General features: G+C 37.7%; 3 protein-coding genes and 1 long non-coding RNA gene across 9 annotated transcripts; 3 read left to right on the top strand and 1 right to left on the bottom strand.

Annotated features, from left to right (window-relative positions):
* The first annotated feature begins 48156 nt into the window (after positions 1-48156).
* Positions 48157-271384, top strand: PDLIM5 (PDZ and LIM domain 5). Of its 5 annotated transcripts, XM_030313420.1 has the most exons (17): positions 48157-48245; positions 51297-51434; positions 117026-117177; positions 170001-170043; positions 172199-172290; positions 181109-181126; positions 181383-181555; positions 181913-181949; positions 207534-207650; positions 209607-209744; positions 210700-210831; positions 216854-217041; positions 246206-246380; positions 260762-260942; positions 263398-263518; positions 266646-266761; positions 268149-271384. In XM_030313420.1, exons 2-17 carry the CDS (start codon positions 51339-51341, stop codon positions 268236-268238), a joined length of 1869 nt encoding a protein of 622 aa, XP_030169280.1. In that variant the 5' UTR covers positions 48157-48245; positions 51297-51338; the 3' UTR covers positions 268239-271384. The 5 variants fall into 5 exon arrangements, with proteins under 5 accessions (XP_030169280.1, XP_032448826.1, XP_030169277.1 ...); XM_032592935.1 differs by lacking the exons at positions 181109-181126; positions 207534-207650; positions 209607-209744; positions 210700-210831; XM_030313417.1 differs by lacking the exons at positions 181109-181126; positions 207534-207650; positions 209607-209744; positions 210700-210831 and having other exon boundaries at positions 171872-172290.
* On the top strand, positions 235855-237006 carry LOC115512411. The gene is made up of 2 exons (XR_003968380.1): positions 235855-236107; positions 236371-237006. It is a non-coding gene; the product is annotated as an uncharacterized LOC115512411 (long non-coding RNA).
* A 323668-nt stretch (positions 271385-595052) lies between the features above and the next one.
* On the top strand, positions 595053-774190 carry BMPR1B (bone morphogenetic protein receptor type 1B). Of its 2 annotated transcripts, none has more exons than XM_030313413.1 (12): positions 595053-595204; positions 614422-614516; positions 726338-726497; positions 735744-735841; positions 736623-736725; positions 746946-747042; positions 748110-748248; positions 752317-752509; positions 753312-753609; positions 764746-764921; positions 768352-768482; positions 770294-774190. In XM_030313413.1, exons 3-12 carry the CDS (start codon positions 726383-726385, stop codon positions 770417-770419), a joined length of 1476 nt encoding a protein of 491 aa, XP_030169273.1. In that variant the 5' UTR covers positions 595053-595204; positions 614422-614516; positions 726338-726382; the 3' UTR covers positions 770420-774190. The 2 variants fall into 2 exon arrangements, with proteins under 2 accessions (XP_030169273.1, XP_030169271.1); XM_030313411.1 differs by having other exon boundaries at positions 735739-735841.
* Positions 774191-779594: 5404 nt separating this feature from the next.
* On the bottom strand, positions 779595-1084966 carry UNC5C (unc-5 netrin receptor C). Its single transcript, XM_032593071.1, has 18 exons — positions 1084829-1084966; positions 1080207-1080222; positions 932047-932268; positions 903528-903671; positions 880361-880464; positions 853752-853932; positions 849944-850111; positions 847186-847350; positions 829153-829209; positions 826944-827135; positions 825882-826226; positions 822946-823033; positions 812721-812889; positions 808624-808857; positions 793945-794094; positions 791547-791711; positions 785158-785336; positions 779595-784378 (listed from the first exon to the last, which is right to left on the bottom strand). The coding sequence occupies exons 1-18, from the start codon at positions 1084964-1084966 to the stop codon at positions 784213-784215; spliced, it is 2883 nt and encodes a 960-aa protein (XP_032448962.1). The 3' UTR covers positions 779595-784212.
* Between the last annotated feature and the right edge of the window lie 68467 nt (positions 1084967-1153433).

Below are 1153433 nucleotides of genomic sequence, written 5' to 3'. Positions count from 1 at the left end.
GTTCCATACACCCTTGAAAAGAATATGTAATCTCTTGCTGTTGGAAGGAATGTTCTATATGTGTCTGTTAGGTCCCTTTGGTCTATAGTGGTGTTCAAGTTTGCATTTCCTCATGGATTTTAATACTAATATTTGGCAGCTTTTATGAAACACAATCACCAGAGCAAAAGTTACCAGATTATTTGCCATTTAGTTCAATTGGTTATAATGTGTTCATGAAGCCAATGATATTAATAAGTAACTACTTAATTAATGTATTACTCACTTTACATAAATTATCATTTTAATTTTTACAAAAACATTTGAAGATACATATTATTATCTTCAATTTTCAGGTGAGGAAACTGAAGATTGAGAAGTTAAGATATTTATTCAATATCACATAGCTACTAAATGTGTAGAAATAGATTTAAACTCATCTCATTTTGAGTCCAAAATCTGAGTTTTAAATAAACTTAAGCTAAATTAGCCTAATAACTCTATTGCTACACACAGGGTTTTTTCTTCTGTTCTAGAACAGTTCCTAGCTGTGAGCTCCTAGCTAACAGTTTAACCTATATGCATCTCTGGATTATAATTTGAGATCTAGAGAGGGAGGGAAAATGGGGTGCTCAAATTAAAATGCTATTTAAGGGGAGGAGTTAAGGTGGGAAAGAAGTAGGAGGACTCTGGGCTTTCTTCATCCTTCAAACACTGTATTGAGCTGTATTGAAGTCAGATCACTTGGAACAATCAATCTGAGGCTTGACAGAAGGATCTCCACAGTAGAAGGAGTCGGTATGGCAGATGAGAGACTTATTTTAACAAACAAATCGAAGCACACCTAGTTAAAGGTCCAAATACTCCCAACTGAAAGCAAGGAGGAGCTCTTCAGAAGACTGACTTTCCCTCTTTCAGTGGGAAAGAGCAGCTAAAACGCAACAACATAGTGCACACAGCACACACAAGAAACATTTCTTGAAGTCCCAAGCCCTGGATAGTGTATGACCCCTTTTTAATATATCATTACTCTCAGGTGCAAGAAACATAAGAAGCTTTCAAAACACACAAAAGACAGAAACTTAGCCAAAATGACAAGATGGAGGAAATCCCCCCCCCCCACCCCCTGCCCCAAAGGAATGGTCAAGAAGAAATCATAGCCGGGGATGTGCTCAAAACAGATATAAGCAATATCTCTGAACAAGAATTTAGAACAGCAGTCATAAGACTACTAGCTGGGCTTGAATGAAGCCATAGAAGACACCAGAGAAACCCTTGCTGTAAAGACCAAAGACCTAAAAACTAGTCAGGCTGAAGTAAAAAATGCTATAACTGAGAGGCAAAAACAACTGGGTATAGTCCCAATGAGAATGGGAGAAACAAAGTAGAGAACAGGTGATATAGAAGATAAAATTATGGAAAGTACTGAAGCTGAGAAGAAGAAAGGCAACTATTAGATCACAAAGGGAGACTTAGGGAACTCAGTGATTCCACAAAATGAAACAATATTCATATCATAAGAGTCCAAAAGAAGAGTGGAGAAAGGGGGCAGAAGGTTTATTTAAACAAATTATAGCTGAGAATGTCCCTAATCTGGGGAAGGAAACAGGCATTTGAGTCCCAAAGGCACAGACAACTCCCCTTAAAATGAACAAAAACAGATCAACACCATAACATATCATAGTGAAAATTGCAAAATTTAGAGAGAATTCTGGAAGCAGCTAGGGACAAGAGGTCCTTAACCTACAAATGAGGATACATAAGACCTGCCCACTGAAACTTGAGAGACCAGAAGTGAATGGCAGGAAATATTCAAAGTGCTGAATAGGAAAAATATGCAGCAAAAAAATTCTTTATACAGTAAGGCTGTCATTCAGAATAGAAGGAGAGATAAATAGTTTCCCAGACAAAAACTAAAGGAATTCATGATCACTAAATCAGCCCTGCAAGAAACATTAAGGGGACTCCCTGAGTAGAATGGGGGGGAAAAGACCAAAGCAACAAAGACTAGAAAGGACCAGAGAACATTACCAGAAACACCACTGTACAATGGCACTAAATTAATATCTTTCAATAATCATTCTAAATGTAAATGGGCTAAATGCCCATAGGATATCAGAATGGATTAGAAAAAATTAGATCAATCCAAATGCTGCCTACAAGAGACTCACTTTAGACCTAAAGACACCTGCAGACTGAAAGTGAGGGGATGGAGAACCATCTATCATGCTAATGGACATCAAAAGAAAGAGAGAGTAGCTATATTTATATCAGACAAAATAAATTAAAAAAAAATTTTAATGTTTACTTTTTTAATTTTGAGAGAGAGAGAGAGAGAGAGAGAGAGCATGAGCAGAGGAGGGGCAGAGAGAGAGAGGACACAGAATCCAAAGTCGTCTCCAGGCCCTCAGCTGTCAGCACAGGGCCCAATGCGGAGTTCAAAGTCACAAACCGTGAGTTCATGACCTGAGCCAAAGTCAGGCACTTAACCAACTGAGCCACCCAGGTGCCCCTGGACAAACTAGATTTTAAAACAAAGACTGTAACAAGATATGAAGAGGGCATTATGTCATAATTAAGGGGTCTATCCATCAAGAAGATCTAACAATTTAAATATTTAGGCCCCCAACTTGGAGTACCCAAATATATAAACCAATTAATAACAAATGTACTCATTGATAATAATACAAAAATAGTAGAGGACTTTAACACTCTACTTACAACAATGACAGATCATCTACTCAGAAAATCAACAAGGAAACAATGGCTTTGAATGACACACTGGACCAGATGGACTTAACAGATATATTCAGAACATTTCATCTGAAAGCAGCAGAATACACATTCTTTTTGAGTGCACATGGAACATTCTCCAGAATAGATCACATACTGGGTCACAAATCAGCCCTCAACAAGTACAAAAGATTGAGATCATACCATGCATATTTTCAGATCGCAAGTTATGCAACTTGAAGTCAACCACAAGAAAAACTTTGGAAAGACCACAAATACATGAGCTGAAGTCAGATGCTTAACTGACTGAGCCACTCAGGCACCCTGAGAAGAGATTTTAATGAAGAGAATAAACCGAGGATTGTTGGAAGGAGGTGGGTGGGGTGTGGGATAGATGGGTGATGGTTATTAAGGAGGGCATTTGTTGTGATGAACACCGGGTGTTCTATGTAAGTGATGAATCACCGAATTCTATTTCTGAAACCAATATTGCACTATATGTTAACTAAAATTTAAATTAAAAAAAGAAATGTTATTTAAAAAAATCACTATGCACATATTGTAATAACATCATTGAAATACTTACTAACAGAACAAATTTTTTTAGCTCCCAAACTTGCTTTTAAAGGTAGTCAAGCGTGTGCTCAAGGAAAAAGAAAAGGTCCTGCAAGACTAGGAAACGAATATCTTCAAACCAATAAACCATTAATTGTCATGAAAATACTCTTCGGTATTCATATAACTTAATCCCATATGATATTGACATTGATGACAATGGCTTCTTAACTCCCTTGATACCATAGACCCGAGGTTTCCCTTGTGGCTCTTTGAGCATTCCATCTCAGTTTGTTTTGCAGGGGTTTGTGTGTGTGTGTGTGTTTTACTTATGTTTGAGAAAGAGAGAGAGTACGAGCGGGGAAGGGACAGAGAGGGAGACACAGAATCCGAAGCAGGCTCCAGGCTCCAAGTTGTCAGCGCAGAGCCCAACACAGGGTCCAAACTCATGAACCACAAGATCATGACCTGAGCCGAAGTCAGACGCTTAACTGACTGAGCCACCCAGGTGCCCCTGTTTTGCAGGTTTATCTTGCTTAACTCATCCTTTTTATGTTGGTCTCCATGGTAATGTCCAGGCCTCCTCTTCTTTTCACCTACACATGCCCCAGATGGTTTCAGGCATGTTCTAGGTTTTAATTACAGTCTACTTGCTGATGACTTTCAAATCTGGAAACTGAATTTCTCTTTTGTGCTTTATATAACACATATAATTATTAATATTTCCACCATCCATCAGTTGCCCTGGCAAAAATTGTAAGCATCAATTTTTATTCTCTCTCTCTGTCTCTTTAAATAATAACCAAGTCTTTTAGAATCTACTTTCTAAATTTCTCCAAAGTTTGCCAATTTCCCTTTATCCTTTGAATTATATAATTATATAATTAATTGTATATCAATTATAAGATTATATTTTTAATATAATAATATTAAATAATTAAAATAATAATATTTTAATTATTAATTATAATTAATTTTATATATTATAAAATTATATAATTTTGTTTAATGTTTGCTTATTTTGAGAAAGCCCATGTCAGGCTCCAGTATGACAGCACAGAGCCTTCTTGGGATTCTCTCTCTCTGGCCCTCCCTGCTTGTTCTCTCTGTCTCTCAAAATAAATCAACATTTTTTTAAAAGTTCAACTTCTCCCTCCACATAACTATATTTAATCATTACAAAATCAACTGGCAAACACTTGAGGAACAACAAAATAATAAAGAACATGGCTTTGTGAAAAATATCCTGTGAGACCAATCCAACTTTTTTTCAGATGAGAATGACAGAACTGGCTCAAATAGGTGTGATTTATCTTGACTTGAATAGGATTACTGCAGAAATGGAAGTCATGACCCCAGAAAATTAGAGTCTGGAATGAGAGTCAACTCCTTCTTTCAGTTAGTTTCTTCTTAATTTTTTGTTTTAAATCTTGTACCACTATTTTTTATAAGTTTTGAAAAAGAAAGAGAAAGCATGAGTGTTGAGGGGCAGAGAGAGATGAAGAGAGAGAATCCCAAGCAGGCCCTGTGCTGTCAGACTGGAGCCCAACGTGGGGTTCGATTGCATGAACTGTGAGATCATGACCTGAGCTGAAAGCAAGAGTCAATTGCATAACAAATGAGCCAGCAAGGCACCCCATCCCTTGGTTTAAATCTCTACCATTCTTGTTGGAATCATTGCAACAGCTTAACGATATTCCTTACAGTACTTTTCTGCTCTGTTCTATTTCCAATTCAGACAAAGTGATTTTTATTTTCTCAGCCCCTACTTTAAAAATCTACAATGACTGCTTATTACCTTTAGAGTAAAGCTCAAAATCCTAAAAAGAATGGGAATTGCCTTCAATACTTGATATTGCCAACCTTGTCTCTTTGCACTCTATTCCAGGGTCCAGGCTCACATCATGCTGTCTCTAACTTTTGGGTCTTAAACATGCTGATACCTCCCACTAAAATACATTTTCATTTTTCCCTTATGCCCCTCCTTCCTCTTCTACTTCTGGTTTTTAGCTCCCCATTCCTACAAGTCCTTCAGTTCTCAGCTCAGATACAACATTCCCTGGAAATTTTCCCAGTTCAAAAGATTGAGTTGTATGGCTGTATTATAATTATCTACACACTTAGTTTTATCCTAGGATGTGAACCCCATAGGAGTGAGCTGTGTGTCTTCTTTATTGTTACCTTTCCATTAAATGCCTGGCACATGGCATATACTTACTAAATACTTGTTATATGAATGAATGAATGAATGAATGAATGACATAACTTACAGACCAATTTTTATAACTTATAATCAAGTGAGATGAATAGAACTCATATTCTTCCATTTACAGGACGGTATTCCAAGCCCAATAAGGGATGAATAGGATAATGGATTGCCTTTTTCTTAAGAAAATATAAAATATTAAAACTTAACAGTTAATGATTCAGGCTGCATGGGGAAAAAATAGCTCCCTGAATAACAGTTACAAGGATATACTAAGCTTCATTTATTTAGAGGTTTATAATTATTTAGAAGGTCTTATTTAGTAGGTAAGAGAAAATAATTAGACTTTGCCAATTCTTAAGTATACATATGGTTGATTAATAGACAAAGATCAGCAAAGGAGAAGACAAAGTTAATAAAGAGCCCACTCCTCATTCTTCAAATTCACACACAAGCCTGGAGCTTCAGACTTTTACTTAAACTCTAATATAAGCTCCATCTATCATTTCTGTTCATCACCTCCATTCTATAAATAGGAGGAAACCGGGACATACTTCATCATTTCCAACCAGTGACAGGAAGCAGTACTAAAAAGTGGAGCTGAACCAGGGACAGTCAAGTGTGTGGCACCTGGACTCAGCCAGAAAGTATAAAACATATTTTAAAATAACAAGCATTATGATTCAGGTTTCTATACAAGGAGGGGGGGAACCACAAAGTATACAAGAAATCAGATTTTTGAGCATTTCAAAAGAAACATTTTCTCCCTTCTACCCCACTTCAAGTTACAAGGTAAATATTTTAAAAGTCTAAATGGGAAGCTTTTATTTATTTATTTTTCTCAAGAGAGATTTACTCTTTGGATACGTGGTTTACTAACTCCGTTATTCTTTGAACTTGTCTGTGTTAAGAGAGTTCTCACGCAAGTGTGTTCCCAATATGATTTTGTTAACTGATGCTAAGTAACAATTCCAGCACTTTTAGGGCCATTTGCCTTTGCATTTAGCACGTTGCTTAGAGAAGAAACAGGAGGATTTTACCTTATCTGTGGCCATATTTCCATCAGCAATAAAGAGCATAGCATATTTTTAAAGAAAGTCCTATTTCAACCAGAATTTTCTATCTTTGATCTCACTTTAAACAACAATTTTGTGATGGGGCCATGTGTTTATCACTTATCCTTAAACAGTGTCAATTGCAGCCAAGCTAAACATTCCTATCTTTGAATTCTGTTCTTTCATTCAAGAATAGCTAGTGGAAAAGCTACTATTTTTGAGTTTAATCTATCATAAGCATAAAATTAGTTTATCCTTTTTAGTGATACTTCTTTTTTTTTATTTTTTTTAACTTTTATTTATTTTTGAGACAGAGAGAGACAGAGCATGAACGGGGGAGGGTCAGAGAGAGAGGGAGACACAGAATCCGAAACAGGCTCCAGGCTCTGAGCCACCAGCACAGAGCCCGACGCAGGGCTTGAACCCACGAACTGCGAGATCATGACCTGAGCCGAAGTCGGACGCTTAACCAACTGAGCCACCCAGACACCCCTTACTGATACTTCTTAACAAAGTCAATAATTTGAAAAAGATGCTGAGGGGGTGCCTGGGTGGCGCAGTCGGTTAAGCATCCGACTTCAGCCAGGTCACGATCTCGCGGTCCGGGAGTTCGAGCCCCGCGTCAGGCTCTGGGCTGATGGCTCGGAGCCTGGAGCCTTTTTCCGATTCTGTGTCTCCCTCTCTCTCTGCCCCTCCCCCGTTCATGCTCTGTCTCTCTCTGTCCCAAAAATAAATAAAAAACGTTGAAAAAAAATTTTTAAAAAAAAAAGAAAAAGATGCTGAAATCAATGCCTAAAATACCTAAAGTAAATATTCACTCTCTTATAGCATTTGGAATTAAGCACTGGGTGTTTAATTTCAGGCAGTTTTGCTTGTTTTAGTTAAGTATTTTAATAAAACAGTAATTTTAACATCTTGTAACTAAAGATTAAAGTTCCTACTACAAAAAATGTCCCTGAAATCGTAAATATCTCAAATTAGTCTGTGGCATTCCAAAATTTTTCCAGAAAATGGTGGTTTTTCTTATTTGTACATGTATACAATAGTAAAAAAAAAAAAAAAAAAAGTCAAGGAATTTAAAATAAATTTTAATTGAGGTCACTGTGCTAAACTTCTAAGGATCCCGTAGCTCATTCCACAGAGAAAAACACTCTGCACTCAGGAATTCACTGAATGTTTTAACTTTCAGTTCTGGGTCTCCTATTCACAGAAAAATATTGCAGCGCAATCTCTCTTCTCTTTTATCATTTACTAATTGCAGAGTAAGTAGTTTTCCATTGCAGTGAGACATGCCTTTAGAGTGGAATAGTAGATTACCGCCACACTGTTTTTGGGAATAGTTTTAGAAATCATTTGTTCTTAGAATCTATTTGTACAGTTTGCAAATATTAGAAGATCTGGTTAGCCTGAAGATTTCCAAGTTTATTTCTGGCCAGTGAATTTACAGCAGTCATTGAATGTTTTTTGCTCTTCCTTCCCCAGTCTTTCATCACGGGTTAAAGAACAAATTCCTTGGGATAACAAATGATGACAGTGGAGTTGATTGAGTAGCTGGCAGCTCATTCTTCATTTCTAAAAGACCTTCCATTTTAAACAACTGTGACCTACCTGTTTTATAAATTAAAATGTTTAAACTACTTGATTAGCAGTAGCTTTTACCTCTTTTTTCCTCACTTTTTATTTTGAACAAAAATTCCAAATATATCAAAAAAGTACAAGAATTGTATAATAGGTCTTTTTTTTTTGAAGTTCAGTTGACACACAGTCTTACGTTATTTTCAGGTGTGTGACATAATGATTTGACAAGTCTATGTGTCATGCTATTTAAAAAAAATTTCTTTTAAATGGTAAGATCTCATTCTTTTTTATGGCTGAGTAATATTCCATTACATATATTATATATATAATATATATAGGGTTGTTTCCATGTCTTTTTTATTTTTTTTTAACGTTTATTTACTTTTGAGACAGAGAGAGACACAGCATGAATGGGGGAGGGTCAGAGAGAGAGAGGGAGACACAGAATCTGAAACAGGCTCCAGGCTCTGAGCTGTCAGCACAGAGCCCGACGCAGGGCTCGAACTCACGAACCATGAGATCATGACCTGAGCCGAAGTCGGACGCTTAACCAACTGAGCCACCCAGGCGCCCCTCCATATCTTTTTTAAAGTTTATTTATTTATTTTGAGAGAGAGACAGAGACAGAGACAGAGAGAAAGAGAAAGAGAACCCCAAGCAAGCTCTGCACTGTCAGAACTCGAACCCATGAACCGTGAGATCATGACCTGAGCCACAGTCAGACGCTTAACTGACTAAGCCAACCAGGTGTCCCTGGTTGCTTCCATATCTTGACTATTGTAAATAATGCTTCAGTAAATATATAGCAGTGCATATATCTTTTTTAACTAGTGTTTTCATTTTCTTGGGTAAATATCCAGGAGTGGAATTACTGGCTCATGTGGTATTTCTATTTTCAACTTTTTGAGGAAATTCCATACTGTTTTCTGCAGTGACTGCACCAGTTTGCACTCCCACAATAGTGTTCAAGGATTCCTTTTTCTCCACATTCTCACCAATATTTGTTAATTCTTGTGTCTTTTTTTTTTTTTTTAGGCTTTTTGACAGGTGTAAGATGCTATTGTCATTGTGGTTTTGATTTGTATTTCCCTGATGTAGTGATGATGAGCATCTTTTCATGTGTCCATTGGCTGTCTGTATGTCTTCTTTGGAAAAATGTCTATTCAAGTCTTCTGCCCATTTTTTAACTGTATTATTTGTTTTTTTGGTAATAAGTTGTATACTTGGAATATTAATCCCTTATCAGATATATCATTTGCAAATATCTTCTCTCATTCAGTAGGTTGCCTTTTTGTTTTGTTGATAGTTTCCTTTGCTATGCAAAAGCTTTGGGGGCACCCAAAGCTTTGGGGGTGATTCAGTTAGTTGAGAATCTGACTCTTGATTTTGGCTCAGGTCATGATCCCAGGGTGGTGGGATCAAGCTCATGCGTCAGGCTCCACATTGAACTTGGAGTCTGCTTAAGATTCTCTCTCTCTCTCTCTCTCTCTCTCTCTCTCTCTCTCCCCCTCTGCCCCTCCCTCCACTTGTGCACACACCCTCTCTCTCTAAAATAAAAATAAATTTAAAAAATAAAATAAAAAAGCATTTTATTTTGATGTAGCCCCAATAGTTTATCTTTGTTTTTGTTTCCCTTTCCTGACAAGACATAACTAGAAAAATGTTGCAAAGGCTGATGTAATGACTCTTTTTTATCCTTCACCTAACATTCACCAGATTCTCAGCATTTTGCCAGACCTTGGTGTCTCCATCTGTCTCTCTCTATGTATATACTTACTATTAGTAAATTTATTACTAGTAATGTACTAGTATTATTAGTAAACTTATTACTAGTAAATATATATATACATTACTAGTTATGTAATAGTAATATATATATTAGTTATATATATTACTATATATTATATGTTATTATATATTATTACAATATTATAGATTACTATATATATTATATATATACCCTTAGCAGTATTGAATTTAGTACTAGAATTTTTGCTGACTCGTTTTCTTTTTTTTTCTTAATTTTTTAATGTTTATTTTTGAGAGAGAGGTAGAGCACAAGCAGGGGAGGGGCAGAGAGAAAAAGGTAGGCACAGAATCTGAAACAGGATCCAGGCTCTGAGCTATCAGTACAGAGCGCCACAAAGGGCTCAAACTTGGGACAGCGAGATCATGACCTGAGCCAAAGTTGGATGTTTAACTGACCGAGCCACCCAGGCACCCCAACATTGTAATTCTTCTAGCATTATGATTTTCTTCTTAATAAATTAGCTAAACACTGAAGGTTGCTCATCTTAATGACAGGTGAGTCAAGCACTTCAGATCATAGAATTGTTTTTCTGGCAAATAAAACATTATTACCATGAATTTTATGTTTGTGCATATACTCACCTATATTAAAAGTTCCTTAAGGGGTGGTAAGAACAATCGTAGACTTCTTTTATGAATAGTTGCATATAGGTGTTTCCATAACAGATATTTAACAAGTATTTTTTGTTAAATGTAAAAACCTATGATAGCAACAAATAAAACTCACTATATAAAAGTATATAGGGGTGCCTGGGTGGCTCAGATGGTTAAGCCTCTGACTTCAGCTCAGGTCACAATCTCACAGTTTGTGAGTTCAAGCCCCGTGTCAGGCTCTGTGCTGTGCTGACAGCTCTGTCTCTGTCTCTGTCTCTCTCTCAAAAATAAACATTAAAAAAACAAAACAAAATAAAATAAAAGTGTATATAAGTGTGTGCCTTTCGAAAAAGGAGATGAAGACTTTGGGGATGAAGATGAGATTGGCAATTGATAACAAACTTTTTTTTAATGGTGCTCTGAAAAAAAAAAGGAAACTTCCCAGGAAAATGTAGAAGAGAGGTATAAGAGAGAGGGCACCACCAGAGGGCGGTAGCCCCCAAATTTGCCATAACTAAAGCTTAGCCTAAGTTTAACTTCCTATACCTATAGCTGCCCAGTATTCCTTCCAGCTAATGCTTGATAATTTTCTCCCTTTCATAGCAAATATCTGTTACGTAGTTTCATTTAACTCCATAATACTAGTAATTTATAGGTATAATACCTGGAAGGTGAGATTGAATGAATAGAATCTGCTGGTTTTATTGTTTGTTTGTTTGTTTGTTTGTTTTTTGATCCAAAAACTCAGAGGTAATGTGATACCTTGGATTTGGGAGAGAAATCATTTCTCACACCAAGCACAATTCTTTCAAGTAAAATGTAGTCTGTAACCTGTGGAAAGCTAGTTAAAACTGCTTCTTCTCAAAGCACACTTTGCCCTTTATCCTAGCACATAGGCAGCTGCAATAAGAAAGTCTGTTTGCCAAAAATAGCCCTCTACCAGCTTGTCACTCTACCTGAAATCTATTAAGACACTGGTTGCCAACCTTTTCAAAGTGAGGTCTCAAAAAAAAAAAAAAAATTGCACAAAACCCTATGTGGTAATTCTTGAACTCTTTTAAGATCAGCATATTAAAGGGGCGCCTGGGTGGCGCAGTCGGTTAAGCGTCCGACTTCAGCCAGGTCACGATCTCTCGGTCCGTGAGTTCGAGCCCCGCGTCAGGCTCTGGGCTGATGGCTCGGAGCCTGGAGCCTGTTTCCGATTCTGTGTCTCCCTCTCTCTCTGCCCCTCCCCGGTTCATGCTCTGTCTCTCTCTGTCCCAAAAATAAATAAACGTTGAAAAAAAAAATTAAAAAAAAAAAAGATCAGCATATTAAATATACGTATACATGTATCTCACATTCAAAAAGATACTACCAGTAACACGTTTTAATGAATTAATTTTGTATTAACCACCACAGCATACATTTAAAAAATAACAGTACAGATAGGAAAATATATTTTTTAGTCAGTCAACACTTTAGGCTGTTTGTCTGAGCTAGTTAATGAATCCCTTGAAGTAAACCCATAACCTACCCCTTACCTATGGCCTAAGATCTGGAGTCTGAAAGAAGGGAATCATTGAATTTATGTATTATTTCACCAAACTTCAAGTTTTAAGATGGAAACATCATATTTTACTGGTTATTAAAAAAAAAAAAACCTCACCAACTTTTAGAAATGGAAAATGTGTATCTTTCTGTATACAGTTAAGAAACGCCACAGTTCCTGACATTCATCAATTAACAAATTTGACATAAGTTTGTATGTAGTTGCCCACACTTGTTCTTCCTGTGAAGATTTACCAAGGTTAAAATTTTTGGAATATCAGTGGAAGTTTGATCTCTCAAAGACATCAGTTCCAAATACAGTTTGTATGACCTGAGCAACTTTCTTTGGTGTCCTCCTGAGTACGTAACGTGCATTCTTAGCTCAAATGTCCTGAGAGTTTTGACATCATAGATAAAATATTTCCTGGCAATATTAAAAGGTATCTGGCGCCATGCAGCTCTACGGAAAGCCAAGATTCCATAGTTCATGTTAGCTCACAGTGAAACTCCACCACTCATGTCTGAGGAAAGTCAAAGTTCACTTTTATGAAAGTAACTTATTGTATACTCTGGCCCTGCTTCTCATTGGAATTTATCAACCAAAGTACAACATTTAAATTTAATCAAATACATAAGCACATGGTCATCCTTGTTTAATTATTATCAGGGAAGATACCAAATATAATAAAGATCATATGCAATATAAACTGAAGAAAACAAACTGATTCAAAAGACAGCATTAAGAAGCCATCGTATAACATGGAAGAAATTGATTATACTTTTTATACCTCAAGGTTATCTTATTGTAGAGTAGAAGTGATTATTCTGACTCTTGTCAAATATTCCTACTCTTGTCAAATGTAGAAGAGGAGTCTATGAGTCAAGAGCTAACAGAGAGAGGTGAATGCTTGCCCATAGCTTATGTCAGTGATTCTCACCCTTTTCAAAAGTCCTCTTTGGAACATTATAACTCCACAACCTTTCACATGTCTTGGTAGTACTCAGTCACACAGTTCTGGCTCTCTATGCATTTGTGGGACCCTGGCAGTAGATAGAATGCTCTGGAATTTGAAGGCCCACAGGTTAGGAAACACTAATCTGGGATAACCTTCATTTTCTGAGGTCCAAAGAGATTAAGCAATCTGTACAAAATTACTAGGGTCACCTAGAGCTAAAATACAAGTCTTTATAAATCTTTGTCTCAAATAATTTCTACCATCCCCAGAATTATAGATGAAACTACATAACGTCATTGAAAGAAGAGTCTTCTGCTAAATCAGAGAACTGTATTTTTCAGGCAAAGCTATCAGCTAAATGCCCAGAGTACTACTATAGTTTATATTTGGAAACTCCAAAGGGTGCTCAGGAAACTTATAAATAGAATGGTTACAAATGGTTTGATGTCAGTCTTAAGACATAAATAATGTTTAGCAGGTGTCAAACCAAGGCCTGGTTCTATTTGATATTTTCATCAGTGACCTAGATAAGACGTTGGCAACCCCAAGAGCCAAAACGTCTCAAAAGAATTTTACGTTTTAGGAAGCCTACTAGTGTCTCCTGCCCACAAATTACCACTCCTTCTCTTCTCCCATAATCAAGTTCCCACAGCTCAATTGATCCTACCTAGAAGTTAAATTACTTGAATGATTACTACTAAGCTATGAGTGAATAAGTGACTAATAAAACAGCCCTTCTTCGAGATCTTTAATTAAAAACAAATTTATTTATCTGAAAGAATACTATTTAGTAGGTGGAGATATGCAACACTGTACTGTTTACTGACTGGAACATTTCTTCTTGCCAAATATAACTGCAACTCTTCTAAATTCATTAATATTTTTTGAAAAAATTCTTGAAAGGTTTCAAAATCACAACAGTCCTTCTTGCTGAGCCTGAACTAAACCTCTGAACCCTTCTCAATATGATTCTCCAGCAGCCACAAAGAATTGATCAATGAGAATTGACTGGCAAACACAATGAAACTTATCTGCCATCTCTGATCTGTATGACGTGAGTGTATTCTTGTCTGGAGGAAGAGGATGGTATTCTATAACCTCGCAAAAACACTCTTTCCCCATAGCTTATCTTATAAAAAAGAAAAGGGTGTATTTCCTTTTTTTTTTTTTTTTTTTGCTGTTACTTGTAAACCATGGTGAAACGGGGGGGGGGGGGGGGAACAATGTAACAGCAGCTTTGGTTTGTACCAAAGAGAAAGCAAATCCTCCTTCAGGATCACTTAGATCTAAAAATTACTTCTTGAAGTAACCAAAATTCCTGCAGTGGCATGAAATTATGTAAACTGAAGTTTTAGCCATATGTGGTGTATCCTTAATGAATATACTACTACTTTTTTTTTTTTTCAAATAAAATAATGCCAACTGGGGGAAGAAAAACCACAAGCAAGAGCCTACAAATGAGGCTACTTAGAAGCAGCCACAAGTATCTGACAGGTCAAGAAAGTAGACTGTCTCATACAGACTTTGCTGTTAAAAATACTCCAGTGATATATTTTTATAGGCAGGCGAGGGAAAATGTCCATAAATAGCTTTCGGAAGTTTGGCCAAAAATGTAATCTGCCAGTAAAAATATTAAATTGACCATCATTAGAAATATTTCAAATTTAGTTAACACGTAAAAGGCAAAAATAGGAAGAAACTGAATTATTGCAATACTTAAGTTTGTAGAATTATTTTGTCTGTTTTATTGCGTATTTTTCTACATTTTCCATTATTTCTTTTGCCATTTTCATATCCTATGATTTTCTTCATCCCAAATTTTATTTTTATTCAAAAGTAATCCAAATTTTTTTTTTTCTGTTCCAAAGTGTGGATTTTTTTAACCTTATTTCAGAAACTTTCCCTTCTGCATTTCAAATCTTCACTGCCAGTCAATTTCTTTTTAAGGAAAAAATATTTAACTGGAATTTGGTGGGTTGGGAGGGAGCCCTTCACCTTTCTGACACTGGCAATCCACCTCAATAAGATGTTTTTCATTCTGATATAGGCTTCCTTGAGTGCCAACTGTCGGCACTCAACCATGAACTATGACTTGGCAGCTAGGCTCTCTAATCCTAACTCAGGTTTGTGAAGTTTCACAATTTTTTCCCTTGAGAACAGCCAGTGACTGCTGAGCTGGTACAATACCACCAAGCACGGATCTTTGGAGAGTGCTCGCCTCAAGTCTATACAAGGAGTATGGTACCCGGCCATGGCAGCTCTTCCTAAACAAATAGCAGCCAGGGTCGTGAGGGGAGGCTCTGCCATCTCTCTCTGATCACCTTCTCCCACATCAGTTTGCAAAAGAGCTAAAAACAAACTAACACTTTGGTTGACATTTCAGAATGACCATCTGATTCATGGTGACTTCTAACTTATTAACAAATATAAATATTTTTATCCAGGAAAAACCAAGTAACTGGACAGTAACTTAACTGGTAGTCAATTTTTTAATTGAAAAGCTTCTTAATCAAAGTCTAGTATGTTTCAGCTTCCTCCTCTGATGAATTTAGGAGAATCACGTTAGCCCTTCACGTATGCCTGATTCGGGAAGGAGATCAGGAACACAGACACAGTTCAGAAGCAGGACCAGGTCCTAGCCTGACTCATCTTTCTAGTGTTTTTGATTTTTGGAAGTTACCTCATTTGTATTTTCCTTAGACACAAACAATATTCTCTTAAAGTATACATTCTTGTCCTCACTAACAGAAGGTTTAATCTACGAAAGGCAAAAGGCTCCAGCTCTCTCTTACATTCCAATTGTCTTTATGCCTGCATGCTCACCACTCTTCCCCGTTACTACAATAGAAGTAATCTTAGCTGGCCATTTGAGGGAATACACTGCATTTTAATGTACAACCATCCCTCTCAAAATTCCTCCAACAAACGACCCACGCCATTTCTTCTGATAACTCTGCCATTGAAAGCTACAAAAGAGGTTAAGTGTCACAAAAAGCCCCTTTTCCTGTTTTCCTCAGGCTATGGCAGTTTCAAATTCTTACTGGGAATTGCAACGTAAACAAGAAAGAGTTTGCAGGGACTCTTCATAACATGTTCCCTAAAACCTCGGAGCCTCATAAACATCTTTAGGGTTATGCAGAGGTATGCAGAATGATCACAGCTGGATTTAATTTATCCCCCCCCCCTTTTTTTTTTTTTTTTGCCTAACTTAACAAGATTGACGTTCGGGAAGATGGAAAATTTGCCTTAAGATTTGAAAACACCGCTCGACTAACATACACTGAGTTGGAGAAGATTATCTCACGACTTACTGCCAATTATTTTGGAACACATGTAATAACCAGGAGTGAGCTTTATAGTAGTCTTCAAAACAAGTAAGGAAAAGTTACTGGTTTGCTTTTGGCAAAGCGTACTCATTTTATACAGATGACAAGAGGGAAAATAGTGAGGTTCTTCAGGGTGGCGTATGTTCTTTATATTTGCCTTTGGCAAATATGCCAAACGTTAATAAAGCCCTTTGGAACTGTAATTTCCCAAACACTGTCACATATAAACTTAAATGCTCTACCTACCAGTTGATTAGAAAATGGTATTGTGGGGTGTGAACGCTGCTTGTTCCACATGCAAAATGTTTCCAGCAAACAATGCTGGGAACTGAGCCAAGAAATGTCATTTCTCTCACTTCATACTTCCATAATAAGTCTCCATCCCCAAACGCCTTTCCCTCTCCATCGTCTGACTAATCCACCCACTCCAAATCTTTCCTGTTTACACTGTAAAAGAATGGTGTTTTGAAAACCTGACCCCTTAGCAAAAGAACCCGACAGAAAGCCTTGCACACAGGGACGTGTCAAAAATGTCGTTTTGAAAATCTTTTAAAATAGATATTGCTTTATGAATTTCATGGCTCATGAAAAGAAGTAACTCGAGGCTAAACCCAGAAACTGACTCTCCATCACAGAAGTGCCAATGTCAGAGAACTCTGGAACCAGAGGGCAAGATTTAAACTCTCAAAGATTTACCTTATTTAACATGCAGGTTATTCAGTCCTCTAATCCACTGAATCAATATCAGCATTTCAGAAAAGTTGGTCCTGATGTGGCAGAATCTTTGTTTTCTTATTTTGTGAAATGATCCTCCCCTTGATTTTTGAACTTTTAAGAGACATTAGTGAGCATTAGCAAAAGTTTATTTCTGAAATTTGAATAAAAAACAAACACAGTAGGTGATGATTTGTGGTCATATCCCTTATGTAAACAAACTGCCCTCAACTAAGACCAGAGACATCTTTAAGTTACGGTATTCAGAGCAAAAACTCAACGTAGATTTTATTTGACTTTTTTCTTATTGTGGGAATTTTAGAAACCATTATATCTTTTCGAAAATATCTTCATGTAGTTCTTCATAAATTAAGAATTGTTTGGGGCACCTGGGTGGCTTAGTTGGTTGAGTTTCTAACTCTTCATTTCAGCTCAGGTCATGCTCTCATTGTTTGTGGGTTCGAGCCCCGTGTTGGGCTTAGCACTAACAGACTTGGAATTCTCTCCCTCCCTCTCTGTCTGACTCTCCCCTGCTCGCGCTGTCTGTCTGTCTGTCTGTCTCTCTCTCATAAATGAATAAATACACAAACATAAAAAAAATTTTTTTTAAAGAATTGTTTGAATGTCTCTTTAGAGGTACGGCAATGATGCAATTAATTTTTTTTTTCATTTTCCCTTCACTGAGGCAGCAGTTTCAGATCTAAATGTTTCAGCAAACATTTAGAAAGATATTCAAGCAAATCTTGTCTTGTTTTCTATCTTCAACCATCCCAGTTCTGCAAGATATTGCCATCATTGCCTCAAATTGACCATGGCAAGTACAAACTATGATATCAGTTTGGGTCCCTACAGTTCTTCCACTCTCTGCCATTACATTTCACAGTTATATCTGTCAGTGTCCTGCCATTAGCCATTATAGAACCTCAGAGTGAATGTTGACTGCCCCCAGTTATATTTTGCCTCACTTCCTTTGTGGTTACCAGATCTTGCTGGTTCTTTTTACAGGCATCTCCCTGACATGCACCAATTTCCACTCGGAGTGGTTCCTTTTACAAGACTTTGTAATTTACCACTTGACTATTATAAGCTTTTGCTTTTTGGCTTCTCTCCCCTTTAATCATCCTAAATGCTGTTTGTCTTACAGTAATATACTTTTAAAAAACAATTATAACTGTAGCCACAGTTAACAATAAATGTAAGGTATCATTACGGTACAATCTTATTTAGTAATTAGCATCAACCCATCTTTGTTCTTACTCTCTAACACCAAACACACCTGGGGTCAGGCTTGTAAGGTGAGGTTTGGACACTCAGCCATGTAAGAAAGAACATTTCTAGGGTCACGTCTGAGATGATTTGCTCAACAACACAGGTCAGTGATAGGGCTGAACCAGGAGGGAATCCAGTCATGAATCTGCTCAAAAAAAAATGAGGGGACAATCACAAGTAGAGCATGACATCAACACTTGAGCTCAGGCTTCAGCAAAATCAAAAAGTAGGATGAAGGAAAAGGTGAACGACAGCACAGGAAAAGATGGGATAAAGTGTCAGAGAATGCAACCAGCCCACCCATATTGATGCCCTCCACTTTGTAGCTCCTCTGGGCCTTTGTCTCATGACCCACGCATCCTGGACACTCAAATAAAAGAATTTTGTCCCCCATCCTCTTTTCTTCCTCCATTTCCCTCATCTTCATTATGTTGATCTGAAACCGAGATTGTCTGTTTTTTTTTTTTTTTTTTTTTTTTAAGCTTTCTGTTTGCTTTACCCATCCTCCTGACAAAACCCAAAACCCAGTTTTGCAAATCCGGAGCTCTTCTTAGATGTAGGGGATGTGTGTGTGTGGGGGGGGAGGGTGGATTGGAACCCTTGTTCCCCTAGAGCAAAATGGGAATTCTTGTCCTTACTGTACTTTAATAATGTCTTGAATTGTTTTCTAATTTTTTCAAGTCTCATATGTTAATTTATTGCTTCATTTGGACTAAAGATTTTTTGAGAAGAGGAACGTGTCTTACTCATACTTTTCTTTGGAGTCTACTGCTGGCAAATAGCCACTCAACGTTTGTTGATCAATGTACATATAAAATATCTTTGTGTTATGAATGTGTCAATGTGTTTTAGAAGAGCTTTATTATATGTGGTATTGAATACTTAGGAGGAAAAACTGTTGGAGCAAGTGAAGAAGTATGGGCTTATACGTGAAATTTAAAAAATCAGGTGTAAAATAAAAGAAAATATATACAGCAATGATTTTTAAGCAGAATTTTATTTCAATGACTTTTGTATAATATAGTGCATTGTTGAGGGACACCTACTATGTGCTAGTTTTTCTTCTAAGTGCTTTGCATGTAATATCTCATTTACTCTATATAGCAGTAAGAAATAGGGACTGTTATTATCCCTAATTTACTACTGAAGAATCGGAAGCACATAGTTGTGGCTTATCTAAGGTCGCGCAGGGAGTAAGTCATGGAGATAGGGTTCTAGTACAGGCATTTTAACACTTAACCCATGTTATAACTTCCCCACTCTGCTACCATTTCAATGCAGAGGACATTTGAATTGAGAAGTGTAACCAACCACTCCAGTCATCATTCTCGTGATGGTTAATTTTATGTGTCATCTTGACTGGGCTAAGGGCTGCCCAGCTCAAACATTACTCTCTGTACTTCCGGGTGGATATTCTTGAATAAGGTTAGCTTTTAAATAGACCATCACCCTCATTAATGTGTATGGGCCTCATCCCATCAATTAAAGACCTGAATAGAACAAAAAAGCTGACTCTCTCCCAATAAGAAAATTCCTCCATCCTGACTAAGACATCAGCTCTTTCTGGGTCTCCCACCTGCTGGCCTCCTGACTGGAAATAGACCATCTGCTCTTCGGAGTCCCTACTTTACCAACTTAATCTATAGATCTTGGGACTTAGTCTCTATAATAGTGTGAGCCAATTCCTTATAATAAATGCATGCACACACACACACACACACACACACACATCCTATTGGTTCTGTTTCTCTGGAGAATTTTAACTAATGCAGTACTTCATCTATATGCTTCTATTGAAAACTGAGGATATTTTTTTTTAATTTTTTTTTTCAACGTTTATTTATTTTTGGGACAGAGAGAGACAGAGCATGAACGGGGGAGGGGCAGAGAGAGAGGGAGACACAGAATCGGAAACAGGCTCCAGGCTCCGAGCCATCAGCCCAGAGCCTGACGCGGGGCTCGAACTCACGGACCGCGAGATCGTGATCTGGCTGAAGTCGGACGCTTAACCGACTGCGCCACCCAGGCGCCCCGAAAACTGAGGATATTTTTTGAGATCCTTGAATTTTCTCATGAGGAAACTGTTTCATTATTATTTTTTTTTAACATGTTAAAGGCATTATTTACATTACCTTATGTTATAACTTAGCGCTTGAGATTAAAAGTCTTCTATGTTTGGTGTCTGGGTGGCTCAGTTGGTTAAGCATCCGACTTCGGCTCAGGTCATGATCTCATGGTTCGTGAGTTCAAGCACCGCGTCTGGCTCTGTGCTGACAGCTCAGAGCCTGGAGCCTGCTTTGGACTCTGTGTCTCCCCTCTCTCTCTGCCCCTCCCCCACTCATACTCTCTCTTTGTCTGTCAAAACTGAATAAACGTTTAAAAAAAAGCTTTTTTAAAGTCTTATCTGTTCACACAAATGATAACTTTGAACCTTAATTTTCAAGAGATAACTTAAATACTTAGGCACTCAGCAACACATATTCATATCTCAATTTAGTCATATAATAAACACTCTAGATGTCCAATTTTATTTATTTATTTATTTTTTCAACGTTTTTTATTTATTTTTGGGACAGACAGAGACAGAGCATGAACGGGGGAGGGGCAGAGAGAGAGGGAGACACAGAATCGGAAACAGGCTCCAGGCTCCGAGCCATCAGCCCAGAGCCTGACGCGGGGCTCGAACTCACGGACCGAGAGATCGTGACCTGGCTGAAGTCGGACGCTTAACCGACTGCGCCACCCAGGCGCCCCTAGATGTCCAATTTTAATACTTCTCCATTGCAAGTTAAATCTAGGAAAATGTGGAAATAATTTAGGATTTTTAGCTGTCAATTTGTAGTACTCTGTTTTTAGATAGAATGTTCTTTTTCACTCTATGTTCTTCCTCCAAAATATTTAATTTACCATTACCTTGAATTTGCTCTTAGTCTCAAATGGAAATAATGCACTCAGTTTTTTCTTCTTAAGCAAGCCTCAACCACTCCTACATACTTTGCAGTTTTTATTTGTAGGTTTGGTTGCCACACAAGCTTTTGTAGCTTATTTTTCAAATTAGAAATCTTACACTGGGGAAATGCGCATTCATGCAGGTAATTGATCAAATATATAATCTCACATTGAAATAGCCTCTCCAATTTCAACAATCTATGATTTAGTTCCTTAAACAGTTATTTCAAGACAATCAGTTCTTCCAATTGATAAGCATGTTCTAACATGAAACTGGTTCTTTCAAGGTTAGCATTCTGATGTTTAAATCAGATTAAATTTTCTTTACCTTATGGTCCCTTAAAAATTGCTATTTGGAACATGAAGACTAGATAAATCACAATTAAAAAATTAAAACAGAACTCCCTAGGAATAAAAACTATTTATGGCTGTCTAAAGTTTTTATGTCTCTAATACAATAACATTTATAACTGAAGCCTCATTAGCTCTGATTACTCTTGTCTTTGTGTTTCTTAAATTAAATCAAAGTAAAGCCTGGTCTTCTCAGATTTTGAAACTTTCCCTCATAACACAAAGCATTCAAAGCAAAGGGATTGCTTGACAGTATAAAGTGGACGTTAAAACAACCAGTCAGTAGAATTGTTTTAATAATCTTAATGTCTGAAAAGGTATAAAGAAAAAAAAATCATGTTTCTATACTAAATACCAACATTTTGAACAGTTAGTTGAACCACCCTGGATTTGTGAGTTTTTAAATCTTACACTCACCTTTCTGAATTACCTTATAAAATTATAAACACATGTAAGTTATTAACTGATAGTTGAATATACATGAGATCTAGTTTGTTTTTTTTTTAATTTTTTTTTCAACGTTTTATTTATTTTTGGGACAGAGAGAGACAGAGCATGAACGGGGGAGGGGCAGAGAGAGAGGGAGACACAGAATCGGAGACAGGCTCCAGGCTCTGAGCCATCAGCCCAGAGCCTGACGCGGGGCTCGAACTCCCGGACCGCGAGATCGTGACCTGGCTGAAGTCGGACGCCTAACCGACTGCGCCACCCAGGCGCCCCGAGATCTAGTTTTTAAAAATGTAATTATTAAAATTAAAATGTCTCCTATTTGATGATTTATCTGAATGATTCCCCACTTGTTTGGAGGGAGGGATATCTACATAAATTAGATTAAATCCTTATTTAGCCTTGCTAATTATTATATACTGCAAAGGAATCCAAATTACATAATTTTCTATTGTTATGGTTGATTTACTTTAGTATTTCAGTCTCTCCATATGGGAATTATAGGAAATTACTGTTCAATATTGGAAATATTGTTCAAAACTGTTCAATACTGTACAATCTTCATTGTATTCTAATGTTCTTTTTTTTAATTTTTTTTTTACGTTTATTTATTTTAGAGAGACAGAGTGCGAGCAGGGAAGGGGCAGAGAGAGAGGGAGACACAGAATCTGAAGCAGGCTCCAGGCTCTGAGCTGTCAGCACAGAGCCTGATGTGGGGCTTGAACCCACAAATCGTAAGATCATGACCTGAGCCTAAGTCGTATACTTAACCGACTGAGCCACCCAGGAGCCCCTAATGTTCTTTAAGTCATAGATTTTCAAGATGTGATTCTTTTACACTCTCTTTCCCTTTCTCCCTCCACCCTCCCCCAGTGCCCTCAACCACCACTCCACCCCAACGCACACCCCACACCACCCCTCTCCTTGCCCCAGCAGCAGCCAAAAAAAGTCACATCCTGAACTTTTTTTCCTCAGAGAGTATCTTTTCAAATCAGCATTTTTTTTTCCTGGTATGATTTGTTTAGTTTATAACTTATGTAACTGAGGTGTTTTTCATTTGCAAGTCCCAAGTACTTGCTACATAAGAGCTTTATAGCAACGTTTTAAAAGACTTCTGTGCATGTATGAGTGTGCTAAGGATACAGCTATAATTTTTCTTCTAAGTTGTTTTGTGTGGTATTCAGTATAAGAGAGCAGTTTAAATAATTACCCTAGTTCATTACCTTGGAATTGGATGCCTCTTCGAGTCACAGAGGAATGGATCCAGTATTGCAAATGAAACTAGTATTTTACTGTGTGACTAATACGAACAGAATGATATGCTTGATTATTAAAAAGCTTTAAAAAAAAGAATGTAGAAACAGAGGCCTAGGGTTAGAGACCTGTAGAGCTCAATTGGAGAAATAGTTCGTTGGGGTGGGGGGGTGGGGTTGGAATATCAGGACAGTCTAGCTATAATCTAGTATTCAAACATTCCCTAGGACTTTAATCTTAAAAAAACTAGGTACTTTGGCAGAGAATTTGTGAGATAAAAGCAACTAGTAGCGTTATAATTTAAAGGTGAAGGCACAGAAAATACTTCCTCACTCTGGTTATCTCCTCTCTGACAAGATTAGGCGGGCCTTTGGGGCCTAAGTAATCCTCTGCCTTGAACCACAAGTCAGATTGCAAACCACAGGATTATGAATACATCTGAACTTTTCCCTTATTTCAAAGTTGATAATACCTACGCATTTTTATGGAAAGGAGGATTTGATTTCTTTATTAATGATTCATCTAAAATTAACCCCGTTATGATCTGTGTAGAAGATATTCTGGTGTATCTTCAGAAAGAAATAATTAATAAAAAACTTTAAACTACAATTACTCTTCAGTGATGGCACGTGTGAGTTAGAACTCTTTTTAAACTTTTACATAGATTGTATCAATAATGTATCAATAATACATGGGGGGAGGGATAACAGTACTTGCTACTATTCATTCTTACTGTGTCAGGCACTGAGCAAAGCATTCTACGTACAGTATCTTATGTAAGCTTTACAAAAATCTCTAAGGGAAGAATTAATACTCCAGTCGTACAGATAAGAAAACTATAAGGTGGTCACCTAGTTAGTACATGGTTGATCAGGGACTCAAACCAAGGTTTGATTGACACCCAGGCCCATGCCTACAATTTTACCCTGCACAGCCTTACCATATTCAATGTTCTCAACATCAGTCTTAGAAAGAGAAAATCAATAACAGAAAAAACTCAAACTTTTGTGCTTTTTGAAATATATCTCATTTGTTTGTGAGTGGCTGGAAAAGAATGAGATGTTGTGGAACAGAAAAACAATTCATTAAGCAAGCACTGGCCTAAGTAACAAACACATGCCCCTAAATCAGTGGCTTTAACCTAAGTGTTTTTGTTTTTATTTATTTATTTTTATTTTTGTAAGTTTATGTGTTTTGAGAGAGAGAGAGAGCATGGGAGGGGCAGAGAAAGAAGACAAGAGACAATCCCAAGCAGTCTTTGTGCTGTCAGCATGGAGCCCAATGTGGGGCTTGATCCCACAGACTGTGAGATCACGACCCAAGTCAAAATCAAGAGTCAGACGTTCAGCCAGCTGAGCCATTCAGGTGCCCCTGTTTTTGTCTTCTTGTTCACATGAACTCCAAACAGGGATTCCTGATAAACAGACATTTTTCCTACAAGTGATAATTTAGTTCCTTCTTTCTCATGGCTTTGCCATTTTTGCCATCCCTTTTCAGGGATGACTTTTCAGCACAGTGGGCTGTAAACTAGAGGTTTGTATAGTCCAGGCTTGGTAGTAGCATTTATCTCTTCTGCTCATTTTCCACAAGCAAAAATTCAGTCACATTGGCACACATAACTCCAAGGCAGGCTGAGAAATGGACTAGGCATGTGATCAGAAAAGAAAGAGGCCACATTTGGTTCTAAGACTTGGTGTTCGGGACTTAAGCACTACAGAAGGATGAGCAGCAGTTTGGCAGTGGTAAAGAACAAGTATTGGCCACGTGTACAGTTAAGCCACCATTACCTTTAATTCCCTTGTTTTCACTTGTTCTTGTTAATGCATCCCTTTTAGGTTTGAGACAGAGCCCTGAACAGCAACTTAAAAATAACAGAAACCAACCTGCCAAACTGGGATTGATACTCAGTGAAAATCTCTCTTAAAAATGAAGGTGAGGGGCATCTGAGTGGCTCAGTCTATTGAGTGTCCGACTTCTGCTTAGGTCATGATCTCATGGCCTATGAGTTCAAACCCCTCATCCAGCTCTGTGCTGACAGCTCAGAGCCTGGAGCCTGCTTCAGATTCTGTGTCTCCCTTTCTCCTTGCCCCTCTCCCACTCCCACTCTGCCTCTCTCCCTCTCAAAAATAAACATTTTTAAAAAATGAAGGTGAAATGGGGCGCTTGAGTGACTCATTCGGTTAAGCGTCTGACTTTGGCTCAGGTAATGATCTCATGGTTCGTGAGTTTGAGCCCCACATTAGGCTTTATGTGGACAGCTCAGAGCCTGGAGCCTACTTTGAATTCCATGTCTCCCTCTCTCTCTTGCCCTCCCCCACTCATGCTCTGTTTTTCTCTCTCTCTCTCAAAAATAAACAAACATTAAAAAATTTTTAAAAAAATGAAGGTGAAATAAATACATGTTCAGGCAAGTAAAAACTGAAAAGTCATTATCAGCAGACCAATACTATAAAAAACATTATAGGCAAAGCAATAGGAAATTGATAACCAGATGGAAATTTGGATCCACACAAAAGGCAAGGATCCTCAGAAATGGTTAAAAGATGGGGGAAATTATAAGTCATTTTTCTCCTATTTTAAATTCTTTTAAAAGATTTTGACAAGTTAAAGGAAAAATAATAATAGTGCACTACAGAGTGTATAACCTATGTAAAAGTAAGGTATACAACAAAAATAGCACAAAGGGGGAGGAGAAATGGAAGAATACTCTTGTAAGTTTCTTGCATGTAAACTGGTGTACTATTATGTGAATCAACACTGTTTATTAATTATTATAATTATTTATTATTATTAAATAAGTTTATTTTTTTTTCAACGTTTATTTATTTTTGGGACAGAGAGACAGAGCATGAACGGGGGAGGGGCAGAGAGAGAGGGAGACACAGAATCGGAAACAGGATCCAGGCTCCGAGCCATCAGCCCAGAGCCTGACGCGGGGCTCGAACTCCCGGACCGCGAGATTGTGACCTGGCTGAAGTCGGACGCTTAACTGACTGCGCCACCCAGGCACCCCTACACTGTGATAAGTTTAAATACATGTATGTTATAGATCTGGTGAGAAACCATGAACAAGTAAAAGAGCTAAAGCTAATAAACCAATAGTGGAGACAAAATGGCAAGCTAAAAATAATTAATCCAAACAAATGCAGCAAAAGAGTGGGGAAAAAAAGAGCACGAAACAAAGGGAACCAATAGAAAACACATAGTAAGGTGGTAGATTTAAAGCCAACTCAGCAAACTTTTTGATATTTACTCAAATGAAATAAAACGTATGTCCACACAAAAACTGGTAAGCAAGTTTGCAAATTTTGTAATAAGTTTTCATAAGTTATAAATGTCTCAAATATCCATCAACTGGGAAATGGATGAATAAAATGCAGTATATTCATAAAATAAAATAGTTTATAGCATTAAAGAACAAACTACTTGTACATGCACAGACATGGATGAATCTCATAAATAATATGCTAAGAGGAAGAAGCCATCCACAAAAAAGTACATGCTGTGTGATTCCATTTATATGAAGTTCTAGAAAAAGCAAAAGAACAGCAACAGAAAGCAGGTCAGTGGTTGTCAGAAGCTGGAGGGGCAGGAAGAGGATTGATTACAAGAGGTAATAAAGGAGCTTTTTGGGGGTGATGGAAATATTCTCTATTTTGAGTTACAAAGCTGGGTACATTTGTCAGGACTCATTGAATTGTACATTTAAAATTGCCCCTCATAAAGCTGACATTAAAATGAATTAATAATTGGATGGGGCACCTGGGTGGCTCAGTTGGTTAAGCATCCGACTAAAGATGTGGGCTCAGGTCATGATCTCGTGGTTTATGGGATCAAGCCCACATTGGGCTCTGTGCTGACAGTGCGGAGCCTGCTTGGGATTCTCTATCTCTCTCTTTCTCTCTGGCCCTCCCTGGCTCATTCTCTCTCTCTCTTCTCTCTCTCTCTCTCTCTTTCTCTCTCAAAATAAAAATAAACATTATAGAATAATAAAAAATAAAATAAAATGAATTAACAATTTGACAATCGTATCTTTAAAAATAGCAAGTTGACATTATAAGTGTGCTAACGAACACCCGTGAAATAAGACCCCAGTGTGGGGAGAAGGGTAATTCATTGGAAGAATGTGAGGGGAGAAGATCAGTAGAATAACCCATGTTCCAGGAATCCTGGGACTGAGCACATTAATAGAGACCCTAACCCCTTCTCTATAAGAGTCTGTTAAAATGTCCCTAAGAGTTTTGGCTACTCTCTTACCTAAACAGAAAAAGTGACTTCATGACAGCTAGTGCACCAACTGATTTCATGTTGAAGGCATCAGGTAATATGGCAAGTTGGAATACGCTTGTGTTTGCTACCTAGCTCCAAAGAGCAAACAAACAGGCCTCATTTAGCTAATTGAGGCCAACTGGTTTTGGTCTTAAGCAGTCCTGGATTAGAACAGATGACAAATGCTTTTGAGATAGATGTGTATAAACCATTTTAGAGCCTGAGGCAGAGCATATCATACTACAAGTCGAGCAGCATAAGACATAGCCGGGGAAAGAAAGCAAACTTTAAACTAAGGGACAAGTTGATGTTAATGCCAAATGTAAAGTTAGAAGAGGGGGCTGAAGATGCACCTGTCCTCTTCTAAGACTCATTAAAGGGTGTAGAAGCTGGATAGTTTTACATCCTCTCTAAGCAGGTAATGCAGTTGATTTTTCATTTTGTCTGCTTACTGTATAATCTCACATTTAATGGCTTGACTTTTATTAATGTATTATTGGCGTATTGAAATTTTTAAAAAATAACTGATATATGAACAAGATTTATAAGAAGACTGAACAAGCACAGAAATGTATAAAAAAGAAAATTTAAAAAATCTCTTCCCAATGCCCATGCCTATTGCCTTCTAGAAACATAATTAATGGTAAAGTGTCTTGATTTTTGTATAAATGTGATCTTTATGTTGTAGCACCTAAGATTTTGAGATTTATTTCTAATCCTCATACATATTTATATTATCCAGCATCACTCCCATTATTTTCTTTAAAATCTTTGCTCTCCCATTTGCCTTGACCACACTCCATATCTCAGTAAGTCGTCCTCCATTCATTTGTATGCTCAAGGCAAAATGTTGGGACCGTTCTTGATTCTTTCTTTCTTTTTTTTTTTTTTTTTTTCAAATTACACTCCACAAGCCATCGGCAAATATCTTCAGATCCATTTCCAAAATATTTGCTGCTTCTTATCACATCTACTACAATCACACCTGGAGTGAAGCTATCATCTCTTTCCTAACTGATCTCCTTGATTCCACTTCTACCTTTTAAAATCTGTGTTCATGGAATTATGTCCTACCCCTGCTAAAATCCCTCCAATGACTTTCTGGACCCTGGAATGAAATCCAGACTTCTTCATGCCCTACAAAGCCTGACCCTTTGCCTTTTGGCTGCTTCTCTGACCTCTCCCTCTAGTTCATTTTACTTCAACAAAACTTGCCTCCTTGCTATTCTGAAAATAAATTCAATATATTTCTTTCTGGAGATCTTTTTTGTTTGTTTTTTGCTTCTTTATTCTATCTAAAATGCTATTTCTCAGATATTTGTGTGGCTCACTCTTTTATATCACCCGGCTGTCTGCTTAAATCTCATTTCCTCCTGCTCTAAAATATCACCCCATCCCATCATAACATGAATCCCTTTATCCTACTCATTGGTCTTTCTAGCATTTACCACCACTTGAAAATCATGTGCATCCCTATTTTTTGCCTATCAGACACACAAACATTAACTCCCTGGGGGCACAGACTTAGTTTATTAGTTACAATACTTCCATTCCTAGAAGAGTGCCTGTCATAGAATAATCACTAAATAAATGTTTTTTGGATGAATGAATGAATTTTTCAGCTTCTCTACCTATTTAGGTAGTTTAGTTTAGTGCTTTCTACTTCACTGAACTGTTATCACTACTGTGATCACCAAGCACAGATCAATTGGAGATATCTGCTGTTTTTCTCTTTGAGAATTGTGAAGAGCTAACCAAAAATAAGTGAACAAAGTCCAGTACTGGTTTTTGATATATGATCAATAACATAACACACTAGACTGAGTGATTATATGTTAGGATCCTTACCTCAAAGTAGATAAAGAAAAAAAATAAGGAAAACAGTCTTGGTGTTAGTGTATTTCAGAGACTATTTATTCTATTCCTTTTAGATATACAATCTCCTTTCTCAGGAAATCTTGACAAATATCTCGCTGTGGAAGGTTAGGTCCATCAGTGTTAGTCACACGTTAATTTGCTCCAGACACTATACTGGCTTTCACAACTCTTTAGGGCTGCAGTGTTCTATATTAAGCTGGATCACCCTGAGCCAGCTGATTTTGGAACACTGCCAAAGCTATGGACCTCTTCAAAGGCCTTTATACAGGGTGGAGCTGTGTTTTGAGACTTTGTTTCTCTTCTTCATGATATAGATGATGATCTTTCTAAACTTTGGACAATTAATAGGCAGTTTCAATCTATTTGTATCAACAAGAATACACGATATAACTAAGAAAGGAAATTTTTAATCATTTTTTACATTTCCCAATGTAAACAAGTGAGATACAATTCAAAAGCATCCCCAAGATATCCTTCCTCTCTCTCAGGCTATGTAAGAGTTTAATCCATTTCTCTGGTCCAGTCATTAACTTGGCAAGATGATATCTAGTAATCAAGGAAAACAGCCAATTAACGGAAAAGTTTTACTCCGTTCATGGTTGCTAGTGAAATAGAGACGATTTTAAAGTGAATTTAGGACTTCAGTCCAAAATATCTCCAAGGCTGCAATTAATGGAAACATGTCTGCATTGGATGTTGCTTGCAGGTTTCACACACTCAAGTGGTCCTCACAATATAAATCTCAAATATGCTGGTAATTTAATCTAGTAATTAGATATTCACATATAATATTTTGACACCCTTGGACATGAAGGGACTAGGACCGGAAGAATGGACTTATTAAAAGCTGGGTTATAAACTTTTGTCTTGGGGCGCCTGGGTGGCGCAGTCGGTTAAGCGTCCGACTTCAGCCAGGTCACGATCTCGCGGTCCGGGAGTTCGAGCCCCGCGTCAGGCTCTGGGCTGATGGCTCAGAGCCTGGAGCCTGTTTCCGATTCTGTGTCTCCCTCTTTCTCTGCCCCTCCCCCGTTCATGCTCTGTCTCTCTCTGTCCCAAGAATAAATAAAACGTTGGAAAAGAAAAAAAAAAAAATTAAAAAAAAAAAAAAAACTTTTGTCTTACATGTGCAGTATAATGAAATCTGTCCAAAGTGGTCATGGTGATGGTACAGGTGGAAAGCAAGGGTGATGCAGTAGAGAATCTATTGGGGATTGCTCATCATAGGCTTAAAAGCCCATTTTTTTTTTGAAAAAAGAATTATTTTCTGGATATAGTTGTATTTGTGGAATTGTCAACTGAGTCACATAAAAATCATGTAATACTGTCTTCCTAAAGCTAAATTTTATTCTACTTATTCACTCCTCTCATTTGGTGTGAGGTCAGCTCAGATGTCTTCTCAAACCCATCTTTCTCATAGTATGGCCTATGTAGACAGCTCTTTACATTGGGATGTGTTCTGAGGTGTTGATGAAACTGTGTAGGAAAACTAGGGACCCGCCCCTGTGTGCCCCTTTTGGACACACAGTAGGCACTCAATCAATCCCATTTTCCTTCATCTTATTTACCATGTCGTCTAATTTCTGAAATGAGGCTTGTATTCAAGTTTGGATTCTATATCATATTGCCTCATAGTTGCTAGAAAGAGTCATGAAATAAACAGAACATGCAGAAAAGCTTTTATTCTTGAGCATCTCTGTTACTACATGTATAGCTTTTATTAAGAACTTTTTTGTGGAGAGCCTGAGAGCCTGACTGGCTTCAACAGTAGAGCATGTGACTCTTGATCTCAGGGTCATGAGTATGAGCTCCACATTGGGTGTAGAGCTTACTTGAAAAAAGAACTTGTTTGTAACTTTCAAAGGAAATTAAAAAAAATAAATACTGGGGCACCTGGGTGGCTTAGTCAGTTAAGTGTCCAACTTCGGCTCAGGTCATGATCTTGTGGTTCATGAGTTTGAGCCCCATGTTAGGCTCTGTGTTGACAGCTCAGAGCCTGGAGCCTGCTTCGGATTCAGTGTTTCCCTCTCTCTCTGCCCCTTGCCCACTCGCACTCCCTCTCTCTCAAAAATAAATAAACATTAAAAAATTTTTTTTTTTAATTACTCAGTGAGTAGTGGAATGGTAGAATTACAATGAAAACATTCTTAGTAATGTTATTTTGAAGAATGGAAATAGTTCCATACTAAAATCCCCTCAAATTTGGCCAAATAGCTACTTTCCACCATATAGCATATTACCTCTCTTTCAACAATATTCTATTGTTCTTCTCATCTCACAGTTCATAGGGATCAAGTACTCAAGTACACTTGAAATTCTAAGGTAGGCCTCAAAAGAAAGAATTAGCCTGAAAGAAAAAGAAAAGTTTGGGTTAGGTGATCCATAATTGTTTTTTGTTTTGTTTTGTTTTGTTTTTTGTTTTTTTGCTGTTTATTTAAGGACATATGGGAAATATGAAAATGACTTCTCTATGTGAGTAAATGTAATTATGCTATATATTAATTTTATAAACCAATCACCATTGAGCTTTGAAAACAATTCATCACTTTAAATTGTGATTCAATATAGAGATTTTTATTTTTTTTTAATTTTTTTAACGTTTATTTATTTTTGAGACAGAGAGAGACAGAGCATGAACAGGGGAGGGGCAGAGAGAGAGGGAGACACAGAATTGGAAACAGGCTCCAGGCTCTGAGCTGTCAGCACAGAGCCCGATGCGGGGCTTAAACTCACAGATCGTGAGATCATGACCTGAGCCGAAGTCAGACGCTTAACCGACCGAGCCACCCAGGCGCCCCAATATAGAGATTTTTAAATTTGAGCACCTACTATGTGGCAATGTCCTTCCAAGCAAGAACAACAACAAAAAAGATCTTGTCCTTGTAGAGATTACATTCTCACAGGAAGAAGATTTATTTGGAGCCCAACTCAACAGGGTTTAATTACTCAGTTATCTAAATAATTTCTATAAGAATGTGATGGGGCACCTCGGTGGCTCAGTCGGTTAAACCTCCGACTTTGCTCAGTACATGCTCTCATGGTCCGCGAGTTCGAGCCCCACGTGGGGCTCTGTGCTGACAGCTCAGAACCTGGAGCCTGCTTCAGATTCTGTGTCTCCCTCTTTCTCCACCCCTCCCCATTTGCACTCTGTCTCTGTCTGTGTGTGTGTGTCTCTCTCTCTCTCTCTCTCAAAAATAAATAAACACTTTTAAAAAAAAGAAGAATCTGAGGTGCTGGGGTAGCTCAGCCGATTAAGCAGCTGACTCTTGATCTTGGCTCAGGTTGCAGTCTCAAGATCAAGCCCCACATCTGGCTCTGTGCTAACAGTGCAGAGCCGGCTTGGGATTCTCTCAGTATCTCCCTGTCTTTTGCCCCTCCCCCCCACCTCAAAATAAGTAAACATGAAAAAAATTTTTAAATAATCTCTAAAAGAATCTCATCAACGAAACTTGCTTTCTGGTAGAGAGTCTGAAAAATGTGAGATTTCTATACAAGGTACAGATGTAGCAAATAACTAAATTGAGTCAATGATATGATACCTTGTTTAATAGTATTAACCCCTTAAAACAGATTCCAGGAGCAAAAATGCTGAATGGATATGGAAGCGCAGATCTTATCACAGACTGTGATAATAAAAGATCAAGGATATGAGACACCCCTCTCTGCAAATGGATTATTCATAAGAGTAACTTCATAAAAACAAAGTTTAGCCTCTCAGCCTATAAAATCCTTATGTAAGATCCCTAGGCTCTTAATCAAACTGATTTCAAATTGAGCAGAAAAATATTTTCAAAACTGTTTATAAAAATGATGATACTGGAATCATCTTCCTGGGGGGAATGTTGATGTTCCAAATAAAAGCGGAAATGATAGATCTTGGTACATTTTCGTATATTACTGTTTAAAAGTACACAACACTTTCCTCGGTGCCTAACGCCTTCTTGACTCTTTGACTTCATTCCCTGTTATTACTTCCTTCCCTGTTTTTCTTTGCTCTCAGAAAAAACAAACAACAGCAAAAATATAATTTATTTATCTCTTTGAACCTGTAGAAATTCAGATACATGGACATAGGAAAGAAAAATTTGAAATCTTTTCATTTAACCCACACACATAAAAGCCAAAATGCTACAGTCAGGATCTGTTAACAGGAAATCAAAGTTGCAGAATCGACACTGAAAGATTATTAGGAAAGGTGGGGGTTTCCCTTTCCCTCCTCTTCTCAGTGTTGGTATAACGTTAATTAATGAAGAAACAGATTGAGAGATTACTCTTTGAAAACAAAAGGTATGATATTTCCCTTGCATTTTCTATTTCCTAAATTCCTAGCTCAGCCAAACTTGAACCACTAGCTGTGTAACCTTGAACAATTTACTTAATCTTTCTAAACACCAGTGTCTTCTTCTGTAAGTGTGATTAAACACTGTAGCTACCAGGGCACCTGGGTGGCTCAGTTGGTTAAGTGTCCCACTCTTGAGTTCAGCTCAGGTCATGATCTCAAGGTCATGAGATGGAGCCTAGTATCAGGCTCCCCACTGGGACGTGGGGCCTACTTAAGATTCTCTCCCTCTTTCCCTCTCTCTTCTCCTATCCCTTTGTCCCTCCATCATGGCATACCCTCTCTCTTTCAAAAAACAAACAAACAAACAAAACTGTAGTTACTTCATAGGATTATTATGAGAATATGCCTCTGAAACACCTAACCTAGTGCATTGCACACAGCATGTACACAATAAAGGGGGCTATTATTATTAGCAATTCTTCTTAAATGCCTTAAAACAGATTCCAGAAACAAAAAGGGATGAATGGCAGGAAAGCCTTATGTCTTATTGCAGACTGTGATAACAAAAGATCCCTTTAAGCCAGATATGCAAAAACTTATCCACTATGTGTTATCCACTAAGAAACACATTTCACTCTCTTTTTAAATATTTAATGAACACTTACAATGTGCTAATCACTGTATAGGTGCTGGGGATATATTAGTGAAAAAGACAAACAAATTCTGCCCTGGTGCTTATGGTCTGGGAGGCAACAGTGATGTTAAACAATAATCACTCACTTGCTCTATAATTAGTATCATAACAAGAGCTATGAAGGAAAAGTGCAGGTGCTATAAAAGTATAAATACAGGGTGGGGAAGGATAACTTAGTCTGAACAGTCAGAGAAGGCAGCCCCAGGGAAAAGATATTTGACCTGAGATCTAGAGTCAACAAGACAGATTCGTAGAGGTGGCATTGATAGAACATAGTAAAGTAATTCAAATGTATAAATAAAACCACAAAAAAGATCTCATTTCAGCCATAGACGTATTTATTTTAAAATAATAGAATACTTTCTAAGGGTCTTTATAATTGGAAACTATTACTATAGGGTACTATTAGATTATTAATCTCAATACAAAAATAAAGAAAATTTTATTTAACAAAATACACTTAAATGGATCCATTTGTTACAAATTCAGGTGCTGTATGTATAAAAAGCCAGAATTACAAAATCAATCTTCATAAACTCCAGGCTTCCAAGATATAAGGTAAGCAGAAATGGATAAGGTTTTATTTGCTTTGGGACGTTTTTTTATTTGTTTGTATTTTTAGGCATCGTTAAGTGGAAAGAACATTGAATCTGACGTCAGAAGGTCTGAGTTCTATTTCTATTCACTCACAGGGGAGCCATAGGCAAGGCCTTTAAACTTATGCAGCTTCCTTTTTCTGAAAGGGGGTGTTGCTTACAAAAGCCCTGCATTACAGAAGCTTAGCAGAGGGGCTCTGTTAGCTCAGGAGATGGCCTGATGGTATGGACTGGGGTCAGAGGGTTCCTGAAACTTTTCTTTTTTCACCTAAATATCTGTTTGCTTCTCTGTTCTGGCTTTATGACAGTAAACAACCAGGTGTCTCATTACCTTGAGACTGAAAGAGAAAGAGAGAAAAGAAAAGATCAGCAGCTTTCGGTAACAGTAATGGAACAGATAACTGATAGGAGCAAAAGTTAACTAAGAATAAAGAGGACACTATGGGAATCAAATATTTATCACCCCACTTACGTGATAAAGTACTTATCTTCTGGGTGGTGCTTGGGGTTCTGTTGCTAGAAATAATGACACTACTGTGAGCACCAAATTCTCTCAGAATTTCTCCTTCTGCATCTTGCTCTTCTTCCTAAGCAACTTTCTGCCTTCTCCCAGTCCATTCTCCTTTTTTTTTTATTTCGGCTTCTTTGTCTCTTCTCCTCTGCTTTCCCTGCCTTTTCTCCTGCTACTCTTTTTCTCTGCTCCTTTCAGTTTCCCTTCCTTTTGCTCCATCCCTCGAGGACACAATCATTAATTAAAACCTTTAATATCAGCATGGAGCCAGCTACAAATCCTCTGCCCCCCCCAAAAAATAAATAAAAACATAAAAAAAAACCTTAATAACTAAAGCAAAAATATATCTTAAGGGGGCACCGGGCGGTCTCAGTTGATGGAACATGTGACTCCTGATCTCAGGGTTGTAAGATCAAGCCCACATTGGGTGTACAGATTAGTTAAACATCTTCAAACAATGTATTTTAATAAAAGCCTTAAAAATTATAACCAGTTGTTATAACTACATACAATACAAAGAAAATTTGTCAACAAATAATATGCAAAGGTCACTGCTCATGTCACCCAGTACTAACTGCAAGATTTCCATTTGTATGGATTAGTATCGTACCACTCCCACGGTGATACTTACAAGTTTTTTAAGGAAAAAAATGTGAAGAACGGGAAGCATTGTATTTACGCTCAGTGTGTATGCCACTGAACTAAATATATCATGCTCTGATATTGTCAGATAGTTTTATTGTCATTTTGCAGGTGGGCTCTTCAAAGATATTACTTGTCAATCCCTAGTAGTTATACATATATAGACAAGAAAATAAACACAGGTAAATAAATCTGGGGGGGGGGGGACAAAAGTTTGCCTTAGATTTTGTGTAACTAACCAAGGAATTTTTTAACTTGAAAACTAAAAAGCAAATTGTTTTTGGTGAAATTATTTATACCCTACTTTATCTTATATTTGTATAGAAGATAACCAAATGTCATCATTTCTGAGATGACTGATACCTAAATGCTATGGCAAGGAAATTCCCCAGCATCACCACTATTTTGTCTTTACACAGTCTACTAGCCAATCATCTTGGAACAGACCAGCAGAGGAGGAAACTGCTCTTAGCAAACACCAGAATCAGAATGTGTTAGCATTTCATGAAGGTACAGTGAAATGCTCTCCAATTTTATTCTTTTGGTTGGAATTGATTTTTAAGAATTCATGTCATTAGCAGGCTGGTTGATCAAGTGAAGTTATCATGGACTTGGTTGGGTTAGAGAGGAAGTCACTTAGGGGTGTTTGGTGACTCAGTTAAGGGGCCGACTCTTGATTTCGGCTCAGGTCATGATCTTATGGTTTGTGGGCTGGCGCCCTGCGTCTCTCTCTCCCTCTCTCTGCCCCTTCTCCTCTTGTACTCTCTCTCAAAATAAATAAATCAACTTGGAAAAAAAAAAAAAAGAAAGGAAGTCACTTAGAACAATGAAATCATGTAACTTCTGTCCCTATTGACTAATGCTTATTACTCTTTTGTTACTTCATACAGGAGAGAGCTAATGAAAAGAAATTCTAATCATATAATCTGAGAACTCTTGAAATTGTTTCACTTCTTAATTCCTTAAAAAAGAAAAGATAATACAGCAATCCATTGGTAGCCTGTGCACACACAAAGGAGAATGAATTCATTTTGTTAAGTTTATAAAAAATAATAGAATCAACAAGCTTGGAAAAAAGGAAGAAAAATTTCTGGTGTTCAAGTTGGAAATCTAAGTAAGAACTTTGATTCTTTGGGAAGGTATCCTGTAGAGTTTGGTTAACAGGCTAGTCTTTCTTTTAACAATCCCAGAAAAAAAACAAGAGTCCTTTCTCTGAAATCTGGAAAAACAGGAAAAATTTGTATTCTGTGTTTTGCCAGGATTCCAATCTAAAGGACCTAAGGGATGGTAGATAACATACCCAGGAGCCCATGGTTTCCAGCAGATTACTTCCTAAACATCAGGGAAGGGCCTGGGAGTTTCCCTTAAAACAGAAGACATTATTTTAAACGTTACTTAGGGAGGTAAACCACAATCTTAGAAACTGGATATCTTCCTAGTGAAGGGTTTTAATAATGGGGAAAAAAGGAAATTTGGAACTTTAACAAGGAAGAGTTTGAAACTAAGCGCTTGTTAGTGTTCTCCAACCGTGGCCTGGAAACGGTGCGTTATGAGCATCCTACATTAATTATTGAAGTGGCTACGCAACAATGATCCGGTTATCTGGACTGGATGAGGTTCTCCTTCATTTCTTCCACCTCTTTTTACTCAGATTCTACTCTGGATAAGCAAACTTCTAACCTAAATTTTATTTATTATTTGTTTATGTATTCATTCATTCATTCATTCATTCATTTATTCATTCATTCATTTATAACTAGGCTCCATGCTGGCTGTGGAGCCCAATGCAGGGCTTGAACTCAGACCTCTGAGTTCAAGACCTAAACTGAGATCAAGAGTTGGTCACTCAACTGACTGTGCCACTCAGTAGCCCCTAAATTTTATTTTTCATTTGGACTTCCCTGAGAGTAAAGTGACCTGAATATTCTAGATTGTTTCATAAGTATCCTTTTTAAAATTTGCAATAAACTTCTAGGTTTCTCATTAACTCCTAGTGAACGTTATTTTTAGCATGAATGAGTCCCTCAGAGTCTGTCTATTCTGTAGTTGTACCAAAAAAAAATGAATTTCTGAATATGCTTGGTTTTAACTGATAGAGACTTCATAAAGATTTGCCTTGAGAATTTCAAACTGGAAAAGACCTGCGTAGCGTTCTCTTCTTAACCAACTCTTCAAGTGCACTCTTCAAGTGCAACTAAAAACCACAGTCCTTCATTTAAACTGAGCAACCGTTTGTGAAATCTTGTCATGTATAAATTTTATGTTTGTTTAAAACTATGCATGGGGCCCCTGGGTGGCTCAGTCGGTTAAGCGGCCGACTTCGGCTCAGGTCATGATCTCTCTCGGTCCGTGAGTTCAAGCCCCGCGTCGGGCTCTGTGCTGACAGCTCAGAGCCTGGAGCCTGTTTCGGATTCTGTGTCTCCCTCTCTCTGATCCTCCCCCATTCATGCTCTGTCTCTCTCTGTCTCAAGAATAAATAAACGTTAAAACAAATTTTTTTTAAAAAAAATAAAACTATGCATAAAACTTTAAGATCATATATCGATGATGGTGATTGTTGAGGCTTGATAATGGATCCCTTGAAAGTTCATCACATTATTCTTTCTGTCATAAAAAGTAAGTGTTTGAAATTTCTTCATAAAAAGTATTTCTTCATAAAAAGTGAAAAAAGTATCAGGAGATTTCAAATCCATCTTCAAAGAATGTTCTAAAATTAAGGTAATGTGATTTGTGCTCTGCCTGGATTTTCAGTGTTACTTGTCTCCACAACAAGCAAACCTTTAGCTCAAGTTACCCAGGCAATGCTATCAGGTGTCCACCAGCTCTGCCTCTTGCTGAGCACTGTTTCTTTGCCAGGAGGCACTATATTTGGATCCATGTGTAACAGTTGATACTTTGGCTCAAGTTGTAAGAACCAACGCATTTCTTTTCTAGGAGGGGTTGATACTTGTTTGTCCCTGCGGAAAGAGATAGGATTTTGATTTTCGCGGGGTATTTCTGCCCTCTTGATAAAAAAACCTAACAGTTCTCCTGCTCCTAGACCTCTGTCCCCTGTGCACAATAGGCTCGCTTGCTCAAAATTTTTATATGCTCTTGTCTTTGGGTCAGAAACACTTTTTTTTTCATTAAAAAATTTGTTTAATGTTTATTTATTTTTGAGAGAGAAAAGGAGTGTGACTAGGGAGGGGCAGAGAGAGAGGCAGACCCAGAATCTGAGCAGGCTTCAGGCTCTGAGCTGTCAGCACAGAGCCTGACGCAGGGCTCAAACTCACGAACTGTGAGATCATAACCTGAGCTGAAGTTGGAGGTTTATCTGACTGAGCCACCCAAGCACCCCGGGGTCAGAACCTCGTTAGTGTTACAGAGGCAAAGGTCTGAAATGACAACACATTGATTTAACTGTTATATAAACATAAGTATATATTTAATAATGTAAAATTCATAATATTATAGATTTTAAAATAATATTAATTTACATGTAATATAAATTTTATTAAATATAAAATAAAATAAAATAATTTTGTCCAGATAGATATAAACAAAACTAGAAATGTCTTCATATTTTTTTCTCCTAAGGATTGAATCCTAGATAGAAAGACTTATTGGCCTAATAAATTTCATTAAAGGAAAGGTTCAACTGATGTTAATTTGGAAAATGTGTCTCATCTTGTGTGTAAGTTGGAAAATGTGTGTATTCATCTTGCCCATGTTTTTCACAGTGCTGTTTGTTACATCACTTTAACTGTTGTGTTGACTGTATTTGTTTAAAGATTTATCAAAATTATCTTTTGATAAAGATAAAGATAAATAAAGATAAATAAAAAATAAAGATAAAGATAAAGATAAATACAAAAATAAGATAAAATCTAGGACAACTTTGAATACTGTAATTTTCAGATTTAATTTAAATGTTTGACTTTGTATTGATGGAATAACCATATATATGTTCTCGAATTTTCCTTCTTAGAAGAAATTCGTAGAAAAACCAACTATTCCATGGAGATCATAATATGGTTTTTTCACATACTGAAAAATACGTTACTATTATCAACAAGTTTTGTTCTGTATGCAAGGCTATATATCTTAATAGGAATAATGGTTTTAGCTTAAGATATTTGAAGAAAATATTCTTTACTATCAGGTTTAGAGATTTATCTCTTAATCCTGAAATGACTTTTATTATGATCAATCTTTTTTACTCTATTGTACTTATTCTTCTAATATTCCCTGTCAGTTATGCAAAAACATAAAAATTGTCAAGGAAGTTTGCATCTTGATTAGAACCACATTGGGCTGAATCAGACTTGCATGAAAAGAAAATTTCAGAGATATAAAGTTCCATAATATATTCTGCAAAAGCAGCCACATTTCAGTTATGTACATGGACACTACAGTCAGATTGGTAGGGTTCAAACCTGGTTCTGCCTATACTAACCAGCTGTACAAATATAAGTTATATGAACTCTGTTCTTTCATTTCCTTATCTGAAAATAATAGTACCTAGCTCCTATGGTTACTGTGAGGATGAAATAAGTCAACACATATAAAGGATTCAGAAGAATATCTAGCTAGTGATGGTTATTGTTCAAGATTTCAATTTGTTCCAAAGATCTTTGTTATGTGCCTATGGCAGTTTATATAACAATATATGTGTGAATGACAGTGTTACCTGCATGAGCATGTGCTAAAAATGATACTCCTAAATTTCACTTCATTATAAAACTAAAATGTTTTCCCAGAAAATTTGGAAAATACAGAAAGCAAATAGAAGCATAATAGAATTATACCACGCTTCACCATCCAGAGGCAACCATTGATAATGTTTAAATCTAGACTTTTTCCATGCATTTTTAAATGTAAGCTTTAGTGTCTAAAGTAATAATATTTAAGTAGAAATGGGTGGATTTATTACTTATAGATAGCATACTGCAGTTACTTTGTTAAAGCTTTTAAATTCTGAGAAGAAGCAGGCATCAAACTTTTGGCTAAAGTATGGTTTAAAAATAGTTTGTCATGTGAAATAATCAGATTATGAAAATATTGAAAGATTCCAGTTTCATATCTCATAGATTTAAGAAAATGTCTCACTTACTTTCTTCATCAGTTAACCTTTACACAGCTGGCAGAAAGTAGCCTTGAGGCATTTCCCAAAATTAATTTTATTCTGAAAGTAAACCAATAGGTATGTGCATATTACACAGATTGGCAAAATTTGATAAGATGTGTAAACTGGATATTGTTGGAATTCAGTGTAGTTCTGGTATATGTTATTGATCCATATTCATTCCTTCATATTATTCCTTATCTTAAAACAATTCCATGCTTTAATTAGATTTTTGATGAGTTGATTCATCATTGTTAGTACCACATCCTTTTACGTTGTGGCTAGGAATGGCATGCTCTACTGCATTCCACTGCAACTACACATGTGGATACCCTCCAATGAAAATACAAGTTTCCTTGCTTTTCCCAGAGTATGTAAACGGATTTTAAAAACACTTTGTAGAGGTACTGTCTTTTGGGTGGAGAGATTTTACTGTAAATAAAGCATGTTAAGATTAGATTTCCCCAAGGGTCTTTCCAATCCAAAATACCACTTCTTTAAATGCCCTTATTTGTACACCAGCGTTGTTAATAATTATGTCTTCATAGCTCCACCATTGCTGGAGAGATACACGGAAAAGCATGAGACATTCTAAATGCAGACAATGTGAAATACTACTTAAAGGATCAGAAGAGATGACATCAGTAGTTTAGGGCAAAATCATAACTTAAAGAAATTGAGATTTAAAAACCAATTAATTTAAAATTAATTTTGGGCTATTAAAACTTTATATTATCATGATGAAGTTAGTCAATTCATGTAGTGTTTAAAAACAAAGTCTGTGTTGTTTCATTCTCATTACAGGTATAATAAATATTTTTTTTTACAGTTTGAAATATTGAAAATTATAAAGTAAAAAATTAACAGTTTCACAATCCCACCTCCCAAAGATAACTCTGGTTAATTGTTTACCCTATATACACAGACAAGATCCAGATTTAAGAAGTACTTTTTGGGGGGCACCTGGGTGGCTTAGTCAGTTAAGTATCCGACTTCAGCTCAGGTCATGATCTTGCAGACTGAGTTCAACAGCTCAGAGCCCAGAACCTACTTCAGATTCTGTGTCTCCCTCTCTCTCTGCCCCTTCCCTACTCACACACACACTCTCTCTCTCAAAAATAAATAAACATTATTTTTTTAAAAGAAGCACTATTAAAAAAATTTTGTTTAAAGTTTATTTATTTATTTTGAGAGAGAGAGAGAGGAAGAGAGAGAGAGAGAGTACATGCAGAGGAGGGCCGGAGAGAAAAGGAGAAAGAGAAAATCTCAAGCAGGTTCCCTACTCTCAGCACAGAGCCTATGGGCTCCAACTCACCAACCATGAGATCATGACCTGAGCCTAAATCAAGAGTCAGAGGCTTGACTGACTGAGACACCCAGGCACTCCTAGAAGTATTTTATTTGTGGGGTGCTTGGGATTTTCTCTCTCTCACTCACTTTCTCTGCCCTTCTCCCAGTCATGCTGTCTCTGTCTGTCTCAAAATAAATAAATAAATAAACGTTAAAAAAAAGAAAAAGAAGTATCTCGTGATTCAGAATAATCACCTTTGCTACTAGCTCCTTTAAAAATTGGTTAAAAGTTGACAATGTGGAAAGAAAGCACTTATTTCCAGATTCTAAGCGTTGGTTAGTCACATCACACTGTATTATAATGGAAATGCTTCATCCTAAAATGACTAGTTTATTTATTTTTTAATGTTTATTTATTTTTGAGAGAGAGAGACAGAGGCAGAGTGTGAGTGGGGGAGGGGAAGAGAGAGAGGGAGACACAGAATCCAAAGCAGGCTCCAGGCTGTCAGCACAGAGCACTCATGAACCATGAGATGATGACCTGAGCCGAAGTCAGACGCTTAACCGATTGAGCCACCCAGGCATCCCCTAAAATGACTAATTTAAGAAGTCATTAACTTTAAAAGATCTCAAAAGCAAAAATAGTAATATTTTTACAAAAAGTGAATTTGCTTTTAAAATCACATGTCAACAGATTTTAGGGCATGATGGATGCTCAATAAGTGTGTATAACATCTTAATGTTTTATGCGAAGGTATTGATGACCAAAGGATCACCAATAATGTGTCAGTCAGGGCTCTGAGAGGAAACAGATGTTACAGCCAAAGGAGTGTAATTGAAAATAATTTTTTATTGAGGTATAATTGACATACAATAGCCTATGAGTATCGGGTATACATCAGAGTGACCATCATTGACAATGTTTTAATAAAGGAACACTGCACAGAGGTGTGGGCAGATCTTTCTAATGAGCTCTCATGGTATATATCTAGATCTGCTCTCTGCACATTTTCCTTATTTTATTTAGTTCAAATGTGCAAGACATCCTGATCGTCCTGGTTGAAAGCTTGCGGCTTTTGTCATTTGTCTGTTCTTGGTTTCCTAACCCACGGCTTCTCAACTCTTTACAGCAAGGCAAACTTAGAACTTGAGGAAAATGGGTAAGCCTTCTTCCCAGCCAGGATAGCCTCCCGGGCTGAGAAGATTAATTCCTTGGCACAACCAAGTAATTGGGAATTTGTGCCCCAGGCCCATTTCTCACTTTCTGGACTTTCTTCAAGTAACATTTTTCTTCATACACAAAGCTTTTCTCGTTACTGACCTACATGTTTTGTTTCTATCTCCTTTCCAGAATCACATATTCTCTATTCTTTTGACCACCACCGACCAGATGCCTCAAGGAAATGACTTTATCTGAGTAAAACATCAGTCTGGCTAACCCTTGATCTTATCATGAGGAAAATTCCTCCCCTTTTGAAATCTCAAGCTTGGAGCTCCTGGTACTTTTTTCAATGCCCTTACTATCTACCTTTTTACTAATACCTCTCACTTGCTAAATGGGGGGGGGGGGGGGGGGGGTTGTTTTGTTTTGTTTTTTGCTTACTGGAAGCTGCCAGCGAAATGCACTGTCCCTCCAAAAACTGCTCCTCTTTCTTCAATACTAGTTATTAATACCACTCCCAAAACCCAGACTTGAAATCTTGAAGCTAGTTTTTTTTTTTTTTTTTAAGATTTATTTATTTTTGAGAGAAAGCATGAGCGGGGGAGGGGCAGAGAGAAGGGGAGGCAGAAGACCCAAAGCGGGCTCCGTGCTGACAGCAGAGAGCCCCATGCGGGGCTTGAACCCACAAAACGTGAGACCATGACCCGAGCCAAAGTCAGACACCCAACTGACTAAGCCACTGAGGTGCTCCTTGAAGCTAGTTTTAAAAAGTTTAAACTTCTTAACTTTTTCCTCACACATTTCCTCAATTATGTAGGCTTCATGGATCTGCCCTGAGAGCCTTTCTAATCCATTTACTTCTTTCCTCTCTCTCTGTGCTTCTTTAGTGCATGCCTCTCTTCCCAGCATCCTCTGCATTTTAGATTTTAAACATTAAACACTCATACCTGTGAGTAGTCTGTTTGCCTTTCAGGATTAGAACTTAGAAGATAAATTGACTTAGAGTAATGTAGGAACTTTTTAAAGACTGGCACTTTATAGTTTATTGGGTGCAACTGTAAAAACTTGTCACAGCGATGCCATCTTGTAATTAAAAGTTTCTGTTATTTTTGAAACACCGCAAGAGGATTCTGAGTCATACATTGGATAATAAAATGTGAGAGCAAACATTTATTCACTTGGGTAAATACTGTGTTTAGATGGAAAATTCTTAAAAACTCTTCCTGCTAAATTAGTTAATCTTTTGATCCAGTTTTTTTCCCCCTTTAGCACTGGCGATGACAAAGTGAAGCTTTTAATATGGTTTCCTTTGTGGTGAGTTCCTCATTGCTTAGCCCGTAGAGTTTACAAGGCTAAGGACACTGGTCTGCTTTCCCAATGGATCAGTTATCATCCTGCTGCTAGTCTGTAGTCACAGACTGTCCTTCAAATCATGGCCAACCATTTCATAAATGTTCGTCAGGAACAAGACAGAGAAGGGGAGTAAGAATGGTTTGGTGGCAATTCGTTCAAAAACGAGTTAAGGCACAGGCTCTACCAGAAATGGCTTAGGAGTTTTGTCCTTTTTGACACACAAGTAACATATATACTCATAGTAACATGCAAGTATTTAATTTCCATAATTTGTTGCAAGTTGCATCTCAATGGCCCTCAACAATGTTAGCTGCTATCCTTTTCCATCGTCTTTCTCTGGTCTTTAGGCTAGATGACTTATTGAATTTACCAAGAAGTAGTGGGTTGAGATGAAAAGGACATGGTTTTTAGAGTCAGATCCTGTGATCTACTTCTGTCACTAATTAGTTATGTGTCCTTGGTTAAGTTTCTTAATCTCCATGTTTCTGTTTCTTCTTCTGAAAAAATACCTACTTTGCATGGTTGTAAGAGTTTAAAAAGATAATGTACATAAGTCACCAAGAACACTGTGCATACTGAATGCTCAAGTTCTCTACTTGTCTTTTGGGGTATGTAAATAAATCTAATCAATTGTTTGGAAAGTTTCATAGAGCTACCGTTTATTTAACATCTACTTGGTGTCAAGCATGCTGCCAGGTGCTTTGTATCTATTATCTCTACTCACAAAAACCTCAAAAGGTTATTTATAATTATTTCCTTAAGGATGAGGGAACCGAGATGTCGCTGCTGTCTGGGATGAATGGTTCTCACCTAAGCACATTATACAGTAAATTGGAGGTATAGGAATATTTCTAGGGAGGAGGTTTTTAAGCACTGTAGCTTAATAATTACCTGGATTGGGGGAGGGAGTGTTTTCTCAAAAGGCAGGTTACTGGGGTCTACCTGCAAGGATCCTGGGTCTGGGTGGGGCCCAGGAAAACGCAATTTTTAAAAGTTGTCTCTGTTATTTTGACGCAGCTGGTTCTTTGGAGGACACTTGGATAAATGTTTCTGCATCATACCTTGTTTTTTTGTTTTTGTTTTTGTTCTATTTTTTTACTTTCTTACAGCAGGCTTTAAATTGTGAGAGGAGGAAGCAGGCTAGCACCTGTAGGCTAAAATTTAAATTTGCCTAAGTAAGCAACACTCCTCTTATTCCTAACTTTTTCTCATCACTTCAAGGGGCTTACCCTCTGGTGAAATCTCTACATACTACTTTCAGTTCTTGGTATCTTTATCAACCTTGTTGATCTACGTTCAACTGAACTGTATCTATCAGCAGCAAACATGAAGAGGAGTAGAGATGCATCCCTTACAGGGTAACTCTAGCCATTGCCCTGTGGCACTGTCACAAACTAATTTCTTGCAATCTCAATTTTCTTAACTGCAAGTGGGGATGGCATTCGTCTTGTAAAGTTATGGTAAGGATTGCCATACTGTCTGGCACGTGGTATGTATTTGTAAAAGGCACTATTATTATTTATTTATTTTTGAGGTGAGGTATCAAACATGATAACATATATTAAAGTACTCCATAAACCAGCTTTCACACTAGGAAACTTTTCCTCCCAACATAACCTTTTGGAGAATGTGATGAATGCTTTGGAGCAGCACCACCCAATGAAACATAGTGTTAATCACATAGGTAATTTTAAATATCTTAGTCTCCACTCAAAAAAAGAAAACAGGTAAAATTTTAATAATATATTTTATTCAATCAAGTATAAAAACCTTATTATTCCAACATGTTATCAACATAAAATTATTAATGAGGTATTTTGCATTAAAATTTTCATACTAAGACTGAAATCCAGTGTGCTTTTTTTTTTACTTCTATCATATCTCAATTTGGGTGCTAAATTTTCTTTTTTTTTTTTTTTAAGTTTATTTATTTTGAGAGAGAGAGAGAGAGAGAGAGAGAGTGGGAGGGAGATAGAGAATCCTAAGCAGAGGCCAGAGCCAGATGGGGGTTCTATCCCACCAAACATGAGATCATGACCTGAGCCAAAATCAAGAGCTGGATGCTTAACCCACTGAGCCAACCAGACACCCCACTGGGTACTACATTTTCAATGGTGAAGTGAAATGTATTCCCACCTAAACAATAAAGTTGTGTTTCACAGAAATGCTACCCTGCTTCAGTTTTTAAATGTCAATTAAAATTATGTAACACAAAAAATTCAGTGCCCTAGTCCCAGTAGCCATTTTTCGAATGTTCAATAGCCCACATGGTTAAGTGTCTACGGTTTTGATCAGAAGAGCATTCGCCCTTCTCCTCTGGAAGGCTGTACTTCTAGGGGATTCATGGACCTTATGAAGTTCATTCTTGCTTTCCACCTCCCTTGGTTAAAAATTGTCCTTTTCATTTCTTATAACCCATTCACAGTTTTAAACAGTCAACATGTTACTTTCCATATGTTCACTGAACATTATTTACGTTTGCTTATTAATAAATTCCGGGGTCTAAATCCAGCAACTTTACTGAAACTGCCAAGTGGGCTATTGATTTGGACACAGGAAATAATGATAGAGTGGTTGAAACGCTTTTGGCCGTTTCTTTCTATCAATGTCTCTTCTGGTACGATCACGGAATTTAACTTCTACATATCAGGATTACCAATTTTTACCTTCCTGACATGCAAACTTCAGGGGCTGCACTTCTTAGGGCACATAAATCTCTCTCAAAAAATCAGGCAGTAGCCGCTGAACTTGCATAGCTAGGGATTTATCCAAAGCTCCCTTCTATTTTTAGCCAGAACAACTGCTTGCCAATTCAAAGTTTCTGGAGAGAGAAATACATCGCATTACAAAACAGACACGCGGAGCATACCTTTGCCAGGTACTGCTCGAAATCCCCTGACTACTCCCACCGAAACTCGGTAACTCAATTGTCTCCCTGCGCTGGCTTCAGCTCGCCTCTGCAAGCCCGCACGCCTGACTCTTTCGCACACCACTCCGCCCGCGCTGGGCTGCCCGGCCCGGCCGGGGGCGTGTCCCAGCCTGGGGGCGGGGCCGGGAGCGCGAGGAGGCGGAAGTTCCCGCGGGCGGTGGGGACGGCGCACGCACCCGGAGTCACTTGTCAGCGCTCGTCTGAAGCGGAGGCATCGCCACGCCGGACTCGAGGTGAGCGGCTGCTGGGCGGGGATGTGCGGCTGTGATATCCCGCGGTGCGGGCTGGGAGAGGCGCTGGTTCTGCGCCCTGTGCGTGGAGGGAAGCCCAGCTGAGGAGGAGGGGGCGCGCCCTGCCCGATTCTGCTCCTCAGGTGCTTTCTGGGGCGGCGGAGTTGAGAGAGCCGCGTGGGAAGAGGAGCGCTGGGGAAAGGGCGGCGCGGGAGTGGGCGCGACGCCAGAGGACGAGCCCTGCAAGTTCCCGGAGCCGGGGCCGGCCGGGGCGAGCGCCGCGGAGGCGGGGACGGGGGGCTCCCGGGCACCTCCGCAGCGACCCGCCGGCCAGGCAGCTTGCCGGGAGTCACCGGGCACCTACCTCGGCGTGTGGGTACAGCCCTGCGTGCACCTTTTCGGGGTGTAGGGAGCTGCACTACGCGGGAAAGGCGTGTTATTTTTGGTTTGCTTTCGCGCTACTGAGAAGTGTTTATTTCCCCCCGCGGATATTTACAGTTGTGTAACCTGTTGGGGAAACATCCGCGCGACCAGAAATAAAGCTGTTTTTTTTTAATCTATCATAATCGCCAGATTTATCAATACTTGTGGGGCTTTCGTAAGACTGTGACTTCAGTGCATTTGACAATAAGTGGAAAAAGGAAGGGCGTTTGGACAGGGCAGAGCCAGGAGAATATTCGTGGCTGCGTCGGACAGGGCAGGTCTAGGGTGTGATCGCCAGATCCTATCCCGAGTCCGCCTTCCTGACCGTGAGGACGTCGGACCTGCCTACCACGGAAATAGCCCGCTCGGGAGCCTTATTTGGCAAACAGGACTAGGCGTGAACCTCTGCTGGAAAACTGTCTTGTCTGCTTTCGGCCAGTGCCTGTGGCTTTAGTTCGCAGGCTCTACCCCCCCTTACGTCTCGATTTGGGGAAAAAGAGAATCTCAAGATACACTGCTCTTTAATTTCAGACCTTTCTTGTCATTCTGAATTCTCCTTTCCTCCTTCCCACTTACCGGAGAAGCCGGGATAGAAGTGTGGGAAATACAAAGCTTCCTTCCCAAGTACTAGGGCGAGGGTATTGTTTAGACTTTCCCTAAAAGAAAATCCCAAACTATACAGAAGTTCCAACATTTTCATCGTGTTTGAAAGCAGAATAGACTGCTCATTATTTGTTGCCTGCTTAGTATTTTAGTAAGAGTTTGGGCACTAGTAACCGGATGCAGGAGACCTGGAAAAGGCCAATAATAATACTACCATTGCTTAGGGATCGGAACGGTTAAGGCAAATGAAGCTAACAGAGGGAGAATACCAGAAATTAAATGACACTAGTAGTATAGTGGGGCCAGTGCTAGAAATTTTAATAAATGGGAGAAGTCAGGAAGGGAACTGCCAAGTAAAGGGAAGTTGCGTGCACATAGTTTGATATATAACATACATACGTCATATATACATACATTTTCTTGTAGGGAACAATGGGGCCAGAGGAAGTTGTACCTAACTTTCCCATTCTTCTCTTGATACAAGTTAAAGATTAAAAAAGGAGGGGGCAGGCTGCCTTTGAAATACCAGTTGGCTTCTCATACTTCTGATTTGTATCATATACCAGTGTCAAAACGGTCTTTCTCTACGAGTTCTATGAAAATCTTTTATTATAGCGGGAAAGCGATTAAACTGTGTGTGACGCTTTATTATCTTTCTACTATTTGTTGTTCATGTGTATCTAACAGTTCGACTTCTGGCATGACTGTTGGGTCTTTTTAGTGCTCTGTGTTTATTGCATCAGTGCTGAATGTGTACTACCATGCTAGTGGAAAAGGTCATTTCATTTATGAGGTAGATACAGTGCAGATTTTCAGTGGTTTGATTTTTTTTTTTTTTTTTTTTAAGAACCAGGCTTAACTTGAAAGTTTTCCCCCGGTTTTCCATTATAAGAAGATGTAATCTGTTTGCTTTTAATATACCCAATGGTTTAAATACCCACATCTGCCAATATTAATATTAATCACAGTGTTGATTAAATTCTACATTTGTTACATTTTTAATATTTTAAAAGAGGGAAGTAATAGGTTTCCTAGATTACATTTTAGAAAATGTCCATTCCTCCCAGTTTCTCCCACCCACATATGACCATCATAACAACCAATACCAAACTCGAGGTCACACTTTTTTTTATCATATAAAAGTACAACCATTCGAGTCCTTATAAGCACACTTACAGCAAAACAAAGAAGACTGCACGAAGTGCTGCTTCTTTTCTGAAGCTCTACTTCCCTTTCATGCATTAAGATTAACCTATATTCCCCCTCATTTAGTCAGTCTTATTCACTGTGTGCTTAATGCTCACTCTCTACTTTGCCTAATACGGTGTGTATGAAACAAAAAACATTTCTCACCGAAATATCATTGTGCTGGAGTATTACCTATCATTGCCTGTCTAAAAGAAAAGTAAATATTACTCTAAGCGTGGGAAACACTACGTGCCTGTAAGAGGAAATGCAAGTTGTAGTTTATGATTGGAGAGAAGAGTTTTGTGCATTAAAAAACAACTTATTTTAAAGAATGTTGTGTGTGGAAGGCATGAATGAGAGTCTACAGATTTCCAGTACTTTTCATATGTGAAAGTAGCTTAGAATTTAAGGACTTTTGCCAGCTGCAGGCAAAAGAATGTATGAGGTAGAGGGAAGCGGAAAATCATTTTGAATTAAACCTGAAATAAATTCTTGTTCTTTCTCCTATATATAATGGTGTGTTATAAAATACTTTCAGTTAAAGTTTGTATGCAAGAAGCCACAAATTGTACTATAGCAGTTTGTAGAACTGATCAAGTCTAGAGGTGTATCCTGATACGGAATTTTTAGACTATGGAAATTGGCATCAGTTCGGAAATTGTATGTTAGCTCATAGATTCCTTTCCTTAGAACTTAATATAGACTTATCCTTCACAGCTTCTCATACCCCCCAAGACAAAATACTGAACATAATTTAGTTGAGTTTATATTAAGTACACTTAAATATGGAATAGGGCTTCAAATAATCTTTTTTGTTAACCATCTAATTTTCTTTCACAGTTTCTTTCATTTTCTGGAATTGAACTTTGAGCTGTTAGAGCCATGAGCAACTACAGTGTGTCCTTGGTTGGCCCAGCTCCTTGGGGTTTCCGGCTGCAAGGTGGCAAGGATTTCAACATGCCTCTGACAATCTCTAATGTAAGCAAACTTCACAGATTTTATTACAGATGTTCATTCGATGCTTAGTCCTGGAAACCTCAGGGCTGAGTTGTTGAGTTCTCTGGATAACCTGTACTCATCACAATTGCTTATGGGATTTGATCTTCTCAAACATAGTTATGTATAATCAAGGATGCGGTGGGGAGGGAATTTAGCAAGGATAATTGATTTCACTTAAGCTTATTTTCAGTTTCACTTAAGCTTATTTTCAGTTTCCTCCATCTATTAGTAAGGATAATGGAAAGCATTTAACTAGGGGGCGGACTTCAAATCTTTGAATTGTCACTAATTTGGAGAATTCTCTGGACCTTCGTTTCCTCATATGTAATATTAGAAGGTTGCACTATGGGATTTTCATGGTCTCTTTTAGTTCCAAAAGCTAATTAAAAACTGTTGATCAGTGCCGAATAAAATGACTGTTTTTGGTGTTATTTCCTCAGCTCACTTTCTGGTGAAGATGATAGCCAACAGTAAAAGTGCCAAAAGCTACTTACCTTTGAAGAGGAATTGAAGGGCTTGGATCTCCTATTTAGATAGTCACCTTGTACATAATTGAGATTTGGTTGTTTACTTCATTATGAATTTAGTTTGAATATATTCTGTGTATCCAATTTGAGGATATATTTTGATGATGATGATGATGATGATGATGATGATGATGATGTTTTTTGAGGCCTGTGTGTCAGGCACTGTTTGACTTTTATCACCAGTGGATAATTATTGGTATTAATTACTTCTACAACATTCCAGAGGGCTTTTTTTTCATAGTCAAATAAATATGAATATCCACTCCCCGTTTACTTATATGATAGTATAGTATACATGCTGTTACGTGTCTTTTTTCTAATTTACCATGGAGAATTTTCCCTAGTTTTTTTTTTTAAACAACTATATAGAATTCTCTTGTAGAGAAGTAACATTTATATGACCAGTCCTTTATTGAAAGGCATTTATATGATTTCCAGTATTGCTGTTATATACAGTGCTATAGTGGATACCATATATACATAATTTTTTATGTATATGCATATACACACAGTTGACCCTTGAACAACACAGATTTGAACCATGTGGGTCCACTTACATAGGAATTTTGAAAAAATAAATATATATACCATCTAGTAAATATATTTTGTCTTCCCTATGATTTTTGTAATATTTTTTTCTTTAGTTTACTGTATTGTAAGAATACAGTATACATAACATACAACATGTTAATTGACTTCATGTTATTGGTAAGGCTTTCAGTGAACAGTAGGCTATTAGTATAGTGAAGTTTTGGGGGAGTCACAAGTTTTACATGGATTTTCGACTGCATGGGGGAATCAGTGCCCCAGTCCCCATGTTATTCAAGGGTTAACTATATATATACATATATATGTGTGTGTATATAACACATATATAATTTTGATTGTTGTGCCAATTTACAATTTTGTGCAATGCATGAAAATACTTACTCCCCCGAACTACTGCCTCCCCCCCCCCCCCACTGCCCCCAGCAGCCTTGCTAGCAAACCTGGATTTTTGCCAGGTGCTTTACGTGCATCATCTCATTTAATTCTCATGTAGACCTGCAAGGTAGTGGTATTATTCCCGTTGTACAAAACTGTGCTATGAGCTTACATGGATGGTGTGGAAGAGCTGGCTTTCAAGCAGTTATGCTATGCGACTTCCCTAGTAATAAATTTTATCTATAGATTGTTCTTTCTTTCTTTCTTTCTTTCTTTCTTTCTTTCTTTCTTTCTTTCTTTCTTTCTTTCATGTTTATTTTTGAGAGAGAGAGACAGAGCACAAGTGGGGGAGGGACAGAGAGCGAGGAAGACACAGAATCCGAAGCAGGCCCCAGGCTGTGAGCTGTCAGCACAGTACCTGACATGGGGCTGGAACTCATGAGCCATGAGATCATGACCTGAGCCAAAGTTGGATGCTTAACCAACTGAGCCATCCAGGCGTCCCTTCTTTTTTTTTTTAAGTTTATTTATTTACTTTGAGAGAGAGAGAGAGCTGAGGAGGGGCAGAGAGACAGAGGGAGAGAAAGAATGCCAAGCAACATACACCAAGTGTGGAGCCCGACACAGGGCCAGAACTCACGAACCTTGAGATCATGACCTGAACTGAAATCTAGAGTCAGGCACTTAACCGACTGAGCCACCCAGGCGCCCCTAACAGATGGTTTCTTTAATCAGATTGTTTCTCTAATATTTAGGAATTTATTGTTTTAATTATAGATGTATATATGTATAAATATATATATATACACACACATATTGCTTCCAACAATATATGTATGTACAACTTGATGTTGAAAAGTTAAAAATAAGTTTGCAACACTTAAAAACCTCTCTAGGGTATACAGTTTACTAATGGAGTTTTCCTTGTTTCTTGGCTGTGAATTTTTTTAAACAGTTAACTTTCTTTTTTTTTAAACAGTTTAATTTACCACCAATTTCTGTCTTGATTCCAGTTAATCAGAGTTTACAAGGAAATACACATATGTAATCCAGTCTCTAAGTTTTAAGATTTTATGGTTGGATGAAATTTTAAATGGAAAGCATCCATATGAAAATGTGTCTTGTTATTTATTCCTGTTTGAGCAAAGCAAGTTTTTTTTCTCTTATTGAAGATCTCCTTTGAGGACAGGAATGATATTTGAATATTGAATTGTTTTTATGTTCTGTTAGCATTATTTATATTAAATTTGAATATCCTGCTTTATAGATATCGGACTAACGAAAGTTACTGTTTAGTTTCAAATGCATGTGTTTTTGTTGGGAAAAGAGTCCAGAAACAAATTGACACCTAATGAAACAGACTAAATCATCACTTTGTTGTTTGGTAATAGAAATGCAAATGGAATGTGTATATTTTATAGTATCATGCCTTTAAAAGAATTTTCTGTGCTTCGGTTCCCTGGCAGACAATTTGAGGCCTAGCTCCATGTTGTGATGCTGATACAACAGAACACTGTGTACATACATATGTGCCCTCCTCTGGCACAGAAGAAATGCTTTCCTTGTGTAGACAGAGTGCTAATTAAAGGATTTTGAACATACTGATTAAAAGAGACCACGGTAACAAAGCTGCTGAGTTATTTCTGTTCTCTTACAAAAGTCTCTGCCATCTCCTGTGACCTTTTTGGGCCTTGTGCAGTGGGGCATGCAATTCATTCTGGACTGGAGAGGATGGGAAGGGGAGGGGAGGAGGGAAGGGAATTTTGGCTCAACTGTGCTGCTAGGCTGTTGGCCTTCATTATAGTTATTTTTAATCCCTTGTGTGGTTCAGTTTAAACATGCCTAGTAGTACTGCCTAATAAAATGTGTGCCTAATAACTAATTTATATTGTAGTGAGATTAGTAATGTTATACCTCATCTTACTTAGTTCTCTGGTTGTATTCTGCTTTAATTATGTCAAATTATTGGGATATATTTCTGTGGTCACTGGGTTGTTTAATGAATAGTATCAAGAAGTAATTAAAACTTGAAAGCATGCCTTGAAACATATAATTTAATGATTCTCTTATTTTAATAGTATATATGAAATTCTTAGCAAGGTCTGGCACGTAGTACTCTTTCAGTTGTTACTTTTTACAATAATATTATAAAATTAAAAGGAAAAAATTGTTTAGAGACTTGAAATATCAAATCCCCCATAATTGTGGGTAATGTAGGAGTTATGTATATATTTTTTACTTAGAGTTTATTAGAATTTGAAAAGAGGGGCGCCTGGGTGGCGCAGTCGGTTAAGCGTCCGACTTCAGCCAGGTCACGATCTCGCGGTCCGTGAGTTCGAGCCCCGTGTCGGGCTCTGGGCTGATGGCTCAGAGCCTGGAGCCTGTTTCCGATTCTGTGTCTCCCTCTCTCTCTGCCCCTCCCCCGTTCATGCTCTGTCTCTCTCTGTCCCAAAAATAAATAAACGTTGGAAAAAAAAAAAAAATTTAAAAAAAAGAATTTGAAAAGAAAAAAAATCACAAGTGTGTGCTTAGCTAGGAACCTGCATGTTTATGTTTAGAGTTCAAAAGTAGACAGTTTTCCTCTGGTTAGGTGTTGGCTATGTTGAACTCCACAGGGCTGTTTATGGTCCCCTATAACATTGGGGCTCTGTGACAGCAGATGTATTTGTGACAAATAGGCCATTGGCTGGGACTTCAACATTCTGTTTTGAGATTTTGTTGTTACTAGCATATGAATATGCTGAATATGACTTTGTGTATTAAAGCGTGCACATGATATAATTTTAACATTTCACACAAATTTGCCCATTATCTATATTGTATGATTTTTGCATTCTTTTTTAGTAGGTGGTTTTCTAAGACAAGATTGGTAATTCCTGCAGACTTCTAAAAAGATCTTCAGATTGCTGTAACTGTATAATCATATGTCATTGTCTTCAGTTTCCTATTTTTAAAATGGAGTGCTGGCTACAGGACTTTTTATGACCCTGTATTTATGAAATTGCCTTCAAGCCACGGAATGTGGGGACGGGTTTCATTGTAGCGGTGTGGGTTATTGGTCTTTGCCAGTATATTTTATAAGAAGAAATAGGAGACTTCTTGCACAATTCAAGGCCGTATCTTGGCAAATTGATGTTCCTCATGATGGAATTACAGGAAGGATGATATATTTTAAGTATGGCATCCTGAAGTTGCAGTACTCTGCTGTGTGTTGCTTTCTGATTTATGATGTTAGAGTTTTTTCCTTAAGTGTCAGTATTTGGATTTCCTGAAGATGATCTCCCAGTTCTCCATAAACACATCTACATTGTTTCATTAGCAGGTAAGAACGAGGTCAGATAATTTAATACAGATAATAATAATGATTTTGATTCTCAAGAGTTAGGGGAAGATTAGTTGTTACCAGCTCAGATACGATTTTAGTTGGATTTGAAAAGCAGAAGAAATTTACTATTTTCTGGAGTGTGGACCTCTGCTTGGGAGTATAAGACAGAACAGAAAAAAAAGCTGTGAAATATTTTGCTAAGAATTCATCCATTCAGCAGTTATAGGAATACTTCCTGGAAGCCTTTTAAGAAGATGCAAAGTGTAGGGCATTACAGTGGTTGGGGAGAAAAGAAATAAGTACAGTACTAGACATGGTCATAAGACCTTCACAAAAGGATAATTGATAGTTACGAAGATACAGATAAGTGTTTCTCAGTTTCAGTAGGTGTGGATCTTTTGTATTTGCGGGGTCACCTTCCTACAGGAGAAATTAATTGAAATGATCCTTGAAGGATGAAATTTGAACATCTCAAAGTCAACATTTCTCTGTGTTGGTTTTCAGTGCAAAGTGAAGACGAAGACTTTTCTTGGCCATTGCTTGACCCTGAGCAAAGCTGTGAATATAGTTGAGTGATTCTCCAGACAGACCAGCTGCAGAGTTTCCCTCCTAGAGGGGGACAGAAAGAGACTTTCAGTCCTCTCAGGCTGAAATGGGAGAACCATCCTACCTTGAATAAATGGGCCCATTGTTAATTTTAAGCTGTTGGGTATTTTCTTTTACATTCCCTTCCAACTACCCTGTCGTTATGCCAAGTTGGAAAGTTAATGATTTAGTATGTATAACTGCATAATGTATATTTCACATGTATGGTCACCTTCTGCTTTAAAAGTATTAATTACCTTGTGTGTGAGGCACAGAGACCTATTTTTTCTGTGTGGTAATTTTCTATCATTGTCGTGACAAGGGTAAAGAATCTCCAGATAATTCTGAAGATGTTTTTCTGGGTTATTATTTGTAAAGAAATGAAAAATCTTATCACTATGTTTTGTTGTAAATAAGTAGTTTTAGAAAAGTGGAGCTTGATTTTTTTAGTTTTAATGAATGTTAGGCATTTTGGAAGGTTCTTTGTTAAAGTAAGAGGAATTTTACTGGTCTGTAGGCTATCTGTGTCTGATGGAGGAAACAATATTGTAGAGAGTAGACGAAGTAAGAACGCTAAACCTAAGTAAAGGAGATTTGTAGATAACTTGTTCACCTACTCATCGATCAGATATAATATCTACTTAAACTGAGAATATTGAAGACTGTGGACTTATTTTCAGTTATTTTTGAGAACTTTCAAGGCAAACAATGTTTCTTTATGATAGTTGTTGGTCAGGTTGCAGTGTGAATTCATAGTTAACTGGTTGTCTTCATCCAAAATATCCTTTCTGCAGTAGTTCTTACCCAGATTCTCATATACCATGAGATTCGTGGCCCCCAGTTACAACTGCATGGAGGAAAAACTCTGGTATCAGTTAGGTAATCTAGAAGCAAACATCGCTCTGGACAAAAAAGGGGGGTTGTTTCTTTGGTGTCTTGTAAGGGATAATTACGTTCAGTTTTAGTAGGTGAGACTCTAAGCCTTTATTTAAATTTCTGAGATATAGAAGTATTGGCTGTATAATACTATATAATATAAAACATGACAGAACGAGACCCTAGCATGTGAAATATCAATTTTGTATGCATTTGTAAATAAATGACATAAGGAAATGAAAAGAGAAAAAATTGAAGCAGTTAATGTAGTGACCTTGGTGACTCTTAACTTAGGTATTCTATGTGCACAGCCACTCAGTAGCCCTGTTGGGAATGCAGGTTTGGTTGTTAAATTACAAAAGTGGGAAAGTAACTTTTCTAGCACAGGTACTCTGTTTTAATGAAGATTTTTCTTTTTTTTTTGGTAATAAACTATTTATGAATATACAAAGCGGACAGTATTGAATGAGTGTTTAAAGTTCGGTTTGGAGGGCTCCTGGGTGACTCAGTTAAGCATCTGAATTCAGCTCAGGTCATGTCTCACAGTTCTTTGAGTTTGAGAGCCCTGCATTGGTTTCTCTGCTCTCAGCTGGGAGCCAGCTTCGGATCCTCTGTTTGCGGCTCTCTTTGCCCCTCCCCCCAACTCACTGTCTCCCTCTCTCAAAAATAAATAAACATTAAAGGAAAAGTTAGTTTTGGAAGAATTTTTTATAATATTAATGAAACCATATGTTCACTTCACTATCTTTCCCCACCTCATTTTTTTCTTGTTTTACATGAATGGTGTTATCTACCCTTGTGTAAGTAAGCATTTCTTTGACAGCTGTTGATGTTGCCCATTTTATGTGATGATTAATGGAACAAAGTCTATCAACCTCTTTGGCGTTTAGTACTCCCAGCAGGACTAGATAGTTACAGCCCATGTCCATGATAGGCCTACATGAAAGAGCAAAATGGACTGGGAAAGTTAACAGGAGGAAATGGAAAAGAGCCACATTAGGTGGAGAAAAGAGACAATTTAAAAAAGGCCACAGTGGAGCACTTATTTACTGGGTAACATTTGGTACTCAGGCAATCTTCTTAACCCTTCACCCCTTCCTGCCTTTAAAATTTGGTTAATTTATGCTTCTTTTTAGGTAATATATTCATAGGGTTTGAAGTTCCAAAGATACAATAGCATGTAAAGGAGAGTCTCATTTTTCCCGCCATTCATTTCCTCTTCTGGAAGCAACCAGTGCTAACATTTTCTTGTGTATACTTTCAGAAATGATCTATATAGATGCATGTATATACATATATATCCTTTCCACCCTCCTTTTCAACACAAATTGTATCCTTAAAAACTATATATTTTTTGGCATTTTTTTCCACTCAACCCCAAATTAATAAATATATCTTTATTCTTTTTATATAAAGCTGCATTGTTTGGATTGGTCATGATTTATTTAACTGTTTCCTATTGACAAGTTGTTTCTTGTGTTTTACTGCCACCGCAGTGTAATTTTTGCATTTATATACGTTGCATATATGTGAACGTATCTATCAGATAAATTCCTAGAAATGGAATTGCTGAGTCAAAGGGCTATGTATATTAATGATTTTGATTGATAGTGCCAAATATCTCTATGGAGGCACTCCTGCCCACAATATGAGAATGCTGGTTTCCTCATACTTTCGCTAGCCCATGTTTCAACAGCCTTTGATCTTTTCTAATCAGATGGGCCTATTTCCACTTTTCTCTTTTTTATAGGACTTAATCGCAAGTATTCTACTGAGGATTTTGTTTTTAAGTGGTTCATTATTTCCCATTTTGCATGAACATATGAAATAAAAAATGTGCTGCTCCTCTGTAAATGATACCATTAATTTCTAGGGATGATAGTCTGAGTTTTGTCATGCAGTTTTGATTAATAGTTACCTTTATCATTTATTTCCTGTTTTTTAAAAAATTTATTTCCTATTTCCAAATGGATTTCCTCTCATTGTTAACATATTACTTCCAATTACATGGTGAAATATTTTGCTTGTTTTTTCTTGAACGGTTTTTGGCATATTGCCCTGCCGTAGACTTTCTGGAAAGTTTAAGCAGATCACATTTAATAGATTCAAGGTTGTTACTTCTAGAGTTTCTCCTGGAGCCTGATATATTGTGGGATTTCAAATCCTGCTCTTCTCTAGCTCCCTTTAAATGATGTAACAAGGAGACTGGCCATTATGAGCTGTTCAGTATGGCCCTCAGACACAGTAAAATTCACCCCTAGCAGACTCACTGTGTTTTCATTATCAACCTTTATTGGCCAGTAGAGCTTAACTGAAGTGTTAAGTGTTCCATAGCATAGTGAGTCAGGCATTGTGAAGGCATATTAACAATAGATTTCTTCATTTTACCTTGGTTTAAACAGCAGACTGTGTGTGTTGGTAACCTTGGTGACAAAAAAGAGTAAGGATGCCAGGGATGTTTGTATTTTATGTGGTTAAAGGAGGGATGTGGAATTTCCCTTTAGTGTGTTGCTATAAATTTTTAAATATGATGAGAAGAGGGCCACCTGGCTGGCTCAGTCGCTGGAGCGTGCAACTCTTCATCTCAGGGTCGTAGGTTCAAGTCCCACGTTGGGCACAGAGAGTACTTAAAAATAAAATCTTTGAAAAATATATGATGAGAAGAATTTGGAACTAGATAAGAATTTGTACCATTGGTTATTTGAATTCTATGACTTGTTAAACATTTTTTTCCAGAATCCAAAAATTGATTTAACAGTGGCCATTTTTCTTCTTGATGATTGTCTTGGGTAAATTTTGATTTACTAAAATTTTATTTTAATGACATTAACAACTGAATGTCATTTACCATTAGTTCTGTCAGGGACTTAAGTGTTGTGATTTGGTTCTGTTGAGGATCCCAGTTATTAGCTCAGGATTTCACAAATGATTTCTGAGATTTTAACTTTTATAGGTGACAAAATTAAAAAAAAATTAGTAAGGTTGTATAATGTTGGCTGGAGGTGGTTGTGGGTATGTTCTGAAGGTATTTTTCTTCTTGGGAAAAGGTAGTAGAGGACAAATGTCCTTTAGAAAACAAATGCTTTATCCCTTAAATTGGAACCCTTAGAGATGTTCTAGAGAAAGAAGTTTATACAAAGATAAAAGCATTATTATGCATGTCATTGTCATGATTTTGAACATTCTCTTGAAGTATCTCTGTGCTACTTAACTTATAAATATTCTACAAATAATTCTTCTGGTCTTTTTATAGTAGGCATTTCTTTTTGTATATAACTGTCCATTCTGGAAGATTCTAGTTATTGGTATCCAATTCTCAGAGTGATATTCAATATTTTAGTAGACACATGTTTCCAAACTTCATCAGTGGTTTATGCCCTTGTAGTTTGGTTCTTCATATTCAGACTGGCAAGTTGCCCAACCAGGAATTCTGAAATCCTGCATTCAATGCATTATTGTCCTATTTAAAAACTGTTAACAGGGGCACCTGGGTGGCTCAGTCGGTTGAGCATCTGACTTGGGCTCAGGTTATTATCTCATGGTTCGTGAGTTCGAGCCCTGCGTCGGGCTCTGTGCTGATAGCTCAGGGCTTGGGGCCTGCTTTGGATTCTGTGTTCCCTCTCTCTCTGCTTCTCCCCTGTTCACACTCTGTCTCTTTTTCAAAAAAAAAATAAATAAAGATTTAAAAAAATAAATAAATAAAAATAAAAACTGTTAAGAGCTTCCTGTTATCTGTTGAGTTATTGCTATATTCCTCTGCCTGGCATTCAGGCTGCATATAAATGGGCCCACTTAATACAGCTGAGTTTATGGTCCAAAATGCCCATTTTTAACCTTAATTTTTTGGTCCTTAATTTTTGGTCTCTTAATTTTTTGTGCTTACTACCTTTGTTTTCTTCTTACCTCTAAAGTTCTACCTATCTTTCAAGGCACATTCATATACCAGGTGCTCTTCCAAATTTTTGACTACTCCAACTTGCTTGGGTCTCCTTTCTTTTCTTTATTAAATAGTAATAACAATAGCAATGTAAATATGCTGACATTTATTGAGCCCGTGTTATTGTCTAGACCCTGCTGTAAGTGTTTTCCTCATGTTCCAGTATTTAATCCTCATAATGACCCACTGAGGAAGTATGATTTTAAATCTCTGATTTATAGATGAAGAAACTGAGGGAGGAAGAAGTTAAATAACATGCCCAGAGTTACATAGATGGTAATTGATTAGGCTTAGGATTTGAAATCAAACGGAGTAGTAATAATGCTTTTTTTAACCAGGTTCTCTCTTTTCTGGGAATAGATGACAGTTTTAACTACTGACAGCCAAGTTCGTGAATGTGTTGTTGTTTCTTCTTCTTCTTCTTCTTCTTCTTCTTCTTCTTCTTCTTTTTCTTCTTCTTCTTCTTCTTCTTCTTCTTCTTCTTCTTCTTCTCCTCCTCCTCCTCCGCCTCCGCCTCCTCCTCCTTCTCCTTCTCTCTCCCATGTGTGTATTTCTTTTTTTTTTTTTAATTTTTTTTTCAACGTTTTTTATTTATTTTTGGGACAGAGAGAGACAGAGCGTGAACGGGGGAGGGGCAGAGAGAGAGGGAGACACAGAATCGGAAACAGGCTCCAGGCTCCGAGCCATCTGCCCAGAGCCTGACGCGGGGCTCGAACTCACGGACCGCGAGATCGTGACCTGGCTGAAGTCGGACGCTTAACCGACTGCGCCACCCAGGCGCCCCCCATGTGTGTATTTCTTAAAGAGACAATACATGCTGGAGAATCAAAGACTTGTATAAATGGGAATAACTGAGATTATTAAAAAAAAAAAAATGACTGCTTTCCAAAGTGATTATCAAAGCCAATCTAAGAAATTTTACAAATGTAGATTTCAGGCCCTAGACTTTGAATTCAGGATGTTCAAGGATTCTTACATGCTGTCTGGATATTTCTCATCTACCTTTTGTGTTCCATTTTGTACACTAATATTTGGGAACCATGTATGGTATTGCTTTTTTAGAAAACATTTTTACTGTAGACCTTTTGTTAGGTCATTTCAGCAAAAAGGCTGAGGCTAAGTTACATTATAACTGTCCTTGACTAAACAACGTGGTAGATCGACTTTTCTTCAACCATCAGTCTTTTCTCAGTTTTCAGAGTTCAATCACCATAGGTCAAATTATTTTTGTAAATAAATGACAATCAGAGTTTACTTCTGTTTACAATGTTTTATTAGTTTTTTTTTTTTTTTGAAGCTTTTCTATTTATTTTGAGAGAGAGAGAGAGCACAATGCCCTGAGCAGGGGAGGGGCAAAGAGAGAGGGAGAGAGAGAATCCCACGTGGGGTCCACGTGGAGCCAGACGCATGGGGCTTGTTCTCATGAACTGTGAGATCATGATCTGAGCGGAAATCAAGAGTTGAATACTCAACCGAATGAGCTACCCAGGCACCCCTGTTTAAAATGTTTAAGTATCTTTGTGACAAAGAGTTAGAGGATTTAAGTTGATATACTAATTATAATATTTTAATACTATAAAAGTTAATAATGTTAAATTTACCAAAGACTTTTTTAGGAATTTTTGACTATACTTGGTTTTATTTTATACCTCATTGCTAAATCAAAGTGGTAACATGTTTAAAAGAACTAGTTACAGTTTTTTTAATCCCATGAACCAGAGAATACTACAGACTTTTGGTCTTCATATTAGGTTTCACAGCAGTATAGTGTAAGTACATATAAATAGGTCATATACTTTGTTAAATTGTAAACTCTCTTACCAGGAAAAAAAACCCTTACACTGTGAGCCTTATTTACTCAAGATCATGCTGGAATTCCCAATTTGTGTTCATTAGCTGTTGACTGATGATCATAATGATAATAGAGGACAGATGGGAAGCCGGGTTGCAGTCTCAATCAAGTTTCCTATTTGTCTGTTAATGTACATAATTGATAGAATTAACTGATGAAGCATTTTGGTGTTCCTTGTTTTTGTTTGTTTGTTTGTTTTTTTAACGTTTTTTATTTATTTTTGAGACAGAGAGAGACAGAGCATGAACGGGGGAGGGGCAGAGAGAGAGGGAGACACAGAATCAGAAGCAGGCTCCAGGCTCTGAGCCATCAGCCCAGAGCCCGACGCGGGGCTCGAACTCACGGACCACGAGATGGTGACCTGAGCCGAAGTCGGACGCTTAACCAACTGAGCCACCCAGGCGCCCCTGGTGTTCCTTGTTTTTAGTTCTAGTTAGGCTTTGACTTTCTAGGAAATGTCCCAGAGGTTACATCATGTGATAACCCCCTGCCTCCCAAGGTACAGTCTTTCTCTGTGCCAGTCAGAATTTGTTTTCTGTAACTTTGACCCGATGATTCTGCTTCTCTCCTTTAGTGCTATGCACAACAAAGGATAACAGCCTTTCAAATAGTGACCGAGTTGTATTTCCCTTGGAGTCTTGTGGATATTCTGTAGGAAGCCATTTCTTCAAATGTTTCTCTCATGGCACTTTGCCTCTGTCTTCACACCCTTGGGCACATGCTTTTAGAAGTTTTTAAATGTCTCCTTATGTGTGACTCTCAGAACTGATCTATTAAGACCAATGCAAAAGTATCGTTATTAAGTCAGGAAGCTTATTTTTGTATTACTGGATAGTGTGGGGTTTAGAAGCTGCTCTGAGCAGCGGGCTTAATGGAACCATCAGTGTTTTCTCTGTATGCTTTTGTATTGTTTGAAATTTTTAAACAAAAGAGAAACAGAAAGAAAACTAAAACTGGCTTATGCTTTGTACATGTGTAAATTGAGGCTTGTCTGGACATACGTGGAGGTTAGCAGAGCCGAAGAGGGCAGGGGTGTGTGTATGGGTGTGTGCTGCTTGTGTGAAAGATCAAGGAACCTCATGGCAAGGAATTTAGGAAACAGATAATTGAGTGTATTCAAGCATAGTCTCTGGAGATTTTTGTTATTTTTGTTATCTTTTATGAGAGATGGGTAAATTTATGGTATAGCAGGGTATATCCTCTTGGTATCATCTTCTAGCACTGCCTCTCTCCTGAGTGATTTGTGCCAGAGTCCAGAGATGGCAAGGAGTGATTCAACACCTATTTATTGATTCTTACTGTGTACTAGGCTTTGGGTACAGAGGGTGGTTCTCTATTTTCTAACATAAAGGCACACAGAACATGATATGAAATATGTGAAGGAGCTTAGGCATAGGAGAGGACTTACATGTAATCAGATCAGGAAGAGAACCCGTGTTAGGATAGCAGGGAACTTCTAGAGGAGGATCTGTAGAATCCATGGAGGAGACACAAGAAGAGGCAGTGGCAGGCAGAATTTGCCATACCAACATCAGGACTTGGAGTTATTTTTTCATTATCATTATTGAGCATCTGCTGTGTGCTCAGTACTGGCCTAGATACTGAAAATACAGTGATAAGCAAAACGAAGTCCTTTGTGTTGTGGACCTCATATTCTAGTAAATGGGACTGGTAACTCAAAATATATAAATAAGCAATGTAAATTAATAAGGCGATATGCTAGGGAATAATTGGGGAAAAAGGTTGAGTGTCTGGGGTGGTAAGGGTTTTACTTTATTTTTAAATGTTTATTTTGAGAGTGGGGGTGGCCAGAGAGACAGGGGGACAGAGGATCCAAAGTGGGCTCTGTGCTGACCGCAGCAAGTCTGATGGAGAGCTAGAATTCACCAACCATGAGATCATGACCTGAGCTGAAGTCAGACACTTAACTGACTGAGGCACCCAGGTGCCCCAAGGGTTTTACTTTAAATTGGGGGTCAAGAAAGGTCCTTCTGACTGAGGAGGTGACATTGACTTAAGGAATAAGAAGCCAGTCACGGGAAGAGCCAGGAGGACAGTATTGCAGACGGAGAATGGGAAGTGCAAAAACCTTGAGACAGGAAAGGTTGGTGTGTTCAGGGGATAGAAAAGAGGCTAGTGTGGCCACAGTGCAGTGAGCAAGGAGGAAAGTGGAGTGAGACGAGGTGCATCTAGTGTCAGAATGAGAGACGAGGAGGTTCAGGGTGCTTGAGGAGGATAGCATTGGAAGCAATCATAGGACCACTCTTGGGGATTTTAGAGGATCCGGATTCCTTTGGATTAGAGCTGAGCTAGAGAGAGTGGGTTACTAACTATTGTGACCTTACCATATCTACAAAGTGATATGTTTTATTCATTTATTTAAAAATATTTTTATTTATTTTTGAGAGAGAGAGCGAGCACACGTGCGTGTGAGTGCGGGGGGGACAGAGAGAGAGAGTGAGACACAGAATCCAAAGCAGGCTCCAGGCTCTGAGCTGTCAGCACAGAGCCCAATGTGCTTAACTGACGGAGTCACCCAGGCGCCCCAAATTGGTGTGTTTTATAAATTGGTTTTGGTAAAAAAAAAAAAAAAAAAAAAAAAAAAAAAAAGGAATAACTGTACACCCTGCCAAAGTGACTCTTCCGAAGTAAAATACTCAATATGTTTGTTTTGAAAAGTTATTTATTGTTACAGCATATACATTATTATTTTTTCATTGTTATTTACTCACTGATTACATTTTTTCTGTTTTGTGTTCTTTTAATTTTTTTATCACTGTAAGAAGCAGCTTGTTGCCCAGATGGCTTCTGTTTTCATTTCCTTGTGATGTTATGACCTCTTCTATTTTAATAAAGAAATGTTGCATACACACTGAAGAGTTGTTTACAAATTATGTTGATTAACACTTTTGTTAGAGTATGCCTCAGAGATAAAGTGAGTGTTAGGATGTTTATTCTAGGTCCCATATGTTGAGCTGAGAAAGGTTTTAAAATGTATCTATTTTTAAAAAGAATGCTTTAGCTGTTGGTTGGTTGAAGCACCCAAGGTCAAAAGTTACGTTTTGTGACCTTTAATTATCTTAAGTGGAGGGAGTTTATAAGATTTAATGTTTTTCATTTCTGAATCTTTCAGAGAGGTTACTTGGGTAGGGTTAACATATAATAAGAGCAGTTGCCCGTTGATACTTTAGTAGACACATTGGTAATGGATAAACTGAGAGTGTCATCGCTATCATATAAATGTAAGTCTGCAGTAATAAATGACAGCGCCTTCGTAAATGATGTAACTTCATACTTCATACTTAGATTAGTTTTTTATAAATTCAAGACAAGAATGAGCTTTCCTGTGAGTTTTGGGTTATATTTACAAAATCATGCTTTACAACCAACTTACGAATTATCTGTAGTACATTAAATATGATAAAAGAATGCACTAGTATAAAATTTTAGATACAGTTTTCTTGATGATATTATCTTAACATTCAAGTAACCTGGGGCGCCTGGGTGACTCAGTCGTCTGGGCATCCAACTTCTGCTCGGGTCATGATCTCGCAGTTCACAAGTTCGAATCCAACATCAGGCTCTGTGCTGACAGCTCAGAGCCTGGAGCCTGCTTCAGATTCTCTGTCTCCCTCTTTCTCTGCCCCTCCCCCATTCATGCTTTGTCTCTGTCAATCTCTCCAAAATAAATAAACATTAAAAAAAATTAAATAAAGTAACCTAATAATAATTAATTTTTAGCCTTAAAGAACACTTTAGGCAATTACGATCATATAGTAATGAATGGTCAAACATCTATGAATATTTTATTACCAAAGCTAATATACTAGCATTGTATTTTTTATTGACTGTTTTTTACAGTGATTTTTTTTTGTAGGGTTCATACTTTCTCCCAACATAACATTTTAAGATTATAATTTTAGTCAACAGTGTTTAACATGCTGTTTAGTGTAGTTACTAAGTGCAAGCTCTTAGTGTGTGCATGTGAATCCTAGCTCTGAAGTTAACAGATATATATTTGTTCAAATATATATATTTGAAATTAACGGATTTATATATATATATAACTGTACCCAGGTTCTTCAACTGTCAAATGGATGTAAAATATTTACATCATAGCGCTGTTGAATTAAATAAAGTAATACATGTAATATACCTGGCTCATAGTAAGAACTTTGTGAAAGTTCTCTAATAATAATAAAAGTTACCTTATCATGGGGTACCTGGCTGGCTCAGTTGGTGGAGCATGTGACTCTTGTTCTTGGGATTGTAAATTCGAGCCCCATGTCAGGTGTAGAGATTACTTAAAAATAGTAAAATCTTTAAAGAGAGGGAGGCAAACCATAAAAGAGACTTTTTTTTTTTTAAGTTTATTTATTTATTTTGAGAGAGACAGACAGAGACCTCGCAAGTTGGGGAGGGGCAGAAAGAGAGGGAGAGATAGAGAATCCCAAGCAGCCTCCCTGCTGTTAGCACAGAGCCTCATGTAGGGCTCAAACTCAGAACCATGAGAACTGTGAGAACTGTGACCTGAGCTGAAGCAAGAGTCAGGCGCTTAATATACTGAGCCACCCAGGCTCCCGGAGACTCTTAACTATAGAGAAAAAACTGAGGGTTGCTGGAGGGGAGGTGGGTAGTGGGATGGGCTAAATGAGTGATGGGTATTAAGAAGGGCACTTGATGTGATGAGCATTGGGTGTTATACGTAAGTGGTGAATCACTAAATTTTGCTTCTGAAACGAATATTATGCTATATGTTAACTAACAAGAATTTAAATAAAAAACTAGAAACAAAGAATAAAAATAAATGAAATGGAAAAAACAAAACAAAAAATGAAATCTTAAAAAAGTTGCCTGATGGTAATAAATACTTACTGCTAGTATCTAGTTGAAGCAGTTTTGACTCTATTTTTGAAATAATTCTAGATCAATCACTTCTTTGATAAGATCATCTTCAAAATTCAGTTGTGCCTTTCTTTTGTAAAGAAGTTTTATATTTTGGGGTTTTTATATAGGATTTTTTAGAAGCACCATCCTACACAACACACACAAACACATCCCCTGTGGTTTGAATTATTTCTTGAAGTTATCTAATAGACCGTGGATAATAAATATTTGTTGAATGAGTGGGCCATTTCCTTCTTCCATCTGTCAGATCTCGCATAAACTCTCAAAGAGTTTTAAAAAGAGAATGGATACTAGTAATACCTCCAATTAGATATTCTTTCTAGAGTGATTACTATTCACTAGAGATTTTCTTTTTCTTTTTTTAAAAATTCTTTTAAAGTGACATGATAAGCTATATTGCTGGTGAAGGCAGTTGCTATAGGGGAGAATTTCTTTTTTTTTTTCCTCTCCAGTGAAGGATAAGTATGATTGTAAGAGAATATGCACCTGAAATGTAGACTACACAAGCTAAGAAATGTGTGTGCCATTTGTACTGTCTCTTTTCAGGAGTTTTTGCAGTTCAGCAGCCTTTGTGTGTAGAGCTCTGTCCTCACTGTGCCATCTTAGTTTTCTGGTTGTAGAGAACTGGACATGGCATGGATGCCTGATCTAAATGTAGCCGTCTGTAGACAAAGTTAGGAGATCTGTATGCTGTGGTACTATTTTTTTTTATTTACAAGCTCTATGCATTTTATGAAATGTAAGATCTAACCACTCTGAACTTCAGCTGTACAAATGAATATAAATCCTTGCTGCTCATTCATTAGTTTACTTATTCCGTAAATATTTATCGAACATCACTCACATGCCAGGCACTGTCCTAGGCACTGAGAATACAGCCGTGTGAGTAAAATAAAGTCTGTGCTCTCTCAGACCTGTATTTTAGGGGAGTGAAAAAGAGACAATAGGCAAATAAAAAATAGTTGGTGTTAAATAGTTTGGGGGCAAAACACAGGAGTGTAGGGAAAGGGAGTGGCGGTTGATTGGGAATTATTAATTTATAAGAAGTGAACAAATAAGGCTTCTTGAGCAGATACTTGGATGCAGCTGGGGAAGAGCATTTTGGGCAAAGAGTAAAGACCCCGAGAGGAGTGTTTACTTAGTATGTTTGAGGAACTTACAGGTAAGCCTTCAGTGGCTGGCGCGGACTGAAAGAATGGTGGTAGAAGATGATTTTAGAGAATTGAGGGTAGTTATTTCCCAACATAGATTGTATTAAAATCTACAGCAGTTTAGTTGATAGGAAAGAAGCATTTTGCCTTTAGATTAAAATAAGACCATGTCAGTATAGCGAGAGTTTTTGGGTTTTTTGTAGCATAGTACACACTACTCTGGTACACAGCAAATGTTTTCTCTGAAGTCTGAAGCGTCTGCTGATTGCAGTGTTATTTTATTCAGGACTGATGTTAAGTTTCAATAGTATTTGAGGTTTAAAAGGTTGTAAACATTGGTATTTGTATATGCTTAGTATTTTTGTTTATATGTAGCAGGTAACTGATTATAACAGTTATAACTGATTATAACTGAGTAACTGATTACAAATGAGAAGTGGGGTCAGATTACATACATGTATATAGTTCAGTGATAATAACTTTTATGGAGTGATGACTATTGCCGTCACCCTTACAATTAATATTCACCTTGAAAGGTAAGGTGAAACAAAAAAAGTTATTTTTGTCTTTACTCCAAGATTTTGTCTTTATCCTTGTTTTTCAGCTTCGTAATGGAGATAGAGGAATTTTAGTATCTTTGGGTAATCATTAAAGTAACATGCAGATTATTAGAGGCATATGAATATGGAAAATGATTTAGTCTGTTTTGGGAATTTTCAAAAAAATATTTGAAATTGTCTTTTTAAGTTTTATTTTCAGAAACATTTCCTGGTCTTGTTACAGTAGATGATCATGAGGGGCGCCTGGCAGGTGTGTGACTCTTGATCTCAGGGATGTGAGTTCAAGGTCCACATTGGGTATGGAGCCTACTTAAAAAGAAACAAACAGAAAAAAGAGTGGATGATCATGAAAATATTTCATTTATACCTGGCAGGAGTAACCTTTTAAAGTCCTCTAACTTATCAGTTGAACTGGTAACCATAGACCAATTGTCTTGGCTTTTGTTCTAGTCATTAGATTGGAATTCTAAATAAAAATAGCTTATTGAATAGTTTCTTCAGGAAGGGCAGTTTTCCCAAAGAGTTTTCAGTTTATTATCATCATTAAACCTTCATTCTTTTTAAGATTTAAGTTTTTATCATCGCTAGACAGTTTCCCAATTAAACGTTTCATAATCAACTGTATGACATTTTGCATCAGTGAAACCCCACCGTTTTTATTTGTCTGAAGAAGGGGCAAGAAACATTAGAAACAAATTTTCTCATCAGAGGAGATTTGGTTTTTTTTTTTAAATGTGTATTTTTGAGAGCAAGAGAGACAGAGTGTGGGAGTGAGAGAGGGGCAGAGAGAGAGGGAGACACAAAATCTGAAGCAGGCTCCATGCTTTGAGCTGTCAGCACAGGGCCTGATGTGGGGCTCGAATTCACGAACTGTGAGATCATGACCTGAGCCACCCAGGCGCCCCAAAGGAGACTGTTATGTAAAGAAAAGATTTATTCTAATGGAGAACTACTTTATTAATTCAATCTAATTAATGGTAAAGCTCCAAATATAACACAGATGAGTTACTCCTCTAGGTTGATAACAATTTTAAACTTATTTTTCAAAGATTCTGTGAAGTAAGTATTTTCTTCAACAAAATTTGGAAGTTGATTTATTAGGCTGTTTAAATAAGGTCTTGTGCTTGTTTCATTTTTTGATGATGTAGGTTTTTGTAGACGGCAGTATACTTGAGTTTCATGGTCAATTTTGGTTTCCACTGGAAATGATGATTATTATTTGCTTTGGGTTTGATTTTTTTTTTTTTTAATCTTATAAAGTCATGGTCTTTAAAAAGGAAGATTTTTAAAAAATAAAAAGCAGTGGTGACCGGGGTTGGGAAGAAAGGGAAATGGGGAATTGTTTAACAGGTTATAACATTTCAGTTTTGCAATTTGAAAGAATTCTGGAGCTCTGTTGCACAATAATGTGAATGTATTTACCACTATGGAACTATTCACTTAAAAATGGTTAAGATGGTTTAAGAAAAAAGAAAAAATAACAGTATATTGAAGTGCTGGACTTTTTAAAAAATTCATCTCATGAATAGCACACACAGGACGGTAGAAGTTGTTGTGACTTTTATTTGATCAACAGAAAATGATTGTTTATAAGACCTTATTTCTTATAAATATTACAGATACACATTTTTTAAAAAGATTTTTTTTCCTTGAAGTTCTCAGAGAAAAATAATTTTTTAAAAAATTTATTGTCAAGTTAGCTATCATACAGTGTATGCAGTGTGCTCTTGGTTTTGGGGACCAGAGAAATTTTAATAGCATTTGGACAGGAATGAGTAGACAGCAGATTATTACAGACTTTTACTTGACATTATGAAAACTAAAATTTAACTTTAGAGATTGAGGTGGTTATGGTAACGTGATTTCTTAACTAAACTGGAAGATTTACCAGGGAATAGTTTCTGTATTTAAAGATAGTGGAAAGTTTGTCAGAATTGGCAAACTACCTCCTAGTTCAGTAATTCTAAAGCATTATAATCTGCCTTCTCTTTAAACACACATACATCCCACAAAAACTTGATATATATTGCTCCTAGGTCTTTTAAACTGTTAGGTAATTCATAAAGTTGTATTTAATATATAAACTAAAATCAAAATGTCATAAATATGCCTACATATTTCTTGGTATGAAGTATGGATGCACTTGCCAATGTCATATGAAATGGTTAACACTCTGAAGCCTGATTTTTCACATATTGGTGGTCAAAGTGCCTACATAGCATACCTCTACATGAGGAAGCCAGTGCTGTGTTTTACTTCTGACCATCTGGAATTAGCTACCTCGTTTCCTTATAGTTTTCTAACACATTATTTCTGATTGGATGTTATTTGCAATCCCAATATTTAAATGTTTTACCTTGGATGGGTAAGAGTGTCACTGTTGTAGATAGCCCAAACCTCTGTTCCCACTTTTTCTTACTACAAGTAAAGTGAATTTTGGCCTGTAGTCTAGCCTGGAGATGCGCTCTGTAACCTTACTGAACATTTTCTTGATTTCTTTGTTTAAGCATCTTAAAGCATTAAAAGTGGCCTGTGTTATTTGAGACACACTTCCTTTTTTGTAATTGGCTTTTTTGACTTTTTCATGTTTATAGGTTTTGTTTTGTTTTGTTTTTTTAAGTTGAAATTTGAGGGAAGAGAGTGAAACTATGACTTTTAGTTTTTCATTTTAAAGTGGTTTGTATAAGTGACCTAGAGGGGCGCTTGGCTCAGTGGGTTAAGAATCTGACTTCGGGGGGCGCCTGGGTGGCACAGTCGGTTAAGTGTCCAACTTCAGCCAGGTCACGATCTCGCGGTCTGTGAGTTCGAGCCCCGTGTCAGGCTTTGGGCTGATGGCTCAGAGCCTGGAGCCTGTTTCCGATTCTGTGTCTCCCTCTCTCTCTGCCCCTCACCCGTTCATGCTGTCTCTCTCTGTCCCAAAAATAAATAAACGTTGAAAAAAAAAATTAAAAAAAAAAAAAAAAGAATCTGACTTCGGCTCAGGTCATGATTTCACAGTTTATGGGTTTGAGCCCTGTGTTGGGCTCTGTACTGACAGCTCAGAGCCTGGAGCCTACTTTGATTTCTGTCTCCCTCTCTCTCTCTGCCCTTCTCCCGCTCACACTCTGTCTCTCAAAAAATCAACATTAAAAAAAGGTGACCTGGAATGATAAAATGTAGTGAAACAAAAAATTTAAGAAAATTTGGCTTATGGTTACATATGTTTGCAAAATTTTACTTTAGTATAGGTTTTTATGAACCTCCTTAAAATCAATGAAAAGTTACTAATCAAATGAATCTATCTTGTTATGGCTTCATTTTTGTGGTTAAGTATACAGCACTTCACTTTTGATAGTAGGTTAGGCAAAAAAGAAATTAAAGAAGGTTACTGTATCCAGTAGAATATGGTTTAATGTAGTATTACACCTATACCAGGTCTTAGTGAACTCAGTCTGGCTGGAAGTGTTAGGCTATGAGCAGAAACTTGAGGCAAGTGGTTGAAATTTATAATATCAGTGATTTCTAGAAACAGTGGTGTCTTTGATTTTGCAAAATACAAACCACTATTCCAGTATACTTTTTTTTTTTTTTTTTTTTTTTTTTTACATTTTTCTTAGTCCATTTCTTTCCCATTATTGGTTTAGTCAGAATGACCCTTTAAGGGAGTTTGATGGGAGATGGTGGAGGATCTTTGTATATTGGGTTGTTTTCAAGGCAATTCATAATGAGATGCTAAACCATTCTTAAATTATTCCACCTTATATTAAGATATGGATAACTTATAGATAATTATTCTATCCTATCATGATGTTTTTCTCATGTAACCTTTTTATCTGTTCTCACTCACATTGTCATCATTTTATGATATTTGTCTTTGCTTTGATTCAGAGTTTTTAACCTTGGCAGAAACATTCTGGCAAAACTTGTAAGAAGCTAATTTTTAAGCTTCTGAATAAAACTTTCCATTGCCTTTCAGCAGCTTTTGAATTTTTCTTGTTTCTGGAGAAAATGCTAGTAGGAGGAGGGAGAAGAAGGGAAAAAGTTAGGAGTTTCCCAGGAAGCTAGACCTTAAACCTCATTTAATAGTGGATTACTAAATCAGCAGCCATGGTTTTTATTAAGTTCTTTAAAAACTTTTTATTTACTGATGTATTTATGTATTTATTTATTTATACATACTTTTTAAGGTACTACTTTTTTTCTTTTTTTACTTACCATGATGACTTTTTAGATAAATGTGGTCCCTAGAGAATATACATTAGTGTTAAGTGATTCCACATCATGGGTAATTCACGTATCTTAATTTTTTGTGTTTTGTTCCCCTCTTCTGCCCTTCCCCCCCTCCCAGGTTCAATAAACATTGCTTTGAATTACCAACTTCTGTGAAATCTCTCATTAACTCCTTGCATTGAGGAACTAAATGAATCAGGGCCCAGGTAGGAAAATGAAAACACATTAGGTGTTTTAAATAGGAAATATTAATACAAGGAATTCATAAACACATTTTAGTTGAGAAAAGAAACTCAGCAGGGTATGGCAAGGTAGTCTACAAATGAGCAACAGTAGGAAACCGTTGCCATCTTTAGGACCAAGAGAGACAATGGGAAGATGTGATGTTACCAGAGGTGGGGCATGGGGGCTGTGTGGCTAAAACCACAGAGAGGGTCCAGAGTGGGACCATGAAGCCAGGGGCTGACTAACAAGAGGTAGAACCACAGAAAAGATGTAGAAAAGGGAGAGATATCAGGGCTTCTTTCCTATCCCCCAGGGCTCAGCCATTGGCTCTCTTATTGGTGGGACCTATCCAAAAGCCAGAGCAAGGGAGCCTGGGGAATGTAGTTCCTTGACATAGAGAGAGAGAAGCAAAGAAGGGCAGGGTATTGATCTGAGAGCAAAGAGACAAATGTCACCAGTGTAGATAATACAAAAATAATGGTTTTTTTCCCCTTGGAAACTGGTAATATTCATGCTTTCATATTCTAAGACACTCCTCCCATGGCTCAGGAAACTTGTAGAAGATGGAAATAATTACGATGTATATGGTTTCAGTTTTCAGGAACCCTTTATTATTAGTACTATTTAACTGTTACTACATTTGCTGCATATATTTCTGCCAGTTCATTTTTGACAACAAGAGTTTATCATTGTCATTTAGTATTTTTTTGTTCATTTATTTATTTTTAATGGCTTCAAGGATTAGAAAGTCAGTTCCCTTGAGATATTTAACAAATATTCTGTCCTGTCATTTGCTTTTTCTAGGTTGTCAACATTTTTAAACTCTGTAATCCACCTAGAATTATTTTTGGTATGGGGTGATGCATTATTTTAATGCCAATTAAGATAGTTTACTTCTTTTTAAATAAAGATTATCTATGCTTTGAGAATCTTGATCTTTTCTTTTTAAATTGCCCTATGTTGGATTTCTTTAAATTTGGTAGATATTGACCTATAGTTATATTACAAATTTTATTTGAAGTGCCATCCTTGCTAATTCCTTAATTTATTGGCTAAAATGTGCTTCTGTTTGTTTCTTTAAGTTTATTTATTTATTTTGAGAGAGACAGAAATAGTGCAGTTGGGGGAGGGGCAGAGAGATAGGGAGAGAGAGAGAATCCCAAGCAGGCTCTGCACTGCCAGCGCTGAGCCCAGTTTGAGGTTCAAACCCGCGAAGCTGCGAGATCATGACCCAAGCCAAAACTGAGTCGGATGCTTACCCGACTGAGCCACCCAGGCGCCCCTGTACTTCTGTTTTTAAAAACGTGTGAAGTGGTTACCCAAAGACATTTCACCTCCATTTATTTGCTTATTTATTTATTTTCGATTTTATGTTTAAATAATCTCTGTATCCAGTGTGGGGTTCGAACTTTGAACCCTGAGATTAAAGTTCATTTGCTCTACTGACTGAGCCAGCAGGTGCCCCTTACCTACTTTTTTTTTTTTTTTTTTTTTAATTAAAAAGTCTCAGATGTCATATTGTGATTTAGGTTAATTTTAAGACCGTTTGATACTAACAAACAAATAGCTATAAGTTCAATATTGATGCATAGCATCTCTGTTAATTACTTTTTATGTGCGGGTTCACAAACAACTGTTGTGATTTTTATTTTTTAGTTTAGTTGGAGAATAGAGTGCCTGTGTTGAGTAATCAGTGTCTAATGTGTTTTGAACGTGGCCTTTTAAAATCAATTGCTGTAATTATATTAATCTGCTAATTGTGGTGTGGAACATTGTCTAAATTTAGTAGGGAAGTAAAAGTCAGAATGTCAGAAGAAAGGAAAGGTTGTTTACTTAATAATTAACTCCTTAGCTTTTCTCATGATGCTTATTGACTTGAAAGTGTTGAAACTCTGAAAATAAGTAGAGAGGGCATCACTTTTTATTTTATTTGCTTATGAAATGTATATTATTAACACATTTGTAGAGTAACAATAGTTAAGTTAGCATTTTTTTAAAAAAGTGGATTGTAAGGGAAGGTGGGAGAGATGAATTTAAAATACACTATTTATCAGAAAAGATTCTGAAAAACTAGCCCTTCATTTTTAGTTCAAGTATGAGATTTGTTTTCACTTCCTCTCTAGTCACAATTTTAAATTTTGGTGTAACTGGTAATAACTTAAAGCATTAATACAAATTTAAACTTTTTGACGTAGAAATTTCAACATTATAGAAGTAGAATAATATAATGAGCCCAGTGTATCCATCACTGAGGTTCAACTCAGTATGTAAATTAATTTCATTTTGTCTATATTTTCATTGACTTCTACCCTCACTTCTGGCGTTCTTTTGAAGCAAATTCTAGCTATCATATTATTTCATCCAAATATTCCAGTATGTGGCTCAAAGAGTAAGCATTCTTGTTGTTGTTGTTTTTTAAGAGTTTTACTTTATTTTTTTAGAGTAATAGCTGCACCCAACATGGGTCTTGAATCCATGACCCCGAGATCAAGAGTTGCATGCTTAGCTGACTGAGCCAGCCAGGCACCCCAGTAAAAATTCTTTTTAAAAACATAATTGTAGTGCCTTTATCACCCCTGAAAAGTTGACAACAGTTTTCCAATATCAGCTCTTCAAAGTTCTCATTTTCCTGATTGTCATCCATAAGCATATACAGTAAAACCTTGCAAGTAACTTGGTCTGCAATTGTTCTATAAGATGAGCAAACATTTCTAATAAATTTTAACTGATAAACTAGCGATGTCTTGCAATACAAGTAGTACAAGGCACTGAATGTCACATGATCACAACTGAGCCCATGGTTCTTGAAATTCGCTTTGACATACAAGTGCTTTGGGTTACAAGCATGTTTCTGGAATGAATTATGCTCACAAACCAAGGTTTTACTATATTTGTGTTATAAGAGTAATTATTTTTTTAACAATCTGTTTGAATCAAGATCTGGATAAGGTCCATTTTTTAGGATTAGGATTCATTTATAAATTTCTTTAATCCATTTTAATCTATAACTTCTTTGATAGTTTGTTTTTTCTTACAATTTTTTGCTAAAGTAAGTGGGCCATTTGTATTATATAAAACATTTTTTTGAGGGATAACTTTATTATTGTAGAAATATAGTGCTGGGTCAGTATGAGTGCTTTTCAGATTTGTCTTTTGTTTACTGTGTTCATGATTTTTGTCATATTCTCAATTTATTATTTGCTTACTATTTTCATGACTCTTGCCCTGTTTTAACAAAATTCATTCTTCTCATTCTAGTCATTCACATTTATGGGATAATAGTTTTGATGTCTTATTATATTTTAAAATACCTGTTAAGATGAATATATATTAGGATAAAACTCTTCATCCGTGTATCATCTAAAATCATCTTGAGCGGGCACCTGGGTGTTTCAGTCAGTTAAGCATCTGACTTCAGCTCGGGTCATGGATCTACCAGTTTGTGAGTTTGAGCCCCTCCCCTGGTTGGGCCTGGAGCCTGCTTCAGATTCCGTGTCTCCCTTTCTCTCTGCCCCTCCCCTGTTTGCGCTCTTTTTCTCTGTCTCTCTCAAAAATAAATAAACATTAAAAACAAATTAAATTCATCTTGAGTACCACACATTAGGAAACACTGCTTTAATATTAATTCCTCTTTGCCTTATTCCCTCTACTCACCTCCTGTGTTGAAATCTAATCAGTGACCCCATGAGGGACCAATTTGAAACCTTAGATATATTATCTGCATGTCTCCCAAAACAAGGTACATTCTGTGCGAAGTACAGTTTTACTAGCACACTGCTAGTGAGGTGTGTTACCAATCTGAGATTATGGTCTAGCCATCTCAGCATTTCTATCTTTCAGGCTCAAATTCCATTACGTGTGACCTGTAATTTTACAGAGGAAGGAAAAACATTAAGAAGCTGCTTCTGGATTGTCCTGAAATCCTTCGTTTTTTGTTGATAAATGGAGTTAAGTGATGACTGAAAACATTTTTCTTTTTGTTGAATAAGATTTAACTTTTAGGGAAAGTTAAATTTTAAGAGTATAAATTAAGAAGAAAGCACAGTGATAGGGTGGCCAGCTAAGAGATTGGCCTTTGTAGAGTTATTGCAGTGCAGTCTAAGGATGGTTGCTAGGTTGTATTTCTGTTTCCCTGAGTCAGGTGCCTCTATTCCCTATTGATTTACTTCTCCTTGTCAGGAAACTGAACAAAATGCTTGGACTTTCTACCGTTTGTGACTATTAAAAAGTAGGTGAAATTTACGTATGTGGGTGGCTGAGGAGAAAGAACAAAAGAACCTGGGGCAGTGATGTTGTTGTGGAACTGCCTTGGACTGCCCACCTTCGCCCTTCTCTTTACATGAATAAAATAATTTATTTTTTATTAAAAGCACCCTAGAAGGATTTTCTGGTATGTGCAGCTGATTATAATCCTAACTTCACTGCATAAGAAACATCTTATCTCACACCAGAGCCTTTGTTACTAAAAGCTGTTAGTATCTCCCAGATGGACATTTTGTCCGTGAGCTCAAGTCATCGTAGAACTTGACCAGCTGGGATGGAGAGGTCATGAGAAAACAGCATATTTTCAGTATAATTTGAATATAATACATCATCAAGGATCATTTGGTTCCCTTCCTGAACAGTAAGTTGAAGAAAACTTTGGATCCAGATAAATTCTTGCAGTTTGGTTTCTGCATGTTTTTCGCAGCTTTCTTAACCTCTTGCAGCCTGGCCATTCGTTTCTTAAGATGCAGCCACTAAGAAATATGGCACGTGGCACATATCCAGAAAGTCAGTGTTTCTGCTTGCTGATTTTAGCCTGCCTGTGCTCCCTTAAAATATTCATTAGGAATGGAGACTCCTTTATGTTTATTAGACCCATGCTGCAAATGTTCAGGAATTGCTTTATTGACTATGCCTAACATGGGAGTCATTCTTACCATGGGGTGGGAGTATTCAGGCTTTCCTTTGGTTACTTCGCAAATGGACTGTGTGTGCTTTGCTAAGAAACTTCATGTGGTGTAGGGGAGTCTCTGGAACAGTATTTATTGGCCTACATGTGTCAGAATTAACTGGAGCTCTTAATAAAAATACACATTCCTGTGCCTCACTCAAGACTTACTGAGTTAGAATCCCTGCAGTAGAAACTGGGAATCTGTGTTTTTAACAAGCAACATAAGTGATTCAAGGACACAAATACTTGAAATACAATTTTTGAGCCTTCCTAGGCTTCCTGGCCTTCCAGCCTTCTACACAAGTCCATCCAGTTGCTGAATTAACCTGTTCCTTTTGGTGAGTGCATCCTTCATTATAGGCATTTGTTGTTGATGCGGGTACATTGTAGCTTACTGAATGGTGGTTCTGTGTGTGAAATCAACTTTTGATGTTTGATTGATGTTTGATTGTTTGGTTAAAGTACAGTACTTTGTCTTGGAGTAATTGACATTATTGTTTGATGTTTGATTAAAGTACAGTACTTTGTCTTGGAGTAATTGACATTATTCTTGAAACTTTTTTTTTTTTTTTTTTTTTTTTTACCTGCAAATAAGGAGCTGTTTTTCCTTTAATGGTGCTTATCTGACTTGCGAGATTTATATTCATTCAGGTTTTTCAGAAATTCATATTACCTTAATTTTATTGGGGAACACTTTTTTTTTCCTTTCATAGATGTTGATTTTTTAGGCATCCTTTCCCAAAGTCCTTTAGAAATAGAAATAATCCCCCCTCCCCTCCCCCCCCCCCAGAGGAAGAGATGTTATTTTGTCCTTTAAGGACTGGAAATACAATTTTTAAAATAGAAAAAAAATCAGTGCTATCCTTAAAATAATTTGCTTTTACCTTTGAATAGTTTTTAAAAATGTGGTGTCACTTCTAAGTCCTATCTTTGCCATTAACTGCCTATTATCAGCAGCCTTAAAAGAAACATCTCATTATTTATTTGGTACAAAAATTTCACTTCTAAGTGAAATACACAAGCAAACATTTTTATAACCCTGAATCCATACATCTTTAAAATAGAACACTTACACATTTTAAGTGTTCTTACCTTTTGAGTCAGTTTTTCAGCAATGTCAATTTCAGTTTAGTTAGGAGATGTCTTTGAGGCCTTCTAGTTGGGCATGTGTTTTGCATTCCCCTCACCACTTCCTTTATTGGGTTGTTTTAGGTGTCATAAAATGCTTTGCCCTTTACTAAAGCAAATGCCATAAAGCATTTGCCTTAAGGGCATTATCTCTCCATGAGTTAAGGTGGAGTAAGAGTACTAAGGAAGTGAAGTAAACAGTGAGTACAGCTCATCTCCTTTTATGGAAGAGTAATTTTGCAGGAAGAATTACTTTGTATACCACCCATTGAGAGAGCATTACAGAAGACGTCCCTTTTGGAATGTTGTAAAGGTGTGTTTTCTTCTGTTGATGAAATACAAGTAGCCCTAAAAAATTTGGCAGTCCTTCAGGCTCCGTATGTGGGCTGTTTTTAGTCATGAGGGAATAGAATAGATTGAGACAAGTAGATATCCTAGTAACGGTGAACCAGGCACAAGTCAGTCTGGGACACTCTGTCCCTGGTTCTAGAACTTTACAGTCTGATTGCAAATATTTGATCATCCTAAATTATACAACATGCACTTCCTATGAATGCATATGCATATATGTTTTACATATTTCACATAGACACTTGTATATGAATGATAAATATCATGTAAATGAGGAACTCAGTCTACGAGTTTGACTATCAGTTAAAATTTATTTTATGATTTTGGTTATAATATCCTTATTAATGAGATGTAGAATATCAAGAATATTGACTAGCATCTGATAACACCTTTTAAACCAAATACATATTTTATCTAAAAATTAAAGTTTAATACCTATAAAATATTCAAATAATATAGAAGTCTATACAATTTAAAGTAAAATTTCCTTAGCCTTGTCTAGCCCCCACAAATATGTTTTTCTCAACTTTCCTTTTCTTCTTTAGATAAATACATCATGGTTATCTTTTGAGGTCAGTATATATAGGCATTTATCATCAATGTATGTAATTTATGACTTTGTAAGTTATTGACTTTGTAATTATTCTTTACATCCAGAGGGTTTAAAAAAAAATGAATGCTTATTTATTTTTTTGACCAATGTTTATGTGGCTGTTAATAACAGAAAAAAATCAGATGTAAAGTGTGGGTAATCTTATTAATGACTGTTATGATGACTTACTTGCAAATTTATTTAAAACTAATAAACAATTTGAAAATTACCTAAACATCTGTTAACAGTGACTAAAATATTATACTCTTTATGAATATGTTTCTACATACTTGATTCTGTGTAAAATAATATTCGGATGATTTTAGATTGTATTTTAAATCTTTGAAACCTTGACATCTGCAAAAATACTTTCCACTCAGTTTTTCTCAAAATTAAAAATATTTAATACAATGTTATGTCAATTAACCTCAATAAAAATGTTTATTTGAAGATTTATAGATAAAATAGCTACAATTATAATCCCATATACTACATTTATTTATTCATAGTACTTGTAATTCTTGATCACATCCTGCCATACAACTGTGGATGAAGAACTGGTGAGATAACTCAAAGGAGTAGAAGGTCAAATTTATTTATTTGGGGTATTGCATGTATTATCTTTCTAAAATTTCTCTTTAGTTTGATATTTATATTTTATGCAGGATGATATTAAAATAATCCGATGATTCTAATAATTGCGCAAATAATTGTGCCAGGAGAGAAACTAATGTAGGATTTAAGAAATGTGGCTAGTCAGCTAATCAGGATTCAGTAAAGTAAATGATTCTTTAGACTACTGTTTTAATAAACAGCAATGTTGCAGTGTTAAGTAATTCAATAAATTAATTTGGGGTCTACCCAGAAGAAGGTAGGAGTAGATTCTTAATATGCCTTTCAGTTCCATGACTGATTCTTTTTGTACTATATGTGAATATGAATTTTTTGCTCTAATATTAAATGACTGTATGCCATTGCTTTTTATATAACTTTGCAAAAATTTATTCTTCATCTCTGTTACAAAGCATCATTGATCTATTCCCAGTGGGAATTTTTTTTTTTTTTTTAATTTTTTTTTTTTCAACGTTTATTTATTTTTGGGACAGAGAGAGAGACAGAGCATGAACGGGGGAGGGGCAGAGAGAGAGGGAGACACAGAATCGGAAACAGGCTCCAGGCTCTGAGCCATCAGCCCAGAGCCCGACGCGGGGCTCGAACTCACGGACCGCGAGATCGTGACCTGGCTGAAGTCGGACGCTTAACCGACTGCGCCACCCAGGCGCCCCTCCCAGTGGGAATTTTTATGTGCCATTATGAACCTTGTTTGTGTTCACCAACACTGTGTTCACTAAATCATATATTGATTTAAGGGTGTGGCCACTTTCTCATTGTGGAAAAAATGCAATGATCATCACCTTATTCAGAACAAAAGCCAGAAATTGATTCTGGCTGCTGACAGGATTGATTTAACCAGCCTCTAGCATTTGCACTTGAGACTAGAAACTTTACCCTCTTCCAAGGTCTTGAGCAGGTGTTTGATTAAATAATTTTCCTTGCATAATTCTGAACTCCTGACTGATTACTTTTATCTGGTATTTTATTTTATTTATTTATTTAAATTTTTAAATGTTTATTTTTTTGAGAGAGAGAGAGAGAGCATGTGCGCACAAGCAGGGGAGGGACAGAGAGAAAGGGAAACACAGAATCTGAAACAGGCTCCAGGCTCTGAGCTGTCAGCACAGAGCCCGATGTGGGGCTTGAACCTATGAACTGTGAGATCATGACCTGAGATGAAGTCGGACGCTTAACTGATTGAGCCACCTAGGCGCCCCAACTGGTATTTTAGAGTTAATATTATCATATTATGGAAACTTTTACTATTGCTAGCTCACATTTAAATCTTGGAACAATTTCCCTTTTTTTTTTGGACTGAGAACAAATTGGATATTGAATAATCCCGTTGGAATGTATCTTCAGTGTCTGGCTAACTTGCAGAATACATCACTTGCATATTATATTGCTTGTTCTTTATGTCTTCGGAAGTTTTCGGTGACAACTAACGTTCATGACCCTTACAACTGCGATGTGTAAACTGTGCCTTATTTTTTCATAGCATCAGTAAGATGAATTGTCCGTTTCATCATCTCCGTCTCATTTAAGTTAGAGTTTTCTTGTACTGGAATCAGATAAAGGAAGGAATGTTGTTTTTATTTTTATTTTTTATTTTTTTTATTTTTTTTATTTTTTTTTCAACGTTTATTTATTTTTGGGACAGAGAGAGACAGAGCATGAACGGGGGAGGGGCAGAGAGAGAGGGAGACACAGAATCAGAAACAGGCTCCAGGCTCTGAGCCATCAGCCCAGAGCCCGACGCGGGGCTCGAACTCACGGACCGCGAGATCGTGACCTGGCTGAAGTCAGACGCTCAACCGACTGCGCCACCCAGGCGCCCCAGGAATGTTGTTTTTATAATAAGATAGAGATCTTCAATTTATTTTTAAAAATGGTCCTTTTGAAATAATTACATAATTGTCAATATTGATATTCCTTTTTTCAGCTAAGATTCTGAACTAATTCCAGAAGAACCTCTTAGATTTAAGAATTACTTTTTCTCATTTTACATTAAGAGACAATAGAGACAAATCAAATTTATGAAGCAAAATCTTGTATATATATTTTCTAGCTTGAAAGACTATAGATTTCTATTATAATATAGTGTGTTGGAATTAAGTGATATTCTTGTGTGAATTTGGTTTCTTACCTAGCAGAAGTTTAATTCATTTTTGATGAATTACAAACAGTATTCAAATACATTTTTCAGTTTCCGTGATGAAAATCAAACGAAAAAAATCTTATAATCCTAGTAGGAATTATTAAATACTATGAAAAAGTATATTTTCTGTATGTACAAATGTTTATTTTTAAAATACAGAAATGGAATCATTTATATATTTTATAGCCTAAATATTTAGCTTCTCTCATGTATAACTGGCATACAGTATACTCCTCATATTTGAAATGTACACTTTGATAACTTTGGGTATATCTGTATACCCATGAAATTATCACCACAATCAAGAGAGCAGACATATATCTATCACCCCCCACAATTTCCTGGGAGCTCTTTGTAACCCCTTCCTACTACTTTTCTTCCTTTCTTCATCCCAGGCAACCATTGATCTGCTTTCTGACACTATAGATTAGTTTTCATGTTTTAGAATTTTATATAAATGGAACCATAACAACATGTACTCAGTTTTTTGTGGGTTTTTTGGTCTGAATTTTTTTCACTCAACATAATTGTTTCAGGATTCATACATGTTGTAGCTAACAATAGTCCCTTCTCCCTTTTTTTTTTTTAATGTTTATTTTTGAGAGAGAGAGAATGCACACATGTGCACATAAGCAGAGGAGCGGCTGAGAGAGATGGACAGAGGATCCAAAGCAGGCTCTGTGCTGACAGCACGAGTGCCCGATGCAGGACTCGAACTCACAAACCTGCTTCATCATGACCTGAGTGGAAGTAGGACACCTAACTGACTGAGCCATCCTGGTGCCCCAGTCCATTCCCTTTTATTACTGAGTAGTATTCCTTTGTATAGATACAGCACATTTATTTATTCATTTGTTAATGGACATTTGAGTTGTTTCCCATTTTTGGCTGTTAACAAAGAAAGCATCAGTGAGTTCATACATAAGTCTTTGTAGGGACATGGGCTTTCATTTCTCTGGGTTAAAAACCTAGGAGTGAAATTGTTGAGTTACACAGAAGGTATACGTTTAACCTTTTAAGACATTGCCAGTTTTCCAAAGTAGTTGTAAAACTTTACATTTCCATTAGCACTGTATAAGAGTGCCAGTTCCTAGACACCTTCATCAACACTTGGTGTGGTCAGTATTTTTAATTTTAGTGATTCTATATAGATATGCAGGGTACCTTTTAATAAAATCAAGATCCTTAGGGTTTTCAGCATGGTGGATACACTGATCAGTTTTTTTTTTTTTAATTCACACAAAATTGTGTGAAATTCACACAACAAAATTAACCATTTTAAAGTCAACAATTCAGTGGCATTTTAGTACACTCACAGTGTTGTATAACCAGCATCTCTTTTCAGAACATTTCATGACACCCAGAGGAAACCCCATTAAGCAGTTAGTCCCCATTGCCCTTTGCCTCCAGCCCTTGGCAACTAACAGTCTGCTTTCTGTCTCTTGCATTTACCTGTTCTGAATATTTCATATGAATGAAATCATACAATGTGTCACCTTTTTTGTCTGGTTTCTTGAACTTACAGTGTTTTTGAGGTTCGTCCATGTTGTGACAGATATCAGTACTTCATTCCATTTTATTGCAGAACAATATTCTGTTATGGATATATCACATGTTATTTATCCATTCATTAGCTGATGGACATTTAGGTTGTTTCTATAATTTGGCTTATTGTGAATCTTGTTGCTATGAACTTTCATGTACAAATTTTTGTATGCAAGTATGTTTTCATTGCTTTGGGTAAATACCTATGAGTAGAATAATTACTGGGTCATATGGTAATTTTTCGTTAAACATTTGAGGAACTATGAGACTGTTTTTCAGAGTGACTGTACCATTTTAATTCCCATCAGCAGTGTTATGAGGTTCCCACTCTTCTCCACATTTTTGCCAACACTTGTTATTGTTTGTGGTCATCTTAGTGGATATGGAGTGGTATCATTCTTGTTTTGCTTTGCATTTTCCTGATGGCTACTGATATTGAGCATCATTTTATGTGCTTATTGGATATTTGTGTGTCTTTAGAGAAAGGTCTATTTAGATACTTTACTCATTTAAAAAGTGGGATATTTGTCTTTTTATTGCTAATGAGATTTTTTTTTTTTAAACATGTATTCCAGAGACAAGTCCCTTATCACATACATGATTTGCAAATATTTTCTCCCATTCGGTGGGTGAAATTTTTTTTCACTTATTCTTTGAACCACAAAAGTTTTTAATTTTGATGAAGTTCAGTTCTGGTTTTTTTTTTTTTTTTCCTTTTTTGCTTGTGCTTTAGGTGTCATATCTAAAAAGGTTTTGCCAAACTCAAAGTCTTGAAGACTTACTCCTACGTTTTCTTGTAAGAGCTTTATAGTTGTAGCTAATATATTTAAATTAATTCATTGATTCATTGATAAATTGATTCATTTAAATTAATTTTCATGCATGGTGTAAGGAAGAGGTCCATTTTCATTCTTTTGCATGTCGATATCCAGTTGTAGAAAACCACCTTTTGCTTTTAATTTCCCTAATGCCCAATGATGTTGAGCATCTCTTTTTCTTTTTTAGTTAAACATTTTTTTCCAGCTTTACTGAGAAATAATTGACATATAACATTGAATAAGGTATGCAATATGTATTAGGTATACATGTATATATTGTGAAAGGGTCACTAACTAAAGTTAGTTAACATCACTCACGTAATATTTGTGTGTGTGTGGTGAAAACATTTAAGATCTACTTTCTTAGCATCTTTCAAGTATCTAATATCATATTGTTAACTATAGTCATTATGGTATGTTTGGATCCCTATAACCTATTCATCTTATAACTGGATTGAGCATATTTCACTTGCCTTTTTGCCACCTGTGTATTTTCTTTACTGATGTGTCTTCTACTTTTTCACTTAATATTCCATGGACTCAAATTTGACTGTTTAGATCATATATTTATTGACATAGAAAGAGATCTCATTTCATGGTCCTTTCATCACTGAATAGTATTTAATTTCATGAATGTATTATCATTTTTACACTCCATACTATAAAGATAATCATTTCCTGCTAAACACGCTGCTGTTCTAAACATCCTGTACTCTTATTTGGTTAAGAGTGAGGACTTAGAGGTCTATTAACTGGAACCAAGAGTTTATGCAATTTTAAGGTTTTGATAATTACAGCCAAATTGTCCTCAAGAAAGATTATTCTCCAATAGTGGGAGCATTTGAAAGGGTCAGAAAAACCTTTAGAAGTATGCATTGTTCGTAGAATATTGTAATCTGCCTTCTCATTCTACACAGGATCTTGACTGGGTCACATTATTTTTTGACTGACTTTCATGTCTCCAGGTCTTTGTAGCTTTTTTCTCCCTCTGATACATGTTTCTTATGTATTGCTAAGGCTTTTATAGCAACATTTCCTTGTGCTTTTCTGCTCTGTATACCTGGAAATTCCCATACATCTTCTAAGACTGAATCCAGTGTGATTTTCTTCATGTGAAATCTTTCTCAGTTTCAGCCATGGCGTATGAGTTCATCCTAAGGATGTACTATAATTTATATATTTGTTTTTGAATTCTAGGACCTACCACTGTGCCTGGCACTGTGCCTGATTTTCTTCAATACTGACTAGTTAAATTATGCTTGGATCAAATCAGGTTTCTTGTCTGTATTATAGTCTATAGTATATCTTTAATGTTAATTCTGTATTCAACTTGAAAAGCTTATTGATGTGACATATCCCTAACTATTAGCATTACTCTAAAGATACTATTTTTTTTAATGTCTATTTTTTTGAGAGAGAGAGAGAGAAAGAGTTTGAGTGGGAGAGGGGCAGAGAGAGACACACACCCAGAATCCGAAGCTCTGAGCTGTCAGCACAGAGCCTAATGTGGGGCTTGAACTCACGAATGTGAGATCATGACCTGAGCCGAAGTTGGACGCTTAAATGACTAAGTCACCCAGGCGCCCGATACTACTTATTTTTGAAATGTCGATAAATAACATCAACACATATATTAAAATAATTTTTTCTTTATTTCAGCATTTTGTTATCTCAAATGACATAATTGTACAAGCATGGTCTTGTTTTACTGTATAGGTTTACAGAGTAAAATAGTTAAACTTTAGCTGAAGATTTTTCTTAAGATTTTCTATTAAGTCATAATAACCTATAAATATGATTTAATTAAGATTGTCTTATAAATCGACCTCAACAAGATATTCTATTAAGTAGCATGGCAAAAATTAAAATGGAGCCTAGTTATTTTTTTTTAAAAAGTCTTAGCGTTATACTTATTTGTCCATCTTTTTTCTGGACTTACAAATTTGTCCATCAGGCAGTGAAAACAATTTCCATGTAACCAACTGTCTAGGAAATTTAAAAAACTTAGAATCTTTTGAATATTAAATTTAATTACTAAGTAAATGTATTATGTGCTTCGTAGGTAAAAACGGGAATGACAGTTCTATTGCCAGTAATTGAATTCTTATGGAAGTGTTATTGAATTGATGAATATGTAAGAGGACATTTTTATGAAGATCAGTACAAGCTGTTTTCCAAATAAAGTCTGGGGAAGTGTTTTATTTTTGCAACTTGAACAGCGTTAATGCAGCAAGTTGAATTATTTCGGGCCTGCTTTGCCAGCACACTGATAACCAGAACATGTCTGGACTGATAGTTTGCCAGGTGCACATTTGACCTAATGAAGGAGAGACCAACCTGCCACTCATTGCCAATTTCAGGTTCCATTTGACTTAATCCTAAAAACTAGAGCAAAAATAGATATCAGCCTAAAAATTCAGTTAATTCTAGAAAAATCAGATTTATCTAAAATTATATGTCTCATTTTAATGTAGTTCCTCAGTAAATTTCCATTATGGTAGTAAATAAAAAGGCATTAAGTTCGCGTCTTTCTGATTTCAGAAGACTTATGTCCAGCAGGTGTGTCACCTTCAAGCTCACAACAAGTGAGTGAATTGTGACTTAAGAATTGTTTAAGACTATAGTCTGGTGTAGGTTTTTTTTTTTTAAGACTTTCATTTACGATCGTTGTCATATGTAATATTTCTCTCAAAAGAAGGCACTGTTGATGGATTAAATGAATTAACACTTTTCTGTGTCTGTGATGTTTTTGTATTCCTAGTGATCCTGTTGAGGATTATGAGGGCATGTCTTAACAATAATATATTTACTGTCAAGAAAATCTTTCTGCTTAGTATTTTAAAATTGAGAAGATAGGGGCGCCTGGGTGGCTCAGTCGGTTAAGCGGCCGACTTCGGCTCAGGTCATGATCTCGTGGTCCGTGAGTTCGAGCCCCGCATCGGGCTCTGTGCTGACAGCTCAGAGCCTGGAGCCTGTTTCAGATTCTGTGTCTCCCTCTCTCTGACCCTCCCCTGTTCATGCTCTGTCTCTCTCTGTCTCAAAAATAAATAAACGTTAAAAAAAATAATAAAATTGAGAAGATAATTGATTTTTTTATCCTATTAGTAATCCTACTAGTAATGACTACTTTTTATTTAAAGAAGTGAAAATAATAATTCAGACACGTAATATCAGTATTGTTATAGAGGTAAAAAAAGAAAAAAAACAGGAACAACTTATACCTAGTGGACCCTATACACCATTATATGTTGATGATAGAAATGTGGTTACCAGTTGTATGAAGCAAAATTCATATTGGAAAGATAAAATTGACTGTGATCATCTCTCATGTTCCTATCTGAAAGATAAAGTGGGAATTATTAGTGAATTGTCTTAGTGAATAATTCTGGAGTTCAGACTTAAAGCTTGTTTGTAGTGCAGCTCGTGTGTGCATATCATCACAAAGATTTATGTAGAGATCATGAAAGAGCTTAATTTAATAAGATGGGAATCTGTTTTGTGTTAACTGCTGCAACGCAGAAGAATGTGTATCCAGTGTGCCACTCTCCAGTTTGAAATCAGAAGGTTTTGGGCCACTGTTAGCCACCAGAGCTTTTACTCTGGGAGACTGCCAGACTGCAGTGTAGCTTCATGCTCTGAGGGAGATGCAAGCCTAAAGGAAAAACTACATTGTTATATCTGTTATTAGAGAATCCTTCTTGGAAAACTAAAAGAATTGTTTAGCTACTGCTTAGCTAAATAAACATGGGATGTTCAGCCAGTAATTCAAATGAGGAGTGATCGGGGCTTTGAGGTCAGGGCTGAGCCTTGAGAAACCAAATGTGTGTGCTTTAAAAAGAGGATTCATTTGGACTGTACCTGCAGAAAGATTTTGGTGTTAACATTTCTTACTCAAAATCAGTGGCTAAATTTAAAATTTGGGCACCCCCAGGAGTCTTTTGCTCATGTTGAAAAATGAAAATTAAATATATATAACAGTTACTTTTGTGTTTTCATACATATGTATTTTTTGCTATTGTAATGATGTATCTCCAGCGTAGCATCTTCGCACATACTGATTTTTTTTGCCATTTTTTTCTACTCGGCTAATGCTTGGACTTTCTGAGTCACCCAGTTGACCTATAGACTGGATTAGATACTCATATTTTTTTCACATTATACCTTGCATTAAAGAAAGGTAGTACAGGGGCGCCTGGGTGGCTCGGTCAGTTAAGCGTCCGACTTCGGCTCTGGTCATGATCTCACGGTCCGTGAGTTCGAGCCCCGCGTCGGGCTCTGTGCTGACCGCTCAGGGCCTGGAGCCTGTTTCAGATTCTGTGTCTCCCTCTCTCTCTGCCTCTCCCCTGTTCATGCTCTGTCTCTCTCTGTCTCAAAAATAAGTAAATGTTAAAAAAAAAAAAAAAAAAAGGTAGTACGTTTATGAGAATTGTATCTGAGTGCTGTAATTTTGCTAATTATTTAGTCCGTCAGATTCCTATACTAATTTCACAAAAGCAGAACCTCCATTTTTCTTGTTCACCATGTATTGCCTGTTTCTCGGTGCCTTCTTGGTGAGTAATAAATAGATAGGTACAGAATGAATGAGTGTATGGATGTGTAAGAAAAGGAATGGGAAGGAAACTGAGGTAGGAGGAAGGATATCTGAATAATATGAGAAATTTTGAAGGTTTTTTTCCTCTTTGGCCATGTTTGGAAATAGATTTTTCAATCAGTAATGTGTGACTCTTCACAAAGTAATTATGTTTTTGATTAAAGCTGTCTTCACTTCATTATGTGACTTTGTAATTTAAGTGTCTGATATTTTGTTCTTCTTTAGCAGACAGCTCAAATGATAGGTGTAAGCTGTTAATGGTATAAATACAGGGAGAAGAAGCTTTCCCCATAGGTTAAAAAAAAAAAAAAAAAGAATATATTTAAACTTAAAAAAAAAAAAAAAGAAAACAGCTTACCCATTTCTCCAGGCCCCCCACCCCCACCTCTGGCAATCACCAAACAATTCTCTGTGTCTATGAGCTTGTTTGTTTTTTGTGTTTTTTTGTTTTGGATTCCACACATAAGAAAGATCTCATATGGTATTTCTTTTTCTCTTTCTGACTTATTTTTATTTCACTTAACATAATGCCTTGAGGTCCATCTTGCTGTTGCAAATGGCAAGATTTCATTCTTTATTATAGCTGAGTAATATTACATTATATAATTGACCCTTGAACAAGGTAGCTTTGAAGTGCATAGATCCATTTATGTGGATTTTTTGCAGTACTGTAAATGTATTTTCCTTATGATTTTCTTAATCGTGTTTTATTTTCTCTAGCTTACTTTATTGTAAGAATACAGTATGTAACATATGAAATATGTGTTAATGGACTGAGCGCCTGTGTGTTCAAGCAGCGGAGGAGCAGAGGGAGAGAATCTTAAGCAGGCTCCACACACAGTACAGAGTGGGGCTCATTCTCACGACTGTGAGATCATGACCTGAGTGGAAATCAAGAGTTAGATGCTTAACCTACTGAGCCACCCAAACACCCCATTAACAGATAAGGTTTTGAGGAGTCAAAAGTTAGATGCAGATTTGCAACTGTGCAAGGGGTCAACGCCCCTAACCCTGGTATTGCTTAAGGGTCAACTGTAATGTACATGTAATTTTGTATACACGTACATACAAAATTTCTTGTTCATTCACTCATTGATTAACACTTAGGTTGTTTCTGTATCTTGGCTTTTGCAAATAATGCTGCAGTGAACATGGGGGTGCATACATATTTTTGAGTTAGTGTTTTTGTTTGTTTGGGATAAATACTCAGAAGTGGAATTTCTGGATCATGTGGTAGTTCTATTAATTTTTTGAAGAACCTCCATACTGTTTTCCACAGTGGCTACACCAGTTTACATTCCCATTAACAGTGCACGAAGTTTCCTTTTTCTTCACATCCTTGCCAACACTAAACTTCTTGTCTTTTTGATAATAGGCATTCTAACACATGTGAGATGATCTCTCATTGTAGTTTTGATTTGTATTTCCCTATGATTCATCATGTTGAACATCTTTTCCTGTAACTGCTGGCCATCTGTATGTATTCTTTGGTAAAATGTCTATTCAGATCATCTACCATGATTTTAATTGCTTTTTTTTTTTTTTTTTTTTTGCTATTCAGTTATATGAGAGTTTTTTTTATTTATTAGCACCTTATCATATACATGATTTGCAAATATTTTCTCCCATTTAGTAGGCTACTTTTTCATTTTGTTGATGGTCTGCTTTGTTGTGCAGAAGCTCTTTGGTATGATGTAGTCCCAGTTGTTTACCTTTGCTTCTGTTGATTTTGCTTTTGGTGTTAGGTTTTTGTTTTTGTCTTTGTTTAATGCAAGCGGGGGAGGGGCAGAGAGAAGGAGACACAGAATCCAAAGGAGGCTCCGCGCTGTCAGCACAGAGTCCAACGTGGGGCCCGAACTCAAGGAACTATACAAGATTGTGACCTGAGCCGAAGTCATATGCTTAACTATTGAGTCACCCAGGTACTCTTAGTGTTATATTTTAAAACAAAGTTATCACCAAGGCTTATATCAAGGAGCTTAGTGCCTGTGTTTTTGTATAGGAGTTTTGTGGTTTCAAGTCTTATATTCAAGTCCTTAATTAATTTTGAGTTAATTTTTGTGTATGCTATAAGATAGTGGTCAAGTTTTATTATTTTGTATATGGCTGTCCAGTTTTCTCAATACTGTTTATTGAAGAGACTGTCTTCTCCCCATTGTATATTCTTGGCTCCTTTGTCATAAATTAATTGACCATATATGTGTGGGTTTATTTCTGGACTCTCTGTTCTCTTGATTTGTGTCTGTTCTTAATGCTGGTAACCATACTGTTTAAATTACTGTAGCTGTGTAATATAGTTTGAAATCAGAGCATGTGATGCCTCCAGTTTGTTCTTCTGTCTCAAGATTGCTTTGGTTATTTGGGTTTTTTTGTGGTTCCATACAAATTTTAGGATTAGTTGTTTTAGGATTATTTATTTAAATTTTTTTTTCAACGTTTATTTATTTTTGGGACAGAGAGAGACAGAGCATGAACGGGGGAGGGGCAGAGAGAGAGGGAGACACAGAATTGGAAACAGGCTCCAGGCTCTGAGCCATCAGCCCAGAGCCCGACGCGGGGCTCAAACTCACGGACCGCGAGATCGTGACCTGGCTGAAGTCGGATGCTTAACCGACTGCGCCACCCAGGCACCCCTAGGATTATTTATTTAAAAACTGTCCTTAAAATTTTGATAGGGACTGCATTAAATTGTTACCTGTATTTATTTGTTTTTCAATTTCTTTAATCAGTGTCTTGTCATTTTCAATATACAGGTCTTTACCAATACTTGGTTAAATTTATTCCTAGGTATTTTATTCTTTGTGAGTAATTGTAAAGGATTGTTTTCTTCTCTCTGTGGTTCACTATTTGTGTATAGAAATACATCAGATATTTGTGCATTGATTTTGTATCCTGCAACTTTACAGAATTCTTTTACTAGTTCTAAGACTTTTTTGATGATACCTTTCGTGTTTTCTATATATAAATCATGTGATCTGCCAGTAGTGACAGGTTTTTAGAATATTTATTTAACTTTGAGATAGATAGAATATGAGTATGTGTACGCATGTGAGTGGGGCTGGGGCACAGAGAGAAGGAAAGAGAAAACCCCCAGCAGGCTCCACACTGTCAGCACAGAGCCCACTGTGAACTCATGACCTGAGCTAAAATCAGGAGTCTGATGTTCAACTGGCTGAGCCACCCAGGCATCCCTAAATAGTGATAGTTTTATTTTTTTCTTCCCAATTTGGATACCTTTTATTTATTTATTTTTTCTTGCCTAATTGCTTTGGCTAGGACTTCCAATACTCTTTTGAATAAAAGTGGTGAGAATGGGCATCCTTACATTGTTTCTCATTTTAGTGGAAAGGTTTTCAGCTTTTTACCTTTGAGTACACTGTTAGCTGTAGGCTGGTCATAGATGGCTTTTATTATGTTGAGGTATGTTCCCTCTATACTCACTTTGTTGAGAGTTATCATAAATGGATGTTCATTTTTGTTAAATGCCTGTTCTGCATCTATTGTGATGATCATATGATTTTTATTCTTCATTTTGTTAATGTAGTATATCACATTGATTTATATATGTTGAACCATCCTTGCATCCCTGGAATAAATTCTTACTTGATCATGGTGTATGATCCTTTTAATGTATTGATTTTGATTTACTAATATTTTGTTGAGGATTTTTACACACTGTGTGTTTTCTTGTGGCATCCTTGTCTGGTTTGGGTATCCAGGTAATGCTGGTCTCATGAAATAAGTTTGGGAGCGCTCCCTCCTCTTCTGTTTTTTGGAGTAGTTTGAGAAAAATTGGTATCAATTTTTTCTTGAATGTTTGGTAGATTTTTACCAGTGAAGCTGTCTGGTTTTGGAAATTTGTTAGTTGGGTGTTTTTGATTATTGATTCAGTCTCCTTACTAGTAATTGGTCTGTTCAGATTTTGTTTCATCATGATTCACTCTTGGTAGGTTGTATGCTTTTTAGGAATTTATCCATTTCTTCTTGTTTGTTAAACTTGTTGGCATATAATTGTTCGTAGTAGTCTCTTATGATCCTTTGTTATTTCTGTGGTATCAGTTGTAATGTCTCCTTTTTCATTTCTGATTTTATTTGAGCCCATAGGTTTTCATTGCAAATTATTTTATGGAATTCTTTTTTTGAAAATTTTTAAATGTTTATTTAATTTTGACAGAGAGAGAGAGAGAGAGAGGGAGGGAGGGAGGGAGGGAGCAGGGAAAGAGCAGAGAGAGGGAGACACAGAATCCAAAGCAGGCTCCAGGCTCTGAGTTGTCAGCACAGAGCCCAGTGTGGGGCTTGAACTCATGAACTGTGAGATCATGACCTGAGTCAAAGTTGGACACTTAATTGACTGAGCCACCCAGGCGCCCCTATTTTATGGAATTCTTTAGGGCTGGGCATTGTTTCCTACTTTTAGTAGATAAAAGGGTTCTCTGCTCATATGAATGAAAGCTTGAACACTTTAAAAATAATTTGAAATAAGATTGACTAAGTCAGATTTTGCCAAGATATCCCTCGTGTTAATAGATATTTCTGGAAAAAGTGTGTCCTTCTCTGTAGAAGACATTTATTATGGTCAGGAGGCATGTAAATAATTCTCTTTTTTTCCTGGTATGACCACAGCTCTTTATTCAGTTATAGGAGTTGAAATATAAAATGGAAGAAAAAAAAGTATATTTTCTCTTTCCCTTTCTTGAGAGTAAACTTAAACTTTAATTCATTAATTTTATTTATCTAGTGATTAAGTCATACATTGCAAGTCCTAAGGTTCAGGTAAGAAACTGTAACAAACATGTAGAGTAAGTAATCTCTATGTTACTTGGTATGCTATGTGTTCAGTTTCAAATGAGTAACCTTTTACCTGTGTCTTCTATGTGCCCAGCCTCTGTATCAGTGACCATGGTTAATAATTATTTGAATATCCTTTTTATGCATGTAGAGAGACAGCTGTGAATTTGTGTTTATTTTTCCCCTTTTCCTATACAAATCGCAGCATTTTGTGCCTACTCTTCTCTGCCTTGCTTGTTTTTGGTAACTTAATCTGTGCTTATCTATAGATCTTGCCTTGTCATTACTTAGAAGCTTGTTTATTGTTTTCAGCTTTATTGAGGTATAATTGACAGATAATTCCTGGGTTTTTGTTTGTTTGTTTGTTTTATAATTACAGAGAATTTCGATGTTTAGATCTCTCATAACTTACTTTTACCAACAGTGGTACATACAGTCAGTTCTGTTATTATGTTTGTTCTGAATACGTGAATTTGTTCCAACACTGTTGATATGTCAGGGAACAATTTGAACATAAAGTGAATTCTGCATTTGCTTATGTGTGATTTAGTCTGGGAGAAAAACCAGGAGAACATAGAAAACAGGACCCAGTTGAAGTGAGCTGCTTAAGAATACGCAAAACACACATACTGTAAACATTTCCTTAATTCATTGAATGTGTTATGAGCTACCTCCATCCACATCTGGTGTTATAACCTAATTTTCGATTTCAGATAACCCTTTCTCTCATGTCTCAATAACCAACTCATAGGGCTATAGCCCATTTCTAGCAAACTTCTGATCTCTTTCAAGGTAAAATCCTAGAGTGCTGTGCCCTTAATCCTATTTCTCCCTTAAGCCATATTTTCTCCATAAACCATATTTTTTTTTCCATGAAGTTCTTATGGCATGATTTTGCATAGCACAGAGTTTTTTTGGAGCACATGTTATACTGCACCAGAACCGCTTGTACATGATTTTACTCATGTGTGAAGATACTTGTAGGACAATTTCCAGAGGTAGACTTGCTGCATCAAAAAACATATATACATTTGTAATTTTTTAAAAATATAATTTATTGTCAGATTGGTTTCCATACAACACCCAGTGCTCATCCCAACAGGTGCCTTCCTCAATGCCCATCACCCACTTTCCCCCTCCCCCACCCCCATCAACCCTCAGTTTGTTCTCAGTATTTAAGAGTCTCTTATGGTTTGCCTCCTTCCCTCTAACTTTTTTTTTCCCCCCTTTCTCTCCCCCATGGTCTTCTGTTAAGTTTCTCAAGATCCACATATGAGTGAAAACATATGGTATCTGTCTTTCTCTACCTGACTTAATTTCACTCGGCATAATACCCTCCAGTTCATCCACTGCTGCAAATGGCAGGATTTCATTCATTCTCATTGCCGAGTAGTATTCCATTGAATACAGTGAGACACATTTGTAATTTTAATATACATTGCCAGATTGCCCACCAGTAATGTATGAAAGCGCCTATTTCCCCACACTCTGGCAGCAGCAGTTATCACATTTATAGTTTAGTTCTTTGATAGGTGAAAAATAATGTTTATATGCTTTTCATAACTGTATATTTTCTTTGTGGGGCAAACTCTTTTAATATAAAAGCTTTGTACATGGCAGGGGATTTTTAAAAAATGATTATTACTGGGGCGCCTGGGTGGCGCAGTCGGTTAAGCGTCCGACATCAGCCAGGTCACGATCTCGCGGTCCGTGAGTTCGAGCCCCGCGTCGGGCTCTGGGCTGATGGCTCGGAGCCTGGAGCCTGTTTCCGATTCTGTGTCTCCCTCTCTCTCTGCCTCTCCCCCGTTCATGCTCTGTCTCTCTCTGTCCCCAAAATAAATAAAAAACGTTGAAAAAAAAAATTAAAAAAAAAATGATTATTACTTTGACAGTGGTGACTGTTCATACCTAAATAACTCAAAGTTAAATTTTTTTTCTGAAAAAGTCACTGTGCCTAACAGCAAAAGCAGCTTCTTTCAGAGCATCTAAACCTTCTAATAGTATTAGAAAAGTTGTGAATTTTATTAACATCCTTGAATTCTGACATCAATTTTTAGCCAAAGGGACATGTGTAAACACAGTAAGCATTTTGATATATCTTCCAGACTAGGGGATCAATACCCATAATATCCATCCTCAGGAAATTTTACATTAGTTGTGCATACATTTTTTATTTTTTACGCTGGGGAATTGAAAGCTGTGTAAAGAAAGGAAGGAGAATATAAGAAAGTGTAAAAAAAAGGCAGAAAAGATGTATTTGAGTATTCATGCATTTATATATCATAAGTTACAGCAATTGAAATGATAAATATTTTTTAAATTCATCCTACTAATTAAAAAAAAATTAACATTTATTCACTTTTTCAGCGACAGAGACAGAGTGTGAGCAGGGCAGGGGCAGAGAGAGAGGGAGACACAGAATCTGAAGCAAGCTCCAGGCTCTGAGCTGTCAGCACAGAGCCCGATTCAGGGCTTGAACTCACGAACTGTGAGATCATGATCTGAGCCAAAGTCGGACACTTAACCGACTGAGCCATGCAGGTGCCCCCCATTCTACTAATTTTTAAAATACAGAGTATAAGAAGGAAAGTTTAAAAGTCATCCGTAATCACTTTGTCCTATCCCTTCTGGTAATCCCTGTTGACACTTAGAAAAAAAATATTTTTTCTAAATTTCTAAAAGTTTTTGTAGCTCTTTCAAGTATGATATTTAGGACACATAAAGTGGTGTTTGATGTTCTAATAACAGCGTTATTCAAAGTGTTGTCCATAGAGCCGTCAGTTTGTGATAGCATAAGTTAGAAATGGAAAGTGTTTAGAAGTTGTTAACATCAGTTCGACCCAGTAATTTCCAGTCTGTTGAATGTAATAATAAAAATTGTTGTCTTGGGGCGCCTGGGTAGCTCAGTAGGTTGGTTGTCTGACTTAGGCCCAGGTCATGATCTCACTGTTTGTGAGTTGAAGCCCTGCATCAGGCTCTGAGCTGACAGCATGGAGCCTGCTTCAGATCCTCTGCCCCCCTGTCTCTCTGCCTCTCCCCTTCTTTCTCTCTCTCTCTCTCTCTCTCATAAATAAATATTAAAAAAAATTGTTGCTTATATTTTATATACTTTTAGAATTAATTTTCTGATAACTTTTTTGATGTATTTTTGTTAAAAGTGTTACCCTGAAACAGATTGGAGATTTAAAGAGCAGGTCTTCACATTCACAGACCCTTTGAGCAACTGTGCTCTTGGTTATTTCATTGATCAGTCCTATTTGAACTGGTCTTTTTCTTCTCTCACTAGTCTCCCCAGAGAGGGGCTTCCATACCTCATTCATCAGGGATGTGCCAGGGAAGATCCTCCCACCAAAGTAAAAATGTTGGGAGGAAAGAGGGTAAAATATCTGATCTTGGAAGGTGGAAACTGCGGAGGGTGACATCTTTTCTCCCCAGAGGAGCCTAGGAGTTGGATTTTGGATAAAACTAATTCAGTAGGAGAACTGCAGGGATTTTAAAATGAAGAAAGGAGATGTGAGGGGGTTCTGTCCTGTGCCACTTTCCCTTCCTTCCTCCAATTCCTTTTCCCTTTTTCTCCTTCCTCCTCCCTCTTCTCCCTCTGCTTTCTCTTTTTCTTTTTGGTCTGGATGGTTAGAAAGTTTGAGGATTTTTTTTTTTTTTTTAATTAATGTGATACTTGGATATGTGTGTTTCTCCTGGAAGGTGGATGAGGCTTAGTGAGAGTTAATTAGGGCGGCAATTTAAAGTTTTCAAGGCGAGTGATTTCCTTCCTGCTTTAGCCAGCCTTGTTTATCTAAGTAGGAGGAAAGATAGATGAAATTTAGGGAGTAAACTGTTCAAGAATAAAACATGTGCGTTTGGCTGGAGAGTGAAATGTATTATCTCTGGAGGGAGAGTGGCAGAGACGTGCGGTGGGAGGGCAGCTCAGCTGGTGGTCACAAGATGGACTTTGGAATCACACTATCTGTGTCCCAGTCTCAGTGCTGTGACCTCCTAGCTTTGTGACCTTAGACTAGTAGCTGAAGCGGCCTGTGCCTTACTTTCCTCACTGATAAATTAGCAATGCTAGTACTTACCCTGCAGCATTTTCGTGAGGTTAAGTGAGTTAATACATGTAAAACATCTAACTCTCCAATGTTATTTGTCCTTTCTTCCTCTTTACTATTAGCATCAAGCCTGCACCGGGTAGTGGACTGAAATAGATATTTATGGATGTTGCCACTGGTGTAGGTACTAACCAGATATTTCATAGGATGGGCACATGATGAGGTTTCTTCCTTTCTAGTTTGCCATTTTGAAAGTGTTGTTGTTTTTTAAATCAGCAAACAAGTTTGTAATAATGACTGATTGGAAATGGTAGATGTTGCATGTTTCTTAAATGATTTCCCATATCTCCATGGAACCATTAGTCACAAAAGGGGCATGGAAAGATTAATGTTATAGTGGCAAGACACCTTGGATTATATAGTCCAAACTGCTTCCCCACCCCACCACTTTTTCCCCTTAAACAGCTTGTAGGAGCTCAGGACAGATGAGTTCAGTGATGGACGTAATTAGTTTTGCAAATAACTTTCTTCCGTGTTAATTCTGTATTTAAATTATTACTACAAAAATTCCTTACTGCAAAAGATTCCTTAACCTCTCTTAAGCCAGTGGAAGTTTAAATTGAGTAATATGGGTATTTTTCGCCCACCTCTCCCAAAATAATAGTTTTATAATAGCTTATCACTTAGGAGGAAGCTGTTTTTTGATGCTGCACCTTCACATTGGTACAAGAATAGCTCTAACATTGTCCAGGTCATATGTGAATTTATTTTAGAGTTATGCCGGCTTTTTCCTCCTAGCTGTTTGTATCTGTCACTTGGCCACCAGAAGGAATTCTTTGGTTACCAGTTAAACCACCCAACGTTCGATGTAGTCCTGTTTCAAAAGGCCCAAACATCTGATTATGTGTACCACCTTTGATACCTGAGACTGGCTTTTTATCTTTCAAACACTCAAGAGAAGTCATTTGAGCATCTAACTCCGGATCACTTGGAATTCTACACTTTTATATTCTCACTCTATTTTGCTTGTTTCTGTTACTATTAAACAGCAGGTTGTGATAACTTGATATAACGTTAAATTATTTAACCTGAAAGTTTTATATAGTAAATGCAGAATGATAGGGAAATTGACTGTGTTTAGTTAGCTCACACAGCATCTTTTTATTCCTGTTTGGAGTGATTACTGTTACATTTTTATGGGAAAATTTAAATATCCTATGTGGAGGTGATTTACAGTACCCTGAATAAGAATTCTATCTGGCCTAAGAGTCCTCCTTCTGTCTTATTTCTTCCATTTACCAGTATCATCACAGTTTAACAGAAAGTTTAGTGTGTTTATTATTTATTAATGATAAAATAATAAAAATCTAGGTTCTCTGAACTCTAGCTAGATTGAAACTCATATTTCATTTTATGGCATTTACCTAAGTAAAGCAAAAATATTTGTAGTCTGATTGAACTAACTATGATATGTAATGAAAATCAGAACTTCATGGTATTATTTTCATTGAGAAAGACCATTTACTATGTGTAACTAAAATTGTGTAATGAATGATATTCTTGTGTCTGATTGTTTACTCACCAATAATTTATTGAATACTTTACTCTTTTTCATTTTCAGATTCATATATCCTATATAGTGCCCATGGCACATGGCTGCCTGCCTTCTGCTTAGACATACCCAGAAGTAGGAATCTCATTACTTTGCAAGGAAAACATTTTGTTTCTGGAATGTTCTGAATGTTTTCAAGTTCTTAACTGTTCTGAGAAAAGAAATCTTTCTTTCTTGAACTTGTACCCAAGGGCCCTAGTTCCTGCTCAGAGGATTATTAGATTCCTGGGTCCTCTCTAAGCTTTCTAAATCAGAATCTCTTGTAATGAGTCTCCATAGTCTGTACTTACATAAAAAGTTCCCCGCAAGATTTTGATCAGCCAAGTGTGGGAATCACTGCTTTGTAAAACACAGTAATTATATACTGTCTTTTCAACACCATCTATTTTTAATTAGTAATTCCTTGTATGATATACCTTTTGGGTCTTTCACTGTTCTAATTGTGGTTGTTTTTCTGGTACTGAATTACACATAATATTCCTGATATGACCTAAACATATAGAATACAGCGGAACTAACACTTTTCCTAATGTGAATAGTGCTTTTTTTGTTTGTTTTGTTTTGTTTTAAGTGCAGCCTAAGACTATAGTGCTACTTAAAAATAATTTAAGGGGGTGCCTGGGTGGCTCAGTTGGTTGAGCATTTGAATTTGGCTCAGGACATGATCTAACTGTTGTGAGTTCAAGCACTGCATTGGGCTCACTGGTGTAGAGCCCACTTCAGATTCTCTGTCCCCCCTCTCTCAGACCCTTCCCCCCTCAAGCTTTCTCTCCCCAAAATGAATAAACATTTATTAAAAAAAGATAAAAAACCCAACAGACTGTCACACTATTGACTTATAAGGATGACATGGCCTTCTAAAATCTCCTTGGTTTTATTTTTTTAATTTAATTACGTTTTTAAAATGTTTTTATTTATTTTTGAGAGAGAGAGAGACAGAGTGTGAGCCGAGGAGGGGCACAGAGAGAGCGAGACACAGAATCTGAAGCAGGCTCCAGGCTCTGAGCTGTCAGCACAGAGCCCAACATGGGACTCGAACTCATGAACTACAAGATCATGACCTGAGCCGAAGTCAGACACTTAACTGACTGAGCCACCCAGGCGCCCCAGTTTAATTTTTTAATTTAGTTTTTAAGTTTTGTTTATTTAAGTAATCTCTACACCGAATGTAGAGCTTGAGCTCATGAGCCTGACATCAAAAGTTGCATGTTCCTCTGACTGAGCCAGCTAGGCGCACTACTCTGATTTTGTTTTTGTGGGCTCCTTGTCAAGCCGAAAGATTATTATTCAATTTGAATTTCTCTTTGTTTGTTTTGTTTTGTTTTGTTTTTTGCTTCTGAATCTAAATACTGGGTTGTAGATTTGTCACTGTATATTTTATGTATCTTCAAGTTAATAGCTTTTAAATCCTTTTTCCACAGCCCAGCATAGTCCTCTCTTTTATACCCTGTTTTTTCGCATTTAAAAATTGATATACATACCTCTTAAGTCTGTAAAAAGGTGCCAGATGAACTTATAGGAAGAGGGGTGGAGAAGGGGAAAGAGGAGAGAAGGAAACAAACCACAAGAGACTCTTAATGCTAGAGGACAGACTGAGGGTTGATGGAGGTAGGGGGATGGAAGATGGGCTAGATGGGTGATGGGAACTTGCTGTGATGAGCGCTGGGTGTTGTATGTAAGTGATGAATCACTGAAGTCTACTCCTGAAACCAATACTGCACAGTACGTTAACTAAAATTTAAATTACAAAAAAATGTTGCTTGAAACAAATATTGAATCAACTTCAAAAAATAGAGCTTGTGTTAATGGTTTTTTATGATTGTGTAGTAATTATCAAGTGAAAATTAAGAAAGGAGATTTCATGAAATATGGTTTTATTTATTTACTTAAAAACTGTTTTAATGTTTATTTATTTTTTGAGAGAGAGGCAGAAACAGCATGAGCGGGGCGGGGGGGGGGGGGGCAGAGAAAGGGAGACACAGAATCCAAAGCAGGCTCCAGGCTCTGAGTAGTCAGCACAGAGCCTGATGCGGGCTTGAACTCATGAATTGTGAGATCATGACCTGAGCTCAAGTAGGAAGCTCAACCGGTGGAGCCACCCAGGCACCCCTCATGAAATATAGTTCTAGATTTGGGAGTGAAGAGAATAAATATACTAAAAAATCCATTTTAATTAAAGGTGGGTAATATCTGCCAGTTTTTTGTTTTTTATCTTTTGCATTGCTTCAAGGAGTTTTTGGTTTGCATATCACTTAGGGAGAGCAAAATGCCTAGTGTCCCTTCTTCCTCTATCCAAACAAAATAAAATGCAACAAAACAAAAATAACATTTATTTGAAAAAAATCTTTACACCTGAAACTTGCTATAACTCTTCAGAGAATTCTCAGTAAAAATGTATGTTTCTATTCCATTGGTTTTGTGCCAGAACAATGTTTAGTCCATGGAGTGTGCCTGTGATTAAAGAATATGTTGTAAGGAATGTGTTTCTTACCTCAGTGTTTCTGACCTATAGATATTACATCTGAGCAAGTTGGTCTCTAGGTTATGTCTGTGTTGAACAGAGTAGCTGGAGAACTCATGGACTAGTTAGAGGCTTTTGTTCCTGGAATAAAAGTTTTCTAACTGAAATGATATTCTAATATTGCTTGGAAGTTGAAGAAATGGCTTATAATGATTGCGAGCACAGAATAATAACTAAGCTAGCCAGGTGGTTGATAGATTTTCCTGGAAATGTATTCTTAATGTTTAACTTTTGAATAGACGTTGTGTGTATGGAAGTGATGGTAAAAGGCAAAATGTTAACCTGTGAGATAGAAGAGCAAATACAGCATTTGTTGTTATCTGATCTTTTGTCATTTTACATATAGAAATAGAAGATTTTGTAAAGAGACGGTAGTTAGTGTTGTAAATGTTATCTGTTAATTTTACATACTTTTAACAATTAAAAAGTATAACTGTGTGTTACCTCCCTTTTCCTACCCTACCACACACACACACACACACACACACACACGCACGGCGTTCCTTATGCACTGGTGTATTTTATATACTCATTAACGGTTTGCTGAAGGAATGGAACCCATGTCAACTACTCTAACATAACCAAAGACTTTTAAGTACATTAATCTCTCATTCAGTAATGACCAACATTTGGTAGTGATGTATACAAGAAAAGTGTCACATAGATCCTACTAGATTTACGTGTGACTTCTGTTAATAAATTCTTGTTTTCTTTAACAACATGGCTTTAATGTGATCCCTGGGCCCTTACTCTGAGGAAAGAGGTGGTTTGATTTATTAAAGTAGGAAACAGGGTGAAGATGAAACAGCAGACAGTATGCTTCAGGCATATTCTATCAGGCATACCAAAATCTTACCCCCTCCATTCCCTCACTCCCACCCCTGAGTAGACTTTACACAACTGTGAGCAGTGACATTCCTTAATGAACTTTCCTTAACTCTATCAGCAGCCTGTCCCTTGCCAAATCCAGTGTCACCCAAAGCTCAGAAACATATGGTGCACCAACTGCACCGGAACAAGAGTCATTCAGTGTTGATCCAGTCTGTTTTACTCTTAGTTTAAAAAAGGAAAAAAAAAAAAATAGTGGCATTGACCTAAGAACATTTCCTTTCCATTTCTAGCTGTTCTTTGTGGTTGTGTGTTTGCTTTCTGTGGAGGAGGTGAAACATTTAAAGTAAATCGATGTTTTGTGACTAAAGACCAGAGTGCTAGAAGTGATCTACCAACATTTGTGCTATCTTGATAAAAGCCAACTGTGCAGGCAAGCTTATTGGGTTAGAAAAATAAACATGGAACCGCAAGAGAAGGCACAGGAGACCTACTAGGGGGTACTGGTGGTAGTTCTGACCTATACAAAAAGAACTGGAAGGAAAAATATCCTTAGGACTTTTTTCTCAACAAATTGTAAGCAGAATGAATAAAATAGTCCCATAAAAGGAAACGTTAACTCCTTTCATCTAAGTGTTGACAGGTCTTGGTTCTGGAGGGCTACAGATACACAAAGGAAGCTGAGACCACACTTCCTGAGACAGGAATGGAATGAAGACGTGCCCATCTTCACAGGATGAGGGACAAGTGCACAATCAAGAAGCACTGAAAGGAACAAGGAGTTGACAAGCGTGGATTTCTTAGAAACAGTATGGCATCTGGGAGTGATAGTTGCATATGTAAGCAGTCCTTTCTGAGCAATGGCATTTTTAAGGAGACCACACTAGTTGATGTGGAAGCAGCTTGTAAATTTAGATTCTTGGTGCCTGGGTAGTGGAGTTGGTAGAGCATCTGACTCTTGATTTCTGCTCAGGTCATGGTCTCACAGTCGTGGAATCGAGCCCCATGTCAGGCTCTGTGCCTCTCTGTTTCTCTTAAGATTCTCTCTGTTTCTCTCCCTCTGCCCCATCCTCCCAACCCCCCACTCTGTCTTTCTCTCTCAAAAACAAAATAAAACAAACAAACAAAAAAAAAAACACCAAAAAAACAAACAAAAAAAAACCCTGCAAGAGGTAAATTCACATTCTTCATAAGTTACTTACTGCCGTATACTGTGCCCATTATTGTATGGCTTTTGGCAGCCTAGCCAGCCTGGGCTCTTAGTTTCCGTGTCACTTTCTCCCTAGAATGTAGACACCCTTAACTACTTGCCATACCTTGGAAATGGTAGTACTTTTTATATCATCATGTGTTTCACATGCTTTTTATTTTTGCCCAGAACACATAACACCGCTCCCATTTTATTTCTGCAAATTCCAACTTCTATTTTAACATTCAGGACAATTGTCAATATCCCTGACAAACCTTCTTCATTTCATTTAGGTATATTAGTCATTCCAGTATTTATGTTGATAACTTTTATACATTTATTACTCTCTAGTGTCCCAGAGTATCCTTTACTTTTACTTGTCTTGCTCCCTAGAGTGCATTCCCTCTAGATCTATTCATGGCGCTTTCTCTTCATTCTGGTTTCTGTTCAGATGTCACCACCCCAGGAAGTCTCCTCTGACTACTTTACCATAAAAGAGCGTCTCCTGATGCTTTTTGTCCTCTTTCTCTTCTTTATTTTTCTTCTTTAATACTTATTTTTGATATTTTATTTATCTTCATGTTTATTTGTTGATTGTCTCTTTCCCCCTGGCTGAATTTAAGCTCCATGAAGGCAAGGACCTCATTCTGTTCGTTGTTGTATCACTATCCCTAGAACAACTGGGCACATAATTGACACTTGACAAGTATTTCTTAAATGATGGAATAAATGAATATTTGCTTTCCCCATTAGCCTAATAATTCATTCTTATAGTCATTAGCATCTGGTCCATATGTAATCATTTAGTGAATGTATATGAACAAATGAATGCATAATTCAGCATTAAATGCCAGAAAGCTCAGCTACTACCAGTAGGAAGATTCTTGTCCCTTAGAATTAAATATATAATAGAATTAATATTCATCCTAGAAGAAAAAAATCATTTGGGATCTGAAAATGAAGATAAGCTAGATTCTCTTCTCTCCTAGTTAGCTCTGAAACTTAGCCTTTTGGATTTCTAATGTTGATACAGTTTTAAGTTTTTGAAAAGTAGTCATGTTTGTCATTTTAATGTTTTATAATAGAGAAATAAAAATAATATATATAAAGTTATTAGTGAAGAGTACAAAAGTTATTTTAATGCCAGAGTGAGTAATGGATACTAATTATAATGACTTTTTAGACTAATGAGAGATGGTAGTCTGTATAAATATTTATTATGGTTTAGAGTTAAAAGGGACCCTAGAACATTTGGTCCAGTTCTCTTATAGAGCTGGGCAGAATGAGGCCAGACATGTGAATGATTTGCCCAAGGTCATAGGATTTGTTAGTGTTAGAGTTAGAATTACCCTCAAGTTTCTTTTGTAATACTAGGAGTTGCAAGAGTGTGGGATAGCACTTTTCATGCACGGTTTGTAGAATTATAAATGGTTGCAAATATTCTTGCTGGCATTTTAGTATCATAGATCAAAAAATTAAATGTGCATATCTCTTTAAAAACAGTTCCTGAAGAAAATATCAGTTGAGTATGCCATAATAAATGTATAATACTTTCATCACTTTATGTTAAACATAAGAACAAAGGAAATTGGAAATCAGTTAACTTACTAAACAATAGCCTGTTTTGGTAATTCATTAAATGTTTATTGTGTTTTTTTTTAATTAATTTTGAGAGACAGCACACACGCATGCACATGCACGCATGCCCTGCGAGAAGGGGAGGGACAGAGAGAGAGAGAGGAGAGAGAGAATCCCAAGTGGGTTCCATGCTGACAGTATGGGGCTTGAACCCATGTACAGTGAGATCATGACCTGAGTTGAAACCAAGAGTCGTACGCTTAACTAACTGAGCGACCCAGTTGCCCCTAGTCTGTCTTAATTTTAAGTCCATGTACGATAGACCTATAGAGACATAAAAGGCATAGTCATTGCTTAGAAGAAACATCCTTCTGGTCTGCAGCCCAGCAAACTGTTGGTTAGAGTTTGAGATGAAATAAGGACAGAAATGAATAGGTATCTAGAAACTTTTGTAGTTTGACAGAGTAATTTTATGTCTGTTGAATCTGATGATAAGAAATTTGGTCTTATATTTTGTATATTCTTTAAATTTTGTTTTCCAGTAATTTGTCTTTATTAAAGATTACAGAAGAATTGGTATAAGGCAGACGGGGGAAAACTTTCCTCACAGTGTCTTTCACCGCAGATAGTTTGAGGAGCATTGCTTTATGGAGAGCTACATACACATGTGAAAGTTAAATAGTAGATAAGGGAGAGGACGATATCAGTTCTTTATATCGTTTTTCTGAATTCAGTATCAAATGTAGTGTCTTACTGGAATAGGCCCTTATTAAATGTTAGTGATTTTAACAGTTACCTTCCATTAGGATGTGAAGTCATGATTTTGTACCACATTAAATAAATATTAACCCTGCTTTGAGTTCTTAAATTTTCTTGATGCTAATGGATTTCTTGTTTTGAAACATTTTTGGGGCGCCTGGGTGGCTCAGTCAGTTAAGCGTCTGACTCTGATTTCGACTCAGGTTATGATCTCACGGTTTATGAGAGTTGACAACACGGAGCCTGCTTGGGATTCTCTCTCTCCCTCTCTCTGTGCCTGTGTCCTGCTCTCATGCACACTCTCTCTCTTTCTCTCTCTTTCTCTCTCTCTCTCTGTCTCAAAATAAATAAACTTTTTTTTTAAAAAGAACTTTAGATTGTGATTTTCAAAGGACTAGTGAATTTTTTCCTTGTGTCATGAAAGTATGCTGCTACTGGTAGTTTAGGAACCACACTTTGAGAAACACTGTTCTAAGGTTTCATTAAATCATTCATTCTTAACATTTTTTTGGTCATAGATGCCTTTGAGAATTTGGGGAAAGCTACGGACTGACTCAATGGAAAATGCATGCATACTTGCACATAATTTGCACACAGTTGCAGGGGATTCATCTCATCTTTGACCAGAACCTGATAAGGAGGGAGGGTTGAAACTGTGTGTATTACAGTGTTAATCTGTTCTTAGGTAAACTAGAGTTGACCAATTCATTTTTAAATTTTATAGTTATCTGCAACATTTATTATCATTTTCCTTATCATTATAAAGTAGACTACATAAAAACACAAATATCTGTAATTAACAAATTTGTTTGATTTAGAGATGTTTGTATATGCATTCTTTTTTTATAAACCACCATGCTTTTCACATTCTGGTAGAATTATATTCACACATTAAGTACAGAGTACCTTAAGTCTTTGGATGTAAACCTATATGGATTAACTATAAAATGAAAGTGTTATGTGGTGTGTTAATAGTGATTTACAGTATACGAAGGCATGTTTCGGGGCGTCTGGGTGGCTCATTTGGTTGAGCATCTGACTTTGGCTCAGGTCATCGTTTCGCAGTTCGTGAGTTTGAGCCCCGTGTCGGGCTCTGTGCTGACAGCTCAGAACCTGGAGCCTGCTTTGGATTCTGTGTCTCCCTCTCTTTCTCTCCCCCTCCCCTGCTCATTTTCTGTCTCTCTCAGTCTCTCAAAAATAAGTAAATGTTAAAAAATAAAAAAATAAAAAAACAGGGAAGGCATGTTTCTATTTTATTAGGATGCTGGTCAAGAAGAATAAAGATGTTACTTTAATAAAGAAGGATTCATTATGGAAAAGAGATTTAGACTGCTGGAACAAACAGTCTTAACAGAAGCCCTGTGTTTGAACTAGGTAGCTCAGTGACTACATAAAGAAAGAGAAAGCATAATCACCCTCTGATTTCCCTTTGGTTTTGTGAGGCACAATGACACACACTTTAAGGTATTTGCTTTATTGCTACCATATAAGGTGTATTCTCAGACTTTTGGGTAAAACTGATGACAGTTTGACTCATAAGCCAGAAAATAAGGCCCATAGTTAGAGTAACCACCACTCACATGGGTCAGGCAGGAGTTCACAAATTTACTCAGAGAGAGACCTCAGTGATTGTTTTATCTCGTCATTCTAACATACAAAAAGCGAAATCATTTTATTTCACAGAAGAGAGTATTAAAATGAATCCAGAGTAGCCTCAAATAGTGAAGGGGCATGTTCACATTAGACATCCAGGTCAGAGATTATCTTTTTCTCTGTAGTTGAGTAACATATACAGGCTGGTTGAGGTGCCACCACTATAGAAGCAATAGATAGATCATGCAAGACAGCACAGCTTTCAGCGCTGAGCGTAGTATTGTAAGGTGGATTAGTTAAGTACTAGAGTGACAGGAAATACGTTGGGATTTAAAAAGTGGCTTGAAGGATATGTTTGAAAAGCAGATTCAGCACTTCTCAAATATTCTTTACTTCTCACTTTACTGGCTAAAAACTCCCACCATTTCTGTTTATTTGTGATATTTGGTGACGATTGGGTGGCACTCATTGTTCAGCAGGAAAACAAGTTCTGTGAGTTCTGTTTTTTGGTGTAATGCTCATACATTCTTATGTGTTTCTTGGAGGGGGAGGGGTGGGAGGAGGGTGGCAGTGCAGAAAGTCACATCCATGGTATTCTGGGAAGTATGTGGGAGATAAACACCTACAGACTTTGAACCAGAGGCTTGTATGTCTGGATTCAAATTTGTTATCTTACGGTAGGTACTAGAAAATACACTTTAATTGCCCATTACCTAAGTGTTTTTTCAAAATAAGGCTTTCCTCTGTGCTTTCCTCTGCCTCAAGAAAATCTTGTTGGTTAGATTGATATAATTTTATTTGTATATTCAAATTTTGGTAACAGCACTGTTAGAAAAATAACATCTTTTATTTTCCCATGGTTTAGTTCCCATGGTTTTTGGACATGGGAAATTTCTGGTAGTGTTTCTTTCTATAACTGTCATATTTATGTATTCCTTTTTTACATTTAATAAATCTGAGGGCATTCTTGTCATACCCATGGTGTTAGGGTCATATATTTCCAAGCATTCCATATTTGTTGAAAGTAGGCAGAGGTTGAAAACTTGCATGTTGGTTGTGGCTCATCATATAGGTACCTGTCTCCTGGTTGTTACCCATAGAATATAATAGGATAATTACCAAAGTAATTTTCTGAATCAGCATAAATTGTTCTTAGTAAACATCTGACTATTAAATGGTGTTATCTATATTATAAAATGATTTCTGTAATATAGTTAGGCATATATATTTCAGTAAGTTATTTCTATTGCTGACATCTGTTTTCTGAGGTTTTTAACTGCTGGCTTATTTCCAAGGGAAAGCATGCAGAGGTTTTGTGTGCATCAATTCCCTATGATTTGGAAGGATTTCTCTCAATAGAGAATTTTAAGACAGTGTTGAAGTTATTGCTATGGCTAAACATTTTGCTCTTTATGAAGAAGCTTAGGGCAATATAGCAGCTCTATTAAATACTCGTTTTAAAGAGAAATCTTAGACAGTTAAGTTTATTGAAATGATACCTACCATATTGGATTTTAACTTTTGAAAATGAGAGGTCTATAATGTTTACATTGATTTTGTTTTTTGCTACAAATTTTCTATGATTGTTTTATTTCTGTGATGTGCTTGCTCTCAAGAGATAAGAACTACAGTGAAGGGTTAGTCTAACTGGTGTATCTCTAACTCCTTATGAATCCCAAATAACATACTTCTTTGTGGATAAATGTTCTACTTGGTGCAGTTTTGAGATTTTTGTTTGAGTGGCATGTTCTCTTGAGATATTAGTTTATTTTTAATGCAATTTTATAAAGATGCAGTACTACTTTTCTCTTTTGTTAAAACGTTTTAAGAAGAAATGCTGCTGGAACCACAGACATGGAGGCTAAGAATTTGGGGAGGTTTAGTCATAAATTTTATTTGAGTACAGTAAAGTTAACGACACGTTTAATGACACATTAGTATTACTGTGAGTTAATTGGCTCCAAATCATAGTTATTACTAACAGTCATTTAGGTTTTTTTAGTTATTCAAATCAAAGTGTAAAATCTTCTATGATTAGTTATTATTTTGATGTTATGTTCAATTTAAATATTATTTTACACATGTGCACTTGGGTGTACAGCACACCCAGAGGCAAGGCCTGGATCTAGTTGATCAAACCTAGGATACCTCGTGACCCTTTCTTTCATAGTCTTGGTTCCCTGTTCTACCCTCTGTACTGGCACCTTCCTTTGTTCCTCTTGCAGTGTGTTCTCTTGTCTTCTTTCCTTCCTGTCCTTTCTTGACCCCCATTTCAAGGCTTCTTCACCACTGTTATCTTCTTAATTCTTATTCTTTGGCCTCTTGGTATGGTGGCAACCCCTAACTGACCTGGGAAATAGAGATATGAGGTCATCATCCTATGAGAATGGAGTTTGGAAAAGTCAGAATTGGATAGTGGTAAGCAGAGAAAGGACATGGTGAGCTGGTTCTGATCCTATGGCATATCGTGTTCTGTTGCTGAATAAAGGAAAACTTTAGGCTTAGAGAAGCAGAAAGAAGAGAGTGGGTGAAGAAGGGATATTTGGTCTTTATTGACGGAGGGATGGGGAAGCCAGAAGGTCTGACTGGTCAGTTTGCAAAGCTGTCTTCTCTACACTGTAGGTCCTTGAAGCAGGTGTCCAGCCTATGTGAATTGGTGGCATAGTATAATAATAATAATATAATAATAATAATAATAATAATAATAATAGTAGTGAGCATTTATTTTGCATTGTGAGGTATGTGCTATGCTGGGGTTTTATTTAATCTGCTCAAGAGCTCTGTGAGGCAGGTGAAAATGTAGTCCCCATTTCAAGGAGAGATAGATGAAGCTTAGAGAGGCCTAGTAAATTCATGTTACACAATCAAGAAATGGCAGAGCATGAATATGACCTCATGTTTGCCTCACTTCAAAGCCTCTGCTCTGTACTGTTTTCTTACTGTATGGACACAGGCAAGTAATTTAATCCCTTTGAAGCTCTCATTTTCCATCTATAATATAGACTAAACTGCCTGATAATGGCAAAAATGTACAGGGTCTCGGGGCGCCTGGGTGACGCAGTCGGTTAAGCGTCCGACTTCAGCCAGGTCACGATCTCGCGGTCCGTGAGTTCGAGCCCCGCGTCGGGCTCTGGGCTGATGGCTCGGAGCCTGGAGCCTGTTTCCGATTCTGTGTCTCCCTCTCTCTCTGCCCCTCCCCTGTTCATGCTCTGTCTCTCTCTGTCTCAAAAATAAATAATCGGTAAAAAAAAAAAAAAAAAAATGTACAGGGTCTCTTAAAGTTGCTTACTTACTGTTGGTGCTCAGTAAATAGTCCTAATTACCTTTTCTGGATCATTTCTTTCTCAGGACAGAAAAACACTAGTGAGAAGAGCTACTCTTTTTTTTTTTTTTTTAATGTTTTATTTGTTTTCTGAGAGAGAGAGAGAGAGAGAGAGAGAGAGAGAGAGAACAGGGGAAGGGCAGAGAGAGAGAGAGGGAGAGGGAGACACAGAATCCAAAGCAGGCTCCACGGCCTAGAGCCTGATGTGGGGCTCAAACTCAGGAACCATGAGATCATGACCTGATCTATATAGTCAGACATTAACTGACTGAGCCACCCAGATGCCCCGAAGAGCTACTCTTCTAAAATGACTGAAGAAAATTTATCTCTGGGTATTTCCTGGTGCCTTTTTCCCTTACACACACACACACACACACACACACACACACACACACACACTCTCTCTCTCTCTCTCTCTCTCTCTCTCTCTCTCTCCCTCCCTCCCTCTCCCCATTTGTTTACTAAAGACTGGACTTCCTTCTCAAGAGAAAACGTCATCCTAATTGCAGATAAAGATTAAAATGCATCCCTAGGGGTTTTAGACCAAGTGTAGGTGATCAATATTAGAGCCTTTCTTATCTAGGTTAATGGGGAGGCTCAATAAGGATACCATTCTCTTGAAGAGCTTATAGTTGTCCTAGTTTACCTTCATTTCTGTGTCAGTAAACAGAAGCCCAGAGGTAGTTCCAACATGTGCAGCCATGTATGCTTGCAATTTAAGTGAGGCCACAAAGCACTGTTTAAAGAAGCATACAGCCTCAATTAAGTTTATGGAAAATTATGCAACAGTAATGAAAAATGCATCTCAGGATCAAAGGAGAAGCATTTGCTTATGATTAGTTTGATTTATGCTGAGCTTGACCCAGGAGCCTCCCACTACTGCTTCCTTCCTACACATTATACATTTATGAAATACACATATACTTATGGCTGTCATATAATATGTACAAGATTTACTGATGACAGAATGTTATTACTGTTTCAAACAAATGCAAGCTATTCAGACTTGGAAAAACAAAAAATGAACTATACAAATAATGAGTGACCTTGTAGTTTTTCCTTAGCTGCTAACAATTCATTATAGTACTATATTCTACCCAATTAAGAAAGAAAAAAAAGATTTATCTTTCTAATGAATGGATGGTCTGAGGACGTGGTTTTGGGGATAAATGGAGCTCATAGGAGTATTCAGTAAGGTGTCGTCTTTAATAAGACTTAAATTTGTTTCTGTGTGCTGGGCCTTTCCCACTAAATACAGCATTATTTCAGGCTCTTCATGATCTTTAGTTTAAATTGTGTGATGAGAAGACCTGAGCATTGAATAATAAACATGGTTAGAGATTTAGAAAAGATGCTTATGTCAAAAATCCAGATGACTAATATTACTGGCCCCCCAAAACTGTAGACAAAAAGGAATTTATTTGACAATTTAAATAATATATGAGTTTGATAGGAGTTAAATTTTGATCTGTTTTGTTACTCTGGAAATTTTATTTCTTTAGTGTTCAACATAGTATAAATTTTTCTTACCCTTAAATATCTCAGCAGCTGTGAAAGGATTACTTTTGTTAGTGTAAAGAGGAAAACAAAATCATGATATACTGGGTATGTGATAGAGAACATTCCCTTTGAAGGGTTTAAAATCTTTTTTTATACTTTGTATCTGTGAGATTTCATATATCTTTGCTCACATAGGTATTTTTTCTTAATAATTTCAAGAACTATTTTGGTCACTTGATAGTTGTATTTTAAAATGAAATAAATTTCTAATTATGTAAAATTTTAGCTTTTCCTAATTTCACAGTGTAAACAAACCATCACCAGTGTTAAGTAATAAATCTGTGGCATCCATTCATTCAGTATGTATTTTGTGAAGGCCTGTAGTGTGCCAGGCACCTGAGGAAACACAGACATGGGCCCTTCCTTGATGGATCTAACCTTCACTACTGTTTTCTTGATTTTAGATCCAGACATTTGTTCTCATGCACTAAGATTGGTCTGCCTTGATCATTATTTTTAAGGAAAGAGTTTGACAACTGATAGTAATCAAAACCTAGCCTAACTGAACATACAAATATCCATTGTATTTATTTCTTTGTTTCCAAATTGTGAATTGTAGCACTCAATTCATGTTTTGTTTGTTGAGGTATATAGTTTTTTTTGTTTTTTGTTTTTTTTTAAATTTTTTTTTTTCAACGTTTTTATTTATTTTTGGGACAGAGAGAGACAGAGCATGAACGGGGGTGGGGCAGAGAGAGAGGGAGACACAGAATCGGAAACAGGCTCCAGGCTCCGAGCCATCAGCCCAGAGCCTGACGCGGGGCTCGAACTCACAGACCGCGAGATCGTGACCTGGCTGAAGTCGGACACTTAACCGACTGTGCCACCCAGGCGCCCCTATAGTTTTTTAAAAAGAAGTAATTTTAGCAAAATGTTCTCTAAAATATTTAGTTGTGTTTTTTTTTAGTTTTTTAAAACGTGGTAATCATAACAGTAAACCATTTTTAAGTGTACAATTTATTTGCATTAAGTGCAGTTACAGTGTTGTACGACCATCACCACTATCCATTTCCAGAATTTGTTCATTAGTCCAAATAGAAACTGTATAAAATCTTTTAGTTTTAAGTATCTAGAGAATATTGGTTGTTTTCTTTATTTGTGCCAAGTCTCACCTGTCTTCCAGCAACCCAGTATTCAGTGTGATCTACTTGTACTTAATGAATTCTGAGCTTGCCATTTGAATTAGAATGGTTACTTTTGATTTGTATTTGTTCCATGTTTCTAGGTAGTTATTAAAATTGCATCATCTTTCATTTTACTGCAATTTAATATTTGTTTGGTTTTTTGGAACAATGAAATATATATGAACTTGGAAGGAGATCAAACTGAGTAATGTGAACATGGAAAATTTAATAGAGAAGGGAAGAAAAACTGGGGATTAAAGACTGTGGTACACAAAAAAGTCTGATAATCTCAGACACAACTGGTTTCCTTCCCCTCCTACTAAATGCCTGGAGCAGGAAGCATATCTAGTGTAAAAGATATTTGGGTCTGATCTAAAAGAATTCAGTACCCCAGACACTGGATATGAATTGGACTCAACAAGAAGGATTGTTCCGTTAAATCTGCTATCTGTGTTACTCTTTGTGCTCAAAAATACAGCTGTTTAAAGAGTTCTAAACATTATTTTTGAAAGAATTTAAATACCCTATTCACATTACAGATGCTAAAATGTCATTTGCTTGGCTACTTCTCTTCCTCATTCGTAACAATCACATGGTACTGTTACACAATAAAGAAATGGAGAAATTATCAGGGAACCTTTTTCAGAAAATTTAGCAAGTAAGAATTTAAGAAAATAAAGTTATTTGTTGCCTGTTAATCAAGATAACTTTTTATTAATTTGTCTAAAAGTATATAAATCTACTTTTCTTTTGATATAAGCAAAAGTATAATTTTCATCTGCATTTATTCTCTGTTTTTTAAGGAGTGACACTCCTAATGAAATCTATTCATTACAGCTAAAAGATGGAGGCAAAGCATCCCAGGCAAACGTAAGAATAGGCGATGTGGTTCTCACCATTGATGGAATAAGTGCACATGGAATGACTCATCTTGAAGCCCAGAACAAGATTAAGGGTTGTACAGGCTCTTTGAATATGACTCTGCAAAGGTAATTTGCATTTTTTTTTTTTTTTTTTAACCTCAGAGAGAGAACAATACTGAGGAATGTGTTTTTGTGTATCTGATTCATGGTATTAACTCAAGTTTCTACTACCACTGTTTCAAGTAGATAAATTAAAAAATGTAAAGGCTTTTAAATTGAATAATTGAACAGTATGAAAAATTGGTGAAAGCTTTGGATTATTTCCCCATAAAAAGACATGTATTCATGTATTCATAAAAATTGTATATTCAGTTTTAGAAAATCTAAGATTTCCTAAAATTTCTCAGTAAAGTACAGGCTAAAAATTCTTATTATAGTGTAAAACTCTTGGCCTTAATATTCTGGGCAGTATATTAGAGGGTATTATTTCAAAATCTAGTTTGGCTTTTTCTTAGTATGTCTTTTGCCCTTTTTTTCCTGGGTAGAAAAATAATTTTTTTATATACTCATTTGAAATGCAAATTTTCTGAACTTACTGTTTTGTTTTTTAAAGTTACTCTGGCTTTAGTTATAGCATAGCTAATCATCTCATTGATTATAATATATCAGGCATTTTGAGCATTTCAACATTTGACGTGCTGCCTTGAAATCATGTGGATTGCTTGCTAAAATTACAAAATCAGAACATCAGAAAGGACCAAGAATTATATTTTAATAAGCTGCCTATGATTATTATGAATTATAACATTAGGCTGAGGGGAAGGAAGGTGAAGGGGAGTGGGGAGAAGGTGACTGACTGATGGCTCTGAACCTTTAGGCTTATGGGGAAGGTGGGTATGGAGGCTTTTAAATAAGTCTTGTGTTTGATGATTACAGACATATTCTCTATTTCTGTAAAATTTGGAAGACACCATTTTCTTCCTTGAAACGTCTCAGGCTTCCATAAATTATTGTGTATATTATAAATTTTTAAGAGGGGAATAACATGTGGTACCAAACATATTTGGCTATGGAACCGTTTTTCCTTGGAGTCTCTCCTGGGACTATTTAAAGGCTAGACACAGGCTAAATTTTATGTACTTGTCTGGAAGAGTATCAGTTTGGTCTTAAAACTGAATAGGAAAAATTTTTGTGAACTTAGACTTACAGATTTACTTTGATGTAACCATTCCTCCCCTCGGCCCTCCCCCCCCTTTTTTTTTGGTGGGAGAAATTCATTTCAGTGGGACTATTTGGTCAAAGGTTATTCGTATTTAAATATCAATAGCTATTAGGTATATATTTTAATGCATATAAAGGAGTCAATGAGAAAAAATAACCTTGCTAAAATGTTCTATTTCTGTAGTGTCCTTTCTGTTCTAGGTACTGAGACATATAACACAAAACTATTGTTACTAATTATATGAAAAGTAGCCATTTTTGTTTATAGTCATTTTTACTAAGTATGAATTTTGAAAGGATACCATGAAGCCAAGAAGATTAAATTGTCTGAGATATTAACTACATAAAATAAATAGAGATGGTGATGGGTGTTTCTCAAATTCTAAAGTTGAAAGTTTATGTAGAGTGTAAGTTCTTTTCCTGGGCTGTGTATCCCTTCTTTCATATCAGCCTAATTATTTTCACATTACACTCCTTCTTATTTAATGACCCAGGACCCAGTGTCTTATTTTCTGTTGAAAATACTTCTGGGTCCCCTAAGAATAGATGAAAACCAGATGTTACCTTGTTTGGATGCATTTCCAATGTAAGTAATCTGTTACTGACCTTTAATAAAGATTCTCTTAAGCTACTTAACTATGAATTTAACGAGTTGTTATAAACATTTGGAGATGTGGCATAATCTTTATATTTGTGAGTATGGATATTCAGGGACCCAAAACATGAGAGAGAATTTTAGAGTCCTATTGTTATTTGTTGTAATTCTCAAGTTTTTGAATACTTCTTGTGTTAGGCAGTGTCAACCTGAAAAGAGATTTACATTTAAGAGAATTTATGGTTTAACATTGATATACTACTGAAGAAATATTTTTTTGCCTTTCAAGGAAAAAATAAAACTTTGAAGAGTTAGTTTCAATTCTTCCCTATACATACACCAGTCCCTTCTTAAGTTCTTGCTTCTCTCAAAGCAAATAAATAGTTTTCCTTCCACTTATTTCTGAATCTGACAACAGCATCCTTTTTATTATTTATTTATTTTTGAGAGACAGAGCACAGGCAGGGGCAGAGAGAGAGGGAGACACAGAATCCAAAGCAGGCTCCAGGCTCTGAGCTGTCAGCACAGAGCCTGATGCCGGGCTCGAACCCACTAACTGTGAGATCATGACCTGAACCGAAGTTAGATGCTTAACCTACTGAGCCACCTAAAAAAGTTTTTTTATTTATTTTGAGACAGAGAGACAGAGAGAGAGAGAGAGAGAGCACACACACAAGTGAGGGAGGGGCAGAGAGAGGGAAAGAGAATCCCAAGTAGGCCCTGTGCTGTCGGCGCAGAGCCGGATGCGGGGCTTGATCTCACGCAAGAGAGAGATCTTGGTGAGATCTTGACCTGAGCTGAAATTCAGAGTCAGATGCTTAACCAACTGAGCCATTTAGGCACACTGACACGAGCATCCTTAATTGGCCTCCAGTCACCTTACCTTCTTTATTCTATCTGTCACCAGCCAGACTGCTTTGTATTCTCCTTCCAAACTGAATGACCTACAACAGTATTTGTGCTGTGTAACTCTTTTCTTCATAAACGTGGACTTTGCTTTGTGAGTATGTAGTACTTCCCTTTATAGACTTTTCTTAATCCAGTTTTCCTTGAAGCAGAACCTGAGGTGGAATTCCTGTACAAGTAATATATCAAGAAAGGTTTTTGAAATGTTACAACAGAGTGAGTAAAGCAGAATTGGGAAGAAGAGGAAACTGAGATGAGCAAATAATGTGGTTTCAGGGGTTATCTAGCCTTAGCTTGATCCGGGAAGGAGCTTGGGGACAAAATCGTACTATAGAGGATGTCTTGCCCTGAGGCAAGGGAATTGGGCTTTTGTCTCCCTTCCCTTGCATTTGTTAGACATTGGCCACCAGTTGTTGAGGAAATGTGTATGTGTGTGGATGTGTGTGCAAAGTGCATGCAGGGGAGGGGTAGGAAGTAGTTTCTCTTGTTTGCACAGAAAGTGGCTGGTGTGAACCATTAGCATTTCCTTAGTTGCTGTACCAAGTTGGTAGAAGGGTTCCAGAGGACCCAGTCTGGATACAGCATTTGCTATGAGATTCCTTCTAGACTTGAGTCCTCTTGCTCAGAGGATTAGGCTCTCTATGATCTAGACTCAGATTGTCCTCCCCAGATCATCACGACTCATCAGTGAATGCCATCATTTTATTTAGTTCCTTACTGTCCTTCACCTCCCTGGCTGCCCTCTCATGAAATTCACTTTATCAGGGATGCCTACCGACCTACATGCCAGCTCATGTCTCTGCATCCACAAAGCCCACATCAGATTTCATCTACCCATAGTCTTTTCTTTGCAACTCATTCATTTTTTTTTCCTGTCTGAATGCCGATGACCAGTTTCTACCATTTGATTCAGCATTTAATTATATACTAGGTATAACCAGGAATAACAAGGCACATTCCATGAGTCATACAAATAAATCTAATTAGTTAATAGTTGTACCTAATACTGTCTATATAATTAACTAATTACTCCATGTATATGTTAGTTCTGCTTCTCCAGCTAGACTCCTTGAAAGCAAAGACCATGGTTTTTGCACTATTTGTGTTTAACAGAATCTTGAATAGTTTTGTGTTCTTAATCTCTAATTAATATTTGATGGATACCAGCATTAACTCCCAAACTGGGAATCGTTTGCTTATTCCACAAATAGTTTTGAGCTTTTACTATGTGCCAAGCATTGTTATAGATGCTGGGGACATGCAGTGAACGAAACAGACAAAAATCTCTGCTCTTACAGTGCTGACCTTTGAGTGAGCAGATAGACAATAAACAAGTAAGTAAAAGCATGTATTATATTACATGGTGATAAGTGTTATGGGGACAAACAAAGCACGTAAGGGAGATAGGGAATGCAGGGGTAAGGAATTGCAAGTTAAAATAGAGTGGTTAGGAAAGCTTCGGTGAGGTTATTGGATATTTGGTCATGAGTATCCCAGGCAGAGGAAAGAGGTGGTGCAATGGCCCTGCCTGGGAGGCCAGATTGCCTGGAGCACAGTGAGTGAAGGTAGACTGGTAAGAGGTAACATCAGAGAGGCAGCAGGAAGTGGCTTGAGATGGGACAGAACTCGTAGAGCCTTGTGGGTCACTGTAATGTTTGTAATCAAATTTAAGTTTTCCTGGACCTAAAAAAAAATTGTGAGAAAGCCCTGAAGAGTTTTGGTGCTTGGCCAGACCTACCAGCAAGGTTTGGGAAATGACTTCATTATTGGAAGCAGGGGCTAGACAGAGGAGAGAGCAAGCTTCTCCCCAAGTCCCCTCAGTGGCTGTGCTGCCTTTTCCTTCTAGCGCTGGAAACACTGGATGGTTGCCACTTCTGTGGAGTTCTGCTCACCTCCACCCAAGAATCCCCAGGGGGAGAATATAAGAGAAAAGCCATTTTTGTTTTTGAAATTAAAGTTACCAGGAATCTTGTTTTGTGAAATTTTTTTGCATGAAGTACTAATATGTATCTATTTATTAAATAAATATATAGTATATATATTTGATTTATCTTTTCTTTATGCCCAACCTCAGTATCCTAAAATAGGATTTAGATAAGAAAAAGTAAGATAAAGATACTTGTTTATGATTAAGGTTATTTTGTAACTGTTTTTTCTATCTAGCCTAATTTTGGAATATTTAATAAGGCAAATATATTATCTTTTTGATATCCTAAAAAAATAAGTCTTGACTCAGTGCGTTCTGTGTATCTAATGCATATAGAGGTGTGGAAGATTTCATTTTAATTTGTCTTTTATCTTTGGAATAGGAGTAGAAGTTTCTTTTTCTTTTTGTTCCCCCTGCAACTGGAACTAATTCTAAGAGTACTACAACCGGACAGTGAAAAATTCTATTTGAAATTATTTTTCCTCTTGGGGAAATTAGGCAAATAGTAGTGTCCTTATATCAATTGCATTTGGCCTATACTTTTATCCAAGTCCAAGTGGATTACTTTTAAAATACATTTCTGCTAACAAAAGAAGAAAATTACTTTCTAAAGCTTTGATGTCCGATAACTATTAAGTAACTAAATTAGAGTTGGATTGTATGAATAAGGTTTTTAACTGTTTCATTTTATTTCAATAATTCTTTGCATAACTTAGATAAACTTGCTACTAACTTACTGTATGAATTAGGGGAAGTCCCTAAACTTCTGATACTTAATTTTCTTGACTATAAAATGAGGTCATGGGTGATTTCTAAGTTCCTTTAAATTCTGGTTCTTGTTCTGATTTTTCAGCTGTAAATGGATAAGTTCCCTAGAGCTTGCTATTAGATCAAACTAACTTAAGTTTGCTTATTTTGGCTGAGTGAATCAGGAAATTGGACTTTCTTTATTGGAGTTATCTTAAACTGTGCCAGGTTAGCAAAGTGACTTGTACTATTCTGCTGACTTTAAGGTGAAAGGTAGGTCAGATGGATATTCAAACAGCATTTAATCATAAAAAAATATTTTCTATATTTGTTCTTATTTTATGTTTTTAAATTAATCCTCTCAGAATCACAGAGAACATATATTGTTTTTTAAGTCTTCCTTGTTTCTCACAATACTGGTAGTGACAGGTCTGTGGTTTTTTTTTTGTTGCTTAGACTTTATTTTGTGTATAACTTATTATGATTGGAAGTGAAAGATCTAGAAGGATTAAATTTTGAAAAATATTGATGTACTCTCTTTTCTCCTCCCCCTTTCCTCATCCTTCAAACAACAACAAAAAATTGTCAGAGGTCCAGTAACTACTACTAATGAATGACAGATTGGAATAATTTAATAGGCTCACTGAGTTACAAGAAAAAAGAAAAAAGTAGCTGTTGTACCAGACTGAAACTATTAGCCTTCTTTTGTTTCATTTTAATGGATTGCCTAACGTTTTATTACTGTTAGCTTTATGGGTTCCACTTTGCTCTTTCAATAATAGCATAGAGGCAAGAGTTTAGAAAGTATTTTTTTTAAATCAAGGTTTTCAGTTCTCTATTTGGGATATTTGAATTCGTGTGAATTAGAAAATATTTAGTTGGATTATCTTTTCATTGGAATTGCACGTTGATATTTCACATGCTTTTCTAATTTATATTCTACAGTTTAGGTTTTACTGTTTTTTTGTTTGTTTGCTTGTGTTGGTTTTAGTTTCATTTTTTAAATCTCAAGTGGGAGGATGACTCTTTCTCAGAAGGGCTAAGTCTGATCACGTCACCCCCAGCCCCATCACTAAAATTAGCAGTGCACCTTAGAAAAAGGGAAGAAGACAAGCATGCATTGACGTCTCTTTTGTGCAGTACTTTTAAAAAAATATAATTTAATCCTCATATGAATCCATCAAGGAAGGAATTAACTTTCCATTTTTCAGATGAGTACATTATGGCTTCAAGAGTTTATGTGATTTACGTATCAAACCCAGGTCAGTTCAGAATCTGTGCCCTCCCCACCTTCTTTGTTGTAGCAATGGACTTAATGACTCCACTATCCTAATACAATTTGATAAGACAGATTAGTAACACAGGAGGGTAGCTTTTTGACTCTTTCACTGGTAAGCAATAGCAGCTGTATCCAAAACGGTACTTTTCATTTTCACTCTCACCTGTGGATCGGTATTCTAAAAGTGATATATATATATATATGTGTGTGTATATGAACTGAAATCAGACAATTAACTGACTGAGCCATCCAGGCACCCCATCTGTAAGTAATATTTTACTTATTTTCTAGGTGTTTCATAGACCCTATATATTAGAATGAAAGGAAAATTTAAAAAAGGAGGCTAAATAGTTTAGTGGGCCACTAGACAGGAGTATTCATTTGGATGCTGACTTGTGTGTATGGTTGCCTATCCTAAATCAGAATGTGATCTTTTAATTTTCCCTCCTAAGTTTATAGCTCTGTTGACTATATTTGCTAATTTATTTCTGTGTTAAAGTTTGAAGTCTTGGTTCTTCAGCAGGCTTCTATCTGTGTATTCCATGGGTAACTAAGGATTCAGGAATTTTGAAAAATGTATTTTAGGCTTTCTGCTCTTTGGAAAAGAAATGATAACTGTCAATTATCAAGTAAGTCAGAAGGCATAGAAGAGAGGTATTTATCTTGTATCCCCTTTCCTTCATTTCAGTAGGGATAAAGATTGTTGAAAATGAACTTGAAGGCTCAAGTTAATTTTTTTTGAGAGTCTGTGGCAATTTGACAACAAATTTGGTAGCTATTGGTTGATCAGAGTATATTTTGCAATTTGAAATTCTTCCCCTTGAGCTTTATATCGTGAAAGTGTCTGGTTCTTTTTTTTTTTTTTTTTTTTTTTTTTTTGACAGAGAGGGAGTGAGCAGGGGAGGGGGAGAGAGAGAGAGAGAGAGAGAGAGAGAGAGAGAGAGAGAGAGAATCTTAAGAAGGCTGCACACTCAGCGTCAAGCCCAACATGGGGTTCCATCTCACAACCCCAGGATCATGACCTGAGCCAAAATCAAGAGTCGGATGCTCAACTGACTGAGCCACCCAGGTGCCCCGGAAGTGTGTGGTTAGTTCTTAACAATAAAACTTTTATTTATTCCTGTGAAGGAAAAATTATTTCAATCTGTAATCCTTTGGGAAAACAGTCCTAGGAAATAATACATCTAAAGACCTGTTATTTTATCAAAATGCTTTATTGAAAAATTTTAATATGTAGAATTGTTTGTGCGGAATTTTTTTAAAAGGCCATGAAACAGAGCTAGAAAGAAGGGGAATAGTAATAACGCTGGCTTTGAAATTAGGCAAACTTGGGGCAAACCTTGGTTCCACCACTTTCTAGCTGTGTAATCTTAGGCAAGTTATGTAACTGAGTTTCAGTTAGCCATTTGTTATTGGGCATAGTAATAATTGCCTTCTAGGGCTCTTATAAAGTTTAAATGAATTAGCATGTGTAAAGAACCAAGGGCATAATAGAGATAAGTTTTTTCTCCTTTGTCCCTCCTCCTTTCCTCATGGTCAGTATTATCATAGTATCTATTGTAATGATGGTTCTTGGAGATCATCGTTATTTTGTTTCTTAGCAACCAAATGGGTGTGACTGGAGGGAAACCGAGAAAATTCGAGGGCAGTCTGGTAGGCGGTTATGTGAGAAAGTCAGAAAGATAATCGTACAAGAGTTAGAAAAACATTGTTTAGTCCAAGGAGTGATTTTTTAAAAATATTCGCTTATTTTTGAGAGAGAGAGAGAGAGAGAGAGAGAGAGAGAATCCCAAGCAGGTTCTTCACTGTCAGCACTGAGCCTGACCCTGGGCTTGAACTCATGAACCCTGAGGTCATGACCTGAGCCAAAGTCAGATAGATGCTCAACGGACCGAGCCACCCAGGCGCCCCTGCTGAGTGATTTTTTGATTGTGCACTTGCGTTAAAGCTTTGTACAGCAGTGCAGTGGATACAAACAGGCTTCCCGCCAGCTAACTAGTGCTTTGGTTCACAGTGATCGGCTGAACCAATAATTTATGGCAGCAAAGAGAAACCAGTACACACCTAGTCATGTTTATTCTGCTAATTCCTCTTGTTCTGCTTGGTGTAGGGATCGTTATTCTCTTCAGAGTGGGTTAAGTCAGACAAACAAAAAAATGAAATTTGTTTTCTCTCTCCCCCATCCAAATTCATGTGTACTTCCTTTAATGTCCTGAGTAACATATTAAAATAAAGTTAAATTACTCACTTTTGGACTGTGTTTTTATGATACTCTTAGAAATCATTTTTTTATAAACTTTTGTCAGCACAAACATTAATTACTTAAGTTCGGTTGAAAATCTCGTAATGTTCCAAGTTTTTAAAAACTGGACTTTTCCTCCAGGTTTACATTCTGACTGGCAGCCATAAGGGGTAGATATAAAGAGAGTGGTTTATGATTTCTGCTGTTAAGGAATTTTTATCCATCCATTGGGAGAAGAAGAGACAGGAAGTGCTACTGCAGGGATCCCATTCAGATGGAAGGCTTTCCTGGGGTGCTGAAACTTGGGCCAGGCTTTCAGGATGAGGAGGGTGTCTCACATGGAGGAACAAATGCCCTCTGAGGTGGCGCAGAGGTGGCCAGTCCCCAGGCATGTGTTGGGATGAACATGTCGACCAATTGGAAACAGAGCTGGGGATAAAAGGAAAGGTAGATTAGAATAGTGCTTTGCAGGGCTTTAGACACTGAGGTATTTATTAAACGTTTTTATCTGAGAAGCGACATATAGTGAAACTACTTGGAAGAAGGTGGAGAGACACACAGAGGCAGGGAGACCGGTCAGGCAAGTATTGCAGTAACCTTACTACCTGAGGGCTTGAAATGAAAACAGGACAAATGAGAGAAAATAGAACTTGAAGAGTAATTCTAAAAGTCACTGTAGTGGTGTGAAATGAGGAAAGAGGAAAGAGACAGCTATGGTCCTGATTGTTAGCCTGCTGGACCACACTCCATTCTCCTTTCACCGCCCTCCCCCCGCCCCACCTTGCTGCTCTGCTTACTGTGGCCTCGCTTCTGCTTCCGTTCGTGTCACTGAAACTGCTTCACGAGTGGAGGTCCTACAGATTTCCTCAGCCTTTTTAACTTGTTCAAAACTGAGCTCTATACCTTGTCTCACCAGTTTGCATCCCCTGCTGCACTGATCTTGGTGAATGGCTCACCTCTACCCCATCACCCAGATTCAAAAGACTCATTCCTTGCCAGAACCTTTCTTCTCTAAGTACCTGTTAAGTTGCATTTGTGTATATCTTGAGACCTTGAATAGAATAGAATAAATTAGCATGGCCCTGGGGTATGATGGGGGGAGAGACACAGCTCCCAGTCCTAATGCCTGGGTCTTAAAGGGAAATGTTTAAGATCCATTTGTTTAGCTTATACTAATGGAAAACTTGTTGTGCTGATCACTGAAGATAAAAAGCAAGTCCTCACATCTGCCTTCAAGGAGCTCACTGTATGGAGCACTGGTTTCTAAACTTAAATAAGGACCTTCCCCCCCACCCCCCTTTTAATTGTCAAATATTTTATGGGTAACCCTTCCCCCCATCACATTAAGATAATAATTGTATTTTTAGTAACCACAGATTTCATAAATATTGTATTAAGGTAGTAATTGTATTTTTAGTAATTGCAGATTTTATATTGTATTGCAATTTTAAGTGAAGAGGAAGATTTTTACATTTATGTACAAGAATCTACATTTATTTTAAAATTGAAATATATGCATGATTTAAGCAGACTTTCAGCTTAGTGCTTAGGACACAGATGAATTTATGACTCACTTGTGAAAACTTAAAACTGTGTGCCAGTTACCTCCAGCTGTTTCCAATTGTGATTCAAAGATTGGGAACTACTGGCCAAAAAAATTTCAAGCCATCTGAAAGTAGAGAGACCAAGTCATAAGCAGAGCATCCGGGGAAGGCAAGTCTGATGAGAGAGAGCATGAGAGTGGGGAGAGAAAGAGACAGACAAACATAGTAGGACAGTTGAAGGAGCAGAGAAGCTTGCGAAGATTTTCCTGGTCACATCTGCTTATTAGCAGATAGGGTGGACCACGATTCTTCCACATTGTATTCTACCAAATTGAGCTTCATTATCATTTTAAGAAAGAAATAAGCTTAATTTCAGAGTTTTAAATGTTTTTACTTTTTTAAAAATATTTTAAAATTTATTTTTGAGAGAGAGAGAGAGAGAGAGAGAGCTCACAAGTAGGGGAGGGGCAGAGAGAGGGGGAGACACAGAATCCGTGGCAGGCTCCAGGCTCTCAGCCGAGAGCACTATGCAGGGCTTGAACTCACCAACGGTGAGATCATGACCTGAGCCGAAGTCAGATGCTTAACTGACTGATCCATCCAGAGCGGCTTGGACTTAGAAGATACTTCAAAAAATATTGATTGCCTTTCATTGTAGAGAATGCTGCCTTTAAGTTATAGTAATTTGTGCTACTTTTGCCAGATAAATTTAGAAACAATTCGTAAGTTAATAGTGAGATAGAGTGACAATCTGGTCATTCTTGTGTATTTAATGGCAGCAGTCTCCTTGGGGTTCCAAATAAACATTTTTGTCCATAGCATCAAGAACTTTTGAAACAGTTGAAATTCAAGTCATTCCCAACTGTTTCCAGTGGCTGTTGTTGCTATTAATGGTCTCAAAGATTGAAATAGCTTAGGCTTTATGTGAGGTGAAAAGTAAACTGGACTGATTGTGCAAAACACATATGTGGCAGATTACTTATACTGTCCAACTTTGTGGCTTACTTTTTCTTTAATGTATTTTAAAGCCTGCATTTTCACGGTAAACCAGCTTTATACACAGGTTTCTAAATGTTACTAGTCCTAATTTTTTTTTTTTATTTTTTTTACCAACCGTGTTCCCTTATTAACAGTTTAAATGCATAACAATAGTCCTTCATTCATCTATTTTTGGGTATGGATTTTAATTTTTTGAATAATACAGCAAGAGTTTATTTCTGAATTATGGTAAAAACTCCATAGATGATAATTCTGAATTCAGTGACCTCTCAAGTTTATAGCACTGTTTTCCTGTGTAATTCATCCTGTTACAATGAATATGAGGGACTTTCCATGTTCTTTTGTTTTACTGGAATTATGTTATATAGACTCTGCTTTGAAATAGTGGATTATTTATTATTTTAGAATATTTTTGTTATCCTGAGAATATGTTTGGTTACCAAATTATTCTTAAAACTAAGAAAAGTATTTTTGTATTTGAAAGATAAGCTTGTTAATTGCCTCTTTCAAAATAGGATTTTAATCTCTTTGACACACTGAAATGTACAATATCTCTTTCCCATATTTCATAGATTCTGTAATGTTCATGTAGATTTAATTTTCTGGTAAGAAGCCTATTTGCTGTTAGTGAGCCAAAGAATTATCTCCAAAGGATCAATGCAAATTGCTCCTTTATTGCAACTTGGCTGTGCTGTTTTTTATTATTTCCATGTAGTTTCTGTTGCTATATAATATTTACAGTTGAAATTATTTTGGTATTATGCAGAAAATAGTTTATTTTTTATCTATTCCTTTAAAGAGGCTTAATAGGTTATAACAATATTCATGTTTCTAAGAACTTTAGTTAATAGTTTTTCTTCTGAGATATCGGATATAAAAACTGTTAAAGTTGCTAGGGAAGCTGGAAGATTCAGTCTTGTTTCTTAGCACACAGTAGGGATTGGGTAAGTGAAGGATATTAAAAAAAAAAAAAGCTAACATATTATTTTTTTATTTTTATTTTTTTCCCCAAATTGTCATTTAAAATTCTGGTTAACATATAGTGTAATACTGGTTTCAGGAGTAGAATTTAGTGATTCATCACTGACATATAACATCCAGTACTCATCCCAACAAGTACCCTCCTTAATGCCCATCACCCATCTAGCCCATCTCCCCACCCACCTCCCTCCACCAACCTCAGTTTGTTCTCTATCATTAAGCGTCTCTTAATGGTGAGGCGCCTGGGTGGCTCAGTCGGTTAAGTGTCCAACTTTTGTTCAGGTCGTGATCTCATGATTTGTGAGTTTGAGCACCGCGTCGGGCTCTGTGCTGACAGCTCAGAGCCTGGAGCCTACTTCAGATTCTGTCTCCTTCTCTCTCTGTTCCTCCCCTACTTGCGCTCTGTCTCTCTCTCAAAAATAGATGTAAAAAAATTTTTTTAAAAATTCTCTTAATGGTTTGCTTCCCTTTCTCTTTTTTTCTTTCTTCCCATATGTTCATCTGTTTTGTTTGCGAAATTCCAATTATGAGTTAAATCATACATTATTTGACTTTCTCTGACTGACTTATTTCACTTAGCATAATACACTGTAACTCCATCCATGTTGCAAATGGCAAGGTTACATTCTTTTTTATGGCTGAGTAATATACCATTGTGTATGTATATGTGTGTGTGTGTATATATATTTATATTTATATAAATTATATATTTATATAAATTTATATATATTTATATATATACACACACACACATATATACATGTATGTATATATATATATATATACACACACACACACACATATATATATGTAAATAACCTCTTCTTCATCAATTCATCAGTCAGTGGACATTTGGGCTGTTTCCACAGTTTGGCTCTTGTTGGTAATGCTGCTATAAACATCAGGTACACATAGCCCTTCAAATCTGTATTTTGTAAATGCTTTGGGTAAATGCTGAGTAGTGGAATTGTTGCATTGTAGGGTAGTTCTATTTTTAACTTTTTGAGGAATGTCCATACTGTTTTCTAGAAGAGTTGTTGCACCAGTTTGCATTCCCACCAACAATGTAAGAGAATTCTCCTTTCTCTGCATCTTTACCAACATCTGTTGTTTCCTGAGTTGTTAATTTTAGCCATTCTGACTGGTGTAAGATGGTATCTCATTGTAGTTTTGATTTGTATTTCCCTGATGATTAGTAATGTTGAGCATCTTTTCATGTATCTGTTAGCCATCTGGATATCTTCTTTGGAAAAGTGTCTATTCATGACTTCTGCCCATTTCTTAACTGGATTATTGGATATTAGATTTTGTAAGTTCTTTATAGATTTTGGATACTAACCCTTTATCAGTATGTCATTTGCAGATATCTTCTCCCATTCAGTAGGCTACCTTTCATTTTCTCGATTATTTCCTTAGCTGTGCAGAAGTTTTTTATCTTGATGAAGTCCCAATAGTTCATGTTTGCTTTTGTTTCCCTTGCTCCCGGTGACTTGTGTAGTAAGAAGTTGCTGCGCCTGAGGTCAAAGAGGTTGCTGCCTATGTTCTCCTATAGGATTTTGATGATTTCCTGTCTCACATTTAGGTCTTTCATCCATTTTGAATTTATTTTTGTGTGTAGTGTAGGAAAGTGGTCCAGTTTCATTCTTCTGCATGTTGTTGTCCAGTTTTCCCATCACTCTTTGCAGAAGATACTGTCTTTTTTCCGTTGGATGTTCTTTCCTGCTTCTCAAAGATGAGTTGACCATTTAGTTGTGGGTCCATTTCTGACTTTTCTATTCTGTTCCATTGATCTATGTGTCTGTGTTTGTGCTAGCCTCCAGATTTGCTTTTTGTTTTCAGGGTTGCTTTGTCTATTTGGGGTCTTAAGTGGTTTCATACAAATTTTAGGATTGTTTGTTCTAGCTCTGTGAAAAATGCTGGTATATTTTGATAGGGATTGCATTAAATGTGTAGACTGCTTTGGGCAGTATAGACATTTTAACAATGTTTGTTCTTCTAGTCCATGAGCATGGAATGTTTTTCCATTTCTTTGTGTCCTCTAGTTTCTTTCGTAAGTGTTCTATAATTTTCAGAGTACAGATCTTTTACCTCTTTGATTAGGTTTATTCCTACGTACCTTATGGTTTTTGATACAATTATCAGTGGGATCAATTCCTTGTTTTCTTTTTCTGCTACTTTGTTAATGGTGTATAGAAATGCAACAGATTTCTGTACATTGATTTTATATCCTTTGACTTTGCTGACTTCATGTATTAGTTCTGGCTATTTTTTTTCGAAACTAGCATTTTAAATTCTTAATCTTAACAAGTTATTGGGCTTGGAACTTCATACACTTTAGTCATTTAGTCTTCATAGCAATTATTGTGACAGATATTATCACCCCACTTTACAAAGAGGGTGAATAAATACTGTACTTCAAACTCACACAACTTGTATGTACATAAGCCAGAATTCAAGCTCAGGTCTGTTTACCTCTAATATAATGATCATTCTACAACATCACACTGTCTTTTTAAATAAAGGAATTAAGAAAATATTCTTACTGTGTAGTCATCATAATGCCTGTTGTCTAAATGTTCATTTTACTATTCCAAATATACCACAATAAGAGTTTTTGGCATAAAATTTGTTCCATAGGAGGCAGAGAAAGAGGTACTTATGGAGACATTTGTTTGATATTCCAGTAATTCCAAATTCCATGGAAAATATTAGTAAGAAGTCAGTGTTCTTTGAAAAATTTGTGTTTTCAGGAGCTCTCACCGTATTCTGGCAGTAATATTACCTCGTTCATTCCTTTAGCAGCTCCAACATATGCATTCTCCGGATTTATTAAAGCAGCTTTAATAATATCTTCATCTGCGAAACAGTTTTTCAGTTGAATTACAATGCATGGCTGAGTTCAAGGACAGAGAATTCATAGCATTTTAGAGGAAGCAGCTCTAGCTGTCAGCCAGTAGTACTCTTAGTCTCCTTTCACCATTTGCCTCTATTTATGCTTCAGAGTTTCTTTTTGATCTGTTTTAAAAAATACCTACCAAAAAAAAAAAAAAAAACAAAACCTACAGTGACAACTCTGTGACAGGGGTGCCACTGGGATTGGAGTTGTGCAGCAGAGGAGAAAAGGAAGAGCAGGCAGGCGTTAGCCCATGCATTCAGCTTGCTCAGCCAGTGTGCCTCCTCACTCTGCTCTACTCTGTTCTTCATTTGGTGCTCTGACTACAGTGTTCTTTTAGGTATCTTATCTGTATCTTATACTGAGGGGAGGAAATATGCTGGATTTAGTGGCAAGTTGGTTTTTACCAAATATCATTACTCCGAAAGTAGCCAACATGTTTTCCGTTTTCTCTAACCTTTTCTCCTACTTTAAGTTCATCTTCCTGCATTTCTTTCTTTCTTTAAAGCCTTAAAATCCCTCCACTTGTCTCTAAGGTGTCAAACTGTCCTTTGCTAATTACACATGTCTGAAGCTTGAATAAACCATATGCACTTGAACTACAGAAATAGGAAAAAAGTGTATGTTAGTTTCAGTGGACATAGAGACCTTAAAAATACTGAGGTACAAATTTCACTGCCCCTGCCACCATCCCCCCCCCCCCCATGAATGAATGATGATGGTAGGAAAAACCAGCATTTTTCAGTCACCTGAAGTTTGAAGTTCTGAAAAGGAAGCATTTTTTAGACTAAGGGCACTAAGAAAGTTTTCCATGATCTTAGAAAAGAGATCTTTGTTGAGAGTGATTCCATGACTAAAATATAGAGCAATTTATGATTTAGTGCCAAAAGTACTCAATTTTCCCAGGAATTGGATGAGATGAGCTGGGGTGGAGGTTGGGATCAAGCTTGAATTAAGAAGCTTGAAAGGATTGTAAAAACCTTAGCAAAATGCGAATGAGTGGTGAGATGAACTAAGTTTTCTGTGACTCAAACTTAATGCACATGTGTCTGTATATAATTCATACCTCCCACTTCCTTTGTAGTGTAGAGCTGTGTATGTGCTGCCGACTGAATTTGTTGGCTAAAGAAAAGGACTTACGAACAATGGAGAAATGTAGGGGAAGATTGGGGCTGCTGAGGCCATGATGTACCAAAGAGAAGGCACCCTTTTTTCCTCCCTCTCTTCTGCAAGCATGTATTTAATTACAGTGGTGTGCCAGTGACTGTGCTAGGGTCAGCGAATAGGTGGAGAAATTAATGTATGTCTTAGTTCAGGAAAGCCCTAATGGGGTGAAACAGACATTTTTATAATCCAGGTTGATGGTTGTCAGAATGTGGATATATACAAGAAGCATCTGGAACATGGAGAAAGAGTCTGAAAGAGGCAGAGAAAATGTCCTACCAGATGGTGCATGAGCTGAAGCTAGAGTATAGAATAGGGGCTTACCTGTGGTCAGTAATGGGAGAAAAGAAGGCATTCTAGGCAGAGAGGACAGCTTGAGCAAAGCCGCTCCTTTCTGAGAACTTGTCAGCAGTTCACTATGGCTGAAATGTAGTTTTTGAGAGAACAGGAAGAATAGGAGATAATTAGAAGGTGAAAGGGTTCAGATTATAAAAGATCACAGCTGCCATAAGTAAACTTTTGAATTTTGATTCTTAGTTAATGGGAAACTATTGAAGAGTGGTTTTGAAATACAATAATAAATGTAATAATAATAGTGTTTATTGAGCAGGTGCTTTAAATTAGGCATTCTTTTAAATGCTTTACATATAACTCATTTAATCCTTTCATGAACTTTGTGAGGTGTCTGATCCTTCATGAGTTTGAGCCCTGCATCGGGCTCTGCGCTGACAACAGAGAGCCTGATTGGGATTCTCTGTCTCCCTTTCTCTCTGTCCCTCCTTGGCTGGCTGGCTGGCTGTCTCTCTCTCTCTCTCTCTCTCTCTCTCTCTCTCTCTCAAATAAATAAACTTTAAGAACTTTGTGAGGTATGGATGCTATTATTATTCTCCTATTAAGATAAGGAAATGGAGGAAAACAATGCCTAAGGTCATTCTCCAGGATTACAAACCCAGCTATTCTGGCTGTGTGTAAATGTGTAGGGCGGGGAAGGAAGGAGACCAGTTGCGTGGGAAGGAATAGAGGCCTGAGTGAGGAGAGAGTTGTGGGGAGGAAGCCCTGATGGTGAGAGCTGGAAGTTCCAAACTGGTTGAGGAACTTTCTGAGGAGCAGCTGTCTTGATCCATGCCTCACTGTCTCTTTTTTGTTATTTATCTCCTATTTTAAACTCGGTTCTGTTTCTTTTGCTTAGTTTTTCTCTCTGCTTCTTTCCACTTAGTAACACTGATTTACTCATTCCCTTAATGACTATTTGTCAGGTTTTTAGTTGGGATTAAAGTTCATTAATTCCCGTACAGTTACAAAAAACAAAACAAAACAACAACAACAACAAAAAAAAAACACACAAAAAACCCTCGTCCCTGCCATAAAAGGACTGTTTGATGTAGTGTGAATACTACAGCTAAATACAGTACTTGTAATTCAAGTTAGTGTGAGCAGAATGATAAAGACTTCTGAGAGAGCCATGTTCATTTGACCGTGTACTTCATTTTCCATTTGTGTTTCTAAAGCCATCGAGATACATTTATTTGAGCTGGTAAGGTCTGCAGCTTCCTGGTTTCCTTAAATATAAGAGCTGGGCCCCTCATAGAGCCATGGCATATTCTAGATTTAGGGGTATAGAAAACTTAGTGTCCCCTAACACATACACATATTCACCTCTTCCAGATTTCCCAATATTTGGTTTTAAGAGGCAAAAAAAAAATCTCATTAGTGAATGTAAAACCTCATTCACATCTGCTACTGGATTGTAAGTTCCTAAGGGCAAAGGCCATGCCTGTCTTGTTTACAGTAGTATGTACTGACCTTTCCCACAGACTTGCTCATGGTTTGTGCTGAAGTGTTTGTTGAACTGAATACAGCATATGAGGGTGAACATTTCCTAAAAATACTTTTATTAAGAATTAAGAAATGAAAGCAAACAATGTACAGAAGCAATGAGTGAGACTAATGTGCACAAGTTTGTGATGCTAAATAAAACTATACTAAATTGTAGCACAGAATGGCAAGAACAGTTTTGTGTGGCAGCTCCACATGGTCTATCCCTCCCTCAGGAGCTATAACTTTAATGTCTGCATTTTTAGATCTTGATTATAAACCCATCCCCTTCTTTTGTCCAACCAACTATCACCAGCTAGGGAGTGAGGTAATTCATTCTCCTTTCTACTGCCTCTGCCCATGGTGAGAACAGAACTTCCATAGGCATCTTTTCTGCCTACCTGGAAGGGGCTCATGAAGGACACACCTTCTGTCCCTCCAGCTCAGCTTCTCTCCTGGGAGTTAGAGTCAGTGTCTCGTTGCTTCTAACTTGATACTCATTGGGCCACTTTACCATTGAGTGGCATACACTGTGCCATAACAGGGTCATAGTCTCCAAGTTCTACTTCTTCACCTTTTGTTCTCATGTGTGGCAGGTGCCCTGGTTAGGGGACAGGACTGCAGTTCTCTCTTACTTCTTGTTCCCTTTTAATCTACTGGTTTTTTGTTGAATGTTGCAAAGACCACAAAGGACCAGAGACATCACTACAAACACGAAACCTACAGATAACACAATGATCCTAAATCCATATCTTTCAATAATAACAATGGATGTAAATGGACTAAATGCCCCAATCAAAAGACTGTGGAATGAATAAAATCAGAATGGATAAAAAAACAAGACCCATCTATTTGCTGTCTATAAGAGGCTCATTTGAAAAGAAATTTTTTTAATGTTTATTTATTCTTGAGAGAGAGACAGAGACAGAGTGTGAGTGGGGGAAGGTCAAAGAGAGAGGGAGACACAGAATCTGAAGCAGGCTCCAGGCTCTGAGCTGTCATCACAGAGTCTGATGTGGGGCTTGCACTCACAAACTGTGAGATCATGACCTGAGCTGAAGTCAGACGCTTAACCGACTGAGCCACCCAGGTGCCCCTACAAGAGACTCATTTTAGACCTGAGGACACCTTCAGATTGAAAGTGAGGGGATGGAGAACCAACTGTCATGCTACTGGCAGTCAAAAGAAAGCTGGAGTAGCCATACTTACATCAGACAAACTAGATTTTAAACTAAAGGCTGTAACAAGGGCATATATCATATAATCCATAATCATATGGATAGAAGGGTCTATCCATCAAGAAGAGCTAACAATTATAAATGTTTATGCACCCAATTCGGAAGCACCCAGATACCTAAAACAATTAATCACAAACATAAGCAATCTTATTGATAAAAATGTGATAATTGCAAGGGACTGTAATACTCCACTTACAACAGTGCACAGATCATCAAGGCAGAAAATCAATAAAGAAACAATGACCCTGAATGATACACTGGACCAGATGGACGTCACAGATATATTCAGAACTTTTCATCCAAAAGCAGCAGAATATACATTTGTCTCGAGTGCACATGGAACATTCTCCAAGATAGAGCACATACTGGGGCACAAAACAGCCCTCAATAAATATAAAAAGAATTGAGATCATACCATGCACATTTTCAGATCACAATGCTATGAAACTTGAAATCAACCACAGGAAGAAGTTTGGAAAATCTCCAAATGCATGGAAGTTAAAGAACATCCTACTAAAGAATGAATGGGTGTCAACCAGGCAATTAAAGAAGAAATCAAAAAATATGGGAACAAATGAAAATGAAAACACAACAATCGCAACCCTTTGGGATGCAGCAAAGGCAGTCCTAAGAGGATAATCTACTGTTTTGCTTTTTTTCTTTTTTTAATGTTTATTTATTTATTAGAGAGAGAGAGCACGTGTGTGCAAGCCAGGGAGGAGCAGAGAGAGAGAGAATCCCAGGTAGGCTCAACGAAGACAGTGAAGCTCAATCCCACTAACCATGAAATCACCAGGACCTGAGCTGAAATCAGGAGTCGGATGCTCAACAGACTGAGCCAACCAGGGGCCCCTTATCTACTGTTTTGATAACTGAATGGAGTCAGAGATGGAATTTAAAATGAGAGTGTTCTCTTTGCCTGAACACAAATCAGAAATCCTGCATTTTGGACCTTAAAGTTGGTTTGTATTTAGAAAGGGTTTACATTTACTTCTCATTTGCCTACCAGTGTTTGGTAGGCAGTAGCTCTGCAGAGAACCAGGAAGGAGGTTTCAGTGATAGATCTTACCTTCTGAGTAACAGAAGGTTTTGAGGGACACCTGCTCAGTACACTTCATGGTCTCCTTAAGTGTCTAATTCTTTGAGTTAGAAGAAGAAATCATTGTGCTTCATAACTATGCCCTCACTGAAGTAATATTTGGTCAATGGATCTTTTTCCTTTTTTTGTTAAACCATTTACCCTGTTTTTATAATTCAGACTATTTCCAATGATCTCAAATATCTTTTATTTAATCTATATAAATAAGTTAGGAGTGGATGGTCCTTTTTCCAAGGCTTCTGATTAAGTTAGCTTTAGTCTAAAAGAGTGAAATAAATGAGAAAATCATTTGCCTTTTCTAGAAACAAAGCTTAACGTTTACAACTGCTAATTTTTAAGATATTTTTAGTAGGGTACCAAATACATTTTAGTAATTCATTTTATAGTAAGGAAAGGAATATGTATATTTTCTACTCTGGAAAAATGCAAAAGCAGATGTTTGCATGTAGAATGACTGCCCCTCGTATATATTAATTCATTAATAGTAATTGTTAATATTTATTGTGTACTTATAGATCAAGGGTGCTTTGAATACACTGTCTCATCAAAGTTTTTCAACACTATTTTTTGGTACTGTATTAGTATCCTGCGGCTGATGGAACAGATTACCACAATTGGGGTGCTTAAAACAACAGCTATTTACTCTTTCCTAGTTTTAGAGGCCAGAAGTCAGAAATCAAGATGGTGGAAGGGTTGTACTCCTTTTGGAAGCTCTACAAAGACTCTTTCCTTGTCTCTTTTCAGCTTCAGGTGGTTGTTGGCATTCCTGATGGCTACCTTACTCCAGTCTCTGCCTTCGTGATCACTTTACCTCCTTCTCTTTGTGTGTGTCTTCTCCAGTTCTGTCTCTTCTGAGGCCATTTGTCATTGGATTTAGGGTCTGTTCGGTAATCTAAGATGATCTCTCAAGATCTTTAACTTAATTATATCTGCAAGACTGCTTTTCCAAATAGGTAACATTCACATGGACATACCATTCACCCAATTACAGATACAGACTTTTAGCATCGCCATTTCTCAGGAAGATTATTTGACCAAGTAGTGAATTTATGACTATGAGCTGTCCTCTCCACCATCACACTGTGACTCCATGCTGCTGTATTCTGCTTGATTTGTAGATGATCTGTTTTGAGGCATTGCCTGTATGATATCTAGTCTTTTATTAATTAGTTGTGACTTCACACCTGGCTAAATTTTGTTGTTGTTGTTGTTGCTTAGTGTCTGTTTTTGTAAATAGGGTGTATAATACTCATTGAGGAATTTTCTGAATGCAAAAACTGGAGTTACTTGCCATGGTTAACGCCATCAGGAGAAAAGGCATCTCATTACTTTGACAGCAGCATAGACTTGTTTTTCTTGTTTAGTGAGACCAATCAGAAACGTCAGAGTTCTAATCCTGACTTCATCACTTACTAGCTCTAAGGCTATGAGCAAATTACATTAGTTCTTAGAACTTCAAAAAAAAAAGAAAAAGAACTTCAGTTTATTTACCCATAAATAAGAATCTAATGATTAGATTAGTTGAAAAAGTCAAACCTGAGCATTTAATAAGTAGTTTGCCTAAATTAAGCAAAGAAATATTTTAGAAAATATAATTCCAATGTCTATGAATGTCTTCTGAATTATTTAGGTCTCTTTAACTAGTAATAAAAGTTATACTTTTTAAACAGTTGTTTATATCATAAGTGATGAGGCTGCTCCTTCAAAAAAATATGTAAGCATCTTTTATTATCCATGTACATATATGGTATCTTTTTAAAAACTCAAATAATATTTACTTTGCCTGTTTGTGGTATCTTCCTCAGCACGCTTTGGTTTTGTTGTTTGTATAATTTTTTTAAAGGATCATTCCTCTTACCCAGTGCCTGACACACATACCAAAAAGGGAAAAATTGTAAGAAAGAATGTTGCTCAGATCACATCATCCGATTATTGTACTTTCAGCATTTTGTAAGTGATAGCTCTTTCCTAAGCGGACATTCTTGTTAAGCTTGGAGGTCATTGTTTCTTTTTAAGAGCACTGTGTTCCAATTCTGAATATTTTTTAGATAGGAAGCATGGCCATCTTTCATTTTAAGTACTTTTTAGTAGATGTGTGTTGAGAATACTGGTTACTGGATAAGACAGACTGCCTCAGTCGTGCTTACTTATTCTTGTTTGTTTTTCCGCAGTGGCGTAAGCCTGTTTGATAACGTCATGGTGGTTGGATATATTTTTCATCTATTTTCTGATGAAAGGACTGATTTTGTTTTCAATATTCTCTTTTCCCCATACATTCCTGACGAGTCAGAAATTTTCAGAAATGTATGTTTCAGGAAGAGTGTTTAATCATAGAACTGAATGTAGTGATGGATTTTTAAAAATATTTTGACCCAAATGATACTGTGTTACCAATACTGCCCCTGCTATCAATTTCCTCCTAACGTAGAAAATGGTTTGTTTCTATCATAACCATCTTAACACCCACCTCCATACACATCCATGTGCACATACCATTTCTATTCAAAGCAGACTTGTTTCAAATTGGAAGTAACCATGTAGATAAAGAAGATACACTTCACCTAGAGAAGTATATGTAAGTAGTAGTTTTCATCCTTGCATTTACTTTTTAAATTGATATCATACAAAAGCTATTTGGAAATGTTTGGGGTTTACTCTGAAGAGATTCTAGACATGTTCAAGTTTGCTGATTCTCTTACTTTTTAGGGAAACACATTAAGGTGTTTAATTATTAATCTGATTTTAAATATAAATGAAATTTTCTGTTATCAATAGAAGATGTTTTGAAACATAGGTAGGTATTGCTGATTTTTATAGTATCCCATCTATAATTTGAAGTAGCTTTTAAAATATAAAGCTACATTTAATCTTTAAGAGGCATTGAAAACAAGGTAATGCTTTAGTATATATTGTAATTTTTACTTAATATATTCAGTGCTAGCATTACTTTTAGCAACTGGCCATTCTTTTTTCAAATCTAAATATTTAATGGGTTTAAGGTATTAGAAATTGCATCTGGTTTATGTTGTGGTTATTATCTAAATTAGCATCATAACATCTAGATTTACAGTTAACTGATAGTGATTTTAGGCTTAAAGGAAAAAAAAAAAAAAAAAAAAAAACCCTTTATCTGAAGTTAGTGGTAAAATTTCAGTTATCCCCAAAACCTCAGGGCCTGTCTAATTTTGAATAACTTGATTTTCTAGATAAATTGACATTAAATATCTCAATTCTTTAAAATGTTTCAACATTTTCATAGAAGTCTTTCAAAATGTATTTCTTTGTGTATTAGTTTCCTATTGCTATGTAACAAATTACCACAAACTTAGTGGCAGAAGAAGCCCCCACAGATTTATCGTTTTACAGTTCTAGAGATCAGAAGTCCACAGTGGCTCTCACTGAGCTAAAATTAAGGTGCTGGCAGACTTTCGTTCTGGAAGCTCAAGGGCAGAATCTGTTCTTTTGCCTTTTCCAGCTTCTAGAGGCTGCCTGCTTTCTTTGGCTCCCATTCTTTCCATCTTCAGAGGTGGCAAAGGCTATGGAGTCTCTCACGTGATGGACTCTTTGGCTTCCCTCTTCTTCCATGTTTAAAGACCCTTGTCATTACATTGGGCCTACTGGATCTAAGATAATCTTCCTATTTTAAAGTCATATGATTAGCAGGTTTTTTTTTTTAATTTTTAAAATGTTTTTGAGAGAGAGAGAGAGAGAGAGAGAGAGAATGAGAATGAATAGGGGAAGGGCAGAGAGAATCTGAAGAAGGCTCCAGACTCTGAGCTGTCAGCACAGACCCTGATATGGGGCTCGAACTCGTGAACTACGAGATCATGACCTGAGCTGACAGGTCATGACACTTAACCAACTAAGCCACCCAGGCGCCCCTGATTAGCAGTTTAAATTCCAATTTAAGGAAACTTTAATTCTCCCCTCCCCATGTTATTTAAAAGTATTTATAAGTTCTTGAGATTAAGACAGAGAGACGTTGTTGGGAGGCCATTATTCTGCCTACCATTTTGCCTTCTTAGAGTGTTGAATTATGTGTACTGAATTGACTGTGAGGATTGCATGAGATAGGAAGTCCGAATGATTTATTTTATCATCCTTTATTGCTCAGAAGTGAAATTAAAATCTCTTCCAGGCTTCACTCCAGCTTGGTGGGAGGGTCTTCCTTGTGGCTCACTAGTACTTACTGTAGGTGACTACACTTGTACAAACAGAAAAAATTTCTGTATCAGAGTCATTAAGGACCACTGTTGGAAGGATATAAATCGGTATTTGACATTCCTTCTCACTCCTGGGCAGTACAGTGCTATTCAGTAACCTTTTAGTTGTCTATTCTCTTTATTATCAAAAAAGGGCCTGTACCCATCTTTATCATTATGTCTCTCACCATTATCACATTTGGTGTGTCTTAACTTCTGGCCACTTAGACTGCCAGTTTTTTGACATGTCTGATCTTTGTCAGATTCTAGTTGTGCCCTGGTCTTTTTTGTTATCTGCTGTACCATTTGTTCTTTTGCATTTTGTGTGTGTGTGTGTGTGTGTGTGTGTGTGTGTGTGTATACACGAGTTCCTTCTTCCTTTCTTTTTCTTTCTTTTTCTTTCTTTCTAAGATGAAGAAATGGAAGTTGAGTAACTTGCACAAGCATGAGCCATCAATGGCTGATTGAACATTCAAACCCAGGTTATGTGTTCCAGGAGAGCCCGTGTACTTACCACTTGACTGAGTGGCTATCCAGCATTCATCCCAAGTCCTGAACCTTTTCTTTTGAAATCCATTTGTCATGAAATTTTACTAAAAGAGATCTTTGCAACTAGAAGGGAGAACCTTACATTGAATATCAATTTATTTACTACCAGGAAGGTAAGAGTAAGGCTGAGGGATACTTCCACTCTGCCTTACCCTTTGGAGATAAAACAGGGAATCTGAGGGATAATGCCTGTGTTTTAGTAGATTCAGTAGGAAGGGTTCATATACACCCAATTTTCAACTTACGAGGAGTAAGGAATTGAGCTGTTTTTGTGACATTCTTTTAAGGGAAGATAAGAAAGGAAAGGAAGGGGTGAACAGAAAGACATCAGATATAAAGTGCCTGTTTACTCTTTGTGAGTCACTCACATTATTCTGCTTTAAAAACATGTTAGGAATTCATCTAATCTTCCTCAGGCACACCCACTTCCCTCTAAGCCTAGTATAGTTCACAGATAAATTGGTCTTTCTCAGCTCACTGCTTTTGCTATGCAGTCTACCTTGCCAGGGGTGAATTGATGTCCTGTGGCGGGCCAGACTCTTCCTATTCTGTCTCACTTTCTTCCTTATATAAAGGAGTACCTGACTAACCAATATTTTACCTACTTCTGAACTTTTCCTTGCCGTGGCATTGTTTCACAGGTTGAAAAAGACGTGTACGTCACTAAGTACATAACAATGGTCACGTGATCCTTTAATTCATGTTCTGCTTTAATTGTCTACTCTGCTTAGTGCTTCCCTACATTCTTGGTTTCCACAAATGATTATTTGTACAAAAGATCCATTTTATACATAGTTGCTCTCTGACCTAAAATTTAGGACTTGGATACAATATATGCCATTGACCTTCACTTGCATGGTAGTATTTTGGGACAGTGTAATGCCTGCAAGCTTTATATTCTTTAGTATACTGAGGAGATCTTACACAGAACAAATGATTAGTAGCTAAATGGCTTTTGTGTTCTTTTATCTCCATTTTAATATATGCATTCTCATTCTCCAGAGATTGAGACTGTCTGTAAGCATTTCCAGAAAAGGCCATGGATACACATGAGTTTTGACAATAGGAACTGACATCTTAATGTAATTTACATTTCTTTACTTTCAAATTTTTCTTTTTGTGGAGAAGAATGCATAAAAATATTCTCTAAACTAGAAACTACTAGAAATCAGGATTCATAATTGGAGACTGTTCTAGACACAAGGATTCACACTCTTTATCTCTCTTGTCAACATTTTCATTAAAGACCTAGAAATCTTTTCTGCCTCATTGATTAAGCCATAGAAGTGACTGAAGTTATGGAAAGAGATTTAGCATATCTAAATAGTATAAAATATTTAAGTGAAGGCACAGTGTTTTGAAAATATACGTATATATGTTATAATTTGGAGCTGGGGAAATACAGTTAAAACCTGAGAAAATTCTTGGCTATAGCAAATGATTACTGTCGAATCTCCTGGATAAATGAATTATTCTCTTTAGCTAAAGGAGACTACCTGGTACAATGGAAAGAACATGGGCTTCAGTGTCACACAGAGCTGACTTTATATCCTGGTAATATTTACTTTATTTCTGTATTAGAATGTGTATGATGTAACATTTCTGACAGTTCAGAATCTCTCTTTTTTTTTTTTTGTAAGTAACATTTATTATAAGGTGTCAAAGATGCGCTTGTAGGTGGCAGCATATAATGAAATTTTTTTGAAAAAGTTTTTGAAAATGAAAAACTTTTTGATTTGGATGTTAGGCCAATATTTAGGTATCTGTTCTACTCATTAGCCATTTACTAGCCATAGGAATGTTAGGAAATTTTTCTTTTTTTTTAATAATTTTTTAAATGTTTATTATTTTTGAGAAAGAGGGAGGGAGAGAGAGAGAGTGCGAGCATGCGCACGCGAGTGGGGGAGGGGCAGAGAGAGAGGGAGACACAGATCAGAGTCAGGCTCCAGGCTCTGAGCTGTCAGCATAGAGCCCGACGTGGGGCTTGAACCCATGAACTGTGAGATCATGACCTGAGCCAAAGTCGGACACTTAACCAACTGAACCACCCAGGTGCCCCTCTTTTTTTTTTTTTTTTTTAATAAAATTTTGTTAATTGATTTTTTTCAATGAGTAATATATTAATATTGCTCAAAATCTAAAGCTTTTGCAATGAAAATTCTTTCTCCTCCCTCCTCTCAGTCACCCAAACTCTCTTCCATATATTGAAACATTTTGCACATATATATGTGTGTGTGTATATATATATATATACATATATATATATATACATTTTTTTAATAGTTTTTATTCATTTACTTTGAGAGAGAGAGAGTGAGCACAAGTGGCAGAGGGGCAGAGGGGGGGAGAGAAAGACTCTCATTAGCACAGAGTCCAGCGTGGGGCTCAATTTCACGAACTGTGAGATCATGACCTGAGCTGAAATCCAGAGTCGGATGCTTAACGGACTAAGCTACCCAGGCGCCCCTGCACCTGTATTTTTCACAGAGGTATTTTATGCATGGAAGAGCAAGACATATGTACATTTCATCTCTTTTCCTACAAATGGTAGATACTGTGCATATTGTCAGCTTTAGATTATCATGGGGATCCTTCTGTATCAATAATAAGAACTTGGCTCATATTATTTTTTTTTTTATTTTTTTTTTCAACGTTTATTTATTTTTGGGACAGAGAGAGACAGAGCATCAACGGGGGAGGGGCAGAGAGAGAGGGAGACACAGAATCGGAAACAGGCTCCAGGCTCCGAGCCATCAGCCCAGAGCCTGACGCGGGGCTCGAACTCACGGACCGCGAGATCGTGACCTGGCTGAAGTCGGACGCTTAACCGACTGCGCCACCCAGGCGCCCCATTTTTTTTTTTTTTAATTTTTTGAACTTGGCTCATATTAAAAATAGGTACATAATGTTCCATTTTATGAATATACAAAATATGTTTAACCTATTCCCTATGGATGGTCATTTAGTGTGCTCTTAACAATGCTGTAGTGGTTTACTTCAAATATGCTTCATTCTATACATATGTGAGTATATCTGTGGGTAAATTTCTAGAATTGGAATTGGTAGGTCAGAGGGTATATCCATTTTTCATCGTTACAAGGGAGAAGACCCTACAGATGTCAGAGGGCTGTTCGAATGAAGTGTTGTGTATACTCAATTAATGTTGCTTCTCTTTTGTCCCTCCTGTAGGACATATGAATATTTAAGGGCATGGGTCAGCTGAATGCAACTTGAGTCCAACTTTTGAGATGTCATGAATGTCAGCATTGTTGTTTTTAATTTGCCTGAGCCCATAAAGATAGGATGAGCTCTGTGGTAATTGTTACATGGCTACCCTTCCCCAGAAGTAGTTTGTGTTTTAGAAATAGAAGCAAACATGTCTAAGATATCTTTCTTTTACTTCAAACATCTACTTCCTAAGTTACTTTATATCTTTGATGTGTCATCATGTCATGCCACGATTGAAACCGGTATCTTTGGTTTTTTGGTTTTTTTTTTTAAATGACTAGCAGAGTGGAAAGCAGACACTTTCTTGTCACCCTACTCTTCTTTCTCACAAGTGTGAGTTTTCATGGAGTGTGAGAGATAGTCCTTTATGAGCACAAGAATTTAAGCTGACATTTATTTTCCTTGGGCTTCAGTCATCTTATGTTTTTTTACATATGACCATGTCATCAATATCTTGGGAGTTTTTACATTTAGAATTTTTTTTTTAATGTTTACTCAATTTTGAGAGGGAGACCAAGTGTGAGCGGGGGAGGGACAGAGAGAGAGGGAGACACAGAATCCGAAGCAGGCTCCAGGCTCTGAGCTACCTGCACAGAGCCCAATGTGGGGCTCAACTCACAAATCTTGAGATCATGACCTGAGCCGAAGTCGGACGCTTAACTGACTGAGCCACCCAGGCACCCCTACTTTTAGAATTTTTTTAGTTTGAACTGAATTTTGGGCATTAGGCACACTGACATTCTTAATAGTCTTGAGAGTTTTTTATTTTACATGTGTGAGACATCCGTCTTGAATAAACATTTTTTTTTAAGTTTATTTTATTTTGAAAGGGGTAGGAAGGGCAGAGAGAGAGGGAGAATCTGAAGCAGGCTCTGTGCTGTCAACACAGAGCCCAATGTGGGGCTTGAACTCACAAAACCATGAGATCATGACCTGAGCCGAAATCAAGAGTCAGAGGTTTAACTGACTGAGCCACCCAGTCACCCTTTGAGTAAACTTTTCTAATAACCTCTATTGTCTAAGGTAAACTTTGCCACTGGGTCCATGGGAAGATGATGAAAATGAGGACAAGAGCCATGTACTAGAGCACCTGTCGCATAATTAATAATAGCTAAATCATTGTTCTGATTTAGATGTATTAACTCCTATAATGCTTATAGCATCTTCCCTGTGAAGTAACTGATACTGTTGTTAGTCACCACTTACAGAGCAAAGTAAAACATAGAAAGATTAGGTAACTTGTCTGAGGTCACCCTTTTAGTAAATTGTAAAATGTGCTCTGAACCTGGCCTGACTCTAGAGTCCATACTCTCTTTCTATAGTACAGTATCCTTAGTTTTACACATGTCTCTTTAGTATGATCTTTTGATGTCCTTGGGAATACTGAAATCTAGATGACTGTCATCTTAGCTCCCTTCTACTGCCTATGTCTTCCTGACCCATTCCTTACACCATGCAAACATACACACATACCCTGCATAAATGCCCTATGGTCAAACTGCTGTTGTAGTAGTAAGTTCAGACTGTATTTTGACTCAGTTTTCTATTTTCTGGTTCTTTTCTCTGAAGTCAGTGCCTGGTTTTTTTTTTTTTTTCTTTGGGTTTTGTTTTTGTTTTTGTTTTTGTTTTTGTTTTTTGTCACCTTGCCCTCTTTTGTCACTGCCAGTTGGGCTTATTACCCGCCAGTATTGTTCGACCTCATTTTGAAATCTTTTTCATCCTTGTCACCTGTTACTTATCCATGTTGCAAAGAGGCAGTAAACCTCTCAGAGCACCCGTCTTCTTTGACACAGTGAAGTGAGTAGTCACTTTTCTCAGCTATGTTTATTTGCTCTGGTTTGTTAGAGGTGCCTTGTTTATTATTGGAGAAGGGCTTTTCTTTTGCCAGATACTTTACTCATTTATTTGTAAATGTTTATTAAGCATCCCTGGGCCAAGTTCTATACAACTCCTAGGAAAACTGAGATCGGTATATTGTAGGATGATCAGAAGGCTTGGAGTCTGCAGAGGTCTTATACATAGCTTGATTCTAAAACTTTTCAGTAAATCTTCAGGAACAGACATCTTCAGTGAAATGATAATTTGTACAAGGGTTTGCAAATATAAAGCTCCTATTTATATGCTTCCTTGCTGAAGTTGGTGGTAAAATATCCGACATACACACAATGCACACATATTAATTATGTGAAAATTATATAATGTAATATTATATAATTGTATAATGATTCAATAGAATTGTTACCTGAATACAGTTCCTTGTTTGCTTATTTTAGGAGGTTTGATTCAAGACATCTCTATCATCTTAAATTCCATTCTTGTCCTAAGCTATGATTGCATATGAATTATTTTTCTATATAAGATACATTTTATTTTCATGTTTTAGATTCAAAGTTAAGACATTTCAGGAAGATTTATGCATTATCTATTAGAAACCTTTCATTTATTTTCTAATATGTAAAAACTTCGAATCACAGAAGATGAGAAATTTAAAAGATGTTAGCAAGACTTTAACATGTGCTATTGTCCTTGCAAATTTATTTTAAGCTCTATCTGCTGTCACACACTGAAAGATGCAAGGAAACAATGTGGATTTGGCTGGAGGTTATCACTTCTCAGAATAACTTCGGTGTATTATCTTTAGTGGCATTTTAGCTTAGTTGGCCCACTTCAAAATATCCATCACAGAGATAACCACAGACTGACTTAAACTCCGATGACTTGTTCCATAATTGTCTGATTTTGGAACTCTAAAAGTTTGGAATCCAAAAACTCTAGTTTCGAAATTCTACAGTGTCCAGTAGCAGTTCTCTATACTGGAGGGGCAAAAGGGAATAATTCTGATATTGGTAATTAGTAATGTTTTTTATTTCTCTTACCGAAAATTGTTCATCATAATATGTAGGCATCTTATTTGCACAAACATTACCAGAAAGAAATCTATGAAAATATGTGTAGCCTTTCTTGGAAATAAACTCGACCTGTGCTATGAGGTTGAAGCCCTTGTCAGAATAAAATTAAATGGATACAAAAAGAACTAAGAGAATGCGAAATGCCAAAAAACAAATAAAAATAATAAAAGGTTGAACTTATCATGCCAATTTAAAAATTCAAATGAGGGGCACCTGGGTGTCAGTCGGTTAAGCCTCTGACTTCAGTTCATGTCATAATCTTGTGGTTTGTGAGTTCAAGCCCCGCGTCGGGCCTTGTGCTGACAGCTCAGAGCCTGGAGCCTGCTTCAGATTCTGTGTCTCCCTCTCCCTCTGCCCCTCTCTACTTACTTACTCTCTGTCTCTCAAAAAAAATAAACATTAAAGTTCAAATGAAAGAGTAAACGCTCAAGAAAAGGTAGAAGATTTTGAAGACTAAAACAAGTGTATTACCCTGCTATGTATCACAATGTAAAGCTAAAGGCAGTGTGGAATGGGTGGTTGGAAGTTGCAAAAACATTTTAATGCTTCTGCTGGAAAAAGTCATTCTCATCTCAAAGTGTTCTAGCTGGTCTGTCTCCAGCTCAGTTTAATCCAGTTTTGTTTTGTTTTTTTCCAGTGAAGCTATTTAATGTATTAATTAACATTTATTTAGTAAGCTTATTGTGTGTCTGTTTTATACCAATTGTTCTGCCAAATGCTAGGGACAGAAAGTTTAGTAATCTGAATGAAGACTGATGAATTTACTGTTTGCACAGAGCCTCATCAACAACTTGTGCCAGTGGTGGACCCTAATCAATTTATGAGTGTGCAGTAAATCAAAGGGTGGCATCCCTTAGATTTTCAGAAATCAAGGCCCAGACACTTTACTGAACTTAACAAGCTTGAAGCAGATTTCAGGTTCCATCCCCAGAGATTTTGACTTTAAAGTCAAGTCTTTCTCATTTCCATAGCCCATGTTTAACCTCTAGCCCTTAGTTTCTGTTTACTTCATCTCCCCAGATAAATGTTAAGAAATCTGATTCAGCCACGTGCTGTCTCCTACAATACTCGGGGAAGAGTCTTACCACACAAGTGATGCTAAAATATGCCTAAACATGAGGAGTTAAATCCAGGCAACATTAACGGTTATCAAACTCGCCATGATGTCTAGTACATGACCCATAAAGGAACAAGTGATAACAACTGATGTCAGCTCAGAAAGAAAAGTTCCTGTGTTGTTTAGTATAAATTGCTCTCTAAGAGGAAATTGGAGGAGTAGAAGTTTCCTTTCTTTTTGCTTTAGGAAATATGTCATTCATTTTCTAAAGAAGGACTGATTGCCTTTTTTCCATTATATGCACTGATTATTTCTTACATGTTAAATAGGCAAAGGTATTACATAATAAAATTTGCTTAATTAGGGTGAGATTTTGACTCTGCCTAATGATTGTAAAGCTAGCTTATTCACCGTTCTTAATCATATACCTAATACCCAATAAGAATGTGCTTCTCTAGTTGAGGTGACCTGTGGATATGGACATGTTTTATTAAAATGATAAAAGACACTTTGATGATTATTGTTTATGTATCATTACAGTTAACTGTTTTCAGAATCTGAGGAGCCTAATCTCCTTTAGAAGTCGTATATTTCATTTAGTGACAACGGTTTCTTGACAGTGTAATACATACTCTAGTGTGGATTTTAAAACGTCCACAAGTTGTCAGGTTGAGTGGCTGAGAGATTTGTTTAAAGAAATGTGGGCAGCATTCTTGTGGTTGGACCAAAAAGGGAGAAAATGAAAGTATTGTATAAAAGATGTCTTAAAAGCTTGTGTTATGAAATGGATTATATCTGAGACTTAGAGTCTGTTTTTAAAATAAAAATAAGAACAGACTAAGTTCTAAATCTTTAAATATTGTCTAAGTAGGAGTGCCTTGAAGAGACAGTATTAAAATTAACTTATGGTTATTAAGCTTTCTGTGACTTTAGTAGAGCATTTGTAGACTAATTGAATGAAAATAGATACAAAAATCTCTTAACTATAGGAAAGTTTACTCCAGGTGAAATCTCATTTTAATGTACAATATTATATAAATATGTCAGAATACAAAAACCGAGCAGTTCCTCTTTTGCCCTTCCCTTCCCTGGTCTCTTTCATCAGAAGCAAATATTTCTCATGGTATTTACTTTCATATTTCTAAATAATAATCATCTGCTAACTCTTGAATATTCAGTCTTAATTATATTCACTGACTTCTTGTGATGGTACGTGAGAATTTGCCCTTGCAGCTCCACTGCTTTTTCCATCTTGTCAGTATTGGAAAGATTTAATTTAACAATAAATTAAAAAAAATTTTTTTAATGTTTATTATTGAAAGACAGAGAAAGTCAGAGCGTGAGCAGGGGAGGGGCAGAGGGAGAGGGACACACAGAATCTGAAGCAGGCTCCAGGCTCTGAGCTGTCAGCACAGAGCCTGACACGGGGCTCAAACTCACAAACCACGAGATCCTGACCTGAGCCACCCGACTGAGCTTAACCGACTGAGCCACCCAGGCACCCCTTAACAATAAATTTTTTAAATCCATTTTCATTTTCCATTTTTGAAAGATATAATTTAGCAATTTTTTTAAATCCAGTCTTCTCATTCTTGTAGCAATATAAATATTCTGTGCTGAGCCACAGTTTGGGAGAATTCTGTGTATTGGAATTCAGGAAGAGAGTCAACAGTGCCCCACAGAGAGCACTTGCAGGAAGAGTGGGCTCACAGAGACTGTGTGAGCCACTGCCCCTCTCTCTGCATGGATTCGCTTAGTGCTCTGCACCAGAGACCCTGGAGCCCCTCTCCTCGCCGAACTGCACAGCTCTCCATGTGTTGTGTTTGTATCTGCATGTTTGAAATCTGGTTCTTTTATATAAAAGGAAGTTCACCATTTCCAAGAGTATATGTAGACATAGCATTGAAAGATGAATAGCCTGAGGAGGTTTGTGGGAAATGTGAAAATATTTTCTGAAAATACATTTTGTAAAACAAAACAAAACAAAACAAATCTCTTCTTTCACATTCTTCATATATTTATTTATATTGCTCTACAGCACAGTGTTATCTGCACAGATAGTGTTTTGTAATCACTTGGTCATTAAAGTCATCTTCCCTTTTGTTATTGCCCTTATTATCTATCATCTTTATAACAATTTCTGTTTTAGTATTTAAAACCAATTAATTGTTTTTCTTTGTGTTCCTTTTCATGAGTATATGCTGTAATTTCTTTTAGAGGCCATCTTCCTTGGAGAGATTACAAACTCCTTTGAATTTAAGTGGCTTTCAAGTTAATGCTGTTTTCCTCTATCTCTGTTATCTTTTGTTTCAAGCAGTTTTCTTCCTAAGAAAATATTCAATGGCTACTGTCTGTTTGTAAAACAATTACACATATATTGAAGAACATTTGGAAGATACAGAAAGTAAGAAACTCATGCCATCTAGAGAAAACAAACATTCTAGTATATGCTCTTCTGGTCTGACTGTATATATACAGATTATGTATTCTTTCAACATACAGTTCAGGACACAGAGTTGAATGAGGTAGACATATGGTACCTGCTGTCATGAAATGCTGTGCTAGTAATAAAGGAGACAGTTGACATAATAACTTAATTATTTAATTATAATTTTGACAAGTGTGTATGGTATAAGAACATAGTTTTCTTAAAAAAATTTTTTTTTAAACGTCCATTTATTTTTTTGAGACAGAGAGCATGAACGGGGGAGGGTCAGAGAGAGAGGGAGACATAGAATCTGGAACAGGCTCCAGGCTCCGAGCTGTCGGCACAGAGCCCAACGCGGGGCTCAAACTCGCAGACCACGAGATCATGACCTGACCCAAAGTCGGACGCTTAACCGACTGAGCCACCCAGGCACCCCTAAGAACATAGTTTTAAGGAAGGGAGTAGCATTATCAAATTTGTGAGCAGGATTCATCAGTTTAAAGAAAACATATTGACATAATATATAATAAAATGCCTCTGTAATATGCTATGTGTGTATAAAAACTTGGCCTCCAATGTGTATAAGTTTGCCAAATGTTATTTCTCTTTCTATGATATTATAGAATTGTGGCCTAGTAGAATTAAATACTAATGGGAAGAGTCATTCTGCTTTTAACTTTATCATTAGTACGTCAACTTTTTCATTTGAATCTTTTACTTCAGTTGCTACTAAAGTACCAGATAAGTGAAGTAAACTGCTCATAATGAATTTGCCCATGACAGTACCATATGATGATTACAGTGTTAAGGAGATTCATTTTATAAATATATGGAAATGCTGTACAGATTTGAGGCTATTTTATTTATCGACACAAGTCTTAGGTACAGTGCTGGATAATTTATATATATTACATCATTTAATGAACAGAATAACCCAGTGAGAGAGGTGGTAAGCTCTTTTACAGATGAAGAAGTTAATTCAGAGAAGTTATTTAACTTGTACTGACTTATGTTGTGAAGATAGTATTGAGATATGAGTCTTGCTTGGTTCCAAATAAATTCATGCAATTTTAATTTTCTTGATATTATGCACTCTCCTTGTAATGGAGGTAGATGAGTAGGAAATATACCCATTTCTCAAATGAGAAAACTGAGGCATAGGAAAGGCCAAGATTTCAAGTACAATAGAAAGGACAATGAACTAGTAGTCAACCTTTTCTTTCTTTCCTGTTTGTATATAAAGAAGATTCATCTATATCAGATTCTATACCGAAGTGTCCTATGGTGGTGATACCAGGAGGCTAGTGGAGTGCATTCTGAGTTTTCTCCCTATCTTGTACTTAAGCCAGAAAAGCTGTACTTTTATTTGGTTATATATATTGGGCTTTGGAATACATTCAAGTGTAACCAAGGTTTATAATAACTAACCTACTTTGGTAACAAAAATTTGGGCTTTCAGGGTTGGTTTGCTGCTTTACTTTTATTCTAGGTGAGATCATAAATCACTGCTCTATTATATTTTTCTATAAAATGAAGTGTCAGTGTCTCTCTTTTTTTTTTTTTTTTGGTAGTAAAAATGTAATGAGAATTAAGTTATGGCAGTGTATATTGATCTTGAAGAGTGTTTTTAATAAAACCATGTGTTCGGTTTCTGCAAGTAGTTATGAAATTTTTTGTCTAAAGCATTTCAGCTGTAGTAATAGTTGAGTCCATGTGTAGATATGTATGCTCTGTATTTTAAAAAGTTTAGTTATTTTTGAGAGAATGTGCATGGTCGTGCACAACATGCGAGAAGCAGGGCAGGAGCAGAGAGAGAGAGAGAGAGGGAGAGACTGAGAATCCAAAGCAGACTTGGAGTTGTCACTGCAGAGCCCAGTGCGGGGCTCGAACTCACAACCAGTGAGAACCTGAGCTGAAGTCAGATACTTAACCAACTGAGCTATCCAGGTGCCCCTATGCTCCATATTTTTGATAAACTAAAGAAAATAAATTTAAATGATAGAATGAGGGATTTTGTTAGACTAGTAGGAAATTGTGATAGTTTGACATAGACCAAGTTATTATTTGTCTAACAAGAAAACTTAAAAATAAAAAAAGATTTTACTAATGATTTAAAAAATGTTGATGTTACATAAAGTCTGTCTAGATGACCTGTAAGATCTGTGTAATTCTTTGATTTCTCAAGACTTTCATATCCAGTTTTATCACACATATACTACAGCAAATATTCAGATTGCAGCAAATATTTTTGGTGGCTTGAAATGGAAAATTGTAATTATCTGAGGTGGATCTTTTATCTAGTGCTGTTTTTACAAGGCTGCACCACCTCTACAGATGTTCCTTCCAAATAACTGGTTCCTTACAGCCGTACTCCTCGATATTCCAGCACATTTTAACTGCTGGTCTTTTTCTTCAGAACTCACAGAAGACACATAATTCAACAAGAAAAGCAGCAAGTCATGCCACATCTTGTTTTTATAAGAACACCAAAACATAAGCATATGTCAGTGTTTGCTTTGGGGTAGGTTTCCCTAGAAAACAGGAGATCAGTGAGATGCTGAATTGCAATTTTATGTGACAAGACAGCTGAAAATAAGGCCGTGTGTGAAAGAAGCCAAACTCTTAGATGTTACGCTTGTCAGAATGGGAGCAAAAATTATAATGCAAGTTTAATTTCCTTAAATATGGATCTCAACATGAATTGAGGTATGTAGCTCACCCACAGCCTTGGGTGTGGCCTATGAACATAGCTGTTAACTCTGATCTATAATTTTTATATTTTATTGCCATGTGTGACTGGGTTTTTGGATTGCAACATTGATGCAAATGAGAGAGAAGGAAACATGTCGGATATACCTTAGCATACATGTTTTTGGCTTTGGCTATTTGCATCATCATAACTTTTTTTTGTTGTTTATAGAACTTCAGTAAGTTGGCTACACTGCTAGAGAAAGTTTTAATATGCTGGATTTCTTCATGGGGATTGGGAACTGAGCTTGTTCTCTGGCCAGTCTGTGATAGTTTCTTATCTGTGTTGATTGTGATGGTTTCAGAGGCATCCGAGGCCCACACTATCCCCCAATGTTACCTCTGAGGGCAAAGACACATAATTGCATGCCGTGGTGAGCCTAGGTGTTGTCCTTGTACCTTGGATTCAGTAAAGTCGGTGAGTGGAATTTAGAAAAGGAGAGTCATTGACTTCACCTTGGTAATTCAATACTTTCTCCTTCATCTGACTTCTCAGAAACACACGTAGGCATCACCAGGCATAGGATTGTTGCTAGCTGAAAGAACTGTTTATAGGACAAGTAGGCTTTAGTTCCACTCTGGAGATAGAGGAGTGATTCTGAATATTGTGAATGATTTAGAATGGGATTATCTCTTTCATTTCCCATTATCCCCAAACTCCCCCATTCTTATGGTAGCCAAGAACTGACATTTTCTGTAATTAGACTAGGTGGCTTTCACAAACTATCGTATTTAATGTCAGATTCTTCTCTCATAAAGCTCTGGAGCCTGGAAGATGATTATAGTTGTCATTTATGTCCAGTTTTCATGTCAAGAAGGATGATAAATATCATTGTTGACACTATCATCCTATTTATGTGGCATGTACTATTGTAAGCCCCTTACAGACATTTTTTAAATTTAGTTTTCACAATAACCGTATAAGATAGATAAGTATTATTACTATTCTTACTTGACAAGTGAAGAGATAGTAAATGGAGGGGCTAGGTTAGAATCTGGACAATCAGCTCTTAACTCTGTGAGGTACTGGACATTCTAGATGTTTGCATTTCCCTAAGCTTGAAGGGACCTTCTGGGCCAGTTGGTCTATAGCCATCTTCTAGGAAAGAACTCTGAAACAGTGATACAGCTCCTGTGTGCACATTACCACCAGGCAGCCCATTCCAGTTAGACAACTCTAATTAAGTCATAGTCCTTTCAATTAAAAATTTCACTGTTGGTATTTATTCAGCAAGAACATTTTATAATAGCAGCCAAATGAGTTGAGTATCAGAATAGTTATGAAAAAAAAAATCATTGTTATCTTGAAAAGAATCAGGAATTTTGATGCCGAAGCTACATAAATACTTTTGTGTTTATTGTAAATTGTTTTGTTTTGTATTTTTTTAAAGATCACAGTGTGGAGCACATTGTATGTTTTTCTATGGACTGGTGCCGATTCTTTGTGAAGTTTCAGGTCCTTCTGTGAGTCTCATAAAGCGAGGTAGATATGATAGGAATCACCTATTCCTGTTCTTTAGAGATCTTTTAGGGGATACTTAGCATCAGTATAAGGGAGACATCAGATTAGAGGATGTGTTTTTTCTCGCACTAAAGAATCTAATATATTTCAGGTTATTTGTCTTCAGAGTTAGGTAGGTATTAGTGTTTGGCTTTTCTAAATTTTTCCAAATTATCAAATAGGGAGAATCTCCACCATCTCGTTCAAATTATAGGCCTTGCTAAAGGATGTCATGGTTGGAACAATACATATAGTAACCTATGGTCAGCACCTCTGTTCTTCTCAGTGACTGTAATTCTGCCAGAAACAAATTTAGTGAGGTTGAACTTTATAGACATGCCCTAGTCAAAACACTGTGTTAACTATTGTTGTTGTTAGGTCTGTTTATTTTGTTCTTTTGAGGATATTATTAATGCGGTATTTTTCAAAAATTAAAACTAGTTTGGGGTTCCTGGGTGGCTCAGTTGGTTAAGCGTCCGACTTCAGCTCAGGTCAAGGTCTTGCGGGGCACTAGTTCCAGCCCTGCGTTGAGCTCTCTGCTGACAGCTCAGAGCCTGGAGCCTGCTTTGGATTCTGTGTCTCCCTCTCTTTCTGCTCCTCTCCCACTCGCACTCTGTTTCCCTCTCTCTCTCTCAAAAAATAAAATAAAATAAAATAAAATAAACAAACATTGAAAAAATTAAAAATTAAAACTAGTTTAACAGTGTTTAATGAATGGGCTGGTTCAGTTCAGGGAGCTCCTATTTGTGTGACTACTGTTATCTAGCCATCATGTTCATTATATGACCTGTCAAGTTTCCAGAACCTTCTGTGTATTCTGCCTTTGAGTCAAGATTAATGTTTATCAAAATGAGGCTTGTTATGCATTTAGTTCCTTGAGTCAGGACCAGCATCCCCCTTGCCTCCCTTTTCTGTTTTGTAAATGAAACGGACTAGAACAGACTATGTTTTAATGAATTGCACATGAGAATATGTTTTGTTGATGCATATTTGTACTAGGTAGGTCATGATATAAAATATATTTCTGACTGTATATTATGATTAAAAAGTTTGACAACAGTGGTCTACACCACTGCTGCTCACTTGGCAGTCCTTGGACACTGGTGCCAGTGTTCACTCTTCGTTCCCGGTCTGCAGTGAGAGAGGTATTGAAATTGAGAATAAGCCTTTAGAAATTTTTGAAGCAGTTTGACATTTGATCAGTGGGTTTGTCCCATGGAAAGCTGTAGACCAGCTTCGGGGTTACTGAACCTGTATAATAGCATACACTGTGAGTTGTGTACTGTTATGAAGCAATATTCGAGGGTCAGTTTCTAATGTATTAGATTCAAACAGTGGAGGAGGGAATTCCCTCAGGATAAGAAGCTTACTTTTTGGTAAAATAGGTAGAATGTGTTGCTACTTTGCTATAGTTCCAGATTTTCTTCCTTTGATCAAGCCCCACGTCGTTGACAGTGTGGAGCCTGCTTGGGATTCTCTCGCTCCCTGTTTCTCTGCCCCTCTCCCTCTCACCTCTCAAAAATGAATAAGTAAACTTAAAAAAAATAATAATACTTTGTTAACAGTGGGAAGCTTTGGAATTCTAATTTAGCCTGTTTTTACAACAAAATCCATTAAATTAATCAGAAATTTAAGCAATACTATTTTATTTTACAAACAAAATTCAGTGTCTATAAACAAAATAGTTTCTTAATAAATAAAGGAAAGATTGAATACATTTCAGTCCTTTCAATATGATAGTATAAATGTGAAGTTAATCACAAATAATATAAGAACTTTAAAGAAATGAACAAATATTTTAATGTTTGCTGGCTTTAAATTTTCCTTTTTTAGATTTAGATATTATTATTATATTGAATACTTTGAACTAATTTAATGAGATTCAGTGATGAGGATGTTGGACAAGATTCTACTACTGAACTGATAAATGTGAAATTAGGGTATCATTTTAAAGTAAACAAGGATAGACCTGATTTATCTATGGCTAAAATAGCCACAGTTGATCATTAATTTTTAAATTCCTGGACTCTGAGTAACTACGTCCAGATTTTTGAAAGACCTAAACACACCCCAAATTATTTTTTGAGAGTTAAACAAACGGAAAAACCTAAGTTGAGACTCTAAAGAATGAAAAGTTTTCATTCCTGTGCTTTCCACAAGACAGCCGACTGACTTTGTTTTCCTAATAAGGCTATGCTAAATACTGGAATGCTTGTCCTCTTGAATTTTATTGAAATACCTAAAAATACCCACTTTACAAAAAAGGTTGCAATCTAGTGTGTTTAGCCTAGACAAAAATAGAAAAAGAGATGTATCTGGAAAAAGTTAGTGGCAAAATTGTGCCTCCAATATTCATTCGTGTAGGACAGAGCGCATACAAATGTGAACTTCAAAGAGCATTCATTATGTCACACTTTGGATGTATGAAGAACAAATTAGGTATTTTGCTGTTTTCCATTTGTACTTGGTTTGTCTTGATAGATTTAAGATTTGGGGCAAGATTTAGTCCCCCTCTCTTCCCTTCTTCTGTAGTTAGTAAGTAGGCTTATACAGGCTAATTTTTTGCTTAACACTGTGTTTAGATTTAATCTTTAATTTCAGATTTGGATTAGACTTTCTTACAAAATAAAGTGCTATGTTTAGGAATCCTTTTCCATCTCACTTAGAGGAGTAGAAGACCAGGTCCTTATATTGGCATAAAGTAGCCTATGTGCTCTGGTTCCCAGTTCTCTCTCTCTCTGGCTGTGCCTCTACCGCCCTCCCTGCTGTTCTAGCCCCATTCTAGCCTCACTGGCACATTCCTGCCTATGAGACATTACACTTGCTATTTGCTTGGTCTGGAGTTCTCTGCTTCAGGTCTCTGCTCAGATTTCATCTTATTGTAGAGGCCTTCTCTGCCATCTCTATATAAAATGACATATCCCTGTCCCTGTCTTGCTTTACTAGACTCCATTGCATCATTACTGTGTGACATACTTGTTTCATTTTATTCTGCCTCTCCCAAGTAGAAAGTAAGCTCCCTTGCAGTAGATAGTTTGTTTTATTCATTACTGTTTCCCCACCTCCTACAATAGTCGCCTGTGTTACAAGCTCAATGAATATTTGTGGAATCAATTAATAAGTTAATGAAATAAATTAATTTAAGGAAATTATAACACAGGTACTGCCCTTGAACTTGAAGTGACATCGAGTATAAGACATATTGGTCAGGAATGAGAAGGTGCTTAAAATAATTTATGATGGGGCGCCTGGGTGGCTCAGTCGGTTAAGCGTCCAACTTCAGCTCAGGTCATGATCTCACACTTCGTGAGTTCGAGACCCGTGTCGGGCTCTGTGCTGGCAGCTCAGAGCCTGGAGCCTGCTTCAGATTCTGTGTCTCCCTCTCTCTCTGCCCCTCCCCTGCTCATGCTCTGTCTCTGTCTCAAAAAAAAATAAAAAATAAAATAAAATAAATAATAATTTATGGTAATATAGAAGCCCATACTAAAAACAAATCTGGTGGTTAATGGGAAATAGATTCTGACCATAACATAAAGGTGTGTGTGTGTGTGTGTGTGTGTGTGTGTGTGTGTGTGTTTATATTAAAAAAATAGCAGCTGATTCAAAAAGAATTGAACACTATCAAAAATGTATTATTCAGTGACTAGTTATATTTGTAGGTATATTTATGTATGTAGATATATATTCAGTAACTAGGTATATATGATATATAGCCAAAACCTAATTGAACCATCATGGTTATTTTTGTAATCTTACATGCTCACTATAACCACTGTATATCAAAGGCATACATCAGATCTGTAGTCTGATTCATTATTGGTAGCATATCACCATTGATAGTTGTAATGGGGACCATGATGCCTGTTCCTTTATTTTCTTAAGATGGGTGAAGAAGAGGAGATAGAAACACGCGGTTCTTGACATACCCACAGGAAGATCTTGTGATGTAGTATCTCGGGATCTACATGGCCACTAACTTCAGAAGCTGGTTGCAATTTTGAGCAGAACACCCAGTTTAGCACCATAGATAATGTTCATTAAGGAGCCTCCAGCTCCATCCTGCTGGAAAATGAGGTTATTAGAAAATTTATTTTGCTATGGGGAAAAATAATTCTCTTCTCTGGAAAAATGTGGAAGAATTGTTTGAAGGCTCCATAATATTCTTAAAAGGCAGAGGGTTGGAGTTGCTTTTAAAGCATATGGAGAACTTGGGTTCAAATCTTGGTTCTGCCATTTTGAAATTTAAATTGTGGCCAAATTATTTAACTCCTTTGAGCTTCTGTTTCCTATATTTAAAGTGAGAACAATATTAGTCTCTCAGGAAGAGTAGGTGAGATAATTCAATAGGCCAAATGAAATTGTTGGCATTTGTTGGTACTCAACAAGTGATACTTTTTCATCCATCTAGTTTGTTGTTGTTTTCTCTTGAAACTTATCCTGGTAGATAGTTCAGTTTGAGTATAACAGTATGTAATAAGAAACAATAATTTCTAGAGCTGTAGGATCAAATCTTCTATATAAGGAGTAGAAAAGTACTACGTGTCACTGCTGAGTTTGTGTGAATCACAGAGGTGTGTTATAGTCATGACCTCATTTTATCCTCAAAACAGTTCCTCAGCAGAAGGAACAAAGAAACTGTAGAGTAGCTAATTTATTTTTTGATAGACTTGCAACCTTCATTTAGCTATTTCTCTGTTTCTAAAAGAATTCCTCTATCAATGAAGAGCTTGATGAGAGAAAGACTGAATGTGAAAAGCAGGCTCTCTCTGTCTTTTTAGGGCTCTAAGCTTTTCTCAATGGAAGAAGAAAGTAAGTAAACAAACGTTAGGTTTATGAATTGTGCGTGCTTTTATACTACTTTTATTCTCTTCTCTAGTATCTGATACTTATCAGGGTTTTCGTGAAGCAGTTAGTTTTCTATGCATTTTGAGAAGTCTTTGAAAATCCAGTTATGCATATATTTTGTTACTGATGCCTATTTTCCTAATACGAATGTTAACTGCATTTGTTATTCAAAGATATTTTAATAGTGTCATTGAAAGAGCCAGGAAAATGTGGGTGTCTAAATGGAACTCCTAAATTTTCAAAGGCAGATTATTTACTTTGCAAATCCTATTATTTTTATATTAGCAGTCAAGTACTGTGTTGATAAAAATACATTTTTTCCTCCTGATTGGAGCTGGAGGAGAAGATATTTTAAATACAAGTGATTAACGTTATGCCGAAAGAAAGATATAAACATTGTAGGTTTTCAGAGAATGCAACTCTGTTATCAATTGGTTGTTTACATCAGTCCGGAAAGTATTACCATCCATGCCTGATATGAGAAAGAAAGTATAGAGTTTTGTGGACAAGAGTGGAAAAGAAAGAAATTGACTTTTCAGGTTCTCTTACAGAATGCATGGTGTATCCTTTTTCCTTGCTGTTTTAGAATTTTTTAAAAATTGTATTACTAATAGTTTCATTTAGTAGAATATGTAGAAGAAGATGAGAGAGGTTTTTTTTTATTTTTTTATTAAAAAAATTTTTTTTAATGTTTATTTTTGAGAGAGAGAAGAGAGAGAAGACAAGAGTGCAAGCAGGGGAGGGGAAGAGAGAGAGGGAGATGTAGAATCTGAAGCAGGCTCCAGGCTCAGTTGTCAGCACAGAGCCCAGTGCGGGCTTGAACTCACCAACGGTGAGATCATGACCTGAAAACCAAGGTAAGATGCTTAACTGACTGAGCCACTTGGGCGCCCTTGTTTTGTTTTTTAAAGTAGGCTCCATGTTGGGGCGCCTGTTCGGCTCAGATCATGTTCTGGCAGTTCGTGAGTTAGAGCCCCGCGTCGTGCTCTGTGCTGACAGCTCAGAGCCTGGAGCCTGCTTCACATTCTGTGTCTCCCTCTCTCTGCCCCTTCCCCGCTCATGCTGTGTCTCTCTCTGTCTCTCAAAAATGAATAAACGTTGAAAAAAAAAATTAAAGTAGGCTCTATGCCCAATGTGGGGCTTGAACTCACGAAAGTTTGAGGTAGAGGGGTTACAAGGAATTGACAAGTAGCAACCACAGAAAGACTAATGAGAAGCTAAACTCATTTCTTATACCTGTCAGTGTCTGAACAAATTGTGATTAGGATTATTTTTTTTTAAGGCAGCATGATTGTGAGGCTCGGAGTCCAAAAGAGCTGTGGTCATGTAGGATTATTTCCTAGAAAGTTTGTTATAATCAAAACCATCGAAGTGATCTAAACCAGAGGTTGGCCAAATTTAGCCCCTTGCCCATGCCTGTTTATATGAATAAAATTTTATTGGCACACAGGCACATTCATTCAATTATATTTGCATCATCCTTCTTGCTCTGATAACAGAGCTATGTAGTTAAATTTAGTATCAACGATCTAGCACTTTACAGTAAAGTTCGCCATTTCTTAATGGGCAATATAAAATAGATTCTTTATTTAAAACTTCTGTTGAAATAGGGGCGCCTGGGTGGCTCAGTCGGTTGAGCGTCTGACTTCGGCTCAGGTCACGATCTCACAGTTTGTGAGTTCAAGCCCTGCGTCGGGTTTTGTGCTGACAGCTCAGAGCCTGGAGCCTGCCTCACTCAGATTCTGTTTCTCCCTCTCTCTCTGCCCCATCCCCACTCATGCTGTCTCTCTGTCTGTCTTAAAAAAAATAAATAAAACATTAAAAAAAATTTTTTTAACTTCTGTTGAAATAGTATTTACACTATAAAAGAATTTTACCTATAATAAGAACATACTATCCCGAACTTTGAAAATACCTTTTATTTAAACTCGAATGCGTCAGGGCACCTGGGTGGCTCAGATGGTTAAGCATCCGACTTCTGCTCAGGACATGATCTCATAGTTTGTGAGTTTGAGCTCCATGTCAGGCTCTGTGCTGATAGCTCAGAGCCTGGAGCCTGCTTCAGATTCTGTGTCTCTGTGTCTGTCTCTCTCTCTCTCTCCCCTTCCCCTGCTTGCACTCTTCCTCTCTCTCAAAAAACAAATATTAAAATAAAAATTTCTCATTAAAGAATAAATACATAAACTCAAAACACATCTAAAATGTTTCACAGTCTTTAACAGTCTTTTTGGTAGAAGTTATTTTATAAATACTAGTTAGAAAAATGCAGTTTTTAAAAAATGATTCTGAGGTTATTTTGAGTGTGGAAATGAGGTACAATGGACAGACAAAACTTTCCCTGTTAAAAATGTTCTTGTGGAAATGAATGTTGAGTAAAAAAATAAATTTCTTCCATCTAGAATCAAGTAGAATAATGTGAAATTTTGCATTTGTCACTATATGAAACTATCTTGCTATCTGCCTCCTTCATTAGAATGTAGATTCTAGGCAGGGACCTTCTTTGACTTGTTTATCACTATATTCCCAACAACTGGAACAGTGCCTATAGCTTCATAAATATTGATGACTGGACAGATGAACGTATGGTCTCAAGTGCAAGATGTCAATCAAGTAACATACAAAACTGTCACCAAAACTAGTTATTCAAATTGATCAGTATTCAGTTTGCATTTATGAAGATCTTAATAACATTGAATTTGTGAACTTCAACCATAAAAAATAAAGCAGCATACTGTGAGAAGAAGAAATATTTGTTAATTCGTTGGCTCCTTCTGGGTGAGATGGATATAATAGACGAAGGAAAATGTGGACATTGGCGTTAATCTTGGCATTAGTAGTCTAAATTATTTAACACTTCTGGACTTTATTTCTGAAACTTAATGTACTGTATGTAAGGCCTTTAATTCAGTATTGAACTCCTACCTAGTAAGGTCCCAGTAAATGTTAACGTAATGTAATGCTTGCTGATGCTGTCCTTATTTGTATAGTGGGAAATACTTTATCATTTTAATTTTAGCCTAGTGCTCTCTCCTTTATTGTGTCTTCCAGACCGCATCCCGGCCCTGCTCCCAAATAGTGTAACCATGTGGGTCCTTTACTACCTTGCTCCCTCACTCTGTCTTTCTCTGGCTTGGTTTAGAATTGGTTGATGAAAATTTCTTCTCAAACCCCATCTATGACCATCTCAGAAGGATTTTACAGCAAAAACCTCATCCTTCCATATGGAAGTAATTATCAAGTGGCAATTGCTTGTTCTGGATTTATCAGAGCCATACCTAGTTTCAAGCCAAACCAAAGCAGAGGGGCTCTAAAGCAATTCCCTTACTTCTGTCTTCCTACCTTCTGCCTCTCACTGTTTAGAATCCGTCCAGCTTTGGGTTCTTTCTTCCTTGCTAGGGGAAGACATGTACTGTTAGTTCCCATGGTAAGATAGAGAAGATGCAGGGTGAGAGAGAAGTTGGAAGTGAGACTGTGTATATGAGTGCATGTGAGCACAATCTTTTATATAAGCTAAAAGATATTATGGTATACTGATACCCAACTTTTTTGTACTTTTATTTATAGAAAATTTAATCTCTACGTATTCCCACATCCTTTAGAGAAAAGCACTGATACATTGCCATAAGTGATTTAAATGTTTAAGGTTTGAGTTTGCAATAGAATAGACTGGAAGTACACAATAAAATATGGGGAAATTGTTTAAGGAGACATCTGCACACTTGAGTGCTCACTTTTTCCCCTCTGGAGTTGCTTTGTTATTGCAAATTGACAACTTTGCAATTAAAGTGATTAATGATGTACCCTAGTGTTTATGGGTCTTGAGGTCAGTGAGCCCAAAGATGGCCATGCTGTGGGAAACTTAGATAGAGCTCATCTCACAGAAGAGGAACTAAAAATCCTCCTGTTTTCGGTATGATTGTTTATGAGTTAAGTATATTAGATATGGTTGAAGGAGTCACCAAGACATAATGAGTAATGTGAATAATCTGTATCAGTTTAGTTCTGTTGCTTAATTCCTCATTCTTAAATAGCAGTGTGAACATTCATTGGCGACTTCATTAACTCAAAGCACATTATTTTGTAAAGCAATATTAGAACAATGCATTAAATCATTAAAAATATAACTTAAATATAACACTATTCATTGGGTGTACATAAAATGCAGTTTTATTTGATGGAAGTAATTATCAAGTGGCAGTTGTTTGTTTCGGATTTATCAGAGCCGCACCCAGTTTCCACACCTTTGAATCTAATCCTTGATAGAGCTATTGCTTATTTATGGCTTTATTTTTCCTATACATTATTGTAACCAGGGCATCACACAATTCTAGTTTCTAACACAGTTCATTATGTCATAGAATTCCTTTCAACTGTTTGGCCAGAAGTTCTGAAACTGTTTGCAGTGCATCAGAGATTTTTTATTTTGGATACTGCTCTTAAAAAATCAGTCAGCTTTCAAAATAGATTGTTATAGCCACACTGATGGCTTTGTTCTCTGAGTTCCTTGAGCTGAGGGATAGTACTGGGCCAAGGCACTAGTCTCTCACCATCATGGCTTACTCCTGTACAGTGGCTTTGCACTAACAGAAGAGAGAACAATAAGCCTATTGTTGAGCCCATGGCACTGAGCCATTGCTAGAATCTCTGCTGGATTGAAGCACACACTCCACCGAAGGCACTTGTGATGATCACTGTGGTCGAAAGGGAGATATATCATCTCACTGCATATTTCCTAGGATTTGAAGAGAAAAAAATGTAGGAATGATTTTTAATAATTATACCTCAGTTTTAAAAACTGCTTATGTATTTTATTTAAAAGTCTGTTTAAAATGATTGACTTTTTAAGTAATGTGTGACATTTCTAACGTAAAACAGCAGATGCTCAGTCTAACGTGTATTTTATTTTTAAGATAGATAACTAAAAATCTTAGTTTTGAGAAATAGTTTTACTTATCATATACGAGGAGTTTCTCAGGGAATATAGGAAATACATATTTCAGCTTGGTGAAGGAAATGGGATTTTCCTCCCTTAAACACTGATTTAAATTATGCTCATAATCTCTGGGTGTCTTATTAATAAAGTTGAAGATAAAGAAGATACTCTGTATGACAAGAGATTTGGGGGATTGTATGGATTATAATGTTTCTTTTTCTTCATTTTAGCTGCTTCTAGGAGACTTAAATAAACATTTCAGACTTACAGAGATTTACTTTCTTTACTGTTTCTTTAAAACAGCATTTCCTAGAGGGTTTTTCCACTAACTCCAGTCTTGAGAAAGTTTTCCTAAATAAATGAGTATTCTAAATAGATTAGTATGCCATGGTTCAAAGGGATAGATGAACAACAATCTGCAATGTTTTCTTTTTTAGGTATTTAAATGCTCTGAAGGGGCGCCTGGGTGGCTCAGTCGGCTAAGCGTCTGACTTCAGCTCAGGTCGTGAATCTCACGGTCTGTGAGTTTGAGCCCCGCATCAGGCTCTGTGCTGACAGCTCAGAGCCTGGAGCCTGCTTCAGATTCTCTCTCTCTCTCTCTCTCTCTCTCTCTCTCTCTGTCTCTGTCTCTCTCTCTCTGTCTCTCTCTTTCTCTGCGTCCCCAACTCATACCCTCTCTCTCAAATTTTTTTAAAGGCTCTGAGAAGTTCTGTGGCTAACACAATTAGTAACTTTAAGTTTTCCAGATATCTTTAGTAACAGAAACTCTTGTTCTGTGTTTTGAAAAGTACCTTTCTGTGAAACATACTTTGAGAAATAGTCTTACTTGTCATAGAATGTACATACAAAACACACACGAGAGAAAAAAACAAATAGAGCCGCTACTAAAGTGTTAAGTCTGTTTCCATCTACTTTTTTCCATGCACTGACCATTCTGGATATGTTCTTTTATATCTTCCTTTTATCACTTAACATCATGAAATTAGCATGTTATCATGCAATTCAGGATTCTTTCAAAGAATGATTTTAATCATTGCATGTTTCATCATATGGTTATATTGCAGTTAACCATTTCCTCGTTGTTGTTTATTTAATCAGTTGTTTCCAATTTTTCATTATTATAAGTTATCCTGTAGGGAATTAATATCTTTATACATAAAATCTTTTACATACTTCAGATTATTTCCTTATGATAGATTCCCAGAAATTGACTATTATTGTTTCAAAGGGCATGAGTGGTCTTCAAGGCTTTTTATAAATAAACACCAAATTATTTTTCAAGAGAGCTTTAATAGTATATAGTTCTTCCAGCAACATGTATTCTCACAAACATGATGTATTAACATTTAAAAAAAATCTCAGCACGTCTGACAGCAAAAGATGGTATATGTTTTTTTTTTATTTTGTAATAATTTGTAAAGTTTGATTTTTTAAAGTAGTACTAATGCTGTTCATTAATTTTGCAGATTTCATTTGTCGTGTATTCTAATTTCTCACACCACAATAGTTTTAGTGTCACGAATATGTAATTACACTTAAATACATTAAATAAATATACTTATACATTTATATATAAATTAAAAATATATAAAATTATATAAAATTTGTCATATGATTGAGTAACTTTAAGGAAATATACAGTTTCAATGATTTTATGATTCATTTGAGGTTATTTATATATATAAAAACCCATGAAGCTAATTTCTATTGGATCTAGTATCAACTATTTGACATTTCATTATGAGTAAGTCTGTTTTTTATTTACAAAATTGTATTTGTGCTTTTAATGTGTAATGGACTCAATTTCAGAATTTTGAGGGTGTGTTGTCCATTTTTTTTCTGACTGCTTTTCTTAGTTTGGGTCATTGCACTTGTGAGACTTTATCAGAAAGTAAGCAGGGCAAACATTCAAGTTTCAGATTTTAAGCTCTATTGTGAATACAAGATTTCAAGCAGTATTTTTTTAGAACCTTCAGTCCACTGAGTATTTTAGGACTCACTATTATTCTGTGCTTTCTCAACAAAAAAGAGGTTGGACTCCAAAATTAATGAAAACTAGCCATTCTGAGATTCTTGTTGTTATTGCTAACATTGGTTAAGAAGTAACACCTAGAAAAGACTGAGAGGTTTGTTTTCATAGACATAGGATATATGCATTTTATTCTGTTTGGAAACTTGGTGACTGTTAAACATCATGTTCTTTTCTATAAATTGTTATTAGATTGCTAATAGTTTCATGCACCTTTGAGTGTCCAGATGAAAAAGGAAACCATCCAATTATGGCAAGCTTCCAATAATATCTTGGGTGGTTTTAATAAGTAGATCCTTTGTGATTACATCTTATTGTGAAATTTCAATGAAAGGAAGATTCCACTGTTCTGTACTTGAACTTGTTTCCTTTGCTTATTATAACAGCCCTATAAGCTAAAAGAAATTTGAGAGTCTATTTGAGAGTACACATGGAAAGTTATGCAACTTCACAGAGTATAATTCTATATTGTAGTAATCGAGTGTTAGCATCCATTGTAGCCTCATTAGGTTAGCCAATTTTTCAGTCAGTGCTTGCCCTAACTAATCAAATTAGTTGTTATTGGAAAATTCAGTTGCTGCTAAAAAATGCTGGTTGGAGTTCATTATTAGGTTATAGTCATAGAGATCAAATATCCTATGCTAGCTTCTTTTATCAGTTATCTGTTATCTCTGTAAGTAAAACAGCCTCATGGTTTGTAGCTTAAAATTGTTGTCACTTATTTACTTACTATGGTTACATTTCTTGAATTTTGTACTTGATATCTTATCTATAGTTTTGTATTATAAGAAGAGTCACATTGCTTCTGGCATTATTAAACATAATATGTACTTTAAGACTGGGTAAATAGCCTTTAAGTTATTAGCTTTCCTGATCATTTAGTTATCCTTGACTACAACTTGTATATTGCAATATATAATAAGTATATATAAGTTCTATCCTATATAATTTACTTACTGTAAACTTTGAAATACCTCATCTGAAAAATGGGGATAATGATAGTTGCTACTTTGGTTAATTTGTCATGATTATATGAGATAATTGTTCTAAGTCAATTATTGTTACTGTTAGTCCATGCTAATCAAAATGACAATAATAATACAAAAAAGCATATATCGAAAATAGTTAATTTGAATTTTGAAATAGGTTCTATGCATGGATTTTTGTCCTTCTTTCCTTGTTCTCTCCTTTTCACACTCATTACTGATGACCTGTTACATGCCAGGCACAGTGCTGATATAGACACACAAATGGGACATGGTCATTTCTTCACTGAAATAATAGCCTAATGGAAGAACTTACAGTTTAGTTTTAGTGTATCAAATATTAACTTGCATAAACACGTAAGAATATAAATACAAAATAAATACTCATTTGGTGACCGAGTTCAACCAGAATTTATTCGGTATCTTCGTAGAGACCCGATATCCTGTGGACGTATTCGTGGATGTTAGGTAGGAGAAAAGGCAGGTACTATTGGAGACAGAGGTTCAGATAAGGTATTTCAACTTCCCAGGGATGAGAAAGTCATGTTTAGTATACTTTTCCCTTTTGGGTGGGGAATAACCTTACTTGAAAGCTTAAACACGGGTGCATTAGGAAACATGATTGGTGTTTGTCTTCCCTCATTTGAGTAAGTAGAGAACTAATGAATACTTAGTGTTTAAGGATGTTGGTCCTTGCAGCATTTTGAGTTACATGAGTTAATTAATTAGTAGATTACGAATAGTCAAGATTATGAATTATGAAGCTATAAATTCTGATGATATATTAAGGTATATACTAATAAAAATTCCATTAACTAGATGTTTGCAAAAATTTATGTGTTTTTTTTTTTTCCCCTTTTTCTTTCTTTTTTTTTTCTCTTCAGGGCCTCTGCTACACCCAAGCCTGAGCCAGTCCCCGTTCAAAAGGTATGTTTCTCATCTAGTATCGCTAGATACCACTTGATAGTCCTTCCTGGATCACTGTTATTTCCATTTCCTGTCTTAGGCCATTGTGACAATTTATAGTTTCAGTATAATTTTCCTCACAGTTCTTTTCCTTTAAAGATTTGGGGGCGGAGGGATGGAAATCAACACATAATTAGAGTCTGTAATTGTACCTATATTATTAAAGCATGATTTCCAGGGCCATATATTATCAATAACTTATGTTCATATATCTTACATCCACGTTCACTTTTAATTTGCCTATCTTAAGTCACATAATTTAAAGAAAGTAAATATACTGAAAATGAGTATCACAAGTCTTTAATAACATTTTATTAGTAATATTAATAGATTTTTAATTGCATTTTAAGAGTATTTTGGATTAGGTTATTGACAGGTACCTTTTTTCTCTCATATATATCCTCAAAATGTCCCAAACCATTATTCGCATACAGCTGGTTTATACTTTTGGGGGGTTTTCCCCTTTATTTCACTTGTCCTTTTTATTGAATTCTTTATGTTGATGTGCTGAGACATTAAGTTACTTTCCCCCCTCAATTAGCTTTATTATTTCTATAAGATTAATTTAGATTATTACTTATTTTTTTTTAAATATAATAGAGCCACATTGTAAGTTTTTTTAAAAAATTGATTGTTTTTCTTTTGGGATGGTAGGATGAGTAGGTATTTATTTATGAATGTCATAGGAACTTGTTTTTTTTTTTTTTTAACTTTACACTTTCTTTGGAATAAGGATTTGCAAATACAAATTAACATTTTGGGAGGAATTGACCTTTTTTAGTAGTTAATTTTTCTTTGAGAAACGGCAATGAAGAAACATCTAAGATCATTTTTTTCCTCATGTAACTATTAGCTATTTATTTTGGAAAAGGGAAAGAATTTTATTCTATCTCCAAATAATATCTCAAAACATTCCAGAGAGAGAAACAGGTGGATTGTTGACATTTTTCTTTTAAGTAATATATTCATTCACAATGATTCATCAGAATGTGCACATTTCTGAGTTAGATGAAAATGGTCTTTGTTCTTCCATTTTAGCATACTAAAAAAATTGAACACTTAAAAATGTGCTGCTGTTTCCTCATGAGTCAAAATTCTATACTCTGGAGAGTAAACATTTTTATTTATTTATTTTTTTTAATTTTTTTTTTTTTTTCAACGTTTATTTATTTTTGGGACAGAGAGAGACAGAGCATGAACGGGGGAGGGGCAGAGAGAGAGGGAGACACAGAATCGGAAACAGGCTCCAGGCTCCGAGCCATCAGCCCAGAGCCTGACGCGGGGCTCGAACTCACGGACCGCGAGATCGTGACCTGGCTGAAGTCGGACGCTTAACCGACTGCGCCACCCAGGCGCCCCCAAGAGAGTAAACATTTTTAAAAGATGAAATTATAATTAAGACTCTGGATATTTTAAATGTTTCCATTGGCAATATTTTGTTTATTGTGGGGTATTTAAATTTTTTCCTTTTGGAAAATTTAAAGTGTATATTGACACGTATGATGACGTGTTTAGTCTTTTTGATAGTGTCCTGCTCTGAGTTCCTAAATATTTTGAAACTTATTTCATTTTTATAAAAAATATACTCATTGTGTGCATCGTGTTACGCATGTTGGGACCAGTTGGCATGCATGTTATGCTCATTGTTTTTATCTAGAAACATGTAAAGTTTGGGCTGCTAACACGATTGTGTTTGTCTTTTTAAAAACCAGCTGTGTGTTCTTTTCAGTGAATCTATCTTGCATGTATATGGTGTGTTTTTGTGTGTGTTTATTTTTATTTCACATAGGGAGAACCTAAAGAAGTAGTTAAACCTGTGCCCATTCCATCTCCTGCTGTGTCCAAAGTCACTTCCACAACCAACACGGCCTACAATAAGGCACCACGACCCTTTGGTTCTGTGTCTTCACCAAAAGTCACATCCATCCCGTCACCATCGTCCGCCTTCACCCCACCCCATGCGACCACTTCATCACACGCTTCCCCTCCACCCGTGGCTGCTGTCACTCCTCCCTCATTCGCTGCATCTGGACTGCATGCTAATGCCAATCTTAGTGCTGACCAGCATTCGTCTGCATTGAGCGCTGGTAAACCTGCAGTTAATGTCCCACGGCAGCCCACAGTCACCAGCGTGTGTTCCGAGACTGCTCAGGAGCTAGCAGAGGGGCAGAGAAGAGGATCCCAGGGTGACAGTAAACAGCAAAATGGGTAGGTGCCCAAGGGTGCTTTCTGCTCTTATCCAAACTCTTCTTTCAGGCAGTTTCCAGGAAATAATCTATATCCCCCCGCCCCCAATCAGCTGTTCTTTGAAGGAACGGAGATGAAGTTTCATTTGCTTCATTAACATGTAGCTTTATATTATATATGTACAGCACTTTCTGCAAGGCAATTATAGGTTAACCAAAACCTAAATATGCATTTTGATATGTTATGAACCATGTAACATGCTCTGTAACTCTTTCTCCAAGTCCTGGCATAACAAGGAGCAGCTGGCACTTATAATGCAAGGCAGAGCCTGAATCTTTCTTTCTCAATTTTTCCGTCCTTTTATTAGTCACCAAAAGTTTAAACAGACTGGTTAAAGTTGTGTCAGCTTATGTATCTCACCCTAAGGAGAGAGGAAGTGAGGAGTTTGAAAAGCTTTTTTTCTTGGGAAGTAGTCTTAAGACAGAAAACAAATTTAGTTTTGACTCATGTCTATGTATGATGCATTAGCTTAGGTCGGATAGCCAGCAACATTCTTTTCAGATAAGCTTAGGCTAGAATTTAGTCTGTAAAAGCAAACAGTAATGGTAAAACAATAACATCAAAGGATGCGTCACAAACATCAGAAGCAAAGTAGGGAATATTTTCATTGTAAAGGTTTTTCTAAAATGAATGGATTTACAGAAGTGGGTACTAAATACATAATGTCAGTGGAAGGTTTTGGAATTCCATTCCTTGTGATTTTTCCCTTTTTGAGGTATTTTTTTTAAAGAGTGAAGTCCATTTTCAGCAGCCTCCATTTCTAGATGGTCATTTTAGTCTTTTTGGAATTCAGTGACCATACTTGAAGTCAAAGTCATTTGTGTAAAATCATTTTGATCAGATTTATTGTGACAAAAACGTGCTTTAAAAGGGAAATCATCTGCATGCATGATGGTTTTTACCAATGCCAGTTCCCAGGGAAGTATAATTAAAATAATTGCGTGGATAGGTCCTTTCTGAGGTAATCCCTTCCGAATGTTAATTCGTGTAATGAAGGGGCTGTGCTGTCTGTAGCACTGCTGCCATGGCAACCTTGGGGCTTTGAAATGGAAGGTGGCAGATCTCCAAGGCTGCTGCTGAGAGAAAGAGCAGGAGGTCTGGAAGAACAGCTACTGGTCCCAACATACGGTTTTGTGGTTGTGGGTGGCTTTTTAAAGTTTTGACATACATATGAGTAAAACTAGGGTCCTTCAAAGCAAGTTATTTCTTCTTTGAGGAAAAGAAATAGTATGTAGTGTTGGGTTGTATTTTTTTTTTTTTTTTTTGTATGTTTCTTTTCAGACAGCAGATTTTAATCAGAGTAGATATTCTGGAAAGAAAGATGCAGCCTGTCAAATTGTTGGCCCCATAGAAAACTCAGGGCAGAAGTTTGCTATGTTGATGAAATTCCAGTTTCAGTATATAAAAGTCCCCTGGAAGAAGTGTCTGAACAAACATTTTCTCCTTACTAACATATCTTGAAATTTTATAAGATAGTCTTCTGAATGGAAACTTGTAGAGATAAAAGTAAATTGAGGTTATGGCAGTGGGTACTTCATTTAAAACGTGGAACTATGAATATGAAGCTTAAAGTTTTGTTTTATAACTACAGCTTGGATGATTAAACTTAAAATGATTTACAGCTTATTATTTTCAAAATGAAACTGTAGGCAGTGGTGTAGTCGTAGGGCCTCGGGGATGGCTTTTTAATCAATGGACATGTGATTGCCGAGCCTGTGCCTGTGTCTAGGTCTGTGCAAGATTCGGAGAAAAGGGGTTATCGCATATTTGGCATCATTAGCAAGCAAGTTACAGCTTTGCGTTTGCAAACTGGGTAGATTTTAAAACAGCTCGATTTCAAATGTCCAGATGTTGGACAGTGAAAACTGGATCACCTGAAAACGGAGTGCCTGTGGTGTCTGTGAAATTCTACGACACATTTGCCGTGCCATTTCTCTCACTACATTTAGATTAGAGAAATCAAAAAAAAAAAAAATAGATCAGACACTTTACTAGTCAGTGATGAGTCATTTTGAAGAGGTGCGTTGACGAGTGTGTTTCCTTCATCAGGAATCAAACTGTTTTTCCGAAATCATTGTCAGACTATTTAGTAATTATGTGATTAGTAATTTCTTCATGTTTTTATAATATTACCAAAGGTATGCAAAAAAAACCCTTTCAAAGTTGAGAGTTGTTACTTTTTTATTAATTACTTTTTATTTTAAAAATAATACATTACAGGAACCAAAAATTTAAAGAGTTCAGAAGGGTATAAAGCTAAATTTGTAAGTTGTCTTTTTCCTCAAAGCAGAAAGATTATTAGTCCTTAAGTGATTTAAAGTAACTGGCTCATATGCCAATTTGATAGGCATCTCACCCAAATTTATATAGGATTAGTAAACATAAGACACAAAAAGAGTATGTCTTCATTATGCATTATTACTGAGAAATAGTTATTCATTGTAAAGTATGAGGTCTATAATTATGCTGATAGTTTTAGAATATTTCTTAACAATACTATGTAAGTGTTCTTGTTCCTTCTTATAAATAATAATGAACAGGGCCCTTTAGGAAATTTTTAATCTTTCTTCTACATAAACAAATTACTGGTCTTGCTATTTTCCTAACTCCTTTCCCCACTTACTCTACTTAGAGCAAAATGGGACTTTATATTCCAAAGCAGAAGGAAAGCTATTTTGCATCAAGTAGTTTAAGTAATTTACCTTTTCGCTTTCCATGTGCCCTTGCATTATAATGTGCCACTGCTTTAAAGAGGTAAGTCTTTCATGTATCCTTTATTAATTTCAATTTTGTTGGACTGCAATTTCTTCTAACAGTTCCAATGTGTTATTTTGAAGAACTTGGCCTTGGAAGATGCAAAATATAATGGTACGGTAGTAATATTTTTAAATGCTTTTCTCTTTACAGAAAACACAAGTGACAAAGTTAGTATCCACATTACTGGAGAGGAAATATGGTGATTTATATATGAGTAAATAGCATGAATGTGTCCGATTTTTGCAAAATTGAGTTACATTTTGCAAAATAGCTGTCATTTAGAAGAACCATATTTAGTGTTTTCAATAAGTTTGGTTTGCATCGCTATGTTGTAGTGAATTGCTTTATGGCAAAAAATAGTCGTGTTTAACTTTTGTCATAAAATATATGTGGGGTTTGCTGTGTAGTGGTTTACAAGAGATAATGCTTGGGGAATGTAATTTGTGTGGGTTGAGACTATTAGAAGATAAAGAGAAAGATACAAGAGAAATCATAAACAGATGTACCACCAGTGAATAGCATATATAAAACTGAGTTGGTTTCCAAATTCATATAACAAACCAGTGTTTCCCAGGTAAAGTCTCTAAGAACCGTTTTTATTTTTTAAACAACGTTGCTGACAGTTTTAGACTTTTCTGTGTACTGTTGTGTGTCACTGCATAATAGAAAGTTTATGCATACCTTTGAAATTGGTTAAGAGTGATAGTTACTGACTTATTAAATGTCACAGGTAGTTGACATAGACATTGGACATCACGGTGGTATACTTTAAAACCACGCTTTTGTGTCTGTTGGTATTGATGGTAAACTGGCTGGGGATTAGTAGCCTTAAAATAGATAAAAATCACATTAGATAAGGACTTAAATTAATTTCGTGTTACGATTATTCTGAGCATGTGCTGAAATTTATCTACGTTGTAGATTAGAATGGGAAATACGGAATATTTAACTATCTTAGACACATTCAAGAGAATTAACAATCAAATTACTAGAACCTTTGTTCCAGTGTGGCTGTGGTCCCACTAATTGAATAATTAGTTCCATGTTATATACACATAGGAATATAGTGTATCAGCATACTAGTGAAACATCCTCAAACCCTAATTTATTACTTAAATTCTTACACACAAAGATTTTGACTAGTTACTAAATTCCAGTGTAACAAACAATTTGATTTGTAAAGGGCAAAAACTGGGCCTTGGAGAAATAAATTTAAGCATTTAGGTTAAATATGTAAATTCGTTAATTTATTAGGGATTGCTGTGCACTGTTCTAGGTGTTTCTCAATTCACTACGTGATTTAGTTCAATTTAATTGAATCCTGACAGGTTACTTAATTTTCTCATGTCATGCAGCTTGTAAGTAATTTAAGATTCAATCCTAGGGTTTTTGAAGCCAGTTTACTGTGCCTTCCTGTGCATCATCTGACTGTGACCCTGGCTTATTTGTTACTTTGAACTGGTGTTTGTTTTTAAATGGGTTGGGACAGTCTGGATGAGTAATATGCCTGACCTACAGTTGAGTTTGATAGTACTTTCTTTTTAAACAAGCAGTTAGGGGATCTACCCCGACAACAAATCTGTTTGTATGGTTTGCAGAGTGCCTTCAAATATATTAAACATATGCCTATAGAAGACGTCTGAAAGAATGGGAAATTGTAGTCCATTCCACTGTGGAGGAAAGAGGCTTCCGTAGATTGCACATTGTTCAGGGCACAGGGGAGGTGGGCAGCTTAGCCAGGGTGAGAAGCCTGGTCTTCTCATGGTCACATTGGCACAAAAGCTGTTGCAGTATATGATGGGCCATTCCTCTTGGGCACATTATCTGAAATATGTGAAAATATTTATTCGACATATACAAATTGGCATCTTTAGGTTGAAACCAGTCAAGTCTATACCTGCCACAACTCACTACACCATAGAATGTTTCTCTCCCAACTTCATGTTATATAAAACTTTTCCCCTAAACTTTAAAAGGTTTAAATATATGTCTAAAATTCAGTTCAGGGGAGGTTATTTTGAAAAACTACTTACCTGCTATTTAAAATAGTAATGCAGAGGAAAGAATGCTTTGCATTGTGGCTAGAGAAGAGTAAGTATCTGTAAATATTGAGATCAGCTTACCTCTGGCATCCCACCCCTATTCAGTGAAACTCAGCCCTCTGTTGAGTTTATGAAGCTGACTTTGATATATCTGTAGCAAATACAGCTAACTGCCAGTGTTGGTATTAAAACTGGTAGGCAGTTTTTGTCACTATGTTCAAAATGAATTACTAGTTACTCTGACTACATGGCAGAAGGATTGATTCCAGTGTTTTCGAAAACTATGTAGAGTTTATACTTCAGTCTTCATAATAGAATAGAAATATACTTGTTTTTAATGATTGTATGGTTAATAGGCTGTGTGAATGAATTATGTTTTGAGGTTTTTCTTCTTCAGATGTTATTAATGTAGTGCCTTTACTATATCATATCAGACATGCCTTTCTGAGCAATAGGTAGGTAACTGATAATACAAAAGTATGGTTCCTACAAATCTGTTCTGAACTTACTGGGATTTGCTTGTCAGTAAGAGTGGTGGTAATGACAGAGGAGATTATGAAAATTGGGTGATCCAGTATGCTGCCTATATTTTCTATTATAATCGCATTTTTATTAAAAAAATTTTTTTAATGTTTATATATTTGAGAGAGAGAGAGAGAGAGAGGGAGAGAGAGAGCATGGGCAAGGAAGGGGCAGAGAGAGAGGGAGACAGAGAATCTGAAGGAGGCTCCAGGCTCTGAGCTGTCAGCATAGAGCCTGATGCGGGGCTCAATTTCACGAACAGGGAGATCATGACCTAAGCTGAAGTCAGACGATTAACTGACTGAGCTTACCCAGGTGCCCCTATAATCACATTTTTTAAAAATAAGAGAAAACATCAAATAGGCTAGCATATTATTTCTTTATAATACACGATTCAGGATAACTCTTTGGCTTTTAGGTTTTTATTTTAATTCCAGTTAGTTAACATACAGTGTTATGTTAGTTTCAGGTATAAAATATAGTGATTCTTTTCCTTTTCTTTCTTTTTTTTGGCTTTTTGAGTTTTTATTTTAATGATTCAGGATAATTTTTGTTAGAAGTTTGTATTTGCTATTAATATATACTTCATATATTATGTGAGTGAAAGACTTTCTCTTATTCTGCTCTGATTTTAAGTGATTCTAAAATGTTCTGTTTCTACATATGACATCTAATAATTATTTTATTCTCTGCCTTTTGTTAGGAACATAATAGGAATTCGGATTCCTGCTAAAAAGAATTTATATAAACCTAGAGATATTTTTAAACAGTGGATCTTTCTCTGTTAACAGTGTAACAGAATTTTGACTAACATGTGTTCATTTTTGTCTGTGTTTACATGTTTATTTTGAAGCATGATGTTTGTGTAATATCTTCATGTAAATTAATTGTTTTAAATTTCATTATTTCCTTTTTGTTTTCTTCTCATCTTTTTTCTTTTCTCTTTCTTTTCTTTTTTTCTTTGCTTCATCTGTGTCTATTTTCCTTTATCCTGGGAACATCAATGTCTTATCTACTCTGTCACATCTTTTTTGTATGTATTACTCCTCCTTCAGTAACCCTGGCACCGTGTAAGTACCTAATCAGTGGTTCCTTTTTGTAATTTTCATCATTGTCTCTCTGTAACTTTCCATCCTGCTTTTAGTTTAATACTACCAGCAAACTTTATTAATGTCTTTTTGCAAGAATTTTCACATATGTTATAAGGAGCATAGGAAACATGTTTCTCCTGCTAGAGAACTTCATATAAATCAGTGGGTGTGTTTTCCACTTCTTCAGTGGAAAAAACTTAGTAAGGCGAAGCTTCAGGGAAATAAGTATTGTAGACAGTGTATGCTGGAGTTAGTGACCTCGTTTGGGCTTTCCTCGTTAATTTTTTTTTTTTAATTTGAATGTAAACTTGCTAATTGTGAATATCTACATTTTGAAATAAATTATTTGCTCTTGATAGTTAAATTTATGTTCTATCCCAACTATATTTTAAAAAATAAAATCGAGATTACTCTTTCCTTTAATCATAGTTATCAGAGTGTAGAGTTTAGAAACTTCGTATCACTTAACACAAGGCCTTAAGCCGTGGTGAATATCAGAGTCTAAGGTGTACCATGCTTCCTGCAAGTATGTCATGGCTAAGAAGTGTTCTTAAGTGGTGTCATTTTATTATTCTTAGTGTACTTATTCTTAGCTTGACACTATTGTTTTGTATTTTTATAGACCAAATCTTTTGTAGAAAATAAAAGAGTTTTATACTGGAAACTGACACCACTTAAGAGTAAACTACATTCACTAACTAATTATAGAGAAGTTTAAACTGTAAGTTTCATAGCTAAACATAAAATTTTTCATGTAATTGCATGAGATAAATTGTTGTCTGTTTAGGAAATTATATCTTCCAAATACAGTGTGTTTATGAAGTGCTCTTTGCCTATTCTAATTTTTTAAAATTCTGTTTTAAAAAGGATTAGGTTTTGTTTAAAACAAAGTAAACGTAAATTAGTAATTAGTAAAATATTAGATATTTCACTTACAGAATCTTAGAATTCTACCATAAACTATAAATGTTACTGATTTTATGTGTAAATATTATTGATTCTGTTTTTTTATGTAAGCGGATGACCCATAGTCTTAGAATATGCATTGGAAATGATGTTTTTACTAATCCTGAAAGAAAACACATTATGTGATCGTTCCTATGCATTAGGTACTTTGGAAAGCACTTGACATACACTGTCTACTTATTCATTCCTCAAAACAACTCTTTAAGGATACAATCCCCCTTTCTCAGATGAGTAAAATTGAGATTTAGAGAAGTTAAATGACTTGCACAAAACACACACTAAGTGAAGAATGTAGTGCTTGAAACTATTATCTGTTTCTAAAGCCATTGTTCATATTAATCTTATCATGTTCTTCACCGGGCAGAAATTCTTTCAGTGTACTGAGACAGTTTTGATAGTGTGACTATTCAAATGACAACAGTCAAGTGGCATTCTGACAGTACTGTGATTTTTGAGCAGTGAGTTACACCCAGCAGATGTTGCCACCCACATCTGACACTCTGAGCCCTTTCTCTTCTCAAATCTTAGTCTGCTAGTCGAGACTTGGGCTCCTTTTTCTCTCCTGAAATGATACTCATAGACTCCAAAGGTTTGCATTTGTCATATTTGGGGGCGGGGGGTGGGTAGAGGAAGAGGACGTAGTGTTCATTACCTTCAGTAGATCTTAGGTTAGGATGTTAATATATATTATAAATTCCTTAATATTTATGCTTTGTTCATAGAAAAATGAATGTTCTTAACAAACTCAAAGTTCTTGAGCTCTGTAGTGTACAAAATCCCTTTCACATTTATTATTTCATTTAATGCTCAGAACAGTGCTACTCTGTGTGTGATATTCTTATCTGATAAAGGAAAAAAAATAAGCTCAGTGAGATTCACTTGTCCAGAATCACATATCTAAAAAAGTCACAGAGCCAAGATTTACATCTTGGTGTATTGATAAATATTTCATTGGTTTCTGATATACTACACTTCTTATTCTCTGCGCTGACCCCACACACAACTTTATTCAGGATGAGGGTTATCTATACACAGGAATGAGAAAACTGTAGAAAGTAACAGTTCTGACCCTTTTCAAAATTGGAAATTTTGGAATTGCTGTCTTAGCCTGTACTAAACCATTCTTAGTTCCTGGGCCTGGTGAAGATTTTTCATTTAATTTTGTAAAAACCAATACATTTTGGCAACCTATTGATATTTAACGGTGGTTGTGAATGAATACAGTCCATATCTGTGTTTTGTTAGGCATAAGATAGATATAAGAACAATACAAGTAATTTCAAAAAATTTTTTAACTACTGTGGACTATTCAGTTCTCATTATTTTCCTTATTTTCTTATTCTTTTCCTTTTCTTTATGCATGGAATCTCTCTTCTGCTGCCTTCTTCTGTCAATTAAAAGGAAAACTCCACCTAAACGGTAACCCTTCTCTTGAATATTATGTTAACATGTGAATACCTTTTTTTTTTTTAACTAGTTAAAGATAAAGCAGGTCTACTCTAGTTTAGAAGGATGCTTTTTTAAGAAAATTGAGGCTGAGTGCCCTTGGAAAAGCATAAGATATAAAAAAGAACATTGATATTGAATGTATTAATTACAAATTATTTGGCAGAGGATATTTTATCCTTAACAGAATTTAAAAGTGTTTAATTCTTTCCTTCCCTCTTAACCTTAGTCCACCAAGAAAACACATCGTGGAGCGCAATACGGAGTTTTATCACATACCGACTCACAGTGATGCCAGCAAGAAGAGACTGATGGAGGACACTGAAGACTGGCGTCCGAGGACTGGAACAACTCAGTCTCGCTCTTTCCGAATCCTCGCCCAAATCACTGGGACTGAACATCGTAAGTGAATACCTAGGGATTCTGATAGGTGAATGGTCTCTGCCATAGAGAATAGCATTTAGACAGATGGGCAATTATTGGAAAACGGTAATTTTCCTGAGGCAGTTTACACTTAAACTATGCCATGCATAATATGGGAGATGTAAATAAGAATCCAGCCCAGGAAGGTCACGGTGAAAAGTGTTGCAGTAGTAGCAGCAATGACTGTAGTATAGCCAGTGACAGCATGATTGCGAATGTTTTTTAGTGGCTCTGTGCAACTTGACCATTTGGTATTGATGGGTACAGGTAATTGCTTAAATGATTTTTCAAGTTAAAAAAGTAAATTAATATTGGATGTTGCTTGTTATATTTCAGTGAAAGAAACGGAAACTGAAAATACAAAGAAGGCAAAGTAAGTTGTCCGTTTTTTTGGTAAATTGAATGCTTTCCTTTCCTGAATGGTCTCAATTTGTTTTTTCATAGTTTCAAGTGTAATGGTATGGCGTTTTGTGTTTGCAGCTAGAAGCTAAGCATTTAACTTCGGTGTCTTGTATGGGACTTAAATGTGGGACTTAGAAAACTTACGGATTTTTAAATTAGTAGATATTTCTGGATTTCATGTGTAAGGATAATTTCCTTTAGTATAGAAATAAGTGGGCAGAGGAGTATATTTGGGGATGCTTTGCTAACACTACAGATCTCTGTGAATGAGTTTTATGTGTTGTCTTGTAGTAATTTCATTTTGGGCATAAAAATGGATGTTTCCAGGAGGGCTCTATAGATTAATGTCTGCATTTATAAAAATGTTCTACTCTTAAAATCTTTGCTATTAAATAAAACAGCTATATGAAATTAAGCTTTTATAAAGCATGTTTTCTGCATGATGATCTAAGTGTAGAAACTTTTTCTTTCTCTTTCTTATGACTCTTCTATCACTTCTCTTCTTTTCTTTTCTTCTTTTATTTCCACAGGGAAAAGATACCCCTTCACGTCTTTAGTCCCAAATACACAAAATTACGTGACTGGCACCATGAAGTTTCAGCACGTGCTCTTAACGTACAGTGATTTATGAGTCTTGCCCCCTGCCCCAAGCAGCCAGCACATAACTTTTCATTCAGTTTTTCTTTTTTTCCAACCTCATAGCAAAATCTGTATTAAATTTGCCTTACAAAAAAAAAAAAATAGAAACCTTTTCTATACTTTTCTAACCATTTCTTGCTGTTGTGAAAAAGAGGAAGATGAATTTGTTTTGTGCTAATCAGTAGCTCACAAATGTTAAACCAAGAGAGCAAATTAAGGGACTGGATCTGTTCGGTGGATTTCCATCAGTGTCCATTGTTACTAGGGTAGTGACCTTGGAAAAGGAATTCTTTCTGTAAGTTGAATTTGGTTGGTTGTGTGAAGCAGAGACAGATGAGCAAATAATGTCCTTGTCTAATTTGGAAAATACTACATTTCCTAAGATTACTTTTAAATTCATTATTACATGATGTTCAACGTGGGTTGTAAATTACTCCTAAGCAAATGTGAGGAGATAAGAGAAAACAGAGAAGACTGTATTAGAATAGTTTGTTGTAGATTTGGGTATTTTTTTTTAAAGCAGGTACTCAGGATGGCTCCGAAGAGGAGGAGGCCCAAATTTGGCTCCTATTACAGGAAAGCAGAGAATTCTGCCCCTACTTGCAATGGGGAAATAGAGTGTTCTTTTGGTTTGGTTAGTTTCAAAAATCCTCCTTGTTACCAAAGGAAATATTTCTAAACTGGTGGATGTTTTTAGGGTATAAACAACTTCTAGGCATTAACTAGTAAGAAATAGAAAAGATAATTTTGCTTTGTTTTTAAATGAACATAAAATAAGTTATAAATGATTCTTTATGTGACATCAGAGAAGTATTTTACTGAGTGATAAATAAACAACTGTGTGTTCCTGCTGTTCCTAGGAAACTATGTTTTGGGCAATACATGCAAGCTAACATCTGATCAGAAATGCTTTCTGTTTTGTAATATAATGTATTATATATTAGTTATACATTCAATAATAAATGCATTTTGAAGTTTGGAAAAGTACTGTAATAAAGTTGCCTTTAACTTAGCTTTGTAATTGTTTTCTGTTTCCCTGAAGCTAGTAATCATGTCATCTAAGACTTGTTACACTACTACTTACATAAAATAAATAATTCTCTTGACATTTCATTAGGAAAACATTTTTAATTTTGCAAGGCTGCTAAAATGAGTGTGGAATATGATAAAGCCCTGTATTTTTTTTTTTTTTGTATCTGAATTGTCATGTTACTTAACATAATGTCTTACATGAGTAACAAGAAGATTAGTTATAAGTAAGCTCTATACCCAATGTGGGACTTGAACTCACAACCCTGTTATCAAGAGTTGCATGCTGTATACCCATGGAGCCAGACAGGCACCCCCATTCAGGGCATTTTTATTTTTCCAGGTTTTTGTTTTTTTGTTTTTTTGTTTTGCTTTGATATCATCATAGACTAGGTCAACTGCCTGATAATTTGGAGAAACTAACATTAATTTCAGTTAGTGATTACTATTTAAAATTTAGCACACCAAGTGTACTTAAAAATAATTCTAAGATTTACCTGTGCTCATTTCCATTGTACTTCATAATATGCTAAGGTGTCTTTCTTTTACTGTAGCAGTTCTTCTTCAGATACTGCTTGTGATTTTATGGTCCTGACATCAATCCATTATTACTATGTCTCTGGCCTCTGTACGGAAATAGACCTTCTTAGACCAGGCTTTCTTATACCTAATACTTCTCATTCATCTCAAAAGATGATATTTGGAAGTAGGTGGAATCAAATTCTCATGAAAATAAATGGTGGAATAAACAAGGTATTTCCCACCAGGAGCCAAATTTCCAACTACAGAGTTGAGAGAGAGAGCAACTAGATGAGAGTTTTAAGTAAATAAAAGAATTTCTTCCTAATAAAGACAGGAGAGCATGTATAGAACTTTATACCTTGAAATAAGTACAATTGGAAATAAGAATTTAATACCTTCCTAATTAAAAAAAAAAGTAATGTCTCATTGAAAGCACACACTTAGATAAGTGAAGGATCTGTATTTGAGTATGAGTGTGAGTGTTCAGTCAGGATCACAAAAGACATTCCATTTGACCCCATCAGAGGTTGAATTCCTGTGTTCAGTTAATCTTCTGGGACATCTTATATTCCTAGCTTAAAAGCTAGCCAAATATTGTAAAAGCTCCTTGCAAAAATATTATTGTAAGTCTGGTGACCTAATTTATAGCTTGTTTTTGTTTGTCTCTCTGATACAGAGTTTCTTTATCATAGGCTTGTTTTTAATGTACAATTTGAAAGTTAAGAATTTTCAACATTTTTACAAGGTTTTACCAGTTATAAGATGGAATGTTACCCACAGAGTGAATATTTTTGTTCCCTTGAAAAATATATTGTTTGTGGAAACGGAAAAATACTCATTTTGCACATCATTATGCCCTTTTGGAAGACAGATAAAAATATTGTAGAGAGCTTATTTAATAAAAATTATGATATTAAGATAGAGAGTAGTCATCCCATCTTTTATTCAGATTTATTCAGAAATTTGGGTGAATTGATTACCCCAAATGAAAAAGTTCATAATTGTCGCACTTCCGATGTGTATTTAAAATCATATAAATCACAAATATTCATTTATTGCCTGAGTTATTTCACACAAATAATTACTGAATACTTAAATGCCAGGCACTGATATGAACTAGGGATTAAATAATGAGTAACAGATAAATATATAAATAAAGTGATCTGAGATAATTGTGTTACTAAGATAAATTCGTATAAAGGAAATTTGGCTTAGGGAGGGATTACTTGGGTTGTGTGGATCTCTGAGGAGATGACGTTAATGCCATCACCTGAGAGAGGAAAAAGAGTCAGCCATGTGATGACTTGGGGTCACCGTTCAAGGCAGACGAAACGAGTGTGGAAACCCTGAGGCGAGCGGGAGAGTGGCAATTACACAGAACGGAAAGGACAGTGTAGCCAAAATGTGGTATGTGACCGGAAGCATGATATAAAAATGTCATACATATGCGTATAACCTACATTCTCCATACTGTCCACAGCATATGGAATGGGAGGTTGTCTTCTAACTACTTTCAAGACAGATTTAAAAATAAAGAACCAAGGTGGTATGTCAAAGGTTTATCAAAGCTAAATAAAGTACATTCACTTATTCGTGCTGCTCTCAGCATAGGTATCAATTTAATGCTTTTCCCATTAGACCCACCGAAGACTTACGAAAAGGAGGCATTCTTATAGTATATGTTGGTAACATATTTGTAGGGAACAGCTATAAAACACACATAAAGGCACTAAAAAACAAAACTTCCAACATACAGAAATTAGACATATATCGGGGCACCTGGGTGGCTCAGTCAGTTAAGTGTCCAACTCTTGGTTTCAGCTCAAGTCATGATCTTGGAGTTTGTGAGATTGAGCTCCGCATCAGGCTCTGTGCTGTTAGCACAGATTGGGATTCTCTCTCTGTCTGTCTGTCTGCCCCTCCCCTGCTTGCTTGTGCGCACACTCTCTCTCTCTCTCAAAAATAACCTTTAATGGGGCGCCTGGGTGGCTCAGTCGGTTGAACATCCGACTTCGGCTCAGGTCACGATCTCAGGGTCTGTGAGTTCGAGCCCCGCATCGGGCTCTGGGCTGATGGCTCAGAGCCTGGAGCCTGCTTCCAGTTCTGTGTCTCTCTCTCTCTCTGCCCCTCCCCTGTTCATGCTCTGTCTCTCTCTGTCTCAAAAATAAATAAAAAACATTAAAAATTTTTTGAAAAAAAAAATAACCTTAAAAAAAAAAAAAGAAATTAGACATGTAATACTTTATTCATAGTTTAGTGATGAATTTGACAGTTTAGTTCTGTCTATAAAACTTACCAAGAATTGTTTGAACTCATTCCTTTTTGTTTACCTATTCAAGAAAATTACTTAAACCAAGTAATTCCTTGCTCATTCTTTCCAAAATAGACGTCAGTACTCCAGGATAGTAGGAAGCAAGGAATGATAAATTCTGAATCTGAGACTCCCGATTTGTAGCTCACTAGTTTCTACCCCTGAGTTTCCACTTCAAAATAGGAAGTTCGAGTCAGTGGTGGACTCTATGAAGCCCTTCCAGATACTGCTTCAGTAGAGGACTTGATAACCGCTGCTGCTGCTGCTGCTGCTGCTGCTATGTGTGTGTGTGTGTGTGTGTGTGTGTGTGTGTGTGTGTCTGTGTGTCTGTGTGTCTGTGTGTGTCCATGTGTGTGTGTGTAGGGGGCAGATAGCCTTCATTCATCAGCCCCTTCACATGTCACCTCAGCTGCAGATGCCCCTTTGTCCAAAGCCACAGCTTCATGAGCTGCATACATGCAGTGAGCTGCCTGGAAGGAATGGGGGAGTGAAAAGCCTGGTCGCAGGTAGGGACAACCTGGAAGGGTCATTCTAGATTGTAAATCCCAATTTGGACCCGACTTGCATGGGTTCTTCTCACTTCTTATTCTCATCTTCCCTTCATTCTTTTTGTCTTTGTTGCTTCTAATCCCTTGAATTTTCAACCCGGATCACAAACAGCATTTAGGGAAATCATTAAAGTGAAAGATCAGGTTAGGGCAGCCTGCAAGGTGTATGGAAATCAAAAAGAGATACATTGGGGCGACTGGGTGGCTCAGTCGGTTAAGTGTCTGACTCAATTTCAGCTCAAGTCATGATCTTAGGGTTCATGGAATCGAGGCCCACATTGGGCTCTCTGCACTGACAACACGGAGCCTGCTTGGGACTCTCTCTCTCTCTCTGCCTCTCCCCCAGCTTGTGCATGTTCTCTCTCAAAATAAATAAACAACAACAAAAAAAACCAGGGTAAAGTTCTTTGCCTTGAGTGAAGGATGTTTATTTGGTGATTACATCAGAAGCATTCTGGAAATAATGAATAGGTGAGGCTGTTTAGAAGTCAAATATAGTCAAGGCTATATGAATCAATGAAAAGCTTCAAAGTAGAAAGTTAGGATGAACTCTGAGTAAATGTAATAAACTCTTGTAACTGGCAAGCAACACTTAATAAAATAACAATTTTGTATGTTATAATTTTCCATGTGTAACATTTTAGAATAAAATATATTAGGCATTTAATAATCAATTACTTAATACATTTTATTTGAATACCTCTGCTCTTTTCTTCACACCCTTAAAAGTTTACCTTCTGTTTTCTCCTGAGGGAGATATTCCTGCTGAGTTGCCTTTGGGAACGTGTAGGGGGATAGTACAGATCTTCCAAGATCAGGAGGATGCTAGTGGGGGACTGTGTAATGCTCTGAATAATTTCACCGAATGAAGTGTGGTCCTTCCCCAAATGCCTGTGGTGTGCCAGTGAGAATGACCGGGCTGAGGGCAGTTCCTCTCTCTCCCAAGATTTTCTTATTCCTTCCTATAATTCCAGCCACACAAACTCACCCACAGTGTACCACCTCCACTCTCCATAGTGACAGTAATCTTCTTTCTGAAGTAATATACTCTTTAATTTCTACCACTCTGTTCCTAATTTGTATTACGGGTATTTGTCTGTGTGTCATAAATCTTCAGCTAGACTACGAGCTCTTTGAAGACAAGAGTCTTAGTATAATAATAAAAATTGGAAGGAAAAGTCATTCCGGTAGGCATGGTATATCTTTCTGGATGTAACTGTGACTGTGTAAGATCTATACATTCAATATATAAATAGATACTTAACATAAATGTATATATAAATATAAATATATAAGTATACAAATACAGAAAATATACATATGCAATTTGAAAGTAGGTGTTAGGATTGTAAGATTCATGTCTGGCAAATTAATTCTTAAGTTAGAAATATACTGGATTAGCTCAGGCTGCCACAACAAGATAGCACAGAGTAGGTAACTTAAATGACAGAAATTTATTTTCTAACAATTTTAGAAATTAGAAGTCCAAGACGAAGGTGCCACCAGGGTAGATTTCTGGTGAGGCTCTTCTATCTGGCTTGCAGGTGACCACCTTCTCACTGTGTCCTCACATGGCCTTTTTTCTGTGGACACACAGACAGCGAGCTCTGGTGTCTCCTTTTTCTATAATGATACTAGTCTTCTCAGATTAGGACCCCACTGTTAAGACCTCCTTTAACCTTAAGTACCTTCTTAAAGGCCCTGTATCAAACTACTGTCACAATGGAGGGTTTGGGCTTCAACATACGAATTTGGGAGGGGGGGAACAATTCAGTCCATAATACATACCAGCTGCATTTCTATACTAATACTGATTTGACAGATTAGCATCTTAAAAAAAAGGTTATTCTTAAGTAGGGTCACTGACTTGGATGTGGTTTGAAGGATTGTTGTTATCTCTGTTGTAGTGTCTTTTCTGTTTTGGGTAACAGCTGTTTGTCTCCATGCCCTGTATACCTAACTGGAATATAAGCTCTTTGAACACAAGAGTTATAGTGTCCCCACCATATTTGGCACAAGTTAGCACTAACGAATGGTTCCTAACATAAATGCATATTCTCCAATTTCCTAATTCTTGAATTTTAGGGAAATCGTTAACAGCGTGGTATACATAACTTTTAACTGAATATAAATCAGATTTTTATAAAAAATCAAGACATTGATATCTGTATTGTAGGTAAAGTGGAATCAAAACTAAATTGCTTGAAAGAATTCTACCTTGGGCAGTCTGATTGGCAAGAGTGGATGCTTTCCCCTGGCGTTATCTGTTTGATAAATGTTGTGGAAGGTACTTTTTAAAATTAAATGAACATTTGTTTCTTAATCCCTCTTCCTTTGTGTTTTTGATCTGTTTCAGCATGAACAGTTCAGTGACTCCTGTGATAAGACAATACATGACTCATTTTAGAAATGCATATATGAAATGCTTAGTCATATGACTGGAAAAACCAATAGACAGAATTTTATCATTCCTAAGGAAATGAAGAAGTTTGAAGTTGAGAGTCTAGTCTACAACATCAACTGAAAAGAAGCAGCAGCTCTATTATTAGCAACATATTAATAAGTGGAAAACTCTTAATAATATGTGGCTTACCATAGTAGAGAATTATGGGAGGCCATAGAAAATTTCATTGGAAGATAACTTTAAAAAAACATATATACCTAAAATACATCATTGTGTCAGGCACCATACAGTTTATCTTAAGTTAAAGGGTGATTTTCTTGATCCCCCCATTTTTTTGGTTTCTACTATATAGTAAAATATTTATCTAATAAGTAGTTTTAAGATGTTCATGCTTATATAGGTCTATAAAAAGAAATAAAAAATAGCATTTTAGTTAGCAGAAAGATGTATAAAATTATCATGATCAACACATACTTTTACCATTCTTTTATCTCCCTTGCTTAAGTGATGGTAGGTTCTGATTTTTCATATATTATGGTTAAGAATAATGTGTGATATAGATTTCTAATTTTCAGAGACTCAGAAGGAGGGAGGAGTAACTGCCTCTCCCTTTGGAAGGAAAATAGTCCAAACTCCAGTCACTGGTTACATTTCACAAAGCTGAAACAGTACTAGGGGGAGAATCCTGTTATGTGTAAGCTGTCCCATAGCACTAAGTCATATCCATATGCTTTCTAGCTAAAGGTCATCAGAACAGATATTAAGTTACTTCTTGGATAGAAACCTATCTTTGTACATTCGTTGAAAATATAGCAAAAAAATTCATAATTATTTCCAAACATACTCTTTTTACAGCAGCTTTTTAAAAAATTTTAGTTTGTGCACAGATGTTCCTATAACCCACATAAACTAGATTAGTGAAGAAACACAGTTTGCTGACCTGAGCCTTGTCTTCCTTCAGTTGCTCTTTCACAAATATACTGGACTCCTGGAACATATCCTCCCCCCCCCCCCACCCAAGGTTTATTCATTTTTGAGAGAGAGAGAGAGAGTGCGAGCAGAGGAGGGGTAGAGTGAGAGGGGGAGAGAGAGAGAATCCCAGGCAGGTTCCTCACTGTCATCATAGAGGCTCATGCGGGGCTCCAACCCACAGACCCTGACATCATGACCTGAGCCGAAAGAAACCAAGGGTCAGATGCTTAACTGACTGAACCACCCAGGCACCTCTGTTACATATCCTTTTTAAGACACATGTCATTTCAGTAAATTATCTAATACTATTATTCTTCATAACCTATGCAAAGAAATCAGGAATCATTCCCTAGTTCTCATATTCCCACATATTTTTTTTAAATTTTTTTTTTTTTCAACGTTTATTTATTTTTGGGACAGAGAGAGACAGAGCATGAACGGGGGAGGGGCAGAGAGAGAGGGAGACACAGAATCGGAAACAGGCTCCAGGCTCCGAGCCATCAGCCCAGAGCCTGATGCGGGGCTCGAACTCACGGACCGCGAGATCGTGACCTGGCTGAAGTCGGACGCTTAACCGACTGCGCCACCCAGGCGCCCCCCCACATATTTTTATGAAGTGTAAGAATTAACAGGTGGATTTGCTCAAAAATACACAACGCAAAGGCTTCCACAACAGAGTCTAATTTTAGAAAATAAAAATAATAACAGCCAGATAAAATCTTTTAGCTGAGACCATCATATACATTACTGCAAAGTATGTTCATCAACCTAGAAAATAGTCCATAGGTTTAAAAAAATGAGTAGCCAAACACTAATTTTTGTCTATTGCAAAATATGGAACATTTGTAATTTCTCTCTTCATTTTCTACTGGTGGATTATACTGTCCTATGCAAATGCTGGTTTGGTGACTGCTGTATAATGTAAAGGTCGCCACCTATTGAATATAAGTAATTACTACACTTCAGTTCCTTGTGAGACTGGTAATCTAAGATCACTGAAGCAAGAAACAATAGTTTCTGTCTACTCTATGTATTTTCACACACAAATTGTTCATTTCTCTGTTTAATTATGGAAATACTTGTGTACGTTTTCCAAAATAATTTGGGAAGACTACCACTTATAAAGTTTTTAAAGAAATAAAAATCAGTATTTGTAATACACAAAAATTCTTTCATAGTCCATATGTTCGTTGTTGAAAGATATAAACGAGCAAACAAAAATCATCCAAATCCAGAGGTAAATACTGAAAAAGTTGTGGTTTATTTACATTCTGGATAGAATTGAATGCATTAAGTTCCTTAGAAGTTTTATCAGCCCACCAATACTTCTCTAACAATGCTATTTGGATAAATCTTTCTGCTTCACTTTTAGAGAAGGAGATTATACAACAAAATTATTTTATTGAATTAAACTCGAAAAGTAAAAGGAACGTAACTTCTCGACTAAAAGTCAGTACTATTGAAGGCTCCTCCTGCAGTTTACTTTTTAATTTCAAAAAATGTCACAACTTAAATTAATTTGATACTTTGATAATAGGCTGTCTTCATCCATGATGGAAGGCTTAATTGTCTCTCCTTGGTCGCTATTCAATTTTACATATTTTAGTCATGTTGCAAGATCCAGAAGACCACAATTTTCTATCCTTATGTGAAGTTGTATTTTTTATGATAGTATGATTTTATAAAAGAAAATTGAAATAATGTATAACATAATGTATAAAACATAGGTATGGATATTTAGACGTCTTAATTTTCCATTTCTTAGTCAAATTAAAGAACTCTGATTTCAAATTAAATCTTAAAAGCAGTCTCAACTATGTCTCTCCTTTCATTTTTCTCTATGACCACGAACAGATGTATGTTGAATCCTGCTGCTTGGCCAACTTTGTGATAGGTATTCATCTTCCAGTCACACCTAATTAATTACTCATGAAGAGTCTGCATTTATTTCTTTGAATAGAGCGTGTTAAAACTAGGATGAAATCTGTGCAATTTTTTGAGTTAGAAGTACATATTTATCTTTTCATGTACTTTATTCTTTTTCCCAATATCCTAGTAATTCATAAGAAAAAACTGTTGACGGGGTGCTTGGATGGTTCAGTCAGTTAAGCGTCTGACTTCGGCTCAGGTCATGATCTTGTGGTTCACGAGTTTGAGCTCCTCATTGGGCTCTGTGCTGACAGCTCAGAACCTGGAGCCTGCTTCATATTCTGTATCTCCCTCTCTCACTGCCCTTCCCCCACTCACGTTCTGTCTGTCTCTCTCAAAAATAAATAAACATTAAAAAAGTTTTTAAAAACTATTGAGAATGAGTTTCTGAAAGATATTAATGAGAAGTAAAGCTTTTATTTATTTTTTTATTAAATGTTTTTATTTATTTACTTTGAGACAGAGAGACAGAAAATAAGTGGGGCAGAGGCAGAGAGAGAGAGAGAGAGAGAGAGAGAGAGAGAGAGGGAATCCCAAGCATGCTCTGTGGTGTCAGCTGGCACAGAACCTGACGAGGGGCTCAATTTCATGAACCATGAAACCAAGACATGAGCCTCAAGAGCCAGACACTTAACTGACTGAACTACCCAGGTGCCATGAGAAGTAACGCTTTTAAACAGACTTGCCACGAAGTTATCCTTTGTTTACCGCAATGGAATCTAAGGTTTCTTATGAAAATCGGTAAATCTGTTAGCAGAGATAGTGAAACAGTACCTCATGCATGTTAAGAAAATGTACATTCACACACACAAATACCATTTAAATATAAATACAGTATAAATAGAAGTAGAAATAAATTATTTAAATATAAATTTAAAACAGCCAGACATTAATTCAAGAGATAAAAAAGTGATGTTTTCTAGGGTTTCTGTAAATTAACAAATGCCCATTGTCAAAAGATACAAACAAACAAACAAAAATCAGAGATAAATACTGAAAAAAAGTTTAGGTTTATTTACATTCCGGAGGGAATTAAAGTTTCAGGTAGTAAGGGATTCTAGAGGCATATGGGTAGTTCAGTTGGTTGAGCGTCCAACTCTTGATTTCTGCTCAGGTCATGATCTTACTGTTCGTGAGTTCGAGCCCCATGTTGGGCTCTGCACTGACAGCACGGAGCCTGCTTGGAATTCTCTCTCTCTTCTCTCTGCCCCTCCCCTGCTCTCTCTTTCTGTCTCTCAAAATAAATAACATTAAAAAAAAAAAGAAAGGGATTCTAGGTGAGCTCTTGGTAGTCTTGTTTTTCTCAATGATTTATCACTCAAGTATTGAGACAACTTACAGGTGAGATTTGCTGAGTAATGCTATATGCATAAAAATAAGTCCTGGAGAGTCGTAAAGAAAATAGAAGACTTGAACAGGTAAATGTAGTACTGATTTTCAAAAAAGAAAAAAACTTCGGAATTATAAACTAGTTTGAACTTGAGGTCACATGGAAAAAAATCTGGGAGGCTTTTTTTTTTTTTAGATTCTCAAGATTCCTCACTTACGTACAATACCCAGTGCTTATCCCAACAAGTACCCTTCTCAATGCCCATCATCCCTATTCCCCACCCCCATCAACCCTCTGTTCTTGTTTTTAAGAGTCTCTTATGGTTTGTCTCCCTCTCTGTTTGTACCTTATTTTTCCTTCCCTTCCCCTGTGGTCTTTGTTAAAATGACCCAAATCCCATATGCGTGAAATCATAGGGTATCTGTCTTTCCCTGACTGACTTACTTCACTTAGCATAATAACCACGTTGTTGCAAATGGCAAGATTTCATTCTTTTTCATTGCTGAGTAGCTTTCCATTGTGTATATATACCACCTCATCTTTATCCATTCATCAGTGGATAGATATTTGGACCTTTGCATAATCTGGCTATTGTTGATAGCGCTGCTATAAACATTGAGGTGCATGTGCCACTTTGGATCAGTAGAACTCCGGTGTCCTTTGGATAAATTCCTAGTAGTGCAATTGCCTGGTCATAGGGTAAATTCTATTTTTAATTTTTTGAGGAAACTCCATACTGTTTTTCCAGAGTGGCTGCACCAGTTTGCATTTCCACCAACAGTGCAAGAGGGTTCCTCTTTCTTCACATCCTTACCAACATCTGTTGTTTCCTGAGTTGTTAATTTTAGGCACTATGACCACTGTGAGGTGGTATCTCAATGTGGTTTTGATTTGTATTTCCCTGATGATGAAGATGTTGAGCATCTTTTCATGTGTCTGTCTGGCAGCTGGATGTCGTCTTTGGAAAAGTGTCTATTCACGTCCTCTGCCCATTTCTTCACTGGATTATTTGTTTTTTGTGTGTTGAGTTTGTTCTTTATAGATTTTTAATACTAACCCTTTATCCAATATGTCATTTGCAAATATCTTCTCCCATTCTGTCGGTTCCCTTTTAGTTTTGTTAATTGTTTCCTTTGCTGTGCAGAAGTTTTTTATTTCAATGAGGTCCCAATAGTTCTTTTTTTTTTTTTTAATGTTAATTTATTTTTGAGAGAGACAGAGAGAGTGAGTGGGGGAGGGACAGAGAGAGGGAGACACAGAATCTTAAGCAGGCTCCAGGCTCTGAGCTGTTAGCACAGAGCCCAACACAGGGCTTGAACCCATGAACTGTGAGATCATGACCTGAGCTGAAGTCAGATACTCAACCAACTGAGCCACACAGATGTTCCCCAGTAGTTCATTTTTGCTTTTGTTTCCCTTGCCTTCAGATTTGTGTTGAGTTACAAGCTGCTGCAGCCGAGGTCAGAGAGGTTGCTGCCTTTTTCTCCTGTAGGATTTTGATGGTTTCCTGTCTCACAGTTAGTCTTTCATCCATTTTGAATTTATTTTTGTGTATGCTGTAAGAAAAGTGGTCCAGTTTCATTCTTCTGCATGTTGCTGTCCAGTTCTCCCAGGACCATTTGCAAAAGAGACTTTTTTCCCATCGGATGTTCTTTTCTGCTTTGTCAGAGATTAGTTCGCCATATATTTTTGGGTCCATTTCTGGGTTCTCTGTTCTATTCCATTGGTCTATGTGTCTGTTTTTGTGCCAGTACCATACTGCCTTGATGATTGTAGCTTTGTGATATAGGCTAAAGTCCGGGATTGTGATGCCTCCAGCTTTGATTTTCTTTTTCAACATACTTTGGCCATTCAGGGTCTTTTCTTCTAGCTCTGGGAAGAATGCTGGTGCTATTTTGATTAGGATTGCATTGAATGTGTAGATTGCTTTGGGTAGTATCAACATTTTAACATATTTGTCCCTCTGATCCATGAGCATGGAATGTTTTTCCATTTCTTTGTGTCTTCTTCAATTTCTTTCATAAGCTTTCTATAGTTTTCAGCGTTCAGATCTTTTACCTCTTTGGTTAGGTTTATTCATAGGTATTTTATGGTTCTTGATGCAATTGTAAATGGGATTGATTCCTTGATACCTCTTTCTGCTGCTTCATTATTTGGTGTCTAGAAATGCAACCAATTTCTGTGCATTGATTTTTTTATCCTGCGACTTTGCTAAAGTCGGGCTAAGTCGGGCAGTTTTTTGGTGGAGTCTTTCAGGTTTTCCATGTACAGTATCATGTCCTCTGTGAAGAGTGAAAGTTTGACTTCTTCTTTGCTAATTTGGGTGCCTTTTATTTTGTTTTGTTGTCTAATTGCTGAGGCTAGGACTTCCAATAGTATGTTAAACAGCAGTGGTGAGAGTGGAGATCCCTGTAGTGTTCCTGATCTGAGGGAGAAAGCTCTCAGTTTTTCCCCATTGAGGGTGATTATTAGTTGTGTTCTTTCATATATGGCTTTTATGACGTTAACATATGTTCCTTCTATCCCGACTTTCTTTAGAGTTTTTATTAAGAAAGGATGCTGTATTTTGTCAAATGCTTTTTCTGCATCTATTGACAGGATCATATGGTTCTTATCCTTTCTTCTATTAGTGTGATGTATCACCTTGATTGATTTGCAAATAATGAGCCAGCCCTATAGCTCAGCAATGAATTCCACTTGATCATGGTGAATAATTCTTTTAATATACTGTTGAATTCAATTTGCTAGTATCTTCTTGAGAATTTTACATCCATGTTCACCAGGAATAATGGCCTGTAATTCTCCTTTTTAGTGGGGTCTTTGTCTGGTTTGGGAATCAAGGTAACGCTGGCTTTATAGAATGAGTCTGGAAGCTTTCCTTCTGTTTCTGTTTTTGGAACAGGAGAATAGGTATTAACTATTAAATGTCTGGTAGAATTCCCCTGGGAAGGCGTCTGGCCCAGGACTCTTATTTGCCAGGAGATATTTGATGACCAATTCAATTTCTTCACTGGTTATATGTCTGTTCAAATTTTCTATTTCTTCCTGTTAGAGTTTTGGTAGTGTGTCTAGGAATTTGTCCATTTCTTCCAGATTGTCCAGTTTGTTGACATATTATTTTTCATAGTATTCTCAAATAATTGTATTTCTGTAGTGTTTGTTGTGATCTCTCCTCTTTCATTCTTCATACCTATTTGGGTTCTCTCTCTTTTCTTTTTGAGCAGTCTGGCTAGAGGTTTATGAATTTTGTTTATTTTTTAAAAAAACCAGCTCTTAGATTTATTAATGTGTTCTTTTTTTTTTTTGATTCTATATTATTTATTTCTGCTCTAGTCTGTATTATTTCTCTTTTTCTGCTGGATTTGGGCTTTCTTTGCTGCTGCCTTTATAGCTCCTTTAGGTGCAAGATTAGGATGTGTATTTGGGACCTTTCTTGCTTCTTGAGATAGACCTGAATTGCAATGTGTTTTCCTCTTAGGACTTCCTTTGCTGCATCCCAAACGGTTTGGACTGTCGTATATTCATTTTCATTTGCTTCTATATATTTTTTAATTTCTTCTTTAATTTTCTCGTTGACCTGTTCATTCTTTAGTAGGATGTTCTTTTACCTCCATGTATTTGGGGGCTTTCCAAATTTTTTCTTGTGGTTGATTTCAAGTTCCGTAGCATTGTGATCTGAAAATATGCATGGTATGATCTCGATCTCTTGTACTTGTTGAAGGCTGATTTGTGACCCAGTATGTGATCTATTTTGGAGAATGTTCCATGTGTACTCGAGAAGAATGTGTATTCTGCTGCTTTTGGATGAAAAGTTCTGAATATATCTGTTAAGTCCATCTGGTCCAATGGGTCTTTCAGAGCCATTGTTTCCTTACTGATTTTCTACCTAGAGGATCTGTCCATTGCTATAAGTAGAATATTAAAGTCCCCTACAATCATGGTACAATTATCTGTACATTCGTTTATGTTTGTTATTAATGATTTATATATTTGGGTGTTACATGTTGTGGGTGTAAACATTTACAATTGTTAGCTCTTCCTTTTTTTTAATGTTTTATTTATTTCTGAGAGCAAGAGCGACAGAGTACGAGTGGGGGAGGGGCAGAGAGAGAGGGAGACCTAGAATCCAAGACAGGCTCCAGGCTCTGAGCTGTCAGTGCAGAGCCTGACATGGGGCTCGAACTCACAGACTGTGGGATCATGACCTGAGCCGAAGTCAGATGCTTAACCGAATGAGCTAGCCAGGTGCCCCAATTGTTAGCTCTTCTTGATGCATAGATCTCTCAATCATGATATAATGCCTTTCTTCGTCTTTTGTTACAGTCTTTGTTTTAAAATCTAATTTGTCTGATACAAGTATGGCTACTCTGGCTTTCTTTTGCCATCCGGTAGCATGATAGATGGTTCCCCATCCCCTCACTTTCAATCTGCAGGTGTCCTCAGGTATAAAATGAGTCTCTTGTAGGCAGCATATAGATGGATCTTGTTTTTTTATCCATTCTGATACCCTGTGTCTGTTGAGTGGAGCATTTAGTCCATTTACATTCAGAGTGATTATTCGAAGATACGGATTTAGTGTCATTGTGTTGTCTGTAGGTTTTGTTCTTGTGTTAGTCTCTGGTCCTTTGTAGTCTTTGCAGCATTCCACACACAGAGACCCCCTTAGGATATCTTGCAGGGCTGCTTTAGTGGTCATGAACTGTGTTAGTTTTTGTTGGCCTGAGAAAGTCTTTATCTCTCCTTATATTCTGAACGACAGCTTTGCTGCATATTTTTCCTGTTCAGCACATTGAATATTTCCTGCCATTCCCTTCTGGCCTGCCAAGTTTCAGGAAAAGTGTCTGCTACTACCTTTATATGTCTACCCTTGTAGGTTAAGGGCTGTTTGTCCCAACTGCTTTCAGAATTCTCTCCCTATCTTTGTAGTGTGCCAGTTTCACTATGATATGTTGTGGTGTTGACCTGTTTTTGTTGATTTTGAAGGGAATTCTCTGTGCCTCTTGGACTTGGACACCTGGTTCCTTCCCCAGATTAGGGAAGTTCTCAGCTATAATTTTTTCAAATAAACCTTCTGCCCCTTTCTCTCTCTTCTTCTAGAACTCCTGTGATATGGATATTGTTTTGTTTTATTGTATCACTTAGGTCCGTAATGCTCCCCTTGTGATCTAGTAATTTCCTTTCGCTCTTTTTTTCAGCTTCATCATTTCCCATAATCTTATCTTCTGTTTCACCTATTTCGCTTCTCTGGTTCTTTCATCCTTGCTGTCACTGCATCTAGTTTATTTTGCATCTCATTTATAGCATTTCTTAATTCGTCGTGACTATTTCTTAGGTCTTTGATCTCTGCAGCAACAGATCCTCTGTTGTCTTCTGTGCTTTTTTCAAGCCCAGCTATTAGTTTTATGACTGTTATTCCGAAGTCTTGTTCAGATATATTGTTTGTGTCTCTTTTGAGCAATTCTCTGGCTGTCATTTTTTTCCTGGAATTTCTTCTGAGGAGAATTCTTCCATTTCATCATTTTGGCTGGGTTTCTGTCTTTTACATGTTTTAATAGCTTGTTATGTGTCCTGCACCTAAGAACACTCCTATATTAAAGAGGGCCTGGCTCTTCAGGAAGCGTTGTTGGAGTGTGTTGTGTGCACTCTGTTGTTGTGTATATGACTGCTCTATCCCACTGGTCATTCTTGTACAGAGCTTCTCCTTACTCGTAGTGGTGGATTGTTTATGCCTTCCACACCAGGTGTGCTTTGATTTGTTTGTTGAAGTAACCCAGGAAAAAAGGAAAAGGCAGGGAACCTGATCCCCTACAAAGAGAGAAATGAAAGGGACAAAAACAAAAACAAAAAGACGAAGCAGAGGATCAAAGGAACTATGTGTCTTAATCCAGAGAGAGAGAAAGGAAAATAAAGAAGAAAGAGATATAGAAAAGGTGTAAAAATAATAGAGTGAAAACGCCTGATTAAACAAAGAAACAAAGCAGAGATAGAAAGAACATAAATACGCACATATAATTAGAATTGACCAAAACTCAAATCAGAAACCATGAGCCTGATTCCAAAGGAAAAAATGAAGAGGGTAGAAAGAAAAAGAGGAGAAAAAGGAAGGAAAGAAAGGAAAACAAAAGAACAGCAGACTAACCTACAAAACTGCAGGACAGCTGTCTGTTGGTGCCTGGGACTGTGCTGGTCTGGAAGAGAGGCCTTTGGGTCACTCAGTGTCAATCCCGCTCCAGTAGATAAGCAGTTACCGGGCACGGAGGGGTGGGGTTGGTGTAATCAGGTCCCGCCCCCACTGGGGGCTGCTGTCCTGTTCCCTGAAGTGCCACCATGTTGGTGATGGGGGGAAAAATGGCAACACCCCCGTCTCTCCTCCCCAGACCAGGTGTCTCAAACCACACTCTTCCGGCAGCCCTCACAGAGCAGCACAGGCGGCTGGCTTGCCCTGCTTCACAGTCTCCCCCGCATCTTGTAGGCACTCGGCTGGGATTCAAACAACAATGTCTTAAAGAATCGCACACCACCGGGACCCAGTTCTGGAGTAGCGCCATTCCACCCTGCTGATATCGCTGGTGCCTGCAGGGTCTTCTGCCCTTGGTGTGGGCAATAAACCCTCTTCCCACAGTACTTGAGGGAGGGGACTGTTCTCTCCCAGTGCTCCCCTGAGATCACTACAGCACCCCAGGGGCTGGCTTCCAGGTGCTGGCTCCCCTCCCCCACAGGCGCACGCACATGGCAGTCAGGCGCTTTTGAAAACTCCCCATCTTTGGCTCCTAAGGCTGTTTGCAAAGTAGAGTCTGCAACTCTCTGTATTTCTCATTCCCCATTCCATGGTCTGGAGAAGTTCTTCCCTTGGCCTAACTCAATACCATGACCTACAGCTTCTCTTTCTCTCCCTTTTGTCTCTCCACAGAAGAGGATCCCTCCCCTCTGTGCCTGTGCCGTTTTATCTCCCCAATTCGCATACATGCACCTCTGTGCCACCAAGCCATCTCCCTCCACAGATAGATTTCCTGGGGTTCCAAGCTGACCTCAATACAGCCAGGTTTGAGGGACTAGGGAAATCCCATTCCCCATACCTCTCCACCATCTTAACTCCTCCTGTCCTAGAAGACATCTGTAAAGCCTTGCTAGTGAGCACTCAGAAAAGGACAGAATTGCCAAGACCCAGAATTAAGTCCTCAAGAAACAAATCACAGCCAACTTAACACATTTTCAATAAATTGCGGGAAATGTTAATTTTAACAAGTCATGAAAGAAAGGCTTTTTAAGGTACCACTGAATTTAATGAGGTTAATGATTATCAAATTTTTAGATTGATAATAGTTGAAGGAATTGAATCAAGGGTATTGTTTTAAAGCATGAGGACTTGAATGAGGACTTATACAGCTTGCTGCCTAAATTTGTGGGTATCATGACGTCGAGAGGTATGGCTCACTTATACCTTAACCAGAAAATGGACCAAATGTAGTAGAAAAAAGAACAAGAAACTTAATATGGTTATGTGCAGTTTAGACGAAATAATTTTGCTCTTCTGGGAGAGAATTTGTGATAGGGGATGGATAAGGTTAGCAAAAACAAATAAAAATATTAGGGATTTTAGAAGAAAATAAACCCTATAAAAGTTAGTCATGTCATATGGCTCTTAAAATTATAAAGCAAGCAATAGTTTGATTCTATACTTGTAAAATCTCACCATCTCACCTGTCATATCATATTTAATCCTTGGGATTAATGTCTGACAATTATGTAGGTAATCCCAAGAAAGTCAATTGAAAAATCCTGGGACAATTAAGCTGTCCAGATATGAGGCAGATATGAGTGATTGATTTCACCTGATAATATGGACTTTTCCTTAACCTAAATCTACAGCTGTGTCTTCTTCTTTCCCAAACATTCTCACTTAGTCTCAGGCTTTAGTGATCCCAGCTAATGTTTATTACATACACATATAATAAATAAATCCAGCAAGTGTTTGTGAAGTACTTACTGTGTGCCACTCCCTATTATAGATGCTTGGTTTATAACAGAGGCAAGGTTCTGTCATGGAGTTACAGTCTAATGGAGCAGACATGCAATAAAAAAGCAAATAATAAAGTTTTATGTTATGATGTTATTCTATAAAGAATTAATATAGGACAATATGACAAGTATAATGAGGGAAAGAGAGGAGTGAAGTCATTAGACACTAGTTAGGGAAAATGAAGGCGTTTGAGTTGAAACATGAATGACCTGAAGGCGTTAGCCATGCAAATATGGAGAAGATAGGCTCTGTAGGCAGAGGGAATAGCAAGTGCAAAGGCCCTGAGACAGGATTCAGCATGGTGTGTTTAAGGAACTGAAAGAGATCCACTGTGACTAGGGCATTTTGTTTGTTTGTTTTGTTTTAATGTTTATTTTTGAGAGACACACACACACACACACACACACACACACAAAGCACAAGCGGGGGAGGGACAGAGAGAGAGAGACACAGAATCTGGAGCAGGCTCCAGTCTCTGAGTTTGTCAGTACAGAGCCCAACACGGGCTCGAACTCACAAACAGTGAGATCGTGACCTGAGTGACCTGAGGCAAAGTCGGAAGCCCAACCAACTGAGCCACCCAGGTGTCCCGGGGCATTGTTAATAAAGGAGAGAGAGATGAGAGATTGAGTGTAGTCAGAAACCAGATCATTTTTTGCCTTGTAAGTTGTGTTAAGGGATTTAGATTCTTATCCCAGTTAATCAGAAAGCCCAATATAGGATTTTAATCATAAAGAGATCACTCTGAATACTATGTAAAATTGATTGTGAGGGAGAAATAATGAACATAGCAGACTAGTTATGTGAATTCCCTTAGTTCAGGCAAGAGATGATAGGAGCTTAGGCCAAGGAGGTATTAATGGAGAGTGAGAGAGTTGGATGGGTGTATATTTTAGAGGAAGTGCTGACAAGAGTGTAGAAATACTGAGGGGCAGGGGTTGATGGATAGAGAAATGCTGCTAAGATTGTGTGAATTTGGTAAAGATTAATTTAGTTGGTAAGAGTCCATGGTAAATGTCAGTTCAGTATAGTAAAGAAACTAATAGACTCAAGATGTAGAGGAGGAAGTTACAAAACAAAGAGGTGCTTAAAATCCAGATTTTAGGTGTATTATTCTTTTTGATGAAAAATAGAGGCTATGAATTCTGGAGTGCAAGGCTGAGATATTCCAGGCCTAAGATTTAGCCTTAGAAGAATTATCAATGAAGTGAAGAAGCCAAAGAATTTAGCCGTCAGGTTATTCAGTGATTCAACGTGACAACACTAAAGTCAAGAAAGATTGTTGGGATGAGGTAAAGAGGAAGACAGTGAGTCGGGCTTCTAGGAATAGCCAGTAAAATAGTACTAAAGACAGGCAAGTGTGTACGATTGAGGTACAGAAGACAGGAGAAGAGAAGGAGTGGTCAGCTGGGTTTCATACCAAGACTAAGTAAAATGAGGAATGTACTCAAAAAGACAAAACTGTACGATTCTACCTATATGAGGTATTAAAGAAGATTCACAGAACAGAAAGTAGAGTGGTGGTCGCCAGGGGGTTGGGGGGGGGGAGAGGAGTTGTTCAATGGCTATAGTTTAAGATTTGCAAGATAAAAATGTTCTAAAGGTCTATTTCACAATGAATATACTTACGACTAATGAACTGCATGTACACTTAAAAATGGTTAAGAAGGTAGTTTTATGTTGTGTTTTTTACCACAATAAAAAGAAAACGAGGAACACAAACTGTCAACTGAATTTAGCCACAGAGAAATCATTAGTTACCTTGACAAAAATACGGTTTTATAAAGCTTGGAGGATGAGGCCCACTTGAGGTGGTTAAAGAGTGACAGGCAGGTGAGGAAATGGAGACAGAGTTGCTGGAGTGAAACTATCATTCAGCTTGACTTTTAATAGGAATAGGAAAATGGAAGGGAAAGGTAGTTTTGTTGTTCATGTGTTTTATTATTATTTTATTAGGAGAAATTATTTTAAAATTGGGCTTTTGGTGTTTTGTTTCCTTTGCAAAAAGGCGATTTTATTAAAGTACAGGGACAGGATCCATGGGCAGAAAGAGTTGCACTGGGATTGATACTACAGTGTTTTGTTTTTGTTATTGTGTTTAATTAATGTTTATTTGTTTTTGAGAGAGAGAGACACACACACACACAGAGCACAAGCAGGTAAGGGGCAGAGAGAGAGGGAGACACAGAATCTGAAACAGGCTCCAGCCCAGAGCCTGACACGGGGCTCAAACTCACGAACCACGAGATCATGACCTAAGCTGAAGTCGGACTCTTACTGAGCCACCCAGGCGCCCCTGTACTATCGTGGTTTTGAATGGGGACTCAAAGCATGCAGTGGAGAGGGAGATGGAAAATGCAAAGGAAATATATCAATTGAAGCCCCTGAGAAAAAGGGAGGAGGTGGAATACACAGCATAGGATCTTGCGTTTGGGTAGTTGTCAGGACTGGGGCAAAGAAAGAGAGGTCCATTCCCTGGTCCTGCAGAATGGTAAATTAGTAAGATGAGCAGCCTCACACCTGGACAAATTGTTAGCATGGGTCCCCATTAGAAAGCATGGAAAGAGACAATGTCGAAACTATGCAAAGAAAGACAATTGATGAGAAAGATAATGCACAAATGGCTCTTTGTTCAGTTTTCCTAAGAAAAGCAGACTAAAAGGCTGCAAGCCCAACTCTTCAGACATACCTAGGAAGGATTTAAGTCTTCATACCTCTCTCTGGTAAGAAATGAAAACTCAAGTAACAGACAAAGCAGGAAGTTTGGCTGCTGCAGAGGTGACATGAATTAGAGCTTCCTCCCAATCCTAACAGGAATAAATATTAGGGGATGGCAGAATTAAAGTAGATACTGATGTCTGTTCCATATTAAATGAGGTAGTTCAAGATTTTCTTAAGTCTAGTAGTTTTAGAGGTTGGCTAAGCAAAGAAATAGGTGTGCGTAACTCATGGGAAACCTGCCAAGTGCATTTGTTTGGCAACTTGGAAATCTGGCTTTAGAAGATATTTCATGAATTATGTGAAGTTTATTCTCAATTGGCACTCATTTTTCCAATCAGCACATTTCATGGAGGTATTGGAAGACCGAACTCCACCTTATCCCTTTTCTTACCTGTCCTCATTAATATAGTCATATGTAGACATTGATAATTCTTTATGTTTTCTCTTTTTCTTCTAGACTACTGATAGTTCTTTATGTTGTAAAGGGCATTTTTAAAGATACTTTTAGAGGTCTAGTAATTTCTTGTAAAGGGCATTTTTAAAGATACTTTTAGAGGTCTAGTAATTTCTTAGATGATGTGACCCTTCTTGCTTAGGCAGTATTATAGTACCTGTTTAACCTGATTGCTGTATAGTCTTTAGAAGGTACAAGTCTTTTCTAAGAAATATATGTATATTGTAAGTGACTTCTGTATTTGAAAACAGTAAGTTTCATTCATGCATTTATTCAGCACATATTTATTGTTTACATTGTGGTAAGCACTTCACTTATACCAGTAAACATAATGGTCCCTAACCTCAGGGGGCTTCTAATTTAATGAGGGAATCCAGATTTAAACAAATAACCCCACAGACTATATGATTTCATTAGTAACAAGTTCTGTGAAGAAAAAGTACAGGGTATTTTGAAAGCATAGGACCTGGGCAACCTAAGGTGATTTGGGGAATTATTGAGACCTCCCTGAGAAGGCGACATTTAAACTGAGGCCAGCAGCGCGCTTAGGAATTAGCCCAGTGAAGGTATGGTAGAGAGGTAGGTATACAAAGTGAGTGGTAGCAGACTGTGCAGAGGCCTAGAGGTGGGGAGAAACTTGGCCTTTCTCAGGAAGAGAGGAAAAAGCAGTTGGTTTGGAGCAGGGCAGAAAGGAAGAGCTCTTACTGGAGAATAGGGAGCCCAAAACCACAGGTGTCTTTAGAGCAGTGCTGCTCAGCGACAGACAGGGTCAGATTTGTGTTGTTAAAAGTTTACTCTGGTAGCTGTGTAGAGATGTTATCTCTAGGACAGGGGTCAGCAAACTGTTTTTGTAAAGATCCAGATAGATAGTAAATATGTTAGGTTTTGTGAGCCACCTGGCCTGTCACAGCTGCTAACCTGTGTGTGTAGTGTAAAAGCAGCCCTGGACATATGTAAATGAGAGAACCTGGCTGCTTTCCATAAAGCTTTATTTAAAGCTCATTAAAACTATCTGAAAGCTGAAGTTTGAATTTCATGTAATTTTCATGTATCATGGAATGTTATTATTCTTTTCAGTTTTTTGAAATGTTCTTAATGTTCATGATTTTGAGAGAGACAGAGTGCTAGTGGGGAGGGGCAAAGAGAGAGGGAGACACAGAATCTGAAGCAGGCTCCAGGCTCTGAGCTGTCAGCACAGAGACCCACGTGGGTCTCAAACACGTGAACTGTGAGATCATGCATGACCTGAGCCGAAGTTGGATGCTTAACTGACTGAGCCACCCAGGCGCTCCTTCTTTTCATTAAAATAAGAAAAACCATTTAGGGGCTCCTGGGTGGCTCAGGTAGTTGAGCATTTTGATTTTGGCTCAGGTCATGATCTCACAGTTCAGGAGTTTAGCCCCACATCGGGCTCTGTGCTGACAGTGCGGAGCCTGCTTGGGATTTTTTTCTCTCTGCCTCTCCCCGACTCGTGTGCTCTCTCTCTTTCTCAAAATAAATAATAAATTTTAAAAAAATTATAAAAAGCATTTTAAAATATGAAAACCACTCTTAATTTATTTGGTCTGATAGTCATGGTTTGCTGACCCCTGGTATAGGATTTACAGTTCTTATTGTTTAACATTTCTACTCCTGTCTCTTAAATGATACTTAAATTCTACCGTGACATTTTTCATTAGTTATCTACCTTGTTTTTCAACACTCTGGTAAAGGTATGACCAATGCTAAATAAAAAGTGGGAATATAACTTCTCTCCCTTTCTATTTCTGTCTTAGTGTTCCATTTTCTATTCTGAAAATCCATGTAACACGACTGCCCTATTTTTTTATTCACAGGCTCTTTTTTTTTTTTAAACAATGGGAAATTTTGTATTTCTCCTATTTATTTTTTCTTCCCAAAGTGTTACAAATTGTGCTTTCTTCTTTCAAGTCTCACACTGAATTTTTCATTTTTTTTTTTTTTTAACCTGGTGATAGTTCTTCTAAAATTTAATTCTGGCATTCAGAAGAAAAAATGGTATGGACAGGAGAAAAACAAAGTAAAAAATAAAGCAACACAATTGCATGCAAGCATTTGTTGTGTGACTGGATAAAATACTTTGTTTCCATGGAGATAAACATCTGTGTAATTCCAGATCTGGAAGCACAGCATTCTGACTTGATAGGATGTTTTTAGTTGCTTTCTTGCAGTGCCCTGCTCAGACAGCCACCCCACAAGATGCTGGAAAGAATTATGTAGTGGAAATAGTACAGACAGACCTGGTTCAAATTCCACCTGACCCTTACTAGGTATATGATATTGGGCAACTGAATTAATTTTGTGGAGCCTAACTTCCCTGAAGCATGCAAAGTACGTAGTCTTTTGTACTTTGTATTGGATACCTACATAGTACATAATACACAGTGTTGGGACTAGGTGTGTGGGAATTCCCATCCACCTTTCTCCCACACGGAGGTAGCCATGTTAAAAAAAAATGGGGGATGAGGACAGCCTCTGTTTGGTGATGGTGAGGGTGTTGGTTTTGGTTTTAACTTTTTGCAGATATGAAGTTAAAGAACAAAAGCTGGAGTTTTTCCCAAATGGAACCAGTGTACTTAAAAGGTGGATAGATGATAAGTGTCTGTACTTTTCCTTAATATTTCCTTTGCCTTGCTTATTTTGCTTCTGAAAACTTAGGTTTGACAGTTCTTGGGAAGACCTACCTAGGAGTGGACCTCCCCGACCTGCAGCACCTCAGGTTTTACATATTGGTAGCCAAGTAGCCACACTCTCCAAAGTGACTACATATACTAGGTAGAGTTTTTTTTCCTTTTTGGTATGTCTAAATTTTAATGCTGATGATGCAATTAAATACTAAAATGGACTAAAAAGGGAACAAGTGATCGTAGATTACAGAACTGACATCATTAATATATAGACAAGAAAGCTTGGCGCTCAGCTGTGGAACACCACTTTACATTGATTTTATGTTTCTCTCTCTTTTTCTCTCTCTCTTTTGTTCAGATTCAAACATAAATATAGAGTTAGAGTCTATGCCTTCTATTTATTCGTTGTGATTTGGAAAGTCAGCTCCCTTGAGTTTGTTATAAGTCTACTGAATTAGAGCATCACTTCTAAAATAGGAGCACTAGAGATCTTATGTTCTGGGTGCCCACACGTATTCTAAAGATATTGAGGTTACTTGTAAGATTGTACAGGACTGCACTCATGCTAAGTCCTTTTATATGAATATTTATGATACAATGCCATGAAAGAAATTCATTACAGTTTCCTTTTCTTTTTTAAATAGACTTAAGTTTCTTATTATTCTCCATTACTTCCCCCCAATAGTAACCATTGCCTGAAAGATGCAGAGTAATCGAGAAATTCACAATTGAGGCATTTGGTAACTTGATTCATCCACATTGCATGACACTCATGTTACCCTACTCTGACACTAATAGCATCTTTCTTTTCTCTTTTCTCGCCCCATTCTTTCTTTTCTAGCCATTCACGACAGTTGCTAAAACAGCGCTACAGTTCAGTTAAATTATAGGCTTGGGAAAACATTATACTTAAACAACTCTGTATAATTTTTAAAAATGGCTTGCCACTGCTCTTTAATTTGCTTTCTAACAGTTTGTAAAGTTATAGCCAGTGGAACTAGGAATAATGGATTATCAAATCCTTCCGACAAGGAGAAAAGACAGTTTCAGACACCTGAGCTCTCATTTAAATTAACCTGAGTTGAGTTTGGCACATACTTGCTTTGTGTTGGAGGTGGCCACTGTCACCATTTGTGAAAAAAGTGATCATAGAATGGTGAGAATGTTTATTAATAACTTGCACGCATAAAGGAGGAGGAGAGACCATAGGTTTCACGCTGTGCATTTTAGATTTTCTTTTTACTTAATAAAAAAGAAATTCTCAATTTCAAGTTGATAACCAACTTGAAAAATATCACAGCCCTAATGGTGGAATGTTAATTCCTGTCCAGGTGTTTGACCTTTTCTAAAAGACCAAAGGAAAATATTATTATTTTAATCATAAGAGTTCTGGAAATAAAATTTTATACCAGCATTTTTGAGTCTTGACAGAGCTAACTGAAAATAGGAGTATAGGGAGAGTGGTGTTTTAGTCATATTCACTTAAACTGTGCTGTTTATTTTACAGGGGTGCTTTTCTTCCCCAAAGAGGTTCATTCTCAATATTTTAAAGTTATTTCTTATTCCTTTTAATATGTATTGCTGCTTCTGAATAGGCAGCTGGTTGTACCTGCTTCTCTTGAAAGCACAGTCTCATTAAAATGTCAGGCTCTGGGTGTATATCATCTCTAAGGTAAAGCTCTTTACGTAGAGGCTTTTTAGAGAAATCGACATAACCTTCCTTTCTCTGCTTACAGAAATTCAAAACATCATGTTTAGATTTATTTTCTACTTAGATGCTGACAAATCAATCCTCACATGTGTGATGTATGATATTGATTTAACTTTAAATAGGATTAGAGTCAGAAGTTAAATACATTCAAAAGCATTTGTGTCTCAAAAATCAGTTTTATGGAGGATTATATATCAAATTTTAATTTCCGTGAGAAATCATAGCAACAGTAAATAAATGACCTGACCTTCTGTTACACTTCTGTATTGTACCTTTATAATGTCTATTAATGTAGAATGTTTACTATCTTACCTTTATTATGCTACCTCTTCTCACTTTCCCTTTTTGTTCCTCTCCTCTTTTTTTCCCTTCCCTACCTATCAATTTAAGCAGCAACACAAGCAGTGTGGCAACAAGTTCTTTGGAAAGTTTTCGAAACTTTTCTACCTTCTCTTCTCCTGCTAGATACAGTGCTGCGGCTCTGAGCAGCGCAGCTGCTACTGTGTCTGCTGTTCTTGCTGCAAAAACCAGGTAGAGCTTTATGTGCAGGGTGTGTCTTGTGTGATTTCCAACACTTTTCACAGCCTTACAGGTCCCCTCAAAGAAGACATAGCCATTTGAAACAGTCACAGCTCTGTGTGAGACCTTGATTGTGTTGTGAACGTTTTACCCGGATCATAGACCTCTCCCACAGTGTTTCTTACTGGTTTTTCTTTTTTTAAGTTTATTTTTTTTATTTTGAGAGAGACAGAGACAGCACAAGTGGGGGGAGGGGCAGAGAGAGAGGGAGAGAGAATCCTAGGCAGGCTCTGCACTGTCAGCACGGAGCCCAAGGCAGGGCTTGAACCCATGAAACCGTGAGATCATGACCTGAGCCGAAACCAAGAGTTGGACGCTTAACTGACTGAGCCACACAGGCACCCCTGTTACTGGTTTTTCTTTAAATCACCTGTTCATCTCTTTCCATTACTGCCATTTGTCTAGGATACTTCTCAGTTGCATGTTGTGGGGTTTGTATAATTTTTGGTTTTTCATAATCTGAAACAGAATGAACTATCAGTAGATATTTTAAGTTTCTATTGGTATTCTCTTCTCCCACAAACTGATTGTATTTGAGGGTGATCTAAAGTCAAACTATTCTAACACCCCTCCTCCCCCAAAAAGAACAGTAACTTTTTATTTTTGTGAGATTCTGTTTTTACATAATGTCTAGTAGTCTTTATAGCTTTACATGCTTTCTAAAAGATTGTCTCAATCTAAACTTTGGTGAAAATCTAGTCATTTCCATATGAATGAGTCAAATAATAGAATACTCTTTGCCCTTCTTTTTATCCTCTTTCTACTGCTTTGTTTTTTCTGCCTGTCTGTAAAATGCTTCTGTCTGTAGCTCTTTCTGAAAATGTTTCCAATCATAGACTGTTGAAACTACTTTTTGCTATTGGTCCTGTGATTTTTCGTCTTAAACCTCTTTCTGAATGCTCACCAGGCTCTCCAGTCCTGATAAATATCACACACTCCTGGATGCACTTAGCATCAGCCCTGTTTCCAAGCCTTTAGCTTTTTCGTACCTCCAGGCCTCCAGGAAGTCAACTGGCTCTATCCATGTTAAGGAAGCAAGGTACTGTGGCAGCGCATATCACAGTGGTGGTTTGCTGTGAAATATACTGCTTTCTCTCTAACACTTAACCACTATATTAATAAGCCAGATGAGAAAGTCCTAGAGCGGATTTGTGTTCAGTTTTAAATTAACTGTAAATTCAGTGCAATGCTTACTGCACAAGCGTGTTATTTTGTATGGTCATTAACTTTCCTTTTAACCCCTTGTGACATTTTTTAATAGCACATTTGATGTTGGTATGAAATTATTAGTAGTTTTGCAAGTATTTAAATTATAGTGGAACCCTTTTATTGCGTGCATGTAGCTATACTAGAATAATCAAATGTTTAGTAAGATATACCTTTATACCTTTTGCAGAAATGAAAAAGAATAATAAAACAATTCATTTTGATTGGCTACTACTTATAGTACTTAATACGAAGTTTTTACTGGGGCAAACAACAATCTCACCATATCTGGGAAATTCTGAAACACAAAATTAATTTTTTTACTAAACTTAACCATGATGCCAAAAATTATTAGGCATAATATAAAAAATAAAAATATCCCAAGTGTTCACTAAAGGTGTAATCTTAATGAAATAACTGTATAAAATCATTTCTGATGGAACATAAAATTCATGATGGGGTATACAACTATGACTATAATTAGTAAAAACCTGATATGATTAGGGCCATCCACTGATTATGTGTTTAGGGCCTATCCACTGCTATGGAGGTTTCCAATATACTTAATTATATGACTTTTTAGGAGGATGTTTAAATAGAGGGAGAGAGATCATTGTCCATTTTTCTCTAAGGAAAAAAAACCTCCCCAAATAATTTTATATTTGTGGAATTGTGAGTGTTAATTGAGCAGAAATCTTTCATCATCAGAGCTAACTCTGTCTGTACAGAGACAGGCTACTGACCACACTGAGAATAAAAAGTCCCTTAGAGAACTTAATGGAATGTTCTAGATATTCTCTCCAGAAAAGTACCTATTGCATTTTTAAAAAAGTAAGTGACCAGTGATATGTTTTGATTGATATCAAGTGGAGATGGGATGGGGAAAACGGAAATAAGATGGAGAAAAATACTAGTTATGAGACAATATTCCCTTCATTAGTGCCATGCTCAGTCAGCCCTTATCTTTATATTCCAGTAAGTTATTTTGCACCCACTATTTAATATAAAAGAATAACATTAAAATTCTTGCAAACCTTGCCTGATGAAAGAATTTTAATGTTTTTTTTTCATTTACCGTTGCAAAAACAAGGACAGTTTTATAACATTTTCATACATAGCTTTTACATGCAGTCTGTCTTTAAGTAGAGATAGATTACTCTGAAATAAGTGAATCCTAGATAGTTTTCCCTTCAAGTAAAACATTTCGTTGTTTAAATAAACTTCTTGTTTAAAAAGCAAAAAAGATGTGCATGCAGTAATGGGCTGACTGACACTATCCATGCAATAGGCACAAACTAAACATATTTAGGTATTTGGGAAGGGAAATGATTTTCAACAAGATAAGTGAGTTGGCATTCTACAAAGCAGGAACATTTGGTTCTCTGAGGAGACCTTAGTGAACTCAAGTGAGAAAAAAAAGCAGTTGGGACAGTCACATGTCTTGTCTCTTATTTTTCCTTTTCTAAGAGAATAATCTCTAAAATTATAATAAAGTATAGTATACCACCAAACTTGTTTCTTTCTATTGTAGTATATTCAGCATTTTGAATTTTGATACAAAAAAGTCTTAAGGTAAAAAATTTTGTTTAGGAAAAAATTTCTTGCAAACACAATTCAGGAAGGAAGGAGGCTCATGGCTTCTCTCTTTGTCTAGGTCCTTTTTTAGAGTTTTGACAGAAGAATGCTTATAATGATGATGATCCTTCCAGAAATATTCCTTTCCTACTACTTCAGAGTCTACTAGTATATTAATTTTTTGGTAACACGTTAGCCAAAAACTGTTTAGTTTAAACATTGATAATTAAACCTGTGATGTATGGTTGGGTTTTTTAAAAAAATTAAATATATAATTAGAATAAAATTTACCTCAGGAGTATTTTTTGAACAGTTTTTCCGTTGAAAATAAACAAAATTTCCAAGTGTTGTCAATCTGCAGCCGAAATTTATTTGTTGTAATAGTTAAACAAATGTGGGAAAGGAATGTAAACTCAAAATAAATCAGGTTCCAGGCACTGAAAGTTCACTCTTCTTCCTTTTTCTTTTTTCTCAACAGGTCAGTTTTGTAAGGAAACCTTTGCTCTGTTAGTGTATTTTTCTGTGTTGAGTTTTTGTAACATGAAACAAAAACTTTGGTATTCTTGAGATGGAAGTCATTTCCATTTAATATTTCAGTGCTTATTTATTTGACAGACTAGTAAAAATGACTATATTTGATCCTTAGCTTCTGTGGAATTAGCTAAAGGTATTTATGGATTTATTCTGGTTTGCTTATTAGAATCCTTTAGAAGGCATTTTAATTTTGTTTAGAATATAGGTATATCTTCAACAACTTAAATTTATAAAAAATATATGAGTCATAATTTCAGAAATAAGATACTAATCTAATCATGCCACTGTATTAATAAATTAGTCATTAATTCAAAATATTTTTCTGTTAGTGATTATTATAACATTTTGTTCCCAAATATAAAATAATATAGCCAGTGGCTTTATTAACTCTTTAATCTTCAGTACAACGATACCTATTGTTTATGTATTTTCTTTAAGTAGTAGCTAATGCTAAAAATTAGGAAAAAAGAAGTTAGCTTTTTTATGGGCCTAAGCATTATTTATTCAGATATATGATTGTCTCAATAAAACCTAATATTCTTTCATTACTACATTAAATTTTTTAAGTAGAGATCTATTTCCCCTGGGAATGTTGAGCTCTGCTGACGGTCCTGAATTTAAACGTAAATGGAACAGCTTTCTTTCTTATAATTTAGAACTTTTTAAAACGTTTATTTATTTGTTTTTGAGAGAGAGTGAGAGTGAGCAGGGGAGGGACAGAGAGAGGGAGAGAGAGAGAATCTCAAGCAGCCTCTGAACTGTCAGCACAGAGCCTGGAACTCATGAACCATCAGATCATGACCTAAGCCAAAATCATGAGTTGGATGCTTAACTGACTAAGCCACCCAGGTGCCCCTAGAATTTTATAAGGTCTGTCTTTATAATTTCCTGCTCACACTTTGTATCTAAAGAGTATTGTTTAAGATTTAAACATCTTAGGGGCACGTGGGTGGCTCAGTCGGTTGAGCCTCCGACTTTGGCTCAGGTCATTATTTCAACGGTTCGTGATTTTGAGCACCGCGTTGGACTCTGCTGACAGCGCATAGCCTGGAGCCTGCCTCAGATTCTGTGTTTCCCTCTCTCTGCCCCTCCCCCACTCAATTCTGTCTCTCTCTCAAAAATAAACATTAAAATTTTTTTTTTAAAAAATAAGCAAAGAGGGGCGCCTGGGTGGCGCAGTCGGTTAAGCGTCCGACTTCAGCCAGGTCACGATCTCGCGGTCCGGGAGTTCGAGCCCCGCGTCAGGCTCTGGGCTGATGGCTCAGAGCCTGGAACCTGTTTCTGATTCTGTGTCTCCCTCTCTCTCTGCCCCTCCCCCGTTCATGCTCTGTCTCTCTCTGTCCCAAAAATAAATAAACGTTGAAAAAAAAATTAAAAAAAAAAATAAGCAAAGAAAAAAATAATCAAAGAAGGTGATGGCTCTGTTACACTTGAATTTGAGAGAACAATAATAGGGAATGATATTTCAAGAAAGTTAAACTAGCTCTAGTATGATTTTCCAAAACTGTTTAGTGTCAGAGGCACCCCAGGACCATCCCCAGATTTGATGATTCACTAGAGGACTTACAGAACTGGGTATATAGTTGTACTTATGACTAAGATTTATTATGGTACAAGAATACAAAGCAAAATCAGCAAGGGGAAAGGGTACATGGGATCAAGCCTAGAAGAAAAGACACTCAAGTTTCCAAAAGTCCTTTCTCAGTGAGGTCACACAGGATGTGTTCCTTCCTGTAGCAGTGAGCTGTGACAAAACGTGCAAAATGTTGTTTACTGGAAAAGCTCATTAGAAACTGAGTATGTAAGACAAACTTTTTTTTTTTTTAACTTTTTTTTTGATGTTTATTTTTGAGAGAGGAAGACAGGGAGAGACAGAGTGTGGGCAAGCAGGGCAGGGGCAGAGAGAGAGAGAGACACAGAATCTGAAGCAGGCTCCAGGCTCTGAGCCATCAGCACAGACCCCAACTTGGGTCTGGAACCCATGAACCATAAGATCATGACCTGAAGTCAGATCTGAGCTGAAGTCAGACGCTCAACTGACTGAGCCACCCAGGCGCCCAAGACAAACTTTTTATTGAGGCTCCTTATTTTGTCACCCTGTGCCTAGTTTATACTGTAAGTCCAGACTCTCAGAAGGAAAGCAGGTGTTCAGCATAAACCATGTTGTTTATACAGTTTAGGCACAGTGAGCTACTCTTATCTTTTAGAAAAAAAGTTTTATATGATCGTAGGAACCTGTTTACCGGCCAAGTTCTCAAATGCCAATTAGAGGCCAACCTTACAAGTGGCCTTCCTAAGACTAGGCAGTTTCAGGTCTGCTTTGTTAATTTTCATCCCAGATTCGAGAGCATTGGAAAAATTAGGTATTCTTTTTTTTTTTTTTCTAAGTTTACTCATTTATTTTGAGAGAAAAGGAGAGAGAGAGAGATTGAGGAAGAGAGAGAGAGAGAGAGAAAGGGGCAGAGAGAAAGAGGGAGAGAGGATCCCAAGCAGGCTATAGGGCTCGATCTCATGAACCTTGTGATCTTGACCTGAGCTGAAATGAAGAGTTGGATGCTCAATCGACTGAAGTCACCCACACCACCCCAGGTGCCCAGGAGCCCCTAGAATGGTAGTAGAGTGGTCATGATTGAATTTGAAATTTCTTTTCATTGAAATAATCTCAACCGAAGCAGTGTAATTAAGGGCACTTATTTCACTGGCCATTAATTAGTATCCTATCTTTATTGATCTATTCCTCCAGCTGTTTGTTTCAATTATGGAAGGACTTGAGTTTCTGTGCATGGAATTATTTAAGCAACCAGTACCTTGATTTTTGTTCAGAAGTTAGTATAATGTATTCTTATTGTTGTTACGATAATTATTATTGTGATACTTCACTTGAGAGGAACTGCTATAGTATTATATCATTCCAAAGTACATATTTTATAATTTGAGCTACTTAAAATGATTTTTTTTTGAAATGACAATCTGTAACTATAAATAACAAATGACAGGGTAATAAAAAGCCATATGGTCTTCTAACTCAAACTGGAACCAGCACAGATGAGGCCTCCTGTTAAGCAAGTAAATAACTTTGAGTGAGGACAGTGGCGGTTTTGTCTTGTTTATCTGTGTTATGAACACACAACATTGTATGTTCTATTAAGCAGGGGATGTTATCTCTTGTTTACCACTCTGTGGCCAGTGCTGAGCACAATGTCTGGCATGTAATAGGTGCTTAAATGTTTATTCAATGAATGAATAAGTGAGTGAGTATGTGAGTGAAAAGAGTGACTGTTAAGATGTCAGGAAAACTTAGTTCATAAAACTCCAGAAGAATGTGAGAAGGAGGGGGAAGAGATATCTATGCCATTTCATAGAGATTATCAGGGATTCTTTACTAATTAATTGTTTTAATCCAGATGACTCTTCTGAAATGTTGAAATAAGAATAGGAAGAGAGAAATAGCTTCTTTTTCAAAGGGATTGGGTGTAACAATGTTTTAATAGCCTAATTTCTCCTGGTAGACCTTTTAAAGAGAATTTGCAAAGTAGTGAACAAATGTAATCTGACTCCTTTCCTCCTTTCTTGTTTTGTTTTGTTTGTTTCAAAGAAAGATGGTCCCTCAGTCATGGTTTTCTTTTTTAAAATATCCATTAATATTTTTATTTTCCTTAGAGATTTAATAGATTGAGAAAAGAAAGGCTCATTGCTAAGTCAGACTGCTATCACTTCACCAAAGCGTTTCCTTGTTTCCTTTCTAGCAACACCCAGGAGACTCCTCAGCAATTGGTCCCATCAGTAGCTTCAGCTCGGAGCATGCCTGAGAGACAGGAGAGCCCAGCGGCCACTAGACCAGGGGTGGCTGGTCTCACAACTGCTGCTGCCTTCAAACCTCCAGGATCCACCAACGTTATCAAATCTCCAAGCTGGCAACAGCCAAACCAAGCAGGTGGGCCAAAGAAATCTCTTGCTTTTTGTTTTTCTTAAGTGTAATTATGAAAATATCTTCTAGGACGTATGATAGAATTCACTGGCGAAACCCATTCTTGACCATCTCAGCTTTAAAAAGGACTGCATAGAATAGCTATAGCTAGTTTCCTCTGAGGTGTCTCATAAACGTTCTGTGTGTGTGTTTGATAGAATTGCCATTTGCTACTCATAATTATAGCAATTTCTTTGTTTCCCAGATTACTCAAGACACATGTGTGAATTGTAAACTTGGGGTCTTACTAACGAACTGTATTGATGGAAGTTTAGCCTTGGAAATACAGCATTTTAGTTTTGATGATATATACAAAATAACAACAGAAGCATTTATTGTCATCAACCACTGAAGAAGGAATCTTTGCCTTCTTGTCCTCTGAAGATTTATGAGGCAGAATTGCAAGAAGGTTACAGTACCAAAAAGAGCACATATTTTATTTTATTTTAATTCTATTTAATTTTAATTAATTTAAGTATAGTTGACATATAATGTTATGTATTTTCAGCTGTACCACATAGTGTTTTGACAGTCTATACATTATGCTGTACTCACCACAATAAATGTAGTTACCGTTTGTCACCATATAACATATTATTGACCATAGATACCCTATGCTGTACTTTTTATCCCTGTGACTTATTTTATAACTGGAAATTTGTACTTGTTAGTCCCTTTCACCTATTTCACCCAGCCCCTCAGTGCCCTTACCCTCTGGCAACCACCATTTAGTTCTCTGTATTTATGATTCTGTTTGTTTATTTATCTGTTTATTCATTTTTTTTTTTAATTCCACACATAAGTGAAATCCTATGGTATTTGTCTTTCTCTGACTTATTTTACTTAGCATAAAACCCTCCAGGTCCATCCATGTTGTTACCAAAAGGCAGGATCTCATTCTTTTTTATGGCTGAGTTCTATTATATATATATACACACCACGTCTTTTTTATCCGTTCATCTGTTGATGGACACCTGGGCTGCTTTCACATGTTGGTTATTATAAATAATGCTACAGTAAACAAAGGGATTGCATATATTTTTTTGAAATAATATTTCTGTTTTCTTTGGGTAAATACCCAGTAGTGGAATTACTAGATCATATGATATTTCTATTTTTAGGTTTTTGAGGAATGTCCATACTCTTTTCCACCGTGGTTGAACCAAATTGCATTCCCACCAGTAGTGCACAAGAGTTCCCTATTCTCCATATCCTTGCCAACACTTGTTATGTCTTGTCTTTTTGATTTTAGCCATTCTGACAGGTGGAAGGTGAGATGTCATTGTGGTTTTGATTTGCATTTGCCTGGTGATTAGTGATGTTGAGCATCTTTTCATGTGTCTCTTGGCATCCGTATGTCTTCTTGGAAAAATTTTTATTGAAGTCCTCTGCCCATTTTTTATCGGATTATTTGTTTTTTGGTGTTGACTTGTTTAAATTCTTTATATATCTTAGATATTAACACCTTATTAGATAGATCATTTGCAAATATCCTCTCCCATTCAGTAGGTTGCCTTTTCATTTTATTAATGATTTCCTTCCTTGATTTTGGTGTAGTCCCAATAGTTTATTTTGGCTTGTGTTTTCCTTGCCAGAGAAGATGTAACTAGAAAAATGTTGTGAAGCCTGATGTCAAAGAGATTACTGCCTGTGTTTTTTAAGGAGTTTTAGGGTTTCGGATCTCACAGATCTTTTTCTTTTTTTTTAATTTTTTTTTTAACATTTTTTTTATTTTTTGAGAGACAGAGCCTGAGCAGGGGGAGGGGCAGAGAGAGAGAGGGAAACAGAATCTGAAGCAGACTCCAGGCTCTAAGCTGTCAGCACAGAGTCTAACATGGAGCTCAAATCCATGAACCGTGAAATCATGACCTGAGCTGAAGTCAGATGCTTAACCTACTGAGACACCCAGGTGCCCCACAGGTCTCACAGATCTTTAATCTGTTTTGAGTTATTTTTCTGTATGGTATAAGAAAGTGGTCCCCTTTCATTTTTCTGCATTTAATTGTCCAGTTTTCCCAGGAATATTTATTGAAGAGATTAAACTATCTTTCCCCCTATTGTGTGTTCTTGCCTTCTTTGTTGTAGATTAATTGATCATATAAGCGTGGGTTTAATTCTGGGATCTGTATCTATTATCCATTGATCTGTGTGTCTGTGTTTTTGCCAGCCAGTACCATACTGTTTTGACTACTATAGCTTTGTGGTATACTTTAAAACCTGGGGCTATGGGGCACGTGGATGGCTCAATCAGTTAAGCCATTGACTCTTGATTTCAGCTCAGGTCATGATCTCATGGTTCATGGGATCGAGCCCCACATTGGTCTCTGCACTGACAGTTCAGAGCCTGCTTGGGATTCTCTCTTTCCCTCTCTCTTTGCCCCTCCCCTGCTCTGAAAAATAAATAAATAAACTTAAAAAAATTGGGACTGTGATACCTACAGCTTTGCTCCTTTTTCTCAACATTGCTTTGTCTATTCAGGGTCTTCTCTTTTTCTATACAAATTTTAGAATTGTTTGGTCTAGTTTTGTGAAAAATACTATTTGGATTTTGATAGGGATTGTATTGAATCTGTAGATTGTTTGAGTAGTATGGATATTTTTAACAATAGTAACTCTCCCAGTTCATGAATATAGAATACCTTCCCATTTGTTTGTATAATCTTCAGTTTCTTTCATCAGCGTTTATAGTTTTCAGAGTTCACAGTTCTTTTACCTTCTTGGTTAAGTTTATTTCTAGGTATTTTATTATTTTTGGTGCAGTTGCAAATGGGATTATTTTCTTTATTTCTCTTTCTGGAAGTTCATTAGTGTATAGAAGTGCAACAGATTTTTGTGCATTAATTTTGTATCCTGCAACTTTACTAAATTTTTTTATTAGTTCTAAGAGTTCTTTGGTGGAGTTTTTAGGCTTTTCTGTACATACTATCATGTCATCTGCAAATAGTGACAGTTTTACTTCCTCCTTCCCAATTTGGATGCCTTTTATCTCTTTTTCTTGTCTGATTGCTGTGACTAGGACTATGATATGTACTATGTAGAATCAAAATGGGGAGAGTGGACATTCTTGTCTTGTTCTTGATCTTCGAGGAAAAGCTGTTTTTCACCATTGAATATGATGTTAGCATTGGGTTTGTCATAAACAGCCTTTATTATGTGAAGGTATATTCCCTATAATTCTACTTTGTGGAGAGTTTTTATCATGAACAGATGTTGAACTTTGTCAAATATTTTTTTCTGCATCTAATGAGATGATCATGTGGTTTTTATCCCTCATTTTGTTATAGAGAGAGAACATTCGAATAATAAGAGGGAACAACCTGGGCTTTATCTGGAAACCTGAATTTTCAATCACTTCTACCAATAGCTTTAAGTAAAGTCACTTAACTTCTTTGACCCTCTGTTTTCTGATCTGTAAAATCAAGGCAGACTAAATAATCCCCTGTTTCTCCTAAAATGAATAAAAGTGATAGTTACAGGACTAAAGGACTCCTCTTAACAAGAAGATGGGATCATATACTTAAGTGCCTCTAGTTCCAAACCCTCAGCCTTCGTCTCTTCTCACTCTTTACACTCCCTGGATGATCTGTCATCCAGATTCCTTTTACAACCTAGCCACTGATAATTTAGGGTCCTCTCAGTCCTGAGCTCCATATCCTCAGATTTGTTGACCTACTTGCTGTTTCCATGTGGCACCTTAAATGCAGCATGTCCAGAAATATTATTACCTAACCCTGGGAATGGTACATCCACTAGTCACCAAAGCTCCAGTGTAATCTTGAGACCTCCCACCTCTTACCCCCACGTTTTCACAGTAACTAACACCTAATGATTTTACTTCTTAGTATTTCTCAAGTTTCTTCTCTCCTCTCTGTGGTGAGAGCCATTGCCTTGGTCCGAGCTTTTGTCATTGCAAACAGCTTGTAAGTAGTTTCTCTGTCTTCTTCTCACCCCATCAGTCTGTCCTCCATACTGCAGCAGATACCTTTGTAGAACTCTGATTTGCCCATGTTCCTCTCCTGTTGCAGATGCTTTACTGTGTTTCTCCATCCCTTAACTTACCACGGAAGTCCACTTTCACTTTGGCTCCTGCTAACTTCTCAGTGTCGTCTCCCACTGCTTCAAATTTGTAATCTGTGCCGTAGCCTTACTAAAGCATCTCAAGTTACTGACACATGCCATGCTACCTTGCCTTAGAATGCCCTAGTCCTTCTTTAGAGAATGTGCTTTTTACCTAGACTGCTACTGAATTCTAGCCTTTCCTCATCAGTGTTGGGAAAAGTATTGATTGAATGTATACAAGGGTCTGCTTTTAAATACATATATGTATATTTTAAGAATTGCTTTAATGATTGATCATTTATTATTATTTAAGACTCATTTTACAGTTGTAAGAGTGATTTTTTAGTTAATTTAGGAATTCTGTCTTTTGATTTGTAATTTTCCAGTGTTTAAACATATCAGACACTAACTTTGTTTATTATTAATAAATTATCTTTAGACAAATACTAATTATATTAAAATTTATTTCATAGTGTCATTTTGAATGGTTTTGAATTATTATGTGTTACTAATTTTGCAAGGATAAGCTAAAATTTTTTGTCAGAGGGGAAACAACAAATAGGCCATTGCATATGGTCTGGGCTATTTTAAAGAAATGACTGTCTTCTTACTTTCAAAAACTTAAAATATTCAGTCTGATATCATTAGCTTCTGAAATTTCTAGACTGTTAACTGATTTAGCAAGACCTCTTCTCTTGGGGGAAAATGCTGACATCTCAACCCCATAGTTTGTTGTTGTTGTTTTTTAATTTTTTAATGTCTTTTTTTTTAATTTTTGAAAGAGCACAAGTGGGGGTGGAGGTGGGCAGAGAGAGAGGGAAAGAGGATTCGAAGCGGGCTCTGCACTGACAGGCTGACAGCAGCCAGCCCGATGTGGGGCTTGAACTACAGAACCGCGAGATCATGACCTGAGCCAAAGTCAGATGCTCAACCGACTGAGCCACCGAGGCGCCTCCAGCCCATACATTTTTATTTATTTACCACTTACTTGAAGTTTATCTATGACTGGATATTTGCTGCAATTATTTTGTATGTGCATTAGAATATAGAGAGTAATTTTAAGAAAAATCTCTTTGGTGTAGTAATTGGAAGGGAACAGGAGAATGTTTCCTAAAAGTGAGGGAAAAACTATATGAGGTAGAAACTAACATTAACTTTGTGCACTGCAGAGGGCAGAAAATATATGTACTGCTTTCGGAAATTCAGAAACTGTGGTTAAAATAACCACTCTCTTAAAGTGAAAAGAAAAAGTCCCAATTGAGGTGGAACTCCTGGAGAATACACTACAGCAAAATTACCACAAGAGGGCAACAGAATCCTGTCTTCTCTGAGTGTAATTTGCAGTTAAAGCAGTCAAATAACACAACTATAATCATGATTCATATGGTTAGTATTTAAAATACTGTACTTCTTACGAAAATACAAGTGAATTTAATTTGAGCAAAACTATAGCAGTATAAGATACTACACATTATATAACGTTAGAAAGCATTAATATTATAATAAGAAAACATGTTTTGCCATTGTGAATCATAGTTGAATTATATCGTGATGCTTAGCTCAAATTAGAAAATATTTGCAGAACTCTTGCTGTTTATCTTGCTCTAGGTGCTGCAAAGTGGCATTTAATGTGTACTATGCAATGTAAAAGTTACTTATTTTACACTATTTTGTAAAAATTGTAAAACAAATGTAAAATGCCCAGCCATGCACATTGTTGTATTCCACTCTACCTAATAGTATACCATGAAAAACAGAACAAAAACACCTCAGCATCTATTCTTACTCTTTGATAAGTTTAAGAGCTTTCTAATGCAAATGAAAAGGTTATTTGATTTACAAGGGGAGAGCTGTCTCATTGGGGGTTCTCATGTTCTTCACGGTTCACCTGTGAAAACTACATTGTGAAAACTACACATTGTGTAGTTTCACATTGTGAAAACTACAATGAAGGGGAGGCAAAAGCTGGAGAGGCCAGTTGCTGGCAGGTGGACTCAGAATAAAGCATTGGTTTCTCTCACACAGAACTTCAGGCTTCTTTCTCTTGATAGTTTATAGCTGTGCTCTAATGTGGGGGATAAAGATCCCCCCCCCAACATCATTCAAATAGTGACTCTTATCAATGATGTCGTTTTAGCATAATTCCTAAAGTTGTGTGAGAAGGATGAGATAAAAATTACTAAATTGCAGTCTATAACTGGCTTGGTTGATCATGAAATCGGTTTAATGGATCATAGCCAGTATTTTCATTAAAAAATGAAATAAAATAGGGGTGCCTGGGTGGCTCAGTCAGTTGAGCATCCAAACTCTTGATTTTGGCTCGGGTGGTGATCCCAGGGTCGTGGGATCAAGCCCCGCTTTCCAGCTCTGCGCTGAGTGTGGTCTGCCTGAGATTCTCTTTCCCTCTACCCTTCTCCCTGGCTTGTGTGCATGTGCACACACACTCACTCTCTCTCTCAAAAATAATTTAAAATAAATGAAATAAAATAGAAGATATAAGAATATTTTAATATATTAAGTATTTTACGTAGTAAGGGTAGGTATCATGTTAGGAAAATGTGGTTTTAGTTTATACATGCATGGAAGTAAGTATACAAACATGTATTTTGGGTCACAGTGTTTCTTACTATGTTTTAGTAGTCAAAACACTTGGAAGCCATTTATTTAAATAAGTATTAGACATACTTTTGTATATCAGATGAGTAATGTAGTTTGGAAATGATAGCCCTCCCCAAACTGCATTGAAAGGGCTGATTGAATTTTTAACACCTACTAGTGTGTTCTGAATCTGTCATAGGGTTCCATTACTTCCCCTGAAGTTCTGACTTTGAATCTTAGATCCTTTCATTTGTGTTGTTACATAGCTTGTGTTACCCAAGAACTTAGTAATGCTGTACCAGTTGATAAAGAGTAACTAGGTGTATTTGTAACAGCATTATAGTTTGATCGGATCATCTTCTTTTTCTCAGGCATGTATTTTAACATACACCACCACACATATACAGACTTGTCCGTGACTGGCGAAGACCTGACTATTTTAGGATGCAGGGTGTTCAGGAGTTCATAGTCTGCATGAAAGTGTTAAGACACAAAAGAAGTAAGAATCCAAGCTTGAGTTTTATGTAAGCTAGCAAATACTGCTTCCTACTTGCCCTGTGCCTTTAATACTTTCATAATTCAGATGTAGTAGTCCCTTTGGAAATATTAACTTGATCTAGGAAGATACATAAAAGGTGACATTCTTCTTGTTGGTTTTCAGAATTGGGGATTTATACTTTTTTAAACTTACATTTTAATTCACTATATTTGTATGTCTAATAGATTTTGTAATGCTTGAAATCTTCACATTGAATATAATTAATAAGTGGTTAGATAGGTATTTTCAAGCCTTCATAAATTTTATGGTTTAACTTACAAATATGTTCCCGTGTTTATGTAGGTGATCTAATTTGCTGTGTAATGTTTTCCCTAGACTCTCTGTAGGTTATGGATTCCATATTGGGTAAGTTTAGTTCATTTGATGCAAATATAAAATACTACTATCTTACCAAATATAGTCAGATATTCTTCACAAATCCAGTCTTAAAGTCATGAGGAGCCATTAGATTTTGGAAGCACATCAGTTTTCTAACTTTAGTTTAATTATATACAAAATGAGAATGTCTAATTCATTAAGATTAGGGCTGTTGTTCCTTGAACCCACTTTGCTGACAGGTAGTGGCTCTGAAAAATAAGAATGCCTCCCCTGTGGGGCATGAAATTCAGAAGGCCAGGGGTGTCCCCTAAATGGAGCATTTGAGCCTTCAGTTTCTTTATCTGTTAAAATAAGAGGCTAAAAGAGTCCCCCATAACATTGTTGTTATGTACGTATACATACATACACAAACGATATAACACATATTGAAGTTTGTGGTACATAGACGGGTACTCAAGAAAGATTAAGTTTTTACCCCTCTCTTCCTGGTAGTGACAGCATTAATAACTTACACTGTTACCATCTAGCAGAACAGTTCTGCTTCTGTGACTTCTCTGCTTGAAAATGTTTTGGGCTCCCTGCTTCCCACACATTAAATGTTTGGCTTCTTAACAGAGCTTATGGTCCCTTTATTGCCTTGTGACAACCTTCTTCTCCAGCCTATTTTGTAATACAGTTCTTCACGTTCTCTGCAGTCGTGTCACACAGTTCAAGAGTTCATACCATTCCTTGGGCACACACCTCTGTACTTGGTAAAGCTGCTCCTTTTATTTAAATGCTTTTCCACTCTTCTACCCCTGAAAAATTTCTCTTCACTCTTTGAGACCAGATGTTATCTCCTTTGTGAACCTTTCCTGAGCCCTCTGAATAATTGGCTATTCTTTCTCTCTGTCCCTACAAAATGTTGATGATGGCTTTATTATAGCATCCATCATATTCATTGTAATTGTTTACATATGTGTCTTTTACCACTGTTTTTAGATCCCCTTAAGGACAGGGACCAAGTCTTACTACTCTTTGTTGTACAGTACCTAAACAATACCCAGCACAGTTCCTAGGCCTTTGGTAAATGTCAGTGGCTGAGTAGGTGAGTGGGTGGATAGGTCGGTTTGTCTTATTTTGAACATCTTCTTCGTATATTTTGAGGAATTCACAGGACGTTGTTCTTTCCTCCTACCAGACTTGAAATTCCCACTAGTCGTTGAGCAAAGGTGGACGTGCTGTCTGCCAAAGCTGCCATTAAAAACTACACATATGCCCAGGGAGCAGAGGACTCCACTCTCCTTGAAGCATTAAACTGCCATTAAGACTTTAGAGTTGTGTGTATACAGTACTATAACTAGTACTGTATTATTTATTTCCAGTAACTAAAAAATTAGTAATAGATCTGAAGCCCTGTTTTCTTAAAAAAATATGGGAATATATGGCCTATAAGGAACCAAGCAGTGGAATGCAGAGGAAATATTAGGCATAGTTGTTCATTTTATCAAGGTGGACAAATTAACTTGGATGCAAAGCACCAGTAAATAATAGAAATTAGCAAAAAAAGGAACAAACAGTTAAGTCAGATTACAAGTTCCAGATCAGACAAGGAGGTCTTAATGGAGAGGGAAGAAAGATACCAGTAAAGTTCCAATGGTACAATCTTGAGATACAATATTTGTTTATATTAGTTTATAGTGGAGTCATATTTTATGCAAGAATAAGGTGTTCATGTTTATGCCTAAAGCAAAATCGTATCACATAGCAGTGCCCCTTGAATATTTTTAGGAAGAGGCCAAGTTGGAGAGGGAGCAACGTTTGCAGAAGCTCTCGGAGAACTTGGCTCAAGTCATTCAGTCTAGATAGTGGCCAGAAAGAAAGTTGGATGGGCTAGTGGGGGTCTGGTCAGAAAAGGGCTTTGAAAGTAAGACTGGGGATTGATGCAGAAAGGAAGCCCTTAAAAGATTTGTAAACTGGAAAGTGACCATCAGATTTGCAATCATTAAAAGATCATTAATAGTGTTAATGGGTTTAAAAGCTCATTATGACCTCAGTGTGGAGATTAAGATTGGAGTCCTGGTGACTAAAGAGGTTGTTGAGATAATCCAGGATAGAGATGCTGATAATGAATATTACCCTGGGCAGTGGGAATGGGAATGAAGAGAATTCCAAGGGCAAGAGAATGCAGTTTAACACTTTAACCTGATGGGAGGCAAGTTCTAACCATTGCTCTTCAGGGAGCTTTATTCCCTTTAGAGCATTTATCCTGTATTAAAACACTGGTAGGGGAGGTGCCTGTGTGGCTCAATCAGTTAAGCATCCGACTCTTGATTTCGACTCAGGTCATCGTCTCACAGTTTGTGTTGGGCTCCATGCTGACGGCACAGAGACTGCTTAGAATTCTCTCTGTCTGTCTGTCTCTGCCCTACCCTCCCTCCCTCCCTCCCTCTCTTTCTCTCAAAAATAAATAAATAAATATTTTAAAAAACAACTTTGAAACACTGGTAGGGATTGTATTTGGCTTAGAGAAACTATACTTGGCTTTGAGTAAGTCAGATTATGGCACAGAAAATTGATTGAATATGTCTCTAGTTTTTGGGTTTTTTTTTTAATGTGTCTAGTTACAAAATATAAATCTGGGTTGTATCTTGTACTTGAGAAATAAGTTAAACATAACTAGTCTATTTTTGCAGCATTTCCTTAGGCAAGTACATTGATTTCCCCATCATTTTCTAAATGTTGACTCTCTTTCAATTCTTTATAGTTGCAATCATGAGGTTGGTAGCTTTGGCATTGCACTGCTTGCCTTTCTGGAAGGACTTGTGCTATGTGTGTTGTCATGGAAATAAACATTATGAGATGGAAAAGGTTTTCTTACAAGACAAAAGAAGAAGAATCCTATAGAGCCCTACCAGTCAAAAATTTAGTACTCATGTTGTTATTTGTATGTAGTTCAGAAAGCTTTAAGTCCATAGATATGCTTAAATTTTTTTCCCACTTATTACAGGTTTTTTTTCTTCTTTTCCACTTCGAAAATATATAACTTTTTTAAAAAAATGTGTATTTATTTTTGAGAAAGAGAGAGCAAGAATGAGCTGGGGAGGGGCAGAGAGAGAGGAAGATAGAGGGTCTGAAGCAGGCTCTGCACTTACAGCAGCAAGCCAGATGCGGGACTCGAACTCACGAACCGTGAAATCATGACCTGAGCCGAAGTCAGACGCTCAACTGACTGAGCCACCCAGGTGCCCCAAAATACGTAGCTTTTAAGAGCGTTTGTGATGGTACTTCAAGGTATTAACACTATTGTAAGTATTTAATAAATAACATAATTTCTTATTCAGAAAATCATTTAGCTATACAATATTGGCTAATACTATAATCACTGTTTTCTGTAGGAAACTGGCCTTATTTCATAAAGCCAATGAAAATTAAAAGCTTTGTTGTGTTTTCTTTTACAGTAGTTAGTATCATCTAGATGTGCTGAAATTTTTCCTTTTGCTGTTTTCATTAGCAGCGCTTGAAGCTTGCTGGAATGATACCATCTCAGTGCTGTCTTTTTGTATGTACACACAACTCCCTGTTTATTCTTATGTTCCCTGATGTTGGCAAGAAATTACTGGATTTCTTTTTTTACTTTTATTGTTAAATGTGTCCATGGAGGCAGACATTCTATAGAACTGAGGAAAGGAAAGGCATTTAGTTGATGGTGACATACTCCATACACTAGTAGTATTCTATCATTTAATATTAGACATTTGGAATCTCTGATTCTCCTTATTGAACAAATGTTATCAGATTATATGTATATAAGCCTTTTACTAGTGGATTGCTTTTTTTTTTCCGAAACAGTTTTAGTATATGTGGCAAAAAGCAAGGGCTTTTAACTTACGATGAAATTTATCAAAATTGGTGATTTCTTTTTGAAAACATGAATTATGTTTTGAAGAAGCATAGTTTAAGTAAGCTGTAAATAGAAAAGTTAGGATCATTTGAAGGTCTTTTAGGGACACAGTCAATTTCTTTTGGTCAAATGCAAAAGGGAAAAAGACACAAATGTACTTTTCAAAATGAATATTTAGTTAATTTTAGCTTCTGTTACATCCTTTCATGGGGAATACTCACCATCCCCATTCGGGCACTTGGAACTCAGGAATATAATAGTCATGAAGGGAGCAAAAAAACCTTGCTTAACAGAAAAATTGTGCATATCATTGATTAGTAGCAATAACTATTTTCTATAATACTTTCAGTTAAGTATCTTTTCACTCAGAGTGTGCAATAAGATAATGTCATTAAAATTTTAAATGAGCATCATTTTACCAATGAGGTAACAGAGTCTGAAAGAAGTCAAAGGAATTGTTCAGAGCCCCATAGTGATTTGGACCTAGTTATTTTGACTAGTGTATTTTCTTGTTATCACAAGATAGTATCAATGACTATATTTAAGGAAGACTAACTCTCTATGGGATAGTGCAGAAAGGAGTATTGTTTGCATTGGGAGGATAAACCAGGTGACTAGCAACTTCTAAGGACTGTTTCAAGTAGCATTTTCTTTGTTTCTAAACTTCATTTTCAAAATTTATCTAAGATTCTAGTTAAATGACCCTTTATCATACCCTCCCTCTATTGTGTGCTACATTTTAGCAATAAAGAAAAGCTTATTTATTCATTATGGACAGAGCTTTGGAGAGATCTGATGTATTCTTTTTTTTTTTTTTTTTCAAGGAAGACTCAGATATATTTATGAGATCTGATTAGATCACAGATTGAATGATGTGCATCTCAGTTATAAGTGGATATAAATTCTATCTTTTATTTGAAGTCTAAAGAAGATAGGGGTGAGAAAGGAAATTACTGTTTCTACAACCATCCCAAATTTCATTGTAGGCTTTACGTTACAGTAATAAATCGAGATAACTAGATTTGCTTAGCTAAGATGGATAGATTTATTGGTTCCATTTAAAAATTTTTATATGAATAAGTAAACTGCTACCAGTTGCATATGTTTCATCTCTTCTAATAATGTTTTACTGCCATCTGCTCCCCTGCATTTCGACATCATTAAACTAAACAGTCCACTTGCCGTAAAGGCCTGACTGGAGCTGTCCATTGTCAAAGCTGTGGTGTGAAGCATGTAAAATATGCTTTGTCTTTTTATATAACATGTAGATTTTGGTTTAGAATCACGATTCTCAGGAAAAAATAAAAGTAACAACCATTAACTGCCTTTTTTTCCCCCCGTAAACTGGAATTTATTTCTGTGTTGGAAGCTTTCCTGTGCTGACGCAAGAGCACAGTTGTGAAAGCTCTTCTTTCTCCCCATTTTTCCTTCATCCTGAGATTAAAATATTAAATCTTTTCTAAGGGAAGACACCTGGATTTATTCATATATGATTTTCATTAAGAATTATTTCTCGGTTAAGCGTAGGACTTCGGCTCGGGTCATGATCTCACAGTTTGTGGGTTCGAGCCCCGCGTCGGGCTCTGTGCTGACAGCTCGGAGCCAGCTTTGGATTCTGTGTCTCCCTCGTTCTCTGCCCCTCCCCCACTCATGCTGTCTGTCTCTCTCTCTCTCAAAAATAAATAAACATTAAAAAAAATTTTTTAAGAAGAATTATTATTCCTCATTAATTGATGCATGCAGTTTAAACCAGAGGTTGGCAAACTATGACCTTGGTCACCTCTGGCCTACCACCTGTTTTTATAATAAAGTTTTATTGGAGCACTGCCAGGCTCATTTGTTTACATTTGTTACATGATGTCTGTGGCTCCTTCCCTGCTGCAATGGCATAATTGAGTAGCTGCCAAATAAACCTTACATCCCACAAAACCTAAAATATTTACTCTCTGGCCAGTTACAGAAAAAAATTGCCAAACCTAGGGTTAAACCATAAGAATAAGAAAAATTATGCTTGATGATTCTGTACAATAGATGCAAACTTTTCTCAGAGTCGTGAGCACCCTTGACAACTCTAATCCGAAGGCACTCTGTTGCCTGTTTGTGAACATCACCTGAGAGAAGATAAAACTCTTTGGGGCAAGCATCTTATTCTTGGGTGTATCTTCTATACCCAAAGAGTTCCTAGATCTAAAACATTGTGTGTGGTCTCTAAGTAGTTTTTGAATGAGTTGGTACCTTATTTTTTAAAACAGGTAAGATCTGGGGCGCCTGGGTGGCTCAGTCAGTTGGGCGTCCCGACTTCAGCTCAGGTCACGATCTCGCGATCTCGCGGTCCGTGAGTTCGAGCCCCGTGTGGGGCTCTGGGCTGATGGCTCAGAGCCTGGAGCCTGCTTCCGATTCTGTGTCTCCCTCTCTCTGCTCCTCCCCTGTTCATGCTCTGTCTCTCTCTCTGTCTCAAAAATAAATGTTAAAAAAAAAAAATAAAAAAAAACAGGTAAGATCTTATGTCAGAGTGTAATTGATATTTGTGAAGCATTTCTTACACATTCAAGAAAATTAAGTAAACATTTTACTTACACCATCACATTCAAGCCTCTCACATTTTGAGGTAGTTGCTGTTTTACAGGTGAGGAAACTTAACACATTTCTGTGTTTATGGAGCTAGAAATTAGCAGAACAAGGAGCCCGAGTATATCTTAACATTACGCCAGATGTATGGCTTCCTCCAGCATAAAATAGCTTTTAAAAGCTTTTTTTTTTTTTTTTAATTTTTTTTTTTTCAATGTTTATTTATTTTTGGGACAGAGAGAGACAGAGCATGAACGGGGGAGGGGCAGAGAGAGAGGGAGACACAGAATCGGAAACAGGCTCCAGGCTCTGAGCAGTCAGCACAGAGCCCGACGCGGGGCTCGAACTCACGGACCGTGAGATCGTGACTTAATGGTTTTAATTGAGAGAGCTGTCTTAGAGAATTAGTAGTAGTAAAAGAAATGTAAGGAGTATCCCAAGTTTTCAATTTTCCAGTAACTTGTATTCATCATGAGAGACATTGTTGATATTTGACATGAGGAACGCTCGTTAACTTTTAGTCCCCTTTCTGCTTCAGGTTTTGTTTTTTTTGTTGTTGTTTTTGTTTTTTGTTTTTTTGTGGGGTTTTTTGCCTACATTAAAAGAATTCTATTTATATGAGCAACTCAAACCTGAGCTACCTTTCTCCTTTATTTCTGACTGAGACTAGGCTGCTTTCTCACTTGTATAAATGGGTGACAATTAGTGGGAAAATGGTAAAAGCCAAGCCTGTTTGGGTTTCATGTTACTTTGGAAATAAGATATGTCAAAACTCTAAGTATAATATGAGTATAAGTAATTTTTTAATATATGTCCTTTATAGTTTTCTCATTGAAATATAAGCAAAATTTTAAAAATTTAATATTTGAAATAAATTCTTAGCTTAGATTCTGTATGAGTTCACCTCATGCAGAGGTGATCCTCTTGAGTATTTCTGAGGTTGTGAATGATGCCTCAGATTTTTGTTTTTGTTTTTAATAATTTATCTGAGTTTTTCTTTTTTGTTTCTTTTTATTCTCCTCCCCCTCCCTCCCACCTCCCCTGCCTCTTTTTTACTGTGAAACACATTGACCACCCACAGTTAGAGCAGGATTTAGCTTCCCATTGTAAAATTAGAAATTTTAACAGTGATACTGAAATTATTTAGAAAATACTCTGTATGACCGATAAATGAAATGTTGATTTTTAATTGAATGGTGGCAAAACCAGATATTTTAAGATCTCATATCTTTATCTGTGAGGTACACACTGGGTTTCTTTTACTTGTCACTCTGAACAAATGGAAGTTTTCTGTGTAAGGTCAGCTAGTTGGGAGAAAAAGGCAAGTTGCATATATCCCAAATTTTAATGATGTGTGATGCAACAAATTAAGAAAGAAGAGAACTGAACCTAATCCAGTCCCCACACTCACTTTAATTAAGACACTCTAGATCCAGTTTAATCTGGGTTCTTAGAGTTGAAAGGCCTGTTGCTAATGGAAGAAACTAACCTCCTGAAGTTGCGGAAATATTTGATACTTGGCCTTGGGCGCACCTGTTCCAATTCTTTATGGCAGCATAAAGAATACATACCAGCATTCTCCACTGCTTAGAGAAACGATAATAGTTTAATCTGTCAACTTTGCTTTTAATCATTGAATAAAAAAATCCTTGATTCCGTTTAATAAAATTTGCACAGGCCTCTCTAAAATGTACTTTGCTCTGATCCTAGATCTTGGCTTAATTTTAAACCTTTTCTATTTCTACTGGATATGATTTCATGCCTGGGTAATGAAGAGTAGTAGTAGACTGTTGCTTATGCTTCCAACATAAGGAGCTTGACAGATGAAATGCACGGATTCTCTGCTTCTCTTGGCCGCCATCTGTTTGATATGGTTGGGGGAGGGGCAGAGAAGAAAGCACTTGCTGTGCACGGTCATATGCAAGCGTGTTGCCATCATTGCTACCCGATTTAGTATGTGTAAAATTTCTACCATACCTTTGTGAACAAATTCTCGGAGATGTTGAATTACAATACTTTATCTCCCCAGGAGTGCCAGAATGTCACTTTGATGTGGCCCAGTTATTTATATGAGTACAACATTAGCCTCAGTGTTTATAACTGGAATACCCTTTGCATTCGAGCCAGTTGTTTTTCACACCATAAAACCTCACATATGACTTCTGTGTCGTTGGGGCTGTAAACATTTGTCTTTTTTCTTTGGGGAGGGAACATTAGTATTCTTGATAGCAGCCTTATTTCAGACTCAATAACAATGAAATATTACAAGATTTAAAAAATATTTTTTTCTGGTTATTCCTAGATTTATTGCCATGACATTCTCTGCTGCTTTATCTTAATTCAAATGTAGTAGGTGAAATATCCACACCAATTTAGAGTTTGTACAACAAAAAGTGAATTTAACATTCAGTTGCTTCAAACCTGTTTCTCTTTAGCAAATGTACTAGATCTATAATTTTATTTTTCCTTTCTGAAGCAGTTAAATAAATCTTCTTCAATGTTTCTCAGAACATGAAGAATCTAGCCTTTTATTTCAAGATTTTCTAGGTTTTATTTCAAGAACTTTGCGGCCACTAATTACAATGGCTGAAAAGCATGGGCAGCTAGGTTTAGGGAAAATAAGTTAGATCTCTGTTGGAAACTCATTTTTTATAGAATACATGAATGGCTTAAAAGTGGTAATCTAAGCTGTTAGGCATACTGGGGCAAATAAAAAACAATGCTTTTGTACATTATTCCTAAATTTATTCTGGCAGGCTCATTAAGGAAATTAAAGTAGCAGAAGTTAATCATCTCAGTTATCACTATCCCCTCCTTCTAAACTGCTCCAGAAATGAGAACGTCCAGGTTTAGACCACATTTGAGGAGATCTGCCTTCATATTTTTCATAGGTCAAGGCAGTAACTGGCAAAGAATTTGACACTGTAGGCACATAATAAATATTTGATGAATGAATCTATAGGGTACATAGGTTTTGGAGTCAGACAAAAATGGTTTTAGATCCCAAATGGTCCACTTTCCTCATTTGGCTTATGTGATGCAGTCTCCTGGTTTTTCGCCTACCTTCCGCTGTGTTCCCAGAGTACATATGTTATTTGCCTTACCCTTAGGAGCTCTTCTGTTTTCACGCTCACTTTCCCTGAACAATCTCATTAACTCCCACAGCCTCAAATGTCATCAATATGCTAATGACTCTTGAATCAATTCTTCTAGCTCAGATCTTTTTCCTGAGTTCATATATTCAATAGACTGTCAGTACTGAGATGAAACACAGGCACCTCCAGCTAAAAAAAAAAAAAAAAAAAAAAAAAGAAAGAAAAAAGAAAAAGCTATGAGCTCCTTGAGGCCTAGGATTATTCATGTTTTGTCCCCTCCTGTGTACCCATGCATAACACAGTGCCTGCCACGGTGTTACGTTCTCAGTATACACTCGACTAAATGAAGATCTATAATTACATTCATTATCTTTCCATCATTCTAGCACTTATCCCACTATAACAATTGACTGTTTACTGGTCTGTAACCTTCTTTAAACTTCATGAGGGCAGAAATTATGTCTGTCTCACTCATGTTGGTAAAGCCTAGCAAATTACTTGGTACGTAGTAGTTGTTAAAAAAACATTTCCCTCCTTTTATTGCCCTATATGTCCTTAGGTAAGTCACTTATCCTTCCTGACCTTTATATTCTTGGCCTATTAAAAAGTAATAACAAGGGGCGCCTGGGTGGCTCAGTCGGTTAAGTGTCCGATTTTGGCTCAGGTCATGATCTCAGGGTTCGTGAGTTCGAGCCCCGCATCAGGCTCTGTGCTGACAGCTCGGATCCTGGAGTCTGCTTTGGATTCTCTGTCTCCCTCTCTCTCTGTCGTCCCCTGCTTGCACTCTGTCTCTGTCTCTCAAAAATGAATAAACGTTAAAAAATGTTTTTTAATGTAATAATAATACCTCATAATGTAAAAATGAAATAATTCAGTTTAGTATGTGTAAAATCTTTAAGTTTTTACTATAGAAAGGAAAGTTCAGTACACACACACATATATATGTATATATATATATATATACATATATATATATGTATATATATATATATATATATATAACTAGAGATGTGGTTTCTTCTACATGTATATTGAAAGGGATGAGACAATGAAAGGGATTATAGATTAAAAGCAATTTAAAAGACAAACCAAATAAGCAGACCTTATTTGGATCCTGGTTAATACTGTGTTGGGGTGTGTGTTGTAGGCAAAATAATGCTCCCCACCTCCCACCCCCAAATGTCGAAAGATGACCATGTCCTTAATACCCAGAACCTATGAATCTGTTATATTGCATATCATTGGTGAACTAGGGATGCAGAAGGGCTTACAGTCACTATCAGCTGACCTTCAAATAGGACTACTATCCTGCATTATCCTAGGGAGCCCAGTGTAATCACAAGGGTCTTTAAAACTGGAAGAGGAAAGCAGAAAAGAGGGGAATAAAGTAATGCAAGGCTTGTTGCTGGCTTTGAGGTGGCAGAAGAGGGCCATGAAGCCCTGGATTTGGGCAGCCTCTAGACGCTTGAAAAGGCAAAAAAAATGAATTTTCTCTAGAACCTCCAGAAGGAAACATCCCTGACAACACTTTTTTTTTTTTTTAATGTTTACTTATTTTTGAGAGACAGAGACAGAGAGTGGAGGGGTGGGGGCAGAGAGAGAAGGAGACACAGAATCTGAAGGAGGCTCCAGGTTCTGAGCTGTCAGCACAGAGCCTGACGCGGGGCTTAAACTCACAGACTGCAAGATCATGACCTGAGCCGAAGTCAGGTGCTCAACCAACTGAGCCACCCAGGCGCCCCTGGAAACAGCCCTAACAACACTTTGATTTGCTCAGTAACATCCATGTGGGAAAACTGTAAAGCAATATACTTGTGTTGTTTTTAGCCAACAAGCTGTTATATATAATAAGCAAGAGACAACTAATACAGGGATTAACAGGAGAAATTGAAAATTGGTTATTTGATGATAACAAAATTTTTATTTTAGGTGTGATAATTGAATTATGGTTAGGTTTTTATTTTTTTTTTTTTATTTTTTTTTTTAAATTTTATTTTTTTTTTTCAACGTTTATTTATTTTTGGGACAGAGAGAGACAGAGCATGTACGGGGGAGGGGCAGAGAGAGAGGGAGACACAGAATTGGAAACAGGCTCCAGGCTCTGAGCCATCAGCCCAGAGCCTGACGCGGGGCTCGAACTCACGGACGGCGAGATCGTGACCTGGCTGAAGTCGGACGCTTAACCGACTGCGCCACCCAGGCGCCCCTATGGTTAGGTTTTTAAAAAGAGTGTTCTTTTAGGGATGATATTGAAATATTATCAATGACGTGATAGATGTTGCATTTGCTTCAGAATGGTTCAGAAATGGCAGGGGAATGAATGGCATATAAATGAAATGTATCAGTTACAGACTGATAAATTGTTAACGTTTGGTTCTTTTTCTTTATTAAATTTTACTGTTTTTTAAAGTAATTGTTTCCTTAGCATCCTCTAAAGATGATTAATGCTATTTTTTTTCTAATTTCAGAAATCATTGTGAGCTCATGGGGTTAAACATATTTGAAGTATTGTAGTCCATGGTTATTATCTTTATTAATGCTCAAACTGTCTCATCTACTTCTTTGAAGTCCCTTTGATACCACTCTGGTAGTCTTTGATAGCTTCCTTCCTTGCTAATATGAGAAGATATTCTAGACTTCCCTTGTTTATTTTCTGCCCCAATTCTATACTTAGCAGTTTTTTTTAAGGAGTCTGGTTCCTTTTAGCGGGAAGATGATAATTTTGGTACTGGAGTCATTGATTCTCTAAACAAAGATATATTAAGCAATATGCCAGGGACTGTTCTAGATGCTAGAGGTGTTTCAATGAATAAAATAGTGTCCCTGGCCTTAAGGTCTGAAGAGACAGAAAATAAGAAAACAATAAAAAGAATATAAAATATGTTAAATGGGGATGAACACTATGGAGAAAGATAAACCAGTTAGTGAGTATAGGGAATGCTGGATTGTGGGTAGCAGGTTGCCCCTTCATATAGGATAGTGAGAGAGAGCCACATTGATAAAATGGCCTTTGAACAGAAAACCGGCAGGAAGTGAGGAGCAAGCCATGCAAACAGCTGGAAAATATTTCCAGAAGGAGAGAAGAGAAAGTACAAAGGCCCTGAATCAGAGAAGAATGCTGGCCATTTAGAGAAACCATAAGGAAGCCAGTGTGCCTTGTATGTAATGGGCAAAGGGAGAGTGGTAATTCAGAGAGGGAGCAGGAATCTGATTCTGTATGACCATTGATTAGAAGGGAGCTCAAATTGGAGGGTTTTGAGCAAAGGAGTAGCATGGTCTGGCTTAGTTTTTTTCTGGCCTCTGTATTGTTATCAAGAGTCAAAGCTACATCTCTATAAGCAGTGACTACCGTTAAGCCAAGCAAGAGATGTTGGTGGCTTGGACCAAGGATATACTATGAAGGTGGTAAGAAATCATCAGGTTATGTTTTTCTCATACTTTGATGAGCAGTTCATCTCCTAACACCAAACTTGCTCTTCTAATGAATGATATTTTCAGCAATTCAAAAGCACAACATCTAGTAAGAGTAACCTACCTTAGAAGACATTAAATACCTCTGTTTATTTTTTGAGATTTTTTGAGTTTTTTTTTTTTTTGAGATATCATCCCCCTACCCCCCACTGACTTGTGTTAAGTTTCCAAGTAAGGTTTGACATAATACAGTATTTTTTCACCTATTGCATGTCAGTAATAAGAATATTTTACTATTAGTTGAATAATTTGACTTGAACCAAAAGAGGCAACTGATGAATTTCATTCCTATCTGAGTACAGTCTGGCCAGGTGTTTAATGTATACATTATAACCTTCACTACTATTTTTTAAAAATGGATTGGTGTAGGGACCCCTGGGTGGCTCAGCTCAGTTGAGTGTCGGACTTCCGCTCAGGTCATGATCTCGCAGTCCATGGGTTAGAGCTCCACATAGGGCTCGATGTTGTCAGTGCAGAGCCTGCTTCAGATCCTCTGTCCCCTTCTTGTCTCTGTACCTCCCCCACTTGTGCCCTCTGTCTCAAACATAAAAAAATAAAACATTAAAAAAATGTATTGGTTTAGAGTTAACAGCCTTTTTTGAGCAGGAGTAGAAAGCAAAAATATCAAATACCCCACTTTTTTATACAGTTAGGTAACATCTGATTTCAGAGAATTCATACATTGTACTACCATGGGTTCTTTTGCTCTTAATCTCTGCTTTTTCTCCAAAAGCTATTTATACAAACAGGTGTCTTTTAGTGAGGTCAGCTATTTTTGAAGCACACAGTAAATAATTATAGTATAGTACAATACTATATACTATAGTATACTATAGTATATAGTATTTTATATTATATATTTATATAATTATTTTAATATTACATATAACCAACATTGTGTATATTATAATTATATAAGATTGCTTAAAACTTACGTTAACTAATTTGCCAAATAATACAAACCTGAATCACCTGCTTGGGAAATAATGTGATTAAGATCTTTCTAGAGTGGAGAATTTAAACAAAATTTTTAACGTTTAATTTTGAGAGAGAAAGAGCACAATTGGGGGAGGGGCAGAGAGAGAGGGAGACACAGAATCTGAAGCAGGCTCCAGGCTCTGAGCTGTCAGCACAGAGCCAGACACGAGGCTCAAACTCACAAACCGTGAGATCATGACCTCAAACCGAAGTCAGACACTTAACTGACTGAGCCACCCAGGCGCCCCTCGAGTGGAGAATTTTTACTTTATGTTTTCAAATGGTATATCACATGGGGCACCTGGGTGGCTCAGTCGGTTGAGCATCCGACTTCAGCTCAGGTCATGATCTCACAGTCTGTGAGTTCGAGCCCCACGTTGGTCTCTGTGCCAACAGCTCAGAGCCTGGAGCCTGCTTCGGATTCTGTGTCTCCCTCTCTCTGCCCCTCCCCTGCTCATGCTCTCTCTCTCTCTCTCTCTCTCTCGCTGTCAAAAATAAATAAACATTTAAAAAAAAATTCAAATGGTATATCACAAAGATTTCCCTAACAACAGGAGGTAAGTGTCCTACCTAAATTAATGAATATTGTGTGGTTCCATTTTTTAAAATTCTTTATCTGCAGTTTATAGTCTGCAGTCCAAAAGAGATGACTTTAAATTTCATGTTTAGTAAGTCAGGGATCTGTTTGCTTTTTAAAAATGTATTGCCTCTTAGAATACTTCAATATATGACAAATATGACAAATATTTGAAACACTAGCAATTCAGCAAATAGGTATTGAATGTATGTTGTTCTAAACCTTCAGATGACTCATCAATAACCATTCTAAAGTTAATAAGATACACTGTTCGTTTGGAGAGTAGCTAGTGGCTTTAAATTTCTAGATGAGTTTTGTGGTGCTGAAATGTACTTTATATAAAAGAATAAAAATTAATTTTCCAACATGTCCCCAATGGGGTAGAGATTAGCCACAAAGAAGCCAAATTTTATGGAAGTTGCTCAAGATTAAAGTTAAAAAGGAAAACTTGAGTCAAGAACTAACTTCTTTCTAATGTTCTCAGGATGACACTTTATTGACTCATTCATTATTCAGTTTAAGTCACTTAAAATTTTTGTGACTTAGATTCATAGATTATGAAATGGGGCTAATTTAATGGTCCTATTTAATAGCTCTATTAAAACTTAAAAGAAATAGTTGTTTTTATTACAAATAAGTAGATTGTCATCTTTAAACTACTATCTCTAAAGAGATGTATATTTTTTTCTACATAAACATGATTTTCATGACAGGTTCAATAAATGTGAAGTGTTTTGGTCTCTGTACCACCCATGGAAGATCGTTTTTCCCTGCATAGTAGTGCAGTTCTCTGCAGAATTATTAAGGAAACAAGGCTCATTTCATGGTGCCTTCCCTGTTGGAAGACCTCACCTTCTTACACCTCCCTCTCCCCATTAAGCCAAGTGAGCAGAGGCCAGGGGCTTGGCACTTGATGGCACAAAAGTTGCCCATTACTGTGCTAAAGTAGTGAGAAATTCAGTCTGAAGAAGTGAAACATCACTTTATTCATACGGGAAATAACTATGCCTTGGAAATGTTCGCGGCTTGGTAATTAACAGGGCTTGTGTAGCTTTGTGTGCGGGCCAGTGTGCTAGCAACACAGCAACAAAACGGAGGTGTGAGAATTTCTGTCTTATCCAAAGTGGTTAAAATGGGGCAGTAACAGAAAACAAGGCTTTTCTTCCCAAGCAAGGAACAGAAGTGAGCTTAGGGCTTATTACATGTGTTGAAGACACAGTCACATGTTTCATGTTTAAGAATGGCTTCTCATGTTAAATAAGCTAGTTTCCCATGTACCTTCTCCTTGAGGCATGGGCCAGGTGGATTATGTCCCATTTTACAATGACTGATGGATGGAGAATTAACTACACTCTTTTATTGCTAAAAATGTCCCAATGACTCAGTACTTTAGGGCTTATGCATAGATAATGTGATAAAATAAAGGCATATGGTAGATGAAAGGGTTTCACTCTCTTTGAGGTCTGATTTTCAGATTTTTCAATTGGTAACTTTCCCACTGTTTGAAATCCTGACCCTGATCCGCATTTTAAAAATATCCGTCTCAATATTGCTCTTTAAAAAGGCAAAATGAAAGTGATTTGGAACCTTCCCTTTTTTCTTTTGCATGATTAAATGTTAATTTTTTTTTTTTTTTTTTTTTTTTGCCTTCTCTTTGTGAGGCTGTTTTCTGATAGCGGGTAGAGAGAATTACATAGTTTGTCCTCTTTGTTTAAAAGTTTATCATTACAGGGGGCCCCCTGGGTGGCTCAGTCGGTTGAGCGTTGACTTTGTCTCAGGTCATGATCTTGGCAGTTCGTGGGTTTGAGCCCCATGTGGAGCTCTGTGCTGACAGCTCGGAGCCTGGAGCCTGCTTCAGATTCTGTGTCTCCGTGTCTCTCTGTCCCTCCCCTGCTCGCACTCTGTCTCACTCTGTCTCCCAAAAATAAACAAACATTAAAAAAAAGTTTATCATTGCCTTAGGAAGGTTGTAAGGATATAAGATGTTGATAAACAAATTATGCAGGCAGGGGTGTTGTGGATGTTGAGAGGAGCAAGAAGGGTGCCTGGGTGGCTCAGTTGGTTAAGTGTCTGACTCTTGATTTTGGCTCAGGTCATGGTCTCATGGTTGTAGGTTCAAGCTCTGCATCAGGTTCTGTGTTCAGGATGGAGCCTGCTTGGGATTCTTTCTCACTGTCTCTCTCTCTGCCCCTCTTCTGCTCATACTCTCTCTGTCTCTCTCTCAAAAAAAAAAAAAAAAAAAGAGCAAGGACACTGCTAGCTGGGATCTTCAGGGCAGATGGGGTGGTGGCAGGGAGCTCAGGGAATGGAACTTCCATGAGCCTTGTAGAAGGAGAAAAGTATGAGTGGTACTGGAGAAAGGGACACTTCATTGGCTAATGGTCATAGAGGCAGGGCCTAACCTGACATGTTCAAGGGACAGTGAGTAAACTATAGCATAGTGGTTAAGAACACAGACTCTGGAGCCAAACCGCCTAGGTTCAGGATTGCCCTTTATTTGCTGTGTGGCCTTGGACCAGTCTCTTACCATTCTTTGCCTCAGAATAAAAATAAGTGGTGCTAATCTTGCCTGAATCATAGAGCTGTTATAAGGATTTGACAAGAGTGCCTTCAAATAGTGATGGCACAAGTTAAATATTAAGTAACTATAATAGAGTAGGGTGATGGCAGGGATGTGAGTGAGCATAAAAGACAAGGTCATAAAGAAGACCGGAGTGAGCTCCTTGAGGGACTGGACTGTCAAGACTGAATAAGCAAGAAACCATGATGAGAGTAGTGTATTTGGGAAAATAATCCAGCAGAAAAGGTTGGAAAGAAATTGGCAGCAGAGAGAATGGTTAGGAGACTTGCAGTTGTCCAGACTTTAGAGATTCAAGACCAGGACTCAAATGACAGATCATGGGTTGGATTAAAAAGAAGGGACAGACCTTGGAAACATTTACAGCAGAACAGTTGTTAGGGTCTGCGGACTGTCAGGCACATAGGAGACAGAGCGCCGTGCCTCACTAAGTGGCAGAATTCAGACATACAGGAAGGAGTTCTGAGGTAATGTGTGCAAAAAGATGAAATCCATTTTTCATATCTTGAATTTAAAGACAAGAACAGGAATTGGCATTGAAAATGCTTATCTGTTGCTCTAAGAGAAATCAGGTCTGGATACAGAAATGGAAGACGCACAGAGGAGCATGTTGTGCTGTGCAAGTAAATGCGGTAACAAGGAAGAAGAATGTACACAGTAATATTCTTTCCCATTTCTATACGAGGAAGCGTGAATCTAAGGGAGTGAAAACATTTTCCTAGCCCAGTTGAGTCACTTGAAACAAGGGCAATGGTAAAGCTCACTGGTCTGTAAAATGCCATTTCACGGCTCAAGTGCCAGGCAGAGAGCCCTGTAGATGTGCTATGTGTTTATAAAAGCTGGGTTTCTGAATCTGTAATTGCCCATCATTGCAAACAGGCTTTATTCTGGTAAGGGAGAGTTATTCTTTCAATTAGCCCAATTAATCTTACCAGTTAAAACCACAGCTGTAAAATGAATCCTGTCAATACACACACATGCAGTAAATTTATATTATTATTTATTATAAATAAGAGTTAGTCCTTTTAAATGTTTTTTGAATATATGTCTTTTCCACTACATCGTAATTGCCTGTGGGTAAGGAGCAGCCCTCCTGTTGGTTTCAGGTTGTCACAGTTTTTACATTCGTTTATGTTTTTTAAATGTTTATTTATTTTGAGAGAGAGAGCATGTGTGCACGAGTCGGGGAGGGACAGAGAGAGGGATACAGAGGATCCAAAGCAGGCTCTACGTTAACAGCAGAGAGCCCAATGTGGGGCTTAAACTCATGAACCGTGAGATCATGACCTGAGCCAAAGTTGGACGCTCAACTGACCGAGTCACCCAGGCACCCCATTCAGTTATGTATTGATTCCAGTTCATTCATTGATTCATTTGTTCATTCATTCCAGACACCATATTAGCTCCTAGGCTGAGGAATAAGGCATAGTTCCTGCCCTCAGGGAGCTTGCTTTTTAGTTGGGGAGGAAGAGGCACAGATATGTGAAGTAGAAACAGTAATAAAGTTATTCACAGAAAATTATGGGAATGTGAAAGAGAAACATTTAATTTGGATTATGTGGCATGGGCAGTGGGGAGAGGTACTTCAGGGAAGATTTTTAGAGCAGTTGACTTCTGGGTTGAATCTTAAATGCTATGTAGTGGTTACTAGGTAAATAGAGAGAAGGGGAGAGAAAGGACAGTGAAGACAGCCTGTGCATAGATGGACTTATAAGAAAACTTGAGGCATTGGGCGTTGCTGCAGCCTGAAGACTGAGGCAGAGGGTGGTGAGCAGTGAGACTGTGGGGCAGGCAGAGAGCCCTTGGAGGGCTCTGAATGCAGTGCTTAGAAGCATGGACTACATCAGTGGTCAGAGAAGAAGGAGATTCTTGAAGTGGTGTATCAGAGTTGTGACCTGATAAGATTTCAGTCCTTGGTGGCAGTTGGGAGGATGCATTTAAGGATAAGACATTTTGGCGACCAGCAAGGTGGGAGAGATTTAGGACCTAAACCAGGACAGTATTGTCGGAATGGGTGATGACGGGCAAAATCAAGAAGTACTTGTGATGTAAAATCAGCAGGACCCATTATTACCACAGATGAGAGAGAGGAAGGTCCTAGAATGGTTCTTAAGTAGCTACCTTATATGACTGGGTGACCGACTTTACAGTCTACTTAGAGAATACAGGAAGAGAGGTAATACATTGAGTTCATTTTTATTTTTATTATCTTGCAACACATTGAGATATTTATTGTGCCTCTGATGTACTTGGAGTTAAATCTATCTGATGATTAGCAGAGATATCTAGATGAGTAGAAGTACCTTGCTGTCAATGCTCAGCTTAACTGCATCTCCTCTTGGAAGCAGAGGCAACTCTGCTTTTCTTATAACACATTATATATATTTATTTTTATGTTTATATTTGTATGTATTTATATATATAGGTATAACGCGCACACACACACACACACACACACACACACACACACACATTTCTTAGAATCCCTTGTAATGAAAAGTAACTCCAGACTTAATAAAGCTAAATATACCAATTTTCTAGGTTATTCATTCCTGTCAAAACTAAGAAAAAAAAAAAAAAAACGATTAATGTGGCCTTTCAGACAGTAATAAAATTTTAAGACTCTTTCACTGTGTTGTAATCCTTGATTTTCTTTTCTGTTCATTTCTGTAGTCACAGTCCAGTGTTTGATACATAGTGTCTCCATAAATGTGAGTGAGTGAATAAGCAAATGAATAGGTTTTTTTATATAATTCTGCTTTTGCTTTAATATTTAATACAGTATTACAGATGTGATTGAAGCCCCTTTGCAATTTTACTCACTTCCTTTGTGTCTTTCCCAAAGCTAACCCATTATCTTGGAATGTGTGTGTCTTCCTGCCTGAAAATAATTATTATTATTTTAAAACTTTTTATCAAGTATAGTTGACATACAATGTTATATTAGTTTCGGGTATATAACATAGTGGTTTTTGACCATTCTATACATTATACCATGCTTACCATAGTAAATGTAATTACCGTCTGTTACCATACAAATGTTATTACAATACTTTTAACTATATTCCCTATGCTGTATTTCTCATCCCCGTGACTTATTTATTTTATAACTGGAAGTTTATATCTCTTAATCCCCTCCACCTATTTCTCCCATCCCCCCAACCTCCTGCCTTATTGACTTAGCATAATACACTTTAGGTCCATCCGTGTTGTTGCAAATGGCAAGATTTAATTCCTTTTTATGGCTGAGTAATAGTCCATTATATATCTTTACCACATCTTCCTTATCTGTTGATGGATACATTATGTTGCTTCCATATTTTGACTGTTGTATATAATGCAACAGAAAACGTAGGGTTGCATATATATTTTTGAATTACTGTTTTTGTTTTCTTTGGGTTAATACCCCATAGTGGAATTACTGGATCATATGGTATTTCTGTTTTTAAAATAGCTTTTTTAACATTTATTTATTTTCAAGAGACAGAGAAAGACAGAGTGCGAGTGGGGGAGGGGCAGAGAGAGAGGGAGATACAGAACCAGAAGCAGACTCCAGGCTCTGAGCTGTCAGCGCAGAGCCCAACATGGGGCTTGAACCCACCAACAATGAGATCATGACCTGAGCTGAAGTTGGACGCTTAACTGACTGAGCCACGCAGGCACCCCTGGTATTTCTATTTTTAATTTTTTGAGGTTATGTTGGCCTCATAGAATGAGTTGGAAAATTTTCCTTCCATTTCTATTTTTTGGGACAGTTTGAGAAAAATAGGAATTAACTTCTCTTTAAAGGTTTGGTTGATTTTCCCTGGGAAGCCATCTGGCCCTGGACTTGTTTCTTGGGAGATTTTTTACTGCGAATTCAATTTCTTTGCTGGTTATCAGTCTGTTCAAATGTCCTATTTCTTCCTATTTCAGTTTTGATAGTTTATGTTTCTAGGAATTTATCTATTTCTTCCAGGTTGCCCAGTTTGTTGGCATATAATTTTTCATAATATTCTCTTATTAATTGTTTGCATTTCTGTGGTGTTGATTATGATCTCTCCTCTCTCATTCATGATTTTTATTATTTGGGTCCTTTCTCTTTTTTTTGATAAGCGTGGCTAGGGGGTTATCAGTTTTATGAATTCCTTCAAAGAACCAGCTCTGAGTTTTATTGATCTATTCTACTAGGTTTTTGTTTTGTTTTGTTTCTGTATCATTTATTTCTGCTCTAATCTTTATTATTTCCTTTCTTCTGCTGGCTTTAGGCTTCCTTTGCTGTTCTTTTTCTAGCTCCTTTAGGTGTAAGGTTATGTTGTGTATTTGAGATTTTTCTTGCTTCTTGAGGTAGGCCTGTGTTGCTATATATGAATAGATGATTTTACAAAGTAATATTATTATTTGAATATTAGAAAAACTTTATATTTGGCTTATTCTCATTCTGATTCTTCTGTGTCTTAATTCCTAGCACTTTCCAGTGGAAGAATCTCAAACAGTGCAGCCTCATCAGGAGCAGTAGCACCAGCCAACTCAGCCAGGGGACAGCCCCAGGCACATGACCAAGGCACTTTAGTGCAAAGAGCTGAGCACATTCCTGCAGGGAAACGAACTCCAATGTGTGCCCACTGTAACCAGGTCATCAGGTGGGTTATTCGTTTTTGGAATTTTCTTGAAAGTACTTAATACCAATGTTAATTTTTTTTTATTATTATTTTGAATGATTTCAGATTTTATTAGTGAAAATATTCTTGCTATATTTTTATGTAGTCACTGAAGTGATAAATAAAAATATATATATTTCTTAGAATCTCTTGTAATGAAAAGTAATTCTGGACTCTGTAAATAAAGCTCAAAATACCACTTTTCTCAGTTATTAATTCCTGTCAAAACTAAGAAAAAATAATGATTAATATGGCCTTTTAGAGAGTAATAAAATTTTAAGACTCAAAGGGACCCTGAAGATTATTTCTCTGAACTTCATTCTTTTACAGATTGTAAAAGTGAGGACTTTTCATTTAGATGAAAAATAACTAGTGACAAAAGTAAAGAACTTTGAGCCTTAGAGAAAAAAAGATTGGATTTTTGAATACCTAAGTACAGAAAGATATAATTACCTTTGGATCTATTCATAAATGCTTTCAATTTTAGATTAGGTCATAACCTGCTTCTTTAAAATACTTTTGTATCCAAATCTGTTTTATTGTCTGTTAAATTCCATAAGGGAAAAAAGGCCCAGAGATCTTATGTGAGTGCACTATATTGCCACTTAGTAAACCTCTGAGCATTTAAGTGATTTCTAAAATGTTAGAAGGTGTAGATATGAATGTTGATGGCAGGGATCCCACCAGCAGGACCTTGTTGCTTCTGTGAGTCGCCTTGTTGGCAGTAATAAATAATAGGTTGAAATGACTCTTCAAGCTCACTCCTCATTTTTAATTTATCCTGTTTTGAAATAGTTGAAACAGTGGCTTGTCTAAAGCTGAATAACGTTAAGGCTTGCTTGCATTTTCCCCTACTCTATTATATAATTATTGCTATTTAAGAACCAAATATAAATATTCTTTTCATTGACCCACTATTAAATAATAAATATGTCAAGGACACAGTACACAGTACATGATTAAAAATAAAGTCGATTTTGGGGCGCCTGGGTGGCTCAGTCGGTTGGGCGTCTGTCCGACTTAGGCTCCGGTCATGATCTCACAGTCCGTGAGTTCGAGCCCCGCATCGGGCTCTGTGCTGACAGCTCGGAGCCTGGAGCCTGCTTCGGATTCTGTGTCTCCCTCTCTCTCTCTGACCCTCCCTGACTCATGCTCTGTCTCTCTCTGTCTCAAAAATAAATAAATGTTTAAAAAAAAATTAAAAAAAATAAAGTAGATTTTTCATCTTAAATGTTCATTGTACGTTTCAAAAATAATAAAACAGAAAGCAAAAATAAAAGTTCGTACGTAATTCTACCTTCCAAGATAACCACTACTAGTATTTGAACTCTCATTTTTAAAACACACATCTGTAAGGACACTTGTGATTTTTTTTTTATTTTTTTTTTCAACGTTTATTTATTTTTGGGACAGAGAGAGAGCATGAACGGGCGAGGGGCAGAGAGAGAGGGAGACACAGAATCGGAAACAGGCTCCAGGCTCCGAGCCATCAGCCCAGAGCCTGACGCGGGGCTCGAACTCACGGACCGCGAGATCGTGACCTGGCTGAAGTCGGACGCTTAACCGACTGCGCCACCCAGGCGCCCCTGGACACTTGTGATTTTACAGAAATAGAATTACAATACAATATTTTGTAAGCTGTTTTTTTTTTTTTTCACTTAAATATGTTTTCCATCTTGAGTTCCTGCTTAATAAGAATGAGCCAGTAGCAGTGGGAGTAGTTATAATAGTTATGGGGAAAAGGAGGAAAAAACCAAAGTCTAGACAATAACCAACACACAGAAAGCATTTGTGGATATTTTACCTGAACAGATCATGCGTGACTCTAGACCCACTTGTTCAAGCCATAATATCAATTTGGGTAGAGTCAGTTTCCTAAAAGTAGTACTATAGGGTTACTGCCTTAAAGAAATATCTAAATTAATAGATTCTAGCATGGTATTGCTTTGTTCCAATAAATAAAACTATATTTTTAATTACCAACTGTATTTAGTTGTTATATTTTTAGGATTAATATTAATCAAATAAAAAACAAGTTCTGACTTGTAACATTTGTTTTGAGAAGTTATGGTACTTTGGTTACCTAGACTGGTGGTTAGGGATACTATATTCTGAATAAAAATACCCTTCATGGAGATTGGAGTCACTGCTATTTGTATGCTGTTGTAAGCAAGTAATTACTGGATGGGTTAACAAACTGTCAAACCCTATCTGTTGTTGATTCATATTGTCTGATTATTAAATTCTGTGACATCCTATAATCATTAGTACCAACACGTGAAAAAACTTACTGTGGAGAAAATATGAACATCTAAATAGGAATTACATTCCCACCCCTCCCTACCTATCTTGGTTTCAGTTTTAACGCTAGGCCAGGATGTAATTTTAATACAGTCTTTCTGCCATGTGAAATAAATATGTATTATATTAATAAGATGAATGGCCATTACTTATTGCTCTCTCATCTGTTAAATTTGTATTGCTCTGGATTATCCCAGCACTTTGTTATCAGTTAAGCATTAAAGCTTCATTTACTAGGGAAGTTAATAGGAACAGGGATTAATTCATGTCAAGATCACATGACGGTAATTAACATAAGCATATTTGCTTGGTGTTCAAATGCTAAAGTAGCTTGAATAGACTGTGGTCAGTTCAGAGACCTAGTCAAAGCATAATTCTTATTCTTGGCCTCAGTGTCAGTATCACTTACCAAAGCAAGGACACGTTAGATCAAGTGACATTCTCTTGGACACCTGTTTTAAAAACAAGCTGCGGTTGCAGGCTTGATACTTCAATAGGGAATATTGTAACCTGCAAACTCTGGGAAGTTTAGGATTATTTTATAATTTATATCTCTTATTTTCCACAGAGTAATTTACATTATTTGTTTATAATTTGTATTGTTTTATTATGTATTTTTTTTAACGTTTATTTATTTTTGAGACAGAGAGAGACAGAGCATGAATGGGGGAGGGTCAGAGAGAGGGAGACACAGAATCTGAAACAGGCTCCAGGCTCTGAGCTGTCAGCACAGAGCCCGACGTGGGGCTCGAACTCATGGACCGCGAGATCATGACCTGAGCCGAAGTCGGCCGCTTAACCAACTGAGCCACCCAGGCACCCCCTATTATGTATTTTCTAATTCCCGCATTTTCAAAAAGTATTTAAATAAAAGCAAAGTAAGGCAAATTTTGTTTTATTTTAATTTCTTTAGCAAAGTTGATGGCCTCAGAAAACTTAATTATTGAATGTTAGCATTGAGCCTGTTATCTCTTATAGAACATATTTATCCAAAATCTCCATAAAATATTTTCTTTGGATGTAATTTAATGCCTGACATTTTTTTGGTTTGTTTGAACCTTGAAAAGAGTTATGAATGTTGCACCTAAATAGACATTACTTTGATTAGTTAGTGGCCTTTTATAGATGGATAAGAAATTCTTTTGATGCTTTGATTAAGTTTGTTATGGAACGTGGGCACCTGGGTGGCTGTCAGTTGAGTGTCCGACTTCAGCTCAGGTCATGATCTTGCGGTTTGTGAGTTTGAGCCCCGCATCGGGCTCTGTGCTGACATCTCAGAGCCTGGAGCCTGCTTCAGATTCTGTGTCTCCCTCTCTCTCTCTCTGCCCCTCCCCGCTCATGCTGTCTCTCTCTCGCGCTCTCTCTCTCTCTCTCTCTCAAAAATAAATAAACATTAAATTAAAAAAGAGAAGTTTGCTATGGAACATTTCCAATCCACTTATGATAGAAGTACCATTTCTTTGATTCTTACACTTATGACTTGATTGACAGTTGAGTGCTGGTATAATAGGGAAGCAGAAAATCAGGTTAATGTAGCCAAAACCACATTTTATTTTTCCTAATAGGATAGGTTTATGAAAAGTCTAGCTTATTTCTTTACTGATCTACCCAGTGGCATTAAAATCTGTTCACTGCTTGTATTACATACAGGGAGTTAACTAAACCATTCACTTTAAGCTTAGTATCTTTGTGAAAGTATACAGGATTTATAGGGCTTGAATTTCTTCCTAGCTGTGGAATGCTTAAAAGAAATAGCCACAGTGCTATTGTTCTGTGTTTGCCTGCGGCACAGCACCAGAACAATCACATTCTGGCAACCCATTGTTTATTCCAGTGAGAGAGAGGACTTTAACATTTGTTTCTTGCTCAGTGATTTTCAAACTTTCCTCATGCTGAGCCATCTCAGCTACCCCAGGGAGAGGTTTTTGCTTGTTTCACCAAGCATTTCAGTTTCTCAGCATTCCCTTATTAATAGATTTTATTTATTCTCCCTTTCTGTTAAAACTTCACTTGAAAATAAAAAAGTTTGGTGTAATATGTTAGCTCTTGAGTTTAAGGGAACAACCAAAGACATTAGGCCAAGATTTATGAGCAAGACATATAGACCAAGATTTCAGATTTATTGTAGTGGAAAGTTTGAAAAAACACAAATGTTCAGCATCTAATATTATGGTGCCATTAAGATCCTCTTTTTGGATAATAATTGTTTAATGTGTTCTTGGCATATGTCAAATGTTGTGCTAAGAATTTTACCTGAATTCTCATTCTTTATAAACTTGCGAGACAATTAGTAAAATTGTCTCAGTTCATAGATGAGAAAACCTAGACACAGAGAAGATACATACTTGCCTGAAGTCACACAGATAGTAAGTAAATGGTAGAATCTGAATTTGAGCCCAGATCTAACTTTAAATTTTATTCATGTTTTAACTACTACTTAGGAAAATGTTTAGGTGCACCTGGGTGGCTCAGTTGGTTAGGCATCCAGTTCTTGATTTTGGCTCGGGTCATGATCTCATGGTTGTGGGATCGAAGCCCTGCATGGGGCTTTGTGTTGTGTGGAGACTGCTTATGATTCTCTCTCTCCCTGTCTTCTTGTCCCTGTCCTGCTCGTGCATGCACATGTGTTCTCTCAAAATAAATACATAAACATTAAAAAAATGTGTTAAAGAAAGGAAAATGTTTATAGTATCATATTAAAATTAAAACATAAATCTATTTTTGATTTTAAGTATGATGCTAATTTTGTGTAAAGAAAACATACATCAAGATATATTAATATATATAAATGCATAACTATTATGAATATATACATAGTCATCTTTGTTACTGTATGTAATTAGGAGAAAAACATCTTAAGCAGACCTGCAATAACTTGAGTGCTTTTCTTCATAATGTGTGAGTATATAAGTGAGAAAGAAGGGAGTAAATAATAGATTGAATAATTAGAAGTTCCTACCTCCCCACCAAAATGACTTTGTACTATATGCATGCATCCTTAGACTCCTATAGATGACCCAGGGTTCACTTTTCCAGTTTCTCATCTAATGTAGAAATGTAGTCATTCTATAAGCAACACTCATTAAATATTTTGTGTGCTACCCCATTTAGGCACCAGTGATACAGAAATCAAAGACATGTTCCCTTCCCTTAAGGAAGTGACTATTACATACTGAATTATGCCCCCCTAAATTCATATGTTGAAGCCCTAACTTCCAGTACCTCAGAATGTGACTATATTTGAAGATGGGGTCTTTAAAGAGGTAAAATGAGGTCATTAGGGTGGGCCCTAATCCATTATGATTGGGGTTCTTGTAAGAAGATTTGGACATACACGGAAGGAAGACCATGTGAAGACACATGGAGAAGATGGCCATCCATAAGCCAAAGAGAGAGGCCTTAGAAGAGAGTAACCCAGCCAACATCTTGATTGTGTATCTAACATTAGTTAGATCTGGACTCAAATTTAGGTTTTACCATTTATTATCTATGTGACTTCCAACCTCCCAAATTGTGAAAAAATAAATTCCTGCTGTTTAAGTCACCCAGTCTGTGGTACTGTGTTAAGGCAGCCCTAGCAAAATAATCCAGTTATACTTTAGTAAAAAATACAGACCAGCAAATCAACAACCATATCAGTTGTTGGTAAGTTTAATAGAGATACATCCAGAATCCTACTTGTGCAAAAGAAGTGAGAATTCTCTAGTTTCAACAAACCAATTTCTTTTATTTGAAAGGAATGGCAAACAATAAGGCTCAATAGCCTACTTATAAAATCAGTAGTTTTATACAACAAATATCCACTGAAAACTTTCAAAGTGTTGGCTGTTGTTAGAGTAGTAATCATATTACAATGTATAAACATGCCAAACCAAAACACTGTACATCATAAACTTACACATTGTATGCAATTATATCTTAAGTTTAAAAAATAAATAAGTTAAAAAGAAAACATGCACTAGTTGCCATACTGGCACTATAGTATATAAAGATTAAGAGACATTTCCTGTTTTGATACATTTTATCATCTGATAGAGAAGCCAAAACCCTGGCACAGATAACCGTAATGTAATAATGTAAGCATTAGGAGAGGTACATCATACCCTTATAGTAATACAAGAAATATATATGTACTGCCCTAATATCCATAGTAAGGAGTTCTGAATCATAGTACTTAGGAAAATCGTGAGATATCCAAAAGGTTCTAAATTGTCACAGTTGTAAAATTGAAAATTAATCTTGCCTCATGAAAATATATTAATAATGGAAATCCATGTTGGTGATTTCATTATCTGTATGATCCTTCTAATATTGAAGTCTGTCAGTTCTCTGACATCTTCTACTTCAGTGATTCCTCTAGTTAACTTCAGCCACCAGTTTTCAGTCATATCCTCTACCATTAACTACATTTCCTCCATAATCTCATTTCTGAGCACCTCATTCAAGAACAGCAGCCTAGGGGCGCCTGGGTGGCGCAGTCGGTTAAGCGTCCGACTTCAGCCAGGTCACGATCTCGCGGCCCGGGAGTTCGAGCCCCGCGTCGGGCTCTGGGCTGATGGCTCGGAGCCTGGAGCCTGTTTCCGATACTGTGACTCCCTCTCTCTCTGCCCCTCCCCCGTTCATGCTCTGTCTCTCTCTGTCCCAAAAATAAATAAACGTTGAAAAAAAAAAATTAAAAAAAAAAAAAAAAAGAACAGCAGCCTATATTTCCACTCTCCCCCGTTACCTCAATTCTAGCAATCCTTTGACCACTCCCTGCCTCCCAGCAACTTCTGATCCATTGTTTCAAATACCTTCTCACTGTTCCCTTGGGTCCCAGTATCCTCACTGCCCTTCTTATCCAGTCTGAATTCTGTAGGCACTCATTAGTCAGTATCCCTTGCATACATCCTCAGTTCCTTTGCCCATCTCTCACTTCATCATATTCACTTAACTGAAACCACTAGGCTGGAAAAACCAAGCCTTGGTTTACTCTGTGCCCACACTTGAAGGTGGATGTGGCTGGAAGGAAACCCATTCTAACCATACTAACCAGTGACACTTTAAATTCATGGCTATTAATCTCAGGTGTGGGTTTTTTTTTTTTTTTTTAATTTTATTTTAGAGAGAGAGCGAGAGAGAGAAAATCTCAAGCAGGCTCCATGCTCAGAGTAGAGCTCCATGAGGGGCTTGATCCTGCCACCCTGGGATCATGACCTGAGCCAAAATCAAGAGTCGGATGCTCAACTGACTCAGCCATCTAGGTGTCACTCAGATATGTTCTTAATAGTGACAAAAATCTGCTGTCTTTCTCTAGTATGTTTACTTCTCCATCTCCCAGAAAGCCAGTTTTATGTTTTCTTTTTTCTCCTTAGACCTGTAATAACTTATTTCCCATTTTCACTGTCAGCTGATGAGCTTAATTCCTCTTTCCCTCTTTTATATAGGAAAGGCAACAGAGATGTAGGACTATCTAGGAAAAAAAAAAAATAACAAAATGGTGCTCGTATTCCTAACTGACCAGAAATTACACATGAAATGTAAATAGACTAAGCACTCTAATTAAAAGAATTATAGAATAGATAAAATCATGGTCTGGTTACATGCTGCCTATAACAGACACGCTTCGCGCTAAAAGATACCAAGAGATTGAAAATAAAAGTGTACAAGTGTACAAAAGATACATCATGCAAACTTTATAACCAAAAGACAGCTGGAGTGACATTATATACTAATATTAAATAAAACAGCCATTAAGAAAAAAGGTGTTGAAAGAGAAAAGAAGGACATTTTATAATGATAAAAAATTAAATCCATCAAGAAGATACAACAATTATAAATATATATTCACCTAATAACAGAGCCCAAAAATACACGAAACAAAAACTGGCAGAATAGATGGGAGCAATATAGACAATTCAACAATAATAATTGGAAACTTCAGTACCCTAGTTTCAATAATGGGTATAACACTGCACAGAAAGTTGACAAGAAGCCTTGGACAACACTATGACTAAACTTAACAGACATCTATAGAACATCCTGTCTAATAACAGGAGAGTACAAATTCTGAAGCGCACATGGAACGTTCTCCAGGATAGACCACATGTGTTAAACCATAAAACAAGTTTCAATACATGTAAAAGGACTGATGGTCATACAAAGTATGTTGTCTGAGCAGAATGGAGTGAAATGAGAAATACCTAACCAACAATTTTGGGAAATGCACAAATATGTGGAAATTAACACACTCCTAAACAATCTCTGATGAACTCCATGTCAACTCATTAGGGAACTCACATGACATCTGCATAATCCTTTTCACCAGGTAAAATAAACTAGTCACAGGAGTGATGTTCCATCATATTCGCAGGTTCCACCCACACTCTAGACCAGGGGATCATACAGGCCATGTACACCAGAAGACTGGTGTCTTGGGGGCCATATTGGAATACTGCCTACCATGCTCTGTCTCCCAGTTTTGCTCTTCTTAGTGGTAGGTCTGTTTGCTCAGTTGCCCAGATCTCACGTGATCTATCAGCACATCCTTTTAACTCTTAACTTTTAAATAGACCCAGAATCTGAACCTTTCTCACTGTTTGTACTACTACTAATACCCTGATCCAAGCCATGGTTACTTCTCACCTGGGATAATGAAGTTGTTTTCCAATTAGTACCTTTCTGCTTTTGCCCTTGCCCTTTACCTGTCTGTTCTCAACACAGTAGCTAGAGTAATCCTGATAAAACATAAATCAGATCATGTCACTCTTTTGCTGGAAACCCCATAATGGTTGGTAGAAGCCAGAATCCTTACAGTGGCCTAAAGGCCCTACACAGTCACTCCCATCCCACCGCCACCTCATTATCTCTCTGTCCTTATTACCTGGCAATTTCCCCCTTGTTTCCTCTACTGCAGGCACATTGGCCTTCTTGCTGTTTCTCAGACTCCCCAGGCCTCTTCATCAGGCCCGTGCACTTGGCGTTACCTTTGCCTGGATTCTCTTTCCCTGGATATTTGCATGGCTCACCTTTGCCTCCGTCAGATCTTTACTAAAACAGGTGTCCCTGGCCACCTGTTTAATCCCCCCCCCCCCAATATATACAGTCTCCCTATCTTCCCTCCCTGCTTCATTGTCCTCCTCTTGTTAAAATCTAACTTTTTTTTTTTAACATTATTTGGTTTTTTGTCCCCATGCTAGGAAGTAAGTTCCGTGTGAGCAGGGCCTTTCCTGGCTTTGTTTCTTGCCATATTTTCTGCTGTTCAGTTAATGACTGAACTTTTAAAAAGTATTTGGAGGAATGTATGATAATAGTTTCTCCCAGTTGAATTTATACCTCACTTGTCTTAATATATAGAATCACATTTTCCTGCTTCGTGGATTTTATAATAACCAATATAAATAATTGAGTATAATTGTCTCCAATAGACTTAAAGAATTATCAGTTAATATTACCTTTTTTAGAACTTGTCCTTTTTATTCACTGTTATTTTCAGGCTCATTTTACCTGTGCATATATTTTTAGGCAGTGAGTCATTTATGTCTTTAAAATAAAAAGGTACAGTTGGCCTCACAACCTTTTAAAAGCAGTATTTTAATGGGCTTACAAATTAAAGATGATACTCAGTAAAAATAGAAATATATTATTTAATGCTCCAAATTGGAAAGTTTGGGCACAGTTTACTGGAAATGCCGCACTTCTAATTTTAGGAAGGATTGTTACTATTGCTAATTGTGAGTATTGTAAGTATTGAAAGGGAGTGTGTTTCACTGTCATGTTCGAGTGTATTTCATTCTCTTTTACTCTCCCTGCATATGTCTTTGTATTTGTGAATGTGTGTGTGTGGTTTTTTCCAGTGATCTTTTCTGTTTCAGAAAACTCTTCCTATGGTTCCATTGTTCTTGGACGCCTTGCTCATGCCAAGCCCTTTCCAAAATTTGATCGTATTAATAATATAAAATTGGTGTATACATTTTTATTATATCTAATTAAGTAGAATATCAGATGCCATTTTTGTCTTTGAGCACAAGTTGTTTTTTCATGTAGCTTTGTTTTTACCTTTTGTTGATTAACTTCTTTTGATTTTCTTAGCTTTTTTAAATTTTTAACTTCTATTGATGCAGTAACTTTGGGTCAAATATAATTTCTAATCTCCAGTAGCTAGGCCTTAGAATGCCAGCTTTACAGTTATCATCCACATGATCTTAGGAATGTTAGGTAGCTTCTGATATTTTCTTCATCTATTTATAGAGCTAATTTCTATCACTGAGAGTTATTGTTCAAGTTAAATTACAAAGGGAGGCAAGAAGGGAGCATTTGATTTTGAAGCTGAATCCCTGTTAGGTTATGCCTGTTGAAATTTGCAACCCCTTTCACCCTCTCACCATGTAAGCTTTTCTTTTCCTGTTCCTTTTGACATCTTTCCCCCACCTTTCCTTTCTCTCTCTCTCTCTCTCTCTCTCTCTCTCTCTCTCTCTCTCTGTGTGTGTCTCTCTTTTCTTTTTGGTATAAGTCTCACAGAAGATCAAGAGGGTAAAAAGTTTCATGAGCTAGGTTAACTCTTTGTCAGCCAGTCAGTGTATTTAACTCTTTCCTGTCTCTTCCTTTGTCAGTCAAGGGGTACTTGGGAAAGACAGTGGCGTGGAGGACTGGAAGAGAGGTAGCTGCATATTTAATTCCACTTTGCTGTTACCCAAGCCTGTCTGTCCAGGTCACAGATGGAAACCCAATCTACCTGGAACAAGAAGAACTTCTTCAGTGTTAAGCCTGTGTTAATGAATTTGTTAAATTAGTCTCTGCCAACACAGAAAAGAGTACTTTGTTATATATAAGAGATGTTATTGTTTCATCTATACATAACTTCAAGAACATGGTGGGAAAAGTGCTCTTTCAGCTGGGCCAGGGAATACCCGGTTGGGGCAGTAGCACACTGAGCATGTTTAAGAAAGGAGCTCTGGCAGGAACAAAAGTTATATTCAGCTCAGTTTTTAAAGGTGCAGAGGGTGTTTCTTTACTGTTGTTAAGACATTTCACTATTTAGATTTGATAAGAAAGTAAGGAGGTATCTTAAAATTATTCTTTCAATCAATGATAGGTTTTTTTAAAATTTTTTTTAATGTTTATTTTTGAGAAGAGAGAGAACAGGGAAGGGCCAGAGAGAGAGGGAGACACAGAATCCAAAGCAGGCACAGAGCCCGACGCAGGGCTCCAACTCACAAGCCATGAAATCATGACCTGAGCCAAAGTCGGACGTTCAGCTGACTGAGCCACCCAGGTGTCCCTCAACTGATGATAGTTTTAATCAATTTAATTAATTTATTTGTACTAGGCACTATTCTATAAACCTTTTAAAAACATTTTTAAGAATACATGAAATATAAGAAAATCTTCTAAATTATAAAAGGAAGCAAAAGAATAATGAAAATCATGAATGGGACCATTAAAAATGAAGACTGGTCAAAAATGTGCTCATTGAGACTTGACAAAACCTATAATAATGACCTTACATACTTGCCTAGGGTTTGACTAAATTTGGCTTTAAGCCTTCTAGTGGTCAACAAAGAAAGTTAATTTTTAAATTTACTGTACGATGAGTAAAAACCCTATTGCTCAGAAGAAGCAAAACTGTTCTTACTACAAAAACCTGAAGGACTTTCTCCAGAGAGTCCACATGGAAATGACCCTGTATGATCTCTAACAGATAACACTCTCAATAGCAACTTAGAGGAGGAGCAAGGGTGACTGTCACAGGGCTGTTTCCTAGGACAAGTGTCAGTGTAGACTGATGGTGTCAGGCTGAGCACCAGTCATTAAAGGAATCATTCTGTGGAATGAATCAGGTCCAATATGCCATGAATCGCAGAACGTCCTTCTCTGCTGGTCTGACTTGGTTTCAACACCTATTTTAGGAAATCTAAAAATGGAGTGTGTACTCCTCAATCAGTTGTTCTTTTCTCAGATGAATTTTGTTAAATATTTGCTGGCACTGATAGCCATGTTTGTGGAGAAAAGCTCTCAAGTGCATCCATACAGAATGTGGAGTTTGATTAGATTGACTTTTGCAAACTGGAAAGCTGAATACAGATACAGGCCTTCAGGGGCCATCCGGCCTATGGACGAACTGGAAGATGTGCCCTCATAAAAAAAAATTCAGTCTAACAAATTCTTTGAAATCTGCCTTTAGTGTCCAAGCAAATGTTAGCACAGTTCTACCAGACTCTATGTTATGGTCACAGTAAATTGAACCTGGCAGCCTTTTCAAGCTTGTATAACCAGATACCCACTTGGTGGAAAAGCTCAGTGGACTCATGAAACTTTGTCTAGCTTTGAGCATTGTGACTCCTTGGTTTATCTTTGAATATATACTGAGAAAATGAGAAGAAGGAGCTTGTTGAGTAGAACTGTTATTTATTATCCAATTAAAAATTGAGGGACAACCTACCCAAAGTAACATATTTGGTTACAGAATAAGTGATCTATAGCCCTTTCTTTCTCTGGCAGGAATTAGTTAACAAAGGCACTCCTTGTTAGTGATAACAAAACTATGGTGCCCTAAAGCTTAAAAACATAATAATAAAGTATTTGTCTCAAATGCTCAGGAGAACTGCATGCACCAGCTGATAAAAGTGGCATCATGTTATTAATAAAAAACAAGTTAACAAAAAATGAGGCTAGAAAATACCCTCTTATACCTCAAAGAACACATTTTTATCATTCATCAAGAACTTTTTTACTTTTTTGACTCTTGGAGGATTAGGTGCTGGTTCTGAGTAAACATCACTGTATTTGCAAAGAATTTCCCAGTGGGAAATAGTTACTGAATACTAAGGTTTATGTTATCATTAAAGGCTAAAAAATGCTTCGATTTTGTGATGCTCATTACTATGACTTCTCCTATAATCTGCCTAGAAGTCAGGTATCCGTGCTCACTGACAATTAACTGTGTGGTCACTCAGTGATGATAATTGATGGTAATGAGATGAAAAGCAGAACATTCAGTTGACTACACCAGTTTGCTACAAATCAGGAAATTCAGCTTCTGGCCTTCACTCAATGATTTTATGATATTTGTCAATCTTTTGAACATTCTGTATCTCAGCTTCTCCATCTGTTAAACTGAGTTTGTAATAACTGCCCTGGTCTATCTCACAGGAATGTTGTATGGACAAATTGGATAAGTGTAACAGTGCCTTGGAGGTAAAGCCACTCTGTGAATAAAAATTAGTGGGATGGAGCTACTGAAAAGTACGTTGCAGAGGCTAGAATGGTTCATCTCTGCAGGCTTCATGACTAGATAAGGGTTCATAATGGATTCCTGTCAAGGAAACCAAACCCGTCTTATCAGTTCATGACTATATAGTATTTAATGGAAAAAAATCTCTTTACAAACATTTGTTACCTTGAAACAAATGTGCATTAAAAATCAGTCATGTTTTAATTAAATAAAACCTTTCTAAGTAGCTTCAAAACAGTCTCTAATATCCAGTTGACAGTTTCCATAGTCTATTTGGAGGGGTCATAAACATTTGATATGTTTAATAGAGTTGAGAAATAAGTATATGAAACAATGTGTGGGGAAGAGAAGTTGACTGCAGTGTTTTCTCAGGTAATAATTATTACTGTTTTTAAGACTCCTGACATTACCAAATTGAGATTTCTCTTTTGTCTATTTTATAGAAATGTCAACTTCTCATCTCTGTCTAAACCATGTATTTTTTTTCCTGGTTATTTCATTTTATGTCAGAGTTAACATCCTCATTCTCATTCATAATCATGATGCAGACAGACCCACTCATTGCAACTCAAAAAACATAACCACCAAATCTGTTGAAGATGAAAAGAAGTGGGGGAAATGGCCTTTCTTGAAGGAATCCCTTAAGTGCTTTTTACTCCTCCCCTTTATTCTCTTCACATAAATGCTCAGAGAGTTCCTATGTAAATTAACTGTGCCTATGTTTTCAGCCCTTGAGAAGGATAATTGAGCAAGTATTTAATTGTTTGGACATTGCATAAAAGAGGTTCTGTCCAAGCTAACTTTAGAAACTTTTATTCCCAAGCCAACTCGATCTCTTTTCTTCTGGCAGGGGACCATTCCTAGTGGCACTGGGGAAATCTTGGCACCCAGAAGAGTTTAACTGTGCTCACTGCAAAAATACAATGGCCTACATTGGATTTGTAGAGGAAAAGGGATCCCTGTATTGTGAGCTGTGCTATGAGAAATTCTTCGCTCCTGAATGTGGTCGATGCCAAAGGAAGATCCTTGGAGTAAGTATCAGAAACCTGTTTATTCTGAATGAGCTTTAAAGCACAATAATTTTTTTGTTTTGAAACCCTTACATCAGTTTTCCTTTTTATTTTCTTCTTGCTTGATCCCCTCTCTGTTTTCATCACTGTTTATTATTGTAAAGCAAAACTAAATAGACCTCTGTAGAAGTATATCGGACTCGTGGGGTTAAGTTGTCTTTGGGTTTGTCTTACTGAGTGCTCGCTTGTCTGGGGAAAGTCTAGCCACTGTGGGGAAAAAAATAATTTACTGTGGGTGTGCTACCTCAACAGGACCCTGTTTGCTCAGGAACGAAGAGGTCGCACAGGACCACACACATCAGAGTTCTCAGAACTGACACCTTCACTGTTTTAAATTAAATTCCATAGCTTTTATAAGACCAGCATTTCCCCATTTGTCAGGGTTCAAGCACAGGGCACAGATCTCATGAAATATATAAGACATGAAGCTTATAAATGATATATTTTTCTTAAATGCATATAATGTTTAAAAATATAACCTATTTTATGAGAGTAGACATGTAATAGAAAAATAATCTAACCACCGTTTTTTTTTCCCCCTTTTCGAAAAGGAAGTAATGTAGGAGTCAGATACATAATGAATAATAATGAATGAATGAATTGCCTGCTCTGGAATACTCAGTTTGCAGTTTGCAAAGAAAGGGTCAGTCATTTCCTGTGGGTGACCAGGAGTTGGAATTTTATTTTGGAAGTGGCCAAGGTGCCTGGTCCCATACGAAACTCCTAAAGCTAATACAGAAGATGGAGATGGCATTGCTGAATTCTGCCATTCTCTCTATAAAAATGTAATAATGAAAGTTTAATTTGTGTCAGTTGAGAGAAAAGTTAGTATAAATTATTTAGTGTTAATTTCATGTTACATCTTTAAGTGGGTCTAAAACTTTGAGGACACTTAAATTATAAATATTCTTCATGAAATATTTCTGTATTATTAATTTGTACAATATGTTGGGAACAAAAAAGTAGCAACATACTGGCTATACCTTCCCAAGTGACAAATAATAAGTTGAATATATGTTAATACTGTATATAAATACAGTCTATGGAATTCTAGAATCATTAATAACACAAAGTCAGATAACAGTCTTAGAACCAAATGAGGTTGTAGGAAATGGAAATCTTATCCTCATTGCCTTAGAGATGGGCCAGAACTTCACTACAGGGACAGATCCTCTGGGTTGTGTTTCAGTTGTTCAATTGCCTGTTCTAAGGGATAGGAATCAGTCTCAAGGATAGAAAGGGAAGTAAATGCTAAGAGCCATGAGAAATGATTTGGTTCAGTGTGTATTTGTTGTACATTTTCATGGTGATCTTTTTGGATTTAAATAACTGCCATGTCTTCCCATTATCCATCACTAGGCAACTGTTGCATTTTCTATGGCTAATAGTTTACTCTGTATCATTGTATTTTGACAGTTTTTTATTATAAAAATATTTCACTCTAAATAATTAGAAAATACCAAAAAGATGTAAAGAAGAATATTAAAATGACCTATATATTTACCAGTCCCAGATAATTCCTGTTAAGCTTAGAATGTATTTTCTTCCAATTTGCTCTTTGTAATTCATTTACAAAATTGTAACCATACTTTATGTGTAGCATCCTCTTTTTTTGTGATAAAAGAGTAAATCCCATGTTATTAACTCATCTTCAAAAAATAATGTTTAATGGCTCCATCTCATTCAATCCAAAGAAATGATTCCTTGCAAAACCAGCTTCTTAATAAGACTTCTTTTACTAATTAAACTCTGGCCCAAGTCTTTGATACTTGTTGTTTTGTTTTGTTTTGTTTTGATACTTGGTATTTTTAACCATTGGGTCATTGTTGACTAGAATCCATACTTTGTGGCTCAAATTTTAGATGCTCATTTGAGTGTGTGCTTAGTGTAGTCACAGCTGATTTCCAGAACTGTAAACATGTGTTAAGCTGATTGGATTACACTGATTATGTTATTACTCCCATAATACACCAAAGCATAGGTTTGTTTTAATTTTTGAACATTTTGCCCTTCCTCCATAACATTTCCTTTTCTTTTTTTTTCCCTCCATGACATTTTCAAGATAATACTATGAAACCTTTGTAATATTCCCTGACACCCTTTTGAGAGAAAGCAGAATGTATTACAGCAAGTACTTATGAAATGCTTACTTCATTCACTCCATATATAATGTTTAAGTAACACAACAGTCGTTATTTGAATAAGTTTACTGATGGGTATTTGTGGAAAACACACGTATTATATAGGGTATCAGTTTAGACCATTTGTGAGTGTGTCTTTAGAGGAAAAGCTGATGGTAACGACAAAGCGTGTGCCTACATTGGGTCAGTTTAAAAGGGCTGTGTTGGTACAATTAATAGAGTAAGCATCTGTGTATGATCATCTTTCTTTATATCCAATTGCCTTTCTGTAACAGGAGGTCATCAATGCCTTGAAACAAACTTGGCACGTTTCCTGTTTTGTGTGTGTGGCCTGTGGAAAACCCATTCGTAATAATGTTTTTCATTTGGAGGATGGTGAACCATACTGTGAGACTGGTAAGATCCTGAAGCCATTAGTTTCTTAAATTTTGAATAAACTTAACCCTTAATGTTACTACCAAGTTGAAAGGCAGTAGGGGACAAAGTGGATTTCCAAGTTGTTTTGGGGGCATTTAATGTTACTCTAAATATATAGCAAAAAAACTATGTAAAACTTTTATGTGATTTCATCAAAACAGATATTCCCAGTTTCCTGAAGAGAAATGAACATGTATGTGTGCATTATCTAGTAGGAAAATATTTTACTTGAATCCCTAATAGTTTAGATATGAATTCCACCACATTGTGTAGCTGAAAGCTACCTCTAACGGTGAATTTTGAGTGGTTACAAACATGAGAAGTATTCAGCTATTGAACATGATATTGATTTGCTGTTTAAGGCAACCGCCTTGAAAATAAATTGGAAGTCCTTTGTTACTCTTACTGAATGGAAGGGTAACCTTGGCTTGGATTGCTCCCTTAGTAAAATTATTTTTAATAAACTGGACTCTAAGGACCAATCTACTACACTTGTCTTACTACGTGAGCTCTGAACACTTCCTTTTCTTTCCCAAAGGCTGTAAGTGAACTTTTATAACACTTATTTGTTATTATTCCTCTTAGATATTAGTACCACACATATGTTTCAAAAAATAAAATATTTTCCTTCATCATGCCTGCATTCATTACCGCTGCTTTTCCGCTTTAGAGTTGTTGATCTACCTTGAAATGCAAAGTATGGTGCTGGAGGAAAGGAATGTTGTACACTATTGAACTAAGGGAGCAGTCAGCTTCTAATTTGAGGCTGGTAGCATCACGTGACCTTTTATTGCTCACTCATTCCTTCCAGCTGAGTTAGGAGCAGCGTGGATCTATGCCAAACTATCCACCAGGAAGCTCTATGGAGACGCCAGTGAACTATCTCGTCGGGGGGGCTGTTTGGGGACAGGATGGCTACAAGCTGCTACCCTGACCCAATCAGAATATTTCACATTTTGTGATTTCACTTAATTCTTCTGAAGAAAGAGGTGTTTGTTTGTTTGTTTTAAAATTAAGTTTTGCAAGACATTTTGACTAACTGGCAGATAGTCCCTGTCCAGCTACATACCTATACAGCTATCTAGCCTTAATATCATATTCATGTAGTCTAAGAAGGAAGATTTTTAAAACCCCAAAATGGCTTACAGAAAAGGAAAAATATTTTTGGAGATTTATTTAAATGTCACTTCTAGGGGCGCCTGGGTGGCTCAGTCGGTTAAGCGTCCGACTTCAGCTCAGGTCATGATCTCACGGTCTGTGAGTTCTAGCCCCACATCGGGCTCTGTGCTGACAGCTCAGAACCTGGAGCCTGGTTCAGATTCTGTGTCTCCCTCTTCTCTGACCCTCCCCCGTTCATGCTGTGTCTCTCTCTGTCTCAAAAATAAATAAACATTAAAAAAAATTTTTTTAAAAACAAAAAATAAATGTCACTTCTAATCAACATGATCTACTCTTGTATTTTTTTAACCTCCAACACTTGTTATTAGCTCAGCCTTTCCCATTTCAATAAATGTCCCACTGTCCACTATCCCAAAATCTAAGATTCTGTTCTTTCCCTTGCTCTCCTCATATCCAGTGTAATTAGTAAATTCTAGCTGTACCCTCAGTGTATATAAATTCATTCTTTTCTCTTCACCTCAGTGGTCACAACTAAATCCAACTCACCTTTCGCCTGGATGCTCTGATCACCAACTAAGATGGTCTGTCTTCTTTCCCCAACCTTTAAATAGAAGTTATTCAATGTGAATGTTTCAATGTGAATTAGATTATGCTTGATACCTTTGTTGGCTTCCACTTGAGTGGAAGCCACCCTTCCACTTTGCCACCCTTTTCTTCGACTACCTTACCCTCTGTCAGGCATATATCATCACCCCTTTGCTTTTCTGAACATGCTGAGATTCTTCCTGCCTCAGGGTCTTTGTATTTGCAGTTTCTTCTAACCGATATGTTCTTCCACAGCTTTTCTGTGGTGAGTTCTCCTTTTTTTTGTCAAGCCTCAGCCCAACTGTTACCTCTTTAGAGAAGCCTTTCATAACCCACCTATTTAATGGAGTGTTACACACTTCCCTTAACTATTCTGTATCACAGGATTCTTTTCTTCATGGTCCTTTTCACAATGTGAAATTATTTATTATCACTTGTTTGAAAAATACAATAAACAACAACATCCTGCTCCCAATGAGGATATAATCACCGTAAAGAGAGCAGCCACATCTGTCTTTTTCACCACTGTGCCACCCTTTAGTGCCTAGAACAGTGCCTGGCACATAGTAGGACTCAGTGGATAGGTGTTGAGCAAATGGTGCTAAGGAATACTGAAGATTGTTAAGGAAGGTAAATCAAGTTGGAAATGATAGTCTACTTTCCACTCCAGCCCAGGTTGGAGTAAACACAAGTAGTGAGAATGGCTGCATAAAAGAAAATTGCCAGTAAGTTCTAATTTAGTAATTATAAAGAAACATCTTATCAAAACTGCTTTCTTTAGAAGGAAATCCCATTGGTATTTTATAACTACTCTGTGTCAAGTTAATGGTGTTCTCTGGCTAAGGATTTTCAGCACAAAGTCTTACAATTGAAAGGAAGTTGCAGCAAAAGTATTAGTGGCTAATACTGTTAGGATACAGTCCAGCTAGAACCTCCGTCAAGGCACTTATTCATGGAAGTTTCTTGTGACTTTTTTTTCTTTCCTACCAAGTTAGATACTCTATGAAATGTTCTGGGTTATCAGATATTTCTTCTTGATTTATGTTCTTTAGTCTTACTGTTGCTAGTTTTTGGAAGTTCAGTCATGTCTGTTGATAGCTTATCAGAGAACAGAGTTGTTCTTCATACGAAGTTGGACATTTAAGTAGCTGGAGATAAGTGAGAAGTATTACGTAGAAAAACAGAATAAAGGGCGTTAAGTTATGTAAATAAATAGCATTTACCCCACAGGTAACCTGAACCACACTGCACATGTGTCTCAAGCGAAAACATACCCTCTGAAAATTTTCCAGTTACTAGTAACTTCATCTTCTCATTTAATTCCAATTTTGTTGCTGCTTTCTAGGAATTATTATTCTAAAGCTTTGTCATGTTTAAATTATGTCTCCCCGCCCCAATACAGATTATTATGCCCTTTTTGGTACCATATGCCGTGGATGTGAATTTCCCATAGAGGCTGGTGACATGTTCCTGGAGGCCCTGGGCTTTACCTGGCATGACACCTGCTTTGTATGCTCAGTAAGTAAACTCTTATTTCCAAGTGAGAGGAGCAAGTATGGCCAGTTTTCACCTAAGCACTAAATGGAAATAGCAGATTTTGTATCTTTCAGACCTTCACACCTAGAAGTATTTTTACAGTGATCTTCAAAGTTGTTCATTAAATTTTTTGTCATTATGTTGAATTACTTGGCACAGAATAAGATGCTTACCCCTTTAGAAAAGGTCCTATTTTTAATTTATGTTTATAAGGAGAAGCTGTATATTTCTTAAAACAGTAAGAGACCTTGACATTTTTTTAAAACTCTGTTTTATTGTACTGTTCTTAGTAATTTTTGGAAACATGAGTACTTGAAATAGAAACACACAATTCTAAAAAAATCTATTGTTGAATTAAGCATGGAAGCAAACTATATGTTGATTTGCCTCCTTCCCTAGCAATAGTCCATGAATAATTTTTTTTCTTTTTGAGACTATAATAAACCTATAGTTTACCTGTTGTATTTGATATTTTCACATTTTTGGTTTTATTTTTAATGGCAGAGATAGATTGAGAGATTTACATTACCCTTAGACTTTTATTTTTAATTTAGAAAGTAAATATCCAATAGAGATATTCTGTTCAGATATTTGCTTTTTTTTAATTGGATTTAATATATCTTATAATTCTCAATACCCGTTGTATGAAGGGAAAAAGTTATGTTAATAGGAATCAAAGGATTTCCCCAAACATGACCATTGACCTTGTTCACTTCCTCCATCTCTTAGACTTCAGGGTATCTATAAAATGTAACAACTGGTAGCAGATTTGTTTGCTCCTGTTCTCTGGTAGAGATGCTCATGACCATTACACTTACCAAAGGCAATAGGAAAGACAGGAGGACATAAATGCAGATAGTTAACAGACTGTATCATCATCCAGTAGCCAGATGTTGACCAGGGTTTTTACTATAAGGAACAAAGAAATGAATTAAAAATAATTCTCAGGCAGTCTACGTCTATGTGTCTGGGGCCTTCGGAATATCTGGCAAAGCAGTTGTATTTGTTTTTGTTTTGAATGCTCTGGTTCCCTACAGCAGGAGGCATTGATTAGAATTTGGGAAGAGAACTTATATTTAATGTGACCTCTTTATGTCTTAATTTTTTCATCAGAGCCAAGTGCTTCACTTATCATAAAGAAAAATAGTGATCACTGATTTAAATAAATCAGAATGCATTCCAGAAAAAAGTCATTCTTCATTGCTTTTAAAAGATTACATGAGATATCATAGTAATGGTTAAATATCAGAATGTCCAATACAACCAACTGACATGCTTTGTCTTATCCAGTGGTTGAGAAAATCATTTCCCCTTCTTAGGCATATTTGATAAAATAACGATATTCTTTTAAATAATGCTTCTTTTTCAGGTATGTTGCGAAAGTTTGGAAGGTCAGACCTTTTTCTCCAAGAAGGACAAGCCACTTTGCAAGAAACATGCTCATTCTGTGAATTTTTGAAAGTCAACAGCTCAGGGGAGGAGAAGAAATTTGAAGAGAAAGAGAAGAATTAGAATTACCGATTAGTTTTTGGATTTAATATTTGTAGGAGTTTTGAAAAATAATAGTGACCCTGAAGGGATAAATTCCAGCTTTAAAAACCAAGTCTATGAGGAAATATTTGGCTTCGTAAAGTAGAGAGACAGTTTGGCATTTATGATTACTTTTTCCTCTATTTTCTGCCCATAAAATAACTTTTATAAAAGCCAATTTCCTGGTCGACTATTAAATTCATCATAGAATAAATTAGTGAAGAATTAAACTTTAGAATAAAAACCTCTAACATTTAGGCTGAGGTGATTATACTTTCTTTCCTTGTTAGGTAGTTCTGAGTAAATCTGTAAAAGGCAATGAAAATTGCCTTGCATCGTCAGTAGGTAAAATGTATTTTTTCAAAAATAGTGCTTATCTTTAAAAGAGGAAATAGTTTAAACAGAATTTTATCAGTAGTAGGTATCAGTTTTTTAAAAAACCGTATGTACTTTTTTGTCTTCTAGCTGATCATTGCAGTGGGGAAGACCATTGAGATTTTTTATCAAAATGTGTCCTGCCAATAGGAGGTGTGATATTTCTCTCATCTACCCCCCTCCAAAAAGCCACCATGTAGTTTCTAAATGTCAAATTTTTTGCCTTTTATTAAAATATGGCCATTTCTATTTATGTATTCATTGTTTTATCACCTATGTTAGTCAAACTCCATTTTTCCCCCTTCCCTCATGCTGAGGTTAAGAGAATAAGTAGAAAAGAGTGTGGTTAAGAATTATGGTAAATCAGAGGATTGTATCCAAAATTTTTAAAAATCCCCCCCTTTTGGACAATAAGTCCATTAGATAAGTTTCAGATCTGTACTACTGACTGATAAAGGTTCGAGAACTCTCTTTGCAGAATAATTTTTTCTTTGATTCTGCATTAGAAAAGTAAAAGATTGGCTTGGGGATGTGATAAAATCTAGGATTTTTGTTTGTTTTCTTTCAGTAGCTCTCTCAATAATAAATGAACCACTTCCAAATGTGATCATGAAGTTTGGAAAACATTTACTCCCAGAGGTTGGTAGTATAGGAGGGAAACATGATCAGTCGCCCAGACTGGCTCGTTATTTGTTTTCTGTATTTGGGGGGGGGGGGGAAATTATGTAGATAACACATGAAGACAGAGCAACCATTGTGGTGAAATTGTGAATTGTATTGATATTTGCCCAGTGAGAAAACAGATTATGACATTGAATAGTTTTTCCCTTTGTTTCTAGAATGGATGCAAGCCCATGATCCCACTAAGGTATAATATCAATTTGTCTGGGGCAAGGTGCTTTTAAAGTTGAGACAGAACCCCAAGCCCTCCCTGCCCCATAACTCACTAACGACTTCACTTCCATTGTGTGTGTGTGTGTTTGTTATAGAGGGAGGTTTTAGGCTCTAATATTTGTTTAACCTCCCTAAGAACTTTGCAAGGCATCTGTCCTGAAAGCTGTTAATTTATGGCCTAGCAGATTTATATTATATACAGATAATAATTAACTGGGAATAAAAGAATGAACAGGGTGACATGAAGTGGCTTCACCAGTAGCAACTCCCAACTACCTCCTCGCCCTGCATCTGTAGGGAGGCAGGAAGTTTTATTTTCGAAACAGAGTGCTGGGACTGAATTGTGCGTTATTTCTCATTGCTGCTGAAACCACCTGTAGAGTTCGTGCTGGCTAATGTGCGTGGTCACATATCTTAATGTCAGTCTCTTTCTTTACGTGATATAAATTGGTGGTTTTGTTAGAGATTTTTTTTTTTTTTTGGTTGTTTAGTTTTGCCTTTATAGATTCTGTGCCAAGATAGTATTTGAAAAGTCAGTGGCATTTAGGTGTTTCCTTTAAAGAATTTTATTTGACCTGGATTTCTTATTAAGTTACCTTACACTAAGGATCTCATTTTTATTCGATTTTTCTTCATACACACTATTCATGGAGCGTAATTTTGCATTCCTCTAAATTTTGTCCCTAAAAGGATAACATTACTTCTTCCTAATTTATCATTTTGTCTTTGTGCTTTGTCCTCTTTTGTGGCAAAGCTTTATATCTGTTCCTAAAACAGTTAATCCTGTGAAATAAATATTGATTATAACCCAGAAGAATCTCTGTATTTTCCAGTGGGGAATGCCATATTTAATATACCAGCATTAATCTTTTAATAACTGGCAGAGCACTTTATTCTTCTGGCGAGCTCCCTGAATATTTATTTTTCTGATTATAAATATTCCAGATCAGTAGCATTTTTTTTTAATTATTACCTCTTTACTGTAGAGCATTTACTTGTAGTCTTTCTTGATGTATATTTTGGAATGCTGTACTTAGTATAATACAGATTAAAATTACAGTATATGACTCTAAAGCATCCCCCACTTGTATTTCCCAAATTCGAAAATGCTAGTGACAGGTTCCAATTTATAACATTTTGTAGACTTCCAAGGGCTGAATGTTGCCCACTGGAGTGGCGGCCGAGAGAGGATCCCCACTGTTTATGTTCATAGCAGCATACTATTTCTTACGGATTCGGGCTCCATTTACAGCTGAACACTACAGCCTCGTCATTTGGTCACAGTGTTAAGACCGATAAGAGTTGCAATCTTCCAACTGTCAGTTGAAACCTTATGGTTAAAAGTCATCTACAACAAAAATGTTTTCATGGTGCCATTTTCACAGGGTAGTGTACTAGGACCACTTTCATAGAAAATAATTCCTTCCTCTCCCTTGTTCAAGTAGGAATCTAGTGTTGTATTAACATTTTTGTAACGTTTAGAGTTTTTTAATCATCCCTGTCGAAAGGAGAGGCCTTTCAGACATAAGAGAGGGGGAAACACTGAATAATTTTACATGGATCTAATGTGGCATCACTGTCATCCCTAATCCTCCGCATGTTTTAAGATACTGGCTTTGGATTTTCAAAATATCATTTGCCTTTCTGTTAATCTGTATTTTCTGTTGCTTTACATTTTTTGGTTTGTATATGTCTGTACTGTTTTGCTTTTGGCTATATTTTCGAATAAACACCACATGAGAAATATAATCAGCATAGTTACACCTTAATGTGCACATAATAAATAAATGGCCGCAGTGATGTAAACAGGCTCTCCTGGTTTTTCTTTTTGTGGGTGGCACATGGGTCCCATCAAAGTGATCATGGGGATAACAGGGTTTGCAGGATCGGAAGAGAAATGACAATTCCCAGGAGAATCCCTCTTTTATGACATTTGCCTATCAAAATGTCCCAGAAACAAAACATTTGAAAAGTGTCACATTTATTCTGCTTTGATCCATGTTTATGCTGTGCATGTAGCAAGTACACAATGCATGGTTGTAAATTAACAAATAAGTTCCATTGTTTTAAAAAAAATACTCATTGCTGAAACCGTTTATTGGAATAACCTGTCCTATCAAGCACTATTTGTATCACATATCCTATTTAAACAACGTAAGTCGTCGTCTACATTTTCACGCTTTAATCAAACGGTACGTTCAGGGTTAACTCAAACCAATCTCATTAGTTAACTTTTCTATAACTAGATAGGCTCATCTATTCCTCATTTGTTTATTGATTTGAGTCAGATTTTTTTTTTCCAAGTGTATAAAGTTAAGAGGAATGTTTCTGTTGCAGGCTGTATATTGGAAATAAAAGGCAAATTCAAGTCTATTTGCTCACAGTATATTAAACTCCAGAAGCCAAACTTATAAGGGCATCAAGTCTGCATTTGACATTTTAATAGCTGCTGTTTGGTTTCTATCAATCACGTCATTGCACATTAAAATGCACCAACAAAATAAGAGATCTGTCATTCCTTCGTTAAGAAACAGTAATCCAGTACAAGATTTATAGGCTTAAGACTCAACAGTGTGTGTTCACAATAAATCCCCATTCAGTGCTCAAACCAGAAACAAGCCTCCCTGTCGTTCGGTGTTTTCTGTTCAAAATGTCCCCAATATAAGATTATCAAAGGTTTTCTTCCAGAACTACGTATAAAATCCTTTTTGCCAGCAAAAGCTTAATTTAGGTTGGCGGCTTCCCTTTTTGAGTATTCTCAGACAAGATCTTGGTTATATCAGAAACACATAGGTACTGATGTATTATTAGCGGGCCTGGTGTTAATTAGGGAGAATTACCAGAAATAGTTTGCTTCGTGGGAATTTATTACAGAATCACACTTGACTGATGGCAGAATAGGAGTTGCTGAGAGAGAGCAGCTCCCACTCGTAACCACTAATTAATAGGGTGCCAAAATTCCGCAGAGGGGGTCTCATCCCAAGGGTGGGAGCCTCCCGGGGAAAACGGTTCCTTTGCAGTATTTAAAATTTAAAAGAGGAAAGGGGCTAGGACACATGGCTACCCAACAGAAATCTCAGACTGATACGGTTTTGTGTCATACTTATGAATGAGAGCATTTAACTCAGGAAGCGCCAAGCCCGAAAGTTTGTCAAAGACTCCCTTCCCCTCCAAAAGTCAGAAGTAGCCTGTGTGTTTCTTCTCCTAAGGAGATATGCAAAGGTGTTTTTAGTGTGGCAAGCATCTGATTACTCAACTGTTTGCTTTATGAGGAAAATCTGGAACAAACCATTTGTCTACGGTATTATATTACTGAACATTTACTCTTTATTCCATGATTTAGAGGCTGAGTAGGTGGCAAGATTACATCAATGATTAATAAGAAAGGTGTGGCTTCCACACCTTGAACCCAGAGTTGAGGAGAAACAAGGTGTGTTTAGTGATCGGCACTAAGGGCAGAGCACTGGGGGAGCCCTGGTAAATGAAAGTTGGCCAAGAAGGCAATTCTTTTCCCTGTGCTTGTAACTGCGTGTAATCACATACAATAAAGCTTGGAGCCATTGCTTAGTGTAGAAGAATAAAGCATTTCCATGTCAGAAAACCTGATCACTGACCTCAGGGAGAAAAATAAAACAATTTGTAATTCACAGAGAGTATAGTTTTCAATTTCTCTTCAGGCAGTATAGTTCCCAGGGAAAATGACTTCTGTGCCGGGTCCATGGATTGATTGACATGGTCTCTAATGCATCTGTGTTTCAAAGGAAAAAGTTTTTGGTTAATAATTGGGTTTCAAATTAGTTTTTCATGTTCTAATTGTCACATTCGCTTTCTAGTTCAAATATACTTAGGTTTATTTTTTCTCCCCCCGCCCTCTGTTTTTTCTCTGCTTGTACAGCACACACAGCTGGTGCCATTCTAAGCACTTACTAAAAAATACCATTGTTTGTTTAAAGAATTTTAGTAGACTATAATATCTTCAGAGCTGTCTTTTGATTACCCCCCCACCCCCACCCCGGTGTATCACTGATAAGCCAAACTTCCCTTGGTAAATAGGAAAGTAAGTAACTTGAACTCTGGTGACCCATCATACCAATATTAGTTTTTGTGTAAATAGAAGTCTTTGCTTAGGTGACCATTATTGATGTCATCTGATCCCGGAAGTTGTCTCTTATTCCTGTCTGCTTGAGAATCCTTACAATCTCAAGCCTCCTTAGTTGAATGAAGTGGAGAGCAAACCCATGGAGCTTTCCAAGTATGAACTTTGAAATATAAGTTAAAGTAATTCTAGCTTTATCAACTGAAACCTATCATTTATTCTGCCCTGTTATTACACTCCTGCTTAATAGTTCTCTGGTACCATAATAAATGCTTTAGATAAAAATGAGCTCGGGGCGCCTGGGTGGCGCAGTCGGTTAAGCGTCCGACTTCAGCCAGGTCACGATCTCGCGGTCCGTGAGTTCGAGCCCCGCGTCAGGCTCCGGGCTGATGGCTCGGAGCCTGGAGCCTGTTTCTGATTCTGTGTCTCCCTCTCTCTCTGCCCCTCCCCTGTTCATGCTCTGTCTCTCTCTGTCCCAAAAATAAATAAACGTCGAAAAAAAAAAAAATGAGCTCCACAAACAAGTTGAGAGGCACCAAAGTGAACCCAGGACTTCTGCCCCAAGGAAAGATAGAAATCAATGATGTGACTCTATGAGTTTGCTTGTGCTTCAATATCCAAGGAGGTTCTGGATGATCTTTAACAATATCAACAAAGTATACATTGTGGAGAGTATAAGTTCGTGCTTGAGGGGAAAGTGTGTTGATTACGCCTGGTGGATCAGACTGGGTCCAATCAGAAGACTGAAATCACACCTAACTTAGCAGGAGAGAGAACTCCAAGGGTTTCCCAACATAGAGAGGACCCGAGGAAGAACAGATTTCCAATGAGCACCCTTCCCCATGGCTGGACATCAGATTTTGTTGAAGAAAGTGTGGTCGCAGCCCACTGAATGGCAGATAAATTCTCTGGTTGCTGAAGCCAACCAGCGCTGTTCCTAGGTTGCCAGGAGCAAGAAAAAATCCTCCAGAATGCAGGAAAGCCAAGGTGAGCTTTCCACGGTTTAGTGCGTGGGTGTGCGCAGAGAGCTGAGGGCTGCGATGGCCTAGAATACACAGTACCCAAATCAAGAGGGTGGCAGCAAGGCGGTCGCTGGGCCCGGGCCAGGGATGTGAAGTCACCGAAAGACTGTGCATTCTGGAGGCACAGCCGGGGCAGAGCTCCAGCAAATGTCCCCACACACACGCACCGTGGATGAAGCTTGCAGCTGGAGCAAGGAAAAGCAACACCCATCACTTGGAACCAGAGAGACAAGCCCCTGGCTTCTGCAATATTCCTGTAGTTTCCTTGGCTGACAGTTGACAAAGCTTAACACTGCTCGCCCTGAAGGAACAATGCTTAAAGAGTCCAGTTCACTGTCATAGAACGGGATCTGAAAGCTGAATTTGGAACTGAAAACAAATTAATAATAGGCACATCTGGGTACAAAATTAAAACTTTATGTTCTTCACTAAACCCAAACCTCCATTATCCAGAACCTGAATTGTATATTCTTGCTGAACTGGAAACCTAAACAACAAACTCTTCATCCCTGATTGTCAAAAATCTTAATAAGAATTAAATATGCAAAGTAAATATAATGTAGCATTGATTGTGTTTTTCAAAGCCTACCCCTAAACATCCAATGTAATGGACGCTCTGAATATTTAAGAGATTTGTTGGATGTATACTAAGATACAACCAAGGGATTTTTTTTTTTGTTTCCTACAGTTAAAAGTGACTAAAACATTCTTTTTAAAAAATGTTTATTTTATTGTTAACAGAGACTGAAAGAGCTGAGTGGGAGAGAGAGAGAGAGAGAGAGAGAGAGAGAGAGAGAGAATCCAAAGCAGGCTCCATGCTGTCAGCACAGAACCTGGTGCACGGCTTGATCTCACAAACAGTAAGATCAGGACCTGAGCTGAAACCAAGAGTCAGATGCTTAACCAACCGAACCATATAATTTTTGTACTTTGTACCTGTTATACTGGGTTACGCTAATTCACTCCAAGATTCTAATAACTGGAGAAACTGAGAGTCAAGTCTTTTTAACCCAAGTACTAGAGAAGGGAAAATGAACACTCAGAGAAATAATTCTCTAAAAATAAGCAGTTACTAAGTGGCAAATCTCACACTTAGACTTTCGACTAGGTTAGAGAGAACATTTACTATTTCATCCACATTGTCTTAGAGTCTCTCTTATCAATAAGGGGCAATTCTCATATATACAGTTGGTAAAAGGTGGGTTTAAGGGTTACTTAACTTAGATAGAATATGTAAAACTTAAAAGCCACATCTGTCTGACTTGTACACTTGCCCGCCACACAAATGCCAATATTTGGGAGGTTTGCGACTGGACCATCTGCTTTTCAAAGGTATTTGGGCTATGGCAGCCCTCTCTGCAATGGGCCTTTTGCTGTTCTTTGTGCTTTGGCTACGTTTCCAAGAAGCACAAGAATAATGAAAAGTGGGTCTGAGGTGTAGGTAACACCCAACGTGGTACCAAACAAATGAGAAGGCCGTCGGGAATGCAGTTCAGATGGCTTCGACACACAAAGGTCGACAATACCTATTTATAAGATGTTGGAAAGCGAGTCAGGATGGCCGGCACCCAGTTCTCTGTGTGACAAAGTTAGTTCCAGGCTGTGAGTGTGGAGCGTGAAGAGTGGAAAAGGTGAGACCTCGGTGAGCAACTGTACATATGTCCAATTATGCTGACAAGGTTGCCTAAGATTCTTTTTTTTTTTTTTTTTTTTGGCTCAGTTGAAATAAAATCTCTCTGCTCTTTGGTAATGGCAGGCACCACTGCTAAGTCCACTAAAGCATAGCTGAAAAATCCAACTGCCCTCACATCTGTTTTGCATGACCTTTCAATCATCAGCAAATACTTGTGCCACTAGGAGTGGAAGTCTGGGTAGGATATGGCTCTGTGACTTTCTAGGCTATCACTATGGAAAACATATTGAAACAAAATTCACGCATGCCATGCGCCGTGCCCAGAAATTATAGACTTGTCTGGGTGGTGTTAAGGTTTTGACCTATCAAGAGTGCTCACACCTGCTTCTTACATTCAAGTTGTTAATCCTTTGTTCAGAAAATGAGACATATTATGAAATATGTGAATGGACTTTTATGGTTTAAGACTTAAGCGTTTAGGCTCTTAAACTGGTTCAAACTAAAATAACGTTGATGAAATAGCATCTTTTAGACTTGTAACGATTACATTTATTACACAGCAGAAACCTGTGTGACTTAACTTTCAGATTCTTTGGGAAGTATAACTTGGTTACAGGGCTTGCTTGAGTTCCAGGTTGCAACGAAGTGTTCTCAAAGCAAACAAGAGGGGGGAAAAGTTACTAAAGCATCTTGAAAGGATTGTAATAAAATTCACTCTCACACAAATTACGATGGGAAGCCAATGGGAACTGTGTGAGTTCAGTTCATCTCAAGACCAACCTGAGCAAAGTATACGTGTCAAGTGCTTAAAGACAGAAGACTGCTTAGGTGGTGCACAGGCACTGGCATTGACAGACCTATGTGAGTGTCAATAGCAATACCCTCAGGCTGAACTTGCAATAGGTTTATACAGGCAGGCTAGTCATTTGGGTCACCTCCAAATCAGTGGTGTTGCATTTTTTTTAGTTTATTTATTTATTTTGAGAGACAGAGGGGCGAGGGGAAAGAGAGAGAGAGAGAGCAGGGAAGGGGCAGAGAAAGAGGGGGAGAGAGAATCCCAAGCAGGCTCCTGGCTGGCTGTCAGCACAGAACCCGATGCGGGGCTCAAACTCAGGAACCATGAGATCATGACCTGAGCCAATATCCAGAGTTGGATACTTGACCAACTGAGATACCCAGGCTTCCCATTTTTTGTTATTTTTATTCAACATTTAATGCAGAGGGAAGGCTGAGCATTTTGTCAGGAAAGGAAGAGGTGTAGAATCCTTGGAAGCAGACCCATTTAAATGCTCTGACCCATTTAGCTCTCGCTCATACTCATCCACCCCACTCAGCAAAGAAGTCCTGAGCCTGGAGTCAGCTGGTGTTACTCCAGAATCTCCCTTAGGAGTCTCTATCCCTGACTCTAAGCTGGGTAGCAAAGTATCCCATCAATCCCCGTGAAGTCCTGTCCTCAAGAATTGCCCTAGTAAATTATCACTTTCTCTCATAATGTTTCCTACAATGTTTTAGAGCTTCTTGTGGATTGGCAGCACCCAGGGCAATTGACCAGTAGATCAACTTCTTTGACTGGTGTTCCCTCACTTAAGAACCTTCTAATCTTAGAGAAGCGACAGAACTTGTTGGAGCCTGTGTTGTTGTTTTTTCATCAGTGTGCCCTTTCACCCTCTAGGATAGTTCTCCAATGTCTTAGAGAATTGTCACAATGCTTAAATGAGATTGTGTATGCGAACATCCAGCCCTACAAACAACCTATCCAGCCTCTTCTCTAGGAGACAGTAAGAAATATTACTCAAAAAATGGATTCAAATTGTTAATCCTTGGTTCAGAAAATGAGACCTATTATCAACATGTGAATGAGTGATTAGCTTAAATTTTCAGCCGTCCAAAATAAATTTGAGAATCTCTATGAACTGTCTCAGAAATTTGCGATGCACATTTAAGCTGAGTAGTCTTGCCATGAAAAATAAAAACAATTAAGTTTTAACTATGTACTTCCTAAATATGTCTGACCCTTTTATTTAAAGAAAATCTATTCTTTAAACCTTATTCTACAGAATACAATTTGGGAAATACTGGTTTACCCTTTCTCTCTTTTTTTTTTTTTAGAGTAAATGTCCTGAGTTGTGCATGTCTTCGCATTTTAGCCCGTTGGTTTTCAAACTTTACTGAGCATCAGAATCTTCTGGAGGGCTGTTCAAACTAGATTGTTGAGCCCAGACCCACAGTTTCCGATTTAGTTGGTCTGGAGCAGGGGCAAAAAATCTGCATTTCGACCAAGTTCCTAGGTGAAGCTGATCCTGCTGGTCTGGAGACCACCTTGGGGGAAGCACCTGTTCTGGTTCTAGATCAGTGCTTCTGACCTTAATCTGCAAGTGACCTGAGGATCTTGAGATTATGATTTGGTAGAACTGAAATGGAGCCGATGAACGTGCAGTTTTGATAAGCTTCCGGTAGATGCCACTGATGCCGTTGGTCCCCAGACCAACATACTTCAGAGGAGGGGTGGTGAGGCTTCAGAGACTACTGGTAGAAACCAACATTTTTCTCACTTCTTCTTGGGTCTGAAATCAGAGACTCATGCTTCAGTTTCTGAAAATTAGATGCATGAAAATATATCTACGTGGGGAGTTTTGCTGATTTCTTTCATCCTTCTTCCTCTCCAGGATTGGTCTGGCGCTCATGGAAAGCTGAGCAGACACAGTGTCCCACACAGATGTGGCTGGTGCCTGAGCTGGAGCACCGAATGCCGGCACTGGCTGGGCACGCTTACAAACGGAGTGAGTAAATCTCAAATGGTAAGTTCATGTTTTTTTCCCCATCATTCCAGATTAGGAGTGTTAATTTTCCTGAACTTTCAAAATAAACTCCAATGTGGGGTGGCGGGTGTGTGGCGGGAGTAAGTTGGAGATTTGCTGCCCTGAGTCAGGAGTAAGGGATTTGGGTGTTTAGCCAGGTTGATTACTAATTATTTCTCTGACCCTGGAAATGGCACTTAACCAATCCTAACCAGACCTTCCTTCTCTATAAAAATTAACTGGATCAGTGGTTTGTACACTTTATTTGTTTTGGTAACTCTCTTTTGAAACATCTTCAGAACCTCACACATAAAACAGGCAAGAGGCGAGCACTGGGCACTTGAACTTAATTTTTTAGCAGAAATACTTCTAATTTGCAAAACCATCAGAGAGACTCTGGATTCCTTGGGTTTTCAAGAGCGAGATTTGTAAATCATTTAACTGGAAGGCCGCCTAAATTTCTTCCAGTCTGACATGAGAAACCACCTGTGGGGATTGTAGGTCTGTGCTGATGGATATACATCCATTCACACCCCCTGCAATGACTTCGGCCTCTCCTAAACAATAGTTTGGTTTTTGTTTTTGTGTTTAATCACAATTCATTCCTTCAATGCTTTCCACTCTGAAAGTAAGGAGAAAGTTTGTTTGTTCCCCACCCCCACCCACCGTTTCAAACTATTGAAAACTACTTCAGTCTGGGAGGGGGAAGGTAAGGGGAAAGGTTGTCTGCAGCCACACAGGGAGGTCTGGGAGTTGCTTTGTTTTCTTAGCTGCGCTGTGCAAATGAACTGAAGGTTTAACACTTAGGTGTTGTTTGAAGATATAATACAACAGAGCCCAGAGTAGGGAGTCCAGGAACCCATGGCCGGGCCTTGCCCAAGGCCCCTCGGTACAGCTGTTCTGAGAGCTGCAAAGCTAAAATTTGTTGCCATGGCTTAGACCCAAACAAACCCATGCCTGTTCTGGTATGTAGACTACGTTCTCCGAGGACAGCCCTGCTCGCTCATTTTGTGTCCATCGGTGGGCTGTACAGGTTTCCACATTTCTCTGCCGGTTGCCATACTAACTCTGCAGTTTGGTATATGATATGGTGCCTTTTCACTTAACAGACACCTTGGTGTTGGAATCGGCCTGTTCCTATACCTTTTCCCTGGCTATACTGGAACCTCTATCCTCAGGGACTTTGCTGTGGGACCACCTTGCAGGCGTTAATACTTTTCCCACTAAACCTGCTTGGATAGAGGCCAACGTGAATGCTGCTCTCAACAGACTAATGGAGATTCCAGGATACCTTTGGGTTGGTTTGGAAGCAGTGTGGCACAGTATTCCCCCTCTCCTATCAGGGTCGTCCTTCTCCTTCAGCTTCCCATCTCCCCTTGCCCCCCTCCCCCAGTGTTCTGGGAGACGACTCTCCTTTTGGTTTATTCTAGTACAATGGTATTTGAACTCTTTTAGAGTTCCGTCCATTTCGGAGAACTCAGAAGCAATTTTAAGGACCAGGAGGTCTCCCAGGAGACAGTAAAATAACATCACTTCTAACTCCATGCAACATAATAAGGAGTTAGAAAATACATACACACACTTGTGTCAGTAGAAAATAGAATTAGCAAGTGAAAATGGAAAAGTTTACTTTTGTAAGCAGATTATTTTATTTTATGTTTAACTTTTTAAAAACATTTATTTATTTGAGAGAGCCAGAGCATGAGGGGGGGAGGGGCAGAGAGGGAGACACAGAATCTGAAGCAGGCTCCAGGCTCTGAGCTGTCAGCACACAGCCCAATGCGGGGCTCGAACTCATGGACCGTGAAAGCAGATTAGAACAGCCTCCTGCGCGTGTGCACGCATGTACACGCACAGTCTTTCTATGTAACAACAATGATATCAAGTTATTTTCCTGGAAGCTAAGAGAAAGGGGCTGTGGGGTCTGCATGTAAGTTTTAAAAGATGCAAATAAGTGTCACTGTGGAAGAGCTTCCTGGCCCTGGATTCTTGAAGGAATTTATTGTGTTGTTGCTTGTGTGAAAGACCTTGGGTAACAAAATGGCCCATGTTTTTAAACTCTGAACAGGTAGGAAAGACCGTCATTTGTATAAAGTCATGTTTTATATAAGTTCTTCCTAAAACATCAAATCTCAGGACTCCTGGGTGGCTCAGTTGGTTAAGCATCTGACTCTTGTTTTCAACTCAGGTCATGATCCCACAGTTTGTGAGATAGAGCCCTGAGCCAGCTGTCAGCACCGAGCCTGTCTGAGGTTCTCTCTCTCTTTCCCTCTCTCTCTGAATCTTTCCCACTCATGCTCTCTCTCTCTCAAAATAAAAAAAAACTTTAAAAATAAAATAAAATTAAGATAAAATAAAATAAAATAAAATATCAAACCTCATCCCAGAAGACATTTCTGCACGGGTGTTGAATGAACATGGTCCACATATGTTGGGGTCCCATCCACTCTTTCATACCTTTATTTACTAAGCAAATATGTACTGGAGTGCCTAGAATTTACCATGCACCATTTTAGTCACTGGAGATTTAGCGCAAGTCTCTACCCTCGGAAAGCTTACATTGTAGTCATGAGAGACACAATGAATAAGGTAGGAATTGAATATAGAGACTACCAGATGGAAAGTGGAGTGCAATACAGAGGGTGAGGAAAAGGGAATGTAAGTGTGGGTGAAACCCAGACAGGAAGGGCTGGGGCGAAGGAGCCAGGTGGATATTCAGGAGAAGGCTGTTCCAGGGAAAGGAAAAGCCTGGAACGTCCAAAGAATAGCCAAGAGTGTGGCTGGAGTAAGTGAGAGAGAGAAAGTAGGGAGCACGAAAGGAGGGGATAGGCCAGGCCCCAGAGGTCCTGGTAGGTCTTTTGAAGGACTTTGGCTTTTACTTTAATGACAAATATTAACAAGTCCTTCAGGTTGGTGTATATAATTCTCTTCCCCCACCCGCCTCTCTGTCAATCCCCACTCCAGAGGCAGGTCTCCGAAAACTGGTGGACTACATTGCCATATGTGAATGAAGGAAGGAAGGCTTGAGTGTGTCAGTAGCATTACTAACCACCTTTGACTTTTACTGTGATTTGCCCACAGGGCAGGGCTTCCTTAACACTCTATTTTCGGCTTATAAGGGAAATTATATAGTTCTCATCTTGATGAAATTTCACCACTGTACTCCTCTAATTTCCGTAAGACAAAATTGAGTAGTCTCCAATTTTCCTTTCCTTGTTTCTTTCTTATAGTTTCTGGGCCCAGAGGAAGCTCATTCTCACAGGACCAGCCATACTATGAGATAAGCCCTTCACAACCCTATCCTCGAATCAGCTATGAGGCACTGGGAGAGGCTTCTCTCAAGAAGAATTCTCAAGGGCCAGAATGAATGGGCAGTAGGTGAAATGACCAAACGTTCAGTTGCTGAAGGCACTGGTTAAGTAGAGGTATCTACAGCCACAGGTGACCGGAATAACCCCTGCCTCCTTCCTATAAGCCCCTGAAAAAAAAGTGTGACATTTCACTTGAAACTTTAAATCTGAGACTCTTGTATTTTATTTGTTTCACTGATCGACTTAAAGTGATTCTGACCACTATTCTAGAGACCTGCAAAACTTTGGGGAAATCATATTTTAAAGCCCACCCCAAACCTTTTTGTCCTGGAAAAATAACTACAAGGAGCAGTTTAGAAGTAACAGGGAGTCTCTAAAACCTATGGTGGAATGTGTGTTGTCAAATGTGCGTGGCTCAGACAGTTAAGTGTCTGATTGTTGGTTTCAGCTCAGGTCATGATCTCACGGTTTGTGAGTTTCAGTCCTACATCGGGTTCCACACTAAATCTTCTTGGGATTCTCTCTCTCTCTCTCTCTCTCTCTGCCCTTTCCCACTGGTGCTCTCCTTCTTTCAAAATAAATGAATAAACTTTTTAAAGTTTTTAAAAGTTAAGAAAAAAAGGGTGTAGGGATTCAAAGACTTTGTCCTGGTGTTGGGGAGTTCGTTGCTGGTAGTGGGGGGTGTGAACTGACAGTGTGGCAAGAGCCCTCAGACCTAGTCTAGTAGCATCAATAAAATGACTTCCTTGGCTGCCCTCCTCCATCCAGCCCTTTGCTTGTCTTCTTAAGTTACAGTCCAGCAGGACAACATTCACTTTGTTCTTCAAACTTTTTTTCTGACCACATAACCAAGTTTTCAAAGTTTTACGGACAGTTCCCTCTAAACACACACAAGAACGTTTTATTCTCATGACAGTATTTGTTCCTTCTGGACTCAGGGCACATCGTGTGCGTGTATGGCCGGTTCTGATGGCTGCAGAAGCCATATGAATAATTAACAGCCGATCATTTATCCCAAATAAGAAAGGCTCACTGCTTTTGTGTCCTCTATTCCCACTGGCCCTGACCAATTAGTCATCGAAATAATCCCCCAAACACTTCTCTGTTTCCAGATCACTGCCTCTATGTGACATCATGGGAACTTAGCGCAAATAAATCTCCAGAGAAACCTGTACTGGACAGATATTGAAATGGATTGTCGCAGGAGGGCATTACTTATCTCCTTAGAGGGCAAGCTTTATCACTGAAGCAAGGCTTTGACAAAAAACACTCCTGGGGCTTCCTCGTACCTTGGTGTATCTACTGCATTTCACCATCAAGTTTGGACACAGCCCAGAGCAAAATTAGAGCAAGATCTTATTAGCAATTCAGAACTAGGGCCATGTTTTGGGGTACAAGAGGAAGCAGCCATGACAATACATTCTAGCTATTATTATTGATGTTATTGTTGTTATTTAACCATCAGGGTAGAAGAAAAAGAGGTTCCTGGTTGTGGCTATTAAAATCGTTCCATGTTAGGGGCGCCTGGGTGGCTCAGTTGGTTGGGCGTCCGACTTCAGCTCAGGTCACGATCTCGCGGTCCGTGAGTTCCAGCCCCGCGTCGGGCTCTGGGCTGATGGCTCAGAGCCTGGAACCTGTTTCCGATTCTGTGTCTCCCTCTCTCTCTGCCCCTCCCCCGTTTATGCTCTGTCTCTCTCTGTCTCAAAAATAAATAAACGTTAAAAAAAAAATTAAAAAAAAAATCGTTCCATGTTGGTATTAAAAAAGCCATCATTGAAAACATACCTTTCTTCCTTTTTTTTTTTTTTTCAAGGTAGGCTTCACACCCAAAGCAGGGCCCAACATGGGGCTTGAACTCACAACCCTAAGATCAAGACCTGAACTGAGATCAAGAGTCAGATGATTAACCAACTGAGCCACCCAGGTGCTCCCAAAATACACCTTTTTTCCAAGATTGACTTCTCCTGTGTGTAACTTTTGTATCCTGCAGGGGGACTCTATAGCTCCATCCATGGCATGATGCTTAAAACGGATCAAAATTTGAACCCTGTATAATTTCTGAGCATGGTCTCTTTTCAAAAAAATTTCACTCTTTCTAGTTGAGGTTAGAATTGGAAAATGGGAGTTGATCATTTTTAATACCTTCTCTGAAATCCAGAATGAGATAAGGAACAAGAGAGAAAGAGAGAGAGAGAGAGAGAGAGAGAGAGAAAGAAAGAGAAGAAAGAAAAAGAAGAAAGAAAGAAAGAAAGAAAGAGAAAGATGAAAGAAAGAAAGAGAAAGATGAAAGAAAGAAAGAAAGAAAGAAAGAAAGAAAGAAAGAAAGAAAGAAAGAAAGAAAAAGGAAGGAAGGAGGGAAGGAAGGAAAGAGAAAAGAAAAAAGATTCCTGTTGAAAGCAAAAACAAATGCTTACAGAGGGTAAGGCAGAGAGGTCCCTTCACACTGAACTGGTCTGGAAGGGGGGCATCAGAGCGTTAGACAGAAGTCAGACCTTGAAGTTTCTGCAGAATCCAGGAGAGTGGCCTGCAGAAAAAGAGACACTGGTGGAACACAAAGATGTGCCCAAAGATACCCTCCACCTGGAAGGAATAGGGGGAAAGAGGAGAACCAACCCTTTAACAACTGGAAGGTAGGAACTAGTGACTTTATTTTAAAGCTAGGGGAACTGAGGTACAAAATAGTTAAGTAACTTTTACAAGGTAGCAAGTGACGGAATCAGAACTTGTATCAAGATCTGTCTTTCTTCAAAGCCTGTGTTCTTACGCCCTCATCTTGAAATCAAGAGTGTTGGACTCAGCTGCTGATTCCAAGAACATGACGAAAAGGAAAATGTGTTTGGGGACCCTGAAATAAGTCAGAGCTATGTGACAGAATCTTGACTATCAGAACTTTTATCCAGCGGCCTGCCTGTCAGCTGGAATAGTTGTATGGTCATCAAGTTGTCAAAATTTCAAGTGTTGCCAACTATAAAAATTCTAGGGGCGCCTGAGCATGTGACTTAAGCTCAGGTCATGATCTCATGGTTTGTGAGTTCGAGTCTCACATCAGGTTCGTGGCTGTCAGCACACAGCCTGCTTCAGATCCTCTGTCTCCCTCTCTCTCTTCCTTCTCCCACTCTCTCTTTCTCTCTCTCTCAAAAATAAACATAAAAATTTATTTAAAACATTCTAGAGAGGGGCGCCTGGGTGGCGCAGTCGGTTAAGCGTCCGACTTCAGCCAGGTCACGATCTCGCGGTCCGTGAGTTCGAGCCCCGCATCAGGCTCTGGGCTGATGGCTCGGAGCCTGGAGCCTGTTTCCGATTCTGTGTCTCCCTCTCTCTCTGCCCCTCCCCCGTTCATGCTCTGTCTCTCTCTGTCCCAAAAATAAATAAACGTTGAAAAAAAAAAAATTAAAAAAAAAAAAAAAACATTCTAGAGATTATACACTCAAAAAGTCAGAATTCTCTCTCGTCTCAAAGATTTCCCAGTGTGGCCCTTCTGGTTGGCTCTAAGGTACTGGAGCTGAGTGGCCCCATCCTCTTTTCACCGGCACAGACTTACTCTTGAGCACAGCAGGCCTGTCCCTCCTCTTCATCACCTGCTGGCCCAGCAAACGCTCTGGTGACACGTCCCTGATTGAATAATGAAGAGTGACAGTGGGTTCTTAGTAGGAGAATAGGATTAAATAAGAATGTTAAGAAGCAAGAAAAAGGACACAGTGATACATGAACGTAGATCTTTAAACTGGCCACATACGTCACTTTTTGCAATTGTTAATAACCCTTGCTGTTCCCTCACCTCCATTCAAACCTTCCCATCAAGCAAGCTATTCCAGGGAGTGGAGTAGTATTTGACAGCTGAAGTAGCAAGTGAGTGTGTAATATTACTGTTGGGAGGGACTTTAGCAATTGAGTCCAAACCTTGTCTTACAGTTGAGGACAGAAAGGCCCCTCTAGGAAAAGCAATTTTATCCAGGGTTGTGAGGCATAGAGCTGTTCCCTGTTGAATACATGTGAGAAAGTTCGTTTGTTTGTAATGGTACAAAATAATGTAAAAGTCTCGGGTTTTGAGCGAAGGTCCTAATGGAACTATATACTGCATAGGTGAGCTTGATTTTTTAAAAATTCTTTTTCCTCCTTCTAAAATTTTTTTCAAATTTATTTTTTAATGTTTATTTTTGAGAGAGAGAGACAGAGCACGAGCAGGGGAGGGACAGAGAGAGAGGGAGACACAGAATCTGAAACAGGCTCCAGGCTCTGAGCTGTCAGCACAGAACCCAATGTGGGGCTCAAACCCATGAACAGTGAGATCATGACCTGAGCCGAAGTTGAACACTTAGCTGACTGAGCCACCCAGGCACCCCTAAATTATTTTCCCTCTTTATTTTCCATTCAAGAAACATGAAAATCTCATAATCCCTCCTCAGTGGATTTCTACATGGTGGGCTCTCCATGCAAACCTGTTTGCCTTGAGGTTGTGTCTGAGAATTTGTAGAAGGTTTCAGCACCACCCTCCCACCCCTACCCCTGCCATTCTTTGACGGAGGGTAAGTTAGCTTAGTCTATATGAGAGCAAACCAGTGGTCTAGAAAATAGAAAATACAGTCAGTCTTTTGGTTCTGAGGCTTTTGGATTTTCTGTAGCATTAACATTTCCAAAAAAAGCAAAATTTAGAGGCTGCCAATTTTTAAACTTTCCACAGATTGACAACTATCATTTGCTATGGAAATCATTACATAAAGAAAGAACACTTTAACATCAAAGAAGTTGAAAGGACACAATCTCAAAATAACTGACCATTTTTCCTGAGTAAAGATGGTTGCCAATGTAGCTCTGACATAAATATATGCATTTGTTTTTATATATATAAATGTTACATATATACATTTCTCTGATCCTGCTCCGAACAAATGAACATTTTAACGTTGTCTGGTATCTGGGAACATTTGTTCTAAACGGCACCCAACTACAAACTGAAATACTTTTATTGCCACTGTGACTGAATTTTGATTGTTGCTTTGTTTTCACGTTAAACCATCTGCCAAGGTTTTTCATCTGAAAGAGGCCACGAAAGCCATTCTCACAGCATATTTCTTTGCTTGTAGAAATCAACTTACAGATATTTATAGTCTGAGCTTTGCCCCTTTTGAATACATTCCCAAAACCTTAGAGTCAAGTTGCTGTCTGCCCTGGGTTCTCGAATTCACAGTTCTGTCTGTGGCTGTAGTTTGATTCCTTTTAATATAAGCTGTGCAGTGGAGGTGAATTCTGCTGGCTGGTGGTCATGGGTAAGGCAATTACGAAGTCTGACATTATTCTTGGAATGATTTTAAGCAAAATATCATAGTTCGTCAAAACCTGTCTGCAAAACGCCAACAAGTTAATAGTCATTTATGTACAGAAGGAAAAAATTATGGCTGCCAGACCACCTTCATGTGGGAGATTTGGCCATAAATTTTAAATATCCATTGTGAGAATTATATTATGTGTAAGGAAATCAGCATCCTGCAGTTTTACAAGTGAGCCTAGAAGGGAATAATACACAAAGAGAGATTTAACAAGAAATGTAAGCAGAATAGGCAAATTAGAAGGCATCTCTGGAGCTTCTGGAACCTCCTACCCGGTTTGAGGAAAGGGCACATTTCCTGAAGAGATTTTTTTTTGTTGTTTTTTAAGACAAAATGGTGGCAGAAGATCCTGAATGTTTCAAACACTTAACACTGCTACCAGTTTTGAACACTTTCTCTGTGCTTAAGTGTCTTATGCGGATTATCTGACACAGGCTTCCGAGGAGCCCCATGAGGTGTAGACACTGATAAAGCTGATGTTTATTGAGAGATTGGTAATGTGCCCAAGATCTCAGCCCGGCAAGGTAGCCTGTATCTGGCCCTTGTATCAAATCTAGAACAGGCACTAAGGGTAGACAAATTACAGAAATGGGCCCCACTGGGCAAAGGAGTTATAAAAAGATACGTGCCCCTCTGTGTCCATATAGCCCCCAGGGGAGCTCGGCCACCAGGGCCTCTTAGAGTACAGATTTCATCTTTGTCAAATAAGTGGTGCCTCTTCTTCAGAGCAGGAAGAGCCCTATGCCAGGCATAAGGTTTGATGAGCAGAGGGACGAGTTTTAAGTCCAGTTCTTACTTACCTGCCCCCCCCCCCCACCCCGTGGCCTTGATGCATGACAAGAGCTGCCCTGGGTTGGTCATGTGGCACAAAGAGCCTGGGAGTCAAACCCAGTCATGGTGACTCTAGAAGCACAGGTCTGGTGTGATTCTCACTCATCTTTCATACCCAGGTCAGCCCAATGGGCAGGTATCTCTAGCATCTGTGCCAAGGAGCACAGCCTTGCTTCCTCCTCCTTCCCACCACCATTCTGTCTAGCCGAGCCACATATGCATTTATATCCCCATGTATGCATACATACCCTGAACCCTGCCTTCCTAGAAGTCACGTTCTGAAGACATCACATGTTCGCAAGCAATTAAATAAGCAGTTGATGCCCACAGTAAGTGCTCGTAGAGGGAACATAAAAGAAACCACAAGCACACAGGGCAGGGCACTGGACTCAGACTCAGTATCTGAGAAGACTTCAAGGGCGGCCATGGCTAAACTGGTAACTGGAAGAAGAAGGAGCTAACAGAGACAAGGGTGTGAGTGGGAGGGTATGATGGAGATGGCAGAGGGGGCCATGGGGGGAAGCAGGGTGCAGATCTAGATGGTGAAGGACGCTGTGGGTTCCATCAAAAACAATTGGACATTATCCTAGGGCTAAGAGAGACCACTGAATGAATATTTTGGTTGTTGTTTTGTTTTAATTTTAGAAAGAGACAGAGAATAAGTGGGGGATTGAGGCAGAGGGAGAGAGGGAGATTCTTAAGCAGGCTTCATGCTCACCGTGGAGCCTGACATGGGGCTTGATCCCATGACCCTGGGATCATGACCTGAGCTGAAATCAAGAGTCAGACACTCAACCGACTGAGCCACCCAGGCTCCCCACTGAATGGTTTTGAGCGAAAACATGGTTCTCTCTCAGGTTTGCCTTTTGGAAACCTTATCCTCTAAAACAACAATCCTGTATGTTCATGTAGTCATGTTTTCATGATTTTAGAACTTTGCCTTTGCTTTGCAGTCATATTGTATAAGATCTTACCTGGCTTTTAATAATTTCAAGTCATTTTCAAAAACAAGTTCTAACCTTCCACTAATACTTAAGCGACCTACTCTGGGTGTCCAGACTCAATTTGACCCACCACTCTTCTTCTTCACAGTGTTTTGCACAATTCCATTTGTGACATATTTATTTCTGTGATGTTTTATTTGCTGGCTCCACACTCTGAATGTAAGCTCTGTATAGACAGGGCATTGCCTTGTTCCCTCACATAGTAAGTATTTAATAAATATTTGTTGAATGAATGAATGTCCCTGGCTAATGGCCATGCTACTCCCTGATATCTAGCAGCTTCCCAGCAGATAGTCCTTGAAAGCTTGAAACGAAGGCATGAACTGTGAAATCCATGCCACCAAATGAGAGTTCACACCAGGCTTTCCGGATGTACAGTTAAAACGATTTAATGTAGCCTTCCCAGAGACTGACGTTATATTGTTATTGTAGTTCCTTTTACAGAGTCTCTATCCATTCACAGCCTCACTATGAACAAAGTAGACATTATTAGAGATACTCATCAACCACTGAAAACTAGGGCTTTGGCAGAGGGGTGCCCCACATCCTAAGTTTGGGAGGACCCTGGAACTGGGGCTCTTACAACCCAGAATATCTTAGCATCGCTTTACATCTTCTGTTTTAGGTTTCATACCAGATTACACATTGGACCTTGTCGATTCAACAAACACTTGCTCAGAACGTGTATTTCCAGACATTGAATCAGGTTCTGAATTAATCAGGAGCAGATAGTCAATCTCTAAAATTTTATCTTTATTTTATCTAAAATTATTTTATCTAATTTTATCTAAAATTTTCTTTAAAGATTTTTCTTTAAGATTTTTGTTAGCCTGAAATTTTATAGTTTTCATAAAAGGAAATTATAAACTGCTTAATAAAAGTAAATTTATAAATAGTATCTGAGAGCACACACATTTTCAAACATATCTTTTAATTCCAACAGAATTTAATTTAACTTAGGGACTGGGTGTGCCCTTGGAAATACTCAAAAATACATTGCTCCAATTTCAGTGAGTTCGAGGATCCCATCAGCCTCGGGTGCTGGTGGTTTTTATCCGAATCTACTTTCCTCTCCCTTTGAGCCTTGGCAGAAATTGCTTTGGGACTCTTACTAGTAATCACCATGATATATTTAGGGCTCGCATTGTAAATGAGACTGCACACACCCTATTCTCCCCTCTACAACTAAATTCCCATTGAATAAGACTCATTTCCTGCTGCTTCTTTCCCAACTGACTTTTGAATAATCAATTTCCCATAAATTCAAAATGAGATGCCAATTTGCCATAAAAATTTTTAAAAGATCCTTCACAGCTGCCTGAACTTGCCTTAGGGCTAGGTTCTATTACAGCCTTTCATTTCCTTTCTTCTCCTTATTGGAGAAGTCTGCCTCCTGCAGTAAGAGCTCTGTTGCTGACAACCAGCACTGAGTGTCTCAACACAAACACTTAGGTCTATGTGCATATTTTGAAAAACTTGAATAGGAAAAAAATTTGAGAATGATAAATGCAACTTAACCTTACCCTCACCCTCACCCCTTAGCACACCTGTTCACACACTCTCTGTGTCTGTTTCTGTCTCTGTCTCTGTCTCTGTCTCTGTCTCTCTCTCTCTCACACACACACACACACACACACACACACACACAAATATATGAAGAATTCCTTGAAGCTCAGTGCAGAAGTGAAATGCCAGGACACAAGGATTAATGCCTTTGGGGGCATTCATTCCTAGAAGCTCTGAGCTTTGGATAAGCTCTCACACCTTTGCCACAAGAACTACAAACATAAAGTACACTTGAGTAATGAAGTTGTTGTGAACAAACATGCCAGAAATTCTACATCCAATGATGGTTGATCATCTATTCATTCACTGCATGTATAGGTATTGAGTTCAATAGATATTGTTACATGACCAGAGTTTTCACCCATGGGAAGTAAATGTTAAACACTATAACCACACAGTAACGTAGCTTACTGATTTTACAGAATAAATGGTTCCTGAAATATGACATGAGTTAGATTTTTTTTACAGTTAAGTTGTTAATGCCCTACAGGATTTAATCATTGAATACTCCTTGCAGTAAATCTTTTTGTATAACCAGGATGTTCTAAAATGGAAGTATTGACACAAAGGTACACAACAGATCAATGGAAACAAACAGAAGGTCCAGATTCAAGTCCAAGAACACATGAAAATTTGATCTATATCAAAGTGGCTTTGCTGATCAGCTGGAGAAAATCATCTTTTCAGTACATGGCACTGCTATTATTGGTTGCCTATATAGGGGGAAAATTAGATTTGTATTTCATACACAAAAATTTATTTCAAGTATATAAAGATGTAAATGTGAAAAGTACACCTTCAAAAACACTAGTATAAAATATAGGAAGAGTTTTTTTTATTACTCTAAGGTAAACCATGAGTGGTTTAAAATATCACACAAAAGAAAATATTGATATATATTTTTATTAAAATTAAATAAAAACTAGGTTTATCAGAGAACATTTTTAAAAGTAAAAAGATAAGCCATAATCTAGGAGAAAATGCTTGCAAAGCATAAGTCAACAAATCAACTAGAAAAAATATTATATTTTATACATAGTAGGTATGTAATGGGAAAGAAACATGCATATTATACTATAAAAATACAATTTTAGGGGCTGAATATTTTTCAAAGAGGTTATAGGTATTAAAGTTCTTTTTAAATTGACTTATATATGAATTAAATGAGATACAAATCTTGTTGATCCATTACACATGAAATAATATTTTCGGGGTGCCTGGGTGGCTCAGTCGGTTGAGCGATTGACTTCGGCTCAGGTAATGATCTCACACTCGTGGGTTCGAGCCCCGCATCGGGCTCTGCGCTGATAACTAAGAGACTGGATTCTGATTCTGTCTCCTGCCCCACTTGCACTCTGTCTCTCTCTTTCTCTCTCTCTCAAAATAAAGAAACATAATATTTAAAAAAAAGAATATTTGCAATTGTGGTTGTGAGAAGCAATTTATAATAAAGATTTAATTTAAATTTACTAGATAGAAAAATCAAAAACTCATTCTAATAGTTGCTACTACCTCTCACTGTTTTGTCCATGTAAGCTTAAATTATTTCTACTGCTGACACAGGGCTTCCTCTTTTCCTTCCTACAGATTTCTGAGTGCTAGATTGAACAAAGCTGATTCAGGATTCTCAAAACCCCAATTTTACCATAAAGAGCTATAAAAACTATTTTTAATCACTTTCTATGTGCTTAGCATTGTGCTAAGCATTTCGTATGGATTATCCCTTTTATTTCTTGCAAACCTAGGAGATTGTCACTATTTTTAACAACCCCACTTTACTGATGGAAAAACTGAAACTCAGAAACTAAATAATTTGCTTGCAATTAGATGTCTAGTAAGTTTTATTTTTTAAACAAGTTTAGTCTTGGAGAGTATAAACTCCCATCATTGCATTCTCTGATAGCTTAAAGTGAAGGAAGCAAGAACAGCAGCTAACTGTTGCCTCCTCAGATACATTCGTTTGCTCGATTTGATTTAGTGTCTTTGCAAAACTGCTGATCGGCCGTGAGACACATTGAATTTCTGGTTTACAACTTTGTTTTACTTAATTTTTTAAAAAGTAATGCTTTCTAATTTCAAATTACTAATAATGAACCGATGAACTCCTACAGAAATTTCGTGTCGACTACAAAAAAAGGGCAAAGGATAATGGCTTGTTCTGCTCTTCCCTGACTTCCTCAGGTGGGCAATCAAATTGACCTCTTTTAACAGTGGGAATTTCACAAAGGAAAAGAGGCTCATTTAATGAAGCGTACTAGATGCAGAAGAATGAGGTGCCACGTGCCTCCCATTTTCCATGTGTTCTCTCCTGAAGTGAGGCTTAGCTCATATACTACTCCGAGTGGTGGCACCTGTTCCTAAGTTACTAAGACTAGTTCATACTGGTTGGGAAATAATCATTGCCCTAAGGCCCGTTGCCCCTTCAGCCCAGTGCCCTCTGTTACCCAGAAGCCTAACCCCACCTGTGTGGGCCCCCTGAACCTTTCTACTAAAAGCAGCCTAAGGGTTGAGGACTGGCACAGCAAGGTATGTATACTGAATCCTTGATCCTGAGATACCATCAGCATCTATTCCGATCACTTGGTGCCCATGAATTGTTAAATATATATGTTGATCAGCCCCCCTGCCTCTCCCATTCTTGATCTTAAATCCCCTACATTTGGTGATTGATTCAAAGGAGCTAACTGCAGGTTTGAAGTAGAAATTAATGACTATATAAAGAAATAAATGTGGCGTTCTCATACATTGCTACCGCACAGTCACCAAGACTTCCTTCATAGTTAAGATTCCTGTTTCCCACTCGTGCATCTCCATTGACTAAGGCAATTCAGAAGTGGGGCTCCTTTCATTGCCCTATTTCTTCCTATGACCCATTCAGAAGCAGGATCTTTATTGTTAGCTCAACTGATTTATCTTACTTGGAAAGACACGATTTGCTAGTATACAAAGTTATACCTCTGTGCTGTACCCAGACAATAATTCTTTTATTTATTTATTTATTTATTTATTTATTTTATCAATATAATTTATTGTCAGATTGGTTTCCATACAACACCCAGTGCTCATCCCAACAGGTGCCTTCCTCAATGCCCATCACCCGCTTTCCCCTCTCCCCCAACCCCCACCAACCCTCAGTTTGTTCTCTGTATTTAAGAGTCTCTTATGGTTTGCCTCCCTCCCTCTCTGTTTGTAACATTTTCCCCCCTTCCCTTCCCGCATGGCTATCTGTTAAGTTTCTCAAGATCCACAGATGAGTGAAAACATATGGTATCTTTCTCTGACTGACTTATTTCACTTAGCATAACATTCTCCAGTTCCATCCACGTTGCTGCAAATGGCAGGATTTCATTCTTTCTCATTGCCAAGTAGTATTCCATCGTATGTATAAACCACATCTTCTTTATCCATTCATCAGTTGATGGGCATTTAGGTTCTTTCCATAATTTGGCTATTTTTGAAAGTGCTGCCATAAACATTGGGATACAAGTGCCCCTATGCATCAGCACTCCTGTATCCCTTGGGGAGATTCCTAGCAGTGCTAGTGTTGGGTCATAGGGTAGTTCTATTTTTAATTTTTTGAGGAATCTCCACACTGTTTTCCAGAGAGGCTGCACCAGTTTGCATTCCCACCAACAATGCAAGAGGGTTCCCGTTTCTCCACATCCTCTCCAGCATCTATAGTCTCCTGATTTGTTCATTTTAGCCACTCTGTGAAGTGGTATCTCGATGTGGTTTTGATTTGTATTTTCCTGATGATGAGTGATGTTGAGCATCGTTTCATGTGCCGAGACAATAATTCTTTCACTACTTTTGTAAGATGATCATAGACCGTGTTGTTATGGAAATTCCTCAGTTTCCTGTCTTCACCTCTTATGGTGTAATCATCTTTTTTTTTTTTTTTTAAGTAAGGCGTCTCTACAATAAAACAGAAATGAATCAGCTCTAACAGAAGAAGGAGTGGTATTCTAGGATGACAGGGGCCACTTATTGCAGACAAAACTACTGAATGAAAGCTCTAATAGGTTCTAATGGTCCCCAGTCTCACAAGTGAATGAAAACACTCATTTACTGTGTTATGTAATTTTATGTGGCAATTTGGCTAGGCCCCAAATAACAGTCCAGATATTGTTGTGAAGGTATGTTTTAGATGTGATTAACAGTTAAATCAGCAGACTTTGAGTGTGCCACCTCCATGTTGTGGAAATACCTCACCCAAGCAGTTGAAGGCCTTAAAAGAAAAGTCTGGGTCCCCCGCAGAGGAAGGAATTCTGCATCTAGTTTGCCTTCTGACTCAAGACTGCATCAACTGTAGCCAGAATTTCCAGCCTATTAACCTGCCTTGCAGATTGGAGATTGGACTCCCCCCCCCCCCCCCCCGCCACAATTGAGTGAGCCAGTTCCTTAAAATAGATTTCTCTCTCTCTCTCCAATATATCCTATTGGTTCTATTTTTCTGGAGAACCCTGACTACTAATATCCACAGAGAATTTTTTTATTCAAGAAAGAGGATTACTTTTTAAAAAGTAGTGTCAATTTTTTTAAAGTGTGAAGAATATAATTTCAAGAATATCCAGCAGATTTTCGGGTTTTTTTTTTTAAGTTTTATTTTGAGAGAGAGAGAGAGAGAGAACAAATGGGGGAAAGGCAGAGAGAGAAAGAGAGAGAGAATCCCAAGCAGGATCTGTGCTGCCAGCACAGAGCCAAACTTGGGGCTCCATCCCAATAACCATGAGATCATGACCTGAGCTGAAATCAAGAGTCGGATGCTCAACCCACTGAGCCACCCAGGTGTCCCAGATTTTAGTTCTTATTATGATGTCAGATGACTTTCCCTACCTCAAGTGGCCAGGACTAAACTTATTTAACAGTGCAATAAAGCTTAAGTTTTCTGGACAGCCTACCAGCACTAGATTCCATGAACTCTCTTTAAGCAGCAAGAGAGTTGTTCCTGTATATGTTCCTGGTAGCAATTGTGTGGATTCAGTCCCTCCCTCCTGCACTGGTTCCCAGATACAAATCACCTCAGAATATCAAAGCCTCTCTAGACTCCCAGTTTTCAGTTCCCAAATACTCCTGGGGCTATTGGTAACATATTCTGCTTGAGCTCCAAGGATTAAGTTTCCCTCCTGGACTTGATGGGTCTGAGAGTGGTATATGGAGGCCAACGACTTACACTGCTGTGTATTCCTCATCACTTACCTTCTCAGGTTCATATTACTGTGCTTCATCAATACACAAGTCAATACAAACCAATCTATGATCATAGTATACTTCTCCAATTATTTAGGCCTCTTTAAAAGTCTTTTAGTAGTTTTATAGATTTCCACATAAAATCCCTATATAGCTTGTGTTATATACACATTTCCAGACCTTAATATGTTTACCATTATTTTATAGGATGTCTTTAAAATTACATTTGCTTACTATTTGGGGGCTTTTGTTTCGTTTTGTTTTTACTAGTGAAAAAGGATAAAATGATTAGAGTGTTATTCTTTTTCTGTTGGAATATAGGGTGATTTCTTTATTAAATGTTTGGTAGGTGTTTCTGGTTAAGCTAGCTGGACCTAGAGGTTTTCCTTTTTTTTTCTTATCTTTGGGAAAGAATATTTGATAATTTGATTTCTTAGCATTATAGAATATGTCAGGTAACTTTTTTTCTCCTGAGTAAATTTTGGTGGGCTACATTTTTCCATAAATGCATTCATTTCATATGTAGTTTTAGGTTCTTGCCATAAAGGGTTTGTTTGTTTGTTTTTGTTTTTGTTTTTTTGCTTTTTTTTAGAGAGAGAGTGAGAGACAACTCAGTCAGAAGATAGGGGCAGAGGGAGAGAGAGAGAGAGAGAGAGAGAGAGTCTTAAGGAGGGTCCATATTCAGTACAGAGCCCAACATGGAGCTCAGTCCCATAGGATCATGGCCTGAGCCAAAATCAAGAGTTGGACGCTCAACCAACTGGACCACCCAGGCACCCCATAAAGTTGTTTTTAATATTCTTTCATTTGTTTTTGTTTGCAGATTAGGTGGTAATATCCCATTTTGATTCCTCATAGTCTGTAAGTTGTGTCTTCTCTCACTTTCGTTGATCAAAATCTCACCAGTTGTATCACTACCATGGTTTTTAAAGAACAAGCTTTTGTCTTTGTTGAATCTATTATATACTTTTCTATTTAATTGGTTTTTGCTTTTGCTTTTCTCTCTGTGGCTTCTTTTGGATTTATTTAGCTACTTGTTTTCTAACTTCCGGAGATGCATATTTATCTTATTAATTTTTAGTTCGTATTTTTTCTAATATATATATATATGTGTATATATTTTCTAATATATATATATATATATATATATATATATATATATACACACACACACACATATATATATTTGAAGTCCCATATTTCCTTGTTTTATCTATCCATGTCTGTCTTCAAAATCTGAGTGTCTTAATGATTTTCCCATTCAAAATACCTTTTTTTTCCCTGTAAATGTGGTTTTTTGTTTTGTTTTTGTTTTTTAGATTCCACATATAAGTGACATCATATACTCAAAGAGTATTTGTCTTTTTCTGACTTATTTCACTTAGTGTAATACCCTCAAGTTCTGTTCATGTTGTCACAAATGGCAGGATTTCCTTGATGGCTAAATATTTTATTATATATATATTTATAATATATTACACATTATATAAAATATATTTTTATTATATATAATTTTATTAAATATATTATATGTTACATGTATGTATATACATACTATTTATTATCCATTCACTCATTGGTGGGCCCTTAGCTTGTTTCCATGCCTTTGCTACTGTGTAAATAATACTGCCGTAAGCATGGGATGCAGACATCTTTTCAAGTTAGTGTTTTTGTACCCATATTCGTACGCAGAAGTAGAATTGCTAGCTCATAGTTCTATTTTTAATTGTTTGGAGGAATCTCCAAAGTTTTCCATAGAGGTGGCCACCATCAATCCACAAGTGTTCCCTTTTCTCCACATCCTTGTTATTATTTTGCCTTTTTGATGATAACTCATACTAACAGAGTGAGGTAATATCTCATTGTGATTTTTGATTTGCATTTACTTGATTAGTGATGTTGAGCACTTTTTCATCTATCCATCAGTCATCGATATTTCTTCTTTGGAAAAGTCTCTATTCTGTTCCTCAGCTCATATTTATTTATTTATTTATGTTTATTTATTTATTTTGAGAGAGAGAGAGAGAGAGAAAGCATGAGTGGGGAAGGGCAGAGACAGAGAGGGAGAGAGTGAGAATCCTAAGCAGGCTCCAAACTGTGAGCCTGCTGCAGGGCTCAAACCCACAAACTGTAAGATCATGACCTGAGCCCAGGTCAGATGCTTAACTGACTAAGCCACCCAGGTGCCCTATCTTCTGCCCATTATTAAATTGGATTTTTGTTGTCGTTGTTGTTGTTGTTGTTGTTATTGAATTATGGGTTCTCTATATATTTTGTATCTTCACTCCTTATCAGATATGATTTGCAAATATTTTCTTCCATTTGGTGAGTTGCGTGTTCATTATGCTGATGGTCTCTTTGCTGTGCAGCAGATTTTTTTAGTGTCATGTGGCTCCACTTGCTTTCTTTGCTTTTCTTGCCTTTGCTTTTGGTGTTAATCCGAAAACTCATTGCCACGATGGATGTTGAAGAGTTTATTCTATATGCTTTCTTCTAAGAGTTTTGTGGTTTCAAGTCTGATGTTCAGGTTTTTAATTCATTTTGAGTTGATTTTTGGGTATCATGTAAGACAGTGGGTCCAAGTCCAGTTTCATTCTTTTGCAAGTAGCTGTGCAGTTTTCCCAATACCACTTATTGCAGAGCCTGTTCTTTTTCCACTGTAGGTTTTTGACTCCTTTATTGTAAATTGATTGGCCATATATGCACAGGTTTACTTCTGGGCTCTCTATTCTGTTCCATTGATCTATGTGTCTGTTTTCTGCCAGTGCCATATTGTTTGGATTACTATAGCTTTGTGATATGATTTGAAATCAGGAAGTGTGATGCTCCCAGCTTTGTTGTTATTTTTCAAGATTGTTTTCGCTATTTGGGGTCTATTGTGGTCCTGTACAAATTTTAGGATTGTTCTATTTATGTAAAAAATTTCACCAGAATTTTGATAGGGATTGCACTGAATCTGTAGATTGCTTTGGGTTGTATGAACCTTTTAACACCACTTTCCAATCCACAAGCACAGAATCTTTCCATTTGTGTCATCTTCAGTTTATTTTATCAATGTCTTATAGTTTTCACAGATCCATCATGTCTTTGGTTAAATTTATTCCTACTTACTCTTTTTATTATTATTCTTTTTATTATTATTATTGTTAGAAAGAGAGAGAGAGAGTGAGTGGGTGAGAGGGGCAAAGGGAGAGAGAGAGAATCTTAAGCAGGCTTCCCTCCAACATGGGGCTTGATCCCATGACCCTGGGATCATGACCTGAGCCAAAATCAAGAGTTGGGTGCTCAACTGAGGGAGCCACCCAGATGCTCCTTTTCCTAGTTATTCTTAATGCTATTGCAAATGCAATTAATTTCTTTTTCTGCTAGTTTATTGTTAGTATATAGAAATGCAATTGATCTTTGCTTGTTGATTTTTGTATCCTGCAACTTTACTGAATTTACTTACTCTAACAGGTTCTTGGTGGAGTCTTTAGGGTTTTCGGTATATAGTATCATGTCAGTTTTACTTTTTCCTTTCTGATTTGGAAGTTTTTATTTTTTTGCCTAATTGCTCTGATTAGGACTTCAAATACTTTGTGGAATAAGTGTGGTAAGAGTAGGCATCCTTGTCTTAACCCTGATCTTACAGGGAAGAGCTTTCAGCTTTTCAGTATTGAGTATGATATTAGCTGTGGGCATTCAAGATACTCCCTAGTTTGATTTATTCTTTGACTCTTCAAGAAATTTGCTTCTAAATGATTTATTTTCAAACACTGTAGAATTCAAATTATCTTTGTGCTATTTATTTCTAGCTTAATTGCTAGAATTTATGGTTTGAGAACCTATTCTGTATGATTTCAATTCATTGAAATTTGTTGAGACTTGTCTTATGGCCAAGATATACTTAACATTTGTAAATGTGCCATGTATCATTGAAAAAGATATATTTTCTACAACTTCTTACAGTGTGTGTGTGTATACATATATATGTATATGTATATGATGTGTGATATGATATACATATGATATGTGATCTCTACTAGGTCAAATTTGTTAATTGGGTTGTATAATCTCTTAATCTTCAGCTTTTGTTCATTTATTCTGTCAAATTACTCATAAAACTGTCATTTTTACTTTATTTCCCCTTTTAATTCTGTCATTTTGCTTTATGTATATTGAGGCTATATTATGTGGTACCTATAAATTAAAACTGTTAATTTTCCAGGGGAATTAAATATTTTATTTTTATGAAATTATCTTTACTTCTAGTACTTCTTTCTTTCTTTCTTTCTTTCTTTCTTTCTTTCTTTCTTTCCTTCTTTCTTTCTTCCTTTCCCTTCCCCTTCCCTTTCTCCTTTCCCTTCCCCTTCCCTTCCCCCCCTTCTTCCGCCTCCTCCCCTTCCTCCGTAGTACAGTTACACCATCCTGGGTACACTGCAAATACAGAGCCACCTTAATTTTCCTATATAACCTAGGTGGTGTGAATTTGAACTGCAAACCCATACAAGTGTTGGTTTACCTGTTGTTCAATTTATCCTGAAGATGTTGCCCATTTGCTCCCCAGCTTGTTGTGGGGAGGATTTCCTATGAATGATTCTTTACCCTGTGTGGACCCAGCTCTCTGATTTGTTCCCTTTGTCTGGCAAGGCCACTAAAGAAACGTTGGCAGACATGAAACTCTTAATGGAAGAGGCATTAGCCGTATTCCCAAAACTATACAGATGTTGAAGTGCTTTTTAGTCTTCTATGCTATTATTCAAATGAATATGCTATTCATTTGAATATTTAGTCTTCTATGCTATTATTCAAATAGCTTCTATGCTATTATTCAATTGAAAGTTGTGACTTTCATTTGAAAGTAGTTGGAAGAGTAACTGACACAACAATGGAGTAGCTGACCAAACCAATGAGTATAAGTGCTAGGTTTCCTAATTACAGCTACACAATCTTTTAATAAAAATATTTTATATCACTAGCATGTGGTGAGCTCTGGATTCAAATTCAGAGAGCCTGACTCCAGAGCTTAGGTAAGTTGGATGGATACAAAGGAAAGTTAATCAAAGTAAGACGTCCCCCTCCTGATGGTAGAACATGGTTCTATTTCTAAATAGCATGTGCCCTTCTGAGAACACCGGTTAGAAAGCCAAGATTCTACATCCATCCTAACAAGAAAGCCCTCCTTAGTTGAATTCTCTTTTTTGAAATTCAAGCCTGATTAAAACAACTCACAAATATTAGAGAAATATTTCATATTGTCAGTAAATATTTGAACAAATGAGGCGTTCTCTTTAACATTACATAAATATGTCACAAATTAACATTATTTGATTCACCAAGTATATTCATATTCTATGCAACATGCTGTATTTGAAAGTGATTTCATTTTCTTTGCCTCATTAAGGGCACAATATGTGTTCCCTTTCTAACTTTGTTCAAAGCAAATAAACTGTGCATCATAATTTTAGGCTTCTGTATTCTTAGGTTTCTGTTAAGGAATTTGAAGGTTTTTTTTCCCAATTGTTAATTTTATCCTGAATTAAAACATCCTATCTTCAACCCTCATCTTCTCGCAACATTTATTTTGCTTATAACGCACACCAGTGCAGATAGGTATCATGTTTGGAATTTAAATACGTTTATTTTCTGATCCATAACTGAGCCATTTTTATAATTTTTCAGTAAGTCTGTCCTTTAGAATTTTCTTGTTTTAATTTTGGGAACTTTGGTACTATTGACTCCTGATCTAATGCTTACAAGAGAATATTTAATGGGTTGGTGGCAGTTTTATTGCCCCTTAAACATTTAATAGGTTTGCCGCATAATTTCTCAATTTCTTATTTGTTTACTTTTTTATATTTTTGGTATAAAATTGAAAACTTATGCTATTGAATTTTATGACATTGGCACAATTTTCCTCCACAGTTGCAGTATATAGTTCTACTATACTCTTATGTCTAGGGGCTAAAATATGAACTTAACAGGACAACATGGCCTTGATCCATAAAGTTTATATTTAGATCACGATTACAAATTAAACTTTTTTTTTTTATTAAACTAATAAGATTGTAGGTTCCTTTTACTTGTCAAATATATTGTCAAATATATATTACAAATGCACTGGCAAAATCTGAAACTGCATTTTATTGTAAGATTTTAAAGTTCAACACCGGTTTGATCAACTTTGTTTTACTTGCCTAAGTGTGTCCTAATGGAAATGGCACCAGGGAGGAAGTCAGGAAATTCAGGTTCTAGTCATAACACTGCCTTTCGTTTAGATGCTCTGTGATCCTAAGCCTCAGTTTGGACGAGGTCAGAGATTTCCAAATTTCTTAAGGCGAACACTCTGTTTACACAAAATCTTACAATATGAAAATCAGAACACACCATCTGGAAAAGGGTGGAATACATGATTTTTATTTAGTTAATTTACAATTTTAGGATACACAGTGTTCTTGATGAAGCAAGTAAATCCTCATGAAACTGGAGAGAGACTTTTCAATTGTTTGAGATAACTAGTTTGCATTTCATGACTATTTAATTTACAAGCACAGAAATCATGAGCTTAGGAAGTAACTTTAATTCCGCAGATAGATTTGTGAAAGCTTTCAATGGGTCTGGGTAACCATTGTCATTTCTATTGATATTTATGTTAATAGTTTAGTGAACGTTCTGAAACGGGCAGTGTTCAAAAGTTCATACTTTAAATGAGAATAATCCTGAGTGGTGATACTGTAAAAGGGCTTTTAATCTGGCATTTAGACTTTGTGAGCAAACACGGATATTTTTCTTAAATTCCGTACATGAGAAAGTTCATTTCCATTTCTTCTTTTGGTCCTTTGGGAAACGCTTGGGAGGAACCTGACTGCACATCACAGTTGACTTCAGACAAGCCGTTTCATGCATAATTCAGAACCTACTTTTAAGAGACAGAATGACATTCTGTTATGTTACAGAAAAGCAGAGTGTGAATGTCCACTTTATCTTTTTGTTCTCACTCTCTGCAGTGCAGTTGTGACCAGCACTCACTTATGTCACTGGGTACTTCCTTTTTGGCAACCTAGCCCCAGCCTCCACCTGCCTGAAGCCACTCCCAGCAGGAGGCCCTGGGGCTGCCCTCTCTCAGGGAACAGCTCCTTCAACCAAGTGCAGGTTGCCTGGGAGATCTATTCAAGATTTCACTCACAAACCTCTGTACTCCCCTCTCCAGTTCTCTATTTTGAGCACAATTTTTAAGTTTTTGGTACCTACTCTTTTGCGCTGGACATTTCAGGCCTACTCTTGTTCCTTGCTTTGTTTTGAGTGACGCTCCACAGGCCCCAGCTTTGGCCCAGCCTAGACTTGCTCAGGCCTCCTGACTATTGTATTGCCCTTGACCTGACCCTGGGAGAAACAGCTCCATGCCCCTGCCAGCATCCTATACAGGAAAGGAGTCCCTATGGAAGTCCAGCGTCCCACTGAATCAGCACCACCATAATTATGACATTTTTTTTTCAAGTTGAATGAATTATAAATGAGAAAACAGTTTGTATTTTAAAGTCATTTTATATTGGTTTAGGGAAGAATCCTTTTCGTCTAAAGAAGAACAGAAGAAACCCCCTTAAGATTATTTTCTTTTTTTCCCTGCTGGTCTCCAAATCCACTAAAATACTATAAAAGCTTGCTTTTCCATGATCATTTGGATGAATCTGACCAAGCTTAGGTAACAGTTTTGGAACTTGTTTTGTGTATATACTGAATTCATTAGTACTTAAAATTTTTATTCTTGATGCCTTGATTCGTACAATTGTAAGATGAAAGGATTCATGTAGGTGGGCAAACATCTGAACATATTGGAATAACTATGCCTTAATCTGTTCTTTCTTTGTTTGATGAAACATATAAGGCATTTATGCTCGATAGGATTCCATAAGGGGAAAGTTTGTAATCTAATGAATAGCTCAAAATAATACAGGTTCATACAAATATGTATTTTTCCCCCTTTATGCAGTTATTATATATGCTTATATTTGCATTCTTGCAGTAAGGACAAAATTCCTTTTAAATATGTTGTTTTCACTAAATTGTGAAAAGTGTTTTATGGTGTAATTCCACATAAAAGCTTCAGTTCTTACACTGTAAAATATGGTATTATACCTTAAATCCTAAACATTCTTGCTTGTGAGCTGAAAATTAAGAATCAGGATCCAGTCAAGTCCTTTCAATTGCTTTTGGAACAGGTGCTGGGGCAAAGCTGTGAAAACAGAAAGTTGAGCGCCAAGAATTCCCATGGCCTTCAAGAATGGAACAGACAAAACCAAAGGGTGGTCCAACATTCATTGCCAAATGACATAGCTCACTCTAATCACTGTATATTTTGAAAGCAAATGCACTGCAATAACGAAACTTTTTTCCTTTATTTTTATATTTTGAAAAATAGGAACTAAGACAGTTGTGGAAATTCTGTGTTGGAAAGAGAAATTTGGGGGAGGGCTCTGAAGCTGCGCCTTTTCATTAGGAAAGCAAAAGAAAGACACAGGTCCCTGTTCCTCATGGTCCTGAGGCTCCCAGGCCTCTGTAGTCCGAGGGTCCTAGCAGCCAGGTAGAATTCTGGGAGAACATGGAGAGGCATCTTGCTGGGCTCCTACACAGCATTCCCCATGTGTGCATTACACTGGGGACTCTGGCCCCTCAAGTGCCCCCATCTTCTAGGAACTGACCTCCCCCTTCCATGCTACTGGAACCCTTGGAGTCTCAAAACTGCAGGGGCTCAGTGGTCAGGAGCCTCCAATCTTTATTTGCTCCTTTGACCAGTCAGTTGGGGTCTTTGGGACTCAATTTCTGTATCTGAACACAGAGCAAATCACAGGGCATGATCAAAGAATGTATACAAATGTACTTTTAAAAGCAAAAATTTTCTGGGCATCTGGGTGGCTCGGTTGGTTAAGCAACCGACTTTGGCTTAGGTCATGATCTCAGGTTGGGTGGGTTCGAGCCCCTTGTGGGGCTCTGTGCTGACAGCTCAGAGTCTGGAGCCTGCTTCAGATTCTGTGTCTCCCTCTTTCTCTGTCCCTCCCCTGCTCATGCTCTCTCTCTCTCTCTCTCTCAAAAATAAACATTAAGGGGCGCCTGGGTGGTGCAGTCGGTTAAGCGTCCGACTTCAGCCAGGACATGATCTCGCGGTCCGTGAGTTCGAGCCCCGCGTCAGGCTCTGGGCTGATGGCTCAGAGCCTGGAGCCTGTTTCTGATTCTGTGTCTCCCTCTCTCTCTGCCCCTCCCCCGTTCATGCTCTGTCTCTCTCTGTCCCAAAAAAATAAATAAACGTTGAAAAAAAATTATAAAAAAAAAATAAATAAAATAAAATAAAATAAAATAAACATTAAAAAAATTTTAAATACACCTCTGACAATCTTGAAAAATAATTTATTGGAAAGATATTGAACAACTCACAAAGATTTAAGAAAAAACAAGGATCATACTTGGGTTGCAGGAATGACTGAAGAGTCTCTTCAGGGCACCCATCGAGGTGGTTGAAGTGCAGGGAATGGGCCCAGTGCAAGCTTTTATTTTTTCCTGCCTGGAATAAATGGAAAAGAAGAAGAGATCTTCTTGTTGGAATGTCATTGTTTCTTTTAACTTTATTTTGAAATAATTTAGACTGACAGAAAAGTTGCTCAGTTAGTACAGAGGGTTTCCATGTAGCCTTCACTCAGCCTCCCCTCCTATAACCATCTTCCTTAGCTCAAGTGCAATTTTCAAAAGCAAGAAACTGACATTAGTGCAATGCTGTCAACCAAACTTCAGACCTTCTTTGGGTTTCACTAGTTTTCTCACTAATGTGTTTTTTCCTCATCTACAATGCACACATGGTCATGTCTCCTCAGTCTCTGTTAATCTGCCACGTTTCCTCAGTTCATCCTTGTCTTTTGTGACCTTGACACTTTTAAAGAATAATGATCAATGATTTTGTGGAATGTTTCCCAATTTGGGCTTGTCTGACACTTTCTGGGATTAGCTTGAGGTTATGCTTTTTTGGCAAAGACACCACAGAAGTGATGTACTTTCTAGGTGCATGGTGTCCATTTACATAACGTCAGTTTATCTTCTTACTAGTGATGCTAATTTTGCTCATTTGATTAATGTGGATTCTCCACTATAAAGTTACTGTTTTTCTCCTTGTTATTAAAAACCTATCTTGTGAAGATATACTTTCAGACAATGCACATATGTTGTTTCTCATTGTGCATTTGCTCACTAAATTGGATATCCGTTGATGGTTCTTGCCTTAGGACAATGTTTGCCTGGTGGTGATTTTCTATTTGTCTTATTCCGTCTCCATTTATTAAGAAGTCCGTAATTTCTCAATCAATACTTGACCTAGGAGTGATAATGATACCATGTTAAGGAAAATATTTTTACTAAAAACAAGAATTTGGTTATGGAAATCCAGGCTGAATTACTGAGGCTTCCTACAGTTAATTGCCCCCCAATTAGTGTCTAATGTACTAATTTACTGAATGCATCCAACTGTTTTAGCCTTATGAAATTTCATTTAAAAATCATACAGAAGCTAGAAAAATTGGAAAACTGTTTTATGACAGTTAAAAGACTTGCATGGCTAGTGTAATTGGGTATGATGAGATAAAAACTACAGAATTAGAAAACTGTTATAAGTGAGAGAATCTTGACTGAATCAGATGATGCTTGTTTAAGTCAGTTAATTGTTCAGGTTGGTTGACATGGTGTTGGAAAAAAGAATTAAATACATGTAAAAAAATAGGGTCCCTTTAAGAAACCAGAGTGCCAAATATAGGAATTGTTCCAGAAGAAGTGGCTTTCAGTGGGCATGGGGGGAGCCTTATGAAATGATTTGCCACCATTCTGATAAAAGGAGAAAGTGCACAGAGGCTCTGAGCTCTAGCCTCTAAGTAAGGAACAGCCCTGGGGGAGAAAAATTAAGAGCCTAGAGTAACCAGAAGGTGTTAAGGAGGCAATAAAACCTTTTCCTCTACATGGCAGCCAGCAACTGGCTGAAGGAGAAGGTGCCAGGGGCCATGAAAAGGTCCAATAACTTGAACCTATGGCATTATTTCAGATCACAAAGTTTAGTTGGTATGACTGATAAACACTGTACATAAAATGAAGAAAATATTCCTAATTTATAGGGTCATGGGGAAAATGAAATAAAATAAAACCCACTTAGTGATGGCTGGTATCCAGTAAACAGTGAATAAATAGTATTCATTTTCACAACAAACATCCATTGAGTCTTCATGTAGTTTTACACTTAACCATTTTGGGCCTCAGTTTTTTATACTCATAAAAGCAATTATACTAATGACTTCTGAAGTGCCTTTTAACTGAAATGCTGTGACTACATTGCCACAGGCGGGGAATTTAAAAAAAAAAAAAAAACCTGCACATTGGATTTTTATAAAGGCTGACCCAGCTGCCTTCATTTATTTATTAAACACTGGCTATGTAGCAGGCTAGAAACTATGCTAGAGGCTAAAAAAAAAAATTTTTAGATTTTATTTATTTATTATTTATTTATTTTTGAGAGAGAGAGAGACAGAGACAGAGAGAAAGCACGAGTGGGGGAGGGGCAGAGGGAGAGAAAGAGAGCAAGAATCGTAAGTAGGCTCACAATGTCAGCTCGAAGCCCAATGCGAGACTTGAACCCATGAACCATGAGGTCATGACCTGAGCCAAAGTCAGATGCTTAGCTGACTGAGCCACCCAAGTTCCCCTAATGATTTTATTCTTAAGTAACCTCTACAACCAATGTGATGCTTGAACTCACAACCCTGAGATCAAGAGTCACACACTCCACCCCAACTGAGCCAGCCAGGCACCCTAAGGCTAGAATTTTTTTTTTTCCTAAGTAGGCTTCATGACCAGCATGAACCCAATGCAAGGCTTGAACTCACAAGCCTGAGGTCAAGACCTGAGTCAAGACCAAGAATTAGATGCTTAACCAACTGAGCCACCCAGGGGCCCCAAAGGCCAGCTATTTTTAAACTAAATATCCAGCACTCACCGCTGGACGTACGTCAGCCTTATATTCTGTTTTGACAGATGACCATGTAAACAAACTATGAATATGTGATAAGGTAGGATAGTTCAAGAGAGGGGTAGTTTTCTCTGCATGAGCAAAGGCTGGCCTCAGAGAACTGAAGATATGAGACCTGGTCCAAGAAGAGTGAGAAGAAACTTACTGAGCAGGGAATAGTACACTGCAGGTAGAAGAGTTGGTTTGAACAAAGGCATGAAGGTATAGAAGTGTGTGGTGGTTTCGGGGTGAGCATTATGCTTTGGTGTGTGAAGAGCAAAGTGGTTGAATACAAGTCAAGTTGGAACAAGACTAGAGTTTAACCTCTGTGGGCAACAGGGAGCCATTGAACATTTTTAAGTAAAACAGTCACATGATGGGCCAAAGTTTTACAAAGTATTTGTTAGCTAAGTAGAAAATGAAATGAATGGGGAATGATTGGTGGCTGAGAAAACAGTATAAAAGACACTTAAGTGATGCAGGGGAGAAGCAGTGATTTCAACTAGGGCAGGATCCATAGGAATGGAGAGAAATGAAGGGATTCTATACATAGTCTGGAACTACGGTAGCCTCTAGGAGTTCCACATCCATACGATGGCTATCCAAGTATTTATACTAACCTTCTCACTGGAAAGAACTACAAAATGTTGTGCATGTGTCTGTGTTTCTTTAAGAATCAAAATATTGAAAAAAATGGTAAGGAAATATCAGGCCAAAATCTACTTAGAAGGCAGTAACCAGGAAGGTAAGCAGAGTTGTTATGCTGAACCTAGCTAATTTATCAAGACTTTGTGCAGGGTGAAGGGCAGAAGACAGAGCCTTTCTAATATAAAGCCAGGCACTCTAACAAGTAAATTCCAATATACTTGGGCTCTCAAAAGATCATGCCAAATGTATAAGGATGTATGAGGCAACTAATAGCAAGCTCACTCTGCTCCTTCCATTTCCCCAACCTCAGGAGATTGTAAGAATTGCGTAGAAAGTCATTGAGCAAAGAAGGATATGGGGAAAAATAATAAGGCAATCCCCGAGATGTTGCGACCACAGCCTTGTTCTAAAAGAATTTATAGGCAAAATTCACATCTTATGGGAGGCCCCCAAGAGTTCAAGCCTTGATTGTAACCTGAAGTGTTCCAGGACCGGCAGCACCCTATATACCTGGCAGAAGTAGATGCAAGTTCCCTATGAGCAACCCCCCTACATCCTAGGCTTCACAGATTTCCCACATAGAATCTTTCAAGGGGGGAAAAAAAGAGGTAGTTCACAGTCAAGGATAATCAGGTTCACAGGAAACAAGTTACCATGGGCAGAAATGCGAAACAACAGGCAGCAAAAACACCCTTCAAATGTTGATATGAGATGCATATTTTAGTGTAAATATGAGTACAAATTTATGTTTAAAACAAATCCAATTTGAGGAAAGAAAAGACAAACTTGAAAATGCCTGCAGGGAACAAAACTATGTTTTAAATGTCTTAGCAGATTTTACAATGAACCAAACAGAACTAGACAAATTATAGTTGGAACTACAAGCTCAATAGAGAGCTTTAACTGCATCCACAGTTGATGACAGAATTAGTGAAGTTAGGGGTCAAGGAGGGCCTTAGTAAGAGCCAGAGTTTGCAAAGATCTAGGACAAGGGTATTTCAGGCAGAGGGAATAAAATAAAAGAGCAAGGAACTGAGAAGGGAATATGCTTTCGTGTTAGAGGACAGAAAGAAGGCCAGGGGTTTGGAGCATAGTGAAGGGGAGAGAGAAAGTGGGAGAAGCCAAACCCAGAGAAGGAGGTAGAGCCCAGAATACATAAGACTTTGGGTGTCCAGACAAAATCCTGCTCTATGGAGATGGATATTATAAACAACGTGATGGGAACCACTGGAGAAGAGACTTTATGACAGAATCTGAATTACATTTTAAGAATAGCTTTCACTATACTGTGGGTAGATTGGATTATAAGGGGATGATAGTGGAAACAGGAAGACCATTTACGATTCTATTGCAATAGAGTCAGTGAGAGAGGAGGGTAGTAGTGATCAGTGTAGAAGACAAATACTTGAATATGTGATTTATGGCCGGGTATTGGAACACACTTCTCTATAGGTGTCTCATATTTCGGCATGTCTTGTAAGAAGGGTCACTGATAGTTTTTGTTTTGGACTATCTTTTCTAGACTATTATCCCTCTGAATAGGGAACAATCTTGGAAAACAGAGGTAGTGTCTTCCTCTGGAGCAAAGGGCAGGCATGCTGATTGGCCATTATAGAAGATTTGAGTTCTCCAAGTTCAAGTTTCTTTCCTGGAAAGTAACCTACTATGTATGCAAGTGTTACCTGGCCTTCACTGTATTGCTCTATAGGAATTATAGCTTGACGTGTTGGTATAATATAGTGCTAATATTCTAGCTATAGTTATTGAGCAATAAACTCCTTGGTCTCCAACTCAAAGTTCTCTTGTCTTCTACTAGCATCCACAAAATGGAGGCAGGCTAACTTGGTAGCTTGAAAATAGGGCAAAACATCAGACCCTTCACAGTTCTTGACAAGAGGTCTAGACTTACTGATGAACTGTGCAGTGAGTAGAGATCTAATAAGAAATGAAATATTGTAAGAGGTGAATTCCTGGTAACACTGACTCAAGATAAGGGATTCTTGGAAGTTTATATAAGAAAGGGCCAACCATACAAAGGAAAAATCAGACCCTGGTCAGGGCTATAAGGACAGAATTTTGTATTTGGGAAGATGATTGATAAGATCAAGATAGGACCTCAGTACTAGGAATGTACTGAAATACTACATAGGGTGTCAGAAATTACTTACAGAGAGACCATGAGAAAACCCCAGTTACATAGACTAAGGCATGCAGAGGAAGGAAAAATCACACAAGGGAGAAAAATAAATGAGGCTGAACAATGTGGTAAAATACTAGACAAAGGAGTTAATTTTTTTTTTTTTTTTTTTTTTTTTTGTAACTTGATTTGGCAAAGAGTAAAAGTGGAGAGTCAAAGGAACACAATGATCACACTGAGGGAAGAATGTGGCACAGAGCTCTGACCCAGGGACACTGGCCCTGCTTCAGGTGAAAAAGGGGAAGCACCTCAATATTAAGCTTCATCAAAGGGGGAGGCAGAAGCTGGCTAAGGCTGTTTAAGTACTTGCTGTCTGCTTCAAATCTGGATTGATCTTCGAATTAAGGGTGTGAACTGGGCGGATTATTTGGGGAAGGTGGCTAAGAAAGCCACGGGTATTGGAGGTCACACAAGAATCAGAAAAGTCCTGCTTTGGTGATCCCATTCTCTTATGTAAATGCCTTCATGTTTCTTAGCATTGCATTCCACAGATCTTCCAAATTTGCGTCTCATTCCTACCTTTCACATGCTATAAACGCTTGATAGATACAAAGACTATGTCCTAAGCCCTTTTTGACTGTTTCCAAGACCTCTTTCCCTTATAAAAATTATTAATTGGTTTTGTTAGGAATCTTGCAACAGGAAGTAACAGAGTACCCAGCTAGCCATGGCTTAAGCAGTAAAGACATTTGATTATTTCACACAACAGGAAAAGTGACAGTGGGCAGTTGCAATTTCTATGATAATGTGGCTATATCATCAAAGACCCTGGTTCTTCCTCCCTTTCTGTTCTACCGTCTTCTATCCTGGCAACAATTTGGCTGTCACTGTTCCTCATTCAGCTGGTTCAAAGCAGGATAAGATGGTGGCTATAGAAGGCCTTTGTTTCATGAGGCTCAGTCTTTTCACCTGAGAAGAAAACCTGCTTTCCAGAAGCAATGAGCTACCTCTAACATCCCTTTGGCTAGAACTGGGTCCATTTACATTAGCCAAAGCTGGGCCACATGCCTACGCCAGACTACTCTCTAGGAAAAGGAAAGGGGTTACCATTACCATGACTGACCCAGACCAACATGTCTCCAATTTCACCACACCTTGAAATCACTCTGGGAGACTTAAATACTGATGCCTGAGTCTCCCCTCCAGCGATGCTGATGAATTGTTCTGGGGTATGGCCCAGTCATCAAATTTAAGTTTCCCAGGTGATTCTAATGCACAGCCAAGGTTGACAACTATTACCTAAAACAATAATCATGATCCCTTAAGAAAGAGCCTAACTTCACAAGTTCAAGGGGTCCTAGCTGCCAACTGAATGAAACTGAGGTAGATAGATGGCTGCTGGTGGCCTCAGATTCATAATTCTTTTCTTTTCTTTTCTTTTTTCTTTTCTTTTCTTTTCTCTTTTCTTTTCTTTTCTTTTTTTAGAGAGAGAGAGAGCAGGGGAGAGGGGCAGAAGGAGAGAGAGAGAGAGTCTCAAGCAACCTCCAGGCTCAGTGAGGAACCCATCGTGGGGCTCCATCTCACGAACCTGGGATCATGACTTGAGCTGAAATCAAGAGTTGGACGCTCAACTGACTGAGCCACCCAGGTGTCCCTCATAATTATTTTCAACCTAGCCAACCCAATGGAAAAAAGTTCTCTTTGCCAATATTTCCAGTAAAAGCCCCATGGACCTGTCTTTGGGTCTGTGACATCCTTGAGCCAATCATGATGGCCAAAGGGATAGAAAATACTAACAGACCAATCTTGGGTAATGTGCCAGGAAAGGAAATATGCCAATGGAACCAAGTAGACAAGAGGAAAGAGATTGTTCCCTAAAGGAACATATAGCTGCTGTTATTAGAAAAGGCAGAGAGGAAAAAAAGAAAAAAAAAAAACACTAGAGATGTACTAGTCCTCAATATATATTTATTGAACTACTCTTTTCCACTCAGTGAGAAGAGGGAAAAATTTGCATATGTCGCTCATTCAATAGGAGTCCGTTCTTCACAGGGCCTCTTTTGATTCTCAGGACATGTATCTTTGAAATATAATATAGTTTCTCTTCATTTGTTAGATAATTATTTCTAGTCTCAGGCAGTGAACTAACTTCCACTAACTGGATAATGAGGACAGTTGTAGATAGAAGGTAAGAACATTTAGTAGCAAATAAAATGGAGTGTTTTGTCCAAGTTCAACCTTCTAATCATGACTGTTTTAACTGTGCATCTACAATTGTTAAATATTTAGCGTTAGAGAATAGCATACTGCCCGATTATCAATTTTTAGTAAGCGAAAGTATTCTCACTGAAAAGTATTTTCAACCAAACCAAAGTATGACTTTGTTACTGACATGTTTAAAAAAAAAACAAGCAGGTCTTGTTGTGGCTCATTATTCTGCCTTTGTAGTCCCACTGAGCACAGTGTAGCATGGAGTTACAGCCTCCTGCAAGTGCTATAGGAATATCAGAGGACACATGATGAATAGTCTGAAAGAAAAAAATGTTAGGAGACTGGAAGTGGTTCACTCAATCTATATCTTGACTCTGTGACTCTCCACTTAAGTATGAACTGTTAGCTTTAGGGTAATTGCCCTGCCTGCTGAGTTGTCTTGAGAGTTTCCCAACAGATATTAAAATAACTGTGTTGATAGCAGCACCTTACATGAGGGGGCAATGATATGCATCTTCCAAATCTCCAGGAAGGGAGAATGGAGGAAAAAAATCTGGTCTCAAACACCACTTGTGACTTTCAACCGCAGCCAGACTGGGGAAAGAGAAATGTTGATGAGCTCGGTGGTTTTGTTTCTTTTTTGATTTATTTATGTGTCTGATTTTTTTCCTTTTTTCAATTTTATTTTTTTTTATTTACATCCAAATTAGTTAGCATACAGTGCAACAATGATTTCAGGAGTATATTCCTTAATGCCCCTTACCCATTTAGCCTATATGTGTCTGATTTTATTATAATAGAATATATTCTTGCCGTTTGCATTGGTCAATTGACTCAGAGACAACAGCAAAGGAATCGAGGGTTTCAAGGTTTTGTTTCATTCCAAGTACCTTGAAAGGAAGGATTCCATAGGGTCAAAGTTTTAGTACTTTCTAGGGGTATTTGTGGGGGGCATGGAGCCATGATGGGTGGTAGGAGAAGAGGCAGTTGTGTGGGGATGATTGAATAACAATATGTAAAAGCATCGGGATTGAATTAGGTCTTCAGTCTCTGACATTCTAAAATTGAATCAGTTAATTCCAACCAAGTAAGTATTACACATAATCCTTTGATTTTATGTGTAGGTGAGAGAACCTCAGTTTTACTTATGGTTCTGCTTCCCTCTTTTACTTTTTATTGGTAATTTAAGAAAGATAAAAGCACACAAGAATATATCGTTTCACATTTCTGTCATCCAGGATTAACAAATCCTCACATATTTTCTTCTTTCTTTCATCCCAATTTTTCTTTCTTTATCTTCATTATTCCTGTTTCATAAAACGGATTTACAATTCATTATAAGGAACTCAAACGGCATGAAAAAGTACACAAGTGAAAGTAAAAAAGTCCAACCCCACACACCCAGAAACATCCATTATTAACGTTAGTTGAACATTAGTTGCCATATATCCCTATGCATGTGGGTATGTAGAAATCCTTTTATAAAACTGGAATCATCCCAAAGATGCTGTTAGTAACATAAAAGCAGTTAATTTTACTTGAATGTAAAATAAGAAAGAAAAGCTGAAATGGAAGGGAATGAACCATTCAATGCACGCACACACAGTACACACACACACACACACACACACACACACCCCTCAGGAGATCTTATTTTGTAAACTATGCTAAGTCTAAAAAATAATTTGCAAATAACTTTCTAAAAGTTGACGTGGTCATGATTTTTTAAAAATCTTTTTTAGGAGTACCTGGGTGGCTCAGTTGTCTGAATGTCTGACTTCAGCTCAGGTCATGATCTCACGGTTTGTGGGTTCAAGTCCCATATCAGGCTCTCTGCTATCAGCACAGAGTCCGCTTCAGATTCTCTGTTCCCCTCTCTGTCTCTATCCCTCCCCTGTTCACATTCTCTCTCCCTGTCAAAAATAAATAAACATTAAAAAAATTCGAAAAGAATGATTTAAAAAAAATCCTTTTTAAATAGTAGGAACCGATCCTTGGTTACAAAAGATGGAACATGAGCGCCCCCACAGGACCTCTTTTTCCCTCTTCACATCCTGATTTTTATTATTTATTTTATTATTTTTACATTGCCTGGGTTTCTGATGTCAACATTCTGTGCTGTAGAACACATGCCTGTTATTTTTGTTTTTAACACATGCCTATTCTTACATATTCTGGATTTACATTTACTTAGTGCTATCTTATCACAACTTTCTTATCTCTATATTCTGTATTTTGAGTTAACTCTTAAAAGGCTAATTTCATTGTCAAGTAATCTTTTTCAGAAGGGCACATATGGCTGTATTCTTAAGTTGAAGGTCTTGACTGCCTGTAATAATTATGTCATGCCTTCCTTTTCCTCAGAACTTGGCAAACATTGCTTCGTTGACTTGTAACATTGAATTTTGCTGTAAATTAGACGGAACCTAGCTGGATTTTCTGAAATTTGTGTGTTTTTTGGGGAGAGAGGTGGTCTGTAACCTGAGGCTCTATAACGTAACTGGGGTGTGGATCAGGCTTAAGATTTCTGTGTCGGGGCGCCTGGGTGGCTTGGTTGGTTAAGCGTCTGACTTCGGCTCAGGTCATGATCTCACGGTTCGTGAGTTCGAGCCCCGCGTCGGGCTCTGTGCTGACGGCTCAGAGCCTGGAGCCTGTTTCAGATTCTGTGTCTCCCTCTCTCTCTGCCCCTCCCCTGTTCATGCCCTGTCTCTCTCTGTCTCAAAAATAAATAAACGTTAAAAAAATTAAAAAAAAATATTTCTGTGTCAAACTTTCCCGAAATTCAGTCTGTATCCTGCAAATATCGTTTTTCCTTTATTTTAGAGAAATTTTCTTGTATTATATTACATTGAGGAGATCTTCTATTCTTTTTGTGGGTACCGCTTCAGAGACCTCAATCATCCTTATTCTGAAATTGGCTTCATTTTCCCAAGATATTAATTTTGTCTCATTTGTAGCTGCCATGTTTCTTTTTATCTCATTTTGTTGTACAATCACATCCTTGAGCTCTTTGTAATTATTAGTTTGATATTCTTATTAAGGTAGACAATATAAAGCACTTAGGAGGATTTTTTTTTTTGGTGTGTTTTTGAATTTTGTATTTTGAAAAATTGTTTTTCTGGCTGAGTGTTTTTTTGTTTGTTTCGTGTGTGTGTGTGTGTGTGTGTGTGTGTGTGTGTGTGTGTTTTAATTTGGGAGAGAGCACGAGCAGGGGAGGGGGCAGAGAGAGAATCCTAAGCAGGATCCAGGTGCAATGTGGAGCCCAGCCCAAGGCGGGGCTGGATCCCACGGCCCTAGGATCGTGGCCTGAGCTGAAATCAAGAGTCTGCCGCTCAACAGACTGAACCACCTCTCACTTTGTTTTTCTCTTTTGGGTGGTTTGTTCCTTTCCTTTTCCTTCATTTTGTTGATGTTTGGCTTTCTTCCATTTTAATGTCTGTATGTTGCAGAGTTACTGTGCTGTTTCTTTTTGTATTGTTCATGCTTCAGTGATGCTCTCCACTCTATTTGCTCTGATAATATATGAGGGATTTCTTACCTGTTTTTTTTTTTTTTTCCACATCCCACCTACAGGTTGAGGTGCTCTATGTTCTCACCGTTTTCTTCTGTAACCTAACGGGATGGTGGGAAATGGGAGACATGTGTGGGCTGGATTAGATGACCTGAGGTCCTAAGATTTTCTTACATATCCTGTACAAAAGAGTTCACTCCAACTAATCAGGACTCAGTACCATTCGCACTGGGGAGTACTCCTGGGCTTTGATTTGTTTTCTGTTTCACCCTTTCCTCCTTTTCAGACCCTTTTCTACTCTTCCTGGGTCAGAAGAGGAATCAGATAATAAAACCAACTCGATTTCCTTTCTTCCATATTTGGAAGTTTTTGTGGGAATTCTCAGATGTTTGTGAACCTACCATCATGGTTTCTGGAAAGCTGACGGCTGGATTCTGAGCCAAGCTATGTCTTTTCTCATCGCCTCATTCCAAAATCAGCTGTTTCTTATTGCAATAGATTATGCCTCTTTCCTTATTTGGTGGCTTGATGAGTTTTTCTTTCTGTTGACTGTTTCCATTTGTCTTAAAGTACGAAGGCAAGCTTGAGTCGAATGGATAAAGGCGTGAACTCCTGAGCTACACTGCCTGGCTTCAAGTGCCTGCCACTTGCTTGCTCTGAGACTTGGGGTCAGATGTTTGCTTCAGTGGTGTTGGCTTCCCAATGTGTCAAGTGCCTTTCTAAAAGGGTTGTTATCACTTTGATCAGTTAATGCCTGTAAAGCTTGTAGAACAGTCTCTGGCATGTGCTGAACACATAATGAATGTCAGGTAATCTGTTTATTTCTTTATGGCTAACTGTATTGAGTACTCAGCAGTGGAAAATTCTTTTCAATCTCCATCTTCAACCAGCAGTTTTTGATCCTATACTTTAGGTCATCATTTCCTAATCTTTTTAAGTCTCTGACACACCTATAGCCTGACCAAATCGCTCAGTGAGGTGACTCGGAGATCCTATCAACTGGCCTACGTTTTTTAGGTACCAACTCAAATCATATGCCCATTTTTTATTTTGTCTTGTCCTTTTCTCAAAAATTTTGTCAAGTGTTAAGAGTGAAGAAATCTGTCTTTTAGGAGTTTATGAAGCACTTAACAGTAACTGGGTTATAGTGGGAACCAATCCATGTTTAATGAATAAAGGTATCTAAGAATTACCTCACACTGGGCTGTTTTATGCTCCTCTAAGTGTCATTCGAGGCTCATTGCTATTTTTTTATGTATTGTGCATGCTGAAAGAACCAGTTTAACTAGTCATCTAGACATCGTCTTTTATTGTGGCATAAGTTAACACGATATATTTTGAAATAGTTATTTTGGCTCTATATTTCAAAATACCTGCCCTCTGCCAATGATTCCTAAATAGTAGGCCCTGCCAGTGTGCCACAACCCGTTTCCACAGAGGCAGTGATATGGATGCCTCCTAGCGGCAGGGCCAGGTCCGGAAAGCTAAAAGGGCCTGCTCTCTGGCCTTCCCTGTTTCGCCCTGCAACAGTTACCATTTTCTGTGTACGCCATGGTATCGAGTAAGTTGGAGAGGGTGAATCTATGCAGTCAGAGGGGGTAAATTATGGTGAAAAGTAGGAAACGCTAGATGGACCCATGCACCGTCAGCCCAGAAGACAAGTGATGGGTTTTAAAAGGCCCACAAAACCCCTGAACTTGTGTGCAGAGTTGGTGAGTGTGTATTTGAGGCTAGGCTCTGTAACTTTTACAAAAGCCTCAAAAACAATGTTTTCTAAAGTGTAATTTGAGATTCAGAATCACCTGACAAGAGTATTATTAGAAGTGTAGAGGGGCGCCTGGGTGGCGCAGTCGGTTAAGCGTCCGACTTCAGCCAGGTCACGATCTCGCGGTCCGTGAGTTCGAGCCCCGCGTCAGGCTCTGGGCTGATGGCTCGGAGCCTGGAGCCTGTTTCCGATTCTGTGTCTCCCTCTTTCTCTGCCCCTCCCCCGTTCATGCTCTGTCTCTCTCTGTCCCAAAAATAAATAAACGTTGAAAAAAAAATTAAAAAAAAAAAAAAAAGAAGTGTAGATTCCCTGGACCCCTCTTACTGAATATTAATTCCTTTAAAATAACTAACGTAAAATACTTTCCTTGCGTACAAAATATTTGAAATTGTTTTCTGGACACATGTCAGTTATTTTTAAGGTGAGCTTAGGGGAAGTGCTTGTGGAAAAATTGAAAAAACGTCATGGTTTGTGTTTGACAGTAAGCTCTGACTGCAATGATAATGTAGAGTTGACCAGAAGTTAATAAGGTCTCATGCTTCTCTAAGTGCATATGTAGAATGAGCGATATAAATTTCCTTTCATTCTTCACAAATTATATCAGGCAGAGGCATATGTTCCCTCTCAGAAACCTTGAATGGAAGTTATAGAAAAACTAATTTCAGATCATATAAAGAATAACTTTCTCTCAAATCTGCTTAATGATGGAATGGGTCATTTTGGAGAAGGGTTTGCATCTCATGAGAGGGGTTGAACATAAGGGGCCGACTCACTTTCCGGGAAGACTGTAGAGGGAATCCAAACATCAGGAGTATCGGGATTCTGCCGTTATAATAATTTAACTTGCCCTTCCACCCCAATTTTAAAAAATGTTTTTATTTGACAAAAGTCACACAGACTTATTGCAGAACATTTGAAAAATATAGATCAGCAGGCAGAAAAAAGGATGAAACAACTTTAACTCTATGCCATTCATAGATTATTGCCTCTAACATTTTATTTGAGTCTTCCAATCTTTCTTATAGACATATAAATATATAGATTTTTTTCACAAAATTTGTGAAATTTGCCTAATAGTTTATAAATTGCCTTTTCACCTAATATTAATAAAAATATTCAATGTTAGTAAATCTTACTTAGAATATAATTTCAATGTCCACCTCTTATTTCATCTTATGGGTAGTCATATGAGAGGAGCCTAATTATTCTCTGATAGTAAATGCTTAACTTTTTTCATATTCTTTGTTATTACAGACAATATCACATAGTTGAAGCTTTGTATATATCTTTTTTCTTAATTTAAATCCAAGTTAGGTAACATATAGTGTAATAATGATTTCAGGAATAGAATTTAGTGATTCATCATCACTTACATATGACACCCAGTGCTCATCCCAACAAGTGCCCTCCTTACTGCCCATCACCCAGTTAGCCCATCCCCCCACCCAACACCCCTCCAGCAACCTTCAGTTTATTCTCGGTATTTAAGAGTCTCTTATGGTTTGTCTCCCTCTGTGTTTTTATCTTATTTTTGCTTCCCTTCCCCTATGTTCATCTGTTTTGTATCTTAAATTCCACATATGAGTGAAGTCATATGATATTTGTCTTTCTCTGGCTAAATTATTTTGCTTAGCATAATAAACTCTAGTTTCATCCACGTTGTTGTAAATGGCAAGATTTCATTCTTCTTGATCACCTGTTGCTTCCTTAATGGTGTATAGAAATGCAACCGATTTCTGTACATTAATTATATATCCTGCAACTTTGCTGAATTCATGAATCAGTTCTAGCTGTTTGGTGGAGTCTTTTGGGTTTTCCACATAGAGTATCATGTCTATAAAGTTTGACTTCCTCCTTGCCGATTTGGATGCCTTTTATTTCTTTTTGTTTGATTGCTGAGGCTAGGACTTCCAACACTGTGTTGAATAACAGTGGTGAGAGTGGACATCCCTGTCGTGTTCCTGACCTTGGGGGGAAAGCTGTCAGTTTTTCCCCATTGAGGATGATATTAACGTTGGGTCTTTCATATATGGCCTTTATGATCTTGAGGTATGATCCTTCTGTCCCTACTTGCTTGAGGGTTTTTATCATGAAAGGATGCTGTATTTTGTCAAATGCTTTCTCTGCATCTCTTGAAAGGATCATGTGGTTCTTATCCTTTCTTTTATTAATGTGATGTATCACATTGATTGTTTTATGGATATTGAACCAGCCCTGCATCCCAGGAACAAATCCCACTTGATTGTGGTGAATAATTCTGTTAATGTATTGTTGGATCCAGTTTGCTAGTATCTTGTTGAGAATTTTTTCATCCATGTTCATCAGGGAAATTGGTCCGTAGTTCTCCTTTTTGGTGGGGTCTTTGTCTGGTTTTGGAATCAGGATAATGCTGGCCTCATAGAATGAGTTTGGAAGTTTTCTTTCCATTTCCATTTTTTGGAAGAGCTTCCAAAGAAAGGCTGTTAACTCTTCTTTAAATGTTTGGTAGAATTTCCCTGGAAAGTCATCTGGCCCTGGACTCCAGTTTGTTGGGAGGTTTTTTTTATATATATAATTTATTGCCAAGTTGGCTAACATACAGTGTAAACAGTATACTCTTGGTTTTGGAGGTAGATTCCCATGATTCATTGCTTACATACAACATCCAGTGCTCATCCCAAGAAGTGCCCTCCTCAAAGCCCATCACCCATTTTCCCCTCTCCCCTGCACCTACCCCCTTCAACCCTCAGTTTGTTCTCTGTATTTAAGAGTCTCTTATGGTTTGCCTCCCTCCCTCTCTGTTTGTAACTATTTTTTTTCTCGTTCTCTTCCCCCATGGTCTTCTGTTAAATTTCTCAACTTCCACATATGAGTGAAAACATATGATATCTGTCTTTCTCTGACTGACTGATTTCACTTAGCATCATACCCTCCAGTTCCATCCACATTGCTGCAAATGGCAGGATTTCATTCTTTCTCATTGCCAAGTAGTATTCCATTGTATATATAAATCACATCTTCTTTATCCATTCATCAGTTGATGGATATCTGTGCTCTTTCCATAATTTGGCTATTGTTGAAAGCACTGGTATAAACATTGGAGGACATGTGCCCCTATGAATCAGCACTCCTGTATCCTTTGGATAAATTCCCAGTAGTGCTATTGCTGGGTCATAGGGTAGTTCTATTTTTAATTTTCTGAGGAACCTCCACACTGTTTTCCAGAGCAGCTGCACCAGTTTGCATTCCAACAACAGTGCAAGAGCGTTCCTGTTGGGAGACTTTTGATAACTGATTCAATTTCTTAACTGGTTGTGGCATGTTCAAATTTTCTATTTCTTCCTGTTTCAGTTTGAGTAGTTTATATGTTTCTAGGAATTTGTCCATTTCTTCCAGACTGCCCAATGTGTTGGTGTATAATTGCTCATAATATAATTTTGCTGGTTTGGGCTTTATTTGCTGTTCTTTTTCCAGCTCCCTTAGATGTAAGGTTAGGTTGTGTATTTGAGACATTTCTTCCTTCTTTAAGAAGACTGGGATTGCTATATACTTCCCTTTTATGACTGCCTTTGCTGCATCCCAGAGGTTTTGGATTGCTATGTTTTCATTTTCATTGGCTTCTATGTACTTTTTAATTTTCTCTTTAATTTTTGGTTAACCCATTCATTCTTTAGTAGGATGTTTTTTTTTTATTATTTAAAAAATTTTTTTAATGTTTATTTATTTTTGAGACAGAGAGAGACAGAGCATGAATGGGGGAGGGTCAGAGAGAGGGAGACACAGAATCTGAAACAGGCTCCAGGCTCTGAGCTGGCAGCACAGAGCCCGATGCGGGGCTCGAACTCACGGACCGTGAGATCATGACCTGAGCCGAAGTCGGACGCTTAACCGACTGAGCCACCCAGGCGCCCCAGTAGGATGTTTTTTAATCTCCAAGTTTTCATGGTCTTTCCAAATTTTTCCTTGTGGTTCCTTCCAATTTCATAGTGTTGTGGTCTGAAAATATGGAAGGTATGCTCTTGTTCTTTTTGTGCTTGTTGGAAGCTGATTTGTGATCTAGTATTCATCTATTCTGGAGAATATTCCATGTGCACTCGAGAAGAATGTGTATTCTGCTGCTTTAGGGTGAAATGTTCTGAATATATCTGTTAAGTCCATGCACTCCAGTGTGTCATTCAGAGCCATTATTTCCTTGTTGGTTTTCTGCTTAGATGATCTGTCCATTGTTGTAAGTGGGATGTTGAAATCCCCTACTATTATGGTATTATTATGAATGAGTTTCTTTATGTTTGTGATTAATTGATTTGTATATTTGGGATCCCTTACGTTGAGGGCATAAATATTTACAATTATTAGATCTTCTTGGTGGATAGACCCCTTAACTATGATATAATGCCCTTCTTCATCTCTTGTTACAGTTTTTATCTTAAAATCTGGTTTGTCTGATATAAGTATGGCTACTCCAGCTTTCTTTTGATGACCATCGAAGCTTTGTATATATCTGTATTGTCTATTGCTGCATTAACAAATTATCCGACACTTAGTGACTTTAAATAACAATAAATACTTACTAATCCTCACATTTTCTGTGAGATTTTAGAGGCATGGCTGGGTGGCTCTGGCTTGGCGTCTTACATAGGTAGCAGGCAAGATGTCAGCCAGGAAGGGGTACCTATGTGTCTCAGTCAATTAAGTGTCCAATTTCTGTTCAGGTCATGATCTCAAAGTTTGTGAGTTTGAGCTCTGGGTTAGGCTCTGTGCTAACAGCTCAGAGCCTGGAGCCTGCTTCAGATTTTGTGTCTCCCTCTCTCTTTGCCCTCCCCTGCTCTGTCTCTCTCTGTCTCAAAAATAAATAAACATTAAAAAAAAAGTCTTTTACTGTATTTTATATATATGTATTATATATGTATATGTATTACATATTATATTAATATATATTATATATATAATATATAATATATAATAATAAATATCATATATTTATATAATATAATATTTATATAAATATATAATAAAATATTACCTATAATCACTATGCTATACATTAGGTCTCCAGAACTTATTCATCTTATAACCAGAAGTGTGTACTCTTTGATAAATATCTCCTCGTTTTCCTCACACCTCTCATCCCTGGCAACCACCATTCTAGTCTGAGTTTGGCCTTTTTATTTTATTTATTTATTTATTTATTTATTTATTTATTTATTTTAACATTTATTTATTTTTGAGACAGAGAGAGACAGAGCATGAAGGGGGGAGGGGCAGAGAGAGAGGGAGACACAGAATCTGAAGCAGGCTCCAGGCTCTGAGCTGTCAGCACAGAGCCCGATGCGGGGCTCGAACTCACAGACCGTGAGATCATGACCTGAGCTGAAGTCGGACGCTTAACCGACTGCACCACCCAGGCACCCCATAGTTTGGCCTTTTTAGATTCCACATATAAGTGAGATCATATGGTATTTGTCTTTCTCTATCTGACTTCACTCAGCATAATGTCAAGTTCTCTCCATGCTATCACAAATGGCAAAATGTCCATCTTTCTCATGGTTAAATAATATTCCATTGTGAATGTACATACATTTTCTTTACTTAGTCATCCACTGACAGGCACTTAAGTTTCTTCTATCTTGATTCAATAAACATGGAAAGGCAGATGTATCTCTTTGTGAACCTTTGGATATTTACCCAGAAGTGGGACTTCTGGATCATATGGTAGCTCTGTTTTTAACTTTTTGAGGAAACTCTGTACTGACTTCCACAGGGGCCGTACCAGATATATTCCCATCAAAAGTGCACAAGCATTGTATTTTCTCTACATGCTCACCAACACTTACTGCTTGTCTTTTGATGATAGCCATCCTATTAAGTGTGAGGCGATATCTCATTATGCTTTTGATTTTGATTTGCATTTCCCTGATGATTAGTAATGTCGAACACCTTTTTATGTAGCCATTGGCCATTTTTGTGTCTCCTTTAGAAAAACATCTATTCAGGGGCGCCTGGGTGGCGCAGTCGGTTAAGCGTCCGACTTCAGCCAGGTCACGATCTCGCGGTCCGTGAGTTCGAGCCCCGCGTCAGGCTCTGGGCTGATGGCTCAGAGCCTGGAGCCTGTTTCCGATTCTGTGTCTCCCTCTCTCTCTGCCCCTCCCCCATTCATGCTCTGTCTCTCTCTGTCCCAAAAATAAATAAACGTTGAAAAAAAAAAATTTAAAAAAAAAAAAAGAAAGAAAAACATCTATTCAGATTCTCTGCCCATTTTTAAATTAGAGTATTTGTTTTTGCTATCGAGGTGTATGAGTTCTTTATATGTTTTGGATATTAACTCCTTATCAGATATATGCCTGACAAATATTTTCTCTCATTTGGTAGGTTATTTTGTTGACCATTTACTTTGTGCTGAAGCTTTTTAGTTTAATATAGTCCCATTTAGTTATTTTTCCTTTTGTTGCCTTTGCTCTGGGTGTCAGTCCACAAAATCATCACCATGAGTGACGTCAAGGAGCTTACCCACTATGTTTTCTTCTAGGTTTATGGTTTCAGTTCTTATGTTCAGGTCTTTAACTCATTTTGACTTGACTGTTGTGTGTGGTGTCAGATAGAGGTCCAGTTACTTTTTTTTTTTTGCGTGTGGCTTTCCAGTTTCCCCAACACCATTTATTGAAGAGTCATCTGAAGTCTTGTCAGAGGCTGAAGGCTTGATTTCAATGGCTGACTCTCATGGCTGGCAAATTTTAGTGTTGGAATATGGCAGTAGGCCTCAGTCCCTCCTCACATGGGCCCCTCTACAGGCTGCTTGAGTGTTCTTACAAAATGGCACCTGGCTTTCATCCCAGAGTGATTGAGAGAAGTGAGACTTTCTAAAGTCAGATAGATAGAGAAAGAAGCTGTTCTTCTTATGGTTTAGCCTTAGAATTCACATAGTGGTTCTCTTGACATGCTGTGTCTGTTAGAAGTGAATCCTCACTACATCTGGTTCACATTCAAGGCAAGGAATTAGCCTTCATCTTTTGAAGGGTGGAGTGTTACAAGGTTCTGTGGATGCATTTTAAAAACCACCACAACTAACCTTAGGATAAATTCCCAAAGATGGGACTTGAAGGGCTATGGAACATGTTCAGGTTTACACATATTCCTGAATTTCCCTTTTAGGCAACTTGCACTAATTTTATTCCTATAGCAGTATATGTGATTTTTTTCTTCCCGAGTCCTACAAAACATTTAGCATTTTCTTTAAAACAGACCCTCTGTTTGTCCAAAGGTTGCCGTTGTCAAAATTAGAAAAAAATGCCCCTTCTTTGAGCAGGCACTGACCCCTACCAATGTAAAACAGCTAGGCAAGAAGAGTGCAGCTAGACTTGAGCTCTCCCTGGCCTTCTGGGCTGGTAGACCTTGTGCAAGCCACAAGCTTTACAATCAAAATCTCTGGCCCTGTTGAGAGGGCTGGTTGTTGTTGTTGTTCTTGTTGTTGTTTTCCTGAACTAAACTACAGCTCTATCTTTTCCTGCTCATTAAAGCATATTTGATTGTTTTTTCTCATTCTGATCATTGAAGAATGACCTTGTCTAATTTTTGGTTTAAATTTATCATACATACCCGGGGTTTAAAAACTTTGCCACCTTAGGGCACCTGAGTGGGTCAGTTGGTTAAGTGACTGACTCTTGGTTTTGGCTCAGGTCACGATCTCACAGTTTCATGAGTTAGACCCCCATGTTGGGCTCTGTGGTGGCAGCGTGGAGCCTGCTTGGGATTCTCTGTCTCCCTCTCTCTCTCTCTGCCTCTCCCCAACTTGCACTATCTCTGTCTCTCTAAAAAAAAAAAAAAAAAAAAAAAAAAAACTTAAAAAAAACCCAAACACCTTACTTCCTTAACTACTCTACACACATTTTATTCATTTGGGCTGGGTGTCTTTTCTTTTTTATTTTCTTTCTTTTTTTTGCTTTTTTTATTTTTTATTTTTTTATTATTTTTTTTTAATGTTTATTTATTTTTGAGACAGAGAGAGACAGAGCACGAACAGGGGAGGAGCAGAGAGAGAGGGAGACACAGAATCGGAAGCAGGCTCCAGGCTCTGGGCCATCAGTCCAGAGCCCGAATTGGGGCTCGAACTCACGGACCATGAGATCGTGACCTGAGCTGAAGTCGGACACTCAACCAACTGAGCCACCCAGGCACCCCTCTTTTTTTTGTTTTTAAGTTTACATATTTTGAGAGAGAGAGAGAGAGAGAGAGAGAGAGAGAGAAAGAGAAAGAGAAAGAGAAAGAGAAAGAGAAAGAGAAAGAGAAAGAGAGAGAAAGAGAGTGGCAGAGAGGGAGAGAATCCCAAACAGGCTTTGCGCTATCATTCCAGAGCCAGGTGCAGTCTCGATTTCACAAACCATGAGATCTTGCTCTGAGCTGAAATCAAGAGTTGGATGCTCATGTGACTGAGCCACCCAGGCACCCCTGGGCTGGAATTCTTATCCCTGCTTGCCCTCTGTCTAGCCACCCTCGTAAATAAGGATAGGACTACGTCACCATATTATGACAAAATTGTCGTAGAAGTGGTTTTCCAGTTTGTTCCGATGCAAGCAAGATTGTAAAATGCTAGCCAGGAAAGTTAAGTACGTACTTATAAGCATCAATTGCCCTTGACCAAATCGACAGTCTCTGCCCTGCCCCCGCCCCATCTTCATTTCCTGTAAGGGGAGATGGGATAAACTACAAACCCAGCTATGAATCTTATACCTGCTACAATTTGTCATTTGGATCCTGGCACTTATACTTCATAAAATATACAAGCATATTTATGTCAGTTTACATAAAAATACACAACCTATTCACATGTTTTCTATTTAAAATGTTCAAATTATGTTTTTTTTGTGCTGCGTAAACCAGGCTATAATTATCATCCATTGTCATACAACCCCCTTTGTTCTCATGCAACATCAAGCATCAGTTTCTTGGTAACTTTTGGCTGTTACTTTTAATTACCATTCATTTCATGTCTCGTTAAGATTGAAAGTTGTGTTTATTAAGTGGTAAAAGAAAGATTTTAAAGTTTTAGAACCTTAACTAATATAAATGTTGATGATATTGTTAGACAATTTGACTGTTTTAAGTGATCTGATCACAGTTGTTTTTCGTATTAAATCGACCATTCAGTTTAATCATAAACAGTAAAACTATTTATGTGGTTAGCATAGTTGAATCCAGAAACATAGTTACTGTTTTTCACCTCCAAAATTTAGGTACAATGTTATCACATTCAGTTCCTCATTAAATCTGTACTTGGTGGCAGGTATTAAGAAGCAAGAAGAGGGGTGCCTGGATGGCTCAATCAGTTAAATGTCCAACTTAACTCAGGTCATGATCTCATGGTTCGTGAGTTCAAGCCTGTGCTGACAGCTCAGAGCCTGGAACCTGCTTCGGATTCTGTGTCTCCCTCTCTTTCTCTCTGCCCCTCCCCAGCTCATGCTCTGTGTCTCTCTTTCTCTGAAAAATAAACATTTAAAACAATTAAAAAAAAAAAAGAAGAAGAAGAAGTCAGCTCAGATTTAGTGCCATGGGAGTCATGGAAAGTATAATTGAAATATTACTTGAAATGTAATTGCTTTTCCATCAGAAAATTTAAAACTGAGGGTCTACTTTTCCAGGTATCAAATATGCATTGAATTTTAAAAAGAGGTGGCAAAGTCACTGACATATAAAATATATCTTTATATCAGACAAATAAAAATGATTTCCACTATCTCAGAAGTGGAAAAGACAGCTCACTCATAAAAATATATGGTTAGCTCCAATAGATATTTGAATTAAGTAATTTTCATGAAGGGAATAACTTCTAATACGACTAAAACAGAAGGCTTACTAATGGCTTAGAATCCATTCTGAAATAGTCCCCTGTGATCATTAGATTAAGCGAATCTGTTTTAATTTTAGTGGAAGTCTCAATTCTCATGATCATCGTTATTATATTGTAAGAAGTATTTCTGACTCTAAGATGTGCCTGTCCTCAGTTGTAAACCTGGACTTTACATCAGTAGAGAGAACAGTGTGAGAAAAAGCTTTAAGTGGGCCAAGAGTTTTGCTGAAATCAATTTCTGGTAAAGTGCTTTCTCATTTATCACCTCTGAAAGGACATTTAACAAAGGGCCTCTGATGTAACTTTTGTCAGAATACCAGGTAAACTGCTCCTTAAGCATTTAGCTGAGTCTAAAGACCGAGCCTTGGGGAGGGAGGGGAGGTCTTCAAACTTTAATCTGTATGAGGAAGTGAATTTATTTTGTTTAAAGTAGCGAGCTGCGTTTTCTTAAATAAAAGTCTGTCACTTAGAGCTTAACAGTCTCATGTCCAGAGTGAGAACTACAGTGTGAGGCATGATCCAAGGGATTAAGATATTTAAAGGTTAAAAAAAAAAAAAAAATCAATGAGCAGAACGCTGGAAATAGCCTTTCCAATGCAATAGTATGAAAGGTTTCATGTGTACTGTGAACCTGGAATATTTGGATCTTGTGGGGGAAAGTTGACTTTGCTGGCAGAGTTTCCTGGGGTTTTCTTTTTCTTGCTGTTTTTAGGTTGTCTTGGTTTGTAGCACTGAAACTGAACATCAACGTGAAGTGGAGATTTTATATAAGTGGAGAGGAAATCATTTCTATGAGGCATTTTCACAGGTTTTATTATATTCGTATAAGAGATCAGCGTCCGAGGGCAAAACAAGAATATTTTAAGGGGAGATGACACTTTATTAAATGATCTTAATATTTAAAGTGAAGTTATTTTGAGGGCAAAATGTATCTGAGGCAGTTCTTCCATTCTCAACATCACCTTTTTGGCAGTAACATCCTGTGGGTAGACCAAATTAGAGGTAGGCAATAAACTGGAACACGAAAGGAAAGATCATGCCTCTACCAAACCTGGCCATACAACCAATGTTTATGGGAGCTTTTTTCTTTTTTTTAATACCACTCGGGATTTGGAAGGGAAAAGAGACAATCTTTTCTGTTTTATGACTTAATGCTGAATGTAGTCAGGAACAAAGAGAGCACCCATGGGGATTTTAGTATTTGTGTTTAAATTAAAATATGAATAGAGCAAGAAAAACCTGAATGTATATCACTCTGTGTGTGAACAATGCCCTCAACCCTCTAGAAGTGGAGGTTTTACAGAATGAGGTAAGCACAGGACAGGATGCTGTATAGAGGGTACGTTTGTCTATGATTACAAAGCTCCAGGGTGAATTGCATTGACTTTTTGTCTTTGGAGTGATCTCCAGAAGTTTGAAAGGAACATCTTATTTGAGTAGGTCTCTCACGGTCTCTACTCCAGCCCCCTTCTTGATTTCTCTGATTAGAAACTGCTTGAGGGGCTCAAAATGACAACGCTCATAATTTTGCTGAACTGTAGTCTACTGACCTTCTGAACATGGCTGCCGGTAGGTCCATGGAGGACCATATAGGCGATGCCTGGCACCACGTGAGGGAGCACTATCTTCATGACTCCAATGTGAATGGCTCTTGCTGGAATTGTGCTTCAAGGTGGGCTTTGCTTACACATCTCTTGGATATGAACAAATGGTGCTGTATTCCCTGAGTCTATCATGTGCTGATGGCAAGTATTTTTATGCAGAAATGGGCAAAGTGCTCTTTCTTCTGTGCCCTGACTCACTGGGACACCTAACCACTGAGTAGTACTGCTTGCATCCTGTCCTTTCCGAAAACAGCAGCTTCAGCTTCTGCATACAGACTCTCCAGGCACAAGGCCCAAACAGGTGCAGTGGGACTAAGATGTGAGAAGGGTGGACTGCTGACCTCTTTTCCTAGTTCTAGCCCCGTGTTCCCATGAAAAACTTTCATGCAACTCTTAAGGACCCTAGCACATCAATTTATTAGGCAAGTTTGGCACGCTCAATTTCTTCTTTGGGACCAAGCTTGGACACTTGCTAGAATTCAAGTAAGTGAAAAAATGAGTGAGGGACTGGGTTTTGGGGTCTATCTTTTCCTATATATATTTCTATTTATTTATTAAAATTAGTTTGTGATGGAAAAATAATAAAGCCTGTATGTGGTGTTAGTTGCTACAGCGGAGTTTGAACCTGAGATCTCCTATTAATGTCTGTTGGAAAGATAAGTTAATTATTCCTGTGTTTTCTATTTATTTAGACCTTCTCTATATGATTGAATGGAAAAAGCTTTGAGTTTGATATAGAATTCTCACAAGTTGCTAACGGATAGGCCATTAAAAGGACAATAGAAGACAACTAAACATACTCTCTAGAGGAATTCTAATAATTTCAGTGTTCTGTTTGGCTTGCTTTAAATGATGGTTACCTACCTAATGGTTTTTAAGGCATCTTTAACATAAAATTAAAATTAGTTTTATTTTTAAAACAAAACCTTGGTTATCTTTAAACTACAGGGAGAACGGTGGTATTGTTTTATTTTTTAAGATTTTATTTTTATTTTTATTTTTTTGAGACAGAGTGAGTGAGTGTGAGCAGGGAAGGGTGGAGGAAGAGGGAGGGCAGGGAGGGAGACAGATCCAAAGCAGGCTTTAGGCTCTGAGCTGTTAGCACAGAGCCTGATGAGGGGCTCAAACCCACAAACTGTGAGATCATGACCCGAGCCGAAGTTGGATGCTTAACCAACTGAGCTACCCAGGCTCCCCAAGACTCTATTTTTAAGTAATCTCTACACCCAACATGGGACTGGAACTTACTACCCCAAGATCAAGAGTCACAAACTCCACTGACTGAAGCAGCCATCTCCCCACACCCCAGTGTTGTTTTTTTGTTTTGTTTTGTTTTGTTTTTACTCAAGGGTGAATTAACAGTTCAAAACAACTTGTTTCCAGAAGCTATAACTCCCTGATGGGAAGTATCAGAGCCTCAAGCCAGAATGCAGTGATCTATATATATGCACACACCTACTGAGCCTAAGGTCTTGCATCCAGAAAGTCTGTAGACGCAGGTTATGGAGGATCTGAAGGGATTTTGCTCTCTCATGTAGTCTCTCTTTTAAGCATAGTGGTTCTAACCAGTCTACCATTTCTTTAATGTCTCCCAGTTTACTGTGGGGTACACCAGTGGAGCTGATTGAAAGCTTTTGAAAAGTACTATTGCTGACAAGTCTAAACTCCTTAACCTGTTAACAAGGCCTTAACAATGTGGCCCCAACCTACCATTGCCACTGTTTTCTAACCTCTCTGGCTGTATAGCCTATGCCCCGGCCAACATTAAACTTAACATTATTGCTCATATACTGCATACAGCACACTTCTGTGACCTCATGCTTGCCATTCCTTCTAGAACCTTCTGCCATCTAGAACCTTCTAGAACCTTCTGCCATCTAGAACCATCTGCTTTCTCTTCTCCATGTAACATAATCTCATTCATTCTTAGTAATTGACAATCTTTAGGGCTGTTTACAGATGTCCCTTTCTCCTGCTTCCAGGGAAACACTTGGTAGGATTGCTCATCCCATTTTAGATGAGGTCATGTGACTTGCCTTTTCTAATGCATGTGAGCACATGTGCTATGTATCAGCAGAAATTCCCTGGCAGAGATATTGAAAGGGAAGAGAGTTCCTGTGTTCCCTCCCCTGCTGCATCTATCAGGAAGGCATGAATTGAGATGCAGTCTCTCATCTGATTACCTAGTGACTATGCTCAGCACCAGTTCTCTGCTAGCCAGAACTAGGTGTATAATGCGTGAAAGATAGAAACTGTTGTGTCGGTGCCAAATTGACAGAAATTTCAGGGGACTTTGCTACCATGGCTTACCCTCTCTGACTGATAAACGAATGTTTGAAGTGGGTTCAGTATCTAGAACCTGTTCCACACGTCTCCTGCAAAGACAGATTAATCACAACAATGCTAGTGCTTCCATAATGCTTTGTACGTGATTGTTACACTAGCCACAGTGCAGGTAGTTTTGTTTACATGACTCTTTTCTCTGTCATACTTTGAACACCCCAAGGGAAAGACCGTATCCTAGTCCCCATTATTATCTTCTCCTGCCTTCCACACTTTCCCATTTTCTGGCATACTGCTTGGCATATGGTTGATATTTAACGAGTTTTTTAAATGAGAAAATGGATAGCAGGTAACCCACTTGCCTCTTATGATTAAAGGAGGTTTTTTTGTTTGTTTGTTTTTAATGGCTCCTTTGTTCAGAGAAAATAAACTCATTAAGTTATCAGGCCATGCATTTTTTTTTTTTGCCCATTTAAAGCCAAGAACATATTAAATTTGTTTAAATGTCCATTTTGTCCAGGAAAAAAATCCAAAGGATAAAACTCAGTCATTTTATTAATAATTTTGAAATGTCAGTACCAAAATCTGCATCTGATCGAGTTGTCTTATTTCACTCACATTAAGTTAATCATTAATATTAGTTAATCAGTTAATATTGTGGTTGCATATGAATATTTTATTCCTCAGCAAATATGTATTGACTGTGCTGTGTCTAGCACTGTGCTAAACACTGGGGAACACAGACATAAATAAATGGCAATCCCTAACACCAGGGATCTTATAGCCTAGTCAAACAGAGGTATAAACAGGTAATTGAAACACAGTGTAGTATAGGCCATGATTGAGGTACATGCAGGGCATTATTCATGAACACAAAAGCATTAGATCAACTTGAAGAGTATAAATCAGGAGAATGGAATGTCACATTCACAATCCAGCTTTTTCATTCTGGTTGTAAGATGGCTGTTTTTGTACAATGAGGGCCTGACCTTGTGTAATGGTCGTAGAATAGAAAGGAGGTAAAATCGGAAGGTCTAAGTGATTGGATGGATGTGGGAGGAAGGGAAGGGAAGAGTCAGAGATGACACCCATATGCTAGTTTGTGTGATTGAATATATGATAGTGCCACAGATTGAGACCACAGGAAGAGCAAAACGTTTAGATGAAAGGTGACAGAATGATTTGGATATGTTGAATTTGAGACATGGGTAGGATATCCAGGGGTCTATAGAGATATAGGTGGGATATCCTGGGATATCTGTATCCTGAAGAAAGTTAAAGATACAAGTCTGAGCCTAAGAGAGATCTATGTTGGAGATATGGATTTGGAGTTGCCAGCATGTAAAGAGTGGCAGAGGATATTGGAGAAATTCAAATATACAGTAGACCATGGTTCCCACCAAGGGTGAAGGGAGATACTGCCTCAAAGCGGGATGTTTTTAGTCATCACAGTAATTGGAAATCCTGTAGGCATTTAGTGTCCTAAGATGAAAGGATAGTTCTACACAATAAAGAATTACATTCCATATGACTTTTGACTATCCTGCTGGACACTGATGCATGTAAAAGCTTGTTCTATGTCCAGAACCTGACTCCATTTTAAACAGGTTTTGTTTTCATGGTTTCAATATACATTGACCTTTTCTCCCCAAAATAGAACGGCCTGATAAATAATTTCACTGTCTTATGTTTGAAACTTTACCAAGAGTTGCTTACTACTTTAGAAAATCATACATTCAGGGCACCTGGGGGGCTCGCTTGGTTGAGTGTCTAACTCTTGATTTTGGCTCAGGTCCTAATCTAGGGTCATGGGATTGAGCTCTGTGTCAGGCTCATGCTGAGTGTGGAGCCTGCTTGAGATTCTCTCTCTCTCTCTCTCTCTCTCTCTCTCTCTCTCTCTCTCTCTCTCTCTTTCTCTCCCTCTGCCCCTCTCCCCTGCACATGCTTTCTCTCTCTAAAATAAAATAAAATATAATAAAATAAAATAATAAAAATAAAATTATACTGTTGATGACAACATCATGATATTTGAGTTACATAATTAGTATCAATTTACATTGTAATCACATTGGTAGTTAGAAATAGGGGTTCAAGAATCTGATTACTGAATGTTGTCTATTTAAAATTTTTTTTGAACATTTATTTATTTTTGAGAGACTGAGAGAGACAGAGCGTGAGCAGGGGAGGGGCAGAGAGCAAGGGAGACACAAAATCCAAAACAGGCTCCAGGCTCTGAGCTGTCAGCACAGAGCCTGATGCAGGGCTCAAACTCACGAACTGTGAGATCATGACCTGAGCCGAAGTCGGACGCTTATCTGACTGAGCCACCCAGGCGCCCACGTTGTCTTTTAGTGTAGTTGAATACAAATATTTAAAGTGAAATATGTACTAACTATAAATTATCCTCTTCTCATACTAGAATATTTTACTGAATATTTTGAACACATGTGTTGTATAGATACCTTACCAATTAATTTAACTTCAGGCTCATAAATGGGACATCAGATGATATATGTTATAAGAAGGGGCACTGGGACTGAGAGATTTAGCAAGCTATCTCCACATTTCAAAAAGGCCCACAAAGCCTCGTGCTTCTTTCTCAATGGCAGCAGATAAATACAACAATTTGTCCTTTATTTTTTAGTAGATGTCCCTGCATGCTTTAAAAAAAAAAATGTCCCTGATATTGAGGACTCCTGGAGCTTCATAGGGATTGTCTCCTACCCTCTGAAGTATATGCATCTTGCACAGCAGAGACTTCTGTGTCATCTTTTTTTTTTTTTTTTTTTTAATTTTTTTTTTCAACGTTTATTTATTTTTGGGACAGAGAGAGACAGAGCATGAACGGGGGAGGGGCAGAGAGAGAGGGAGACACAGAATCGGAAGCAGGCTCCAGGCTCTGAGCCATCAACCCAGAGCCCGACGCGGGGCTCGAACTCCCGGACCGCGAGATCGTGACCTGGCTGAAGTCGGACGCTTAACCGACTGCGCCACCCAGGCGCCCCCTGTGTCATCTTTAAGTAAGGTTGGGAGTACAGCAGAATCTGAGATTTCCAAGGTTCACTGACTGAGATGTTCCTAATGGGCCTTGCCTCTCAGGGCCCTAAAATCAAGCTGACTTGTCATATTTGAGGATACAAGCTTCTGGACTTCACTCTCTAAGTTTAAAACCTGATCCTCAGCTTTTTCTGCCCTCTGGCTGCAGGAGCTGAACCTCTTTCTTTACATTCTGCCAAGGATAGTCTCTAACTTTTATTTTATTTTATTTTATTTTATTTTATTTTATTTTATTTTATTATTTTATTTTTTAACGTTTATTTTTGAGAGAGACCCCCCCCCCCCGCCACACACACACACACAGAATGAGTGGGGGAGACACAGAGAGAGAGGGAGACACAGAATCCGAAGCAGGCTCCAGGCTCTGAGCCGTCAGCACAGAGCCCAATGCGGGGTTTGAACTCACGAACTGTGAGATCATGACCTGAGCCAAAACTTGACATTCAAGCAACTGAGCCACCACCCAGGTGCCCGACAATGGATATTTTTGATAGTTCCTGAAGATATTCTATAACATGATTGTGATAGTTGTTACATTGCTATATATACTTGTCAAAACTTACTGCATTCTGTATTTAAATAGGTAAATTTTATTGTATGTGAATTCTTCAATAAAGTTGATTAAAAAAATAGTTTCCACTCTTTTTTTTTTTTTTTTTAATTTTTTTTTCAACGTTTATTTATTTTTGGGACAGCAAGAGACAGAGCATGAACGGGGGAGGGGCAGAGAGAGAGGGAGACACAGAATCGGAAACAGGCTCCAGGCTCTGAGCCATCAGCCCAGAGCCTGACGCGGGGCTCGAACTCACGGACCGCGAGATCGTGACCTGGCTGAAGTCGGACGCTTAACCGACTGCGCCACCCAGGCGCCCCTCCACTCTTAGAGAAATGGAAAAGAAGCTCCCTATAATACATTTTAATCACAATGGGATACTGAGATGACTTTCTACCACTAGAAAGGGAATCTGGTAGTACAATTAGGTCCTCCATTGCAGAAAGATTAAGTTTCTGGTTCGAGCAAAATAATATAACAACTTGGGATCAATGTTTCTTTAATTGATTTACTATTTCCTCTCTGCTCCTTTTGATTAATTTTTAATATTAATTTTAAACATGACTTACAAAATTTCTAGGAAAATGAACTTCAATAGCACTGAACATGGATACGGTCCATATCCATAAAGTACAAGGGAGTAGAAACAGTGTATTGTATTACAGTCCCAAATAATGACACATGGCCATTTCAATCAGCCATGTTAACACGGGAAGAAATTCCGCATTAATGATATGAAGTCTGGAGTAAGAAGATTCCTTCAGATGTGATTGTCTTTTATCTTCGGAGGGTTGGAGCAAGAGTGATTTCAATAAGCAAATTTGTATATTTATTTTCTTAAGTTGTCAAACCCTAAATATTAACTTTATATTATGGCTACAGATAATATCACTTCAAAATCATGTCAGTTGGTTTGGAAATACAAAGAGGTATGTAGTGAAAATAATCAACTATGGGAATAGATCTTGGAAGCTTTTAATATACAAGAGCAACTTAATTGGTTTTCTAGAGTATTAGTTAATCCGGTATTTGAAATTCTGCTAATAATAAGATAAAATGCTTTATTGGGTCTTTCCAAATATTTATAGTAATAAGATTTTAGATATAACATTGCTAAAGTAATGTAGGACCATAAATGATGTATCATGTGCTAAGTTACTGGTTCGTTGGAATCTCCCGTGTTTATTTTTTAAGCAACAGAACTATATATCTTACGTATTTGTCTTCCTAGCCTTACTAGAGTGCTAGCTATGAATTAATGCCTGTACACTGACTACAGGTGAACAAAATACTCTGTTGGATGTTATTTCAAGACTGGTCATTAGGCACATTGAGGGCAGCTCTTCCAAATGGAGGTAAGAGTTATTGCCAGGAGAGGCTTTAGATCTGCTCAACGAGAACAGTTAATAGAAAATGGAACTGAGGTCCAGAGAGGTTGTGATTTGTTCAAAGTTATCTAGCCAACCAGATCTAGAATTTAGGACTCCTGCATTCTAGTTCATTTCACTTTCTAATACCTAATACTGGTCCCATGGATTTTGAAATCATCTGATGAGCATTCACTTGTTCAACAGTAAGTAAATATTTAATGCACTCCTATTGTATGTCAGGAACTCTCCTAAACACTGGGGATAAAGTAGTGAATGGCAAATGTACCCTACTTTAATGAAACTTGGAGTAGAAGCCAATATAGATATGTAAATGGAACAATTACTAAATTTTACTTTATTATAAAATTGTTATAGGAAACATTTTTTATTACCCATTCAGTTAATTACTGCACATTCCAGGCACTTTGCTGCCATTCATACAACCTCATTATGTCTTCACCAAAACTCCCTAAGTAGTTACTATTACCCTCATTTTTTTGTTTCAAGTTTTTATTTAAATTCTAATTAGTCAACATACAGTGCAATACTGGTTTCAGGAGCAGAATTCAGTGATTCATCACTTACATACAACACCCAGAGCTAATCCCAACAAGTGCCCTCCTTAATACCCATCCCCCATCTAGCCCATCTCCTACCCACCTCCCTCCATCAACACTCAGTTTGTTTTCTACCTTTAAGAATCTTTCATGGTTTGCCTTCCTTTCTTTTTTCCCCCTTTTCCCTATGTTCATCTGTTTTGTTTCTTAAATCCCACATATGAGTGAATTCATATGGTATTTGTCTTTCTCTGACTGACTTGTTTTGAGCAAAACACAATACACTTTAGCTCCATCCACACTCATTGCAAACGACAAGATTTTTAAGGGTGGGGGAGGGATCTTCTGGAGGACGGGTAAATAGCCAAGGGCACTCAGCTCCTTCAATGTCCTTCCCAGAGGGTTCAATCTTCAGGTCAGCACTAGGCACCTGAGTAGTGAAGAGAGCCGGTGGTCTCTGCCTCCTGAGTGTGAACATTCACGTAAGCCACCAGTTGTCCTCCCTTCATCCAGAGATCCTGTGTTTTTGTCCTTTCCACAGAGCAAATTACCATTTTTGTTTTTAGTTTAGTTTTTTATTTGGTTTTGCAAGGTGAGGAAAGAACAGTTGCCTAAATAAGTGGGGAGGGGAGGGAAACTGGGAGTCAGACTGTTCCTTTTATTTATCTATTTTTTAAGTTCATTTATTTTGAGAAAGGAAGAAAGAGTGGGGGAGGGTAGAAAGAGAGGGTGAGAGAGAATCCCAAGCAGGCTCTGCTCTGTTAACTCGGAGACTGATTCGGGGCTCAATTCCACAAATGTGTGAGATCATGACTGAGCTGAAATCAAGAGTCAGGTGCTTAACAGATTGAGCCACTCAGGTGCCCCAGTCAGACTGCTCCTTAAGCAGACTTTCAACCAGTCTTCACTGAGGCTGTGGTCCTTCACACCTGATACCCCAGATAACAGTGTGTGTGTGTGCCCACGATTGTGGTCACTGCAGGTAAACATTGGGTATGTCTAGTTTTTTACAACCAGAAATTAAGAACATATTATTTTATTTTGTTTTATTTTATTTTATTTTATTTTATTTTATTTTATTTTATTTTATTTTATTTTATAGAATTGGTGTGCTAGAAGGGCATGAAAATTTTCAAGATTATTGTTACGGTTTGCACTTTCTATGTTTTCTTAAAGATATCACTACCAATCATGGGATCCTGAAAATATGCTCCGTGTCTTTTCTTCACTTTTAATCTTTAATCTGTGTGTATTTTTGTAACTAAGCCTATTTTTTTCCTTCTTTCCTCTACCTCCCTGCTCACCATCCCCCCCTTTCTTTTCATATGGATAATCTATGGTTTTACCAGCACTTATTGTAAAGTCCATCTTTTCCCCACTGTTTTCAATGCAAGTTCTATTAGAAATCAGGTTTCCACAAATATACAGGTTTATTTATGGATTTTTTCATTATGTTCCACAGGTTAGTTGGTCTACATTTTCATCACTACTAGACAATACTAGTTAGTGTAACTCTATTAATACTACTTGGTGGACTACCCCCACACCCCCACTCTCACTGGTTCTTTCTTCTTTATAGTGACTTGGCCTTTTTCACATTCATATACATTTAGAAATGGCATGTCAAGTTCTATGGACCCTGTAATATTTTAAGTCTTGATTAGATTTGTATTTAATCTATAGATCATCTTGGGAGAAATCAACATTTTTATGATACTGAAGCAATCCATGATCATGGTTTATTTTTAAATCTTTTTTTTTTTTTTTTGAAACTTTATAGTCTACTTTGTAAAGATTATTTCAGGATTTATTTCTAGATACTTTATATTTTTCTGATGGTATTATAATTGGCTTCTTTAAAAAATTACATTTCTAAGGGCACCTGGGTGGCTCAGTCAGTTAAGTGTCTGACTTCGGCTCAGGTCACAATCTTATAGTTGGTGGGTTCCAGCCCTACATCAGGCTCTGTGCTGGCAGCTCAAAGCCTGGAGCCTGCTTCTGATTCTGTGTCTCCCTCTCTCTCTGCCCCTCCCCTGCTTGTGTTTTCTTTCTCTCTCTCTCAAAAATAAATAAACACTTTAAAAAATTACATTTCTAGGGGCGCCTGGGTGACTCAGTCGGTTAAGCTTTGGACTTAGGCTCAGGTCATGATCTCATGGTTCATGAGTTCAAGTCCCACGTTGGGCTCTCTGTACTGGCAGTGTGGAGCCTGCTTGGAATTCTCTCTCTTTCCCTCTCTCTCTGCTCCTCCCCTGCTCATGCTTTCTCTCTCTCTCAAAATAAATAAATAAAAACTTTATAAATATCACATTTCTATTTGTTGCTGGCATATAGAAATATAATAATTGACTTTTACATATTTACTTTGTATCCATGTATCCACCAGCCTTACTAATCTAAAACTTCTAATTACTAATCTGAAGATTCTTTTGCATTTTTTAAAGTAGGTAATCATAGCATCTGTGAATCACTATGTTTTTCTTTCTTTTCAATTCTCATTCTTTTAATCTTTTCTCTTGCTTTATTCTACTGTCGTAGACCTCTTAGCAGTGTGCATTTTTTTAACTTTAAAAATTAAAAAAAATTACTTTTCCTATAAATACCTAAAATTTAGGGTATGATTAACACAAAATCACTGAACCATGATTTCTGATTTTGGAATCTGATTGATTCAGAATTATCCTATTAATTTGGAGGTCCCTATCTAAAGAGACAATGGTAAATCAAATCAGATATAGCTCAAAAAACCCACATAAACTCTTATCTTTTGTGAATGTAGGAAAGTTGACATAATTTAAAACTCACTTCTAATGAAATTCACTTGACTAAAATATGTCTTTAATATATTTTGAAAAAGCAATATGCTCCTTGAATTCTTCTGTTGTTCCATATTTCTGGAATTTTCAATTGCTTTTCCTCTAAGAGGACTCTTCTCCCTTGCTTCTCATTATTGCTGCTTATCACCTCTTCATTTAGAACTTTTATGTATCCCAGAGGTAGGTATCTGCTTTACCATCACTTCATATGAGAAACCTTCACTGGTCTCCAGATTATATGCAGTCATGGAAATCTGTTCTCCAGAGTTGACGCAAATCTTTATTGCTGACTCAAATCTTTATTGAGGAATTACTGTGTGCTGTTCTAGCACATATGTTTGGGAAGTAAATACCTAATTGTGTAATTCTTTAATTGTTGGCTTCCCTAACAAACCTTAAGCTCCTTGAGCGGTAGGGTCTAGCATATATATCTGACACATAATAAACATGTAATAAGTATTCATTAAGTGGATAAAGTAATGCATGCAAGAAGTCGTTTCGAAGTTGATAATTACACTTTAGGCTTCGTGACCTCCGTTAATGCCACAGATTTATTTCACCCTGATTGTTTTTATCCATGCCACTCAAAATGAAGTCCCTGAGTCAACAGTATCGCTATCATCTTGGAGCTTGTAGAAATGCAGACTCTCAAGAACTCAGAACTACTGAATTTGCATTTTAACAAGACTCCTCAGGTGATGTGAGTGCACATTCCTGTGGGAAGACTTGCTCTCCACGATGCCTGAGGGGTTACCTGATTTAGGATCCTTTGAGAAGTTTAAGACTTCTTAGGCTCTGCCTGATTCTAAAAGACTTGAAAATCCTGCTGCATTCAATTGCTCAGCTGTTGCTAATACATGCTGAATGTCCTGGGAGTTAGGTAAATCTTTTGTTTTCCTGCTCAAAGGACAAGGATTTCCTTCAGGAGCACAGTCAATCCAGGATGTAGATGATCTTTTTAGAGAGGCCTGAAAAATTTCCTTCCTTTGTTTCACCAAGAAAATGCTGGAAATATTTGGCAGACAGTGAGTTCAAGCTCAGCACAGTCTGTGTGATACCAGTCTTTTGAAATGAATTAATGTTTGCATTAAGTGGTAGAACGTTGGCAATCTTTGCTGTGTGCTTGCAAATAATGTATATGCTACCTTTGTTCAGTGCAAAGTTCCATATATGTTTATCAGATCATGCTTTCAGGTGGTCATGTATTCCAGGCAGTAGGAGGGAGAAAGTAAAAAAAGGGTTTCTCCAAATTCAGCTCTCTCTAGCCTCACACAACACTGCTGCTTCTATCTACCCCAGTGGCCAGGAATCAGTCCCATCTTATGGGAACCTGGAAGATACAGGCTTTCTCTGAGTGGTGCAGTATGCCCAGGTAGGAATTGGAATTTTGTTTCTGAGGAAGAAAGAGAGGTTAGATATTTGTATGTAACTACTAGCACTTGTGACATGTGTTAAATTCCCTTTCCTCATTAACATGACATTTATGTTTGTTTTGTTTTGGTTTTTTTGAGAGAGAGGACTGGGGAGAGGAGCAGAGGAGAGAGAGAATATCAAGCAGGCTCCATGCTCAACACAGAGCCTGACGTAGGGCTCGATCCCACGACCCTGGGATCGTGATTCCAGCCGAAATCAAGAGGCAGATACTCTGCCGAGCCACCCATCGCCCCGATGTTTCTATTACTTGTTAGCTGAGACTTGGCTCTTCTAAAAGACACTGCTTCCCCAACGATATTCTCACATAAATGCTGGCTTTGTGTCCCAAAGACCACCCACTGAGGTAGTTCAGGAGGTGTGACCTGAACTGCTCTGATTTCCCAGAACTATTTCAAGACCAGTCATTAATTCTCCCTTTTCTTCTAACACACGTTGTCCACTTAGCCATGCACTATTCAATTACATTATACTTCCTCTCAGAAACTGTCAGCTGCCAAACTCCTAATCCCTGTGCTCAAGTCGCTAAAGACTTGAGTTTCTGTGTCTTCCTCTCCACTCGCATCCTGAGCACGGTATCTTCTAACTTAATGTGCACAACAAAGCGTGGTTTTCAAAGTGCGGTCCAGTGTTCCTGAGGTTCTCAGGGACTTAACTTTTCCAGGGGGTCCATGAAGTCAAAAGTACTTTTGTAATAAATCTAAAATGTTATTTTTCCTTTTCACTGTCACTCACTCACGCGTATGCGGTAGAGTTTTCGAGAGGCTACGGGATGTGTGATATTGCAACAGATTGAATGCAGAAACAGATGAGAATCCAGCTGTCTCCTATCAAGCAGCCTTTAGAGGTTCATAATAGGTAAATGGTGGTACTTTTATTTCTAATTTTGTTTTAGAAAAGATATTCTTTCATAAGGATATGTTCTTTTTTTATAAACTTTTTTTTTTTTTTTTAATTTTTATTTTTGGGACAGAGAGAGACAGAGCATGAACGGGGAGGGGCAGAGAGAGAGGGAGACACAGAATCGGAAACAGGCTCCAGGCTCCGAGCCATCAGCCCAGAGCCTGACGCGGGGCTGGAACTCACGGACCGCGAGATCGTGACCTGGCTGAAGTCGGACGCTTAACCGACTGCGCCACCCAGGCGCCCCATAAGGATATGTTCTTTATGTTAACATGTAATGGTTTATTATTTTGAAATGAATTAATATATATCTTGTAACTTAAAATTTCTGAATTTATATTTCTCACACAGTGGATATATATGAACAAAAATCTTTTTTAGGGACTTCAGCGTTTAAGAGTGTAAAGGTCTCCTGGGACCAAACAGCTTTAGAAATGCTGAGGGAGGGGCGCCTGGGTGGCGCAGTCGGTTAAGCGTCCGACTTCAGCCAGGTCAGGATCTCGCGGTCCGTGAGTTCGAGCCCTGCGTCAGGCTCTGGGCTGACGGCTCAGAGCCTGGAGCCTGTTTCCGATTCTGTGTCTCCCTCTCTCTCTGCCCCTCCCCCGTTCATGCTCTGTCTCTCTCTGTCCCCCAAAAAATAAATAAACGTTGAAAAAAAAAAAAAAAAGAAATGCTGAGGGAAACAAAAACAAAAATGCAATATCTCAGCCTCTAGTTCCTTGCCTTTATTTTTATCATATTTTTAAAGGTTTATTTATTTTTGAGAGAGTAGGGAGGGGCAGAAAGAGAGAGGGACAGAGGATCCAAATCTGGCTCCGTGCTGACAGCAACGAGCCCGATGTGGGGCTTGAACTCATGAACCACAAGATCTGCCCTGAGCTGAAGTCGGATGCTTAACCAACTGAGCCACCCAGGTGCCCCTTCCTTGCCTTTATTGAAGGCATCTTTGCCCTGTAAGAATAGTGGAGGAACAAGGGGCAACAGTTCATGTCTGATCTCCACGTTCAACTGTCCAGCATGCTTATGCTTATTTCCTCGTTTTTTTCTGTTTACATATGTAGATTTTAAAGATTGAATGTACATTAGTTTCAGACGTATGACATAATAATTCAACAACTCTACACACTATGCTATGCTTCCTGCAAGTGTAGCTACCAAGGTACAGCACAGGCAATATAGTCAATGGTATCGTAATAGCGTTGTATGGTGACAGATGGTAGCAACTTCCTTCTTCATATTTCCAATTAGATGTGTCATGGGCCCTTTAGGCTTATCATGTCAAAGCAAAATCTCACCACTTCCTCATCAAACAAGTTCTTCCTCCGCTTTTACTGCTTCACAAAAATGGTATCATGATCCACCCAATGTCTTAAGCTGAAAGCTTGAAAGTAATCCTCGCCTTTCTTTCCTCTGTTCCCATATTAACAACTTACCAGGTTTTGTCATTTGATGCCTTTGTCATGTATCTTGCTTTTTGGTGTTCACATTTTTTAATTAAAAATTTTTATTGTACCTTAAATTTATTTTTGATACATAATGCTGTGTAAGTTTAAGGTATAAGGCAGGTTGATTTGTTTGATTTATACACAGGACTGCAATGTGATTGCCCTTGTACCATTAGCTAAAAACTCATTTCACATCATTAGCATTTCTTTCTTTATGTTGGGAATAATTAAGATCTAGGCTCTTAGCAAGTTTGATGTTTAGAATATTGTTGTCTATAATCAGTGTACTGTACTATACATGAGATCTCTAGGACTTATCTACTAGTTGCAAATTTGTTTCCTAAAATAGCATCTCTCCTATCCCAGTCCCCCCACCTCAGCTCCTGGTAACCACCATTTTATTGTTTTTATGGGTTCGTTGTTTTTTTTTTTTTTTTTTTTAATTCCACATATAAGTGATGTCATATACTAGAAATCTTGTCATTTGTGACAACATGGATGGAGCTTGGGGATATTATGCTGGTGAATAAGCCAAAGAGGAATATTGCTAATTTCTTAGTGGCTCTGGAATCTGTCTACTGATCTCCAGCCCCAGTGTCACTACCTTAATTAAGAATACCAACATCTCAGACTCTGATTTGAGTGTCTTCCAAGTGTCTCTTTGCTCCTCTCAAATCTGTATTACAAATCTCACTTGGATTGAATGTTCTGAAACAAGTCTGGTCATGACACTTCCTCACTAAAACTCTTTTATTGACTTCTCACTTATCTCAAAGTAAAGTATAAACTCCCTGAGATAATTATAATTTTGTGAACATACATTATTTCCATAAAGCAGATACTATTAGAACCAAATCATCTTTTTTAAAGATAAACCAAGGTGTAGAGACGTTATATAACATGTCCAATGTATTAGGGAAACAGAACCAGTGTGAATTACAGGATAAGGGATTTATTATAATATTAGTATATATATGTAGTATTATGAGATATGGGAAAGGAAGGTCATAAATGAGAAACCAGAAGATTAGAAGAATCACCAGCGAGTCAGTAAGAAAAGCCAAGCAGGTCCAGCTACGCAAGTGGGACTGTGAGAGTGACTGGTAGCTAAGTTTCTGGGGGGTATTGTCTCTGTGAATCTGTAGTCAAGACATCCAGTGATGGTCCAGGGCTGCTTTAGTTCAGAAGAGCCAAAGTTGAGGAGAAGAAAAGGACAACCTGATTCCCTCCAGGCAGCTCTGGGTCTTTCCATCACTTTCGACCAAGGTCACCTTGAGAGGGTAATGGCCGCCACTTTACTTCCACCTACTAAATCTTGCACAATTTCCTTATCTGGCCAATGCCAACAGAACAATCCAGGGAAGAGGGTATGAAATATGCTTCTCAAGATAACCAAGGTGCTAATGGAATGATTCAGCACACCTAAAGTCATCAAGACACAGCTTGTAAGTGCAAACAGGATTTTGCCTCTGGTTCTATAATGGTTTACCTTATTATGCCTTCATGATTTGGCTCCTGATTCCTTTGCTCACCTCTGCCTTCTTGATTTCTGTGCTGCATCCTCTCCCTCTACTAAACCACCGCTAGGGCTCTGCCTATGAGGTGGCCTCTCTGACTTTTGTGCAAGTGCACTGGAACCCTGCCTTTCCTCATTCTTTGTCTGGCTGACTGTTATTTACCTTTTTGGTCTCAACTAAGCTGTTACTGCCTCCAGAATGACTTTCTTATCCCCTAAAGACTGGTTTAAGCGCTTCTGTGTGATAGGATCTGATGTTTGATGCTATCTTAGGACTCAACACCCACCCTCTATCTGGGCAGAAGCCTGCTGCTCTTGCTCGCTGTTGTATAACCAACACCTCACACGGTGGCTAATAAATCATAAATAACCACAATGTTTAGTAAGTTGTTTAACTGCCTCTTGGGACTATAAACTCAGTTGAGACAAGGAGTTTTGTCTTACCTAATACATCCTCCGTCTATAACATAATGTCTATTTATATAAGATATGCTGAATTAATGAGGCCAAAAATATTGAGAAAAGCTTAACATTTAGATAATCAATTGAATGTGTTCTTTACCTGGTAAATAAGGTAGACAAAGACCTTGTCAGAATTAACTCGGGAATGAATCTTCTTCAGCTCAGTTCATGAGCCTCGTTAATCACTCTTCTCTGTTCATCTCTTCAGGCACAGTTACTAAAGTAAATTTATTTCATGAAATTCTAGGTTATTCTTTCTGGTTTTAGTGACACCACAGTAAAACTGCAAGTTCTTTAAAAGATTCAGAGGTTAAGCCAATAATAAAGGATGTGAATAAATTATCATTATTAGAGAATGAGAAAAACACTCTGACTTCCTTTAAAAATTCTTGCTTTTTATGCTGTTAGGCTTGATTACTGGGAGAGCTGCATTTAACAGTTCTGCTTGCTCATGAATTCTGATAAAGTCCAGGGAATGAAGTAATTATGGTCCTCGTTCAGAAGGAGGCTGCAATCCAGATGTAGTACATAGCAAGGTAGAGTTACTAATGTGTTTTCTATGAAAATACACTGGTTTCAATAGGAAAACCAAAGTGAAAGAATATGCTGTACATTAAAGTGAATCCTAAATCTTATAAATCCCTTTGAGGAAAAAAACATGGAGGAGAAAATGACATGAACTAGAGAACGATCTAGGAAAAGACATGTACTGTGTATTAATGTCTATATTGGCATGCCACAGGAGAGGGATAAGAACATTTTTTAAAGATAAAATCAATAGTATCAGCCACTTCAGCTAAACGTGAGAAGATAATCCTTTAAGAGATAAAGGAGAAAGTTTTAGATGATTAACACGTCCAAAGTTTTACCTATTTTAACAAAAATGTTAGTTGATAAATGCAGCCAAAAGTGTTAATTAGCAAGTTAATGAATAAAGGTTTGTTTACATTCTTTTAGGATGAATTATTATTTGTTAGTAGAAGACTTTATTTCTCTACGAGTGTCAACACATTCAAGTGTTGGCGGAGCCTGGATGAAAGACGAGATGTTTATAATAAGCACACAATTGTAGAGGTTCAAATGCAGGACTTTTTGTTTAAACAAATGATTATGGCTAAAGTAGAAGTGTAAACAGGGCCATAATTCATGACACATCAATTCTTTTTCCTGCTGCAGCCATTAGTTTTACACCTTCCCAGTAACACCCATATGACTGCAACAAAATAGACCATAACTAAAGGATTTGGTAAGACTATGCTTTACAAGAAAACAAAAACAGATACAACATTACGGAAGTCCTGTGAATTGCTGTTTCATGAGTTTCCTATACTCATGGAGCTACACCACACTATGGGGACGTCTGCTATCTGAATCTTCTTTTGCTCCCAAATCTGTTATATTTATATTGACATATTCTGCTTCTGGATTACATAAACTAGTCAAAGGACCTAAATAATATCGGAGTTCATTTTATTTTATTTATTTAATGTTTTTTTAATGTTTGTTTATTTTGGAAGGAGAGAGAGCGTGTAAGGCAGGAGGGGCAGAGACAGAGGGAGACACAGAATCCGAAGCAGGCTCCAGGCTCTGAGCTGTCAGCACAGAGCCCGATGCGGGGCTCGAACCTGTAAACCAGGAGATCGTGACCTGAGTGGAAGTCGGAGTCTCAACTCACTGAGCCACCCAGGTGCCCCGATCAGAGTTAATTTTAAAGAAATGGAGATCTTGGTATCAGGCCTTTCCATCTGCTACTGTATCATGACCTAGATTATATGTATGGAACATACTTGAATAGAACCTGGTCATGGTTATATAGAAGTGAATGCTGCTTTTTAATGACATAGCAAAACTTGGGAGTCTTCAGTTCAGAGCTCTATTCACTCATGAGTATACCGAGATAGTCTTCAAACGGCTATTCATTAATCGGGAAGTAAAGTGGTAATAGCATGGCAAGGAATTCTGAGGTTAATGGCATCTTGGTGTAATTGAGAGTAAAGCTGGCTCACTAACTTTGCCAGCTCCCTGTGAGCATCATACACGCACATCATTCTATCCTCTCCTAAGCGGACGTCATCCTGAAGTGTGAAGGTCATTAAAACAATGGCAGCAGCCACAAAAACACTATCTTGGTTAATACCTTGGACACCTCTATGTTAATTTCATATATATTACACACTTCTCTGTTTTCACAAGTATTGCGTTCTAAATGCAACATTATCAGGTTGCTAAGTGTAAAAGTACAATTATCAGTAATTTTGAATTTGAGTTGCAGATACAGTGATAATTCATGTGAAATGTTCTATTTTTTTTTTTCAACGTTTATTTATTTTTGGGACAGAGAGACAGAGCATGAACGGGGGAGGGGCAGAGAGAGAGGGAGACACAGAATCGGAAACAGGCTCCAGGCTCTGAGCCATCAGCCCAGAGTCTGACGCGGGGCTCGAACTCCCGGACCGCGAGATCGTGACCTGGCTGAAGTCGGACGCTTAACCGACTGCGCCACCCAGGCGCCCCTGAAATGTTCTATTGAATGATTTGAAAATCACTAAAAGCCCTCACAGTCATTAACTTTTTGGTCAGTTGTCTCAATTTCTTTCCCCTCAAAAGAGTACAATGATGTGGGCAGCCTAAGGCAGCAACCTCATTAACGAGCGTTCAAACATGAAAGTTACCTTTCTCCAAGTCGATTTCTCACTGCCCAGATATTTATTCTTCATGCCTTTTTTTTTTTTTTTTTTCAACGTTTATTTATTTTTGGGACAGAGAGAGACAGAGCATGAACGGGGGAGGGGCAGAGAGAGAGGGAGACACAGAATCGGAAACAGGCTCCAGGCTCTGAGCCATCAGCCCAGAGCCCGACGCGGGGCTCGAACTCCCGGACCGCGAGATCGTGACCTGGTTGAAGTCGGACGCTCAACCGACTGCGCCACCCAGGCGCCCCTCTTCATGCCTTTTTTAAAAGTTTATTTGTGGGGCGCCTGGGTGGCGCAGTCGGTTGAGCGTCCGACTTCAACCAGGTCACGATCTCGCGGTCGTGGGTTCGAGCCCCGCGTCGGGCTCTGGGCTGATGGCTCAGAGCCTGGAGCCTGTTTCCGATTCTGTGTCTCCCTCTCTCTCTGCCCCTCCCCCGTTCATGCTCTGTCTCTCTCTGTCCCAAAAATAAATAAACGTTGAAAAAAAAATTTAAAAAGTTTATTTATTAAAGTTTATTCATTTTTGAGAGAGGGGAGGGGCACAAGTGGGTGAAGGGGAGAGAGAGGAGGAGACACAGAATCCGAAACAGTCTCCAGGCTCTGAGCAGTCAGTCTGACACGGGGTTGGAACCCATGAACCGTGAGATCATGACCTGAGCCGAAGCCAGACACTTAGCCAACTGAGCCACCCGGGGGGGGGGGGGCCCTTAAGTTTTTTTTTTTTTTTTTAAATTTATTTTGAGACAGAGAGAGTGTGAATAGGGAGGGGCAGAGAAAGAGGGAGAGAGAGAATCTCAAGCAGACTGCTTACTGTCAGCACAGAGCTCAACGTGGGGGTCGAATTCACAAACTGAGATCATGACCTGAACTGAAATCAAGAGTCAGATGGTTAACTGACTGAGCCACCCAGATACCCCCAGATAATATTCTTCATGCTTGATCAGTGCCTTGTGGCTTGTTAGCACCATTCAAAATACTGCCACTGGTTTCTGTATAACATACACAGTAGACTATAGTCACCAATGTACCAGGCTTCTTGTTAGCTTTGAGACCTCTCTCTTTTAACAGGGCTGGAATCTGAAGGATGATCTGCCCCTATTTCAGGAATCACGTTAGAGTATCAGCGTAGTTTAATTTCATGTATTCCTTAATTCTGATATCTATCTATCTCTAATACGTACAGGTCAGAAAACATAGTATGAACTAAAATGGGATTCAAATCACATGATTTATCTATCTGTTAAACATGTATGAATGTCAATTAATATGCTACAGAGTGTGCTGAATGCTGGGAAACAAAAATGCAAGTATGTAGTTTCAACCTAAAGAAGTTTAGCAACAAGGAGAAGAGAAAGATTAAATAAAAACTTAAAATTGAATATAATTTCAGTGCTTTAAAACCTTCAACAGAAGGAAAGGGGGATGCTAATTAAAATATTTCCTCACTCCCTGTTGATGTTGCAATTTCAATCAGGCACAAAAATATTATCTTTAATATCAAATGATATTGAAAGTCCTCTGTGGTATCTGCGTGATGGCTTTGTCATTAACATTTCAGTCTGGGGCATCGTTACATCCATAGCAATGAAGTAACTTTAAGACAGTGAAACAGGGGCGCCTGGGTGGCGCAGTCGGTTAAGTGTCTGACTTCAGCCAGGTCACGATCTCGCGGTCCGGGAGTTCGAGCCCGGCGTCAGGCTCTGGGCTGACGGCTCAGAGCCTGGAGCCTGTTTCCGATTCTGTGTCTCCCTCTCTCTCTGCCCCTCCCCTGTTCATGCTCTGTCTCTCTCTATCCCAAAAATAAATAAACGTTGAAAAAAAAATTAAAAAAAAAAAAAAAGACAGTGAAACAAATGGTGAAGTATTTTTAATCACTAATTGTATATCTTTTTTTGTTTCACAAAAGAACAATCTTATAAGGTAAGCTCATGGTTCTAGAAAGATCTATTACTAACAGTGACAAGAACAAAATGATAAATTCAGCTAGAAGTATGTAAGTGAATTCATGCATTAGATTGCACTTTTAACTATAGATAAACATATGGTAGTATTCAGAAGATCTAGGGGGATGGTCTGGTTAAGAATGTGAGCTAATATCCTGGGTTTAAATATCCACTCCATCATGTACTAGCTCTGTACCTTACCAAGTTACTTAATATCTCAAAACCTCATTTTTTTGCATCTGTAAAATGATGGTATTAATAGTATCTGTGATTAAATTAGATAACAAAGTAAATGCTATAGTACCTGGTACATAATAAGCAATGAACAATTAACAGTCATGATTTCTAGGATATTATTGTTCTTGTTATTTCAGTTCACCCTAAATTTTATTTAATCTGATCTATAATAGGAGTGTGTGTGAGAAAAATCAGTCTGTCCTTATTCTGTTTTAAGAACACTTGGTGGGTGAAACAGTAATGTTATGAAATTGATAGAGTCATGTTAAACATTATTCATTCATTCCTCATAGATTTATCAAATTCTTAGTAAGCGCCAGGTGCCAGTTATTAATTTTGTGTTTTTGTTCTCAAGAAGCTTTCATTTGCATCAGAAAACATCTTGAAATACTCAGTATTCAGATATGGATGCCCTGAAAATCTGACCAGTAATCTTAGCAGTATATAATTGACGATCGTTTTCTATCATTTAGAGATGATAGTTGTTGTGGACTGGATGTTTGTGTCCAACACCCCACCTCTCAAATCCAGACATTGAAATCTTAACCCCTCATGTGATAGTACTAAACAGTTGGGCCTTTGGGAGATAATTAGGTCATGAATGGGATCAGTGCCCTTATAAGGGGATGAAGTAATCAGAGCTTGCTTTTTCTGCCATATGAGGATACAGGAAGAATTCAGTTGTCTGCAACCTGGAAAAGGGTCCTCACCAGAACTGGATCATGCTGGCATCTGGATCCCTGACTCCCAGTCTCTAGAAGTATGAGAAATAAATGTATTGTTTAAGCTATCCACTCTATTGTATTTGCGTTAGAGCAGCCGCATGGACTATGACAATAGCCTTTGGAATTCCTGAGTTGTTGCAAAGCAATTTTACCCCCGAGCCAGTAACTCCCAGTACCTGACCGCAATTCCATCATCTGGGCCCTTCCCATCCCATACCCAACCCAAATTACTACTCAGGTTGGTCTGGCCATTTTGTGCTAGACCCTTGCTTGCCCCGATAGTATAGTAAATAAACTTGCGTGGCTTTTTTCTTCATTAAGGGTTGGTTTTTTTTTCTGTTTAAAAAGGTTTTTTTTTGTTATTTCTGTAAATTTTCAACAAACCTCCATGTCTCCTGCTGCCTATACATCCTATTTATAGAATGTTAATTGTTGTTTCAAGAGATCTTTTTTCTGAGTGGTCATTTCAGTTGAGAATTTAAAGATGGTTCTAAAATTGGCCTCATTATTCTAACAGCAAAGATATTTAGAGCACCTATTATGTGCTGGGCATTGTGTTATGTGTTAAGAATATTAAAAATTATAAAATAGGAGAGTGGTAATGCAGAAGTGTGGGAAGGAGTGACTAATATGCCTGGAGAAATGAAATGTTTTATGAAAGGAAAGACCTTTGACTAGGGTCTAGAAGGTGAATGTCAGATGATGAAGGGATATTGGTCAGGGGGCCAGATGGTAAAGTAGCCAGGAGAAGTTGTCAAGATGTTTGGCAAGCAGTCTGGTAGTCTGCAGTGTGTGGCAGATTGGCTGGAAAGGGATGTTGAGGCCAGATTATCATGGGCCCCTAAGGTCCCACTGGGATACATGGATTTATTCTGTAGGCAAACGAAACCCTACAATTTTTTTTAAGCAGATGAGTTGTAATTACATCTTCAATATTTCGTGTATTCTGACTTACTATATAAATAGCCAGCTCAATTTAATGAATAGTGTTACTTAACAAAATCGCAAATCTGATCTGTGTTAAACAATTCTGCTACCAGAGAGAAAAAAATACATTTTCGAATATAATTTCCTTAAATTTCCTCCTTGATCTTTTGCTTCCTCGTTCCTGCTATTTTTTGGTACTTGGTGGACTTGTTTTCTCTTTTGGTTCTTTCCTCTTGAGATTTCAATTCTGTCCTTTCCTTTCCACTAATAGTAGCGTGAAATTTGCAGGATTTGTTCAATAGTGCCAAGGAAGGCTGTGGCTTTATTCTGCAGCATGCCCCAGAGATCATCAATTAAGCTATTTTTGTAGTATGGAAATCTATACAGTTTCAATGTTCTAGTATGAATATTTTCACAATATATTGTTTCAATATCTATGATATTTTTATAATTAGAAATGTCAACAGGGAATTCTAAAATGTCTTCTTTTAATGTAGTTATAGTCAATATTATTTCTAACATTAACAGTGTTAAATCTCTGTAATTTATAAAAGGCACAATCTCTGAATTCATGAAACAGAAGTTAAATTACTTTTCTCCACGAGCATAAAACAATCCTATAATTTAAGAACATATGATGGAAAGAATAGGCAATTAATAAGAGCCAAAACCCATTTTTTTTCCAGGTAGTTTCATTGGAGATTTGTTCTTCATGTGTTTTTGCTCTTTAACTTTTCTGTTCTTTTTTCTAGTACAGAAGGAAATAGTTGCTGTATATTTCTTCCTGAGGCACACACTGTAAATATACTGTGAGTCAGGAAAACACAGAAAAGTTCCAAGGTTGGCAAATCATTTTAGAAGGAAAAAGTCATCAGGAACATGAGACTCCAAAGAAACAGATGTAAGAATTACTTTTTATAAGTTGTGTTGCAGAATTTTTTCCTAATCTCCCAGTTTTAGAAAATATGTACGTGTATGGATCAGGATGGTTCAGAAAAAAAGATACTTGGACTTTAGAAATTTAGAAAAAAATTTAAATATTGAAATGACATTGCCTTCCAATTTCAACGGGATTAATTTATATCAGGCCCTGGATAATTTGGCAACATATAAATAGGTGGATATTAATATCTGCTTAATATCTGTTTTATTAAGAAAAACTGAATAATGTTGACAGCAAAAGAAAGCAAAATCATTTCAGCATTTTTACTTCAGGTTTTTTTCATGACTGTTCCCATTTCAGTTGAGGAATTCTGCTTCTCTTGAGCTTACACAGTGAACAAAATTAATTTGTTATTGAATTGGAATCTGTGTTATTTTTTTCCTGTATATAATTACAGTTGTTTTGTATAAAATCAAATAGAGGACACCAGAAAACAGAGTAGAAGTTTTAGGCCATGAGTTTGGGAGTAATTTGATGCATATTTTAATTGTGAGATTATGACTGACATGTATCAGAGTGAATGGATAGAAATATGTTCACATTTATTTGTTGAATTTATTTAATTATACATATTAATATCCATATTTAAATGAATTATATTAATGTTGATATTTGTGTTAATATTTTGAATTATTCACATTAACTATTTAAATATACATGTGGAGAGTAGTAAGGGGTCTTAGAGATTTTTTAGTCTGTCTGCTCACCCACTGTAGAAACACCTTCTGTAATAGTCAACCTTTACCTCTGCTTGGATACTTGTGATGAGAATCTCACTTCTTTATGATGCAATCCACTATACAACATGAAAAAATCTGATTTTTGAGCTAAACTCACCCATTCCAATCTAGTAAAAGTGGTTGTGTTAAAAAAAAAAAAAAGTGGCTGGGGGAGTAGTAAAAGACAGGGAAAGGATCCTCAGGAAGTTCACAACTTGGCAGAGGGCTAGCCAAGGGCATTAAATGCTGACCAGAGAGGGAAATTTTAAAAGCCACAAACCCTATTGCTTCCCATGTTCCTGGCATGGCCAAATCTTCCCCCAACTGCTACCTTTCCAAGGAGCTCAGGAAACATGAAAAAAAAATATAAAGGACACAAGTATTTTGTCTTTTCACACTTTCTAGGATCAGGTTTATGTATTATCTTAGATTAAAAATTTCAGGTATTTTTGTCTAGTGTCTGTTCACTGGGTACTTAAAAAATGTTCTCACTGGTATAGAGTAGTTTAGTGCACTGAATAAGACTGAGGTCTTGCCTAAGGTTCATATCCTGTCTCTTCTACTTCATAGTATGGCTTTGAACATGTTATCTAACTTCTCTGTTCCTTGGTTTCCTCATCTGTAAAATGGGAATGAAATAGTACCTTCTTTATTATGAGACCTCAGTACATTAATATTGGTGAAGTGTTCAGCAGCATGCCTAACACATGGTGATCACTCAATATGGCTTTTATTATAGAAGCTACATATTTCACCAATACTTATACCTTCTTATATTAACAAGTGAGGATTTAAATATTCCAGTCGTTGAGAGATTTAATCTCTTATTTTGTGTATGCAGAGTCAACGCATTAGCAGTGGGTTAAAAGGCAGCCACAGCTGTGTGAGTTGTAGGGAAAGAAAGATTTTTTGCTTCTGCTGAAATATTTCTTTAATCTGATTCCCAAAATACCTCAAAAAAGAGACAAGTTTTTATTCCACATTTAGAGAGAAGCAATTTAAAAGCACATGCTCTAGAATGTTACTTAACATAGTATACATTAATTTAGGATAATATATTAATGGTTGTCAGTCCTTTATAGTTTTCAAAGAGGGGAGGTGGAAAAGGGAAAGATGTGGGAGTAAGGATACCAATGAAGAGGAAACAGTTGGAGAAGGGGAGCGGAAAGCCCAGAAGCACGCTCACTGTATTACTTTGTTCCTCAGGCCTGTCCTATTTAGCTGCATGTAAATTCCCCAAGTAGTTTGTGGGCAAATGTCTACCTTAATGGGAAATAAGCCTGTGAATTCTTTGAGAGTCCTCACCTTTGCTGACCTGGTATTCTCTCCTGAGATATCTGGAACTTTTACAGGATTTATTTTTACAATTGGATGAAAAAAAAAGACATTGTGTTTTTGTTCAAATTTTGTCATTCCACCAAACGCAAACCCTCTCTCCTCTTCTTTTCAATAGCTTCCCCTACCCTGTCGTCCCTTGTGCCTTTACAAGCACCACCATCCCAGGCTGCAAAGCAGGGAAGCAGCGTCTACAACTCTACCTGAAGTGTCTTTCAAGTCTGCTATTGATCTTGGTAGCCATGTCACTATGTTGGTTCAGATCTTCACTCTACACGATAGAGTCCTAACTGGTTCCGTGCTTCCATTTCTCCCTCTCTAGGTACCTCTAAATGACCTTTTGAAAACTCCATTCCAGCACTTAACTCTGTTTTAAAAATCACTAATGCTTCCCTATCGCCTAACAAGGAAATATCTACGTCATTAGCATATCTGACAAGGTCATTCCTGAACCTTACTGAGCCTGAGATTCAATCTGCTGCACCTTCTCCTCCTAACTTGGGTAGCAGCACTGAGCTACCAGCTGTTCCCTGGATGCACTCTGCTGTTTTCCATATTGTTCCCCTCTGCTTAAAATGCTTATTCTGTTTGCAGCTGCCCTTTCATCTCTAAAGACCCTTCAGGACCCTGATGTGACCACTCTGTCATTCCCAGGCAGAATAGCTGCTTTTTCTGTTCTCTAGTAGTTGTATGTGCATGTATTGATCACTGTGCTTCTCACAGAATGTTCTAAAAAAAAAAATATATATATATGTATATATATATGTATATATATATGCATATATATATATATATACATATATATATATATATAATTTGTTTCTTGTCTCTTCTATAAGTTTCAAAAAGGAATCAACAGGGTTTGAATCTCAAACACCAGTGTGTGGCATGCCATAGATACTCAATAAATGTTGATTGTTGAATGGCTTATACCTCAGATTCCCCATCCCTGCTAATTTCAATGCTACCTTCTCAGGTCCACTTCACAGTTTCCTTTATGGTGCTCTGATTCTCTCCCATGCAGAGCGCTTTTTTTCCTTTCATGAAAAACTATACAAATTTCTTTATTCCTGTTGGAGTTTTTTTTTTTTATACCTTATCATTAAAAATATCTCCTTATTTATAAGTTAGCTGAAATAGAATTGTGTCCAGAGATGACTGTATTCCCTGGATCTGTGTCTTATGTCCAGCAGATGCTTAGGATATTTGCTGAATAGAGTTAAGCCAAGAAAAGCCAATCCTTAGCACATCTTCTGAAAAGATACGCATGACCCGAACACTGCTCCACAATGTCTGGTTTCATTGTGGTTTCTGAGGACAGAAATTCTAAGAGAAAAAAAATACGTTTGCCAAATAAGAGTTATCAGTAATTCACACAGTACAGGGGACACATTCATTTAGATTTCTTTTCTCTTTAAACCTAGTTAATATCAGGATGGAAATGATAGGAAATTCGACGGAAGACCAGCAAAGTAATTTAGGAGCACAGAGGACTTAAAGTGAGGGTGAATTGAATGGTTTCTATTTTAGGAAGGCAAGATGATGTCAATGGCAAACACTACCTGTTCTGAAAATTTTCTAGTGTTATACTAAACAGACCTTTCTTCTTCCAGTCCAGCATCAGGCACCAGAATTCAGTTTAGTCCTGATAATATTATGTATGGTTCAGGTACGTTAGGGGGCAAATATACTTTCACGGGGATCCTAAAATTTCTTTGGGGGAAATGTGTGTGTATTTCACAAACTCATCAGTAAATGCTTGGAGTACCACCTGTTCCTAACTTGGGAGCTGTATGAAATAAATTTATATACAATTGAATTATTGATGAGTTAAAAAGATACTTAATGTCTAACAACAACAACAACAAAAACCAATGGGAGTAATTTTAGAAAAGGGAGGAGTTGAAAGAAAATGGTTTGCCAAGACAGGGTAATAAATAGGCAATAGAGACAGATGAAGAAAATTGGAAAAAAGCTAGGTCATGGTGAAATGTCATTAAGTCATTTAAATCACACATTTGGTGATGAAGGAGGAATTATCGGTATATTTACAAGACAGAAAAGTTTTTCAAAAAAAGGAAATTAATTCTGAGGATAGGCAGCTGAAAAGGCCTTGGGAGTTAAAAAAAAATTATAAGTCACAAGATATCTCCCTCGGAGACAGAACTGGAAAACCGCTGATTTAAAAAAGTTAACTCTTCTCCCCAAGTCTCCCGAAAGACTGTGGACTAGCTTAATTTATATTTACTTCCGTAGAAAATGTTTCAACACAAAGTTTTCGCAAGGAGACCACAAAGTAAAGCGGTTACATACTTTTCCAAAATAAACACTACTAATTATAAAATTTCATCAAATATAAATGGAGGGCGTTTTCTTTTCTTTTTCTTTCTTCTTTTCTTTCCTTCCTTCCTTCCTTCCTTCCTTCCTTCCTTCCTTCCTTCCTTCCTTCCTTCCTTCCTTCCTTCCTCTCCCTCCCTCTCTCTCCCTCTTTCTTTCTTTCACCAGTTTCAAAATATTTGAGGAAAGGAAATAATGCATTTCCCTAGGAGGTCCAACTGTGTGTTTCAGAGTTCCTACACCCCGGCCCAGAAAAGCAGACATAATCGGATGTGTGTGCGTATTTTCTGCGAGGTGCGTCAGCATTTTATCAACTTCTCAAAAGTGTCAGTGGCCCTGAGAAGTTCAAATTCCCGGCACTAGATTGTCTTTGGGAGTCCCTTTCAGCTCTCAATGTACCGTAATCCCACGAATCTTTGTTCTTGTAACCTAGCCTGTTTTGAAACCCCTTCTTCCACACATCTAGGACTGCCATCCAAGTGATGCTCTGCGAAGCGGGCTAAGCTGTGGAAGTTCCCCCTGGACCCGGGGCTGGGGAAGGGCATGAACAGCGCAGCTCCCCGAGTCCGCTCACCACTCCTTACACAGGCAGCGGAGCTGGGGCAGCTCCAAGTGCGCCGAGAAGTGTAATCCCTCCGCTAAGTACTTGGCTCTCAGTCTCCAATCACTAGTGGGAGCTGGAGAGGGCAAGTGAAAAAAAAAAAAAAAAAAATCCAGAGGCAGCCGAGGAGCGAGAGGAAAAAAAAAAAAAGTCCCGCGGCGGCGGCAGAGCGGCCGCGGCGGCCAGAAGTTGACGGTGCGGCGGGGCGCGGGGCGCGGAGTTGGCGTGGGGCCTGCGCGGGGCGCCCGGACAGTTGGGGGGCCGCGGGGACAGCGGCGCTCAGGACGCCGGTGCCGGGAGCTCAGCGGCGGGTAAGGCGCTGGGGGGGTGGGGTGGGGGTGGGGGCTTGCGCGCGGGGCTCGTCCCTGCAAGCGAGCGGGAGGCAGCGGAGCCGGCGTGGGCAGGGGGGCGGCGCGGAGCCGGTGGCGGCGCTGCGGTAAGGAGCCAGCGCGCAGGGGGAGAGGAGGAGAACGTGCAGCGCGGCCGTGGGGCGGCGCGGCGGCGGGCAGCGGGTCACAAGGTGGCCGCCCGGGCTTTGTGCGCGGGCGGCGCTGCCGGGACCCCGAAACCTCGTGCCGGCGCTGGCGGGGAGTTGGGGGCAGAGGCAGCTGCGGGCGGGACACGTGCTCCGGACCGGGGGAAGGAGGGACGCGCCGAGGCGGGGAGTCGGGACCTGCGCACCCAGGGATGGGGCGGGAGGGCGAGCGGAGGGCAGCCCGGGAACGGGGGAAACGGGCGCGAGTCCGGCAGCCTGGGAGGCAGGACCCGCAGACACCCAGCTCGGCCGAGCCACCTGCCTCGGAAGTCTCCCGGGACTGCGCTCTGCGGCGGGAGAAAGTGCGCAGCGGGCTGGTCTGGTGTCGCGGACTCGGCTCTCGGTGTCTGCCGCTGTTGCCTCTTTCCCTCCGTCTCTTTCCTTCTGTCTCTTACTGTGTCTGTTGCGTTCTCAAATGTTTCTCTCTCTCCCGTTCTCTATCTCTGCCTCTCGCCCTCTCCCCACCTCCTCTCTCTGTCTCTCCCTGGGCCTGTTTGTGTGTGTCTCCCTCTCCCCACCCCCTTTTCAGTCTCTGTGTCCCTCCCTCTCTGTCTCCTTATCTTCTTCCCTCTCTGTCTCCTACACTCTTTTCAGTCTCTCTCGTTTGCAGGCTTTCTGCTGCTCGTCTGTCTCTACTTCTGACTCTTCGCTCTCAGCGCTCATCAGTCCACTCGTGACCGTGTCTGTCAGAGCCCCATATTTCTGTCTGTCCCTTGCGGGGTTAGGGTTTCAGACATTAGAGAGGATCCTCCGGAAGTTGTCCAGTGTCTTATTCCTTTTGAGCTGCACCACTTCAGCTGGATCCTGGGTCCTTCGCATTTGTTCTCCATAGAATGGGAACTCTGTAGTTTCCGTGAGTTATTAGGAATTGCTCTTTTCTTAGTCACCTTTCCACCAAGGTGAGGTCAGTGACTGAGCAGCCACAGAGGTGCCAGTGAAAGAAAACAGAAGAAGAGAGCCGCTTAATTGCCTCCAACATATAAAGAGAATGTACCAAACGTATCTGCAGTGAAGCAGAACCACCTGAGAAACGTTTCTGAATTGTGGAAAGAAACACAAAGCCTCCAATCATGAGAGGAGTCAGCTAAAAAGTATTTGAAAATAATTTGAAAAGTATTTATGGAAATGTCTTGCTGTACTAAACTGATGCCAACGAATTATCTGTGTTTCTTGCATATATTTTTAGGATCCTAGTGACAACTCTCCTAATTATTGTTTTGGGAAAATTATGAGAAATGTCCTGTGTCGACTGGGACATTTGTTTTTGAGAAAATATTCCGTCTTTGTACTCTTATACCTCTTTACACTCCAGTGATCAAGAAGAATTATTTTTAACTGCAAAGAAAATAGGAAAGGATTTGTCAGTAATTTTAAAACATGAGACCTTCCAGAGATCAATAATTTCTTTGGAAAACTCTCACTGTAAGGACGTTTTGAAGGATATTACATCTTAGTGAAATATGCAAGTTATTACACACTTAGATCATTGTGTGATGCAAAACCAGGTTGTGTGCTGTAAGCAAATCATAGTAGTGATGGTTTTTTATGGGAAACATAGCTGGGAAATTAATTGCTCTGATTTTCACTGTTTTCTTTAGTCGTGCATAATGTACCTTTGTTTTTAGCAAAATATGGCCGAGGGCTACAAAACTTGATACAGTGTGTTATTTGTCCAATCTGAATTACCATTTAGAAAACCACCTTTTCCTTTTGCTCACGAGATAGAAGTTGATATGATCTCATTACTCATGTGCTAGGGTCTCCTGATGAGTTTTAATGGCACTGATTTGTGATTTTAAATCAAAATGTTAGCTTTTGGTGAGTTAAAATCCTGATTTATGTCACGTTAGTGAATCATCACTATTTATAGGGACTTTGCCACCTTGTCTGCCAGGTGCTGCGTGGTGTTTAGCCCAGGCAGGGTTGTCTGAATTCCCCGTTAGATTATTGTCCCTCAGTGACGTGCTGCCTCTACTTGGGGTGTGTTCACATATGTCCCTCAGAATGTTCCAGTCATTAAATAATATTTATTAAGAGGAAATTGACTTAATTTTTTCCTCGTAAACTTTGAAAACTGTGTGAGATGGCCTGATAAAACATTTTTATACAGTAAATACTGATTTTATTATTTAACAGTGTAAGGTAATTTAAAATGTGATCTCTTTTGGTGCATATAGCAGCCTCCAGCAGTCAACTCGTGTTTATCATCCAAATCTAAAGTCAGTTGTCACCCACTCCAACCTGGCAAATCCCTTCCTAATTTTCCTAAGCCTCATCATCTCTGCTGCTCCGTTTCTGGGCACACCTCTTATTGTTTCCCTCTCCGCCCGTCTGGTTCCTTGCTGGGCTCTTCCTCACTGGGCTGTCTTTTCATTGAAATAAAATAGTGTGTCTTTTCTTTCCTTCCCTGAATTTCAGATGCCCAGTGAAGTACCTGCCCTACGATAGTCAAAAAATCCTTGAAGGGTGATTTGTCTTTAACTTGTGATGCTAATTCTCTGTAGGTGCAGTAGCTCAAAGGAAATGCTATAGTATGGTGTAATAGATCACAGACGGAGGGATGAGACAGTCTTAGAAAGCATCTCCTCACACACATTAATATTAAAGATGAAGAGGATGAGGCCTCAACAATTTGAAAACCTTGTTCAACAATAGACAATGAAGCCACAGTCCTTTCCCCTGGACTCCTGCTTGCCTTCATTCGCTAGAAGTAAATCCATTACCAGGAGCTAACATTTACTATCTAACCTCTGAAGATTTCTTCTCATGCTGACCAGTGACAGTCATGCATGAAACTGACCATCTTGCAACAACTGATAATCATTGGTTATACATAATCATGGAGGTAATAGTTGTCTTTCGAACATTGACTTCTAAGTGCATTTATGCGAAGCGTTGTGCTGTGTCATCTTGGGCAGACTACTTACTTCTACCTGAATAGAAGATTCACATTCTCTGGATTAAATTTTCTCCTCTGTAAATTTCTGTGCATGTGTTGAGTGGGGGTAGGGAAAAAAGAAAGGAAGTTTGGACCAGATTAGGAGCACTTTTTGAAGTTTTTCTTCAGAGACCACCGGTTTAACTCCCAGAACAACTACATATTCATCTGTTTTACATATCAGACTTCCCTGTGAACTTTTGTTTGAAAAAAGGCTAACACAGTTTAAAGAAAGCTTCAAGACCACTTACTTTTCCAATCTCTCTTGTGATTCTTGAATTTCATAATCAAGATAATTCCTAGCTTTTAAATCTGGGTATTTGGAGGATGGTTGATAAAGTTATTAGGATAGAAGGAGAAGCTGATTTAAAAAAAAAAAAAAGTTTATTTTTGAGAAAGAGAGAGAGGGAGCATGAGTGGGGGTGGGGCAGAGAGAGAGGGGACAGAGGATCCAAAGCAGGCTCTAGTGGGCAGCAGAGAGCCTGGTGCAAGGCTGGAACTCAGGACCCATGACGTCATGACCTGAGCCGAAGTCAGACTCTCAGCTGGCTGAGCCACCCAGACACCCCAGGAGGAGCTGATTTTGCCTGAGAGATACTGATTTCAAGTTCTCATATGCTGAATTTGATGTGATGGTAGAAATTTAAGTGGAAATGTTGGACTATATAGAGGCACCCAGTATTCCCAGGAGGGAGGGGATAGGGCTAGAAATACGCACTCACACTGAATTTATAATTAAAATTGAAGAAAACTAAAACTTATTAGAGATAAATAAATGAAGGTTTGGGAGTGGACAAGAGGGGCATTTTGTTACTTCTGAGTATTTATTAAGGTCTATAGTATTGAGACAAAAGTAGGGTATTATATAATAATGTACATCAGGCAATAAACTGTTTTCACGATTTTTAGAGTATCTACTTTACATCCTGGTAATCTTAATTACATTCATTTTACTTAAATGTTTGAGTAAGGGGCCTCCTCTCTGCCTGGTGTTGTTATACACCTCAGGGATACTGTAGCCATAAGAGACCCCAGGCTTCTGCTGTCGTTGAACTTGCATTCTAGAAAGAGAAAACAACCAGGAGCAAGCACATGAGTAAGACCATTTCCAGGAGTGAAGATTGACATTCGGAAAATAAGACAGGGAGGTATGACAGCACGTGACTGGGGCTATTCTTTATATGGGGTAGCCATGGAAGTCCTTTCTGAGGGTGTCCCTGAATACCAAGAAAGCCAGCACAGTGGAAATCCAGGAGAACTTCCTGGAAGAGGGAATATCAAAGCTGTCTCTAAAGCAGCAGCAAGTTGGGCACACGCTTGTCAGTGTGGTTGGACTCAGGCAATTGAAGGAAATGGTAAGAATGAGGTCAGAGAGATAGCCAGGCCCATGTTATGGAGTATTTTATTGAACCACCCTGGAAGATTTTATACAGAGGAGTCAATAAGTATGACTTAGCATGTCTGTAGTGTGAGCAGGAATGTCTGAAGTAAGATGATGAGGGAGGCTATGAGAAGGATCTCGCTGATAGTTCGGTGGTTTGGCCAAGGGTGGAACCCAGAGAAATTGATCAGATGTTGTTCTTATTACTGAGTAAGAGTCACGGAGTTGAATCATTTCCCCCATCTTGATCAACATTGCAGCAATCTACTGGCTCAATACTTGCCTTTACTCTTACATCCACACTTCATTTCCCACATGTCACCTCCTTACCTTCCTTCAAATATCTCCTGGGCTATAAGCACCTTGACTCAGAGGGTGCAGTATATCCTGGCAAGGTTCTTCAGGGCAGACTCTGGACTATGCAGGGATGCTTGACAGTTTCAACTAACTAACATCACTTCATTTTACATACAATTTGTGTTCTGGTTACAGAGGAAAGGAACCAAGTAAGTTAGAATTCCTTTAATCAGGCTTCAGTGGCATTTTTCTCTAGCTCTCAGCTTTGAAAACAGCAATGCTTCTGTAAGAACTTCACTGCGAAGTCCGCGTTGTTAGACGTGGATCTCACCCATCCTTGTATCTCAGCCCTTTGCAAAGAACCAGTACATAGGAGGCATTCAGTACATATTTGTGGAATGCTGCTGAATGCAGTCTTCTAGAGGACCTATAGTTTTCACTCAGCTCACTTCAGTTCTCTTGTCTTTCAGCAAGTATATGGCTGCATGTGCCTGCAGCTTTAGAAGGTACTAAGTGGCAAGTTTGGAAATGATTTTTCTGAAGGTTGTATTTCCTTATTGGCTAAAGGAAGAAAGATACAATCCAGGGTATCTCTTCATAACCTTTTCTTGCCTGGCTCTCTTGAGATAAATATTTTAGTCATTTTTATAGCAGTTGCATAGACAGGGACTTAAACAAGTACAGACACATCTGTCACTAGTTAATTTGTTGATTTGTGAACCTAAAATGACTCCCAAGGAAGTCTGTAATGATGGTGCCTTTGTCTAAATTAATCTATCAATAGAAATCAGTGACTTTTATCTAACTAATATATTTTACAGCCATATTAAAAGAAACGAAATTATCAGTTCTGTTGTCCAATAGACATTGAGCCATAATAGTACATATAATGAGGGATTATCCCCAGATCCTTCCTCTTATTACTGAATGTAGTGCTCTATTCAAATGGGGTTGCAAACAACTTGGAATCACCTTATTGTATCTAGCAGTTCTTTTCACTGTTTTAATCCTTTTCCGTTAGTCAAGAGGCCACGTCTTCTTTTCCTTAACTCTGTTTTCTTACCTCTATTTTGTTAATAAAACCTCCTGCAGTATCCCATTGCCTTCTGTGTCAGGAGTGTTCTGTTTGCCTCTCCAGATCCACTTTGAAGCCTTCTCCCTTATGCTCTCTGCCTAGGACAATATCTGGGTGAGCTTTTCTGATTTCCAGATGGCTTAGGTCATTGGGGAACCCCAGCAGGAGATTAAGGGGAGAGTGGAGAAGAGGCTCTTAATTTTCTTGGCTCCTTCTCTGCTAGATCAACTTGGGCTGTCTGGGTCCCTGCACTGAAAGGCACTACTTTTCTTAAGGTAGGCTTCCTTCCAGTAATCTCAGAATCTCTGCTTTTTACTATCCTTCTTTACTGTACTATCCTTCAGGGTTCTTCTAAACTCCTGTCTGTACCTTAGATAAATCCTCTTATCAACTTATCAGAAGTTGTAACAGTTATGGTGTCATTTTCTGTTGATTCAGCTTCTGAAAGCCTCCTTTTTGGAGGCTTCTTGGATTGATAAGAACAGTTGGCCACCCTTACCTGTATTGGACATCTGCTTTTCACCCCGATTTTTATTCTTCTATTCATGCAACAGTAGCATAGAAAACCTAAGTTGTTGCTTAATAAATCTGTCAACAAATTTATTGGTTTAAACACTTTAATTGACAGTCATCTGTTTACCTCCTCTATATGTAATTTGATTGTTTCATTCACTCTTACTCATTCATTAGTACAGTACATATTTACAGAGTCAGTATTTAGGGCCAGGCAGTATGCAAGGCATTGTGGATACTAAAAGGCAGATGTTTACCCTTATGTGGCATGAGGATTGGAAGGAGCAGGAAAAAAACAAAAAACAAAAAACAAAAAAAAATCCCTAAACAATATTTAGAAATGAAGTTGTGATTAAGGCTGTGAAGGAAATTAGAAGGGTGTAGTGGGAGAGAGTAGTAGGAAGGACTCTCACTTTGCTTGAGATCACAAGCAATGGTCAGGGGCTTTTGCTGACCTGCGTCTGTTATCCAGGCTCTTTATGTATGAATTTTAGAAGATTTTCCTAAAGACACAAATAATAAATCTTGGTAGGATAAGTAGAAATTGTAGGTAAACCTACAGTTGCTTTATACCATTACTTAAACTTAGTATTATAGTATACATCTATATCTTTAAGAATTTTTTTGTGCATTTTTATGTATTTTTAAATAAAACCAAGGTCACATAGATTATCTTGTTACTTGCATTTTTCACTTAACCAGACATTGACAATACCATTGTACATCAATCTATTCATTTTAAAACATAACATTTAATGTATAACCTGATAGTTAATGATCACTGTTGGTTATATTTATTAGGATTTTTAAAAAGTTAGATAAGCATGAAGAAAATGAAAATGACTAATAATCCTACCACAAAAATAGTCTCTTGAAATTAGGAGTCTCTTGGTACTTGAGGGTATAGAAATGGCTTCAGTCAGGGGTGACTGGGTGGCTCAGTGGGTTTAGCATCTGCCTTCAACTGAGATTATGATATCACGGTTAATGGGTTTGAACCCCACATTGGGCTCTGTGCTGACAGTGTGGAGCCTGCTTGGGATTCTCTCTCTCTCTCTCTCTCTCTCTCTCTCTCTCTCTCTCCCTCTCCCTCTGTGCCTTTCCGACTTGTGCTTTCTCTCTCTCTCTCTCTCAAAATAAATAAATAAACTTAAAAAGAAATGGCTTAAGTTATACAGATTTTTATTTCATCAAAACTCCTTTGAATTATGTCTGATAAAACCAAATGACAACAGAGAGGGAAAACAATGTAATCAAACCTCTTTTGTCTAGTAATTATATTCCAGAAATTTTTAGGCCTAACACCATTGCTAGTTATCTCTATCTTATCACATATTAAATGAAAAATTGGAGTTTGAAGAAGTGTAGGCTATATGACTAATTCAGGAAAGCAATTTACGTATAACAGTAGGTTTTACTTTATTTCATTTCTTTCCTCGATGTATCCCATGAAACCATGGTTTTGTGAATGTCAGGTGTTTAACTCAAGAAGGATCCCACGGGTGGCAGCGTCCCATTGCTAACTGTGGGGACTCTGGAGTTTGACTGGCTTTGAATCTTGGCTCTATTGCTTATTAGCTGTCTGACTTTGGGCAAATTACTGAACCTTGTTTGTCTCTGCATGATCTGTAAAATGGGGATGACAATAACAGTGATTACTTCATAGGTTTGTTTGAGGTTTAGAATAGTGAATATTTGTAAAGGGTTTAGAACAATGCCAGGCAGGGAGTAAACACCACAGAAGCATTTGATAAGTAAACAAATGATCAAAAAAATGAGGGAATAGCTATTTTCCAACTGCAATACTTCTGTGAACCTGTATTATGCTCCTGTGCCTTGTGGCAGTCCCCCAGGGGGTATTTGACCACGGGACTTGTATTTTTCCTTGCATATATTCAATGCTAGTATTGAATTAGTATTCCTTAGAACATACTTTGGGAAAAATTGATATAAATAATTTACTAAACATTTCACCAGTCTATTTATTGTCTCCTGAAAGAAAGGAACCATTCTTGTTGCCGGGATATTTTTCCTCTATCTGTCACACACATCATTCTTGGGTTTTTTTTCTTTTCCTTTTTCTTTTTAAAAGTAAAATGAATATTTTTTTTTACCCAGAGAACGAATTTTTGCCAGTATAGTTGCGAGTATACTCTGGACCTCTGGGACTTACTGAGCCCAAAGTTTACAGTCTATAATATTTTCTAGAAAGCTACTTACTGTTATTTTTTTTTCTAACAGCAGAGAATATGTATTCATTGATGTGAACTTGGGGAATGCAGGAAACTAACAAAATAAGAATCACTCAGGCTTCTACTACATGGAAATAGCCACTCTTGACATTTTGGGTCTTTTTTTTTTTTTTTCTTTATAAAGTTTGGAGCATAATATAATAGAGTTTTGTGTCTTGCCTTTCTTTTTCACTTGACTTTATGTAATATTCTTAATCCAAGAAACTTGGTGATTTCTGGCTTTCAGATGATTGGTAATCTACATTTCAAAAGAGCTTCCTTCCTTTCTCCCCAAATTCTGTGGCCAGAGACAATATGAAAATAAAATGGTGTATCTAGAATGAGTTTCTCTCTCATTCGGAAATTGGAACCACCTGGTAAGCAGTTGGCAATTCTTTTTAAAAGACCTGGAGTAGGTGACCTCAGGTTGCTTCATTTTTATGAGTCATTCCAGTGTTCCAGCCAGCAGCCAGATGGACGCAGAAGAGTCCGTGACCAGACTGCTTCGGAGGCATTACTTACTCATCCCAAGTGGACTGTGAGTGAACTTATATAATCTTGAGGTTAACTAGGAAATGTTATCCAGGGAAACCTGAGTTATCCAAAACAAATTTATTTAATTTTAAGATGATAACTCTGTTTCTTTCATTTCATGTTGGAGGTAGGGCTCTCATAATATACTAATACAGAGGACAGTGTCTCTCAGTATTTTTTCTTGTCTTATAATTTTGAGTGGGAAATAATGTTGTATTTATATGGCAGTGTATAAAGACTTGAACAGTTCTAACCATTGTAAGTTTTACTCGGGGTACTTCGTAAATGACGGATTTATGCTGTAGTGATTAAAGTGTATCTTGCTCACTAAGTCCTTTTTCATTCAGAAGTCCTTCCACAATTTTGAATCCTCATCTGACTCAAGATTAAATCAGTCACTCTTTAAAACACTTATCTTTAATATCTTTAGCAAATGAAAATATTTAAACTCTTTTTTAAAGAGGAAAACCATGCTACACTGTTTAATTGAATTAAATTAGCTTTTCATGGAAATTTACCTAGGAGCTGTTTCTGGAACCAATTTGGAAAATGATCTTTGTATTCTGTGGCATTTATGTCTGATTATGTTTTTCTTAGTAATTCTCAGTGGACCTGATTCACTCCTTGCTTCAGTCATCAAACCCTTGTGAGTTTTGTAGGCAAATTAGGCATTTCCTACCCAATAATTATGCATATTTATGGAATAATGTGTGCTTCTTCTTTAGATACAGATGGTGTCAGAAATTGTTAATTCTAGAACTTAAACTTATTTAAATTTTGTCATGTTAGCATTCTATAGAGTATGTTAAGGCTAAGATAAGTCATATATAAACTTCTCCTGAAAAATGTTTCATAGAATGTAAGTTTTGACCCCTTTCCTAATAAAAGCAAGTGCTGTTGTTTTGTAACAATGGCAGATGATCCAAAAGTTCTTAAAAAATCTATTTCCTTGAAACCTTGTGTATTTCAGGCACATCAAAGATTTTGTATACTACATTTTCTGCCTTCTCTTAATGTTGTAATCTGTTGTTTTCCAAAGCCATGTAGAAATTGAAAACTCCTTAGAAAAACTCAGTGTTCAAGTGTTTTAGTTGTAAAATTTATCCTTTGTGATCAGCATTATGGGGACATGTTTTGTATACTTTGGTACGAGGACTGTAACTTAATGCCTTTATTGCTTGATACTTCATGTGTATAGCACTTTAGAAGTATTAAAAACATATTTAGCTTTTCAAAAAACTTTTGCTGAATCTGCCACAGTCTGGATGTGAGACTTGCAGTTATTTTGTGCATACACGAATGCTCATTTGTGTTCTGTATACTGTCTGTACCATCCTACTTTCCCTCCCTCTCCCCTTCTGTTTTTTCTCTCAGTTTTGCTCGTATTTTGAAAGCATCATTTCTTCGGATTACTTTTTCTGAGCCAGAGAGGTTAAAACTTGCTCATTTCTAGGATTCTGAACCTGTAGAGTATTCCCAAGGTCCTTACTAGCTTCACATCCTCTGACTGATTGGAGTTTTGACTAAGTTAGCATAATTGACATGATGATTTGATATTCTTCAGACCTAATCTTAAAATACTTTAATATCATAGACTGATAATAGCAGCAAGATAAATTTCTATTTTGTTATGAAGTCACTTATTTAACTATAATTCCACTCGGTGTTTTTATGAAATATCCATGTTTTAAACATTTTAAAAAGTGCATTCTTACAGCTAAAACTAAACATGGCATGGGCATATTATACAAAATATATTGTAGGTGTTCTTATATCTAGACAGTTTTTATTCCTTTATACAATCTCTTTGATATACAAAAATCTGTAATTGCATTATATAGATTTTCTCCAAATACTCTCTAGCTTATATATTTTTTGAAATTACACATATTTATAATTGTGATTTGAAAGTTATTGTTATATATTAAACATTTTTCTTACAACTCAACTAGTATGCAGCTTGACTTACCATGAGACTGTAAATTCCTTTTTTGGCTCATCTCTCCTAAACCTGGAAGGTATAATGCAGTTTAACAATAATATTTTTTTTCTTCAGTTTGTGAATAATGTCTTTCTTACAGCTGGAATTATTAAATGTTTATGCAGTGTGAAAGAACTTGATGCAGTATGTGTCAAAGAGATAATTGAGTCTTGCTCTGAGGGGAAAGATGTTTAAAATTACAGATGATACATTACCACAAAATAAATGCTGAGCACAAATAGACAGAGTATGGGAAAGACAAAATGAGAAGTTGATGAGAACATCTATGAAGTGCCATGTTAACTCAGTCTATTATTCTGTCTTTAGATGATGCCATCAGGGGGTGTGTTTTGGGAAGGCTGGGTTGGTGTTCCATGATTTCAGGCTGAAAATTCAGACTTCTATCCTTCAAATACCTTAGTTTTTCTCAAATTACCCTCTTTTTGAAAATGCTTAGAATTTTTTAGTTTAACTTCCTGGATTATATTTATATTTCATTTCTCAACCAGATTATGAATTCTCGTTGAAGTATGGCAGCAGTTCCTTAGCTCCATTTTTGCCATGTTCCTACTTTCCGTCATTGTAGAGAGCTTTGACATTGTAGCGAGCCTTGACATTGTAGAGAGCCTTGACATCTGTAATGCTCCCTTGTAGTCTTCACCTTTGTTGGCTGACAGAATGCTGATCTTCCTTGTTTTTTTTTTTTTTTTTCCACAAGACTCTCCTGTGGTCAACTTGATCATTTATTTTTATTTGCTTGGATTTTCCTTAGCTTCTAAATATTTTTTTCCCTTCTCTTTTTGGTGAAATTAGAGTTATAATTTCATTCAGCAACTGATTTTTTGGAGTGCTAGGCTGTAGTAGACTAGAACTGCTTGTGGTATTTCAAGTAAAGATGAACTGTAAAGATGAGCTGTAGTTTTAAATGGGATGAGTACCATGATTTTTGTTCTTGAGTGATATTGGTGCCATTGTTAGCTTTGTTGGCCATGGGAGCACATTCATGCAGTCTTTTAAGCTCCTTTTTATGATAACTAAGGCCCATTATCCTGAGAAGTATGGTCTGTTACTTCTTCCCCTACATGCCTAACCCTATAGTTTTCCACTTTGACTTTTATTTGATGTTTTCCCCCTAGTAACTCATAAAGTTTTGGAAATCTTGTAGGTTATCCCACTGACTTGGCATTTCACGTACTGGAAAAAGTTAGTGTCTTTTGCAGACCTGGAAAATTTAATCTACATTTCCTCTTTTACATCATTTATAAAGATGTTAAATAAGACCACTTCCAGCACCTTCCCTATTTATAGCTTTCCAGCCAAAGCAATGCCTTTTTTCTTTTTTTTTTTTTTTCACTTTCTTTGTTTCTCCAGCAGAAGTTCATGAAATCCTCTGGGGAAACTTTTTTTTTTTTTTAAATAACTTTTGTGGTAGTATCTTGTCAAGGGATTCTAAAAAAAATACATGGATTGTATCCACTGGTTTTTCCCTTGAGACTGCACACATCTTTTAATTTGCTAAGACATAATTACTGTTGAAAAAATTCAGAGCTAGCGCCCCCTCCATTGTTTGCTGAATTCTTCAGTGAAGAATGCTTTAGCATATGTAGACCTCACAACATTGCCAAATTACCAAGAAATAATTATAACACTAGTTTAGAGAAATTTGAAAGACGGTGGATAAAAGAGATGAAACTTAGCTTAATAGGGATGGTTGAAATGCAATTATATATAAACACAAAATTATATATAAGCAAAAAAGGGGGTTACTAGGGTGCCTGGGTGGCTCAGTCAGTTAAGTGTTAAGCTCTTGGTTTCGGCTTAGGTCATGATCTCATGGTTGGTGGGATCGAGCCTGAGCTGGGCTCTGTGCTGGCAGTGGGGATCCTGCTTGAGCTTCTCTCTCTTTGTCTCTTTGCCCCTCCTCCCATGCTTGGGTTGTCTCTGTCTCAAAAATAAATAATTAATTAAAAAAGGTGGGGGGTTATTGTGTCTGAGTCTTTCTTAAGTTCTAGACCATGTTCTAAATAAGTCCATCCTGTTTAAGATAGTAGTGATTGTCATCTCCATGTTACAGGTGAAGGAATTTAAGGCACAGTGAAGTTCAGGTGTAGGACTTAATCTAGATCCTAATCCATACCTAGCATAGGACCATCTGATTCTAAATCCTTGCTTAAATGTTGAAAACCTCTTAGAGCCGGACGTTGTGTTGGTTATTGATACTACAAAATTACCGTCACTCCGTCCTGGTGGTCTTGGAAAGAGCCTTGGAGAACTTGGAAAGACTCCTGAGGAAGGAAGAAGCCTATGCATAAAAACTCTTTGAGATGGTAATTGTCTGTGGTAGGTGCTGTGAGAGCATAGGAAAAGGCTGATTGTTAAGGAGTTTTCAAGATAGAGACTTGGGTTCTTGATCGCGTTTTGAGAAGAGAGATTGATAAAGAGAAAATTTTGAAAATCTTTGGGAAAACATTTTGAACCTTAAATGGTATAATCTTTTTTTTCTCCTTTAAGTTATGGAACATTTCTATACAGAGAGTATGGACACTGCTTTTTAGAGCAAAGTTACCACCTCTTTAGTAAAATTGACTTTGATTTGATCCACACATATTTGTGTATATGTGTGTGTGAGAGAGAGAGAAATAGATGAGGGGCATTTAACATGGGTTAAATACAGTGACATATTAGTGAATTTGGGAAATCAAATACCTCAAATAATTTGCTGAGAATATAGAGATGCAAATGATGAAAAATCATTTAAAAATCACCAGTTTATCTGAAATGATTGGTTAGATTCAAAACCTGATTTTGAAGGAGGCACCATAACGTATACCTAATAGTAAACTGGACTCTGAGGTTTGGCAAAAGTCCAGTTGTTGCGAGGGAACAGAAGGTATATACTAAAAACACAATAAAAATCTTCAAGGCGGGGGATGTGCCTGGGTGGCTTAGTCCGTTAAACATCGACTCTTGATTTCGGCTCAGGTCAAGATCCCAGGGTCATGGGATTGAGCCCTGCATGGATTCTGCACTGTGTGTGAAGCCTGGTTAAGACTCTCTTTCTCCCTCTGTCTCTGTTCCTCCCTCTCTCTCAAAAACAAAACCAAAAACCTTCAAGGAGAGTTTGGTATTGAAACTCAAGTATATCATTTTTTAAAATATTGAAATGGAGTCTAGATCACCATCTATAAAGAGATATCACCTATATTTTATCACTTCTATTTTGATCTGTCAGAATGCACTAGAGTGAAATGAAATTCCTACAGTGTTTCTCCAGACTGGTTTGCAACCTGCCAGGATGGACGTTATGTGACATGCTTGCTTTCTATCTTCACACACATCTTTTCTAGAAAGAATCATAAAACCTTCCTTATTTGTAGCATAATAGTGTGTGTTTTACGGCAAAATGCAACGGGGTCTCTTGGCTGTGTCCATGGAGCTTAGCTAAGATAGTTTTTAAAGTAAAAAAGAAATCTTTAGTTTCCAAAATAAACCAGATGGAACATGTATTTTGCATGAAGACAGTGCTATGAGGAAAGCAAAATTTAAAATTGATTAAGAGGCATTATAAGTAATCATAAGTAAAATTAAATTTAAAAATTTATTATTATAAGTACTATATATGTGTTAAATAAATACATTTTTGCTAGTCAGTAATCACCATTTGATTTTTCTAAGGAGTATGGAGTATAAATAACACAAAAACATAGTAAGCTATAGTATGATTTATAACAAACATACTAAGCTATAGTATGATTTGTAACAAATAGAAATCTTCCTTAGTGACTCCTTATATTCTAAAATACAATTTTCCCATTATGGAAAATTATATTTATGTTGAACATAAATAATCAGATATTTGCTTCCCTAATGATCCAGATTATTTTAAAATCATGTTACTGGATTTAACGACATGACCTCTGTTCTGTGACCTTGTGTATTTCTGGAGGCTTGTTGTACATGTCAAGGGTATTTCCTTTTATTTGTTTTAATTTTACCTGCCATTTAAATTATTGAATGACCCTTCATAATTTTATTATGAAGCCATATAATAAGGAAGGACCAGTTGATTATTTTTTACTTTAACTTTCATAATCTCATATAATTCCAGTCTTCTTTGTGTTCTCATTTCTCAGGTCAAATAATTCTTGTTTTGCAATTTCTCATCACAGTAATGGATGGGATACACTAATATGTTTCAGTACATTTATTGTTCTCATTTTAGCATTTTACATCTGTTCTCTCTTCTAGGGGAGGAAAACAAGTAGTATGTCGAAAAGAGCACACGACTGGGAGGCAGGAAAGGCCATAATTAGTTTTGGAACCTTAGACTAATCACTTAAATAAAAGGCTGGTCAAACTCCGTACGGTCTTTCTGGCTCTGAAATGCTGTGATTCTGTAACCTAAATGAGCAAATCTTATCATACTTAATAATGGTAGTATGGCATTAGTTTCTTTAGAGCAAGGCACCATAACTGTGGCGTGTTTGTATTCCCCCCTGCCGCAGGTGGTATTTGGAATTTCAGAGACAAAAGAGAATGTTCACAGATTAAGTCCTTTCCAAATGTTATCATGTTTGAGATTTTATAGTTCTTTGCATGAGAGACTGATATTTAAAACTCATATGATTATACTGTGCACCATTTTACATGCTTCTGTAATTCCTTTCCTCAGGGGTTCCATATAATTTTGGTGAGTAGGAAGTAACTCTACAATCAATATCTTACTCCTTTTGAATTATTTTCTAAGAACTTAAAGGCATTTGTTGAAAAGGTTTTGTTCAGAAGTCAGATTCAGTTTCATGTTTTGACTGTGTTGGATTATAATGGCTAATTTTACTAGAGATAAAATATGCAGAGCATGCCAGCAATGTAAGTTCGTTTTTGTGATTGTAACTTCAATAATCAATGAGATGATTTGTGTGCTTTATTGGTTACCCTTGTTTCTGTGACTCCCTGTACTAAGTATTGTCTTTTAAAATGATTTTTAATAGAAACAGAGACTGAATAGGTTGAGGTGTTCTACAGGTATGCTGGTTGTATGAGAATTTAGTGCCCATTCTATTCCTATAATATTCTTTTTTTTATATTGTTCTAGGATTGATTTAATGTTCACATTCCTTTAGAACATTTAAGCAACTTGATATAGTGTTATTTTCAAGTTGATTAGTAATTTCCTTTTAAAAACTGTATTTTCATCAGCAATCAACTCTATTATTTTTATATGTGTTAAGGTTTCCGTGGTATTTTCTATATTATCCATATCAAATATTTAATCCCAGCATGCCTCTCTGAAACCTTTCCCTATAGGATGTCAGTATGTATTGAAAGACCCTGTAGTAACAGGTTCATTACACTTATCAAGCTAAGTAAAATAAAATTGAGAAAACAAAGAGAGACACTGGAAATTCATCTTGGAGCATTTGCTGTTAATCTAAAGCAGGAAGCCTCCACTGAAAACTATAGAGTTGATTGTTTTACATGAATTACTGGTTCTTAAGGGAAACAAGATAAAGAAAAAATTGAATTCTTAAGAAGTGCTGAAAATGTTCATAGTGAATGAACATTGTGAAATGAGTGAGGGTTCACGATCCTAAAACTCTTAAATCAGAAATGAGAATGAATATGAAACAGAGTAAGGCAAATCCCCCTTGTATGGACTCTTTTCTTAGAAGGTGGTTTGAAAAAAAAAATCTAACTACCTTTACACCCTACATGGATCACTTATCAATTTCTCATACTGATACTACTCTTGTGCTGTTCCCTTCTTTTGAAACCTGATTCAGAGTTTTTACAAGATACTGTATTTATCCCATTCAACTGGACTCATTTTCTTCCTTCTCTCTGCTTGTACCCTGTTGCTAATTAACTAATTTCGTGAATTGTTAGTGTAAGTGGCATCATTTTTACTGTACTGATTGCCAAAAAGTGTGTTCTGTTCCTCTCTTTCCTCCATATTTCTCAAATATGGAGTTGCTTGTTTAGTGTTGAGTGACTGATTGAATTCTCTGTTTTTATATGGTTCTAATCTTTATTTCTTTGTAATTGTGGAAAATTTCACTTTGAGAATACGTGAGAAGCTTGGGATTTTTAAAAAATGTCATTTGTTTTAAAAACACATTCTGGGACATGAAATAGGAAAAAAATTCTCTTCTCTATTTTATTATTTTTTTTTAATTATTTTTTTTTTCAACGTTTATTTATTTTTGGGACAGAGAGAGACAGAGCATGAACGGGGGAGGGGCAGAGAGAGAGGGAGACACAGAATCGGAAACAGGCTCCAGGCTCTGAGCCATCAGCCCAGAGCCTGACGCGGGGCTCGAACTCACCGACCGCGAGATCATGACCTGGCTGAAGTCGGACGCTTAACCGACTGCGCCACCCAGGCGCCCCTCTTCTCTATTTTAATTAAAGCCAGTGTAGATGTTTGACGCTGAATTTTGGAAGTAGATACCTGGGTTTGTAGGCTGGCTCTCCCACTCAGCATCCTCATCTGTAAAATGGGGATAGTAAGAGTACCTACTAAATAAGGATGCTGGGGGAAGTAAATGGAGAACCTAGAAATCTGCCTGGCATACAATAGTTGTTCAGCAAGTGTTCATTCTTATTTATTTTAGAGGTCTTTAAGTGGCATTGGCACAGTAGCTTACTGTATATAAGATTGTTCCGCTAAAAATAGAATGAGGAAAATTTACAAAGTCAATTGATCAATATTTAAGAGAAAGCTTTCTTACAAAATGTTTTCAAATGCAAAATTTTAAGGTCACAGATATTCATATTAAAATATGTGTCTAGTTAGAAACAAGAAGCTCTCAGAAACAAAGTTATTTCCTTCCCTTTTTATTCAATTTGGGATTCTTCCATTTCTATTTCAAATGCTTGCTTCTAACAAGGAGTTCATATAATGAAATAAGAGGATGAATTGTGTGTTTTTATTAATTTGAATGATATTTTCCCTTGGATGAATTATGAAAAGTCTGGTTAAGTTTAGTATTAGTGGAACTTGAAGAGATGTTAATATTGGGCACGTGTTTAGTTGCATGACATGATCAGTTTACCCTGATCCAGAACCTTAATTAAAGTTTTATTAAACTGTGTAAACCATGATCCAGTTTGGATTTGAAAGTAGATAGACATCTGTTTCAAATATTATTACTACAGTTAGAAATTAATAGCTTTTTTCTCTGAAAGTCTGAATGTTTCCCTTTTGAAACTTGTTTCTGTCTCACTATTCCCTCTATGTTAACATATTTTCGAGATGTTAAGGTTATTTTAAAAATCACATTCATAGTCTTTGTAATATCTGTACTAAGGAAAAGCAGGAAAGTGTTTAGAAGTATTTCATCTAAGAACAATAAAACAAGACTCCTCTTTGTTTTATGTTGAAAGCAGATTTCTATAGTGATGCATCAGAAGCACTTACGAGGGCTTTCTTGATTGAGGACCTTTGTGCTCTGTCCCTCCCTCTCTTGCTTTTGTTCTTTATGAAGTGAGAGCTAATTCTCGGTAAATTTTGGTGTCGTTTTGCTCAGGATAAAGAGCCATCATTTTCTTTTTTCCTTTCTTTGCCTCAGTGACAGAAAATTCTTCACCAATTGCATATCTTCAGCTAATTATTGTATATGTGTTTTACCCTCAGTTCTGGAAAGAAATCTTGAACTCATATTTCACTCAGATAACACTTAATGCTATTTAGAGAAAGAACAGCAGAATTTAATTTCCTATTAAACCATGCTCACCAAAATGGGAGGAAATAAAGCTTGTGATATCCCAAAGTTCAGAATCCATTCATTTACTATATTGCTATATTGCTATGTCAGTCAGCAAGAACTGATAATTACATGAACACTTCTGATGGAAACTTTGTAAAATAAAACAGGAAGAGGTCAAAAAGGAAATTGTATTACTTGGAGTCCATTTGTTGCCTTTTTAATATATTTTTTTTGTTCTTATGTATTTTTAGATTTTAAAAAATCGGGAAATTACCAACTTAATTTTGTATTTTATTTTTGCTTAAACTTATGCTGTGGAGTTCTTCTCATGTTATTAAGTATGCTTCCAAGTATTCTAATGACTAGAAAATAATTCATTTGTTTATTTTTTAATTTCTCATCATAAATAATGCTGCAATGAATATCTTTGTGAATAGCTTTTTAAATATATGAATATTATGAATGTTATGTGTAACACCAAATTGCTTTCCAATGAAGTCATTCTAATTTATAATCTTACCAGCAGGGTATTTAATTTTACCCATAGATTTAGATGTGTTAATACATATTTCAGTTGTATCTGTGAAATCTCCATGACACTCAGAAAAAGTCAAAACAAAATGTGAAAGACCCAAACAATAAGGTAGTTGGGATATGTGGGAACATGCTGCTTCTTATTTTTATTAAAAAAAGAAAAAGCACAAGTTTTTACTAATACCAATACTGACCATTACTTTTGATACATAATTTCATTAAATTTATTTAAAAAATGTAAATTAACTCCAATTATTATTATTATTATGTTTGAGCATTAATTTGTAACCATAGCAATGATTTAAGGAAAAAGCTATTAATTCGTACACAGATCCCTGAAGTCAAAGGCAGCAGTTACCTCAGGAAAAAAATTTAACCCAAATTCTTAATTGATATGCAAAATATAAGATGGTTTTGTGCTTTGTGGAAGTGCTTTCATATTATAGCAGAGCTACAGAAACTAGGTTGTCTGAGCCCTGCTCTTTTCTTGCTTGAAAAAATTGTATGTTTTTATTTACTTATTTTTTTAATGATTATTTATTTTTGAGAGAGAAAGAACATACGTGGGGGAGGTGCAGAGAAACAGTGAGACAGAGGATCTGAAAGCAGGCTCCCTGCTGACAGTACTGAGATCACTGTGGGGCTCGAAGTCACCAACCACAAGAACATGACCTGAGCCAAAGTCTGGTGCTTAACCGAGCCACCCAGGGGCCCCCAAAATGTATGCTTTTAAATGAAACATTTCTTCCATATTAAAGGGCATAAACCTATATGTACATTTTAAGGAATAAGAATGAATGCTTTTACATCTGCTAGTCAGCTTTTGAAAGAAAGTAATCCTTTTAAGCCTCCTATGTACTCCTCAGTCACATTTCGCTCCTTTCCTTCCCATTTGAGTAAACACCACCCTGAGCCTTGTGTTTATTGTTCATTTCTTTAGAGTTTATTTATTTTTTGAGAGAGAGAAAGTGGGAGCAGGGGCAGAAGACAGAGAGAACCCCAAGCAGGTTCTGTGCTGTCAGCACAGAGCCTGATGTAGGGCTCCATCCCACCAATCATGAGAGCATGACCTGAGCTGAAATTCAGAGTTGGACGCTTAACCACTGGGTTACCCAGGCACCCTATTCGTTTATTTTTCAAAATAATTTTTCCATATGCATGTGTATTTCTAAACTGAATTTTTGAGGTTTGTAAGAGGATCATTCTGTAATTAGTGTTCTGTGTGTTTACTCCCCCTCCCCCCACTCTCAAATTTATGTTTCTAAGATACATCCATGTTGCCTGAAGCTGCATTTCACTTACTTTTATTATGTTGTATTATTCTGAGGTGAATTGACCACACTTAGTTTCTCATTTGCTTTTTGATGGGTTGTTTCTGGATTTTTGCTATTATAAGGAATGATGTTATGAGTTTCTTGTGTTGTGGTGCACAGCTATAAGGTACTTGGTGATTGCTTGGCCACAGAAAAGGCGCATTGCACAGTTATGAGATCCTGCCATATTGTTTTCATCCTCCCCCCTAGCAGCATATGCTATTTCCTGTTGTGGTACCTCCTAACCTATTCTTGAAGTTATCAGTTTATTAAATATTTACTGATCCATATATAACATGATATAAAGATAATAATTGATATTTTCTTAATTAATAATGACGAACATATTTTCATGCGTTTTCTTTGTCCATTTGTTCTCTTCCCCTCACACCACTGCCAACAGTGTGAAATGCCTGTTGATGTTTTTTGCTTATTATCTGTTATGTTGCTTGCTCTTTTCTTAGTGATTTGTACTGATTTTGTTCTTACTGTTTACTGTTTATTGTGAATATTAATTCCTTAATCAGTTAAATGAATTGCAAACATCTCCTGACTTGTAGTTTTGTTTTATCTTTGTATGGTAGTTTTTAATGACGGAGTTTTCAATTTTAATGTGGTCAACATTTTCCTTTATGGTTTATATTTTTTAGTCTTTTGTTTAAATCACCCTTGCCCATCCCAAGGTCATAATGATACTCTCTTACACCCTTATTCTGTCTGCACTTGAATTTTGTTTGTGAGGTGTGAGTTAAGGTCCAATATAATTTTATTTCTGTATGTTTAAACTGTTACTCATTCCAGAGTGATCGGGCTTGATCACATGACCTGAGCTGAAATCAAGAGTCAGATGCTTAACTGACTGGCCACCCAGGTGCCTCTTGGTTGACATAAGTGATCGTCCACTTATGTCAGCTCTGTTGCGTATGCACACACAAGTATATATGTATATCTTCATTTCTGAACCTTAAAATTTTGTTCCATTGCTCTGTTTTTCTTGTGACAATACTACACTGTCTTAGTTATCAAAGTTTATTGTGTGTCTTGATACCTGTTTGGGTGTGTCCCTTCCTCTTTTTCTTCTTTATGAGAATCTTGGCCCTGTGCTTTGCTCTTCTGTATAAACTTTATAATTTCGCAAGTTTTTCATTGAAATTACAGTTAATTTAAATATGAATTTGGGGAGATGTCATCTTTATGATAGTCTTTTTACTAAGAGATATGGCATATTTCACTATTTTTTAGATAGCTTTTTTATAGCATCTCACTTAGGATATGATACATTCTTATTGAGATCTGGCACATATTTTGTTAGGTTTGTTCCTAGGTACCTTATTTATTTATTCTTTTTTGCTACTGTAAATAGTATTAATTATGTTTTTAAATTTTTTGTTGAATATATTCCTTGTTGAAATTATATTCCTTATGAATTATTACAGTTTTGATTCCTGCTTTCCAGTCTTAGATATTTGATTTCTTTTTCTTAGTGTACTGGCTGAGAACTAGAATATAATATAGAATAGTAGTGATAGTGATTGTAGTTTTCTTTTTCTTATAGGGCCTAAGTTTGTCACTGTTACTAGTTAATCTAGGTTTTATATGTATACTTACCACATTAAATTCTCTTACATTTCTGATATGCTGAGTATTTTATTTTTGTGTATTCATTATAAGTCAGTATTAAATTTTATCAGATTATTTTTCTGCATCGTTGAAACTGTGAGCTTTCCTCCCTTCCTTTAGTCTCTTTATATGATGAATTACATTCATTTACTTTATAATGTAAAACTGTTCTTACCTTCTTAGGATAGACTAATTTCATTGTGATATATAATTACTGTCTTAATAAACTGCTAGATAATCCCATTTAGGATTTTTGCGTATGTGTTCATAGTAAGATTAGTAAAATTAGTTTTTTTCTCCTATCATCTTTTTTATTCCCAAGCAGCCACTAATCTAATTTCTAGCTCTTTGGTTTTCTCTTTTAGGCAATCTGTATAAATGCAGTTATGCAATATGTGATCTTTTGTGACTGGCTTCTTTTATTTAGCATAATGTTTTCAGGATTCATCCATATTGTGGCATTTATCAATACTTAGTTTCTTTTTATAGCTAGATAATATTCCATTGTATGGATATACCCCATTCAGTAGTTGATGGACATTTGGGTTATTTGCACTTTTAGGCTAATATTTATAATACTGCTATTAACATGCATGTCCAAGGTCTTGTGTGGGTATGTATTTTCATTTTTCTTGGGTATATACATAGGAGCGGAGTTGCTGGGTCATAGGTAATGCAGTGTTTAACATTTTGAGGAACTTCCAGGAAGTTCCTCAAGGTGATCTCAGCATTTTATATACCCACCATAAGTGTATGAGAGTTCTAGTTTCTGCACCTCTTCATCAACATTTATTATCTTTTTGGGTATAGCCATCCTCATGGGTGTGAAGTGGTATCTCATTGTGGTTTTGTTTTGCATCTTCTTGATGGCTACTCATTTCAAGAATCTTCTCATGCACTTATCTGCCATTTGTACATCTTATTTGCAGAAATGCCTATGCAGATCGTTGGCCTCTTTTTTAAATTGGGTTATTTACTTAGTGATAAGTGCTCTTCGTATGTTCTAGGTACATATTGCTTCTGTGATTTGCAAATATTTTCTCCCAGTCTCTGGGTTGTTATTTTTACTTTCTTGATGGTGTCCTTAGAAGCAGAAATGTTTTACATTTCAATGTCCTGTTTGTCTATTTTTTCTTTTGTTGTTTGTGCTTTTTGGCGTCATATTAAGAGACCGCTGCCTAATCCAAGATCATAAGTATTTCCATCTATGTTTTCTTAAAAGAGTTTCACCCTTGTATTTGAAAGATGGCTTTGGTGGATATAAGATTAATGATTGACTTTTTTTTTTTTGAGAGAGAGAGAGAGAGAGAGAGAGAGAGATTGTGCATGTGTGTGCATGTGCATGTGAGCTGGGGAGGGGCAGAAGGAGAGGGAGAAAGGGAATGTTAAATAGGCTACACACCCAGTGCAGAGTCGGACAGTGGGGCTTGATCACATGACCTGAGCTGAAGTCAAGAGTCAGATGCTTAACTGACTGAGCCACCCAGGTGCCTCTTGGTTGACATTTTTAAAAAGCATGTGAATATTATCATTCCAGTGCCTTTGGCTTCCATTGTCTCTGATGAGAAGTTAATCTGATTGCAGTTCTCTTGTGCATGCTGGGTCATTCTTGTTTATTTGCTTTCAGAATAGTCTTTAATTATTTTTACTATGATATATCTGGGTGTAGACCTCTTTATGTTTATTCTACTTGGAATTTGAGGTTCTTTTTATTTTTTTAAAGTTTTTTTTAACGTTTATTCATTTTTGATAGAGACAGAGTGCAAGTGGGGGGGGGGGAGGGGCAGAGAGAGAAGGAGACACAGAATCTGAAGCAGGCTCCAGGCCCTGAGCTGTCAGCAGAGACCCTGATGTGGGGCTCGAACTCACGAACAGTGAGATCACGACCTGAGCTGAGGTCGGATGCTTAACTGACTGAGCCACTCAACTGCCTGGAATTTGAGTTTTTTTGATTATTGGTTTTAGGTAGATTGAATAGTGTCCCACATTTCTCTAAAGCTCTACTTAATTTTCATTTTTTAAATGTGTTTTTCAGGTTGTGTAATCTTTGCTGTGTCTTAGTTTGCTTACCCTTTCTTCTGTCAGTTTGAGTCTGTTAAGCCCCTCTATTCAGTTTTCCATAACAGTAACTGTACTGATTATCTCCATAACTTCCATTAAAAAAGTTATTTTACAGGAGTGCCTGGGTGGCCCTGGGCCCTGGGATTACAATGGTTTGGGCAGGTCTTTCTTTACTGTCTCTTTCTTAGATTAATTTGTGTGCCTCTGTTATCACACCTAGCTGTTAGGCTCTACTAATTTTTGAATGATAATTCTGTTGTTTATGATGATGGTGCTCTGGAGCATAAATTTCTTCACAGGTTGGTGTAATACATTTCAAACTACTTTTTAGCTTTTTAGTTTTTGAGGCCAGTGATTGATATTTTTTCTGCCTCTGGAAGGGCTCTTTGCTCTTTCCCTAGTTCTCTTTGGTAAACTAACTGGCTAGTAGTTTAGCTTTTATCTCTCGTGGAGCTACCAGCCTCCTCTTTAATTGCTTACCACCAGAATGTTTTTTGTTTCTTTCTAGAGCATCGCTTGAACTTTCCTACTACACTCTATGGTTTCAGCTAAACTTAGTGTGTGTGGTAAGAGTTTTGAAGCTCTGTTTTTATGGACTGCTTTATGGATTGGCAAAATCTCTAAGCTACTAATGTGGGGTGTGGGAGGGGACGATGGTCCGCTTCTCTTGGTGTGATACCACTATTTTGCAAGCATGGTGCTGGGCTGAGGTGGTAACCTCTGTTCTTCACATCTTGCCTTTCCTGGTATGGAACCATTGCACCGTGAGTGAGCTGGTGTGAGGGCCTTCGGAGCCCCAAGATCCTCTACCTGCCATGCTTAGTGTAGGGCCTTCACCCTGTGAGTGGGGGTTGGTGGAGGAAGGAAGCACCAATCTCTTAGCTACTCACATAAGGAATTTAGCTATTGTAACTGAGAGCTGGGGGGATGACAAATGCTGGTGGCCTCTCCCTTCCAGTGAGATAGAATGCCGTGAGTGAGGGTTGAGGGGAAGGGGATCCCTATTTTCTTGGCCATATCCACATGGAGTGGAGCTTCCCTCAAATTGAGCTGGAGGTGGAGAGAGAGGGGGCAGATTGTGGCTCAGGTGCCACAGGCTGTCAGTGTTCTTACCAAGACTTGGTATGTTTTTTTGAATAAATGTTTCCTGAATGCATTGTACCCTTTTGACAATTTCCAGAGACTTTAAATGGTTTTTAAAAATTTTTGATTTTTAAGTAATTTTCACCAGTTATGGTTTTGACAGGGAAGTAGGTTTGCAGAGCTCCTCATGTTACTGTTCTGGAAGTGGATTACTGTGAAATTGTTTTTAATTTTTTTACTTTTATTTTCCATGAGAAATTTTGGTATCAAAGGTATATTATTAGCCTGTTGGGTGAGACGGAAAATGCAACTTATTTTTCTGTTCTTTGGATGAACTTACTGTTATGGAATGAATGTGTCCCCTTGAAATTCATATGTTGAAACCTTACCCCCTGGTGTGATGGTATTAGTAGGGTGGGAGGGTGGGGCCTTTGGGCAGTGATCCGGATTAGATGAGAGCATGAGGGAAGAGCCCTTGAGAATGAGATTGGTGCCCTTAGAAACCTCACAAGAGAGCTTGCTTCCTCTCTCTGCCAGGTGAGACTATAATGAAGTTGATAGCAGCCTGAAGGAGGGCTCTTACCAGAACTCAACAGTGCTGGAAATCCAGCCTCCAGGACCCCGATGAATTTCTGTTGCTTCTAAGCCACCTAATCTATGGTACTTTGTTACACTAGCCTGAACTGAGACACTTGTATAAGATTAGAATCTTATGTTCCTTGACGGTTTTATAGAACTGTATGAATCATCTGAACCTGTGGGATTAGTTTCAAACTACTGATTATATATGTGGTAGGAGTTTTCTCCTACCAAACTACTCTCCAAACTACTGATTATATATGTGGTAGGAGGTCTTCTATTTTGTCTTGAGTTAGTTTTTCAAACTTAGAATTTTTTTTTTTTTTGGGAATTTGCTCTTTTGTCTAAATTTGAATATATATTGGCATAAACTTTTTACAGGCATACCTTGGAGATATTGTAGGTTCTTCTCCAGACCACTGCAATGAAGCAAGTCAGATGAAAAGTTTGTTTTCCCATTGCATATAAAAGTTATACGATACTGTAGTCTATTAAGTGTATAACAGCATTAAGTCTAAAACATCAATGCATATACCTTAATTAAAAATGTTACTGCTAAAAAAATGCTAACCACAATCTGAGCTTTCAGAGTCATAATTATGGATCACAGATACCTAGAACAAATATAATAATAATGAGAAAATTAGAAATATTGTGAGAATTACCAAAGTGTGACACAGATATGAAGTGAGCAAATACTGTTGGAAAAATGATGCTGATGTATTTGCTTAATGCAAGATTACCACAAGACTTCAATTTGAAAAAAAAAAAAACAAAAAAAACACAACATCTGTGAAGTGCACTAAAGCCAGGTATGCCTGTATTGGCTCTAGTTTGTGTCTCCCTAGATTCATTTGGTTCCATGAACCCCTTGGACCTCAGCTGTTTGCCTTACTTTGAATAGCAGCTCACACTACTCCCATGATTGTAAAGCTCTGGCCGTTTTCATCATAACCTCATCTTTGATGCCATAGATCATCTTAGCCTCCTCTTCTGTGCTTTGGAGTAGACTCTGTATAACCTTTGGGGTGGGAGCCACAGCAAATTCAAGACTAGGTCTATGTGTACTAGGTCAGCCTTCCCCGGCAGCTGCTTAGGAGGGGCCACATAACATAGCCTGGACACACGGGAATTATCATGCAGTATAAGAGACGCTGACTAATGAGTGATGGGAGATAGGAAGAAGATGGGAGATAAAATGTTTCCATTTTATCTGGAGATGTTTGAAGTGACATTCAGCCAACTGTGATTTCTTAGAAAGCTTTGGCTAGTTTGTTAATGTTATTTTCCTTTGTGTCCCGTATCATTTTCTTTACCCTCCCTCTTCCTTTCCTCTACTCACTAGAAAAAATAATTGGCATGTAAGCTTGGTCTTAAACTCTGACTTCTAAGGAACAGAAGTAGAAGTAGGTACTTGGAAGGGGGTTTACAGTTTGCTTACTTCTTGGGGGACTATAACGACTGCTGGTTGTCAGGAAGCCAGCAGAGACCCCCAGCATGCAGTGGCATCACAGGGACTGCAGCTTTCAGCTGTGACTATTTGGTGTGAGGTGTGTGTGAAAGGAAAAATATGTGGCTGTTGCACTTGACACATGGGCATGGATAACTATAAGGATTTTGATGTTTGGGCAGCATTAGAGCCCTTGAAAAAGAAAAGGATAGGCCCAGGGCACCTGAAAGGGAACTTAAGGCTCACCATGAGAGCCAGAGGGCCTCTTTAGTTGGTTTAAGAGACTCATTTAGGGGCACCGGGGTGTCTCAGTTGGTTAATAAGCATCTGACTCTTGGTTTTGGGTTAGGTCATGATCTGAGATCAAGCCCCATGTCGGGCTTTGCACCGACAGCATGGCGCCTGCTTGGGATTCTCTCTCCCTCTCTTTCTCTCTGTCCCTCCCCTGCTCTCTCTGTTTCTCTCTCAAAATAAATAAATACACTTAAAAAATTAAAAAAACATTAAAAAAAATGATTCATTTCTATATGCACAGACTATACTGTGTTGAAAACCAGGCTCAGGATATAATTATAAGGGTAGTAGGGCTATTAAGTAGACTAAGTGTATATTTTGACTGGCCCCCTGTGTCAAATTCAGGACTTTGGTAGAGACATAGTTAGACTCTGTGACAGACCAGGAATGAAGACGTTGGGTAGATGTGTCTGACAGTATTGAACCCTCAAATTTCCCTATATTTCTTAGGGGAAAGTAGCCCTCCCTTTGGAGTCTGTGCAATTCTTACCGGAAGTGTGTACTTTCAGGGATTATGTGAACATCTGTGGGAATAGATCTTGAAGATGTTAAAAAAATGGTAGGACGTGGAATATAGAGCACTAATGAGTGAGAATTCATTATTTTATAGGCACTTAACTGTGACTTGGGAGGAAGTATTCTGACCAGGACATGTGGAAATGTCAGAATTTCCTGGCATGTGATTGAGGAATGGGTCAAAAGTCTTAGTGGGCAGGAATATTAGAAAAGATTTGCTCTGTAAGACTTAAGAAGTCACCATTTATATTCTTTGGGACGTTCCTTTCACCAGGACAGCAAGGAATGCATTGTTGGACTTTCTACTGAATGCCCATCCAACTCTAAGCAGAGTTAGGCACTGAGCTCTTGAAATGGCACTATCCAGACAACCATTGGTGGCAGATGGATTATCATGGATAGCTTTGAAATTGGAAAGGGTAGCAAATTGTTCTTCACGGAATTTATTTATACACATACACACACACACACACACCAGATAGAGGTTTTTTTAATTCCTCTGCCTTCAGAGACCTGGCCAATATCACCATCTGAGTGTTGAATCCACTGGCTGAATGCCTGTTAAGTTAGCATGGTACCTCTTGCTACATTTCCTTGAACTAAGGGACCTGTTTTATACTTGAGCGCATGTTCACAGGATTCACTGGTCTTACCAAGTTTTCCAACACCGCAAAGCATCTGGAAAGAAGGATGGAGTAGCCTGTGAAATGGAGGAAAGGTTCAGTGAGGGCAATAGGTCGTGGACAGCTCTGGGGTTGGATGTACTGGGTATATGGTGCTGATTTGATAGTGCTGAGTTGGTAACAGATGAAGATAAGTGAAGGAGTGGAAGTTAGATATTCCTTTTACTCTCAGTCACAATGACCTACGTGCAGACTTGGGGTCTTCTGTATCTGCAGTCTTAGGCTCTGCTACTGGGTAACAGGGTCTGATTCCTGGAGGGTGGGATGAGGAACACTTCAGACAGAGGACACAACTGACTGGAAGCTGCGGCTGCCATCTGTTAACTTTGGGCTTATGACAGTGCACCAGTGGACATAAAAGAATTATCGGGTGGACCAATTTTGAACACAAGGAGAAATTAAGATTACTACCATCTAGTGGGTACAAGGAGGGAACCCTAGACTTAGGGAATGCTCTGAGTCATCTTCTGCTGTTTCCATGTCCTGTGGTAGCTGTAAATGGACAGTTTAAACAACCACAGCCCAAAAAGGTAAGGCAATTAGAGGGCCAAGCCCCTTGGGAATAAACACATGGGTCACCCCATAAACCCAAACCCCAGACTACCCTGAGCACTGGTCAGGGGTGAAGGAAAACTAAAATGGGAGGTGGAGGAGAGATGATAAAATATAAACGTACAGAACCAGCTACAAATGGCATAGACTATAACTCAGTTTATTAAAAACACCTTTTCAGTGATTGGCAAGTCACTACATGAAGAATTGGACTTGCACATCTTCTGTTGAAGAAGAGGTAATGGCAGCCTTCTTCTCATATGCATCTGTGTATCTTAGGAGAGTGCAGGTCGCCTTAGTGGCACAAGGGGAGGACTGTATTAAATCCAATTTATGTGCCTTCAGGTCTTCTGGGTGCCTCCTGCCCACGTCTCAGCAGCTTGCTCTTCTACCTCTGCAGTGCAGCCCCAAGATCTCTCCTGTCGCAACTGTGGTGGCCTGTCTCTGCCATCACCTCATCTTTATCACTTCTTGTCTTAGCCTCCTCTGAGGAGATGAGGGCCCCTATATGCCTACCTCCATCAGTCCCAATGGGGCAGGAGTGTCAGTAGCTCCAGTGCTGAGGTGCCACCTGAATGCAGAGGCCGTGGCTGCCTGGAAAGCTGCCCACAGGCACCAGGAAGCACATCCTGGAAGCATGACAGAGATAACACCCTGGGGTGGCAAGCTTTGCCTAGTGAGAGCTGGGAGATGGGTAGGAGACAGTTGCTCATCTTTCTTTCCTTCAGCAGATGGTTCTAAGATGCAGTGGTCCCATCAGACTTTCTGTGCTGTGAAGGATGAAACTGAATTCAGCAGGTAACTGAGGCGGGAGGAGAGATACCTGCTCTTCTAAACAGAGGGCAGGAGACTCTGTGGCATTATTAAGATGGGAAAGGGCATCCCGTAATTGACCAACTGAAATAGGGCTTTAATCTGAAGCCAAGAGAGTCTATCATGAGTAAAGTATCTAAATCTCATATTTATCATCTGATATCTCTGTTAACTGGTTAGTGGTGGTGTTTGCTTTTTAGTCGAGGCTATGTTAGTTGAATTTTCTTCCTTTCTTTTTTTTTAATTTTTTAATGTTTATTTATTTTTGAGAGAGAGAGAGAGAGACATGGAGCACAACCAGGGGAGGGGCAGAGAGAGAGGGAGACCCAGAATCCAAAGCGGGCTCCAGGTTCCGAGCTGTCAGCACAAATCCTGATGTGGGACTTGAACTCACGGACTGCAAGATCATGACCTGAGCGGAAGTTGGATGCTTAATCAACTGAGCCACCCAGGCGCCCCTGTTAGTTGAATTTTCTAATTAAACATAACTACTTGAGATACTACTGTAAAAATACAGCTTTTAGATAGTTACGTATAAATTTTGAAGCAAAATTGGTTATGGAAGCATATGCAAGAATATACAACTGTCTACAAGTCAATTCTGCATTTACCTTTTAGAAAATCACTGTCTAAAAGCAATGACATTGTTTAGAGAGTCACCAAAAAGGGAAAACATGATATAACTAATTTCTGATGGAAAGATAGAAACCTTATTGAGACATTAAAACCAATTTGCATCTCAATTAACATTTAAAAGAAGTAAAAAAAGGTATACCACATCTGAGTGCACTAAAACATTTGGGGACTTAGATGACAATGAGCAGAACTATAAAACATTTTAGACTCAAATTGTGCTATTTGAATTTTATGTTTAGGAAATTCACGTTGCATTTGTGGAAGTAGTGATATTACTTCACATATTTGGAGGTGGTCAGTAAATTGCTAGGCTAAGTTTACATGAGCTTTTAAAAATGTGCTCTTCTGTAGACATGCTATGTAGTGAATAGTACGTAGGTGAAGTCATGTTTGGAACAGTAGGTCTGACCCTAATTTTACTGAACAGTAACTTTGGTAAAATTGGAGACTTGTGACTGATGTTTGTGGCATCATCATGTTTCTGAATATACTGAACAACTAGAATTAATATATGTTAAAGAAATCCATGTTCTGAACTTTTCTCAGGTTGTATACAACTAGGATATAATTCAAGCCTTTCAGAAGAGGTTTTAGAAGATGTTTGTTTTAGGTTGACTGAAGATTAGGACTGAATGAATGGAATAAGGGATGTTATTTAAACATTCCTTTAACTGCTCTTTAATTTTATTAAAGACAGGCTTTAAGGTAACAGAAATTTTCCCCAAATAGGGTACCTTTCTGTGGTTTTGGTTCTTATGTGGTCCATGTGTCTTTATTAGGTTTCCTTGAGTTTCTACTGATTACATAGTTACAATAATTATTTTCCAGTGCTTCTTGAAATTGTGATGTGTGCTGTCAAAAGTAATAACAAAAAATAGCCTCCAAAGTAATTTTTGCTTCTCGTTTATCTTAAACCTTGTAATTACAATCAGTTTAATAAGATTTGCCTGTTTATTAAATATTAAATGTAGTGTGAAACTGTATAAAGTATAGTTTGGTCTTTGTTGGAGTACTTAGAGTTCAAGATATATGTATATAATATATATATATAACATATATATGTATTTTATTTTTTGTAAGAAGTAAATATAATATAGTTGGAGCCATTATTTCTCTATTTCTAGAATATTTACTTTAAAAGTGCTGAGAATTTTCAGAAACATAACATATTTCTGAAAGTATTTATTTTTTTTTAATGTTTAAAAAAATTTTTTTGGGAAGGAAAAAAAAAAAAAAAGAGGTTAGAGTGGGAGAGAGCCAAAGCATAAGAGACTGTTAAAAACTGAGAACAAACTGAGGGTTGATGGGGGGTGGGAGGGAGGGGAGGGTGGGTGATGGGTATTGAGGAGGGCACCTTTTGGGATGAGCACTGGGTGTTGTATGGAAACCAATTTGTCAATAAATTTCATATATATAAAAAAAAAATAAAAAAAATTTTTTTAATGTTTATTTTAGAGAGAGAGACAGAGACAGAGCGCAAGCAGGGGAGGGGCAGAGGGAGAGGGAGACACAGAATCCGAAGCAGGCTCCAGGCTCTGGGCTGTCAGCACAGAGCCCGATGCGGGACTTGAACTCGTGGACTGTGGGATAATGACCTGAGCCGAAGTCAGACGCTAAACCGACTGAGCCACCCAAGTGCCCCTGAAAGTATTTATTTTGTCAGCTGAAGTGGTGTGACTGCAAAATGTGTTATACGGAAGAAATGATACAACAATATTAAATATGAATTCAAAAGTTGTTGGAAATAATTGAAGCAAAAATTGTGACCAACTTTGGGCTTGGTGATGAGCAGTGAGGTGGATTGACTTCGGTCTGGGGTGGACTATGTAGTATTTCCCAAATTTGCTTAATAGCCAGTCTTTCCTGAGTGGAGGAGGGAGGATGTGTGTACCTTAAAACACATTTCCGGGTCCTTTCTGAAGAGATCCTGATTGAGTAGGGTTGGGATGGAGTCCGTGAGTTTGTGTTCTTAACAAGTACCCTAGATGGTTCTTTCTCACCAAGCATGTTTGGCAAATCCTCACAGGAGTTAAAGATTTAAACTGGCAGGTAGTGTGTGTTGAGTTGCAGCTGCCACACACAGAGCAGTAATTCTACTGTCTGAGGACTGTTTGCCATGTTAGTGGGTGAATTTATAATATTGATGGTGAGAAACAACTCTAGCCATATACCTGCATTGTTCCTTCATCATAGTAGCTAGTACTTTTTTAGTATTTAAGATACGGCAGGCATTGTTTGTTTATCACATACAGCGTTTGTGATTATTGTTTGATATATCTCATCTAATTTTATCTCCTTTCTGAGATGAGGAATCTGAGAGCTGTGACTTGACTAGGGTCCAATTGAGTGGGCATGGTATGATTTAAACCCAGGCAGTCCAGTTGCCAGAGTTGGTAATCTTTTTTTTTTTTAAGCTTATTTATTTATTTTGAGAGAGAGAGAGAGGAAGGGGCAGAGAGGTTGAGAGAATCCCAAGCAGGCTCTGTGGTTAGCGCAGAGCCTGATGCAGGGCTCAGTCTCAGGAACCTGAGATCATGACCTGAGCTGAGATCAAGAGTCCGACGCTTGACCGACTGAGCCACCCAGGCACCCCCGAGTTAGTATTCTGAACCAAAGATTAGGTGCATTGTATGCTTTGATTCCCTTTTCTTTGGTAAGAGTTTACAGTTCTGAGATCCTTAACCCCAGCATCCCTGTAATAAGAAAGCAGTTCTGGTAAGAATCAGTGTTAACTATTGGGAGTTTTGTGAAGGGACTATTGCTCTTCCCAGTGAAATGTGCCCTACAGCTCTCAAGGAAGGCTTTAGTACACAGAGAGTTGCAAGTAGCCTGACATGGTCCTAGAGCATCCCCCATTCTTATAAGTTTCCAAATAACAGCTTAGAGTTGCACATAAAACCAACACACCGCCAATACCCCCCAAAAGAATCTCCCATCAGGGCTCCCACGCGTTTTCTCAAGGATAGGCAGCTGAATCCTTGACAAGTGTTTTTACTTACTGACAGACCTTTGGCAGGTTAGGTGCCTCAGTCCTAAGTGATAACTTAGGTGACATCTGCCTGTCAGAGTTGCAGAGTGGGGAGTTTAATCAGGGTGCTGATAATCTGAGGTGTTGACTGTGGGGGAGGGAGGTTACCCTTTGAGTCCTTAGGATTATAACTACTGAAGGTTCCTCTTCCCTCATCTACCCCCTCCATGTTTGAAACCAGCATAATGTAAACTTCTGGAATCATTATGCTGTATGCCTGAAACTAATGTAACATTGTGTGTCAGCTGTACTCAAAAAAACAAACAAGCAAACAAAAAAACCCACCAGATTGATTCACCTTAGTTATGAGAATCTGTTCACTCATGTTGCATCCAGGCAGGAAGAGAGAAGCTAGGCAGTATCTTCAGTAAGGTATTTGGCTGATGTGAGTCACTGTGGTTTTCATATAAAATTTCCCATCAAGTATCCCAGGCATGTTTTAGTGTAGCTTCTCAGACAACTGCTAATAAAGCTTTTCTCCAATCCAGTTTGAAACAAAAGAGGAACAATGGCTAGCACTCATAATATATTTCTAGAACATGCTTTTTCAATGCAGCCTCCCCACATTCATACCAGGTGAGAACTTGTTCTTGGTTGTTCTTTTCACAGCTGAAAAGAACTTATCTTTGAGATGCCATGCTGGATAGTATTCACACTGGCTACTTTGGATAGTAATTCTGACCCATCCTTTTGCCTCCAAGGAGAGATGACTTTGGGGTATTTGTTTAGACTTTTTAGACAAAGGGGAAATGAGAGCCAAATTAAAAAAAAAAAAAAGAATCTCATTTTTGTGTGATTTAAAATGACTGTATGGGGGGGAGGGGAAGGAAAAAAAAGTGGGAGAGAGCCAAAGCATAAGAGACTCTTAAAAACTGAGAACAAACTGAGGGTTGATGGGGGGTGGGAGGGAGGGGAGGGTGGGTGATGGGTATTGAGGAGGGCACCTTTTGGGATGAGCACTGGGTGTTGCATGGAAACCAATTTGACAATAAATTTCATATATTGGAAAAAAAATAAATTCACCTAAAAACTTGAAAAAAAATAAAATGACTGTATGTTTTTAAATTTATGATTTCTTTGCGTCTGCTGTTTTGAGTCCATTTGATTCAATGGGTGTCACTTTTTCTAACTGGAATTCAGTAGAATAGTGTAGTATTTATGATTGGAATAAGTATTTTCTGTTTAGGTACAACTGGAGGATGATCCCAGATTTCTCTTGTCATTTGCCTTTTGGTCATCTTTAGCAAAAGGCATTGTTTCATTGCTGTGTCTACAGAAAGAAATTTCAGACTATTTTCAGTACCTCATTGGCTATGTTAAGTCAGTACCTCATTGGCTATGTTAATCGTTCTTTTACCAAGGTTTACACATTTATAATCACAGATACTCTTTGTGTAGAAAGAGTTTTTGGATCCAGATGTGAGATTTTATAGTAGTTAGAGTTTATATTTGAAGAGTATTGTGGGAGATGATTTATTATATGCCATTTCAGGGATTAGGAAATAAATAGTCCAAGCATAAAACTTTAAGGATTATTTAGGCATTTTCTTGTGGTGGGAAACAAAACTATTTTAAGGTCTTTTAGTTGTTTTACTATTTGCTTTGGTCAGCAAATGGCCTTTTAGTAAAACAAGACAGGAACTATTAAGCATCTAATAGGAATCCAACACATTGTTAGCATATATACAGGGAGCCGTGAAGGAGTGAAGTCAGCGTGCCTGGATAGTTGGGTTGGCCCTGCCACTTATTATCTCTGTGACCTCAGGCCAGTCCTCAGCTATAAAATACAACTATCATATCGTGGACACAATTTGCGTCCTAACTGGGTTGTTTTCAGGATCAAGAGAAGCTGTTTTATTTTATTTATTTATTTAAAAAAAAATTTTTTTTTTTTAACGTTTATTTATTTTTGAGACAGAGAGAGACAGAGCATGAACAGGGGAGGGTCAGAGAGAGAGGGAGACACCGAATCTGAAACAGGCTCCAGGCTCTGAGCGGTCAGCACAGAGCCTGACGCGGGGCTCGAACTCATGGACCGCGAGATCATGACCTGAGCCGAAGTCGGATGCTTAACCGACTGAGCCACCCAGGCGCCCCGAAGCTGTTTTATTTTAAACTATAAAGTAATGACTTAAAATTAATTGGTAGTATTAATTACTCTTGTGTTTTGATATATCAAAATATATTTGATATCTCAATTCCATGTCCTTGAGGAACTTACAGTTTGTACAAATAGCATTTGTATAAAACAGATAAAAAAGAGGATAGTGTAAAATAGGATATAACCACATGCAGTTCTTCTTTAGCAGTTCTGTGTTTATAAGGAGATCAGGAAAAGGAGAGATGCATGGAGGTAGATAAGTCAGAGGAGGTTTGCAGCAGAAGGTGGGGTTTGATCTGGATGTTTAAGTGTAGATAGGGCAGAGTGTGATCATGTTGGAAGGAAGGAAGTAGGGAAGCTTATCAACCTGATTTCATTCAGGTGCTGTGGAATTGGAAATTGTCTGCCTTCATATGTCGTCCAAAGCTCTACATAGTGGATCCCCATGGTATCTGGGACTCAGCTTACTACTTTGCACATAATAGTTCCTCTTCATGGAATTCTTTCTTCACCCTCCAATCCAGTGTTTTGTATCTCCTGACTGATGAAGTATCACCATTCTGGTTCCCCTGCTGCATAGGTAAGCTTGCTCTCCTCTGCCTTCCTAGTGCCTTCTGGAGGACTCCATTACTTATGACACTTAGCATTAGCTAGTGTTAGATATGGTGCCATGTGGTTTAAATGTATCATTTCATTTTGTCATTATAACAGCTCCGCAAGTTAGGTATTTCTATTATTATCCCCATTTTATAAATAATAATAAAAATCCGTGAGTCTCTGGAAATCCAAATAATTTGTCCAAGGACCTCAAGTTAACAAGTAAGACTATGTACTTCCTGAACTAAGCCTATGTACCTCTTCTTCCCAGTGATGGAAAATAGAAAGATACTGTTTTAAAAAATTTTTAAGTTTATTTATTTTGAGAGAGAGAGAGAGAGCGAGAGCTTGCAAGTGGGGGAGGGGCAGAGAGAAGGAGAGACAGAATCCCAAGCAGGCTCCAAGTCATTAGTGCAGATGCCTAATGCAGGGCTCAAACTCATGAACGGTGAGGTGGTGACCTGAGCTGAAATCAAGAGTTGGATGCTTAACCAACTACACCATCCAGGAGCCCTGAAAGATAATTTTTAAATGCTCGATTTTAAGAAGTTTTTGCATGTAGAGAAAACATGAGACAAAAATTGAATTTGGAAACTTTCCCTATTATTTTTTTCCCTACTGGATTTTGCTGGTAAAATGAACTTGATGATTAAATGAATAGAGATAAATGATGTGTTGAGATCATTAAAAGTTAATTATAACTGACTTGGGTTTTCAAGTGTTTTCTCTTTTCACCATGTGAAATTTTATATTATGTAAGCCCAAAGAATTCTTTATTCTGCTTATAGGATTCTGTTATTTCATATAATTTGTGAATGAATTAATATATACCAAGGCAGGTAGATTAATTGTTTCAAAGTGATTTTGTTTATTTCTGGCTGGGAGGAACACTTTCCCTGGGGGCAAGGAATGTTTTGTGTTTGGTTGTAGCATTGTAGTCTCCTGCTGTAATTGTGTTGAGAGACAGGTGTCATAGTCATTGCTTTTACTGGGTTTTTCACTTTCTCCCTTTTCTGTGTTGTTGTTCTGGCTGAACCCCATGTATTTGTGTTGAGGTTGGTCTGGCCTAGAGCTCTGACAGAAGAACTGTTTCCCTTGACAGCAGAGCTTGTGAGAGGCCGGGGGGCTCCAGGAGCCAGGTGAGCTGTGTCACTTTGGGAAGCTCCTCAGTATTGTTTTGCTATCTATCTGTCTATCTGTCTGTCTGTCTGTCTATGTATCTTTTTGAGAGAGAGTGTGAGAGCGTGCAAGTGGGGGAGGGGCAAGGAGACAGGGACAGAGGATCCGAAGCCGGCTCTACACAGACAACAGAGAGCTCCATGTGGGGCTCGAACTCACGAACTGTGAGATCACGTCCTCAGCCGAAGTTGAATGCTCAACCGAATGAGTCACTCAGGTGCCCCTGTGTTTTGTTTTTTAAAGAGATCTTTGTCATCCCAGGAGTTCAGTCATCTAGCCTAAAATTATCTTTGCCCCTGGAGGTCAGTGAAGAGAGAGATCAACGAGGTAAAAATAAAAGACTTTGTGGCAAATGCGGAATTTGAGCTGCACTTTGTGGGATGGTAGGATTTACTTAGGTTGTGTTGCACAGAGCGCATGAGTGTATACCTAGAACTGGCACCGTATCGAGGGTCTTAGTGGAAGTTTTGATAGGAGTAGAGGAGAATGTTCATGGGGTCATAAAATTCACTTCTGTTGCAATAGAGTGTGTGTGTAGATGTATAGAGATGCATGTACTTCTTGTATACTTGATCTGTACTGTCTAGTTTGGCTCATTGACTCATTGCTTAAGAGGGGGATAAACTATTAAGCTAATCTAGATTAAAAGGTGTTTGAGTCTATAATTTAAACAGTCTCCTTGGGTAATAATATTTCTCTCTAGCAAACATTGCTCATCTCTCAGATCTCTCACCCTTTTTCTTAGTGCTTTTCCAAGATGTGACGAAATGTATGAGATGTACAGGATAGCAGATAGGGCGGAGTTCTTGACCTTCTGTCCGTTGTCCACTGCCTTTGTCTCTGGGGCCACATCTCTGCTTCCCTGGTTGCTCAGTGCCCTAATGACCTCCAGTGCTCGTATACTTGTGAGTCATGAACTCATGGTCCATTCATTTTCATTTTTCTTATTGAGTACTCCCTGGCTAACTCCAAACTTCTGCTTGACTTCTGCCGGACCGTGAAATCCTTAGAGGTCTGGCTGTGACATCCATTTGGTCATGTCCTGAGCAGTCCACACTGTAGACCTTGTTCCAGAGCTACCTCAGTCTATGGCAGTGATCCTCCTCTGAGAAGCTTCTTGGCCAGACCCTTAGCTAGTGTGGGTCTGGTCTACACCACACAATAATCTGGCATGTTCAGGAGTGCTGAACATCAGTGACTCCCCTGCCTGCCCGTGAACTATAGATGATTTTGATGTGGCTCCACCCCAAGTAGAGTATCCTAAGGAGCTTGTGATCAGAGTGGACCTGTGAGAAGTTAAGCAGAATTGACATGTATCTACTCGTCTCTGTTTCTTGCTTCTCTCCTGTTTTTTTTTTTTTTTTCTTTTCTATTCTTCTTCCCAGTCTCAGAAATAGGCAGAATTCCAACTTCCTTTTCCTTTTGGATTTTCTTTACATAGGATTCTGTGGTTTAGCTCAGCAAAGATGGCAAAGGAAAGATAAGGGCCTTAGGAAATCTTCTCTCAAGATAATTTAATTTACAAAACTCTTGTCTTGATACAAATTTGTATTATCTGAATGTTAGTGTATTTCTTCTGTTTTGATCCTTGCATTTGCAGTTCTTCTGTGATAAATCTTAATCTCTCCAAGATGGAAGTTTGGGGCAGATACGGGAAAAGGTCATGTGCTCAAAAGTCTATAAAGGTAAAAAAACGACATTAACATTTCAGAGTGTGTTTGACGGAAGTGCTAAAAAGTGGCTCAGAAAATTGACCTAGGCTTTTTAAATCAGATTTTCCAAACTGTGTACCATAGAGTCAATTAATAGCATGTTTAAAATGATTCCTTCCAAAAGGGATGCATGGATAATGCATCTTGGAGATTCACAACAAATATTAGCTTATTAAAGGTTCTGAAAAGTCCTGCATAAAAAAAAATCTTAAGGTGAAGGGAATTAAGAGTACATATATTGTGGTGAGCAGTGAACAATGTATTGAATTGTTGAATCACTGTGTTGTACACCTGAAATTAATATAACCCTGCATATTAATTATATTGGAATTAGGTAAATTAAAAAAAGAAAAAAGTATCTTAAAATTTGACTATGAGGCCTAAAAATGTTAAATACCTACCAATTCTTAGTGGAAAACAGTTTTTAGCCACGGCTGACCTAAACACAGGGCAGGATCATAGCCGTGTCAGTTAGAGCCGAAAAGCAAAGAGAAATCAGAGATCTGAATGGCTGTTCATATAGCTTGCTTTGTAATGATTTATTTATTTATTTATTTATTTATTTATTTATTTAGCCAAGGACCATTACTAAGAGAGCTTCTAATGAAGGCATTTTTCAAGGTAAACATATAGTTCAAACCTTTTCATCTAGTATTTACTTTGAATTGAACTCCAGGTAGAAATCATTTTCTTCGGAGCTCTTTTTTGATTAAGTAGTTTATATGATGTGGAAATGATTTTGTAACACATATGCCCAAGCGGTAAGTCTTTTGTTAGATCTAGCTAGTTTTCTCTTCCCATTCAGTGTGACTCTGAAGTGTCGTTTCACTTGGCTGTAGGCAAACAGATTCACTTGGGATCTCGTCTGTGTCAACTTTCTGCAGAAGAAGAGTACAATACTAACAATATTTCTGTTTTATAAAGTTCTACAATTCACATAGACAGAAATAGCCAGGATGTATACTTGTATGAGGCAATATGCCAACTAATAGTTCTTATTTAGGCATTTTCTGTAATCTACAAAATGAAATAAACATGTGCCTGTTAAAGGAATAGGTTGACTTAGAATTACAGAATTAAAGATATGCAGAACTTTGGAGCCCCAAGAAACTAAGTAGAGAAATGAGGCCCAGAGAAGTTAAATAATAATTTAAAAATTCTGTAGTGTCCACTAAAATATAATATTACCTTTGTTTGGTAAGGTGAACAATCATTTAACATTTAAGAGGTAACTTTATTTTCAGATAAAATATTACACTTTAAACTCAAGGAATCTGATTCCTTTTAAGATCTTAAAACCAAATGCACATTATGGATGTTAAGTCTCCCATTGTCTTTATCTATTTGATTTCCTACAAGGAAGTGTATTTGCAAAACTTCATAAATATGTGAAGAAACAGCCTTGGGTGTTAATTTATTTTCAAAATGGGAGTGTTTTGTTCAGGGTAAATGAAAGCTGCAACTTTGTTGCAGAAGATTTTTATTCTTCAGTTGGAATGGTTTGTAACGAGCTACAATGGAACATGTTTATAATGTAGTTAGAAATCGTAGTTATGCTGTTAGGAATCCTTTTCTTTTTTTTTTTTTTTCTTCTTTTAAATATTTACTTAGAGTGTGAGCTGGGAGGGGCAGACAGCGAGGGTGAGAGAAAGAATCCTAAGCAGGCTCTGTACAGTCAGCACAGAACCTAACGTGGGGCTCAAACTCGTGAACCGTGAGATCATGACTTGAGCTGAAATCGAGTCCAGATGCTTAACCGACTGAGCCATCCAGGCACCCCTGGAAAAACATGGCTTTTAACCTAAAATGCCCTGGGAATGAATAAATCTGTTATATTTTGTCTTAAAATTTATTTTTTATTTTTAAATTTCCATGTCCTAATACATAGTAGCAACTGAAAAGTTACATATAGAATGAATGAAAAAAAAATGAATGAACAAAAAATAGAGCTGGAAAATAATAGCCGATAATAGTGTAATAGAAATTTTCCATACAATTAAGACACTCTCATTTTCTTACAGTAACATTTATGTAAAATTTTCATTGTCTAGATATAGTGGTAATATATATTGGAATTCACTGCAAGTCAACAAATATTTTTCCACATCTTTTCCACTTTTATAACATTTGAAATACTGAAAAAAGTTTAACTCCAGTATAGTTAACTTACAGTGTTACAGTAGTTTCAGGTGTGTAATATAGTGATTCAGCAGTTCCATTCCTTACTCCTTGCTCATCATGATAAATGAACTCTTAATCCCCTTCACCTATTTCCCATCTCCCTATGCATCTCCCCCGTGGCAACCATCATTTTGTTCTCTATAGTTAAGAGTCTGTTCTTTTTGTTAAAAAAGAGTCTCTTTTTTACTTTGTTCATTTGTTTCTTAAATTACATGTATGAGTGAAATCATATAGTGTTTGTCTTTCTCTGACTGATTTCATTTAGCATTATACCCCCTAGATCCATTGGTGTTGTTGCAAATGGCAAGATTTCATTCATTTTTATGGCCAACTGAAAGTCCACTGAATACACACACACACACACACACACACACACACACACACACACAGTACATTTTCTTTATCCATTTATCTATTAGTGGACACTTGTGTTGCTTCCATAGTTTGGCTATAGTAAATAATGCTGCAATAAACATAGAGGTGCATATATCTCTTCAAATTAGTGTTTCTGTATTCCTTGGGTAAATACCCAATAATGGAATTACTAGATCATATGGTAATTACATTTTTACTTTTTTAAGGAACCTCCATTCTGCTTTCCACAGTGGATGCACCAGTGTGCATTCCCATCAACAGTAAATGAGGGTTCCTTCTTCATGGGTTTATTTCTGGGCTCTTTGTTCTACTTGGTCATCTATGTGTCTGTTTTTGTGCCAGTGCCATAGTGTTTTGATTACTGCAGCTTTGTAATGTATCTTGATATCTGGGATTGTGATACCTCCAGTTTTATTCTTCCTTTTCAGGATTGCTTTGGCTATTCTGTTGTGGTTCCATACAGATTTTAGGATTATTTTTTCTAGTTCTGTGCAAAATGCTGGTATTTTGAAAGGGATTGCATTAAATTAGTAGATTGCTTTGGGTAATATGGCTATTTTAGCAATATTTGTTCTTCCAGTCCATGAGCATGGAATATCTTTCCATTTGTTTGTGTCATCTTCAGTTTCTTTCATCAGTGTTTTATGGTTTTTGGAGCACAAGCCTTTCCTTTTCTTGGTTATGTTTTTTTTTTTTTTAAACATTTTTTTAACTTTTTTTTTTTTTAATTTATTTTTGAGACAGAGAGAGACAGAGCATGAATGGGGGAGGGTCAGAGAGAGGGAGACACAGAATCCAAAACAGGCTCCAGGCTCTGAGCTGTCAGCACAGAGCCCGGCGTGGGGCTCGAACTCACGGACCGCTAGATCATGACCTGAGCTGAAGTTGGCCGCTTAACCGACTGAGCCACCCAGGCGCCCCGGTTATGTTTATTCCTAGGTATTTTATATTTTTGGTGCAGTTGTAAGTGAGATTGTTTTCTCAATTTGTCTTTTTGCTGTTTGATTACTGATGTGTATAGACATGCACTGGATTTCTGTTCATTTTGTATTTTGTAACCTTACTGAATTCGTTTATCAGTTCTAATAGTTTTTTGGTGGAGGCTTTAGGGTTTTCTGTATATAGTATCATGTCATCTGCAAATAGAGACAGTTTTACTGCTTCCTTACCAATTTGGATGCTTTTTATTTCTTTTCCTTGTCTGGTTTCTGCGTCTAAGGTTTTTAATACAATGTTGAATAAATGTACTGGAAGTGGACATCCTTGTCTCATTCCTGATCTTAGGGGAAAAGCTCTCTGTTTTTCGCCAGTGAGTATGATGTTAACTGTGGGTTTTTCATACATGGCCTTTATTATGTTGAGGTATGTTCCCTCTTAAACTGCTTTGTTGAGGGTTTTTATATGAATGGATGTTGTACTTTTTGGTGAGTGCTTTTTCTGCATCTGTTGAAATGATCATGTGTTTTTTATCCTTTCTCTTATGTGCTGTATCATGTTGATTGTTTTGCAAATGTTCAAGCACCCTTGCATCCCAGGAATAAATCCTACTTGATCACAGTGAATGATTTTTTTGTAAATGTATTGTTGGATTCAATTTGCTAGTATTTTTTGAGGTTTTTTGCATCTGTATTCATCAGAGGTATTGGCCTGTAGCTCTCTTTTTTTAGAGTCTTTGGTTTTGGTATCAGGGAAATGCTGGCCTCATACAGTGAATTTGTAAGCTTTCCTTCCTCTTCTATTTTTGCAAGAAATATATTTTTTGAGGTGACTTGTAAATGCAATTCAATTTAGCTTTATTCAAGAAAACCAATCTCTTATCACATAGATGAAACTTTCTCTTTATTGTGTCAAGTTGATCTTAAGAGAGTGTGTGTAAAATGTAAACTCATGCTGAGTTACGGCACTTTTTTTTTTTTTTTTTTTTTTTTTTTAGCAATATTCAGTGAATTCAGTCAGTGTTGACAGTGAGTTTATATAAGTCAGGTCCAGAGTTAACATTCCCTTTTTTAAAATTTTTATTTTTTATCCTAACTGGGAGGCTGAACAGAATTAATTAGTTGGCTCAGTCATTTACTTTGACTATGTACTCCGTTGTTTGTAACATTCTATTAGTTGCAGAACTTTAAACTAGTTAAGCTTAGGGGGGTGGGAGGGAGGGGAGGGTGGGTGATGGGTATTGAGGAGGGTACCTTTGGGGATGAGCACTGGGTGTTGTATGGAAACCAATTTGACAATAAACTTCATAAAAAATAAAAAAAAAATAAAAAAAAATAAAATAAAAAAAAAGAATAGGTAAAAAAAAAAAAAAACTAGTTAAGCTTATAGAGATTCTTTCCTCAATAGTAAAATGAGCTTAATACCTGTCTCACAGGGTTTTGATGAGGATGAAATGGATCATTTGATATGTTACCTGCCTAGCACAGTTTATGAGGAAGTTACTGGACCAGTAACTAGTCATTTCTTCCTCATTTACCTTCTTTTCTATTATGTTACTACATTGTGGGACAAAATGGAAACAATTGAGTTGGTTGTGTTTCCAGTGCTTTTAATATACCCTTTATTACTTCTAGAGTTGCCAGATAATATACAGGACAACTAGTTAAACTTGTATCTCTGATAAACAATGAATAATTTTTTTAATATAAATAGCTTATCTCAAATAGTACATGGGACGTATTTGCACTAAAAATTATTTGTATTTATCTGAAATTCAGATTTAACTGAGTATCTTGTATTTTTATTTGCTATATCTGGCAACTTGATTACTACATGTTGAATTTTGCTTTATTAGCAATTGATACTCCTTTTCCTTGTTACATTAAGGACATTACTATTAAATAACTTTGTAATGAATAGTAAATGTGGAGTTGCTAGTTATTTGTGCATTACAATGTTATGTAAGTCATGTATATTAAAATAATCAGATTTGATATAAAAATTTGGTATGCACTTTATTATAAATGCCTGTGTCTTTTTTTTTTTTTTCCAACGTTTATTTATTTTTGGGACAGAGAGAGACAGAGCATGAACGGGGTAGGGGCAGAGAGAGAGGGAGACACAGAATGGGAAACAGGCTCCAGGCTCCGAGCCATCAGCCCAGAGCCCGACGTGGGGCTCGAACTCACGGACCGCGAGATCGTGACCTGGCTGAAGTCGGACGCTTAACCGACTGCGCCACCCAGGCGCCCCTAAATGCCTGTGTCTTAAGGTGAGAATCCAAATAGAAATCATGAATGTACTTTTGTTCATAATTAAGTAATGAAACAAATCACACTTAGGTAATTAAGAATAATTTAATTTGACTTCAAGGAGTGAAATGTGGTAATAGCAAATCCCTGGAACATGGTAACCATACCTGGGACATTGTGACTGGAGAGAATAACATATGATGTTTTGTAATATGTGGAGAATAGAAAGTAAATTCAATCTATAGCTACCATTATGTTCAATGGATTTTTGTATATCACTTCAGCATTTGAATAGTAAATAATACAGAAAACTTAAATTCTTTCATTGCAATCTTGTATTAATAACATTTGTTATTTTCTATTTTGTGGTAATTCGTGATTGTTGCTTTGTAGCATTTCTAAAGTTAAGTGAACATCATACTCATTCCCAGTGCTATTTTAAAAGTTTTTGCATTTTGTTTCCTATACAAACATTGTGTACTCAATATTAAAAACTTGGAATTCAAAGAAAATTAGACTCCTTACCCAAAGAAAACTATTGGCATCTTTTTGGTATTTTAGTCTTCACCTTTTTCTGTATACATATTCTAGATGAGTCATGATTATTATATTATTTTCTAATATGGCAACAGTACATAATTATAATTAAAATTTTTTTATAACATTTATTTATTTTTGAGAGACAGAGAGAGACAGTGAGCAGGGGAGGGGCAGAGGGAGGGGAAGGCACAGAATCTGAAGCAGGCTCCAGGCTCTGAGCTGTCAGCACAGAGCCCGATGTGGGTCTCGAACCCACATAATTATAATTTTAGTGGCAACTTAATGTTATATCCTGTTGGTGTGCAGCAGTTTACTCAGCCAGTCTGGTACTTTGAGACATTTACTTTAATTGCAACTTTTAATTAGAAGTAATGTCGAGATGAGCAGTTTTGGCATATGGCTTTTTATATAGTCATTTTACTTTGGGCTTTTTACTAAAGGTAGAATTTCAATAATCCAAAGAAATACATACACTATACATTATAAGATCCTAGGTAGATATTTTCAAAATTACTGTCTGAAAGGGTTGTGCTTACTTTTGTCGACACTGGCACTGAGAGTTCCTGTTTTGTTCCACCATTTCAGAAGTTTTTGCTTATTTGATAATTTAAAAAATGTGAAGTTTTACATTTCTTTGGTTAGTACTGTGGTTGAAACTTTATAAATGCATTTGGCCACTGACTTCTTTTGTTCATTTTACTTTTTATCACATTTTTAAATAAAATTTTAGAGTAGCAGTATGCTGTCGGCTCGTGAGAAGAGCTTAATAGATGCTGGTTGCTTGAGCATATAGGCAGAACATCATATAAAACTGTCCTTGGTAAACACTTTCCGGTTTCCCCTTTGCACCATTATAATTTTTAAAAACCCTACAAGTTCGTGTGTAATGAGGTTACTATTACCCTGTGAAGTGTACGGCCCATCAGTTCTTTCATAATGTATAAGCTTCAAGTGATCTCCCTTTCACGTCTCCAAGGATCGTGCTAACTGTAGTCCGAGTACAGACAACAAATACCCAATACAACTGTTCTCTTCTCTGGTACTAAATATTCTCAAGTGCTTTTCCCCATTCGTGTATTTCCTACCCTTTTGTGTACACACTGCACAGTTCCTCTCTGCCAAAATGTAGAAAAGGGAAACAGTATTTTGCATGAATAATTTTATCCTTCTCTCTCTGAAACAAATTTGTTTTACTCTTCAGAAACCTGGACACAAATCTGAAGGACTCAAGAACACCAGTGGAAATGAGTTTATGCATAATGCTAAATACCCATCTGGTCCCTGCCAATGGCCAAGATTTGAGGCAAAAGTATAGCTAACGTTTGTTTACCCATAAAGACAGGGAGAGACTCAGGTAGCAGTTGTTTATTTTACTCTAGAACCTGAATTCTTGAACTTTGTGTGTCTGTGCCACCTCTCAGTTCTCTTGCAATTGTGTAAAACCACAGAGGAGCAGGTGAATTTGTAGCTGCTTTGACCCTGGAACAGATTGGCAGTGGACTAAGATCCCAATGGACAGTCTTTTCTGTCTTCTGTGCCTTTAAAATAAAACTCTCAAGGAATAAAGAGAGAGAATTATGTAGGCTGTTGCTATCTATTGACTCTCAAGAAATAGAGCTTTTTGAGCCGTGTCCCCTTGTCATTCTACATGTTGGCATTTATTTGATTCCAAGCCAAAGTATTTTTACTGCTTTGTGTTAAAGAACTGCTATAATTTTTTCAACAGTTGTTGGGCACATACTGTCTTTAATGAGGACCATATTAACTTGATTATATTCAGAATGCTAAGCAATACATGGAAATTTGAAAAACATGTTAACTTACAACACTATATATAGGTATATAACCAAATACTGCCAGTAGCTGAAGAAGTCATTTTGTTCCTGTCTCTTGGAGTAAAGTAGTATCTGGTTCCAAGATTAGCACATGAGCGTAAGGGGAGGAAGTATAAATTTGGTGTGTGAATGGGAACTAGCAGTAAATTGTGTTGTGTTATTGTCCCAAGGTCAGGAATACAGCACGATTGGGACGCAAACCTACTATTTCATCACAGGGACAAAGCAAATGCAATTTGATTTGTATTTTATATGAGATGTAGAGCCAAATTAAAAAAAAGGCTATTCTCAAAATGTATATAGTGTACTTCACAACTAAATCTCTTCTATAAAGATAGAACCTAAACTGTGTGTCTTGAGACTGTTGATGGCATATTTCTTCTCTGGTTTTACTTGCAAAGTATGCAATCCTACCGAGGGGGCATTGTGTCCTTTTTACCCTTGTGTGTTGAGTGGCTACCTCAGTGCCAGGCACATAGTAGGGTAGTTAACTGCTGCTAATTGAATTAGTTTGGCATGATTCTTTCAAGCAGGGGTCAAATTATATTTATTAGCCTACAGTTATGTTTCTTTTATAAATTGTATATAAATTGTGTTTTATAGGCTTTATATATTTTTATATGCTTTACGTATTTATATATAAAGCAGGGATCAAATATCTTACATATAAAAATTATGTATATAATGTATATGTGAAATCCTTTTGGAGTGCATAATATAGTGTTAGGAAAATTGGGTTGATTATAGTTACAAGGAAAAATCAGATGTTTATATGATTATGAAATGAGAAAAAGAGATCATAATAGAGATGGTTGAATACTTATTAAAGTTCTCAATTTGTTAATTTTCAGGCTCAGTGAGGGTAGATATGATAATGCTAACTTTGCATAACAACGTTATCTCCAAATGGATAGTGCTTAACCGTTAGAAGAGATGTAAGTTTTTCTCACTCACATAAAGTCCCAAACAGGTTTGGTGACCAGCGGATGCCTCTGTAATTAGTGTTTCAACAACCCATGCTGATCTCATTGCATGGCTCCATCATCATGGTGCTTATGTGTGCCAAGCCAGCGGAAGGGAGAGAGCAGGGGGATTGCTGCACGTTGGAGGATCTCATGGGTGAGGCCTGGAGGTGCTGCTCCTACTTCTGTTCACAGCCCATTGGCTGGGACTCGTGCCTAGGTCCTCACCTACCTGCAAGGGTTGAGGATACTCTGTAGTCTGTGCCAGACTACAGATAATTACCTACACCCTCGTTTTCTTAAATCACTGTTTGTTTTCGTTTGTCAATAAAATGACTTTAATATGATTATGGTACTTATTATTCCAGGCTGATTATTAAAAGAATTGATGGATGGGGCGCCTGGGTGGCGCAGTCGGTTAAGCGTCCGACTTCAGCCAGGTCACGATCTCGCGGTCCGGGAGTTCGAGCCCCGCATCAGGCTCTGGGCTGATGGCTCGGAGCCTGGAGCCTGTTTCCGATTCTGTGTCTCCCTCTCTCTCTGCCCCTCCCCCGTTCATGCTCTGTCTCTCTCTGTCCCAAAAATAAATAAACGTTGAAAAAAAAAAATTTTAAAAGAATTGATGGCTTTTTAGAAAATAAGACTTTTACTGAATATTGGAGTACAGAATTCCTAAATTCAAGAACTGCTTAGCTTTGATACCTTGGTCATGACAACTTTCTCCAGTGCCAAGGAGGGAACCTTTGAATCCAAATATTTTTTCTGTATAAAAGGCCCACCCACAATAGCATTCATTTGCAGAAGGAAATGATTTATTGCTCCCTGTGAATGAGTGCCAAAAAAAGTTTTCGACTGAAATACGGTGCCAGTGTTTCCATATAAACACAATTTTACCATATTCAGAGATGTGGAAATTTATTTTTTTCCATAGAATTTATAGGTTTTGAGAGGTAAAGGGTCCTCATAAAGTTCTTGTACAGTTTGAAATCTTGGAAGTTATTTAATTTTTAAAGTTCAAAAATTAATGTAGAAATGATAGAAACATTGTCTAGAGGACATTTAAAGCTCTTTTCTTCCAGGTATGTGGTAATAATCAAAATATTTGCTTGCTGGAGGATATTGTTTTATACTATCATTCATTAAACATTTAATGGGCACCAATTGTGTGCTGTGTGATGGGCACACACTGAGTCCCTAGTCCTTAAGAATTTAAAGTCAGTGAGGGGAGAGAAGCTGTGACTCCATAAACTCTAACATGTGATCCATTCTGTTAGAGAGGAATTGGTGAAGGAGCAGGAGACTCATGTTTTTGACGAGAGTTTGTAAAGTTTTCACAGAGAAGATACCATCTTGGCTTTGGGTAATCAATTGGTATTTGCGTAGAATGGAAAGGAATTAGAGTATTTCAGGCAAAGAATGGCATGGCCAAAATGATGAAAGTTTTGAAGATTCATGATATGAGTAGGATGCTGGGATTAGTTCCAAAATGCTAGAAATTGGGCAGTTTGGGGAGGGATTGTGGGTGTGTGCCTTTCCCAGTAGGTTGGACTGGTATTACAGATCATACTGAGGCTTCTGCTTTTCTTTCAGTGGTATTGGGTCGGTATGCAAGTTTTTAATTTGGGCAATAATATAATCAGATGTCTATTTTAGACAGATAGCTCTGTTGGCTCTGCAAATGATGTGTTAACATTAAGAAGACCAGAGGCAGTGGAGAGAGAATGAGGGCAGTCATTGGGAGTGGAGAGGCCAGCACAGCAAGGAGAGATGGTCCACAGGTAGAATTGCCAGAAGCTTGTCATCAGGTAGTTTTTGAAAGTGGTGGTTTGGCTGGTCATGAAAAATGGAAAAGATAATGATAGGTAGAACTGAGTGGCATATTCAACCCAAACTTTAATAAATTTCTTGCAAATGCGGTTTTTAGACTTTGTATCGTATGTCACATCCAGGGAAACAAAAGTAAACAAAAAGTTGAAGACAACCTTTGTTGCTTCTTATTGGGACAATATCTGATGATTTATTCTAAGGCTTCCTCCCTTGCTTCATCTCACATAAGGATTTTAACCATCGTTCTAATTTTATTAACTGATTTGTTAATTACACACATATTTAGGGAGCACCTACGTGTGCTCAGAGATGATCTTGGTTGTGAAGATAAATTATAGAACTCCTGCCTATGTGAGATTTAAATTCTGTTAAGGGAGACAGATAATATGTTAAATAAACAAGAAAATATGTACAATGGCATGTGGTCATAATAGCTATTGAGAAAAAATAAAGCAGGAGAAGGGATGTGGTAGCAGCTGAAGGGTCTCTTATTTACCGGGGGTAGTCAAGGAGGGCCGCTCAGAGAAGGTAACACGAGGAAGCAAGCTATCTGGATTCCTAGGGGGAAGATTTCCAAGTAGTGGGAGCAGCCGGTGCTAAGACTGAGCTGAAAACCCACCGGGCCTACAGCTGGGAAACACTGGGCTTGGCAGTGTGGCTGGAGGAGTTTGACAAGGGGAAGGAGATGAGGTCTGAGAGGGAGGTGGACGCCAGATCCCTGGAAACTTGTAGGCTCTTGTTGGGATTTTGCCATTTTCTCAGAATTAAACAGGATGGGGAATTTTGAGTAGAGATGTGGCATCATCTGCCTCAAGTTTTAAAGGGGTAGTGTATCGGGTGTTTTGTTGAGAGTAGACTGTAGTGAGGCAAGGTGGGGGACAGTGAGGAGATAGTTCTGTGGTATGGTGAAGACAGAAGCAGTGGCTTAGACTGGGGGTGGAGGAGGTGGAAGTGAGAAGTCACATGCAAAGCGTGCATGCTGACAGATTGTATGTGTGGGATGAGAGAGAGGAGTCAAGGGGGATGCCAGAGTTTTTGGCCTTTACAACTGGAAGAATGGAGTTGGTGACACCAAGATGAGGAAAGCAAGAATGTGGGGTGTAAATATGAGGAGTTTAATTTGGGAGATTTGTAAGTGCTGTGTCTGTATATATACATGCAGGTGGAAATGCCAAGAAGGGAATTGCCAAGTATAGACTACCGTGGACGTCTGAGGGTCAGGGTAGACGTAAGGGTAGAATATATTGTGATTATATCTGGAGCAAAAATAGAGTTCATTTGAAACTGGTTGCAGATAGGGGCGCCTGGGTAGCTCAGTTGGTTAAGTGTCTGACTTTGGCTCAGGTCATGATCTTGTGGTCTGTGAGCTCGAGCCACGCTTTGGGCTTTGTGCTGACAGCTCAGAGCCTGGAGCCTGCTTCAGATTCTGTGTCTCTCTTTCTGTCTGCCCCTCCCCCACTCATGCTCTGTCCTCTGTCTCTTTTTCTCAAGAATAAATAAATATTAAAAAAAAAAAACTGCAAATAATCCAAATACCTGTTCGTAAATATTTAAAAAGAGTATAGCATTAAAAAATGAATAAATATGTTCTGAGAAGAAAAAATAGTTTGTTTTTACGAGAATGTATTTCTCGGTGACCTTTTTCTGTTTTATTCATAGTATCTTAAAATTATTTTTTAACAGATTTTCACATTTATAAATCCAGAATTTGTAAAAGAGAACTTAAGAGATGGTTTACCTTTAATTTGGGTTCAGAAAGTAAGGTTTCCTAAATCCACAGCATGTTACTGCCATACATAAACATTATGCTTACAAATTGTTTACCTATGTCCTTATTCTGCTTTCCAGTAATAAGAGTTTTTGACAGGATCACACAGTGAGTGCCAAAGAGCAGAATTGCTTCGTTGTTAAGAGCATGGGCTGTGGAACACATTTTGGCTCTGGACTTTATTAGCTGGCTGAGCTTAGGCAAATTACTTACTACCCCTCTGCCTTGTTTCCCTTATTAGTAAACGGGAGATAACACAAGTAAAGGATTATTATGAGGATTAAAGATGTTAATACATATAAAGTCCTTAGAACAGTGTGAGGTATGTAGTAAGTGCATAATGCTAGCTGTTATTATCTGCTATTAATTAAATGATTACTATAAGCTAGTACTTATACGGGGCATTCCATATATTGTATATATTTAAACTCTATTTTCTGCATGGGTTGTATTTACTGAATAAAGTAACAGCATTAGTGGGAAACTAAATTAAAACAATTCATGTGAACTCTGCCACCTCAAATTAATGAGGTGTCTTCATTTCTGTTTTACTTCTTTTCAATCTGTCACCTTGCATACTTACCATACCCTCTTGTCATTTTTCCATGTTGTAATATGTGGTCATAATGATTATACATTTTGATGTAACCGAAGTACTTGGTTATACCTCTTATTGATGGATATTTGGACTGTTATAATCATAAATACTCTTATAATATGAATTCTGCATATTTTCCAGCAAATACTTCTCCTTTATTTGACTTATTTCACTTAATTTTACATATTTCCTGAGGTTATATTCCTAAAACTGGGAATTACTAGGAAAAGGAACATATGCCTTCTGGTTTAGAAACATGTTGCTAAATTTCTTTCAAAACTGTACATCCTATCCTATTAATGATGCATAGTCAATATTGCTAATATAATTTTTAATTAAAAAAAGCTTTTTTAATATTTATTTATTTTTGAGAGAGAGACTGAGTGTGAGCGGGGGAGGGGCAGAGAGAAAGGGAGACACAGAAGCTGAAGCAGGCTCCAGGCTCCGAGATGTCAGCACAGATCCCGACGCAGGGTCTGAACCGGAAGGTCATAACCTGAGCCAAAGTCGGATGCTTAACTGACTGAGCCACCCAGGTGCCCCTTGCAAATATTTTTTATTTTTCTAATTTGGTGGTTATTGGTACTTTTGATGATATGATTTTTCACTCTGCTAATTTGAGGGAACCTTGTGGTAAAGAACATGGATGCTGCAAATAGTTCATACCCTGGAATCACACTTGACTAGATGTGTGAGCTTGGAAAAGTTACTTATTCTAAGCATCAGTGTACTGGTCTGCAAAGTGTGAAAAATGCCTGCTTAATGTGGTTATTGTAAAGAATAAGTTAGATGATGTGGATAAAAAGAGCATAGTGCCTGATATTTTATAAGGTTATTAATATTACACTGAATTTTCTTCTTGCAGTACTTTTGACTGCTGGCATGATCAGTTATGTTAAAAAGTTTTTTTTTTTTTTAAACTTTCTTTTGGTGGTGGGGTGCCTGGGTGGCTCAGTCGGTTGAGCGTCCGACTTCAGCTCAGGTCATGATCTCACGGTCCGTGAGTTCGAGCCCCGCATCGGGCTCTGGGCTGACGGCTCGGAGCCTGGAGCCTGCTTCCGATTCTGTGTCTCCCTCTCTCTCTGCCCCTCCCCCATTCATGCTCTGTCTCTCTCTGTCTCAAAAATAAATAAATGTTAAAAAAAATAAAAAAAAAATAGTTATCGCATTGCTTGCTGTATAGTTAATCTTCTAAAAGGTGAATTTTGCGGAAGTTAACAGTTATGTAGCTTTGAAGACTGTTTTTTTTTTTTTTTTTTTTTTTAATTTTTTTTTTTTCAACGTTTATTTATTTTTGGGACAGAGAGAGACAGAGCATGAACGGGGGAGGGGCAGAGAGAGAGGGAGACACAGAATTGGAAACAGGCTCCAGGCTCCGAGCCGTCAGCCCAGAGCCTGACGCGGGGCTCGAACTCCCGGACCGCGAGATCGTGACCTGGCTGAAGTCGGACGTTTAACCGACTGCGCCACCCAGGCGCCCCTTGAAGACTCTGTTTTTAAGGAAAACAAAGTAGTTCAGGCTCATTCCGTTCTTTTTTTTTTTTTAAATTTTTTTTTTCAACGTTTTTTTTTTTTTTATTTATTTTTGGGACAGAGAGAGACAGAGCATGAACGGGGGAGGGGCAGAGAGAGAGGGAGACACAGAATGGGAAACAGGCTCCAGGCTCCGAGCCATCAGCCCAGAGCCTGATGCGGGGCTCGAACTCACGGACCGCGAGATCGTGACCTGGCTGAAGTCGGACGCTTAACCGACTGCGCCACCCAGGCGCCCCTCATTCCGTTCTTAAAGTCTTTAGTTTGAAAAGAGAAAAAAGTGAAGGTAATTTTCTTTCTCCGTGTGTGTGTGTGTCTGTGTAAAGATAGCACTTTCACACCCGTAAAGCCTTTTCGAGTGACTGGCTGATAGGGAAGAAAACAATTTAATTCTGAGAAGAATCTACCACAAAATCCCCAGAAAATTTGTTTTCAGATACTGAACTTTTCAAATATCACGTGTCACTTTCATTCACAGTTTCAGAAATTTCCTCTTTTCGTTCTTTGATGAGTTCAGATTCTGACTCCACCGTTTGTTAGGTTTGTGGCCTTTGAGATATTGGCCTTAACGCCTCAGGTTCTGTTCCTGGTCTGCAGAATGGGAATAGGAATGTCTCCCTTGTAGGTAGGGCTGTTAATTAGCCATAAACTTTTGTTGCATTCAGCTGGTCTTCATTCTGATTGATCAATGCCTACTTGGTTGCCAACATTTGAAAAATCTTCCAGTTTCTAGGGTTACTGTGAGGATGAGAGATTGTGTCTGCTGTATGTTCCCGGGTCAGGGGGATGGTGATGGGAGATAGATGCCCCTCAAGAGAAGGTATCAGGTTCATACAGAAAAACTTCTTGGATGGATCCACCCGTTTCCCTCTTCTAACTCCTTCCACTGGGGAGCTTCTCCTACTGATGGAATGTGTTATATGCCTCAAATGCATTGAGATGGAAAAGACTGAAGCCATAATTCTAGGTAGGTGGTTCTTTTTAAATTTTTTTTCTTTAATGTTTATTTATTTTTTTTGAGAGAGAGAGTGTGAGCAGGGTAGGGGCAGGGCGGAGGGAGACACAGTATCTGAAGCAGGCTCCAGGCTCCGAGCTGTCAGTATGGAGCCTGACGCGGGGCTTGAACTCAGGAACCATGATATCATGCCCTGAGCTGAAGTTGGAGGCTTAACTGACTGAGCCACCCAGGTGCCCCTACGTAGGTGGTTCTTAACTCTTCTCAGGATCACTTGAGAAACTTTAAAAATTAAATCAGAAACTGAAATGGGTCCTAGGCATTAGCTTTTTCAATATTAAAAAAAATTTTTTTTAAATGTTTATTTTTGAGAGGGACAGAGAGAGTGAGCAAGCAGGGGAGAGGCAGAGAGAGAGAGAGAGAGAGACATAGAATCAATCCAAAGCACGTTCCAGCTCTGGACTGTCAGCACAGAGCCTGATGTGGGGCTCAAACTCACAAACCGTGAGATCATGACCTGAATTGAAACCAAGAGTCAGACACTTGACTGACTGAGCCACCCAGGCATCCCCAGGCATTAACTTTTTCAAAAGCTCCGCTGATGATTCTATTGTTAACCTAGGTTTGAGGACATGCACTCTGGATTATTTCTCTGTAATAAAACCAGTACTGTTCTTTGTATTCATAGTCTTTTCTGTTTATAAGGACTTTTATGTCTATCCCTGTGGTTGCTTCATTGCAGTACCTTTGTCGGGGTTTTTTTATTTATACTCTTAAGTTTTTAGGTTAGTCTTCTAGGCCTCCTCATTTATTCAACAAATAACAACATCTAATAGTTAATATACTGCTAACCTGTGCCAGGCACTGCTCTAAGTCCTTTATGTATGTAACTCATTTGATTACTATGACAACTACTGGGATAGGTATGGTTATCACCCCCATTTTACACATGAGGAACTGGAGGCACAGAGATGCTAAATAGTTTTCCCAGCACTATATGGCTAGTTAGAGGAAGAGCTTGATTTCATTGATGGAGTCTAAGCTTTTGGCTTCTAGGCCATTGTGTCTCTGTAGTTTAACACTTGTTACATACCAGAGACTTGCTATGACTAAAGCAGTGAACAGAACAGATAGAAATCCTATTCTTGGTGGAACATACATTGAGGTGGAAATTCATAAGTGTGCTCTTAACTTTAGTCAGGGTCATGTTTTAGGAAATGCTTTACCACGAAGCTGTTTCCCTCATCTTATATAATTACTGATAACTGTATAGTTGTTGAAATAATTGAAATACATAGTTGGAATACATAGCATAATTGAAAATACATAGTATCCTTACTTCAAGAAATGTTTTATTAATCTTGACTGATCTGAATAAGTGGACGTTTATTGAAGAAAAATACCATGCCCATTCTCTAGCCTTTCTTAGGTCTATTTAATTTTTTCTAGTTTTCTCTTAAATCGAGTTGGCCTTGGGCCAGAGGGTAAAATCTTACAGGTTGAGCTCTCTGAGTTCTCTCAGAGTAAGGGGTCCTTATATATTTTTGCCTCTTTTCCCCCTCATTAGAAAATCTCCAGTATCCAGAATGTTATTAGCACTCCTTCACCTTTACGACTTCTCATTGTGGCCGTCTTATTCTGTCTGAGCCCTGTGAAATGATACAAGTGGCCGAAGAACGAAGCTAATTTGAGCTAAAATACTGCCGACTAGTAATAGCCAAGGAGCTGCCCGTTTTGATACCAGCTGCATTTGGCAGGAGTTTCCGTGTGAGCTCCACAGAAGGAACGATGTGGGAATCCCGGGCTCCGTGGCACAGCCACTGCGAGTATTTTTAGCCCGGGGGCCCTTTCATCACCCCCTCCAGTCCTGCCACTTAAACAGCTGCTTACTCCATGTGTGTGTAAACAAGTTCTTCTCCCTCCTCCCCAAGGACCTTGATTTGAGACCCTTATTCAGTCCTTCACAAATATAGCATCGGTTGTGACCTTTTACTCTAACCTGGATGCTCTTGAGATTCTCAAGTACATGCTGACAGAGATTTTATGGGAATATATCAGTATCTGGTTCATGGTGAGAATCAAACCTTTTAACAAGGAGGTCACCCAGTACTGTTCCTTTGGACACAGTTGGTAGTACCCTAACAGTGGAAGAGAATTCACCTCATAAAATTGTGTTTTTTGAAAGGTTGTCTTGAAAACATTTCATTCAGTTGTAGTTAGAGGGGTGCTTTTCTGCCAAAAGGAACAGTTCCTGAAAGAGTCTGGCATTCTGACCTTTTACTCTTTCCTGCTCATTCTCCTAGTTCTCATTCATGAGTAGTGGGTAGTTAAACAAATCTCAATTGCCTAGATTTATTATCGGTCTTTACTACAAAACTGTAAGATCCTTGCAGCCAGGGAAGCCCATCCTGGTCAGTGTATTTTTCCATACCTGCCACAGTGAGTCCATCCAGACCCTCATTATATACCTGTGGAAAGGTAAGAGAAGCAAGAAAGGATTTTCCTGGGGTGTTGTTAGACCTTGCCCGTGTGGAACAGGAATTTTAACCCAGGTGGTTCTATTCAAAGTTTATAGTTCAACTTTATCAAAAAATCAAAATGTTGGGGCGCCTCGGTGGCGCAGTCGGTTAAGCGTCCGACTTCAGCCAGGTCACGATCTCGCGGTCCGTGAGTTCAAGCCCCGCGTCGGGCTCTGGGCTGATGGCTCAGAGCCTGGAGCCTGTTTCCGATTCTGTGTCTCCCTCTCTCTCTGCCCCTCGCCCGTTCATGCTCTGTCTCTCTCTGTCCCAAAAATAAATAAACGTTGAAAAAAAAATTTTTTAAAAATCAAAATGTTTATAATGATTCAGTAATTCTATACATAACTCAGTGCTCATTGTGATAAGTGTACTCTGAATCCCTTTCACCTGTTTCACTCATCCCCCCTCCAACCTCCCCTCTGGTAACCATCTGTTTTTTCTCTACACTTAAGAGTCTGTTTTTTGGTTTGTCTACTTTTTTTCTTTTGTTTTGTTTTCTTAAATTCCACATGAATAATGATATATATGGTGTTTGCCTTTCTCTGACTTATACCCCTTAGATCCCTACATGTTGCAAATGGCAATATTTCATTCTTTTTTATGGCCAAGTAATATTCCATTGTGCGTGTATGTGTATCACACATCTTTTTCACCAAAAACTCAGTTATTAAATGAATTAAAAGCCACTGGAATAAATACCATTCACAAAAACCCTTTGTTTTCTTAGGGAGCATTATAGAGCTTATGACCTATGAGTGACTGACGAGTTGCTGTAACCTGATTGCTGTCTTTCCAGTGGGACTGTAAGCTTCCCAGGGGCAGGGAGAGGTGCTTTGTTTATTCATTGTCAGGACTATGCAGAGTGTTCCATGAACAGATGTTTTAAATCACTTAATGCCTTATGATTAAAACATTTTTTCTTATAAAGGTACAGTAATGATGTGCATCAACAACAGAAGCCTTTTCTCTCAGTACTTGAAAGGAGGTCCAAACCTTTTGAAAGGATACTGACTTACTCTCCAACGTTTTTTTATTTATTTTTGGGACAGAGAGAGACAGAGCATGAACGGCGGGAGGGGCAGAGAGAGAGGGAGACACAGAATCGGAAACAGGCTCCAGGCTCTGAGCCATCAGCCCAGAGCCCGACGCGGGGCTCGAACTCACGGACCGCGAGATCGTGACCTGGCTGAAGTCGGACGCTTAACCGACTGCGCCACCCAGGCGCCCCGATACTGACTTACTCTTAAGGAGCAATGGTACATAGGATTCTTAACTCATGTTGTAGAATACAAATAAGAGAGTCACAAATCTAGTAGATGTATTTTCAGTTCTTATAGGTGTTGACAAAATCACAGAGATACCTAATCTAAGTTATATTCAGAAATTTTATGAATTAAAAGAGTTACATGTGAACAGACTAGAAAAAGGAACCTGATTGATTGTACTTTTAGCACTAACTTCAACCAAGTTACATATGCTGCTAAAATTGGAGTGTTAAAAAAATGTGGTATTCACAATAATTAGAATAATGGATTCTAAGAGAGATCATTAGAGCTCACAATGTGCTTTAACTCTTACCAGCTGTGACAGGGCAGGCCCTTGCTATTCCTCAGATTTTGCCTAGCAGCTTTAAAAGAATCTGTTTATAAACTGGAACCAATACTTAAGTGTCACTGGATTAACACTTCAGAATTTCATGTTTACACATATATTTCACAACTCTCTTTAATATGCTTTAAAGCTGTCTGAGACTTATTTATGTGTTACACAGCTATAGTGGGTTCCATAATCTATAGCTACTTTCTTTTGAAATTAAATTTATTGCCACAGAAAATTGTGGCGAAAATAAAGCCAAAAGGTGTTGCAATCTTCTAATTGAAAACATGTATTCTGTAACTAGTAAGCATTAGTAAGCACTAAAGAGGTAGGCATTATTTAGCATTTTTGAAGTTTAATACAAAAGTGATTTAAAAATATTATTGGCAAGTTTTCTCAGAATAATTTTATTTGGAATATATACATATATAACAATTTTTTAAACTTAAAACAAATCTAAGCTCTAATCTCAAACAGAACTCATGCGAAAGAGTGAAGGTGTGGTTTCAGATAATGTTGGATGGGGTTGCTTCCTGTAAGGATCTTAAAACAGTCAAAATTAATGAGAATTCAGTAAAATAGCAGTGTATGTAAGCTGTTGAAGTCAATTATGTAAAACATTTGAGTACTTACTATGTGCTAGGCATTGTGCGAGGCTGGGCATTATGGATATAGGAATGACCAAGACATATGTGCTAAATTGTATGGATTTAGTTAGAAGTGTAATAAGGACAAGGCTTATAAATGTTTTCTTCTTGTGGCCTGGGTGGAACTGTGTATCAGCAGCTAGTTAAAAACAAAACAAAACCCAAAAACCCATCTGGGTTGCTTTTGGTAGATTCATGTCACACGCATCTATTTAGGTGTTAGGTAAGTGGATCTTCAACCCTCTCTCCTCCCCCTCTCCAACTGATGAGCTACTCCTTTCTGCGTGCTGGTGCAGAGCTCTGTGGTAGCACCTATTTGACTGTGTGGTGATTGCTTATCTGTCTACATTTTTTACTGGACTGTGAGCTCCAAGAGAGCAGAGACCACTTTTATATTTCCAGTTTAGAACTCCCCACCACATTGAGCATATTCAACTGTGTTTGGATACATGGGTAAATTTATAAGTTGGAAGGAAAGGGGGAAATGAGAGAAGAGACAGGAAAGAGTAAGGAGGAAAATGGATACGGTAGAAGAGAATGAGAAGAGGAAATGTAAGAGAGAACCGGAGATGGCTGGCCACCTCTCTCCAGTTCTCCTCAGATGAGACTAGCTGGAGTCACAGGCAGTGACACATCTGTCCCTGGGGCAGAGGGGAGGGCATGATGGCAGTGGCATTAGAGCCTGCTTTGGGCTGAGGTGAGTTTCTAAGACTTACAGAAATGTCACTTACTGTAGATTCGTACCTAGATGACTAGTGTGGGTGCATTTCAGGAATGGACTTCAAGGTAGGCAGGTAGGGGACCTGTTTTTCCTTTACTTAATGTCCTGAACAGCAGCGTTACCTCATCAGCTACTGATCCAGCGTGAAGGATACTAATACTTTCTAGACCAGTGTTCTTTCCACAATGCCATGATGACTTCCCTCTCAGCTCAGCTTTGGATGATGATTGCCTTTGGATGGGAAATGATATTCCTAAGATGCGTGCTTTAGATGAAATTATATTTTTGCCTCCTAGTTAAAAAGCATTTGTGTCAAAAAAAGAAATGTTTTTCAAGTTAATTTCTGGTATCAACGTTGGCAAACTTTTCCACAGGCAGCCCCTGTTTATGCCAAACCACAGGCTTTCCTGTTAACCAGGAACTGTTTGAAATGCTTAGTTCAAATATTTGGAAGTTATATTGTTATTGAGGTTGTGGTGCCCTTTCTCACTCAGCTCACATCCTAAATTCGCCTCACTGAAGAGCAACATAAGGCCTTAAAGAATTCGGAGACAAAGCTACTTTTCAAAATTTGGTTACAACTGGAGTGGAGTGGGCAAAGGGAAGGGGTCCCTTCCTGCTGACGAGCTGATGGGAGAACTGACATAATGGAAAATCAGCTTTGGTTCCCTTCACGTCCGTGCTTCTCTCCTGAAGGGCTGCCGGGTTCTGGGGTGGATGTGTGTGAGCTGTGGGGAAAAGTTGGGGGCTGGTTTTTAGACCTGTGCTTTGGGGAGCCAGTGGCCGGAAAGTGATTCGTAGAGCAGCTAGGAGAGGAGAAAGAAATGGCGGTCACAGATGATGAAGAAAAAAATAAAAAGACCTGAGGTTACATACCAAGAACCCTTTACTGCGTGCACACAGCCCCACTTCTCTTTATGGCAGAGTACTGGCCCTATGTTTATTTCCTGCAGTTGGTTTCTGCCTCAGATATGGAACAGAGAAAAGGTTAGATTTGCATATCTGAGCAGCCTATAGATTGAAGGACAGTGTATCTTAATGTCCTTTTAGTTTTTAAAGTCTCATTTGGTGTTTAAATTTCTTTCAGAATTGTAGTGAAGTAAAATCAAATGTATAATTGAGCTCTGAATTCAAGGGTTTAACAGTTTAAACCATTTTTGTTTGGACTTTGATGCATTAATTTAGCACCTACTTAGCCTGATCCTTGCCAGCGTTTTGCCCTGCCTCTGTTCAGGAGGAAACTAAGGAAACCTTCCTCACTATCATTTTTTCCTTCCTCATGAACTTCTCAGTGAGGTTCCTCCCTCCTCTGTGCTGGTATACTGCTCTGGAGTAGCACTTACTTTATGTGCAATGCTAAATTACTCTCCAGTTTCCGTTTTCTACAAAATTTTAGTCATTGAATGTTGTAGGTAGGAGTCCTTGAGTCAGCTAAACTAATGTAAATTGACATTTTATTTCATTGGCTTATCAGTAATTTTGCATACAAATGGAAAATTCCAGTTCAAACTGACTTGAACAAGAAATGAGTTTATAATCTCTCTCTCTCTTTTATCAGCAAAAATGAGTTTATTCGAGAATTGTAGAAACTTACAAGGCAGGATAAGCAGGCTATGGCAAAATCCTAGGCCAGTCTTGGGCTTACCATCTCTGAGGTGGATGTCTAGGTAGGGTGGTGTCAAAGCTGACTGATTCAGACTAGAGGCTCAATGTCATCACAGAGTTTTTGTTTGTTTGTTTTTGTTTTTTGTTTGCTGTTGTTCGTCTGCAGTGACTGACATTCTGTGTTGGCCTCATCCTCTGACTCTTAGCACCACACTCCACCTTCAGATATGAGAACATTTCCAGAAGAATAGATACCATCTTTTATTATGTCTCTTTCCTAGTATGGAAGGAAGAAACCTTCTCCAGAGGCCCCGCAGCAGTCTTGCCCTGTCTTCTCATTGGCAAGAATTAGGCCACTTGCCTGTTCCTAAACCACCGTTGACAAGGGAAATGGACGATAATGACTGGTTTAGACTTATTTGTGTTGAAATCAGAGCTGCTACCGTAATACATAAATCTGTGTACAAATGTCAGAGTGCTTTGCTGAATATGGAAGCAAAATGGATTTCATTGCATGTGAATGAAAATAGTTCTGTGGGAAAATAAAAAAAAAAAACAATTGTCAAAAAGACACATTACATTTGTGGAGAATTCAAAAAGAAATACCACAACAAAGGAATTTTTTTCTGGTTTTCTAAACTTCGAAGCCAGGCATGTGATAACATTTCTTATTTGTTTCAGGCCTTTGCATTACGGATATTATTTTTTCCCATGCCATTAGTTACTGGGACAGGATTTAAAAGTTTATTTTTAGTTGTGTAAAAATGAGTTTTAAAATTAGTTACATGAAAAAAAATGAAATCATATTTTATTTCTTATTTTCTTTGATAAATGAATTGACAGGAAGGAGTACTGAATGTAGAACTTAGGTTTTTGAAGGTACGTTGTGAGGCATAAATGAAATGTCAGTTGAGTAGTTGTGGACTAACTAGAAGTCTTACATTGGATTTCTGGCTGCAGTCTGTTGGTGGTGTAGTTCATAGTTTGGGAGGAATGTTAAGGTTAACTAAGGGTTGAAGGAATATTGCAGATGTTACTCCTCTCAGTCAAGGGCAGTCATTTGCACACCTGCGGCACTGGGCTCTTCTTTCAACATGCATAAAAACTCACTAGGGGCCAGACTGCTTCCAGATTTACTTCCTGCTTACTTTGTTCTCTTTCCCACTGTGCTTTTCTGCCGTGTCCTTGCTCTCATTTGTTTAAACCTTTTTTGGAGGGAAAGTTGCTCTTGTGGATTTCAGATTTTCTTGTTATATAAAAATTATGGAATCATAGAGATTCCTATGAACATGTTTTTTCTTTTTCTATTCAATTGCTGTTACCATTAGTAAGGTGATTATAAAGGGAACCTAGTAAATGTATTCTTCAGGGACTTACCAATGGAGAAACATCTGGAAAGTTCTGTACAATAATAAAAATGGAAACAGATGCATAATTGCTACCCTGACTTCTGTCAGAAGTCTCTGTTATTAGTAATTTAGGAAAAATTTTATTCTACCTACCCCCAAGGAAAGGTAAATATATACTCATAATATTGTTGAAACTGAAATGAATAATTTTATTTAGTCTTAAGAGATTTCAGTGAAAGATGTTATATTTCCAAGAGTAACAATTTTGCCAATAAAATAGAGGAATTAAAATACAGTAACTTTGATACGACTTGCCAAACAGATGTAAATTCTTTAACTAAAATAATTTATGGGATTAAAATGTAGCATATTACTGTTTTGAAAATGATATAATTATAAAAATAAGCCCAAAATACTGAATTCTAAAGAAATCTGTGAGTTTTTTAGGAAGTAATTTTTCTGGCATGAAATATGATCTAGTTTAGCTCATTAAATGAGTACTGTTCCTCAAATGGCATTCTGTGTAATAGGTGTTCTCTTTACCCTATCCGCAGTCTCCTGCTGTGTTTCTCCGAGTAGCAAAAGCATCTCCTTCGGTAGGGAAAGTTTTAAGTGGTAGAACCTCTGTTCTTGATATAACACATTATGATTATGTTATATAAGGTTTATATTACCCTTTGGAAATATTGGTGATCCTTTTAAATTAAAGTTTGTATAAAGGATTGAACTCTTTTATTGTTAAACAATATTCTTTAATGTTTGTTTTTTGAGAGAGCGAGAGAGCGAGAGAGAGAGAGAGCGAGCACGCATGCAGGGCAGAGAGAGAGGGAGACACAGAATCCGAAGCAGGTTCCAGCCTCTGAGCTGTCAGCACAGAGCCCGACACGGGGCTCAAACTCACCAACTGTGAGATCATGACCTGAGCCAAGGTCCTGAATGAGCCACCCAGGTGCCCCAAGGATTGAACTCTTTTATTTATTTATTTTTTTTTTTAAATTTTTTTTTTTTTTCAACGTTTATTTATTTTTGGGACAGAGAGAGACAGAGCATGAACGGGGGAGGGGCAGAGAGAGAGGGAGACACAGAATCGGAAACAGGCTCCAGGCTCTGAGCCATCAGCCCAGAGCCTGACGCGGGGCTCGAACTCCCGGACCGCGAGATCGTGACCTGGCTGAAGTCGGACGCTTAACCGACTGCGCCACCCAGGCGCCCCAAGATTGAACTCTTTTAAACATACTGTTTGTTTCTGTGCTGTTTTCAAATTGCTGCCTCTCAGTCGCTGATTCACTAGTTCAGTAAATACACGTGGAACACCTACACGGTGCCAATTACTGGGTTAGGTACCAGAACTGCCAAAAATCTTTTTCCTGATGGAGCTTAAATTCTTTAAATCCTATTAAACATTCACTGATATGTTCATTTAGAATGTACTCTTTTCTTTCATTTTATTTTTCTAGTAATTAATTTTTGCAGTTCTCATGGCAGCCAGCAGTGCTTGGCTTCTAACATAGCAGTATTTGAATGTACCCATCTGTACTGTAACGTGGAAGATTTAAAATATGTATTTCCCATGCAATTTTTGGGATGAAAAGGAGAAAGAGAAAAGTTCCTCCCTAAAGTGAACAGGATGAGTATGAAAGTTACAGCAAGGCGGTGCAGTGTAATGAGAGACGACTGGAACGTTAGTCAAAAGACATGTCATCACCCAGTTCCACGAATCGGTGACTCACTTTGCTGCTCCTTTTCTCAGTAAGACAACAGGGTAAGAGTGAAATGCCTCCCGTATCAGCTCCACTCAAGGTGTTTCTAAACACCAGATAAGATCGTGTGTGAGAGGATATTTTGACCTGAACATACTTAAAGTCTTTTATTCCATTGTTTTAAGCATTTTATTAGTAAATGTGAACAGATAAGTTGCATTTGTGGCTTTCAGTAATTCAGATTCAGAATGATGTTAAATTATGCATTATATGTAGTTAATTGGGTTAATGGTTGAAGCATGGTGTGATCTTGATATTTACTTCACACCAAGAGCTACAAAAGTAGCACGGCCAGAAATGGTGCACGTGATTGGTTGAACTGCCTGATCTGAGATTGAGAGACTGTTTTATTTGGATAGGGATCCTTAGTAAGAAGTTGGATTATTTCCAAGGGCAAAATTATTTTCTGCTAAAATATATTTTAAGGAAACAGCTAAAAAGAGTCAAATGAAGATATTTTTCAGTGTGTTCTACAGAGTATAGGGAGATGTTAATGATTTCTCTCTGATTAAAAGATTCCAGGTTTAAATAGTTTTTTTGTTAAAGTAAAAACAGTTAATTTATTGCAGAACTTTTCAGAGATTTTAATATGCTAATGTGTATAGTGAAATCTTTTAAAAAATGTATTAATTTGAGAGAGAGAGGGAGAAAGAAAGAAAGAGAGAGAGAATCTCAGGCAGGCTCCATGCTGACGCAGGGCTCCATCCTGTGACCCTGGGATCATGACCTGAACCAAAATCAAGAGTTGGATGCTCAACCAACTAAGCCACCCAAGTGTCCTGGTATAGTGAGATCTTAAGAGGTATACAGAATGTGTAGCATTTTCCAACAGTATTTGAGAATGGATATTTTCCCCTCATGAAACATCTCTTCACAGCACACTAGGGCGTTAGATGTTGTGTGGTCCCAAGATCAGCAGCATCACCATCACCCGGGCCCCACCCCAAACCTTTTGAAAAAATCAGATTCACTGATGGTGGGGCCCAGCAGTCTGTAGTTTAACAAGCCTTCCAGGTGATTTTGATGCATGTTAGAACCACTGAACTGAGTTCCTGGAACATACTCTGGAAAATAAAAGCTAATGAACTTAAAATACTCATGCTTTTACAAGAAAGTCACTATTCTTTTCTGAGTAGCGATGTTTAGGTCTCAGGTTGTCATGCAAGGGTGTGTGTGTGTGTATGTGAAAGAATTCATCAAAGAAAAAAAAAGTAAGTGCATTCTTGCCAAGTAGAATAGGTGTGGTAGAATGTAAAAGGTGTTGAAAGTTAATGATTCAGGATTTAGTAAAAGTGGAGTTGGGTTAGCTTTAGATTATGTATCTGACTTTATATACCACACCCTGACTGCTTCAGATTTATGCTTCTGTAAGTTGAAGAAGTGCATACTTGCACATCATGGATTAGAAAGTATAGTTCCTCAGGATTTTCATTTTCATAAGGTGCTATGCCTTTATTATTATTATTTTTTTAATAAAGCATCATGTTTCTCTCAGTTTATTCTAGCAGGTCGTTATGTTGCTTTTGATTTCCTTATGATTCTGCTCTTAGGAAATTACCTCGACAGTTACTTCTTGGCTGGATAGTAGGGGCTTGGTAGGCACTGTGCTAAGTGCCGAACTTACATAGGTACATGCAGTGCTGATCATCACAGAGCTTCTAATGTATGGGAAGGTAGAGGTGAGGAAGTAAGTACTGCCTAAAGAGTGAAGTGCTCTGGTAAGGAAGTTCAAGATGCTGAGGAAAAGGAGGGGCACACATTCTGGGCCTTGGGAATTAAGGAAAGTTTTTCAGAGGAAATGTAGAATAAAACATTGTGATGTGATAGATGCAGTTTATTATATTGCATGGTGATTAACTTGAAAAATAGTGCAGGAATATTCTATGAATATATTTCTTAAAATGTTTATTTTTGAGAGAGTGCAAGTAGGGGAGGGGCAGAGAGAGAGAGAGCGACAGAGGATCTGAAGTGGGCTCTGAGCTGTCAGCACAGAGCCCAACACGGGACTCGAGCTCACAAACTGTGAGATCATGACCTGAGCCGAGGTCCAGTGTCAGGTACTTAACCCACTGAGCCACCCAGGCGCCTCTGTTTTTAAATATTTCTAAATTTTGGAGGAGAAAACAGTACTCAGTTTGGAAGCATCTCTTTAAGCTGTAGGCAGTTCATCATGTAGCATAAAATTCAGTGCATTTATCTTTTGTGCATTGAATTGTAGAAAAAACAAAGACTGTAATTATCCTGAATTTTAAAATGATAGGAAGTGAAACTTAATTAAATATATATGTCATGATGGACTTGTCCAGTCCTGTTCTGATAAATAATATGTTTAGACTATCATAAGAAAATATTTCTATTAAATAAATTTGCATATTTTTGAGTTATCGTGAATTTCCTTAGAAACCAATAATAAATTATTTGAACATCTTTAAAAGGGAAAATTCCAAATTTAAAGAAAATAGTATTACACATATTTATGACTTCAAACTCTTTTCAGAAATGTTAGTGTGTAAAAACCATGTGTGACTCTACAGTTCTATCCATATATGTGCTTACATCTATGTGCTTCAGTACATCTATGTGCTTCAGTGAATATAATTATGTCTCTTCAGATGAATAAGCTATTCATACTGTGTCAAAAAAGCTAGACTTGATTTTAAAATTCTAATGTTTAAAATATTTTTGAGTCACTATTAATTACCTATTAATTATCAGCGTCATAGGTAGGATTTGATTCTGTATAGTTTATAATTTTAGATTCTTCTTCCTTTCCTTTTAAAAACTTTTTCAGGTACTGTTATTACTGGGGCTTCCTTTTGGAGAATTTACCTCTATATAGATATTGCCATAATGTCTAAAATAATAGAGGTGGATATTAATGATGTCAATATAAGTGTGAATTACTTTTTTTTTTTTTTTTATTTACTACTGGAGGTAAATGATCATCTACTCCAGGCACTATTATTATTCCAATTAACTTGAGTCCCTTGAGTCAATAGAGGAAGGTTTATCTGCACCATGGAGCAGAGGACTTATTTATTTGATTAGGTTGGTCTCAAAAATAAAGGAAGTATAAAAGTCATACTGTATGGGTCACATCCTACTCTGCACTTACACTGAGCCCATCATTTAACTTTTCTTTGTGTTAATAGAGGTTTGTCATCTTTAAATGTAGGTACCAGTAGCACCTGCTTCATAGTTTTTTATGAGGATTAAAAAAATTAATACGAAGTCCTTGGAATAGTTCCTAACACATAGCAGATGATCAGTAAATACTAGTAATTATCATGCTTCATTTGACTATCAGTAACCTTTCTCAGGATATAGAAAATATCCTTAACAAGGCCCATAAAATAGTCTCGTTACCTGGCCGCTATCCATTCTCCACGCTTTTGGCCCCTACACTTTCCAAGCTCCTCATCAAATTTGGGGGATTTTGTACCTGCTTGTTATTTGCTCTCCTAGAATGCTTTCTTCGTCATCTTCCCTTGGCCAACTGATTGTTTTCTCATGCTTCCAATTTGAATTCAAAAGGCACATCCTTAGCCTAACCTTTGCTGATATTCCCACCAGCCCTCCACACCCCAGGTTACATGCTGTCCCCTGTTACTAGCTATGTTCCATATAGAATTTTACACTTTATAATGATATATCTGGGTTATTTGTTGTCTATTCTGTAGCATGTTATGGACCCAGAAGTGTTCTTTAGGCACAGAAAAAATATGGGGAGTGTGCATGTGAGGGAGTGAGTGAATTATGAATGAATACATTGCCCTGTATACACTTGGGAACTAAGCATATTTGGGTATTATAAACACAGGCACCACATAATCCTGATCCATGAGATTAGACATCTTTCATTGTTCTTGAAAGTTGAGAAAGTAAATGCTTCACTGTATGCAAGTGTACTTGAGAACTTCCCGTACAGAGTATAATGTTTGGTTTTGGGATGTAAATCTCACCGGCTAGCTGCTTATGGGGCTGCAAGAGGCACAGTTGTGTCCCTGGCTGTGCATCTGCAGGTGAGCACCCCGAGGCAGTTGCTTGCAGGAAGCCATTGAGAATCAGAACAGGTTGGACTCCAAGGCTCTCGCATGAGTCTTACAAGTACAGATTTGTTTCAGGGGACAGACCAGTTCCTTAGGTTGTAATCAAGGTCTGTGTGGATCTTCCTTTTCTCCTGTCGCTGTTTTTCCTTATACTTGTCCTACTGTCTCCCTACTCTTAGTATGTTTCTCCTTTCTTTTCCCCGCCTTCCTGCAGCTTCCCTGCAACATTGCACACTGGAAAACCTTTCTTTTTTCTCCCCTTTACCTCCTCTTTGAAAAGCTGAGGGTAACCAACCACCTACCTTTGCAACTCCCAAGATTTTGTGTGAATCTCTGAAGGCCTCTACAGTGAAGGCCTTGGCGGTGAAAACCTGATCAAAATTAAACCCATTTAAAGACGTTAAACTTCTGTTTCACCTGGAGCTTAAGGTTTAGTGTAGGACGTGAAATTCTATCGTGTAGAACCTTATGAACCAGAACCAATAAAATGGCTCACCAGAATGGGTGTGTTTTATACTTTCCAGATCACTGATTATCCAGTACAGAGCGTTCAGCATCACCAGCAGTTTGCAGCCCTTCCACATCTTAACTCAGAAGGGGAAGGGGCAGTGCCTACTTCAGATAGTTTGATGGTAAGGGGAGCTCGTCTTCCCACCTGACTGAACCCAACATTTCTTAAGAATGAGGCTGTCATTAAAATCACAGAGGACTCTGTGCTGTTTGTTAGGGTTTTTTGTTTGTTTGTTTTGTTTTTTGTTTTTTGAAAATGGGATATAGGGAATAGGGAATAGCTTTTTCTCACCTTGATGAGGCATTGTCTATTTGACAGGCATTCACTTTTGCAGTTTCCCGGCCTGTTTTGGAAGACATGTGGATTTTATTGGTTGTCTGAGTCCCCTTTGATTATGTAGACACTTGTAAAGATCTTTTTGTAGAGCATTTTAATGTTCCATAGAACAGTGGGAGTTATCTTTACAGCAGTTTTTAAAATGTAAGACATACTTTGTTGACATTTTTTTTCGCAGCAGTATGCACACAAGATGTTCAACTACAAAGTTATTGCCTATGCATGCTGACACTTTGCCTGAAATTATTTTCTAAAAGAAATGACTTTTAAAAGTGGAATGATCTTCTAGTGATGTTAACAAGTTTTCAGAATTGCAGTAAATTACATCAGTTGGCAAAATATTTTACATTGTCATAGTGATAATGTCTTTGGTGATTACGGTCAGAAAGATGCAGTAACCTTCTTTTAGATGCCAAGTTATATTGAAGATATTCAAGTATAACTTTTGTAAAACTGTACTATTTCAAGATTTTATCTCCTAATACCTACTAATTATTTAAAAAGCAAGACTACCAACCACTTAAAAGCTATCATGGTTCCTATTGTTGGTAGTTAATTGGGTAGTGATGGAACTAACTGTACATGAAGTCATTTTCAGTAATGTTTCTTGGTATACATTCTAATCTTTGTGGAAATCTTCCATAATGAGTCACTTAAAGGAGATGACCGCTGGAAAAATTGAAGGAGATTATCACCTACATGTGGTCCTTGAGCATGGATAGATGCTTTTTTAGGGGCTTAGTACAACAGAATATAAAAAATATTTAGCAACTTGATTTAAAATAAAACGATTTAATTTACTGGGTGAATAGGATTTTTAGGTTTTTGTACTTGGTACAAAACTGAAAAGCTGCAAAACTAAGCTTTCTCCTTGTTCCTATCTCCCAACCACTCAGGTGCCCTTCCCAGAGACAATTGCTGTGACCAGATTCTTGTTCTTCTTCCAGAGTGTATGTGTATTTATGTATATTATATATGTGCATGCATATACACATATCCGTGTATATGTGTATACACAGTGTATATACACATATACAGTGTATAGAGCATACATACCACATATAACATACGTGTCTTTTAAATACAACTTAGAGTAGCTGTATACACTTTGCTTTCAGTTGACAGTAAGTGTTGTCGGGTATTTCATATTAATACATACAAAGCTGCATAATTCCTTTATTTATTTTTTCTATTAAAAATATTTTTTGAGTGTTCATTTTTTGAAAGAGAGAGAGAGAGAGAGAGAGAGACAGAGTGCGAGTCGGGGAGGGGTAGAGAAGGAGACACAGAATCCGAAGCAGGCTCCAGGCTCTGAGCTGTCAGCACAGAGCCCAACACGGGGCTGGAACCCACGAACCGTGAGATCATGACCCGAGCCGAAGTCAGATGCTTAAGCCACCCAGGTGCCCTGATTTTTTTAATATTTATTTATTTTTGAGGGGGGGGAGGGAGAGAGAGAGAGAGAAAGAGAGAGAGAGAAAGAGAGAGAAAGAAAGAAAGAATGAGCAGGGGAGGGGCAGAGAGAGAGGAAGACAGAAGATCTCTAGCAGGCTCTGAGCTGTCAGCACAGAGCCTGCTGCGGGGCCCGAAACTCACGAACTGCCAGATCATGACCTGAGCCCCTGAGCTGAAGTGGGATGCTTAACAGACTGAGCCACCTTGGCACCCCTGCATAATTCCTTTAAATGCTGCATATAGTTCTTTTAAGTGCACTGTATGGATATAAAGTGTTTGGGTTTTCCGGTAATTTTTATTTACAGATGACATGTGCATGGAATGGTGGGAACATCTCGTGGAGCATGGAGACTTTGTACGCCACAGGGCTTGTGCTGATTTCCACGCTCAGTACAGCATGTGGTCACGTCTGTGTCCATAGATGCCACCTGTGGCTGTCTCAGCAAGCTCTTAGACTTTTACAAAGCTGCAAAGAAAAGATTCTGTCTCTCTGATGTTTGTTTTGCATTTTTCTTAGGAGAGTTCGGTATCTTTTCATATAGAAACTATTTATGTTTGATTTGATTTGATTTTTATTTTTTGGTCAAATCTTCATTTGTGTTGACTGTGACTAGTTTTCATCAGTTGTTCATCTTTGCTCTTGTTTAATTTTTAGGAGCTTATTATATATTGGGGGAAAATAGCCACCTGTGAGGATTTGGGAATACTTACCAAATTTGTATTTTAATTTGATATATGAGGTTTTTCTTTTGACATAGAAGCATAGGTAACTTTTTCTTTCTTTTTTTTTTTTTTTTTTTGCCATTTACTCTGTGCCAAGCACTCTTTAAAACCCTTTAATTTGTTCTCATTAATTTATTTAATCCTCAAAAATTAAAAGTAAAAACCATGAGGAGTTAAGTGCTCAAAATCTCATAGCTAAGTTGAGCTTAGGTAGTCTGAACCAAAGCCCACGTTCTAAACAATTATACTGCTAAAATCTGTTTTTCTTAAAGGCCAAAAATCTAATGTTTGTGATAACTTTTCAAAAAATTCTAACTTACACGATTTCTTCTTTTTGAAATGGGACACTGACGATTAGTAGGTATCAATTTTAATTATAGTTTTTTTCCCAAATAGAAATACTGACTTAATACTGTAAAGTAAAATCAACCATTATATGTTCTTACGGTTAGAAAAACATTGTATACTTCAGTTTATATATTTGATGAAAGGAATATTAGGCATGAAAGAAAATGATACTGGGTCACTTGGCTAGCTCAGTCAGAAAAGCATGCAACTCTTGATCTCAGGGTTGTGAGTTTGAGCCTCATGTTGGGTGTAAATATTACTAAAAAATAATAAATAAAAACTTAAAAAAAGAAACTGATATCCGAAAGGTGATGTTTACAAACAGTACATTTTGATTTAACTTTTTCTGTCTGAAAAAAATAGGAATACTTATTGTGATTGGATTTTAGGTGAGGTGTAAATGTTGGACTATTAGGAATATATTTGGCATAGCGGAACCCTACGGCAGAATGCGACACATAGATGTGGAATCATGTTTTTATGGGGTTCCCAACTTCAGAAAGATGGGCAAAAAGGCCACAGGCTATTAAATACCTTAGATCTCTATTATTTTTTTCTGGATAAGCCTATTATTATTATTGTTATTATTATTATTGTTATTTTAATGTTTATTTATTTTGAGAGAGAGAGAATGTGAGCGAGGGGAGGGGCAGAGAGAGAGGGAGACACAGAATCTGAAGCAGGCTCCATGCTCTGAGCTGTCAGCACAGAGCCCAACGCGGGGCTTGAACCCATGAACCGTGAGATCATGACGTGAGCCGAAGTTGGACGCTTAACCGACTGAGCCACCCAGGTGCCCTGGGATAATCTTATTATTGACCAAAAGACCTTTTGTGAACCGTTAGTTGTTTTCTGTCTTAAATGTAAAAAAAAAAAAACATGTTTAAAAAAAAACACCTGCTTTTTTTTAACATGCTTGCACTTAAAAAATTTTTTGCTGTCTCAAAAACAGTATCATTTGCTGTAGGCAAGTTTTCTACTGCGATAGAAATCAGGAAATTGTGTGGGGAGTCACAGAGGCAGGTGGGAAAAGGCTTTGTGGATGAAACGGTACCTGTGCTAAATCTTGAAAGATGAGGAGGAAGCGGCATGACACAAATAAGGAGACACACACAGAAGCTATGCATGATGTGTCTGAGAGGCTATGCTGGGGTTTGGTGTGGCCAAAGGGCAGAGAAAACACAAGTAAGAGGTGAAATTGGTTGCCTTGGAACAAGGTCGTGAAATAGAAATGTAATGTGAGTGGTGTATATGATTTCAAACTTTTAGTAGAATATTACGAAAGGTTAAAAAAAAAGACACAAAGTTAATTTTATTTTATACAGAAAAGAAAAATTAGATGGGCTTTGGGGCAGAGGTTGTATGATGTGGTTTTATGTATTTATTTTTGATTTGGGAAAGAAGAGACTTAAAAATGCTTTAAGCTATAAGGAAAGATACGGAAGAACAAAATAATTCAAAATGTAGCAGACCAACTGGGGGAGTGTAGAGAGAGAGATTGGTCTTCATGGGCAGAAAGGAGAACATTTCCTACGAAACTAGCAGGAGGAGGAGGAGAAGGGCAGATAAAGATCTGTGTCTTGTTGAAAGTTTGGAAGTGTAGGAAGATTAACAACACATTTTCAAGTATACCTTTTCAGTAACAAAAATGAAACTTTATGTATGAATGGATACCTCTATTCACTTTCCCCCATTTATAATAATAATTAGTTTTTCATACTGAAGAAATGGGCTAGGGTTCTCAGGTTCATAGTATATAGATGTCAAAAATGGCATGAAAGAAACCAGTGCAGATTCATTTAAATTTTGGTTTGATGATTCAGGACTGACTGCCATAGACAGGGGCTTGGAAGTTTAAGCGATTCATAAAGAAAGGGATAGACACAGATTGATGGAAATTCTTAAAGTCAAGTACAAAGGAATAGTGAGGGAGAGGAGAAAGAATAGTATGTGGGGTGAGACAGAGGCATTGACTTGAGTAATAGAAAAGATCAATGGGTAATAAAATCTCTGCTCTTTTTTTCTCAATGTTTTTTCAACTTTTACACAAAAAAAATACTATGTTATAGAAAGTGCATCTCAGACTCTCTTAAACGGTGGAAGAAATGTACTGGCTCACAAAATAAAAAAAGGTTCAGTGATATCAGCTTCAGGCAAGGTTTGATCCAGAGGCTCAGGATGTCATTGAGATCCAACTTTGTTTCCTAAAATACTCTGGCCTCTGCCCTGCTCCACATTTGTACCATCCCCAGGTGGGATGTCCTCATTGCTTCACATCTTCATTCCGTGTTGTCCAGAGTTACAGCCATGTGCATTTACTGCAGAAATTCTAGTGAGAATGCTAAGACTCGCTCTGATTAGACTGCAGCTAGATTGCAAATTCCATCCCTGGTCCCGCGATTACATGTAGCCCCGTTGGAAACTAGCCCTTACTGGGAAGTAAGAAAACAGACTGATGATACAGTCAGGAGTTCCCACTGGCTAATGGGAAGGGAGAGCAAACACACACCCCTGGGGCCTTGGACAAGTAGCCTGAAGCACAACTTTTAATGTCTCCTGTTTTATATTAAATATTAACTATAATTTTACATTGTCTTCCATAACATGCTTTAGTATAAATCAAAAATTTTCTTAAAATCCTTGAGTAAAATGAATGATTCTAAGCTATTGTTTGACCTGTGTTCAAACCTCCTTTGGTATCAGTAGGTATTTGTAAACAAGTCTTACATAATCCTAAGCTAACAGTCTTCAATGTAAACACACATTTGATGTGGAAAGAGAACACTGAAAGATACTAAATACCGTATTCTAGATCTATTTTAAGCCGTGAAAATATTGTCCATTTTAAGGATAAGTTTTCCACAATTCATCTTTATGTACAACTACATATAATCACTGGAATTAACTCCTTCTTAGGTATTAATAACCATAGTAAAAATATGAGGATACTTACTTTAAAAACATGCTTTGTGCTCTGGGTCATTAAGCTTAGTCTCTGAATGTGTTTTGTAGCTATAATTGTGCTGTAGGACATTTTAAAAACCGGATTTGAACTCTTCACCCCAGTTTTCTCTGAGGTAATTATAGGATGAAAAATAACTAAGAAAAAAAAATCTATTTATCATCATTAATGAAAGTGTCTCACGGTACTGTTCAATACCTTTTAAATTTAATGATACTTGCATTTTACGCACACACACATACACAAACATAAATACACACTTGTGCTGATCTATTTTTAGGAAATAGAGTTATCCATTTACTCTGATACCTGGATCTTGTATGAGACTTGGATAGTAAAGAAAAACTCTTAATTATTTTCAGGCAGGAATAGGACTTACTATGTGCCAGCCACCGTTTTAATGTTTAAAATATAACCACATTTACTGCTTACATTAACCCTGAGAAAGTCGAGTTCTAGGGTGATTAAATAACTTGCCCAGCCTTATGCATGCAGCTAGTAAAGAGTCAAGCAGGAGAGGGGCGCCTGGGTGGCGCAGTCGGTTAAGCGGTTAAGCGTCCGACTTCAGCCAGGTCACGATCTCGCGGTCCGGGAGTTCGAGCCCCGCGTCGGGCTCTGGGCTGATGGCTCAGAGCCTGGAGTCTGTTTCCGATTCTGTGTCTCCCTCTCTCTCTGCCCCTCCCCCGTTCGTGCTCTGTCTCTCTCTGTCCCAAAAATAAATAAATGTTGAAAAAAAAAAAAAAAGAGTCAAGCAGGAGAACCCAGGGAACTAGATTCTAGGGATCATGATCTTTACAGTGTTAAATTCTAGTTTTTTTAAATAAAAAGGAAACTTTTCCAGTTGAATCTAGGGAAGTTTACTGTGAAAACAGTTTGTGGTGATACCATTCAGAGTCTTTCCTAGTTTGAAAGTGAAGGCCAACCCTGTGTTTGAGTTCTGGCCTCAGAGTGGGCTGTTTCCTGGAAGCTCACATCTGTGCAATACTTTTTGAAGTCATGCTTCACTGGGTCTTTGATGTGTTTCTTCTTCCAGGTTGCTTTCAGGTGTCTAACTTCAAATGAATGGTTAATGGGGCCATTCTTTACCAATAAAATAGAACTAGGGTTCTTTTATCCTTGTTGTTATGTGGGTCATAATATGGTGTATTGTTAGAGAAGTTTATTTTAACTAATCAGAATATTGAATTATAAGGTTCATCTTTTGGTTATTATTTTATGTGCCTGTCCGTTCAGTGATAAATTGGAAACTTCCAAAAAATGTTTTTGGGAACACCAGCTGCTGTTCAAAAGAAGTGTGGTGAATGAGTTTCATTTTTGTGTTGGTAATCAACAACTGGGTGAAAGCCTTAAGAATTATTTTCTCTCTGAGCCTCATTGAGATGCATGCAACTTCCCTTCACCCTTTTTATTTTGGGGACTTACTTTATGTTTCTGTCAGTTCCATGATGGATTTCCAGTCTTGTTGGGATAGTGAAGAAGGAGCTGAGATTGTAACCCTAAGACCAGAAACTTTGAAGAAATATTAAATATAAACATACCTTTCCATTTTGAATCATTAGTATGATTTGAATAATCACAAATTATTTGAATAATTTCATTGGGATTGTTTAATTCCACTCATCTTCCTTTGTGGCTTTTTCTTGCCCTGTCCCATTGTCACCCCAGCCCAGCCACCTGTGCTACAGTTATAGGAAACATAAGCTAATCGTAAGGAAAATAGGCTTAGTGAGAGGATTTGGGGGTGGTCCAAAGAAAGAATTGAACAGCAAGGCTTTAGAATTGGAGCCACTTGCCAGTTGACCTCTGTCTAGACATCCTTCAAGTGGATGACTTCTCTCTGGCCACATTCTCTGTTCACAATTACAGTGTCTGGGAGAAAGTGTGGGAGAGGACCCAAGTTAGTTCCCCACCTGACCCATCTCTGGGACAGAGGGATGGGGTGTACTGTATAGAAGAGCTTGCGCCTCAAAAGACTGTGGGGATGGGGGTGTTGGCCAGGTCTCTCCCTCTCTGCTGTCCCCCGTCTCTCTCCCTCTGGATTCTCTGCACACTCGCAGACATAGGCAGTCTAATTTGATACAGGATTTTGCTCTAGGGAAGAAGGATGTGCTGAAAAAAGGAAGAAGTAATGGCTCTGGATTCCAAATCAATTTCATATTGATCGCTGGATAATTCTCAGTGAGACATGTTTTTCAGTAATCAGGAGTGCAAATTGATAAGATTAATGCCTGTGGCTGAGATAATAGTGGGCCAGAATTTAGAAGGCATGTACTTCACCTATGCCCTTCTTTAGAGAAGATCAAGAGAGGAAGAAAGAGGAGGCATTAGATTAGTAATTGTACTGTTCTTTTGGTTTAGCTTCTTGCAAGACTTCTCTGCTGTCACCAATTAAAATATAGCAAAATAGAATGTTAGCACTAAGGGATGAGAGAGAGAAAATCATTGCTGAATGTTGATAATTAGAAATTTTATAAAATAATTTATCACAGATGACAAATTTTTTTAGGGGATTTAACTACATAATTTAAGGAGTAAATGGGTAGAAAGTTATGGGGGAATATTTTTTCTAGGCTCGTTCGCTCTTTCTTTCTCTCTCTCTCTCTATACTTTTTTTTCTTCTTCCCTGAGTGGTTACATGGATTAACTGATATAGTTCATGTCTCCTGCCCTACTCAGTGCTTGGCACATGATAGTTTGAGACAAATATTTGGTCCCTTTCATTTCCTTTTAATTCCTGGCTAGATTATAAAATCTCGGAGGGCAGAAAATTGCCTCACTTAACTTTATATCCTGTTCAGAATCTGGCAGTAATTAAGTACCTTGTGAATACTTACAAGTAGTTGTTTATTAATTTTTATTGAAGTATAATTAACATACAGTGTTATATTAGTTTCAGGTGTACAATATAATGATTCAGTTATTCTATACGTTACTCAGTGCTCATCATGGTAATTGTACTCTTAACCCCTTTCTCTGTTTCCCCCCACCCCCCTTCCCTCTGGCAGCCATCAGTTTGTTCTCTGTATTTAAGAGTCTGTTTTTTGTTTGCTCATTTGTTTTGTTTCTTGCATCGGCATATGACTGAAGTCATAGGGTATTTGTTTTTCTCTGACTTACTTCACTTAGCGTTATACCCTCTAGTTCCATTCATGTTGTTGCAAATGACAAGATCTCATGTTTTCTATGGCTCAGTAATATTTCATGTATATGTGCCTCCTCTTTACTCATCCATCTACTAATGGACCCTTGAATTATCTCCATGTCTTGGCTATTTAATATCTTTAAACTTATATCTTTTTAAAAAAAATTTTTTTTTCAATTTTTTTTATTTATTTTTGGGACAGAGAGAGACAGAGCATGAACGGGGGAGGGGCAGAGACAGAGGGAGACACAGAATCGGAAACAGGCTCCAGGCTCTGAGCCATCAGCCCAGAGCCTGATGCGGGGCTCGAACTCCCAGACTGCGAGATCGTGACCTGGCTGAAGTCAGACGCTTAACCGACTGCGCCACCCAGGCGCCCCTAAACTTATATCTTTTAATAATTTCACTTCAGCCTCAGAAAGTTGTTGAATTTTAAGGCAGTTCATCATAAATTGTTAAGTTAGAAAAGGTGAGACTGAAAATAAGTAGGAAGTTCTTATTTTAGGAAAGGCTATTTCAAAACTTAGAGGCAGACTCCTATTTGTTTCAATAACAGTCTAAAGTTTCTACTTTATATCCTCTGTTTAAGCTTTATAAAACCAATTTCTTAAAGTTTATTTATTTTGAGGGGGAGAGAGAGAGGTGCAGAGAGAGAGGGAGAGAGATAGAGAGGGAGAGAGAGAGAGAGAGAGAGACGGAGAGAGAATCCCAAGCACGCTCTGCACTAACGGTGTGGAGCCCCGACATAGGGCTCGAACCCACGAACTGTGTGATCATGACCTGAGCTGACATCAAGAGTCAAACACTTAACTGACTGAGCCACCCAGATGCCTCTATAAAAACAATTTTTAATAAAATTCTACTTAGGTATAAGCAAAAAGTTGGGATCTAGTCCATTTACATGAAATTGTAAGAAGAAATACTGAGTGTTATTATCTGGATTTAATAGAAGCCCAGGATATAGGCAAAGGATTTGGAAGAATTATTTCCCTCTAGGAATCTGTGTTTCAATCTTGGTTACTTTATGAAGTATATTAGAAAGTGTCTTGCAAATTGCAGGGGAAGTAAGAATAAAAGTATTTAATATAGTTGAAGTAAAAAAATCTATATATAGGTGAAGTATTTGGTAAATAAATACACTTCTAGTCTATCTGTCCAAACCTTTCAGGAATTCAAAGAAATGTGAAGATAAATTTCAGTTAAACTCTTTCAGCGAGTCTATGAAAGCCATTTTATTATTTTTTATTATTTAAAAAAAATTTAATGTTTGTTTATTTTTGACAGAGAGAGACAGAGACAGAGCATGAGCGGGGGAGGGGCAGAGAGAGAGGGAAACACAGAATCTGAAGCAGGCTCCAGGCTCCGAGCTGTCAGCACAGAGCCTGATGCCGGGGCTCGAACTCACAGACCGCGAGATCATGACCTGAGCCGAAGTCGGACGCTCAACCGACTGAGCCACCCAGGCTCCCCTGAAAGCCATTTTAAAGGGGGAATTAAAATCAATTGAACTTCTGTATATAACAGTTCTTCATGATTAATTCCCCAAAGTACCCAATGGGGACAGTTTTCAGTAATGGAAGTACAAAAAAGGGGGAAGATATTATTTTAAAGAAATAATCACTGCAGTGATTTTCATATATTAAGAGTGAGGTACGTGTTATTTTATTTTGGGAGAAGACAGTCCTGACAGAGTGAAGAACAAAGGGCAGATAACTCAAGGCAGCGATGCGACCAGTGTGCTTGAAGACCAGTGAGGAAGCCAGTGAGCCTGGAGTGGACTGATCCAAAGGGAGGGTCCTAAGTGGGTATTCAGAGAGGTAACAGATCATGTTCGGACTTGCAGGCATTCGTAAGGACTTTAGCTTGTATTTTTAGTGATATGGAAAGTCATTGGAATGTTTTAATCAAGTAAGTAACATGAGTTGTCATTGGCTTTAAAAAGATCGTTCTGGCTGCTGTATGGAGAGTAATGTTAGGGCAAAAGATAGGACAAGACAGAGACTTGTGGAGTCTGTTACAGCAACCCCAGGTGAGCCAGGGTGGCAGTGGTGGAACTGATGAGAAAAAGTAAAATTCAGAATGTATTATAAAGGGAGAAATGGAAGAATTTGAATTATGTGTGGGAGATAAATAGACATCAAGAGAAAGTATAAGGATTTTCCCAGATTAAAGGATGAAGTTCCCATTTATGGGGCCGAGGGAGACTGAGATGTGAAAGTGTGGGTGAAACCAGAAGTTCATCTTTGGACATGTTGAGATTTCGATTAAAATGGGTATGTGAAGTGGGGAGCTCGGGAAGGGACCTGGCTGGAGATAGAAATTTTGGGTTTCATTAGCATAGAGGTTTTGCCTAAAACCAATAGACGGAACGAGACATTTAGAGATTGAGTGTACATAGAAAAGAAACTTGAAGACTGATCCTAGAGCACTCTGACGTTTAGAAGTTGGGGATGTGAAGAGAGGAACCAGCAAAAGGAGGATTGGGAAATAGTGAGGTAGAAGGACATTCAGGAGATTATGTGTACCAGGCAGCCATGTGATGAAAATATTTCAAGGAGAAGGAGTTGATAACCTTATTAAATCCTGTTTAAAGTTCAGCAACATATGGGGTGGTCAAGTGATGACCTTGACAGAAGCAGGCGGGAGTTGATGGAAAGCCTGAAGGGTTGGAATTGGAGGTAGCAAGTGTAGACAGTTCTCTTGAGGAAAAAACGAGCTGAGAAATGAATGGTATTTGAAGTAGGAAATGAGTCCAAGAGAAGTTCTTGCTTTTGATTTTTTTTTTTTTTAATGAAAGTAATTCAAGCCTGGGAGTGCTTTAGTGGAGAGATACAAGGCAGGGGACGGGGTGGGGTGAGGTGGGGAACGGCTGTAGTGCTGTTACTGAGTTAGCCACACAAGATGGGATCTGGTGCCAAGATGGGACTGTGGGGCAGGGAGATGGGTGCTTACGTGAGTGCACAGACTGTTTATTCAGATTGGAGGAAAGGCGGTGGAGCATTGGGGCACAGATGGAGTGGGCAGTTAGGTGTGGTGGTGCATAATAAAGTTTTTAGTTATTTAGTTTCTGTGGGCTATGCTAGATAAAAGATTGAAAGGTATAGGAATGAGAAGTGAGGAAGGGATGGAGAGAGAAAGCAGTCCTAGAAACATAGTAAAAGGTCTTCGGTCACTGGAGTTTTACAGCAGCTGTTGCCTGTCTCAGGGTATATTGTGTTTGTTCTCTTTGTGTTTGTTCTAACCCTTCAGTCAAAACCTATAGTACATAGAGGATTGTCCCCTGGGTTGCTGCTTTTCCTTCCTCTTAGTTCTTGATAACCATTCCTTCAGGGTCGCCCAGCATCATGAACACAAGGGCTCTTCTGTGCTGCAGACTTTGACCAAAGAGTTGAGGCAATGGAAGGAAATGGCAACATAATTCGTCCCATCTTTATTTTGTCTCTTATGCTTCAGAGTGTTGCTCTTCCTTTTCTGGGCCGTGGATCCCTTTGGTTAATGAGATAGTTTTCAAAATATAAAAAACACTTCTGATATTATATGTGAGTGTTTATTGTGCATGAAATAAGCTCCAGTGGCAGGTCATGTGACTACCTTAATTTCAAAGTAGTTAGTAATGTAAACAGCATTTTTACAGATATCTGTAATAACTGAGACATGATATGAAAATGTTTGTGATTTCCACTGGTGACAAGGTTACCGGTATTGGCACTGTGATTTGTTGCCTACCTTCATAATGAAAGGAAATGCTAAATATCCTTTTGCTAGAGGTTTATAGACACAGAGATGAAATCTCTTCCCCATCCAAGTTGTAGCCTGCATTCTGTGTGTTCACCCTCCGTGGGTCTGAGGAAGGGTGCAGGAAGTAGTGCTCCTCTTCTGTCTAAGGCTGACCCCACCATCCACAATCTAGCCTTTTACCCCCATTTTCTCTGAGACTTACTCCAAACAGATATCCCAGATTACTTTTATATCCTCATCTCTTTTTCTGCTCATGGGTGTTTCCCTTTTTTCTTGGAATATACTTGCCTTTCCTCTTTCATTTCCTGTGAGAGTAATAGATAGACTTACCTTCCTAGGTGTGGCCAACCCAGTGACTAGCATACTCTCTTTATTTTTTATTTTATTTTTTTTAATGTTTATTTATTTATTTTGAGGAGAGACAGAGAGAGAAAGAGAGAGAGAGAGAAGCAGAGAGAGAGAGGGAGACAGAATCCCAAGCCAACTCTGCGTTCAGCACAGAGCCCGACGTGGGCCTTGAACCCATGAACTGGGACATCATGACCTGAGCTGAAACGAAGATTCAGACACTTAACCAACTGAGCCACCCAGGCACCCCTAGGACACTCTCTTTAAATATTAACTGCTGTAGCACTCTCAACAATAGCCAAATTATGGAAAGAGCCTAAATGTCCATCAACTGATGAATGGATAAAGAAATTGTGGTTTATATACACAATGTGTGTTTATATATTACACAATGGACTACTACGTGGCAATGAGAAAGAATGAAATATGGCCCTTGGTAGCAACGTGGATGGAACTGGAGAGTGTTATGCTAAGTGAAATGAGCCATACAGAGAAAAACAGATACCATATGTGTTCACTCTTATGTATGGATTCTGAGAAACTTAACAGGATCCCATGGGGGAGGGGAAGGAAAAAAGAAAAAAAAGGTTAGAGTGGGAGAGAGCCAAAGCATAAGAGACTCTTAAAAACTGAGAACAAACTGAGGGCTGATGGGGGGTGGGAGGGAGGGGAGGGTGGGTGATGGGTATTGAGGAGGGCACCTGTTGGGATGAGCACTGGGTGTTGTATGGAAACCAATTTGGCAATAAATTTCATATATTTAAAAAAAATAAAAATAAAAACAATTTTGAGGATAGTATTAAAAAATATTAACTGCTGTAGAAGGTGATCACTAAAAGTTTGTTAAATAAATAGATGCTTCTGTTTGGAAATTCACAGACTTTTGTATTAGCAAATATTACAGCTGTCTCTGGCTGGTGAAAGGATGATCCTCATAGGACTAATGAACATGGTGCAAACCCCATTGGTAAACTGGTAGAGTAAGAAAATTCATCTGGCAGTCCATGCAAAAGTTAACATCCTCATAGAGGGATATGCTAGATTTCCATATTTAGATAATTTTGATAAGGACGGTTCAAATTGGCACTTGGTCAAACAAGTTCATTGGTTTCCATGAAGTCTGATAAGGATGATAATTTAAAATGATTTATAGGGGTGTCTGAGTGGCTCAGTTAAGCATCCAACTCTTGATTTTGGCTCAGGTCATGATCTCACTGTTGGTGAGTTTGAGCCCCGAGTTGGGCTCTGCGTTGATAGCTCAGAGCCTGCTTGGGAGTCTCTCTCTCTCCCCCTCTCTCTGCCCCTTTCCCACTTGTGCTCATGTGCATCCTCTCTCTCAAAAATAAATAAATCTTAAAAAGAAATGATTTATAATTTGCTGAACTTTACGATTTAGTAATATGGTTAACATAAATTCTTTAAGTTGCATGTTTAAAAATATACTTCTGGTTTGAATTTTGCATTAGATTAACATGGACACACAGTATTTTAGATTAAAAGGATAGAATTGAGTGACAATAGAATTTAGTTTTGGGGAAGTATTCAATATTAGTATTAGAACATATTTCTTATATTTAATCTGAAATTACTTTTATTCTATTATTTCCTGAATTAATTTATTTTCCTCATGCAGTAACTGATATTCTTTGGACACATAACTCTAATTTATATAGCTGTTCATCATATTTTATCTTTTAATGTTTATTCTTTTGTTATTTTTTTCATTAATGAATGGTTACTTGAATTTTTATGTGTGTGTTTATGCAGATACTGAGTCAATTGAGGTAACCTAAAGCTGTCACATTAGTGCTTGGCATATAATAAGCACTCTACAATAAAAGAAGGAGCCACAAACATACATAAACACAAACATTTATTTTCTCCAACTAGATTATAAACTTTGTGTTAATAACTCTGTGAACATGGGATCTTGTTTGTCTTGTACATCTTCTCCCCAGTGCCTAGCACAGCGTCTGGCCTATAGTAGGTTATTAATAAAAATTTGTTGCAGTGGGTCATATAGATTGGGGACAAAGATGAAGAAAGTAGAGATTATTTCAGTAACTTGTGCTAAGAGTGAACGCATTTCCCCCCTCTTACCTATTTATGCACGGTGACATTAGCATTTCTTACAAATACCAAGGGAGTGTGGTTCTTACAGGTAGATCAAGTGTAGGGAGGTACAGAATTTAGTCCAGATGCACTGGCATGGCTGTCTTGGTTCTTTTTGGCCATTTTCCATTCTTCCTGGGTATGTGCAGGCCACATCAGTTGGACAGTGTTTTAAATATCATCTGTGGTCTTCAGTGAGTGTTTGGAAGAAAAGTAATTCAAATTAAGCTGTATAGACAAAAATGTGTACACACACAGATATATATATATATATATATATATATGAACATTACTATGTCTAATTTTAAACAATGATGGAAATTTTAGCATATATTCAATATAAACCATTTACATGTTGAAGAACTTACATAAATCAGTAAGCTATGTTTTAACATTACTAAAAATAAGATATCTTAACATTTAAGATGTTGCTTTTTCTAGTTTCAAATGATAGGTGTGGTAATGAAAGTACATTATTTGGCTTTATGATATTTATGCACTTGCAAGTTTAGTTGGTAATTCAAATATTTTACAGGGTCATGAAAATCAGTAGTATTTTCCTCTTGTAATGACAGGCACCATATTAAAATTATCACGTTCCACATGCCTTATTTTTTTGATCATTGTTGTATTTGTCCTCCTTAAAAGAAAGGGCATAGCAGCTACTACACTATATAAAGGTAATTTTATACTTGCCAATTGATCTTCCCTTGGGGGCTACTGTACTTTTTATAAATAGCTTGCTGACTTCGAAGAAACATACTTCTGTTCTTAGGAACTCATCTGGAAAGGGCATTTCTTTGGGGATATGGAGACCATGTGTGGAATTTCAGCTACAGGGAAAATTCTGGGTTTTAGACAAAGAAATATTGGGTGGTTTAAAATTGAAAGTCCATTTGTGAAAAATCGGTTTGCTTTTAATAGTTCTATTTTGTTTTTAGAGCTTAATACATTATAGACCCATGGTCCCCAGTCTGGAGTTTTCAGACTCCTAGGGACCTGCAATGCAGATTGGTACCAATAGTCATATTACCCTGGTCATAAGTACTGATTTAAAGTAGTGTATGATTGATTTATTAAAAACGAGCAAATGTTTGTTACCTAAAAAGGGTAATTTGTTTACTTTACCAAACTTGGAATTCATGGAGTAAAAGTAACAGAAAGTCCCCTTCAGAGAGATTCATGCCAACTTGATGCCTCACCGATACAACTGTCACATATGTGAGATTGTTAACTCCAGAGATTTTTATTGATTGAATTAATAAATTCAGTTGTAAATCTAAGAATTCAAAATACTTAATAGCTGAATTTTACCTTATGGTGAATATTAAAGTTTGGTAAACTACTTTTCATCCCACATTACATTTTTGGATGAAAGGTGCAAGTGGTTTTATGATACTTCTGTGACGAGAATATTTGTGGGGGCTGGTGTAGCTTATATATATGTGGATGTGTGATGCTGAATCCGTATTTCTTAAAGTAACTTTCATTGTATTTAGATTAAGAGGTACCCAAAATAAGCTTTGCTGTTTTCAGTGCCAGTGTTATTTTTTTCTTTTTTTCCTGTTTTTCTCCCCGACTTTGGATGGTGTGGGGTCGAGAGGTCATGGTTAGACTAGCAGCACAGGCCGCCATCAAACTTGAAACGTTCTGAACAGATAGCACACCCCGCCCACCATTTCTTTCACATCACTGTAAAAGCTCCCAAGTTGTTACTTGAAGACTGAATTTTGTACAAGTTCATTTTGAAACATTTTGAACCATTAAAGTATTAAATGAATTACTATAGAATTGCCACAGTTTATGGTACAACTTAGTTTTTAACAAAGCTTTTGTTTATCACATTCTTAAATGGCTGAAGTATGCTGATAAGAAATTTCTCAGTCATTGTGGCGATTTACAGCCCTTTTTTGCGGGATGGTGTTTAAAATACCTAACCTAAAATTTTCTTAATGCAAGTTCAAGTTACTCTTTCTTATTCATTGTGTACTTGAAGGAAAGTAACTGAGTTACTTGCATTTCCTCTGGGCTGCATTCATATGTTTGAGGTCATCTGTGAAGTTCTTTTCCTGCTAGTGCTGTCTTCCTTCAAACCCCATGCTGCCTCGTCTATAACAGTCCTTGAGTATCCTGAAATGATAAAAAAAAAAAAAATATTATGTTATCCTACTGTAAGTCTCTTATGAAGGAGAAATCATATGAAAGTTTTTTATGAAAGACTTTAACAACTACATTTTCAAAAATAACAATTTCAATATGGAAATGCTTAGGCATGACTGTACCAGGAATAATGAAATGGTAGATTCTCGTACAGACATGTGGCATCACTAGGAAGACCACAGCTACAAATACAAGTTAAAAATATTTGTATTAGCAATTCGAAAACAAGTGCTTTTAAGATAATGCGTGTGACTGTTTTAAAAAAGTTCTTATTTATTTATTTAAGAGAGATAGCAGGGGGAAGGGCAGAGAGAGGTGAAGAGAATCCCAAGTAGGCTCCATGCTGTCAGCGTGGGGCTTGACGTGGGGCCCGATGTGGAGCTCGAACTCATGAACTGTGAGATCATAGCTTGAGCTGAAACCAAGAGTCAGACGCTTAACCAACTGAACCACTCATGTACCCTATGTGTCTTTTCTTAACATGTTGATTGCTTTTGACAAAGCTTTGTTTTGCTTGGAGCTTTGTCAGAAGCAATCAACATGTTAACATAGTTGTGTGTTCTTGAAGAATTCATTGCATATTAAATTTTTTCCTAAAATGCTATGTATTTATGTAAAATGTAGTAAGGTTCTAGACTCATATAATTATAAATGTGTACTTCACCCTCATGAGTCTCTAGTCATTCATTCAAAAGGTGTGAGGGACCCAGGGAAATGCTTTGTTTGGAACTCTCCTTTGTGTTGCAGTTGACATAAGTTTCTCAGCCCATAAAAAGCATGTGCAAGCCAAAAATGTGATCACTTATTTTGAAAAAGAAGAGAGTCCTAGGTGCTTTTCTTGAGAACCTTTGCTCCAAGCTAAGCTTTTTTTTTTTTTTTTTTTTTTTTTTTAACGTTTATTCATTTTTTGAGACAGAGAGAGACAGAGTATGAATGGGGGAAGGTCAGAGAGAGAGGGAGACAGAATCCGAAACAGCCTCCAGGCTCTGAGCTGTCAGCACAGAGCCTGACGCGGGGCTCGAACTCACAGACCGCGAGATCATGACCTTAGCCGAAGTCAAATGCCCAACTGACTGAGCCACCCAGGTGCCACTAAGCTAAGCTTTTAAATATAGGGCCTGTTTTCTGATGCATCAATAGTTTTTGTGTGTGTGTGTGTTTTTGTTTGCTTTGTTTTTTTTGTTGTTTTTTTCCTCTGTCTATTCAGTTTTTCTTATACTTTAATGTAATTGATAAGGAGAAGTGATTCAGTTGTTTCTCAGAATCCATCTAAGGTGTCTTGAATGGTGCAAGCTAAAATAATCTCAGTGCGAAAATAAATCTAAGCAAATTATCCGTTGCTAGCAAATCATTGTGGGTGACTGCCAAAGACATCCTTTCTTCATCTTCTTTAAGTGGAATCCCATATCATGTAAAGATTGTGTTATTTTAGAATACATGGGGGGGGGGCGGTGATCATGCCAAACATTTATAGAGCACTTATCTAGCAGTTATGTTACTTGCCTTATCTTTTATTTTTAAGTCTGTTAACCATCTGACGAAGCACACATTATTCATACCTTTATTTTACAAAACAGAAATCAGAGCCATAGAGAGGTTAATTACCTTGCTCAAGGTCACACAACGATTAAGTAGTAGAGCCCGGATTTTATATCAGGTTTCTTTGACTTTACAGAGATTGCTGTTAAGTTTCACTGGTGTTCACATGAATCTTTTCAAAGGTGGATTATAACCATTAAAATGTGTCCAGGACAGAGCTTCAGAGAAGCTCTCCCTGTCTCTTTTCTAATAACATATTTATCTGCATTTCCTCTTTATTTTCCATTCTTTAGAGTTAGCTAGATGTGTGGGATGTGAAAGTGAGCCATATGTAGAATCTCTACTTGGTGTTATTTAAATGTCAACATGGTAATGAGACATTGATGGGGCCAAGTACTTCAGACTTGCCAGTATCATGGTGTTCATCAGTAATAAGCAAATGAGTGTGGTTAGCCTGTGTGCTCTAGAATGATAGAAAATACAAAAACACTGTCATGTACTTAGCAAAAACTATATGAGTAATAACACCCAGAAAGTAGAGGATAATGCTAATTTTTTTTGGTAACCACCTTCAACTTCAGCCAACAGGAAAGTCTACTTTTATTCTTCGGGTGCCAGTTACCAGTGAAGAAGAGGAATTTGCATTTCTGCATTGGTGATACTTGTGACTTTGAGAGCAACATTGCCTTCTGGTCTCCTGTGTGTTGTTCTTTTCAGCATTAATAAATTTATTTAAAATAAAGTTAATGTTAATGGATCAAATGAGTTCTTGTGCTTGGCAGTGAAATAATCAGATTCGAACTTATATTTAAAATTTAGAGAGGCTTCCCATTAAAAATAGCATTTGGTTGCATTTGCTGACATAGCCTCTTCTAATTTTCTGCTAAGAGATTAATGAAGACCTAGAAACAAACTCAGTAATGGGGGGGGGGAAAAGACTGATACTCAATTGCCAGAAATTTTGATGCATTTCCCCCATCTACAAGGAACTAGACTAGGAAAAACAGGATTATCTAATGAAACTAATCAGTATAAAGTAGCAAATGTAGTTTGCTTCTTTTGTAACATCATCTGCTTGCTCAGACACCCACGATCTTGAAACATCGAGGAAATGGGGCAGCTCTCCATCTGCTGCAAGGGCGGCTGTTTTTCTGAGGAAGCTATAATATTACCATCATTTATGCTTCTGTTCTCGTAGTTTTTCTGTCTGTCCAGCAGCTTTAAGAACAAAGAAAACAGCAAGGACATTAAAGATTAGGTTAGTTGGAGCTGCAGACCACTGCATCCTGAAAGGAAGATGTCTCCCAGGTAATGGACTCAAAGTGGGAGTGGAGAACCGAATGGTAGGCCTTTTAGATTTCAGGTGATCCTTTTTCAGATCGGCAATCTGTTAGGAGAAGGTTCCTTTGCCATCCAGAAGACAAGCTTTACATTAATGCCCGATGGCCACTGAGAATTGGACTTTTGACTCTTCCTATGAATCTATATTTCTGCTACAGCACTGCGAAGGGATTTCTATAACCACCCAAGAGCACAGTGAGCCAGGCCAAGCCTTCTTTGGATGGTGGTCACTGTCACCAGCACAGGAAGAGGCAACAGAAAACCTGAACACCATTTGATTTGTTAACTGATACTGTACTTCAGGGTAAGGGCCTATCTTTCTGAAAATGCACGAGAAAAGCACATTTTAGGGAGTATTTACAAAACTAGAACATTTAGAAAACAGTTTAACATAACATAAGGTAGTAGGTAGGGTATCTGTGAACCTGCTGCAGACAGCTGCAAGGAGAGAACTAACTCATATTTCAGGCAAGATTGCAGGAAACAAAAAAACTGGGAAAGTGGGATTCAACTCTGCAGAGGAGGCAAGAAGGAAGAATTCATGTTTGAAGAACTAAATCAATGATGTGAAGAACCAACTTCAGGAACTTAGATTTCAAAGAAAGATCAAGAATAAAAAAACAGATAAAAGATAATAAAAATGGGGAAGAAGAACTGAAGTCCAGTCTAGGAAAGATAAATACAAGTGGCTGATAAAAATAAGAAAAAAAAATCAGCCTGTTTTGCAAAGAAATGGAAATAAAAATGAGTTTTCACTTTATGCCAATCAAATTAACTAACATATATTAAACAAGTGACCCCCCCCTTTTTTTTAAGTTTACTTAATTGATTTTGAGAGAGAGAAAGAGGGCACATGTGAGCAGCAGACAGAGAGGGAGAGAGAGAATCAATCCCAAGCAGGCTCCACACTCAGTACGGAGTGCAACATGGGTCTTGATCCCACAACTGTGAGATCATGACCTAAGCCAAAATCAAGAGCTGGACGTTCAACTGACTGAGCCACCCAGGCACGCCCAAAATACCCTTTTGATAGAAGCTCAGTGGAAAAGTCCTGTTTGAAATGTATAGTCATTTCGATAGTTTGGTAACATTTTCTTAAAAAGGTTAGTGCTTTATCTAAAGGTTACAATCATGGATATGTGATGAGATTTGCTTATAAGGATAACAAATGGGAAAAATTTTGATAAACTATGAGACAGTTAGTGATAATTTATAGCCCTAAAATCATGGTTTTGAAACTAATGATATGGAAATATCCTTCCAATATAACGTAGTTTCAGTGTACCCCAAGCTGAGAGCTAATAATGAAGAAGGAAGATGTATTTAGTGGGAAGTAAATGTGGAAATATGTTTGCTCTCCAGATGACTTACTTCCCAAGTCATTTCTTATGAGTTAAGTCCTAGTAAATGTTAGCACCTTATAGGTCTGAGAAAGCTGCCATAGATTTCTGCTAACATTGCCTAAACCTTTTTATACTGTTTTAAATACCACAGAACATTGCTTTTAGTGGAACAGATATTAACATTATATTATCATCTACCAGAAAAATGTTATTTTAATACCAGTTTGGGAAACAACATGTTAAATAAAAAAAAATATGTGAAATTGAAGTAAATACACCAGATAATTTAAAATGATCTCTGAATGGTGAAATTGTTATATACTTACATGTCACTTCTAAATTTTTCTTCAACAGGAATTTCTTTAATAATAATGCAGTACCTTTTTTTTAATAGAACGTACAGCAAATGTATTTAAAAAGGAGAAATTTGAAGAATTCTGCCTATAAAATTCAATAGTCATTAGAGGGCATAAAATAGAGTCATTGTAATGGAATTCATGTCGTGATTGTATGCTGTTACAGGATTTTAGAATAGACATTTATTTTTATGTATGTATATATTTTAATGTTTATTTATATTTGAGAGAGTACGAATGTGGGAGAGGCATAGAGAGAGGAGGGAGGACACAGGATCTGAAAGCAGGCTCCAGGCTCTGAGCTGTCAGCACAGAGCCCTATGCAGCACTCGAACCCATGAACTGCAAGATCACAATCTGAGCTGAAGTTGGACGTCTAACTGACTGAGCCACCCAGGCACCCCGGCATTTAGTTTTTAAGGTGTAAGGAGATATTTTGACCAAGTATTCCATCTTGCACAGAATTAGTTCCTCCTGTATTGTGAATGAGTTCCAGTAGACCAAAAAAAGTAAGTTATCCTGAACCAAAGTAGAGTGAAAATAGTTGTTTCTTTATTTTGTTTTAATCAAAGAACTGAATACAACCCTTATCTTACTTGTCATTAACCCCAAACAAGTGAAAAATGGGACAGGGAGGTTAGTCCCTGTGATGGTTGAAAGTGTGTGTGTGTGCGAGCCTGTATGCATGCACACACATGTATGTGTGTTTAATCTTTCTTCCTCCTCATTTTCTTCATTTTTTAATACATCAAAGTAAAAGACACTGTAATCCTATCTCTTCAGAATCTTTCTTCCACCTCTCCCAAATCAACCTAAATTCTTCTAATTATTCACAGATGAGATTAAGTCCAAAAGAATTTTTGTTCATTGTTGTTCTGTTTCTCTTCTTTGTTTTTCTTATAGAGATGACTACCTTACTTTTTGTGGCTATGTTAATAGATAAGCATGTTCACATAGTTGGCTATTGCCATAATCATATTATTTTATTAATGCAAGAATTTTTGACTAACAGAAGCAAATCTGGAAGTGATTTAGTTCATGGCCTTTTTGAAGAATTTGAATTGTGCCCCCATCAGACTGTCTAGAGCAAGTTACATTGGGAGGTGTGAGAAGTAAGCATCAAGAGGCTATATTTGTTGGAATGGGTAGTATTCACTGTAAGTTGTAAAGTTGAAAGAAATGCATGTTCTGGTTAATCTTTTTAGAAAAAAAAACGGCTTTTATATTTCTCAAATATTCAGGTTCACTGTTTTGATTTAAACTGAAGACCATAGCACACCCTGTTAACGCCCTTCCCATGAGGGATGCTTTTATACTGACAAGTCCATAAAGCAGCCTTATTTTATGGACTGTCCTGTGTTTAAGGGCACCCCACATTAATTTGCTAGGTGAGACATAATTTCAGAATACCTTGTACACATTTATTTGTGGAACATTCAAAGATAGAAAGTACTGGAATACTCATATGGTCAACTCCTGCATTCTTGATTTGGTGAACACTTTGATCAGTGTAGTGTGGCAGTTTTGCAGACGCATCTCAAACCAGGTGGCATAAAGATGATAAACCTTAAAACAACTGGGTTCAGTATACATTTTTTTTTAGAGTTGATATGCAGCAATACTCAGTACTAATACTTAAGATATCTTATCTGTGAAAATAACAAAACATTTTTTAGTTATTTTGGCCCAGTCTGTGAGCAAATTATTTAATAAGGGTGTTGTGGTTAGGATTTCAAAAGCAAATCATTTCCATTTTATCATGAAAAATCCTTTTCTTTCTGGGTTTCCAGGCTCTTGGTTAATGATTTGTATTGTGATCAGGGTGGTTTTGGGGATTTTCATCTGTAACTAATTAGAACTTGGTTTTTTGATTTGAAATTCCACCTCCTTGGTTAAACTTCCTAATTGGGCTAAGAGAAGCACTTTTTTTTTTTTTCCCCTTTTCTCCCTTTACAAATGATTCCCTAACACTTCCTAAACTAGGTGGAAGTACTTCTGATGAAGGTAGAAATTGAAGGTTGAAAGAATTTAATTAACGAGGCAGTCATTTCATTTTGTATGTAGATGTTTTTCATCACGGGGAAATCTTTGGTTTCTTTTGGGTACGGAGGAAATAAAGTACGGTCTGAGAATTAGCTGATAAATGCTACAAACTTGAAGAGCCAAAGCTGTATATTTAGAAACATTTGGACATCCAGAAATATTCAGATGATGAGCAAATATTATTTCCAAAATAGTCATCAGATATTATAGAATGAGATATACATAATCTCAGGGCAGTTCTTGAAGACAAGGGCCATTTCTTATTTGTTGTTTTAATTCCTAGCTTTTGAATATCAGGTTCACATAATAGGTTTGCTTTAATATAGATCAAGAAAATTTAAAAACTGAGGCATAAGTATTGATTTGATTAATTGAATTGTTTATATCTATCAGTCTCAGTGTAACCAGGCATATGCCTTTTTTTTTTTTAATTTAAGAAGTTGTCTGCTACTTATCGATCTTACTTTCTTTTTTTAATTTTCAGAGGAGTTTGCTCTTCTTCCTGATAAGCATTTAGGTTACAGCAAATTTGGTTTTATAATAGTTCAAACCAACTTTGGAATTTGGCAGACCTGGATCTTCTTGATTCCAGGCATTTCTGGTGCCATTCCATGCAACAAGAAGTTCTTGGACCAAGTCTACCTAAAGTCCAAGTTCATACGTCTGTCTGTTTCATAGATCCCATTCTGTTTCATTCCATTCTGTTCTTTATTCCTTCACATAAGTGTATGTTTTTCACTTCTGGCTTGAGAGTTGTAGATAGTATGGTGCATTGATTATGGGAAAAGGTGCTGCAAATAAAGTGGGTTCAAATCCTGGTTCTGCTCTTTACTAGCTGGATGATCTAGGGTTAAGTTGTTTAATACCTCTGTGTCTCAGTTTCCTGATGTGTAAAGTTGGGATAACAGAATAACTTACCTCTCAGAGCCGTTAGACGATTAAATGTGATAATACATACGAGGTGCTTAGAACAGTGTGTGGTGCGTAACTGAATTCTTTGTCTATCTTTGAAGGCTGATTTGAACTTGATATTACCTGCTTCACCCCAGAGTATTTTCTGACCCAATTTGGTGTTCGTATTTCACTTCAACCAAGGTTGAACTTCTCCTGTGGTATGCCTCACCTGCGCCCTTTGAAGTCTTGGGTACTCTCCACACAACTACCTGAATTCTGTCTACCTTGTCAAGCCTCCTGTTCTACCTTTTTCTTATTACCAAAGTAAAGACATGGTGCTTGAACTCACAAAACACATATCACCAACCTAGATTGCAAACTTTGTGACTATAGACAAATAATGATTTTTGATATTCCATAAGTATTCTTTGTTACTGCACAGAGCAAAAAAGTTACCCGGTAAACCCATGCCAATTATAAAATTGCAGCTAATCTATTTTCTGAATGACAAATTTAGAAATGATCTAAATTGATATAAGTGAGCGGACTTCAGCGATTTACAGTTTCATTCATGTATTAGGAGTAATCCGAAGTCGTTTCACATCATGTATTCCCTGAACCTGTTGTTTGAATAAAATAGGATTATCTTAAGCCAAGTGTCAGGCAGGTAGGTAAACAGTTTGTGTTTACTGCTTGTTAGACTTTAGTTATGAGGAAACTATATATTTCAGTGGAGATAGTAATAGTGGTAACTGTGTAGTGCCTGTGTCCACGTAGTACCTGTTGACCAGTACCTCATCATGGCTGAAAAAGGCTTAAAAAAAAAAAAAAAAAAAAAAAAAAGAGGACTTAGAAAATTGCAAATTTCAGACACATTTTTTTAATGCAAGATTTTAGTGTAGAAATGGTGCCTCTAGATAGTTGACCGACTCTCTCAGGCTCTGGAGGATATTATTTGGTGGTGGTGACCACAAGAAGTGAAGCGGGACAGTGAAGGACCCTGTTCTTGGCAACATGGAATGGTGAATAACAGTATTAGGATTTTCTTTTCCACAAACATTCTAGGATGTTCAGGCTATTCACAGTGAAAGGTGAAGAAAATAGTAGTACTCAGAATTTACTTTGCAGTTGCTATTTGGTTTCTAGTTTAGGTTGTGTATTCTCCTTTAATGTTTCATTTTGACATAATATATTTTAACATGGACTTTTCTTGCAGATAAACATTTTATGATATAATTTTTCTCAAGTTCTAGGAGACAATGTGGCTGTGTTTTATTTACTCGGATCATTTGTGATGAGAACCAGACTCAAACTTATTTCAGAAATATTGTTAATTATACAAATAAAAGGGGCAGATATCTTTTTGATTCATCTACACATTTCAGAGTTGCTCCATATTACATTCATGAAACCATTTCTAAATAATCATACGGCATCTTCTAGTATTGGTATGTATTTCATACTTGCCCATTAGAAGTTGTATTTAATTACACTACACAGTAATGGGTGGTTGTCAGGCAGAATGAGATTTCAGTACATGGTAATGAGGTTAAAGGTAATGGAAGGTAGATTCAAATATACATGATGAATTGTATATTTGAATTGTTTCTTTACATATTATAGATTTTAGTTAATATCCTATTGGTATTTATAAAACAAAGAAAAGAAAAAAAAGTAGGTCAGGTTATGTTTTTAGTTTTCAACATTTTTAATGGGCAAAATTCAAGGAATATGTGTTGCAGTAGCAATACTGCAAAGAAACAATTGTCTGTGGTTCAGGTGCCTACCACTGTAATTACTGGAATCCAGTTTTCAGAAGACCTTCTCCCATTTTGCATCTCCTTATGGCAGGTTGAGAATAAATGGTGGCAGGTGGGAGGATGTCAGAATAAAAATCAGAATTAAGGAAGATTGCAATTATTTAAAAAAAGTCAACAGCAAGGTACCCTTTAAAGGATTTGAGGTGTGGGGAAGAATAGAGATAGAGGGAGGATTGGGAAATCATTTTGGATATTAAGGTGACCTGAATCCCATAGGAAGGAAGTGCTTATTAGCTACTGTTTCTGAGCCATTTTAGTTTTGTTTTGTGTGTTTTTTAGAAATGGATCCTTTATTAAGAGTCAGAGTCTTGGGGCGCCTGGGTGGCGCAGTCGGTTAAGCGTCCGACTTCAGCCAGGTCACGATCTCGTGGTCCGTGAGTTCGAGCCCCGCGTCAGGCTCTCGGCTGATGGCTCAGAGCCTGGAGCCTGTTTCCGATTCTGTGTCTCCCTCTCTCTCCCCCGTTCATGCTCTGTCTCTCTCTGTCCCAAAAATAAATAAACGTTGAAAAAAAAAATTAAAAAAAAAAAAAGAGTCAGAGTCTTATTAAAGGACTTAAATTGCACTTATGCAGATAATTTCTTAGAATTTCTTCAAGGTATATTAGGGACTTGACTTCTCTATTATTGCATTTGACAAAAGAGGTATAAGCTCAAGGTGCCTTTTTGTTTTGAAAATATTAGGGCAAGAGGATAAATGTCAACAAAAACTCAAACTTGCCTGATTCCCTTTTAGCCAGTTTACTTAAATCATGCTTAAAATTATAAATAAGGTCAACATGTAAGAAATCAACTTACTACTTTTTTCTATTTAAATCTGTATTTTTACATTATACATGAGAAAATAGTTTAGTGGTATTTGAGGTTTGTTTTATGATTTACAAACATTACATTTGAATACAATGTGGAGTTTTATTTTTTTAAATTTTTTTTAATGTTCATTTTTGAGAGAGACAGAGTGTGAGTGGGGGAGGGGCAGAGAGAGGAGGAGTCACAGATTCTGAAGCAAGCTTCAGGTTCTGAGGTCCGCACAGAGCCCATCACGGGGCTTGAACCCGCAACTGTGAGATCGTGACCTGAGCTGAAGTCGGACGCTTAACCGACTGAGCAACCCAGGCACCCCCTACAGTGGGGAATTTTAAAGAATGATCAGGTTTTATGGGTATATTCTCTATCAATTCAGAAAAATGTAGATTTTTATTCGTTAAAGCTAGTATAAACATGCAGCATATAGTTCAACACATGAATCTGCTTATGCTGTTTCTTAAAATCTTTCAATGGTTCCCATTGTCTTCAAGATGACATCCAGTATCTGTCTTCGAAGCCTCATCTTCATTCATTTACAGAGCTTGTGTTTTCCCCTCGTCTGCTCCCTCTCCCATTTCTAATAAGGATTACGTCACTCTCTGTCAACTCAAGCTCTCTACATCTGAATATCCTTGTAGCGTTTCAAAGGCTGACCATTTCTTTTCTTCAACTGCACGAATACAGGTCATGGGCCACCAGCTTTCTGCTTCATATTAACATCCGCCTATATTCCCATATACTCATATTGCCTTCCCTTCTTTCTGAGTGTAAGCCTCCTCTCCAAATTGAAATAATATTCAATGATTTTCTACTTTCCCTCTCCCTTTCCCTCTTTCTCTGCTAACTCTTTTTTTTTTTTTTTTTTAATAAACTATTTTCCCTTAGCAAAACCCTTCTTTGACCCATTGTCAGCTTCTAACTGCTGCTCTAACTCTCCTTCTGGAAAGAACTTGTGTGTGTTCCTGACCACCCATTCATTGTTTATTTCACTGTCTGAAGCTGGAATTGCTTTCACCAAATCACTAATGACTACTGATTTGCCAGATTCCCCAAACACTTGTTTCAGGTGCTGGCATATTCCCTGTATCCAATGAAAATGACACTTTTTATTAATATTATCCTCTCCTCATTTATTTATATGGCTTCCCCTTTGCTAGGTTCTTTTCCTGGCTCTTCCACATGCCTTGTAAATGTGTTCACTGAGGTTCAGAGAAACTGCTTTATCTCTTACTCCAGCATGATTTACTCTTTGGACTGATGCCCCATTCACAAGCACGCCTCAAAACACAGAACAGGTCTCCCACCTTAAGTCTTGACCCTCATTAAAGGCTTCAGTCTTTTTGTTTATTTCATAATACCTCCCAAACTCACTATGCCCAATTTGAACTCATGATCAGTTCCGTAAAATTTAGTCTTTTTTTGTTGTTGTTGTTCTTTATTATCTATAAGTGACATCCCTACACAGGACATTACCAGATATACAAACACTGAAACTAGGAATCTGGGAACAAATCTGTAATTCTTGCTGCCTGTAGTATCTTAATCTTGAGTCTTCTCTTTATTCCTACATTTTATGTCTTGCTTAAATATCATCTCAGTTTTCACCAAGAATAGCCTTAGTGTAGCCTCCCTGCCTGCCTTTCGGGCTTTGGCTATCTATATTTTGTTATTTTTGTTTTGTTTTGTTTTGGGGCAAATGGATAATACTTGTTTATGAACCCTTTGGAACACAAAATTTTTCATAACTTTCAGAAAGTGATTGACACATTGCTCAATACATGTTTATGGTTTAGGTATAATTATTGTAGTTTTGACGACTAGTTCTAGTTGCATATTGAGATCATAATTTAACAGGATCATGATCTAACAGGATCATGTTTCCTTGGAAGGGACCAAGAAGTATTCTTTGTTTTCAGTGTTGAAGGATAAGCGTGACTTTAACAGTTGTACTTGAGAGAAAGACCATTCTAGGCAGAGGGTAGACCAAAAACAAAAACAAAAACAGAAACAAAAACAAAAACAAAGAACCTAACAACACAACCGAAAAAAACCCACAAAAACCCACAAAACAAACAACAACAAAACCCACAATGCTTAATGCCATGATAGTAATAAGCAGGGTAAAAATATTCTTGGAGCATGAGAATCAATGTTTGAATTTATGAGAATACATTTGACTTATTATTAACCAAAAGTATTGGATAAGAAGGTATTTATGTTCAACTAGTGACTTTATAATTTATTCAGACAAATACTTCATTTTAGGGATTCCTGATTTGGCAGACTAGACATGATGGATTGAATGCTGGACTTGAATTTCTTCTGTAACTTCTGATTTCTTGTTCTGCTTGTTTACATAGTGGTATGATTTGCCATGGAGTGATTATTTAAAAGTTAAATGTTAGAGCACTCTGAGGAGTATGCTAAAAATCAGAGACTGTATCTTAAATTTCTCTAGAACCTCTTTTAATTAAAAAAGCTGTAATTTGTCTAAGTTAATTTCTTACTATCTTAGAAACTGGGAATGATAATTTGTGAATTTAATTTTATTTTTTCCATAATGTAAAAGATAAAACCTCCACAGCTTTTCTTTTAAAGTCTGGATTCATTATTCATATATTGTATGAAAACAATTTTACACTTTTTTTTCTTCAAACCTTTTTCCTTTATATAACTAAGCACCAGAAGAAAGTCAAACTTTTCCTGTGATGCTAAAATTTCTTCCAGATCACATGTTGAAGTACCCTTTCCTTTTTTCTTTGAGGCCTTTCTTAAGTGATCAGATGTAGACTTTTAAGTATATATGGCCAGCTCTTTAATCTGAACTACTTTGTCTAAATCTGTGCTGTTCAGATAGCATGTATCTTCAGTGTTCAGCTTTGCATCTGGGCTATACTTCAACCAGGTAGTGTCTATTTTTCTTCCTCTTTTAGATTTGACTGAAATTAGAAGCGTGTTCCACATATATTGTGTGGGTTCAAAAGGCCCGTTTGATTTTGAAATACTCACTTTTACTCATTATAAAATAAATTGTGACTGTTTTTCTAAGTACAAAACCTTTTCCTAACAAGTAACATTTTAATTTGTTATTTTCCTTGACCTCATGTAAGCATTTCTTTTAAAAGTTTAGTTTTTAGGGGTGCCTGGGTGGCTCAGTGAGTTGAGCATTCGACTCTTGATTTTGGCTCAGGTCATGATCTCACACTTCATGGGTTTGAGCCCTGGGTCGGACTCTGTGTGCTGACAGTGCAGAGCCTGATTGCCTGCTTGGGATTCTCTCTCTCCCTCTCTCTCTGCCCCTCCCCTGCTTTCACTCTCTCTGATTCTCTAAATAACTTAAAAAAAAAAAGTTTAGTTTTTATAGAATGGTACATGTTTTATATATTGTCAGCCTTTATTTTTTCTAAAGGTGCAAAGCCAAATGAGTGATTGTAAAGAATAGTAGCACCTCTTTCTCTTTGAGTTCTGATCAGTATTTGTGTAAAGCAGAATATCTTTCAGATTGAATAAATTAGTAGTAGTACTTTCAAGTGATATTTAGCATGCCTTGTGGGTCATAGGGTTGAAAACATGCATCGTGTGTTTCAAAAGTTATGTTACTTATAGAAGCTACAGAGAAATTTAGATTTTAAGGAAAAGAAATTTATCTTATTGTCCTTAATAGCCTTTTAAAATTCTATTTTTATAAACTATGACCAGTCTTAACTAAATTTTTCTTTTAAACCTTTGGATAAAAATTCATGTTATGTGGATTCCTGCAGCATGAACTTAGTGCCGTATTTGGGCTTGTTTTTGTGATTTTCTTCCACTAAACTTGGAATGCTGTCTTGAGGAATAGGTTTTTGGCTTTCAAGGGCCATCATAGTCAAACACTAGTTCTTAATCACTGTGTCTGTGTAGTGTCTTGCTGATGTTGCTCTCAGTGTATCGACTTCCTTTTCTCTCTGTTTCCAGCCAAGATGTTTTGAAATGTTTCAACCAAACAAAAAACTACAGTGTTACCATTTGTGATAGAGAACATCTTTACTTGGTTATGCTATTTGCTGTGTGATGATTATGGAATTACTGTTATAATAGGAACCGTTAACTTTAAGCTTGTGCATGTTTTGGATTAATAGCATCCTTAGTATTTTTTTCTCTTCTCAGTGCCTTGGCTTGTCTTGTTAGGGAAGGGAAAGAAATGATTTAATGTTTTATCATTTAATTAAACTTTTCTTGAGTATGTGAGAGTAAATTTAAGTTTTTGTTACAATGAGACTTTTGTGTTACCTTTGCATTTGATATTCTTCCGGCAAACATTATCCTCTGTTAGCACAGCAAGTTGATAATTGTTCCACCATACTTAAAGGTCTTGCATTGGATTCTGACCTTACTCTGGGAACTTTTTCTTCTAAAACTGAGATGATGCAAAGAAGGGTAACATGACTCAGTTTGGGATTTCCCATGTCAGCGCTGGAAGGTGTCCTGTGGTAGGCTCTTGAAGAGCAGTTAGGGACAGTGGAAATAGCCTTAGATGAGGGGATGGATAGCCACAGTCCTCAAGGAGACTCTAGTTTACAAGGAGTTTCAGACACTTATCTGTAACTAGTGATGATCTGTGTGTGTGTGACAGAGGTATTCTGTTATCTATTTATTACAGTACATATGAGCTAGGTATTATTATCCCCATTTTACGAATGAGGAAACCAAGGCTTGGAGAAGTAAGCAGCTTGCCCAAGATCATAAGGTCAGTAAATACAGAGCTGGCATTCATACTCGGGGACTCTTTTGACTACAAGACTTGGCTCTTCACTGGCCTGCACTGTGTTCCATGTAAAGGACCATGTGCTTATTGTGAAGATTAAATAAATTAATGTGTATGTCTTTGTAAAGCTGTTATTCCTGATAGGGAAAAAAAATATATATTTATATATACTTATATATATATTTATATGTATTTAAAATTTTTTTTTAATGTTTATTTTTATTTTTGAGAGAGAGAGAGACAGAGAATAAGCAGGACAGGGGCAGAGAGAGGGAGACACAGAGTCAGAATATATATATATATATATATATATATATATATATATTTGGAACTTGGAACTGTTGGTCTTTTCTGCTATTTCAAGGATTGGCATTGACTTCATAATTTTATATGTAAATATTTTCACCTTCAAGATTATTAATATTTGTCAGTGTTCTGCTTGTTGATTTATGATGTATATATATTATTCATATATGTAAACATATACAAATATATATGTATACACACACACACACTTCTAAAAAGGGAAGAGAATCTATGTTTTTCCCTTTGTGCTCTGTGGATTTGTTTTTTTCTGAAAAAAAAAAAAAGTTTTACCTCAGAGTCTTCTTTTTAGGATTTTTTGGACTTCAGGATTTAATAATTTATTATATTACTCACTTATAATTGCATGCTGGAGAATAGGATCTTTAACACTCCACTGTTTTAAAAAAATAGTACAAGGTAAACACATACAAAAAAAGATTGATTGCTTTAGTAAGGACACTGAATAGTCAAAAACTTTTCAAACAACTTGGTTTGCTGTATACACACACTATTTTGAGTGTTGTGAATTACTGAAATACTTTAAGACCTTCTCTAGTTTGTATGCATTACTGAAATACCCAAAGGTTTGATTCTGGAATGCTTGAAAAACTTTAAATTGCAAGGAGAAAAACAATGAGTACTTACTCATGTTGTAACACTTTTCTGTAATTTCCCTCAATTTCTGAGGTTGTCCTCTGGTACCTTTTATTCACGTTAGGGATACATTTTAAGTACTCTTGATTCCAAGTAATTTGTTTAATTGTCTTAATGCTATCTTTATAATGATTTTAAGCTGTGGCACTCTGTGAGCGAGTGCCCAGGGGCTGGATAATTGACATTCAGGCAGTGAGGTCTGCTTTCTCTTACTGGCCTCTTGGCAGCCTCTGTGACCTCAGAAGGGCGTTTAAAAAAATCTTTTAACCTCTAGTAGCTTTGAAGGCAAAGCTGTAGGTTATGGTTTGGGAATTCAAAACTGATAATTTAAGTAAAACTGAATGTAAATATTTGTAGACAAAGCCTTCAGGTCTAAGCTAGTTGAAATATCTTCTAAAAGTATCAAGAGTTTTTTCAAAATTATTCTTTACAACTAACATCAGTATAGTATGAAAAGTCTCTATCAATATCACACATTTAGTAATGGTTACAAGTGTTTGTTTGAAATATAAGTTTTGAAATTCTATTTTTTGATTAAAATTGAAGTATGTCACAGTATTAACCTTACTTTTCAGATGGGAAATACAGAAATTTCTCCTTTGTCTTTCATAATTAGTATGAATTTGTGAATCTGCTTTCTTATCATATTTAAGATTTATCTTTTATTAACAGTTAAGTGTTTCGCATAGCCTCATGTAAATATTCAGCAATAAATGATGATTATTGGTTGCCTAGATAATTACTTATATATGCTTTCTATGAGCAAAAAACTGAACTTTGGAGGAAGGATGTAAGAGATAATTTTCTTTAAAAATTTTTTTTAATGTTTATTTTTATTTTTGAGAGAGAGAGACAGAGAATAAGCAGGATGGGGCAAAGAGAGAGGGAGACACAGAATCCGAAGCAGGCTCCAGGATCTGAGTGGTCAGCACAGAGCCTGACACAGGGCTCGAACTCACAACCTGGGAGATCATGACCTGGGCCAAAGTCAGACACTCAACTGACTGAACCACCCAGGAGCCCCAAGAGATAATTTCTAATTTCTCTTCCTAAAACATTTGGAGTGAAAAAATTTTACCTTGATACAATTCAAAGGTAATGTAAGTCCATATTGGCTTTTCTAGGTTATATCTTTATTTTCTAGGTTTTCTAGGTCAAAGGTTTTCTAGGATATGTCTTCATTTATGGGAACCTCAACTGATTAGGTCGCCCATGGGCTCCCTTTGACCCACTTCACGTGTGCCTAGACTGTGTCTAGAAATACTCTATCTGCATTTTATTTGCCTGAAGCCAGACTTCTGTGGTTAGCATTGAGCAGTCTTGTAACAGTTGTTCCTGATGACATCCTGTCACCTCTGGTCAGTCCAGCCAGAGCTTTATTCTGTTACCAGAGACTTGTCCTTGAGTTCTGACCACCTTACCAAATGATCCTCAATCTACTTTTCTAGTTTCATCTGGGCCACTCTACCCTTCTTTGCCTTTTCACCTGAGTATTTTCTATTCTCCAAACACCTTTGAATAGGTTGGATCTTCTACCTGACCTTTCTTCTCTTTTGCTTTTCTGAATCTTATCTGTACTTCATGACTATGAATTCTGACTTCATAACCTCATGTATGTCACTTATTGTCTATGCCTTACTGCCTTAAAAATTGTAATAGAAAACACAACATAAAATTTACCATTGTAACCATTTTTAAGTGTACCGTTCAGTAGTGTTAAGTATATTTACGTTGTTTTGCAGCAGATCGTCACAACTTTGTCATGTTGCACAACTGACACTGTACTTACTAAACAGCACCCATCTCTGCCCTGCCGCGCGCTAACAACCACCGTTCGATTTTATGCATTTGACTACTTTAAATAACTCATCTAAGTGGAACCATACAGGATTTGTCTTTTTGTGCCTGGCTTATGTCACTTTGTATAATATCTTCGAGGTTCACCCATGTTGTAGCACGTGACAGCATTTCCTTCTTTTTTAAGGCTGAAAATATTCCATTGTCAGTATATACCAAATTTCATTTATCCCTTCATTTTTCTGTGGGCATTTGGGTTGCTTTCACTTACATGGCTATTGTGGAAAATGCTGCTATTGTGAACATGCATTTGCAGATAATTCTTTCAGATCCTGCTTTCAGTTCTTTTGGATATACACCCAGAAGTAAGATTGCTGCTCATATGGCAGTTCTGTTCTATTTTAATTTTTAATGTTTTATTTATTTATTTTGAGGCAGAGAAAGAGAGAGAGAGAGGAGGGGGAGAGAGAATCCCAAGTAGGCTCTACAACTGTCAGCTTAGAGCCTGATGGCGGGACTTGATCTCATGAATCATGAGATCAAAACCTAAGGCAAAATCAAGAGGTTGGATGCTCAATTGGGGCACCTGCATGGTTCAGTCAGTTAAGTGGCCAGCCAGCTCAGGTCATGATCTCACAGTTCATGAGTTCGAGTCCTGTGTCAGGCCCTGTGCTGACATCTTAGAGCCTGGAGCCTGCTTTGGATTCTGTGTCTCCCTCTCTCTCTGCCCCTCCCCAGCTGGCACTCTGTCTCTGTCTCTCTCAAAAATAAATAAACATTAAAAAAGAAAAAAAAAGACTTGGACATTTAACCGACTGAACCACCCAGGCACCCCTGGTAACTCAATATTAAATTTTTGGGGGACCTGCCATATTGTTTTCTATAGTGGCTGGACTATTTTGTATCAGGTGTTCAAATTTCTCCACATCCTCTCTAACATTTAGTTTTTTTTTTTTTAATTGAAGTATAATTCACATATTACATTATATTAGTTTCAGGTGTACAGTGATGATTTGATATTTGTGTATGCTATGAAATGATGACAAGAAGCCTAGTTACTATCCATCACCATACAAAGTTACACAAGTTTTTTTTTTTTTTTTTCCCTAGTGATGAGAACCTTTAAGATTTACTCTTTTGGCAACTTTCAGAAATACACTATGACATTATTGACTAGAGTCACCATGCTGTATATTACGTCCCCATGACTTACTTATTTTATACCTGGAAGTTTGTACCTTTTCGCCTCTTCATCCATTTCATCCATCTCCCCCATTCTCCCTTCCTGCTGGCAACCACCATTCTATCACCTCTATCTATAAGGTTTTTTTTTAATGTTTATTTTTTATTTTTGAGAAAGGGAGCATGAGTGGGAGAGAGGCAGAGAGAGAGGGAGACAGAGGATCTGAAGCGGGCTCTACACTGAGAGCAGAGAGCCAGACATGGGGCTCCAACTCACGAACCATGAGATCATGACCTGAGCTGAAGTCAAATGCTTAACTGACTGAGCCACTCAGGCGCCCGTGTTTTGTTTGTTTTTTTTTTTTAAATTCTACATATAGGTTAAATCATATGGTCTTTGACTTGCTCTGTCTTATTTCACTTAGCATAATATCCTCAAGGTTCATACATATTGCTGCAAATGGGAAGATTTCATTCATTTTTTAAGGCTGAATAGTATTTCACTGTGTGTTTGTGTGTGTGTGTGTGTGTGTGTGTGACATGGGTGTGTATGATATATAATGTATATTATGTAATGTACATTGCATCTTCTTTGTCCATTTATCTGTAGGTGAATACTTAGGTTGCTTCCATATCTTGGCTGTTGTAGATAATGCTGCAGGGAACAAAGGGGTACATATATGTTTTATAAGTAGTGTTTTTGTTTTTTTGTTTTGTTTTTTTAATTTTTTTAATATTTATTTTTGAGATTAGAGAAAGAGAGAGAGACAGTGTGTGAGCATGGGAGGGGCAAGAGAGAGGGAGACACAGAATCCGAAGCAGGCTTCATCCTCGAGCTGTCAGCACAGAGTCCAACACGGGGCTTGAACTCATGAACCATGAGATCATGACCTGAGTCATAGTCAGAGGTTCAACCAACTGAGCCACCCAGGCGTCCCATGTTTTCTTTGTATATATACTCAAGAGTGGAATTTTCTGGGTCATATAATAGTTCTATTTTTAATTCTTCAGGAACCCCTATGCTGTTTGACATAATGGCTATATCAATTTACATTCTACTTTTTGGTGGAGTCTTTAGGGTTTTCTATATATGAAACCATGTTGTTCACAAACAGTGATAGATATACTTCTTTTTGATTTTGGTGCCTTTTATTTCTTTTTCTTGCCTAATTGTTTTGGCTAGGACTTCTGATTCTATATTGAACAGTAGTGGTGAGAGTGGGCATCCTTGGCTCATTTCTGATCTTAGAGGAAAGACTTATCTTGTTGAATATGATGTTAGCTGTGGGCTTATTAGATGGCTTTTATTATGTTGAGGTATGTACCCTCTATACCCACCGTGATGAGGGTTTTTGTCATAAATGGATGTTCGGTTTTGTCAGTGCTTTTTCTGCATTTGTTGATATGATCATGTGATTTTTATCCTTTATTTTGTTAATGTAGTATATCACTTAGTGTAGTATGTATAGTTAATGTATTAATAGATTTGCAGATGTTGAACCATCCTTGTATCCCTGAATGAATCCCACTGGATTATCGTGTATTGTTGAATCTTCTTTAATGTATTGTGGAGTTTGGTTTGCTAATATTTTGTTAGGAATTTTTTACATCTGTATTCATCAGGTATATTGGCTTGTGTTTTTGTTGGTGTGTGTGTGTGTGTGTGTGTGTGTGTGTGTGTGTGTGTGTGTGTTTTGGTGGGGGGTGTCCTTGTCTGGTTTGGGTCCTAGGGTAATGCTAGTCTTATAACATGAGTTTGGAAGCATTCCCTCCTCTTCTGTTTTTGGAAGAGTTTGAGAAGGATAGATATTACATTTTCTTTGAATGTTCAGTAGACTTCATCAGGGAATTGTCTGGTTCTGGACTTCTGTATGTTGGGAGGTTGGGAGGTTTTTGATTTACTGATTCAGTCTCCTGGATAGTCTCTATTCCACTTAGTTTCACTCTGATCTTTGTTATTTCCTATCTTTTACTAACTTTTGATTTCATTTGTTGTTTTTATAGTTTCTTTAGTGGAAAGTTAGATTGTTTATTTGAGGTGTTTGTTTCTTGATATAGGCTTGTATTGCTATGAACTTCCCTCTCAGAACTATTTTTACTGCTTTCCATAGAGTTTGGTATGTTGTATTTCCATTTTCATTCATCTCAAGGTATTTTTTAATTTCTCCTTTTGATTTCTTTATTGACTCATTTGTTGTTCAGTAGTATGTTGTTTAACCTCCACATATTTGTGACTTCTCATTTTTCCTATTGTAATTGATTTCTAGTTTCACAACATTGTGGTTGGAAAAGATGCTTGATATAAGTTCAGTCTTAAATTTATTGAGACTTGTTTTGTGGCCTAACATATGATCTGTCTTGGAAATTATTCCACATGTACTCGAGAAGAATGTTTATTCTGTTGCTTTTGGTTGGAACATGCTGTACATATTAAGTTTATCTGGTGTCGTGTTGTTTAAGGCCAATTTTTCCTTATTGATTTTCTGTCTGGGTGATTTATTCAATGATTTAAGTGGGTATTAATTCCCTTACTATTGTATGGCTGTCAATTTCTTTCTTTAGGTCTGTTAATATTTGCTATATATGTTTAGGTACTGCTATGTTGGGTGCATAAGTATTTATAAATATTATATCCTCTTGTGGGGTTGGGCACTTCATCATTAACTAATACCCTTCTTTGTCTTTCATTGTAGTCTTTTTTTTTTTTTTTTTTTTTTTTTTTTTTTTTTTTTTTTTTAAATAGACTTCATGCCTAGCATGGAGCCCAGTGTGGGGCTTGAACTCATGACCGTGAGATCAAGACCTGAGCTGACATTAAGAGTCAGAACCTTAACTGACTAAACCACCGAGGTGCTCCAACAGTCTTTATTTTAAAGCCTATTTTGTCTGTTATAAGTAAGATACCTCAGCTTTCTTCTGGTTTCTATTTGCATTAAATTTTTTTTCTATTACTTTGCTTTCAGTCTGTATGTGTCCTTATCTCTGAAGTGAGTCTCTTATAGTTCATTTATCTTTAATGTGATTATTGATAGGTATGCACTTATTGCCATTTTGGGAATAGTTTTCTTGTTTTGTAGTTCTTCTCTGTTCCTTTCTTTTTCCCTTGCTCTCTTTCCTTGTGATTTGGTGACTCTTTAGTGTTATGTTTAGATTCCTTTCTCATTATCTTTTGTACTATCTACTATAAGTTTTTGCTTAGTGGTTACCATGCAGCTCACATATAATAGCTATTTATATAGTAGTCTATTTTAAGTTGATAGCAACTTAAGTTTGAATTCATTCTAAAACTTTGCATTTTTACTCCTCTTTCCACCACATTCTATGTTTTTGTGTCACATTTTACAGTTTTTGATTTTGTGTGACCCTTAACTTCGTATAGGTATTTTTACCACTTTTCATCTTTTAACTTTCATACTGGCTTTATAAGTGATTAATCTACTACTTTTGCTAGTGAGGTTTATACTTTCATGTTTTGTGGTTACTAATTAATGCCTTTTTCCTATCTTAAAGACGTCCCTTTAACATCTCTTATAAGGCCAGTTTAGTGGTGATAAACTCTTTTATCTTTTGCTTATCTGGAAAACTCTTTTATCTGTCCTTTAAACCTGAATGATAACCTTGTCAGGTAGAGTATTATTGTTTGGAAGTTTTTTCCTTTTAGTACTTTGAATATATGGTGCCATTTCCTTTTGGACTGTAAAGTTTCTGCTTAAAAATCTGTTGATGATTTTACGGGGGTTCCCTTATCAATAACAAGTTGTTTTTCTCTAGCTGCTTTTAGGATTCTCTCTTTAACTTTTGATATTTTAATTATAATGTATGTTGGTGTGGATCTGTTTGGATTCATCTCTTTTGGAACTTTATGAGATTCTTGGATCTGGATGTCTGTTTCCATCCTCAGGATAGGGAAGTTTTCAGCCATTATTTATTCAAATAAGTTTTCTGTTCTTTCTCCATTCTCCTTCTTGGACCCCTGTAATGTGAATGTTATTCTGCTTAATGTCTCATAGGTCCCTTAGGATAGTTTCACTTTTGAAGTTACCTTTCCTTTTGTTGCCCTGTTTGGGTGAGTTCTACTGCCCTGTCTTCTAGGTCTCTGATCCTTTTCTGTGCTTCATCTGGTCTGTTGTTGAACCCCTCTAGTTTATTTTTCATTTCAGTTACTGTATTCTTCAGTCTATGATTTTTGTCTGGTACTTTCTTATATTTTCTATCTCTTTAAGTTCTCACTGTGTTAATCTATTCTTCTCTCCAGTTTGGTGAGCATCTTTTATGATCATTGTTTTGAACTTTTTATCAGGTAAATTGCTTATGTCTGTTTTGTGAAGATTTTCTTCTGAGGTTTTTATCTTGTTCTTTTGTTTGGAACATATTTCTCTGTTGCCTCATTTTGCTTGACGCTCTGTGTTTGCTTCTATGTATTCAGTGAAATAGCTACCTCCCCCAGTCTTGAAGGGGTTGCCTTGTGTAGATTAACATTGTCATTCAACTTTGCTGTGACTTGGTGATTGTCACAGCAGCCAGATTTATTCTTGATAGGTCCCAGTTGTTGAGTGACCTGTCAGTTTTCCAAAGTTCAGGATCTCAGTCACTTTTAAGCTGATTAGAAGCCAGACCCTCTCAGCTAGCAGCTTTTAAAGTGTTCAAATACATAAAGTCCTGTGGGGCCACAGTTGCGAACCCTCCTGTCTTCCAGACCAGGTGATGTGGAGATGTCTGCTGAGCAACGGTTGGAAAAATCAGGGCATCGGATGAGTGTGTAAGCTCCTTTCTGGGAGATACTGATGACATATAGTGAAACCAAGGGAAAACACAGACAGTGTCTCCTGGCCTACTTTTCCTGAGAGCATCTTCATAGTCTCTAGATGTCTGGCAAAACTGAGGCCTGCTCCTTAGGCTGAAATTCCAGGACGAGTAAGTGGTCCTTTTTCACAGATACACTGGGGATGTGTGTCAGTCTGCCATCTGTGCACTGCCCTGGGGGTGGAAGCCTGCAAAGAACTGTCTCTATGATTGTTTCAGTCCCAGGGAATCCAGCCCTCCTGGCCACTAGAGCCAGGTGATCAGAGTGTCCCTCGTATGGGCTATGTGTGCCCTGCTGGCTTTAGCAAGGCAGAGGAAGAACACTAGATTAGAATGTGCCTGCTGGCTTTAACAGGGCAATGGAAGGGTGCAGGGACTGTGTGTGCCCCCAGCATTAACAAGGTAGATGGAGAGAGCAAAAATGGCACCCACCAGTGCTTCTGGCATATGCTTTAAGATTAGCAAATGAATTTCCTTCACATATGGTCCAGGTGATTTTCAAACTGCTGCCTTTATCCTGGGCCCTACGGCAAGTGAGTCTGTGTGTGAGCTCTTTAAGAGCAGGATCTTAGTTCGCTACAGCCTTCTGGGCATAAGCCTTGTTGGTTTTCAGAGAGAGTCATTTTGAGGGCTGATGTCTCCAGTGAAGGTCCCAAGGGTTGGGGTTCCTGATGTGGAGCACAAACCCCTCACTCCATAGGGAGAAGCTCTGGATATGTGAGATCCTTCTCAATTGTGGGTTGCTCTGCTGGTGTTGGGGTTTTGGTGAGACTGCATCTCTGCTTCTCCTACCTTTCTCAGTGTAGCCCTTTTATTGTTTGTTGTGAAGGAGCTGTAGCTAGTTTTCAGGTGTTTTTCAGAGGGAATTTTTCCATATATAGATATAGATTCAGTGTATCTGTAGGAGGAGGTAAATTCAGGATCTTCCTATGCCTCCATCTTGGGACACCTCTCTTTCCCCCACCCCTGCTTTTTTTTAATAGCAACCATCCCAATGGGTGTGAGGTGATCTATCAATGTGGTTTCAACTTGCATTTCCCTAATGATTAGTGATGTTGAACAGCTTTTCATGTGCTTCTTGGCCAAGTCTTACTATCTTTGGGGAAATGGCTATTCAAGTCTTCTGCCCATCTTTTAATTGTTTTTTTATTTTTTATTGCTGACATGTAGGAATTTTTTTAATATTCTGAATATTAAACCCTTGTCAGATAAATAATTTGCAAATATTTCCTCCCATTTCAGTGTCTTTCCACAATGTTGATTGTGTTATATCTTGTGCAAAAGATTTATAATTTTGGTATGGTTCGATTTGTCTATGCTTTTGTTGCCTGTGCTTTTGGTATCATATCAAAAAATTCATTGCCAAATCTAGTATCATGAAGCTTTGCCCCTATGTTTTTTCCAGGATTTCTTGTTTTTCTTACATTTAGGCCTTTAATCCATTTTGAGTTAATTTTTGTGTAAAGTAAAGGTCCCACTTCATTCTTTCACGTGCACATACCCAGTTTCCTCAGCACCATTTGAAGAGACTGTCTTTTCCTTACTGAGTAGTGTTGGATCCTTTGTTGAAGATCATTTGACTACATATGTGAAGGTTTATTTCTGAGCTCTTTATTCTTTTTTTTTTTTTTTAATTTTACTTATTTTGTGAGAGAGAGCAAGCGAGTGTGAGCATGAGTGGGGTGTGGGGCAGACAGAGGAAGAGAGAAAGAGAATCCCAAGCAGGCTTAGCACTCTGCTCTGCACAGAGCCTGATGCTGGGCTCAATCTTACGATGAGATCATGACCTGCTGAGCTCTTCATTCTGTTCCATTAGTTGATATGTCTGTCTGTGTACATTTGTAGTATTGTATTGTGTTTATTAAAAAAAAATCCACATGTACGTGGACCTGCACAGTTCAAACTTGTGTTGTTCAAAGACCAACTGTACTTACTATCAAGAGGCTCAGCTGGCTGATATTCTGGGATAGTTGAATCCTACAAAATCTATATTCTGTCTATGTTGGAATTAAAGGAATATAGCTGAATAGTGAAAGTGAATTTTCACTACCAAATAAGCAAGTGAAGAAAACTAATTCAAGCAAGTCAGAAAACTTGTCATAATAAAAATACAAAATAAAAATTCTTAGAGATTTTTCTCTAAGAATATAAATAAAGATTCCTTAAAGAGGATAGGACCTATTCAGATATGGTATGAATTAAGATGTTTAACCAATTTCACACAAGCTTTTCTTTGATGAATTTTTTAAAAAAATTAGTGATCTAGATTCTAAAATGTAAGAACATAGCATATTTTTAAGGCCTTACTCAGTAAAAGATGTGTTTTTCAACATTTCTGAAAACCCTGCTGAATGGAAGGAAATATGAATATTTTGTTTTGGCTGTCCATGAATTCAGTTCTCTAAGCAAGGGGAATATTTCATGTTTTAAATCATTTCAACGTAAATAGGTAAGTTAATGAATGAATGGTTGACGTTCACTTTCTTCAAATTGCATACCTGTAGTGCTCCTTGTCATTGTTTGTCAATTCTAGATCATTGGTGTTGTATAGTGGTTTAAAATTCCTGAAATTGACATTGGTTGCTATTAGATATATTCTTATAATATAGTCACAGACATTTCCATCTGGAGACTTGGTTTTTGTTCTCGTGTCCGTCACTGGGTCATGAGCATTCTGTTCCTAGAGAGTCAGGGCAGATTACCATTTGGGACTAAGGCATGGAGTTTCTCTGAGGACTCAGTGTTGATGGTGGGAGCTGTCACTCCATCATATTACTAAAACTGAAAAGTTCCTGGAATCAAGCATGCAGTCTTCAGCCTAACAGTTTTGTTTGATCAGAACTGCTATTCTTTTGATTTACTGTTACTGTTTAGCCTCCATGCTTTGATGAGGTTTAGGTTTATATGAAAATGGCTGGGGGTACCTGGGTGGCTCAGTTGGTTAATTGTCCCCCTCTTGATTTCTGCTCAGGTTATGATCTCAAGGTTTGTGGGTTCGAGCCCTGCATCCGGCTCTGTGCTGGCAGGGTGGAGCCTGCTTGAGATTCTCAATCTCTCTTTCTCTCTCTGCCCCTCCCCACCCTCTCAAAAATAAATAAATAAACATTAAAAAAAAAAAAAAAGGGAAAATGTCTGAAAGACACTGGGCACACTAATCTAAGCCGTGTTCTCTTCCTTTCAATTTCAGGGAAGGTAACTAGTTTTTCACAGTCAAAAATGATTTTTTCCTGGATTCTCTTTTTAGGGGGGAGAGCAAAAAAAAAAAAAAAAGCATCTTATGATTTGGATATTTGTGCTTGATTTTAAGGCTTTGACAAAGTAAATATACTACTTGTATTCTTTGACAGACACAAGGGACAGTGTGCTTTTTAGAAAAAGGGATTATTGTGGGAAGATACAAATGAAATGAAATAATAATTTGCTTTTTGGAAGTTGTAAGTTTGGGTAATCCACTCCAAATCAAAATTCCTGGTGTATAGTAGGCATTCAGTATTTGTTTGTACAACAAATACATTTTAAATGTAAATTAGACCTTGAGAATTATCTAATCTGCTTCATTAATCACACTGAGGCTAACATTCATCATTGAGTATTAGGCATTTTTGAAACACTCTGACTTTTTACAAGTGAGGGGCTTGAAGTGCAGAGGAAATTAAGTCATCTAAGGCCAGGGTGAAACCTGTTTATCAGTTCATCAGTTACCAGTTACTTACAAAGTTTACTGTGTACTAAAAATATGTTTCTAGGTGAACTGGTCTCACATAGGCATTTCAGGCAAGACTGCCTACTGTATGTCAGCGTTTCAATTTGATGTTCTTTCTGGAGTCATGTGATTTATGTGATTGTGCCATTTATTAATGAGTTTCTTATGTGATTTGAATGTTCTTAAACTTGCGGTAACTTTAAAACACAAGGTTAGTAGAAAGTAAATCAGCTAATTTCGTATATGGCATCATCATCTCATATGATTTTGTTTTCAAACTATTAAAATGTACTATTTTGTGAATGTAAATCAAGGTCTCATGATTTTGACTTAAACATAGTTGTATTCTAATAAAATTCTATGGTAACTTTATGTATGAAATGGGTTTTATTTTGCTTTGGGATTATGGGAATCTGGTACTAATTCTGGTGGTCAAGTCACTTTGTTAATTTAATTTATATATTAATTTGTTTGCCTACATAATCTGATAACATTAGAATGGAAGATACTGTTGTCTTATTTTTGACCTTATTGGACCACGCAAACATTTTGCTTCTAGTCATCTTTCTTGTTCTGTGTCTCTCTTGTTTATTAGCTGAAAAAACATGTTTCATACATAACTAGTTTAATTGTAGTTTATACAGTTTTTCCTAGAATGGTATATTGGTAATATAAATACTCACAAAAGACTATGAAAATCTGGCTGTTTTTTAGAAAATGAACTTGGTTAGAAAAATGTTACGGTTTGTGCAGCTTTTATATTTACTCTTAGAAATCTGTGGCTACCCTTTTATTTAAGTAAAATTTTTGCTTTAAATAATATCCCCAAACTATAAGCTGACTGAGAGTTAATCGTTGCTTCTTTTTTGGAAAGATGTCAGACATACTTCATATGCTGTCTGTAATTCTGTTACATATAGTACTATATTTTCTCCTGTTTATAAACTAAGAGCTCCAAAGTTAGGGTTTTGAGATGTTATAGTACAAATACACTCTACCCCTCCCAATTTTGTTATGTGTTATCATTGACTCTGCATTGAATTGGTAAAAGATCACTCACACTTTTCTCACTTTTCTCAAGCCAGTAGATTAAAACAAAGAGCAAGTCAGTTTTTTCCCCTTTGTTGGCAGGGTGGAATTGAGCTAACTCTTTCTTAGATGTGAAAGCAAGGGAAGGTCATTTCATGCTTTGTTGATAAAAGTAAGGTCATAGTAATTATTAAGGAGTTTGGATGTTTGTTAGGGATCATTTTTACTTTTTGACATTCTGACTTTGTGGTATGCTGAAGTTAACAGAAAGATAATATATTTTATACGATGAATGGAATGTGCAATTGTTCCTTTAATTATCAGTAAAAACACATAAGATAAGGAAACTGGTATAAATCAACATGACAGAGTGGATGTGGATTTGTTATATAATGAGAAAGTAACTTGTGCCTTTCCTTTGAAATGTTGGCTGACACTCTTAGTCTTTTCATCAAACATTTACACATTTGGTAATAACCTTTCCCCAAATATTGCTGATATCATCATGATAACATTTTTCAGGTTAATACAAACTAGATTACAAAATTATGCTGTTTTCCAGCAAATCCAATCCATTATACTTTTGGGCTGATAGTTCTAGTTGGCTTCACTCATTTGAGAGGACAAATGGGAAACAGGTGGTGTGGGCTTCAGAGGCCTCAACCCTGAGTAGATTGCCACAGACCTTGGTGACTGTTCACTTGGAAACCCTTTTCTAACCGGTTTGTCCCGTATGCATAGCTACTTCATATAATGTGCTACGGTGTTCAAGCCGTGTCACAAATGCTTCATATATATTTAGTTTATTCTTTAACATGATTCTTTGAGGACTGCTCTGTGAATATTCCCGTTTTATAGATGATAAAACTGAGCACTAGGAGGTTGAGAAAGCTGCCCAAGATTATGTGGCTAGTAGACGGTAGGGCTGCAATTAAATCATGACCCCGTGCTCTTTTTTTTTTTTTTTTCAACGTTTATTTATTTTTGGGACAGAGAGAGACAGAGCATGAACGGGGGAGGGGCAGAGAGAGAGGGAGACACAGAATCGGAAACAGGCTCCAGGCTCCGAGCCATCAGCCCAGAGCCTGACGCGGGGCTCGAACTCACGGACCGCGAGATCGTGACCTGGTTGAAGTCGGACGCTTAACCGACTGCGCCACCCAGGCGCCCCATGACCCCGTGCTCTTAATCGCTATCCTGTACTAAAGACATACAACACTATTTGGACATTACTCTTTGGCAGTCCCTTGGTTATCACACATCAACTCAGAGCTCTAGCTACAGATTCACATTTGTGGCCAAATCCTACCTTTATGTAAAATTCTGTATTTCACACATATCCCACGATTCTTGACAACCTTTTCAGTCAAAAACAAATACATAAAAATTATGTCTTTGGAAATATCAGTGTAATGACTCTTCTCCAATTTAATGTCTGCAGTTCTGTTCATGTTTGTAGAGATTTAAATTGTTGTAATGAAAGGTAAAGATAATATCCAATAAGAGAATATAATTTTAACCTTTTGATTAATGATCGATCATAGTTCCTTGTTTCCTTTTAAAAAATTGTTCTGGAGAATATTTGTGTCATTACTTCATATTTCCTAGAATATTTGCTCAGTATTATAAGATTAATGGTGAATTCAATGAGGGGAAATCACTGCATATTTCTTTGAAAGTGAAATATTTAGGAACATGAATTAGATACTTGTTGGAGTGATGAAGCTCGTTTTCACAACATGGCTTGTTATACAGGCAGGAAATGTTGGTCCTAAATCTTCTGAATGGAGAATATAGGAGGCCACAGAGCTCTGAAAACCTGTATGTAAGGGCTTTGTAATTTTCAAGATTGCTTTATGTTATGCTTCTATTTAAAGGCTCAGAGATGCCAGTAATTGTTTAATTGTTATGTTTTTATAGTTTTCTGTAAAATTATACTCTACTAAAGGTAAGCTCCCTTCTGTCTGCTCTGTTTCAAAAGATGGCACCATCTATTTGGTGGCAATTAACTGAATGATAGACCAAGTACAGGGAGGAAATAAGGCTCTAAAAGCTTTCAGACCTCTCACCAATTACACCCGAAGTGAAGAAACACCTCTCTAATGTGAGACAAAGTGTTAGATGAGGAAAAAGGACAGTTTAAAATGAATTAACAACTCTTAAGGATCTGGATGTCAGAGAATTTGCAAGGCAGTGTAGAGAAAGTGATATCTTAATGCAACTTGAAAAGAGGAAAATAATTTTTTACTGTGTGCCATAGTGGGATTGAGCCAGTTTATTTTCCGTGTGAAGAAAATAAAACCTTAGATCAGAGAGGGTTGTGAGCATTGCAAGATAAACTGCTTGATAATAGCAATTGAAAGATATACTGTAGGGGCGCCTGGGTGGCGCAGTCGGTTAAGCGTCCGACTTCAGCCAGGTCACGATCTCGCGGTCCATGAGTTCGAGCCCCGCGTCGGGCTCTGGGCTGATGGCTCAGAGCCTGGAGCCTGTTTCCGATTCTGTGTCTCCCTCTCTCTCTGCCCCTCCCCCGTTCATGCTCTGTCTCTCTCTGTCCCAAAAATAAATAAACGTTGAAAAAAAAATTAAAAAAAAAAAGAAAGATATACTGTATTTTTCTTAAATCTTTTTACATAACAAATGAGTTGATAGAGTAAAAGTTACACTTCCTAATATGTTTGACTTTAATTTACTTTATCAAAATTTTTAATTCTTTAAATAATTACTAAATATGTTAGTAATGTTTTCAGAAACTTATTTCATATTTATGAGATTCCATTGCTTGCTTGAAAATGATCATTTTAAAAGACAACATAATTTTATGTAAGAACGCAGAAACAGTGCAGTAGGAGAGGTATTATTATCACTGTTTTTTGCCCTATCAATACAAGTTTTTCTCCTGGGTTCAGTGTTTTAAGGTTAAATTTGCAACATGGTAAAGTCTAGAATCATACATTATGTCCTGGTACTTCACAACCTTCATTGACTTGGATATCCGAATCATGGGATTTTCCTCATGGGGAGAAATGGTGGGGGAGGAAGTCAGAAACCTGGTCTCGATCTGGTGACTGTCTCTTTCCAGAGGTTAGTATCAGGGGCTTGGGGTATGGTGTCACACATCTGCAGTACCGGAGTGAATAGTCTGGAAATGTTTCATCCATTTTTTGATTCATGCTCACAGTTGTTGACGGATTCAGATTTCAGACCCCAAAGGAGAGGGGTCTTTTACTAGGACTTGGGTTGAGATCAGAGAAGTAATCAGATGGATTGGCTTCCGGGTTGGAATTTCCTGCTAGTCACTGAAGCAGAATAAATCAGAAAAGCCGGGAGAACCCCAGCCTGTGGACTAGGTTCCCATAATTCTGCTGACAGAGAGGGTGCCTATAGGCTTCTTGCCTTAGAAATGAAATATATGATTAATCTAGAGCCCACCCCCAGTATGGAATGCTTTTAACTGTCTGGTTTTGTCAAGATATGCCAGAACAACCAGAGTGGGTTAGTCTGTAAAAATTGAAGTTTTAACTTCATTCATAAAACAGTGATATCAAGAAAAGTAGAAACTGAAAGGCATACATCTATTTCTAGAGATACCCACTATCAAATGTATTGAATTTCACGTATTTTCTAGAAATATAATATTTAATAGGACAATTAAAGCAATATTTTATTAGTGAAAACAATCCATGCTTATGGTAGAGTTAGCAGAAGGTAATTCTACCACCTCAATATTAGTATTTTTTTTTCAACGTTTTTATTTATTTTTGGGACAGAGAGAGACAGAGCATGAACGCGGGAGGGGCAGAGAGAGAGGGAGACACAGAATCGGAAACAGGCTCCAGGCTCTGAGCCATCAGCCCAGAGCCCGACGCGGGGCTCGAACTCACGGACCGCGAGATCGTGACCTGGCTGAAGTCGGACGCTTAACCGACTGCGCCACCCAGGCGCCCCTATTAGTATTTTTTTTAATGTTTGTTTTATTTTTGAGGAGAGAGAGAGAGAGAGCGAGTGAGCAGGGGAGGGGCAGAGAGAGAGGAGAACAGAGGATCTGAAGTGAGCTCTGTGCTGATGGCAGAGAGCCCAATGTAGGGCTTGAACCCAGAAACCAAGAGATCGTGACCTGAGCTGAAGTCGGATGCTTAACAGATTTATTTACTTTTGAGAGACAGAGAGATGGAGCATGAGCAGGGGGGGGTGGGTAAGAGAGGGAGACATAGAATCCAAAGCAGGCTCCAGGCTCTGAGCTGTTTATTAACATAGAGCCTGATGTGGGGCTCGGACACATGAACTGCGAGACCATGACCCGAGCTGAAGTTGGACACTCAGCTGACTAAGCCACCCAGGCGCTCATCAGAGACTACTTTTTAAATCATGGTCATCTCTATTTAGGCACACCTCTTTTTATTGCATTTTGTGGATATTGTGTTTTTACAAATTGAAGGTTTGTGACAACCCTGTGTGGAGCAAGTCTATCAGTGACATTTTTCCAATAGCATTTGCTCACTTTGTGTCTGTGTCACATTTTGGTACTTGTAGAAGTATTTCCAACTTTTTGACTATTTGTTATGGTGACCTATGGACGGTGATCTTTGTTATAACTACTGTAGTTGTATCAGGGCATCATGAACTACACCCATATAAGATGGTACAGTAATCTATAAACGTGTGTGTTCTCTCTGTTCCACCTATCGGCCATTTCCTGTCTCTCTTCCTTTCCATGGCCTTCCTATTCTGTGAGACAGAGCAATATAGAAATTAGGCCGCTAAATAACCCTGCAAAGGTTTCTAAGTGTTCAAGTGAAAGGAGGAGTCACAGGTCTCTCACTTTAAATCAAAAGCTAGAAATGATTCATCCTAGGAAGGCATGTCAAAAGCCAAGATAGGCTAAAAACTAAGCCTCTTACACCAAAGTTAACCAAGCTGTGAATGCAGAGGTCAAGTTTTTGAAGGAAATTCAAAGTGCTACTCCAGTGAATGCAGTAATGATACGAAAGCAAAACAGCCTTATTGCTGATACAGAGAAAGTTTTAGTGGTTTGGATAGAAAATCGAACCAGCCCCAACATTCCCTTAAAAACTGAGGCTTGATCCAGGGCAACATCCTAACTCCCTTCAATTCTCTGAAGACTGGAAGAGGTGAGGAAGCTTCAGAAGAAAAGTTGGAAGCTAGCAGAAGTTGGTTCATAAGGTTTAAGGAAAGAAGCTGTCCCTGTAACATACAAGTGCACGATGAAGCAGCAAGTGCTGATGTAGAAGCCGCAGCAAGTTATCCAGAAGATCTACCTCATTCAGGAATGTGGCTACACGAAAGAACAGATTTTCAGTGTAGACAAAACAGCCTTCATTGGAAGAAGGTGCCATCTAGGACTTTCATAGCTAGAGAGAAGTCAGTGCTTGCCTTCAAAGCTTCAAAGACCAGGCTGGCCCTTGTTAGGGGCTAATGCAGCAGATGACCTTAAGGTGAAGCCAGTGTTCATTTACCATTATGAAAATTTTATGACCCTGAAGAATTATATTAAATCTACTCTACTTGTGTTCTGTGAATGGAACAATAGAACCTGCACATTAGTTAGCAACATGATTTACTGAATATTTTAAGCCTACTGAGGCCTACTGCTCAGAGAAAGAGATTCCTTTCAAAATATTACTGCTTATTGATCATGTAACTGGTTCAAGTGCTCTGATGGAGATGTACAATGAGATGGATGTAGTTTTCATCCCTGCTAACACAGCATCCATTCTGTAGGCCATGGATCTAGGAGTCCTTTTGAATTTCGGTCTTAGTATTTAAGAAATGCATTTCATAAGGTTATGATTGCCATAGATAGTGATTCCTTTGATGGATCTGAGCAGTGTCCACAGAGTGTTTCTTGAAGGGATTCACCCTTCTCCTAGGGGGGGCATCGGCCTGAGGGATGGCTCCATAGAGCTCATGGTGCACCAAAGGCTTCTGAAAGATGATGGACGATGGACATGGAGTGGGGGTGCTGCTGCTGGAGAAGGGGTTGGGGCTGTGGGTGCAAGGGCACCACCACCTTGTGCCTCTGGACAAGGTCTAGACCATGGCCACTGGGCACTGGTTTCAGGCAGAGGAAGAGGTCCTGGCCCCACAGGTGGTGCTGGCCCCGGCTGCTGGCACCCCTACCATCTGGAAGTTACCCCACACCAGCAGTTGTCAGGGCTGCACCGGGAGCTGCTTTCCTCCGTATGTCTACTCACACTGGCACACTGGGACCAGAAAATATTGCTGCTTTGCTTAGAGCACCAGTTCTCTGTAGGGGAGGATTCCAGCAACCTGAGCTCCTTGGTGACCTTGGATTGGAGGGACCTATTCTCCACCTTCACTGTCACCTACTTGCAGGAGACCATCCTGGCAGCCAACCAGCTCTAGGCCAGTGCCTCCAGGCTTAAGTGGACACCAAACATGGGCCTGGGCCCGGGCCCCACACCTCAGCCTTCTTCCTCTTGGCTGGACCCTCCTGCCATCACACTGGAGCCCATGGAAATCTGCATCTTCCTGGTTTCAGTCCAATGGGAAGAGTGTGGCTAGACATGTTGTTGGCAGGCAAATTCTCCCCCTCCTCTTGCTGCTGCTGCCGCCAACAAAAGCTATTAAAATGCTACTACCAAGACTTGGGTCAAGGAAAAAGAAATGGGAGATGGGTAAAAATATCAACATTAAGGAGAATTTGGAAGAAGCTTATTCTAACCCTCATGAATGATTCTGGGGGGTTCAGTACTTGAGTGGAGGAAGTAACTGCAGATGTGGTAGAAATAGCAAGAGAACTAGAATTAGAAGTGGGGCTTGAAGATGGGACTGAATTGCTACAGTCTCATCATAAAGCTTGAATGGATGAGGATTTACTTGTTATGGATGAGCAAAGAAAGTGGTTTCTTGAGATGGTACCTACTCCTGGTGAAGATTGTTGAAATGACAACAAAGGATTTAGTATATTACATAAACTTAGTTGATAAAGCAGCAGCAGGGTTTGAGAAGATGACTCCACTTTTGAAAGAAGTTTTACTGTGGGTAAGATAGTATCACGTGCTACAGAGAGATTTTTTTGCGAAAGGAAGAGTCATTAGATGCAGCACACTTTGTTGTCATCATAAGAAACTGCCATAGCCATTCCAGCCTTCCACAACCACCACTCTGATCAGCCAGCTTCCATCAAATTGAGGCAAGATCCTCCACCAGAAAAAAGATTACAGCTCACTGAAAGCTCAGAGGATGGCTACCATATTTTAACAATAAAGTATTTTTAATTAAGTTAGCACATTTTTAAGAAGTAATGCTGTTGCACACTTAATAGACTGCAGTATTATGGACACATAGCTTTGATATGCACTGTGGAACCAACAGATTCATCTGGCTTGCTTTATTGTGGTGGTCTAGAGCTGAATCTGCAGTATCTCTGAGATGTGCCTGTAAATTCAAGGCAGAACAGCCAATTTGCTGTCAATACAATGAATCAAAATAATATTTTTAAATTTTTATTATTAGAGAGAGAGAGAGAGTGAATGAGTTGGGGGGGAGGATGGGCAGAGGGGGAGAGGGAGAGAGAATCCCAACCAGGCTCTATGCTCAGTGTGGAGCCCAGTGTGGGGCTCGATCCCACAACCCTGGGATCATGACTTCAGCCAGAGTCAAGAGTCAGGTGCTCAATCGACTGAGCTACCCAGGTGCCCCTCAAAATGATACTTTAATCAACTTTTGAAGATAGAAGACCACCCTTTTTTCTTTTACAGGCTTGTGGGTGAAAAAGATGCAACACAAGAATTTGGCAGTGAAAGGAGCTGGGTTCTAGTTATAGGCTCAGGCAAATATTTTAATCTCTCTAGGCCTCCTTTTCTTAGGCAGTAACGTAAGTCATTTATTTCACCTCAGCAATGGCTGCGGTCCCTTCCAGCACTAAAAATAATCTTTGTAAAATAGATTGAGATACCCTGAGTAGTTTGTAAGTGCAGTGAAGGACTCTTAAGGGTAAGAAAGTGTCTCAACCTTGGCTCTGCTCCTGACCAAATTTGTGAGGCTCTGAAAAATGCTCTTCTCTTTTCTAAAAGATTACAGTTCAGAACTCTGGATATTCCAGACTCAAAACTGTGTATTTTTATTTTGTTTTATTGTTTTAAGTTTGTTTTTTTATTTTGAGAGAGAGAGCACGAGAGAGAGAATGCATGCACATGGGGAAGGGGCAGAGAGAGAGAGGGAGAGAGAATCCCAAGCAGGCTCTGCACCATCATCACAGAGCCCAGTGCAGGGCTGGAACCCACCAACTATGAGATCATGACCTGAGCCAAAGTCGGCCGCTTAACCGACTGAGCCATCCAGGTGTCCATGGACTGTGTATTTTTTGTTTAATATATATTTTATTTTAGAGAGAGAGAGAGAGGGACACGGCATGAGCAGGGGAGGGGCAGAAAGAGAGGGAGACACAGAATCCAAAGCAGGCTGTGCTGATAGCACAGAACCCGATGTGGGGCTCAAACTCACGAACTGTGAGATCATTACCTGAGCTGAAGTCGGATGCCTAACTGACTGAGCCACCCAGGCACCCCTGGACTGTGTATTTTTAAAAAGTTGCTATGTGAAGCCATTGGATAGGTTTGAACTGCTGTCATGAAAAGGGTCCTGTGTTGCTGTCTCTCACTGTTCTTTCTCCTTTGAAGGATTGAGGAGGAGGACCTCTTTCCATGGAATGTTTAATTTAAAAAAATTTTGTTACAGAGGAAATTTTCTTAATAGCATGCAATGGGAAGTATGATAGTCTTTTCTTTTTTTTTTTTTTTTAAATTTTTTTTTCAACGTTTATTTATTTTTGAGACAGAGAGAGGCAGAGCATGAATGGGGGAGGGGCAGAGAGAGAGGGAGACACAGAATCGGAAACAGGCTCCAGGCTCTGAGCCATCAGCCCAGAGCCTGACGCGGGGCTCGAACTCCCGGACCGCGAGATCGTGACCTGGCTGAAGTCGGACGCTTAACCGACTGCGCCACCCAGGCGCCCCTATGATAGTCTTTTCTAACAAGCAAGAACTATTCTATCATCAGATACATGTTTTCATATGGGAACACATATAGCTCTGCTTTATCTTGAAAATAAGTTCAGTTGTCTTCATCAGAGTTTAGTTTCAGGGTGGAGAATAGGAGTGAAGATGTACTAAGATTTAGCTGGAGCTTTGCCAATTTTCCTTTCCCCTTCATTGTTGTTGTTTGTCACAGTTTGCTTTCTACATGTTAGGTAGAAGCACTTAGCATACATTGTTTCATTTTATCTTGTCAACAACTCTTTACAGAAGAGTTGATGTATTTTTTTAAATGTTTCTTTTTGAGAGAGAGATAGAAAAAGAGAGACAGAACATGAATAGGGGAGAGGCAGAGAGAGAGGGAGACAAAGAATCTGAAGCAGGCTCCAGGCTCCAAGCTGTTAGCACAGAGCCTGATGCAGGACTTGAACCCACAAGCCGTGAGCTAAAGTCGAACGCTTAACCGACTGAACCATCCAGGAGCCCCTGTAGAGTTGATATTTTAATTTGTTCCTTTTACAGATGGGGAAGATTAGAATCAGAGACTTTATTTACCTGTTCCAGGATAACTTTACTAGAATCAGAGTGGGGATTTGAATTTAAGTCATTTTGACTTTGAATACTTTAAAAGATATAGTGTCTGTGGTTTTCAAAAAGGGATTTTCAGACCACAAGCTTCAAGGATTAGAAGTAAAATAAACTGAGGGCACCTGGGTGGCTCAGTCAGTTAAGCGTCGGATTCTTGATTTCAGCTCAGGTCATGATATCATGACCCGACATAAGATCAAGCCCCACATTGGTCTTTGAGCTCTTAGCATGGAACCTGCTGGGATTCTCTTTCTCCCTCTCTCTCTGCTACTCCCCCACTCAAAATAAATGAACATTTCACAAAATAAACTGTTTTTTTTAAACAGCACTTACCAGATATGGTAATTATAAATATAGGAATTCATACGTTTAAAAAGTTAACATTTCTGCTGTGATTTGGTTGGCAATGCAGTTTGAGTGTATAGATCCTCACCTTCAGATTTGCTTATAGGTAGAATCACAACTGGCACCAGGCAAAATTGTGAGACACAGTGGGCTCTTTCCTCCTTTTCTTTGACCTCCTTGCCCTTCCTGTCATCCCGCCTTCCTCCCTCCCTGCCACCTCCCATCTTCTCTTCTTCATCTTTTCCCTCCTCTGTCCTCTTCTCCTCCTTTGTCTTTCTCTTTGCCTTCCTCTTTCCTCCTTTCTCCTCCCCATTCTTCCAGTTCCCTTGGGTTTTTAGGCAGCACCCAGTTCCCAGTGAGGGATTCTGTCTTCTGGTCAGCCCTTCCTGGAAGTGTTGCATAGAGATGCTGAAAAACTCGGAAAAGAGACTTAGAAAAGTAACTATGTCCTAGTTCACCTCCCTTCTTCCACCGAAGAAGAAGGAACTGTGTCAGCTGGATTCCAGTCCAGAGCTCTTTCTTTTATAAGGTGATTGTGAATCTGAGGTAGCTTTTTGGGAGTGTCTGTGAATTCTGAAACTATATGCCCTGTCTGTATATATGTTTTCTGGTCCATAACTTCATCAGAGTCTCTAGGGAGTCCGTGTCCAAAAAACAAGACAGAACAAAGTATTCACAAATGCCATCATGTTGACATTCTAGGTAGCCTTATCTCATACTTTCTATCTCTTGCACCTAATCAAATATTACTATGATAGCTCATTCCCCAGGGGTTTCTTATTCATAGTGACACACATGCTCATTTATTTGTTTACAGCTTTCTTCTGTTTTTACAAAGTATTTGGGATTGTTCATGTAAAACATTAGTTTATTAGTAATTTTATTTCTATCCAAGCAGAATACACATAATACGTATTTATGTATTTTCCTAATACATGTAATGTATTCCTTAATACACTTCATAAGAATTTCATTTAATATACTTAAAAATGATTTCCAGATGTAGGATTCTTCATTGCGGTCTAGTCAATATATATAAAACCCAGAAAATTTAAGGTACAGAACATAGAATACCTATTTATGCTGTATTTATTTTCTTTATAAGTTATTTTTGTGTCATTGTCATTACTGTGCCAAGTTTTAATTCGTTACCGTGTTTTGAATCCAGAGGTTAAAACTTTGAATGCCTTGAGGGTGGATGGGAATTGAGTGGGTTGAGGGTAGAACAACAGGAATTAGAAAAACGACAAAACCGAGACTAATTGTACTGCCAAAATATTTACATTCACATTGTAGGAAAAATTCTGATAAACAGATATGGACAAGGATAGATATGTGTCACCCCTGTTCTACTCTCTTTGTAGGACTAAACATGTGTCAATAAATTGGGTACATTTGCATTTAAACAATGGTAGCAAAAGGGTGCCTGGGTGGCTCAGTCTTTGACTTCGGCTCAGGTCATGATCTTGTGGTTCGTGAGTTCAAGCCCCGCGTCAGGCTCTGTGCTGACAGCTCAGAGCCTGGAGCCTGCTTTGGATTCTCTGTCTCCTTCTTTCTCTGCCCCTCCCCCCTCTCTTTCTCCTCAAAAAAAAAAAAATAAAATAAACATTAAACAAATGAAACTGTGGTAGGAAGAAGCAAATGATTTTTCAGTCATACTTTGAGGAGCATGTGCTTTTTGATCCTTATCTCTGTTCTTCATTGAGCTGAAAGTTCCATGACTAGATGGGCTAGTGAGTCTCTGGAATCTGTCAGAATATTTCGCATATAGTAGGTGTGTTGAAAACGTACTTACCAGTATGGTCATGCTATGATTATTCCTTAAATCTGACTACTGCTATGTATCTCCACCATTGATACCCAGATGTAGGGTGCTGCCTTTCCTAAACCAGTGCTATAAATTATGACCTATTTTCTGATTCTAGTCTAATTCATGTCCATCTGTTGTCCACAATGAAGCCAGTGATCCTTCCAAGGATTCAGAACTAGTGATACAACTCCCCCAGTTAAAAGCCTTTAATAGACTTCCAGTGCCCTTGAGTAGAGTCTTAACTAGCTGCTTACTCTTCTAGCCTCATATAAAAACTGACCTTAAACCAACTAAATAGAGGATCTCCTTAAAACAGATAAGAGTTGTGGCTACTCTAGGTAGGTGTCAGAATTTTACATAACCTTATTCAGGCATAACAGAATTTTTAGACATTCATAAAATAACATCTCATGAAATATCAACTGCAGACTTAAGTTTTATATGTACTGGGGCGCCTGGGTGGCACAGTCGGTTAAGCGTCCGACTTCAGCCAGGTCACGATCTCGCGGTCCGGGAGTTCGAGCCCCGCGTCGGGCTCTGGGCTGATGGCTCAGAGCCTGGAGCCTGTTTCCGATTCTGTATCTCCCTCTCTCTCTGCCCCCCCCCCCCGTTCATGCTCTGTCTCTCTCTGTCCCAAAAATAAATAAACGTTGAAAAAAAAAATTAAAAAAAAAAAGTTTTATATGTACAGATTGTGGCTTATTGATGACAAAAATGATCCCAGTCCCTCCCTTCTCCTTGTATCTATATCCTCTGCAATGTGATTTTTCAGCGTTTCCTTTTAAGTAGGTAGAGTCTTTCCCCACCTCTTGAGCCTGGGCTGGCCTCGTGATTTGCCTCACCTAATAGAGTGTAGTAGAAATATGGGTGTGCCAATTCCCAGATTAAGTCTCAAGAGCCCTTGCTTGCTTTCTCTTCTCTTTTGGAACTCTGCCACTGCCATGACAGCAGGACCTGGAGATGGACTGCCATGTGGAGCACAGCCAAATTGTTAAAAATTTGAGGCTAGCCATTCTAGACCAGCCACCAACCAGCTGACCCTGACACATGTAGGGAGAGCCCTGGTAGGAGACAAACAGAGCCACCTATCCATGTGCCTTGACATGCACTTGAGTGAGTGGTCCAGTGGAGACCTGAAGAATCTCCCAGCTGACCTGTAGACTCATGAGCAGTAATTGGTTTTTGGAGCTACTGAGTTTGAGGGTAGTTTATTTTTTTAGCAATAACGAAAGATACACAGATACCAGTGCCTTTTCCATCCAGTCACTGACAAGAAGACTCAGTAAAAAGAATCAAATTGAAAACATTGCATGTTTTTTTTTAAAGAAAATTATTAGTGATGTTTAGAAGGATCTGACAAACACATCTACCTATTCTTTTTTTTTTTTTTTTAACGTTTATTTATTTTTGAGACAGAGAGAGACAGAGCATGAACGGGGGAGGGTCAGAGAGAGAGAGGGAGACACAGAATCTGAAACAGGCTCCAGGTTCCGAGCTGTCAGCACAGAGCCCGACGCGGGGCTCAAACTCACGGACTGCGAGATCATGACCTGAGCCGAAGTCGGACGCTTAACCGACTGAGCCATCCAGGTGCCCCCACATCTACCTATTCTTAAGGATTTGCATAAAAAGATAGAGTTTGAATATTTTTCTTAAAAAAATTTTTTTAAATGTTTATTTTTGAGAGAGACAGAGACAGAATGTGAGTGGGTTAGGACAGAGAGAGAGGGAGGCACAGAATCTGAAGCAGGCTCCAGGCTCCAAGCTGTCAGCACAGAGCCTGACGCGGGGCTCAGTCTCACGAGCTGTGAGATCATGACCTGAGCCGAAGTCAGATGCTCAACTAACTGAGCCACCCAGGCGCCCCATGTTTGAATATTTTTCTATTCTGATATGTTTTTAAAACCAAAAGGGAATACAAAGTATCTCTTTTTTAACTGGAGCTATTGGAGCTAACAAATTTATTACTGGAGAAGAATATTGTACAGAGAAAATTGCCAAAATGTCTGTTCTGTAGTTTTTGAAGGAAATGTTAAATTCATATAGAAAAGGGACACTTGACTTCCATTATGACAGAATAAATATTTTGAAAAATCAAGACATTTAAAATACATAAAAAGCATAAACTAATATTAAATATAATTTTTAAATGCACTGCTAAGCTGGCAAGATACAAAGGAAAATCTTTAGAGACCAAAAATAAGGAAAACATGAATCTGGAAAAATAACAGAGCTCTGGGTCTGACAGCCCTGGTGACCCAACGCTGTAAGAAGAAATAACACTCTAAGATGAAAAAGCATTACTACTCATAAAACAAGGTCACTAAATTTTGGTATGGGATTCAAATATCCTGAAACATACAGTAATTCTTCATTGTATGGATCTAAATGCATGGCTTCATTTTTTTGAAGCTAAAAAAATTAACTGAGCTGCAGGTAGAAGTTGGCAAATGCCAAAGTTGAGGAGATTTGAATGTAATGGTCTTTGCTATAGATCGACCAAATCAGATCCCAAATCAGCGAGCATACAAGAGAGTGGAACTACCCAAATACTACATTTGAATATAATGGCTCTGTGCTGTATACTGCACAGCAAAGCTGTTGAATACACATTTTTTTTTTCAAGTCAAGGAAAACGTTTTAAAAATGGCCATAGACCTTCCAGGTGGCTGAGCACAAGGGAGGGTGTTATGTAAATAACTTCCCCAGATCTCGTCATCGAATGATTTAAATTTACAACCATTAAACCTCTTTGCAGAAGTATACCCTCAATATTACTTGAAGGCAGGGGATGCTGAGATGGCAAAGTAATTGTGAGCCTGGAAGCCCGACACAGTGCTGTCCCTCTCGTCGCGCTCGTGTTGCAGGTTTGCAGCGTACAAATGCAGACTGAGTAAAGCCGTGGAGAGGAAGGAAAGGGGTACGGGCCTGGACCATAAGGAAACGTTGGAGACACCACCACCACAGAGATTAAATACAGCCCAAATCCCAGAACACTGAAAAAGAAACTGGGCAGATCAGAGAAGACTGTAGGAAAAGGATTTCAGAGAATATTATTTGAAGGGTCAGACCAACAATTTGATGGAACAGGCTTCGAAATGTATAGTTTTTCAGGGAGAAAAAGTAAAAAGGAAAGAAGAGTCCTTTGGTAATTAGATGGTGTAGGAGAAAAGAAGGGAAAGGGGTAGGTTTGGGGCTCTTTTAGAAAGCAAAAGAAAACCATAATCTTGGGGGATTCCACACTTTACCCTTATCACCAAATCAAATAAAGTACCTGGACCTTGCCAGCCTGACCGAAAAGAGCATCAGAAAATATTCCAGTAACAAAACGTGAACAAAAGGGAACTAGCATCTATACAGATCTATTGAAGACAATCAGGAAATGAATTTTCATGGAAATCAGCAACAAAATCCGGTAGTATTCCACCCCGTTCTGAAAAACCACCAGGAAGCAGAAAAAAAAAAAATCTACGTCTGCCCTCCCAACAGTTAAATATATTTAGCAAGTTAAATATGTTTAGTTAAATATATACAGTTAAATAAATATATATACAGTTAAATATATTTAGCAAGTATTTAAGTATATGAAAACCCACCTTTAATCAGAAATTTAAGAACCAAAAGCAGAAATGAAAAAAACAAAGAAAAATGAAAAAGTATGTATGTATGGAACTCAAGAAATGAATGAGAGAAAAAGGCAAATTATGTAAAAAATAAAGATACATTGCAAAGCACCCAAGGGAAAATGGACTCAAATGGAAGTTAGTAAGAGGCATCAGGGAAATACAGGGGAAAATGCCAAGAGAATACAAATGACACAAAGCAGCAAAGTGGATCAGAGAGGAAGTAGTGGAAGTGGAAGACAGGCAATGAAGGAAAAATACCTGCATTGTCTGCTGAAGAAGAAAAACAAAATAATGTACAAAACCAATATTTAAAACTGAAATCTAAGAAAATCTTTCACAGATAGGAAATGACATTGAAAATGCTTATTACATGGGAAAATTAGCCCCGAACAATTAGCTCTGAGATTTATCCTGTCTCAAAGATAATGATAAAATTCCCAAGGCCAGTAGGCAAAAAGAGCAAGGAATCTACAAAAGCAAAATAATTAGAAAGGCATTAGACTTTCAGAACCAACATATATAAAGAAAGCAAGGCAGCCAAGGTACAGTTTTTATTACACTAAACTAACTGATAGAAAAAGTATGAAGCAAGAATCTTACAGCCAAACTATCCTTCAAATATCAAGGCTTTAGAAAAGCAGTCGGGGAATTTTGTACCCGTAGGCTCTACCTGAGGATGTCTACCAGAGAATGAACTGTATCAAACCAAATGATGAGCTAGAGGAGTGGTAGTGATTATTTTAAAATAAGCAAATACACATGTAAGACTAAAACAAAGGTAGAGGTGAGATATCACAGCTAAAAAAAAAAAATAGAGGAAAGGAAAAGATGATGCTAGGAAATTAAGCTCTTTGTCATGTGGGCAATAGCAATAGCTGGTATTAAAGGTAGTGAAACAACCCAGCATACTCTAAAAGGTTAAACAAAAAAACAAGACTTCAGGACATTAAAATTGTGCAAGTACAAAGGTAGCCACTCTAACAAAACTACGGTCCTTTGTAAATCTATGCCCAAATGTTAAAAAAAAATTTTTTTAACGTTTATTCATTTTTGAGAGACAGAGACAGAGCATGAGAGGGGAAGAGGCAGAGAGAGGGAGACACAGAATCTGAGGCAGGCTCCAGGCTCTGAGCTGTTAGCACAGAGCCTGACACAGGGCTCGAACTCACAGATCGTGAGATCATGATCTGAGCCAAAGTTGGACGCTCAACCGACTGAGCCACCCAGGTGCCCCTACCCCCAAATGTTTTAAAATAAAAGAACAAACAGCAAATAAAGTACACATAATTACACAAGAGTATGATACATTTAAGACCAAATATATCAGCCATAATGATAGATGTGAGTGGGGTTAACTCACTGAGTAGAAGAAAAAAAATTTCATTTTGGCAACTAAAACAAAACCCGACTATAGACACACCTAAAAAAGTGTGATTCAGAAAGGTCAAAAATAAAGGATCGACGAAAGTACATTGAGAATAGAGACACAGAAAGAGAGCAGGCCTCCTGATAGGTGAAGCAGAGTCCCAGCCTCAAAGTATTAGGCATCACAGAAGACACATTCCAGTGCTAACAGACACAATCCACAATGAAGTATGTATTTTCCAAATAACTCAGTGGCAACAGCCTTTATGAAATAAAAATCACGAGAGATGCAAGAAGACAGAGTCCATTGCTAATGGGTGACTTCAAAACACTACACTCAGCACAAGACAGATCAAGTAGACAAAAGATTAGTAGGAGATAGGAGATAGACGATCTAAACAATATCATCAGTAGGGTGGGATTCATGGAGGGGTGTGTGTGTGTGTGTGTGTGTGTGTGTGTGTGTAAACTGTACACCGTGAGAATAGGGATGACACATTCTTCTCAAGTGGCCTGTGACACGTTCATAAAATTGATCACCCATCAATGAGAAAGAAGACATCGGTTGCTTCCACAAAATAGAAAAATGGCAAATAGCATTTTCTGTTCACTATGCATTAAACCTAGAGTTTCTTAACAAAACCAAAAACACATGAGGAGCTGTGAAGGAAATAGAAATGTTGAACTTATAGAGAGGAGGCCAGGTGTGTATGCACGAAGTTTGTAGAATGATGCAGGGTGCATCTTCATGGCTTTTGAGACAATACAGTTGGGTTTAAGAGAAACCCTATCACTTAGAAGGAAAAAAAATTAATTTACCACTCCAAATGCTAAATTCAACAAACTGATTTTCCATTTTTCCTCATATGTGCCAAATGGTAGCTCTTTGGATGTGAAAAAGAAACTCTTTCTTGCCTTGGAGAAACTCCCAGTGGAGGTGGGTAGTTATGATCATTAGTATAGTGGCAGAATTGATGAAGTACTATGGGAAAATACTTGATGTCTAAATTAATATTTGTAGAGATTTTTTGCTTGTGGAGGAGCTGGGTGTTCATAGTAGGCAGAAGGTCCCCAGACCCTGTGCTGTTTTTCTTCTACACCTTGTGTCTTGGATGATGCAAGTCTTGTTTTATAGACTACACAGTAGGCATTCAGTATAGTTAAAACCCGACTAATGATTTTCCTTGGTCTCTTTTTGTAGTTTATAAGTACTTTGTATCATTTTATTATTTATACTTTTTGCCCATCCTTTAAATAAAGAAGAGATTGGAACCCCTCTTCATAGAGTTTTGTGAAGACCTTCGCCTGAATAGATCTTTTCTAAATGCCTCCTCACGGCGATCCCTTCTGTGACTCAATTTAGGCTAGCAGTGAGGTGGTCAGTTAAGTCTTGTTTTTGTTTATCATCGTAACTTCCACTTCTTTTAATTACATGAGTTAGATTTGTTTGTTTTAGACCACTTAGAAAGTATAAAATGCAAAAAGAAAATAAATATTTTCATTAATTCTGTCACACAGATGAGCCCTTTTCATACTTTGGTCTTATATTCTTCTTGTTCTTTCTCTCCTTCCCATCTTTCCAGCCCTCCTTAGCTCCTTTCTTGCCTCCTCATGTTTCATTTGCACCCTGTACATGTACGTAATTAAAAATATTTTGTGTATCTACTTTTACACATTGTGATGGTGGTACCAGAAGTGATGGTAAGTTATGGGTGGGAGGGTTGAGAATGGCCTTCTTGGAGATTTGACTTCTGAGCTAGGCCTGAGATGACTGGGGAGAATTTTAGATGGCAAAAACAGGGAAGAAGATGATGGCAGGGTAAAATCTCTTACTAACGACCCAGGAGCAGGAAAACATAGGCTGTGTTTGGCCAATGCAAGTGGTTGTGACTATATGGTTGTTCATGCTCATAATTAGTGTAAATAATAACACTGATGATACTAAGTGCTTTCTATGGATCAGGCACTGTTCTAAGCACTTGTAAACGTTTACTTTTCCACATTGCATTATGAATTATGTTACAGATAAGGAAACTAAAGCATAGATTAGTAGTAAGTTGGTCCCAAACAAGTAAGTGATAAAGCTGGGATCAAGACAGAGGAGGGCTGACTTGTGCTTGCGCCCCTAAGTAAAGTGACAGTGACCCAGTATTTCTAAGCTAGACCCAGTTTCAGATATTTTCTTGGCAGTTTATTTACATGAAACTGAATTGTTTTTTTTTGGATTTTATTATTAGAAAAGCTATCAATGACAGATCTTTAAGGAAACCGCTTACTCTAATTTTCTTATGCTGAAAACTTGACATTTTATCAGTATTAAAACCATCGAAATTTTATCATACACAGTACAAAATTGAAATAAGGATTAGTTTTAAAAACATCAAAAATAGGCTTTAGGAGCCTTCTTTTTATTTTTCTTTGAAAAAACTTTTTTAAAAAAGTTTACTTATTTATTTTGAGAAAGGCAGAGAGAGAGAGAGAGGGAGGGAGGGAGGGAGAGAGAGAGAGAGAGAATCCCAAGCAGGCTCTGTGCTACTAGCATAGACCCTGATGTGGGGAACTTATAAACCATGAGACCATGACCCGAGCTGAAATCAAGAAGAGTTGGATGCCAAACTGACTGAGCCACCCAGGCACTCCTCTTTTTTGAAAAAAATTTAAAAATCTTGTTTATTTTGAGAGAGAAAAAGACTGCACCCACAGGGGAGGCATGAGTGGGAGGGGGAGGGGCGTGGGGAGGCAGAGAGAGAGAATCCCAAGCAGACCTTGTGCTGTCAGCGCAGAGCAGGGGAAGGACTTGATCTCATGAACCGGGAGATCATGACCTGAACCTAAACCAATAGTCAGACGCCTAATGGACTGAGCCACCCAGGCTCTCCAGAAGCCTCATTTTCCTTATTTCAAGTGTATATTGGAACCTCAGTGAATGAGAAAGAAATTTATAAGCAAGTCCTTTAATTATGTCAGTATCAGAAGTACTTGTGTGAGATCCAAGAGAGACCTCCCTCCTTATGAGTTTTTATTGTAAATAGTAAACAAGGCTGATGTTCCAAATGTGTTATCCAAAAGGGAATTTAATAGAGTTTTAATAAAGATATTATATCTCTTGCCTTCCTATATAAATACATATTTTTATTTATTTGAGAGAGAGAGAGAGACAGCGTACGAGCAGGGGAGAGGTACAGAGGGAGAGGGAAAGGGAGAGAGAGAGAGAGAGAGAGAGAGAGAGAGAGAGAGAGAATCTTAAGCAGGCTCCAAGCTCAGCACAGGAGCCCCACCCTGGGCTTCATCCCATGACCCTGGGATCATAACCGTAGCTAAAATCAAGAGTCCGATGCTCAACCGACTGAGCCACCCAGGTGCCCTACCTTCCTATATTTTTATCTTACTTTGACTGTGATTAAATTTTTTAAAATAACATTATATATCTAGAATTTATAAATACCTTACACATGATAGTCATTTCTTATTTTTTTAAATGTTTATTTTTGAGAGAGAGAGTGAAAGACAGAGTGTGAGCAGGGGAGGAGCAGAGAGAGGGAGACACAGAATCCGAAGCAGGCTCCAGGCTCCAGAGCTGTCAGCACAGAGCCTGACATGGGGCTTGAACTCACAAACTGTGAGGTCGTGACCTGAGCTGAAGTTGGATGCTTAACCAACTGAGCCACCCAGGCACTCCATGTACTGACCCAAACATTCTAAGCCTTGCCACAACTCGTCATGATCTCCGTTTTCCAGATGAGGAAATTGAGACTCAGGTTACTAAAATGAAAACAAGTTATGATTGAAATTCAGGTTGCAGCTCATCTGAAGCCCATGCATACATACTCTGCAGTGCCAACGTTCTGGTTCTTTCAGTGCAAAAAGTGGTTATTGGAAAACAAAAAGTTTTACTCTTTGTTCTGCTGGGAAGAGAGGATAGTCCTGAGCCTCCCCCAGTTTTCGTGTGATGCTGCTGTCCTGCAGAGAGCTCTCCCATACAGAATAACCATAACGTTCCACAGCCTTCATGTTCCAGAAGGGGAAACCTGAGTAGGAGCCACAGTCTTCTGTAAGCAACAGATGGTTACTGTTTAAATGAGGGTAAACTCTGGATCTCATCTGTGAAGTGACTTTAGGTTTTTGTGGGGTGGGTGGGTTTGGAGGGCTAGTCAAGGGAACAAGCTCATAACAAGATTTAGGAGGAGGAGGAGGAGGAAGAAGTAAACAAACCCAGTTTGTAGCGTTTTTCACTCTTACATACTCTTTAATCGCAGTCCCATGGCAGGTTGTATTTTTCTGCCCCCTCCTCCACCCCAAACAGAGGGGGAGGAATGAGGGGAGGGCATGGCAGGCTGTTGAAATTTGTAGTGTGTTGGCATCCAGCAAGTGAGTTTTGCTGTGGGGTAAGTCCTGTGGCTTGTTTTCTGCCTTCGTGAATAGAGCCTTTCCATCTTTGCCAAGCCTGCAGTTAATGCGGTCAAGGGATTTATTATGAAATGTACTAAATCTTGGCATGGAGCTAATTGCATATAACAAGAAGCGTGCTAGAGGCTTGGACCTGAGAAGTGACACATGCAAAAAGCATTCTCTTTCTGATGCTGCTGAAAGAGGTTTTGTGTAGGGGAATGTCTGCATGTCTGCGCTTATTGCTAATGAGGTAACCCCTCACCCAAAGTGTATTTCTGAGTTACTTGTTAAAATAAATGCAGAGTTCCCTCCCTCCTTCTCTCTCTCTCTCTCTCTCTCTCTCAACAATTGGCAGTTGAAGAATGAATATTTATTAACCCTAACTCCACTTCTGAAACTCTTAATATATCATAAAAAACACATCAGTTAAAATAACCTGATTATGACCTAGAATCATTCTTATGTAAAGGTATAAAAGGCAGCCAGAGAAGTTGTATTAGCTCAGTGGGCCATACCAAGATGCCATAGAGTTGGTGGCTTAAACAACAGAAATTTATTTTCTCATAGTTCTGGAGGCTCAAAGTCTGAGATGAGGGGGCCAGAATGGTTAGTCTCGTGAGGGCTTTCTTTCTGGGTTGCAAATGGCTGTTTTTTTACTGTGTCCTAATTTTGGTGGTTGAGGTGGGCAGCAAGTTGGGCTGATGGAAGGAGAGGAGGTGGGAGAACTTTCTGGTACCTCTTTGTAAGAGTATTAATCCCATCATAAGGGCCCACTGGCTATGGCTTCATCTAAACATAAGTACCCCCCCAAAAGCTCCATCTCCAAATACTATCACATTGAGGGTTAGGGGTTCAACATATGAATTTGGGGGGGCACGATTAAGGCCATACCAGAAGTATTCAAAGGAATAGACAAATATTGCATCTTTTTAAGCTCAGTGCATGTCTTTAAAGCATTATTTATTTTTAAATTTGGTTTAAAAGTAATACTTGAATAATTTAGAAGTTAACATTGAGTATCTTTTATCCTTTCTTATTTTCGTGAAGTTTTGTTGTATGAATTTTTGTAAAGCTTTTGAGATACTTATTTTTATGCTGCTCACAGCACCCTAATGGATGCATTGTGCATAGTAGGTGCTTAATACTTGTTTGGTACATTAAAAAGATAAACGCTTTTAACATTTTCCCAATGTACATACCATCTACATCTTAATTTACTGACACGTATAGAGATAAGCCAATTAAGCCCTGTTCAATGAAACCATCAGACCCTTTCTTGAATAATATGAGAAACATTTTCCAGCAGATAATTCTCTTCCCTTTTGATAGCAAAAACCAGTTAACCAGGTACATTTAGAAAGTAAATGTAAAGTTTTATTCATATCTTCCTAGATTATAGTAATTTTAAAAAAAATTTTTTTAATATTTATTTATTTTTGACACAGAGAGAGAGAGACAGAGCATGAGTGGGGGAGGGGCAGAGAGAGAGAGGGGGGAGACAAAGAATCGAAGCAGGCTCCAGGCTCTGAGCTGTCAGCACAGAGCCTGATGCGGGGCTCGAACTCACAGACTGTGAGATCATGACCTGAGCCGAAGTCGGACTCTTAACCGACTGAGCCACCCAGGCGCCCCGATTATAGTAATTTTTGTGTGCATGTCAAGGTAGGACCCTGATACTTGAAAAGTAAAGGGAATGATTGTATTATGGCTTCCATCACATGGCTAATGCTGATCTTTTAGGTTCTAGTGGGTTTTGAAGTGGCAGTAATCCCGAGTTTAAAACAAAACAGTAGTGGCCACCAATTTCAGTCCTGGTGCAGCAGTAAGGAAATTTGAAATGAAAGTGTTTGTAGCATGTAGGGGGGAGAAAAGTAACATTCAGAAATAGAACAGCAAAGAGATTATTTGTATGATGCCTGTAGTACTGCAAATTCATTAACGTCTAGGGCTTACCAGATCAGTTTGAATTTTTATCAAGTGCCAGAACTTGGCATTGATCAGGGTGATAAAAACCCGATGATTTACAGAAAAGGAGTGGTTTGTTTGCTTGTTCGTTCACTCATTTGGCATTGATTTACTGAGGCTCCCCTGTGTTTGAGGCACCATGCCAAGCACTGTGACAGAGGATAGACAGATCGCTGATAGCTTGTACCTTCAAGTACTTAATTTTGTATTTACTTAACTAATACGAAATTGAGTCTCTTCTACGTGTACAGCACTGTCCTGCCACTTGGGACTGAAAAAACACACATCATTGAGAATGGTCCTTTTCAAAAAAGCTTGTGTCTCATCTAGGGAAATGCACATAAACACATAATTGCTCTTAGTTATTAAGTTTAATAACTTGAGGTTTGGAGCCAGGTCTAAATAGAGGTTAACATTCAAGAGGAACATATGGCTTTCTAAACCATTCACCAAGGCTGGTGTGTGTTATCCCGGTAGTTAAGTAGTTGCTGCCCATAGGGTGGTCTGAGAAACAGCAGCGATGTCATTACCTGAGAGAGATTACTGGAAAGGCGGAATCTTAGGCCCCACTCCAGACCTGTTGAATCTGAGCATACATTTTAATAAGCTATCCACGTGATTCATGTACCTGTTGAAGTTTGGGAACCTTCAGTACAAGGTTTGACTCATATTCGTAGTTGTGTAACATCAAATTCTATCTGGTCTCAAAGCTGAGCTCTTTTATTTGCCTGTGCGTTCTTTGAACGAGCATTTCATGAACACAAGGACTTATCGAACATGTACCAGGTACTGCATTGGTTGCTGAGGACAAAAAAAAAAAATGTAATTTTTAACCACAGCTAATAGTTAAATAAATTATATGACCTATTAAAGAAGTATTTACATCAATATAGAGAGTAAAGAAGCTTTAAATAACACATGATGTCTGAACTGGATCTTAAATGATACGCAAGGATTTGTCCCAGAGAAGAGGTAGATTCTTTTCTCAGATTTCATTTATCTGTCAACTTTGAGTAGGTGAATTACTAGAAATAGGTTATTGAAAGCTTAAAATTTTTTTTTAATCTTTATTTTTGAGAGAGAGAGAGAGAGTGTGAGCAGAGGGAGGAACAGAGAGAGAGGGAGACACAGAATCTGAAACAGGCTCCAGGCTCTGAGCTGTCAGCACAGAGCCCGACGCGGGGCTTGAACTCACGGACCCTGAGATCATGACCTGAGCCGAAGTCGGACGCTTAACCGACTGAGCCACCCAGGTGCCCCTGAGTGTACTCTTTCTTAAGGAGATACAATATAATGAATATTGGAGTTCATTGTTGAGTAATTTTACACTATGAGCCTCAAGTTTTTCATCTGCCAAGTGGGAATGTTAGTTCTGCAAAGATTTTGATGAGGTTATGGGTACAAAAAATTTAGCACTTATGGAGTCTGATAGGTTGTAAGTATTAATGATGATAAGAATGGTTTATTTTTTCTTGACATGTTGCCAATTTATGTTACCAAAAGGAAAATACAGCAGTGTGATATATATTTATATATAAAATATATTTATATTTTATAATTTATATATATAAATATATAATAAATATATATTTATTATAAAAATTATAAAATATATATTATATATTTATATTTATTTTATATTTATATAAAATAAAAATATTCCTCTATAAGAAATAATAATCCTCTTTCTCATCTAAGACATGAAAAGATTAAGAAATGAGAAATAATGAGTCATAATGCCCAAAAACTGGAAAAAAAAATATTTTCACCTTGAAAAGGAAACTTGGAAACTTAACATTCTTCTTTGGCTTTAGACACTGCACTTTGGTGTTTATGATCAATTCGAGCATAGGATCCCTCTATCTGTAGTACTGGGCTGTTTCAGTCCTTAATGAAGCTTTACCCCAATGCTTTTTAAATACTTGAATAGTCCATTTGTGTGAATTAGACTCTTCATCATGTTATGAGTGGGCGTCCAAAGAAGAAATACATGCATATGTTCTTAGAGAAAATATGACTTCTCTTCTTCTTCTTCTTCTTCTTTTTTTTTTTTTTTCACAAGTTTGGGAAACACATTGAAGTACCAAGCTAATAAAGAGCAGTTGAGACTTTCTCACATAAACAGAAATTTAAAGTGGCTTTCTCTAATTGGCGAGGAAGAGATGTTCTTTATTCAGTGCTCAGGAACTTGGTTCACTTGCTGTTCCATAGCTGGAGTCTCACATGACTTCAGGCAAACATTTTTGGTGCCTTTCCATTCCTATAAAATGGCCATCTGAGAACCACCAGTAGAAGGCGAAATGTAAATGGAAGGTATTAATCTGAAGAAAGGTGAGAATGAGGGAGAGAGCCTACTGCTGTGTGGCATAGTCGGGAGTGGATAACAACATAAAGTGGGCTGAGGTACAAAATTTGAGTCCCTCAGTGAAATGTGCTTCTCAAGGTAAACAGTCCATTTTTGTTGTCTTTGGCAGTTCTTGAGAACCTTGTCATGTTAATGTAGTTACTGAAATTGAATTTGGAAATTGTAATGTTACTCTCATATTTCACTTTAAAACAGTGCTGCTAACTCCCACCTTGAAAGGGCGCACATATATCTCATAAGCAGGGCATTGCCAATATTTTAGTAACCCCACAAGAAGGATAGTGAAATGAAATACTGGAAAAGCACAGCCGATCTGCATTTTCTTTTCCCAACTTGCTTGCGATGAGATGCATAATGTAAAAATAAGCCAGTACCAAGTTCTCTTTACAAATGTGCAAAAGGTGCTCCTTGTGTGTCAGGGATCACCCTGGGTCTCTGTGACCTTGGCGACATTTCAGGGATTACATTTTCACATGGGTCAACTGTACTTGAAAAGTTTCTCCAATGTATTGAGCACAGACCAGCTCTTCTGAAGCAATAAGCATTTATACCTCTTTTTCAACTCTTTTTCCTCACCAAACATAGCCATGATGGCCTTTATAAAAGTGAAAGGCATTGAGAGAGAGAGACAGATGGAGAGATAAATTCTATCATTTACATAGAAATTTCCATCTAGTCTCAGGGCAATGTTGTGGTACCTGATTTTGGTTCACATTTGTTCCTTTTTTTTATTTTAAAGGATTAACTCTTTAAGGATTTCCTTTTGAGAATAATTTATATTGCTTGGCGCCCCCAGTAAAATAGTGTAAAAGAGATTTATAAAACAAGATGTGTATTTTCTGTGACATATCTTTTTTATCATTTTTCTAATAGGGAAGAGTTGTTGTTTTGACTTTTGGTTATTTGGGAATTATTTGAAGAAAGTAAACTTGTCATATTTCTTCAAACTTGGTAATCTTCAGCACTGAATACTGAGAGACGATGCCAGGTCTTGTGCGCTTTTGTACTGAACATTTTATCATTTTTCTTAAAATGGCTGTATAAAAAAGGGAGTTTTGATCATTACTGAGTTTTAAAAATTTTGTTAAATCCATAATGAAACTACTGATTTCCTTCTCTTTGTTCTCTAAGGATTAGGCAGAACAGTTGTTTCATAAGTGCCATGATACAGAAGGGTAATAGTTGAAAATAGTTAATATCAATGTCATAAATCCTTTAATGTAACTTCTCATTGGAGAGATTTGGTAGTATCATGTCCAACTGTTAATGTAAACAAGCATCCTAAAATTCTTTTTTTTTCCTCTTGGTTTTACCAGGTGTATAGTTGGTCCAAAATTGAAAATATGTTTGTTCTTGAAAGAAAAATATCCCTCTTAGCTTAGAGTAAGACTGCTTCAAGACCTGTTTATTCAAAGATGGCAGCAGAGACCTGATTAGGCCAAATGCTCTACATTAGAGATCATTGTGTCAGACACAACAGATGCAGCCAGTGGGTGCTTATGTAGTGCCTTCAGTTTTTCTTTGACTTGTAATCAGTGAGAAAATTGAAATGTTTTGTCTCTGTTTTTCTTTTTTTTAAGCAAAAATAGAGTTTAGACAAATACTGTTAATTCTAAAAATCAATTCATGAAGAAGGCTCAGTCTGCTATATACTTTAGTTTCGATGTTAAATCACATATTCAGGTTCTTTCAAGCGGTGCTCCATGAGGTGGCTGGATCAAGGGAAATTATCTTGATTTTGGTATCTTAGAGGCAGTTTGCAGATATATATATATATATATATATATATATATATATATATAATCCATTGGTTAAATTTGAACATAGGGTACTTCAAAGTAATCATTAAAAAATATCCTGGTATTTATGAGGTATATGACTTTTGTCTTTTTTCAAGGGTATCAAAAATATGCTCTATATAGCACTTAATTTTTAAATAAAGCAATCAGAAACCTTTGTGTTTCTTTTGTGCTCAGTTACTAGAAATTATCATATGAACATTCTAAAATAGGCAAAAATGGTTGCACTGTATGCTTAATTACAAGCATACCAATCATAAAAGGAAAGGAAATTAACTTATATGTGATTATCTGTAGGGTTTCTTGAGAACGCTTCTAGTTGGCCTGTGAGTTGAGTTCTATTGGTGACCTAAATGTATTTTTCATAGGTGATTTGTGACCACTCTCACTAGTATAACTTTTTAGATGTAACTAGCAATCTTTTTTTTTATTAAAAACAATTTTTTTTAATGTTTATTTATTTTTGAGAGAGAGACAGAGCATGAGTGGGGGAGGGACAGAGAGAGGGAGACACAGAATCTGAAGCAGGCTCCAGGCTCTGAGCTGTTAGCACAGAGCCCAATGCAGGGCTCCAACTTACTGACTGGGAGATCATGACCTGAGCCGAAGTCAGATGCTCAATTGACTGAGCCACCCAGGCGCCCCTGTAACTAGCAATCTTTTAAGAAGGATAGCATTAGAGACTTTGAACTTGTAGAGATTTTCTTTCAATGTTTACTCATTTTTGAGAGAGACTGTGAGTGGGGGAGGGGCAGAGAGAGAGAGAGAGAGACAGACAGACAGACAGACAGAGGATCCAAAGCAGGCTGTATGCTGACAGCAGTGAGCCCGATGTGGGGCTAGAACTCATGAACTGTGAAATCATGATCTGCGTCAAAGGTGCATGCTCAACCAACGGAACCACCCAGGCATCCCTCAACTTGTAGAGATTTTTATCTAGTCCTGGTTAAAAGCTCTTTGGGAATTTGTAAAAAAATATATCTTCACTAATACTGAAGGAATAAAAATGAATATTTTGTCTATCTTTAGAGGTTTGACAAAATGTTTATCTTTTCCAAATTAGTGATATGTTTGTGTATATATATATATATATATATATATACACACACACACACACACAGGCCTATGTGTGTATATATATATATATATATATATATATATACACACACAGCCTATGTGTGTATATATATATATATATATATACACACACACATATATAGGTATATGTATATATATATATATATATATATATACACACACATATATAGGCATATGTATATATAGCCTATGAGTACAGTATTTTTGACAGTTAAATCTAGACTTGATAATCAAAACATCTGTTCTAGTTTGGGAGTGGAGTAGTTTTAATTGACATTTGATAGTTTTATGTGATTGACCTTTTGATGTTCTGAGTTTGCTGTATCCAAATCTGAAAGTTTAGAATTAGCTCTAATTTGAGCATGATCTTTTTTTTTCCTACCAGTTATGATTATCATTTATTTGGCTATATTCTATTTTAGGAATTTATCAAGCTCAAAACTGCTAAAAAAAAAACATCTCTCTTGAGTGTATTTCCACATATAAAATGCCTATGAATTGATTCTACAATCTAGAAGAAAACCATAACTTTGTAACTACAGTACACTTTTTGGCATACTTTAGGTTATATTGTTTTCAGAATTTTGCAGGAGTTATTTTTCCATTTGTCCCAATAAGTGAAATTTATAGCTGTAAACAAATATTTGGCAAAAGTGTTGGCTTTTCGACTATTAGAATATACTGTGCAATGATTAAACACCAAAACCAAGATGCTATTGTATGGAGATGCTTGGGCCAAGAAATTAATATAAATTATATACTGAATCAAATACAAGTGAGATAAAGAGATGGTACCGACTTGAAAGATTGGGTGTCTCTTGCATATTTTGGGTTATGTGCAGTAGGCAATATATTTATAAAAGTTGGATTTATTTATACCTTGCTCATGAATCTGAAAAGGTTATAGGGAAACCTGAGATATTTTACCTGATAGGATTTCCATACTTAAATATCAGCCAGTCAGAAGGTTTTGAGGCCTCAGTCTTGTTTTTTAAAGCTTCCTGAAAAGGAGAACTATCCACTCCCCATGGCTAGGCTTCACTCTGCTGCTGCAACATTGTCTGGAGGGGGGAGATTTAGCTCCCGTCTGAAATGGCACGATGTGGCTTTTGTCCCAGCTCTTCCTGCTTATGTAGGATGACCTTCAGTGGACTCAAAACTTTGCACTTCCAAGTGTAAATAAGTGATAGTAATATCTTTCCCAGCATGACTCACAGAGATTCAAAGTCATTGTAGATGATTGTGATACATTTGAAGGCATTTGGGAGTTTTGCCTGGTAAGGTATTATTCTTGTATCTTCTGAACATCCAGAAAACTGGAACATTTGTACCTGCCAACGACCCCTTTTTCAGCAGCCCCCACCTTCAAAGTGTCTTGTGTGTTTCAGTAAAACTGTTCAGCAAGATTGAAAGAAGGAAAAAGTCAGCTATAATCTTCTATGTTTTTTCTGGTCTTTTTTCTATGCATTTTAAATAAGAAGAGCAGTAATGTGTATAGTATTTTGCTTGTCGCTTTTTGCATATATTGTTGTAAGGTTTTTTCCAAATTCTTTTTTTTTTAATGTTTGTTTATTTTTGAGAGAGCACAAGCAGAGGAATGGGAAGAGAGGGGAACAGAGGATCTGAAGCAGGCTCTGTGCTGACAGCAGCGAGCCCAATGTGCGGCTTGAGCTCATGAATGGCGAGATCATGACCTGAGCCTAACTCGGGTGCTCAACCAACTGAGCCACCCAGGCGCCCCCCAGATTCTTTGCGATCATTATTTTGGATGGATGTATAAGATATCCAGCCAAGGTGATACAATGTGGTTTACTTACCTCTTCTTCTACATTTGGATGTTTAGGTTGTTTCTAGTTTTTTACATCATAGATAAGTGCTGTAAGGAACATCTGAATCTGTAAGATTTGATCTGATTTTGTCATGTGTTCTTAATCCTCATTCTTAGCAGTGGGATTCCTGAATCTAGGGGTAAGAGTACTTCAACGCTCTTCAGAATTACTGAGAAATTACTTTCTTGGGAGACTTTAAATATAGTTTAAAGTTGCCTCCTGGGCTAGGCTTTCTCTTGGCTTTTCGCACTTGAAACACTCTTCCTTTCTCTAAGGCCTCGTCCTTTCAAAAACTCTTTCTCAGATTTCCCCCAGCACACTTGAAGAGGAACTCTCATTTTCCCCAAGTGGTGGGGGACCCCTCATCCCCACTCTATTAATTTAATTTGAAAATTCAATATATTACCCTCTGAGATGATAGCAAACATAGTTTATAGTTTCCTGAGGCTGCTGCAGTAAATTACCATATTTTGGTGGCTTAAAACAACCGAAATTTATTTACCCACAGTTCTGGAGAGCAGAAATCCAAAATCAGTGTCCTAGGTTGAAATCAAGGACTCAGCAGGGCTGCATTTCCTCCAGATGTTCCCAGAGAGAATCCTTTCTTTGCTCTGCCGGCTTCCGGATCTGCTGGCATTCCTGGACTTGTGGCTGCCTCACTCTGATGTCTGCCTCGATGGTCAAATCACCTCCTCCTTTTCTGTGTATGTGAAGTCTCCCTCTCCCTCTGTCTTATAAGGACACTTGTGGTGGCATTTAGGGTCTACCTGGGTAATCCAGGATAATCATTTCTTACCATGTAAAGTAATGTTCACAGATTCTAGGTAATGAGACCTGATATCTTTGGGGGGGGGGGCACCATTTAGGCCCCTCCGGTGATTTGTTCCTAAGATCGGTAAGGTTTTGGAATAGTTATTTGGGTTTTTCTTTAAATCTTCTGTATTATTTAGAGCAAAGCAACTGATACTGCTGGGAAACGATATGGTTGAATATGAAGTGTAACTATGAATATAATGATGTGAAGAGAGCCCCAGTAGTGTTATCTCTCAGTAGTATTATGTGACCTACTAGCAAAGGTGGTATATTGGTATTTACTAAGATAAAAGAAGACTTGATGTTTTGTGATGGGCATTTTGTAAACTTTTGATTTGAAATCAACGTGAAATTTCCTAACTCAAATTTATGAAAAATTGAGAAAACTTACTGGGGTCACTATCAAAGTTAATAAAGGTGTTAAAACTTCTCCTTCTGACATGGGAATGTTTTTACTGGAATAATAGGGCGTTTTTTCCTCCTATCAGTGCCTTTGATGTCAACTTAAGTTCCCCTGTTTATCTCCACCTGGTGCAGTTAAGGTTGCAGGTGTACATTTCTGACGATCTGTAGCAGGCACAGAACTTTCTACTCAAATTGCTACTGTACAGTTCCAGAAAATAGCAGGTTGTCACTTGTAGACTCCCAGTATGAGAGAGAAGCTCAGGGAAAGTGGGAGAAAAAGCAAGGGTTAGAAATAACCTGCCAGTTCTAATCTTTAGAACCTTTGCATAAACAAGATTGGAATGAAAACAGTGTTTTTCAAAAAAATTTGGAAACCTGTAACATATCCAATCATAACATTCCATGCTGAGTCCATGTACACTTTTAGAAAGACACCACACCGTAATGCACTAGGTCCCCAAATCTGCTTCAGTGCTGGCTTTGTGTATAACTTAAACTTCAGACGTCAATTGGCTAGATGGTGTATTTTTATATTGCATCCAGTAAAATGGAAAGAAAAGGTAAAATAGCCAGCAGAATATAGTCAGCATTGCAGTATTAAGTTTTAAGAACATTTTACATGTTAATCAGAATGTTAGGTCCTATAATTGTAATACAGAATCATAAAAACACAATTCAAATTTTCACATGTATGTACGAATATTTAGATATTTTCATTGCTTAGTATCAGCTGAATATAACGGACATGTTGTTAAAAGCAAGAGTGGAGTTCTGAGAAAAAGAAAAGTTAACAAAAAAATTTAACTATCCTGATATCCTCAACCTTATTATTTTGTTCAAGGATGCAAATGTCTGTATTCTGGTATTGAGGCAATTGTTGGGACAGCAAGGAAGCTGTTTGTATTATCCTAATAGTAAAAATATTAAGTAATAAGTCATTTGCTTCCTAGGGAATGGAAACAATTTTGTTACATTGTTAGGGTAAATCTTGGAATTCAGTTTAGAAAGTAGAGAATGCTTTTAGGCAATTCAAAAGATGCTCCTGGTCCACATCTCTGGTATCTGAAAGATAATTTATAAAGAAACAAACAACAAAACAAATCAACAAAAGCCCAGAATAGCTAAAGTAGCCCTTAAATATATGTTCCAAGAGTGTCACGTCCCCCCAAGATCTTGTCCAGGGCACATCCATATGAAAAGTATAATGAGATCTTACAACACCAAGGGTTTGAGAGCCTGGAATCCTTGGGCCCAATGCCAGTTAGGTATACTTTTCTATCCGTGTCTGTGTGGAGTGGTTAGGTTCACTATAGCTTGAAACTCACAAGAGTATTCTCTTCTTCCTAGGTACATTGGGCTGGGAAAAGATATAATGTTTTTTAAATTGAACGTGTGGCCCATTGACGTGGCTATGACATCAATTTAATGGGTCTCAACTATCAATTAAAATAGAAAATATCAGGGGTGCCTGGGTGGCTCAGTTGGCTAAGTGCCTGACTGTGTTTCCACTCAGGTCATGAACTCACAGTTCGTGGGATTGAGCCCCACGTCAGGCTCCACGCTGACAGCAAGGAGCCTGCCTGGGACTCCCTCCCCCCGACTCACTGTCTGCCCCTCCCTTACTCACACACATGCTCTCTTTTCTCAAAATCAATAAGCTTTAAAAAATAGAAAATGTCAGTGCTTCACTTCCTCATAAGGATGAGCATTGTTTTGTGGCTTTTGTGTTTATATTCTGCAACATAATGTATAAATCTTCTGATAAACTGTTCTTAGATCTCTCTCATTGGTAGGGATGAAGTGTGTAACATACCGCCAGAGTTTTGTGGTCAGATATTGGGAGGGGTGGAGACTGTATGGCAGCTTATTGTTGCTCATAGATAAATGGGGTGGGAGCAGAAATACAGTGTATTTAATATGATGAGGAGATTTTTCCTAATACTCTTGACCAGTTTCACTCTCCTAAAATTTATGGACTCAGTCAACTCAAAAAAGTTGTGTATAATCTAGGAAGTAGAAACTAAAACGGCAACAGAATACAGCTTTATACCATCAGATTGACAAAAAATAACATCTGATATTTTTAACACTGGCCGGAGTGTGGCAAGAGAGGAATTATTTTCTATTATTTTGGGAAGCAGTTTGACAAATCTTGGTAAAGTTGAAGATGTGTGTATCTTTGACCTTGCACCTGCCTGTGTGTCTGCTCTAGAGGAAGGAACTTTCCTGCCTGTGCACAAGAACACTTGTGCCACGGTGTTCATCGCACCATTCAGATGGTTGGATGGATGGATGGATGGATGGATGGATGGATGGATGGATATAGGCAGACTTTATTCTAAATCTAGCTATATGCATATATATGAATATAATATAGAAATATGATCTCTGCTCTACTCTTGTTTCATTTCAACAATGGAATGGTTAAGAGGATAACCTGAAATTCTTTGATACTTTTTTTCTTGCTCATTCTCAGTTTACTGTCTGCAACTGTATGCGTGTGCATGCGTGTGCATGCGTGTGTGTGTGTACAGAGAAAACAACCTGACATTCATTCCCCTGTTGAAAAACCAAAACCAAAATGAAGTATATTTATGCCGTATACACTGTATAGCATTTGGAGTGAATGAGTTAGATCTTTCTGTACCAATGAAATGCATCCAAAAAACAAGAATACAAAAAAAAAAAAAAAAACAAACAAACAGGGAAGATAGAAACAAACTGCAAAGAATTTATATAGTTTAATGCTATTTATGTAAAACTTTGACCCACAAAATATGATAGTATCTATTATATACAGGCATCCATACTCATTAAAATAAGAAAACCTAAATGAAAATAATACTCTGAAGATTTATTTGAGAGAGAGAGAGAAAGAGAGAGAGAAGGGATGATACTTTGTGGTACTTGATGATGGTATTTTAGCTGTTATCTGTAGTGTTTTATCTGAAGAAAAAATAAAGATTCTGAAGCAAAATGTGCAAAATATGAAAATTTGGTAAATGTGGCTGGTACACATATGGGTGTTACAGATTTTTTCAACTTTTCTCTTTGAAATATTAATTTAAATTGTCTATTTTATTTTTAAAAGGTGGAATCCTTTAATCTTTGAGTTGTAGATTAAGAAGTTTGTGGTAATTCTGTATACATTCACATGTAATTTAACATTTTGAAGGAAACTAAGCTGTTTGTTTATCTCAGTGGTCTCATTTGGTCATCGTTGCTACCCTAGGCTTCATTTCAGTGAAGGCATGGTTAGCAGTAACCTGAAAGGCTTTGACTTTTTCTTCTTGCTTATTCTCAATTCAGTCTCTGCAAACTGTTTAATTCATTCTTTGCTTTCTCATTGTATGTTCACTAGAATGGAAACTTGAGGGCTGGGATTTTGGTCTCTGTCTCTCAAGCATCTATAATAGTTAATGTCTGGCACACAGTAGGGTTCAGTAAGGTTTGGTGCATGAATGAATAAAAGGATAAATGATGAATCTCCAGCTGTGAGTGCTTTTTCACAGCCTGTTAGTTTAAGCATGTAACATGACTGGGGCATGTTACGTGCCTAGTGAATTTACTAGAAGAGACATTATGAGATGCTTCCATATTAATTCATTCTTTACTTGCCTCCTGGAACTTGTCAGTTTCTTTCTCAGGATCAGCTTGTCAGCTACCCGTCTGTGAAAGATAAGGACCCAGTTGCTCCCACCTTTACCCCTTTATTATACCTCTTACCCCATTTTATACCTTTATACCTTTTTTATTCCTTTCTGATAAATTCCTAGTTAAACTTACTGTCCATCTGGACACAGTAAGATGTTTGTTTATACCTGTATCTCTACAGTGTCTTGTGATTTCCACTTTCTGTGTTTGCTTTTTTTTTGTATAGTTGCTATTCTATTATCATGTTTCATATAGCCCTAACAGTATAAACTGCCTCAAAGTTTTTTTAAAATAATTAGGATGACATATTATTTCCATAGAAAATTAAATTTCTGTAAAGTTGTATTTTGCTCACTTTTTTTAAATGTATTCATTAAAAACATACCCGGTGCCCAATGTTTTTAACAGAATTCAGTTGTGAATTTTATGAAGCAAATACTTATTTAGTGTTATGGGATGAATTGTATCCCCCCAAATTCCTATTTTCAAGTACTCCTATTACCTCAGAATGTGACTGTATTTGGAGATAAAGTCTTTAGAGGGCTGTTTAAGTTAAAATAAGGTCATAAAGGTGATCCTTAATCCAACATGACTGCCTTTTTAAGAAGAGATAAAGACACACTGCAGAAGGAACACTATGTGAAGACACAGGGAGATGGTGGCCATCTAAAAGCCAGGGAGGGAGGCCTCAGAAGAAATCAACCCTGGTGACACCTTGATCTTGGACTTCTAGCACCTAGATTGTGAGAAAATACATTTCTGTTGTTGAAGCCACTCAGTATGTAGTATTTCTCATGGCAGAAAACTTGAAAACTAATGCACTTGGATTATTGTTTATTCCGTAAACCTAAATTTTAATACATAATAACCTGTCATTTATATCTAATGGGAATATGGAATCCTTATAACGAAGAAATTAAAGGATGTCATATGTATATTCTGTACAATAATATTTTGTTTACCTAGTTCTTTATACTTTAAATACAATGTCATACATCTTCTCATTTGATAGTAATCTGCACTTAGTGACTTGCTTTAAAATACATTCCAGTGCCTGGCAACATTTCAGTATATACATGGCCATATGACTTATAGATACACTGTTGTAATTAGTGTCTATAATAGTGACATTGTGACTAGTACCCTCAGGCACTTTGGCTTCTCAGATTTAATGTTAATTTATTCTCATGTTCTAGGAAGTGGTGAAAATGTATCTTAATATGGTAGCAAACAGGAATTTAGAATATCAGATTAGCTCAAATATCTCATTCCTTGTTTCAGTTAACTGGTAAATACTATTTACCATTGGCTTTGTCGTGAGTAGTTGTGCTGGTTTTAGTTTAGCCACCCAAGTGATTTGTGAATTGGTAGTAAGAGAAATCAAAGATTATAACATTTTGATCAGTGGTGAGCATTCTTTTGCTTCTCACATGAATGATGTGATAATTAGTAATGCAGACGTTATTTTCTTTCGTAGTAAGCACGGAGGTAAGTTCTATGATGTTTTAAGATAGATTACGAAACTTCAGTATGAAAAAGATTGGTTTTGAACCTACTCACTTTTTAGCATTGGTTTGTTTTTATTTTACAACATGGTAAATATCAAGAAGGGCCACCTGGGATTATTGCATTCCTGTGTTTTTTCTCCAATCATCCTTTAAAATTCTCTGTGTATACTTCAAATGCTACAAGAAAATAAAAGCAGTATCTTGTATAAAATAGTCTACCCTCGGTTTTGGGTACTCTGTTTTTATTAACTCAACTTTAAAAGTTTTGGAATCTTTAATCCCTATTTTCAGTAGACACTGTAAGAATTATTTTGGATAAATTATTTTAAAATAGACTTCTTTACTTAACTGGTGTACTATTTGTGAATTCCTTTACAAACATTGTCCAAAGATGGCGACATTATTTCCACTGATTAAGAGGTCATGGTTGTTAGAATGTCATGAATTTCTCATCTAACCTAATAGCATGAATTAATTTAAATGAATTTTCTCATTTTTATTCATTAAATAGCAAATTATATTTTTCATTGGACCGCTTTAAACAGACATAGCAAGTTTCCCGTTTTTAATCCTCTTTAGAATATATAGACTTTATTATACCATTTAGTATTACTTCTGTAGAGAGGGCACTGGATTGCTAATGCAGAGCAGTTAAGACTTTAAAAACTATAGCTCTTAAAATAAGCTTATGGTTTAAAAACAATGCTCAATAACTAAAAATATAGTTTACATAGGTTCATAAGTGAAAATGGAATATATTTTCTGTTGACTTGGATTTTATGAAAACCAGGCCTCTTCTAACTAATCAGATCTTATATTTACATAACCTTCCTTCAATGTTCCCCCTTTAATTGCCTCCTTTGTATATGTACCCAAAAGGTAGCTGATGTGATCATGTTGCACATTCTGCATTCCTTTACATTCCTGGCACCTGTGATGCCCAGGGCTACCTGCACAGACTGCCTACCTACCTCTGGCTGCTACAGCTCATTACCTAAGGGCTGAATTTTTTTTTTAAATCACAGCCAGATATAGGTGCATGGGCAGGGCAGCAGTGTGTCTCTGATTTTCTTGGCATTTACTTACCTGTCATGATGGAAAGTTTGCAATTTTGGTATTTACTGAGAACAGTGATACATTTTGCAATTTAAGTGGTAGAGTTCATTTATTTATTTAGTTTTAACTATTCACCCCTGCTTTGTCGCTAATAACAAATTTACTTCCCTTTGGGGAAGTATTGAGCTACAGAGGAATACTAATAGATAATAAAATTAACAAAGTAATTTTGGTGATTTCAGAGAAGTATTTCACAGTTAAGATTTGTTTTTGACATGGGGACTTAGTTTCTGTGAGGCCAAAATTTTTCTCTTCTGAATAGTGTTTGGATGTGATTCACTTTATCTTCAGTGACCCTGCTTTTTCCTGGCTGCTAAAGCTGGGTGACCCTTTCAGATTGATATTTTCTTTCTATAGATATCCTGATAAATGAATCAGTTTCGAGGCAAGTGTGGTTGATTTGGGAACCCACATGGGTAAATGCCTTGAAAACGCCTCCACAGACCAAATTAAAATGGAAACTTTTTTTTTTTGGTTTTGCTTGATTTTTGTTATTTTTGTTATGTCAGAAAGCCCAGTTCAAATACCAGTGCATTTCAGACCAGACATTTGTGTTTTATATGGGCAAAAATCACATAAAATACTCACACTTGAGGGGCAACAGCCAAAAGCAAAAACATTTCATGACTCACTATTAGTCTTCCTGACTGTTCATCCAAGAAAGACAGATCCTTTCATTTTACATCTCTGGCCTGGATCTATTAAGGTTAAATTAAACACTTGAGGACAATCATATATCTTTTATTTGCAATTTTTAGAGGATAGCTCACTTTTTGGCTTCTTAATACAAACAAGATCTTTTGTGTTGTAATTTAGTCAATTAATGGGTTTTATGGAAGAACTTTTGAATTATAATCTCTGCCAGGATTATCCCAGCCATAAGAAGTAAGGTATCTCAGTGTTTCACCTGCTGCCACCTGTGAGTTCCTCTCTGCATAATGTTCATGCCATAGCCCTCAGTTTCCAATCAGTAACAATGGGATATGTGATAGAATCATTCACCTGGGGAGGTTTTTCAGAATGAACAACCTAGATGTGTCCTACCTAGATGTACTGCTTAAGAATGTTGGTGGTTGCATCTGGGCATGTGCAGTTTGGGAAACCTCTCGGTGTATTGTGATGCAGTCCTGTGATGAAGAGACATTGATTGGAACCCCTGAAAGTGTGCCCCTGGCAGTACTCCAGGGAAGTTGCACCCGTAAACCTTGAACCAGAGATATTTGTAGTGAAAATTGCACTTTATAGACTGAATCAGAAGATTCGACAGTTTATTGGAATTCCTGAATTTTGTAAGGGTAAATCTAACATACTGTTTGGTGTGTCTTGTATTTTAAATACTACATTTGAATTTGGCTTTTGGTCACTTGTTAATTCATGCAACAAGAATCATTTCAGTCTTTTTTGTAGAACATTAGTATCTCATGTCTTCTGGGATGCTCTTCTCTCCTGCTCATCTTTCTGCTCTTAGCTCCTCAGGCTCTCTTGCTTGCTTCTCATACTAAGCCTCCTTAAGGTTTATTCAGATCAACTTCTCTCTCTCTCCCTCTCTCTCTTACACACACACACACACACACACACACACACACACACACACCATTATCTGTAATGATAGCACCCTTTCTCAAGGCTCTCTCTACCATCTGTTGTCAATGATCCCCAAATTTTATCTTCAGCTATAATCTTCTTATTGTAGGTAGTAATTCATTTCAGTAGCTCAGTCATGAGTAAAGGGTAGACTGATGGATATCTGCAGATGAAGACAGGACTTTTCATCAAATTTAGTGGTGCCTTATTAATGCATTCATGTCAGATATCTTCTTGAAAAGAATTATGAAAAACCTCTATTTGTTTTGTCAGTTTCTCCATGTTTATAGTTCTTATCTTCTCATAATCTTACTCTTTGTATTGGTTTTCTACGGCTGCTTATAAGACATTACTGCTAAATTGGTGGCTTAAAGAGCAAAATTAATTTTCTCATAGTTCTGGATTCCAGAAGTCTGAAATCAAGATGCCGGTAGGGCCGTGCCTCCCTCTGAAGGTCTAGGAAAGAATCCTTTGTTGTCTTTTCCTGGCTTCTCCTGGCTCCTGGCCAACCTTGGCATCCTTTGGTTGATAGCTGTGGCACTCCAGGCTCTGTCTCCATCTACATATGGGCTTTTTCTCTGTGACTGTCTGGGTGTCCCCTCCTCTTCTTAGAAGGATACACACAATTGGATTTTGTCCCACCGTAATCCACCATGACCTAATCTTAATTCTTTCTGCAAAGGCCCTATTTCTAATGTTCTGAGAGGACACGAAGTTTTAGGGAAAAGCAAAAAAACAAAAACAAAAACAAAAACAAAACCCACCCATCACTATAGGTTTATCCATACCAAATATCCAATATGAGAGGCAGCTGTCACATGGAGTGCAAAATCTGGAAAATGACCGCCAGACTCTCTGCCACTTAGGTGTGTGTGGCTTTGGGCAAGGTACTTAATTTCTGTGGGCCTCAGCCTCCGCATGTGTAAAGTGAGATAATAGTGTCTGTCTCATGAAACCGTTGTAATGATTAAAATAGTCAGTGTACTTAAGGTGCCTGGAGTAACGCCTAGCGGATTTGAGCAGTAACTGCTGTCAGGGTCTTCTTGCTTCATAGGCCTGTGAAGGTGCTTTCCAGAAAACTCTCTCCCAGCTCTATTCTTCCATCTCCCTCTGCCTGATCTTACATATTATTCAGTTGTTTCTCCTTCTCACCGTAACTATTTGTGAGGTGTTGCAAGAGGGATACGATAGAGCAGAGAGCCTTTGCACACCTTCAGGGTCACTGGTGGACCAGCGCACTCAGGACCCCCTGCACGGCTGAATGACTGGAGGTTGGGGGCCCCATTGTGCCTCCAGATGCCTGTGGTTGCGTGGGATCCCTGGAATGTTAGTTAATTTTCATATTTCCCTTTAAGTTGCTTCTGTAGCTGGAACAAAGCATTTCTGAGCTGAGTCCCAAAGTGGCATTCTCATTCACTGACACCCTCAGAGGAGACTGTATTTGAGGCATTCTTGTCAGTTTTAAGAGCCTGTAAAAGGTATTCTAGGTTCACAAAGGTAGTTTAAAATCTGCTCCCAGGTCAAGCACTGGATCTTTAGTGACATATTCACACTAAAGATTCTGGGGTCACTTTAGCCATACAAGGCTGAGATACTTTCATGGCACCTAAGGGACCCTGAGATAAGGGAAGGTACTCTCGTCTTGCCTCTGAGAACCTTCTGGCCTCAATAGAAGTGATTTCACTTCAAAGCATGCTTCTTTTTATATTATTCTCTGCAGTATTTTTTTTCTCTTAAAATTAAACACACCAAGTATCTCAGGTGGTGGCAGTGGTCCAGGCTTACATTGGGACTCCAGATACATTCGTTGAGGTAAATTCAAGTCTTTTGAATTCTTTTCTGTCATTAGAGACCCAGTGGCAAAAAACAAAACAAAACAAAACAAAAAAAACCCAACATAATCCAGCCAAGTAATTTATATATGTAAGCTCAGGTTATTCAGTTTCGCTTGTAAATATATGTTTTTTTAGATGTAATTGCTTATTTCTGTTATACCTTGAAATTAAAATAGAATATTTCAAATTTCAGATAATTCACTTTAAAAATTTATTGTTGAAGAAGACCACCCACTACATTGACTAATCTAGTACTTAACAACAATCACATATACTGTCTCCTGACTTGTTTTTGGATATTTTATACATTCTCATTTATTAAAAATAGACTGGTTGTTTTGTACATTGGGAAGAGCTGAGAAAATTACTCACTCATTCATCAGTGGTTATTTAAAGTGTAAATTTTTCACTGAGTTGGTGCCAGCCTCTGAGACTCAAACTTTTGCATAGTGAATCTAGAAGAGAGAATGGATGTGTAGACCATTAAATTACAATATAGTGTGAAAAGGGCAAGAGATGGCAATGGTTAACTCGATCTAGGAACAAGGATGAGAAGGTTGCTAACAGGAGCTGTGTTTTGAAACATAGCTTGTTGGCTGATATGAACGAAGAATGCGCCATTCATTGTACAATCTCATGGTATGTTTAAAAACTACAGGCAGTTTGGTTTTGCTAGAGTTTATGGTGCATGGTTCAGTTTCTAGTAGCTGTGGTCTTTGGTGTAGTTTGTAGAAATTCAGAAAATTTTATTGACCTCATGATACCAAATCATTTGTTCAGATAACATAATATCAAATTATTTAATATTTGCAGAAGTGAATGGAGATTAAGACCTGATAACTGATATCCCAATATTAAAGATTTGAAAACTATCAGATAATGCTACAGTCATGGTATTTTCATCTCCCTTTAGTCCTCCTGGTACATCTGTGTAGTGACATATTACTATTAATAATGAATGGTAGCTCACTGTGGCAATAACTCTTGGTCTTGGGCAGTGGTAGGAGGGGATGTTCGCATAGAAGGGTATATTTGCCAAGGTCAGTCTGGTTCCTGTAGCAAATAAATTTCCAAAGACAAATGGATTAACACTCTATTTTTTGTTTCTCACCTATGTAAAGTACAGAGTAAGAGTTTTTGACTGGTGGGGCACCTGGCTGGCTCAGTTGACAGGGTGTGTGACTCTTGATCTTGGGGTGGGGGTTCAAGCCCCATGTTGGGCATAGAGATTATAAATAAATAAAAGAAGGAGTTTTTGACTGGTAACAAGGTATTGGGTGGGAGGTTAGGTGAGAGGGAGTGGGCTTGGCTCCATATAGTTGCTCAGGGATCTAGGCTGATGAATGCTTGAATCTTTTCAGCTTGTGGTTTCCAAATTTGTCCTTGGTATCTCCAACCAAGTGCCATATGGGAGAAGTGACAATGTGGAGGAACTCTATCAGATTGATATCTACGGAAGCCCTGAAGTGGCATGCACAACCTCTGCTTATGTTCCCTTGGGGAGAAGTAGCCACAGGGCCCCACCTAAATGCACAGGATGGGGAGTGTAGTCACCTGTGGGACCACTGCTTCTCAGTCACTCAGTGCTATTGAAGATAACCACACGTCTTTGGTGGATAACCAGTGGTCTCTGTGGTCAGGATGTATTAAAATTTCTGGGGGCAGTAAGAGGATTTGAGAAAAATATGCAGCTTGAGAAAGTCCTGCAGGTGATTCTGGTATGTCGTCTAAAGGCATTTTTCTCTTCTCACCTTATTCCAGTACCAGCCAAATGTCTTCCAATGCAGATAAGACTCGTGAAATTCAGGGAAGATAAGTCTTAGTGTTAAATATTGAATTTTGATTTAGTATTTCATGCACGTCATTCTGATTTTGATTTTTCTTTTTCCTTTGATTTTTCATTATGTGCATGTTTATTTATTTGCTTTTCCTCCCAGTTTTCCTTAAAATTGTTCAGAATTTTCATGACTCTTAGCAAAAATCACTTTTAAATACACTCAGAAATATATATATATGGCTCTTGGGAGAGCTGCAAATTCTTGGATTCATGAGGATTTGATTCAATTTTTTATTTGAACATAATCTTAGTTGCAGTTAGTAAAGATTCCATTAAGTAATAATTTGCAAGTAGACAATATACATGTATCATTTAACTCATAAGCAGAGATTGAGTGTTCTTTCTGCTTCCTATCTTCATTTCAACAACAGATACTGTGATTTCCATTACTAACTTACAGATTTACTTATCTAAGAGGTACTAATGACTCTTCAGATTAGTAACAACAGCAGTAACAAAAAACTCTTGGAAAGAGATGCAGAATTTCTGTCACTGCTGATAATTTTTTCTTTGGAAAAACTCACTTCCTTTTGTTACCTTTACAAGGATCGGGGCCGCAGCAGTAAATGAGATTCGTGGTGCGACAGGTTTGAACCATGTTTCCGGTCCTCAGAGAATCATTTGATTTAAATGTGTAGACTTTGCTTTCTCCAGAGGCTCTGTTAAAGAGTGGTAAAGAGATGTGCCAAACAATAGTCTTACCTTCATTCTCACTAATTGGTTCTGTGTGTGTGTGTGTGTGTGTGTGTGTGTGTGTGTGTGTGTGTGTTAATAGCTAACTATGTTTTAGGTCCTGTGATAGGTGGTGGATGGTGGGTACAAGTGCTCTCGTGGGGTTTACGTTATTACACTATGTTTTAGTGTAATACTGTTCAATAGAATTTTCTGTGACTTTGGGAGTGCATGTCTGTGCTGTTCAGTGTGGTAGCCACTAGGCACATGTGACCACTGAGCATTTGAAATGCAGTTAGTACAACTGAGGAACTGAGTTCTTTTATTTAATTATAATTAATTTAAATTTAAATAGCTACATGTGCTGTCTACTGGCTATCTTATTGGACAGTGCAAATTTAGAGGAAAGTATACATTATTTGAACAGTCACACCACAAAATGTAAAAATGCAATACTAATAAGTAGTGTGAAGGAGACATGTCTGATGCTTTCATACATATGGAGGTTTATTTGGCTTATAGAAGCAAGTCATTAAAGACTTAAGTTTTGCTGATAGAGGTGAAGAGAAGTGGGAAAATTTGAAGGATGAGTAGGGTATAAAATGGACAGGATCTTGTGGTTGGGAAAATGAGTAAAGGTAGGTGGTTTCAAAATTATTTCCAGATATCTTGCTTATACAACGGAAGATACGGGTGTTATTCATTAAGAGAGAGAACACTGAGAAAGGACCAGGTTTGTAGGTAAAGCAAATGAGCTTGGTTTTGGAATATTGGGTTGAATATATAGGCCTGAAACACAGAATAGAGGTTTGGGCTGGACAAATACCTTTGGTGCTTGAAGTTATGATCAGCAATGTGCTCACTTAGAAAGAAAGCATTAATTGAGATGATGAGAGGACACAGGACTGAAATGAGGAACTCCAGTGCTTAATGGTGGGGTAAGCATGTAAGGAAGAAGGATGATGGATTCTGAGAGAATTGAAGAGTCAATGAACTTGAGGTTCCAATGCAATCTAAGAATTATCTTTGTGGATATAGTTGCATAGTAGGCTTGGAGGAGAGAAGCTGATGGTTTAAGAGGTTTGAATAAGTGATTCTTAAGATAAAATTTGGGGAAGATGATAATAAACAAGAGAGAGGTGGTCATGGGAATTAAGGGAAAAAGAGACTATGCATATTAATTAAAGTGAAAACACATTTAATCTCATTTTGAGTAAAGAAGCTGTCTAAAACTCATTTAATTTCATTTTGAGTAAAAAAGCTGTCTGCCAGCCCACCAACACTCTCAGATGAATGTACCTCTTAATAAGACCTGTGGAAGTTCTGAATCCCTGTAAGCCATGCCCAGACTATGGTTACCCAGAAGCACTGTCTTAGGCAGAGTTAACTGTCATCACCTTCTTCTAAGCTGAATAAATATTCCCATGTCATGTAGGTTATGGAGTTCAACTGATAGTTGGTCTTCTCTTAGGGCAATTGATTTCACTCTGTTATGCTATGAACTATAATAAGAAATAGATTTAAGGGCACCTGGGTGGCTCAATCGGTTAAGTGTCCAACTTTGGCTCAGGTCATGATCTCTCAGTTTCTGAGTTTGAGGCCTGCGTCGGGCTCTGTGTGGACAGCTCAGAGCCTGGAGCCTGCTTCAGATTCTGTTTCTGTCTCTCTGCCCCTCCCCCCCCCCCACATGCTCATGCTCACTCTCTCTCACTCTCTCAAATATAAATAAATATTAAAAAATAAAAAGGTCTTAAAAAAAGAAATTTAAAACTAGAGTCCAGCACGGAAGCAAAAGTTCCACAAACCAACACTTACCCTTGCTTTTTGATACAATTTCTTTTCTATATTATTATAATAAAGTTTTTAAAATGCTACCTGTGATGTGGTTAATGGATTTGTAATCTAATATGTCTTCACTGACGTTTGGTAAACATTTTAGAGGACTGCAGCCTTCCCCAGGTTATGTCTGAGATGTGAGTCTCTAGGTAAGATAGTCTTTGGTTGCCTTATAGCTTACTGGGTGTTTTAACAGACACTTTTTTATTTGCTCACCACCATCTCCTTTGCCCCCTTCCAAAGGCTTAGGCCAGATAGTCGGATTTTATGGAGGTCACTTAAATAGTATCTTCTTGCTCACCATCTGTTTCCTTCCCATACTCTCCTGTGGCCAAAAGAGGCAGTCTCCTTCTTTCTGTATGTTGGGGACTTCCCCTTGTATCATAGGCTGAGCCATTCTATATTATTATTAAACTCTATGATACAGTCATTCAGCCCTTGATATGGGAATGGAGATTACCAATAAAAATAGATTGTTTTAGTTTTCTAAAACTGTGACCCCAAGACCATGATTAAGACCATGTTATACTAGGAGATACTTTGAGTCATTTTTTTTCTACAATGGAAAAAGCTGGTTTATAAAACTGGGATGATACTGTCATTTTGCTGTCAAATTCTTTAGGCTGTTCTTTGAGAGAATTGTCTTTCAGTAGTTTATGAATATTGATAATTCTTTAAACTCTGTATTGGATTATTGTGCCACTAGTAGAAAAAGTGTGTTATTGCAAATTTTCCCTGTCTTTGGGTTCGGAATTTCCAGAAGACTCTTCAAACACAATTTTATATGAGGTTAAAAACATATGTGGTAGATTTATGTATCTTATAATTAGAAATTTGTGCCTTTTGACTCCCTTTGCTCACTACCAACTCCCTGCCTCTGGGAGTCATCAGTATATTTTTTGCATCTATGAGTTTGCTTTTTCTAAGTCCTGGGGGTGTAATGTTCAGAATAGTGACTATAGTTAACAATATTATGTAATTGCAGGCTTAAAAGAGAGTAGATCTTAAAAGTTATTATGACAAGAAAAAGAAGTTAGTAACTGTATATGGTGGTGGATATTAACTAAACTTAGTTGTGGTAGTCATTTTGCAATGTATACATATATTAAATCCATAATTATATGGTCTGTCTAAAACTAATACATTGTATGTCCGTTATATCTCCATTAAAAAGCAGAATCATAAAATCAGATATGGTGGGTACAGTGAAAATAGAGGGAAAAAAGATGTTAATTGTGTTTTCTATATTAGTTAAAAGGCATTCTGACAAATTCTTTTAAATGTGACAATAAACCCCTCTTTCTAAAGAGCAGTTGTTACAACTTTTTTTTATAAATGTAAAATACAACCCAGAATTTTAAAGTTTTTTTTATTGCTTTTTGATTATTTTTATTGAAATGCTTATTGTCTCTTGTTAAATAACTACATTAATTATATAGGTAGGGCCTAGCTTCTCAACTTTTTCCAGAAGAAGCCCCCAGTTTCCACTAAAGGGTTTTATGGGGGCTCCCCACACGTCAAATTTCACATAGCCGGCTGTGTTGGCTTTTTATAAAGGACTTGGATGCAATGCCAAGGCCTCCCACTAATTGTTTTATGGGCCCTGTGTGGGATTTGCATCCCTGACTGGGGAAGCCCCTGTTAAAGGACTGTGGGAGTGAGGAGTTGTCAAACGTACCCAGAAAGAGCTCTGAAAAAACTCCTGGTTAGCTGTGCTGTTGTTGCCAAGGAGCATAAGCAGAGCACAAAACATGCCAAATGCTGACTGATTTTAAACAGTGACCCCTGTTTCAGAGAATACTCACTTCATTACATTTTTGGGAGAAAATCAAGTCACTAATAGCTCCATAATTAATTTGAATGCTCATTTCAGTTTGGCACCAGTAAATTATTGTTTTCCAAGTGGTAAAAAAAAATACAACTAAATATTTTTATGTATTCTTTGAGGGGAGATAACTCATCATGGTTATCGGTGAACATTTAGTCTTGGAGTAATGTGTTCAGAGTTGTGTGCTTCGTTTTGTTTCCCTCTAAAAGGGTTAAGGTAGTATGTTTTACCCACTGTTAACCATTAATTTGCATATATCTACACTAAAAAAAAAAAGCAACTTCTAAATTATAAAGGATTGTAGTGGCAGAGTTGAAATTCTTACTTCTTCACCAGGCCCTGACATTTTTTTTTTTTTTTTGTCTCAAGCAATCTACTTGGCATTCTGAACCTGTCTTTCCTCTAGAGGCTGAAACAAGATATTTTTGAAGTACGGTATGACCTCAGAGAGTGCTGTTAGCTTGTTTAATGTTGACATGTGAACAGAGTTATTAGAGCCACACTTCAGTAGGCCTGGAATAGAAATACTGTATTCTGCAGGAAGATAAGTATTACCTGTCTCCTTGCAGGTTGACAGTGTTAAAATGAAATAGTATATTGAGATTTTTTTTTTTGTAAATTTTGAATTTTCTTTTGGAAGTTGGTGAAGGAGAAAAATAAGTAGAGTTCCCTTTTAGTAACCAAAATACGCTCATCTTTTAAAAAAAGGTTCTTGTATTTCACATAAGTAGTCTTAGATTAGCAATTCTTTATGAAAAACATTTATCATTTTCCTTTTATTATCATGTTTCTTGTATGTATCTCCAACATGGATATTTCTTCTGTGTGTGGAGTGTATGTGTGTATGTTTTACTCATTATGCTATCGTAATGTGTAAACCACAAGTAAACCATTATGTATAAAAGCAAAATTAGTTCATTTATGCAAACTACAAAAAGAATTTCAGTAGTCTGTTAATTGTCTTTTATTAATAAAACTGTTGTTGTTGTTGTTGTTGCTGTTTTCAAAGCTGGTTACAAGATTGCAAATCTCAAGCACAGAGGGACCCTTTGTGGAAATTTCCTCATCACTGTGACTCCAGGACATTTTTATCTCAACTTTAATACATGATTACCTTTCTATATAAAATAATTTAGTCAGCCTGCTATTACTTTGTGGGAAACTATTCCTTAAAGCCAGATTTTATCTCTGGATGGCCCCTCGATATGTCTTTATTTTGAGTAAGAATCAGTTTAATATTATGATCTATATAAAACTAACCTTACTACTATCTATTAAACATAATTGTTAAGCTACCCTTGCAACTTCCTCTCATGAGCTTAAGTTTGTCTTTGTTATTTAGACACCAAATTATATAATCTTTTAACCATTGCCAACATTTATTCTCTAGGTTGTACTAAACTTTTCCCTTTAGTTTGAGATCTGAAAGACCAGTTGCATAGAGTACTTGTCTCTGCTTCTGTGCTGCCATTATATTCTTACATTCCAATAGAACTCACATCAAAAGTGCTATTTCATTGACTCCTCCTCTAATGTGTCTCAACTACTTATAATCATGCAAGATGTCTTTATGTATAAACCCATCTTTATACAGCTTTTCTTCATCAGACATCTTAGGTTGTAATTATTCTCTTGAAGATCCTTCTCTGCATTTATTATAGATGTGGTGGTAAAACTTTAAATTGAAAAAAAAAAAAAACCCAAAAAGCAAAAAACAATGCCAATTCACTATTTAGAATATAGAATACATAGTAGTGTTCTGAATTATTTTTTTAATGTTTATTTATTTTGAGAGAGAGAGAGAGAGAAAGGGGGAGTGAGAGAGAGAGAGAGAGAGGGATTGAATATGGGGTATGGGCAGAGAGAGAGGGAGAGAGAGAAGCCCAAGCAAGATCCATCCTGTCAGCACAGAGCCTGATGCAGGGTTCAATCCCATGAACCATGAGATGACCAGAGCCGAAATCAAGAGTTGGATGCCTGGTGCCCTGTGAGTTAATATTAGCAATTAGCATACATAGTGAAACCTTGGGTTGTGAGTAACTTGTTCTGCAAATGTGCTACAAGACGAGCAAATATTTCTAATAAATTTTAACATAGTAAATGAGAGATGTCTTAAGTAGTACGTGATGCCAAAATTTACATGATCACAACTGAGCCAATGGTTCTTGAAATTCACTTTGATATGAGTGCTTTAGATTACAAGCATGCTTCCAGAACAAATTATGCTTGCAAACCAAGGTCTTACTGTATTTAATATTTTCTCAGTTCCACATGCACTTCATAGTTTTTACCTGACTCTTTTAGCATTAGCATTATTATTCCTGTTTCTAGATGATGATATCAAGTCTTGGGAGAGTTAAGAAACTATCCTATAGTTACTATCAATGAAATTGAATTAAGAATCAAAAAGCTTCCAACAACCAAAAGTCTAGGACAGATGGCTTCACAGGTGAATTCTACCAAACATTTAAAGAAGAGTTAATACTTACTCTTCTCAAGCTATTCCAAAAAAAGAGAAGAAGAAGGAAAGCTTCCAAATTCATCCTATGAGGCCAGCATCACCCTGATACCAAAACCAGATAAACACACTAGAAAAAACACAACTGTGAGCCAATATCTCTGATGAACATACATGTAAAAATCGTCAACAAAATATTAGCAAACCACATCTAACAATACATTATAAAAGTCATCAATCAAGTGGAATTTATTCTAGGGGTGCAAAGTGGTTCATTATTTGTAAATCAATGTGATACATCGCGTTAACAAGAAAAAGGATGAAAAAAACATGATCATCTCAATAGATGCAGAAACAACATTTGACAAAGTAAAACATCCATTCCATGATAAAAACTCATTAAAGTAGGTTTAGAGGGAGCATACCTCAGTATAATATAGGCTGTATATGAAAAACCCACAGCTGACAATGATGAAGAACTGAGATCCTAGCTAAAGCAATCAGACAAGAAAAAGAAATTAAAGATACCCAAATTGGCAAAGAAGAAAAACTTTCACTATGTGCAGATGACATAATTCTCTATATGGAAAACCCTGAAGGGGTGCCTGGGTGGCTCAGTTGGTTAAGCATCCGACTTCAGCTCGGGTCATGATCTCGTGGTCTGTGAGTTCAAGCCCTGCATCAGTCTCTGTCCTGACAGCTCAGAGCCTGGAGCCTGTTTCGGATTCTGTATCTTCTTCTCTGTCTCACCCTCCCCTGTTCATGCTCTGTCTCTCTCTGTCTCAAAAATAAACAAACATTAAAAAAAAAAAAAGAAAACCCTGAAAACTCCACAAAAAACTATAGAACTGATAAATGAGTTAAATTGCATGATACAAAATTAGTAGAAAGAAATTTGTGCATTTTTATACACTAATAAGTAGCAGAAAGAGAAATTGAGAACAGTCCCATTCATAATTGAACCAAAAATGATAAAGTACCTAGGATTAAACTTAACCAAGGAGGTGAAAAACCTATACTCTGAAAACTGTAAATCACTGATGAAAAAAACTGAAGAGGACACAAACAACTGGCATCCATGTTCATGGATTGGAAGAAACGATATTGTTAAAAATGCCCATACTCCCTAAATCAGTCTTCAGATTTAATGCAACGCCTGTTAAAATACCAACAGAATAGGAACAGATAATCCTTAATTTTGTGTGGAACCCACAAAAGACTCTGAGTAGCTAAAACAGTCTTGAGAAAAAAGAACAAACCTGGAATTATCACAATCTTAGATTTCAGGGTATACTACAAAGCTGTAGTAATCAAAACATTATGGCACTGGTACAAAAATAGTCCCATAGAAGAATGGAACAGAATAGAGAGCCCAGAAATAAACTTACGCATATATGGTCAATAAATATATGACAAAGGAAGTAAGAATATAGAATGGAGAAAAGAATATACAATGGAAAATACCATTCATTTGTTGAAATTGACAGCTACATGCCATGGGAAAAATGGACAGCTACCTGCAAAAGATTGAAACTGGACCACTTTCTTACACCATACACAAACTCAAAATGGATTAAGGACCTAAATGTGAAATCTGAAATCATCAAACTCCTAGAAGAAAACACAGGCAGTAATTTCTTTGACATTAGCCATAGAAACATTTTTCTAGATATGTCTCCTCAGGCAAGGGAAACAAAGAAGCAAAATTAAACTATTGGGACTATACCAAGATACACAGCTTTTGCAAAGCAAAAGAAACCATCAATAAATTAAAAAGGCAACCTACTAAATGGGAGAAGACATTTTTTTTTCAAATGATATATCTGATAAGGACTTCATATCCAAAATATATAAAGAACCTAGACAACACCAAAAAACATCTGATTAAAAATGGGTAGAGGACCTAAATAGACATTTTTCCGAAGAAGACCTACAGATGACCAGAAGACACATGAAAAGATTCTCAACATTATTAATCATCAGGGAAATGTAAATCAAAACTACAGTGAGATACCATTTTCCACTTGTCAGAATGGCTAAAATCAAAAAGACAACAAGTGTTGGTGAGGATGTGGAGAAAAGGGAATCCTCATGTGCTATTGACGGGAATGCAAATTGGTACAGCCACTGTGGAAAACAGTATGGAGTTTCCTCAGAATATTAAAAATAGAAATACTGTAAGATCCAGTAATTTTACTACTGGGTATTTACCCAAAGGAAATGAAAACATTGATTTGAAAAGATACATACACTTCTCTGTTTATTGCAACATTATTTACAATAGCCAACATATGGAAGCAACCCAAGTGTCTGTCCATAGATGAATGCGTAAAGAAGATCTGGTACTTATATACAATGGACTATTAGCCATAAAAAAGAATGAGACCCTGCCATTTGCAGCAATGTGGATGGACCTAGAAGTTTTAATGATAAGCAAAATAAGTCAGAGAAAGATACCATATAATTTTACTCATGTGTGGAATTTAAGAAACAAAACAAAAAAGACAAACATAAACTCTTAGGGGTGCCTGGGTGGCTCAGTCAGTTGGGTGTCTGACTTTGGCTCAGGTCATTGTCTTGTGGTCTATGGGTTCAGACCCCACATCGGGCTCTGTGCTGACAGCTCACAGAGCCTGGAGCCTGCTTTAGATTCGTGTCTCCCTCTCTCTCTGTCTCCCCACTGCCCATGCTCTGTCTGTCTCTCTTTCAAAAATAAATAAACTTAAAAAACAAAAAACAAAAAACAAAACTCAAGTACAGGGAACAAACTGGTGGTTGCCAGAGGGGAGGTGGGTAGGGGGATGGGTAAAATAGATAAAGGGGATTACTGTTATACTTATCTTGATGAGTACCGAGTGATGTACAGAATTGTTGGATCTTTATATTGTACACCTGAAACTAGTATAACACTGTGTGGTAATTATATTTTAATAAATAATTGGTTAGTATGGAGAAAAATAAAATATTAAAGGAATTATTCTGCAAGTAAGCAGGGTTGGGATATGAATGCAGTAGGCTTATGTACTCTGCAATTTTATGTTTATGAAAGCAGTATTGAAATAAAAGGGATTGTTTAGATTTTCCAATTTACCTTTTGGTAATTGGCATCTGGTTTGCAGATATTACCTTAGGTAACTACTGATAGTAGATGTATAGTAATTGTTGAATAAATTCCAAAGCCCTCAATTCAAGTTCTGGCATTTCAACTGGACGCTGATAAATTATTGAAACTTCTTGGACTTAAGCTTTTCAGATAGAAAAATAATGAATTTAGGTGTTGGGAAAACTGGATATTCACATGCAGAAGAATGAAATTGGACCCTTTATCTTATACCATACACAAAAATCAACTCAGATTGATTTGACTTACAACCCTGAAACTGTAAAACTCCTAGAAGAGAAGACACAGGGGAAAGGCTTCATGAAATTAATATTGACAGTGATTTCATGGACAGGACACAAAATGCACAGGCAGCAAAACCAAAAGTAAACAAGTGAGACTACATCAAACTGAAAGGTTTCTGCACAGCAAAGGAAACAACAGAGGTAAAAGATAACCTGTGGATCAAGAGAAAACATGTGTAAACTATATATCTGATAAGAGTTAATCCCCAAAATATATAAAAACTTTTGCAGCTCAATATCAAAAAAACCTAATAACCCAGTGAAAAAATGAGCTAAGTACTTGAATAGACATTACTTTAAAGGAGACATACACATGGCCCAAAAAATATATGAAAAAATGCTCCATGTCATTAGTCATGGAAATGCAAATCAAAGCCACAATGAGCTGTCACCTCACACCAGTCAGGATGAATATTACCAACGTAAACCAGACACACACACACACACACACACACACACACACACACACACACAGTGTTGGTAAGGATGTGGAGAAATTGGAAGGCTTGCATGTTGGTGAGAATGCAAAATGGTGCAGCTGCTATGGAAAACCATATGGAGGCTCCTCAAAAAATTAAAAAGAGAACTGCCATATGATCCAGCCATCTCACTTCTGAATTGCAAAGAGGATCTCAAAGAGTTATTAGCATTTTCATGTTCATTGTGGGCACTACTCACAATTACCAAGATGTGGGAACAACCTGTATATCCATCAACAGATGAAAGATACAGAAAATGTGGTATATACATACAATGGAATGTGGTATACACATACAGTGGATTATATATACATACAATTCAGTCCTAAAAAAGGAAGGGCCCTCTGCAGGATGTGACACAATGGATGAATCTTGAGGACATTATGCTTAGTGAAGTAAGCCACTCCCAGAAAGACTAATACTGCATTATTCCACTTACATACACAAAAATAAACTCTGAAATAGTCAAAAGCATAGGATCAAAGAATGGAATGGTGGCTGCCAGGGCTGGAGTAAAGGAAATGGGGAGTTGCTAATCAGCAGGTATAAAGTTTCAGTTAAGCAAGGTGAGTAAGCCCCAGAGATCAGTTTTACAATATTACCCCAGTAGTCAACAATGCTGTGAAATACACTTAAAATTCAAGAGGGTAAATCTCACATGAAGTGTTTTTACCAAAATGACATGCATTAAAAAAAGAAAAAGAATATGAACCTAGAGAAAAATAACATGTTTACATTAACTGTTCTTTCAGACACAGAGCCGTTTGTTCAAATGAAGTCTTTTCCAGAAGCTATTTTTATAGAATAGATAAAATCAGACATGTTCGTCTTGGAGATGTAACAGTGGAAGGAGGGAGTGGTGATAAAACTTCCTTTGCTCTGTTTGCCCCTACCCTTGGGCAGTTTGATATGCACTAGATTAGGTGATCTTTCAGCTCAGAGGTAATTTGGGTTCTAAATCTCTTTGACCATGATCTTCTCAAAGGTTTGGCTTACACTTGGACTGGGTCTTAAGAAAATAGTATGGAGCTAAAAAACATGAATAAACTACTCCCGAGGGGGGAGTTGCTGTCAGCACTCAGTTGTTTCCAATTATTGTAGGATCCACTTTAAAGATGTTATGTCTTCACTAGCATATGCCGCTTTGGGGACTCTAATTTTGGGGAGAAATTCCTCTTCCTTCTGAGAATGATTTTCCTTTTCTACCCTTCCCTTAAGCTTTTAAAGCATTTACTTGACACATCTGTATTACTCCTATTTGGAACAGTAGTTACTCACTTGTTACTTCTGGGACTAGTGAGGAAAGTTGAATTTGAAAATTGCTGAAATGACCCTCTCAGCTGAACTATGTCAGCTGATAATGTATGATGATTTCTTGTTCTTATGTTTCTAGGCAAAACGTCTTGTACTCCTAAATTGGAGAAAAATTTTAGTTTTTTTGCTTTACATTTTGCTTTCTCAACATTATAAAATTTGGAGGAGGTGGGGAAAGTATAAGAGTTTATTAGGAGACCTGTGCCTCTACTACCTTAATTTGGAATAGGGGCACTTTGTGGCAGTTTGCTTCTTTTCATGGTAAATATATTCTTGTTTTGCATACCGTAATCTCTCAGAACATTGACTATAAAATAGGGGAGATGCGGCAAAAGTCTGAGATACAGAATCAGAATGTGTCCCAGACTTGGGTGGTGGGGTGGACTATTTGGCTGCCTCCTCAGCATTCATTTGCCACTTCTACCGACAGCCCGCAGTTTCCTTTTGAGTATCCATGAATTTCCAGGAGAGCTGACTTCATTTCCTGTATGTAGTTTCCATTAAGACAATCAATGCATTTCATCCTTCTGGCTGTAGTGATGTATACGGGTTGGGCGTGTGACCTAAGCCAGTTCAATCAAAGTGAATCACAGGGCTGTGGTTCAGCATTTTAGAACAACAGTGCTTTCTTTCTTGGTGATTTTGAGCAAGGCAGGTATTGTGCCTCCATAATTGTTGCCCGCTGTTTTGGAATAATGAGCTGAAATGGTATAGTGGGGAAATGGGTCCTTGGTTATTTCATTGACCCATTGGATCAAGCCTAACCTGAAGCTTATACTACTTCTTAACTTTTCAGTTATGGGAGCCAGTAAGGCTCCTTTATGTGTAAGTTAGTTTGAATAAATCACTGCCAGTGAATGAGTTTTGCCTGATATATCAAAGCCTTTGGTACTTTTGCCTGGATCTTCCTAATTTCATTTACTTTCCTTAGAAGAAAAATCTCCTGCCTGTTTAGACCTTAGTTCCCTCACCTATTAACTGAAGAGTTATATTGAACTATACAAAATATATAATTTTTTCTCTCTGCTTCTAAAAAGCATAACTCAAGTCTGTTGTATCAGAAATTTGTTGACTTTCCTCTTCCTATTTAGCAAAATTTATCCTGCTACCATCCAGACCTTAGGAGTGTGGATCTTCTAATACCATGCATAGAATAGCATAAATGGCATACTTTTAATCAGTTTCACAATCTGATTACCTCTCTTCTTTTTTACCTCAGAAATAATTTTTTCAGAGATGCAAATTTTGAGAAAGAGATGGAAATAGGACTGAGGAAGAGTGACTATTTTCCTGTTAGTCTATAATTGAGAAATAACACATGACTGTAGCAAAGCTAATAATTAATGATGCCAAAGATAAGTGGTCTGCCTCATTATAAATCAGTTAATTTTTCTGTTTTTATTTAAATAACATGCTGGCTTCCCAACTGTAGCCAACCATCAGTCGTCAGTAGTTAAAATAATTATTTGAGAATAGTTTCACAGATCAGTTCAAACCTTTGACCTAATGGTAGAAAAACAACTCCAAGCAGTTGCCTTAAAGATATGCTAAGTTGATGTCAAATTGACATGTAAGGGTAAGCACAGAAGTGCTTCAAGACATGGACAGGTTACAGGGGGGGGGGAGGATTTTAATAAGAGTTTGGATATTCATGATGACTTTAACCATCTATTCAAAAAGGTAAGCTAAGAATCATGTAGATTTTTAAAGCTGAATGGGTGCCGAAGGTGGTTGGTTGGGGGTATAGTGGTGGTGGGAAATAACATTTATTGGATCGTGCCAAATGGTGACAGGAAGCAATCAGGGCTTTTATAAGAATTCAGTGAATGGTAATTTGCAGCAATCCAGTTTCATGCAGCAAAGATTACCTGCAAGGCACAAATTTAAATTTCTTTTTCTTTCTTTCTTTGTTTTGTTTTTTTGAAAATGACAGCTTTGATATGTGTGACTCAATGATGAATGACTTCGTGAAATACTACTTATAAAAAATAAGCATGCTCCCCCAGATTGCACTGCAGGACATTTAATGTCTTTTCTTCTGAACAGATGTTTTACAGATTTTGCAAATTTTCTATCAAACTCTTCTTGGTCTTCTCCATGAAGAAAAAAAAAATACGTGATTATATTTAAGTCTTATATTGCTCTAATTTTTCCGTTTTGCTTGCTGGTGAGACTTTAGCAACAAGATTTCCTGCATTCTAAAGTATTAAAGATATCTAAATTTTATAATTTTTATTTAAGGCCAACCATAATATTAGCCTAGAGGAGTTTGCCCTGGGGTTCAGATGCATCTGCCATTTTGAATGGATGCTCCGGGGACCTGTCTTATTTTGTTTCTCTCAAGAACACCTTGTTAAATTTGGTGATCATGTCCAAAGTCAGCAATGCATGCTGAGTTTCGTGAGTTATTTGGCTATACATTGGGTTACATTTTTTTTTAAAGTTGTCACTATTTTCATTGACTCTTACAGTGTTATATTGATTTATAGTTTGTGTGTGTGTGTGTGTGTGTGTGTGTGTGTGTGTGTGTGTGTGTTGGCTACATTTGCTTTTTGCAGTTAAAAAAAATAGCTTAAAATAGTACCTTTGAATGGTGTTCATCAGGTGAAAATTTAGTAGATAAAATTCAGAAAACAGATGACCTCAAATTAACTTAAGTATTGGCTTTTAAAAAACATGCTTAATTTAAAGCACTTCATTTTATTTTCAAACTTAAAGGGGTAATTTTCCCTGTGGTAGAATAATAGGAGTTATTTTAAAAAAGAAATTTTCTGTCTCAAAATTGACCTAGTATTTACTTTCTTTGCTTGAGAGTTATTTGCATATAATCCATTCATTTAAAGTTCTTAAGTTTCACTGACAATAACTGGTAAACTTGGATGATTTGCACCCAGCCAGCCCCAGTCACAGACTTGATACACTAGAAAAAGACAGTAAGAGCTCTAGTGGACAGATGAGTTTATTCATTCCTTGTGGATCACTGATGAATTAATTTGCTTTCAAATCTGCATCAGTGCATTAATATTTTCAATTAAATTCAGCAACTACTGACAGTGTTGTTACGGTCAGATCATTAGGTGCCTCTAGATGAGAAATAGTTGTGGAACATTTCTTGTTTGTCAAGGAGCCAACAGATTACTAATGACATGACACAGAAGCAAAAACAAACAACATTCAAGATGTATTTAGTAACTCTAAAAGATATAGGCATTCTGTAAGGGCTCATGGAAGGGCTGGGTCAGAGGTGGGTGGGGAGAAATAAAATCATTATAAAGGATTTGATGTTTGAGATTATTCCTGAAGCATTAAGCAGCCTTTTTGGTGAGAGATGTGGTGAAAGGGGATTCAGTTGGCAGAAATGGCATGAGTAAAGATAGGGAGGTAAGGTAATAAATGTTGGAGAAGTGACGTTTCAGAGTAGTAAGCTTTAAATAGGTTGTGCGTGAAGAAAACTGCCATGCAAGGGGTCTTAAATGCCAGCAGTTAGAATTCTACTTAGGAAGAACTAGCATGCAATCCAGAAGTTGCACAGATAGTAAAGGGCTGAACTGCATTGTGGCAAAAGTAATGGAAAGACGCGAATTCCTGGCACATTTGACTATGTGGAATCTGTTGTATTTGGCAACTGTTTAGACAGAGAGGATGAGGGAGATTGGCATTAAGGATAATTCCAGCCAGCGTTTTGGGGCTGTGTGTCTCTGGAATTTTGGTGATTTTATTAACAGAGATTGGGAAGTCAGAAGGAGGAGCTGTTTATGGATGGAAAACATAGGAATTCGATAAAATGGACTTCACGTGTGCTTTGTTTCCATCGCCCCAGCAGAAAAAGTCTCATCTGATAATTAGATGTGGTGTGTGTGTATAGACATCTGCAAGTCAGTCATTGTGATTGGTACATAGAGTTCTTTTATAAATTTCTTAGAGTTATATGCAGAAACCTGTAATATTGTGCAAGATGGAAGACCAGTTATATTTTATTTTATTGAGTAATTTATTTTTTAAGGTTATTTATTTTTGAGAGAGAGAGAGAGAGAGAGAGAGAGAGAGCGCGAGCCAGTACATGCTCACATAAGCAGGGGAGGGGCAGAGAAAGAGGGAGAAAATCTTACACAGGTTCCACACTGTCAGCAAGGAGCCAGACGTAGGGTTTGATCCCCACGAACTGTGAGATCACCACCTGAGCTGAAATCAAGAGTCAGACACTTAACCAAGACGCCCAGATGCCCCCAAGACCAATTATATTTTAATTTTGGCAAACTAAAAACAATTCAAAGAGTTGAGATCACAATCTAATTTCTGATTGATTCTTCTGAGACAACACTGCGTGGGTCTACCTCTTACTGTGTTGTCATGCAAATGAAGTGTAAAGCCTGAATTTTTTTCTAGAAGTCCTACTGAAAGACAAGAAGAAAATACTGTTTGGCTAGATGCTGTGTAAATAAACAACTGGCTGTTACTACGGCCTTTTTTGCCTTAGATGTTAAAACATGTTTGGAGGATGTGTAAAACAGGTCTCTACTTTTGCTTTTTGTTCTTTGGTTCATACCAGTTATTTTATCTGCTTATGTCTTTTTTTTAGCATTTTTATGTACCAGTGTTCTTTGCAAATAATAACATGCAATTCATTAATTTTTATAAGTTCTTAGATTTCATTAAAATATTTAATGGGCGAGGGGCACCTGGGCGGCTCAGATGGTTAAGCATCCAACTTCAGCTCAGGTCACGATCTCACAATTCGTGGTTTCAAGCCCCACGTAGGGCTCTGTGCTGACAGCTCAGAGCCTGGAGCCTGCATCGGATTCTGTGTCTCCCTCTCTCTCTCTGCCCCCCGCCCCCCCGCTTGTACTCACTCATGTGCTCTCTCTCTCTTTCTCAACAAAATAAATAAACATTAAAAAAAATATTTAATGGGTGATATAAGGAGACAGGTGAACTCATAGTAAATATTTCCTGTACTGCAATTAATGTTCAGTGATAATTGGTGTATACTTACTAAGTCACACAAAATCTATGGTAAAACCTAGTTTGATATTATGTTTGTATTTTATGAGATTTACATTTGATATATTTTCTAAATATTTTAGATAGGGATAAATATTTCCTTTAGATTCATTAAAAAAATGCCAAAATGATTTGTGACACAACTCAGCGAATAGTTTTCATAACACATATACTTAAAACCAACCAAAACCAGTGCTGTCTACTAATTTCAAACTGAGAAACATGAAACTTGGCTAAGACAATGGTTTAACAGATTCCTAGATGCTTTACTACAATGAGTGTCCTGGAGTGATTACCTTCCTTCCCATGAAGGTTTCAGTTGTAGTCCAAGCCATCATTAAACATTTATTTAGTACTGCTTTGGGGGTGCTGTGGCATATTTTAAAAACTTGGACAGGGTGATATTCAGTAGAGAAAAGTAAATTAGAAACATTTGGGACATTTAATAATATGTGCCAGGAGCTATGCAGAACTATTTTCTCTATTCTCACATCATATTTGCTCGTCAGTAACCTCTGTATCACTCTGTTACGGTCTCACTGCTGAAACTGTTTTTGCAAAGGTCTTTTTCACAAAATCTCTTGGCTTCTTTTTAGTACTTTTGCTGTATCTCAGGACCGTTTGACACTGAGGGGTTCTCTTCATTTTCCTAACCTACTTCTTGCCCCCGTGCTGCTGCTTCTCAGGGTCTTTTGCAGGTTTCTCTGCTTCCTGTCTCTCTCTGTGGATGCTGTCAGTAGTTTAGTCTGGGGCTTTCTTCTCTGGTCCTTTCAGCCTGGTTCATTCCATACAATTTCATGACTTCATTGACCAGTACTGAAATACTGATTGTTCTCATAGCTTGTATCCCCAGAACAGGTCTCTCCTCACCATACCAGACCCTCTTGTGAGATTTCTGCTCGTCTCTACTTGGAAAGTAAACAGAAGCTCCGAGTTTGACATGCCCAGATCTTAAACCAAACACATCTTCCCTTCCCCCAACAGACTTGCTTCTCTTTCAGTGTCCTCTCTCTTAGTGAACTTCACCATTATTCTCCCTGTTGCCAAAACTAGAAACTGAGGAATTGTCCAGAATATCCTGACTACTGTCTGTTTTCTCAACTCAGTTTTTAAATCTTGCTGGTTCTGTCTTCTTAGTACTTCTGAAATATATTCTTTCTTTCTTTCTTTCTTTCTTCCTTCCTTCCTTCCTTCCTTCCTTCCTTCCTTCCTTCCTTCCTCTTTCTCTTTCTTTCTTTCTTTCTTTCTTTCTTTCTTTCTTTCTTTCTTCCTTCCTTCCTTCCTTCCTTCCTTCCTTCCTTTCCTTCCTTCCTTTTTCTTTCTTTCTTTCTTTCTTCTTTCTTTCTTTCTTTCTTTCTTTCTTTCTTTCATTCAGTGTTTATTTTTGAGAGAGAGAGAGAGAGAGCAGGAGAGGGGCAGAGATAGAGGGAAACAGAATTTGAAATAGGCTCCAGGCTCTGAGCTGTCAGTACAGAGCCTGATGCAGGACTCAAGCTCATGAACTGCGAGATCATGACCTGAACTGAAGTCGGATGCTTAATTGACTGAGCCACCCAGGCATCCACATCATTCTTTATTTTGATTACTGTAGCCTTAGTTTAGGACCTGAATCACTATACATTCTCTTAACCGGTCTCCCTGGTACCCATTTTGTTCCTTCCATTCTAGGCTCTGTCTTAAAGTCAAAGTGACTTTTGCAAAAATTCATTTTTAAATGGTTCCTCAGATTAAAGTACAAAATCCTTAGTATGGCATATGAGACTCTTGAATATATGGTTCTGCTTAAATCCTCAGATCTTATATTTCATCACCTGTTGTGTGATTTTGATACCTAGCTGAAGCTTCCACTGAAGCTCGGATCTGTCCTGTTCCTTTCTCTTCCAGGTGGGCTCTGTCACTTCTTGGTGCTCCTGTGGCACAGTCTGTTGAACTCTAAGGCAGTGCATTGCAATAATTTGTTTTCTTATTCTTTCTTATTGTTATTTTACTTTTAGTATTTAAGGATAAGAGACCATGACATTTTTCCATATATACTTTTACTTACGAGTATTTAGTATATAGCTAGTATGTATACAGTGGGAATGTTGAATTAATTAATGGGTAACCAGACTAAGATCAATAAACCCTACATTTTACTCTCAAGTAGGTCACTGTATAGGTGAGAAGATTTACAAGTACCAATAATTTTTTAAAACAGCCATCAACAAAAAGATAGTGTGGTATGAGCTATTAAAATTCATGTTTTCAATTAGGAAATTATTAAATGATAATAATCTCAAGAGACTGTCTTTTGAGGATATATAATAGAATTACAAAGAAAATTTCATGCCATTTAATCGTGTTTCTTTTAAATGAGGTCTTATTGTAACACTTAAGGCATTCAGAGTACTTAGAAAACATTTTTATTGACTCTAAAACTTTACCCTGTCTTTTGTTTTGTCAATTTTATGAGGACTTGAAAAAAGTGAGGCAGGATGTGTTAAATTTCTGGACATCTGTTTGGCTAGCTAGGAAGCATGAGGGTCATTGCATATTTTTCTTTTCCTTTCTGAAATTACTATAATTTCTATTATCTAATAAGATTTCACATGATTCTGGCCCCTGACTTTATGCTTTCTAATTATTCACTAATTACAAGAAATACCATGCTTTTTCTCTGTCTAAAACAATTTAAGAGGGCTTAATACATTTTTTAAGAACTTGGACCTATTACTTTTATGAACTTTCCAGTTTTAAAAAGCCATTGTGACATAATTTTCATCATCATAACGGAGCAAAATATTGTTGAAAAAAAATTAGTGACCCTTCTGACTTTTCAAGTTATTAAGTGACCGCATGTCAGAGACTTTATATTGCTTGGAAGAGTCAACATAGTGCATATTAACTCTGTGATTGCAAGGGCAGGCTCTGTTTCATTTGTGTTCGAATCACATCCCTCAGGGTTCTAGAATTGTGAAGGTTGTCTGAAGTGCTGTGTGGGGGCTCTAAGGAGCAGCTGGGCGGGCCGTTGGTGAAGCTCTGCAGCCCTTTCTTGCATTTTCCACACTCCTGTCATGTCAGCTGCTTTTGTCTGTCACCTGTTGGTGTTTTTATTAACATAATATTTAAGGGTGGAAATATTTCTGAAATACCTTGAAAACCATTGGTTCACTTGAGGCAGCTATTCAAGGAAATCACCTTGTTGACACTTGAGAAAATCCATGAATGTAGAAAATGTGCAACATTTCTTTCACTAACTACTGTTTCCATGTATCATCTACAGTGACATTCTCAAAGACACTGGGGGAAAACTGTACATTTAATTTTTTTTTTAAGGTTTATTCATTTTTCAGAGACAGAGAGACAGAGCGTGAGTGGGGGAGGGGCAGAGAAAGAGGAAGACACAGAATCCGAAACAGGCTCCAGGCCCTGATCTGTCAGCACAGAACCCAATGCGGGGCCTGAACTCACGGACGGCGAGATCATGACCTGAGCTGAAGTCGGACGCTCAGCTGGCTGAGCCACCCAGGCGCCCCTGTACATTTAAAAGTGCTAGACAAGCAGAGGGTTCTGTCTCATCTGTTTTCCATCAAAGACTTTCAGTCACCACATGGTATTTCCATTGTATGGTCGTTAGAACCTGTGAACCAGGGCCTGAATCGGTTTAAGGGGGAGTGTGAGGTGGAAATTTGGGGGATGGTGGGAAACAGAATTGTAATGCTTCTTAAGAGCAGGGAAAGAGTTGCTGATGTTGCCAGTGTCATGGTGTTCACATCATAATGCTAAGTACTTTTGTGCCAGGAAACTGAAGGATCAGGTCAGAATTTTATAGATTTTGGCCAAAGTCTGTTCCAAGGGAAAAGTAAATGTTTAAAGGTGTTGACCATTGACCTAACTTATTCTTCATTCTTTTGGTCCCTCTTTCTCTCCCCTGCCCCAAATAGGGTTATCCTAGGTGCGAAATCCAGGTCACTACCATAGTAACCACACAAATAGAACACAGAGGAGTGCTGTTTGCTTTAGTTTTGTGGTGGGGGAAGGAAAACTACCCATGGAGATGCTTATAGGTGGCATAGACAGTGGTACAAAAGCATGTCTGTAAGAGATGGGTTGGAATGGACTTTGCCCATAAAATAATTTGTGTCGTAAAGAAGCAGAATCTAGGGAGTAACTGCATCTTTTTAAACACTCTAAAAAGTTGGCAGTGTGGATTCAAAATGCTATTTAAAAACTTTCAAAATGACATTTTGGGGGGAAACTACAACTGTCAATTTGAAGGATGGGATTCTTTTCAACAGAGCTTATAAAAATATCCATTGCCATATGTGAAGCAGGTTAGGGCAGTTTATCATAAATAGATGAGTTTGTCAAATATATACGTACACGCCCTGGTTTTGGCCCCAGAGGAGAAATTCCAGGGCCATCGATAAAGACATATTGTGCATTTTTACAACATGGTTTACAGATAAGTAGACATTTTACTAATACCCATATTAGTAGTTTAAGAGCAGAGATTAATCATAGCTTGGGCAAAAAGAGTATTGGAGGTTATCGTGATTTGCTGGACTTGGTAGGGTTGGGGGTCTTAGTAAGTGGTCGATGAGAACATCACTCATAAGGGTCTGCCTCACCCTTTCTTCTGCTAATGATTCTGCATGGAGCATGGTCTTCCATAGTGGAAACTTCACTTGGTTCAAACTATTGTAGTTGCTACAGTAGCTTCATTTTCTAGTTATAAAAGTAGTATGTATTCATAATTAGAATCGTGTTTAGTTCTTCAACCCAGAGATAATCTCTCTGGACACTTTGGTGTATTTTTTGTGTGTGTGAGTATGCACATTATGTACAAAAGGTGTCTATATGATACCTTTTTTCAATAATGTATATACATATAAATTGGAATCAAACTATACAAATGGTTTTGTAACTGCATTTTTATTTCATTCATTTAACAATTCATTGTGTGCCTGGTCTAATCTAGGGATTTTCTATCCTGTTAAATATTCCTTGAAAGCATGACATTTAGTAACTTCATATTCCATTATATCATAATTTATTTGACTATCTTTTTATTAGACATTTACATTGTTTCTGGTTTTTTGCTGTCATAAATAATATTAAGTCATTATCTTTTTACCTCTTTATTTTCCTGTTTCAGTATATCTGATTATTTCCTGAAGAAAAAGTCCAAGAAGTATAATTATATTTTAACAATCCTCAACTTAGCGGCACCATATTTGGGGAAAATTTGATGAACTTAAGCTTTTATAGAGCCCAAACGATAGGATATTCAAGAGAACCAGTAAGACAGAGTCTCTGTGATTGCCTTTTCAGTAATCCAGCATTCTGGATGGGTTTTCAGTGGCCTGGACTTTAACGTCACTTTAGTGTAGGTATATCAAGGTTCTAACATGGTTCAGTTATCCAGTGTGTAACAGATGTTTGCTATGACAAATAATGTCATTGGAAATGAAGTTATTCATTTCTCATTACTATTTTCAGACATCTGAGACAATCTCAACACCCAGTACTTATGCATAAAACAGCTTTTACACACTTCTGGATCATTGATGCTATAAAAACATTCCACTGTGCCATGACCCTAATGAACAAAAAGGAAAGGAAAAATTTAAGAGAAAAGAAGACTTCTGCACAATGCATAGGTATTCTGTTGTTCTGTACGGTCAATGGAGTTTGCTTTTATTGAATTTAAAACCATGTATGGTATTTGATCCTTTTAGATACACCTTGCAGTAGCTAATGTTATAAGGTGAAAAAAACAGATAGTTTTCCCTCTCCTTCTCCCACCCCTACATTTTCCCCTCTACGTGTGTGTGTGCACATGCACATGCATACTTACGTGTTTGATTTTTTTTTTCAAATATGTGATTTGGTTCATTTAAGTTTTTTGTAGCATCCACACATATTTAGTCAAGTGTTTAATCTTCCCATGAAATGCTTCAGAGATTCGTCATATGAAATCATTGGTTTCCCTTTAGTGCTAAGTCATAGCAAATTATCATCTTCGTAGGTTGATTTTGTAGAGTGTTAAATGCTATTTAAGTTTCCCTAGATATGAAGCCATTTATTTTTCTCCTAATCACTTAAAATAGCAAGAACTAATCAACTGGAGTTTTTCTCCTTTTTATGAATACGCCAATCTACTCCTGACTCACGTGCGTGTTTCTGCCTTTAGGTCAGTGGGAACTTTTCCCAGCATGTTTTCTTTTTCCCTTTCATTCCTAATTTCTCTCAGGAACAAATGGCCACATAGTTAGGCATTAGAAACTTGTTGCTGAAGGTGCTAACCTAAACATTAGTGCCAGGATACGACGGAGACTTAATAGACTAATTAATTTGTCTCCTGCACCCCTGACCCGGGAATTACGTACAATGGGCTATACTTACGGAATCAAGGGTCTGGGATCCAGAGTGGAGAAAATGGAAGTTTTGTGTGCTTTATACCTCAACATGCAATTAGTACAGGGTTCTTTTTAGAAAATAGATTTTGAAAATGGGACTTTATTCCGTCACATGTTTTGCAAATGCGATACTGCACGATTCTGTGTACCTTTTTGTTTCAGTTTTCTTCTCTTAACATTTTATAGTAGTTCTAAACAAAGCCCTCACAATGATTTGATCCACATATGTTGCTGACCTCCAGAGGAGCCCAGTTACATGGAACACCACAGTTTCTGTTTTATCTATTCCGATGTAGCTGTTCTCATAATGACCACAGTGACTCTTAGGAAAAAAAAATCTGAACTTGAAGCTTCGATGACAGTTTAAAGAGTGTTTGCATTATGAATTCCTGACTATGGTAGTCATTCTCCTTTGAGTAAGAAGATTGGTTTTGTTGCCTTTTATATTCCTTTTCTTGCTGCTTCTTCATTTTAAAGGCAGTTTAAATATACTTCAAGAGCAGTTAACATTTGACTGTCACTGAATGAATGCGCTGGATAGAAGCTGAATTGCATCTGTTCATATTTGCTTGTCAGTGTAAGGCTTATGCATCTCTCTGGATCTTGTGAGCTCACCGAGGTACCAAATAAACTCTTTCCTGTTAGGATTATGTTTAGAACAGAGTTTTGATAATTTGGTAGTTTGTGGATTTGGAAGCGTTTACTAGGCCACCAAATGTCAGTTGAGCACATGGCAGGTAATCTTCTGGGCACTGGTGATAAAGTGGGGAACAAGACTGATGGTTCCCGGATCAGTAAACACATAAAGTAAACATAAAGTAAACACAGAGAGTAATAATATAACTCAAGACAAGGGTCCTTCTTATGCACATAGTGGAACAGGGTAAGAGGATAGAGAGTGACTGGAATGTGTGTGAGGTGCTATATTAGCCAGAGTATTTAGGGAATGACTTTCAGGGAGGCTGGATTACAGCTGAGCAGTACATGATGAGTCAGTAGCCTTTGGGTAGATGCTGTTATTGGCAGTCATTTCCTGAAGGAAGATGCAAGGTTTCATAGTCTTCTTGTATAGGCACAATGTGTGGACATAGTAGATCCTCAGAGGATATTGCCAGGATAAACAAAATAAATAGAGATTGGCACGTGATTTGAGTGGAAAATGCTCTACCCTTCCAAAGTTATGTTGCCTCCAGTAGTGGAGCGGAAGATTTAGGTTCGGTGTGCTTTTTCTGTTGTTAAAATGTAACATGAGCCTCACATTGAATTTTTTTTTCTGGCAGTTATTTATTATTTCTCTTATTTTATAGGTTTCAAAGTGGTGAAGTGAGTGAATGTATCTGAAGTGGATGTACCATGTGTAAATCATCAAGCGCATTGTATACTACAAATAGTAGCAGCATATTTAGTGGTTGATAGTCTAAAGCAAGTCAGATTTGCCATGATGGTATACCTCATAGAAATTAAATCATTGATATTAAGGGAAAAACCGTAAAATTATTTTGTGTGTCAAGTTACATTGAGGCAATTCACCATATGTTGAACCAGGTCATATAAAGGTTAGTTAAAGTGTTAAAGCAGTAATTCGAATTCCTGGAGGGGGTGGAGGGGCGGTACTAATGAAGGCATGAAGTCAAATGGCATAGGAGCCAAACAGAAAGAAGCAAATGTAGACGGTATTTAATGCCTTTAAGTGAATTTTACTTGTACCCATTTTCAAAAGAAAACCTGATGAACAGGTATGTTTGCAGCCCCTTCACTTTGACAGGTTGGGGGTGGGCAGGGGAGATGGAATTCTGTTATCTCTGAACACATAGTGTTTGAAAGACATTCCAAGATGAGTAGGTAGATAAACATGGTTTCCAGTTTAGGTTTTAAAATATTAATCTTGACCTGTTCCTTCTTGCTTATACGTTGAGAACTGCAGTTTTAAAGGTAGAAAAAATATTTAATTTATTCCTGAACTAAGAATGGATTTGACTTGCAGTAAAGATTCATGTCAAGTGTTAATTTTGCTCAGAGTTCTATCCTTGGTCCTTGTCTCTTCCCATTCAGTTTGTTTTCACCCATACCTGTGCTTCCAGGTGTCACGATTCCATTCCCTGTATCCCTTAGCTCACATCCTTATCATTTCTCAGTTATAATCGAAAACAGCTTCCTAACATCTGCCCATTTTTTCTTCTTTCCAGACTGTCTACCATTTCATTAGCAGAAGGGATATCTGATCCTACCATTCTATCTTCAGTGGCCCCTAGTACCTCCAGGATTATGTCTTGTGGCTTATTGGGTCCTTTAACGTCAAGTTCTTGCCTGCCATTCTGGCCTTGTCACTAATTGCTACCCTTTCTCTACCTATACTTATGGCCTATGAATTTTCTATAGCTCCTCAATTCATCAGTTTGCTCCTTCATTCATGATTCTGTTCCTTCACACTTGCTGTCCTCTCTTTCTTGAATGCCATCCCTACCTCTTCTCTTGTTTAATAGGCAAATTTTTATCTATCCTTTATGATTCTATTTAAAGGAAATATTTCTTTTTTTGTGATACTTCCCCTGGAAGAGGTAGCTACTTCCTTTCTGTCCTTCCACAATGCTTTGACTACATCTCTGATTTGATTCTCAGTTTACACCTTAAAATGTTTTTTTGTGGCTCTTTCATAATGCTCTATAAACCTATCACAGACAGATACTGTCTTCTGATTTCCTTTTATCCCCAGCCCTCAGCACACTAACTAGGAGGGGTTGACTTGTCATGTGGTGAGTGAATAAATTGATACCTGCTCAGTATTTTGGCACTATGCTACTTAGAGGTGAAAACAATTATAAAAATGCGATTTATGTCCTGTCCTCAGTGAAGTTTTGACTTTATTTGGTGGGCAATGTATAGTAAATACACTAAGTAATTAGGGAACACAAAATAAAGAATAGTATATAAATGATTTATATTTTAAAGTCTAAATATTTATGCATATACATACACACGTACATTCACATACTGAGTGGGCAAAGGGCAAGTTGTGGGATAGGCCTCATTGACTAGATAAGAGTTTCATGGGATAGTGAGCCAGCTGGGGTTGGAAATGGCACCATGGTGCCACTCATGGGATCTGAGGCATGAACAGTGGTGTGGCTATTGGATTGGTGAGTCCTTTTCCTGCACATGTTTTGTTTAGCTTATTTTTAGTAAGTCTTAATTTATATAGGTTTAGTATAAAGGAAAAACTGTCATTTTTGTTTGCAAAGGGCCAAATATCAAATCAGAGAAAGGAGAGCAATGAATGAAAGCTGATGTGGGTACTGGGTATGTGTTGGAAAGTGATGAATCCATATGAAGTGAGATCTGGAGTGAATAATGAAGTCTTAGTACAGATGTCTTGGTATAAAGTGGAATGATTGATGGTTAGAAGAATCGTACTGTGAGAGTAAGAGAAGACTTCTCTTTGGCTGTGCTTGAAGCAGTAGTTGTAAACAGTATTTATTGGGATCAAAGATGTTATGGCTAGTACACTGTTCACCCTAGTGAGGAAAATGAAAAGAAAACCAGAAATAAAAACAAAACCAAGCAGACCAGATTCATTAGTTTTCAGATCAACGGTGAGAAAAGGTTTAAATTGAATAGCGCAGGACTGTTTGATAGAAGAGAAAACCAGTGAGAATATGCAGAAACACATGATTAGTATGTCTACAGAGGCTGGGATCTATAGCCATGATATGCAACTCTACATTTCTCCCTTGCATATCAGTTCCCTGATGGCCCTGAAGTTAATGCTGACCCATCTAGGTTATGTGAGGCAGAAAGAGAATGTGGGGAACTCACAGTCGTGTCACTCCTCTCAGTTCCAGAGGTCCCTCTCTGGTCAGATTCTCTGCACTTTCCATAGTCATCTTATGTGTGTTCTGTAGGTGATGTCCAGAGTTTTTAGTTTTATTGCCAGGAGAGATAGGAAGAAGTACTTACACTCCATCCTTGTCCAGAATCACTTCGATTTTTAAAAGTCCCTATCAGGTCCTTAGAAATTTAGGATAGGAGCATGTTGAGTTGATAGCTTTTTAAATTTGGGGAGATAGTAACTTCAACATGCTGTGGATTCTGAGACACCAAAGAAAATAATGATAATAATAACTACATTTTCAATATACTAAAACCTCCTTAAAAGTATATTATAATTTCAGTAATACTCTATTTCTTTTTTTAATTTCTATTTTATTTACTTGTTTTTTTGAGAGAGAGAGAGAAGAGAGTAAGTGTGAACATGCGTGTGCATGAGCAGGGGGAGGAGACAAGGGGAAGAGGGAGAGAAAATCTTAAGCAGGCTCCATGCCCAGAGTGGAGCCCATCATGCAGCCTGACATGGGCCTGACATGGGCCTGATACGAGGCTGACGTGGGTGGGGCTTGATCTCACAATCCTGAGATCATGACCTGAGCTGAAATCAAAAGTTGGACGCTTCACCAAGTAAGCCACCCAGGCGCCCCCGGAATACCCTATTTCTGTGACAGCCCTATGTAGCACGGAAACTAGGGCAAAGAGCGGTTTGTGAGCTTGGCCCAAGACTGGAGACAATCTGATACCATAATCCAAACTTTGAATCACTGTGTCCCTTCTACCACTTGACAAATACAGTTTTTCTTTAAGGCCTTGACATTGTACTTTGGGGATCACAAACTTTCAGCAAAGGATTAAGGAAATTGGTGATGGAACTAAATGTTTAAAGTGATAGATTCTTAAGAGAATTCTGGATGTGAGCCAAAAAGAACTATGACTAGAAATTTAAATTTTTCCCACATTGGTCTTTTTACTCTAGAATTAATTTTACAGCTTCTGTAATTACAGAGTAACCCAACACTGTGAGTTAACACCAGGGTAATAACCAAACTCTTCAACGTAAATCTAATAGTTCTTGACATTGTGGTGGTCTGTGATGTTATTGGGTTGTCATGAAAACTTAAAAACTACAATTTGAAAGTGGGCTCGAGTGCCCATCGTACTTGCATATTTGGAAATGTTCCTAGACTAATGTGGTACGCGTTTGTGCTTGATTTTGTCAGGTTTGTGAAATCCACAACTTTGGTACTTAAAGTTGGGTCCGAAGCAACCTGGTTACTAAAATTTGATATCTAGGTGTCGTTTTCTTATTTTTTTCTTAATTCCTTGATAGAAACAATTGTGTAAAAGTGGAATATCACTAATGCAATTTGGTAATATGTAGCAGAAAATCTCATTTGTTATTTTAGAGCTTTTAGGCGAGTGGTTATATTTTCTGATTTTTATGGTTTGATGTAACTTTTTCCAAATCTTAACCTCAAAATGTCTTGTTTTGGTTTGACACATTTTAAAGCCAAAGCCATTTTAGGATATCTTTGCCTTAGTTGAAGGAAGCCAACAATCATGAAAGTACCTGGCGAATTTCAACAGTATTCTTGTTAGTCAGTGCAGTCAGTGCTTTAACTTGAATTATTTGTTTTGAATCAGATACTATTACAAATTAATCTAATACTACCCTCCCCCCTTTTTTGGTCTAGGAAAAAGGCCAAGAATACTAATACATTTGTGTGTTATTATTATGGTGATATAAAAATCAAACATTTATGAAATAACAAAGCAAGAATTGTTCAAGATACAGTAAGACACTGGGTCTGGTTAATTTTTCCAATCTGACTCTTTATAAGTTCAGGCATTTGCAATATTGCTTAGGGGATTTTTTTTTAACATGTCCTAGTCCCTGGGGATAAAAAATTCTGTGGTCTTACTAGAGCTTTAACTTTTTAAAGGCTTTTTTGTTTGTTTGTTTTTATCATGATTGTTGAACATGTGAAGAAATAATATTTACTGAGTAGTATAAAACATACAATCTGTCTTATGGGGTTGCTGGGTGGCTAGTTAATTTAGATTATTACTCACTTTAACATTTCGTTACATATTGTCAGCTGTGGACTCAGGCCACTGTGGCTGCACTGAATTTGTTCCTCCCTGTTATGCTGAATTGAACATATTACCAAACACTATGACTTCATCCTCTGTTGTCTCCACAATTCACCCCTAAAGTTCATTTTCACTTTTAGAACCCTCTTGAAGGCTTTGTTTTCATCCTTCAGTGACTGGGTTTGGGCACAGACTTTGAACTGATTTCTCTGCTTCAGGTTTTTTTCAACCCCCTGCAGAAAAGTTGCTCTGAATTTTGAGGTACGCGATAGTAGGTACAGTATAAGGATGTGGTAAATGCTTATGGGTTGGTTGGGAATGAATTCTCAGAGGTAGAAAGTCAGATAGCTTCATTTGAGTATTGGGACTTTTAATAATGAAACCCTATTTGTTTGGTGGAAAATCTTAGGAGATTTAACTAGGTTCTTTCTCCATGCACTTTCTGCATCTTAGTTTTCAACTTGCACTGTGGCTTTCCTATAGGTGATAAAAGAAAGAAAAAAGGGCTCATTACTTACTTTGAGTGAGTACTACTTGGTAGTTCAAAATAGTAAAGCCAAAATTATTATTTTCTTTATAGATATTTCCTATTTTTATTTATGAAATATATTTAGACATTTAAAAAGATAAAATGGTGAGAGTTAGCAGGTGGTGTGGACAACATAAACAGGAGAAAATTAGCATTTTATAGGACTTTTCACATTATCTGTGAGATAGTTGAAGTGGTAATGATTCATTGTGGGGGTCTTATTCAGTGGATTGCGCTGCATTTTCAAGAAGAAGAATAAAACGCAATCTAGTTCTAGCTGTTGCATTTCATCAAAGTCTTTCAGTAAACTTACAGTTGTTGATGCAGAAGAGTGTGCAGTGAAAGTTATGTGAGCAGAATATGCTTCTTTTGTTGTGTGTTCAAACATCACTCATCCATTTCCAACAGGTGTTCTGCCAGCTGGGCCCAGAATGTTTCAAGTGATTTAGAATCTATTTCCACACTTACCTTGTAGTGTGGCTGTTTACTGTAAAGTGGGTTCTCTGATTACACAGTTCCTAGGCACAGGCAGGAGGCCCGAAGACAGAAAAGCAAGTCTAATTTGAGGTCTACCTGCATGTGGTCGTTGCTTCAAAAGAAGCAAGAAGTGGAAGGACTGGGATTGTTTTATGTGTAGCACTGGTTCTGGTAAATGGGTTTTTCTTTTAGCCTCGTGTATTTTGGCCTGTATATTTACATTGTGGCAAGAGAATTTAAATGGCATCAGAATATTTTTAATTTTATAGCTGTATGAAGATACAGTGAAAGAGCTTGAATTCCCAGAAATTTTAGAGCCATGTGGCCTTCTTAAATGGAGGAAAAGATATCTCTATTTTGCCCATTCAATGAAGAAGTAAAGATATGTAAGGTCTTTTCTAGCTATAAAATTATCTGGTTAGTGATCGTAAATGACTTATTGGAAACATTTCAGACATTTCATGAATACTCACACATTTATCAAGATATGAAACAAACTTAGAACTTCTGAATATTTATGTGCTTCATGCAACTAGTTTTTGTTTACTTATTATTAATCAAATAAGTCTCAATAGGCAGTAAATTAAGCAAAGCCATTTCTCATGCTGTTTAAGGTTTGCTTTCAGCTGTAAATAATCATGGTTGAAATATCTTATTTCCAAACTTTAGTTATACGTAACTGATACCATGTTTAAATGTCATCTTATAGCTGATATCAAATCGAACTGTCGCTGTCACTATGTGGTGTACTGTTCTTGGACTGAGTTCTAGCTTTAGAGCACAACGGAAGAAATAAGCAAATGCTAAGAAATGTCGTCTTAAAGTTTCATGCATAGGATAGAGTATGTCCATGCACATAAAATGGTCTTATTGGTAATGTTGAGAATATATTTGCCTTCTGTGGGCAAAATGAAACAGATTACAAGCTGCGGAAATACCTAATACTTTGTTTGCATCCACACGGTCCTGTACTGTAGATTTGCTGTCATCTAAGGCCCTGTAGTATCATCCTCCGTCATCAAACCTTCCACTCCCGAATTCCGACTCGTCCCTTTTACTTGAAACTTGAAAACAACCATCTCCATCTCAAAGAATAGATGCCAATAGATGCAGTCTGGCACGGTGGTGGAAAGAGCTGGCCCTGGAGCCAATCAGCCTGGATGTGAATTCTTGTTCTTCATTCACTTCGTGTGTGACATTGGTCAAACTACTTGTCCGTTTCTCCATGTCTTCAACTCGAAGTGAGGATAGTAAGAGTACCTACTATCCAGGTTTGTTTAAAGGTTAAGTGAATTAATGTGTGTACGGTGCTTAGGACAGTGCCCTGCCTTGAGCCAGGGGGGCTTTGCTGTCATCCTTTGATGCTTGGTTCTCCCATATCTGATGACTGTAGGTTGAGAAATGCTGTTGTGGGAAAATGGAACTTCACATGTCATCTTGTCTCATGGTCCTGATTTTAAAGTTAAGGAAACGGAAATTGAGTGTTGTTAAATGACTTGTTCAAGATTAAACAACTACTTAATGGCAGATTTGGGACTAGAATTTAGGCCTTTTTCAGTGTCCTGCATCTGCTCTGTTTTAGTCTCAAGAGTATTCAAATAATTTCAGTAGCTGTAAATTATACATCTGATCTGACGTCCAGAATATCTCTCCTCTCTGATTCAGAATTTCACTCAAATAGTTAAAATGCTCCAAATGTATACAGTAGAAACTATTTAATATTCATACATTAATAAAATCACTTTAAAAATTCTCACTTGCAAAGTGGTTTGTATGTTTTGTTATAAAAAAAATACCAGGGGCACCTGGGTGGCTCAGACGGTTGAGCGTCCGACTTCGGCTCAGGTCATGATCACACAGTTCATGGGTTCGAGCCCCGCATCAGGCTCTGTGCTGACAGCTCAGAGTCTGGAGCCTGCTTTGGATTCTGTGTCTCCTTCTCTCTCTGTCCCTCCCCCACTCACGCTTTGTCTCACTCTGTTTCTCAAAAATAAATAAACGTAAGAAAAAAAAATTAAAAAAAAATACCAAAATAGGGAAACTAGACTCCTCTTCCATATCTGCTAGAGTGTGAAACACCTTCACATTTTGTGCCCTAACAAGTGATAGCAGTTTCTTAATACAGATAAGCTCTTAAAATTAATAATGCATTATTGCTTTGTATTTTACTGGGGACCAGGATTCAATTCATCATGCTAAGTAGATATGTATGATAACTGAAGAGAAATTGTTTTATTTGTTTAGATGACCTTGTGTAGTTTCCTTTGAGGGCCTAATAATTTATATGTAATTTTTTGCAGAGCTTTGTGGCTCACAATAGAGTATCAGACAGTGAGATGAGGATGTGCTTTTTCTGTAGTTACAGTAGTGTGATGCTTCCTGAAGGCAGAACTATAAAGAGCCCCTAATTACCTACCCTCAGTGATTGTTTTGTTTTAATGAACTTTTTGCCTTATCGTACCGCTACCATAATGTTTATGGTGCAACCCGTATTACTGCATTGACTGGAGAGATTGAATGGCCTGGCTGTCTGGACATGTAATAGATTCCAGCCTTTTTCCGTGACATCATTATTATAACAGACTTCTTTGAGAATATGAACAGCAGCTGTGCACTTTTGTGAGTTTTACATTATGAACCATAACAACCTTTTCAGCTCTATACAAGTGATAGGGCTGCTTGATGCTAACAAATGAAGCCAAACTCTGAGCTGTGAAACTGTTAACAGATCTAGTAATGACATGGCCCCGTGTGTGGAGCGTTCATAACACAACAGGGGAAAACGGGTGACTGTCATTTAGCACATCGGCTAAAAGGTTTTTCTTTACCTCTTGTTCAGTGTAACAACTGCGCAGAATCAGTACGGAATTGAAATTTGTGCCAGTAGATGTGGCATATCTTCAGTTGAATTTTATTTTGAAACTTTATCAGATTTTCCATCATACGAGTATTCCATTTTCCAGCCTTTAAATAGAAAAGCACGGATTCTTGGTCCTTGAAGATTAAAAATAAAAATGCTTATTCTTACCATAAAGTTAAGAATCTAATGTAATGTGATGGGGAAAAAGATCTCTTGATTAAACATCTATGGTTTTTTTAAGTTTAGAAAAATACCTATATCTATTTCTAATCATTCTAAGTAAAGCAGAAATCATTTTAGCAGAGAAGTTTACTTATTTTTTTTCTAATATAATTTATTGTCAAATTGGCTAACATACAGTGTATAAAGTGTGCTCTTGGTGTTAGGAGTAGATTCCCGTGGTTCATCGCTTCCATAGAACACCCAGTGCTCATCCCAACAAGTGTCCTCCTCAGTGCCCATCACCCATTTCCCCTCTCACCACACTGCCATCAACCCTCAGTTTGTTCTCTGTATTTAAGAGTCTCTTATGGTTAGTCTCCCTCCCTTTCTGTTTGTAACTATTTTTTCCCCTTCCCTTCCCCCATGGTCTTCTGTTAAGTTTCTCAGGATCCACATGAGTGAAAACATGTGATATCTTTCTCCGACTGACTTCTTTCACTCAGCATAATACTTCCAGTTCAGAGAAGTTTACTTAAAGCCTACCTAAAAAGTACTTTATATGCTATACACCTCGTTAGACTTTTTCTTCTTTAATAATAATTTATTATGATGATTTGTAGTGACAAACTCTGTGCTTCCATGTTTCTGTCTTCTGCAGTAAACGATAGCTAATACTTGAAAGAATATCTTTTCCTGGGATATTGAAATTTCTGCAGAGTATTTTAAGTACGTGAGATAAAAATTCCTGAGATGGGACATTTTTAGGAGGATATACTTTATAATTCCCTATTTCATTATAAATCTAGACTCAGAATAACATTGTCTCACAAATATTCATGTACAATCCTTGCTAAACATAGTGCTGCCATGGAATATTAACGAGTATATCTGAGTTTTTGCTTAGAGCAGCAAACTCTAATTTCCTATATTGTTGTCATGCCTACTTTTCTTTTGAGTGGGGATTAGTTGCTTCTTGTTCAGCAGTGTTAGAGTATAAACTGTTTATTTTTTGGTGGGGAGGGGTTGCCTGGGTGGCTCAGTTGGTTAAGCATCTAGCTCGGGACTTTGGCTTGGGTCATGATCTCACTGTTCATGAGGTTGAGCCCCGCATCTGGCTCTGTGCTGACAGCGCTGAGCCTGCTTGGGATTCTGTCACCCTCTCTCCCAGCCCCTCCCCTGCTTGCTCTCTATATAAAATATTTATTTTTCTTTTTCAGATTGCTAGTGAAAACAAAGCCATTGTTTTCATATATCACTTTGTTTGAAGTGAGGGTTTTGTGGGTGAGGCATCTCATACACAGAGGGAAAAAAAATGACTGTGAGGAAAGTTCCTGTTAATATAGCTTCTTACAGAAGGCACTAGAGCAAATTTGAAATCAGCTACATATAATTGAAGTTTCAGTGGCAAGAATTGAACCTGTGGTATGTACTGTTAATAATAGGTCAAAATTATGAATTATAGATGATTGATAAATTTATAGTTTTAGCTTCATTCATTAGATTACTTTATCCAGCCAAACAGAAAAACCAGCATGAAATAAATATGCCTTTCCCTTTCAAATTCTGTATTTTGAAATTAGAATTCATAGTTTATGTCATCATATTTTCAAAAGGGTACATTCAAGAGGACCTGACTGACTTAGTAGGAAAGTTGTGGGGCCATAATACTTATGATTAACTTGAGATTGATTACCATCACTCAAAGATGAGAGATTTAATGGTGTGTATATTGAATAAGTCTGGAAAGAAATTCTAAACACAGCCATTTTGTGAACTCCCTTAACAAGTGATATACTTATGTTAAGAAAGTTTTAGTTATCCTTCCTCAATTGGCTAAATACTACTTACGTGCTGATCTCGTAGTGAAGGTAGCTTTAACTGGAAAAGTGAAAGATTTGCCAGTGCAAGATTAGAAGTACTGATAATGAATAGGCCCATCTTAACAAAGAGTCACCGTTCTTTCCAGATGCCTGCTTCTCTGGGCTAATTAGTGGCTATCATTCATGTGTATTCATGTTTTTCCTGTTAGATTGTAAGGTCCTTGAGGGCTGGAGCATTTGTTTACTTGCAGCCCTCTGTGATCGGGAGCAGACTGGGTGTGTTTACTACAGATGTGTTAACTGAAGGAGTGTACTTGTTAGCCAACCAACCAAGGTTTTGGCATTAGGTCACCTCCCTTTGTGTGATAGGACCAACTGGATAAGTAGCCAAGGTGGTGTAGTAAGACTTTATCTTCTGGCCTCTGTTGGCTCCTTCAGCCTCAGTCCTTCTTGCAGTTTCATTCTGTTCCTGGGAAAGAGGCCTCCTCCGACCTGCGCCACTCTGGCTCTTCAGGGCCTTTGTCCTGAAACATACTTGCCCTTCCCAGGCTTCGCTTCCTTCTTCCAGTACTTAAAATTCAGATCTACTGTTGGAATTGTTACTACTGCTGGCTGCAGTTTATTCACTGCCCGTATGTATTAAGTCCTTTATCTGTATAAATTATTCAAGTCTCCCACTCCTATACAGATTTTATATTTGGGAAGAAGTGAGTATAGACACGATGTTCACCCATGGCTTTCGGATTCCACACTTCTGCTCTTGGCCTCTTTATGCTCATAGCTTATTTCCCCCACCAAACCAGGCACTTGCGCTCCTTCACTGTAGTTGTGCGCCTATAGTTCAAACCCTTCTAAAGTGCCTTTGTCCACGTAAGGTGGTAATTTCCACAGTGACAGCACCAGAATCACCCTGAAAGATCCTAGAAAACATGCATGTCGAGAAGCATAGACAAGATCTGAAATGAGGAACATGGAGGAAAGGCCAGAGCAATGCTAGAGAGAAACAAGAGGACATTCACCATGCCTTCGGTCTCTGCCCAGAAGTTCTCAGGTTTCTAAGTCAAATATTGTACTTAGGCACAAAACCAGTTTTTCTGTTGAAACTAAATGAGGAAGTAGGGCTTTTGAGGTACCTGGTCCTTCTCACTTAGAAGCTAAAAACAAAAAGGAAAAGAATGAGGAGCATAAAGAAGAGATGTGGCTTTGTACTTCCTTTCCTTGAGGAGCTCCTGGCCTTTATTTTAAAAGTTCAAAGGTCCATATAACCTGACTTCTTTCTTAGCTAACTATGTAGTATTGGGCAACTTACAGAACACTAAGAGCTTAAATTCCATCATTTGTAAGTTGGAAAGTTACAGAATCCAGGCTGCACAATAGAATCTCTTGCTCTGCTTCCTTCTTTCTTTTCTTTCTTCTACAGGTGTCTGGGTTTCAGCCCAGATTTGCTAACTCACAGTCCTTGTTCAGGCTTGTGTAGAGATCGGGAGATGAGATGTGTGGGGAGGTAGGCAGTAGCAGACCTTGCTAAGGTTGCAGGCATTGCTTTTAGTCAGTAGGGATACCGTGCAAGTTTTTAAGCAGTTTAGTAGTGTTCTCTGACAACAGTGAATGAAAGGTAGGCAAAACGGATGCCGTCAGACAGGTGATTAAACCTGTTTTTATTTTTGGAATAGATTAAATGTATTTGTGAATGAATTGTATTCTGAAAAGAATAAAAGCTGAAGTCAGCTAAGAGACTAGCCTTTTTTTTTTTCAAGGATAGATTTATATTTCTCATTTGTCTGCAAATGAAAGTTCATTCATTCAGGAATGTGAATTGTGTGCCAGGCAAAAATTATGTTACTTCCTCAGAGAAAATAATTTAATCTTGTGGAGGTGCTGCCTCTATGTAGAATAATTGAAACAGGTTATTTTGAATCAGGAAAAGGAGCCTAGCTAGGTTAGGATTTTTTATTTAAAAAAAATTTTTTTTAAACGTTTATTTATTTTTGAGACAGAGAGAGACAGAGCGTGAATAGGGGAGGGGCAGAGAGAGAGGGATACACAGAATCTGAAACAGGCTCCAGGCTCTGAGCTGTCAGCTCAGAGCCCAACGCGGGGCTCGAACTCATGGACCGCGAGATCATGACCTGAGCCGAAGTCAGACGCTTAACCGCTGAGCCACCCAGGCACCCCAGGATTTTTAATTGATAGAAAAGAAATATGCATTAACTATCTCTGCCTCTCATTTATACATTCCTCATATATTGGCATTGAAATAGAACTGTAATTTTTATAAAAATAAAAATTATATTAACCTTTTGAAAGAGAAACATTTGGTTTCATTATCAAGGGCAGAAGAATGTGCCACACACTTCTTAATATCACTTTTGCAGTTTTTAGGTCTAGTCTCCCAATTCCTGCTGGGTAGGAATATTTGGAATAGGGTGCATTTCTTTTCCAGAAATCTTGTTATGGGGAACAAACAAGTCTCATGTAGACTGTGGTTTTAGTATTTGCCATTACATTCCTTTCCTCATTGCTAAAATATTAGTTGGGATTCCCATTATGGAACATATTTTTACAGTAAGGTAGAGGCATCTGAAGCTAGTTCAGTTTTTACTAGCAGGTGATAGAAAAGAGTGCCTTCTGTGGACTTTCAGTTAATTGCCTTTCATAAAAATCCGAGGTCACCAGGGTAAGCCTCAGATTTATGAAATTTTTACTGAATTGATTGATATTTGCAGGCTTGAGACAGGGTGGTTTAGTGGGGGAGGGGGGGAAGCAGTTCTGGATTTGTTATCCTGTCTCCAAGAGGCTTACAGATTACTAGACCTTCACCTTAACAATTTACGTAAGTAAATTTCTTAACCAAGACTCACTTTTCTCATCTATGAAAATTGATGTATTTATTCCTGTCTGATGGAGTTACAGAGGAGAAAGTGACTTCTGATAGGTAAGTATCAGACTTAAAATATTGAATCTTAATAAATGTTATTTCCCCCCTAAGGTTTCCAGCCTCTGTATAGGAGCATGTGCCTATCATGAAGCCAAAAAGTTCTTCTAGGTTTTTGTTTGTTTGTTTGTTTGTTTTAAGAGCAGTTTTAGATTCACAGCCAAATTGAAGGAAGAATACAGAGATGTCCTATATACACCTGCTCCCACACATGCAAAACACCCACTACCAAAAGAGTGGTACGTTTGTTACAACTGATGAATCTACATTGATATGTATAATCGCCAAAGTTCGTAGTTCACATTACAGTTAACTCCTAATGTTGCATATCCTGTGGGTTTGGGACAAATGTATAATGACACGTATAGTATTGTACTGAGTGTTTTCACTGCCCTAAAAATCCCCTGTGCTCTACCTATTCATCCCTTCCCCTCACTGTCACTGCCCCCCCCGCCATGTCTGACAGTCACTAATCTTTTGACTGTCTCCATAGTTTTGCCTTTTCTAGGATACCACATAGTTGAAATCATAGTCTGTAACATTTTCAAATTGGTTTCTTTCACTTAATATGCACTTAATTTTCCTCCATGTCTTTTCATGTTTGAGAGTTCTTTTCTTTTTTAGCAGTGAGTAATACTCCATTGTCTGGATGTATCACAGTTTATTTATCTGTCTACCTGTTGAAGAACATCTTGATTACTTATAAAATGTTTTATATTCTTGATTCTTTTTTTCCTAGTTATTTGAGAGGGATTTAAATAGTACAAATGTAAAAGTGATTAGTACAACCAATTTTATTTTACTTAGTAATTCATTGTTCCTTTGTTTTTCTAAATATTATTCAGGGAATTTACAATATTACAAATGCAAAAGTGAAACCACACTGTTTAAAATGGACTCCATGTGACCTAGAAAACTATAAGGCACTCTCATCCCACCCTTTATTCCGTATTCCTTGCTTCCCCATAGTTATGGGCTCTAACATTTTGTGTTTGTAAGGGATTTTCTATTTACAGAGTACTTTTATATCTATTAATGAATTTCATCCTATTACAGTTCTATTTTAGGCATTTCTGCATACAGTTTTGACCCCATCCATTTCTGATGTTGAACCTTCCATTGTTCTTCTCTTTGCTGCTTCTTTAATTTTTCTTTCCTGGAGAAGAGGCTCCCTTTTTCTTGTAATAAACTATTGGTGGGCTTGGCTCTTTGAAACTGTTCTATATGCTCTGGTTTTCAGGAATATCCAGTGGCTTCTTTTCCCATCCAGAGCATGGAATTAAATGGGAAATGAGCTAAGATGAACTAAGTTCCCTCATCCTTTCTCTTTCTTTTTTTCTCTTATCAGAACAAACTAGTTTACTCCTCGGATCTCAGGACAAATCTTGTTCGTTACCAGATCTTGACTTTTCTGATTCCATGTGTAAGTGAAAAGAGACTGTATTTCACATTTGACTGTACAGACTGTGCACTTTGGGCTTAGTTATTAAACTTTCTACCCATATAGTACAGATCATATGGCTACCACATATCACTGCTCAGACTGTGCTCTGCACAACTCCGGGAACTGTAGTCACATACGTTACAGCATGTGAAATGTATGACTTCCTTTACAGGACTGCTATGAGAATTATATGATCTCATAAAGTGCATAGTTTAGGGGCACCTGGGTGACTCAGTTGGTTAGGCATCTGACTCTTGATTTCAGCTCAGGTCATGATCTCACAGTTTGTGGGTTTGAACCCTGCATCAGGCTCTGTGCTGACAGTGTGGAGCCTGCTTGTGATTCTCTCTTCCTCTGTCTCTGCCCTTCCTTCGCTAATGTGCACGTGTATGCCTGTGTGCTCTTTCAAAAATAAATACATAAACTTAAAAACAATAAAGAGTGTAGCTTAACATAATGATAAAGAGTATGGACTCAAGAGCCTAAGTTCCTGGAATTACAATTCAGCCCTTCTACTTATTAGCTGTATGATCCTGGGAAAGTCATTTAACTTTTACTAAGCCTCACTTTCCTTATCTTTAAAATAGAAACAACAGTGTTTGCCTTGCAAGGATATTTTGAAGATCAAGTATGTTAATATTTATAAAGCACTTAGAATAGTTCCCAGCATATAGTGAACGTCCAATATATGTTAGCTGTTTTTCTTACTGTGTGAAAATTATTTACTATGGTGTTGATGCTCTTTGGTAGTTTTTAATCATTATGTAAGGCTTATTCTTCACCCTTGTGGTCTTTCTCCATTAGGCCTTTCCTAACCTCCTTCATCCTTATCTTTCCTTCTTTAGATTTTTATGCAGCAGGAATTATATTAGGTATGTGATTTAGCTTGGAACTTTATGCTACTTTATAGTATGTATATTTCTCTTTCTAGTTTAAGTGGAAGGTACTTGAGGGCTGAGACCCTGATCTGTACCTTTAATGTGTTGTCAGCTTTTAGCACCTCTGCCTTGCCTGGGACTGGTGTCAGTTGAAGATTGTCCATTGTCTACCCTTTTCCCCGAAGTGAGTCACTGTCCTCAGAGCTTGAGGCTTGAGAATTAGAAAGGACAACAGAACTAGTGGATTCATGGTCTCTCCTCTGATTATATAAGGCTGGCATAGACAACAGTGAACAACTGAAAACGTAATTAAATTCTAGGTTATATGTTCCAACTACTGGAAGGCAGCAGGAGTTGAGAAGAGAGCCATGTCTGTAAGAACTGGGTCAGGAAGAAGAAGGCTTTCTGTGGGGGGTGTAGCGTCAGTGGAGTTGTCTGTGAGTACATCAGGCTGGACTGGGCCTTCAGACAGTACTGATAATTTTGATGCTTGTGTTAATACTAAGAGCTAATACTAATATTAATCCTAAGAGCAGTCATTAACACAGCATGCTGTGCTTGGCATTGCTCTTAGTGCTCTACACGTGTTAACACGCTTAATTCTTACAGTGAATCTGTAAGACAGGAACTACTTTTATCCCCCTGTTAAAAATAAAGAATTTGATGTGCCAACAGATTTTATTTAATTGTGATCGTGATTACAACTTTTTTTCTTTATTTCACAGTAAGTGAAAGCTTTTACAGTTCCTCAAGATTCAATGTTTTACAGTTATGTTCCATCATATTTTTTTTAATCTTGGCTTATAATCTTTCTTCTTAAATAAAAGATACTTTTTATGATAGTCCCCTCCTCATAAAAACATAATTATCAACAACAACACAAACAGATAAAAGGCTTTTATGTTTTGGAATGTGGGGTAGCTTATTTTGTAATTTTATAACTAATTCTATAATTTAGGTCAGGACATTCAGATTTTAATGGTTCTTATTTGTCTAATTAAAACAACTGGTAAAAATCCTCATTTCCAGAGAGAAAAATAACAGAGTATTGAGATTTGCAAAATATTTATGGCGGTAGAATTCTGGATTTAATTTCTAGCTACTTGGGTGCCAGTAACCTACTAGAATTTGTTTTTTAGCAACTTTGATAGAGTTACTGTGCTCTTGTCAAACTTTGTAACATAAACGGTAGATCATTGACAGATCTCATCAGTAGTTTTTTGGAAGCCCTTGATGGAAATAGACTTTGATTTTATTGTGTTGTTTTAAGGGAAAAAATAATTTAAATGAATCTATCATTTTTTCACTCATCAAAGGGACTCTTGCAGTTGGACTTGTTTGTAGCTAGCTCTTTTTCTTGTGAGGTGTAGGCTGTATTCCTTGTGACATCAAAGAAAATTGTTCAGTTTCTAATAGAAATAGAAACTATCTAAGAGATAGCTTAAAGATGAACAGGGCTCGATTGTGGTAAAAAGTCTTCCAAATTGTGCATTACTGTGTCTATGCACACGTCATTCAATGATTACTTTTGGCTTATTCATTTGCCAAAATAACAGATAAGCCATCAGTAGGGCAAGTGTTGTTGAGTCCTCTAATTGGGGCTCTATTTCATGTGGGTATTTACCTATCTTCTTCTTCCTTCTCATTCACAGATCTTGCTGTGGATTAGTGTTAACAATCCTATGTTTGAGCACGGCTGTGAAACTCGATGCCTCATGTAGGAGGCCTGCCTTCCATGGCGGTATATGAGGTGTGATTATAAAGTGTGAGACTGGTTTCCACTTTATGGACACACTGTGCACATACAGTCTGCCTCTGCTGGGTGTTTTTTTCCTTTTGCAATGTGTTGGTGGGAGAATGTGTATAGGAATTCTTTTTTGTCTCTTCTTTTTTTCCTTTTTCTTACAAGATGGCAGGATGTTTGAAATGAGCTCTTATACCTGCCCTGCTAAGCTTGCTGTTTCACTTGCTCTCCCCCTCTCACCCCTCCATTGTCCGCACTGAAACTTCAGATGAGAAATGTTTTTCTTTGGTCTGCCTTTCTTCTTTTTCTTTAGCTCATCACAGAGATGCTTCGTGGATGATCTTGTGATCATATTATACTCAGGAGGTGATATATAACTTCCAGTTAGTGAATTAATTTCATCAACTCTAAGATATAAGGTATGTTGTTCTGATTTCAGAGATGTAAGTGTGAAAACGTGCCCGTAGTGATGGCAAAATGTTACTATCATAAGATACATTTTTTGCAAGGTTGCTGAAATGTAAAAACACAAACGGGTTTTTGCATCATTGAAATATTGGGTCCTGGCTACTGTGGGTTTATCACTCACATCTGATATGAAGTCAGAAGCATATCACAGATAGAGCCAAGACAAACATGTGTGCCAGAATCCATTCTTGGAGCATTTCTGGAAACAACTCTTTTAAATAGGCCATTATTAATTGTGGAACTTGATAACTACATGCGTTCTTAAAATACATATGAAAGGAAAGGAAAAAGAAAAAAAAAGAAGCTTTCTATTTCTCAGTCCATCACTTCATCATCCGTCAGCATTCTACTGAAGAAGTAGGACTAGCAGTAATAATGTTATCTTTGGATCATTCACACATGGTCAGTCAAACATGGTGTTCAATATCAGGAGCCATGGAGGAAAATGGGCCGTGGCTCAAGTTTGTGCTAGGGTCTGCTTTGAGACTCAGAGCTCATGACTTCATTTCTTTCAGTTTTGTCAGATAATGACCGCACTTTCCACATAAGTCTGTGTTGATGATTGAATTGTGAATATGAGGAAGACCCTATACACCATGTCTGGGCACATGGCGGGTATTAGTTTGCTGGGGCCACCATAGCAACATAACAACACACTGGGTGCTTAGAAGCAGAAATCGATTTTCTCATAGTTTTGGAGGCTGAAAATCCAAGGTCACGGTGCTGGCAGGGACGGGTTTCTTGGAGGCCTCTTTTCCTGCACTCGCAGATGGCCTCCCTCTTGCCGCTTCTTCACGTGGTTATCCCTCTGTGGGCGTGCATCCTTGATGTCGCTCTCTCTGGTGTCCTAATCTCTTCTTGTAAAAACAGCAGTCATATTGGCTTAGGGACCACCCGGCAAGAGCCTTCTTTAAACTTAGTTACTTCTTTAAAGGCCTTATCTCCAAATACAGTCACATCCTGAAGCGCTTAGGGCTTAGACATATTAATTTGTGGGGGAATGAAATTCTGACCGTTATAGCAGGTCCACATGTTAATTGTTATTAAAAATGTTTTTTGCTTATATAAGGATTCTCAGGTGGTGTCTGGTGTTCAAATGAGCCGCGCTAGTGGAGTGAAATAAAAGGACTTGGCTCAGTTTGTCGTGGTTAGGATAGGTCACATGAGAACGTTAGAGTTTTAACTAGATGGTGAGGATGGTAGTGTGGGTTTAAGCAAAGGGTCACTTAAAATATGTTTTAGGGGCGCCTGGGTGGCTCAGTCAGTTTAGCATCTGACTTCGGCTCAGGTCATGATCTCACGGTTTGTGGGTTCAGGCCCTGCGTCCGGCTCTGTGCTGACAGCTCAGAGCCTGGAGCCTGCTTTGGGTTCTGTGTCTCTCTCTCCTCTGCCCCTTCCCCCCCCCTCGCCCCCCTCTCTCTCTCTCTCTCTCTCTTTCTCTTTCTCTTTCAAAAATAAATAAACATTAAAAAAAAGATGTTTTAAACATTTAAATAATGTTTAAAATACTGATTTTGGAATGAGCATGGTATAGTTGGAAATATGTGAGGAAGCTGATTTGGCAGGAAAAGAGCTTCACATTTGGAAGGCATGAGAGGTTAAGTGCCTGCAAGATAAGGAGAGAATAGATTTTAGAGTTGCTTGAAAACCAGGCTGTGATTTTTTTTTTAACTCATATTAAATGTTATTGAACTGAAGGGTGACATGAAAAAAACTTAGGATCGTCATAAACAGTTTTTTACACTATAAATTTCTGTATTTTTTAAAATTAAAAACCATTTTTTAATGTTTATCTTTTGAGAGAGCATAATTGGGGGAGGGGCAGAGAGACAGGGGACAGAAGATCCAAAGCAGGCTCACTGCTGACAGCAGTGAGCCCGATGTTGGACTTGAATTCATGAACCGTGAGATCATGACCTGAGCTCAAGTCGGATGCTCAACCAACTGAGCCACTCAGGCGTCCCAATTTCTGTATATTTTTAAAGTGAAAAGTCAGCATATATTCATGTATTACTCATGTACTTAAAACAGATCCCTTTGTAAAAGCATTTGTAATGATCTTGTTAGCAGTCCACGATAGTGGTTAAGACAGGTAGCCTTCCCATAATGCATGTGGAGCATCCCGAAACAGTGTGTTCAAGTGCTCTCCCCTCCCCCAGTCTCTGTGAGAACATTGTGAGGTATGAGGACCCTTCCGAGAACAATTAGGTTGGACTCATGGTAATCCTTGAGAGAGTCAATAAGCATTTTACAGAAACTCCTGAAAGCTGAATAGTGCTTTGGATTATTAAAATATTTCTTACTTCTCACATTTCTTTTAAATATTTTTACCATTATTATTGTCTGAGCCACATTGGCTATCTTTATAAGGATAGCATTCTTTCTTGGAATGTAATATAAAATTTCATTACAAAATATGTAGTTGGGTTCCATTTCATAAAGTTAATTTACTTCACAGAGCTTTGGAAATGCTTTGGCTAGTGAAGTTTTTGATCTTTGATTAAAATGTCAGGTAATAAAAATATTATGTGAGTTGAGATATATCTGAAAGAAAATCTAGGGTAGAGAGTATGACTTTATTTGCAACTTGGAAAGTTTTGTGCATTATTTATTGTTTTTGAAATCCCCTTAAGAGAAAAAATAAAAAGATCAATATGAAAGATAATGTAAAAATTAGTTTTCATAGATTTAAATGTTAACTGAGTTGTTTGCATGTTTTCAGCGTTGAAGTAGAAGCTTAACAGCTCTTGAATTATTGTTTAAATTGAGAGTTAGTGTCAACACATGTTGATTTACTGCATGATCCTAAGGACCAACCCCTCTGAACTTGTTAAAATTGTCTGGGAGGCTGAATTTTTATCTCTTTTTGCTAATATGAAGGGCCAGAAACTTAATGCACTTTTTTGGTTCATGATGGCAGTTTGAGTCATAAATATTAATCTTCTAAGGAGAGTCAAATTATATCTTAACAAAAGGAAATATTATACCTATATTACCAGCTCTAAGTGAAATACCTCTTTATTATGGCAGTAGTAGTAAGACTCTTGCTTACCTTGAACATAATTTCTACAGCATAAATGTCCCATATACTAGACTCTTCAAGAAATCTTTTTCCTCGGACGTTGTTTTTCCGACTCTTTATGTCCATGAACCATTTGCAGGGACACCGGAGTTAAGTGGGGTCAGTTTCTTCTATATTCATGTGTTTTTGGAATAGGTGAATAGGTTCTAATGTTAGAACATAACAAGAGAAAACTCTTTGGCATTCTAAGGCAAATTAGGTCTAAGGGTCTGCTTTAATTTTAAAAACAAAGCTCTACTGTTTCTGTCCAGAAAACCAAATATCTTGGAGTTAAACATGGAAAATGTTTATAGTGTTGTATAGTTTTATTACCTCAGACAGAAGGAAAACAGTTTATTGAGTAACTTTCAGCCAATAAGAAATTTTATACAGGCCAACAATCAAGAGATGAACAGAAAATATTTTCTGGTTTAGGGAGAATGAATGAAAAGGACTTAAGATACTTAGCCATTCACTTTGAAACAAGTGTGATCTCTGTTGGCTTTCATGTGATAGTGTAGAGCTAGCCAACTAGAAAGGTTTTGTGGGTTACAGAATTGTCCTTAAAGTGAAGGGGCATGCCCTCTTTTACTCTTGGTCATTTGATGGCTGGAACTCTAGCAGATATCTTGAATCAAAGTCACATGTGGAGGATGGCGGAAAAATGATGTAGAAGGCTACTGGGTCTTTTAGGGGTGTGAAGTTGCCCTACCAAACCTCTCTGTTACTTGGGGATCTTGTTTGTGAGAGAGAAATAAACTTGTCTTGTTTAAGCTACTGTTATTTAAAAAAAAATTTTTTTTACATTTTATTTATTTTTGAGAGAGAGAGAGAGAGAGAGAGAGAGACAGAGACAGAGCACAAGTAGGGGAGGGCAGAGAGAGAGAGAGGGAGACACAGACTCCAAAGCAAGCTCCAGGCTCCGAGCTGTCAGCACAGAGTCCAACACGGGGCTTGAACCCACAAACCATGAGATCATGACCCTAGCTGAAGTTGTACCCTTAACTGACTGAGCCACCCAGGCATCCCTAAGCTACTGTTATTTTAGGCTGTCACTCATGGCTGAACATGCTCATGACTGATATACTCTCCCCAGCTGTATCCTGGAGTCAGTAAACTATGATATGTAGGCCACATGGAGAGCCACTACCTGTTATGTTACTAAGTTTTATTGGGACACAGACACATCCATTCACTTACATACAGTTTATGACAATGACAGGCAGTGGCTGCTTTTCTGCTACAGTGACAGGACTGGGTAGCTGTATTAGAGACCATGTAGCCCACAAAGCCTAAAGTATTTATGACCTGACCCTTTTTAGAAAAAGAATGGCTCATCTCTTATCCAGTCTATTAATCATTTGACTGCATTTATTTTTCTTTGAAAGTACCACTTTTATTTTTCTTCTTTACTGATTGGTATGGGTCCTTTACCAGGCTAGACACATTTTTACCTCCTACCTGAACTACTTTGGCTGTCTTATTGTAAGCTTCTTTAAATTATAAAGTTGTTACTTAACCATTCCATCAGATACACCGTAACATGGTAATTATGCTTTCTTAAACATAGTTCACATTATGTTGCTTCTCTAATCAAAAACTCTCAGTGACTTTCTGTTTCTTGGAGCATCAGGTCATAATATTTTTGCTGGTCTTTTATGATTCTTTATATTCTTGCCCTATGCTATCATGCCAGTATTATTTCCTATTCATTTGTTAATTCATTCTGCATAACTTTTTAAATGCCACCATGTGCTGGGAAACCTAATACAAACCCACAGTTCTAGCTGTCTTTTGCTTGTAAAAATCGCAGCAGCTTCTGATTGGTCTTTTTGCCACTAGTCTTCTCTATTCTGGTCTTTCTTCCACATTGCTTTCTGGGTGAGTTTTCTGGAATGCAGTGCTGATCATGTCACACTCCTGATTACAACTTCTAGTAACTCCCCATCGCCTCTGTGGCCGGCTGTGCAGGCTAAATCTCAGTTTGTAGCATGGTATACAGGGCCTTGCCTGGTTTGGCCCTTGCATGGAGGTGCAACTCCCATTTCCTTTGTGACAGCCACCTTTTACTTTATCCTTCAGGAGGACTTGCCATTTTTAAATTTCTTCCCAGTTTCGATTCCTTTTGCACAGATGGTGTCTGTCTAAAGTATTTATTCTTCTTTCCTCCCTTGTCCTGCAATAAAGGGTCCTTATTAACCCTTGCTAGGTGAAGCACACATGCCACTTTCACTGTGAGGTGTTCCTGCCCCCTCCTGCGGAGTTCATCACTGCCTTTTCTGTGGTACCTCGAGCCTTGTGCCTGCTTTTTATTGACCACTTACATTTGCAGTAGTTGTTGGCTCACACCATCACTTCTGTACTAGACAGTGACTCCTTAGACTGAAGTTTCCTGGTCATATGTTCTCCTTGTGTCTTACAACTTTTTGTCATGCCGGATATCATGGTTGTGTTTTGTATTCCTTTGTGTTGTTTGATTAATGTCCTAGTTCACCACCACCTGACGCGAGGCCAGACTTGCAGCTTTTTGCTCACCATTGAATTTCTCGATGTATAGCTAAGTACCTGGCATATGACACGCACTCAGTACTTGATTGTTGAATGAGTACATTAGTTTGTTGAGGGCAAAGCCTTTTTTTTTTTCTTTCATGTGTGTGTCTGTGTCACGCACAGAACTCAACAATGTCAACTAATCACTAATGAAGCCTTGAAGAGTGTTTTTTTTTTTTTCAAACACAGAAAAGGCTCTTTTCTTCAAATGAATCTTACCAGAATTCCAATATATAAAAGAGATAAAAATAGAACTGCCATGTTTAAATACCCTTGCTCTAGTTCCCCGCTGGGCTCCTGAAGTAACTCCACAGAATCCATGGGCATTGCCTCACTGTTAGACAATGGATGGGGAACCACTGTTGGAGTGGAGATAGCATTGGCTGTCATGGCAGGTGTGCAGTGTTTTTTTTTTTTTTTTTTTTTTTTTTGAGTGTGGATTTCTTTTATTTATTTATTTATTTTTTATATATATATGAAATTTATTGACAAATTGGTTTCCATACAATACCCAGTGCTCATCCCAAAAGGTGCCCTCCTCAATACCCATCACCCACCCTCCCCTCCCTCCCACCCCCCATCAACCCTCAGTTTGTTCTCAGTTTTTAACAGTCTCTTATGCTTTGGCTCTCTCCCACTCTAACGTCCTTTTTTTTTTTTTTTTTTTTTTCCTTCCCCTCCCCCATGGGTTCCTGTTAAGTTTCTCAGGATCCACATAAGAGTGAAACCATATGGTATCTGTCTTTCTCTGTATGGCTTATTTCACTTAGCATCACACTCTCCAGTTCCATCCACGTTGCTACAAACGGCCATATTTCATTTTTTCTCATTGCCACGTAGTATTCCATTGTGTATATAAACCACAATTTCTTTATCCATTCAGAGTGGCCAAAATGAACAAATCAGGAGACTATAGATGCTGGAGAGGATGTGGAGAAACGGGAACCCTCTTACACTGTTGGTGGGAATGCAAATTGGTGCAGCCGCTCTGGAAAGCAGTGTGGAGGTTCCTCAGAAAATTAAAAATAGACCTACCCTATGACCCAGCAATAGCACTGCTAGGAATTTACCCAAGGGATACAGGAGTACTGATGCATAGGGGCACTTGTACCCCAATGTTCATAGCAGCACTCTCAACAATAGCCAAATTATGGAAAGAGGTGTGCAGTGTTTTTAATCAAGCCCTGGCTGTAGCTGTGTGACTGGGCAGACCATTTAACTACTCTGGACTTGGTTTTCTTCGAAAATGAAGGGTTTGTCCTAATGTCCTTGGTGTTTCTTTCCCACCGTGTGTTTGAAAGTTTCAGGTTTATTCTAGCCTTTGGTTCTCACTTAGATATATATTCACTAATTAGAGCACGGCTGTCCCTAATGCTAAATTTCTCAAGATCATGCCAACTTCTTTGGCTACTCCTTGCTTACTGCACCTGCCACACTCACTGTCTACAGCACATAAACTAGAACTTAACATACAGAATTTTCCCAGTAAAGAGTTTCCATGCACAAGCATGTTTTAGCTAGTAGACTGGCAAGATATTTGCTTATCTTAAACCAACTAATATTTTCAGAATATCAAGGCATATTCTTTCCAGATGTAAGTTATTTACCTATTGAATGAAACACTTGTAGTGTGTTTTTATTGATCAGTCACTTCAGTCAGCTTTGTCTGCTTAATCTAAAGGACCTTATCTTACATTTCTATGTACCTCTTAACCACTTACTATCTGCTTATTGATTGATCATTTGAAAATGACATACTTGTTTAGTTGCTCAAGTTAAGAGAAATAGAGGAAAATGTGCTTTGGACATTTATTTGGTCCCATTGTAATTCAGATGAGATTGTATTTACTTACACAAGGGGGAGAATTCATTAAAGTCTTCACCATCCATTTCTTACTAGGTAACAGAGCAGAACGGAAGAGAAAACCTGCTCTGTATTCAGACAGATCTGAATTTGAATCAGAGATTTGCCCACCTTAAGTCAAATTAAAACCTACCTGACTTTAGGTTCCTACTTTCAAATGGGGTAATGCTTACTTTCTCAAGGTTGTTGTGAAGACTGGTTGAATAGACACTCCACCGAGGTTTAACTGTTTATGGGATTCCTTATCACTGGGGAAATCTGAGATAAGATCCCTATGGCCAAAGAAAAAAATCTGGGTATTCAAGAGAGTCCATGCAGTTCCATTTATTTTCTGGCCTGGTTATGTAAGGTATTTCAAATTGGAGTTACAAAGTGTTTTTTTTTTTTTTTTTCTTCTTCAGGCTAATTTTCTCCCAGTTCAAAAATGCTGAAAGAAATTGGAGAAAACATAGAGAATTACTAACTTTGATTAAAGAATGTCCAAATTAAAGACTGACTTTTTTCCTTCTGAATTTATTTGGTGGTATACTGAAGAAGTGTTCTTGGTGAATATGTTTCGAAGAAAACACAGTTTGATTCATACTGAAAGGGTTAATTGTGTTTGCGTTCTCGTATTTGCATATATGCCCAGGAGTATTGATATGATGAACCCATCTTTAGTCACTCAGCAGCTCTGAACAGTATTTAAAGCAATATTTAAAACAAAACCTTGTGATCCAACAAGGGAACATTTGTGGAATTGGAAAAGACAAAGAAACGTTGGAAAAGTAAGTTCACTGGCACACGGGGAAAGCATTAGCCAGCCAAACACTTAGAATGGACACATGGCCACACAGCTGTAGAAAAGAGATTTTGATTCTCTCAACACAGAGTCTTGGCTTTGGACTCCCTAAGTTTAAATATTGACATTTGAAGTGGGATGAAAGTTAATATATGCCATGTTGCAATATCTTTCTCACCACATGTTAAGTGGCAGTAACACAGCCTTGTTGGATAGCTAGTACTCTGTTGTTTCTGATTTACAGCCATGGTCATTTTTCTTGTTCTAGGAATACATTGCATGAGAACACATGTTGAAGCTAAAATTAACTTCAAACCTACCTACATAAAAGTGAACTCTTCTCATATAACCAACTTATAAATATTTAGATTTTAAAATGGTGTTTAAATATATAGATTTAATTACTATTCTCAAAGAAATTATCAAAAGAATAAAAAATATAAGCAAAGAAACAAAAACAGCATCAGGAGTAATTACGATGAAAATAGTTCAGTTTAGAACACTTAAGTGTGCATGAGAAAAGCCTAGTGTGAGTTTTGCTGTATGAGAAACCACACGTGTCTACTATTCAAAGGACAAAGAATATAATATACTATAAAGAAAAAATGTAAACTTTTGAAGTGGTCACAATAGTTTTTTCCAGCGAGCAATCCAGTACATAGTGGATATTCTTTAACTGAAGAACTCTTTTCACTGAGCTATATGGAAAATCTCACAGTAACTGGGTATTCAAGAACCTTTTTGTGGCTCTGTATATATGGCATAAATGTTCTCAAGAGAGTTTGACTTAATTGTCATGCCCAAGAAATGTTCTCCATCTTATTAGCTTTAACTTAAGGTACACACAGGAGTTGAAAACCTCAAGTTTGTTGCCTAAATTTATATCATATACCATCATTGACAAGTATTTTATATGGCAGGTTTATATTGGAAAGGTTTCATGAATACAACCACTGTATCCTAAGAGATGGTGTGAGGAAGTTAAGGAGGCAATTCCAGAAGTTCCCTGAAGGGAATGAGGGCCCTTGGGGAAATGTTAGTCAGTCTGTAATGAAACAATTATTTATCTTGGGTGGTGATACATAGAGGCAGAAAAACCAAGTATATGAGATATTCTTATATGAAACTATTAAGTAGGAAGGAGATAGGAATCCGTGACAAAATGTCTCGGAAGTGGAGATATATTCAAGCTTTGTAAGTTGACAGAAAAATAAGACCATAGATTTAAGAGATAGTTTCCTGATATTTTCGACTGAGACCAAACCTTTTTAGACCTTTCATCCACTCTTTGTCTATGTTAAGTAGACACATAAACACCTTTAACATCGTTCTCAGGCACAGTAGTTAATGGTATTTGAATTGAGAAGGCTGCCTAGAGTCAGAGCCATTCAGAAAGTAGGGACCATGATAAATTCAACCTTATTGTTACTGATTATGTACATCAATCACATTTACTGGAAAGTAATTGTCTGCAACTGCTTTCCATTTACTTTTTAACTTCTTTTATAGAATAGGTAACTTTTTTTTTACCATTTTAATTTATTTTTTAAATTTACATCCAGTTAGTTAGCATATAGTGCAACAATGATTTCAGGAGTAGATTCCTTAGTGCCCCTTACCCATTTAGCCCATCCCCCCCCACAAAACCCCTCCAGTAACCCTCTGTTTGTTCTCCCTATTTGAGAGTTTCTTATGTTTTGTCCCCTTTCCTGTTTTTATATTATTTTTGCTTCCCTTCCCTTATGTTCATCTGTTTTATATCTTAAAGTCCTCCTATCAGTGAAGTCATATGATATTTGTCTTTCTCTGACTAATTTTGCTTAGCATAATACCCTCTAGTTCCATCCACGTAGTTGCAAATGGCAAGATTTCATTCTTTTTGATTGCCAAGTAATACTCCATTGTATATATATACCACATCTTCTTTCTCCATTCATCCATTGATAGACATTTAGACTCTTTCCATACTTTGAATGTTGTTGATAGTGCTGCTATAAACAGCATGTTTGGAGTGCATGTGCCACTTCAAAACAGTTGTATTCCTTGGATAAATACCTAGTAGTACAATTGATGGGTCGTAGGGTAGTTCTATTTTTAATTTTTTGAGGAATCTCCATACTGTTTTCCAGAGCGGCTGCACAGTTTGCATTCCCACCAGCAGTGCAAAAGGGATCCTCTTTCTCCGCATCCTTGCCAACATCTGTTGTTGCCTGATTTGTTAATGTTAGCCATTCTGACAGGTGTGAGGTGGTATCTCATTGTGGTTTTGATTTGTATTTCCCTGATGATGAGTGATGTTGAGCATTTTTTCATGTGTTGGATGGCCATCTGGATGTCTTCTTTGGAGAAGTGTCTATTCGTGTCTTTTGCCCATTTTTTCACTGGATTGTTTTTTTGGGTGTTGAGTTTAATAAGTTCTTTATAGATTTGGATACCCTTTATCTGATATGTCATTTGCAAATATCTTCTCCCATTCTGTCGGTTGCCTTTTAGTTTTGCTGACTGTTTCCTTTGCTGTGCAGAAGCTTTTTATTTTGATGAGGTCCTAGTGGTTCATTTTTGCTTTTGCTTCCCTTGCCTCTGGAGACATGTTGAGTAAGAAGTTGCTGTGGCCAAGATCAAAGAGGTTTTTGCCTGCTTTCTCCGCAAGGATTTTGATGGCTTCCTGTCATACATTTAGATCTTTCATGCATTTTGAGTTTATTTTTGTGTATACTGTAAGAAAGTAGCCCAGGTTCGTCTTCCTGCATGTTGCTGATCAGTCCTCCTAGCACCACTTGCTGAAGAGATTGTTGGATATTCCATTGGATATTCTTTCCTGCTTTGTCCAAGATTAGTTGGCCATACTTTTGTGGATCCATTTCTGGGTTCTCTATTCTGTTCCATTGATATGAGTTAGATTTATTCCTAGGTATTTTATGGTTTTTGGTGCAATTGTAAATGGGATCGATTCCTTGATTTCTTTTTCTGTTGCCTCATTGTTGACGTATAGGAATGCAACCAATTTCTGTGCATTGATTTTATATCCTGCAACTTTGCTGAATTCATGAATCAGTTCTAGCAGTTTTTTGGTGGAGTCTTGGGTTTTCCATATAGAGTATCATGTCATCTGCAAAGAATGAAAGTTGACCTCCTCCTGGCTATTTGGATGCCATTTATTTCTTTATGTTGTCTTATTGCAGAGGCTAAGACTTCCAATACTATGTTGAATAACAGTGGCAAGAGTGGACATCCCTGTCTTGTGCCTGACCTTAGAGGGGAAAGCTCTCAGTTTTCCCCATTGAGGATGATATTAACGTTGGGTCTTTCATATATGGCTTTTATGATCTTGAAGGATGATCCTCTTATCCCTACTTTCTTGAGGGTTTTTATCAAGAAAGGATGCTGCATTTTGTCAGATGCTTTCTCTGCATCTGTTGAGAGGATCATGTGGTTCTTGTCCTTTCTTTTATTGATGTGATGAATTACATTGATTGTTTTGTGGATATTGAACCAACCCTGAATCCCAGATATAAATCCCACTTGGTAATGGTGAATAATTTTTTTAATGTATTGTTGGATCCAGTTGGCTAATATCTTTTAAATTTTTTTTTTCAACGTTTATTTATTTTTGGGACAGAGAGAGACAGAGCATGAACGGGCGAGGGGCAGAGAGAGAGGGAGACACAGAATCGGAAACAGGCTCCAGGCTCTGAGCCATCAGCCCAGAGCCCGACGCGGGGCTCGAACTCCCGGACCGCGAGATCGTGACCTGGCTGAAGTCGGACGCTTAACCGACTGCGCCACCCAGGCGCCCCCAGTTGGCTAATATCTTGATGAGGATTTTTGCATCCATGTTCATCAGGGAAATTGGTCTGTAGTTCTCTTTTTTGTGGGGTCTTTGTCTGGTTTTGGAATCAAGGTAATGCTGGCTTCATAGAAAGAGTTTGGAAGTTTTCCTTCCATTTCTATTTTTTGGAACAGCTTCAAGGGAATAGGTGTTAACTCTTCCTTAAATGTTTGGTAGAATTCCCCCGGAAAGCCATCTGGCCCTGGACTCTTGTTTTTTGGGAGATTTTTAATTACTAATGCAATTTCTTTACCGGTTATGGGTCTGTTCAAAATTTCTATTTCTCCTGGTTTCAGTTTTGGTAGTTTATATGTTTCTAGGAATTTGTCCATTTCTTCCAGATTGCTCATTTTATTGGCATATAATTGCTTATAATATTCTCTTATTATTGTTTTTATTTCTGCTGTGTTGGTTGAGATCTGTCCTCTTTCATTCTTGATTTTATTTATTTGGGTCCTTTCCTTTTTCTTTTTGATCAAACTGGCCAGTGGTTTTTCAATTTTGTTAATTCTTTCAAAGAACCAGCTTCTGGTTTCATTGATCTGTTCTGTGGTTTTTTTGTTTTTGTTTTTGTTTTGGTTTTGGTTTTGGTTTTGGTTTTGGTTTTGGTTTCATAGCATTTATTTCTACTCTAATATTTATTATTTCCTGTCTTCTGCTGTTTTGGGGTTTTATTTGCTGTTGTTTTTCCAGCTTTTTAAGGTATAAGGTTAGGTTGTGTATCTAAGACCTTTCTTCCTTTTTTAGGAAGGCCTGGATTTCTATATACTTTCCTCTTATGATCGCCTTTGCTGCATCCCAGAGGTTTTGGGCTGTGGTGTTACCATTTTCATTGGCTTCCATATACTTTTTAATTTCTTCTTTAACTTCTTGGTTACCCATCCATTCTTTAGTAGGATGTTCATTAGTCTCCAAGTATTTGTACCTTTCCAAATTTTTTCTTTTTTTTTTATTTTTTTATTAAAAAAAATTTTTTTTTTCAACGTTTATTTTATTTTTGGGACAGAGAGAGACAGAGCATGAACGGGGGAGGGGCAGAGAGAGAGGGAGACACAGAATCGGAAGCAGGCTCCAGGCTCTGAGCCATCAGCCCAGAGCCTGACGCGGGGCTCGAACTCCCGGACCGCGAGATCGTGACCTGGCTGAAGTCGGACGCTTAACCGACTGTGCCACCCAGGTGCCCCCCAAATTTTTTCTTGTGGTTGATTTCGAGTTTCATAGTGTTGTGGTCTGAAAATATTCATGGTATGATCTCGATCTTTTTGTACTTGTTGAGGGATGATTTGTGTTCTAGCATGTGATCTTTTCTGGAGAATGTTCCATGTTCACTGGAGAAGAATGTATATTCCACTGATTTAGGATGAAATGTTCTGAATATATTTGTTAAGTCCATCTGGTCCAGTGTGTCATTCAAAGCCATTATTTCCTTGTTGGTTTTCTGTTTAGATGATCTGTCCATTGTTGTAAGTGGGGTGTTGAAGTCCCCTACTATTATGGTATTATTATCAATGAGTTTCTTTACATTTGTGATCAGTTGATTTCTGTATTTGGGTGTGCCACATTTGGAGCATAAATGTTTACAATTGTTAGGTCTTCTTAGTAGATAGACCCCTTAATTATGATATAATGCCCTTCTTCATCTCTTGTTACAGTCTTTATTTTAAAGTCTAGATTGTCTGATATAAGTATGGCTACTCCGGCTTTCTTTTGGCAACCATTAGCATGATAGATGGTTCTACATCCCCCTACTTTCAATCTGAAGGTGTCTTTAGGTCTAAAGTGGGTCTCTTGTAAACAGCATATAGATGGATCTTGTTTTCTTATCCATTGTGTTATCCTATGTCTTTTGATTGGAGCATTGAGTCCATTGACATTTAGAGTGAGTACTGAAAGATATGAATTTATTGCCATTATGTTTCTTATAGAGTTGGAATTTCTGGTGGTGTTCTCTGGTCCGTTTTAGTCTTTCTTGCTTTTGGTCTTTTTTTTTGTTTGTTTGTTTTTCCTTCATCTTTTCTCCCCTCAGAGAGTCCCCCTTAAAATTTCTTGCAGGGCTGGTTTAGTGGTCATGAACTTTAATTTTTGTTTGTCTGGGAAACTTTTAATCTCTCCTACTATTTTGAATGACGGCCTTGCTGGATAAAGAATTTTTGGCTGCATATTTTTCTGATTCAATACACTGAATATGTCCTGCCACTCCTTTCTGGCTTGCCAAATTTCTGTGGATAGGTCTGCTTGCAAACTTGATCTGTCTTCCCTTGTAGTTAAAGACTTTTTTCTTCCCTTGCTGCTTTCATGATTATTTCCTTGCCTGAGTATTTTGTTAATTTGACTATGGTATGCCTTGTTGATGGTCAGTGTGTTGAATCTAATGGGAGTCCTCTGTGCTTCTGGGATTTTGATGTCTGTGTCTTTCTCCAGGTTAGGAAAGTTTTCCGCTATGATTTGCTCACATAACCCTTCTACCCTTTTTTCTCCCTCTTCATCTTCTGGGACCCCTTTGATTCTGATGTTGTTCCTTTTTAATGAGCCACTGATTTCTCTAATTCTTAAATTGTGCTCTTTTGCTTTAGTCTCCCTCTTTTTTTCTGATTCATTATTTTCCATAAGTTTGTCCTCTATATCACTGATTAGCTGCTCTGCCTATCCATCCTTGCTGCCGTGGCCTCCATTTGAGATTGCAGCTCAGTTATAGCATTTTTAAAATTTCATCCTGACTAGATTTTACTTCTTTTATCTCTGCATAGAGGGGTTCTAATCTATTTTTGACTCCAGCTAGTATTCTTGTTATCATGATTCTAAATTCTGGTTCAGACATTTTGCTTGTATCTGTGTTTGATTAGGTCCCTGGCTGTCGTTTCTTCTTGCTCTTTCTTTTGGGGTGAATTTCTTCATTTCATCACTTTAAAGGAAGAAAAGGAATTAATAAGGTAAAAAAAATTAAAAAATTAAAAACAACACACACACAAAAATGAAATAAATGATGCTAGATGCTAGGTCTTTTGGTCTGGGTGTTGAAAGAGCTTGATAGATTCAAGAAAAAAGGGGGAAAAAAAGAAAAAAAAAAAGGAAAACATTTGAAAATTTGAAAAAATGAATGCAATGAAATAGAATAAAATGATGAACGTAAAATAGAATTTGAAAAATTTACTGAGAACAAACTAAGGGTAGATGGGGGGTGGGAGGGAGGGGAGGGTGGGTGATGGGTATTGAGGAGGGCACCTTTTGGGATGAGCACTGGGTGTTGTATGGAAACCAATTTGACAATAAACTTCATATATTGAAAAAAAAAGAAAAATTTACAAAGTAAAAAATACAGTAGAAAAATTAAATATTTTTAATAAAAATTGAAAATAAAAATAAAGTTTTTCTCTTTCTGCATTCAAGAAAAAGAGAAGAAACAAAAAAATTTTTGAATAGATGTCCCAGTGAACAGACTGAAATAGGATTGAAATTACATCATTCTACCCTAGAAGTCAAATAATGAAGCACTTTATAGTCCATAAACTAAGTAGGCGAGAGACCTGTGGTGTTCCTGAAGAGTGAGGTTGGCTCGGTTGGGCGGGGCTTAGTGTAACAGCTCCATTCTCCACTAGATGGTGCTGCTTAGCTTACTGGGGTGGATTGTTGTGGGGCTTGTAGGTGTGTATGTGCATGCACGGGAGGAGCGAAAATGGAGTCACCCAGCTACCCAGTCTCTAGTACAGGAACTCTGTTTTCCCTGATTGGCAATTGCACCCCCATCCTTTGTCTCCGGCGTCCGTCCACTCCCCGCTTTTACACTGTCGGTGAACAAGCCATCAGGTTGCTAAGCGACACCTCCCTCCTGAGTTTTATCTCAGATGCAGCTGTCTTTCCCGACCCCTCATTTCTGAGGGACTGCAGCTTTGACCCGTTCTGACCCTCTATGGGAGGGTCTCACTGAACAATGGCTGGGTGCCAGCCACACCCAGGAATGTTAGCGGGACCTTGCTGTTGCCAATGCCCAGAGACTGTGGCTGGGTGCCAGCTGGCCCCAGAAAGGCTCACGCAGTCGTGTAGCAGCAGCGTTTCGGTGATTATGGCAAATCACAACACACATCTGGCGCCAGGCTTCACCCTTAATGTCCTTGCTCCCAACCCAGTGGATATGGCCCTTCTCCGAGGTCTGCTGAGAACTTTGTCTGTGGGGAGGCTGTACCACCTCTACCAAATGTCCTCCCAGCCTGGGAACCGCCTCTTCCCACGTGGCCGAGGACCCCCCCCCCCGGACTTTACTCTGCTCCTGAGGATTCGCCCTTCCCACCAGAGCACTTGCCAGGTATCGAGCTGCAGATTTTCAGACTCTGTGCTACCGCTGTTTATAGAGTCTTATTGGTATTTAAACCCTTTCCTTTCTCTTTTCTCCCTTTTTAGTTCAGTCCCTGTAGCTGTTTCCACTTTCTACTTTCTCTCCAGCTGCTTTTGGGGGGTGCTTTTCCCATACTCTCTCCCCATCTGTGCCCTTTCTCCGCAAGCAAAAACAGCTCCCTGCCTTCCGTGGCTTCTTTCTCCCCCATTTATGTCTCCATGCCACGTACCTGCCAAGTTCTGTGGTTCAGGTTGTACAGATTGTTGTGTTAATCCTCAAATCAGTTTTCTAGGTGTGCAAGATGGTTTAGTGTTGGTGTGGCTGTATGTCTTGGACACAAGATGCAAAAAAAAACTTCCGTGCTGTTCTGCAATCTTGGCTCTTCCCCTAGAAGAGATAACTTCTATTTGCAAGTGTTTTATGTATGTCAAAGGGATTTTCGTTTAACTATTTAACTATTTAATAAAGTAATAAGAACATTCAAAATTCTGATTGTAGTAGTGTAAGAGCTCAAAATAAATCTGATCCAGAAGTTATTAGAGAACTTGTGACATCACATGTAATGCAATAATGACCATATTCTTCATCTTATTTGGGGAGAGTCTCTGTAAAGGTAGCGATAATAAAATTTTAGTAGTTTAATAAATTTTCCCATTAGCTCTATCAGTATTAGCTATGCTTGTTACTTCACATCCTAGGGAATCTTTTTTTTTTCCCTTTTTGTATCTTTGAACTTGACTGGCAGCTCTCCAGACATCATTACTTGGTAATATCTGCATGGCTTATTATGCTTTGTTTAGAAAGGAAGAGGTACCTAGAGACCAGAGTGATTACACCTTGCTAGTAATGATGGCTCTTCATGTCTCACGTCTCCCTTATTTCTCATGACAAGATCTCTGCAACCGGGAGGAAGAACATTATAATGCTAATGCTAAGCTCTAGGATATGATGAGTAATTAATAAGAGTCAGTTTTAAAAGCTGTTTTTTTTTTTTTTTATGGGTTGCACTGAAATTAAAAAGTGGAAATGCTCTATTGAGTTCTGAGCAAAATACATTTATTTAGAAATTAGGTATCCTACTTTATCAGATAGAAGAATGTTACTGAGGAAATTTGCACTGCCTGTTCAGACACTGAAATGCTAGCATGGGGGAATCTTTGAGGAGTGGCAGCCTCATGTAACTTTATATTCTTTTAGTTTCAACTTTAATATTAAAATTTTATGCTAAAACTTGAAGGCAACTTATGTTGTTGGGCAGGGGGCAGGCACAAGGCCGGTTGGCCTCTGGTGTTTGAGGTAGCTCTAGGATCCATCCTGTGTGCAGTCAGTGAGAATTCTAGATCTTTCCTGGTTAGTGAGTTTTACCTCTGGCACATTCTGTTCTTGTCCCTTTGTTCTGTGTTCCCAAGTAATTAGGCCTTTGCTGTATTCTTTGGGCCCCACCTCTACCCTGTACCCCAGTTTCTGCTGCCAAATTTCCCTGATGTTCTACATTTTTTCTCAGCTTCCCTCTGTTACTTGCTTCGTGGATTTTCCGGCAGTTGTTCCTGGCCGTCATGGTTCATCTGTACATCCCAGGTCTCCTTCTCCGGCCACATTCCATCAGTCCTTGAGACTAAGTTCTGACACTGAGAAGCTTGTTTAGAAGCCTACAGTTCCCAGGCTGCTAGACTAGGCTGTCCATTCTGTTCAAAGCCTGAAAGCCATTGTTTTAACATTGGGTGATACTCTCAGAAAACTCATAGCCCATCCTAAAGCCTATTTTTTTTTCTATTTTATCCTGAAAAAGTCCTGATTATTTTTAAAGCATCCTATTTGCTGTTTAGGGTTGGGAGGCTATGTTGTTGCTGGAATAGCAGGATAAGCAGAGGAGAAATATTCCTTTTCTGCTTTAGTTCTCTCCTTTGCACTTATTACTAACATATGATATATTTCACTTTTGAATCTTGTTTATTATTTGTTTTCCCTGCCAGAATGTGGGTGCCATCTGGGCAGGGAATTTTGTCTGCTTTGTTCCCCTCTGTATCTGCAGGTCTTAAACAGTGCCTGGCACCCAATGTATGCTCAATAAATATTCATAGACTAAAATTCTGACTTTGTCAAATAATTAAGTCTTCAAGTTTAGAAGTCAGCTAAGGAATTAATGGTCTCCGTGTTCTGGTTGCTTTGTGGTTTATATATATAGAGTTGTGATATTTAAAAGCTTTCATGAGTTTTTAAATATTTATTATACTTTTAAATGTTTCATTATTTACTTAAGAATTATAATTACAGATTAACTTTTTAGTTACTTGCAGACCAGGATTATGTTTTTGTTATATATGTTGTTTTATTTTTTATAGTCCCTTAAATTCAGGTGTTTTGTTTTGTTTTATTTCAGTTTGTAAACCCGTTGAAATAAACCATAACTCATTAATTGATCTGAAGACATACTATGTTAACATATTTTAGAATTACCTAATTTGGGATATATCATAGTGTCATTATATGACAACCACAGTATTTTTTTTCCTCAGTGCTACATAGAATGATGGTGTTGCACATCATATAAATGATGTTTTATATTTGATGAAATATTGTAGTTAGGTTTTGAAGTTTTGGATAATTTTGAGTATCACCGAAGTGTAATTGTTAGAGTAATTTGTTCCCATTTGGACCACAAAGCTACTGAAAAACCTTCATAAAAACACTTTATAGTGTTCCTTCATATACTTCATATAACTCACTTACCCTAACAAAGTAAGATTTTGGAGGGGCTTTGGTATTACTTAATATTGGATTAAATGTCATGATTAATCACCCAGCAGTGATTTCAAGGTGGTATTGCTGACTTCACATGTAACAGAAATTTTTCTATTTGCAATTTGACAATTGGAACCAGCTTAGTTGCAGAGATTCAGAGTTTTAGAACTCAACATGGCAGATTGCTGAAGAAATTGGTTCTCCAAGAGCTTCTGGATTAAGGGGCTCTGATGCTCAGAGTGTAGACAGACTTGAACATCGACCCAGGTGTTTCCTAATGCATGACCTGCTGTGTATGGTACATTTATCATCTTTTAAATAAAACGGAGGTGCCCTCTGGAGGCCTAGTCAGTTCTTGATAGCTGGTTAGAATCGTATGTTAAACAAGTATTTGTGGGGAATCTAGATATATCCCATAGATAGGGAGGCAAGGGACTTGAAAACATTGTCAGAGAAACTGTGTAGAGTTGTGAGGTTTTGGAGAAACTATTTGGTGTTTCTGATCACTGATTGACTTTGTGGAAAGTCACCAAACCCCTTTGGGCCTTAGTTTGAGTACTTGTGAAGTGAAAGAACTGGGCCATGGAATATGGTAAATAAAAATAACTTTTCCCTTTAGGAATGGATGTGTTTTATAGAAAGGTTGTTTGATGTAAGAAAAAAAAATTATTTGAGTGTTGGTCAAACTAGAATGATTACATTGGTGTTTTAACTCAACATGTAACCGAATTAGTCATTGCTAAAATCTAAATCTTACCAAGGTGGTTTGTTGTTCTACTTGTCAATTTAGGGAAAAACAAGTTAGCCCTCCCCTCTATCCTCTGTGTCAGTTAACTGCAGTGTTAAGTTTCACATGACAAAACATGATGGATAAGCATGTACTATTCTAATTTAATTCAGAGATGCCTCAACTGCAGGCATCAGCTTCATATCTGTTGAGCTTTCTGGTCTCATTGAGACTGGCACCACAAAGATCAGATTTCGTTACCATTTTTCTCTTATTGCTTATTTATCAATAGACTTACTACTTTCAGTATTTAATGTTATGGAATATTTTGGATTGTTTAATCCAACAAAAGTCAAGTTTTCAAGGCCTCTAATAACTTTTTATGTAAATTCTAATAATGAGACTAACATAAATTTTATTAGCAATAAAATATAATCTAATTAAAAGCACTTGCTGCGATAAAATTGTATGCCAGGATCCAATTAATCTCTTCTAAAACCCTATAGTTTTAAATTAATATAGGTAGGTTCTGTGCTTAAAATAGTTCATGTCCTAGACAAATGTGCTATAAATAAAAGACATAGAATATGTTCTTATTTAAAAATAATAATTAAAAAAATAAGGTTCCTAAATGATTTTAATATCATTTGATTTTCTTTGACAGTATATTTTATTTGTAGTGATAGTTTGGTGATCATTAATTATAAATTTATCCTCAGAATTATTTAAGAAATTAAAAGAAGTATTCAAATGAACACTGTCACTGTGAAATGTAATATAGTATGTACAGTGTTCTGTTAACTCTTTAAAATTCTGCCTTTTTTCTCCTGCAGTAAGTTATGATAGCGTGAAGTCTTTGAAGAAAACTTTGAGTCTTCTTTACAACATATTTTGGGTAGAATTAGGTCCACTTAAAACATATAATTTGTATTTAATGTCTTTTCTCCTCTTGCTGTGACTTTAGATAAGTTGCTTGTTTACTTTTTCTTTAAAAAGGTAACTTTAGAGGCGTCTGGGTGGCTCAGTCAGTTGAGCTTCCAACTTCGGCTCAGGTCATGATCTCACGGTCTGTGAGTTCGAGCCCCGCGTTGGGCTCTGTGCTGACAGCTCAGAGCCTGGAGCCTGTTTCAGATTCTGTGTCTCCCTCTCTCTGACCCTCCCCTGTTCATGCTCTGTTTCTCTCTGTCTCAAAAATAAATAAACGTTAAAAAAATTTAAAAAAATAAAAAAATAAAAGGGTAACTTTATTATGATCTTTTTGAATAGAAAAATAATATCTGCACATTGTAAGAATATTTGGGAAATGTAGACAATAAAAAGAAGAAAATAGATCTATTCATTATCCATCACCTCACATGACCACGAATAACATATTGGTTCCATTTCCATTACTTATTCTACAGTTACACATACATGCATGTTCATAATAAGTATATTGCATAAATGTTTTCATTAACTTAGCTTTTTGGTAATACTCAATTTTTTTTTTTTCAACGTTTATTTATTTTTGGGACAGAGAGAGACAGAGCATGAAGGGCGGAGGGGCAGAGAGAGAGGGAGACACAGAATCGGAAACAGGCTCCAGGCTCTGAGCCATCAGCCCAGAGCCCGACGCGGGGCTCGAACTCACGGACCGCGAGATCGTGACCTGGCTGAAGTCGGACGCTTAACCAACTGCGCCACCCAGGCGCCCCTACTTTTTGGTAATACTCAAATGTACCTTGAGCATGTCTCAAGTTACTAAATTTTGTTTGAAAATATACTTTCCTTTTTTTTATTAAAAAATGTTTATTTATTTTGAGAGAGATAATGTGAACAGGGGAGGGATGGAGAGAGAGGGAGACACAGAATCTGAAGCAGGCTCCAGGCTCTGAGCTGTTAGCACAGAGCCCAACGTGGGGCTCAAACTCATGAGCCATGATATCACGACCTGAGCCAAAGTTGGATGCTCAACCAACTAAGCCACATAGGCTCCCCTGAAAATATACTTTCAATAATGCATGATGTTACATCACTGGTCACTTAGGTTTCTTTTGTTTCTTTGTAATAATAAATGTAATTATTTTTTAGTATAAAGACATAGTACAGGGAGCCAAATTTTGGAGTTAGACATATGCAGATTTCAATTCTAGGTATAATTATTTTTGGATTTGTGACTTTACATTATTTAGTTTTACCATTTAGAAGATGGAGATCATGCTGACCTTGAAGTATTTAAATATTATAAGTAGTATAGTAAAAGCATTTTCATAAGACACAGTTCATAGTAACTGCTAAATAAATATCAGTGTTATAGTAATAACTGATAATTACTACTCTTTCAAGATTACTCAGAATTCACTTACTGAATTAAATTCAGTCTTTGAATTTATGACTTTTCCTTATGATCAACTTCTAAAAATTCCTACCAAAAAGTAAGCATCGACATTTTAAACTGCAGTCATATATCCAAGTTGCTTTCTAGAATGTTTTTATTAATTCATATTTAGAGATGTCGGTGTACAAGTGTGCCTTTCTCTCCACATCCTTGCCAATATTGAATTTTATCAAAACTTATACTGATTGACTTAGCTGGAAACTCTTAGTGTTGTTTTAAATTTCATTTGTTTTATCACCAGTGAAGTTCAATTATTTTCACGGTTATGGTTCTCTTCTATGAGTTATCTCTATGTGATTTTGCCTATTATTTAGTGTTTTTCTAATCAAGTTGTGTGTACTCTAAAATATATCAGGGCTATTAAAACTTCATTATATTTATATTTCTTTTAATGTTTATTTGAAAGAACATGCATGAGTTGGGGAGGGTCAGAGAGAAAGGGAAAGAGAATCCTAAGCAGGCTCTGCATTGTTAGTGCAGAGCCTGATGTGAGACTCAATCTCACAAACCATGAGATCATGACCTGAACTGAATCAAGAGTAGGACGCTTAACCTACTTAGCCACCCAGGTACCTCCATTGTATTTCTAAAAAGATAACTATTCTTATTCTAATATTTATCCTTCATTTTATTTACTAAAAATTCTTAGCATGCAGTTTCTGTAGGTGGAATGATTTTTTTCCATTTGAATCTTTATTCAACAGCTTTTACCAACTTTATCTAGCCTTTTTTAGATTATTATTCAGGGCTCCCTATTTTCTGGTCTTCTCATGAATCCCTTCTCCCTTTTTCAACTCTGCCCCCAAATCCCTGATGCAGTCAGATAGACCCATTATCTGCCACTGCAGATTCCATTTATGTTCATATCATATCTTTGCTGTGTCTCTTTTGTTTTGTACCTCTTCTCTGAAGCCTAAGCTAGGCTCTTATGTCTAATATTATACCACAGTTTTGTGTTTTGCTATTTTATTTTATAAATTCTTTTCTTTGTTTCCTCCCTCACTCCCTCATCTCTCTCTCTTTCCCCTTCCTTCCTTCCTTCCTTCCTTCCTTCCTTCCTTCCTTCCCTCCTTCCCTTCCTTCCTTCCCTCCTTCCCTTCCTTCCTTCCCTAATGAGATCAGTATTCCCAGCTGCATTAAAACTTTCTTCAGAATAGGATTTGTGGTTTATACTTTTGTATGTCCCCAAATCTCCTAGCATAGGCAGGGAACACACTAAGCACTTAGCAAACACTTGCTAATTTATAGAACTGAAGACAATTGCCTTCTTCCTCTACCTCCTGCTTCCCCAAATATGCAATTATTTTTACCTATTGATAGAGGAGCTAAGATAAATGAACTACAAACAGTTTGGGACAAATATTTTAGAGTTTGGTGCATTGTTTTCTCAGTTGTGCTCTCGTTCATAGAGATCCCATATATATGAAAAAATACTTCACTGACTCTGAAAAGCCAGCAGACTACACAGGGAGAAAGCTTCCAGATTGCTCTTTAAGGTGTTATAAAGGGTGTTGGTGTACTGCAGGCTCCAGGGTCTCCATAGTATGTGGGCTCTGGCAAACAGCCAGGTTAGGAGTCAAATATGTCCTTGGCCAACATTGCAGATAGGACCCAGAATATTGCTTTGTTGTGAAAAAGTGCAGAGCTACTGTTGTCCAAGAATCGTCCTCAAGGGTTCTCTGAGATTCAAGTCTTTGTTAGAGACTTGGGTAGTTTGATTACTGAATATGTGCATCTTTTAATTTGCCTTTGTTTATTTAATACCTTGAGGTTATAATATCTCACCTCTTCAGTTTTGTTTAATGATTTCACCTAAAGATTGACAATGTCTATAAAAATTCTTTGTTTTATTCAAAGTATCTATTCCTGTTTTTAGCAACTGTAATGACACTACCCATGTATGACCAAAATAAGACACAATAATTTGTGGTTTTCATTATTATTACCTTTAGCCATATAATCATTCCCATCCATTGTGGCTTAAAACTACAACTATTATCCATCACAGTTTTTGTGGGTCAGGAATTTGTATATGGTATGGTTCTTTGCTCCTGGCTCAGGCTCTTTTCATGCATTTACAGTCAGATAAGGACTGGAGTTGGGACAGGGGGCGGCTGGAGCACCTGGGGGCTAGTCCAGCATCTCTTTCTTTTCATGTGCTTTTAAGGGCCTGTCTGTGTGGCCTGTCCACATAGGCTAATTCAGGCTTCTTCACAGCATGGTAGCTTCAAGGCAGTTACACTGCTATCATGGTGGCTGAATGCTTCAAGAGAGTACTGCCAGAGAACACGCCGATGGTTGCCAGAAGCGAGGGGAGTGAGCAGAATGGGTGAAGGGGAGTGGGAGGTACAGACTTCCAGTTATGGAATGAATAAGTCACGGGATGAAAGACGCAGCATAAGGAATATAGTCAATGGTGTTGTAATGATGTTGTGTGGTATGGTGGCAGATGGCAGCTACCTTGTGATGAATGTAGCATAATGTATAAGCTTAGAGAATCACTGTGCTGTGTACCTGAAACCCATGTAACATTTTAGCTCTAGCTGATATAATTCTTAAAAATCTTTAGGTTTTCTTATGTATCAGTTTATAATCCATTCTATTAGAGGAGCTAAGATGGTGGAGTAGTAGGCTTGCCTGATCCGTCAAACTCACCTAGATAAATATCCAGTCATCCTGAATACCCAATAAATCGATCTGAGGACTGACAGAACAAACTGCACAATTACAGGGAGAGAAGAGGTCACCTCGTGGAAGGTAAGAGGTGCAGAGATGTTATTTTCAGGGAAGTAGATTGCGAGTGCCACCGAGGGGAGGGGGCCCTGGTCATCAAGAGAGGAGAGAGAGAGTACACAGGGGATCATACAGGGAAAACACTTCCCCAAAGCTGTTGACTGGGAAAGTGAGAGAGGTTGATTTTCGTGAGTTTTTACAACCAAAGGGCTCAAATACTGGAGTTTTAGAGGTCCGTGATGTGGCAGGTGTGGAGCCTGGTGGGTGCTGCAGTGCAGCTATGGAGGAAGAGGGCAGGTAGCCAAGGGGCAGAAGATCCTGGGCTGCACAGAAAGAGCTAGTTCCCCTTCTTGGAGCACTCTGAAAAGTGGCATTGCCTTTCCAGAGACAAAGGAGCTGGCAGGCACCATTTCTCTCCCCGACCCCTCAGCATAAACTAACCTCAGTAAGCAACACAGTGCCAACAGTGGCGATGTAAACTGCTTACACCAAGCCCTGCCCCCCTTGTGCTCTGCAGGTGCTGCTTTTCCCAGGCAAGTGTACCTGAGAACTAGAGCAGTGGGCCCATCCCCAGAGGACCAGTACCCCCCTCCCCCACCACATACACCACATCTACTGAGCATAGCGTCTGCAAAGCTTCGGTTCTAGTGGAAATAGTATACATCTCTTTTTTATTTTTTTTGAAGTTTATTTGAGAGACAGAGAGCGGGGGAGGGGCAGAGAAAAGGGGGAAGAGAGAGAGAATCCCAAGCAAGTTCCACACTGTCAACATGAAACCTGATGTGGGGCTCGAACTCACAAACCATGAGATCATGACCTGAGCTGAAGTCAAGAGTTGGATGCTTAACTGACTGAGCCACCCAGGTGCTCCAGCATCATCAGTTCTCTCTTAACAAGAGCAGAGCACACCTAGTTAAAACTCACCATACCCTGGACAGGGTCAAAACACTCCTCACTGCAGACAGGGGGAAACTCTTCAGAGGACTGACCTGAGGAGGAAAGAGCATCCAAAACACAGTAGCAGAGTGCACAGAGCATACACCAGAGACACTTCCCAAAGTGCCAGGCCCTGAACAGTGTATGACCTCTTGCTTATAAAGCCATTACTCTCAAGATCAGGAAACATAGCAGGCTTTTCTAACACACAGAAGAAGACAGAGATGTAGACAAACTGCCAAATTAGAGGAATTCATCTCAAAAGGAAGAACAAGGAAAGGTCATGGCCAGGGATCTCATTGAAACAGGTATAAGTAATGTGCTTGATCAAGAATTTAAAGCAACAATCATTAGTATAGTAGCTGGCCCTTGAGAAAAACATAGAAGACCCCAGGGAGTCCACCATGGAGATAAAAGACCTAAAAACCAGTCAGGCTGAAATTTAAAAAAATGCTATAACTGAGATGCAAAACTGACTGGAGGTAATTGGCACAAGGATGGAAGAAGTGAAGGAATGAATAAGTTATATAGAAGCTAAAATTATGGAAAATAATGAAGCTGAAAGAAGAGGGAAATAAAAATATTGGATCATGAATGTAGACTTGGAGAACCCAGCAACTCCATAAAGCATAATAGCAGTCATATCATAGGAGTCACCAGAAGGAGAGGGGAAAAGGGGCAGAAGGTTTAATTGAGCAAATTATAGCTGAAAACTTCCCTAGTCTAGGGAAGGAAAAAAAAAAACAAATCTAGGAGGCACAGAGAACTTGATCAACTTGTTGATCAAAATCAACAAAAGCAGGCAAACACCAAAACATATCATAGTTAAATTTACAAAATATATAGATAAAGAAAAAATACTAATAGGAGAAAGAAAAAAGAAATCCCTAACTTACAAGGGCAAAGTTAGCAGCAGATATTGCCACAGAGACTTGGCAGGACAGAAGGGAGTGGCATGATATATTCAACATGCTAAATAGGAAAAATATGCAGAATACTCTGGATAGAGTATTCTATCCAGAAAGGCTGTCATTCAGAATAAAAGGGGAGATAAAGATTTTCATAGATAAAAACTTGCAGGTTCATGACCACTAAAACAGCCCTGCAAGAAATGTTAAATGGGACTTTTTAAGTGGGAAAGACAAAAGCAACAAAGACAAGAAAGGAACAGAGAAAATCTCCAGAAACAATTAAATAACAGGTAACACAATGGCATTAAATTCATATCTGTTAGTAATCATTCTGAATGAAAATGGGCTCAATGCTCCAATCAAAAGACATAGGCTATCAGAATGGGAAAAAACAAAAGAAAACAAGACCCATCTGTATACTACCCATAAGAGACTCATTTTAGACCTAAAGACACCTGCAGATTGGAAGTGAAGGAATGAAGAACCATCTATAATGCTAATGGATGTCAAAAGAAAGCCAGAGTGGCCATACTTATATTAGACAAACTGGATTTTAAACCAAAGATTGTAACAAGAGACGAAGAAGGGTATTACATCATAATAACAAGAAGATCTGACAAGAAGATCTAACAGTTGTAAATATTTCTGCCCCCAACTTGAAAGCATTCAAATATATAAATCAATTCATAACAAACATAAAGAAACTCATTGATAATAGTACCATAATAGTAGGGGGCTCTAACACCCCACTTACAGCAATAGACAGATTATCTACTCAGAAAATTAACAAGGAAACATTGGCTTTGAATGACACACTAGGCCAGATGGAGTTAACAGATATATTCAGAACATTTCATCCTAAAGCAGCAGAATACACGTTCTTTTCGAGTTCCCATAGCACAATCTCCAGAATAGGTCACGTACTGGGTCAGAAGTCAGACCTCAGTGAGTACAAAAAGATTGAGATCATACCATGCTGATTTTCTCACCACGACACTATAAAACTTGAAGTCAACCACAAGAAAAAAATTTGGAAAGGCCATAAATACATGGAGTTTAAAGAATATCCTACTAAAAAATGAAAAGGCAAACCAGGAAATTAAAGAAGAAATTAAAAAATACATGGAACAAATCGTAATGAAAACACGTGTCCAAAACCTTTGGGATGCAGCCAAAGCAGTCATAAGAGGGCAGTATATAGCAATACAAGCGTACCTCTAGAAGCAAGAAAAATCACAAATTCAAAACCTAACCTTACACCTAAAGGAGCTAGAAAAAGAAGAGCAAATGAAACTTAAAGCCAGCAGCAGAAGAAAAATAATAAAGATTAGAGCACTTCAGCTTAGGTCATGACCTCATAGTTCGTGGGTTTGAACCTCACATCAGGCTTTGCACTGACAGTGCAGAACCTGCTTTAGATTCTCTATCTCCCTCTCTCTCTGCCGCTCACCTGCATGTGCACTCTCTGTCTCTTTCTCAAAAATAAATAAACATTAAAAAAATTAAAAACAAAGATTAGAGCAGAAATAAATGATATAGAAACAAACAAAATCCCACAGTGGTTCTTTGAAAGAATTAATACAATTGATAACCAAACTTATCAAAAAGGAGGGAGAAAGGACCCAAGTAAATAAAATCATGAATGAGAGAGGAGAGATCCAACCAACACCACAGAAATATAAACAATTCTAAGAGAGTATTATAAAAAATTATACGCCAACAAATTGGGCAATCTGGAAGAAATGGGTAAATGCCTAGAAACATATAAACTACTAAAAGTGAATCAGGAAGGAACAAAAAATTTGAACAGACCAATAACCAGCAAAGGAATTGAATCAGTTATCAAAAATCTCCCAACAAACAAAGGTCTTAGACCAGATGCCTTCCCGGGAGAAATCTACCAAACATTTAAAGAAGAGTTAATACCTGTTTCTCTCAAACTGTTTTGAAGAATAGAAATGGAATGAAAAACTTCCAAATTCATTCTCTGAGGCCAGCATAACCTTGATTTCAAAACCAGACAAAGACTGCACTACAAAGGACAATTACAGGCCAATATCCCTGATGAATATGGGTGTAGATATTCTCAGGTAGGTACTAGCAAATCAAATCCAAGAGTACATTGAAAGAATTATTTACCACACGATCAAGTGAGATTTATTCCTAGGCTGCAAGGGTGGTTCAATATTCACAGTTCAGTCAGCATCTAACTACATTAAGAAAAGAAATGATAAGAATCATATGATATGATCCTCTCAACAGATGCAGAAAAAGCATTTGACAAAGGACAGCACCCATTCTTGATAAAAACCCTTAACAAAGTAGGGATAGAGGGAACCTAACCTCAGAAAGACCATATATGAAAGACCCCCAGCTAATATAATCCTCAGTGGGGAAAAACTGTAAGCTTTTCCTCTATGGTCAGGAACAAGTCAGGGATATCTACTCTTACCATTGTTTTTTAACATAGAACTAGAAATCCTAACCTCAGCAAATCAGACAACAAAAAGAAATAAAAGACATCCAAATCAGCAAAGAAGTTGAACATCTTTATAAAAAAATATTTTTAAGTTTATTCGTTTTTTGAGTGAGAGAGAGAGACAAAGCATGAGTGGGAGAGGGGCAGAGAGGGAGACAGAATCTGAACCAGGCTTCAGGTTCTGAGCTGTTGGCCCAGAGCCCAGCCCAGGGATTGAACTCATGAACTGTGAGATCATGACCTGAGGTGAAGTTGGGTGCTCAACCAACTGAGCCACCTAGGTGCTCCTCGAAGTTGAACTTTCAATATTCTCAGAAGACACGATACTTTATGTAGAAACCCAAAAGACTCCCCCGAAAATTGCTCAAGGTGACACATGAAATCAGTAAAGTTTCAGGATACAAAATAATTGTACAGGGATCTGTTGCATTTCTATATACCAATTATGAAGCAGCAGAAAGAGAAATTAAGGAATTGATCCCATTTTCAATTCCATCAAAGCCATAAGATACTTAGGATTAAAACTAACCAAAGATGTAAAAGATCTGTATGCTGAAAGCTATAGAACTTATGAAAGAAATTGAATATGATACAAAGAAATAGAAAAACATCCCATGGCTCATGGATTGGAAGAACAAATATTGTTAAAATGTCTATATTACTGAAGGCAGTCTGCACATTTAATGCAATCCCTATCAAAATAATACCAGCATATTTTACAGAGCTAGAACAAACAATCCTAAAATTTGTATAGAACCACAGAAGACTCTAAATAGCCAAAGCAGTCTTGAAAAAGAAAAGCAAAGCAGGAGGCATCACAATTCCAGACTCCAAGTTATATTACAAAGCTGTCATGATCAAGACAATATGGCATTAGCACAATATGACATCAGCGGAACAGAATAGAAAACCCAGAAATGAACTCACAACTATACGGTCAACTTTAAGAAAGCAGAAAAGATAATCCAATGGAAAAAAGACAGTCTTTTCAAATCATGGTGTTGGGAAAACTGGACAGAAACATGCAAAAGAATGAAACTGGACCACTTTCTTACACCGTACACAAAAACAAATTCAAAATAGATGAAAGATCTAAATGTGAGACAGTAAACCATCAAAATCCTGGAGGAGAACACAGGCAGCAACCTCTTTGATGTCAGCCATAGCAGCGTCTTATTAGATATGCCTCCAGAGGCAAGGGAGACAAATGCAAAACTGAAGTATGGAGACTTCATCAAGGTAAAAGCTTCTGCACAGTGAAGGAGACAATCAACAAAACTAAAAGGCAGCCTACAGAATGGGAGAAGATATTTCCAAATGACAGAATCTGGTAAAGAGTTAGTATCCAAAATCTATAAAAAACGTATCAAGCTCAACACCCCAAAACCAGATAATCTATTTAAGAAATGGGCAGAAGACATGAATAGACATTTTTCTGATGAAGACATACAGATGGCCAGCTGACACATGAAAAGATGCTCAACATCACTCATCATCAGAGAAGTACAAATTGAAACCATGAGGAGATAGTACCTCACACCTGTCAGAATGGCCAAAGTTAACAACACAGGAAAAAACAACTGTCGGTGAGGATGAGGAGAAGGGGGAATGCTCTTACACTGTTGGTGGGAATCACCACCAACTGGTGCAACCACTCTGGAAAACAGTATGGAGGTTCCTCAAAAAGTTAAAAATAGAACTACCCTACGATCCAGCAATTGCACTACTAGGTATTTACCCAAAGGACACAAAAATACTGATTCAAAGGGACACATTCATCCCGGTGTATGTATGTATGTATGTATGTATGTATTTAACATTTATTTATTTTGAGAGAGGGAGAGAGAGAGAGAGAGAGAGAGAGAGAGAGAGAGAGAGAGAGAACAAGCAGGAGAGGGGCAGAGAGTGGGAGACAAAGAGTCCCAAGCAGGCTCTGGGACAAAGAATCCCAAGCAGGCTCTGATGGTGCAGACCATGAGCTCACAAACCGTGAGCTCATGACCTGAACTGAAGTCAAGAGTTGGATGCTTAACCGACTGAGCCACCCAGGAGCCCCTGCACCCCTGCACATCCGACAATAGCCAAATTATGGAAAGAGCCCAAATGTCCATTGACTTGTAAATGGATAAAGAAGTAGTACATACATACAGTGGAATAATATCCAGCCATAAAAGAATGAAATCTTGCCATTTGCAATGACGTAGATGGAGCTAGAGTATATTACGCTAAGTGAAATAAGTCAGAAAGACAAATACTATATGATTTCACTCATATGTGAAATTTAAGAAATGAAACTGATGAACATGGGAAAAAAAGAGAGAGGGAAACCATAAAACAGCTTCTTCTTAACTATAGAGAACAAAATGGGGGTTTCTGGAGGGGAGGTGAGTGGGGGGGGATGGGCTAGATGGGTATTAAGGAGGGCACTTGTGATGAGCACTGGGTGTTGTATGTAAGTGAAGAATCACAAAATTCTACTCCTGAAACTAATATTACACTATATGTTAATTAACTGTAATTTAAATAAAATCTTAAAAAAAAGTAATCCACTGTTAGCAAAAGCCACACCCGTAAAATTTTGCATATAATCTCTCCTTTTTCAGGGCTTCCCTATCAGGCTGCAGTTGGATAAACACCCTTAAGATTCCCTGTGTCCAGTTGTTCATCAAAGAAAGTTGGCTACATATGCCTAGAAGATCCTTATATGGCCTTTTTTTCTGTCTTACAGGACTTAAATGGCACCACCTTAATATTCCTGAGGTGTTAAAAAAGAGTACTTTTAATCACACACTTACCTTTATTTGTGGACCAGATCTTTCTGACTACATGTGCATTTTGCCTTTCCTTGAGCCTTGCCATTACTTTGAGACTCTTTTGCTCTCTGAAGTGATAGGGAATGAAAAACAGTTTTGTTTTGGAAACCCAGCAAATCCTGTCTCTTTATAGACCCTCCAAATTTTGCTGAAAAGCAAACAAATTTTTAACTCACCATTCTCTGTACATCTCTGTACATCTCATCCTAAGTAGCAAAAGGAAGACAGGTGTTTCTTTCACTATTCTGCTTGAAAATCTCCTTAGCCAGATCTTTGGATATCATTAGGTGCTTTTTTTATTTTCCACATCACTGTGGGCAACAATATTGCTCAATGTACTGCAGCCATGTAACAAGAGTCTCCTTTTCTGCCTCTTCCAAAAACAAAACACTTATTTCTCTGGAACTCTCACAGTCCAACTCTTTGAGGCCTATCAGTCTTCCACTGATAGTCTCCTTCAGGTTCCATCTACGGTCTGGTCCAAAGACGAATACCGTATGTTTGGGTTTATTTAAAATTTTAAAAATGTTTGTTTATATATTGTTGAGACAGAGAGACAGAATGAGTGGGGGAGGGGCAGAGAGAGAAGGAGACAGAGAATCCCAGGCAGGCCCTGTGCTGTGGACCTCAAACTCACAGAATCGTGAGTTCGGGACCTGAGCCAAAACCAAGAGTCAGACTCTCAACCCACTGAGCTACCCAGGCACCTCTGGGTTTATCCAATTTTTTATTATCCCACTTCACACCTGATATTAAAGTGTGTTCCAGTTATGTGTTGCATTTTGACAAAACTGTAGCTTTATAACTGTATAACTTAGCAACTTAAAATAGCAAAAGACAGTGTTCTTACCTGTCTTGCCTGGTATGTGTGTGTCAGCATTTGGGCAGAGCTCCACTAGGTGGTTCTGGCACAGAGTGTTTCATGCCTTTGCAGTCAGATGGGGTCTGGAGCAGGAACAGCAGGGGGACTGAAGCAGCTAGGAACTGTCCATGCATGTCTGTGTTCACTCAGTCTGGAGGCCTCTCTGATTTCCCCACTATGGGGAACTTGGGTCTCTCTTTTACGGCACTGTGTCTGGCCTCTGCATGGTGAGACTGCTAAAATGGCAACTAAAGACTTCAAGAACACAGGAGTGTTCTTAGGAGTAAGGGGGGATTCGAATCACATGTTATCACCTGGCCTTGAAGCACAGAGGTTCACTTTTAGCATAGTCATAAGCTTATCCAGAGTTAAGGAGAAAGAGTTTAGACTTCACCTCTCAAATGGATGTAAGAAGAGCATTTGCTGTGGGCGATATTGTTGTGGGCATTTTTGGAAAATAAAATCTACCACACTCCTTTGTACCCAGCCTTTAGAGGTGAATTCTAAAGTTATAGAATGTGGAAATAGATGTTGTTAGAGATGAAGATAAAACCTTTTGTGTTAAAAAAAAAACAAAACAAAAACACTTGAGCTGAACATCCTCGGGTTCATCTTCTAGTTTTACTAATTTTTTTTTTAATTTTTTTTAACGTTTATTTATTTTTGGGACAGAGAGAGACAGAGAATGAATGGGGGAGGGTCAGAGAGAGGGAGACACAGAATCCGAAACAGGTTCCAGGCTCTGAGCTGTCAGCACAGAGCCCGATGCGGGGCTCGAACTCACGGACCACGAGATCATGACCTGAGCCGAAGTCGGCTGCTTAACCGACTGAGCCACCCAGGCGCCCCTAGTTTTACTAATTAAACATTCAGTGAATTTCCAGTGATAGCATGTAATGGGATTCTAAATTTGGTGTTTTTCTCTTGGCTAGGCCAAACTTATGATTGTGGGTGGTACATGTTTTAGGTTATATCAAGTTCTCAGACATGCAGAATTTATGAATGGTAATAGTTTTAACTGGCCAGCTATTGAAACCTTGTGTTTTTGTAGCAAAAGAGGAAAAATGTTCTGTAAAAGTGCAGAGAAATCCCATCTCTTCCTAAAATCTAACTCTGCATAAGTACTGACAGATTTTCCCAGTGATTCTTAAAACGGATCTTTTCAAATATCAAGAACCATATGGTTGAGTTTCACAACTGTGAAGAGCGAAGGCTTCATTAAAGGTGATGAGTGTGCAGCTGCTGGCGTCTCCTTTCTTGTTGGCCACAGCAGTTCAGTTTGTCCTGTGCCACTAGATAAGCGAGCCATGTGCGCTTTGGAAAATTTTTTGACAGTTTCAGATATTTTGTCTGCCTGTGCTGGACCCTGTTCACTGCATCTTTTCACTTCGGTTTCTCCTCTGCTTTCAGCAACAACCCTATCCAGCTGGTTTTTGTGGGAGACCCAGGCACGCGGCAGCCTGTGAAAGCCAGCGACCAGAAAACCACTGCCTACGTGAAACACGACTGTATCTTCACAGGGCTATCGAGGACCAGGCTCCATTCAGCCCTCTTAAAAGGGTCAAAGGTGATATAAAATGAATGGATCATCACAGTTGATTGCAATTACTGTACGTAGGAGAGTACATCGCTTTTTAGCCATCAGCCTGGCCCACTGATGATGAAAATTCAGTCTTCACAAGATCGAAGGCAGTGTTACTTAGTGATTTATTAACCATACTTTGAATGATCTTTTAAAATATTTGCAAAGTGTAGCTATAATAAGTTGCAACATAGGGTTGCTTAGTCCGTGTCATAGTCATAATTTTGCCTCAACAGTTTGCCCTCAGGGAAATTTTTCTGCAATACAGTCTGATTTCCAGCACGCAGCCTAGTGAAATTGGCAGTAGGCTTGTTCATTTAATTATAACTTGATTTTAAGACTATTGAACTGTCTTTGGAACAAAAGAAGTTTCATCATAGGTACATGGCAAACCTATAAAAGTGGCAAATGATAAAATAATTGGAAAACTGGATCATAAAGTAACAAAAGTAACATGAGGTGAGTAGATAATTGGAATGCCAGATTTTGATAAAAATATTTTCAGATTATCCCAGTTGACTTCACATTTTAATTGTGCTGTGAAAGGTAGTAACAGTTTATTTAGCGTGTTTATTCATGACAGTTGTACTTGTCGTTCACTTTATGAAGGATTTAAAATGTCCTATTTATTTATTTGCTTTTTATGCCTTTGTTCTGCCTCTTTCTGGAATGGATCCCCCTTTGCCTCTTATCCTAGAATAATTTCTACTCCCCCTATTAAGACTTAGTTCCACTATCAGGGTGCCTGGCTGGCTCAGTCAGTTAAGCATCTGACTTTGGCTCAGATATGATCGCATGGTTTGTGGGTTCGAGCCCCGTGTTGGGCTCTGTGCTGACAGCTCGGAGCTTGGAACCTGCTTCGGATTCTGTGTCTCTCTCTGTCCCTCTCCGCTCACACTCTCTTTCTCTGTCAAAAATAAATGAATAAACATTATAAAAAACAAACAAACAAACCTTAGTTCCACTACCATCTTTCCTTCCCCATTGAATGAAGTACTTGTATCTCTTTATCACTTAGGCATAGCTCTTGCGTTGCTTTTATTACTGTGCATTATAGCATTTAACTGTGTGCTACCTGGAGGCATGAGTTGCGTTTCATTTACTTTTGTATGTTACAGGTGCCTGGAATATTTTAGGTATTCAAAATTGTTTGCGGAAGGAACAAGTGATTGAATGGATTTATGGTTCTATTTGATTTTTCATTTGAGTCTGCAGTCTTTAATCATCAAATCCTCTTCCTCATTGATCCACCCTTCTTGTTTGGAGCATAAGGGCACCTCTCATTTCACATTTTCACGTATTTTTTTTACTTCTCTTTTAGTTTACCAAGGAGGGAGAGAATGGTAGTCAGGGCTTGGAAGTGGCGATGTATATTTGCACGAGGTCATACCAGCACTGAGCTGTTCTGTCTTATCTTCAGCCTTGGGAGGTTGATAAGTTTTCATTATTCATTCCTTAATTAGATGTTTGCTTAACCCCACAAAGGTTGTGTGAATATGCAAAAATGCATAAAATATAGCTCCTGATTTCAGTTCAGATACTGTCTACAAGAAAAGGGAAACAAGTATGTAATGCAAGTTGGGATTGCTGTGGGTTTTCATAAAGGGAGAGAAAGAATGCAAAGGCTGTTCTGAGATAGAGAGATTACCTTGGCTGGCTTTATCGGATAGAACTTTCCGAAGAAAAGTTTGAGTAGAAGTTGTCAACCCTTTTTACTTACATTCTGTGAATTCCAGGACAAATAGACTGTGTAGAAAATTTGTCCTTTAGAGGAAAATTGGGGGTAGTATAATATTTACATATGCACTTTTTTTTTTTTTACATACGCAATTCTGATGAAGTTTTGTTTTGGGTAGATAAGTAAAGGAATATCCTAAGTTTACCTTCTGTGGAGTGGTTGGATTTTTAAGTAGAACTCCTTCAGCTGGTTAGCCTAAATTAATACGTTAATTGAAACTGGAGAAGATGCTGTATCAGTGGAAATCTTAGGACTGTAGCACCACATGATAGTTCAATCAGTTTTTAGCTGCTTGGTTTGCTCTCCTGGAATGTGACCGGGACATCCTTGCTTTTGCTTTTCTTACAGCTTAATTTAGGTTCCTTAATTTAGGCACAGTTATTGTTAAAAAAATAAGAATTTAAATTGACCCCAAGAGTTGGGAAATGAAACGTTTTACTACCATTAGGGGCTTTATTTTCTACTCAGTGCAGTACAACAAAAGGTATACGGGTGTGTTTATTTGAACAATAGAAATGTCATCTATATCTGATAAATGTATCTAAACATTTTAATGTGATGAGTTTCTCAGGTCGCAGCAGTGCTGGTGAATCAACCGCATTTCTCCTTAAAGATTATTTCCTTTTTTTTTTTTTTTTTTTTTTATAAATTTGGAAGGAATTTTTTTTTTCAACGTTTATTTATTTTCAGGACAGAGAGAGACAGAGCATGAGCAGGGGAGGGGCAGAGAGAGAGGGAGACACAGAATCGGAAACAGGCTCCAGGCTCTGAGCCATCAGCCCAGAGCCCGACACGGGGCTCGAACTCATGGAGTGCGAGATCGTGACCTGGCTGAAGTCGGACGCTTAACCGACTGCGCCACCCAGGCGCCCCAAGATTATTTCTTAACTCAGCTCTAGTAGGTGAAGTCTTACAGAATTACGTGCCACAAAATGATGTACCATTTACAGCAGAGTGGATCATGTGCTCATGTGACCCACACTAGAGGAATCCCATGGTCAGTCTTACAGATCATCAAAAAGAATAATGTCAGCAAAATTCAGATACTGTTTCAAAGGTTTGTGTATTTGTTTTCCTCACAAGAGATAAGTCATTCACAAAATATAAGCAAATATATTCTAGAATTTACAGGGAGGTATATAAAATGAATACATTAGGCATTTCCAAAATAATTTTCAGCTAAATTTAATTTTTATTTAATTTTTACTTTTTAACATTTTTTAATGTTTACTTATTTTTAAAAGAGGGAGAGAGAGAAAACGAGTGAGGAAGAGGCGGGGGAGGGGGGGATCCAAAGCAGGCTCCAGGCTCTGAGCTGTCAGCACAGAGCCCGACGCAGGGCTTGAACTCGTGAGCCACGAGATCATGACCTGAGCCAAACTTAGATACCCAACTGACTGAGCCATCCAGGCGCCCCACATTTTTAAAGGGAAGTGTTTCAATAATTGCCTTCATTTTTGTTGTTCAAAAGAATTTGCTTCAGGAACTAACACGTCTAAGGTGTATTGCTCCTTTTAACGAAATATCCAGGTTGAAACGAAACAGTCTAGGTACATGACAAATTTCAGTTGAAATTTTAATCTTTCAGTAGCTGTTTATGTAATTAGACTAAAATTTAAATTCTTCACCATGGCCTAAATTAGTGCTTCTCCACTGGGACTGCATATCAGAATCACATGGAGAGTTTTAAAGAATACTGATCTCTGTTCCTACTCCAGCGATTCTGGTTTAATTGGTCTGGGGTATTGCAGGATATCTGGATTTTTAAAAGCATCTCAGATAATTCCAGTGTGCAGCACAGTTTAGGAACCACTGATCTGAAACACTACATCGTCCAGTCATTGTCTAATTATTGGGCTTTTTTTTTTTTTTTTTTTTTTTTTTTTTGGTCAGTTGAATACCAAGGATTCTTTTTATTCAAGTATCTTTTCATTAGCAATTCCTTCTGCCTGGAATACTCTTCCTTCAGATCTTTCTAGGCTGTTTCCTTCTCATCATTCAGGCTTCAGCTCAAAGGATTCTGCTTCGGGCAAGGCTTTTCTTAGTCCCCCTTGCCTAAACTTTTTTCCCCCCAGTATTATCACATTATTCTGTTTCACCTTTATTATTGCCTTTTTTTTCTTATGAGATGATACCATATTTGTTTGTTAGGTCCCCCCACCCCCCCGCCTCTAGAATGTAAAGTCTATAAGGGCATGTGTGGCATACCTGCTTCACCATCATATTCCTAGCACTTAAAGCCAAGCCTGTCATATAGTTCAATAATTATTATTGCTCTATAAATATTTTTTTAATAAATGGCTGAAAGTGCTGATAGAAAAATTCTTATGGGAATATACAAAATTATATCTTTTTTTCTCTTAAAAACCTCAAAACATGGGGTCACATTTTAAAAATTAGAATAAAGCCATAGGATGAAATGAGTTGAAAATGTCATCAGGCAGGAAAAAGGAAACCTAGCAATGTAGCAGCCCCCAGTACTGAGGACTGAAGGGCAGTGGTATTAGGACAGGAATAGTTACACCACTTGAGGCCTTCACTCCATGGCCATACCTTGGGTCTTACCGTCATCCCAAAGTGCCATATATTTGAAATCTTCCTGTATGTTCTGGTTAATTTCTTTTAAGAATTCAGATATAATTTCTTCCTCTAGATGCCTTCCCTGAGCTCAGTCTCCAGGAAGAGTTAGGTTTACTGTGCTTGGCTTGTTTATATCACGGTCATTGCCATTCACTAGTCTTCTCTCTACCGTCACCAGCTTCTAGCCTTTCTGAGAATAGAGATTGTGTCTATAGTGCCAAACCCATAACAGGTACTCAGCAACTGTTTTGCTGAATGAAAGCATAAATAAATATGAAATATTGCATAAGAACCATTAGAACTGCTAATGAAAATTATAAAATGGATTTGTCAGCAATATAAGTAAGTTGAAGTAGTCTTTCATAGAATAAAGCAATAAATAAGGGTACTCTAGGCCAACTGGGTGGTGTGATGTTATGCACACTTAGGAAATTAAGAAAACATTGTTGGTGCCAATAAGTCTGAGCACTGGCTTCCAACTGATATGTGGCTTGTCATCTGAACAAGGTTTTCATCACTCACTTGGGACTTTTTATACATTATTTACCCTTTTTGATAAACTTTTTTTCAATAGCTGCTATTCAGATGGATGCATTTTCCAGTAACACCTGATATGCATTTTAAAATGTAGCTTTTAATTGGTATTGATTGCCAGTAAGCCCAGTGATAACTTTCATTACTGTACTTTGAACTTTGTTGTTCTGCCCAAAAGAAAATGGCAGCAACCTTTTGGGCATATAAATATTTAAAATTCTCTGTGTAGAGGCCCTGTTAGTTCCATGGATACTACTGTCATAATTTTAGCACTTAAATACTCCTTAGGATTGCTGTTTCAGGTAGTATCCTGCTTCAAATCTCTACATAACTACTATGCATAGTTTACCTAAAGGCTAGATTAGTAGGTCTTTCAAAAGGTAAGTCATGTAGTTGAATGTATTTTCGTTAATATTGTGGAATTATTTATTGCCTCATTTTCTGTCACAAAGGAGATAAAACAGAGAAAGAGGAGTAAATACTCAGGACATAAGTGCTTATCAGGTCCCCTCAGATCTTCCTGAAATGCGCAGCGTATCACTGCTTTACTGGCTCGCAGCCTGGGAACTGGTGTGCACTTTTCCCTTATAGTTTTAGCATTATCAAGTGCAAACCAAGCTATTTGTCATCTTTCTAGGAAGGAAACACAACAAGCAAGGAGAGCAAGGAGTTAATACCAGAGTCACAGCATGCAATGAAATTTTCCTATTAAGTTTTTTTTTTTTTTTTTTTTTGAAAGAGAGAGAATCTTAAGCAGGCTCTGTGCCCAGCACAGAGTCTGACACGGGGTTTGATCTTAACCACTGTGAAATCATGACCTGAGCGGACATCAAGAGTAAGATGCTTAACCGACCGAGCCACCCAGGTGCCACCCAGTTTTCCTTTTAATCTGCATTCCCGAATAGATCCAGTTCTTCACCAGTTTAAATGTTACTTCCTAGAGATAAAGATTTAGAGGTCATCCCAAGAAAAGACACAGAAGTATGGAAGCACACACATAACATTTCCAGTGGGTGAGCATATGGTTTGGTGTATTAGGAGTGTGTAATACAGGATTTGTGTTGTGGGCAAAGGAGAAATGAAACCAAAAGGGTAATAAGGTCGGTTCGAGATGGCAGAGAGGACTGTATTCTGTGCAGAAAAGTTCAAACCCTCTGTTGTTGGCAAGAGTGCATGTTGACTTTTTCTTTTTTGTGGCAGTGCAGAAGGTTGTTGGAGGAGAAAGGAGAGTGGTGACAGGACTAGATTTCAGTATTTAAGGTTATGTAAAAACTAAATCTGAATTTTGGTGGGAACAGAGGGAAGGGAAAAGACAGAGATTTCAAAGATGGGTTCTTCATAGAGGAAGGGAAAAAAAGGGAGGGAAGCAAACCATAAGAGACTTAACTACAGAGAACAAGCAGGGTTAATGGACGGAGGTGGGTGGGGGTGGTGGTGAGCTAAATGGGTGATGGGTATTCAAGAGGGCACTTGTGATGAGCACTGGGTGTTGCATGTAAGTAATGAATTACTGAGTTCTAGTCCTGAAACTAATATTATACTATATGTTAACTGACTAGAACTTAAATAAAAATCTGAAAAACAAAAAAGCAAAAAACAAAGATATAGTCTTGAGTTTTAGTAACTAAACGGAATTGGGGGAGACCAGAAGTGGAATTTTGAAATTTTAAGTTTGGATGACTGTTATTACCGTGTATGTACTGTGTATGTGTGTGTTTGCCATTATCGTCAAAAACATATATGCCCCTGGGGCGCCTGGGTGGCTCAGTCGGTTAAGCGTCCGACTTCAGCTCAGGTCACGATCTCGCGGTCGGTGAGTTTGAGCCCCGCGTCCGGCTCTGGGCTGATGGCTCAGAGCCTGGAGCCTGCTTCCCATTCTATGTCTCCCTCTCTCTCTGCTCCTCCCCCGTTCATGCTCTGTCTCTCTCTCTGTCTCAAAAATAAATAAACGTTAAAAACAAACAAACAAACAAACAAACAAACAAAAACATATATGCCCCAAACAGGAAGACTTCAGTATTTCCTCTAGGAATTCATGTTTTTTCCACAGAAGAGTAATTTCCACTAGGATATGGCCCCTCTGGTATTATTGAAAAGTACAGTAGTAAGGGTCAAGGGTTAAATGTGAAAAGACCAAATTCAGTTTCTGTCTACACTTCTTTCAAACTTTAACATGTTGGACTCTTCCTTTACCTGCTTTGCACTTAGCTTCCTTATATGTAAAGTAGGGATACTTTCTAACTGGCTCATCTTAATGAACAAATGAGATAACATATGAAAACACGTTTTAAAAATCTGAAGTGCTGGGCACCAGGGTGGCATAGTTGGTTGAATGACCAACTCTTGATTTCAGCTCAGGTCAAGATCTCAGAGTCTTGGGATCAAGCCCCATCGTAGGCATGGAGCCTGCTTAAGATTCTCTCTCTCCTTCTCTCTCTCTCTCTCTCCTTCCCTTCCTCCCTCCCTCTGAACCCTCCACTCTTGCACGTGCATGTGTGTGTCTGTGCACACGTGCTCTCTCTCTCAAAGACAAAAAAATAATAAAAAGAAAAGTAAAAAAAACAAAAACAAAAACAAAAACCTGAAGTGCTACATAAATATGAGTTGTTAGTTTTGTACGTACCATTAAGAGTTGGACAGTAAGAGGTTTTACTTCATCAGCAGGGATCCCTTCATCCTGAGGACATGCTTTGATGTTCTTTACTCTCCTTCATGTTCTCCACTGAGTTACTTAAGCATCAGGTATTAGTAGCAGTTTGTATATGCTTTTCTAAGCACAAATATTTATACAAAGCAATTTTTTTGATTCCATGGTTCAGTACGATTATTTTCAAAATAAAAATGTAAGCAGGTTGATTATTAAATTGATGTCTTACTAGTTAGCATTATTTCATCTCTTTATTGGATGATGAAAAGAAAACTATAAGGATATTCTTTATTCTTACCTTTCCTACTTTTACCATCCACCTATCCTCAGCTCAGTTCCAGCCCTGTTCTAGGTCAGCATAGGCCAAATACCCAGAAGGAAGCAAATTACAGGAAGGGGGAAAATCACCTCAAAGTGTTCTCCTTACAGTATTTACCTGTTCCACGGTAGTTTAATGAAATGAAAGCTGACAAAAACTAGAAAGACTGCCTTAGTCCAGGTCAGTGTGTGATTTAATTCTCTCTCAGAAATAGGGGCTACTGGGTGGCTCAGTTGGTTAAGCATCTGACTCTCAGTTTCAGCTCAGGTCATGATCTCACAGTTTCATGAGTTTGACCCTACGTCAGGCTCTGTGCTGATGGTGCAGAGCCTGCTTGGGATTCTCTCTCTTCTCACTCTCTCTCTGCCCCTCCTCCCACTCACACTGTCTCTAAATAAATAAATACACAAAAAACTTTAAAAAAAAAAAAGGAATGTATATGACAATATTCAGATCCTTTCAAATTCAGAAGTAAAATTAATATTTTTTTCATCTTTAGTCTTTTTTTCCCCTTAGTTATTTTTGATACCACTTTTCAAGGAAATTTCAGGTCCTGTCAAGCAGGATAGCCAACAGAAGGAAGCACATTTTATATGACTCACACTAGAGTAGTAGATACCTCATTCATTTCTTGTTTAAAATTAGTTTGCTTTCGGGGCGCCTGGGTGGCTCAGTCGGTTAAGTGTCTGACTTCGGCTCAGGTCATGATCTCACTGTCTGTGGGTTTGAGCCCCGCATTGGGCTCTGTGCTGACAGCTCAGAGCCTGGAGCCTGCTTCGGATTCTGCGTCTTCCTCTCTCTCTGCCCCTCTTCTGCTTGCGCTCTGTCTCTGTCTCTCAGTTATAAATAAACATTAAACAATTAAAAAAAATAAAAATAAAAAAATAAAATTAGTTTGCTTTATTGTTTCCTTTTTATTTTCTCTCACTTTTTTGAAATATATTTTGACTAGAAAAAAATGTGGCCTTAACATGAATAATTATATTCCTTAGTTTCATAGTTTATATCTTCCATATGAAAGCAGATTCATCATAGAGCAATAAAATAAACCAGTATTGTTTTTCTTTTCTTTTATGGATGATCAGACTTAATGTGACTGGCTATTTTCATTGCCTGTTAAATTTAATCATTCAGTGGTATTTTTATAGGCTATTGCCATATGATTAATGAATAATAAAAAAGGTCAGCTTAATTGTGGTTGACAGGTGGTTCCCTCTCCCATTGAGTGAGTTTTTTCTGAATCCTTCCTGGCTGGGGTTTTTCACTCTCTATCGTAAGGAATGTATGGCATTAGCTTGTTTTATGGAACCCTGACCCCAATCTTTCCTACTCTCTCCTTTCAGCTGACTGAAATCCCTCTGGTGTGGGTGATTTCAGGACCACCTTTATAACTGCTCCTTCCCTGCAGAGGACACTTACGGCTTTCTTGAGATTCCATTTCCACTGCCCAACAAAATATACTGTAATTTTTTCCAGAAATAAGTGTTCTTCTGTTACATTAATATCATGTTGATAATTATAGGTATCTGCATGAATGAAAAGGTCTCTGAACGGGTTGTTCTTGAAAAAAACTATGAATATCGAGAGATATCTACATCTTTATGATGAAAGAAAAACCGTTGTTTCAGATGTGGGATAATATCTGTCATTTGGATATTAGAGCAATTCAGAGATTAATGGAATTAAAAATTCTCATCATCATGAAGATTCTTATTGACATTCTTAAGTTTCCATTTTGCAGTGATAGTAGAAGACTTTGAATTACTGTGAATTAGTTCTCTAGTTTTAGAAAATAAATATTAAAGATATGGTTTTAAGAACTGTACACATTTTAAAAGTAGAAAATTACTGAAATTATATTACAAATATTATGTTAAAAATCACGTTTGAGATTTTCCTCAGTATTATAAAAAATATACATGTGGTTTTAAGAGAAAAACAAATACTGATACATAGTTATGAGCTAAGCTATTATTATTAAGCATGAAGAAACATTAATATAGTTTTAATATAGGTCCAATTAGCAACAATGATAGTATAAAAATTAGTTTATATCCCTGATGCTTTTCAGCTCTTTGTTATTACCTTATTTTATGAAATATAATTGAGCTTTATTATTTACTCTGGTTATATGCATTCTATACACTATGAATTTCAAAACAATTTCTATTTATAAATGATAAAATGTTTTAGTTTAGTTGGGCACTAGTTGGTGTGATACCAAATGAAAGTTAAAAAGGACATGCATTCTTTGCTGTGGTTTCCTTGTTTAGTTTGCTTCTTTGCAATTTATATACAACATTGTTCTAGTTGAAAAGAACAAATGGTCTGTTTATTAATTGTGCAGTCAATACTTCTCAAAACTAATGATAGATAAGAACTTAAACTAGCAGCAGTAAAGGTTAGTAGACTTGGTTGTAGGGTTAGTAGGTTAGTAGGTTGTGTGACTTTCCTGTGGGCTCCTGGGGGCCTAAAGTATTTATTACTTGGGAACAAAGAACCTTAGAGTTAAAGGTAAGTGACTCTGTGTGATGGGACTCACAGTAGGGCCTATAAAAGAGAAAACAGCCCATCCTTAGCTACTCACTAGGCACAATGTAGAGTCAATTTCCTTTCTCCAGAGTCATTTACATTGAAAGGCACATATTCCCACAGGTCTTTTTGAAAAATGACAATAAGCTTGGATTACTAATATTTTCCTTGTAGACATTTGTCCCTGAGGAGTGTCTCATTCTTTATAGTGTTGGATATATTTGTAGTATTCATATCTGATTAAGCTTATCAACACATACTTTTAAGTCATTTGCTACTTAATCAATTTTTTGCTTTTTTACCTCTGTCTTCAAAGAAGCATGAAATTAAAGCATTAATATGATTGGATTATAAGTCCAGTTTCTGATGGAGTACTTTATTATTGATCTGATGGAGTACATTATTATGGCCAAACTAAAAATATTAATGTAGGTATTTATCATAATACTAAACAGAGGATTAGTACATTTGCTTTGTAATTGCATTTTTTAAAAAGTTTCTTTTCTTCACTGAAAATTCTATTAGACTGTATAGGAATTCAAACTAAGTTATTTGAAAATTGAAATGATATACCACTAAATCAAGTATTTTTAATTCCTAATCTTTCATTTGTTTATTAGAATATTCATTTCTTTAGCTAATAAGTTACTTATTATGCCTGTGCCAGGTACAACTTTGCTGAGCATTTGAAAATAAGTTTTAAGTTTTATTTGGTCCTAGTGTTTTCTGAAATTATATTTACTGGAAGTAAAGAGTAAATATCCAAAAAGCCAATAAGCATAAGAAAAGATACTCAATTAGTAGTCATTAGGGAAATACAAATTAAAATCACAATGAGATTCTGCTTTATATTTACAAGTATTACTGTAATAAAAAAAAAAACAGATAATTGGAACCCTCACCATTCCTGTTGGGGATATAAAATGGTGTAACCACTTTGGAAAACAATTTGACAGTTCTTTAAAATGTTAGATATAAAATTACCACATTACTTAGAAATTTCACTTCTAGGTATTTATCCAAGGATAATGAAAACATATGTTTATGCGGAAGCTTATGCATGAAAGTTCATAGCATTATTCGTAATAACTCAAAAGTGGAAACAGTGCAAATGTTCACCAGCTGATGAATGGATAAGTAAAATGTGTATCTGTGCAATGAAATATTGTTCTGTGAGGCAGAGAAATGAAATACTGATATCCAGTCACACAGGTACTAATTTTAAACTCATTTTATTAATGAGGATACTAAAGTTGCATAACTTACAATGTAACTTGAGAAAGACGAAAATTCAAGTCAGCTTGACTTCAAAACACTCACTTTTATGCCGTAACGAGTTGTTTGATTGTTTGTGGTGTTAAATCATCACCCTCATCTTTCTTTTCTTAATGGCCAGATTTTTGAAAGAGAGTTTCTATTTCATGTCTCACCTCCCTTGTTTACTTTCTGCCTCCAATGGAGATAGCTCAGCCACTAGTACTCTCTTTTCTTTTTCATGCCTGCTTTGCTGAAATATAATTCATACACCATAAAATTTACCCTTTGAGGATGTACCATTCAGAGATCTTTAGTATCAGAGTACTTTCTGAATGTTGTGTGTAATAGGCTCTTTCAGTCCTTCATATTTGATCTTCCCATGGCAGGTGACATTGTCAGCCACTCCCTCTCTACTACTTCGTCCTCATCACCCTTTTTCTCATTTTCTCATTGTTCTATTTACATTCATCATTGTTTTACAAGCGTCATGGACTTCTCTCCCTTGATCTACCTTTTATTTATTTAAAAAATTTTTTTTGGTAATGTTTTTATTTATTTTTGAGAGACAGAGCATGACTTGGGAAGGGGCAGAGAGAGAGGAAGACACAGAATCAGAAGCAGGCTCCAGGCTCTGGGCTGTCGGCACAGAGCCTGACGCGGGGCTCAAACTCACGAACCTTGAGATCGTGACCTGAGCTAAAGTTGGACGCTTAACTGACTAAGCTGCCCAGGCACCCCTTGACCTGCCTTTTAAATGTTGGTTTGGGGTTACTTACTATTACTGACTTCAGGAGCCACTTATGTTGGTATATGTCTCACAGATTTATGTGTTATTTATTTTTATAATGCCTATTTACTGTGTGTGAGATTCATTTTAGGCACATGAAATCTATGTTATTGAACTTAAATTCTATTGGGAAGAAACAGGCAGTGACAAATAATAAGGAAGTTTGCAGTGTTAAATAGTATGGTGGTAGTAGGCTTCACTGAGAGGGTGCCATTTGAAAAGAGATGTGAAGGAGGTGTTCGCCATGAAGCTGTTTGCAAGAACATACCAGGGTGGGAACAGCAAATAGGAGGACACCAAGGGCAAACTTTTCAGGTACATTTAAGGAATAATAGGGGAACAAGTGGCTGGAGCTGAGAAAACGAGGGGGACTGTAGTCAGTGTTGTCAGATACCGAATGAGAGGCAGATCAAGTAGGGATTTATGGATCATTATAAGAACTTGGACTTTTATTCTGTTTTCAATAGAAGACGAGTATTATATGATTTTTTAAAAAAATTTTTTAATGTTTATTTTTGACAGCGAGAGAGAGACAGGGCATGAGTGGGGGAGGGGCAGAGAGAGAGGGAGACACAGAATCCAAAGCAGGCTCCAGGCTCTGAGCTCTGAGCTGTCAGCACAGAGCCCAACACAGGGCTCGAACCCACATACCACGAGATCATGACCTGAGCCAAAGTCGGATGCTCAACTGACTGGGCCACCCAGGCGCCTCTGATATCTTTAAGTGACTGCTTTGGCTTCTGTGTTGAGAATAGGTTAATGGTGAAAAAAAGTTTCAAGCAGGAAAACATGAATAGAAGGTTACTGAATTGCTGCAATCTTCATCTTTCCTATATTATAGATTAATATATTTAAGTGCTTACTGACTGTATTCACTTGGCTATAACACAGTTCATCATGTTCAAAGACTAAATGCATCTTCTTTTCTTAGCTCCCTGTTCCTTCTGTAACCTCTGCCTTGACAAAGACCCAACTCCCTGAGGGAGGAGCCACCTTTGACTTTTTCAGGACTTGGCTTTTTAATAGCAGAATAAGGTTCATTGCAAAATGGAAGGAACAGAGATTTTTCCATATACCCTCTGCCTCTGTGCATGTATAACTTTGCCCATTATCGAGTCCCCACCAGATTGGTCCTTTGTTAAACTGATGAATCTACATTGACATATCATAATTACCAAAGTCTGTAGTTTATAGTTCGGTCTTGGTGTTGGACTTGAACAACACATGTATAATGACATGTATCCACTAGTATAAAGTCATACAGAGGTTTTTTTCCCCTAAAAATCCTTTGCGCTTCACCTATTCATCCTTCCTCCACCCCACCTCCCCCACGCCCCATGCAGATTTTTCTATCTCCATAGTTTGGCCTTCTCCAGAATGTCATATGGGTGGAAATATGTAGTAATACGCTTTTAAGGTTCCTTTTTGTCTTTACATGGCTTGATAGGTCACTTCTCTTTATCACTGAATAGTGTTCCTTTGTCTGGATATACCACAGTTTATTTACTTGTCTACTGAAGGACATCCTGATTTTTTCCAAGTTTTGGTAATTATAAATCTCCAGAAACATCCTGTGAAGATTTTTGTGTGGACATTTTTAACTCTTGTGGGTGAATACCAATAAGTGGGATTGCTGGGTGTTGTGATAAGAGTATGTTTAGTTTTATAAGAAGCCACCAAACTGTCTGCCAAAGTGGCTTTGCCATTTTGCATTCTCACCAGCAATGAATGAAAGTTCCTTTTGTTCTGCATCCTCATTAGCATTTGGTGTTGTCAGTGTTCCAGATCTTGCAGCATTCTAATAGATGTATAGTGGTATCTGATTGTTGTTTTAATTTGCATCTCCTTGATGACATACAGCGTGGAACATCTTTTTTATGTGTTTTTTTGCAAACTGTGTGTCTTCTTCAGTGAGGTATCTGTTATGGTCTTTGGGCCATTTTAAAAAATGTGTTTATTTTCCTATTGCTGAATTTTGGAGTTTTTGTAAACTTTGGTTAACAATCCTTTATCAGATGTGTGTTGAAAATATTTTCTCCTAGCCTATGGCTTATCTTCCTTTGTCTTGACATTGTCTTCTGTAGAGTTATTAATTTTATTCAATTTTATTTATTAGAAAAATTTTTTTTAGTTTATTTATTTATTTTGAGAGAGACAGAGAGAGCATAATCAGGGGAGGGGCAGAAAGAGAGGGAGAGGGAGAATCCCATGCAGGCTCTGCACCCTCAACACAGAGCCTGATGCGAGGCCCAAACTCATGAAACTATGAGATCATGACCTGGGCCGAAACCAAGAGTCAGATGTTTAACCGACTGAGCCACTCAGGCACCCCAGAGAGTTGTTAATTTTAATGAAATCCAGTTTATGGGTTATTTTTTTCATGGACTGTACTTCTGGTGTTATGTCTAAAAGTCGCTGACATACCCAAAGTAATCTAGATTTTCTCCTATGTTATGTTCTATGAATTTTATAATTTTGCATTAACATTTAGGTCTGAGGTAATTTTTGTGGTGGGTATAAGGCTTTTGTCTTGATTCTTTTTTTTTTTTTTGGCACATGGATGTCCAATTGTTCTAGCGCTATTTGTTGAAATAAGTCATACAGAGAAAGACAGATACCATATGTTTTCACTCTTATGTGGATCCTGAGAAACTTAACAGAAGACCACGGGGGAGGGGAAGGAAAAAAAAAGGTTAGAGAGGGAGGGAGCCAAAACATAAGAGACTCTTAAAAACTGAGAACAAACTGAGGGTTGATGGAGGGTAGGAGGGAGGGAAAAGTGGGTGATGGGCATTGAGGAGGGCACCTGTTGGGATAAGCACTGGGTGTTGTATGGAAATCAATTTGACAATAAATTTCATATTAAAAAAAAAGAAAAGAAAAAAGTGTCTTTGCCACATTGATTGACTTTGTCCCTCTGTCAAAGATCAGTTGACTATATTTGTGTGAGTCTGTTTCTGGGTTTTCTATTTTTTTCCATCGATCTGTTTGTCTGTTCTTTCTCTAACAGTACGTTGTCTTGATTACGGTAGCTTTATAGTAAGTCTTGATAGTGGGTAGTGTCAGCCCTCCAACTTTGTTCTCCTTCAATGTTGGTGTTGACTATTCTGGGTTTTTTGCCTCTCCATATAAACTTTAATATTGGGTTGGCCATATCTACAAAATAATGTCCTGATTGGGGTTGCATTGAATCTGTAAAGTTGGGAAGAATACTTTGTCAGTATTGAGTCTTCTCATCCTTAATTCTTCATGTGTTCCTTACCCACCAAATTGAAGATAAAACCCTTTAAGTTCTTCTTAATAGCACATAACAGTTATTTTAATTTTCTCCATTGACTTCCACTGATTACTTTGTTAATCTCTTCTTTTTGCTACCCTATAGTACTCAATATCTAGCAGTTCCTTGAGAGAAATGCAGCATACAATTCTTTCATTCCTTTCTGACTTTCTGAAGGTCCTGCTTAGTCCGCTTCCTTGCCTGACCTGGGCAGTGTCTACCCAGTTTTCAAGTGACTGATATAAAGGCAGTATGTGGTACTGGAGTCTGGTCAGACAGATTTGGGCTGAATCCCGGATCTGTCTATTAGTTAGATGACTTCAGACCATCCACTTAATAACTTATGTTCTTTATCTTAAAAAAAAGGCAAAAGCATAATCATCTATTAGGGTTGTTTTTAAGTGTTAAAGTTAATATTTCTAAGCCCCCCTACTGATGGTAATTGCTTAATAAATAATAGTACTTTTTCTAGAACACGTGGCTTTCAGGAAGACAAAGGAAGAGATTTAAACTAAAGTCCACAGTTTTTATTAGGGTTTTGTCTTTGTGTTGTACAGTTTTATGGGTTTTGTCAAGTGCATAAGGCCATGAATCTACTGTTACATGTTGTCCGGAATGGTTTCACTGCCCTGAAATCTCCTGTGCTTCATTGACTCATCCTGCACCCACCCCAAACTTCTGGTGACCACTGATCTTTTTATTGTCTCTGTAGTTTTTGCCTTGTCCAGAGTAGTGTCATATGGTTGGAATCACACAGTATATAGCCTTTTCAGACCGGTTTCCTTCACTTAACATTTTAATATATGGTTTTGATGGAGTCATTGTCCAGATTTTCAGCTTGTACATAAACTCTTTATTGATATTGATCTGGCTAAGAGCAGTGGTTTCTTCATAACAGTCTTTCTCTTAAAGTCACACTTTCATCTATCCCAACCCTTACTGTGATGCATTGCCCTGGCATCATAGAAAACTTAACAATTTTAAAATTTCAATTAATGCCTTAAATTTTTCTCACAGAGAAGTATGATAAACAATAAAAGACTTTTAATTATAAAATATATCGCATAAAAATTCTATGTGGTGGTGAATTGAAATAAAAGTAAAAAAAATGAAACAGTAATGTAAAATTTTCAGCTGTTAGAAGATTTTATAAATTTATTATTTAAATGGATAATGGTTTCATTAAATTACTATGGATTTATATTCCATTTAATATACTTATAACTTTTACTTTAAAATGTCCGTATTTCACCAGAGTAGAAATTAAATTCTCTGCATGGACCTATATCAGCACAGATGAAAAATTGTTCATGTTAACTTGCTAATGTGTGAGTAGTTCCATAGTTTAAAAGTCTTTTAAAGGTCTGTAAGCAAAAACAGTTGAAGACTGCTAGCACAACGTATAAAACCCAAGGTTTTAAACCTGGTGTATAAAACTTTTCATTGCTCTTATCCTTCTCATCCTTTTAAAAAAAATTAACCATTTCCTGTTTCACCTTGTGTGCTCCAGCAAGAAAGACTACTTGAAGTTCTGGATCATGTTTTTTCCTGCCTCTTGTCTTTATTGTGTTATTCGTTCTGTCTTTGCTTCACTGCCTCCCACCCCTGCTATAATATGCAGAGACCTTGATTGAGAAATCCCCCATTGAACCCCCCCCCCGTGGAGCTGACTTCCGTCTGCCCGGGAGACGCCAACCAATGCCTCCTGCTCAGCCAAAACTGTTGTTTCTCCTCTCTATACTCTCCTAGCCCCCATCCCTCCATCTATCCGACCACATTCCCCAGCCCAGACTGGAGACTGAAGGCTCTCTGAGGTCCCAGCTGGGCACAGGAAGAATGGTTTTTGAATGCATACATAGTCGGCTTAATAAACAAATAAATACATTTTCAATCTTCACACGGGATGAGGTGCGCATGCTCCAGTACCCCTCACCGCCTCTACTGGTCTTCATCGTCACAAACGCACTGTTTTGTCATTAGCTTGTTTTTCTCTGAACTTGGATTGTAAGGTCCTTGAGAGTAGGAACTGTGTTTTATCTTTGCCTCCCCAACAGCTAGCTATGTACCTCTCCTGAGAATAAGTTAATTTACTGGGCAAATAGTAATTATTGGATGGGACAGAGGTGGATTTCAGTCGTTACAAAGTTAATTCTTGCACATAACTTTTTGCGGGGAGTCAAATTGTAAAAGGTCATTTTTGTTTCATGCTGGTTATTTTTCTGGCTTTATTATTTGCCCTTCCTGGTAAGGTTTTCAGTAAAACTTCACATGAAGATAGGATTTTGAACATAAAAATGAGTTTAACAGTCACTCTTGTAATAGAAGGAGCACAGCTTAGGAGCAGTAAGACAAGGACTCTGGTTTTGGCCCTGTGGCAAACTTGTCATGTGACCATGGATAAGTTAACCAGCGTGGGGGGTCGGTTTTCTCATCTGTAAGATGAGTCAGTGACCAGATTATTTCTAAAATTTTCTTTTCTCTTGATTTACTCAAGAAACAAACTTGCAGTAAAGCAAACATATAATTATTCTAGGCAAGAAGAATAGAAAATACGGACTTTAGTTTCTAATTGTTCATACTGTGGACATTATGTGTGATATAGATCGATAATGCTGACCTCATTCATATCACCTGCAAACTATGTAGTGTCATGGCTTCGATTTTGTCCTTAATCTATAAAAATAAAGTAAAATAATTCAAGTTGTCATGATTGAACATTTAAGGGTAGTTAATATAATACGTTGAGTCATATAATTTTCAGATTATATTTTCGCTTCTTTCACCAGATATATTATTCAGTCTGATTAAAATGATGGTTTCCAGTGCATTTTTATCATTCTGGAAGTGAACTTACCTGTGTTGAAACATTTTTTTTGTGACTAATTACTCCATCACAGCAGCCTTACTCAATGAGAAGCAATATTAAAAACAATTAAAAAATGCTTTCCTGTGTTTTGGTCGTTCATAGTATGTAGTAATTCAGTTTCATAAAGCTTGATTAAATGACATTTAGGTGTAAGTTTTATGAAGGGGTCGAGGTGATGTTGTTTGGCCAAAACAAAGGCAGTATTTCCTTTCTTGTCTTTCACTTCACCCAGCTCTCCCTCCCTGCTTTCTTCACCTGCTTGAGGAAAACTGTTTCTTCAGACAAACCTCATAATTGCCCTTCTGTGCCTGATTTGGGCCTCAGGAAAGGCCCATAGCATCTGTAAAGCTGGCAGCAAAATGGTATTTCCAGGCAGGCACAGGGTTGCCGGGTAGTGAGCCAATCCACAGCTTTGTCTGAGCAGCTGAGAACTTTGCCGGAGTATTACCACGGTGTTCAGTAACACAGACCTGTGCCATGAGCAGCTAGCGTACTGAGCAAGTGTCAGGGTCAATATTTATAGACCACTACGTAGTTGCCTTGCAGAGAGAGAAAGCGAGAGAGAAACACGCACACGGAGGGCAGGGGAAGAAAGACTACAGTGGGTGGGGGGGGGACATTCACTTCCAGTATTTTTTCCTAAAAGGATTCTTTTTAACTGTCAGGTTCAGACTTTTGCTGAATCACAACCCTTCACCGCTGAGCAATGACAAGAGAGGAAACAAAAAGTTAAAGGAGCAAGCCTGCCATAAGTGAGGAGGTAAGTAATTAGCCAGTTCAGTCTCGCTTTGACTCGTAAACTCCCTCTCCCTGTTGGCTGCCCTGCATCAGTAGGCAAAGGGCTGTGTGGTATGCTAAAGCCAGTAAGGAGGGGCTGCCAGCTGCTTAAGAATGTTCTCAGTGGCGGTGCAGTTTTGTGTATGGCCCTTGAGGAGGCTGTGGACGATCAGAATACACGCAAGTACGGGGGTGTTGGGAAAGGTTCTCCACCACTGATCTCATGTCGTGTCCTATCAGCAAGTTTCTGTTTCCTCATTCTGCCAAACTTGAAGTCTTCTGATTGGTAAAGTCCTGTTTGCTTTCGTATCAGCATTAAAACAGGACTGTGAGTGAGTTTATAGTGATGAGTGGTCTAGAGATGGAATAGGGGAAAAACTCACATGAACATGTGCAGAAGTAGATGTGTCAGTGTATCATCGGTGAGTGTGAACGAACAACATGGGTCCTTTCTAAAAGCACGCCCACGTCCATATGACAGTGCACAAAAGTGAATTGAGGACCACCTTTGGGAGTAGAGAGAACAGGGAATGATGAAAAGTTGAGAACAGCCTTCTTAATCCAAGATGCAAAAGACTCCGTGTTTGGCGGGGTTTATCTGTCCAGTCGACTTATTAGTTGGTTCCTTACAAAAAAGTGATTCCCTATTTTTTTTTCAACGTTTATTTATTTTTGGGACAGAGAGAGACAGAGCATGAACGGGGGAGGGGCAGAGAGAGAGGGAGACACAGAATCGAAACAGGCTCCAGGCTCTGAGCCATCAGCCCAGAGCCTGAAGCGGGGCTCGAACTCACGGACCGCGAGATCGTGACCTGGCTGAAGTCGGACGCTTAACCGACTGCGCCACCCAGGCGCCCAGTGATTCCCTATTAAAGTCATTAAATTAACATGTTTTGCTACACACTGGTAGTTTGTTTTCCTTTCAGCATGTTTAGCACCTTGACACGTTTCTCCGTGTGTTCAGAGTGCCGTGGGATGTTCATTTATTTGTCATTGTGTTGTGTATCCCAGATTAACATTAAGGGCAGTGGTGCTCAAGAGGACAGAAATAAATTGTTTTCTATTATTTTCTGATTTAGAACACCCATGCAATTTATAAACTTGTATGTTTTATGTCTACTACACAGGGCATGGAAAACAAATATGTTGCTTCACTGGAAGTATGGCATTAACTAGGGGAAGCTTATCTACTGACCTAGGGAAAGCTTCCCTGTCATTGGTTTTTAAATTATGGGACTATAAGCATTAGCGTGATATTTAAAATTTTTAGGTTAGGTTATAGATGCTGATTATAGCTCCAAAGGGTTTTCTGTGTTACATATTTAAGTTCAAAACAAAGATAAAACTAAATTTTCTTGCAGGGCTGAAACTATAGGCCAAACGAGATAGAAGGACAAACTAATAACTCTGGCACAGATTTCGTGTTAGGGCTAATATTCAGGAACCAGCTAATTTTAACATAGAATAAACCACATCCAGAACAGCAGGTGGAAAAGGTCTAAATGTAAAGTAAATCTCTTTTAAGATGAGGCCAGTCGTTGTGGAATATTACTTTTATTGAATCTCCTATAATTTCCAAAGTAATGCAGAATGTTTCAAAATCAGTTCTCTGAATTCAGAAATATTTTAAGGGTAATCTCATATCTAAATTTAAACTGTATTATAACATTCATTTAATGCTTGTTTTAGCCTCTGAATCAAGCTTTTCCTATGTCCTTTTCAAGTTCTGCCTTGATGGGTTTGATTAATGGGTTTGATTTCGGTTTGGACAACAGTATGTTTATTTTGAAAATGCAACCACTGTTGATCTAGAGTGGGCATTTCTCAATTAAAATTTTCTTTGCTACTGCCTTTGGGCAGTATCTTATGTTCAAGATTATAATTTCAGTTCTTTATTCAATATCTTTTATTTTTTCACTTTATATATTGTGTAAATACATGATATTACTTTCTTACAGTATTTTTTTTACTGGTTTTATTTTAATTCCTTTTAGTATTTTGTTCTGAAGTACCCTGTAGAAACTTTGGGCAGAAAACAAGCCAAATAAAATTAGCACAATAAAAAGAAACCAAAGAAAATCGTCCTTTTAACCAAGAAAGCAAATAGAAAAATTGTGACATTGGTTGACAGTGTCTAAAATGGAATATATTTTGGTTGAAGCCTAATTGAGTACTTTAAGACTTGAAATACCTTCTCAATATTAATTTTGGCTTTCATGTCAATCCTGATACTGGTTATTTATCATATTTGTAAACAACATTTTAAATATAGGCATATTATAAAGAAAGACTGTAAGACCTTTCATATCATGTGTTAACTGTCTGTTGAAGTAAGATTAGTGAATTTATTTGAAAGATTACTATTAACCTCCTTTACTACCAGTCTATCTGCTACATTACCCTTAGAAGGATCAATCTCCCACCCCAGTGAACACTTTACTTCCTACTAAAGCCCTTCCATCCTTGGCTGTCTATTGCTCAATACAGTCTTCTTGGCACAAAGACTCTCTTCTTGATCTACCTGCTACTTTTGTTCTGTCTTGATCTTCTGCTATTCTTTCTGGGTTGTTTTTCGGACTCTCTTGCTCACCCATGAGTCTTCCCCTTCCCTCTGTTTCATGCTCCAGCAATATTGAACATTGTGTATTTCTCAAAACAATCTGTACTATTTTACTCCTTTCTGGAGCTGTTTATGTTGTTTCTATCTTGAAAACCTTCTTCCTGGTCTTTGCCTTTCAGCTCCAGGCACCTTGCTGGTGGTCCACTGTCAGCTTCTTTGGTTTGGCCTCTTATATAGACCTCTGTCACAGAACTTCACAAAGCCTTATAGAACGTTTTGTGCTTCTTTTTTGCACATGAAGTTGTAAGCTACTCATAGCCAAGTTTTAAACTTTATTCTTTCGTGTTCCTCTAAGACATAGCATTCAATAGACACTCAAGAACTTGAACCAAATAAAACCTTTATTGTATTTATTTTAAGCCCACTTTTCTTTATAGACTTCTTATTTTAATGTATTTCACAACTTTGGTGGACAGCATTGAAGAAAAACCCCTCAAGTAAATGATAAATGCTTTTTAAAGAATAACAATGTGTTAAAAGGTTATTTTTTTTCTCTAAGTGCACCATCACAATAATGTGTGTATGTGTGTTTATCCAGCAAGTAGATACCTGTTGGACCCATAGAGTTATATTTGAATAATAAAGTTCAAAATCATATTGGTTAGCACATACAAATTCAGGATATATAGCTCAAAGATACTGTTGAATTTGATGAAATCTGTCAACAAAATCAGCTAATTGCTGCTCTTACATGCATGATAAGTTAAATTATGCCCTAGCAAACTGAAGGCAGTGTTATTCCTTCCAAAAGGCCCAGAGAGAATATTTGGAGAGGTTGGGTCCATCCTCATGGACCCTGGAAAATTACAGAGTGGAATGGCTCCCAGTATGACTGATAAAGGTATACTTCCCTACTTTTATCTTCTGTTGTAGAGATAGTTAGGGATTTAAGGAAATAACAGAAAATAGTGGCTTAAAAAGTTTCAAAACTGAAGGGTGATATTCCATTTCAGACAGAAGAATTTGCTCCTCAAAATAGAAATGTTGAAAGAAAAGGATGTCAATGTTTAAAAAAGCAGTAGAGAAATAGCAGCTGTTTCTTTTACTTTCGATACTCAACAGAAATAGAATTTATTTTGTCTTTGTATTTTACTTCTCCACCATAGATAGAAAACTTACTTTGTGTGTGAAATATTTTGTATTATCGAAACAAATACAGAGTTTTATGCACAATTTAGAGTAATTCACAACTTTTCTTATTTTGATTTTCACTTCTTAGTATACTCAACAGGCAGTTTTAAGTTTTCACTGTGTTGAAATCTCACAAACCTCTTCCACACATCACACGGGACTCTTTTGTTTGTTTAACCTTGAATTGTATCTGTCTCAGGAATGAAAATAAGATTGATATTTTCATAGGAAAGTTTGGAAGCCTTTTAATTTGCTTGAAATGGACCGTAATTCAATGTGGAATTTCTTGTCAGATGTATTTTGCCCACACATGTATAGAGTAGTTAAATCGGTAGAGGAGGTGTCTTGGGACTAATGGTTGTAAGTTATACGTCTCACTGGTATATCAAGTGATCTTCATATTGTAACACTGGAAGGGTGGGATTGTTTTTTATTTTCTTGTTTTGTTTTGTTTTGTTTTTTTGGTCATAGACATAGAAATATATTTAGTGCCCATCAGACAGTGATGAGAGAAACCCAAGCTTGTCTCAGTATTATAAGATTATGGCAAAACAAACCAATAGAAGCAGAAAATACTCCCACCCCTCTAAGAGATTGAACAACTTTGAGGGTGGAGTGAGGCATAACGGATTTTGCCAGTATGTTAAAGTCTTACTGTATTATTATTAGCAGCTTTATTTTCCAATCGGAGTTTTTCTGTAGGTACACATGGCATAGGATCCATAGAGCGTGAGAGCAGAAGAATAGATTAATCATGGAAGCTGAACCTTAAAGTTCTTCTACTTCACCTATTTCATTTTATAGATATGGGCAGTTGTGGTACAAAGAAGTCATGTGATTTGTCAAACATCACCTTTTAAAGTGGCTAGTTAAGATTTTTATTAAAAAGAAAAAAAGGAACGGCACCTGGGTGGCTCAGTCGGTTAAACGTCTGACTCTTGATTTTGGCCCAGGTCATGATCTCACGGTTCATAAGATCAGTTTGTGAGATCGAACGCTGTGTTGGGCTCTGCACTAAGTGTGGAGGCTGCTTGGGATTCTTTCTCTCCCTCTCTCTCTGACCCTCCCCTACTGGCACAGGCATGCTCTCTCTCTCCTCTCTGTCTCTCTCTCTCTCTCTCTCTCTCAAAATAAATAAATAAATAAATATTTTATAAAAAGAAAAAAGAAATGCACACTTATAAGGCCAGTATTTTGTCACTGTGGCCTTCCAATCTGCTTATAATTGCTCTATTTTTATTTGTACATTGCATCTAAAGCCCAAGTTGTCATGTCTCTGTGTTTTGTTTTGTATTGTATTGTGTTAGACTCCTTTGAATTATTGCATAAGTCCTTAAAGTTAAAGCTAGTAACTATTGGTGGGATGTAGTACTTTTCCACTCATAACCATAGCATGTAGGTGTCCTTTCTAGTTTTCCTGATTTTCCCTATTCTCTTTGGTTGTGCCACTAGATTTAAGCTCCATAACTCTTCTCCTTTTCAGTACAACATGGCAGACAATTCTGAGACAAAAGACAGAAACTGCAAAAACAAATTTTTATACTTTGATTGTATCTAAAAGGTTTCTAATAGGGAATATATGGCTATATTTTGTTTTATAACTTTGTTTTTAAGTTGCTTATTCTAATTTAAAGATGGAAAAATCTTGATTAAAACAAAAGAACCAGGTGTGATTTTCCACATTACATTGACTTTTATCTGGGACTCTCTTAGCAATGTAAACCCTATTAAAGGGACGGGCAAATAGGCTGTGTTGTACCTGTCGTCTTGCAGTAAGACTTGCTCCTCTGTTCTGTCCCCTGCACTTGCAGAGAAGTTGGGGCTTTTTGGGTCCTTTCCTTCTTATTCATATTAAGTTCCTGGGAAAAAATCACTAGTATATTTTAAGATGAAAGAGTTTGGGGGCAAATACCTAAAGGCTGTTCCCATCCTCAGCCTGTGGTTTCTCTTTCTACCTCCTTCATGGCAAAATCAATATTATCTCTCTTTTCAAACTCTTGCTTGCTAAGAGATTATAATTTTTAAGTCTTTTCTAAAATGAAAAAGCAATACTTTATATTTTTAATTACTAGTGAACTTGAAGCTGAAGGAATCATTAGTTATTAACATTTTATTCTTTATCATTAACCCATTTATATACTTATTCTTTTTTTCAGAGGCTGTATTTCTCTTACTGGTTTAGAAGAGGGTTTTTTTTGTTTGGTTTTGTTTTTGTTTTTGTTTTTGTTTTTTTTAAATCAAAGGGTCTTGCTCTTTTAAAGTTGTTAGTTGTTACTGTTTTCACAAGCGTTTGATTACCTTTTGATTTTCTTATGTTTTGAAATATATATTCAATCTAATGAGTATTTTTCCATCTCCTTTGAAACTTAGAAAACTCTTTTTTATCTAGAAGTAGGAAAAGTATTTTTCTAGATATTTTGGTTTAATTTGTTTAACTGTTAATACTGTGATTCACGAGGAATTTACTAAACAAGTACTTCAGTATTTTTGTTGACTCGTTATTCCCCTTTACCACTTTTTGTGAAGTCACCTTTATCTTACACTTTTGTGGTTCACATTTAAATCTTTGTATTACCTCTTAATTTATATTGAATAAAAGTTCATGTTTTTTTTTAATTTTTGAGTATAGTTGACACATAGTGTTACATTACATTTCAGATGTATAACGTAAGGATTAAACTTCTCTATGCTTTATGCTGTGCTCATCACAAGTGTAGTTACGATTTGTCACCATTAACACTCTTACAGTATCATTGACTATTGTTCCCTACGCTGTGCCTTTTATCTTTTATTCCTGTGACTTCTTCATTCGATAACTGGGAGCCTGTGTCCTCCACTCCCCTTCACCCATTTTGCCCATCCCTTAAACACTTTCCCTCTGGCAGCCGACAGTTTGTTCTCTGTATCTATAGGTCTGATTCTGCTTTTTGTTTGTTTGTTCATTTTGTTTTTTACATTCCACAGATGAGTAAAATCACATGATTTTGTGTTTCTCAGTCTGATATATCTCAGCATAATACCCTCTAGGTCCATCTATGTTGTTGTAAATGACAAGATTACATCCTTTAAAAAAAATTTTTTTTAATGTTTATTTTTTGAGACACACAGAGACAGAGCGTGAGCAGGGAAGGGGCAGAGAGAGAGGGAGACACAGAATCTGATGCAGCTTCCAGGCTCTGAGCTGTCAGCACAGAGCCTGCCACAGGGCTCAAACCCATAAACCTGAGCTGAAGTCGGATGCTTAACTGACTGAGCCATCCAGGTGCACCTAGATCTCATGGCCGTGTAATATTCATGTGTGTGTGTGTGTGTGTGTGTGTGTGTGTGTGTGTGTAGACATATATTTTCTGTAGACAGACATTTTCCTTAAGCATTCATCTATCAATGAACATGTAGGTTATTTCCATATCTTGGCTATTTTATTTATTTATTTTAAATTTAGATTTTTATTTTTATTTTAGTATAGTTAGCATACAGTGTTATATTAGTTTCAGGTATACAATATAGTGATTCAGCAATTCTATATATTGCTCATTGCTCATCAAGATAAGTGTACTCTTAATCCTCTTCACCTATTTCACTCATTCCCACCTCCCCTGCCCCCCCAATCAACCTTCCCTCTGATAACCATGAGTTTGTTCTTGATAGTTAACAATCTGTTTTTTAGTTTGTCTCTTTTTTTTCTTTGTTTACTTGTTTTGTTTCTTAAATTCCATACATGAGTGAAGTTATACGGTATTTGTCTTTCTCTGATTTATTTTGTTTAGCATTATACTCTCTAGATCTATCCATGTTATCACGAATGGCAAGATTTCATTCTTTTTTATGGCTAATATCCCATCATATGTACATATGTGCATATGTGTGTGTTCATCTGTCTATGGACACTTGTGTTACTTTCATAATTTAGCTATTGTAAATAATGCTGCAGTAAATGTACAGAAGCATGTTATCTTTTCAAATTAGTGTTTTTGTGTTCTTTGGGTAAATATGTAGTATTGGAATTATTGGGTCATTTGATATTTCTAGTTTTAATTTTTTGAGGAACCTCCATACTGTTTTCCACAGTGGCTGCACCAACGTATATTCCCACCAACAGTGCATGAAGGCTCCTTTTGTTAAATGTGATTTAAGCATTAGAAGATGTCAGAATGTTGTCGGATTTAAGTTGCATGCTCCCTGAAATCATTGTAGAAAAGAAGCTTTAAATATATTACTTATATTAAAGTATATCTAATAAGTTATGATTCTATGTGAGGAGAAATTATGCATTAATAATATTTACCATTTACCAAGTGGTTTCTTTGTTTTTTTTTTTTTTTTTTTTTTTAATTTATTTTTGGGACAGAGAGAGACAGAGCATGAACGGGGGAGGGGCAGAGAGAGAGGGAGACACAGAATCGGAAACAGGCTCTAGGCTCTGAGCCATCAGCCCAGAGCCCGACGCGGGGCTCGAACTCACGGACCGCGAGATCGTGACCTGGCTGAAGTCGGACGCTTAACCGACTGCGCCACCCAGGCGCCCCTACCAAGTGGTTTCTTGATATATATCTGGCATTCTACCAAGAATTTTAACTAATATGATTTCATTTAATCCTTTTAACACACCTTTGAATGACACATTCTCATCTCCTTTTCGGGGTAAAGAAACTGAGACCCCAAAGTGTAAAGTAGCTTGATACTCACCTAGCTAATAACTGATAGGGCCACAATCTGACTTTGGTCAGATCTGGCCAAAGTCCACCTTTCAAGAAAGCATTCTCAAATAGAGAAATTATGCTTTTTGCCATATATGGTAATAGATGTGAATCTATAGGGGTCAGATAGCAAGAACCTTCCCAACTTGCATCCATTTTTTGAAAAATGAGCTTAGGAACAGTGATTTTCAAAGTATAGAGATAAGTCAATGAAATCAGTGATATGAGGAGCCTTTTATTATTTGGGATTAGCATTGAGGATACCAAAGTTGTAGGATAGACAGAAATAATCTTATAGTTTTAAATCAGTTTGGAAGCAGCTAAAAAAGTCTTTTAACTTCTTCAAATGTTAGTATTTCTAATGGTTTTATTATTTTATTCCATTGCAACCCAATTTATACTTCAGCTGTCCATCATATGCTGAAGACATAGCACTATTCCCTCCCTCACATACCTGCTCATGACCTTAGCAGGCAAAATGGCAAGGAGCCACCAGTTCAGCAGGAAGCGACTGTTCCATCTGGGTTCCTGTTTCCTTAACTATAAGCTTCATTCAGGGGAGAAATGAGTCTACCTAACTGGCATCCTTTGCTATCATCTCTATTTTAAGTTGCTCAGTTAAGAGACTCACAGTTGTTGCTGTGGTATAAAGCTTTGGTATTTATTTATTTATTTTTTTTATTTTTTTTTTTCAACGTTTATTTATTTTTGGGACAGAGAGAGACACAGCATGAACGGGGGAGGGAGGGGCAGAGAGAGAGGGAGACACAGAATCGGAAACAGGCTCCAGGCTCTGAGCCATCAGCCCAGAGCCCGACGCGGGGCTCGAACTCACGGACCGCGAGATCGTGACCTGGCTGAAGTCGGACGCTTAACCGACTGCGCCACCCAGGCGCCCCTAAAGCTTTGGTATTTAAAGCAGGAAAGGAAATTCTAGATATTTTGGCCTCATTAGAACTTTGTGCTTGTATACTAAATGATTACCTGGATTGATGTAAGAGTATAGCTTACTTTACTATGGATGGACATACCTCATACATATGGTTTGTGTTTATAGATGTTTGTGTATGTCAATCCATACATAAAAGTTTATATAAAGACATCATTTGAAATCTTAATTGTTTATTATACATTTGGCAACCATGAAGTAGTTTGTTTTGTTTTCCTCTTTAACCCAAGGCAAGCAATTTTGCCTAACAATGATATAGGATTTTTTTTTTTTTTTTGCCTTGGATTACTCTGTCCTTTTGTTGATACATTGGTATGTCTGTGGTCAGATATACACTAAACTTCATTGGGATTCTGTTTACAGCCCTGTCTGGGAACAGTTGAAAGTAAATTAATTGTATTATTACTTGGAAAATTATGCATGAGTTAGTATTTGTATTAACGAATAGTGTTAAAAAATTTAAATAGGTCATTCATATTATCCCTCCTTTTTTCAATAATTTTTCTGCCTTTACTATAAAGATGGTTAGAACTGCACATTGTATAGTTGGAACATAATTCCATATATAATTTCATACGTTAATTCCCCAGATAAATATTTGCTCTTTTTGTATGTAAAATTGACTTCACTAGGAGTCTCTCTTTTACATTACTCTCTATGCCAGTTTCAACTTCACCAGTAAATTTGTCATCATTCACAGTGGTAGTTTAGCTTACTAACCTTGAAATTTATTTCTGTGTTTATTGTCAGAGGCTTGTTGGCAAATCGAACTCAACAATAATAGAGAAGGAAAGCATGATGACCTAGGACACACTGTTCTACTGAAATGATCTACGGTTCTTTGAATGTGTCAATTTTTTTTTATTTGTTTTAAACTAGCCAACATACAATGCATATAGCCTTTTGAGTTACTCATTAATACTCTACATGTAATCTTTTAAAATTATTATTGGTGGAAATAGACAATTATTTAGAATGATTTTTTTTTGTACTGTTGTAGTCTAAAGCAGACTAGTACGGCTTCCAAAGCACAATGTGAGCTTAAAATAAGTCTGCTGAAACCGTGTATTCTTAAGTAAGGGAGCTGGTTTTGTGATCATTTTGAAGCTGTCCTTATACTATATGGTCCCTCTAGTATAAAATAAATTTGATATTTATACTAATATGATTTCAGTTTCTTAATAGTCCAAAGTGCATATGATCTGTCCAGAGGTTGAAAATCAATTTTTATAATTTTGGTTACATTTTAATAACCAAATATTTAATAACCAAATATGTTTATATGTTAACATATGGTATATGTTTCTGTTTATTAACTATATATTATCAGTGGCATTAATTAATGCTTTTAGAGACATAGAATATACCATCAAACATTTGTCTACAAACCCTATAAGGCATGTGGAACGCATAGATGGCCAATCGTCCTTTGTGCCTCTATCCCATACTTTCTGAAAGGTTGCTCATTTCTACATGGGGGGCAGTTCAAACAGGCTGACCTGGGATGACCTGGTGGCCAGCACAGAATCATCATACAGCCAGGAGTGAATCATGCAATCAGTCCCTTCTCTGCTTCCCTCCTTGTCCCTCCACCCAACCCTCCACCCTCACCCCTTGTTACCATTTTCCCACTCCTTTTTCTCCCCTCTCCTCTTCCTTTGTTTCCTTGTTATTTTTTATCTTGTTCATAAGTGTCTATTGCATCTTAGCCAGTTAGCCATCTATCTATACCAAGATGTTACTGGTTTTTCTTTAAACTTCAACAGTTTCTTAATCTGTGGTCTTTCATCTGTCACTCAATTATGTCAGAAAACTCCCCTTTTTTGGTGTAATTTCAAGGAAATATTTTCTAGTCTTAACAGCAATATTAAATGCTGGGAAGTAAGAGAAACTTCCATCATAAAATGTCAAAGTGCAGTCAGTATGTTTCACAATTTCTGTAAAGTCATTTATTCTCTCATTTTATAACTAATGGTAACTTGGTCAATATTATACGTTGGATAGTTGTACATATGATAACAGTCTTATTTAACCTTGTTATTAAATCTTATTTAACCATAACTCTGTGAGATGGTTTTTATTATCCTTGTTTTAACGATGAGGAAATGGAAATTGAGAGAAGTTAAATAAGCATGCCTAAGATTACACAGCTTGGAAAGTAGGAGATGTGTGACTGGAACCCAGCTCTTTCTGACTCTGAACATCTTATGATATAGTGTATGACTTTCTTTTAAAATAGGTAATTTCTGGGGCGCCTAGGTGACTTCGTCAATTAAGTGTCTGATTCTTGATTTCAGCTCAGGTCATGATCTCATAGTTTGTGGGATGGAGTCCCACCATCAGGCTCTGCACTGAGCATGGAGTTAGCTTGGGATTCTCTCTCTTCCTCTCTCTCTGCCCCTCCTCTGTGCGCATGCTCTCATTCTCTCTCTGTCAAAATAGGTAACTTCGGTTTTCTACTCCTACAGTTTTCTAGAAGTTGGAGAAGTAGCACAGCAGTGCAAGCTGTTCTCCAATGTGACAGCAGTCCAGACCAGGCAAGGCTCTGTTGATATTTACAAACCAAAAGATTAAATCTTAATTTTAATATATTACTCTCATTTCCTTCACGTCTCTTACTTTCGTAATTCTATCAAAGTTTCTTTCTGCAAAGAGTCAACCAAACAACAAAACAAATACTTAGGAAAATACGTTCTTCCAAATAAATCCATGTTGTGCTCCAAAATGTTTTTGAGGCTGGTTACATCTTCAGCTGTAATCTATACACTCTTTGATTTCAGTTTGACTCTAACAGACTTCCTCATTAGTTATAAATCACATTGGGATGGCATGAAGTTTTAGATCACACTCTTAAAAAAATAGATATTTTCGTATTGTTTGGAGATGAGTTACTTGTAGAGTAACTTCTTACCTTTGTCTTGCCTGCTTGCTTCTCAGGAGCTTTCTTAGAAACTATGTGAGGCAGGAAATGGCACTTAAACAAATACATTTTATTTTTAGTCAAGTTAAGGATTCTGGTTTTTTTTTGTAAAGAAGAAATGGAAGAAATAAAAACTGCGGATCAAACTGACCTTTGGGAATTATCTGTTGATTTTTTCCGTGACTCTCTTAGCCCCATATTTGTAAGATATAATTTAAGGTTATAATAAATTTTAATTCATGTTTGTAAAATGTCTTACATATTAAAAACATTTCCACACCCAGTCTTTCTTTTGACGTTTGCTCCCTCAGATGCTTTGAAGCAAGTATATGCATTTTATGAATGGAGACATTAATAATATGTGAGGGTGATTTGAAGACCCAGACTGAAAAGGCGAGTATTTTGACCTTATCAGAGTAGTTATTAAACTTGATTAACTTATAGCATATGAAAATGTGAAGAAATAAACATAATATTATGTGATAACCCATCCCAGACATCAATGAGGAGCAGGTGCAGGTCATTTAAGGAAAAAAAAAAATTATGAGAGTGTTAATACTGAGAAAATGTTATGAAGTTAATTTAGTTGTTGCCGATATTGAGAAAAGAATTTAATATGATTTTAGTGGCAGAGCACCTGTAGTGAGCTTGTGGTGTTACGTGGGAATCTAGTTGAGAACCACTGAATTATCACACAAAAAAGTTCTCAATCAGTATAGAGTGTAATAGTAATATTTTCCTAAAGGTTTTCATAAGCTGTGTTGGTATGTCAATAAAGGGTTTATAAGGAACACAGACCAGTTTAAATAAACTACTGAATGTTGTCTCACACCGTATGGGGTAAAGTGATGACAGCATGACTATAGAGAGTTATGTAAACTATGAGAAAGTCATAAAAATTTGAGTGGAGTGAATTGATCAAATCGGTTTTATTTTCCCTGGACTCTCTCTGTTTCTTCCATCTCTCATCATCTGTAATGATAGACTGTAGGCTTCAGCTTCTTAATGCCTCCATACATGACACACACCACCAGCCCTCGATCCTCTCTTCCTTTGAGTCTCAGTGAGCCATGAATCCTAGCTGCCAACATAATCTGCAATAAGCTGTCCATATGGAAAATTAAAATTGATCCCTACTCCCCTCATTTCATAAACAGAAACAAATTCTGTGTGGAAGAAAGACTCAACTGTGAAAAACAATACTTTAAAATATTTGGAAATGCATATGTTTTTTATCTTACAGTAAGACGGGAATTTCTTTGACTTGGTATAAACAGAGCAAACCATAGAGAAGATTAATAAATTCAACAGCATTAAACTCAAAAGAAGACGTGTTAATCAAAGGACACTGTAAAAGAGTAAGAAAGGCTGAAAATTGGTTTAGTGCATAGAATATATTAAAGATCCTGCGAATCAATAAGAGAAGTAAAATCAGCCAGTATAAACATGAACAGGAGTTAAAATCCAAATAAATATGAAAATTTTCTGAGCCTCCTTAATAATTAGGGAAATATAAGTTAAAGCTAGAGTAATATTTTATGGCCACCGTGTTGTTAAAAATATAGAAGTCTGAAATATCCTAAACAGTGTGGATATGAAGCAACAGGAATGCTCATACATTGTAATGGGAATGTGAGTTGGTACAGTAAATTGGGAAGTTGGAATTGAACCAAGTACACTCTTTTGCTCAGTACCTACAAGTATGCCCTAGACAAAGTCTTGCTTGTATGCCTCGGGAAATAGGTATAAGACTTCGTACTGTAGCCTTGTAGAGAAAACAAATAGCATAATAGCAAAAACATAGAAACAAATCTGGAAACAACCCAACAGAGAGCAGACTGCATAATTTAGGCATTATTTGTATATAGTAGAGTTACCGTAATAATGAAAATGAGTGCATCTCACCCTACCTGCCTGAATCCCCAAATCATAATGTTGAACGAAAAAAAAAGCAAGTCACAAATTGCAAAGAGCATGATTTCAATTATGTAAACTTTGATCAGAGGCAAAACTAATATATTTTTGTGGAATCCTTATTTATGTGATCAAGCTGTAGGAAAACCAAGGAGAAATATTTTTTTTAAGTTTATTTACTTTGAAAGAGCAAGAGTGAGAGTGAGCACGTGTGAGGGAGAGAGAGAGGGGGAGAGGGAGAGAGGGAGAGAGAGAATGAATACCAAGGCGGAAGATTAAAACAAAATTGAGGATGTTGAGTGTTTCTAGTTGGAGGGAAGGAGTTGGGTTCAGGAAGGAGCCCAGAGAGCTCGGGTGATATGTAAGTGGATAAATGGATGATCATTAAAAATATTAAAAGTATCATTATTAACAATTATGTATATTATTATTTTTCATTGCATATGCTGTACCTTCTATCCCTGTGACTTACTCATTCTATGAGTGGAAGCCTGTCTTTCCCACTCCCCTTCACCAATTTGCCCATCCCCAGCTCCCCTCCCCTCTGGAAACTGTCAGTTCTCTGTGTTTATGGTTCTGTTTCTGCTATTTGTTCTGTTTTTCAGATTCCACATATAAGTGAAGTCATATGGTATTTGTCTTTCTCTTATTACATTTAAATAATACCTTCTAGGTCCATTTGTATTGTTGCAAATGGCAAGTTCTCTTTCTTTTTTATGGCTGAATAATGTTCCATTGTGTGTGTGTGTGTGTGTGTGTGTATGTACATATATGTGTATATATATATATATATGTATATATATATGTATATATATATCACATGTTCTTTATCTGTTCATCTATCTCTGGACACGTGTTGCTTTCATATCTTGGTTATTGTAAATAATGCTGCAATAAGCATAGGAGTGCATATATATAGTTTTGAATTAGTATTTTCATTTTGTTTGAGTAAACACTCAGTAGTGGCATTTCTGTATATTTTATTATATGGTAGGTAGTGTGGTTTTTAATTTTTTGAGGAACCTCCATACGGTTTTCATAGTGGCTGTACCAATTTACATTCCCACCGACAGTGCACGAAGGTTCTTTTTTCTTCACATCCTTGCCAACACTTGCTATTTCTTGTCTTTTTGATTCTAGCCATTCTGACAGATGTGAGGTGATAGCTCCTGGTTTTGATATGCATTTCCCTGATGTTTAGTGATGTTGAATATCTTTTCATGTGTCTTTTGGCTATATGTATGTCTTCTTTAGAAAAATGTCTGTTCAGGTCCTCTGCCCAGTTTTTAGTCAGATTGTTTGGGGTATGTATGTATGTGTTGAGTTGTACAAGTTCTTACGTGTTGTGGCTGTTAACCCATTTTTAGATATATTTTTTGCAAATATCGTCTCCCATTCAGTAGTTTGCCTTTTTGTTTTGTTGATGGTTTCCTTCACTGTGAAAAAGGTTTTTATTTTGGTGTAGTCCCCATAGTTTATTTTTGCTTTTGTCTCCCTTGCCTGAGGAGACATATCAGTGACAGGACTTTGAATCCCCCTCTCAGGTTTCTTTCTTCCCATAGTATTACTGGAATTCCACAGGGGTTCCCACATTTGTTTACACACAGAACAGGCTGCCTCTGTGAGCCAACACTCCGGCTTTCTCCATGGCTGCCTTTTCTGAATCCAGGCTGCCATTCTCTGGGACCACCATTATCTTTAGCGCCTTCCCACTCCCAGCTGACATAGGCCCCTTCAGTTGGAAGGTGTTACTCCCAATCATTGCTGTTTATCACTATGCTCCAGATATTTTTGTTCATTCATAAAGGTGATCTGTCCCTGACCTCTGGTATTTCCTCCTCTCCAGACTGATTGTCTGCTTGTTCTAGACCCACCAGTCCTCATTACTGCTGGGTCCCTGACAGTGTACTACACTCTTCTGCAAATCGAGAAGAGGGATAACTGCCTTCCTGCTGTTAATTGTTAATTGCTCTTGTTCTGAGGACATACAGCATGTCTGCTTGGGCCCTAAGGTATTACAGGTCTTAAGGAATCATGTTTTCTGGTTTTCCCTCTATGCTAGTGGCGTGCCCATGGATTACTAGGGGTTGCATTCCCATGCATCCAGTTATAACCAGTTCTCCTCCGAATCTCTGGTCTTCTTGCCAAGTCTAACTTGCCACCTCATTCTTTCCCTACCAATCCATTCTCTCTTAAAGGTCCTGAAAATTTGCTTTTAAAAATTCTGCAGTTCTGTTTTAGCTTCAGCCCTGAGATCAACCAATCAATTATTCTCATCTTTCCTTCTTCCCATCCCCCCTTCTCTTTCTCATACACAGATATCATACAACTGTAGATTCGCAGGCATTCAGACACGCTTACACATAACAGGACTCTTTGTGTGGATTGGGTTTGCACTATTTCTGAGGTGGTTCTTCAGGCCCCAGGAAAGTCTGCTGGTGTACTGTATAGCTGGAGAGAATCGGTGGCCCTAACATATGTGTACCCACATGTGTCAGCATCTAAACTGAACCCAGCCTGGATCTTATTAAATAGCAACAGTAACTGCAGAAAGCCTCAGTAAGGGTAAGTACAATGTATACATTATTGAATTTAAATTTCATTAAAATCTATGAGGTAGGTTTTGCATCTCCATTGTATGGGTGATGAAACTGAGGCTCAGATTGGATAAATAACCAAAATACACATAGATGGCAACAAGTAGAGCTCTGCCACAAAATAGGGCCACCTGATTTGAAAGCCTGTGCTCTTATCACTAAATTAGATAGAATGTTTCATAACACAGATTAATTTCACTACCTTCTTTAAAATGTGATTTCAGGGGCGCCTGGGTGGCGCAGTCGGTTAAGCGTCCGACTTCAGCCAGGTCACGATCTCGCGGTCCGTGAGTTCGAGCCCCGCGTCGGGCTCTGGGCTGATGGCTCAGAGCCTGGAGCCTGCTTCCGATTCTGTGTCTCCCTCTCTCTCTGCCCCTCCCCCGTTCATGCTCTGTCTCTCTCTGTCCCAAAAATAAATAAACGTTGAAAAAAAAAAATTAAAAAAAAAATAAAATAAAATGTGATTTCAGAAACAGCTTCTTATTCTGAATATATCACTGACATAATTATGTATTTTTTTGCAAAAATATAATTGGTTGAAAATAATGGCTTTGTGGTGTAATTTATTTTAATGAGAAATGTTCAATTTTTAAAAAAATTTTGTTAATGTTTATTTATTTTTGAGACAGAGAGAGACAGAGCATGAATGGGGGAGGGTCAGAGAGAGAGGGAGACACAGAATGTGAAACAGGCTCCAGGCTCTGAGCTGTCAGCACAGAGCCCGACGCGGGGCTTGAACTCATGGACCGCAAGATCATGACCTGAGCCGAAGTCGGATGCTTAACTGACTAAGCCACCCAGGCACCCCGAGAAATGTTTAATTTGATGATACTCTACTGAGTTTGATAGTACTATATACCTGAGAATCCATCCTGTAGAAATTGGATATATTGTCTGCTAAACTGGAATCCTCAGAGGCTGAGGCTGTAGTCTTTCCCTGACCAGTAAAATCTCTTTAGTTAACGTTGAATTACTTTCTCATCAAGAAGAGTGGTAGGCTTTTGTGAAATATTGTGATTAAGTGCAATATTTCCATAATTTCTCCCCCTGAATTGTAAGTTGGGTATGCTTCTGGATAATAAGTAGTTTTAGTTTTTGAGTGTGGATTGTTTTGTAGATTGATTTGGAGAATAATGAGACTTCAGGATTCTATGAGAAGAAAGATGAATCTTTATTGTCACATTGTAATAGAAAAAAAAAGAAATCACCTGGATGTTTATCCACAGTAGAATAAATAACTATATACATAAATAACTGAATAGTTATGCAGTGAAATGAGTTTATTCAATGAACTTGAGCTGGGTTTATCAACATGGGTTAATCGTTAAAACATTGAACACAAGTTAGTGATGGACACACAAATATACAATATTTATAGAAAATGTGTAAAAATTCTATAAAATGGTATATGTGGCTTGTGGGGACACACACACACACACACACACACACACACACACACATTAAAGTATACCTGACAGTGATAAATAGCACATTCGGGGTAGTGATCATCTATAAAAGTAGGAGCAGGGCAATTCTGTTGGGATTGGATGCATGGGAGTTGTATCAATAATGTTTGCTTCCTCAATCTTGATGATATCTATGTGGTGCTCATTACATGTTCTCTGTCCTTTTGGCATTACTGAAATATTTAATCATAAAAACCTGAGAAAGTAAAATTTTGACTTTGGGATAGTACAGAGAAATCAATGTGCTCCTCAGAAAAGGTGTTGATGGGGCACTTAGTTTTTTAAAAATAACTCTATTTTTTTATTTTGTGAAAAAAATGTAATAGAAGAAAAAAGTAGGAAGAAGAGAAAAAATGTGGGTCACGTGCTTTTCCCTTTCTATTATACTCCATTATGCTGCTGCATACTCCACAAATGGCTTCTGAAATGTCATATTTTCTCAGTTCCCTGAAGCCAACGTCAGTGTATTATTAGCTTTTTGGAGAAGGTGAAGGAGAAGGAGAAGGAGAAGGAGAAATTCTACTATATAAAAAATACATATATGCATTACAATGATATATATGCATTTTAAGATTCCAGTAGATGTAATGCATTAATATTACATATGTGTATGAATATAAATTAATAGAGAATAAATTATCTTTTCCCAAACTCTTGCTGAAACAATTGCTACCTACCCAATAAAACTTGAATTTGCAACAAACCTTCATATCACAGTGGGACCAAGCTCATTTTGCTCGTCTTCATTAAGTTAGTATGGGTTTTTAAAAAAATCATTTGTCAGCTAGCATACTATTTGATTGAAAGCTGTCTAGACTGCTGTTTTAGTGAAGTATGTATTTAGTTATGTGTCAGATTTTTCCTCTGTGACCTAATTACTTGAATATTCCCAAACAGTCCAGCTTTTGTACAAGAACACATTGTTATACTTGTAGTTTTAGTTGCTATTGTTGACAACTGCATTTTCTTTCATTTTAAGGTGAATTTTCTTTCACATATTACTGTTTATTTTATAAAGCATATACGTATGTTTAATGAGGTAGAGTTTCTTCTTCCCAAAGGAAAGCGTATAGTAGATTGAAGTTGACTTCATGGAATTGAAAAAAATATGATACTTAAGAAGCATTCATAGAGTATGTGGCCGGTTCAAGCATCAGTTTCCAGGAGAATCCTGTTCTGTACTTAGATAATTTAATGAGGGAGGTTTAGTAGTTTGATAACGATGGGCTCTGAAGTTAGAGAGCCTGAGCTCTGAGCCTGTCTTCACCTCCAAGGAACTGCATGAACTGTAACAAATTTGTTAACCTTCTGGGTCTTCAATTTCCTCATTTTTCAAGTGGGATTTTTCACTTGTGAGGAGTCCCTCTCTCAGTATGGAGAATGGGTGAACTAGAGCTGAGCAGCCTAGTCACAGGGAAGGTGTAATATAGCTGACTGAGATCTAATGAGGATTGAGACCTAATGAACTTAAGACAGAGGCACAGGGCTGGGAAATGGGGGCAACTTTTTAAGACTTAAAAAATGTAAATCAAACAGGTTTGAGGGGCAGAGAGAAGGAATGGTGATAGCTATTTTCATGTTGGCTTACCTGGCCAAATGGATGGATACTGGAACAGTTTATCAAAATAGAAAATGTAGGAAGACCGCTTTAGAGGAAGGATGGGTATGTTACATCTCCATGCATAAGTGTAGTCATGTCAGACCAAGAAATTCTCAACTTTCTTTTTTCTTTAAAAAAAATTTTTTTTAACATTTATTTATTTTTGAGAGAGACACAGCATGAGCTGAGGAGGGCAGAGAGAGAGGGAGACACAGAATCTGAAGCAGGCTCCAGGCTCTGAGCTGTTAGCACAGAGAATTCAGCGTGGGCTTGAACCCCCGAACCAATAAGATCATCACCTTAGCTGAAGTCGGATGCTTAACCGACTGAACCACCTAGGCGTCCCTTTTTCCTTTTTTTTTTTTTTTTTTTTTTTCTAAACTCCTCAACTTTCTTAGAGCTACTGCTCTGTAGCTGTCTCTCCGGATCCATCACTACTGAAAACTGTTGACATACATTCCAGTGGATGTTTGTTCATTGGTGTTTTTTCTGCTCCTGCTGGAGTAGGTCCTTGCTTGCCCTGAAGTGGTACCCATTCTGTTCCATCCTCAGTATCCAATATATTGAAACCAGTTCTGTTTAACAACTAACTCCATCAGCTAGGACCTGATTTTGATGATTTTCCCCTTTCTTTTTAGTGTCTTGGTGTCCTTTGCTCTCAGAATCATCCCAGTTTATGTAAAACAAATCCAATATCTTGAATTTCAAAGAGAATGGGCTCGGGGGTCTCAGCTCCACAGAAACTGCTTGGTCATGTGAATAGTCTTTTGACTCCTTTCTTAGACCAGCTCTAATCTCCAGGAAATTGGGATAATCTAATTAAGCAACCAAGAGTTCTAGAACCATTTAATTCAGAGCAGTGGTGTACCTTTACCTTAAATGTCTTATGGTAAGAAAACCACTCAATGTTCAGTGATAGCTTAAGGAAGATTTATTCCAGATGAGCTTTGGTGCCCACATAGATCAAAGCCATGTTAGGTTTATTACATATTATGTGATAGAAGTGCTAGAGTCACCCCCATCAGGCATCAGGACATAGTATGTATGTTCAGTTTCTCATATTCTGGATATATGCTTTCTGTCTTTTAGGAATTACATTTGGATGCAAGTAACAGAAACTAGAATTAATGGCAGAAAAAGAGAAGTGTATGTATTTTTTTCATATAAAGAAGTGCAGAGGTAGGCAATCCAGGGAGGGCATAGCAGTTCCATAGACATCAGGGTTCTAGTCTCTTTTTGATTTTCTGCCCCACTAACCTACATTGTGACCTCAAAGACTTCAAAGTCATGGTTTTTGGTGGCTAGTATTGTTCTAGCTGTCACGTCCAATTTCTAGGCAGCAGGAGAAAGGGACAGATCATATGGACAAATCTCCTAGTCAGGTACCTTCTTGTAAGTAGCAATTCACGGTATCTCATCTCTGGTTACATTTCACGACTAGCTTTTAATCAGATGACCACATCATGGTTTTTTAGCTGGATATATTGCTGCCCTGAGAAACCAGGATTCTGTTGCCACAAGAAGGGAAGATTGGATAATGGGTGATGACTAGCCTTCTTTGCCTCATGTACTACATAAGATGTTAAGAAACTGATCGAAGTATTTCATAAATAAGTAGAACAATGAACATTACTCTTTAGTCAAAGATTTTTCGGTGCAGTTACCCCACTCTGAATGGCCCTGATGGAGACCTTTAATGTTTTCTAACCATTTAAAAATGAAAACAAAAACAAAAACCCTGCCATTTTGTTATTCTCATAATAAATTAAGATGCATGGCTTCATGAGAAGTTTAATAATTACTCCCAGGAATATGTTAGACAATTGAGGAACTTACGGATTTGACTAAAGAAGTCTGTGTCTGGATGTACAAATATATCTAGAACATTAGGTCTGTCAGAGGAAAGGTATATTTTAGACAAAAGGAGAAAGTGAGGCAGTAATTTGTCTAAGGTCACAAGTGAATAACCTGAATTATTTCAATAATTTACAGTATTATTAATTCAAAGGAAATGGATTCTTGATATATTTGAGTCATTCCTAGTCTTAAGCATAACTATTTGACAGACCTTCTAGGTACTTTGATATGACTGTACCTATGCTGCTTCTAATTAGTATTGATTTTGAATTAATATTATCCCAGGACAGTTATTTTTGGTGCTTTTCCAGCTGTGTAAATACCCTTATTGCATAAACAGACTAAATTTAATCACAGAATTTACTGTGCTGGCAGTATTTACAACTTCATTGTGGACCCAATGTCTTAAACATCTGTCCTTCATTTACTATATCTTAAATATAAACTTTTATAACACACGCCAAATTATAAGTATTTACGCAAAGACACCATAGCATAATAGTGCTTGGAAGCAGGAGCAAATTTCTGAGAAAAGAGTTTAAAAATTAGCACAGTTTGGGTTTGTTAATGGTGTCTGTCTCCCACAAAAACAAAGGGGAGCCCATCAGAAATAAGTAAGAAAGCATTTTTAAAAGACCTCCTGGAAGGTTAAACTTTATCATAATATCAAAAATGTTGAAATTAGTTTTTTTAAGGGGGAGATTTATGTTGTTTTTAAGTGCCTTTGTCTTGATTTAAAAATGATGCAACATTTTCATTAAATAACAAGTTCTTTAACTGGGAAAACACTGTGTGGTCTTTAAGGTAAATTAAGAGGATGTACAAAATAGAGAAACAGATTTAGTAAATCTATGACTTTCAAAAGTTATTTTTCCCACCAAACAGTATCTCTCCACCAAACTCTGTATCTCTCCAATTTGATTATGTAAAAGTCGTAGTGTTTTTATAGTTAATTCTTTAGTTTGAGCCCTGCAAGGCTAGTTCCTCATGTATTTCCTCCAACTGATTTAATTTTGGATAAAATTATTTTTATCTGATTTTCCTTTGAGAAAATATGGATATTTGCTTCCTTGGCTGACTTACAGGTCCGGGGGTTGGGGGGGGGGGAGGGTACTAAAGGACCCACGTGAATAGGCTTCACAAGTAAGACAGCCGCCCCATGCAGAGATGCCTCCCAGGCTAGTATTTGTGTTCTGGAAGAGGCTGACTGGGAAAACAGGTATGGAGACTCCTCTGCTCCTTAGGATTTACAGATTGGTTTCCCCTATAATATACATGGGAGCGAACAGTGTTCTGAAAGACGAAGAAAATTTTTAAAAATGTAGACTTCTGGAACAGTACTGCTGACACATGAGGAGAAAAGAAAGTAGTGAGGGTAAAGAAGTGATGAACTACAAAAAACATTGTGTGAAGTTATCTCATCTGTTTTACCTGTTATTTGATTGTCTAAAACTAGCATTTTATTGTGCTGTTTATATATTTGCTTTATGTATGTATGTATTCTCTTTCCTAATGAGATTATAGTTGTTGTTGTTTTTTTTTTTTTGTTTGTTTGTTTTTATGGAAACTACTATCCTTTACTCTTTTGGACTCTCCTATAGCATCTGGCATCATGTGAGACACTGTAAGCCTGAAGATATTTAACTGGATATGAGTGGCAAGTCTGATAAGTAGTGGTTCCTTCATGCAGTGTTTTGAGGATTATGAGGCTGTGTCTGTGTCAGGAGAAGAAAAACTAGAGTGATAAATTAGGCCGGGGTCTCTGTTTTATATATTGCTATATATCTGGAGCTTAGAATGGTGCTTGACAGGTTGGGAGTACTAAATAAATATTTTTTCAGTGAATGAGTAAATCATTCTGCAATACTTGAGAGAGCAAGTAAGAATGGAAGTGTATTTGCTATTCTGTTACTAAATTAACTCAAATCTCTTCTAATTCTAATCTGTGATTAGTATTAATATTTGTAAATTTAGCAGATATTATATCGGAATCTAAATTCAGAAGCTGCACTATCTTATAATTGTAGAATCTATGCAAGAGATGTACAGTCAAACCTGTTAATAATAATTAACTTAATAAAAATAGGGGTTCAACTACCCTGATTTAAGAAACAATGAAAAAAACCTCACCTATATTAACTTGACAAGTCTGTGTAAAGTTTAATATTATGCTAAACTCCTATTAATATTCAATTAGTTAATTGAGTGGCGTTCCTCTTCAATTTATATTTCAGTTTATATAGAGTGAAAGTTAATTAACCTGGCTCTGGAATAGGTGTGGGGACGATTGAATTCTGTTTTATGGTAAGGGTAAGATCATACTGGACCATTTATCTGATTATCTGATTTTATCATGATGACATCGAAATTCTAAAAGGGATTTTATGCCTCTTTAAACTCAATCTTTCATATAAAACGGATTCCTGGAAAGTAAGTGATAGAATTGTAGATTTTTACTGCCAGGTTTAATCAATATTCAGATCTCCTGGTTTCATACTGATGCCTTTTTGAAATGTTAGTATTTCCCAATGATTTTCCCCCTCAATGTTAGTGAAAGAAGAGACTCTGCCAAGAACAAAATGATTCTGTACTACATGGAGTATCATCCAGAAGGGCATGGGGTGGGGTGGGAGTGGGAGGATGTTGGTTTGACCCAATGGGCTTCTTGATGCATGAGGCGAAGGAGCAGGGAGAATCGTGGTCCTCAAAGTATGCCCCAAGGACCCTTGGGAGGTCTCTAAGAAACTATTGGACATTTGCACATTCAAAACTGTTTTATAATAATACTAAGACATTATTTGTCTTTTTTGCTGTGCTGTGCTGACATTTGCTTTAGTGGTTCAAAAGACAATAGTAGGGAGAACGGCTGGTACCTTAGCACCAACCAAAGGTGGTGGCAACAGGCATTTTACCATTGCGTTCTCCATTGTCACATCCTTGAAGTAAAAAAGAAAAGTGAACATTTAACTTAAAAATGTGCTTGATAAAAAGGTAAAAAAATCCATTTATTAAATCTCAACCCTTGTGTACGTGCCTTTTCAATATTCTGTGTGATGAAATGGAAGTATGCTCTGTGCCTGCCATCGCGCACTGAAGGGCAGTGGTTTTACTCAGGAGTTGTTGCTAAATGAGTTCCTTCTTGATGGATCAGCATCTTTAATTGAAAGAGTGACCAACAAACTACGACAATTCAGATTTGGACATTTGGTGGAAAATTTTTTTGAAAAGAAAGTGAGCCTGTTGAGGACAATAATGGACAGTATTTGAGCTGCTGATAAAATATGAACTTTTAAGTAAAAATTCAAATAAAAACTTAAATTTTGGAAACCTTGTGATTGCTGCCATGAGCCTTGAGAGTATCCAACTATTGAAAAGCTTTTTTCATGACACTGGTGTGGATATTAGCAGATGTGATTTTTTTTTTTTGTCATTTCGTAAGGAAATGACAAACTCTGTGGGGGTCCATGAGCTGATATTTATATTTTCCAAATGATTAATGCATGATTTTATACAATTATATATGGATAAAAGATCTAGTCAAAGTAAAAGGTAGTAAAATGTATTTTAATGTAACAGAATACAAATATTTCATTGTTATGGTTCAGATTCTACATTGCAGCGAAACTTAAGAAACTACTACATGTTGGGGCGCCTGCGTGGCTCAGTCAGTTAAGTGTCCAACTTTGGTTCAAGTCAAGATCTTGTGTTTTGTGGGTTAGAGCCCCACATGGGGATCTCTGCTGTCAGCCCAGAGCCCTTATCCAATCATTTGCCTCCCTCTCTCTCTGCCCCTCCCCCATGTGCGCCCATGGGTGCACTCTTAAAAAAAACCTACTACATGTTGAGTTTTGGTGTAGTACTAAGGAAGACTTATATCCACATTATCTGAAAAGGCTATTAAAGTATTTCCCCCTTTTCCTTTCTCTTTATCTGTGGGAGACAGGAATGCCTTCACATACTTCAAACGAAATAACATATCATAATATATTGAATGCAGAGGCAAAGTTGAGAATCTTATTTTCCTTTAAGCTAGATACTTACCACCAAATTATTTTTATTTGAAGAAACATTTTCATGAAAGCTATTTTTGTGTTACAGTAACATATAGTGGATTTATTAATATTATTTTTAAATGAATATACATCTCATTTAAAATTTTTTTTTGAGAGAGCACGCTTGTGCTCAGGTGGGGAGGGGCAGACTGAGAGGGGGAAGGAGAGGGAGAATCCTAAGGAGACTCCACACACAGCACAGAGCCTGATGTGGGCTTGATCTCACCATAGTGAGTTCATGACCTGAGCAGAAATCATGAGTCGGACACTTAACTGACTGAACATCGCAGGTGTCCCTCATTTTAATTTTAATAAGGTAAATAACAAAATAGATGTTAACAAAAATAAACAAAAGTTCTTTTGGGTCCTTAATATTTTTTAAGAATGTAAAGGAATGCTGAGACCAAAATGTTTAATGACACTTCTCTCAACTGTAGATTAGAACAGGTGCCTCTCTACCTATAGAGTGATATTCCTTAATATATTAGTATTGTCTCAGTACAGTTGTTACCATTTCATTTTTTCATTTGTTGATATATTCAACACATAATTACTGTGTACCTTCTGTCCTATTAGGTCATGGGAATTATTTCAAGAAAAGATTCTGTCCCCTGCTTATTTTTAAGCTTCTCTAAAGCCAGGTCTGAGTGCTATAGTTCTTTTTATTTCCCTAATTACGGTAAAGTTATTTAATATTGGTTTTCTCTTTCCTCTTTTCAACTTTATAGATATGGAAATGTGGCTTGGTATTTGTTTTCATGTTTTTGCCATTTGTTACTAGGACAGAATTTGGCTAATATTTAAACAAGTACACCATTTATCCACTTCCCTTTCTTTCTAGTATGTTTGAAATCATGGAAGAGGTAAATACCTTTCCGCAATTTTACACAAATGGTAGGGATGAGAGACAAGAAGGGCATGGGTAAGAGAGAGAGATGAAAGTCTTTAACAAGGTGTCTGTAGAGTGTTTTCCAGATCTATCCCTCACTTTTGTAGGGGCAAGGCAAGAGTACAGACAACTGCACAGCATATGTAATCTATTTAAAAGTTCTAAATTAGGCACATATGCTATTTGCTAATTGCTCTTGGCCATCCTTTGGACCTAGGATTGCACACTCTGGTTCTTTGGGAAAAGAGTTCTGAGGTCATGGTCACGTGAAAGGAGGGATGGTAAGGTCCAGAGAGGCCTGTCCTTTGTTACATTGGATTCCTTGTAGTGGTGAGGCATGCAGCCAAAAAGGGATTGGAGGGGATACCTTTAAAGTGCATACCTCAAGACTAGGACCTTGTTTGTCCATGTCTAAGGGCAAGGCTGGTATGGGCCATATATTACTTATATTAGAATCTCCAGCAGTGCTTCTTAAAAATGCAATTTTGTAGACCCCATCCCAGACCTGAATGAATAGAGAGCAATACGGCGCAAAGGTAGGTGTTATGAGCGTCAATAGACATAGGTTATGTTTTGAGGGATTTTTTGGGGCAGACATATGAGTTTCTGCTTAGCATCAGTATTTCATTGTGGCTGTTAAAAATGTCTTTCCAAACATTTGATCTAATTTAATTCTCTTAGCAACTCTTTGAGGTTTTTATTCCCATGCTTCAGAATGTATTCTGTAATGCCATTGGGGAATTTGAATCTCGAAATGGCCTTAGGATATTCCTTCTCTAATGCCAAGTTCCTACGTATTTTTCACCAGTATGTGCAATTAATAATGTTATGGATTAAATATACTTATGTCTACATCAAAAAGGAAAATACTTTTTGTGAAATGTTAGGCGAATATTGAAGGCCTAGGAGGGGAAATCCCTTCTGAATTTTGAAGAAAATACTATCTTTTTAATAAAATGAATTCACATTAAGCAGAATGAATTTTATTATGCAAGTTAAACCTGAATATTTAATGATGACTTATAAAGTAGTTACTAAAAATGCATGTTAGTAACTTTGTGTGCATGTAACAATATCATCACATGTGCATTATAGTGTTGTTGATAATTTGCATTTGCAGTGCTTTTTCAAAAAATAATTTTCGGTTTCTAGAATAACAATATTGTCTACAGAGGTGCCTGAGTGGCTTAGTAGGTTGAGCATCCACTCTTGATTTAGGCTCAGGTCATGATTCCAGGGTCATGGGATGGAGCTCTGTGTCAGGCTCCACGCTGGGCAGGAAGCCTGTTTAAGACTCTTTCTCTCTCTCTTTCTCTTTCTCTCTTTCTCTCTCTCGCTCCCTCTCTCCAACTCTCTCTCCCTGTCTCCTTTTGCCCCTCCCCAGCTTGGGTATGTGTGCTCTCTCTCTCTCAAAAAATAATAATACTGTCTACAGGGAAGTTATGGATCAAGTTGGGAATTGTATAAAAACACCTATATTGTTTTTGGAAAGTATTGTTTAAAAGGAGTGAATGGTCAAATTTAGAAGTAACTAATAATAGTCCTGTGAAACCAATAATGAAGTCATTTACTAACTTAAAAAAAATTGTGGTCTCACGCCTAGAAAGTGCTATTTAGTAGCAGGGGTGAGAGGGTGGAGCTAGTTACTGCTAACCATACAGTACTCTAGTTGTTTCCCACAGTTAATATTAACTACTGCAGATTTGTAATTTATAATGTGAAAGCAGTTTAGTCCCTGGGATTACCTGGATTATTTAGTATTTTGCATCTCTGTGAAATACTGAATGGCCGCTTGTTCCTGGAATCGTATGAACTTTTTGGGCAGCTATTTTGGGAATTATTTCATACAACTGAAATGTCTTCCTAATGATACTGTTTCTTTTCTAAAAAGGAATAGCCTAGGATTCAGTTTTGGCTTGCATAAACAAATTGACATAGTGTGGTGAAGAAATGGGGCCCGGACTAGAAGAGTTAATCTTTAAATTCAGCTTGAGCTGTGTGTGCTGATCCTTTTCTGCTTCTTGTTAATTGGCGCCTCAGACTCCCTACTAATTAATGGGAGAGCATGGGGCAGGTGGCGCCATTTTATTTTGATAATCCTTGTCATCAATGTCCACGTAATCTTCTTGTTTAATTATAATGAATGTGCATTTGGGGTGTGTGAACTTTTAACAGCTTTTTTTCACTGGAAGTTCACTGGTCAAGGACAGTTTTGCAACTGTCAGATGCTACTACGTATTGCAAACAAAGACACTTGTTTTAGCTTTTTAGTTGTTAATTCACACAAGTGGCAGTCACTAAATGGAGGTGCTGTGTGCTTTTTAAAAACTAGACGGGGGGGCGCCTGGGTGGCGCAGTCGGTTAAGCGTCCGACTTCAGCCAGGTCACGATCTCGCGGTCCGGGAGTTCGAGCCCCGCGTCAGGCTCTGGGCTGATGGCTCGGAGCCTGGAGCCTGTTTCCGATTCTGTGTCTCCCTCTCTCTCTGCCCCTCCCCCGTTCATGCTCTGTCTCTCTCTGTCCGAAAAATAAATAAACGTTGAAAAAAAAAATTAAAAAAAAAAAAAAAAAAAACTAGACGGGAATAACTCTAGCCAGAGAAATTAAAGAAATCTGTGCTTCTTTTAATTGTGTGTGTGTGTGTGTGTGTGTGTGTGTGTGTGTGTGTGTGTGTTTGGAGCGAGGGTAAGAAATTTTGTTTAAATAGGGACATTTAATTTTAAGAGTACTTAATGGATAAAAATATTAGAGTAATGTTTTCTCTGGAAGGAAGAGCTGAGGCAGGAAGTCAAAATAAATGGAACTGATTTACTTAAGAATTTGCAAGTTTTAGCTGTGAAATGACCAGATAAATGATTCTCTTGGAGAGTGGATAGCTGTTAGAAAATGCATATTTTGCTCATTTCCATTTTAAAGAGACTGTTCTTGCTTTCAGGTATAAAGATGGGTTTAGGTAAAAATAAATTCAGAGTAGTTTTGAAGTTTGGGGACAAGTCTTAAAATTGTGTTCCAAGCAATGCATTATTTATTTGGGGGAAGTGGGAGAAAAGGAGGGAGGAAGAAGTCAAAAAACACCTCCTTGGCTGTTAATACCTTGAAACTTAGTGGAAAGGAAATAACACCCAATTTATACGAACTCCAATGTAAACAAACAGGAGCTATGATGGGAAATAGCACCAGGGCCAATTTATAAGACTTGGTCCATGTTCATTTTTCAGATAAAACTTCCTGTACTTACTCCTACCCATTATGGGCCAGACCAAAACCAAAATAAATCTTCCTCAAATGGTATAGGGAAACATTTTAATTGGGTGATATTTTTGGAAAATCAGAAATCGTTATTTCGCTATTGGTACCTTGATAAAATTTCATGTACTATTTCAAAGTGTAAATTTTTATGAACTTGGATGTTAATTATATACTTACAGTTTAATAATGATAACAGTGTTTTGGTATATAATATTTTTGTGTCTAATCAGAGAATCTTGACTTAATGTAAATTTACAGTTAAAATTAAAATCCAAATCTGTGGTCTTCACCTAAATAGGTGGTTCTCCACCTAGAGGCAGATTTCTTCCCTCTCCCCACCCAGGGACATATATCCATGTCTGGAGACGTGTTTGATTTTTACGACTGGGAGGAGGTGCTACTGGCATTTAATGAGAGAAAATGATGGATGCTGTTAAACATCCTAAAATGCACAGGACAGCCCCCCACAAAAAGAATTATCTGGCCCAAAATATTAATATTGCTGGGATTGAGAAACCTGCCCTACCTAAATGATGCTTTCTACTGATGAAACACTACTGATTTGTAATCTGTGGATTGTGAAGATACTGGAAATTACCTGAAGAAATGCTACATTGAAGGAAACAATCATATGTAGGTATGTAAGTATTGGGTCGTATGGGATTAACTAATATATAACACCTTCCTAATTTTATTTTGTTCTCTCCCTTTCAAATGACAAATTTTTGTCCTGCAATAAGTGATTCACTATGAGGAGCGATGGTTAGTAAACTAAACGGTTAACAAAATCATGGTAATCATTTTGCAATATGTACATATATCAGAAGTGTTATGTTGTACACCTTAAACTAGTACAGTGCCGTATCAATTATAGCTCAGTGAAACGGGGAACAAAAGTGTCACATGGGGGAAATAATCTGAAATCTCAGGGGAAAGAGCAGTTACACATGTGTTGTAGGTTTTTCTCTCAGTATTGACTATATATATTCAAGATAGAAGAAAGCGCAGTGCTTACTTGGCCTGAAAGGAATGCAGTGTGGCCAGGAATGATATATGCCAGATCGCATGCTGCTGTGCTTATAAAGCCTGCAACTTCCTTGGTGTGGAATAGCTGTTTGTTAGATGACTTCCTCCTCCTCCTCCTCCTCCTCCTCCTCCTCCTCCTCCTCCTCCTCCTCCTCTTCTTTTTCCTTCTTCCCCTCCTCCTCCTCCTCCTTCTCCTTTTTCTTCACAGAGAGAGAGAGAGAGAGAGAGAGAGAGAGAGAGAGAGAGAGAGCACAAGGAGGGGAGAGGCAGAGAGAGAGAGAGAATCCCAGGTGGGCTTTGCACTGTCAGTGTGGAGACCGATGCAGGACTCAAACTTGCAAACCCCGAGATCAAGACCTGAGCCGAAACCAAGAGTCACATGCTCAACTGACTGAGCCACCCAGGTGCCCCTAGAAATTTTCAGAAAGATTTTAACCTAGCAGCTAAATTCAGGCCTCAGTTCATCTGACTTGAAAAGTTTTTCCTCTTCTTTTATTCCTATGTGATTTTTGTCAACCTGTGATAAGTAGAGAAAGATTTAAACCAGGCATTTATTTATTATCAAAACAAGAGCTTGATTCCAAATTAAACAGTTTAAATTTTATTGGCTCATTATTATTTTTCTTTAAGATAAGAATGCAACTAAATATATGCTGAGTAGTATATACCAAGTGTCCTTTTTTGGTGTTCTGCTGTTCAAAAGTTGCTAAATCAGTTCTTGTTGACTTCCTTATATCATAGGGAAGATATACAATGTAAAAAATTTAAAGTTATATAATACTTTATGTAATATATGTAAAGCATATGTAAATGATGGCGTGTAAAAATGTTTCTGAACTCACCACTGTACCTAAGAAATTTAACATTAACATTGTTAGTGCTGTTTGAACATTGGCTGAAATAGACATGTTGGCATTTTGAGCTGATCTGTTCTTAGGTATTATTGGCAAAGCATATTGTATTTAAAGAGCTCAACAGAAAATTAATATATACTAAATACGTGAGAAGTGAGAAAGATTTCGGTTAACCTATATATTCCCCCAAAATAGCTTTCTAAAGAAATGAAAAGTAACTTGTTTGGCACATAATTTAGTAATTTTTTTAAATGTCTTATTCCCTGGGAGAGGAGAAATGGGACCAGCGCTGAGGCCCGCAGTGCTGTAGGGAACTTGTTGGATGGCAGGAGGCTTTGTCGACAGAAACATGAGGGCTCATTCAGCTTGGTGACTGCAGTATATTTTATAAGGAAACCTATGTCTAAAAATAGATGCTGAATGAAACTTCTTTTAGAGCACAGGGCCATATGGTTGTTAAAGGGCCACTTTGTTTTATTGGAAAGAAAATATGAAAACTCCCCATTTGGAAGCAAGTCTTAGTAGTGAGTGTTAGAAAATGTCTTTTTGTGCACTGTTAGTAGTAGGTAAGTATTTCAAAACAGATGTGTTTTCTAACCACATTGATTAAAAAACTACCTTAATTGACATTTCTCAGATTCTGTTACAGTGTACTTTTTTTTTTCTTTTTTCTGAATGATAGTAGCAATCATATATAATCATTGAGCAGGGTTTTTTTTCCTCTGAATTTTGGCAGATGTTTAATATTTGAAACAAAATATGAAATTGAAGAAAACTGTACTAAAGTTCCAGATGAACTTTTATTTAGTCTTTAAAAAAATCACGTGATATGCCCAGTCCAGAGTTTTAATGTTCTATTCTCTGACAGGAAAATATGTTTATTTCTGTGATGTTTATAAGCACGTGCCCCTATATAGTCCATTTCTGAGGCAGCAATGCAATTTCTGAAATCTGAGTTTATAAAAATACTTTGAGAATTAATTCTAAATGTGACTTTATGAAACCGATACTAAAATAGTATATGTCATACAACTACCACTGTTAGTTTAAATGAATTACAAAGATGTAATACAAAGTCTGTTTTCAGTATGATAGAGGGAAAGAAAACAACCTGATTTATTCCAGGAAGGACTGGGTTCTGGATCACCAATAATGTCTTGGAGCTCAGGTTAAATTATATATATATATATATATATATATATATATATATATATATATATAGTGAGTGGAAACTACCCTGTTAACTGGTCATACTCTGAGGTTATAATTGAGGAAAACTTGAAATGCTTTCTTTCCTTCCATGAGCACAGTGTATCTTTATAGTAAAATTGCCACTAACTTCATTCTCCTTAATGTGAGAGTATTTCCCATTTCCAATGAAAAGCCCATAGGGCTCAAAATAAATGAAACCTACCATGTTTCCGTTTAAATACACACACACACACCCAAAACTTTCCTCCATACTCTTTCTTCTCTCTCCTAAGAGACCTCTGCCTTCTCCTACACAGCATATAACTGCCAGCAAAACTTCTAGTATGGTAAAATGTTTTAAATTTATATGTTCTTTCCAGCTCTTATGTCAGAGACCCTTGAACTTAACTTCAGTTCTAGAAGCAGTGATGGCAACCTTCAACACTTACTTCTTTTAAAATGTGTTTATATGCATTTGTGTAATACATTTTTGGGTTCCCTGGCTTTGAAACATATGCCATAAGTGAAACAGACCTTTCACACAAAATGTAATAGATGCATGTTTATACACATGAATGAGAACTATATTTACAACAGGTTGTAATGTAAGGATTTTAATTTTGTGCAGTATCTTTCACATGTGATATGTCATTTATTCAGTGGGACGATATTGTGTGGCATAAGGGGATTTCCATTTTATGGCAAGAACCAATGCTAAGCAGGGTTAATTGCAGGAGGGGGGAGATCTGTGACCCTTAATCTGAGGCACTTTCCCTCAGACCATACTAAAAATTCTATTTTAACATCCAGCAAAATGACACAACTTATTAATAGTACTGTTGAATTCAGAATTGCTGAAACTGTCTATAATTTAGCCCACGGGGCCAACACTCTTAGCTACTTGAATAATAATAATTCTTAGTAGCTAATACTTTAGAGTCCGTGTTTGCATACTGCATATTTTTTTGTGTAATTAAGGAATATGTAACAACGTATCCATCCTTTTTAAAATTTTATTTTTTATTTTTTAAAATTTACATCCAAATTAGTTAGCATATAGTGAAACAATGATTTCAGGAGTAGATTCCTTAATGCCCCTTACCCATTTAGCCTATCCCCCCTCCCACAACCCCTCCAGGAACCCTCAGTTTGTTCTCCGTATTTATGAGTCTCTTCTGTTTTGTCCCTCTCCCTGTTTTTATATTATTTTTGTTTCCCTTCCCTTATGTTCATCTATTTTGTCTCTTAAAGTCCTCATATGAGTGAAGTCATATGATTTTTGTCTTTCTCTGACTAATTTCACTCAGCATAATACCCTCCAGTTCCATCCATGTAGTTGTAAATGGCAAGATTTCATTCTTTTTGATTGCCAAGTAATACTCCATTGTGTGTGTGTGTGTGTGTGTGTGTGTGTGTGTGTGTGTGTGTATCACATCTTCTTTATCCATTCATCCATCGATGTACATGTGGGCTCTTTCCATGCTTTGGCTATTGTGGCTAGTGCTGCTATGTTTATTACATGGGGGTGCATGTGTCCCTTCGAAACAGCACACCTGTATCCCTTGGATAAATGCCTAGTAGTGCAATTGCTGGGTCTTAGGTAGTTCTATTTTCAGTTTTTTGGGGAACCTCCATACTGCTTTCCAGAGTGGCTGCACCAGCTTGCATTCCCACCAACAATGCAAAGAGATCCTCTCTCTCCACATCCTCGCCAACATCTGTTGTTGCCTGAGTTGTTAATGTTAGCCATTCTGACAGGTCTGAGGTGGTATCTCATGGTGGTTTTGATTTGTATTTCCCTGGTGATGAGTGATGTTGAGCATTTTTTCATGTGTCGGTTGACCATCTGGATGTCTTCTTTGGAGAATCGTCTATTCATGTCTTTTGCCCATTTCCTCACTGGATTATTTGTTTTTTGGGGGTTGATTTTGATAAGTTCTTATGGATTCAGGATACTAATCCTTTATCTGATATGTCATTTGCAAATATCTTCTCCCATTCTGTCGGTTGCCTTTTAGTTTTGCTGATTGTTTTCTTCACTGTGCAGAAGCTTTTTATTTTGATGAGGTCCCAGTAGTTCATTTTTGCTTTTGTTTCCCTTGCCTCCGGAGACATGTTGAGTAAGAAGTTGCTGCGGGCAAGATCAAAGAGGTTTTTGCCTGCTTTCTCCTCAAGGATATTGATGGCTTTCTGTCTTACACTGAGGTCTTTCATCCATTTTGAGTTTATTTTTATGTATGGTGTAAGAAAGTGGTCCAGGTTCATTCTTCTTCATGTCGCTGTCCAGTTTTCCCAGCACCACTTGTTGAAGAGACTGTCTTTATTCCGTTGGATATTCTTTTGTGCTTTGTCAAAGATTAGTTGGCCATACGTTTGTGCTTGTCAAAGGTTAGTTGGCCATACGTTTGTAGGTCCATTTCTGGGTTCTCTATTCTGTTCCACTGACCTGAGTGTCTGTTCCTGTGCCAATACCATACTGTCTTGATGATTACAGCTTTGTAGTATAGCTTGATGTCTGGGATTGTGATGCCTCCTGCTTTGGTTTTCTTTTTCAAGATTGCTTTGGCTATTCAGGGTCCAACTTATCCATCTTGTTTTTAGAAAACTTTCTTTTTCTTTTTGATGATGAGAGATGATTGATCTTGACAATTAAAAATATTTTATACATTTCAGATGAAAATTTTATCTGCTGGGTGAGTGTCTCAGCCTTTTGAGGTTTCTCCCACTCCTAGGATTCTACCAACCATCTCTTTCTCAGGTCAGTATGAGGAAATGCTTAAGAAGCCTCATGGTAATGGGAGAGGGGTATCCCATCGGCCTCCTTCCTCTGTAACCCACTGTTTCTGCTGCTATGAAGGTTGCCTGCCTGGTTACTCAGTCTGTGGTCCAAGCCATTCCAGAACACAAGGGTTTATTGTATCTGTGAATACAGTATGAACACAGATAATCCAGCTTCTTTTGTTCATTCCATAAATGTCGACTGTGCCTCATGTGTTCTAGGCATAGTTATAGATGCTTTGGACAGTGCAACTGAGCATAACAAAATATCTGCTTTCAAAGTATCCACATTCAAGAGGAGGTAGACAATAAATACATCAATATGTAGAGAAAGATTATCCAATTAGATAGAAAGAAATGATCTGAAGAAAAAATGAGTTAGAAAAGTTGGTGGTTACTTTTCTTAGAATAGTCATGGAACTGAAATCTAAATAATGGGAATAAGATAGAGGAACAGGTATAAGGACTGTGAAAGGAAATTAGTGGTGTGTTTGAGGGATAGACAGAAAACCAGCATTCAGGGCACATTTTGGAAAAAGGGGAAAAAGATAAGGAAGTGAGGTCAAAGAAGAGGCAGAGGCCAAATTATGAAAGCCATAGTAATGAGTATGGTTTTGTTTATAACTGGAAGTTTTAAGCAGAGAAGTAATATGTGATTTTCACCTCTGTAGATGTCACTTTGGTTGCTGATTGGAGAGCTCAGTTTGTGGTAGGACATAGTGGAATCAATGAGTTAAAGAGGAAACTGTTACACAGCTTTCTGCAAGATACGTGATGGCAACTGGGTCTAGAGTTTTTGCAATGGTAGTGGTGAGAGTGGTTCTATTTGGGATATATTTTGGATATGGTACTTCCAGGTCATGATATAATGAAATGGATATGAGACCTGAGAGAGAGAGAGAGAGAGGAATTAAGAAAGGCTTAATGATTTGGGAACAGAAAATATTTCTTGTAAGGATTAAAAATGGTTAATTGCTTGCCTTACTGACTGGCTTGGTTGCTTTCTTTCATTGATTCATTCATTCATTTTTGTGCAAGTGTGAGGTATCCTGATACGCTCTGCATTATGCATATTAATTGTTTCCAGAAGTTGCTTCTTCAGTGGGTTCAAATCCACTTAATCAGAGGAGAGGAAGTGGGATGAATTTCGGAGTGGATTTTTAAATTTCAAAGTGATGTTCAGAAATGCCATCTTCATTAGGAATCACTTTTTAAATATCTGTCGTAGAACTATAATCAAAATCTCAGCTCACTGGAATGGTCTTTTAGTATCTTGGTTTACCATGGTTTATCAAGAGAAAGGAAACTGCTCAAATTTGTGCTGTGAATTTGAAGCAGTCTTAATAACCTGTTTTAAGATAGCAGACACAATTGTTAAATATTTGTTTAGGTTTTATTATAACCAGCACAGATTTATGATTGCATTTTTATGTGCCTTGTATAGTCATTATGTATGGTATATCTTAGCTCATTTTATAGAACATAACTTTATGTATTATATGCAGGTAAATATATGAATCTTGTGTAACATTTTCATCATATAGATGACCTATTTGATTCTGTAATTTTAATCAGAAATTCAGACCTAAATTATAATATTAGGAACAATCCTAATATTACAGAAAAGTATGGACTTCAGAACACAGTTGTGAAACTGTACCTTTATCAAGTTACAAAGTAATTTTCTGTTCATACTGACTGTCTGCTTTAAGCATGATTTCTCACCATCTTTTATTCTAGGTATTTTATGTCTGATGTTCTCAGTATCGTTATGAGGATTTTTTGTTTTCTTGAAAAAATTTCCCTTTAATGTTCATATAACTGTTAGATAACATTAGGAGTTTTCCCCAGAATGTCTGTATTATGTTAAAGAAAAATGGTAATTATCAGAATTATTCTGAATCTCATTTGTCTAAAATCTAGTACAGTGTACCATAGTTATAGATCTAAAAAAAGTCTGTACTTTTTAAATATGGATGTCAGATTTTTCTTAATACTTAAAGTTTTCCAGTAGTTCAGGTTCCTGCTTCTTTTTCTGTGGCCAATTAAAAAAAGAGCAGGACTTTTTTAAGGTCAGAAGATCAGCTTGATTTGTTTGTAAAACATAAAAAGAAATATTTGTTTCTAAGGCCAGAAAAATCTGTTTTCCGGTTAACTTACTTTTTTATGTTTTGCTTTGTTAAAAAATCAAAAATAAAGTTAGAAGTAGAAATACCATTTGATTCATGGGTTAATTTATTGGAGTCCTAAATGCTAATTTACTTATCTGAAGTTATCGGATTAAAAACAGAGGAGGAAAAAAAAAAAACACAAAATTTCTCCATTTCTCATGACCAAATCTTACCTGCTTTTTCCTCAGTATGTGATTCTGAGGGGGAAACCCAGCTTGCTTTAGTATTCATATTTCCTTTGAACTGAATGATAAATGCTGAACCATCATGTCAAGCCCATTCTGAAGATGTCTGGAATAACAATAAACCCTTTGTGATGAAACCAGCACAGGGTAGCTATTTACCAAGTTAAACATCATGAACTTACTTATCTATATTCCAGTGTACTTTAACATCAGCGGTCATCAGCTTATATATTGGGAAAACCTGAGTTAAAATAATTACCATAAATAGAATGTACATATTTTCACTTTGTCTTGTACTTTCATTCCCAGACTGCTCATATAATTAAATTGGTAATGAGATGCCTGCTTTATGTGCACATACACATATATTGTCTAGTATGTTCTATGCTTTTTATTAGGGGTGCTAATAATTAATGATCTTTTATCTGTGTATTACTTTTTACTTCATGGTACTTTTTACTGTGTCAGAGATTGTCTTGCAGAGACAAACTTTCCACAGTTGGAGAGCCACCAGAGGAAAGGAAAGCACACTATTATTCAAATGAACTAACTTAATGAAGATCATTTCTTCACTGCAGAGGCAATAGGAAAGCAGGGCCAGAAGCATTTACCCCAGGAGGTTATATATAGGATGATTGGAGACATTCCCAAAGACAATGAGGCACTAGCATTTGTTTAAGAGAAAGGCTATTTCCCTCTGAGGGCTCATGCTGGAATTAACTGGTGTCATTTTGAAGGAGGGTTTTGCTAATTGGCATCTCCCAATTGTATATAATGCCAACACCTTTTTCTATTAATTATTTGCCATAAACATAGCTCAGTAAACCAAAACTCCCTGCAAACTGAAAAAGATTTAAGAGGAACTGTTGCAGTTTAATTAGTTTCCAAAAGCCCTATGTGAACTATAACAGTTGGTTGGTATTATTTGTATAATGTTTTGTCGTTTGACGTTGGAGGCATTATGTTCATGTATTGTGGTGATGGCCTGCTGAGTAATTGCAAGGTTCATTATACCACCAAGACTGTCAAGGGCATTTATGGATATTCATGTGCAGTGAACCCTTGAACTTGAACTGGTCATTCTTGTCTCCCATGGCTGGAATTGTGTTTACTCTAAATGGCAGGAGAAACTTTAATTATGAAACCATAAAAGAAGCAAAATTACCTAAGTTTTAAAATGGTAAATGGGCTATTAAGAAATGTACCTGCAGTTTTTCCCCTTTGCTGTAAAAATGTTATCTGTACTCTCAAGGAAACTCATCATAATCCTAACCTTTAAAAAAATTTTGAAGACATACTGCTTGGTAGTAAATCTGTGCTTCCATTATTTCTACTTTAGGAAATCCATTTATAGACCAAATATTAAGAAAAACTGAATTTATTAATACGAAGTTAAAAATATCCAAGCATTGTGCATTGATTTGAAAACTTTTGAAAATATGAAAGAAATTTAAGAAGCAGAATTGAAGAAGTATGCATGTAAAGTATACATATATATATTTATCAACATTCATACATATATACATTTATCAACATTTAACTATGTGTCAGTGCTAAAGTATATAACACTCTCTTTATGAGTGTCCTTCCCCTAGACTTTTACGTTCTTGATAATAGAAGCATTTTCTTAATGTATCTTGTCTCATAGTACTCAGCACCTGGGTCTTGTTCAATGAGGTTTTATTGAACTGAAGAGAGCTGAGACAAAAGATGGCATATAAGAGGGTTGTAGTTGGAAGTGGAGAGTTATGTCTGGAACATGGAATGCATGGAGAATGGTGGCAAGAGATGGAATTCGAAAATTAGGTGGGGAAGATGCTTCTGTTCCCAGGTGCTTGGATCATACACAGAGGATGTTATGGGGCACTTGCAGGATTTTGAGCAGCTAATCACACTGAGAGCATGGGAGTGGATGGGAATGGGGCAGGAATAAGAAACCAACTCTGATTTGTCCATGCTGGGATATGGTATCCTTGAAGCCTGGTTTGCACAAAGGTCTTATTGTTTTTTAAGCAAAACACAATTCTTACAAGAAACTTTAATTGTGAGAAACTATACACAACACAAAACTTAATTGTCTTAATCATTTTTAAGTGTTACAGTTCAGTAGTTTTAAGTACATTCACATTGTTGGCCAGTCAATCTCTAGACCTCTTCGTCTTTGCAATTTGAAACTCATAGTCTGCTGAGGCAGCTATAATAATACAGTAGACTGAATGGCTTCAATAATGGCCATTTATTTTACAGAGTTCAGGAGACCAGAAAGTCCAAGATCTGGGTGCAGGAAGATTTAGTTTCTGGTGAGGGCTCTCTTCCTAACTGGTAGACAGCTGCCTTCTTACTATCCTTACATGGCAGATGAAAAAGAGAACATAAGAGAGCTCACTCTTCTCCTCTTTTTCTCTTCTTGTGAGGCCACTAATCCCATTTTGGAGACAGCACTTTATGGCCTCATGACTTCATCTAAACCTAATTATCTTCCAAAGGCCCCACTTCCAAATGTCATCACATTGGGGGTTATGGCTTCAACATAAGAATATCACAACAATACTTATTTTTTTGTTACTGACTTAATTCATTTAGCATAATGTCTTTAAGATTCATCCATTTTATAGTATGTATCAGAATTTCCTTCCTATTCAAGGCTGACTAATATTTCATTGTATGCATATACCACATTTTGTTTATCCTTTCATCTTTTGAAGAACATTTGAGTTGCTCCCAGCTGTTGGCTATTGTGAATAATGTTGCTGTGCACATGAGAGTGTAAATATTTTTTCAAAACCGTGCTTTCAATTCATTTGGACATATACCCAGAAGTAGAATTGCTAGATTACATGGTAATTCTATTTTTAATCTTTTGAGTAGACTTCCTACTGTTTTCCATAGCAGCTGTATCCTTTTACCTTCCCACCAACGGTGCACAAAGTTTCAATTTCTCCACAACCTTGCCAATACTTGATGTTGTTGTTGTTGTTTTGGTAGTAGTCATCCAATTGGGTGTGAGATGATGTCTCGTGATTTTGATTTGTATTTCCCTAGTGGATAGTTGATTTTGAGTGTCTTTTCATGTCTTATTGGCCTTTTGTATATGTTCTTTGAAGAAAGGTCTGTTTATGTCCTTTGTCTATTTCTTAATTGGGTTGTTTGTTTTTGTAGTTGTCTAGTTAAAGCTATTCTTTATATATTCTGGATCATCCCTTATTAGGTTTATGATTTGCAAATTTTCTCTCATTTCAGAGATTGCCTTTTCATGTTGTTGGTTGAATCCTTTGCATACAAGTTTTAAATTTTGATATGGCCCAATTTATCTCCTTGATTTATTGCCTGTACTTTTGGTGTCATATCCAATAAATCACTACTAAATGCAATAACATAAAGCTTCTTTTCTATGTGTGTTTGTTTGTTTGTAAGAGTTTTATGGTTTTAGTTCTTACATTTAGGTTTTTTATCCATTTTGAGTTCATTGTTGTATATATTATAAAGTAAGGGTCCATTTTTTTTAAAAATGTGGATACCCGGTTTTCTTAACACCATTTGTTGAAATACCGTCCTTTCCCCATTGAATGGTCTTGTTAACCTCGGTGATGATCTATAGTGCTGCTGAAGCAAAGAAAAAGGGTGACCTTTCCACATAGAGATGAGGGAATGACCTAAAAGAATCTTGGGGAGACACTAGAGACCTTCTAAAAGTCATGGAGGAATAGAATGGTGGGACACTGTCAGATTAAGAGCAAAGAAAGAGGAATTTCACGCACATCCCTCAGCCAGAAAGAACATGCCTGCAATATTTTTGTTTGTTTTTGAAGGATAGCTGAAACGGACAAGAAGGCAAGTGTTAAAAGCATGGACAAAGATAAATGACAGGCACCTTACCTCAAGGAAATGTAACATGTAGTGGGGATGATAGCATGCATAAATAATTCAAATACAGGGGAAAGAATAAATGTCATAGAAGTAATACTGATAAAATGCTGTGGACATTTAGAGGAGAAAATAGTTATTTCTTCTGAGAGGACCAGTTGGGTCTTGCTGGGCATAGTCATCCAGATTTCTCATTTGAAAGCAACAGAAACCAATTGTGATTCATTTACATAGAAAACACAGTTATTAAGGGGCTATTTGCTAGTTCATAGCAAATATCGCTCCGGGAAGATATGGGAACCAGGTCTTGAAGAGACACAGCCCAGAACAATAATTAAAATTTCACCTTAGGATTTATCCTGTAATAAGGACACCATTGCCACCACACTTTAGGGTAGTTGCTGACTTAGGCTGTTCCCATCAATGCTGGATCTGGATGTTGCCACTAGTACTGGCCGTGTGGCTGCCCCTGCTCCCATCACTGGTCACAGTGAATGCCCTGAGGTCCTTTGCTCCATGTAAAGTCTGGGACAGGTATAGCTATTGGGAGGGCTTCAATCACATACCCGTGTCCTTGCTACAGGATGGGCAAAGAAAGTGAAAATCTGAGTTTTTAAACTTCTGTTTTGGAGAATTCTGCCTCAAACAAATGGGAAGTGCCAATATACAGGAAGTGAGAAGGGGTTAAGGCTAGTTGGCTGCAAAGTATTGTAATATCTGCAGAGTTGAGAGAGGCAAGATTTGCACTGCTGTAGGACATAGTAATAGTTAAACAGGCAGTGGCAGTTGGAAATATGGGGTGGAGGTTCAGAAAAAGATTTAGCTTGGTAGTCAAAGTGGTATTAGCTGAAGCCCTGACATTATAAGGGAACATGTTTGAAGAAGAGATCTTTGGGGAAGAATCATCACCTATATTTGTGGGAACACAAGAGGAAGAAACTTGGATGTATAGGCCCTCATCATGAAAACCAAAAGAAAAGCTTCCAGTGAGTTCCTAGTAAATTGTATTTATTCAGTTTACTTCTAACTGAATGAGGCCCTTAAGAAGGGAGTGGCTTCAGTGCTCAGTGTTGCTTAGGATGGAATGAATGAAGGCTAAGAACATTTCTTTGAATTTGTTGACCTTTGAAAGAAGAATTTTATTAGAATGCTGGGGGTAGAATCCAGAGGGCAGCTAGAGATTTACAAGGAAGATGTAACTGGGATGACAATAATTGGTGACATCAAGGGTCAGTTGCTTTCGGAAGAGAAAGATAGGACTTGTGAAAGGAACTACTTTCAAAAAAAGATTTATTGAACACCTACTACATAGTAACTGTTTTAAATGCTTGGAGTATGGAAGTCAGCAAAATGGACAAAGGTCAGTGCCCTTGGGATCTTTATGTTCTTCAGGGAGGAGGGGCACCAGGTTGTTAATGAACATAGTAAATAAGTTAATTATAAGTAGTTAGAAGGTGATAAGTGCTGTGGGGGGAAAAAGCAGAGTAAGAAAAATTGACTGGATTTATTAAACTTCGCAAGAAACAGCTCATTAGAATGGTGGGAAATGGATGTCCAGTCGGGTCAGGTAGGGTGGTTGTGGTGGTAAATAGAGCAGCAGGGTAGGCTTCACTGAGCTGAGACTTGAGACAGGTCTAAAAGGAGATGAAGGAGGATATGTAAGGGAAGAATATTTTAGGCAGATGAATAGGAGATACAAAGCTCTGACCTGGAACACGTGAGGCATGGTTGAGGAACAGGATGAGGACACGGAAGAATAGTAGGAGAACAGCCCAATGAGATAATTAGAAACCAGTTCTTAAAGGAACACTAAGAATTATAAACTACTGTAAGGACTTTGTAAGGACATCATAAGCACCTACTCTAGGATTGATAGCTCTTTGATATTTTCTATAGATTACTAAAATGAGGTAATCTACAGGTTCTTACACAGTTCAGAAAAACTTCAAGCTTACTTTGCACAAGCTATTGCTATTTGTATCAACTTCAGAAAGAGATAACGTAGAAACTCACAAAAAGGGATAATGTTCTATAACCAGTGTAAGGTGAAGCAGGATTTTTTTTTATTCAAGGGGCAGAAGGTAAAGTATCATGAATAATTTTATAACTTTTTTTTGCCTAAATTCCTAGAGTGATGTAAACATTTGGTGTTGCCAATTTCTGATTATATATATATATATATACACCATTTTAACAAAAAATTGAAAATATTTTTTTAAAAATTGAAAATATTTTCTAAAAGAGTACCTACTTCTTTTGAAGTTCCTCTCTCTTCCTTTTTCCTACACATCTTTGGTAGAGGTGCTCATGAGATGTATTGAGGACTTTGAAGTGCTTCCACTATAAACTTTTGGGAGACCTCAGGGTAAAAATGATGGTGACTCTTTGAATCCGATTGGTCCTGTTTTTTTTTATTAAAATTAAAAAAAAATTATTTGAGAGAGAGAGTGCGAGCGAGCATGAATGGGGGACGGGCAGAGACAGAGAGGGAGATGTAGAATCTGAAACAGGCTCCAGGCTCTGAGCTGTCAGCACAGAGCCTGACATGGGGCTCGAACTCAGGAACAGTGAGATCGTGACCTGAGCCGAAGTCGGCTGCTCAACCAACTGGGCCACCCAGGTGCCCCTGCTGACTGGTCCTCTTAATGAGCTTTAAGTCATCTGGATAAGCATAAGTTTTGTAATTTTGGTTAAGGTTGAATTTGAATGTTTCATTTGGCATAATCCTTAAGGTAACTCACAATTTGCTCAAATTTTTCACTTTTCAGGGTATTTGGTAGTTGCAGACCTAACCACTATAATAAGGGGTGACTATAATAAGACATGTAGAATGAGATGATCAGATGAAAGAATGCCTCTGTAACTAAGGCTTTTTATGTTACACAGGAAGAGAGGTGTTACAATTTCATATATTTCCGTTGGACTAGTAGAGAATTGTTTCTCTGTCTAAATATGTCATTGGTTTTATCTTCTGTGATCACTAAAGCTCATCCTCTTTACTTCCATAATTTAAGCATCTTCTGTCATGCCATGCACATTTAGTATCCTCTGACTTTGCTGTAATACTCTAGATAGAGCACACAGAAGGAAAGGGTTTCAGTAAGAGTACAGTCTGATTTCACTGTACTGTGACATTTGCTGATAAAACAGTGTCTATACATGGAGTTTCATTGTATTTATTTATTTTTACAAACTAGTTGTGTGAACAGTCACACCAACCCTTTGTCTTGTGAAAATTCTCCATGTATGAAGTCTGTTATAAAGGGCTTCCTGTGATTATCAAAAACTGCTGCTTCTCATAAAAAAATTAAAACACTAAGCAGCTGTGCTTTATATCTGGGGACAGGTGAAGGAAGAGAAGGGAAATACACACACACACACACTATAAACACAGTATGTTTCAGGCATCCTTTTGGTATCAACCATCTGTCATTAGGAAAATATTTCAATATACACAGTTGACTTCTGGCTGGTAGAAGAGAGGAAAGGTTTAACATGTCATGAATCTAAACTGAATATCATGGCATTATTTTTTCTTTTATTAAAAATACTTTCACATGCACATAGATTTTAAATGTCACATTAAGTAAGAAATTGGCTTTCTGTAATCTTTGTAGTTTTCCTAGCATCAACTTTTTAAAAATCAAGAGCAAAGTCTACTCAGTATGTAAATCCTATACTGGCAACACTATTGTTGAGGTTTTCTATGGAAAAGCTAGTATATGCTAAGTAAAAGCAAACTGTTTTTCTGTTATGAATGTCTTCTCTTTTACTTTAAGAAACTTTTTCTCATTTGATTCCTCCTATACATAGTTAAGTATTTTCCAAAGAGTGGAAAATAGATTTTCTAAGAGCTATCTTCATATGATGTATTCACTTAAGCATAGACTATTCAAGTGTTTAAATAAGAGCTATACTTTAACTCTTTTTATATTTCTTTTAGGTGTATACTAATGTGTACCTTCCTCATTTCTAAAGTATATTCAGAGGGAGTTATGAGGAAACATACACACAAAAAATTATTGATGTTATCATTTCTATTTGAAATTTATTTTCCATTTACTTATTTAATATCACTTCAAGTTGGATTTGGATGAATTTAGGGTATAGTTGACTTTAGGATGAAATAAGAGTAATAGTAATCCTTTTTAAGAAATTGATTTTTTATAGTGGCTAGTATGAATTTCAAATAGTTATTAGAGATTTTGATTTTCCGCTCAGGAATGCGTTAGCTCTAGTTTGATAAAGAAGAAAATATCCTTCAAACACCTTTGGGATAGACCCTTGGGTAAGTCAGGTTGGTAGCTTCTGTGGTTCATGATTTTCATAGTGTGTGACTCTAATTCTGAGGAGTTCACGGTCACAGTCTTAATAATTACATTACTAGGGTGTATCTGTAGTTATTTAAACAGACAACAAAACTCCTTTCTCACATAGTTGCTTATAAATGGGGCAGAGTAGATCTTCTGGAACTGCCTTCTCATGGTGTGAAGAAAATAGCCTCTTTTGTGGAAACAGACTCAGACTCATCTGACAAGGAGAGGACCACATCATGTGGTTCTGGTGACTTCACACATCGACTTTTTCTTTCTGAGGCTGCAGAGTTGCCTCACTCTTATCTCCTGAGGCACAGGGAGCTCAAGGGAAATAAAACGTCCTTCCTTAGTCCCAAGGCACCTCAAGTCATCTTCGTAACATCACTTGTAAGATACGGTTGATAATACATGCGTTGAAGGGCTGCTGCAAGAGTTAAAAAGAATGCCTACAAGACAGTGCTTTAAATTGACGATAATATATTTGTTTTACTTATGATTATCATTATTCTTATCAATAAAGAATATACATGTTCTAAAGGAGAGGTCCATCTCATTGGATCTGAAACTGCTGACCACTAAATACGTTGCTGTGGCTTCCAGACTGTCTGGTGTTCCTTCCTCTGAACCCATGGGTTTGGGATTCAGGGTATCTGATCCTTCTTTTTGCTCCAGTGCTCAGAATTTCTGGCAGTTATGTTCCCTGAGTGAATCTCATCAGCCACCCCCGGCCCCCCCGAGCCTCTGAGGCCTCCATCTACTGAATGGATTATTTCTGCCCTAGTCATTTCTTTCAGAGCAAAAACATATGGGTGCTAGCTAGTGAAGTACTGGTGTCTGATCCTATCAAGACTTAGCGAGTTTCAGACCTTTTTGGCTCAGGCACATGCAGTATATATTTATCTGTAAATGGGAACAATATCGCCTACCACGCAGGAAGGTAGTGAGGATTAAATGAGGTAATGTATGTTAGGCACATAGTGTAGTGTCTAACAAACTGTAAAAGCTCACCAAGTGGTATGTATTATCATCATCATTCCATATTCCCTCCAAAAATAACTATATTTGTCTTCCCTGAGTTTCTTGAATGCCAGCTCCTGCCAAGACAGTTTCCTCCTGTTCAATTTTAGTTCCTTGTCTGAGATAATCATATTTGATCAGGTGATGAATTACTCTGTAGTGATTCATGTAAAGAATAACCTCATATTCTATGTATCACCTGATTCCTTAATACCAGGGTACAATTTTGACCTTATTAGCCTTTAGTTGAATAATACTGAAACCAGATAATAAACTGGACAGAGTTATGCATATATGGGGTTTTGGAGTCCTGGGGTGGTCTGGAAGTTTGTTTCATTTTGTTTTTATTTTAACTGTAGAAGTTAGCAAATTCACTGTGTTAGTTTTCATTGGTACTTTAATCATGGAAGTTGCCTTTAGTTCTCTTCTTATTCTTTAATGTTAATTGTTTTTTGAAATTGTGGTTTATATACACAATGGAATACTACTTGGCAATGAGAAGGAATGAAATATGGCCTTTTGTAGCAACGTGGATGGAACTGGAGAGTGTCATGCTAAGTGAAATAAATCGTACAGAGAAAGACAGATAGCATATGTTTTCACTCTTATGTGGATCCTGAGAAACTTAACAGAAGACCATGGGGGAGGGGAAGGGAAAAAAAAGGGAGGGAGGCAAACCATAAGAGACTTAAAAACTGAGAACAAACTGAGGGTTGATGGGGGTGGGAGGGAGGGGAAAGTGGGTGAGGGGCCTTAAGGAGGGCACCTGTTGGGATGAGCACTGGGGGTTGTATGGAATCCATTTTGACAATAAATTTCATATGAAAAAAATGTTAATTGCTTTTTGTATCTAGTCTTCTTATTTTGTATGCAGGCTGTGCATATCCTCATTATATTCATGGTCTGACATGAGCTTTTAAAAAGAACTCTGCAATCACTAAATGATATTGTCATAGATTTAAGATATCATTCTATTCTAAAATTCCACAAAGCATTTTGCTTTGATGGATTTGGTTGTACTGATGGTCAAATTATACCCTTCAAGTACACAGTGTAACAGTGTTTTAGGAGAATCCAGTTGGGGACTTAGTTGTTCTTTTTCAAAAGCCGTCTCAAATCCCCTTAATGAGCTGTTGGGAGTGGCAAGAATAAAAGACCATCAACTGAAAGCTTGTATCAGAAGATATTGTCATGTCTATCATGTAATATTGGGGCTCTAGCCTGTTAATAGTCATATTTGTATTAGGTGAAAAATGGTTTGTGTTGTTGATTAGTGCTTAAATTATATTAAGATATGTTCAGAGTATTTTGTAGCTATGTGTTTCCTCTACTACCTTTATAAATGCCTCAAAAAGGTACCTTTTATATATGATTGTCATAAAAAGTTATATTTTTAATTTTTGAAATATATCCTTAATGAACAATTATTTCAGGAAAAAAAAAATAGCAGCTTGCTAAAGCCATTGAAACCTGGATTATAACAAAAGTTTTGAAATTTTAAAGCTGGAGGGAGATCTAGTTGTCTCCTTATACTTGTGTGTGAATTTTTTTGTTGCTAGTGGTAACTCTAGAGAATTTTTTTTCGAACAGCACCCTTTTAATAACAATGGTCTCCCCAAATATACTGTGGCATAGCTTTAAACTTTATTAAGTCTGTCTTGCAATCCCCTTCCTCTCCCTGAGTAAATGGAAGAAAAGTTTGGCAGGCTCCATGCTGTGCACTTGATTGATGTCCAGAACATCTGAAGGACTTTTGTGTCCTGCCTGCTCTCCATGAGTGCATAATGTGTGAATACTTAAAGAAGGTCAGCCCTTATCACATGTAATCTAGGCCTGAAAGCAGATCAACAGTGACAGTCATATCCCGTAAGTAAGAACACAAATCATCCTCTACATGCTTTAGACAAGTTGTGGGATATTTTCTCTCTCTTTTTACCCCTTCCCACTCACGGGGGACCTTGGCAGAGCAATGAAAGCAGAGAGAAGACGTGCTCAGAATAATGTGTCACTTGTTGGAGGGAGGAAGGGATTGTTTATTTGTAATGATGTGCTGGTCTTTCACTGTGCAGCTGAAGGGAGCTTCGGGTTGTTGATGACCAGTGATGTGGAATGTGCACAGGAGAACAGGGTGGGGAGGCAGGCAGCCTGAAAGCGGCTGAAGTTGTGGTCTTTATAAACCCCGGAGTCAGGAGAAATGTTTTTGTACACTTGGGTTCTATTGTCCACGTTTTCCCCCATAATGGAGTCACTTTTTATACCATTGTGTGAATGTATCACACAATGTGCGAATGTGCTGAAAATCAGAGTAGTAAGATGCTTTAGCCAGTACAGTTCTGAGTGTACTTTTCTCATTTGGGTACAACTAGTACAAAAGTTTAAAACATGTTTTCAGGCAAAACTCACTGGAATGGTAGGGACCTAAATTGCTACAGCTTACAAAAGGAAGAAGGAAATAGCTTGTTTTTACGTGCCTGTGTGTTTGAACAGAAGTTTAATTAAAAAGTTAATGTCCTTCCAAACAGTATTAGCAGGGATATTCAAATAATAAAGAAAATAACACTCACCTTATTGTTCTCATCAGGAATAATGAGGATATTGTTACATTTTCTTAGATACAAAGGAATGTATTTTCATCGTATCATTGAAATCTTTACTCTTTTCTTTGGAAATGTAATCAGCCGCGAGAAGCAGTTGTAGCCAGTACACATAATGGAAAAATAAACTGTGAAGATACCTCCTCCAGAAATGAAGGCATGGCTTCCCGTGTATACAGGACAGAAATCACAATATGAGATATGAGGCCCTTCCCACCTCCGCCATCTACTTTTCCATCCTAACGTCTCTGTTCTCCAGGCATTTCCAGGTTCCCACGTTCTCTGCAAACACTGCTCTTTTTCTTACTCGTGAGTCTCTGTCCTGCCCTTTCTCTTTGCTTAGGATTCCTTTGCCCTCCCTTCACTCAGTGAATTCCTACTTCTCTTTGAAGACCTCGTTCGAATGCCTCTCCCCCACAAGTTCAGTCCCCACCCCTGGTCAGAATTCATCTTTGTCCACTGTACTTTCCGTGTTCCTGCAGTTCCCCAGGCGGTTACTGTACTGCATTGTCATTATTTAATTGTATGTTTGTCCTCAACCTACAGGGTCAGTTGTGTCCTGAAGGCAGGTACTGTCTTTTAAGAAATGTTCTTATATCCCATTTACTAGATCCAATTCCCCAAATTCAGTTCAAAACTGTTTATATACATAAAAATCAGGAGGTTTGGGTAGTTTCTATGTAAAAATAAGTCACAAATTGAAACTGTTAGAACAGTAATCTCAAAATTTAAAATGAATTCATATACCTCTGCTGCAATTATATGAATATTCAATGAATTAAGTAAAAGTAAATTGACTAAAAACTTGCCTTTGGAGATATAATTTGAATTTTTAAAACCAGATTTGACATAAGACATATTTTGTATTTTTGTTTTAAGGGAGAACAGTGTTTATGATGAGAACAGTTTGGCAAAATGTTACATTAAATAACGTTGTTAACAGGGATTTTTTTTTGTCAGGAGGCAGGGGAGTGATTAGTGAGTTTTTTGGAAATTGACCACTTTCTGATATCCTCTTATGTTCTGGGCACCGTATTCAGTAACTAATATTCATTTACTTGTGTAATTTATATAACAGTCTTAAGTCAGGTAATGACCAAACTGTAGAAGAGAGTTTGCATGATTTGGCCACGGTTATACAGATTGCACAACTAGGCTATCTACATCACATGAATCTAGAATGGGTGGGTCTGTTTAAGAATTGTACAGTTGAGGGGCATCTGGGTGGCTCAGTTAAGCGTCCAACTCTCGATTTCGGCTCAGGTCACGATCTCACATTTGTGCCCCGTGTTGGGCCCTGTGCTGATAGTACACAGCCTGCTTAGGATTCTCTCTTTCCCTCTCTCTCTGCCTCTCCCCTGCTCACTCACTCTCTCAAAAATAAATAAATAAACTTAAACAAAAGAATTCTACAGTTGATAGCAGTGCAAATTGTACTCATGTGGGTAGTCCTCCTTTTCTCTTTCCTTGGTCTTCTCTGGGGTATAGATCTTCAAATTGATACCTTTCTTTTAGCATTCTCTCAGAGAGCTTTCTTTGAAACCTCCTTGGGTGTATACTGTATGTGAGTGGGTTAAGTCATATGCAAGTCTGGGTGGTTTCCCTAAACCAGATTTCTGATCTACGTTATAAGAGTTTCATTAGATCTTTTGAGCCGGGTTGCCTGGAACCTAATTATGCATTTTATAAAACATGCAGCCAGCGTATATTAAACAATAAAGGCAAACTGGAGGGAATTAAGAGGGATACATTTTGAATTTCTTAATATTATCAATGGAAGGAAGAAATCTATATTTCCACAAGGTTTAACTAAATAGAAACCTCTCCTCACACTTCTCATTTTCACTTCTCACAAAGTTGGAAATTCAGGTTCGGAGACTCATCCTATAGGCTGAAATTTTACGCTTTTTTTTTTTTTTTTTACTTCATCAAGCCAGTCAGTGTTCAAAAAGGCTTTAGTTATTTATGTAATATATAGTCTAAACTCCATAATCTACGTTCAGAGTCCTGCACAGTCCGGTTCCACTCTGTCTAGGTTTCTCTCCAGCCATTTGCTAATAGGAACTGTCTGCGCCAGTAGGGTTTTTCTTCTCATGCTATTACACAAATGAAATATTTAATCCTACCTCTAATCCTTGCTCATATAATTTCTTCCTTTCCGTCTCCTCTGTTGCTATATAAATTCAATTCTTATTTCAGCGTCCAGCTCTCCCTTCAGTTTTTGGCCCAGTCTAATCCATGCCTTACCCTGATTTTCCATCTTTATTCCATTTGAGGACACTTCTTAAAATATGCTACCTTTTTTACCGTTCTCTATTATATAGGTTGCTTTTTTTTTGTGGCATTGTAAACTTCCTGAGTATGTTTATTTCAGCGAGCACGTACCATAGAGTAAGAAATGGTCGCTGATATGAATTGTTTGAACTGAATTCGGATTCTAAGGTGAGAGCTCTCTCTTTAGGCTTGGAACCATTTTTGGCCACTCATATTGGGGAAATGGAGTGGCAGTGGGAGCTGTCCCACATTTCAGCCATTCGCCCGTCCTCCCAAAGCTCAAGGCTGGGTTCCAAGTTGGCGGTGGAACCATGTCGTGATGTGGCTTTGAGCCGAATAGCAAAGGTTTGAACAAGAGATTCTGTTGCTTGATTTTTGTCTTCTTTTCCCACATATTACTCTCTGCTCCTGATCACTCCTGTTCATTTTAGTATGCCTCAGTCTCCCTTCTTCGCTCCAAGGGATGTGGATAAATGATACTGAAAGACTACTACCCTCGACTTACAGTTTCCTGACACGTAAGTTGCATAGTTTCTGTGAAATGCAGAATGTGTAGTTTCTTAAATTTAGGATATCCCAAGGTTACATATGTGGTTAAAAGTACTATATTTCTGTTATGTTTTATTTCTCGAAAGTGTGCATTGAAGGTGTTGGATTGATAGTAGTATTTGTAAATTCATAAAAGAGCAGTTGTTGGTTTTCCGAACTAGAGAACAGATTTGAATGGTACCTAGAAAGCTAGTGCTGGGAGATGCTCCTGTGTGTAGAGGGCTGGGGTGTCTCTTAAAAATGAGAAGATGGCAGAGATTTTTTTCTGAGAAAATAATTCTTAAAATACCAAGTAAACACATTCTGATGATATCTGAGATATAAGCATTGAAATATGTCTCTGTTGGGGTGCCTGGGTGGCTCAGTCCGTTAAGCTTCCGACTTCAGGTTGGGTCATGATCTCATGGTTCGTGAGTTCAAGCCCTGCATCGGGCTCTGTGCTGCCAGCTCAGAGCCTGGAGCCTGCTCCAGATTCTGCGTCTCCCTCTCTCTTTCTGCCCCTCCCCCGCTCACACTCTGTCTTTGTCTCTGTCTCTCTCAAAAATAAGTAAACATTAAAAAAATAAAAAAAGAAATGTGTCTGTTTTCATAATCATAAATTCTTTACCATGTAATGGGATAAATGGGATTTAATAACTACTTCTGTTTGTATCTATGGTGACATTGTATTTTCTGCACATACTGTCCATTCTATTTGTATTTCTTGCTGTTCTTTCAGTGTTGACAGTTTCCAGAGTCAGAGAAAGCAAAATGGCCTTTAAAACAGTTTTAGTGTTAAAAAGGTCACTCAAAGTGTCATCGAAGGTGAAATTTTACAAACTGTTCATAGTTGATGATGAGACGCAATTATAGTTAAATTCTTGAAACAAATAACTCATGTTAATAAGATCGGTTAGGTTCACAGTACTTTTTTCCTACATAGGAAATGTCAAACTATAGTCATTTAAACGTAGCTGATTAATGAGTAGCTTAACTGAAGTATTTTAACTTGAAGTATTCATTAAAGATACTCTTCACATGGGACCCTTTTTTCGTACCTGTGCCCTTGATTCAAAGCCATCTGCTTCATCCTTTAAACAGCCAGGTGAGCAAACTGCTATACGTGTGTTGCAATATCTGTATCATTTCACCAAAGAAAACATTTTTCCACGTGTTTCTGCAATTCCCAGTTAACATTGTAAGCAAGACAAACAGCCTTTACACAAGAAATACGCTATTTCATGACAGCAAAGTCTAGATGTGTGTTGCTTTGCAGTCCCGTCCTAACTGCCTGCGAGACCTGGGGGGCTCTGGTGCGGCCAGCGCAGAGCAGATCCCCCGCATGTGCGGGCAGCCGGGTGGGGCTCCTTTCTTAAGAAAACAATCCAGCTCAGGGTCCCTCACCGCCCTTTGTTGTCCTCCCCACGAGGTGATCAGTTGAAGTCTCTGTGGTGACAGAACCAGTTTGTAACAGGCTTGTCTTTCACGGTCCTGTCTCAGGCTTGCTGGCAGGCTTGCCGAAGCTCTGACAAGAGTGGCAGCAGAGAAGCCTCCGTGAAAGGAGCGAAGGCAAGAAACAGGAGGCTGAAACAGGCGGGTCACATTTACCGCTCTCCTGCTGCAGTGGGTTGGCTGGAAGAACCAAACTGGCAGCTTCACATTTGCTTGCTCATTCTTCTGTCTATGCACATGAGGGGTAAGAAGATCAGTGCCCCACGGTACAGTGCAGACAGGGGGCTGCGTTAATGTCAGGTTTTGTGGCTTTTATCACAGAAGGGAAAGTTTAGGGCAGAAGTGGCTAAACATTCCCAGTCCACATCCTCCAACTGCTCTGTAATTTTACTACTCTTTCTGTCTGGGCAAAAGCTCTCTAGATAGTGTATTAGGAGGCTTTTAAAGGCATTCAAAGTTTCTGTTTTCTCTAGTAATTAAGAATGAAATCCAGTCCAGTTTGGAACTTTGAATATGAAGTTGATTGTCAACATCCTGAGGCAGTTTATATGTGAAGAATTTAAGAAAATGATTCCAGTAAACTTTGTTTTGTTCATTTTAATTTGGATGCTGTTAGATTTTTATAGGTTTAGCTAATTAACTTTGAAGTTCATTACAACTTTTATGTAGAAGCATTGAGTAAATCTCTGGGTTTATAATAGCAATAGTTATAAATTGTGACTATGTCAGATGTTTATCCACATTGAAGAACAGGGGCTTGCTCAGTGATTATTTTGTGCAGAATTATTCCTGTATGAAGTTGACCAAAGGATGGCAATTTTTAAATGTTACTTAAAAGAATTGAAACAAAAGAGTGGTTATAAAAGTAGATGAACTGTTTTCAAGACAGAGGAAAGGTAACGTAATGAAACAACTGTCTGTGATAGTGATTTGCAATGAGGGAGTCATGAGGTGGGAAATGAGGAGAAAGTGGCTATCGGATATGAAGCCAGGCGACAAAGGGAATATGTATGAGATGGAAATGCATTTACAGTTCAACCTCACGTCCTTGTGAATGCATTTTATGGAGCCAGTTTGGCAATACTATTTATTGGAGAAGTATGTATTATCAATTGGCATGTGCTTTTGATTGGCGTTTATACGACTGGTGTTTTCATGATCTCAAATATTCCATGGCACTATGAAAATATTATATGCTGTGTCGGCTCTATGAAAAAAAGCTTTTAATTTCTGGATAAATGTAATCCAAAGGAGTTTTATGTATTGCTGTGAAGGAACAGTAGGTAGTTCACTTGCCAGATTTGTTAATTTATTTTCTGAAAATTGTTATAATATGGCACCTTCCAGAAAGGAATAGAAAAGCCCCAGGGACACTGTTTCTTAAGAATGTTCCAGGAAGCTCAAGGTATGATACTTGTGAGGTGAAATTCTTATTCCTTTATTCAATCTACTACTATCTCTTGATTGCCTGAGGGTAATTTTTCACTATCTTTTTGCATTTTCCTTGAAAAATGTGAATACCTTAATGCATTATTGGCTTATGTCAATAAAAAGCAGAGGCCATATGCTACAGTGTGAATTTTTGAATCATAAATACTAGGCTTAGAATACATCTTAAAATAATACTGTATAACTGTCTTACTTTTCTTGTGAGGAGATTGAAGCCCAGGGACATTCCTTGCCTTCCTCTAGGTAACAGAGTCTTTTAAATTCTCTATGCACAGCTCTTTTGTGTGTGTGTGTGTGTGTGTGTGTGTGTGTGCGCTTCTACTGATTTCTTCTACAGCACAGTGGTTAAGAATATTAACTCTGGACCCAGAATGTCTGTGTTTGTATCTTAGCTCTGCCACTCAAATGAGGTATCTTATTAGTACCTCAGTTTTCTCAACTGTAAAATGGGGATAAGAGTAATACTTACCATAGGGTTGATTTGGTTACTAAATGAGTAAGTACATGTAAAGCACTTAGAACAGTGTCTGTAATACCTAATATTTTGGGAGTATCTGTTATTATTCATATTATAATAATAGTTTATGTAGGAATAGGGGACAACCAAGCTGGAAATGTAAATTGAGACATGATCTAAAAAGAATCTGATAACCCATCTTAGTATAATTAACATACTAAACCCCAATTTGTATTCCTGCCTTTGTCACCAATGAACTTTTAATTTTTTTAAAAGGAATTTCTCTACCCGTAACATTTGATAACAGTTTTACAAACAATAAGCTTCATGGTTTTTTATGATTTTGCTCCAATGAAGAAAGAATGTGCTACGGACAGGGACTATTAGTTCAATCAAGAGTAAGCAACTTTGACTATCCAAATTAAATATTCATTGATGGCTTGTAATGCCTTATGATCATTAATTGTGCATATCCTTCAGTGGGAATGATGATCACAAAATTGGTAAACACGAAATACAGACAAATGAAGTGGTCATGATTCTTAAATGAATGACAAAGCCAAAGTTACTGTTCCGAGACCTTAAATCCTTGTTAAAAGTAAATGTATTTCAAAATGACAACTTGAGACGTTTGGAGAATGTGAGCTACTGGCTACTAAAAACATTTTGTTAATTAAACATATGGAAACGTGGAAGTTTTTTATGGAAGGAATATGTACAGTACTCCAGTTCTACCATAAATGGAACAAAGCTCTGTAGAGTCACAGTAGGCGGAAAGGCGAATTCTTCTTACTGGACCAGAGTAGCTAGTGTAACTCATCAACCGAAATCTTATCATTGCTTAAATCTTATCTGAATGTTTTAACTTGAGGAGACACAGGCTTGAGAAAAAGGGAAACAAAAGTACATCTTGGTAGAAGTTTTGAACTTTGTGTTTTTTATATTGGCATGTTGTGATTGCTTTAGGAATGGATTTTTTAAAGCTAGGATCATGAAATGTGGAATTGTCTTTTTTCTAAAAGTGCAGTTATCACCTGTAGTGGTAAAAATCAGCAGTGTTCACTTCTGGTTGAAATGTTTTATTTTGAGGATTGCACTGTCTATGCCAACCTGCCCCTTTATTTTCAAAACACAGGAGAAAATCACAGGCAATTGTAATGAACGCAGTGCAATGTGTCATTTTGGTCACTACTACTCTTTTTAAGTTCTGCCAAAGGAATTTAGTGAGGTTATAAACGTGATAAATTGACCTAAAAACTAAAGGACTCTTTCTGTTTATTGTTCTAACACATTGGTGGCAACAGTGTGCCTTTCCTGATGTGGATGGGTCTCATGTTCTGGCATTAAAAAAGGTGAGATTTTTATTTAGCTTCCTGTTATATATGTGAACATTTCTACGTGTCCCCCTCCCCCCTTCATAAAATCACGGTAATAGATTATTATAGCAGTTAGGTTAAAATCAAAATTGGCAGCCAACTTTTTGTCTTTAGGAGTAATTCTACATCAATAATGAGTTACAGGAAAAAAAGGTGAGATAGGAAGGTAGTAATCAGTTGGTTTTGAATACGGGAAAACCCCCAAACCTAGTGCACAGAAATAAGTCCCAGTCTTCACGGCTCCTATGGCTTTATATAACCAGATTTTACATTCTGCCTTTTCATTGCCAGGTCATTTTCCATAGGTTTCCTATTATAATATTTACATTTGATCTGGTTGGCATTAACTTAAAATAAAAAAAAAATTATGTTATTAAGTATTTTAACCAAACTTAAGGCACGTAGAGAATACAGTAATGGGAGGCTAACAAACATGGCTGTGAATATGCGGTTTAAAAATTAGAATGGTAATATTACTGTAGGGCATCAATTTTTGGTAATGTTTTTAAGTGAAAAATGATCCTTGTTACCATATGGCAAAATACAGTGAAAATCTGAACTGTTAGACCAACACAGCTGTTAAATGCATCAATGTGGGTCTGTGTTTAAAATGTTTTCTACTACAGCTATTATGCAGCACGTCCAACAATTAATCTCAGGCTATTAATCGGCAGTAACTGCAAGTGGTGAGCATCACAGATGTAAGAAATTTGATCTCTGTAACTTACCTGGAGGAAAGTGGCTAAACTATAGTTCTCAACTGAAATTCTGCAGAGTATATTGGATAATAGATATTCACACAGCTATTGAGTGTAAACTCAAATCCTTTGGCTTTACCTTTGTTATGGGAATTTATGCTCACCAGTGGTGGCAACCATATGCATAAGTAAGTCTTGGGTGTGTGTATATAATTTTAATTTTTAACTTGCAAATACATGAAGGCTTCTGGAAGAATAATAGTATTAGATCAGAGATCAGAGTAACTCAAATTAGGTGGGTTTTTTTTGTTTTGTTTTTTTGTCTCTATAAGCCAGTTGACTCTGAAATGACACTTTTTTTTTCTGAAATAACAGTTTACAAATCTTTTATTGTCTTAGAACTGCCAGGATATATATATATGTATATATATATGTACACATATATATATACACATATATATGTATATATATATATATACACATATATAATATGACATATATATGACATATATATAATGGGATATATATAACATATATGGGATATATAGTATATATATATATGGGATATATATAATATATATATGACATATATATAATGGGATATATATAACATATATATGGGATATATAATATATATATGGGATATGTATAATATATATGGGATATATAAAATATATAGATATATATTTTTAAGTTTATTTATTTTGAGAGAGGGTGAGAGAGCATGCGCAAGTAGGGGAGGGGCAGAGAGGAAGAGAGAGAATCCCAAGCAGGCTCCTTCCTGTCAGAGCAGAGTTTGACATGGGGCTTAATCCCATGAACCCTGAGATGATGACCTGAGTGGAAATCAAGAGTCAGACACTTAACCAATTGAGCCATTCAGGTGTCCCATGAATGTGTTTTTTGTCCCCTAATTTTACAAATGCAGATCTAATTTTACAATCCATGCAGGACATTGGGCAAATCCTTAAATAAGAGAAAGTATATTGACAATTGAATTATAGGAAAATTATCCTTATCAGTTAAATTGCCTATCAAGCTTTCTTTTGCAACATTTTAGGTTCAGACGAACTCTTAGGGTCTTGATTATTATACTTTTTTCCATTTGTAAAGTAGTTAATTTTCCCATTTTGGTGGATTTTTTGTGGAAATGTTAACATTAAAATACCTAAAGGAAATTTTGTGACTGTGCACTCAGGATAACCTTAGTCTTGTTTTTAGATCCTGCCATTTTTCTTCTAATATTACAGAAGCTGTGGCTTTTGGATTAACTAATTTCTCTGCTTTATGTCATCTCTGTCACATTCCTTCAGTAATTAGTTAATTTTTCATATAAAATCATGTTATTAGCATTGATATTTGGGTCACAAAGAATGGAAATTTAAGTAGAGAAGTTGAGTGGAGATACAGAGAAAAGCTAAGGCAAACACAGGCCTCGTGGGACCCAGAGTCCATGAGGGTCTGAGCCTCTATTCATCTGTGACTGAGGTGGTCTCACGGACATTTACCTTCTTCTTTCCTCTGTGTGTCTCTTTCCTTCTTTCTGTTTAGAATTCTTCCATGGTGATGTCTTGCGTTTAGGGTGAAGAACAGATCTTCACATAGCTGGCAAGACTTGGTATCAGTGGGCCCCTGACTCCCAGCTCATCTCCCTAGTCATTGACCACCATCTTACACTGTCCCAAATCATCCAAACCTTTTATCTTTGCAGGTGTTTCACATCGAGTTTTTCCACAACCTGGAAAGTTCTTTGCTTCTCTGCTCTGCTTATCCATTCTCTTAAATGCCATGAAGTTTCCCTTAGCAATCCAAAATAGATGAGAGCTCCTTGATACAACCCCTCATTGTAAGTTTTATTTTTCCTTTACAGTACATATCATGACTTATTACATGTCACTCTCCTGCTGGAAGCTCCATTTCTGGGAGGAAAAAGCTATGCCCATTTTATTTGTTGCTGTGTTTCCAGTGCATAGCACAATGCTTAGCACATAAAGGGTACCGCTGTCCTAGGTATACTCATTGTTTTGCACATGACCCTAAATGGTGTCCTTGATATTCCAAGGCCTTTTTGTTGTTGTTGAGTTCTGTAGCGTTAACTAGCTGATCAATGTTTCACTGTCTCTTATTTCCAGTTTCTTTTTGGAGAGACAATTTGATTGGCAGCTGATCCTTGCAGTAATCAAATGTAACCCAGCTGGGGTGTGTGTAGCAATACCAAGATGGGCACCAGACAACAGACCCAGACCCAGACCCTGCTTCCAACAGAGCAGGAGAAGTTTTTCTAGAAGAAGTTTTAGATTAGTTTGACAATCAAAAACAGTTAATATAGCTGCTACTGTCATTTTTAATAGAATAGTGCTTTTTCGCTTATAAGGAATTCCTGTTGGCTACTAAATGAATTAGCTGTATGTTTAGAAAAATTATGAGAAACACTGTATAGTGGGGCGCCTGGGTGGCTCAGTTGGGTAAGTGTCTGACTTCAGCTCAGGTCACAGTCTCACCATTGGTGAGTTCAAGTCCCGTGTCGGGCTCTGTGCTGATAGCTGGGAGCCTGGAGCCTGCTTCGGATTCTGTGTCTCCCTCTCTCCCTCCTCCTCCCCCACTCATACTCTATCTCTCTCTCAAAAATAAATGAATATTAAAAAAAAGCATATTAAAAAAAAGAAACACCTTAATATTTTCATATGAACTTTGGTATCCAGGAAATGGTACTACCAAAAATAATGATCATATATTTCTGTAGTTTTTACAGAAATATTTTAACAGTAAATGAAGGGGTATAACATTTTTATTTTTGCTCTTTAAAAAAAAGATGCCATAGAAAATTTAAGATACAGGTGGTGGCAAAAATAATACATAAAACAAGTAGTGTAATCACTTGGAAGACTAGTTCTGTCAGATTGTTATATATAATTTTCACTCCTTTATTGAAAAAGGTACTTGGTAAACCTTATGTCTCACAAAGAATCTCTTGTAAATTTTGCATAATGATCCCTAAACAGACCACAAGTTGTAGGCTAGTGGTATACATTTTTTTTTTGTTCAGATTCTGAGAATTTAGTGTCTGAAATTATGCTTTTGATCCCATCTGGTGTCTAAAGGAAAATTGACATACATATCTAATTCATGAGGTTTTTCTAAACCTCACAAGTACATGAAGAAAACTGACTTTGGTTCATAGATTTTTGGTTCATAGTATCCTGTAGTACATAATGTCCTATATTTATGTTGGTATCTTCACAATTTTAACGGGGGTTTTACATATAAGGAAACAGTGACTTACGTCACTTGTTATCATCTACGGATCTTCTGTGATGTGGGAACTTTATTGATGAGATACCAGTTGAGTGGGAGACAATTTAATATAACAAGGCATCTTACGTTCCTTCATTCCTTCAAATATAAGCTATGCCAAGGCCAATAGCAATGGAGCTTCAGAAAATCTGGGGCCAAGTTTGTTTTGCAAACTCGGCATGAAATTATCCTTCTGTTACTATGTTTGTAGAAATATTCATCATCGAACTATGTCTTTGCTGAAGTGTTTAGCTTTATTTTGCTTTCTCTCTAAAGAAAACTAAGACAATATTTTTCTCAACTATGAAAAAATAATGACTTGCCAATTGTAACTGCGTATCATTTTAACAATCATGCATTTTCTTATGGAGCTAAATCCCCACAGCATGTTTGTCTTGGTTAGAGTTAATAAGCTCAATTGAGTATTGTTTTCACATTCCGTTTGCAAAGTCTTTTTTATGTTTCTATTTTGAAAGAGAAAAAAAGGTTAATGTTGTAAAAGTAATATGCTGTATTTACCCTTGAACCATTAGCCCATTTGAGTGAGGGCATGTGCAGCAGCTCATTGGAGGAATATTTGAGCGGCTCTCTGAGTTTAACTTCAGCTCTGACATCAGCCGAAGCTATTGAGACCTGTGCAGTGGCCTGGAAAACAAGAACAACAAAGAGTTCCGTGTGACATGGTAACAGAGGAAGGGTGGGTGCCACTTAATTGAGGCTGCTCAACAAATTGCCTTTTTACTTCCACACACACACACACACACACACACACGCACACACATATGTTTCTTATATGTATGTTTTCATAGGATTATTACAGTTTATTGAAATCAGAGAATATCACTAAATATTTCCTACTTAATTTCCTATGCCCTGAGTGAAAACGTGTTCAAACTGGGGAGTAGTGGGTCTAAAGGAAAAGGACCCTTGTGCTAAATCATGTGATTTCACAGACACATGACATTCTTCCAGTAGGCATTTCTGGAGATTGTTTTTGGCGTGGATTTTATGAACATAATACTAACAGTTTATTCATAACATGCATTTTAGTAGCTATTATGAATATTATTAATCTACCCTACTTAACCTCTTCCATTGAAAAATATAATTTTCTGTCTTTTATTGTTCCACGGACTTAATGACAAACATCTTGCAAATTAGATTTTCATATATTTCATCTCTTTCTTATGCTCAATTTAATCTATCAAAGCCACACATTGTAGAAGACATCTGGTATTGAGCTTAAGCAGCTGGGTTTCATTTGTAAAGGTTTTGAGCAAATTTTGGTGCTTGCCAACAATAATAGAGCAGTTGGCCAGTGTGTTTTCTTTGTGGCAGCTTGGTGCAGTATGGTAGAAGAGACCCGAATTCAGGATCAGGTGATATTCTGCCTCTTTCTGGCTTAACTGGCGAGACTTGAGGGTTTATGCAGGTGTTTCAGGGAGCGCTGGCTGAAGGCTTGCTCAGTGGCTGTTGAATCAGTGGGTGAGCGATATGCACTCATCCATTTGAGAAACAAGGAGTGTGCAGTTTTCTTGACAGCATGGTTCAGTGTATTTCCTATATCAGAACCACTAAGTCACTTTTAAGGTGCTGTTCCCTCTACCCCATCCCAAATCTGCTAACCCACATATTTCAGAACTGAGCCCAGAAAGCTGCAATTGATTGAGCTACCCCAAGGGGTTTGGAACAGACTGGATTGGAGTTAATAAACTTCAGTTCATTCTTTACCCTCAGGTAGAACCTCTACATTCGCTTTTCTGACCCAAAGACAAACCTATTTTATTAGAAGAACTCTTTTATTAATGTCCATTTAAAAGGCATTATCAGAATTTGTTTCAAAAGTGGCTTAACCACATACCCAGTTTAGACGTTCTTTCATGAAATGCTGTATTACTGTGACCTATTGCTTAATAAAACAGTTATTCTAGCACTATTAAAATATTGCCCCTAATGATGAAGAAGGGCCAGCAAGACTTGATTTACTTGGAACAATGCAAGTATGAACTGAAGGATTTCTGGGAGAGTGAAGCAGACACGAGAATCCCAAATTTCCTATTTCTTTCTCAGATATGTTAATTAATCTCTGTCTCCAAAAAGTCACTGGACACCTGATAATTTCCCAGAAATCTTTTGAGTTTGGTTCTGTGAACTCCCCTCAGAAACCACCATATTGTTGTTTGGATGCTCTTGGAGCCTATACCCGCCTCCAGTTACATTCACTATGTTATTCCCAATGAAAATAGTTTGTCTTTGTGGCCCATATAGTGGTTTGGGAGACTGTTTATTCTGAACATAAACTAAGTCATTACCCTCTTCTTTCCTTCTGCTAAAAAAAAGTTCTCTGCCAGCACTCTTACGACCATAGTTCAGTATTCTTGTTTTGCTGGTTATTAGTTCAGAATTGAGTTTTCCAGACAAACACTTGTGAGTTCCAGGTTAATATGGAAACATAGCCAGGGAATGTATGGTTGATGGGAGGATTGCCTCTTTGGAAGTTAATAGGTAGTGACGGTCTGTTGTTAAAATGTCGTTAACTGGAAATGTACTTTTTACCTTATCTTGCTTTGGAAATTAGCACTCAAGATAGTCACTTTAGAGAGCTCTGCCTTGTCTCAGGGACTTGATTTAAAATAAACACACACACACACACACACACACACACACACACACACACACTCCCACTTGAGGTAGGCAAGCAACACCCTAGCAAATACAACATTAAAAGAGGGTAAGAGAAGGGGCAATCCAAATGCTTCAGATCGTCTCATTCCATGATCCCTGTCATGCATGGGCTACATCTGCAGCGTTTTAAAGTTTCTGCAGGAAGCTCAGTAATGCAGCTGTCTCTAATGTACTGTGAACCTTGAAAAGGAATTTCCTTTCAAGTAAGAACGGAAGTAGTTTGTGTGTGGGATGATGGAGCTGAAGGTTTCCTTTAACAGAAAATAAAGTGCCGTTATATAAACAAACATCTATACAACCTAAAGTAAACCCAGCAGAAATATGTGATGCAGGCACCTACATTTTAAAAAGACCCAGTTAATTTTAATGATCTACTTGTGTTTTCTCGTTTTTGCAAGTGAGGAAAATGAGGTGCATGGTTGTGAGACGACTTAGCTAAAGTCTCACTGTGACTTCTAGAGCCGGAACCAGAATTTAGGATTCCAGTTTTAGTTTGTGTTCTTTTAGGAATGTCATTTAAATCTGACGTTAGGATTGCTATTTAGGCTGAATGTTTAGAAAGTTGAAACACAGTCTTTGCCACATGAACATTTTATTTAAGAAACAGGTTATGAAAACACACACCACCATCACCATGAATAAATATTTCAGTGTATGAATGAAACTCAGAACTGATAACTTCTGCTTTGGTTTTCCTATTTATTCTAATAGGAATGCTAGTATGTGAGAGGTACTCTGTATTCAACCACATTTAGGCTGTCCCAATTTAGTGCTTATGAAAATGCAAATTTTACTCGGTTCTGAGCCACGGTACCTTACCATCTGAGGTGAGAAGAAGACAAAGTTAGGAATATATTTGTGTTAGCTTTTAGAAAAAATTTGCATCCTGCATTGAAGAATGGAGCATCTTTTTTCCCCTTCTTCCTGAGATTTCCTGCAAATGTTAAGCTAGAGATTACTTGTAAAATATCCTGAGTTGCTATTACTGCAAACAAGAAATGTGATCTCCAGCTTTACACCCTGAGAGTGAGTGCTAACACCTCAACAGATTTATTTCTTAAAGCTAAAATTACAAGGTTATTGTTCCTTTCCATTGTAGGATGTCATTTGTACTGGGATCCTTTAGATTTACACATTTGGTTTTATGGTTTTGGGCAGTTGCTATAGAATGTTTTAGAATAATTGATGAACTGTCTTTACCAGGTAAAATTTCTGTAGCGTTTATCCTAATTTTTCTACCTCTCCATTGGCTGTTTCTCCAGTAATTGTGAATCCAGACTGGGTTTTTGCAAACTGAATGGGAATGTCTGATCATTTGTCCTGTGGCTTTGGTTTGATTCTTGTATTTGCTTCTTAAGGGATTTTAAAGATCTGCTGAGGATTTCATATCACCTTTTGTATTTCCAAGATACTTGAGCAAAATTACTCTTCAAAAGTTCTGTAATGTTTGCTTCTTAGTCTGGATTCTTTGTTTCTTATTCCTGTGGCTTATCTACAAAATTAAAGTGTTTAGGGCTAAAGAAGAGAGTGGCATAGTTGTAGTTACCTTAAATACTAATCATCTAATAGACAATCACTAACATATTTCATTTGTGATTTTATAATTCACAAATCCAAGAATACAAATGTCAGCACTCTTATGTTTTAACTTGCGAATGTCTCCTTCTGTAGATGTTAAGCAAAGAGCAAGATAGAGATACTTGTTCTTCTAGATATGAAAACTTACTAAGGTTTTACAGTTTTAGGGCTATAGTCATTACAGTGTGGTTATGGCCTAGGGTCGGCATAGCTGATGCAGCATAATAGAAAGACGTACATATAAGGAAATGATGTAGGTAAAGGGGCACGTGGGAAACCAGTGGGGAAAGGTATGAAAACCTCACCTGTACCACCTATAAAAATCATCCTAAGTGTGTCAGAAAGCTAAATGGAAAATTCAAAAATGGAAAATGTGTGGAAGAAAATAAGAATAGCTGTTCCAAGTATTGTTTGAAACACTTCACATATATTAACTCATTTGAAGTCCACACAATGGGAGATAGATACTGTCATTATCCTCATTCTATAAAGAAGGAAGCAGGTTCAGAGAAGTGAAATATTTTGTTTCAGATTACAAAGTTCATGCATGGGGGAGTCTAGATTCAAGTCAAGACAGCCTGGTTTTTTTGTGTCCGTTTCCATTAGCAGCTGTATAATGCCACATCTCTTAGAAGAAAATGTTTGTATGATTTAAAGGAAAAAAAAAGATTGTAGTTCAACAAAGCAAATCACCAACAAGCAAAAGGATCTCCCATACACTGGGGAAGCATGTTGCAAGATGTGTCACTGAGAAATACTTACTGTCAATTTTATGTAAAGAATGTCTTCAAAAATGAGAAAAATACAAAAAAAGTGGCAGAAGACATGAACAGGCCATCCACAAAGAAGAAGATGGAAACATAAGAAAAGAAGCTAAGTAAATGGAGAAATTCAAGTTAAAATAGTATGCCAGGTTATAGTCAACCGGCAAAAGAATTGATACGTTGACATTATCAACCTTTGGCAAAGATGTGGAGAAACGGGAACCCTTATCACTATGTTGGAACATAGTTTTAATAATATTGAAGATTGAAATGTCACTTAATGATCTAGGTAGTAATTATATAGACATATTAATAAGATTAAGCAATAGTTTAAGATGTGACATCAAGAGCATAAGCAACAATAAAAAGATAATAAAATTCATCTCATCAATTAAATTTCGTGCTTCCAAGTATATCATCAACAAAGTGAAAAAAGAGCCCACAGAATGGGAGAATACATTTGCAAATTATGTATCTGATAATGGACTTGAGTCCAGATTATATAAAAACTCTTACAAATTAATGGTAAAAAGATCATTAGCTGCACTTAAAAATGGGCCAGGATCTGGACAGATATTTCATACACACACACACACACACACACACACACACACACACACACAAGAATATATACAAATGACCAATAATCCTATTAAATGATGCTAAATACAACTAGTTATCAGTGAAACTCAAATCAAAACCACAGGGGGTTGTGCTTCCACTCAGATGGCTCTAAGCAAAAGATAATAACAAGTGTTGGTGAGGCTGTGGAGAAATTGGAACCCTCATATACTACTTCTGGGATGTAAAATGGTACAGCCATTTTGGAAAACAGTCTGGCATTTCCTCAAAGGGTTAAACATTTAGTTACCCTGAGACCCAGAAGTTTCACTCCTAGGTATATATCTTAAACAAAATGAGAACCTAGTGTCCACAAAAAAACTTGTATGTAGATGTTCATAATAGTATCATTAATAATAGACGGAAAGTGAAAACAACCCAACTGTCCATCAGCTGGTGAGTAGATAGAGTGTTGTTTATCTGTATAATAGAATATTATTACTCAGCAGTAAAACCAAATGAAGAATTGATACACGCTATGTGCTATAGTATGAATAAACTTTGAAAACATTATGCTAAATGAAAGAAGCCAGAAGCAAAGACCATATATATATATATATATATATATTGTTTTATTTATATGAAAAGTCCAGAATAGGTAAAGCTATACAGATGGAAAGCAGGTTGGTAGCCATAATTTGTCTGGGGTGGGGGCTGGGGACAGGAATGGGGAGTGATTGTTAATGGGTATGGTGCTTATTTTGGGGGTAATGAAAGTGTTCTAATACCAGCTTGTGATATGGTTGCACAACTTTGTACCTACACTAAAAAGTATTGAATTGAAGATGTTGCATGGGTGAATTTTTTGGCATGTGGATTATATTTCTATAAAGCTCCAAAGTATTCCTAGAAGTGAGAAGTAGCAAAATTAGGATAACGGGGAATAAGGGAAAAAAGGGATTGATACTTATGTGGCTTTTTTCCATAATATTTTATTCTTTAGTGATAAAATCTTTAAGATTTTATAAAAATCAGTTGTAAGAACATAGTATTCTCTAACTTTTTTTGTATATTTGTGGAATTTTATATAACAAAAGAGATAACCAGAAACAAAATTAAGTACATATCCACTCCATCCCCTTGTAGCTAGAAAGCATAATGGGTTTTCCTTTTTCCCTAATAATTAAAGCCTTTGGCTCCAGAAAAGACTCTTTACAAATGAAATATTGAATTAGGGCTCCCATACTGATTATTGTTTGCTTTTTCTGGTATCAATTATAATCATATATTCTCTCTGAAATCCAAATTTTAGTGAGGCAGTTTAGTCATTTTATTAGTTGGTTTATGAGAAAATTCTTTGTGATTAAGAGGTACCATTCATTCTGGTTGAAATCAGATCATTTTTCCTTTACTAAAAACTTTGCAGGGTAGTCCACCTGCAACCTTGCTTGCTCAATTAAGGGGGAAAAGCTATCTTCTTGGGACAGCTGCTGTTCATAATCCTGAGTCTGGGCCTTCTGGGAATCTGCTGATTTGCTTCTGAACTTTTATCATGAACTTTCCCTGCGCAGATTACAAGATTGTCTTGGGGGAAAGAGAGCATGTCTATGATCCAGGAGGGCTCATGTCTGAATCAGAGGTGCCCATTACTTTTCTACTTGTTAATGTAGCAGAATCGCCTTTCCTGTCATGGGGTTAGAGTGGTTGGGAAATTGCCCGCAGTGACAAGCCCTTCTCAGATAGGAGGAACTCATAGTCATAACAAAAACATTTTCCCAGAATATTGTTTCATGCTTCTCCCACTCAGGGCCATGACCATTGTTAAGGCGGGAAAACGACCTCAGGGCCTTGAGGTTTGTACATCAGAGTATTAATAACAAGTGATGCTAAAGCTGGACTATAGTTGGGACAGCATTCAAATACAGTTGAAATACAGTTGCCCTGGAGAGTACAGGTTAACTAAAAGTTCTGTCTTTTAACTTGAGAGCCCATAGATATAAGAGCAACAGGAATAGTTTAAACAAAATCAAAGGATGGGAAGTTTGTGTGGGGGAATGGAAATTAGCATCCAAAAACTAGATTGTGACTGGGCAGTGGTTTTCACACTGTGGACCTGTATCAGCATTACATGGGAACCTATTGAAAGTAAATTTTGGTGTCCTACCCCAGATTTACTGAACAAAAACCTCAGGGGATCGGTCCAGAAATCTGTGTTCTGACAAGCCCTCCAGGTTATACTGACGTGGGGCTGAAGTTTGAGAACCACTGGACTGAATTATGTTGCTTTTGCAATGCCAGGTGAGTAAACTTGAACTTTATCCCATATGCAGTGGGAATTCATGGAAGATTTGTGAGCAGAGTTCTGGAATGATGAGTGTTTTAGTTAGATAGCAGAATCTTCTGCCTTACTTTTCTAGTAAAGGAATTTTAGGTCAGGAAAGTATAAAAATGCCAGTGTCTGGTGATCTGATTTGCTCCACACGTCAGAAGAGTATATTAGTTTGTACTTTCTTGTGACTAAACATGAGAGTCGTTTAATCATTTAATAGGACTTTGGAAGTTTCAAACAAGTGGTTTTTATTCACTGAAAATTATAAAATGATGCTTTCTTTTGTATGCCATTTTAATCCCTAAACTTACAACATTTTGCAGATTTAATAGGACCTAGGTGTACTCTTAAATCCTGAAGATATTATCCACATAATTGTAGAAAATGGCTGAGGGCATTCCCCTGGTCACTTTACTGTGTAATTCTTTTCCCAACTATGTTTTGCATTTTAAGTGTTTTCATTTTTCCCCTTAATCTTGTTATGTATCAGTAACACATGATGTATTGGCATCTTCTGGAATAACACATTTGTTCCAAGTGAAAAGGACTAGGTTTAGAAAATCCAGTCGGCCAAGAAGTTTACCCGACAGAGACCTATATGGAATCTAAACCTAATGTGCTCATATTTTCCATCAGAAGTCAAATGAAATGAAGCCAAGAAAGTACTATGAGAAGTTTACTGGTCTCTTCCCTGTATCAATAGCATTAACTAAATACGTCATTTAGTTTTGTAGGTAATAGACATGTTGAAAAAGATCTTTTACCTGTATGTCTGAGATGGGATGGGACCAACTACATAAAATCAGATTATATTATACCTCTCCTTAAGAGTCATTAAGATTTAAAATTCTCAAGGACAATTTTCTTTTACGTCTAGATGGTCTTATTTGTAAGTTTAAATGGAAAATTGGTATTAAAATGCCACAGGAATTTTTACTCTTTAGCAACCTAATCCTATAATGTATCCTAGAACTTATTAGGCTTATTGTCCAGGAGTTAGCTATCTGGGAAAAAGCAGTAGCCTTTTCTGATAGGAATCAGAAAAATTAAGTTTTAATTGTTGGCCTGCTACTAAATACTGATGTGACTTTACACGTAACTTTCAGTGTGTCAGAGGATGAGGTGGTGTATTAAAATATTGAAATAGTATGGAAAGATGGTTTGGGGCATGGATATTTTATCTCTAAAATAAACATATAGTGACTTGGAGAAGCCATTAATTTATTCCTTCATTTATCATACTTCTATTACACACCTAGTGTCTTCCAATGTTGTAATGTGCCCTGTGAACTCAAGGAAAATATTCCCTGGTCGCATTCTGGAGGGGAGGCAGAAAAATACAAAGAATACTTTGGGAACAGATAGATATGTATCTGACTTAAAAGGAGGGATCAGCTGAGTTGGCAACTAAAAAGTTATCTGGGAAAAGAAAAGAAGTAAACAGATTGTAGACGGAGGAACTAACATGACCAAAATCCCAGAGACACCTGAGAGAGTGTGGTGCGGCCAGAGGATTGCCAAGTTGAGCATAACTGCTGGGTTGGAGACTAGAGGTAGTGTGTGGCTAATTGGAGGTTGTAAGCAGGGGATGGAAGCTGAAGGTGTGTGTGGACCCAAGCTAGGAAGCACATACTCTTCCAGTGGATCATATGGCTCCATGACTGGCTTTTAAGGAGGAAGTAACATAATCCTATTTCCTGTGGTCTTCCCTTTCAGTTAATTGCGGTTCCATCCTTGTAGTTGATTAGGATAAAACCTGTGGTATTATTCTTAGCTTTTCTTTATCTCTCACATAAAACATACAGTCCATTTGGAGAATTATTTTCACACTGTCTATACTGTGCACCCCTGGGTACCACTTCAGAATCCTCTTGGAACCACCCCTTACCACTGCCACAGTTGTAGCAACCAGTTCCATGGAGGCGTGGCCCTGCTTTCTGATGGTGGATTTTGATACTGTCTTACCTCTCAGCCTCTTGCCTTGCAGCTTCTCTGATGTAGCATGGGAGACTCTGGCAGGAGCCATTCTGCACAGCTTTCAAGGAAGGGGCAGCTAGCTACCATGGGCCAGACGTGACCGGTGGGGGGGATAGGAACTGAGAGATGAGCACTTCTTTGTTCCTCAGGACGGATACACTGAAACTCATGTCATAATACCTTTAGTGGGAGCGAACTAGATAACTCATCCTCAGATTGCCATTTTCCCCTTCCCTGTTTCATAGCCTTGGTACTGCACTCCTGCTTCCTGGGATGACCTTCCCAAATAAACTACTTCTATGCACGCAGTTGTCTTAGGCTTTACCTTCCTGGGAACCTAAGGTTGTGACAGTATCTTCAAAATATATCTTCAGTTGGACCACTTCCCATCACCTCTACTACTACCAGCCATCAAACCTCCATCAATGCCTGCCTTAATTACCACAGCAATTTTCTAACTGGTTTGCTACTTTTTTTTCAATGTTGATTTATTTTTGAGAGAGAGACAGACAGACAGACAGAGCATAAGCAGGGGAGAGGCAGAGACAAAGGGAGACACAGAATCTGAAGCACGCTCCATCCAGGCTCTGAGCTGTCAGCACAGAGCCTGATGCAGGGCTCGAACTCATGAACCATGAGATCATGACCTGAGCAGATGTTGGATGCTTAGCCGACTGAGCCACCCAGGTGCCTCTGGCTCACTACTTTTATTTGTGCCCTATGTAGTCTGATCGTGGGATAGCAAGTGGAGTTAAAGTTTCATCCAACAAGAGGCTCTAGGATCTGACCCCACCTTCACTTCCTACTACTGTTCCTGGTGTTGGATAAGCTGGTACTCTCTGTTCCTCAAGGACTCCAGGGGCACTTTCACCTCAGGGCTCTTGCTTGTTCTTTGCTCTGTTTGGAGCACTCTTCCTCTCCATAGGTCACTCTCTTCACCTTTCCCTTCTCAAAAATTACTTCTGCACTGAGGTATTTCTGACCATCCATTTTCAAATAACAACCACCCCTAGCATATTCTCTCCCCCTTCCCTGCTGCATTTCTCTCCATAGCACCTAGCATAATTAATATGCTTTCAGGTTTATTTTGATTCTCTCTCCTTTACTCCAGTAGCTATAAACTTTGCCAGGGCAGAGAATTGTGTCTGTTTCTCTCCACTCTTCCATCGCTGGGCCCACAGAGCCTTGATACCTGGTAGGTGCCCAGTAAATAACTGCTGAGTTAAGCAAGTGAACAAATGTGTATTTTAGAAAATGTAATTCTGGCTGTAGTGTAAAGGTGGTTGAAGGAAGGTGGGGCTAGAGAACAGAAATTAGGAGCTTAGTGTAGGCAACCAGGTAAAAAATGAAGAAGGCCACATTTGTCATCTTTTAACAGCATCAGTGGAGAGTTGAGGAAGGATTACAGAAGCTGTAGGAGAGTAAAATGATTGTGTTGTTGATGGATTGGGTATGATGGATCAGAGAGAGGGAGACCTGTAAGCAGAGTCTCAGGATTTTGGCTTTGGCAGCTGGGATTTCATGGTTATATTTGTCAGAGAGATGCCAAAGATGGAACAGGTGTAGATGGGAAGGCGATACGGTGGAGAAACTTCAGGAAGGAGGAAGGACTTAGGATTTAAATATGTTTAGTTTGGTGTATCGGCAAGACCGCTTAGCAGGAAATGAGAGAGATCCAGGAGTCCATTGACTGTGCAGGACTACAGCTCAGAAAAGGGTACTTGGGGATCACTAGTGCCTTGTAAGGCAGTTGTGCCTTGAGATAGTGACGTCACAAAAATCAAACCAGGAAAAACCATATATTACTCTGTGTTGCTGTACGAGCATAGGAGTTCTTAACTGTTGTCACTATTTCTTTCCTTGACTATTTTAGAAAGACTTAGGAAGAGAAAACCTTGAAAAAAACAAAAAGAAAAAAAATATATCCTTGATTCATTTTTGTTGGCACATTTTGAAAGAATGAAAAAGGCATTTATCTTAGGATGAAGTGTCTGAGTACCTCTGGAGTACAAAGAATTTACCTTTAGCTTCTTCTGGCCAGCCTCAGACTCTGTGTTTTACTTTCACAGCCATCTTCTTTTATTGAAAACATGTTGAAGTACTTTTTTCCCCTCTTTATTCACCGGAAATGAGTAAGTTCTTTAGTAAAACATCCAGAATGCATGTAATAAAAAAAATGTCTAAATGTTTCAAGTAAGATTTCTGGCATATATTTATCTGTTTAGTAATATAAATTTTAAGTGGTTGTGCTCGTCACCAACATTTTTTCATGTATTTTGAAGCTTAGATTTTTGCCAATAGCTTTTATACCTCTGGTGATTTTTATTACCTTATTTAGTAGAGAGTTGAGTGTTTTGAACTGGTCTTCAACCTAGAAATTTATTAAACAATTTGATTTCCCAAGGGGCCAACACTGTTGGAAAAGATTACTATATACAAATCTCTAGGCCAGTAGAGGATAAGAGAGGGGAAAGATACTGCCCAAGGAAATTTATAGAAATGCAAACAAAATCATGTTGTCTGATCTAAGATCTTCTCATAGTTGGTGAGTGCACCTTAGCTTTGGAGGAAATCTTGTTATTTGAATTTAATCCTTGGTATTTAATCTCATGTTGACACTTTGCATTACACTAATAAGATGTTAATGATCTCATAGTCCTAGCTTGCATTGGATACTCACCAGGGTGCCGAGACATTATGGGCTACACCGCCTGTAACTGTCAATAGAGCATGGGTTCTCACTACATGCATGAGATCTATCGCTGACAGTGAAATTATGATTCTTCATTAGCTGGAGGAAATTCTGAGAACCACAATTCAGGGGCCCAAGACACTTGGTATTTAATTAAAAGAACATTTGGGGCACCTGGATGACTCAGTCATTTGGTTAAATGTCTGACTCTTGCTTTCACACCAGGTCATGATCTCAGTTTGTGAGTTCAAGCCCCAGGTGGAGCTCTAATCTACTCTCAGCACAGAGCCTGCTTGGGATTCTCTGTTTCTCTGCCCTTCCCCTGCTTTCTCTCTCTCTCTCTCTCTCTCTCTCTACCTCACTCCCTCCCTTTCAAAGATAAATAAACTTTAAAAAAACACTTTATATTTACTTAAAAGAAGCCTGGGTATTTAAGGAAGCTTTGAAAACTAGAAATAGCTGTATTAGGGTTCTCTGTAGAAAGAGAGCCAAGCCCCAAGATCTGTATTCGGCAAGTTGGAGACCCAGTAGAGCCAGTGGTGTAGTTCCCATCTGAGCAACTGGGCAGGCTTGAGACCTGGAAAGAGCTGATGTTTCACTTGAGTTTGCATGCAGGAAAAACCTGATGTCTCAGCTTTAAGGCAGGGAGAATTCTCTGTTATCTGGGGAAGAGTCAGGGTTTTTTGTCCTATTGAGGTCTTCAGCTGATCCGGTGAGGCCCATTTGTATTAGATAGGGCAATCTGCTTTACACAGTCTATCAGTGTAAATGTTAAGCTCATCACAAAACACCCCCACCCATGGAAATACCAGAATAATGTTTGACCAAATATCTGGGTACCCTGTACATGAAATTAACCATGTGTCATGGTGGTACATGAAATTAACCATCGCAAGAATTTATTTTAAATCTGTTCAAATTCATTTAATCAGTAAACATTTTAAACATGCTTTGTGGATTCAGCATAAGGTAAGACATCTTGGGTATCTAAAATAGAAGATAGGAGGCAGATAACCCCTAATAAGACCAAAATAAAGTATTATCAAATCAAGAAAAAAAAGCCAAGCTTTTTTGATGTTAACGTCCACAAAGACATTTCTCATGTATAGTGAAGCAAACTATGTGAGACTAAAATTGAGTTTCTTATTCTGAACTTTAAATTAGTAAGCAGAAATTAAGAGAAGCATATGCTTTCTTTTTATTTTTCTTTCCTTTTTAAAATTTATTTCACAATGTATATTCATCATGAAGGTGGTAGTATAATAATCGTAAAGTCATGAACCAGTATAAACTTAATCTTTAAAACAGTCATTATCTGGTAGATAATCACAAAAAAATCTTTAGCATTTTTTGCCTCTGAGTTGCATTATTTTATTCTTCTATCATAATTGTAAGCCACTGTTTTGTGCTATGTGTTTCTGAATTCCAGCAATGTAAAATGTTTTTGTTTATTGGGCATGGTAGGTAAGCAAAATTTTGGTTTCAGTTTTTATTTGAAAAAGCACGAGTGTCCTTATAAACACAATTATTTGGCCACAAAGTGTAGCCTATTAAATAGTCCTTACAAGCATGTAAGGACTCTCTTTATCCCACCTATACCCAGTCCCACGCACATTTCAGCAAGTGAGAAGTACAAGGCAATTGGGGAAATGATTTTAAGAATTTAAAAGTGTAATTTGGATTATTTTGACATTTTAGAGTCAAGTACAAAACAAAAATTATCTGGAGTGCCTGGGTGGCTCAGTCAGTTAAACATCTGACTCTTGGTTTCAGCTTAGATCATGATCTCGCAGCTTCATGGGTTTGAGCCCTGCCTCAGGCTTTGTGCTGGTAGTGCTGAGCCTGCTTGGGATTCTCTCTCTCTCTCCTCTCTCTCTGCCCCTTCCCCACTTGTGCTGCCTCTGTCTGTCTCAAGATAGAGAAATAAACTTAAAAAAAAACCATGAAAATTATCTGATTATTTATTAAAAATCATTTAAATGATTTAATAATTCTGAATTTGGCTCATATTGGAAATTATAGACTAGGGATCCTATTAAAAAGCATACCGATTTTCTCAACTTAATATTTATGTCCTACCTTCTCCAAATATGACTGATGTGTCTCTTATTTATGGTTGCCTGATAATGGCAAGGTAGTTACTTTCATAATTCCTAGACTTTGTGGGGATACCTTTATAGAAAACTGTATGTTTATCTTTTTTAGTTGAAGACATAAAAATACTAAGAGAAAAGGGGAAAAATTGTTGCTGTATATCTGCAAGTAGCAAATACATTTTTTCCTCTTTTCTAGGTGCATTTTTTAGCCTGATTCAGTGAATCAGCTGTGGTGGGTTTTGGAGAGATTTGTTCTCAGTGAGTTAATACTGGACTTGCCAGGCCATTTGTATTTCCTAAGATGACCCTGGGGACACTGGCATTGCCATGGTGTCTTATGGCCATCTCCCTGCTTTGGCACCTAGGAAACATTTAAGGCTATGGTTTCATCAGGAGAAATCTGTCTGTGTGATAATATTCCCTGACTGCTGTATAGGATTGATGTAAAATATAACAGTTTGGCGAATGCATTCTTTGAAGACTCAAATCCAGTGTGAAACTTTTTTTTTTTAAATAAAGAAGGTTTATGGCACTTTCATAATAGCTGGACCTGCCCTGTTGATTTAGATCAAAATCATTTCCTCACATCATCATAGCCATTTTACTGTTCAGTGGTGCAGAAGGCATCGTGAAGAGTTGGTGAAATGCTTTGAATCATTCAGAATTGGATGAAGGATAAAAATGGAAATATCTCCAACCGAGGTGATACTATGGAGAACCTCTTATAAGAGCAAAAATAAAAGTATCTCCACACTAAGAATTTTTTTTTAAGTTTTCTAATGATGTGAACCATTCCGATAAACGTCTAACACAAAACTGAATACTTACAGTTCCACTTAATCTTTCTTCATGCTTATTCCATTATGGAGTCTTAACTGTTTTCTTTTTGAGCTTTTAGGGAAAGGAAACACAACTTCTCTTGATGTTTAATGAATATTTATGAAGTCCTTTGACTATTAAGGACTCATTAACATTCATTTTAAAGGAAAAGAGTTAAGAACACTTCTAAGGCCAAAGCAGAATATTGTGGCAAGTAGAAACTCACATTTCTGTTTCATTTTTGTGAACTGTCAAGTCAGAAATGCTCTGCAAATCGACTGAGATTTGGTCTTTAAAAAATGAATCTAGATAGTAGTTTGAATATAATAGACATGTTTGATTTTTTACATGATGACTTTACTTTTGTATGGACTATTGTCTTGGTGAGTGTTGTTTTGTTTTCTGAAAATACTAGGAAACCCTGCTTTTATATGTCACCTAATGTGTAGATCAGATTTCAGAGTCAGATTTATTTTATTTTATTTTATTTTATTTTATTTTATTTTATTTTTATTTATTGTTTTAATGTTTACTTTTGAGAGAGAGAGAGCATGAGCAGGGGAGGGGAAGAGAGAGTGGGAGACACAGAATCTGAAGCAGGTTCCAGGCTCCGAGCTGTCAGCACAGAACCCAATGCAGGACTGGAATTCATGGACCTTGAGATCATGACAGGAGCCAAAGTTGGGCATTTAACCGACTGAGCCACCCAGGCGTTCCCCGAGTCAGATTTTTTGTGTTTAAATTTCAGTTTCAACTCTTTCTAGCTTTATGACCTTGAGCAAGTTCTCAGTGCCTCAGTTTCTGCATTGTAATTTAGGGGGAAATGGTGCTACATGACTCATAAGCTCGTTAGACAAATCACCTGAGTTAATACATGAAAAACACTTAGGATTGTGCCTGACACACTGGCTTTCTTGGCCTTGAGAATTTTTTCCTTTCACTTTACACTTCTTTAGCCCTTCGGAAAGGTCTTTGTTTCCCCCTGGCTGAGGTGGTGCAAAAGAATAGTTTGTGAATGAATCTTCACGTCTGATGGGTAGTGTTTTAGTTTCCCTTTTTTTTTTTTTTTCAATTTTTCTCCATTCTTTATTCCCAGCACCGCAAGCCCCTGTGTCCTGCCACTTCCGGGTTCCTTGGGCTGCAGTTGTTCTCTTGGTCCAAAGATGACCCACAGAATATAAGAATGCCTTCGATCACTTTCAAAAACATAGGCTTTTATGAATGAGAAATTGCTAAAGTCGAGCTTTTTGAAGCAAGAGCAATTATACCACTTTTGCTGTTACTCCATATAAATCATTGTTATTTGGTAATGGAAATAAATATGTGGGCATAGAATCAAATAGTGGCCTAGACATGCCTGTTCATCATTGTTTTTAAAATTGTTTTTTAATGTTTATTTTTGAGAGAGAGAGAGAGAGAGAGAGCGAGCAGGAGAGGGGCAGAGAGAGAGAGGGAAACAGAATCCGAAGTAGGCTCCAGGCTCTGAGCTGTCAGCACAGAGCCCGATGCAGGGCTCAAACTCACAAACTGCAAGATCATGACCTGAGCCGAAGTCGGACGCTAGCCAACCGAGCCACCCAGGCACCCCTAATCATTATTTTAAATATGAAATAGAAGTATGTGACCCTGAACATGCCAGATCTGGTCTGAAATAGAAGTATGTGTTGTGATGAGCAGAGAAGTACTAAAGCATCAATTTGTGTATTTCTCTTTCTGTGGGCTTAACACTTGGCAGATATAAGCACTGACCTGGAAACCAAACCTTGGTAGTTCTGTTGATAAATATATTCCTCTAAAGAATATCCCCACTTATTCTTAAGTAATTTAGCATCCTACTTTACTCACTATGGGTCGGTCATAAGATTACACTTGTCTTTGTGAAGTACTGAGTTGCTGTTGTTTAAGTCCAAAACTTATCTTTAAAACAAGCGTCACACATTTAATAATAATTAGTCATTATTTCCACTGGAATTTTTACTGCTCTTCTCTCAGTGTATGCAAGGCGTTAGATCTGTTTCACAGCAACTGCGTAAACTTTCACTTCTAATAATTATTCTCTGTTGGAGAAGTGATTGGTAGATTTATGATTTTTGAGAAGATGCTGATGAATCTTCTGTGACTTATTCTTCAGTGTTTCAGATGCATCATAGGGAGGCTTTATTTTCACTTGTTATGTGCACGTGATACAGTATTAGTAACGACCCTGATATTATATTATAATCCTTTTACCATTTAATGGCTGTTGTATACATTGGGTATTTACCCCTAGTTTTGATTGATGTTAAATTTGCCTTTACAGTTCTTAGCAATCCTGTCCTCATTTGGGAGTGCAAAGTCTTTAGCTTAGAGAGCACGACTCATTATTTCTGTATTTTCCAGGTAGGCACTCAGCGCATGGGTACTGATGAGTCTGCTTCTTGGTATATGCCATAATAAGGCTTCTGTCTCCCGGCTCAGTGTAGTCCATAGGTGCTTCTCCCAGCTGCTGTCAGAACCCCGATGTCCATTTGCTTTCCAGTTGAAGACAGCAAGAGCCACAGCGTCCAAGTTGTTAAGTTGGCTAATGCAAAGAGAGAATGAAGAGCAGACACAGATGCTGAACTGTGAATGTCCTGTGACTGTAAAACAGGCTTAATTTGTGTGCGTGTGTGTGTGTGTGTGTGTGTGAGTAGCAGAATGTTCAGAGAGCATGCAGAAAGGTTTCCTAAGTTGTATGAAGAAATGAAAATGTTCAGCGAATGGGCTTGTCTCTTCCCAAGAGTCCTACCTTAATTTATAACACTCATTTCATTGTATATGTAGTAAAATTTTGGGATGAACTGGTGCTTTGCATGGAGGGACTAGCTTATTTTGTGCTTTGCAGGAATCCAGTTTGACTTCATTAGTAGTGTACTCAAGAAGGTCTTACAGTTAGCTTGCCTTTTAGTCCATTATTATAATGGTTATATTTGCTCGTATAAACTACTTTGAAAAGTTATAAAGTAATCTAGTTAAAAAAAATTTTAATGTTTATTCACTTTTGAGAGAGAGTGAGAGGCAGAGCATGAGCGGGGAAGGGGCAGAGAGAGAGGGAGACACAGAGTCCAAAGCAGGCTCCAGGCTCTGAGCTGTCAGCACAGAGCCCGATGCAGGGCTCAAACTCACAAACTGGGAAATCATGACCTAAGCCGAAGTCAGATGCTTAACTGACTGAGCCACCCAGGTGCCCCTAGTTTTTTGTTTGTTTTTTTAAATATGATTTTATACTTGAAAACTTTCCTTCAAAGATTCACAAAAGCTGAAATCAGAGTTGGATGAATATATGAGCCAGTTTGGATCAAATAATGAAATTCTTTTTTAAAAAAATTTTTTAATGTTTTATTTATTTTGGAGAGACACAGAGAGAGACAGAACACCAGCGGGGGGTGGGCAGGGAAACAGAGGGAGACACAGAATTTGAAACAGGCTCCGGGCTCTGAGCTGTCAGAACAGAGCCCAATGTGGGGCTCGAACTTGGAAACAGTGAGATCATGACCCGAGCCAAAGTCAGACACCCAACCGACTGAGCCAACCAGGTGCCCCAGATAATGAAATTCTTGGTCACAAATTTCAGCTAATAATAATCTAGAAATTGTTCACACTTATATGGGGCAAACTCTGCTCAAGGAACTGTTGTAACCATTTTATGTAGATGAATAAGCAAATACTGTTGTTATCCTCATTTTACTGATGAGCAAATGGAGATTCTTGGAGGTATATTGTGAGGTTACACAGCGACTCATATTTCTGTTTGGGCAATATAACATAGATGGTGAAGAAGAGGGATGCTGTTACAGGCTGGAAGATTATTATGAACAAAGGCATGGGATTATGAATAACACGGTGAACATAATAAGAGTAAGGTATGGACAGGGAACAGACCATGGGAGGAGAGAAAGCTGGGAAGATAGGTTGAATCAATTCATGAAGAACCTTGAATGCCTTCTTAAGAACTTTAGAACCATTAGAGTTTTTTGCTTAGCTTTTTGGTTTTGCAAGTTCATGCATGTATGTTGTTATTTTTAGAAGGCAGCAGTGCAAATAACGGATCATAGAAGTGGGAGAGAGATCAGAGAGTGCTGCAGTAGTACTGATTAGGGACAGGGATAAAGAGGATAGAAAGGAGGGACTCCAGCCAATAGCTCATATTTTGCCATAAGGGAACATGGCAGAAATAGGAAAACCTGTCCTTGCTATGGGGGGAAAAGAAACCAAAGCTACACACAGGTGCTGAGGGTGATGATGACTGATCCTTCTACTCCTCCTCCTCATTATTATTGAGTAGTATCATTATTATTGAGTGATTTGGTTTAAGCAGTTATGAGGAGTAGTGAAAAATCTCAGCTCCACCCGAAGACCTTAATTCCAAGCCTTAGGCATTTATAAACATGGGAATAACTGTACCTGCCTTGCTGGGCTGTGGTAAGAATTGTATGAAAACAGGTGAAAGCTCTTGGAACGTTGTTTCACCTCTGGTAAGTACTCTGTAAAGAATAGTTGTATTTCTTTCATTCGTTAATTATCTCAGCCATTATTTATTTGCGTGAAGCATACAAAGTACATTATTGCCTTTGCAGACAGGAAAGGGTTAATTGATAAGCCATTTTCTACAGTTTTCAGATTGTCTTCATACATTTTAAAGTGAGTGTCCATATTACATGTATATTCTTTTAACTCTATTCCTATTACAAAAGAGGAACTTAGAGTCCAGTGAAGTTATGTAACCAGCTTTGCATGATTCTCTATCAGTGGAAGGGCTAGATTAAATGTGGGCCAGTTGTAAAACTTCATTAACCCTTTACGTGGATGTCACTGAATGCATAGGTGTGTAATTTCTGGATCTGTTTAACACACACATATGCTCATGTGAGCGTCTGGCCAAGTTGAAGATGTTACGAAGATAGGAAATATCGTTAGAAAGTAGTAGCTATTGTTACTTAGCAGTTAGTAACAACATGTAAAGTGAACTGAATGTGGCATATGAGCCAGGCTGTTTTAAAGAGACGTTTATGGAAAGTTCTCTGAGGCAAAGTTGGTCTGACATACTGAACAACCCCAACTATGAGAAGTAATATTGGTATTCTTCATGCGACGCATACTTTTCTGTAGGGCCGTTCCTTTGAACGGTGCCATGTTTATCAGCACCAGCAGGAGCCATGCCATGGTAGTGCAATTTCCACATGTCTTTCCTTTTAAACAGTGAAATCCTTTTATAAAACAATTAGAGAGTGGCTAAAATTGACTCCAAATTGGAAGTATGAATTAGTACCAGTAGTTATTACCAGTAACGAATACCAGTAGCTCATTGATCATGCTCTGGAAAACAGACGTAGGTGTTTTATTTAAGACTATTTCTTAACTAGTATATACCTTTAAATTGGTGGTGGGTTTTGGTAGTGGCTTTATACCTTATGTAATCGGAGTGAAAGATGTATCCTTTTCTGTATTACAAACGTCGCAGTCTTTTCTGTCATGTTTCAAGCCTGGATTTCAATAAAATGAAGTGAACTAACACTTATTGGGCATTTACTTTGTCTCAGTCACTGGCTTTTTGTGCTAAGTGCTTTATAGAGTACTTCATTTAATCTGACCAACAGTCATGTGAGAAGTACACATTATTACTTCTGTTTTTAAGATGGAGACATGAAGGTCTAGAGGAACTAATGTATTTTCCCACAGACATAGAGCTACTTAGTTGAGCTGGGCGTGGTCTCAAGCCATGTGTTCCCTTCCGCAAATGCCCCCCAGGTTACACTGGAATTAGAGACAGTGTTCAGAATCTTCCTCTCAAACCCAAGTTCCAATGTTATACTCCTCATTCACCCAAAATATAATGTAGTTGAATTGGCTCTGTCAAAGTGTGTATTTGAGTTTTAAAATTTTATGGATAGGGAGCAGAAGGAGTGTCAAAAATTCAGCCGAATTTTTACATTTTGTTTCCGATTTTACCAAATAGCAATCACAGTAGCACGCGCACACACACACACACACACACACACACACACCTGAGATAACATCATAATTATAAATATATATGAGATAATTGTGTTTGTATGTTCTCTCATATTAGGTGATCCTTCAAACTTCTGTGATAGAGTAGTTTTTCTCCAGACCCAGCCAACAGAATTTATTGCATGTCTGGGAGGAGCCACACTCTATACTAGACGGTGAGGATATTGTGGTTAACCAATGAGATATAACTCCTACTCTTACGCAGTTTATATTCTGGATGGAACATTCTAAATATTTCACCTGACTGGGAAACAATAGCACATTTCAGACCTCGTACTGAAAACATACTTTGAGACCGTCTCCATATAGTATTTGTAGGCAAGGGGGAAAAAGTTGTGCTAAGTGTATCCCTTCTTTAAAACCTTTATATGATATAAAATCTGACTTTTGTTAATTCAGAATTGGTTGTTTTCTGCAGAAGTAAAGGAAAACTGATCTATGTTTGGAAATCAGACTTAAACTGAGTTCAAATCAACACACAAACAGATGTAGTGAAAATTAGAGAAAAGCTGGTCTTCCTGTAGTCAACCTTTCAGTGTTCACCTATGAAAAAGACAAATAACACACACGGCAGAAACAGAAAAATACTGCCTGTGACGGCTTACAACCCCAAATCAAAGCAAACACACAAAAATAAACCAGGACTGATTAGTGCCACATTTGGAACACTCGTTTTCTCTTTTTCATTACTTTCCTGAGGATGTGAACTTTCTGTATGTGTTTGTTTTACACTCATATTAATGAATCATTTCTTCAGAAGAGTTTGTCAGCGTTTCATAACTAGAAGCATGTCAGTGGTGCTAGGTCAGTTAAGGTTCTGTACTCTGTGCCATTTAGAGACCAGTGAAGAGCATTAAAGCATAAATTGACAGTAATAATTTCTTTCACGGGTATTTGATGTACATAATACTTTTTGTGAGCAATCTAGTGTTTCCAAGTAAACATCTCTGTTTCGATCTCAAAAGAGTCCAGTGTTTATCCATGTTTTCGTAATTGTTTTTCTTTTAAAAATCATCTTATACCCCCTTCTCTTCCACCATCCTTAAAATCTAACTTATCTTAAGGTATATATAATTTTACATCTAATTCTGATGACCAGTAGTTGCTCATCCAGTGTGGCAGTTATCAAAGTATGATTTTCAAGCATAATAATAATGTGTATTATTAACATTTGCAATGATGATACAAAAGAAATGCTGGGCAGAGCTGCTGGTAGAATCTTAGCACAAATCAAGACAGGGCACCAAACTGTATTTTATATTCTTCACTGCCATGTACTCACAGTAAAAACAAGCCACCAAACTGTCCAGCCAATGAAACACCAAATCAGCCAACCAAATAAACAGCTACCCAACCAACCAAACACCAAACAGAAAACGCTAGCTTCATCTAATAATATCCTGAATTAAGTCATAAAAATTATTAATTTTATTAAATTCCAACCTCTGAGTAAATGTCTTTTTATATTCTGTGTGACCAAATGTGAGGTATACATAATGAAATGTTTCAGCATACCGAACATTAATGGTGACTTTGAGACTTTTTTCATGAAACACAATTTTTACTAGAAAGAATGACAAACTGTGGTTATTTAGTTATGAGTATTTACAGACATAGTCTGAGAAATGAAGGGAAATAAGGCTGTTACTTCAAGGAAAACAATGAACAGTATTTATTCCTAATGCTAAAACTCAAACTTTCAAAAAAAAAAAAAAGACTTTGGAAAGCTTGTATCTGCAGAACTGATCTGCCTAGCTGAGTGAACCAGGATTTTTCTCCATCAGTGTCCATGTTTTATATTCATACATGTGTAAAAAATCCATTCAAAGTGCACAATAGAAAGTAGACTTTATCAGAATATGAAAATTTCATTCATAAGGTTTCAGATTCCACATTGCATCTAACTTTTAGAAGACTCCTACTTGTCCACTTTTTATGTAGTATCAAAGAATAACCACTATTATGCAAAAAGGCTATTAAAATATCCCTCCTTTTCCAGCTATGTGTTTCTGGCTATATAGTCTTCATATATTTCCGCCACAACAACATATTGTGACTGATTGAATGCAGAAGGCAGATATCCAACTTCTTCTATTAAGTTAAACATTCAAGAGATTTGAAAAACTGGAAAACAGTGCCACTTTTTGTCACTATTTAAAAAATATATATACATGTTAAGGGGTGCCTGGGTGGCTTAGTTGGTTGATACTAGCTCAGGTCATGATCCCAGGGTCATGTTGGGCTCTGCGCTGAGCATGGAGCCCGCTTAAGATTCTTTTGCTCCTTCCACCCCTCTCCCTTGTTCGTTCTCCCTCTCTCTCTCTCTCTCTCTCTCTCTCTCTCTCTCTCTCAAAAATGTTAAAACAGATTCATTATTAAAACAATTTCTTTAATTGCAGTTGACACACAATGTTACACTAGTTTCAGGTGTACAACATAGTGATTCGACAGCCCCATATGTTATGCTGTGCTTACCACAAGTGTAGCTACCATCTGTCATCATACGACGCTATTACAATACCATTGACTATATTCCCTGTGCTGTGCCTTTCATCCATATGCTGTGACTTACTCATCCCATAACTGGAAGCCTATGTCTCCCACTCCCCTTCACCCGATTTCCCCGTCTCCTCACACCCTTCCTCTCTTGCAACCGTAAGTGTGTTCTCCATATTTGTAGTTCTGTCTTCTACTTTTTTAAAACTTGTGCATTTATGTTTTAGATTCTACTTATAAGTGGAATCATGTGATATTTGTCTCTCTCTGTCTGACTTCTGTTACTTAGCAAAATACCATCTAGGTCCATCCATGTCACAAATAAGAAGTACTCATCCTTTTCTATGGCTGAGTAATATTCCATCATGTATCTTTTTAATCCATTCATCAATTGATGGACACTTAGGTTGTAAGCATCTTGACTGTTGTAAAATAAAATGAGTTAATTATTTTAAAATGAATTACATATATTTAAAAACTATTCAGTTTTAATTTCTAATATGGTAAATATTGAAAACTATAATTACATGAACAAAAAATTTGGTGTCTTCAATAATTTTTAATAATGAAAGGGGTCCTGATAACAAGACATTTGAGAACTGCCATTTGGAGGAGTCCTTCTTACTCTTGGAGACCAGAGCTTCTCTCTCACATTGGCCTGTTTCTCACTTGTTTGTTTTCAGGCAGATCACCTCTCCCATCTCCAGGTCTCTTACTCATAAAATGAGCATTTTGAAGAATACATTGTATGAGATTTGTAAATAATGGGGTATAGATAAATGATTACATCTTATTTGATCCTCTCAAAACCTCCTTGAAGTGTAAATATTATTATTATGAAGTATTTGAGACCAAAAGAAATTTAAGAATTTGCCTAAGGGCATAACTAATACATGGTGGAACAGGAATTCTTATATTTTATTAATATGATATTTAGTACCTTCTTTTCATGCTGTAGATATGAAGAAAGAATGAAGCAAAGTAGAAGTTACGTAGAACTAGAATGTGCTCGAAGAAGAAGGGAGGTTAGAGAAAGTATCATCCTACCGTCTTTTTTTTTTTTTTTTAAAGATTTTATTGAGTGATCTCTACAACCAGTGTGGGGCTCGAACTCACAACCCTGAGATCAAGAGGTTGCATGCTCTACTGATTGAGCCATCCAGGTACCCCTCTTCTTACCATCTTATTTTCCTGGTAAAGTAATTCAGGGTGTATCAAGTACAGTGTTGGGACCCCGAAATTGCTTTGATCCTGGCAGCATTTTAACATAATTATTGTTGTTCTTACTTAGTCTTTTTTTATTCTTCTTTGTTTGGCCAGACCCAAAGAACTCAAGTATCTTTGGCAAGAATTATGCTTACCCATGTCACATAGATGCTAATGAAAACAAAAACAAAAACAGATGAGAAAGACAGCTTATGGTAAATGACCATAACCCTCTATGACACTGGCTAATACTCATTACTTCTGTTGCAACAAAATTACCAATACATTTTTTTTTTCAGGCTGGAGGAACTCTGTACATATTAGAAATTTAGCAGAAGTGATTTAAAATGGGTATATGAGGGCAGACCTGATACTGTGTTAAAGCAAAAAGAACTGAAGGTGTTTGAAACAGGAAAGTGCTTATGATCAAGACCAGACAACCCATCTCCTCAGAGCAGACTAATAAGATTTCAGGATAACACTCCTGGTTTTGGTGATTCGTGGAGAGGAGGGTGGGGTGTATGGTATTGTACTGTGCATGCTGACGCTTCTGCTTTTCACCTACAACCCAAAGATACCTTACGGAGGATGGAATTAAGGTTTGGTACCATCACTCTGTTATGTGTATTCCTTTTTGCCTTGCTTTACAGCCCCCGTTTTATTATTCCTAAGTAGAATTTAAAACAAACTTAATCGATTGAGTTAATAGGCTGTGTCAGAATAAAATTCAACGTTTATTTAAACAGAGTTTGTGTAAAATAAGCTCAAGAGAAATGGAAGTTGTTTCCAGACTACTCTGTTAGTTTAATTTTGGAAATTCACGACCGCTCTTCATTGTTGGCTGTTTGTCCCGTCATTCCGCCCCCACTCCCACTGTCTCTAATACAGCATAGCCTCCTGTCAGTCTCTTCAGATCCCTGTGTCAGTAAACTCACTTTTTGCAGACTCACAAGCATAAATAACTTTATATGTATGTAATATTCTCTCAATATGTAAAAGTAAATGTCATCCTTAAAATCTGCCTGAAATCAGGTGGGTGAAGTCAGGAATATTCCTATTTACATCCATACCCCGATTGTGTGTGTGTGTGTGTGTGTGTGTGTGTGTGTGAATGGTTTCCTGTGTTTGTAGCCGGGCAACTTGGATTCATTTTTACTCTTCATGTCCATGACTAGTTACGATCTTAGGCAATGGGAGGTTATATGTCCTTTTCCCAAATTCTTTATTAGGTCGGGATAGAGGTGGAAGTAGTGAGACCTGTTATAGGGTCTGCGATATTTTGGTTACCAGAGCAACCACTGCTTCTTGCTGCATATGATTCTTTTCTTTAGAAACACCTGTTATCACTCTTTGTTACTCATCCGGGGAATGCAATTATGGGAAAAGCAGTCAGTGAGTGGCACTACCATATTATGGTGTTGACTCAGGGTCATTTCCTTCACACTAAATTTCTAATCTAGACAGGTATGTTTGGCTGAGTCTTTGCTAGCGATCTAGTTCATTCATCGGTCTTCCTTACACAAACATGTCCTGAGAACCTGTGTTTACTGCCGACGCCTTCTTGGTGAATCATCACTGTGCTGGTGTTTTAAATAAACCTCTTTGGACATTCTGGAGATTTCCAAGTCAGTAGCATAGCCCGGGCTAGAACTCATGATTCTTACACCTGTTCTTGGAGTCTAGTTATCCTGTTACACGTGTGACTTCGCCTATTGTAAGAATTGGTGCTTGGTTACGTGTTTTGTATATAAGTTACTACATTTTGATTTAAAGGCACAAGATAAGCACGTCAAGTTTTCCTTTCAGGGTTTTTTGCCCTTTCTTTCGTACACTCGTTTTCTCTTTGTCCCAAGACCTTTCTTCAGCTGGGCTGATCTAGACTGAGCAAATTACTCTTTGCTTATAACCCAGGCAGGCACGTATGATGGCAAACCATCCTCCGTGAGAGAGACTGTCATCCTGGCTGTGCATCTGGGGCTGTGAGAAGAGGTGAGGACCCAACAGACATGCTGGGGTGGCTCCCCTGGGATGACAAGCAAGGATGAAAGCTCACAAGCAGGGAGGGGCGTGTGTTGAGTGGAGGGGGACAAACAGGGACATTTTACACCTGGTGTTTTTTATCTCACAGTGAGAGTGGGAAGGAAGAAAGGAGACATCTGGGTCTTTACGAATGTTGAAGTTTTTGAGAAGCCATTGGGGGTTGGGAGACCAAAAAAAATTGAGAAAGGAAAACAGAAAAGGATCTCAGATCAAAAAGCATATTCTGGTTATGATGCGCACAGGTGTTATATGCAAGTGATGAATCAGTGGATTCTACTTCTGAAACCAGTATTGCAGTACGTTGTACTGTAAGTGAATTTGAAAAGGAAAAAAAAAAAGCATATTCTGCACGTACACTCGAGTAGAGAGAGCCCTGCTCCTGGTTTCCCCATGCATTGTAGAATATTGTTCATGAAGGCCTCTGAGTTTGCTGCTGTTAAGAAGAAAAGTCAAGCCGAGAAACTTGACGTGTGTAGACATGACATTTCTAAGTAAGTATATCAACCGCTGTCAACACTGTGGCAGAAGTTGGGGGTGCCATGGAGCATCCTGCTCTGAGTATTAGCTCTCGTTTGGGGCATCAGCATTTAGGCATTTGATGATGGTCTTGAGAAGGGGAAAAAGAAAAAAAATGTTTTAAATGTTTTGGTTTTTTGATCCTTAGCTGGGGGACTTTATTCAGTAGTGAGACATTTTTGAGGTTTGGAAAATTCCAGGAACATTTGGCAGGAAGAGACAGGTTTTGTGGCAATAATTTGTTACTTGTGGATACTCACTATGGACACGTGTGGGTTGTGTGTGTGAGAGAGAGGGAAGACGAAGGGTTATATAAATACTGGATCTTTTGAGTGACTGTTAATATGACTGACAGTGAATTTTTAAGTCAAAATTGATGTGATTTTTCTGGGTCGTTAATAAACATAATCAGAAATCTGTGGCTGTTAGGTCATTTTACTGGGAGGTAGAATTTTTCCAACCTTGATTGGAACCTAGTCATTTAATGGCAACAATATCCTTCTGGCCACTTCTTTTTGTAAGAAATTAAGAATGTGTCATGTTTAAGTTGCTGTTTGTCTTTAATAGAGGTTGTGAACCGCCAGGCACACGTTTTTTTTTAGCATAAGCACTGGTAATTTCAGATCTGAAACACTACTGCCATCTTTCTCTTTCCGTCTTGTTACATCCACAGTCAAAATATAGAATGGTTTTCCCAATGCAAAAATGGCCATTAATGTGAACCAGTTATTCGTAAGCATTTGTCACCGATATCCTAACATTCAATTAAGTTTTTTGTGGGTTGTCATAGTTATCATGATATGACATGAACTTACGTCTATTGATATTGAACATTTTATTGTTGTTGAACCTGTTTTATGGTCAGTGAGAGTGGAACAGAAGAAGCGATATTGGAGAAAACATTAAAGGTTTACGAAGAGGCGGTGGTGAGTTTGCTGTTACTAGCAGAGAAGCTTGTGAACAATACTGCTAAGGAATCGATCTAATGAGATTTGGGATGTTTTTAAAAATTAGTCAGCATTAGTGTAATATTCCTGCAGGGAGCATTTGTAATGCCCACAAGAATGTGTTGGTGGAGGGATCAGATTCCAGGCTAACCTTCGGTTGCTTTCAGTAGTTGACATAATGCACACCTGTGTGTTCTCTTCCCTGACCTCAGAACTGTTTTGAAAAGCTTCTGACATCTGGGAGTGTGAAAAAGAGCAGATTTTTATTTGTTTTCTGGCAAGTAGGAAAAGTAAGTTCTAAGTGTAGTGTTTTACCTGTGTATGGTACTTGCAGTGAGGGCCTTGATTTATCTTCTGTCCTTCTAGACAACTGAAGAATAAAACCTCCAAGGTTCTGTGATGGATTTTTTTCTTAAAGCATTTTAATGTGCTGGAGGTAGATATATGTGTGTGTATATATATATATTTACATAACTGTAAATAAATGTAAAATAGCACCCAGGTTGTATTCCTTTTTCTCAGAAGGAATCATTTAGAAATTATCTCTCCAAATAGTTAAATTGTTTGTGAGTAGGAATAGTGCTGACGAAGAAAACTCATCTAATTCAACTTTACCCTTTATATAGTGATGGGTAAAGCTCCCCTTGATAAACATACATTTATTCAACATTAATATTACTATAAATGTCACTTAAGGGAAAAGATCAATTTATCAGTAAATTTACTTTGAACTTGAACCACACTGTGATAACTTTGGTAACTGAAGCAGTTGGCATTTTACAATACATTATGATATATATCTTTACTATTCAAGGTATAAAATAAAATGTTTAATGTTTTTTATGTCAGTGTCCCTGGGACCCTAGATTGATTTTTCTTAAAGTTCACAGCTTTTTCTTTTCAAAATTAAGGTCACTTGGTTTGGCATTGGCAGCTTATTCCTTGAAATCCATTTAATTAAGTAGCTTCTGCTGTTTATCCTAAAATGCAGATAAATGGCTTTCAGCACACTGTTTATAGTTTAATAGTTCCTGAAGTGAGTCAACATTATCTGCTAGCGTCTACATGTCATAACTAATGATCTGTCTGCTTAGACTTTCTTGCTAGTGAGGAGACACTGAACTCAACAAAGGCAAGAGCCTGGCAGAGCTGGGGGGTGGGGGGATTGTTTGGGATGGTGCCTATTGGATAAGCCTATTGGTCTTATTGGTATGAAATTGGAAGAGAACTATGTTACCTTGACCACAATTTTAGCATGCATGAGAGCTGTCACAAAGTGCTGTGTTCTAAAGACTGGGGTGAAAATATTTCAGAAGTATCTGTTAGAGGGATTTGTTTTATTCCAGATCATCTATCTAATTAATAATTAGCACAAGTTGAATCCTATTCTGGTCAGGCTGTTTGACATGATAGAGAATGGGAGTCATCAGCAAATTTTCATATTACTACCAAGTAGCTACTGTGGTTTTAATGATTAAAGCAAATATTTTTTTGTCTGCCAAGAAAGATGGAAAGAAAATAAATAACTTTAATTATTAAGTAATCATTTATCATAAATGCAGCCTATTCATTCTGGAAGAACATCACGCTCTTTCCTTAGGGAAGAGAACAAAACAAAACAAAGAACTTCTATGAGACTTTGCTCCTAGTGAGGGTCAACAGGCCTGCTGGCCATACTAGTTCAAGTTGATAAATTTTACCAATTTCTAATTCATTAAACAATAATAATTCTTGCTAGAACTTCCATACTGACTTATTTTCTGGGTTTTTAGTTAGAGAATAGGGCATTGCATAGGTAAACATTTGAGAATGGTTCCGTAATAGCTGAAATACCAACTCTTACATTTTGGCGAAATATTTTGTTTGATCTCATATGTTCTTTGTGAATGTGGACAACTTTCTAACTAAACTAAGAGAGGGCCACTGTCCTTTGCTTCCATACTAGTATCACTAGTCTCTGGGAGCACTTTGGTAGTTTAAATAGAACATGAGTAAGTATATATTTCTTACCTCCTTAGTCTGATTCTGAACTTTAAGATCATATACCCAATTTATCAGAATATTTCAGAGCAAAAAAATATAACACACATAGATATGTCTCCCTTGTTGTTGATGTAATTTATAATACAGAAACATCTGAAGAAAGAGTTTATGAGAGGTAATTATATTTCATCTAGCATCTGTGTATTCAGATTTTTTGTTCTTTTTTTTTTTTTGGTTGTGTATCATAAGATCTCATACTGATAACTATTTTAAAGAGGAGGAAGGAAACATTGTGGACTTAGAATATAATATGTGGGTACATACATTATTAGCATAAATGAGGAGATACAAATTGGATAAAGAAGGGCAAAGGAAGAAAATTTAAAGGTGAGATCAGTAAGTGTTTTCAAAGTCTGGGCCACTGAGTCTACTAGGCTTTATACAATTAAAAAATAAAAGTAATAAAATCGCTTTTGGAGAATGTTTTGAAAACTTAAGCCATTTGTTTATCAAAAGAAGGACAGCTTGAGCAGTATCAGGCCAGAATGTTCCAATGTGTGCCATACTCAGATTTAAGATAACACAATCATTGTAATAACATAGCCTCAGTTCAGATCTTTCCTCAGTGTTTCTGCCCAAAAGTCAACAAGATTGTCCTTTGGCAACCGTATTCCTATAAATCAAAGCAAAGTGGATGGTGGTTCAAAATCTCAGCATTATTTTAATGGCCAATTAAGTGTAATTTCAGAAAAAAAAATTTTCCACCTTAAAATATCATCTGTATGTTGCTAGTCATGTACATACCCAGGACCCAATTGAACCATCTTATTTTATTTTGGATGCACAAACTGGATTATGGGAATAGTTTAGGAGGAGGTTAATAGAACATGTTGTGGCATACCTCCTAAATTTTGGTCCTCCTTCAGCTGGCCTCAGAGTGTTACTTGGAACTCTAAATGCACTAGTATCTCTAACACCACACTCTGAATATAAGTTCTATGACTTGTCAAATTACGATTAGAGGGAATGTTTTTATGGACACATGAATTTTTTTTTTACTCTGCTGTTCCTAATATATATCGTAGAGAGTTTGAAATATTTTTTTTTGTAAACTGCTTGGCTTAGCAGGTAGTAAGTATTTAATCAATGAAAAAAAATAAAATATTAAACATTTTCTTTAATGCATATATTTAAATTTCATTTACATTTTAAAATTGATATATTTTCTTCATTTCATCTCTTCTCGTGTATATAAATGAATTTTTTGTTTTTATTTTTTAACCATCTGCTATTAGGAAAGGGTATCTGTTTTTTTGGATAAGGTTTTTAGATTATTTATTTAAAATGGCACAGATAGTAGCCTGGGGGCCAGATGGTTTTGTGTTTATATAAAGTGTAAAAGGAAATGGAGTGTGAGCGTTGGTGTGAGTGAATGGTCAGCAGCCCTTTTATGACTAAAGCACCAGAACAACAACAGAAAGTAACTTCCATTCCACTGTTTGCTACTAGATTTTATGGCTCCTGAGCATAGCGGCCATGTTTTTCTTCATCTCGGTGAAATCAAAGTGCCTTGCAGACAATACATGTCTCTTAAATCAATTTGGACTTACTAGTAATTTCATGCTGGTTAAAATAAATATTTTATGCTCATTTAGCCATAGACGATGAATAAGACAGTTGTGTCTCAAATGCAGATTTTATATCAAAAATTTTAATAAGCCAAATGATATGGTGGGTTTAATAAAAAGAAAAACTTAAGGGCATGCATTTGGATTTCAGTTTTCCCAACATTTTGAAAGGTTCCAAATTATAAGAGGAATTTGACTTCTAGGATTGATAAACCTCTTTAAAGAAAGACTTAAAAATGTTTACATAGCTGATGAATCTGTGAAGCTGTGCTTATTTTAAAATAAATTTAAGGGTTGCACATTTAGGTACCATTCTGAGTGTCAGAAGGGTAGTATCAAAAATAGATTTCTAGATATTTAAATGTCCTATATTTTTCTGCCTTGCTTATAATCAGAGGCAGCTTTTAACCATCTGGAAATGATATATAATACACTGTGGTCAGTGGCTTTTTTTTTTTCTTTTCTTTTTATTTATTTTTTTGATTCTAAGGTTTCCTTTCTCTTTTACCTTTCCACTGTCATATGCCATGTATCCTGAACATAGCTCAATGCCTGACTGGAATAATCTGTCTTGCCAGCTTATAATCAAAGGGAGGACTGAAAAAACAGCTGAGCTGTATTAGGCAGCCACAGTCTGGACTGCATTTCTTAACTGCTGAATAACACATCACAGGTGCAGGATTAGTGCTGCCTACGGTGCTGGTCTTTTTAGTGGAAACCCCTAGCAATTCTGTGCCTCCTCCTCATGTCTCATCCCAGGGAACCTGGCAACGATCTATCAAGCGTACAGAAATCAAAAGTGAGTAGTGGGAGAAGCTTTATATCTTGCAGAGCCTGTTTTTGCCCTCCAAAAAGTGTTAGCAAGACCAGTTAAGCCAATGCCGGCACACACAAAAAAATTAAAAAAATGATAGGACTTAATCTTTCTTGGCATAGACGGTGGAATAGAGCAGTTCAAGGGGTTCAAAAATTTTATGCACAAAAATCACATGTCAAGAAAATGCGGTTTGGCTTAGCCGTCCCAGCAGTGTATATAATTTAGGATACTTTTAAACTCCTAAAATTTTTACAAATATTTTGTGCAGTTTATGTGTTGCAGTGGGGGTGTGTGTTTATCCTTCCACACTTTCCAACACTGTCATGGTTAAAATCCAGTGTTGTGGCTGTGTTACACCTTGTGGTGTAATTTAATTGTTCGTAGTTGCGACATCGGGAGTTCTTCTGTTTGCTCCGACATGTAACTCTAAATTCATAGATTATAAAGGTCAAGGTTGCTTTCTTCCAAGTTGGGTTTTTAGAAAACGCAAAACTGTGTTAAAAGTATGATTTAAGTATTAAAACAAATGAATGTTTCGAAACTGTAGTTACTAAATCACTTCCTTTTGATCAAGTAGGTTATGAATTATTTTAGCGAGGTAAATACGCACTCAGAAATGAGGGCAAATATGTTTTAATATTCATGTCAGTTTTGGTATCTATCTTAGAAAACCTTTTTATGCAGCGTAACACATACATGTGAACAAAGTCATGTAGATAGCACTGTAGATTTTGAACAATTGTTTCCTTACAGTTTTTGTCTGAAAACTATGATGGCTTTATAGTGCTCAGATTTTGTCTTAATACATTCTGTTGTTGGTTACCATTATTCCATATTGTTTCACCAGAGAGAAACCTTTAAAGTTATTGGTGATAATAGTAGTTGATAATAGTGAATTTTAAGTTAACATTAAAAAAATGTATATGTATAGTCTCTATGTTTCATGCCTCAAATATTTAAACATTTGAAATAGCAATATATTTGTATTTTTAGGTCAATATGAACCTTAATTAAGGTATCCTTAGCAGTTATCCAATTAGAGGTTATAGAAATGATTGGAAACAAGGAGATCCTAAATGCTTTCCAGGTTTTTTCCTTTGGGGAAAAAGAATAGCATGAACATGGTGCTTTGGTTTCTGATCTGTCTGCCTTTAAAACTTTAAAACTTACTCTGTCACTTGTCTCCTTTATAGGAGTCTGTTCAGAGTAGTTTTATACATCAAGCAGTCTTGGCCTTGATGAGGCTGCAGAATAAGTGTTGGTGGGGTGGCAAGTTGAACATCTACTTTGATAAGCTTCAGCATTTGCTATAGCAGAGCACGGAGAGGAGTCACTGAATAAAACTGTAACGCCTGGTGTGGAAATCTGCCAAGTCCACGTTGATTCTTTGACATTGTTGTCACGGGGGCTGTGGTTCGGTTTCTTTTCCAACAATCTGGTTTTGAACAGAGATAAAATACAGAGACGCTTTTAATTTTTACCTCATCCCATCAGCAGTGATTATGCTATTTTACGGATATAGATTGACGTTTAATTTGTAAACACTGGTCACTTGCTTGTCAAGTTCGTTATTTCTTACATTAATACTTTTATTAAGATACCTATAACCATGTTGTATTTTTGACTATTTTCAAAGATTTTTAATTTATGTGAACATTTGGTTGAGTGCCTCTAAATTCAAAAACATACTAAAAACTGAGGGAAAGGTTAACTGTTGTTCAAAAAGTATACATGTGACGTCCAAAGAGGTATATTCTGTTACAATCAATTATTGTGTTTACTCAGGCTCATAACTCTGCATTAGTTACCTACAAAACACATAAATATAAATATGTATGTTGTCTGTTCACATTTATGTAATATTTAATCTTTTCGTGAGTTGCTCAAATCATAATCTAGCATCCCATAAAATAAAATACTTATGTGATTGACGCTTTCACTTTTTATCCAGATGTTTTGGGATTTCTTGGTAGGGCTTTTATGATGTAAAATGTTGAAAACATGATTATCCTACAGAACCTGAGTGATGTGGTAATGTGAATGTGTGAGTATGGTGAAAACAGAAACAATTGCCAGTAAATGGAAACATGTAGAAATATTTTGTGATAAAAGCCCTAGTTCCTGTAGAGAACCAGCACATCGCTAACGTTTTTAAACTAATATGTTTTCTTAACCTACTCAGCAGTGTCAACAATAAACCACTGAAACGAAAACCTGTCAGTATCCCTGGTTTTTGTGCTTATGTTTTCTGTAAGAGATATTGGTTCATTACTGCCACCCATAGTAATCTTCCCTCCTATGCACTCCTACCTAGGACTTACTTATATTTGACAATTATATGTGGCATTATGACATCTATTTGATTGTTTTCATATACTGTTTTATGGTTTTCCATATGTAGTTGATTTGTCTCACCATGTTCCACATGTAGTCGATTTGTCTCAGCAGCAAGATTGTCATTTTGTTGGGGGCTTTTCAAGGGTTCTGGGCCATTGTGTTATGATGGAATGGATTTAATGATTATTTGCTAAATAATTAATGCACAACAGGAAAAAGGAAAATTAATAATATAGTAGTTGGCTTTGCACAAATTCTCGATGTTTCTTGAACCCAAAACTCTGTATTTTAAAGACTTTTTGCTCACAGGGATGAGTCTAAAAAGAAAGGGAAACTAAAAGTAAGTAAGATGAAGCAAAAGAGAGGAGAATTGAGGAGAAAGGGAAATGCAGGATGAGATAAAGAAGATGGGGAGAGAAGAAAAAGAAAGAAAAATAGAAAATAAAAATGTAGGAGATGAAGGAGTGGGGAAAAGGAACAAAAGAATTGAGGTAGAGAAAGAAGAAGGTGAAGAATGAACATAAAAATTGAAAAATAAGCTTACGCAGCACAGCAAATGACAGTGATGTACTATTATTCGCTCTTTCTACTTGCAAGGAACTATGGCAGGTCTTTCCTGGGAATATCTCATCCAGTCTTTATGGCAAACCAGTGAGTGCCGCTGCTCCTCCATGAAGGCGAAGTGACTAGCAAAGGGCAGAGAGCGGGGGAATAGCGGATCTGGGTTTGAACTGTTTTGACTGTTTCATCCTCTGTCTTGGTCAAGGCTGGGCCCGCTGCCTGGTGACCATACCTGATACCGATTTCTCATCTGACATTTCATCCCCCTCTATAGTATTCTCAGGAACTCACCACGGAATCTTACCTTGTCCCTCTCTCCTCTGACTTCTGAGACTCTTGAAGGAGAAAGGCTTCCATGTGCAGATAACATTACAGCTAATAAGAGAAAGTCTACTCTTCCCTTAAAATATATGATTTTGCTTTGGTATTTTTGAATCAGAATTGTATTTGTATTTGATTACTTTTAAGAGTTTAGGCACATATCCCTTTTATTGGTGACTGGGTTTCGTTTTGTTCCTATATATTTTTCCTAAGTCTTTGTTGCAGACAACATAGAAAATTTATTTGAAAATGGCTTCGTACAATAAAAGAGGTTTTGGCAATGAATATTGAGGTCGGGCCTTTGAACTGAATTAGCTTATTAGACAGTAAATTAAGTCACTGAACTGAGTTAAAGGATTCAAGGTTTAAATGAAGACAATAAAAATTAATAAAAATTAGTTATCTATTTAAACCTATTATTTGAGATCACTAAAGTTATTTTAAAGATTAATATTATTTGTAAGCTCTGATTCAAATTTTATCCCTGCTTATCATAAGCTTTTGTTTTTAACCAATGTATTTTTGTTTGAGAAAGGGAATGGACATTAGTTCACATTATTCATTATCATAACAACATGAAAGGAATAGAATAGATCATTCCCAAAGCAACACTGGCCAGTTCAGTGCTTTCAAATGTTTCTTCACTAATCTTTTCACCCAAGATACTTGAAGTGTAAACTTGTTTGATAGGAATTTCAGTTTCTCTTCTTGCTCCTGCCTGCCCTCTGGTGAAGATGGGGTATAACAGTGAAGACACTTAGAATTTTGTTAATTTTTGAGATATGCAGAGAGCTAAAAAAGAAAAAGAAATGAAGAAAGAAAAACAAATTACTAGTAGATTCTGTGGCACAAAATAATCCGATGTCATCTGACAGTGAATTTTGAAGAATCTAATCCAATTCTCAGTGCCTTGTGTTTTGCAACTTAAGTGTCCTTAATTATCTATGTTGTTCATAAAGATTGTTCTATGGTTTAATGTGACAGTGGATTCTGATATTCTCTTCACTATGACGTATGAAACCATCTTTTAGATCACAAACTTAAAACGGTTTTATTTATGATAATTTTGAGGTGATAAGAATGTTACTAAGAAAAAAATTAATATAATAAAATATACTTCAAAATATAATGGACGAATATGGAAGTTAAAATTTATCTCTTGGAAAGTTCTATTGTACATTCATTTTTTACATTTACTTTTATTTTTCTGTGTTTTCTGAGTTTTTGTGAAAATCTTGTTTCATTTTTCTATAAAAATCATGTGGAAGAGTACACAATAATATAAAATAATATAGAAATATTTTTAAATAATTGATTTAAGCACATACATCAAAAATGAGTTATTTTATGGTGTTTATACCAAGCTACAAACTAATTGTCCACTGATTCCAAATAAGTACCTTAAAGAAACTCTTTATAACACTGCCTTATTTCCAAACTTATACAAGAAGAGATACCACAGAAAACTTGTATATAGCTATATATAAATCTATAAAGTAGCTGAAAACATATATATATAACTGTAATATGTTATATACATATTATATATGTATATATATCAAGATACTCAAGAAAAATAACTTCCTATTTAAACTTTGTAATTCAGTGGAAGTCACATTATTATATGATGATCATTAGGTTACTTCATGAAGTTTGATTAATTTGCAAGGCATTAATTTGCAAGGAATAAATCTCTCTTAGGTATGAAAATCGTAAGGATTATAAATATAATTTAGTTGTAATTCATTAAGAACACACACACAAACATGTCTTGAACTGATCTTGTGGTTCATTTGCTCTCTAAAGATCTCGTGGTCCTCTGAAAAAATGAGAACTAATTTTAGATTGGTTTTTACAGCCCTACTTTTTATTACCATCATAATTTGGATAGTTAACTACCTTATTAACTGTAATGTAACCAGCTATGTCAAGCAGACAACATCTGAAGTGTCTGGATTCATACTGTTAGGGCAAAGATTGGTATTAGAGAGACAGACACAGAGGAGAGGGGAGGGTAGGAGGGAGGAAGGAAAGTGAAAAATGGAATGAGCTTCTAAAGAGTAATTTATTCAGTGAGGTATTTACTTCTAAGAAATTTCTAGAAGTCAGGCTTTTCCATTTGCCCCCCTACGCCTACATTTTTCTGTCAGGTTTATTTGTAATTCTGTTACTAACTATGAAAGCCATAATTGACTGGAAATCTACTGAGAAGAAATAATCACTTTTGTTGAAATTTTATTCAACGTAAGTAGAAGTCATTCACTATTTAGCTTTCCTTAGTAGAAAAAAAATTTTAATGGTTTCACCTGTTGATTTAGAAAATATGGGGCGCCTGGGTGGCGCAGTCGGTTAAGCGTCCGACTTCAGCCAGGTCACGATCTCGCGGTCCGGGAGTTCGAGCCCCGCGTCGGGCTCTGGGCTGACCACTCAGAGCCTGGAGCCTGTTTCCGATTCTGTGTCTCCCTCTCTCTCTGCCCCTCCCCCGTTCATGCTCTGTATCTCTCTGTCCCAAAAATAAATAAACGTTGAAAAAAAAAATTAAAAAAAAAAAAAGAAAATATGATGTACTAAATTGTACTTAATGTTTCTTTAATGATAATCTTTCAGTTGTTTTCATTGATTATCTTTTATGTAAAATTTAACACATAATCAAGTAAAATGAGGACCTAATTAATAAAGATCTTACATTATTTGAATTAGCTGACTAAATCAAACACTGTTGTCTCTTAAAGTCTGCCTTTCTCCTTTTTTAAGTGGAGAGATACTAAAAATATAATAAATATAATAAAATATGTAAAATAAAATTTGACAATTGTCTTAATCAGACATCTAATATTTGGGATAAATCTCCATTATTGCTATTCCTTTGTTCATCTAAATGCTCACATTTATCATATATATATATGTGTGTGTGTGTGTGTGTGTGTGTGTGTGTACACACACACACACACACATCTTTGTGTTTTCTTCTAATTCTTATTTTAGCATTATTATTATCTGGCTAAATTCATGGTTTTATAAAATCATTCTTTATATACATATAATTGTGCTTTTTATGCCTTAGTTGCTGCTTCAGATGTTTGAAAATGTCTGGCTTATGTTTGTGAGGCTGGTTTGATTTTGAGCAAATTCAGAATGGCTTTATATGAAAGTGATTTTTTAAATAATTTTTTTCATAATGAAAACAGTAGATAAAACAGTCCAGTTTCTTACTATCCCTTTTTCTCAAATGGGAACTTGCTATTAAGAAGATCTTAATCAGTAAATAAAAACCTCCCAACATACAAAAGTCCAAGACTAGATGACTTCATTAGTGAATTCTATCAGACAATTAAAGAAGAATTATTATCAATTCTTCTCAAATTCTTCCAAAAAAACAGAAGAGGACGGAACACTTTCAAACTAATTTTATGAGGCCAGCAGTACCCTGATACTAAAACCAGACAAGGACACCACCAGAAAAGAAAATTATGAACCAATATCCCTGATGAACACAGATGCAAAATCCTCAACAAAATACTTACAAACTAAATACAACAATACATTAAAAGGATAATTCACCGTGATTGAGTGGAATTTATTTCAGGGATACAAAGATGGCTCAGCGTCCACAAGTCAATCAGTGTGGTACACCACATTAACAAAAGGAGGAATAAAGATCATATGATCAACTCAATAGATGCAGGAAAAGCACTTGACAAAAATCAACATCCATTTGTTGATTGCATCAACAAATGCATCAATAAAAAACCTCTTGGTAAAGAAGGTATAGAGAGAACTTACCTCAAATAATAAGGACCATATACAAGAAGCCCATAGCTAAAATTATATTCAGTAATTGAAAAGCTGATAGTTCTTCTAAGATCAGGAATGAGACAAGGATGCCCACTCTCACCTCTTCTATTCAACATAGTATTGGAACTCCTAGCCAGAGTGGTTAGACAAGAAAAAGAAATAAAAGACATCCAAATTGGAAAGAAAGAAGTAAAGACGCCACAATTTGCAGATGATATTGTATGTAGAACACTCGAAGAGCTCAATTAAAAAACATTAGAACTAATAAATGAATTCCAGTAAAGTTGCAGGATATAAATTCAATATACAGAAATGTGGTGTATTTCTATACATTAGTAATGAAATACCAGAAAGAAAAGAAAACAGTCTCATTTACAATTTCATCAAAAGGAGTAAAATAACTAGGAATAAATTTAACCGAAGAGGTGAAAGATCTATATACTAAAAACTGTAAGACATTGGATGGAAGAATTGAAGACACAAACAAATGGAAAGATATTTCATGTTCATGGATTGGAAGAATTGATATTGTAAAAATGTTCATGCTACCCAAATCAATTTACAGATTCATTGCAATCCTCATTAAAATTCCAATGGCATGTTTCATAGAAATAGAACATACAATTCTAAAGTATTTATGGAACCATGAAAGACTCGAAATAGCCAAAGCAGTCTTGAGAAAGAAGAACAAAGCTGGAGGTATCATGCTCCCTGATTTCAAACTACAGTTGGTCCTTGCACAATGTGGGGCTTAGGGGTGCTGACCCTCTCCCCACCTACCCCCCCGATAGAGCAAAAAATTCATGTATAACTTTTTACTCCACCCAAACTAATAGCCTACTGTTGATTAGAAGCCTTAGTGATAACATAAACAGTTGATTAACACGTATCTGTATTTTATATGTATTATATACTATATTCTTATAATAAAGTAAGCTAGAGAAAAGAAAATATTATTAAAATCATAAATAAGAGAAAATACATTTATAATACTGTACAGTATTGAAAAAATCTACATGTAAAATCTGCACAGTTCACACTAATGTTGTTCAAGGGCCAACTGTATATCACAAATTATAGTAATCAAAACAGTATGGTACTGGGCATAAAAACAGACACATAGATCAACAGAACAGAATAGAGAGCCTAGAAATAAACGCATGCATGCATACATGGTCAATTAACTTATGACAAAGGAACCAAGAATATACAATTGGGAAAGATGATTTCAATTAATGCTGTTGGGGAAACTGTACAGCCACATGCAGAAGAATGAAAATGGACCATCGTCTTATATCATATGCAAAAATTAACTCAAAATGGGTTGAAACCTTTAACTTAAGACCTATAGCCATAAAACTCCTAGAAGAAAACCTAGGCATAGGCTCCTTGACTTTAGTCTTGGCAATGATTTTTTGGATCTGACCCCAAAAGCAAAGGCAGCTAAAGCCAAAAATAAACAAGTGGGACTATATCAAACTGAAAAGCTCCTGCACACAAAAGGAAATCATTGACAAAATAAAAAAAGGAAACATATTGGGGCACCTGACTGTTGGCTCGGTCAGTTAAGCTTCAGACTCTTGATTTAGGTTCAGGTCATGATCTCATGGTTTGTGAATTCAAGCCCAGCATTGGGCTCTGTGCTGACAGTGCAGAGCCTGCTTAGGATTTTCCTCTCTGCCCACCCTCCCTCAGTGAATAAATGAACATTAAAAAAAGGCAACTTGCTGAGTGGGAGAAAATATTTGCAAATCATATATCTGATAAGGTGTTAATATTCAAAACATAATGAACTCATACAACTCAATAGTAAAAAACAAAAATCTGACTTGAAAATGAGCAGAAGATCTGAATAGATACTTTTCCAAAGAAGACATATAGGTGCCCAACAGGTACATGAAAAGATGTTCAACATTATTAGTCATCAGGGAAATGCAACTCGAAATGAGATTTAACCTCACACCTGTTAGACTGGTTGTTATGAAACAAACAGATAAATGCTGGCGAGGATGTGGGGGAAAGGGAACCCTTGTGCCTGTTGTTAGGAATGTAAATTGGTATAGCCACTATGGAAAACAGTATGGAGCCCCCTCAAAAAATGTAATAAAGAACTACCATATGACCCTGCAATTTCACTTCTGGGTATTTACCCAAAGAAAATGAAAATACTTAACTTGGAAGATATCTGCACCCCCATGTTGATAGCAGCATTATTTACAATAGCCCAGATATGGAAACAACCTAAGTGTCCATCGATAGATGAATGGATAAAGAATATGTGGTAGATAAATACACACTGGAACAGTATTCAGCCATAAAAAAAAGGAAATCTTGCCATTTGTGGCAGCATGGATGGATTTTTATGGGTCCATTATATTGAGTGAGGCCATTATATTAAGTGCACTAAGACAGAGAAAGACAAATAACAGATGATCTCACTTATATGTAAAAGCTTATAAAACAATACAAAATACACCCAGACTCACTGATAACAGAATGGTGGTTGCTAGAGGCAGGGGGTGGGGGTGGGCAAAATGGGTGAGGGGAGTCGAAAGGCACAAACTTCCAGTTATAAAATAAATAAGTCCTGGGGATTTAATGTGCGGCATGGCAACGGTAGTTAATATTTGAAAATTGCCAAGAGAGGAGATCCTAAACGTTTTCATCACAAGAAAAACAAACTAACAAATGTATGGTGACAGATGTTAATTTGACTTACTGTGATGATCTTTTTGCAATATATACAAATATCGAATCATTAGGTTGTACACCTGGAACTTATATAATGTTGAATGTCAATTTTACCTCAAGAAAAAGATCTTATGATTGTTCTTTTTAACAATGTTCTTAGATTTTAAAATGAGTCTAATCAGATTTGATCATTCTGCTGCTGCTGCTGCTTCTCTACCCCCTTGTCTCCTATTAACCTGCAAATTATCACTCAATTATTTTAATTTTATCTCACAATTGGAAATATTGTTAATTGTGTGATAATGAATTTCATTTCACAGGGAGTTAAACACATATAGATTAATTGACTCCTACATAGCACTTGCATACTTTTACATAAATTCCTCCCTTGATTTGATTATTTTGGCAAAAGTAAGTGAAGAACTCTCCACTTGTCTCATTTGCATTTAACTATTAATTTATTTAATAATGCTAATTAAAGAAATCATTTTATCATCTTACCATTTTTACTTGTTCAGGTTACATTGTATGAATGCAACCATACATGCTTATTCAGGATCTTATCTATTAACTCACTTTAAAAAAAATCCATTTGAGAGAGAGAGAGAGAGAGAGAGAGAATGCAGGAGGGGCAGAGAGAGAGGGTGAGAGAGAGATCCCAAACAGGCTCTGCACTGTCAGGGCAGAGCCCTATGCGGGGTTCAAACTCATGAACAGTGAGATCATGACCTGAGCCGAAATCAAGAGTTTGCTGCTTAACCAACTGAGCCACCCAGGCACCCCTGTTAACTCACTTTATAGAAATGGTTAACTTTATTGTGAACTATCAATACTTCTTTTCTCCTTTTTTTTTTTTTTTTTTTGTTCTTGTGGAATGTGTTTCTGGTAAAATGGCATATATTCTGACTGCATGTTAGTGTTAAATATTTTAGAAAGATTATGCAGCACTATTTCATTTTCACAATTTTTATAGAAAGTGTGTTTCTTAACTGATTTGTCCAGTGTTTGAGAGCCAGGATTTGACTATGAAACTTGCTTGGAGCTAGTGATTCAGGTATCCTTCCATATTCATAACTGAAGTAGTTAACTTAGAATGTTCTACAAAATACCTCAAAATGGATTGTTGATAGCTTGCAATAGAGAATGAGGCACATGTGTATACAAACACATAAAATACGGTAAACCATAGTGGATTTAGTGTTACTACCAAGCCAGTGTTCATAGGTCCAGTGGTATAGCCATTAATGAAATTTTTCTAGGGATATTTCTTGTTAGTGGATTTTTTTTTTGGTTTTGATTTTTTGTTTTTTCCTTGTTCACTGATTTCTTTATTCCACATCAGGAGAGAAGACTAATTACTTCCCTATTTTGAACTGAGAAGCAAATTGCAAATGCTTTTAAATAGCTCCAACTACTGGGGCGCCTGGGTGGTTCAGTCGGTTAAGTGTCTGACTCATATGAGATACGTTATTTCAAAACCTGCTGTTTTTTTTCTTTTAACATAAAGAGACTGCCTTCTTTTTTCTTGAAGCATCCTCCCAACTTCTCCTGTTTAGTAGGGACTACACCTATTCCTTTTTACATTTTTTTTCTTTTGGTATTTTTCTCATATCTCTAAATAAATCATTGTACTACTACCTCTTGATTATTCAATTTTAGGCATTACCTTTGACTTTCCACTTTGGAAGCTTTACCACTCTGTCCCCCATTACATATATATTTCCATCCCCTATGCTATATATATATATATATATATATATATATATATATATATATAGGGGTTAAACGTTAGTTGTTTCTTTATATTCCTGTGTTTCCATCACAAATTCATTTCCAAATTCTCAGTTTAAATTTAAAATACCTGAGTTACTCTGTTAATTTTAACTTTTTGGATCTCTGTCTCCCAGAATTTTTTGACCCGAGTTTAGTCAGACCTGGTTGTTCCTTCTGTCCAGTCATCGATCTTTTCTTTTACTCTCCACCTTTACCTTTATTTTGAGAGTATGCTTCTCTGTTCTCTTGGGTGGGATCGTCTCCTATAGCAGAAATTCCTTTTTTTCTGTTTTCTTGTTTCACACTTTAATTTGGGCAGAGCATCTCCTCCAATAGCTTCTTGAGAAAGGTGGATGAGAGGTGGCATCTTTGAGACCTTGAAAAATCTTCCGATGCCATTTTCCTTTACTCATATTTGATTTATAATTTTCCCAGGTATTGATTTCTGGATTTGAAACACTTTTCCCTCAGAATTTTGAAGACATCACCCTATTTTTTACCCTAGTTTCCAGTTTTGCTGTAGAAAGTTCAATGCCACACTTATTTTTCATTGCTTTTATTTTTACCTTTTGTATATATACAATATGTGATATACACACCCTCCCTTTGTCTCTGGCGTTATAAAATTTTATGATAACATACCTTGGTGTAGGTCTATATGTATGCTCTATGGTTCCTTTCAAACTAGAAAATCATGATTTTCAGTTAATGGGAACTGTACCTGACTTATTTATTTGATGATTTCCTCCCCTCTATTTTCTCAAGCCTCTCTTTCTAGATATATTCAGGTTTTGAATCTCCTGGATCGATGCTTTAATTTAGGGAGCTCTTCCATCTCTGTATTTTGCCTTATATTGCGGGAAATTTCCTGATCTTTATCTCAGCTCACCGACTGAGATTTTTATTTAGGCAATCATATTTTTAGAGTTCCTTGTTTGTTACTTCCTTTTTGTAGCAACACATTCTTGTTTCACTGATGCAATGTATTTTTTTTATAAAGATGATAGTATTAATGATAGGTTTTTAAAGTTTTTTTCTTCCACTGTATGTTTCTTGCAAGTGGCTTTCTTCTGTGTGTGTGTTTTCAATTTTTGATGTTTGAGGTTTTCTTCATATATCTGGTGACCCTGAATTAGTGGCATATGCATATGAGAATGGATCACTATAAATGCTGACTGCCAACTCTGTTCGTTGGGTAGATTTTGTCACCAGTGGGCCTCACCATAAGACAATATTGCAGGGCTGTTTCGCTGAGAAACTTCTAATATCCCTGTCTTTAGGTATTTTCTTGTTTTTGACCTGGCCAAATTCCTGAGTAAAGAAGAGATAAGCCAGGCTGCATCATGTTCTGGAAGCCATGTAGAGGGAAAGGACGGGAGGAGTCCATAGCCAGTGTAAATGTTCACTGAATGTTTGCAGTAAAGTGGCACCCCTCCCCTCCCCTGTGCTTAGTCTTCTACAGTCCCTCACCTTTACAAATTTTTTTTGGTTTTAAATTTTCTAGTTTTTTAATTTACATCCAAGTTAGTTAACGTATAGTGCAATAATGATTTCAAGAGTAGAATCCAGTGAGTGATTCATCCTCTATGTATAACACCCAGTGCTCATCCCAACAAGTGTTCTCCTTAATGCTCTTTGCCCATTTAGCCCATCCCCCCACCCACAACCCCTCCAGCAACCCTGTTTGTTCTCTGTATTTAAGAGTCTCTTTTTTAAAAAAAAATTTTTGAGACAGAGAGAGTCAGAGCATGAATGGGGGAGGGGCAGAGAGAGAGCGAGACACAGAACCGGAAGCAGGCTCCAGGCTCTGGGCCATCAGCCCAGAGCCCGACGCGGGGCTCGAACTCACGTACCGTGAGATCGTGACCTGAGCTGAAGTCGGACACTTAACCGACTGAGCCACCCAGGCGCCCCAAGAGTCTCTTATGTTTTGTTCCCTTCCCTGTTTTTTTAAAATTATTTTTGCTTCCCTTCCCCTATGTTCTTCTCTTTTGTATCTTAAAATCCACATGAGTGAAGTCATATATTTGTCTTTCTCTGACTAATTTTGCTTAGCATATACCCTCTAGTTCCATCCACATTGCAAATGGCAAGATTTCATTCTTTTTGATTGCTGAGTAACACTCCGTCATATATATATATATACATATATATATATATATGAAACACTCCATCATATATACATATATATATATATACATATATGTATACATATATGTGTGTGTGTGTGTGTGTGTGTATATATATATATATATATATATATATGGTGAACATATGGGCTCTTTCATACTTACAGTTCCTCACCTTGATGATAAAACACAAAAATAAGGCATCTCAGTGATATGCATAATAGATTTACTCTTCCAGTCTTTGTTGGGGATGTGGGGGTGGGATGGGTGGAGATGTTGTTACCAGCGTTTGGGAATTAGAGAGGGTAACTGAACTCTACTTCTTTCTTTCTTTCTTTTTGAATTTTTATTTATTTTTGAGAGAGAGAGAGAGAGAGAAAGACACACAGTAAGAGCAGGGAAGGGGCAGAGAGAGAGGGATACACAGAATCTGAAACAGGCTCCAGGCTCTGAGCTGTCAGCAGAGAGCCTGATGCGGGACTCGAACTCATGGACTGTGAGATCATGACCTGAGCCAAAGTCGGACGCTCAACCAACTGAGCCACCCAGGTGCCCCAGCTGAACTCTACCTCTAAAAGCAACTGGTGGTACCACTCTTGAGCCTTTTTGAGCTTAAGTGGTAAAATTGTTTTGCTTCTTGGTTTTTCTCCACCTTAGGCTTAGGAATCAGCATTTTTGGCTTTGTCAGATCAGTTACTGCTTTCCTTCTGCTTACCAGACTTGTACTGGTCTCTTTTATATTGTAGGTTCAATTTTTTAGCCTTTTTTCCTGTTATTCTAGTGGGATGTCATAATTAAAATACTCTGTGTGGGGCTCCTGGGTGGCTCAGTTGGTTAAGCATCCGACTTCAGCTCAGGTCATGATCTCACGGTCCATGAGTTCAAGGCCCGCGTCGGGGTCTGTGCTGACAGCTCAGAGCCTGGAGCCTGTTTCAGATTCTGTGTCTCCCTCTCTCTCTGACCCAACCCCCGTGCATTCTCTGTCTCTCTCTGTCTCAAATATAAATAAATGTTCAATTTTTTTTAAATAAAATACTCTGTGTAATCTGCCCTTTCCAACAAAAGATAACATTTTAATATTTTTCTTGCTGATAAATATACTCCACATCAACATTTTAGTGACTCTCTTTTTAGAGATCTATCTTATCCCCTGTTGTAAATATGGGCTGTTATAAACAATATTGCAAAGAACCTCCTTCTAGCTAAAATTCATATCAGTCTTTAAATAAATTTAAAATGTGAGGAAATTCTGAATCCTTTCTTGAAATGTTTCTTACTAAATGACATCTTATGGCCGGTAGTATGAAGATGTCTCCTTTTCTGATGAAGACCATTCAGTGTAAAGATTCCATTTAGCCACTTTTGCCACCAAATGGGAAATCCTGCCTATGTTTAATTCACCCTGTATTCTCAGTCTGTGCCTGGATCAGGAAAGGCACCTGATACATACTTGCTAATTAGACATATGCATAATAAATTAATTTTAATTATTTTGTTTTATAACTTCAAGGAGACGAGGTCTGGTATGAAGGCAGCAGGGTGTAATAAGTTTTAAATATCTTATGTTCATCACTTTGAGTTACTTTGCGGTTGCTCAGGTCATAAAGTAGGAAGATTGAGAGCCAGGTTTAAAAAGAAGGAAGCCAGCGTGGCAGGGTGATATATATAGGCTTATCTGCACCCAGTGCACCTGGATTGCAAGCAGTGCTGAGGCATTTATGCAGGCGAACTTGTAACAAAGGACTTTAAATATAAGATACTAACATACAATATGTTTGATTTATTTTAGAATTTAAAGATAAGCGTCCTATTGTATAGAGAAAGTTATACATCTCTTGCGATAAATTATATGGTTGGATTAAGTAAATATTATTTGCTTAATCTAATCCTGGGTTTCTCAGAGTGGAGTCTGCACATGATCTGTCTCAGAATCACATGGGATCTTGAATATTCACTTCCCTTGGCTCACCTGAGACCTATGGAATGAGGATTTGGTATGTAACAAACTCCTCATATACACATGGCCATCTACAGGTCTTCTCTAGGCTAAAATATAAGAAACTGTTGGAGAAAGTTGGGTGTACCTTTTATATAAATTTGAAGAATCTAATGAATTTAGAATTAATGATTGGAGGAAATGCTGGTAAATTGATTTAACATACTTTATTGCTTTCCCTTTCAATTTTCACTAAGAATTCAACTAATTAGCTTACCATGCAAAAATTTTCCCATCTTCTTTTAAAACTCTCATTTTCTGATGGAACCAGTGGCTAGAGGCATTAGTTTGTTTTTTTAAGAAATTAACACTTGCATATGTATGCATGTGTATTATTGCTAAACAGAATAGCAATAGTATGCTATTGAGTATATTGCATCTTTGGCCTAGAATTTCAGTGTTTTAACCCAGCATCTTTTAGATAATTTGTTCCAATTTGATTTGTTTTAATTATAAGCAAGCTCAATTTGTTGTGAGAGAGATTTTAAATCAAACATTGCTCAGGTTGACAATTTATGCAGTGACGTAGCATGTATGAGAGCTCCTGCCACAATGGCTGAAATATCATAGGTATCAGTTAATGCGTGTCTCCTTTTGGAGCTTCATTACTTTTCAAAAGTGGTGGTAAAGAGGAAAAATATGAAAACCATCTTAGTCATAGGTCACCCTGTATTAATGAACCGTCTTACTATTTAAAAAGTAAAAAAAAAAATAGATCCTTCCAATAATATTAGCTAACAGTAATATGTTACTACGTGACATATACACTCTAAGCTGTTGACATGAGGTAGGTGGTTGTAATAACCTCCACTTTAATGATAAGTGGAGCACAACGAGATTATGTATAAAGTTATCCAAGGTCAACCAACTGGTAAATAGTAAAGCCTAATTTTGACCTCAGAAAATCTGTCTCTAGAGATCATGTCTACTATTATGTCTTCCATCAAAGATGTACAACCATTGCTACTCTAATAGGAAGACACTTTCCATGTAAAAGCTGATAGGGAAGAGGTATCATTTGATATATATTAGAGATAACTAAGTTTTCACCATCCTACCCAATTTTGAATGTTAAATATTTCTAATAATTTCTTTAAAAAATACATGATATACCTAAAGTAAAGAGATGGGTAGGAAGGCAGTTTTAGGGACCAGACAGTCTGGGTTTAAATGCTTACTTGATGATTTATTAGGTGTGTTCAGATCACTTAAAGTCTTAATTTTCTCCTCTGCAGATGGGAGTGATAATATTTACCCATACTGTTACCATACGGAGTAGAGATAATATATATGCTAGTGTCTCATTGAGCTCCTTGCACTCAAAGACGACTATTCTAATTTAATGTGTAGGATGCTATCTTGAAAGGGTTATGAGAATTTCTGTATTTTATATGAGACATATATAATTGTAATAATTATATGATTTCTAATGTCGAAATCATTAAAACATGTTTTATGTTTAAATCTGTAAGTATCATAAATAGTGAATATTTTGTTTAATCTCATTGTTCTTTGGATAGCAGACTTTGGTCTATCCCACAGATACTTAAACTCTTATTCTTTCTTCTTTTCAGCAAACTTACTTGATAACATGCTTTTGCGAAGTTCAGGAAAGTTAAATGTGGGCACCAAGAAAGAGGATGGTGAGAGTACAGCCCCCACCCCTCGTCCAAAGATCTTGCGTTGCAAATGTCACCACCATTGTCCAGAAGACTCAGTCAACAATATTTGCAGGTTGGTCATAGAAATTATTTAAATGTAGTTTTAATGGAGAGTCATACTTTTTAAACTACAGAATTGTAGGCTGGTGTTTTCTAAGAACACATTTTGAGGAATAGTGCCTGACTCCATTAACTTACAGGGCAGTGCCTGTGTTTAGAAAAAAATACTAAATTGCATCTTGACCCGAAATGGTGTTCTGGGATTCTTCTCCCTTGCTGCAAACATCACATATGCACATAAACATAGAGCATAGATCCCAGGCTTGGGACAAGTGTCAAGCAGCAAAAGCCAATTGTTTGCCTTCAAAAGACCTTGTCCCCCAAATAAATTCAATAGCAGAGAGTGTCAACTGTCTGATGATTTTTTTTAACCATTCATCATGTCAGTGGTGGTTGGTCTTATGGAAAGCACACCTGCGTCATTAGGAATATTCACGGACTCTGGGAAGCAGTATAGTGATAGAGCTTACATGAGTCTACCAGATGTCAGGAAAGACATTGTCAGAGTATTGGAGAACTAAACTCCTTAGTGGATAATCATGTTTGTAACAAAACCTTATTTGGAACTGGACTCTAGCTTTGTCTTTCTTACGCATCCTTATGCAGCCACATCCATTTTTCCAGACACCATAGCCTGCATTTACACCCCTCGTGAGGACAACAGTGGGTGGAGAGGCATAGCCTAATGAGGCCAGTATGCCCAGGGAGATGTGGCAGAGTAACCAGACAAGTACCGATCTCAAGAGTTAAAATGTCAGAGAAGCAGAATATCCCTTGAGAAGGGTAATGGACCAAATGGGAAAATGGACTTCTAGGTTTGAAGTCCAGGCAGAATATCTAAGTAATCATTTGGGGCCTCATTACCCAGGAAAGAACATGAAGATGAGCTGGATGCTTTTTTTTTTTCTTCCTGAGGAAGAAAGTGTATCCTGAGATATGCAGCTCAAGAAGTATCTACTAACTGAATGACAGAGAGGAAAGTTGGGTATGCTCATAAATATATATCTCTTTAATTATCAGAACAACTCAGCATGGTAGGGGATGCTTATTTCTTACCATTAGGTATAAAGAATTCAGGACCCAGGGAGGTCTGTTAACTTGGCTCTTACACGATAGAACAAACTTGGATTACCGAGTCTTGTGCCATGATAAAATGATTCCAGAGCTCAGACAGTATTTCCTGGGAAACACTACCTCTTTGTAGTAAGTGGAAAAAGTATCAGGAAAATGTCAGAGTTTTCTGAAGAAAAGAAAATTATTAGGAGAAAACATATTAGGGGGATACTTTACTATTTTGCCTGGGTCTGTAGTAATTAAGAGTAAATCTGTGTGTGTCATTGGAGATATAGTTCTGGTGATTATATGGGCAGGCTTTCCACAATTATCCCAACTTTAAATATTTTGTCCTATTTTCCTTATACATCAATGAAGTGTCCTAAGTTGATCTGGAAGAAAGTTCATTTGGAAGATTTCTTCCAGATTCTCTGTGTGGGAAGGAGCAACTTGGCATGTTCGAAGAAGACTGGTTTTCCTAAAGTGCAGGGAGCAGAAGGAGGTGTGGCAGTAGTTGAGTGTGGACCCTGGAGAGATTACCCATGGCCTGGTCGGGTCTATTAAGGATGTTCGTCTTATTCCTGGAAGCATTGGGAAGCCATTGAGGGGGATTTGTTTAAGCAGGTGTGGCAGTGGGTATTGATGTGGATTTAGGAAGGGCAGTTCATGTGAGAGAGAATGATCTTGGACTAGGTTGGTGCTGGTGCAAGAATGAGGTACATGTGTTGGGGAAATATTTAGAAGGAAAGTTTTATGTTGATGGATTGGATCTAGGAAGGGGCCCAGAGAGGCTTCACCAGTCTGGATGTACATTTATATACACGGTGTAGGCTTGTAATGAAAGAGGACAGAGGGAAATAATCAAGTTCTAATCTGGACATGCTGAGTTTAAGGTTTTTGATAGCTACAAAATGGAGACATCAGAAAGTAGGCCATGGGATATGGATTTGGAGTGAAGATAGGGTTTGGGGAGAGTCTAGAGTGAGTGAGTAGAATGTGAGGCAGTTTTTGCTGTGAAATAAGTGAGCTCAGAATCATAGTAACTTACAACTAAAGACATTTGTCTTTTCATTCCTGGGTCTACAAATGGGCTGCAGCTGTGCTGGGACCTGCTGGGTTAGGTGGACTTGGCATTGGGCTGCTGCTTCAGTTCCTGCCTGCTGTACATGTTTGTTCATCCTTCTTGGACCAGAAGCTAACCAGAGCATATTCTTTTTCACTTGACTGTGAGGGAGCAACCTCTTAAAACTTCTTCTTGTCCTCTAACATTCCATTTACCAAATCAAGTGACACAGTCAAGCTCAATGTCAGAGAGAAGCTATGGGTAGAGTGGAGCATGAAGAATTGAGTACGGTAGTAAAACAATCTGATCAAACAGAGTAGGACTGAGCCTTGAGATGTTTAATGGTTGGGTCAAGGAGGCTCTTCCCACAAGATCCAGAATGAACATGAAACAGTGAGTATGGTGTCATTGAAGCCAAGTTTACCGAGGGAGGAAGTAAGGTCAGCCATGTTAGAAGCTGTCAGAGGTCAAGAGGGTAAGAACTAAAACATGGAGGTCAGATTTATTGACCTTGATAACTGCAGTTTAGAAATACTCATTCCAAAGTCCTGAATTCTTGACCAGCAGCCAACCCCTGAACTGGATCGCAGAGGAGCGAATATTCACTTTTGGGCAAAATGCACATCCTTTTTGCTAACAGGATGTTAACTCCAGTTGAGTCTCCTGTGAACTGAGATCAATCATGTGAATCACAGGGGCTGCTTTTATTCCTGAGTCCTAAGACCTAGAATAAATTCGGGCCTCCATTCCTATAAGCCCACTATCTACTCTTTGACTTCCAAATCAGTACTTCTCACACTACCTCTGGTGAAAGATGCTCCCCACCCAACCCCATAAGTTGCACTGGTATTTTTCTAGAGTACAATAAAAATGAATTACTAGAAAAATAAATACAAAAATATTGCATGCTCAATTTTTTCCTATTTTTCTGTTATTTGGATTCAAGAGAGCTAATGTATTACTCTGCAAGTTTCCATTTCCGTATTAACCTCCTCACAGACCAGTAGCAAGCAGTTTGCTGACCTGGAAGGGAACATACTTGGGGTAATATTGCATTAAATCTTGCACTCCTAGGTAAAGGAGTTCTAAAGACAAGGATATGCTTTCTTGAGCTTAGATAAAGGCTTGTCAAAACTGTCTGGCCTGAGGTCTTGTAGGCAGTTCTTAGTCAATTTGGGTATCCTAGGGAGGTTTCCTGCTCATTACCACTCCCATATTCCTGGACAGAATAATCTAAAAAGTGGCCCGGATCAGAAGTATATCATACTTAAAAGAGATTTGGAAATCCCACCTAATAATTCAGAAAATATGTGTTAAGTTTAGAGGGTTTTTAATCTCTCTGTGAGTAGCATCAATCACGTTACCCGCCAAACACTAAGGCCAGAGTCATTCTTGGCCTTGATTCCCATCCTGTGTGGGTGTGTCTACTTCCAAAATCCATGCCCTTTCCATTGCTTCACAGCATACATGTTAGAGGATGTTGTGCAAATAAGCTAAATAAAGTATTAGAACCTTTTTTTATATCCATAACTCAAGAAGTGAAGCTGTTATTTTATCTCCCTCAAGATAATACCTATCTTCTAAATATCTTTCCAGCTGTTATGGTACATTGTTAATCCTTCTCATTCCATTTCCAGATTTATTCCCGGGATCTTAGATAATCACTGTATGCCTTGAATGCTTCAAAGTCTCCTGGAATAACTCTTTTTTACATGACTTTCACCCTGCAAAAGTTTTGTATCATTTTGCAGCCTTGTTTGTCTGTTTTTTTCTCTATATAATCTGATCCTGCTTTACACATCCTTTCTTGTTTTACCTGTCTTTGCCTCTGATAGTCATTTTTGTTACTACTTACCACCTCTCTCAAGTTCATCCAGGTGTTCACACAAGTGTATCCATTTGTAAAAGTTATTTTTCACTCTTTTTCAGAGATGATTTTAAAGACTTCACCATAGTTAAATACTACTTATTAGGTTTGACCGAGAATTCTGCCTGGACAGTTTTCAGGGTTTACAGGTGTAGTAAGTAATTGGATGTTTGCACAAAGGATGTGCAAATGACACCAGGCTGCCTAAATGAGGAATTAGATAAGACCCAACCGTGCCTTGAGGAGTCACAAGGGGAAGAAGGGAAAGGTTAGGGGCATGTGAGCCTTTTTATAAAGTTTGCATCAACCAGGACTTTCAGACCTCTTGCTGAATGTGATGGTGTGAGTTTTCTGACAGGCGCCCCTGACCTAAGATCTCAGAGTGTTTAAAGTGCAAGTTGTTCTCGTTTGTTTATACATCTTCCATTGCATCCAGTTTATTCCACCATTGCTCAGACCATCTGAATATTGAGTTTTATGATCTTTAAAAAAATTTTCAGTAGAAGATGTGAGTTAAAACCATCACACTTATGAGAATACGTTCTTCCTTAGAATTTATAATTTAGTTGGAAAAGGCAATGATTTCAGATGCACTTATGAAGATTTTTATAAGGAATAACTCTGCTTTTGTGCTTCTTAGTCATAAATGAGACTGTTAAATGGGCCCATTTGTTGTTGGAGTTAATGGAAAGTGAATAGCTCAGAGCTCTTTAAATTTCTACATAGTAGAGAACTGTTGATGATTTTAAAGCAGAGAAGGAAAATGTAAGATTTATCAGGAAGTGCTGTACAGAATTGTTTAGAGTCCAGAGGGAGGGGATGGGCAGGCCTGCTGGAAGGCAATCAGACAAATCTAAGTGAGAGACAAAGAGCATCTGCACAGGTGAGAATATACAAATGCTCGATTCATACAAAAATAGAGGCAAATTCAGAAGATCTTGTACCTCCTAGAAGAAAATAAACAAAATGCCAAATCACTCGTTATGGCTGCTAGAGAAGGATGTAAGATCGTTACACATCCTTTTGTTTTTAAAAATTTTTTAAGTTTATTTATTTTGAGAGGGAGGGAGAAAGAGTGCATGTACGAGCGAGCAGGGAAGGGGCAGAGAGAAAAGGAGAGAGAGAATCCCAAGCAGGCTGTGCATAGTCAGCACAGAGCTTGATGCGGGGCTTGAACTCAAGAACTGTGAGATCATGACCTGAGCTGAAACTGAGTCGAACACTAATGGACTGAGCCACACAGGTGCCCCGATAGTTACCCATTTCTGAAGATAAAGTAAAAGTCATTTCTCACATTGCAACTTTATCATTAATGTAACTTCACCTTTCTCCAGTTCAGTGACATCTCAGAGGAAAAATCATAGCAGGGGACCAGTAGTAGCCATATATATTTTACTCTTTATCCCTTACTACTATGGGAATCCATCTGTCTAAGGTGGTAAGGAAAAAACATATAAACTTTAGGATTCCATTACTTTGATAATTACCACCGTTCAACATCCTTCTTTGCTTTTTTTCCCAATTCAGTAGGAAACACTTCTAGCTTTTGATTTCTGTCTTTACTGCTAGAATTTGAATCACTTGGCTTCACCTAGGATTGTGGCATTCATAGACTATGAGCTCCTTCAAAGCAAAGGCTACATCTTCCTCACCCTGAGTTCTGGACATCTAACTCTGCCTGGATCATCGTACGCTCAATAAATGTTTGTCAAGTGCACTACTGTTAACAAAGTTGTAAGCAGCTTTCAGCTGTTCTAATTAACTAAAATTTGCATGATTTAAATAGCCGCTCTAAAATTTGTATGTATCTTTGAGTTTATCTGTGACAGAAAACTTTGAAAACTTCTCTTTATTCTCATGAATGTGAAATAGGTATTTTAGAAGATGGAATGTTCTCAAGGACTGATTTAAAATGGACTAAAACCAACAGTCTTTCTAATCAATTCTAACTGAAACTTAAAAGAAATTTAGGAATTCTAGTATTTATCCCATACTGACATAAAATTGGCATAAATATTGGAGCACCTGCATGGCTCAGTCAGTTGAGCATCCCAACTCTTGATTTCGGCTCAGGTCATGATCCCCAGGGTCATGGAATCGAGTCCCACATTGAGCTCCATGCTGAGTGTGGAGCCTGTTTAAGATTCTCTCTCTCTCTCTCTCTCTCTCTCTCTCTCTCTCTCCCTGCCTCCCTCCCTCCCTCCCTCCCTCCCTTCCTCCCTCTTTTCCTCCCCCTGTCCCTCTCTTCCACTCATATCTCTCTCTCTCTTTCACTCTCCCTCTGCCTATCTCTCCCACTCGTGCTCTCTCTCTCTCCCTCAAATTAAAAAAAAATGGCATAAATATGGAGAAGCAGTCAGTATTGACAACTGATCGCCTTTGTACGCAGCTGTTCTATTTTGTTCATTGCTCGTCTTTACCTATAACACAGGGGCAGCATTTTTAAAATATTACATCAATGGTCTTTTTTAAAAATTTTCTTTAATGTTTATTTATTTTTGAGAGGGATAGAATGTGAGCGGGGGAGGGGCAGAGAAACAGGGAGACACAGAATCTGAAGCAGGCTCCAGGCTCTGAGCTGTCAGCACAGAGCCTAATGTAAGGCTCAAACCCATGGACCACACGATCATGAACTGAGCCGAAGTCGGAAGCTCAGCTGACTGAGCCACCCAGGAGCCTTTTTGTTAAATTCATAATCATTACTGTAACTAAATGATTCATCCTATATCCCTGTATACATCTCAGTACTTTCAGTTTTGTTTAAAATTATTCCTACTTTTGTTTTCTTCATGAGTCTTCATTTCTTCTTAAACACTGTGGGAGTGATGAGATAATAATAATCAGTATACAACCTTTAAAAACTAAGCCTAAACATGGCAGCCAGACAGCAGAATGTTCAAGTAAGCCCGTGGGAGGACTTAATTGCCTTTTGTGACATTCTGCAGCCCTCTCTCAGCAGAGGGAGTTGAACAGCTTTGACTTTGGAACATAGCTTTGTTTACGTTTGTGTTTGCTCAAGAATTGAAAGTTCTCAAGTGATTCTGAAGTTTCTGTAATTGTACTGCTCATTTCCAGTTAGTGTTCCTAACTAGCTGGTAATGTCAATGGGAAGCTTATAAATTTTGCTTTGTTGCAGATAATTATGCACTTGAAATGGTTCTCTAACCTTTTTGCTTGTCTTCCAACTAAATATTTGATTTCTGTCTGAATTTATGACTTAGGGGACACTGACTTTTCTCCAGGGTTTCTCTCCTTCTCCACACCCTGTTTATATTTTTAGTTCTACTCTCTTGCAGACAAGGGAGTATATTTTTAAAGCTTGAATTTACTCTCCCTGATGTTTCTTTACATTTCCCAGGACATTGTAAGAATAACTTGCCACAGCTTAACCAGCATTTCTTATTCTTTTTTTTTTTATTCTGATGAGTGCCTTTCCATATATTCAGATTTTGAGTAAGGGGAAGTCATAAATAAGGAGAGTTTTTTTTTGGTTTAGATTTAACATATTGTATCACTCTTTCTAGCCCTGTGAATTCCTAATGTCAGAAAATTAAGATGACTTTATTTCTGATAATTCCTGAATTTTACTTGTGATGAGAAAACTAAGTCACACATATGGTCTAAATGGGAAGGAAAGGAATAAAAAAATCATCTGGGTATTGTTTGCTCATATTGCTTACATTTCTAAGGGACAGCTCTTTTATTTATTGCCTTCAGTGATTACATGCTTTAGATTTTCATAGCAATTTCAGCAAATTGGCTAAAAAGCCCCAAAGAATTGAGAGCAAGGGTTGTTCAGAGGCAGAGTCTGTATTCCACAATAATTTTCATGCATTTGACCTTAGTCTAACAAAGAGATTTACCATCGGCCCTTCCTAGCCATTCATTAGTATATTTGAACTTTGCTGTTCTAGTTCTTATAAACTGAAGTATTTTGGATCACGAGGGTTATAAACCAAGTAAACAGTTCTAAGGGTGTTGATGATAACTGAAGGGCTAATGTATGGCAGAATGCTGCTACCACTAATATAGAATAGACAAATCCACAAATCATGGCTAATGCTGTGCTCAGAGCATTCTTCCTGTGACCTTTCAGGACTACACTGCTATATCTGTCTTGGGCGCTGAGCAAGCATATGTATGAGAAAAAGATGGAGATATACTTTAGTACTTAATTTCTAAACACACGCAATAGTGGTTGATGACATATATTAGGAGTCACCCTAACTTGTGAAGACAGTAAGGTCTGTTTGTAAATAGTTCTGTGTATAATAGTTCTTGTTTTTCAGATTTGGTCCCAGGAGAGGATAGTGGAAAACGTGTGGGGATAAAGCAAGAGGTCCTTGATGCAAGGCCTGATTCTGTTACTGTTTGTTCTGCAACCTTGTACAAGTTTATTAAACTCTCTACCTTTAATTTCCTCGTCTGTAAATAGAAATAGTATTATTTTCCATTGTTGTTGAGAGGATTGCATGAGGTAGAATAAGTGAACGTTCTCTTTAATGTAGAAAACCACACAGAAATTTAGTTTTTGTTTCTTTGCTTTCCATGGTCTTGTTAACAGCCCTTCTTTCTGTTGTCCACCTTCACCGTACCCCCGATGTAAGCCCCACCTGTTTACAACAAAGCCTGATGTTTCTCATGACAGATCAGTCCCAAAGCAGAGGGACCCAGTGGCACAGTCTTAATCACCTTGGTTATGTTGTGCTGATCCTAGCTTCTACCTGTCTTTCTTTTGGTGCCTTAGTGAGAGACAAGTTTGTTTCATTTGGAGCAAATAGAACGAGCATAAATGTTCACCTGCATGGGGTCAAACCTCTGCCTTGCCTCTCACTGTCTGTAAGGCCTTTGAGAAATTGCTCAAGCTCTCTGAGCCTCAATTCCTTCATATAGAAGGTGAGAAAAATAGTTGTGTTTTTGGATTTGTGGAGGCGATGGAGGACCAAAATGAGTGTGTAGTAATTGGGGTATATGGTTACTAATAGTATATGTTATATGGCAAGTTTATTTCCTTCTTTCTCACAAGTTTCTAGACAGAGAAGATATTACCTAATTTTTTATGACTATTAAATCCAGTTTCATAAAAGAAAGTTTTGGAATTTTCTTAACAGGTTGTAACTTGTAATGATCTTTGACTTTCTCCTTGTGTGTAGTAAAACAAATGATTAACATGTTCCTTTCCTTTTCCCCTAGACACACACACATACACACACACACACACACACACACACACACACACACACACACTTACTTTGCCTGTTTGGTCTTCAGCACAGATGGATATTGTTTCACAATGATAGAAGAAGATGATTCTGGGATGCCTGTGGTCACTTCTGGATGCCTAGGACTAGAAGGCTCAGATTTTCAGTGCCGGGTAAGGAAGATCACATGCTTCTGCCTTGTAACTTTCATTGCTAGCTTTCAAACAGTTAGGTTTCAAGCTATATAAAAGAATTGTTTTTCTTGCCCACCCTGTTTTTAGTAAGTTGGAAAATAATCTGAAAATTGTCTCATTGGGCCAATCCTCCTTTCGTTGCAGAAGCAAGTATTATTTTTATTTTTGCTGTTAGCTTCTTGCTTAATGACTCTTTAGATCATCCCGCTCAGATTCCAGTTTAGTTAACTGCATTAATGCAAGCCATCTTCCTCAGTTTATAACTATGCACCCTGGTTATTACAAATGTAGTAGTAGTTTTGTTGAAATGCAAAAGCCGCAGTAAGATAATATTTGGAAATTTGAGAGAAATTTTCTAATATAAAAAAACATTTTCAGAATGTTTCAGGAAAATTATCAGAATTTTAAGTGAATTCCCTGAATGGTGTTAGTATCTCAAGTTTTAGATTATGTGACTTTGAGGGGGTGCCTGGGTGGCTCAGTTGGTTAAGTTAAGCGTCTGACTCTTGATTTCGGCTCAGGTCACGATCTCACAGTTTGTGGGTTCGAGCCCTGTTTCAGGCTCTGTGCTGACAGTGTGGAGCCTGCTTGGTATTCTCTGTCTTCCTCTCTCTCTGCCCCTCCCCTGCTCGAGCTATCTGTCTCTGTCTGTCTGTCTCTCTTTCTCTCAAAATAAATAAATAAGCTAAAAAAAATTTTAGATTATGTGACTTTGAAATTTAGGGGAACCCCACTCATAGCTGTTTGGGCTCAACTTTAGGACACCCCCATTCCTCATCAGAGAAGATCCATTGAGTGCTGCACAGAGCGGAACGAGTGTAACAAAGACCTGCACCCTACGCTGCCTCCACTGAAGAGTAGAGGTAAGGAGAAGAAAGCTTTGGGGCTGGAAGAGCTTTAGCCACAAAGGAAATAAAGACGAGAATTACTCTGCCTTTCCTAAATTAAGGTACCTGATCATTTTCCACTGCTGGGGCAGGGGACCAAGGCAAGATGACGTAATTCAAAGACATGGGCAAGTAGTTCTTGGAAAAGTAGTCGTATGGGGCTTCATGCTTGAGAATCTCGTTTCTTTCACTTGTCCCCACTTCCCTGTGAAATCTAGGGGTTCCAGAGCTTGCAGTGTGTTTTAGAAGCATAGAGGAGGGAGACAGGGTTTTATGCTTACCTTGAAGTGTTAATCAGAAGTTATACTTCACTCGAAAACTGCCATTAGGCTAACATGCATTAAAAAAAATAAAAGATTGAATTGGATTATTTGCTGGATAATTTCCTTTTATCTGTACTAGAGCAGCTAGTTTTTAGCCAAATCATATATCAATATATTGATAGAATGGAGGAGATATCTAGAAAATTTAATTTCAAAACTTCTACATTTAAGTGTCGCTCGTTGCAAAAGACAAATACTGAAACTGGAAGGGCTTTTTGTTAAAAACTGCTCCCATGTTTCCTTTCTCCTCTTTACTCTCACCGCAAAATAGATAATTGGAATTGTCACCGTGTCCTAAAGCCCAAGTCTTATATCAGTGGTTTAAAATGATTTCTCATGATTGATTTTACTTCTTGAGAAAATCTTCCTAACAAAATATACTGACATTTCATGGCTTTGATGATAACATTTTATAACGCTTGTTTCTGCTAAAGCCTAGAAAGCTTTAAAGGATTATTCATAATCATTCACATAAAACATTCACAGACAGATTTTTTATATAGATTGCCAGTCAACATGCTAGGTGTTAGGGATACAGAAATGGATGAAGAAAATTCTTGCTCTCAAGACGTGCACACTGGCCTGTGAGAGAGAAATATGTAAATAATTAAATTGTATTCAGTCAGGAATGTTTTAGTGGAGTCAGATTGTAAAGTGTATTAAGGACACAAACAAGTGAGTGGTTTACTGTGGGGTGGGAGGTTGTCAAAAGACCTTCATAGAAGTGACACTTGAACAAGACTGTAAGGATGAATAGGAGATCACTGGATGGATAAGACAGGAATAAAAATTTAAAAAATATTATAATGGCTAACATGGGCCAGGCATGTTCAGTATCACATTATTTAACCCAGTTGAGTCCCACAACAATCCTATGAGGTACTTAGACTTACTCCTTGTGTAAAGATAAGGACATTGCAGCACAGAGGGGTCACCTAACTTTCCCAAGGTTGCACCGCCTGTTAGGAGCAGTGACTAAATAGAGGCAGTAGTAAACACACTGTTTTGGTTTGTAATGCTTGAGAAGCATTTGCAAAATGCAGGCATAGCAAACAATGTGGTTGGTTGGAGAAAATCTCATAATTAAGTTTTCTAAAGCTTTGTTATTGAAAATAGGTCTGTAGATCAGCTCATAAGTGTCAGTCAGAACTCATTATGCGTGTGGAATCTCTGACCCCACCCCAGACTACAAAATGTATTTTTTAACAATATTCCTCAAATGATTTGTATGCACATTAAACTTTGGGTAATACTTTTGGTAGAAAAAGCACCGCTTGTGTCTCAGCATGCCTTTGACAACACCTTCAAAGAGAAGTCTGCTGATATCAAATTGTGGTCAAGTTCTAAATGTTTGCTTTCTGGTTTTTGTAGCTATTTCCTTGTGAACCAGTTGCAGAAAGTTGGCAGTCTATAGACAACATTTTGAATAGCCCTGGTATAGAGGCTTATGTACTGGGGACAAGGGAGGGAGGAGGGTGAGAAATGGCTGGAAATGAAGGCAGTGGTGCTAGATTTTAGAATCTCTTCCCCCAAGGAGAAAAGGCTTTTCACATGCAAGTGGAAGCAATGTGTCTTAGAACTTGCAATAGGTTTAGGAAAATTCCAACCCTTCTATTGCTGAAAGGGCTGCAGTGCATGTATCGTCCTGTAGATGGAGCCAGATTCTAGTTAGCACTAGGCAGATGAGGGAATTTTCTCTGAGGAGGCTGAGACTTTTAAAAATAGTGGAATAAATCTCGAGAGAACTGAGTGAAACGGCTTTGAGTAGAAAGGCAGCAGCACTGAGAAGACAAATCCTTGTTTTATTTTTATTTATTTATTTATTTTTTTTAATTTTTTTTTTCAACGTTTTTTATTTATTTTTGGGACAGAGCGAGACAGAGCATGAACGGGGGAGGGGCAGAGAGAGAGGGAGACACAGCATTGGAAACAGGCTCCAGGCTCTGAGCCATCAGCCCAGAGCCTGACGCGGGGCTCGAACTCCCGGACCGCGAGATCGTGACCTGGCTGAGGTCGGACGCTTAACCGACTGCGCCACCCAGGCGCCCCGACAAATCCTTGTTTTAGAGCAGAATGGGAAAGAGGATTCAGGAATGGTTGGTGCATAATACTGAAAATTATGTAAAGTGATAGGCTTGTGTGGAGTTTATTGCTTTGAAATTTGAGGATCCCCGGTAGTACCTAGGTGAGTTCTGGGCAGATTCCATCTTACCCTTCTGGTGCAGTCATTTTGGGGTCTAGTAAAAGTCACTATAGGTAGTGGTCTGAGAGCACTAGCATTTGTAACATAGCTATGCCATAGAGCTGCTGCCTTTTTTTTTTTTTTTTAACCTCCACCATACACTGGCCATGGCCAGTGGTTTAAAAGAAGAGTGGGATGGGACAGGTTCTGAGTGGACACATCCCCCGGGTCCTGGAGACTCATTGCTTAATGGGAAGGGTCATGGTTGGAGGGAGCCAGAGTAGGACCCTTGAAAGCTCAGAGCCCAGGCTGATTTTCTGGCCTAAGAGCCATGGAAATCATCCTCATGATTGTGATATTTGCTAATGAGAATGGAACACTTACTTTGGCTCTTTTCTAAGTACTTTACATATACATAACTACTGAATCCATATATAGTAGATTTATTATAAATCTTTATGTCAAATTGCTAGAAAGCAGAGGCTATGTTATCAAAAGACTAGAAGGCTAAAATATCGAGCTGACCATTTTCGTTGTTGTTCTTGCTTCTTATATAACTGCTCTTCCAAAAAAGTTAAATGATTAACCTCATCGCAAAAGACCTGTATTACTGGGTGCTACGTAATAAGCTTAGGCAAGGTTTTGTTATTAGAGATTAGAGAAGTACTGAGCATAGGGGTAAAAACCTACAAATAAATTGTCCTTATTAAAAACAAACAAGAAAATCTTTTCTACCTATCCAGAGGTTTCTCAGGCTCTTTTTTTTTATTTTTAATTTTTTTTTTTCAACGTTTATTTATTTTTGGGACAGAGAGATACAGAGCATGAACGGGGGAGGGGCAGAGAGAGAGGGAGACACAGCATTGGAAACAGGCTCCAGGCTCTGAGCCATCAGCCCAGAGCCCGACGCGGGGCTCGAACTCACGGACCGCGAGATCGTGACCTGGCTGAAGTCGGACGCTTAACCGACTGCGCCACCCAGGCGCCCCTCAGGCTCTTTTTTTTTAAACTTAGATACATTCAGCAGGATATTAGAGATACACAATCCCATGCAATAATATTTATCAATGTTTATTTATGTCCTCGAAATTTTATTTGTCATCTTCTCTTTCAAAAAGGAAGATGAAGGACAGCCAGAATACAGCTAAATTCTTTAATGAATGCTGGGTTTCCTTTTGCTTTGTTTATTCCCTTTCAGCCCCAGAAAAGCAGAACACCCCAGGATAACATTCTTTCTCTGGAAGGAGGAAATACGGGAAGTAACTAGATCAAATGCAGCACCTGTATCATAAACACTAAAATATGATCTGGGAAGCCCAGTAACACTGCAGCTGGTGCTAAGGGTAGGAAGAGATGTCTGTTTTGATGGAGAGGCTTAAAGGGAGAGGTCGTGGTGCCCTGCTGTCTGGCTCCCTGTCTGCAGAATTGGTGAGCAGGGCACCAGGATGCTGAGAGGAATGATGTGTGTCCAGACTCACAGCATCAGATGGTTTGACCAAGATATTGGGAGTAAAATGCTCTCTTGCAATTGTGTGAAGGCAGGAGAAATTGATGAGGTTTTTACCCTTACTCCAAATTACTTACTATAGTTACTTATGTTTTAATTCCTTTAAATGAGCACTTAAAGAAGTGAATGGTGTTGAAATGAGCAGAAGCTGTTCCTTTTTTAAATGGGATCCTTTAATTTTGCTTCTATAAAATCAAAGTTATATAATTTTTTGAAATAGATATGTTCATGTGTCTAAATATAGTAATTCCTCATATATACTACATGTATACTTCATAGAAAATGTCTCAGAAATAACATTCTGTTTTGACATATGGTAATCTCAATGTAGTTTAAGTCAAATTATACTACACAATTTTCAGAGTTAAAATTTATCGTATTTCTTTTCTTAGTTAACAAATATATTCTGAGAAGTTTACAGATTTGTTTTAAAATGCTATTGCTGGGGCACCTGGGTGGCTCAGTTTGTTAAGTGTCAGCTTCAACTTAAGTCATGATCTCATGGTTCCTGGGTCCTGCATCAGGCTCTGTGCTGACAGCTCAGAACCTGGAACCTGCTTCAGATTCTGTGTCTTCCTCTCTCTCTGTCCTCCTCTACTTATACTCTGTCTCCCCCCCTCTCTCTCTCTCAAAAATAAATAAACATTGAAAAAAAACTTAAAAAAAAAGCTATTGCATAGGTTAGATACTGCCAATTACAAATCAAAGTCTGTAGGTAACAGATATTTAACCAATGGAACATCTCCTTTGTTCTCCACATCACAGATAGATTGAATATATAATAGTGTCAAGAATGCAAAGATGAGTTCCAGAATTTTCCTTCTAATACATATATTATGCCCATGGCAGTATGATCCAATGCATGAGTCTGAGCTAAATTTCTTGCTAGGGAGTAGCTCTAACATCTCTCGAAGTGTTCAGCTCCTAACTGTTTCTAGGTGGCTTTGTATATGAGACAGATGAAAGGAATTTAGAAATAATTAGTCCTTTTCTTTCTCATTGAACACAGTAATCTGGATATAAAAATGATGTCTTCAGAATCTAAAATACAGAGAATAAACTGGGGGTTGCTACAGGGGGAGGGAGTTGGGAGGGTGGGCAGAATAGCTGACCAAGATTAAGAGGCACAAACTTCCAGCTATGAAATATATAAGTCAGGGGCATGAAAAGTACAGCATGGGAAATTTAGTCAATAATACTGTAATAATGTATGGTGTGCATGGTAATACACCTGTCCTCATAAGCATAGCTTAATATATAGAACTGCTGCATCACTATGTTGTACACCTGAAACTGCTGGAACATTGCATGTCAACTGTACTTAAATTAAAAAAAAAATAAATAATAAAATTACCATTAAAAAAATCTGTCTTAACCTGTTGTGCTACCAAGAAGTGTAATGTAACTATTTTTATTCAGGAAAATAACTAGTAAATTATATCTTTGTTGTTATAGTCCATTTATTTCTAAATGTTACTATAAGAGAGAATCCCAATGTGAGATGTAAGTAAGATACTTTTGCAGTATCCCTTGTTGACCAAAATCCTCTGACAAAAATATACTTTTCAGGTGCTTTATGCTCTATGAATAAAAAGCTGTCTTTAATTTATCCATGATTATAATTTTGAGAGCCCAGGCAGAGATATCTTTGGGCAGTCTTATTTCCAAGATCTTTCCTAGCGACCTGGTTTTTTCTTCTATGTCTTATTGCAATTAGGAACAATCCTTTGCACTTAAAAAAAAAAAAAAAAGGTCCTGCTGTTTTAAACAGTCACAAACTGCTTACTTATCAGAGAAAAAACAAGCAGTGACAGAATGCTATTTTGTTAAGAAACCACTGGTGATTTTTACTTGCTTCTAAGAGTGAACCAGACTTCCCTGGAGGGTTCTCCGTTCTACTTCCTTGAGCAGTTGAAGTGACAGCACAGGTAAAACTCTGCTGCCCTAGAGAGAACTGTGTGCTCTGTTCCTTTCCTGATAGGAATCTGGAAGTGTTCGCTTTCCAAGACCCTGGCAGTGACTTGAATGTTTACATTGTTAATGCTCTGAGCACAGGTAATGGCAGATTAAAACATGACCAGCATGACCAACAGAAACAAAAGGTTTATTGATAAGGATCACCTGTTCCTGACAGAAGAACAGGAGGCTGCAGGGGATGGGGTTATTGGGGCAAAGAAAAGGAAAATGGGAGTAATGCTAGCCTTAGAAAGAAAGGTTAAGGAAAAAATCCCTTAGATCCTTTCTAGTCTCATTGCTCTCATAAATCAGAAATCTAATAAGATGGGTAATAAATACAGTGTTCTTACAGTTCAGAGTGTACTCTGCATTTGCATGGAAAGCAAAAGGCAGCGAGGCTGAGTTTCAGTACAATTAATCACTGGAATGAAAAAGTGTTCTGTGTGCATATACTGATAATACATTGTGCTTAAGTAGTTGGTTCTTCTCGTTTTAATTGAGTATCCGGCATTCTCTTGGTTTTCTGCAAGCTCAGGCTTTTTGCTCTTGTTATCCGTAAAATTGGAAACACATTTTAAACTAAGTTTCCAGGGACAGTGTTTGCATGTATATGTACCATGGCATTTGTACCTCTGCGTATGTATGAACACAGTGAATTGTGCTCTCACTGGAGTAGTGTTGTGCTCACCTTGGGTTTATTGTTGACTTTGCCCGTAACCTGGTGGAGGGAAATTTGCTACGCAATTCATTGTGTAAAAACCTTGCCTCTTTGATTTGAAGAGTCCTCAAGTTATTTTCAAGATTTCCTAAGCACCACTTGCCAGACAGTGCATGTGCTACTTTATATAATTTCTGCTGGTGTTAAAGCCTAAATGGCTTTTTGGACCTGTCCTGCAGTGTGGGTCAGGTTCCTGAACATCTTATTCTCTGGACCGTTGGCAGTGTCTCTGAAGTTGTAAATACAAAACTGGATTTCTTTAATGGTCTCTTATTTAGTCTTTTCAGATGCAGACTGCTTCCATTCATATTTTATAAGTAGTGTAGATCATGAATAATTGTTCAGTGTATTTTAGGCTGATGACAAGATTATCAGCCTAGTATGAAGACCTGTGGATTATAGTTTATAACAAAAATCCAAATATTTCAAAGTAAGATTTATTTTCAATTTCTGTATTCATGTTAATTTCCTCATTTTGGCAATTTTATTACCATTTTGTAAGACCTTGTCCTTAGGAAGTGCATTCTGAAGTGTTTATGGGTAGGGCATTATGTCTGTAACTTCAGATGATCTTTACATTATACATACATATGAGTAAATAAGCATAAATATGAATACAAATATATACACATATTTATATATACATGTTATGTATATATATGCATATATATATATATATATATATATATATATATATATATATAAAGATGGACCCACAGACACCCGTACTGAGAGAGCAAGACAATTATAAAACAGGTATGGTAAAATTTTAAAAATGGGAAATCTCTGTGAAGGACATATTCGACTTCTTTGTCCTTACAGGTTTTATATAAGACTGAAATTACTTCAAAATAATTAAAACATATGGTCACACTGATGGTGAAATATAAAGCTTTGTAATATTTTTTAAAGGACATTTTGACAATGTGTTTGGAAAGCCTTGAAATATATATTGGTTGAATTAATGACTCTACTTCTGGGAATCTAGATTAAAGAAATCACCATTGACATCTGTCATGATGTACTTGTAAGAGTGTTCACAGGGTTTTGTGTATTTCAGCAAAGGTGTATTAGAGCAAAATCTTTATGGTCTTCTAAATATACAGCATCAGAAGATTGACTTCGTCAAAAAATTTTTTTCTTTTAAGATTTTTTTAAAGTTTATTTATTTTTGAGACACACAGAGAGAGACAGAGCACAAACAGGGAGGGGGGTGCAGAGAGAGAGGGAGACAGAGAGTCTGAAGCAGGCTCCTGGCTGAGCTGTCAGCACAGAGCCCGACGCGGGGCTCGAACCCACGAGCTGTGAGATCATGACCTGAGCTAAAGTCGGACGCTTAACTGACTGAGCCACCCAGGTGCCCCAGAAGACTGACTTTCTAATCAGGATGTGCCTGCATATATACTATGCAGTCTTTAAAACTTATGTGGAGAAAATTTTTATTGTTTTTGAAAATATTCACAGTATTATTAACGAAAATCTAGTTCTGAAGCAACAGTGTTTTGTTTTGTTTTTCTCCAATTTTTCTCTATGGTAAAATACACCATAGAATTTACCATTGTAACTGCTTTTCAGTATACAATCCAGTGGTACTAAATATTTTTGTACAACTATCAACCTCATCCATCTCCATAGCTCTGTTCATCTTGTAAAACTGAAACTCTGTACACATTAAACATCAGCTTCCCCCAGCTCCTGGCAACTACCACCATTCTACTCTTTCTCTTTATGATTTTGACTCCTCTAAGTATCTCATAGAAGTGGAATCATACACAATGTTTGTCTTTAAGTTACTGGCTTATTTCACTTGGTATAATGTCCTTACAAGTCAGCAAGTTGTAGCATATATCGGAACACAGTAAGGTCGAATAATATTCCGTGTATGTAAGCATATACCACAGTTTGCTCATCTTTTCACCTGTCAATGGACAGTTGGGTTTCTTCCACATTTTAGCTATTGTGAATAATGCTGCCACAGACAAGGGTGTATATAATGCCTTCTTGTGAAATAGTTTGCTCATAAGCTTTTTTTTCTGTTCATTGAAATGATACTGCAAAAGCATGTGTTAAATGCTAATAGTAATTTTCCTAAGTAGTGAGATGATGGCAATTTTAGTTATTTCATTAGTTGGTGCTTTTTAGTTTTTATTCATGGACTATGTAATACTTTTAAGTGAAAAAAAAAATGTTACATTGGGTGAGATAGGGTCCCCAGGCAAAACATTTAGGTAGCCATAGAGTTAAAAGTATAGAGTGCAGTTGGAAAACCTCTTGTTCATAGCAACCAAAGTCATAAATTACAATAATACCCTTAAAAATTAAATAAAAGTAATCACTCTCTCAAGGGAGTATGGTCCCCATAGTAAGAACACTGCTAATTCTGTTACTACATAAGTGCACCTGGTTTTAGGTCAGTTTTCTCCAAATATGTTTCAGAGACTACTTGCATATAAATCATCTGGGATGATTGTAAAAAAATAAAATACTTGGAACAAAAATCTCTGAGGTTACAGTCAGTAAATATGCATTTGTATAAAGTTTTCCAAGTTTAAGAAATCATGCTGTAAGTAAATCTGATTTGTCAAGAGCTGGAGTTAAAACAACATGAATAATATTTAATAATTTGTTCTATAAAAGGATCACACAATAATTCTTTGAGTAGAACATATCCATTATTTTAAAATACGATGCAATTTATGGAAAATTTAGCAATGTAGTTTTGAAAGGCATCTTTGTTTGAAGTGGTGCACATCATATCTTCTGTATTTGGCAACTTTTGAGGAATCCTGTTCCTTTGTATCCATCATAAGATGACTGTGTGTTTCATGTACAAAGAATATAGACCAGTTTTTTTATCCAAATTCACGATATGGAACACTCCAGAAATCACACGAGAAAAGCCTGTAAACCCATCAGCTGGATCTGAAATAAAGATGAACTACCTACTTCTATTTTGGGGGTATTGATCCATGTACATTCATTCATACTCTATACTTCTATTCTGTGTCAAGCCTATTCCTTCCAGAGAGGAAGAAATTCACGCTCTTGAAATAAATGCCTAGGTGAACAATGATTCACAGTAGTTGAACTTATTTAATTTGGAATATATATATGTATTCCAAATTAAATAAGTTCAACTAATTTAATACATATTAAATATATGGAATACATATATATATGTATATATATATATATATATATATATGTATTCCAAATTAAATAAGTTCAACTACTGTGAATATATATATATGTATGTATTTACTATACAATTATATATTTATATATTAATAAATACAAATATACAAACATATTAACACAAATACAGATATATATTAATACACACATATATATTTACTATACAATATACAGTATTCTTATCAATTGGCAGATTAAAAGGATTTTTTATATCTTGTATATGGGGCTTAGCAAACGCTTTTAGGAAGGAGTTGCTTCCTAATTTTTAAGTAAAAATATTCTCCATATTATGGCTCTCTTTCTTTTTAATTTCAGATTTTGTTGATGGACCTATACACCACAAGGCCTTACTTATATCTGTAACTGTCTGTAGTTTGCTATTGGTCCTTATTATTTTATTCTGTTACTTCAGGTAAGTTTCTGACATGTGGATGTAGAATTCTGAGTTTGAAATATGATCCTCATGCGACTGTTCCACCTGTTATTTTTCGCCGTAGCTTTCTTTGACCGAATTAAATCTTAGATTTCCCTGATACTATCAGTTACTTTTGAAAATATTTGTCCTAATGAAGCTGTTAATAGATACCTTCTCATTTCTGTTTCAGACATCAAAGCCACCCAGATAAATTTCACCCTTAGGGAATTTAGGATAGTTAGGGAATTCAGGAGCTACTTGTTACTAAGGTTTGATCGTAAGTGAAGAAATGGCCATGTTGAACCTAGAATTATTCTAGTAATTCCTTATTTCCCAAGTTAACAATTTTCCCTTAATACTGAAAAATTTTAAGCCACATTTTTATTAGTGATTCAGCTAAAATGAGCTTAGTTATTAAAGTTAAGTGAGAGTTACTTTTTGTTCACTAAGAACTTATTTTCTACTTTGTGAGATCTCAAGGACCTTTAAATTTTTATCATTTGCTTTTTGTAACACTCATTTATGATACTGTTCTGCAAATAGGAGTTGATTCAAGTAAATTCATTTCTAATTGGAGGCATAATTATTGACAAGATGTTTCTAAAGTTTAAATTTCTTTCATTTGTCTGTATTATTGCTTTATACATTATCTTAGATGAAGTAGTTTTCTGTTATGTCTTTTGTAAACCCCAAATTTCCAGCTTTAATTAGAGACCTTAAGGGGAGAAATTTTAGGCAATGAGTATTGGAACCATAGAAAAATATTATTGAACCCCTGCTGGGAAATAGGCAGTTGAATGGAGAAGAAGAATTATAGATGGTTGTAGGTTAGCAAAATAATTATGATTTATATTTTGGAAATTATAACTAAGGGTAATAAATAGTAAGCATGTATCTTGTATTGGTAAAGAAGTACTAGCATTTATCACGTAAGGATAATAAATACTAAAATTTATCTTCTCTTGTGCTAAAATGAAATCTGCTGTGATGACTGTTTTGTTTGCAGTGTTTTACCCATCATTGCAATTCAGTATCTTAAATTATCTTTCTCTGTGCATCTTTAGGTATAAAAGACAAGAAACCAGGCCTCGGTACAGCATTGGGTTAGAACAGGACGAAACGTACATTCCTCCTGGAGAATCCCTGAGAGACTTAATTGAGCAGTCTCAAAGCTCAGGAAGTGGATCAGGCCTCCCTCTGCTGGTACGAGAAGAACATATCCTGAATTTAAAGGAAATGTCTTCTGAGAGGAAATGTCAATAAGTACGGGGTTTCATTTTACTGAAACAGATAGGGTAGCGGACAAAGAGAAGCTCTACGCCATCAGTTAGACATCAGATCTCAGATGAAGGGCTTTCTGATAACATTTTGACATATTGGGGGTAAGGTGATTGTTTTTCAGTGTAAGTGTATGGTTACAATCCAGACCCTTAGACATTCTGATAAGGAGCAGATTAGAAAACATTTAAGTATGGAGCCGTCTTCCCTCTGCTTTCAGTAAGGATAGTGTTACTGAACTTTGGCCTGGCTTTTGAAGGCAAAAGTATTACAACGAACTGGGATCTGAGTACTTCTCCAGGGGAAGAAGACTGCATTTCAGCTGGAGGGCTTATGTTTCAGGATGAAGTCCTGGCTTTTCCATTCATGAGAGGTATAATTTTCTGATAGTCAACATCGCCAAACTTGAAGAAAACATACAATGAATCCAAGGCATTTGTTTTAATGAGAAAACATTTGATTCCTTTATAGACCATGCAAAAAGATCGTTGGGATAGAAAATAACAATTTTATATATATATATATATATATATATATATATATATACACAAACTCTTAAGTTTATATGTGTATATATATATATATATATATATACAAACTCTTAAGATTGATTTACCTAATCTTTATTGTCTGGTTCTGACTTTGGATATCGTATTTACTTGATTGTTTTCATGACCTCTTAGTGTAGTACTAAAAGTTTTTTTTTTTTAATCTCAAGTCAAGAATTATAACTTTTTTGAGATATAAAAGGTATATATACTTAATGTATAAAAGTATATATTTCATGTATACGATTTGAAGAGTTTGGGGATAAGTATACATCTGTGAAACCGTAACCCTAATTTATTCCATGAGCCTATTCATCATCTCCAAAAGTTTCCTCCTGCCCTCTTGTTATTTTGTTCTTGTTATTTTGTCTTGTTTATTTGTTGTTATTTTTTAAATGTAAGAACATATAATGTAAGAACTACTCTCTTAGCAAATTAAATTTTTTTTTAATGTTTATTTATTTTTGAGAAGAAAGAGTGCAAGCACAAGTAGAGGAAGAGAAGAGAGAGAGACACACACAGAATCTGAAGCAGGCTCCAGGCTCTGAGCTGTCTGCACAGAGCCCGATGCAGGGCTCGAACCCAAAAACCATGAGATCATGATCTGAGGCTAAGTCAGATGCTTAACTGACTGAGCCAGCCAGGCACGCTCTTAGCAAATTTTTAAGAATACAATACACTGCTGTTAATTGTAGGCATTGTGCTGTGCAACAGATCTCCAGGGCTTACTTATTTTGCATAACTGAAACACTTTTCTCTTTGATTAATATGTCCTCTGCAGGTAATAGACCAGAAAGAAGATAACTTGTGAGGTAGTCATTATGACCAAACTGATACTACTTAGGATGTAAATATTTTTTTTACTGTAGAGGTTTTTATTATCAAATTTACTGTTTTTTTAATTGTTAGAATTTAATATGTAGCAGATACGGTTCTTATATTTTAAAATCTGTATATTATAATATTTTTTAAAAAAGTACAAATATGAAAATCCCCTTCAGTATTAATGAATCAGATGTTTATGCTCTTGGAACTGAAACCTATTTGTTTTCCAGTGTTTTCCTCCTTAGAAGTTATAATAAATCTCAAAACTAAAGTACATTTTAAATTTCTGAGTATAATTTAGTGACACTTTTTATCTTTGAGATAAGTTCCTATTCTTTCAAGCATTGCCAATTCCATTAGTACATTCATTAAATTATGAGAAGCTATATTATCATTAGAAAAGAAGTGCATGCAAAACTGTTTATGTCAGAAAATGTTCTGTAGATTTCCATACACAATGCTCTGTAACATCTGTAAATTGAATACAAAATTTCTGTAATAAATGTGGGAAGTGTCCTCCCTAGTCAGTAATTTAACTATTTGCGGATTTGTCTCTCAGCTGCTTGGTGCTCTTGGTGCCGCTGTTACCCCATTTAGAAGTGGAAATACATTGAACATTTCCTTGAATAGCATGTTTGAACTCTTCTGGAGAGTTCCTAATTTACTTCAGGCTGAGTGGCTTAATTGCATGTCAGCAATGCTTTAATTTTTCAATCCTTCTTTTAGAAAACAGCATTAAAAAACAGATTTTATCTTTTTTCCTAAAAGCTTCTAGTCTGATATGGGTGCTGTTAATGCCTCTGGCAATGGTTAGCATGACCTCTTGAATTAATAAAATCATCCGTGATGCAAAAACAGAATGACCCTAGTTGGTAGACATCTCTGGTAGGCATAATGCCCCCCAAAATGTCCTAATCCCTGGGATCTGTTATTTTACCTGGGAAAAGGGACTTAAGGTTGCTAATCAGCTCACCTTGAGATGAGATTATTCTGGATTATCTGGGTGGACTCAGTTGTATTGGTCCTTAAAAGTGTAAACGTAAAAAGAAACATTTCAACTTTACTTGATTCAAAGCACATTTCTGCTAAGAATTCATTCCAGTTTTCTGGTCAGATCTTGTGAGAATTTTGTGTTAGGTTCTTTATATATGCCTCCCAAATTATGTAAATTATCATCAATACTTAGCCATTTCAGTCATGGAGTTCTTACAATATTTTCATGTGAGTACAGATGGGCCGCAGATCATATGTAAAGAGACATTTAACCCTTAGACCACTTTCCTCTCATATTTTCTTTCTCTTTGTTTCTACTACTCTCTCTAGTTCTTTAGAGCTCTCTTCAAGCTTAACTTCCTCTCCAGATCTAACCTCTTTTTCTTCTACCTGTCCATGTTACATTTTCGACTGTGACAATTAACGGTTCCACTTCAGAGTATAATTTTCAACAATTATTTGTTGCTTCCTTCTTTTTCATTTGTCTTCTGTTTCTTTACATATTTCATACAGTGTTCTGTGGCATTGTACGTCTGAAAATTCCTGTATCTGAAATCTGAAGGGGTTCAATCTACTTGGGTTGTTTTTCTTGACTCTTATTTATAGTGGCTATTTCTTTTGGTTTTAAGGAATTTATTCTGTGGGATCTTCTTTTCCTGTCTCCCTTCCTTCTCCCCCTTCATTTTCTTTCTTCCCTACCCGCCTCGCCTTGGGAATTTCCTGTATTTCTTTGCGAGGCCAATAATTCATTATAGTTTTTTATTTCGTACATCTTACCACGATCGAGTTGTATGGTGGCAAGTGTTCCTTCAAGGTATCTAATAGCTGGCTGTACCTTCAAGGTATCTAATAGCTGGCTGCAAAATATTCTGCAAGTGATTTTCTCTGGAGAGGATTTCTGTTTGTTCTTGTTGGGAGCCATGGGGTGCTACCAACCTCAGGCAAATTTAGTGTCACTCAGTGGTCCCAGCTTAATGCCAAAGCCCTAGGTTCAGTTTCTCTACTTTTAAAGGGGTCAGAGTTTAGATTCCAGATCGCAGTGCTCATGTTATTCTTCACCCAGACAGCAGCTTGGCTTTTGTATGTGCTAATGGTTACTGTTCCCTGCTCTGGTCTCAGCTCTTCCCTCCCTCCCCCTCCCCACCCTCCTCCCTCTACCCTGACCTTCTTACTTGCAGATTTCCTTTATTTCTTTGTGGCCAACAATGCATTGCAATTGTGTTTCATTGTAATTTATCCAAGATCAAGTGTATGGTGGGTGAGTCCTTTCAGAGTGTCCAGTATCCCGCTACAGTAGTGGGAGTGAAAAGTGTTTTTATTCTGCCAGTGACGGTGAACATTCAGGTTTTTTTCCTCTTTGAGAATGATAATAGGTAGAATGAAATATTTAATAATGTAGAAGCAATAATTCAAAAATTCAGAATCCATAATCAATCTCAAATACATTTAAAAGGGGACAGTATAAAATAATAAATAAATATAAATAATGTGTCTATGTAAAGAAAAACTACTGGCTAAATATATTTTGCATGCAGTAATTGTTTCTTCTCTGGAGGAGGAAAAAAAAAAGATTAAACAAATCTGTAGTGCTGCGAATACACTAACAGTGTGTTTTGGGATTTAACAGGTCCAAAGGACTATAGCTAAGCAGATTCAGATGGTGAAACAGATTGGAAAAGGTCGCTATGGGGAAGTTTGGATGGGAAAGTGGCGTGGCGAAAAGGTAGCTGTGAAAGTGTTCTTCACCACGGAGGAGGCCAGCTGGTTCCGAGAGACAGAAATATATCAGACAGTGTTGATGAGGCATGAAAACATTTTGGGTGAGTCGGTACAGCGGTATTCAGGGTTTCCTAGATTTCCTCTATTTTCTGTTAACATCTGCCTATTAACTCATCTGTCTAGACCTGTGATGAAATATATAGACATTTTCTTCTTGGCCTGAGCCCAAGAACGTCATAAGTTTCTACTGGGAGACCTCACAGGAGGAATGACTAAGCCACTTCTGTGAATGCATAGTGGGCTGGAAATGGAATACTCTCCAATAATTTTTTCTTCAGGGACAGGAAATGCAAATGTAATACCAGAATTTCTTAGGGTTTCTTAGGGATTTGAAGGAGCACATGTTTAAATGTTGTGAAAAGTTAGAGAAGTTTTATCTGCAGGGTGTGTGTGTGTGTGTGTGTGTGTGCGTGCGTATCCAGAGTTTATATTGAGAATTGATTTTTAAAACATTTTCTCAAGTTAGAAATAATGTACCTGCACCATCCAAGTTGGAAAGAGTATAAGCTAATATGGAGTGTAAGCCCTGACTCCAGACCTGTTTTGTAAACCGTGGCTTATGTATACTATTTACTGTAATATAATAACGTAAATATCAATGACTGACTAGAAAGGGCTCATGTTTTCAGGTACAAACCTTTAATGTTCCTCTACCTCTACTGTTTTGATGGCCTCTGGTTGGTATTCATAATTTAATACTGTCATAGGCATAACCATAAAGCTGAATGAAATACTAAACAAAGACACCTCTGTGACAAGGAATGATATTTGGGAATATGAATTATTCTTGATAGTATTCAGAAAACACTTGGCTTCAAACCTTTTTGTCTTTCTTCCTTTTAGGGTTCATTGCTGCAGATATCAAAGGGACAGGGTCTTGGACCCAGTTGTACCTAATTACAGACTATCATGAAAACGGTTCCCTCTATGACTATCTGAAGTCCACCACTCTAGATACAAAATCAATGCTGAAGTTAGCCTATTCTGCTGTCAGTGGCTTATGTCATTTACATACTGAAATCTTTAGTACCCAAGGCAAACCGGCAATCGCCCACCGAGATCTGAAAAGTAAGAACATCCTGGTGAAGAAAAACGGAACGTGCTGTATAGCTGACCTGGGCCTGGCCGTCAAATTTATTAGGTTGGTATTAAAGTGAATGAATAAACTTTTATGATTCTCTTCTATCCCTTTTTTATAGATTGCACATTCTGGCATTTGGTGCTGCTAGGAAATTTAGAGGAGGAACCTTCTTAATTCTGATGTTTCTTTGGAGGGAAAAAGTAGAAACATTTATTTGAAGAAACATGTATTTGTGTCCTGTTGTTTCTGTGCTCCTCGGTGACCTGGCTTCTAGACAGTGTTTACATTAGGTTTGTAGCTGTCATGAAGCTCTTTAGAAAAGAGTACCTAATGTCTGGGATGATTTGGTGAGCATTCTGCATACGTTTGTAGGTAGGAAAAGGTTTTAGTAAAGATCTACATGTTATGTGGTGATAAAGGCTGTGTTTTTTTATCTTATGAAAGAAAGATCGTTTGCATAGCTATTCCATGAGAAATGTTAGAAACTAACAAAGCACGGTCAGCGTTCAGCACTACTGTACCATGACTTAAAGTGAATAACATATAAACCAACATGTGTCATAACACAGTGGTTTCAGACCGCTGGGGCTCCTTGGAGTGACAGCAGCAGCTTGTACAGAGTGGGGAGGAAGAGTACCCAGTAAGTGGGGCTCTATTTTGCCCCTAATCAGTGCAGCCCCTTTTATCTTGCAGATGATTTAGTTAGAAGAAATGATTCCTTTGCTTTGAATGCAAAACAGAATGAGTTTGCAAACTGCTGGCGTAGAGGGGTCATCATAGAACTAACTACCCTTTTAAAAACTCAATCTAGGTTTAGCCTTTATTAATTCGTTGGATCCTCTCATGGATTTTTTTCCCCCAAAGAAGACTTGATAGAATATGGAGAAGGGCACAGTGGAAAAGCCATGGAGATGATGAAATGTTTGGACAATAAAACTCATGAGCAAAGACTAATGGATTGGTATTTTTGTAAAGACTGAGGTGTGACTTAATAATAGGCCCCCAATACAGGAAGGTCTCCACCATTTAAAAGATGGTATTGAAGTTCTCACCTTTAAAATCAAAGCAGGAGGAAATTAAGAACCTCCTGACAACATGAAAAAAAATCCCTTCTCTCTTCTGAATTCTTTTTTCTAATCTACAGCCTTTTTTAAGTCTCCTCTACCAAATCAATCAATCAATCAATCAATCAATCAATCCTATGATGCTTCTCAAATTACCGGCCTCTCTTCGGTCCTCCCCTGTTAAATTTCTTGAGTTCCATAGAGTAATCTGCTTGCAGAATCCAGTAATTCACAATGTCTTGTGTGATTCTGTGTCTTCTCCCTTCTCTCCTGAGCTCCTGTTTTAAGGGGTACCATTGATCTTTGTCACCAGAAGCCTTTCTTATTGTCATTCCACTGTCCACAGTGTGCAAACCTTTCTTCCTGCTATTTTCTTGATGTGCCTTTATTCCACGTTCATTTTCTTTGTCTGTGGGTTCTGTTCGTGGTCTGTCTCTTACATATTTCCCCACTGCTAGATTTCCTGCTGATACCTGCTTTCCTTTCTAGTTCTCAGTTGTGGTTGATCCATTCTAAAATGTGTGGTGCCTGACATTTCCTTTGTTCCTTCAGGTTTTGGTTTGCTCAGTTGAATGGATTCTCTCTCTATGATATTCCCACTAGGACTGAATCCCGTTTGGGTCCTCTACCATTTTTCTAGATTCTGGAGTGAAGCACTTTGTAGTTTTTGTAGTCTTTGTCTTTCCTATTTTCCATTTTTTTTCCCTACATGCTGCTGCCAGATTTATTTTCTTGAAACATAATTTTGGACAGCACAATAATTTCATGGTTTCCTATAGCTTTGGGTTCAACTGTAGTGTATATTCTGAATGCTTCATTCTTTCTCACACCTTCAGGTGTTTTAACATGTTTTTATCTTTACCTGAGTGCCCAGCATCTCCTCTTCTGTTTGCATAACTACTACTTATCTTTGCAGTTTATTTCTTTGGGACACCTCTTATTATTCCCTTTAAGTCTGACTTTTAGTTAGTCTTCTGCCCTCCTGTGTGACCTGTGCACGCTGTCATGACATTTCTCATACTCTTGTGCAATACTCATGGACTACTTGTCTGTTATTCCCAATGAAGACTAAGCTCCATGAAGGTAGATACCATGTTTTTTTTTTTCTCAAATTTACATCCCTACTGCCTTTCCTTGGTGCCCATTACAGAGGTGTTGCTCCCAAATTTTGTATTAGTGGACAGATACACAATCCCTCGTGAACTACAGGTTGAAGAAAAAAAGCATCTGTTCTTAGCTCCAGAGGTCCTACACACTCTGGATTAAATCTACTTTCCTGGTTGTTGTTTTTTTTTTTTTTAATGTTTATTTATTTTTGAGAGAGAGAGAGAATGGGGGAGGGGCAGAGAGAGAGGGGTGTAGAGGATCTGAAATGGGCTCTGTGCTATCAATATGGAGCCTGATGTAGGTCTTGAACTCATGAACCATGAGATCATAACCTGAGCCAAAGTCGGATGCTCAACCCAATGAGCCACCCAGGTGGCCCTACCTTCCTTGTTTTACATCCTACAAACCCTCCAGTTTGTATGTGTGCTTTTGCAAAACTGATGTATTTGTTTTCTCCGTATGTACTGCATGTTTACTGTGCCTTGCATAGTTTCCAGTCTGAAATGCCCCTGCTTCTTCGTGTACCTTATGGTCTCAGAGCTGCCTTTAAGTCACTTTACCCATCCTCTAGCTAGGAATAATGACATCATCTTCTCTACTCCCTGGTAATTTCCCAGCCCTTGTCTGCCTGATAGTATAAGTATATTAGTACCTGCCTCATCTTGCCTACTTGTCACTGGGCATCTTGAGAGCAGGATCCGTGCCAGATTAATTAATGTATTTCCCATTTGACATGACATAGTGAATTATTCGTTGTAGGTATTCCAACATTGTTTTGAAGCAATACATCTTGGCAGTATCAGAGTAATTGAGGGCTTTTCTTCTCTGCAGATCTTAAAATAGGCAAGAAAAGCGAGTGTTATATTTCTGAAACTCAGCTCTGCTAATTTAAGGAGAATGAACTAAATGATCTTTCAAATTTCATGTGAACCCTGATTCCAGGAAGCAGAGGGGAGTGCTTTAAGGGATAATTCAGAGCTCTGTTTGGCATATATTGACTTGTTCATCAAGAGAGGAAGGCTTGAGGACACTGGCTCAGCTGTGAAACCGTGGCTGTTGGAGGCACAAATCTCATGGCTAGAGCAGTTGTGGGACCGTTTACTTTTCTGGACCTCAGTTTCCTTCCATTAAATGGAGGCTGCATTTGATAATTTCAGAGGTCCTTTTCACATTTTATTTTCTGTGTTTCAAAGGAACTTTGCTCTTCTCAATTTTTGAGCTTTACTTTTAAACCTTGCTTTATATATTTCTTTGGTTTCTGCTCTTTTCCTGATTTTCCTATTTTGGGGGCACGTGCACACACAGAGATCGTTAGAGATCTTATTACAAGTGGGGTCAAAAGTAACCCAGTGTGGAGTTCTCAGACTTCATAAGTGAACTTCCTGTGAGAATTTAATCTTTACCATGGTCTCTACATGGTAAGTGTTCTCTCAGGCTTTTAAGTAATTTCTGGGAGGTTCCCAGGGAAGTTGAGAGCCACAGAGAGAGTGGACTATGCTTCAGAGATTTCCTGCTCGTATAATTTTTTTTTAGGCTGTATTCATTTTTTTTCATTCACTCTCTTGAAAATGACGTAAGTGCTGATGTATTTCTTGCCCAACAGAGACTTAATCCAGGTGATGCTGAAGCAGACATCATCGTAACCCCAAATCTCTCTTGGGAGGACAAAATAATGACATGTGAAATCCCTTAAAGGAACTTATCAATCTTTTCACTTTTTACTTTGGAGGATCAAGCAACCCCACTGGTCCTTCAGTGTCAGAATAATATATTTTCTTAGGGGAAAAAAAATCCTGGTTTAGAACTTCTCTGCTATTAAATTTTAAATAGAAAAACTACAATGGAGATCGGTCTGTAACATGTATCTCCCAACTGATAATTGTCAACTTGTCCAAATGCAAAGGAGGTGGAGTGACCCAGCCCAGGGGGCACTGCATTTCCTCTGCGTCCTTCTGATGCCGTTAGCACTAACCCTGCCTCTGGTTTGTGTACTTAGTGGTATATTTAAAAAGTGTCATGCCTAAATGACTCGCCAGAGTCCGAGAACTCCGCTGATTAGTGGCAAAATCCCCGCTCTCTGTCAGGGTTTTGCAGCCATGTCCACCCTCTTTTTGAAGGGTTTTTAGCTTGAAAGTTCTGTTGCTCAGAAATCCTGAGATGTCTCAGGATTTAATTGTAGAAGCATTGAGTCTTTTTGAAAGTGCAGCAGAAAACTCTCCTCATTGGTTAGCATCTGACTGGGCAGAGTTCAGCGTGGCCGACCAGCACCACTGTTACCTACCAGATGCTGTAGGAAACACCCAGGGATGTGCACAGCCCCTTCCTCTGAAGGCTCAGGAGGGTCTTTCATGTGTTGGGAGGCTGCTTCTGTCTTCCTACCAGGAGGTTCTGGAGGCTCTTCTATGTTTCCCGTGTGGTTAATTTCAGATGTCATTTGCAAGCCTCAAGCAAACCATTGGCTTCCCTTATATGTCTTATGCCTCCTGCCCTTCTTTCATTGTTCTTGGAAGTTCAGTTCTTCTTGTTTATTTGTTGTTTCGGAGTAGTTTCTTTTTCTTTTTTCTTTTGAATTCAGATCCAAGTTAGTTAACATATAGTACAATAATGGTTTCAGGAGTAGCCTTGGGGATTCATCACTTACATGCAACACGCAGTGCTCATCCCCACAAGTGCCCTCCTTCATGCCCATCACCCATCTAGCCCATCTTCCCCCACCGCCCCCCCAGCAACCCTCAGTTTGTTCTCTGTATTTAAGAGTCTCTTATGGTTTGCCTCCCTCTCTGTTTTTTATCTTACTTTTGCTTCCTTTCCCTTTTGTTCATCTGTTTTGTTTCCTGAATTCCACATATGAGTGAAGTCCTACGGTATTTATCTTTCTCTGGCTGACTTATTTCACTTAGCATAATACACTCTAGTTCCATCCATGTTTTGCAAATGGCAAGATTTCATTCTTTTTTGATCACTGAATTCTTATTTTTTAAACCCCTTTTTAGATTATTAAAGGTATGCTATGTTTGCTTCTCTTCCTCTCTATTACCTTTTTATCTCCCTTCTCCCTCTCTCCTTCTTTCATCTCTCTGTTTTAGACACCAGCAACACCCAGCAGAAGACCGCCTGCGTGTGACCAAAGGCTTCATGAGCCACAGCCACCTGGTTGGAGCTAACATCTTGATTCCCCAAGCTGGTTTCTCATGGCCACAGTGGGATCTTCATGTCTTTCGTGCACCTCTCCCTTCAGCCGATGGTACAGGGGGAATGTGCACTGTGCCGAACCTGTGGCTTTTTCCTTTACCCAACACTTCTTGCAAGAATTCTTGCTATGTGTTTATAATTGGGAGGGTTAATGAACCTGAAAAATAGTTAACCCAAAACAAGGTTAAGGCGAAGACTGTGTTTTTAAAAATCTGCTTTATTATACTCTGCCACCAAAATAAAAATCTTTCGCCTGCCCTTCCTCTGGTGCATCATGGCTGACAGTGTAAGTCGTGCCCTATTCCCCAGTCCCATGCTTTGCCCAGGCTCATCCTCCAGCTCTCTCTGACTCCTTGCTGGAGGCTCCACTTTGAGCCTCTCTGCATTCACAGGAGCTCCACGGTTCCCTCTGCTGGTTACTTTAAGAACTGCAGTGCGCACGTGCCACTCTGGGTACCAGGGCCAGACCCAGGGGGCCACATACGCAGTAGGGAGCGGCACTGTCCATAGACAATAAAACCGATTAAAATCGTCACCGTGCGCCCAAGGTTCTAAACCATGTCAGTAATGAAATCTGTCTCCCAGCAGGTCCTATTGCTTCTGCCATGTGCCTACTTCATCAGCCCTCCTTGTTACCTTCAGAAGAGGAAAATCTTAGTATTGTATCCTTTCATTGCCTTCTCTTCCCTTCTCTGGCTGCCATTGTCTCACATTGTCAGTGTGCCATGCTGCCCTCTCCCTGCCTAAAGCAGTTGCCTTGAGGACCCTCGATCACTTTGTATCCCCGTTGGATGAGAAGGAGCCACCGAGAGTGTACGAATGCTGGAAGGTTTGGTCTCCTCTGTAGACCTCTTACACCACCATGCTGCCACTTTCTTTATCCTACCACTGTCATCCAAATGATTTTGGTCAGAAATAGGAAGTTTGTTTTCATGCCTCTTTATGTAGTCCTAGCTGAGGGCATCCTACATTTTGAGAATCAAATAAAATTACACTTCATCAGCCCTAATGATGGGATTAGGGATAGTTCCCTACTTATTAATACAGTAGGGAACTCGGTTTCATTCACAGCACATCTGGGGACCCTAAGGAATTGTTTTCCTCTCTGTCCTATCAGCCTTATATCTTTGATATATGTTCTATATATATGTTTGCTATACCTCCACGTAATATAGTAGCTGATTCTTTTCTTTGCCAAACACCATCAACTCAAGGTTGAAGAGAGCTTTGCTGAGATATGTTGTAGGGCACTGTGTAAAATTTAGTCATAAAATTCATGCCACCAGAACATTTTCCTGATCTTTGTTTCTACAGAAGCTTAACATCTTGTCATGACTCTAGGTCAGAGGGGAGAACCCTTTTTCTCCCTAATTGACTTGCCTCTTTACCCCCAACCTCCCAAATTACTGTTTATTTTTTATTCAGAAAATTTTAGGTGTTTTTATTTAATCCTGTCCCAGCCCACTGTCCCTAAAGTTCATAAAGAAAAATACCCAGTAACGTAAGATTCTAAAACAATTTTCTTTTCCTGGAGAGGAAGTTGCCTGACAACCCTTAATTTATTTTGTTCAAAAAAAAAAAAAAAAATATATATATATATATATATATTTATTTATATTTAGATATATTTTTTTAAGTTTATTTATTTTGAGAGAGAGAAGGAGAGAGACAGCGTGTGCACACATAAGTGGGGGAGGGGCTGAGCGAGAGGGAGAGAAAGAAAGAATCCCAAACAGGCTCTGAGCTGTCAGTGCAGAGACTGATGTGGGGCTCGATCCCATGAACTGTAAGATCATGACCTGAGCCAAAATCAAGAGTAGGATGCTTAACCCACTGAGCCACCCAGGTGCCTCATTCAAATTATATTTTTATGTTTTTTTACATTCTACTTAAGCCTGTATCACACTGGTACATTAACAGGGATGAAAGCCAATGTTGGGTCTAGTAGAAGGATTAATTATTAAAGTGTAAGTAAAAATATCTACCCCTGTAGTTCTCTAAACCCAATCTTTCAGTTATGAGCCCTTTGTGCAAATATTTCTAACTCTTCTCCATTGGAAGGCAGGAGAGATCATGTTTTCCTCTACAGTGAACGTGGCACCCATGTTTTTGATGGAATGTTTTTGGTTTTTCCTGGTAGAAACTCATCTTCTCTACTTGGGTCCACTTTTGCTCTTCAGAGCCTTATGTTTCCAACCTATCCCTTAATCCTTGAAAGGTACGTTTTTCTTGTTCCTTACCCTGCTGAATTCTTTTCCTTTATAATATATTTAATTAAAATATATTTATATATACAGAAAAGTATAAAAAATAATAAGGCACTCATGTAACAATTGTTATAATGTTAACAAAGTTAACAAGTTGCCTTATTTTTATCTGGTCTTTTTTTTTTTTTTTTTTTCTTTAATGCAGTGTTGAAGATAGCCCTTTGCATTCTGCTCCCTATTTTATTCCCCTTTACCCAACCCGGAAGTAGCTAGTATCCTGAAGTTGGTATTTATCTTTGCTCTGAGTGATTTTATGATTTGACCACATGTACATGTGGCCGCTGCAGCACAGAGGATTCTTTTGTGCATTTAGAGTTCGTTTCTCCGACTCTGCCCTCCTTGTACAGTATCTGTCTTTTCTCATGAACTGCCCCTTCATGGAAAAGGAAGCCAGGGAAAGCTGAAGGCGCCCTGACCTTTCCTGTTTCCTTCTTCCTCCTTGACCCCTTCCTTCAATTACTTTATCCCCTATTCTTACATGCTCTGCACCATTGATCTCTACTTACGGCCTCTTTTTCTTCCTTTATTCTCGGTCCCCCAGTGTCAATATCCCTGGCTTCTATTTTTGGTCTTGAAGATGAACAAACTTACTTTTTCTCTTCCCTAATTTGCGAGCAGCTAAGATAACGTTACTGAAAACCTGAGAGAGAGCTGCAGTTTAATTACTTTCCAATATAGAAACACTCCTGAGCGAAGAGGGGCTGGAGCTATATATGTCTTGGAGGGTCTGCCCCTTTATGATGTTTGATATGAAGTACTTATAATTGGCGTGTTTGTCATTTAAGTGTAGTGCCGAAGGCATTTGCCATTAGGTTAACAGTAATCTTTTACAACGTTACTTTGCTTAACAAAATTTTATTTAACCTCTTAGATATTGGTAATGTCTCATTTTATTGTCTATATACAACAGAGATTTTTTTTTATATTTTTAATGTTTATTTATTTTTGAGAGAAAGAGAGAGAGAGAGCATGAGCAGGGAAGGGCAGAGAGAGAGAGAGGAAGACCCAGAATGTGAAGCAGGCTCCAGGCTCCGAGCTGTCAGAACAGAGCTCAATGTGGGCTTGAACTCACGGTCCTTGAGATCATGACCTGAGCTTAAGTCGGATGCTCAACCGACTGAGCCACCCAGGTGCCCCAGATATTTTTTATATTTCTCTTTAAAGTATCTATAGCAAAGTTTACTGTAGACTGGCCTTTTCTTTCTTTCAGTTAAAGTGTATTATTTACCAACCATGTGCACAGCCCATTGTGAATGAAGAGGGATCAGGACAATTCTCTTTAGGGCTGTGAAATGATTATGGTAGATATTTAGGGCTCAAGGAGTTTACACTTTTAGGTTGGAAAACAGATACTTATTCAGATATTCTGAGGGAGGATATCTATTCACAAACCACCAAGGAAACACGAAGGGTGGGGAAAGGAAAGAAGAGAGGGGACAGTTGTGCCAAGCCTGCACATTTTTTGGGAATCTGATGGACCAACCAAATCCTTGATTGTATGTTTGTTCAGTGTTTGAGGGAATAAGAGTGTAGAGATGAACTCTGTGTAGTCTACCTATCAGAAATCTTAATTCTGTCATCAAGTGACTATTACCTTTCAGTTTACAATAGATTGTCTCCATGTCAGACATTCTGTTAGCCCTTCCTGACCTAGCAAATCCAAATAAAGCACAAGAAGCTAAGAGTAAGAATGGGAAGGAGTTGCCTAAAATCTTTATCAAGTGTGGTCACAGTATATCTTTGGCCCAGATACACTCTTGTGGGGCCCATGATAAGACTGGTCTTGATTTCATCTCCCAGTCCATGTTCTGGAATATAATTTAGGCCCTTTACCAGTTTCTTTCCATCTGCCAGCCCCCATGTTTGTTTCTTTGTATAGAAACCAGAATTCTCTACCCAAGCCCACCACTGTCTTCCTCTAATGATTCAAAATCATAAATTAGAACACATTAATGAAGTACCTACTACGTGCTCACAGAAGAGATGTCAGTATAATTAAAAGTGGAATTTTTGTGGCATCTTTGAAATCTGATATTTTTCATTTTATCATTAAGCTGCTTCTTGGCTCACTTTCTTCCAAGTCTATATTACAGACTAATATATATTATATAACATATATATATGCATGTATATGTAAATTTATTTATTTTCATTTTTAAAAATTTACACTTTAACTTTTATTTTAAAAACAAACAGGCTTTCTCAGAACAGTAGCTCATAGAAGATCCTGAGGGGCCTAATGAGAATACTGGTGGCCCATCTGTTGCAATAGCTTTATATTAAGGCTTTTAGCTGGAAATGAATTTAAAATGGTTCTAAGGATGAAGCTTTATGCGTTTTAGTAAATGTTAACAGTTTGGAGATCTGCAGAGAGACATCTGCCACCCTTTAAATTTTCCCAAGTGACACTGCATAGTTTCTGTTGTAGACAATAAAGATGGAGGCAGGGAGATCAAAGCCACAGGTTCTTCCTGAAAGCCAGTAGTGTTTGGGCAAGTTTGGCGTTATTGCCTGTGACCCAGCCTGATAAATGTGATATTTGCTCTGTGTGACTTCCTCGTGGAGGAGAAATAACACGTAGCTGCTAGAGAGTCAGTGGAGCGTGATGAAAAGGAGCACACGTTCCCTAGGAATTAGGAGATAGCCGGGTTTAGCCACGATCCCCGGCAAATGGCAGTTTTAACAATGACTTTTTGTGTCTTTTCTGTTTAAGTTTCTTCACCAAAACTGGGGTTTATTGCTCTTCCTAGCTCCACTAGTGTCTGCTGAGAGAATACTAGTTAACCTCTGATACATGCTTCGGACTGTGCTGGTCGCGATTTTACACACCTCATCTTGGTTAGTTGTCAGCCTATCGAGCAATGGTAGTTTTACTTTACACATCTCCATTCAGAACTCCGGCTGCAGCTCGCAGCACTGAGGGAGTGGTTCCCAAGTGCCATTCTACAGATTGGTGTCCACCCATCGTGAATTTTCTCCCAGTCTATGGGACATCAGGATGAATGGATCGCGTCCTGAAATTTTCATTCACCTACTGATACTATGTTCAGTTATTCCTTTCCTCCTTTTATTAAGAAGTACATGTTGTAGATCCTGCTTATCAGAGTAAAACATTTTCAGGTCTTTGTTGGTTCTCTTCCTCCCTCATTTTTTAACTTGTTTGCACCTCTAAAAACCTCGCAACACTTGGTTTTAAAAATACTGTCTCAAACGAACCACCTTGGCATGTGCTCATGCCAATTTTCAGAGCAAAGCTATTAAAATATGAAGGGAAGAAGATATTTTTAGGTATTTTTAATAGATATATAGCAGTTATTCCGAGTGTATATTTGATCCAGTGGCAATGCAACCTTGTATGTCGTAGCTTCACTCTGCCATCTTCGTTGGGTTTTTACGTGTGAATATATAATACAACTCCTGGCAAAACATATGTTTCAGGGAAACGTTATTCTGTGAAAGGCTATCCCTTCCCACCTTTCGCTAAAACCCTGTTCAGGAATCCCTTCAACTTGTCATTTGTTGGTCCTGCTCAGTGCTGATAGGGCTTTGCTTTCCTTTTTCCTCAGTGATACCAATGAAGTTGACATACCACCCAACACCCGAGTTGGCACCAAACGCTATATGCCCCCAGAAGTGTTGGATGAGAGCTTAAATAGAAATCACTTTCAGTCTTACATTATGGCCGACATGTACAGTTTTGGACTCATCCTCTGGGAGGTTGCTAGGAGATGTGTATCAGGAGGTAAGTAACAGTGATGCTGTTGGATCTACTACAAATCCTTTCTGATCAGAGATCGGAGTTAGCATATTGTCCACGATTGCCTTTTATTTTCCACCTTGTTTCGGTTGATACGGTCACAGTCCCCCCAGGAAGTGATATCTGACGTCTTAGAATCATCTTGGACTGCCTCCTTCCAGCTTCTTGTCACCAACCTGCTGGGCCCCATCCCCAACTCCAATACCCCATTCCTTGTGGCTTCCTCTACGCAGGTTAAGTAAGGTACAGACAGAAATGTGGGGTGGGACACCCATTCTTAACCTCCCCCCCACACTTGACTTTCTATAGTTCTTCTTCATAAAGCAGTTTGAAAACATCAGTTTTTATCAAAAGGAAATGAAAGCATAAGAGTATTACTACTGGTCATGATAAGTTTCCTACAAACAAGGATTCCCTAGTAAGACAACGCAAGACATTACTAAATATTCAGAGGCATTATTATTGCGTGTAGTATCTCGCTTACTGCTGCATCATCTGTCTTTAAATAGATTCCAACACTTTTTAGGTGAGAAGCTGAATCTTAGGCTCTTCATTATCAAGTGCCCTGCTTATGGTTACTCTCATGGCTGTGCTTGGTAAGAGACTGTGCTGCTGCTCATCACGGCCAATTTAAACTCACTTTTGTGAAACCCTGAGTTTGCCCATGCTTCTGAAAGTGTGGAGAACACTTCACTGGGGCTAGGGTTCGTTCTCAAACCTGCTATTTACTATCTGTGAACCTTTGACAAGTTACTCAGCTTGATTCCAGTTCTCTCTTCTTAAGAAGGAGGTGAATTAAAGAGAATTAAAACTTCCTGGTACATCAATAGCTTTCAATACATGTTAGCTCTTATTTAAAATTTTCATTTTGGTTGGTAGGGGCTTAACTTATATTTGGATTCATATTTAAATATAGAGGAGAAACAGTTAATCAACAGGCATTTAGATTTTGGTAGAAAGATCACGATGCAATGCCTTCTCATTACTCTGGGAATTCCGAGCCTATTAGAAGCTTAATTTAAAATAGAACACGTTCCCTCTAAAGTGAGAGAACTGCAAAAAGGAAAGTTGACATAGGAAATGTTTCCTAACCAGATAGTGAATAAATCTCCCATTATGTACGAAGAAGAAAAGAGAAAACCAAAATAGAAGTTAACTAACTGTGCCTTGGTTCATGATGTATAAAGAGTAGATGAGCCTATTTTTGAATACTATGCTTACCCTTACAATAGGTTTGTAGAAGTTGAAGGAGTAGTAAGTAGACTACAAGACTACTTCTCTAATTACGTTTTCCTGAACATCTAAAGCAAACAAGTCCACAGGAAACCTGTATTTGGAAGCCTGTGAGCTGGAACACAGGAGAAATGATTCTCAGCTTAAAAACAAGTTAGCCTTATAAAAGCAGCACGGTATTAATTGCTTTACTAGGTCTGTCTTTGCCTATGGAGATTTGAGAGGTACTAAAATGTTGCCTTTTCTCTTTATGAGATTGACATATGTTTGTCAGAGACATTCCAGTCCCAGCTCTGCCCCATACCAACTGTATGGCCTTGGGCAAGGTACTGAATCCCTCAAAACCAACTTTTCTCATCTGGATAATGTGGGTAATAATGCTACCTCACAAACATGTTTATAAAAATTTAATAAGTTATACAGCATACTTAGCTACATGCCTGGTATCTAGTGGGTTCCTAATAAGTGAGTTTGTTTTCTCTTTCCAGAAAGGCAAACACACAAAAAACTCTGTTCTCCAACACTTTCCTTTATGAAGATGGTGGAAGTTTTGGTCTTGTCTTTCTAGTCTAGGGACTATTGGGTGACCTAGATACATCTGGATGGAGGTCTACTAAACCTGGGAAGAAAAAGAATTTTTGAGGTTTCAGACACCATTAAATGGCAGCTAATATGGAAGTTTTGATAACTTAATTGCATTTAAGGAGAAGGAAGGAAGGCCTATAGTTCAAAGATAGACTTTGACTAATTCATAATTTTATGTGGTTGGCTCTGAGTTTGTTGTGGTACGTATACTTGCTTACCACCATGTTGATAACGACACCAACATTAGGCATTGAGGAAAATATGAGATGAATAAGACAGACGTGCTCTTGCCCTCAAGGTGTTGCCAGAGCCATTGTCTTAAGAATTAGAAAAAGAGGAAGAACTCAAATGAAGTGTGAGCATCCCCTATGCTTTAGACCCTGTGCTTTTAGTATCTCCTATAGAGATGAAACACAATGGAAGGAACTGTTAATGTAGACGACACACACAGTCATGCTCTGTGCTCTCAGCGAGGAACAAGACAGTGAGCTGGAATGGTCTGAGGAAACTGCTGAACCTTCTCGTCCTTTAGGTTTATATATGGGTTTGAGTTTGCAAGAAAGGGCCTAACACAGACTCCTGCTTTTGTCAGAGTAAACCCCAGCGAATTTAATGATGCACTGGATAACCTGCCAACCTGGCGGTATCATCTTGTTCAGATAAAAGCAATTACGCTTCTGTAATAGATGATTCAGGATGGGGAGGAAAGGTGCTCCACATAGAGTGTTCAGAGCAGTATCCTCTAAGGACAGAGGCTGCTGGTAATTATTGTGAGGAGTTAATCAGATAGGACTGAAAAGAAGATATAAGTAGCCTGCTTTTCTAAAGGACAAAAGGAATAAGGTAGAAAGTAGATACTAGGAAAAATGAAACGGAATTTCTCACACTAAGTGCCATTTTCCTAAGATGACATAGATTTGTATCTTAACCCTCCTTTATGCAATACCTCTTTTTTTTCTCAAAGTAATGCATTTCTAAGAGAAAGTTGGGTGAAACACAGAAAATTTAAAGGAGAAAATAATTAAAAATCAGACAGTTCTTGCACCTAAAAAATCATGGCTGGTATTTTTAGGTGTGTATAATTTTTTGAATTTTAAGTGCGGAAAAGTGCATTCTTATGATTAAGCAGAAAAATGTAAATCTCCCGTTTTGTTCGAGTAGGACACACTGCCAAATGTATTATGAGATTCATAATCTCATATTGCAATAATAGAAACAGTCCCATATTATGCGGTATGAGTTTGGGAGGTGCCTGCCAAGTTTGCATTGAGATTTAATATAGATTCTTTTTTTAATTTGGCACACAAGACCCTTTATGAAATTGGAAATAAATTTGAGATGCTTGTTTTACTTAGCTTTGGGAAATTAGAAAAAACCTGTAATAATATGTTTCATTAGGTTTTCTATTTATGTTTTTAATTAGATTAAGTGTCATTGGGGCACATGTAGTTTTTCAAGACTTATTTTGCAGTTTTTCAGCCTACACTTGTCTTTAGTACTGACAGAACTTTTTGAGAATGGTTTGTATGTTGGCCGTTTACGTCTACCTCATAGAAAGTGACGATAATAATAGTTCAAAAACAACTCGTATTTTCAGGTATAGTGGAAGAATACCAGCTTCCCTATCATGATCTGGTGCCCAGTGACCCCTCTTACGAGGACATGAGAGAGATTGTGTGCATCAAGAAGCTACGTCCCTCATTCCCCAACCGGTGGAGCAGTGATGAGGTAAGGCTTGAGGTAAACAGGTGGCTATGACCAACTTCTAAATAGAGTCTTCTCTTTTTGCTGAAATTCCATATATTCACTACAGGAATCCTCCTTCTTTGTTTTGATGGTGACAGTAATGGTGCTTCACTGCAGTCATTTATGTGGAGCTAAGTGTAGTATGTTAAATTATCTGTTTCTTTTTTCCAATTTGCTTTTGCTACTTCTAAACTATATTGAGTGGGTTAACACTTAGCCTGCACAGTGGGTACACATTATTTCACTTGTTTGTGATGTCCTGACATTTGCATAAAGGATGTTCTTTCTGTGTGTGTGTGTGTGTGTGTGTGTGTGTGTGTGTGTCTTTAAAGCGTCATGATTTTCTCCATGACAAACCAGCCTGCAACAGTCTCTCATCTTGAGGAGAGAAAAGATAGGCATCTGCAGAATCTAGTTTTCTTTACACTGAAGGGATACTAGTTGACTTAGTTGAGCTGCCCAACTGTGCCACGAACCTTTGTTAACAGGCAATGATATGATGCAGTCTGAACAAACCCATATTCAGCCTGGCTCTGAGGACACAGTGATGAGACCTGAGCAGGTCTGGAAGGCAGCTCTTCAGAAGGAGGAAGCGAGTTAGGTGGACTTGCATTTCCTGACTCATCTCCTCCTCCGCTTCCTCTGCATCCACGCTCCAAGCTTGTAAACTCACCAAGTCCTGGAGTGCTCGGGCAGGCTGGAACATGCAGAGAGGAGTTTGAAGCATCCCCAGGGGGAAAAAAAAAGCAACCCCCCCCAAAACCCACCCCACCAAACATGTACCAAAGCCAATGCCAACAAATGGAAAGAGCACTGTATATAAACTAATTCTTCAATGTTAAATGCATTTAAAAATAATCCTTGGTTCATTGTTTTTGTGTCTCGTTACTGAAATGCTAAATAATGCAGATGTTTTCCAATGAGCTATGCAGAAAACTTTATGAGATCCTGGAGTTCTGTTATTTTGAAAGTGGTTACAGGCATTGGTATTATTCAGAATCCCTTCACTGAAGATTTCTAATGAAGTGAAATAGTGCTTTTCAACAGGAAGACCAATAATTGATGTGGCACAGGAGAACACAGGAGAAAGTTTTAGCGAGGCTGTGCACAGGTCATTAATCTTGTTAAATGGTACAGTGCAATGCTCTTATTGTAGCAGACAGCTGTGATTTAGGAATAACCATGTTTGTTTGAATAGTATGGAATTAGATAAAAGATTTAAGCTCATCGAGTGTTATAAACAATGTAGGAGTGTGGAGTGGAACACAGACTCCCTGGGTATTTTTGTATTTGTTTAATACGGACTTCAAAGACACTCTTCTACAATCAGCAAAACCACCTGCTTGCTACTGTCATAAGGAATACATGAAAATGTGTTTTAGTCATTTAGAATTTGTATGAAAAAAGAATTTTTTATGGAATTTTGTCTACATGCTTTTAGGAGTATCTTTTGAAACTATATTTACAGGGTGCCTGGGTGGCTCAGTTGGTTAAGCACCTGAATTTGGCTCAGGTCATGATCTCACGGTTCGTGGGTTCAAGCCCCGAGTTGGGCTCTGTGCCGACAGTTCAGAACCTGGAGCCTGACTCGGATTCTGTGTCTCCCTCTCTCTCTGCCCCTGCCCCCTTGCACTCACTCTCTCTCTCTTTTTCTCAAAAATAAACATTAAAAAAAATAAAAAATATATATTCAAACTTCTGAAGCCTCAGACCAAAAGCCAGATATCAAATGGCCACCTTGCTGATAATCCCTGTGTCTCGTGTTACTCCAGCTTTCCTTTCCCTTCCCACAGTGTCTGAGGCAGATGGGAAAGCTCATGATGGAATGCTGGGCTCACAATCCTGCATCACGACTGACCGCCCTGCGCGTCAAGAAAACACTAGCCAAAATGTCAGAGTCCCAGGACATTAAACTCTGATTTGAGGGGAAAAAACAAGCACCTCTTGAGAAAGCCAGTAGATACCCTTCTGTTTGTGGGCAGAGCAAAAGATGTTCCAGAAGCATCCACAGTACAAGCCTTGAACACCATCCTGCTTCCCAGTGGGTTCAGCCTCACCTCTCAGGGAGCAGCCTGGACAAAGAGAAGTTCCCAGAAACACGTTCTTACCGTGTCTGTTTGTAGGAGGGAGAAACCGCTTGGGTAACTTGTTCAAGATATGACGCATGTTGCTTTCTAAGAAAGCCCTGTATTTTGGGATCGCCCTTTTTTTTTTTCTTCAAAAGATGCTTTAATTTTGCCAAAATAGAACAAATAATGTAGATGTTTTAAGGTTTTTACTATTATAGTTTAATAACAACAAAAGGTCTTCCCAGAAATTCTGCCGGAAGGCAAGTTTTAAAATACCTTTTTCCATTAGTATAATTTTGTTGCACTCTTCAAACCAAGAGACAGTCTGTGAAGTTGGAGAACACAGAGTGGAACTCCTCTGAAAATCTCCCCGGTTCTGCCTCCTCAGACCACTTTGGCCAGCCCTGAATTTAGGGGCCGCCACAGCAATGTGAATGCACCTGGGTACAGATGCCACCTGTCTGGGACCTCGTTTGGGGGTTCCTGCAGGTGACCCTTCGTAGCTTCAGACAATATGGAACAAATGAAGGTTTCATGTGACTCTGTGAGAAGTAGTAAGTGTTGATGCTTTTCTTTAGAACCACTTTGTGTTTCTGATTCTTTTAAGGCGTTTCTGTCACGGTAAAATCCTTTCCTTTTCATTAAACACAAACAGAGCTGTTTTTAGGTGCAGAGAACTGACCCATGCATGTTTTTGATCCCTCAAACGAAAGGATCGATATTACATAAAATTGCCATCAGTTTTGTTATAAACAAGCCTCTTTAAAATAGAGCTAATTTTGCTCCTGTCTTGTAAGAAAAATATGTCAGTAAGGTAGAAGATGAGGCTTGGGGGTGCAAATGGCTTGTCTCTTATCTGTGCAGGAAAGCCCGCCTTAGAAGCACAAGGGAAAGTATGCCTGTCTTATTTTGTATATAGATAATGACAGTTTCTTTTTGTTATTGTCTGTCTCTTTTGTGTCTGAGTGAAGGGAAGGAGAGAAAGCATGTCATATTAATTTAACTAAATTTTAATTTAAAAGTAGAAATATAACCTCCAGAGGGGACAGCAGAAGAGAGCAAGTGGAGGGCACAAAATATTATGGCTGCTGTGATTTATTATTCTAAGATAGATATGGATCGAGCATACTCACCCTAAATGATAATTTCACGTCTTAAGAGTGCTGACTCAGTTTATTTTATTTTCATGACGTTCAGTTCACTTGTTAATTAATTTATTTATTTTTCTTCTCTGTGGCACTTGTGCAAAGCATCTCCTCACCTACTCGGCTCTGTGGGGTTTGAACTTTTGAGGAACGTGAGTCAGATCATTGACAGGGCCAATATTCCTCAGCAACAGGAACATGAAGCTTAAAATTGTGCACACCCCTCTCGCCTGTATCCGTCTAGGTGTCCTTACTGTGGTTTTCTTTTGTTTCTTAGAGATTCTGCAGTGTTTAGTAAAGAATTGCGGAAGTACTTCTTGGTCTTTTTAAACACGACGTTCCTTCCAGAATACTCCAGGGGGCAGTGTTTTATAACACATTTTCACCAGTTGGTGCCTGAAGGATGGAGGGTGTTTGAAAATGTGACAGCTGCATGAAAAATGAGAAAATATTCTCCTCACTTCTGGAGTAGGCCTGCAGCTGGTGACTTGTTCAACCTGAAAACGTCTTAGAGCACAGAGTGGTTGTGAGCTGTGCTTACAGTTTGGGAGAACATCAGGAGAAAGAGTGTTCTGTAGTCAGCATTCTCTTCCCAGTGCTTTAGAGCCGCGTTTTGTGTGTAACGAAGATTTTCTTAACCCTTGAATAGGAACAATGTTTGTTTCTCCCAGATTAAAAACACTCGTTTCCAAATAGAATTGTAATCAGAAGGCTGCTTTTAGTGAGATTAAAATCACCTGAATCGCAACCCAAAGGTTCCTTTCCCTTGGGTCGCATTATATCCCCTGTGATAGCTTGGAAGGAATGTGTGCGTACAATGAAGTGTGATAATCATCTGAGCCTTGGAGAGAAACTTCAGTGCCTCTAAATTAGATAATCTACAAACAAATAAGCAAACATTGATGCCCGTTGAGTGGGGACGCAGTTGTGTTTCTTGATTTTCCCTAAATTTAAGCGAGGTTGGGCTTACCTCTTAGATAAAAATGTGTGTTATTTTTGGTAAATTTTTATACATAGGTAACTTCAATCAAAATACTTTGTGGGGAGGTGATGATTTGAAAGTAAACTAGATTTGTAGGGCGGACTTGGTTCCAATGAAGAATGGGAAGAAATTAAAATAGTATCCACATTTCTTCTATATTATTTGTTTAGTTGTTTTGGAAAAATCTATAGCTTGCTTTCTAATCCTCAACCTGATTTACTCACTATGAACATTTAAAAATTATTCTTGATATATTTAAAAAGACCCATTTAGTTGTTAGTGTCTTTCAATGAGATAGGCATTTATTTATGAGTAGACTTTTCTTCGTATCTTACCCAAACCCACCTTATTTAGGGAATACTAAATTGTTCTTAAAGGGACTACCTACTCACTTCCAAATCATACTTTTTGATTTTTAAATTTTTAGTAGCTCAGAAGTGAATTTTATTTTTTTTGTTTTGTCTTTCAATAGAATAAGTGGGAACCTGAAAATTACTGTAGTCAGTTGTTTCCTTTCAAGACTATTTCAAAGACTAAGATTTTCTTCTAATCACTCCCTCCCCTCCAAGGGAATCCTAAAATATTAGTTGCTAGCTAATGTGAGTTTTGTATGCTAAGATGTTCAGGTTTATAGTTTATGTATGTGTGTATATATTATATAAATATATATGTATATATAAATATTATGTTCAGTTTGGAGTCTGGCACAACTCCATTATGTGGATTAGAGAGTAAAATATTATGGATGATAAAGTACTAAATGAAACATAATATTTATTTATGAAAGCATGTAGTTGGTTAAGTCACAAGTGACAGTGCTATGAACGTCGTGTATGAGGAGACAGGGCTTGGCCTTGCCAGACAGCACCGCTCACAGGCCACTAGTGACTGTTCTGTTTATTCTTCAAACATAAAGCTTCTTAGAAAACATGCCAAGATTTTGTTTCCAGGGAATTCCTTGACACATCTCGATTGTTGTGTACTCAGGTACAGGAAATACTGAATAACGACAGAATTTCGTGTTCCTAGAGTCATGCATAGTCATTAGACGTTACGGAGGTTTACGCTGTTGGTCTGTTCTGGTTCTTCTTTGTGAGCGGGAAGGCACTGAAAGCAATTTTTTCTTTGAACTTGAATAGTTCTGCAGTTCTATCTCTTTAGAAAACTCGGTCGCATAGCAGTGGAAATGAAAGAAGTGGCATCAGAAGTGATTTAATTTAGCAATTATGATTCTTCTTGTAAAACAAAACAAAGAACAATGCCATATTTTTTGGAGAAAAGTTGGCAATATATAAGGGGTTTAGTTGTCTGTCTGTTTCAAAAGAAGATTCATTTGTGTTCTTTTGGGGAACCAGTGCCTTATTGAATTTGTATATACTGTAATTATTCAGGACTAGGGAACAAACAATTGTATTTGTTACAAATTGTATATGGCTTTGTTTTAACATTCCCCCCTCCCCCCACCCCCCCACTGAAATAAAATGGATTCTTTATCCCCTTGGAAAGAACATGTCTGTTATCTTATAGTTGTGCCTTTTTTCCATCTTTGAAAATGTCACATCGTAACAGGCGGGAAGGCAGCCGGGGAAGAAAATGATGCAGGTAAGCTTATGTGTTTGGTGGCGGGAGAGCTAGATAAATGGTCTGATGGCTTCTGTCTTCTCTGTAATTAGGAGGCACAGTCATCTGTTGAGAGCGAGAGGCAAGGTAGGGAAGTGAGGGGTTTGGGACAAGTGAGACAGTTTAAAATTGCGCCATGGAAAATTGCAGCCAGATGGTTACAGGCAGCGCTGAGGGCCCGGTTCGCGGATGGGACCGACCGTGTGGCGTAGCGGCCGAGAGGGTGGGCTGTGGATTGCCAGGCGGCCTGTGTGGAGCCTCTCATACCCTCAGTTGTGTGACAACAGACCTGTGTGCACCTCACAGAGACTCCTTTTCTGTCCCTTGAAGTTGAGAATAATATTACCTAATGTGTGACGCCGTCCTGAAGACGAAGCCCTCCACGCATCCGGCATGAAGTCAGCGCTCAGCCATTGCTGAATATTAGCTGGCGGTACAAAGTCATGGTGCCACTTTCCTGTGTGGTTTCTGTCAGCTCCCGAAGCGTAGGCCTGGGGCCTGCAACAAACATTCACTCAGGGTTGAAGGTTTTCAGGCACATGCAGTCATGGATCATGCAAAACGCGGATCACCACCATCCAGGGAGATGGCTGACATGGCCCAGAGAAGGGATTAAAGAGGAGGTGGCTGGCGGGTGGAGGGAAACTAGGTCCAAGGACAGAGAACCCTTTCGGGGTTGGGGTGGTGTACCAGCAGTGACAGGGGCTGCAGTCCACTTGACGCTTCAGAGAGAGAGCAGCGAGGCTAAGGACGGGCAGGAGGGTGTGATCACAGGAGTGCAGGGATTTAGCTAGTGGACCAGATTATCGGTACCGAAAGAAGAACCCAACAGTAAGGCTTTTGGATAGGTCTTCATGGATCCTGGGGCCCCTGAGGATGGTAGCAGTCTAAGGAAAGGAAGGCTGTGAGGCCGAGTTCTCCAGGGCCACAGGAAAATGGGGGATGGTCTGTGAGGGCAGTGAGTCCGGACAGAGGCCGGTCGGGCCTGGTAGGCTGAAGCACAAAGCAGTGGGTTCCATGCAAGGGCTGCGGTCCGGAGGCAGCAGAACAGTATGACAAAGACCCCATCTTTCCTCCCAGCCGTGACACGTGGGGTATGGAAGAAGGAGGCTGTTGCCTTTGCCCCAGAAACGGCGTCCCCTTGGACCAGAGAAAGCCCTGTGCAAAGGGAGAGGGAAAGGATTGGGTTATTTCTGCTTGGATTGTGAATCTCGGCAGGTAGGGTAGAAAGTTTAGTTTTGAGGGGGTCCGTTGGAGACTGGGTCAGGAGAGAAGCCCGGGATCGTTTGGGCACAGGCAGTATAAGAATACTCCCTTAGTTACCAGGGACCCCAAAGTGTTCGTGTGACTGGCTGCATTTAGCCAGCTGCACTTGTGCCAAGGGAATTCATCCCAGCACTGGGATTCAGATCGACTTGGCTCACGTTCCGTGGTTTTCACTTTCTCACTTCTGTGGAAGTATAGAATCTGAGCACTGTTTTCTCCCCTGTATATGGGATAAAAATACCCATCTGCTTAGGGGTCTCATGAGAAGCACATGAGATGAATTTGTGAAGTACGTGAAGGCCCCACCCAGCACGTAGCAGAAGCTTTTCCTCACCGACGTGAGTTCAACAGGATATAAGCTAGCGATGTTTAAAGAAGTCACAATTCACTGTGGGCACACCTCTTCGCCCCTCTCTGTGCCCCACTTCTGTATGCTATGGCCGTTTGTGGGACTTGAAGGGAGATGGATAGTAAATCCCAGCTCAGGAGAACAGAACCTTCTCTTGGCACAAGTCGTTTGTTACAACCCCACTCTTAGAGGACTTTTGTTTCTGGAAAGTAATTTCTACCCTAGGTTCTGAGCTGCAGGACCTCTGGGACAGAGGAAGGTTCTTTGCCTGGTGCCTGTGTGCTGGCCCAGAAGGACAGATACAGCGGGAGGCCTGGCCTTAGAGAGCTCCGTAGTGTCCCCAGCCCAGGTCGCATGTCAGCGCCCTCACAGACTCATTTGGTAGCTCTCGTAGGTTCAGCTTTCCCAACAGGGATCCCAGCTACCAACACTCCAGAGTAGGGGTCAGTGGACGGCATGGGGGAATCTTACCACCCTGTGCTTTTCTTTGAGAAGTACCGTTTGATTCTTTAATTGTATTTTCATCTTTATTTTTTAAGTGTCTGTTTATTTTTGAGGAAGTGCAAGCAGGGGAGGGGCACAGAGAGGGGGGAACAGAGGATCCGAAGCGGGCTCTGCGCTGACAGCAGTGAGCCCGATGCGGGGCTCGAACTCATGAACCTGAGCTGAAGTCAGACGCTCAACCGACTGAGCCACCCGGGTGCCCCTGTATTTTCATCTTTTTGGATGGAGTTGAAATCTCTAGTCCAGCCATAGAACCTACTTCTGCCTTTTCTTTTCCCGAGGTTCCAGTTCTACACACAGTCACTACTTCCTTAGTCCCGACAAACATTTGAGTTTGTGACCCCAGCTTTAAATCTGTCTGAAGTCACTGTCTCCCAGGCCTCAGGAGGGGGCGTTTTCTTAGCATTGGTACAATTGTCATCCACTCCTGTGATCCCACCTGAGCAGGGGTGGGCAGATTGCGGTCCGTCCAAGGACACGGCTCCAAGTAGTTCTCTCACTAAGGGAGGAGCCGCCTTTGATTCCATTCGTTTCATGGCCATCATCCACCGCATGCTTGGAGCCTTCTGCTGGCTCGCTCTAAAGGGGTGACCGGGTGTCCTGTACCAGTGGCATTTGCCATAGCTCTGGGCATCCTGTGTTACCGGGCTCATCTTTCATGCCCTACTGATTAGCGTAGTTGTTTGCAAACAACTGATTTCATTTAAAATCAGGTCTCTCGGGGTAGAGCCCCATATTCTTTTTATCCACAAGGTCCCCAGGACCTTCTGATGCTGCTCTAAGACTGGTTCTCCCCATTTACTGCTCACCACTATCACCTGGGAGCCATTAAAAAGCTCTCAACAACCAGGCCACACCCTAGACCTATAAAATCAGAACCTCTAGGGTCGGGAGTCAGGTACTAGTGGTGTGTTTGTTTATTTTGAGAGCGAGCTGGAGACGGGGAGGAGGAGAGAGAGGGAGAGAGCGAGAGAGAGGGAATATAAATCTTAAGCGGGCTCCACACTCAGCGCGGAGCCCAACACGGGGCTTGGTCCCATGACTGTGGTATCATGACCTGAGCTGAAATCAAGAGTATGGCACTTAATCAACTGAGCTACCCAGGCACCTCCAGGCACTAGTGGTTTTTAAAGCTACTCAGGTGATTATAATGTGCAGAGAGGCCTGAGAAACACTGATTCCAGAACCTTCATCCTGTCCCCAAGGGAGGCTGTGATTACCATCCTTGCAGACTCCAAGGGCTTTTCTGTCCGAAAGAAACGCAGGGTGACCCTTCACACAGGAGTGTTTTGTTATGAAGAAACAAAGGAGGTAGCACTCTGTTGCTTATAAATATAATTTATTACCTGTTTAAAAATTCTTTCTTACATTTTGTACATGTTGGCTGACAGAATAAATGCAGGCAATTTACAAACCAAGGGACTGCAGGAAAAACGGGGAGAGGCAGCAGGGAGAGAGAAGAGGCACACCCAGAGCTGGCATCCCTCACCTTCACCACACAGCGGCATGGTGGACGGGATGCCCAGAGAGCACTCCTCCACCAGGGGTTTTCTAGAAAAGGAATTGCATAGAAGATACAGCAAGAGGGAACTCCACAACAACAAAAGAAGTGTTCTGTATCTGAAAAGCCAAAGTTGTGTTGTGTTTCCAAAAGAAAAATGACAAAGCACAAAATCTCAATCCGACACTTCTGCAGTTGAACTGTTCCAAAGGGAACAGCAGGTGGATGACACAGGCTCTTCAACACAGACTGCTGGGGATTTCTCTCTGACAAACACTGCCTGTCTTCTTTAGAAAGAGCGAAGCGGAAGGTCACCAACTTGCTACAGCTCAACGTTAAACTCGGTGAACATGTACAACACTGACACCCAACACACACACAGTGATGATATTCCCTGCAATTGGCTGAATGCATTCTGTCTGGAGGGCGAGGGATTCGGTACCAATAGCAGATCGAGGGAAGAGTGAGGGGGAGAACACAAACCACTCAGCTTGTTCTGATTGCTGTCCTCTTTCTTTCCCAAGGCCTGGAGGGGTACGCACTTGAACTTAAGCCCCTAGGATTACAGGTGTCATATGAGACTTTAAGAGTATAAAAAGGCAAAGGCATTTTCCACTGGCTGTAGATTTCTTGCTCTTTTAAGCTGTTCTAAAACAGGTTTGTTTTAGCATGGAGAAGATAGCTCACGTCACGATTCTTGGATATTGCCTCACCATCGTGCCGAGGTGCAGAGGTCAATGGCTCATCAACTCCTAGGCTACCGCTCAGAGATACCGGCCTATGATTCACATTCTGAACTCCAGAAATGAGGGTTACTGCACCCTGGGTCAGCGCCATCAGGCTCAACAGCGGCTCTGATAGCCCCAATTCCAACAGGTCTTTGGAATTGAAGGATGACACATAGAATTTGAGAATATTTATAATGGGCCCTGAAGGGTGATGGCCTTCAGCAATTTACAATATTGCCGAGGCACAAATCTCAAATGGCATGTTAAGAGGCTGGTATACAGTACCAAATACTTTGGCTGGTGGGCAGCTGACTGTGTCTCAGGGCAGCTTCCTCGTTGTCTTCTGAACAACTGGTGTACCGGCCACAACTCTTGCGACATTCTGCAGAGATTCCCAACTTTGGATTCTGGAAGATCTCTTCAATCCCCGAGAGTCTAAGTGTACAGTTGGCTGGGAAACAGCCTCTTACCAACAGTGAGTTCTTTACGGTTGCTGGGGTTTGTGTACCAGCACATTTGTGGAGTTCCTGGTGGTTTGTCTTGGTGATGCCTCCCTCAGCCATTCTAAAATCGGTCGAGGAGCATATGTTACATTTGGTTGAATGAGCTCATTAGTATCCCACCACAAATCAATAGGAGGAGGGGACAAGCCTACCAGAAAAGCTGGGAGCCCTGAACTCTCCTGAAGACAGATTTTTTTTTAAGTAGGATTTCTGAAAATGGGGGCAAGCACAAGGCCAGTAAGCCTGAAGGATCAGAAAGTTGTTAGTCTTAGTTCACAGGGAAAACCTACCCAGTGACATACGTTGCCATTCTCCCCTCCCCCCACCCCTGCCTTTCCAAAATAGCAGGTTTTAGACATGAATTCTGGAAATACTTATGACTCCATTTGGCTAACTTGACCTGTATGGACACAGGTTTAAATTAACATTGGTTGCAATATATTTATTCCCCTTATGACTTATTCCATTGAAAAAAATCATTAGAGAATGCAAGGGAAATCTTTGAAAGTGATCATTACAGCCAGAGATTATACAAATATATTTCTTAGGGTAGAGAAACAGCACTTCATTGCACAGAGTCAAAGTTGTAAGGATTTCATTCAACATTAGTTCAACAAGGGTAAAAAAAACCACACAAAAACAAAAAACCCAAAGTGTAATAGTTGGTCCTATGAGGCACTCGGAAGGTAAAAAAAATGTCTTATTACCTTGAGATAATAATAAAAATATTTTCCTTATTGGATCTATAAAATCTAATGCTCATTGACCACTATCATCTTTACAAATAATTGGCTTTAAGCAACAACATTCTGATTCACAAAAGCTCCTCTATTCTCAAAGAAGATGGATAAAACCCAGTTTCAGCTGTTTCCATGGTCATCCTTTCCCTCATTGGCCTTGGACTTGTACTGAGGTCTCTATGTGAAACAGATAACTTGTCCAGAGCAACTGCTCAGCAAAAGCTAAAGAAAACTCACATTCAACTTCAAGACTGAAAATTCAACATGTAAACTTCTTCTACATTCTTTACACTCTCTTGCAGGTCCTTATATAGTTTTTATTTGCTTGACCCCATGGGGGCAGACCATATACTGGCAAAGGCTTGTGAATTCTAGGAAGTTAGTGATCACCTTACTGGCTCCCTTCCTCATATGTGGATGACAGAAGTGGACCGAAAGCATATCCGCTGTGTTCCTGACAGTCATACACATGGGGATACAAAGGACGAGAGCCTCGTTTGCTTCTCTCCAGAAGTAAAAAGTCTTGATTCCACCATCTGAATGCTTACTTTGAAGGTATCTAACTTACATGAGAAATAAATATCTTAAAAAAAATTACAGAGTACCTAATTTCCAGAGTGTCCTAAACTCAGTCTCCATGACTTCTTCCTAAAGAATGGCTCTACTGTTTAAAAGTTAAGAGAGTAATATCTCTAAAATAATAGTACATATGAAAATGGGTAATGGTTTTACAGTTGAGTATTGGACACCTCACCCAAAATATTGCCCTGCCTTTGAAGAAGTCATCTGAGGATGGGGATTTTTTTCCTTGTAGCAGAGGTGAGTGTCCACATTGGTGTCCACACAGTTTGTGAAAAGGCTGTTCTCTGTTACATGTTTGTCATCACCCTGTGTCCAGTTACCAGTACTGAATCCAGTTTCTATTCCTTCCAGATCACTCTAAGGAAATCTGAATGAATGTGGTGAGAATAAAATGAAAATGGGATGAGACCTCTGCCTTTAGACACCCACATTCAGCAGAAAGGAATCTTCCTTCCAGTCCTGGTTACCAATCACAAATCTCCCTTCCTTAGACACAGTTCTGTCATTTGCATATATAAAACTTATTTGTAAGCGGATTCTTCTTACATTTCCAAAAATAAATATTAGAAAACTAAATGTAAGAGATTTAAAACATCCAAATCTCAATAAAAAATGTAAATGTTAAACATGACAACTCTTCAAAAACTGTTTTATACAGAGATTTATGTATTTCTATCATTCCTATTACCCCAAACCAACTTGAGACATACAGTGTGTGAAAGAGTTGGTGTACTAGCCTCATAATGACATGGAATTTTTATGGGTGATTTAAGTAAATAAGTGTGACAATAAGAAAACTATAGATTTGAAGTGAAAATTTGCCCACGTGTGTCCTAAAGATCCTGACTGTTTAGCTATTAATTCCCTTTGTCAAACAACTTTATGTGAATTTTTGTGACACTAGGATAGATTGCGTTGTGTACCACTAGATGGCACTATGCACAAATGATAGGTTTCTTTTCCCCATCCCAAAGAAGTAATAAGCGTGTCCTTCCTCACAAGCTATATAGAAACCCTAGGAATCAAAGGCAGGACATGTCACATAGAATGATGGAGTGGCTCTCTATGAAATGAACTGTTGAATCTGGACCTTCTAAGTTTGAGAGCAACCTAACTGCTATTATTTTACTCCAAAGGAAAAGGAAATCAGAATTCGTAGGGAAAATTATTGGACATGAATGGTGTGTTGTACGTAAGGGAGTTGCCATTCACTTGATGGGGAACATAACAGGTTCTATGACAGATGAGTACCTCACTTACAAGGAATCAACCACTCTTTCCTTTCCACTAGGCATGGAAGTTCCTTTGAACATCCTTCAGATTTCTAATTCTTGATTTCCACAGATGACAGCTCCCCAAACCAGTATTGATGAGCAATCTTGAGAAGTTATTTCAAACTGAAGTAATGGACAATAGCAATCTTTTGTCCCCCTCTTTGTAAAAAAATATCTATTTAAAAATCTTTTTATGTAGCATACAGTGTTACTATCTTTTGGTCAAATACGCATTGGTACAAACATTATCCACTGAACTTATTTATTACTGCAATTCCTTCCTTTCACGATAAGTGTAACATGTTTTTATCTATGGTGCAGGGGTGGCCTGAGAGAGACAGGTTATGGAAAATATGCCCCAAACAGAAGATAAGAAACAAAAACGGTGAGAGAAGAGGCTCCATAACAAGGTATCAATAGTTCCTCAATGATAAGGATGCCTTGAGGAATCTTGGGCATACTAAGAAGTCACCAAAATAGAAGAGGAAATATATGGGTAAAGAAGGAGGAAAATATCTAAAATGATTTCTAGTTCAATGCCAGTCAGTAACCTCTATACCTCTAGCCCAAAAGTGAACCACGGCCATGTTTTGAAGGTTCTGATTCATACGCTTGTTGTTCAGTCGTGGCTTGGCTTCTGGGCTATTGACCCTTTATTTCCCACCTGTTGAATGAATGGAGTCCCTGGGTTAAAAACAAGGGCCTGTGATAATTCTCAGGAAATACCATAGTTTACACAAAGTAGTCGTTTGACTACTTTTTGTTTTTTTTTTTTTTTTAATTTTAAAAACGTTTGATTAAGACAATAATAGAACATAACTTGCAACTAGTCAGGAAGGCAAGTGGTCCCCAAAGAGGAAAGAAAATGATAATAAAGGGATGCCACCTCTTGGTGAGCAGCACAAAGACAAGGCTGGGAAGCATGACAGGTTACAGGTAAGGATCATCCTCTTCAAAGCTGGAACTATTTGGAAGGCATACTGTAGCCTGGGCAAGAGACTAGCTGGCTCTTTATTGATCCAGGTCAGCATCCAGTGTGGGCCTCAGACTGATGAATGAGACTGGAGACATCACAGGAGAAGTCTAGCATTTTAGAACCTTGAGAATATCTAATACTTCCACCCTTTCATTGGACACGTGAGGAAACTGAGGTCCAGGGAGGTTCAATGACTTTCCCAAGGTAGCACAGCTAGACAATGACAAAGCCAGAATGTGAACTGGTTTTCCGATTGCCAGTTCGGAGGCTGTTCCTCTATGCACACTGCCTCTAAAGTAGACAGAGTACGCTGGGGGAGTCAGTGTGTAATCACATAACTACAATATTCAGTGAACTTTAATAGAGAACGCTTCTCCCAACAAGACTCGGAGGAGAAAGACCTTGCCTGAGCAAGCTGAAAGAAGAGACTGACAAAGCCAGTGAGCACTGACTATCTTTCTGGTGCAGAAGGATGCAAGAAAGATAAAAGGTCAAGGAAGCAAAGCCTTTTAATTAAACTGGTGACCACGCCCACCTTATGTCAGAAGAGTGAAGCAGGTCTAGTCAATATCTAAATACTAACAGTACTGCTAACAAAAACAGAAGCTAAAAGAAAATCCTTTTACTAGAATACCTGTAAATACTCATTAATAATAATAATGATAATAATAATGATGCCTTTAAAAAAACACCTCAAATTGCGTATTACAAACACACACGTGGTGAAGAAATGCTTGTTTGTGTGGCTGAACATGAATCACTGTCTTCCCTGCATTGCTACAGCTTTGTTCCCAGAGGGCACCAGATGGGTGCCCTCAAGGAATAAAGAGTCTTAGTTATTTCTCCTTTACACTTAGATTCTCCACCTCCCTGATACAAACAGTAACACTGGTTCTACAAGTTCTAGAAACGGAACACCAATGGAAGGATTATCTGAGACACTTGATGCACACAGTTTGTAGCAAAAGTCTGTGATGTCTCTGTAAATTACTAATCTGAAATAGACACAACAAACCGTCCACAGCTTCAACTTCAAATGATTTAAACAAAAATAGAACGAGCCATGGACAGTGTCCGCATCCCTGTCCAATTTGATGTAAACAACGTTTGTAGAAATTGGGTTTGTTAAGAAAGTTTATCCATATACCTGGATAGCAATAAAAAGCGTTTCCTAGGAAACTGTAAGATCCTGTACCACACAGCATACAGCCCAACTAAGAGGAAAATTAGGTCGATTTCTAAATTCAAGGTACAAATTTACACAATTGTTCTTAACTCCTGTGATGATGTCCGAGTAAAGTGGGCACGTGTATCAGCAGTTGTGTTATGTTTTCCTTCTCTCTCCCGCTTGCAGTCTTGCCTTTGAAACTGATCGGTCTGGGTCCATTCTGGATTTCCTTCTTAACTGTGATGCCCTGGACGGCCACAGACTCCCTGTGCATTGCCGTCCTTCATTTCCAGTCCCAGCACGAGTCAGTACTGCCCTTCCGCTGCTAAAGACACCACTGTCTCATGCCTTCCCATTTCTTCCAGGACAGCCGCCAGCATGCTCAAATTTCCATCTGGGAAGTTCTGTGCTTCCCAGAGATCCAGGATTACGCCAGTCGGGCTCGATTTGGTAGCAAAGTAATTCAAGTACCTGTAATTGGGAATGGGAGAGTGTGCTGAATGGTGAGATTTACAGATCTATTTTCTCTGCACTAAACCCTTCCGTCTCTCCATTTGTCTTTTAAGTATCCGGGTCCCACTGGAGAAGCTGTGGTTTACAGGGAGCCATCCTAAATAACTAGCACATGCTTAATTAGATCAGCCCCAGACAGGAGATGTGATGTTTAACTTTGTTAACCTCAACTCTGAGTAAGATAATTTAAGAGGCGAGATGTCTACAGGTCATATCCTAAACAGGAAATCAAGACACTTATGTTTTCTTTCCAACCCAGGCTCTGATCATCTTTGACAGATCATGCCACGTCTTGTGCTTGGTGGTGATGGCAACATTCCACGAAGAAGGGCTCCTGAGGTCTCTTTATAACTCGGTATCAATGCGGTGATTAGCACGTTAATTAACCATCAAGCATCAGCTCTTGTTCAACCGGAGTTGAGGAACAATTACTTTAAGTGAGTGGATATATTATTTAGGGCCATTTAGCCCATCAGCTTTGCAAAGTGGATCACAAAACCTGATCCTTATCTTGTCAGATAAGCCCAGGATATCTCTCAACAAGGTGTCTGCGAGACCAAGATGCAAGATGCAAAGAAGCCACTTTAATACGGGTTTGCAGAATGACAAAAAGTAAATAGGTAAAAATAAAAGTAAACAGGTGTATGGGTAGAAAACAACAAATGTTGCCCTAAGTCTCATGGGCATCAGCCCCGGTGCTCTGTGTCTAACAGAAACAGGAGCCCAGCCATACCCACCTGTCCAGGTTCAGCTTATGGGCCAGCATCCGCCAGTCATGACCTCTCGTCTGCGGGGCATCCAGGCTGCTACAGAGCTTCTGTCTGATAGGTGGAGGGATGCTGAAAGCGCTGGGTCCCGTCACGGTGGTGATGGTGCTCGCTGGGTCCAGCAGAGGCAGATCGATGCCAGTAGGCTCCTGTAGTTCGGGCACAGGAACAACACAGCATTACTTCCAAAGACAAAAGCAATCTCTGTTGAACCAATCGACATAATGCCTTGCTTTGCGCAATAAGAAGAGAATGGCCTCTTCCTGGCCGAAAGCCGGGACCTGACCTGGCCGAGAAGAGGTACCTTCTGTGCTGACTTTGCATAGCCTTGAATGTATAGGTTTTCGCTCCGGGCTGGGCTTGGTGGAAGTTCTGGTGGGATTCGATAACAGCCTGTCTCTCATCCCATTCAGGATGAAAGAGGAGAGAGGACTATCAATCCTCCTAAAGGTTTAGATTTCAAGAGGGGAGAAATGTTCGAAAGGGCAGTTCTTTGTGAATGAACAGATCTGAGATTAGGAGGCTGGGAGTTCAGAGCTTCTAGAAACTGTCTTGACCCTGAGGGGAATGCCCTGGGCAAATGCCCAAGTAAATTCTCTCTCTAACCTCTGCAGAAGAAGAGTCAGTTCTGCTTTTGTTGAATGAAATGGAACACAGCTCTCCTCCAAATGATATCAAATTAAGACTAATTTTTTACGGAAAATGGTGAACACAGTAGATTGCCTTAGGGCAAGCTGCTAATGGCATCCTCCAATTGCTGTACACCCTTATTTTTGTTCAATCTAATTTTAGGAGAGAAAATCATAAATTGGCTCTTAAAATAGTTTCAGCTCATAAAACAGCACAAATGCAAAATCTGAATTTCATCTGCAGGAGAAACTCTAATCATTTTCTGATCACTTCTGCTGGTTAGGAAAGCAAAAGCAAATGTTGCCTGGGAACTATTAAAGCAATAAAAGAAAATCCACTTAATCTACTTTAAATGTCATCTCTCTCTCCCTCTCTCTCTCAGAGCAGGTAACTCCTTGGTGTACATAATTAGTTGCTGGAGGATAAACTAGACACAGTTTCAGTCATCATGAAGTCTCTGGTGTCTTGCAGAGTGCTCGGCTCAGGGGGTCAGTGCCACCACTGTCCAGAGCCCCCCAAACTGCTCCTGCCCGGTGGGGATCACCGCTGTCTGTGTCCCAGTGTTCAGTGACAGTACGTTCTGTATTCTGGGGCCAACTGCCAAGGCTCACGGCTCGGCTTGTGCAATCCCACTGCACAGGGTCCATCCAGGGACTGGGAGGGCACATGAGAGCAAAACTTTTTTTTTTTTTTTTTTTTGCCATAATATACATGGTGGGGTTGGCCGCCATCACAGTATTTGGCCTCAAAAACCCCAAAACTGACAAACGGAGACTGAGGATTCCATTTGCTCCTCTGTGCTCATTCCAGCACATACCAGTTAAAACACTGGTATGAATGAAACACATTAGCAACAAATGGGATTTGGGGTCCCCCAGTGAAGACACGACTTGTAGATCTTTCCCCACATCTGACAGAGTTCCTTCCAAGGGACCCTGAAGACAGAGGAATCCTGACCTCAAGGGCACAGGACTTAAACAAAGGAGAGCAGAAGAATGACCCAGGGGCAGGTGATGGTGTTTATCGACGCATTTGTGTTGGGGATTTCTGAACCAAAGGACTTCAACACTCGTGTTAGGCACAAATGATGTATGTATGGGTTGGGAGGTGGAGGGGAAGAGAAATCACGTGGTATTTCCACAGCTTAGTGCCGTCCCCCGTGCTGAGATCCTGCTTGCTTCCTATCTGGACAGTAACAACAGAGCCTAGAAGGAAATGCCGCATATCCCCAGGTATGACTATCCCTTGCTGGCAGTGAAGATTAAATTTGCGCCTGAAGCAACAAGGAGTATGCTTTGTGTAGCTCAGACTTGCTCCCCCAGAGAGCATGCTTGCTGTTGGCCACATCTCTTACTGATTACCTGTGGTCTATGCCAGACTAATCTTCCCAAAGTGCCACGCTGATGTTTCTCCCTTTTCTCTCTTATTAAAAAGCCTTAAATGCTCCTCCTACCACATGGAGTCCCGCAGTGAGGGATATCTGTGCCACCTGCCCCCTTGGGTGGTATGAGGCCTGAGGGGCGATGCCTGCATAGTACGGGTCCAGGCCTGACATGCAGTAGGGGCCCCATCCTCCTGTTCTCCCACCACTTTACAGTCCGACCCGGTCTCAGGTTGCCTGGACAGAACTCAAACTCTCCTCAGACTGGACCACTCACTCTTCCTAGTGCCTTTTTAAAGGATGGACCTCTGATAGTTCTGCCCTTTCCCTTACTTTTCGCTGGGCAAATCCCTCAAAGTCTGGACCCAAACACATGTTGGGGTGCCTCCCCTGAACAAACCCACCGAAAGTCACCAACCTGGGACCTCTTGCAGCACCTTTCCCGGTCCACACATCTGCTCTGGGCATGTTGGCCATATTTATGTGTTATTTCTTTTGATTCCTTAAATTTCTTGGAGATGAGGGTATTTTTGTCATCCTCAGAATCCCCCTGGTACTCAGTGCCCTGCACACAGATGCTCCTCAATTCAAATTTGGTGAAATGAGAGAAAACATCTTTCCTCGTACAGAAAGGGGATAAAGGCCCATTCCACAGAGATCCCGACAGAGGCCCAACCCACAGAGTAGTGTGTTATGCATCCTTCCAGATAAATGTGGCTAATAATACGGCTCTTCTCACCGTTAAATCCTGAAGTAAAGGCCAGGTAAAGGCAGGCATGCCTCTCGGGAGGGTTTGTTCATGTATTCTTGTTGTCAACCTTTTCCTGATGAGTAAAAACTGTTACCACTTCATGTGGGCCTTCTAAGTCTGAGTCACCAGCCCTGTCTGCTGTGTCTATTTATTTCTGCATGGATGAAATTAGTCCAATAGGGCACAATTTTTTTGTGTCTCTTCCCAGATGGCTGACACCAGCCTTGCAGGTAAAAGAAAAATATACATCTATACTTCCATTTCCATTTCTTCTAGTAACTTCAGTTGTTATTAGTTCTTCCTTTACTTCCAGGTAAGAGTAGAGTTTACTCTTATGGAATGCTTATTACAATAATCGTTTATGATATTGGTACCATCTGTCTCTGATGTTATGATTCCCTTAGTTAGACATACGATTTTTCAACATTAGCCAAACAGCTGCTGTGGGTGACGGCACACATTTTCAGTACTGGGCGGTGGAAATAACGTTCCACTCCCATACTCTGACTCTTCTTCCTAAAGCCACTTAAAAAAAGAAAAAAAAAAAAAAAAGATTTTCCTGGGGTGCCTGGCTGGCTCAGTCAGTTGAGCATCCGACTCTTGATTTCAGCCCAGGTCACAATCCCAGGGGTGTGGGATTGAGCCCCGTGTCGGGCTCCACACTGCGCATGGAGCCTGCTTGACATACTTTCTCTCCCTCTGCCCCCTCCCCCATTTGTGCCCTCACTTTCTTAAAACAAAACAAAACAAAACAACAGCAACTAGATTTTCCTAATGATTGTTTAAACGGGTTCTAGAAAACTGAAGAGTAAGTGCATGAGATGAGTACAGCAGATGTACACAAAGATTATTCTAGCAAATGTAGGAAATTATAACTGTTACTATTATCTGGAAATCTGTTAGTAAAACAATTGACTAATACTGCCTCCTCAAGTTCCACCTTTTTCAGGGTTGAAAGCTATGAACTAAAGCAAGGTATGAAAAACCAGCCTGGGAACATAAGCTATCTCCTTTACCCTGAGAACTAATATTTATTTATTTACTTATTGAGATTTATTTTCCATTCATTTCTTTTTACAGTGGCTGGCAGAGGTTTTATTTTATTATTTTGATAAAAAGGGAATCTAAAGTTTAATTTGATGACAGATGCCACAGCTTGCAAAGGCAGAGTTTACTCAAGAATTCAGTGACCCTAATAGCATCGGTGGGAGCAGTAATGGTGAACATCAACTGAACATGTGCTGTAAGCCAAGTTCTGTTCAGTGCACTTACTACCATTCACTCGTTACATTCTCACAACAGACCCAAAACTTCATGCTATTATTATATCAATTTACATAGGAGGAAACTGAGGCAAGAGGGGTTAAGTAATGGCCCATATCCCCATGGAACTGTCCATTTGGGAATTTCCTACCAGAGGTCTTTGTGTACAGCTACAACTAAATGGAAGGTCTGAAGAGTCTTTAAATTTCCCTCTCTTCTCTACACTACTTTTTCCTCTGGTGTTGATGGATAGCATCCCTGTTCTTACTCTGCCCATATCCCTCTTAAAAAAAAAAAAAAGAAAAAGAAAGAAAAAGTAAAACCTTTAATTACTTACATTTGGGCATGCATTCATGCCCATACTTTTACTCTTTCAGACATTTTCATTAAACCCCATCTCTGTGAGACTAAAGACTTTGTCTCTCCTTCAGGAATCTCTGGCCAAAGCACCCAGTGAAGAACAACTGTCTGGCTCTTGACATCACCATGGTCTATGTCAAGCACAGCCTGGTCTCCCTGGGGGGCAACAGGTCCTTCCTGACTAGACAGGCCAAGGGCTATGGCTTTATAAATGACTGCTGGTGACTGCCTTGAGTGGTGGGTGGCTGGGGGGCGGGGGCAGCACATTCCTGGCAAGTCAGCTCATTCTTGGAAGATAGCACTTTGGAACTACAACCCCAGCCCACCTGCCAGCTAGCCGTGTGACCCTAGGAAGGAGCCCTGTGCGGGAGAAAGGCACCACAAATGGCGCCTTTTCTCTGTTTGGTTACGGTTTGTCAGTCACAGTGTACCCCTACTTGGAGCTTTTGATGAGGATAGGGGGCTCAGGGCTCTCCAGATCAATTGTTCAGAGCCCAGCCTTGCTCCTCAACATCAGTACCCAGCCCCACGCGTCTGTCCCCCTCTGTGGGCCGCATGCACCCGCATTCAAATGCTAACCACGGCGGTGGGACTCAGTGACCCAGAAGTAAAAGCAGCAGAGTGCCCCATAATACCCAAAGTCATCTGACTCCAGTCATTTCTGCCCCTCCCTTGGTTAAATGCGCTTGTGCGTCACGCGCGGGCAAAGGCCTCCGAAGCCACAGAAGGGATGGCCTCTCTGAGCTGACCGCCACCAAGTTGCAAAAGAAATCACCTTTCCTCTACGTTGGCACGACAAGGAAAGTCCTTAAGTTGGGCTTACACTATGCAAAACTCTTTTCCCAGCGTGGGGCTGGCGGCCCTGGGGGAGGGGCGCGCCAACAGCTCTCTTTCACTGGCGGCCGCGCCTCGTCCAGCTTTTCATCAGGCCGCGAACGTTCGCACTGAACTGAAAGCAGGCATCAAAGGAGCAGACCTCCACGCCCCCCTCCCAAATTCCGCGGCCTTTGTTGTCCCTGGAGCTGGGCGGTTATTGAACTCTGCAGACCCGCTGGGCCCGGAAAGTGAAAACACCCTCCGGAGCCAGCAGGGGTGGTGCTGTGTGCCTGGGAGATCGGGCCTGCGCACCGGAGGGCCGGGCGGTTGCCATGGCGCCCTGACATCGAGATCATTCCTTATGAATGTCACCGGGGTCTGTGACTAAAGTTGTTTATGAGTCAAAAGTCTCCCGAAACTACAGCAGGAAGTGATGGCCGAGGCCGGGCAGGCTGTGGGAAAGGAGGCTGGAGCATCCCGGAGCGGACGGGCTCCCCCGTCCTCGGTTTGCTATGGAAGACAGCCCTCAAATGCAACATGGAGCGCGCCACACGGCGCAGGGCCACATTTCATTCGTCACCGCGCGTGACACCGCGAGGGAGAAGCCGTCTTTTAAATCACAGGCCGTCCCGCTGTAGTTTTAAAAATACGACAGTCCTGCGCTTTGTGGTTCAGCAAGCAGCGCGGGGCTGGGCTCCTCGAGGCCCCAGGAAATGTTGCCTTCTGACCATTTGCCTGATTCCTTTTCCTTTGTTCCTCCAGGGTGCAGGGTTTCTACTGTTCAAAAGGAGGACGGGGAGAGTATGGCGCTCCGAGGGGACGCTCTGGGAAAAGTTACTCCGTGTACACGCTGCTTAAATTAAACCTTACACTTGAAATTCAGATCTGTTGTAAAAAGTTAGAACACGATCCTTAAATGCATGTCACTAAATATAAAAGCCTTCTTTCTCCAAAAGGATTTCCTATTATATTCTTTTATATCTCTGGCTCCCTGTGTTCATTAAAAATAGTATTCTATTAATAAATAGGATCTACAGGAAGCTTCTCAGGACTTCCCACATGGCCTATGCTGAGATCCCTTTATCCTCCACACCCCCTCTCTCTCCCAAGGTCGTTCTTTCCTCTGATTTCAGAGGCAGCCAAGAAAGAGCTTCTTACCTCTGACACGGTGCAGTTTAGCTGGAAGATCTGCCCTTCTCCTTCCACCTGTCGCACGCAGAGTTTGCAAACCAGTTCCACTGTGTTCAGGCTGAATCTTTCCAAGGTGAAAGTGCAGTGGAGGTTTCTTTGAGACCCACTCCATATATGATAAAAAGGAATTTCCTAAAGGGTATACAAACGTTAACCACCAGTGAGGGGCTAATACCAAAAGCGACTCTCAGACACTGCACGGCCAAGTCCTTTTCTCAGGATTACAAGTGACCTTATTTCACCCTCTCAACAGGCTTATGGGTAGGGACACTCCAACCCGCTTTTCAGATGAAAAAACTGAGGCCCAGAGATGTTAAATCTGCCACCCTCCAATCCCACAGCTAGTAAGTGGCAGAGTTGAGATATGAACCCAGGGCGTCAGCCTCCAGAATCCATTTACCTAACCAGTCTGCACTTCTCTGTCATTTACAAAAGAAGCCATTGTAAGTGATTTTTCAAAAGTTTAGCAATTCCCAAAATAAAACCTACACACTCCAGTCATTGCTCATTAAAAGGAATCCCTGCGGTGGTATTCTGGAGAAAAGCAAAGAAAGTCTAAAGGGTAAAGCACTGATCTAGTTCGCTTTCATGCCTATATACCCCCTCTGCACAGGACAGGGGGGAAAGTCAGAACTCACTGCAAGTGGGAAACTGTGGGCTGCCGATTAGCTGCCACAGAAAATCCTTGGCCTAAAAAGCGTCAAGCCTCTAACAGACATAAATTTTCTAAAATTCTAGACCACCTTAAAGAGCCCATCCTAGAATCTTGTTCCCATAAAGGAAAGAAAAGGTTGATATGTTTAAAAAAAAAAAAAGGTGGGGTGAAGTGGGGTGGGGGGAGAACAATGGTGGTTAAGAACTAAGGCTCTGGAGCCAAATTCAGTACAAATGCGAACACTCTCCCCTTGCCTATTTGGTGACGTGGGGTAAGATAATCTTTCCGTGCCTCAGTTTCCTTATCTGTGAAAAGGTAAGTGAAAGAGTAGCCTAATCATTCAACCTACTGGGGTTGAATGAGATAAACCAAAGTGCAGGAGTGTCTGGAAGATGTTACAAGTTCAGCCAGTTCAAGGCTTAGCTTGAACTAATAGCAGATTATCATTATTATTAAAATAGTATTTTCCATTATGATTGCACAAAGGATACAGTTCATAAAAGGGAAATATTTCTGGGGTTTTATGGCAGTTGCAAAATAAGAGAGAGAAGAAAGCAAAGGAAGATATTTAATGAGAAAGTCAAAAGCCTGATCCCTCTACCAAGTGCTGAGTTACACGGAAGGGTGTGGTATGCACCCCTTATGAAAGCTTCAGACTGTTAGCAAGCTAAGAAATTTGTTTCCCACAGTTTATATTTAAGTACTAGATATATGAGACTAAGAATGAACTAGAAACCTTCCCTTCACTCTTAGTATGTCCACTGACTTGTATCAGTAAGTCGCACCCAGCTTAGCTGCAGTGCTGGGGTGTGGGATTGGATTTGCGTGCATGTAGACACGGATTCACAGATTATCCAAGTGTGCCTGCATCTCCTGGGACTGGGTATGAGGCTAGAGATTGCGTTGCACAGCCTCCTGGGAGCTCGGGTTCAGAGATGCGGGGGTAGGGGGGCAGTGAACAACCCTTGGAGAGGCCTCTGCTTTCCCCATGTATCCATGCAGTGAGATTTTGGACCAGTATTTTTATGCTATTATTTAATAAAATCCTGACCACATTTTATTTTCAGGTGCTATTTCCACTTCCAAATTGGTGTTCCTTCCAAGTTTTCAATGTAAATGTATTTTCCTAGCAAGGCTGAGGCTTAATTTGTGTCACATGTGATAACACGGTTCTTCTGTTTTTCCTTATGAAGGCATTTTTGATGCTGTTCTGGTCAATTCGATGTTAGCATTTATTCTGAAAATGAATTGAAATGATGGACTTGGAAGTCCTTTTTACTAAAAATAAAACAATAACAGTACAATTATTTGAAGGAGAAATATGAAAAAAATTCTTTCAAATATTCTATAATATTTTTCAAAAATCCTAAACTCGAAACCATTTTAGAGAAACAACTACCGATGCAGGATTAATTTCAAGGAGAGGAATATCTGATTTCTAAATAACTTTAGACCTTTTTCCTTTTTTAAAAATGTTTACTTATGTATTTTTGAGAGATAGAGGGAGAGAGAGAGAGAGAGAGAGAGAACGAACCCCAAGCAGGCTCAGCACTGTCAGCACTGAGCCCAATGCGGGCTTGAACTCATGAACCATGAGGTCATGACCTGAACCGAAACCAAGAGTCAGACAACCAACTGAGCCACCCAGGCACCCCTAGACTTCTTTCTTGGAGCTGTCTCCAGTCCTTTGGTTCAGCCTGGGAACCTTACCTGATATTTTGCCAGTAATTTGCTTTTCCAGAGGGAATGGGTGATATCGTGAATCGACAGGCGCAGGTTGTGGGTGCTGCCTTTAAAATGAAGAGCCTTAGGTTCTTCTAGGAGCTGTCCTCCCATCTGTCTCTCAAGCTGCAATACCTCCTACAATGACATGTCCAAAGTCAAAAGCAAATTACTGAATCGTATGCCTTCTGCTGGCCTGCCGTCTCATCAAATGCATAATGTTTCCTCACCGGGCCGCCCCCACACCACAACCAACTGGTACAGACTCCCTCTTCTGCAGCCTGGAGACCCTCCAATTGAAGCCCCTGCCAGTTTGTATGTGACTGGATCCACCTGACCATCAACAATCTACATCATATGCTGTGAAGCAAATTCAGTACAGGTTGCATTTCCCAATGGACGAGTGGAAGATTTAATCAAATCCTGGAAAACAACAATCAGAGCCCCAAATGGGAAGAACTCCAAATGAAAGAAAAAAAGAGGTAGGAATATAGATAAACAGTTGAAGTAAGTGGATTTTCAATGAACTTTTAGGGCAAAGGGCAACCCCCTAGAAAACAAACCCATGTCTTGGACCTGGTAAAACCAGCCAACAAGTAAAGACCTGGAATTCATTTTGGGTATTTTTTTGATTTTTTATAGTTTCTTTATACAGAAATAATAACATTTTTTGCTTAAAATTATCCATCGCACACTTCTTGATCATCAAAAATATATATACTCATTATATGTCCTATTAGAGGAAAATATACTAATACAAATTAGGAAAGTCTGTCAGCACTGAATATTGAACTAAAGAGTTACTCAAAGTTGAAAAACAATGACCTCATCTTTCAAGAACTGCGGCTGATCAAAAAATTTGCTATGTAACTTTACTTATGCTATAAAGATGTAACATGAAGACAAATTCTAAATCTACTTCCATTCCTCAAACAAGCTAATGGGAGTTAACGAAGCATTTCCAAGTACAGCTGCAATTATCCAAACAGCAGCAAACCATAAGTTACCAATGAACAAAATATCCCGAGTCTCTGTGGTTGGAACCATCCTGTGTACTTTGCTTCTCTCACGCTTTAAAAGTTTTAGTGACACACATATGTAGGCAATTTGTGATCTTTCTTCCTTCCTTCCTTTCTTTCAGGGTTCAGGAAAATAATGGATTTTATAAAAATATAAATGCAAACCACTAACTTATTTTTTTGGTGACATTTCAGTTGAAAGCATGGGGTTCAAGAACACAGGCGCTCATTCAGGTCCTTCTACACGCACCTATCAGGCACCTACGGGGGTACCAAGCACAGATGGGTCACAGTGGAAAATTGTGAGGATGGGAACCAGATTGCCCGGAAATACACCCACGTTGCATTTGTTGAATGAATTCTAACCCATGCACATGGAGCCCCATAAGTGCAGAGCTTACCAACATCATTGATTAGCTGTAAATAGCTCATTTCTAGCTGCTTCTTAGTGGTTCTTAGCATCCATCATCTTTGAGCCAGGCCACTATTCTGAACAATGCAAGCTGCTGAAAGGTCCTCTAAGATGTAGGAAATAGTAGGATCATGTGGAAAATGGTCTCAGACATGGGTTCCTCTAATTAGTGTTTAATGGAAGAGAAGAGGCAACAGCATGTTGACAGAGAGACGAGCATGGTCCAGCTGCTTCAGAATATTTACATTTAGAGTATTCCACCTTGCTGACTGATGAGTAGCTATTACTTGTGACAGGAGTCTGAGCAGTCGGCCAACTCTCAACCGGTCAAACTTCTACCAGGACACATATGTTGTGCCCTGGCTCTGCTGCACCCACAGCTCGGCGGGCTCCGAGGGTCCCCACCGAGCCACACCAACCTACCCAACCCAGCACTGCACACACGTTCCTCGTGGAACACTTCACCCTCCATTCCTCCACAAGAATCTGGCCATGTGGAAATGAAGACGAATGAGAAAAGTGAGGGTTAATTGCAGTTTCTTCTGCTTCGGCAGCAAGGCATAATGAGCTTATGTTGATCATGTTTGGTGTCTAGTTAGCATAATAGGGAAAGCTGATGTTCCCAGTGAACCTGGCACCTGACAAATTCTAAAGCTAAAATGATGTTTGTTTATAAGCCGTTAGAAGAAAAGAAACATAATTAGAAATCTTTGAGATTACAGTCATGCCAATCAATCAGTTCTAGCTTCTTTCCAGTACACCCTAATTACCTCATCAAGACGTCTAAAGAGCAATCGATAGTAATTATCTGATTACTATAGATCTTCATTATGTCCAAATTATCTCCCTGGGATGTCTAAAAGAAGATGCATTGTATTCTGGGAGGAAATTGTACCCAACAATGTATAATCCACACCCCATTCCTACAATCAACATAGATTGCCAGAGGATATGGAGAACATTATCAGTTTTCTTGGCGGGGAGGACCATTGAAAAAAACCTCAACTGCCTATTGGCCATGACCTTGGAGTCAAGAAATCTAATACCACATTTGAATGCAAAGTCTGGGTTGGAGTCAGCCCAAGAATAAGGCTCAGTCCTTGGTTTCTTTGGCCTTGACCTCAAAAGTCATGTTTAGTGTTCTCACTAGTGGGAAAAGACTGGGCTGGCTTGAGCCTTTCCCCCTCCTCCTCCTTCCTCTTCTTCTTCATCTTTTTTGAGAGAAAGTACCAAGTAAAATGCCATTTTAAAGATAACAGAGCCAAAGAACACATCTCTACATTCTTAAGCTCTCTGATACAAACAAAGCTGCTGACCTCTCTGGGAGGAACCTAACTTTTTTGTCCTCTTTGATTACGCATGAACCCTGGTGAAAGATAAACTACCCATCGCAATGTACTCATGCTTAAAGCAGAGGCCTCTCTGACAAGAGACCACTGGCTCTTCACTGCTACCTCTGGGAGAAATTGGCCCTGGAATAAATGATTCAGTAAGGAATATCCTTACCAACCTTAAATTTAATGTTCCCTGAAACGTAGCAACTGATATCACACTCAGCATGTTTGACTTCAAGGAAACATAACAAAATAGAGGAGAAGACAAGAACCAAAGCACAAATTGAAAATATTAAAATGTGAATTAAAGATATTGTATTCAATAAATAAAACAAGTCTTTGGAAACTAAAATCATCTACAACTACATGAGTCAGAGATGACTTAACACATAGAGCAAATCCCATATACAGCTGACCCTTGAGCAACACAGATTTGAACTTCAGGTGTTCTCTTACCGATTTTTGGGGGGACAAATGATGAACAGTACTGTAAATGTATTTTCTCTTATGATTTTCTTAATAACATTTTCTTTATTGTAAGAATACAGTATGGAAAGCACATAACATACAAAATATGTGTTAATCGCCATTCATGTTACTGGTAAGGCTTCCAGTCAACAGTAGTTAACTTTTGGGGGAGTCAAAAGTTATATGCAGATTTTCAGTTGCACGGGGGTTGCTGCCCATTGCTCTCATATTGTTCAAGGGTCAACTACATAAATTTTGTATCAGAGGGAGAAGAAGCAAGCCCACTTGATACAATGGTCAGGCTTGTGTTCCTATTGTTAAGGTCTTAAGTGTTATAATTTCAGATGTATGACATAGCAGATCGCAGTTAAAAATATGCTGTAACTTGTATTTCAAAAAGCTTGATTTTCTGCATTCCTTCTGCATGAAATCATTTTGTTATATATATGATACACATAAGTAAGATGACATAAAAATAACAAATGCACGAATCAATAAGATATAGCTTTAGAGTTAAATGCTTTCCTCTCCTTAATCTTCCTGAGAGCATTCATTCAACATCAAACACACATGCCCTGCCGGGAAGCATGTCAGGCTCTGGGGCACACAGATGAGCCAGTCCCCGACCCTGCCTTATACCACTCACGGCGGGGAGACTGCTATGTAATTGTGTAACCCTAACGGCTGTTGCTTAGCTCTAAGACAGCTTCCAGACTGGATCACAGGTTAGGGTATTTGGATCACAGGTTGCCTTTGGATCACAGGTTAGGGTATTTCACCCACCTTAAAAGAGAGCAAGAACAAAATATATTTAAGGTCAAAAGATTTAGTTAGACTTAAGAAAAATACAGTGACCTTGGAAAGAAATGTCATACTAGGAATTAGGATCATCTAGGCTCTTTGCGCTCAGAGATCTAAATGTCATCTTCTTTTGCAAAGGTCGTCCCCCGCTCTTAGCAGCACCCCACCTCGGGGCCTCATTTTGGCCCTGGGTGACCACCTGTTGCTTTAATGAGCTTGCTCTGCTTCTAAGAGAAGAGGTCACTTTCTGACTTCTTTGTCACTTCTGTCTCCACCCTGCAACTTGAAAAGACTCTCTCAGGAGTCAGTTATTGGCAGAGGTGTCTCTAGCCCATCTCTCTGCAGGAACACACGCAAGACCCCAGTCGTAAAGACACCAGGAGCAGGCCCCTGTGCGTGTGAGTCTGTGCCCACCGGGATCTGAGCAGTCCTGCAGGATGGCTGCTTCCTCAGCTCCGTGGCTGCCCAGCACAGGCTCTTCAGTGGCCCTGAGTGAGGGCTCTATTGATTCAGGGGGCCCGTGAGGGATCGCTCGAAAGGCAGGGACATGAGATTCCACAGTAGAAACAAGCGGCTTGCACAATAACCAATTAAACCAAGACATTATCCATGCCAAGCTATTAGCCTGGGCCACTTAAGAGCCACAATAAATCTAAGCTGTTTTAAAGGCCTGTGCGTATGTACAAAGGGAGCACCTCTGGCCTGTACCCAGAGCTCTCCCAGGCTCTTAGCCTTGAGGATCGGCTCTCATTAAGGCCTCACTGGCCAAGGGGAGTGGAAGGAGCCTTACAGCTCCCACACTCTGGTTTTCCTAACCCCAGAATTTTTTGTGCGGCATTATTGCTGGGGTTAGACCACATCTGCCTCCAGGCCACTTGAGTGTCAGTCTCTCAAGGAGCTCACAGGAGAGCCCCCAGGCGACAGAGCTGCTGGCACTGGAGATACTTGAAGCACTTGTTTAAGAATGTGAGAAGTCTCTGCCCGAGGGGACTTTTTGCCAGGAACTGTGTGCAGTGCTGGGGCCCTGGCTCTGCTCCCCACACTCTGTGCTCACCCTCCTCTCACTCAGAAACCTGCCTCTTCTCTCCCCAAGGCTCCCAACAATCCATACCCCCTCCTTTGTTGGAGACACTTGTTTTAGCTTCCAGTTCCTCAAGAAGTGCCATTAGCCATTAGCTCCCCCACCCCTCTCTGTTTTCCCACCTTGCCCTCCTGGCCCCCCTTTCCTTTATTAGAAATCTTATCAGCTAGAGAAAGGAGGAAGCAAATGATTAAACTCGAAGCTCCTATAACGCATTAACATTTCTTCCGGAAGAAAGAAGGTTGGAAGGAGGTTAAATCAAGGCTTTGTTTTATGTTGTCTGGCTTTGTTCTCTGTATTGTGGGGCTGTGATTTGTCTGTGCACTCTTTACTCTTGGAAACAGAAAGCCTTGAATTGGCTGTGCTTAGTGCTGCCGAGGAAGCCCGGGGACGGCGGCGGTGGGAACCCGAGCACGTGAGCCTTCTACTCCCCAGGTTTTCAGCCCCGGTTGGCTGTGCCACTCTGCAGACAGGGACCTGCACTCCACGTTCTGTCCCCAGCACCCGACCAAGCACTGGAGACTGTGTTGTGCACTTCAAGACCCGTCCCCCGCCTTCTCCACGTTTGCACTGCGTGGGCCAGGGGTCTCGAGGCCCAAACCCAGCAGACCTGCAGCCTGCCCATGCGCTAAACCTCAGAAGACCAACCTTCAAGGGTCGTGCTGGCTTGTGTTTGAGAAGAAAATCACACCTCCGTTCAGACTTCGTGGAACCTGCCTTGCTCCTGTTAATTCTTGAATTCCTTGTGAAGACCTGCCCTTGTCATCGGGGATGAGAAATTCCTCTTTTTGCTACTGAGGCTTTCTCCACGGTCGCCCCCACAGCTGTGGGCCTGCGTGCTTCCCAGGCAGAGGCCACAGAGAGCGGCTGTCCTTCTCTGCTGTGCCCTGCCAGCTTTTCGGCCAAGCTGCTCTCTGTTCCCACGTGCTGACTGCTCCTCTGGCCTGCGGGCCTCTGGCTGCGGAGCCCAGTGGGGCACATCCAAGTGTCGGCCACCTCTCCCACCTGCTCGGGTCACCACCGCCTCACTTTGCCACCTATTCTTCCTGCGCTCACACCAGGGTGCTGCGCTCCCCCCACTGAGTTTGTCTGCCGTACTTCATCCCTCATAATAACGAGGCTGGACTCCCATGACCATGTGCAAACATTTCCCGTCAAGTCACTTGGTTTCCAGGGCTCTGCTTGCTGCTCCCGCAGCTGCCGCTGCCACGAATGCTTGGTCTGAGCTGCCACTTCCAGCCTGCCCAGTCAGGGCACCTTGTGACACTTTTAAAGCAAAACGCCAGAGTGTGGCACTCGAGGAAGTGATGGTGTCCCTTGTCCACCTCTGGGCGTACTTCTAAGGAAAAGGTGATCTCTCACATCTCCGTAATTAGCAATAGAACTTTTTAGGTTGTTCTAGAGCCTCTGAAGTCATCTTGTATTCCTTTGCATCACTGAACATGTTATTCTTTGATTTCTACATTAGTTCCTATTTTTACAGTAAGAAATTACCATAAACCCAAATGACTCTAAACAACACACATTTATTACTTTACAGTTGTGTAGATCCAAAGTCTGACCACCAGACCCACTGAGCTAAAAAGTCAAGGTGTTGGTAAGGCTGCCTTCCTTTTGGGAAGCTCTAGGGGAGAATTTGCTTTTTCGTCTTTTCTACCTTCCAGAGATTGACTACATTCTTTGGCTCAAGATCCTCTTCCTCCATCTTCAAAGTCACCACTGGCACATTTCTCTGGTCTCTCCTTCATGGTTATAGCTCCCTTCAACTGTAGCTGAGAGAAGTTTTCCACTTTAAAAAAAAAATTTTTTTTTTAATATTTTATTTATTGGAGCACCTGGGTGTCTCAGTCGGTTAAGCATCTTACTTGGGCTCAGGTCATGATCTCACGGTTGGTGGGTCCAAGTCCCATGTCAAGCTCTGTGCTGACAACTCAGAGCTTGGAGCCTGCTTCACATTCTGTGTGAATTCTGTGTGAATTCTGCCCCTCCCTTGTTCATGCTCCGTCTCTCTCTCTCTCTCTCTCAATAATAAATAAACCATTTAAAAACTTTTAATGGCTTATTATTTTTTGAGGGAGAGAGAGCACGAGTGGGGGAGGGGCAGAGAGACGGAAACAAAAGATCCTAAGCAGGCTCTGTGCTGACAGCGGCAAGCCCAGCGGGGCTCAAACTCACAAACCTAACTCACAAATCTTGAGATCATGACCTGAGTCAAAGTCGGACACTCAACTGACCGAGCCATTCATTCAGGTGCTCCCTAAAGTTCCCCACTTTTAAGCACCATGTAATTAGATTAGACCCACCCAGAAAATCCAGGATAATCTCTTCATCTTGAAGTTCATACCCTTAATCATATTTGTGAAGTCCCTTTAGCCATGTAAAGTAACATATTTATAGGTTCTGAATATTGTGTACAGGTATCTTTGGGGGCCTTTATACTGCCTATAATGACTTTTATCTTCTCTCTCTTTTCTTTCTCTTTCTCAAAAAATAAATTCAATGTGGCCGGTCATTTCCAAAATATATGATAGGGCCAGGGCCCAGTCTCATGAGAAGGTAATTAAGATTCAGTAAATTTAGATTCACCCAAAAGATCCCTGTCCCTAATGGCTGACCAAATAGCTTGATGACAAACCTGAAACTCACCCCACAATTACATCATGATTAGATTTAATATCTTCACTGAGCCATTATCTTTAAAATACCGTTATATCCAGATGCCCATCTAGGGATAATGAACATCATCAAATATCTGTTTTGTGCTAGGAAATTTAATAACTTTGATCTCCTTGAATCTTGTAAAGGTGCCTGATGTACAGCAAATGACTGTTAAAGAGGTCAAGTTCAATGACCAGAGCCACAGACCTGAGGAAGGGCAGAACCAAGAGGCTTAGCCAGCCTCACCCAAGTTTCCCTACCACACCACATTTCCTTCCATACAGAAGGAAAGAAAGAAAGAAAAAAAAAAAGAAAAAAGGAAAAACACATCTGTAACCTTATTACATTTTCTGGTATTATCTAATACTTGTGTTACATGTACAAATATATTAATTTAATTGCATAGGCCAGCATCCTGAAAGTATAAACATGGGTCATGTTAGTTTTGAGGTTGTTTGAGGGAACCGAAAGAAAAGAGAAGGCTAATGGGGCCAATTCAACAGAGGGCCAGCCTTCATAAGCCCAGAAGAGACAGGCTTGAGGTGTTCTGGGTTGTGTGGGGTCACAGCTGCAGTGGAGGGGGCGTCAGAAGGACAGTGGAAGGCACCAGGTTCCAGGATGAGAACAAAAGCTTTTCCAGGATAGTGTCTCCAACTGCAGCCCAAGATACTGAGTATCGCATAGCCCTCGACTACATTTCCTACTTCTTTTCATTTTCAGTATTTCTTTCATTTTCTCTTCTTTTCCACATAATATGAGAGTTCACAGAGTTTCTATACTAGACCGCAGCCTGAACCGGGGTATGTGAAAGCTGAAGAAATCCCAAGAGTCTATGCCAAATGACTACATGAAGCGAGCGGCTTATGTTAATTTACATATTTGGTCAGAAATTCATTTGTCAAATACATTTGTCAGAAATTCCAGAAGCATCATATGTGGCCCATAATGTATACAAATAACTCTTCTTTTAGGTTCTGAATCTCAGGGTTTAGTATAAATCTCTCAGAAATTGTATTTTCAGAATTGTAATTCAGGACAGTGGGACAGAAATGACTTATTTCCACATAGTTGTGGACTTCTCCGTGTTTTAAAACTTACCCAAATATCATCTGTTCTCTATTATTTTCTGGTCTTTTAAGAAAAAAATTTTAATGTTTACTTATATTTGAGAAAGAGAGAGAGTACAAATGGGGGAGGGGCAGAAAGAGAGGGAGACACAGAATCTGAAGCAGCTCTAGGCTCTGAGCTGTCAGCACAGAGCCTGACATGGGGCTCGAACCCACAAACCGTGAGATCATGACCTGAGCCAGAGTCAGATGCTTAACAGACTAAGCCACCCAGGTGCCCCTAATTTCTGGTCTTTTGATATGAGGATTTAAGTCTTTGTAAATAATGGGAGGAAAACACCAATATCATTACTTTAATCACATGAAGAGGAGGGAAACAGAAAAACTGATCTGTGGCCCAACTCAATCTTTACAATAGACGGGACCTCTCTGTGTGGGCACAGAATTGCCTCTAAGCCATTTTCACAGTTCATAGCATCTTTGTCTCTCTACATGAATTCAACCTGCACATTGCTCTCCCTGTTCCTTTGAGCACTTGCACGGGAGAAAAATCCACCTGAAAGGTACATGAAAGAACCCCCTGTCTCCCAGCAACCTTGACTTTTACTCTGGCACTCACCTCTAGCATCCTGATTCTCAGCAATGCTTCTGAATTGTTAAACACAGCTTTTAAGCTTCAGGTGACCATTTCTGCTGTGGGCTTAACAAAACTCAGGGAAATTGTCACCAAGGCTACCGAACTCAAAGAGCTAGGTGGGGACATGAAAGGATGCATCAGGGTTGCTGCTTGAGACTGACTGATGTGGTGGTCTCCTTTTTTTTTTTTTTTTTTTTTTTTTGCTCCCCGTCCACATAGACAGTATAAGCACATATGATAAGAGAGTGGGAACTAATATTCTAGATATGTTCACTTCCAGACATCCAGCTACAGTTTTCTCTAATAGCTCTCCAGACTGTAGAGTTCTGAACCCCTGAGAATGTCCTCCGCTGAGCTCCCTCTCTGACCCAGTCCAACATTCTGGGAGGGCTTCTGCCGTTCAGGAGAAATCCCCAGCACGCAGTGGTAGCTATAAGAAAATATCAAGTCTGGGGAGACCCACTTTCGGGCACCATTTGCTGCGGTGGAGATGGACGGGGGTAGAGGAGTTGGATTAAAGCACAAACAAGGAAGCAGAGCTCCTTTTCATCAGAACCCAGATGGGATAAAGAGAGGCTGAAATAAAAGGTTTGAAGAGGAAAGGACAGGAGCTAAGGGAGTGTCTCTTGAGTGGTGCAGTAGGAGTCGGGTCACTGCAAAGGACGGAGGGGTTGCCATATAATCAGGGACTTGGAGAGAGCAGGGAAGACTTGGAAGAAGTGCTATGTGAAAAGTGGTGAGTCAAGAAGGGATAAATGAAAGGAGTGTGGACAAGAAGAAAGGGAAAGCTTAGGGCAGCCATCTTGAGAGTAGCAGAGACTCAAGCAGAAATCTATCATTTTCAGAGCAACTCAACAACCTGGAGGGAGAACGAGAGGGCTTGTTCCGGGGCAGTCATCTTTAGCTGTGGAATCAGAAAAATCTACTGTAGCTCCAGTTGGCAAGAGATTTAGAGTGGAGGTGAGTTCCCTGGAGATCTGGGTAAGAACAGAGGAGGGTCTGTGAACCAGGCCACCAGAGGAGTTTGAGGGAGGTCTTCCTTAAGAATCAAAGGTGGCCTGCATGCCCTTTGTGTTCGAGAGATGGAAGGTCAGATATGGTGGTCAGAAACATGGAGCTTCGCAGGTGGGGATCTTGGCAGGTGGAGATGTTAATAAGGGTGAAATCCACAGCATGCCTAAACCGGCGGACAGATAATGTGGGATGATGTCAAGGTTACCAGAATGACTTTGGGCAAAAAACTGTGATTAGTGGTGACTTTGAATCTGAGAGATTGATAGGAATAAAATGAGTGGGAAGAAAGACCATGAGGCAGGTACTGCTAGGCTGGAGATAGGTACCAGGAGATTGGGGGCTAAGGAACTGAAATAGGTCATGAGTAACAGAGTAACAGAATGAGAATAGCAGTAGAAAAAGTCAACCCTGCGAGCAGAACAATGCCCCAGAAGTGATCATGGGGTAGGAGAAGTACTGGAACTCTTCCTTCATGCCTTGTGGTTACTTAGAGGGTGTGGTCTTCACCATGGAGATTATGAGGGATGCCACGTGACGGGGAAGATCCAGTTGCCCTTAATGTGAGTAGGTGAAGGAAGAGTGGAGAGGATGATTCAAAGGGTGTAGGAGAGTTTGTTCTTAAGAGGATTAAAGTTCCAAAAAGATCCATGGAAGTGTTTAGGATAATAGTTCTTAATCTGGCCGCACAACAGAATAACCCAGGGAGTGTTGAAAGAAAAACCCCAATACCCAGACCAATTAGATCAGAGCCTTTGGGTTGGGACCCCAGAGCGAGTCTTTTTTTTTTTTTTTTTTTTTTTTTAAGTTTATTTATTTCGAGAGAGCGAGCACTGGAGGGGCAGAGAGAGAGGGAGAGAGAGTATCCCAAGCAGGCTCTGCGCTGCCAGGATGGAGCCTGATGTGGGGCTCACAAATCATGAGATCATAACCTGAGCCTAAATCAAGAGTCGGACGCTTAGCCAACTGAACCACCAGGCACCCCCGGAGCAAGTCTTTTTTTAAAGCTCCCCAACGGATTCCTATATATGTGGGATGCAGAACTACTGACTTAGGAAGGGTGTGAGCGGGGAGCGGGTGGGCCAGCAGCAGGAGGAGGTGTTCGGAAAGGGCGATGCAGAAGAGAGTATTTATGGGCAACGATGGTTACAGAATCAGGGAGAGGGCAGAGACTGCTGGGGAACACCAGCAGGCAGGGTGCCAAGAAGGCAGAATTCAGGTAACAAAGGGCCTTTCTGAAAATGAGCCCCAAGGTTCCAATTCAAGTGTGGGTGTTAGGCAGTGTTGCTGGGACTGAACTAATTGTCTCTTCAGTATGTTGGATAGACCCTTTACCTATAACTAGGATTTTGGTATTTCTGCATTATTAAAAGGCCATGAGGTGCAAGAAAGCCTTATCCATTATTCATATTTGTTTCAGGCTAACTGCTGGATCCCCAGCTACTGAGAATTCATAAATGTCTATTTGGAAAGCACTGACCATGATTCAAACTGCTCTTGGGTTGTTTTTACTGCTTAATCCTGTTTGTCAATCTTTCTCAGTGTTGAACATTTGCATCTCTTTCCACTAATTAAAACAATTAAAATAGTTTTACTGAATTATTACTTTTTTGGCATGGATTTGCATGTTTCTGTTGGGAAGAAAGGTCAAGAAAGGTCCTAAGTATAAGAACTATGTGTATGAATATAAAATATGTGTATCAAACATTTCAAATATGATGTAGATCTTCTATGGTATGCTTTTTACAATGGTTTTTCCGAGAATTGTTACAAGACGTGCCTTAATCAGATCCCATGGCTCCCTACAAATACAGTTTTCCCTGTGAAAGAATTTAAGCCTAGGATGATTTCCACCCTGACAGTGCGTCAGAAGTATCACATCTGCAAGGAATATAAAAGAACCACAAGTTTCACACTACAGCTGCATGTTCACATCATTTATTCAGCATCAGAAACTCCTACAAGGTCAGCCATCAAAAACATATCCTGTGTCTCATCCCCTCCATGGACCCAACCTGCAACACTCAGGTTTCATGACCCAGATCTACTTTCTGGATGGAAACTCCAGAAGGAAATACTTTGAAATTTCAACAACAACAAAAATTCTTCCCCTGTTTTTTTTTCCTTGACACATTTTCTCCCACTTCTCCTTTTCCTCCCCTGGGTGCTCATCCTTCAATAGCTCCTCTGCTGGCTTCCCTTCCTCACCCCCGGCAATGGCAGGGCTCCCCTTGGTCTCTGTTTTCTAGGGTGTGGCTCCTCCAACAACCCACATTAGGGGCGAAGTCTAGACTGCAGCCCCTGCTCAGGTGTGAAGCCTGCTCTCTCCACTCAACAGCTGTGTGACCTAGAGCAAATCGCTTAATTTTTCTGTGCCCTCAATTGAACATCTGAAAAAAATGGGGTTAATGGTATCATACAGGGTTGTTGTGAAGATTAAATGAGTTAATAAACATTTAGAACCATGCCCAGCACATAGGAAGTTGTCAGTAATGCGTGTTCTTTTTAACAATGTCGTTTAACGTATCTCTCTGCTCTTCCTTGATAGTCTCCCTGATCACAGGGATGACAAATATGAATATTGTAGAGTCGGTTCCTGAGTCTCTACTTCAGGATCTGCTCTCTGTCCAGAGAGTCACACACACATTTCTAACTGTCCCTTGGGCATCTTTGTCCTGATGTCTAATTCATACCTCTAACTCAATATTCCAAAAGTAAAGTCACCAGAGCCACACCCCAAAGCTACCTCCCCCATAGGTGTGTTACTATTACTGAGAGGCAGACTGGATCTTCTGCTCCATTCATTGCTAGTCACCAGGTCCGACAGGAGTTACTTGAACAGGACCTTCCACACCTATTCCCCTCTCCTCACTCTCCTGCTATCAGCCCAGATCTACCATGCTTTTCTTCTTGACTCTATCTTTCTGCTGATGTCAGACTAATATTTCTTTTTTGTTTTTAAGTTTTATTTATCTATTTTGAGAGAGAGAGTGAGAGAGAGAGGGACAGTGGGGGAAGGAAGGGGAGAGACAGAGAATCGCTAGTAGGCTCCACACTGTCATCACAGAGCCTGACTTGGGGCTCGATCTCATGGTTGGTGAGATCATGACCAGAGTGGAAATCAAGAGTTAGATGCTAAATGGACTGAGCCGTCCAGGTGACCCTTCGCACTAATATTTCTAACATATATTTCCGATCATGTCTTTTGTTGGTTTCAATCTCTCCACTTCCTCTCCAATAACTCAGGACACTGAATCGCAACTCCTCTCTCTGGCAGTTGAAGTCCATCTCAATAAAACTCTTACCTGTCATTTGAGGCTTACTGGAAATAATATGCTAGTATGGAATCTGTATTTACTGTCCTGTGTTTCTTCGTGCTGTTCCCTTCACCTAGAAAGTTTGTATTTTTTCCCACTATGCTGGTGAAACCCTACCTTTCATTTGGGCCCAATTCAAATGTTAGCTCCTTGTCAGATCTCCTCAAAATAATATAATCCCCTCCCCCCTCCTGAACTCCCACAGAACCTGCATTCATCTATAGCATTTATCAGACTCAGACTTGTCTCCCAGTCCTTGGCAGACTTCTTTTATGCCTCCTTCCAGATCATAACTTCTTCAAAGGCACTTACGATATCCTTTAAAGCTTCAAATGGGATAAAATGAATTGCAATAATAGCACCAGGAATTAAGCTCATTTATTCTGCAAAGCAGCAGCCTGTTGTCAAATGCTAACCCTCTTTCTCACAGTCCTCATAAAAAGAATGGGAAAGCATATAAATGAAGTGGCACACAAGAGGAACATACAGTGTGAGCAATTACGCCAATTCCTTTTATAGGAAGCACACAGCTGAGATAAACATGGAAGCAGATTATTTACCATCCATGTCTCGTTGCCAAATTCTCCTACTTCTTCTAAATTTTTCATTAAAGGAAATCAAGGAAGGTAAACAAAAGTAGCCCTTGGGAGGAATCAGCACAATGGAAAACCACTCATTTGTCAGCATGGCCTCAGAGAAATGTTTATTATTTTTTTTAAACTGCATCTTTTGGGGCCGGATACTTGTGTCTGCGCACTGAGGTGCACAAACACGTACACATGGTCTCTGGGTGGGCGCCGCCACACCAAACCTTGGCTTCAGTGAGAGGGGAAAGAAGGAGGGTCATTCAGGAGCTATTTACCTTCAGGGCATCCTGGGTGTCATCCAGACAGTAGACTCGAACACTGTACTCCAGAGACGAGCAGCAGAGTGGTCCAAAGATGGCCAGCTTCAGGCGCTTTGCGGCAGCTTTGGTGGTGGACTGCCCCACCAGGGCGTAGGTGCTTAGGTTCTCTGTGAGGAGGTGGCAAGCCTCTGCATCCAGCTGAATGTAGCAGGGGGTAGTGAAGTTTTCCTCCCCAACCACAACCACATCCTGCAGGACAAGAAGGAAGGAGCTGTGGTTGAGCTACTGTGGGTTCTGCTGGCCGCCATGATGGTGGCCAGTATGGCAGATAGAACAGGACCTCTTCTGCTAAGGTTTGCTCATCCTTTTCTTGTTTTTTTTTTTTTTTTTTTTTTTTTTTTTTTTTGGGGGGGGGGTTGTTTTTGTCACTCTCAGGCTTTAATGTAGCTCTTTTTCCATTCTTAATCATTCTCTCCCTTACGTCCTCTTGCCTTCATACTGCCAATATTCTTTATTTTGATGGCCCTCTAGTTAGCATTTTTGATCTGAGAATCTACCTCACTGGAATCAACATAAAATTCCAAAAGAAAGCCATTAGTTATCCTCCTAATTTCAGTGTACCTGAGTTTATTACTTATGTCTGAGAATTTAATGTTTTATTTATTTATTTATTTATTTATTTATTGAGAATTTAGTGTTTTAATCTCTAAGTTTCTTATTGTTTCCAAAAGTACTGTTTTATTTCAATGTCATTATAGTGTAATAGGTTTTCCCCCCAAAATCTAGGGGTTTGAAAAGATTTAGAGAGATTAAAGAATTACACATTACCATTCTACTGTGTTCTTCCAAACTCACCCACCAATTACTTTTCAAAAAGATACACTGCTTTTCCTCAATAACCTGGGCTACTGGACTCCACGGAAAGTACAACGTAGTAAACTCGATGCCTTTAAGACACATCTCTCTGGTTAAAGAGCCTATCCTTTTAGTTTTTGAAAATATTTAGCAAGAAGTAAAAATAAATACAAGTGATGAATATTGTTAAAACAGTTACTAACTCAACCAAGTTTTGATTTATCCGAATGACTCAGGCCACAGAAGAAATCATCTGAAAAACCAAGTGTAGGACTCATAACCTAAGGGTCACAATTCTGCATGCCTCCCAGGGCAGCCAGGTATTAGGAATAAGTGCGGCAGGTAAGGCAGAAGACAATAGGGAATGGAGGAGATTCTGGTAAAGCAGAGCACAAGTCTGTCTAAAGAGCTCAGTTCCCACTTGTTTCAGCTCATCACAGCTATGCAGGAATGTAGGCCCAGTGAGAAAACAGCCTGGAATCTTTCAAGAGACTCTGGAAGTTCAAAGTTTTATGTGAAATTTTCCAACTTTTAATTAATTCAAATTTAAAAGAAAACTTCATATGAGATAAAATACATATGTGGGCATGATTCTGCCTCTGCACTAGGCTACTTAATCTTCACAGAGGCAGGAACTGTATCTGCTTTGATTCCCACTATAGCTCAGTGGGCCTGGCTCATGGTGAGCAAATGGGTTTTTGTCCAAAAAATGAATGACTGTGTCATCATAAATTGAGTCTCAACGATATGAAAGAAGTAGCCACCTGGGGTGGTTGTTTATTAGTTAGATCTTACAACATCAACTGAGCTATAGTAGGAGTTGGGTTGAATACCATTCATGAAATTATTTCTTCAACTGAACCTGTACTCCAAGATGAAACTTACACTGAACTGGCAAAGAGAGAAATTCAGCACCTTCAGGTTTATTTTAGCCCCGAAAGGACACATGGAAAGAAGTGCTTCCCCCCGCCGCCCCAGCAAGGTGAAGGTAAGCCTCAAATATCACCCAATGAGCATGTTACAGAAAGCCTCCAGTAAGATACAGTCAGGAATAAAGATGTTCCACGTCCCTGCCACAGGTATAAGAGTGTATTCTTTTTTTTTTAAACATAATTTATTGTCAAATTGGTTTCCATACAACACCCAGTGCTCATCCCAACAAGTGCCCTCCTCCCTGCCCATCATCCACTTTCCCCTCTCCCCCCCCCCCCATCTACCCTTGGTTTGTTTTTAGTCCTTAAGAGTCTCTTATGGTTTGCCTCCCTCCATCTCTGTAACTTTTTTCCCCCTCCCCTTCCACCTCCCCATGGTCTTCTGTTACGTTTCTCAAGATCCACATATGAGTGAAAACATATGGTATCTGTCTTGCTCTGCCTGGCTTATTTCACTTAGCATAATACTCTCCAGTTCCATCCACATTGCTACAAAAGGCCAGATTTTATTCTTTCTCATTGCCAAGTAGTATTCCATTGTGTATATAAACCACAATTTCTTTATCCATTCATCAGTTGATGGACATTTAGGCTCTTTCCATAATTTGGCTATTGTTGAAAGTGCTTCCATAAATATTGGGGTACATGTGCCCCTATGCATCAGCACTCTTGTATCCCTTGGGGAGATTCATAGCAGTGCTATTGCTGGGTCATAGGGTAGTTCTATTTTTAATTTTTTGAGGAGCCTCCACACTGTTTTCCAGAGCGGTTGCACCAGTTTGCATTCCCACCAAGAGTGCAAGAGGGTTCCTGTTTCTCCACAACCTCACCAGTGTAAGAGTGTATTCTTAAGCATTGCCCTCTTTTACTCTTCTTGTCTCTTTATTTCATTTTATTGTTCTTGCTACTGTTATCATTACTCAAGTCCATAAATAGACATCGTATTAGGGCATTAAACAGAGAATTGTGCACACAGTTTAGGATCACTTGAGATTAAGACGTTGGGATGTTTTTGAGATAAATCATTTCAAGCTTAAATGGAATTGAGGTTAAATCTGGTTAAGTCTGGTCATAACTCAACATAAAGTTTACCCCTAGACTTCAGTCCTGGACTTTCAGCCCTCTGGCAAGGAGTGATCCCATCATGTGGCCAAGGGAACATGTCCACAGAAAGGAAATTAGAATAATCCCTGGGATACCCTTCTAACTCAAACACTACTTTTCCCTAAAATACTGAAGGCTTGAATCTGAATCTTCGCATACATGGTGACACAAAATACAGTGGTAGCTTTCAAAACTATTAGACATTTTTTGATATATTCCTGAAATATGCTTTCTCAAGAATACTCTAAAATGTGATTTTTAATATGGCTATTTTCCATTTAAACAACAGGTATTGTCTTTCCAAGGGATAATAATGAAAACATGCAAGCTTTTTTTTTAAGGTATTAGGTATAAAGTGGTCATGGTAAATATAACAAATTCATTTGCATGTAACTTCAAGTGCTGATGGAAGGGTTCTGCTGAAAAGAACAGGATCGGGGCGCCTGGGTGGCGCAGTCGGTTAAGCGTCCGACTTCAGCCAGGTCACGATCTCGCGGTCCGTGAGTTCGAGCCCCGCGTCGGGCTCTGGGCTGATGGCTCGGAGCCTGGAGCCTGTTTCCGATTCTGTGTCTCCCTCTCTCTCTGCCCCTCCCCCGTTCATGCTCTGTCTCTCTCTGTCCCAAAAATAAATAAACGTTGAAAAAAAAAAATTAAAAAAAAAAAAAAAAGAACAGGATCTGTTTAAGGCACTGTCCTTAACAGGTTATGATGGCAACAGACACACATAGCCAAGATGTCACGGGTGTTCTTCATTCTAGTGGAGCTTCAGGAATGCATTGTTTTTCTGTTTCCCCAAGTTAAGTTCAGAAGAACTATATTCCGGGTATATGTCTACAATGCCTACCATTTTCCGACCCAGTTGCAATGTTTCTTTACCTGCAAATTAAAAAATATATATATATATATATGTTTCCCTTCCCAATACACTGTATGTATGTTCCAAGGGGGACTTGTGCAAGACTCTCAAGTGTACTTTCCTTAGAAGTTAGCCAGTGCTTGACCATCATTTTCACTGTGCCTACCCATCAGTAGCTAAAGCATTCAAGAACTAGTCTTTCCTTCTTCCTTCCTTCTCACACTCTCTGCCTCTCTCTGTCTTTTTGAGTATAAGCTAAAATTCCATTCATGTTCTGCTTTAAAAACAAAAAATTTCCCATAATTACTACAGTTTATCTAAATGAATTGCTCTTGTGTTCCATCTTTATCCCAACAGAAGCTCACCTCCCACTGCCCCTGTGCTGCCTGGTTCTTGAGCTGTATCTTCCAGTCCTCAGTATTGGGATCTGCACAGTGATGCATAGTGAGGATGACGGGGCGGGTCAGCAGGGCTCCCGGAGGCCCACAGCTCACCACAGGGGTCAAGAGTGTCTGAGTGTCTTCCATGGGTGGCCTAGAAGAAGAGCAGAGATTGGCATGAGTGACATTTCCATAGCATGTATGTACTATGTATTCATCGAGATTTTAGATCTGAAGTTGTGCAAATTGTTTCTTCTTGGGATTTTTGCGTGGGTGGGGGAGGGTGCAGGGGCAGAATTATATGGGAAGACATGTCCTTTATACCAATACTTTCATCTTCAAGACTGGAGAAATTTATGATAACAGTGAATTTGCCAGTGTCTCTTTGATCCCCTTCCCCCAGACACAGACAGACCTGCCTTTGGTAATTTTCTTTGAATTCATGTGCAGATACTTTCAGGATGGAACAGGAAGGAATAGAGTCCTTATGAGGTTACACAACCATCCTTTCTTTTTTTTTTTTAATTAAAAAATTTATTTATTTATTTGAGAGAGAGAAGGAGCGAGAGAAAGAGAGGCAGAGCCAGAGAGAAGGGGAGAGAGAGAAGCCCAAGCAGGCTCTGTGCTGTCAGCTCAAAGTCCAATGTGGGGCTCAATACCATGAACTGTGAGATCATGACATGAGCTGAAATCAAGAGTCAGATGCTCAACTGACTGAGCCAGCCTGATGACCCCACAACCATCTTTTCTGATAATACTTGCCATTACTCTCACAGTGTTTTAAATACTTTTAATTTATTTTTAGGACCTAACTTGAAAAATACTTCAAAAAAAAATTACTTCAGAGTAAGGACACCCTAGAGCTAAATTTCTTCCAGATGACTTTCAGGGATAATTCAGGCTAGTAAAGCAGATTCATTCTTTCACATATGACCAGGCAGAATACAGAACTGTGTTCTATAGTTCTAGAATTTAAAATGAAATATTTCTACTTGTATACTTCATACTCAGAGAATCGGGGTGGAAAGAACCTCAAAGATCTAATTTTTTTTTAATGTGTATTTATTTTTGAGAAAGAGACAGAGTGAGAGCAGGGGAGGGGCACAGAGAGGGAGACACAGAATCTGAAGCAGGCTCCAGGCTCTGAGCTGTCAGCACAGAGCTCGACGCGGGGCTCGAGCTCACAGACTGTGAGATCATGACCTGAGCTGAAGTTCGACTCTTAGCTGACTGAGCCACCCAGGTGCCCCAAAGATCCAAATTCTTTATTTCCACATTTTTTTTTAACTTTCTTCAGTCATTTCCCTAACAAGATTGTAATCAACAAATAAATGGATAAATTAACCCAAAGCTGATATGTGAGCAAGTAGTCCCAAAGCATGGGGCAGACTGCCCAAAGTCTTAAAACCAACAAGTGCTAGCATGGGGACTAACGCCAATGCCTTCTCAACACAATACTCAAAACTACTCTGTCAGAATAGTGTGGATAAGAGATCATGAGCTGAGTGTTTCAGAGGAGGCAGGACCCCTGGGGTCAACAAGCACCACCTTCCATACAAAGTAGGAGCCTCTCTACAATATGCTAGCTTGTGGCTGGTGCTGTAGACACATCCAAAATGGTACTCCACTACTATTGAGGGTCACCTCATATATTATCGATTCAAACCTACAAAACGTTCTTAGGAGAAATACAATTTGCCTTCCTGATCCTTCTTTCCACGTATCTTTGGCCTGCTTTCTCTCCACTTCAGCATGAGAGCCTTTCAAATATTTAGAGATTGCTATGATGCCTCTAGAAAGTCTTCTTTGTTTTAGACCAAACATTCTCAGTTTTTTAACTTTAACTAGAAAAGCATGGTTTCCAGATATCTCCCTATATTTCTACCTTCATCGTTATATAGATGTCCATTGGTGTTCCTATGTCTTCACTAAAGTAAAGCATCTGGAAGTGAATATTATACTCAAGTAGGCAGCATAGCGGGGCTCCTATTTTCCTTGATTTGGAATACATAGTTATATCAATGCCTAACAAACTTGTTGCCTTAGGTTGTTTTCAATCAAATAATTATTTATAAATGTTATTGCAGGCTTGAGTTACAGAGGAAGTTGGAGATAATATGAAGCATTTCCTTTATAAAATGAGGCAATGAATGAGGTTAAGTTATTTGTTAAAGCTAACTACTCTGTGTATTCATAACATGAAAGGCTCTTAGGCTAAGTCTCTACAGTTTTGTGGTTGCAGCAATGGCTTTTGAACATATGTACAGAAATTTACATTTGGTTATTTAATTTCACCTTAACAGTTTCAGAGAAAATTTCAGGGTATGTATTTCTTAACACTGTCTTTTCTCCAAGTATAGGCTATCTCTTCTAGTCTTTCATCCTCTGTAGAGCTGATTTGCCTGCCACTTATCTTCTCGTTCCAATCACTGTTGACATTGTAGTACAAGAATAGGGCAAAGATAAAGACCTTTTTAAACATACTACTTGAAACCTCTTTCTAGTCTGACATCAATAATTTGAATTTTCTGGTTTAGCCAAATATAAACCAATTAAAATATACATTGTCCAGTTCACATCTTTCCATTCATTCACGTGGATATTATAAGGGACATATCAAATTCCTGTATAATTGTGATGGCCACTTGAGAAGGATTTTCCTTTAGGATTTTTTTTCCTCATCTATGGTTAATCTATGAATATACTACACAATCTAGAAGTTAGCTTAAATCTATGGCCTACCCTAATTTAACACTCAATGAATGACAACAGCTGTTTGATATTTTTATATATAAATATATATACATCTTTAATTTATAATATACATATTTTATATACTGTTGGAAGACAGTTCTCCATGGATCTTTCATGTTCCTGCATGTCTCTTCAAGGCGATTGCATAACAATCACCTTGGAAGGCAACGATAGTGCTGGTCTCTGGAGTACAAGGCAACCACATCCACTTCCCATTATAAAAAAAAACCCATGTTCTCCAAGCTCAGAGGTCCTTCCTGGAAGGCACCCACTGAGTGTGTGCAGATCATCTGACCCTCTCTGCATCTCCCTTCTGGCACTGGGGTTTTGTGAACTGGCACAAAAACGACAAAACTCTGGACAGTGTTATTGCTGTAACAAACTGTCCTTTGTCTCTGGCCCAGAAGTACTGTGTCATCTATCAACATCCACCAGACTGTGGCAGCCAAGGTAACGTCAAATCTTAGAGTCCTTAGCTCCTGACAAGTATTATCCTCAGTTCTAAGAACTCAATTATAGTTTGACATATTTTCTCCTTAATAAAACTGGGCTATCCCTCCCTCCTCTCATTCTAAAATGTCATTAGGATCTCACCAACTTAAGGGTTTTCTTTCTTCCTATTTAGAAAGTAAAAGCAACTTTTATCTCCTTTGTCTTTTAACATCATCTCCATCCTCACTGAATAACAGCACATTTTTATTGAATCTAAAGTTATCCAAGTACTTGGAAATGTACTTTTGGGAATAATAAGGTTATTGGCAGCTTGAGAAGTCTTTATCATCCGCTTCATCCCTTAGTTTTCATTTCCTCTTAACCCAGTTTTTCTTCCTTCATTCCAGTCTGAAATTCATTTTCTTAGTACATGAGTGACGTTTTGGTTTCATTGTGGCATAGCTGATATTATACTATCGGTCCTAAGCGATAACCTTACGCTTGCTAATTCTACTTTTCCTACCATGGCAACAAAATAACACAACCAAAACAAAAAACAGTGACTACATTTTCGTGAGCACAACTCTTACCTTTTGGTCACAAGTGTACCTTGAGAAGTGGGCATTAAACTTTTAAGGAAGGAGACTTAAGTGGAATCCATTTCAAGTGGTCCTTGCTATATAGTTGGAGATTGGAAACATCTGCCCCTCAGTCTGCTGTTAGCAGCCGGTGCTTGAGGCAGAAAGAGGAGGGGTTCTTCTCATCACTGAGTTGGAACAGAAGGGAGAAGCCTCCCTGCTGGGTTGGGGAGCTGTCAGACCTGTGCTCTCCAAGCACACCCCTGGCATGCAATATTGATGGGCACCATTCTTGAGGGAGGGATAGCAAGGGAAGGAAGGGGCAGTAGGTGTCAAAAGAATTTATTAACCCAGTGAGGTGCAAGAATGTAATGAATAGGGAAGTGGTGAAGCGGAATCCATAACAGGGAATGAAAAACAAAGAAGAAATAATGATAAGAATCTTTTCGTTTTCAAGATGAAAGAAGTGGTGTTGAAATTGGAAACATTTCCAAGCCTATATGGAAGGAGTGATTGAGGGAAGATTAAGATTTAACTCTGTGAAACCAAAGGTCAGAGTGTTTAAATCCACATTAAGCACGAATATCACAATACATAAAACAAAGCTAGTAGAAATTAAATATAAATAAGCCTGATTCATGTTTTTTTGCAACGGGCTTCACTCTTATATGTTTCATGAGTTATCTGAGATATTTAGTAAACATTCTATAAATATTAACGGCAGATGACATGGAAATGAGCACAAAGCAAAAATTAGCTGCAGAAGCAGCAAAAAAGTAGAAATTCAGTAATGAACAATAATTAAAGTTTCAAAGGCTTTTCAAAGTCCAGTGAGGATACTATCATAGAAAATGCTGGATGGGTTCTGAAGCCTCTAGGACAAAGCCCTCAGAGAAGTGTTTTAGTTTCCTGTCAGAGAGATTTTCTCATCCTTTGCTTGCTGTTATCCGTGAGGAGAACTTCTCCTACACAGAAGTGCACAATTTAGAAAACTTTCATAAAAGCAATTGCATTTGCTGCTCATGGCACACCTGCAAGGGAATCAGGATAAGTATGTGTATTACTTCTTTTTCCACAAGAGAAAAATTGAAATCTGGAGACATTCACACACTTGCCTACGGCCTCAAAACTAGTAACAGGCAAAGCTAGATTTCGAACACAAGTGATTTGGTTTCTTTCACACAGTGGTATATTTTGGGTTACTTATCACGGTTCAGGGCCTTGAGACTTTTTTTGGTCTATTTGCAAGAGCAAGCCTAAAATTACTTCTTGAAGAGAATCTGTCTCTATCCACCTCTGTGTGGAGACAAGATGCTTTCTAGTAACATACATGTCTTTTGTCAGGTCCCTCAGGATGACAATCCCACCGCCACCCTCCCCACCCCCCCGAGGCTCAGCTGCCTTTTGAAGCACACGGTTTCACATATAACTGGCAACTTGAAATATTTGCACTCTAGGTATCTGACAGGGAATATCTAACTCACTTGCAATCAAAAGCTCAATTGAGCAAAAAAAAATATTTATGGAAGCAACTCTGAAGGGCGTGCCACCATTTCCCCAGACAAGCCAGAATCTATCCCTGGATTAAGCCACAACAGCTAAGTATCGTGCTCTGACTGAATTGATGAGTCCTTGAGGAATTATTTTACTGAATTTATACTTGGGCCTTATACCATCTACTTACATTGAGGGACACTACCAGGAGTCCTATGAAAACTCATTGCTATTTCAATTTAAGGATGTTGTTAATTGTATTAACAAAAAATGTCTTCTTTATGTGGAATGAAGGGAGAAATAATTGAGCTTCTCTTGGGCATATTTTTTCCTCACGGACACATGGACTTTATCACTTACCACATTCCCCTCTTGAAAGGTTTGGAATAGTAAATTCATGACCTATTACCAGGAAATATGCTGGGAATTGCACCAAATGTTTTATACTTTAACTGCTTACCTGACTTTGTTATCTTTTCAAATCTTAATTTTTCTCATTTTCTCAATCTACTTATTTACAAGTTTTTTTCCCCTCCCATTGAAAAGACTGTGTTTTCATAAATCACCTGAAATCATTTCTTTATAAGTAAGATTGCAGTATATGAACACCGTGGAGAGCAGTGAGAAAATAAGATTTACATATGCCTGCACTCCACTCTCTTCCCCCTATACCTGTAGCCTTTTATAAGGCTGTATGCTCAAATAAGGACTTGAAGACTCAAAAGAGGAATGTCATTGAGTTTCACTGAGAAATAATAATGTCAAATACTGTTTTACCAACTTCCAAAAACATGTTAAAATAAATAAAAACTTTCTGCTATATGGTTACTTACATAAAAGAATTTTGGCCCGCTATCCTAACATACTACTTTATTATTTATATTCAGTACCTATATATGATAGATAGTTTACATTGCCTCACCACTAACTCACACCTTGAACTCTTCTTACGCCAACGTCCTGCAGTTGACAAATCCAATGATTTCTTCTTCTTTTTTTTTTTTAATTTTTTGTTTGTTTGTTTATTTATTTATTTATGAGAAAGAGAGAGAGCAAGCTGGGGAGGGGCAGGGAGAGAGAGCGAGAGAGAAATCCCAAGGAGGCTCCACACTTTCAGAACCTGATGTGGGGCTTGAACCTACGAACTGAACTGTGAGATCATGACCTGAGCTGAAACCAAGAGTCAGACGCTTAACTGACTGAACCACCCAGGTGCCCCAATGACTTCTTTTCTTCTTCTTTTTCTGTACATTTTAATTTTACGTATACCTATGTCAACCATTTCTTTCATCTTGAACATCTCTTCATGTTTGATTGTTCTATACTTCTAGTCATTCATTCTTTCATTGAAAAATATTCATTGCATCGTCACTCAGTAGAAGCACCACACCAGATGTAAACTCTGTGTTGATCTGCCTTTTCCTTCCACGTTCTATTTCGTTTTGCTCATCACATCCAAACTTTAATAGGAATATTTCCTGAAGCTCTTTCCCCTGGTCTCTACTTTCTGCCTCTGCATTTTTAACCCTCAGAGGATCCACCCACTGGTGACTCCCCATCCGCATCTCTGGCGTGAATCCCATATCCCTACCCGCGCACACTGCCCACATTTAGCTCAGAATTTGTCCTTCCTCCTTGAACCACTTGCGCTCACAATTTTCCCAGTGCCCAAGGCTTGGTTCCTACACCTATCCTTTGTGTTTCATTATTCTTTTGTGACACTTCTAACCGGTGGTGAAATCTTCTTTCTGAAATATATTTCACTTTCCATCCTCCAGACTCAGGCCTGGTTCTTCCCTTCCCCCTTCCCCCTTCACACCTAGTTTATTGCCATAGCCCAACCAGGCAGCTGGCCTTCAGGGAGTCTTCCTGTTCCCTCCACCAACTAACTCATCCAGCCTACCTCACCAGATCAATCTTTAAAACGCACTGTTATTCTCTTATTGCTTGGCTGCTCAGAGACCTTCCATGGCTCCCCACGGTTTCCCAAAAAAGTTCTTTTTACCTTCATATGTGGAATGTCTAAGTTGACTCTCTGGCCTTTTGAGAGTATTGCTAAGCAAGGGCAGAATACAGAGAAAAGGGCAATTAACATTGATATTTTTAATTCCAATTATTTTTCAATAAGAAATGACAAAGAGCAAAATTTCAGTCTGAGTCAGACTCATTTTTTTTTTTTTAACTACTCCTGGAAACAAGGCAAAAAGGTCCACGTTAGTGCCATTAATCATGGAAATTGTATCCACAGGGAAACAGACGCTTTGTGGCGTCTTCCGAGATGTGTAAAGCAGGAGAGGAAGAAATCATGAGCACGCCCTTACAGCTTTGCTCCCTTGTCAGAGACAGCGTGTCCCATCGCTGCAGCTCATTTGGGCTGCTCATCTGCCATTCAGGGTTTTCTCTTAGAGCACATTCAGTAATGATAAGGCCCCCTTGTCATATCCACTCTGCCACACGTAATTAAGTTCACGCCTCCCTTTAGACAGTTCACATCAGCAGATGACCAGCTGGAAAACATCCAGCTGGAAAAATCCCCAGTTTGGGATGCAATAAAGGGAAATCAGGGAGAAAGAAAATGGAGAAAAATGATCAAACTTGTCCTATAAATGACTTGAAGGAACATTCATAGCTTCTGATGCCCTCCCAATGTCTTCCCTGTTAGAAGTTCTGTCTCCGATCGCGTGAGGATAGAAAGGGTCTTCAGGGAGCAGGAGAAAGAAACTGTGTGCGAGACTGTACCACAGTAAGAAGCAGAGGCTTGGTACAGTGTCTTGGTCTATATGTAAAAGAGGGACGGCATGGGACAGAGCAGAAAAGCTTCGCGGTGAGATCACCTGCCTGAGAATTCGGCCATCCCTCAGCTTTTGACTGGGAAAAAATTGGCTCTGTGACTTGATTTCCCCGAGCCCTAGTTTTTCGATCTTTAAACTGGAACTCATCACAGGGTTGCAGTGTGGAAATAAATGAAAGTTAAAGTATGGTGAATAAATGGTACCATGTATTCTATTATTAATATATCCTAAACGACGGAAAATAAGTGACGAGAAGAACTGCTCTTTATTTGACACAGTCGTCTTCTTGTGTTTGTTCCTTGTTTCATGGTCTCTCTTGCATGTTTTCTTTTGAGATCTTGAGGTTTCTCTAGCTTCATTTATATAAACAGAACTTCTCTGATGCACACCAAGTTGAACAGAGTAATTCTCTCTGCACCTAACTTCAGGCAGTACGGGTGGCAAGAAGTGATTTATAGTTTTTCCTTTTCTTTTGAGTCGAAGGAAAAGGAAAACTCAAAGCAGAAGTGTCTAGCTTTATCAATTTTTTGTTTTCTCTTTCTTTCATCTCATATGCACAATTATTCTTGCCAGGGTGCTGGCCACACCATGGGAAGGAAAACCACACCAGTCACACAATGCACACATCTTTCAGCCTCAGCGCCTCCCTGTAGCACCCCTTAAGGCCTGATTTGCAGCTGAAGATAGTGGTGATTACATGGACAATAAGAGACCCAGACACCTCACTGCTTCGGAGGATAAAGCACAAGCCATCCCTCATTTCTGTTTAAACAAAATGTCCATGTTGGCAAAGGCCTTGAGTGATGGATGTACTTAGTGCAAACCTTGACTTAGGACAAGAGAAAGAAGAAAAAAGTACATAAAGGGATCTTAGAGTTTGCTGATCTTTATTTCTCCTGTTGCAACAGAAGGGCGCTCTCAGGGTCTGTGAATGTTACTTTGCATGGAGAATGAAAAAAAATGAATATTTGATGTGAGTAAATACAAGCCTTTTAGTAATTTTCTGTTGCTCAAATTTAAGGCATGAATAATGCTCAAGGAACTTTATCATTTTCTTAGGTTAGTGCTTGTGTAGGTGAAAGGACACCACCCAAGGAAAAAAAATGTTCGGGGTCCTCCGGATTATAAATGCCAGTATCTCTACCTGAGAGCATGATAAAAGAGCTTTTCGGCTTTTGAAGAACAAGACTAAAAATGGGTGTTTTTCTGAGGATGAGAGAGGGAAGACAAAAGGTATAATGTGTTATAATGATAACCTAGTTCGACATTTATCACTCATGCTTTGTATCTGGAGCTCAGGGCTGGAGAGCCGATGCCTTTCCCCTTGGGAAAAACAATGATAATCACATGTAAGGATCTTCATTTCAACAAAGTCTTATTTTAAGATCTCAGTGTACTTCAGAAGCATTAATCAGTCACACCTTAAAGCACTATTTAATACATACGTTTCATGTGGGAACTAACCAAGAGAGACCATTCTTAGATTTGTTAGAGGCCCAGACTGAAAATTGAATTTAGGACATTTAAAGTCTTCTTGTTTTTTTTTATTTAAAGTAACTTCATCTTTATGACTATGATACATTCAAAACAAAGCCTTTTGACTCAATCTAATTTCTATCAATCCTAGATGCATTTAGAAAGGCTCAATATGGAGTTTATAAGGCTAAACCTAAAAAGGAGGCTGATAAGGCTTAAGTTAGGGAGAATTACAAAAAGAAGAACCCTCAGGTTAGAATAAAATGCTAGACTGACGTGGGGGTGACAGGCCAGAGGTTAAGGGACTTTCTAATCTTTGTGACCTTTAACCCTGTAATGGGGATGGGGTGGATTCCTGAGCCAGGCCACATGAAGCTGATTCTCTGTGTCTATCCACACATCTCTCCAGACAATCTAAGGATCACATTTCTGGCCATTTTTCCAGCTATAATGGCCACATGTCCACTTGAGAAAAGATCTCTGGCCTTCGGCCCATACTCAAGATCTGCACAAGTGTCTGAAGCTTCAAAGATAAAGAGAAGCCGACGTTTTATAGGTCTAGGGAAAAAAGGGTATGCTAGAAGCAGGGCACTCGAGACATGTTGGGTTTATTCTTTCTATTGCACAATTCTCCTCCAGGTCAGACATTGATAAAGTCAAGCGCACCAGAAAAAGCATATTTACCTCATATTTTCTTTCCTGTGTACAGTCACATACATTTCGTAGACTCTCCCTTGGGGAATGGCCCCAGCGGGAATCAGCAAGCTTACTCCTGAATAGCAAAAGAGAAAAGCAGTCACATAAGACCTATGAATCAAAAGGAAACTTCACAGAATGCCTTTGAAGCAAGTGAAAGGGAATGAGGAGATTTTGTGGCCATGCAGCTACAAGCCTGCTTTTTCTCTAAAGACATGTAAATATTCATAGCTGCCCTGCTTTCCGTCCTTATTGGTCTTATTTGTTACCACAGCTCCCTCTGAACTGTTCTGGAATTACTCAAAGGAATGATGTAATTTTTTAAACTCTTGTTTTATTTAAGGAATAGACAGATGGTTCCACTGTTGTTTTCCTTGTAAAATGAGGGGAAAACCAACAACCGCTCTTAAAATTTCAAACAGCTGTAATGATGCATCGTTTCTAATTTAAGAAAAAAAAATCCCCACGAAATTCAAAGTCAGGGAAATGCTAACCTCAATAATATCAAAAAACACTTATTTCGGAAATATCTGGCCAGCATCAGTGTTTTTCCGTAACAGAATAATAATTGGTGGAGAACTTCTTTCATCACACATAACTCTAGAAAACGAACAGACAACAGACAAACTACGACTAGTTTTTAGTCAATGCAGGTCAGGAGGGTGTTTACTCAGTTGCTAATGGACACCATTTTGTAGGACTAGGGGATCACGCTTTGTTCTAAATTCACTGGGCCTATCGCAGTTCTTTCCCATTTGAGCTTGTATCAGAATCACTTGCAGTGCTTGCTAAAACACAGATTACTGGATCCTGGCGTTTTTGACTTATCGGGCCTACCAAAGTTGTACTTCTAGAAAGCTGTAGGGTGATGCCAATGACATGATGCCCGTGGACACAGTGTAAGAACCACCGGCCTGCATCACTGCGGGATCATCACAAAGAATAATTCCGGGTGGGCAACAACCTGTAGACACCCGTCTTTGTGATTTTATTCCAATAAATGCAGTTTACTTTCAGCTCACTAAAAACTGACAGAACATCGCTGTGAGTATGGTGTTTGGCAGTACTGTGAATGACACGAAGTAAAAGACAGTGTTCCTGTCTTTGAGTAATTTATACTTGAATTAGCAAGGGAATGGAATATGCCAAATGAGCACAGGGCAGTAAGGAAACTTGCCCGACCATGTTGGAAAGTCTCAAGAATGAAGAATGGAGACTTAAGGGGGGAATCGTTACTCAGAGGCGTTTGTGTAACCGGTTGGAAATGTTGAGTCACGGCCTTCTCGAGAAGGAAAGTCACATAAAAGCTCAGTGCTGTGGGAAGCGCAATGTCACAATAGGGGACAGGATGGTTTGCTGAAGCACACAGTGGAAGCAGGAGGGCCACATGTGAGGCTACCAGCCCTTGGTAGTTTTTTATTTTTCCTAATGGGAGCAATAAAATGTACCTTTATGTTACAGGGATGAAATAAAGCTATGAATGTAAAGTGATAAGAATAATGCCTGATGCATGTTAGGTAGCTTGTTATAAAGTAATGTATGTAAATCACCAATGCTTAAGACATAGAAAGTATTTAATACATGCAACCTCCTTCCTTTCCACTTAAGAAGCCTTTATAATAATTCATAAATGAAAAAGTGACAGGTGTGAAAGTGGGAAGGAAAGGTAGAATCCAACAAATATCATGAAAAAAAAACTGCCTTGAGAATATATAATGTTTAAACAATAAAAAACAATAGAGCATATTTTGATCTATCCATCTGATAGACTTTTAGAAACATATTTTAAATCATGATTTTTAAAGAGTATACAATAGCATGAGAATTAAAGAGAAAAAGGCAAAATATATATATATATAACGTATAATCTCAGCTATGTAAAATGCATAGATAAAAGGAAAAATGAGATTCCCTTAAGTATTTTAATTTATTAAAATATACTTTTAAATGTATGGTGTGACAAACTGGCAAGGCATTGAAATAAGGGACTGAATAAGAGAAAGAATCAAAGACAAGTTCATATTCAGATCTGCAGACCAATCGGTTCTGTATATTATTTGGCTGTATGGCTATTTTTACACTATATTATTTTCTTATGCCACATGAGGACTTCAGATCAATCAAATTGTTTCTTATTGCTGTATTGTCAAAAGAGCTAAGGTAGAGTCACAGAGGAATCCCTTAACCCTCTTATGGCCAATAGATAAAAACCCATCGCTAATACCGATAAATGAATATCAAACATTAATCAAACATTATCAGTCACTAACTTAAATTTACCATTGAAGTCCTTTATGGCACTTATACTGTAGAAGCAGGTAACTAAATAATAAGCTGAAAACTCAATTATACCACAGATATACACTACACATAATGAGGCTGTGATTCCAGAGAGATTGATCAGAAGAGGGAGCGAGTACCTTACAAATACCTTGAGGTGGAAGATCGTATAATAAAGAGTTAAGTTAATAAATGAAGATTTGATGTCTACTATGATGTTCTCTGATCTCAAAATTAGTATTCTGAAGTATTGCTTCCTACAGTAAATTGGAAGTGAACCAACTAATATGTTTTCTAATTAATTTGTCCTTTTAAAGTGTGATGACAACGGCGAGCACTTCTGGCTTGCCGTTGCCTTCTGAAGCTCTATTAAAAAGAAGGTCAATGACAGTTCCAAATTAAATCTTGGCAGAAAGTTGTGAGTATAATATTTCTAGAGGAAGTGTTTTCCGAGTTGGCTGGAGGAAGATGAATGGTTTGGCTGATTTTGTCTGAAGTAATGTTGATCTACATCGAAAGTAGATTTGGGTTAGATTAGTCTCCAAATAACTTTTCAGGCCTAATGAAAACAAACAGATAAAAAAAAGATTTGGGTACAAACATACGTTCTCAAGATCTATGTGATTTCAGCCTCTAGGAATTACCTGAATTGGGAACAATCAGGTGACCCCCGAGAGAGTTGAAGGTGCCAAATGCAGTACAGGATGGATCCGTCTGCCTTGCTAGACTCTGATTCTTCACGTTGAGCGCCTCGTTCTCTAACAAAGATTGGGTCATCTGAGGAGACAGCTTTGATGCAAACTCAGACAGGTCATCTTGAGGAGTGACAGCACCGGAAGTGTTGTACACTTTGATTTTCAGGTTGGGCAGTGGATCCAGAATTGGAGAGTTGGTCATTGGGATTTTGTCTGAGACATCATGCAAGGCATAGACAGGTCCTCTGTACATGGCGGCAGCTGATGTGAGGTCTGGGGGTACCACCAGGAGATCTGAGTCAGAAAGAGAAAGGAAGTCCATTTGCATTCTCCATTCAGGTAACTTCTACTAGTCAAGCTCACCTTGGTACTTTCTGAGCCAAACACAAATGAACAAATGAATATTCGAGATGTTTAGATTCTAAGGTTCTGTTGAAAACAGGGCAATGAGATAACTACAATCCATTTTATTGTTGGCTACAAATTAGGAGACGAGTTCATTCTGTATTTTGCCTTGAAGTCTACTCATTGTTCCTAAGGTATTTAGCTATTTCAACAGATTGAATTCGAAGACAGTGATCTGCATTCAATGACTTAGGTAATAGTTTTCCTTGTCTATGCTGGATTTGAGGTCATCTGTAGACCACTATATTCATAGCTATGCAAGCTGTATTGTCAAAAGGCAAAAAAAAAAAAAAAAAGGACGGGGATGTAGGAAATCAGTCAACCAATCTGTGTATTCTTTTAAAGTAAAAGTTTAAAAGTATGACATAGAAACCTGTTAAGACAAAAAAATGATTTGTGCATCTTGTCACCTCTAGTTTGTTATATGAATGAAGTCAACAGAGTAATGACCCTGATTTTGTCTGAAGTAATGTTGACCCAAATCCATGTCTTCATGGAGCTAATGCTCTGGCTAAACTACATGACTTGAAGTCCCCGATTTTGGCACCACACAGGAATGCTGGTCACATGCATACATCACAGGTGTGGAGTGCAACGTTAACTGACCTTGTCTCGCTGCCTTGATGTTCACAGGCTGAAAGCCTCCATTGAGCGCCGAAGAGTCAATAATATCAGACTCAAAGTCACGATGATTCTTGCGATACACAAATAGGGCCACAACTACAGAAATGGCCAGGCAAACTATCACAGCTATCACAATGCCAACATACAGAGCGACATCATCTGAATCGGGAGCAGCTGGAGAGGACAAGGAAACATTGGACCAACTGCTTAGAGAAATTTCCCACAGATCACATACATATTGTCGGTAATTTTTTTCCGACATTTATTGCCTTTTTTATAGGTTAATTTCAAATCTATTTCAAAAGCTATATAAAACGACTGTGGCCTTTCAGTGGAAAATTATCTCTGATTTCTTTTCCTTTCTCACTCTGCATCTACCCACCCACTAATCTATCTTAAATTGGGCAGCATAACAGACCATTTATTAGAAGGCATAAAAAAAAACTGGAACTAAAACCATCCCAACCCATAGGGGAAAAAAAGTTCACTACTAATTTCAGGTGGAAAAGTTTGGAAGGCTGCTTTGAATTCACTGATAGTTCTCTAAAAAAATAAACATCAATATCCTGTTAGAAATATCTGGCATGTTCTGAATCTGTATATTTATTGAATCAGAATATGTTTTTAAGTATCATTCAAGTCAAAAGGTTACTTCCCACAAATAACATTCTTCTCACTTTCCCCTAAATCAGTGAACAGATGGGTGAGAACGGTATATGTAACTAAGCAAAACAAATACTAGGAGCAAACACATTGGATTTTAAAGATGTGCTTTCAGAAGATTTGGAGAGCAGAGGTCATTGTTGATAACACCAGACTTTTGATACAGATTCAGTATTACCTCTGAGAACTATGAGGGTCTCATGGTCTCTGGTCAGCGATTTACATTTAGCCACTTGTTACCGAATCAAAATGTCTGTATGGTGCAGAGTAAGATAAAGGCCTGGTTCAGTGATCATAAAGGTCAGACTACCCTAGAAGGCAATTGAGCATTTGACCAACACAGTGTGCAATCGGTCGGGAGATCTGTTTCTGGGTAAAGCAAGAGGACAATTCCTGTAAATGTTCACCTTGCCTTGGGGGCATAGAACATACTTGGCTTCAACTGCAAAAGGTGATAGAAGCTGATAATTGAAACAAAACGAACAAGATTAAACCTTTCCAGAACCCCGCAGACACCTTTAAGTCTCTGTTTTTAGTATTTTGTGACCCACAAAAATTTTCAGCAGAGGTAACCAAAGCTTCTCCACTCACTATAAAAGAGGTGATTTTACACTGGTATTGCAAATAGTCAAGAACAACCTTTTTATGCTCAATTTTATATACACGTGCGGTTTGGAGGAAGGGAGTTTTCAGATATGTGAGTCCCATGGCCTCCTAAAAGCTGAAGAGCCCCTATTCTGTCCACTACGACTCACAGCCACATAGTTTATGTAGGGGAAATGACTCATCATTTAGATTGCCAGTGGCTCACCCAAACTCTTGTGTCACGGTTTCTTTGACACATTGACTGTTTAAAGGGATTCCCTGTTAGAAACTGCTCTCTTTCAGCATTTTGTGTTTAAATATACTGTATGTGAGAGACATTTCTTTTTTAACTATTATCTTTCCCAAAGTTTCCAGAATATCAACTTTCCCATCAACTAAGTCAATATTGACAGATCTTTCCAGAATACTAGTGACAGCCCAAACACTCTTGGTTGTATGAGCACTGCTTTCCAAGGGCTGACCGGACGTTGCTGCTGGGTAATATCTGAAGTCCTGCAGCAGTATTCTGAACTCCAGCCAGAACATTACATCTAAATCCTTAGGGTTTTACTTTATCAGGCTGTAATTACTTACCCAACATTCATGCTTCCTAACTCAACAGATCTGCATTTTCTCAACCCTTTACTTTTTAGCATTTGAACCTGGCCCTTTATTAGATCAGCACATTTCATGATATGGTTTGTCAGCTATTGGGACTGAAGCTTTGAATGGTAGACTGATAGATTTTAAAGCTGGCAGAGGCTTGAAATGACCCTTCTTTCTTCTCCTCGGTGGTGAAAATCTAATTTGTTTTTCATGTTAGAATATATTAGGCGCCTATTTCCTGTGTGCACATCTGTGATCTAAAGAAAGGTAAACTTGAACTGGGGGCAATAACGTTAAATGATTATTCAGCAACATAAAAACTTAACATCAAACTTACAAGAAAATCCATATTCATTCTGGGTTCGCTGTTCAGTTGAGATAGGATAAAGGAAACCTTGAAAAGAACAAAAAAATGAAACAAAAATGGGAACAAAATCAAATTAATGAGGGAAACAAAATAAGAAGCATGAAAAATGGTTTAATTAAAAGAAAAGGAAAAGAAACCTGTGGTCCTTTAAAATACTGGTTCAGTACAGAATTATGATTTTGCATCTCCTGTCTGCTCTGGAGCCTTACCAAGAATTAATAAGTAGGCAGATTGAATTTCAGAGCAAAACTGGTCTCGAGTCACTAACTTTGGAGTGCTTAAAGTCTTTCTTTTATTGAGCATAAACTCTAATGGATCTAATTTATTTCAGACATCAAGGGTCATTAGCATAAGGAAAATCTTTTTTCCTTATCCCTGCCATATGCTTTAATTCCCAGGACATATTCAGTAAGGCTCTAAGCAGTTTTTTCTTTTTTTTTTTTTTTTTATTTAATCATAACAGCTTGCTCTTGGTCTAATAGAACTAAAGAAGACCTGTCATCATTGGTCAAAGGTTAAATACCCATTTGCTGAGCTGAGCTGAGCGGAGCTGAGACCACCCTTCCTCCCTCCATCTCAAATCCACCTTTTGGATTTTTGGTTGTTTCTTGTTCCTCCATTTAATAGGAATCCAATAGGTTTTGCCCAGGGACTGAGCAGTTTCTCAATGCAACGGAAACTGGATGCTTTTTATTTGAAATCACTCAAAAATCAATAGGGCCTAGAGGTTATAAGGTTATTTATTTCAGGGCTTCAGAGGAATAGTGTAAATTGGGAAAAATAAAAACCTCATCTCAACAATAAATGCACAGGTAACACTAGCCTTTTTTATTTTTCTTTCTTTTGAGTATATTCTAAGATATGAAGGAAGATGATGATGATGATGATGATGATAAAAATAATGTCAAGAAGAAGGCTGGGGGAAACATTTTAAAAACGTGGAATACAAATTTAAAACTTTTAATATGTAAAAATTTAAAGGTATAACTTATAACTGGTACCTCCAGTTTCCTAATATTTAATATTCTATAACATATGAATTGATCAAATGATACAGCGCCATTTGGATTAATCAAATGAAGATGACACGAATTAAACTTTCCTAGTAATGCTCAAGGGCAAAAACTGTAGAGAATCTGTAAGAATCACAATTAATTTGCTCAAAATTAAAGGTCTGTAATGCTCTAATACCAAAGGTAACTCTAAATCGTGCCTTAGCTAGATCTTCTGTAGTTTGCAGAACACTCAGCTCTTATAAGCTATTTACCTATTTGGGGAAGTAATTCAGGAGAAACATGCCGTGCTACCTTAATGAAAGAGAGGTTTGCTGTAGCACAGACAAGTTTGCTCTGAATTAATTTTTAATGCTTTATTTTAGAGCAATGATTGCAACCTCCTACTCAGTTTTATAAATATTATATTTCTTATTCCAGTTGTCTGAGTCCATGTATTAGGTTTGATTTTCATTTTTAAACACTTCTGTCTGGTAATAACCTTTTTCCATTTGTATTCTGTGAACTCAATAAAAGGACATCTGGGACATATACAGGCACTAGAAGAAAGGTTATTTATTTTGAAACCTAAAGATGTAAGACAATATGAGTTCACTGCTAGCAGAGGAGAGGAGGTAACTGATGTCATCATTCTGGTAGGGAAGGTATTAAGGAGAGGGGTGTCAAAATATTCATTTCTTGCAGATTAGAAGGCCTGGCAACAACTGTAAAATAGGATATCTGGGGATGGTCCGTTGTTCATCTTGAAAATTTTGATCACAATCAGCATGGGCCTGCTGGAGTATGCAGAAGAATTGTATCTGAGAGAGGGAGAACAGAGATATAACATGGTCTGAAATTTCTCCCTGTGAGGCAGTTCTGGGTTTGCCTTGGCTTTTACCTCTACTTCCCAACAGAACGCCTGTTTTTGAAAGCAGACCAAGGAATGGTAAATAAGGAACTTTATAATTTTGCTTTTAATCTCAACTTTCCCATATTTATGTAGAGCTGGACAACTCAAAAATATTTTGGTAATTTATGGCATTCATCTGGGACTATATTTCATTCTAGGCACAGAATTGGAACTCATTCATTCATTCATTCACCTAACAAACACTCTTGAAGCCTATTATATACTGGGTTCTATTCTAGGCACGGGGTACAAGGACAAACAAAAATGGGAAATGTCCCTGCTTGTGTTCTAGTTTAACAGAAAATAAGTAAAAATAATAAATAAGAACAACTCAAATGCTGAAAAATTTATTTTAAGAGATAGAAAAAAAGAATGTCATGTGATTGGAGATAAAGGGATGACCACCTTAGGATTTCAGGGAGCAATTTTTTGTTGAAATGGGATTTGAGCTGAAACTTGAACATGAGAAAGAATCAGCCAAGTTGAAATCATGAGGGACTGATGCTCCTCAAAGAACAGCCGTGAATGCAGAAGTCCTGACATAAAAATGGAGGGGTGCCTGGGTGGCTCAGTCAGTTGACCATCAGATTCTTGATTTCGGTTCAGGTCATGTTCTCACACTTTGTGGGATCAAGTCCCATGTTGGGATCTGTGCTGACAGTGCACAGCCTGCTTGGGATCCTCTCTCTCCCTCTCTCTCTGTTCCTCTCTCTCTCTCTCTCAAAATAAAATAAGTCAACATTAAAAAAATGGAGTGGGTGGAGGGAAGCGATTGAAAGGAAAAGGGAGGAGGCAGGCTCAGAGGGGTGAGGGGTAGCCAGGTCCTGTAGGCCTGGTGGGCCAGGATGAGGCATTTTGATTTTATCCTAAATGAAATACAAATCCCATGATCAAATGTAATTTTGAAAAGATTGTTTTGATTTTCCTATAGGTAATGGAGAGCAAAGGGAGCAAAGTGACAGGGCTTTATGGATGGTTTCTATGACACGTGGCTTGGGAGATGTCTATCAATAGGTGTATCAATGTAGTTGATAAAGTGTTTGCTTGGAGGTTGTTCCAAAATAAAATAGAAATTAAAAAAAAAAATGTAAGTCTCACTACTAGTTATTCCTCATAGCCATTTAGGGCCAATCTAGCCAAACTGTTATTTTCCTACATGGGGAAATTTAAAACAGACCAGAGTATTAAGTATACCCACTAATGGTTCAACACCCCAATTTACTCTGTTATGGAAACACTGATAAAGAGTTTTTGGAAGGCAACTCTATAAAACTTTTTCCATCCTTTTCAGAATACTTTTGCAGCTACAGAACTAAAACATCACTTAGGAGGCTGGAAATCAGAAAAGAAGGGGATTACTGTTCCATCCCCTAAACGAGGGGAACACAGAATCACTTTCTAGAGTTTGTTTTTATGCTTCTCCATCTGATCCGTCTCTCACGGAGCAACAGGGGACATTTTCCTCGGCTAATGAGGTGACCCTGCTGAGAGCGGTCCTAGCAATAATGAAAAATAACATCTCTGGCAGAACACAGTGCAAAATAATTGTTTTTCGTGTCCCAATCAACAGCCTGGTTCATAAGTTAGGGATTTCAGTTAACTTTCCTATTACTTGAAAGTAAGGCCATCTGAAAAGGCACCGGAGTTGCTGGCCAAGGCAGTGAAATGGAGCTTTTCATTCTCATGGACTTCAGATTACATCCTCGCTCTGCCGTTTCCTTAGCTGTGAGAGCTTGGTCAAACTGTTTCACTTCTCTACGTATCAGTGTTCTAATCCATGGAAGAGGACACGGATCCTTACTCCCACAGAACTGTGGAAAGGAGAAATGAGACTTGTAAAGGGCTGATACACTGCAAGCAATTGATAAATGACAGCTCTATCAATGTCATTAGGATGTACACTGTAGGAACACTAAGACTCTAGGTTCTTTTTTTAAGAAAGATTTTTAAAAAATTTTTTATTTATTTTTGAGAGAGCAGGAGACAGAGAGCAAGTGAGCACATACACACACGCACGCGTGCGCGCGCGCGCGCACACACACACACACACACACACACGCACAAATGGGGGAGGGGCAGAGAGAGGGATACACAGAATCTGAAGCAGGGTCCAGGCTCTGAGCTGTCAGCACAGAGTCCGACGTGGGGCTCGAACCCACGAACTGTGAGATCATGACCTGAGCCAAAGTTGGATGCTTAACTGACTGAGCCACCCAGGCGCCCCAAGACTCTAGGTTCTTAAAGGGATTCTATCTGTAGAGTCAGCTCAGCCCATTATTTAATGAGTGATGTTAGCGAATGTGTTTGAATTGCAGGTTCCCTAGTTATTCCAGAGACAAAGAGCCCAGTTTTTGTGAGAAACCATAAGCAATGCACTTTTTTAAGTACTGTATAGTCTTTCATGCTCTCCTGTGAAAGAGGTTTATGGCCTTTGTGGCTTCTGGCATCCATGCAGTGGCATGTTTCAGAGGCAAATTTCCAGGGCCAGAGTGCAACTTGATGCTAAAACAATTTCTCAACCAGAGGTGGTGCCACTTCTAAAGTGGGGGGGAGGGCGGTGTTTGGAAACGGGGCAGGGCTGGGATGTTTTGGTTGTCATAATGATTAGGGTGTTGTTTATGGTATTTAGTGAGTAAGGGCCAAAGATACTGAATGTCCTGCAATGGGAGGAACAGCCTAAAGAAGAACTGTCTGGAAGAAAACTCACCTCCATCGGTAACAACTTCCAAAACCTTCTGTCTTGGACTGAAAGATGGAGCAGAGGCCCCGGGCTCAGGGGAGGATGCAGGACTTGCCCCACTGGTTGTGGGAGCCCGAGTAACTGCACCTAGGGGAAGCCACCCCCACAGCAGTGCTTCCGCCATGGGAGATGCTCGTGATCTACGACCTTCTTTTTGTTAAACGTAATTTTAAAGAACATATATCGTTCAATGGAGAGATTTTCCTGATCTGGGAGAAAAGAGATTAGAAGAAGTCTGATTGTGGAGAGAAACTTTAAGTGAATTCTGAAACTTGAAGCAAGTTGGAAACAGTTTGAAAACCAAAGCAAGAGTAGGATGCCTTTTTTTTTTTTTTTGATTTTTTAAATTTTTATTTGTTTTTGTTAGAGAGAGAGAGAGCGTGAATGGGGAGGGGCAGAGAGAAAGGAGACACAGAATCTGAAGCAGGCTCCAGGCTCTGGGCTGTCAGCATAGAGCCTGATGCAAAGCTCGAACCCACAAGCTGTGAGATCATGACCTGAGCTGAAGTCAGGACGCTTAACCGTCTGAGCCACCCAAGCGTCCCAATAGTTAGATGTCTTGAAGAGTTAGTGAAATGCTCCTTATGCTAGGAAACATCTTGTAACTGCTCAAGACACCATTTTAGGGGTTATCTAGTCCAACCTTTTTCAGATTAGGAAACTGAGTCCCAAAGGTGAGAAGTGATATTTTAAAGTAAGCAGAAGTGTTGAGATTAAAATTTGGCTTCCACTCAGTCATCAATTATGTGGACAGTGTGCAAGTTATGCATTGTAAGACTCTCCGTGGCTCCATTCATAGCTGTGTGGGCTGTAGATATGGATTGTTAATATAACGGTTTTCCAGCTGATGGTGGTAAAGTGACTTGGGGAAGGAGTGACTTTTTCTAATTCTCACAAGCTCATCCTCTAGACTAGAGGTGGGGTTGCCCATATTTTTCAGCTGATGTCCAACTATTATAAAAGATGAGAACCCATGCCCAAGTATCTTAAAAAAGGAAGTGAACTTTCCTTGGTTTTATACTGTAGGAAGTAACATCAAGTACTTATCCTTAAGTACATGGCTCATAATCATGTAATAATATGTCTGAACATAGCCTATTTGGTGTGTTTATATTTGGGAAATTTCAGAAACAAAGCCAGAAACTATACATAAATCTTCATTTCTCAAATAAACAGCAACAGCTTTGATTTTTCTAGTCTTTTAAAAAATTTTCTTTTCATGTGATCGAGATAATAGACAAGAGCCAAAATGATGATGAATTTATGATTAGTTTTTTTTAAGAAAGATAATATAAACTGTTTTTATAAGTAGTATCCTCAGAGAAAAAATATCAAGCAAATATGCTGATGTGAGAAATGTCAGGACCTCTGAGCATCACTGGACAGATTTAAATTCATCAAAATCAAGTCTATGCCCTTTTTTTTTTTAATTTTTTTTAACGTTTATTCATTTTTGAGAGACAGAGAGAGACAGATCATGAGCGGGGAAGGGGCAGAGAGAGAGGGAGACACAGAATTGAAGCAGGCTCCAGGCTCTGAGCCTACAGCACAGAGCCCGACACGGGGCTCGAACCCACAAACCGTGAGATCATGACCTGAGCCGAAGTTGGACGCTCAACTGACTGAGCCACCCAGGCACCCCAAGTCTATGCCCTTTCTAACTCCCAGGAGTTAAAACAGATCATTGATTAGAATTTCCTATCCTAACCCCTCTCTATCTGCATACTAAGGAGCAGAGCATCAAGTGGTGAAGGGACTTGCCTAACATCACAAGTCTGGTGAACCAGAAAGGCAAGGGGCAGATCCCAGTTCTCCGGCAATAGCCTCAACAGTCTATGTAAGTACTGTCCAGGTATTAATTAGCAAATTCAAATGAGAAGAGACAAGGATGTAATAGAAAAGGGCTTGATATGTTCATGGATTAATTTGCAATTCAGTTGTTGAATGAGGTAATGCTAATTATTTAAACTCTAAAACACCTCTTCATTGGAAACATTATCATTGATATTCATGAGAAAGGCTAAAATAAGATTTTCATGTCTAAATGAAGCAACTTCCAGGCTACACCTTTTGTTTCAAGAGTGGGGCAAGCTAAGAGGCACGCTGAACTTGGGAGTTTCGACTCTGATGTAGTTGGAGAACCATGCTAGAATGATGGAGCTGTTAATGTATGATAATCACGTTGTATTTGGCACAAAAGGTTACAATAAGTAAATATTTAAAGAAGAAACATCATTCCCTGCAAAAAGATGCCAACAGGAAAAAGGAATAAACACCAATAATTGCAGGGAAACTACACATCAGAAGAAAATCATGTTTTAAAACAACAAAAGCTGACAACCACTTGCTTCCAGCATCCAAGAGCCCACGTGAAAAAAAGGTTTAGTACGACCAGAGCCAGATTTGGGTTCTTACCTTGGCCCTTATGCTAACCTGTGGGCTGTTTCAATTCTATGCCTCGATTTCTTCTTTTACAAAATAGAGTTCTTATTAGAGGATTAGCAAAGGTTTGTAAGGTTATTTGTAAGGTTATTATTGTAAGGTTTTTATTATTTGTAACGTTATTGTTATTTTTTAAATATTTTTATGTTGAGTTTAATTAAATTGAAACAAGTCATTTTGCTTTAGGTTGGTCAGCAGATCCAGTAGCTTGGAATCAGAAGCAACTTATGCCAGGGCTTAAAGTCAGTACATTAGATGGAAAGTGAATAAAATTAAAATTAACTCTGAAATTTCTTGAAGTTAAAATATATATGATGCAGTAATTTTTTTAATGGTTCAGTAATTGTTATGCCTTCCAAAGTTTGAGAATCCCTGAGCTGGATTTAAGGGACACTCTAAAAGGAAAGCCTAGATGTAGATGTCTGGGAATTAAAACTCTGTCTTCAGATTTGCTATCAAATCTCTAGCCAAAAAGGAGATAGATGGAGTTTTGTAAGGTGTTCCTGCTTGCCCTCAAGATTTTTTCAATATATTTCAGTATGGAGCTGCTTCTATGACCTTAATACATGTAAATAGATTTTATGACACCACCAGGATTAACTAGAATGGAGGATTAATTAATATCTTACAGGGGGGCTATTATGAAAGTTATAAATATGATACAACTCAATTGTAGTTTATAATATCATTAAGTGTGCTCTATAAAAGTACATGTTTTTAAATCATCAAGTTTCCGGTTAGTTTTAGCATATTTATGTATCTGAAGTATACCAAACCATTTCATAAGCTCTGTCCTCATTTTTATGATCCTAGCATTGGAAAAATCTTTTTTCCCCGTGGGTTCTTCCCTCTCCTTGACCTGGCTGCTTGGTCTTTATTTTTGCCAGTGGCTTTACACACAGCCAAGATATGTGATTTTTCTCACATTTCTTCTGATGCGAATGTTCATATTAAAAACCTCAAGGGCCATTCAAAACAAACATGTCCAGATTTTGTTTTTTTCCCTTTTAGGTTGGTTCTTATCTAGCAAGCCCATCAGGACTGCACTAATGATGTCAGAGGTCAGGTCTGTCAAAGACACTCATGGTCATTTATTATAATTTACCACTCTTCTGAGGGTTTATTTATTGACAGGGGCTTAAGGAACTCCAAATAAATGAATACATAAATCCTAGGACATGACAACAAAAATTGAAAAGAACATTTGCTTATCACTGATGTCAGTTATCTAAATTGCCGTGGTAATTCCCTCCCTCAGCCTTACAGGACAGTGCCTCAAGAAACGCATCTGCCGTCCTGTTCCTATGGTAACAACCACGCCCTTCTGAAATTGAAGAGCAGGGAATTAACATCTCAGGATGTAAAAGCCTTATCTCATGACTCACAGTAGTTGAAGAAGAAACGTCTGAAATTTCACCCAGCCGTTGAGTAAAATCAAACCCACAGATCAGCTGCCTAAGTGTTTTTAACGCAATAGACCCTATGCTCATCAATGCTTCTGAAGAAGAATAAATTATCAAATTCAAAGGCGATGATGCTGTCTGTAATCTATGGTAGGGGAGACACATCTGACAGAAAAAGTAAAACGAGGAAGAGTCCTGAAGCAAAGAGGCTGATCTGTAGTATACATCACTCTATCTGCTGGATTTTTAGGCAAAAGGAAAACGTAAGCAAAAGCCCTGGCTCTGGACCTTCGTGACCTTGAAGGAATCTACACTTTGCTGTGGTCGTGAAACGTGGCGCCCTTCTTGATTCCCTTGGAGTTTCCTTTCCATCCTAGAAGCTGAAGACCTTGCACTTGTCCTCTTCCACTGATTTGTTTGGGTCCCCACAGGTGTTCAGCAGGTTTCTGTGGGCTGAACTTTCTAACCACATCCCTGCTTTCAAAAACAGGAAAATGTTTTACCAGAAAGGAAAAACACTAAAGCAAACCGCACTCACGACACCGGAGACTGCAGAGCACTGTGCTGGGCAGCTAGTCCACGTACAGAATATTTATTTGCCAGCTGGGACACCACACGTATCAAGGATTATACAAGCACAGCTATGACATCAACTGCTTCCAAACTGTAGATAAAAGCACTCACTGTCTGACACTCACATTATGCTTTCCTATCAAATTGCTGTGTTGACAAGAATCTCACTGAAAACTGACTAGCACCTTCTCAAATGCCTGCCGTGGCGGTTATAAACACATCATTCTAAAGTCAAAAAGAGACTATCCGTAAGGTAGATTATTTCCCCACAATAAATGCACCTAGGGTTCTGGAGGTCCTGGTATGCAGTGTGTCCACACCACAATTAACAGAGTTCTGCCACTTTGTCTGTATGTGAGAATTAATGGAAGAGCTGTGTTACATGCAAATTTTTTAATGAGTAGAAAGTGCTAAATTTGCAGACTGCATAACATTTTAATTTCCCAAAGTCAGGGAGTTCACTGATGCAGACACAATTCTAGGCAGTTCTTATTTGTAAATTGCTATTTTAAATTTGTCTACTGTGCCATAAGCTCTCGTCCGAAAGAAGAAGTAATTCTAAATTCAGATTTGAACTGTTACACATCTGATGTGGGACTCCAATCTTCATATGGGATTAAAAACTAAAGTCCATAGCTCCTGTCATGTAATTATCGGAGTATGTTCATAAATATAGATATATAAAACACTACTTCTGGACCAAGCTGCATATATAGTTTTGGATTGCTGTTTTCTTTTCTTTTCTAAAACGTTTATTTATGTATTTTTGAGAGAGAGAGAGAGAGAGAGAGAGAGTGAATAATTGTGGGCGGGGCAAAGAAAGAGAGGGAGACACAGAATGTAAAAGCAGGCTCTCTAGGCTCTGGGCTGCAGGGGAGAGCCTGATGTGGGGCTCTAACCCACGAACCATGAGTTCATGATCTGAGAGAAGTCAGAGGCTCAGCCGACTGAGCCACCCAGGTGCCCCTGGAGTGCTGTTTTCTAAAGGAAGAGGTAAGCATGGATTAAAGCATTATATGCCAACCATGACAATGTAGATCTTACTACAAATTTATTATAGAGATTATAAAAGTTAAGAGTAATTGTATTTCAACTTAAAAGGTAAATATTGTCATTGGCTTATCATTTTTGGAGATTTTTCAAGTGCTTTTTTCTTCTTCTGTATTTCTTTTTCTTTCTCTTTGCCCAGTGTTCTCTCAATCTCTCTGTCTCTGTCTCTCTTTCTGTGTCTGAAACCATTTTATACGAATCCCATTTCAAAAATGTATTGCAGAACCAGGGGCTGCTTTTATATAATTTTAGAAATGGTATAAAGAAACCTATATTTGCAGAGAGCACAACGGACCTTCCAATACTGCCTTATGAATAACATACAGTATTCTATAGCATTACTAAGTAAAATCAGTGTAATCTGTTAAATTTCTCATATGGAGCATGTGTGTTTAGTTTTTTTCAATGGTGAAAAACACACCAAGTCTACCCTTTCTTGTTTGATATGATCCATACCATTTAGCATACCTAAGTTCTCCAGTTTTTCTTTTTTCCTAAAAATTTTATCTATTTTTAATGAACAATGTGCTTATAAGCCAAAAAGGTCCAACTTCTTTCTGGAATAATTGATTCTGATGTCTTCCTTAATAATTTATTCCAGTGAAGTAACACAATTTTTGGAAGTTCTTAATTTGAATGTAGGGTCTCCAGGATAGGAACTACTTTTTCATCCCAATGAATGTATATCCAGTGTAACATATACATGATATACGTTACATTTCAGTATCAACTAATGTGTATGGATGGCCTAAAAAATTGAGTGGGGCTTCTGAAATTGCTTAAAGACCATGACCTTGTTTCACAAATGAAATTACACAGCATCACATAATGAATCCAATTCATCAAACAGTTTAAGAATAAGTGTGCTTGCAAGGACAGAGTGATATGTATATAATAGGCAACTGGGAAATAATGCAAAACTATAATTCAGTTCCAAATCCCCATGTCTTTGAAATCCTTTATTTATGCAATTGATTTACTGGCTATAAGTAATTCTTGCCACCCAGGGTTTTATACAACTAGGGTTTTATGTGAGTGTTTTATGCAAATACTATTTTGGTAATCAAATTTGAATTGAATCTAATTTGAAGCAAGGGGACCAATTTTCCAGGACAAGTCAGTGATATTGCTACATCTCAAATCCCAAGATTCCTGCTTCCAGGATCATGCAGTTGGTCTATCCAATCTTCAACACCTTTTTTTTTTGTAAATCATTTATAATTATAAACATAATGAAAAGCCAAGTATAAAGCAAATGGTGAATAAAAAGCATATTGAAAGAGAAAAAAATTACCTGTAATCTCACTGGCTAAATATAAATGCATATATTTTATTCATCTTTTTCCTGAGCTAACTTTTACATAGTCATGACCACATGCATGTATAAATCCATATTCTGCTTTTCCATGTTAAGCCATCATGAACATTTTAGTGGCTGTATGATATTCCATGTTATGTAAGTGCTCTAATACTGGATTTTCAGGTTTTGCATTTTTTTTTTTTACAATAAATTACAAGGAATTTGTAATATATTTGATATATTTGGCGTATATCTTCTTAGGTTTTCATATTAATTGCTTAAAATTTATTCATTAAAGTAGGATTACTGGAACAAAGGGTATAAACAATTTAAATTTTTTTTTAATATTTATTTTATTATTTTATTTTATTTAAAAATTTTTTTTTGTTTAACATTTATTCTCTTTTGAGAGTGAGAGAGACAGAGCATGAGCGGGGGAGGGGCAGAGAGAGAGGGAGACACAGAATCAGAAGCAGACTCCAGGCTCTGAGCTGTCAGCCCAGAGCCCAACGCGGGGCTTGAACTCACGGACTGTGAGATCATGACCTGAGCCAAAGTCGGACGCTCAACCACTGAGCCACCCAGGCACCCTTATTTTATTTTTGAGAGAGAGAGAGACAGAGCGTGAACAGGAGAGGAGAAGAGAGAGAGGGAAACATGGGATCTGAAGCACGCTCCAGGCTCTGAGCTGTCAGCACAGAGCCTGATGCAGGGCTCGAACCCACAGAAATGTGAGATTATGACCTGAGCCTGAAGTCTGATGCTTAACCGACTGAGCCACCCAGCCCCCCCTAGGGTATAAACAGCTCTTAACCCATATTGTCAAGTGGCTTCCCCAAATACTTATAAGAATTTATATTCCCATTTAACAAAATATAAGAGACTCCACTTCACACATTTGTTAACCTTTAGCATTGTTGCACCTTTAAAATACTCAATAATCTTATAAGAAACCTCAAAGACTTTGATTAAAAATTTCATTTGGCATTGGGGAAACATGTACTTTCTAAAGTGTCTTAAACACAAAACTAGGAATGTGAGAAACAATTTAGAAAACTTGTGATTAATTATTCAATAGAAAATTAAACATTCTAAAAACTATAGAGTCTAAGAAAAACAAAAACCTAAATTAAAACTATGAGTAAAACCAATCTCTGATATGTATTATTTAGGAATAATGGGAGATGGAAGTGAATCAACAATAGCCCAATTAAATAGTCAAAGCTATTGACTGAACATTTTATTTATCTATATATTTTTAATGTTTATTTATTTATTTTCAGAGAGAAAGAGAGAGAGGGCAAGCAGGGTAGGTGAAGAGAGAGAAGAAGACAGAGAATCCCAAGCAGGCTCCACACCAGGAGGAATTGATGCGGGGTTCGAACCCATGAACTTTGAGACCATGATCTGAGCTGAAACCAAGAGCGGGATGTTAACTGACTGAGCCGTACAGGCGCCCCTAACTGAACATTTTAAAATAAAGTTTGAACTATACTCTAAGTTCTACTTATTATCTTTCATATCTTTATGAATTTAAGTATAATCCAGTATAAAACCAGATTTTCTACTACAATTTTGAACTTCCATTAACAAGTAAATTTTTTTTTACTTTGTTTTAATGTTTGTTTATTTATTTATTTTTGAGAGAGAGAGAGAGAGAGAGAGAGAGAGAGAGAGAGAGAGTGCAAGTGGGGGAGGGCCAGAGAGAGAGACACAGAATCCGAAGCAGGCTCCAGGCTCTGAGCTGTCAGCACAGAGCCCAAGGCAGGGCTCAAAGTCACAAACCACAAGATCATGACCTGAGCCAAAGTTGGACACTTAACCAACTAAGCCAGCCAGGTGCCCCCTTAACAGGTAAATTTAATTCATTTACATTACTACCCTTGATATATGATGATCCTTGGTATATACCGTCTCTTTTTAAATTTTTTAAAAAAAATCTTTATTTATTTTTGAGAGAGAGACAGAGTGTGAGCAGGGGAGGAGCTGAGGGGAGGGAGACACAGAATCAGAAGCAGGCTACAGGCCCTGAGCTGTCAGCACAGAGCCCGATGTGGGGTCTGAACTCACAGAACCACGAGATCATGACCTGAGCCGAAGTTGGACGCTTAACCAACTGAGCCACCCAGGCGCCCTGATACCATCTTAATTATTGTTTTCTTTTACCGTATTTTTTCTTTTTTCTTGTTCATTTCCTGCCCTTAAAAATCTTATTCTGAATTTACGAATTCACCTTTTATCTGTCAGTATTAATATTTTAACCGGTAAACTTGAATCTAACTATATGGAAATTAGAAACATTTAACTTTGATCACACTTTCCCATATGCTGTGTTAATGTTGTCTATAACTTAGTTTCTTATTTTCATTTTATTTTCTGCCCCTTAATTGGTCTCTCTCTTGTTTTTAAAAAAATCAATTTCTGTTTTATAATATTTTTAGTAGTCTACTCAGTGAGAGTTTGTGAGTAGTAAGCCTTCTCCGTCTTGATTGTCTGAAAAGCTTTTTAATTTTGTTTTCTTCAGCAATTTGGATTTTCTCATTCTATTTTATATGTGTTTTTACTTCCCTTTTATAAAATCACTTACTTTATCTTCCCTGTATTCTGAGATGTTTCATAAGCTCTTCATTCCAGTTTACTAATTTTCCCTTCAGCTTTATCTAAAGTTGCCTCTGATCCGATTTTTAATCTCCCCCTGAGTTTTAACTTTCAATTATGTTTACCTTTCTAGGCATTCCCTTTGATTTCCCCCTAATCTGTTTACCCTTTTTTACATATTCTATTCTTGCATTTGTGCTTATATTCCTTTTAAAAATACAGTTTGTGTTTTTCCTTTTATTTACTTTATAATCTCATTCAGATTGCTCTGTGTCCATGTTATGAGAACACTAACTCACTTAATTCTGATGCATGCTCTCTCTTGCAGCAGACTGTTCCCTTGGGTGCTGTGAAACTGTGTATTGTAATCTCATTTTCAGGCTTGGGCTACTTTTGTCATAGACCAATGCACTTGGGTTGTGGGAAAAACTCAACAGAATGGCTTGTTGTTTGCTTCTGCTGGTACCCTAGAAATTTCACCAATTATGTTAATTACTTATCTTTTGTTTTTTAGTCCTTTAGTACTATTGTATCTTAGATTCCGTGGCAGATCTGGGTGTAGGATTGTGGTTTTACTATGGGTTTTATTTAAGTGAAGTCTCAATTTTTATTTTCTCTGCCATGAATTTTCCTGTGGCTTCCCTGGGCTGGTGGGTGAAAAAAAATCTAGTTATTTTTCATGGTGGGAGCAGTCATTTACGCGACCCAGCTTTATTTAGGGCTCTAGCTTTCAACTCTTGGCCTCTGGCTTTTGCAAACCCAGGGCCTCTGCCTCTGTGCCAAAACTAAGACTCTAGCCCCCAATCCTTAGGATCCACACCCCTGTCCAATGTCCTTCTGGATTATTCTGGTATCCACTCACGCAGTTACCCCTCTCATTTTGAGTTCCTACTTTATTTTGAGGATTTCTCTTTCTTTTGAACTTGACTCATTCTCTCTCACACACATATACAGACACTCCATATGTGTGTATATGTATGTCCTTTAAGTTTTAATATTTTACCTAATATTTCTACATATTTTGAGTCAAAGGTACTTGTATTGATGGAGATGATTAAGGAAGAAATGTGACTGAATATGACTATTTTGAACACATTTCTGAATAAACATTGAGAGTAATATATTGTATATATGCCACATTGTTCTTAAGTATCAATTTGGCTTTTAAAATAAACTACCCTATATTATCTAGGCTTCTGAATTCTACTGATCTCTATTATGCACTCTGAATTTCTCCCACCTAGCTGTGTATGTCTACATATATATCAGAATCATCTGTATACAACTTCAACTAGGAATACAATTTCAGAGGTTGTATTGTATACTTTGTTGAGTGGTAACTAGCTTTATTTTGAGATAATATTGCAATATTGTTGAAAGGCTATTAATGCATTGAAGACACTAATTCCCCTAAAGTAAATAAATGCAAAATTATAATTCTTAATTGTCAAGTACAACTTTTTGGCTATCTTTTCTACTTCCAGTCTATCTCTTTCTTTCTTTTTAAGTTTATTTATTTTGAGAGAGAGAGAGAAAGTGTGCATGTGCAAACTGGGGACGACCAGAGAGAGAGAGAGAGAGGGAGAAGGAGAATCTCAAGCAGGGCTCTGCACTGTCAGCACAGAGCCCCATGTGGGGCTCAATCTCACGAACCAGGAGATCATGACCTGAGTTAAAATCAAGAGTTGGACACTTAACCAACTGAGCCATCCGGGCTCCCCATCCTATTTCTTAATTACAGACCATGTCTCTCTCGCAAGCTTGGTACTTTCACTATTAGAAAACCTTTCTTTTTCAAAATGAGTGCCAAGAGCAGTATTATTTCTTTGCAAGATTTTGGTGCAATGTTATGCCAGAAACACCCAGCTTACTGGTAAGTAGAAACTGTAACTTTCACTCTAGAATACTATAATTACACAGTGTAGCACTATCTTTGTGGTTTTTATCACTGAGGAAATCAACAGTACAGACTGCAATTTTCTGTTGCACTAGAGTAGATAGATATAGGAGAGCAGATGAGTTTGACTTAGTAGGGGCTGTTACTATAGTAAATCAGAATTGTAAAAGGAAATAAACAGTTTTTTTTTTATCTGATTTTAACCCAAACACTCAAATGTTTCACTCTAACAAGGGATCTGATAAAATCAAAAAAAAAAAAAAAAAAAAAAAAGCAAACAACAAAACTCCTCGTGTAGCCTTGTTCTTGTTCCTGATTTACATAATCTCTTCACTGCCATCATTACTGGCAAATACCCAATCATTAAACAAAAGGTTCTATAAATGCCATAGGAAACAAGCTAGATGCTAAAGGGATGCTATGTCATGAAAGACTTAATTTGAATGTTTCATGTTTGTATTTGACAAATGTCATAATTTCATACGTGTCATTTTGTGTAACCAATTAAAGGCCCCAAGTTCCATCTTTCAGCATTGTATTTCTGGTTAAGTAGGTTGCTTTGGGAATTTAAAAATATGCACAATAGAAGCAGTAGGTGTTAAATCACCTAAAGTGGAAATATAGAATTGAGAGAGGGAGAAAAGGAAAGAGATGAGAGAGAGACACACATGGAGAGAGAGTACAAATATTGCCACCTTTTGATCACATGAATCAATTTGTTCACCACTAAAGGAAGGATATTAAATTATAAAAATATTTAAAAAAGGATGACGTGGTGTGTGCTATGTTTTTATTTTAATCCTCAACTCAAAGTCACGCCTAGAGGAACAAACCCTGTATCTCTGGATAAATGGTTAGGAAAACAGCTATATTCTTTTCATTCTTGTATTTCTAACACAAACTTGGTGAGATGCACGGTAGCAGTCTGCAAATCATAACCAGAAGCTGTGCTTTATACTCAGCAGCAGCCAGTCCTCAAAGAATGCGACATACTGTGGACAGAAAAATAAGAAGCCTGTTGGATTTTTATTCTGTGTCAGCAACATAATTACTTATTTGTATTTTAAGTAAGGTTTCTTTTTAAAGGTCCTTGTGTGTATAGACCCTGGAAGGTAAACACAATTTCATAAATGTGGCGAAAGTGAAATATTTTATTCTTAAACGACAAACACAAATACATCTACACAAATATATTTGGTTGCCTGTATTCTGCAAGCAATTTGTAATGTGTTATAAGAAATGTCAACATCTGGCCGCTATTAGTTAAGATCCAAGGATAGCACATTGTTTGATCCATTCAGCCGCAAAGGCGTGAGATCAGAACAATTCTTAATACCTTACTTCATGGTCATGTAAGATAGTAAATTTTGCACATCTAAGGGCTCCTCCATTAAAGGGGTAAGAGTTTGCAAGTATGGACATCAAACTATCAACTCATTAAGAAAATCTAAGAAACAAAGCCATGAAAACTGGGGGATATTTCTCCTATAGCACCCATTATATTCCTGGGCCAATCTTCTACACCTGGTTTTAAAATTTTTGCTTTATTAACATTATTTTCTTTGAACGAACATTAACACAAACCTCAAATTTTCAAGGGCTTGTGGACATGTTCCCACCAAGCATTTGTTGTAAATTCGTAAATTGCAGGACCATTTCCTGTCCTTTAGATATATTTTACATTCATGGACACTGGTTCAGTAATGGCCATAAATTAGGAATAAATAGCTTACTTTTTTGAAGTCATGTGATTCTACTATGAGTTGCTTAGGGTGCCCTTTTATGCATTCTAATAAAGCTGAGTAATGGCTCCCAGATCTGGAAAGAATGATAGTTCCCCCATGGAAATGACTAACTCACTCTTTGCTCATGAGAAAGCAATATTGTGTATGTCATTTGTTAACCGGACAGTTATTATTCATTCGAGTTCCTGGGAGATTAGTTCTTTGAATTCTGAGACAGAGCTACTACATTGGTATATTACTGCATTGTTTTTGTTGTTGTTCAGAATTCTTAATTTCTAATATTTCCCTCCGAGAAATTCAAATGGTTAAATATCAGGCCTCCCAACTGCTGTTTGCTCAAATAGACTTACTCTGCATGCACAGCCCATCAGTGCAGTTCTTGGATTGCAAGACGAGGCCATCACAGTCCTTGCCTCCGTTCTTGGGGGCTGGTGCCGTGCACTCCCTCCTGCGCCAGTGTGTGCACTCGGTCCCACAAGTAGACCACTTGCTCCATGAAGTCCACCTGCCATCCACTGTCACACACACACACACACACACACACACACACAAAAACCAGCATAAGGTCAGAGGGAGAAGCAGCTGCTTGGGGGGAGAAGGGAGTAGAACTCAAGTATATAAAACGAAACAAAACAGAACAAAACAAAACAACAAAACAGAAAACTGAAGAAAATGTCCCATCAAGGAGTCCTGCATTCATGTCACCTGCTGGCAAGTAAGCACACTCTACATGCATTGTCAGGGTTCTGAGAACTTTTCTTACTGGGTGTGTGACTGTTTCCTTACTGACCAAGCAAAGGAATGCTTAAAGGGACACACAGAAAGCAAAGTTGTCACCAGGAGCTGGTGAGGACTAGGAAGTACACAAAGGTAGATCATGATGGTGCCCTTTTCTCTATTAAAAGGGAAGCTTTTGGATTTTATATTGAAACTTAGGGGACGTCTTTTTGAATGCAAGATTTCTTTGCATATAGTGTCATGTGGTCAGTGCAAGTAAACCTGTGTAAGGATATGGAGAAGAGGTTGGTACAATGGGGAAGAAATCTATATATCCACCCAATGATCAACCCATCCATCCATCCATCCATCCATCCATCCATCCATTTATCCATCCATATCTATCTATCTATCTATCTATCTATCCATTCTCTATCCATGCCTTACTTTTTTTTTTTTTTTAATTTTTTCATCCAGGCAGCTTGATGCTGTTCTGCAATGCTTTGCTGAAATGACTATATTATTTTCCACTTATTATTTGATGATTCCATTCCATTATTGATGATATATATATTTCTATTTCTATTTTACAAATAATATTTATACAGATTCCTAATTTTTTTTTGCTGTGACTCAGTCATTTATAACTGACTAACTTTCTTTCTAATTTTTGTGTCTGACTTGTCAGTAATTTCAATGATACTAAGCTATCTCTTTTAAAAATATACAACTTAAATCCTAAGTTGAAAAAATACATAGTAAGTCTCACTAAAGTCACACTTAAAATTCATTCTTAAGAAATTCTTAAATAGGATAACAATATTGAAAAGTGGTTAAATAAAAAGTTTTCCTGAAATACATAAGTAATTATGATTATCTAGAATTCAATATAAAACAATGCCAAAAATCATTTATTGAACATCTAATATACATAATATCTTACACCTACATATTCATAGAAATTACATTAATTTTAATAGCCTACACAGTTTGGAAAATCTATATGATTTCATATTCAAATTACTGTGTAAATATATTATATATAATGCGTATGGAGACATAAACATGCCCATATGAAAGAAAATGATGAAAGCATCAATATTTCAATTATACAGAGTTGGCTATATAAGCAACTCCCAGCTATTTGGAGAAAATACATTTGCTTTGACCTAAACCAGCCCAAAGTTTACACACACACACACACACACACACACACACACACACACACTTCTATCTCAACTCAAAATACTCAGTGCATTTTTAATTGTGGAAGTCAATATCTAGATAAAATATAAGAGACTACAAGGTAAATATTGAAATTTTAAACCTAGCTAAGTGTCAAGATTTGTTACATTAATAAAATCTCTCAAAGGATTCAGTATGGGATACTGTTTGGATATTTGAGAGTGGACACTTGGGAGTATAAAATATAGATTATATTTTTCTACAGTTCATTTCTACAACCCATCTCTGAGAAAGTTTCTTTAAGGGATGAATAAGACAAAAGGTAGGCAAAATAAAGGGACGTAAGAGATTGTTTCTAAATCATGAAGGCACAAAAAAAATAATAAAAGACAAATAAATAATGAAATTGAAATATAACAGCTACCCAAGGAATGCACTAAATTCATGGGTTATTTCAAAATAATTTTAGCTTAAATTTTCAATATATCACATAATTAAACATTTTAGTTGACTTTGGTTTTGATTTTGGCAATATGAACTTTAATTTGCCTAAGGATAAGAGCTGGTGACAACATGAGACAGCATCAGAAGATGGTCAGAAGCAGAGGGATGCAATCTTGCTATAGTTGCCACTGCAAATAACTCACAGAAATGCACAACCAACATGTACAGAAAATAAAGAGCTGACTGCATTGTATTTTCAAAACCCATTAGCCCAGGTGTCACAAAGCTTTGTCTTCTTTTTAATTCACTCCAAATGTTTTATTTGCCCTTGCCCAGAAACTGACACCAAATATCAAATATCTCAGTCTAAAACATATTCTAAATTTTCATTCCAATAATTTCCATGGCTGTCTGAAGATCAAGAGTTGTTATTCCTAAAATGTGTGGCTTTCAGGGCTCTCCAAATCCCTTGAATTATAGAATCTATCATCTTGGCTCCAGCAGTTTTGTCCAGTAACAGAGAGGGATTATGTCCGTAAGTGTTTAATCTCATGTTTTATTCTATTTTGCATGTTTGGCTAATAAAGTTAAATACTGTTTGGGAGAAAAATACTTGATTTCTCAGCAGTGTAAGCGTTCAATGGTATGATGGATATAAATAACATTTATCACATATTCAGGTGAATAAGGCTTTGTTTATATCTCCTAAAACAATCCTAAAATGGGAGGATACATTTGGAACGCGAGCACTGTCTTATTTACCTGGGCATAAGGTGGTACAGGCTATTTTCTGCACACTCTGCCCTTCACAGAAGGCACCACCATTGAGTGGTGCTGGGTTGGTGCAGGTCCTTGTGCGTTTCTGGTACCCTCGTCCACAGCGGCTATTACACACAGACCACTCTGTCCAGGTGGACCAGCCACCATTTACTGGAAGAAGGTAAATATAAAATTGAATCATATGTGTGTTCATGCACACAGACACACAAACCATGCACAACACATAGACAAAAAGTCATCTGCTAAGTGACCATAAAACAATCTAAAATTTGAAAGATAGAAGAGACCTTGGGCATCATTTCATTCAGTTTTATTGCATAGCTGAGGAATCTAAGCATAGAGATAAATAAAATGAATTACCAAAATGTACTCACCTACTCAGAAGAGTATATAGAACCGTGTTCTCTTTTTCTTGGCTACTGTTCTTAAAAAAATACATTCCTCTTACCTAGTCAAGCTTTAAAAATTATTTTTGACAGCTTATCTCAAATAATAAATGTTTACATCCTTATGCCAAGGTTGCAGGTGGATCTGAAGCATGAGAGCTGAATAAAATCATGTAGCTTTTTCTTAATAGATGATTGATTATTTTTCTTTAGCACATGTAAACTTTACAGCCTTTTAAGGACTTTTGCTCAGTTTCATTAACGCGGTGAGCCTCGTTAAAAAATAGTCTTATATTGCTAGATTTTAAACTAATTGAGTAGCCATTTGATTGAATTGGCATTTAGTTTATGTAATTGAAATGGACACCTATTCTGTGTGTAAAAGTCAATTATGGTGTTTGATGGAGAGTTCAGTGTATGATTATAAAACCTACATTCTACTGCTATGTTCGCTATTTACCGCCGGAGATATCCCTGTAGAAAATACTCTAATACATTTTAGGACTTCCATTATGTGAGTTTAGAGTACATTATTGTAATTAAGCATTTTCTAACAAAAATTATTTGCTGGTAGTTAAAACCTGACGTAACTAGTAGAAGTTAAAACCTGATGTAACTAGAAGTTAAAACCTGACGTAACTAGTAGAAGTTAAAACCTGACATAACTAGAACTTCTGATCATAAAGAGAGTGCTAGACATTCAGGCAGCACGCAGCTTATATGTGCATATCACACGCCCGACATCTCCTCTGCTAGAATCCTATGCAAGGCAATGGGAAAAATTATGAATATGTTATACATACATACACAGACAAAATAATTTTCATGGCAGAGTTATTTTTCTATAAAGATAAATAATTGTAAACAACTGTAATGTTCAACAATAGGAAAAGGGTAAAGTAAATGTATGTTCATGTGACTGACATCTGGGCAGCCATTAAAAAATGGTGCTCTAGAAGTCTATTTAATAATACATGAATATTTGAACATCACGTTTTAAGTAAAAAATATATTTATATCCCTTACTTAAAAAATCTTATCTATGCATAAAAATACCAGTAGTATGCATATCAATCTTTTTAAAAGCTATTTCTGGATGACAAGATGACAGGATTATTGGCATTTTCTTCTCTGACCTTTTCTGTGTTTCCTAAATTTTCTATAACAGATATATATTTGCCATCTCAAAATGATACTAACAAAAATAAATATATACAACACACTCAAAAATGAAATACTTGTTAGATGTATACGTTTTGCTATAAACTTCTGGTGAGCCTAATCTATGAGCCTTGGACGACTTACTTTATGAGGCCATGAAAAGGACAAGCAGATGGCTTATAGGTTGTATTTCAGTTAGTGTTCCAAAAAGCAACTTAACCTGCTCAGCTTTACAAAACCCAGTGTCATGGAATTGTCAGTGTGAACTGCTTACTAGCATACTGGCAAGCCAATATTTGGGGTTATAGTATCCATATACTGCTCTGGTAGGATTTTAATGAGAAACAAATAATGATAAGCTTCTAGAGAAAAAAAAAAAAAAAGGAATGTGAAAGCCCTAGACTTATACCCTCATTTTACAGACAAGGACATGAGGGTTCCTAGCATCTTGGTCAAGTGGCCAACTGAAGGTCAGTTACTAGAACTAGTCCTAGAGCACAAGTCTCCTGACCCCTAGGGTCCAATGATGTTTTTTGAACTCAAAGTGCCTAAGTTCCATCTGTTTGATTCTTTCTAAAAACCATGTTCAGCGTGCATTTGTAGATATTGAAAGCATGCTATATATAGGGGAAGAGATCTGCATGTATATTAAACATCTATATAACACATAGAGAGATAGCCCATCATCATTAGTTATCTATGATTGCTACGTGCTGTGATGTGCTCCATTATCTTTTGCACTTTAAATGCTGTTCATCAAGTTGTTCAGCCAGTTTAGAAAAAGACAAAAAGTAGGAATCCTTTCATGGTGACTGAAGAGAGGCAACTACCTACAATTTAACATAGCCATTATCTTGAGAGGAAATTAAATCTCAGAGTATCCAGAGGATTAAAAAAATTGTATGTATCTGTCTTGGAATAAAAAGGAAAGATTTAAAGTGTCACAATATACAGCGTCTGGAGCCTCACGTGGTTTCTGTTTCTCCTAACTCCCCACAGCAGGAGGACATCCATCCAAATGGCAGTATCTACACTAAGTACCACGAGCCAGATACCTGCCAAGGGCTGCCCCTCCTTTACAGTCACCCAGACACGAAGGTCCCTGGAATGTCCTTTCACACTGACACAGCCCTGAAAAGCTTCCTTAAGTTCCAAGTGGTGGTGAGACACAGGCATCTCATTTAAGAGGGGGCATACCCTCAAAATACTTCCCAGGGTTGTTTGGTTTCCTCTGACACAATAAATCACCCAGAATGTGAGGACCTACTGTCTGCCCAACACTGTGAGAAATACATAAATACACAGAGCAGTCTCTTGGTCTATAGTGGAGCTTAACACATAGCTGGGGAGATGAAACTCCTCATAAAATGACTGGAAGACAACTGAGTGCTATACCGCAAAGAGATAAAAGCATCAGACGCTACAGCAAAATTGGGTGTGAAACTGTTGCGTATTTCTGGAGAAATATTAGGTCAAATTGGATATGAGCTGGACTAGAAAGGGCCAGAGAGCGGAAGGGAAGCTTCCCGAAGAAATCATTATGTTGAACTTGCTATGTGGTTAGGATTAGGGCCACCGCATAGCAGTGCTCACCTTCACTCTAACTACCCCCCCCCCCCCCCCGCAGTGTGTAAAGCAAGTTCCAGGAAGTCAACGTTGTTCTCTGATGTATCTGGGGAACAGGTCAGCCACAATTTACCTGACTAAGCCAAAGCCCACAGAATTGTCAGCGGGCTGACTTAACCATCTTCATCTCCAAACTCACTCTAGATCTGGGTGGTCCAGGGTATGGAGGAGGGGGGCACGCTTAGATGGGTGAGCATCTTCTGGCTCTGGTGCAGGCACTCAGGTGGATTTCCTTCACTTTTCCATAAGCTGACTGACCAAGGGCTAGGAATTTCCAAGTCTGGTCTTTCTATGCCTATCAGGGAAGCAGTTAAACCTCACTGCTGAAGCTGCAAGCTGGCAATAGGGATTGAAAATGGGTGATGGGCACTGAGGAGGGCACTTGTTGGGATGAGCACTGGGTGTAGTATGTAAGCAATGAATCACGGGAATCTGCTCCCGAAGTCAAGAGCACACTGTATACACCGTATGTTAGCTAACTTGACAATAAATTATGTTTAAAAAAAAAAAAAAGAAAGAAAAAGAAAAGAGAAAGGGCCTCTCGCTTGATAGTTTAAATTAAAAAGAGAAACTGTAGTTTGACATGGACTAGATTGAGACTCCACCAGCTCACTCACCGTAGACTATGACAGTTGCAGTCGTGCTTTTCCTCTTGGCAACAATGTTTTTGGCAACACAAGTATAGTTTGCAGTATCTGAGAGGCGGGCCTGCTTTATGATGAGGTTGTGATCAATAGTAATATAAAAATTCCGATCTTCAACGGGGTCAATTATGTCTTCATTTTTCAACCATTCCACCTAAAGATGCACAAGAGAAATAGGTAAGTACCCAGTACGGATCCCTCGATGGTTGTCTGTCCTAACCTGTGTTTTAGAATTTGTATGACATTGCTCTGTGCTATGAACTTCAGCAATCCGGGAGGAAGTAACTTTCTGAGGTCATGTGAGGTATCACTCACCTGCCAAACATGCTGATTCTGTCTGTACTACATTATTCTCAAATGTCAATGAACCAGTTGGGAAATACAATGTTCAAATTGTTTTCACTTTGCCCCGCAGGCAAGAACAGGGAATGTGCACTGCCAAGTTCAGAACCCAATCAAAAATAATGGGCTAAGCATTTCAAACGGAACTCAAACCTTTTGCTATTTGATTTGTTTACTCTTGGCAACTAACTTGCTGCTTTTCACAAAAGAATGTAAAGACTATTAAAAAAGCTCAAAAGGCATCTTTGACATCATGTAGCTCTAATAAACCAACATTTGGATGATTTACGTGTAACCTTGCTGAAACATATGGATTAAATTTCCCCGAAAATGCACTTACTTTAAAATGGAGCAAACACATATTTGGAGATGCATTTAAGCCAAAATACTTGAGGAAGAAAAGGTTTTGTACCAACCTTCAATATAATCCAAAGAGCATATACATCATACTCAAAGCTCTCCTTTTCTGTATCACTGACATCAAATCTTTGACTCATGGTTTGCTTCTGGGGAACCTGACCTAAGACATGACTGTTCAGAACTACTGGACTATTTTTTCCATGAAAATCACATCAGTTTAGCAAAAGCAATATTATGCTTACAGAATGAAAGGAGGGAGATATATCTGTATAAACTGTCCTTATGGAGGATGAACTATTCCTTGTTCTATAAATTGCTGCTGCTGCTGTTTTTGTTTTTTTCTATGCACAGGATTTTCCATAAAGCAAAACAACACTGATATTTGCCACCCTTAAACTTTTCTTTTGCATCCTTGTGGATATGGATACAAGTAATCTTTAGTGGTAGAGAGTCAATAGTGTTGCCATTTTCAAAATCTTAAAGAGTATCTCCAGCACCACAAGAGGTCTGGAAATTAATCTCTAAATCTGTCAGTGGGCTTGACTTTGCACAGCTCTAAATTACATCCAACAGAGGGACTCTAAAATAATGCTCCTCTAATCCTTAGGAAAGAGACCACAATTTAAAGGGAAAAACGTTTAAAAACCAACAACAATCCTGAAATAAACATTTGAGGATGTAGATAAGAGCAACTATTTGTGGTGATATAAATTTTGAAAGGGCAAAACCCTCTTGGTATTTATACTATGGTAGTGAGAAATAGAATCAAATCCATCTAAAACAGTGGAGTTTTAAAACATGCATTTTGTTTTCACATACAGAGACCACATTCTTTCAGGGCCATGCTTGGATATATCTGATCTGAAACTCACACTCTTCTTGACTCGGATTTTCTCAAAATCTGGCCCTATGTGTGTGGTAGTTTGAGCTCACTAGAAGTGCAAGAGGGAAGGTAGCAAAATTCATATAATTATTAATTATCATTGATCATTGAAAGCAGACATTAACTTTCTAATCTAATCTTTATCTATGCCATTCTAGAGAAAGCTTTCCACTTACAGAAGGCACTGTTGGGATCCCCTGAGTTGGTCTTGGATCCCTCCTGAGAGACAGAGAGAGAGAGAGAGAGAGAGAGCATGCTCTTCATGCTTTTCTTCCAAGGACCCATAATTGCTCTTTCTTTGAAAGATGGCTCTGACATTCGTGGACTCTGAAAGTGCCTAGGGGTTCACAGCACCGCCCTCCCCCGCCCTGTCCCACAACCTCCACCTCAGCCATTGTCTCACAGATGTGGAAATATGCTTTGTGTCCAATTGGGGTCAGAATCTGAGCTGCTACCTTCCAGAGTTCCCCTGTGAAATTAGGCTGAAGCTGTCCCCTTGAGATGTCACCTGCCATCTCTATACACACTTACTGGGCTTCATTTTCTCTCCTGGTGGCTCCACCCAGCTATAAGGTTCTCTCTTCTATGAATTCCCCATTAAAAAAAAAACAAAACCCTCTGCATTCAAATCTTGGTCTCATGGTTTGCTTCTGAAGATTCCAACTATTCTCACAGGAGAACCCATGACTGTTCAAAACTATGGTTTCTTTAAATCACATCAGTTAACAACAGTGAGGTTACCCTGATCATAAGTGACATAAAGAGATCCCAAGGGATATTGCAAACTACTTGTATATTTGAAAGTTTATTACATGGAAGAAAAAGAGCAATCTGCACAGTTGACAAGATCTAAGAAGACTTCTGTGATTACTGGGTAAACCATCTTTACCTGCAAATATATCACTCTGCATTTTTCTCAAGTCTCTTGCCAGTGCTGGAACAGTGAGTATGACCTGGGTTTTGATGACCCCTGAGGAACCCCAGACATACTGGAGAGGCCCCCAGGGCCCTGTGGAGGTTACTGCCTTCCTCCCCAACTCTGGATTTAACCAGAGAAGCTCTGCTTTGATCTGTTTTCCTGTTTTCCATACTGGGCTCACTTGTAATGCCTAGTTTAAAGAAACAGAGAGTTCACTCCTGCTAGAAAATAGCTGTAGAAATGGAAAGGTGAGCCATGGGCTCCTCCGGCTTCCGGTAACTTGCCTACCCTCCTGTTCCGTACATTCCAGTACTCGCAGCTGCCACAATGTCCTGCTTTGAGACCACATCTCTACAGGAAGCTCAGGTCATCACCTCCGGCACTGGAATCCTCATGCTGCCCTGCACATCCCCATCTCCCACCCTGAAAAAATATCAACCCCCTATCATGCTGCTTTGCAATGCAGAAGCAAAATTCTCCAAAATTTTAAACTCTGTTTAGATTATTTTCTCTACTTTTCTCTAACTAAAACTTAGCTGTTTATGATGCTTCTGTTTTGCTTTTTTTTTTTTTTCCTGGAGTTCTCTCAAGTGGTGGATGTTTGATTTCCTAAACCCAACACACACTGGGCCTGGGAATCAGAAAGTGCCCTCCTTGTTCTGCACTGTCTTTTCTAGACCATTCTCTCCAAACACCATTGCTTTGAATTTCATGCCATCAGATTATGTCACCCACCTTCTATATTTTTTGTGGTCATTTAAAGACCTCTGGGCTCACAGTCATTTTATGCAGCACATTTTTCTGTCACAATTTCTAATGATTTTAATAACCACAAACACTTTCAACATTTTGGCGTCTCAATTACATGACCCTCCTTCCTGCCACAGTCTTGGTCTCTAAGACACCCACACTTATAGGCCAGAGACTTTCAATCCTGGTTTCACTGTAGAGTAATTTGGACATTCATAATATATCAATTTTACATCCAGTCCAGAGAAATTAAATCTAACCCAGAGCAACTCTGATTCACTGGTCAAGAATGGTCTAGCATCTGTATTTTTGAGACTCCTCAAGGGGCTGTGATTTCCTGCTAGGGTTGAAGAATACCACTCTAGAAGATTGTCTTTCAGATGAAATCCCTGGACAAGAAGCACCCAGGTCACCTGGGAGGCTGACAGAAATGCAGAATCTCAGGTCTGCCTACCCACACTTACTGAGTCAAAATGTGAATGTGAATAAGAAATTCAAGGATTTATATGCACATTAAAGTCAGAGAACCACTGGCCAGCTCTTGTCCTTATCACTGATTATTAACTTCAAGCCTTCTAAAACTCCAATGCAGTTTCTTTTACCATATTCTCCATCTTTCTGACTTACTCCCTCTCAGACTCCTATTTTGACAAACTTTCACTGGGCCCTACAATCTATTAAACAAAGCGACCTATCTTGGCTGTCATCCCTCTCACGTTCCCTCCTCTCTCTTCACCACTTTTAAATTGAACTGTTTACCTTATCAACAATCCCTTGCATTAGGAGCTCAGCTCTCCCACCCCTCTCCTTTTCTAAGGCGTTCACTTGGCCGCTCTTCCCAACACCACATTCACAGACTTGCAGAGGAATATGGCCGCGCACAGCCACGTTGAGTGGGCTCATCTGAAATTCATGATAACAGAACTCAAATGGGCCCTTAATTCTGCCAAAAAATCGTACTATATTTTCATCATCTGTTCACTGTCCCATCCTCCTAGACAGCTATTTCACACCTTTTCCACTCTCCTTAAACACCACCTCCCTCTCTATCCTCACTTTCAGCTGATGACCACGATTTCTACTTCACTGAAAAAAGTGACAATCACGAGACAGCTTCCACAGCTCCCACTACTCACCACCCCACCCCTGTTCTGCACCCTCTCTCTTGTTACTGGGTCAGCTCTCTGTGCTCCCACCTGTCACCTCTCATTTGTACTGTGCCTTCCATTCCCTCGTGCCTGGTCAAGGGCAGGCCCCAGCAATTCTCCTCTCTGTCTCTTAAATCATTAATATTCCCTCTACAGGAGCCATCTCCATCAGCATACAGACATACACTTAGAACCCTCCCCACTCGTTTCCGCCTGGAGTCACCCCATGTCATTGCTCACCTTACAAAACGCCTTGGAATACTTGCTTATAATCACTCTCTTCATTTCCTGTCCTCTTCATCTCTGCTGTATCTATTCTAATGCGCATTCGCCTCCACCATTTTGCAGGTACTACTCTCTTCAAAGTCACCAATTACTTTCATTTTGTTAGATATACTGGTGAGGTGACTCAGCAGCAGCTTTGACCCAACTGGTTTCTCCCTCTTCCTCACTTGCTTTCTTGGCCAGGGCACTTTTCCTGGTTTTTGTCTTATCTCACTCCATCCCTCACAGCTTCCTGGAGCGAAGGTCTGTTCCCTTGTGGAGGCTCTGTCCTTGGACCTCTTCTTTTTTTCTGTCTTCTATCTATATTCACTTCCTTGGTGAGCTCATCCAGTCTCATGCAGAGGTCTTCTAAATTTATCTCCAGTCTAGACCCTGGCCTTGAACTCCAGACTCATATATCCAAATGACTTCTTTCAACTGCACTGGGTTGTCTAATAACAACCTCCTGAACTGCACTTCCAACCTTGCTCCTCCCACAGCCTTGCCCATCTTAGTTCATGTCAACTCTATCCTTCCAGTTACCTAAACAAAGCCTCAGACTTGGCCTTGACTCCTCTCTACCTCTCTCTTTGCCCACTGGAAGTCAGGGCAGTATATCGGGATCTGACCACTTTTTGTTCCCTCACCACCACCCTCTTCCAGTTCAAGCCTTCATCATTTCCTTCTTGGATTACTGCAACAATTTCTTGTCTTATCTTTGCTTTCCCTCTTGGCCATCAACATTCAATATTCAACACAATAGAGTGAATGAGCCTGAAACCTTAAGTCGATCGTGCTACACCTCATCTCCAACCTTCCAATGGCTCCTATCTTGCTTGCTGTCAAAACCAAAGTTCTTATAAAGACCCACTAGGCCCAGCATCACCAGGACCCCTGACCCCTCTGTGATCACCTGTTCACTCTCTCTCTCTCATCTCTGTAGCACGCTGGCTCCTCTGCTAGTCCTCATGCACATCAGTGGTACTCCTGCTTTGGGAATTTTGAGTCTGCTGGTCAATCTGCTTGAAATCACCTTTCCCTTCCCCAGGTATCTGCATAATATGTTCCCTTCTCTTATTTAGTTCGTCAGATGTCACCCTCTCAGTGAGTCATTTCCTGATCAACATTTTAACAAATTTTTTTAATGTTTATTTTTGAGAGAGAGAGAGAGAGAGACCGAGAGATACCACAGAGAGAGATATAGTGTGAGTAGGGGTGGGGGGAGAGGGGCAGAGAGAGAAGGAGATGCAGAACTTGAAGCAGGTTCTAGGCTCTGAGCTGTCAGCGCAGAACCTGATGCAGGGCTTGAACTCAGACTGTGAGATCATGACCTGAGCCAAAGTTGGACATGTTTTTTCTCAAATGCATTCCACAAACACTGAGTACCGATGTACTAGGCATGGTGGCAAGTGCTGGGGGATAAAGGGACAAGTCAGATAAGTGTTCGCAATGTGTGAGAATAATTCTGTTTATCATGAAAGAGGCTGAGTCAGGAAGATATATCAATTAAATCTTTATAAATATACCTTTATATTAGCAAAATATATCCTTCTCATGAAGTGTCTCCAGAAGCCACCACCACCAGATAAAGTGATGGTCTTCATCTGCAGTGATTTCACAATGAACCTCCTTACATAAACTGTATGTGAAATCCCAACAAACAGTACAGAATCTCTGGTTGTGCTGAATTTTATTGTATTGAATAGTAATTAATTATATTGTTGCAATGCTATTTATTTGTAAGCTAATCTTGGTTAATTGGGAGTCAGTACTTGGGTCTGGCCTCTGAATTCTGTTCCTGTCTTGCTCATTTCAATGTTTCTTGTTGATTTCACTCCGAGATGTGGCTTCCTCCCACCCCTCCCATTTAGCAAACCATCTGATTTATACATGGGAGAAGTCTTTCTGAGTTAGAAGTTATTTTTAGCTATGTATAAAACATTCAAGAAGAGAGAAAAATAGGTTGTAGTTCAGAAAACAATAAAAGGCTTTGCCCATAAACCATAACTTGTCTTCAGGGCTGCAGTGAGGCAAAGTAGTGTTTCTGTCCTTGTGACTCAGTAACTGCAGTCTTTTCAATAATTTGGGGCACATTTGAAGCCATCGACTCAAGGGTTTATAAAGAAATGGGAATTTATTAACAGGTAATAAAAATAGTTACAAGGCAATGTTAGGATGTCCTATTTGCATATTCTGTTGTTATGTTTCGTGTTGATTAATGCCATTGTGTGCAATTGAAAATCTTACTTTAAGAAGCAGTTTCTAAAGTACCAGCTGAGAGGGTTGCTCTCAAACCAGACTGCGTGGGTTCAAAATTGAACTGTCACTTCGTGTCTCTCTTAAGTTTCTTACCTTAGATGTGCCTCAGGGTCCTCATTTACAAGATGAGGATAATCCTTGAATGCATTCCACAAGGTTTATAAAGATCAAATGAGTTAATAGGGGCACCTGGGTGGCTCAGTTGGTTAGGCGTTCCACTCTGGATTTCAGCCCAGGTCATGATCCCATGGTTCGCGAGATCCAGCCCATGTCAGGCTCTGTGCTGACAACACGGGGAGCCTGCTTGGAATTATCTCTCTCCCCCCCCACCCCTCCCCTGCTTGCGCGCCTGCACATGCTTGCTCACTTTCTCTCAAAATAAATAAATAAACTTAAAAAATGAGTTAATTACACAAATTACCTAGTGTCTGACGTACGGTAAGTTCTTAAATTATTATTAATATCAATTAAGGATATACTTAAAGGAGATAGGACAAAACTCAAACTTCTCTAAAATAACAGCAGAGAAATGGTGTAAATTTAAAAACAAAAAAGAAAATATCTTCATGTCTGAATTCCTTTAGCTTCTTCTGACATTTTCTTTTTTATTGAGACAAAGTCAACTTACCATTAGATTACATCTCTTTAAGACTGTACTAGAAATATATAAATGATTAAGTATTAAATTGGCCAATCTAGTTTGTACGCTAAACCTAAATACATATTTCCATTTAAACCTTGTGAATCCATAACTCTAGAGATGTCATTAGCATGCATGTGCTTTAGAGAAAGTATAACATGGCATTTTAATCAGTCTGTGCAACTAGTATTTTCTAATTCTTTTAGATTAAAAGCAAATCATCACACTACATTAATGTTTTAAAGGTATAACAAGAACAGATTTTTGATAAAAGAAATTTTACCAAGATTAATTTGAGAAATACTCATTACTGTACTTAGTAATAAGGTATAAATCACAGGCAATTTATATATTACTTTTACCTAGACCCAGACCATCCACAGGTTTATAGTTTTGGTTTTTCCTTTAAGTTTCCCAGTGCTGTTTCCCTGCTACTTCAAGTTAGTCATCATCACTCATTCTTTTTTTTTTTAACGTTCAAAATGTTTGTCATTTCTTTTTAAGCCACAGTAACAGCTCAATATAGTACACGATATACAGAGAAAAGACAAAGAATAGTTTAACATCGGCTTTATGAAATTAAGTGGCTCCAGATAGACAACTAGGTTGGTTTCAAGTTTTTGTCTTTTTAAAATTTTTTTTTTCAACGTTTATTTATTTTTGGGACAGAGAGAGACAGAGCATGAACGGGGGAGGGGCAGAGAGAGAGGGAGACACAGAATCGGAAACAGGCTCCAGGCTCTGAGCCGTCAGCCCAGAGCCTGACACGGGGCTCGAACTCACGGACCGCGAGATCGTGACCTGGCTGAAGTCGGACGCTTAACCGACTGCGCCACCCAGGCGCCCCTCAAGTTTTGTCTTAAATATTAATATTCTAAAAAAGTAAACTGATTCTTACAGAGTCTAAGGAAATAAATGATTTTTTTAGGCAAATGTTTATTTTATATGAACAATTTGGCCCTCGCAATGTGAAAAGAATTTCACACATGTCGACTTAATGAAATAGGCTTTTTTGGCAACACTCTTATTTTTTCTCAGTACCCCATGATATTCATTCTATCCTCTCTTTTTAGTGATAAGATACGTTCTTGTTTTTGCTATCTGCACCTGTAAAGCCCCCAAATTTGAGTATGCGCTGAGAAATTCCAAGGTACCTATTTGTGTGTGTGTGTGTGTGTGTGTGTGTGACGTGACAAATGGAAACACCCGAGTTACTCCAGGATCTGGGCCCGGGTTGGCCTCTCACTGGTGCTCTATAGGGAAACAGTGTGATCACAGAAAAGAGCCATCAGACCTAACCTCTCTATCATTGCTACCCTGCTCACTCTTCTGGGACCAAACACAGGTTCACTTTCAAAGCTAACACTGGGACTGGATGTAGTTTGATTTCAGGGGCATCAGGAAAGCATCCTTGCTCTCACCCAAATTTTTGGCAGTGTCTTGAAATGTCTTTAGGAAAGCTAGTTTGTAATCCCACCATTAGAAGGTTCTTTTTACATGCAAATGACCTGAGAAATAACACCTTGATCTAAACCATATAAAGTATTACAAAACTTGGCATATAAACCAAGGGAAAACTCTTTTCAGTTCAGATAAAGAAGAGTTTGAAGGCACGTGGATTTCAAACTGGAATTCAAGTAACCAGCAATATGCAAAATTTTCTATGGGGGTACACAAACAAAAACATGTTTAAGGGGATCTGTGTTTGTATCTTTTTTAAAAAAAGTTTATTTGAGAAAGAGGGCAGAGGAGAGGGAGAGGGGGGAGACGGGCAGAGAAAAGGGAGAGAGAGAGGGAATCCCAAGCAGGCTCTGCACTGTCAATGCAGAGCCCAATGTGGGGCTGGAACTCATGGACTACGAGATCATCACCTGAGCAGAAACCAAGAGTTGGACATTTAACCAACTCAGCCACCCAAGCGGCCCTGTATTTGTATCTTTAACTTCCATATGCACTCCGTCCTGATACTGATTGTGCTGAAAACTTGTCTCCTGCTTTTCAAACCAAAGCCATCTCTTGCATCCCAATCTTACCATGATACATTGTTAGGGGTGTAAAAGCCTCCAGGGTGGCACAAGTTAGGTGCAAACTAGTTGGGAAGATTAGTGTGGTATTTGAGAGAGTAAGGGACTAAAATCACAGGGTAACAAATCCGTTTGCAAATCAGGTAATCACGATTCTTGGCATTCATCAAAACTGAAGGAAGGAGGACCTAATATGCCAGCTAATGGGTCACTGAACCTAATAGCTGATAATAGAACACTATCTGATTTAGTGTCTTTACTAGTTTAAAAGACTTTTGCAAATTAAGATTCAAGTTTAATAAACAAAAGGAACATCTGGTACAAAAGGAAAGATCCTTTAAAATATTTTTAACGTGCACATTTTTACCCAACTGCATTCCATCAAATTCCATCCTAATGACACATTCTATGTGCACGCATCCATATGCCATGACTCACCTGTGTTAAACCTAACTGAACACGCTGGGGTTTATTATTTTTTTAGGCAACATGGTCTGTGGCAAGGATGTTGAACAAAGTGAGATAGTTCTGTAAAGAGCAATCTTCATATTGTGAGATCTTGTTCAACATTCAACCAAGAAAAGAGAAACAAAAATAAGGTCATCTTACTCTAGGGAAAAATGTTAGCAAACAGGAAAACATGCAAGTTTCCCAGAAGGTGTTTGTATCACTTGCAAGACTATTCCCAACTCTGCCTTGCTGAATCCTGTGCTCAGAAGTGGCACTCACTGGTCACTTTTTCCACCTCTTTGACTTTTTGAGGCCCTAGGTCATCAACATGTTACTCAATATTTTTGTGATCTTCTTTAATTTAAGCAGATGTCTTCCTTCCTTCCTTCCTTCCTTCCTTCCTTCCTTCCTTCCTTCCTTCCTTCCTTCCTTCCTTTTTTAATAGGCCGAACAGGCCCAAAGATAGAAACTCCTCTCAAAGCTCTTCCTTTTTTCTATCAGGTCACCCACAAACATGCACATGTCCTCAGTCCATCCTGAACACAAGCCAACAATGAAATTACTCTAGGACATACCTGCTTTTCCCAGCTATTCTTCCACATTCTCTTTCCCTTTGTGGCTAAACTGTCTTCAGCTCTTCATCTGCCCACCGACCTTTCACTTTAGTGCTGTCTGGATTCACGCTTAGTGCCCCAACTGCATTTTCAGAGGCAACCAGCAGCCCCCCTAACTTCCCAGTCCGACAGCACTCTTTCCCTCTGCTACTTTCATGCCACGTAATTATCTGTTCTTTCTCAAACCTCTTTCCCGGGTCCCTTTATTTCATCCACTATGTTTCACATAGTCCTCCGCAGGGTTCTCTCTTTCATTTTCCTCCTTTTAATTTTATGGTAGTGGTTCTCAACTTTGTGCATCAGAATCACCCGGGGAGGTTTTAAGATCTGCTTGTATCTGGGGCCCACCTGCAGAGATTCTGACTGAACTGGGCTTATGAGGGGCCCAGGCATTGGTGTTTCTCCGAGCTCCTCAGGTGATGTTAATAATGTGCAGCCAGTTTGCAAACAACTGGCCTATATATACACTGGTGATCTCATTCATTCTCATGGCTCTTCACTCAAAAATCAATCCCTTCATTCCCAGGTTTTGGTAAGCTCCATTCATATTTTCAATGGCTTTCTTGATAACTCCATCTGAATGCTCAACAAATATGAAAAACAAAACATGTGCTGAATTGATCTCAGTATCACCTCACATCATCTATAAACTTGGTCCTCCTGGTTTTCTTTTCAAATATGGAGCCATTATCCTCTCAATCCTAAACTCGAAGCTTACAGTAATCCTCATAGGTTTCTTCAAAACCATTCTATGAAGTTATGGACATTACCTAAAATGGCTTTCAAACCTGGCCCCTCTTCTATGTCCCTAAACATAAGTACTGTGATGTTATTTTAATTCCAACAATTCTTACTAAAAACTTAATCTTAAGAATAATAGCTTCAATTAAAATGTTCTCCACTGTGTCATTGTTTCCAGGTTAAAATCCAAACTTGATATGAAATCTTTTACAAGCTGTCCTCAATTACTGCTCTAGCTTCACCTTCATCACTTAGTGCCACTCTCTAGTCGTACTGAACTTCCTAAAGGTTCCTTAGCATGTGAGCGTCATTAACGTGGCGACTCACTGTATTTTCTGTCACTCTACCCAGAATGCCTTTCTCCTCCTTTCCTGCTGAGAGAACTCTACTCATTCTTCAACATTCAACTCAGAAGACACTTTCATTCTGAAGCCCTTTTTGTCTGTCTTCCTTTAATGTGCACCTGTAGCAATCTTTTCAAACCATCTATCATACTGTACTGTAATAATCTGTGTAAAGTTTGTGCCTGGGAGTTCTTGAGAGCACGATTACTCATGTGTATATGATATCTCCAATACTGATCCATACTGATACATTTTGAACATCTCTGAATATATATGTTTAGTTTTGTGTTCAGAGTATCTATCATAGTACCCTAGCAGAGATGTTCAAAATGCATTTATTGTTTATCCAGTGAATATTTGTTGAGTATCTACTATGTGACCTCACTATTTCTGATACCTGGGATGCATCAATAAACCAAAAAGACAAAGTCTACCCTCCATGTGATTCTCAAGAAAGAATACAATATATAAACAAATAAATACACTGGATAGTTTCACTGGTCCTTAGGGCTAGGGAAAAAAAAGAAAAGAAAAGAGTGCTATACAATGCTTTAGATTAAGAGTCAGAAAACATTTTCTGTGAAGGGACATGTACTAAGTATTTTAGGCTCTGTGGGCCAAGGTCTCTAAACTGTTGGCATAGACAATATGTAAATGAGCATGTAAATAAAACCTTTATTTACAAAAACAGATGGTGGGCTGTATTTGGCCTGCAGGCTATAGTTTGCTGACTCTTTCATTTTAGATGATAGGGAAGGCTTCTCGGTAGAGCCAACTCAGCATTAGAACATGCATTTCTAGAAACAGCCAGTCATCCTGAGCCAGAGTGTTCCAGGTATACAGAAGAGCAATTATAAAAGTCATTGTTTGTGAAGCAGAAATAAAGCCTTCATGACTGAAGTGTGGTGAAAAAAAGAAAGAATGAATATATGAACAGAGGCAAGAATGTGTGCCCATATAGAAAGTAAAATTACTACTGTCAGTGGCAAATTTTTGTAAGGAAGAAGTCCCTTAATTGAGTTATGTAGCCACATTCAGGGAGGTGTAACAAAGACATGACTGCACAGGAAAATAAAAGTTAGTAGGATCTACTGAAAATTAGCTATTCATTGAGTATCCATCGAATAGCAACAATGCACTGAGGATTATTGCAGGTGCTAGAAATTAGACAAAATGTGGAATAATTATGACTATTAAAGTTTAAGATGATCACAGTGTTGGATTCTATTGATTCTTAGCAATGCATATACATATTTGATTTCTAGAAGCATAAATATGACTTTGAAGTACTGAGAAGTACTGCTTGTAACAGAACTGAGAGCAGTGCTTTGATAAACAACAACAAAAAAATAGTGACCTGAGAACATATATATAGAGAGAAGATACCAATTAATTCTACTTTAGGAAAATATTTTGGAAGAAAATTTTGGAAAAAAATTCTGTCACCAAATGAAATATGTTTAAAAATCATTGAGATATTCTAACAAAATGGACCAGAAGTTTGTTCAATTTCTCTTTTACATTCTAAAATTTTCATTTTTTTGTGAAGTGTGTGTAGATAATAATAACAAATAGCACAAATCAACATGCTTATTCTACCTTTGGAAAATTGACGAGAATGATGTAACACTTTTTAAATAAATGACTTTTCCCCAAAAGACATCTTTGGATATTTTGGATATTTTGGACATCTTTTGGATATTTGGATATTTTGAGATTAGCTCATGAAAATCAATAGAATAGGCCTACACATAATTTGTGTCATTTTAATGAACTAAATTTCCAAAACATAGCCAATAAAACTTGTTTTTGTTACAGGAAAAGATACGGACTTGGGAATTGCCAGACTTGGTTCTGTAGCCAGGCCCTCCCACTTGCCAAGCTTGCAGCCTTGTGAGGCTGGAAGCTCCCAGAAGCACGATCCTCACATGTACAGAGGGAAGGACCTTCCTCTCAGGGCTGTGGGAGGATTTAATGAGATATGGAAGGGAAAGCACCTGGAATTGGGAGGTAGTCATAAATTTAATTTAATTGCTTCTTCACTGAGTTTACCCCAAACAGAACTATATCTCTATAAATGTTTTTTAAATGTTGATGATTCAGCGTTCAATTCTCTATTAAGAAGGACATATCTTTAGGGGCATCCGGGTGGCTCAATTGGTTAAGTGTCCAACTTTGGCTCAGGTCATGATCTTGCAGTTTGTGGGTTTAAGCCACACATCGGGCTCTGTGCTGACAGCTCAGAGCCTGGAGTCTGCTTTGGATTCTGTGTCTCCTTCTCTGTCTGCTCCTCCTCTGCTCAGGCTCTGTCTCTCTCTCTGTCTCTCAAAAATAAATATTATTTTTTTTAAAAGGAGGACATATCTTCATATTCATAATACTAATCAGAAAAAAAAAAAAAACTAAGAGAAATCTTTCAATCTTCTACTGCATAGGGCTATTGGTATTGGTTTTATGAGTCTTCATTACTAAAACTCTCCCAGTGAGGAAAGTTTCCCCTTATTTACAGCCTCAATCCTGCCTAGTGTATGTACCAGAAGAGAGGCCATATTTCTAGCCCTCCTATATGAGAACTGGTTCCCAGCTCTTCTAGAGAGGATAAAATGTTTAGAAATCCCTCCAACAGTTAGATCTTTCAGTTCAATTGATGCCTTCGGTCTGACAGAGAGTTCTCAAAACCGTGACATGATTTTATTAATGAATATGAGGGATTCCCAATTTGATTATAAGTTTCAGGACTGGAGCATATTGACCCCATATTGTGTGTTCCCAGAAAAGATGTATAAAACTGTCATCCCTTCCTGTGTGTGGTGTGATTTAAGAATCAACTTTTTTTTATGGCTCCTAGATGCACGGTTTTATAGCTTTACTGTTACTGATGTTTTATAAAATTCAGAACTATTGGCTATATAAGTTCTGTGAGGGGGTAAAAAAAAAAAGGTTTTGCAGCAAAACATGGGGATCATTTTTCAATGGCTCAGGCTTCTACAACCTTTTTTGAACAGCCATTTAAGCATTCAACAACCTCATGTTTCAAATCTCCCCCCTAAAAACTTTATTCTTCAGTTTAAATTTAAGTTTTGATTTATCATCAGCAAAGACAGAGAAAAGTGGATTAACATTCCCAACAGATTATCCATTGATAACTCATAATTAAATATGGGATAAATTATAATCTCTAGTTTAATCTGGACTTCCCATACTCATTTCCCCACCTTTATTCACTCCCCTTATTTATCTTTCTAAATAAGCAGCATAAAAGCTAAGCTACCCAAGACAGGTCCCCAAACTTCTAATGTTAAGAGTATACAAAGTGGGGGAGTCACTTACATAAAATAATTGCTTTCCAAACATTATTTATCTTTGGTAATTTTTTTTCATGGTTTACTACTAAAACTGTGTAAAATGTAACCACGTTCATATTTTACTATTAAAAAATAAAACACAAATATTTGGGCAAAATGATGTGATAAAAACAAATCAACAGCCATGTCCTCCTCCCTGTTGCCTTGTCCCTTCCACACCCCTGGGCAAAGAGAACGCATCCCAGGATGATGCACACATCAGGGGCTTTTTAGGAAGGCCTGGCACTAACTAGTATTAGCAATCGCAATGATTTCCAAATAGATTAAATGTTTTCTTTTAGTGGTTCCTGTGTTTTGTTTAAGCAAATCAGTGCCACAGTAAGAAAAAAAAAATTACAATCTAAATTCCATTCTTAGTTTCCAACCATTTTTATTTTATTTTATTTATTTATTTTTTTAATTTATTTATTTTTGGGACAGAGAGAGACCGAGCATGAACGGGGGAGGGGCAGAGAGAGAGGGAGACACAGAATCCGAAACAGGCTCCAGGCTCCGAGCCATCAGCCCAGAGCCCGACGCGGGGCTCGAACTCACGGACCGCGAGATCGTGACCTGGCTGAAGTCGGACGCTTAACCGACTGCGCCCCTCCAACCATTTTTAAAAGAACAATCGTGACAACATATTTGAAACCACAGTAGTAGAGACCTTATCACAACTATGTTGATGTTTTACCTTTAGATAATAAAAGTACACAGTTCGATATTATTAAACATTAGGAACGTGAGCCATTTTCGCTAGAGCGTATACACTTTACATTCTGAACTAAACAAAAGGCTTTATGTAAAAGCATACCTAGAATATGCTTTGACTACCTTCAGGAAGACTAATGGATTGGTTTCATATGTCTCTTCTTCATACTGCCAGAATCAACACAAGGGTAGAGGCATTGCTTGCAATAGAAATAATTTGGCTACAACTCCATCTCTGTAAAACCATGCCAACTATGGAGCCCAAACGCCAGTGGAACAACAATAGAAGCAAAGGAAATTTTTCCATTCATCAGAAAGCTGCAAAGTTAAGGTACATGGAGACAAATAAGCAGAAATTATAACAAATCATAAATCTGATTATTTACATATCTTTACAACAGCTTCAGCATAATCCTATAGGCCGAGTTTTGTGATTTCTTTCAGGGTGAGCTTTTATATCAATAAAGCTAAATCCTTTCTGAGAATTTTAAGTACTTCTACTTAAGAACTTGTTTCTTTTTGTACTTCAGGGTAAATGACATACCTGAATGTTACCAAATAGGGCAATGAAATCAAAGAAAAAAAAAAAAAAAAGGAAGGATCACTTAAATTGTTTACAGAGTTCTTTTTGGAGATAGCAATTTTCTGATCAAAATTAAACTAACAATGAGAGGTGCTCAGCTTTTCCCCCAGAAGCTACTGGCACCCTTTGCCCTTTAGGTACATGAACTTGTTAACAATGTGATTGGCTAAAGAATTGTCTAATCATATATGTCAATAATAAAGAACAAAGCACCTTGCAGTTTTCTCTCCTATTCTACTCCCCTGTGAAAGACAGATGTGTTGTGTCTAATTATTCACTGATTGGTATCGGGAGAAACATTAACATAATTGGCACATTTGTTCTAATTAACAGAGAGAAACTGCCACATGCCACCCAACATGAAAAGTGACTCCAGCAACTATTAGCTAGAAAAACCCTCATCTATCAGAAAGGTTACTCCATTGAACTCAAACTGGGGCCCCTCGAGTCAGAACACGGAGACTGGAAATGACACAACAGAGTTGTGAAGAGTGTGTATACCTGAGAGGATGGCGATTCAGCCTGGAGTCACTAGATGCAGGTACATTAATCAAACAAATGGGAAAAGCAATTATGGGGTGATTATCAAATGCACACTGAGCCAAGCCAAGCTTCTAGAAAGAGCATCAGCTAGAAGCTGAGAGTCTGCCAAGTTTCACTGACTGGTTTAGAAGTGACAAGTTTGATGGTTTTCCTGCATTTGTTTGTTTTAACCTTGCTCTTTAGACCAGTGGTTCTCCAACTTTGTTGGGTAGCAGAATCACGTGGGGAGCTATTAAAAATCTTGATAGCCAGACTGTACCATGTACCAATTCCCAGGTGACCCCAAAGTGCATTCTCGTTTGAGAACCAGTACTGCAGACTGGTTCTAACGTTCTTGCTAAAAATGCAGGTTCGGAGTAAGTAGCCTGGGGTGGGGCCTGAAATTCTGCTTTTCTATGAAGTTCCAAGGTCACGTCAACACAGATAATCTATGCATCACACTTTGAGTAGTAGTAAGACCTAGAAAATTCTGAAGGATGACTATAGGTAATACCCTGCTGGAGACTTTTACCACCTAGAGTTTGGCTCCAATTGCTCCAGAGTTTGCAGCCCCAGAATTATTTTCTTCTGATTTCTTACCCTGGCAACACCTTCTCACCATCTCTTGTAGGTACTTCTTATGACTAAAAACATCTTCATTATACAGATACAGATACAGATACATATACCTCATTATATATCTTCATTATGTTCTTTACCCATAAAAGTTGTGCATAAAAAGTGCCTTAAGATACAAGAAGCAAGAAGCCATTAAAAAAAAAAAGTGTGTAAAAGGACGAGTGCTTTCTCCCTCCATCCCACATCTCCCCCACAGCTATTGTGGAGACATTGTTCTAGATGTTCTCTCTGGTCAAGAATAGAAGGCTACTTTGTTTATGCATTCATTGGCTTGTCAGATTTGCAATAAAATAAGATACTTATTCACTTCTGGGTTGACTACTGTCTAAAATACTCTGTCCCTTTCAATAGGTTTGTGAAAGTATGTGTGTTTTTATGCTTTAAAGTGTTGGTCTTTCAAGCATGTTGAGATTATCCTTAGACAATTGTTAAAAAAAAAGCCAAAGAATAAAAAAAAACAAGTGGAAAAATGTAGTGACATTTTGCTCAGTTGTAACTTCTGCAAAGGGAAAGAATTTGCTAAGAAAGGAATTTGTTTTCCTATTGAGGAAACACTCCCTTAATTGCACATATGTCTGGCTTATTGCTTTTGAGAGCTGAATGTACACAGACCATACTGCGGAGGCAAACTTGTCTTGAAGTCTGAAAACTTCCATTCCTAAAGCCTAAGTTCAACTATGAGAAGACAAAATCATACTGACCTAATGAACTATTAAATTAACTAATAGCGACAACCACTCAAAATGCCCAGAGTAGAATGACTATATCTAATAATATCTTCCAAGGGAGCAAAATGGCACTGAAATGTCCTTAAAATGCTATTTTTTTTTTTCAGGGCAAAGCAACTATACATTGACTGGTCTATAGTTAGTTCCTAACAAGTCTTTACTACAAACTTGCCTTTCAGGATAAGGAATTCTCAGCATTTCTTATTTACCACATAAGAGTGGGACTCTTACTAAGTCTGGCCACCTTTAGAAGTACCGGCTTTCGGGGCACGCCTGGGTGGCTCAGTTGGTTAAGTGTCTAACTTCAGCTCAGGTCATGATCTGATGGTTTGTGGGTTCCAGCCCTGTGTCAGGCTCTGTGCTGACAGCTCAGAGCCTGGAGCCTGCTTTGGATTCTGTGTCTCCCTCCTTCTCTGTCCCTCCCCCCACTTGTGCTCTGTCTCTCTCTCTCTCAAAAATAAATAAAAAACACTTTAAAAATTAAAAAAAAAAAAAGAATGGGATTTCTACACTTTCTGGTCACTAGGTTGCCATTTCTCACCCCCAGTGAATTTACCCCCAGTAAATAGTGCCTATAGACCTACCGAGAGAATCACTGAAAGAAGTTTCCAAGCAAGAGAACTTACTGAAGAAACAGATACACTTTTCTTAAGAAATAAGGGTAACAGAAATAAAAGATCATTGTGCCTTGTGATTAAAGATACATTCTAGGTCATTGTCTGTTGCCACTAAGAGAGAGACTGTGTTTGAAAACAGCTGCACTTTAGCATGGAAGATTTTACTTTCTCCTGAAAACATTTTCTAGGTCTTATTCATTTCGTAAGAGCAAATTTAAAAATCATGTTCAGAAATTTTTAGTCCCCCCCAAAAGAATTTTGTATTCTGGCAGAAATTAAAATATGTCCTTTATTTCACCATCTCTCTCCATCTCTTTTACTCCCACCTTAAGACAAGCAACCATTTTCTCTTGCTTTAGGTTCAGGCAAGATCCCCTAAATGGGTCCCTGTTTCCATTCTTACACTACTGAAGTCTGAAGCAACATTCCTGTTGCAGCAGCAGGAATGATCTTTGAAACACATATATATATATATATATATATATGTATATATATATATATATATATATATATATATATATATATATACCACAACATGACAATTCCTTACTTAAAATCTCCAGGGGTTTTTCATGCATTCAGAGATCAGTCTAAACTACTCACCTTGTCTGTAAGTCCACAAACTCATCCTCCTAAAGGTCCACAAAGCCCTCCTCAAGGCTTCACTGTGTCTCTGAAACATTGGCCTCTTGTCTTTTTTTAATTTAGTGTTGTTAATGTTTATTTATTTTTGAGAGAGAGAGACAGACAGTGTGCAGGGGGAGGAGCAGAGAGAGAGGGAGACACAGAATCCGAAGTAGTCTCCAAGCTCTGAGGTGTCAGCACAGAGCCCGATGCAGGGCTTGAACTCAGGAACCATGAGATCATGACCCAAACTGAAGTGGGACCCTTAACCAATTGTGCCACCCAGGCGCCCCTACCCCTACACTGGCCTCTTTTTAAATCTAAAGCCACATCAACTCTTTCTCAGGGTATTTTGGTCCCCCTGCATGGAACTTCCTGACCCAAACATTTTTAAAACTGGTTCTTTCCTGTCATTCAGACCTCAGCTCATAGAGTGCCTCCACAGAGATTCTCCTTGGACTCTGAAGTGACTTCCAATCCCCAATAACCATCAACCTCTGAAATATGACCTTGTCTTACTTCTTTTAACTTGCAACTATCTGGCAATTCCTTGGTCATTTATTTCTATTCTTGTGTAGTCATTTTTTGTTTTGTTTTAACCCATTAGGGACTTTGGCTGACTTGTATCTCCTGCAACTAGAAGGGTACCCAGCACAGAGGGAAGAGACAATAAATATTTCTTGAATGAATGAATGATTAAAAAACAAAAGCTGCATGCTGTGCTAGAGCTCAAAGGAACCACTATGTATGAGCACAGAGTGAAGCCACAATCTATTATAAGTCCAAAAAAGGTTTATAATTTCTGTTTTTTTTTTTTAATGGATGTTGGCATTGTTTAATGTTGTTATTTTTAACTTGCTTTACGTGGTTATCTGGGCTTATGGTCAGCTCTGTATATAACTATTAGAGGCAGATATTGGAAGAAAAACTTAAGGGGTAACCATAATAAAGAGGTGATGCTGGCAACTGTAGATTGAACCAATACAAAGCTTGCAAGCTGCCTAGTAGTCAGGAAGCCTAATACTTGTGCAAAACTTTTTGCAAGGCTGATAATCAGCTCGCAAAAAAAAAAAAAAAAAAAAAAAAAAAAAATCAGCAGCTTGTTGCTACACACGTGCTAGGGGAAAACTCCAACAGATATCACTGAGTGCCGAAAGCAGTCTCTCTCTCCAAATTTGTATTCAAGCCCTTCTTTTCTCTCTTTCGCCTACAAAGGACAGAAAGCACGGCTTGGAAGACAATGCACCTGCATGGAAATGCAGCCACATGAAGTCCCCATTATGAGGGAATGGCAGTGAAACATGCATGCCTCTCATGAAACAAAATGTTCAGCAGCCATATTAATAATCAATTAGATGGCATAGCACCTGATGCTGCACATTTGGCATAGCCTCCAGCTGCCAGCAGCTTTTTGCCCTGGCAGTATTAGCTTTAAAAAAAAAAAAAATCTGTTCCCTGTTTATCAAGACTAAACTCAGCAAAATAAGCTATTCTTTTGCACTTCGACCCATATTTTCCCACTTGCTAATTAGAGATGCAAATGTTGATAAATAAGAGGACGGCTTCTAAGCACAACTGGGTCAATAAGTTGAACATTGCGCCCTGTGCCTCCAATTAAACTCCTATGAGAAATGGCTCAATTATAATTAGAGAAGCAATTATCCCCTTGTTAAAGGTGATACAAATCACAGGTTTTAGTGAAAAATTCAGTTTTGCTCCTTCCGCCATGCCAACAAATCTTGTATGCATTGATGTTTTGATCCCAGTACTCTCCAAAAGAGATAATCTGATGAAATAAAGTATCTCTGAGTATATTTCTGGCTCACCATGTGACACAACATTTTGTAGGCATAAACTAAGATGAGCAAAGAGGGATTCACTTTACAGAGTGCTGCTATGATACACTGGGACACCCAGCACCCATTCATCAGTGTATTAATTTTCTGGCTTGTTTAGGGAAATGGGGAGGCTTGTCTATTGAAAGGGAGGCAAAATACCTTCCCAGAAATGTAACAACAACATTGTACTTTTGGTGTGGTCCTGGCACGGACCACTAAAATAGTGGGCAATACCATTTTAGAGTGTTTCTGGTGGTTGTTTTCCTTTCTCCCATGTGGTCTACTCTTAATTTTAATATGATTATTATTAACCTGCCCTATACTCCTTGAACTAAAGTAGCTCCCAATTGCCCCCCCCCCTTTTTTTCCTTCTGGTCCTAGTGGGTTGGAACTTCACTCTCAGGCTTCAGACCAATGAAACCTCTCACCCCACACTGAGTTCTCTCAATACGGTTGCAACTTCAGGGGTGACAAACGTCCTTTTTGTGGAAAGTTCCATCTCTGTTTCCTGAAATGTAGCCATATCCAACAGGGACTCTTTCCTTCATTTAATGAAATATAGTTAGAGAATCTACTAAATAGGTTCAGTCTGTGGGTATTAGAGATAAAACATGAGCAAAACCCGTTTGCTCCTTATTTCTTCACAGTTTAGTCAGGCAGGCAGAGGAGTAAACAGATACATTTCAATGCAAGTAGTAGTTGGAGCTATAAAATATCATTGTATATAGGAGCCAATCACATTGGTTCATCCATACCAGGTGTTATGGTATGGCTGAAACAACTCTGTATGTGCTGTTAAGGAACTGAGCGCTCCCCTTCTCCTTCCCAGCACTGGATGGCTCCCTGGACCACCCTATGATTCAGCAGCTGAAGGGTTTATGCCTGATACAGCACAAGGCCTTCAGACTCTGCCTCAGGGCTAAGGAAGTCATACGGTTGTTAAATATCTTAAATAAAATAGATATAAAGAAAGGATGTGGCAAGGAGACCAGAGGAGGGAGAGCCAAGATTAGAGCTCTGGAACCCATATGCTTTATCCTGAGGTGCCCACAACATAATTTTTCTTACCCAAAGCATCACCATTTGGAGAGATGTGGTGTAAGAAATCTGGATTGGCCTCTTCCTCCTCTGAAACTCTGTCACTCCCCTTCCTTTATCCCTGAAAAGGAGAACTACCAAAAGTAGCCTCAGCCCAAATGTCCTCTTTGAAATAAAATATGCAGGCTGATCCAATGTCTTGGGATCATGAGGGCCAAACGGACACCAGTACCTTCAAAAATTAGAGCAAGGACATGGGGCGCCTGGGTGGCGCAGTCGGTTAAGCGTCCGACTTCAGCCAGGTCACGATCTCACGGTCCGTGAGTTCGAGCCCCACGTCAGGCTCTGGGCTGATGGCTCAGAGCCTGGAGCCTGTTTCCGATTCTGTGTCTCCCTCTCTCTGCCCCTCCCCCGTTCATGCTCTGTCTCTCTCTGTCCCAAAAATAAATAAACGTTGAAAAAAAAAAATTTAAAAAAAAAATTAGAGCAAGGACAGCAGCCATGTCATGATTTGCTGTAGGTATTTACATTAACATGTCATTTGTGAAGTAGATATTTACAATAAATAAGGGCTTTTCCTTGTTTGAAGCTTACAATGTGATCTTCATTTGTAGTATTTATGGACTCTAACCAAAGCCCTGGCTGGAGAACACAAGAGGGCATACTGGTGATTTTCCACAGGACAGAAGCTTCACAGCCCCACAGCACCCAGCATAGGTACAATGTGCTTAGTGGCTATTCTGAATTCCAGAGCTTGAATTTTGTCTTCTGTAAATCAGTAAGTGGTCATATAATAATAGTACTAAAAATGGCTGATGTTTCTTGAGCTTTCTACACGGTCCAAGTGATTTACGTGTATCATCTCATCTGAACTCCAAAACTACCTTCTGGATAGATACTATTATTGTTATCTCCATTTTATAATTCAGAAAACATATATACAGAGAATTGAAACACCTTGCCCAAAGTCAAAAAGTTAAAAATGGTTTACACCGAGAGTTCTATGAGGAAATTAGTTTAACATTCTATAATAGAGACCAGAGCCAAAATAGGGGATGATATTAATGTTATTTATGACCTCAGAAATGCCTATGTTATCTGCATCAAAAGTGATACCACTGTAATTTAAGATTGGTAGAGTTCTCGGGGTGCCTGGGTGGCTCAGTCAGTTAAGCGTCCAACTTTGGCTCAGGTCATGATCTCAGGTTCGTGGGTTTGAACCCTACGTTGGGCTCTGTGCTGAGAGCTCAGAGCCTGGAGGCTGCTTTGGATTCTGTCTCCGTCTCTCTCTCTCTGCCCCCTTCCCTGCTCATGCTCTGTCTCTCTCTCTCAAATATAAATAAAAACATTAAATTTTTTTTTCACTGGTAGAGTTCTTTAGAAATTTATTGACTTGTATGGGAAGGAAGAAAGTTGTTTCCTCATATTCTGCAAAGAATGTACCTGACTACTTGCTCATTGGAACTAGACACATATAAAACAAACATCAACTGAATTGATCAAACCATGTATCCATTGAGCATTTACCATCTGAGTTTTTCAGAATCACTTGCCTTGGACACAAAAGCAGCACAAATCCTTGCCAGTATACCTTCATGATTGATTTTATTTATGGTAAAATGCAAGAGTTTGATCTTTAAGATCAGCATTTCACTCTAAGCTATATTTATGCTTTTAGATTCTTCAAAAAATTTAAATATTAAATAATGAATGCATTTATCATACAATCAAAATAATTTAATAACACTTTAATTCACCAGGTTACATTTCATTCCTTTCTTTTTTTCATTTATCTGCTCCTCTTAAGCAAATGACTATTGTAATGTGTCCCATTAGGGTATTTATTAGCTTTCTGATCTTGGTGATTCTAAGGGTGTTGGAAAATATCTACCTAGGAGTTTATTAGCCTGCTCTTGAGCAAGACTGTTTGATGTCTCTTCTGACTTCAGAAAAAAAAAAAAAAAGGAAAAAATGCATTAAATATAGTTCTTTGAATGTCAAATGGGTATATGATTTTTGAGCTTGCCAAGTGTTAATTGGTCTCTTCCCCACTGATGGTACAAATAAAATTCACAGCCAATTAGTTTTCAGTCATGAATCTTTACTCCTTGACAAAGTGAACCACTTTGTTGGAGAGACTAAAAAAAAGAAAAAATTACTAGGATCTCCTCGCTGAAAGTCTTTGCAGGGATCAGCAATCTGTAGGAAATGCTGGGTAAAAATGAGGCTGGGACACGCACGTTACTCAGGACATGTTTTGGTCTTTAAGGTAGTTTAGTGGAGGCCTGCATTTAGAATTTTAAAAATACAATTAAGGAGACAGATGAACTATTGTAATAAGTGAAATAAAATACTGAATAGAGAAGAGTTGCCTCCTTTCATCACACTAAATCATATTATATATCAGTGTTGGAAGATAAGGTTTTGATGAACTCAGATAAAACAGATATAATCATGCAAAGTCTCTGATGCAGTGTTAGAAAGTACCACGGAGGGGCGCCTGGGTGGCGCAGTCGGTTAAGCGTCCGACTTCAGCCAGGTCACGATCTCGCGGTCCGTGAGTTCGAGCCCCGCGTCGGGCTCTGGGCGGATGGCTCGGAGCCTGGAGCCTGTTTCCGATTCTGTGTCTCCCTCTCTCTCTGCCCCTCCCCCGTTCATGCTCTGTCTCTCTCTGTCCCAAAAATAAATAAACGTTGAAAAAAAAATTAAAAAAAAAAAAAAAAAGAAAGTACCACGGAATGCCAGTAACAGGGCAAAAAATAGTTCTCTTCTTGCAAAATAAAACAAGAAGTTTCCTTAAGAACACTACTTTGAGTCTTTGCATTGACACATGGAGAGATATAAATGGCTGTGAGAGAAAAAATGGAGCTGTTTTCTAAGAGCTTTGCCTAGATTTCTTAATTTACTACTTATAATAATTTGCAAAGAGCAATCAGATGTTTAATCTTGTGGTGGTGAGATCAGCTGAGCTGGCTCCCACCTTTGCTTCAACCTTCAAAAGACTGAAAAACTAAGAGAAAGCTAATAGTAAGTACACTATTAACTATGAAACATTTTTTGAACTATATTGTGTCAATATATTATTTTGCAATTTCATACATAAAGGAGAATTCAAGTCTTATTTTTACAAAAAAACTAAAAACAAAAAACAAATCAGCTGGCTCATATTCAGGCCCCAATTGCAACAACTAAAAAATGCCTCTTTCCACACATGCAATAAAAGAGTGAGAATTCCAAAGGACTCAAGGTAGTTTGGAGGTTAACAAGGACCAATAGGTTAGCACCTATGTATGTCACCTGTCAAACTGAATGTGTTTCTGGGCCCACAGAATACCCAATTAGCTAGGGCAATAGTGTTTGATGCCCATTAGGATGTCTCCTAATAATCATAAAAGGTAACATTTTTGAGAGCTTAGAGTTATTCGTTAACAAATGAAAATACAATATTAGACAATTTTCCTCAACAAGTATACTCTATGATGGTGAGTGTCTCAAGGAGGGCATGGCACTCCCTTGGGGCCATGTAGGCCTAACCCCCGTAGACAGGCATTTTCAAAGGGCACCATATGATTTGGTGCTAATGAAAAACATGGTATGTATCTGATTCATAATGCTTTATTAATAGTCAATAGGCTTTGTTTTAGCCAAAAAAAAAAAAAAAAAAAAAAAAAAAAAAAGAAGAGCTTGATGGAAGAAAGCTCATGGTGGGAAACTAATTGACACTTGTTATTTCTCAGACATGTTTTTATTCATGGTACGTAGATCTGGCCTTTGGATTACATCACAGAACAGGAAATATATATGTGGGGCGCATAGGCTCACAGACACACACACACTCTTCTTACACTTTTTGCATATTACCAAGAACAATAATAAAACCGATGGTACTTTATTAAGTCTTATCACCTCTCCATATGATAAGTGCCAGATAAAATAAAGCAATGTTTCTGGTTTCTTGAAAGAGAATGACAAAATTAAACCGAGCTGCCTGTGGCTTTGTCCAGTGGGGCATTCTAATTGACTCCCGAGTCATTAATCAGTTCCCAATCAATCTATTTTGCCAGCAGCAGGCAGTTAGGACTCCATTACCAGACATTCATCATGCCATACCCTAATTCACTGCACCATTAGCCATGGATTAGGCCTCTGTTAGAATAACTAAATGCCACTTGCTAAATGCAAAGAATTTTTGTTACTCACCTCAGCCACTGGGATCCCTTCAGGTGGTCGACACTGGAGCAAGACTTCCTGTTCCAAGGATACCTCCTTTCCCAGGGGTTCCTGCTCAAATGTCTTCCGTAGATCTGGAAAGCACAGGTAGTAAAATACATGACAAAACTAATAATAATTAACATTTATTCATTTATGGAAAATGGTATAAAAATGTTCCAGTTTAGCATTTTAGGTGTCTTTGTATTTTTTTAACCACACCACATGTTGTTAGTACTATACCATAGTTGGGGTTATTATATTCTGTGTGGTGGAAAACATGAAATTCAGAGGCCATTAACTGCTTCTACTTTAATCTTTAATGGAATGCTTTGGAGAACCTAATATTCAAAATAAGTGAAACTGATTAATTGCATTTCCCTAGTATTGCTTGGTAACCAAATATGGTGATCACATTTTTTATCAAAAGAATCCCATTGTCATGATTCTTACACACACGCAGTCTGTTATGTACATACATATTTTCCTCTTCATAATAGATATTATTAAAGTTGTAGTAACTCTGAGATCTTTTCATCAATAACTCAAAAGGAAGTTTTTTGTTTCAGAGGGGAAAACAGAATGCTGGAATCCTGAAAGAATGAACATAGCTTCTTGACATGTCTCAAACACAAGGCAAGGAAAAGAGTAACTATGGGGATGAGTCTAGAATATGTAATTATGTAGCCATATGTAATTGTACATATGTAATATGTAATTATGTAGCCATCCTTCAATTAGAAGATTAAATAGTCATTTCTCCCCAAATATACTAACTGTCTAATTACACATTTATATAGTTACAGTTGCTAAAATATGCATTAGACTTTTAAAAATTGTTATAGGTGGAATAAACATGTTAGAAATCAGTTTATCATTTTAGAGCACCTGGGTACCTCAGTCGGTTAAACATCTGACTCTGGATTTTGGCTTAGGTCATGATCTCACAGTTTGTGAGATCACTGAGCCCCACATCGGGCTCTGTGCTGACAGCGTGGAGCCCACTTGGGATTCTCCCTCACCCTCCCTCTCTCTCTCTCTCTCTCTCTCTCTCTCTCTCTGCCCCTCCCCCACATGCACATATGTGTATGCTCTCTCAAAATAAATAAACATTAAAAAAACCAAACTATTGATTAAAAAAATCGGTTTATTATTTTAAACGCCAAAGTTAAAAAATAAATGATTCCACCACAGAGCTTTGAAGCAACATTTATATAAACAAAAAAATATATTAAACATTTTATTTCATACACATACAGTTTCAGCTCCTTCCAATGAAAAGTTATTGGAATTTTGTCCAGTTGATTTTGATTATAAATTAATGCTTCTATCCTTCCATGTCACATCGTTGATAAAGACTTAAGAATCTAAAAGTACCATTTAAGCCTATTGAACTGTGGGTGAAAACCCAAAGTCTGTGGAGGTATATTCCTAATGTCTTTCAAGGAGCTATTAGAAAGCACGATCTGGAAGGAAGCACAGACAGAAAAAAAAATCCATTGTTACAAACTTGCCATTTGTTGAATTTCTTGGCATAAGAAAACCTTCAAAAGCTTAGGGGTTGTGAGAAAATTATGGATATATGTGATCTGAGGTAAGACAAGAGACTCGCCAAACGGTGACAAAATTTCTGTCAGAAGGCCACTTCCGATTTGATTATCAAGAAATTGAGTATATTGCAAAAATAAACACTTAAAATCCACAGTTATTAGAACTTATAAGTTATCAAAATCATGTCTTTATTTTACATGTAAGAAACATATCTATCAAATTACCGAAAGCCTTACAGCAAAATAACCAATGCTACATTAGAACCTTCTGAGACTTGATTTGTACATATTTTGCTATTACAGACATCCCTTTCATCAGACATCTTTTGGTTAATCTGTGTCCTTCCAACACAAACATTAAAAACTTGTTACTCTCTTCTTTTCTTCTCTTTTTTAACTCTTCCTTTTCTTATGTAGTTTCTTTTTGTTTTGGATCTGCATCAAGATAAAAATTTTGGCAAAATGCCAAGTACTAATAAGAATAATAGCAGTGGTGGACAATTTTTATGGGACAAAATGTTCTTGACCAGATATATCTTGTTTATAAAAAAAATCATTCTGAAAAACTTCCATCTGATGTGGGGTAGGGTGAAAAAATAATGACTGGAATTAGTTCTCAAATTTAAGAACCTATCGACTCTCTTGGTTAAATTAATAAGCATATCACAAAATGAAGGCTTAGAATAAGAATGAGGTACGTACGCATCCAAAGAGCTAAAACAAATTATTTTCATATTTAGTATTATATTCTTTGGTACACACTTGCTTAAGTGCTTAAGATGATGATGTGTAAGATAAAAAGACTCAAGACTAAAAAGGTAAGCTGAGATCTACTTGTGAGAGCCTTTCTGCCATGCTAAGCAATGGCAAGCCCTCAAAAGCTTTTAAGCAAAGGAAGGGGATCAGATATCATACCCCCCTCATTGTGACAGCCGTCACAGAGGTGGTGGTAAAGAGACAGAAGGTAGTTAGGAACCCATCTGAGTAGAGTAGGAGGAATGACGGGGTCTTGAACTCGGCTAGTGATAGTGCGGAGGAGGAAGCAGGAGGAGGAAGAGGAGAAGGAAGAAGCAGATTCTGGAAATAAAAAGATCATACATTTCAGAAGACCCAAGTATTTGGAGAGTGCCAGGAGGCAAGAATAACAGTATATTCTTAGCTATTGCAATTGTTAAGATGGTACCATCACTAGATGATAAATACAGAATTAGAAAGGAAAGTGAAGAGAAAGATAGCAATGTACTTGGTACAGGTTCAGTTTGGTGTGTACATCAAATACTCAAATGGAAATACTCAAATGGATATTCAAATGGAAAGTGCAATAAATCCAGATCATGTGTTCTCAGGCTCAGTACTACTGACATTTGGGACTGGATAATTCTCTGTTGTCAGGTTGTCCTGTGCATAGCAAGATACTTAGCAGCATCCTTGGACGTCACCTACTAAAAGCAAGGAGCACCTCTTCCAGCTGTGGTAAAATAAATGCCCACAGACAGATGCCTAATGTCCCCAGTAGGCAAAATCCATCTCAAGTTGAGAAACACTAGAACTTATAAAAAACCTCCTTGTAAGCGATTTGTGCTTTGTTGTCTAGGAGACGACCGAAGCATGGGAAACAGATTACATCACCAGGAGAAAGACTGAGTGCTCAACGTACAGGACACCAACATTCAAAAGAAAAGGCTGCCAGCAAAATGACATGGCATGAACAAAGAGGCAAGAGAGAAACCAAACAGACATGTGTCAGAGGAGCTAAGAGGAGAATAACGTTTTAACAAGATGAGAGGCCAACAGGACAAATGCAGGGAAGGATTCAGAAGGGTGAAGAAGCCACTGGTTTGGGACATTTAGGTGTGAATGGCAAGTGAAAGCCAAGCTGGGTTGAGGGGTACACGGGAACTAGCAATATGATCATCATGAGAACCTACTGCTCTTTTGCAAAAATTTTATGATGACAGAAGTCAGCAGCACCATTAAGAGGCAATGGGTTTGAATGCAGCATGCTGTAATTCTTAGGATATGGTGTAGTTTTTGGCATGGTTTTCAAATTCCTGCCATATGAAGGCACTTCTTAGGAGGATCCCTGTTTCCTAACTGAGAATGGTGACCACACATCAGAGGCACATCCTTCGAGAGACAGGTTTAACTGAGCCATCATTGAATACCTTGTAATTATTTCATTTTAATGGTTTGGCTTTAAACTCCATATAAATTTTATGTAATTTCTAAAATGATCTCACATTTAACCCCCCACGAGGCAATACTTCTTCCTGCAAAATCCTTTTAATTTCTGCCATAAACCCTCTTTTCTAGCTCTCAGGTTGTGTAATGAGCATAGAATATATTGTGGTTGTCCAGGAATGCAGCTGCTCACTTCTGGATGCCTCTGCAAGGGGAGGGTGGGTAACGTTTTAAGCATATCCTTTATCATTTGCAGAGATGTGATAGAAGGCAGGCTGGATGCCTTGCAGGCAGAGAGAACACAAGGGTGACGAATGAATAAGCATGAAAAACGGACATTTGTCAGCCAGGAATTAGATGTAAAACAGAACGGTTCAGAATAATGTGGGTATTCCTGTCAGGAAAAGAGATGAATTTCTGCCCTTGGAAGACCTTTAGGATTCTACATTTCTGTTTTCTTTCCATTAGTTCTGCTGATAGTAAAATAAGTATAAAGTCCTTTCATTATAATCTAGATTACTTTTGCAAAGTCAACTTGGCCTACCTCCGATTTAGTCGTTGATTCCAGCGATTAAAAGAAAAACCAGCTTTGTCATATGCAGGCATTCTGAGAGATGTTTACTTAAGAGCATGAATATTGGCTTACTAAATCCATACAGCAAAATCCAATTAGCAGATGTAGAATCAGACTTGAAACTATATGGATTTCTATTTACCATTTACACAGTAATCAAAGAAAGCCTTTCAGAACCCCTACATGCATGGGCACATACGACGTCTCATTTTCTATTGTAGAATCTTGACGCTTTCAATGATTTTTTTTCTTTTGCAAAATAATACTACTGTGGTTACGAATTATTTATGAAGTGGAATACACTAATTAATGGCATTCTACAAACATGAACTCTGCTTTTTGGCAATGTGGTGAACAGAAATGAAGACTAACTGGGAGTTCGAAGACTGGGCCTTTCCCTTTCCTCATTTCTAAAATAAAAATAAATGTCTGGATGCTTCTGAAGGTCTCTTTTGCTATATAAAAGGGCCAATGACTGACTAGATTAACATTTTAAATATGTGTTTGAGGGGAAAAAGGTTTTCCTGTGTTGAATAAAATACTTCTTGGTTGTGATGGATTTTTAAGGAGCTATACCAATGACTAGTATCTAAAAGAAACAATAGGAGAAATCATTTTTAAATAATAGAGGAGTTGGCGAATCTTTGAAGACAACAGCTTATAATTTTCCCTCAGAACAATTTTCATGGAATTTTTGGATACTTGGATCTATAGGTATAGCTAAGAGAAAACAGGGAAAATGATAGGTTCCAGATGATTCAGTATTAAAAATACCAGAAAGTTCTTTATACAAATCCAAGGAAGCAATCATAAAAGCCAACTAAAATTAAAACTTGGATGATTGTAAATGCATTGAGAATAACTTTGACAAAAGTAATTTTCTGTCTCCATGGAGAGATGGGGAGGGGAATGCCTACCCAAAATAGCATGTAAGAAAGCCCCATCATGTCAATGTGCATATTTATGGAAGGGGCAGAAAATCACATCTCCATCCCTTGAGCATCTCTGCCTGACACTCCAAAAAGGGTGAGTAACGCCTACGACTGAAAAGTCAAGGCTGCACAGGCCATTTTTGAGTATAATGCATCACACTACCATCTAAACACCTGTGAGCCCCACTGATTTTGAAAGGAAACCGAAAGAAAATATCAGCAAGAGATGTTCCTATAGTGTCTGAGTAGGCAGGTTGCTGATACTGTTTTTTTTTTTTTTTTTAAAGATGACTATGTCCTTACTCTAAGTTTTTTTTTAATTGTTGACATTTATTAAAAAATATTTATTTCCTCAGCAATATTACTTCATTGTACAGAAAGATTCATTAGAATAAAATATTTTTTATTTATTTTTTATTTTTTTTTGAATAAAATATTTTTTAAAAGACAGATCTTGGCAATGTGGTAGACTGACACTATGAAGTCAAGAGTTCTCCATAATTTGGCTATTGTGGATAGATAGCACAGGGGACATGTGCCCCTATGAATCAGCACTCCTGTATCCTTTGGATAAATTTTTAGTACTACTAAGTCGTAGGGTAATTCTATTTTTAATTTTTTGAGGAAGCTCCATACTGTTTTCCAGAGTGGCTGCACCAGTTTGCATTCCCACCAACAGTGCAAGAGGGTTCTCCTTTCTCTACCTCCTCGCCAACACCTGTTGCTTCCTGAATTGTTAATTTTAGTCACTCTGGTGTAGGTGGTATCTCAATGTGGTTTTGATTTGTATTTCCCTGATGATGAGTGATGTTGAGTATCTTTTCATGTGTCTCTTAGCCATCTGGATGTCTTCTTCGGAAAAGTGTCTATTCGTATTTTCTTCCCATATCTTCACTGGATTATTTGTTTTTCGGGTGTTGAGTTTGGTAAGTTCTTTATAGATTTTTGATACTAACCCTTTATCTGATATGTCATTTGCAAATATCTTCTTCCATTCCATTGGTTGCCTTTTAGTTTTGTTGTTTGTTTCCTTCGCTGTGCAGAAGCTTTTTATATTGATGAGGTCCCAATAGTTCATTTTTGCTTTTATTTTCCTTGCCTTCAGAGACATGTCAAGTAAGAAGTTGCTGCGGCTGAGGTCAAAGAGGTTGTTGCCTGTTTTCTCCTGTAGGATTTTGATGATTTCCTGTCTCACATTTAGCTCTTTCATTCATTTTGAATTTATTTTTGTATAAGGTGTGGTGTAAGAAAGTGGTCCAGGTTCATTCTTCTGTATGTTGCTGTCCAGTTCTCTCAACACCATTTGCTAAAGAGACTGTCTTTTTTCCATTGGATATTCTTTCCTGCTTTGTCAAAGATTAGTTGGCCATACATTTGAGGGTCCATTTCTGGGTTCTCCATTCTATTCCATTGGTCTATGTGTCTGTTTTTGTGCCAATATCATACTGTGTTGATGATTACAGCTTTATAGTACAAGCTTTGTAGTCTGGCATTGTGATGCCTCCAGCTTTGGCTTTCGTTTTCAATATTACTTTGGCTATTGGGGGTCTTTTGTGGTTCCATGAAAATTTTAGGGTTGTTTGTTCTATCTCTGTGAAAGATGCTGGTGCCATTTTTATTGTGATAGCATTGAATGTATAGATTGCTCTGGGCGGCACTGACATTTCAACAATATTTGTTCTTTCAATCCGTGAGCATGGAATGACTTTCCATTTCTTTGTGTCTTCAATTTCTTTCATAAGCTTTCTACAGTTTTCAGCAGACAGATCTTTTACCTCTTTGGTTAGATTTATTCCTAGGTATTTTATGGTTCTTGGTGCAACTGTAAATGGGATTGATTCCTTGATATTTCTTTCCGTTGCTTCATTATTGGTGTATAAAATGCAACTGATTGTTGTACATTGATTTTACATCCTGTGACTTGGCTGACTTCATGCATCAAGTTCTAGTGTTTTTTTTGGTGGAGTCTTTCAGATTTTCCATGTAGAGTATCATGTTATCTGCGAAAAGTGCAAGTTTGACTTCTTTACCAATTTGGATACATTTTATTTCACTTTGTTGTCTGATTGCTGAGGCTAGGACTTCAAACACTATGTTAAACTATATTGGTGAGGGTGGACATCCCTGTCATATTCCTAATCTCAGGGAGAAAGTTCTCAGTTTTTCCCCATTGAGGATGATATTAGCTGTGGACCTTCCATATATGGCTTTATGATGTTAAGGTATGTTCCTTCTATCCCGACTTTCTTGAGGATTTTTATTAAGAAAGGATGCTATATTTTGTCAAGTTCTTTTTCTGTATCTATTAACAGGATCATCTAGTTCTTACCCTTTCTTCCATTAATGTGATGAAACGTCCATCAACTGATGGATGGATAAAGAAGATGTGGAAGATACATATCTATATATCTGTATCTATATCTATATCTATCTATCCATATACATTCAATAGAATACTACTTGGCAATGAAAAAGAATGAAATCTTGCCATTTTCAACAATGTGGATGAAACTGGAGGGTATTATGCTAAATGAAATAAGTCAGTCAGAAAAAGACAGATATCATATGTTTTCACTCACATGTGGAATTTGAGAAACTTAACAGAAGACCATAGGGGAAAGTAAGGAAAAATAAGTTACAAACAAAGGAGGCAAAACATAAGAGACTCTTAAATATAGAGAACTGAGGGTTGATGGAGGTGGGGGTTAGGGGAGGTGGAGAAAATGAGTGATGGGTATTGAGGAGGGCACTTGTTGGGAGGAGCACTGGTGTTGTATGTAAGTGATGAATCATGGGAATCTACTCCTGAAGCCAAGACTACACTGTATACACTCTATGTTAGCTAACTTGACAATAAGTTATTTAAAAAAGAAATATATATCTCCTGCTTTTTTAAAACACCAGGCATTCCTAATTTATATTAGGAAAACTAATGACTGATTTTCCAATAACAAAGCATCCATTACCTAAGAAAAAAAAAAAAAAAAAAAAAAAAAAGAATTCTCCAATGGGTAAACTTCAATAGACTATTCTGGTGGGAATGAAAATCCTTAAATTCCACAGAATAATAATAAGATAAATGAAATATTGCATTATTACTGTTGGTTGTCTCATTTCTTTTATACCTCATAGAGTTTTGTGAATATTAAAAGACATATTGAATGTGAGAAGTCTTCGAAAGATTATAAAGCACAGAACATGTAATAAATTATAACAATTTCTATTATTAATACTCAGAGAGGTCTGGAATGAAAGATTATTACTCATATGAGTAAATTTTCAGCATGTCGTTTTCTTGCATACTTTAGCCATATTGTCTATAAACTAGTATCTAATATTCCTTATTGTCTTCCGGAATTTAAGGTTTATTGCTATGTTTTTCAAACTTATGTGTCATGTCCCCTTAAAGAGTTATGAAATCAATTTAGGGGATTGAAAAACAACATTAAAGATATGAAACCGAATGAACAGAAAATGCCAAGATGTATCATACATAGCATTGTGTGTGTATATATGTATATACATATACATATACCCACACACAAACACACATATATATCTGTGTGTATTTCTATGTGTAAGAAGACCATGATATAAATATATTTTTTTATTGTAGGTCACTGTGAAAATCTGAAAGTTCTGGGAGGCAAGATAACATTGTAGCTAAGAGCAGAGTCTTTGCATAGAGAAAACCGGGTTCAGAGCCAGCTGTGTGACCTTGAGCACACTGTTTAACCTTTCCTTGCTTTAGTTTCTTTAGCTGAAAAATGGGCATAATAATTACTATATTATAGGTTATATAGGAAGACCTATAAAATCTTAACATTGTGTGTGCCTGGGATATATGTGCCCAAAAGATAATATTCCCCCACCCCACCTTTCCCCACTGTATTAGCAAATGTATTACACTACACAGGTATTAGGTATTATCATTCCTAGTCAAAATAAATATAATCAAGTGAGACAAAAAAATTATGAGTGTGACGGGCTAATTATTGAAGATGATATTTCACAAAGAGAAATCCAAGGACTGCCATTCTGTGCTTGATAACAGTGCAGATTTCATCTCAGGTTGGGCCTTGGAAATCTATACTTTTAAATGGTCCCACAGGTGTGTTTTATACACAGCACTAAAATATGTGAACCACTTAATGACTGACTGTTGATTATTTATGCAACACCCATGATACGTATGGTGCTGGGCTAGATCTTGTAGGCAGCAGGAGGGAGGCTTTGGGAGGTTGTGGAAACCAAGCAAACTTGCTTCTGCAGTGTGGTTCTTACCACCTGGTTCTTAATGGTCCCTCTACTGGTATTTCCAGAGTGTCAGCAGCAGAAAGCTCTTGTATAGGCTGACGGCTGACAGCGTCTAGCACAGCTTTTGAAATTTCACATGTATCTAGGGACCACGCAGGTGACAATAAATGATAGAAAGTGAGGCACAGAATTTTTTTTTTTCTTGAAACATGATGCCTACCCGGGCTATCTTTCATTTCTAAATTTTAATAGTGACAAGAATACAAAACCAATCCACTTTACTTTTTGCTCTTGTTACTCAAGCAGTAAGTTGCATGTTGCCATAAAGGAATGCAGACTCGGGCCCACAGGCCCCATATTTCATTGGTAACAGAAGCTGGTAATGCCAGTCATTATGTGAGCTTTTTTTCTAATCCTATAGGTTGTTAACTACTTAAAATTTATCAAGAATTCTTGCGTGGGCCAGTATTTTGAGGGCCGAACCGAGAAGTTGGTAAGCTATATTGGGCCTATGAACTGCCACTTTGAGATGTTGGTCTAGCAAATTCAGTGGTGAGTGTGTCAAAGTTAACTTAATGTTTCTTGTGGCTTCTTTCTTACCTCAGAGACAATCCTCTGGATTTCTCCCCATAGCTCTTCTTCCTTCTGACTCTCAGACGCTTAACCAAGAAACAGACCTTGGTGGGCAGAGCTGTTTCTGTTAGTAGGATTCCATATATAACATTTTCCGAATTCACATTGTATAATTATTAATTTATGTTCCCTTGCGTACTTTCAGAAATAATGTTAGGCAATAAATGTTAGGATTTCAGAATATTAAATAAATGAAAACGATTCCATTTTAAATAAATGGAAACTATTAGCACATGAGTCAGGAGAAGCAAGAGGTTTCTTGATGGCTGGAAAGACACTTTGTAATTATTTCTGTAATTTTTGATGACTACATAGGATAAGTATGTTCCCACATTCTTTTCTGAACCAGTGTCTTCATTGTTATGGTTGCTATGTAAACAAAACCCTGAATCTCTTTCAGGTAAGTAGGAACGTGTCCAGAGTGGTTATGATTTCTTCTCAGCTCTTGTTCTTTAGAGTAGAAGTAGCAAACGTTCGGCACCAGTGCCTTCCATGACAGTGTAAGTCATTATATTCTTTTCTCTGGAGTCTGGATTTAGCCTCACTTAGCTTCCCCAGCACAGAACCCTGGGAGGTTACAACTAAGCAGGAGTTACCATTCAAGATATGTTGCAATTTGCATTCCCAACTGAGAGTTCACTACACAAAACTTTCTGATATGGGGTGTGTCTGCATAGTTATAGCCATCTTTCTAGCAGATATTACATCACTGTTAAATTTCACTTTATTTTTTTATTTATTAAAAAAAAGGTTTTTTTAATGTTTGCTTGTTTATTTATTCATTTATTTAGAGAGGGAGAGAGACAGAACTCGAGTGGGGGAGGGGCAGAGAGAGAAGGAGACACAGAATCTGAAGCAAGCTCCAGGCTCTGAGCTGTCAGCACAGAGCCTGACGTGGGGCTTGAACTCACGAACCATGAGATCTGACCTGAGCCGGAGTCAGTCGCTTAGCTAACTGAGCCACCCAGACCCACTCACTTTATTTTTTTTTAATATTTATTTATTGATTTTGAGAGAGGGAGAAAGAGAGAGCACATGAATGGGGGAGGAGCAGTGAGTACAGAACCTGATCTGGGGCTCAATCTCACAAACCTTAAGATCATGACCTGAGCCGAAATCAAGAGCCAGAGGCCTAACCTACTGAGCCACCCAGGTGCCCCAAATTTCACTTTAAGAAGATAAAGTAAATAATCCCAGCCAATTAAATGCTATTTTATTTTTTCATTTTAAAAATTCTTTAGGGTCAAATATATCTCGGTGCTTGGTGCTTAGTACATAGGAGATCCTTAAAAAATGTTGAATTAAAATCAATTTCCAAAATAATCTGGTAAACCCGTTTACTGAAGATCTGGAAACAATTTCTCTTATGCTAACTATACAAACTCTTTGAAATTACACAGTTCAACCCCCTTACTTTATAGATAATACATCTAAAACCCTCAGAGGTTAACTTCCTTGTTCAAGTTCAGCAGCTATTTATAAGCAGGCTACCCCATTATGTAGGTCTGTTGAAGGAGGAGTACTACATAATGCTTGGATTTATTTCTTATAGAAATGACCACAAATTTACTGGCTTAAAAAACCCAAAATTTATTTTCCCATAGTCTGGAGGCCAGCAATGTGAAATCAGTTTCACTGGGCCACAATCAAGGAGACAGTAAAGCTGTACTCCCTCCAAAAGTTCTCTGGGAGACTCCAAAGCTTGCCTCTTCCAGATTCCGTGGCTGCCAGCATTCTTGGTTTGTAGCAGCATTGCTCCAGTCTCTGCTTCTGCAATCCCATGGCCCCTCCTCTTCTATCTGTGTCAAATCTTTCTCTATCTTTCTCTTATAGGGACCTCTGTGATGGCAGTTAGGGCCCACCTGGATAATCCTGGATAACCTCTCCCTTTCAGGATGGTTAAGCACATCTGCAAAGAGTCCTTTTCCATGTAAGGTAAGGTTTACAGGTTCCAGGGACTAGGACCCTGATGCCTTTGGGACCATTATCCAGCCTACCACAGGGGTTATGAGTGTGCAGCTTGGATCGACCTGCCTGACTTTAATCCTGGTCCTGTGTGTTCAGAGATTTATGTGCTTTTGTTTATTCATCCCTAGAATGAGAATAACTACAGTACTTATCTCACAGGGTTATTGTGAAGATCAAATAAAGTAATACACATAAAAACCCTTAAGAGGACAATGCTATTACCTAAAAGCCCTCTACAAATGTCCTCACTCAGATATCCATTCCATCCAGCCCCAGCTGTCAAACTTTGATAGAGTTCCTGCTTATACTGATATTTAATTAAATAAATAATTTGTTTATTTACATATTTATTTATTTCTACCAAGAAGCCATACTCCAAGTATCAGAATTAAGCTTCTTGCCTCGCAGACTGAGCAAGTCTTGACAAAGCAGCTCTCGATCTAGAGAAATTCTGTGCTTAGAAGAGGTCCATGTTGCAGTTACCTGTTATACTTTCTGACCATCTTTTGTACCTTCTGACACAGGTCTGTCTTCGCATCAAGCAAATATAGCTGATTTACTATGATTCACATTTTCATACAATTAATTCTTTTACATGTTGAAAGAACAGAGAGGTGCCGAACCTTTTTTTTTTTTTTTTTTTTTACTTTTGAAAAATTTGTTTTAATGTACTTTCAAAGTGCTCCTCTAGTGAATAAGATAATTCTGTGGTCACATATAGTCATAATACTTATGCTCTTAGAAGGAAAAGAAGTATCTTTCTTCCAATAATGATAAAAGGCACTAATTATGTTGTCATAGTAGAGTACCACTTATGCTTAAATCACCAACTCTGGCTGTTAATGGGAAGTAAGTGCTGTGAACTGACCAGTACAGCATATTTTGAGAGAACTAGATCAGTCTTCTGAGCTTTGGACACTTATTAAAAGTAACAAATGCCAACCTTAAGGCCATACAGCCCTAAAAAGTTTGCCATGGTTTTCTTTTTCAGGAATAGATTATCTTATCTTGGCTAGAATTTTTAAAAAATCATGATTTTTTTAATACATATATTTAGCAACTCTTACCATGATTTTTAAATGTAAGGGACACAATGTCTACAAAATATTAGATGAAGTTCTCTTTCCCACTTGCCTTTTCTTCTCAAATATTGTAAAAGATAAAACAAAACAAACAAAACCCAACAAACCAACATAAATAAACTACATGAAGTTTCATCTATAATTAGGTTGAAAAGTCAAGCATTGTCACAAGTGTGTTTAAAATTCAGATTCACCATTTCCTAAATAAGTGACTTGGTCAAGTGACCTAAGGCTTCCTACTCATAGGACTACTGGGGGCTTATATCAGAGTTTTATTTTGTAACCTATTTTTTAAAAAAAGTAATGTTTTTGACAACCCTTAGGAATTTACCGCGAACACTTTCATAATACTTCAATCCAGGGACAGAGGTTGGAATGATCTTTAAGGAAATCAGCAGAAGGATTATCTTGGCAATGTCTTTAGTTTTACCCAGGGATGGCTATCCCTTACTGCACTGAGGTCATTTAAACAGAGAAATCCTAAGTGCACAAATTCCCTGCAGAAGGGAAACATAATTTCAGCCATTCTTCTTTATTTCTTGGCTTTGGGGCATTTATAGAATAAACATATTGGTATTCAGTTTTGCTAAAGGGTTTTTTAAAAAATAAATATTTTAGAGCTAGAGCTCCAAATGACATCCATTACAGAGAAGAGGAAGAGAAAAACCCATACAAGCCACTCTTTTATATTCACACTGCATCTTTAGTTTTAGAAAAAAAATGATTATATGCCATCACAATATTTTTTAAGGTATGTCTTAGGGATAAATAATAAGAAACATGCCAACTTTATGGATGAGGAACCAGACATATCAAAAAGTTAAGGCTCTTTTCTCAGAGTACAAAGAAATGAATGCAATGATTGCAGACAAGCTTTTCTTGCAAATAAGCAGTTTAGCCGTAAACTTCCCTTTTCATACAGCATAAAACATTACTTTAATGGCACATTTTAGTCCAGTGGGTTGCCAGCCCTGCCTATGACACATAGATAGCTGATTTCTCCCAAAATGTAACTTATGAGACAGTGTTCTATCAACTGGTCGTCTACCTCTCAGAATAAACATGAGCCTTGAATGTCTATGGGTTTGTGGGGCCTCTACGAATCTTGGGAATTTCTGTCCAAATACAATAGAAAGTATGTTTGGAAAAACATAGACTGATGAAATCAGGTATGTGTTATACTTTTTAATCTTCACATGGGGACCACGTGATGAACTATTTAATAAAACAGTTGAGATTTATATGGAACAAGAAGAAATTTATTTTTAAAGATTTCCCTCTCACTATCTAAAAAAATCTAAATTGTGCAGTTAATCTTCTCTAATTCGAAGTCTGGCCTCTGTGACTTATCATTGGCTCATTAGGGTGCCTAAATGATTGCACAATGGATCATATCAAACCATAGTTCAGAACTGAATGTTAGGAAACAAGCTATTTATTTGGTGTGCAGGCAAACCTGCTGGGCTATATTAAGATACTTGGTGTTAGGCTACCAGATTCTGTCATGGTATAACCTAAATCTTTCAGAACACCTGGTTCAAGACATGTGTTATTTGGCTAAATAACTATAATTTAGTATAATTTAGTTTTGTTTTCTGCCGAGGAGACAGGTTGGAAATGGAAAAGTAACATATAAGGACACAAGCAATGGCTTCTGTGTATATAAACCAACGCAATAATTCACAAGAGTACATATATTTAATTAAAGATACTGTTCCCCCACACCATAGAAATTTTAATTAATGAATTCCCTTAAGAGACATATTGAGTTCCTACACTGTGCCAAGCATCACTGTAGGCATTTTGAATTCCTCAGTGAATAAACCCAACAAAAATCTTTGCCCGTGTGGATCTCACTTCCTAAGGGGGTGAGGGAGATAGACCACAACCCGCTAACATAATAAATAAGCAAGTATATAGTAGATGAGAATTCAGTAAGTGCTACGAAGAAAATAAGTAAGTACAAAAATGTGATGGAGGCTTGCAGGGGGAGCACAGAGGCAATCACTTCAGTCTATCGGATGTCCTTGAATTACTTGGGTGAGAAAACATTTTTACTAAAAGAACATATCATTAGCATTGAACAACATCATCACTTTGTCGCATCTTATGCTTTCAGTGTAATTCAATTTCATTCCATTTATTTATGTCTTCAGTTACTTAGCACCAACCATTTGCAAAGCACTATTTTTAGGCATTGGGGCCACAGTGCTAAAGAAAATAAAGTGCCTGATATTGTGCAGCTTATATTCTGGTGGTGGAGACAGTCAACATAAAAGCAAACAAATAATGATGAAGAGAAACACCCTCAAGAAAAAGAAAGCAGGTTTGGGGTTCGAAGAGTGACAGAGTTGGAGTCCGTGGATTTTAGGTAAATTGGTCAGCATTGACCCCAGTGAAGAGAAATCTGAATGAAAGAAGAAAGTGGGCCCCATTTAAGAGTTGAGGAAGACTCTTCCGGGTGGTAAGGAACAGATATTACAAATAGCTTGTATTTGAAATGAGTGTATTGCACTCAGGAAACAAGGAGACTGGTGTGGTTGGAGTAGACCAAGCAATGGAGAGAGAGAGGAACCCGAGGCCTTATTACACTTCTGCACTAAATAATAGCGAGCTTCTGACATTATGCCTATGGAAAAAAAGACAGTTTTGTGAACTACTACCTGACATAAACATTATTGTCCTCCCCTCTCCTATTTGTACCCAGAGTGTTCATTAAAGCCTGGACTCTGTCCAGCTGGTCAGACCAACTTCTCCATATACCAGCTGTGAACTCAGGCAGGACTTTATAATCTCCCTTTGTTGTCGGTTTTCTCATCTGTAAAATAGTGATTAGTATACCTGTCACATAGGATTGTTCCAAGGACTGAATGAGCTAGTCCATGTGAGTGTTGGTCAAAAGGTATAGACTTTGGGTTACAAATGAATACGTTCTAGGGATATTTTTCTGCAGCATGGTGACTACAGTTAATCACATTGTATTATGTATTTGAAATTTGCTGAGAGAATTGACTTTAAGTACTTTCACTAAAAAAAAAAAAAAAGATAACCATGTAAGGAGAAAAATAAGGTGATTGAAACAGTGCCACCATTTTTATCGTTATTCTACAATACTTCTGTCCAGTACCAGTTGCATGGGGCTATCAAGCAATTGATGTGGGGCTAGTCTTAATGCAGAAGTTCTATAATTGTAAACACATCAGATCTCAAAGATCCTTGGACAATGCTGTTCTGGATAGCATGCTAGACACTACAGACTCATAAATATGAACAAGGTTTGGTCCAAACCCACAGGTGGTCACAAGGTGGCTCTGATCTCAGGGAAAAGGACAAGGGAGCTATGAGAGACAGCAGAGAGGGCCAACCTAATCCTCCTTAATTCTTCCCAGGAACTATCAAATTCCAATCTGTAGCCAGTGGCCTTTGTGATTTATTGGTTTGCACACAGAATAAAGAAGACATTCTTAGGAACCATCCTGCCACTCCCAGGAAGACGGATTCTCTGTGCACATAAATCCGCTGTAACTCCTGAATTGTAGGGGAAGGGTGACCATATGGAGTGTCCCTCCATCCTCAGGCAAGGGGGAAAATTACAATCTAATTGTATGTGAATTGGCAGGGAATTTCGTCCTCTAGGATTGAGAACCAAGGCCTGAGACATGAAGTTGTAAAACCAGAAGATACTGTTTAGTTTTTAATGTTAACTTAGTATTGGTAAGTTTCAAAATGCACAAATAAAGTTTAAATCATTATCTCTGTTGTTATGAACACCTATTATCATTCACTGAGCATTTGTTTTGTGTCTGGCACTATTCCAGATGCTTTACAAGTTTATCCAATTTAATCTTGAAATAACCCTATCATTTGCATTTCACGGTTGATGAAACTAAGGCTCAGAGAGGTTAAGTCATGTGACCAAGGTCATATTAGTAAGTGATGGAACTAGGATTTGAACGTAAGTCAGCCTGGGCCCAAAACTTGTGCTCTAACCAGTCCACTGTGCTACTGACACTATTATCCCTCCCCACTAACAACAACAACAACAAACACATCCCCAACAATCACCACAGCAAAGCAGCAGCCTTAGTGAAATCAAGACATTTCCCAAAGAATGACAGTGTTTGTTAACATTTTGCCTGAATTACGATCCTGCCTTAATACTAGGAATTTTCCCATTGGCTTTATAAAAAGAGGCTGGAAGAAACGACCTAATGAAACTGGTAGCTATCTTACCATAAAGGCTCCTTGGATAGTTACTACAGTGTCCGTTTGAGGTCTCTCAGAAGAAAGTCCTCTCTTTGCAATGGAAGCCACAGCTCCCACATAAGACCCCAGCCCTCCAGTAAATGTGCACGATTCTAGAGCAAGCATGTCATGTTCTCAGCTCATGCCTGGCTAAATTCTAACTCTTAGGTTTCCTTTTTTTGCCCCTCTGTCTTAATTGTGTCACAAATTAGTTTTATATTTTATATAGTTTGAATAAATAAAATATTATAAGCAGATAAACAGAGCCAATATTCATTCCTGCTTTAGAAACTTCTGAAAATAGAGCTTTTTAATGAAAGAATGATGAGCCTCTCCATCGTATACGTGAGTATACATCTAATTAGGTGAGAGGTAACTGCATTTATTTAACCTTAGCATCACAGTTATCTCTGTCGGAGATAAATTAAAGCTTTAATTGCAGTTTATGTGATGGCCATCTGTCAAATATTACTGGGCAAAGCCCCACAGCTCACTTGAAACAGGGCAAACTAGAAAATTTGCAAGTTTGTGCAACATTAGCACAAACTCACATTGTAGGAATCAGCCCTGACAGAGATCACCGAAATTTAACCCCTCCTTTTTTAGCGTCATAAAAATCTACATGAATAAATCTTTACATGTTGGATGGTCGTCCTCGGCCACACACATATGAATTCAGTAAAATATGGAAGTACAGGCAAACTGCTCTTCAGTCTTATTGCATGAAGATGAAAAGGTGTTATGGGCAAATTAACCTCTTACTAGAACAGTTTGTTTGGTTATTATTTGAAAATGTCAAGTTATATTTAGTGAAGTTTGTATAATATGTTGCAAAGAAAGATGGGGTTCTTATAGATATTTAATATTTAAGTGGAGAATAGGGACATACATATAGATTGTGTGTGTGTAATAATATATATATACATACGACATATACATATATCGTGTACTATGACATGACACATATATATTTGTATATATATATGAAATTGGCACAAGATATTCATCACTTGGAACTATGCAGTCCTTAAACTTCAGCTTCTAGCAAAGCCAATTTAATATGGAATCTAAATTGGCAATTTTAAATATTTATTGTAACTGATATTAATGAACACATAGCAATGAAAGATAAAGATACAGTCATATCATTGTGTTGCTTTTGATTGTAATTAGAAGCTAACTTTGTTGGGTTTCTTTTATATATATTTATTTATTTTGGGGAAAGTGCAAGTGGGGTTGGGCGGAGAGATGGGGATCTGAAGAGGGCTCTGTGCTGACAAGCTGACAGCAGTGAGCCTGATGTAGGGCTCGAACTCACGAACTACAAGATCAGGACCTGAGCCAAAGTGGGACACTCAACCGACTGAGTCACCCAGCTGTCCCTAGAAGCTAACTTTGAATTCATTTAGGGGCGCCTGGGTGGCGCAGTCGGTTAAGCGTCCGACTTCAGCCAGGTCACGATCTCGCGGTCCGTGAGTTCGAGCCCCGCGTCAGGCTCTGGGCTGATGGCTCGGAGCCTGGAGCCTGTTTCCGATTCTGTGTCTCCCTCTCTCTCTGCCCCTCCCCCGTTCATGCTCTGTCTCTCTCTGTCCCAAAAAAAAAAAAAAAAAAAAAAAAATTTGACCAAAACAATTAGTTTCTTATTTCCTTTAAAAATGTTTGAAACTACCTTTTTTCTTCATGATTAATAAAGTATTCAAGATTTGTGGCAGATGATTGCAGTGGATATGGGGTATGCCACTGAGACCCCTTTTTAGGACTGATGCCACCCATTGGGAGTGTTGCCCTCAGCTGCTGAAAGCTGACTTGACCCAGGACACACAATTGGGTAGGGGCCCACATCCATGGACTAGTCTATGTGGAGGAATAAAGCCTCACTGACCCCCTATATCTCACGGTGGGGCAACTCTAAAGGGCCATTTGAGCTCCAGAGCTCCCTATGGGGCCATCCTTTGTCCTGAAGCTCAAGTCCCCCTTCTGCTCAATCCTACTGCCCACATATCTCCACCAGTATTGTCTCAAAGAGTACTCTTTAACACCCTCTCTGTGTGCATGTCCCTATCCCAGAATCTACTTCACAGAGAATCCACAAAAGACAGAGGAAAATCTCCATAGATATGCTCAGAGAGGAAAGATTAATGTATAGCATTTTAATAAACTTCACCGGGAGATTTTTATTAACAGTTTTAATTCAACAAAATTTATTAAACATCTATGATGTTCTAGGCGTTAGGCTAAGCACAAAAGATATAAAGTTAAGCAAAACTGAATTAAGCAGAATTTATCTCAAAGAACTTGCTGGCATGAAACACAGACATTCCAACCAGTGAATATAATTTAATTGAGACAAGCCTTGTGTTAAGAGAATGGGCAAAGTGTTCTGAAGGTATAAGAGAAAGGGATGACTGTCTCTCTGGAGACCCAGGAGACAGGAAAGAGTTCATGAGGACGTTTGAAACAAACTCGTCAAACATCTCTTGAATCATTCTTTCCTCTCTTTCTCTCACATCTCACATCCAATCTTTCAACAAAAGCTATTACCTCTGCCTTTAAATGTAAAATAGTCCTCCCTGTCCACCATTCTGCTTTCTGAGGTTTAAGTTACCCACCGTCAACTGCAGTCGAGGAGCGGTTGTTCCCTTTTCTGACTTATCATGAGAAGGCTGACAGTAGACTAATACCACATCACGACACCTGTGCTGTTCATCTCCTGACGCAGGAATTTTATCACCTCACATCGTCACAAGAAGGAGAAGGACAGCACAATGAGATATTTTGAGAGACAGTGCATGCTCATAACTTTTCTCATAGTATATTGTTATCATTTTTCTTTTTTAAAAAATGTTCATTTCTTTTGAGAGAGACAGTGTGAGTGGAGGAGGGGCATAGAGAGAGGGAAAGAGAGTATCCCAAGCAGGTTCCATACTGTCAGTACAGAGTCCAGCGTGGGGCTTGAACTCATGAACTGTGAGATAATGACTTGAGCCAAAATCAAGAGTCGGACGCTTAACTGACTGAGCCACCCAGGCACCCTTATAATTTTTCTCTTTTTTCTTTACTTATTGTTGTTAATCTCTTACTATGCGTAGTTTATAAATTAAACTTTCTCATAGGTATATATAGAAAAAACATAGCATGTATAGGGTTTGGTACTATCTGCGGTTTCAGGTATGTACTGAGGTTCTTGGAACACATCTCTCCCCCTCCCCCCTCCCCCCTCCCCCCACCCCGGGAAAGGGAGACTATTGTATCTAGGATCCAGGTTATGCCACTTTCACTGCTGCTTATCTATGCAAGCTTACCGTCCCTCATAGACACAGCCTCATAACTGGTCTTTGTGCTTCTACTCTTCATCTGTTCTAAGCACAAGTCATGACTCTGCTGACATGGAAGTCAAATCATGAATTCCTCTGCTGAAAACATTCTAAAGTTCTCTTCTCAAAATAAGAACCAAAGATGTTACACCTACAGTGTCCTGGGCCATCTGCCTAGGATAACCAGCACACTCCTGCCCCAGGGTATTTGTATTTGTGACACTTGCGGCTCCCTCTGCCTAACTCCCCTTCCCCTCCTCCTTCAGGTTTCTTCGACTGTCAGCTTCTTCCAGAGGAATTCCCTGACTACCCTCCCTGAGCACAATATACCCCCCTTTCCTGCTTTACTATTTAAAACAATTTTTTTAATGTTTATTTATTTTTGAGATATAGAGCATATGGTGGGGGAGGAACAGAGTCAGGAAGACACAGAATCTGAAGCAGGCTCCAGACTCTGAGCTGTCAGCACAGAGCCTGACACGGGGCTCAAACCCACAAACTGCAAGATCATGACCTGAACTGAAGTCAGGTGCTTAACCCACCCAGGCACCCCTACTTTTCTCTGTAGCACTTACCATCTGCTCTGTGCCTGATGAGTATTTGCTTTATTTAGAGTTTGCCCTTGTTTACCCGAAAGTAAAACTCCATGAGGGCAGGGATCATTACATGTTTGCTTTTGGCTCCATACCCAATAGGTACAACTGTCCCAAGAACAGAGTAAAAGCTTACTAAATATTGTTAAATAAATGAATGTTTACAAAAATGAAGGGAAGTAAGAGAAGGATGAAACCCTTCACTGTGAACAGTAGCTGGAAAGCATGGAAATCAAAGTATTTCAAATGTACTGTGAGTAAAATGGAAACATTCTTTGTGGTTGACACTGAAAATACAGGTTGCATATATAAACCATGAAATATAGTTGTCAGGGGCCGAACTGTTCACATGTTGACGTCCTAACCCTCAGGACTCCAGAATGTGACTTTATTTGCAGATAAGGCCTTTAAAGAGGTGATGAAGTTACAATGAGGCCTTTAGGGTAGCTTTAATCCAATATGACTCCTGTCTTTATAGGAAGAGAAATGCGGGCCAGGACAGTTGCAGAGGGAAGACAGTGCAAACATGTGGAGACAAGCATCCACGAGCCCAGGAGAGAAGCTTTCGGAGGAGACAGCATTGCTGGCACCTTGATCTCAGACCTGTAGCTTCCAGAACTGTGAGAAGAAGATTTCGGCTGGCTAAGGCACCCAGGCTGTGGTACTTTGTATGCCAGCCCTAGCAGACTCGGACGACGGCATATGACATTAATGGTAAGGAATTTTTCCTTTATCTCCAAGCTACTGTAACATTTTAGCAGGGAGGGAAGTGATCTGGGCAGAGACCTGAGTTTCAGGAAGACTGCACTGTGGTAATATGGAGGATGGTCTAGAAAAGGGAAATAAGTGGAGCCATTGAGACTGGCTGGGGCGTGTTTGCAATGGTTGGGATCTAGATCAAGTAGGAGGGAAGGGAAGAGGCAGGTACGGAACTGGGAGAACCCTCAGAGCCAAGACTATTGGGACTCAGTGACGTGTTGGGGGGTGATACTGATATCCACCACAAAACAGAATTTAGTCAAATGCAGACATTCAAAAGAGTTCAGATCATATAATTGACATGGATTTCAGTGGTCTCATACTTGAGAAAACTTCTCAGTATGGAACCTTAAGACAGATTAAAGCAGCATTCATTGCTGCTCAAGATGTGAATAGCACTCCTTGAGAAGAGGGGCCTGCAAAAAACAGCTGCAGGCTACATCTTTTTCTTAGGGATAATATGTATTAGCATATTTAAAAATCCAAGAATTTTGCAATGAATAAACCTATTTAACTTGGCCCCCAAAAAACTATTTTCCACATTTATTTGATTATGGAACGCTTTTTTGTGAGGCACTTCCTAACCTCTCCCTAAACATGAATACTCTAGAACTTAACACAGTTTGGAAAATAGTGCTGTGTTTTGATGCACTAGAATGGTTCCAAAACTGAATAGAGAAGCTTTGTATGGGTCATTTCTATTTCCAATAACAAAACTAATCAACATTGTCTTAACACACTGGCAGAATAAACTTATTAAAGGAATACAGTTTGGTTTTCCTGTAGCCTAATTATTACCAGATTCAAAAAGAAAATTCAGAATCTTTTGAAAGTACCACTAATTCTTTCACATCCCTAAAGACAAACTAAAAGCATCTTGAAACAACAACAACCACAACAAAATGGTACCCTGGGGACTTAAGGGGAAAGTGTAGCTCAAATGCAGAAATCTGGGAGTTTTGACTACGGTTCTTTGAACTTAGAGCAGTTACGGTCTACATTTTTCCACATTCCACCGGTTTCTGAAACCCATGTGGCCCATGCCCACATGGCCCAACGCCATGACTCACATGCAATGCGCACATAGGCCTTCCTGCTCTTTGTGGTGCCCGCCGAGCTCCAGGCCACACACTGACACCAGTAATCTTCCGGCCCAAAGAGTTCTTCCACTTGCTGGCGCGAAATTTCAATGCTCACTTCCCGGACAATGAGACCTGCCAAGAGAAAGGAAGATTAAAGTCAGGAAAAGACTGGTACTAACAAAACTCAAACCATCAAACCGTGTATTTCCCCCGAGTGATCCGTCTTGATGCCATAGATCAACACACCAGGTACCGTCACTGTCCACCTGTGATTTTTCCTCTGGCCCCAGTTATTGGACTCTCAACTTTTTCATTTTCTTATTTGCTATTTCAAATCTGCTTTCATCAGAAGATGAAAGTTGAACAGATCTATCACTCCACAAAATTACACCTTTTCTCAAATAGCCTGACAAACATTCACCCTCCACTGAGTTATCTTCCTTGGTTTATTCAAACATGAACTTGAATTTCACATCTCCTAAGGATGGTAACCAAATTATATAGGTTGTGGAAAGATATCTGTGTGCTGTACATAACCTTACAATAACTAAATCTTCCTAACTCTTCACATGAAATGACAGAGATTAACCTAAAACTATAATCATAAGTATATAAGTCACAAATATATATAAACACATATCACATTTTATTATAATATCGTCTGGTACCAAAAAGCTATATACAGTTTTACAACACCTTGTATAGTTTTACAGTAACTAAATCTTCCCCTAACTCTTCACATGACATGAGAATGACCTAAAACTATAATCATAAATGTACATATAAAATATATATGCCAGGTTTTATTATAATATAAGCTAGTACTTTATAAATATGTGGCGATTATTTAAAACTAAGTTATTTTAATAGTTGCATTTTAGCTATTAAGGCACACTGTTTTCTTTAAAAAATACCAGCCTTAAGTTAACAAATCCCTGCTATTTTATCCAAAGAATGTGTGACTTTAAAGTTCTCATGCACAATATTTTGAAAGCCCAAATGTTTCTCTATAATTGTAATGTAACCAAAATCCTCTGAAAGTGGCTTCCAGCTAAAATGCTCAAATAATTGGATTTTATTTTACAGCATTATATCATCCTAAATAACAAAAAATGAACTAAGAATCTGAGATTATCATTTTAGTAGTATTTATCTTAATGTACCTAAGCCTATTTCTTAGAGTCATTCTGCAATGTGCTTCTTTGCACTGAGCAAGAAGGATCATCTGATCAATGCACGTGGACAATTGCCAGTTTGCCTGCACACACTTTCCGTATGAGGTACCTATGGAGAGTATTGGCAGGGGCATCCCGAGGGACTAGAAGAATTTGACTGGGTTAAGTATAAGCACAGTAAGAAAGATTAAATATATTTCTTTGTACTTTCTATTCATGCATTCATTCATTCATTCATTGCACAAATATTTAATATCAATTATGGAAAAGGTATTGCCCTAGGCACTTGTGAATCTCTGATGAGTAAGATAGTCCTTACCCTCAATGAACCTATATTATTGTGCAGAGGGTATATATTAACTACAGATTATACAATTTATTATTTAATTACAACTGTGTTCAATGCTGCAAACAAGAAGTATAGTGAAAATGAGAGTGAATAACAAGTGAACTCAACTTAGTACGAAGGATCCAACATGAGTTAACTTGGTTAAATTATCTAAGGAGAGGGTCAGAAGATATGGGAAGACTCAGGAAAGAGAATGAGGATATTGAGAACCCAGGAGAAGACAACTGAGCACCAGACACAGAGATGGTGGCATGAGATGAAGCTAGGGAGAAAAAAAAGATCAGTTAATATATATTCTTGTAGACCAGTGGTTCTGAAAGTGTAGATGTAACAGTTTCATCAGCATCACCTGGGAACTTGTTGGAAGTCAAATTCTTGGGTCCCACTCCAGACTCAAATTGAGTACGAAACTTTGAGAGTTGAGCCCAGCAATTTTGGTTTAACAAGCACTCCAAGAATTCTGATGCATGCTACAGTTTGAGAACCACAGCTGCACTCCATGTTCAGAATTTGGGATTTCTTTCTGAAAGTCATGGACATCATCAAAGTGTGTTAAGCATGCAGATGATGTAATCAGATGAGAATGTAAATATAAATATATATGCACACATATATATGTGTATATTTGTGTATATATACACACATCCACATATATAAGACTGTTATTAATATAAAAATATGAATATTAGGAATTTTTACTTCCTAAAAGTTATGATTTATTAAGCTTTTTGCATGACTTCTTGGTATAGGTGACATGAAGAGTACAAGAGTATTCCAGAACTTGTCCTAAAACTGAGACCATGCTGAAATGGGTAAAAGCCCTCAGGAAAAATAAGGAACACTCAATATAAATGGATGCTGTTCCACTAGGGAAATAAGCAATATTTTCTATCAGGAACTGCAGGGACTTGAGTCACAGAAACAACTAAGTCCTTAGATCCACTCAAGAGCCCCTGAACTGAAATGAAGCCCAAGAAAGTGAATTTTATAAGCCAAGGCAGGGCAAGATCCTGAAGGGGCAACTCTGTGGCCAAAAATGTATTAAATATATTTAAAGTTATTGTTGAAAGTCTTGGAAATAAGTATCCTTTATGCTTATACAGTGATCAGTTTAAAAAATTTTTTAATGTTTATTCATTTTTTGAGAGAGAGAGAGAGCATCAGTGGGTGAGAGGCAGAGAGAAGGAGACACAGGATCTGAAGCAGGCTCCAGGCTCTGAGCTGTCAGCACAGAGCCTGACATGGGGCTTGAATTCACAAATCGTGAGATCATGACCTGGCCGAAGTCGAACGCTTAACTGACTGAGCCACCCAGGCACCCCCATAGTGGTCAGTTTAAAAAGAATTTTCAAGAAACTGGCATATCTAAGTCCCTCACTCCTCTATGAAAAGATCAGTATGTTATTTTAGTCAATGTCTAAATAATAGAACAATCTCCACAGCATAAATCCCAACTTATTAACGAATAATGCTACTTCCTTTCCTCTTTCCTAGTCTCTGCTTAGGCCCTCTCATTTCCTGTCTTACTGCAATTATTATTCTCATTTTCTGATATCTAGGAGTTCATGGAAGGATGGCACACAGCTTTCCCCCTCACCCCTGCCCCACCCTTCTTTTTTATTCCACTCTCTGGCATTTAATACTTTTGCCTGTTTTACTTGTTTATACCTTCTCTCTTCATGCAGAAATTCAGTTACTGGAAAGAAAACTCTTCCTTTAAAAGCTGTTGCAGTAAATTTACAGTCACCAAAGGGCTGGTAAACCTGTAGTGTGTATTTCCTCAGAACTATAACGGCTCTTTCCAAAATGCAGGGCAGCAACAAATGGGCTCAGGATATTAAAACCACATACAAATATTTTGTGTCCCAAGATGATAACATCAGGCTTTAGTCCCCCTCCTTTTACTTAAAGCAATTACAGGAAACCTAATTAAATGCTAGGGGAACTTCACTAGGGCCACTGTATCCTTCAGCCCAAATAGGCTCATGGATGTTTCTGCTGACCACAAATCTGAGGCCTTTTAAGAAGCCACAGACCGACCCTCCTGCTACAGGGATTATTCATAGTATGAATGTTCTGAATTGTGTGGCTCAGGCTCCCTGTGGGTGCAGGAGTCAAACACACACCGATTTTTGTCTTCAGCTTGATAGACGCCCCATTCAGGAGGAGCTGGATTAATTTGTTGGGTATACTTGTCCTGCCACATGCCCAGAGTTTACATTCTAACTTTTGGTCAACCACACTAGAACAAGAACTGAAGCAGGAAGCCTCTAAACACTTCCAGCTTAGAATTCCCTACAATCAACTGCATTATTCAAGTTCTGAGTTACTTGGTAATGTACCATCTTTCATTACCATAGGTAAGTTCTTTACCTACGACATTCTGCTCGTCGGCCCAGAGGCTAGTGGTTTGGCTAAAAGTAGGTAATATCCTTTCTCTTTGAAAGTAAAATTTGAAATCTGCTTGAAGTCTTGAGATGGAAAAAGCAAGCTGCCTTGAAATTTGTAATGCCATCAGCATCACTTCCAAGGCGGGTTGCTTTGAAGAGCATTTGGGAACTTGAAATTGGTTTCAGGTTACTTAAGGATGGGGGTGGAATGCTTCCTTCTACAGATTTACTCAAATACAAATGTGTATTTTCCATCACGTCTGATAAGATCAAAGATTTTCCATCAGCATTCTTCCTTTAATAGTGGCATCTCAAGGATGCATGCTGTTTGAAGTTTGCAGTGATCTGCTTTTATAAGAGGATTTATTGTGGCGTGGGAGCTAGAGTGCAGGCAAGTAATTAGCATGCTATATCAAGAAGTCTTATAATGAATATGAATATGCACTTGCTAATAGGGAATTTCAAATGATTTTAGAAATCCAGATGCAAATGCAACCCTCTTATTGGATCTTTGTGAGGCTATACATGCATATGCAATAAAATCTGGTAAATTATATGTATCCTTTAGCATAATTTTAATTTTATAATAGTGGTCAGGCAGCACAAATAGTGTTTTTCTAGAGATTATTATAAAGTGAGCACAAATGCATGACAAATCCTGTTGTATAATTATTTAAAACAGTATCTATATTCCCCCAGAAGTATAATCTGTAGTACTGTCAACAAACATTAAAAGTCCACTGTTGTCAAGAAGTATGTTATTTAATACTTTTTTTATCTCCAGTATCTCCAGCATCCTGCTGTTCATTTATCTCATTTATTAGGTGATACTCCAAAATCATGCATCATCTCAAAAGATTTTTTAAGATGTGGTCATCACAATCTGATCAGTTCCTCTCAAACTGTTTCTATTCAGATGTCCCCTCACCTACCCAGACAGGATTTTCCTTTGATGATGATTCCAAGCCACTTATGCCCAAGTTTCCCCACACCCTACCTGCAGTGGGCCCCTGTAGTTCATAGGGGTTTTCCCTGGTGTGTATCTCATGGTCCCTATATTCCCTGGAGTCAGTGGCCCAGTTCTTCCCAGAGAAATGGGCCCCATCCCACCCACAGCTGAGGCTTCAATAAACTGACTTGGGCTTTCTCTTCCTCATGGATATGGACTGGACAGACCATCTGACTCTCCCAAAACAGACTGACCTTGTTAACAGAAGCCTTTGATCCCTGCTTGGACTTCTTTTTGGCCACTGCTGTTACTAATAATGGCATGGATGAACAGTCTCATCCATTTTTGTTGACTATAAGAGGCCTCTTCCTTTTATCTCTGGAGGTGACCAACCATTATTCCTGCCTCCCCACTCCTTATCCTCTTTGTCTTTTTGTAAACATAAGATTGAAATAAAGAAGTTGTTTCACACAAAACAAACAAACCAACAAATAAAATAAAATGTGGTCATCAAATCCTTGCCTTCTGATACCTCATGTATGTTTCACTTAAAAAGCATCCTAACCCCACATTAGACTTAGGTGTTATGTATACCCGAGTTGTATTTCTCATTCTTCTCAATTACTTTTTCTTTCATACAGCAAAGGGAAGGTTTGAGACATCATGTTGCATAGACTTGGCAATTCGGCTTCCTCCACACTCTCCCTGTTGGGAGAAGAGCTGCAGAGGTCACTCTACCAAATCTCATTATAGTACATTCACAGGACAGAGAGTGGTGGGAAACGCATGAAGTTACAGGTAGGGATGATCTGGGATATATTACAACACTTTATTGAATTAGTGTGGTCTCTTTTTCATGCTTTCTCCCAGAGCTTAATCCTATTAGTTTTCACTAATATGATCTAAACTAAGATACATATCTGTTCTAGATGTCTTAATACAAATTAAATCACACAAAATACCAGCATTATTTAAAAGGATGTCACACCGAAAAAAAACAAAAACAAAAAAACAAACACAACAACAAAAAACCCTGACAATTATTTCATCAGCTTGTAATTCTCACTAAAATAATCAAAATATAATAACTTGAAAGGCTGACCTTTACTACCAGGACATAGTTTTATGCTACATGAAGTCATCTGACAATCTTTAAACTTCATCAGGAAAAGAAGACACTGTAAACACATAATTCATCAACTTTTCTCTGAAATGTGTTCCTTGGATTTTTTAATATAATATTTAATACATAAACAGTCCATCTAATTAACTAAAATTACTTTGTATAAATGGAAATTACAACTTACTGGTATATTAGATTTATTATAATTTTGTTAAAGTTACATTTATTATCTTTGTGGTCAAGATGAATTTACAAGTCAAAGAATAACATGACTGGGACTGAATGGTTCAAGGGATTTGTTTGGAAGCATTTCATACCTAGGTCATTGACTTGACTTCCTTTTTACATGATAATTTCTAGTTACTTGGTTCTGTTTGGCATTCCGTGTCCAGAGGACCTGTGTTTTGTTTTGCTATGTTTTGGTTTTGTCTAGAACTGAGAAGAAAATATTTATTGGATGGTGTGTCTGGAGTGGGGAGATTTACGGTGCTTTTAGAAAGCTATGTGACAACCATGGATAAATGCAGCTTACCTTAAAACTTGAGATATTAACTGCAAGATGATATTAAAATAGTTATAAATGGTACTTCCTCTGACAACATTAGTACTGCTTTCCCTTTCCTTTGCCGAAGTGTCAGGTTTTAGATGTTACAGGAGAAGCAGTCCTCCTATTTTTCACTGGACTTTCCAACCACCATCAAACTTAGAGCTGTGAGTAATGGTAATTGGAGTGGGGGGTATGCAAAATGCTCTTTCTTACATACAGAGTGGTAATAAATTGATAGATTAATTCTACTAGCTCTGCCCGATCATTTAATTACTATTCTTAACTTTGGTGATAAAAAAAACCTGTTGAATGTCTCTTCCAAGAAGTCTTTCTGAGACCAAAATGGGAGCTGAAAAGTTTTCTCTTTTTTTTTTTTAATTTTTTTTTACATTTATTTATTTTTGAGAGACAGAGAGAGACAGAGCACAAGTAGGGGAGGGGCACAGAGAGAGGGAGATATAGAATCTGAAGCAGTCTCCAGGCTCTGAGCTGTCAGCACAGAGCCTGACACGGGGCTCGAACCCACAAACCATGAGATCATGACCTGAGCTGAAGTCGGATGCTCAAACAACTGAACCACGCCGACGCCCCTAAAATTTAACTTCTACCTTGTATGTCAATGTTCTTTAGAGTACAAAGAATCAATTTTGTAAAAATAGGATAGCAATTTAATTTGGGAGAACACAGAGCACATTCCATTGAGATAGCAGATACATTACTCTTCTAAATATTTTTTGTGAAACATGAAACTTATTACATATGTATTTGAATGTATATTCCAACATTTTTCTTTAAGGTATAATTCTTAATAATTAAATCATAACTACATGCATTACTTTTTATTTTTATTTCATGCAAAACATTAGTAATTTCTTTTTTTCTCAACTAAAAACAGTTTTTTAAGTTTATTTATTTTGAGAGGGGAGTAGAGAGAGAGAGGGAGAGACTGCAAGCAGTTGAAGGGCAGAGAGAGAAGGACAGAGAGAGAATCCCAACAGGCTCCACACTGTCAGAGCCCCACACAGGGCTTGAACTCACAAACTGTGAGATTATAATTTGAGCCAAAACCAAGAGTTGGACATTTAACTGAGTGAGCCACCCAGGCACACCTAGTAATTTCAATGGAAGTAATTTTACCACAATTAAAAAAAAATCTTGTCCATAAGGGTGGGGAAGAGTGCTGCGTGCATTCTGCATGCTGCGGACACAGTGGTAAAGAAGGCAGATATGGTCTCTGTCCTTCACAATTCATTGTGGAGACAGTTCTTGAGCCCCTATTTTATGCACTGTCATTTCCAATGTAGCCATCGAGATGAACTCTTTATGGATCCTTTCTGATTAGTTTACTGTTTAATGCAGGAAACAAATGGGAGTTCACTGAATACAGTGACCCTGTCATATGCATTGCATATGGATCCGCACATTAACTGGCACACATATTTGTCCAGTTAATGTACGTTAAATGAATAAATGTCTTATACATGAATCACATGTAAATTTAATTGTAACTCAGAAAAGTAAAAGTAGCTAAAATTTATTGGGCATCTACCATGTGTCTTGGTTAATCTGCATAATAATCCTTGGGAATGGCTATTATTATAATACAGGTAAAGAGCAGAGGTCAGAATTTAAACAATTTTTCATGCAGCCAATGATTACCAAAATCAAGATTTAGATCCATTATTTATCTGAATCCAATGTTCCTGTTCCTTGCACTATACCAACATTCCCCAAATTGTGTCTCAAAAAAGGGTTCTTTGGTCAAATAAGTTTGGGGATTTCTGTTTACTATGTCTTCCTCTTAGAAACTCAAAATGCTAATCAGCATATTAAAGGCATTGGTCAGAAGTCCTGCCATAAAAAAGTATGTTTAATTTGGACTGCCACCACTTCCTCCAAATTTATTAAACCATATAACCCTACAGTCAACATAACACAGAGCCCCATATCATCATGTCTTTCAACATAGTTTGGCACTTTCCATATATTTATTTATTGAATAAAAGTAATCTACTATTTGGAAAATTCTGAAAACCCCCTAAATAAAGCTATAGTGAAATAGTTTCACATGGAGAGATCAGGGTAAACATGGGGAAGTGGAATATTTGAGTTTGATGCTGAAGCATGGATTGGGTTTAAAGACTTAGAGAAAAATCAAAGACACTTCAGGAGGATAGAATAGCACAAAGCCAAAGGGCACAGATGAAAAAGCATGGAGCACTACAGGGGAGAAGAGTTTACAGAAACCGACTAAAGAAATAAGGCCATGGAATTAGATAGAAGAGAAATTCATGGAGAGCCTTGATTGGCAGCTGGAGAAGTTTATTCTATGGAGTGGGGAACCTGTAAAAATGGTAAATTGGTAAAATGATGTTTATTCAAGTGACATATGCTTTAAGGAAAAATAATCTGTCTTGACTAGTAAACAAGACTAATCTGATTTATTTTTAATGGAATTTTAATCATTTTAATTTTAATTATGATTACAAAAATTGTTCTTAGATCTGTGATATTACATCAAGTCCTTAATCTTAAGAGCTTAAAAGGAATATTTTGGTGAGCCTCTGAAAACACTGACGATGGAAACTAGCACATATATCCAAAATAATAATTACTCATACTGTTGGGCTTTCATTTTGTACTTATCTCATGTGATTTAGAAGCAAACATTGAGATCAATCACCTCTGGATAGATTGCCACTTATAACAGTTCACACACAGTATACTGAGGACAGCTGTTCACTTGTCTTAAAAGCAATATATTTCATACTCTTTAAAAATTTTTTAACGTTTATTTATTTTTGAGAGACAGAGAAAGAGAGACAGAGCATGAGTGGGAGAGGTGCAGAGAGAGACAGAGACACGGAATCTGAAGTAGGCTCCCAGCTCTGAACTGTCAGCACAGTGCCTGATGCAGGGCTCGAAATCATGAGCTGTGAGACCACGACCTAAGCCGAAGTTGGACGCTTAACCGACTGAGTCACCCAGGCACCCTGATATATTTCATGTTCTTAAGGAAACCTTTAAACCAAACTAGAAAGGATCATTAAAAAAAATTCAACTCATCCAGGATAATTAATGTTACAACCAGGAGATTAGACAAATATTCACCTAACATACAACAACCTAGTAATTCACTTGGATTAAGAAAATAAATTCTTGTTCAATATTTACTATTTGACTTTTGGAAAGTCCTAAATTCATCAGGCCTTGGTTTCTCAACTTATAAAACAAGATAACTTTTTTGTCTTGTTGGCTTGTTGAGAAAAGAAATGGAATAACAGCTATAAAAGTAATTCAAATCTGTTAAATTATATACATGTAGTATAAAAATAACAATTATTTTGACACTATAACTATATTTTATTCACAAAATTACCATTGGAGGTACTAACATAGATTCAGGGAGGGGAGGACTACTATGATGGGAAATTATATTAGGCACACACCCAAATGAGAAAGACATGGCTAGTTTTGGAACTTTTCAGCAGATTTGGGACAGTCAGGTCTAGGTGGGGACACCAATCACTGAGGGCAATACAGATCTGGCTCTGATATTTAGAAATGAAGTTTGAACAGCAGGAAGGAATTCTGGTGATTTGCCTTTAAGTTTCTTGTCTTTCAGCCAAGTAACCCAGGATTTTACCAATCCTCTAGGCTTCCCACTATATTAAAGTGTAGATAAAGTAAAGTTATCCTGGTAAGATGAGTGGAAAAGTCTACTTATTTCGGTAACCAGAATGCTTGCTTGGTTCATCTGTTAGAAATTCCTTATATCCATAGTGCATTATGCAAGTGAGACAGGGACATTAAGCAACTGAATGGAAATTACCAGGTAGGTTAGCACGAACTAATTTGGGGCAGAATAAGCAAACTTTTACATTTTAGTGAAGATTTAAAATTGATGAGTGCAATCACACCTTCTAGGTCTTTCTTCACTTACCAACCAGAACATGAGTTCTATCAGAGTAGAGATTTGTGTCTGTTACATGCTGTCCCTGTGGCATAGAATAATATTCAGCCTCACATTGTGAGCATACAATGAGTATTTACTGAATAAACAAAAGAAGATTTTCCCTAGGACACTATTACATACTTATTTAAAAGATATATGATTATATCAAAATATTTTTTTTAATTTTTTCATTTATTTTTGAGGGGAGGGAGGGGCAGAGAGAGAGGGACACACAGAATCTGAAGCAGGCTCCAGGCTCGGAGACATCAGCACAGAGTCCAATGTAGGGCTCGAACTCACAGACCGTGAAATCATGACCTGAAACGAAGTCGGATGCTTAACTGACAGAGCCACCCAGGCACCTCTCCAAATATATTTTAGAGAAAAGGAACTTTCAGTCATGATGACACTTGTACCTCCTTCCCTAGCCGGAAAGACATCATCAGACACAACTTTGAATTAAACTTTGAACTGGGTTGGCAGTCACACTGAGAATGGAGTGGGAGGAGCAGAGTTTTCATAATGGTTTTTAGGTTCTTCAAAATTATTTATAATAACTGAGTAAACACAGGTCAAGTACCAGTGAAAATATTTTTTCTTTGTCTTTTAAAGAACTCAAATATGCAAGAGTGACTCATTAATTTACAACAAGAAAGCTTAACTTGTGAAATTCCAAGTAGAAATGAAAAATATTAGCATTTCATATTTTCAAGTCAGGAGTAGGTATTTGAATGAACTGCCACTGAAATACCAATTTTCAATTTTAACTTTATATAAGAACTAAGAAATAACTGTGTTCTGATATTTTCAAAATATTTCTATATATTCTAAGATCCTTTTTCAAATCATTCTATTATCATTCCAAAAGGAGACATGATTTAATAAAAACAATGAAACCAAGTATAATACACTTAATTTTTTTTCCTTTTTTTTAAATACAGAATGTCTCTTTGTTTTTTTTTGTTGAGTCCAAGTTACATATGCTTAGTTTTTGATAAGCTTATAGGTAGAATTCCAGAAAACAATATTGATCCAGATTTGACAATAAAAGCTTATTTGTTTATTTTTAATGTTTATTTGATTTTGAGAGAGAGATACAGAGTGTGAACAGGGGAGGGGCAGATAGAGAGGGAGGCACAGAATCCAAAGCAGGCTTCAGGCTCTGAGCTGTCAGCAGAGAGCCTGACGCAGAGCTCAAACCCATGAACCATGAGATCATGACCTGAGCCAAAGTCAGACGCTTAACTAACTGAGCCACTCAGGTGCCTCCCCTCAAAGCTTATTTTTAATTAATCCTTGGCCATTAAGTTAAGTGAGAGATAACCGTTAGAGAAAGATATGGTTCAAATTCTGTTTTCTCAAGTAACTAGATGTATGACCTTGGGAAAATTCTTTTACCTCACTAAATGTCATTTTCCTCAACAGGAAAATAGGAATTAAAATTCCTAATTCAATGGGTTCTTATAAGGATTAAATGAGGTGATACATGTGAAGCTCTTTGCAGAGTTTACCCTTAATGCGAGCTAACTAACAAGATTTCCGAAGCTAGAATAATTTATGCTACGCTTTGTACTAAATAACTCTCCTCATGTCAGAGGCTTTACAAAATAAGTCCACTTTTCCATCACAACAGCCTCCAGGGCTGCTCTCCTACATGAACTTTTCTTAGTGATCCAGCCTGCACCTATGTTGAATCTATATCCTCTCAACCATGGCTACTAAGCCACGAGAATAGAGCACAGAGAACACCCACCTGCACTTAAATACCTTGGCTCAGCAGGGGCAACATAACTTTCCCTCATAGACCATTGGCCAGAAGTAATCACGTGGCCCTGCGGACCCGCAAGGATGCTGGGACTTGTAGTGTTCCCCTATGTCCAGGAAGGACAGGAGAACGGGATGGTAGTATTAGAAGTCTCACTACATTATAATTGACAAAGCTACTTCAATAGGAAAAACAAGGTGCTGAGTTTTTAGGAAATCACAATCACACTGAAATATCAGTAATTATCAAGTCAAGTGAAATTTAAAAAAATTGTTTTCTGTGGTATGAAAGTCTGTACTGACAGAGGGAGCTCAATGTAGAAAAAAATAGATTAGACCAAAAGGAAGAAAAACAGTTTTGAGGCCTGGCGTGGCTACCGTTGTGAGTAACTTTGGGTAGGGCATTAAATTTCTCATTTTCTTAAACTTTAAAGTCTTAGAAGGGGCCACAAAAGCAATTCTGGTCAATGGAATGTGAGTGGAAGATACATGTACCTTTTCTTGGCCAAACTGGTGAAGAAGCTTGTGGGTCTCCTCCCTGCTGGCTTTCCCTCCCTGCTGGCTGGTTACTGAAGAACAGGAGGCCAGAGAGCACAACAGAACCACAAGAGGAGAGGAGTCTGGGTCCAGAACTGACCAAAGGGAACAGAGCTGCCCTACAAGCAAGGATACCTTCCTGGTAGGTAAACAAATGTACCATTCTATTGCTTTTGAACTATTCTATCTTTGGTGGGGTCTGTTACTGCAGCTTACATGATACAGCCTTAAATGATACAGACTATGAATAATATGCTTGGCACACAGTGGGTTTTTCTTTTTTTTTTTAATTAAAATTTTTTTAATGTTTATTTGTTTTTGAGACAGAGAGAGACAGAGCATGAGCGGGGGAGGGGCAGAGAGTGAGGGAGACACAGAATCTGAAGCAGGCTCCAGGCTCCAAGCTGTCAGCAGAGAGTCCGACGCGGGGCTTGAACTCATGGACCGTGAGATCATGACCTGAGCCAAAGTCAGATGCTTAACAGACTGAGCCACCCAGGCACCCCCACAGTGGGTTTTTCTAAATGACTACTAGATAAATGGATGCCAAAAATACTAATTCCACAAAGCTTTGGGTCTTTTTTTTTTAAACCAAGATTCAGTGCTTAGCTCCAAATTATTAAAAAAATTTTTTTTTTAATTTGGCAACATCTTGTTGGATATACAGAAAAGAACTTCTATTAATTCTGAGAGTTTTCAAATATCTGAATGTGTGATTTTAATATTATGCTCAAAATGCTATAAACCAGAGCAATTTGCTTAGCATGTAACAAAAATATTATTTTCAGGATGGCACGCTTGCAATCGTTTTCAAAATATCACTTCCAACATAATGTTGAACAAATTGGTGTGAAATACTAGGTTATAATGTTTAATTACCAGTATCATTTCTTTACAGGCAATCTTATTTTGATGTTTTCATAAGAGATAGAAAAACTTAAACTTGAACAGGAGAGTGGCACCTGATTCTGAATATTGTGTGTAACTTGTAATGTATTCATGTCCATTCTGTACCAGCATCACAGAGAAAAAGGAAGAAGAAAAAATAATTGTTTCCTACCATGAGCTCCAATTCACTGAGATATTTATGTAACTGCATTAACACTGCCAACTGAACAAAGAACTTCAGTCATGTATCTTTTCATATCTTCAGGCAAAGTTTAATTCCCCTTCCCTTCTTTTATAAATGATTTCCTTCAAAGGATACACACTCTAGTGGATAAACAATCTTCACGGGAGAACATGAAATTTAGCTATTTAATATGTACAGTTCAGTGTCGTGAGGTGTGGAATCATAGTAAATAATGTTTTGTGATGACACTAACACTAATAAAGATGATGACATTTTCATGATTAGTCATGTTTTTAGTAAAGGGAAATTAATAGATAGGACTATCCACTCTGAAAGATACATACAACATGCTGACAAACAAAACTGGGTTTCAGCATAAAATGCATATGTTATATAGATAGTATACGCATACACCTAAATTCACTGTGCATGTTTATATGCATATCTTTCATCTAGTATTTTCTTTTCACCTACAAGTTAGAATGCTTTTACTTCATACTCTATTATAAGCCCATTTAGTCACATTTCTGTCAGATCCCACTTGCATATTCAGTGTTGAATAAATCAGTGGCTAATAAATGTCCTTGAAAATGTGTTTAGAAATAAATAATGAATTGCTGTATCTGATCATAAATGCACATTTTTTTTTGCTCTCAGAATCCTACAAAGAATAGCCTGACCTATTACATAAATATATGGAAAAAGAGAAATAATTATAGGCAATCATGTAAAAGGAGCCTGGTTAACTCTTACTAAATGGATACACTACAGACCAAAAAAATGTTGTCATAACTGTTCAAAAAATTCCACTGCAAAGGAAATACCAAATGAGGATAGGGAGTCAACCTTTTCATCATAAGTGCTTTTTATCACATCTCCATGGGCTTGGGACGCAGGCCCAGCCCCACAGTGTGCAGAACGGCGGGCTGCTCAGAGTTCCAGCCCTACAAGTGTCATCCCCTTGAAGGTACCTCTCCAGGTGACCACAGTCACGCTTTCAATTTACGGCAAGATGGTATGACAGGCAGCATGGGAGGACAGCAGCGATGGAAATACAGATCAAGTACAGATAAAAAATATGTCCACCTTGACAAATACAAACAAGACTTTTCGGTAACAATGTATGGGGAAGTATCTCTTGACAAATGAGAAGAATACAATCACTTCTTTCTCATTAATACTTTTCACAATCCCCTTCGGATTCCATCCCAACCTCTCTCCACAATCCAGCATGTCTACACATCCTACATCTATACTTACTCAAATAATACAGATTTATGTCCCCTGCACATACCTTATAAATGTCAACCCATCCTTCCTCAAAGCATCTTGCTACTCAGCAGGTTTCAAATTTGTTTTTAAAATCTATTATGTGGGTGATCCTTCAGCAATACTTTGAAGTGCCTTGCCTATTAAAAGTGAAGAGAGATCTGGTGTCCTAAGAAGAGAAATAATGATAGCTTATGGCTATGATCTCACATCTTCCTGACTATGAAATAATTGTCTCTCCTTGAAAAAAAATAGAACACATATGCCCAAGTAAAGAAAAAAAAAGCAAAAACAAAATTTAGGAGGAAAAAGGGACCACATAAAATCTTGCCAAAGGTTCATGCTTTACATAAAGCTGCAGTTGGGACTTTACAAAGGAAATCTCTGCACTTTTTATTTCTGGTTCAGAGGATTTACATGCTCTTTCTAATGATCTGGGCCTTCAGCACTGGGTAATGTCTCCCAGTCCCCAGCTTAGCACTCATGCAAAATTGAAGCACTTTGGAAGCAGTTTAGTAGCTGCAGATGAATCTCAATGTGCAGGAAAAGGCATAATGGCTGTTTAGCACCAGCTAGGAGAAGCTGAGGAAATCAGGGGGAAAAATCTATTGAACTTAAGCCATCTGGGAAGCCAACTGAGAGCAACTGCATTAACAACATGTTTACATCCCCATTGTGTTGCTAGGCCAAGCAAAAGTGTGAGTGTGTGTGTGTGTGTGTGTGTGTGTGTGTGTGTGCGCGCGCGCGCGCGCGCGCATGCGCGCACAGAGGAAATGATCAGGTGAAATTCTTGTGATTGTATTGTCTATTTTCATGTGGTTTTGGCAACTGTGCAGGGAAAAGAATTTTCATGAAAAATGTGGTGATGAGAATATTCAGGTCTCCACGAGACAGGGTGAACTGTTGGAGTGCGGGGGTTGGAAGGATGCTACGGCATGAGGAAAAGGAGTGAAAAGCAGGAGACTAGCTGTGCGCTGTGTTTCCTGTATCTGGCCCGCAGTACAACACAACAGATTGGGGGAAGCTGCAGAAAGCCGGGAAAGAACAACCAGGGAATGCTTCTGTTGCCTGTTACATTTCTAGTTAACTCAGAAATACTGGCCAAACGAGGGGAAACAGCCAGGTAAATGTCATCACTTTCAGCTCCCATCACCCCCATTTGCTGTCTCTATCATCACGACCCTTTTCTTTTCATGGTATTTAATCAACTAGTTTTAGGTTCCTAGGAAAAGTGAGAAGAAGGTGCATATTTCTCCTATACAATCTGCTTCCACACAAGCATAGCCTCCCTTGTTAGTAACATCCTCCACCAGGGTGGTACATAACTGATGAGCCTCCACTGACATGCGATTGTCACCCCAAATCCATAGTTTACATTCAGGTTCACTCTTGATATTGTACATTCTATGGATTTGGACAAAGGTAATGATGTATCCACCTTGATAGTGCTATCCAGAGTAGTTTCACTATCCTACAAATCCTCTACTATCCATCTACTCGTCCCTGTCTCCCCCTACCTGGGAGGCAACCACTGATCTTTTTACCACCTCCATAGTTCTGCCTTTTCCATAATGTCATATAGTTGGAACTATACAGTATATAGCCTTTCAGATTGGCTTCTTTCACTTAGTAATATGCACTTTAAGTTTCCTCCATAGTTTTTCATGCCATGATAGCTCATTTCTTTAAAGTACTGAATCATATTCCATTGTCTGGATGTACCAGTTTGCTCACCCACTCACCTACTAAAGGACATCTTGGACTGCTATAAATATCTGTGTTTTTGTGTGGACATAGGTTTTCAACTTTTCTGGGTAAATATCAAGCTCTGATGGCTGTGTCATGAGGAAAGAGTATGTTTAGTTTTGATTTAAAAATGCCAAAATGTCTTCCAAGTGGCTGTATTATTTTGTATTCTGACTGACAATGAATGAGAGTTCCTGTTGCTCCACATCCTTGTCAACGTTTGCTGTTGTCATTGTTCTGGATTTCGACCCTCCTAATAGGGGCAGAGTGGTGTCTCATATATGTCCCTAATGACATATGCTTATTTGCAGTTCTTGGTGAGATGTCTGTTAAGCTTCATTGTGCTTTTGAACTGTAGCCCCACCCCCTGCCAAAAGATATGCCACATCTGAATCCCTAGCAAAGGTGAATATTACCTTACTAGGCTAAGAGTCTTTGCAGATGCAATTAAATTAAGGATCTCGAGATCCTAAATTACCCCAGGTGGGTCCCAGTTCCAGTAATAAGTGGACACACAGAAGAGAGACACAGAATGGGAGGTGATGTGAGGAAGGAGGCAGAGACTGGAGTGATGCTACCACCAGCCCAGGAATGCCTGGCAGCCACCAGAAGCTGGAAGAGACAAAGAACAGACCTTTCTCTAGTGACCAGAGGGGGCGCTGCTCTGCAGCATTTCAGACTTCTAGCCTCCAAAACTGAGAGAATAAATTTCTGTTGTTTTAAGCCCCAAATTTTGTGCTAATTTATTGTGGCAGCCCTAGGAAACTAACACAGTGACTAAGGGCATTTACTGTCTACATTCAAAGAATGAACTCAAGATCAGACGGAGCAAAAAGGTGAGGAAAAGCTGTCTGCCATGCAGTGTTTTTCTGGTTTCACAAATGCCCCACAGAGCGGGTGTGGGGAGGTAGCCTTTTAGTCACTAACGTCACTTCATACAGAGGGCATCATTGTCTAGGATCATCAAGACTGTAGCTATAAAAAGAGGCATGCCATTCATTCCCTGCCATTCCTGGAATTGCCTTGTACAGGACATTCCCCTGGGTTTTTCCAGCTAAATTTTAATTCACTCAAGCCTAGAGTTCCCCCCCTCTTCCCTCAGGACGCTGCAATCCCTCAGTCTGAGAAGTTTAATAGGCAGAGACAGGCCAAAGGATATTGCAGAAAGCAGGGGCTCTCTACCGTGTAACTCTATACCATGGAACTACCAAGGGGTTTCATGAATTTATTCTTGTGATGAGAGGAGAACCCCAGCAAATGGTAAAGCATACTCTTTATTCTCTCTCTTTTTCCTCATCCCTTTTGCCCCTTTCAGACTGTGATCTCTTCAAGTGCATCAGGTCTTAGTTGTGTCTCTACTCACAGCACCAAGAAAAGTATCTGGGGCATGGATTTTGAGCAAAACATGTGTCTCTATACCTCCTCTATGCTGTGCGTTCACAGTAGTGTCTCCTCTTGCCCCATTTCAACTAGGATGTACATTACATTTCTACAGAGCTTAAAATTAGTGAACAAAGAATAAGCTATGCCCTGCTCCCAATTAAATCATTCTCTGGGAGGTGGGGCCAAGACATACATGTTTTCAAAAATCACCCCTGGAGATTGTCAAATGCACCCAGGGTCCACAACTAGCATCCTAATTTTTCCTTGTTTCCCTTGCCTTCATGTTCTTGGAGATTTCTCCCAAAGCGGATTTTAAAAATCAGGTTAAACCCTTGATGAAATTAGCAACTAGTCCAAGGCTTCCCTAACCTGAATTGTTTTTCATTGCTAGATATTATACTTCCTACGGGCTGTGTTTGCTTTTTTGCCAGACCCTGATATTTTGCTAATTGTAGCTTTCATGCTATACATGCTGATTTTGTATCTCCAAATGGTGCTTTTTGGAGGAACTGGAAAGAGTATTTCAACAGGGATAACTCTGGATTGATGACACCTGGGAGAGAAGACTAAAGGGTTCATAGTGAGGAAAGCCCTCTCCCCTCAAGTTTTAGCATTCGATTCTTCCTTGGTCGTGGCATTTTTTAATTAAAAAGTTTTCTCTTGTGTCTTTGAAGATGCCAAAAAAATATGCTGGGGTGAGGAGAGAAAAAAAACAGTATCAGAATTTTGAGCTAATTTTGGAGCTAATATTAGATAGTAAGATTTAATGATACAGAGATTCAAATACAAGAGATTACAATGTGTGACATCACAGAATAAAAAGGACAACAACCTGGGTCATTATCCCATAATTATCAGCGAGGTTTATTTATGTTAGCGCAGTAGGTACCAACACCAAAAAAGTGTATTTTAATTTTGAGCGAAAGCCATGCTTTTTAGAAGCTAACCCTCTCTTCTAAGCTGAAATTGTTTCTTAAACTTCCTTAAACAGGATGCCTAATTCATTTCATGTAACAATCCAATACTCTGTTCAGTAAGTTTCTTCCTATAAAAATAAAGCATAAGAGACTCTCCTTAAACACCTCACATATTATAGCCAAAGGTGAGATTAAAAATATACTTCAGGTTTTAACACTTGTGCTCTTCTCACTTTGAAGTGAGCATATGAAAACTCAAAGCCACAGCACATGCATTGTTGCTGGGCACATGGCAAAATTGCTATAGCAACAGAATCACTACTTTTACTCCTGAAATGCCCTGATTGGGTAGCAAGTAATCTAGATGAAGAATGGTCCTTGGACTCCTGCTTCTTATTGTAGCCTCTTTGTGGGCTTGGAGATGGCTAGCATTTGATTTAGTTTTTTTTCTAAAGTGGGGTAAATACACAGATACAAACACACACATAAATACATATGTATATATATGCATGTCTACATGTATACACACACACACACACACACACACACACTCTTCATTAAATTGTATTAATCAACGCTTTCATTTCAGCTGTGGGAGGACAAAGGAGTAATGCATCACAAGTAACCTTGCCCTAAGCATTAACTGGCAGAGGAGAATTCTTCTGTGTTCGTTGCTTTAAAAACTCTTGCTGTATGTGATTTTAGAAAATTTCTGTTTCCCTCTAATGAAATGATAGCTCACTAAAACTGCACTGAAAGACGTAATGTGCTCTTGCCTCTTACTTTGCAATCATGTTTGGGGCCATATCTGTTCAATAAATACATGCTATTAAAATTTTGTATACAGTATGTAACTCAAATAAGAAAAATGTTCCCTGCGGGACAGAATTAAATTAAAATTACATAGTTCTGCATGAAGCCAGGGTGTCTGAAGTATGTGAAGGGTCTACAATATCAATACATGCAAATATTGGAATTGGCTAAAATGAACAAACATTAAGAACTTCACAAAAACAGTAGATGAGACACAAAAGGAACCTAAATAGGTAGTCTGAAATTTTTCAAGCCCTCTCTTCTCTTTGTAAGTTAGGAAAAGAATGGAAACAAAACCCAGGTTTCTCTACAGTGAGAGAGCCTGAATCATTCAGGCAGCCGAGACTCATCTTCATGCTAGAATGGAGTGGAAGCAACAACTAGAATCTATATTCTGGAACTCTGACTCAAGCATGTATTTGTAATTGCAGCTGGGATTATGTGGGCCATGTTAACTCAGGTGTTTAAAGACTTAAAGTCAATGTGAAATAAGGATGAATCAACTGTGAGCACTAACAAATGAAGAGTAAGGAAAAATATATATTTCAGGATGATTGAGGTCTCTTGCCAGGGTATCAGACTGACTCCGTGGAAAAGCCTTTGTGTACTACATGGATCCTTACCACTTTTCTATTTTTATTTTGAGGTCAGCCTAACAATGGAAAAAAAAAAGTTGCTAGTTTCCGGTACTGAAATGAGTACCTCTGGGAAGGAAATCAAATAAATAATTGGTTTATTTTCCAGAATCATTTATCTTCATTGGCAGACAAATATATTACAGATATAAGGCTCTATTCTTGCTAAGGCAGTACTCCCACTGACTTAATAGAAAATTATGGAATGAAGTTCAAGTAGAGCTTCCAAATTTTATTCACCATTTACTAAAATTTAAACAAAGGCCATGTAACTTCATTTTGAAAATGTTCACTCTGTTAATGAGTTATTTTACATAGAGAAAAATAATTGGTATGGTGTGTATACTTAATATGTAAAATAACTCTCCTTACAGAAGATTATGCTATCTTATCAATTCCCCAAATCACCTATTCATGAAATTTCTCAAATAAAAACATCATCAGTATGTCTCACTAAATTTCAGGTACTCAAATTTCATAGGATGAATACCTATAATTCCACAAAACAAACTTTTATTCTCTCCTGTGCTTAGTGCCTTGTGTTATAAAATTCAGAACAGGTACTCAAATTTCATAGGATGAATACCTATAATTCCACAAAACAAACTTTTATTATCTCCTGTGCTTAGTGCCTTGTGTTATAAAATTCAGAACAGACAGAACTTTATAAAACAGAGGCCATACCATATCATTCCAATCTAATTGAAGAGACAGATATAGATATATATGCACAACTACACAGTTACATATGTATATTATGTACATATGTATTACTACATGTGTTTTTATACATACATCACTATATGTGTATATGAAATACATGTTTATATCTTATATATATAACTCTTTAATAAGTAACATAGCATTGTATTATAAGAAATGGACATTTTTTACCTCAAAAATGATTGAATATTGATAATCTCTAATGGTTTAACCTACTACACATACACAACTCACACTTATGAGTATAATAAAAACAGAAGTACAAATAAAAGAAACGTAGACATGTTACATATGACATGGGTTTTACAGAAGGATTCATCACAATATTGCATTTGGGATACTTCTTTAAGCATGAGTAGGATTTTGACAGAAGTAGGATAGGGGAGAGGATGGGGTAAAGGTCATTAATTCATACACACATACTTACTGATCACCTACTAAGTACCAATGCCAAGTTAAGGATGGAAGTAGAATAATGAAAAAGATGGACATAATCCTTGATTTCATGGAGCTTACTCTTGGGCTCATAATGTTCAGATGGAAGAGGAGACGTAACTTGAGAAAGGGAAACATAACTGTCCCTTTCAAGTATCTAACATTATTACTAAGAAGTCAGAAAGTGACCAGACGTGTTTCTAAAGTTCCACATGACTTAAGTAGGACCACTGAGTCAAGATTAACAGAAAATTGATTATAGTCAATTTAATAAAGAGCACGCCAATAATGGCTTTGGGTTTAAATGGCTGCCATAGTCTCACAACTTAAAGTTTCTATGATTCTAAGACATAAAAATGTAAAGGAAAGAGTGTTTACATTCATTTAATACAACTTAAACCCCATCTTGTTTCCCTCTGAAAATGTAAGAGCAGCATGTCCTAAATCAAGTCCTGGTATGACATTAAAGGCTCATGATATTTTAACAGAGGTTCTGTGAAAAGCAGTTCAGTTGCCAAATATGATGAGGTTAAAAAAAGTTTGCCACTGTAGAGCTTTCCCGGGACTTTTATAGGAAAATACACTTTATACTTTTCTCCAAAAAGGGGATATAATTACTGTAGTGTTTCCTAACGTATTTGACCACATAGTTTTTGTTGGGTGTTGTTGTGGTTGTTGTTTATTTCTTTTTGTTTTCCCAAATAGCTCTTATAAGACACTGGTGGCTCACTGAACATAGCTTAAGAGGAAAAGTCAAATTTTCCCAGTGTCTAGGACATGTGGTGGAAGAGAAACTATTAGAAGAAGGCTAGAGAGTTTGATTGGGGACCGATTATACTGAACTTTTTGAATATAAGACCAAAGAAGATGAGCTTCAATCCACGGACATAGGAAAACCATCATATATTTTAAGAAATGGTATGGTATAATCACTTGGATCTGTGCTTTAGGCCTGTGACGAACTGAAGAATGGTTTGCTGAGGAAAAAGGCTGACACCAAACAGGTGTTGGAAGTTACCTAAATACTAAGAGGTATATGATAAAGGTCTATATATACTGGGAGAGTTAACAGTGAGAATTAAAAACAGAAGGATGTTTTGTGGGAGAATTCTGAGAAGGAACTGGCAGTAGCTAATGATCACTTTGGCTGCTGGAGTAAGGGATAGGGCTGACATTTCTATTTTTGGTGACAGGATGGAGAGAAGAGGCATCTGAAATAAGAATACAAGAGGAGAAAAAAAATTCAATTGTGCCACTTTTGCAACAGATGGGGACCTGAGTGAGGAGTGCATATTTGTAAAAGCTCCTTTTGGAGTAAAGACAAATTCACTTAAATTAGTGCCCCGTTATAGCTTCTCTTCATCAGTTTCTTTTTTTCTGTTAAGGCTCTCCTTTTTGCTAACTGGCAAAATATTGAAGACCTTCAAGAATAAAAAGAATCAAATCCTAAGCACTGGTTCAAGTTATTCCATTAAAGAATGAGAAAGGTCTTAGATACAGAAAATCTGACATGGGCAAGGAAGGCAGGAGAAAGCATGGAAGATAAATGTCTAGTGGACCTTCTGTACTGGATTTTCTTTTCTGAAGAAAATGGAAACATGTATTCACAGACATTTTTTAGACAAACTGTTCTGTGTTTGGTAGTTATGGCAGAATTTAGGGAGACGCTACTGGGTACAAGGACAAGAGCAAAGGTTTGGAATCAGACAGCCCTGGGTTTATATCCTTGCTCTGCCATCTCCTAGCTATGTGATTTGGGGTTCATTAGTTTCTTTATCTTGCAGAACCTCAGTATTCCCATTTACAAAAGAAGCCAACAAATGATCTCAGAAGGTTATTGTGATATCTAAATAACGTAATACATGTAAGGTGTTCAATATAAAGCTTGGAAATTTTTATCATTGTTGTGTTGGTCCTGCTGATAATACTGTGCTAATGTGAGAATATAATTGAAGAGGAAAAGGGAAAATCTTGGGAATTATTAAAATTTCAAACCAACCAAGGTTTTCTAAACTCCCCTGCTTTTTTGTAGAGGAGAAATATTTGCTTTTCGATGGTATATCTTAGGTACCATGGAAACAAGGGTTGAAAAGACTTCAAGTAAATAGAAAGCATCCAAGCCTGGTTTTTTCTTAAAAATGTAACCATACAATTTTGAGCAGATCAAAATTTCTAAGAAATTCTGATAGAACAGATACTTATTACTAATCAAGAGCTTCTGACTATTGAAATTTTCTAAACCACCTAATATATACTGCTTTCCACTTTTCTGTTTCTTATATTACATATTTGCAAGAAATGCAAATGTGGTTTAAGTGAAGGAAGGGAAACATTAACCATAATAAATGATCTTTAATCAGTACATTTTATCATCAGTGGGGTAGCCTGGTTTTCACTTCAAATTTTATGTGAGAGATTTTTCTACAGCTTCACGTATGGGGAAAGCTCATTATTTAAAAAAAAAAATCACAGTAGTCCATGTAGGGATGAACAGTTCTCAGTATGCCTCTGCAATAGGGGTGCAATGAACAACCTTGCATTTCAGTCTTTGTGCTCATTTGGAATTTTATTTTTAAATCCTAAATTTGTAATTACCAAGTAAAAGGGTATATACATTTAAATATTGGTAGGTATCTTCAAATTGGCCTGGTAAAATCCAAAAGACTGTACCAATTTGCAACCTCATTAATAAAGGATGAAATATTCCCTATCCCATTCCTTTATCAACACTCAATACTGTTTTGATCTTGACATCATCTTAGATGCTTATTTACCAACTTGCATTTCCTTTACTATATACTCCTGTTCAACCTCTCCCCAATTTTCCATTTGGGTTGCTGATATTTTTCTTAAATATACTTTAAGAACCAGTAACATGTTAGTTAAATTAGCTCTTTGATTAATATATGTCCACAGACAGGGCGCCTGGGTGGCTCAGTCGGTTAAGCGTCCGACTTCAGCTCAGGTCACAGTCTCGCGGTCCGTGAGTTCAAGCCCCGCGTCGGGCTCTGGGCTGATGTCTCAGAGCCTGGAGCCTGCTTCCGATTCTGTGTCTCCCTCTCTCTCTGCCCCTCCCCCGTTCATGCTCTGTCTCTCTCTGTCTCAAAAATAAACGTTAAAAAAAAATGTGTATATATATATATATCCGTCCACAGATATAATCAAGTGTATGTGCTTGTCCCTCAGCTTTGTGGTTTTCTTGCTTTGGATATTCAAAATCAGAAAGCTTTCTTATATGATTTCTTAATTTTGCCTTTATTAAAAAGACTTTTGCCCACTACTGAAACCAACCAACCAACCAACCAACCATCCAAACAATTGCCAAAATTTTCTCCTAATGATGTTAATGACGATGATGGTGGTGGTGGTGATGATGATGATAACATTAAGCCCTAACATCAAGAACTTATTGTATTCTAATTAATGAGATAAAATCCAAGATTCATTCATTCATGCATGCATGCATTCATTCATTCATTCAGTTTCCAACTGCCCACCTTGTGTTACATGTTAACACATTGTAAAATGCCTTAACTGAGAATTTCCTGGTCTCTATTTTAATCTATTAATCTGTAGGTCTTATTTTCTGTTCAGCTCAAACTCTTAATTTCTTTAGTTTTATATTTGCAAAGAGTTGGGGTTCCCTCATTATAATACTATTTCAGAACTCTTCCAGTTATTTTTACAAATTACTTTTCATACGACATTGGTCATCTTAGGATTCATTTATAAATAGCAAACATTCAAAAAATATTGCTTTTCTATCCAAGAACAAGACATGTCTTTCCATTTATTTAATCATGGTATTTTTCCTACTCTGAGTAGAATTTAAAGGCTTTCTTTCTAAAACTCTGCAAATTTTTGTTAGCTTTATACACACATATTGTCTTTTATGTTGTTATTGTAAATGTTATCTTTTATTCCATTATAATTTGAACTGGCCAGATGTACTAAGAAAAGTTGAAGGGTTATATGAATCTCTTATCAGCTGCTTTTCTGTATTCTCTTGATATTTTTTTCAACTTTTTATTTAAAAATGCATGTTTTCCAGATATACAAAACCAGATGATCTGTCAAAAAATGATTATTTTCCCACTTTCTCTACAATTTTTATATTTTTCAATCATTTGTCTTGTCTATTTGCACAGGTTGGTATGTTAAGAGCATGCCAAATAATACGGTGTCCGAGGGCATCTTTGTCTTTTTCCTAACTTTAAAGGTAATCCACTGTCTCAATGCTGGATTTCTTGTAAAGTTCTGGATGAACATGAAAGACAGCAAGGTCTATGGCATTTCATTCCAACTATCAATCTGAGAGATGTGTAAGTCTAGCAGCTGCCATTTAAAAAAAAAAAGATTATTTTAATGTTTATTTTTTTCTAAGCACGTGAGAGAGACTGCGCGCACACAGGGGAGGGACAGAGAGGGAGGGAGACACAGAATCCAAAGCAGCTTCAGGCTCCAAGCTGTCAGCACAGAGCCCGACCCGGGGCTCGAACCCACGAACCGCGAGATCATGACCTGAGCTGAAGTCGGAGGCTTAACTGACTGAGCCACCCAGGCACCCCTCACAGCTGCCCGTTCTGCCTTTAGCTCTCATCTGTCCCGTCCTGAATTCGAATGAAAACATGCCACACATTTCCATTTATAAACTGCTTTAGAAGATATTTTTAATAATTGGTATATGCAATACTAATTATGTGGAAATAATAACAAATACAATGTTTTAAGAAGGGAAACGTCTTACTAAAATATATACACCCACACACGCACACATATGTATCACCATCACAGCATGAAGCTGGCACAAGAGCTCACTATCAGAGCAGTTTTGGTTTTATCCTACTCTTCCTATAGAGGCATTTTCATTAATTTAGTAAAGACAAGCCTAAACAGGTTTGTGACTTTCATCTCAGCTTTTGTGATGTCTTTCTTTTTCCTCTTACCATTCAAACTTGTGTGTTTGAAATCTTTACAAGTAAATGAGCTGAAACAAATAAAACTAATTCACTTGAGATTTTGTAGACATCTGGTGGAGTTATTTTCTGAGTAATTAGAATGAGAGGCGGGACAATTCCCTGAAGTAAAGCCACCATACAGTTGGATACCCAGTTATTTCTACAGCCATCAGATGGCATGCGGCGAGCATATTGATTCACAAATTGACAAACAGTTATGTAAAGCTGCCACCTGATTTTCTAAGACCGTTTATGTTATATCAATATATGCACAACCTGCTTTTCTAAAAGATGCCTTTTCTCTGTCCTCTCACAGTCTGCTCCATTTCTTTATGTCCCATCACCTCACCATCCCTTCATGTTGTTAGAGATAGGGAACACAGTTGTCCCTCAAGGGCTGGTATCTGCTCGCCCTTGGTTAATCTGACATCTGTACACAAATATGAATCAATTACAATTCTGATTTTGAAAACATGTATCTATTTTGGTAAGTAGAGTTATTTATGAAAGAAAATAAAGATATGTAAATGGTTTCACTTTTGTAATATTTATCACTATTTGGCTTGGAAATGTTGATCAGTGAATTCTTAATATTTCAAATGCATGTCTTAATATTATAAACTCATAGATCTAGAATGGATCTGAAAGTTCAAATTGTTATTCTCACTGCTAGGGAACAAAAGCACTTAAACCACTGTACAAAGATATACATCTTTCCAATTTAAAATAACTCTAGGAGATTCTGCAACTATCTTAAGTCACCCATGGTGGAGTAAAAAATTGCTATCAAGAAAAAAAAATTGCTATCAAGAAAGTTTCCTTTTTAGCCAATCTAAATCCCACAGGTTATTAAAAATCTCCTTTATCGTGTCTATGCCTTTAGTATTTTACTGTTAGGGATAACATTTATAGAGCAACAAAGTCAGGTGTTTTCACCATGCCAAGAACAAAGGTATTTTAATCAAGACTCACCCAGATGGTGGCTATCCTTACCACTTCACTTCTTCCTGGATCCCACACTATCACTATTCTCAATCACTCTCAATTTAACTTTACCCAAGAGTTAGATAATTAGGATTTATTTCTATGTATGTATGTATTTTAGAGACAGAGAGAGCATGCGCGCAAGCATGAGTAGGGGAGAGGGGCAGAGGGAAAGAGAATCTTAAGCAGGTTTCACACTAAGCGCTGAGCCCAGGGCAGGGCTCGATCCCACAACACTGGAATCATGACCTGAACCAAAATCAAGAATCGGATGCTTAACTGACTGAGGATTTATTTTTAGATGTAAGTTAAGGATACAGGATACTTCAAAGGTGCAACGTTTGCAAGTTGTTTAAAAATATAAAGGGAAATTATGTATGTGAATTAAGACTTGATAGTCATGTAAACAAATATTACAAACTTATCCTTAGTTGAACATATTCCCCAATCCTGGGATATTTAGACATGACACCAGAATTGACACACAAGTAAAACCCATGTTTTGCTAGGGCATTTGCATCCATCAGGTCTACTTGTTTTCCTCATTTATCTTTTTAATCATGAACTATGTCCATTATGCATCAAGTCAAGATGTATCCACACCCTTTTGTTTTGCAGTGCATGGAACAAGACCACCAAATCCCACCCAAACTGATTCAAAACTTTTGCCAAAGGATAGTAACTCCATTTTCATTCTCACAAGTGAAAGCACAGTATGACAACACGCCCAAGTAGTTAGTAAGTACATCCTGAACGGTGGTTCAAATGCAGCGGAAAACTCACCAGAGGTTTCGTCTACTCTCTCATCTACTATGTGGTCCTTCTGATGAACCCATTCACTATTGCACTTGAAGTAGATCTGGGTGGCGGGGCTGGCTTTACAATACAGGTTCACAGGCTTATTCTTCACAATATAAGCTTCTTCAGGCTCAATAAGAAAATGTGGTAGAGGCTCAGGTGGATCGGATGGAAAGGTTTCTGGGAGTTCATGAAAAAAGTCATCATCTGGTAAAACAAGAAGAAAGTGGAAAACATTCAAATCATTGTAGTCACTTGCCATTTACTTGCTATTCATTTAAAAATAGTGACTCATAAATGACTTAATTAGGTACCCGAGCGCCTGCTATGCATCAGGCAGTATGTTAGGTCTATAGACTTGTTGCTCAGTTAATGATTTACATTATTATTCTAATTTTTGCACATGAAAAAACTCAACATCAGGAAGGGTAAATATAATGCCCTGAGGATGCAGGTAGTTTGTAAATAGCAGAACTGGGATCAGAACTCAGGTTTGTCTCACTCAGAAAATGTGATCCTCCCAATGTAGTACTACACCTCCCATCACACAGTGTTCCTTCTCCTTGAGAGCTGACAAAAGCAGAAGCAATTGCATTAGAAAAATTCATTTGGGATGCCTGGGTGTCTCAGTCAGTTAAGCCTCTGACTTCGGCTCAGGTCATGATCTCATGGCTCATGAGTTCAAGCCCCGTGTCGGGCTCTGTGCTGACAGGTTGGAGCCTGGAGCCTGCTTCAGATTCAGTCTGCCTCACTCTCTGCCCCTCCCCTGCTTGTGCTCTGTCTCTGTCTCTCTCTCTCTCTCTCTCTTAAATATAAATAAACATTAAAAAAATAAAAAAAGAAACATTTGTTTCTTTTGAAACATTGAAAAATATAAGGCTCCTAGGCAAACCTTAAAATTCTTTGCAAGGAGCTGAGAAGGAATACTAGGAAACTGAATTAGTGATCTTTAAATTCAGATTCAAAGGTGCCACTGCATGACATAGTCTTTCAAATGAAATCATTCATTCAACCAAAACTATTTGTTGAACTCAGGATTATTCTCAGCTCCGGAAAGCAGCCAATAGGCTGACAGAGTGGAGCCCAGCCAATAGAGTAGAGCCCAGAGTCTAGCAATTCTGTTTGGTCTTATTTAGAAACTATACCTCCAGTATCAGATGTATTCAATGACTAGTTAAACCTGTCCTCATTAGAATATTACTGAGTTATTATCGTGAAGAACAATAGTCAATGGTCTCATTTTTTTTATAGCACAGAAAATTGTTAAATATATTGCTCCCACCCTGCTATTTCAACACCACTGAAGAAACAAAACCCCCAAACCACTTAAGATATTTACCCACTTTGAGGTATGTTTTTCATAATTTGGGTTCTGTATGATTCCAAATAAAAATAGAAAAAAATAAAAGTGCCATTAAAAACCCTATTATCATATTTCACAAAAGTCAAGGTAAAACAAGTCTTTCTAATACACTGAAAATAAGTCAGACCTGATATTTTTCTTCCTGTGACAGATAGTGGAGAGCAAAACTATTATTCATTCCATAAGTTGATTAAGCACCCTAGGATAATATGTTGGGTTAACACTGTGAGGTCAAAATTAAAAGTTTTTAAAATTTTTTTCTTTTAATATTTATCTTTTTGAGAGGGTGGGGGGAGGGAAAGAGAGAGAGAGAGAGAGAGAGAGAGAGAGAGAGAGAGAGAGAGAATGAGTGGGGGAGGGGCAGAGAAAGAGGGAGACACAGAATCCGAAGCAGGCTCCAGGCTCTGCGCTGTCAGCACAGAGCCCAACATGGGGATCAAACTCATGACTGTGAGATCATGGCCTGAGCTGAAGTGAAGTTGGATGCTCAACTGACTGAGCCGCCCAGGTGCCCCTCAAAATTAAAAGTTTTTGAAAGTACATATATCCAATGGTTGTTCATATGTCACCTTGAAACTCATTTTATAACTCATTCTGGTGTTGCCCTATTTTGCGTGAAGGCCATTAGTAAAATGGACACTTGTCTGTTAAGAAACCTGGACTGGAGTTTTTCTCATCTAGGTCATGGGTAGCTGTCAAATAGTAACCATGTTTGATCTCTGCCAATATGTTGTGCAATGAAAACTGGCTTTGCTTACATCACAGACACAACTAGCTTTCAAAGCTCTTCACAATTTTAAATTTCTGACACTGGTATGTAAATGATGCATCCTATAGCTAGCTTTCTTTCTCACTTTACTGCCTTCATTTACTTTCTTCTGGCAGGGCATCATTTCTGGTTTTTCCATTGTTGAACATCAAGGATCCAAACTGTCAGTTAACTAAAGAATAACCTTGTTTCCATCAATTTCAGCTTCTGTAGTCAATATGCAAGAACACTCATCAAGACTGCTTAAATAAACACAGTTCAGAAAGGCAAAGGAATAGGGAACTGAGGTATTGACAGATTCATCAACATAAAGCTGATATCTTGAAGGCCTTATTCTCTTATTTCATTTTTCCCCCAATGATCTTATTGTTATATGTGATGATGGACAGTTCTGATTATCAACAGAATGCCACAAAATATCAAACTCAAATTCTGTAAAATGTTAGCTGTTGTTTTTAATTATTATTCATGAAGGCAGAGGATCAATTCATTTTCTTTTTTTACTATTGATGAATACAAAAAGTGTATACACCAATAGTAAAAACTAATTGTGTACACATACAAACAGTAAAAAAACTGTATACACATGCAAAAATGTATATGTATTTTATAGAAATATTTTTATTTAGGTTTGCAAAATACAAAAAGGTTTTCATTCAGTTATTGTTTCAGAAAGTGAGATTGTTCCTTTAGAAGGAATGATGATTGTGAAATATCAGATGACTGTTTACTACCTTACCTTATTCAATCATGTAGCAAAGTACTTATGTATTCACATCCTACAGAAAGATAGGCACTAAAAATTGATTACCCTTCCTTGCCAAAAGCGTGTATTTCTTCCTTCTGATTATTTTATTGTAAACTACTGGGAAGACTAATGGAAGTTGAGAAAGTCACACATATGTTTTCAACTCAAAAGGGGCTCTGTGAAATGCTGGAAAAAATAGTAATCATGTATTTAAAAAATGTATGGACAACCTAATTTTGTATTTGCTTAATTCTGTGTTTTAAGACAAGAGGATCACTACTAACAAAGTGAAATAATCCTATGACTTGGTTTGAAGTTTCATAAAGTGTTGATTTTTTTAAGGTGTTTGTTACATAACACTTATTGTATTTTATAACAATAGGAAAGATTTCCATCATTTGAAACATTTTCATTATGTGTTAAATTCAGTGTTTCTTTTACATACCATTGTACTTACTACATAAACCCTATCTCTTAAATTTGACCTAGGGAGATGCCTTAACCAGCAATATCATATAATGTTGTTACTATTTCTTATAATACACATACGGTGTTTAAGTCCATGCCTAGATAAATTCACATCAGGCAATATAGTACATTACTCCTAGTGCTTAATTCTGGAGATGGGAATGGCATTTCTAAAGATAATTTTCAAGACTCTGAGCCAGTAAGATATATATAATGGGGTAGATTTGACAAAATGGGAATGGACTGATTATCTGTGGGTTCACAAGCTGCTGGGAAATTCTCCTCTTCTGCATTTGCAGCAAGTGGCCTGGATACCATGCCCAACCATGGAAATTGGTCCAGATAACAACCTCTCTGGCATTGGGTTGAGAATGCTAAGACAATACTTTCTTTGGTCCAGGCAAAAAATGGTAAGTATGAGGATTAATTTCAGAAATTGTCTTTTTATGAAATCTCTTTTTAAATATTTTTTCTAGACTAAGTTTTGAAAATCAAACAAGTGAGCCAATTTTCTTCAACCAAAATTATAAAAGAAAACTTCTGAGTATTTAAATATCTGGCATGGTTACATCTATATGTATTTAACAAGGAAAAAATAAATGACCATCTTCAAATGCCATGTGTATTTTACAAGGAAAAAAGTAATCATTTCCAAATATCATGTGTATTTAATAAGGAAAAAATGACCATCTTCAAATACCACGTGTATTTTACAAGGAAAAAGTGACCATCTCCAAATACCATGTGTATTTTACAAGGGAAAAATGATCGTTGGTAAATGACCATCTACAAATACCTCTTCATGAAAACTTAGCTCCTCTGGATCATGTATGCATTTGCCTTGCACACATATGGAGAAACCTACTTTTCAGTTTTGGCCACCAGTTTTATGCAATTATTACCAATTTTCAAAGCCAGAAATATATAACAAATGCTTAACACTACAATGAGAGCTCCTCTGAAGGCAGGAGTTATTGTCATTTTCATTTTTTATTTTCCATTAAGTCTAGCATAATGCCAGGCACATTGTAGGAGGTCAATAAAAATCTTATAAAAGCATAAATGTTGTATAAATGGCACCTGTGATCATTCAGAAAAGATTCACAAGGCATTTTTTTTTATTGTTTTATTTATTTTTGAGACAGAGAGGGAGACAGAGTGCAAGACGGGGAAGAGCAGAGAGAGAGGAGACACAGAATCCAAAGCAGGCTGCAGGCTCTGAGCTGTCAGCACAGAGCCTGACGCGGGTCTAAAACTCAGGAACCATGAGATCATGACCTGAGCCAAAGTCAGACACTTAACCGACTGAGCCACCCAGGTGCCCCAGATTCACAAAGTATTTTAGAGTTTACAGTGTCTCAAATTAATTAACAATACAAGAGGTTGTAACAATAGTAAGATCTACAAACAGGACTGGCTACAAAATTTGTGTGGCCTGGTGCAGAGTGGAAATTTGGGGATCCTCATTAAAAATATATTAAGAATTCTGAAACAATGGCAGATGAGCATCCAACCAAGAGTCCTGTGTGACAGCACAGGTCACATACCCACAAAGTTGGTCTTGTCTACAAATGTCAGTTAACCGAGCATTCCACCTCATGGAAAATCTGAGAATTAAGACTTTGTCTTTATTAATGGATATTTGTTTTAGAACTCATTTGCTACTTTCCAGCTTCTTATCGTGATTAGATGTTTTCTAGAAGAATCATGGCTTTCCAGAGACAGAAACTCAGTCTCCAAAGAAGTCTGTGAGCAAATGTGTTTGCAGTGGAGCACAAGGGAAAGCATGCGGCTGTATTTGCTCATGGCTTTCCCTTTGGATTACTCCAGTGCCCATTCATAGGCCTGACCCAAAACAAGTCAAATCTCTGCCACACTGAAGCTAAATCTTCCAGGGCACTAGAAGACTGTTTAATACAAGGGAAAAATAAGGTTTGAGATTTTAGAATTTAATACATGGGGATAACACGGTTTGAGATTCTACCTTGAGTTGGTAGACTGTTTACTGAGATCAGTTGCTGACATGCAATTCATTTTACTATACAAATAAACTAGCTTTCTGATACTATTAAGGTCATGCTACAAAACTGGAAGCTATAAAAGAACAGTTTGTCTTTTCAGCAGGGAGATCAGTGAGTGCATCCTATTACTACTTTCTTTTTTTTTTTTTAATATAAATATCCAAAGAGCCCTGAAGTCTTCAGGGAGATAATGGGAACTCAATTTGTGAATAGCAACTTCAGACAATGAACTTATTTCTGGCAACATGCCACAGTTATCCCAAATTATTATAGGTTGTATAAAGGCACACCTCAGTTGCTGATATTGACGGCATTATGAAATTTGGGCCATATGACTTGATTAATAAAATTGCTAAACAAGTTTTCTGCATGTAGTTTATTCAAATTAACAAAATAAAATTTCCACAGTTGTTTTTATTCTGTACATTGAATTCACTATTAACTTAAAGCTATAATTGCCATTTCGATTTAGATGTAAGGTTATTATTCATTTTAACCTTCTTTAACACTTAATTTTCCACTCTCTCATTACTCAATAATGATATCACCATTTTTATCTTGATATAGGGTAAATCTCAATATTTCCTTTTCTGTTATCTCATATAGCCTTTGTTTTTTCATTTATACACAAGAAGAGAAAGCTTTGTACCATGTATTATTTTTATAGACTTTCATTCCACCTAAATCTTGACAGGAAAATATTATGCTATGAACATCAATCTAGGAAGCTTAGGTTGCTGGTTTTATTGCTATGTATCAAGCCTTAATTTTCATCAACTTAATACATAAGTTTCTATATTTCTGAATCATAAGACTTAAACTATTATTGCTTATATCATAAAATATAGGACTATTATCTCTTTGTCTGAGACCTGAAGCGTATTCTTCTGAAATGGAATTTACTTCCAAATGATTCAAGAGCAATTTAAAATGAATGACTGCAAAGCTAATTTTATCTGCATTTGGCTGCCCATCCATCAGAGAGATAATTCATGATATATTACAACAAAAGGCAGCTGAAATTAACTATCTGAATGAGACTCCAGCTTATTTTTAATATTTTGATTAAAATATCCTTTGGAAGACAAAGACTACGGTCTATACTTCATGCAACATATTGATGGATTCATCATTTAAATTTAAGTAGCTGAATATATAATGCCTTAAATGTATTACACAATTTGGAGGTACTGCACGATTCTAACTCCAAAAGAAAAAAAAAACTTTCCTTTTTCTTCTTTTAAAGAAATACTTGCAAAATCATGCTGATATATGATTAACGGTGACATGAAGTCAACATGATATTGGCGACACACTTACCTGTGAAACAGAGGCACCTCCTTCTGCCCCAGTTTAAGTCTTTATAATCTCTCAATTTTACTAATATAAAATCCTTCCAAGTGTTTTCCTGCCTACAGTTTTTACTTCTGCCATGTAGTCTATACCATGCTCGTAGAAAATTTTTTCAAAAATACCTTTACTCCCTTTTTCAAATAATTTAATAAAGACAACATAAAACCAGGTGCTAAGTTTATTTTTGCTTATCAGATTAGCTAAAAAACAGTGAATGACTGATGAGGAGTTGAGGAAATGTGCATTTGCATATACCGGCTATAGTGTAAATTTGCACCATGGTAGAGAAAAATTGACAATATAAATAAAAATTTAATCTCTGCACACATCCAAATAGGTTATCCCATTTCTTGGAACTTTACATTTTACAGACATAATGGCATATATGTATGTATATAAGTGTGTGTGTGTGTGTGTGTGTATGGATATATGCATATATATATAATACACACATACACAAAGATGTTCACTGCAGCACTGTTTATTAAAAAATACACGACGGGCACTTGGATGGCTCAGTCAGTTAAGCATGTGCCTGAGGCTCAGGTCATGATCTTGCAGTTCGTGGGTTTGAGCCCCATGTTGGGCTCTGTGCTGGCAGCTCAGAGCCTAGAGCTTGCTTTGGATTCTGTGTCTCCCTCTCTTTCTGTCTCTCCCCCATTCACGCTCTGTCTCTCAAAAAATGAATAAATGTTTAAAAGAATTTTTAAAAAATACATGATATATTTCAACAAAAGCAGCTGGAATTAACTATTCAATGAGAAGTATTTGAATGAGAAAAACTAACAATCAACTGAGGAATGGTTAAATAATTATTTATGATATATCCTTCTAAGAGAAAACTGTTTTTCCAATTAAAATAAGAAGCATATTTGTCTGTATTAAATTAGAAGGGCATCCATTAGTTAGTTAAGCAAGTAAAGCAAGTTTTTGGCCAATCTGCATAGAATGATGCCACTTTTGGGAACAGATGGAAGGAAGGAACGAAGGTAGGAAGGAAGGGCACGCAATGCCTAGGTGAGTGTTTGACTGAATAACCAGGGACCACAGCTTTTCCAAGTTGACACATCAAACTGGCCATCACACTTCCCACAACATTGCCATGGTTTCATACCTCTTGCTCATTCTTTAGACATCAGACATCCCTTCTTCTGAAGGCCCTCTCACCTCCAAATCCTGGACCTCAGCCTCTGATATCATCTCCCATTGCTCTCTACTTTTCTTGTTTATTATTTCTTCCCCACTAGAAAGCAAGTTCAGAGCTTTAGGAAAGTGCTTATCTTAATTTGTTTCTGCATAACTGATACCTAGTCCAGTGCCTGGCATGGACAACAGGATTTTAGGTTGTCATTTCCTTTCCATTTGAATTGTCCTGTAAGAAGTTCCTATATGATAAGATAGAAGAATATAGAAATTACTCTATCAACAGAAATAATGGGAAGAAGTCCTTACAAAAAATACAACAGAAATACATGTATTTGAAAGGTGGTCCCTTGGCATTCATAAGTACAGATCCACTCCCCATATTAAAAAAAAAATAGATCTACCTTCTATGCAAGTATTTATGTCATACATCATGAGGTGCAACAGCCTTGGGCTAAATATATTCCCTCACTAAATAATCAAAGTTGAATCTAAAACATTTTGTGTGTGGAAAATGATACATCTAATTATTGTGCCTCTTCAACTTCCTGGCCTCATTTGGTGCTTGACTTCATTACACAACTCCCTCCTTTTTGAAACTTTCTCCTCTCTTGGGGACTGCACATTAGCACTAGATTGCTTCCCATCCTACCTCTTTGACCTTTCTCCTTCTGCTTTGCTGTTTGAGTGCAGTCAGAAACTTACCAAGTTTCTCTCCTTTAGTCTCTCCCTTGGGCATCTCATCCACAACTCTGGCCTCAATTATCAGATCATGTCACACACACAATCTTCCACTCCACCCCCTTGCTTCTTAAAATCCTTTGATGCCTTTGTATTGACCAAGAATGAAATCAGACTCTTTGCCAAGGCCAATGAGGACCCACCCAAACTGATTGCTGGTGGCCTCTCTGTCTCATTTCTTGTCCTCATGTCCTTTCCTCACCACTCTCGAGACAGACAGACTGGTATTTGTATCTCTGAACACACCAAACTCAGTCCTACCCTAGAGCATTTGCACAAGCTCTTCATTTAGAAAAGCTCTCTCTCCTTCTTGCCATTTAGGTTTTGTCTCAGTATTTTCTGCCAAAGAGATTCTTGACTACCCAATCTCTCAAACTCTTGATGTGTCTCTTCAAGAACACATCATTCTATTTGATTTCTTCTTACCACCCATCACTCTCAAATTAGCTTGTTTACTCAGTTAGTTGCCTCTTTTCTTTTCCCCCACTACAAAAGTCAAAGCTTTCTGGGATTAGATATTTTATCTGTTTTGTTCAACACTCTACCCTCAGCATCAACATCAGATAAACATCTTCCCTCTAAAACCAGCTTCTCTTTTTGACTCAACTCCTTATTTCTGACTACCATATCATTCTAACAGTCAGAAGCTTGGCGTCCTGTCTCCCCATCAGGTCCAATTCATCTACATGTACAATGAATATCAGCTCTATATTGTCTCTCTTACCATCAATCCTTATTCTCCTTTTCACTATCACTGCTCAAATTTAAGTCCTTACTATATTCATATGAATTATTACAAGAGTAATGTTACTGACTTGCCTTGCTCTGGACTTGCTCCTGACCTTCCTCTCTCAATTCCAGCTATACCACATCTAAATGGAAGGTGGAATCATAATAGCTTCTGCTGGAAACATCGTGTTCAACAGAAAAAGGCCAAAACTTCACTCAATTTTCAGCTTATTTACCACCATTCCCCCACAGCTAAAATTGGTGATTCTATATTCCACACTAAGGTAGGTTTTTAAATTTTTTCCCCACGTGCACATATTGCTGTGCACATGATGTCTTATTCCCTACTGACTCTTCAATGCCTATCTCAATACCACTGAAAGATCTATTCTTAGTCCTTCCAGAGATAGCCATTCCTTAGTGTTCAATTGTACAAATCCTTTAACGCGATTTGTGAGTGCCAGTAATTTCTGTATTCCTTATTATAGCCCAGCTCCACCATATATCTAGTAGGCTCTAAAATTTTACTCAGTTGAAGTGAACACACCTAAAATTGATTCCTTGCTTTGAGAACTATGAAAAATATTAATTACTTCTCCATAGTAAAGTATTATGATAATTCAAATTATCTAAATGTAATCTGTCTATATCTATACACTTATCAAAAAATCTATATGTTTTTTTAACTATGATGGATATTTTCAAGTATATGAAAAATGATAGAGCAAAGAACCTAAACACCCATAACCCAACTTCCAGAAATTTAACAAGTGTACTCATTTTGTTTCATACACACAAAAATATTTTGTAAGCATTCAGAATTCACATGTAAGGGAAACTAAACATATCAGAGTGTCAGACTGAGATAGCAAAGAAGACAAATGTCACCAAATTAAGAATAAGAATTAAACAGGAGTGCCTTGGTGGCTCAGTTGGTTAAGCCTCCAACCCCTGATTTCGGCTCAGGTCACAATCTCACGGTTCGTGAGATGGAGTTCCCCATCTGGCTCTGCACTGACAGTGTGGAGTGTGCTTAGGATTCTCGCTCCTTTTCTCTCTGTCCCTCCCATGTTCGCACACAAACTCTCTCTCAAATAAACTTGAGAAAAAAAAAAAGGAATAAGAATTAAATTCAAAATATTGGAAACTATGAAAATAAAATCTATGGCAATATGCATACATTGTTCAGCCATAAATTTAAGACCTAAAATAAAAATTATCGCTGATAAGAACACATACTTTATAATTTTAAAACATAACCATTAAAAATCTATATTTCTCATGCAAATTAGAAATTCTTTTTAGTGACTTTGGAAAGAAGGACATATCCCTTAAATTTAGTGAAATAATAATACACCGAATATATACAGTACTCCACAGATCCATAATGAAGTTCATGAGTATAGGAAGCTTCAAAGTTAGGAAATCTCGGGGCACCTGGGTGGCTCATTCAGTTAAGCATCCAACTTTGGCTCAGGTCATGATCTAATGATTCGTGAGTTTGAGCCCCACATCAGGCTCTGTGCTGACAGCTCAGAGCCTGCAGCCTGCTTCAGAGTCTGTCTCCCTTTCTCTCTGCCCCTCCCTTGGTCACGCTCTGTCTCTGTCGCTCTCTCAAAAATAAATAAACATTTAAAAAAATGTTAGGAAATCTCTATCTTTCCTAGGATTTCCCCAAGCTACAAAACTAAGAATTGTCTTTGACTCTTTCTCTTTCTCACTGCCTACATAAAAACGATCAACGAGTCCTACTGATTTTATGGCCTACATGTTTCTTTCATCTGTCTCTTTTTCTATTTCTGATTCCACTGCCATTACCATTTCTTGCTAGAACACTTCAAAGTCTCATAGTTGGTATCCTTGGCCTACCACTGAAAGGCAAGATCTAAGTCACTTCTCTGTTTCCTCTAAGACAAATCCGAGCTCATGAACATGGTATACAAGCTCCTCCATGATCTAATGTGTGCCCACCATTCCACCTTCCTTTCTCAATACTCCATCCCTTGCCCTCTACATTACAAAAACACAGACCATCTACTGTCATCTGGACACAACATGCGGTTTCTACACCTTCTGCTTCAGTGACTCCCCTCTCTTATTTTACCTGCTCCTCCTCAGCCTCTAAGCTCTACTCAACCATAATTTCTTCCAGGAAGTTTTCTGTGTCTTTCCTACTTCTGCCAGCTTAGAGCATACCTCTCCCATAACCCTACCATCAACTTTATTGGGGAGAAATATTTATTTCTAACACTGCATTTTAAATTAACTTTGGGACTACTAACTGGATGTTATTCATCATTGTACACGTGGTGCTTATTACACTCTTGGGAACTGAATATATAATTTTTGAATAAATGGGTGCAGGGCTTTCTGTATCCAGGGGAAAACACATGGACTTTGGGTTATCATAATTAGGAATTGGGTAATTGCTATGAACATAGACTTTGGGACCCCACAGATTTGGATGTGAATCTCAGCACCACTTTCTACTAGGTGTATGATTTTTGGCATTTTACCTAATCTCAGTTTCTGTGTCTATCAAATGGATATAGGCAAAGAGATGTGGTGATAGTGTGTGGGGTACATGAAATAAGGCAATAGGAATGATTTTGCATAGAGCTGACCACATATAAGATCTTCACATACGGTAACTATTTGTATTATTTTCTTGTTGTATTATTGTTGTGGATACTAAGCTTGTCTAATTTTCCTAAACACCCTTGAGCACTAGTCACTCTCTGATCTGTCTTCCTGAAGTGTCTTTTCTTTCCTGTGCCTAGTAAACATTAGTTTTTCTTAGTTCACCTTAAGCTTTATCCTCTCCAGGAGGCCATTCTAGATCCTTTCAGTATGGGCTTGTTGCCTTCTCCCTGTGTTAACACTGCATAATATGCATTGCCATAGCATTGCATTTAATACATAGTGATAGATCACACTGACCTTTTCTGTGCCCCATTACACAGAGCGTTATTTAAATACAATTATGTGTAATTCTTTCATGAATCTGTAGCACCCAGTCATATTTGGTACATAGCAGGACTAAAAGACAGTATTTGTTGAGTAAACTGATGAAAAGGTACAGAAATTCCTAAAACTGTAAGTTTCTAGATTTTTTCAAACATATAAGTATAGAAGTGAACACTCTTCTATTTCCTGCTTTGTTAAAAAAAAAAAGTTTAGAATTTGTACCAGTGTTCCCTTAAGAGTCTGCATTCTTTCTTGTGGGTAGAGAAAATAGTTTTGTCTCACTGTAGTTTTCCTCTTTTAAAACTGGAAATAATTTATAAATGCAATTTCAGAATTTGCTTCCTCATCCGTAATCTCCCTACATAAAAACACCAGTTACTTTATCACTTCTCAAAACACGTTCACTTTCAGGCCCTGAGTTGGAAGAGCCATCAGGAGGTGGTGAAAGGAACACCAGGTCGGGAACCAGGTGTTGGTCCTTGTCACTTTCCCGATGATTTATTGTTTTTTATAAGTGTGGGTAGGTAGGTAGGTTGATAGGTAGGTCTGTACAGTGTGAACAAAAATCCAAGGTGTGAGTACACCATACACATAAACAGCAGGGCTTCGAGAGTGAGAGCACTCTAGACGTCTTCTAGGCGAGAAGTCTATGCTTCCATCATGATTGTGTTCAGGACTGTGGGAGGGAGGCCAGGGGTACAAAGGTGGGGGAAAATGCAGAGAGAATTCATTTCTTTGTGCCCTGTCTCGCTGGCTGGGTGGCTCTACCAGAACCAGGGGGTGGGGAAAACATGGGTAAGTATTGCTTGTGGCTATAGAGAAGTAATTTGCCACATAATTAAATATCCACATACAGTTTTGGTCCAAGTGTCTCATTTTATAGAAGAGGAAACTGAGGCCCAGACAGTTTGAGCGACTTGTCTAAGACTGCATGGCTATTAATTGGCAGGAGTAGACATCCCAGGCCAATATCAAGATTTCTTGGCTCTGGTATATATTTTCTGATTATGTAAGCTCTGTAGCACCATTCCAATACCTCCTTCTAATTCACCTGATAACTTATTTTATCTTCTTATTTTTGAGCTACCGTTTTATTAAAAATTATGTAATTAAAATTTTATTTATTCCAATTGCTAAAATTCTATAATAGAGAAATGTAAAAAAACTGGAAATTCACTCCTCAAGCTCCTTCCCACTCCCCAATTCTAGCAACTGTTGACACTAGTGTGTTTTGTTCTGGATCTTTCTCCATGCAGTTATTTATGCATGTGCAAATGTGTGTGGATATATATATTAAAAATATATATGGACTCATGCTCCATGTCTTTTGTGTTGACTGCGGCTTTTTATAGGAAATTCTCTGCCTTACCAAAGTTGGGGCTATCATATGCCAACTATGCTCCAACTACTGACCTATAATGTTTAGGCTAAGTTAACATCCAATGTTAAAATTAAAAACAACAACGACAACTAAAAACCACTGCACATTTATGGTTCTGGTAATGTCTGCATGACACCAAAATTTCTGCACGTGTTTTAAAACAGAAACAAGCATCACAGACTTTAGTACTGTCATTGTTATCTTTAGCTCAGATAATTGAATTCTGGAACTGTGTGTCTGTGCATGCGTGCGCGCGGGTGTGCGTCCTTTATAAAAATTATAGTTTCCAAATGGCACGTGATATCATTTCACATTTCATCACTTCACCAGGAAAGGACTAATTCACTTCTTGTGTGAGGGTACTGATTATGAACCAATATCCCTACTTTTTATCCCTTTTGATGGAGCAAATGACATTCTTCCAAAATTTACTGTTTGGAAAGCTATTATACCCAGTACACTGAAGAAGAGAGTACGGGTATGAATCACCTCCAGCAAGGTACAGGGTTGGTTAATGTTTCCCTTTTTCACCTCCCCTGCCACTGGAAATCACAACACTTGACACTGGGTCACAAAATTATTAAACCTTAAAGTAGCAACACTTCCTTCTCCATGTGAGACCTCACTTCTCCTTGACACTTTACTCCTAAAATCCCTTTAGGCTCCTGGCCTTTTCTCTCTGCCTTTAACCCCCATAACTAATTAAATCTGGACAAGTCTTTGGTGAAAATAGTTTTCCTTCAAAGTTATTCATTCAAAGTTCCCCTGAAGGCATTCTTTGTCATTTTAGCCTAGCCTGCCATCTTTACATGAAGTTGAAAGAGGTAAGCTGTTTTTATAAAATAAAAACTCTTTCAAGACCTAAATCTACCTTGATGTTTCAGATAAAGACTAGATTTTGAAATATGACAAATGCTTCAAAACTTTTAGAAGTTTACCAGTAAACAAAAGTTCCTAAGACTCTGGTCTCATTTAAAGAGAGTTAAGCTTAAAAAAAAATGTACTACTTTATTTGGAAGTACTTTTATTTGGGGTCTATAACTAAATTCTTCAACAAAAGAGGAAAAGGATTAACTCACCAGTATGGTTGAACTTACTCCCAATAAGTTTGTTTTGGGAATCCTACTGGACCTCAGAATTAAGCAGCACTGTTAATGTTGTTATGTATTTAGACGAAAACAAAAGTGAAGATCAAAGGAATGAAGGAGATAAGACTGGAAATACAGCACTGCTAAAGTATTTTCTCCACTAAGATCAAGTTAAAACTTGCCAAGTAGTGAATTACTTTAAACCTTCTTATACATTTTACAAATAAACAAAAAATATTACTTTCATTTTGTTTAAAAATATCAAGATCAGACACATACCATTTGTTGTTGATCCAGGGCACTCAGCTCTAGGGCAAAGGACTGAATGAGATTTAATGATGGGCTCCACCATCACTTGCTTAAAGCCAGACACTGTGTCTAAGATGGAAAGGCAGTTTCCTTTATGGAACTATTTTTTAAGTGATTTAATGATCTCATTTTTTAGCTACCCTACAGGATATAACTTTTATAATAAGGTCCTTATGTTTCTCATAGACAAAACATGGATTTTGAAAGTTTGAGTGGGTTTCCCAAGACCATCCATCTGGTAAATGGGAGAGCTGGGACAAGAATCCAGGTACTTCGGGTTTTGTAAGCCTGAGTGCCTTTTAAGTGATGTGGCCTCTCACAATGTGAAAACTTTGACTCGTGAAATCACTGTCCGTGATTCCCTTACGGCGTTCTTGTTAGTAACAACATCAAAACAACTATAAAAATAACAAATTCTTATAAGGCACTTACAAAGGCCAGGTACCCCAGTAAGTACATTAGACTTAGTCCCTCATGTAAGTCTCCCAACACCATGGATAATATCGTTGTCTCCATTGTAAAGATGAAAAAGCAAAGGCACAAAGAAGTCAACTAGCTAGCCCAGGTCTACACAGCTCAGAAGTAGCAGAAATTTCCTTTGCCTAACATTCAACACACACTTAGAGAATCACCTGATGAATAATCAGCTCTGTGCAGCTTCTCAAGGAGGCACCAACATCTATTTATTAGTTACAGGTCAAAATGAGAAATAAACAAATGCTACTTTTTCAATATAATTGTATACATACTGTATCTGTTAGTCTCTTCATGTATCACAATGATATGTTCTTTTTAAAAAAAAATTTTTTTACATTTATTTATTTTTGAGAGACAGAGAGACAGAGTGCGAGTAGGGGAGGGGCAGAGAGAGAGGGAGACACAGAATCCGAAGCAGGCTCCAGGCTTTGAGCCATGAGCACAGAGCCCAGCGCGGGGCTTGAACCCACAAACTGTGAGATCATGACCCGAGCCGAAGTCGGACGCTTGACCAACTGAGCCACACAGGCGCCCCCACAATGATATGTTCTTAATGTTCTTTTAATTGGTTTACTTTCTAGTTTAGTCAATGAACATATGTAACTGCTTTAAGTCACCTGTAAAAACTATTATCTATGTTAAAGGAAACAGACTTAGCAAATCATCGTCCGCTACATGGAGAGGAATAATAAAACACAATAGGCACAGAATATGTGTAAGCAACCTGAAAATTGTTAACTGCTACAGAATAAGGTATTAGCACTGTTAAATTTATTGTCAAATAGTAGTAACAAGCTAAGACAATTTGTAAAAATATGTAAGAAAAATACTTTAGGATATGTAGCGCAACTTGGCTGCAAAATTTAGCTTCTAGCTGTTATTCTCAAGTCAGAAATATCTTAACTTGCATTTTACCCACCTATAAAGTGCTTCTTCAGAATATCATATAAATAATGATCATGAACTAATGTAAACTGAGGCAAAGGAGGGTGATTTGTAGGAAGATAGAGGCTCTGAGGAGGCAGCTCTGGCCTCTTTTGTTACAGGAGGTAGATTCTTTGAACAGTATCCATTTTCCTTTGTTCAAGGCCTCTGTTCTATCAGACCTCAGAAAAAGAAATAAGAGTTGACAATCTTTACAAATATAAAGGAGGCAAATGATTTGCAGAAAGGAAGAATAACAAGGTTTCCTCATGTTAAGGAGGTGTTTTATCAGCAATGCACTCATGCCTGGAAAATCTAAGTCTTTGAGCACATGTGGTTATTCTCAGGAAGGCATATCCTCTCTGTGTTCCACTTCAGTAAACTCAGGGAGTGAAAAACCATTCTGTGAATGCAGCTAGTTCATTGACATTAGCAGCATATCATTTTCCCAAAGTTTGAGAGAGCAATGGATTGATTTCAGGGTTCACAGTGGGGCAGGGCAAGACATCACGGCTCACATAGCTTTCGGAAACAATATAAATTCATAGAGCTATTTCAGCGCTTCATGAAGATGTGATAAACTACTGGATTGGGTTACACATTTCCTCCTGCAGGGACTATTTTATCCATTCCTCTTAGATAAGTCAGGCTAATTTGTTGTTTTCATGCTCTGTTTTTCTTTAAATCTACTTAAATAAGCAGGTTGATTTCAAGGCAGACCCCTAACTCCCTCTTCCTCTGTATGGGTTCAACTCAAGTTCTTGAGAAACCGTTATCCTTTTCATACCTTCCAGGCTGACTGGTATAAAAAGTGAATCAAAAAGTAAACAAAACTAAATTCACATAAATGTGGTCATCAATGACATGCTGTTTTGTGCAAATGTGGACGCAGAATCATGCAGTATTTATGAAAATGGCTCCAAGGCAGTGTGGGCTGTGGTCGGATCCAATGCCTGCGATTCTCTAGAACACATACACATCCCTCAGGCCAAAGTGCCACTTCACTCTCACCAAAACCAGAACCACATCCATATCAAAGCAAATAAATCCTTTCAATAGTCAGGAGAACAGAGAAATGAAGCTATCCGCACTTGATTGTTTCTATTGAAATCACTGCCAGTACTTTAGGGAAAACTTCCACTTGCATGATCTGTCGGGAAAATCAAGCTGCCTTTTTTCATAAATTGGGAAATCATGTTGAATCCAACTGAACTAAAGACTCAAGAAAATATTCTCATGACTCTTATTTTCAATTTACCCATTTGCTGCTTCCAGTTCTTCGGTCTTCTCAAATTCCTATGCTACAGGTCTAAAAACAAAATCCTTACTGTTGATTACCTACCAACCTGATATGTTACAGGAATGACTGCAGAAGTGAAAGATCATATGCAAAACATACCGGATTCAGTACCAGTAGACTCACATTGTCAAGACAATATCCTCTCGGAATCTTAGTTTCATCACCTGTTAAATGGAGGATAATGTGGTAGAAACATTTCTTTGCTCATTATCCATTTCTTCTTGTTTTGTGACAGAAACGTTTCCTACACTCTCAGGCCTTATGGTTCAGTTTCTCATTCACTTCCCATCCAGCACATCAGAGATCCCAATCCTGGGACCACAGCTACTGGTCCCAGGTAAGCAAGCCCCCGACTTGAGGCTTGTTATCAAGATGGAATCTTGGATTTTGCTGTACAGAAAGAAAACAATTGCTTAAAGGACTGTTTGCTAGTATGGCATTGTTAGTGGTGACCTTGATGTGGGATGGAAAAAAGCAAGCTTGAATGAAACCAACACGGAGAAAGGCAGAACTGAGAGATGCAGCGAAAATCTCTTAAGGTCACCTTTAGGGTCAGTGGATCTGGTGGCAACTGAAGTCAGATGCATCTAACTCTGGGATTTCTGTTATGTGAACCACTAAATTCAGTTTTTTCTTTCAACCTTAAACATGTTTGATTTGGTCTTCTTTCACTCGTCTCCTGATGAGTCCTCACTACATTACAGGGTGAAGTCTGAGCTGACATACCAATATGAATCATACTTGTACAAAGTTCCTTTTTGTTTAAATATTCAAGCAAAAATTCTTGGCTTTACAAAATATATTTTCACTTTCATTCAATTAAATGACTTAAAAAAAACCGTTTCCTATGCCATGGGCACTCTGCCACAGTTGGGCAATATGAAAAATAAGAAAATAAAACTAGCTCTGTAGGAGTTGACAGGCAAGTAAGGACACAAACATATGTTAAACAAGAATAGGTTACTGTAAAAAAGGTGAAAACTGGACTATATAAAATGCAGAGCTACCATATCACACAACTCTAGGGGGCGCCATCCGCACCATGGCTTATGAAAATGTCATCCCCCTGAGTAATACACAGAAACCCTAGCTCAACCATAAACCCCTGTCAGCTGGTAGAGAGGGCCAGCCAAACACTCGCACCAACAGGTATTTTCAGTCTTCCTAATAGCTCTTGGCTGGTGCATTTTGTAATGAACTGATTATTGGCCACTATATTTGAGTTTTTAAGGAGAGTCTGTGACAGACTGCCGGCACCACAGGTTTACCATTCCACAAGCCAGATGCAAATCTCACTGGTCTTCCTTGGCTGTGCTACCATTTGTTAGCGGTCAGCTGGCAGAGGCACCACTAAATCAAGCATCTGTAAACATAAAATGTTGCGTCTCAGGATTACAAAGGTCTCTGGGCAGTGGGAGATTCATTGAACATCAGATTCATTATTTGGCAAAACAAGTGGAGCTTTTGGGACTCAAAGGTCTTTGACAACAACATACTTTCACACTGTTGCCTCAGCGATAATACTTCATTTTAAGTGGTAAAATCAAACTATAAGTAAATTAGTATCCAAATTAAGCCGACAGCTGCATGTTTTGATGGTGATTAATATGCACTGGACAAAAGAGGTTTTGCTTCTCTCTTGTTCTCAGTTATAAAAGAGAGAGAGAAAAAAAAAACTAGTTCTTTGATATAATGCCCCTTCTGAAGCAGTGCCAAGGTACTTAGTTCATTGTTCAGTTACAACTACACACACCACCACCACCAAATGTGAGATCTTCAGGGAGATGCTGCTTTTCTTTTCTGGTGAAATAACAGCCACAGCTCCCCCTGCCACTCTAAGTGAGCCCGGAGGCAAACTCAGACCAGGCCACCTCTCCTTCACAGGACAAGAGAGCTTCAGCCCCGGGCTTGGGTTGATTGCTCTACTTTATTAGATGTGAAACCTTGCTCGGTTGAAAGAAGCAACCTGTAACCTGGCATTTGAATCATGCTGGCCAAACTCTTGCAATAAAGCATTGGGATGACAAGTCCATATACATCCACATCCGTATTTATCAACTTACTAAGACTGCCACTAGCTTGCTGCATGTTCGAAATTACCCGTCTCTGTTGTTCCCAGTCCGACCTGCTGCTGCAGTCCTAACCCACGACGTGAAACTTTCTTAAGTACCCTCTGGCCTGCATGTCGCAAAATGCCCAATGTCTGGAGGCTGAAAGATTTAGCTCTCAGTTGAGCTGGCCAAGTACAATCATACTTCCCTGGCTCTGACTAATGTGCTGACGTTCAGAGGTGTGGATACGTTCAAGAGTTACACTGCGTTATTGGCATAAGGGCATTATTTAAGTCTCAGCATGATTCAGTATACGGTGCAGTGAGGTAGTTTCAAGTATGTCTACCAAGTATTCCGTTTCTTAAGTCCCCGGGATGACTGATATTTTTAACCAATAGTCACTATGACTGTATTTGCAGCCTCGGTTTAGATGCTGAAAGGCTTAGAACCAAACCTGCAGTACCTGTAAAAACGAAGTCAATCCACATGCTGGTTTTATCGAGAAGGTTAATGGAGCTCAGCGACCGGGAGTCTAGGGGCAGGTTTCCAACACGGGTTTAGCACTGTGACTTGGGACATGTATCTTAGTGCTTTCTCTTCATCTGTAAGCTGTTCTAACTACTAAGGTTACTATGAGGATTAACTGAGCTTCTAAATGGAAAGTGCTTACAACAGATCCTGGCATTGAGTACCCACTGAATAAACATGCCATCATTATCATAAATTCATTATCATCATTGCCTTGATGATTTTCCTGCCCTCCTAACTTCCTCAGTGATTTATCTCATCCATTGTGGCTTATGTATTTTTCTAAGCATTGCCAAATTCTTTATCGAGCACAGCGCAGTATAAACAAAACAAAGAATATAAATAATTTATTCTTCTAATTTTCTAGCAGAACTAGTGGCCCACTTTGCTTTTATAAGCACATCCTCATTGAAAATATTATTCCGTAATACTGTTTAAAGATTTCACTCCACAATGCTACTTCTAATGGCTCATACCACATTTAAAAATGTTCTTCTCAACGCTCAAATATGCGCTGGAATGTCAAGTGATCTTTCCAAACAGATCAATCTCTAACATACACAGAACTAAAACTGCACATGCCTAAATATCAATGCACATGAAAAGTTACTGAGAATAAACAACATAACAGGCAAGCAGGATAATGAGACTGGGCGGTCTGGGATAAGGTCATTTCTAGAGATCTGAGCCTCAGGGCTCATCTAAAGAGCAGTATCTTCTTTCTTGTCCGGGGTTTAACTTTTCTCCAAGTAGCTTCCCCCTTGGAATTTCTCCACTCTAAAGAATTTCCTGAGAAGTAATTTTTATATATATATATATATATATATATATATATATATATATATCCTAACTATAAGTGATAACATTTTCTTTTTCCATTTGAGGAGAAATAAAATTTGGCTCTACAGAATATCGTGGAGCAAATGTGCTACAAAACCACTATCTGGTCCTATCACAAAACAGACCTGGAATTACCTACTTTTCAAAAAAGAAAAGTATGAGTTTATAATTTTTAAGAAATGAAGTCAAGGTAAGCATTGTTTTATACTGAGAAAATATACGTGATGTTGAAAACACCAACCAACATTCAAATTACATCTGACCTAAAATTTATTGTAAGAGATGAATCACTATATCCTTTTATCTTAAACCTCTTGAAGAATCTAAACTATCTTAGCATCCAACAACAACAAAGACAACATTTTTCCCCCTGGATTCTTTTAAGTCTTGCAAAATCGCTTCATAGTCTAAAATCTCCCATTTAAATAAAAAATAAACCACTGAACTACTCATACAATTCATTGTAAAATGTAACAAGGAGCTATTACTGGTAGGACCTTTGTTAATATAAAATGCTAGCCAGAAACCTTATTGTAAAATAATTTGCAAAGTAGTTCCATATTAAAACCCTCTGTGATCATCTTAAATCCAGTTAAAATTGTGTATTTTTTAATTGTTAAACTTAGTTTTGTTATATTAAACAGCAGAAATAAGCATTGAGTTTGTTATTTAAATTTTTAAAAATATGGGGCGCCTGGGTGGCGCAGTCGGTTAAGCGTCCGACTTCAGCCAGGTCACGATCTCGCGGTCCGTGAGTTCGAGCCCCGCGTCGGGCTCTGGGCTGATGGCTCGGAGCCTGGAGCCTGTTTCTGATTCTGTGTCTCCCTCTCTCTCTGCCCCTCCCCCGTTCATGCTCTGTCTCTCTCTGTCCCAAAAATAAATAAACGTTGAAAAAAAAAAATTTAAAAATATATATTTATTTTTGAGAGAGAGAGAGAGCCTGCACTAGGGGAGGGGCAGAGACAGAGGGAGACACAGAATCCGAAGCAGGCTCCAGGCTTTGAGCTGTCACCACAGAGCCCCAGGTAGGGCTTGAACCCACGTCATGAGATCATGACCTGAACTGAAGTCAGATGCTTAACCGACTGAGCCACCCAGGCTCCCTGAGTTTGTTATTTTTAAATAATAATAACTTTTCTTTGTGAGGCAGTTTATGCCAACACATTTCTATTTACATGCAAGTATAATTTGCAATGATATCAGTCTATAAGGGCCTGTAGAAAGCAGAGAAACATTACAAGCCTTCAAAGGAATTTTAAGTTTAGGAAGTTAAGTTCCTATTAATGTCATGCATTTGAGCAGTCATTTAAAGTTCAGAAAACCCTTCACAAACTTACTAATCTATCTTCACTACGACTTTGGTGATCAGGCAGGGAAGGGTTTATTCATCCCCATTTTGTATACAATAATACTGAGGCTCAGAAATCTGAATAACATATCCTCGAATTATACCTTTGGCCAATGGTAGGTCAGAACTAGAACCCAGGTCTTCTCACTTCTCCTGTCCTTTTTAACACTGCCTTGTGCCACTTTATTTGAATTTAGATGTTTGATTTTCTAAACATTCTACATGTTAAATATCTATACTTAATCCTCTACAATTTTGATCTCCTCTCCTCACAAACCTTATTGGTTCTTCCTGGAATGAATATATATATATATATATACACACACACACACACACACATACATATATATATATACATACATATATACATACATATATATACACATTATATATATTGTATATATATGTATTGTATATATATATATACACATTATATATATTGTATATATATGTATTGTATATATATATACACATTATATATATATTGTATATATATATGTATTGTATATGTATATATATATACACATTATATATATTATATATATATTCACACATTTTTATTTTATTTTATTTTATTTTATTTTATTTTATTTTATTTTATTTTTTTGAGAGACAGAGACAGAGAGTGAGTCAGGTAGGGACAGAGAGAGAGGAAGACACAGAATCTGAAGCAGGCCCCAAGCTCTAAGCTGTGAGCACAGAGCCCGGTGTGGGGCTGGAACTCATATACCAGCAGATCATGACCTCAGCTGAAGTTGGATGCTCAACCGACTAAGCCACCCAGGTGCCCCATGGGATATATTAAGATTAATTATGTCTTCCTGATTATATCCAGACATTTGAACATTATTATTTATTATACTAATTTATCTTTCTTCTGATGTTTACACTTTTTACATAGGTTAATATGAATGACTCACAGATTTTAGTTGTTTCAGGAAAATGGATTACATGGCCTATCATATTTAGCCCATAGTAGGTATTTCAGAAATTCTTTTTGAATTGATCAGCTTCTGCCTATGGAGAACTTTACAGACTGTGTCAGCAATGGAATACAAATAGTATATTCAGAAAATTATTTTACATTATCTTCTCTAGAAATGGCTGACAGATTCATTCTGATGAAAGACAGATACAGTACAGTGAATAGATGCTTTCACAGAAGCATTAGGGCCCGTGAAAATAACCCAGACACAGTCTAAATTAGCCTTTGGTGTGCTGACAGCCTGTTCAACATAGTATATGAATACCCCTTTCATGATTTAAAAACATTTTGACGTCTAAAATAACATTAAATCTAGTTACCTGCCATGTATGAAATTATAATATATCATAACTGAGTAGTTCAATTGAATACTGCGGTATTTGGAAAGCAAATTCAATAAGATAATAAGTCTATGTTTATTCCCCTAGACCCACGGAATCTAAGTAAAACAACTTATGTTTTTATAGTATCTTTTTTTAAACTGTCAATTTCAAAACTGTTTACAAATTATAGACTTACTACTACATTTCAGGTCACTTTATGGCATTGGTGAGAGTTATGAATTGATTTAAAAATATAAGTGCATGAAATTAAGAAGAAAAACAGAAACAAAACAGGCAAAACCATTTCATAGAGCAATATGTTGAAAAGTAGGCCAGCTCTGATGGCTGCCAATGTTTATTTATGATGCACTTCATTAAACCCTTTGACTTTTCCAAGGGCCACCTGTAAACTGGCTATGATTTGTAGGTTTTAGGAATGTGTTCAACTCTCAGCCATTATTCTCCAGACCAGGTGTCTGAGGCATTCCCAAAGCCTGGATAAGTATAAAGACCTAAGCCAGAACTACCCAATACAAATACAATGCAAACCACATAGGCAATTTAAAATTTTCTAGTAGCCACATTACAAAAAGTAAAAAGAAACAAATGGGATTAATTTTAATAACATCTTTTATTTAACCCAATATATGAAAAATATTGTCACCATAACAAATAACCAAGATAAAAATTTGCTGATATTTCACATTCTTTTTTTGTACTAAGCCTATGAAATTCAGTGTATGTTTTATTTATAATTTAGCAATCTTAATTTGAGAGCTAAATTTTCACTGAAATTACTTGATTTGAATTTGGTATTTATAAAATGTATATAGTTCAGTAACTATGGTAAGATCAAGCGTTCAAAGCATTCCAAACATACCTAAACATTTTCTAATAACTGAATCCAATACCAGTTTTAAATTTAAATTAATTAAAATTAAATAAAATGAAGAATTCAATTCCTCAGTCATACTAGCAATATTTCAAGTCCTTGGTCATTCAACATAGCTAGAGTTATGTATTAAACAGCACAAATCTAGCAGTGGCTGGGTGGCTCAGTCAGTTGAGTATCCCACTCTTGATTTCAGCTCAGGTCATGATCTTACGGGTCCATGATTCCCTGGGGCTCCATCCCATGGGATGGGCCCTATGTCGAGCCCCTGTCAAGCCCCGCATTGGGAAAGTGGAGGGACCTGCTTGGGATTCTCTCTCTCTCTCTCTCTCTCGAAATAAATAAACTTAAAAAATAGCACAAATCTAAACACATAAAAAAAAAACCAACAAAGCTTCAACTGGAACAGTAGGTATAATAAGAGGAAATGAGGATGGCATTCTAGAGGAAGAAAACGAGTAGAATGATAAGCACGGATAAGACTGCCTTTTGTAAGCTTAATTAAAAAAAAAAATTAGTCCAAGGTTATTCTATTGTTTTTCTGGTTTTCAGAATAGTCCTGAGATTTGTTCATTTGCTGTCCACAAGAGGATACAGGGTACAGTTTTAAGGTTAGAATGGAGCCAATGAGCATCTGTTTCAAAAGCTTTTTATCAGTAAGAAAAGTTTAGTCTAGAGTTGAACTATCCAATGCATTGGCCACTGGCCACATATGGCTACTGGGCACTTAAAACACAAAACACGGCTAGTCCAAACTGAGAAGTGATGTAAGTGAAAAATCCATATTGGATTTTATTTTTTTATTTTTAAATTTTTTTTTTTCAGCGTTTATTTATTTTTGGGACAGAGAGAGACAGAGCATGAACGGGGGAGGGGCAGAGACAGAGGGAGACACAGAATTGGAAACAGGCTCCAGGCTCTGAGCCATCAGCCCAGAGCCCGACGCGGGGCTCGAACTCACGGACCGCGAGATCGTGACCTGGCTGAAGTCGGACGCTTAACCGACTGCACCACCCAGGCGCCCCATGGATTTTAAAGACTTAGTACACATAAAGGTAAAATGTCTTATTAAAATGCTTCAAGATTGAATGCATATTACAATGATTCTACTTTGGATGTATTTGATTATAAAATTATTAAAGTTACTTTTGCTTATTTCTTTTTATTTTTTAATATAGCTACCCAAAATTTAAAATTTCATACATGGTCACATTATTTTTTTATTGGACAGCACTCTCTAGAAAGAGAGTTTGCATTTGCCTGCTCACAGAGTTGACCCCTGAGGCTGCATTGCTTGGTTTTTGGTTGACTCTGAGCATGTGATTTCTGATTCTCATAGTTGCTCTTTACCAATATTCTACCAAGAGAAAACTGCATATTCTTGGCCACACTGGGGCCTTGTGACCTGGTTTCCTGTCGCTTGCTTTTGCAAGCAAGTTAGGGTGGACTCCAGGGCCTCCAGGAAAAGGAGGGTTTATCTGTTCTCATATTCAGCTAATTGCTGTTTTGTTCTGTTAACCTTCGTTTGCTCACTTATGTTTGGCAGCTTGATTTGTGCTTTTCATTCCTCAGGAGTTGCAAAAGTAGCAAACTACACCACCCATTGTGGGCGACTGCATGCAAATACTGCGTGCAGTTTTACTTTTTATCACAGTACGACAAAGGCATTAGAAGAAAAGCACTACATGAATAATTGTATGAATAAAATAATCCCCAGGTTGTTCAAAAGAGTATGTAATTCAAAAGAACATAAAGTTCAAAGTGGGCATTCATTTTATTAATAGGCAGGCAGCGTGTGGAAGGAAAACTGTAGTTTTATTTGTTTTCGTCTTTATATGGTCTACCTGATCATCATACACGTGGTGTGGCCCTGAGGCTTTCGGGGAAGTTGAAAAGATGTTGGACTTCTGCAGCTGCCAGCCATGCTACCCTCTCAGTGGCAAGAAGGACAGAAAAATAGTCTCCGTAGTGTTACACCAAGAGATGCTAAGTGAGTGTGAGAACCTGTGTTGCTTAGGTTGTTTGTACACACACTGTAGTGGCACCTGGAAACTTCAGTTTGGAAAACCTATAAAGTGGAATTATCCTATCAGGTTTCTCGGGAAACTCAACCATGTCTGGCCTCAGCACTTTGTCTTAGAGCTTGGCACTGTCCCCAATTCCTCAATGCAAAGTGACACAGAGGGTCTGCTCCTTCAGTCTGCTGAGGAGGAGACACCACATCTGATTCCCACTGTCCTTTGTGATTTTTCTGACACCCTCATGGATGCAGAAAGTCTACTTCTGCACCACAAATGCTCTGTTTGGTCCCTGAAAACCATTCAGCCTGTAACTCTCGGGCTCCGATGCAACATGCTCTCGTGTGGCTCATAGAAGGAGGAGCAGACTTTTGTCCTGCCTTGTAACACTGTAGTAATGTAATGTGCCTCTAAGGATCCCACAAAGAAGGCCCTTCAAATATGAAATAGTCAAACCCTATTAAAACACACCATTTAATAATACCATTTATAAGCACAGACTTCCAACAGGAAACATGAAAGGACTGAGTTCTAGGCAATGATTGCCTTGTGGAGGTCCATCAACTTCAGCACTTCCTTTTAAAGAGTTAATAAGGTTGCTCATGACTGAAAATGGAAAAATAGCTAATGTAATGCACCTTTTTAAAAAATGTTAATCTTGCTGATAGACTGAGAAGTGGACCAGCAGTTTATGTAAACATTGACTTTAGCACCCCATGTGGGTATCCATGTGTATTTCAAATGCATATAACAACACATTGTCTAGTTTTAAAAAATAATTGGTTTTCTAATTACTAATTCCACTGAATTTCTGGAAGAGTTAAGTTAGGATATTAATTGCATAGTATCTGCCTTTTTCTCTCAGAATTATTTACCTGAAATCGTAATTATAAATAGAAGAGGCATATTCTTGGGAACAGAATACCAAAGGCTTTGATAGACTTGTTTTTCTAATAAAAAAATAGCAAGTGTGGTAGACCTGGACAGGAAAAGAAGGGATACACTCAAGGGACTATGCCTACCATATGTCAATTAACTCATGACTTCAATAATATAGAGCTGCCATTATTACATATTTGATATTCATTCTTCGCTGCTATGGCTAATATCTTTCATTCATTTAGCTGTCACTCCCCTCTCAGAAAGAATTTCCAAAACTTTGAATTACATAGTGTTACATTTGTTGAGAGCCTACTGTGTTCAGGTCCAGTACGTGGCACTTAACCAACATGGCCTTCTTCATGCTTAAATAGTAAACCACTCAAGTATGAGCTTCATGTATAGACAAGGAAACCAAGGGTAAGTGAGGGCAGGTTCCCCAAGATCACGTGACTTGTATGTGGCTGTACAGAAAACTGAATTCTGTTCTGCCTGACAACAGAGCCTGAGCTCTTTCCACTAAGCTACCCCCCCACTACCATGAAAGGAATTATGCAATGATAAATATGAAATTTTAGAGATATGTTACTACTCATTACCAGTGGACAGAGTATTAATCTAGGAATTCTGCCTGCAGAAGCCCTCAGGCAATTGTTGCCTGGTGACAGAAAATAGTGTCAAATCTCTCTGGTGATAGACAAAAGTATATTTCTCATACTTCCTTTCCAGAAGTTATAAGATGAAGAATCACAGACATTGATCTAAGCTTTTAATGTCCTAACTTCTATCACTAAACTTACCATTACTCATTTCTATCACTCATTTGTACTGAGCTAACAGACAGACTGTCTTTAGCTGAAAAAGATGTTCCTGAGTTAAAGTTGGGTGCCTGTTACCGACTAGCATTATCCGTAAGCGACCACTGAGGTTGGATTTTCAAACTTGGTGATAGTATAATTTTTTTAAATTGCTTGCGAGAGTACGCTCATTAAACTTAGGATTGATATTAGTGAGCTGAAATTTTAGATTGAATAAGTTTACAGTAACTGTTTATCAACAAATAACTGAAAGTCTTTAATCTCTAAGTCCTTGGCATTACCCTTTGCTTAACTAATGTTCTAAATATAGATGGATAAGAAAAGAACCAATAAAGAAACCACCACACGTTTTCAGTTATACAGAGCACAATAGTTCTATATTTTAGTAACATTTAATAAAGCAACGAAATTGTTATTCATAACTCACCCTCCAACTGTTAACACTAATTTTAAGCAATTTGCAAATAGGTTATCCTAATTATGCAACAGAACAATCTTTAAATCAGTCAGGCAAGAAACGGCATATGGCTGACATTAACTGTGCTATCTCTTCAGTCTGATAACAAACTAAAACACTATTCAGTGAGTAGCCATCTATCTAAATGTTGAATTCTCCATTTATAGCACTCTAAAGGATATTCTTCCAGTAACTCATAATTCATATGCCTCTCTATATATGTGAGTGTATATATTTCTTCTATTATAATAATATTTTATACATATATATTACACTCTTCAAGTAAAATGAGAGGACATTATAAGGAAAAAAGTAAGTTTTGTTTAAGATAATTAAGTTAAGATAAAGAAAAGAGTGAACTTTTGTAGTTATCTCTTTGTCTCAATTATTGATTTGAACAGATAATGGATGAGCTTGAAAAGAAGAAATTAAAAAAAAAAAAAGTTTCAAAGTGAAAGGATGTTAAATGCTCAGAACTGTGAGAGGGATCCTAAGTGGATAACTTACTACTTCATCAATGTTTGATAGCACAATATAGACTGTATGTTACAGGCTATCAAGGAAAATTACTGAAAAGGTTGGAAAAGCAATGCTATCTCTTTAATCAAATCGAAGACTTGAAATTTGAATTAACATTTCAATTTTTGTGATTGTTTGCCTTAGGACAGTTGACTTCCTTTTCTTTCCCTGCATAATCTTATTCTCTTCTCTGATCTTAGTTCCATGACTCATAAATCTGTACCTCTATACCTCAAGTACAAGTTGCCATCTTGCTAGACGCCCTCACATAAATATGCAAGTTGCATTTCTAAATTCAACATGTCCAAGGTGGCATTTTTATGTCTTTACCATAAGCAAGGTAATTGATATTCATTCAAGTTTGATCTGATAACCATCAGTCTGACTGTCCTGTGTTTCTTACCTCAAATATAGAAAATTAAGTATAAATTTTTTTTCTTAAGTCAACAAAGTTAGAAACTTAGGAATCAAGTTTAATTCTCCCCTCTGCCTTACTTCCCACAATTACTTCATTTTCAAGTCATTCAGTTGTACCTCGGACATGTTTACGAATCCCATCCCATTTTCCTTTCCCATCAGCTTTCAGTTGGCTCCTCATCAACCTCACTCAGACCACCTATCTGTTCTTGCCTGGAACAAAACACCATACTACCTGCATTTGCTTATTTATTTGTTTTTCTGAAATGCAATCTAGTCATATTACCAACTTTCTCCCAAATCCTTTCATGTTTCCCCTTTATCCCTGGCATTAAAGTCAATTATCTTTTATCTGCATTCAAAGTCCTTTATAATATAGCTCTGGTCCACTTTTCCAGCCTCATCTGACACCTCTCCCCCTACTCTGGTCCTATAGGACTTTTATTCTTGGCCTTAATCCTTAATCCTTGGCCTCTCATTCTTATCTTTAATCTTCATTGAATTTATAAGGGCAACCTTCCCTCTCCTATTCCACACTTACAGTTCCTCTAACTTGCTCCACATTTCCTCCCTACAACATCTCTCTCTTCCAACATTTACTCATTTCTCTTTTTATTGTTAATTTCTAACTCCCTGGAATTCAGGCCCTGGCAGAACCAGGACTTTTGTCTGTTCTGCTCATCTATGTATTTGTCATTGAAAATGACTAGAACGGTTTCTAAACTTAGTAAGTATTCAGTAAATATCTGCTGAATGAATGAATAAATTCCCTGAAAGAAACTGTTCCTTATTTTGTTTCCAAGGCACCCATGTCCCTCGCCTAACTGTTCCTCATTTAGCTGGCAAAAATCTCACCTATCCATAAACTCATGGGCCTGATATTGCCTTCTTTTTGATGGTTTTGATTCCTTAAGGTATATTAATCAGTGCCCATTCCATGACTCCACAGCACTCAATCCAGCCTAACTTGGGTTATGGTTTGCTATCTCTGTGTTATCACTCTGAGAACCATGTATCTTCTTATCCATCCTGCCTTGCAAACAGTAAAAGCTTAATACATGTTCAGTAACCTGATTGTTTAAACAAAGCTGTAGATGAGACATAAACTGAGTAAATAAAACATGGGTTTATCAGCTGGAGTTATGGCAAGGCTATTGTTTTAGGAACATAGGGAAAGGAACGAGGAAAACATAAAGACAAAAGGAGACAAGGTGCTATTGCTTAAACCTGTATTGATTCTTTAGGCAGAAAGAACTAGGAGAGATCGAATGACCTGTATTAAGCCAATAACAGGAACTTTAGAGACTCATTTTAATCGAATACCTTTAGAACAGCTGACATTAATTTTGGATAGACCTAAAAAAACATGCCATCTATGTAAGCAAGACTTCTAGAGTATTAAAATAGTCCTTCGTGTTTTTTTCCAACTCCCTCCGTCTATCACAGTTTAGCCTGAAAGATCTAACAAAATCACAGCAGAGGAATTTGCTTCAGGCCACTAGCGAATTCTGTGTGCTTGAAGACACTACATGGTATGTCAAATGTTAATTAGACAATGAAATAAACCAGAGTTGGCATGAGAAAATAGGCAAGCATTGATTTTCTTTTCACTTTTTATTTATTAAAATGGTATAGAGGAAACAGATAAACCTTCTTGGCTCGATGTTTATAACCAATTTCCTTGTTTTAACAGGGAAATGTGAGTATCGTCAAAGGTGAACTGAAAGTCTGTCTGTTTTCAGTAATGCGTTGGTTAAGCAGCTTTTTCCTGGGTACAATCCATTCCTCACCATAATGTGATTTGGTAAATTTTGTGCATGGGTTATATCTTGACAGAAATAGTGTCATAAAGTAATGAAGAAATGGAAAAAAATGAGAAAATCCAGACTACTTAAAAATAGGCGAACACTTTGCATAAGACAGACTTGTCATTGTGCTTCAACATTTGCCGAACCTATAGTTAAAAGAAAGAAAGAAAGAAAAATACTTAAGATTTGTGTGTGTGTGTGTGTGTGTGTGTGTGTGTGTGTGTGTATAAAATCGAATGGGATTGGTATTAGAGTCGGGGAAAATAAAGTCCTTTGGTTACTCTAAATAAAGAGGCTGTACCATACTCTGTAGGTTAACAGCCATGTGTCTACATCCAGATTGCCCGACTTCACTATTTAATGTCTGTGTAAATCAGGGCAGGTCACTTAACTTCCCTGTTCCTCTCTTTCTTCATTTGAGAATTGGGGATAATCTTACTGCCGATTTCAAAGCATTGTGATGTAGGTTAAGTGATTTAATATGTATAAGGCACTGGGAACACAAGAGCTATATAGTGTTTGTTAAATACAATAGCTTTTCATAGAAGGAAGCAAGCTCAAAACCTCACGGCATACAGCATACAGACACTTGAGAAGCAATAAATCAAATGGGTATTTAATTCAGATTTTCACCCAGCATAACATCTGTTCTCTTCCAAATAAAACATTAAAATGCAATAACCCTTACTAACCTTTGGCAATTTAGTTCTAAACGCGATGTTCCGCATTTCTTGGGAAAGGTTCTCAAGGTATGCATCTTTCTAGTTTCTAGCTTACAATGCAACGAGCGTTAGAGCCTGGACAATCACACTGTTTTTAATCAATTACTACTTCAATGCAATGCCTCCCGAACCATTTCCTAAAACATGTAACAACCGTATCACATAATTGTGTAAAACCGAAGATACCCATGCCTGTTGTTTAATGCTAATTTCCTTGAGCTTTCTAAGAAGAATTGCTATTGACTACTTTCATTAGGAAACTATTGACCCTCCTCCAGTGGAGCATCCTGAGAAGAAATTCACTAAATATGCCTCATATTTCATCTCGTGAATATCAAGGTGCAACGGGCACACTGAAAGATATGGCTTATTTAATCCAAAATTAAAATTTTATAGGCTACATTACCTAAAGTAAATTGCTTAATACATTTAGAAGTACAGCTGCTTTCTAAGCGTTTGGCATCCTGTACTTGAGGCCTAAATTAGGTGAACCCACAGACACAAGTGCAGACATAATGGTCTCCATGATATTTCAGATATTGAATCTGGTCCTCCCTCTGCAACCACATACACAAAAACAATTTTTAAACAGGAAGGATGTGCTCTGTCAGGTACCTTTGATTCCAAAGAGATTTCTTCATCTTTCCTCTCCCTTTGTCTACAAAATTGAGAAACACTCAAAAATATTTTACGAGATTGAACGGCCGGCTATTCAAGTTTTTCACCTTGTTTGGGTACTACTACACTTTTATTTAAAGGACTCATGCTATATTTAGGAACAGATCCAAGGCACCTTACAGTAAAAATGGATATAAAACACAGCCCTTCAAATAAAGCTGGGCCTAATGTGTGGCTGGCGGTTCGTGAATACGAGGGAGACTTCCTCACTTGGCTTCTAAGCAAAGTATCCAGAAATCAACCTATGATGCTCAGAGGATACAAATATAATAAAAGAGCACCATCTAGATTTCTGTACAGTTGAGTGGAAGAGATGGCACCAGCCTCTAGGCCCTGAGGAAGCTACACCAGCACGTGAGAGGGCAGGGAAAGAGAAAAGGGTAGCAGGATTATGCCAGCACTCCTGTTAGCTAAGAGTTGCTAAGAGTGGATTTCTGTAAAACCAGATCAACTCCAATTCAACTGTTTCCTGTGGCATCCTCTGTTACCGATAAAGTACGAGTCGCCATTACTTTTGTCTAGTCCTACCATAATATCCTCCTTAAAGCTCTCCCTACTTTGACTTGAAACTTCTGAACATGATCATCCTCCAACACCAGAGTGATGTTTTTAAAATATAAATGGACACATGCAACAATAGCATTTACAACCCCCAGTTGGCTTTTGCCATGGCCTAGAATGCCCTGTATCTACACAACTTGACACTAGCTTCCCATCCTTCCTAACACACTTTCCCTTTTCACTCTGTTTCAGCTACTCAGGCTTATTTGGTATTCCTCTGACACCTTCCAACAATCTCTTGCTTTAGGATCATTTGTGGTTCCAGCAGATGGGACATTTCTCCTTCCAATCTGCGCTCTCAACTCATCCAGGACCCCTCTCTACTGTCACTTACCCCAGAAGCCAGCTATCTCCATTCTGTGTCTCCTTATTTACTCCTTCATTCTTTGCAGCCTTTATCTTCACCCAATACTATGGCATATGTTGATCTGTTACTATTTTTATCTAATTCCTCCTTCCAACTATCATAAAAGTGTGTGTTTCCCTGTTGTGTCCTCAGCACCAGCACAGTGACAGGCACATAGTAGGTACTCAATAAACGACTACTAAATAAATGAATGGACGTCTAGTTTCTGGGAAATAAATGGTTTAGCTGTTTAGTCTATGGTCTAGGAAATGAATGACCCTGACTGTTTTTACAAATGTGAAAAAAGGGTGGAATCCTTCCATTAATTCCTCTTTGGCTGTTAAACTGTCAGGCTTCAAAATAAGAAAGCAAGGGTAAATACATTGCTTCCTCTTGGTTTGTGAAGCAATTCTAAATATAAGGAAGTTTTTTTGAATACAATCTCTAATCAAATCACCATAGATAAGACCTGATCTCTAGCTTGTCTCCAACTGTCATTGTTCGGTAAATCCGAAGAATGGGTTTAAATTAGCCCATCAATTATATTATAAGCAGGTTTACATACCAACACAAACTTGAGAAGTGTGCACTCTAAATTTAAGATGAAAGAAAGGCACCTCTGTGGCTCAGTCAGTTCACGGTCAGACTCTTGATTTCAGCTCTAGTTGGGATCCCAGGGTTGTGGAATGGAGCCCCGCACTGGGATCTGCGCTGAGCACAGAGCCTGTATAAGATTCTCTCTTTCTCTTTCTCTCTCTCTCTCTTCCTCTGTCCTTCTTCCCCTCTTTCTCAAAAAATAAAATAAAATAAAATAAAGTAATAAAATAAAAGTCAGAGAAAGAGAATGCCAAAGCAGCATGCCTCAAGAACTCATCTCAATGAATTAGGAAACTAAGCCAAGAAAACAAAGGAAAATAATATTTCAACACAGACCTTCCCCTAACATTTGCGGGACTCAGAAAGAGAGTGCAAGTGGAGGCCCACATACCACATGTCTAAATATTTCAAGGTTATAAATCAAACTAACAAACTATTAAATAAAATATTCGTTATCCTCTAATCTTGATAAATACACCTTCCAGGGATTTACTGTATGGCTAAATTCTACCATTATCATTCTTTAAGTGCTCTGAGTTCCGTGCTGAGGTCCACAGGGGCCTGGAAGGAGCAGATGTGTTCTGTTTCCACCCCCGGATCCCTTCGTTGCAATGAGCAGCCTTGCAGGCACTCACGTGGCCATCCCTATACACTTACAGAAGTCTGTCCACAACCCTCACCGACAGTTGCCACTTGGCCACCCCTCAGAACTAGGAATTTACACACTGACCGCAAGGTTTGCCTTTTGAGAGGACAGACCCAGGGACATGGTATATGGGAAGCCTTAGAATCAAGCCAGAACCATTTGAGCAGAGAATACTGAAGTCCTAGGTACCCTCAGTACAACCTTGACTGGCAGGTGGGTGAGGAGGGGCATAGCTAGGGAAGGGCCAGAGTGGGGACTGTCTAGAGTGTAAGGCCCAGAACAGCAAGCTTCTAGAGCAGGCCTGTTGGAGGTATGGTCAGTACCAGTCAGTCTTTCTATTTTTTTTTAAATATGAAATTTATTGTCAAATTGGTTTCCATACAACACCCAGTGCTCCTCCCAACAGGTGTCCTCCTCAATGCCCATCACCCACCTCCCCCTCCCTCCCACTCCCCATCAACCCTCAGTTTATTCTCAGTTTTTAAGAGCCTCTTATGATTTGGCTCTCTCCCTCATGAAACAGGAAAAGAAGGAAGTAGAAAAGTATGGAAATAAAACAGAATATGTGGGTCATATGAAGCAAATACAGAGTTCAGAAAAAAAAATCATATCATTAATTCTCGGGTAGTTAAAAATATCTTGAGAGCTAAATTATAATAATATAATAGATTGAATTATAGTTCTAAATATTTAAATCAGCACTTAGAGCATTAAAGAGTAGAAATGACATGGCAAATAACATAGTTCGGAGTAACATACACGGAAAATACTTAATAGAGAAAGAAGTGAACAGTTCATCCTATTTGTCTTTCCTTCACCCACCTTGCCTAGTGGCTTGTCACATAGTTGACCCTCAATTAACATTTGGGTAAGAAGTGGATGAACAAATACAAAACTAAATTAAAGACATGTGAGAGAAGATGACAGACATAGAAAGTAAATAATCGGGGTTCTGAATCAACATAAAAATAAATTAGAATTGGTTATTAAGGACATAATTGAATAAAACATTTTAAAACTTAGTTAAAATTAATATGAAGAAACCATAATCACAGTACTTTCTCTTAAGACTCTAATTTCAGAGAAAAATGAATTTTCTACACCACCACATAGGGGGAAAAAAACAACAATGGATTATTTTAAATAAAACCATTGTCAAGAAATATACAGATAATCTTTCTGCAATGAAGAAGAAACACAACGATACAATAGTAGGAATGCAAAGGTGATTGTTATAAAGAAAATATGTCAATACAATGTGCTTATCTGAACAAAAATCAAACATAATTAATTCAAGCCAAAAGATATTTGATAACTTTTAATACTCACTCCTAATAAAACCAATAAAACCACTGAAAATAAGATTAGGAGGACAATTTTCTAATAGTAGAGTACCTATTTTACAATGAAAAGCAATTCTCATTGTTCAATTCTCATTGAACAATTTGACAGTGTTCTCAATGTCAAAATTCTCAAGAAAGTCCCTTTAAATTTAGAAACAAAATAAGAGTGCTCACTATTTAATATTATTTTATATTATATAGTGTATAATAATTACATTGCTTCATATTTCTTTTATAAAAATATTTTAAAATAAAAGGAATAAGCATAAAAGATATTTGATTCATTAAGTCATTTTTATTAATGCCCTTGAGATTTAAATATATCTTTTTAAAAAATTTGCCTTTGAGATATAGATATAAGTCATAAACATGTGCACACACACACACACACACACACACACACACACTTTTTCAGAGAGAGATGTTTACTCTGCGACTTGTATTGTTGACCTTTAAGGTGATTCATAGTATCTACTGCAAGAAACAGGTTATCTGATACTAGAGAATAAAAGGAAATAGATTGGTTATAAATTCTGAAATTGTTCCTGTGTTCTACAGGAAAAAGTGAATATGCTGGTGTACCAATATTTATGTCAGTTTAAAACAGGGACAGCTTGAAAACCAGTCATCTATTTGTATTTTGAGAAGTTTCCTATTTTAAGAATACAATAGAGTTTTTATATTTTTATTATGATAACTAAGTTATGAATATATCATTGTGAATCAAATTACAGTTTCTGACATTAGATTAAACTTAATGTGAAATAAGTGTAGGCTGCAATTATACAGGGTTTTCCTTGATGAATTATTTTCCGATTTCTTTTCAAATAAATTAATGTTACTGTCTATAATACACCATACATCCATTATTTTATTGCTAGAAATTCAAATTTAATAATTTAAGCAAGCATTTTTCAAGTTTCTTTTTACAAATGAAAGGAAGAGTCATCATAGCCAGAGGGTACCCGTAGTGTCCCTAGGCCACAGTTTCGGTTGCCTATCTCTTCTAGGGTGTCTTAGGCTAAACCCAATGAAGTCCTAATCATTCTCTACTCAGGCCTCAACTCTGCACAATTGTTTTACATTATACAGAATTTGTATAAGCAAAGCACTGAATCGTAATATTCAGGGAACTTAATCATTTGCTTGATTATATTCTGGAATGTAATAGCACCCAAGAAAAGGTCAATGAAACAGCTATGACAAAAAGTAGGTAAGGTTTGTTGTGTGTGGCAGGAAGGCTGTCTTTAATATTCTTATTTTAAAATCACACTTTTCAATTTTCTGCTTTATAATGAACTGCAGCCAATTACTTCCCATCAACACTGATAAAAAGAGCTGTCCGACTGTTCAACATTTGCTCTACTAATTGAATGATCAATTATTCAAATAAATGATTCTTCCTATCAAACTCCAAGAAAAGTCTTGGACATTGTTCCAGCCCCAGATAAAACACAGTGCGGAGCAACAAAGAGACCAAATCTAGATAGAATTCGAATTGTTTGAGAAAATCCCTCCAATGGGGCTAAGCTTTGGCATCTCATGGATTCTGATCTTTTCTGAGACTGTTAATCTCACCTCCTCACAGTCTGTTTTGCTGATTAATTCTTTGGCAAGTATCACTGTGTTCCTTAAGAACATGCACTTTGTTAGGTAATGGATTTTAATGATTGGTCTAAATGCACTCCTTCCTTGCCAGCAAAGAGAGACTTCTCCCTAAGTTATGTCAGCCCCAAGAGGGCTCTGCAGGGAGTGGGGGTCAGGCAGTGGCAGGGGAATTCTCAGCTGACAGATGGCAGATGTGTTCTGCATTCATGCCCTACATTTGGATGGATTAATAGTAGCTGAAGGTCATTCTGTGGATTTGCTCTTTTAAAGACAAAATAACTTTTAAAAGACTCAGACTGCCTATGTAAGCAGATACTATCTATAGTGTTCACAGTACTCAGAGATATTCAGAAGGATTCCTTCTCAATAAGTGACAAGCTGTAAAGATACAGATATGCATCCACGCAAGAAGTGCTCACACCAATGGGAACAAATTTCCTCCTCACCCCATAATTACTTTCACACACAGAGTCACACACTATTTTCAGTCATGTCTAAATCCACCTCGTTCACAGAAACACGCAATTTAGTAGTTTGTAGAGACAGTGGCCTAACTTTCATTGGCAGGTCTCACTGTTCCCGAAATTAAGAATATGCTGATGGGAATGAAAATTATATGTTTTTTCTTCTTCAGTTCTATTGAGCTATAATTGACATACAGCATGATATATATTTAAGGTGTACAGCATAATGACTTGAGAAGAAATATAGCTTTTAGAATTCAAATTCGTTTGCAACTGCATCATCTATGTCAAAAGTATACGGTAAATGCAAACTATAACCCACTTGCAGTTAGGGACTGAGAATCAGATTCCCAGAGATGTAATCTACTAATGGGAGGCACATCTACTAAGCGGGGCAGAATTTTATCTCAAATCAGGCTACATTAAAGTACTGATAAAAGCCCATGTAGCTGCAACAATTTTCGTGATATCCTAAGGCTGTTATGGCTGATGACCACTTCAGGAGCTAAAAAAAGTCAAACTCTTTGCATGTACAAACAAACATGGTTTATGTAAATTCCAGTTAGTAATAGCTTCCTGCAGAGAGCTTAAGAGGGATCACTGGAATATAAGCATTATAGTCAGAACTTTGTCCCAGTGCCTGTCAATGACTGGCACACCAATAGGTCTCTGATAGTATTTATCAAATGAATGAATGAATGAATGAATGACTCCAGGTAGCTATAACTACTTCAAGCTTCATTTAATTGTTCTTCCATAGCTTGAGAGCAAGCATGTGATTTTAAAATCTTACTTAGATTAAAAACCAGAATTTGTAAAAATTTTACATTAGTGACTTCCTATAGATACTAAGCAAGACAATTTAGGGTCATCTAAGGTAACTTAGAAATAGGCGACTTACTGACTTTGTATCGTATTTCTAGAGAAACCCTAAATTTTCTTCATAAAACTTAGAATGGTCACCTAATATCTTATTAGTATTTTAAGACTTACCCTGATTGGCCACACGATCATGTTCCTGGTATAAGAACTTGAAAATTATTACTTGTTTTGAAAGTAGGAATAAATATTCATACTGAGGGGAATTTATTGGTTCTGAGACACATAATTTAGAAACTATTTGTGAACAAGGGGGAAAAAGGTAACTGGGGCAAGGGATAGAGAGACAATAAAGAAATAGTCTGATCAATAATAAATAGGATACTAAGAAACACCCCAGAGACTCCATGCCTCCAAGTTCACTTAAGTCTTAACGTACTTTACATTTCAAATCATATCTCACAGAACAAGTGATAGGATTACACTGCTAAATCCATAAGCATTGATTTTTGTCTCAGTCACAGATGCGTGCTGTGCACTATTGGAAAATTTCCTAAATTAGGTTTGTGCTATATGGTGACTACCGTGCAGCAAGCACTATTTCTATAAACTTGCTGAAGTCTTTAATAAGCAGTTATCAAAGCTTTAGAAAACATAAACCACATTAAATTATAAAGAATCCTCTCTGAACCTGCTCATGGATCTTTCTCCATTCTATCATTTTTCATTGTGGTGGAGGCCTTCCTATTTCCCAAGAGGAGTATCCTGCTTTCTAAAAATCACAGCACACATGTGTGAGCTTTCAAAGTGTTTTTAGGAAATATCCCCAGTGGACTCTGGAGAGCTTGCCTTCCGGTCAGAGAAAGAAGAAGCGCTCAAATGGGCTATTATTTTCACTGATAGGTTGACCCCATTCCTTGTGGAATTTTGGATTCAGTTTCACATGATTTCGTTTCACATGGTGGTAGATCAGTGCTCAGTAGCCATCAGAATCACAACCCCTTGACACTTCTGAGGCAGGATAAGGAAACTTGGGAGAGCACAGAGCCTAAGATAAGGAGGCGATAAGGAGGCGACAAGACTGCAGTGCTGTCTCATGCCTTTGTTGGTTTTGTCAACTATGCCTACAGCAGGGCTGTAAGATGGGGCTAGGAGAGGGATAGGAGCCAGGAATAGTCCCTGGAAGGCTAGTGGCTAGATGATGTAAAGGCACGAGGTATTGTAGCATTGGTCGCTTTATCACTTTGCTCATTCTCCATTAGAAAGCTTTATGAAACATCCTCTTTAGAGCTTCTGTTTTGAAATTTTTCTTTGTTCTTTACTCTATTTTCACGCCCTCTATGTTGACTTAACTCTTTTTGATGGAAAGCAATCATATTTTGTCCCGTTTTCTCATGCCTTAATTGTTGTTTTAGCTACATTCTCGTACCTAGCTTCTTGCCATGTACTTTCAGTGTATCTTAAAAATTATTTTGATTTTAATGTTTAAAATAACATAGAATGTTGAAATTTATTTAAAAATAAAAATCAAGGTTGTCAATTTGGATTTTCTGTCTCATGAACATGGCTATATTTGTATGGAATATAAATAATACATTATAAAGAACACAAGATTACTAATATAATTATAAATACAAATTACTAAGACTTCTTTATTCCTTATGTGACCATCTCTAACATAACTTCTTAAAATTAGTCATAAATTTAAAAAATAAACCTTCACAAACAAAATTGTCAGCTTTGCTGTGACGCTATTTTTCTCATCTTTTTTCTATGGTGACAAACAGCTCCATTTTGTGAATATCCTGGAGTAAAACCACACTATTTATTCAGAATTCATTAAATGATCATCTCTAATTTCTATGATTAAGCATTTAGCTTCAAATTTTGCATGTAGCTAATAGCACTGAGCCCACTTTAATTAATTTAACCTCATTAAAGAAAGGCTCTCTCTCCCGGGGACCACGTGACAAGTGAAATGTGAAAGTTCGTATTTTGTTCAATTCTCCCATACCCATTTAAAGCCTTCATTGTAATGAATATTTGTTAAGTATGCAATGTATGCTAAAGAGGATTTTATTCGGTATACCGGAAAAGGAAAGAAGATACTAATAACTTAAATAGATTTAAATTCTAATACCTAATATTATTACTGCCATAAATAGATTCTTACTGAGCATTTTATTTTAGGGTCCTGTGTTTTTGAAAAATTTTACTCCACTACCATCAAACCACAGGAAACAACGTGAATTTCTTATGGGCACAGAATGAGACATATGCTTTGCTTCTGAGTGTGAAACACTCATCATTACTGAACATCCATAGTGATTCTAAGAGAGCCACTTTGAAGATCTACATCATGGAGCTGGATGTGTTGATTGTATATTTCTGTGAAATTATTCATGAAGGTGCTTGAAGTTCATAGCAGATCTGCTGTGAAAGGAAAATACGTGTCTGTGTGTGGGTGCCATGACACTAAAAGAAAATGGAAATGGAAGGAGTTTAAAAAAAAACTATTCCTATTCTTCTATCTTCTTATTTCCTCTTTTTAAATAAACATGCCTTTTCTAGCCTTCCCCAAAAAGAAACCACCACCACCACCATAAATGCCTATCTACGACACACTAACTTTGAGTAGTATTAACTCTAACAAAAATTATTAAATTTTGAACATGTCTAAAGCTCAGATATTAAAATGTCAAATTAAATTGTACAACTTAATTATTTGATACTTTACATCTAAAGTTTGAGTGTTTTATCAATAATGGGGATTTGGAAATACTGCACAAAATGTTACATACACACTTACCAATGACCTAAATGACAACATAAGTGACTAGACATTAAAAAACAAACACTGCGGGGCGCCTGGGTGGCTCAGTCGGTTAAGCGTCCGACTTCGGCTCAGGTCGTGATCTCGCGGTCCATGAGTTCAAGCCCCGTGTCAGGCTCTGTGCTAACTGCTCAGAGCCTGGAGCCTGTTTCTGATTGTGTGTCTCCCTCTCTCTCTGACCCTCCCCCATTTATGCTCTGTCTCAAAAATAAATAAACGTTAAAAACAAAAACAAAAAAACCCTGCTAAAACATTAAATGAAAATCATAAATTTAAAAGGCCGTTAAGGGGCGCCTGGGTGGTGCAGTCGGTTAAGCGTCCGACTTCAGCCAGGTCACGATCTCACGGTCCGTGGGTTCGAGCCCCGCGTCAGGCTCTGGGCTGATGGCTCAGAGCCTGGAGCCTGTTTCCGATTCTGTGTCTCCCTCTCTCTCTGCCCCTCCCCTGTTCATGCTCTGTCTCTCTCTGTCCCAAAAATAAATAAACGTTGAAAAAAATAAATAAATAAAAGGCCGTTAAGATATTCAGGCATTGGGGGCTTCTCATAGTGTACGATTATCAGTTTGACAGCGACTGGCTGTTGACCACAATGCTGAATGTAGGTGTGAGTGTATGTGTGCATGAGAGTCAGCTATTCACGAGCAGCTGTTGCTAGAAGAAAAGAGCAAAGCCCAAATGCTAGGGTACTAAAACAGCCACCTGCAAACTCAGGAGCCCCGGATGAAACTGGGTGAGAATCAGGTTCCCAGGTTTCCCAGCCACACTGCAACTGACTCCAGTGAGTTGATTCAGGTCACAGGTGGCCTGTTTCAAAGTCCACTGGGTGCACTTGGCAAACATAAAGTCCTCTTTACCAGCATTATCATCCCTGACCTGCAGGAATATGTTCTATGTCCAGGTGTTGTCGCACCTGAAGCTTAAAGAATTTGGGAGGCCATGTTAAAAGGAACCATCCAAAATCATGTATAAAAACCTAGATGCCAAGTGAGCATTTTATTTAAAATGAGAAGTCATAACAAATTAAAAATCTGAAAATATGACAAATATTACAAACATCAGAAAATTTAAAAAAAGTAACACTTTTTCTTCTTAACTGCTTGCTTTTTAATCTTTTAACACTTTCTGGCCCACTGTACAAAACAAACTTCCGTACAGAAACACAATGTATGTGTTCTTCAAAGATCTTTTTTCTTTGAAGTCATGAACACCATCTTTCATATTTGATTACTTCTAGTATGCTGTATGAGATAAAATTTACAACTATCTTGTGTCACTTTATATAAATCAGTCTTTTGTGAACACATTATACCTTAGCTTTTAATCATGCTTATTAATATATGAGCAAACTGACACTCAAAGGCAATTCATAAAGCATAGGTGACCCATCCCCTACTGTGGGTAAATACATAGTATGGAGTCCCCAGGTAGAGTAATCTCCTTTCTGCCCATGCCCCCTTTTGACAGTTAGATAAACATCCTTGCCATCATCTGATTCTAAACTGATTCACCTACTTAGCCACTGCTTTATCAATGCTTGGCTGAACGTAAAGCTAAGTGAGCAACTTCCTCAGGGTGCACTGCTTTTGATGGGTTAGCTGTCAAATGCTCCATTGTCCAAATTACACTTCTACTGTAGATTTCCTGCTAAGAAACAATTTACTGTAGCATTGGGCTATCAGTCTTGTGGGCTGTGTTAGTTTTGGAGGATCAAAATCTGATTAACTTATTGCAGATACACAGCAATTCCTACTGTTGCTTTCCCCAAATTTCCATTTACTTTATTGTTAGCAGGATATGATAATAGAGGCCCTACACAGAAGCATTCCTAGAATAAACAGTAAGCAATACTATCAAAGCTGCATGCAATATCAAAGCTGAGATAAGCATGAAAATAAGAAATAAAAAAAGAGAAGAGGATGAAGAAAAAGAAGCTAAATTGTCAACATGTTCTCATATTTTTCTTCTTCCAAAAAAGGACATGCAAATTATCTGAGATACATTATCTAACATAATATAATATATTAGAAGTATATTGAAAGTAAAAAAAAGTATATTAGAATATATTAAAAATTATACAATGTGTATATATATATATACACAATATATACTTTTGGCCAGACTTCTTTTCCAAACTGATAAACAGTTATATATGGAAAAGCACTCCCTATATGTGCATGCATTTTCTTTATTGTTGTTGTTAAATACATAAAAATAATGGGATGTTACCAATAAATCTCCTTCAGTGATTTAATGTTTTTTCCTTTTGAAAAACTATTCCCATAATAGTCATCCTCAAGATTTCTGTTTGGGAATGTTAAGACTCAATTATCGCTTTACTGATTCCGTACAACTTAATGATGAGTCTGTTTACCTTTTCTACCAGCTTATTTATATAAATACCAAACAACAGCATACCAAGGAGATTTCTATGATAAGGAAAATGCCAGGCTACTTCCTCCTTATTCAATAGAAGGGAGTTGAATACTAGACTTAATTTAATCATTGCATTCAAGACAGGACCAAACATCAGTTCTAATATTGCATTTGTGATAATATTGACATCCATATTTGCTAACTTAATTGAAGCACAACTAGCTTTAATATAAACTTCCCAGTTTTTAATAAGCTGAGACACAGACATTCTCATTACTCTGGAAAATAACTGCACATGTAACCTTTTCATCTTCTCAATAAAACCCACTCATTTCCTCTTCACATCATGATACTCAAATTTTTCTCTGTCATCTTTCACTTAAAAAGAGGTCCAGGGGCATCTGGGTGGCTCAGTCAGTTGAGTTTCTGACTCTTGATTTCAGCTCAGGCCGTTATCTCGCAGTTTGTGAGATTGAGCCCTGAGCAGGGCTCTGGGTTGACAGCACAAAGTCTGCTTGGGAGTCTCTCTCCCTCTTTTTGTTTTTCTCCCCAACACCCTCCCTTTTATTCATTTATTTTTTTAAACAGGAATAGATTCTTTCAAAGTATTATTTTACTTTAGTACACTAAACGCTTTTGCAAATAGCATTAACTAATTTACTTCATGAAGCGTAATTTATTGGGGTGCCTGGGTGGCTCAGTAGGTTAGGCATCCGACTTTGGCTTAGATCATGATCTCACAGTTCGTGGGTTTGAGCCTGGTGTCAGGCTCTGTGCTGACAGCTCAGAGCCTGGAACCTGCTTCAGATTCTGTGTCTCCCTCTCTCTCTGCCCCTCCCCAGCTCACACTCTGTCTCTCTCTCTCTCAAAAATAAATAAACATTAAAAAAATTAAAAAAAATAAAGTGTCATTTATTAAATTAGGAGCAGGGTGTGAAAAATGATTTACTCTAAATAAAGTAACTGGAACAGTCTGTTTCAAACTCAAATATTTTATAATAACTAATTAGATACAGCTAAAATATAAATGTAACACATATATGTACATGTAGAAATATATGTATGTATACATTTTCAACAGACTTTATATGAAAATGTGTCAATGGTAGGGTTAATAAGAGAACTGATTGTTGCCCTAACTTTAAGCCCATCTCTGCCTACTTTTCAACTTCATCCAGGAATTATTTCTTGAATTAACTATTATGTACTAGGTTCTGTGCTTGGTCTTACAAATACAATGTAGATTCTCTTTCCTTAAAGATTGCACAGTGTAACAGAGAGACAAATTGAAAAAGAATCACAAATATAGGAATAATAGACAGAAGTAGAAAGCAAAGAGAACAAATTGTGTCTGCAAGGGAAGAGGTCAGAGGAAATATATTTTAGCAGAATCTTGAAAGACCACCTGGTTAGGTGGGCAAGTGGGTAACACACTTGCCATGTTACAGAGGTAGGGCCCTCACAGAGTCATTGTGAGGAAGCACAAGAAGTTGGGTAGAGCTGGAACACAGGCTGGGTGTACCTGAGTGTGGATGAAGTCTGGAGAGATGGTAAGGGCCTGCCAGGTAGAAACAAGAAACTTGAATGAATCCTGGCAAGAAGCCACTAAAAAAAATTTTTTTAAGAAAGAGTAACAAGTCCTAATTTCCATTTAAAAATAGTTACTCCAATAGCTGTGTGGAAAAGAAATTAGAAGAGGTGGAAGACAGAAAAGAGGATGAGTAGGTAGGAGAATATTGCAAATCTGGTGACATTGTGGAGCCTGTACCAAAAGTGTAGTTTGGGTAAAAATGAGAAAGAAAATTTAAAAGGATCCTTCAAGGTTGAACTGAGAAGATGAGGTCTTTGGTTGGACATGGGTACTGGAGGAGAGGGAAAAGTTAAGAATGAAGTTTTTGACATGGGCTGACTGGTGCAACCAATAAATTAGAGAATGTAAGAAAAGGACAGAGTTTAAAAAGGGGGATAATGGAGATGGGTTCCCTTATGTTACATCTGTGCCCAGATGGAGGACTGGAGCCCTTTAGGAATTGGCAATGGGAGATCTCCTAGAGTGAGGCAAAATGTCTTCAACCATTGGAACAATTATGGATTGCTTGTTTATATCATCTATTCCCTTCGTGCCCCTTAGTGCTTTGTAATTAAAGAAAAAAAAATCTTTCATACTCATAAAGGCTTCATTTTATTTCAAATATGCTCTGAAAATACATACAACTGTGCTATTCATGAATTTTCCCCTATTGAATAGATACGTTGAATTGTTCATACTATAAAAAATCATAGATTACAATTTGCAAAAATGATAGAACATAATGTTGTACTGCTCAATTTCATTTTATTCCTGCAAAAAATTATATTTTCATTAAAATTCATTTTTATCATTACTAAATAAGTATGAACTAAAGCCAAATGACTTTCAATGATGTTTCATAGAACTATAAAACATAACAACGTTTTTAATAGCACAGTGTATTATTCTAGGGTTCTACAATTAAAAGTGTCAGAAGTTTCCATTTTTATTGATATCAATGAATTGAGTTGATGATTCTCACATTAAAATGAGGAAACAAAAATGTCCTTATTAACTTGTAAATCTTCATATTACAGCAAAATTATTATTTTTGTGGATGGCATCCACACTTTACCTCCAATGCTGGCCAATGGCTGAAGTTCCAATCCCATGATGATAACTTCTAATAGGCAATTTATGTGGATGTCTTCTTGGAACCTCAAATTACACATGTTAAGAAATGCACCTTCCCAGTTTTGTTTTCTCTCTATCTTTTTGAGCTCTGGTATATCCAGAATTCTTTTATTTGGCTATATTTTAGTAATGAGCTAAGAAAAAAAAATCAGGCTCTAGTAGGATGACAATTGTTGCATAAGCCAAAACCTAAAAGTTGCTCAGGGGCTGAACCACATTTATACAAAGTTGAAACATCAAAAAACCTCAGTCCTCTCCAACAACAGCTAACATTCCCTCTACATAAAGCATCTGATAATGGTGCCATTGTTCCTGCTGGTACCCATTCTGAAATTTGTCTTGACTCATTTCTAATCATCCATCATAAACTGCAGTGTCTCCTCCTGTAGTTTCTCTAATGTTTCTTCCAGGTAACTTTTCATCCCCCACCTCCCCACCCTTGCACCCTTGTATTATTATAACCAATTTTTAGCTGGTCTCTTTGATGCCACTATTATGCCCAGATACAGTTTCTGCATATACTGTTGGCTAAGCATTCACATGTCCACGTTTTGTCAGTCTTACCTTCTTCTTTATCACAACACTGATCTTTCAAATATTTCTTTCTTCTGAGCACACTTAGCACTGTTGCATAGTTTGAACATCAATGCCTTTGATTTTTCTGAAGTCCTCTGTTCTTTTCTAATGCCTGCTTATCCTCTGACATGCAGATGATTTCTCAGTCTCTCTGATGGTGATGTTCTTCCTAACAAATACAAACAAACTTCTGCAGAGCTGTGATTTGCTAATCTATCTTGAGGACAAGAATGTTGACAGCAGGAGACACCATGACCTCATCCTTGCCTTACTGGGAAGGACAGATGCTGGACCTGTTCTCTCTTCCCACCAAAAAGACCCTTGTCTTGTGTTCCTCTTATGCTTAATTTAATATGGCAAGGTATTTTTTTTTTTCTCTGTGAGGATCTTCTTGTAGATCTTAATGGATATTCATATGGGTTATAATCCAAGATAAGAAATCTGTACAAAATGTCAACAAAATACAGGGTATATGTATTATCAATGCTTGGGCATATATGGCAATACTTAAACTAATATAAACTCTAGTCTTCTACATACACTTCTCTTTCACTCCTCATATAAGTAAAATACGAGATTTCAAGAATTAAATTCAAATCTGAAAGAAAAAATATATATTCTAACTCATAAAGAAAGACTATTTTAAAATGCATTTATGTTCTATATGATACTGTGTCCTATTTGTTTGAAATCGGTATCTTTAAGAATAAACAGTCATACCTCAAATTAAATATCCTGGCATTTTAAATTTTGTGCCAATTTCTGACCTAGTTCTACTTTTAAAATGTAAAAATATAAGTGCTCTGAAAATCCATCCACACACAGAGCTAACAGCTCAATATTAATGGTTTTAAAAATAATGTCAAATACATTCTAAAACCCTGTGTTTCTGCCATGGCTGACCCAACTAAGAACTTCTGTAACTAGCTTTGTTAAAGAACAAAGTAAGATTTTCTTTTGCCTGTAATAATGCATCTTAAACATCAGTTCCACGTAGGTTTTTACTACATGGAGACCCCCTTCCTGAAATATTTTTACTTGTATTAACCTGATTATCTCAAGGAGTTTGCTGATTAGTGGAAATTGCCTAAATGATCGACTGCTTCTCAAAAGTATGGTAAAGATTCCCAAGTCATATTTCCAAGGCAGTTAGGTAGATAAGTAAAGAACTCTGTTCAAGAGATGAATAGTTCTCCATTTGTTCCAGAGGGTTATTTGTCATATTCAATGAGTAAGCACATTTGCTTTAATACTGAAAATTACCTACCAGAGATGATCTATTTTTATGCAAACACTATAAACATTACATATGCCACATTAATAACAATAATACAGAAAAGGGCTCTGAGAAATAGGAGCCCAGGAACATGAAGAATAATGTAAATTTAAGAGCAACCAACAACAACAATAACAGGACGGCGAAAAAATACCGTAATTTACCAATCTGGCAGTACATAAATTAGTGAATGTACTTTATGATGTTTATCTTTGCTACAATTTTCAGAACATAAAACCATACCTTGATTAAAAGTCTGATCTATTATTCACAGAATCATTTTAGAGAATTTGTTTATGAAGTCCTGTTTCAAAACAGATGCAAATGAGTTATCTTGGAACAGGTAGGAAAAGCACAATTCTTACAAAACTGGTGAACAATTCCTTTTGCTTCATGACAGAAAGATCTTGCCCACAGGGGTTAAAACAGTGGTGACTCCATGGCTCAGTCAGAAGACCATGTGACTCTTAATCTCAGGGTCATGAGTTCTAACCCCATGTTGGGTGTAAAGCTTACTAAAAAAATAAACTTAAAAAAAAGAAACAAACAATAAACAAAAAATTGAAATGGGGAATGAAGACTGTGACTCTCCACAGTCTAGTATTTATACACTCTGACTATACCTCACCACAGTCACGTATAGCATTTGCTATTCTTCTTAACCTTTGCGGATGGCTTTAAAGTGTGACAATGCAGTTCTATAGTTCTAGCAGTCTTGTATAGGAATAATTCATATTCTGAGCACTTACTCTGTGTCAGGCATAGGGCTGAGGATACATTCTCATTTGATTCTTTAATATCCCTTTTAAGTAAGTCCTCTTCCTATCTCCATTCTACAAGGAGGAAACTAAGATTCGAAAAGGCGAAGTAGCTTTGCATAAATTCCCATAATTTATAAGTGGTGAAATCATGATATAAATACAACCGATCTGACTCCTGAACCATGCTTTCAATTTCTTTGGTATATTATTTCTCTCTATGGCCCCAAGACATTTGTTTTTTTTTTTTTTCTAAAAAAAAATAATAATGGTAACAAATAGACATACATGTTATATAAATAAGTATTTTCTAGAATCTTCCAGTTAAGAATCCATTGTGCAGTTGAACATTTTTTTTTTTCTAAAAATTTGTTGTCAGGTAAAGGAAACGTGGAAAAAAGCTGCCCTAAGCATATTCCATGGATCTCCCAGTTGGCAGTTTGATAGCCCTGTTATTATTCAAAAACACTTGTCCTTAACCATACTAGAGCAATCAAGTGAAACAAAGCAGGTTACACTGAAAGTACTTATAAAGCTGGGGACAGGGTTAGACAAACCCACAAAGCACTCAAAGCTGTTGGAAAGGAAATCTGGCCAATTCAAATACTAACATCACAGTTAAGGCAATTTCCCAACACTTATCTTCCCATCAGTTCTTATAAGGGATGTTTTACTGTTCGATTTGAAAAGGAAAATCTAAGTATTTATAACAGAACATATGTGGAAGATGTTTGCATAACAAAATAAAGCATTAGTCAATGAAATGAGATAAAAAAGATTTTTAGATGGATTTTTGCCCCCTTTTACTCCCACATACACAGGGATGGGCTAAAACATGAGCACTGCACAGTCTTCTAGAACTTTGCTATCCTCTATGATAGCCACTGGCCACATGTGGCTATTAGGCACTTGAAATGGCTAAACAATGATTAAGTGAATTTTAAATTTGTATTTACATTAATGAATTTAAATTTAAAACTGATTGAGGGGCGCCTGGGTGGCGCAGTCGGTTAAGCGTCCGACTTCAGCCAGGTCACGATCTCACAGTCTGTGAGTTCGAGCCCCGCGTCAGGCTCTGGGCTGATGGCTCGGAGCCTGGAGCCTGTTTCCGATTCTGTGTCTCCCTCTCTCTCTGCCCCTCCCCCGTTCATGCTCTGTCTCTCTCTGTCCCAAAAATAAATAAACGTTGAAAAAAAAAATTAAAACTGATTGATACTCAATTCAGTTACTGGAAAATTTTTAGGTATCTTTGGTGCAACTCAGGTAGGTAAATTTACTTTTTCAAATGCAAATTCTATGAAATCAAATACAGATCATGTATTTCCAATGAAAATTTAGCATCTGAGTTGAGATGTGCTGTGAGTATAAATACGCACTGGATTTCAAAGACACTTAAAAAGAGAATGGTAAATATCTCATTAATAGTTTTTAAATAGTTTAAAAATGATATTTTAGGGGTGCCTGGGTGGCTTAGTAGGTTAAGCCATCAACTCTTGATTTCAGTTCAGGTCATGATCTTATGGTTTGTGGGTTCAAGTCCCACGTCAGGCTCTGCACTGACAGTGCAGCATCTGCTTGGGATTATCTCTCTCTCTGTCCCTCTCCTGCTCTCTCCCTCTCTCTCAAAATAAATAAATAAATAGTAAACTTTAAAAAATGATACTTTAGGTATACTGAGTTAAAAATGTTAAGATTAATTTTACCTGAGGGGTGCCTGGGTGGCTTAGTTGGTTAAGCGTCTGACTTTGCCTTAGGTCATGATCTCACGGTTTGTGAGTTCGAGCCTGGTGTCAGGCTCTGTGCTGACAGCTCAGAGTGTGGACCCTGCTTCGGATTCTGTGTCTCCCTCTGCCCCTCCCCTGCTCATGCTCTGACTCTCTCTGCCTTTCAATAATAAATAAACATTAAAAAAATTTTTTTAAAAGATTAATTTTACCTGATTCTTCTTACTTTTTAAAAGTGTGATTATAAGAAAATTTATAATTACATATGCAGGGCACACTATAGTTCTATTGGATATTATTCTAGATAGTTCTATTGTTTTAGAATTTGCAGGTTTACTGCTTATCTTGAAAATACTTTAAAAGTGTTCCCCAAAACTTATGAAAATACATTATTTCCTTTTTAAAAAAAATTGTTAATGTTTATTTATTTTTGAGAGACAGCGAGTGACAAAGTGCAAGCAGGGTAGGGGCAGAGACGGGGAGACGTAGAATCTCAAGCAGGCTCCAGGTTCAGACCTGTCATCACAGAGCCCAATGAGGAGCTTGAACTCACAGACCATGAGATCATGACCTGGGCCGAAGTTGGACGCTTAACCAACTGAGCCACCCAGGCACCTCAAAAAATACATTATTTCTTAATCATAATCTCAATTCCAGTTGTTGAACAGTAGGAAGTATCATTCTTTTTTTTTTAATGTTTATTTATTTTGACAGAGAGGGAGTGAACGCAAGCAGAAGAGGGGTCATAGAGAGAGAGCGAGAGTAGGCCCCACACTCAGCATGGAGACCGACAAGGAGCTAGATCTCATGACCATGACGAGATCGTGACCTGAGCTGAAATCAAAGTTGGATGCTTAACCAACTGAGCCACCGAGGCACCCCATTAAGAAGTATCATTTTGATTCTTTATTAAGTAGACTCAGCAAAAGATAAATCACCTCAAATAAAAAGAAAACTGAGAGATTCTTTGGGGTGTCTAACTCATTTTTTTTTTCTCCAGACACCACTGGTGGTTAAAACCAGGATTGGTAAATTGACTAGCTGAAAACTAGCCAGGCAACTTATGCAAGGTACATTTCTAACATGTCTCCAAACAGGCAAACTCCCTAGAACTTTTAATCAGGGGAGTTCGCAACTACAGAAATCTACAGTATTCTCATTCTTGGCTTCTACATTTTCAAAAGAGATAAAGTTACAGCCCTATACTTCTTAACGATCCCAACGGTGTTTATCCTTTGGACTATACTCTAAAGGTAAATATAACCAAACCAAACAAACATACAAGTAAGATGGCTCAGTGTGTCCAGAGATCTGAATAGAGGATCAGGTCCTGTGTGACATAAAGCAAAGGTCACTACCTCCTTGGGCCTGTTCCTTTATTTCCCCAATGGAAATGGGGTGATTCATGATCTCCAATGGCTTCTTCTAGCTCTAAAGGTTGGTGGTTCTAAATGGGTTCTAAGAAGCTAACTGTTACAGAAGGCTTTCCATTTTCCATAGCACCTTCCATATTTAATTCACAACAACCTGGTGACAGGCTTCTTAGCCCCCTTTAGCCAAGGAGAAATCTGAGGTGCAAAGAAGCTAAATGACCTCCAAATCACACAATTTTAGAAGCTTGGTAGCCGGGGACTACAATTAATCTAAATCATTATCCCATATATTATACTGATTGTCATTTTCTGACAATTGCAGAGATTATGCTGAACAATTTTCAGATATTAAATCATTTACAAAAGATGAGCTAGACAGATAACTGTCATTTCTTTCTCTCTAATATATCTTTCACTCTTTCTATGTCTTTCACTGTCAACAGCACCTATTTTATATGTAAACTCTTAAAACTCAGTGAGAATATCTATTAAAGATAGACAAAATGTATTTACTAGATAGTGTCATAACTATTTTAATGATGACAAATCTCTTAACTTTTTTCAACTACCACGTTGTACAAATTATGAAATGAACCATGCTATTTTTGTGGAAAAAAAAGTATTTTTGATAGGTACTGATAACATGTTTACATAGGTTGAAAAATAAATTAAGATTTTTTTTTACAGAAATATATCTTTGAGGCCTAAAAGAACTAATTAGCTTAAAAATTTATTCAATTTTCATCCAAGGACCCCCTCCCCCCCAAACTTGGTTCATTATTGAGTAATTAATAGTTATTTCTAACATCATCTGCGAGTCAGTAGAAAACAATTATACAACATAACATTTCTAGGCTAAGAGAAAGCATTCATTCCAGTTAAAATGATTAGCCATTAATTAGTCTAAAAATGTTACACTTTTTTGGCATTATTTAAAAAATTGGCAGAGCAATTTTTAAGAGTTTGAATTATCTAAACACTTTACTAATAGACTATTCTACTATAGAAATCTTATCATTGTAAAGTGATTTAAAGTGTCACAAGATGGAAAATAAGAGAATTTTAATTTATCAGATGTTTTATAAACCAATTCAGCTAAACATATATTACTGGTTCAGAAGGACAGGACTGAGGCCATATTGATTTAACTGTGACTATCTAAAAGTAAAAATCTCCCAGGAGACTATAAATAAGATATATACATTATACATCCCCCCCAGGGAAATTCCTTCAGATAAGCATGCACAGTATTAGATGGCCACACATGCACCCTCTAACCTGGAAGCAAAAGAGAAAAGAAACAGAAGGGTTTTCTACCCTTGGGGGAAAACATGATAGCCATTGGTTGAGATTTATTGTATACTGCTCTGTTATGTGTCACTCCATGGTACAGTGCAAGGTAGGAGTAGGACAGATGGAAGAGTTAGATGGTTCAGGGGGAATCTCAAAGTCATGTCTGTGACTGCGGACCATGTCTGTGGACCGCAGTGTTACCTTCCCCACCAACATATTAGGAGTTACTATTTTCAAGAGGTCAAAGGATAACACAGAGGATTTTGAATGAAGGTGAATAATGTGAATTTTCCAAGATGGCACTTTTGGGACCAGATCATACTAGCTGGCTGTTGAGCACTGTTGGAGGAATCAATGAGTAAATATTAAGAAAGTAGGTAAGCGACTCTTCCTGTAAAATGCTCACAGCACACACACTATGTGGGCTGGACTGTTAACCCACAGGACATTTACTGTATCTTAAGGTTCTCCTGGAATATTTTCCAAATTAGAATCATTCCAACCGGTACTCTAGACTTTGTTAGGAAGTCTTATTGAGTACCATTAACATTTCCAAATATTTAATTTTTTTTCTTCTTAATATTGGAAGAGGATATTATTTCTGTGGTCTAATTACCAACCTCCTACCTCTGAAATATGGATATGGGTGTAATTTTACCAAGTTTATGGGAAGACTATTTAGCATGCTGGTGTTTCCTCTCTGTGATCATTTACTCATTTGAAATGAAAAACCTAAAATGGTAATTTTTCTGATATTTTATTATAGCCAGCTATTTCATAAACTTCAGAGGTGCTTGTTTTTTTAAAAACAGAATTTAAAAAGCAATTTCTATACAACCGCTTTTTTCAACAGAGCTTACTATATGTCTCTCCTCTAGGCATCAACCCTGGAGGACAGTTTTGAATGTAAATGAGATTAAAGTTATAATGGTACTCAGTTTTTAAAACCTATTCCCTGATAGTTTTATTAAGAAATAGAAAAAAAACACGGGCGCCTGGGTGGCTCATTCGGTTAAGCGTCTGACTTCGGCTCAGGTCATGATCTCACGGGGTTGGAGCCCCGTGTCAGGCTCTGGGCTGACAGCTCGGAGCCTGGAGCCTGCTTTAGACTCTGTGTCTCCCTCTCTCTCTGCTCCTCCCCCACTCACACTCACTCTCTCTCTCTCTCTCTCTCTCTCTCAAAAATAAATAAACATTAAAAAAAAAGAAATAGAAATAGAAAAAATGCAGATGTCTGGCTGAGTAGCTAAAGACCTCTGATCTGCAAACCTCTACCGATACTTCTAATGCATTGCCCTTAGTGGTGTGGTGCTTCTGATGTACAGAAGCTCACACTGATCCTGTGAAATAAATCTACTATTTTCTGCAGTATTGCGACTCCATTGGTGTCATTTTAACAGTTAGCTAAGCTTGACTTCTGTACCCAGCTGCTTTCTAGCTATCTGAGACTCCTTTCCACTCCTGAAGCTTCATGAATAATTTGTGAAGGCAACTTGAATCCTACTAAAGCAATTTTTGAAAGGCAGTAATGAAATCCCACAAACTGGGGGAGCTAACTGTGCCATTCACCCCTCCTTGTACTATGAATAAAAGTCTAGTTGGAAAGATCCTTGTGGTAGAACCAGGATTGAGCTTTACCTACCCTGACTGCCGAAGGAGGACAACGGTAACTTACAAGAACTAAATAGATAATATAATTAAACAGAGTTCATTTTAGCAGCAAAAACAATAAAGTGATATATATTTTTTTCTGATATCCAGAGATAGGTGATGAATTAGGCCTGAAAAGTTCAATGGTGAGAGAGGTACCTCCCAACAGATGTCTTTATATAATTAGAGGGGAGGACAAAATATATAGTCATCATTCTGAACAGATATTTGCTATATACATTTTTTTTTCTCATCTGTCATTATCTGGGATTATTTTTATCCTTTGTTAGTGTTATCCGACTATTTGCCAGAAAGTACGTTCTGCAGCAAATGCTGGTTTCAGAGCAATTCAGCAGCACAAGCAGCACTAGAAGAATTGATGAAAAAATGGAATAAGAACTGAAAAAAAAAAAAAAAAACCCTCACTCTCTTCTATTACTGACACCTAAAACAACAGGCTGTGAAAATGGTTTCATTAAAAAATAACAAGCTCATGCTCACCGGGGGATAGATCGGAGCAAACTGAATCAAAAATTCCTCAATCGTTGCTCAAGTAGGTCAACTAGAATTAATTCAAAGGGCAAAGATTCACAGCGAGCCCCCTATTTCCCACCAGTCTGCTTCTTCAGCCCTCCTCCCTGGCCAGGAGGTAAATGGTTTGGAGGAGCCCTCCACGGAGGGCAGGTCTTTTGGCCGGGCCTTTCTTTGTATCAGTATAAAAGTGGCCCTGTGACTCTTAACTATAGAGAATAAACAGATGGTTGCCAGAGGGTGGGGGAGGGTGTGGGTGAAACAGCCAATGGGAATTAAGAGTACAATTACCTTGATGAGCACTGAGTGTTATACAGAATTGTTGCATCCTTACGTTGTACACCTGAAACTAAGGTAACACTGTATGCTAACTATACTAGAATTAAAAAAAAAAAAAAAAGTGGCTCCTAGCCCTGTAGACTACTATAGTTTGAGCTCTACAAGTTGTCTACATTGAAATGCTGACTGCTAATTAGATCCAAAGTTATCTACCTTTTAGCAATATACTTCTGTGATTTTTGTTTTATGTTTTTACCTTAATTTTCCAATAAAGCCATTAATTCGGTTGGATGGTTAAATGCTGGTCTTCGTCATGGTAAAGCTATTTGACTTTTGCACAGATTCAAATAAAGTATGATTAACTTTAGTCTTATATATAAAGCTATGTTCTTTATTAAAAAAAAAAAATAGAACAAAGTTCCTTTAAACAGAGCTCAAGAAGAATTAGTCCAGGTTAAACCTACAGACTTCTAAGTCTTAGTGTCCTCGAAGACCTAAGGATACAGCTAGCCCAGAGCTGGTCTTTTCTCTTTTGCTGGCATAGCAAAGCTGAAGAGCTCTCTTCTTAAATAAAAGGCAGCATGTGGTTCTAAAGAAAATACAATTCTCATCTATAGTACTGATTGAGGGTTTCACAGTCCTGAGTTTTGCTATTAAAACCATCTCACCAGGGCACCTGGGTGACTCAGCTGGGCAAGCACCTGACTCTTGATTTTGGCTAGGGTCATGATCTCACGATTCCCGTGGGATTGAGCCCCATGTGGGGCTCTGTGCTGACAATCCGGAGCATGCCTGGGATTCTCTCTCTCCCTGGCTCTCTGCCCCTCTCCCACTTGCAGGCACACATGCACACCCTCTTTCTCTTTTAAAAGTAAATAAATCAACTTAGAAAACAAAACAAATCTCACTTCCTCCCACTCAAAGCAGATCAGAAGTTTCCTGAGGCCCAGGGATTTACCACAAAGATGAAGAACTGCAGCTATGGAGGAATGATGAGATAATCTGTAAAGCCAAGAGATCATAAAACGTGGCATTCCTTGTTCAAAAAATATTAAAAATCTCAAGACAGCAGCGGCAGAGCCTTAAACTAAGCATGGGACCTCCTAAGGGTGGCAAGGAATCCTGGTGCACACCTGTGAACCCATCTCTGCTTCTCACTGAGCTGGAATGAACCTGGGGGTAACTTTCCTTTCCAAGCAGGAGTTTCTCTGACTTCATCATCAAGCAACTGCTATATTTTTCATAATGAGCCACTGTGGCAGGAGACATAGGAAATAACATGCAGACTACTATAGACAGACAACTGATACCTAGGCAAGGAGTTTCAACTTAGGATAAACTCACAGGATATTCACCTTGGGGTCTGTGCCTTTAGGACCTTGGGAAGAGACGGGAGAGATTCTACTGCATAGAATACATATCCTGATCCCAGTTACCAGAACACTTGGATTCAGGATCTAGTGCTTGTTAACTGGCTATGTGATCTTGTGTAAGATATTCCAACTCTCTGCATCCCCTTTTTCTCAACTGTAAAGCAAAGGTGTTGGATAAAGGATCCTGAGGATCTCTGGAACACTTACTATGTGTATGAGATGAGAAAAAAAGGGAGATGTTCTCTTTATTTATATTCTGTCTATATTTTCTCTATATTCTCTATTTTCTTTTTTCAAAGAGGGAAACATCTCTACTTTTGATGGGCATTTAATTTTATGTGTTTACTTTTATTTATTTTTGAGAGAGTGAGAGAGAGAAAGCATGAGCAGGGGAGGGACAGAGAGAGAGGAAGAGAAAAAAGCGAGAATCCAAAGCAGGCTCCACGCTGTCATCCCAGAGCCCAATGAGGGCTCGAACTCACGAACCACGAGATCGTGACCTGAGCTGAAGTCAGATGTTTAACACACTGAGCCACCCAGGCGCCCCATGGGCTTTAATTTTATAGAAGGATGATGATGATGATGATGATGGTATTATGTGCCTAGCTCTAAGTGCTTTATGTATTACATTCAACTAATTTAGTTTACATTTAGCTCATCTGATCTTCATAAACGCTTTATGAGGTAGGTACTATAATTATGCCTATTATACAGGTAAGGGAGTTGAGGCCAAAGGGCTTAAAGACACTGATATATACTAAGCTTCTACCCTGTGCTAGGATCTATGGCAGAGCCCATGGGGTCAATGCATTCAGACTCAAGGAAGCCAGGAGGCTGAGTGCCAGAGAACGGGCGAGAGAAAAGAGAAAGGCACAAAGTCTTGTGGGTGTTGTCTGGGTGCTCCAAGAAGGAAATGAGTACAGAAGGAAAAAGTAGGGGTTGGACACATGGAAAGTAAGAAGAATTATCTTGAATATAAAATAGGTTCCGTTCATGTTTCCGAGAAATGCAAGTGCTTTACACAAAGTGAGAAAGTCTAACCAATGCCAAGGTTAATCAAATGATATATTTAAACCTTTGCCAATCTGTTATGTTTTCAACTAAACAAGTATGGATATGAGAATTCACACTTGTTTTTCTGTTAATCTCATCCCACCAAATAATGTTTAAATAGTAACATTTGAGAAAAGTTAATAAGAAAACACTTAGGCACCTATAGGATTTAGTTAATTATGCCCTAGACAAAGAACCTATTTCTTTTTTTTTTTTTTTTTAATTTATTTTGGGGACAGAGAGAGACAGAGCATGAATGGGGGAGGGGCAGAGAGAGAGGGAGACACAGAATCGGAAGCAGGCTCCAGGCTCTGAGCCATCAGCCCAGAGCCTGACACGGGGCTCGAACTCATGGACCGCGAGATCGTGACCTGGCTGAAGTCGGACGCTTAACCGACTGCGCCACCCAGGCGCCCCAGAACCTATTTCTTTATATCCTTAATTTTTTTATTAGATAGTACAGTAACAATTAGTTTCAAATGAATACCAAATATATTCTTCCCAAGCAGAAAAAAAGTACATTGGTCAGGATATACAACAAATAGAAACTTAAGTAGCTCTTTTGATATATTTTGTCTGTGTCATCATATGCCTAGGACACAAATGTACCCAATAGGGCCAGTATCCTTACAACTCAGTTCCTTGGACAAATGTCCACATAGGGAAGAACTAATGTATGAATTTTTACTGGCCTTCAGAATTTGAGACATAGACCTCAGGGAATAAAGCACATTTAAATTAGCTGTGCAAAGCAGAACAGAGATCATCTCATCGTACAACACCGAGACAACTATCAAAAACATTTCTTTAAAACTCTCATCTATATTTTAGAGCAGCAGTATTATTAATTGTCTGCATTCTGTTCCATCTTCATAATTCAATGTGTCCACTTCTACATCTGTTTCATAAAATTGGCATCTTTATTGTACCCTTGGGACACAATTTCCCAATAAGAACTAGACAAATGTAACTTTTTTTTTTTTTTTTTTTTTTGCTTCCTATGTAAAATGCTACAGTGGATAACATACATCCTTGCTCTCAAAGGGCAGGAAGAAATTTATATCGCTAACCATATGCAAATTGAAACAAAGAATTTCATGACTATAATCAAAACCATTTACCTGGGTCATCAAAATGACTTGGCTAATCAGAAGAAATTATTTCCCCGGAATTTTAATGAAAGGTATCCTGCACTTGTGAGTAATTGGATCTATCCTTCATTTTATACAAGTTGCAACGAAGAAACCATCATCCCCAGTAGTGATACCAGTCCTGCCCAATTCTGGTGGCCATCCTCTGCAAACTGTCTACCAAATTAGCGAGAATAATAGCAATTCAGAAGTCTAACTTAATTTAATCACTCATTATTCATTCATTCAGCAATTATCTGAGTGTCAGCTAAGCACCAGGCAATAAGTAATGTTCTACCACAGAAGAGAATTCTCCCTATTGAATGTTTGTATTACCCTATTGTTGACTTGCTAGAACTGTCCATCTGAAAATAAAAGCTTGCATTTTAATTAGTAGTTGAGACAAAGCAATAAATACACACCTCCTGTTTCTTGTTTTTGTTGCACATTACGTATTTCTAGAAGACAATAGGGTATTGATTTGCAACCACGAGTAAACAAGGCATCTGGACTTTGTCTTAATGAGATAAAGTTTAGTATGTGCTTTCTCAGTGGGATGGTTTTTGCTATTTAATTGGTAGCAAAAAACTTCAGCAGTGTGTCCTTTTTCTGCCAACAGTGAATTCTATGCGGGAATGAGGTTGCTGCAGAAGGCGCTCAGATATAAATGCAGCTTTAGAACTAATTAGATAAAAATCACAGGAAAAGGACTGTTTATTACTTGAGCGAAAACTGAAAACATTAGTGTGCTCCATGAATTCCGTGAATAACAAAGGGAAAAATATAGCAATTCACTGAAATCTTTCAAAATAAGGTCAATTTACTTTTAACATGGCATTTATATCACAGGCCTTTCTAATATTGTAGACAAAATTAGGATAACAAATATGAAAGGAAGTATGTCACCTGCAATGTTCCTAAAATAAAAATATAATCACTAAAAAGAAAAAAGAAAAGAAAAAGCAACGCAAGACACAGAGATTACCATGCCAAAAACAATATTCTGAAAATGTTAACTGAGACATGATTAAGTACCATCTACTTTGATTTAAACAGGGCCTTCCCCAGAGACTATCAACGAAACCTTATGAATGACTTCACAAAAAAGTACTGTACTGCATACAGCAGGCAATAACTCTTTTAAGTTACTGAGGATAAGAAAGAAAAGAGGCAAAATATTGTTTCTCCATTAGTGTTTTCAAAGGGGATCATGACACTTCCCTGCTGAAAACCCTTCAATGGATTCCCACTGCATTTAGGTTAAATGTAAAATCCTCACTATGGCCCAAAGCTCCTTTCTACCTCTCTATGTTCATCTACCCATGCTGCCTTTCTTACAGGTACACCAGTCTAGTCTTCTTCCACTGTCTCATGTAGGCTTAGTTTTTCCTGCCACAGGGCCTTTGAACTTGCATTCTTCCTATCTGAAGTTCCCTTTCTTCCCTCTTGGATAGTTACTAGGCATTGTCTAGTGGTCAAATGACATTTCTTTAGGGCAGCATGCCATGATCATCAAATCTAGAGTACATTTTTATTGTTATCTTCTCTAACACCCAAGTGGCTTCCCTCATTAATCTTTTTTTCTTAACCCTGCTCCTTCATAGTTTTTATCAGGAACTAAAATTATGTATAGGAGCAGGATTTTTATTTGTCTTTAACGTATTGGCTTTCCCCATTACAGTATATGTTCCTCAACTATAGGGACTGTGCCTCCATTGTTTATCCCTAGCATGATGCCTCCATATATTCATATATATTTTCTAAAACAAAAGTTAACTTTTCAGTCATTGATTTTGGTTCCTAACAGATGAAAGTAACCAGTCTTTTACATATAAATAAACTGTACAAGACAAAACTGTTACAGTAGACATACCCTAAACTGATCCCACTGAGTTACACCCTTGTGTAATCTCCTTTCCTTGAGTACAAAAGAAACCTGTGACTTGCTTCTAACTAGCAGCATATGGTAAAGGGGATGGAATGTCACTCCCACGATTACATTACGTTATGTAAGACTCTGTCTTAGCAGATAGAGGCTCCCCATGTTGGCTTTGATGAAGGAGGCTGCCATGGTCAGAGGGAGGCATATGGCAAATAGCTGTGGGGAGACTATAGGAGCTGAAGGCAGACCTCACAAAGAGCAGCAAGAAAACATGGCCCTCAGTGCTACAGCCATAAGGAAATGAATGATTCCAACAACCTGAGGAAGCCAAAAAGTGGTTATTCTCCCCCCCCCCCCCCCCCCCCCCCCGCCCCACTGACCCCGTCAAGCCTCTGATGAGAACACACACCTGTACTGCAGCCTGGTGAGACCCTGAGCAGAAAATCCGGGTAAACTGTGCTTTGACTCCTTACCTGCAGAAACTGTGAGATAATCAATGCCTTCTTCTTTTTTTTTTTTTCTTGTTTTAAGAGATGATCTTCTCACTAAATAAAATACTTCCCCCCCGCCCTTGAGCTAGAATCGTAGACGTATTTATATTTCTTTTCTTTTCAACATACCTAGTGAATTTTAATTTGTTCCTAAACTAAGTGCCAACCATGTATACTACAGGATGCATAAGTTGGAGAACTCTTTTTGGGGGGCATACTGAAGCTACTGTATAAAATATAAAGTCCAATAACCCAATACAGACCAGATAATAATACAAAGAACTCAATATCTACATTTAGTGCCTCTTCATGAGATTTTTATTCCAGCCTTCAATGCTGAGAGGCTGGGTGGAACTGCTGGCTGGTATCAGGGACAGGGCAAGCAGGCAAGGGTCCAAGAAAAGTGAGGTTGTTGAATGGATCTGGGCATTGACAGTGTCTGATAGACTTCCCTCTCAGGCCAGGAACAATATTTTGTTCACCTGTGTATGCCCTAGATGCATAGCTGACATTCTTTTTTTTTTTAAATTTTTTTAATGTTTTTTTTTTTTTAATTTATTTTTGAGACAGAGACAGAGCATGAATGGAGGAGGGTCAGAGAGAGAGGAAGACACAGAATCCGAAGCAGACTCCAGGCTCTGAGCTGTCAGCACAGAGCCAAACACGGGGCTCGAACTCACGACTGTGAGATCATGACCTGAGCCGAAGTCGGACGCTCAACCGACTGAGCCACCCAGGAACCCCCATAGCTGACATTCAAGAAATAATGATTTTTTTTTAACGTTTATTATTTTTGAGACACAGAGAGACAGAGCATGATCAGGGGAGGGTCACAGAGAGAGGGAGACACAGAATCTGAAACAGGCTCCAGGCTCTGAGCTGTCAGCACAGAGCCCGACGCGGGGCTCGAACTCACAGACCGCGAGATCGTGACCTGAGCCGAAGTCGGACGCTTAACCGACCGAGCCACCCAGGCGCCCCAAGAAATACTGATTTTTAACTGAGAGCCCAAAAGCTATCAGAATATGATAGTGTATGTCAAGGACAGCTTTTTGAAAGTGTTGTCTTATGTTGGTTCTTCAAGATGTAGACAGCAGTTATGAGCAGAGAACCAGAGAAATAGTTTTTCTTCAGTCTTTCTGCAATTTCAGGTACCAGTTACCTAGTTTTTCCCCCCCTAAAAGCTGTTTCTAAAAATCTATCATTTGTATTTTTATTCATTTTGTGACATGTCATGCTACTAATGCAACATCTTCATTTAATTTAATTTCTACATACTTACATATTTTTTTCCAGAATGCTTTCTAATCAATACTATTATGCCACTTAAAGACATCATCTATGTTTCACTAAGCTGGTTATGATTTTTTAAATGACTCCTACCCCCTGTATAACATCCCTCAGATGTACATTTCCAGGTTTCTCTCTTCTGCCTGGTCCTGCTGTCCTGGCATGCTAGAGGCTTTGACATGGAAGAAAGAGCTCTGGGCATGGACAAAGAAGACTTATGTTTAAGTCTGAGCCCTGTGATCAAGCACACTTCTTTCAGGGACTTATTTTGTATAATAGGCATAATCATTCTCCATTTGTTTATTTCTTGAAGAGCTGCTTAGCCTTGAGGGGAATAAAAATGCATGCAAATAGTTCCTCCTGTTTCTGATCACACAAGAGCAATAGGGGAGAGAAATAAACAGATAATCTAGAAGGCCTTAAAGGGTTATAACACCTAAGTGTCGCAGGTATTTTTACGGATAAAGATAATATGTACAGAATGATTTGCAAGCTGTAAAAACCCTCTGTCACAATATAGAGTATAACAAACATTTACTACCTAATTTGTGATCCTATCCTGTATTTTCCTCCTCTCCACTTCAGTTAGGCTGCTTCTCTAGCTTATTATCTCCACTTAGCTAAATATTTCTAAACCTATTCGAAATTCTGGCTCCTTGGCAGCAATTTCTCCAGAATTCCTAAGACTAAAGACATTGCTCTTCTTTTCTGAAGTTAAAAAAGAATCTAGAGCCTCTGAGACATTTCTTCTGTGGTCCTAACACTGCTCTAGATTTGGGGTTATTCAATTTTTTTACGTATTAGATAAAAATTCTTTAACTTTTAACTTTTTAATTTTCAATTCTTCAACTTTTCAATTTGGTAAGTATGAATTACTTCTACGCACAGGAAGATGTCAAGAACTGTACAGTCGTGAGTGGAAATTCTTTTAACTTGCACAGGAGGATGTCAAGAACTGTACAGTCTTGGAGGCAGAAAGAGGGAGTTTTATACAGTGAGCCAATCATTACTAAGTGGAAGAAGAGTAAATGCAGTGGGTATTAAAGACAAAAGAAGAGCAAAAGGTGGCTTCTGGTTGAGGGAATCACATAAGGATTCTCAGAGTAAAGCCTTGAAAGATGCCTGCCAATATTAACAACATTTCCAAAGAGTCACCTGGGAAGGGGACATCTGAGGAAACAACCTAAGCAAAAATGTGTTCATTGAGCAATAGTGAGCATGTTCTCGAACATGTCAGCTTAGCTGAAACACAGCCCTGGTGCAGGAACTGGGATTCACACTTGGGGAGAAGCTCAGTGTGGAGATGAAGAGAAAGCATTTAATTTGACAGACAGTGGGAAGCCACTGAAAGCTTCTGCGTGGCAAAGTCAATAGTGCTTAATAAATATTTACTAAGATTCTTAAAATTACTACCTTGCGAAGTCCTGTTTCCCTTCAGGAGCCATGGTAAATATTTTAGATATAATACTTTTATTATGGAAACAAAATAAATATATGCTTTCCATATGCATAACAGGCTACAGACCAATCACTATTTCCCAAGTTCCTTTCTTCCGGCCCAAGTCCATCCCCTTGCATTTCTCTCAATCTCTGTGTGTCACCATTCTGTTCTTCTGTTCTTTGCTGCTCTATGGATCCCTTATTTCAATGATTTGCTTTAGGTCATAATTAAAGAGGAAACACTGGTGTTTTTCCTCAGTAGTGTTTCTTGAGTCAGCTTTTAAAGTTCTTTCTTGTAATCAATAGGAGGATATTTCCAAAGAAGCCAGCGTGGCTCACAGATAGATCGCTTTCCAGGCATAGAAAGCTACCTTGGGGGAAGGAAACTACTTAGCCTCCTGTGTGGCAAGTACATTAGACATATATAACACAATAATTAAATTGATGAACAGTCAATAGACTCTAAAGGACTGGGAGGAAAAAACAAAAAAGCAGCACATGAACATTCCTCTCCTCCATTTTTAAGAATAGTTTTATTTTGCATCACCAACTAGGAAAACAAATTAATAATACAACTGTTTACAATTCTGAAGTAGTTTATAATGTCTGCTAATCTCTATAATGCTTCCCTTGGAAGGGGTCTGGTTATACCTCATATTTCGTTTAGATCTAACCACTACAGGGAAAAATACATATTTTTGGACAGAACTACCCAGACTATGTCAGAAAAAAATTAGTAGCCTTGAGTTATTCTTATTAGCTGCTGGTATTGATGAAGCAACTCACGTGATTCTTCAAGTGACCACTTGGCTAAGCCTTGTTTCATTTTTGGCTGTGCTAAATGTAAGAAATTACAGCATCCACATATGACCTTCACTTCTTACATGCACAAGTTTGAGAAAATCATATCACAAGACCATAATGATATCATATGAAGAGGACCAAAGTGGATCCGAGGTTCTAGTCCAATGTCCAGGGATGCAAGGAGTTACGTGCCTCTAACTGCTCAGCCATATGATAATGAGCCTCCTAAGTTGTCTGGGACACTTTAGTTTTCTCATTTATTAAAAGAAGGTTTAGCAGGGGGAATTTGTCTTTATGTTTACTAAGGGTACTCCTAGCTCTAAAATTCTATGAAACAAAGTTAGTCTATTCTTCCAGAATTCGTCTGTTCTTTACTGGGATGCTGTTGATGATTACCATTAGCTGCTTCCTAAGTTTTCAGTCCTCCCAATTACATTGCATATATATATCAAATGCCAGAAAAAAAAATCCTTGCAATCACAAAATTTAAGAAATATGAGGGGTTTAATAATAACATACCTGGCCTAGATCCTCATTTTAGGTGGAGAAGTTAGATGACTTGCCTGTGTCATACATTTGCTGTGGATAGAAACAAAGTCCATACCTCTAGTGTCCTTGCCCTGTGCCAACGTTTGCTAAACCTCATTTGCATGTGCCCCATGTTCACAAGTTGATATGTGTTCACTATTTATTATTTGTGATTTTTTTTTACTGAAATCAATTTATGTTTTTACCTAAGTATATTTATTACAAGGAAAATCTGTCCATCATCACAGTAAATGGAAACCAGTATCAACTGCCATGGATAGAAGGCTACTGTAATGTGTAAAATGAATGCAAAGCAATGTTTCATCATTAGTTCGATGTTTTTGATTGTCACAGACCTGGGGCCTAAGGCAGACTCTCTTTGCTAAAAATGTGGATTGGCAAATGTTATGATATGCTAGTCAACTAGCAGAAAACTGATTCTCATCTTAATATAGTGAAGTCTGAAAAACAAAAACAACCCTACTTTCATGCTAGATCAAGGTATGATTCTAAGATTACCTGTCTTCCCAATATCTTGACTTCTAACTCTACTCCTACATGAACAATTTGCTAGTTCTACTTCCCATTTCTCTGCATTCCAACACTCTGCTGCCTACCAGTAGGGATACATCATGCATATCGATGTTAGGCTGGACAACAAGTTTGCCTGCCTCCAGTTAAATTGCTGCATTAACTAGCATGAGCTTCTTGGAGACAATGCCATGAGGCCCAGAACTGTGGCAGGCTTTTCAAAGACCTTGAAATCATCTGAAAAGTCATTGTTTGATTCCATTAGGGCAGCCCTGATCTCATTTCTCTAAAGTGAAACCTGACAACTCTAGTTTAGGCATGGTTTATACGTGATGCAAATAGAGCACACTTGATTCATAGTCCACATTTATCAGAATGTGGTAAAAAAAAAAATAGGTTATGTAACCAAAAAAATAGGTCACAACTGCTGACTTTGTTTATTCATAGTCTTTTAAGCCACATACTTCATTAACAAAGTTTATTCATTCCTTATTTCCATGATTAAATTTCTGAGTATAATGTATAGAGCAGCTCAAACACTGAGACATAAAGTGATATGCTCCTGAACAATGAAAGTAAAATTCAAACTATAATGCTTAACATGTTAAGTAAAAGTAATTTACATATGGTTCAAAAGCTGGTTAACCCCAAACTATGTTTTCAGCAATTTCATTATTTAAAAAATATACCCATTCAAAAAAGTAAACATTTGCTTTTATTTATTTAATTTTTTTTTAATGTTTATTTATTTTTGAAGGCGAGAGACAGAGTGCAAGTGGGAGAGGGGCAGAGAGAGAGGGAGACACAGAATCCGAAGCAGGCTTCAGGCTCTGAGCTGTCAGCACAGAGCCTGACTCAGGGCTCAAACCCATAAACTGTGAGATCATGACCTGAGCCGAAGTCTGACACTCAGCCAACTGAGCCACCAAGGTGCCCCATAAACATTTGCTTTTAAAATGAAAATAACTCAATGATTATAGATGGCAAATTTAACAAAAATGATGTTAAACGGGCATATTTGAGGGGTTTCATTGTTTATACGTGAATGACTGTAACTTGCTCCTGAAACTCCTCATTCCAATAAAGAAAAAGTTACAAACACACAAGAACAAAGAGAATGGGAGAGTAGACAATAGAAGATGAAGGTTGTAAAAAACGAAATGAAATATGGAAATAAGATGATGAATTATTAAAAGCTAAGGTTTTAGATAATAAACTTCTTATCTGGAATTCTATATGCAACACAGTATAAGTTGACTATTTGAAGAGAAAAGATATTTTTAGATATAACAAAGGGCACCCAAATTGTCTCCTTCGCACCTGTATTCTTAGGAAGACATTGAAGGGCGTGTTTCACCAACACTAGGGGTAAACCATACGATAGGATGGGAGGCATTTCAAGAGGCAGAGTACTCAGCAAAAGTGACAAGCAGAGCGATTCCGAGGGCATTGGGCAAGGAAATCTTAGGTAGACAGTTGGGCGGCAGGCCCAGCATGGCACCAAGAAAGTTGGAGCTGGGGCAGAGGACAGAGGCTCCAAAGCAACTGGGTCCAAGGGACAATAGATAGATTTCGTGAGTGTTTGGCTCTGCTGGAAGGAATTCTAGAATCTGATGGAAGCACTTGGGGACACATCCATGTTAGTAGTTAGAAATCTAAGGAGACAGAGAAACAAAAACAGGGAGACAGAGAGAGCTGCCGAGAGGCAATGATTAATTTCAATAAAAACAGAAAATTGTGCAAGAAAATAAATCTATTCATATGATGATATTTACAAACCACAAGGCTGTAAACAATATTAATTTAACCCAAAACTGTTGCATTCCTCTACTGGAGACACAGAGAAGGGGAGCATCTGAGGTGGAAAAGGAGTTATAATAGAGCTAAATTGCAGTTGGCAATTGTTGTAAGTCAATCATAGATAGCTAAAGATGTTAAGAAATAATAGAACAAATGGTTTAGGAATAATTTATGTAAAAACCAAAAGAAGCAATTAAAAGAGTCAAAAGTGGTTGGCTCAAGGGTTTGAGAGAAATGGATAAGGAATTATTTAACTTTTAAAAATGTCACATTTGACTACTATGAAAATGCATCGCATATTTAATTAATCTGCAAATTAAAATAAATGCCTCTACATTGTTAAATGAATTGTTGAATGTGTTTATTGTTAAATGAATTGTTAATTTCTGTAAATATCTCAAAGCAGATACTTCATATCTGAATGCAAAATTGCAGCAAGAATATTTCAGTCATAGAATATTCATATTCTTTTAAATATGCATATTTTCTAATCTTGTTTTTAATGGTTTAAGGTGTTTCTGAGACTTCTGAAGAATAAAAATGTTTCCTGTTGTCTGGATAATGTTCTGTATACAAGATACGAAGGATTTTCACTTGTAATCTTCTTTCTCTGTTCTTTATCACACAAATGTATTCAGCCTGTTGTCATTAATGTTTTCCCTTGGAGTGACTCACTCTCAATTGAAAATATTAAAGACAGGATAAACTGTAAAAACTTTTTCAAACTGCTGATCTTCTGCATGTTAGAATTCTAGAGGAAATCTTGCCTCTCTCCATATCAAACCATTTGTTATCAAACATAAAAAGAAGCCAAGTATTTGAAGCACATTATTTGAAATACACTAATTTTACACTGAACTATTTAATAAAAAGCAGAGGGGCGCCTGGGTGGCTCAGTCGGTTGGGCGGCCGACTTCGGCTCAGGTCATGATCTCGCGGTCCGTGAGTTCGAGCCCCACGTCGGGCTCTGTGCTGACAGCTCAGAGCCTGGAGCCTGTTTCAGATTCTGTGTCTCCCTCTCTCTGACCCTCCCCCATTCATGCTCTGTCTCTCTCTCTATCTCAAAAATAAAAATAAACGTTAAAAAAAAATTTAAAAAAAAAAGCAGAATCAGGCTTGGCTATTTAACAGTGAAACCTGAGTGTTTAGCATATTAAGATACTTCTTATATAAAAAAATTGTCTGGGGGCGCGTGGGTAGCTCAGTTGGTTAAACATCCGACTTCAGCTCAAGTCATGGTTCTTGAGTTTGAGCCCTCCATCCTCGGATCCCCTATGCCCCCTCTCTCTCTGCCCCTCCTCTGCTTACCCTATCTCTCTGTCTCTATCTCTCCAAAATAAATAAACATTACAAAACAATTGTCCGGAAATGTCTCTCTGAGATTCTATCACATATAAGGGTTTACATAGAAGGAAAAGAAAAAAGAAAACGGGACATTTCTAGCTACTTCAAATATGAGAAAGGGACAATCTTCTTTTATAATGTTTAAGTAAGCTACACGGTATAACCTCCCTAAAGATTAGAGGGTTGAGGGTAATAATCCTTATTCTTTTTTGGGTACATGACTTGACCCACATTCACATCATTTGGAGAAATGGACACAGGCTAAAGCAGCTGATGCCAGCAGAGTTTCTCAGGACATTAATCCTGGAAAAAGCAGGTGAAGTGGGTAGTTTGACAAATTATTTTTTGAAATGACTGAACTGTATTGAAGATTATTAGAATTCCTTATTTCAAGCCATTGCTAATACTAGTATCTTTACATAGTTCAAAATGCTTTGCAAGAACTTTCTTGTCAGATTAGTTCAACCTCACACAATCATTAAAGGGTTAAATGACACAAGTTATTACCCTCATTCCAATAATGAGGAAACAGACTCAAAAAAAACAAAAAAGTAGCTTCTTTGCTCTTTGTTTAGTTTTTGAAAAAGGAAAAAATAGGGCTCACGTCTCCTATCTTTTCCACTAATTTTTTTCCCCCCACTCCATCAGTGATTCCTAAACTGCTGGTCTCAAAATACCTAAGGGACTCAGAATAATTTTAAAGTGTCTAAATCCTTGGGTCTAAATGCAAACATGGCATTATCTTCAGAAGAATCAATAACATATACTACACATCTGTATACTTCTATTTTTCAAATGTGCATTGGTGTCACTCCAGTAAAGAAAACATACATCTGTGTAAAAGCTCTTTACTGAATTCACAATCGCCTTTTATCTTTGTGTAGTCTTAAATCAATGTAAATTAAAAGTACAACTACTTATTCCGTGGAGTGGGTCAAACCTGTCGGAATAGAGTTGGAAAGCCCCCTGGCTCTCATCCTGCTCTCAGAGAGATCCTCCTTGCTCAGCCAAACTAAACTAGGTGCCCACTTCCCCCACTGTTCTCTATCTCGGCCCCCTTTGCTTTCCATCACAAGCATCCCCTTTATCTTTTGACTTGTGCTGGAGTCAGCTCTGATCCATCCCTCACTTGCCACAGGAAGTTGTGGTCCCTGGGGAGTGAGCCAGTGTCCCTTTTATTTACTGTGGTGTGCACCTAGCATTGGCCTGGAACCAAAGAGGGGCCCCATCCAGCTCTGGGGACTTCCTATGGAAGGGATGTTGCTACACCCAGCTGGCTTGTGGCTCTAACCTCTGAGAGCAGATGATCACAGCGTAAGTTAAAAAACAAAACAAACAAACAAACAAACAAAAAACCAAAAACACCCATGCCAGTGAAAATGGTGACCTCCATTGATGGGTTTGGGGTATTTTTAGCATGGCATGTCAGTTTCTTCCATATGTTTCGTATTTGCTTCCTCATCTGCAGGATGGGTATTATTCCCCCTACTTTGCAGATGGCACAACTGATTCTCAGAGGAGGCAGTCACTAGACCCTGGGCTACACCAACAGGTGCTAATGCACCTCTTAATGATATATGCATGTTCGTAAACACAGCCCTAAGCCACTGGGTTGTACTGTCCCTGTTATCACTCCAAATGCCTGACAGCCCATACTAGGTCTCATTGATAAAAAAGATATTCCATCCAAGGGGTTACCTGTGTTCTCTTACTTTTGTGCAATCATGAAAAGCTCTACTGCTTCTTTAGGATTCCATAGATGTTTCAGGGTTAACTAACCCCCCACCCCCATTATATTTTCAACTCCTAGAGGAGGGGAAAGAAGAGGGAAGAGAGGCAAGATGTTCACAAAGGGAAGTCTGTGATGCTCAATCAGCCTCAGCTGAAGCGCAGGCAGAACGATGCTGCTACAGCCCAGAGCACATGAAAGAGCCACTTTGTTAGTAATGGGGGACAGTGTTAGGGGACACGACTGCGTTTAGCTAGAAGAAAGTCAAGCCTCAGGCAGAAATCAGGGCAATTATTGAACAAATCTGGGGGCATCACATTCACTCTGAACACTAAAGAGATGATGGCCTTCTGCTCAGAGGCAAATGACAGCATTCAAATGTTTGTCCCACCCTAATTCAGCCCCCACCTCCTTTACCCAGTGTAAAGAATCAAAGGGAGTTCTCAGTTCAGCCTGGCTCTGCCTCGGGGTTGACAAATGTGAGATCCACCCCGCCTCATCACCACCTGGTTCCCTCTGGACCAGCTAATGGTTCAGAGGGCAGAGGAATAATGCAATTTGTCAGGAAAGCGACAAATGCGGCAATAACAATGTCCACGTAAACCGAGCAAATGCTTGGTTTAATTGTCTCTACAAGTCAACCTTGCAGGAGTTCAGCTGGGAAAACTGATGATCCAAAAGAAATTATTTTCTTATCTTTTATTGAAAATTTCAAGGAAAACACATGCCATGGACCCTCGGGATAAGCCAGAGAATTGCTGGACAGGGAAGATGGATGTCTTCCAATGTCCTGACACATCTAACTTTAAGATATTGAGGATGCTATCATAACTTTCTGCCTTAAATGTCTTTATTAGAGAAACAAGATTTATGCTTTTGGTCTAGGGGGCAAAAGAAACTTGGATGTCCATAAAGGGTCCTGTGTCAGTCATTCAGCCTATCTGATTAGGGGCACATAGGGCAGAATTTTAAAGAGAAAGTTATCTTCCTTTGGGTGGCCAGGTTTCTCTTCCTTGCAATTCACTTTTATACATTCCCTTGAGTTTTCTGGCACATTACTTTTTTGTTGTTGTTTGTTTCTGTTCAAAGTTCTTGCAAGGAATAGTAACGCTCTAGTTTCCTTATTGTCAAAAATTCATCACACACGTTTAACTTTAGCTTCCCTCATATCCACCCATAAATCTAGCACACAAGACGAAAAATACATATATTTTAGATAATTCACATAACGAACATGAACTTGTATTACACTGAAGGAAATTAGGCAAATGAAAAAGTCACCATTAAATCAGATCTCAATCTCTTCTCTTTATTCAGAAGTTGTAAATCCTCCTAGCTGGCCAAATGATGTCTAGCAGAATACAGCTGGTTATTGAGTTAGACCTTTTCTGATGGCTTTCAGCAGAGCAATCATGGATCCTAGACAGTCATTATTTTCCTTCCAACTGGTCCCCTCCTGCCTGTATCCGCTGTTACTGCCTTCATTAAGGCCCTTACCATTTCAGGCTTTACAATTGCAAGACCTTCCTTGGCTTTCCCTGGCCTCTTGTCCCCAGTCCCTTCCATCAGTTCTCCATAATGCTGTGGAATGTTCTTCTCTAAGCCACAATTCTAATCCGGTCTTAACCGTTTACTCATTGCCTTCAGGATGCAGATGTCAACTGCATAGCTTGGCATAGGGTCCCGCATGAGCTTCTTCAGTCTCATCTCTTATTACACTTCCCTCTCCCAACATCTCATGTTTAAGTCATGCCCAGTGGCTTGCAATTCTTCACCTGTATTGTGCTGTTTTAAGTCTCTTTATATTCATACATATGTTTCCCTCTTCTAAAAACTGCCCTTCTCTTCACCAGGTTAATATCACTTTATACACTATTTGACTCAGCCGGCCCATCAAGCGTTCCTAATGGGATCTGCTTTGCTTTTCTCACACTTTAGTGTAATCTTTTGTTAGCTTTTTCTCCATTTTCTGGACTGTACACTCCTTGAAGGAGCTGACCTTTATCTTCTGGTTGTTTTTCAAGTACCAAGAGTTGTGCCTGGCATGCATTAGCAGACACTTAACAAGTATCTGTTGGATACATGAATAGAATAAGAGTATACTGAGCTGAAAGTCACCATATTTGGTATAATATGAGAAATAGTGGGAAATCACACATCTCCAAAAAACAAAACAAAACAAAACAAAACAAAACACCAAACTACTGAAGCCTGAAAATCTACCAATCACGATTTATTCCATAAATGATTTATTGCCTTATTCTTGGGAGATTATTCAAATGTAAATACTCATGTGACAGTTAGCACATGATTCACCAACTCCTGACCTTGACTAGGTGTTTAGGTACCCACTGTCACCAGATAGACCTGAGAGCATAAGACTGCAAAATATGGGTGGTAAGAGAATAGGCAATAGCAAGAGGGTGAGGCCAGGTTGTACAGGCAGCAGAGGAGGAAGAACAAAAGTACGTTTATCCACTTCATAATTTTCCTTGGCACTGACTCTTGCCTCCATCTGCACAGCCAGGATTCTCCCTATTTCTTTCACCTACGGGAACTGAACAAAAGCGAGCAGAACATTTTCCTATCATGAGTACAACAAATCTTGGTACAGAATGGAAGAATCCCATGTGACCCTCTGATAAACCCACCTTCCTTCACCATACTCAGTCCCCCACACTGATATCCAAATGCCCTTTGCAACACTGTAGCTTCCTGGTCTTACACTTCCTTGGTTTGGGGGAGTTATTACTTACTTTGATACACCTGAGCAATATCCTGCTCAGTGTTCTTTTTTTGTATGGCCTCTCCGCTGTTTCTAATATCTCTCATAACACCACTTATGCAACTTAACTGGCTTTTGCTTGTGCCCTTTATTTCTCTGCCTACCTTGTCAGTCCTGCTTTCTCAAGGGCCACCCATGGTGGAGTTTGGCCTCCAACCATTTTCCCACAGAGGGCTCCACTCCTTCCCAGAATTGCTATTCATCAACCTCATCATTCAGATTGGATCTAACATCTAATTATTCTGATTATACCACATTTGTGTGGAGGGTCTTATTACCTTTATTGAAGACAATGAGATGCAGAATAATCACAACTGAATTCATTCTCCCATCGGTGGGGACTAAGGTTTTAAAGCTACAAAATTTGGGGAAAGTGTCTTCTAGCGCTGTCAAACACCCCATTTTTGCTCTTATAACAATAATAATTTCTGCATTCAAAACATGTTTCCTCTGAAAAGTAGCAAACTTTTCCTCATAGCTTATGTATGAGTCTATGCAGCATCCAAGGAAGCAGAAAATCAGAAATTTCCTGTCCCTGAGTCATTCTACTGCACAGCTCCCCATTGCAAATCCTGAAAACCTACAGGTGTTCAATTAACTGCAGAGTGGCTCCCCATCTCCCTGGTTGTCTTTTTAATCCAAGAGACACAGCCTGCAAGTGGGAAAGATGAGTCCTCACCTTCAGAGGAAAGCTGTTTTCTAATTTGTACTCAGACCCAAATGCATTGTCAAATTTCTCTGTACCTTATTAAATGGTGGAGGCACATTAGACGAATGCCAATTCTTTTTGATCAGATCTACGCATCACCTCAAATAGCACACCAAGTTAACTTACTGAAGAGCTCATATGGTTGGTAAGAACTCTGAAATTAAGGAAAGATTTTTTCATCATTTCTTTAGAATCCCCTCAAATTTCCTTATTTCAGTTTGTACCTTTTCTTTTTTCCAGAATATAGTCTTTTTTAGAGAGGCAGAGTTAAAAAATGGGGGGGGGGGCACATGAGATGTAAAGACAGAGGGTCATACAAAGAAATTAGGCCAGTATCCAAAGATCTAGCCTGCCTACAAAGTCACCTCTATGTCCCCAACACCTCCATGACTGCTTGTGAGTTTCCCATTACACAAGCTGAGTACGGAACTTGTCTTCCTGTGAACACCATCAGCAGTGATGTGAGTTCTGTGAGGCAAAGGAAGGTATTCCTTGAATTTACTGGCAGATGATGACAAAAAGCAGAGTATAAAAAAAATACCTAGCAACTAAGGTGCTTAGATCCAACTATTTTGTATTAAACACGAATGTAGCTCTTATTAGTGTGTGACCATGTGACTGCAAACACTTTTGAGATGTCATTTTTTCTAACCCCGAGTCTGCATTCTATTCTAATAAAATAAATATATGATAACATGCAAAAGATAATTTAATACTTCTCCATATGAGAATATGAATGCTTATGACCTTATCTACATGATGTACATGGGCAGGTGGAAATTCTTGACCTAATATTTTAAGGTAATTATTTTCAGATGCAGTAAAATGCCTTTGAACTGAAACACATTTTCTTCTAGGAGGTTATATAGTGCAGTGATGAAGAAAAAATGATCTGGATAATTATGCTGAAAATATAAAGAAAAGAATTTTGGAGATTATTGTGACCTTTCTTTTGCAAGTGGGAAATAAAATAAAGCCCAAATCTTCAGTACAATAATATTTACTCATCATATTAAATTCATATAACCTTAAGCCTCTCCCTTGATTATAAATCCATTTGAGCCCTGGCCACCACAGCTAAGAATTTCTCTTTTTTTCTTATCTTTCTGTTACTTTATCCTGATTTATGACAGATCCCATTAACTCTTAGAGGTTGTGCCAGAAGCATGAATATAAAGAAACCCAGTAAATAATTGTTTTAAAATACTAGGAATGCAAAAGTTTAATTAGCCATTAATATTTGTCTCAGGCTGGTCTACCTGTCCTTATACCCTACCTCCTTCTTTGAGTCACAGCTTCAGAGTTCCCAAATACATTAGAACACTGATTCTCAAATTACTTGGCAAAAAAAAAATCACCAAAATTGCTAAACTTGAAGCCACTAGTCTTAACCTGACTCTTAGAAGCCAAGTCTCAGATGGGGCTGAGAGTACAAATGATTTATAACAAACAACCTGACTTTCTCCCAAAACAGATTTCTAAGAAAACATGCAAAAAAAAAAAAAAAAAAAAAAAAAAGCAAGTCAGTGAAAAACAAAATAAATATGCCAAACTGATTATTCATTGATTGAGTTGATATTTATTGAGGGTCTCTTATGCGTGGGTCACTTTTCTAGTCCCTGGGTATTATTTACACATTATGCATAAGGTCAATTTCCTGACTTTAATAGGTTCATTTTTCTTAAGGCAAAGCAGATTATTTTTAAAAATAAGGCTTTTTACATGTATCATAACTTATTTCCAAAACAAACTTGATGATTAGCAACTTTGACCAGTGTCCATTATGAGTAATCAGAAAATATGGGATAAAAATGTTGGGTTTATTGCCTGAATTCTGGAAGTACAGGTGCTCAAAAGCAACCCTAAGTGTGACCTTATCATTCTGAAAAGGGACACTTCGAGACCACTTTCCAAATGCTTCAAAAATCACTTTAAAATTGTTGGTTTTTTTCTCCAGCAGTATCTGAAAGATAATAATGTCACTTTCCCCCCAGCCTCAAATTCAACTTCATCAGATTATGTAAATTAAGATTAAAATAGGATAAATCAAGTGAGAGAAAAGGGGTATTTGGAATAAATTTGTTTGCAAATGCCCAGAGGGCAGAAATAGAATGGAAGTTGGAAAGATTTCATTCAATGTAAGGAAAAACCTCTAAGCACTTACTTTGTGGAATGGACCAGCTCATCAGCAGACACAAGAGAAGTATCTGTCAGTGTTTCTGTGGGTGGCACTCAGACTAAGGGGTTTGAAAGATTAGAGGCTAAGGAGGACTTTTTAGAGTGAGGAAGCACTTGAAATGGTGGTATGCACTGTAATTTCCCTAAAGAAATAGAAAGTCTAATTATTTTTTAAAAAAATTATTTATTTATTTATTTATTTATTTATTTATTTATTTGAGAGAGAGAGAAGGAGCAGGGGAGGGGCAGAGAGAGAGGGAGAGAGAGAATCCCAAGCAGGCTCTGCACTGTCAGCCCAGAGCCCCATGTGGGCTTGAACTCAGGAACCATGACATCATGACTTGAGCCGAAATCAAGAATCAGACGCTTAACCAACTGAGTCACCCAGGTGCCCCTAGAAAGTTTAATTTAAGGGAAGTCCATCATCAGTCCATCCTTGAACGGTGTGTGCCTTTAAGAACCAAGTGGAGCACCAAATAATTAGAGACTATCTTGGGGACAGTGATTTAAACAAACAAAAAATGAGTGGAGAAGGATGCAGCTATGATGCAAATCTGTATAAGTGCTATTAAATTCTCTGGCTCTAGGGGATAGAAAGAAAAGGCATGAAAATTAAAAAGAGATATAATGTGATTCAGGATAAATGGGATTTTTCTGACAATAGGAACAGTAAGGTCCAGTATGCTTCAATATGCTTATATTAGCATTTCAAAAATAGACTTTCACTTTCAAAACTTCCTTGACATTATTATCAAAATTTCCACAGGCCATATCCACATCACAGGGCAACAGAGCACGATATTTGACATAATTAAATAGCTTTCGCACCTTGAAAAAGAGCTCCTTACATTTATGCAATGTAAAGCTGTTTGAAAGGACCTAGCACCTAGTGGAACGCCTCTTCTATCACAAAGTAGACACTCAATAAAGTTGTATGGAACACACTTATCACAACTACATGAGTGCTTATGATAGCTCAAACTCCTGTAACAGGAATGTAAGAAGCATTTAATCTATTATTTCATTTATTTCTGAGAAGAGCCCTACGAGGTAGATGCTAGGACGCCTCTCTTACTGGTGACAAACTGAGGCCAAGAAACCTGCCCAAAGTAAGTACTAGAAACAAGAATTAAACCCGAGTCTGTTTAATGCCAGAAACCAAATGCTTACTCACTGAGCTGAGTGATCTCCACACACTTCTGCTCTAGCATATTGTTCTTTATACACTTCACAATGAGCCCCATCAAGACCTCTCCAGTATGAAGATACTATAGCTCTAACGGCACACGGGAAGAGAAATTGTATATGGAAATGACTTGCCAGGTGGGGATTTAATACATCTTTTTACATAAATTAGCACGGTAAGTCCTGAATGTGCATAAAGTTTAATCATTTGTTTTAAATGTGTCTCCCCCACACGTAGCTCTTTGACCTATATTCTGCTATTTTCATTATTAATAAACTCCCAATGTTTGACATCCTGCACTTGTTGCATAATGATTTTCACATTTAGTGAGCAGGAAAAATCATCCTCTTGATGACCATTTTGTAATTCTCCCTCAAAATGCTTCCTTGGGATGTTGTTCAGATTGATTAAAACTAATTTAGAGGAAAAAGAAGGTAAGCATCCTCAGTTCCTAAGCTAATTAGCACCCTATGAAGTCTCTATAATTGATATAACATTTCTTAGTTGTATTTCATCATTCATATGATGATTATTCGAGAAGTAGAGCCAAGGCAGGAAGGTACTGGGGACAGCACAAAGAGAAGGAACAGGTGAACATGCATACATAGGACTCAGTCTTTGCTTCTGGCGTTATGCCAAGTCCTCCCCCCCAACTCCCCCTAAAAGATATCTGTCATTTTGTCCTAGCTACACCAGTTATTTCCTCTTCTGTGACCTGTTATCAAGCACAATAAAAACGACTAAATATGAACACAGGAAATGCAAAGCGAATGTGACAGAGTGCCCTTAAAAATCCAAGCATGCTCTAACAATGTCATGGAAAGAATTCTGTACACAGTGAACATGTCAGAATAAGCAATACCTGTTTTGTCTTCCATAACATCAACTGCAACAGATTAGAGATATACATTCAAACATACCCTAAATAAATAATTATGGTTTATCTATGATCTTAGCTAAATGCTTTGTGAATCTGTATGTTTAGCTTTAGCTCCTCAAGAATTATATAATCTTCTATTTAACCCACTATTTCACTTAAACACATCTCTCTCTCCTCCAAACTTCTTAGAATGTTTCCATGCTCTAAAATTTCACAACATGGACTTACATTCTTGCCATGGGGTTAATTCTTGGGTACAGTTAAAGCAGCTGACATCTGTCTTCCTTTGCTTCCTTGTCTGCAACCGCACTCCTCCTTCTAGGCTGCCTCTGCCTCCAAGCCCCAGATAGTCTCTGGGGGCTTCTTCCCCCAAAGAAAATGACTTAACTGATATTTAATGACCATGCAAAGTGATTAGAGACGTTATTATTACTCCTTCTTCAGTGTGGAGATGTGGTAATTTAGGAAAGAGCAAGAAGTCAACATAGGACACCTGGGTGGCTCAGTCAGTTGAGCGTCTGATTCTTGATTTCAGCTCAGGTCATGATCCTAGGGTTGTGGGATCAAGCTCCACATTGGGATCTGCACTGAGTGTGGAGCTTGTTTGAGATTCTCTCTCTCCCCACCTCTCTTTCCCTCTGCCCCTCCCCCACTTACACGCTCTCTCGCACCTGCTCTCTCTCTCTCTCAAATTAAAAAAATAAAAAAGAAGAAGAAGAAGACGATGACGATGAAGAAGTCAGCAGAGAACTATGTACTGAATGGGCTGCATCCTCCAAAATCATCTGATAGCCAGTTTCTCCAGTTAGGTGAAGGAGCAGTGAGGACCCAACCCACCTGCCCGTGATTGTAGACATGGTCTTATAGCTTCAGTCTTGCTGTAGTGAATGATTTACATGCTTCAAAAACAACTGGGTCCTCCTCTGAAATATCAGTCTGGGGGTTACTGTTCTCTTTCAGAATTCAACTCCAGAACTATACAAGTTTGACTAGAAATGTCACAACAGGAGGTTTTCACTTTGATTTGTTGATAGTTTTTGAAATGAGGAGTTTTATGTGATCTTTTAAGCAATTTTTAGAATAAACCTGGTTGGGAATTTCAAGAAACACAAAATGAAGAAAGAAAAAAAAATGCATTACAAATAATCACTCTGTGACTCAAAATGTGTACCTGAATAAGGCTAGCAGGCTGCTGGATGGAAGTGTGCACAGTAACCTGAGGCCTGTCTTCTATTACAACATGAATATCTGTTACTGAACAAGCACCAGCTGCCCATGGCTCTGACTCTTGACTCTTTATACAAAGAAAAGGTGGTATCAAATAATGCCAGCATTATGGAGCCATAGTAGTTCAGTGTTAACAGTTCAGTTCTTTTTTAAATGTTTGTTTATTTATGTATTTATTTATGTATTTATTTATGTATTTATGTATTTATGTATTTATGTATTTATGTATTTATGTATTTATTTATTTATTTATTTATTTAATTTGTGAGAGAGACAGAGTGGGAGCAGGGGAGGTGCAGAGAGAGAGGAGGACAGAGCATCCCAAGTGGCTCTGCACTGACAGCAGAGAACCCAATATGGGGCTCAAATTCACAAACCACAAAATCACGACCAGAACCAAAGTAGGACCCTCAAAAGACTGAGCCACCCAGGCGCCCTAGGAAATGTAAAGTTCTTTAGAAAAAGGAGCAATGATTATAAGACAATCTCCACGCATCACAACTGTAGGCCAACACCAGGAGAATATCTGAGACTGACTCTACCCTTCCCCTCTCCCCTCTCCCCCAGCCCTATCCCTGTCTCCCATGACTTGAGAATGTTTTATGACTGCTCACTTTCTGTATCACTGCCTTTAGTTTGTTTTGGGAGGATCCATCTCATTGGGTGAGACAAAATAATCTCGATATTTTGGACATCCTTAATTTTTTTCTCATAGAGAGCTATTTGGGATTGAGATAATATAAACAAAAATCTAGACTTCCTCAAAGTCAATATTCTGACAGCTGAAATATTAAGATATCAAATTTGTGAAAAATGATTGATGGTGATAGAGTAAACTATATGCCTGTGGTTTATTGGTCGGTTTCTAAATACCCTTCAAGCTCACCCAGTTTTATATCAGGGAAATTCAGATGACAAAGCAACCTTGCCATTATATAAACAGCTAAAGAGAAAGTAATTCTTAATTTCTTATGATGATGAAAACCACTAAGAACTCAAATAATTACCTAAAAATCTAGTATTTTACTCCATTTGCCTTGTTGCCTACAGATTCCTTATGATAATATGAATTTCTTTTCTATTAAACCATTTTATCAGCGATCAGAATGAAACCATAATTGATCTTACAGCTTGAGTCTTCTCTTTGACAAAGGCGAATACTAAAAAGAGGAGGTTGTATTCCCTCCAACTCCAGGGAGAATATGCTACGGTTCTCTGCAGCCTAATGCAGCTGGCTGCCAGCAAAGGATTTCTGGTAAATGCTATTTATGCCCACTCAATTAAAGTAAACTGATATTTATTGAGCGCCACTGCACATAAGACAGAGTGTTGCAGTAATGTAGTGATGCAGGCACACCTTACTCTGCAGACCCTCAAACTTTCCTCGTTCAGAGCTCTGCCCCTAGGGAATTCATTCCTAGAATGGTGCTTTTCTAACACATGTTGAACATTTATGAAATACTGACTACTCTGTATGCTTCACTGGATATACTGCAGAATATAAAAAGCCCAAAACAAGAACTCTTGTCCTTAGACCTTAATTTCTAAAATATAAGCTCAGAATAGCTTAATAGTTCTTATAGAAATTGTTATGTATGGATCATGCCTACAAGAGGTTAAAAGGACTTGGGGCGCCTGGGTGGCTCAGTCAGTTAAGCATCCAACTTCAGCTCAGGTCATGATCTCATGGTTCATGAGTTCCAACCCCACATTGGGCTCTCTGCTGTCAGCACAGGGCCTGCTTTGGATCCTTTGTCCCCCACCCCCCCACCCCTCTCTGCCCCTCCCCTGCTTGTTTTCTTTCTCCCTCTCTCTCTCTCTCTCTCTCCCTCTCTCAATAAATAAACTTTAAAAAAAGGACTTGATATGCAACACAGTATTTCCATAATATTTGGTCGTCTTTTTATGACTAAATGGCATTTTCGACATTTCTGCTTGAGAGGTTCTGAGAATAATTACAAATAATCAAACCTAAAAACAAAGCATTAGCAAGCATTAAAAATTTGTTCACTTATTACGCAGTTACTGTGTGTCTGCAAAAAATATGGATTAGTTTAAATGACAAGTCTTACTTGAACAATATTATAAATCTATACCCTCCAGAATATGATGAAAACTCACTAAAACAAGTACCAAGACTGTATCTACAGGCTCCAATTCCAGTTATTCTTTGTTGTTACATAGATTGGAGATGTCTGATATCAAATCCAAGCTGATTTAGTCTATTTTGTAAGCAGCTTCACTGAGAATGTCAGATATATTTGTGTCAGAGGGGACAAATAAAAACAACAAAAAAATCAATATTTTCATAAGTCTAGAGAGTCAACGAATGTATTTGTCCTAGCTACCAGCACTTGCCTACTTTCATCTTTTAAAAGAGGATTGATAAATATTTCCCAATAAAACTTTATGCAACTATATTTTACTGATTAGTTTCCAGACTTTCAAGTTGATTTAAGCTCATTTACTTGTTCCTTTTGTTTTCCTTTTTTAAAATAAGAGTCTCTTTTAGATTTTATTACAATGAGCTATGATACTAAAAAATCTCAAGAAAACATTGGCTTCCACACAAAGGTCCTATAAACATAGTAGAGAACATTCTAGTCTTTCACGGAGGCATCTATATACCATCATTATGAGAAACATTGAGAGGGTTCAGGAGAGCCAAAGAAGGACTAGAAAAGGGAAATTTAAATAATTCAGGCCATGTTTTTAAAAGAGTTTAAATGAATAAAATTCTCCACTGGAGAAGAACAAAGGCTATTTTGATGAAATTCTACAAAATTCTACGATTAACACTTGGTATTAGCAAGCCAAATCCCAGGACTTCACTCCAGGTCTACCACCTACGAGATGGTCAGATTTGGGGCCAATTCTCTGAAATATCTAATTCTCCTCAATCTCTGTAATGTCTCTTTTTACTCTACCTAGGCAAATGTAAGCAACCCTTTTCCCTCTCCAAGTTATCAGGCATGTATTTCCCAAATCACTCCACATCCCCCAAACTTCCCCAGGATCTTTTTGGGACAGACTTCCTGACTCCCAATTACTTTAAAAAAGTCTCTTTACTATCAAATACCACTTTATAACTGTAATGTATTCTTCATAAAAGTAGCGAAAGACCTAATAAACTGTGAAAGATAATGTCCGAATCAACAACAGCCCTGCAGACAGAATGAGACAACAGTGGGGTCCTCAACAAGCCCACCTTTCTCTGTTACTCATCTCCCTCCTCCATTTCTGAGATTTACCTGTTTTTCAACAAGCTTAGGAAATATATTAAATTCAACATATTGATTGGACATCTATTTGGATGCTTAGTATCATTTCAGGTACTATGGTAGTTTTAACAAAAAAGATGTTCTTTGCGTTTCTGCTCTTATGTAATATATCTATTATTTGATATTTGACTCAACACAAGAATCAGAAAGTTAAAACTGAAATTGCTTCACACTCACTTCTACCACATACCCTCTTTTTCACACACACACACACACACACACACACACACACACACAATGTTAATCGTTAACATAATAGTTTTCATCGGAATATGAAATATAATGGTGTCTGGCAAACAAATGTTTATGAATAATTTAATGTAACTATTTCAGGCCCCGAAGTAACACTCTTTTTATTGTGTTTTCTAAAGCTGTCATTAAGCTTGTTATGCTTCATGTAAGAGTCCCTATCATATCCCCTGTTATGGACTTTATGGTTCCTTTTACTGAAATCCTTCTTCCCTTCTTTATTATGTAGGATTTGGCTGCCTTTTCCTTCACTACCAAGACAGGAAATCAAGTTGATTATGTCCTATGGATCATAACAAGTTCATCTATTTGCACTAGTAGAAGATCTGTGGTAACAGCAAGGGCCAACTGAGCACAACATGTCAGATGTGCTGACTGGTCCCAAGACAGCAGGCAACATGCAACAAAAAAGAGAAGTTCAAGACCTCACTGACGACAACAAGCCACAGCAACAGCTTCCCAGCTGAGTGACATGAAGCCCATAATGGAAACATTACTCGTTTAGGTAGCACACATGAAAGATTAATTTCCTGGATTGTCTGCATTTGCATAGTAATAATAAGTTCATCTTCTTGGCTTGTTCTGGCCTCAATTAGCAATTCTATTGTCACACCTGAGATTTGGGGAAGGAAGGAAAAGAGAAGGCTGTGGAAAATGTCCCTCTGGAAACAGCAACATTAATGGAGCTTATCACTACCATCATTAATTTAATCAAAAACCTTGAGGCAGAGGGCTAGAGCAATCTGTTAAGAAAACATTTTCTAAAATGAGAGTGCTTCCCATTTCAATTAGGGGCTTGCTCTTTTTTTTCTTTCTCTCTGAGACATTCTTTTTCTCTATCTTTCCTCCCCCCCACCCCAGCCCCATTCCCGCCACTGATTATCTAATCAGTGCAACTGGGGGCTGTATTTTTACTAAGGAATATCTTCTTGCAAATGACAATTCTGCAACAACACCCCTCTCCCTTAACCTTCTTAACTGACTTCTTTTGTTTTAATGACATCTCAATTAGTTGAGACCCACTGTGCCAAAGATAAAGTTCTTGTATCTCGATGAGAGAATACTCTAGAGAAAATGGAGTTTGCTTTACCGTGTGCATGTTAATATGCTATTCCCTTTAATTAGTTTTGCAGATAATGGCTGCGGGTGAATAATCTGCTGTACTCATATGTGTGTTTAACACGTGTGTGGTTAGGTGTGTTTTCTTTCCCAGATACAAAAATGAGAACAACACGAACAAACAAAAACAATGAGGGAATCACTGAGAATAGGATTCTTGAAAATCAAATCCCTAAGATGATTATAGGCATCATGCATATAATGCAGAAATATCAGTCTGCAATTTCAGAATTTTAAATCTGTTGAGTTTCAAACCTCAGGAACATTATTACAAAATATATACATAAAGTGGTGGTGGTCTCAGCTCAGTGAGTCTTCTTCCTCCTACCCTCCAGGGAGTAAAATTTACAAATGCAGACAAAATCCTTGGACAAGCCCCACAGGAATGATGAAACTTTCTATATGAAAGAATTACAGTTTCTGCTAGAGAGAATTTCCTGAGCTGAAAATCATGCAGATATCTCAATAGAAATATCTCCCTTGGAGTTGGAGAAAACAAATCTGCATTTTGCACGTCTGGGACACTGAAGACAGAGTCCACGGGCATCACCTCCACCCGTGTTCAATGGCAGCTTATTCCAATGGGTGTTTTTATATGGCAAAAGGAACCAAGGTGCCTGCTCCTGGCTCACCTTTCCCAACATAGTTATATTTGAAAAATTTAAATAGCTATAAGTAACACGGAATCATGAGGTCACAAAATTGCATGTAAGAGATTCCATCTATGGACCACTAGAAGATCTGAAAATGCTTTCGCAATAAAATACATTCACAAGACATAAAAGTCTGTTTTATGTTGTTCTTTTCCATTCAAACAATACACTTGAATTTTTTTCTGTCTTAGTTTTCAATATGTAAAATATGTTTGGAAATTGGGGAAGAAAAATGACAAAAGACATTTTACAAAGCAGATATATTCCAAAAATATTTTAGGGAGAAATGCCCTTTCAAATGGAGAGTAGACATTCAAAGGCATAAGTAATCTCCATCTTTTTCTTTAAAAAGTGAAAACTCCTGCCCTCATCAGGGACAGGAGCTGGGACAGCTGCCATACATCTTCAGGGAACCAGGGAAGGTCCCAGGAGGCAGAGGGAGGCACAGGGAGACCTGTCCCAACCATGCGTGATCCCAATGATGTAAGTTGTTAGTATGTGGTCAGTGCAGTACCTCAACATACTGCACACTTGTAAAGACTTCCACCATGTAAAGAATGTGTGTAAATTAAAGTTTTATGTAATGAAAAAACAAAAGTGAAAACTGTGCCCATTCCTGTATGCCTAAGAAAGATGTAATTTGTACATGTGAGCATTTGTATCGGTACGATTAAGAGCCAGGATCCAGTAATTTTAAAGTAAACATTCCCTGACACCTCTAAATCTTCTAAAGTTGAAAACACAAACAACAGTGAAGCAAGCATTTCTGTATAGTTATTGTAGAACAAATAGAATTATGTTCATGGTCTAAGCTAGAAGGTTAACTATACAACAAAATCAATCAGCTTTACAAACATTAAATACTAAATAAAAAGGCCAGCATTAATTCAGATGTTAAAACCTGTCATCCCTTACATGAAGGAAAAATTCTGAAGGGCTTTACTTTCTTCTCTTTCTGATTCATGAAATTCTTTTTTTTTTTTTTAAATTTTTTTTTTTTCAACGTTTTTTTTTTTTTTTTTTTTTTTTTTTTTTTTTTGGGACAGAGAGACAGAGCATGAACGGGGGAGGGGCAGAGAGAGAGGGAGACACAGAATCGGAAACAGGCTCCAGGCTCCGAGCCATCAGTCCAGAGCCCGACGCGGGGCTCGAACCCACGGACCGCGAGATCGTGACCTGGCTGAAGTCGGACGCTTAACCGACTGCGCCACCCAGGCGCCCCTGATTCATGAAATTCTTAATAAATCATATTGGGTGATAAGAAACCTGGCAGGTGACTTCTGAAGGTACTAACATAGTATTACAATAAATCAATAAATACCCTGGAATAGCCCTTACCATACCTCTCCTGCACCCACCCCATATATACATGCCTATCCATAGAAGCCAAAATTGAAATACCCAAAATATTATATAAATATATATATATATACACATATATATATATATATTTTTTTTTTTAATGTATGAAGGCTAGGTAATACCAATTTTTCACATATGTTAGGACTTCTGCTTACTGCTTTATTTTATATTAAAGTGCTCAGTCTTCTCTGCAACTTAAGGATAACAACCCTTCTACATATGATGAAACTGAGGCAATGAAAAGTACAGAAACTAGAAGGGATCGAACTGGCATCCAAAGCCACACACTTTCAACCAGGAACTATTATATCTCTATGGGAGGGAAGAAGTGGAATATTGTTCAGAAAACTTTAATCAGCTGCATTCTTGTCCATTATAATAACCTTCTGAATCCTATTTTTTCATTAAAAAAAAAAAGTCTAAATAACCTGAAGTCTCAGATTTCTATGTCACTTTTCAGCTCCAATCTACATAATCCTTCAAATGAAACCCCTCCTCCCCATTCCCAAGGGAAGTTTAGTGTTGAAAGGGCATTTGAAATCCCCAAATCCAGCCTCCCTCCTCCAATTAAGGAAATCCATTCTATGATATCTCTGATTTCCAGTGATTTTTCTTCATAACGTCTTCCAATGAAGGGCATGGCCCATAGGTCATGAGATATTCTTAAATGTTTAACTGTTAGAATATCTTTTTGTCAACATTATCTACCCATAATGTCTAAATATTCACCCACTTCTTTTCTTTTTTGTACCCTTTGCTTTTTATAGAACTTTCCACAAACATAAAACAGGATTAATTTTTAAAGTTTTAAAAAATATAGGAATATGACAAATAAATTTAAAAAACCTATAATTCACCCACCACAAAAATCCACTGAAAAGGATTTCTTAGCAGTTATTTTTGTTTTCAAATTTATTTATTTTGAGAGAGAGAGAGAGAGAGAGAGAGTATGTGTGAGTGGGGGAGGGGCACAAAGAGAAGGAGAGAAAGAATCCCGACCAGGCTCTGCGAGGAGCTTGAACCCAGGAACCATGAGATCATGACCTGAGCAGAAATCAAGAGTTGGATACTTAACTGACCGAGCCACCCAGATGCACCTAAGTTATTTTAATACATATTTCAACTTTAAAAATTAAACTTTGATATAGTGATTTTTTTTTACAGTAAGCTCTAGGCCCAATGTGGGGCTGGAACTCATCACCCCAAGTTCAAGAGTCACATGCTCTACCGACTCAGCCAGCCAGGCACCCCAATTTAATGATCTTTTTCTCAGCATTATAATGTGAACATTTACCCATGCCATTAACTATTCTTGGTGAATATAATTTTTAAAATTTCTTCAGCTTCTTTATATTTTTAATTTTTTATTATAACTTTAAAGAAGCTTTGAATAATTTAGATAGTCCTTCTCATAACTACCAACATTTCCTTTATGTTTCTTCATTTGGTATCATTCATACCAAAAGAGGTTAAATATTTGCTTCTATTTTTGTGTGTAAATTTTATTTTATTTTTTTAATATTTCTGTCATCTCTTTAAGCCATCTGCCATTTTTTATTCTGGCATATATTTATATGGTTTGAGGAACCTCACAAATGATTTTCTTCTACATAATAGGCCCTAGATGTTTGAAATCTGCGATCATGCCTATCATTTCCTTTCCATACTAATAACAGGTCTTTTCTATGTTGAATGTGATCAACTTCTTTTTTGAAAGGGGTTTGAGTAGTAGTCTACTCTGAATGTTCTCAAATTTGCCAATTTTGTTTGGAAGTGTGATGTTCACAACTGGGCGCTTTTTTTTTTTTTTAATGCGCAATCAGTATCCATGCATCTTAGGGCAGGGAATTATAATTCCATAAACGCAGCTAAGATTAAATGGGGTTGTTGGCTACCACATCATAACCTTGGCATGTATTCAACTGGTACTTAACAAAAATCTCCCAGATCTTTTTCACATGAACCACTACTGCCAAACCCTATTTTCTAAAAATGCTGGCCATTAATCTACAAGGCTTTCATCTACATAGCAGCATATATGCATTTGATATACATTGTGCTTTCAAATGGTGATTGTGCTTCTGATTTAAATGCAATTACCCAGAAACAGAAGGGGAACTCAATGATTGCCTTTGATAAGAGTAATAATGTGGAGCATAGGGTCCCTATTCAGCAATTCTTTCTCATCGACACACTCCCATCTTGCTGCTGCATTGGGAACTCGATGGCCATATAGTGAGCAATGCCTTCATTTACAACACATACCTATGGTATGATAATAGAGATTTCAAGGAATCCCTTTAAGGATACCAAGAAACAAACTTAAAACTCTCCAGAATAAAAGAGGAGTTTCAGGCACCAAAAGAACTGAACAGACCACTTTTTTTGCAAAGCCCTTTGTGATCTTCTTAAGCCTATCTATTGAGAGTAAAGGTCAAGTGGGCAAACCCAGCAATTCTATTTTCCCACAAAGCTGCTACAGTTTTCTGTCCCCTGACAGCCCCGTCACTAGGAGTCTATTATCTTCCATTCTGCTTCCAGCACCACCCAGATCCTTAACTGGAAACCCACTAAACAGCTCCTTTCTTTCAGGGGTTGACTTTCAGCTTCTTGTAATGGTTCATGTTATACATCTAAAAGCTTTCTTCCCTTGCTCTGTTTGTTTAAGGAGGGCAATTTGAAAAAGCAGAGCCCACCCTAAACAAGCCTTTCACTACTCCTAGACCAAATGCAAGTAAATTTGCTAATGAAGGCCTCTTCTAGTTCATTAGGGGGCATTTTAAAAATAGCATTTAGATGACATGTCTGAAACTGTCTTCAAATATTGTCTTAAGAATTTGATTTCTATTTGAAGGAGCACTTTGCATTTTCTTTTAAATAATAATGATCAAAAACAAACAAACAAAACTTAACTGGAGTTTACTGTCTTTTATCACACAGTCTTGAGGTTATGTCTGCATTCTATCAAGTACTCAGGAAGCAAAAGATTTTTCGTGCCCCAGTACTTGTTAAGGTTGGTAGCTGTTTTCTTGTTCAAGTTTTAATCCAGAACAAGAAATCAAACACGAGGAAATAAAATCTCATTGCTCTGTGTTGACAGCTACTTGGCAGATCAAAAAATCAAATCCTCCCATTTTCAAAATTCAGTGGAGAAAAAGGAAAGGGGAAAAATGCATCCTGGCAGGCTCTAAGCTTTCCATTTAAAGGTGTTTTAGTTTGTACACTGATGTGATCAGAGAGGGGCCAAAGAAGTCATATTCACAGCAGCGAAGTCGTCGTATCAGGTTTAAGCTCAAGTTAGCTGTTTTCTTACATTTCAGCACATATTTTCTTGGCATTTCTTGACTGGCAACTTTTGACACACAAGCACACATTTAAACAAACACATATACTTAACCATGAAGAGAAAATAACTGTGAGTCACCTAATGGAAAACTAATGGTCAAAAGACATGAATATGGGATTTCTTCAGCCTGAAGATCTATGTGTATCCTAGCATTAATTTGTAGAGCAGGACGGTGATATTTACTTATTTATTTAAATTTCATGATACAATGAGTCTGAGCCTGGGTGGCTCAGTCAGTTGAGCGACTGACACTTGATTTACACTCAGGTGGTGATCTTGCAGTCCTGGGATTGAGCCCCACATGGGGCTCTGTGCTGACAGCTGAGACCCTGCATGGGATCTACTCTCTCCCCTCTCTCTCTGCCCCTGCCCTGCTCATTCTCTCTCTTGTTGTCTCTCAAAATAAATAAACATAAATAAATACATACATACATACATACATAAATACATAAATAAGTAGTTTTCATGATAAAATGTATTCAAAATGAATGATTAAAAAGTGCTTGGTTTACTTTCAGTTACCAAGTAGAAAAGAAATGTGTATAAAAAATACAGGCTACAGGACCCAAATGGCAGAAGTTTAGACCAGATTTTTCCTTTTATCTTTGTCATATGGCATTCTGTTTTTTTTTTAATCTTTATTTATTTTTGAGATAAAGAGAGAGAGAGACAGAGTGCGAGTGGGGGAGGAACAGAGTGCAAGGGAGACACAAAATCCAAAGCAGGCTCCAGGCTCTGAGCTGTCAGTGCAGAGCCCAGTGTGGGCCTCAAACTCATGAAGCGCGAGTTCATGACTTGAGCCGAAGTCGGACGCTTAACCGATTGAGCCACCCAGATGCCCCGTCACATGGCATTATTTTAACCACCATGTGACTGTTCTCTTCCTAAGATTTATGAGACAAAGCCAATGAAGAGAGCAGTTTGAATTATTAGGCATCAGTTACAATCAAATAAGATATATTCAAAAAGCCATTCTTTGTGCATGTTACATTAAGATCTGTTATTTCTGCAGGGTTTCCACCCTTGGAAGTTGTAGTGGAAATGGTAATTGCATTGAAAGCAGCTGTCTTCTTAGGATAACGACAGATGCAAGATTATACAGAGCTCAAGACATGAAAGAACACAGAAATGGTGCTAAGGACACACAACTTACAGGAGTTCTACCGGTGGCTTACAGGATGTTGCCCCAAATCCTTGACTTGGCTACAAGGACTCTATACTCTAATCTCAACCCCCTTCTCCAGCCACACCTTTATATCATGACTTCTCAACCACTCACACATCATTCTACATCCAGATAGATCCATTTGTGGACCTTGGAAAACACCATTTCCCCCCTAGTCCCCACATCTTTGCATTTGAATTTACTTCTACCTACAATGTCCTCATTCTCCCATTCCCATTAATCCCAACTTCCCGACGAGGTAACTCCCACTCAATCTTCAGTACTCAGTTCGAATCCCAGTGCTGTCACCTTGTTAACTTACGTTCCTTTCCTGTGCGGTTTCGTATCACTTGCTCACCTCTGTAACACTCTGCAGCGGTAGTGCAGAGCACAAATTTTCAGAACATGTCCAAAGTTCACACACATTGGAAACTCTTCAGAGAATTGTCAAAATAGATTTCTGGGTCCACTCATGGTCCTACTGTATCAAAATCTCTGCTAATGAAGTTGAGAAACATTTAAATAAGTTTCACAGGCAATTCCTACCCCTCTTAGCTTCAGAACCACGAGAGGGAAATATATTATTTGGAAAGTGAAAACAGAGATTGAGGTTACTTTTACTTTTTAAAAAGTTTCAAGAGAATAAGGAGTCAAATGTAATATTTTTTAAATGGGACATAGCCTTTGCATGGTGGTAGAACCATCTGCATATCTGAAAGTCACAATATTTTAAGTGATGTGTTTTCCTTTTCTAGTCTAGAAAAAATGAAATTGTATCTTATACATGTCAATTCCATTCCTTCCTGAAAGACATAGAAAAATGACTCCTTTTAAAAATACAGGAGCAGAAACGTGTGTGTGTGTGTGTGTGTGTGTGTATTCAAGAGAAGTACTTTTAAAAGAGACATTTTAATTAACCCCAATTTAGTAGACAATGCTGAAACACAGGGGACGTAAGACATTCCTGACCTATAGCTTTTTAGTGATAATGATGATGATAAATGAGGCTACATTCTCCAGTCTAGAAATACTTGCCACAGGCATGATTTCTGAACAACTTGCTTCCCTCACTTCTCACTGCCCCATATCAAGTAATAATGATGTTAAGCATAAGAACAGAAAACTTAGGGAACCAAATGAAAGATATGTAAAAGGAAATGAATATAAATGAGGTTCTGCAGCTCTGGAGACGTTTTTTTAAAACTCACATTCCAATGAAGATAGTTTAGAAATTGGAATGACCCTCAAGGTTGGTTTTGCAATGAGTATCCGTGTTTCCTGAACAATTTTAGTGTTGTTTCTCAGGTTTTAATTAGCAATGGTGCCACCCTAAGAGGATTCTCAGCAATTTCTTGTAGACTCCAGGCCATTTACTCTCATTATGAAAGGCTGCTTTCCTCATTTCTGCCTTATCATTGATCTTAGCACAGTCACTAATGCCAACAATCATCTAATTATTTTCTATGTAACAGAGAATAAAAATAAGTTCCTCTGTAAAAACCTACAATGTATTTTATTTTTTTAATGTCTGATGGCTTTTCAGAAAAAGGGAAATAACCATAGTTTTCTAAATGCTAAACTATTTCTTTATGTGAGTCAAAAACATTGATTTTGGCATGTTGCCTACACCAAGAAAATCACTGCTTTGAAGGCAATGAGTGAGTGACTACTTACACAGAGCTTGTTATAATCTCTCACCCCCTACCTTCTTGGAAAAGCAGAATTCACAGTGGTTGGTCAGAGCCCTGTTTGGGGCTGGGATAGGCCAAGACCACTCAGAAGTTTCTAGAGCCAATTAAATACTCCTGATTTACTGATTTAATAAAGAAACTCTGTCTTCTGACCTCAAAGGGTCAGTAAGAACAAACATCAATAAAAGGGAAATGTTTTCATTGAAAACATAGGGAGATCAAGCACAAGGTTTCTAATGTGATTCTGTGATGCACTAATTTATCAGTGAACTGCTCATGGTGGGTAACAACTCATCAAGGAAAAGAGATCTCTGTTCCACAGCCTTCAGACTATGCTACTTAAATTTTTACAATCAGGTTAGATGGCAAACTCCTGAGTAGACGGAGACTCCTGGGCACATTTAACTAACTTTCAGAGAAACAATAGTTCTTTCTTTTATGTTATTTAAGTCAACCACAAACCTGAAAAAAAAAAATTAAGTAGCATCTTTTGCTGAGAGCTGATCATGCTAACAGACCTGAGTGTGCCGATTTCCTTTCTGCTACACTGATAGGTGCTGGTGGGCAGTTGAGGATGGATGAGTTCTCGTCTCACAGATTCGTCTTTGTACTTATTTACAGAAGTATCTCATCAGAAGATTTGATAGTTTAAGTGGTATAAAAACATGCAAATAATCTGCAATGTTTTTAAAGCTATGGGATATGCCTACTATCATGAAAGCAGGTACTGTTTCCATTACAATAAAAATTCATAGACAAAGAATCAAATGTAATGTGGTAGAACAATCCTTCCTTTTGGTTGTGGCATTTTGCATGATTATTAAATCTTTCCTTGTTAACAGTTTTTGAGGATTTACTTATTTTTTTCCAAAATTTTATTATGAATATTAATACAAACATACAGCAAAGTTGAAGGAATTTTATAGTGAGTATCTATGTATCTGTCACCTACATTTTATTAGTAACTTTACTTGTTTTATAGTATTTCTGTACATCTACCCATTTTTGTATCAATCAATCACTTTTTGGATGCACTCCAAAGTAAATTACAGACCCTAGTACACTTTCCCCTAAGTATTTAAATATGAATATCATTCACCAGGGTTTACTATTTGTTTAATTTTTTTAACATGATATTTACACAAATTAGAATTCATAAACATGAAGTCCAAATTCACAAAGTTTGGACAAACATGCACAACTTCATTCTGACTGAAATCTAAACCCTCTACTGATCATGGTCTGGTTCCAGTCTATTTCTCTAATGTTAACTCCAGTTCCCCAGGCCCAGCTCACTCATTTCCAGTTGAACAAGCCGTCTTTCCTGCTCAACAACTGAGCCTCTGTTGCCTTCACAGCCCAAGCACAGGTTAATTCTTCTATTTCTGTCCCTCCCCATTCTTCAGTTGCCACTTTTAAATATCACCTCCTTGGAAATGCCCTTACTGCTTGCCTTGTGGATTATATCTTCCCAGTTATGCTCTGTATTCGTTCTTATCAAACCTTGAGTTAAACTTTTGCTCAAAGTTTCTTTTTTTTTAATTTTTTGAAATGTTTATTTATTTTTGAGAGAGAGAGAAACAGAGAAGGAGCAGGGGAGGGACAGAGAGAGAGGGAGACACAGAATCTGAAGCAGGCTCCAGGCTCTGAGCTGTCAGCAAAAGACCGACACGTGGCTTGAACTCATGAACCGTGAGATCATAACCTGAGCCGAAGTCGGACGCTTAACCAACTGAGTCACCCAGGCACCCCCTGTTCATACTTTCTTTATGTAATGTCTGTGTACTTCACTAGACCCTTGAGCTCCTGATGGCAGGGACTCTAATTTCTAATTCACTATTTCTCTAACACAGTGAAATATAGCAGGTATACAGCAGGTAACGATTAACTGAATGAAGTACAATCACTTTGTGTGCTTCTTTCTTAGATACCACTTGCTCATTCTACCATAGCGTGCCATATTATTTCTTAGCCAATTTGTATGTTTATCTTCTATCTCTTCCTATAGACAATAAGCTTTTGAGTTTTAATTCTTATTCATTCATTCCTATATGTTAATTAAGCACCTACTCTATACTAGACCTAACTAAACATTGGGGCATTTAATAGGGAATGAGACAGAAACGTTTCTGTCCTCACCTCACAACAGGAAACAGAAAACAGAATGTAAGAAGAGACACCAAACTTGGATCAGAAGAGTAGGGAAGACTTACCATTGAAAGTAGCCTCCAAGTTGACACCTGGAGTAGATCTTAGCCTTACTATACTTCTTTTTCACACTAAATTCAAGACCACCTTCTCTCTTATGTGTGAACTCCCTTCACTTTTATCAACATGGACTGTGGAGCACTTTTCCCTACTCGGAGAAAGAACTAGTAATAATAAGGTGTCAGAGTGACTCTCACTTGGTTTCTGGCAAGTAAAATCCAGGACAAGTTCAAAGCTATGACTATATTATCTTTCTCCCCAATGGTCTCCTTCTTGAATATCCCACAGTGACTATGAAGTTTCAGCTCAAAGGACTTATTATTTTTCTACTCTGTGCACTGGAGTCTAGCTCCAGAATATGAAAGCACATTGCAAGGGCCACAGAAGCACTGAAGTCTGTCAAAGCCCGTTCCCTTCCAATATTTGTTAACTTTTCTCAGAGCACAGGAACACATCACAGGAGGTTTTTGTCTTGCAGAAAAACACAACAGGAAATAGGATAGGTTGAATACATTTTGCATGTCCCACATTTTCACTTACTCCTTTAAATTCATTCATTCATTAAATGAATAGAGAATCATGTGTTTGTTTGTACTGACTGGTTTGGTAAGCACAGATTCCAGAGATAGAAAATAAGAGAGCAGACAAACGAGAGTTTTAAATGTTACATGAATACTCAGTTGTCTTCCTGATTCTGATATCCCTTCCAGGTAAGATGTTATTTCCCAATGCAAAGCAAATTCTAATGAAGGAATCAAGTTGGACAGAGAGGTCGAAGTTTATTCTTGCAAGACAGTAGATGGAAAAATCAAAATGTTGCATATTGATTGCACGGCTGATAGTGACAAAATTGAACAGTCACCTCTTTTCACCATGAGGCTCTTGTCTTCAATGAAAAAGTCAGTGTGCTCAACTTTCAAGGGCACAGTCAGTTCCACTATAGCTCTTGTTTTGAAAATGCAAATCCCCAACACGGAGTAATTTGAGCATGACATAATTTCCCACTTGATTATGCACTATTTTGCATGTAAGAAACAAGAGATGAACACAAAGAACTGTACCTCACTGAACCGAGCCACCTAGGAATACACAAAATCCATGTGCACGTGCACGTGCACACACACACACACACTCTTCAGACATTTACCAGCTACTTCAGTTTACCCCATGTGTTAGGATCCACACCTGGTGCTGTGGCTTCCTGTCCTTAAGAGTTTCAACTCTTCCATAAATAAACTGCTAGTCTCTTTCAAGATAAAGTCCCTATTTATTGTAGCATTTCTTTCTTTCTTCCTTTTTTCTTTCTTTCTTTCTTTCCTTCTTTCTTTCTTTCTTTCTTTCTTTCCTTCTTTCTTTCTTTCTTTTAGTAAAATACACACAACGAAATTATAGTTTTAACCATTTTAAGTATACAATTCAACCATTTACATGTTTAAAACTATGCTATCATTATTAGGTTTCCATGTTTATCTGTGTTCGTGCCTAATTCAAATGTTGAGTGTTATGCCTCAACCTCATTTTTCCCAGGAGTACTTCTGATGTTTTGTTTTGTTTTGCTTTGCTTTTAAGTAGGCTTCACACCCCGTGCAGAGCCCAGTGCAGGGCCTGAACTCCTGACCCTGAGATCAAGACCTGAGCTGAGATCAAGAGTTGGACACTTAACTGACAGAACCACCAAGGTACCCCAAGGACTTGTGATTTTTATTTCATGGTTTTGCACAGGGGAGTGAATTTTAGGATTACATCTATTGTATCACAGCAGAACCTATTGTACAGTTTCCCCTTGCTATGTGTGATTTTGATGAAGTACCTCTCCACAATTTAAAAGGGCCTGTAGGACATTAAATGCAAATTTAACTTAAAATAATTTTTATTCTAATAATTTCTTGTGATTATCCATTTACAGGATTGATAAAAACTAGGGATATAAGCATTATCATTTCTTTAATGAAAAAAATATCCAATGAGAAAACTAACTGGAGCTATCATTAACTACTAGATTAAAAATAAATACCCACAGTCTGTTTCTCTGAAATGGAGAAAATGCTCCTCGATTACATAATAGTATCTTCAAAAAGTCCCTGAATTATGTTCTTGGAGGTAGACTCTTAAACTTTTTTGAAGCTAGAAAAGGTTCCTCAATATAAGAGGGTGGGGAAAAAACACAATTATGAAATTAAAGGTGGACTGGAACCACAGTGATTATTCAGCTGTAACACTGAATAGTGCAAAGATACACAAGTAAGTACAGAAACAGCTGTGGATGATTGGTCTAGCTCTTCTTCTAGCATTTCGAGTCAGCCATCTTACTAAAAATGTATAAATGGGTTACTCATGACAAAAGGCCCTAGGCTGTTTCTGTTAATCAACTCTAGAAATAACTCAAGAGTTAAAAGAACACTACTACTGGTATAACAGAATATTTTACCAATGTATTCTCGAATAGTGCTAACTGCTCTATAACCAATGGAACTATAGAAAGAATTAGCAAACCAGCTAAAGAAGGGTGTGGGGCTGGTGTCCCCATGACATTATGTTCTATTTTTCCAGAACACAGTCAATACTATGATCTTGGAAATAATGATCTTTAATGCAATTTCATGGTTTATGTATTTTCTAGTGTCTATTTTCTATGACAGATGTATCATGGGATTTTCATAATGGTTCAGTGAAGGCAGGAAACATTTTTTTGAAGTGTTCATAAACTCTGAATAAACTGCCTTTAATCAGACTTACGATTTTTGCTTGCCTTTTTCTTTCTTATAAAAAAAAATAGAGACTTAATGTAAAACAGCAGGTCTTAACTTTCTCACTAAGGAAATAAAGGGGAAAAAAACCTGACAGAGCAAATCCAAACCAATTAAGCAGAGCAGAAACCATTTTAAAATGAACAAAAGTATAGCTGAACATCAAATATAGGTCTAAGATTGATGTGAATAAATTATGCAACTCTAATTGTGAAATTTACATAAGTATATCATGTCAATTCTAATACATTCATTATATTTTACTAAAATATTATCTAAACTTCATATTTAGGGGGTTTAGAATACTGGAACAAGTGGTTTTGCATTATCTTAGTCTTTTGGTATAATCTAAAATTCTCAAGGACTCAAAAATGCAAGACAGTTTAAATTATTAAGGTCAGTATTTTTATTTATTGAAAATTCACAAATCACAGTATTATATAAATTAGGAAATCAAAGCCTGTCTGTATTCTGCAGCATACTGTATTAGGAACCCACAGCATAAAAGAATAAAAAATCTAGAATTTTCTAAGAAATGCTAAATAACTTGTAATAAAGGATATAACTCTTTTCTCAAATATAGGTATGATAAAACAAAAAAAAAACTATAAAGTAAACTACTGAAAAATTTGAATTAGCACAGATCACCATATTTTGTAGTAGATAATAAGGACCAGTCTAAAGTAAAACTATAATTAGCTTTCCTGCAACCCTGCAATTTAGCAAAGATGTTACTGTACTCAATCACTAGTATGATAACAGCATCAATGACAAGGTCTCACGTGATGCCATATGATTCTGTAATAAAAGCAAAAGCCCAACTAAGAAAACTTTGTAAATTGTTTTGCAGTGTCAAAAGAAATATTATAGAACGGCAGGATCCTTATCAGAGCCCAGGCCTTCAGTGTGATTAATTTCACAATTTAGCTGTCGTTTATTTGGGCGAAAAGATAAAGGCAGAGCTGGGAGTAAACTTTGCACATTCATGCTTCTAAATTCATTAATAATCTGTATGGATTTACTTTTCTATCACTGTAACAAAATTCATAGTAAAAGAGACTTTGCAGCAAAGGAACTCCATTTACAGACATTGGCACTGTTCTAGTAGATCAGAGTTTTGGAGAAGTCTATCAACATAACTAAAATATCAAATTTGTACTGCTAAAGATCACTATTTTTCACAAGACATTTCTCATAAAGATAGTCCTGGACCTGAACTTGGAGATTCTACAACCACTTCTAGTAATATAAGTGAAAATCAAAAACCATAGCTCCTCTTCTATTAAAACAAAGCTCCGAAAGAACCATGTACCACAATTTAACCGTGCAGGTTAGAAAAATGAATTCCATGGCTTTGGAGTCAAGATAATTATCTGGGAACAGGTACCCTCTTAATAATTCAACCATGTAAAATCTCTTTTTAAAAATATCTGTAAATTAAATGATAAAAAAATATACTAAAAAGTATTGTATGGAGCAAAAATACATTCCTCAAAACAAAAGATAATTTGTGAAAAGTGCTTTTTATATTTTCCCTGATAAGTAATAATAGCAGAAATGCAGTCACCACTCAAACATCCTTAAAAAGATAGATGTATTCTTATGGTCTGCATTTTGCATCTGAGGAACCTAAGCACACATTATCTGAGATGTGTGGGAACAGAAAATGCTTACCATGTGGATAGCTTCCTAATGAGCTGCTGTTATTGACGGATTTATTTTAAAATTTACGAATAGTAGCACTGGTTTCTGAAGATACTTAGTTTTCTAGGGATGAGCTACAGATACCTTCTCCTTTTCATGTTATCTATGAACCGTTAAGTAAATCAGCAGTAAACTGGGGGCCTGTAGTACTGGGGTCATCTCTAAATGCTGTGTCCTTTCTTCTCCTCATATGAGGATGATACAAGGTAGCTATGTTTTTTATCCTCAAAATCTAAATCCTCAAAAACTCAGATTTCAGTCTCCTTCTGCCCTGTCATGTAGCAAGAAAAATTACACTTCTGGTGCATATTCAAGTTCACAGGCCACAATCAGCTTATGTTTCTTTTACGGGCCCTTGCAATAAGCAGTCCATTATAAATAGTCTTCTTCATCAAAGCTGGCCCCAACAAATACAGATAAATAATGAAACATCCTAAGCTTCTAGAATGTTAAAGATTTATAAGCATGGCTGGCAAAAGTGACGTAAAGAAGGGTTCAGAGGCCATTAGAACCATAAACTCAAGAGGAAAAATCCAAGTCATTTAGCAAAAAGAAAAGTGCTATGTGAGCTTTTGTTATTCTTTTTTCCTCTTCCCCTTTCTGTTTTAAGATAAAAGTTTATTTAACACAACACAGAAAACCCCTTAGTTATCTGATATGCTTGGGGTCATACATATCCTTCTGATAGATGAAATACTTTCAGAAACAAAGTCATTTTTATTTGAACTATTTTTGAAGGAAAACTTGGAAAAGCACTATCATATGTTTCCTTGTTAATGTGTTATGCTGAAAATGCAATTAAACCTTTAAAAAATTTTTAGAGCATCATTCCTTAAAATGCATTCTATGGAACACTGGTTTTTATAAGTGGGATGTTAATGGTATTTCAGAAAAAAAAAGTCTTCTGAGGTCAAATAAATTTAGGAGATGCTGATGTCTATGAATTTCCCTAAAACAATGAACATTCTAATTTTCACTGGCTAATTGGGTGGGAAACATAAACCCATATGTTAGAGTGTGCAGTGACCCCACAAGTACCAAGAAATGGAATGTCAATCTTTCTCTTATATCTCATGGCAGTACTCCTTCACCAACTCCCCACCAGTAAAGGCTGGAATGTTACCAAGGGGGAGAAAAGAAGTTAGTGTGCAGGAAGAGAGGACAAGCCAGGAGTGTACATTTCCATAATATTGACTGTTTTCTCTTATTCAGATTTCTCTCCTGTCTTCCAGCTCTCTATGGTCACAAATTTGGCCATCTGTTGCTGCTTGTTTTCCATTGGCAGTTCTGCCACTTTGATTCTTTGTCTGGCAAGGTAGCTAGCTACCCTCATCCACTTTTGTTGGTATTACTATACATACACTTTAAAATCACAGATAGGCTCACTGTTGTTCTACATGGATAAAGATGCCAGAAAGATATGTAATGGGATGAAAGGAGGCATCAAATTATTTTCAGTGGGAAATGACTTATCTGTGTATTTACTGGCTTTTAAAATTTTTCCCCTATAAAATTGTACTAGAGAAAGGAATGGAAACGAAAAAAAGATAGCCCAGATGAATTTAGTCACATTGGAAAAAGTACTTCGGTCTCTAAGTGTGAGAAATTAAAACAAAACAGCCCAAATTTTTACAATCTTCATCAATAGTCAGTCAGTAGGGATAATTCATATAATTTACCATGAAGGGAGGATATTAGATTTTCCCTATTCAATACTCTCATAACTATTTCAAATATTGCTATGTTCATTTTAATTGATAAATAACTCGTTAAGTAAGTAAATATGAGTAGAACGCCCTACTTATTTCTTTACAATAAAGAGGCAATAGTGCATATATAATGAATCTCACTTGTATGCAATTTAAGGTTATATATATATATATATTTCTAAATGGTAGTAATGGTGATGGTTAAGAAGAGAAAATTAGAATTCCTAACACCTGACACTAAAAAAGATTTAAAAAAAAAGAAGAAGAAGGAAGGGAAAGATTCTTGCAGTGCTTGAATAATATTTCACCATGCCTCAGTGAACTTCTGAAAGGAGTTCAGTGAAATGAAATTTTAAGAGTGCTCATCAGCAAACAGCTCTAACATGGTTTTCTTTAATAAACTACACTTAGTGCTTATATCACAATTTTCATCTTCAAGGTACTTTACAAACATTCAGTAGTTTTTAGCACTCTTGAGAATTATGTTGCATTTATATAGAATCACTCATTTTGAAGAACTTAGAAGAATTTCACAAGTTTAAGCCATACTCAGTTGATTAGAAGAAAAACCCTAAGAAAAACTTGTGAGGCCATTGGAACATTATAACATTAGATATAACATTGAATTTAACATTAGAATTGATATAATTGATATATATCATTAGAATTTAGAATTAACATTAGATATAACATTAGAATTTAGAATTCCTGATATCTGAATTTGATTTTAGACCACACACACATTATATATAACATTATATATTGTTATAACATTAGAATTTAGAATTCCTGATATCTGAATTTGATTTTAGACCACACACACACACACACACACACACACACACACACACAAAGGCATTCTTTCATGAAGACAGTTTAAATTCCAGAGTGTTTGAGAAACTGGTTCAAAAATGGATACAAATGGGTTAATTTCAATTTAAAGCCACTAGACTTCATTTCTGTGTTTCATTCTTATGCACTTCCTGAACAGTCAAATATGGCCATCTCATCATTATTCTGCTTAATGAAAGGAAGCAACAGCACTGCTAAATCAAGACATAATATAAAAATCATTCATAATGGACTTCAAATGAATTTATTACTCTTTGTAGTAAATTTAACTTTTAAAACTGTATGTTTCAAAGATAATACTGAAATTGTTTTACATTTAATTAATAGAGCAGGAGAACTCCTTGGTTAGTGGTTAAGAAATCTGTCCAAGGTGTTTTTTTCTTAAATCAATATTTAACTAATAAGGGTATTTCTAAATTACCTTGGCTGGGTGGTATTTGTTAATATGTTATTACTCATTTTTGTTTATCTTCAATAACTGCGAGCCAGTGTTCTAAAGATCTTTGAAAATAAGTATAATTACCATTTTTTATAAATATATATATATGTTTTATATATATATTTGTGTATATATATATTTGTGCATATATATATTATTTCATTTAATGATCTCAGAAAAAATAAGTATTGATATCATAGTGTTATGGATGAATTAAATGATGCACAGTTATGTAACTTACCCAACTAGAATGATATATCTAGATCTAGTAATGGTATTGTTAGCATTCAAAGCAGACATTCTGCTTTAGGAGAGTGGACTCTTCAACACTGTTTCAGAATAAGTCACTTACACGAAGCCAAGTAGTATAGGTAACCACCTAGACCAACAGATGCCAAGCAGGTAGATAAATGGATAATCCAGCACAGAGAAGAGAGGCAGCCTGGGTAAGTCCCTTCAAAAGCTCAGTTTGGAGAAAGGCTTGTACAGTTTACCAGACATGTGACCCTGTGTGCTGTGTCACCTTTTTGGGTCTCATTTACCTTAACTGTACCACTGTATGACTTTCCCGAAAAGAGAGGGAATTAGAAAGTCTTGAAAGTCCCTACTGTTTTTAACAATGCATATATATTTTCTTCTGCCTCTGTCATTGGCACTTGGAAAAATGTTGCTTAGGTAAAATAATAGCAAGCTTACAAAGAATAATTAACAATGTATTCTAAATCATCCGCTAAGTAACGGTCAGTTTGCTAAATAATAAACATATGTGGGGGTGTTCTTTATTTTTCTCTTAGGAGTCCCAGGCATGAGTATGTACACGCATACACACACACACACACACAAAAATTTATATGTATAGCTTCTTCTGGTACATTATACTGGTAAGTCTGACAAGTGTTTCCTAGGCTTAGAAAACATAACGATGAACATGACAGTCCTTGCTCTCAAGGAGCTTACACTCCAGTGGAGGGAACATGTAAAGAAATATGTGAATTGGAGATAGAGTGAGTAGGAAGCTGGTAATATTTCGGTGGGACTAGTTAGGAAAGAACTACCTGTTAAGAATAAGGAAACATTCTGTCAGGGGAATTTTACAAGGAGTGGGAGCAAAAGACTTGAGCTGAGAATCAGCTTGGATAAGCCAAGAGGTAACAAGGAGGCCAGTGTGACACAGGCCAAGAAGAGTTTGGTACATAACAGATGAGAGGGGCCACTGAGAGATTAGGGAGGGCTTCAGAGTCCTTCGTTTTTGTTGTCATTTTTCAAGCTCAATTAGAAGCTACTTACAGGGTAATAAACTACTTATTTTTACTGCTCACAGTATGAATTAGTGTTTTAAGTACTATTTCCAAAGACTTCTTAACTCTCAAGAGATTCCTTTGGATGACCTAATGATATCTACCTGCTAGCCTAAATACATTTAGGTTTTAACAGGAACAATCAAAGCAATTGGCCAGTCACCTTTCTCCCTCGGGCCTCTGTAAAACCCATAATCTTTGAGAATTTAATAAATTTCTCCTTTTGGAACTCACTGAAAACTTGATATTCAAGAATATTTCCCTTTTGTTATTTTATTCCTTTATTTTCAGTTTATGCTTTTTTTAGAGATACAACATGGAAACTGATGTTTCTATATAGAATTCTACCAACTTTTTTTTTAATGTTTATTTATTTTTGAGAGAGAGAGGGAGACAGAGTGAGAGCAGGGGAGGGGCAGGAGAGAAGGAGACATGGAATCCGAAGCAGGCTCCAGGCTCTAAGCTGTCAGCATAGGGCCCAACGTGGGGCTTGTACTCGTGAACAGCGAGATCATGACCTGAGCTGAAGTCTGATGCTCAACCCACTGAGCCACCCAGTTGCCCCGAGAATTCTACCAACTTAAAAAAAAAAAAAGTGTAGCAAAGTTTATGTAGCCCGTTTATTTGTTGTCTCGATTTAATATTGTTCTTTATGCCATTTCTGTGGGATCATAGAATTTTAAGTCTAAGTGATGTTAACATATAGTCTATTCTTTACTGTATGATACAAATACTCTTTCACTAAAGATTAAATCAAGCTAACTTTAGAAAAATTTTAATTAATTCATAAATATTTTATTTTCTATATAATTGTATTTTAATCCATTAAGACTTGATCACCCTTTTCAAATACTGACCAAATGAATTCTTTAGTCTTCAATCATGGTGCTGACTATTAAAGCAGTACATCTCCATATATGCTGAAAATTTACTAAAAGTTTGATAGAACAAAACTTTCTCCATATATTATATTGGAAATGGAGAGACAAGCAACCAAATTAAGGTCAACCTTGTTAACATGGGAGTTCCACAGTGAAACCTGCACTGGTTAGATGGAGACCTACTTCTGATTAACCTCCTTTCCCTTTATTTACTATATGTTCTTGAGAAGTCCACTGTGGGCCTCAGCAACCCCATTTACACAATGGGGATACCTGCCTGTCTGAAACAGGTAGTCGTAATGGACTGCCCAATGAAGTCCTTTAGGAACCAGTACAATTACCCAAGAGCACATTAAATGTACCACAGGTTTAAGGAGAATGGTCCTCAGAACTGGAGCAGTGGAATAATAGTTCTTTCCTCCACTGACTGCTGGAACTCAGAGAACAGCTCTGCTCATGTGTCTTAGGGGGATTATCACCACTCTGCAAATCCAAGATTTCACTTCCATTAAAAAATTAACTGAAATATTATATTGAAGCAGTCTTCAATTATATTTAGAAATGTACAGAGAAACATATAAATAGGCACTGTTGGTAGATTTGTTTTAATGGAACCTTCACTGCAGGATTTAATAACATTGGAGGAAACTAAACTGACAGCTGTGGAGGCAGAGCCTTGGGTGCGTCACTCCAGAAGGGAAGGAGAGAGTGAATCCAATTTAAAACATGACAAAACTGTCACCTCACTCAACTTATTTTCATTATTAGTTGCCTTTTGCTCTTCTATTTTTGCAAAGGAGAAGGTTTAGAGACAATTCATGTATCATGTGTATCTCAACTTTCAGGGGATGCTTTGCAAATGAAATTACTAAGGGTTATGCTTTCCCTCCTCACTTACAAATATATATCACTTTCATCCTTACTTTTATCTACCTAATCCCATACGTCCCTCACCTTATTTTCTTAGGTAAACTGATAATAGGGATGGAGTGCCAAGGTGGCTCAGTGGGGTAAGCATCCAACTCTTGATTTCGGCTCAGGTCATGATCTCATGGTCGTGGGATTGCACCTTGTGTCAGGCTCTGTGCTGGGTGTGGAGTCTGCTTAGGATTCTCTCTCTGCCTCTCTCTCTCTGTCCCTCCTCTGCTGGCTCACTCTCTCTCCCTTTCTCCCTCTCTCTCAAAAGAAATAAATAAACTTAAAAAAATTATAGGGATGAATCTTTTTTTTTCTCTTTTAGGTGATTAAATAACAGTGAAAAAGGGAGGGGGAACAGCTGAATGAAATTTAGGTTTCTGTTTTACTCCATCTGGAATTAAATAGGGCTTTTCTCTATCATCCTGTGGTAGCAACAGTCAGAATGTAAGGTTTTATGTTGTTGTTCATAGTACCCTGTGGAAGACTCAGAACATCAAGTATGCAAATTCAGTAAGATGATACTCTTAGTAATGCTGCTTTATACCATCTAATCAAGCAATCAATCTGTACATATTTATTGATTTGGCAATTATATGTCTAATACAAAGGGGACCATCTCAGGGCAAAAGGTGTCAAGTTCTTGACAATTTTGTTGCTAAGATAAGCCTAAAATCATTATAAAGCAAAAAGTGTATAATAAAGCAATAGATGACTCTTCTGAGCAATCTGAGTTAGAGACAAGAATACATTCTCGAAGAGGTAGGAAATAAGTCTTAAGTTACCTAGTACAGGACAGGCGTTCACTGCTGGAGTGGAGGATAGGGCACATTTGGGAGGTGAATCCATTTTACCATTAAGATAATACCACACAAGGGGCGCCTGGGTGGCGCAGTCGGTTAAGCGTCCGACTTCAGCCAGGTCACGATCTCGCAGTCCGTGAGTTCGAGCCCCGTGTCAGGCTCTGGGCTGATGGCTCAGAGCCTGGAGCCTGTTTCGATTCTGTGTCTCCCTCTCTCTCTGCCCCTCCCCCGTTCATGCTCTGTCTCTCTCTGTCCCAAAAATAAATAAACGTTGAAAAAAAAAAATTAAAAAAAAAAAAAAAAAGATAATACCACACAAATCACTCATCAGGAATATCAAATTTCTGGAAGATAACAAAAGAACCTACAAAAAAACGGGTTGGGTTTTAGGAAAGTAGATTTTATAAAGTATCTAGAATGAAGGAAGGATACACTTATGAAAGTGCCTAAAATAGATGCTCTCATTCAGAGCCTATCTGTCCTTACGTAAACAGCAATTGAACTAACAAGTTATTTACGTTAACTCAGTATGGTACAATAGATAAAACATAGTAAATAAGAAGACTAGAGTGCAGGAAGACGTACCCAGGGGGTAAACTGGAAGGTTGTAAAGGCAGAAGGAAAAATAAATCTACAAAATGGTATATTACAATCCGCAAATCATTGTCTGAATCCATTTAGGGAAAAATAGCACCCCATATGGTGATACACCCTGAAGGACTACATAGTATAATAATACAAATGCTTATATAAGTAGTTACTCATTACTTAATAAGCTATGCTCAAATGATGCCTATTTAAGAAAATCTTACATGATGCTTCATACGACAAGTCAGAATAAATCCAGAATTACTAAATTAAAAAAATCAGTAGGACATGACTTTCATTGTATTTTATAAAATACACTAACCAGTAAATTCATAGCATTTACCATATGACCCAGCAATCCACTCTTAGATATGACCCAAGAGAAATGAAAATTTATATTCATACAAAAACCTGTACATAAATACTTGTAGTGATTTTATTCATAACTACTGAAAACTGTAGGCAGCCTTATCCACTGGTGGGTGGATAAACAAACCATGGTACATCCATGCAATGGAATACTACTCAGGAATGAAATGAGTTAACTCTTGACACATACTAACCCATGGCTGAATCTCAATAATTAGGCTAAATGAAAGAAACCAGAAAAAGAAGCTACACATGTTTATGATTATACTTATATGACATTGTGGAAAAGTAAACACTATAGGGACAGAAAACAGCCAAGTGTTGCTGGAAGCTGGGAGCAAGGAAAGTAACTGACAAAAAGTGGACATGAAAACATATTTTTGGATGCTGGCTGAGAGTGGCAGATAAGGTTTAAATTTAGGCCTGCCTAATTCCAGATTCACTGACAATGATAAATGTTCTATATCTTGACTGTGCTGGCTACACAACTGTGGTGGTTATGTAATTGAATGGATTTTTCAAAATTCATAGAACTGTAACCTAAATGGGGAGCCTGGGTGGCTCAGGCAGTTAAGCGTCTGTCTCTTGATTTTGGATCAGGTCATGATCTCACGACTCGTGAGTTTGAGACTCGTGTTGGGCTATGCGCTGACAGTGCGGAGACTGCTTGGGATTCTCTCTCTCCCTCTCTCTCTGGCCCTCCCTCATTTGTGCTCTCTCTCTCGAAAATAAATAAATAAAATAAAAGAATTATAAACTAAACAGGGTAATTTTCATTCTATGTAAATTATACCACAATTTTTTTTTTTTTTTAATTTTTTTTCAACGTTTATTTATTTTTGGGACAGAGAGAGACAGAGCATGAATGGGGGAGGGGCAGAGAGAGAGGGAGACACAGAATCGGAAACAGGCTCCAGGCTCTGAGCCATCAGCCCAAAGCCTGACGCGGGGCTCGAACTCACGGACCGCGAGATCGTGACCTGGCTGAAGTCGGACGCTCAACCGACTGCGCCACCCAGGCGCCCCCACAATTTTTTTTTTAATCAGTTCATTTTCTGGTGTACAAATGGTGAAGCATTAAATATGTCTATTGACTGAATAAGCCTTGGGTGCCACTGTTATTTCTTGGCTACCCATTTTCACTGGATGGTCCTCACTGCATTTCTCTATTATGTCCAATGCACAAAGTTAAGAAGACTGGGAGAAGTTTACCATCATCTGTGCTTATTTCTCTGTTTGACCTAGTCAAGAATGGACTCTACATAAAAGTTGTTTTTTAAAGATACTTATAGTACCTTGAATCACAGAAGCAAGATTAAAAAAAAAAACAAAAACTTAGTTCCTCTCTAGCTTGTTGAAAATGTTATATTTTATCTAGAAACATTTGCTTAGATTACTCTGAATCTAGTTTATCCAATAATAGCTGAATTATTAGAGATTAGGTATAGATAGATGATAGATAGATATTCATATAAAATTCAACTACCATGCCAGATTCTTTGAAATACGGATATCTGAATTAAACTCTAGTAAGACACCAAGGCCAAAAATAATAAGTTAGTATTTATTCGGCATTTCCTGTGTGTTGCACATTTTACAGAGCTACTTACATATTTTAAGCTTGAAAACTCCCCTATGAGGTAGGTGACCAAATTTGTAGACAAAGAAAGTTATACTAGAAAACGTAACCACTTGCCCAATGACACACAACTAGCTATAGGTTATTATGAGATTAGAATTCACGTATGCCTAACTCTAGGTTCGTTAAGACACAAGGGTAGAAAACTAAAGGCTACCACAAGGCAAACTGCAAAGAATGTTGTAATAGAGGTAAAGGAATATTCAGAAAAAATGATCTTCTTCCAGGAAGAAGGGACTTGGAGTTAGCCCCTTCTAGGGTGGACACAACTTTGATAAATTAAGGTGAAGAAGGACTTTGCCAGGAGAGGAAGCAACCACTTATGTGAGCACTCTTCCAGCTAATGCAGAATTGCGAGTGTGATTTCTCCTATCGTCAGGATTTTCTCTAACTCAAAAAAGAGACCTAAACTGGATTTCTGAACACTGTATTATAACTTGTGTGGAAAGAACACAGAGTTGGGGCTGTAGCTCCTCATGCAACACTTGAAAATCTCGTCACCAAGGACACATCATATGACCTAGTTGGGCCTTAGCTCCCTCAACTGTGAAAGAGGTATAATAACGATATCATCTGTCCTATCTACCTCTTGAGATTGTTTGAGGAACACATTAAATTGTATATAGGAAATACATTTCGAATTCTAATAATAGTATATAATGAAACTATTTAAGGGAAGACTGTCAAAAAATGCCATAGCCTGTTTTCCTGGCCTGGCTGGACCAGAAACATAGTGCAAGAAACACTCAAACTCAGTGTGGAGCTGACAGAAAGTGGTGGCAACAGATGCAGACATGTTACAAGAGTGCATAATGTTCAACAGGGTGAGCAAGTGTGCAGCAACGGAATTTTCTACATATTTCCTTTGATGGATTACAGCTACCAAGAATTCCTGCAGATTTTTAACATAGAACTATGAGATGTAATAACGCCTGGGAAATAACACTTTTACAAAGAAAAGCTGTGGAGATGAACATTTGGTCATTTTATCATTTATATTATTTAAAAAGAAAAAGACATTTTCAACACTGACGCTTTAGACCCGGCAGGACCCAGAGGGAGCAACTGTATGTGGTAACAAGAGGGAAAACCACTGTGTCCTGGCCTACCCCTAATGAGCAAATCAACCAAGCCCCCACCTTGATGAAGTTTTCATATCTGGAATTCTATTTATTTACAATGTAGGTACCCAAAAACAAAGAAAGCAGCATTGCCCTTTCACCAGAATGGTTATGAAGCCATCCCTTAAAATGTCTATGTAGCTATTTTAATTACCATATTTAGAACTAAAGTCCTTTTTTTAATTCAACAAATATTTATTGAGTTCCTATTAATTTCCAGGAGCTGGATTAGATCTGGGGCTAACAGCGACTAAGATAAGCATATTTTTCTTCATAAACTTGGCAGGCCCCCAAAACAAATGCAGTGTAAAGAATATATGTAAAAGTGCCTACAATTCTGCTTGACACATAATACTTAATAAATTTGTAGTGATGAAACTTAATGATATTAACTAATAGTGACTGAATACAATATAAAGTCTATATTTGTATCATAAAAGTATGAGAAACTTATAATCCAAGCAGTTAGTTAGGCATCTCTGACAGGGTGTTTGTAGCATTTAGAATTCTCCTTCAATCTCAGTCTGGAAATCTTGCGACTTTGGTGTTACCAGTGGCAACTGAATCAAATGACACATCTAAATAAATGGATCTACAGAGACCTTATTCAAAATGGCAGGTGTTGCTGATTTCAATGAGGCTTGAAATCCACCATGGCAACTTGAAACTTCCCCTACCTACCTACAGTTGAGTAAAGTGATGGTCATTTCCAGAAGAGGAGCGCTGACAGAAACAATGTTACTTCTGAAAAGCAACTGAAACAAACAAACAAACCCACCAGGTTTATCCCATCCTCTCCAAATCCCCCAAAATGCAAAACTGAGACACACTGATGATAAGGCAATAATGGTACACTAATATCACTAATGTACATTATTGGTAGAATAGAGGAATTAGACATTCTTGATAATCATAAATCTACATCAAGAAAATACACACAGGACTTAAGTTTCAGTAATATTTGTTTTTTTTTAATGTTAAGAAAACATCTTAGCACTTTTGTCTGAAATAAGATCGATGACAAGTAATAAAATACTTATAAAAAGGGTACTGCATTATTTCTCATCTTAGTCATAACAGAGAGTAACTACATTTTTCAAGAAAGAATTCTTTCAACAAGGATCTCGTTAGTGCTATGATAAGCATTGTAATACACTGAGGTAAATGTGAAATATAACTAGTTCAGAAGCTGTATTTATTTTCCATCTTATATGTCTTAAACACTTAAAAATTCTGACAGAATTTCTGTTTTCAACACCAATGTGACATTGATAGCTCCTGAAACATTATTCTCAGTTGTAAGTCAGGAAAAAAATGTGTTGAGGGGAAAATAAGAAAAAGCAACTCCACAATTTGGCAATGATACCTTTAGGCAAATATCTGTGATTCCTTAGACATGGTACACCAATGAAGACAAAGTGGTAATGTATGTGGTGCATCATTTTATAACTGTCAGTTCTAAAACTGTGCTTCAATGTTGGATATAATTTGTTTCCATATTTTAATTGTCACCCAGAAGTATCTTTTCCCTCTAAACCTCTAATGAGAAGTTGGTTAACGCAAAATGAATGCGCTGTAATACCTTCTTTGAAACCCTGCAGTCAACTCTTTGCATAAAACTTTCTAATAGAAAAAAAAAATCCCACATTCTTCATTTTCCCTAAAGAGCAGCATGAGATTTCCAATCCTTTGCTTGAACACATAAAATATTAAGAGCCAATTTTCAGCTGCACCTCTGTCACTTCCATTATCATTCTACACGTCCAGAGGTGATAATGGACTCTGTAAATTGCAGTCTTTCTCCATCCCAGACAACTGAGGGTTTCACCAGGGGACGGTTCCACACAAAGGGTGGCCCAGATGTATGTTAATGGCACTGAGCAGTGAGCCGCAGACACCCCCATACAAGATAATGTGATGTGTTACCCAGAGGAAATTCAAAATGAGCAGAAAACAATTTCCTTAGGAATTCAGTAAAATCAACATTGACCTGTTCTTGCCCACAAATCAAACGTGTAGCACTATCTTCACAGAACCTTGGAAACAGAAGATTAAAATACTTTCCTAATACCCCACCTGTAAGGGAATTGTCTGTCTAAACCAACACAGAATGAAGGCTCATGGACACTGACATTTAAATAATTATGGAAAAGGCTGTTATTTCCCATTGACTTTTTTCAGACATATCATACAGATCTGCCAGTACAAGAAGAATTATCTCCCAACATGAAGTGAAAAAAAGGGTGAGATAAAGGAAAATACTTATCTTATTCATTGCTGAAACAATACCCACCACTCACTATGATAGGCAATTTGTCTATTACAAGAAGCAAGCTGTCTTGTATGAAACCGAATGGGGTTAACATTGAGTTTTTAAATGATATTGTTTCCCACTATAGAACACAAAATAAAAACTGTATTTTAGGGAAAATATACAGGAGGAAGTTATTTGGATACAGTTTTGCTCCCCTTTCCATAAGGCACCTATTCTTTTTATTTTGAGAGAGAGAGGAAGAGAGAGAGAGGTAGGGACGGGCACAGAGAGAGGGAGACAGAATCCTAAGCAGATTTTGCACCATCAGCGCAGAGCGTGATGCGGGGCTCGAACCCACGAACTGTGAGATCATGACCTGAGCCAAAATCAAGAGTCGGATGCTTAACCAACTAAGCCACCCAGGTGCCCCTAGGGCACCTATTCTAATGCTAGATCTTACTCGAGTACTGGGTGAATATTCATTGACTGAACCCACTCAATTGAGTACCGATGCTCTGGGCAAGGAAGTGGGGCTAAGGGTGGAAGACAGAGGTTGTATGTACCAAGAAGAAAAGAATGCCTCACAAAGAAAAGAGACAAAATGATATCAGATTGCTTTGTCCAGATAATTAAATGTAACTCTTTTTCATATTAGACAATAATACACACATATATAGACAATAATACATATGTAATAGGATACATATAACATATATGTATGTGTGTATATATATGTGTGTATATATATACACACATATACATATCATCACTGCATATATGCTAATAAAGCTAAATGTTGGATAAATTAAGGTAAGGTCAATTTTAATTCTATAAACACACTTTGGCACCAATTTTTTATTTTTCAAAGTTCAGAAAAGGCATACCTCAAAAACAACACACACACACACACACACACACACACACACACACACGGGGGGAAAATCAAAAAGAAGACAAAAAAGACAAAAAGGAATCTGGTATAATTATTTCCTCTTTATTATTTTAGGTAAAATATTACCAGTGAGCTATATGTCTTCTCTTCTCCCTTCAACAAGCAGCAAACACTCAAATATTATGAAGATACTGTGCTAAGCACTAGGCTATAGTGATTACAAGCCTCTTAAGGCTGTAATCACTTCAGAAGACAAGCAAGCAAGCATATCACACAATACAGTGTGGAACTTGCTGTGGGAGAGGTACTAAAAGACTTCTTCCAATGACACTTTTCGATCTTGTCAGTTTCCAGGACTTCTTAGGATTGTACATCCTTCCCCTCCAAATTTCTTTACTCAAGAAAAATGGGGTATAAAATCAACGCATACACAGAATTTTAAATTTATAGACATTTATAATTTAAAGCACTGAAATCCAGAATAAGCAAAACCATAGGTACAGGAAGCATATTAGTGGCTCAGGGGAGTGGGGAGAAGGAGAGAATGGAGAGCTATTTATTGGATACAGAGACTTCTAGGGAGATGAAAAGTTTTGAGTGAGAGACACATTATGAATGCACTAAAAGCCACCAAATTATACAGTTTAAAATGGTTAGGGGCGCCTGGGTGGCTCAGTTGGTTGAGGTCAGCTCAGGCCAACTTCGGCTCAGGTCATGATCTCATGGTCCCTGAGTTCCAGCCCCGTGTCGGGCTTTGTGCTGACAGCTCAGAGCCTGGAGCCTGTTTCAGATTCTGTGTCTCCCTCTCTCTCTGCCCCTCCCCCACTCAAGCTCTGTCTCTGTGTCTCTCAAAAATAAATAAACATTAAAACATTTTTTATAAATGGTTAATTGTATACTCTGAGAACTTCACCTCAGTTACAAAAAAACAATTGGAATATTTCATTTGAAAAATTGTGGGACAATTCGAAATAGTCATTGTGAGATATCACAAAAAATTAAAGCATCACTCTGTCTCTTCTCTCTGTTTTTCTCTTTCTTACTCTCTATATACAGATTCTCTGAAAAAAATCAGAAAATTTTGATATAACTGGGTAACCATAGCAAAGTTAATGTCTTTGAGATCCTTTTTCAAGTTCATAAGATTGTAATAATATAGTAGCATAACAGAAGGTACTATGATTACATATGCCAATCTTCTCAAAATCTTTCTTTTCTATGAATTTTTAATGATGCAAGTAATTTTTCAAGGTCATTAAGAGAGCAAGCAGTTATTCAGACATTAAATTTGTTCACAGTTTCTTGGCAGCTTTGTAAGAAAACAAGCAAGTGGGATTTGTGGAGGAGGGAAAATCATGCACTGAAGAAGAGGTGAATTAGAAGCACTATGTAATTAGCTGCAGGTATACTTGACTGACGTTTTAACCTGGCAAAATATATCTTGGTGTTCTTGAACATAGAATTTGACTTAGAATTAATCATTTCCTGGTTGCAATTCTCATTAATAACGTATACATATATCTTTAAATGTCCATATCTAAAAAATTCATTTCCTAATGATTTCAACATACCAGTATCCAAATATCTGTTAAACATCTATATATAATTTTATAATTAAATCTATGGGAAGGACAGTAAGAAATATACATACCAATATTTGCAGTCCAGAATGACATATTCCTTAAAAAACTGAAAATAACAAGAAATTATATTGCCTTCTTAACGTTAAACTATAAAATGGAAATGCAGTGGAACAAGAAAGGGGTAGCAAAATGTATATATGTATTAAAAATAGTGTCTCAATCCCTGGAGAAGGTAAAGGACCATTAATCATTCAGGGATCACATTAAAAGGGGAGTCACAGAGGTCAATATTCAAAATATCTTTCAAACATTGTTCAGGAGAGTATGAACTTTGGGCAATAAACTTCAAGAATTTCTTCCCATTGGCAAAGTCATGTCCAGGCAGGAGACAGATGCAGGAGCTTATATTGTTCCTTTTCCATTAGTAAAAGCCTTTTCAACTGCATTTGGTGTCTACGTGTAATGGCCTAAAGCCATATGATTTATATAATTCTCCTTGTCCTGATTCCAAACAACATGTTATTACTTCTTTTTCCATGCACATTTGCCTACAAAGAGAAAATGCTTTTGTCATACTGACCTTGATATTCTTGTCCTTGAGATATTAGTTCTTACTGTACATGCATAACTTGGCATTCCACATGATTTGATTTCCCATCTATCTAGACTATAGGGTCCATGGAAGTATTCTACTCCATGGAATGATTACGCTTTTCATTTTAAATTGGAATTTGGGTTTGATATCCCAGTATACCCATGAGAGATAACTAAATCCACTGGTATCTGACATCACAAGTGTGAGAGCCAGGCTCTAGACGTTAGTTTATTTGCTAAGAGAATGACTGCTGCTCCATGAGGCTTGTGGGCGACACTTGTGGGTTTTATCCCAGGGGGACAACATACAGCCCCCTATATTATTGAGTGATTGCACACAGAGGTACCCTTACCCTCAACTTTAGTTGCTGTGTGTATGATGGCAATGATTATAACAAGGCAATTAAACATGAATTTCAAATATATTAACAAATGGGGCAGACCACCAACTATCTAAGTGAGATAAAAATCACAAAATTAAAGTGAAAATCTGCTCAAGTTAAACAAAATTACAAGGTAAATTAGTTTTACATTTAAATTCTCAAGGTAAGAAAAAGGTGTGTAAGTAGGATCAGAGGATTGCAGGAAAGTCAGTTGTAGGCATAGAGAGCTCACTGAGTTGAAGGAACTTTGAACCAAAGCAATGTAGAAACAGACTAATAGGTAAACTCAACTGTCATTAGGTCTGTGCATTATCAGTGACTTTCTTAATTTTTGCATGCAAAAGATAAATTTGGTTCTAGTGTTCAGTGCAACCCCTTAAAATGAAGTAAATGGCTTTCCTTAGACTTGATTTTTAGATAAAAGATACTGCCTAATTTAAAAAAATCTTGGAGCCAAAATGTATTAAGGAAGTCACAAATATTCAAAGACTTACCCAAATGTGGACATCAGAAATTTCATGTAATTTGAAAAAGGTGAAGTTATGTACCTATGTATAAGGAGGAAGGTTTCATTTTTAAAAATATAATTGCATGTTCTGTTACATTTAATGGGTGTAACACATTGATAAGATGTTTATATTGATAAGATATTTAAACAAATACTATTAAAAGATTATATTTCTTGTACAAATATGGGATAGGGATTTATTTTTTTTTAGAAAATTAAAAGCAAATGAGAGTATTTTCTAAGTCCGTAAGTATTTAAAATCAAAAATATTTAGTATGGGTAAACATAAGCCATAAGATATCATATTCATCTCTAACATCAGTGTGCCAAGAAAATACTCTGCATTTTATATACATGATACTATTGAATGAATTACAAATCACTCAACATAATTTAAAAGTGTCTTCACTTACATTTGAAAGTAATCTAAGTAATCTAAGTCATGCTTCTTGACACTGTTTTCCGAGTTTATTCAACTTGAATTCAGAAGCACTAGGAGCACACTCATTTTGTTATTTCCCTTCTTCAAACCTTTTATGCACATGGATTGCATAAGTAGAGAAAAGAACCACTTTGCATATAGAGCACATGTTTGTGACACACTCTTTGAAAAAATGTTTCTTCAATAAACAAACATGAACAAGCGAACTTTGTCTTATCCTTATTATGCATCTGCCAAATTTTGCTGTCAAAGAACAGTGGTGACCATATCAAGCATTCTTACCACTTGAGTCCTTTTCATTTGTCTGGAAAAGGCACAAGAAATAATACTCTAAGGAACCAAGAAGACAATAGCACACAGCTTAAAGGTTTCTGTTCTGCACGGACATTTTCTATGTGTGCATTTAATGCTGTTAATATTTTAGCACATGTGCTAATAGGTCATACTGATATTTTTATCTATTTATTTCTGAATCTTCAGTCACAAACTTTGGAGAGAGAGAGGTTGCAATTCACAGTGAGACAGAGACAGAAAGAGATTCACTCTGTAAGAACTGACAGCCCACAAGAAAATGGAGACATCAGTCCTACAACTGAAGGAATTGAATTTACCCAACAACCAAAGACCTTAGACCTAGGTTTGAGCCCCGGATGGGATTGCAGCACAGACTAACACCTTTATTTCAGCCTGAGGAGACTCTGAACAGAGAAACTTGCTAACCCATTTCTGGAGTTCTCTCCTACAGAACTCAGAAATATGAACAGCTTTCTTTGTGGTGCTAATGTAGGGGAATTTATCCCTAGTAGTGAGTCCAAAATCTGCAATCTAGGATCAATTTGTTTCATAAGGAATAGGAGGGGCGCCTGGGTGGCTCAGTCGGTTAAGCGTCCAACTTCGGCTCAGGTCATGATCTCGCGGTTCGTGAGTTCAAGCCCCGCATCAGGCTCTGTGCTGATGGCTCAGAGCCTGGAGCCTGTTTCAGATTCTGTGTCTCCCTCTCTCTCTGACCCTCCCCCCGTTCATGCTCTGTCTCTCTCTGTCTCAAAAATAAATAAACATTAAAAAAAAACTAAAAAAAAAAAAAGGAATAGGAAGAAAAAAGTAGATAGCATATATGATATAGCATCCGGTGTCTAAGAATAGTTACTCATGATAAAGATATCTTTGTGTTTTCATCTATATTTTCTTTATGTTTGTTTCTGCTTGAACATGTGGGGTGTGTCCCCATTTTACCCCCTCACTTATAACTTTTTAATGACATTGTTTCAATACAACTTACAAGAAAATGAGGCTCCAAATGTTCATTATTAACCTAGGCCAGATTTTGTTTTTAGAGGCTTAGTTGTTTCAAACTAACAAAAAATGGAACCTAGGATACAAATGAACAGGCCTGCCTCATAATATTACATTTGAAAATAGTACCACAATATTTATTACATTAAAGATTACATTTCTGCTTCTGTTTGGGGCATGAAATAGAGGCCACTGAAACAAAAAGATGGTGTACAGGATGTCTACATCACAACTTTCTACCAGTAAAGAGCATTTTTTGTTGGATGTGATTTTTCAATCAGGTGAAAAATAAACATGACATAGAATTTTCCATTATGTCCTTTACATATCAGTTTCTCTTTTCACAGAAGCTAACACAGAGTTTTAGTCTGCTTTTTCCATTTCTTCCTTTTTCTTTCTAAAATTACAAAGTTTGTCACTCATTGTTTCCCTCTCAACCTCAAGATATACAGCCCCTTACCAGAGCTAACTGAAGACAGGAAAAACTTTAGGGAGATTGCTTCTAAGGCCTTTCAAAGTTAAAACTCTCATTTTCTCAGGGTAGGTTGATTATAAAAAATATACCTTGTCTGTCACACAGATCATTTTGATTTAAATGAATAAAGGAATAATTACAATTTTGTATTTTTTTTTAAGTAGGTTCCACATCTAGCATGGAGCCCAAACACAGGGCTTGAACTCACATTCCTGAGATCAAGACATAAGCTGACATCCAGAGTCAGACGTTTAACCAACCAAGCCACATAGGTGCCCCTATAATGATTTGTTTTTTATTGCATTCTTGCTATATAGTCATACACATGTTAATTCCTCTAATCCTCATAATGATTCAATCAGTGCTATGATTACTATTATTTAATAGAATACTTACTGAAGTTCACAGTGGCCCCAAATGTAAATGATATAGCAGGAATGTATAACCATCAGTTTAAGTTTTATCCCAAGATTTTATCTACTAATATATAAATAAATGAATTCCAAAATTACAATTTCCTTTGGCTAGCTCTAAAAAGATTTCTGACCTCTCTTATCTTGCAGTTCCAGAAAAGTTATGTTGACATTCCTAGCACCTTTTTACTCAGACTCCAATAAACCATGTAGGAATTTTCCTGGGTTGTTTACTCACTACACCTATATTAATAAAAAAAAAAACAAAACATAAAAGGAAACCTGGGTCCTATTTGAAAGTTTGTCTTCTATTAAAGGCAAAAATACTACATTGGTTCAGTGTTTTTCTTGTCCCTCTCAACTCCTGAATTTCAAATCCCTAGTCTTTTCCTATATTTAATATAGTAAAATGCACCTGGAATTCAATTCAAGTCCTTCCACAGGCATTGTAATTGTTAATTTATTTTAAGAACTGACTTTGGCTTATACCTAAAGATTAAAAAAAAATCAAAACATACAGTAATTCAGTAGACTGACACTGTATCATTCCAGTATCAGTGTATTAAAAGCCCTTAAAGGCCCATTAGGGTATCAGACTATATTGGCTCCAAACCTGCCATTGTCTACTTTCGTTCAATAATGATTATGCACATGTAATTGACTGAGAATATTTGAGATCCATAAGTCACAATGTAAATGGACAAAATACAATAAATGTATACAAATAGACTCTAATTACAAGTCGCTTCAATGCAATGGATTTGACAAACTTCTTTGTAAACTATAAATATGCTAACAACCATGTGAATGGTTCTGCCCACAGTTTTATCAATGATAATAAAATTGGAGACAGAGCAGTTAATGTGGGCTCCAACTCCTTCTGAAGTAAATGAGGGACTTGAATGTGGCATTAATTCATATTATATTGCAATGATGGTGGACCATGTGATCCCAGGATGTCCTAAAAGAATTTCCTTAAAGGACTCACTATAGAATAGCAATCATTTATTGTGGCAGTATTTATTGCGATACAATGTGGTGAACACATTCACTTCTTTAAATAGTGCAGTTCTCAATTTTGCATGCAATTAGCACTCTTTCAAATATCTTTCTAAGTATTTTTCAATAATTTTCTGTGGATGTAACATATTTATTACTTTTTTATGGATTTGGAATTTGTGAGAACTACAATTCATATAACATGAAGTACCTTGCCAATCATTTTAAATAGCAACTCAAGTTACTTTTCACAATAGCCAATGAGTCAAAATATATTAAGGTAGATACTAAATTAAAATTTCATTGTTTCTTGTGAAAATGAGTTTTTCTTTGGTTCAAATGTAAGAAAACTGTATTTTTAAAAAGGAGAAAGAGTAACAGGTTACCAGAGAGCCTCTTATCCAGACTGTCCATAGGTAACTACACCTTACAAGCCTGCTTCTAAAACTGCCTGTGTATCAAAATTCAAACTATTTTTATAAAGTACGAAGTGCATTTGTCATATTTCCATGTGATAAACTTGCTTTTTAAAGAGTTCTACTTATACATATGGATATGTAAATATTAAATTTGAAGTAATTACAGTTCTATATTATAATAGTAAACATATCTAGAATATATATTTATAAACATATAATATATAAACACTTATAATAATAACTTTTCTCTGTGGAGTAAGTTAAATAGCAAATGTGATTGTCTCTCTTTTGGCCAACTCACTGTCAACAGTTTATGGATCTTAATTAGAGCTACAAAATCTCTTTTGCCAAATAATGTAATAATGATGGCAGTTATATCCCATCCTATTCATGGGCCCGCCCACACTCAATGGGAAAGGATTCTTCAGGGTGTTCACACCAGAAGGAAGTATTCCTGTGGGCCACCTTAGACTTCTACTTTCCTTACATGTAGACAACTTTTTATTCACAAAAATTATGAACAGCATAATATTTTCTACGTAGGCACAATGGATGGCTTTAATATTTCATATATTTTCTGACATTCTGCTGTATCATATTCTGAAAAGTCACATTTTATTATTACAGAAAATATTCATAAATCTTAATGTTAAATTATTGACAGTGGCTAACTATTCTACCTAGTTAAGTACCCTCTGATGACATAAACAGGTCCTCTGTTTATTCTTTCAGAAAGACTTAAAGGGAAGATTTCTTAATGCAAAACATCTCTTCCTCCAAGAATAGCATAGGCATGAATTTATAATAACTCACATACTGTCAGACTCATTCTTCCCATAAAGTTAAGATGTGGTACAGTCCTTTTCCAATATAGAGCTAAAGGCAAGAATGAGTTGAACTGATGTCAAAAAAGGAAAAATCAGACAAAGAAATCATTGCCTTCTTTGTGATTAAAATACATATTATAAATACAGTATCATCAAATGCAGGTATAAAAATATTCTCCTAAGCAAAATTATAAATTGTTGGCTCATCCAAAACAATTAAGAAGAGAGAATGCAGTATTTACATTAACTTAAATACCACTTCAGTTTTACCTTGGAAACATTATCTCAAGGTGGTAAATGGGATTCACGGTAGTGTTAAAAACGATACATTCTCACTATTTTCTGCTCAGGTGAATTGTTTCCCGTCACATTATCCTTAGCCTTTTTCTACAAAAAAGAAATCACTAACAACAACTCTGGGTCTTTAATTGGGCAGGTCAACCTTCCGAACGCCACGGCACAGCTCAAACCCGGTGTTTTTCTAATCCCTTGTATGACCCTGCTCTGCCACACAGGGGGATGTCAATCAGAGCTGACGCAGGGGGATAATACTGACCATGCCTGTTCTGCTGCTGGTAAAATCAAACTGCTCTCCCAGCTAGCCCCAGATGCCCTTTCATATGAGGAAACTTAGCCAAATAAGAAGAAACATTTCTTCACTTCTTTTGATTTTCTCATTTTTATCTTGTGGTTATATGATTGGCAGTTGGGACTATTTATTGCCTTTGTACTTGTTTACTGATTCCCACAATCCTCTCCTCAATCAACTTGATAGAACCTTGGGGTTTTTTAGGTGAGGGAATAGAGAAAAAAATATGATATGCTGTAATACCATAAAACAGAACCACAATCAAAAATAGCTATTGCTGTTATTTTAACTGTTATTGGATGGGCAAAGTATTTCCTCAATAGTGGCTCGTTTCCCCTCCACGTCTACATAAATACCTTCTGTTTGACATATGTATATGTACACTTACTACACCACAGTGGATGCACAGTAAATAATTATAAATTTAGACAACGAAAAATGGAAACTTGGGACATTCCAACCAGCCACAGAACAAAATGGTACAATGCCCACTATGGATTTATTTATAGATTCAAGAAATATCTATTGAGTGATAAATATGTTCCAGGTACTGTGTTAGGCACTAGCGATGAAATCATAAGCAAGACCCATTCCCTGCCTATAAAGGCCCTTATCAGCCTAAAAGCATCATAGTGGAGAACACAGTCAACTCAACTTTGAATACAAAACTGAAACCCTCAGGAGTAAGTCCTAGTTCAACGGTAAATTTCTGTAATCTAGAAACACACGGGAGGCAATTCTGTCTTAAAGGAAAGCCAGGGAAAGCTTTCTAGATGAAATGAGGAGAATTAACATCTGTAATATTTTAAATCCTCCCCAGAAAAAAAATTACAATTATTATTACCATGTTTCCTGGGTTTGTGTGGCAAATTTAAAAACAACTCATGCGGAGGATTTTCTTCCAATGTATTCAAATAATTAATGAATGGCCCACCTCTTGTTGATGAGTATATTCAGGAAACTTAAGTGTATATGTAAGTGTACTCTTTGATTTTCCCTATTACTTGATTAAGGTGGATAGTCAAATCACACACCATGAAGTCACCACACTCAGGCACTTGAACGTGAAATAACACACAGTTGATAAACTGTGTTAGGGGTCATGAAGGGGTGAAGGGCTCGAGGCTGCTCTGCTAGTCTTCAACTCTTTGAGGGTGGCACCGTCTTTGATCTGTCTGCCTTTTAAACAAGGAAACCCGGAAATATCTCCGATGATCATTTGATGTGTTTCTGGTGAGGCACGGAGTCCTCCAGCCGCCACCCTCAAATGTGCCGTGCTCTCCCACTGGCTAAACTCTGGGCTTTTATGTTGGAGAAAAACCAGGCTTCCAGTCACACAGAGGCTAAAGAAAGGGCTGATGAAACAGGTCAGTGATTGGATTGGCAACCAGGCTGCAGGATCAAACTGCAACCTTTGCAAGGAACAAGTGGTCCCGGGGACTATGGAGCAGCTAAATGTGTAGAAGCATCGTTAACAAGTGAGAACAAGCGGCTGCTGTTGCCAGGAGGAATGGTGCTCAGGAAGATGGAGGGGCAGGAGAGGTCTCGGCTTAGGAAGACCCCGGGCTCTCCTAACTTAAAAGGCAAGAAGCCCACCCATGGTGAACACAGAATAAGGCACCAGAAGAGGCTGAAGCTCAGACAACAAACCATGAGGTGGAAGGATGCACACACCCATTCTAAGCAGGAAAGTGAAGCACAGAGCAGAGGGCAGAGCTGGAAGCCTAAGAAGTCACAGTACTGTAAAACCCTCCAAGTAAAAACCATGAGTAACCTGCATTATGTACATGGCTTGGGAGGCAGAGAGGGTACAGTGGTTTACGAAAATGTGGGCTATGGTAACACTCAGGTTACTGCAAATGCAAATCTCTGCCTATGCCTTATAGCAACATTTCCACGCATTTAACTTATAATTCATTTACTCAGCAGACCTATGTTGATTCTTCATTTTTTTCAAATATTTATTTATTTGATATAGAGAGAGAGACAGAGAGAAAGAGAGAGAGAGACAGAGAGAGAGGCAGAGAGAGAGAGAGGGAGACAGAAGATCCCAAGCAGGCTTTGCACTGTCAGCACAGAGCTCGATGTGGGACTTGAACTCGAGAATTGCAAGAGCATGACCTGAGCTGAAGTCAGAAGCTTAACCGACTGAGCCACCCAGTACCCCCAACTCTTCATTTTCAAACTACATTGTTGGGTTCTCCATACACAGAGATGAATAAGAAGCAAGTCCTACCCACTGGGGACAGTCTAGGGAGGGAAAAAGATATGTGAACGAAATGGAGGTTTCTATCCTAAGTATTTTTAAACTCTATGACTATATTATTAAATTATTAATATCCAGTTAATAATAGATTAAGGAGCATTTTAACAAAATGATTGCTAATCCTTACTGTAAACAAGCTTTCTCAAGAAGTATAAGATGAAATATATTAATGTAAGTACCCTTAAATAAGCTGAAAATACGAGCTTATGTAGAGAGCAATACAAGTTAAGTTAGTATTCATAAGGTACCATTTTTATCAAATTGCCCAATATGCCAAATTCGATACCAAATATCAAAAAGTGTTAGATATGTGGATGACAAGAAGCTTCTCATTTTCGTGACCCAGTCATATCTAGTTGGAAAGTATTGATACTGAACTACAACATCAGGCTCATCTGAAAAGCTTTCAAGCTCTGTGTTGGTTTACTTGTAAGGAAAAATATTTGGTGAAGGCGAGGTCAGCCTGCTGAGAGGAGCCACAACAAGGGGTAGCAATGGCAGACTGCTTAATAACAAATTGGTTCCTATGGAAATGAAATTGTTACTGTTTCGTTTTTGTCACTTACAATTGATTCATGTGCTGCATCTGGCATTTTAATCTTAGCATTTGAGAGCCATTCCATCTTCCTTTAAGACATGAGAATTAGTCAAAGACAGGTAAAAAGGACAAGGATTGAGCACAGCATCATTAAGAAGAGTCTGATTAGAGAAGTTTCTTCCCGAACCTTAGGAATTGTTATTTGACAGTGATCTGCATGGTATGTGAAAGCCTTTTTTAAGCTAGGAAAGGAAGAGAATCTAAAATAGTGCTATTTTAAAATCTTAACTTATGAACATAATCACCTGTGCTCACACGTTCCACTAGAAGGTATAATTAAACATAAGGTAACATTTCACTAATAATACTACCAAAGTCAAAGACGTACTTCTTAATTATAAATAATTCATCATCATTTTGTAATTGAAATAATTTATGGGAATTATTTGTTTGAATTTCTTTTTTTTATTTTTAAAAAAAATTTTTTTCTTAATGTTTTTATTTATTTTTGAGACAGAGAGAGACAGAGCATGAGCAGGGAAGGGGCAGAGAGAGAGAGACACAGAATTGGAAGCAGGCTCCAGGCTCTGAGCCATCAGCACAGAGCCCGATATGGGGCTCGAACTCACAGACTGTGAGATCATGACCTAAGCCGAAGTCGGACGCTCAACCGACTAAGCCACCCAGGCGACCCTGAATTTCTCTTTATACATTAATGTCTTATTTTCTTACCATGAACATGAAAAAATTTCCAAATAGTTTTTTGTTTCAGCCTGGGTCTATTGAGGGTTTCTTACTACTAATCTCTTGTAGAAGTTATGAAACTAAAAAAAAAAAAAAAAAAAAAAAAAAAAAAAAAAAAAAAAATTAAAAATAAATAAATAAAAGAATCATTTTCAGAACTTAGAAAATTGACTACTTTCCTGAATGAGGTTAAGTGCTACATTTCAACCTTGGGCAAAGTAAGTGAACCTGAAGAGTTCTACTGTTCAAATGAAATACCATAATTGGGTATTAAATAATGAAAAGGAAATTCTTTCAGAGCTTTTCACAGAGAGATAATCCAGGCTGAGCGTCCGTCCCCAGCGATAGTGAGAACCATGTGATGGCCTGACATCCTACTATGAAGACACATAGTTCCAAAGGAAGATGGTACGGGTCACCAGCAGGCTATGTTAAGTAAACAATGAAAAATTTAAAACGAACAGCCACAAAGACTTAGGAATACTCATGAGTGGAAATGGATAAGTTATTTTGAAGTCAGTCCCTACATCAACCATTTGTGTCAGGGGATAGCTTCTCATGCCACACTGAAGCCCAAAACTTCCATCTCCCAAAAAATGAAGGAAGAGGCTGAACTGAAAACTGTCTATCAACACGCTTTAATGTAGATAATTACCCAAATTCTCTGACGCAGTAACAGGAGAGTAGAATACCTGGTCTCTGAAGCACCTCTGAACTCTATATGAATCAGGGCGCCTGGGTGGCTCAGTCCGTGAAGCACCCAACTCTTGGTTTCAGCTCGGGTCATGATGTCACAGTTCATGAGTTCAAACCCCATGTTGGGCTCCATGCTGATAGTGCAGAGCCTGCTTGGGATTCTCTCTCTCTTTCTCTCTCTCTGCCCCTCCCCTGCTTGTTCTCTCTCTCTCTCTCTCACACACACACACACTAAATAAATAAATTTTAAAAAATAAAAATAAAAAAATAAAAGTATATGAATCATTGTGGTACACCATGCCATCATGTGGATTTCACAAAAAATGTTCTAGCTCCACCATATATACTGCCTTTTCTTCCATGTAAAAAGGAAGGCAAACAGTCTTTCTCTTACACCCATCCTTTCTGAACACATTTAGTGGTTCTTTAAGGTAGATCTGCACTATCATTTTGGGTAACATGTGGGATGGATAAAAATGAATAAAGAATATTCAGTAGTGTATTTTAGGATCTACAGCAATTTATATCCTAGAAATTAGAAAACCTAATGGTGACAAATATATATAAATGGACCCAAAGTACCTAGGATTAAAAAAAAAAAAAAAGCAATGGTTTGGATTTGCACATTTTATTTCCTTTCTAATTTCAGGACCAGAGCTACAAATGAGTGATTTCTCCCATGTTTCAGGGCATGTACCAATCTTCCTGTACTTGGTGCCTCTTCACAAGTACTCAGGGCTTCTCTTTACCATATTTTGACTATAATATTGGACTTCCCAAAATCTCACCCTACCTTTTCTTAGGTGCCAAGAAGATAATCAAGTAAACTGGGTTATTCCCAATGGGTCTGTATCAGGGCAACGGCTATAAGTGTGTGTTTCAAAAATAAATGTTTACTTATAAACCGAAAACTTCAGCTGAGAGACAAGGAAAGGTATTTTGAAGATTTCCAAATAAGTATAACTGTGTCTAAACTAACTCTTTGCAAGGTTTTGACATCCTTAGCTCAGTGAATATTTTAATTAATTCATTTAATAAACATCTATAGAGTGCCTATGCTATGCTGAACAACAGCCTAGTGCTGGCGACACTGCCTTGAACAAAACAGGCAAAAATCTTGGCTTTTATGGAGCTCAAAATCTAGTAAAGGTAATAGACAATAAATAAGATATATTAAGAATAATCTACATATAATATACTACACAGAAACTACACATAAGTTGGACAGGAATTAGGAGAAAAATTGGGACACTTAAAACATTTAGAGATAATGTTTAAAATTAAAGGGAATAGGAGTGCCTGGCGGCTCAGTCAGTTAAGTGGCTGACTCTTCATGATCTCACGGTTCATGAGTTTGAGCCCTGCATCCAGGTCCGCACTAACAATGAGAAGCCTGTTTGGGATTCTCTCTCTCCCTCTCTCTCTACCCTTCCCCCGCTTGCATGTGTTCTCTCTCCCAAAATAAATAAACTTAAAAAAGTAAATAATAAATAAAAATAAAAGGAATAAACCCATTTAATTCTATTTTCCTTTAGGTAACATTATTGAAAACAGAGCAAGAAGAATAAAATATTGGCAGTAAAACTTTAAATGTTTAGAAAATGTATTCCAACCTTTGGAGACATTGATTAATTAATTCTATAGATTTTCAGCACCTACCAGTACCTGCCAGAATCTATGTTTGGGTTGAGCTATGGATACAAGGGTAAATAAGATAAAAAAAAAAAAAAATCTCAACGCTCAAAGGAAACTCATACTATTTATACGTTTAAAAGCCATTAATACATCTCATTATAGTGTTAATTTCAGTGACTAGAGATATTTTTCTGTCTTAATAAACAAATGGTTTTAAGATTGGTGCTCCTCCCTAACTGCATTTTAATTGAGCGTGGACTGGATGTAGTGACTCACTTCTAATGAACAGAATAAGGTGGATGGGAAGGTGTAGATCTTTACAGAGTGGGTTGTAAAAGGCAGTGTGGTTCCCTGCTTGCCCTCGTGCTCCCTGTGAGATCACTTGCTCTGTGGAAACCAGTTAGGATACTCAAGTCATGATAAGCGAGTACACAAAACAAAGGAAGGCAATTTCATAATAGGTTTTGAGATGGTTCAGATAGTTATCAAATTTTATGCTTAATAAACATTTATTACTACAGTAGGAAAATAAACAACATTCTGGTTTGCTAAATATTTTAAGAAGATGATAAAGAAAACTTATTTCCACCAAGTGCAAATTACGCTACGGTCTATTTGCTTAGCAAGGCAGAAATTACTAATTATTCTTTCTAAATTGCAAGGACATGCACTCTTAAAAAAAAGAAAAAACAAGTATGAAATATTTAATCTCTCAACAAGATAGATTAATAGTGCTGAAAAAGTTCTAGCTATCTATTGTGAGTGTCGGGAAGCACTATAATATTTTTATTCTTATCAAAGAAGAGATACAAAGATGGAAACCATTATCTAAGTAAAATAAAGCCAAACTAGAAAATTTAAAAATATCCATCATACAACTTCTTAAATTTAAATACAGGAAAAAAGACTGAAACTTAAAACTGATTATTTTAATGAAGGCCAAGAGAAGGAGAGGGACGCACAGCAAGCCAGTAGTGAGGAGGCTGAAAATAAAGGCAGAAAAAAAGACTTTCCTTGGAAATGGTGATTTTGGTTTAAATTTGGATGAATAAAAATAATAGAAGTATATTATAACTATAAATAAATAAAGGCCTCAAGTGTCTGTTAAATCTAAAAAAATCTAACTCTGCAGAAAATAGGAACCACAGAGCATATTCTGCATATTTTCTATTTATTTCTTTAAGAATAAGTGTACATCTCATTATTTATAAACCTATTCAAACTTTCCAAAGCCCTTGGAATTTGAAAGCCTGCACACATATCAAAATATCTGCTGAAGGAATATCAAACAAGACTTAATAAAAAGACCAAAATGGAAAATATTTCGTAGCTTCCACTTACTGGCTTTGCTGTAACGGTCTGTCATAGATGCGTTATTAAAGAAAAAAAATATTTTCCACGCTAACGTACTTTAATTAATCCGCAAAAGTGTAAATTAAATTCCTATGATGAAGGAGTGAAAATCCTTTCATTTCACATTTCCATCATGAGTTCTACTTTTCTAATTAACGTTTCCAAAATACTCTTATATGAAGTAAGTTCTAAAGTATTTACCTGCCTTTTGTTTTTTTTTTTTTTGCCAAGATCCCTCAGATATGCGGATAGTGAGGGATAAACGACTATTCATGTTTCCACTATATTACTTTTAAGCTACAGATGCAATGCCAAGTTGTGTTTTTTAGGTGATAGCTTTGTCTTTTTATTCTCCATATATTTAAATATCGTATGTGTCTGAGTGAGGACATAGAGACTAAAGAATGGAAATCCAAAATGAATGGCTCATTTTATCCTTTGGAGCATCATTTCACTGCAGCCTGTTCCTTGTGCTGAGCCCCATGATACACATATAAATTCACCTTTCAATCATTTGTGTGGGTTAATGACACTGAGTAATAGCACATTAGCAAAGTGCCATTCCAGACACCAGCCAGGCATGCCAAACAGATAATCTGACAATCGTTTCAGATTCATTTTCCACGAACAGAAACACTGTTCAGGCTTATTAACTAGCAAATCTGCATAAGGCAGTGCGTAGAGCACAGAGCCTCCATTAAAAGTAGCAATCTATCTCATTAATGTAATTTACAAGGGATATTTGGCCCATTCTATTGTTGTAAAATTAAAAAAAAAAATACGTTCCTGTTCAACAAAGCTGTCGTTTATCTGTAGCAAATTCTGATCATGTCCTTTACGCTTTACTGAAATAAAAAGATCATAAATTGTTTAATAAGAAAACCATTACTCAAGTATCATATATTTTGCTGCCATCAGAACAGAGCATTTGGAATTTAACTTCTAATATGTTCCTCGAAATATAAACTGATGATAGGCTCACCTGATGGTAATTAGTTCCAAATCTTCTATTTTTTGTGTTTTGACTTTCTATTCACCTTAAAACTTCATTTGCCTTAAAACTTCCCCTTGGAACAAGCGATCAGAGACCTGCTGTACTGCAAATATCTGCAACCTGATTTTAATAAAGATACACTTGCCTAAGATTTCTGCCTTATCTCCATCTGTGGTAACCGGGGATTCTGTTTTACTTTTACATCTGTGAATGGGAAGTTCACCTGTGAATACTGAAGTCTTCATTATACAGCTGAGCACTATATTTCCTTTTGGACTCTTGAGAGCCTGTTTCTTCTTTATGCTTTATGAACAATGTGTTGTATCCTTCTCTCTTTTTACTGGGAAATTTCCCTGCGTTTATCTTCAGATTTTGCGATAAGAGCAAATTCCATTTAGAATTCATCTGTCTTTAACAAAGGTTTAATTTTCTTTCATGTTCTCCTGATACAGGTGTAACTTTACATCAAATTGAGGTGACCCATTGTTAAGTATTCATTGTCAAAAAAGCTATCAAAAGATGAAGTCTTATTAAGATGGTCACATACAGGCAGATTTTCAAAGGCAGTGACCTATGCCGAAATTACTCAAGAAATATTAAATCTCTGCTCCTCTATGGCATATTCCAAGTCTAATATCATTTGTATTGAAAACTTTCACGGGGGGAAGACAGTAGCCATGACAGACTTAATTATGAGAGAGTAAGGTCAGCATGGAGTCTCAGAATGGCAGAATTCTGGAAGGGAAATGTTTGTTAGGATAATAGTTCCCACCTGACAATCTGTTTCTTTTCAAGGTCCAACTCCTTTACATAGATCACAGGGTTTTTCAACCCTGGTAGGCTACAATCACACAACACATTTTTCCTCTGCCTTCAATTTTCTCTGTGTTGAAGACAGTGATATTTCATATAATCAAATTCCTTGCTTATATCACCTAAGTCGTCAATGATAAATTCTTCCTTCAATGTTTCTGGACTTGATGTTTTCCTTTCATTCAGAAACCATTAGTGTTATTATTTTTTCCCACTTTGTTTATATCGCACAAAAATGTGCTTGCATTCTGCAGCGTTGATTTGCCTTCTGTGACTGGCCCTCTGCCACAAAGTTGAGATGCAATCAAACAGGGCTTCACGCACACACACGCACACACACACACACACACACACACACGCTCACATGCGTGCACACACATGCACACACACACTTTGTTCATATAGTTAAAAAAAAAAAAGACATGGAAGGACTGGAAAGAAACTGAAACCTTAAAGACCAGAAATGTACAAAAAGAAATACCTGGTATGTAAACAAAAGTATAAAATAAAAATAATGTATAATAAAAAATCCCGGGGAAATACATGGATTATAACATGGAGCTCAATAAATTTCACAAATTGACCCCATCTGCCTATCCAGCACCAGATTAAGAAAGGGAAGCTTACGGGAATCACAGCAGCTCCCTTGTGCTGTTTTCTAAGCACCACATACCAGCCCCAAGGGTAGCTACTATTCTGACTTCTTCCACCACAGATTAGCTCTTCCTGGTTTGTAACATTTTATGTTTGCTTTACAATGCCTTGATATTTAATGCATGTTCGTACACCTATATCACCAAACACATTTCTGATGAAGGAGTTTCCACCTTTTTGTCTTTCCCACAGCCTGCTTTGCACTTTAACACACAGCTCCATCTGGGAGTCATCTTGGGTTTCTACCTCCTGCCCAGTATACTTGCAGCTTAGGGGAAATGTCTCTGCTTTCCTGAAGATGAAGGCGTAATCTAATTTTAAATTAAGAAGTGTCTTTATATTCTCCTCTGGAAACGGACTTAAAGATGATGACAAACTCCAGGGACCCCTTGAAGGATCCACAATCACAGGCAACATGTGGGAACATAGACTCTGAATCAGAGACGCACTTGGGGTCTTGCTTTAGTGATTCTCCCATCTGCACTCCAATCTCCCAATCTATAAAGAGGAAGTGAGGGGCGCCTGGGTGGCGCAGTCGGTTAAGTGTCTGACTTCAGCCAGGTCACGATCTCGCGGTCCGTGAGTTCGATCCCCGCGTCAGGCTCTGGGCTGATGGCTCAGAGCCTGGAGCCTGTTTCCGATTCTGTGTCTCCCTCTCTCTCTGCCCCTCCCCGTTCATGCTCTGTCTCTCTCTGTCCCAAAAATAAAAAATAAATGTTGAAAAAAAATTAAAAAAAAAAAAAGAGGAAGTGATACTGACACCCAGTTTGAAGGGCTGCTCAGAAAACTAAGTGATGGCATATAGGAAATACATAAGGGGCGTTGATGAACCTTCCTTTACTTGCTAGGTCCTTTCTTTTTACTTCTGTGACATTCAGAATACTAAAAAAACAAACAAAAAAACAAGAAAACATATAGCATGTCTTGTTCCTAGCTAATCTGCATGGTCAGTATTAATTTTTTATGTGACTAAGTTATCTTTTTGTTTTAATTTTCTCTACATCCCATTTGTTTTGTTTGCCTTTTCATTTTCAGTGATATCAAAATATTTCAAAAAATATGGCTTTTGCCATGAATAAAAGCTTTTTGCATGATCAAGGCAACTAAGTTTACTGTCCTTTAAACTCACAAAAGAATTTTAAAAATCAGTTCTCCCACACTAAAACAAACCCATCCAGAGACCTGAGAACTTATGGTTAGCCATCATGTGTCAGCTTTTCCTGTCTTTTAGCAAAACAAGTTTTTACAAAATTTATCTTTCTTTCTTAACCCTGAAACAAAATTATTACCAGCTTCTCCATTCTCTGTTTGGCAGCAAGCTCTCTAAGGATAACAAGAAAGTCCCCAGTACATTCCTCAGAGGAATAAAAAGTGCTTTTAAACATTCACATAATTAGACCAGCTACATATCGTTTCCCTGCATTACTACGCACTACCAAGTACTGGCCAACTTTCCTAGTCAGGTAAGCAAATACGTCTGAATGAAGAACATGTAAGGCACTGTAATAACTTTAATATTCAGTAACTTGAGTCAGTGTGTGCAACTATTTACTTCAAATATATCATTCCATCTAACTCCATTTCTTGGCCTTGCCCTTTAAACACATCTTCTCTAGAATTAGAGACCTTCCCTCTGGGCTCATGGCAGATTGCTCCAGTAATGAGCCCTATTTTCAGCTGTTAGTCATGCTCTCTTTCTTCAGATCTCTGATACATGGATTAGCTCCTCAGTAAATATTTCTGTTTGAAAGCTGCTGGTCTCCACTCTTTGTAAAGTCTTAAAAGGCCTGGCATCTACCAACCCCACAGGGTACTTTGCAGTTGTAAAAAGGAATGTCACAGGTTGGGGATGACAGACAGTGAGCTATTTTCTTTTCCCCTGAAGATGATGGTAGAGGGCAATGACACATTACACAAATTACATTAAATCTAACATAACCAAGTGAAATACAACTTTTTAGAACTGGGGTGTCCATTAATTTTGTCAGAGAATATTTCCTTCATCTCCATTACCTTTTCTAAATTAAAAAACAAATTCATATATTGATATAGTTTCTAAAATGCTACAATTTCTTCATATGCTGTTAGGAATTGTATATCTCACGTTAACCAAAATAAAAAAAATCATATGAAATCAAAATTGCACAAGCTGAAAGGAGCTAATATGAAGTGAAGGACCAAGTTTTAGGACAAGGACATTTCTCGTGGGAACTTGGGCAACTTTCTCACATCTTGTTCATAAAATAAGAACAGTAAGACGTAAACTTCAATTTGTCATGAAGATTCAGCAATGGCTTATTTATCCTTTGCTTTAATTATATAAATATTATTTGTTACTAAATTCGGAGCTTAAAACTCTCATACATGTGCCATTCTTGATTTTAAATATTCTATCCCAATATCTTTCTATGTACACTCTTTCTTGCCATATGTCTCCATTTTTGGTTAAAAAACTAAGATCACTGCTCCTGTGTGGGCTTATATGACATGGAATTTTAGACCACTGGAAAGATCCTTTAGTGTGTTATTAAAGATGATGCCACAAGCAAGAGATATGTTTTGTATATTTACATATGGGAAAGACAGGCAGTTACCCTTAAAATGAATGACTGCAAAGCCCTATAATCAAGGCATAAGACAAAGAAATTAATGTTTTGCAGAGATACTCCTCAGGCTTGTTTTCCTAATGCAACTCCATAAGGTCGGAGAAAATTCCTTTAAACAAACTGTCTTCTGCTTCCTGAAGTTGTCACGCAAGACTAGAGTTTTAATTAACTTTCAACAAGCCCAATCTGAACTCAGAGGTGATACATTTAGAGGACCCCTGAGTTGTCTAACCATCGCAGCCTAGGGAGTGTTTAGGAAACAGTCAACCACTGACAGACTTTGTGAAACAATGGTAGAGGTAGGAAACTTAGAAGTTACCCCAGAGGAGCAGCTAAGAGACCCAGAAATTGGCATTTACTTGACAAAGGGCAGACACTACAATCTAAGGAGGTAGATGGGGCCTCTGGACAGTATCGGGTAGTACAGGACACTTCCTATGCAAAAGGCAGCTCAACGGTGATTTATGGAATCAGGGGTTTTCAATCCTGGCTGCCCGTTAGAATCACCTGGGGAGCTTTCACCAAACACAGATGCCAGGCTCACCCCAGTGAATCCGGATTCAATCATTCTGGCTGGCAGACCTAGGATGAGTATGTTTGAAAGCTCTCCTGGCTGATACTAATGTCTTGTCAGGATTGAGATCTCATAGTGTAAACCACAGCAAAGGTTAGAAACTGTGTTATCATTTGTGCGAACAGTTTCTTCCCCCTCAGTTACCTAAATGTGTATTTAAAACAATGTAGAGGTTCAGAACATAACTACAATACCCAGTGGAAAGTCTGAAATGCTAAACGAAGTATCTTTCACAGACATAAAAGTCCTCATATTCATATAGGTTAACTTAGTTTATAAGGGACCCAAGAATGTAAATGAATTTTTCATCTAGAAAAATTTAATTTAAAGTAATTTGAAAAAGTAATTTAATGGGTATGAAGGTTAATTTTATGTATCAACTGGATTGGGCCAAGGAGTGCCATTATTTGGTTAAATATTATGCTGGATTTGTTTTCAAGGGTGTTTCTGGTTGAGATTAACATTTGAATGTTAAACTGGTTAGCCTTCCCCAGTGTCAGAGGGCCTCATCCACTCTTGTGAAGGCCTGAATAGAACAAAAAGGCTGAATAAGGGAGAATTCACCCATTCTGCCCATCTTGGAGCTGGGACATCAGGCTATTCAGGCTTGGACTGGAACTTGTATCACTGACTTTCTCGCTTTTCAAACCTTCAGATTCAGACTGGAATATTACTATCAGCTCTTCTGGGTGTCCAGCTTACTGACTGCAGATCTGCGGACTTCTCAGCCTTTATAATCACATGAGCCAATTCTTTATAATAAATCTCTTTTTATATATATTGGTTCTGTTTCCCTGGAGAACTCTGATATACAGTGGGGCTTCAGTTGATTATTTTTGAAATACTTATTACTGTAGGAAACACTTGCCTAAAAACACTGGTTTCCACATGCTCAGAAATGAACGATAAATGTTATCATTTGCATGCACGTACGATGGAAGCTCGCTGGGAATTTTCTCAAAGACCACCCCCTGTCATTTTTCTGCCATTGCACACATACTGCTTGATGTGCCTCAGATGAAAAAAAGGGGCGAGGGGGATGTTAAGATGACCACAATGGAACTCACTGAACAGCAGCAGGGAGTTCTAGCAGTTCCCACAAACGAGCCCATCACTGCCGTATTTTCAAGACCTCCTGCTAATAGTAGATTCCTGGGTTTTGGTTCTGGTATATTAGACTGTCCACTGGCAAAGAACTCAAGTTCCATTCAGGCATAATAAATCATCAGTCTCACACGAGCAAATAATTCACCCAGACTCTGTTCTGTCTTCCCTTCTTTGACAGTTCATCTCCTGTCAAGTGAACTAGAAAGGATATTAATATTCTTCTTTTTGCAACTATTAACGTCAGATCACCACTTTTCCCATTATGTTATTAACTTTTTCTCTTTATTTTATAAATACCCACTCTTTAACTCTACCAATATAAACGTGCCTATTGTAGGTGTATTTTTCTTTGCTTGTCGTGTTGGTAAGGCAACTGCCCACTAGAAATCTTAAACATAATTATAATTTTAAGTTGCTAGAAATCTGACTTTAGTATAAAAAATAAGCTTTTCTCAATTCAAATATCAGATATGGTCCTATTCTAAGAATGAATAAAATGAAAGGAAGAAAGAGACCCACGTATGGTACTATATTCTATTTTTTAGTTCAATGTGACTCAGAAGTCACCCTGACCATCACCCCAAACCAGGCCTCTGCTGACCTGCAGGTTCCTTCTCCTTGACACGATCTCTGAATAAAGCAACTATAAACCAGGGTTGGCTGAAATCTCTCATTTTGACTATTTCCAACCTGGACCTCATTAAACATGGGGCAAGTCCTTGTCTGACTAATTTTAGCGAAACCTCAGAAACAAGGTAAAAAAGAAAGGAAAATAAAAAGAGAACATGGTTCTTGAAGAATAATACATGACGAACACGTTAACTATAGAGAGGAATGAGAATCTTAATACAGTTCTTAGGAGTGAAGTTCATTCCTTCATTCATGTTCTAACATGTCAGGCACCATTTCAGGCATTGGGGTTAAAATGATAGAGTAAACAGTACTTGCCATTTTGCAGTTTACATTTTAGTATAAAGAGACAATAAATTGACAAAATCAACAGTATATTTACCAGTATATTAAAGAATGGTAGGGGTGTCTGGGTGGCTCATTCAGTTAAGTATCTGACTTTGGCTTGGGTCATGATCTCGCGGTTCGTGAGTTCGAGCCCCGCATTCGGCTCTGTGCTAACAGCTAGGAGCCCGGAGACAGCTTTGGATTCTGTGAGTCCCTCTCTCTGTCCCTCCCCTGCTCTCTCTCTCTCTCTCTCTCTCTCTCTCTCTCTCTCTCTCAAAAACAAATAAAACAATTAAATTTTTTTTTAAATAATGGTTAAGTGCTATGGAGAATAATAAAACAGTGTGATGAAGAGGGGTCTCTCTGGTAAAGAGGCATACAGGAGGGTATATACACAGGCAGGTATATGTTTGGGTTTGTGATTCATAGTAAGGACATTGGTTTTTCCTCTGAATCAAATAGGGAGCCATTCATTGATTTCCAGAAGAGAAGGAACATGATCAGAGACATCACAACGATCATTTCTGCTGCTCTGTTGAGACTGTCTTGTAGCAAGGAGGGGTGTGAATCTTCTAAACTTGTGTGAAAGATACCATGAGTGCGCAGCAGTTTCTGCTTCCCCTTCTTCTGCCTGGACTTACAAAGGGGTACATTTCCCAGCCCCTCTGCAGTCAGGTGGGGCCACAGGCCTGGTGTTGGATGAAGAAACGTGAGCAGTACTGACACATGTGTCACTGCCATGCTGAAGCTTCAGGATTCTCCAGTCTCTCTCTTCCTCTACTTTTCAGCTAGCAACACTGTGAATGGCACAGCAGCTGGCAGTCTGGATCTGAGTGACTACAAGAAGCTCCCCCCAGACCCTTTAATCTCACCAGCATAAAATAGACATGTGTGAACAAGATATGTCAAGTTTTTTGGTATTAAGCCCCTGAGGTTTGAAGAACTGAGAGCTACCACTCAAAAGCCTACTCTGTTCTGATGAAATCAGCTACTTAGGAGGTTATTATAGTAACTCAGTCCAGAGATGACAGTAGCTTGGACTAAGGTGAAAGGACAGGAGGTGAGATTTTGGATAAAATTTGACGGTAAAAACCAAACCATTTGACAAATTCCTGGTATCTTTATAACAAATTACTTTTAAACCTCAAAACACTTTCCAAATTTTGTCCTTGGTTATAAATTGTTTAACAAATGACAAATATAACCACTTAAGCATATATAATCTCTTTGGGCTGATGTGACATGTAACATAATGACTTTAAAATGGTCTCAAAACAAATGTAATGTGAAGATATGACATTTATATTCTGCCTTGCTGTCTTTAGTATGATCCTATATTTTGAGAAAATATGTAAATTTCTGTAGCGGAACATGGTATTTTATTAATTACATGTTTTGCCAACAATTTCCAATAAAAAGACGTATGATTTAAAAAAAAGCTCATGCACTATCAACTGCATTGGAAATTCCTAGGAATTATGCTAAGGTGGAATATGACAATGTCTATTACAGTGACACTAAATGAGGTAGGCTTAAAATTGTATCTCAAGTTAAAGATATGCATGGGGCACCTGGGTGGCTTAGCAGGTTGAGTGTCTGACTCTTGGTTTTGCCTCAGGTCATAATCTCACAGTTCTTGAGTAAGCCTCCATTGGGCTCTATGCTGACAATGAGGAGCCTGCTTGGGAGTCTCTCTTTCCATCTCTCTCTCTGACCCTCCCCCACTTGTGCTCTTTCTCTCTCAAAGTAAATAAATAAACATTTAAAAAAATAATTATATGCGTAAAATTAAATATATAAACTATTTATTAACAAACATGTAGTAAGAAAACAAAGATGTATGAGAACCTGTCTAGGCACTTGTGTCATGATAAATTAAAATGATTATTGATTTTTCTAAGATCAATGCCTATTGCCCCAAGTAATCCATTCTGTAGTGTTTTTAAAAATACCATGTATAAGGACCTTCATATGGCCCCAAGATAAATTAACAGAGTCATATTATATAATATAGACTCCCTCCTCACAAATTAGTAAAATACTTCATATTTGCTTTGTGTATTTCACAACGCAGTACTTGAAAACTGAATGATTATCATATTGATGACTGTAATGTGGTCCTAAATGAATACTGGTCAGATATATAATAAATCTTGATTTTTAGTTATTCTTAGAGGGGAAAGGAAAAGAAGATATTATTTTGATCAAAACTGGTCATTTTCTCCTACAATTTTTTGTGACATTAAATCTCAGCTATGATTTTAAAAGGGTCCAGGTTATCAGGTACGGTTCTGTAAACTATATTTCTGCTGCATCCAGATGGTCACTTTTATGAGTAATACTAGTAACAGAATAATCACAGGTTCAATGATTCATTTAATCATACCATCCTCCAATATCTTTTCCATTAAGAATATTGTGATAGTTCAGAGAATGTTAGATAACATCATTTTATAAATTTATTTTAAAAATGAATTAAAGCATCTTTCTGATAAACATCAGGTTATTTAAGGGGCAACTTTTGCTGAAAATTTTTACTGATTTAATCAACTTTGATTTAAAAAAAATCAGGCTTACCTTTCCAGTTTCTGACTTATTCAAGTTCAATATGTCAAATATGCATAAAAAATAAAATGTGTAATTTCAGAATTTATAGCCATTACAGAAGTTTTTATAACTTTAACTTTAATGTACAAAATGTTCCTGAAAATACTGCATACTCACCACTGACAATATCCCCTTTGTCTAAGTTTTAGACTATATGTAAATATCATTTTCTAGGCTATCATTTCCTAACCTATAAAATACAAACATTCATCATCCACAGTCCGTTTCTTTCCCCTCTAACATTCTTTGACTCCAAATCATTGTCACGTCAACACTCTTTGACATGCCTTCTTCACATTCCTACTGCCACTGCCTCCACTCAGACTCTCATCATCCTACACCTGAATAACGCAGTGGCTCCCAAGTATACGGTGTTCTTAGCTCCAGTCTAGATTCATCCCCACCAGCTTCCACGTTGCTATCAGAGTTATCATTCTCAAATGCAAATCTGATGATATGAGTTACTCCTTGGCTTAAAAAGAGTTTAAATATTGCTTCTTCCAGGTCTTGGAAGAATCCAGATGGTCCTGGATCCCACCATCCGATTTGGATGCTCCTCCACCACGACCTTGGCCCCAAAGCATTTCTTTTTTATAGAATTTATTGCAGTATACTATGATGATTGATTTATTGCCCTATTTCCCATTAGGCTCCTTAAAAGTAAGTAAAACATTTGATTTGGGATCCTTTGTGTTTAGTACATTGCTTTATTCTTAATGGTGAACAGTATGTGCTTGCTGAATAAACAAAGGAGTGAATGAATAGGCATCTCTAATATCTGAATGCAAGGTTTTATTAAAGGACTGAGGTAGCATATTCTCTAAGACTCTATAAATATTTATTCCCATTTGAAAATATGCCCATAAATCTCTAGCACATATTTTGCCACGAGAGATACAAAAGGGAAATGGTATATAAACACTAAACTTTGTAGTACACTTTTTAATATTCACACATAAAATCACTCAAAGTAAAACGCTGCCATTTGCCTAATTCATTCTATTTAGACAAAGAAACCAGACTGGTTAGATTTATAATACGGTTAAACGTGCTATGTATTGACTTACACTATTACAAATACTTACGTTCCACCAAAGTTTTTGGTTTTAAGAAAGAAACTACAAATGTTAAGTGATATATTAGAGAACTCCCGCCTACCACATCTTAGTTATTTTAAATGGAATCTAAATTTGGGGTCCAAATTAAGAGAATATATATAAGTTCCACACAGCATAATTTAGAACAGGAAGTTTCCCTGGTAACCACATATAAGTTGGCAAGCAGCAAAAGAAACTATAGCCTTAGGTTCCTTGTTAAAAAAAAAAAAAAAAAAAAAAAAAAAAGGAAGTATACTTTATGACCCTGAATTCGTTATTGGTTAACTCCTTCCTCCTGGGCTGTGGTATAATTTTAGGTTTGTCTTTTTCATTTAAGTCAACTGCTTACAAGTAGGTTGAAGACAATTTCAGTAAATCCCATCCCATTTTCTTCAAAACTTTTTGGATGTTTTATATTAGGACTAACCGTGGTGATAACCTTTCTTTTTTCTTTGGTTAATACACTGGTCCAATCAATAAAGCAATCTTTAGCCTCCTTCAGTCAAACTACAATGAGCCCAATTGACTTTTCTACTCTCTATTCTAGAAATGCTCTGGAAATAACCATTAAGTCAATGGCAGGAATACTGATGCTAAATTTACTTCTTAAATGTATTTCTGTAAACATAAATAGAGAAGTCTGAAAACAATGCTGTGTTGAATGCAATATACTACCACTATTATTCATAACATTATTTATAATAACAATTAAACAGGAAAAATATTCTAAAGAGAATTTTGCATTAGTTTACTTGATATAAATATAAGAAAAGAAACAGACAGATGGATTACACTTTATATGCTCCCTAACGACACTAATCTAGGTCTTCCTACCATGTTTTAGCAGATTTTTAAAGAAATTTTTCTTAAGATCAAACAGTGCACTATATTCATAGCGTCTGAAAGTTAGTTCTTTGTTAAGAGGCACTCCTAACATGCTTTTAAGTACTTTAATGTCAGTTCTTTGGTATCTGTGATTCATAGCAACCAATACTCTAATTATTATATATGATTTAGGGAGAAAAATGCATGTACAGGCAAATTCTACCATTTACAACAGGAACTCATAACACAAATTAATGGTAGCACATGCCCCTTAGTGGTTAATATAACATTTACAAAAGCTTTTTGTTAACTGTAGCAATACTCTGAAACTTCGGGGCCATCTGGAAATAATTCTATTCACAGTCTCAGGAGAAGGCAAGAGTTGTTAGCACAGAATATTTCAAATATTTAGATAACTTTAGATAACGATAACGTTAGAGAAAGTAGTAGCTCATTGTCACATGGGCATGCCTGCTCTCCAGCTTTCCAAGGTATCCTCTGAAAGGGAAGGATCAGTTAGAGCAATGAGAATTTGACCAAACCATGCTGGTTGGCAGATGCTTATTTCTTCTCTGCAATGTTAAAAACTGACTTATCCACAAAGGGGATAAAGGTATAACAATGTAATAGAAAGGAAAGAAGTCAGGGAAAAAAGGAAGGGCGGGAGGGAGAGGAGTAATAATAAGACATAGACTTTTCAAGACCTAAGAAGTTATAATAGAGTGATATAATACAGATGCCTGTTAAGAAAGCATAGTCACTGAATTTCTGGTGACAGGACATTTCAAGTAGAAAAATCCAAAGCTCTAAGGTGGACAGTGCACTGGCATTCTGAAGGGACAGAATGAATGCAAGCAGAGCTCCATAGGGGATGGTGACGTACACGGTCAGAAAATGAGAAGTGCAGGGGCGTCTGGGTGGCTCAGTTCGTTGGGCAACTCACTTCGGCCCAGTTGTGATCTCCCGCTTTGTGGGTTCACGCCCCACATCTGGCTCTGTGCTGACAGCTTGGAGTCTGCTTCAGATTCTGTGTCTCCCTCTCTCCCTGCCCCTCCCCTGCTCACACTCTCTCTGTCTCCCAAAAATAAATAAATATTAAAAAAAAAAAAAAAGAAAGGAAAATGAGAAGTGGGGATAGGATGCACAGGGTGAAGAAAGGAGGAGGAAAATATGATTTCACATCAGTCAAAGAAATATTTTGAGAAGATAAAAAGGGTTCCTTGCTCCAATTCATATAGAACAAGTTACTGATGGTTCTTACAGAAGTAACTAAAAGGAAAAAGGCATTAAAAACATGACAATGCTAAATATTTTGAACTTTTCAAGACATTCCTGACAATAAACTTCCTAAAGTTCATACCAAAATAAGCATTCGACCACATTTTATTGCTTATCTGAATTGCTGATCCCACTGTGAACTTTTAATTAATTTATAAAAGGAGCCCCTACATTAATTTATTCTAATCATTATAAAATAATTAACATTTTGACTATGACTCAGATTCTTCATGTCTATATCTATGAAATAAAACATAACTAACACTTATATTGGATTCATCATCTGTGTTTCAGTGAGTGACCTTACTGCTTCAATAAAACCTTACTGAAATGTCAGCATAACCACAAATATAAACGGAAAAGAAAATTACCATTCAGTGGTTATCTCTCCATAATCATAATACTGAAAGAAAAAAATTCGTTTCTGAAAATATTTAACCTTTTGTCATATTAAGAGAATATCTAAGAAATAATTCATTAAGTCTCTGAAGTTTTTAATTTGTTCTAAAGGGTAAATAACAAAACACTTTACAAGGTAAAATTTTCTGCAAATACAAAGTGCTTTAAATTGAACACCTACTGACTTAGTATATACTCAGGCATGTCTCATTTCACTGTAGTAGATCAAGCTTGTAATTTTTATATGTTTTCTGTTTTTCTCGCTAGACGAAAGGGTCTTCATGGCAGGGACTAGGTTTACTTTAATTCTCCAATGCTTAGCTCATGAAATAAAGTTGAAACCTAAGTAGGAACCCTGGTAAATGAACAAATGAAATGGCAGGTAGTAGCACAAAAGTGAGATAAAAGGAATACACAAATTCCCTCCTTTCTAAGTTTCTAATATTGGCAAATAAAACATTTTCAAGGACTGGTCCAAAAGTGTATGTATAGTATGTATGTATATGTGTATGTACATATGTATGTTGGGGGGGGTGAAGGTGGGGGGGTGTAGGTGAGTGTATTAGTCATGTGTATGAAACATGGAAGGAAATGTAAACATGTTCATTATTTAACTGGAGACTGACAGAATAATCACAGGCACAAATGGCGATCTCTTCAGCCGGTACTGCATTGCCATTTTAAAGACAGAAAAGGGACAGGGTTCTGTAGAAGTGATTATATGCACTGACTAATAAAGAATGCAGAATTTAGGATGCGAAACTGAGTTAGGCAAAGCAGCCAATTATTTGTTATTTTAATGAACATTTTAAAGATCTACATATAGAAAGCTGCCTACCTGTAAATGGACAAGTCAGCAAGATAGTCGTTCTATTTCTGGGACAATTCATTCTGTTTACTGTAAAGCTATGATAGAGAAGACCACTGGCCAGGTACAAAGAATGTATACACAAACGCTGATTCATTCACTCATTGTGAACCCCTTTACCAAACTGTAGGGTTAGAAATGATAATCATTACTACATAAGATAGATCCCAAGATCAAATGAGTTTTTTTTTTTATTTGAAAGCTCCATAAATCATAAATATTGAAACTTGTTAATGTTGTGTTCCAAATAAGATGATTTTATTTCTGCATTTTGTTTTCTTCCGTTTTTTTACTAAAACATTCCTGAGACATTTACTGCTTTGTTCTACTCTCAAACAGAAATTGCCATTTCAATCTCAAACAGAAATTGCCATTTGAATATCAATATGTGTCCAAACACTAAAATGGGATTGTCACTGGCACTGATTAGCAAACATCAAGATTAGCCAGAAAATTTTGGCTTATCTCAAAATGTACCTTTAAGATGAAGAAAATATACCAAAACCCTTAAAATTAGTATATTAGTGTTCTAGTTACTATTTATTGTGCAAAATTTTATAGGATTCTGTGGTTGTGTCTGTGTGTGTGAGGGGGAGTGTGTAATTGTGAGGAAGAGAAAGGATATGGATGACAGAAATAAATAATGTAACATGGGATAGATTTCCCATTTCAACAGACTGTTGAAATAAGAATGCATAGGGTTTTTTGGATGAATTATACTTTTATTTTATGCTTAGCCACACTATTTTAATAAAGTACTCTTTTCTTGCACTATCTGAATAGCCAAGATGATGATAGTTCAAGACTCTATGTTGGTTTCTATCATGTTTCTCCCATTTATTGCAATTAAAAAAAATCAAACTAACACTTTACATCACTTTGTTGTATAATTTAAAAAGCTGTTGGTTCTACTTCCTGTTAGGTTTAATGTGTAATCAATTTAGCAGAAACCATCCATGGTTACTGAGCTATCCTCTTCCAGCATTACAAACCTGAACTATCTGCCCTTTATTTTTATGATAATCTCTCTCAGGATATATATCAGATAGCTTAAAGGCTTTGTCTTTATGTCTCCTTGCACATTAAACACTTTTAACCCTGTTAAGATTAAACAATGTATTTTATTCCATGTAGAAAAAAAATCTAAAATTTGATCATTTATCTCTGTTTCACACACTTTCAACTTCACCTTTAATGGAGATTAGGCTACTAGTGGAGTGTCTTATGGTGAAGGCTACTATTGTTCTAACATAAATTCATTACCTGATGAGATAAACAGAGTAAATTCTTACAAATGCAATGTTCAGCTTAATAGGATGGACTTTTCAACTAATTGAGGTGAGATTTTTAGGTTTAACTCCTCATCTATGTATTAAAGCAGTTGTCTAAGGTCCCCTATTGGATAACATTTGGCTAGTGAGGCACACTTATTGGTAGTGTGCATTTCTTTTAAATTACATTGCTTTTAAATTAATAAATAACCCCGATTTTTAATCAGTTCAGACAACTCATGTCAATTAGAGAATAGCTCAAAAATCATTATTAAACTTTTATTTTATGTTTGGATATATGTCATAGAGAAATTATAGTGCATTTGACATATTGGGGGACAGCTCTAAATTAACCAACATGATTACAAAGTAATACAAGCTTAATCCCAAATCAGAATAAAGATAATAATTGCAATATAAATTCAAGTAAATGTGAAACGATCATAGGCTGGAGTTGTTAGGGGTGAGATGTGGACAGAACTAAAAGCTCAGACTATAACAGAGTTAAAAAGAAGGTGGAAGGAGTTCCACACCAAGAGTAAGGATATATCTTCAAAGGAGGAAATCACAAGACCTCTTTGGAAAACTGTGAATACACCAATCCAATTGTAATGCAATATTCATGGCTGGAAACATGGTAGAAAATATGTTAGAAACAGACTGAATTTCAAACTAAGGTGTTACCATGTACACTATTTTTAAAGAGGCTTTTCTCAAATCTTTATCCAGCAATGCATTTTTTAGTCAGTAAGTGGAAACAATAGATAGTGAACTTTATTAAACCTTAACAATTTTTTTAATCTGGGGAAAATCAATAGTAGTACAAGGTGAAAAATAAATACATTGCCTGTTTTTCAATAAATCTTTCTTTTAAATTTTTAAATTGTGCTTAGTTACTCATTTGTAACTATGTGCTATTGGACAAAAGTTGTCTAGGTTTTTTAGGCATCCAGTAACTGGGTCAAGAATTTTTAAAATGTTGACGTAAGTTTGCTCCACATTCCTGCTTATTTCAGAGAGCTTTGTAAATTATCGATTTGTTAACCCAAAGTTAAGATGGCTGACTAATCAACACTATTCCAACCCAAAGGCCAATCCTAGTATTAATAAACAATCTCAAGGGAAATAATAGATAGTAAATCTCCATTACTATTCCCAGTTAATATTTTATTTCAATTACAATGTCATTTCTTTAGGTTTTAAAAACTGAATCTACCAAAAATGTCAAATATGTAGCACATTTTATAATTAAAAAAAATTTTTTTAACATTTATTTATTTTTGAGATGGGGAGAGACAGAGCATGAGCAGGGGAGGGTCAGAGAGAGAGGGAGACACAGAATCCGAAACAGACTCCAGGCTCTGAGCTGTCAGCCCAGAGCCCGATGCGGGGCTCGAACTCACGGACCGCGAGATCATGACCTGAGCTGAAGTCGGATGCCCAACTGACGGAGCCACCCAGGCGCCCCAGCACATTTTATAATTAAATAAAAACTATGATATGAAAATTCAATTCAGAGATATAAAACTGTAGGAGTCAGTTATTTCAACTCACTCTACAGTTCTTAAAAATGTTCCCCAGATTAAAAAGGGCAAGAAAGAAAAATTAGTTATGTGATCAGTGAGTAACAACAACAACAAAAAGATTGGCTGACTATATCGTTAAATCATTGGCTTAAGGAGTGGTGCTATTTGGTGAATGTACAAGCACAAATCAAATGATTTGAAACCATTTACATTTTAAAAACAGCAAAACATTTATAATTTAATGACAATGTCAAGGGGAGTCTGTATGTTCAGATATTCAACCAGTATAAGAAGAATGGCATCTCGTGACTGATTCAAAGATTTCAGAAACTGTAAAAACATTACTTACCGATGAGGTTTTTCAGCTGTTAAAAATTAAACCAAAGAAATCCCATAATTTGCTTAGGGCTTTAGAGATTTTTTTTTTTTCAGATCTCATTGCCACCCTGCCTTAAGTATAGCTAACAGAATTCAATGCTTTTATCAAAGGAAGTGTATGGAATGCCCCTCAAAGGGTACATCTGTTTAGAACACCTTCCTACATTTAATGAAATTCTCAAAACTGGAGATGTAAAATTTAGATACATAAAAGCAAATTCGGTGGAGGAAGGAGGGTGTCTTCTGTTTCTAAGAGGTAATGTTAAAACTTATTAAACTAAATTTTAGCTAAAATTAAAACTTACTTATTTTAAAATCCAATTTAAAATGAAGATGTTCATATAATGTATTTATACGCTCAAAATGTAGAACTGATGCAATTTTTTAAAGTCAGAACCTATTATGAATGTCTTCATTAATTTTAGCACCTGGAAGTAATTTCATTATTATCTTTCTTTAAATTTGATTGGAAAAATTAATTGGGGAAAACTTGACTTCATTATAAATTTGAATATTTAATATTTATATAGAGATATTTGGAAATTGGATTTATACAGGATGTTTGCCCAAATGTAATGAAAGTGACTCAGTAATATATACTTGTGCATATCACTTATGTAGGCATTTCTAATTATTTTTAATGGAAGTCATCTAGTCATTAAGCTGGAAAGAGTTTTTCTATTTTCCCCCAATGTGTCATATCCATTTTCATTTTCCTTGTTTCAGAAAAGCTACTGCTCTCAATTCTTTTTCTGCATAAAACCTTATTCTCTCAGCCTAACTGAGAAGAAGACAATAACACATTTCCCACTCCCCTCTCTAAGGGATGTTCTTAACAGTAGGATATTCTTTTTATCATCTGTAACCTTTGCCAGATTTAAGACAGACAGTGTAAAGATCAGGTTCTGTTGTCTATAAAGGCTGCCCTGAAATTGACAAAACTGTTGTCTTTAATGCCAGAAGGGAAGAGTTTGTCAATTTCAAGATGAAATTAAGCACTGATCTTTTTCTGGCATTAATAAAACCTTTGAGGAAAAGGGTGGATATTATATGGAGTTGAGTTGAGATCCACATATTTATAATAAAGAGATACTAATTGATATGTACTTATAAAGATCCTGCCAGCTTTACATATATTACTTCTCTGGACCTTCACAACAATCTCAGTAAATCAGGATACAGGTTATAATCTGTATTTTATGGACAGGGAGCTGAGATTCCAGCACATTAAATGGCTACCCAAGTTTAAGCAGCTGTTAATGGCACACTTAGGATTTAAAATCCAGAATTTTGACTCTAAAACTCCTATTCTTTCACTGGCCAAATCAGTCTCTTCATTTATAAACTATGAATTTAATGGAAAACTCTTTGTTGACCACAGTAACAAAAACAACATAAAAGGCCAAAAAGGAGGAGGAGCTTTAATGTAAAGATCAACCAAACTTCAAACACATGAAAAGGGTCCAGATTCCTGGCAATGCTCTATTCATATGAAGAAATCAGAAATTCAGGAACATAATAGTAATAGTAACACTTTTCATTTGTATAGGACTTTGCACTTTTCAAGGCATTTTACATACATTATCCTGTTTATATTGCACATAAGAGCAATTCAATAAATGCTAAAGAATTTTTTCTTTCTTTCTTTCTTTCTTTCTTTCTTTCTTTCTTTCTTTCTTTCTTTTTTTTGAGAGTGTGGGCACAAGTTGGGGGAGGGGCAGAGGGAGAGGGAGAGAAAGAATCTTAAGCAGACTCCACGCCCAGCACTGAGCCTGATATGGGGCTCAAACTCATGAACTGTGAAATTATGCCCTGATCGAAATCAGGAGTCAAACACCTAACCCACTGAGCCCCAGGCACCCTCGTTAAATAGTTTTTTTAATGGGAATGATTACAACTAGAGAACTGAAAATCCAAGTACTAGAAGATGATACTATTCCGGAGAAAAACAGTATTGGCCATTCAACACAATTTATTTGCATAAATATTTACTTATCTATTTAGCAGCAGAGTGACATTCATGTGGCATTAGTGCTACATCTAGAGTTTAGTTCTTTCCTGATTTTTCAAAGGAGATATTTAGGGAACCTCAGAAATTAGGATTTAAGGGCACTTTCAAACTACTGAATAATCCAGATTGGCTAAGAAGAGATATTTTAGTATCTGGTAAGAAATCAGAAGTATTGACTATATTTCAAACTGTACCATACCTGAATATTGTGATGTTAAGTACCTGAAAAATACTGAATGAGAAATAGTTATAGGTTGTTTTAATTTTATTAGGGAATTATTAACTGCCCATCCTCAGTCCATTTGTAAGCCTTAACCTAAAATATTTTAAAGTGTGCTACTAACAAAAGAATTATCTTTAGATCTAGTTTTAAAATAGAGATATTTTTCATATCCAGGAAAACCCTAATCTGATCAAGTGACATAAATATTGGGCACTAAAGGACAACAGGCATTGAGAACAAGTACAAGGAATAATATTTAAAATTATATGTTAAGATATAAATGCATATTGACATATTCATGTAGGCATTTATTAGAAATTATATTCATTAATTCTAGGCTCATTCCATAAACTGTGTATTTAATGGGCTTTAAGAAAGACCCATATTTATTCAACAATCATTCACTGGGATTTATTTAGTGAACACTATGGGACAATCACTGTGCTTGATCCGGGAGACCATACTCATGTGGAAATCACTAACGGTTTCCAAGGGCTGTAAACAAATTGTAAGACTTAATGTAATAAGTATAAACACATAGCACAAAAGGCATACATGTGACACAAATAATAATTAATATTCTCCACACTCATTTATCACGCAACCATTGGATTCATTTATTATTTAAAAATAATACTTACGAGTAACATAATTATAATGGTATTGAGGAAAGTTTAGAAAGAATAGCGAAGGGAAAAAACATAATATAAAAACTATTTTCATCTTCCATGTTTTTCTTTTAAAATATATGTATTTTACTTTTAAAATATATGTATTTTGCTGTGTCCTACATTTTTATTTACTCCCTCATAAGCATTTTTGTATAGTCCCACATAATTTTATGATAAGCTTTTAAGTTGTTACATAATATTCTATTTTGTGAGCAGATATTATATCATAATCATGGCGTACATAATGCAAAGACCACAATCTTGCAAATCTCGCGAATCTGGGCTAAGATTTAGATAATTGTTCCAGTACCATTTCACTAGTCTGTTTTCTTATCTGTGACATACGAATGATAACATGTACCTTTCAGGCTTTCCAACCATCAGAGAGACTATTAACGTAGAAAGCACCTATAGCAGATGCTACAACTCAGTAGAGAAGAAATGGCAGCTGTTGTTTATTATTTCCTGAATGTTGTAGAATTATATGACAATGTTTTGAATAATTATTTCTTTTAGATTGTTTCCTCAGTTCCACCCACAACTTTGCCTATCACTTATAATGATCCCTGAATTTCTTATTTTCTAACCTCAAATCACGAATCTTTATAGTAGTTATTTTGGCAAAGGGAAAAATGTTTCAAGGAGCCTTAAGCAAAGAAGAGAAAGACTAGCATATTTTTAAGTTCAGCTATGACAAGTATTACATAAAAAGAGAAGCATTCTACTCTAAAAATATCATATGAGATACTATTTGTCAAAGTGCTGTAAAAGTTTCAATGTATACACAAATGTGAGCTAATACTATCATTTACTTATAGTATTTTTTATTCACTGATTGGTTGTAGCTCAAACTTTGAGCCAATCTCTTCCATGTGTAGGAAAAAAAAAAAAGGTAGAAAATCCCTTCTGTGATATCATTTTATTCCACCCAAAATGTTTTCAAATCGGGAAATATATTTTTTGAAGGTCATGTATTATTGTAACTGAGTTCAGATTTTACCTTTTAATACTTTATTTTGGAGTTGATTTATATGAAATGTAACGTAGAACTTCATGAAGTCTCTAAGGTGGGGAAAAACATAATTACTTAACTGCTGATATTTTGCTATCTTTTGCTACAGAGTATCTATTGTCCCATTCAAATGAAAATGCATTTCTTCATGATTAGAAATGAAAAAAGTGCAAGTTTACAACATTCTATATGCGTAGAGTGTTTTGATAATGAAACCTCTTTCCCCTCATGGAAATCAAGAAAAGGAAAGTTTATCAAGAACCAGGTGAAATACACTCAGGCGAGAAAAATATTCTCAGGCATTCAGCTTTCAAATATACTTCTTGGGGCACCTGAATGGCTTAATGGGTCAGGCATCCAACTGATATCGGCTCAGGTCATGATCTCATGGTTCATGTGTAGGCCCTGTGTCAGGCTCCGCGCTGACAGCACAGTGGTATTAGCCCAGAGCCTACTAGGGATTCCCTGTCTCCCTCTGCCCCTCCCCTGCTCGCGCACGCTCTCTCTCAAAATAAATACATAAACTTTAAAAAATAAAATAAAATACACTTATTTTTCTAGATCCCATTTATGTTATTTCCAACATGAAAAAAAAAAATGCCAGTGATTTTCACAGTTCAAAGTGGGAGGAATATTATGGATACAATAGGTGGAGGTTGAAAAGTCGGCTTCATACCCTTGGGCCACTTGGGACCCGGCCGCTGTCCCCATCGGTAATGTTTTGAAGGCCAACAAACCGCTCAACCACTGTCTTCTCTTTATAAATAATTCCCACAGACTCTGGACGAAGGGTGGATGTGACTTTCAGCTTCATTATGGTTTCTTGAGAGTGTTCTCAGGTCCTGCTTCTGCACCAGTGGCCTATGTCTCTGTGGGAAATCCTAGTGATCTCTGGGAGTGCTTACAAGAACAGGCAGCATGGGGGTTTTCTTCCCTGGAAACCTTACTCCTGCGTACTTTTCATGCAATCAATCAGGAAGGAAAGGTCAACAGACAGCTTTCAAATAACTGATTCACTTAACTTCTGCCAGTGATTTGGGACAGAGAAGTGAAGTTGTGGAGAGATAAAGGCAGGAGAACCCCACTCAATCACAGGAAAACCTAAACTCCTTTAAATCTTATGAGGAGACTAGACACATTCCAGTGAGCTCCCTCCCCTCAGCTACAGACATTTGCCAAAGCCATTAAGGTAAGTCTACACTGATGTCTATCTAGTTAGAGGTTGGTGGTATGTGTGTGCACATATGGAAGGTGGGAGCACTGAGGAGGAAAAAACAGGAGTAAAAGGACAGCCGTTCACTGTGATTAACAGGACAAGACAGGGCCATGTTTCAGAAAGGTTAACTGGCTACATCCTAGGCCATTAAGTGCAGACCTGGATTTCAGAAACCAGAAGGCACATGAGCATGACTCCCCCTATCCTCTGAACACTTAATACACCTTTCGTGTCCGACTCATTAATTGCTGAAGCACTCTGATGGCAGTCTGGAAAACCAGCGAACATGGAGACTCACTACAAACGATATAAACACTGGAGATTTATTTTGTTTCTGGAGCAGTCAATCCTTTCAAAGCTGGTTCATGGAAGCTCAGTAAAATTTTCTTTTTAATAGAAAATAAATTTAATTTCCATTTTGGTTCCATTCTTAGCACCTTATCTTTCCACGAAGAGTACTTGTGAAGGGTTCTCCAGTTGCAAAAGAGTTAGGAGTTTCTACAAGTCCCATCCTACCCATTTAGTTTCCTCCCAGATAATAAATTTCATGATGACAAGGACGATAAGTGCTTCATCATCAGGTCTACTATGGTGGACCTGGGTCTTATAGCCCAATGACTGGCCCATATGAAGTCGTAAATAAAGAAGCTGGCTAATGAATGGATGCCACATTAAAGCTTTTTTTTTTTTTCTAAACTCTCTATGCTTATTTCATTGGTCATGTTTCTATGGGTTACTTTTGATTTGGCATAGAAATAATGTAATGAGTACCCTTGGTCCAAGGTTCCTCAGCTGGATAAACAACAACTTGCTCTTATTTTGATTAAGGAGAGCCATTACATGTTTTTCCTCAAGCTATTAGTCTACTAGGAACATGCTGTAATTTATAAGCCCTATCAAAACTTTCTCTTTAATGAAATGAATAGGAAATTAATGCAGTCAGGCAGAAAGCTCTTTTAGCTAATAGTGTTTAGCACTTTCTTCTTTGAAATACTAGAGAGCAATTTTCATTTACTGGTTATTTAAGGAGGGAAAATTCAGTCCCACGGATATCACCTAGATTGGGTTTATGTATAAGCGTGGTATACCTTCCCTTGGGCAAGCCATGTGCTAAAACATGGAAAAATAAATGTTCCAGCTTTCTAACACTAACAGCTATTATAAATGGTATTACATGACCACTAGCAAATAAACTCTTAGAATAACACTATTTCCAATGTGTCAATAAATATTTGTAGAATTTAGGTACCATACTCATAGGCATTAAAAAAAAGACGTGATTCTGTTTTTTGCCTTTGACACAGAGGTACAAATTAATGTACTTATTTTAGTTCTTAGAAAGCATTTTGTGTTTGAAATATTGAAATAGATGACAGTACAATTAGATTTAATTTTTTTTAATGTTTATTTATATTTGTGTGAGAGAGAGACAGAGAAAGAGAAGAGAGTGCAAGCAGGGGAGGGGCAGAGAGAGGGGGGGACAGAGGATCTGAAGCGGGCTCTGTGCTGACAGCAGAGAGCCTGATGAGTAAGCCGAAGTCAGATGCTTAACTGACTGAGCCACCCAGGTGCCACAGATTTTAATTTTTAAAGATAAATACGCAATTTCCTCTGTTCTGTGTGGGCCTCTCTTTAAAAGAAGGACTAGCTGGAGGCATATTTCACTGGCTCAGAACTCTGAGAATCAGACCAGTATTTAGAACTTTTATTGTCAGAAACTAGTATCAGTCATTCCATAAATAGAGTATTTACATACAATTTTACTATTTACTTAAGAAAAGTTGAAAGGAGTTCGCTAAGAAGGCTGAGCGTCCCCATTTGCAATGTACTTTTTATTACTAATTAGTTTAAACAGTTTCATATCTGAAAGTCATTTCTGGCCTATCAACTATTAGTATTATTACACACTAAAGAATATAGAAAGCTTAATTATTGTTATGGAATTAATAAATTCCTTGATACATAGATAGCTGAAATAAAATAATTTTGAAGTAAAATAGCTTTCAAAATAATAAGCTATCACTTGTATAAATATTAAAAAAGTAAATCAGAATCCTAAGAACATGCATAGGATCAAGGATCCTTTTGTCCATTATAAGCCCTTTTGCAGAATTCAGCTTTGAGGCAGTTTTGAATTTCACATCTGATTCTACCTTTGAAAATATTCTCACAGTGATGAATGACCTTTTCCATGTAAAACGGGTTTTGAAATAGACGTACAGTTACCAAAGCTTCTTTCCTCTTATGTTGGAAATGTTTATTTCTTTATTGGAAGCCTGTGGTGATGCAGCCACAGAAAAATGCTACTGTAAAAATAGAAAGATTTATTGTCCCTCAATTTATAAAAAATGTCAAGTAAAAACTACAAATGAATCCAGCTCTTACATGGATTAATCAGGTTTCTGAGAAGTAGCCATTTTTTTTAATTCAAAAAATGTGGTTCATTAGTTTGAATATTCATTTTGAAATTCTAACCATGGTGTTGTAGTCATGCTTCATTACTAGTTTTGACACAAATTAACGAGCATTTACACCTGATATTTTACTGATGAAAATAGTACTTTTCCTAGTTTGGTTGGTTGTTTTATGACATTGGATTTCCATCAGCCCTGATCACCTTGTGAAAACTTTGGATTAGAACTTTGTTAGAAACGTAACAAAAATAATTCTCATATAAGCATTTCTAACACTTACACATAATTATAGTCACATGGCATAATTACAGAACCGTTATACGACAAAGCCTAATGTTCAGCCCAGGCTTGACATAGTATGGACAGCACTTGGTAGATGTCAGTCACCATTTTTATCATTATTAAATAGAAGTGGACATTTACAGAGTATGAAGTTCTTAATAAAGTTGTTCACTATAACTTCTTTTTAGGGCAAAGCATAGACTTTAGTGCAGTTATTTTGAATATTTGGGGCTAGAAAATATTAACAGAACCTTTATTATCTCTGCCCTGCCAAGATTCCCACACATCTCCTCTCTCAGATTTGCAAAAGATGTTTTCCTAGATTATGACTAGCTTTATATTCCCTCTTCCTTAGAAAAAAATTTTTTGACTTTTATTAACATTCCCCCAATATATGCCATATCTTAACTTCCTACTGAGGAAAAAAGTTTAATTCATATGTCTTTAATTATCTTCAAATTTGTAATTATTGAATAATATATCTAATTTTTCCCTTTCTTAACATTAATAAGTTGACAGTCATTCTGATACTTACTCTAATTTACTGTCTACTAGAGTCATTTGACATAATTCTTCTAATGTAATGAATTCAGTTTCTTTTTTCTAATATTGTTTGGCTGCTATTAGGACACAAACCTTCTGAAAGTTATTGAAGTATAGAAGCCAAATGAAATAAAAATGTCAGCAAATTTATTAAGAGACACTAAAATAATAGAATAGTAGCCCTATGATTTATGTACTTCTTATTTCTGCTCTTTTTACTTGCAGAATATGCAAAACCATCTAACCAACTGCTTTAAAAAAGCATAAAATAGCCCCCCCCTTACCCCCCACCACTCCTCTAAATTCTTTCCTGTCGCTAGACATTTAACACTGCTTCTATCCTCTCCCATTTCATTTTGCTTATACTCGGTGGAAATTTTTCACTGGTATCCTCAGTGTAACAAAGACACTTCAGTTTCAGAGACCTGTGGCATTTTCTTCTCTTTCACCTCAGTCCCTGATTATCACTTCATATCAACCCAAGAGGAACTTCAAATTAATGTCATTAATCAATCACCACTATCCAATACCGCTAAAAACCCTGAAAATTTACTTCCTACAGTTTTTACAATGTGTGATTTTATCTTAACTCTGATCACATTATACAGTAAAACAAGACTTCTGTTCTTGAAGCCCCACCGACATTTTCTATGAAATAATGAACATTCAATGGATGGTAATACAAGATGGCACTTCCTGGTTCTCAGCTCCTGAGAAAGGTTCTCCTTTTTTCTCTGCCTTAATGCACTTGGGCTTAGTCCCCTTTTTTACTGCAAACAGCATTCCTCTCTGAGCAAATTTCCCTACCACTCAGTTCCAAATATAGCACAAAATAAACTGTAAACTTTTAGCATTTCTTTAGCCTCCTGTCTTCAAATCCCCAGTTGTCCATTTGGGGCACCTATCATTTCCTCTTGACCCTAAGACTGTGGCAAATATATATAAAGAATGTACACACTTCTTACACAAATCACATCTTTGTGAATCATATCTTACTTCTTAGTAGTACTCTTGAAAAAAATTAGCATGAATTATAATCATGGCCATGAAATTGAATAGCATAGGGAGTAGTTCATTACTGATTCCGTCTATTATTTAAAGGTGAATAGAAATTTTTTTAAATGGGAGAAAAACATACATTGCTTGAAGTCTACAAACATAGTAACAAAACTGAGCTGTGATTTCAAAAAAGATGCTGACACATTAGAACAGGGAGTGAAAAATCAAACCTTGTGCCAAAATCAAATTAACGGCTCTTTAAAAAATGTTTTTTTGTGTGAAGATATTATATGTGAGCATATGTGTACAATACCCACACTTATATGAATCACTGACTTATGATATTATACATTCCCGTTTAAATTTCAGGGTGGTTTCTTCATGATCTTAAGATATCTCATTCTCACTTGTTTACGAATCCTTCCAATAATTTCTATATTACTTGAATTACTCAAATTCAACCAGTCTAAAACTCAGAGGATTAGCCTATTTATCCAAATATTCCTGTTATTCTCTTAAAAAATAAAAATAACAATGTTAGATATGACAGGAAATCAAAGACAAAAATCAAATATTCACTTCTCAATTTCAGGGTTTTGCTTTCTCCTTCAATTGGTCCATTGTCAGAATTTTATTTTAATTATTCATTAACAGAGAACAATTTATCGATTAAGAACAGTAGCAAATGAACAACTTAAGGCCCCCAAAGTGTTACCACCCTAGTACAGGTCAATAGAACTAGGCAAACAAGAGGCCAATTCAAGAGCTCCTGCCCAATTTCCTTCCACAGCCGGGTCTTTATGAGCAAGCAGTCATGGAAAAGATCCTAGAAAAATAAACTGTGGAAACATTTCAGCAACTTAATTGAGATTTTGCAAGGCTCTCAAAGCCTGCATTGTTATAGCCCACTCTCATCAAAGACCATGATTCAGCTTTAGAAATGGTGCTATTCAAACCCTGCCATATTAGCCATATATCTTAGGAATTTACTTCCTAATTATGCAGTATGCCTTATAAACACTTTTTTTTTGTTCTGTCATTGGGTGACATAATATTTTAAACAAGTAAAGCAAATTAGTTTGATCATTATTATGAAAAGTTCTTCCTCAACACGTGTCAAATTTAGGTGATGGGAGCACGTTGAATTTTTGTTCTAGAAACTTCAGTGATCTCCAGATGAATTTATCACTTACTATGCTGTTGGGGGTGGGAATATGTGCATGCATAACCTTATATCTAAAAGCAAAACTTCTGGCCTTCAATCTGAAATACAAGGGATGTCAAAAAGGCAATACCATAGCTTCTGCAAAGAGTGAGAGACTATGCCTTCTGAAAAGAGAAAACACTAAGGTCTCAGCTCTGATTTGGTCTCTGCCTCTGAGGAAGTCCAAGAGTGGATTCAAAGAACATAAGACTAAATTCATTTCAAGGGTGAAGGAAGAGTAAGTCTGAAGTGCCATTTTCAGGTGAATGTGTCCTTTCTCCTAATATCTGACAAAAAGAAAAGGATAAAGAGTATGTTTCACTTACTGACTTCACCTAATTTTTATCCTCATTACAAATTCATCCTGATTTTAACAAGAGGCTAAATTTATTTTTTTGACCTTCCCAGGAAATGTACTCAAAGTCATCAAGACTCTGTTATATGAAAATAATACAAAATAATTTGGAAGGAAAATCACGAGGTAGTTGCAGGATATTCAACTCTGGGACAATAAGTTCGGAGCAATGGTGCTCTGAGAGTATTTGTATTTAGGATGCTGTTTTTATCTGCCTCAGATGAGTAATTATCCTAAATTACTACATTTGACTGAGGCCCAATAGTACAGCACATTCCAGTCAAAATATGTCACCAAACCACCAACATTGCATGATGGTTTTTGCCCCTAGGTGATAGTGATGTTAACCATAATACTCAGTAGTAATTTATCCTGTCACTCACACACTTTAAAGTTGCTATTTTGAATGGTCTTCAATGTAATAACATATTACGTGTTACTTTACATTTTTTTTTTAATCCAGCATGTCGAGTAAGGCTAATTGCTACAGAGGGAAAGAAGACCTAACAAAATGACCATGTAGTCAGCCTAGACAGATGGTAAATCTAGGAAAAATTCATCAAAAACCACATCACCAAACTGAGTTTTTAAAATAGCTGCAGCATATTAATGAGAAGAATGAAATAGAATAAAATGTTTGTTTATGAATATGGCAATAATAGTATACAACATATATCTGGCTTTCTTCCATGATTATTGTCTTCTAATGCCTTCACTCTTTGATTCTGAAGGCAAGTATACCATTAAGTGTAATACAAGTAAGGTATAATATGAGTGACCTAAAAAATGAATGGTCTATGTATATACAAAATACATATACACTAGATGATTAGAAACTGCATTCTAAGCAGATTGAAAATCATAATTTTATTTCGAAGTCCAGGGTAGGAACTTAATAAATATTTGACGACTTAATAAATGTGATGCATTTTTAAGTTTTTACTCTCATGAATTTGAGATTATCAAACATACCAAAAAATACTGGAGAATAATCATTTTCCTTTCTTCTTGTCATACAGAACACATTGATTGACAGATACAAAGGAAAGTGATTATCTATTTAAGCTGACTAAAGAAAATGAGCTAATGATACACCAACAGATAATGAGGATAGATAAAGGACAGCTGGTAACTCTGGAATGACTGAGATCTTTCTAATGACAGCCAAACAAGAGCAGCCCAATGAAATGACTTAACCCTTCCTCCCTCATTCTGGCTCTCTCTTTCTCTCTCTCTCTTTTGTCCTCTTTAACAGTGCTGAGGGTCCTCACTTCAAATGTCTTTTTCTATTTAGCTTCTGTAACATTAGGGTTTCCGTTTTCTAAAAATTCTTAATTTCCTTCTCTGATTTCTCTTCTTTCACGGACATGTAACAGTGAACATATCTAAAGACCCCTTTCTATAACCTCAGCATTTCTTATCTCATACTTGGCCTTCCAAACTCATACCATCTCCTAGTCTCAACCCTCCCCATGGTGCTAATTACTCCAGTTCCCTGTGTACAGACATTTCTCCCTCTTTTTGTAAAAATAATTATTTTTTCTTTTCTCCCTCCTAATATGCAATCACATAATTCTAGGATGCTGACATCATTCCCAACTAAAAGTCTTTACAATTCAGGCGCATCATTTTCCCCTGTGACTGTTCCTTCTCTATGAGTCTCTCAGTTTTGTCAATGGTACCACAGTCTCTTCTCATCTTCCCATTGTGTTCAAAATGCTGCAATCAGCTGTAACTGACACAGGTACCCTCGCTTCCCGGGATCAATGTAAAGTCATCAATTAAATCAAAATGTTTACCATTAATGTTTCTTTCTTAGAATCTTTTAATTTCACCCCTTCTTGTCCATTACCATTACCATCACATTAGTTAAAGATGTTAGGTTTACTGCAAGAACCTCCTGACCAATTTTTCTTCCAGTCTCCTCCTTGGATCCATCCTCCATATGATTCCAATTTCCCTATACAATGCTGCCTTTTACCATAGGAAAGGGTTTAAAGGCAAAGATTCTGGAATCATACCGGAAATGCAATCACACTTGGGAATTAATGCACACCAGCTCCAACTTTCACCAGGTTACTATTCGTGTGAAAACTACTTAACATTTTGTTGCCTTACATCTTCCTACAACATAGGGTTGTTGAGAGACATAAATCGGTTCATATGAGTAAAGCACTTAGAGAAGTTTCCAAGACACGAGCTCAATAAATGATGGCCTCTGTTTTTTGTCTTTTTGGATTTTATTTTTTGCCATTATCACCTTCCTCATTAAAAACTTTTAAAAGTTTCCTATACACTATATGAAAAAGCCCAAATCTCTTAACTTAGCAGTTAGGTTCTATGTAGTCTGGCCCTAGGTTAATGGGCCAGATTAAATGGACAGTATTTGCCAATATGAATTCTCTGGTCCAGTCAAGTTGAACTAATAAAACATACTTCGAAATTATGTTTCCATTCTTACTATGACTCATGGTGTTCCTCTCTTCCCTTATTGTGTTTCCTTTTCTCTCCACCTTTACCATGTTACTCATTCTTCAATGTCTTACTCAAGTCTTGTTTGCTCCCAAAGAGGATAGACCAGATAGAATTTCTTGCAGCCCAAAGTTTCTAAAAAAAAGGGTTCCTCACACAGAGGAATGTTATAACATTACTAATGCACAGTAATGTTTAATTGGCTCTGAAAAGTCCTAGGAGAAACAACTATTTTTAACTGTTCCCAATTTATTTGAAGATGAAATTACTTTCCTTCTAGAAACTATTAGAAATCTGGACATGAATATTCCAGAGTCAGGAACAGAATTGACAATCTTTTTATTTTAATTTTAACTTTTTATTTATTATTTTTTTAATGTTTCTTCATCTTTGAGAGAAAGAGAGTATGAGGGAGCGAGGGGCAGAGAGGGAGACACAGAATCTGAAGCAGCTCCAGGCTCTGAGCTGTCAGCACAGAGCCCGATGAAGGGCTTGAACTCACAAACCATGAGATCATGACCTGAGCCAAAGTCAGATGCTCAACCAACTGAGCCATCTAGCTGCCCCAAAATCTCTTAATTTTTAAACTGTGTTATATCCCCAATATCTTACTATTATTCTAAATTTCAAAAGTGAATTCAAGTAAATCCTAGAGAACTGAGAGCGTAGAAACTTAATTTTCAATCAGGTCAAAGAATCCACATATTATACCCCTGGAATAACAATAATAAAAAATGTTTAATAACACCAAATTAAGTTTACATTTGACTTAATGACACTATTATCAATTAAAAACTTTGGAAGCCCAGAGACAGATTTTTTAAAAGGCTTTTTTTTAGCAATCATAAAAAGACCCATATTTTTGGTGTAATTATAACGTTGTATCTGACAGCAGTTAGTCAAAGAAGTATAATCCAATGCTGATTAAAGTTTTATTTTAAGCTTCCTTATTCGTGGATTGATTTCTTACAGACTCTTAGTCTATAATTCTGTGTTTTCTTGCAGACATTTCAGCCTCCAACTTCTAATTTGTGGGCCCTACCTTGTAGCCAGAGAAAGTTAATCTTTTTTTCATTACATAAACTATAAACTGAAGCAAAGAAAGGAAAGAAGATGCTGATACAAATAAAAGGAAGAGGTTTAATAAGAAGTTGAGGATTAGCATCCAATATTTTAAATATCTGATTCAGGGGCCCCTGGTGGCTCAGTCAGTTGAGTGGCCAACTCTTGATTTTAGCTCAGGTCATGATCCTAGGGTTGTGGCATGGAGCGCCATGTCAGGCTGAGCGTGGAGACTGCTTAAGATTTTCTTTCTTTCTCTGGGCACCTGAGTAGCTCAGTCAGTTAAGTGTCTGACTTCGGCTCAGGTCATGATCTCACGGTTCGTGGTTCGAGCGCCACATCAGGCTCCGTGCTCACAGCTCAGAGCCTGGGGCTGCTTCAGATTCTGTGTCTCCCTCTCTTTCTCTCTGCCCCTCCCCCCCCCTCAAAAAAATAAACATTAACAAAATTAAATAAAAAAGAAATTATTAGAAAAAAAACTAAGTATATATTTATCATCTACATGAGTATCAAAATTGTCCACAGCTTTTTAAGTAGTTATAATCAGAATATTACAAAAGAAGAGTGCTTTTGCATTTAATGTCTATAATTACTATGCTCTGTTAGATAGATTTGTTTTTCCATCTGTGAAATATTTAATTCTTGCAAGACCATTTAAACTCTGTATTTTATGTAAGGTACAATAAATTGGAAGTGTACCTAAAATTTAATAATATCAGGTTTAAGATACCAATGTCTCACATAAAATACATGCATCTTTCCAAAGGGTAAAGTTCTATTATTTCTGGTTTCCCAAATTCTCCCTGACATGTTTCACTGCAAAAGTTCTAACACGGACAGAAGAAAACTCCATTGGACATACATTTACAAAAAACAAAAATCCCCCTAGCATTCACTTATCGTACTTTATATTATCAAGCAAATGTTCATCTTTTAAAAGCTAGGCTGAGGCTTTATTTTCCGATTTCACTGAAACAGACCACTAGAGGGCAAGCAACACTCTGATCTCAGTTATAAAAGAGGAAATGGATACAGCTCCTTAAAGTAACTAGTATATAACTAGCTTTTATACTTTTACTCTTCCCTTCAGCAACTATTTTTTCCAGTGCTTACTGTGTGCCAGACACTGAGAATCCAGAATTAAAGCAATCAAATATGGCTCTCTCTCTACCCTTGAGTCTCTCTTTCTCCCTCTACACATATGCATATATATTTGAAAAATCATTTGTATAAATTCCTTCAGTGTTTCTTTCCTTCTTAATTTCTTACCTTTAAAATTGTATTATAAATACAGTGTGCTATAGCAAAATCAGATACTGAGACTTCACCAGACAAGCTCTTAGCAGAGTCATTTATACATCTCTAATAGCGAAAATGAAATCAAGGAGCAGCTTTGGATATCAAGTACACTAATAAATAAAATCTATAGCTCATAGAATGTTCTACAACTCTGTCCAAAATTTGACTCAGCATTTTCCTAACTCAGTTTTTCCCTTCTTTTATTAGATGGCCCAGCATTGTTACACAAAGAGAAAAGTGGTGGGGCAGTTGTCAGAGACAATTAAAGTCTTCTCCAGGTCCCCATTAGCCAGTGCCCTGAGAAACAGGCTGAATGATTTCATAATTTCTGTTGAATATAAAAGGACACTGATACCCTGGGGATATTGATCCAGAAAGACAGAAAGAATAGCTGGGAAGCTCTTTCAGTGATAGAGAAGTTAATGATTTTGTGATTCACCCAAGAGAAAATCCTTACAACCTTTGATAATTGCAAGACAGAGCGTGCCACTGCTGACCCCGTCAAATTAGCAGGAGCTAAGAGTTCCATGGCAGAAGCCAAACCCAAATGCCACAGAAGAGACTTTAGCCATACTCACATCGTTTTAATTGTGTTTGTAGGTGTGTGTTTTCTGCAACAGGATACCGCTTTTCATCACGGTTAATCTCAGGGTCAAAATGTTTTCTAACCTTAACACTTTCATGGCAAGCTAGATACACCAGGTATGCTCTGCCAGCCAAATGACTAAGGGAAACGGAAGCCGCTTCTCTTCCATGGGCCACAAATAAGGCACACAGAACTAATGTTACGAGTGTTAAATGTTCAACGAATTAAACCACATAGGAGGAAAAAAAAGCCCCCATGATATAGAAATTGGTAGAGAGATGTTTAACCAACTGGCAATAGTCTGTATCTGTCTCACTAGTGGTTTCTTCACGTAATATTTATACTGATTCGTACCTTCAGAAGATATGTACAGAGCTCCTATTCAGGTTCCTCGGGTACAGCAGGAACTAGACCTGTCTACATTCTAGAAAGAGAAACTCCACTGTCCCTGCTAGATACAAAGACACAAAGTTGATTCATGCAATAGGAAAACTGATAAAAATAGAAAATATAGGCCATGACTGGGGAAGTGAAGAGAGGGAAGTTTTCTTCTTAAGAGTTGGGAGCAGGGGTAACATCCTGGGCACTGTCTGGAAGAAGATCGCTTTGTCACGATCACCTTGTTTGGGAAGAAACTCGAGGGATGAGAATGAGGAATATCTGTTAGGGATGAGAATGAGGAATGTCTGTTAGACAAGTGGAGAGCAGCACGCCAGGCACCGGGCACACAAATGGAGGGTGGAAATAAAAATGAGGCTAGACAAATTCTCAAGTCAGAGCCAAAAGAATGTCCACCAAGTGTGACGGTAAGAATTGTAAGATTTTCAGAACTGAAAGGGACCTTAGAGACCATTTAGTCCAACCCTGGCACCAGATATTAGTTATAGCCTTCTCAGGTACTTGCTAAATGAATGAATCCCTTCTCTTTGCAAACAGGGAAACTGAGACCTAAGAATGTATGGATCCTGTAATTTCCGACAGAGTGTTCACTGAATTTGTGAATTGTGACTTCTCGATTTTTCCTTCCTACTGGACCAGATGGCCCAGCGCATGGTTTTACTTTAGTCCTCTATCAGCCTCTGGGAGGCTTTGAGGTTCAGACGAGGAGGTTGCATGTTTTTATTTGGAAGGACCAGGTGCTGCTGGAGTTTTCCTTGGCGCTCTGAATGTTTGATATCTGCTGTGCACTTTTTTCCTTTGCAAAAGGCAAATAATTATTTAATGTCAAAAAGGAGGGGGAAAGGGGGCAGGACCCAAATGTGAAGGGCCCAACATGCCCCATGCCAACAGGAACTGTGACATAATAAAGCTGGTGATAAGGGACCATTTAAAGATTTTAAGCAGACAAGCTTGAACGCGAGAAGGGAACATGTGAAAAAAATTAAAAATATATATGAAAAAATCATTATTTTTGGATTTCACTTGCAAAAACAACAACAACAACAACAACAACAACAACAACAACCACCACCACAACAATAAACAAAAACCAAAACCCAAAAAGAACTCTGATGAAGGGATGACGAATGGATTTTGGAGTCAGGCAGTTGCTTCTCCACTTATAGATCAGGATATAAACAGAGAAACAGAATAAACTATTTTCAAACAAGCATGGAGAATTTCTCATTCACAGATAGCAACCGGCTTACTCTCTTTCCCCCAAAACTAGTAAGGGAAACTAAGCATCATTCTAAAATGAGTTTATGTATTAAATAAAGCAGTGAGAGAACTTCAACTTACATGAACAAAATCCTTGGTCATTCAAGCCACCCAGGGAGAAAACTTTCACAGACATAACTGAATGATTTAAGCACATTTAAATCGATACCTGCTTACCTATAACAATAAAATCTAAAATTGACCGTTTTTCACATTTCACAAAATTTCACATTTTTCACATTTTCAAAGATTCTCTACCTGAATTATATTTGTTTAGTTAATGACTATGATAAATTAGATTTTCAACTCTTTCGTGTCAGGTTCATGGAAGCAAGCTCAGGTATTTGCTACTATTATTTAAAAGTAATTTTTGGGTTCCACAGCACTGGTCTTGTAAAAATAATTTTTTTAAAAAAAAATAGGTTAACTGGAAAATCAAAACAGACATGCCATTTTTTAGGTAATAAAAATCATTTCTCAGAAATGCTGACCCAGTAATATAGTCAACATTTTTAAGGACATAAAAATCCTTGACAAATTAATTAATTTACCTGATAGATGGTGTATATATGTTCTTCACTCTCAGCAAACATGTGCCTCTGGGGGAAAAAAAAATACTATTTTCTTGATAGAGGTTAGCATCATGCCTCCACAAGTGGTTTGACAAACCTAGTTCTTGTCATGGTGCTAAATATGTAAATCACTCTGAATGACCGAGGCTAAAAGCAAAGTGACAGTTGACTCTGAGGCCATTAACCATGGATCACATCCCGGCATGTAATGCAATTATATGGCAGGAAACAACTAATGTGGGCTGCCTCTGGTGGGAGAAAGGCGAAAATATTGAATTTTTCTTTGTAATCTATTTACATCTTGCAATGGGGGCATTAGTCAGATTAAGGTTCAGAATGCCAGTCACACACAGGTCCAGTGTGCTAAGTGGTGCCTCCATTCATAACGTGATAAGAAGGCAACGGTTACAGCAACACATACATGATGATCCCACTGAGTCAGTGGGCAGTATTCTCTGATAAACTTCCCTTTCTGTTACATCATCTCAGGATATAGACATCGTTTAGATATTGAAAGATCTCCCAGCGCTAAGTATCGACACTAGTTTTCCTTTTCCCTCAAGTAGACAAATTATGTTGAATTTTAATAGCAATTCATGTTCATTTCTTACCAAGTTCAAACTTAATATATTATCAAGACACATGAACCGAAAGTATGAAAATGTACATCTCCTAAAATACTTTATTTTTATAGCTGAATATATTAGATCACACTAAATTTAAGACAGGAACAGGCAGTGTTGGGTGGGGGTACTAAGGCAACAGCTTCAGAACAGCTTAGCAAATCCCTCTGGAATATTCCAGGAGTTAGAAAATTCAAGCCTAATATGTTTTTCTTGGATACTCAAGTATTGCCAATCATCATGACAAACCACTTAACTTGTTCCTCCCCGTTTCCCAAAGGAGTTTTCTGAGAGTAACAGTATTGCCAGTCTCAGTACCCTTTTCTTCATTTTTCCATGGTCACTTTTACTAGACAGTATTTATGTAATTGTTCAAAAATTATAGACACTGTATAATAACTCAAGATCAAATCTGTTACAGATAAGCTTGATTAACTAAGAAGTAACTCAACTAGCAAAATAGGAATTTGTATCTCACAGGAATTTGTATTAAGGGAAGAAGAAAAAAATTTTGTATTCCAAATTAAGTACAAACACAAATCCAGACACTTAAAAAAAATATGCGTGCCTCCCATTCTCTCTGTCCCTCTCCTGCTTGCACTCTGTCTCTCTCCCTCTCAAAAATAAATAAACATCAAAAACAATTTTTGAAAAAAAAAGGGGGGTGCCTGGGTGGCTCAGTCGGTTAAGTGTCCGACTTTGGCACAGGGCATGATCTCACGGTTCATGGGTTCGAGCCCTGCATCAGGTTCTCTGTGCTGACAGCTCAGAGCCTGGAGCCCACTTCAGATTCTGTGTCTCCCTCTCTCTCTGTACCTCTCCAGCTTGCACTCTGTCTCTCTCCCTCTCAAAAATAAACATTAAAAACAATTTTTGAAAAAAAAATATGCATGACCTTAGTATACTTTGACTAATTTCCAAACATTTTAGTTCTATTGGCCTTTGCAGTGGATGGGAATTCTTTTTATGCTGGGTTAATTCTTAGAGTCTTCTAAGTGTCAAATAACCTCCCCTAAGAAGCCTTCCTTGACAACCTCCACAAGCTCTCATACATTTCTCTAATTAACTGTATCTTTCCTTCAAGGTGCTTACCACAATTACAATTAAATAATTTTCTATATCATTCTTCCTTCTTACACTAGCCTAGATGTTCTGTGAGGGCAAGAACCACACATCAGTTTTATTTACACTAAATCTTTAGATATAAGAAAGGTGCAGGCAAACAAACAGTAAGAATTCAATAAACATTTATAGAACGAATAAACATATGAATGGTGATTTATTCCTTGTTATTTCCCCTTTTAATAATATACTATCTTAAATGTATCTAATTTCTTGTTTCTGAAGCAAGCAATTGGTACATGTAAACTATATGGTTCTACAGCTTCTTGAGGTATTCCTTTGATTTGCATAGAAGACTAAAAGATAACTTATAATATATAGATGATAAGAAAATAGTCCGTTGCTTTACATAAGTAAAATGGAAGCTAACTGATTTAAAAGCAGCATCGAAAATATCTCACTTCTTAAGCAATATATATTTTAATATACATGCAATTAATTTACTAACTGCAATTCAATCCCTAATCATAGTGCATTCACAGAACACGTTTCTTCCACATACATCATCTCAGTAAATTATCACAAGGCTCTTAGGGTGAGGAGTTATTACCTTTGTTTTACAGACACACAAACTGAGTTTCCGAATGTTAAGGGTCCTGCCTAGATTTTAACAGCTGTTAGGTGACACTGGCAGGATGGAATCTGCACAGTCTTACATTCTTTTTTTTTTTCAGTTTATTTATTTATTTTGTGAGAGACAGAGAAAGAGAGAGAGAGGGAGAGAGAGTACATGTGTGTGCCTGGTTGTGGAGCAGAGAGGGAGCGAGAACCCCAAGCAGGCTCTGCACTATCAGCTCAGAGCCCCACGCGGGGCTCAAACTCACAATGTGAATCATGACCTGAGCTGAAGGCCAATGCTCAACCCACTGAGCCACCCAGGCACCCCAAGCACAGACTTATATTCTGAATAAAATCCCAATGACAGAATTATTTGTTTGTTTGTTTGTTTAATTTTAATCCAGGTTAGTGAACATATAGTGTAATAACGGTTTCAGGAACAGAATTTAGTGATCCATCACTTACATATAACACCCAGTGCTCATATTAACAAATGCCCTCCTTAATGCCCATCCAATGACAGGATTCTAAGAGTATTCCACAGCTTGGCCCTTAAAGTAAGATATCTGTGCTTCGGATCTTAGGTTCTCCTTGGTGAGCTGAAGTGTTCGTTAGCCAAATAAAAGGGATAATTGAAACCTTCTAAAATTTTCCTTTATGATAGAGAAATAAATGAATGTTAAGCATGAATAATGCAGTTAAGTAGCTTTAATCATCTACTATGCATAGCCAATAGTCAACAGATGTTCAACACAGATCTAATGGGGGAAAAAAAAAAACACTTAACATATATAATGGGATTTTTTTTTAAATAATGCACCTTAAAGTGAAGGTCGATTTTCACTCAAAAAAATCAATTTCAGCAATTCTTACTTTTAGAGATCACATTTTCCTATTCTAGAGCTATATGGTGACTTCAGCCAAGTGAAACTTGGCAGTCTAAACAGTATGTATAGATGTTGCAAAATTTTTATAAACATTAACCAAACAATCTGTAATTGATGTGGTTTTGTGCATGTTTACATATTAATTTTAGAGTACATGTATATATGCACATGTTACATTTTATATTAAAGTTTGTAAACTGTGTCCACATAGGACTGTTCAAGTAAAATTAAGTAACTGTAACTGTACATATGCTTTTGCTGGATCACCCATGCAGAAACATCTTCCTTATTTTTTTTTTCAGTACCATAGTAGAAACATTTATAGTTTCAAACCTAATCTTTAAAAAGAATTCTTTTATAGTCATTTAATTTGAATTAAAATAAAATTAAAAATGAGACATATTTGATACTCGACTAAAACATGACATCTTGAATTGTTCCCAAAATATAGCTCCTCACAGAAAATTCTTGAATGTGAATCTTAGACTGGATGTTCTGGATGTGAAGCAAATGAAAACAGTACTGATAGGATTAGAATATTCTACAGTTTGGAATATCCTTCATTCATTCAACTTTGGTTGAGTATTGAGTTGGGTACTGAGCACTGAGTATGTGATGAAGAGTAAAAACACACATGGCCCTTAGTTTTAGTGAAACTGCTGAAACTTGGGCCAATATTTCAGATTATAGGGTCCAGTGTCTTTTTTCCAAGACCTCTGGTTGGTAGACAGAATGTGTATGGAGACAAATGTGTATGAATACCCAGTGGTGGTCAGCTACCCTCTCCAGAGCAGGCACATGGCCCCTTGGAGTGGAGAGAGGGATGGATTTGCAGAATCTCTCTCTGCTCCCAAAGCCTTCCCAAGTACTGCCTCTAAGTCCTGTGCCCCTGTAATCAAAGTAGCATGCTCATCAGTCTGGATAATCGTTGTTACTTCAATGTCTGCATCTGGTGTTTATTATCTTGGAGAGCCAAGCAACAGAAGGCTTCATTTCAACCATGCATTTCAAAAACCTCTTCTTGGAATGACACTTTCTGTGTGCCCTAAAGGACCTACAGTGCATGCCAAGTGACTGTGTTCCCCATGGTACATACACATGGAGAGCACTACGAAAAGAGAACTGAAGGTGCCCTGGATAGAGGTGTAGAGGCAGCATGAGGTAATGAAAGAATGTAAGAAGGGGAAGGATGTATTCACGGCTCAGTCACTGCCGATCAGTTTTGTCCTCTGCAAATTGGGGGATAAGATCCTTTTCTCCTTACTCAAAGACTAAGTATGAAGGTTAAATGCAATAACACATAAATGTCTTTATAAACTGGAGAGCTAGATACAAACAACTATTAATAATGCAAATACGAAAGTATATAATGAAAATACAATAATGCAAGACACTATTATCTTCTTCCTTATAACTCACTCAGAAAATTCTTGCTTCTTCCAAATGTAATGCTTTCTTCTTTGAAGGCTCTTGTTCATTTATGCTTTGTCCTGTGAATTAGGGGTTTCTAAGCCTCTATGACCTTCCGTTGGAGTCACACTGACTACATATGAATATTTGATTACCTGAGGTGGGGTGGCTAGAACGCACTATAAAAAGGACAAAGAAGGTGTTTCAGCCATATCTCTCTCTCTCTCTCTCTCTCTCTCTCTCTCACACCCACACACACACACACGCACACACACGCACACACACATCTAAAACACTGAAACAACACAGGCACTTGAAACAAAACAAAACAAAAAAAGGATAGCCATGATACAGTGCTCCTAAAAATATGATAAAGACAACAATTTTGACAATGAAACTACTAATTCAGTACCACAAGGATGCACTCTTCCAGGTTGGGATTATTCTATTTCTATTCCTGTAAAGGACAAGGGAAATATTTTATGGTCCTGAGAAGCTGGAATTGAGGCACAGTATACAAAAAGGGATACCATTAAGAAGAGACATCTGGTCATTTTGGCATGATCATATTTCTGCTACGGAGGGCAAATACATTCTTTATGAGAATGTGCCATTGATTACATACTCTGCATTTTAGCACTGTTTCTAAACATACTGTAAATCATGTTAAGTAACTCATTGAGTCTCTGATTTAGCTTTTTTTTCCTCCAGCAGAAAGATAATGTTTGCTCCAAAAAAGAATAAACCAGTAGGCAAATCACATTTATAAACTCTGCAAGTGACATGAGTGACGTTAAAACATCTGGGAGATGTTAGAGACTGCATTAACTCTAATCGTGGATCACATTATGGCAGAATGTTTTTTCCCCTAATGAGGAGAAAAGACTGAGATAGTGTATGTGTTACTCAACATAACCCTGGAGTCCTTGTCCCAGAACTGATAAAGCACCAGAGAGAAGGCCTTGCCCCACCAGATTTCCAGAACTAAGGCTACACAATCTCCTTCATGTTTGGCTTACGTGTCACTGGTGACAGTGTCTGAAAAAACAAGGCCCATTTTCTCACTCCAAATAAATCACAGACTATCCAGCCCCTAATATTTATACTGAACAAGAAGGGGATCCTTTCCTCTTTCTTCCAGCCACACTCCATTTATCTGTTAATTGACTAACCTAAGAAGAGGTCGCTGCAGACAAGACTCCTTATACAAAGATAAGATTTAAACTCTGCAAACTATAACATACATGGGAAAACCTGATTTAGTACTTACGCTACAAAATATAATTAAAATATTTAAAAAATATTTTGACTTTAAATATGCATGTTTGTAGAGAAAATTATATGAAGATCCCACATCAGGTATATAAATATGGAGGAAAGCCTAGGAAATTAACTCCAACGACAGTAGTTCACTTTGGAAGAGCTTTGTTTGTTGTGTTCAATAGGCAGGACAATCATTTCACTTTAAAATGTCTTTTTAGCCACTTAGTCTTTAACAATTCTATTTCTGTTTCATTTGTTTCAAGCAATCAAATACCTATTTTGTGTAGGGTTTACTTGCTGAGTCAAAGAATGAGTAAAGTATGACTCTCTCTTTGATAAAGAGGTTGCTTTCCTAAGCTGTAAGTTCTTAAAACTAAACTCATGTAATTTTTTAAAGGAGGTATGAATGAGGAGCTAGGGAGAAATGTAATTTAATATTTAAAAATATATTTGCAACACAAAAAACACTGACTTGGGTCGCTTAGTGCCAGAGGATTAGAGAGATTGGTTCATGGTATTATTTCCAAAAGTTCCTTATTTGAAATTCATCTTGAAGCTGAGAGAGAGAAAGAGAGAGACAGAGAATTTGATTAGAGAAACAGTTCCTATTTTCTAGGGGATCACACTTTGGGAAACATGGCTTCAAAGTTAAATCAACATTTGGGAAATGTTCCTTCAGGACGCAGAGGAAAAGGAGTTAAAGAAAATTTGATGATGGTGCTTGGGTTCATTGTTAAGCTGCAAGCAGCTGGTTAAGGAAAAAAAAAAAATCTGGGAGAGTGGTAACTGACACCTGAACCCACTGAGCAGTGGGCTTGGGTGCGTGGATTCAGAGCACGGCAGCATGGGTCTGAATCCCCCAGAGAAATAAGAATCCATTTGGAGGGAGAAATCAGAGATCTCCCTTCAGGCCATCACACCACCCTATCATTCCAGAGTGATTAAATGATTCCCTCTCCCATTATAGGCCATAGTACTTAAAGTATACTTTAAGAGTATTTCAACATCACTAGCATTACCATTACTTAAAAACCCAGTAACCCAAAATATTGTTGCACTTACTAATTCAGGAAACCTCAACAGAAAAGCAAACATGAATACATACACACCCACCCACACTTCCTTTTTTTTGGGGGGGGAGGAGGGCTTAAGTGTTGACAGAGGCAGTATTTTGACTGGAACTCACAGTAGTGAAGTACAATCAACTTACCTACCCAACTGCCTCACAACGAATGGTTGCCTATGTCAATACAAGTGATAGAATTAATTGTGGGAGCATTCATTAAATGTTTTAATTGTCCAGAAAGCATAAGGGAACAAAAAGAGGAGACTTTTTGTGAATTCTCATTTATTCCATGTCTGCCCTACTTACCTTCAAAACTAAATTGCAAACATAGCTGAAGGTATTTTTGTCATGCATAACTGTGAATGCCTGCATCTTTAATAGAACTGATTTATAAAGAGGTTTTGGAACATGCTGACTTTATAATGAAGCTCTACTCCCAGAGGAGTCATTAACCCAGACATTACTAGTGCCCACACCACTGGGAATCATACAAAACTGTTCTTTGAGCAATGCCAGGATGGACTCTTAGTCTTTCAAACAAGCTGAAGTATACAGGAATCTCTATCAATCCCCCAAAACATTGAGAGGGATGAAGAAACTGAGACTCAAAAAGGTAAAATGACTTTCCCAAAGTCACAGAGCTTCTCAGGTCTCAAGATAACCCAAACTAGAAAGACATCTTTAGATCTCTTTTCAGATAACACCACCACCACATATAAAATGAGACACATATTTGTAGGGGCTCCTGGGTGGCTCATTAGTTGGTTAAGCATCCGACTTTGGCTCAGGTCATGATCTCAAGGTTCGCTGTCCCCTTCTCTCTGCCCCTCCCCCACTACCTCTCTCTCTCTCTCTCTCTCTCTCTCTCTCTCTCTCTTTCTCTCTCTCTCTCAAAAATAAACATTTTTAAAAACTTAAAAATATATATATTTGTGGATGTATCACTGTTTTCTTCTGTCACTCCTCAGATATTCCTATTAATACAGGACAAAAAGAAAGGAGTTATCTCAAGTAAGATCTAAACTTAAATCAAGAGAAAAATTCAAGCCTTATCTTTTTCATTCTTTATGATTGATTGACTCACTATTTGTGGAGGTTATATTAGTTACTATAACAAACTCCCAAATCCACAATGGTGAAAATATGGTAGCAGTTTATACCTGAACTCTGATATAAATACTTTGATCTGAAGAGATTTTCACTATCTCTTTGGATAAGTGACTAAAAATGAAACAACAAGAAACAGATTTCTGGACTCACTGTGGAAGCTGCACTTAAAACACTTTTTAAGAAAAATTTTGAAGTATATGCTCCTTTTTGATAATTTAGGTACTTTGTGCAACTACATAGCCTTATTACATAATGATTCTCCCCGCAGTCTTTGTACCACTAGTAGAAACATCGGTGGGAAAAATGTGAAGAAAGGTACTGAGATCATCATCAATTTTCCAAAATACCTGACAAAAAACATAGGCTCTAGAAAGAAATATACACATATTTTTTAAAGTTCCTATCCATTTTTATATATCACAGAGTAAAAGGCAAACAAAATGAATTAAAATTATGAAAAAGCAAACATAATTTTCTATTTAATTCTATCATTCAATTTGGTCTTGGCATGGTGAATGAGAAAACTGGCAGTTACAAATTGTGTAATTCAACTTAATGAATATCAAACTGAAAATAAATGTCAAAAAATGTGCATTTTTTTTCTGAAGAAAAAAATGACCAAATTCCTTCCAGTAATTTATTTCTGGATTGATTTAATAGTATATACTAAATCATACTCAATTTTCCCAGATCATCTACAAATATGTCCCTAGCTGAGCAGCTACATGTAAAAAAGAGATATTGTTTAAGCATTTTATAAAGGTATAGTTTTCATATTTGATTTCCAAATATTAAGTTGTATGTAAAATAATGTTTGGAAAACACCTTCTCTATAGAAGAATTAAAACAAATGAACAAACAAAAACAACTCTAAACTGTTATACATTGGTACCCTACAAATAGCCAGGGGCTTTAAATAATCATTTTTAAAGTAAATGTTAATATTTCTTTCAATAAAAATAGATAAGGCTGGATAAAACCCATTCTTTTTTTTTTTTAATTTTTTTTTTTTTCCAACGTTTATTTATTTTTTTTTGGGACAGAGAGAGACAGAGCATGAACGGGCGAGGGGCAGAGAGAGAGGGGGACACAGAATCGGAAACAGGCTCCAGGCTCTGAGCCATCAGCCCAGAGCCCGACGCGGGGCTCGAACTCACGGACCGCAAGATCGTGACCTGGCTGAAGTCGGACGCTTAACCGACTGCGCCACCCAGGCGCCCCTGGATAAAACCCATTCTTAAAGAAGATGAGAGAGACAGGGACAGAGAGCAAAAACATCCCCATGTGTATGGGGGAAGGAGTGGGAGAGGGTGAGACCAAGTAAGCCTAGAAAAGAGGGAAAAGAAAGGGTGAAGAGAGAAAGAGAGGCTTTATTAAAATTATAACAATTTAACCTTTATGAAGAAGTCATTAACATGAAAAACCACCTACTAAAAAAATAATTTTTTTAGCCCATGGTGAATAGAAAGTGTCCTGAGTTTTCAATTAGTTTCTTAAAGTTCAGAGTTGAGAGTCAACCTCCAAAACCTCAGTGGATCCTGTCATCAACATTAACCTTCAATACAAAGGGCTATTACAATCCCCAGCAGGGTTCTTAAAATCACTACAGTATTTTCATCTTAACCTCTTCTTTCTTTTTCTCCTAACCGTGAATTCGTGTCTACATTGGAGACTGCTGGTGAGAATATCCTGTATTCTTAGCCATATGTTCTCATAATTGTTCTATTTAAAGACTCCAAAGTCTTCTATAGTTTCTGGTTTTGGAAAACCCACAGGGACCAGAGCAAACAGCGAGAAATTAAAAGGGCCCTGACTTGTAGGCACATTTTCTAGCAAATTGCAATGTAGTCCAACAACACTGCCGGGTACTTCAACATCTATCTTTGCCTGGATTATCCTATGCAAGTGAGAGAAGCAGACTAGGGTAGAGGAGGAGCTAGGCAAAAATCTGCTCTCAGTTATTGTCAGGACTCAGCCTCTTGGAAGGGGAACAGAAGCTGCCCCACGGTTTTGTTCCCACTTTGAGGAAACCTACCAGGCAAGGCAGCTCCTGGTTCAGCCAAAGGTAATTCTTTGGAAAAAGGGGAAGCTGTGAGCATTTAACTACCAATACCACAGCAGCTGGGGAAGGCACACACTGGGCCAGCGAAGGAGATCAAGAGAGAGAACCAAGAGTATCCAAGGCAGTGGCCCTTCTTTAGAGATCTCCTATCACCTCTCATTTGACATAAGTGATCATCTCTGTATGTAGCAGAAACAGACGTTAGGACAGATGAAAAGTTATGATTATAATTGGAATCAAATATGGCTGTGCAATGGATTGGGGTATACCTGTGAAAGGATGCATGGTTACACTGTAGAGAGAGAGTGACAGAGAGAATAATGATAAAAATATTAGAAATTAATTCTCAGGGTTGCCTGGGTGGCTCAGTCGGTTCAGCGTCCAATTCTCCATTTCAGCTCAGGTCATGATCTTGTGGTTCCATGAGATCGAGCCCTGCATAAGACTCTGCGCTGAGAGTGAGGAGAGCTTGCTTGGGATTCTCTTCAACACTCTCTGCCCCTCCCCCACTTGCACACAAGCACGCGTGCTCTCTCTCTCTCTCTCTCTCAAAATAAACTTAAGAAAAAGAAATTACTTTTCAAAAATTATCCCACTAGTTTCACTAAACTGAAAAAGATCCTCCTGTATTCAAATTTGAAGGAACAAAATAGTAACAATTCATTTTAATAATTGCATATAAAAGGATTACTATTAAAAAATCAAATTACTATTAAAAAGGAGTCAATTAGAGTTCCAATTCCAAATACATACTATATCAAATTGAAACAATGTTCCCTTTAGGAATAAAAGTCAAAGGTATCAGTGTCCTAATAAAGTTTTTTAAAGCCTTAGTTTAATCTCTATTGCAAGTATACAAATAATTAATTCATTTTTTCCAGAAGAAAAATAACAAGAAATATACGTCAACCCAACTAGGAGCCAAACAAATAAGCAGTTGAAAATTCATTATACCACAGATCTGACTTAAAGTCTTGAAATTATCACACTCCATCGTTTAAAATAATTATTAGTTTGGAGGCACCTCGGTGGCTCACTCGGTTAAGCATCCAGCTTTGGCTCACATCATGATCTCACGGTCCGTGAGTTGGAGCCTTGAGTTGGGCTCTGTGCTGACAGCTCAGAGCCTGAAGCCTGCTTCAGATTCTGTGTCTCCCTCTCTGTCTCTCTGCCCCTTCCCTGCTCATGCTCGCTTTCTCTCTCTCTCTCAAAAATAAACATTAAAAAAGTAATTAAAAAGTAAAGAAAAATAAAATAATCATTGGTTTATATAGCTGACCTTATCATGCTTTATTCAAATACTACTGTTCACCTCCCGAGTACATACACAGTGCTTTTTATGTAGCGGTAATTCAATAAGCCTTTGAAAGCTGAACTGCAATGGACTTTGGAAAACTGAAAGGTTCACCAGTAGCTTTAATTCAAACGGTGATGGGGCTGGACCATCACAGAGGCTTAAGAGAGTGAGGGTGTTTAGGCTTCAATCCTCAGCTCTGCATTTAGCTGCTGGGCTTTTGGTTAATGATTTCCAACAAGTAGAGCCTCAGTTTCCTCATCTTCAGCACTTCTCCAGCTGTTGAGAGGATTAAAAGAGGTAATGCACAAACACTGCCTTGCATGCTGTAAGCAACAGGGCCTAGGGCTATTGCTGCACTTCGGGAGCGGAGACAGCACTGCAACTGCAGTGGAGGTTGCACTCCGGCCGGCAGCTGGCAAATGTCCACCTGCATTCAAGTTTTCTTTGGCCTGCCCTGCCTGGGAAATTTCCAATAAAAACTGAGATTTCTGGCTTTTCTTGACACATTGGAAGCTCTTACCATATCAGGCCCATCCTCCTGCAGTAGGGACCTGGAGCCTTCTATGTCAGGCAGGACACTTACTCTTGGTTTGCCATAGTCCCCAGCAGTATCTGTCACCCTCCACTCAGCCCACATACGCACATAAACTCACTGGTCCCAGTAGGCATTGGAGCTGGTGGCGGTTGGGCTTGCCAAGGAAGAGTAAGACTCAGAGGCATGAAAAATAAATCTGCATGGGGGCAGCTGAAGATGCAGTGCTGCGTGGTGGAAAGCAGCTGGATCCGGGAGCCAGGGGACATGAGTTGTAGTCCCAGTTCTGCAGTAACACCTGTGTGAACTCTGGGCTCTATAGGGGTCTGTTTCCTCATCTGTAAAATATATGTTCTGGGTAGGTCAAGTTTCTGAACACAAGGCAAGTCAGTTCCCCATCTGGGTTTCAGCTTCTCATGTGTTCCTTTTTTTAAAAATGATGCCAAATTAGTGGGTCACTGAAGCCTGGCTGAATTAGAGAAAGCCCTCCCTCCACATGCCCCTGTCAAAAAAAGAAACATTGCACACAGAGTTGATGGAATACATTTGGAAGCTCAAATGCCAAAAGGAAGTATAATATACATAATAGTAGCAATTTTGAGAATGCCCTCCCCTGTGTTGCTGGCCTTATGCATTAGTTCTGACTGAGTAAATACAACTAATTGTTTCCCCAAGTTTATTCTTGCTAAAATATAGATGCAGGTTCAAGTACTGCAGTAAATTAGATCTGCTTTCTTCTTCTTCTTAAGCAAAATTCCAACCTTATCCTCTTACAATTGTAAAACTGCATTTTGAAACTCAATGACTATGGGCATTTGATCATTATTCTTTTTGTGTTTTTTATTATGGAAAATTTTAATAAAATGACCTCTGTAAATTCCCCAAGATAAAAACTTGTGAAATATATGTAGCTCAAAAAGGTATCACCAAAATTCTCATCCAAAATAAGCACTTAAAAAAAAAAAAAACCTTATGTAAATTTCCTATCGGTGAGCTAAAACCATTTATAAAAACAAACACACATATAGCAAATATATCTTGCCAATGTCCAAAATACTTGTTTGGAAATATTACTTCTTTTCAGTCCAAAATTACATTTTCAGTCTTCTCAGCTGAATTTCTATATGCTCTGAAGTAGAAACCAACTAAGACAAGTAAATCAACTTACAGAAGGTTACTCTCAAGATTTTCTGTGTTTTGTGTTCTGTTGTTGAGTAGCTAAGGGCTGCCCATAATGAACATGTTGATAGAGCCTCCCAAAGGGGATGAATGACCATTTGGTGACAATTCCCAGTAGTAAAATGACAACTAATAAGAATGGCAGAAAACTGGGTAAGATCAACCCTGGCAAAATATATTCTAGGATTAAAAAAAAAATCTTGCTTCCACTACCTTCACAAATAATTAATCTTTTATTGGAAGCAAACTGTTTCACTTCCTACAATACCTTGCAAACAGGCTTCAGGAAAGAATGTAAGCATGAGGCACGAGAATTTGACAGGGCAACAAAGTAGCTATTCGGGTTACTCAGCTATTCTCTTCAACCTAGCACCAAAGGATAATAACTTTTAAAAGACATCAAGGAAACTATATTTAATCTTAAAACCACTGCAAATACAAACTCACTTTTTTTCCTAGTGATTTAAAAGGTACCACAGGATCTCAGAGTCCTCTTCCTAGGGTGATTATTCATCCCATTTACTTAGGACAAACCCAGTTTATGACTGTCATCCAGGAATACTTCTTAATAGCTTTCCCATTCACTCACAAAAATGACCTAATTTAGGCAATAATTATGTGGCCTCCCTATCTCTGGGTCACTATAATGCATCCAATCTTCTGTTCAACACACTGGAGATAAATGGAGAAGTTGGTTCAATGATAAGATTGAATCTGATGAAGAAATGCTCTAAAAAAAAGAGTTTATAATACTAAATACAAATGAATATACTTCTACATAAATTTTAGTGAAGATACATTCTAAATTTGGGTTTGTTAATCAATGAAAAAATTAATGAAGAATGGTCAGAAATAGGTTAAGATAACTAAACTAATCAGTGATACTAGCACAAATGTGTTACTTAAAATATCTATGAAGTTTTAAATTTGTGTGTTAAAATCATAATTAAAGCCCGACGTAAATAATCACCGCTAATGAACAAAATCCCAAATGTTGTATAATGGAGTAATTCAAGTTAAAAAAAAAAAGTGGACTTTGAGCCCCAAATGGACCTCTCATTCTCCAAAGTAGAATATTCTCACAATATGTCATTTTTGCACTGTTAGACTCTCTGAAACTACATATATGGGTTGGAAAATGATCCTAAGATAGTTATGTTACCAACATTACAAACTAACAATAAAAAAGAAAAGAATAATTATTTGTATTAATTCCCTCATAAACAGAAATAGCTGAGAGTTCATTTGTAGTTTTTTTTTTTTTAAAGAATATGTAGTGCTAAAAAAACCAAGAATAGGAACCAAAACATGTCTTTAATACAGGCACCATATCATAGCTTTTGAGAATAAAGTTTCAAATCAAATAACATTTAAAAATCAATTAAAACTCTACAAATTCAAATAAAATCAAATGACAAAAATTGACTAACCTCAAGTCTAGCAATGTGATCAATTTCAACTCCAAGTATTTTAATAACTAATGATAAAAACACATCACACTCACATAAATATACAAAATAGAACAGTATTTTTGAAATTTTACACCACTTAGGACTTAACATATTTTTCTCGTCTTTGACATTGTTTTATTCTAACTACATAACTTGTATTTATTGAGAAATAATAAGTTAACTAACTTCTATTTATAAAGTTTATTTTTGGGGGGGGGTACACGCATGCGAATGCAAGGGAGGGCCAGAGAGAGGGAGAATCTTAAGCAGGCTCTGCATTGTCAGCACAGAGCTCCACACAGGGCTCAAACCCATGAACTCTGAGATCAAGACTTCAGCGAAATCAAGAATCAGATGCTTCACCGACTGAGCCACCCAGGTGACCCTTATGTTGTGACTTTTAATCACCAAGATATATAATTGCACATAGGGCTTCTGATCAGTGTTACCAAATGGAGTTAATAAATTTAAATTAAAGAAAGACCCCTTAGTCTTATTTCTTAAGGTGTAAGACCTTGGGATTTTTTAAATATTGGAGTAGCTCTCACTCGCCAAATCTTTCTTCATGATCTTCAAGTTGGCACACACAGAGATATTAATCTCAGTATATTTTATGTATATACATTTAACATAGTGAAGCATATATATTATTATATTAAACATATAACATAATTGTCATATACTTTAGGAAAAAGGAATTGTCTATTTTCATAGACTTAAAATTAGTGGGTCAAACAAGAAGAATAGCATTTGCTAAAAGATACAAAGAGTTCATCTGAGAGAATATGGAGTGATTTTCCTAGCAATCTAAAATATGAAGTTTCCTTATATGTATTTTTTTAAAGTTTATTTATTTATTTTTGAGAGAGAGAGAACACAGGCTGGGGGGGGGGGGGTGCGGGTGGGAGAGACAATAGAGAGGGAGGGAGATACAGCATCCAAAGCAGGCTCCAGGCTCCAAGCTGTCAGCACAGAGCTGGATGCAGGGCTTGAACTCACAAACTATGAGATCATGACCTGAGCCCAAGTTGGACGCTTAACAGACTGAGCCACACACATGCCCCTCCTTATATGTATTTTTAATCCAATCATTTCAGAAACCTAAATAAGATCCTACCACATGCATGGCTGCAATACTATCCTGCAAAATCACTTTGCACTCTTCTCGCATTCTTCCCACCTTTCTGTTTTCACATTTCTAAAACTGGAAAATACCAGAGCTTCAGAAATATTCACTGGCATCATATACACTGTTTACCCTAGGAATCCTGTTCATCTCTCCAAATGACAAAAGGCATGAGAAAAAGTTAAAAAGCCTTTACTAAAGGGAGAACTACAAAGTAAGAACATTATAGCTCCAAAATTTATGACACTATCAAATCTTGAATCCATATCTATCAATTATCTAATTGTCTATAGTTTCACATTTATTTGTGAAAGACGTAAAGCAAAACATTTTTATGTTTTTAGTTTAAAATCTAAACTTTCATTATTGTTCATAAAAATCCCTCTGGTCCTTCCAATTTGGAGGTACATGATGAAGTTTAGATACTTTTAGAAATGTCTACAATTGTCTTTGAAGTAGTTGTACAGGTGGGCTTATGCTTAATTCTATCCATTATCTCACCCAGAGGGATTCCTGCGAGAGGTCCCCATCCCCTTCACGTATCCTTTACAGAGAAGGGGAAATATCTAACATAGCAATGCTCTACCTTCAAGCACTGACATCATTTCATAAACATCAGAACGCCAAGGAGACCATTACTCAATATCCAAACAAGTTGTGAAACATGTAAAACTGTATTTAAAAGGAGACAACAAACCTGCCCGACTTGACAAACTCAAACTCTTGCTGAGAGATGCGGTAATGTCTGGCCTAAAGTAGCTTAGCTACAGAGTATGTAATAAAACTGCTAAATTTGGATTGGAGGGTCATTTTGCACTGTGAAATGTAATGTAGCCATGAGAGAGAAAAGGCAAAGAGGGACTCAAGAAATCAGAGACCAGATCTCTGTAACTCCTCACTTCAAGGCAAAGACAAGTGCTGTTCATAGGAGAAGCCAGAGGGAAGAACTCTCAAAATTGAAAGGGAAAGAAAATGGGAAAAAGGGAAGAGAGAATAGAATCTTGTACAGCAATAACAAAACATCTTCAGTGGCCTCGAAGTTAAGTGAGAGTAGCACTTTAATGAGAGACATTGATTTATTCTTTTCTCAAAATTAGCTAAGTTTATCCCAGCAGTTTATCCTTTTATCTCTTTCAAAATATTTTTATTTAGTTTGTTATATCAATTTTCCAACTTTTCCTGCAGTATTTTATCTTCCTAACAAGATTTTAAGTTTCTTAAAGACAGGTACCATATGTCTGTGGCGCCTGGGTGGCTCAGTCGGTTAAGAGTCTGACTTCGGCTCAGGTCATGATCTCTGGGTTCATGAGTTCCATCCCCACATAGGGCTCTGTGCTGACAGCTCAGAGACTGGAACCTACTTCGGATTCTGTGTCTCCCTCTCTCTCTGCTCCTCTCCAGCTCATGTTTGCTCTCTCTCTCTCTCTCCTTCAAAAATAAATAAACATTAAAAATAATAATAGTAAAATAAAAGACAGGTACCGTATATTATCTATTCCATTTACCTCTGTGGGGATAGAGTAATGAATACTTCCTAACTGAAGACTTATTCTCAGATGTGCTACACTTTTTTCTCCACAGAAATGCTAACCTGAACCATGATTTGAGAGAATACACTACATGTTAAAATAGAAATATATTCTAACTTCCGCCTCTACCAGTTCTTGTCACATCTTTCTCTTCATGTAAATTTTAAATTTCACTAGTGGGAATGCGGGCAACCATTTGGATGCATTATTCCACCTACGTCAACTGCAGACCCTTACATCAGGCTTAGTTTAATCTACCTGATAATCTGAAGAAAACCCCAAATCAGTCACCGTATGAAGATAAATTACAGATCATAAAAATAGTGTCCCTCTCTTTTTTTTATTCATCTGTTTTTCAATAATTCTTGAATCTCTCTTCCATACTTGGTGTCCACTCTGAATAAGAACGGAGACCCTCTACAACTCGCATATATATTTTTAGATGGAGTTATCTTAAGTATAATGCATCCAATGTGACTTAAATTTATTTCAATTTAGCTACAGAGATCTTTTCCTTCACATTTTTGAGGGCTGGTCTGTCTTGGTAAATTTCCAGAATAAATCTTATGTCTTCCTTTTAAGTAGGGCAAGATCCTGACATACAACAACTGTGGAAAGCTGAAGGCATTTCTGGCAAGGGCAGTGAATGACTGACTTATCCATTTGTTTTTATAGTTATAAATATATGGTTACATTGGGCAGGAAAACAAATATTCCCCAAAATACGTGGTAAGCACATGAGAGAATGAATGGGCTCATAAGATATGTCATGATTTTCTCTCTCCATTAGAAGATGTTTAGTTCCATGAAGTTCATTTACTCCATTTCATTACAACAACAAAACAAAAACAAAAAACAAAACAAAACAAAACAAAAAAACAAAAACGACAACAACAACAAAACCACACACACAGCCAAAGTGTATGCTTACTTGGGAAAGAAAGAAAAAGAAAATTCTCCACAAATGTAAACCACCATGCTGGCATTATGTTTTGTTGGGTTTCTTAGTCTATCTATGCCTCCCAAAATAGAATTTCTTGTAAGTTAATATAAACCATAGTTTAAGATGAAAGAAAATATTGAAATAATAGCACACTATCAAAACATCTTAGTTACATGCGTTTCTTAAAAGGGAGCTGACATTAAAAATCTATACTTAATGTTTCTTTTATAACTTGATTACACTTTTTTTAAATATTTATTTTTATTTATTTTGTTGGGGGGACAGAGAGAGAGAAGAGAGAGAATCCCAAGCAGACTCCATGCTGTCAGTGCAGAGCCCGAGGCAGGGCTCAATCCCACAAACCATGAGATCATGACCTGAGCTAAAATTAAGAGTTGGCCACTTAATCGACTGAGCCACCCAGGCCTCCCACTCTTGATTACTAGCTTTTATTGTCTATATTATATTGTATGGGCCATTATTCTAAGTACCACTTAGAATGGATGATATTTTATTTCTTTCAGAAACGGGTGATAATAAAAAATGTTAACAGTGAAAGATGAAATTGGTATCAATTTACAAATGTATAATAAATTAATACACCGTAAACTAGTAAAACATTAAGTGTATTGAAAGTTTGGGATTCCATTAAGTACAGAGTTTCCTCAGTTTTTATTCCTTAACTTACAAGTGACAATGGAGAAAACTGTTAGCTTATGTAATTGAAATAAAATTTTTTGGTTATATAGCTTCATGAAATTAATGATTTGATGTCCTTTGAGGCCATGAAAATGTGTTTTAAAAAGAAACTAATTTTTCATTCATTCATCATGTGATAAATTATAATAAGTATGTGCTACTTATTAAAATAGAGAGAAAGAACAAAGCTTTTGTTTACAACCTAAATATACCTTTTAATAATAAAAAAAGTCTAATGTTAAATCATCCCTTTTCTGAAAATGGAGTCAAATCTTATTTAGACTTCATATCTTTAGGCATATGAAAGAGGTTAAATTTGCATAAAAGGAATTTATTTCATTTTCTATTGTTTACAAAATAATATTCTTTTAATACTGCTTTTGAGTCCGTTTTTATTTAGATGTCATTTGGTCTAAATTGACAGTCCTGAAGTCTTTCCTAAAGTCATATTTGCCCTTTAAACATCTCTGTGGCATTCCATTATGGGCACCTGCTGCTGATAATTACATGTCTGTCTCCTAACCACTTCCTCTGCTTTATGTCAAGGCAAGATTCAGGCTGCTTGATTACAAACAACTACCAGTTAAAGACCACTGAACAGCTCTCTGCGGTAATTATTCAGGACAAGTTGGGTCTGTGTTTACCAAAGTCTGAACGAAAAAGCAGCAGTTACTTGTTATAATTTCCTCTTTGCTGGCAATGTAGCATAATCCATAACATGTTTTGGTCACCTTTAAAAGTGCCTACGAGAATATCTGATTCAATAATGCTATATATAATGATACATTTCACTATACTATTTTCTAGTCTAAAAACCAAAATATCCTGGCCAAAGATAATAGGCTGTGGTCCCAGCCTATTGATAATAGTCAATTACAGGGAAACAGCTAGACTGAATATGCACTCCAAAACAGACTTATTTTTGTTGAATATGGGCCACTCTACCCCCACCCCCCATCACAAAGTCCTCCCCACCACCTCATATTCATACTATTATACTGCTTTGTCTGGATGTTTGCATCTCCCGCCTCAAACTCTTATATTGAAACCCTAACTCCCAAAGATGATGGTATTCCGGGTGAGGGCCTTTGAGAGATACTTTGGTTATGAGAGTAGAGTGTTCATGAATGGGATTAGTGTTCTTAAACAAGAGATCCCTCACAGATCCCTCACCCTTTCCACCACGTGAGGACACAGAGAGAAGATAGCCAACTGTGAACCAGCAGGTAGGTTCTTACCCATGTGACCATCATGGTGCCTTGATCTTAGATTCCCGGCCTCCAGAACTGTGAGAAATAAATTTATATTGCATATAAGTCACACAGTCTGTGTGGTATTTTGCTTTAGCAGCCTGAACAGACTAAGATGCATACAAGAGGCTTGTTCACTTTATAATGAAAAGAACAAAAAATACCACCCTATCGGGCAATTTTCCACACAACAATAATCCTAACATAAAACAACTGCATCATGTGATAGCACAATTTATTTAGCAGTATTCCCTATGCCAGAATTCTACAATTAAATCATCAGAAAGGTTCTCAGGGGGTTCTCAGGTGCTATTTTGCTCGTAGACCTTTGTAATTCCTCACTCCGGGTTTAGGTAACTTGATGCGACCAAGTAGTCAGACTGCTTACCCATCAACTGACTGAGGTTTATTTCCTTCAACCATAAGAGAATCCAAGTTCTTCGCTACTTAATAGCCCCAAATTATAGGGCGGACAATATGAAGGTAGGAATGGACTTCTGAAGATAGGTAAGGAGTGTGGCCTCTCAGGTAGCATCTAAGAGATGGTGAACTCTCACTCACAAGACTTTTCTCACTTTCCACCTATTAACTTCAGATTCAGCTCACTGTCCGGTAGTTCTTAGAAGTGGATGATGAAGAGAACCCGGAAAGTCCCCCACTAACTCCATCACCATGAGTCGTCACCAAAAGCCGCTCTAAGATGTGTTATTTATGCATGGACAAAATATGTCTTCATCCAACATCATCCAAAAGATCTCAATCACATGTTGGAGATTCCATGAGGAACACAGTTCCTGTCCTCCTCATGCCGTCATGCTAGCTGGGGATGCAGGAAAAAGAAACGAGTGCTACAATGGGATGTGAAGGGGGGCTTCATGAGGGAATAAAGATCTAAACCGAGACGAAGATGGAACCAAAATCAGCCAGGGGAAGGAATGGAACATAAGGAATGAGCACTTGTTGACAGCAAAGGAAAGAACCACGATGCTCACTCACTGCCAGCTTGCTAACAAACCCTGAAGGATGTTCCCTCATCTAGCTGCACTGCAACATCTGTGCCAGATTTGGGGAAGGTGCACAGCCTGAGGAGACTATAACCATGGAGGCATTTCAGTAATGAAGGCAGAGGCCTAAGAACAAATATGTCTGTCAGCATGTTAAAAACTTCAGATTGGGCTCTAGACACAGTGAAAAGCCACCAAAGGATTTTAAGACAAAAAACTCTACTGATGACATTTGTTAGGATTTGCCTGGCACCTATGTGGGGGACAGCTGAGAGTGGGGTAGGACAAGAAGCAGGGAGAACCTACCTCAGTGATCTAGTTGGAGAAATGGACACATTTGAAATATATTTAGGTAACATATGTCATCTTTTATACTACAACATCATTAAAGGGTTGACATGTTAAAGTGTTTGCAAATATTGGGGCGCCTGGGTGGCGCAGTCGGTTAAGCGTCCGACTTCAGCCAGGTCACGATCTCGCAGTCCGTGAGTTCGAGCCCCGCGTCAGGCTCTGGGCTGATGGCTCAGAGCCTGGAGCCTGTTTCCGATTCTGTGTCTCCCTCTCTCTCTGCCCCTCCCCCGTTCATGCTCTGTCTCTCTCTGTCCCAAAAATAAATAAACGTTGAAAAAAAAATTAAAAAAAAAAGTGTTTGCAAATATCTAAATATAGGAGACTCTGTGAAATAAGTTAAGTTTTATTAAATAATAATTTGTTATAACAACTTGGCTTTCTGAATTGCTCCCATCCCCACCACCCCTCAATAAAACAGTAGCAAGGAAACACGAATCCTGGCACAAAATATTTTTCATATAAACTTAAAAAAAAAAAACCCTCATTACTCACACAACAGAACTTCCTAAGACAGTTTAATGTGCAGAAAATTAGAGTTTTGAAGATCAGTTTGTGTTTATTAAAAAACAAAACAAAACAAAAAAAACAGATATAGCCTAGAAGAAGGAGTTATAAATACAGTCTCACCTTTTCTTGTGATTACAATTTTTCCCCCTGGAAATCTTTAAAGAAAACTACTACAAACCAAATGCTACATACATCAAAACAAAAGAAAAACAAATAAGCAGGTTAATCAATCATTGAAAACATTCTAGGTTGCTTCTGCTGGGTTCTTTAAATGGAATAAGATCCTATAAATATAAAAGGTTTTTATAATTATGCAGGGACTAAACCACATTGTTGATTCTAGAATTCTTGTTATTTTTCCCTTTACAAAGTTGGATGTTTTCCTACAGCACTGCACTTGGGAAAGTGAGGGAGGATGGTTAGTGTTAAAAAATAAAAGTATTAAACTTTGCTTTTCGGTCAAAGAAAATTACAAAGGAATCAGTGTTCTACAGGGTCTATCTAAAGTGTTTACTGTGTGTGTATCATTTTGGTGTGGTGAATGAGTTATTCTTGTTTGTTTAGTTAATGCATGTATTACATTCTATTTGTTAAAGGTCCACAATTGAATTATTTTGGGTTGTTTGGGTTATGTTCTTCCTGTCAAATTTGACACATTTTTATGAAAAAAAAAAGGGGTTTTATGTTTTGTCTTATTTTAGTTTAACAATGAAGCATTTTAAAGAATATAAAACACAATTGGAGTTTCTGGGTGGCTCAAGTAGCCGGACTCTTGATCTAAGCTCAGTTCATGTCATGATTTGTGACTTCGAGCCCAGGCTTGGGCTCTGTGTCTGCTTGGGATTCTGTCTCTGCTTCACTGCTCCCCCACCACTTGCTCTCTCTTTCTCCCTCCCTCTCTCTCTCTCTCTCAAAATAAATAAACTAAAAAAAGAGAGAATATAAAGCACAAGAACAATTGTTTTTGTTCCTCTAGAAAGAATTTAAATGTTAGCCAAAAGTAAAGAATTTGCTTTTGGTTTTTTCTGGTTTTTAACCTATATTTGTCTTTACAAGTAAAGTCAATTATAGTGGAAAAAAGTATAAACTGTTTTTTCATTGAGGTTTACTCAGTCCTAGTTTTAATGGAATATATTCTAAATTCAGAATTTTGCGCAGGAAAAAAGATACCATATTAACTTGATTGTCCATAAAACTGAAACAAACGTGCTGACTTTCCAAAAAGTTTTCATGTAAAATTAAAATTTCATAACTGAGTATAAAAGTCTCATTTCAAAATCTACCGATTTCTTTCTTTTTTTTTTTTTTTTTTTTTTTTTACAGAGCACAAGTGGGGGAGGGGCAGAGAGAGAGGGAGACACAGAATCTGAAGCAGGCTCCAGGCTCCCAGCTGTCAGCACAGAGCCCGAAGTGGGGCTCGAACTCACAAAATGGGAGATCATGACCTGAGCCGAAGTCGAACGCTTAACCGCTTGAGCCACCCAGGTGTCCCTCAAAATCTACCAGTTTCTTGCAAGAATTTTACCTGTGACATTTTTTCTGTGGCTTCACCTGGCATTTTTCCTCCTGATGGTACTCCCTACTGAGTGCAATCCTCTCATTCTTGTGATACATTTAATTATTTTCATAGTAGTGCCAGATGAAAGTTGTTGTATAGCATAGGCTTACATAACAAAAATGCAAGAGGTCCCAGGCACTGTTCTCAGTTCTTTGCTTTTGATAACTGTTAATCCTCACAATTCTATGGTGCAAATAAGATTATTATTCTGATATTCTACGTGCAAATGTGGAGCGAAACTAAGAGGTTTTTAACTTGGATGCAATTTTCAAGCTTAAGAGTTTAGCAGTTCGTTCCTCTTTACCACAAGATTTACATGAGAGCTTCCATTAGTATTTCCCCAGCACAGTTACCACAGGAATAGTCTTGGTTGTAGACATTAATATTTTTTCGATGGATGTTGATTAATTTCCTATGTCAGGTGATTACTGAGTCCACACATAGGCATACATCTAACATGGTTTTAATTCTCTGACACTCAGGGCACCTGGGTGGCTCAGTCGGTTGAGCATCTGACTTCAGCTCAGGTCATGATCTCATGGTTCATGGGTTCAAGCCCCGCGTCAGGCTCTGTGTTGACAGCTCAGAGCCTGGAGCCTGCTTCTGATTCTGTGTATCCCTCTCTCTCTCTCTCTGCCCCTCCTCTGCTTGAGCTCTGTCTCTCTATTTCTCAAAAATAAATAAACATTCCAAAATAGAAAACAAAAAATGCTTATATGAAAATCTGTGAATAAAAAAGAGATCTCTGCCACCCCGTTGTGATTAAACAGTAGTCCTCTTTTTTTTCATATTTCTTTTCTTTTCATTGTCAAGCAATGTAGGTTGATGTGAGATTTTTTTTAAATCATATAGAGAAAATTTGACCATTTTTAAAAAAATAAATGAACAAATGATGCGATGCCTCAGGTTTGACTAAAATTTATAAATAAATGTCTCAGTGTAGACTTAAATAAACTTATAAATAATTCTCAAATTTATAAACAAATTGGTGAATAATGCTGAGTACTAAGAGTCTGATGAGAACCCAAATGACCATGTGAAAATATACATAAAGCTTATGCCCAAGTGATTGAAGTTATAAGCTTAATCAGGGCTCTCCATTGTTGCCTGCGCAGTGTTTCACTAATGGTCCGATAATGGGGGTTCGGCATGGAGGTTCTTGTAATACTTTATAGTTGTGTGAGCATGACAGCCACTGATAATCACTGCCCTGTTCTCCAGTCACACACTAGATTACTGAGCAACCCTCACGCTTCGTCTCCACAATGGGCTTACAGTTACAGAACACGGTCTTTGAAAATTCTCTTAAGATGACTTGTGAAAGATTCTTGGATTCTAATATAATTTGCAGTAAAACATCTTGTCTTTCAGATGCTTAAATGGAGATCATAAGATATCCCAAAGATGGAAACAATGGGGGAGGGGGTGTATAAAATGGACATTTTAACTTTTGATTTCATTGCAGGCAACATCACATTGCTTTTAAAAATAGTACCATAATCATTACCTTAAAATATTACCACATAGGAAATTATACCTCTGGTTTCACTTTTTCCCTTGTTTTCTTCCCTCAATCACCTTGTGTCTTCCCCAGCTCCATTTATACACATAACAGTGCCTCAGGGAGGGGGCTTCCTGTAGTTTCAAAGTACACTGAAAAACTAAACACTGAGGTTAACAGTTTAAAAAAAAAAAATCACTTGACTTAAAATGAATATCTCAAAGTAGTGCACATTAATATTTGCTTCTAAGGAAACAACTCTTTCTGGATGTCAGCTTAAGCTTCTCCATATGAATTTTCTCAGACTTCCTTTTAAAACCATCCCAACCATTTATTATCTTCTTGTTATATAGACTGTTACTTTTGTTTCATCACAAATCTTTGCCTGTTTATTAGCAGCCCTGCCACTGCTATCGGATGACATTTGTTTTACTTAATGTATGTAGTTTTAGGAGAAAAAAATATAGAACTGCTATTACTGCATTATATGAAAAAATTCCCATGTACATTTAGCTGACAGTGCATCAGCTGCTATTTAAACTGGGCTTAGCTAATGGACTTTTAATGTCAGAGGGGTTACGTGCAGTTACTGGCTATTAGCAGAAATGGCTCCTTTCTATAAAAATCACTTTTCCTCAAGTGTGTTGTTTGAGCATTCCTTTCCCTAATTTAGTGACTGTCACTGAATGCAAAACAAACTCAAGGACTCTGGAATCTGCTGTTATCTTTAAGACCCTCTTTTTAACCTTGCAATTCAGCATTAAACAGGCAACCGCCCTCATTAGCATTTAGACTTGTAATCACACAACTTTGTGAGGCATTCTTATTTATTTTGCCATTCTTAGCAGAATACTACATATTTCGCTATGAGAACCCCGCATCATCCAAGAATGTATGATACGTATGACAGAGGTCGTACAAAAAATATTCTGAACCCTAGCATTTATTTATATTTTTAAAACTCTAGTTCAGGAACACCAAGTGATGTGAAAATGTATGGCACAAATTATTACATATTCACATGTTGATGCGTCATATAAATATTTATATATTAATCTGCATTGAATACAATACTGAATATAAGCAAGGAAGCATAACTACCCCTCTATCTGGAGTGAAATTCTGTATATTCTTTCAGTAGTAACAACCCTTCCCCCCCTCAACTAACTTTATCTTAGTTCATTTGAATAAGTTTCTTTTTTAAAAAAATATAATTTATTGTCAAATTGGCTTCCATACAACACCCAGTGCTCATCCCAACAGGTGCCTTCCTCAATGCCCATCACCCACTTTCCCCTCTCCCCCACCCCCCATCAACCTTCAGTTTGTTCTCTGTATTTAAGAGTCTCTTATGGTTTGCCTCCCTCCCTCTGTTTTTTTCCCCCTTCCTTTCCCCAAGGACTTCTGTTAAGTTTCTCAACATTCACATATGAGTGAAAACATACGATATCTGCTTTCTCTGACTGACTTATTTTACTTAGCGTAATACCCTCCAGTTCCATCTATGTTGCTGCAAATGGCATGATTTTATTTTTTCTCGTTGCCAAGTAGTATTCCATTGTATATGTAAACCACATCTTATTTATCCATTCGTCAGTTAATTTGAATAACTTTCAATGGATATAATGGAGATACCTGGAAATAAAGTCACCTGTACAGCTTTGAAGAGAATCCAAGAAAATCAAATATTCTGCAGCCTAGAAACATAACTCCGTATTTGATTAAGAAGTTGAAACAAATCATCACTGAATTCAGAGAAGGGCCACATAACTGACCTCTCCTTCAACCAGTCCACAAAAGAGGTCACCCGAGGCAAGGTGCTTACCACGGAAATGATGTCGCTTCTAAAGAGTACCCAGAGAGGGACTCGTGCGTGCGGATGAAGGATTTTACCCACGTATGCATAGAAGTTATTGTCCTCCCTTGGTCAACAAATTATAGTTTGCTGAGTAAGAAACAAGGGGAATTTCTCAACACGTTGAAATAAGCCAGTGAAAGTGGGGAAGACAGGAGACAACTTGTCTCTATGGATAAGCCACTGAGCAAATGAGAGCCACCTCTAGTGGACACTATGCAAATGACTTAGCACCTGGCAGAGAGGAAGGAACTTGTTGCAGATAAGGAGAGTATAATTTTTTTCAGTTATAAAGCAGTGATTACATTTGATTCCCTAGTCAATGACTACATTTATGAATTTGTTTTATAAGCAAAATAAGTTTTGTTTACATTGTTTGATAGGTTCTGTTTCCTCTCTAAAGATATTGCCAAGCCTATTCGAAAACACTCTCATAAGACAAAAATAGTTATACACACACACACACACACACACACACACACACACAATTTGTGCCAGCATATATATATGCTCACAGGGAATTACTGAACTATATCTGTCTATTCCTTGTAACTCTTCATTTCGCTAAGAGTCTGCCTGGAAATAACCTCCTAGGAAATAATTTTAGAGTTATATAATTCAATAAAAAGGGACGTGTGTCTTTCATATTATTGTCATTTCGAATAAATCCAACAAACTGATTACCCCCACCCCTACTGGGAAAACACATCTATTGCTAACACTTTTTCTAGTACTCCTCTTTATTTTTTTAGTTCTGTTATAGTCAGTAAGCTATAACTTTCTTCACTGTGATCCTTCTGAGTCTACATAAATGTATGCATGTACATGTAAATCTAAACAAATATTATACCTACGTTCACCAATAAATAAAGAAATATACTGGCAATACCTTTTAAATGTACCATCATGATATTAAAGATAAAATTCCAATTAAGCAAATTCTTCTGTGGAAGAGCGGTCCTTAAGAATGCCTACAAAATTCTAAAAAGGCTTGTGTACCTGAGATTTAAAACAAAATGTTGGTATTCTTTTTTTTTTTTTTTTTTTTAATTTTTTTTTTTCAACATTTATTTATTTTTGGGACAGAGAGAGACAGAGCATGAACGGGGGAGGGGCAGAGAGAGAGGGAGACACAGAATCGGAAACAGGCTCCAGGCTCCGAGCCATCAGCCCAGAGCCCGACGCGGGGCTCGAACTCCCGGACCGCGAGATCGTGACCTGGCTGAAGTCGGACGCTTAACCGACTGCGCCACCCAGGTGCCCCAAAATGTTGGTATTCTTATTAATGGTAATATTTAATAGAAAGTTTCAGGAAATGAGAGCACATTGTATAATGACCACTAAAGGATTAATTATATATTCGACTGTCAGTAGAATATACTGCCAGACGCCATGTATCAGTATATCACTAATTAAGTCTAGATTTCTCAAGCAAGCACATCCCGCTCAAAGAGGTCCAAAGGAAATCTAAACATAACTTTTTTCAAGAACACACCTTTTAAGTACTTTCCAAGTTCTTCTGCTACGTTAACTGAAATGGGTGCGGACCAAGACGCTTATTTAGATAAAAGTTGCAAGTCAGAGGGACTGTTGAATAATATTACCATGAAATACTGATCTGAGGTCTCTATTCTGGACAGCAAAAATAATAAATCATTTGAACCTGCCTGTTTTCCCTCAGCTTCTGAGAGTGGTTACTGAAACAGGCTTCTGTTTTCCACCAAGCTGCAAGCTCTGTGGTGATGGCTGTGGTAGTCTGGCAGGGAAATGTCTTAGGCTCTTTCAATCCTCGAGTTTGATCCCTAATACATTTTAAAGCTTATATCCTGTCATCATCTTATGGAGATCCAGAAGGAAGAAGGAAAGTTGCTAAAGAAAACGACAGGCGTAATTACCGTTTTATTTAGAATGACTTCAAGATTGCTGCTTGCTCAACTTGAGCACTTCCACTGGGTGGCCACGATGTTTGTCACTGGTAAACTCTTTATTCAGTGGAAGACAGAATATATCATTTTCCCTTTATCAAAAGCTAAATTAAAATGTCAACATATTTCATACAGACATAATCCTCAAAGTGAAATGACCATTATTTACTATATCTTCCCAATCATAAAGTTTTTGTTGTGGTAGCAATTTGGTTATTTACTTGGTTTGGATCAGATATGATACAGGACTCTGAAAATCACACAGAACTCAATAGCAGTGCTTTTGTCACTGACTAGGGTTTCCACTTTCCTGCAAAAGTTAGAGGATACCATTTGTTAAACAGTACTCTTTCATCTAGTTCTAGAAAGGATTTTTTTTAGGTTCCTGAAATTCCAAAAAGTTAAGAGAGAAGATTTAAAATATTCAATTTGATTACAAGTAATACACTTGTAATTCAGCAATTGGAATTATCTAAAATTATTCCCTTTAGCTTTAATTTTATACATGAATATAATTCACTATGCCTATAGTTATAAGTGGATATTCTTATACCACACACTCTATCATGTTGCACTAAACTTCCATGGTCTAAGAGAATATACATTATGAATTAGTTTAAAATGACAGCATTTCTATGCAAATGGCATACTTCTGTACTACTCTTTTATATTACTATACGCACGGATTTTCTTGAATTTTGAAAAACACTTTCATTTCCATTCGTGGACACATTTGCCCTTATAACTGGGCAGCAGATATATTTTAATATGCCAGCACTAATCTGTTTTTTATTGGAAAGGAATGCTCATATATAAGGTTTTTTGTCTGAACAGAAAAAATAAAAAAATATATAGTTGTGTTCAGGCGGTTCATGATTAAGTAATCAATTAAGACATTGACTAAAACTGAGAAATGTTAGCATTCATCAATAAACGTGTTAAATGTGCTGAGGGACTTTCTGTTGTTTAACAACCTTAGAGGAAAACATAATACGTGTTTATCTACATGAGGCATTTTTATGGCTTTCATAATTGCTGAGAAATGAAACTAGCCACAGGATCCAAATGACAATGATTAATGAAGGTAACACTCCTATCTTCACAGCATTTTAAAATAAATAAGACTGGTGAGTCTGGAGTTAAATCTGATTAATCAATATCATCTGTTAACATGATTATTTTGGGCCTTCATATTTAGAATGAGAGAACTCTATTTAGGATGAGAGAACACCTGGTTCCCCTCACTCTCACATTCCCCTACCACACTGCAAGGAGATATGGTTTGTCATTTAATTAAAAGAGGGCATTCTCCAAACATTGGAATTTTCAGATATTAGACATCACTTTTGCCACACAAAGCACTTTGGCTCACTGCTAATAAAAGGTATACTGACATTAAGGGTAAAGAGCTGAATATTTGGCACTTCTAAAGCTATAGTTCACTTTCTAAATTGTAACTTCGATTAAATGAACATTGCCATAACTTTAACACTATGAACTCCGTGTAGAAGGTTAGACATGTTTTAAGTACCTCTAACATCTGGAGACATTCTGTGTATTTCAAAACTTCATTATATAATCCTAAGGTAGCAACTTTTGTGGCAGCAGGAATGCCCCAAATGAAAAACCACATTACACCTTCAACCAAAAACTCCTTTTAAAGATCTGAAATTATGGCACAATGTTTTCTAACATTTTGTTTATAAAGAATCAAAATACTGTCAACATACTCGATGTATTAGGTTTTCAAGAAAAGGCAAAAATTCTCCTGAGAGCTCTAATCAGGTAGAGAGGATAAAAAAAAAAGTTTACTATCTCTGATCCTGTTAGCTTATAAAATTATTACCAAAAATGTTTTTTATTACAATCTCCATAAATGTGGGGATGACAAATATTTAAAATAAGAAAAACTATGAATTATTCAAATATTAATTTTCTTTTTAAGACCTAGAAAAAAGGAAAGAGTAGTGTTTTAATATTACTCAAGACAAACTTACTCCACTTTAAAGTAAGTCACATAAAAATAGCACTGAGTTTCTGTGAGTTTCTGTTCTAGTGCAAATATCCCTGAACTATGCAATACTGGGACAATACCTGAGCTGTAGGTTTCACCTAGCCCTCTTCAACAAATACATAAAGCAATACCAAATCCAGATAAAATATGAAATCAAAGAAGAGTCCATACATAACTTTAAGAAGTTAGGATAACAACGACAGCAAGTGAGAAATCTGGGGATCTGTAAGTGTAGAATAGGCAATCAAAAATTAAAAGCACCATGAAAATACTATAGGAGAAAGATCTGTTTTAACTCTAACACAAAATTCCCCACAAATCTCTAGTGTTATCATAAAAGTTTGTCAGAAAACAACATTTCCACTAAACATGAAAAAATAGCAATAACCATTAAATAATGAGAAGTAATTAAATGTAAAAGTTTCAAAATATGTTATCTAGATTATCCAGGTTGTTCTAAATTATGATACTAAAACTTTCTATGCAAATACAATTCGAACATATGAAAAGTCCTGGTGAATGTGCTTTGCCTTCAAGTCAACCTATTTTTCTATATGTTTCTTTGTGTTGTTTCAATATGCATTCAATTATGTTCTTTAGACTATTCACCTTCGCCTATTTTTTTTAAGAAAAAAACTACTGACATTTGCATAAAGGGTTGATTTTTCCTAAACCCTTATCTGAAAACCTGGGACTTGGCATGTTTTTTTTTCCCCACAAAAGTATTCATGGATTTACGAAAAGTTATCTTTCCATATTCATTGTAAAGATAGAAAGTCAGGGGTAGAGCTTGCAGCCAGGACTTAACAGGCGGTGACTCAACATGTCATTTTTAGAACTGGCATTAGGTTAATTTTCCCAGAGAGAGCAGAAAGGAAGAAATGGGGTTATGAAGGGAGAGAGCTTCCCCCAGACTGTTCAAGGAACCGTGCACGTCACTGTCCAGGAGTTTGCAGTGATCTATTTTGGAACATCACCTCAGACAGCTTCATTTGTTGCTTTTGGGGAAGCAGTGTCTGCAACAATCCCCAGTCTGAGTTCAGAATCATTGGCCTTGAGTTTCTTTAACTTCTAGATTTCTTTGCCAGTGGTTTACAGAGTTAAAAGCCAAAGAATAATATTTACTTTCTGTGGGCCAGGCATGGCTCTAAACAAGTCACATGTATTGGCTCATTCAATCATAACAGGACTTATAGTATGTATTATCTTCACTTTACATCTGTGGAAACTGAGGCACAGATGAAGGGAATTAACTCACCCATGGCCACACAACTAGGGAGTGGGAGAAGCAGGATTAGGAGACATTGATCAGCTAACCCGAAGAATGGGCACATAGCACTAACAGCCCCTTAGCTTGTGCCTCCCCAAAACCAGACCAAACGTACATTAAATCTAAGTAAGATTTAATATCAATAAGACAACTGCAATGCACATTTTGCATAAGAACATCCCACTTCAAACTGAACTGCCATCCTTAAGCTCTTCTGGATAGAATTTTTGGAAACTCCACTACCACTGCCCCTAGAACTCTAGCCTGACTTATGTTTGCAATCGTTGATACTTGATTCCAAAAAGTACTATACCTATGCTCACTGTTACTTTTCAGACAGTGAGTTATAATTATATGCTTATAAGTCTGTCTTCCTTGAAGGCTGAAACGGTATCTCTTGACTCTGTTTCCCTAACAAATAGCACTGTCTGGGGCATAATATGGGCACAACGACCGTTTGTTAAGAACTGCACTCTCTCATGCACTCTCCAAATGAGCTAATAGGTTTCTAATTTGTGGAGAAATGTGAACAGGTTTGTTTTTAACTGCCACAAATACAAAAGTCAAACCGGAAAAAAAAAAAAAGCAGGTTAAAATTGCAGGCATGGCGGCTATGGCTCAATCCCCACCCCTACTGTCTTCCCCATTATCTTCTTGAAGTGGTTGCAGCCTGTAATTTTAATGTTTCTTCTGAGAGTGACTCCCTCTGCTGCTCCAGCAAAGCCATGACCTAAATCAGAAAAGTGCTAAATGCAGTTAAGGCCTAATAGAGCACACTCTGGCTGTTAGCACTAATTGGAGAAGGTAGCATACATTAGAGAACAGTTATTTTTAAGTCTCAACAATAATTTTAAATAAGCTAGGAGGGTTTGCCTCTATAGAGCTCACGCCTCCTTTATGTTTTTAGAGGGTCTGCTTTAAGAAGATCAGTATGAATTTTGATCAGGACACCGGGCTCCCAGACTAAAACGGGAGATATTCCAGGAACTTGTCTTGTTGAACCCTGAATCCCCAGGATCCAGAATACAGAAGGAAAAGAAATTAATGAATGTTAACAATCTAACAGATCTTCATTCTTTGCAAGTACTTGAAAAGTTTGTCCTCTGAAGCGTTTTAAGCATTCCTTAAGGTAGAATGCCCGAAATCGTTTTTTTTTCCTAAACAAAAGTAAACTAGCCTACTCTTCCTTTTTGAAAATTCCAAATGTGAGTTTATGTATTTACTCTGCTCCTGTACATGGAGAAAATACATTTTTTTAACTGTAATGAAATTCAGTTATCCTTCATGCCAATTGTCTGCCTCCCCAAAGCCAATATGCGTAAATGCATGAAGGTAATTTCTACCCTTTTGTAGGAAGAAGTATAGTATTTGCTTTAAAAAAACATTATAAAGTAACTGACAGTAATATCAAATATTCCTACTATGATTAGAGTCTTCACTGATTTTCTGTTCTGAGTTTGGTGATGTTAACACTCATAACACTAGTTGGTGCTAGATAAGCAGAATATCGATGCTATGTAATCCAGAAATAAATGCATTTCTGTAACAGGAGGGCACTAACTCTGAGGTACACTGATCAAATACATACCACACACCACACACACACTCACACACACTTACACACTTTTCCTAGTAAAATCTTTCATTCTTGGAAGTCAGAAATGACACAAATTCCCTGGAGCTAAGAGTTTCCGGCAATCCTGAATGAAACAATTAAGGCATAGCCAGAAAGGAGAAAGTTGTGGCCTGAAGCCTGGAGAATCTCCCAAGGACCTAAATAAAATGCCAGTTGTCTTTATGCAAACCACAGTTACAAAACACAGGACACTTGCAAATAATACCTATTATGCTTTTTTGTTTTAAATCTTAAACATCTGTTGTTTTTTTGGCAATTTGTGAAGACATACATATTTTCTAAAACTTCTCATTTTTCTAGTACTTCTCTAACAGAATAAATCTCATCCACACTGTCAAGTACTTAAATTAACTCTCTCATCTTAATTGCATATGTACTTCCATTCATAAAAAAATAGTTCATTTCCAACTTCAAGTGTTCAACATATGAAAATCAGACCTTGAGGAAGCAACATTGTCTTAGGTTTCCCCGGTGTTCTAGTCCAAAGACAGAAGCGAAAGAAGAAATTAGAAGCAAAAGGAAGTCTGACTGCCAGACCAATATAAAAGTATGCTTCTGAGAAGAAAGTGTAATAGTAGTTCAACAGTAAACACGCCGGGGGGAAATGGATTAGAATGATGGTGATTGCAGCTGATAGAGTTTGGTGCTTTCTACATTTTAATACCTAACCGACAACACAGGAAGAGCTGGTGTCCTGAAACATGGAGGATGACAAAGATAAAAGTGGTCTATAGCGTCTTTCTAGACCACAAGATTCAAACATAAGCATGTCCACCAGGCACAGAAAGAACTAAACTAAATGGAGAACACCACTGAAATGCACATACCCACGAAGATACATTTTATTTTCCCATTTAAGATTAGAGGAGCAGGTTCAGTCTTGGATTGCCTGATCTATCAGAAAAGTGCAAGTGCCACATGCTCGCTCAGCCTGTCTTAAGCATCTTTTTCTTTTAATCTCTCTCCCTTCTTTCAATATTAATCCACTTACAATCTCCTGTGTGATGATCTTTATTGATCTTTTTTTTCCGACCCAGTCTTTTTAATTTGGCTCTAGTAAGCTCTCGGCAAGAATCCTAGATCTCCTGTTTGGCATCTTGGGGGTCTTTAAGTTGTCCTTTTCCCAAACAGGTCTCCCATCGTCCAGTCCCCCCCATCGCCCCTTGAGCCCCACCCCGTGGCTGGGTCCTTTGTGCGCCCAATAACAGTAGTCGAATCCCACAAGCGCGTCTCGGTGTTGATTCCACGACTATTCATCAGGTTGTTCACTTAAACTTCCAAACACCCCTCTCTAAACACCCTTGGCTGCTACCCAGAGAACTTCCTATCAATTTCAAGAAACCTACAACAAGTTCCTATGATTCTCCAGAAGACTCCCTTGTAAAATGGACAGATGGGCTCTGGGGGTTTGCATAAGAAAACCAGGACAGAACTTCGGGGATGGGAGGCATCTGGTAAGAAGGGAAGGAAGGATTTATGAGCGTGGCTACTTAGCTAGGCAAGGGCAAAATTTACTCCCCAAGTAGCAATCGCTAATTCACAAAGCCTCGCTAATCACTTACCTCCTCGTGCGGACCACACTCGCTAACGCTCAGCGCTCCCCTCCACCTCCAACGCCCTCTCCCCCAGTGCCTTCGCAGATCAGAGGGCATGCAGTCGGGAACCTCCAGAGTGTCAGAGCCACAGAGCAACGCCGGGGGAGTTGAGGCGAACGCCGCACCTCCTCTGCTCTCCAAATTTGGAAAGGAGTGTAACCGAGAGGATGGGATCCCTGAATCACCTCCGAATGCTGCAAACGCTTCCTCCACCCCCACCCTACCGAAAAACAGCTGCCTCCCCTGAGCCAGCGACCGCCAGAGAACTGGTCGAAAAGACCGAGGTGGGCGCTCGGCTGGGCCAGAAGGTTGGGGGCCCAGGTGACCCGAAACACACCCCAGAGGGGGCAAACGTTGGCTCTTTCCTCTCCGTCTCCCTTCCAGTCCGCTTCCTGGGCTCGGAAGGCTTGAAGCTGCCGCTACCGCTTCAAACCCGGGGGACACGAAGGGAGCTTGGCAATCAGCCCCCGCGCCTCCCCTCCTTCTTCTTCATCCACCCTCACTCCTGACCGCTCCTCTCCCCACCCCTGTTTTGCCCAAGGCCCCGGACACTTATTTTAAAGCTCAGACGCGTTAAATTAAAATGTCAGAGTTATAAACTGGCCCGCTTCCCCGGGGGAGTTTCGTATTTGGTTTGAACAACCAGTCCGTTTCCCCCAGAGCTCTTGGGTTTTAAGTTTCTCCATAGCTTACTGGGAGGGAGACACGGAAAGGGTAAGAGTGTGGAGGCGTGCACGGCCCGGGGTCTGCCGCAGGCTGGGTGGCGGGTCCGGGTTGCGCTGTGCATGTCCACAGCGCCCCAAGCAGCAGCAGAGTGGCACCGGCGCTGGTGGGTCCTCGGCGGTAATGGACACATTTCCTTAGCTGAACGCCCTTCGGCGTCTAGCGTGCTCAGAGACTCCCTGAAGATCCCGCAAGCCCAGATGTGGCTCAGCGCGGGGAGCCTCTGCGCATCGCGGTGCACCCATGGCATACCACACAGCCACCCGCACCAAGAGTCTCTCCAAACCTCCGTGTGTACAATATGCCACAACGTGTGAATGTGGAGCGGAAAGTGCGAAAGATACGCAAGGCGCCCACATGCCCAGAGACTGATACGTGTCCACACCCCGAGCGTCCCTGGTCCATCCGTGCCCATCTTGGAAGATGGATTAAAAATAACGAAGCTTCTTGACTAGTTGGGAAAGTGGAATGTAAGCTGATTTCCAGTTGAGAGCAAGGAGGCGATTTAAGGAAGCCAGGAGAACTGGGGAGGAGGAGAGGAAGGAGGGGAGGAAGAAGCGAAGGGAGGTGGCCGCAGAGCTTGGCGGACCCTCTTACCTTGAGCGGCCGAGCCGGTACCGCTGGCACTGAGCAGGGCCAGGGCAGGTAGCACGAGCATTTGCAGCACGTATCCCAGTCCCAGTCCGCAGCGGGCCGCTGTCGCCGGGAGACCTTTCCTCATCGTCGACAGAGGTGTGCCGGGCGGAACCACACGGAGAGACGCGCCAACAGCGGAAAACCCCACTGGGAAGCAGGAGAATCCGTGCACCGCGAAGCAGTCCGAAGAAATAATGATAACCAAGAGCCACACTCCACTTTCTCCAAGGGCAGGAGCCAAAAGGGGGTGGAGAGGAGACGCTGAGGAGGAGTTTGGCGGTCCCTCTTTCCCTGTGCCTTCTAACTGGCGGCTCCGCGAGCGGCTGCTCTGCCCCCACTTGGGAAGTCCGGGGAGGCGCAAGGCGGCCACCTCGCCGCTGCCCCCAGCAGCAGGAGCAGCCGCAGCTCCGCCGCGCGCCGAGCCTGGACTGCTCTCCGGGTCCCCTCTTCAGTGCTGAACACACACAGGCAAGGGAGTGGGGGGAGGCGGCGGAGGGAGAGGAAGCGAGAAGTGGGAGGAGGTGGGAGCTGAGGGAGGGAGTTGGGCACAGTGAGGCTCTCTGGTCTCCAATCTCAGTTAGCTCACGCCGGCGGAGAGACGTCCAGGCTGCCGCTGCTGGGTGGCCAAGGAGAGTCACTTCCTAGCGTGGGGCGCACGGGCGCGCAGAGGCGCTCGCCACGGAGGCGTGGAGGGCGCAGCCCAACTCCGCTGGGGGGTAAGCGGCGGCGGGAGCGCGCCCGCCCGCGTTATGTAAGCAAGGATTGGAGGGAGATGCGCGCCCAGCGCCGGAGGTGGAGACCGGCTGTTGGTTCACCCGCGGAAGCCGGGGCGAGAGAAACCTGAGGGCAGAGGCGGCTGCGGAGAGTGGGAGCGCGCCTGCCTCCCGCGGTGCGCCAGACTCGGACTCCAAGAGCGCAGCGGGCGCGCCCCGAGCCTCTTGGCTGTGTCCACTGGAGCTCAGCCTGCCGCCTGCCAGCTTCTCCACGGCGCCGGCAAAGCCTGAGCCAGACTCCCCAGGACTGGACTCGCTCTACGACTTGGGGTCTTGTGATTGATTAAGCTGGGTGCGGGCTCAAGTTGAAGTGCTGCGTGGTGGGAAGAAGGCAAGAAGATTTGCAGCGTCCCAACCCGCTGCAATCCTGGGGTTGTCAGCGCCACTCAGACTGCTTTATGTTCTGGGTGCCCATGACTTCTCCGTAGTGGAACAGAAACTAAAAGCTAAAGGAAAACTCATTCTTCAATAGAGCTTTATTTGCGTGCATCCTGGTGGCTGGCAATGTTGAGTATGTAAAGGGTGGTGAGACGGTGCCTGATACTGAAACTCCCAGAAACGATGCACAACAAAATTTGTAGGTACTCACTTAAAGTGATGGTGGAACCTATGACATATTTTCCAAATTCCTAACGGTGTAAGAACTCAAACTGATGCTATGCATTTTTATACTTTTCCCCCTATTTATTTATTTATTTATTTATTTATTTATTTATCTACCTATCTATTTGGAAAGACTAGCCTGGGTAGTTAGGTTTTGGATCCCTGTTGCAATGATGACGGAAGAATGTAAGAATGGGTGGGAAAAATGACAGGCTAGACAAAAGGAAAAGTGGATGAATTAAAAGGTCGATACACATTGGCAAGTCCAACATTCTGGGGAGAACGAAACCTCTTCCTAAGATTAGTACACTCCTAAACTAATAATAAATAATATATCATGGAAATTTTAAGCTCTTGGTGCCAAGGGGGTAATGTGTAAACACACACACAGGCAGGAAGCTTGAGATCTCACTTTGTTATCCTGGACAGGTCAGGTAAACTGCATGTCTCAGTTTTTTCATCTATGAAATATTTCATTACATGGCTTTAAAGTTCTTTTCAGTGCTGGCATTCCATGATTCTGCCTGCCAACCTCCATCTAAACCTTTAGCCAGTAAGACCTGTCTTGGATGAGTCTGATAGATCTTGAAAAGGTCATACTTGGCAAAGACATTGACAAATCTGGCCATTTTTTCCCCCTGTGGAGGTGCTGCCCGTCATGCTAAAATCTCTCCTTTACCCTCTTCACTTTCCCTTACCCATACCAGATACCAGGATCTTTTGGTAAGAGGGTAGGTTCTGACTCCAGACTGTATGGATTCAATTCTTAGCATTTCTTATGACTAGCTGACAGATATTGAACAATAAAACTAGGTGCCTTGGTTTCTATAAGATAGGTCTAGTACCAGTAACTCTCTTATAGGGCTTTGTGAGAAATCAAGGAGTTCAAGATATGTGAAGCACCTGACACGAAATTGTTAGCTACTGTTCTTGCCATTGATGAAAGAGCTTCATCAGCTGCATGCTATCTAGATAAGTGCTGTCCAACAGAACTTTCTGCAGTGAGGAACATGGTCATATTTATGCTCTCCAAAATGATAGTCATTAGACACATGTGGCTATTGAGCACTTGCAATGTGGCTAGTACAAATCTGGTATTTTAATGTAATTTATTAATTTAATTTTAATAGGCACATGGCTAGTGGCAACTATGATGGACAGTGCAGCTAGGCAGCTTATGCCCATTATTTATTTTGAGGATTATATCACCAGAAGGAGCTGTGATTATATTTCATATCTGTCTTTACAATTTTTCCAGGAAGGACAGCAGCTTAGATACTAAGAAATCCTCACATATACTCACTATCATTGTAGTAACATCTGAAAGTTTTTTTGCTTACTCATTTACAATTTTATTGCTTATCTTTTCTAGCTAGCATTTAACTCTTGTAAGGCAGAGACTTTGCCTTGTTCATCATTTCATCCCCGGCTCCTAACACAGAGCCCAATATATAGTTGGTGCTTAATCAATATTGATTGATTGATTGTCATAAAGTTTCAATAGGGAAGAATCCTCAAAGTCTAGTTAGTTAAATAGAATTAAATTGTTATGCAATCCTGTTTGGGACACTGAAGTGCTCAAAGATACTGCATGAAATTAATTCTTTGAAAGAAAGAGGAAGAGACAAGAAGGAAAAAGTAGTTCAATACTGAAATTCAGCCTAAAGAGGGCAGGAGAATGGTTTGAGACGTGGCATGTAGAAATGAGATGGAAAGCAGAGTGGGGAGTAAGAGCATAAGAACAAGGACAGGAAAAGTACCAGCAGATGCATCAGCCTTATTAAGCAGGTGAGTTTCTACAATCTATGGTTGCAGATGGAACTTCCCTTGTGTATCAACATTCTGCTTGTTTTTTTTTTTTCTTTATGAAATAGATAATGCAGTGTTTCATAGGCTTCTGAGCATTGGATTATTAACTTACTTCACTTAGATCTGGGCTCAAATGTCACTGCTTAGAGACCTTCCCTGACCAACAACCTAAAATAGCATGTATCTTTTAACACTCAATTGAATTCACTTGCTTTGATTTTCTACATAGCAGTCCTTCTATATAAACATATATATGTACATGTATATATGTCTTCATAAATATATGTGTATGTGTCTATGTGTGTCTATGTGTATACATATGTGTGTATATGTGTGTCCGTGTGTATGCCTATGTTTTTGTGTATATGTATGTATGCATACTCCCCAACAGAATGGAGGATCCTGAAGGGGAGGAATTTTTTTCCTAGTACTTTAACCACTCTATATTCAGAACCTAGAAAACTGCCTGGCACATAATAGGTGGTCAATAAATGTTTATTGAATATTGAATGGAAGAATGAGAGCCAATGAATTTTAAAACCAACCTAGTCCTTGATTAAAACTTCTTTTTTCCTCCAAGAAAAAATTTCAGATTATGAACAGGCTTTTCTAATTGTTGAATAAAATCAAGTTAGGGCAAATTTTTACCAAAAATGAATTTAAATATGACTTTTTCCAGGTTGGACTACTGCAGGTGTTTGAGGAACAAACATGAAATTCATCGCATTTTGAAAAATAAAAAGCTTCATTTAAATCCATGTACAAGGGCTTCCTTTTTCTTGGCTGCAGTGAGTGGAGAATTAACTCTGGGATAATAAATCCCAGTGACAGGTGCTAATGGGAATTAAACATGCAAATCCCTTGCATATCCCTCCAGAAATCTACACCAAGAAAGTATGCTATTTAGCATGTAGACTGCTTAGTTATAATATTATTTTCTGTAAACTAGTACGTGAATGTTTCCAGCCTAAGGCTTAGGGACATTGAAAACAATAGAAAATATATTTTAATTATAGAAATATTTTCTTTCATTTTATTCTCTCATGTGTAATTCCCACTTTTTGTATTTTTATGTGTATTTAAAAACGAATAATCATACCGGAGATATTATTAACTGGCAACATAGAAGAAGGAGGATTTTAGTGAATAGAAATAAGACGGTGATGAGAAAACTTTTCTTAACTAGGAGTCAGAAAAATACTCAGGTCACATTACTGATGACATCAACTGAAAGGAGCCAGATGGTCCAGATTCAGTTGAGCCAGTCCTCCTTCTCTGCCTCAGCCCACAGAAAGGAAGTTGGCCTGCCATAAGTCTATACACTCTGGGACCTTATGCTTTATGGTAATTGTATTAGATAAGACACTTTGGTTGCAAGTGTAGAAACCCAACTTAAACCAGCTTAAGCAAAAGGGAGAAGTCCTTGCCTTTCATAATTCAAAAGCCATGGATACAAATGTCTATATTAGTAATGACTAACACTTACTGATCACTTAGCGTGTCAGATTCAATTCTGAGCTCTTTTATGTGTGCTATCTCATTTAACCCTCATACCTCAGAGATATTGTGAGTTCAGTTCTAGACAACTGTGAGAAAGCAAATTTAGAAATAAAGTGAGTTGAATGAATTTTTTGTTGCCCAGTGCATATAAAAGTTATGTTTACATTATACTGTAGTTTATTATATGTGCAAAGCATTATGTCTAAAAGCAACAATGTATATACCATAATTTTAAAAATCCTTTATTGCTAAGAAATGCCAACCATCATCTGAGCTTTTAGTGAGTCATACTCACTGATCATAGATCACCATTAACAAGTATAATAATACTGAACATTTTGAAATATTGCAAGAATTACCAAAATGCGACACAGAGACATGAAATGAGCAAATGCTGTTGGAAAAATGGCGCCAATAGTTTTGCTTACCACAGTATTGCCACAAATCTTCAGTTAAGAAAAAAAAAGACCCGCAATACCTGCAAAACACAATAAAGTGAAGCACAATAATATGTATTGTACTTGTATTATTATCTCCATTTTATACATGAGGAAACAGAATGGCTAGTCAATTTTGCCCAGAAGACTATCCTTTAGTCCACTGGAGTGTATTTACTGAGCTTTGAGACGTGTATAGTACTGAAATAGTATCTTTCCCTCAAGGAGTTTATAGTGGGGGTATAGAGATAACATTGACAAGAGACAAACAGACAAACGAAAAAGAAACAAAAAAAATGAAGAAAGATAACATGAAAGACTGAGAAGGGAGAAAGGAAAGAGAGAAAAGAAGAATAAGGATACAAGGAACAAAAGTAGGAAGGCAAAAAGAAAAGAAGAAAGGGAACCGAAGAATAAATGAAGAGAAGGAAATAAAATCCCATATGATTTCTGCATTTGTGTCCCGTACTTTAATTGCTCTAAGGAAGAGAAAACGATGAATGGCTCAAAGTTAGAAGGAAAATAATATGATATGTAACTCAGAAGATTACTAGGGATAGGGATAATAATTGCTTATTAGAGCTTTCAAATACCGCACTTTATTTTAAATTTATCTACCAAATTGGACTCTGGTGGTGTCCTCTTGTGTTATAGATTGAAGACATAAGATACTTATGGAATGGTGGGAAGATTCTGAATCAGGAAACATGGATTTAAGTTTCTATTTATCTAATATATTTGCTCACATAGTCTTGTAACTTCTTTATACTTTAATTTTTTAGTTATACAAATGGGAAAAATATGAACACATAAAGTTGTCCTGAGATGAAATGTGTGTAAAAGTGCTTTGTAATGTGTCTATGCTTAGGACATTATTGTGATAGGATATGTTCAATATTGTCTATTGTACTTAATTTGCATAATCATCTAAAGAATAGCACTACTGGTATGGCTCTCTATACATGAATTATACCACCCTAGTGTAAACTTGGAGCTGTTCTCAGTATGTCCCTCCCTTCTGCCCACATTACCTATTCAATTACTAAATCCATCCCATTATACTACTTGAAGGTCTCGAGGACCTACTCCATTATCTCCAGCCCCACAGACACACAATATATTGGCAAGTTCCCCAATGGTCTCTTGTAATTACTTCCTTGGTAGCTAGTCTGCCCCCACATTCCAATCCATGCTCTCTGCACACCCTAAAATGACCTTCTAAAATGCAAATATTATCATTTTACGGTCCTAAAAACCTGTTTATTAATTCCTCATTGCCTTAGGCCCTCTTTCCCAAAGTCCATTATGGGGAACTTCTGTCCTTAAAAAACAGAGTTCTGGAGTAAACATAGTTGCTGCAATTGCACTGTTCCGATTCTTTGCTCCTTTCCTGTTAAGAGAATTGACTTTTGCCTTTGCTGTCTCACTCTCCATAGGTGGGATGGATTTAACTGCTTCACCAATGGTGGCTTAGCCACAAGACTGGCTTTTGCCAGCGAATGTGGGCAGAAACTAAAGTGTGCCAATTCCTTTCATTGTTTACTTCTACTTGTTTTCATGTGCTCCTGTCACTAGTCATTAGAATAACATTTCCTAGGTAACCATCAGTCCAAGGTGGATGAGAGACACATGGAGAGCTGTGGAGCCTGGAGCCTGGTGCCTGCTTAATGGAGTTGCAGTAGACCCAATGACACATGAGCAAGAAGAAAAAAAAACCATGCATGTTTCTTCAGCCTCTGAGATTTGGGGTGATTTTTAATGCAGTGTTATCACAGCAAGAAGTGTCTGATATGCATGGTGTAAGAAATCATGTCCTCAGATGAAGTTCAAGATAAATCAGATGATAATCTCCCCTGTAGTGCTAATAAGCTAGTAGAGTATAAGACAGACTAGAGACCTACATAGAGTGATTCTGAGAAGTGCAGCGGGAGAGGTATGCCTACATGGCTGATGGAGATAAGAGGAAAGGGCACTTACTTCAAACTGAAATGACCAGCAGAGTCTTAAATGATACTACATTAGGCCTGAAGCTTGAAGGGTAAATAGAATTTGCGTTAGCTAAGTTGCAGAGGATGGCATTCTAGATGGAAGAAACAACTGGGGCAAAAGAAGGAAAGAAGAGTGGAACATGTATGTCAAGTACTGAGTGACTTATTTTGGAGCACAGACAGCAGTATAGCATTATATTTAAAGCTACTACAAATTATAATTACCAAAAATTCTGTTAACAATTTTGAACACTCATTGGGTAGATAGATAGGTAGATAGATAGATAGATAGATAATATAGATATAGATATAGATATATGGATATAGATGATATAGATATAGACATTCATTTAATACACACAATAGTATACATGAAGTAGGTATTATTACTATCTTCATTTTAAGCACAAGTGAGGAAATCAATGCTTAGTAGAGTTGAGTGACTTACCTAGCTGTAATAGTGTCAGATTTAGATTTGAATTCAAGTTTGTCTAGATGCAGGCAAATACCACAAGGTAAATTTGGAAAGGAAGATAGAACTTATTTTTGGAAGGCTTTTCATGGTTTGCTATGTGGACTAGCCTACAGTATGGGGATACCAGAAAGCTACCAAAGGGTTTTAGGCAATGAGATGCTACCATGACAATGTCTTGCATCAATGTGTAAAATTGACTGAAGAGGGGAGAAAAATCACAAAATTTATTCCCCAAATCAAGATGAGAAGCACTGAGACTGGAAACATAACTAGTAGTAGACAGATAGCAAGTGAAGAGGACATATACACAACATTCAAGTGGGATGGTGGTTACTAATTCTAGAACACAGGATGAAAAATTTATAGTATTAAATATTCATGATATAATTAAAAATAAACTATGTAACCCTGAAAAGCTACTTGCAATAGTAAACTACCTTCAACTTAATTAAAGGCATTAATGAATTAGAAATAAGATTTAAAGGGTGAGGAGGATACATTAATTTCTTAGGACTACTTGTGTTCACTGGAACTTGAAATGGTTTGTTCAAGCAATATTGTAATGATGCAGCAATATTTTGCTTATATAACCATATTTATTTTTTCCATAGTCCCTAACATTGTGTCTGGCACAGAGAAGGTAATCAACAAACATGTTAAAAAACAATACATAAGAAATTCTTATAATATATACCTAAAATAGTTCTTACAGATTAGAAATCTTTACTTTCTATTTTTTTCTGAATTTAGGTTGCAAGTTCATTGTTAGAAATGTGTAGCGCTTTATTTTATAGAATATGCCATAAGTTGGTCTAGAATTCAGCCTACAAAATCCTATTAAACATGTGTAAGGAAAACAATATTACAGAATATATAATTCAGTCAAACATTTATAATTAAACAAAATGTGGTATTTATACTTATTGTATAAATTACGGAGAGAGAGGAAGAAAATGTAAAATATTAGTGAGATTTCTGTTACTCTCGTATTTCCAACAACTGTCAATAATGAAACTGTTCCTTCTACCGTCATGTCTAATTTCAACTGGAAACAGGGAGACTTTAGTTTCCTTAACACAGATGTTACAATTAGTGCTAACTAGCCTTATCTTAATCATGATTGTTTTTTCCTTTGGTTTGTTTTAGTATATATTGAACAAAGAAGAGAGAAAAGGAAATACATTTTTTGTCTTATAGACTTGAGGAAAATAAATTAAAAAAATATAGGGCAGAAAGAGTAAAACAATTTGAGAGTATTCCACAAGTATTTTATTTTTTTCAACGTTTTTTAATTTATTTGGGGACAGAGGAGAGACAGAGCATGAACGGGGGTGGGGCATAGAGAGAGGGAGACACAGAATCGGAAACAGGCTCCAGGCTCTGAGCCATCAGCCCAGAGCCTGACGCAGGGCTCGAACTCACAGACCTCAAGATCGTGACCTGGCTGAAGTCGGACGCTTAACCGACTGCACCACCCAGGCGCCCCTCCACAAGTATTTTAAACAGAACCCTGTGAAACAAAAGTTAAGAAGAATGAGATGAAGTTAATAGTGAGGAAGCAACAATGGTTCAGATTATCACCCATATGGTCTACCAGCCTGGTATTACAGAGTAAGATCAGTGGGCAACAAAGCATTACGATTTATGAGAAAATTACAAGTTAGGTACTCTTAAGAATAAAGCCTTTAAAATTACTTTCTTGCTTATTGACATATGTTGCTTGTCTAGACTTTGAGCTTCTCCGAAGGATTTTACTCTACTGTAGTATTTGAATCATCAACACTACCTACTCCAATGCCTAACTCTTAGAGGACCCTGGTTGCATAATGAAAAAAATAAATAAACAAACAAATGAGTAAATGATACAATAAATGTATGTGTATTTTAATTTAATAAATGGCATTTTATTGTCTTTTGCTGTTTATATTTTTGTGAAACCAGGAAAATCTCTTGATGATTATGAGTTTCAAAGGTAAATTTTACCTTGCATTTTCTGACACCAGTGAGGTCAAAGAGGACCTCATCCTTCATCTATTGTTTTGTTTGTTTGCTTGCTCATTTTGTTTTGTTTTTGTTTTGTCTGCTGACATGTTGCTTTTTAAAAATACAACGAGACCATTTACAGGCAATGGTTTACTTTTCATTTTGGTTAACTACTTCATCCAAAGACTACACACAGCAGTGGTTATAGATTAGAAACAATCTATTGAAGAAATTTGTGATTGTAGGAGATAGAGCCAACTAACTTGAAGAAAATGTATTTGAATACCTGAGAAGGCTTAAATCTCCCAAGAATATTTAAAATAAGTTATCTGAGGAGAGGTGTTGATATCTAGAGACAGGTACTGGAAACTCACATGCCCTTGGCATGGTCAACTTCCGTTCTCCCAAGAATTAAATCTATCTCCCTTCCTTCCTCCCTCCTTCCCTCCTTCCCTCCCTCTGTCCCTCCGTTCCTTCCTTCCTTCCTTCCTTCCTTCCTTCCTTCCTTCCTTCCTTCCTCTTCTTTCTTTCTTTCTTTCTTTCTTTCTTTCTTTCTTTCTTTCTGAGAGAGTGAGGGAGGGGCAAAGGGAGAAGAAGAGAGAGAATCTTAAACAGGCTCCATACTCAGCACAGAGCCGGACATGGGGCTAGATGCAGGGCTTGATCTCAAGACAGTGAGAATGTTGACCTGAGTAGATCAAGAGTTGGACGCCTATCTGACTGAGACACCCAAGTGCCCCAAGAATTAAATCTTTTGTCTGGTCACAGCCTATTACCTGGGAAATTGATATCTTCAAGTCTCTTTGCATTGCTCATTATCTTTACTCTACCTGAAATATCCTTTCTTACAAGTAGACTAACCATTCTTTAAAGTCCAGTTCAAATGCTCATCCCGGTATAAAGTTTTCCCTGAGCCCTACAGCTGGAAGTAGTTAGCCCTTCTCTGATGCCTGCATACTTTATATCACCTTCTATCAATATCTCTATAAATATATGGCTTATGTCTATTTATAGAAATTTATATGGCATGTATGACTTGAGTTTGGTTCTGAGACACTTTGGATTCTTTAACAACAGCTAACTTGGTCAACATATAGTAAGAGGATAATATTTTTAAATGTGTTAAAGAGCTCTTCTCTTTTGCCTTTCAATGAACAGAATAGACTTCCTATTCATTTAACAAAAGGAAGAAGGGAAAGATGAAGGTGGTGGGCACATCTATGGTTTGGGCAGAAAGTACATAAGAAAAAGAATTCATATTTAGTTTTTGATTTCCAAGATAGAATTTCCATGTCTGTGGACAATGAGTTTAAAAAGTAGATTATGTAATGTAGAAAAGATGCCACTTCTAATTAAGATGGAGGTCATTAAACTCGATGATTAGAGGTTATAATACACAGAAGTGAAAAGCCCAGAAGACCAACTCTCATTATGTATTTCTCCAGGTATTGTGGCAAAAAGCAGAAAATAGAAGGAAGAGGAAGGAAGTCAAGCAATTTTTTTTCTTTCATTTTCCATGAGATCTACTTATGAGGGAAGAGAGTATAGAAATCCTATGGGATAAAGGAGGATATAGCACAATCATCTTACATCAACGTAATATGCCTCAGTGGAAAAAAAATTAAAAAGAGAAACTTCATTCTGAAGGCAATTTTGTGTGCGAGAAGCATTCAGGATGCCCTTAATGAAAACAAAAACAAAACAAAACAAAACAAAAACACCCAAAAAATACATAATAGCACTGATTTGAAAGATATGGTAAATTCAATGATACTCATTCTGGGAGGCTATGGGCCTGGTGGGAATTATTTGTGTTCTGCAGAGCCAACAGGACTCAACATGAGGATGAGCCACAGAGCATTAGTGGACCTTGACAGTCAAGTGTTCAGAACCCTCACCCTTTAGTGAAAGTGCCTGGGTTCTAGGTTCCTGCTGTGCTGCTCACTAACTTTGTGACCTTAGAAAATTCCCTAAGGAGCACCTGGGTGGCTCAGCTGGTTAAACATCTGACTTTGGCTCAGGTCCATGATCTCACGCTCATGAGTTCCAGCCCCGTGTCGGGCTCTGTGCTGACAGCTCAGAGCCTGGAGCCTGCTTTGGATTCTGTCTCCCTCTCTCTCTGCCCCTCCCCAGCTCACGCTCTGTCTGTCCATCTGTCTCTCTTTCTCAAAAGTAGATAAAACATTAAAAAAAAAAAAAATTTTTAAGAAAATTCCCTAAGTATTGCATCAGCATTCTTATCTATAATTGGGATGTAATAGTAACTGTCTTATAATGTTGTAAGAGGTGAACAAATTAATTCACATAAAGCACTAATAACCATGTGTGGGTTTGAGTAAACATTAATGTTAGCTCTATTAAAAATTATTATCATTATATTTCAGTAAATAAGCATCTACTGTCAAAGAAGTTTCAGAAATCTTTCAGTCATTTCACAGATATAAATATTTGTGTATTAAATATCTTTGTAATATTTAGAAATATTTTCATTCCATAAATACCATAATGTGTTATCTCCATGCATATTTTTCTTTAAAAAAATGAAACATTGTAATTTATGAATATTTAGTTAAAAAACTCAACAGTATTCCATAGCTCAAAAATGCGGAAAGAGCATACTAGAATAAAATGTTTCAATTATGTTATTATAGAAACTTGAGCAGCGTATGTGTTTATGTTTGTACCTTATGTTCACAAAGTCAAGATAACGCTTGCAGCAAAGGAGTCCTCAAAGGTCAGTTCTATGGAGAATAGAACAATATCTACAAATTTTCACAATGTTTTTTAAAGGGAAAAAATACACTCGAGGGAATGTGACACAGTTGTCATAGGAATTTAAGGAATGGGAAACGTGTGTATCATATAAATGGCTTTTAGTGCTCCTTGTGATACCAAGTTAGTGTTACCCACCATGCTTTTCTAATAGTGGTAGTTGATTGAGCTGAGTCGGCCACACCCTTTTACTTCTACAAATGCTTGCACCTGTGAAAAATCTCACCGGATGAAGCTTAAATTTATGAAAACCCTCAGAATGAAACTTACTGACCTATATGAGTATGACCTATATGAGTATTAAAGTAGCAATTTTCATCTCATTAGTACAAGGGGCTAACTGAGTGAATATATCACACAGGAATATAGACATATTCATTTTTTAACATGTCAGCATTCAGTTGAAAGATTGTCATTGATGTATGTTTCAGGGTCCCTGCCGTCCCCTTCCCCCCCCCCTTTCTATACGTGTTAGAGGCTCATGTATAAAAACCTGCCCTTTGGAGATAAAAATGCCTATTTGTAAGTGAACAGATGGTGTTGCTCAAGTTCAGAGACACATCTTAGGCAGAATCTCAGGGGGAGGAGGGGCTGCGGGGAGAGGAGGGCTAGTGTAGTTTGAAAAGGCTTCCTGGGTGATTCTGATAGCCTCCCACCTCGCCCCCACTGTGCAGCACTGATTTAAAGCTTAAAGATACATAAATGTCATGTTAACGCTGATTTGAGCTGCAGAGTGAAAAATGAACTCTTTTCATTTTCTGGTAGAAACTTGTCTGATTGCATTTCTTTGCATTTTATATCATAATTTTCAAAGCCTGAAGCTCCCAACAATATCTTAAAATTGACTCATTTTAAAACTTGTGATTAGTGCAAATACTACATTATTTCCGTTTGTATGATGGTACTAAACAGCAGGTCCCACGTGGTCATTCAAAGAGCATTTCTATTTTGGGTAAGTTTCCATATATAAAGGTCACAATAAAAACAGATCACACATATGTGGCATTATGATGTAAGCAATGACATTCACAGGTATTATTAGTGGAACCATTGAAGTAAAGTTTGAGATTTAGAATAATTAAAATAATTACAGCTAAAACTACCTTTGAAGAAGCCTAAGTCAATCATGAAGAAGACTATATATTTGATGTATATGAATTTGCTCAGTAATTCTTACACATGCTAAAATTCAAGATTTTCTTGTTAAACTCTTAAGGGAAAGGAGGCAAAAGTCTGTTTGCAGATGTCTGAGCATTGAAATCATTATGACCTTCAGGTGGTTATTGAATGCAAAGAAGTGATGGATGTTGAGGAGGAAGTGCCAGAAAGTTGCCTTGATCTCCCTCAGGGTAAAAACCTTTGCTACACCCAAAGGAGTCGCTTGTGTGCCCCCGGAGGCACTGAAGTTTCCCATTCATGGGAGGGTGGAAGGATAACTCCATTTGCTTTGTTTAGATAATGTTGAAATCAGATGAATTTGGAAGACCTAAGGAGAAGAAATTGTCAGCATTGGATGAGTAGGCTCCTGGAAAAGTTGTGTTAGGAGTTGGGGTTTGATGAGACAATGGATACCAGAGCCCTTCTCGCCCATTTCTAAGCTCGCCTATTTCCTGGACAGGGACTGTAACGTGTAAAGAGAGGAAAAGATGAAGTGTGAACCATGCAAGAATCCATGAGAATCCTGGGGCATAGAAAATCTAGCTCATCTTTGAGGCAGGCCTGCAGAGAGGCCCAATGCCACTTGTCTAGCAATGATCTCTGCATTTTGTGTTTGCCTTGTGAGGCAACTTGCCCTGATTTTCAAGGTTACTAGTCAGTATGCAGTGGTGATGGTGGTGAATTGTTTGTGTGTATGTGTAGAGGGTGTGTCAGCCAGCTCATTCTTCTGCGATTCAGGCCAAATGCTCTCTGTCACTAGCTTCCTAGTAGGTCACATACACAAATGCATGCGTGAACACACACACACACACACACACACACACACACACACACCCTGACAGACTCCCAATTTCCTTCTCACATTTTTAATCTCTTATACTGGGTCCTTCTACTGCCCATTTTTCTTACTAGTTCAGTCTTTTTCTTTCTACATTTCCCTCCTTTTCAGCTGTCTTTTTAAAGAGCCAAAGCATGACTGAGTTTTCTATCATGATTAGAACTATACTCTAGGGAGTATAATTTTGCAAATAAGGAAACTGAGCTCCAGAATGTAAAATTAACCTGTCCGAATCAAGACAGTTTAATGATGGACTCAATACCAATAACCATATCTTCTAATTTCTGGCCATATTGGAAAAAATTGTGGAATAGGAAATAAATGATTAATAAGTTCCACTTTTGATATTTACTAGCTATATGATTTTGGGCAAGTTACCTAACCTGACAAAGAAAACTTTGGTTTACTTATCTTTAGCTAGGGAATGATGAAACCTGAATAAATAGAGTTGTAATGAAGCATCCTTATACACATGGCTATAAGATGACCTGTATAATGCACAGAATATGCTAAGCGCACCATAAATTCGATTTTCCCACCAAGTCCAATGCTTTTTTTTTTTGTATCACATGATCTTGCCATATCCCTTTCAGTTCACTCTTATCTCTTCTGCAAAATTACTCTTATTTATTTATTTATTTATTTAATTATTTATTATTTGTATTGTTTCACTGGCTTTTGTCCCATTCAAGTCTCTATACTCAGTATTCCAAAGCTAGAGAAAACTTTTCCAAATCAGCTAGCAGCAGCTTCCTTCCTATCTGCCCCGGCTTCTCTGAAGATTGGCCGATGGAATGTCCTGTACATTCAGGCCTTACTGGGGTCTTCTGCACATCTGAAAGCTGAGGTGACATAGCTGCAGCAGCTCCCCTCCTGCAAGTGTTGGGAGTCTCTGAACCCCAGGCAGGACTTGACATTTGCCTGTAGCATCATCATAGGAGTTCTGCTGTTCCCTGGCCACTGGCAGAAAGCACAGAGCTTAGCAGGTAGCCAGGGAATATTTATAAAATATACAAAGGCATATGTGATTGTATGAATATACAAGTCCTCACATCCCTGTCTAAGCAGGGTGGAGAACAAGGGTTTCTGCGCAGGAATCAGTGTCTCGCATCTGGTGCTCTACTTCTGGGCCCTTCTGCATAGAATTTTGGAACAACAGGCTCTCTGAATACCTTGACCCAGCTACCTCCCTAGCCCCTCCTCATCTGTTTACCTCATAAAAGGCCACGATACTAAGGTGTAGTCGGTCCTTTATAAGGACTCTGTCAGATTTAAGGGTAGAGGAGAGGGTGACATTTTCAGGACATTTCTGACCACTTTCTCCTGAGTCTTCCCCTCCCTGCTCCCAGCCTCCACATGAGACCACTTCATCCTGGAGTTTTTTCTCAGGCTGCCATCTATATCCTCTCATAGGTTTAACATTTTGACCTACGCATAGACAATGGCCTATTTCCCTCAAAAACAGTTGAGACCGTATGACATTTTGAAAGCAGCTTTGCTTACTTTATAAGGAAGTACAAAATATAATACAAGAGCAGATAAAGAGTCGTATTTCAAAATTGTAGGTTTTTATCCCTTCTGGATGGTGCTGCTTTGACTTTGTAAGCATCTTGTTTAACTTCATGCCCTCCTGGGTCCCTGACGGTTTCATCAGATACCATCTTTTCTCCTGACGCATGTGGGGACACCCAGACATCTCTTTTCATTCAAGTTCACATATAGAAAACTGCACCCTGACTTCTTTATACCATCTAACTCTGTACAAACCTCCAGTCCCCAAACTATGACTTCTATAGTCAATGGCCAGACTGTGGGTGTGAAGCAATGTATGATCTCATTCTCCTTCTTCAGAAGATCTGTTTAGCCTACTTGCATGCATTTCTGATTTACTTAAGATAACTTTTTGTCTCACATGAGCAGAAGAAAAGCTTGTTAATGTCCAATTGTTTCCTGTTAAATTATTATTCATCTGCTAAATCAGCTTAGTTATTACGTCTGAAATAATCACAGTCCCGAGAGAGAGAGGGAGAGAGGAAGGAAGGAGAGAGAGAGAGAGAGAGAGAGAGAGAGAGAGAGAATCACTCCTTCCCTGGGCATATTATTTACTTGCGAATCTATGCCCACTTCATTAGTGTCAAGACACTGAGGACAGCTTTCATGATTCTGAGCTGTGTATGCTCAGATGCTAGCCCAATTCCTGCCGGAGTGGGATCCCCCAAAATACTACAGTCCTTGATTTATACAATAGCCTACATATATACCAATCCTGACATCCCCCCATTTGAGACCTGCACACGTTTAATAACAGAAGGATCACATGCTTCAATTCATCCTATCTAATTATGTATTTCTGCTTTTTTAGATCAGCTGGGTCTGGTGTTAACTCTGGCCTTTCGACTCTCATGCACCCTCCCCATAAAAACGGAAGCTCTGGTATCAGACCCCTTCCTTGACCATGGAGATTTTTCATATTGGACATACTAGTCAATGCTATCTGTATTTTATCAGTTCTAATTTTGGCCAGACTTCCAATTTATATAATCTTCCAAGATAAATCTTGAGTTAGGAGACTGTATTCCTCCATTAACTCAGGGATAAAGATGAGGATCTGGCAAACAGATAACACGGAAGGACATTAAGAAGAAATGGTTTGCCTCTTCTTTAAAAAGAGCAGAGCAAGACAATTTGTAAAATTAGACCAAGTCAATTAAAAGGATAACAACCTGTAGATCAAAGATATTTCAAGCTCTGCAGGGATCTTTCTTTTTCACTACAACTTCTTGCCCACAAAGTCTCAGACCTCCTCCATCATCAACTACCTGAAGAGGGCGCCCACCTCCATTTCCACTGTGGATCACATTTCTTGTTTATTTCATCACACTCCCCACCACAAGACTTCTCTATCTTCTCTAAATGAAAACTCCATGAAAGCAGGGATCTTTCTGTCTTATTCTCCACTGATTCGATAGTGCCTCTCACAGTGTCCGACACATAATAGACACCCAGTAACTACTTAAATGACCAAATGAAAAATTGTTACCTTTAAGAATCTGCAATTTAAAATTCCCAACTTACTCTTAGTGTATCCTGAGTTAGTAAATGTTTATAACTATTAAATATCAGGATATTGGCAATAATTTGATATTTCCTTTTGATACGAAATATATTAAATAGCAGCTTACCTTTGTGAATGCTATTTTTTTAAAAATCTCATTTAAAAAAGAATATTTAGGATTGGCTGAGTTTTGATAACATCTCAATAGAGATAACAGAAGAAAAAAATCCTACAGTAATTGTTGTGATAAGGACCATATTAGAGTGAGAACTGCCCTCAGGGAAATTATGTACTTGGGCAATACAGCCTCAGTGAATACATTAGCAGAATACATACCAGTGGCTTAAATGCCGATATAAATGGAGTGTTGCACTCCACACATTAATCATCCATGCTTGGTGTCTGCTTAAGTGGATGATGCCCCATACTTAAAATGCCATATTCAAATGTATTATTGTTCAAATTGAAGAAAATAAAAAAGTTCTAATATCGGAATTAGTACTGAGATGCAAGACATTCTAATTTACTTAATAAATTAATATCTT

This window comes from Lynx canadensis, chromosome B1 (assembly GCF_007474595.2).
Source record: "Lynx canadensis isolate LIC74 chromosome B1, mLynCan4.pri.v2, whole genome shotgun sequence".
NCBI classification, from domain to species: domain Eukaryota; kingdom Metazoa; phylum Chordata; class Mammalia; order Carnivora; family Felidae; genus Lynx; species Lynx canadensis.
Note: the sequence above shows the minus strand (reverse complement) of the source record. Positions and strands in the feature narration are given on the sequence as shown.

Excerpts from the sequence above, each read along its gene's own strand:
- PDLIM5 (XM_030313420.1), top strand. The coding sequence starts at position 51,339 with ATGAGCAACTACAGTGTGTCCTTGGTTGGCCCAGCTCCTTGGGGTTTC. Across the intron at positions 181,556-181,912 it reads AATCACTGGGACTGAACATC|TGAAAGAAACGGAAACTGAA; the intron begins GTAAGTGAATAC and ends GTTATATTTCAG. Across the intron at positions 210,832-216,853 it reads ATCCATGTTAAGGAAGCAAG|CAACACCCAGGAGACTCCTC; the intron begins GTACTGTGGCAG and ends TTTCCTTTCTAG.
- BMPR1B (XM_030313411.1), top strand. The coding sequence starts at position 726,355 with ATGCTTTTGCGAAGTTCAGGAAAGTTAAATGTGGGCACCAAGAAAGAG. Across the intron at positions 753,610-764,745 it reads CTGGCCGTCAAATTTATTAG|TGATACCAATGAAGTTGACA; the intron begins GTTGGTATTAAA and ends CTTTTTCCTCAG. Across the intron at positions 768,483-770,293 it reads ACCGGTGGAGCAGTGATGAG|TGTCTGAGGCAGATGGGAAA; the intron begins GTAAGGCTTGAG and ends CCCTTCCCACAG.
- UNC5C (XM_032593071.1), bottom strand. The coding sequence starts at position 1,084,966 with ATGAAGCTGAAAGTCACATCCACCCTTCGTCCAGAGTCTGTGGGAATT. Across the intron at positions 826,227-826,943 it reads CATCAAGGCAGCGAGACAAG|ATCTCCTGGTGGTACCCCCA; the intron begins GTCAGTTAACGT and ends TTTCTGACTCAG. Across the intron at positions 785,337-791,546 it reads TAAACTGCACCGTGTCAGAG|GAGCCTACTGGCATCGATCT; the intron begins GTAAGAAGCTCT and ends CCCGAACTACAG.